The sequence below is a fragment of the Chrysoperla carnea genome, chromosome 4 (genome assembly GCF_905475395.1).
Source record: "Chrysoperla carnea chromosome 4, inChrCarn1.1, whole genome shotgun sequence".
Classification (NCBI taxonomy): Eukaryota; Metazoa; Arthropoda; class Insecta; order Neuroptera; family Chrysopidae; genus Chrysoperla; species Chrysoperla carnea.
In genome coordinates this window covers 48,642,675-49,796,107 of record NC_058340.1, presented here as the reverse complement: position 1 = coordinate 49,796,107, position 1,153,433 = coordinate 48,642,675, and the positions used below count along the sequence as shown (strand labels likewise).

General features: G+C 28.7%; 33 protein-coding genes, 1 long non-coding RNA gene and 1 other non-coding gene across 54 annotated transcripts in view; 17 read left to right on the top strand and 18 right to left on the bottom strand.

Moving 5' to 3' along the window:
* Positions 1-19,827: 19,827 nt before the first annotated feature.
* On the bottom strand, positions 19,828-24,402 carry LOC123298123. The gene is made up of 5 exons (XM_044880031.1): positions 24,349-24,402; positions 23,809-24,198; positions 23,511-23,746; positions 22,106-22,293; positions 19,828-20,462 (listed from the first exon to the last, which is right to left on the bottom strand). The coding sequence occupies exons 2-5, from the start codon at positions 24,019-24,021 to the stop codon at positions 19,987-19,989; spliced, it is 1,113 nt and encodes a 370-aa protein (XP_044735966.1). The 5' UTR covers positions 24,022-24,198; positions 24,349-24,402; the 3' UTR covers positions 19,828-19,986.
* A 1,675-nt stretch (positions 24,403-26,077) lies between these two features.
* Positions 26,078-33,469, bottom strand: LOC123297893 (methyl-CpG-binding domain protein 2). 2 transcript variants are annotated; one of them, XM_044879710.1, is made up of 5 exons: positions 33,338-33,469; positions 33,103-33,259; positions 31,399-31,551; positions 27,457-27,694; positions 26,078-26,479 (listed from the first exon to the last, which is right to left on the bottom strand). In XM_044879710.1, exons 2-5 carry the CDS (start codon positions 33,225-33,227, stop codon positions 26,237-26,239), a joined length of 759 nt encoding a protein of 252 aa, XP_044735645.1. In that variant the 5' UTR covers positions 33,228-33,259; positions 33,338-33,469; the 3' UTR covers positions 26,078-26,236. The 2 variants fall into 2 exon arrangements, with proteins under 2 accessions (XP_044735645.1, XP_044735646.1); XM_044879711.1 differs by lacking the exon at positions 31,399-31,551.
* Positions 33,470-34,758: 1,289 nt separating this feature from the next.
* Positions 34,759-40,799, top strand: LOC123299251 (catalase-like). 2 transcript variants are annotated; one of them, XM_044881583.1, is made up of 3 exons: positions 34,759-34,984; positions 37,694-37,785; positions 38,773-40,799. In XM_044881583.1, the coding sequence occupies exons 2-3, from the start codon at positions 37,705-37,707 to the stop codon at positions 40,258-40,260; spliced, it is 1,569 nt and encodes a 522-aa protein (XP_044737518.1). In that variant the 5' UTR covers positions 34,759-34,984; positions 37,694-37,704; the 3' UTR covers positions 40,261-40,799. The 2 variants fall into 2 exon arrangements, with proteins under 2 accessions (XP_044737518.1, XP_044737517.1); XM_044881582.1 differs by having other exon boundaries at positions 37,619-37,785.
* Positions 40,800-45,522: 4,723 nt separating this feature from the next.
* Positions 45,523-94,769, bottom strand: LOC123298758 (transcriptional activator Myb). Its single transcript, XM_044880853.1, has 14 exons — positions 94,702-94,769; positions 63,519-63,657; positions 60,436-60,585; positions 56,472-56,704; positions 56,193-56,409; positions 55,915-56,132; positions 55,718-55,845; positions 55,045-55,190; positions 54,790-54,981; positions 54,135-54,455; positions 52,224-52,403; positions 52,025-52,144; positions 47,574-47,693; positions 45,523-45,762 (listed from the first exon to the last, which is right to left on the bottom strand). The coding sequence occupies exons 1-14, from the start codon at positions 94,767-94,769 to the stop codon at positions 45,643-45,645; spliced, it is 2,352 nt and encodes a 783-aa protein (XP_044736788.1). The 3' UTR covers positions 45,523-45,642.
* A 9,309-nt stretch (positions 94,770-104,078) lies between these two features.
* Positions 104,079-132,391, bottom strand: LOC123298045 (dynein heavy chain, cytoplasmic). 12 transcript variants are annotated; one of them, XM_044879924.1, is made up of 42 exons: positions 130,915-132,391; positions 129,906-130,433; positions 129,144-129,653; positions 129,042-129,083; positions 127,396-127,731; positions 126,508-127,040; positions 125,461-126,128; positions 124,865-125,121; positions 123,864-124,727; positions 123,406-123,789; positions 122,896-123,279; positions 122,656-122,812; positions 122,332-122,566; positions 121,927-122,237; positions 121,753-121,841; positions 120,970-120,999; positions 120,213-120,448; positions 119,556-119,937; positions 119,333-119,490; positions 118,701-118,925; positions 118,475-118,623; positions 118,222-118,409; positions 117,686-117,961; positions 116,741-117,623; positions 116,418-116,608; positions 115,964-116,332; positions 115,071-115,272; positions 114,359-114,554; positions 112,371-112,488; positions 111,830-112,201; positions 110,793-110,966; positions 110,270-110,732; positions 109,877-110,088; positions 109,627-109,803; positions 109,291-109,520; positions 109,021-109,183; positions 108,648-108,940; positions 108,166-108,574; positions 107,706-108,017; positions 107,301-107,639; positions 107,028-107,225; positions 104,079-104,933 (listed from the first exon to the last, which is right to left on the bottom strand). In XM_044879924.1, the coding sequence occupies exons 1-42, from the start codon at positions 132,253-132,255 to the stop codon at positions 104,499-104,501; spliced, it is 14,019 nt and encodes a 4,672-aa protein (XP_044735859.1). In that variant the 5' UTR covers positions 132,256-132,391; the 3' UTR covers positions 104,079-104,498. The 12 variants fall into 12 exon arrangements, with proteins under 12 accessions (XP_044735859.1, XP_044735856.1, XP_044735865.1 ...); XM_044879921.1 differs by lacking the exon at positions 114,359-114,554 and adding an exon at positions 113,976-114,174; XM_044879930.1 differs by lacking the exon at positions 120,970-120,999.
* Positions 132,392-133,677: 1,286 nt separating this feature from the next.
* On the top strand, positions 133,678-139,606 carry LOC123298177 (NHL repeat-containing protein 2). Its single transcript, XM_044880105.1, has 4 exons — positions 133,678-133,848; positions 133,908-134,071; positions 135,882-136,946; positions 138,042-139,606. Exons 1-4 carry the CDS (start codon positions 133,698-133,700, stop codon positions 138,783-138,785), a joined length of 2,124 nt encoding a protein of 707 aa, XP_044736040.1. The 5' UTR covers positions 133,678-133,697; the 3' UTR covers positions 138,786-139,606.
* Positions 139,607-141,963: 2,357 nt separating this feature from the next.
* Positions 141,964-145,055, bottom strand: LOC123298426 (tubulin alpha-1 chain). Its single transcript, XM_044880421.1, has 3 exons — positions 144,928-145,055; positions 144,422-144,644; positions 141,964-143,229 (listed from the first exon to the last, which is right to left on the bottom strand). The coding sequence occupies exons 1-3, from the start codon at positions 144,928-144,930 to the stop codon at positions 142,103-142,105; spliced, it is 1,353 nt and encodes a 450-aa protein (XP_044736356.1). The 5' UTR covers positions 144,931-145,055; the 3' UTR covers positions 141,964-142,102.
* A 13,528-nt stretch (positions 145,056-158,583) lies between these two features.
* On the bottom strand, positions 158,584-186,496 carry LOC123299361 (glycerol-3-phosphate acyltransferase 3). 2 transcript variants are annotated; one of them, XM_044881737.1, is made up of 7 exons: positions 186,201-186,496; positions 170,249-170,611; positions 167,426-167,668; positions 164,886-165,122; positions 160,374-160,489; positions 159,580-159,930; positions 158,584-158,954 (listed from the first exon to the last, which is right to left on the bottom strand). In XM_044881737.1, exons 1-7 carry the CDS (start codon positions 186,351-186,353, stop codon positions 158,867-158,869), a joined length of 1,551 nt encoding a protein of 516 aa, XP_044737672.1. In that variant the 5' UTR covers positions 186,354-186,496; the 3' UTR covers positions 158,584-158,866. The 2 variants fall into 2 exon arrangements, with proteins under 2 accessions (XP_044737672.1, XP_044737673.1); XM_044881738.1 differs by lacking the exon at positions 164,886-165,122 and adding an exon at positions 161,904-162,137 and having other exon boundaries at positions 158,586-158,954; positions 186,201-186,492.
* Positions 186,497-187,322: 826 nt separating this feature from the next.
* Positions 187,323-188,239, top strand: LOC123298386 (ATP synthase subunit e, mitochondrial). Its single transcript, XM_044880373.1, has 2 exons — positions 187,323-187,457; positions 187,981-188,239. Exons 1-2 carry the CDS (start codon positions 187,413-187,415, stop codon positions 188,179-188,181), a joined length of 246 nt encoding a protein of 81 aa, XP_044736308.1. The 5' UTR covers positions 187,323-187,412; the 3' UTR covers positions 188,182-188,239.
* A 1,485-nt stretch (positions 188,240-189,724) lies between these two features.
* Positions 189,725-190,545, bottom strand: LOC123297694. The gene has a single exon (XM_044879450.1). It carries the CDS (start codon positions 190,528-190,530, stop codon positions 190,123-190,125), a length of 408 nt encoding a protein of 135 aa, XP_044735385.1. The 5' UTR covers positions 190,531-190,545; the 3' UTR covers positions 189,725-190,122.
* A 1,768-nt stretch (positions 190,546-192,313) lies between these two features.
* Positions 192,314-193,606, bottom strand: LOC123297693 (39S ribosomal protein L43, mitochondrial). Its single transcript, XM_044879449.1, has 3 exons — positions 193,398-193,606; positions 193,229-193,335; positions 192,314-192,666 (listed from the first exon to the last, which is right to left on the bottom strand). The coding sequence occupies exons 1-3, from the start codon at positions 193,532-193,534 to the stop codon at positions 192,371-192,373; spliced, it is 540 nt and encodes a 179-aa protein (XP_044735384.1). The 5' UTR covers positions 193,535-193,606; the 3' UTR covers positions 192,314-192,370.
* A 33,476-nt stretch (positions 193,607-227,082) lies between these two features.
* LOC123298757 (protein couch potato) lies at positions 227,083-850,708 on the top strand. The gene is made up of 9 exons (XM_044880852.1): positions 227,083-227,144; positions 227,873-228,305; positions 772,869-772,946; positions 782,781-782,834; positions 783,868-783,930; positions 790,400-790,541; positions 828,140-828,276; positions 829,822-830,030; positions 850,587-850,708. The coding sequence occupies exons 1-9, from the start codon at positions 227,083-227,085 to the stop codon at positions 850,642-850,644; spliced, it is 1,236 nt and encodes a 411-aa protein (XP_044736787.1). The 3' UTR covers positions 850,645-850,708.
* LOC123298348 lies at positions 624,945-631,694 on the top strand. Its single transcript, XR_006535263.1, has 4 exons — positions 624,945-624,956; positions 625,955-625,964; positions 631,601-631,603; positions 631,645-631,694. It is a non-coding gene; the product is annotated as an uncharacterized LOC123298348 (long non-coding RNA).
* Positions 850,709-863,610: 12,902 nt separating the features above from the next.
* Positions 863,611-866,379, bottom strand: LOC123298179. The gene is made up of 2 exons (XM_044880108.1): positions 865,546-866,379; positions 863,611-864,705 (listed from the first exon to the last, which is right to left on the bottom strand). Exons 1-2 carry the CDS (start codon positions 866,367-866,369, stop codon positions 863,688-863,690), a joined length of 1,842 nt encoding a protein of 613 aa, XP_044736043.1. The 5' UTR covers positions 866,370-866,379; the 3' UTR covers positions 863,611-863,687.
* Positions 866,380-866,460: 81 nt separating this feature from the next.
* Positions 866,461-871,859, bottom strand: LOC123298756. The gene is made up of 7 exons (XM_044880850.1): positions 871,827-871,859; positions 871,073-871,208; positions 870,335-870,466; positions 869,604-869,836; positions 868,149-868,941; positions 866,861-867,052; positions 866,461-866,468 (listed from the first exon to the last, which is right to left on the bottom strand). The coding sequence occupies exons 1-7, from the start codon at positions 871,857-871,859 to the stop codon at positions 866,461-866,463; spliced, it is 1,527 nt and encodes a 508-aa protein (XP_044736785.1).
* A 1,554-nt stretch (positions 871,860-873,413) lies between these two features.
* On the top strand, positions 873,414-875,182 carry LOC123297715 (serine/threonine-protein kinase PAK 2). The gene has a single exon (XM_044879471.1). The coding sequence runs from the start codon at positions 873,447-873,449 to the stop codon at positions 874,938-874,940; it is 1,494 nt and encodes a 497-aa protein (XP_044735406.1). The 5' UTR covers positions 873,414-873,446; the 3' UTR covers positions 874,941-875,182.
* A 10,489-nt stretch (positions 875,183-885,671) lies between these two features.
* Trnam-cau lies at positions 885,672-885,743 on the top strand. The gene has a single exon. It is a non-coding gene; the product is annotated as a tRNA-Met (tRNA).
* A 539-nt stretch (positions 885,744-886,282) lies between these two features.
* Positions 886,283-890,375, bottom strand: LOC123297254 (methionine synthase reductase). The gene is made up of 4 exons (XM_044878846.1): positions 890,350-890,375; positions 889,247-889,390; positions 888,670-888,897; positions 886,283-887,229 (listed from the first exon to the last, which is right to left on the bottom strand). Exons 2-4 carry the CDS (start codon positions 889,355-889,357, stop codon positions 886,315-886,317), a joined length of 1,254 nt encoding a protein of 417 aa, XP_044734781.1. The 5' UTR covers positions 889,358-889,390; positions 890,350-890,375; the 3' UTR covers positions 886,283-886,314.
* A 3,292-nt stretch (positions 890,376-893,667) lies between these two features.
* On the top strand, positions 893,668-947,939 carry LOC123297253 (KAT8 regulatory NSL complex subunit 1). Of its 2 annotated transcripts, none has more exons than XM_044878843.1 (7): positions 893,668-893,810; positions 894,518-896,248; positions 905,961-906,583; positions 938,248-938,463; positions 942,816-943,182; positions 944,348-944,429; positions 947,123-947,939. In XM_044878843.1, the coding sequence occupies exons 2-7, from the start codon at positions 894,813-894,815 to the stop codon at positions 947,768-947,770; spliced, it is 3,372 nt and encodes a 1,123-aa protein (XP_044734778.1). In that variant the 5' UTR covers positions 893,668-893,810; positions 894,518-894,812; the 3' UTR covers positions 947,771-947,939. The 2 variants fall into 2 exon arrangements, with proteins under 2 accessions (XP_044734778.1, XP_044734779.1); XM_044878844.1 differs by lacking the exon at positions 893,668-893,810 and adding an exon at positions 893,830-894,007.
* A 12,815-nt stretch (positions 947,940-960,754) lies between these two features.
* Positions 960,755-964,546, top strand: LOC123298755 (NAD-dependent protein deacetylase Sirt6). The gene is made up of 7 exons (XM_044880849.1): positions 960,755-960,953; positions 961,747-961,874; positions 962,211-962,453; positions 963,291-963,464; positions 963,531-963,654; positions 964,038-964,210; positions 964,426-964,546. Exons 1-7 carry the CDS (start codon positions 960,888-960,890, stop codon positions 964,544-964,546), a joined length of 1,029 nt encoding a protein of 342 aa, XP_044736784.1. The 5' UTR covers positions 960,755-960,887.
* A 1,129-nt stretch (positions 964,547-965,675) lies between these two features.
* Positions 965,676-974,476, bottom strand: LOC123298023 (lon protease homolog, mitochondrial). 2 transcript variants are annotated; one of them, XM_044879889.1, is made up of 13 exons: positions 974,243-974,476; positions 973,996-974,158; positions 972,713-972,971; positions 971,655-972,160; positions 970,953-971,257; positions 970,178-970,407; positions 969,904-970,096; positions 969,212-969,317; positions 968,338-968,595; positions 967,781-967,946; positions 966,511-966,721; positions 966,244-966,433; positions 965,676-965,891 (listed from the first exon to the last, which is right to left on the bottom strand). In XM_044879889.1, the coding sequence occupies exons 1-13, from the start codon at positions 974,449-974,451 to the stop codon at positions 965,751-965,753; spliced, it is 2,937 nt and encodes a 978-aa protein (XP_044735824.1). In that variant the 5' UTR covers positions 974,452-974,476; the 3' UTR covers positions 965,676-965,750. The 2 variants fall into 2 exon arrangements, with proteins under 2 accessions (XP_044735824.1, XP_044735825.1); XM_044879890.1 differs by having other exon boundaries at positions 971,655-972,100; positions 974,243-974,475.
* A 2,866-nt stretch (positions 974,477-977,342) lies between these two features.
* Positions 977,343-978,844, top strand: LOC123298346 (speckle-type POZ protein-like). 2 transcript variants are annotated; one of them, XM_044880329.1, is made up of 2 exons: positions 977,343-978,138; positions 978,202-978,844. In XM_044880329.1, exons 1-2 carry the CDS (start codon positions 977,484-977,486, stop codon positions 978,504-978,506), a joined length of 960 nt encoding a protein of 319 aa, XP_044736264.1. In that variant the 5' UTR covers positions 977,343-977,483; the 3' UTR covers positions 978,507-978,844. The 2 variants fall into 2 exon arrangements, with proteins under 2 accessions (XP_044736264.1, XP_044736262.1); XM_044880327.1 differs by having other exon boundaries at positions 977,343-978,844.
* A 1,180-nt stretch (positions 978,845-980,024) lies between these two features.
* Positions 980,025-1,002,179, bottom strand: LOC123297478 (nuclear cap-binding protein subunit 1). 2 transcript variants are annotated; one of them, XM_044879150.1, is made up of 6 exons: positions 1,002,057-1,002,179; positions 1,000,545-1,001,987; positions 982,830-983,068; positions 982,248-982,566; positions 981,976-982,214; positions 980,025-981,662 (listed from the first exon to the last, which is right to left on the bottom strand). In XM_044879150.1, exons 1-6 carry the CDS (start codon positions 1,002,094-1,002,096, stop codon positions 981,549-981,551), a joined length of 2,394 nt encoding a protein of 797 aa, XP_044735085.1. In that variant the 5' UTR covers positions 1,002,097-1,002,179; the 3' UTR covers positions 980,025-981,548. The 2 variants fall into 2 exon arrangements, with proteins under 2 accessions (XP_044735085.1, XP_044735084.1); XM_044879149.1 differs by having other exon boundaries at positions 980,026-981,662; positions 981,976-982,566.
* A 1,289-nt stretch (positions 1,002,180-1,003,468) lies between these two features.
* LOC123297281 (40S ribosomal protein S15) lies at positions 1,003,469-1,005,641 on the top strand. The gene is made up of 3 exons (XM_044878882.1): positions 1,003,469-1,003,606; positions 1,003,725-1,003,810; positions 1,005,231-1,005,641. The coding sequence occupies exons 1-3, from the start codon at positions 1,003,595-1,003,597 to the stop codon at positions 1,005,577-1,005,579; spliced, it is 447 nt and encodes a 148-aa protein (XP_044734817.1). The 5' UTR covers positions 1,003,469-1,003,594; the 3' UTR covers positions 1,005,580-1,005,641.
* A 1,075-nt stretch (positions 1,005,642-1,006,716) lies between these two features.
* On the bottom strand, positions 1,006,717-1,009,183 carry LOC123297280 (probable phosphomevalonate kinase). Its single transcript, XM_044878881.1, has 4 exons — positions 1,008,995-1,009,183; positions 1,008,724-1,008,920; positions 1,007,364-1,007,513; positions 1,006,717-1,006,940 (listed from the first exon to the last, which is right to left on the bottom strand). The coding sequence occupies exons 1-4, from the start codon at positions 1,009,075-1,009,077 to the stop codon at positions 1,006,807-1,006,809; spliced, it is 564 nt and encodes a 187-aa protein (XP_044734816.1). The 5' UTR covers positions 1,009,078-1,009,183; the 3' UTR covers positions 1,006,717-1,006,806.
* A 1,255-nt stretch (positions 1,009,184-1,010,438) lies between these two features.
* Positions 1,010,439-1,012,104, top strand: LOC123297279 (ubiquitin-like protein 7). Its single transcript, XM_044878880.1, has 3 exons — positions 1,010,439-1,010,672; positions 1,010,815-1,011,020; positions 1,011,378-1,012,104. The coding sequence occupies exons 1-3, from the start codon at positions 1,010,531-1,010,533 to the stop codon at positions 1,012,068-1,012,070; spliced, it is 1,041 nt and encodes a 346-aa protein (XP_044734815.1). The 5' UTR covers positions 1,010,439-1,010,530; the 3' UTR covers positions 1,012,071-1,012,104.
* Positions 1,012,105-1,015,210: 3,106 nt separating this feature from the next.
* Positions 1,015,211-1,019,988, top strand: LOC123298171 (DNA helicase MCM9-like). Its single transcript, XM_044880099.1, has 9 exons — positions 1,015,211-1,015,298; positions 1,015,373-1,015,629; positions 1,016,490-1,016,826; positions 1,017,008-1,017,218; positions 1,017,648-1,017,872; positions 1,017,938-1,018,084; positions 1,019,132-1,019,386; positions 1,019,499-1,019,644; positions 1,019,723-1,019,988. Exons 1-9 carry the CDS (start codon positions 1,015,255-1,015,257, stop codon positions 1,019,943-1,019,945), a joined length of 1,845 nt encoding a protein of 614 aa, XP_044736034.1. The 5' UTR covers positions 1,015,211-1,015,254; the 3' UTR covers positions 1,019,946-1,019,988.
* A 1,313-nt stretch (positions 1,019,989-1,021,301) lies between these two features.
* LOC123298754 lies at positions 1,021,302-1,041,017 on the top strand. Its single transcript, XM_044880848.1, has 36 exons — positions 1,021,302-1,021,383; positions 1,022,214-1,022,389; positions 1,022,836-1,022,964; positions 1,023,032-1,023,333; positions 1,023,945-1,024,017; positions 1,024,578-1,024,661; positions 1,025,013-1,025,317; positions 1,025,949-1,026,036; positions 1,026,101-1,026,148; positions 1,027,652-1,027,947; positions 1,028,703-1,028,787; positions 1,029,065-1,029,178; positions 1,029,237-1,029,341; positions 1,029,940-1,030,241; positions 1,030,311-1,030,431; positions 1,030,845-1,030,982; positions 1,031,056-1,031,351; positions 1,031,728-1,031,845; positions 1,031,904-1,031,981; positions 1,032,308-1,032,478; positions 1,032,542-1,032,622; positions 1,033,929-1,034,224; positions 1,035,112-1,035,199; positions 1,035,537-1,035,737; positions 1,035,995-1,036,287; positions 1,036,365-1,036,443; positions 1,036,950-1,037,042; positions 1,037,119-1,037,208; positions 1,037,624-1,037,743; positions 1,037,924-1,037,956; positions 1,038,268-1,038,396; positions 1,038,922-1,039,214; positions 1,039,283-1,039,424; positions 1,040,132-1,040,400; positions 1,040,484-1,040,583; positions 1,040,883-1,041,017. Exons 2-36 carry the CDS (start codon positions 1,022,234-1,022,236, stop codon positions 1,041,015-1,041,017), a joined length of 5,451 nt encoding a protein of 1,816 aa, XP_044736783.1. The 5' UTR covers positions 1,021,302-1,021,383; positions 1,022,214-1,022,233.
* Positions 1,041,018-1,042,429: 1,412 nt separating this feature from the next.
* On the top strand, positions 1,042,430-1,048,202 carry LOC123297348 (gastrula zinc finger protein XlCGF46.1-like). The gene is made up of 5 exons (XM_044878976.1): positions 1,042,430-1,042,612; positions 1,042,687-1,043,376; positions 1,046,758-1,046,878; positions 1,047,315-1,047,533; positions 1,047,848-1,048,202. Exons 1-5 carry the CDS (start codon positions 1,042,430-1,042,432, stop codon positions 1,048,018-1,048,020), a joined length of 1,386 nt encoding a protein of 461 aa, XP_044734911.1. The 3' UTR covers positions 1,048,021-1,048,202.
* Positions 1,048,203-1,060,479: 12,277 nt separating this feature from the next.
* LOC123297326 (tyrosine-protein phosphatase non-receptor type 9) lies at positions 1,060,480-1,105,707 on the bottom strand. The gene is made up of 8 exons (XM_044878937.1): positions 1,105,621-1,105,707; positions 1,100,647-1,100,880; positions 1,099,281-1,099,511; positions 1,064,802-1,065,135; positions 1,063,414-1,063,839; positions 1,061,770-1,061,999; positions 1,061,504-1,061,711; positions 1,060,480-1,060,823 (listed from the first exon to the last, which is right to left on the bottom strand). The coding sequence occupies exons 1-8, from the start codon at positions 1,105,651-1,105,653 to the stop codon at positions 1,060,594-1,060,596; spliced, it is 1,926 nt and encodes a 641-aa protein (XP_044734872.1). The 5' UTR covers positions 1,105,654-1,105,707; the 3' UTR covers positions 1,060,480-1,060,593.
* Positions 1,105,708-1,108,141: 2,434 nt separating this feature from the next.
* Positions 1,108,142-1,110,878, bottom strand: LOC123298581 (m7GpppN-mRNA hydrolase). The gene is made up of 4 exons (XM_044880636.1): positions 1,110,705-1,110,878; positions 1,110,130-1,110,295; positions 1,109,712-1,109,930; positions 1,108,142-1,109,103 (listed from the first exon to the last, which is right to left on the bottom strand). The coding sequence occupies exons 1-4, from the start codon at positions 1,110,773-1,110,775 to the stop codon at positions 1,108,474-1,108,476; spliced, it is 1,086 nt and encodes a 361-aa protein (XP_044736571.1). The 5' UTR covers positions 1,110,776-1,110,878; the 3' UTR covers positions 1,108,142-1,108,473.
* Positions 1,110,879-1,112,872: 1,994 nt separating this feature from the next.
* On the bottom strand, positions 1,112,873-1,126,808 carry LOC123298752 (general transcription factor 3C polypeptide 1). Its single transcript, XM_044880847.1, has 14 exons — positions 1,126,659-1,126,808; positions 1,126,411-1,126,601; positions 1,126,205-1,126,341; positions 1,123,905-1,124,385; positions 1,122,795-1,123,272; positions 1,121,147-1,122,124; positions 1,120,040-1,120,621; positions 1,117,798-1,118,987; positions 1,116,685-1,117,199; positions 1,115,346-1,115,502; positions 1,114,026-1,114,735; positions 1,113,658-1,113,847; positions 1,113,070-1,113,157; positions 1,112,873-1,113,011 (listed from the first exon to the last, which is right to left on the bottom strand). The coding sequence occupies exons 1-14, from the start codon at positions 1,126,729-1,126,731 to the stop codon at positions 1,112,881-1,112,883; spliced, it is 5,901 nt and encodes a 1,966-aa protein (XP_044736782.1). The 5' UTR covers positions 1,126,732-1,126,808; the 3' UTR covers positions 1,112,873-1,112,880.
* Positions 1,126,809-1,134,119: 7,311 nt separating this feature from the next.
* On the top strand, positions 1,134,120-1,146,442 carry LOC123298751 (putative carbonic anhydrase 5; the record flags this gene model as incomplete). The annotated part of the gene is made up of 7 exons (XM_044880846.1): positions 1,134,120-1,134,229; positions 1,137,350-1,137,409; positions 1,144,338-1,144,496; positions 1,144,906-1,145,026; positions 1,145,095-1,145,200; positions 1,145,703-1,145,930; positions 1,146,302-1,146,442. Coding segments are annotated over exons 1-7 (891 nt in total), but the record flags the coding sequence as incomplete, so codon positions are not given.
* A 1,048-nt stretch (positions 1,146,443-1,147,490) lies between these two features.
* Positions 1,147,491-1,149,183, top strand: LOC123298589 (glucosidase 2 subunit beta). Its single transcript, XM_044880648.1, has 2 exons — positions 1,147,491-1,148,032; positions 1,149,111-1,149,183. The coding sequence occupies exons 1-2, from the start codon at positions 1,147,573-1,147,575 to the stop codon at positions 1,149,167-1,149,169; spliced, it is 519 nt and encodes a 172-aa protein (XP_044736583.1). The 5' UTR covers positions 1,147,491-1,147,572; the 3' UTR covers positions 1,149,170-1,149,183.
* Positions 1,149,184-1,149,763: 580 nt separating this feature from the next.
* The window catches only part of LOC123298584 (UPF0565 protein C2orf69 homolog), a 3,832-nt gene continuing 162 nt past the window's right edge, over positions 1,149,764-1,153,433 (bottom strand). The window contains exons 1-6 of one of the 2 annotated variants that reach the window (XM_044880641.1): positions 1,153,371-1,153,433; positions 1,153,051-1,153,213; positions 1,151,398-1,151,525; positions 1,151,200-1,151,332; positions 1,150,192-1,150,450; positions 1,149,764-1,150,000 (exon numbers count right to left, since the gene is read on the bottom strand). The exon at positions 1,153,371-1,153,433 is cut by the window's right edge and continues 162 nt beyond it. In XM_044880641.1, coding sequence (XP_044736576.1) covers positions 1,149,789-1,150,000; positions 1,150,192-1,150,450; positions 1,151,200-1,151,332; positions 1,151,398-1,151,525; positions 1,153,051-1,153,185 — 867 coding nt within the window. In that variant the 5' untranslated portion in view covers positions 1,153,186-1,153,213; positions 1,153,371-1,153,433 and the 3' untranslated portion in view covers positions 1,149,764-1,149,788. The remainder of the gene's footprint in view (positions 1,150,001-1,150,191; positions 1,150,451-1,151,199; positions 1,151,333-1,151,397; positions 1,151,526-1,153,050; positions 1,153,214-1,153,370) is intronic. The other variant, XM_044880642.1, reaches the window with a different exon arrangement.

The window sequence follows — 1,153,433 nt, the reverse complement described above, 5'->3', positions numbered from 1 at the left end:
TAGTTTCACATGTAATATTCTTGCAGATGTATACAGGGTGGTCCATGGTTATAACAGCAGGACTGCATCAAATGGTATAGATAACGTTTAAATAATGACAATTTCTCAATACACTTATAGCCGGGAAAAAGTCCTTTTCTAGATACAGAAAGTTGAAATTTTAGAAGAAAAATTTTAAAGTATTCTTCATGATTAAATATGGTGATAAACTACAAACCAGCGGTACAGTAATGGGTTACCCATCACCATATCATCATATGCAATGCTTCATATATTCACAATAATATTCTAAAATTTGGACACCTTATAAGGACGTTTTCCCAGCTATAAGTGTATGGAGAAATGGTCATTATTTCAAAGTTATCTATATATCATTTGATTCCGTTATCCAATTGAAATTCTGCTGTTATAACTTGTATCACCCTGTTATAAATAATAATAATCTGCATATCAAATTATTGTATTCTTGCAAGTTTGATATAGTTCATATATTATTTCCCTTGGCTATAGCACATATTTCTTTTAAACATAATCTTTTTTAGATTAAACTATCAAGCCACTTCATTCTTCGGAAAAATTCGGAATTTAACATAAATTCTTTTCAACTTCTTCCGCTCACAATTTAAACTTCCCTTCACCTCCACCATAAAGAGTCTATTGTATTGAGTTTAAAGTCCAAGAGGCGCCCAGATTTCATAAGTCGCAACTCAATAAATTACAGTTCGATAGATAATGAGTTTTCTTCTCTAAGACATGACTTTGAAATTTCAATGCCTTTGCAGTGCCCAAAAACATCATTAATCTCGGCAGTAACGTCATTGTTGTTTGAGATAATAACCGCTTAAACAGTTGAACTTGCCCTATGTTGGGAAGTTTTGTCTAAGAGCGATTAACGATATTTGCTGCTTGTGTGGATATCATGTGGTTTTTATGAATTATATCTTCTCATCGCGTATTTACGGTATTTTTCACAGGCTCAGAATAATATGTGAGATCCCCAAGTTACAGAATTTTTGGTCGTTTAGATCGCGAGTAAATCAGCTGCAAAATTCGCGATTTCCTCATTCAAAGCATGTAAAACCCACTGTCCTCCCAGATATTTTTTGATATATTAAAAAATTTTAGAATTTAAAAAAAAATAACACCACGTCGTTTTGTTTACGAGATATTAATTTTATCTTAAACTGTCAAAAATGGAAACGTAGGCATTAATTATCTCGTATTTTAAACTTCTTAGATCTCGTGTTTTAAACTTCTTTAATATTCTTAGTCTCTGAAAAAAAGGTTTTTGCCATAGTTTAAACATAGGAAATACCTTAAAGATCCCTCACACCTTCGCTGTTGTGCAAATTCTTCAACTACTCGGAGCTATAATTTATAAATTATGCCAATCTAGATTTTAGCTAGTCTACTATGGGAAGTTCTCGAAAGTAGAATAGTGTTATGAGACGAAATAAAATAAACATAAATATGACGATATGTTCAAATAAAAATAAAAGTAGTATTAGCATTATCTTTTTACTATCACCATCGCCATCACATCTTTGTAGGTATTGTGTTTGTGTGTTCACATCTTGAAAACTGAAACCAAACTAAAAATAATGCTTTTCACCTACAAAACAGAAAAAAAAGCCTTTATACTACTCTTTCTATATACGTTATACAATGTAAATATTTCACATTCAAGCTACACAATCTTTGCTTTTATTTTTATTATTATTATATGAAATTTCCATTATATGTGTGTTTATATGCTTTTTATGAGAAAATTATTGTATAAAATATTACTTAAAAATATATTTTTACAATAAAAATAAAAAATTGATGAATAACAACTTCATGCAGTCTGGCTGTTTACTAATTGTATGGCTTTAAATATGAATTTATTTTTTAACCGAAATTGGTTTTTATTTTTATGTTCTGTAAAGGAAAATAATGTCAACGACATTTTTTAAAGGTGACGATAAATATTACATATACTCAACTTCCTAGTATAAGAATAATGGGTTCGATTTTCGAAATCGAAATTTTCAACATACTTTTCTTCATACGTTTCATGGTCAGGCCAAGGCATTAACACGAATTTGGAGAAGAAATATTTGTAGGTGTGTATCTACGTACGTTCGTGGTCATTTTTTCCTTATCAATATCGTGCGAACAAAAAATGATATCGACTACGTTCAGGTGTCGATCGAAGCGTATTAACGGCAATATGACCCGAAAATAATTTCATGACATTCGGTTAAGTCGTTTCGAGTCAGTGAAGTTTTTTTTTCTAGATCGATATCCTGCACAAAAATTATATCGACTTCGTTGAGGAATCGATCAAAACTCTTTATTGAGAAGTGGGTCTCACTAGACCCACCCGACGGCCCGACGGATCCATATTTTTTTGTATTGATCATTTATCACTATTGACCAACTATTGTAAGAAAAATTGAGAAGTAGAAAATTCAAATTCAAAAAATCCTTTTTCTCCAACTTGAAAGCTAAATGCGTATATAAAATATGTTTATAGTGATCGTTTTCTAACTGCCCATTATAGGAAATTGTTGTAATGAGTCCGATTTTCGAAATCGAAATTTTCAACATATCTTTACGTTTCATGGATAGGATAAGGCATTAAGACTAATTTGGAGAAGAAGTCATTTTTTTCGTCGTCGATACCGCGCAAACAAAAAATGATATTGACTTCGTTGAGGTGACGATCGATGCGTAATAATAGCAATATTATAAAAATGCTATAAAAAAATTTCATAGCATTCGATCAAGTCGTTTCGAGTCGGTCGATATTTTATTTTTATTTTATTTTTTTATAACTTTTTATTATACTGGGAAGTTCTTTGTGTGGACCTCAAGGATCGCACCAGACTTTATCCACGGCTTGTTATCTGTATATTAAGCCTTCCAAGATTATTGATGAAGCTGATATTTGAGTGGTGAAATAACCACTGTTTTCACGCTAATAAAACCGAGTTATACGATGAAGGTTCATAAATTTGGTTATTATTTTAGTTCAATTTAAATAACAGTAAATAAGTACATCGAATGGCTCATATGATTATGAAGTACCTGTTTTTAGTAATCACAATTAATATAACAGAATTTAAACAACTGTGTTTATTTAATCATGGTTAGCGCACGAATATGTATTTTACTACAAGCATTTTGACTTTTCACCTCAAAAAATATAACCAACCTAGAATTTGTGCATAAAATATAAACAAGTTTTTTTCTCGTTCAAATATGTAGAAAATTTAAAATTATTTACAAATTTTTCTAGAAAAAGGTACTTGCGAAAATTTTATCATATTGAAGAATTGTATGTGTTTTGTGTGCATTGTCGAACGGATAGGGAATTAAACAATGGTATTGCTACTAATTGTATGGCATCTACTATACCATTCACACCTGCCCGCAACCGATACCGTACCAACACCAATGCACGATATCCCACTACCTACTTTAGTTAAACCCACATTCTTTTATCATTCCTAATTCAATATTAATAAAAAATTTTCAACAGGAAAAGACCGTTACAGCTACAAAACGTATACCAAATGGTCCAGCGTACTTACGCAAATCGTAGAGGGGTGATCCAAAAGTTTTGATACTAAATTTTAATTCATTTATTCAAAAGGGGATTTTTTGGACATCTGCCGCCGTCGTCACCTTGGAAAATGACTTTTTCACGTTTTGGCCCATACCTTGCGTTCTATTCATTCAAATTTGATGGTTTTGATGTCGTTGGACTTGTGTACGTTTTATCTACAAACCCATTTATATCAAAGCTTCGATTGGATTCCAGCGGACTGGGCTGGCTGATATAAAAAACTTGTTTTCATGTTTATGTCTAAATACTAATATTTCAGGCTTCATTGTTTTTCATTATTATATATGAATAGAAAGGACTAATTCAAAAACCAAACTTTCATACTTAAAAGAAAGCTCTGTTTTGCCTGCAGTTTTACTTTGTAAGCGATGATTTAATAAAAACTGATATTCTCCATTTCAGGAAAGACGAGAATCTTATAAATACGTACTAAAACAACTCTTCAAACACGTTTTACTCAACTGCTGTGAAAAATGCATATCGATGAAAACATTTTCTGATGGAAAATTTTGCGTTTTTCAGATTATTATTAATTTTTTTGAACCTAAGCTAAATTTTTTCTATGTTTCGTTGGCTTTTATTTATCAAACATGTTACCAGAACAGTTCTTTTTGTATTGTTTCAGAGGTTTACTAGATAAACTGTTTAAAACGACTGCAGTAGTTTTTGTAATATTAGACTGGGAGATATTGACACCAAATTTGGTACAATGACAGCGATCCTTAATAGATCGAATTACTTAATAATTGAATAATGATAAATGATGGTTCTAGCTCTGATTGTCAGGGCGTAATCGGAGGACAATTAAAAGAACTTGTTGGAGGTCTTATTTTATTTATAACAGGTTAGTTTTTTACTGATCATTTTCGAACCCTGATACAAAAAGGGTATTAATAAACTCGAATATTCGAGTTAATAAATTCGATTTGAAAGCGATTCAATTCGATTCATTAAAATTACAAATTTTTAAATTTTAAATGAACTAAAAATTAAAAAAAAAAAAGAAAAAAGTTGGAGTTCTTGAAAATAAATCGAATTCAGACTTTCAATGCGAAAGTAATTCGAAAAAATATTCAAACTTTTTAAAAAAATCTGACATAAAATAAGATTTATATGCAATCTGTACATGTATATATGTTGTTACTGTTGCCTAGATATAGAGTAAAGGAAACTAAAAAAATTATTAATAGTCATTTCGAAAAATCAACAAACTATACTTTTTCGATTGTTAATACCTCTTCGATGTAATGACTATTTGGAATCGTCGGAGAAGTATGGCATGATGATTTTTGTGATTGGGTGGTCAATCACCTATACTATTTTCGTGATTTACTGGACGAACATGATAGATTAATAAATATATCATTACAAGCACCATAAACTATGATCCTTATTTTCGTTTCAATAACTACGTAATTCGCAACGATTCCCATAATTCTTTGAAATTACTTGGAATTTAGTATCAGTATCTTCAAGTCTACAATGCACAAGGACTCAAATTGAAAATGTCTGGTTACTTACAGTAGTTCGAGCTACATACCTACCTATTATATCAACAATAAATATTAGTTTACATATATTGCATTGTTTAAATAAATAATATTATTATTTATTTTGTTAAATTTACAGAAATAAACTTACAAATAACACAAATAACATGGGAATCAACAAGAATGATAATCGATTTCAGCAGGTTAAATTAGACAAGCATATAGAGTATACACGATGACCATATCACAAAAGAGAATTGACGATGGTCCCATATGCAATGTTTAATTATTATGGTACAAACTGTAAATTTTCCTTGTATACTATTTTAATAGTTTGTGGTTGTTTAATAATGATGTTGTTCATTTTGCATTTTACACTTCAAGTCAATATCCTCCTCCAACACTATGTAATAGTAGTTGAACAAATTAAAAGCATTTCATAAAAATACTAATCCAACCAATTTCTGGCATGTAAAGGACATTGGGAGTGGAATATTTGTCGCGAGGACCATTATACCAATTATTAGTTAAAGTCTCCCATTAAGGAATATCAAGCTAACGTAATTTGACGCCCCACAAAATTTTTTTTCGGGTTAATCAATTATAATAAATTGTTCTTCATTGTTTGATTATTAAAATTATTTGCCTTACCTTTTTATTTTATAGAATATTAATAATACATAGAGAACGCGAGGGATGAATGAGAGAGAAGACTGTCAGTGAGTTCCCCTGTGTCCTTGTCATATTCATATGTACATATATACTTATTATATATATTAATAAGTATAAGTATATGTTTTAGACAAGGACACAGGGGAACTTACTGGCAGTCTTCTCTCTCGCTTCGCATATCGCATTCACTTGTAGGCTAGCGTCCGCTATCTTCATATCTCTATGGTTTACAGTGGCGGATTTACAAGCAGGCTGAGTAGGCTGGAGCCTAGGGCGGCAAATTTTAAGGGGCGGCAAATTTAGTTCATAAATTTTTTATTTCGATTGACAAAATTTAGAAAAAATTATAATACACACACAAAATACGAATTTCAAAAATTATAGAGGAATTAAAATATTCAACAAAAACCGAAATATAGTCCTATATACAGTGCTAAATAATAAATATCTCAAAATCTCTGCATAAACAATTGCTAAACGCTTTTGATTATAATGTAATGATCATGAATTTTTAGAATATCGCAATAGCGATTCCATATTATAGTCGAAATTTAGTTATTTTTACATATTTTCTTCACTGATAATTACTATAATTTCTCCGATCGACTTTAAGTCAAGAAAAGCTAAACGCTTTAGCTCTCTTGTGCATAGAGTCAGAGCTAATAAACAAGATTTCGTACGACGATATAATAAATGATTTTGCGAATTCAAAGTGTCGCAAAATAGTATTGTAATGCTTTTATAATTTGACTTGAATTATAATACTAACAAATAATTAAGAAAGGATATATTTATTGTGTTGTTTTGTAACTGTAAGTGTAATAATAAATATTTATCAACGTTCGCCAAATCTAGATTTTTTGTGTAAGCTTTATTCCTATTACATAAGTATTGTATAGTTTTAACACATACCTTAACTTACTTTAAAATTGGTACATGTTTGAGATATTTTTTGCATAAAATATTGTTTTTTGATAATTCTTTGCTGTAAAAATAATCAAGGATCTAACACGGTACCATAGTTCTTGATGATACTAACCATACGGGAAAAGTTGATGTAATGAGGATAATGGAGCACAAATCATAAAGTTGCAATTTTATTGATAGATAATTGATATGATTGTGAACTAAGATATCAAAATTTAGAGGCGGCAAAAATTGAATAGCCTACGGGCGGCAAATCTCTAAATCCGCCACTGATGGTTTAGTTAGTACTATTTATAAGAAAAACAAAATTTTTTTATAAAGTAGTGTTCCAAAATTAACGCAAGAAGTTTATATCAGACGTTAATTTTGGGACACCCATTATTATTATTATATAAAAGTGATAGAATTTTACTTATTTTGTATAAAAACTTTTATAAGAAAAGAAGAATCTGTTAATTTGTTATATGAAAATGTACAATATGATTTTTCATGAAAATTTAAAACATTTTTTTTTTTTTGTAATAAATGAATAAAATTCGTTATATATATTTTAAATTTTGTTTTATTTTTTAAATTTTCTACCCTATTTTTTCTTTCAGAACAAAATTATGAATTAATAAATTTTTTAGTAAAGGTAAGTATTAAGTTAATTATATAGTTATGAACAAGGCGGTTGACTGCGTGGGTATAGTACTTGCCTATTAACCCAAGGTACGCTGGTTCGTACCCTGGTGAAATTCACATTTTTACTTTTAAATTAAATGAATTTTTCCTGATGTTAAAAATTTTCATTTTTTTTATAGTTTAAATTATCTATATAACCCGCCCTCTTGCTATAAATAACGTCAGTTATACATATGTCATAAATCACTATTGTGTCAGGGGGTGGGAATTTAAATAATCATAAATATATTTCACTCTTTAAAATCATGTTCTCCTGTTACAAAACATTAAAAATATATACAAAAATGGCTTGGTTATGCTAAAATATGAAACTTTTTAATAGGAGAACATGTCTATAGTTTATCTCACTCATATTCTCCTATTACAAAATATTAAAATTTGCTTTTATAAAATAAAAAAATTGCTCGTTAAGACTAAAATTTAAATTTTGTAACAGGAGAACATGCTATATATATTTTATCCCACCTTTTTTTATAACATATTCGCCTATTACAAAATATTTAAAAAAATACTTATTTTCCTTGCTTTTTGTTGTACATGCTAAAATTTATTCTTGTTAAGCTCCGCGATCTTAGCACCTCATGTGCGGAATTTCGATTGACCAATTATACCATCTGAAAGGTCAGAAATTGGACATAAAAGGTCAGTTGGTCTCATTAATTGGTCAGCATCAGAAAATTTATTAAAGATTAAAGTTTTTCAAGGTCAATTAATAAGTTTAGCACCTCATTCGCAGAAAAAATAAAAAACTCCACCTATGCGCGATCGGGAAGCATTCGCTGATAATTGGTCAGCTAATATAAATAATTGGTCAGTTTAATTTAATATTAAAAAAAATTAAAAAAGTTGTCTCTGTCGTAACGCGCATGCTTTGAGCCGGATGGTTTATCAGGGCAGTGAGTACTTACGCACAGCTCTTCACTATAAACCAGACAGAGTAGGGGAAATATTTTTTTTATAATTTTTTACTTTTAAAAAAATGAATTTTTCCTTTTATTTAAATTTTTCACTCTTTTTATACCATGTATATATGAAATATACATAGTATATTAAGTTTAGTCCCAAGTTTGTAACGCTTAAAAATAATGATGTTAGTATAAAAATTTTGTCATAGGTGTTCGTAAAATCACCTAATTAGTCCATTTCCGGTTGTCCGTCCGTCCATCCGTCCGTCTACTATCCGACACCTATCCGACACGATAACTCAAAAACGAAAAAAGATATCGAGCTGAAATTTTTACAGCGTACTCAGGACGTAAAAAGTGAGGTCAAGTTCGTAAATGAGCATCATAGGTGAATTGGGTCTTGGGTCCGTAGGACCCATCTTGTAAACCGTTAGAGATAGAACAAAAGTTTAAATGTAAAATTTTTTTTCATAAACATCACTGTTTACTCGTGAGGGCGCCAATTAGGCGGAAATTTTATAATAGGTACTATACTTGATTATCAGTTATGTATGTGTCACATGTTTGTATGTGTAATGTGATAAATAAATCAACACTGACTATGCATGGTATTTCAACAATTAACTCAGTCAATTGTTTGTTTTCACTTGTATTATATATATTTGTACATATGTCACCTATAAAAAATTTGAATGAATAATAATAATGGTTATTTTATATAGTAAAAAATCAATTTTCGGGATAACGTTTTCAAATTAATATAAATAAATAAATATCGTTATATATTTTAAATTTTGCTTTATTTTATTCTATCCCATTTTTCCTTTCAGAACAAAATTATTAATTAACTAATTAATGTACAAACAAATTCTTATAAAATATAGGTGAGATAAAGAAGTTGGATTGTAAATACGTAATATTCTTTTTGGATTTTCATTTTATTTTTGTGTGGTATTTGGTTTGTAAAAAAAAAAGTTGATGCAAAAAAATTTTTTTAAGATGAAATTAATTATATGGAATTATGTGCAAGTAATTCGTAAATAGTTTTTATGTATTTTGATTTCATTTAAATAAAGTTGAAAACCCTGTTTTTATTTTATTTTTCCCCATCTCTCTGTAGCTATACAATATTATTTCAGTTAAAAATAGGTAAGTATTTCGAACTTCACGATAGGTAAGTATTTCAAACTTCGTTTGCCATTTTTTTTTTGTAATAATACTACTCAAAATTTTCCGAAAATGAGTTTTACTTTTTGTTATAATTTAAGAAAGTCGAAAATATGAATATAATTATTTATTAATACGAATAACAGAGCCCTAATGGTATAATGGTTAGCGTATCTGACTTCGAATAAATAGTCCCTTGGTTCGAAACTAGGTGAGGACATATATTAAAAAAAAGTTCATTAAATCTTTTAAGCAAAATCTGATTTTTATTTTCATTTTTTTTCAAATTTCCACCACAGCATGTTTGCCTAGTAAATGATGAAAAAATTAGTTTTTTTTCGTTCAAAAACTTCAATTTTTTTCACATTTCTACTAGGAGAACATCAAGGACGGACGGAATAAGTAGTACCTGATAGCAAGGTAATTGTTGTCACCTCGTAAGTCAGAAAGTTAGTGGTCTGCACACCCGTGTTTGGTGAGTGTGACCTCTAGTGGGCAGACCAATAACTTTCTGCCAAAATAAAATTTTAGACTTTCGGGGTGGAAACACTTACTCACCTTTCTCCTTATCAGGAACTACTAATTCCCACTTATGTTCTCCTAGTACAAATGTTGAAAAAATTGAAAAGTTTTTCGAAATTCAATTATTTTTTGAATATAAAATTAAACTGACCAATTATTTATATTAGCTGACCAATTATCAGCGAATGCTTCCCGATCGCGCATAGGTGGAGTTTTTTCAATCTTTAATAAAAAATTTTCTGATGCTGACCAATTAATGAGACCAACTGACCTTTTATGACCAATTTCTGACCTTTCAGATGGTATAATTGGTCAATCGAAATTCCGCACATGAGGTGCTAAGATCGCGGAGCTTTCTTGTTAAATGAAATTTTATAAGATTTTGTAATAGGAGAACATGTCATTTCACAAAAAAAAAATTAATTATGTTAATCCCACTTTCTACTTATGTCATAAATCACTCTTCTGTCAGGGGGAGGGAATTAAAATAACATAAAATATACAACGCTCTCTTACTTATTTGTCGCTTTTGGTTCTCATAACAATTATCTAAAAAAATTACATTATCTCGGCATACTAACTAAATTAATTAAAAATTTATTGGGAAAATGCTAGATACGAACCGAAGTACTCCGTAGGCGGAGGCGACTGGGCTAGCCACTACTTCACCTTTGACATATTATAATTATCAATAATATAATATACATACCTTTTACTCACCTTTTTACAACAAATTAGACTACTAGATTCCTTCTTATAACATTCGAAGAACTGAAAATGTTAAATATTTGGGAAAAGAAGAAAACAATTTGTGAATATATACATATATAATTATTATAAACTCTTTATAATTTATTAATAAAATAAAATTTTGAAAGTATATATTAGTTTTTAAAATTCTTTTATATATAATATAACAATGTATAAAAAATATTTATATTATATAATATATAATATATACATATAATTACTAACATTAAGATAAATTCATTTTATTATATAATATTTATTAATATTAACTTATATATTTATATTTATTAATTAATGGAAGAGTAATAAAATTTATCGGAATTATAACAATAATATTGCATAGAAAATATAGTCTTCGAAACAAATATTCTTCTTATTCTCTGGTTTTGAAAAACTATTAATTTAATAATTTTAAAAATCAATTAATTTTCAATTACACTCTAGAATTTTTAAATTTGTAATTGTGGAATGCATAATAAAAAAAAACAAAAAATTTCAAGTTTAATAAGGAAAATTTGCATTAATTAAAATGAATCTAAAATCAACGTAAGAGGATAATGAGGGGTTCATAAAATAATCCTATTATATGTAAATTAAAATTCATTAAAAAATCAATTCGAATTGTTACGTGAACTCATTTCATTATTACATTATTATAAATTTGTTCAAAGATTTGGTCTCATTAAATAATGACTGACCATTTGTTGTGCAATTTAGCTAACAAAGTATTCATTAATTTATTAATTATTAGAATCGGATCACTACTGATTTATTCGAAAAAGAAAACTAATAAATGGTAGAGAAAATAAATACCAACATGGAAACTTAGTCAGTTTCTACAGCTCACTATACAATTTTTATTGACCGAGAATGCGAGTACACAAAAATCGGTTTATTATTAACTTTTAAAAAAATCTGGAATGTGTTTAAACCCCCCTTTAAATTAACAGTAGTCGTCAAAAATTATAATCATTGAAATAATTTCACAGTGATCTAGACTCTAGAGAATAAGGCCCTCGTCTAGAAAACGAAAGTTGCGCGTTCCATTTCCTGACAACAATTTGATTCTTTCTAATTTTTTTTACTTTCTTCTCTATTACTTCTGCTATTGTATTGATTCGTTTGCGACATAATCTATAAGAATCCATGCATTTTCACTCAACTTTGATAATTTTTTATCCCCATTTTCAACGATCAAATTTATTTTTCTTTCTCTAGTGAAACACAAAACCTCTTTCATAAAATAAAACATTCATAGAAATATAAAATAATATCCGGCTCACACTTACTAATTGATAAGAATGGCGCTAACGCAGGTATTTAAAAATTAATATTAAAAATTTTTGGAGATGTAATTATTAGCGCTTAGTAAATAAAGTTAAAGATTACATTAACCACTTCCACTCAAAGTGGAAGTTTTAGTCATAATACTATGATAAATCGAATTTTTTTTTCAATTGCACATACCATTTAAAGATTTTTTCTAATCATAACGGTCAGTATTATAATTTACTTGGAAATAAATTGGATATTTGAAGTTGTAATGAAAAGAAATGTATTTTATTTTTATGTTTAATGACTTTGAAATCTCCAAAATTATAGAAATTTAACGATTATATTGCAAATATGCATTGAGTACTATTAGGCACATTGAAATTTTCGTTCATAATGGTCAAAGAAAAATTTATGGTCTGACTAAATGCAAAATTTGTATTAAATAAATAAATTCAAATACCCAATTATCACAATATAATTTTACAAGATTACAAGATTAATTCATTAAAATTTTTCAATAATTACAAAAATTAGTTTTTTTTTTAATTTAATATATTATAATTTCAAAATTAAACCATGGATCCACAATTTTTTATTAAAATATTAATTATAGCCTACAAAAAAAAATTATATTGGACCATCCCATTAATTTGAATTTTTCTTATCAGTTTTTTATAAATTTGGGAGCTGTAGACGATTTATTATGTATTAATTAACTACTACTTTTAGTATGACATGTAATTAATACTAAAAGTGATAGTTGATAACAAAACCCTGTCAGCTGCCTTTCGTGATAAAATGCTGTATCTCGAATAATAAGTTTGTCTTAACAATATTTTCCACAAAAATAAAACAAGATTTTTGATGTGAATTTTAGATAATATAAAGAAATATGCACCTCAGCGGGAATTAAAATCACAATTTTTGGCATACTGGATCCAACTTTATCAACTAACCCATCAGTCTTTTCTTTTTGTTTTCAACTATTTCTTTACAAATTTTCTTGTTAGCAAATACTTTGTGCAATATTATACCTTTACTAATGAAGGAGGCTGGCGTTTACTTTAAATAATATGTTTCAATAATTTAACATTTTTAATAACAATGTCATATATGAAGAAATATACACCTGAGTTGGAATGAAACTTATGAAAAATCGATTTCATACCGCAGATCGTGAGTCCGTTTCCCGAACAGGTGCACTTTTTCGTATATAACATTGCCGTCCAAAATTTTGAAACATGTTCAGATATATTACTTAAGGTAATGCTATCCCAGCAGTCAAGTCAAAAATAATTGGCTTATTACCCATGCTAATAGTTAACATTTATTTGTAAAACACAAAAGAAACAATCTTTACACTCTGCCATTCATTTGAATAAAAGGCAAAACTACATACACTAAAAATTGATTGGCAGACGGTTTTCTCGTGTACTAAGAATGTACTAAATGTTTAGTGTACTGAAGAGTCTTGTCTTTTATTTAAATGAAATGGCAGACAGTAATTACTTCTTAAGATTTTGCTGCCCCGAACCAAGTACCTTAATTTCAAAGTAAGCAAACGCCAAATCACTACTGTTGGTAAGGCTAAGCAGATTGTAAAAACTTGTAGAAATCATTTGGTAACAACGGATGAACAGATATAAACATCAAAAATAATTAAAAATATCAATTGAAAATCACAAATGAAAGAAAATTCTTTAAAAGTTCCAAATGCATGTACATTTTAAAAACTACCTTTTAAAGATCCAGCATTTTATCATGACAAGGTAGAATTTTTAAATAAATTAGAAAAAAAAAATTTAATTATATTCTATTGCAAAAAAAATTTCAAATATTTGCTCCACCGCAAGTATATAAAGTTATTTGCGATTCTAATATTACAAAATAGATATAAAAAAATTATCAAAGATATTAAAGTATTTGAAATAAAATTTCGAATTATTTCAATTTTTATAAATAAAGCCTATATAAAAATTAAGATAATTTGAAATTTAAGCTTAAAATTTGTATATATTATAATAATAAACAAAAAATTTTAACTAAATAATAAAAAATCGATTATTTGATACACCTTTTAAAAAAATTATTTACAAATGCCAACATAATTATTATTTATCACTCAATAAAAATATAGCTTACATACAAAATTAATATTTATCTATATATTAAAAAAAAAAAACAACTTAACAATTATTATACTCTGAAATAAATTTTTTATATATACTTTATATCGAATAGTATCAGATTATCTATTCTCAACTTTTAATCAGGCAATAATGATCACATTCAATCAAACATTTGTAACAAAGGACAAATTTATATTTTGTCGTTCCTTAAAACTAAGTATAGTTACTCTGTTACATTCGGTATAATTATAAAGACCGATGTCCCGAAAAAGAGTCATTGATTACGGCTCACACAACCAAATATTAGGATTCCTAAAAAAACAACACCATCTGAAAATTTCATTCGCATTTACTTCGAGTAATAACGATTTGAGAGTTTTTCTAGAACAAAATTTTCATTTGTATAATAATCAAGAATACAAAACTGTAACAATAACGACAAATAGCATTCAAATTATTCGTTTTAATGCGTTTCGCATAAAAGTTTGTTCTAACTTAAACATGTTATTATCGCAAAGTAATATGATTATTTTCTAAACACGTTAGTAAGAGTTGAGTTTCATTATCAATTTTGCACCTCATTTAAAAATCTTGATAATCTGGTAAGAAGTTAATTAAATCCAGTTGCAAAAAAGATTCCAAAATTTTGATTTCCTAATTCGTTTTTTCATTGAAACAAACTACAAATGATTTTTATAAAAATTTTAATTTGAATTTTGTAGCCCATAAACGATTACTAACGAAGCCATATATAAGGAAGCTTTAGAAATTGAATGTAGAATTGCAGGTATTCTAGTACTCTTCGATCTGTACTTGTTATCTGAGCACCCTGCGTATGCATTATGAGTTGTAGTTAATGACTCTTTTTAGATCTAGATACCGGTCTATAATTGGTGTAACATAAATACACCTTTCTGAATTAAAAAAAAATACTTTAATATTATTAATAATAAAATTAATTTATGAAATTTTCAAAAATTGATCTTTTTAATCGATATTCAAAAACGATTATGATAAGTATTGTTTGTTATTGTATTAAAATTAGTATTTACTTTTTATTTAATTCGTTGTGTGTATTATTATATTGTTTATACACACTTCAAAATAATTATTTATCGATATACAATTTATAGTCAATTAATTTTCGGGTTTCATTTCTTATTTTATAGTTAGTTTGGTTTCAATTTTTTAAGGCACAGTTTTTTTTAGAAGACGTTGTTATTCGACTCTTGAGAATGTTATGTACTTTTAAAAAAATATTTTGGCATATCTTGTACTTGAAATTCGCGACTCCAAAATAAAGCTAGCCTTGACTGGTTGAAATATGAAATGGAGAGGAGGGTGTAAACATTATTTTAGAACATATAATTAAATATCATAAAAAGGGAATTTCTACTGATTGACTTGCGAACTAGAGTTGTGAATGATTTAAAATAAATTATATGTCCTGTGGTTTTTTGTTTGTTTATACCATGGAGATAGATGTTTATACAATCTTCAACCGCCATTAAAGTGCTACCTATAGTTAATTGAAGTTGCGCATACCACAACATAACATGACTTGTGCATTATTTGATTTTAAACTTTGAGTCAAAGCAAAATTAAGAAAAATATTTAAAAAAAACAAATTGCATATGTGGGTTGAAGCCATAGAATAATAACTCAATTAAATGTCGATTGTGGTTTTCCCAGAAATAAGTCAAGCTTCCTTGATTTAAATTTCAGGAATATACCACAAGTAATATATTATTTTTATTAAGCCCTTAAGATTTTAAAGTAACTGGAAGAATATGAATTCTGTCACGTTTTTAAAAAATCGTGTCACTTTTGACCTGAAATTCCACTTTTGGCACAAAAACTAAGTAGTTTCGTCCAAACAGTTATCTAGGAAGTATTTTTGGTCGCTAATTACGAATCTGACATCAGTTTAACGAATTCTGTCACGTATTCCGAAAATCGTACTATTTTTGGCCAATAAGAAGTTTTCACTTTTTTTTCACATTTCAAGAACGACAAACTAGTATTTATTGCCCAAACTTTGTCCTAAGAGGTATTTTTGGCCGCTGTTTACGAATCCGATGTCCAATTACATGGATTCTATGATTTCTTCCGAAAATCGTGTCATTTTTAATAAACACTTAGTTTGCCGTTTTTGTGCCAAAAAAATGAAATTCTTGAACAAAATGGCACGGTTTTCAGAAGTCGTGGCAGAATCCGTGTAATCTGACATTGGATTCGTAAAGAGCAACCAAAAATACCTCCTAGAGCACAGATTCGACAGTAAATATTTAATTTGCATTTTTTGTGGCAAAAAAAAATGAAATTCTTGGCCAAAAATGGCACAATTTTCGAAAGAGGGGCAGAATCCGTGTAATCGGATATCGTATTCAAAATCAGCGGCCAAAAAAAATTTTTAATAGAGCAAATTTTGGATGATAAATACTTAGTTTTCGTTTTTGTGCCCAAAAAGTGGTAATTCGTGTCAAAAATGGCATGATTTTTAGAATACGTGACAGAAATAGTCTAATCAGACATCGGATTCGTAAACGGCGACTAAAAATACCAACTAGATGACAGTTTTAAGCCAAAATAAGCATTTTACAAAAATTAGGGCTACATATGCCCCCCACTGGGGCCCTATGCCCCCAGCCTTTCTTTCGACCCTTTCTTCCGGCTTATTAATAATTGTATTAAATTAAATATTTCTCGATTTTTGAACTAATCTTGCATACTTTAAACTTTATATTACTCGAACTCTAATCATTCATCTGTTCACACATTTTAACTGTCAATATATGTAAAACTAACATCAAATGACTACTAACTATTCGATTAAACGGAATAAAAAACAAGTCGTTTTTGACTTAGAAATAGGCATAATGTATGCTACAAATATAACGTTTAACATTCTCGAGATTTTACATATATTAAAAACATTTTCATTGATGTGCAAATGTGCAAAAAATAAGAATGTTTACCCAAAAAAATTAAATAAAAATAAAAGAATAACCTGAAAACATTAGATATTTAAAAATTGTAACATAACGTTAGTGCAGACTTTGACAGCAGTTCTATGATCACCAAAAGGTTTACGATTTCCTCCTTTTTTTGATTCGTAGAATCAATTTTTGCAGGTTTCATACTCATCCCTTAGATTAGTATTCAGCAAACTGCAATTCCCGAAAAAAAATATAAGAAATGACCTGATTTGTGGTTTGAAATAGAAAATTACCTTTTACTCGAGGTACTCGATATATAGGTCATTTCGTATGTTTTGAGCCATAGAGGAGAATTTTATGGTTTCAAACTGACCGAAGTCAAAACCATCAAAAATAGATTCAATGGATTACAAAAAATATAGGTAGGAAACGACATATATTTTAATTAAACCCTTGGGATCCTCAGAACCCGTTCCAGCGCTTGCACTACATCAATTGATATATACTCTTCAAATGAAAACTCCCTAAGTTTTATTATTTGTTTACTATATAAATAACAATCAGTAAAATATATTATATATTCTTCTCATATATAAATCTTATATAACAACTTTTATTTTAAGAACTATGAAATGGAGCATTATTTTGCACAGCCTTTGTGTCATGATCCAAAATCTTTTATTTTTTATTCTTTTGACTTTTTTTTCTATATTTGTGTGTATATATATACCCTGTAAGGTGTTGTTGCTTTTTTCATCATTTTATTATTTTCTTCATTAAATATGAATTATTCATTTATTCGATTTTATAAAATAATCAAAATGGTTTGTAGAATATTATTGAATTATTTCATGGAATGTATATATATTTTTTTTTTTTTTGGAATGTTTTGGAATTTTTTTTTAAATGTTTATTGTTAATTCACACGAAAATTAATTATTGCGTCAATAACTTAATTAAGTGGCCTCATTTGTTAGCTTACAACTTGCTACAAAATTTCGAGGGATTATAATTGTTCCTTAGAGTAAAATGGGCAAGTAATTTTTTATTAATGAGTTACAGGACCTCTGTAGCTCTCAAGTCTCTCTCGAATCATAATGTCTTTAATTGAATCATCACATCTCTAATGTTTCTTTACTATTTTACTATTCGTAATAACAGAACTAATAAAGTTAACAGCTTATGCTTAAAACAAAAATTGATCAAAGTTAAATTTTTAGCTTTAAAGCCATAAAATAAAATTAATCCAGTAAGGTACATAGAAGTTTGCGGTAAATCGAAGACAGGACATGTTCCCAACATACTTCAATTAAGTTTCCCCCTTCAGTTTTCGAAAGGAATGATTGCCATCTTGTTCAAAAACCAGTTCAAAAACTTTCTAAATATTCAAAATTTGAAAAAAGTTGTTACAAAATATTAACCTCAACGTTTTTTCTTAAAACCATTTCACGTAATGATCGCCTCTAATGGAATTCGAGGATTTACTTAAAAAAAAGAAGTGACATGCTTCGATTTAACGCATACCCTCTACTTTTAGATGATATTAAATATGTTTTATACAATTTTTTCCAGTCCAAATAAAGTTAATGCTAATTAATGTAAAGCCAATGTTACAAAATGATGGACGGCTTAATTATTTCAAATTTATAAACATCGAAGAGTTAGTTAAAAATAGAAAATTATATCGATTCCTTGAAGTTGTACTATACTAATATAAAAATTAATTGTTTTGGTGAAAGCTCAAAAACCTACAATAATTCATACTTTTTTTTTAAATATCAAAGTCTGAATGCAAAATCTGAACATTGAATTTTATATGAAAATATAATTAGCGTAGTTATAAATAAGCCAATATCGTTGGTTAACGAAATGGTAAGCCGTAACTACTGCGAATGTGTTAGTTTTAATATATAAGCAAGATTTTTGTAATTTCTTTGAGAAAAACAAAAATAATATAAAAGTGAAACTCTATTCCAATATTAAGAAAATTTAACGCAGTTCAGCAGACATTTGAATTATAAAAATAAACTGACAATACTGTCTTAAGAAAATATCTTCTGCCAAATAAATTGACAGCACACAAAAAATCATGATCCATTTGGTAGAAACCAATTATTATTCATAAATAAACAAATTAAATTAGAAAATAATTCAAGTTCAAGACACAAATATTTTACGAATACATCATATAATTTTTCAACACGTGACTTGATATTAATTATGAATTGTTATTCAATTTTTTTTTACTAACTGAACAATCTATGAGCCACAGTCAACAAAATATGACCCTCTATACAAAATGCTCTTTTACTATATTTTAGAATTAGCAGATTAGTTTATTCGAATTTGTAATTGTCAATCAAATCAGACTTTTGAATATTTTTGCAAGACTTTATTTAATAAGCTGTTTTAAACGCCAACATATTGCTGATATGGGGCGGCGATCAAATCGGTCTGATAAAATTCCTTGGTTCTCCCATGGTTATAGCAAAAATTACCTGAGTTCTATGTCTCCTAATTTTTTGAAAAATACAGAAATGAAAACAAGACTCTTAGTAAGCTTATAGTTTAAAATTACAGATAATTCTACAAAGGCGATCTTATAAATTTCCTCTATTTAAGGACCACATGTATACGGTCGGTCATCTTTACATCTACCATCCATAAACCACAATTAATTTTTTCAGCTGATATTGGAATTAAATCCCATTAGTATTGTACAGTTCTAATGAATTAATAAAACGCATTAAACTCTTTAGTGGACTGATTTATATCACTTAAAATAAGTTACACTTGTTTAAGCATAAACTTACAGTAAAGTGGAAATTGATTTAAACAATAATTAAAAATGTTATCAATAATATTCTACAAAAGCATGCAAAAAGTAATATAAAAAAAAACCATAGTACATCGCTATCTTATACTATTTTGTCCGATATATTTCTTAAGAACATCAAATGATTGTTCAGCCACATTCTGAACGATTTCAACCAATTTATCAGTTGATTCAGCATGCCGTTCAGTTGTTTTTTTTATTGCTTCTGTTGTAAGTATATTTCGTTCATGTAATTTAACATTACGATCATAAACACTAATCAATTTTTCATTTAAATTGATGCTGCGTTCACATGCTGATGTAACACGTTCACATAAGTTCGCAATACGTTCACATGCATTTGCACAACGCTCATTTGCTTTTGCACTTTGTTCAACAGCATTTGCAATACGATTTAATGTATCTTTTATTCTTACATTATCGTCATTATTTGTTGTATCAATATTTATTATTTTTGTTGCATCAGAATTATTTGGTGTTGATGTTTGATATTGATAGTCATGTGAATGTACTGATGTATCAGAATATAAACGCTTTCGTTTCTTCCATGTTTCTTAAAAGAAAAATTTATATTATAGCCTTATAAATATTTTCGCCAACAAGATGTTTTTAAGGGAGATTCGCAATTTTAACCCATTTACGGTATCACATCGGACCCTATGGTCTAAGTGTGTCCCACCCCAGGACAGCCACTCTAACTTAACCTAACCTAAAGGAGATTTGCCATTTAAATTTATTATGATTATAGCTTCTTTTGTGATTAACCAATCAAAAAATAACTTAACAAAAGTTGCAGAGTTTGATAGGGTAAATCATTTTTTGACATTAAATTAAAATTGTAAAAAACTGATTAAAACCCTCAACTAACTCCCAAAAATGAGGGTTAGGTACGCCCCTGAGAGGACGATTTTTTTTTACAAAGTTTTACAACCTAATAAAATTAAAAATTGTGGAAAATTTCAAAAATGCATTAATTTTTTCCTTTTAGATATTTAGTTGAATTGTATTAAAGAGATAGAATAACACTTTAAATTAGAAAATTGATTCTCATAAAAAACCAACATTTTTTATTTAAAATTTTTTTCGAAAATCGTTAGATTTCGAAATTAATGCTACTTAAAAACATGTCATTATTGCATTTAATCGAAAGAATCATGGCTTTGACCTGCAATTCTAGTTTCAAGATCATTTGACCATGATCTTCTAATGATCTTGAAAATTTACCTTAGCTTAAAAGTTATTAACACAAACACGAATGTCCTTTATTGTTCTTAACTAAAAAAAATTTCTAAAGCTAGCATATTTTCTTTCGATTAAATGCAATAATGACATATTTTTAAGTCACATTTCCTTCGATAGCAAACGATTTTCAGTTTTCCAATAATAGATAATTTCCAATAATAACATAGGAGTAGGGAAGAATTTAAAAATCTTGAAAATTGCATGACTTAATGACCCCAGTGTGATAAATGTTATTTCTCTTTTAATAATTTTTGTATTTATCTAGGCAAATCCTGTAGCCTGATTAACGATTTTAATTTAATCTGATTTTATTTTTTATTTTAAGTATTGGCAGCAGGATTGAAAATCTTTTGTAAATGATTTTTTTGGTTACTGAATTTCTCGTTTATCAAGTATTTTTATGAAGAATGAATGGGGACACACTGTAGACCTATCTGAGGCAGTAATTTAAGAAGTTACACATATAGTTTAGTGTTTATTAGAATTTTGTTATTATAAAAAGATCAATTTAAAAAAAATTATTTTTTTTATTTAAAAGGTCTCGTATAAAATACTCCCAACAGATGAAATGGACACTTCAAACTTTATTCAGCTACTTCTCAATGAATATTACAGGAGTAAATACCAAAAACCTTCTCGAAAAATTCTTAGATAAATTGACGAAATTAAACAAGAAAAAATCTCTGTAGAAAATAATTAAATTAAAATAAAACCAAATTTTCCTTTAATTTAATTAGTTTATAAATTAATACCGTAAAACTATTTTCAGTAAACAAGGAGGCTATGATTTATTTTGGCATTAGTGAAAAAAAATTGTGCAAAATAATTCTAAACGCAAAGAAAAGAAATAATTATCCCTCTAAGTGCTCCAAAAATGGTATGTAGCTTTAATTTTTTTTAAATAACAATCGAAATAATGAAGGGTTAATTTAAAGTAATATTAAAATTTCTCACCAATTGAAATAGCTGAAGATAATCCATTTCCTGATTTAATTTCAACATTTGGTGATTGTTCGTCATCCTGTGCTATAACAGGAATACAAAAATCAGCAGTGTTAAATGGAGTATCATCATCTGAACTATCTTCTGACATGTCCTCTTCGGGATCTTCTACTTCTTGCTTAACTGAATATTGCTGTACTCTATTAAAAATAATTTGAAATTAAAAATAAAATCTTCGTTTCAAATGAGTTATCTACGATGATCTAATATGATTCCGTTGAATTATTCAGTCTGGAATGTATCGTTGAAATTCGAATACCCTATACAACAAAATTTTTTGTTCTAACAAGGCAAAAATTGCTTATGGTAACTTGTACAAGCGTAGAATATCACTAACAGAATTTATGGATAAACGGGACGTAAAAAAGTTAAAAATCGAAATTTATTACAAAGTGTTTTGATAGGGATTCCGCTACGTTAAAAATTCTGCAAGGTCATACAAACACTTCTACGAAAATGATGCATTTAGGGAAAAAATTAGTTTTTTAACACTTATAAAATAATGGTGAATACGTAAAGTTTGTTCCAAAAAAATATTTTATCGATAAAATTTTATGGGGAGATTACGATAAAAATTTCTGTCAACTTGCCCCACCCAAATGTCTTTATAGGCAATATTTGGCACATCATAAACATATTTTGATATTAACACACACAAAAATTAATTTGGAGGACCCTCGACAATTATCATAATGATAAAACAGGTTATATAAAATGCTTCATTTTCCTTATTTTCCAGTCAAATTAGTCCATAAAATATAAGTAAGGTTACAAAAATTCCCATAGAGCTAAAAATTGGTATTAATGTTCAGAATACTATTATAAATGAATTGTGAAAAGTCCCCATCAATCCCCCTTGTGCAAAAAATTTTATTGAGGGGGGAAGTTTGCAAAAATAGGCTTTTCGCGTTTTTCAGCAAAACGATGAGTTTCAGAGCAAAAGGGGGATTGATGGGGACTTTTCACAATTCATTTACAATAGTATTCTGAACATTCATACCAATTTTTAGCTCTATGGGAATTTTTGTAACCTTCAAAGTGTAATTTGACTAGATAATTATGTTTAACATTATATTACTTCATCAAAAGTAAGCACATTCGTAACTCCTAAAGCAGAATACTATTATCTTAAAAGTTTGATCATATATTTATTAAAAACCAATATATCTATCAAATTCCTGTACGTCACACTAAATGACAGATTGTCATCATGACAATGTCATGAATCTGTTTTGTTTTAATTTTAAACATATTTATTAAATATAACAAATTCGAATTTTCTTAAGATACATAATGGCAAATCCAAATTCGATTAGTCATCATTAATAATTAATAAAAACTATAAATATTAACATACTGTGTAAAAAATGTTCTCAAATCTGATCCAATCTCGTAATCTGGGCAGCCATCAAATTGCTCTTGCTTACAGATGAATGATTCGTTACTCTCATTTTTAAACGAGGCCATTAATTTCAATAAACGTTCCTCCAATGATGTTAACAAACAAGGGAAACGTCCATCAGCAGGAGTTTCTTTAAATTGTCGTATTTTTGCACTCTTAGTGCGAGTATTATGCTTCCAATCCGACCAACACTATAAATTTTTTAACATACATAACAAATTGAAGAGAAAATAAATAATTATTAGAAACTTACTTTCATCCATTTACTAGTTGCTTTACTTGGTCCAGCAGTGTCCGAATTTAAAACGTGTGCAAGTTCTTCCCAATGTTTCTCATAATTTGCTCGTTTCGTATTAGCATGTCGACCCGAGGCTATATCTGGGTGTTTTATCATAAAATCTAACATTAATTCATATTGTCGTTGCGTTGTTCGAGCATCCCGTTTTTTTGATACATAATGAGACATTTTTTATCACATTTAAAACAAATTAAATAAATTTTATTTACTAAAAATAACAGTAAATAATAAATAAGGGAATGTACTTGACAGCTGACAACGTGTCAAAAATAATATGTCAAACTCACAAATACTTTAACCTTAAGTTGGTATCGCAATATTGCTTTCTTCTTTAAACCAGTACACCTGAAACAAATTTTAACTTAGTTATACAACTTGCAATAAAACTTAGGTGAAAATGTAAATTGTCAAATTATTTTTACGCAAATAAATGTTGTTAAAGGTAATATTTAATAATTATTTCGTTTAAAATATTAAATTTAATGATCAACTTACGATAGCTGTTCTGCACAATATTCACCTGTTCGATATGTTTATGAATGAATAATTGGCAACCGTTAATACGCACAAATTAACAGTTGCTTTACGAACTACGCTACCTTTTTTAATGTTTATTTACGTTTTAGAAAATTGTTTTCGTCAATTAAAATAACTCTTTTCAAAAGTTTCCAGAGAAACGTTATTGTTGTAATCAATTTCATTTTTTTTTTAAATACCTAACGATAACCTTTTTCGTAATTGTTTTTATATCTATTCTGTAATATTAATGTATAGTAAATATTTATTATCTAATACTTTTAATAAAAATTTTTCTCATTTTGCTTCTACTTTTGGTATTCTTCTTGAAAGAATGTTATTCTTTTTATTCTCACGCCCCCTTACCTATAACGATACAGTGTTACATATTTCATATTTGTAAAATCTTTCAACCAGAAAATTTAAAACAATAGTTTGTTCAACATCTTTTATGAAATCTATGGGATCTATGGAAGAAAGAATAGGTGTAAGTCGAATAACTAATGTAAATAAATTTATATTATTAACCCAAAAGTATGACATTCCCGGAGCCCCACACCCTATTTAAAAAAATTTATCTTTATTTGGGTTCGACTCACATTAGGTAAATGTGAGTAGTGAAGCAAATATTTTTCAATGTTTATTATTTTTTAACCTGAACAAAATTAGTCAAAGACGGCGAGATATCTGTTGTGTTGTGAGAATTCATCATATCGCACACGAGAGAATCCCCATAAATACGAAATAGAGTTGAATCCAAAAAGTAGGTACGCGAAAAATACTTTGACTACCTTATGTGTTTGTTGTAATGATTTAATACAGAATTAATATTTTGTAAAATAAATATTTTTCTATTTACATAAAAATAATCGAGCTAACTAGTATGACTGATTAGGTCGAAGTATTCAAAGAAATAAAAATCGTAACGGGTAATCCCTAACAGCTGCATCTTTACCACGCTTATTGTTAAAATGTTAATAGTAAAAAAATATTAAAATTTTTGTAATTACTTATAATCTCGAAGACTTTATTGTTTACGTTTTGAATCATATAATAGAATGTTGTTGATTTGAACAGTTTGAACTTTGAAGTGATCCAAAGTCACTGATAAACGTCTGCGTAAAACGTAAATGAGATTTCATTGAAGTGAATGTCATTTTTACGTAAAGACGGCAAGTGGTTCAATTCAGCACCATTCGGATTCTGGTCATTTTAAAAAGAAAAGAGATAATTCCTTACATGGATTATCTATAATAAACACAGTTACAGGGTTACAATAGTAAAAAGAGACAGAAACGGTCAGGACTGTAGTTTTCAGCGATATATATTTTTAGCGATATTTTTTTACAGCAGTAATTTATCCGAAAAAGAAAGTCAATTTTTTAAATTTTAAAAAAAAGAGTGATAAAATGAAGTTTTACCGCAGGAAAAAACCTGTAGAACAGAATAAATTTTGAAATTTTTCATATCTTTTACAGTAGTTCCACAATCATTGGTACCAGCTAAAGTGACTCACAAGATCATCGCTAAAAATTACAAAAATTCTGGAAAAGTTTATTTCTTTTTTAAAAGCGCTTGCCCAGTTAAAGTACAGCTTTAAAATTTTTGTACTCCAATTTTTGAAAACAATTTTCAATTGTTTGTATTTTTTGTAAAGTGAAACATGAATTTTTTTTAAATTTATTTTTAATAATGAAATATGATTTCGTTTATTGTAAAAAATGAACATATTTATTGAACAGATTTTTATATTCTAAGAATCTTACTTTAAACAATACTTAAATTATACATTTTATCATAAACTTAAACTAAGAGAATCACAAATAAATAATATATATTCTATTTACAAGTTTAAAATTAAAAAACTTTAAGCACGTAAAGCTTCTTGAAGTTTTTTTCTTGCTAGAGTAACTCTTTCTTCTTGTCGTCGAATGTCTTCTTCGCCAACCTGAACAGCTTGAACAAGAGGTTGTTCTGGATTTAAAAATACACCAGGATTTTTATCCAATGCCGATTTAGGGCCAGTTTGTCCAATTACCGGCTGAACAGAAACATGTAATGCAGTGGCCACGGATTGAAGAATTGTTTCTTCACACACATGTGGCCCAACCTAGAACATAAAAAATTGTACAGTAATACAAAAATCTTAATTTATACCTCTTTTAATAAATAAATCAAATTTCAAATAGTTAAAAAAGTTATTTATTATTTTAAATTAATCAAGTGGTCGATATTTGAATTGAGGAAATAATCGTTATTTCAAAATTAATCCAATCTCATTATGATTTAGATTTGTTTTTCCAGAACTTTTGAATATCCACAAAGTGCACCTCTTAACATATAATAAAATCGCAAACTGATTAAGTGGCGAAAGCCAGAAAAAAATTTATAAAAATTCCTCAATTTATATTAGAAAATAAATCTTGATTCAGTTCATTGTATGATTGTCATCAAATACTTTATTCATTCATACATTTGATACATAGATTTTCGTACGACCTACCCTTGGAATTTTTATAGGAACATGCTCATCTGCTGTTAATAATAACAGAAATACAAAAAGATAAACAAAAGTCGACTTGAAGGCGACTTATTGAGCTATTGTAGATCTCAGCCATTTTACATTGAATTTTAAGAGAAGTTTCGACCACGTAATTTGTTTAATTGTTTGATACTTCTGTATCGTACTAAAATATATAAAAATCTTAACGACGTATCCTCCTTATAATTATAATTAATTCTTTTTAATTTTTATATAAGGTTTTATGTAAATCGAATGACTAATCTGTTCGGCATTAAACTTCAATCAACTTTGTTTCAGTTTATAGATAAACGCCAAATAAGAATTATTATTATTGAACTAGGATAAATTTGTTTTTTGAAGGAATCCCAACAATTATATTCATAATTTTTCAGACCAGATATTAGTGTGTATCAAATCTGCATTTTTCGTTCTTTTTTGTTTCCTCGTCTTTAAAAACATGAAAACTGTATTAGATTTATTTTGAGATGTCAAAGAAAAATATTATTTTTACATTTTTTACATGAAATTTAAAATATATTTTAATTAAATCCTTATGTGTTTACCGGTTTTAATCCTTTCGGCAACTGCATAGCACCAAATTCAATTCCATCTAAATCGCAAGCTCGTAATCCTTCGAGACGTTTTTCCCAAAATAATTGCTTCGGTTTTTCTTGCGGACCATGTTTAAAATCTGTTTTCACTTTACCTTCCTGTGTTTTATAAACTGTGACTGGCTGTTTGAATATAGATGCAGTTTGACGTATTGGTGGGACTAACGATGCATCGTTTCTGACACCACGGCTAAAATGTATAATTTAAGCTTAAAATAACTTTTCAATAATGTAATTGAAATGTTTTTTTTTATTTTGCTGATAATTTTTGAAACTTGTATAAATATTTTACTTCTTGGTCATGAAGTTCCTCTCGTTCTCTATATTCTACAAAACTTTGGTTTGACAACTTAATGAGTAATATTTTGTAAGATAAGTTTGATCCTACGGAAAAAATGTTTCAAATAAAAGTTTCTGGATTCCAAATAGTACATCTTATAGTGACCTTGAATTTTATTTTAAAGACAGTTTGGGCTGAGATAGACAGTCATTACAAAAGTTAATCCATATAAAAAAAACTTCTAAGAAGTAAAATAGATAATTATTATTTCAAAAATAGGTAATATTTTATCTCAATAGTTATTCAATTTTATTTCAATAAAAATTATTCAATTTTTTGATTAAAATAATGTAAAATAAAAAAAATTTTACGTGGAAGTATTCGTTGCGCGTAGAATCGATTTTAAGGCCACTATTAAATATGAGTTTTCACACAAGGATTTTATCATTTTTGTATTAATATAGGCAATATTAATACATAATGATCGTAACATTGTGTGAAAAATCATATTAATAATATAGGGTGGTCCAAGTTATAACATAAGCACTTCATTAAATGATAGATAACGTTAAAATAATAAAAATTTCTCGTTACACTTATAGTCGGAAAGCGTCTTTTTCTAAATGACGGGAGGTTGAAATTTTGATAGGAAAATGATATTTTTGTGAATATTTCCAAAACTTCTGCTTAGAAAAACCAGGAATTTGACAGTATAAGCTAAAAATCTTTCGTGATTTACGGCTTATGTTGATAAATTACGAAAACCAGCGGTAGTGACATGAATCTCCTATTCCGCTGAATTTATTTCGAATACAATACGTTATGTAGTGCTTGGATCATTGTGTAACGAATTTCGAATTTGTCTATGTAGCCGTTTTGTTAATACTCACCGTAATATGATTTATTTCTAAAATTTCAATATTCTGTATCTAGAAAAGAACGCTTTCCCGTCTATAAGTGTACTGCGAAATTATCATTTTCGTAACGTGATGATTAAGTCCTGCTGGTATAACTTGGACCACCTGTATTATAAAACGATATAGAATTTATTTATATTTTCGAGAGCGGTATTAAATTTCGGTTCTACACGCAACGAATAGAGTATGTATGAATTGAACACAAATCACACATCAAAATAAAGCACAAAATATGTTATTTGAAGCAGAATAGAATTGGAAAATTAGTATTTAAAAAGCAAATAAAAATCTCATGCATATTTGTTAAATATTCTAATGAAGAAATTCTACATAATGAAATTTTGATAATAATTTACAAATAATAATGTAACTTTTGTTTTTCCTAACTTTATGAAAATATACTTAAACTTACTCGGTTTAGCTTACTTTTTTTAGCTTTGCTAGCTTTTATTCCCGAATTATCTCTACTTTTTTATTTACAATAATTACAACTAATAGAAAAACGACTACTCTCTTGCTTTTCTTTTCGTTGGAAATGTAGCAGCTATTTTACCGAGCCGAAAAGAACAACAACCACTTTCTTCATATCGAATTACAATTTGGTACACTAAAGCTATTGTTATTGTACCTATAATTTTTTTACGTTTATAACATCAGCACTAAGCTAATAAAATATAATCTAACGGTTAATACATAGAACAATAATTGAAACAACTTTATTTACATTTAATTTCACAATAGAATTAAGTATGTGAATTTATTCACTGGACACCCTATATAACAAAAATAAGTCTACTACTATCTATCAAATTAAGTAAAGGAGGCTACAAAATAGTAAATAAAAAGTTTTACAGTATTTCAATACACTAGAAAATTATTGCTGCCCATAATGCATCTCTTTTTTTTTTTTTTAATTTTTAAGGAAAAATTCGGAAAAGGTCAGGGTATCAGATAAAAAAAAGGGCAACTGATTGGTATCAATTGGCCAACAACAAAAGAACGTTTTTTTTCCGACACTCTGGCCGATTCTGAATTATTTTTAAATAGCGAAGGTCCCGTTAATATATATTCTTCTAAAATAAATATTTTAGTTAAATTTAATGAATTATTTTGATTGAAAATTTAATTTTTTATAAAACACAGATCGTTAATAATTTTATTTTCTCTATATATTGAATGAAACGCATTTTTTAAAAGGGTCAATAAACCAACTACGTTGGGGGATCAAAAAATGTATTATAAACACTGAAACTAATTATAGTTTAAATATATTTGATTTCGAAGAAGCTTTATGTTGTTATTGCAAACCTCTTGTTTTCAAATAAAAATAGTTTACCAAATTAAAATGATCTATTTGGAATAAAAAATATGCAAAAGATTTATAGCCGCATATTCTAGGTACTGGGATACGTAGAGGATTCCTACCTAGTCTAGTAACAAAAAAAAAGTTCATGCTTATAAAAGCTTAAAGGATGCAATTATTTTTCAAAAAATTAATGTAGAATAATAATTTGGTGTAAAATGTAGATAATACCACTGCAAGAATTTAGATCATAGTTAGTGTACAGGCCAAAGGGGGTTTGCCCCATATTCAGTGTGCCTTTTATTGCCCAAGTGTTTCCTTGACATTTTGATCCAGAATTTTGAGGACGAAAATTCCAAAATTCACAGCATCATTGTTTATAAAACATTTTTATAATAAAAAAATTTTTTGCATACTTTGCTAGTAGAATTTGGGCGAAAAAAGGCACACGGAATACGGAGTGAATTATTCTTGGATGCTGTACTCAGTGATATCTTGCAAAAATTAGGTTTGTTGTACAAAGCAGGATTCTTCAGTAGATATTTTATTTATATTTCAAAACTTTCGTTTTTGGGGTGTAACTGCACACGCGACTACACTAGAAATTGCGATCGCGAGTTTAAGACATTACAAAAACACGAACATGTTTCAAAATAGCCTTATAAACCACGATTTCCATTTCAATTTATCGTACTTTTTTCACTGATTTTTTTGACTAAACAATTAAAAATTGATCGAAAATTTTTAAAAGTTAAAGGCTGTGGTGTAAGGAAGCCAAATTGATTTTTGCCTCAATTTTATATTCGACAAAAAATGTAATTTAAATTGATGAAAATCAGCTACAAATAAAATTCTTTGACATTTCTAGAATTACATGGTAATTTTAAACATACTCAAGTTCTCTGATAATTCCTAATTTTTCAAAAACTAATTTAAATATCGACAAATATAAAAAATACATCCGAAGAAACCTACAAAGAACACTCCTATATGTTTTGCAGGATGAACATAGTTTTATGTCTCTAAAGACTGGCGTAGTATTCGAATAACTCAAGCCATTTGTGACAAATCGGTGTAAAATGCAATAGAACCTTTAAAAACTGATTTCAAATCGAGTAAACTCTGAATAATATTATATTCAAAATCGGCTCTATTCCACTCAACCTTAAAGTTTCTATCGTATTTTTATCCAGATTTGGAGACTTTTCACAAAATACTTGTTCTTTAACATTTGATTTTATAAAATGATTTTATGTGTGCATCGTGTTAAAATAATAATTCAAACTTATAAATGTGTTGGTTTCGTAGGACGGTGATTTTTTAAAATTAAAACTTATTAAAAAAATAAATAATAAAACTGAATTAGAATTCCATATGATAATATTAGTAACTACCTGTAATCAAACTGAGTACCCCTTTGCAACTTGTTTTTTCGCAAGAGCATAGAATTGAATTTGCCAGTGTGGAAATCAAACATTGCCAGATCAATGGAATCACCAAAATATCGTGCCAATTGTGGCTTGCTGCGAAACTTTTGTCCATTGGGACTGTAATACGTAAGCAATAATAACTGTCGAGTGTTTAATATATTTATTTTTACAATATGAAATTATATATTTTGAATTTTTTTTTTTTTAAATATATCAAAAAATGAAGTAAAACCGTTTTAGAGGATGCAACAAAAAGAAGACATGCACGAAATCTATACATAACAGAAAACTTATTTTAACTCTCAACTTTTCTGTCTAACACCCGGTTGTAAATTTTGTGTGTGCCTCTATTTTTTTTTAAATGCTGCATTCACAAATATATTGTTTTAATAGGCGGCATCTATTAATTACGTGGGCTCAAATTGTGGGAGGTGATTTAAATATAACCACATCAAATCTCATTTGAAGGGAGGGAGCATAATCGAAAATATCACGTCAACTTTTTAAAAATATAAATTATTTCACAGGTAATCAAAAAAATTATTTTATTGTTCATTTTGCCTTAAACAATTTTAGCGTAAATATTACGTAATGAATGAGGGGGAGTACAAGCAAATCTCATCTAAACAGGGAAGACTCTAAATTGAACAAGAAAAACCTCACGCAATTAATATAAATGCCCCCTCGTGGGCATTGTATAAATAGCCCCGAGAACTATTTTAAGATAAAAGACATGTTGATTTTTTTAATATTTTAGCTAGAGGCACAAATGAAGGCTGTTGTAAGGTACAAGATTGTCTAAAAATTATTCAAAAGACATTATATGATAGTTAAACATTCAATCAAAGAAAAGTTTCGTTTATTCCAGTTTTTCTTAAGGGCTAGAACCTAATTTGAAAATAGAACATGTGACAATCCATGGTACTTTACATTTTTATTAATATTTACTAATTCTATTTTTCCTGGAATACACTCTCAAAGCGTTTTTGTAGCATCCTATATTTCAAAATATTACACCAAAAAAGTATATAATCATTAGTATTATTGATTAATAGTGCGAGATATAAGCCTGCAAATTTCTAAAAGTTGTAAAATATGGGTTCAATTTTGCCATTTGGCAACGAAACCTAAAAATAGTACACACATTTTTTGTGCAGAATTTTATGAGAATGATTGTTTTATGTTGGATTAAAAACAACAAACGTACCCGTTTAGAGTCTGAATTCTAGTAAAAATAATGAGTACTATATAATATTAAAACACAATTAGTTCCACATCGAATACTAAAACATTAATTTTTAAGTTTCGATTTGGATTGATGTAAAATTATATAATCTGGTTTACTAATCGCTTTGTTCGTAGTTATCTTAGACGAGAAAGCAAGAATCGATCACTACCTCCCAAATCCGGATACGTATTCTGCAGAAATATTATATAAATCCTATCTTCATAAAAATGAATAGTATTAAAGAAACTAGAAAATTAAATGTTACGTAGAATTAGGTACCCAAATAATTTTTCAACCTTCCATATTTTTTATCTAAACACTAAAATGTTTGAAAATATTATTTCAGAATATTAGGAGAAAGCTTCGAAAACATGCATTAAGTAGCTAGAATGAGAACATTGATTTTTAGAAAAATCGTACACTTTCGAATCTAAATATACCTGTAGTAATACACATCTACTTTTCCAGCAGATAATCCTGTTTTCCGAAGTACTTCTTCCCTTTGCCATCCTTTGGGTAACGAATTACAGTCATATTTCTTCTTTTCAATTGTAATGCTTGCCATTATTTATATCCAACTGTCACTTAGCAAAAATCCTAAATTTGGTTAAGAACAAAAATATATATTAATTATTATAAATAAATGAATTAAATGATAATTATTAATTAGCATACATTTATTCCACAGTATTCAGTAATATTTTTGTATGAAATAAAAAACAATTAAATCAATAGTTTTATCAAATGTAATAAATGCACATGAAAGTAATTGCAGATTATCGAACAGTATCAAACACAATCACAAACTATAAACAAGAACCACAAACTTATAGACTAATGTAGACTGATAAAGTTTCTCGGCCATCTATAAACCTTTTCAAGCTAACGTTATTTTGCCCCCCGCAAAATTTTTTTTCGGGTTATTTAATTATAAATCTTTTTTAATCCATTGTTCGTCGTTTGTTCTTCATTGTTTGATTATTAAAATTATTTGTTAGATTGTTGTTTATTTATTATTTGCCATTAAGTTAGCCCCCCCCCCTCTAACTATTGATTTCCTCTTTTTAGTTCCTTAATCTATTTTAAGGAATTATTGATTGTTCGTTTATAAATAGCAATTGTTGGATTATAAATATTTCATATTTATTAATTATTTATTTTTTTCATTAATTCAATTGCAGAAGCTTTTCCTCTTTATTGCGCATGCGCGCGTTGTAAATTAAATTCGTTATATATATTTTAAATTTTGTTTTATTTTTTTAAATTTTCTACCCTATTTTTTCTTTCAGAACAAAATTATGAATTAATTAATTTTTTAATAAAGGTAATTATTAAGTTAATTATATGGTTACTAACAAGACGGGTGGCTGTGTGAGTATAAAATTTTTATTAATCAAATTAAAAAATCGCTCGTTAAGACTAAAATTTGAAATTTTGTTACCGGAGAATATGTTATATATTTTATCCCACTTTTTTTATAATATATTCGCCTATAACAAAATATTAAAATAACACTTATTTTTTTTGCTTTTTTGTTTTGTAGATGCTAAAATTTATTCTTGTTAAATGAAATTTTATAAGATTTTGAAATAGGAGAACATGTCATTTCACAAACAAAAAAATTAATTATGATAATCCCACTTTCTTACTTATGTCATAAATCACTCCTCTGTCAGGGGGTGGGAATTAAAATAACATAAATATACCACGCCCTCTTACTTATTTGTCGCTTTTGGTTCTCATTGTAATTATCTAAAAAAATCCCATTAACTCGGCATAATAACTTATTTAATTAAAAATTAATCGGAAAAAAAATGCTAGATACGAACCGAAGTACTCTGTAGGCGGAGGCGACTGGGATAGCCACTACTCCACCTGCGACATATTATAATTACCAATAATGTAATATACATACCTTACACTCTTTTTTCAATAAATTTGTTTTCTTAAACTTATAAACTTATTACTATTATAAATAGCGTATGATTATCGCGTTGATTTAATTTGGTGACGGTCTGTGTATCTGTGTGTCTGTGGCACCGTAGCTCCTAAACGGATTACCCGATTTCTGTTTGTTTGAAAGGTAATTTGAGCGAGGGTGTTGTTAGTTATGTTTCAAGAAAATTTGCTTAACCGTTTGAAGAAATATAAAGAGCTACCATAGGTAATGATCTTCAAACGGCTAAGCAAATTTTCTTAAAACATATAGCTATAAGAACACTCTCGATCAAATTAACTTTCAAAAATCAAAATCGTTTAATAAGAGCCACGATGCGAAAGATAGACACCATTAGAAAAACCCAATCGCTATTTGTGTTGGAGGTATATCTATAATTTTTTTGATTTATTCTTACTTGTGTCTAATATTTTTATGTATAGCATTAGTCCAAGAGCTGATAGACATTTTTTAGTAGGTATGATATCTGAATACAAAAACCATGGGCACTACACAAGGATACTCAATTTAAACGAGAGAATTGACAAAATTTGTCAAGAAAATGCCGGAAATAATAGCGTCGCTGGTGTTTCTTTTGCATCGAATTGAATATATAGGTAAAGGAATGTATAATAAATAGGTAACTCTTCTAAATTGATTTGAATCTCTATCACGGCGCAAAAGCAACACTATATTAAAGACTATAATAAACTATATCGGTTTATCGATGTGTTCTTTGGTAGTATGTCCATGACAAATCCATTTATTTTGAAAATAAATATTTTCTAAAGACAGATCTTTCTGGTGGGATATTCTACCTGACAGGTTGAAGTGTGAAAGACAGCGTATACATACATCGGATATCCGAAACTCTCACTAATGCGATTGTCAATGGTTATTTTGGGTGGTTATAGTTATAAGATTCTCAGTCGTTCTTCAACAGTTCAACTCAGAGAGCAGCTAATATACGCTGTTTCTCACACTTCAACCTAATCTAGTAACTGTTCACTTGCACTAATATAACATTATTTTATATATTACTCTGTTAAAATCTCACTGTGCAAAACCAAGTTGCCGCTTTCAGCGTCCACCGGGGAGAAAAATAGTATACACACCACGAGAGCTAGTATAAAGCTAATGTTTCAGAACTCATGTTCATTGAGCCGAGGGTGACAAACATTCTTTACTTTTGCTAAGTGTGTAATATACTATTTTTTGAAATATAAAATGCCTCAAGAATACTTTTTGAGAAAAAATTTTAGTAATTAAAAAATTTAAGGGTTGGTTACAACCTACCACTCTTTGGTAGGTCTGCGTTTTTGTATTCAGATATCATAATATAAATATTGTAAAAGTTTTCTCGGTATGCCTCAAATACCTACCCTAAAATATCTCTCAGCTCTTCTACTATATGCTTATGAAGTTAAAAAACTTTTATGTAACGCTTCACCGATTCTATGGTGTTTATTATTTTCTTCGAATTAAAAAAAAAATCTATTAAAATTATTATCATTGGCGGTTGTATAATTATTAATAATTCGAATTGTAAAAGTATATGTTTATGTTAAAATTAAATCCAAAAAATTTGATTACTAAATTTTATTATAAGCTAAAGAGAAAATGGCTAAAACATTCGATTCTGAGATCATGTGGACCGCCCAAAAATTCAAAATATCAAAGTTTCAAAATAATTAACCCGGTGTTTTAATTGTATCGAACCAACATAAAATCGTTACAATATGCTACCAGATATCTCGCAAACGAAAAAATCTAGATCTTTCAAATTTCATACATAATTTATAAGAATAATATAGGTATGAAAAATAAGAACATGAACTTTTAGGTCTGAAATTGGGTCTTAGTAACAATTAGTTTTTTTAATTTAGCTCATTTGTTTTGTCTGTTGAATAATCACGAAAACATCCCGTTAAAGTGAAAATCGAGATAAAATAATTTTTGGAAATTCTACTGCCATTAGTCCACCGTCAAATCCCGCTTATAATTGGGAGCGTCCTGTGCATACCTTGCATGTATATACAGTTTGTGTGGCCTTCACACTAGATTTTTTTATCGTCTGGTTCATTTTGAAACGAAATTTTTATAATTCAATGTAGTACAGTTTCTTAACTCAAATAAACGCGACTCAAATTTTATTTTTACTTACAGATAATGATTTCTATGAACTGCTGGTATCTCTTACCTCTAAAATAAGTTTCGTACAAAAAAAAAAGGAAAAAAAATTCGATTTAAGCGTGATTCGAGCCAGGAACCATTAGGGGAATTTTCAAATATTAGTTTTGTTCGGATTTTTAAAGAGTATGACAACTTGGATATTAAAAAGACGAATCAAATTTGAGTTTTTTAAAAAGAACTGGAACTACTTATTTACAAAGCCTTAATTAATAGCTTGTCTCACCCTAAAATATATGAAAATCCGGACACTATTTATCAATTTTGTTTGTTTTATTCTTTACCATTGGTATAATTAAATCGTTATTTTTCGGAGTAAACGTGAATGAGAATTCTTGGATTAGGCTAGAAATAAATGTTTAATGGAATCTCAACAATTAATGTGAGATGTGTCAGGATCAGAATCTCAACCTATTTTTCAGACTAGGGAGGGGAATGTGGTATCATAAAAGGTTTATTTCTTTTGATTGACCAGATTTCTACCGTAAACACCGTACTATAATTTAGATGAAATTATTGCAAAATATAATTAAGGATCCAACGGAGGATATTAACATTTTGTATAAAACATATTGAAACTAGTAAAAATTTCCAAAGATTTTGTTTAGGATTACCACTGTTAAAGAGAAATTTTTAATTGATTGATTATATATAAAATATTAAAATTTCTTCATGTGTAAATTATTAAAATATCTAATAATTAATATTTATTGTAATAATCATTGGTCGGTATTACAATTATGTTTATTATTATTTTATATATTTTTATAATGTGCAAATAAACCATACAAAAGCAATAAATATTAATATTTTATTATTGATTATAAAAGAGAAAACAAGTATATTTATTATATTCCACGATATTGTTGTTGACGTATTATTGAATTTATTGTTGAACATGGAAGATTCAAAACAAATGGAAGAAGAATCCGCAACCGCGCCACCACCGCCAAGGGATCCTGCAGCTCTCCAATTAACTCTATTTAAATTACATAAGGTAAAATAATTTTATTGTTCAGGTCTTTGTTCAATTATCAAGAAATTTTCAATCTGGCTCAAGTATAATAAATACATATCTGAATTTTTAATGAGCCTGTTTAAAGTTGATTTTTTTTAAACTTGTAATTAAATAGAATTAAGAGTAAATTGAAATTTAAAAAAAATTGAGCAAGATATATGTTTATATGGGGGGAAGGGTATAGTAAATAGCAAAAAAGAAAAAATTAATTTGACGAAAATTTTAAAAAGAATTCCATTTATATTTTATATTTTTAATGAGATTTAATATAATAGGCTAATTCCTTCTATTTAAAAATAAATTAGTGGTTTTTGGGGCCTAAAAATTAGAAAAATGTCTTACATGAAATTTTTGCGTTTAATTATATTAATATAGGAGAAAATTGAATTGAGAAATTCATAATTTTGTAGCTATGATCATATTTTGGTCATTTAACCAAAATTTTGAATTAATGATTTTTTTTTATATTGGTCCTAATCCTAACATTCATATATTACAATGGAAGTTTGCAATTCTTCGGGGTCAAATTTAACTCTCGAATAATTGACATCAATATTTGTTTTCCTATGTTTATTTTTTTGTAACTAAAAAGAGCCCAAAAGGACCACGATTAACAAAGTTACATGCCTGAAAATAGTTTGTATTTTTAAGGAAACAAAAAGTGTCGTGTATTTATTTTTGCGCAGTGCATAAAATATAAGTGATGAATATGAACTATTTTTATTTATAGGCAATTTTATTACAGATACGATATACAAATTACAAACTAAACAAAATTAACTTTAATATTATTTAGACCGTTATTTATTATTTAGACCGTGAGTCGATTTTTAATCATTAGCCAGCACGATAAGCTTTAAATGAAGGGTAAATCATGGAAATTGATAAAGGAATAAGGAATATGTCGCGATGTGACAGAAAAACAGAAATAATAAATACTAATAATAAACTGTAAAATTGTTATAGAAAGTTCCATCTACCACGTTAACCAGCTGGGGAACTCCAGTAGTAAATAAAGATGCCACACTAACAGTAGGTCCTCACGGACCAGTCCTCATACAAGATAATAATTTTATTGATGAAATAGCACATTTTGATCGAGAACGTGTGCCTGAACGTGTAGTACATGCAAAAGGAGCTGGAGCTTTCGGATATTTCGAAGTGACTCATGACATAACACCATTCACTGCAGCAAAAGTTTTCTCAAAAATTGGGAAAAGAACATCAATATTTGTACGATTTTCTCAAGTAAGTGGAGAAATGGGGTATCCAGATACTGTTCGCGACCCAAGAGGTTTTGCTGTGAGATTTTACACAGAAGATGGAATGTGGGATCTAGTGGGCAACAATACACCTATATTCTTTATTCGCGATCCAATACTTTTTCCAAGTTTTATACACACACAAAAACGAAACCCCGTAACACATTTAAAAGATTATGATGCCTTTTGGGATTTCATGTCTTTAAGGCCAGAAAGTACTCATCAATATATGTATTTATTTGGTGATAGAGGGATCCCGGCTAGTTATCGTACAATGAATGGCTATGGATCGAACACATTCAAGTTAATTAACAGTCAAGGAGAAGCAGTTTATTGTAAATTTCACTATAAATCAAATTTAGGAGTTAAAAATTTGGATCCAGATTCTGCCCAACAAATAGCTGGTGCTGATCCTGATTATTTAATAAGAGACTTGTATAACGCCATAGCAGAAGGAAAATTTCCATCATGGACTTTTTATATTCAAGTTATGACTTTTGATCAAGTTAATAAAGTTCCTTTTAATCCATTTGATGTGACCAAAGTATGGCCTCATGGTGATTTCCCACTAATCCCAGTTGGAACCTTAGTTTTAAACCAAAATCCATCAGATTATTTTGCTGAGGTCGAACAAGCATCTTTTGATGTTTCAAACTTTGTACCAGGTATTGATACATCACCAGATAAAATGTTACAAGGTCGTTTATTTTCCTATGGAGATACTGGTCGATATCGAGTGGGTACCAATCGTGACCAGATTCCAATTAATTCAGCCTTCAGAGCAGATGTACCAAAAAATTATCAAAGAGATGGAAAATTTACTATTAACACGCAAGGTGGTGCTCCAAATTATCATCCAAATAGTTTTTGTGGGCCAGAAGTTGATCCAAGGGCTCAAAAATTACAACCAAAATTTTTAGTTAGTGGCGATGTGTACCGGTATGATTCGGGTGACGAAGATAACTATTCGCAACCTCGAATTTTTTATCAAAAAGTTTTAGATGAAGCTGCTCGTGAACGTCTCATTAATAATATAGCCGATCATTGTTCAAGATCGGCAAAATTTATACAAGATCGTGTTGTTAGTGTTTTATCTCATGTAGATCTTAGTTTTGGTACGAGACTTCGAGCAGCATTAGACGCACGAGATATTACTAGCACATCTTTAAAAAAAGATATAAAATATCTTTGAATAAATTGAGATTATGCTACAAATTTATTGTGAGAAGTGACGTAACCACACTTGGATCAAAGGATCTTAAAAAGCTTTTCTTGTCAAAAATCAACATTGGCCAATTGTTTCAAGTTCTTTAGAGCTTTAAATAACGGTGTAAAAAATGGTTAATTAAATTCAAAATCCAATGACGATAGATGTAAAATTTTTAAATGGAAAGCCACTAGTTTTTGATCAACCCCGTTTTTAGTCTGAATGCACGGCATAATAATAATTTCTTGTCTACTTTGAGCAATAAATAACATACATCAGGAGTCCATCTCTTCCGAGTCCTTTAAGTTCAGGCGCTCCTAACGTTGTACCAGTCTTATTTCACTTCATAGTTACGCCACAGTTTATAGGGGTGAGTCATATCAAAAGATATATTTTTTTAGAGTTTAACGAAGACAATCGTTCAAAGGTCGAAGTATATAAATTTTGACCATGAATTATTTTAATCAAAAGTCTATTATCGACTTGGGTGAACTACCTACCCATGATAAAAATATTAATCTAAAAGAAAAACTATCATTACAACAAAATTTTAAATTTTTCTTAGGGTTTTATTAAATGAAATATGAAAATTTTATAAGTTTCCTTTATTTATAAAATCATAATCTCACTGAAAATCTACATATTTATATAACATCATTGATCCACTGTATTTACAATTATAGAAAAAGATGCTCGCTAATCGACATATTTAAATTGACAAGTTTTTTTTTTTGTTGTTAACAAATTTGCATCATACGTGGTGATTTTTACGAAAAAAATAACAGATAAACGTTTCTATTTTTATTTATATAAATAGAATATTCTTTGTTATTTGGTTTCGTAACAATGCATCTGAAGACCAAATCCGCTACAAATAATCTTTAAACAAATTTCATATATTATTTACATTTTTTTCTTCAAATTTCTGTAGATTTTTGTTTTCGGTTATTTCGTCAATATTCAAGTAAGAGTAAAAGAATCACGCCACCAATTAATTATTTATCACGAATAAATAATAATCAAAATACAACAACGATTCTTTTCCACTCTACAAACTATTTAGAAGCTTACTATAAAATGTATTTTAGTTCACAGCTAAACGAAATTAAAAAAAATATATATATGGCCTCTAACAAAAATGGCAAATATTAAAGTTATAAACAATAATTCAAAGATGTTCAACTGTTAAAAATTGAACTACACAAACCATTTACAACTGAAACATAGCTTTCTAAACATTTTACTTCCGATAAACCGATTTTGGGTAGACAGATTTATTTGGATTGTGAGACACGCACTACGAATAAAATGGTTTAAAATATCAAAGAAATTAGGTCAAGTGATTTTATTATTATTAAAAAAAGAGCGCAGCAGGTTATTTAAGGCTGTTGTCACATTATGGGTATAGTGTTAGAAAATTCTAAATTGGTTTATCTTATTAAGAATATTATATTATATTTCAGAGCATAGTAAAGGTTGTGTTCTTAACAAATTTTTTAATTCTAGAAAAAAAAACTAACCTTCAGATATTTTAAAAAAACTAACTGAACATTGATGCATTTTTTCTGAGTTTAAAAAAATGACTATTGATGCTTGAAGAGAGATAACTATACTAACACAGCACTTTGTACACAATATTTATTATGGCAAATAGATGCATGATACATTACTAATACCGTGCATATACCGTTTTATTCATTATAGTCACTTAACACTTAAATGGGTTGCTGCGGTCTTTTATTATTAAAAATAAAATCATTTGATCTAGTTTCTTTCGTATTTTTAAACGAACAGTTTAATTAATTCCGGAGATTTATTTAAACAATCTAATTTATTTAAGATCTGTGATAACAACCTTTATATCACTATTTGGTTGAGATTGGTTTCTATGTTCAACAGATTAGTGAAAAATATTTATGTGGAATTATTTTATTTTATTTTTTTTAAATTTATTTGCTGCACTTTCAACAGCTAGGGTCATTTGTACAGCTGAAATTATTTTTTCTTCAAATTTCAAGAAAGAAATACAATTTTATGTAAAAACAAATTTATACACCACGCATGCTAGTAAAATATAAATTAACTCGATCAATAAATTCTGTAATATGTTTTAAAGTAGAAAAATGAAATAAGTTTGAAAAAATGTGCAATTTTTGAATATTATATTCAAAACAATATATACGAATGTATTTACATAAAACGTAAAAAAAAGCATAATGTGTCAATGTCAAGTAATATAAAATGATCAAAATTTTATGGTATTTATTGATCGAAGATCAATCAACTATTATAATTATATGAATCAATTGATTTTTTGTTTGTTTTGTTTTAATAATCATATACTATACAAATATATTTTAAATATATTATTAATTGGCGATTGATTAATAATAATTATTATTACAAAAACTAATATGTTTAATGAAATATATTAATTTTGTATTAAATTAAGAAACATATATTATTATATTATTATTATACGTTAACATGAAATATTATATGATACTGTATAAGTATATTTTTTTAAACTTAAATACCATAAATAATTTACATATCCTATCATGCGATCAAAGAAATAACTTTTAGATATATTTGAAGGCACAAAAATAGCTTCAGTCTGTTTTATTTAAAACGATCTGCGAAATTATCCGTATAATTTTAATTTTTGGATATAAATAAAACCAATGTATGATTTTGTACCTCTAAAGAAACATAACACATTCTAACAAAAGACAAGAATCCTCTGTCATGTTAATACTTTACGCTTACGCTTGTACACCATTCTGTTCCGACGTTTGTATTAAAAGGACGTCAAATTAAGCAAAAGTTAATAACTATGCTAGTACGTAAATGCTAGCAAGAGAAAGCAAAAAACATTTAAAATGAAAGCAAAAGTTTATACGCGAGAGACAATCTTAAAATATACTTAAGATATCGAGTACAGAATGTATTTGATGACATTATGAACACATTAATTAGTATATTATTTGGTATTATTATTTTCCCAATAATTACGAAAACAAAATTATTTAACGGCACGTTATGGCCTCATTAAACATTTCTTTAGAATAGATGGCATGTTGGTACATAAAGGTTCGCCACTCCTGACTTATGTAAGGATTTAAGTGCAGGCGAGAAAATATAGAGATCTGAGATTGTAGTTCTATTCTGTTATACAAAAATATGATCGGGCAGCACATTTTTCAATACAAAATCCTAGATATATAAAATTTATTGGACACAAAATCATTTCTCAGCCTTAGGATTCCAATTAAAAAACGCTAAAAATGGATCTCTTTTAAAATCACTTACGCTCCTAATTGCCCGTCTGTCATAGCCTATTTTTTTTCGAATTTAAGATAGTTCCGAATGTTTATGTAATAAAAGATAATGTATGGAGAAGTTAAAGATCTTAAAACAAATATCTTCTGTCACTCAACCATCGTCCACTTATTAAGGACCACCACACTTTTTTAGTTAAAATTTTCTCCCTCCTTCTCTCTTCTCTACGTGTAAACAAGTATGTCAACTATGTGATTACGATTAAATTTTAATATTCAACGAATGTGTTATAAAGATGTTATTTAGACGATGTTATAAACAACGTAAAGTACTGAAATTTGATATTAAAAACAGCGGCAAGCACAAATGAAGAGGAAACTATATATTTTATTTTAAAATTTTTATATTAAATAGATCGTTATTTCATGAAATCAAAAGGATTTTAAGTAATATTCAAGAATTAACAAGTACTAAAAAAATATACTTATAAAACTATACAAAGGTAACTTAAATTATAATTTTTGTAAAAAATATAAAGTTAATTTAATGGTTAAAGTTCTTAATTCAAAATAAATATATTTATATTATTTTAATCTTCAATATTATCCCTGTTATTTTTCTATCCATGAATTCATGTAATTTGAAAAATCCAAATTCAAAGTAATATACAAATCAGGTACATTCAATTATCGAGTTTTTTTTTTTTTTTTTTTTTTTTAAATATTCACGTAAATTAATAAAATTTCTGTTTATGAATTACCCTGAATAATTTATATTTTCTACGTCCCTAGGACGGATATCTAGGGACTAAAAACAGAAATTCAAATAAATGTAAATAAATGTTCTTACTTTTTAGAACAAGATAATATTGAATATAGCAAACTATTGTGTTTTTTTCATTTATAGCTTAGAAGACAAACTCTTATATATAATCAGCTAAAATTAGCTGCCATTTAATAATTTGTAAGATTAGCCACATGTTATTACATTTTAAAACTACGTTAATAGAGTTTTGTTAGTGTCGCTAAGTGCACTTAGATAACATAGACATTATCGACAATGATAATTTGTAAAAACTAGTAAAAATTTACAAATACATTTTTAATACTGTAATAATCTAAATTATAAAATAAACAGCAAATCATTTTTCATTCAAAATCAAATATGATATAAAATTCATATTTAATGTAGAAATATATTTTATACAATTTTTCAACGATATTTTTCTCAATCTATAATTATGACTAACTCTATTCGTCTAGTTTTCGAAAACGCCAAACATCTTTCAAAAAATAATAGTTGAGTGGGAGTAAAAAAAGTATCATTATTAGTGTTACAAATTTTACAAAACACACAATTCCTGTCCAAAATTAATTAACTTTTAAAGCAAATTTTTATAATACAAAATGGCGAAAAAAAAAATACGGATTAATAAAACGATATACGCAGTCGAACAACGAACCAAAATAATTGAACTTTGTTTGGGCTTGTTTGAGAGAGCATATATTGTCGGTATTTTAACACGCAGATTGAATTTTGAAACCCAATAATAAATCGTTTACTTTCAAATTACAAATCTATATTTACCGAATTTATTCGCCTCCAACTGCTTTACATAGAGGTTGTAATATTTCAAATTTTACGAAAGATTATGGAAAATTAACTCTCCTTAAATATACACACAAAAAAAAGTTATGATCCAAACCATACTGTTCATTTTTCACCATTTCGTATTACTGACCACATTCAGACTGATTATTTTTTTCACAATTAACAAATAACATAAAAGTAATCTTTAATGTGTAAAAATTACATTACATTACAGTTTTTATTATATCCTGAATATGCTCCATGGATAGCAAATAAAAAACACTTTACAGGTATATAAAATTTTTTTAAACACAGCATTAAAAACAGTATAAAAAATGTATTCAATAAAAAAAAATTGTTTTAACTATTTGCTTTAAAGTTGTTCGCAGCCGCATTTTGGCGGTATTAAATAAAAATAGTACGGCTTATAAAAAAATCCAAATTCTTAACTAACTTTCTAACTTGATTTGTTTTGCTGCATTTAAGCAGTGACGACTAGAAATTTAATGATCGTGGTTTCAATGCGTTGTCTTTAAGGTATCGATGAGCCATTCGTGTTAATTCTAATTGATCTCTTGTTTGCCCACACGCCACTATCTCCCATTCAACATCCAGCTGAAATTAAGAAATATTTATGAATACTTATTTTTTTATTAATTTAGGTAAGTGATGATTTTAAAGTAAATAATTTACAACATATCTCTTGATAAATTGCAAAAACTTAAGAAAAACTATATTTGCCTGAATTTGAACAGTTATAAATTCAAATTAATATACCTATCTGTGATCATTTATTAAAAATTTGTAAAATTTTAGACTCTGAGGCCATATACACATGAAGCTACTAAAAAGAAACTTATTGGTGATTTAATTATCTACCAAGGGACTTAAACTGCTCTTGATATCGATTATGCAGATCACTATAGTCGAAAATGATGTTGTGTCCACCATGACTACACAGCCGACTTCAAAAGTAATTGAATATAAAAAGATCCATTTCTTTTGAATAACTTCGTGTGTAAAAAGACTCTATAGGTTTGCTTACATGAACGAACTTTTGTTTCGTTTTCAAATTTTTAAAAAGAAAATGCTTTTTGTATCATATTTAAAAATTTTGTTAAAAATCTCGTTAACAATGCTTGATCATATTCTATTTCATTTGAACTTTTATATTTCATTAAAACTATCAACTTTTTACATTGAAAACACTTAATGAATAGTTACAAATTCGCAGTGGCGGATTTGATAGTGATGGCGCTCTAGGCATATGGTATCGCAAAGCGATTTTTTGTAACGGAATACAGAGTCGCCTTACCCATATTAAGCGCCGTTCTTTTAAGCCTTCGTTAATCAATAAGGGATCCTTTCCATTTTGTGACACCCTTCTCAAAATATTTGTCTTTCGTCCCTATTGTTTTTTTTTAGACTTCCAAAATCAACGTAACGCCCTTCTCGTACAAATAGCCTTAACCCCTTAAATGTTGCCGCCCTACTAGGCCTAGGCTCAACGGAACTAAGCCTAAATCCGACTCTGCAAATTCGGATGATCTTAATTTAGATGAATCTCATCACCTATCACAACTATTTGCATAATTTTTTCAAATACTGTGAATAAGGAAATACTTATAGAAAATTCATAAAATACGAATTTATTAATGACGAAAATAAATTTTTCATGAAAGTCAACTTCTAAAGACAATACATAATCAGTTCAAGATATTCAAAAGGCTGTTATATCGGTTTGGTTTATGGGGGACTAATCATCTTTATTAATATTTTTCCAAAACTTGTTCACTAATGCCTTCTTTGTAAAAAATTATTCACGTTTCCTATTTAGGAAATTTATAAACTATTTTTAAGTAATTTCTTCAGACATAATTTGTTAAACTTTTAGCTCTAATAATAATGGAAACTTTTACCTTAAGCTTCAATATTTTCTACTTCCAGCGAAATTTACTGTAATTATTTATCAAAAGCATTTTTATAGTGATTTTAATATTTTAACTAGTTTGCAAAAATTTGTTATAAAATGTTTTGGCTTAATAAACCAATCCCAATTCGAATAAAGTTTATATTAATAACATATATTTGGTTAGTTACGATTTTAAACATGCTTAACTTAAATAAAAAACATATACTAAAACAAAAGACGAAATAATTGATTGAATTATTTAAGTTTCTCATAAAAATAAAATTAATAAGTAAAATCAGTCTAGAATGCAAAGAGGATATCTTAATCGTACCTTATTAATTAGTGACAATATTGCATATATCTAAATTCGATCAAACATTTTTTAAATAATATTTAATCGAAATATTTTAATAAAAACAAATATTTAGGATCATAAATTATACAAATTTATAATAACTCTTCAGAGGAAAAAAATCATACAAATTATATCTAATGACGAGATTAATAGGCTCACCTTTGGCCTCGGTCGCGTGGAAGCAGACGCCTCCCCGAAAGTGATGCGTTTTGCGGCCGTGCTTTTTCGCGTCCCAGTTGACAGGACGGAAGCTGCCCGAGGTCCAGGGCCAGGAGACTGCTGAGAGGAACAAAGAAAAGGATCAAGCTACAATATATCCCCTCACCGTACATAAATACCAAGGCAAAGAAATACTAGAATTATATGTCTGATAGCAATTGTTTATAATAACTAATCATAAATTTAGATTAGCATTTATCATTCTGCTATCAATTTTGATAATATTTTATTTGATTAAAGATGAAAAATTTGGATAGTTGCAAATATTGTTATGAATTGTGGATTTATAGATTTTCTAATTTATTTATCTAATTTATACATACACACATGCACTACATAAAAATCATGCCTTTTTACCCTTGAATTTAAATAACTCTTATAGTATATCTTTCAAGCCTTGGTATTAAAAAACTTAAAAATATATTGATTCGATTTCATTAAATTATAAATAGTAATACTTAATGCTTAGTATGTGAATTTAAATGAGCTAATGTATGATTTATGGGTGATAATGAAATTGTAAACAAATAGGCGTTTTCTATATGACTGGTGATTTAAAGTGTGTCCATGTCGATTTTACAAACATTTACTTTAATAAAAAATATTTTTATCGAAGTTGTTGATTACATTCAACTTATTGAATGGGGTTGTAAAAATTATGACTAAATTTAAAAAAATGGCGACGTTAAAATTGTTAATTAATTCAAATATATTTTATAGTTGTTTTTAACACTATGTAACATTGGTACGTTGCAGATTTTTAACGTTGATCGTATATGGTTATTCTCACTTTTTGAATAAGCTATTTGTGTTTAGCGGTCCTTAAATGTACCTTTCAGTTTGTTATTTGGATCTATGTTGTCTGAAACGTAGGGTATTTAAAAATTTTTAATCATGATTCATAACAAAGCACTTGGAATTGAAGTACCTCGAAAAATTAGAAAGATAAAATTGTGTGGGAATTACTAAATTTTTAAGTAATTTAAAACAGATATTTAAAAAAATTCAGGTACTAATAGCTAATTGTACGATGTTTTGGTAATTAAATTATGTACTATCAATATCCAAGTTCTGATCAAATTGACTTTAATAACTGGAATGTTTTTGGGGTAAAAATTAGCTCTTCCCATAAAACAGAAAAAACGACCGTATTTTGTCAGTCTTATTATGTGAACCCTTTATTATATTAAAGTAATTAAGTGTTAAATCCCTAACATTTTTAAGTAAATAATTCAAATCCTGTATTTGTAATACATAATTTGCAACTTTAATTAGTTCATGTTTCATGAATAGAATATCCAATCAGGGAATGTAATGAACATTTTTGAAGATCTATAACCGTTTTCATCAACGTCGCTTTAAGTACTTATACTCTTTTGACGTGCACAAAGACCAAACGAAAATTTAACTTACATTCAATAATTGTGAACAGTTTCGGCCTTAGCCATCTAGGCGCCCCGTACAAATCATCCATCTGGCGCCCTTTTAGGTATACTTATTCGATTATAATTTTAAAAAAATTTTTGAATTTGTACCATATTTTTTATTAAATTAATAGAAAACTATAAACATCCAGCGAGATAAGTTTATAAAAGTTAATACGCTGAGTTAAGTTTTCCTTTAGATCGATAGAAATAGGTAGTCAAATTAAAAGGCTAAGTTGAGTTGGCACAAGCGGCGCCCTGTATAACTTGACGCTCCGGTCGACCTCTCCTAAAGCCGACACTGATTGTGTACTTCTTATATTCTATTTTACAAACTTTTTATCCATGGTTCGTTTAATTAAAATGATTTGATATCGAATGTCTAAATAAGTACACAAAAATAATAATTAATATATTAAATGACGTAATATTAATTCTGTATTGAACTTCAATCATGCACAATAAATTTGATAAACAAAGCAACAAAAGAGATTAAAAATTCAGTTAAATTTTAAATGTAGTACATGATGTTGTTGAAAACGTTTATTTATTATTTTGGAGAATTAAGCTTACTTCAACAATAATCTCTGAAGCCAAATAACACATTATATTCCTAGTAATTATTTCTACAATAAGAACTACCTCACTTTTCAAAATCCATTTGAATTTTTACGCTTCGCGTAAATATAGTAGATACTTTTTTAAATGACTGTCATACAACTATTCATTTATACTTATAAACTAAGCAGCAAAAATATGCATTATTGGGGTAATAATCTTTTGATTATACAATTTTTCATGTGATTAAAAATTGGACTCAAATTACAGCACTGGCATAAAGTTTCCTACAATAATGCAAATTTTTGCCGTTTTTATCTCTAATCGCTAAAACTGTGTACGACGTTGTAAAATATAGTATATCTCTACAATAAAAATAATATATTTACTGCCCTCTAACTACTCATCTTTTACATGACACGAAAAAAAATAAAAATAGGATTTGTGAATTAAGTAAACAACAAAGGGCCTTACTAAAAAAAGCACTATTATTTCTTTGGATTGTTGTAGGTACTAAAATATATACAATTACGAAAAAAAAAATTTCTAACGAATAATTATGTAAACAAAAAATAAAGAAAAAAAAGAAATAAGAAAGTAACAAAACAATAAATAATAATAACAAGATGATAAATTCTGCTAAATAAATCACATAATCTACAATAGAAGAAATTAAAGATTTTTAAATTACCGATCAAAATAATTACAGTAAAAATGTTGCGCTCTACATTTGCAAAAATGTGAATTCCTTGGATATTTTCTCATTGACGACTGGTAAGTACTTGATTATTGAACTGTACTAAGTCTTTTTTGCAGAAAAATATAATCTAAAAAGATACTATTTGAATCTTTTTAGAATTATTTGTATCTTTTCCACTTAGCGGGGATTTTAATAGTTCAAAATTCAGTAAACAATACGAAATGTTTTTTATAAACAATTTCTAGTTAATTTTTATGATTTGTGCTCGGTTTGTTTTCAAATTTCACCAGGTTTTAGTTACATACAGTTAAGAATTTACATTCGATGATTTAGACGTCGTTACATTCACAAAAGTCACAGTTTGATGTGCTTTATGGATTGACGGAATCTATCAATGGTTTATATTTCTTCAAAAATTATACAGACTGGAAAATTACGATAGAGATTGCTATAGATCTATGAATATTGTTGGCTTTTGCTATTCAAAATTGAATGGTTAACGAAATTATTCCATGATACTTAACTGAGAGAGCCTTCATTTCAAAAGAGAGCTTTTGATTTCTTTGTCTCATAGCAAGGTCCACCACCATCATCTTACTGAAGTAAACATTCCTTAAACATAATTTCACTTTTTAGAAACAAACCAATTTGAAAGTAAAAACTTATTTAAATGAATTATGAAATTTTAAAGCTCCCGTAGTCAATCTTAGCTCTTTCTAGCTCAGTTGGTTAAAGCCTAACCATAGGCAACGGGTTTTATTCCCGCCATCACAAAAAAAATTAATTAAATTAATCGTTGTGATTGGCTGGAGTGCATGGTATATACATGAAGATGGTGTACTCAGCCTCTCAAAATAATTGAGGAGCTGATCAATGAAATTACCACCTGAAAAGGTGGTAAAGCACATATATGTAGTATCACAATGGGCCCTACGGTAAAAGTGTGTCTTTCGTGGACAGCCAATATACTCTAACTCAGCCTAACCTAAAACCCCTAGAATACGCTAAAGTTTTTACAGTCGTCTATAGAGAAATCCTATATTCATCCAATTATTGCTAATGGTAGAACAAACATAGTGCAAAGTGCAGTGTTTATTTAAATAATCAATTCATAATCATACTTTTTAAACAAATTTTGTAAAAAAACAATAGGTCAGTCAAACAAACTCTTTCTTTTAATGTACAACCAAATTAAATAAACTTATTCTCTTGAACATAATTTTTATCTGATACAATAAATATTAGAATATTCTTTTGATTTTATCTTAAACTAAACAATTTTTAGAAAGAGTAAAACCGTTAACCGAAAGTTAGTTAACCGACCTATTATTGACTTTTGAAATCATTATTGACTATCAGGTGACAACTCTCATTTGCCAATTATTTCAAAATTTCAATTGATATTATCGAAAAATAATATTTTTGTTTCGTTGTAAAATTAAAATAAATTTCTTAAATATATTTTGTTTGTAAAATTAAATTGAGACATGAAATGATTGATGTCACCTAATGATTGATGTGACTAATGAACAAGCGAATAAAACAAATACGATAATATTTTATTCATGCAAAAAAATACATGAGTTTGTAAATAAAATTAAATAATAAAGTGTGGTAATAATATATAAATAAAATAAAAAACATGATTATGGTGGAAATATTTGAAATGGAAAATCAAACCAGGATTGGGAATTTGAGGAAGATTGTACCTTGGCGGAGCCGGCCGTCAGAGGAGCAACATCCAAGGGGCTTGCGTCAGCACCTAACGCATTTTTGATTATTGATGGTGGCGAAAATAATACTGATGTATCACCAGCTAAAGATTTGCTCTGAAAAGTAAACGACAAAAAAATCATGTTATTTAATGTGTTGTAAAAATCATTATCAAGTTATGTGTTATAACCATACCGGAGTTTCAGTCATGTAAGACATATCCGAACATGAGCTAACAACTAAACTATTTCCAGGTGTGCTCCAACCGGGTGCCAAAGCTTTACGCACTCGTTTATTAGGTTGGGTATTTTCTTTACCAGTTAAACTTGGTGTACGACGTTTACTACCAGTTGTATTGTAGCCACTATCTTGTGTCTAAAAAAAGTGTTTGAAATACAGTGTTACTTTTATATTTTGCAATTCATAGTCGTATTCATAACATACTGATCGAACAAACTTACAGTGTGATTCAATTTACATGTTTTGAACAGTACATCATCAATATTCAATTTGTTCTTTGGAACATGAAAGGTATTAAAGTCGTATTGGTGTTATGAACACGACTAATCAGGGTATGAAATTTACTTTGAAACATATATATGATGGTACAACAATAATGAAACGGAAATTTACAACTTATTTTATGTGTTTGGATTTAAAATATTCATTATTTTTACAATTTCAATTGACAACTATTTTCTAAATATTTATTCGAAAAAAGAAGTATCTGATTTTGTCGCAAATATATCGGAAACTGTGAACGTTCGGGAAAAAATTTTAAATTATATTAAAAATTTTCAATAAAAAAACGCACAAACTCACGTTGGAGGCAAATACTTAAACACTTTAAGGGCAAAAAACTCATGCAAAGAAACTTGATTTGCATAAATTGGGAATGATGACTACATAATTTATATTACTTTATATGAAGAATTCGCACTACACGGACAGAAAAGTGAAGTTGGTTTTTGAAAATTTTCAGAAGTACAAAAAATATGAACGTTTAAAACTCCTAATTAAACAAAGAGGGAGATACTTTAAAAATGACGTCATTGTTGATTTCTGTTTTGTTTTTTGAAGCCATTTTCGCCATGATTTTATTCGTTTCGTTTTTGTTGAACCATACTGTATACGTTTAATTTGTATAAAATTATCAGTAACTATACGGGCACTCCTCTGAAGCTTATAATCGACGCCAAGGTATGATGAGAATCAGTATGTCATGTGTTATCGAAATTTGTTTTAGATTGATATATTAAGATGAAAATGATACAAATTATATTATTTTTTATGATTTTTGATATAAAAATTTTTGCTAAGTTTTAAAATTTGAAGCTAAGCTTATGTGGATATATTGTTTTAATATGGGGAAATAAATGACGATTACACCGGACATACAAATTTTTTTTAACATTTTACTACTCGCTACTTAAAATTATTTAACTAGTTTTAAGATTACATTTGAAAAATTTTATGAAGTTTATTAGAATGCCCACCTTTCCCACTGAACTCTCTTTAAAAATTCCAGATTGTGAGTTTTTCATCTCTATTTTTGGGTAAATACATCTTTTGACAGAGTAGGGCAATAGAATCTGACGAAATTAATGTCTAGTAACTAAACTGCGAAGCGCATTGCACAAAGACATCGAGTTCGAGTTAGTTACAATGGAAAAGTGATGTGGGCAAAAATAATTTTTGAAACATATCGAATCGATTATTGCAACGCAACGACAGTTTCGTATATATTTCGAAATACACACGAAATTTTTTGGAGATGGGATATAAATTTTCATTAAAATAATTTTTGCATTAAAATGTCATTAGATCGTATCCGTACCGGTTATAGAATTACCTGGAATAAAGTTTATACTTCATGGCCACCAATATCAAATAATTAAAGTAACAAGTAAAATATGAAACTATAGAAATTTATAATGCTGAATTCATTTTACTGAAGTTCTGTTGAAAAAACGAAATTTTATGGTTATTTCCTTGCAATTTTGGAACTTATTTAATTTAAAAAATCAACAGACTCCTCCTAGGCCCTAATTTTTCCTAAAATTTTGCCCATGCACATATAATATTATTTTAAAAAAAATTTCTTACCTGATGAAATACATTATCAGAAGAGAAATCTGTATCATTGTAATGTGAATCACTCATTGATAAGTCTTCTTGTTCTTTCTTAATAATATCCGTTAAATCTTCTTCTAAATGTGTTGGTGTTTGTGGTGTATATTTAATTGCACCAGATTTTCGTTCGATTTCAGCCATTGCTCTTTTAAATGGTGTGGGTGTTCGTGGTGTATTATCTGTTATACCTCGTTTCAATTTACTTGGTGTACTAATTTTATCTGTATTATGTGTTGATGTGTGACTTCGAACAATCGGTAATGGTTTTGGTGTTGTTAATGGACTTTCTATTCCCTATTAAAAAAAGAATCACATCCAAGATATAAATATTTAACTATTACTTCTATTTGGGATAGTGACTCAGTTGCCGGTATTAGTGTGGAAAATTAACTCAAATTAATCCGTCATGAACTCGTTCTAAAAGGACAACCGGTAAATAAAAATTATAATTCGTTCGTACAGACAAGTAGAATCGATCAACATTATCATATTCGAAATCAATTGAGTTTTCCATTTGAGAACAGGGTTGAGCAGAAATATTTCGATTTTAGAACAAAAAAATTGTATAAAATCGTAATTAAGTGTAATTGCGATATGGCAACGGAGTCTCTTATATTTAATAACAAACCTGTGTTGGTCTATCTTTTCGTGGTGTAGTTCCATGCCCACCTCGTACCGGCGTTGATGATAATGTAACATCGAATGATAAATCCGGACTGTTGAAAAATTGTGATGGACTAAATGGCAAAGGTTTAATAGGCGTGCTTTTTGTTGGTGAATTTGTTTCTTGTATTTCAATAGTATGCGTTTCAATTTCACCCTGTAGTACAAATTAATAAAACAAATTATTTTTTACAAATATATATTGAATTTTTCGTCTTACATCAGCGTTTACGTCGTTAAGACTGTCTCTTCGTTTACGTAAGAGTCCCCTTCTTAAAATTGGTGGTGGTGAACTATTTCTGGCATTCAGACTACTAATTGACATACGTTTATTATTGTTGTTCAATCCAGATTGATACGTAACTTCTGAAAAAAATTAACATAAAATTTAATAAGATTAATAAAGCAGTAATTTTTAAAAATCTTTTTATTTTCAGAGTATTTCCTGAGATACAGGTTCCCTCCCAACAGCTTTTAAAACTGTTTTCCTATTTAATACACAATATACGAAAATTTCATTGAAAGTATTTATGGAGTACTATTAACCTGATTTATCACATGGTCGAAAACAAGATGATTCAATTTTTACAGAATTTTGGGTTTCTCTATATTCCTTTAGGAGAAATTTTACCCTATATTATTCTCTGTTTAAGGGTCTGTCCAATTCTAGTATTTTTCATCAGAATCGAAAGAAAATTGATAAAAGTTTTTAAACTTTTGGTGGCCGAATGGTGCGGTGAGAACGTGAGTGAATATTCATTATTCGGCTAAATCACTTATTTAAAATGACAAGACCTGGCAAATATTCTCATTCAGAAGAGGTTTTTGCTCACCCAGATTTATCTACAATAATATTATATACCTTCATTATTTAAAAAAATAAAAATGCTTACTTGGCGAACTCTGTGGAGATTTATATTCATTATAATCAATAGTATTTAATTCTGCGACACCTTCTTCACACATAGGTATTAATTTTACAGGACTTGGTTGATTTCCTAATATTTCTAATTCTAGCATCCTGTAAATAAAATACATACATTTTAGTTCTTCGCTGGATCTATAAGTCTTAAATAATAAAGAAACTTACTTGAAAGAAGACAAAACTTCTCGTGTATTTTTATTATTGTTATTATTAATTTTGACTTGTTTAACTTGACTTTCCTTATCTAAATGTGGAGGGAACTGTTGTGATGGTGTGGGTGTTTGTGTAGGGGTTAATGGACTAGGACTTGGAGTTGCTTCTGTTGAAAAACCACCAACACTCGATTGACTGCTAGCTGGTTCATAAAATTCAAGTGACCAATCCTGAAATTATTAATAGGATAAGCAAAAAAGCTGATTGGATTTTTGTTAAAATTTTCTTACATCGTTTATAGCACTCATTGGTACTCCTTCGTGGTGTATTTGTTGATTTAAATTTCGACTCACATCATACGATTGTTGGTATTTTGTTGATTCGATCATCAAAGCTCTATGAGATGGTCGTCCTTTAGCTCTGGGTCGACGACCTTCTCCAGACTGTTCGGACTCATATTTACGTCGCATTGTTGAGTTCCAATGATTTTTAATTGCATTATCAGTCCTATAAAAAAAGTATTATTATACTTAAAGAGCAATTATATTTAAAATTACCAAAAAACTTACCGTCCTGGCAATAATTTTGCAATCTTTGCCCATTGATTTCCCCACTGTCTGTGTGCATCGTAAATAATATTATCCTCTTCTTCAGTCCATGCGGTTTTTTTAATACTTGGATTTAAATGGTTATGCCATCTTTCTCGACATTGTTTACCAATTCGGCCTTTTAAGTGTCGTGCAATTAATGTCCATTTTTTGGGACCATACCTTTGAACGAGTTCGATTACTTTATCATCCTCCTGGAATTAATAAAAATTGAATTGTTTAGTTTATAATCATTTTTTTATAATTATGGTAAATCAAAACAAGGTATACAGGGTAGGTCAAAAGTCACTACCCATCGTAAAGTACCATATTGAATACAAAACAAACAAGTGGAATTCTTAAATCAATTCCTCAAAATGAGGAAATGTTTTAAATGAGTAACGATTTTTTGCCTATCCTATGTAACGACTAACATGGTTAGTTAGCTGCTATACTATTAAAATCTCTTAATAAAGTCTTTTGTCTCGAGCTTATTTAAATTTATTTTTAAGAAAATCATTTTTCAATGTATTTACTGTGTGGGCCTTGTTTACTGTGCGGTTAGCTGAGAAACGTCGCACCTAACCGCAGCACACTAGTAACCTCCCTTCCTCTAACTAGTCTCAGAAATCCGAACATTCAGTATTTCAGATCACATTTCAATACAATTTCAGTAATCCGACATCTAGTGAGACTCTACTCTATTGATACATGTTCCTATAAATTCTTAATCCGGGGCAGCCTTAAACTTTCCAAGAGAACAATTTGAATACTTCAAAATAATGAATATTAAATGCAAGGAATCAGAAGGATAATTTAAGATTTTTAATGTTGGGTGTCACTGTACATACATAAAATGTTTATAAAATATAAAACTACTCTATATTACATAGATATAAACTTGTATTTGAGATAAAAATAATAATTTTTTTATATAAAATATTAAAATTTTATCACATAAACAAATATAAGCTAGTGCATGCTTATAAAAATTTTTTTATTCTCAAAATCATGGTAGATATTACAGTATTGTACCGGATATGATGAAATATCAACTACACCACACCTTTCAAAAAATTGAACTTCTTAGGTCAAGGTCGATAATATTAGTCCTTTTGTGAAAAATTCATATCAGATATCATTTTTATGTTCTCTAACTAAACTGTTTTGCGTGTCAGACGAAATTTTCTATCTACATTTGTATTATAATTTTAGAATAGGTTTTATTTAGAAATTTTTAAATACAGTTGGGGTTTTTTTTTTTGGATGGAAAAAGTTTTTAATTCGCATTTGTCATTTGTCAAAAAAATTTTTTACGTAGAATTGACGCTACACAGAAAGCTCACAGCTTCTCCACCGAGATTGCCCTCAGGAGTCATGAATCCAAAGTTATCGACCAAAACATTCTGTATCTAACAACCATCGGATTTCCGCAGATGCAAATAAAATGTATGGAGGTTTCATCGTCCTCCATATTAGGATCTACGAGTGGAATCATCAGAGATCCTCATGTTATGAAGGTGGCAGTTCAATCGTCAGTGTCCTGCCAAAATATTACCATATAAGTGGTAACATCTTATTGAACAACTCTGTCATACAATTTTTTATCGAAAAATATCTTTGGTAAAGATAATTTTTTTTAGAAAAAATCATGAAATGTGGAATTATTTGAAGGATTTTTTTTTTAAAAGTTATTTGTCTAGAGACTTTATTTTGATCCATTTACTTCCAACAAAATTTTAGAGTGTTCTACCCAGTGAGCGATAATTAGCGATACAAATTGGAAGGCTTAAAGGAAGTTGAAATTCTTATAATATGGAGATTTAAAAAAACAATGAGCTGATTATATTTATATTAATTTTGTTTAATTATAAAATAATTATTTTATTAATCATCGAAATAATTAATTATATAAAAAACCAGTTATGAAGAAAAAATGTAAAATAATACGCAGGATGTGTTCGTCATTAATTGTTAAATGCATAATTCCACTGCACTAGGTGAAATGTGATTATCATGGATTTTATTGACTGGCAATGACCGTACCATGCACATTGCAATTCCATCTATGTGAAATAACTTATATATAGTTACATTTATCTGATATAATTAACTATACACATTACCGCGAACCGTTCGTTGCATCCTACATACATATCGTACACAATATATACGCGAACTACTGCCATTATTCAATGTGATATTAAGATTTAAGACGAATCGATTTAAAATAACATATTGACTCAAAAATATTTATTTTGATATTATGAAACGAAACTGATTACATTTTAGTCTTTGTTGGGATAACGGTGTAGAAATTTGAATTAAAACAAATATTAAATTCACTTTAAAATAAATTGTTTTATTTTAATTCAACACGAGAAATCAAGGGTTAGTATCCTCAAAACAATGATTGTATTAGACTAAGAGGGATATGCAGGTTTTACTATTGAACAAGTACGTGAGTTTTCTCTTCCGGAAAATAAAGATTTAAGGTTAATCTAACAAATGCCGAAACATCAGCCAGACAAATGGGGACCGTAGGACTGGGCGGAGAGCCAAACATGCAAAATAAATTTTTTTTGCAACGAATAGGTATGTGGCTGATGTTTTGTCAGAATGTTAACAGAGATGCTAAAAACAGTTTGCCAAAACATCAGCCAGGTAGCCGGGGACCGTCAGTCTGAGTGGAAAGCCAAACATTTATTCCACTTTCCAGTACCTAATGTTAAACTTTGAAAGTAGATTTTAAAATTTATATTCAAGCTTTGTTTAATTTTTACAAAATATGATACTTAAAAATTTGAAATACACATAAGAGTGTGTCTTAGTAGCAGGATATTTTTGTAAAATAGGAGTTACAAGAGAGAAGGAGGAGACATTTTTTTGGATGATTTCCGTATTTTGATAAATTCTGAACACTTTTTATGAATAATTTTTATTTTTTACCGCAAAAATAATTTTGTTGTTAACCGAATCCTTGAACATTCTGTATGTATATAATAATATGAGTACATGACTACACAATAATTTTTAAGACGATGAGAGACTGAATATAAGGTAATGTCTGACTATACGCACATAATAATATAATAAGTATCTCTTTACTTGGCGGGAAACTGTAAAACCGGTTTCAATAATGCTTACATAAATTTAAGTATAAAACCCCAACCCTTTTTAAAAATAAGAAACATTACATGATTAAGTGAACAATAGTTCTATACGCTATGCAAAGCCATTATTATTTTTATATTTATAAATAAATAAATAATATACGATAAAAGCCCCAACTACTGTTTTCAAATATTTTTAAAATTTATAAAATAAAAATAAATTTAAGTTTCTTGAAATTTGGATCAAAAAATTGTACGTCCTTAAAAAGAAAATTTTTTTGGCCCCGTCATTAAATTCGAAGAAGCTTATTATTGGAATCATTTTCAGTTTTCTTTTATTTTTGGCAATGACAAACATCTTTTTTTGAAATTTAAAAAAATGAGGGTTTAGCAGCGACGAATTTGTTTTCGATAATTCAGAAACCCTTCAAGTTGGGGTCCCCTGGTCCAGTCCTCACGCACCTTTATTATAAAGAAAGATGTGTGTTGAAATGTGGATGGCAAAAAGGCATAACGATAAAAATATATTGTTTTAGAGAAAATTTGAAAATTTTATACATTTTTAGGCCCCTCTTCTGATTAGACTCCAAAATTAATATGCTTTGTGTTTGAAACTATAACCATGCATAACTTATATTTGAAATTTGATCGACCTAGACTTTTTATTTTGCAGTTATCCACACACGCCATTCAAGAATAATGGTTTTTTGGTAACAGATGGCTTCAAAAAGTAAAGATCTAATGAAAATTCAATAATGTTTTTTCAAGTGCATCTATAACTTCTGTATTACATTCTTATATAAGATGAAGTTAATATAAAAAGTTAATTTTACCTCTTTCGTCCATGGCCCTTTAACTAATTCTGGATTTACAACTTTGGTCCATCGCTGCTGACATTGTACATCGGATCTGTCGTAAAAATGCTGTGATATCACATCCCATCTTTCATTATATTCTTCTACAAGTTGTTTCAATTGAGTATCCTAAAATAGAAAAAATAAGACTCAATTAGTTTTAGTTTCTTTTTACCTGACTCCATGATGACTGGACCCACTAAAAGCCTTTTTAATTAGTCTGTTGAATTATTATATTTTCAAGAGAAATATATTTTATACGCATGAGAATAATCTACAGTGTGATACAAAATTAAGTTTTATAAATTAAAAAAATTATAGGACTTAAGGCTATTGTCCCGCTATGGACATAAGGGTCAGAAGTCGATTGACCGTCTCTAACTCAAGATAAATTTAATTAAAATTTGGATAATAGTCGTTTAACATAAACGACTATAGTTATAGTATTGGTCGTTGAAGAGAGATATCTATATTAAGACAGCACTTGGTATACACTATTTATTATGACAAATAGTCACGCAAAAATATTAGGATCAATTAAACATAATTTTTCTTAGTCCATTTTAAATTTTAAGTAAACTATGAGAGTAAATCGAGAGATACCAAGAGTACCTAATTTTAGTAAACAACTTAATTCGAATTTCATTCTTAAAGCTTCTATTTTCATTGGCGTGCAAATTTAAGAGAGGAAGGCATAGAACCACCTTCCATTTTCTACGCTAATGAATTGATATTAATTCTGATTTTTATGTGTCGGATATGCTGTCTTCATATAAAATTTCAATTTTAGGGCCGCCTAACTTCTAAACGGAGCAAGCTAAGATAAGTTTAGCTAAATCGAATTATTTTAGAGTGAATATACGTAGAGCGGTGTCCTAACCTTTCAGGGACGTCTTTATGTTTGCAAGAAACCCAGCGCACAATCCAAATATGGTAAGTATTGCTCTAGGTGTAAATAAGGAATATCGATGATTTTTTTTCGCATTTCTCGGCATAGTTCCGAATTGGAATTACTTACTGGACTCAAACTTTGCAGAATGACTGTAAAGAATCACATCTAATTAATTATAAAAAAAATAGACAGTTTCAAGCACCACCACTTAGTGACAGCTTTTCAAACTCCCTCCTGGAGGAAATATTCCACGTAGAAATTCGTGGACTCTTACAGGGCGACTTGGGGCATTACCTACTATCATATTAAAGGCTCAGTAGACCGTAACCATGACCATCAGTAAATCATATGGCCAGCTCTCTAACCATAAAGAACTTCATGCTAAATTTTGTTTTACAAACAAATCTTTTATGGCTTTTATCTAGGTTGTTTTTTTAGTTATTCGAAAAATAATTTATTTCTACTGTTGTTAAATGAATGAGTTTTTATGAAAAAAAAATTGATATTCTCTATTGTCTCTTTTTGGTTGTATAAAGTATCAAAATACTCCAATAGGTGTTTTATCTAAGTAAGCACTTAAAATAAAATAGGTTAATATTTATTTCACAGTTCCTCAAATATAGAGAAAGAAGAAACCATTATGATTGGCACAAAAATAGGAAAACTATTTATATTATTAAGGTCAATAGTTTCATGTTAAACTTACAGCAAGGTAATATTTCTTCTATTCCAGAATGTTTTTTCCCATAATAATAAATAGATGTAAAATACAACCCTTTATTAAATAGTTCTATCAAGGATTCAAATGATATTATCTCATATCTAAAATGTTCACAAATAAATTAAGAGTAATTTAAACTTTAAAAAAAACTATTCACCCTTCTTAAGAATGGATATTTTACAAAATACAAATACATAATATACATTTTTATATAATTGTGTTTTTTATATACAGGTGTTCACAAAATTTTTTTAGAAATCCTCATAAGTCAATAAAAAGGTGATCAAATATCAAGCAAATCGAGGTTTTAAGGTAGCTTCCGAGAAAATAGATAATAAGAACATTTGTGATAGCAGTTTTCAATCAGAGTGCTTAGGATATTTTGTTTAAAAAATTTCCCGACTTTTTCTAGACCATTTTTGATAAAATATTTTGTTATTGATAGGAAAATTAAGCGTATAAGACGATTTTTGAATCGGTACTAGTAAATCAAGAATTTGGAGCTTGTTTGAATATTTTTTTCTACAAAAGCAATAAGGCAATTACAAAAATCAAATTTAAATCTCAATATATCTAGCTGTTTAAGCTTTTTACTTTTATACTTCTATGGAGAGATACTTCTATGACCCAATTTTCACTTGACTGGCGCCCAATAATCTTTTAAATCAATATAAACATTTTAAAATTCGAGAAACATTACGAAATTTTCTGGCTTTTCCAGTAACTAAAAATTTTCTGACATTTCCAGGTTTTGGAGACAACTAGATGCCCTTTCAATGAATTTCTCGATATCTTAGATAGTTTTTGAGATATTGTAGATTGAAAATCAAAATAAAGAATTAACTATGTAGAGAAAATCATTCAAGAAATACAATTTTCGGCTTTCTGACCAATATTCAGTGGGAAAGTTCCATGAAAAAAATTTCTACATATTTGTGCATCACGTGTAAAGGGCTTCCTACAAATATTTTCCAATTTTTTTTGAGAATTTAAAGCCTTAGAATTTTCTTTTAGGTTTTCCTGTAAATTATAAGTAAGGCCCGTTATTTTTTCTCAAAGTTTTACTCTAAGTATATTCAATGACAAAGAAGGTAGAGTGCTTGATTTTCGTATATTTTTCTTCTTCAAAATAAAGCCACTCATTTGTTACAATATGTAAAGACGGACACTTGATAAAGGTCACTTAACTTTGTTGCGATATGACAGACAGACAATATGACAGCAATACGGAGAAGTATGGGACTCTATAAGGATCACATGTTAAGGCTGCGTTTGACATACGTTTTAGACGTGAACGCCAATTTGACCAAACATTATAGCTCTTTTTAACACCAAGTTATTTTAACAAACTTCCTATGATAAGGGCGTGTGACCTTGCCCTTTCCTAAATATAAAGGACATTAAGTATACAAATGTTCAATATTTAATATTTAAAATAAAAATAGTTACCTCTTCTTTACTCCATCTTCCTTTATTTATTGATTTTCGTACATGATTTCGTCCTTGATTTGTAGCTTCGTCAGTTGCACCTGAATCATCCGATAGTTCATCACTACTGTCAGATTCATAGTCGCCACCTAAGTGGGACCTGAAAATAAAAATAAAATATTTAATATTTATTTTAAAAAAAATTCTTTTAGAGCATTGTTTTTGTTTCAATGGGGTGGGGAGTGGGTTTTGGTCTAGTGGACGGCCTAAGTAATAGAGTATATTAGCTATTAATGAATAATTAGATCTGCAGATGTTAATTTAGATTAATAATCGCTGATCAAAAGTTTTAATCAAATACATTAATTGTAGGTGAAACGAAGTTCACGGAGTCAGCTAATATTGCAAATAAATTCTTATTTCCTTCAATGTGTTTTTTTATGTACACCCCGTATTTATTTATAAAAATATTAAAAAAATAAATAATTTATACAGAAAAAAATAATAATACAATATGTAACGTCACTTCCTGCATTCCGATTGATGATTTTGTTCAATTTATTATTATCGAATAAAATAAGATACTTTAAACGATATAATAATATAAGCAGTTATATTTTAACATAGTAACCTCTTAAAATTTGGCTAATTATTATTCATAATTTGTTTGAAGATCAACTCAAGGATACACAAATAATTCCATTCATTGTTTTTAAATTATAAAATGACATTGAAAACCAGGTTGTTTATTTATCGATGACATGAATATATTCAAATTATGTTAATTACATTCGCTTTCAGTATAAAAGGTAGAATGAACTTTGATCGGTACAGTCCTTAGAAGCTTTCTCAAATGATCTACACCGAGCCTTTAGGGTCGATTCGAAGGCAAAATAGTTCTGCGGTAGCGAAAATAAGAAAATGGTGCCTATGAGAATAAATCATTATGAAAACAAATTTTGGGAAAGGGGTGGGTGGTTGACGAACGAATGTTAAAAGGTAAAAAATAATGTTGTACTTGTACTATTCACGATTACTATAAAGAAAAGATCGCCTGACCCAACTTGATACGGGTCTTGTGCTGTCTTAATCCGACATTGCGTGCAGGGGTTTTATCGAAATAAAATTACTTGAAAAATTAAAAATGCAATATTCGATTTTAAGAATAATGTTTTTTTTTTCCAATCTCTGAGGGAATTTGCTTAGCTAGCGCAGCTGCTGTGCTACTAATTTTTTTTATAAATGCACACACAGTTTAAAATATAAGTTTCAAATATTTTACTCCAAAACAGGTATTTACTTTGAACAAAAGAAAATAAATAAACAAGTGAAAACAAACAATTGACTGAGATAATTGTTGAAATACCATGTATAGACAGTGTTGATTACTCTATCACATTACACATATACCTATACATGTCACACATCCATAACTGATAATCCCATATTAATACATACTATAAAATTTGCATCTAATGTGTGCCCTCGTGAGTAGACAGTGATGTGTACAAAAAAATGTTTCAAACAAAAGTTGTTTATTTTTTGATAAGGAACATTTTTACTTAAAGAGAATTGAAAAAAATACACTCGAACCAGGACTCGAACCCGGACTTCTTGGATTCATGTCAAGCGCCCCACCAATTAGGCTATTCGAGTTCTAGACACGAATGTAATTTTTTCAACTCAATGAATTTTTTTAAATTTGTTTATCCACTTATTTATTATTATTACTTATTGTTGTTGTTTACATTTAATCATGCACACAATATTTACATCATGGTTTATTCGACTAATTTTGATATATAATATGTTACACATTCGTAAACTAAATATTGACAAATATCTTGTCTAGTAATCTTAATTAAAAAGAATTGAAAAAATTTTTACATTTAAAAATGATCAAGATCCAATTGACCTATGTATCTCATTTACGAGCTCGGCCTCACTTTTCACGTCCTGAGTGCGCTGTAAAATTTCAGCTTGATATATTTTTTCGTTTTTGGGTTATCGTGTTCACAGACGGGCAGACGGACAACCGAAAATGGACTTATTAGATGATATACATGGTATAATCAGCATTTGTGAATGATAATTTCAAACAGCCATCAACTAATACGGTAATAACTTGAAAATGACATCAATATAATTCTTCCTTTTCTAAAATGCTTACTCACCCCTTACGTGCATGCATTTTACCCCCATTCACGTCAACTATATAATTTTTATTTGTTTTAAACATATATAATAAAAACAAGTCCCATAAAAAAATAATAATTATTTATTGCATGTTTTATTATAAAAAACGTAAAACCGGACGTTGTTTCCGTTTTTTATCATCAAATCATTTTATCATAATTCAATGTTTATATTTTAAAACAAACATTTCTTCGTGTGTTGTGACAAAAAATTATTTGAGATAACTTTGGAATCATCATGTTTTTTGTTTGGTGTTTAAAAAATTAGGTCAAATTATTATTTATCTCAGACATAACTTATATTTCAATTGCTTTTATGACCTATGGCCGCCAAAATAATCACACATTGAGTTATCACATGTATATTTTGCACTATAAAATTTGATTTTTGGTAATTTGAAAATAATCGTCTGCAAATCCAAGCAGGATATAATCTTGATGATGGACTAATAAATCAAGTCTTAATTTGTCAACCTTTGCTCAGTCCTTGACTAAGAATAATAAATTAAATCTTGGTTTGCCAACCTTTACGTTACACAAGTCTTGATCAAGGCTAAAAACCAAAATCTTGATATACCAGCCCTTGCCCAAGGATTTTGCTGTTATAGTAGGATAGAGAACCGCTAAGATATATTCGATTTTAGCACTAAGATGTCAGAGTACAAAAATGTAAACCATACTTAAATACTTTGATTTTTTATTGAATAAAAAGACTTAAGATGCTTACTTCATTATACATCTAAATGTGCTGTGTCATATTTGCTCCCTGAGTCTTATAATTGCGATAGTTTTCCTACTTTTTTTATGTGACCTTTGAAGTTTGTTTTGCTAGATTAATTTTTTGCATTTTAAACAAACATTTTGGTAAATATTATATATCTATGAGCGTTGCAAACAATAGTTCTTTTTATTATCACTAGATAGAGTCTTTCTTAGTATTAAAATGCTGGTTCAAATCCCTGTTGCGCAAACTTATTTATCTATACTAATTATAAAGCTGAAAAGTTTGTTTATTTGTTTGTTTGTTTGAACGCGCTAATTTCAAGAACCCCTGGTCCGATTTGAAAAATTCTTTCAGTGTTGGATAGTAAATTTATCGAGGAAGGCTATAGGCTATATTATATTTTCAAAAAATTAAGGATCCTTACTAAAAGTCCAATAATGTAACCCAAGGTGTAAAAAAAATTACCCGAAAAAATCCTTATCCTTATACGGCGTACGCTGCGATATTTTACATTGAATAAAAAGAGAGCCAGAGAGGTGAAGGCTATAACGTTGGTCTTTATCAGTATTTATTTTTAATCCCAGCGAAGCGACTGGGTATCAAGCTAGTTAAATATAAATACACTGCGTAATATGTACAAATCTAATAGCTGATTAGTACCCGTAAAAACATAAAATAAAAGCGAACAGGGGTTGAAACTAAAATATTTTTACTTGCTTCCAAGTTTGGAGAAGACATGTTTAGACCAAAACCTGAAATCTAAGATTTAAACGGTTCGCTGTCACACAAGGTGAATTTCAAAATGGAACCAATCTTAGTTTCCAACTTTGGCCCAATGCTCAACAATCTTCTCCAAGGCTTTCTAGACTTACATAAAATTTTTAATTTAAAAATTAATTTAACGTTCTAATATAAAAGTCGTCATTTTATGATATAAAATATTAGGAAAGTTCCAACAATAATCAACAGTAAACTTACAAATTTAAACGCACAATATTAAAAATATTTGATATAGTTTTTATTAAAAAATGTTATTCATAAAAATTTATCCAAATCAATGAATTTGTAGATAAAAATTTTATTATCTGGTCAAACGTCACAATTTTATCAAAATCTAATAATTTATGAATCATTTACATAAAATTTTGCAATAAAAACACTCAATTAATTACTTTACTCATAAAATCTGTTATTTATTAATATTCTAGTTTTATGTGACAAAATACGCATCTAAAATGAAACAGTATAAAAAAAATTTTGCAGTTTTTATAAAATGTACTGTGATCAATTTTTATATACTTTAAGATGTTTTAAAAATGGATTTAAATGTCCAGGTAGGGGCTATTTTCAATTTTCCCATCCTTATCTTCAAATGTCTTTTCTGAAATGGACTTTTAAAGTTTCCATTTATAGGTAATAAAGTTTTTATAATCATGATCAAGTTGTGGTAAGATTAAGTTTTTTTTTTTTTTTAATTTTGAATTAAATATCTATGGATCTAATCAATAACGAAATTTAACTGTGGTTGAACAAGTGGACAAACGGATATCCCTTAATTAGATTCCATGAAAAATGATAGAAACAGATTTGGGGCATAACTTCTTAGCGTTACAAATCGGAGACTGAAGACAATACCCCTTTGTTTACACGGGTATATAAATGTACCGGAAATGTTTATATTGCAAAGCACATTTCCTTTAGTTTTGTCAATTGTTAAACTTTTTTATTTCCATATACAGAGTGTTTGAAAAATAAGTGAATACTTTTTTTTAGCAGATAAGCAAAAATATTCATATAGCAGCGTTCTTTTCAAAGTTCTATCCAGGAAAATAATTGAGAAAAAGTAATTTAGTTTTTAGAGGGCATTAATCAACCTTAAAACATTAAACATTGTTTGTGTTGAAATTGTGAAACAACAAATTTTTAGATCCTAATTATTCATGTAAGAAGTTTTCTTGAACTATTTCAGAAATTTTCAAGAAATGAAATAATTTTTTCTTAATTTCTAATTACATTACAGTCTAATCAAAGATTTGTATGTGTTGTTCCATCCTGAACACTCAGTACAGGATTTTGTTTTGATACTTCCAGTAATTGAAACCACATAAACAACATTAAATTTTTTGTGATACCCTAGAGTTGTGCATTTTATAATCCAAATTATACAAACTATTATTGCTTTTAAACCTGACTTGTATCACTGTAATTATTTAGAAACAAAAAAACAACCCTTCTGGTTGAAGTTGTATACACAGGTATTGTGAATATGCATCGAAGCATAAGTCCGGTCAAGTTAAAGACGGTGTATGGAGATCATCGTTACTCGACAATGTCAACGAGAACTGATGTAACACGCAAAATACTATAAGCTAAGAAATAGTTATACAATACATCAACGACAAAATATAAAATATAAGATCTTAAAACCATGATAGTAGACCGTAAGCTCATAATGAAGCGAAAACATCACTGTTTACCCGTGAGGGCGCAAATTAGATATTATATGGTATGTATTGTACAGTGAAGAAGTGAGAAGAAAAATAATCTTATTACTTCGTGTGTAAAAGTGGCTATCTTTCTTTACTTACATGACGTAAAAAACAAACGATTGCCTAATCAACACTGTCTATGTATGGTATTTCAACAATGAACTCAGTCAATTGTGTGTTTTCAATTGTTTTTCTTTATTTTCAAATTTCTCTTTATCAGTCTCCCAATAGACAGAAAAAGAAGACTCGTAGAAATTTCCTTTCATTATGGGCACACGGTCTATTAAGATTGAATGATTGTTCTTCTATTGTTAACATAAAAATAAATATATGTATGAGGGCAAATATTAAATCAGTTATGATAATCAATTTAATATAAAAACTAAACATAATAATTAGCGGAAATTGTAGTTTTATAAAATGATAAAATACAAAGAAAAATTCCTAGCGCAGAAGCTGCGACAGCTAAGCAAATTCCCTCAGAGATTGAAAAAAAAATAAAACATTTTTCTTAAAATTTGTTATCTGCATTTTTAATTTTTCAAGAATTTTTATTTCGAAAATTAAGCATCTAGATAAAATATCACAAGAGTACTTTTTTACTTAAAATTGATCAAAAAATACAAAATTATTTTTTACTTGTATGTAACTGAAAAACATACTTGTATGTAACATGTTTGTTGAATTTATAATTTACTAACCTGATACCCGCGCGTTTCACTAGGCTTAAAAGTAAAAAACACCGCTTTATAGCCTCCACCTCTCTTGATGTGCAGTTTTCAAGTTTGTTAAATGTAAAATAGTCATAATTCATTGAGTATATCAGAAAAGTAGGCCATAAAAATAGTAAATGTCATGATTAAATTTTTTTTTAAAATTATAGCTCATGTGTTTGTTGAAGTATGATCTATATTGCTGTACAGTTTCATTAAAAACCATTCGCTAATGTTAGTGAATGGTGAAAGCGTAACAAACAAACAAACAAACATCCTTACTTTCATAGTTACAATTGTGAATAATAGTATTAATTAGAAAATTTTTGTGTAAACGATAAATAGCATACGAAGTGCGAAGTCCTTTGAATATTTATTAAAATAAATAAGTTATTCATGAACAAATTATTAATTTAACGCTAATTGATATTTAATTGAAACGATGATATCATTTTTAATCATAATAATTATATAAATAAACGTATAAATATTTTATTGCATTCAACTTTAATTGACTATATATCAGAAGCACCAACTAACTATAAAGGTAACTTTAGTATTTAAAAAAACATGAGTGTCCAAAATTATTGTCTTCGAGTAAAATTATCATTTCATTACCGAAATGAGGATTCGTAAATAATCGTTTGTAATTTTTAAAATTAAATACTATTATGAAAAAGTTTTAATAAGGAAAGTTAAAGCACAAAAAAATAATTTGTCTTCTGTTTTCTCTATGTTGAATTTTTACGGAGATATTTACATTAAATGTTTTAAGGATGTACGAGCGCCAGGACAATTTTGGATAAAAGCTTGACTTTATTTATATGTAGTTGGATTAAATCTAAATCATTCCTGAAAATTTTAGGGGGGGGGGAGGTTTGTCCGATTATTTAAATAGATTTTGAAGTCACTTCAAAATAAGGCATATTTGACATTGGTCTTATGGCAAAATGGGAGAATAGTAGACGAGTATAAAGATTAATGGATGATTTTGGAACACATAGCTAATAAAATTATTTAACTTTTTACGTAAACAAAATAAAAACTTGTCCCAAATAATAAAAGATTAAAAAAATTATTACAATAAAATTGAATTTTTTAAGAATGTTTTAATAATATAATAAAACAAGTGAAAACAAACAATTGACTGATTAATTGTTGAAATACCATGTATAGAAAGTGTTGATTAATTTGTCACATTACACATACATACATGTCACACAAAAAATGTTTCAAACAAAAGTTGTTTATTTTTTTATAAGGAACATTTTTTACATTTAAACTTTTGTTCTATCTCTAACGGTTTACAAGATGGATCCTACGGACGCAAGACCCAATTGACCCATGTTGCTCATTTACGAACTCGGCCTTACTTTTTACGTCCTGAGTACGCTATAAAAATTTCATCTTGATATCTATCTCTTTTCGTTTTTGAGTTATCGTGTTGACAGACAGACAGACAACCGAAAATGGACTGGTGATTTTATAAACACCTATATCAAAATTTTTCTCGTAGCTTCAATATTTTTAAGCGTTACAAACTTGGGACTAAACTTAATATACTATGATATGTATTACATATATACAGGGTATAAAAATTTCTATTGTTGTATTTGAGTAATTTGAGTACAAAGTAATCGATGTTACAAATGTAGTTCAATTTAATATCTACAAAATAGTAAGTATACATTGTGCAATAGTCAATATCACAAGAAAGAAGAGTTAGAAACACGAACGATGTGATCGCGTTTCTCACTCGAGTCAGTAGTACTGGATGATTCGTTCTTTCTGGCTCTCATACAAAGTTTTATTATCTCACAAAAGCTACTTATTGTGGTAGAATTTATTAGGAAAAATGTAGCTAATTTTCTCTACCTACCCGGAGTAAAAAAAAACGGTATATTTAGCCTAAATTCCTACCCCGTTGAAAATTTAGAGTTAAAAAGAAAAAAAAATCACAGAAAAATTATTTTAATTATTTATATATTCAATATAAATGACATATTTACATTGATAATATTCCTTGATAAGAATTTAGGTCTATTGTGATTAGGTAAATTTAGTAGTGGGTCTCGATTAACAGCTGCCATGTCTGAACACGAGCCACAAATACAGCTACCCTCAAATATTTATATTATTGTTTCCACCCTCGCTCAGCAACACAAGTCAAACAGATAAACGAGGGATACCTCATTACTGTGTTCTAAATTTTATTTATTATGATACGACAAAAAAATAAATAACATACTTCCAAAAAAAAAAAACATCTGACTGACACCCACAATTAGTTCTTTATTTAGAGTAGGTAGCCTGATTAAATTGAAGAAAAGGTAGTTTTGAAAACATCAGAATTAGAGCTTAAAAGCTTATTAAAAATTTAATTTTGTTATAATTAATCTTTCTGTCATCAAGAATTACATACATATGGACGGTAATTGATTCCTGATCTCATGATTCCTGGTAGTTTAGTCCTCTTTCTTCATTATCTGATGTCTTTGTATATATTATAAATTTTTATTTCCTTAAAGTTTACAAAACAGTTGAATTGATCTTTTGCAAAATTCTTGCAATAAATTCTAATACAGTTGAACCTCCATGATTCGAACCTCTAAGGAAATGCAAAAAAATTCGAGTTAATGAGTTTTCCACTTAACAAGTAGTTTGAGATACAGAGGATTTATTTACTAAAATTTCGACTCAGAAAGACACGATTATTTGCTAGCAACGTCTTTGGACTTTTGAAATTTGAGTTACAGAGTATAAATATGTACTATCAATACCTCGCAGGGAAATAACATTTGGTTCTAGATACAAAGTCTAAATAATTCCAGATACCGCGAATTTAGGGATTCAGCGGAAGGAAATGGCAGTTTATTTCGTCTTACTGAGAATTATGACCTAATTAGATTCTAGTTATCGAGATTCCACTGTATGGAGGAAAAATAGTTAAAAAAATTTTGGTCCTAGAAAACGTTTTCTCATCTTTGAAATTTTTCTTGTAATAAAAACCGTGCAAATTAGTAGAAGAAACAAAGTTATATTTTTAACTTTGAAAATCACTATCTGATATTCTTTGTGCTTCCGTTCCTTATAACAAAACAAGAAACGCTAGCGGAAATTTAAAAACAATTTTTGTCACTATACAGTTCGAAAATAAAAAGTCTCAAACTAAATGTGTTATTATTATTAAAAGAATCGATTGCACAATAAATTATTTACTGATTTATTTTTGTTTCTAAACTTTAACAAAGTCTTTGATCAAAGGGTTTTCAAAACATAGAAGTTTTTTCTTATTTCCTAGCAAGGAATCTCACATTTTATCTTGCTTTTTAGCAATATTTATGATACCTTTATCTTTTATATAAGAGATTTAGGGATGATTAAAATAACATTTTCATCAAGACATCCACAAATTTGACGCGATTAACTTATAGTTTTCGAAATATCCAAAACAAGCTGCTACATTTATCGTGATTTCATTTGGTATTATCTAAATCATGCATTTTAATATAATAATGTTTGCATATAATGAATTATTTGCAAAATCGATTTATGTATGTATCGATAATAAACATCAAATAGACCCTTTTTTTTATAAAATTGGTATCAACATCATTGATCGGGTAATGATATTTAGGGGTGATTGTGCGTCGAGGGCATACACCCTACCATGCTGAACATTTTATATCGAAATGAGTTCGGACCATCTGCTATATAAAAATTATTAGAACACCTGCTTATATCCGTTTTTATATTTATATAAAATATACTATGCGTACAGGTAAACAATAAAGATGTGTAATACTATTTTTTATAAAATCTAATATGTTTGTCTTTTTTTAATAAAAAAAAAAGTTATTGTTAGGCCCGCATTCGTAATATTAGGTGATGGTGTACGTAGTAAGTAGTCACAGAATAATAAAAATTTCCATGTTAATGGAAATACATAAATTAAACATTTGGATATTAAGTTTAAAAATGTCTTCATATCATTTTCTGGAATATCCTCAATACGAAACCCTTTCATATTTCTAAAACTGCAAAGCTTAGACTAAAACAAAGTGCGATGGCTTTCCAAGTGGGACGTCCTGAAGTCAAAAAGATGCGTGAGTCTCGAAAATATAACTATTCGTTGTATCATTTGGAAAAACATTAGAAGTTCGTCAAAAATGTCAGTTCCTATTATGTCAGTGTCAATTTCATTCGGATTTAGAGCTTGTTTGGTGGCCTACAATAATTTATGTTTCTATTGCTTTTTACAGGATCGTTGATTCAGATTCTGAAATTTACAAAAGGTATTCTAGGATCTTTGTACCATTTTTAGCGAGCTTCAATCAAAGTGTTAATAGTATCATCGCTTGGCTGCTAGAGAGAGAATAGCTATGGCGTTGCACATTATAGGTTTCAATCTCATCCAATCAAATACGTTTTTACTCTCAAGCTTCGATCCGCCAGTATAAAATATCTCATCAAGTTCTCTTCTCATGCTTTAAGGCTCGATTTTTCAGGAAACAAGAGCTTTATGTAGTCAAAACTATGCAAAATATCGCTCTCTTAGTAAACGAAATCTAAGGAATTCTTTGGATAAATGTAGCAAAAACAGAAAATAAAATCATGAGTTAATAGATTCCAAGTTATTGATAGAGTCATTTCAGAGATTCAGAAAAAAAATTTCTCACCTCTGTGCAGAAAGTGTCAACTTTCTGCCCACTATGCAAAACGAAGTTGCCGTTTTTCGCCTCCGTCGGGGAGAAAAATAGTATACACATCACGAGAGCAAGTAAAGAATGTCTCAGATCTCATGTTCATTGTCGTCCGAGGCGAAGCCGATTCTTTACTTTTGCTCCTTAGGTGTGTGCTATTTCTTTCAACGATTTTTTAAGACAAGGGGATTTTTTGACTAAGTCCTGTTATTTCTATAATATCAAGTATTCTCTGACTAACTGAGTTCATTGAGTAACCTGAATCATTTTCGCCTCTCTTTGAAGGCTCTTACGAAAATTCCCAACCAACATTGATTACTTTACCAATGTCAATTGAAACAAAAACAAGCGCTGCTTTAAAAAAAATTAGATAAAGTTTGGATAACAAAAAGAATATCGTTTACTTTTCAATGGGTTTTCGATCTCGTTTAAAATAATAATTATTTTAATTGCATTATGATGCACATCTATCATTATCATTGCACTCATATATGTATACATGTAATTAATCTTAATATATTGCACAACATTAAAAAATTTATGTATAATAATGCCCTTTTCATACAAAGTTTACAATAGAATTTATGGAAATTATATAAAATACCCAGGTGGATCTATTTAACATATTAAGAAACAAATACTTTTGCCCAGTTGAATTTTTATGATCGAAAATAGAGTTTATTGCACTTTTTTACATTTTAATGAGAAAAAAAAATTGTGAGCAGCAAAGCTCTATCACCAAAGTCATATTAACCAAACTTCTACGCATAGAGGCATTTGCTAAAACAACCATTTTTATCATATATGATTAAATATTAATAAATAAAAATCAACTAAATCGCCCGAAACCATTTTAAATTTTTTTAATTTGCATTATGTAAAACCCTCTTTGTTAAAATTCAAATTTAATTATTTTGATGCTAATTTTATACCAAAAGCATAAATTATTTGTCTGCAAAAATATCAGACTAACTTGCTGAAAATACTTCACATTTGCTCGATCACAATTGTGACTTATTAAAAAACTAGAGTGATACTCAGCCGCTTCGCTGGGTTTAAAAGTAAAGATTGATAAAGATCGCTTATCTCCTTTCTATAACACTCGAAAAATGGTAAGGATTGTTTTACACAGATAAAATATATGTATGGTTTTCTATTTTTTTAAATGTATAATAGTTGTAATTATTCATTGAGCATATCAGAGAAGATGGCCGTGAAATATTTTATATTGACTATTTTTACAGAAATCTGTTATTTATGGTAATGTCAAATGACTACTTTTACAGACATCTGTAATTTATGGTAATGTTAAATGTCAAATTAATTTAATTTTTAATTTTTGTGTGTTATTCTGAAGTATGGGCTATATTGCTGTACAGTTTCATTAAAACCCATTCACTAGTTTTAGCGTGAAAGCGTAACAAACAAACATGCTTACTTTCGCATTTATAATATATAGAGATAAGTAAATAAATAAATTTAATCATAATAAATTATCAACAACAAAAATCTGGTCATAAATTCTTGCACAAAACAAAAGGACATACCTACCCCCTTTTTTTACGAATATGCGTATATCTAATAAAATGCATTGAATAAATGTTTCATGCATGGTATGATATGTTTGTAATCGCAAATACATATTTTTAAAAAAAATGTAGAACAATAATTTTAATAATACTTTCTCATCACATGGGGATGAGGTCGATGCAGCTCTCAAATGAAAAAAAGGTGGTTGTTATATGCGCAGAGATGACAATGTACATCGGGGTGACTTTCTCCCCTAAGCTATATTGAATTTTACATTCACGATTCATTTTGAAAATATTTAGGGGGGTACTGTTGTATCTATGTGTAATATAATAATAGTTTTTAATGAACAAAACTTAATCACAAGTTTTAAATTTTCAATGCATTTTGATAAACATTAAAAAAAGCCGTATTCATAGTACTTTTCTTTGTTATACAAATAATCTGTCTATCTAATTTTTTGTTTGGTGTACCATTCGAAAAATTGGATGAAACAAGTTTTTGGTTAGATTTTTAGGGTATATTAAATTTAGTCTTAAGCTTTGAACGCGAAATAAAATTGATGGTAAGCAACAAAATTTTGATACAGGTGTTTGTAAAATCGTCTAGGAAATCACTATATCAGTATCTGCGTAAATGCCATACTGATATGACCATTAAGGGAATAGTAACATTAGCAAAAGTTATGGCGAATGAGTCAATGCATTATTGGCGTTATGCGCAAGCTAGTTGGCGATATCACAATATTTCTGGTGGATAGCCCTTTTCAATACTGTAATATTGCTAACATAAATACTATACAATCTGTCTCTATACCATACCAGCATTGTAGTAAACGCCATTTCTTACCGTGTAGTTATCTAACAAGAAAGTTAAATTAAACTATGGCATAGTTTTGTGGTTTTCGATGCACCATTTTTGTATTAAGCCAAAGTACCGACGACATAAAAAATTTGGGCAGAAGTTTTCACGCAATAAGGTCCTAAAAATATGAAAATCGGATTTCTAATCGGATAATTCGGCAAAAAAACCTTCATCAGTAAGAATTAGCTAGTAATTACTCTTATTATGAATGTTATTCTTTGCTAATTTGATGGCGGCTTTCGTGCAGTCCGCCACCAAATTAACAAAGAGTAACATTCATAATAAGAGTAATCGCTAGCTAATTCTTACTGATGATGACTACTTGGTAGTCGAAAATACGTATTTTAAAAATAGAAAAAACTGATCTAGGAAATTGGGGCAAAAATCGAAATTTATTTCGATATATCCTAGAGTTCTCATTTATTATCTTCGATAATATTTATAAACAAACTTTGCTTGAAATATTTTTTAGAAGCTCAGTAGAATCTGCGAATTTTAAGTATCATAAAAAAATTTCCTGTACCAATCGAACAATTAATTTTAGAATAAAATATGTAAATTATACTATTTATATTTGAATGGTGTTAGATAATTTTAGCTTAGTAAAAATACTTCTTAAATGAGTCATTTTAAATATGAAGAAAAACAAGTTGAAGAACTAGTATTAGGTACTTTGAATTTGAAATAGAATTACATTCAAGATATATTCTATTTATCTATTGAATCTTCTTTATCTTAAAGAGTAAAAAGAATTGTTCCCTGGCCAACCAGTTTTCATACTTTTGTATAATTTTTACAAATAGAAATGATTTAGAACAGTGAATAAATGGAGTGTTTCTGAGTTGTTATCCCTTTCTACCATTTCTATGAGAGCCTTTTATCCAAACAATGTATTTTAAAATAAATGAAACTAATAGCAATGTACATTTTTCAAAATAATTATAATCAATTTGAATTTTAGAAAACAAATATTTCTCATATTATTATTATTGAAATTAGGTTAGGATGAAATGTACCTGACACTTGAGAGCAATTGCGTTTACAGCAGAGCGAAAAAAGCTGATTTAAAATTTACTTTAAAACAATTTTTTAGTCTTAATATATTTAAACAAAGTCGGGTTAGACCATTTATAACTAAGGAACGGCTGAACTGATTTTAATGATCTTTGATCTGTTGGATTCGTCAAATAACTATTCCAAAATCCTCCCCTCTTTACTAAAAGAAGCTGGGAGTAGGTGGATGGAAGTTTATATGAAAATCTGTCATTTTTGAATCCACTACTTAACCTCTCAATTAAAACCCTTCAAATCGTGCACAAAAGCGGGTGGCAAGTGGGAGTAGAACAAGCGGGTGTTTGTTTTTAAACTTGAAATTGTCCAGCGGACATAACATTCATTGACCATTAGAAGGCGGTACGAAGTTTGCCGGGTAGCTAGTACTGTGCCGAAAAATATACTAATAAGTAAGAAAAACATTTTCAATTCATTTAAATGTTAAAATGGTTCGGCTGTCACGTGACTAGTCAATTAGGCAATTTAGTATGACGTAAATGTAAAAAAATGCTCTCACAAGACACAAAGCTACACATCTGACATTAGACGGACGTTCCGGCTGCATTAGGTTCACGTGAGATCTTTTTTAGTTAAAACTTACGCATGATACTAATTTACATAAAATAGCCCTTCTCTAATCAAATAAAATCCACAAGTTTAATTATTAAAAACAGATGTCACATTTTATAAAATTATAAAAACTGTATCATCTCGAATTGCCAAACTAAAATTCTATTCAATACAATGGCTTGCAAAGTGATGTAATTGTTATATAAACAGCCAATAAAAACACATATACAATGGGGGAGAGAAATACATATAACCATACCGATTTGGGTGCGGTAATTTATTGAGGTGTTGTTCCGCGTGGGAATATTATTAAAAGAAAGAATTACTAGTATTTTTTTATTTATTTATCGGAACGCATAGCTATCAAAAAAAAATATTGGATCCGTAAAAGACTAAAATGATTTGAAAAAAATTACAATAAAAAGGTTTTTGGGTATTTCTTTAATATTTATAAAAACTTGTACAATATCAATATTATTGTCATATTGAATTGTAAAATTAATTTATTTTATTTCAAAAGATTTAATTAATTTATGATTCCCAGACCAATGACACTAAAAATATTAATTATGTTTTTGGAAGACTTTTAACCTTTATGTGTTATTAATATTTTGATTATTATTAGATATAATATTTTGAGTAAATTTTTAAATACTGATTTATATGGTATTTTAATTACTACCAATATTTTCTTATATTCTAAAATTATTATTAACACCTCAACTACATTTTAGGATTCCGTATACAAATATTCTGCATGTATAATTATGAGATGGTTACAATTTATGGTAAATGCTAGCGATCCTCCGCACGGCTGAAATGCTGATACTAAATATACTACAGAATGTTTTTACATACAATAATGTGTTTACTTACGACATCACATTAGAACACACTATATTATGCATGTATTATACATATAAACATTTCTCTTGAATCACTCTATGTAACAAAAAAAATTGCATCCAAATCCGTTGCTTAGTTTTAAAGATCTAAGCATGCATAGGGACGGACAGACAACGGGAAACGACTGTTTTATACTATGTAGTGATGATAGTGATTTTGGAATGAAAGTGGCTTTCTGTGAAACTTCTCTAAACCGCCCCCAAAATGTTCTTCGGATCATTCTGATCAAAAACTCTCGCAGTCACAAATTTTTTATCTGGTCGTTTTCGAGATACGGGCGATCAAAGCTATACATATATTATAGTTAAGTATATGACTACCGTGTATGGTATATATGTGTGTGTAAGTATATCTTAACACACATCTAACTGAAAACCTAATTTCGCATTTCACTTTTGTCTAAACTGAATCCTATTCTGACCAATTGTTATAGTTACCAAATTTTGCTTTTTAAGCTTACTTTTTTTTCTGTATCCGGAACATAATCTTAGATATTTATTACTTAATAATTAATTTTGTTATTAATATTAATATAATTCATAAATTAAAGTGTTCTATAAAGAAACATAATTAATAACTGTGGTAATAAAAATGAATCGGTAGATTCAAATATTTATTTTTTATTTTATTCATTTTATCCTCTTTAGGTTGTAAATTATGATTTTATAATTTGAAATTAATATTTTTGAAAATACTAAGCCTGGTATCAACAAAAAAAAATTTAATAAATTTAAAACCAATTTAAATTTAAAATTTCTTACCATACGTCCGAATATTTTTCTCTTACAAATTAGTTTGACTTACCTGAAAAAAAAACAATAGATTAGTTAAAAACAGTATATAATTCACAAGGTAAGAACCTTTTTCAAACAATGGTGTTGGTGACAAAAATAAAATAAACTACGGTTTCATTGTTAAAAATTATATTATTAAGCGATGATTTTCGACTTTTTAAGAAAAAAAAGTTAAGCATGTATAAAAAAAATCTATACATGCTAGAAAATCCCATCTTTCTAGCATACCGGGTCTATTTTATGATTGTCTGTTCAATTGTTATGAACAAATTAGGGGTCAACAATTTCTTTCTGATTTTCTGATAAAAAAAAGGTCGTATGGATAATTTATTTCAGTCGAAATGTTGTGTTTTGTTCATAGAATTCAGAATTTATTATTTTATGCATCACGTATTTAGCAATTGCTTAAACAAATTGGCTAATTTTTTCGTAAGGTAATAACAACTTTTCGTGGCATTTGGCACTTTCCATCAACCAAATAGGTTAAATATTAACAAAAACTTACAACCGCACAAAGTCTTGCCTTCAAATTTTTTACACCACCCTACCTAATCCATCTCATTGCATGGACCGCAATTGCTATTAAAATGGAATATCTTCGCTTAATGAAGTCAGATAGCATTTAGCAAACAAAAATAGCATCATTTATGTAAAAACAATGCCTATATTTTTTGATAAATGAGAGTTATTTTTTCATGCGCTAGCTCTGGCCTGCACCCAACTAATACCAATCAATTAAAAATATTTCAATATTATAATTTTTTAAACTTTGTGCTTGTTCAGAATCTTGATTTACTCAACTAGTTTACGAAAGTTGGGTAGAAAGTTTTTTTCTGTAAATAAAGTGCACGGTACCTTATCTTAATGCAGAAAATTGCTCTTTTTCAGATATGGAAAAAAACTGCAACTATATGAAATAAAACTTGTTTTTAATTTATTTATGTTAATATACGCATTTCAAATAACAAAAAAAAGGCATTTCATTGATGATGCAGTGTGGGAAGAAACAACAGCAGGTCATTTGATATATTTTTCTTACATTTACCATTATTATTAAATAATAAACGCAATGAATGGAACACCCTCCAATTTTTCGCTCATCGTAATTACGATCAAGTTTAAGTGGACATCATACGTGTATGTGTAAAGCTGGCTATGTGTGTGACTTTGTGAAAAATTCCGCTCTATTTCGTAATGCCACAAAAAATTAATTTCCCACAATATTATTTGTATAAGTACTTAGTGTTGTAACATCACATAGGTACACAAAAAATATTCCATACTTGTTTTTTATGTTAATGAATTAATAGCGAAACCGGTTCAAGTATTTCGTATCAAGTAGAGAACATATTAGTTTTCGTATTATGTAAAAAGTATTTGCAAATTTAAGGTTGTACGATCACATCACAATGCATGCATGGAAAATACTAAGAGAAGGTACATGGTACATACATGAAGAGATGTCGTGATAAACCCTTCCTAATAAGATTAAAATTTATATATTTTTTTAGGAATCCCCGTAAGGTTAGATAGGGAAATGGCTTTCTGTGCAATTTTCTGATCATTCTGATCAAAAGCTCTCACGGCCACAAAAATTTATAACGAGTAGTTTTCGAGCGATGGGCGATCAAAGCTACGAATATATATTATAGTTTTAGTATATGACTAGGAAATTGCTTTCTGTGATCAAAAACTCTCACGGCCATAAAACTTTTCAACGAATAGTTTTCGAGCTACGGGCAATCAAAGCTACACATACAGTGTGTCTCTGGATAGGTAACTATACTTGTAAATTATCTTATTTTCCATTTTAAGAAAAGTCATTCTTTATAAAAAATTTTGCTTATTCTAAAAAGTATGTAGGAATATTCTTGAAAACTTCTAAATAATGTACAGGGTAGCCATCGTGTATTCGTTGAGCGTAGTCATGGTAGGGACAATCAAACCGACGCCAGCTCTCTCAGTGGATAACTTTGGCGTTAAAGCGAGCTGTTATGACTAATTTTCAATTGTTTACATGTAAATGGTATAGTAAATATCAAATTTAAATTATTGAAAAAGTAGTTTTAAGTATTCAAAATAATTAATATAAAATATTTTCCTTTTGTAATGCTTAAAAGTATTCTAATTGTTATAACTTTTCACAGCCGTTGTATTTAATTTGAAGAACACCTGTTGTAAAATTGCCTTGAACTACCCTTTATAAAAATTAATTAATTATTACTACTATATTAATTTTTATTATTTTAATGCGTGTACTCAGAAATTTTATGGTATGCATGTTTTACTTCAAATACAAATTTTATATTGTAATATATATTACGCTTTTCAAAATTCTTATCACACGTGTAAGAATATTATTTGAGCGGGATTTTTAAATTGAATCTTCATTAGAATCTTCACGAAACAAACGGAAATCCATATACCTGGTTGGTATGGCTACCGTTACATTAAGTGTATTGACTTATGGAATATATATTTAGTGTAGAATTTTAACTTTTGTTGATAAAATTAGTAAACCATCACTGAATTCCGAACTTTATGATTTAAATGCCTTGCTTTTTTTTGAAAAAGGATTGAGAACTTTAGAATAAAGCAATACATTATCGAAATATTTTTTAACAATACATTCTGATCACCTGATATTTAATGTCGATAATAGGGGATAATCCTGATGTCGAATTGGCCATATTACCCATAAAAATGTAAAACTAGACTTGATACAACGACAAAATTTGAAAGTAAAATTAAATTGATTAAAATACGAAGCAGTTATAAGCAATCAAAGATTGCCTTCAAAAGTTGCCCATCTCCTTTTAGCAAAACAAAGTTTTATATGTAATCTCTATGTCGATATCCACATATGACGCCACTAGTGGGTATCTTCCTCTTTGTTTAGTTAGGAATTTTAAACGTTCATACTTTGCATACTAGAAAATATTTTTTAAAACCAACTTCACTTTTCTATTCGTGAAGTGAGAATTCTTCATCTAAAGTGATAAAAAATATTCAGTCTGATCCCCTATTGTAAGACTCGAAACGATTCGCATGGTACGTCACACAGACATTGAACTGAGATATTTGCAATTAAAAGGTTTGAAAATATTTATCTACAGTTAGAAGAAAATTGCAAAAATTCGAGCGAGAAGTTAGAAATTACACGCAAAAAACATGCAAAATCAACAAAAAGATAAAAAATAAAAGAGCATATAAGTTCGTATTCACTTCTGATTTTTTTAATCTGAATGAAGTTTTCTTAAGCTTTTTGGGTAATTTTGCACAAAAAAAAAGACCTCTTGATAGTGTTTTGTAAGGCTGGTCTTTTTTGAAATATATGGTGTTTATTGTTTGAAAATAAAACGCTAAGGGTATGACATTTTTCACTTTTCCAAAATATGTAAATAATTTGTGAACATCGTTTAATAACAAAATTGTGAAGAGTAATTGCAACACCTTAATTTTATTTTAAGACCTTAATTTTAAATTGTCAAAAAGACATATCATATCATAAAAATAGTTGGATGCAACTATCATAAAAATAGTTGTATAAAACAAAAGCATGTTTTTAGGCTTTCTGACTTGGACTTGGAAGTCTGTTTAAGTCTGAAATATTAAGGTGCGGAAACAGCTAAATTGTAATATGTATCTCATTTACATGCTAGGATATCCGCTAAATATTTGTAAAAGCCGAGTCAATTAAAAATGGTAAAAGAATTCATACCTATTTTTTAATTTTATATCTACAGTTATGCATTTTACCTTGAAATGACCTTGCCAACTTTGAAGATCTTTTCATATAAGAAATAAAACGTCTTTCATTTTACTAAAATAAATATATTTCTCTTTATAGGCTGGCGGGGCTGATAAATATAATAATGCTTTTTATTTGTGATATGAAAAGGTAATAATATTGAAATATAGTTGATGAGAACAAGAAACGCGTGCCATAGGTTTTATACCACCCCTCCAGACAGCTGCACCAAAATACTTTAAAAGAACATATATTTTAAGAATGACGATTTTTATTTAAAAGAAATAAGCCAGTCGTTGCAGATTGAAAGAAATCATTTATTTAAAAAAATAAATGTATTTCAGGTATTGAAAAGAAAGTTTTTGTACCTTGAAAGAATTTACTTTGAAACTAGTTAATGGAAACTTGTATTTTTAGCGCCAACCAATTATTTATTCATAACAATGGTCATTTGCTTATTGGTCAACATTTATTGGTATACAATCGACGGGGGGAATTCTCGAAGTGGTACTTGAAAGGTAACCTAAATTGTTTCAGAGCAAATTGGACCCGAAATCACAATATTTAGAATATCTTTATTCAATCATTTTGTCTTTAAGTTTACGAATGTACGAGAACCAAGGCAATCCCTATATATTATAAATAAAAAAGTAAGGATGTTTGTCTGCTTCGTTTTCACGATTATTTAAATAAATAAATATGAGCACGGTAGTGAGGACACAAATCTAAAAAAATATATTTTTTCAATTTTGATTTTCAATTATGTTATAACTTGAACATATAAGACGAAAAGTATAAATAAAATTTTTCTATATCTGGAGTAATTTTCAAAATATTGAAAATTGAAAATTTTGTTTAATTATTAAGCTTTCGGTATAACAAATAATATTATAACAAAATGCATCATCGAAATTGAAAATAAGTACAAATAATTTCAACCCTAAATCTAAAATTACAGATATATTTGAATTTTAAGGAGCAACACAAATGTTTCCATAGTTATGATAATAGTAATTTTACGGTTGCGTTTGGAAAATTTTTAGTTTTTCTATTTTTAGTACCCTAACTTTGTGGTATTCCACATGAAATCATTAATTCATTTTTTTAATAACAAAGACCATCATGACTTATTTATGTTACATTTATCTGGTATTTCTCACTGAGATCTGTTATACATAAACGATGTGGCGTCAAATATAAAATAATTATAACAGAAAATTGAATTACAATTATTGTTTACTATTTCGTCACATACAAAAACAATAAGCGATCATTCATTTACAAAACACTAATCAAATCAATTAATTATAACAATAAATATTGTATTATAATTAAAATTTATACGTTTAATTTATTAATTAACGAGTTGAGTAACTTATCAAATATTTGAAAATAATGATTTATATTCCTAATAATATAATTGCATTGTTTTAATCATTGAGCATGGATTTTTGTTGTCTCCTCTAAAAATTGAATTGTTGTAAAAATTCAGTCCCCCATTGGCTGCGTTTAGTTAATTTAACTTCGATTTTGCTAAAATTTCTAAATCAATTTTTTTACTATATAAATACGTAGATATTTCAACTACCATGTAGTCACCATCAGTATGATTTAGCTAATCCTAATTACTCGTATACTGTATGTTACTCGTTTCAAATTTGGTGATGGTTCAGACCAAAAGAAATTGAGGCAAAATCGAAATTTAATTCGAAATATATAATTCGAGTTCTTATTTATAATCTTTTATAATATTTATATTGGTTAATATCGACAATCTCATGTATTTAAGAGAAAAATAGATTGCCGAAGACGCCTAAATATTCGCTTGTTGTATTGTCTAAAGTTCGACCAAAACCACCTCATGAATCTTTTTACATTTTTCACAAACTATTATCTTTTCACATTATTTTGTTTCATTTTTGATCCCCGACTAAAAAGAGGGGTGTTATCAGTTTAACGTGTCTATGTATCTGTGTGTCTGTCCGTGGCATCGTTTTTTGAACATAGCTAATAACATTCTCGATCAAATTAGAATGAAAAAAAAACTCAAAATCGATTCATCTGTATAAGCGCTACGATGCCACAGACGAATCGATCAGAACTGAATTTTTGTCGGAGGTTTCTTTAAATTTTTAATTTATGTGTTATCTACGCATTTCTTCATTTTTAATTTTCAAACTTTTAACGGTTAACAACAATTTCTAACCTATTTTTCCGTTAAATACAATTACACTACTACAATCTACCTACATAATTTTAGAAATTTTATCAATTAAACACCCACTAATTTCCTAAAACAAGTTTTGTAAGTCAGCAACATATATTTTGTATTATACATGAAAACGAAAAAAAATTTAAACCCTTAACTTGCATCATAAGTTTTATAAATTTAATTTCCTCTAAGAATTAGATCCGATACCGTTTTTGATCAATTTAGGCACTCTGACCAAATATGCATGTATAACCTTACTAGATATATCTATTACAATAAAAGATTCGACGATACTTTAGGATATCCAAGGTTTACCACCTCAAAATGAATTATTTAAGTTCCAGGAAGTCAAGAGAAAAACTAGAAAGTTGAGAGATAGTGAAGTTAATCTAATTATATCACTAAATCATACGACTGAACGATATTTTTTATATTTTGTAAATCCAGTTTTCTATATTATAAAATTTAAATAAATATCAAAAATTCTCTGTATTTAATAAATTTTGGAGGATAAATGTTTTAATCGGGAGTCCGAAGAAACTACACGATTTCTGGAGTCTACCCTTTAAACTTGGAAAAGATGACGACTCTAGAAAAGTCAGCGTAATGGTTCATCTGATTTGATCCACGAAGACCATTTTCTAGACTGAACTGACACCACAGCGTCTATTTTTGGATCCACCAAATGTGCCTTCCGCTAACTTGTAGTTCTCTTATATTTCCCAATCCGTTTTCTTGAAAAAGGCATTCTCCCTTTTTTGCGAGAACGCCATAAGAGGCAAGCATTTGAAATTAAATAGGTAACTAAATACTAACATAGTAATTCGAACTAACGAAAGTTTAAAAGTGACGTCTTTCATTTTAACTGACTTATTTAAAAAGCTTTTGATAATTGACAATAAAAAAGATCCAGAATATAGAATCGAATTAAGCAGTGATCTGACATTAATGTGTTAAACAAAGATAGTGAAATAGATATAAGTGGTATAATCTTACTGTACTACCCTGTATAAAGCTTTCTGTGTCCTTTTGATTATCATGCTAATGATATTTGCAAGAAATCTGTATGGGTGATTTTGAAACAAAATAGAGCCTCACCGTAAAGCTTTACGTATTATATATAGATTATTGGCATAAATAACCGGTCTCCATAAAAAATCTTAGTATACATTCATTAAATTCCAAAATTCATGATCATTAATAACAAAATATCAATAGTAAAAGAATGACCAATAATTGTAAAAAAAAAAAAATCGTAGGTGTAAAAATAATCTTGCGGAAACAACATAAATAATTATGCGTAAACTAATAATACCTATCTATGTACACAATTTCTGTTGGTACTTTCGTTTTCTTAGGTCAATGCCATTTATATTTTATATTAATTCTTTATTATTTATTATAAAAACGAGAAACAAGGATGTAAAGCGTGAATTAAATAAAATGTACGAATGATTTCGTATCCATGTTGAACTATTGATAGAGAACGCATTCTTAACATTTTTCAAGCTAAAGATGAGATTTTTAAAGCTTCTGAACTAATAGTTATCTTCAAAGATTAATAGTTACCAAAAAACCCTTTTTATCAAAATTTTTCAAAAAAAACGCCAAAAAAGATCGTTGCGGGGTAAATTTTTGTGCATTTGTATTGGATTTTTATTATTAATAACATTACGAACCCATTCCCCATGGTCACGAAGTGTGAACTTCAAAAAAGTTGGTTTCCAAATTTAGGATCTTGACAGTCTTTTCTGCCACGATAAGAGCTGTCACACTAAACTTTCCTGAAAATAGATAAAATTTTCAATAAAACGGTCTCTTACAAATTAATTTCCATGAAAGTGCAAAATACTTGTGATTATTAAAAATATAAAAATTCATAAAATATATTTCTGCCAGGATAAACCTTGGCAAACCTGCCCATATTGTACCTATGGTTAAATAGTACTGATTCATATGAGAAATTTCAAAATCCATTTAAGTGCAGTTTTACTGTCACCGGCTCACGAGCTATAAGATAACATAACTTGTCTGGACCAAAAGAAGGAATATAATTGCCCAGTAAGTTAGCCACTTTTGACAAATAATTCAATGTTTCCTACACAACTAAATCAAAATTGCGCAATATTTCCCGTTGATTAATCAACAATTACAACTTGAAGATTAAATTTTAAACTTTCTTTGTTTGATTATATTGCGCAATTTGCAACTTTACTTATGAGAAATTTTTTCATTTTACTACTATTTTACTACTCTCCGTTTAAGCCTCTTTTTCTCCGGAATAAACTTTATTCACTAACACCCTGTATGTTTTTAGCAAACCTCATTCATGGTTTTAAAACTACTAGGACGAGAATATTAGATACTCATTTCTCGAAAATTCAAGAATTGTCATGTTATTCACACAAGCCTCGACAGATTTCCAACATATTTAACAGGACATTAATCATATTCTAGGGAATTTAACCCTCTTGCTGCTAACATGCGGCCAATATACCCTTGCACAGAGCACCGCATATATGACGCTCAATTTACTCTTCGTGTAATTAAGAAATGAAAAAAAAAAAACATTTGATATTGAATCCTAAAGTATCACGTTTGTATAATATATTATTGAAAATAATCAATTTGACAAATATATTTATATTTAATGAAGTTTTTTTTCTCCAATGTAAACATTTAAGCGGTGACGTAAACTAATAAATTTAAACTGAAAATTGGTATGGTATTAGTTAGCTAACATATGGCTAACACACTTTACACTATATTTCATTCAATTTTTTTTTTATAAATATAAAATATGAAATTTAATTCCACATCTAGATTTAAAATTACTCAACTGAGAGATACTTTAATAAATTAATATTTCCAGAATTTTGAAAAAACAAATTTATTTACTTTTTTTATGTTTTATGTTCAAAGAATGGATGCACAAGATATAACAGACGTAACTCGTCGTTCAAAGATGCATCGAGCGAATAAAGTTTTTATCATTAAAATCTTAATTTTAGAAAAAAATTTATATTATAGTAAAAATTTAAATTTATTTTGTTTAATTTACGGGGCAAAGTACTCTTAACAGAAGGTTAACAAATAGTTTTTTTTTTAATTTTATGTTCTTTTGTCAATAATAATAAAAATGATGATTTTTCTTATAAAATTTAGAAGCACATGCTATTAAAACTCTCAAAATCTGGGATTTTTTCTTAATTTTTGATAAAGTAATGAACTTGGACAAAAAAGGTACCATAATGCAATTTCAACAACAAAGCAATATAGAAAATACTGTTTCCGCAAGCGCAAGCTCGACAGCCTACTAGACTTCAAAAAACTCTGGATCAAAAAAAGGGGTGTTATAAGTTTGACCGCTATGTGTGTATGTCTGTCTGTGGCATCGTAGCGCCTCAATAGATGAAAACAACATAGCTTTACTGGCAAACACGAACTTTTTTTGACCATTTTGAATAAATATGGCATCTTTGGTTCCTTCAAAGCATGGGTGGTTATGGGCTTGTTGACAAAAATTTCAGATTTAAAAAGAATTCCGGAGTAAAAAATTCCAACGGATTGAAAACACGAGATCTTTAGTGGAGATATTTCAAAGTGGGTTAGTAATATTTAAGTCAGTTCGTTTGAATAAACCCATCTGATTTATTCTTATCAATTTTAAGGCAGTTCCTTTCCTTGAACTACTGTAAACCCCACTTTTCTACAGAATTTAACGAATTTCACAGACTAAGAATACGGCTTACTTTTAAATCTCAAAGTTTCAGAAATTTTGTCGATACAACACGGACAATTAATGCCAAAGTTCGTAATTTTGACGTAAATTGGTCAAAATTAATTATCTCGTGAAACGGTCAAAATTTCTGAAACTTTAGGATTTAATAGTAAGCCTTATTCTTAACCTGGAGAAAAAATTCTTAATTTCTGTCGAAAAGCGGGTTTTACAGTAGTTTAAGCAAAGGAAATCCCATGATTTTTGTCACTATATACCAGGATATTTAAATAATTGCCCAAAATCTTTTTTTTCTCAGCTGATTTTAATTGTAAATAAAGAACAGCTGATATTTTATTCAGAATTTACCTGAATTGTCAAAAAAAAAAAATACTTTTAAAAAATACAATAAAATCCTAAAATAGTATAAAAATACTTTGGTTATAAGGTATAGACCAAATCTGAAAGAAGTAAGCGAGTTATAGTGTTATAGTAAACGAGACGGTATTGTTATAAATTAACAATTGAAATATGAACAAGAAATACGACAAACAAGAAGTCAAAGAAAAGTCTTAAAAGAAAGGTCAATGTTATATCGACGAGTAAATAAAATACATATACCTATACGAATGTGACAACATCTGCTATCGAATTCAATAATATTAACTATAGGTAACATTTAAAAATCATCATGGTACCTTAATATTATGAGAACTTATGCTGATTCCGTATCGTAGTTTATTTTATTTATTATATTTGTCACAGTCTAATAACTTCAATTAGAATAGGATTCAACAAATTTTGAAAAATATTTTAGACGATAAAATTATTAGTTGAAAAACCAACAACAGTATCTCTACACCATAAATTTAGACAATTCTTTCAAGGGCCTGTTTTGTATAGTTCAATTAAGCATCAAAAATATGACCATGGCATTAAAAGGACAGCACTTTTGGAGATTCCATTAAACTTTTGGCCTATCGATACCTTTCTTTATCGGCTTTTAAAAAAAAAATTCATAAGGCGACAAAAAGTATCGATGTCTCGAAAACTAAGAGAATACGGATAGTTAAACCGAAGTAAGTTTAAGGGAGATCATGGTTTAATGGCTGCTACTGTGGTTTCAAATTCATATTTTGATGTAAATATTACAAAAGACATTGAAGTTATTAAGATATTTCCACCATGAAAGCACTTATAGACAGATTTGGACTATTTTTTTCACAGGCTCAGAATAATTTTAGACGGAGATCCCGAAGTTGCAGAATTTTTGGCTAATCAGTTGAAAAGTTTTCGATTCCAAGGGTCAAAGCATGTAAAACTCGTTGAAAAAAAAAGTAGGAAAGTTGAAAGGAATGTTTTTAGAATAAAAAATAATAATACCACGTCGATTTGTTTTCGAGATATTAATTTTGACGTAAATTGCTTCGACCAATTAGACATTAATTATTTCACCCTTAGACTAGGGCACTTAGACATTAATTATTTCGTGTTTCAAACTATCGAAGTTTCTGAAAAGTCCCATTCTTAATCTGTGGAAAAAAATTCGTTCTTTCTGTCGAAAATTGGGTTTTATCATAGTTCAAGCATAGGAACTGCAAATACCTTTATATTATAAATGTGAAAGTCAGAATGTTTGTTTGTTTGTTTGTGTGTTTGTTACGCTTTCAGGCAAAAGCTAATGAATGGATTTGAATGAAACTTAATAATAATATGGTTCACACATCAGAATAACACATGAACTATAATTTATAACGATATATTTATCCGTTCTTTCTGTCGATAAGTGGGTTTTACCGTAGTTCAAGCATAGGAACTAAAATACCTTTCTAGAAATACCTTAAATTGTAACCGGATTCGGTTTTTTATGGCTTTGGCACAATCCTAGGTTGTACGTACTTTTTTTAAATACTACAAAACCTGATTATAAAATAAAAATTCAATTTTAATGGTATCAGATAGAGTTTATTACAGCAATCAGTTCTCCTACTATTATAAGACCACCCTATTTGTATCAGATCATTTGTCAAAATTTCAGATCAAACTAGAGATTCGCACTTTATATGGAACCAGTCATTATTTACATGAATTAAACTTTTCTATTTGGTCAGTGTTTTATTTTTTACAAAGCCGAAAATGTGACAATTATGATAAAATATTAAAATAAATTGATAAATGATACTATTTTGTATTAGGAATTTCAATTAGTGTATATAAATAAGTGTTGCAGCGCTAAATAAAACAATGATGTAAATTTAAAAATTATACATAATATTAAGTTCAATGAACCGCCCAAATAAATATTGACATCATCTTGACGCGAGCACTTATGTTCTGTACCAATATACCATCTAAATAAGTAATTTGATACATTTAAAACATAACCAAAATTTAGATTCACTTATCATAACATTACCGAAATTAATATTATGATTTATAAACAATTACAATGTATTATCATTATATAAACACAGGATATACAAATAAACACTAAAGGTTGATCAAAACGAAATGAGACTGTTCGAGAGAGAGATAGGTTTGTGTTTATATAACGTGTACACAACATCAAAATTTTTGTCCTTTTCTACCCAGAAATATCTTTCTTGCTTGCAAATATCTCCAAAACTATTTGAAACCCTATCCCTATCTCTATATATTAGAACGTGAAAGTAAGGATGTTTGTTTGTTTTTCGTTTGTTTACTTGCGTGTTTGTTACGCTTTCATGCAAAACCTAATGAATGGATTTGAATGAAATAGCAGAATAACACATGAGATATAATTTATAAAGATATATTTTAAAAAAAATTTTAACTGTAGTCTATGACATTTCACTACGCCATCTATGAGCATCATTTTGAGCCATAAGTTAAAGATTTCTGTAAAATTGTGAACGAGATACAATTGATGGCCACCTGTTCTGATGCACTCAATGAATGAAGACTATATAACATTTGAAAAAAATGAATTCTGTACATATATTTTACTCATGTAAAACAATCCCTACCCCTATTTCGATTGTTATGGAAGGGGGATAAGCGAGAGCAAAAAAGGTGGAGGCTATAACGCGGTGATCTTTACTTTTAATCCCAGCGAAGCGGGCGGATATCCAGCTATTAAAAAATATAAAAATTTCTATATACAAAAAATTTACTCTCGCAATTTTCGTATTTTTACAGGACCAGATAATTTAATCAAAAATTATAAAAACTTTAAAAATTAATATATTTTTTGTGTTCAGCTTTAAATGCAGTTTTCTATGTGCCCAAATCAAAGTTAATTAGTGTTAATAATCAAGTTTAATAATTATTCAAATTAAGATGAGCATTTCTGTGGGCTGTATTTTAACAAAATGCAAGTTTAATAATATTTTATCGAAATAATTTTGAAATTAAATTTTCCTGTAATAACAATGTTTTAAGAAACCTATGTTTTTTTCTTGAATTTGTTTTATAAAAATTATAAATATTTCATTTCCGAGTGATTTTCAAAATATGAACTTTATGAACTTTAAGTTTACCTTCAGCTTCTTGAATAATCCTGTACCCTGTATATTAAAACTTTTAAACAAATAGTGAATTTAAAATTGCTTGAGATTAAAGTTTAACATCTCTCTACTGTCCTAAATCTCTGATAAGAGCATATATTCGAAACAATATTAAAAGTAGTTAACCTTCATGAAATGCCCGCAGAGATTAGTTTAAAATTTTTTCTATAATTTAAAATCTGTATATTATATTTAATTTGTGCAATTATTTTTTATTCTTGTCTATAGTTTATTATTGTGATTCTTATCATATTATAGAAACGCGACTTAAATAAATTAAAGTAGCTGTAGCGAAAAACAACGTAAAAAAGATTTTATTTTTTATAAGCCTTTGATTAAGTTGTTACTCATTTTTCAACCACTTTCAAGTTTTCGATTGGAATTTGAAATATTCTACAAAATATAAAAGCGCAAAAACATTGTGAAAATACATTCGAATTCGAAGAGTTTTAAGTAAGCTTTTATTTATTACCAAACAACGAATTAGAAAGTGAATTTTAATGAACTAAAAATAGAAAAGAAAGCTTTTAATATTGACGAATGTAGTTGCCTCAAGGAAAAACTTTTCTAGTAAGTTAACGATCGTAAAATTTTTTTATAGCCCATAATTTGGTAACTACAGATTTTTCTGGCATTGTATTGTAACAACTACCTAAACTTTATAATGCAAACCAAAAAAATTCCATTTGCAAAGAAATACCCTAGTATACGTATTACGAAAAGCTCTAATTAGTTAAACAAATGTTTTTTTATAAATGTCGCACCAAATTTAAGCCCTTAGATATTTCTAACATTTTCTCTAAACTTGTGGCATCTCTCAATTCTGGTCAGCGCTGGATTTACAGGTAGGCCGAATAGGTCCATGCCGATTGCGGCAAAATTTTAAATGTTGCTAAAAATTAAAAGCGCTTAAACCTTTTTTTCCCAGCCGCTAAGAAGAATTATGAAATTGTTAAACTATTACTCATATACATGCTGGTCTTCTAGTAGATGAAGGAAAAGGCTGCGCATTAGAGTAGGCCGCTCAAAAGGAGACCGAAATGTTATGTATTCGGCATATTTACACAATGTACAGAACGCAAGTGTAATCGGAAAAAATAGGCCGAAAATTTTATAGACCCGGAATATTGTTGTAATTACGAGTTTGTAGGGTTGAGTTTGTCGACTATAGAAATGGGACAAAAATAGGGAATTTTTTTCGATCTATTTTACGGATCCTTTTTTCCTAAATCCTACGTAAGAGGCGACCTACTGACATCAGATTCTTAAGTCCAGCACTGATTCTGGCATTTTCAAGTCTTATAAAAATTGACCCTCGCTAAACAGTCAAGGTTCAAAAGTAGAAAGAAAATTCTTTTAAACTAAAATTATTAAGTAAGCTAGAATTAAAACTTTTACGATGACTAAAGAAGTTTAAAGGTAAAAAAAATTACTAACCTTTCTATGTTCGAATTAACATGATTTTCCGATGGTAAACATGAACCCATATACAAATAATGAGCCATAATTAATAAAAAATATTAGTTTATATAAAATTTACACACTGTATAATATTCATAAAGACCAATGTAATTTAGAGTACATAATAATATATTATTTTCACATAAATATATTTTAAATCAACAGACACATAGAAATACTAAAATTAACTAAATTAATTAACTAAAATAAATTAGTTAAAATAACAAATAAAAACAAAATAAATTTATAACAAAACACAATACAACACTTAGCAAAAACCGTAAAATAACTCAAGACATTATTTGAAATAAATTTAGATAAAATATATTTTTTTTAGTTAAAATAAAAATTTCTATAAAATTTTGAACACTTTGGAACGAACGACAAACATATTGCGTAAGAAACCATCCAACCATCTGATTACACAACTTATATTACAATTTTAATTTTTAACTAAAAAAAGTCTACTATAAAGTTCTTATAATGGGGTGAGTGAGAGAGACTTTGGGCCCCACATATGGCAAAGAGGGGATATTTTAATAATAATGATAATACCAGGTGCTGTTGCTGTTACCCCATACTCATATGTATATTATACAATATATGTCAAAGAAGGTGCTATGACCCTGCTTAGGAAATAATATATCGTAAAGGCGAATAACATAACACAACGTAACAGATGATCCATGTATGTATAGTTTTCTTACTCTGTCACTATGAATTTTGAGGTATGTTTTAACCTTTTATCCAGAAATGTATATGTTTCTTCCTTATTAAGGTAGTTCCATCGTGAAAGTTTCACTCTAAAGATACCTTCAAATAGCTTCGCACAAATCTTATGAGAATTGGTTCCCTGCTAAATTGTTTCAATGGGCACAACGAAAAATAATAAAAAGAAATTTGGAATTACTAATCATTTTCTCTACTGATAATATTTTTCATTCTCATTTCAATAAATGTAATTAATGATATTCGGATTTTAGAAATCATGGAATTAGTATTTTAGTATATTTTTATACATCTATTAGTCCGCGGGACAGCACCCTTTTTTGTTAAATGATCAATACATACTCGGTAAGAAATTTTATTGTAGATATCACTATCTCAGTATCTGTGTGGAAATAGTAATAACTTGAATATTGAGGGAATAGTAACATTATCAATAGTTATGGCGGACGAGTCAATGCAGTATGGGCGCCAGGCCCATCCAGGTTTTTGATATCAGAATACTTCTGGTGGATAGCAAATTCAATACTGTAATATTAATTATGCTTACAGTAGATACTACATTACCTGTCTCAATACGATACCAGCATTGTAGTAAACGCCATACATTTCTTACAGTGTAGGTACTTGAAACTGCGTGTAGGTACTTGAGACTTCCTTTTGGCGAGCATACCAAACTTTTTCACTACGACTTTTTCGAAAATGCTGCATTTTCAAATGAGCATGATAACTTCATATTTAAGCTATCGATCGCAAAAAACACTGCAGGGAATTTGTCTGTTTTCTGTTCAGTTGAATATTAGCTTTAATTTCAAAAAAATTACAACTCGAATTACCAGTAATGCTTCTGTCTAATAGTTAGGGCAATTTTTCCTGGACGATGTTACATTATACATTAGCACCGGCTGACAAATCATTTAGACAAGATCCTTACTTACTGATTGATAGACATAGACAATCAAACAAGTTTTTACGTCTGTTCAGTGTAAGTCGTGCGATCTTCCTCAGAATTTGTACTTCGATTTTGTAATTCGATGATCAGTTGATGTTTAAATTCTTATCATAATCTCAAAATTACCTATTTTTTACAAAGGCCAACGTAATTTTAATTTATATATTATTTTGATTATGAATAAATTAAAATTCATAACAAATATTATTTTTAGATCAATTTTCCCAAACCATCAATTTCCGGCGTTATTGAACAGACAGTCTAATTAAATCTCTTAGACAATGCGGTAAACATATATGGTTTTTTTCTCTTAACTAATGGATTATTAAATAGTAGTTATCTATGAACCTCGTCAATGCTATACTACCTGAATTGTGAAGAATCAACAATTTAAATAAACTTAAACATATCCAAGGAGACTTTTATCCAATACTATTTTCACTTTATTTTAATGTAAAATATTTTGATGTTAAAGCAGAATGCAAAAATTCATTCTTTTTAAACATATTGAAACTTTTGTCCCGAAGGATTCAAAATCCATTTCCAGATAAATAATGTTATAATCTTTGCACACATTTGCATAATTTATTTGATTTTCTTACAAAGTTTTAAATAAAAGTTGTAAGTGTATAAAATACAAGTACTTTGATAAAGCACAAACAAACCTAAAAGGAACTAAAGGCCTGTCTCTTCCAGAACAGTAAACAAAATAACTAACTTCCATATTATACAAAAAAGTTAAAAGAAGATACAATACTCTTGTATAAAGATATTTTTCTTACATAATTCCTTTTTTATTCATTATTTATATAGGGGACAGACATACAATTTTCAATAAAAGTATATAATAAAAAAAGATGGGAATATAATAAGTATGTAAAAATTATAAAATACATGATGGATGGTGGTATGTACTACTATTAAGTGCTCGCATTTCATTATTATAAGTTAGTTTTGGCGCAAAAATTATTTAATATCATACAATGAATAAAATAATTAACATATTAATTAATATAACAAGTGAGAATGACAACTAATTATTTACCACCTTTACTTTTGCATGTAGGTAGTCTGTTTGAGTTACTAACAGGCAAAGTTTTTATTTCACTATTATGGTTTTCTTTTTAAAATTGAAAAACATTTTTTAAAGTTTGAGCACAAAAATTTCAAATTAAAGTTAGTAACGTATATACTAGTGATGGGACGAATATTCGCATTTGCATTCGCGAATATTCGCATATTTTTAACATTCGCATTCGCAAAAAAAAATGCGTTTCTGACATAAAATCATCATCATTTTGTATCATAAATTGCAAAATAACCCCAATCTTCACTAATATGTACTTTACTCATATTTTTATACCATGTATATATGAAATATACATAGTATATTAAGTTTAGTTCCAAGTTTGTAACGCTTAAAAATAATGATGCTAGGAAAAAAATGTTGTCATAGGTGTTCATAAATTCACCTAATTAGTCCATTTCCGGTTGTCCGTCCGTCCGTCTGTGGACACGATAACTCAAAAACGAAAAAAGATATCGAGCTGAAATTTTTACAGCGTACTCAGGACGTAAAAAGTGAGGTCAAGTTCGTAAATGAGCATCATAGGTCAATTGGGTCTTGGCTCCGTAGGACCTATCTTGTAAACTGTTAGAGATAGAACACAAGTTTAAATGTAAAAAATGTTCCTTATCCAAAATTAAACAACTTGTGTTTGAAACATTTTTTTGTAAACATCACTGTTTACCCGTGAGGGCGCCAATTAGGCGGAAATTTTATAATATGTACTATACTTGATTATCAGTTATGTATGTGTCACATGTTTGTATGTGTAATGTGATAAAGAAATCAACACTGACTATGCATGGTATTTCAACAATTAAATCAGTCAATTGTTTGTTTTCACTAGTTACATCACCTTTTTATCACTGTTAAATTTGAATGTTGGACAAATATATGCCTAGTATGCCTAGGGTAGCGGGTTCGATTTCCGCCGTCACACCAAAAATTAATTTAATTAATAGTTTTAATGGGCTGGTATAGTGCGTAGTATATGCATGAAGGAGGTGCACTCAGCTTTTGAAAATAATTGAGTAGCTGATAAATGAAATTATCAGCGGAAAAAATGGTAAAACACATATGGTATCCCAATGGGCTCTATAGCCTAAATGTGTCCTTCGTGGACAGCCAATATAACCTAACCTAACCTAACCTCAAAAAAAAAAAAACTAAATTTTGCTTTTAATGGACTTTTATGGTTTGTTTTTAATGGACTTATACGACGGACTCTTTTATGCTAATGAAGATTTTTATAAGTACTAGCTCGATCCGTATGGAATTCCGTGGCTACCGTAACTCATGGCTACCTTGTACTCGTGACAAAAAAATCAACAATAACTTTATTTGCGGACATTCTGTCCGCAACGGTCTTGATATCCAACCAAAATAATCAAATACAAGTTCAAGATAATATAATGCTAAATTGGAAATTGTGGATATTAAAATATTTAATTTAGGTAAATAAGATAGGTAGTAAAACAATCGTGCATTTTAAAGTTCGTATTCACAACCCCGCCCCGTTCTCTTTACGTTTAATTGCGTGATAAGCTTTTACATATTGATATTTTATTACAAACAGATGGTGTTGAAATTTAAAAAAAAATTTTTATTTAAAATAAAATCAACTTTAAACAAGTGAAAACCAGCAATTGACTGAGTTAATTGTTGAAATACCATGTATAGACAGTGTTGATTACGCAATCGTTTGTTTTTTTACGTCATGTAAGTATAAAAAGATAGTTACTCTTAGAGAATCACATATACATACAGAGAGACACATAGCTGATATTCCCATATAATACATACTATATAATTTGCTCTCTCGCGGATAAACAGTGATGGTTTACGAAAAAATGTTTCAAACAAAAGTGTATTTTTATTTTTTATAAGGAACATCCGGAAATGGATTTTAAGAACACATATACCAAAATTTTGTAAGTAACATCAATATTTTTAAGCGTTACAAACTTGGGACTAAACTTAGTATACACCTTGATATATTTCATATATACATGGTATAAAAATTGGCTCACCTATCAGCGTCCGATGACAATATAATAATTTAATAATCCTATACTTGAGTTATTTTACCGTGGCCAACCTTGAGAACAAAGGTGTCTTCGAACCTAATAGTTCAGTTAAATTAATTCGATTTTACATTTTTCTTTAATATAAGTTATTTTAAAGCAGAATTAAAAGATCGAACCACTTAATCCCAAGTTTTTAAAGCTTAAAAGAAATTGGTATAGGTGTCCATAAAATCGCCTAATTAGTCCATTTTCGGATTCCTGCTTGTCCGTCTTTGGACACGATAACTCAAAAACGAAAAGAGATATCTAGCTGAAATTGTTCAAAACGTAATAAGTGAGGCTAAATTCGAAATTAGCAACATAGGTAACTTCGGTTTTGGGTCCGTATTAAAAGAGTAAATAAGGCTATAGTTTATATATTTTATCTTTCGTCTTAAAAATAAATTTTATAATTTGTTAAATACAAAAGGCTTTAAATGTAATAAATGTAACAGATAATAAATTAGATAAGTAATGATTGTAAGCCATTACCAAAAGTAGCCTTTTTTATTTGTATTACATTTTGGTTTTTGTCTAGTCTCTTCTCAGGTTATTAATGTAGACAAAATATACCTGGCATTATTATTTTAGACAGAAATAAAAATTATTATTATTTTACGGCTAATGGAGGCATAAATAGCAATCCGTGTTGGATATAGGCGTTAGGAATAAGACCAATAACTTTCTTATTCATCTAAATAATTATATTCAATGACAGCTATAGTAAAAAGAATTTCTACAATTTTTTCAAATGATAAAAATAAATTATATAAAATTTTTCTATTACTTAGTTTTTTTCTATAACTTTAGTTTAATATTTTTCTTAATAACTATACTAACAGTAGGTTTCTCCAGGGACTTTTAATAAATTATTCGTTTTGAAAATTGTAATTTTTACATTTAAGTAAATGGGGATAAATTTAGTTGTGTCTTTGGTTAAGAATTCAATATGAATTACAATTGTAAAATATTTTCTTTTGATTCAATATATTTGAAAAAATAATAAGCTTTCAATTAAAACAATTCCGACTTTAAAAGCATAATATTTAACTTGGCAACATCATCAAGGAAATAATTATCCAAAATAATTTATAATTAATAATATATCTTTTTAATAATAAGAAATAAAATAAAAGTTTCTTTATTTGCTAAATACTTAGTACTTTTTAAATACTTGGTACTTGGATCTCCATTATGGAATGGAATGAAGTAAATACATGTATAACAATATCAAAGTTTAACTTTATATTCGATAGTTCCACCAAGTACAGTAATTTCGAAAACTACTTAATGAATTCTATATAAATGCAATTCAGATTGAAATATGTATTTCGAAAAATTCCAATTTTGATAAAAGATTCTGTAGAAATTTTCACATGCCTTTCACATGTTATTCTATGAGGGCAATGTGCATTTTAAGTCGATAGTAAATAAAAGTATAAATTTTCCGATGCGACAATTTCAATTAAAAATTTATTTTCCTGTCGTCAGAAAATCCTTAATACCTCAGAACAGATATACTTTCATCTGAGAATCGATTTTATAAAACCAAAATTTAATACGTTTTCTGTAATTACTTAACAAAATAATCAAAGTTTGAAAAGTAAAAGTACCAATTTCCGGTATGACAATTTCAATTAAAAGTTAATTCCTTGTCATTTCATAATCCGCAGTTCAACCTCTTTCATGTGAACATGAAACACGATTTTGAACACGGAAAAATTATATAATACATTATATTCAGAATTTTAGTTTACATATTGCAATGAGTTTCAATTACTTAACAAAATATACAAGTATTTTATTTTGATACAAGTTATTACAGATAATAAAAACCTAAATAAAATTACATCACATAAACAAATCACCTGTAAATATGTATTTTCAAAACATAAAGAAAAAAATTAAAAAATTTATCTTTAAAAATTGAAGGTCAATTTCCCGCAGTAAAACCGTTGAAAATCAAATATATATGATTATAAAGAAACAAAATAATATGAATGATACAAGGTTAAATAAAATAGTTAATACAAAAAGTAAAAATTTTTATAATATACTCGTGACATCATTCTAATAACGAACATCACATAGTACCTATATATTTTTATATTCACATGTTTTTATGCATAATTTAATAAAAAAAATTATGGCTTAAATAATCTTTAAACTATTTTGTATACAATAAAATTTATTTATAAATCATATCAAAATATTATATACAACGTAATAAATCAAAATTTTAGTTAGTGAATCGATGAAATTTAAATGACAACAAACAATAACCGTAGATACTGGAAAATTTTCAACATGTCAATAAAAATTACTTAATTGTTAAATAACTTTGATCAAACAATTGTAACCATAATTATATATAACAATAATTAAAAATTCAATAAAAAACAATATTCATTAGTAAACTTACATTTTATGTTTTTCACTCATAATAGCTTACAGTTTTTTTTTTCAATACATTATTTTTACTTAAACACTAATCTATTTAAAAGTACATATTAAAAACACTCAACTATAAATATTTATTTAAAACCGTCCACATAAAAGTTAATATCAAACTTTATTATGATTATTAACTGTCACTTTTATAAAAACAAAAATAAAAAAGCAGTTACACGATAAATTCAACTGCCATAACACAAAATAGGTACCACTCCGCTGGATAAAGCGGGACTACAAAACAACGCGCGCCCTCTATATGGACCCCCGCAACGTATATTTAGAATTGCATCGGTTTGTATTATTTCGAACACCAGAAATCCTTAAAAGTTTTATTTATTACTTAACTTAAATTTTAATTAAATTATCTTAGTATGATGTTTACATTTCATAAATATTAAGGAAATTTTATTAAAATAAACATACTTTCATAATATTCATCGCTTTTAATAACTAATTACATGTTCAATCATTGTTATATTTTCACGTCTATTGGCAATCCTGATTTGATTCGAAAGTAATTTATTTGAATTTTTGTATTTTTAAAATTTTAAATATTTCAAAAAAAAACATATTTTTTAATTGATAATTTATTTAATATAGAAGTATAATTATAATTTAAATCTTGAAAGGGTTTTTTCATAGTTGCAATTTGTGTTAGTTAGTAATTTATTAAATAAAAAACAATTAAGTTTTTCTTATAATTACTAACATACACGAACGCATTCAAATTTTTATTTTTGCCAATAATTTTTCACATTCATGACGTGCTTATGGCTTGATAGTGCTTTTCTTTTGTTTTATCCATTTTACAGCTTATAGCTGTGGCCAAATTATTCTTACAAAGCTTTTTATCTAGAAATAATTTATCAAAATTAAAATTGCAGCGGCTGATTATTTTCATAATGGCCTCAAATATAAAAGAAATAACTTAGATTTTTGTTACTGCTTTCAAGGTCGTCCCTAAATTTCATGAGTATATATGGTTGCAAAGTTTCTTCGTAATAAAAACTATTAGTTTGGCCAACAAACAGGGTGTAACAGAGTCTTGGGTTTTAGATAGAAATATTGGGATAGCATGGCTAAAAAGTCTTCGAATTTAGAAGTAATGGCGAAAGATGAATGATCCTTTTAACTTTCAGCTTATTTACCGCATGTCTTTTGCGACATCCCAATTACGGTATTCAAATTAATCCTTACTGCGGTATTATCAGACTGAAATAGCGGAGGGCAGCTAGGATTTGACCATAATATTCCTATGCCAGCGAGACTACTGCATTATTCCCCTTCTCACCTGAATGATCCGGTATACAAATCAGCTTGAATGTTGAAACCTCGCGGGCCCCAAGTTCAACTTAACATCCAGAAAAATACTGATACAATAAAAATTTCTACTTGAAAAACCAAGGCATTCTGACTAAGACGAATCGACAGACATTCGGGGGGGGGGGGGGAGATATTAAAGCCACATTTCATTTGAAGGCCTAAAGGGGGCGGATAGTGAACAGACCCTTCCCGTGCCAAAGGGTTACTGCATCATTCCGCTTTCGAAGTTCACTTGACTACTAAAAAATAACCCAGTTTCAACAATTCACTCAGTTTCTACAGAGCAAAAATTTTTGCTTGAAAAATCGATTCGTATCATTTTCGATCTATCCTAGTCCCTATCTTTCATTTCCAATCTATTCCTGTTTATTTTGAAATCAGAAGAAGCATCTTGGTATGGGAATCAAGAGAGAAATTTTCCCACTATTATTCCTCTTCAATAACTCTGCTGCATTATCTGACGAAACTACAATTGAAAAATAATTCCAGTACGACATCAAAAAATGTATCAGGCATGCATATTTGATTTAGTTCGATGTCATGCCGTCATGTCATGTTCGATGTCAAAAATTAATTTCCATAGCACAAATTCGTATTTTCGCATCGGCAATTTAGTTTTAACACAGATACAAAATGGTTGTAGTTCATTGAAAATTATCTAATAATAAGTATGATTTAGAAATAGGATAATTGAATATAATAAGAAGATTGATTTAATTGATTAATAAGTTTATTTATTACGTAAATGAAATAATGTTATAATAAATATTTGCTATCTATATCGCATAAGTTTTTTAAAGCTTTGATCCAGTATTTTTGTTTCTGTTGTTTAAATGCATGCATTCTGTTCGGTCATGGTGATACATGAAATAAATGAATATAACAAAAGATACTGATCATTTTATGTTCGATTAAAAATCACATTTAAAAATTAATTGCATCCTTAACCTTTTCTAATCGACTGTATAAAAAAGCAACAGTTATAAGTGTATAAATAAATAAATATCTTTTTAAAAATTATTACCCTTCCAAAAGTTTTCGTAAATATAGTCTTGAAGATTGTCTTTCCTACGATTTTGGTCAGTAAATTCATTTACAATCTCCGAGTTCAAAGACATCTTGTAAATATCGTGCATAAAAAAATATGAATATCGCTAATCAAATTATCTAATTATTAATAAGCTATTTAATTAAGTGCTGTAGATGTTAAAACTGCTACACCACGTTCATAGAAGCTATGTTGTTCTTGTCCGGGTGCCATATTTAATTCTACAGTGAATAATAATTCTGTTCTAGTAGAATTTAAGTAGACGGGTAATGATAGTTTGTTGTTATTCATTTCATCAGAAGATATTCGCACCCATCGTAATAATGTCAATGGTAATTCCATCATTATTGTTGATGTTAAAAATAGTTGATTATTTCGACATTGAGCACCTTGCAATTTTAAGCCTCGTACAGCAAAACATGATGATTCTTGATTTACTTGATTGCTATCAGCAATTGTGACATCTAAATGTAATTCTTCTAATGACCAACTGTTTGCTTGGGCGATACATTGTCGAGTTGCTGTTACATATGCTTCAGGATTTAATAATCCACCAAGCCAAACATGATAACTCTGAAACATAAATAAAAAATTATTTTTTTAGATATACTTTCAGCAGATAGAATACAGGGTGGTAAGTATTCTACAGGTTTATGTGCTGGTTCTTTTATAAATAAATTTTTATTCAACTTTTTAACACCACCAAATATTTGTGCCTTCTTAAGTATGAGAACCTTACAGTTAGATAATAATAAACTTCTAAACCATTAACATACAAGCGAAGAGCCAGATGTAACAAAATACAGCTTAATAAAAAAATTAAATTTTCAGGGCAGGTGGAATTTTAAACTACTTATCATGAAGGTTATAGAACAGGAGAAAGATCGCTATGTACTAAAGCATTAGGCGTACCTGTCCCTAAAAATTTGTAGAATTTATAGTTCATTTTTGAGCCACCAGCCGCGCTGTCATCAAGAAGTAGTATCTGTGAGGTTAGCTGTTGTTGTTAGCATAATGTACAAATTGATATATCATTTGAAATTAGCGCACAACAGCCCGCTTTTATTGATACTACGTATTGATCGCAGCGCCTCACTTATTTTATCCATATTTCGGGGACAATATTTTCTATAGCGATCGTTCTCCTGCCTACATGCTTCATGCTACTTATCATAATTTGACAAATGAAGTATCGTTGACAGCGTTTTGATCTTCCGCTAGTTATAGATTTAAAATATATATAATTTACAACGACAGTAAATAAATTAGAAATGAATAAAGTTCAAAAACTAAAAGCAAAATCGTTTACTAATCATAACAATTTCAAATGAAAATATTTTCTTGTTTCATACTTTTTAGAACGTGATTTTGTAGTCGTCACAGTTTCATCTATTCCGGCTCTTGGCCTAATAAACTGTATAGAATATCCTCAAATGATCAAATTCGGACAATACAGTAATATAGAGCATACACTTATATGTATACTAATTCTTAAAAGCTTTTCGATCGGACCATCGATCACATTCTCGATTATTATTAATAAAATCTAATCATCACTTTTTTCTCAAAGTTTATTATTTACAAAAATATTTTCTTTCAATTTTATTATTCCTTTGTTTATATCACTATATTGTTTGAATGCTGTCAAGACAGAACCTCTCCTTACATGGATAGTATGGCGATTCAATTTTAATAGGTCATTCTTCATTTCTCTATTAACTAAATTTTGTAATATATAAAGTAAAGACTGAATCCGACAAATAATTAGTGTATTTTTTAATAATTTTTGGAATATTGTAGGGAATAGGGGGAGGGGGGTATTTACGAATATAGTCGACTTCTAATGGGATCTACACCCATATTTACCTTTAAAGGCTATAGAAAACCATAAAACCGTAGTCAAGATAGCAATGAAAATGTAAGAATAAATAAGAATATTAAAAAATATGTTTTAAATAGTGGTCCAATAGTTTCAACTTTGAAACAAGAATTGATCAGTCTAGTTTTTGTGATGTAAAACAGTGAATTTTTGGATTTATTCAACTATAAACTAAACTCATTTACTTGACGTGGATGGGAGACATTCATAAAGAGCAGCAATTCAATCCAGCAAATTTAAGAAACGTTTCAGGTTTCAATCGGATTGAAAATTTTATATTTCCAAGTTAAAGTTACTGGACTATAAGAAAAAAATAAAAATTTTATCACTCAAGTCTGACAAATTATTTGCCATATTACAAAAATTATCTAGTAAAAAATTTTAAAAATTAAACTGTTTTAAATGAGTTGAAAATATTTAGATTGAGTTTATAATAATACGAATAATGTTTAGATTGAGTTTAATAATGCTCTAGAAAGCTCTAAAAATAGATGTTTTAAATGAAGTAAAAATGATTTTAACCATCCTAGAATATTCTGGACTGTTTTAAACTGCCGAGAATTTTGTATGAGTTGTGGGGGTGGCAAATGAAAATAATTGATAATGTAATTGCCTTAAATACAATTCAATAATTGTATAGTTAAAAAAAAACCAGCGAAGCGGGTGTTTGCTGCTAGTCTTTTGATAAAAATGAAAAAAATTCATACTAATATACAAAATTATTTTTTAATTTTAAATGTCTTTTAAGGATATCTAATTTAAAACTTAATATAAAACTTTAAACAAACCTGAATTTCTTTAGCTCCATACTGTGAAACTAATTGTGATACTTCTTGTAATTGTTTAATTCTTTGACTGAAATCAGTAATCCATTGAATTACAGTACAACCACTTGGAACTGTATAACGCCTCCAATTTGATGGTAAAATACCACGAACTAATTCACTCAACATTGTGCGATGGTAATTAGTCTGTTTCTTTTCTCCCTAAAAATATTAAGGCAATTGCATGTTTTAATATTTTAATTGTGTGTTTTAGATTAATTTAATTAATTTATTTACCTGACAAATGAGAACAACATCTTGTAAGTCATGAATAACATCTTGTAATAATTTCGCTCCAGAATTTACTTCACGTTCGAAATATCTATACAAGGGATCTTTGATATTTTCTACTGTCCGTTTCAATGTTTGCAATGATTGCGGTAATAATTTTAGCCAAGTTGTCGCAGAATTATGTAATGTTTTCATCCAACCAGGACGGCCATCTTCTTGACGTATACTGTCTCTGTTTGAATCTAAACCTTCTTCATTTGTGTATGCCAATTCGTCGTCATCTTCGAGTTGTTGCATTTTTAATAATTTACTTATTAAATCAGTACCACGAGTCGTAAGCAATACCTGTTTGGAAAAATATTGTAAAATTTTGAGTATTGCAACAATTTATAAAATTATAACAAAGTTTACCTTTTCAGCATTATTGGGTAATCCTAACCATGATGGAGTTTGACGGTCAGCTAAACTTTCAATCCATTTTAAGAAATGATCACGCCTTGTGCCGTCTGGCATTGTAATGTGACGTTGATCTCCTGGCCCATCAACATTAATAACTAATGGAAAATCGGTTTCAAAACTTCTTGGTGTGAATAGTTTCGTTAAAAAGGAATGTAATAATCTTTGATCAAAATCATTATCAATTTTTCCACCATAAATTGACTGTGATAATAAAGTAACTAATGCATCCCATGGTACTTTTTCTGGTGGTAAATTAGTTCGACCCTAAATAAATCAATTTATTAGTACATGAGTATAATTAAAAATATAACCTTACATAAAGCATAATATGGGAAAAAGTTCATTTTTTCCGATTTTCTCGATTTTTTTCTATTGATGACGAGTGTATAATACAAATTTCTAAAATATTTACCATAGATGTAGCTTCAATCCATGTATCCAAAGTATCACAAGCAACACGAAGATCAGATTCATTAAATTCGTAGTATTTGGACCAACCTAATGGACAATATCGTAAACGTTCTTGTACAATAGCATGGAACCAAGCTAGAAGGAAGTATAAACGTGCTCTTTCGTTTGGTGCTTTCATCATTCGACTTGCTGGTACTGTATTGAATGTTCGTAGTAAATTTGCACGAATACCAGGTGGAGGTTCAAATACGAATATTCGTCCAGCTCTTAATAAATTAACTGGAACTTTTGGATTAATTTCCATTGTTAAGAATAACCGGAAACCGGCATGTACTTGTAGGGAATGCAATTTCTTTTCAAGTTGAACCAACCATTGTGGTGCTAAATGTACGTTTTTCAACATTACCCACCTAAAAATCAAATTTAACGTTTTAGTTTCACCAACTTTCGTCAAATTATACAAAAGGAAAGAAAAATATTTACCTTCCAGATTTACAAGCCATATTAATGGCTCTATCAGCTTGATTGAAACCTTCCGCAGAACCAATAGCAATACTTGCAATTTGTTTGTTTAATTCTGCTGCTAAATCATCCACACGTCCGGAAGCATCGTATCCAGGTACTGAACATAGCAAAGCTGGTACATTAGCGCGTAATTCTTTTTCAACACATTCACCAAAATCTAATTCTTTTTCTGCACTTGGCATGAAATCTTCACCTAAAACGGCTGATACTAATATCGATGCTGCAGCAATCACTCGATCAGGTCTGAATGCCTAAAAAACAATCATTAATTAACAAGTTATTATTTTCTAATTACGGGCCATTTAATAAAAGATCTAGACTATTCAAATACCTGTATTAAAAGTAATTGATGCATGGCTATACCAATTTTGCTTAAAGGTTTCTCTTCTGCCCATAAGTGTGGGACACTTTGTTCTGGAGTACCTTGTTGTAACCAAGCTCCAAATTCTGGCATTTCGCTTATTTTTACTGGTAATTTTTTGAATGCTGGTAATCTATAAACAATAATTTTATTTATTAAATGTATAACGCATTAATTTTAAATAGTCCTATCGAAGATTCTAGATTTCTTCTATCTATTCTAAATAGTTGTTATATTTACCTGGTTGATAACAGGTTCATAGATTCATATTGTTCTGCAGTCATTCCATCAGTAAGTGTGGGCGTTCTGGATGATGTCATAACACCTTCTCTTCCTCTTAAGAAGAATGTAAATTCCTGATCTAGACTAGGTTCAGAGGGTATTCCTTTTAGATGGATTCGGCACAATAATAAAGCAAAGGTAAGCCTGTCTGTGTGAAGCATGCCTCGAGCTACACGTTCGTAACACACCTATAAAAAAAGGTAATAAAATTTATTATTACACTTCATTTTTGAGAAGAGAAGGAAGTTTTCTAATAATTTTCTCATTCATTCAAATAATAAATAATTTACTTACTGAGAACAAATCAGATGTAATAACACTTAGACGAGCCGCGTAATCAACAATTCCATCCAATTTATGATTACTCAATAAAACTGAACTAAATATATCCAAGAACATTTGTAATGAGTATTGATAAAGAAAATGTACTTGATTCAAACTATCCATTGTAAAGTACATATTACTACAAGCCTAAAATAATAAGAACATTAGATAAATAGGCCTAAAAAAGAAAATTTAATAAGTTAATTAATTTTTTTTATACCTGAGATAATGGTAGATATTGCTGTGAGACTGTTTCAATTTCCCCAATAACTTTATCTGTTTCTTCTACTTTCTGTCCAATATCCGCAGCTTCTTGTTTTAATGTTTCTAATGTGGTAATTACTGAATCATCATCCAAAATTTTACCTTTGGCGTCATTTAATGCTTGTAATAATGATTTTTCCAACTGCCTCAATCTCAAATGGAATTCACCTGTAGGTTAAAATATTTTTAGACCATAGTAGCTATGTGAATTCATCATTATTTAATGTACGGCTTGGACCATCACAGTCAACAATTTTTAACACTCCAAGAATCAAATGTGATGGGTACTCAAGCATTAATATTCTCTAACAAAAGGCCTAATGTAATAAAATAATAAGTTTGAAATTACCTTGCAATTTAAGCAAATCTGATCGTTTTTCATCAATGTCAGGTCGTTCAGCCTTCAATACTTGATTCAAACATTGACTTTGTAATGAACTTCTGGTAACAGTAAAGTTAACAAAAGTAACACGAGAACAAATATCTGGTGGAAATTCAACAGTTGGATCTCGCGTTGATAGGAATATAACAAATGATGGAGACAAATCAATATCTTGATCACCAAGTGTAATCAATACACGACCTCCGGTACGTCGTAATTCTCTGTTCAATACAGGATTTAAAATTGGATCATAATTTTCAACATCTTGTACAAGTAATGGATTTCCGAATCGTAAAGCTGATTCCAAGTTTTTGCGGAATGAATCATCCAAGAAACTAGTTTTTGTAATTTTCTTATCTTTAAATTCATTCAAAATAAATTCAGTTGCTTGTCCAGATGGATCGATTATCAAAGGATAACGATTAAATCTCTGAGAAAAAAAGACAAATTGTAAATAAAATTGTATTTATTAATATTTTAGTAACTTTACCTTCAACATAATAGCGTTTTCAGTACATAAATCATCTGTTGGTAAAGCATTTGCTTGCCATCTTAGACGTTCATCTGGATTTGATAAATATTCTGTTCGAGCAATATCTGGTCTAAATTGAATATTTGCTTGTAATAAATGTTGACACCATGTCGCAAACAAGTTTTGTCGATACTAAAATATTTTTAAAAAAAAATTTGTTATTTCATTTTACATTTACGGTTTCCATTAAACTGAATTTTACTAAATTTTATTATTACATAAAATTTTCTACTTTATCATTTTGCTAACATTAAGATCAACCGTTTAAATTTAAAACTTGCAACGGTGTATTTAAATACAAATATATTTTTTTGGAGAGGAAGAGAGACAATTATTTGTAGAATAATTATGTAATAGCACATACTTTAAACCTGGTCAGAATTTCATATTTTAATTTTATCGGGATTTTGATGGGATAGGAGACTTTCATAGGAGTTTTCAATACATTCTTCTTCATAATTAAGTCTTCTTTATGATTTGGTAATCCCAAGAGGGAGCTTGGTCACAAAGTATCAGAGGACAGCTAATATTTAAATAGAATATTGGGCTTGATTTGGGTAAGCTTTTCTTCGGGAGGAATTTTGGTTTTTTTTCAGAGTGGTGCATAAAACTGATGACGAAGGAATGAATTCAAAGTTGCTTATGGTTTTGATGTTCATAAACACTCTTTATTTTAATTTATACGACTTTTAAGTTTATATAAACAACCTACAAATACAATACAGCAGCATTATAAAAGCTAATACGGACAAACTTAATCTGGTAAATCTTCACTTCTGAAATGTTTTAAAGACAGAGAGTAAACAAATATATTTTTTTGTGATGTATTTCAATCGAAAATATTGAAAGAATAATATCTAAGATGGGGAAATGTACAATGTTTCAATATTCAAAATGCAAATATATCACTATGTAATTGACATCTGCTTCCAATTGCACACGGTCAATTAATTCACATAGCAAAATAAAAATCCAAATACTAATTAAGTACTTACATGTTGATCAAAGTATCCACCATATGCAATAAAGGCTGCTGATAAAAGAACATCACCAATAATTGTTGACATTTGTGATCTGAATGTTTCACTTGTTGCTTCCCATCGTTCACGTTCAATTACAAGTGATTTTAATAACGCAATTGAACGATCTACTTTAGCTTGTACATTTTCCAAATCGGTTTTAATTGCTTGTGCTTGAGCAATTAACTGAGCATATTCTTCTTTATACGAAGCAATACTTTGTTCCAATTGTGCAATTAAATTCTTAACTTCTTCACCCTTATCTTTATTCGTTTCAGCTTGAACTTCTAATGAATGTAATTCTTCTCTTAATGGTTCGACACGTTTTAACATATCGGCATACTCAATCTATAATAAATTTTTAATATTCATGAATTTCTTTATCCAGGCCTATTTTACTTCAAGAAATGACAAAAATTTAGTTTTCAATTTGAAAATCAAAATTAAGGCTAATTAATATATTCACTGTAATAAGATCAGCTTATAATAAATTAATTTTTATTAATAAAATACCTACCTGAGCAATAGCCCATTTAACCATAGGTCCACAAGCCATACTTGCACGATTTACTTTTTCGAAATTATAATCTGGATTACTAATATATCGTGTTTTCATTTTTTCTCTAACTTCATCACTAAAATTTATTTGAATATTGAATTTATTAAATAACATTAAATATATGATTTAAAATCGAAACCAGATCTACACAATTGGATCAAATTGCATCATAATCGATATTTACATGATTTTCCATGAAAAATGTTGTATTAATATTTTATTGCAGTTAGTTATAAATTAAATAACGATATTTAAAACATTTAAAATAAATAGAAATGAAAATTATAAATAGTAAATTAATAGTTTTACAAACATTTAAATTATTTTATTCTACTTCAGCTTATAATTAAATTACTGTAGCTTCCAACCTTATGGAAATATTTTATGCTAACATTTTTTCAATAGGTTTGAGAAAATTTATTTTTAAAATTAAATATGTTATTACTAGTCGATCGATATACTTTTATGTAAAGGTTTTATTTTTAAACATTAATATGTCTAGAAAGGTTCCTTACACCAAAACAAAATTTACACGATTGCACTATAAGCACTAAATTAATAATGAAAGCAAATTCTAGTATCAATGAATAATTTTGTGTACATGATGATATCTAAAATCGAAAATTGAAAGTACTGAGTGGTGGTCTATTCATCTCATGAAGATTAAATTCTTCCTTCTTTCTGAACTGATTTGATTTCTGATGGATCTGAATATTTCTGATGGATCAGAAATCAATCTAGAATTGAGCTATATTATAGATCCTGGAATAAATTAAGCGATTCATCTTGGCAAATGGATGCTCCAAATTTGTAGCATAAAGTAATATTGGTCTGGGTTAAGTACCAAATCATTTTGCTGTAAACGATGAATCAACATTTTCGTTAGCACTAAGTAATCGTCATAGACTACTCTCTCGTCGAAAAATGTGATACTCGTAGCAAGATACATCGTGATGTTGCAAATCAAGGAGTGGCTCCGGTAACCCACTTTAAAGATTGGGATTTCGAGTAGGTTGATAAGGTTAATGGTTCAATTAAATTATCAACAGAGCTTGATTTCGGTCGATTCGCGAAATCTTCCTTATTTCTTTATCAAATTCCATGATTCACCCCTTTTTTTTAAAGCTTTACGTGCCGGCTATTGCCAAAAAGTAGACCCAAGGAGATTGAGATTTAACATCATCTAAGAAGAGATCCTTTAATGGATCAGCTGTTATTTGGTGCACACTGCGGAATTCCGCACGGGTCGACTAGACTTGATTTATATAATTTTTAGAACAAATATTCATTAAAGTCGTATCAAATATTTAAAACTCATAATGTAACGAAAATTTTGATTGTTCAAAATTGATAATATACTATCAATTTATATGATCCCCTCATCAATTAAGTGATTTTGTGAATAATGACTTTTCTTACGTTTAATCCAAAAAATCTAACAACTACAGTAACTAATTTAATAAGCTTTCGATAGAGGGATTAGGCAAATAAAAAGTTTTTAAAAAAACACATGCAAATTTATAATTTTTTTTATGGAAAATGATACACTTAAAACATGCATACCTAATATCCTCAGTACTGAAATTAGAAACAATTGAATTGATGAAATTATCTCGCATAATAACAGCGCGAATTGATTTCCAGTCACTAGCATTTTCACCAAGAAGTAGACAAATAGATTCCAATGCTACTTTCACAAGGGCTGGTGGGTTCGCCATGGAACGAACTTCCACTAAATGTTGTTTCTTTATTGATTTCACAGCTATACAAAATTATAACAAAAGATGCCAATTCATAAAATTAAATAAGAATTTAGACAAAACAAATAAAAATACATTGGCAACAAAAAAAGTAGTAAGAGGAAGTGAAGGGGAGATACTGAATATGCATTCCAACATAAAGCGAACCATAATTACAAGTAGGTATGGTGAGAATAATTATCTTACGTCAGTAAATCTGTGTTGAAATTAACTATGGTTGGAATAAAATTATCACGCATTATTACTGAACGTATTGCACGCCATTCGACTGCATTTTCACCCAAGAAGAAACATATGGATTCCAATGCCATCTTCACAGTGGCAGGAGGATTTGCCATTGATCGTACTTCTACCAAGTGTTGTTTTTTGATAGATCGCACGGCTTTATATAATTTTTAAAAACATTACCAATAAATTTCAATTAAAATTTTAAAATATATATAAATTTATATGTTTCTGTTTAAAATTTCAAAAACATTTAGGTATTTGAAATTTATTAAATGAAACCAGTTATAAGACGATAAATATTATTTAAAACTTTATCTTCCTGCTTAACATCTTACTCATTAAAATAATAATTACCAATTCCTCTTTTACTTCTTAGGCTGAGACTAAAGTACAAGCGATGAAGTAGATGCAAACAGTTCATTGGACATTTCTAAATCACAAATTAATAAAATTTATGCTAGCATCTATGATTGGCCACTTGTACTTTGTCTCAGTCTTATTCAGACACTCATTACATAACACTAATAGAATCGACATACATGTTATTAGAGAACTCATAATATCATAAAAAAATTTCCCTGTCAATTGAATTATAAAATTTTAAACATTAAAAAAATAATAATTTAATTGATACATAATATAATAAAGGAGTAAAATATAGTGAAATTACCTGCTTGGGCATCAATAACAGCTGGTTCTACCAATGCTAAATCTGCCATGACATCTTTGCGTTTTTTCTCAATTTGAACAGTTTGATCAGCTAACTGTTGTTGAATTTCTTGACTTTGAACTTTCTTCTTTTCCGCTTCTTGTTGATCTTTTACCATTTGTCTTAATTTTGCATTAGCGGCATCATTTTTAGCTTGCAATTCCTTTAAATTCATAAATTTTGCATAAGTTATAACATAATTTTCAGAGTTAGGAAACAATTGAAGAGCTTAGTGGATGAACATGTTAAGTGACATTTTTGAGGAAATCGAGATTTTCATGTGGATGAACATGTCATGCTCTCCTTTAAACATAGCATGTTTCCCCTTTTCGCTAACCTTTCAAATAAAGCTATTTTCAGTGGATGAAGTTGTTATGTTTTGCATAGCTTGTTATGCAAGTTAAAAACTTTACAGCTGATTATCTCGATTCCACTTAATGTCTCATAACATCTTCATCCACTAAGCTCTTCAATTTATAGTCGCATCATTTTAGTCTAAGTATTAGAAGCTAGAAAATGTTCCTTGTTCTTACTAAGTGTTTCTACACTAATTTCAGCTTGCTATCTCGTGATGAGATTTAAATTTAGGCTCCACACACTGCGCCATTTTTAGTCAAAATATTACCAAAATGTTTTTTAGAGGGATATATAATATGTAATTCACCGCACGATTACAAACGGTCTTGATTAATATATTTAACTGTAGTCTTGACTAAATAATGGTACATCAATAACATCTTGCTGATTCATTTTCAGATTTTGATTACACTTTCTCTACCATACACGCTTGTACTGTTTTACTTCAAAACATAAAAAGGCAGTGAACTGGCAGAAATTAAAAAGTTATCATTTACCTGTGATTTGACTGCTAACGATTTTTGCATTTCTTCAACTTGTTCCACAGTTTCTGCAATTTTACTCAAACCAACATTAAGATGTAATTGTTGTTCTTCAAGATCACTACGTTTTTCATTATGAAGTTTAACAAAATGATGTATAAAATCTAAATAATGACGAGGCGTAATTGCCATAGTACGACTACCACGTTTTGCTAATCGACTATTAGCTTTATGTAAAGTTTGATGCACATAAACAAATGCATTAATAACAGCATCACGATGGTTTGGTGTTGCTGGTAATAAGCTACACGATTGTGGGAAGAAATCTGGTGCTTTCCATTGTGCTTTATCCAAATCAACTCGGTTTGTAAACTCTCTTCCGACCTAAAAAAAAAACAATTATTTTTGAATAATTGCTTTAACAGTGCTTGAAATATTCTGAGAAAAAAATTATTTCATATTATTTTACCTGGAATAGAGCACCATCGGACCAATCTCCAAACCAATTAAGTACACACCTATTAAATAGAGCAGGTGAAGTGGCCGCACGATCTTTTAGACCATCAGTTGATGGATTCATAGTAAATACAACATGGAGATTTCGCATTACTTGTCCGGTAAACCATTTGTATAATTCATCATTAGAGTCTAACATTAAACCTAAAACAAAAAATTTCATTTAGCAATTTTACTCCAAAACGAGGGAGAAGAAATGATTTAAATAACTTAAGAACATTTTGAACACTTTTAAAATTAGAAAATTCGAATAAATTAAATTTTCGAATTTCTTACCTTCTCTTTGAGCACCTTCTTTACATTGTGTCATTAAAGTTGTATATTCATCGCCTTCAAATAAGCCAGGAACTTCACCATTAGCCAATAATGTATTCATTCTTTCTAAGAATCCAGAGTCCAAAACATTTGATTCATCCAAAATGAAACATATTTTTTCATCTTTACAACCACTGCGTCGTAATACAGCACGCAAATCTTCATCGAAATCTTCACCAGTGTACTTGTTGTGAACTTTGATTTGGAAAATTGACAATCCATTCATCCATGCAACAAAACGTGATAGCGTAGTTTTTCCTGCACCGGAAACACCGATTAACAATAAATGTCCTTGAGGTTGTCTAAATATCCTATCAATACGTAATACATGGTCTAAAACTTCGTCAAACAATACAAGTGGAACGTCCAATTCTTCTTCATAGAATATTTTCAATCGTGCTTTTACATAATCACGCAATTCTTCGCGTTTAACTGGAACATAGTCCTTTGATAACCAATTACTATATAAGATTGGTCGTATTAATGCTTTCTCGGCATCAACACCAGGGAAATGTTTTATTGCTACAGCATCAATATTTTCGTTGGTCCAACGTCTTTCAGATTCTTCTACTAAACGATCTTGGAACAATCTAAGAGCTTCATGTGCCCATAATCGGACCAAACCCTCAGCAGATAATGAATCTAATGGTCGGATAGCTTCGCAAATACCACGTACCCATCGTGTCATTTCACGAGGAGAGTAAACATAATGTGGTTGCATATCCTGCGTAAATCGATCTTGAGATGATAAATAAAATTCGACCATTGCATTCGTTAAAGGTTCAGCATAACCACGTAAAGATGGTGTCATTCTTAACATAGCTCGACTGAAGGTACCATAAATCTATATAAAAAATCAATAATTAGCTAAATCACTATGCCTGATTAAAAAATTGAATTTCAAACCTGTTTCAGTGATGTTTCTCCAGGGTAATCAACGTATATAACAGGTACATGACGAAGGAATCTGTGTGAAAGTGGTTTACGACCAGGATCAGTAGGTGGATTACAAGCACCAACAAATTGTATACGTTCTAACGAAACCCATTGTTGATCTGAAGGTCTAAAGAAACCACGTTGCTCGACGAGTTGACGAAGGAATGAAATTACTCGTTGTGTTCCATAATTGTCCATATCAGGTAAATTAATTTCATCACAGAAAAGCACAAGCCATTTTCCTAGCTAAAATTAAAAATTTTTTTTAAAATTAAGTTAAATAAAAATTTATTTAATCTCTTGTAATCTCTCTAGCTAAAGTTACGGTGAGGAGTAAGAAATTACAAAGGCAACTAGTTAAGTGACTGGTGACAAGACGGCAGAACCACCTAGTCACCTCTGATTTGCCATTAACCTTACTCAATTTTTGAGAACAAGTTTTAATACCCATCGATTTTTCATTTAGCTATCAAGCTCACGTTAAGTTAATATTTTTTTTAAAATACCTGCACTGGAGCTAATATTAAACCATTTGGAGTTTTACGATATTCACAATAGTGATCGAACGTTTTAAGTAATAATTCTGGTGTTGTAGCTGATGAGAAATTTAAACCCACTACTTCCATATCAGGTAAGGCTCGTAAAGCTGAGAATAACGTCATAGTTTTACCAGAACCAGGTGGCCCACAAAGTACTACAAACAAACGATAAAAATTGACATGTATTAAACTTTTCAAAATAAATTTCAAGTGATTATACCTAAAGGTTTGTGTTCAGCTAACCATGTGTACAATAACGATTCGTGACGAACTGTATCTAATGTAGGTACTACAATATCTGGAGAAGCCACTTTATGTGTCTCAACTTCTATCTGAGGTACTTTATTTGACCATGCAGCCCATTCACCGCTAAAAAAAAGATTTTTTTATATTTAAAAATATGCTCTTTGATAATATTTATAATGTTCTTAAAAATATTTTCTTACCTAATGCTAACTTCATAGTCAATTATTGGAACATTACTTGTTGGTGGAAGTGGAACAGTTGTTACTGAACGAATAAAATCACCTAAATCAGATCGTACTTTAAGTTTTGCATCTCCTGCAAAACTCCATAGTAATGAATATACCAAGCATTTAGGTATATAACGTTCCAATTGTTCTGGCGGTAATGGGAAATCGGTATGCGCATGATTATATGCTAATACATTCCTAAAATACCAAGGTTTTTATTTTAAATAATATTTCTACTTATAATCAAGGTATTTTGTTAGGAATTAAATGACGTAAATGCGCTTTAAGAAGGAATTTTTGAAAATGCAACCCCTAAGTGGTTAAAATTAGGGTTTAAAGTTTGTATGAAACTTGGTAAATTTTGAAGATAGAAATGTAAAAATATGATATATGAGCTCATGGTTCAAAACAAAAGTTTACTGTATTACTTTTTTATGAAAATTCATTCTTTAAGGGGATAAAAAAGGGATGAAAGTTTGTATGAAACTCCATCATTTCTTAAGTACTTGTATTTATTTAAAATTAAAGTTACCCAGCGAAGCGGTTCGTCATTTTAGTATAGCGAATGATGCTGAAGCCTTGAGATTAAATAATAATTTACTCACCGCACACTTTGATTTAACATAGAGAATAGAGAACTTAATGCTCTCAAACGAGTGAAATCCATAATATGCTCTTGTTGCATAGCATATTCTAAGCACCGAACAACAAGACCATCAGGTGAAAGGAATGATTGTAAGATACTAGCCACTTCATTTTGTAACTGAAAAATAGTGAATACAATTGTTTAATTTTATAAGATCAAAAATATACCATTTTAATTAATACCTGTAGCATAGGTGATAGAGCATCATCTTTAGCGTCTTTTGATTTTTTAATAAGACCTTCATCTTCACCTTCTTCAAGTGGAATGTGTCGTAAGCGAAGCATAAAGTTTTCGAATATCATTTCGGTAGATAAAACATCTTCAGAGAACCATACCATACCACAACGAGAGACGGTGGCTAATGTCGCATATTTTAAATCTTGTACTTCAAACATGACACGTACGTTTGGTGGTAACGAAAGACGTTCTCCATTTGGTAGGGTAAGTAGTTTATTATCATCTAGAACTGAATTCAAATTTTCTACCCATTCTGGATCGACATCACCATCAAATATAATCCATTGCCGCTTGTTAATTTCTCCACGAACATTATCAATAATTTTCCTGTTTTATAAAAAAAAATATATATTTATTGTTTAAGTTATTAAAAGTTTAAAATTAAATTATTAATCACAATTAGTGATCATTCCTGACATCTAGTGTTACAATGAAAATAGATATATGTATTCATATTGAAATGTGTGGCTTGGAAATAACGCATATTGTGTAACGACAATCTGCGTAAAGCTTCAGATTCCTGAATGCAACCTATTGAACTGTTTTTTCTTTTAACTTATAAACAAATAATTTTCTTATTCATTCAACTTTCTAAAGCATACCTTAAAATATGTGTAAATAAACCATCAGTCCATTCACGTGTATTTGGATCCAAAACACCATACAATGCTTCTTTTGATATAGCCTTAGGATCGATTACATGAGCTACACCTTCAATACCTTCAAATCTTTCTAATGCACGTAGTAGTACACGCCATGCAGTACTTTTACCAGAACCACTTGGTCCAACCATCATTAAACCATGATTTAATTGACAGATTTGATACAGTTGTAATACCTGTTTTATCAATAATAAAGAGTTAATAATGTTATTTTGTAAATTAAATTAACATACATCACTGATTAAAATATGGATAGATTTAGGTTTCACCATTAGGAAATGACACAACGATGTAAGCAAGCAATCTTTGGATCCACAGAGAAAACGGAAAATGGATGCGCAAAAAATACAAACTCAAATGAAGGAAAATTCAATAAAAACGGTAAAATATTGAGAAATTCAAAAGCAACGGAAACATAGGAAATCTAGTTTGCAAACATCTTTCACCTCCCATGGAACTAAATGACATTTTTTTACATCACGGACTACATTTAAGAAAATTGTTCACAAAAAATTGATATACAGGGTGGTCCACCAAAAATGATACGTATTTTTTTTAAAAAGAAAATATCTTTTTAACATCACGAGCTTTTATACTCGTAAGTAGGTACTCCAAATTTTTGTCATGATTGGATACAACATTTATAATATAATATTTTTGGTAGACCATCTGTATACAAAATTTAGATAAATTGTACCTTTGATATCCATGTCTCACCAATCAATTTCTGATAGCGCATAATAAAAATTAAAAATTGTTTTGTTAGTAACTATTTACAAAATTAAAACTACCTAATCCAGTATATATAAACAATAAGCTTCGAATTAAAAATTTTCCTTCTTAAAAATTGTCTTTTAAATTACAATTTCAAGCAGGTAATAGTAAAGTTTTCGAAAATAGATGAAAAAATTTGTATTTAATGCTTAACAGTACCCCACAATTTTACGTAAAATTGTTAATTAACTAGAAATATTTTATAGGTTTTGACTATAAGATAGTCTTTAATATGAAAGTTTTTTTTTAAGATCGTGCCTTTTTGTTGTGTGAATCTAGAAACTTATTTTTTGAACACTGTAACATTACATAAGCATGAATATACGATTTAGACCTGAATTCTTAATTCTTTAAACGTTAATTCTAACCCGTTTCAGGCGGAAAAAAACTTAATGGACATTCGGAGACGAAGATTAGTATACGTATTTACGAAATAGTTTGTTAATAAAATCTTTCTGTAACATTTTGAGATTCCCTCATTGATCTTATTTTTAATTAATATCACTAAAGCAAATTATTTTGTTGCATCTTTCATTTTCTACAAAAACATGGAATATTATAAAATCTGTTATATTAAATTTGAATATTAAAAAAGATGCATTTCAATTTTTGCTTCTATTTTTGTATCTAAATAAATTTATGTTTTATATTGCCAGCTTTGTTTGAAATGTTAGCATTTAGTAAGTGATTTTCAAATATTATATACCTTTTCCATCCATGCACCGCCTTGTTCATCACCTTCTCCGCAAACTAAATATTCCTCTTGACAAACTTTTCTAATTTCATCTTTCAATCCTAAAATGTTTAAACAATGTTTCAATTAATATGTGCCTGACATTTTAAATATTTTCAATAATCATTAAATTTTATTAATATTTACCTTCCATTTCAGCTCTGGTATAGCTAACATTCGGGAATACATCACTTAATAATGAAAATAGAAGTGGAATATCTTCAGCAACTAACTTCGGCACCATTGTTTCACAAACTGATTGAATTAAAATTTCTTGTTCTGGTAAATTTTCAGCAATTGAAGCTTCATCAATATCACTTTGACTGCGAGACCTCATTCCTTCTTTGATACGCATTATACGATCTCGTTTTACATTACCAGCTGATACCAACACCGATTTCAAAGCACGTAGACCAAAGTCGTAGTGAGATTGATTTGATAATTGTTCATCACAGAGTCTAAATTAAAAGCAAATGCCAAATTAAAATTAAATTTTGTGTTATGAAGATAAAATTTGTATTATTTAATTAACAGTTTTTTAAAACTACTTACTTAAAGAATGGTACAATTTTACAAGCCAATTTTTCGGCCGATCTAAATCCTTGAGAGAATAACATTACTTCGGCAATTAATTGTCGATCTGGAGTTGTCATGGCTAGAGATCTGAACAATTTCTTCAAATTATCTGGTAGATTAGACCGACCTGCATAGCCTGGATTCATTGTTATAAATATGGCCATATCGGTAGAAACTCGTACTTGTTTACCGACAAGTTCAACACAAATATCTATAAATATTAAAGAAATTTTAGACATCGTATCGGATAAATTTTCTATCCCCTACTCCTAACCCAGCTAAATTAATATAACTTACTGCCTTCTTTATTTCCTTCACTTTGAGATTTTAATGCTTCTTGTATTGTTTGTACTTGTTGAGAAACGGCCGAAAGCATTCTTTCTTCCAATCTATTAAACTCATCGAAACATCCCCATGCTCCTACTTGACATAGACCGACAAAAATTCGTCCCATTGCCTAAAATTATGTTCAAAGATTAATAATTAAAATAAACGGTTATTTTGGGAATTGCAAAATTAGAGAAAACTTCTCAAATGTACCTGGAAATCAAATGTCTCATCACAATTAAACACCAAGACAAATCGACCAAGTTGATGTCCCAAAGCTTTAACAGATTCTGTTTTTCCAGTACCGGCTGGTCCAAATGGTGAACCACCTAAACGTGATTCTAATGCTTGTGTCATTGTTAAATAACAACGATCCGTGAGTGGCGTTTGAACGAGACGATCTTGTACACCCAAATATTCAAAACCATAATAAAATTTAGCATTGGCCATATGAATTGTTAATTGCTTCAATACTTCACTTTGACGTGGATCAAAATAAAATCGCATTTCACATAACCATTCAAATGCTTTTGGACTGCATACGCTATTCGAAATTAAACGACGTGTTACTGTCCGTTTATGAACAAATTCATTAATCTGTAAAAAAAAATTTTTAATTAATGTTAGAATGTTAAGTCTTTAATGAATTCAGTATTCGCAAATAAATGCAAAAAGAATTTGGCAAATAGCGACTGGATATTTATTTATTCTTTAAAAATTTACCAAATGTTCCAATTTTTTTCTTCGTAAAGCTGGCTGTTCTTGCAATACAGAATCAGCTAAAACGTTTAATGTCTTTTGAACTGTTGATAATACACGTTCCAGTGGTGCAATATTATCAGCAACTCCATTCATTTTTAGTAAAGCATTTTCAACATCTTCGCTCCACAAAATTTGTGCAGCAAGAACAACAATTTGTGCTTGATATTTATCACACCATTCCATGTAAGCTTGTGGATCGATTGAACCATCTTTAAACTGTTTAATATCTTGAACAGCTTGTGCTAGACTTGAAGCCAGTGTTACACGCATTTCTTTTTCGACAAGAGTTAACCACTCATTAATTTTTGGATGATCAACAGTTGAAACGGGCGTACCAAATTTCACCTATAAATTAAAACAAAATCAGTTATATTTGTTGATAAGTTTCTGGATCACCGATCACCAAAAAAGATACGTACCTCTTCTCCCTCGCGTGATGCAATTCCAAGGATGACAGTGTTATCCTCATTTAATAAAATTGCAGCAACACCGGCGAACATTTTTTTGAAGTGCTTTTGCAAACGTGCAATATTCTTACTATTACCAATGATTTCAAGTAAATCTTCATCACCAACGAAATAAAACCGTGGAAACGAAGTACGTTCTCTCTCCAAATATTCACCAAGAGCTTTTTGAATTTTTCCAAGTAAATCAGCTAAACGTTCCAATGAACGTTGTACACCAGGAATATTTAAAACATCCATTACCATTGGTGATTTACCAACTTTTTTCATTAAACCCAAAAATTCTGAGCTAATACTATGAAATCGTGATGTTTCCACTGGCAGTAAAGTTTTTATATCAGCGCTTCCAGAAAATATCCCTTCTAAGTATACCCAACGTCTTTGTACATCAATCCAGACATCAAATAATGCATTAATTCTGTTTAATTTCTCTTCCCAAGTAAGTGCCTCCTCTTCAAAAACTTTATAATAGGGTGATAGTTTCATAGCTGCTACAGAATTAATATGTTCTTTTACTTTGTTAAACAAATCATCCCAACCACGAATTAATCGACATTTAGATTGATAGTTAATTAAATCAAGTTCATAACTTTGCCAAGATTCTCGCACTTGTTTCAAAAATTCTTCTAGTGCCATTTCTCCTTGTGCAACCAATATTATATCTTTTACAATATTTTCATTTTTCTGTAGATTTACATCCCAAACTTGTCCCAATGTTAGATCTGATAAAACCCAATCTACACGTAGCTGACGCGTAAGTTGTTTCCAGTGACGTTCTTTCAATGCATCTGATTTCAATTCAACAATCATCATATTGACCTAAATTAAAAATAATTTCGATATAAAATATATTCCAGAAACATAATAAATAAATAAGAATGGAATTTGAAGTAAAATTATTATTATTTTTTAATAAATAAATGAAATCGTATTTTAATATGTATGAAAACACTAACCTTGGTGTAACCTTGAAGTAATTTTTTAACATATTCATACGAAGAATATTGACGGAGTCTAGCTGGCAATTCTTTCAATTGGGCCATCATAGCATCCAATTGTTGTCGTAGTTTACGAGGTTGTACAGAAAGCCACGGTTTTTCTCGTGTTTCATCGATTTGTGTCCAAATACGTGATAATTCCGACCATACGCCACGTAAATCTTGTAACTCTTCAAACACCACTTGCATTTTATCTTCGCTAGTGCTAACACCACCTAATTTTCAAGAATACATTTTTAATATTTAGCAATAAGGTTTATAGCTGTTAGCTGTTACACTTTATATTGTTATTTTCTATCTACGTTCATATTTATAACACAGTACAAAAAATATAAACAACGTTAAACTGAGATATAAATACACACTTATACCACAGATAACGGGTAAACTGTGAAATAAATATACATATACTATTCATTGGTACTATGAATGTGGTCTGAGCTATCAACTTATATTCCTTCAGTATACTTTATTCTAATTAACGACTAACAACAATTGTGAAACATTTTTAGTAACTCGCCAAAATAATGAAATTACGAAAAATCTTATCTTACCTGGTTCTTGTAATTCCAAAGCTTCTTTTGCCTTGGCTACATTATCACGTTCCTCTTTTAGACGTGAGAATTTACTCTCAAACAATTGCAATTGACTTAATGCATCTTCTGGTCGAAGATGACCTTCAACCGGTTTTCCACGTTCCCAATCAGCCAAAAAGTCATTAGTACGTGTTTCCACAGCTTTATCTTCCGATACAATTTTCATTTGTAAACTAGCAACTTGAGTTTGAATTGATGAATCTTTACGTTTAATAATTTCATTGAATGCACCCCATTCGCCTTCTAAATTTTCAACATGAAGCCACGAGCTTGGGAATTGGAAACGTTGACGTTCTAATATACGTTGACCTTCACGATATACTTCTACCTGCTTCTCCCATGTTTTCATGTTACGTTTTAATGATTGCACATATGTAATAAAGCTAACGGCATCAGATGTACTAGCTGCTTCAATTGATTGCTGTTCTAATTCTGATCTAGATTTTGATACTTGTGTATGGAATCCAGCCATTTCATTGCCAAGTAATGACCCGAATTTTCCTAATGTTTCCTTATGCCAGGAATCATATTTCAATGATACTTTACTTTGAACTTTGGCAAAGTCAATAATAACTGGACCAAACTCTCTACGAGTATCTGAAGTATCGAATGTTGTGCGTGTTTTCCTATAAATTTAAATAGAATAATTATAAAACATTATTCATTTGCTGATTATCTAATAAATATGTAAAAATACAGATAAATATAGACATTTGCCTCAAATTCTGATTAAAATCATCTACTAAGGTAAATCGAACCCATAAACCAAGATTTTGTGGTCGAAATTAATGTTAAATGTACAGATTCTGAGATAGCGATAACGAATTTGATCTTCAGACTCCAGTCTCAGATAACCAGGAAATATTTGTATCAATTTCCCTAGCCGAAATTTAAATTCTCTGATATTTTCATAATCTCAAAACTTCCAGGTAATTTACGTTCTTAATGAAATACTTTTTAGTAAGAAAAGTACAAAATAAGTTTAAAAACATTGAATGTACATACTTAATATCATTCAAACATTTCATCCACAAGTTAATATCTTCGCCAAGTGTACCATATAAAGTATCTGCTTGTAAATCCCAGAGTGATTGGTAGCACAACCATTCATTTACATAAGCTTTAACTTCTTTCATTTTAGTTTCAATAGCGCCATAAGCACTTTCCAAAACAATACTTCCTTGAGGTAATTTAGTTAAAATATTGCGATAGGTTTGAGTTGTGGGACGATCCAAGCCAACTTGATATCGACTGCTTTGCAATCGAACTTGGGATGTAACAATTGCTTGCCAAGCAAATAATTGTTGCATAATTTGAAAACGAGCATCTTCAAGACTTGGATATAAATACATCACTTGATTGGTGATACGAACTTCATGTACAACAGTTTGGATTTGAGGATCACCACCAGGCTTATGTGTTGGTTGAGCTGGAGCATCAGTATCCATGCTGTGATCAATTTCTTTTTTAGTTCCATTTAGTGCATCTGTCCATGCTTGAATTCCGGCTTGTAAACGAGCAGCCAGATTTTTTTCAACCTAAATAATTATTTCAATTTCAATTTATACTTTAATTATGTCAAGTAAAATTCGACAAAAATTGGAAAAAAAAAGTAGTCACATAGTGTTGATGTTTAAATAATGATGTAAAAAATAATAGTGTTTAAATGTAACTTTCTTGCCCTCCGGTTTTTTAGCAATTTAGCGCGATTCATTAATACAATTATTGTAGCTACAGAACGAACATAAGTTATCTTTTATTTAAAGCTGCGGTTATCATTATTTTCAGAACATATTTGAGACAACAAATTAAAGATAAAGATAATAAACGAACTTTATAGGAATTTATTTTTTTTAACAAATTCTAATTATTATGATTATTTTTTTTGCTTACCTCTTCATCTAATCTTGATACCCAAACATTTAAATTCGAGTATTGTTTCAAAGACAAATCATCCACAGCATGTTGAATTTTAGCCAAAATGTCAGCAAAAGTATTTGCTGAATAGGGACATGTCTCTAATGAACGAACGTCTACATCCAATTGTTCACCTACAACAACCAGCTCTTCCACACGCTCTTGGAAGCTGACAACAGCCTCAGACAATCGTTGGACATATGGATCTAATTTATAACTTTCCCAGACGAGTCCTATACCTTCTGATATTAAAGTAAGTACTTCTTTACGCATACCAGCAACTAATGGTACAATGCTGGTTTTATCTTCAATCTAAAATTGTTACAATTATTGTTTATTACAAGGAAAAAACTTTTTTTTAATCTCTTGCACAATGCCACATGCAAACAGGGTACACTATTTTCCATGAATTTATGAATGAAACAAAAGAAGTAGATTTGAATAGATATTTGAAACTATATGATACTAATTTAATAAAGAAATATATGTAGGTCTCAACTTGATATGTCTATATCATATGTAGGTTTCAATTTATTTCACACAGATTCACAAATTTTGACTTGGAATTCAAACTCGACCTGTAGTTGTTGGAAAAAATATTTTGCTGAATTCGAAAATATGTGTAACATAACGAGGTAATATGTATGTTTTGAATTTTCTATTATGATGATATTTTTCTTCAAGAAATTGAATAAAATATACGTCTTTATTCTTAAATTTAAAGTGGTAGAAAAATTTTTACATCGATTTTGAATTTAACGCATCTAAAGTTACTTCACATGTAGACAATGAATTTTAAGTCAAAATTCATAGACCTGTGATATTTATTAAATAGAATATTTAAAATAAATAAGAATTTTTTAAAACATATAATACGAATGCTTTAATAGCGAATATAACGATCTAAAAAGTATTGAAATTATAATACTGCCAAATTAATAAAATGAAATTATTTATGTACATTTTAGGAAATATTTTCAAATTTTGAAAGAAATAAACACTTAGTTAAACAAACAAATTTTACCTACTTTTTTTTAAAAATATAACAATGCGACTTTTTCAAAGGATTTGTCTATAAAATACTACAACATACTGCATTTCCTACGTTTTATCTTACTTTATTATAAAAACTAAAGAGGTTTATATCTTCTAGATCACGATTTTTGAGATCTTGGAGACATCTAAAGTAATTTGGAGGAGATAAATGGGGGATATCATATTTTAGCAGGTTTTGATAAAAAAATGAGGGAAATCACTAAGTGGAGTACAGTAATCAAAAAAGCCAACATTTACTACATCCTGTGAATTATACGAAATTCATCTTAAAAACATATAATGAAATATTCTAAGGGTACTTTTTGTTAAAAGAAATTTCAAATAAAGGCACTCTCCTATACTTTTCATTTTTTTTATTTATTAGTTACTTTTTTCTTGAAAACTTTTATGTTTAGATTTTCAAAATATTTGTACTATGCGAAATTTGTTTAAATAAAAGAACCATTTCAAAATAATATTTAAAAAATTTTTAAATAGTAATAAAAAATCACATGCAATATATATTTCTTAAACAAAATAACATTAATTACATGTGCATGCATCCTAACGCAAATTATCTATGCTACCTTGTTAAGAGATTGATTTTGTGCATTTATCCGACTTGTCAGCTAAATGAATATTTAAATCAATAATTTTCTAAGATAAATTATCAAATAATATCAATTTACCTTTTCCAAAGTCATTTCATATGTTCGGACACTTTCTATTAATGAAATCGCAAACGGATAAAGTTGATTTGCTTGATGAGCTTTGTTTACAATCGCCAATGGAACTCGGAATCCTAAATTCTTTAAATTGCGTACTTCTTTAGAGAGCGTTATAATTTCTGGTAAGAAATTAACTTTCAATTTAAGAATGTTTCCACGACCACTTCGTGACCGCACCGATTCAATAGTGAATATTCTTCCTGACACACCAATATTCCGAGATTGTACATTGCGTGCCCAATCATCAAAAATTTCTTGGGTATTTAATTTTAATCGAAAACTATCACCATCAGCTTTAAGTTTCTGACCATCGATGTGATTTTCCCAACCTTTACCAAGTACATCTTCAACGCGTCGTAAATAAGTTGTTAATTGATGATCGATTTGTTTTGCCCAAATAATTGAACCAGCTACTGGCGGCAGATCACGTACCATACTAATACGACAGCTCTTACTTTGAGGATATTGAACCTAAAATAAACAAAAAATGTTATAATATTTCACCTGATGTAAAAAATATAAATAATGCTCGAACCGTGCGGAATTTCTCAGTACAGTACCCGTGGCTAAGAACAGGCTAGAAAAATAATATGGATGATCCATATCAACAGTAATTACTTTCTGTTTTTAAACCGAGAGTCTATTTTTCGTCATAAGCCAGCACGATAAGCTATAAAATGAAGGATAAATCATGGAAATTGATAAAATTTAAAAATATATTACCTTAAATTTTTCATGCAAAGCTTCAATATCGTCTTTCACGCGTTGAATTAAATGTGTCTGATATTCACGAATTGCTCCACGGATATGTGGTCGAACAAATAATGCATTGAATCGAGAAAATATACGAAACATTTCATTTGCATTTTTTGCGGTCCCCAATTGATCACGTAAATGCGCTGTAATTCTAGTTTCAACACGATCAATTCGTTCTTCATATCTTTGAACGGCAGCATCCCAAGCTTCTAGACCTTCACGTGAAATATCTAAACAATCAACTTCTTTAACATTTTCATATGCTAAGTTCACTTCCTCAATAGCATTTGCATCAGCTGCGTCAATTGCAAGAACATCAGTTTTCTGGGGTAACGGAGTATCGCCACCACCTTGTTGAATTATTGAATTTTGCCGTACTGTTGGTCGAAGAACACGAACAATTACTGTTCGTAATTGCTCATGATGACGTCTAAAACGTCTCATATGTTCCATTCGATTTTGAAGCCGTTTATGTTGGGGTGAAATACGCCACACCTAATTATTAAAACAATAAATTTACTTAATTTTATCGAATTTTTTTAGTTAACATTCCAAAATGTTATTTGGCCAGATAATTTAGTTTTTTTTTAACTTATGATCGCTTTTCATCTAAACTACTGGGTGATTAAGATTATAATACTGGATCGAAAATTGATCCTTCGCATGTCTGGTGAAGTTTAATTTGACGCAGGGAATTTGAAAATTCTATAGCTGAATTTTCGTGCACTTCAGATTATCTATACCGCTACAACTGAGACTGGAAGTTACATGACATGGGTTGTAATGCATCATATCAGACATGTATGGGTTTTAAATTGAATCTAAAGTTTGTAACGCGAGAAATGGTGATGGTAGAAAGAAAAATTTGGTACATGTGTTCATGATTTTACCTAATTTTCCATTTCTGATCGTCTGTATGTTTCTCACCAGACATATGTTTGTATACGGATATTCTTTTAAAAACTTTGATACTTACCATTTTTAAATGTTCGTCTCTCTTCTTTTTTACGATATCACGTAACAATCCTTGTAATTTATCGTATTCATCGTCCCAAGTTGAAAAGACTTCAAAACATTGAGTCATTACTTTTTCAAACTCATCAAATGGAATATGCATTAATCGACGTGTTCCCAAAACTTTCAATAATTGTGCACCTAAATCTCTAGAAATAGCTTCTACAAGACGTAATGCACGTTGAATTGGATACTTAGTAGTACGGATTTTACGTAAATGGCTAAAAATTTGCTGGACTGCAACGCGAATTCGTTCTAATTCTGTAGCAGCCAATAGATCGTTAATTGGAAAATCTTTCATTAATGGATTATAATTATTAACAATTTCTAAAGCTTGTTTTAAACCAGTATCTGTATCAAAACTAACAGTAGCATGAAACCGTTTTCCATGCTTCAAAATATCTAAAGTGAGTGCTACTTCAATACTCTCACGTTTTTCTTGTATGCGATGTAAGGCTCGTTCTAAATTTAACCAAAAACTTATTTCTTGCAAAGCTGTGCCTGATGAAGGATCTCTATCTAATTTTGTAACTTTTTGAATTTCTTTGATCCAACGATTCACACCATTTTGTAATTGATTTAAAAATGTTGAATCTTCTAAACGATCGCCAAAATCAGATACTTTTGGTTTTCTGTTTTCATCGGCACAACGTTTTATTAATTGAGCTACAATTGGATGAACTGGTAATGTAATTTCAGGGATATCTATGTTTTGTTGTAAATGAAGAAGTCCCATTTCCAATTCAGCAATTTTCTTTTCAACTGAAGGTGCCATTTTATCTCCATCTCTATCAGCACGACCAGACTCTTTAACGTAAGATTTAAAATAAGGAGCCATAGTTTTGCTAATAAAAGCATGCAATGTTTCGTAAGGAGATCCATCACTGAAGTTGATTAGTCGTAATTGCGTGTGAATACTTTTGTCAGCTTCAATAACAGCACCACGTTTAATACAAACCAAACTTGACATTTTTGGATTTGTAAAATGCACTTCATTGGAAATGTAGTATGAAATTGGATCTTTTTCTTCTTCACCTTCAGTTGGTTGATCATTATCATCATCTTTAGAAGAGCTACGTTGAATAAATAAACACGAAACTTGCGGATCACTTAAAAATTTCTTGATACATTCTTGATTAGTACGATCTTCTAAAGCGGAATTTAAAGAAGGGGGTACAACGTCATCTTCAGGTAATAAAACTGTAACTGCTTTCCGAATATAATTCGCGAAAGCAGAATAATCTACTACAACCACATTTTGGGGTTCGGGAGTGTTTTCACTCCCATCCAGGGAGTCGCCCATTTTTTCGACTCCTTCGTATTACACTTTTTTAAATGATGTTACGTTTTAATTATTTCAATTAAACAATGTAAAGTTTTCTTCACAAAATATTTTTAAAATTATTTTATTTGGCAGATTACCGCTATATGCGGCTTACTGCGACTTTGATTAAAATGTAATGGAGGTATTGACTGACAGATCTGACATCATTATAAGTTCTTCTTTACCTCTACGCATGCGAATCACGAAAATTAAATCCGCTACACGCGGTACAATTTATCGGGATTAGATACTCTTAAAAAAACGATCCAATAAATTGGTAGAAGCTAATAATAATACTTCTGATTGAATAGCTTCTCAAAATACTTTGCATCATCAGACTAACTATTTATGTTGCAAATTGTATCAAGCAATTCAAGAAAGTGCTACACGATAGCAACTTATTACAACTAAAATGTGCGAAAAATTGTTCAAATTTCCGCAAAATCCAGAGTATTATTATTATTTGTAAATTTATTATATTTTTGTAAAATTATTAAACGGGGGAATTAAAGACAGAATTTTCCATCTACTTTGGTTTGTTTATTTTTACGTATGTAAATTCATTCTGTTGCAAAAATTTTAATCCTATTTAATCTTCTCGCTTGCCAAGTTTACCTAGATTTAACTTCGACCGCTGCTAAACAAAGTCAACCTATTTAATTTTATTTTCTATCCTTGATTTTTATCGGAAAATTCCATAAACGTTTTACATAATACATCGCAATTCGTTTTATTCTCATTTCCCACTTATAAGACGAATAATGAAATGAGATATGAAGGCGTCACAACAACGTTAGGCTGAAAGCCGCCCTAAGCCCATAAACCATCAATTAAGCACAATCGTATACAACTTTTGAGTTTTGATTGCTTAATCTCAATCCAGTGTTTAGAGGCTATGGGTCTTTTGTCCCGATAAATTGCGCTGTGTGTAACTTGTTAATCTTTGGAAGAAGTACTGTATTATTTGAATACATACATGCATAAATTAAAAAATTATTGAATTAATAAAATATGAATCATGATTTCTATCTAGGTAAACTGGATATTATATCATCCGTACGAAAATGATATTGAAAAGTTTATGCAAAGACACTTATGTTGAGTTCCTTTTCACATGAGAAGTCAAATCCACAGAAGAAAAATTTGTATAGAATCAACAAAATAAAGAATATAAGCCTTATTTTCTAATTTAAACAAACGCTTAACTCGATCTTTGGTGTTTATTTAATTGTTCAACACCTTATTAATTTTTTTTGTACATAAATTTATTGAAATTTCATGAATCATCATCTTCTTTCTGCCGTCATTACCTACGATAAGAGTGCGCAGCTGTGCTGCAAAATAATAAAACCTCTAAAATAGAAATTTGAGAATTGTTAACCTCTTTTTCTGACTGAATAAAAATACAATTTTATTTAAAAATGGATGCAGACACAATTGATAAATTAATATTAAGTAGTAATTTATTAACAGAACAATTAGCGAATATAAAAGATGAGCAAGATCGCGATAATTGTGTTCAAGAATATTTAAAAAGTGTTAAAATCAAACGAATCTGTGATTTTCCGAAAGGTCAGTAATCAAAGAAATTTTAAAATTTACAAAATAATGTATTTTTATTTAAATTCTAGGAGCTGAATGGTTTAATGTCTCTGAATATTTATCTATCAAAGATTTAGAGGGGAAAATTGTTGTTTTGGACTTTTTTACTTATTGTTGTATAAACTGTATGCATATTTTGCCAGATTTAAAAGCATTAGAAGAAGAATTTTCTATAGAAGATGGACTTGTCGTGGTATGGTTTGAATTATTTACATTAAACTTTACGTTTTAAATAATTAACTTATAAGCCACTTGCTTACTTAATATGATAATTTGCGGTGTCAATCATAATAGTTTGATTTTGATGTTGATCATACTTTAAATTGTATGCGTAATACAATTTTTTGAAGTTCTACTTTTCTTAAAGTTTTCATTTTTATAATAAATTCAAATCCTAACCCTTTTTCTTCGCGTGTTTATGAATTACGATACTTCATTTTAGAAAGGTGGCGCACATATATTATTTAAACAGATGTTACACTTTCACTTATAAAACATAATTTTTTGTTCATTTGAATGATAATGATTATCATTTTTATTTAAAAGTAGTCAAAATTTTTTTAAATTTTAATTTGTTTTTAAATTCTGAAACATGTCACTTATTAGTTGCGATAAAATTATAAAAAAAATGGGTAAAATACGAGTAATTTAAATATAACTATACTCATTAGGACAATGGCAGAAAAAGTAAAGCAATTGAGGTAACCAATTTGTTAAACTGTGTAATAATTTCATTGCTATTATAGTTAAAAATAAGTTTAATAAGCGTTACTGGAATATTACTACTTCTTACGAATTAAAACATTAAAATTTTGGGAAATTAAAAGACTGATTTTCTAGTTCACTAATTCGAAATCATTTTTTAGCTCTAAATCAAGTGATTGGCGGATTTGTGTAATTTCCATGGGGGTGAATTAGTGGAAATTGGCTACTTTAGTTAGTTTTGTATATACTGTACCAATATTTGAATCCCCTTTCTAAACTCGCGCCTGTAGGCACATGCATTTTTGTCTTGTGGATAATCCACCTATGCGTATAACCCCAATCCAAACTACATTAAAAATTAATGCGGAAGGAGAATCGCCTTTTCATGTATTATTATTATTATATATAAAATTTCCTTAAAGTAGTCGGGTTGCTTTTACTCATCAACAATTGTTCTTTACAATCATTCGAAGTACCTTAAAATGCCAATGCATTTCTCTGTTACACTGAAGCCGTTTTCCAGAATGAGCCATAAATACAAAAAAAAAGGGTAAAAAAACTAAAATACCGACGACTACAAAATCACGCTCTAAAAAGTATGGTAACAAGAAATATTTTCATCTGAAATTGTAATAATAAGTAAATCGACATTACAGTCAGGGGACCTCAAATATTAAAAGGTTCTGGGCAGAAAATTGGTTCCCCCATTGTAATGGCGATTTTATTTCTAATAACAATTTCGAGTGAAATTATTTTCTTGTTTTCATACATTTGTAATCGTCAGGGCTTTAGTTTTAGAACTTTATTTTATTTTAACTATTTTGGAGCTATAATTACGTGATAAAGTGTAACAAGATATATATTTGGAAAATACCAATTACACCCTTTCATTTGATACCTAACAATTGGTATCATTAAATTAAAATTGATTTTTTTTGTTCATAACTTTTTGTCCTCTAGAGGGCACTATGTTCAATTTAATATGACATCATATAGTCTATAACCAGCGGACGATCAAGAAGCTTTTAACAATGCCTCATTTGCTAAACATTTGTTCATTTGGGAACAAGTGAATATACATACATGCATACATACCGGTTAAACACACAGCCCTCGCCGTAGTCGGGGTAATAAGCATTTAGTCTGGTTTTTATCTCCCTTTGCAAAAATCAGATTTACATTCAATCCCTCAATCAAGAAACTTAGGAAGTAAAGACAATTAGGAAATATTTTAGTATAACAATGTGTTTGGGTATTGTAGTATTCACACTAAAAATTAAACTAAGTTTCAATTTTAGGTGGGGGTCCATAGTGCAAAATTTGAAAATGAAAAGCAATCTCAGAATATTCTAGCGGCTGTTCAAAGATATAATATATCTCATCCTGTAGTAAATGATGCAAATGCAGAATTTTGGAATAATTTAAATATATGTTGTTGGCCAACATTATTAATATTAGGTCCAAATGCAAATCCCTTATATTTGCTTATGGGCGAAGGTCATAAAGATGAAATATTTTTATTTGTAAGGAATGCTTTAAATTTTTATAAAAATCAAAATAACATTAAACACGATTCATTACCTATTTTATCTGCGAGTCATTTGCTAACAAAAACAAACGGACCATTACTATTTCCTGGAAAAGTAACATGCCTTCGAAATAATACAACGGACATTTTGGCAATATCTGATACAGGTCATCATCGAATTATAATTTCTGCAGATAATGGACAAGTATCATATGTAATTGGTGGAAATGGACCTGGTCTTAAAGATGGGGATTTTTCTACTGCTTTATTTAATGCTCCGCAAGGTTTAGTATTTGAGGATGAGAATATTTTGTATGTGGCCGATACGGAAAATCATGCAATAAGAAAAATTAACTTAAAAGAACGATTTGTACAAACGATTGCTGGCACAGGAGAACAAGGTATTGATCGAGCTGGAGGAAAGATTGGAACTGATCAAGAAATATCATCACCATGGGATTTGTGCCTTTTTACAACACCAGATTTAGATATGAGTTTTCATGGACCAAATGATTCTGTGGTTACCAAAAGAGTATTGTTAATTGCTATGGCGGGTACACATCAAATATGGGCATTATTTTTGGATAACATTATATGGTGGAAATTTAAAATATATTCAGCTGGTACGTGTTTAGCAATTGCTGGTTCTGGCAGGGAAGAAAATAGAAACAATTTATACCCTCATGCAGCTGCATTTGCCCAACCTTCTGGTATTGCATTAGACGCTGAAAATAAAGACTTGTATATAGCGGACAGTGAAAGCTCGAGTATTCGTAGGTTATCATTGCTAGATGGAAAAGTTACAGCGGTTGTTGGTGGAAATCGATCTCCTACAGTAAGTTTTTTTTTACAATTCATTAATAATTTACATAATTATGCGGATCACAGCCCTATATATTTTTAGCTACAAAATAGCTGTCGATTTTAAAGATATTAAAATAAATAAAAATTGGTAAACTTATCTAAAAAATATTATCTTGTTTAAGGGTTTGGTACTTAAAACTTAAAATTATAGATCATCTGTGCCCTCGAAAGTAAATTGTTTCATTGAAAAATAAAATGTTGATATGTACCCTCTTCATTGTTACTATTTATGTTTTTTTGAATATCTATCAAGAGTGCCAAAATTTCTGTTTAGAAAACCATAGTATACTTACCAAGAGGAATCTCTTCTTTTATTCTCATAAATTCCAGGTCCAAATTGATTTTCTTGATCCATCTATGATCGGGCATGGATGAAGGGGGGGGGGGATTTAGTAACATTAAATTTAGTTGCAGAGATTCAATATATAACCTTACATTGGTGTGAAGCAATAAAATTTTGCGCTATTTCCACAAAAAGGGTGATAGTATCCAGCTTACTTGCTGTGTATTTTCATGGAACTCTTAAACCGATAGGTCACCTTCACGTTTTCCTATTCGATCTTTAAATGAATTGCTGTAATGGCAAAAGGTGCCCCAAGCTCAACCGTATTTAAGGATCCATTCAAATGAAAATTTCTATAATTCCTACAAATTCAAGGAACTTTTAGAAGTTTTCTAGTGTTTTGGGTTTTTTCTTTTTATGAATCAATTTATAGATTGAAATAAATTTTTTTTTTTTAACTACAATTTAAAAAAATTAGTATTACTTGTCGAACATACTTGTGTGAACATTGACCCTACAATCAACATCTCGACATCGACAAAATTTAATTTGAGAATTAATGTTTCTAATTTGATTGAAGTTTAATCTACAATTAAAGCCGTATTTCGTGTAAATCAAACGTGACACATTGCGGAAACCTAAGAATATCGCGATATACTATTAAACGTGGTATTGATAAAATTGTTCTAATTTGAATTAGCGCCAATCATAAACGAGACACTAAAGTTTATTTTTTATTTATAAAACAATTTTTGACTTTAAAATTGTTAATTTTTATTTCAGAATTTATTTGATTTTGGTGATATTGACGGACAACAATATAATGGAAAGTTACAGCATCCATTGGGTGTTGCAATGGGCGTTAATGGAACAGTTTATGTAGCTGATTCATACAACCATAAAATAAAGAAAATTAACACCATAACAAATACAATCAGTTCACTTTATGGTACTGGTAAAGCAGGCAATAGTCAATCAAAATCACCAATTCAATTTAACGAACCAGGTGGATTATGTATTTCAAATAATCCAGATATCCTCTACGTGGCCGATACGAATAATCATTGCATTAAATCAATAAATTTAACAAAGAAACAAACCTATTCAGAAATTAATTTTATATTACCTGACAATTCAATTAAATCATCAACGAAATTGAAAGATTTTATAGAAGTGAGTGCAAACGGAGCAGATTGCTTGTTACATTTTAATTTCGAATCGGAATCGTCCGATATTAAAATCACTCCGCAAGCTCCAAACAAAGTAATATTCAAGTTTAATAGAGATTATGTTGTTGAACAACCAGAATTTACAAATCCAATGACTATTAAATTAAAAATACCTAAAACAAAGGTGTCGACCCATGAGATTATAATTAAAATTAATATTGTGATATGTAAAAATAATAAATGTATGCCATTAAGTGCAACACTAGGTTTAAATGTTGTATTTATAACAAACGGTGCTACTAATGTTACAAAAAAATTAGATTTTTTAATGTCTTCTAAGGAATTAATACTAAAATAGTTTTTTTTTTTAATATTTAAATTATGCAATTGGTCTAGATTTTTTTTATAAATTAAACTATACAGCTATAGACTGGATTTACCGGACTAATTTTTATATTTGCTCATTCGGGATATTTTAGAAAAAGAAAAACAACGAGAACATTATAATAAGCCTTTTGGAAATGCAACCTGTTTGCAAAAGAGTAAGGGAAATGAAATACGTCGCTCAATAGAATCTGGAATGTGTTTCTTGGATATCAAGTATCATACATGAACCATGAGTTAGTTTGCGCAAATTATTTGTTAATAAATAATTAATTGTTAATTAAATGGAATCATCCATGTATAAATTGACTTAAATTAATAAATAGACAATTTGTATTAGGTATCAGCCATGAAAAAAACAATCTGCAGAAAAACATAATACATGTATTACATATACGTAATGGAAGTTGCCTATTTATTAATTGTTTAAGTCAACTTTTACATGGACCGTTCCATGTAATTAACAATTTATTGTTTATTAACAAATAGAAACATTTCCGCAACTAACTCATGGTTTTCGAATGATACACATAAGAAACACATTCCACCAGGTTTTAGGAAAAAGTGAGCGGTTTATTTCATTTTCCTTAATTAGCCGATTTTTGTTACATCTTTTACTGTAGTAGGTAGTGAGTACCAAAAATATTGTAACATTAATTCTTAGTTTAAGACTTAAACTAATCCATATGTTAATACTGCCGCTGGAAGTTAAAAACCCGTATTTCCACAAAAACAAAATTTTACAGTAAATTAGAAAAACTCATTTCTTTATCCGCTAAAATTTTGATATTTTTTCACAGGCTTTTGATGTGTAAAAGGCCAAAAGTTTGTGTTGTTATTAATATAATTAATTTTTCATCTTTTTTAAAGGAAAAGTTGATATAGGACTATCCAAAACGACTGAAATTGAAATTACAGTCAATATAAATTTCAAAATAACACATCACTGTTTCAGGATTTTAGTTTTCTAATATTATAAAAGGTGCATTATTTAAGACAGATTCAGGAAACCTAAAAACAGCATTTGGTAAATGATTGGATACATCTATCTAATTTTACGTGCGCTTCAATCATTCTATTACGAAAACAGAACTGTGCATTGGCGAAATACTTAGAGATTATAGATAGATTAGTTCCGAGTGTTAAATGTTCTATAAATCTACTGACTATAAGCAATAAAAACACAATAGTATTAAAAAGATATGGCAATCCATATTTCATAATTTAAGATAAGATTCCATTTCTGCGATAATTAGCTGCAGCAGCTTGTGTTGCTACAGTCTTTATAGAATGCGATTTTACCTATCTTACCTTATATTTAACAATCGCAAAATTTTCGTAAGTTACCGTTGTGTTGATCATGGCATCCTCCGTTAAAATCATATATCTTATTGTAAATATTTTTCTAAAAGTGTAAATAAGACAATTAATTCAGGTAAAGTTACACAAAATGGTGTACGTAATACAAAGTAGCAAGTGGTATACAAAGAGTATACAATGCAATTAAAGCAGCTTTGGAATCTTAGCTTTATTCACAATTGATCATTAGATCTTTTACGTTATTTTGGCTCATTTATAAAATTTAATAAAAATTATCGAGAGAAAAATCGATAATAATCGATAATAGCGATAGAGGCTATATTAATTGCCAATCATTTTTTAAAATAATCGATTATTAAAAATAAAATAATTTATTTTTAATCCGTTTTCAATGTATTCATTATCATCATATTTTCATATTTAAATCGATTAAATAATATTAATTGTTAACAAATCAATTTTTTGATAGTTTTATGCAACTGTTATAAATGGACCAAATATAACATATTTTTAATTCAAGCATAATAGCCTATTCAGAAATTTCGAAGTGGCTCATTTTGCAACACTAATTTATGTTTGTGTGTATATTTCGATTATTAGATCAATATGCGAATCCTCTTTTTGAAAATTCGCTTGTATTAACTGGAAGTTATGAACAAATACTCTTTAGTCCGGAGGTTCTAAAAATAACAAGCATTTTGATGGTTAAATGATTTTGTTTATTACAAAATTAATTAATACTAATCAACAAATAAGTATATAATAATGGAGAAATTTATTTTCCAAAGTAATTTGGATTCTTTTTTTATTGTTTCAACTCAAAATAATCTAATCGTATGATTAAATATGAAATTTTGTTAGTTAAAAAGTTTTATTCTCATGAATTGTAATATTGGGTTTCAAAAATTTAAATTAATTGTTAATTATTACAATTTTATATCCTCTATAAATAATGAATGAATTATAAAAATTTTTACGCAGATAAGTGTTTTTAATTTTTATCAAATTTCTATTCAATAATTCAAACCTTTTTCTAGGAAACTTCTGTTTATAATCCTTTATTTGGTGCTTATACACATATATTATGTTATGTGTAAATACACCTAATTTTTAAATCGTTTTTTTTTTTAGTTCCGTCCTTTTTAGTAGGTTCTCTAGTTCCGGGTATGCCGCTCGAATAGACTTTTATATCCCCCCATTCGCAACATTCAAAATATATGCTACTTATTATTTATTAAACCAAATTATTATCGAAACCGTCCAGTAAAGCGAGTGGGTAACTGCTGGTATCTTTATAAATTAAAGCCTGTATGTTATTCTGATGTATAAACTATATTATTGTAAAGTTTCATTAAATTATTACATTCTTGATAAAATCATTGTACAAAACTGAAATTAATAAAGCTGCGCTAAATATAGTTCTTTACGCAACGAATTATACTTTCATATTTAAATTACTTCCGGGTTTCAGAGGACAATTTATCCAAAAACTATTCTAGTAAATGGTAATTTAATGGAGTGTTTTAACTGAGTTTCAAGAAAATTGGAGAGTTACAAGAAAAAATTCACATTCGTCGGGTTTTTTAAATTTTGTAAATATCTCGTGTTTCAATTAACTTAGAACCCTAAACGGAAAATATTTCTGGCCGTACTAAAATTACGTTAGCTAAATTTTGATTTTTTGTGACTTGACTAATTGACTAAATAAGTTTTAGCGAATTTGTTTTTATTGTCTATATTTATGGTTTTTTCGTCAGAAAAAATTATGTTTTTGTAAAATCAAATTTTTAAATCTGAAAAGTAGAAGTAGAAAAAGTAAATAAAACTCAAAATTTTCAATGCTGTGTACCAAAATCATCTTTATTTTTAAAATAATCAAACTTGTATCGGAATGATTTGACATGCAACGGAATTTCAATTCATTATTTTAAATATAAAAACAATTCCACTGTATTATTTGGATTCTCCTGTTTAATATTCTTCGGCACCTTCGCCTTCACCTTCTCCTGAATCCATACCAACTTCTTCGTAATCTTTTTCGAGAGCGGCCAAATCTTCACGGGCTTCAGAGAATTCACCTTCTTCCATACCTTCACCGACATACCAATGTACGAAAGCACGTTTAGCGTACATAAGATCGAATTTATGATCTAAACGAGCCCAAGCTTCAGCAATAGCTGTAGTGTTGGACAACATGCATACTGCACGTTGTACTTTAGCCAAGTCACCACCTGGTACAACAGTTGGTGGTTGGTAGTTGATACCAACTTTGAAACCAGTTGGACACCAATCTACGAATTGGATTGTACGTTTTGTTTTGATTGTGGCAATAGCTGCGTTAACGTCTTTTGGTACGACATCACCACGGTACAACATACAACATGCCATGTATTTTCCGTGACGTGGGTCACATTTAACCATCTGGTTGGCTGGTTCGAAACATGCGTTGGTGATTTCGGCAACCGATAATTGTTCATGGTAAGCTTTTTCAGCTGAGATGACTGGAGCATATGTTACCAATGGGAAATGAATACGTGGGTATGGTACCAAGTTAGTTTGGAATTCAGTTAAATCGACATTAAGGGCACCATCAAATCGTAAGGATGCAGTGATGGATGAAACGATTTGTCCAATAAGTCTGTTTAAGTTTGTGTATGTTGGACGTTCAATGTCTAAGTTTCTGCGGCAAATGTCGTAGATAGCCTCATTGTCAACCATGAATGCACAATCGGAATGTTCCAAAGTAGTGTGAGTAGTCAAGATAGAGTTGTATGGTTCGACAACAGCGGTGGATACTTGTGGTGCTGGGTAGATAGCGAATTCCAATTTTGATTTCTTTCCGTAGTCAACTGATAAACGTTCCATCAACAAGGAGGTGAATCCTGATCCGGTACCACCACCGAAGGAGTGGAAGATCAAGAAACCTTGTAATCCGGTACATTGATCAGCAAGTTTACGAATACGGTCGAGTACCAAGTCAACGATTTCCTTTCCAATAGTGTAATGACCACGGGCATAATTGTTTGCAGCATCTTCTTTACCAGTAATAAGTTGTTCGGGGTGGAATAATTGACGGTAAGTGCCAGTACGAACCTCATCTAGAATAAAAAATACAGATATTTAGTACATAAATTATTACACAGAAAATAATAATTTTCTTTAAAAAAAAAAAACTAACTTATTTTTAATTTTTATTTAATTATAGTTTATTTATAACACAATTGAAAGTAGTGATGTCCCGAATGTCGGTATCACTCAAAAATAATAGAGCCATATTTATTTTATTTTTTGGAGATTTTTAATTGACCAAACAGAAGAAACTTAGTTAACAGTTTAAGGAGAAAACATTTTTCTTCTTTTATTTCCCTAGAAACTAAATGCGTATGAAACGTACTTTTAGTGTCAAAATGTTCGTTTATCCCATGGATATAGGAATATTTTAAAAGGGGTGGAGTATAACCGAGTGGGTGAGTCTCACTAAGGGGGAAGAGTCAGGGTATCATTGTGCCTACCTTCTATTGGCTGTTAACTAGACGCATGCTTAAAGCTCAAAGCCTTCTAAGTGTTTTTGATTCGTTTGTAAGCATGGAAACATGTTTGACATATGGTTGACGTGTGTGGACAACATAAATAATCTTGTATTCAAAAGAAAAGTAAAATTTGTAAAGAAAAATAAATACGTGAAGTATTTATGCTTGTTTTAAAACATTTTTCAACGATATAAGTAACCTAAACGCAACAATATTCTATTCAATTTAGTGAATATTCAATCTTCAACCCTAGTGTTACGACTATTAAAATGGCAATCTAAAACCATGGATATAGAAATATTAAAATCTAAAACACACGAAGTATTATCGTTCTAATTGAATTTCCCGCAAATGAGAGTCGCAGCCAATCAAAATTTTCTTTTGATTCCCCCTTGAGTGATACACCCCCCTCGTCTAAAGTAGGACTTTATACTACATCCCTACTATAATTACTAGATCCGTGGTTTATCCTCATCTGCATTTTTGCCGATCTGGCTCATTTCTAGTTAAAATTATACAATGCAGTTAACTATGGTATCATAAAAACATTTTAACATTTCCTTTGGAATTATGGATGGTAGATGTGCTTGAACTTATCGAGTGAGATTCTACTGTTCTAATAACAAAAATTATGATTCATTTATTTTTTTACACAAGATGGCAGCTATATTGATTTTAGTTTCGATAATTTAAAATGCCGGTTATTACTAAATGCATTGATGTTTTAAGTAATTCTAAGAACTTTTTTAAGTATGCTTACCGACTACAGTTGGCTCCAAGTCAACGAACACAGCACGGGGTACGTGTTTTCCTGCACCAGTTTCGCTGAAGAAAGTATTGAAACTGTCATCTCCTCCTCCAATAGTTTTATCAGAGGGCATTTGACCATCAGGTTGGATTCCATGTTCCAAACAATACAATTCCCAACAAGCGTTACCAATTTGTACACCAGCTTGTCCAACATGTATGGAGATACACTCACGCTATAATTAAAACAAAAGAATCATGAATATGACTATCGATTGTCATATGTTATTGTTGCGAGGTTCAAAATTTTAAATGAATTGATTCAAAAAAAGTTATTAAAATCTTAATTTAAAAACTTTAAAAGTGATTAATTTGAAAAACAAAATTTTAATAAACCGGTAACAAAATGGCGATGACACGCCGATCATTGATTAAAATGCCGGTAATTATGTTTTTCACAAAGTCTAAAATATTACGATTATAAATTAATTTTTCAATAGTTAAAAAGTATGTACTTACCATTTTGATTGATTTTTTTATAAAATGTAATACTTAAAAAAGAATTAAAATGTAAGTTTGATAGACGTTGAAAAGACGTGGCAATGAGGCTTTCCAAACGAATAATGACTCACAAATTCACAGAGTTTGGTATTTATAGTCTTTTTGACGTCACAACTAACGCCTGTTTTTAAGACAGTTTATTGGTTGCTTTTGGTCATGTGACTATGGGGAGCGGTTAAACATTAGCATAATATGATCAATGCAGTTAAATTTTCATATGATCATGTATGTTACAATACAGGGACATTGAAAATGTTGATAGTTTTATCTCTAGTAGATTATGCATCGTCTCTTTCTTATATTATTGCAATCATACTTCATTTCGGTCATAAACACTTTATTTCCTCCTTTGTGTAATAAACTCTATTCAAAGTCACTGTACATGTTTTTCGATGTAGGACTTGAATAAAATGTATTCCATATTTAATTCATTTCCCACATATAATTTATTATAAATAATTATTAATATTGTTTCTTAAATTTGCTTAAAAAGGAGAAATTTTTCGAATATTTATTCAGATGAAATTCAGTTTTCATCTTCAAAAGTAAATCTTTTTACATAGTAGTCCATAAAAATACTTATTTACTAACAGATGAGTCAATGTTTTTTTTTTGGTATAAAATTATCAACTATATTTTGAGACAAGATTTTATTAAATTGGATCTAATTTTAGATATTACCAAAATAACAAAATATTTTCAAATTTAAGTTCGCTTAATGTAGACTGAAATGTCTGGAATAAACAAATATTTATTTTTAAAAATAACCATTTATAACTCCATTGGAAATCTTTATTTTTGTATACAATCATGTTTTTTTTTGAATACCTATGATAGGCTCATGACCCTTAACGTTATAAATAAAATAACGGTTTTGTCTTTTGTATTTTTATTGGTATGTAACAAAATTGAAAACTTGGTATTTTATCATATTTTCAAGAATTTTATTCCAAAAGACGATTAAATAATTAATTTCTGTTATTTTAATAAAAGTGAAATTTTCTGATTTTGAGTTAACGCCCTTATAATAGACCGCTTCAAAGTTTCTAGAAGATTTTGATAACATATAATATACCGGATGCTTAGACCACCTGTCCGGATGTCTTAGACCACTTCTAAAATCCAATTTCCTGTTCCAAGCGGAAATGGCTTATTCAGACTCGTTCTTGCAACTGGTAAGAAATAGAGGGCACTTAAAATTAGGAAGTTGTTCCTTATACAGACAGAAATCGAATGTAAGACCGAAGAGATTTTTTGAGTAATTTTATAAGGAACAACTTTCTAATTTAAAGTATCCCTGTATCTTTTATCAGTTACGAGAACCAGAATGGAATATTTTGAAATTTATAAGGGGTGTTTTAAGATCCAGGTTCAGAGTCTGAAATCGGCTACGAAAGTACAGTATGAATTCAGTAGGCTGACTATGAGAAGACAATAAACTACATAATTAATAAACTTATATTTTCTAACAAACCAGAAAACCGTGATTGCTAGGAAGAAACGTTTCTTATAGGGTTTTGGAATTTGTCATCTATTAATAAGTTAAATGTCATTGAAATACTCGTTAACAAAATTATGAAGACAATATTTGTATCTTTTCAAATAATTGAAGTATTGCATGTTTTTTTAAAGGGGTGCCTTATGCCTCATACTTTTGATCAAGGCTATACAGGTACGGGATGGAAAATTTTTATATTAATTTTTGTATTATATAGGAAAAGGAATATTATTCATCCAAACACAACTTCTATGATAATTCAAGTAGAGCATGACTACTAATAATGAACAACTATCGTAGCATATCATGCAAATATCATGACTCATAAAAAACTATGACATTGACCGTATACGATTACGTGATTATACCTTATAACGTCACAAGGCTTGCTTGCTATTGGTATCATTGGGACTTTAGTATCATGAAGTGTGTTAGTCGAGAAAGGAACAATACAGTATTGATTGACAATAAAAAAAACTGTTACATAAATAGTCAGACGTCCTCTAACCACTTTCTAACTTTAAGGTGGAAAGGGAAGTGTCTCCGGTTTCGACTCTGAAAATAATTTGCTCATGTAATTTTGAGGGTGATTAATTTCCACGAAATAGGTACACTTGATTACAATTCAGTGTTTTTATAAGTGCAGCATGTAGCGGCGCACGAGCGGAAATTTGTTCATGGAATTTTATAAAGGGTCAATAAAATATTCGAAAACCCACGGTGCCAATTTGTTCTAACCAACAGTAGTCAGGTTACCCTCACTTTTTTTAGGGACTGCAAGAATAAAGAATACGTTTCAGAAATAATTTTGTCTAAATTGAGCTGTATAAGAAATGTCAGCCTTTGCTTAAAAAAACGTTTTTGCTTGCTAATTCTAAACGGTACAAACATTTAGAATTAGAATTGCTTAGTCAGCATCTACATAACAAACTGAAGAAAACTTACCAAAGAAATTTTCGAGTATTGCTATAATTTTAGTATTATCGAATGTTATTTAGAGTTTGACTTTGGTATTGTTGGTATGCGTGTACCCATTTTTTACTCCATATAGATATTTGGTGAATTTTGCATTACTAGAGCTCACGAAATTAAAGTCTCTTTTTAGGTATAGCTCATGCTTAAAAATTTCAGACCGTCTTCGTTTTTCAGTTTTCTATCGTATACACTGGCGGGCAGAGATGCCATTCAAGATAGCAGTTGGAGCCTCTCTGAACCTACCGATTATCAACTAATTACGTGCCTATATTTAAATACTATTGTATTTATGAAATTCAGCCCATTTCGAGGCATTTATAAAATTCGGGGCCAAGAGACTGGTTAATATATGTTTAAAAAAAATTTTTTTTTTCTGCCATCGATATTTCATAGCATTAAAAACTAGACTTTTAATATACCCATCGTATTTTTATATTTTGTAATATGCAATACAAATGCGACCATAATTAAGTGGAATGTCTGTTTTCAACTTAATTGCTTAAAATATTGATATCGGAAGTACTGAACCGACTGAATCGATGTGTAGTGTTCCATATAATAGAAACATGGGCATCTGTCAGGTCGTTAGCACCTAAAATTGATGTTAGAAGAACAGTACCATAATATACTTACCTCCATATACAGGCTAGAATACGCAGGGTTTATTCGTATATCATACATCGTCATACATCGAATAATATATAGAGTGTACTAGAACAAATGTTCCATAAATAATCTAAGAAGTGAAAGGTACACCGAATAAAAAAGCACTTTGGTATGAGAAACATGTGTCTGAAAATGCTCCTTTTAGAGCTAAAAGTGTTTGAAAATTTACAAACCAGGTCAAAAAATTGTTGATATTTCAACCGAAAAAATTTTAGCTGATTAATTTCTGCTATATTTCTTTAACGGAGTGTTACATTTAGAGCTGGTTTTACTTTGTCTTTTACAGTTTTTAAACAGAAAAATTCCCAGTCATAAAAAAAAAATACAACTTTTTTTTGGAACATTTTTTCGAAAATCCTCACAGTATACAGTTTCTAATGTCTGCAATTTCGACGGGAAATGTTTTTAGACACATGTTCTTTTTAACAAAATTCTTAATTTGATGAACCTTAGTACCTCCTAAATTATAGACCATTTGTTCTGATACACCTTGTATATATGATAAAAACAAAAATATAACTAATAACTTTGTTTGTTGTAAATTAGAAAAACTGAAAAACGGAAACTAAAAAATTAATTAAAAAAAGAAAATTCTAGAAAATCTTTTTTCCAACTCCTTTATGATCCTGTTGCATGCAATCCAAAATTTAAAAGAGAAGAGTAAGTATCAAGTTATCTTGATTTGGTCGGAAAGAGGGCCCTAGGGATCAATCTTCCCCTTATATTTGTACTTCAAAATACTAAATACAGGGAAATACCTTGAACGTACGCGATAATTAGTGGTACAGAGATGGTAGCCGCGTAAGTTGAATTCGCACATGTCGAGGTATATGTTGTTCTATACACTGTTGCAGATAGTGCATAAAACGGGAAGATTTAGAAACCGCGTAACTTCAATCCGCGTAAATCGGAGTAGAGTTAATCGAGATATTCTGTAGTTTAAAATCGAAATAATTTAGTTATAAAATTAAAAATTTGCTTGATGAGTTGAAAAGTGAAGGAAGTATTTTTAGTTATTGAATAATGAATATAACATACAGGCCATATATAGTCGTGCCATAAAAACACATAAATATAGAGAAACGATACAGAAAGGAACTACATAATTGGTCGTCTGCCTTATTGATGTAATATGATGTGTTTTAAAAAAATTATAATAAATGATCATTGGAAATATTTGGTAATCATATTCAAATATATGTTAATGAAGTTTTTTATTGAAGAAGGAATTTTTTTTTTTTTTAACGGGAATAGCACACTGTAGTTGTATTCTTGTTTCATATTTTCCATTTTTGGAAACAGTCGATTTAAAATCTGCCTTTTTTTAATATTGAGTGAAAGCAATTTTTTTTCGGGGCTAATACAGTGCTGCATTTACAACTGCCGTGACCCATAGCTAGATTTTTGGTGAAGACCATTTCCATAAATTTCCAATGGGGAAAATAGGAAACGTGTTGTTATTATTCCATTGCCTCTTAACAAAACCATGAAAGTACCCAGCTTTTGGTCCAAGAGGGGGGCAAAACAGGAGTTTTTGAACTAACAATTTGAGCATAAATTCAATTCGAAATAAGTAGGTAGATCGATTTTAATTTAATTTTTAACTTTTCAAAACAAAAACAAAAAATGGTTTATATATATTTTTGTTTGTTGTTTTTCCAATACTACCAATACTATGATCATAGAAATTACCTTGAAAATAAAAGTTATTCATATGAAGGTTGCATGAGTGGGTCAAAAAGATTTTTAGATATTACTAAAAACCTACACAGATTTGTATGCGTGGTTTTTAGTCAATGAATTAAACCATATTCTGTACGCTATAAGTATCATTTATGTTAATAAATACTATGAAAATAATGACATCATAAGTTAAATCTGTTTCTGCCTTATAAGGTGTTTAGAAAGATGTTGTTTTCATGCGGAGAGAGTAGGTCGTTTTAAACAACAGGTCGTAGGTAAATTTATCGATTTTTACTAGAGTAGAAAAAGGCAAATGTTACAAAATTCCATTGAAGTACCACTTATTGAGATATCTTGTATTGATTTTATAACTGAGTAAAATTTTAATGGCCTATAGGTTTGATTTCCTACCAGAGGCGGATTAAATGTCGAGAGCATCCTAGAAAAGCACTGACTGCATAAGTGTCCTTCTAGCAGCCATATATTACACATTTTAACTAGCACTGACATAGATATATTAATACAATACTATAGATTCTTTAGTTAAAAACTCTCACGCAAACGCCCCTTTGTATTTTCGCCCACTAAGGCACGTGATTAATTTGCCTTACAGATAATCTGCCTCTGCTTCATATTGTAATAAAAGTTAATTCACACGAAGAGAAGTTACTTTAGAAGTAAATAAGTACAAAAAGTTGACTTTAGAAGTAAAAAATCGATCAATTGCGAGTTGGATCCCGAGAACTTTATCGTTTATAACCAGGGCCGGATTTAAATTTCTGCCGCCCTGGGGCACTTTAGAAAATGCCGCCCTATGACTGAAATTTTATTTTAATAGTTTTGATATCTTATTTAAAAAAATTAGAATAACTAATTAATTGCAGAAAATTTATTATGTATTACATATTATTACTGTTCTTTTAAATTAAAATTAATTAGTATTATTTGATAATTCTCCAATTTTAGGAAAATTCATTGATCAATTAAAGTTTCTGTTATCAAAAAGACATACATAATTTGAAAATATTTTTAATTCTTCAAAAAAACTATATTAATTTATCAATTCCAGAAAATAACAAGTGAAAAGAAACAATTGACTGAGTTAATTGTTGAAATACCATGCATAGTCAGTGTTGATTTCTTTATCACATAACACATACAAAAATATATAGACAGTGTTGATGCGCAATTGTTTGTTTTTTGACGTCACGTAAATAACAAAAGATATTCACTTTTAAATAGGCAACACACAATTCCTATATTAATACATACTATAAAATTTGCACCTAATTAACGCTCTCGTGGGTAAACAGTGATGTTTACAAAAAAATGTTTCAAACAAAAGTTTTTTATTTTTTTATAAGGAACATTTTTTACATTTAAACTTTTGATCTATCTCTAACGGTTTACAAGATGGGTCCTACGGACCCAAGACCGAATTGACCTATAATGCTCATTTACGAACTTGACCTCACTTTTTACGTCCTGAGTACGCTGTAAAAATTTCAGCTCGATATCTTTTTTCGTTTTTGAGTTATCGTGACCACAGACGGACGGCCGGACGGCCGGACGGACGGACGGACGGACAACCGGAAATGGACTAATTAGGTGATTTTATGAACACCTATGACAAAATTTTTTTCCTAGCATCATTATTTTTAAGCGTTACAAACTTGGGACTAAACTTAATATACTATGTATATTTCATATATGCATGGTATAAAAATATCAAATTTTATTTTTGCAAACCTTTATGGAAATAAATTAATTAAACTATTTTAATAGTTTTCACTTAAATTTCCTATATTATAATCTACAAAATTTTGATTTGATACATAATGCATAAATTATATTTCTTGAAAAATAAAATGTTTATTTAAAAGAATTAGTTAATTATATATTGTATAGAAAATATTTTCTCACATTCCAAATTTTGCCGCCCTAGAAAATTTGCCGCCCTGGGCACTAGCCCCGACTGCCCCTAGTGTAAATCCACCACTGTTTATAACTCACATAATTTTAAAATTTTTGGCTCAGCTCAATAATTTCGGAGATCAAAGAAATGGAATGTCTATTTTCTTTTATACCTTTCAAATTTTGCAATTTAATACCTACTTTAATATTTTCGGAATTTACTCGCCGCGATTATACCCAAATACTCAAGATTACATTATTTTTATTCCTTTTTTATGGAGTGTTAAATATGACAAATTTTTTTTAACCTGTGGTAATTCTTCTAATTCAAGTTTAAAAAATTTTTCAAATGTATAATTAGTAGATCCAATAGTTGAAATCATTTTGATTGTTATGTTTTACATTTTTAATGTGCAATTATTAATTTATTATTTTTATAAACCTCGACCCTGGGATTTATATTCTTTAATTAAATATATAATAACATGAACAGTAGTTAACAGATGCTAAATATGATTCACAAATTAATGCTAAGATATACATTTTGAGTTTTATAATTTAAAAGAAGGAGAGGTATTGTTATATATTCGTTGCATGCAGAACTAAATTCGAAGCGAGCAGTTACCCGCTCGCTTAGCTAGGTAATTTCAACTTTAAAAACAAAGACTTCACCTCCTTTGCCCTTTCTTTTACCCTCTCCATAAAATATGTGAACAATATCAACTGTAAAGATAAATGATATCCTTCAACCCACTTGTTCCCGTTTAGCCCGCCTCCTAAACATCAACTTTACTTCCATTAAGTGAGGAATTAGACGGCCTTCGGCTGCAGAGTTTACTGATCTTGCAATATAGTACAGGCATTATTTTAGAATGTACAAGTATAATGGTCTAACTTCTGCGTGTTGTATAAAAATCTAATTTTATCATTAAATTTTCGACCACCGTATCATGGATATATTAGAGCCTATGTTCTTTTCTGATGGATAAGCTTTAATACTTTGAAGTTTTATCAAAATCCATTCAGAAGCTTTTGCGTGAAAGCGTAACAATTTACTTCAATTATGTGTGGCAACCTGAATTATCTATGTAATACAGGAACGGCTAGATACCTTCTGGTCATTATTTTAATGGATTTATAAAGTTTTTTTTTTTAAATATATATTTTTACCACGTGCAGTAATTATTTTGATCTACATAAAATTTTATAGGTACTGATGGAGTGGGTGTATTGATAATTTAGAAGAATAAATTAATTAAGTCACAAATTGTTAAAAAATATTTATTTATATATTTACAATGCTTGTATATTTAAAAAAAAATATAAAAGCAAAAATTAGCAACAAATCAACAAATTTCACAAGAAGTGATGTAACAAATACTTTACAAACAATTTTCATTAAAAATAATAAAAGTTCTTACAAAAAAAGAAAAAGGAAAAAATACGATAAGTATTTTTAAAAGTTAAAAAATATCGAATAAAACAGAAGCAATAAAAGTGAATATACTTTAATAATTAACCACTCGCCAAAATAAACGCATCAATCTACAAAAAACTTATGATAGATTCGCTGTCGCACATTTAATAATAAATTGTCTTTAGCTTTTTAATACAGCAAAACTATTTTTTAAATATCTTCAATTTGACCAGCAATGTCATCATCTAGAGGTCACTTCGGTCTAGTTACTGATAAAAAATTATTATACTTAATTAGAAAGTTGTTTCTTATAAACAAAACAAATGTTTGTTCGAAAAAGTTTTTCGTAAATTGAATAGATTTAAGAAAAAATTGAATGCAAGGAAATATTTTTGGAATCAATTACCGATTCTAGTAAGAGGCAGAGAGAAGCTTTAACTCAGAGAGATGATGTTTTATCTCCTCTGATTATGAATATAGCGAAATTTTTATATTTTGCATGGAACTATTTGACTGTCGAAAAAATGTTTCGAACAAAAAGTGTTTGTATAAGAAACAACTTTCTAATTAAAAGTGTATTTCCATCTCTTATCTGTAATGATTCAAAGATGACTTTTTGATGCTCGTGAAGGCCAAAATTGTCCTAAGTATCTCCCTAGACTTTCTCTTAATTAGTTTCATCCTGGCGATGTCTATACGATCATATACGTGTTTGTGTAATAAAAATGGGAATGTTGAATTAAAATTTCTATTTAAATTAAAATCTATGAGTTATTTTATCTTTGCGTTAAAAACTCGATATATTATGCAAATTGAAAAATTTCTTTTTTTTTTCGTTATCTAAATACCGGACCATTTTTAATCGAAAAAACAGACAAATGGAATTTTTAAAGAAGACTTGAGAAAATTTTAAATGAAACGATATACAATCGAACAACGAACCAGAAGTATATAAACTTAATTTTAAAAATGTAGTCTATTGTTTTAATTCGGTTAACTCAAAATATCGACCCGAATGTTCGATGTTCTATTGGACCCTTAGACTTAAAAAGATGAACCGTCAGGGAATAAAATTTGAAATATAGGAGCCTTAAGATATTTTTTTTGTGCCCAGGGCAAAGTACAAAGAACTAAAAGAATAACTAGCTTAGCTACTATTTTGTGCAATAGTTAATGGTTTCCTTTAGACACAAATGAAAGGTTTGGTGAAGTGTTCGAAAACGTTGTAAAAAAACTAACCACCGCTTTCAAGATTTTCTAAACATACAGTGTACATAAAATTTTTGGATTTTTTTGTTTTTTTACACAGTACTAGGAACAGCCCTGATAAGGAATAAAAAAAATTATCTGGGGATGTAATTTATGAAATATCAAGCGGTTCTGAACTGTCTCCATAATTTACCGGAGTATCGTGATTAAAATATTATAATAAAATCGAAAAACGTCTATGTATATGCAAATTTTCAATAATAAAATATGCATTTAATATAAAGATTGCTAACATATGAAATACTAATAAAAGAAAAGAAAATCTACCTAAGAAAAACAGAAAATCAATTTGATAAATTAAATCAAAATTGATAAAAATTCGAATATATTTGCTTTTATATATAATAATAATATATATAAGTATAAAGGGTTCAACTCGAAATTACAACGAGTTAAAGCGAATTGCTAAACGATGAAAGCGTGGAAGAGAATAATAGGAAATATTGTATATTATAGTATTTAATAGCACAAATTGTTTCGCGCATATGAAAATAATTTTCTGTATAATTTCTATTCAAATGTTGACTTGTTTTATTTAATTACAGTATAAACATAATTTTTATAAAAATAGAAATAAAATTTTACAATTATCATCATAATATATATTGTATTCTTTTAATAGACAAATATTACAATATTTGAAAGATAAGTAAAAAAATAATTTAATTGTTATTGAAATTAAGCTTCTTTAGTTGATCGTAGCGCTTCAAAGTCAAAACCAACTAAATAATAGACCATGACTATTCAACGTTCGTTCCCAAATACTCGTAATATTATTCCAAACGTATTCCTTAGTTTCATTTTTTGACAATTATATCATTTTCATGATGTGAATGTTTTTGAGGAAGGTGGAAAAAGGAATTCGCTCAAAGCTAACGATTTGTTGTAGAGTTTCTTATTGATCGATTTTGACACACGTTAAAGCGTTTTGAATCTGTTAAAAAAGCTCATTGAAGTGTTCACTAGTTACACAATACCCTGCCACTTTGAATTATTAAAATTTAATTGTGCCCAAAATAATTTTTAGAATTTGTTTTCATTACACAGACAAAAAAATTATAAAAAATACAACAATTTCTACAGTGATAGGTGAAAACAATTTAAACAAAACCTACAAAAAATAAAAGAGAAATAATGGGCGAGCCAATTCTCAGTATCCAATGTTGCTATTCGGCATTTTAAACAGTTGCACAATAAATATCGGATGTTGAAGATCGAAGAATTTTTGTAAATTGAGTGTTATTAGCAGAAAATTGCTGTTGATTTTTCAAAGAATAATTTTCTTTTGAAATACTTTTCTATCCTTTTCTTTCTGATTTTGCTTCGATTAATGAAACACCAAGATCTTACTTTTGGGAAAAAGATTAGTGGTAGTTTACTTTTTTCACTTTCAAAAACTTGCGATTTGGATAAGAAATGTTGGAGCATTTTATAACTAATATTCCTAAAGTTGTTAGGATAACCCAGGAGGTTTACGAAAAAGTTATTAAAAAAAGAAATAACCATGTAGCAGAAATTACGAAAGCGAAAAATAATTAAAATACAAAGTGTTAATTAGCAACAAAACAATCGAGGATCGATATCTTTTTATTTCTGTATGTTATTCTAAAAAATTAGGAAAACAAAGTTGGATCACCCATTACAAATTAAAATGCATGATATCAATTTGGAAAAATAATTTAATACGTGTTACCACATTTCCTTATGGTACCTCATTTTAGATTTTAATAAACTTTTCATACATTTTGAATGTAAAAAGTAAAATTATTAAATAATAAAAAAAAGAATAAACCTACTTTTTATTTAAAATACAAATCTTTCATTTGCAATGAATGCCTTCAAAAATTGAAAAGTTTATTTCATGCATTCTTTTAAAGTTTTATTCATTGTGCACTTCTTTTATTATGATATATATTTACATGAGACGTTTCAAATATAAAAAAAAGAGAGTATATAGATTGCTATATTATGAATTCATCATGCCCAATGCATTCAACATTTATGCTTTAAAATTTGCTTTCATACCCAAATTCACATAATTTACAATTAAAAATAAACTATATATACAAAATAATTTATAAATCTATTCTTTTAGAAGAGCGTAAACTAGTTTTCAATTTAAAAAACACGTGATTTTATTTAGATTGGTACTTCAATGAAACTGTAAAAAATATTCAAAAATATGTGTATCGTTAAGGATGGGCTCAAGTAATTAATCAAACATTTTTCGTTATTTTTGCAGAAAATTTCCAATAAATAATATTTAAAATAATCTGTGGGGACATAACGTCAAAATACCGACGTTTTTACCATACAGTGAAGACGGAAGGTTATGTGGAAATGTGGTGTATGATGTATGAAAATAACAAAGTTCTACAACATTTATTTTTACGAAAAATTTCATAAGATTTGTATGCAGAAAATTGTCTAAACTACAAAATTGATTTCTTTCTTTTGTTTTGTTTTCCTTGACACACAGATAAATAGAATCTTTTCCTAGTTTCATTAGAACACAAAGAAAGACTGATTTGAACAATAATATTAGAAAATTTTCACATCACAAAGATTATTGTCAGTGGAAAAAATTTTTACAAATATAATTCGATGTAACTCTATATAAACTTATAATTTGTTCCTTGTGAATTTGTGAAAACTTGGTTATATAGACTTAAATAAATGTATTTTTATTATTTTCGTAAGTTTAAAATAGATCACAAAACTATTTACGCTCAAATTTGCTCTGCCAAATGGTTCGAAACATAGCCATCGACAAGAGTAAATAAACAGCTTATTTATAATAATCGTATACAATATTTTATTTTGTAATGTTTAATTATCAATGTCTCAAATTTTTCTATAAATGTAGACACTTAAAGAAACTTTGGTCAACATTTCGGGTCCTAAATATTTATATACTAAATATAAATAACATAGCAAATTATATATGATCATGACAATTTCCCTCACTTTTATCTCGTAAATTATAAAAGTTATCCATTTTCATTACAATTTACGACACTCTAATGGTCTGCTTTCTATAAACTTAATTTAATATTTGATTTTAAATTAATTAATAACAAAACCAATATAATGCTGTTGTTTTATACAAAAATATAGAAAATTATTTATATTACAACTATCCATCTTATCATGACGGAAATCAATAGGATAATATTCAAATAGTTTACGAATAGATATAAAATTATTGAAAAAAGGTTTCATTTAATATAACAAAATCTCCACTTTTCAAAACTTACATATAAAGTCGATTTCTTGAAAAAATTAACGCTTTTATTGCTTAAAAATGCGACTAACGTATTAGTAAATATTATAGCAACACCCACGGGACGAGTGGTGTGCAATAGAAAAAAAACAAAAATTTCTTTACTTTGGATTTTTATTATCTATAAGTTTGTACAATTTCTTATGTGGGGCTTGGCCCGATAAATAAAATTATTATTACTATATAAAATGACACTTGTTTATTTACCCTTGTCGTCGATATATCGGGAACTATCGGAACTTGGCAGTACCAATTTTTAAACAATAATTATTATTGTTACTAAACAAAGTTCAATAAAGGAAAAATCAATATTGAGCTTTTTCTTTTGATAAATTAAACTTATAGACTAAATAATTTATTAAAATTAAAAAAAAAATTAACTAATTAAAATAGACCAAGTATTATTTTATAATATGTATAAATAATATTTATAAATCAATCAATAATAATTTGACTAATAAAATAATTTAAAATAAACTTAAGGCACAACAAAAAAATTTTTATAAATGGTATGAAAATTTTACCTTCTCTTGTTCAAAATAAAAAATAATTTGAATAACATAAAAGTATTAAATTATTTTATTCATTGATCGACTACAAAAAAAAGAAGGAATGTTTTAAATTAACGCGTATTCTGTTTGTAGAATAAATTTACACACTTTAAACACTTTTAAAACAATAATTACACTAGGTGTATACACAGAAAAAAAAATTATATAAAAATATATATATAAAAGTCGATTTAAAATGACAGAATAATTTGAAAAAAAATCCAAATAAAATAATTTAACAAAAAGGAAAGATTTTTTAAAATGTAATCTTTTTTCTTTATTTAAAAAATTAGCACAATAAATAGAAGCAACGAAACTCAATAAGAGATTTCATACTTTTACGTTTATTCAAAAAATTTTATAATTCATAGCAAAACCAAATACTGAAATAGCAGTTGATTGTTGAAAACGATGCTATTTAATTAAAAGAGAATTAATTTTCAGGGAGTTATTTACAATAATCGTCCTAATTAGGCACATTCGCGTATTACTTTTAGACATACACAAATAAAAAAGGAAAAAAGTATATATTACATCACAACACGGTATCTTAATTACATTTTATTCTATTTTTTTTACTTTTATTATTTTACCCGTCAGTCTCAACATAGAAATGTAATAATAAATATATGTGTTTTTTTTTATTCAAGTTTAAGCCTTTTACTAAACTCCTGTTGCTGTAATTCTTTCCATTCTTTTTTTGGTTTCATTCGTTTTAATTGCCCATCCCTAAAAATCATTTAAAAATATTAATTATAAAATTTGTTTCAGAAACGTTTTAAAAAATTGGCCTACTTTGTGTCGTACCCGAATAAACTTAACGAGTTTCGTAGTATATCTAAGAAATTAAGCCGGATAAAGACCAAAAGATTGAAATTCTATGGAACAATATGATTTTTTATGGGAACCGGCTCAAAATGTTCGTATAAATGTGTAGAACAAAATCATTTTGATTAGAAAGCGTGCTTTTACCATGCGCGCGTGCGCTTAGATGTTCGCCCAAGCTAATTCTGCTGAAAAATCATGAAATAGTCTAGGATGGATATGGTGCGTCAAAAAATCCATGAAGTCTAACTTTCTGTCGCGTGGTAAATAAGCTCCTGAGTATTGTGTAACGTTCATTTTTTAGTTTTTACTGTTTTACAGCGATTCTCCCACGCTTGATTTCAAATTACCGTCATACTGCCAACACAGTTTTAAAAACAATTTCCATTTTACACCGTTTAAAGGTTATACTTTGCACGTTCTTATTAAAATGCTTAAAATTTAGGCGACGTGAGCTCTCGGCGCGAACCTGTCTTGCCAGGAATGTTTCTAGACTAGAACTTGTATTTAAATTAATATTAATACTTACCACATTAAATCGACAAGACCACCTTGTTTGGCTATGACACTTTTCACTCTATTTGCAAAATCAATAGCTGACTCATTTTCATTTTGATACATTGGAGGTAAATACCACACATCACAGACGATTGCCCAACTAGTCATCATCATGTACAAATATTGTAACATTGAATATTTATTACTATTCCAAAATGCATCACCAAATCTTGGATCATATTTTATGGCAACTGGATAAATAACACCACCAACTTCAAAACTGCCTTTTTTAAATTGCATTACAGATGTATTATTTATGCATGTACCTTCCGGGAATATTAATATTGGTGGATTTTTTGGATTTGAAACGTGTTCTTTCAGCCTATTGAAGAAATAAATGTTTTTGTTAATTGAAAATGCGGTCAATTATATGTGAACATTTCACGTAGATAATATTTCCCCATTTATATTAGAGGTTTACACACCAGAGTAAAGTATCGATTGATTTCTAGGGAAAATGAAAGTATAGTACTCAGTTTTTTGAGCGGGGATGTCTTCATGATCAAACAGGGATCGACATTGGTTTTTTTTTTTTTAAATAAAACAACGTATTTTTGTAACAAATTATCTTGTTCTTAGAATTTGTTCCTCTTTTTTCTGACTTCTTAACTTTAGTAACAAAACTTATTTATTAGTTCTATATAAAAAATAAAGTTAACTTTTGTTTGACCATAAAGATAATCCTGTATAAAAAAACTATACTACATTTTTATTCCCCCTAAAAATGAGCTCCTTTATCAATTAAGCTATAATACTGATACGAACCTTTTTGCTACTGCTGATCTATCTTTAACTTCTGAACGTTCAAACCAAATATGTGGAGATGCTCTTGCTAGCGCTCTTTGTAATAATCCCAAAAATCCCCCATGCCTTTGTCCAATCTAAATTTCCATACAATTTTGTTTGATTTAGATAAAAATTTAATATATAATAAATACTACATTAATATGAATATTAGCTATGAATAATTAAACTTAATTACTAGTTATTGATGCTGCTTTATGTAAATTGACTTTTCAGTTTAGATTTTTAGAAAATCAACTGATATAAATTCTATATGCAGAAAAAGAGGTATCACAGAGGTATGAAAATTAAGGTACAAGTATATAAAATACAAACATACGGAGGTTGCGTGAATATTTGTATACGACTATGAAATTACTTTTCTGGATTACAACGGATTTAGTAAGTTCATGATAAAAAACAAAATTCGTACCGGTAGATTCATATACACTTTATATTTTTTTAGCGATAATAAAACAATTCTTAAAATTAAGAGCTTAAGTTGTTTTTATGGTCAAGAGTAATAAATTTTATGTTTTTGTTTACGAAAAACATGCTATATGTACTGAACCCATTCAAATTAACATCAATTTTTAATTAACGCACCTGGGAAGTATTATTAAAACTAAAAGCTTAACTATTCCAAATAATGTTGTTGCATACCATACAGAAATTGTTGCGTGCAAAGGCCTTTTCAGTGCAGTTATTCATATCGAAAATTTTGATTTTTAATCAAGTCTTTAGAAAGGTGGGAGGGATATTATATGAACACAGTATTCATGATCTTGCGAGGTTGTATTTGGCGGATTATTCAACTGAGGCTTAGTAAGTTTCACGCGAACACGGTAGAGTGGCCTAGCTGTGATTATGCACAGTTTGGCCTGTAGCATGCTCTGCGGAAAGTCCCATTAATCAAGATGGGCTTATCGTAGCAATTTCTTGATTTGCTTGAAATAACAGGCTCAGATGAACGAGTGTGCTGTTTATTCAGTGCCAGGCGCTTCAGCTCCTCGAAGCATTCATAGAAAATCCTCGTTTGGAATTTTGATGCTTCAAGGGCCCGAAAAGCGGCCTGACTATCAGAGAACATGCTGATATTTGCACGACTGTAACCTCTCGAGTTACAGATCTGGGCACCTCTCAGCATAGCGAAGATTTCTGATTAAAAAACCATCGCATATTTTCTACGTTTTTTTAATTAATTTTAATTTAATTTTCAAATTTATCAAGTTTACTTTTACATTATTATGAATAATGTGTCAAATTCGACGTCAGTCATCTACCCAATTAAAATTAATTTACAAAATCAGCAGCACCCATAACTAATATGTTAAACAAAAAAAGATAAACAAATGAACTTAATGAAAATATAAAAAACAAAGTAATATTTAAAATGATGAACATGAGACTAAATTAAAATGTTAATTATATGAAAGTAATAAAAATAAGATAATGAATGAAAAAAACAAAATGACGTTTTTAATGAAAATTGATACTGTTCACGACACATACCAATGAGTAACAATTATCGCACATAAGTATGAGTACATCTATAGGTGATGTATGATTTGCGACGCAGATACCATTTTTAGGGATGTTTTCAGGGTTATGATAATTGATAACGGCTGATACAGCTCTGGACAATACCCCAAAGCACATTATTGATACAGAACGATTCACCCAACTCTTGATATTGCCTTCGGGCACGCACCCTACAAGAGCCGTGCATAATGTTAACCAATTCACCTGTAACAAATTATATAACACACTCATTTCTAGCAAAATGCTTTTTTTTTATAACCTCTTTTTTATCCCAATAATCAGCAACAGCAACGACACCGCTTGCCGCTCCAAATATTATCAACCTAATTTTTTGAGTGTGATAGCTGGATACTCATCGGTATTTTAAATACGAAAGATGAAGGAAAAAATTCGATTCAATTGATTTTATTTATCTGTAAAGATTTTTTTGATCATAAGTTTGTACTTTATAACAAAGTGTAAAGTTATTTACATTAATACAATTCACAATTATTATTTATATACGTTTAATTATTTATTTAAAAAGTTTTGTGAACTTAGCTTCAATTAAGTGAAATAAGCTTAAACTTAGCTTAAATTAGGGTTACTACATATTCTCAAGTGATTTTAGTTAAGTAAGGATTTTATTAATAAATGGTAAGTAACCTGGGGTAGTCTAAATTGGAACTACTCAAAACGGACCAGCTTCCTGTTTTAATTAGTGCGAATTATCATCGCCATGGCGGTGTTGCAACTCTCAGATATCAATAATTAGTTTAATCGATATGTATTTTAAATAAAGATGTTTATTATTCTTGTGTCTAATGACGATTTTAAAAAAAGTCGGATATCTTACAAAATCGACATTTAATATAAGTTGAATATAAGTTCTTAATAAAAAATGAGTTCTTAATTAAGGATATACGAGCGCCGTGCAATTTTGGATTTAAAATGCTTGATCTTTTTTATATGAAGTTGGACTAAGTCTAAATCAATTTTGAATATTTTAGGGGGAGAGGGTTATGCCCATTACGGTTTTAACTTGAGAATGACAAAGACAAACCGCGATGAGCAGTATGTAGGGTTGACATTTGGAAACAATCCAAATTGTTTTTGTCAGCGAATTTTAACTTTCAAAATATTTACAAAAATCAAAATAAAATAAATTTGTTATAAAACTAATTCAGTATGTTCGATGATCTGATTACCAAGTGGACAAAAGCCCATGTTTTTTTTAAATTTTTCATTATCATTCTTCATGAAATCCCTTCTTGTCGAGAAAGTAGGATTGTAATTTATCAAACTTTGATTTTTATAAAGAATGACTTTTTGTGTTAAAATTAAACAAATTAATCTTTTGCCTTCTTGTTAAATCAATTGGCGGATTATATACGATATTTCCAATTAAAAAATTTTTGGCCTAAAATTTAATTAAATACAGATAATAGATGTCATTTACCTAATAACATTTACTAAATTATTCAAAGAAATAATATTTAAACATGATTGATCGGAAAAAATTCACTGGAATCTAGAGAAGATCTAAAACATTGATAAACCCTCGCCTACTATTGATAAGTAAAGTGCACGTTTCTATAAATGTTTAATAGCAATAAAAAAAAGAACAAATTTTGGTATATCTTCCCGAAAGTATAGATTAATTTTTCATGCAAAAAGTCGAAGAAAACCCAACGACAGAAAAAAAGAAAAGGTTTTACCCAACGTATAAATAGCTTGTTTTATTTTTTATAAAAAGAAATTAAAATACAGTATTATTTATAGTGGGAAAAGTTTCTAAGTTTTCGAACGAGTTTTATTTATTTATCTTTTCTTCAGCTGTTTACAAATTTTTACTGTCAGTGCTAGATAGCGCAGAAATTTTTCGTTAAGACGAGTAATATGAAATTTCCCTGGTCGGTACCATATCAGAATATCCAGCCAAACAGTTAAAAATAGTCTAAATGATCGGATACTGAATTGTTAGGTAGAGGAACTATCTTTTAAAGTTAGTTAGATTCAGAAAAATGGTTCAAAGGAGGTCATAGTAGTCTGTACGAGACAAAAGTACGTTATAGAATAATATTCAAACTTCAAAATCATCTGCAAAATATATTAATAAAGAAGGACGCAGAAAATGTTTCAAACATAGTTTTATTTCTTTACAGAATTTACTGTCCTTAGAAAAGGATTGCTAAAATATACTATTACGCACAGATAAATTTTTACATTCAACTTCTGCCCAATTTATTCGATTTCCGTTAAGCCGTTTTCAACAACAGGTGGGCGTTTTTTTTATAAATCCGAGTGGATTAAAACAAAAATTCCGAATGACTTTTAAATTACCCTGCTATTAGATGCTCAGCAATTTTTGCGGTTCAATCTAAAAATTAAAATTTTTTGTTAAATCCAGCGTTTTAATATTAAAAAATTGGAACTAAAAAATATTTAATTTATAGTAAATAAAATTATTAATTTGTAAACCTGCTTATCAGTCACAACTTTAATTACATATAACTGGAAGTTATTAAAATATTTATTTTAAAAGTAAAAGCTTAGTTCACAAAATTTTTTAAAACGTATTATTTATAGCACATACTTATGATAAACATAACACTGGACTTGTTTATGAGATATAAATCGCATCAAAGCGCGTAACGATCAACCAATAAGAAATACGATTAAATTCTGGCATCACATTTCTTACTAATTCATCGTTAGGTGCTTTGACGTGTAATCAATCTTCTAAACAGCCATTCTGTCTATTAGTTTTGAACAATTATGTAGACGTAACGATATCGACGAAACATAAACATCAATAAATTGTTCCCCAAAAAAGCCAATCATACAAGCCCCAATATTTTAGAATAGAAGCAAATAAATCAATAAACAAACAGAAAAAAAGTCAAATGAAAAGCATGAATTTTTTGTTAATAATTTGATGACAAATTTTCCGTATCAGTTTCCCAAACTCACCAACGAAAAACTTGTTTCTGTGGATAATACCACAACATCAATAACTGTGGTATGATTAGCCACACAAACGCCTCCACGTGATGGTCTGTACTGTTTATTATGGAACCGCAAAACAGCAGATAGTGAACGCATCATAATACGAAAAGTTATTATAAATGCCCGATCATTTAACCAGCGTTTAACAGGGCTGTTAGGAATTACGCTTATTATTAATGAAGCAAAAACCATCCATGAAACCTAAGAATTTATTATTTAAAAAAATATCATTCGTAATGTTCGGAAAAAAAAAATTTATACAAAATAAAATTGCGTTTCCGTATTATAGCAACACAAATGTACCCACCCACCCTTTAAAATAAATTTTTACCCTCTATTTGCATCAATTGCTTTTAAATTGATTCGTTTAATAAACATTATTTCTTTATTTTAAAATCCTTTGCCAAAATAGAATAATTATTTTCAAAAGCTAAAAGCAAATAAGATGAAAGGCTAAATGCAACTGGTAGATCTTCAAACTTATCTATCTAATGACTGAAGAAGGTCAACCCAAATTTCTTGATATTGATCCAAAACGATTTGGTTTAACATCTACCAATTCTGATCGGATTAATCTTCCTTAGACAATAAATAACATTGATAATTTGAGATTCTATCAGAAGTATTCAACATATCGTCGAACGGGAACCTTTAGAAGATTCTTTAGAAATATTAGCATCCATTTTTATACATAAGGATGTATAATAATTTAAAGACGTACAAGTTTGAAATAATATATCAGATTCAAATTTTATATTCGTATTACTCAATTGAGGTTTGGCTATACATTTTTTAATACTCGCGCTGTTATCAGACTAGGATCCTCTAGATCAAGGGCCGGTAATGTTCGATATTAATCGAAAAGGGATTCTCGCATTAGTTTAGAACGATGAGGTAGGCGACATGGGTTTAAAATATAAGTAAAGGTCAGAAAACGATGTTTTTATGCTTTATTTTTTTACGGATAAAATATTTGGTCGCGTGTTGCGGATGTATTCTTATAAAATTTGAATCCAATGTCTATTCCACTCATCGTTTTAGAATTAAATGCTCTATAGAAGCTTCACTTAATATTAAATTTTTTGTGGGTTTTTATTTGACAAACATTAATCAAATAATAGAAATGAATAATTTATTCTTAACATTCCGAACAATTGTTTCATTTTAATATTCAAAAGACTTTTTTAGTTTTCCTGATTTTAATTATAGACGAGAAAAATACTATTTTTCATTTCATACCACAATATTAATGTCTATTATTCTAGAACCTGAAATAGGAAAAAATTAAGCAAAACTTTTTTTAATTAAACAGATTTTAGATAATGCAAGAAAGAGATAGAAAACAAAAAAGTTAGTTACATTGATACACAAAAATATTTACAATAAAATCGAAGGGACTGAGGAGCATTATAGTCCAAAAAAATTAGAATATAACAAAAACGTTATTTGTAGAAACATTTATGTTTTTGCTCCAAATATGCTTTTAATTTGTAGAAAAGAAAGCTAATAATAATCCGCGACACAAAATTAATTGTGAAAATTTAATTAATTCAATTAAAATATGGGCATTTAGATTTTTATAAGCGGAAAACAATTAGTTAAAATTTTATTATTTTTTCAAATAATAAAATTTGTAAGTAGTAATAAAAAATATTATTTTCATAAAATTACTTACTGTGAAATAAAATTTGTTTTATTATCTGAATCGATCGAACAAATTTTTACACTTCGTTAATAATAATACATTATTTATTATTACCGAATATTTATGAAAAATATTATCGAATAATTAAAGCTTACCAATAGGGTAAGAGAATTGGAAAGTAAACCATTATTTACATAGTATTAAAATATTTTTGAAAAAGAAAAATTATCCTTAAAATGAGATTTTTAAAACTATATTTTAGTTTTAAATTTAAATAAGATTTATTTTAAAAATATGTATAACACAAGCTTAAAAATGTACCATTTTTAGAAGGGGGGGGTACAATAATTTAAAAAGATTTTGCACATTTCTTAACTGTTAAGATTAAGACTGTCAGATAGTGACAGAAAAAAAATAAACAATCTTTTACAGTCTGATTAAAAACTATAATTAACGAAGCTTTATCATATTAATAGTACATCAGAAAAACGTTAGAGAACAATTTGCCTTGGAATTACAGCACTTATGAAGCATGTTTATGCTGCTCATTATTTTTGAGATACTCTTTATACTCATATATTTTTTCTCGTCGTAATACTTTTGTAAATGTCTGTTTCAAAAACATTTTCAATAAAATAGATAATATTTTTAAAATATATCATTTATAATAAACTTTTAGGCGAAAAATAACCTAATTTTATCCATCGCTTTTCTTAATATTACCAGGTTGTTTGGTAATTATTTGTGGATGCATGGCTAAATTTGGAATCTATAATGGTGCTATATTTTAATATAAAATTATTTTTAATTATATTTACAAAGATGTAGTTATTTAATAATATTAAAAATGTATACTTACACCAATAAAACAAATAAGAACTCGTAATGGAAACAGGAAAAAATATCTAACACAAAATCCACATGCCCATATTACTGTCAATCTCCATGATATGAATTCATAATGTCTGTTTGTTCGTGTTAGTAAGTTCCAATTCTTTAATTCTTCTGCTTCAAATCTAGACGTTACTTGATCTTCAATAATTGCTTCAACACCAGCCTTGACTAAATCAAGGCAATTTGATAATTGGAAATCTAATATATTCTGTAAATAAAAAATGAGAAAGTTTATTAGTTTTATTTTTATAAATATGTCCTTGCAAAAAGTGTCAACTTTTGTCCCGTTGTGCAAAACGAAGTTTACACTTTCTGCCTCCGCCAGGGAGAAAAATAGTATACACACCAAGGGAGGAAGTAAAGAATATCTCAGATCTCATGTTCATTGTCGGGTAAAAATGAACATGATATCTGAGACATTCTTTACTGTAATATTTTAGAGTTATTGTAATTTTTGTATGTGCGTCTATGAATGTATGTATGTTCCTTTATGGCGCAGATCAAACGCGTGGGCCGATTTATATAGTTATTACGTCAATCGATTTGTCTTAATCTTGTAAATGTCACTAAAGACATGGTAGTAATGAAAATTCAATATGGCAACTACCAGAAAAAATGTAAGTTGGCGAACTGTGTTAAATGGTATCATTAAATAGGTATTAAATAGACAAATTTATTGACGTAAGAATCATTAAAATCGGTCCATATATTAGGATTCTAGAGCGCTACAAAGGAACAAACAAACATAGGCTAAAAATGAAAGTCGATGAACTATGTTAAGTGGGGTATCATTGAATTAGTATTTGAAAATCGTAAGTAAAACTTTTGGACTTATCAACTTCTCAGCATCCTACCTCCTTTTGACGACAGCTTTGTTTGACGATATTTCATGTTTTAGACACAAGAGGGGGAAATATGACTTTGAGGATGGTGCTCTGTTGCTCACGAATTTTTTTTATGAATATGTAGACCACTTCATTAAAAAATGCATGTCTCTTAAGAATGTACAAAAATTGATTGGTTCTGTGGTGTGATTATTACTTAATAATTTGATTAACCTTTGACAAAAACACAATTATATTTCAATTTTTGTTTTGATAAAAAAAAATCAAAGAATATGTCACATTAATTTAAGATAGAGAAAGATTTGTTTCTTAAATATTTGACCTTTATACATCATAATGCATCTGTAGTCATAAACAAATATTTAGTATCTATTTTATTCACTCAAAAAAATTGAATTACGAAATTTTTCTTGCGATTTCATTCAGGTAATGAGATTGTGAATATAATTTTGTACAAAATTGGTAAAACGGGCCTTCATAAATTGAATTTGAAATTTATTTCATTTACTCTTAACAATGCTATCTATAGTTTTACTATTCCACTTCCACTATTAATCATGGCTGGATATTAAAACATAAAATTATTGGATTATAATACGCGCAAAATTAAATTTGGTGGTTACCCAAAAAATCTCGAGAAGTTGACGTCGGTCGTTAATTTACTTAGTTCAAATAAATTAGTAACAAATTATTAGTACTCGCGCAGTTATCAGCATTAGGTTGCTCTCCGGAAATATTGATTACTAATCAAAAAAATCCTAAGTGCAGATCATAAAACGATGCCTTTGCGAGATGCTTTATTGTTTATGAATTATTGCGGATGAATTTGTAGGTAGCGTGTCGCGAGTGTATTCTTATAAAATTTGAAACCATGTCACATATCATTCTGGAATTAATTAATTTTGTAAAACATTAAAAAAAATGTTTTCCCTAAAATATGGCATTCAAAATTTTAACACATATTGGAAATCAACTTAAAAAAATTTGGGATCTATATTTCATTTGGATTTTAATCAAATTATTCTATGGACATTTATTTAAATTGTATAATTTTTCTAATCGATCGAGTCGAATAGTAACAACGACTAAGTAATATACAAGTCCTTGGCAATTGATTTTTAAAAACTAATTTCACAAATGGAAATAATATGCAGGCAGGTATATATATATGTTACGGTAAAAATGAATAATGTGATTATTATTAATAATAGCTTCAAAAATTTTATATCGATATACATGATAATTTATACACGTTACCGTTATACGTGAAAATAACGTTATAAAAGGGGGGGGGCATTATTCACTCATTACTTCCTGAGTCTGGAACTATTATTAAGGTATTACAAATAAAAACACTTTTCAAGATGATTTCTTACAAATTCGCTTTTAACCATTTATTTGGGATAATTAATAGAAATCGATTATTTATTTTTACTGCAACATATATGCTTATATTCGTGAACTACTTAATATAACTGATGCCAATGCCATTCATTGCACATTAATACACGAATCGATTAAAATTTCTCGAAAATTGTTAATTATTCATTGTTCAGCTGTGCCCGCAGCTGCATCACGTTGTTTTTAAATTTGGTCTTCGTAACAACCTTTGGAACGTTATCGATAGACGATTAATCGAACTTAAATCAGCATGCGATACTGTTTTGGCGGTTATAAATTATCGCCATACACAAAGACTTAATTTTCAAAATCCTTTCAATAATAACTATAAGTAATTTAACCTAGTAAATAATAAATGGCTTGAAATTTTGTGTCAGTGTTTCCGCAAGGTTAATAACCAAAAGTCAAATTTCAACGACTATGATTTATAAATTCAAGTTTCGCCTTAGTCTGAATTTATAACCAAAAATAAATTTGATAAACGGGTTTCCTTTATTGTAAACTATTGTTAAAAGTGTATAAGAAATTAAAAAAATACTAACTGCATGTTGTCCAGTTGAATTTTGTTCATTTTCAATTTTTTCTGCATTCTCAGCTAACTTTTTTAAATCTGGATTTGAGCCATTATGATAATTTTGTACAGGATCGGGAACAAGAATTAAATTATCCCTTGATATTACTTGATTTCCATTACTTGTACCGTTCACAACACCATTTTTATGTTTTAATGGCGTGCCATTTAATTTTTGATTTTGATTCAACGCTGTAACTGTTTGCTCAGGTACGTTATTGTCACCACCAGCACCATTTTCAATTTTTGTTGCTGTACTTTCTTCTTCTTCATCTTCATCACCTGAATCTTCGTACCTTTGTTTTTTTGCAACTTCTATATTCGCCCTTCCATACTGAAAAGTAAATAAAGAAAAAAATTAGTCAAACTGAAACGTAATTCTTAAATTAAAATATTTAATAATTATTAAAACATACAAAAATTGTACATTAGACTCAAATAAAGTAAAATATTTCTATGTGAATGGGTCAATAATATGATGAGAATTGTTAACATTTTGCGACCTCCCGAATTCTTAACTAGAATCTTACTTTAACTTAGGCAATTTAATTTTAACATTATTATCAATGAAATTGTGTTATACAGAACGAACTATGTAGTAAATATGCGTATTTAAGCATTGTTCGCTGGCAATACTACTTCCAGAACAATAGAAACCTCGTAAGACCTAAGGTGCAATATCTTACGAGCTGGGTGCTGGGTTTTCTAAAAATTCAGAAGCAAGGTTATCCCATAGAGAATCCTTATCCATTCAGATTACTGTATCTGATTTCATTGGTAGCCATGTTCTAGATTAGAGAAACATTTGATCGAGGTTTGAGGTTCCATCGGCGCTGGTTTATCATAATCTTTATCCATTCAGATTACGATGTCCCAGCCAATTACCTTAATTAGACGCATACTCATCGTGACAAAATTTGTACGGTTTTAACCATTCTAATTGATATTACTATAACAGTACATATAGCTATATCACTTAGAATGGTAAAGCCTGTGCAAATTTTGTGATGCAGAGATGCAATTAAAAAGCTACTGGAGCTAAGCTAAGCCAGTTCATTAAATGTTATATTAGAGGCTACGGCTGGATATCATTCCAGTTGTTACTTTAACGGCGCCACTTAGTAAAAAGGCTAGACTGTTAGTAGTAGTTAAGTAGTTGGCTGCAACATCTACACACAAGAGCAAAATCCACAGACCGTGCTAACTCGACCTCGTTAGATGCAAGACCTAGGGACATAATCAAATATTCGAATTTAATTGTGTATAATCACAATTAATTTTTTACGAGTGAATTGTCGTTGGATGTATTTTCTTCGAGTATGTTTTCGTCGAGTGATTAGTAAACAAGATTACCAAATTGTTTAGCGTCTAGAAAAGAATGTAACCTCAACTATGATAAGTTTTTGATTATCAACTACTACGAAAAAGATAAAAACACGCAAATAAAATAGTAAATAAATGTTGAATGCGACGAGTTGTGATTGAACGGATGTTCAAGGTGAACACATCGAACTCATGTAGTACCCGTATGTATGATGTATATACATGTATATGTTATGTTTGTGTTTAGTTCAGATTGATTAGTCTTGATTGCACTATGGAAATTATATAAAAACTAATGACTACATTTAAATTTATTTATATAAACGCAACGCAACATTTTATTTAGTCATAAATATTTAATTCAAATAATAAATAGATATGTAGACCAGTCATTCTTAGTTCTTTAGAAAATTCTGATGTAACTGTCTAAATTCTGTCTCACATTCTTATGTGAAAAAGATTGTCTGTTCGCTTCGAGACATTGTGTTCTGACATCAAATTGGACCTAGCTATTCGGGTTTTTTAAATAGCCAATTCAGATCCTAAACGGTAACAGATAGAATAACACTTTAAATAAGAAAGTTGATCCTCATTAAAAAAACTAACATTTTTCATCTTAACATTTCTTTTTGAAAATTGTCAACTGTCATAGAAAATGCAACTTAAAAATATGTCATTATTGCATTTAATCGAAAGAAAAATCGCTAACTACGGAAAAATGTTTTAGCCAAAAGTTTCCAAGGGCCAATAGAGGAAATTCGCCTGTGTCCATGACTTTAACCTACAATTATTGATAAACTTTAATCGCATTTCCTTTTGATTAAATGCAAATGGTATATTTTCGAAAAAATGTTTCAAACAAAAATTGTTAGTTTTGTTATGAGGACCAACTTTCCAATTTAAATAAATTTAAGTGTTAGCCCGAAGATTTAGGTTCAATCTGAAGTTAAAACATGATGCCCCCTATCAAACTCTACAATTTTTGTACGAGGTACTAGCCAATATAGATTAAAATGATCTACCTTGTATATTTAGATCTTAAGAGCTTGAAAAGTCACAGAATAAACTGCGTTATTTGCAGCCATTAAGATCACTTATACACAAAAACGCGCGAATATTTACAAATTTTAGTGTTCATATCAAACATTATTTTTAAAGTAACATGACTGGTCTAAAATCAAATTATATGCATAAAACAAAATTACTTAAATTATTTTGTAACTAAATGGAATTTGTAAACCTAAGCTAAAAAACAATACAAAAATTATTAATTTGATGAAAAATAAGATATTGTATTTCTTATGGCCCACTTCACTCTCGTTAAAAAAAATGGGTATGACGTAAGACATACAGTTTCTAAATACGCATAACGTTTACGCTTTTCCTATTTATCAAATACGAAATGGGGAAGAAAAGTGCACGATTTTGAAAACGCTGTAAAAAAAATCCCATCAATTTTTCCCGATTATTATTTTTTCTACCTACCAAAGAAAATGATTTAACAAAATTATCTAACTTGTATCGTTAAGGAGGCTAATGCATCAATCATATAAATAAAGAATTAAAACTTGTCAACTAGCAGACAGACGGTCAGGATTCCTACATATAAATTTCGCTAAATTCCTAGCCTCCTACTCTGATACGAAGTTTCAAAAGAATGGTAATCAATAAAACTATCACTAATGCGTACTGTTGTCATTTCAAATTTTATCAAACATATAAGATAAATTTCAAATTAGTCAAATTATTAAAGAATAGACCTTGAATATTGTAGATAAATTTGATGCAAAGTTTTTTTTTATATAATAGGGTAAGCCGTAGTACCCCGGATACAATGTACCTTGAATCACTGAGTTATCACATATGAGATCGACACTATATGAAGATGATGTTTACTTATTAGAAGGTAAACAGAGAGAGAATAACTGATCCAGGTGCATTCGTTTTCAAGTAAAATATAAATAACATATTTCAGTGTTTCAAAGTAAAAAAATCAAAATATTGAAGAGGTAAAGTTTGAAAAAACACAAAGTCATGTACCTTAAATCTAATAACTTAATGTACCACGAACACATGGTAATAGGTATGCAATAAATTGTACATTTATCTACTTCTTTTTTGTGGATTGCCAAGTATAGGAAAGCGTAGTATAAGAGGAAAAAAGCAGTCTCATTCACTCTGAATCACTAAAAATACCAGTTAAAATTGTTACTAGTTACAAAAGGGTGCTTTTTTAGTTTTTAAACTGTTGTTTATTAATTCAGTTAGCTACAAAAGCGTGTTTTTAAGTTTTTAGTTTTAGTGGGAAAAAATCGTTAATTCTGAAGATCTTGATCAGGTTCAGGATAATCGGACAATCTTATTAAATTATTGTATTGTCATCGGTCGTTGATAAGTGTGCGAAATTTTAATTTAATTTGACGTTTTAAAGTGGGTGAAAATCACGATCAAAGATTCCGATACATACCAAGCTAATGTTAAAAAGCGTGTTAAAAATGACTCTGGTACTATACTCTCCTCTGTTATAAAAATTAAAATTAGTTATCTTTATGATAATTATGAATTTTTATAATCAACATTATAATCATTTTTAACTTAAATAATTAATAGGTGTTTGATAAAATATTTTTTTTTCGGTAGTGGGTAATCCGATGACAAAAAAATTAAACATCCATACACCTAATTAGAAAGCGGTATTAAAATTGTCTGGTAAACAATCAGTGCTATCATTATACTTTCAAATATTTTAATTTAAATTATCTTATTGTTATAATATTTTAGCCATATAAAAATGGCCTACAAATACTACTTTGTTAGACGAGTCAATGAACAGTTTTATATTTGACCTGCTTCGCACGAGTTTTCTGGCCTAAGCGCCAGACCTAATATTGAGGGTAATGGTATAAGAATTAGGCTGTTGATAAAATTACGTATCCGATTTTTAGTTTTGTACTAAAATTATGTTAGCAGATCTTTAGAAAATGATCGTCTTCTTTGAAAAGACCGACCAATTTTGATTAGTTACCTATGCTTTAATTCATTTATATTTAAATAGCTCTAAATGATCTCAAGTATCTTGGTACGCATCTCATAAGTGTCAGAATGAGAGATTAGGTTCCGGAAGAAACTGATTAAAGTTAACCTCAAAGGACCACCCCTTCTATGTCTAGTTTAATGAAGGTATGGGGGGGGGGGTTGTTCTTATAAGTAACAAAACTCTAATTTGTGAATAAATGATTTCGATACAACATCTTGAGAAACGTAATGGAAACATATTAGAAGGCTAAAAAATTTTCCCCTGGTTATCAAACACTTTGTTCACAAGGAAGACACTACATCATAGATTAGGTATTCTAAGAGGTTTAATAGTACGATTATATTTAAACTATCAATCATATATACACATGCAAGTAGGATCAATTTCTAGATAATATAGAAATATAAAAATAACTAGCTTTTATCCGCGGCTTCGTACGCGTTTTTGTCCTCATAGATAACTGGCAAAGTTTATTTAATCAATTAGAATCCATCCGGTGCAAGATTAAAGGTGAAGTATCATATGAAAAATGCCGTAAATTGTATCTTTCACCCTTTCAAAAAAAAGATAGTCGGTCATGGGAACTTCTCGCATATAGTTCAATGATTATGCAATAATTAAAATTACACTTCTTCGATTGTCTTACACGATTAAAAATATATGAAGGTATCAAATAACCAGTTTTCAACTTTTTTAAATGTAAGAAGTATGTATCCTTTATAGAACAGATGTCCATAAATTGTACTCCTTCACCCTGTTATATGAAATGTAAAACAATAATGTCCATAAATTGTTCTCCTTCACCCCCTCTTATAAAATGTCAAAAAAATAAATATAATTTTTTGAATATATCTTTATAAATTGTAGCTCATATGTTATTCTGATGTATGAGCCATGTTATTGTTAAGTTTCATTCAAATCCATTCATTAGTTTTTGCGTGAAAGCGTAACACACAAACAAACAAAATATCCTTACTTTCACATTTATAATATATAGAGATAGCAAAAGATAAAAGATAATCTTCAAACTACTATCTATCTCTACCTACTCAAAAACGGAAAATGCATTACCGAACAACTTACAGACGATGGTATTTTATAGAAGACAATATAATAAATGATAAAAGTTTTCAGTCGAACAAATTGAGTAAAAATGTTAACAATTGGATGTTCAGATGTTGCAATTGGTTATAGAAGCATATAGAAATATAATAATATGAGACAACTGAAGTACGTTACATCATAACACGACACTGAATAAAACTTAATATTACATTTTATCCAGCCTAATGAACAACCAGCATGCAACGTTCTCTGACGGGTATACAATTCAAACAGCAAACATCTCGTTGCCATTTAAAATATATAAAGTAGGAAGAGTTTTTTTTGGACGTTCTCATGTATAAGACAAAGAAAATGTCTTCAGATAATGCATTGCGTGTGTTATTGACAAGCAGTGTTCGAACAAGACTTTCACCGAAATCAAATGATATAATTGCTCGCGCATCACACACAATACATTGTCTGAAGACTCTTTCTTTGTCTTATACTTAAGAGCCTCCATAAAAACTCTTCTTCTTTTCTGAGATATCGCAATATTTGGATCGATTTTAGTCCGTATCACAAAAACTATTCGACCAACCCGATTTTTGTACTTTTTGGGTCAAAATTACCTTATATACTGAGTTTTATCGAAATTGGAAATAAAAAAAATTTCTCGATTTTTTTGCAATTTTTTTAAGGGGTACCACCCCTTTGATAAAATCGAGAAAATCCCAAAAAAATTTTTTAGTTTTAGAATTTGATGAAACTCGGTGGGTGGGGTGGGGTAATTTTGATCCAAAAAGTATAAAAATCAGGTTTGTATCATTTGGATCGATTTTAGTCCGTATCTCAAAAACTATTCGACCAGTCGTCAAATGCACCCAATTTTTCTACTTTTTGGATAAAAATTACCTTATTGCGGGAGAGTATCTGCTACTTATTAATTAAAAATACACTAAATAACATAACCATCCTCATAACAGATTATGTTATTTATTGCATTTTAATTAACTAATTTAGTAGACAAATCGATTAACGATTAAAAATAAAAATTAAGAGACCCAACTGCGTTTAATAAAAACTAAAAAGAAAGTCCAGTAGTTTAAATAGCGACTTCAACAGTCAGGACTCATTAAAATCTAGACCTACTCAAATCTTTTCAATAATAAGTCCCGACTGTGAAAGTCACTATGTAAATTACTGCACTTGTTTTATCCCAGAATTTTCAGGTTGCCAAGCTCTATGTCGACAGGAAGTGATTAAAGTTAAGTTCTAACGAGCAAAAAAATCTTTGTGTATAAACGAGCTTTTTTGGCGTTAATTTAGAGGTGTAAAACAGCATATATACAATTTTGGATGTTTGAACAGACAACACCTTTTATTATTAAAAATAACACGAGAACTCTTATCTGTAAACTATAAAAAAAGTTTAATAAAAATGTGTTTCTTATCATATACGAAATATGTAACACTTATTTTTTATATCAAGGTCCATTACTGGATACTAAACACTTGATTGAGATTATACATGAATAATAAACACATATTTTTATAAATTTTTATTTCAATCAAGTTCAAGTAACAAAGTTCGATTCAATACAAAGAAATCTTATAATAATTATTATTCTATTGAACTTTGTTTCAATAATCAATCCAATTGTAAATTTCCTTTTGAATCATTTCTATAGTAACATAGACTTGGGCTTGCAATTTTGTCGACTTTTAACGCTTAGAAAATGAATAGGATGGCTAATTTTTCAAGGGAAATCTAACCATCTTAAACCTTTTTTAATTTGTTCCTTGTATTTTTATTTATTTTAAATGATTAAGAGATGAAAAACTATACTCAGGGAGACTTATTTGTGAAAACAAGCTACCTATAAACACTCGAGAATACTGACGGAAAAAGCAAAGACAAAAATTAATCAAAATCCAAGTTTCCTAATCCATCCAGTTGATTAACATGATTGTCAAAAATAATCCAGAAGAAAGTATCTATTGTACATAGCACAGTTGAGTATTTATATAAAACTAGCTTGATATCCGCCCGCTTCACTTTGTTTAAAAGTAAAAACCATCGCTTTATAACCACCACCTATCTTCATCTCATTTATCCCCCTTCCATAACACTCGAAGGGATTGTTTTACACAGCTAAAATAAATGCATAGTTTTCAATTTTTTTTAAATGTAAAACAATCATAATTCATTGAGTATATCAGAAAAGATGGCTATGAATTGTTTGACATTTACTATTTTAAATTTTCACAGTAATTTATTTATGGTTCAAAATGATGATCATAGATGGAACAGTAAAATGTCAGATTAAATTTAATTTAAAAAAAAAATATATATTTTTATAAATTATAGCTCATATGTTATTCTGATGTATGAGCTATATTGTTGTACAGTTTCATTCCAATCCATTCGGTAGTTTCTGCGTGAAAGCGTAACAAACAAACATCCATGTTCAACTCTTTTGTTTTGCATTGAAAATTGTTTTTTGGTGTAGCTAGATAATCAATCCATCAAAAACAGGCCACTTGAGTTAAGATTGTAAAAAAAAGATGGAATATTCTTAAATGGCCTATTCCCTATTCCGATGGAACACTTAAATCGCCTATATCGATCCTTTTTTATTGAAGGTGAAATCATTTGACCTAGTATCTCTCTTATTTTTGAATAGGGTATTATATTACATTAGGTACTACTTAAAAAGTATTAAGTAAATTTTTTGTTTAAATATATAATAAGAATTAAAAAATCATTTAATTTAAATATATATTTATGTGCTTAAAACTAAAGGCGATAAGAATCTTTAGACATTTTATTTTTTAACTTCTATTTGCAAAAAATGATAAATAAAAGCTATTGTAATCAGGAAATAAAATTTTAATAACCCCTCAAATATTGGAGTTTTATGTTTCAAAGTTGTAGATTTCGAAAATACAAAAATACATTTTTGTCAGCTGTACGCAAAACAGTTTCTAGAACTTTTCTCTGAAACTGAAAGAAATAAAAATTTACGGTACAAAATTCATTAATGTATAAAGTTACGTTGATAAACTTTGAAAGACTTTATCTCGAAAACTATTGAGTCTACCGAGACAATTCAGTCTCATATTGTCTACTTGAGTCTACTGTAGTCTACTTGAAAAAAGTCTTGAAAAGTTTCTATCAAAAACTAGTTCTTAAGGTTATAATCGCCAAAATTTGAAAAATAAACTGAAATTTTCAAACTACCGAAAAATCAGAACTACCGTGTTTGACGCAGACTGTAATGTATAAAGTTACTGGACAAATACCTATTATAGTTGAAAAACGAAAACGGATTCAAAAGTTAAGTCCGAAATTTTAATAGACAAAATCACAAAAATGGTTAATATATCAATATGCAAAAGTTGCAAACCGGGTATTCGTTGTGTGCGTAGTCATGGTAGGGATAATAAAATCGATGCCAGCGCTTTAAGTGAAAAATTTTGGAGATAAAGTGGGCTGTTATGACTAATTTGCAATTCTTTACATGTTAATGATATAGAAACTGTCAAATTAAAATGATTGAAAAACACTAATTAATTAAACTTAATGCATTAAAAATTGTGAAAATAAGAAATCAAATTGTACAAATATTATTTTTCAAATGTTAATTATCGTAATTATTTATTTAAATTTGTGAAACAAGAATATTAAATTTTAAATGTAAGTTTTCAATGCAATCCACACAATTATATATGCATCCATTAATTCTATAATTAAAGTAGTGTATCGTTGTCATGGAAACGAAATTCACGCTCGGAGCGAATAGATGTTTGTGTGGAATCATTTACAGTTTTTTAATCCAGAAATAATGTGATATACGTTATCATTTTTAACAGAAATTAATAAATGATTAAATTAATATTAAAATATAATAATACATAATTATATACCTTTCATTAAATATTTACTTAATCGTAATATAATTCCGTGGATGAAATAGAATTTTCTGACGCATTTACTTTCGATATAAACAAAATAAAATTTTCTTTTAACAAATTTTGAGAAGCTATAATAGAGGCTACAAATTTAGAGAAGCTATTTTGGCGAATAGCATATTTTTTAATTAAATAAAGTAACATCAATATTTCTATGCGTTACAAACTAAGGACTAAAATTAGTATACCTTATTAGCAGGATTTAGAAATTGTAGAATCTTAAGACTTGGTAAATAGTCAGGCAACCAAAAAAAATTTCAAAATTGATTTAGACTTAGACCAACTTTATATAAAAAAATGAAGCCTTTTATTTAAAATTGACTTGGTGCTCGTACATCCTTAATAACTTTTTAACAACTAAAACAGAATGAAATGAAATTACGTTGAATATAAAAGGTAATCTTTTGTTTGTGTAATTCATTTGCAGCGTTTTTAATATCATGAACGAGTAAACAATATAATTTATAACAAAGGCTTTATTTACGAACGTTGTCATGTGTAAATACTCCATTTTAAGTACATTCATCTTTATTTAAATGATTCTTTAATCAAATAAACTATAAGAACAATCAAATTAATTAAATATTATTCAGGGTGTTCTCTGACCCATCTCAAACTTTAACTCCTAGATCCACGCTTATCCTAAACGTACACCTACTTAGTAAAAAGATTGTTTTTTTTAAAGTCGAAACAAACTTCAAAATGACGATCATTCAAAAATTTTAGACCGTGAAACCAGTGGCGTAACTATAGGGTTGCAAAGGTTGGCAAAATGTCAGGGGGCTCCGATCCAAGAAGACCCTCAAAAATATTTTTAATTTTTAAAACGTGACGATTTTTACAGATGGTATAGTTACGCCACTGTGTGGAACGGAAAAAGTACTTTGTTAAATGATTAATGCGTACACTTCGTGAGTGGCTTCCTTTTGGTGAGCCTACCAAACTTCTTTCTAGGACTTTTTTCGAAAAAGCTGCGTTTTCAAATGATCATGATAATGGCATATTTAAGCTATTGGTATGAAAAAACGCGGCATGGAATTAGTCGGATACGATGACACATCCTTGACACTAGCCTAATCTACACACAAAATTTTCAACTATTTATCTCAATTTGGAGACACAGCACTGATGTTTAAAGTAGCATTAATTGAGTTCTGGGGGTCAGAAAACGGGCTTAAAAAACCCCCTCCTCATACCTTCTCGTTAACCTTCGATACAGGTGCTTAAGTCTATATTTTCTTCTGAAAACATAATTCACTATCGAAAATGAAAAATTTTTTTTTATTTGTTCTCCTGAAATTACTTGATCATACATCCTTAAGAATTTTTTATTTATATCAATAAGATAAATTAGGCGATCCAGTCATAAGATATTCGATCTTAATTTTTACTTTTTCCTAAGATTTTAATTTATGAAATATTCTACTAAAGGCTTGCTTTTCTTAATTATCAATAATTTCGTGAGTTCATTTAATACTTATAAGTATCAAAAACTTATTTTGTATAAACTTATAAAATGATAACCTTTATTAATTTTAATAAAGCTGTAAGCAAGTGTGAATCAGCTCAGGCAAAAAAGATTCCCACATAGCTAATTATTATTCGCGCGATTGCTTTTTACTAAGTTTACTAAAACTTGAAACCACTCCAAAGTACTTATTCTAATGGCTAACGCGTCATTCTATGACTGAATAAAATTGTCTAGTTCCGACAAATATTTTAATGGAAAGATATTGGTACACTACCTCACTGACCATTTGTGAATAAAACGTCATGATTTTGTTTGTTCGTTACGCTTTCACGCAAAAGCTACTGAATGGATATGAATGAAACTTTACAATAATATAGCTCATACATCAGAATACCACATGAATAGCGCATATAATTTATAGATATATTTTAATAAATATTTCCATAAAAATCTAAATTATTTTCTGACATTTCTGCGCGCGATCTATGAACATCATTGTAAAGCATAAATTAGAGATTTCTGTAAAGAGGGTGAACGAGATACAATTTATGGCCAACTGTTTAACCAGGGTTTTCTGATATAGGTACTAAACACAATATGACTATTTTACATTTTGTAAATTGAAAACTGATTATTTGATTACTTTTACTTTTCAAGAGAGGAAAAGGCTATAACGGGGTGGTTTTAACTTTTAAATGCAGCGAAGCGGGCGGATATCATGCTAATTATTATATAAAAATCTAAATAGCCCACGGATCTAATTTATAACTTTAATAATTCACATACAGCAATATAATTTTATATGCATGCACAACACAAAACCTTGAAAAAAGCTTCTAAGTGGCTTTTAATTTTTTTACTTTACTTAAATTTCATTCTCTGAAGATATGGAATCCTAAAATTTATACGAGCTTTTTATGAATAAATAATTAAGATTGGAAATTTAATCTTAAAATAAATAAATGAAAATAAAAATCACCTAGCACGTTTAGAAAAACAACTTAATGTGTTCTTCTATAAGATGGAAACGTGATGAAAACTTTAAGGTCAATTTAATAACAATAATTATATACATTAATTTATTATTTATTTTATCCAATCTAATCATTATCATAGATTAGAAACGACTCGTCTAAAAGACGTCTAGAAAAGGCCTATTTTGTTTTTATACCCTATTTACATGAAATATATACCCTGTATATATGAAATATATATCAAGGTATACTAATTTTAGTCCCAAATTTGTAACGCTTAGAAATATTGATGGTTCGAAAAAGCTTTGGGTTTAGGTGTTCATAAAATCACCTAATTCATTCATAAAATCACCTTCCGTCAAAACGATATCTCAAAAATTTTCCAATAAATCCAATAAAAGTGTTTCGTTTTTTTAAGACCATTTTTGCTCAAATTGAATGAAAAAATGCACAAAAAACTAGACTTTGCTATCAATTACTGTCTAAATTATTTGGTTAAAAAAAATGTTTCAAACAACAAATGTTTGCGTATTTATAAAGAACAACTTGGTAATTTAAAGCCTTCATCTAATGTTTGTCAGTTATTAATCAGAGTGACGTTTTAATTGCACCTGAAACCTTAGATCGAATTCGATGCAAGTATAAAATGTGTGTCTTTGAAACTATTTTCGTTTGAAGCATCTTCCTCGTTTAAATTTATTAATCGAGTACTATAAGAAATCCGTGCATTTTTTGTGACGCAGAGTGTATATACTTTCTTGAGCTCTTACGTATCTCTGCGTCACAAAATCTGTACAAGTTGATCATCCATATTAATTAAATCAGTAAAAATTCTAAGGTTTTGTTGATAGGTATATCACATGTATATGCCAAATAGTTATGACATGTACATATCACAAGTATATCACCAAATATATTTTAGAGAAAAAGTATGGCACCTTTTTTACATTTTCTCAGTGCAGCTTTTGTGACGCAGAGGAGTATACATGGCTAATTTTTATAATTTTAGCACAAAATAAATTTAAGATTAAGTGATAACTCAAAAACATGAAAATAGCATGTCTTGGCACATATAAGAGATGTTTACATTTATTAGTTTTTACATGTGTAAACAAGTTTATTGATAGATTTTTCGAATTTCAAAACAACTTTATTAATAAACAAGATATTGATATTATAATTAATGAAGCGTTCACATTATGCGGAATGACATATGAAACACATAACCAACTGATCAACAATGCAAACGCCTGACGAAGAAAATAATTAAAAGCGGGGGCGCGCCAATAACCGTAATGACGTTCAAATTAATCTCATTATTATACAGTATTTTTTACCTCCTTTGAGTTTCATAATTTTAATTAAAGAAAAAACAGTAGTCACGATAATCGGAAACGTGCAGTAATCGGAATATTTTTCTAACATTGCTCTCTAAAAATCACTCAAAAATGATATTGTTTGTTTGTATATATACACATTTAATATGATTCATTGTTCATGTTGATTGATTCATTTCATTGATGTTGTTGCACAGCCTATGACATTTGCGGAAAAAAATTCCAAAGTTATGTTTTAGGCAATAAATTTTTTGGGTTATAAAGGGCAACCGACCCAAAATTTTTTTGGTATCATCATTACACATATTTAGGGGATCGGGTTGTACTTTATAACCCAAAAACATTCTGGCATTATCATTTCTGGCTTAAATAGATGCTAAAATTACATATTAAACAAATTTCAAGTCGCCTAAAACATACTTAGGCTGTTCAGTAGCGAAATAACCTGAAACCCCCTGCCCGACTCAGAATTCTGGATTCATCAATTAATAAAATTAAACACCTTCTCAAATTTGTGGCACCAGCTCCCCGGCTATAAATACATAGATTCCAATGCTATTATTAAAAAAATATCAACAATAACAAAGTATTTAAATAAATTAGTACATTATGAAATGCTTAATTTTATTTATAATGAATTTTTCCATTCAATTTCAGTAATCGGAACACCCCTGGATTTTATTGAGTCCAGATTATCGAGACTCTACTGTAATTGGTAGGGAGCATAATGGTGGAGAGAACAGCTAAATAGACTATTACCTTATTGCTATTACCTTATAAAATTTGTAATAAATCATGCGTTTTATTTAAGATATGACTAATTTTCAATTGTTTGTAAATAAATGGTATAGTAAATGTCAAATTAAAATTATTGAAAAATAATAATTAGTTAAACTTGTTGTTATTTAAATTTGTTAGAAAATAGTATTAAATTTTCAAAGCATGTTAAAATCCATAGACAAACTATATGAATAAAGTACCATTTATATGTAAACAATTGAAAATTAATCATATTTTAAATAAAACGCATGATTTATTGCAAATTTTATAAGCACAGCCTAGACCGCTGATCGTAAAAACCTGAAACTTGGAGAGTGTGTAGGAAAATCCTTCGTCTTTGAGTCCACTACTTTACCGGATTACCGATTTTAAAAATTCTCAGCAAGGAAGATGGATTGTATTTTATTTAAAAAAAATAGGGTTCCTCACCAAAAAATTAAAAGCCATAAGATTGTGAACAATGGGAGAAAAATGAGGGCTATAACGAGTTAATCTTTGTTTTTAAAGTTGAAATTACTCAGTGAAGCGGGCGGATATCTGCTAGTTTGACATAAATTAATAATATTTTCTAACGTTTATTATTTTGATTGTATGGTGCCAAAATTAATTTCCAAAATGCTATATTTAAAAACTTGCATGGCCAGAAGCACAATATAATTAATTTTCAAAGCTCAATAATACTTAATATTATTACAATTTTTATTTCATATAAGGAAACTCGCTAAGAGTATATAGAAAAGAGCCCAAGTTGTACTTGCTACCTAAAACATGCCAAGCACGTGGCTTCTTGTGGAAAAACTGCTCGGAAAATTGAAAACTCGCGATATTAAAAAAAGAAAACATAGCACGTTGTGTCCTATTAAAGGACGTTTTATAACTCTTATTGAGCGACTTTGGCCTTGGCGCCAAACATACATAGTTTAAGATTTATACAAATTATTTCAAAATTTTGTTCAATATTTCTAAACACTCTATACTTTAGACTAAATTTAATACACCCTTCCCTATGTTATTACATATGTATAGGGTATAAAAAGGGTCCCGTTAAATTTTCAATACATTTTGTGTCTGTTATTTACATAATTTTAAATAACACAGTAAAATTCCTTCATGAATCACACAGGTATTTGAAGAGGATATTATTATTAAACAAAATTTGTATCTATGAGTTCACTGGGCATATTGATGCCGAACTACGTGTCGTATTTTGACTATAAACTCAAAAAATTTAACCCACTAAATTGACCTAATTTTCAAAATAATCATACCTAAAGATTAACATAAAAATTCTATTAGGTACCCGAAATTATTCGAGTTACATTGCATTAAAATTTTAAACAAAAATGGAAATTGACATTACGAAATTAGGCTAATTAACAACAGTAAAGCCTATTAATTACCTATTTTTCACAGAAACATGCAAAAGCAATATTGTATTATGCAATTAAAAAAGCATAGTAATAATAACGACTAAAATTATGCAAATTAAAAATTATTCAATAAAAATTTAAAGAAAGTTTACTTATGAAACATAGGTATCTGAAATTACGTTCTATTAATTTATGAATTTTTTGCAAAAATAGTTTAATTAATTATATGAAACATTATTGTGCGAAAATAGTCAAATAGGTTAACTTATAAATTTATAACCTATGCAACGATTTAATTGATGATTAGAAAATAAATTTTAATTTACAATAAATTAATTTTATTTGTGGCTATTTTAGTTAAGAATTATCTAATGATTCATACAATTCAAAAAAGAAAATTCAAAAAAAATTCTGAAGGACATTGGCCTCAAAAAACTATGCAAATAGAGTGATGTAGGTAAATAAATAAGAATTTTGATAGATTCAACCTAGTTTTTATCTAAAATTTTAAAATTAATTTACCAAAATAAGTAATTAACATAAAAATTTACATCATTTTGGAGAAATTGATTGCTTATCCGTTGTCAAATGAAATACAAATTTATAAAAACTCACCTCAAAAATAGTAAGTAATATTTTCACATAAAGTTTACGAACACCTAATGATTTTCCAATTGATGCTAAAAAAATTATACACAAAATAAACATTAAAAAAGGTGTAAAAAACAATGAGCATGCAACAGACACGGCCGTCGCGAGTAACGCCATGTTTAGAACTGCCTCTTATTATTTGATGTTTATTTCCCACTTATTTCCGAAACCCATAAGTTTTTAATCTTCTTGTCAAATTCATCACTTCGCACCACTTAAATTTATGTGACGTCAAATAATGATCACTCCGTGAACGATAAAATTTATTTAAATTACGTTTAATTATTTTTTAATATATCAATTAATTGAAAAGCATGAATTAATTAACCAATGTTTTTACCATATATTTATTATTTGAATTCTTTTGCGATGTAATTATTGAGTATTTTATATTTATGGATAGATTTGTTACAGTATGTCTAAAATAATGTGGCAAAAAAAATTTCTTACACCCGTAATACCAATTATGTTCCAGAAAACACAAACTATCTTCTTGACTTGATAATAAAAAAGAACTACGTTCCATCTAAGTAAAACTTAAGATCTCATATCGTTGAGAAAGAGTCTGGAATTGACCCATTTAATTTATGGACGCTCTCTAACATATGTTATTGGTCTATATTTATTAAATCTGGCAGTACTGTATTTATATTCTTTGCATAGATATGTATGAACTATGTAAGTAAAAAAGTATGAATGACAATTGAATCAAGCAGATTATATATTATTAGAGTTATGTTAAAACAATTATTAGTGCTATCTATTTACCTGTTGGCTTTTAATATTAAAATGGTGCTTGCCACTGATTATTAGTTCATGCAGTACATGTGCTCTATGAATGTTTTAAAGCGGAATTTTTAAAATTGTCAAAAATTCAAACACAGTTAGATATTTTTCTCAACGATAATAATTTACTATAATATTAAAGTAAATTAAAAATTAATTCAATATTTGATTTTAAAATTTATAATAACATTTTGTGAAAAGAATTTTAAAAAAAAAGAAAACATTTAATAAAAATCTTAGCGTTTGTTGTTATGTGGTGCACTCTATTATGGTTTAAAAAAAATAAAATTAACATTGAATAACTTCATACTATTCTACATAACTTGAAGGGCATCGGGAGTTTGTCATAATTTTAATCAATTTAGCTCAATTTTAAATTTTACATCAAATATGTCAGCCTTACCTGCTCCCGTCAACGTTCACCCAGTGATTAAGGTAACAAAATGTTTAAAATTGTTTTTAATCATCTCTTATGCGAAAATCAATATTAAAAGATGCTAGGGAAATTATTACATAATTTAACCTATAATAGTGGTATTGATTTCTTTTATTATTTAGTTTGAAAATATATAATTTTGCTAAAAACTGATCAAAATTAAAAATCTGAAATCATTTTTAAGATTGCGTTTTACTTTCAATAGCAAATTAAATCTACAAACGCCACAATAGAATCAACAAAAATTGAGATAAGAGTATGCGGCTAGGTAGTATTAATTTTATCGAAAAACAGTAAGGGGAATGCTTCTAATGTGTTGAATGAGATATAAATTAATCTTCATTAAGTTTCAAGTTGAGCATATTTTTTGCCTTTAAGTATTCAAATTTTGAACACTTAGTTTTCAATCAAACAGTGTTACCATAGTTCAATACCACTCGCAAACCAGAATACCGACCCTGTATAAAAACAGTTTTATAATTTTAATTGTATTTAACTTAATAAGAATTTATTTACTTTTAGTTTGGAAGATGGAGTTTACTTATTGCTGGTATCATTTATGGTGCAGCAAACCACTCTAGATTCTCAAGAAAAGAAGCTAATCTTCGAGCAGAGGAAGAAAAACACAGAGTAGCAAAGGAAGCTAAATTAGCTGCTGAAAAGGAAGCTAGAGCAAAACAAGAAATTGCAGATCTTGCTGCCTTAGCGGGTGGAAAATTATAAATTAAAGTTAAAGTGTAATCATGATTTTTATTTCATCGTATAGTGTATATCATTAAAATTTCTAGTTGAATTTACGATTTTATTGTTTTACCCTTTTAATCTTTTGGTTTAATTAGCATTTACAAATAAAGTTTTAAAGGTATGACAAAAGGACAAATGTTATTTATACGATTTTACGTAAAACTAGCTGCAATGCCCGGCGTTGCCTTGCAGAAATATAGCATACGCTTGTTCAATGTGTTTAATTTTTAATTGTAAAATCAGCATAAGTTATAAGGTAAAGGGGTCGTAAAAACAGAGGTTCTGCGAAAGATATAAGCCAAGAATGGGGTTTTAGAATTTTCTGATAAACAGAACAAATCTCTAGATTTCTTGACATATTTAGGTGGACAGAGATGTTCAAATTCGTCTACACAGAGACAGTTTCGAAAACCTCTTTCGGAACTTAGTTGATTTTAGAATGATTTTATACATGGAATGCCACTTAGTCCTCTATCTTCGAACTTCTGATTCTATACACATTAAACAATATACCCCCTTAACTTCCTACATCTCTCAAGCGCACGCCTTTTACCCATCTATTCTCTCTTAGCACCTTAGAAGGCCTTGGCTCCAAAAACTCGCTTTAATCTCTTATATTATAAATCATTTAAATCAAAATAAACCCAAAATAATAATTCAGTTGGTAAAAATTAAAAATACTTGGTTCTCGGGCTAAATCTCTCTTTAACTTTTGAATACATGATTTTTTGATGAAAAACACTAACAATAAGTCAATGGAATCCAAAAAACGAGATATTGTAATTAAAATTGATGGATATTTATGTGGGACCTATACCAAAATTACCTAACTTTTCCAAAATTTCTAAACGTTTCCAGATTTTTCAGGTCGACTGCCACTGTGCTCCTTATTTTGAATAGAAGGCTTAATATAGAGAACGATCGAATCATATACTTCAATAAACAAGGAGAAAAAAAGACGAAATCTCTAAATTTTGACCTATAGGACCGATTTCGATGAAAATTTGGGATTAAGCTTTGTTCATCCTCTAAATCAAAAGTTATATGGTGTCTAGTGGTGCCCAAATTTCGTCGACATCGGAGCTATAGGAAAGAATTTAGAGGTTTATGCCCCCGTTTACTGGACTAATTGATAAATGGTAAGTAACCTGGTAGTCTAAATTGGAACTACTGAAAACAGACCCACTTCTTGTTTTAATTAGTACGATCTATTATCTGGCTTTTAAAAATGATAAGTACAAGTATCGTCATCCGGGAGTCTAAATTGGAACTATACTGAAAACCAGTTCACTTCCTGTTTTAATTAGTACGAATTTTATCGCCAGTTGGCGCCAATCCCGGGGTTGTAACCCCTAGTTATCAATAGTGATCCAACTAACAATTTTTTAATTTGTGTTTTTTTTAGTAGCAAAGAAATTAATGATTTTTACTGAAAAATATTTATAAAAATGAATGTGTTGGAACTTGGAATAATGATAAAACAATATACTGTTAAATTAGTTTTATTTAAAAAATAGGATTCGTTTATACACATTAAATAAAATATTCATGAAGTAATAATAATAGAAAAGAGGGGAACCGTAATACTTCATGGCAGTAAGAGGTTTTTCTTACCCACATGCCCTATTACCTATCATTAACATAACAATTGTTTAAATTATAGTTAATAAATGTAGGTGATTTGTTTTTCTTGGGTACAGGTAATAATATTTCTTAAATTTTGATGATTTTCTGACCCAATAAATCTTTCATCTAGTGATAATATGACCATGTTCGCCAAGGATAAGTGGCAATTCATATTATTGTTAAACTAGAATGAAGCCAGAATATACATGCGTTTATTTCCATTATTATGAATAAAGCCAACAGGTTGTGGATATCTTTCTTAAAATGACTTAAAATTTCTGTCTTGAACGTTTATCATTCAGTTATTGGTTTATGAAGCGCTTCGGATATTTCAAAATATTCTAAAGCTTTCTGGATATCATCATTATGATTTGGATCTTTTCCCCAATTCCAATATTTGAATTCTTTGAATATTTTTATAGGATGTAAATGTACTTCGTTATTCGATTCATCTAAACTTCTTTCGAACACTACACCAGTGATATCTTCTCCAAGTTGAATTTGTTTGCCACGTAGTGGATATCCACGAAATGAAGTTGATAATATATCATTTTCTTCTTTCATAATGTAGTTGTTCAAATGTTTATCAATACTTGTTTTGCCGTTAAAATCTATTTTACATGGAACTATTTGAATATTGCATTCACTTAATGTTGTATTATCTTTAGATTTACTGTGTATTATTGTTTTTTTTGAACTCATTATTTTATAATTTTGTAGTTAATGATTTAATATTTCAATATAATTAATTAAAAAATATATATAACCTATTTACGATTTTTATGATTCCCTCGTAAATTTTAAAATTACATATGGTGTCATTAAAACACAGACCTTTACCGATATATTTTCTGCCACAGACTAAGATTAAAATAGACTGATTTGACACTGCCAATATTGACAAAATTGGTAGATTTCAAAATTTATGTATAATACTAGCTTGATACCCACCCGCTTCACTAGGTTTGAAAGTAACAACCACCTATTTATAGCACCCAGCTTTCTTGATTTCACTTATCCCCCTTCCATAACACTCAAAGGGATTGTTTTACACATCTAAAGTACACGCACAGTTTTCAATTTTTTTAAGTGTAAAATAGTCATAATTCATTGAGCATATCAGAAAAGATGTGCATAAATTCATATATTATTTTAAATTTTTATAGACATCTTAAATTTATGGTTAAAAATGATGATCATAGATGGAGCAGTAAAATGTGGGTAGTTTTTGCATGAAAGCGTAACAAACATTAATAGGGAAACATATTAAAATGAAATAGGGATAACAATTGGTTCGGATTGGTAAGGATGATTTAAAAAATCCGTTAAATTATGTATAGAGGCAATATTAAAATGAAATAGGGATAACAATTGGTTCGGATTGGTAAGGATGATTTAAACAACCCGTTAAATTAGGTATAGAGGAAAGCATAGCCAGTATATAATAGGGATTTTAAGAAAATAGTTTAGAATTTAAAGAAAGTAAGTGAAAACAAACGATTGATTGAGTTAATTGTTGAAATACCATGTACAGACAGTGTTGATTACATATTGTTTTGTTTTTAAGATAGCCACACAAATATAACTGATATTCCCATATAATACATAGTATGTAATTTGCGCTCTCATAGGTAAACAGTGATATTTACGAAAAAATGTTTCAAACAAAAGTTGTTTATGTTTTTATAAGGAACATTTTTTACATTATACTTTTGTTCTATCTCTAACGGTTTACAAGATGGGTCCTACGGACCCAAGACCTAATTGACCTATGCTTATTTACGAACTTACCTCACTTTTTACGTCCTTAGCACGCTATAAAAATTTCAGATTGATATCTTTTTCGTTCACAGACTGCCGGACGGACAACCGAAAATGGACTAATTAGGTATACATTGGGCCACTTTCCCACTACTATATTTTATCTATGGGGCCACTGGAGGAGTAACAATAACAGAAAAAATGAGTTCGATCGAAATAAGCTTATTATTTATTTTATAAATGACATCACTTGCTGAACGTCATCTGTTCTTAAAAAAAGATATTATAAATACTTAGAATTTACACGGAAACATAAATTTATAATTATTTTTTTGGATAATTGATCCATTCACTATTATTGGTATAGAATAAAATATAAGATGACTACGGTCGGTATCATTTTTACTGCTACTTTTATTCCTTTAATTAAAAAAAGAAATACAATCCTATTATAAAACGAAAAAATTTGAAAGGCCATGGATTACGAATAGTTGTAATTGGAGGTCTAAAAAAGAATGAAGTAAGGCTTCAGACTACAACTATTTTTAACCCAAAACATTCAAAATGAAATCAACATTTTATCTTCCATTATGTTTTGATGGTTTTCATTTTTTGTGTAGTCGTATTTTAGTTTTTTATTTTTATTACTCATGATGGTAAAATTAATTAGAGGATTGTGTTTTTTTGCATTTGGATCTATTGATTACTTAGTTAAAAAATGAAATATACAAACTAATAAATGTATTCACTAAACAATTTATACAATTAATTTTTATTTAATCTATTTAGATTCAAGTTTCTGTTTTTCGAATAGCTCAATTAAAGTTTCTGTAGCTGTTGGTTCCAATTTTATTGAGCTTGACAATTCATTATTAGGAAACTTAGTCAAGTTAATTGATGGTTCTCTAAACGTAAATGGTGTCCATGGACCTTGAATAGATGGATTATCGGTGTGCCATAATTTACGAAAGCGAACATTTGTTTTTTCACCGCTTTGAGTTCTTAAAAGTTCAATCCATTTTCCCACTTCTTCCTTTGTGTAATCTTTACAAAATATCACTTGGCGATCTCCGTTTACTAAAAATAGAGGATAAATACGCATAAATAAATATAATTTATTAGAGCTATGATAAAGAACCTGATTCTTTTAAGCGTACCTATACGTCCTTTCACGAAATATTTTTTCAGTAAATTAACCAGATCGGTTGTATTGAACCCTATTTTTCCGAGTCTGATAAGTCACTTAAAGTTTCTACGGGAAGTGGCTTATTCAGATTCGTTCTCGTGGTTTGTAAGAGACGGGGGACATTTTAAACTAGAAAGTTGTTCCTAATAAAAAACCTAAAAACTTTTGTTGGAATTTTTTTCGAAAAATGAATAAGTACATCACTGATAATCAGATTGAGTCTAAATTAGTCATTTTCCATTGGAATTGGAAGTTGAAGAAAATAAATGCAATGTATGATTTTCTCCCAGGGTTAAAGGTTGTGATTTGAATACTTTCGTTTATTTCAATTTTTTTAATTATGCGACCCTTTCAATCCAACAACTTTTGTTTAAAGTTTTAAATGTTTACAGGGTATACTGTTTTTATTATTTGACTAGCTCGACATTCTTTTAACTTATTATAATTACTTACAATATTCTGCAACCAAACTTGGTCCTTTATGTCGTCGTGGTTTTACATATACAACAACTCCCTCATTTGCTTTTGAAAAATCTAATAATTTTGATTCAAGAAATTCCCTAAATCAAAGAAGATATTTGTCTTAATTTAAGTCAAATACTTTAAATAGTAAATCTTATACCTCACACCTCTGCTACTTCCATGACTTTTACAATACCGAATAGTTAGTCGTTGTAATTGACATACATAACGTCCTAAGCCGTTTTGTAAAGGAGCTCTTGGGAACGCAGACTTTAAAAACAAATGACTATTAGACATATTTAAATATTTATAAAATATTAAATTTTATAACATGTTAAACAATTAAAAGGTTATGTTTGATTATGACATTATGTATGTTTAGACTTTAGTGACATCTATAAGTCAATTTTAAAACAAAAGAAAAGATTTCTTTTAAAGGGTAACTAGATCTACATAGTATATGTAGAATGCACATAGATGGCACTAGCAGTTGTATTGAACTAAAGTCCATCTATGGGATCTTAAATTGGTATGACCCAGGGTACAGTGGTTATATTATTAACATAGTGGTTTTATTATTAACAAAAGTTGTTTATTTTGATTAGAAAAATTTTTAAATTGAAATTTTTGTTCTATCTCTAACGGCTTACAAGAAGGGTCATACAGACCGAAGATCCAATTGTTATATGTTGCTCATTTACGAACTCAAACTCACCTTTTACTTCCTGAGCATTCTATAAAAATTCTAGCTTGATATCTCTTTCGTTTTTGAGTTACCATGTCGATGGACGGACGTACAACCGGAAATGAACTAATTAGGTTGGTTTGGAATACACCTATACAAAAATTTTGTTTTTATCATCAATATTTCTACGCGGTACCAACTTGAGACTAAAAATAGTATAAATTTCGATTTTTGCCCCAATTCCTAGATCAGTTTTTTGTATTTTTAAAATACGTATTTTCGACTACCAAGTAGTCATCATCAGTAAGAATTAGCTAGTGAATGTTACTCTTTGCTAATTTGGTGTAATGTAAGAGTAACATTCACTAGCTAATTCTTACTGATGATGACTACTTGGTAGTCGAAAATACGTATTTTAAAAATACAAAAAACTGATCTAGGAATTGGGGCAAAAATCGAAATTTATTTCGACATATCCTAGACTTCTCATTTATTATCTTCGATAATATTTATATTAAAAATAGTATACCTTGATATATATTTAATTTTACAGGGTATAACAGTCTCGGATACTTATTTTTGCCTATCACCATCCGCCGAATATAGTTACAAAAACCAGTTTATTTGTTGATTAACTAACTTAACGATTACTTACTAATTTCTTGAAATATCTCCAGAATCGCTATGAAATAAAAGTGTTTCATATAGGAATAGTACTGACAAAACCGATAACTTACTCAAGCGCTGATTATTACTACTTGATAGATTTTTGATCACATGCAAAATAAGTAACAATATTCAACTATTTGCTTTAAAGCTTCTTAACTGGCCTTCGATTTTGCGAAAAATAAATCTTTTGCCTTTTGTTTTTCGGATATATGTTTATTTAAGAACCTTATTTTGATGTGGAGAATACGTACCTACCTAAAGTAGTGCAATTTTGAAATACTCGGTATATTCATGTATAAAATCAGAGAGGTGAATTTAATTGATTGGAATCATTTGTTAAAACAACTATCTTGATAAATTAATCAATCACTGCAAAAGCAATTCATTAAAAAAGTATGCTTTTAGTTTTTTAATAATTCTTATCAGAAAATGTAGGTAATTCAATGACAATAATATTTAATTTTTATAAAGACAAGTTAATTTTCAAAACAGGTAAAGTATTAAAATAAGGGGCATACATGTAATGTATACCCCTATAATATGTTCCATAGTGTAAGTTCCGTATATATTTGCTTTTTTTTCCCTTCCGGACCGAAATTGTCAACTTTCGTTCCGCTGCGAAAAGAAATTGTTGCTTTCCGCCTCCATCGAGCAGAAAAATAGTATACATACCACGGGAGCAAGTAAAGAATGTCAACGATCAGATGAACATGAGATCTGAGACATTCTTTACTTTTGTTCCCTTGATGTGTAGCATACTATTACTCATAACCATACAAAATTTTAATAGAAACTAATTTTTAAGGGCCAACAAAAAAAAATAATCAAAAACTCATCAATGTTTCCAAATTTTTTTCCTCTTTTTAAATGGTAGAAATTATTTATACGCTTTTTATCCTACAGGATTGAAATTTGTTTGTTAGTTCAATTGCGATGATAATGCATTTTTATGGTAAGTCCTGCTTACCATAAAAATAAATACTATAAAAAATAAAAAAGCGTTTTAATAAATACTGCCCATTAAAAAGTTAAAAAAAAATAGAAACTGGTGAGTTTTTGATTCATAGCGTTCTTAAAATCGTGTACTTTTCTCCTTCATCCTGTATACAAATAAATTCAAAAATTTTTTTATGTTTTGTTTCACATTAATATTAATTTTCGAGTATTATTATACCTAAATCATTAGCGGTAAACATCCATCTTCAAATTGAGACCAGATTGATATTATTATAGGGAGTATGTCTAAAATAAGAGAAAAATTTAAACATATTGATAAAAAGCAAGCGGTACCGGTAGTATAATTTGTCTTCTTAATCCTACTCTGCCTGCTTTCCATATCGATGATAGAAAAACAGCAAGATTTTACTGTAACCTGACGATACTTAAATCGACAAAATTAAAAGTTTTAAACTTTTTTTAAAAAATGAATAAAAAGTTAGGCAACGTTTCTTCTCAGTCTTTTGGTGTCACTGCACCGACAAATGTTATAACACTCCGCTGTGTTTAACGATTCAAAATTCTGCATTTCGCAATATTTAATTATAATTGGGCGAGTTCATTGAGGTTCTACCCATACCATTTCCTGAGAAGCACCAGCCTAACCTGCTATGTACTCCCTTTCATATGGTATATATAGTTACCGGATAACAACATGTCACTTGTGAGAGATCATGAATTATTTTTATTTGTTTTTCATTAACCATTCATATTTTAAAAACAACATTTCTATTATAAATAATTTATATATTTTATCTAAAATTTAATTACGTTTATTTTCGCTTAAAATGTCATAATTTTTAAATGTAGTTAATTAAGTAAGTTGCAACAGTTAATGGTATACTATATACCAGGGACACCAGCCTTCTGACTTATTTGTACTATTTTAAGGGAAAATTTTGTATTATTTTAAAAAAGGGAAAATTTTAATTATTATTAATTTTAATAGTCCTTAAAATCATTTTGTATTTGTTCTATGGCTAGTGGGCAATATTCCTTGTTGATTATAGCATCAAAGTACAGTCTTTTTCTAGATAAACAAAACTTTTAATCAGATTTTTGTTATTCGTAAGCAACTGAGTAATGACTGCACATTTCCATGGATTACTAAGTTAAGACCCAAATTTGTAACGTTTAAAAATATTGATGCTACGAACAAATTTTTGATACAGGTGTTCCTAAAATCACCTAATTAATCCATTCCCGGTTGTATGTTCGTTTTTTCGTCTGTTTGTGGACACTATAACTCAAAATCGAAAAGAGATATTGAGTTGAAATTTTTATAACGTACTCAGGGCGTAAAAAGTGAGGTTGCGTTCGTAAATGAGGAACATAGGTCAATTCGGTCTGAGTCCGTATCTCCGTTAGAGATAGAAAAAAAGTTTAAATGTAAAAAATATTCCTTATAAAAAAATAAACAACTTTTGTATAAAACATTTTTTTTGTAAACATCACTGTTTACCCTTAGAGGCGCAAATTAGAACAAAATTTTGGAGTTCATTTTCTCCCAAACTATATAAGATAGGGAGTTGAAAATTTTCAGGTAGCTTCAACTTGTGGTCTCGAAAACATTGTCGAAAAAAGAAAAGAAATTTCTAGAAAATACTTTCGAAATTATCGAAAACCAAATGTAGAGCGGACGAAAGATCGCCATAATTGTGTTGGTTTTTTTTAAACTCTTCTAATTCATAAAAAATAATGCAAGCACTGACATTCAACACTTTCTATACAGGATATTTCAACAATTAACTCAGTCAATTGTTTGTTTTTACTTGTTAAATTATATAATTAGAAAGGAGTGGAGTCAATCCTCTAAAAGTCAGATAAAAATAATCATAAAAATTTTGTTTCAATATGAGCTGGTTTTTTCTTTCAGGACTGAAACTAAATATTATATTATATCTAAACATCGAAACCCACATTAGTTTGAATTTATTTTTTACACACATTTCCTCTAAAAAATAAATGATAATACGTATAAAGTTTGTTTTTTATATACAGCTTATTTACATTCGGTGTAAATAGAAAAGGATTGTTACATCTAATTTATAAATAATACTATCCTATTTTACTTATATTCAGTGTAAAATGTGTACAAAAAGAACAAAAAATGTACCTATATAATGTGTATAAACTTTAATATAAAAACATTATACGATTTCGAATTTACTACAACATTATTTAATTGAATATTCGCTTAAAAGCATTTGAAACAAAAATATCGTTTTAAAAAATACAAAATAACATAAAACATTTAATATAAAAAAAAACTAAAATGTCTTGTTTTTGTAAACGTTTAAATATAATATTTATTTATTTAAAACTATCAGCATCATTTCCATTTGATTGGGAACATAATTCAATTGAAAATAAATGTAAATTTCGTGTATCGTATATTTGGTGTACATATCCAATTTTATTAATATTATTTACAATAACTTATTTAAAATTTTTATTTCAATATCATTTATTAAACGATGATGCAGTTCATGATGAGGGTTAGTACTGTTATAAGGGGTGTTCCATAAACCACGTAACCCTATTCAAATTACTAAATGGTTAAGTTACGTAATGAGAGATTGATTAAGGTTAAAAACCATGACAAAAGCGTTACGTGGTGGATGGAGTTAATATGCTAGGTTTTCCTGGGAGAGCGCAGAGCGGTGGCTTTTATACAATGGCCGTACAAACTACATATATGAAATTTGAATATTAACTTTTTTTATCAACGAATTTTTCTACCGCTATATAACGCTACCACCTTCTTAGAAAATCAAAGTTTAAGTAACAAATAGTAAATTTTTTTAATGACCTGGAAAAGAAGGAAATCGGAAGGAAATGTTAACAAATACACATTTTTTGTCATTTTTATACCATGTATATGAAATATACATAGTATATTAAGTTTAGTCCCAAACTTGTAACGCTTAAAAATATTGATGCTATGAACCAAATTTTGGTATTCGCTCCGAGCGTGAATTTCGTTTCCATGACAACGATACACTACTTTAATTATAGAATTAATGGATGCATATATAATTGTGTGGATTGCATTGAAAACTTACATTTAAAATTTAATATTCTTGTTTCACAAATTTAAATAAATAATTACGATAATTAACATTTGAAAAATAATATTTGTACAATTTGATTTCTTATTTTCACAATTTTTAATGCATTAAGTTTAATTAATTAGTGTTTTTCAATCATTTTAATTTGACAGTTTCTATATCATTAACATGTAAATAATTGCAAATTAGTCATAACAGCCCACTTTATCTCCAAAATTTTTCACTTAAAGCGCTGGCATCTATTTTATTACCCCTACCATGACTACGCACACAACGAATAGGTGTTCATAAAATCACCTAATTAGTTCATTTCCAGTTGTCTGTCTGTCATCTGTCGTCTGTCATCACGATTACTCAAAAACGAAAAGAAACATCAAGCTGAAATTTGTATAGCGTGCTGAGGATGTAAAAAGTGAGGTCAAGTTCGTAATTGAGCATCATAGGTCAATTGGGTCTTGAGTTCGTAAGACCCATCTTGTAAACCGTTAAAGATAGAACAAAAGTTTAAGTATAAAAAATGTTCCTTATAAAAAAATAACCAACTTTTGTTTAAAGCATTTTTTCGTAAACATCACTGTTTACCCGTGAGAGCGCAAATTGTATAGTATGTATGTTATGGCTTTATCAGTTATAACATACATATGTGTGTGACATGTATGTATGTGTAATGTGACAGTATTCAACACTGTCTATACATGGTATTTCAACAATTAAGTCAGGCAATTGTTTGTTTTCACTTGTTGATAAATAATTTTAATATACTTACCTCGCAAAAATAAAAATTGAACTTTTCTTCACAACTATTGACTACCCATGGTTATGGTGGAAGATAGTCTTCTGCCATCAAAAGTCCAGGGAGGATATGATATATAACTTATAGACGAGTTAAATTCTAGAAGGTATTTATAAACTTTTAGAGATAATTTTCCTCGTAATTGAATTTATACTTTAAGAACAACATTTCACGTTTTACTTCTTGACGACAGACAGATAGACAAACGGAAATGGACTAATTAGGTGATTTTATGAACACCTACACCAAAATTTTTTTCCTAGTATCAGTAAAATAGGCGTTACAAACTTGGGACTAAACTTAGGCAAAAACTTAGTATACTTTGGTATATTTCATTACATGGTATAAAAATTTAAAAACTAAATAAAAATAAAAAAAGTTAGGCAACGTCACTTCTCAGTTTTTTGGTGTCACTGCACCGATCGTTAATTCACTTTTGTGTTTAACTTATTATTGATTCATTGTTTGCATTTTTGCATATTCAATTACTTTTAGGCGAGTTTAACGTGGTTCTACCTGTACCATTGTTTACCTGAGAAGCATCAGCCTAACTTGATATCTTATACTTCTCATACACTATAAATAGTTATAGGATTTGGACATGTCACATGTGAGAGTTCATGAATTTTTCTTATTTGTTTTTCAATAACCAAGCAATATTTTGAAGAAAACTTTCTATAATTAATAATTTATAATAATTATTTATAATTTAGCTGCGTTTATTTTATCTTAAATTAAAAGTTACAATAATACAAACAGTTCATTAAACAAGGCAGTGTTATTAGACAGTGAAAAGTTTGCTATATAATACTTAGTTAACTGAATAGTTTTGATTGAATGCTCCAATCTCTGAACGAACTGGTTCGAATTGAAAAGTTATTTTTGATTTGGATATCTGTTCCGAGGTCGAGAGCCTCGAAGATCTCTGAGCAAAAAAACCATGCCGCTCGAAAGTTCAGTTTGGCGTAACATATTTTAGCTTAACGTAAGAAGAATTACTGATTTCCAAAAAACAAAAATTTATGCAATTCACTAGGTAGAACATAATATTATATTCACATTTCCTTTATGTTGTTAAGGTATCAATCTCATTTTAAAATAAAATCCCGAAATAATTCTTTTTGTATTTTGCGTCTGTTAGTCGCATCAATGAATGTTTTTAGCCCTGAGTCCTCAATAACAGCTCCTATTTTGATGATTTTTTTCCAAATGATTCTTTTTGTATATTATTTAAAATCAGAAACATTTCAGATGGGAGAAATAATCTGGAAGGGGAATAGGCAATGTCGCGACTGATGTATCAACGCCCAGCCTGAATCGCTAATGATAGAAGTTTGGAATTTCGAGAATATATTGATTTTATAATGTTGGTGTCACAAAAGAAAAGATTTTTCGAAATTCATCTCCTAAAGGGGATGAAAGTTTGTATGAAAATATATATAAACTGTCATTTTTGAGTTCACAACTTAACCGATTTTAACAGTTCTTTCATCTATAGAATGAATGCTACATTATCAGCAAGTGACATGGCCGTATTTTTTTTTTCAAAATTATAAGAGATTCACACTAAAAGTTCCAATCCATTAAATAGTGAACAAAAGTGAAGTTAAGAGAATTGATGACTAGAAAACTGCTAGTTATTTATATTGTTTAAATAATATTTGTGCAACTTATATAAAAAATTCATTTTTGCGTGGTTTTTTTCAACAAAAAATGTATTTTACCTTAATACTTTAACTCATATTAATTGGTGATAATGTAGCATTCTTTAGGTGAAATAATTTTTAAAATCGCTTAAGTAGTGAACTCAAAAATGACGATTTATATATATTTTCATACAAATTTCAACCCCTAATTCACCATTTTAGGAGATGAATTTCAAAAAATTATTTCTTATGTGACACCTACAGTATAAAATCAATATCTTCACGAAATTCCAAACTTCTATCATTAGCGAATCAGACTGGGCGTTGATATATCAGTCGCGACATTGTCTATTCCCCTCCAGATTATTTTTCCCATCTAAAATGCTTCTGATTTTAAATAATTTACAAAAAGAAGAATCATTTTGAAAAAAAATCATAAAAATCGGAGCTGTCATTGAGGATTTCCTAAGAATGGCAATTTTATGTGTTCCTTTATCCGACTATGTATTATAGGTAAGAATTTATCATTTATATTTGAGACAGTTATACATTTTACTTACTTATTATCACACATATTTATAATAATCGTATTAATTGTGAAAATTGAAAAAATCAGTAATATATTAAATGAGTTTTCACATATATTTAATGAGTATTTATGTGAGACAAGTCGAAATAAAGTATGTTATCAAATGAAAATGTTTATATGGATACAAATTATATATGCTGCGATTAGAATTCTATGCTGTTTAATTGTTTCAAAACGAATGGAATATATTGAATATATGATTGTTTTTATGGAATTATTTTTTGAATTATATATGATAATAATTATAATGGTATTAGGTACGTATAACTTGACCAATTTTAATTTTCATCAAATCGAGTTATTGCCAAAATTTAGGAATTTTGTACACTCAGACAGGTCAAAAGACGGCCGCTGCCTGACCACCACTAGTGTACAGGGTAAGAACATATGTATTTAGGACGTTAAAACTCAAGTGGAGAGGAAAGCAAAAAAAAACGCTTATATGTGCGAGGTCTAGTCCTCTCGGTTACTGCGTACTTTGTACTGCGCAACAGGCTGTCTTTTGTGTTCAATTTTTTGTCTATTTCAATCAATTCAAAGTGATTGAAAACATGTTTTGAATGACTTAGGCAGGCCGATGCGCAGTACAAAGAACGCAACGATGATATAGATATTGGCATAGGAATTTTATATCCTTAATATATTCGTTCTTGGTGCAGAGATTTCCTTGGTCTAGTACATACAAGTGGCGAATCCATCCATATGGACATGATGGACATGACCATCACTTAAATAGACTTAATAGTTAGTCTATTGTTCCTAATTTTATACTAAACCCCCATCTGGTAATATTTGGGGGAACATTTATTGTTTGTTTAAAAATTCGTCAAATCATTTAGAATCCAAATATTGAAAAAAAAAATCCTATCGAAATCGGTAGAAGAGTACTTTAGAAAATCAATTTACAAACCTCTACATTAAATTCCATTATGAATGAACCAAATGTTGGTGTCAAGTACTTGAATATCGATATCCAAGCAGTGAAAAAGGTTCAGATGCAACGATGATTCATTCATTAATGATAGTGAATCAACTATCATAAAAGAATACCGACTCTGGATGGCCAAATGGAAAACAGAATGTAAAAATAATTCTGCCATACCAGAGTCAGTAGCTCATCTCATTGAAGCACGCAACCAAGATCTGTAGCGTAAATCTTCCGACCAGCGTAGCTATCGCAGCAAGATCGTTTTCTATACTTCACGGGGTAAAATCTTGGATGCGTGCCTCAATGGGACAGGAAAGATTATTGGGGCTTGCTTTCCTAAACATCTGGAAATCGATGATATTATCAACGTTTTCGCGAAAAAAAACAAAAGCATGAGTTTTAGTTCATAAATGAACAACATACGGATAGGTCTTGGGTCCGTAGGACGCATCTTGTAGGTTGTCGTATTTGTTTTTACAATTTCTCTAATTTAAAAAAAAAACAAGTGCAGACAAACAATTGACTTGGCCATTAACGTGTTATCGAAATAGTGTAAAAATATTGCTGAATTATCAAACGCAACATCCACTTGAAAACATAGAAGAGAATATGACAAATTTTATTCATGTATATGGTTTTTTTAAATATGTTGATTGTAATATTCGAAATCATTTAAAATCTACAATAACGGATGAATTGCTTCAAAGTGATTCTTCCGTCATTGAATGTTTACGTCAAAGACATAAAAATATTTCAGAATATTTACAATTATTCAATGGTGAATTATCATTATTATTATTGATAATTGTTGCATCATATATTATTCAAACATCAAATGTGTTTCTTTTGATTGGTTCACGTGTGTTTATTCAATTTGAGAATATTTATGAAAATTATGGTGCTAATGTATTTATGGCAATTATTAAAATATCATTTTGTATTTCATACTTTTATTATTTGGATGCTTTAAGATCACAGGTAATTATTATTCATTTATCATTTTTGGACATATTTGTGAGATACCCGCACCGCTTTACTGGGCAATTTCTCCTTTAAAAACAAAGACTATCACGTTATACCCCTCAATTATCCTCCTTTTTGTTCACAATTTTATGGATTTTAATTTATTGTTAAATGAAGTTTTGAACATGATACTCGCTGACGTTGTAACTTTCAATAGGTCTAATAATTTAATTAACCTGATTTTTATACTTTTTGGATTAAAATAATCCCATCCAGAGTTTCATCAAATTCCAAAACAAAAATTTTTTTGCGTTTTTTTCAATTTTTTCAAAGGAATACCCTTTAAAAAAGTACAAAAATCGGATGCATTTGATGACTGGTCGAATATTTTTTGAGATACGGACTAAAATCGATCCCAATATTGCGATATCTCAGAAACTCTGCATTGTAACTTACTATAGGTGAAATCGTCTTTAACATCGGTTTCGTAGTTAATTCAAAAATGACGATTTTTCATCACCAAAATTACAGAGTTTCATATAAACTTTCATCCCCTTGAAGAATGAATGTATTTGAAATAGTAATACAGGAAACTTTTGTAATGAACCATGCTCATATATCATTTTTTACATTTGTAACTTCAAAATGCAAACTTCCAACACTCATTTTTAAGAAGTTAAAAAAAACTATAGTAACATGACAAACATGTTAACGTTGATCTACATTTGTCTATAAAATTATTAACAAGGGTTTTCCATATACAAAATTCGCATCCCCTTTTTATACCTTTAGGGGTAGAGTTTTGGAGGCATCCTTTCTTATCGGATACCTGCGTCATACAAAGAACACACTCTCCAGGTTTCAGGTCTCTACGATCATCGGCTTAGGCTGTGCAATGATCCGCCAGTCAATCATTCAGGACAAAGCATTTTATATACCGTGTGTGTTTGAAGCATCTAGGGATAGAATTATGTCTGTAGTATGACTGAATACAGAATACATTAATTTAGTAATGCATCTAAAAGAGAGGTATTATATACATGCATTGAATTACTTGGAAGACACTTGGAGGTGGGAGTTATTTAGTTACAGATAACTAGTAAGTTCGTCAATCATATGCAACAAATCTCCCACTCTCTGCATACAACTCTCTGCTTACAATACATTAATAATACCTCTCTTTTAGATGCATTACTAAACGAATGTATTCTGTATTCAGTCATACTACAGACATAATTCTATCCCAAGATGCTTCAAACACACACGGTATGTATATACATATATTATGGGGGGTTTAGGAACCGTTAAAACCGTTGGGTTACTCTAGTTGCCATTCCAGAGATTATATTATTAATTTTTGTTAACGTGAATTTAAACTGAATCTTCCTGTTGATTTTTTTCAATTGGATAATATTCTGCTTCTCTTGAAAATAATAAATACTTGCGCAAAATAATTAATAAAGTTAAAAACTAAATAAAAATTTAAAAAAAAAGTTAGGCAACGTCACTTCTCAGTCTTTTGGTGTCATTGCACCGATCGTTATTACACTTTTGTGTTTAACTTATTATTGATTCATTTTTAGCATTTTTGCATTTTCAATTACTTTTAGGCGAGTTTATCGTGGTTCTACCTGTACCATTGTTTACCTGAGAAGCATCAGCCTAACTTGATATCTTATCCTTCTCATACACTATAAATAGTTAAAGGATTTGAACATGTCACATGTGAGAGTTCACGAATTTTTCTTATTTGTTTTTCAATAACCAATCAATATTTTGAAGAAAACTTTCAATAATTAATAATTTATAATAATTGTGTATAGTTTAGCTGCGTTTATTTTATCTTAAATTAAAAGTTACATTAATACAAACAGTTCATTATTTTCAACAGTTAAAGGTGCGGGGTCATTAGATATATGTAGGAAAAATTTGATTTGAAAACCATATTATTTTATATTTTGGACCATTCTTTTCGACTCGTGATACTTTTAACCCAACTTTACCGTTTTTGATATAAGATACTTGTATAAATTTATAACAAAATTCTAATTTTTCAAAAATAATGGTTAGGTAAAAATGAAAAAAATCAAAAAAACTCTTAGAGAAACCTAAAATATAAACATTTTATAATTTAAATATCAAAATTCATAATTACTGCCAAAAAATAAGCTCAAAAAAAGTTTTTGTTTGTATGTATAGCTGAGATTGTGACCAAAATACGCGTTTTTCTTTTCAGGGCTTATATATGCAAGACGGTAAGGTTAAGTTAAAATGCTACGAGTCAAAAAGTATTTAAAATGGTCGAAAATATAAAATCATATGGTTTTCAAATCAAATTTTTGACCAGAATCACAAAAAAATATAAAACGATATGGGTAGAACCGTATATTCCAGTAAAGTTACGGATTGACAAAAAAGTTTGTGACTTTTGTAATTTTTTAAACATTCATTTGATAGGGGGTTGTTTGGAGACCTTAAAACTGATTTTGCGTATTCGCGAAAAAAACCCTTTCGCCACCATCTTGGAAAATAAATTTTTTGCGTTCTGGCCTTCACGGGTAAACAGTGATGATTAGGAAAAGTGTTTAAAAAAAAAATCTGTTTTTCTTATAAGAAACATTTTTTACTTTTAGAGGTTTGTTTTACCTCAAACGGTTTAAAAGAAGGGTTTACCCAAATCCCACTTGACTATAAAAATTTTAGCTTGATATCTCTTGAAAAAGATGATTTATTAAAAAAATTATTGCAAAAAACCGTTACAAAGAGAAACTCACGAAAATTTTTTTGACTTTGAACAAGAATAACAATTTTTCTACCAATCGTTGCGTGTACTTTGACATTAATCGGTTTGAAGATAAAACGTACAGAAGTTTAACGACATCAAAATATCATTTTCCAAGATGATTTCGAAATGGTCAATTTCGCGAAAACGCAAAATCAGATTTAAGGTCTCTAAACAACACCGTATTCATTGTATGATTAAAGAAAAATAGTGTCACAAACTTTAGGAAAAAATGGAATCATTAATAGGTTAAACACATAGAAGTGTTGTAACAATTGGTGCAGTTACACCAAAAGACTGAGAAGTAACAAGCAATGTTGTGGAACTTTTATAATTTCTTTATATTTAGCATAATCTACAGTAAATCTAATGACACCACTTCTATCTTTTGAAATCATGAACTGTTTGTACTATTGTAACTTTTAATTTAAGGTAAAATGAACGTAGCTAAACTATAAATAATTATTATAATTTATTAATTCTTGAAAGTTTTTTTCAAAATATTGATTGGTTATTGTAAAACAAATAAGAAAAATTCATGAACTCTCACATGTGACATGTTTGAATCCTTTAACTATATATAGTGTATGAACGATGTATTTTAACAGGTTAGGCTGATGCTTCTCAGGAAACACACAAAAATAATTGATGCTATAAATGCAAAAATTGAATCATTAACAAGAAATACACTTAAAAGTGTTATAACGGTCGGTGCATTGTCACCAAAAGGACTGTGAAGTAACGTTGCCTAACTTTTTTAATTTTTTTGAAATTTAGTTTTTTATTAATTTTTTTTGCATTGGTAATCCAATTTAAAAAAATATTCAGAAAGATTTAGTTTGAATTCACTCTTAACGACCGCGACACTTAACAATAAAATTTCTGGAGTGGCAGCCAGGATTAACCCAAGTCCAATTATTAAACTTCCGAACGATTTTAAAATTTCCACAAAATAATTTCTTATCACTCTAATTTAGTTCAACAGTGTATCGAATCCGCGATATGATAAAACAGGAATCACATCAGCACTACAGGGTTACAAGGTCCTTAGCTTTCAAGCAGACATGTCTCCATCTGCTTTTGTTCTCAGCCACTCGTTTCCAGTTTCTAATCCCAGTTCATGAAAATCTTTTCCCACAGACTTGATCCAGCTGGTTCAAACTTGTCTTGTCGTTCTATCTAAGGGGAATCGAAATACATGGCCAAGTCATCTCAATCTTATCACGTTTGTTACGCAGGGCTCTTTACATAGTTCGTATAGTTCTTCGTTTGATTTCATTCCTAGAAACCCCTTACTTGCCGGCCTACAAAAATTGATCTTACCACTTTTTTCTCCCATATATTCAATGTATATCTCTTCTTTTTCTTTTCCGCTTAGATTACTCGCTACCATACATGTTGGGCATATTATTGTTCTGTATACTCTAATATATGTGTTCTTTGGTATGATCTTAGAGTTAAAAATTTGCCTCAGTGCTCCAACGCTTCTTGAGTCTTTAGAATTTTTTTTCTCGAATTTCTGGCGATTCGTCACACTGACTACATAGAGTAACACCCAGATAATTAAACCACTCCACTTGTTCAAATCTGATACACCGATTTGTCGTTCATTGTTACTATTAACAATTTACCTATTTCCGATGGTGGGTTTGCTGTTCGAAGCTTCATATGTTTCGATTTCTGTTCATTAGTTTTTAGCCCTTTAGAATTTGCTGCCTATTCGAGATTCTTATTTAATGATTTGAGCATATTATTGTTCATATTAATGATTTGAGTATTATGGATATTTCAGGGTGATACTCCAAAAAACATGTTATTTGAATATTCTACCCGAGTCTATGCTTATAAAACTATTAAAGAAATGCGATTGTTTTTAATACAATTACAAACATCACCAGTTAATGTAACAATGTTCGGAGTAAATGAATTAAATGTTGGAGCTATGATTGGTGTAAGTAAATATAATTATTTTTTATGAAATATTTTTACTTTAAATTAAATATTGTTGCAAATTTTGCTTGCGGTAATGTCTGTCAAAAACGTCGTCCCCGAAATGGCAGCATAGAATTTTTTAAATCCAAAAATATCAAATTTGCACTTTAAAGATTCTTCTAGTGATACTAGTTTATCAAAAGTATCAGTGGGCCCAAAGTTGTGTAGTGAACAGCTTAAGAAATATTTGGGATAAAATGTTCTTAGACCTTAGTACAAACTATAATGGAGGATTTGTAAGTTTCAAAGACTGATTCTCTGGCAATTAAAAATGCTGGCAATTTTTTTTATAAATTATTCGTTTTATATGCAGGAATGAACTCGTGAAATTTGAAAATGCTCGATTATAGTTCATAATAAGATAATAACCTTTGATCGTAAATATCTCGAAAATTGTTCATTACAAAACTCTAGATCCATTGACTCTTTTTATAAATAAGGTAAGAACCACCTTTTATCAAATTTTCTGAACCCTACTTACAGGTACGTATCTTACGTAGTTTAAATTAATTTCGAAAAGAGTCTGTATTAACGTCTATTTCCACAGTTCAAGTTTGAATAAAAAGGCAATAAGTATTTTTGTATTTATGCTGGTTTAGATATTATTTACATATTTACTGAAAATGGCTACTATTTTTGACGTTTTTATTTGAATAAAAACTTTTGTTTTCAGCTTTGTATGTTCATCGTAACCAATTTAACTATCGAATATCAGTTTTTAAATTCGTAAATTAATATTTACTGCAAAAGAAGAAGTGATCATGGATTTGTCGATCATATGAATAATTTGTGGTTTTGAAAACTAAGAAAAATAGTTTTTGTTGAAAATTTTGCTGATTATGCAGCAGTTTCTTTCTTAGCCCTTCCTGATTTCCTTAGTTAAAGTTTTTAGGATTTCGTCAACCAAGATGAAACAAATAAACTTCTAATTTTGCCATGCCCACCTGTTTTACAAAAATCAAATTTTAAAATTGTTAAAACCCTTGTAACTTTCTTTGCTGTTGTAGTTCATTTGTGGTAAATAGCATATCGTTTGAATTGCATTGGAATCAAAAGTTTCAAATAACGTATATTTTAAAATATCAAACTGATTGTAACCGGAAAATCTTCAAATTTGTCGAAAAATAACAAAAGCTTTTTTGGGTGTAAATTTAAAATGATTTAAAAAATCCCACTAAGTAGTTTTTAGGCCAAAAAGTTTCATCGTTTCGACTGGTTAATAAAAGTTTGAAGGTAAGGTACCGATCGTAATTTTTAGGCAAACCGCGGTCCTACACTATTATGTAGCATAAATGTGCAATATGCCTCTACTCCTCTACTATAATCACATCTTTATGGGTAAGTATTTACATTATGGAGTCAAATTAATAGTATTTAATAAACAGACAAATATCTACAATTAACAAATGATTGAGTGTTGTCAATTAGAAAATATTTTAAACGGTTGTGGTTACAGATCATCGGCTCGACTGTACTGATTCCGTGGCTACAAAAACTGTCCCATTATTATTATTAGTTTAATGATAGAGCTAATTCCAGCAAGAAAGAGTCTTTAACTTATTTCAACATCTTAGTTATTCACCAAATCATTTCGCTAAAAAATGGTAGAATGTGTTTTTAAAAACCGATAGGTCTGTTAAATAAGTTTCACATTCGTATTATTACTTAAAAATTTCATATTTAATAATTATTTTACCTAAAATACCCACCGAAGTGCAAAAGGCAGCAGCTTTGTGCAAAGACATCAACTCATTCAAAAAGCTGCATAAATCTACAAAAGCTACTTAGCTCTTTTCCTAGTATATGCTTGAAAATAGAAAAATAAATGTAGAATCTATAGACACACATCTAGCGCAGACATTTAATTCAACTTAGACTTTCAAGTTCAGTTGAAAAGCCCACTCTAGTTCATACCCAGTAAGAGATAGAAGAACACTTTCTAATCAACGAAAAAAGAAAACGAAGGAGGTGCTCAAGTCGACGCGTATCAAATCAATAATTTTCCTGAGAGCAATTACGTTTTGAAGTCGGCGATAATCATATCTTTAGCTAGAAATTGATTCATTCACGTCGAATTCAAAGCGCGATTGGTCTCAAGAATTGATTTGAGCCGATACTTTATTAAAATTATTTTTTACTTTTTTGTACATTTTTTATGGGTTCTATTTAATGCAAAAAATTGTTATTGATTAGAGAGCTGTTTGCTTATTAAAAAGGTAATATTTTTGTTCGAAGCATTTCTTTAATAAATGTCTGTTTTTTTATAAAGAATATTTTTTTGATTTGCCGTTTTTCTCTATTCCAATTTCTATCTAAACTCTTTTTTTGAGAATTTTTCATTGAAACTTAAATTTAAGTTGAAATTAATAATACAGGTTATATAGAAACTAGTTACTCTTGTCCACAATGCACTAAATTACAGGAGTTGATAGTCAATAAGTAAATCGTCATAGTCGTATAAGTCAAAAATGGTTAGTGATACAAAAATTGTTGTACAAAAAAAGTAGGTAACTTAATTATGTACATACAATACAAATTATTACCTAAAACGGTTTTTCTTAAAAAGAGGGCTTTTCCGCCGCCTATTTTTGTAAAAATTTTGTGCATTTACATTGAGTACGTGATACTAAACCTATTTAAATAAAAAAAGAACTCCTGTAATTTAATGCAGAAAAAAATTATCTGTAGCCTGAAGTATAAATGTCACTTAAGATATGCGTCTTTGAACCTTATATTTTTCGTTTAAAACAATAGGGTATTCTACTATTTTCGAAAAAGTACTTCAAAATATTGATTTTGCTAATAAAAAGCCACCAAAAATTTATTTATGAAAAATACACACGCTTTCTTGCCAAAAACTTAAATTAAAGTTTAAACCTTTTTTAAACTGTCAAAAACATTGGCATCCAATTTGATGACGTAATATTGGTATCATTACACTAAATAACACATATAAGTTTGACTGTTATATTCATAGGCATCTGATTATAATAAATATAAATACTTATTATCTATGGATAAATTATACGCAACTGTCTACACTGAACTAATTGATGGTCTATGGCTCATACCGATATGACATCACGGCAAGGCTTGCCCGCGTTTTAGATCACGTGATATACGGTTTAAAAATTATGATTTTTAATTTTAATATTTTAAAAGAAAAATGTGCTTTTATGACTCGAACTCAGAATATTTAAGTATATTTTTACATAAAATTTAAGTTTTTTCAAATTTCATAATTTATTTTTGACTAACGATAATACCCAATTTCTTCTTTCACAAATATCTCAAATTAAAGAAACCCTGTATATTCGGATTAGTGGTGGAAACACAGCGCACATCTTTACTAGAATAAACTCTACACCAAAAATAAATATATTATAATAAAAGTTTTCTATTAGAATGTTCTACATTAAACCTACCAAACATAATTACAGTTTAATTGACATTTCGCAATTACGTTTTTATTGTTGAAGGTGGGTCGTCGTTCTTTGTGTAATACAGTATGGTTGACAGCATTTAAAATGTAACTTCCGGTAATATTGTACTGTACCTGAATATATTGTTGTATATGTGATGTGCTTGGTTAACCTTGCACAAATATACAAAGCCAAGCCCTATAATATTATATGGAAGAATATTGTATATTGTATCATTTACCTATCTATGCCTATATTATAATAATATATATAATATCTACGTTGTTTATTTATTTATTCAAATGCAACTTTTATTAAATTAATACACCTATGATTATCATTCTATTTTATTTTGTTGTAGGTACTTGTAAGTCGTATGATTTCATTCTTTTCAAGGATAAATAAGTTTTCTGTTTACTTATTTTCAATTTAAGATTCATCCCATTTAGGATCCTGACAGTTCTTTAAAACTAGTAGAAGGTATATAAGAAAGGGTTCGCAAAAACCAAAGGGTATACGCTATAAATTAGGGGTGCGATGCTAAAATTTTTCAACGAAATTTTTTAAATAACAAAAATATTTTTATTTCTTCTTGATATATTTTAAACATAGTTTGGTACTCAAATCAGCAATAGTTTTTGAATCGTTCTTTACGCCTAATGATACAAAATAGCTTCTTTTTTCCTGTCCATGAGATATCTTCCTTTATCAAATTCCATGATTTATTCATCATTTTCAAACTGATCGTGCTGGCTGACATAAAGTAGATTCGCGCTCTAAAAATGTACCGCTTAAGAAGCCACAGACTAAAGATTTTCATGGGAATTAATTTGCAGGGAGTTTTTGGAACGACAAAAATGTTTTAGCTAGGTTTTATTTAGTAGTGGAGACATTTTAAACGGTTTTTACTTATATTAGTGATAAACTTGTGTCTTTATAACACAAAATATACCGAGTAAAGGTATTCCAGGTACTTTTAACATTTAACTTACGTAATTTGTATATCATATTTGTAATAAAATTGCCTATAAATAAAAATAAAGTTAATTACTTTTAACATTATATTAGTTTTTTAGCCAGTTCTTAGCCATGAGATGTTTTCTAAAAATGAAATCTAGATAGATCGATTTTTCGCCCCCGAAACCCCCTGCATACTAAATTTTATGAAAATCGTTGAAGCCGCTTCCGAGATAAAACGGCGTTTTCTAAAAATGTAACCTACCTAGATCGATTTTTCACTCCCAAAACATATTGAGTAATAACAGACTGAAATGATGCATCTATTTTGGGTAATATAAGTTAAGCAGTTTTCAAGCAAGAACAAGGCGAAGCTAATATTACAAAAGGTGGTTTTTGTTATAACTTTAATATTTACGAAGATATTAAAGTTCAAATTACAAAATTGGAAAAAAAGAAAGAAAGTAAATATCTGCTAGATATTATTTACGTCGATACATTATTCATGGAGAAATTTGAAATTTTCAAACGACAACTAAGTCATATTTCGTCTATAGACGAATGCAAAAATTGCAAAGGCTTTTTTTGGTTGGAAATTCGATTTATAATATTGCTGGTAAAATTTCTGCCTGTGCTTATCTGAAACACCTTGTATAATTGGATAAACAACACAAATGCATTTAGACTAATTAGAAACATCTACGTGTACCTATATTTAATGAATGCAGTATAGATATTATTTTGTAAATGGAACAATTTGATGAATACAAAATAATAATTGTATAATTTGTGGATTGAATCTATTTGAAAAGATAATATCTTATATTCGATAATACTTAATTATAAAATCAATAAATACAAACAATATTAGTTTACATATTTAATGAACTTATATGAAAATTATTTACTAAATCATTACTAGTCATAAGTCTGTACGTTGTCAGGGATGAACTAAGATATTTAGAGCCCGTATGTAGTTTCAAAAATTAGCGCCCCCTGTAATAAAAATCAATCAATGAAGACCTTCTTTAAAATCCATAAGTTTCAAGTCATTTTTTCGATCCTGTAAGATCGCGTTGTTTGTTCAGGGACGTTCTCCGCCCCGAGGTATCGATGTTAAATAAGAACGCAGATGGATAGATTGATGAAAAATGCATATCTCTCGACCGAAAAATTAGTTGACACTCTGATTTGGACACATTAACTGTTAGAGTTCCTTCAAAAACCATTTGTAGGCTACAACGATAGTTTCACGTTGTCAAATGTGTGAAAGCAAAACTGCAAAGGTTTAAGGATGTTGTCTTGCTTTGGGCATAGTGTAGAAAATTCTAAATTTTTGTATACTTATTAAGGTTAATATTATACATACAATTGCTATCAAAAGTTGAAATCGATTTACCATCTCTAACTTGAGATAAGATTAATACAATTGTTTGGATCACTAATACAGAGCGCATTGGAGAAGTTGTGTTTTTAACAAAAATTTTAATGCTAGTAAAAAAAAACTTTCAAAACTAGTATTGATGTATTTGTCCTGAAAAAAATTATTGACCGTTTCATTGAGATACAAAAATGAAAAGTTAAACCATTTTATTGTTGAACCGAAACAACTATAGTAGCAGAATTTTAAAGAACTAATCATATACAGTATGTAATATGAGATACAATTGTGTGGTACAGTTTTGGAAAAAAATTATACCTTATTTCACTATAAGCTTATACACCCTTAACGCGCATATAATCCAAAACTTTTTGACAATACTGTAGCAAGACAACAGTCTTAAATTTCGTATGGGTTAATTATTTAACCTAAATTTTAAACTAATTTGAAAAAGGGCCGAGAATTTAAATCACATACACTATTGCCCTAGTAATAGGCTCGCGCTCAAGTATATACAAATCTTGACGCTAATTTATCAGCTTTGACTGAGTTTGGAATTTTTCACGTCCAGATCAGAATCCGCATTTTTCAAGCTAAATGCAAGTTTACATGCTTTTTTCAAAAAAAAAAGGTACTTGAAAATAAAATTTGATTATAAAATAATTATTTCGAACTTTTCTTAAATACTTACTATGCTTTCTGTACTACTGTTTGTGTTATTTTTAAAATATTAGAAAAAGGTCAGATTTACGTATAAAATTGAAGAACAATTATCACATTTATAAACATAAATCCATAAATCTATAATGAAAATAATTTAGATAATTAGCGATTTTTTTTTGCTATATTTACTTTTTGGGCAACATCACAAATGAAATAACTTTTATCAAATACAATAGTGATTTCAATTAATTATTTAATTTGCTCATGTTAAATTTTGAAGCACTACCGGGCTTAAAAACTAGTCTTGGGTATCCTTGGAATTCAGTTAATCAATCTTAACCATTTTAAGTCAAGGTTTATTATATATTTCCTTTCAATAAATAAATATTTTCAACCTTCATCTTATAGGATATCTCTCCCCATAATATCCTTAAGGATAATTATTTTTGGGTTTGTTTTAGGTATCTAAGTCTATAGTGTAATTTTCATTCTATATATATTCCTGAGGGTTAAAAATAGATAAATCATAATCTTTGAAGCGAGTTGTATATTGTGTCAAAATTTGAGCTCAACCGATGCAAAACTCATTGTCTTTTTGAAGCGTACCCAAAGCAACCTATCATTTTTGTATTTATGTATTTAGATAAACTTAATTAGGTAATTTCTTGATATATCTATACAAAGGTACGCAGTTGAAATATGTCACAGTACTGCGCTGTATCTCAGTGTGCGTGGATCAATTTGAAAACGTTGTTCAAAAAAATCTGCCTTGCTTACGCTGTATTGACTGCGTTTTAATATTCCTAATATAAATATTATCAAAGATAATAAATGAGAACTCGAGGATATTTCGAAATAAATTTTGATTTTTGCCCCAATTTTCTAGATCAGTTTTTTGTATTTTATAAATGCATATTTCGACTACCAAGTAGTCATCATCAGTATGAATTAGCTAATCGTAATTACTGTTATCGTGTATGTTACTTGTTGCTAATTTGGTGGCGGACTGCACTCCTATAATATGCCTAATATCTAATATCTGACGATATGCCTGGTCTACTAATGAAAGCTCCATATTGCAACTGTAATAAAAGAATAAATATTTAAAAGTTATAATACCGGAAAAAATAAATTCATATTGAGATTTGGTATTCCATATGTATAAATTCTGAGTGGCTTCATATGTAATTTATCCAGAAATAATCGAATTTTATGAATTTCAATTATATCAATATCTTTATGCGTTGAGTATTCCATTAATAAGTGTCGCATTGAAGCACTCTGAAAATGTTTAAATTTGCTTTAAATGTTTACGAATTACTTTTGATATCTCTTGAAATGAAATATCATTTCTGTTATTCTTCAGAACCAGTAGCGGATATAAGAGGAAAGACGCAGCTGGCCAAATCTATAACTAGATACTTCATTTTTTCTTGGTTAATAAACTTGGTACACCTTGTAGTGCCCTAATTCGAGGGCCCAGTAGCTCCTTTGCCCACCTGATAAATTCGTCACTGTTACGAACCATTACAATTACCTACGTATTACTTTTGCTGGGAAATTAAACTATGATAATGATTTATTCAGGAAATAATTATGCCATGCAATATATAATCGATGGCTTAAAATAGGGATAAGATAACAGGCTTAAATATAATTAACAATGCAGAGTAATTTTTCATCAAGAATGGATGAAACCAAAAAATTGTATATCTTCATCTTCAATATATTTGAACGATGATATGCAAAATATGCAAAAAACTTTTGTGTTTTTAAGTAAAGTTTTGAAGTAAGAAGAAGTGAAAAGGGCGTACGTAAATTATCAGTTCTTCCAAAAACTTAGCGTTGTCCACAGTTAACTATTTTTAATATTTTGATTTCAGGATCTTAAAGAATATACCTGCTATTATGGAATATAGTTTTGCTTTTGCCCGTTCACTTTAATGCATTAAAAAATGGATATAAATTAGCTGATTTGGCAGATATCGATCACCCCATGCGTTGAATTTAACATTACAATTAATTATCCACTTTTATGTTCAATAGAGCATATGCATTTGATTTGAGGTTCAGACAAGATTGCCATTACACCATTTCATTGTTTCATATTTCCCAATTATATTAATATAATAAAATAAGGAATTATCCCGGTGATCCTAGTCAGGATACTAGGATAAAGTTATTAACTTCCCAGAGCAAGTTAATGTAATGGGGCCCATTTAGAAAATCTCTAGTTTTACATATTTCCGCGGTTTCAAGGCCGCAATATCCGAATCAAACCTTTTCAACGTGATGTCTGTGTGTGTCTGTATGTATGTGTGTATGTTCGTTAGGATTCTTTCGCCTCGATTATCTCGCCAACCAGTTATGACATTACCACGTGAATGGGCTTATTCGACGCGTAATCACGTATTTAAGAACTGAAAGAAGCAGAATTAGCTGAGCCGTTTTCAGCAGAATTAGTTGAGCCGTTTTTTAATGGTAATAAGAAAACTGGAAAAAACTGAATCAACAGAATCTGAAAAGTGGATAAAAAACATTATTTATCTATGGAGATAATGATCGTTCCAGCATAAGATGCAGTACCTGTTTGAAGAAAAATCTATGACGGCTAACAAGACTTTTGTTAAAATGGTTTTCCCCCTCTGGAAAGTTGTCGTGTGGACTACAGGTTTCGCACTCACACGACTTCAGTACCACACCGACTTTGTACTGCCAATTTATTAAATTATTGTATTGTCATCGCACCTTAATACAAGCGCAAATTTTCTAGTAAATCGGACATGTACAAGTTGGGAAAAAGTACGTTTAAATATTACATTCATACATACATACGTACATACAAACAGGTCTAGCTAATAAAACCTTGTTAAAAATGGATCCAATACAATGATTTACCTGTTCCAAATTAATCATGCAACAATAAAAAATTCCAAATAAATACACTAATTCTGTGCTCCCAATATAAAAAATACACAATAATAAAATGTAATTATGACCGTAATTAAAATATATATAAAACACAAAATATAGTGCATGGGTAAATGTACTAAACATAATTGTGACAATGATCACATATAATAAAGGATCACACAAATTGTTCAAGTATAATGCAATATTCACATATTTATCGTGATCTAAATGGAAATATTCTAAGATTTCGTGACGTTTGAATTCTAATCTTAATGCATCTGGAAAAAAAAAAAAAAAAAAAATTAAATTAAATGTTTTAAAGTTGATCCGATTTTAAGGTTGTTGAGGCGCTACAGACAAAATAAAACACATCTACTCTTAAATAGCCGCACACACTGATATTCCCATATTAATATATACTGTAAAATTTACACCTAATTAGCGCCGTCGTGGGTAAACAGTGATGTTTACAAAAAAATGTTTCAAACAAAATTTTTTTATTAGGAACATTTTTTTATTTTTTTAATTAGGAACATTTAAATTTTTGTTCTATCTCTAACGGTTTACAAGATAGTTCCTACGGATCCAAGACCCAATTGATCTATGTTGCTCATTTACGAACTTGACCTCACTTTTTACGTCTTCAGCACGCTATAAAAATTTAGCTTGATATCTTTTTTCGTTTTTGAGTTCACGTGCTTGGACAGACAGACGGACTGATGGACAGACGACAGACAGATGGACAGACGGACAGATAGACAGACAGACAGACAGATAGATACACAGACAGGCAGGCGAACAAGCGGAGAGACGAGCAGACAACCGGAAATGGACTAATTAGGTGATTCTATGAACAACTTCTATGATATATTTCATATATACATGGTATACAAATCAAAAATTTAATAATTAACTCAAAATTTTTAGAAATTGTTCTTAACCATGTTAAATCACAATTAAATTATTGAAAAACGGCATAATTCTCTGAAAATTATGCTTTTAAGAATTATATTTTTCAAAAATAAAGTTACTGTAAGTTCTTATGGGAATGTATAAAATTACCACTTTATAGTCTCTCTCTGTCTTTTCAGACAAAATTTAGTTGTGACTTCTAGACAGGTTTAAGAAAAATTTTTTCAAATTTTGAGTAAGTGATGTTTCTTTCTCTGTAGCACCTCAACAACCATGAAATAAATGTATCATTTTGAAATACGTTGACCTTGCTTGGTAGAAATTTAACCAAGTTTTCACATTGAATGTTAAGAACCGATTGGGAATAATCAATCATTCAAATTTGTCTACTTTTTTAAATGGAACGTCATACTTTTTGTAGCAGATTCTTGATTTATGCCGTAAAAGTGACAAACAAAAGCAGTAAGTAACAAAATTGTACAACTTTTGTTTGACATTTATTTCGACACTTGATTTTACGGTTTTTTTAGACTAAAAATTGTAAGAATAATAGGAAATAATAGGAAAACAATTTTGTGGATTAAATTCACTTTTTTTTTTATTTTTGAGAAAAATGTGAGAAATTCTTGGTGGAAACTTTTGAACCTGGAAAAATCTGAAAATAAAAAATTGCCAGAAATTGAGGCAAAAAAAATAGTATGCAAAAGTTTCATAAATTTTGTAATGCGTTTAAAAAATATTTTGTGATATTCTATATTTTAATTTAAGAAGAAGTAGGCAGCGAGTTTGATGCATTTTTTTCTTTACGCCAAAATTCTTCGAAACACGTATAAAGTTAATTCTCTATCATATTGCCTAAATTTTAATGTTCCAAGTCTAGGCGCCTCTGGATAGAGCGAAGATTGGAACTTAAAATATTCGTATGTATGGCTAGCTTCAAGATGAGACGACAAAAATGGGCCTAGGGGAGTCACGACAGAAGTAAATTTTCACTCACTTTATATTGAAATAAAATTTATATAAATTATAAATATTTATAATTGATTATGTAAAATATACAATAAATATGAATGGAACTATGGTTAAATTTTAGTACAGTAGCGTTATCAGTGAATGGGAAATAAAACTGTTATTAGATTTGAGACCATGAGTGCCACTTGTGAATGAGAAATTAAATTATTATTATCATTAGACATTGAGAAGAAGAGGCGAAGTTTCAAATTTCGTCATATTCCAATGTGATGACTTTACGTATTTTTACCGATTCACTCTCTGTATTTCGTTTTTGATAGGTACGCGTAAAGAAGTTTTAATTCAAGTTAACTAATTAGTATCTGTATTAATCTTACCAGCAAAAACATAATGGTGTTTTGGATTACATTCACATAACGAATAAATACCCACGAGTCTATATCTTGCCAAACTCAATTCTTCAATGTATGCTATAGGATGTTGATGAACATAATTTAATGAATATTGAAAAACAGGTCTAATACACTTAAAAAGACTTAAAATCACTTGATAGTATGTTGTCATAAAAAATAGTGACGCAAGTCCCTCGTTACGATAAAATACAACTAAAATATTTTCTCCGAAATCAAAATATTCCATACCTTAAAAAATAATTAAAATTACGGTTAGAGAAATTATGTTATCTAGAAAAGACAAAAGAATTTGTTTGCATTGAATACTTAAACATTATGTGAGATATTTCATTTTAAAGTTACTGAATGCTCGTCATTGCCAGGGGTAACATTATTGGAAGCAGAAAATATATTATCTTTATTATTTTTACATTAGTAGAGGGTTAAAAATTCCTTTTCTTGGATGGATATTGTTTTAGTTTCCAGTTCTGACTCCAAATTCAAATTATTCAGTCATTTTCTTATAGTTTGTATACAATATACACTTTAAATAAGAAAGATGATAAACATTCGACAGAAAAATATGCCTTGTGTTATTTTATAAGGAGCAACTAAGTTTAATTTGATTAAAAATATTTTTCACCATTCTTTATCAATTAAGAGAACTGAAATGTCCAACTAAACGCCACGTGGTATTGGGTGTCAAAACTAGCCAGACCCATAAGTTTTTATTAATACTATTGGACAGGAAACAAGAATAAATAACAAACCGAGACCCGATCGTACCTTACATTTTCTTCAAGCTGTATACTGACTAAGCTAAACGTGAAAGTTATCTACCTTTGGGCTCTTGTTAAATTTGCTAACCAAGGCCTCAAATTTTCTACATAATGCAAATTTGTGGAAAATCCATTATTACTCTAACCTAAATATGCAAGTTTTCTCATTGCAAGTTCATCTACAGCAGAGGTTCTCAAACTTATTTCGTCTACCACTCTCTTCGAGGTAATTATTATTCTGCACCCCTAAAGCGTGTTCTGGTAGTCTTATGCTAATACATTGATCCTATACAAATTAGCCTTACCACCCCCTCTCTTGTAGGGCGTTGTCACCACTGATCTACACTGACCTAAAGCAACAACTGATCTTGGCAACATTACATAAATAGCTGAATTGGGAAAGTACGTCAATACATAGATTAAATCAAAGTCGCTTTCATCTCGCTGTCTCTAATTCCTATGTATGATTAGATCTTTAAAACTACGCTACGGATTTAAATAGATAGAGTGATTCAAGAGGAAGGTTTTTATGTATAAAAATACATGCATAATATGGTAGAATAAAGGGTTGAAATAGGAGTTCAAAAGAATGTGCTTTAAAAATTTAAAAAGTTGTGCATCGTTTAAGCTCAAAAATTAAGATATACAAGCAGCTTCAAGAAGGAAAGTGGTGATGAATAATCGATTATTTTCAAATATACCCAAGTGGGATATCAAATATAAGAGCATGACGTATACATTACAAAACTGTAATCCCTACACAAGGACTACACAATATGTTCAGAGGGGGTGAAAGTGGCTTCAAAGCGGGTAGTTCAAAGCTAGTATTAGATTAGTTGAAGATAATTTTTAAGCTATCTCTTACCTTGATAATAACTCATAACCGCCCGTTGTAGTTGCCATGTGATGTGTACCACAACGTATATCCATGACGTAAAATACATATGTTTCTGACTTTTTTCACACAATCGTGTATTTTGCACATATGACATTTGATTTAATAAATTTTCCCATTGATCATGATATAATATTTGTGATACAATTATTGTAAATGCAACTATTTTATATAATGCTGACATAATTGCTTGTAATATATCTAAATAATAGATAAAAAATAAGGAACATTTAAATAGTTTAAAAAAAAAACTAAAAATCCCGCTTTTGTACTGAGCTGAACTAAAAGGTAAAAAATAATTTGTTTAAATAAAAAAAAATCATTTTATCGTAAAAAAGCGTGGGATGCTAAATTTCAATTATTGTAAATATTTTATAGACAGATATTGGTAAAAGTAAAGTTATTATAAAATATCTTAAAAAGCAGCCCACGTTTTTTACAATAAAATGTTTTTTTTTGAATTTAAAGAAATTATTTTCGACCTTTTAGCTAGTTATAAAAGCGTGTTTTTTAGTTTTTTTAAAATATTATTTATTTTGTGTTTTTTAGTTTTTTAGACTATCCAAAATTCAAAAATTTATTTAACAAAAATTCAGTATACATATGGTGGGAGCGCACGTAAATGTATATACTTTCAGATATGGAAATCGATAGACATGAAAATCCTGATCGGTTTGAAGTTTGATTAATATTTGTTTTTTATTCTAATTAAAAAAATAATCGACTTCTATCCGGCCCTCAACAAAACGTTGCCCGTCCTTTTGAAAATTGTTTATTTTGTAATTTTTAGTGAACCTGACTACACTAACTAATTTGTCACTGAGAAAAGAACCATCGAAATCAGTTGGCGTAATATTGAGTTATTCGTCCATTGTCGTGCACATACTTAATGCAAATTTAAGAATTTAATTGAAATGAGACCACACGGAAAGCACTAGCTTTCAAATAAAAAATAGTCATCAAAATCAATTCACCCAATCGAAAGTTCTGAGGGAACAAACATTAAAAAAAATTCAGTCGAATTGAGGACCTTCTCCTTTTTTGAAGTCGGTTAAAAACTAGTTTCCATTGAAATTTATACAGAATTGACTGTAGTCTAGCAGCAGAGCTTTTGTTGTTTTTCTGATTTTGTATCTTAAAATTAGCTAAATATTCCACGACACGTTTTCACAAAATTAAAACTTGTTCCACATAATTTAGAAAATATACTCTAGTTTTGTTTATACCTAAAAGTGTTTTGCATTGTAACTCTTGTAATTGTATTATGAATTGATAAAATAAAACAATTATTAAAATATAACAATATATTATTAATTTTTGTGATTTTTTAAATACACATTTATTGTATTTGGTCGAGTGTTTCCAAGTAAATGGAAATATACCCAAAAATCGTGAATATGTCAAGTATGGAACGTTTGTTTTACAGAAACATGTCGTCATTCTGATGTGATTTACTTTACTGCAGTACGAACATAAATACTTATTAGTGTTATAACTGAATTATATACCTATCTCTACCTTAATATCATTAGTTTAGTTAATAATGATCTGTTATCAATTTGTTAATTATTTAGACATTATTCGTTATAAAAGGTTTCGTAATTCATTTTTAAAGGCCCTGGGAAAATTCAGTTTATGTATACTGTTTGTGACATTGTTTTATGTTAAGTGATAAACTTAAGTGTTAAAGATAGTACACTGTGAGCAATGAAAAATTTGGAACCGGTCAGCGGAACCATGGCCTCAGGGCCCCCACCAATTCGTAGAAAACAGAAAAATTATTGGTATGTTTTTTAATTGATCCCAAATTCTATAGAAACTAAGAAAGGTTTTGAATTTAGCTAATGAATTGATTCATTTCCGCACTTTGCAAAACAGTACGAAAAGAAAGGATGAAAAGAGTGAATCGAATGATATTTTATCTACCGTATAATTTTGCAAAATATTTGGCAATCTAATTTTTATAATACAGAAGTGGCACTTTGTATTTATTTATCGATGATGGTAAATAATTGCAGTGGGGAAAGATCATTTTCAAAACTAAAGATAATTAAGAACGCTTGTCGAATCTCATACTTCTAAGTTTCAAAGCGACATTGTCCGCGATAAGAATTTTGATGATATTGTCAACAATTTTGCTAATAAGAAAGAAATCGCGCAAAATTTTTATTTAATTAGAATTAATAAACGATTGTCTGTGTGCAAATACAATAGATAGCTCAAAAAAAGTGAGCTGGAATTTTGACAGCATATCTTAAAAAGTGAGCCAATCAAATGTTTGAAAATATCTAAACGTTAAGTGATCATGCTAGTTGATATAACTACGTTTTTATTTAAATTTTCTTATGATTTTTATTGGACTTATATTATCTTAATATTTAAAATACTTAAAAATACCGTTGAAAATAACGATCCGATTAATTTTCCTGAGCAAAATGGAACGCTGATATAAAATATTCAATTAAGTGTTCCTTGTTTAAATAAATGTTTATACTTGGTACGGAATCCTATTAAGGATAGATTAGAATCAAATTATTGTATAAATTAATCAAACGATGATTATCTATATTAATTTACTAATTGGAAATAAAGCTTAAAAATTTTTCTATTTTATATAGATTTCATAATAATTGCTTATGTAGCTACCTTTTTCCCATGTAGCTGATAAAAATTTTGTAAAGTCAAAGCAAAGTATTGTATCTTTACTTTTCTTTGTAGCAACGTACTGTAGTCACAAACACTGGAAATATGCAGCAATTTTCTTTTTGCTGTTAAAAAAATAAAGAAATATTCGACCACGAGGTTTATTACTAAACGAAATTAATAAAAAAATTTTATCGCATATCTGATACTAAAATACAGATAAAATATTATTTTTTGAAGAAGCGTTATGGAGTGCACCGAAATAGTGGATCAGGTATCACTAAAAAATATATGTACTACAGAAAATCAAAAACCATTTTACATATTGACTGGAAAAAATTGAGTTTTGTTTATATAACAAAACTGAGACATATTTATTCAGTTTTGTGAAACGTATCGCGGAATATTTAGCTAATTTTAAGACGCAAAATCAGAAAAACAACAAAAGCTCTGCCACTAGATTATATAAACAAAACTCAATGACTCTTAAGTCTCTGTTGACAGACAAAACTGATTGAATCTTAAATTAATAACGGATATCGGATATTAGGATATGTTTTGTACCCGATATTAGAAAATTAATTACAGGTATAATAAAATGAAAATAAAATAATGACAGTTTGCAACATTTAGTTTAATATGATCAGTCTATCTGTGACTAGAAGTGAAAAGCGCAATTTCTCCATTGGAGGGGTTGCGATGCCGGTAAGGAAATTATTCCCAAATATTCTGTAATTTTATTTTATTGCGAGTCAATTGGTAAAAATTAAATCATTATACCATGTATAGAACTTAAAAAGTAATTTTGGGAGGTGTTTTTTCGATTTTCCGTTGGATTCCAATTTACAATGAAATTATTATATTTTTAACTTTGAAATCATTTAGCTACAAAAAGTGATTTCTTTGCACTGTTATATCGGATTAGCGCTTTAAGAGCAAAGACAAATATCGGATAGCCGTTTATATTAGCTCTTATAAAAAATTAGCTTATATTAGCCCTTATACAGAATGTGGAAACCACGATACTGGTTTTTTCAAAATTTATTGAAAATACGTTAAATTTTACCAAATATTTGAAAAGTATGACCCAAAATTAGTGGGATTACATTCTTGAATGATCAAAATTGGACAAAATTTGCTTTGTGGTGGAGCAAAATCAAGTCCAAAAAATCAATTTTTATGATATTTTGGGCAAATTTTATGGTGTTCAAATTATACTTAGAAATATTAATGCTGAAAAAAAAATTTTGGTTTAGATGTTCATAAAATCACCTACTTAGTCCATATCCGTATATGTGACTATCTGTGCGCTAACACGATATCACAAAAACGAAAATAGATTTCGCGGTGAAAAGTGACTTTGTAAATGAGCTACATTGGTCAAGAAGGTCATGTAGAACCTATCATCTAAACGTCTAAACGTAAGAGATATAAAACATAATTTAACTGAACATAATTTAACTCAAATTGTTCCTCTAGCAAAAATTAATAAGTTTTGTTTGAAGTACTTTTTCGTAAATGTTACTGTATATCCAGGAGGACGTAAATTAGGCCACAACCTCAGTTTCCATTTCTCTTAAATTATATAAAAATAGCGGCTTGAAAGTTTGTAGGTTGCTTTAAATAATGAGTCCATTGATTGTATTCACAACTCACAACTCATGCGATAAAATTATGTGGCTCAAAAGAGTCACTTTTCGGGGAATCGTATTTTGATTGTTTAAAAAATAACATAGTTTCATAGAATGATAATTCCAAAAAAATCAAAAAGTTGGGTCGCCGTCGGCATGCGAAATGGATTGCAGTGGCGCATTCGTGGGTGCGGTTCTTTATATCCATTAGCAAATCCATCACTAAGAGCATCCAAAGAATTGGAAAAAGGTTTCATTAATTCCAATGAATATGAAAAAAGATATTTGTAAAAAATATTTTAATCAAATTAATTTTTACTTGATAGTTTAATTTTATCAACATTTGAAAAAGAAAAATCAATATAAATTTAATGTATAATTTATTTATAATATTACATTTGTGGTAGTAGATTGCTTTTTAACAATTTCCTTGAACAATATTAAAATGATCACTTTTAAAATAATCAAATATTTTATTGAAATCATAAATTTATTTATTGTATAATATTTATTTTTCATCATAAAAATGAAAAATTACAAATTCCCATTACCTATACATATACATATATGTAATAATAAATATAATATATATCTATATATATGTAGAAAAATATCACCGCATCGTGAATTATCGTCTATCACTATATACTTAGTTGAACACAACAGTGATGTGTGATATTATTGATACACCTGGACGCATGCGTGTCTGACGTCACTGGATGGTATGTGCACTGGTTGGTACGATGTACCTGTGGCGGGATAGACGCCAGGATATCTATATACCACTACATATGAAAGGATATAATAATATTAGTAGAGAAAAATACAAGTTCAGTGTGGGGTCTTTTAGTGTGCGCTTTCATAATTTTCCGGCCACATTTATTATTATTTTACATAAAGTATATTAGGAAAAAAACTATTTAATCAAGCACATTGCGCACATTTAATATCGAAAAACACACTTAGAACTACAAAATATTTTGATATTGTTATAAAATAGATTATATTTTTGAATGTATATATATATTGTTGCAGTGAAAATATATAACGTTGTTGCAGTAATGATTTAGGTTGGTAACATTGAATGTTGTTGGTATATAACGTATAACGTAAACATACATACACAAACATATACATATACGTATACATAGTTAGATAGACTTTGTTCTGCATGCGCGCGGGTGTATATCGTTATCTTTATCACACCACACCTTGCGTTGTACGATCCGATCGGTGTGTGTCGATGTTCTCTACCGTGTACTTTGTGTGTTTGTTATGTTGGTTGTATGTATTTTTACAGTATTCAATGTAAATGTAACTCATTGCTACCAATCTAAGAGACGCGAGCAGTTCAGTTTGTTAGTTAGACGTACCACGTAATACAAGCTAGGTTTAGAAGAGGTATCATCCACTCACTGACACTACTCTCTGTTCACTCACTATACTACTCATTGTATTGTAAAGTGTACCTACCTACCAGTGTACTACTCTGTACTGTTTACTGTGTACAGTGTAAAGTAAAGTAAAGTAAGGCCAGTTACTATTTAGTGGTGCTTTCAGAAGCATGCACAACGTTTTGTTCTATTTGAACTGTTACTACCATAGTTGAGATCTGAACAGTCAACTATTGACGTTAACTTCATTTTTAAACCCACCAACAATTTCGAATTATATATTCTCTATAATCCAAAAAAAAAAACCAGAATTACCAACTGGCAAAACAAAATCATAAATAATATTTTGTGAATATTTTCGTGTGTTTTTTTGTGTTAAAATTTTTTATTTCTTTTAAAGTAAATTTTTGTGTTTTATTGTGAGAACATAACAATTTGTGACGATATTAATAAAGTATTTTTTTGATTTTCATAATATAAAAATTTAATATTTGTTTTATTTAAAAAAAAAAAAATATTTTTGTGATTAAAAAAAAAGTATACATGTATTTTTTTATTATTGTGGAGTAACGGCTTCAGCACGACGAAAAGAAACCGTTTTTCCTGTGGTGGAGGCAGCCAAGAACTGTCGCCAAAGTCCACAACTTTGACTACGACTTCGACAATTACTACGACTTCATCAACAACAAATACAGACACATTATTATCACCAACAACTGCAACAATTAATAATTTTGGTGTAAAAAAAGCACGTCGCGATTTTTTAAATAATTGCAACAATACTGTTGATTTGGAATCAAATAATTGTTTACAACAATCGAGTGTTGTTGACGATATTGTTGGAACGACAACAACGGCTAATAACGTGAATAATTCGGCTATTATTACGCCGATCCAAAATTCAAATTTAAATACTAATCATTCAGATATGGAAGCACCGCTTGCCGTCGCATTAAGTCAAAGTATGGATTCAGTAAATACAGCTACAGGAGAAGAAGAGGTAAGTTTTTCATCTAAGTTTATTCGATATCCAAACTAATTGAAAAAAGGTTTATGATATTAATGAAATTGTCTTATAATTCATGAAATCATATTTTGGAGCGAAATAAATTTTCCCAAAAGATTGTGTTTTTTATTTATAAAAAGAAAATCGAATGTTATTTAAAATAATATAAACTGAAGCTATTTTATAATATTGACCTTGCAAAAGTTTCACTAAAATTTCTAGCACCCACTGTATTTTATTCTTGATATCACAAAATTTCAACATGCTCAAAATGTTATCAATTGTTTCGAATTTCAAATGTTTAGAGCGGCTCATTCTCAAATTTTTAGTTTATGATGGATGTAAAAACACCTTCTTTTTGTTTTTTTTTGACACTTAAGTCATTTTTCGTCATAATTTAATGCATTTTCCTCATTTCGAAATTCTTGTCCAGTACATAAGAATACCTACTTATATCTATTTATGTAACAGAAAAATAATAAAGATTTATTAAGCATTTATTTTTATCTTAGAACTTTTCATTTGATTTTCCGTAGTTTATTGATGTGTAAAAAGTACCAGCGAATTTCTTCTATTCTACAGCAAGGAAGTATGTAAAGATATATATTTAATTACCTATTTCTGGACATTTACTACTTCTAGCTGAAATATTTTGTGTAATCGAAATGAAAAATAATTTTACTCAAAACATATTTTAAAATAATTCTCTTTAAAAATTTTGAATAAAATATTCTTATTTGATAATGATAATCCTTTCAAAAATTGAACAAATTTAATTAATTTCGTTGGGTCGCTATGGTAAGATACCGAAAACTACGGAACAATAGTGTATTACCAGATTTTCTAATAAAAAAGGACTAAACGTTTTTTGTCAAAGACTGTTATAAAATTGTATTCAACAAGAGATTTCGCAATTGTATGAATCTAAAATAATTATACAAAAAATGGTCTAGAAAATTCTATAATTGCCCCCAAATCTCAGAAATAAAAAGGAAGTATTAGTTATCTACATCACGTAGGAATTCTTGGATTGGAGGAATTCTTTACGAAAAGAAAAATTACTTAAAACTTTAGTGGAACTAGTTATATTGTGCCAAAAGCAGTATTTTGAATGTTACAGGATAATATTTTAAAGTTATGGTGGAAGCGCTTGGAATAATTAGTTTAGTGATATATGGGATATGTTAAATGTATTGATTTGCACTTCCACCAATAACGGGTTTGGTTTCTGATCTTCACTTGCTTATATCGTAATATAAATAATCAAGTAGACATGCTTTTAAGTGGTTTGACATATTATATCAGGAAATGTATAAATTGTGTCATCAATTGAATGCAGGTCCGGTCAAATTCCATACTTCTGAGCATCCTATCAAGTTGGTTTTAGTTTAATGTCGAGTTCATTTTTGTAGATACCATTAACATATGAAATATATAGCAAAGTAAATAAAATTTAGTCCCAAGTTTTTAATACTTAGAAATATAGATGCAATGAACAAAATTTTGGTATAGGTGCTCATAAAAGGTATAAAAATGTGTTGAACGCGATAACTCAAAAACGAAATAAGATATCAAGCTGAAGTTTTTATAACGTCCTGAGGACATAAAAAGTGAGTTAGAGTTTATGAATGAGCAACATCGGTCAATTGAGTCTTGGGTCCGTAGGTCCCATGTTGTAAACCGCAAGATATAGTACAAAAGTTTAAATGTAAAAAATGTTCTCTATAAAAAATAAACAATTATTGTTTGGAACATTTTTTTGTAATATTGTTTTCTCGTTATTACGCAAATTGTTTTGTCCACTTGTTTTTACTAGCGAGTCTTGTGACAAATTTTTACAAAAGATAAAAGTTTTCTAGAAAATACTTCGAAAACATTGTCATTTGTTTATTTTCACTTATTTATTTAGTATTCTCTTTCAAGTTTCATTTTTCTTTATAATTTTTATATTGCCCACGCAAATATTTTCATAGGGTTATATTATTTCGAAATAGAATCGAATAGAATTAATGTTATAAACCATACAAATAACTAATTTGTAGATATAAACATTTTTTTTTCATAAAATCGTGGGTGTATTCGTTATGTTGATACGATAAAATGAGATCGTAAGTAAATTGCATGCATTTAAAGGCTATTTAATCGGACATACCATTGATGAATACCTCTAAATATAGTCCTAAATTTTTCTCATAAAACCATAAAGTATAAATATCTGAGTACTTGTACTAAATCCAAATGCCATCAGGATTTTAAAAAATGCATGATACGAAATGCAAATAAATTAATAATACGTGTTGGTTTATTTGCGGGCTGAGCCAATAACCTACTGATTCGATAAATTATTATCCTGATAGTGCTTTCTTAGTAAATCTACTAACGAAGGCAAATTTGTAAAAAAATTACTTTCTACAACTTATGTTAAATACAAGTGAAAAAAAAACAATTGCCTGAGTTAATTGTTGAAATACCATGTATAGACTGTGTTGATTACACTGTCACATTACACATACATACATGTTACACATGCATAACTGATAATACCATATAATACATACTATACAATTTGCGACTAAAACTTTTCAAATAAAAGTTGTTTAATTTTTTATAAGAAACATTTCTTACATTTAAACTTTAGTTCTATCTCTGGGTCCTAAGGACCCAAGAACAAATTGACCCATGTTGCTCATTTACGAACCCCACCTCACTTTTTTCGTCCCAAGCATGCTATAAATGCTTGATATCTCTTTTGAGTTATCGTGTTGACAGACATGCAGACGGATAGACAACCTGGAATGGACTAATTAGGTGATTCTATGAACACCTTAAAAAATTTTTTTTTTCGTAGTATCAATATTTTTAGGCGTTACAAACTTGGGACTAAACTAAATATACTATGTATATTTCATAAGTACATGGTATAATAACAATTATTATGATTAAATCCAGAAACTCTTGATATTTTGTCTGAATTTAGAAATTATAGTTAATTCAAATTTAATTTCATATCAGTCAATCAGTACCTACACTTACTTATATGTACAAATTTAATTATAAGTTTATAATTTAATGTTACTGCGAGTGTGTAATTACTATTAAAGTTACTAAGAAAACAAAATTAAAAATGTGCTTCATAGTAAAAAGTATTTTCGTAAGACTTTTGTGTTTCAATCTTAAACTCTTAAAAAAGTTGTTTGACAAATAATTTCAACTTTGTTCTTAAAAATTTGTTTCTCAATAATATTAATAGAGACAATTGAAATTTTGTGTTTTCTTCTCAAAATTGTCTATGCCTAGGCTGAACGAATTAATTACCAATGTACCCAATTATGGGTTTTTAAAAAACAGGGAAATATACATTTCACTTAAAATGTTATAAGAAAAAATTTTTTAACATACAATTTTACCAAAATTGAAACAGCGGCATCTTTGCGAAAAATCCTCAAGTTTGGAATCGCAATAGCTCGTTTCAAAACTTATACTTTCTAGATTTGGAATCTTTTACTTTCTAGATTTGGATACCCCGTGCTGCTTTGCACAGAGAGTTGAAAAGTGAGAAATGTTATACCTTATTCTATGAAGTTAAAATGATCTATAAAAAAATTCCCGTGCGAGCTTTTTGGACCAAAACAGTTACTTTTCAAGCAAAATTGACACTTCTGGAAGTAAAACCCTTTATCTGTTGAAATATGCATTGTGCTGAAATTTGATGCTTTTTTTAAGCCCGGGCATATTGGTTTGTAAAAACTTTTATCACTCTCCCATTTTTCGTTTTTAAAACATGTCCAAAAACAGGATTTTCCCGTTATCAACTCTCCGTGCAAAAGCGGCAAGGGGTGACAATAATTTTTCGAATTTTGGTATAATTTTCCTTAGATACTTTGGTCTAATATATAATTAAAAAAATAAAATAATAAAATTTAACTTTGCTAAAGTAATAATAATATGTACATTTAAAAATTAATTAAATAATTAATGCAAATTTCTTCAAATAAAAATGATAATAGTTTTAGAAGTAAAGGGGTGGATACTATTACTAAGCAAGAACAAGTTATTAAAAGTAATATAAACAAGTGAAAACAAAGAATTGACTGAGTTAATTGTTGAAATATCATGTATAGAATGTGTTGATTACACTGTCACATTACACATGCATACATTTCACACATACATAACTGATATTACCATATAATACATATCTACTATACAATTTGCACCTATTTTGCGCCCTCGCGGGTAAACAGTGGTGTTTACGAAAAAATGATTGAAACAAAAGTTGTTTGTTTTTGTATAACTAACATTTTTTACATTTAAACTTTTGTTCTATCTCTAACCGTTTACAAGATGAGAAAACCCAGTTGACCCATTTATGTTGCTCATTTACGAACTCGACCTCACTTTTTACGTCCTAAGCACGCTATAAAAATTTCAGTTTGATATCTCTTTTCGTTCTTGAGTTATCGTGTTGACAGACAGACAGACGGATAGACAACCGGAAATGAACTAATTAAGCGATTTTATGAACACCATATCAAAAGTTTTTCGTAGCATCAATATTTTAAGCGGTACAAACTTGGAACCAAACTTAATATACTATGTATATTTCATATAAACATGGTATAAAAGGTAAAAGTTATAAAAATTCTATGACTTTTTCTAATTTTCAAAAATGTGTTATCAACAATAAAGTATTGTAAATTAAATTCATGTAATTTACATGCTTCCGTTAAAATATAAAATAAAATTAAAATAAGTAATTTCTTATCTTTGCGCATAATTTAAAATACTTATTTATCATTGTTTTAAATGAAAATATTTTATTTATAAAAAAATAAAAATATGACAAATGGTGACGGTGACCCTCATTTATGCCATAATGTTTTACAATATTTAGGGTAAGAACGAATACGCGATTGATTTCAAAATGAACAAAACCAGTTCCATTGCAAAGGAAGTGTACTGTTTTTATCATTTATATAAGTAATTATAATTAATTAGGTAAATGTTTGTTAATACCTTTGAAATTAGCTAACGGGTTTTAAATATATAGGTATCTTTTTATTTATATCTTGTATATATGGAATATATGAAGGTATACTAAGTTTAGTCCCAAGTTTGTAACGCTTAAAAATATTGATGCTACCAACAAAATTTTGGTATAGCTGTTCATAAAATTACCTAAGAAGTTCATTTCCGGTTGTCTGTCTATGCGTCTGTCCGTTTGTTAACACGATAACTCAAAAACGAAAAGAGATATCAAGCTGTAATTTTTAAAGCGTTCACAAGACGTAAAAAGTGAGGTCGAGTTCGTATATGAGCAACATAGGTCAATTGGGCCTTGACCTAGAGATAGAACAAAAGTTTAAATATAATAAATGTTCCTTATAATAAAAATAACTAACTTTTGTTTGAAACATTTTTTCGAAAACATCACTGTTTACCCGTGAGGGCGCAAATTAGGTTCCAATATTTTATAGTGTGTATTATATGAGAATATCAGTCATATGTGTGACAATGTACGTATTGCTGGCTATCTCTCTTGACATGAAAAAACAAACGATTCCGTGATCAACACCGTCTATACATGGTATTTCAACAATTAATTTAGTCAATTGTTTGTTTTCACTTGTTATTTAAGAAAATGATGAAATTTATTATCAGAATCGATACATTTGATATTAAAAAAAAAGAAATAAATTGGACTTTGTTTTTCTGTAAATGTAAAAATTTTTATGGATTTTAAATTTAATGTGAAATTCATGGCCATTTAATTTCTATTCATTACAAAATTATTTTTATTGTGTGTGTGTGTTACATATAACAATATTATAATTTCTTATGCATTTGTTGAACAAAATCTACATTTATTATTTACTTGGTTTTATCCACAGCAACATTGGCAGAAAACTTAAAATTTTCTGAGGAACTCATTCTAAAAAATCGTTTTTTCCAAAACACAACTTTTCATGTTTACTGGGTTAGGAGTATGGTATTAAGATTTTATTCAAATCGACTAGTTCCAAATTGGCGGATAAAAATTTTACTAGTTTTGATGTTGACTCCTAAAAAGTAAACCGGTTTACAAGATTTATTAGTATGCTTAATCTCATAAATTTGATTTCTATAATTCCTAAAGTGAATGTGGATACGCCCTTTAGGTTCGCCATGTTGTCTGCACAAAACCATTTTAGTTGATTTCACGAAAACGGCGTGCATGCCAATAGTTCCCTAATTATAATTTCATATTAGAGTCCTTTTGGAACGAAAAAACTATTGCATAATAAACATACTTTCCAAGATTAATATTCTGTATTTGAGCAACAGTCATTAAAAATCATGAATATCTTTCGATCAAAAAGTGATATGTGTTTTTTAATTTAATTTTGTGTGCGTCTTAAAACTTCCGTACACCTTAGAATCTTAAGTTTCGTATCAAAAGTGGTTCTTTTCGACTGATTTTCGTAGTTGATAAGAGAACCCGAGAACCTAATGCCTTTGAATCTGAGAAACTTTTATGCATCGTCTACGAACGTTGTCTCAAACTTACTCAATTTCTTCTAAGAACATTTCATTTAAATGGTTGGCTACAAGCAGGTTGATACTGTTTGCTGAAGCAGGTGATTGGTAAAATTACAAACACACAAATAAGTGTATAACACGTTGCGTTTATATGTATGTGTTATCAAATAATGATTTTGCAGTTTTGATTCTTATCAATATATATTTATAGCAACCATGTAAAATCATTTTAAATTAAAATATTACTAACTTTCTGATTCAAATTTATTGTTTTAATCCCGAAATCGAAATCAAAAAATGTACGATATCAATGCTTTTCGAGGTCATACCGTCACTACAGAAATAATATTGTCCATGTGTGTGATGCTTTTGTCAAGATAGATAACTGCGAAATAAATTATCCAATCAATTTTAATTTTTCAAGTAAACCCTACTCTTAGTAATAATTATTTTATTATTTTATTCATATTTTCATCATAAATTTCATAATTTAAATCTTTTTCGCATGGCATATTCTATCCACTGATGTTAGAAACTAGGGTGGTTTAATTTCTAAGACTTCCACATTCTAAGGAAATAAATTGACGTTAATAGTTTGTACTAGAACTTTATTCTACGAGGTAAGTTTAGCTAAGTTGATCTTTTTGAGATCAATTTTTTGACAGATCATTGTTCTTATTTTCATTGACATTATTTTCAGACTTCTCAAAGACATTCTGTAAAAAACAGAGACTTCGGCAGAATGTGAGGAACTTCATTATTTTCAGGCCTCTCATGGACAGATTTTAATTACAGGCCTCTTCGAATTCAGGCGTCTTATAGACACTGTTTAAACACAGAGTTTTTGGAAATATGTGTTGAACTTAATTATTTTCAGACCTCTCAAAACCATTCTTTAAAAAAACAGAGATTTTGGCAAAATGTGCGGAATCTCCAAGAAAAGAAAAAGTATTAGTAATCCAATAGAGTGTTCTCTGTATAAATGATGTAATTTTACTCCTATATAGTGTAATACACCTTTTACACTATATATATATATATGTATATATATATATATATATATATATATATATATATATATATATATAAGTGTGTGTAAAGTAATAAAGTGTAAAAGGTGTATTACACCATGACTAAAATGTACACACAAATATTGAATTATTTCACTCTAGTTTTTAAATTTTATTGTGTTTATTGTGTTCGCCCACCTAGATTATATGCCAGGGTAAGATCGAGTACCAACAGTACCTACAAAGTACCGTGGTTGATTCTCTAATATTTCAACAATTAAATCAGTACCAATTAGTCAGTATTTTGTTATGCCATACTTCAATCATGTTAAATGTTGAGAAAATAGAGTTTTTAGCTACGTGCTGTAAGAAATTTGTTGTACTTTGGATACCCGAGAATATATATGCTCTAAATTTTACAATAATTTCTTCTTTGTTATAGGTTACCATGTTTAAATTAGCGTAGAAAAAATGAGAAAAAAGAAGTCCATTTACCCCGGATCAATAAAAATACCAGTTTAAGTTATTAGAGAACTTTATACTTGCTAGGCTCTCAGAGAACAGAATACTTGCAAGAGAAACTTGCAGTTTTCCAATGTGTCAATTATATACATTGTATGATGGTGTTCTTTCGAGTGAACCGTAAACCTGATACGGATTAGCACTGCGGAATTTCGCACGCGTAGAGCTAGCATTACATATTATTATTAAAGAGATCCCCTTTAGATATAATCGGTTTTGTTAGGTACATCATGGTATGCACGATGTTACATTATGATCTTGTACCATAGCTTGTACGTCTGTATCGATAGTTTAATATTTAAATTCTCGAAAAGAATAAATAATCTTGAGGAATAACTGTGCCATGAACCCAGACAATTTCCGTTTGAATATTTCTATGTGTGACTTTTTAGAAACAGATTATGGTAAATTTTGATTCCAGGTACAACACTTACTCCTATAATATTCGTGAAGAATTTTTATGTTTGCTTGTGTGTAGAACGTTAATAATGATAAAAAGTGTAAAAAAAAAAACCGTGAAACTAAATATAATGAAGAATGTAAAGAACGATAGATCATAGATGCATGGTGTGGATTCATTCGTATAAAATAATAATAGAATAGAATAGAACAGAGAATTATGATGATGAGATGATGAGACCATGTGATATCTATCTGATGTTATAACAACAACAACAACAACAATAATAATAATATAAAAACGTGTTAACAAATAGTTTACTTTCAAATAGATATTATAAAAAACTTGAGTCGTTTTACAAGCATAATACAATATAAAAATTACAAAACCACTCAAAAATAACCCAGCAAGAAAAATCATAAAAAATAAAATCCAATATACAAAAAGTTTAGCTAAATTTTTGTTGTGTGTTGCATAAAAATAAAATCTCATAAACAAGTTTTGCTAAATTTTTGTTGTGTGTTATATATCGAAAATTATGGATATTTAAAGGAAATCATAGATCGCAATGGTTTTGGATTTCCCGAGAGTGGAATGAAATCTTACAGAATAAAAACTATTGCCACATATTGACATTTGATCACCAAAAATTACTTGTTCTTCATGGTAAATTTCACATTAATTAAAATTGAGATATTTTTGTATAAATTTCTTATACTTTACACTTTCGATATAAGTAGCAAAGGATAGTCCTATCTAGTGTATTATAAGACTACCTTTTTCCACTTACACCGAGTGTTAACATGAAATTAGAAAAGCTATTCAACTGGTATCGTAAAAAGACCTTGACTATTACATTCAAGGTAATCGAAAAGTTAACTCAAGTAAGTAGCTGGTATAAGAGAGGGAACATCTTTTTAAATTAGAAGAGTTTTGTTTCAAAACATGTTTCTTTATCTAACTAGCCCAAAATATATCTTATTAAAGGATGGCTAAAGGAACATACATTATACGCAATGGCTTGTCGAGGCCAGCGTGTAACCATTATTGATTCTTGACATGTGATCCTAGTTACAATAGCAGGACTGCAGCAATAGTAGATAACGCTAAAATAATGATGACCTTTTTTTTTCAAAAATTTCAATATAAATATATCGAAAAATTATCATTATTTTAACGCTTACTGAATTTCTATTGTTATAGCTTGTTCTTCGAAAATTCCTTTTACCTTCCATATTTACATTATCGTGATATATCATACCTGAACAATACGATTTTATACTTTACGTTACAACTTAGAGGAAACCACTGGTAGGTTAATTGCTTACATACATTTTATTGGAGCGATAACGGTTCGATAACAGATCCATTATGATATATTTAATTTGATTCTGTATTTCTACGGCGCAAACAGCAATGATAGTAGACCTCTCACCAAATTTATAAGGAGTAACATACAATATTAATAAGAGTAAACAAGAATGGAGTAAAAAAATCGAAATATCCTTCTCAATTTTTTTCTTTGATAATACTTATAATAAAAAATGGGAGGTTTTTAAAAAGTCATCTTGTATATTTTTGAATGTATGTGCTTATTTATATGAATGTATATTACCACATTTCACATTGCTCAATCAAATAAGACGAGTTGAGATTCAGTTTCATACAATTTTGTATTTTTAATTATAAATTAATTGTATATTTAGTTACATTTTTTTTTTTTTTTGATAATTTTTATGTAGATATTCATATGAATGCGCGGCATTTTATAATACCGCATATACAGGTGACCACAAATAATACAAAAAACTAAAATTAGATTTATTTATAGACAATACAGTGTTATTAAAAAAGTAATTAAATTAGTAACCGTGTAAGATGTTTTGACAAAATAAAATGTTGCTCCAAAAAAAACTCGCAATGCAAAGCGTTACATACTTTAACTGTATCTTATTGACAGCAGCGGCGTTAGTCAACGCGTGTAATTTTTGCGAGGCCTTTTCAGACATAAAAGTTAACCTTGCGAGCTTTTTGTTTTGTAAATTTGTCGATGACAGTGTCGAAATCAGTAGTACGCGAGCCAGCTATATTTTGACCCATAGTTGACCTCAATTTTAATTTTGAGAACGATCTTTCAGCATTAGTTTTGACGTTATTTTGAATTCTCAACATCTTTAAATTACTCACCGCTTGTGTGTGAAGAGGCCTTATCGCGAGGCCTTGCGAGGTGGCCCAGTTTTGCCGCACCTAAAACCACCACTGCTTATTGAATTATTTAAACGCTTAAATAATCTATTTAAACTAAGTTTTTGTTTATGCGGTATATTTAAAATCCATGGAGCTGAATGTTGTTTAATTATTGTATCGTCATTAGAAATGTCAATGTGTGTAAAGTTTCAAATCAGGATAAAAATAACAAGTGAGTGACAATCTAGTTCCAATGATTGATTACATAGGTACATTCACTATTACAGAGAATAATTCTGAGCTGATTTAATGAATGTATGAATACAGGATTGGTATTCGCGATCAGTAAGATCTATATTGTTCTCGGTGTACGATGTAGATCGGAGGAATCCAGTTGATTTTTAAAGTCTTGGGCGAATCTGAGGGGTCACCGTATAACAGATGCTCTGGAGTATCTTGTATTTACTCCAAAAAGTAGGCTTTTAATCACAAACTCGAATAATATTCGTTGAGTTTTCGAAAATGAGGCTAGGCTTAGTATTTGTTCAGGCTGCTAAGATTGGTTAAGAACATTAATCTAGATTGTTTAATATAATGTACCTATCATCGTCTATAAATTCTAGTAATGTTGTTGATTGTTTTCAGTCGCTATAAAATGTTTCAGAAGGTTGAACTTATCGAGAACGTTCCAAAATCTTCATTTTTCAAAATGAATTTGTGAATGCTTGAGATTGTTCAAGATGCTGCTTAAATATTCTAATATCCTGGAATTTCTTCGAAGATTCATTTTTTAGAATCAGAATTTTTGAAAATCAAGATTTTGGTTTTTCCTTTGACTAAAACTGTCTCAAGCAGAATTTTAGCTTGCTTGTACTTGAGATCTTATCGATAACAGACACATCCAAATTTGCTTCTAAGGAGATTTGATGCATCATTTATCGCTATGTATACCATGGCCCCAAGAAGGTCAAAAAATGAATGACTAATTATTATTATTCTTACACAGAACATTTAGATTAGAAATACTTTTAGTGACTGTTTAAGGTCTTTAAAAAACAATTCTTTTTAACGATTTCCTCTTGAAAAAATCTGATCAAATAATTAGTATATCGCGGGGCTGTAGTTAACTATAGTTATTTGATAAAGATGAAATGCATAGTTACTTTGTAGAGTGGCTTGACTGTGTGTAAAAACACCTGTATACGCTATCAAAGGTAGATACGCAGTTGTCGAAAATACATCCCAACGCATCGGTTCACTTAATTGTATGCCTTTGTTTTTTATTTTTTTATGTATTTAATACTTTTTTATTATTTAATATTTTTATTGTCGTAATGTTAATTATATGTTATACTCTCTGGTGTAATAAAAATAATTAAAGTTTTTTGGTTTTGAATGAAAAAGTTACTTACACTTAGTTTTTATTATTAAAAAATAAAAGAAATAAAAAAATTTAAAAAATCAAAAAAACTAAAAAAAAGGGTCACGTAGAAACCACTTTAACTAAGCGAATTACCTCTCCGGAACAAACTAAAATTGTTACGTAAGAAATGTATGGCGTTTACTACAATGCTGGATTGGTATAGAGACAGATACATATAGTATCTATGTTAGCATAAGCAATATTACAGTGTTTAATAGGGCTTATCCACCAGAAGTGATATGAGTATCGCCAACCAGTATGAGCCTACTACCCAGGCTGCATTGACTCCTCCACCATAACTATTGCTGATGTTACTATTCCATCAATGATCAAATAAGTTTGGCGTACACGTTGAGAAATTCTAAAAATTAATTAGATATAGGGTTTATAGAACAAAAGTTTTCTCGATGAAGAGTAAACGATACAAGACGTTTGAATAAAAAATGTTGCATCTGACCTTTGACTGACATTAGCAGTCTATCTTCTCTTCAAATTTAGTTCCGATAGAACAATAATTTGGCTTTAAATACGCTGACACATGTATCCGTATGTATATATAAAAAAACCTTGCAAGAAAGGGTCTATACCTTATTTCAGTTGCATTTCAATTTTGACCATGTTAACCGGGATTTTAATTTTGATCTTACTCCAAACCTGAAATACAATTTACTAAAATGTTGGGTATGTTCACATTTTTTTCAGGATATCTTAAAAAAGGCCAATCTTAGGTGGAGGTGGGAACGTACTTGTGGTACTACAAAACAGATATGGTCTGAGTACAATCATAGACGTCCCGAAGATCTTATATCACTTCCAAGGGCCTCTGTTAGCAAAGTTGTTGCGACTTTTACAGGACACTGGTTGGGCGGCAGGCATGCTGAACGCCTGTGCCTGGCAGTGTATCACGGCTACTGCAAGAGCTGTCATAGTGGTGAGAAGGAGGAGACAATGACTCATCTTCTCTGCCACTGCCCACCTCTTGCCATGAAGAGATAGGCTTACTTGAGCCAGCGTATCTTTGACGACTTCTCCGATCATAAATTTGTCAACGTCAAATCAGTCCTGCTGTTCCCATACAGCTCCAAATGGCTCATGGACTACTGGTCGAGGATGGGCCAACCCTTTTTCGGTATCACAACGGATCCTATGGTCTAAGTTTGTCTCACCCTAAGATGGTCATTCTAACCTAACCTAATCTAATTTAATATTTCTACGGAAATGCACAACGAATTTTATAACAATTTTAAGTTACAATGAAGAAATTTGAATGAAACAAAATGTGACGAATGGACTTTGTTTAAAATATAATTAATTGTCTATTCGGTTAATGATTGTATTAACAATGATCTTATTTATTACAACCAATACAAACATAGGTATAAATGTTAAAATAATATCCTCTAGACTTTTACTTATAAATAAGTAAATATAAAATAAATAATACTTAATTGTAATAATAAATTCTTTTATTTTTATCAAATAGAAATTATACTTATTTGTATAGAAACATAATAAAAGTTTTTAATTGAGACATGCAAACAATATGAAATGCTAATCGTTACAATTCAAAAGTTAATCATGTCATTAATTCTATCGAGCCATTAGACGATTTTTATTAAGCACGATACTTTATTAAACATACCTTGTGGTTAATCGTTAATATTGTCTTTTAAACGTAATTAAATCATAGTGAAAAGGGTCAAATTAACATAGGATAAATCTTAATATTTTGCTTGCAAAAATCGATAAGTAAATCATTTTTATACCATGTATTTATGTCATACTAAATTTAGTCCCAAGTTTGTAACGCTTGAAAATATTGATGCTACAAACAGAATTTTGGTATAGGTGTTCATAAAATCACTTATTTAGTCCATTTCCGGCTGTCCGCCTGTCTGTCTGTCTTTTCTTCGTTTCTGAGTTATCGTGCCCACAGACGGACGGACGGACGGACAACCGGAAATGGATTAATTAGGTGATTTTATGAACACCTATACCAAAATTTTTTTCGTAGCATCAATATATTTAAGCGTTACAAACTTGGGACTAAACTTAGTATACCTTGCATATTACATATATGCATGGTAAAAAAAAAAGGTTATTCGAAATTGTTTTAGAATTTTAATGTTTTTTAGTACGCTATAAAATTTTGCCAAAAGTTGAGAAAATTTCGAGAATATTCTAATATACTCAAAAATGAAATGTTTAAGAATCTTCTTTTTTTTAGAATGCTTGAGAGTGTTCAAGAATACCCCAAGTTCGATGATTTTCTAATATCCTAGAAATTCCTCGAAGAAGTTCATTTTTTAAAGTCACTTTTGGTTGGAACTTCCTGACTTCGCATGAGTAAAGTAAATATAACTCTGGTTAGTACTTATTTAGAGATTTAGGTTAGAAAAATTTATAACGAAAATATTTATTTGAAAATTCATTGTATTTATTCCAACATTGGCATAGATATGTAAATAAAATTATCTACGATTGACCCTTTGTGGTTTAATGTTAGATATAATTTCCAACACTTAAACAAACAAAACCACACTAAATCAATAATTTCATGGGTTTATAAATAATAAACGTTTAGCTATATTTTACCCTGACATATTTCGATAATAAATATATTTGCAGTTTATGAAGGTACCAATCGATTATTATTACTTTAGTCCATATAAAATTTACAAAGTCTTTCAGGTGCGATATAAAATGGAAAACAATTTTTAAAATCTATTAAAAAAACCTTTTAAAAACAAAATTCACGGACCTCTCTCTTAGTTGCACTTGATGTAAAAAGGAAAATTGAGTATTTCATCTTCCACATTTATTGAATAAACTTTAAAATTGAGTTATAAAGTGAGCCAGAGGACGTACATCAAATACTGAGGAATGTATTTTTTTTATAAAAAAAGTCCACCAATTTTTGATTGAGATTTGATTTTCTTTTAAACTTTGTCTACACTAATAACCGATAGGGGGCCGAGCTAGATTTTTTATCACGTCAGATGAAGAATTCACATGTAATTCAGCTTATGCTGGAACGATCATTATCTTCATAGATAAATGATGTATTTTATCTACTTTTCAGATTCTGTTTATTCAGTTTTTTCCAGTTTTTTTATTACCATTAAAAAAACGGTTTAACTAATTCTGCTAAAACACAGTTTTTCAGTTCTTAAATACGCGAATACCCGTCGAATAGTCCCAGTCACGTGTTAATGTCATAACTGGTTCGCGAGCTAATCGAGGCGAAAGAATTCTAAATACATACGAACATACGCACATAAGTACACACACAAACGCAGACATCACATTGAAAAGGTTTGATTCGGATATTGCTTCCTTGAAATCGCGGAAATATGTAAAACTGGAGATTTGCAAAAGTGGCCCCATTACATTAACTTCCCATGGGAAGAAATAATAATAATTTGCTGTTCATACGTTCCTCGTGTTTCATCTTGTATATAGTTTGAATAAAGGTATTTCCATGAAAAATGAATGAGAGAATTTTCATTAATTAAATTTGAATTATCCAATATACTATGAATTAAATATATAACACACTAATTATATTAATTGGATTATAAAAGTTCAAATTCGTGAAAAAGTTAAAAAGATATTTGAAGTGATATTTCATGTAAAATATCCTAACCTATTATATTGTAAACATGCACATATACATTTATAAATACAAAGCTGCTTCTAGCTAAAAGTCTATAGCTTTTAGATAGCTGGTGATAGTGGTGATGTTGACTAGCGTTCGTTACCGTTCATGTGTTCGTTTCATACACTAATAATAATTTACATAATCATAAAATGTACTTTTGATGAAAAATGCAGACATGAAATGTCATTGAATGGATTTTTCTATTTAAGGGTAGAATAGGTAAATTAGGGTGTATATACAAAAAGTCAGGGTGAGTGAATTGCTAAGGGTTGTATATGTGTATGTGTACACGTATGAGTATGGTAAAGAACATACTATATTAATTATAGTTTTTAAATAGGATGTTTCATGTAAAATTTTAACAGGTTATGGGCCAAGAACTGACCATGAATGAGATATATTCCACAAATATTTTTTACAGGTGTCTAAGTAGACTAACGCTCAAAGTCTATGCCCTCTTACTGCTCGACCACTTAGGCTCTCTTCTTTCTAACTGTGACTTCCAATAGCTGTAGCTCTCTTTTTGGCCCAAAGATGTGCCATGTTCCTTCTCCCATTTAACGTCTTCCACTTGTTTCAATGATATTGCTTATATAGGGTCTTTGAAGTGAGCTAATGGTTTGGAAATATCTTCAATTGTCTTGCATTCTCTACCATTTTGTTTCTCCCTTCATATTGGCTTTTTTTTTTAGATAGATTCAAATTTGAAGTTCGACGGCTTCAAAATTGCCTGGTATATCTCTGGGTCCTATGGCTTCATAAAGTAATTAAAATTTAAGCTTAGGTAGCCGTTTTAAAAGTAAGCCTCAGAAACTACTTTACTTTCTAAGTTTGATCGCCAATTTAAGTCAAGCCTAAAAACTTTCGATGCTTTGCAAGATTGCTCCACTCCATGAAAACACGTAAACGGGATCTATGGAATTTTTTAAAGTAAAATAGAAACACCTGTATATTAGCATTAATGTAATAAACATGAAAAAAAACAGGGATAGATTTCCACAAATATATGTGGAAAAGAGCGCACAATACATGGTATATATGCTGGTGAATTAAAATGAGAGCTTTTAAGTTTCTTCACGCAATATTTTTTATTCGTTGCGTGTTTTTCATTTATGTTTAAAATATTATTATATAATTAATGCTTATATGGTGTACATAGAAAAAAATTAGTTTCATGATTATAGTTGGATATACTGTGTTATTTTTTTTTCTTTTTTTTTGATAATTCTTTTGTTCATTTTATATATAATTTAACGGCAACATGGCTGGAAATGTTTGTCATGTAACTAGTGGACATTAAATGATATTAATAGAATGCGTCAAAAATAAATTACTTGTATAAATAAATAAAAAAATTAGGATTGTTACATTATTATACCATGCATATATGTAATATGCAAGGTATACTAAGTTTAGTCCCAAGTTTGCAAACGCTTAAAAATATTAATGCTATAAACAAAATTATGGTATAGGTGTTTGTAAAATCCCCTAATTAGTCCATTTTCGGTTATCTGTCCGTCTGTCCGTCTGTCTGCCAACACGATAACTCAAAAACGAAAAAATATATCAAGCTGAAATTTTTACAGCGTACTCAGGACGTAAAAAGTGAGGTCAAGTTCGTAAATGAGCAATATAGGTCAATCGGGTCTTGACCTATGGGTCCGTAGGACTCATCTTGTAAACCGTTAGAGATAGAACAAAAGTTTAAATGTAAAAAATCTTCTTTATCAAAAAATTTACAACTTTTGTTTGAAACATTTTCGTAAACATCACTATTTACCCGTGAGGGCGCAAATTAGGCGTAAAATGTATAGTATGTATTATATGGGGATATCAGTTATGTATGTGTGACTTGTTAGTTTGTATAATGTGATAGAGTAATCAACACTGTCTATGAATGGTATTTCAACAAATAACTCAGTCAATTGTTTGTTTTCACTTGTTGTTTATAAGAATACATTGCTATTTGCCCTTTTTTACCATGTATATGAAATATACCAAACTATATCAAGTTTAGTCTCAAGTTTGTAAAACTTAACTGACTATACATGGCATTTCAACAGTTAACTTAATCAATTGTTTGTTTCCACTTTTTTTTTTTTTTTTTTAAATTACGATTAATGATTAACGATTATTATTAAAAATCGTAATCATGATAATAACGATTATGATTCAGTAATTTTATTTGTTAATAACATGCCAACACTGATACCAAGGAATTTATGAACCTTTCATGATTCGATAACAAAGAAACACAGATATATAATTTTTTTTTTTGTTATTTTACGTAAAACAAAAAACCTGATGAAATAAATGAAGATGAATATGGATACATAACAAAGTCAGCATAATTTACACTAAATATATGTATAATATTGATACTGTGTTGTGCTTACACCATAGAAAATAAAATTCAGCAGATTTAGATATTCTGTTTGTAATGTTATAATAGCCTAGTATACATAGTCTGCTCTTGCTTCCTCCAACTATAACAACTAGTGGAGGTAGTTAGGTAAGTAATGTTTTATTAGAAGATGAATGAATGAAATGAAATGAAATTGCAAGCAAGCTAGTTAACTATTACTACACCAATATAATATATAACTAATACTTAACTCTACATGAATATTCATATTTTCAATTTTAAAATTCAAGTTTATCTACAAGATGTGTCATTTTAATCGGTACTTTCAAAAATATCTTATACAAGTGAAATTTACAAAATTTAAAAAACCACCGACAAATGCGATTTACTTCTTGTAATAATAAAACAAACATGGCGTGTGGGGTACACCTACGATATCAAAACAAAAAAATATTTAAAAAAAAATGTTTTTTTTATTGTTTAGTATGGTAGTTTTGTATGTCGATTCAACATATATAATAATAAAATGTGCATGCTTATAAATAGAGTTGGTTGATTGTAAGCGCAATTTTATGGTATGCACTTTAAAGCATACAAAAAATTAACTGGGCTTGGTGGTGATTTTAGATTTTAGAAGAAACCCCCGACAAGTGTGGTTTTTTGTGAACCGAATCTTGGAAACTTAGCTATAAAATGTTCTCAATCAAGTCGGTTCGACCGTTAAGGGGCCACGATGCCACCGAGAAACACATAATAACACAGATAATGACGCACAGATAATAATTTTGAACTTATAACACTCCTTCTTAAATCAATATCAAAGTGATGGTCAAGGACATCAGATGAAATGAAAAGGATACTTAAAGAGCTATCATTTTTTGGGACCAATTTTTGGAAATATTTGAGTTGACTTTGTTCTTTTAAATTATTGTTTTGAATTACCTAATAATTTTATCATTTCACTTTTCGAAATGAATTGAACCAGGTTTATTTGACCATTCATTTCCCTAGTATTTATTTATATGTTAAAATTATATGTCATACCTTTTCCGAATTGAATTGATTTTGAAAACCATCGCCAATTTTTAGTTTTTTCCGGTATATAACCCTAAGCTCGCACTTGAAACATAACCAAGAACACTCTCCGTTAAATTACCTTTCAAATGGAACTAAAAAAATCACACACATATAGCGGTCAAACTGATAACACCCCGTTTTTTAGTTTGGGGGCTAAAAACATCAGCTGTTAAATCCTGGCTCATATGGTTTATCTTATTTTATCTAGGTCTTCGGCGTAATTTAATGTGAAGTTAAATTTCTAACCAATAAGTTAACAAGAATAACACTTTAAATTAGAAAGTTATTAATAATAAAAAAATTAATATTTTATCTAAATGATTCTTTCGATTAAATAGGGTCATGATTGATTTTTTTAAGTCTTCCAAAGGCATTTGAAATAAATAAACGAATTACACGGCTTTAAACGATATTATAATTCAATGTTAACACAAGACTGGGCCAGTTTTGGTTTCAAAGCTTGTCCTTATGTTCATGAATCTTGTTATTTTATACGACTTAAACGACTTGGAAAATCAAGATACTAATAAGAATACTATCTATACTTGAGTTATTTTACCGAGATAAACATTTAAAAATCAAAATACGTTAAATAAATCACTCAGTTTAATTTAAGAGGTTCGATCTTTTAATTCTGATTTAAAATAATTTAAATATTTAGCAAAAATATAAATTCATAAAATCAATTAAATTGTACTATTACGCTGGAAAACACACCTTAAAGTTTGAAAAGTTGGCCTCGGTAAAATAGCTCAAATATAGAAATGAAGCACTCCGTATCGACGATGATATATCAAACAGCTTAAATTTCAGCTTATCTTACCAATGTCGTGTTAATGTATAATATAAGATATTTTGATGAACTTTAAAAGAAATTATAGGTCTAAGATCAGTGTATATATTTGGCGAGAATATCAAGAACTGAAAGTGTATCACGACTACTGTGAGATTGTCTCATCTTCTCTGTCACTGCCCAGCTCTTGTCATGAGGAGATGGACTTAATTGAGCCAGCCTCTTTTTGACGAACTCTCCGACCTGGAGTCCGTCGACGTTAAAGCTCTCCTGCTGTTCTTAAACAGCTCCAAATGGTTCATGGAGTAGTGGTCGAGGATGGGCAAACCCTTTTTCGGTATCATAACTGCCCTATGGACTAAGTGTGTCCCAACCCAGGACAGCCACTCTAACTTAACCTAACCTAATGTTAAATTGCTCGTTTCTTATGCATACTTGTTAATATGTATGAAGAGGTTCCACTGTGTATTGACAACTATATATAACCCTAATAAAATGGGTACAAGCATTAACACTTATAAACTACTCGAAAATTAAATAAATAGTGCTTTTTTTTAATAAAAAAAAAAACGTACTGTACCCATCATTTTTTATCAAATAAAATATTTATGAAGTGACCGACTTTTTTCAACTGAATTATTAATATGAACTATTGCACAGTATTTCCACGAAAGGGGTGAGTTAAACGTTCAGACAGGTGTGTATGGGGACGATGTGTGCAGGTATTTTGTTATAAGGCAACTAGAAAACTGTATGTAATGTATACTCAAAGGATATTTATAGTGAATATACACAATCACTGCATTTAAATTTAGTGATTTTCTTTTAAACCCTTAGCTGGTATCGTGATATCGTGATAGGCGAGTGGTACTGATTTGCTAAATTTTTGTGTTATCAGTTAATAGAAATGGTGGCTTTCAATCAATAATTATAAAAAATTGGTGTATAATTTTGAAACCTTTTATGAGCTTTTTTTGGGAAGACCATTTATATTACACAAATATAAAACACGTACCATATAGGACATTTTTTTAATTCTAAGACCTCGCCCGTTTTTAAAAAATTTGATATGGTGCTGCTCCTGTAGACCATCTCCTGGAGATCCTCCAAAAAGGTGATCGATCGTGAGCACCATATATCTGGTTTGGAATATCCAAAATGAAAAAAAAAAAAACAGAAAATTTCTTTAGTCGATAGACGAATACAGGTATCAATCAAAGGAATAGAATAAAATTTATCAAAACATATCAAATTTTTCAACAAATTTCCACACTTCAAAGACTCCCAACTTCCTTTAAAAAATGTTTTTAATTTATGGTAGTTTAGACTTGTTGTTGAAATTATTTGTACCTTATTTTCAACTTTGATGATGAATTTTGTTTTAACTTCATGAATGTAGTTGAAAAATAAGAATACAATTTTTCGATATCTTCCTTGGTTTACGAAATATCGAAAGCTAATTAATTAAACAAAATTTTCTATTTTCGATATTTTGAAAATTACTCCAGAAATCGAAAAATTTTATTCTTACTTTTCGTCTCCTATTGTCAAGTTATAACATAATTCACCATCAAAATTGAAAAAATATATTTTTTTAAATTTGTGTCACCACTACCGTGCTCATGCATCATTAATTAATCGGACACAACATGTTTTGTTTGTTTTAATAATTTATTAAAGTTTTAGCTTTAATTGAAACTTTTTTATTTATTTCGACAGCCTAGTTTTGAAGAAATCTATGAAAACATATCATCCATCTTTCTATAAAACCAATGTTAAACATGCCTACTTTTGAAGTCATTTATTTATTTTAAATAATCGGACAAAGCCCCTCCCTTAAATTTTTCAGAATTGATTTTGACTTAGCCCAAATTCATTTTAAAAAAAAATCAAGGTTTTTATCCAAAATTAGCCTGGCGTTCGTATATCCTTAAAGTTAAAAAATTTATGTCTATGAAATATGGTGGGACCGGTGGGAAAATCAAATTATGTTTACCATAATAATGCTTGCAAAATCAGCTCAATCGGTAACCGGAACACGGACACAGGTAAAACAAAATGATAAAACTTTTAAAATGCTGGCTCGTTAAGATTCGTTCTATGTTTATATACAATTCCGACCAGATATAAAATTTGTTTACAATCACTGAATTTTATAAATATTGTAAAAGTTGTTTTATACATAACAGACATTTGGACGTTGCTGTATGATGGTAGTATGTTGAATTGATGGAAAATGGCAGTGCTTGGGGGGGGGAGGAGGAGGCGGAGAGGAATGTTATGTTATTCGTTGTTGGTTTTTATTATAAAATAGCATGGTCACGAGCGTGTGATTAGGTTTATATATCTATAGCCATCTGTTTCATTTTGGTTTCAGTGTAATTACTAATTCAATGTTTCGTTTATTTTTCTTCTGAAAGGTTTCTGAATACTAATATATATGTTTGTCTTGAATGTTAGGGAAAAAAAAATTATTTTTATATACACAAAAAAAAGTAGAAAATACTTTACTTGCTAACATTTTCATATTCAACATTAAATATTGTACACGCAAATTAATTATTTTCCTTATAAAATTCTTAGTAAGAGGTTGGTGAGAAAAAACAACACGTAGAAATATTTGAACAGTTGTGTTTCAACAAAATAGAAAAGTTACTTTTTTCTTATAGAGTGATTTTAAAGTTGGAAAATTTTAGAATTTGAGAAAAAAAAAGTTGAAGCAATTTTCTTAACCCCTTGTAAATTTGATCATGCAATACTTGTAGATTTACCTACCTACTGTGTTTTTGATAACAAAAGTATGATGCTGACTTAATCCAACTTTTCCCTTACGGTATTCAAAGATTTGACATAGAAAATTTAATAAATATGGCGTAGACATATTTTGTCTAACTTTTGAACTAACGGTTATTTTACCATTCGGAACTCTAAGGTTCAAGTATCATAAATTCAGTTTTTAGTCCTGATTAATGTTGCAATATTGAAAATTTATTATTAAAAGTATTAAAACGTTAAATATTGGCACCAATAAAACTTGATTTATCAAAATATTAAAAACGTAACACTGAAAACTTGTAATCCGTATTAGTCTAAGATCCCAATTAGGATCGACCTTCACCCATCTGTTTACCGAATGAAAGTTATTTTTTATGAAATATAAAATGTTAACAAATATCCCTGCAATGGGTTGCCTAAAAAAATGTGGTCAAGACTACTTTTAGTGAAAATATCAAGAGTAAAATTTTTTGAAATTTTTCACTGACTTACATATCTAACGAATATTGATCTACTCGAAAGTAAAAGCCATAAAGAATATGCAGCAGCTATGCTGTCTGCCTCTTTTCGTTCACTATTTTCGCATTTATACAAGTTGTGAATAGTAATTACGTTCATCTGTTAGCTCATTGCCTCACATATATAAATAAAGATAATTTTATTGCAAATACGGTGATATATGATTGTCCACAAAATATTAGTCAAAAAATAAAGTTTACAAGCTTTCCAAGTTTTGATATTTTTATTAAAAGTTGTCTGGACCATATTTTTTAGGGCAACCCACAACAGGGATATTTGTAAATATTTTACATTTCATAAAAAATAACTTTCATTCGGTAAACAGATGGGTGAAGGTCGACCTTAATTCGGATCTTGTACTATATTATGAGTCAGGGACAAATGCTATTCTAATCATCAAGAAACAATTAACGCTTCGAAGGAGTGCAATTATAGTGACTATGCGAGGATCAACCATAGCAAAGACTCAAATCATTAAAAATGTACTGAAAATTGGGTTGTTAAAATGGCCTACTGCAAATCTATCCAAAGTAAATATATGAATAGAATACAACCTATTCCATTCTTAACTGGAAGGTTTAATCTTGAAAATAAAGTACTAATGAAATGAATGCTGCATTTGTATTTAATATATATTGTAAAAAAGCGAACTAAAAGATACCTCACCCTATATATTTTATGTGCAATATTCAAGACTTTTTTGTGTGTAACACGAGCCTTTTTCTATTAAAAAGATTGCGGACGTATTTACTATTAAATATTTAATCCTTTTTCTGAGCCTAATTCAAATAATTTTTTTCCCAGTAATAAACTAACAAAACTAATGTTTTCATTCAGCTATTCTCTCTAACGATGAATTCCTTTGAAAGAAAAAACCTTATAAAAATTTCATTTTTTTGATAAAATTAAAATGGTATTTTGAAATAACACTAACAATCCACACACAAACGCAAAGTACCTTTCTCCAGCAGATTATTTTGATTTGCAGAAGTTTTAAGAAGACTTACAACAATGTAAATATAAACAATTGATCAAAAATAACTAAAATGTTGTAGATTAGACTAATACAAATATGATGCAGACAACAAAAGGAATTTTCCCTTCGGTTTTATTTGGAAATCATTCGAAAAGTAATTTGGCTAAACCAAACTTAACTGTATCAAAACAAAAAGGCATAAAATGCACATAAAACTAACCTAATTATCATACAAATTTAAATCACCTAATTTGATTCAAAGTTTGATAGTTCGAAATTTAGCCTACTTAACTCTACTGCAATAAATTTTAGCTCATTGAATGCAAAACGGGTCACTGAAAGCCAAAAAATTTAGCTAAAATTATGTTCTAAGGATTCCCTGCATCTTCAATTTCGATATGGAGCAAAAGTATCGTATTTTCGTGGAACCTTCGACGTCGCTTACAAAAAGAATTGAATCACTATTGCTTCTGCAATTCATTTTGGAAAATTGTATTATAACATTTATATATTGAATATGGGAAGGTAAACTGAGTAAAGCGACCCTATTTCCGAAAATTAAAACTATATAATTTAATTATAACTACAGCCCTACTAAAGTGATTTGAAATTGTTTTTTAATAAGTTTCAAACTGACGTAAATAAATAATAGTTTAAAAAATGAAAAAAAACACACTTTTGTAACTGGTTAAACTAAAAAATAGGAAATAATATCTATAAGTTTAAACAAAAAAAATAGAGTGAGTAAGAAAAAAATCATTTTATCGTAAAAAGCGTGGGGTGAAAACAGATATTGGTAAAATTAAATTAATATAATTTTTTAAAATGACTTTATGCTTAATCACTCCATTTTTTTTTTAATTTTTAGTTCATCTGCTTACAAAAGCGTGTTTTTAGTTTCTTAAAATTATTATTTATTTTCTACTTTTTAGTAAACCTAGCTAAAAAAGTATGTTTTTTAAACTATTATTTATTAATGCTATGGATTTTTATCTGCGCTTCCACCAGAATTATATTATAAACATAATCAGGATAATCAGATTTATTAAATTATTGTGTTGTCATCCGTCCTTGATTTAATTCAAACCGACGTTTTTAAGTGGGTGAAAATCACGTTAAAATATTCCGTTACATAGATACATATCAAGCTAATAATGGAGTGTTAAAAATGATTTTTTACTATATAAAAGAAATAACCAAAAACCGTCATAAAATCAAATTTTTTCTGACGTTGCCTGCTCTTATACCAAAAGTTGTTTTCGGTACACTTTAAATCCCAAACATTGATTTTGTACCATACTTCATGCTAGTATAAAACTAGGAATGTGCGTCTATAGATTTAAAATGCAGAAATAATAAAAAAAAGGAAACTCGTCCAAGAAAATTGATTAAATTAAATTTGATAATTTTCCATCTCATTCTTAAGCAAAGTTTATACTTACAATAGAAAGAAAAATAACATGTACGTATTGAGTTCGAATAAGAGAATGTAAAGGTTTATACTTGAAAAAGATTTTCCTTTATAAATATCCATTCATTCCCAAACAAAAGGTAAACATAATAAAATAATAAGAATTCAATCAATTTTTATACCATGTATATATGAAATATACATAGTATATTAAGTTTAGTCCCAAGTTTGTGACGCTTAAAAATATTGATACTACGACAAAAATTTTGGTATAGGTGTTCATAGAATCACCTAATTAGTCCATTTCCGGTTGTCTGTCCGTCTGTCTGTCAACACGATAACTCAAAAACGAAAAGAGATATCAATATGAAATTTTTATAGCGTACTCAGGACGTAAAAATGAGGACGAGTTCGTAAATGAGCAATATAGGTCAGTTGGCTCTTGTAAATCCATCTTGTAAACTGTTGGAGATAGAACAAAAGTTTAAATGTAAAAAATGTTCCTTATAAAAAAATTAACAACTTTTGTACAAAACATTTTTTTTGTAAACATCACTGTTTACCCACGACGGCGGTAATTAGGTGCAAATTTTATAGTATGTATTAATATGGCAATATCAGTTACGTGTGTGTGGCTATTTAAAAGTGGATATCTTTTTTATTTACGTGACGCCAAAAAACAAACGATTTCGCACTGTCTATACATGGTATTTCAACAATTAACTCAGTCAATTGTTTGTTTTCACTTGTTTAAATTGATTTAAAATTAATTCTTTTTACATGCAAATCACAATGAAATGTGGGTTAATAAGAAATTGATAAATCTATTGAAATGAATTGATAATAATTTGTTTTTACGAATGAATAATAGACATTATTATTTATTAAAATTTAATTAATATTTTTATTTGATAGTGAAATATCAATGATATATTTAATCAAGCTTACCTTTAACTTTTTAAATTATTCACATTTAATGTGTAAAGTACAGGTTGAGGCAAAGAAGTTATTTCTTTACGATTTTAATTAATATAAAAAAGCATTTAAATATGGTAGTACACTAGACCGTATCAGATCGAACTTCATTTATCTGATAACCGGATGAGATATATTTTTTTATCGTGCATATACTTCAGAAGTTGTTAACAATATTGTAAGAAGACAACAACCTTAACCTATGTATGTAGATTGAATAGAAAACTTTGCAAATTTCTATTCAATTACTCACAATCAATCCGGATGCACTAAAACAGAAGGAAAAGATCGTGGATTAGGACTATAGGGGATACCACGTAAAAAAAAGGCGCTGATGTATTCTACCTCAATGGTAGTGTGGAAATGGATACAAAACTCTTTCATATTGATTTTCTTTTACAGTGAGAATTTTGGGATACAAATTCCTCTTGGCTAAAAATGCAATGATCTGCCAAAATTTCAAGTATATCCATCGAATATTTATATATATATATATATATATATATATATATATATATATATATATATATATATATATATATATCCGCATATACTTAAACAGAAGAAAAAGATAGATAATTATCCAATTTGTCAATTTGTCATGACCGGAACATGACAAATTGGATAACATTATTGCAATTCCTAATTTTTAAAAAAATCACAATCCCTACCTAGTATCAGCCTTAATTCGACGTCCTGTAATTATATCACTTAATATAATTACAGGACGGGTATTCCTAAAATATAAGAAAGAGATAAAAAAACATAAATATCTCTGGAAAAAAGTTCAATTATTTAAAAAAGAAAAGGAATAAATAAAAATTGCTTAATTTACAATAATCTTTATGCATAAATATTTCTGAAGGTCCATTTGAATTAACCATATCAACCTAGTTATAAGTAGACTTACCCCAGAAATGAAACTAATCCAATTTGTCATAGGCTATAACACATGCGAAAAATCCATGTAATCTTTTCGAGATATACTTCAGACTAACCGTGGGTTCTCTGCCTTATCTTTTTATTTCTATAAATGTTCACATTCCTATTTTTAGATATTGTTCGGGCTACGTACAGAAGCCATTTCATGTTCGACTACACCTACTACCACATTTAAATTATATGTCAAACAAAGTGTATGAAACCCAAAAAAATAAAAATTCACTTAATTGTAATAACATAATAGAACTCTATGGGTAAATATTACCTTGTTTACATATTCACTCATTCATTTATAATGACGAATTAATTAAAGGTTTTCCACTAAAATGACATGGTAACAAATGACGATAATAATAATAAAATTGTTTCTAGTCATATTGTGAAATCAACTTGTTCATTTTAATTTTATAAAATGTCTAAAATTACGTACAGAATAGGTCATTTTAATCTATAATGGCTAATAGCTCGTTTTCTAGTTACCAACCAATAGAAAAATAATTAAAAAATTGTAGAGCCAAAACAAAATTGTCATACTGTGTCAAAAGTTCAATTCATCCGATTTTATACTCCGAAGTACGCAATAGGGAATATTCATGTATTTTTTTTATATTTTTAATTCATTGTTTACACCGTTATAACAAAGTAAAAAATATAAATACTGCTTAAAAATATTGGACTTAAGTGTAAAAAAATACATTATAATTTTGAGATATTTAAACGCAGTTTTTTGTGCTCTCTGTTGATGACGTATAAGTACGTGATCTGTCAATTGGTGACAGTTCAATGTATAATTTACACTTTAAAAAACTGAATTTACAACATAGAATTTACACTCGTTATTATTAAGTTTCCTAATAAAAAGTCGTAGAATAGTATAATTTAATGAAATACCATATAAAATATAAGTAATTAATATCATACAGTATGTCAACAAATTTGACAAGCCCGTACTTTGATGTCACGTCCGTATAAAAATTTGAATTTCCGTTTTAGAAATTTTTTAATGTCCTCACTGAATTTGTACTTTTATTAATTAATTTTAAGAAATTAATTACTAAAATAATGGTTTAGTTGAAATGTCCAGTCATTAAAGTTACGGAAGAAAAATATTTGAACCAAATTTAAATTTCATGAATATTCCCTATTCTTTTCCAAAATTTTTAATACCCAGTATTTAGAAAGCTTCGGTAGAAGCAATTCCGCCTATAAGTGTATTGAGTAATGACTGAGTTATTGTCATTATTTAAACTTTATCTGCCATTTGATGAAGTTCTGCTGTTTTAAGATGGCCCACCCTTTATTTTTAGACATTAAAAAGTCTCGCTAGTTTCATCTGAATAATTTTTAACCTGAAGGTCTTATGAGGTAAAAAGATTTCTCCTCTCCTATTTGCTCTTTTCTCTAAACTATGCTTAGGAAAGTATTCAACTTTACCAAGCAATTTCCATCTAAATTTAATTAGTTAGGCCGAAATTAGTCCGCCAGAAATGACAGGCCGGCAAAAAATTGTGTATTATTAATGTCTTTTGCAAGGGATTTAAGAAAAAATTTTATGTTTAAGAGACAAGTGCTCTTTGATTAAAAACAATAATAAAATAATTTATCTTCTTTTATATTTAATCGTTTTTTTTCTGTTTCAGGTAAGTTGAACTTATTTAAATTGAATTACTCTGCAGTAAGTACGCATAATTTTTTTTCAATTAAATTATAAAGAAGTTAATATAGATTTTTGTTTGAGAAATAAATTGAACTTTAACCAATCATGTGCTCTTATATTCCATTCATATCAGACGAAAAATGTCTATTAATTTCGTTTAAAATTTTAATTTTGTCCTAACTTTATTTTAACGGGTTGGCAAACAAAAATTTTGGGTGGAAAAACGTGGACAAATCGTTGCCGAACGAATGACATCTGTTATTTGTAAAAATTTTCATTTGGGGGTGCTGATGTCAAATTTTATTTTCCTAAAATATTAAGATTGAAGAATTAGCGAAAAAAGATTTTGGGTGGACAAACCACTGCCTAACGAACGCATTTGGGGGTGCTGATGAAAATTTTAATTTCCTCATATCTTAAAATTGAAGGGTGAACAAATAAAAATTTTGGGTGGACAAACGTGGACATATAATTTTCAAACGAATGACATTTGAATTTTATGAAAATTTGCATCTAGGGGGGCTGATGTAAAAATTTTTAATTCGGTCATAAATTCCATTTTGAGGGTGGACAAACGAAAATTTTGGGTGGACAAATGTGGACAAATGATGGACAAATGAATCCAATCAGCGGCTTATGAACATTCGAATTTGGAGGTGCTATTTTCACAGGGCCCCAGAATACTGCTTTAAGAATATTATAAATAGCCTAGACATTTAATACAACACATAATTATCTATTTTGACTTGTCATTTTGTATACAGTCATAAGTAGGATAGATAAAACAATATGTAATAACAAAATAACAATAACACAGTTTCACATGAACAATATTGTTTGTATTATAATACACATACGTACCTACTTGTATAGTAGTATATTTAAATGATCTATCTCTATCTCTATTCAATACACTATGTGAACTATGTTAAAAGTAGAATATAATAACAATAATAATAATAAAACAAACATGGCGTGTGGGGTACACCTAGGATATCAAAACAAAAGAATATTTAAAAAAAAATTCATATCTTTTTTTATTATTGTTTAGTATGGTAGTTTTGTATGTCGATTCAACATATATAATAATAAAATGTGCATGCTTATAAATATAGTTGGTTGATTGTAAGCGCAATTTTATGGTATGCACTTTAAACATACAAAAAAATCAGCTGGGCTTGGTAGTGATTTTAGAAGGTAGATCAAGGGCTTTTTAAATAAATGTATATTATCTTTTATTCGAAGAAATAAAACCGAAACAAGTGATATTTACTTAATTTAAGAAACCTCCGACAAATGCGATTTATGATATGTAAACCGATTTTTGGAAACTTAGCTATCAAATGTTCTATCAAGTCGGTTCGATCGTTTAAGGGCTACGATGTCACTAAGAAACACACGGACGTACAGATAATCACTTTAAACTTATAACACTCCTTCTTTAATTAATATCAAAGTGATGGTCAAAGACATCAGATGAAATGAAAGGGGTACTTAAAGAGCTATTATTTTTTGGAACAAACTTTTGGAAATATTTTAATTGAAATTGAAATATTTGAGTTGACTTTGTTCTTTTGAATTATTGTTTTGAATTACCTAATTATATTACCATTTCAGTTTTCGAAATGAATTGAACCATGTTTATTTGACCATTCATTTCCATAGTAATTATTTATATTAAAATTATATGTCATGCCTTTTCCAAACTGAATCGATTTTAACTGTCGTGGCCGCCTAGCTAATGAAATAATTTCGTGGAATGCTGCCACTATACTCTTCCAACATGACTTAAATGACATTATATGATTTTAATGTATTTATTCTTAAATTTTAAGGGATTAGAGGTTTATAATTTCACCCTAATTGATTTCAATTTTTGAGGTGAAGAAAATAACTTCCCATCAAAAAAATAAAATAACTATGTGCTTTAAACCACATCGTTCATGAGTCCGAAGAAATAAATCAACCGATTTTATTTAATGAGATCGAATTGATATACAAGTCTTCAATTCGAATCCAACTTGGAGTATAGCGTGTAATGTCATTTCCTATACTATCGATATTATGTTAGAGAATGAATTATCGTTGTTGATTTTATTTCTTCGAGACTTTCCAAATATAATATAAATATATCGTCAGTTCAATACATTTATGTATAAACAGATACACCAAATTGTACTTAATATATTATTGTAGTTTCTCCAATGATTTAAACAAAAACAGCTCAACGGAGGTGATTTTTATGATCCAGACTTATAATTTTTCTAACTGACTTTTAAACTTTTTCAAGGAATGAATTAACATCGAGCATAAAAATTTGTATGACATAAAATGTCAGCCCCGTGCCACAAATATTCAAGTAAATTATTGTTATTTGGTCATATTTTTTCAAATATCATGATTGTGGAAGATTTGTTCTCGTACAGTTTTTTTTTAAGAACTCTATTTGGAAAACACAGGAACGGTCTGGCCATTATCTTATAAGGTCAATCTTACATGGTTAGTTCGAAAATTTGGCTATCCTACGTTGAAAGAATTATTAATTTATTTGTTTTAAGTCCGGAGTCCTTAAGTTTTTTATTTTTATCATTTGAAACAAATGGTATTGTTTGCATTCTTTTAAATCGCAGTTTTAGTTTTTGATTGTGTGAGTTATTAATATCCAAGAATATAAATAATTGAATTTAACCATGAGAAATTAATAAAAATTTATTTAGCGTGAAAATATTCAATGCGTACACTTATAATTTGCAAAACGAGTTATTGTTTAGTAAAAAAATATTGGCGCGAATATAATAAATTTTCAATTCAAAATTAATTAGGTTTACGAAATGTCTTAAAACATAAAGACACATTTTTTAAATTATGAATACATGAGTTTATTCTATTTTTACATCCATCTGCATTAAACTTGCAATAATTACGAAAATTAGTGAATAGTTAATTTTGTGTACTAATTGCCGATACTTATTGCCGACGAATATTCATTTTAAATGTAAAATAAAAAACAATTTTTGGATTTTTCGTACAAATTATTTAATTGCGATAATTAATTGTTTGGAGATCACTCTCTCTTCTTCATAGTAAATTTGGATGCTATCCCAACTATTGTTGCAAATAAAAAATTTTTACGAAATATTCAAAAATTATATTTATTTTACATATAATTTAGTGTTATTCAAATATATTGCGATTCAAATATATAAATAATTCAATTTATTCCATTGTATCGGTTCTTGATTATTATCTCAGGTGTACAGAAAATCAACTACCTAATCAGTTATGAAGGTTATTTAGAAATGATATTATATGCATGCGATTTAGTTGGAATTCTATGTTTAGTTTTTATGTTATTATAAGTTTTTTTTTTACTTTATTATATAAATATAATAAAGTATTGCGATCGAAAAAAAATCGATATCGGGGTTTCAACGGAAATACACGTTTTGAGGGTCCCTGGTTCCAAAAAAGTGGCTTTTAAAAAATGTTGCGTCCGTCGGTACGATCGGTTTGTCTTTTACCGAGCTGGAGACTTCAATTTTCAACCAATTTTTCTCAAACTCGGTACATAGGTTCAGTTTGGTCATAATTCTCGTCGATTTTTTCATTTTTTCCCTAGGCCTTTTTTCAAGGGTACTTCCCTCTAGGCCAAAACAGGATTTTTGGGGTTTTCTCAAAAACGGCTCTAACGAATTTTTAAAGAGGCTTTTTTGGGTACTATGACTTGTAGTTAGTCGACACCATTAAACAAATAAACGTGTTACACAGTAGTACAGATTTAGATTCCTCACTAAACAATAAGACGAGAATTTATCCAGAAAAATTTTCTAACAAACAATTTAATTAATTATTTGAATTTATTAATAAATCTAATTAAATTAATGATTTTAATTCAATTAATGATTGTAATTAATACGTGTACGATCAATATAGTATATTTGCAATTATAGAATAGATCACGTTTGTGGTACCCTATGGATATGGAACGTCTCATGATAATCTATCAAGTACTTTCCGTATATTGCATTCACAGACAGAAATTTCTGCACAGTTTTTATAGGTACATATTTTGTGAATAGATAATGAGAATGTTAATGATGAACGTATAGCAGATGAAGAAGTTGTCTTGATACATCAGAGAAGTCACATATTTTTATTATTTATATACAGTAGTAGTAAAATAGATGTCCCTTTTTAATATTATGTAATATACGAGGCCTCTATATTGCTACATGAATAATCGTGTACCCATGTACATCATCTAAATATAAAGAATAAAGATACAGGCATATAATATTATAACATTCTGAAAGAAAATTATTTTATTCAACCCAAAAATTCAAATATAAAATTTTATGAGTTTTATCTATTACATTTTGAAAAAATATAGATACTTATATTTTCATGGATGCCCTAGTTTTAAGTCGCTAGGATGCCCTAGTTTTAAGTCGAACAAGTTTTCCAATACCTGAAAATTTTTACAAATGGTGAGGATCTAGAATTAATACCGTTATATTGAAGGTAAGATTAAACGTATCAAAAGAGTTTTGACTTGGACTTGTGATTTGTTGTAGCTGATGCTAACATTTAAATTAGTTTTTCCTATTTTCATAGGCCGTGAGAATACGTATTTATATTTACTTACACAAAATTTCTTACCGTGTACTAGTTGCCCCATTTTTAACAATCTGATGAAAATGCGGAGGATTTGGCCCGGAGGGGGAGAATAATAACTTTCTGATTCAGTAAATTACGTTTTATTTACAGATACTAAGAACCTAATTGTTTACTTAGACTAAGGTTCCAGGATTCGAATCCAGGCAGCGGCAGTGTAAACAATTATAATTAATGGGGGCGGTAGAATTGATCACATTGTCGTCGCTTGGATAAGAACGAAGTAACCGACTCCACCTACATAAAAATGTAATTGTAAATATGGATGTAGTTGAATAAATAAATATTAACAAATAATGATGTGGATGGCCTCTGTTATTGGCGTATATGCCAGAGAACTGGAGGATAAACTCCAAGATTGTATATGTCATACAGAAGGTTCGTTAATTTTACCTGGAAAACGGCTTCTATGGGATGTCCTTTTACAAGAAAAAAAAATTTCTTCGCTTTGTTCGAAATCGAAATATTACCCTTAACTGTATTTCTTATATATTACCCACAAAAATATTTTAGGTATCTCCTCTATAACGTAAAATCTTGGTATTTACAACTAAAATGGTAATCTTGTGTTTATTACTATAAGCAGAGTTCAATAAAATAATAGGGTATTATCGTTAGTCAAAAATAAATCATGAAATTTGAAAAAAGTTAAAATTTATGTAAAAATATACTTAAATAAAAAAAAAATATATTAAAATTTTAAAATTAAAAATCGTAATTTTTAAACTGTATATCACGTGACCTAAAACGCGGGTAAGCCCTGCTGTGATGACATAGCGTTATGAGTCATGGACCATCAGTTAGACAGCTGGGTATAATATATACATCGATAATAAGTATTTATATTTATTATAATCAGATGTCTATGAATATATCTGTCAAACTTATTTGTGTTATTTCGTATAGTGATACCCATATTACGTCATAAATTGGATGCCCGCGTTTTTGACAGTTGAAAAAAGGTTTAAAATTTAATTTAAGTTTTTGGCAAGAAAGCGTGTGTATTTTTCCGAAAAAAAATTTTGGTGGCTTTTTATTAGCAAAATCAACATTTTGAAGTACTTTTTCAAAAATAGTGGAATACCCTATTGTTCATGTCAGAAAACTATGAGTCTGATCTTCAAAGGCCACATTCATCGCACCTTGTACTTTTTATCAGATGAATGACGACGGTATGTTTTTTTAATGATAACTATCTTTTTTACAAAGAACAAAAAGAAAGTATAACTTCCTTAATAATACGTGGTTCTTTGTGTGTAAGTATTTCGTAGATATTCAAACACTCACTGAGTGTAGATGGTTGTCTATGTTTCTTATCTAATGAATATGTTCTATATAATTTTTTTTTTAACTTTTGGTTTTTAGTATATAAAATAAAATTTATATTTGGAGTAAGAGAAAAAAAATTAAAAATATTCATTCACCTTACATTTTATTAAATATAGAATGAAAGTTATAAAATTATGTTCTTTTTTTGTATTTATGTACAATTTTAGCTTTGATTATTTTATTATTCAAAGTTTTAATTTTTAAAAATTCGTCCACTGATCAAATGATATAGATATTAGCCAGTATGAAAATATATACATATTGAGTTACAATCTTATGAAAAAATTGATGTCGTTTTTATTTGAGGCGGTTTAAAAAACCGAAAAATTTATTTTCCACTTACACAAATTTTACACTACTTTACGGTTCGATTCGTTGTCCAAAATTCGATTGTATGAATGCCAATCATTAATCAATACCTTTCAAATAGTAAAAACTGATTTTTTTAGTAAATGCAGGTCTCAAAATACAAAAATAGAATATAAAAGCAAGTGAAAACAAACAATTGACTGAGTTAATTGTTAAAATACCATGCGTAGACAATGTTGATGACTCTATCACATTACACATACATACATGTCACACATACATAACTGATATTCCCATAATTACATACTATACAATTTACGCCTAATTTGCCCTCACGGGTAAACAGTGATATTTACGAAAAAATGTTTCAATCAAAAATTGGTTATTTTTTCATAAGGAATATTTTTTACATTTAAACTTTTGTTCTATCTCTAACGGTTTACAAGATGGGTCCTACGAACCCAAGATCCAAATGACCTATGTTGGTCATTTACGAACTTGACCTCACTGTTTACGTCCTCAGTACGCTATAAAAATTTCAGCTTGATACCTCTTTTCGTTTTTGAGTAATCATGAAGATAGACGACAGACAGACCGACAGACAACCGGAAATGGACTAATTAGGCGATTCTATGAACACCTATATAAAAATTTTGTTCGTAGCATCAATATTTTTAAGCGTTACAAACTTGGGATTACTTTAGTGTACCTTGATGTATTTTATCTTGGGACTTAACTTAATATACAATGTATATTTCATATACATGGTATAAAAATAGCATATATGTATAAATAATTTTTTTGTACTATGATATGATAGAAATCATAAAAAAATGGAAGAATATTTTTATATTTGTATGTATACAGTACACACAATCTGACCACAATAAAAACAATGACTGACGCATTGACCTTCAATCATCCCTCTTAATTTTACTACATAATTTAATACCTTGATTAAATTATAAAGATAATATATAATGTTAAAGCCGCAGACTCACTCACTATCACATACATTACATACTCATTCGTCGTTGAGTTACACATATTACATGTTACTATGTTAGTTAGTTAGTGGTATAGTGAGTGCTACCTGGTGAAGCATCACCATGTGTTAGAACAAAGTTTAATAAATATACCTATCTATCTACCTTTACAACTACATGCTACTTACTAAGTCATATGGTTTATTGTTTCATTACAGCTAGCACGATCAATAACAAATGTTCGTTCATACTCTTTATCTGGCTGTCTGAATGAGTCGAGTTATATAGTTGCGTGTACATATATCTATTCTATCTGTTTGTCAATATGTGGTTTCTATTCGACATTATTATTTTATTTAGTTTTAGAAAAATTTTAATAGGGTATTATCGTTACTCAAAAATAAATCATGAAATTTGAAAAAAGTTAAAATTCTATTCTAATTTCGAGTCATAAAAGCACATTTTTCTTTTAAAATATTGAAATTAAAAATCGTTATTTTTAAATTGTATATCACGTGACCTAAAACGCTGGTAAGCCCTGCTGTGATGTCATAGCGGTATGAGTCATAGACCATCACTTAGTTCAGTGTAGACAGTTGGGTATAATTATACATAGATAATAAGTATTTATATTTATTATAATCAGATGTCTATGAATATGCCTGTCAAACTTATTTGTGTTATTTCGTATAGTGATACCCATATTACGTCATCAAATTGGATGCCCGCGTTTTTGACAGCTTAAAAAAGGTTTAAAATTTAATTTAAGTTTTTGGAAAGAAAGCGTATGTATTTTTGCGAAATAAATTATTGGTGGCTTTTTGTTAGCAAAATCAACATTTCGAAGTACTTTTTCAAAAATAGTGGAATACCCTATTGTTGATATAAAAGTATTAACAGTGAGGCGGGGCAGACTTTCAAAATAAACCTTTCTAGGCATTTTTAACCAAATTCCAATGAACATCTCTCTTTAATCTTTTCGATGCTCTCACATGCCTGGTTCTTTTCTTGTACCCCACAGCTCCACGCACAATGAAGTATGTATATCAAATTTCTGGTTAAAAGTCAGAAAACTCAACTCTTTTGTTATGTATTGAAATTTTTTTTTGGTATAGTTAGATAATCATTCAATCACAAACAGGCCACTTGAGTTATCTCAACCTCGTCCCCGCCTGTTTTGTAAACCGCAACCTACCTCCTTTGACGCATGGTATTGTTATTGTTGTTGCCGCTTTCGATTTACCGTATCATTCCATTTATATTTACTGTTAGTCTAAGATCCCAATTAGGATCGACCTTCACCCATCTGTTTACCGGATGAAAGTTATTTTTTATGAAATATAAAATGTTAACAAATATCCCTGCAATGGGTTGCCTATAAAAATGTGGTCCAGACTACTTTTAGTGAAAATATCAAGAGTAAAATTTTTAGAAATTTTTCACTGACTTGCATATCTTACGAATTTTGATCTACTCGAAAGTAAAAGCCATAAAGAATATGCAGCAGCTATGTTGTTTGCCTTTTTTCGTTCACTATTATCGCATTTATACAAGTTGAAAATAGTAATTACGTGCATCTGTTAATTCATTGACTCGCATATCTAAATAAAGATAATTTTGTTACAATTACGGTGGCATATGATTGGCCACAAAAATAATGTTTACAAGCTTTCCAAGTTTTGATATTTATATTAAAAATGGTCTGGACCATATTTTTTAAGGCAACCCGTTACAGGAAAATTTGTTAATATTTTACATTTCATAAAAAATAACTTTCATTCGGTAAACAGATGGGTGAAGGCCGACCCTAATTCGGATCTTGTACTATGTGCTTGTTAGTTCAATTAAGTCAAGATCTATAATGAATATTGAAGAGGAAGGTTTGTGCCTTATTTACTAGTCTTTAATTTTAATGTTTCTAATAATATAATTAAATATTTGTGATTCATATTTGCTGTTAGAATAGCTACCTAATCTTTTTCATTAAATTTATCATATTCAAAGCTATTTGTTTATGTGTCAGGCTTTGTCGGGCAAAATTTTTTGTAACAAGGAAAAATTTTACGCGAACTTGCGCCTTTTCTTTTAAGAGCAAGATAGGGATAGATTGGAATAGCTGAAGACAAAAGTCCAAAAAAGGAGCACCCAGTTTCCCAGTGAAACTTTGCAACTTATAATTCTAGAATCACGTTACGTGGACACAAAAACAAGAGTAGATAAGATAAAAAGTGGCTCAGAAGCAGGAGAAATTAAAAAAATTGGAGAAAAAATGAATTAATTTGGTTTGAAGACGAATAGGATGAAGGTGAATATGACTAAAAAATTCGTTTTTTATGATTACCAAATACAAGGAATTTTTGCACCTAAATAGTCTTTCTAATCAATTTTGAACATAAAATCCCTTCATTATATTTTAGCTAGAAATTTGATATAAACTGTGCCACGAAGGATTGATTCTTTTTGGGTCTGTAGTGATCGGTAATTACAGCAACTACGTCATTTATGCTTTTCTGGTATATTTCAATGAGCTAGGATTATCTTTTGGCCTTATACTCCAGATATGATTTGTTTAGCTTGCCTGTCGCTTATTGTATTCTTTTAACTCAATTATTAAGGTATTTTGTTCTCTTGTAAATCTTAGATATTATTTTGAATCTTTCCTTTAGCTCCGTCAAAATGCCAAATGCGAGTTTTCATAAAATGTTGATTGGATTCGTCTCACATGAAAGTCGAACTTGTTGTATAGTTGACAAGGGAAAATGGAGGGACAGCTTAGTTTTGCTTGCCAATTTTCATTGAATGTAAAGATCGATAAATAAGAAAAACAGAGAAGAATGGGACATTTGGAAGTAAGCCTTTGTCCAATATTTGATATAATCAGGATTATATATTATTGAAATAATACATCGTATATTTGTCAATTATCTATACTTTATAATATATTTCTCCGTAAATAATTTTGTACATTATCAAGTTAAATAATAATTTTAAAAAAAGTTACATAATTAACTAATTAAATATTAATAATAAATAATTTGATCTTTAAATGTAATTTTTATTATAAATGTGCATAATTTGATTGCTAATTTATTTGTTTTTCTTTTCTTTCTGAATAATTATTAATTTGCTGAGTTATATTTTTAAAATAATGAATATTTTGAAATATTTTTTGCAGAATTAAAAAAAATTATCTATAATTATTTATTCAAGTACACATGTGGATGCAAAGTTAAAATAATGTAGTGTTTAGATTACTGAGAAAATGATCTTTTGTGTTAATGACACGAAATTTTAAGACGAAAATGAAGTCTGATTGTAAACCGGTTGCGATTTTAACTTAAAGAATTATGATGAATTGATAAATTTGCTTGACATTGTTTTTCAATATCTAAATGAGAAAACTGATTTGGTTTCAATTACGTGACGCGGCTTGTTGCATTGTTTTTTGAACAAAACTCAAGTTTAAATAACTTTTTTTGAATGTACTTTTGTAATAAACTATTTTAAGTCCAGGAAAGATTAGAAAGTAAATGAAAAAATACATAATTTTATAGACTTTAGGTTTTTAAAATTTTAAACTTACAATTAATATGAAATAATAATTAAAGTAATTAATTATTAATTAATTATAAAACTATAATACATTTATTGAACGGAATACGTTATGTGGGTATTATCTAAATTAGTAATTAAATTTATAATTTGGAATTAAATTCATTACATTTATTTTGATTAATTATTTATTTTAATCAAAATATATAGGGATTTTGTTTTGTGGTATAATTTATATGTTATGTAATATTAAATAAAATTGAATTAATAAACAAGCACAAAAAAAAAATTGGTGAAATGCGTTTTTAATAACTGTTTTTGTTGTGTAATCATGTTTTAATTTTAGATAATTTTATTGTTGAAACAAATTCGTCCTAAAATTCTTCTTATGAACAAATTTATTTGACAATGAATATTTCAAAGTCATTGTCTCTTATAAGTAATCAAATTTCAGTTTTGCATAGCGGTAAAATTTTACCGAGACAAGTGAAATTTACAAAATTTAAAAAACCCCCGACAAATGCGATTTATTCATTGTAAACGGATTTTTAGAAACTTAGCTATAAAATTTTCTCAATCAAGTCGGTTCAATCGTTTAGGGGCTACGATGAAGCTGAGAAACACACAAAAGCACAGATAAACACTTTAAACTTATAACACTGCTTCTTAAATCAATATCAAAGTGATGGTCCAGGACATGAGACGAGATGAAAAGGCTACTTAGAGAGCTATCATTTTTTGGGACAAATTTTTGGAAATATTTTAATTGAAATTGAAATATTTGATTTGATTTTGTTCTTATGAATTATTTTTTTTGAATTACCTAATTATTTTACTATTTCACTTTTCGAAATGAATTGAATCTGGTTTATTTGACCATTTATTTCCATAATAATTATTTAAATGTTAAAATTATATGTCATAGCTTTTCCAAATTAAATCGATTTTGAATATTATCACCAATTTTTTAGTATTTACGGGTACGGAAAACTATAAGCTCGCACTTGAAAATCGGTTCATCCGTTCAGGCGCTACGATGCCACAGACAGGCAGACACACACACAGACACGCACACATACCGGTCAAACTTATAACACCCCTTTTTTTAGTTCGGGGGCTAAATATAGGTTGTATATAATTTTAAATTATAAATTTAAAGAAACCCCCGACATAAAAATCAGGTCGGATCGATTCGTTCGTAACTCCTAAACGGATGAACCGATCTTGATTTTCGTTTGTTTGCTTGACAGGTAATTTGATCGAGAGTGTTTTCCCTGTGTTTTAAATCTGCTTCGCTGTTTGAAGATCATCACATGGTTTCCTGGTTGTTTTTGAGTACGGAACCCTAAACTTGAACTTGAAATATAGCTCTGAATACTTTCAATGAAAATCGGTTCATCTATTTAGGAGCTACGATGCCAAAAACAAATCAATTAGCACTGTTTTTATAAATTTGATACACAGCCGTTCTTAAAGTTTGGAAACATGCACGTTTTTGTTACGCAATTTTATCTTTATTTCTTTCCTGGAAATAAATCACTCCGATTTTAAAATAGTAGTATCATTGGAATTTATTTAATTTAAACAGTTGAGAATTATTCGTTCGATAAAATATATGAAGTTATTAAGCGGAGGAACAAAATTTATACAAGAAATTTACATTTATTATCAATTTAATTAATTCCAATTATCCGTTTGTATCCATTAATTTAATGTCAACACAAAATGATAAATTTTAAATGGATAGATAGATCCATCTCATTTCATACATAAAACTACAATATTGTGTCTTCATCGTCATGATTGAAAAGGATCAATTACAATATGGTAATCAAGAACCGAAATGTATATAAATTTAAGTTATATCATTCAAAACATGAAACGGTTTTTGTATCAACATTTTAACATTTCGATGAATGTTAACAACTATTTTCATTACATTAAAATTATACAAGAAAATTATTAAAATTTCAAATCATTTAGATATACCGGGTGTTGAAAAAGGCTGTCTATTTAGTATCGACTGTATTTTTTATGTGTGTTACCTCAGAACTTGCGACTGGGTGAACCGATTTTGATGATTCTATATCTATTTGAAAGCTGGTGCTTCCCTTGTGGTTCCATTTCATTTTGGTCCATTTCTGAAAACGGCATCTATGAGAAAACTATAAAAGTCTTAAATTTGCATTAAGTATGCACGACATGAGTACGAATAACTCAATATCACGCCAACCGATTTCGATGATTCTTTTTTTAGTGACAAATTAGTTAGTGTACTTCAGATTCACTAAAAATCACAAAATTAAAAAAAATTTTAACAAAAAGAAAACCGACTACAAAAGAAAAACTTTTCCAAAACAAATTAATATGCACTAAAAGACTTAGGTTAGATTAGAATAAATGGCTCGTTCGAGGCATTTAGAGGCTTGAGAACCGTATATAGATCTTTTCTATCCAATAACACGACAAGTTTCAAGGACCGCTGAAAAGATTATACAAAAAAGGTTTTAAGAGAAAAAGTTGAGAGTTTTACTTACAGACTGTTTTACTAACAGTCTGTTGAATCTGGGAATCTGTTTTCTTCAGCACTCTAATATTTACAAATAGTGAAAAATAATGCAAAAAGGATTTTCTTTAGTATATCTTTGTACAGGTACAATTTTAAAGAGAGCAAAATTAATATTATACTTAATTCGAGCAAAAAAAAAATTGCTTTATCAAAACTATTTATTTTTTTAATATCCGAAGGTAACAGAAACTTTACATGCAACCATGTATAATCACTAACTGTGGGTAGCATAGCTTCATCGTTCGGGTCATATTTCCCTTCATTAGATGCTTCATATTGTTAGTTGCTTGTTATTGAAATGAATTTTTTATGTTTCATGTGTGTAAAAACATTTAGTTGTAGACACCACTTCTTCAACTTTAACATCATTCATATACAAATTCAACCCTCTAACTAAATTTGGCAGGGCTGTGGCGATGCTATTTTGACATTAAAAGGTTATAAAGAATGCTGAGCAAACGATATTCCAAAAGACATTTCGATACATTGCATAAGTCTATATTTTTTGGGAAATATATAACTAAAAATCATTATCAACAAAATATTTTGTAATAAATAAAGGCCTTGATGTAATGATTGCAATTATTTTGTAAAATTTGTTTTATCAAGTTATTTACACAAAAACTAATTGGATGTAACATAAATACTTAGTTAATTGATTTCGAAATTTTAATTTTAATCAAAATTTTGTGCATAAAATGTTTATAAAATGCTTTTTACTTATTACTGATTCGATATGTTGTGTCCTAGTAATTGCTTCAAAGCATTTCGATGACTTATGCGTATGTGTTTTCGCTCTTTGATTCTTGATAAAGATAACTTTTTTGAATATGCCAACAAAATATTGTTCGAAAGATAATAAAGGTATAAAGAAATATACCTAGATTTTACCGAATATAACCGAAATAATATACCGAAAATTTTTTATCTCTACTGTTATTTTAATTTCAAGTCAAATACTAACATCATCCAAGTTGGAAACTGTAACCGCAAAAGTATGTTTATAAACTAATTATACAGTGATGGAAAAAAGTTCAACGACCCTCATAATACTTTCAAACGGCTCAAGAGGAGTATAATACGGATCATTCAACAGCAAAATCCGCTCAGTCTATTTAGAGGGATAAGAGGGAGGGGAGGTTACGGTTAAGTCGAGTGATAGCTCATTTGAAAGCTTTTGTCAAGTTATACGACAGATTTTGAAAAGATTCGCTAAGACTTGTTTTTACGAACTCACGGTGATTTAAATGTAGTCGGTTTTCTTGTATTTTATTACGTTATGATCTTTGTTTCCCCCTGTTTTTCTTAAGACCCCTGCGTGAGTGGTGTTGTCGTTAAACGATCCGTATAATAGGTCCCTTGAACTTTAGCTCTTTGTATTGCAACATTTAAATGTAATTTGGAGGTTGCCGAACTTTTTCCCATCACTGTATATCTTCAGTACTTCCATAACTTATTAGTATATTTTATAGGTCAACTCTTTCAGCAAATATTTAAATATCTTTGAATATTAAAAGTTTTAGTATTACTTCATAAAGTCTTAATTATAATTATAAGAAGGATTATTTTACTTCGGCAGCATTTACTTATTGACTTAAAGTAATGGCCAACACCATAAACATTATAAATGTGGTTTCACACCTACTTGAGTTTGAACAATAAAATCATTTGTATTATTATGCTTAGAAATTCTATTCTATTATACATGTTATTTTAAAATAATAACAAAATATATTTATAATGATGGCATGTAGCGTTGTGTGGAATGCAAGTAATAAAAATAAACTCAACCGTCACTAAATTTTATTTAAATGTTAGAAATTTTAATAATTTTTCATATTTTTAATATTTAAATAAGTCGTAGCCGTGACTTTAACAGAGTAATTTGCTGTTTCATCAACTTTCTATCCAATTGTTTTAAATTATTTTAATATCAGGTGTTATAATAATAGTATAGAGGCTGGTGTAGCACTTTGAATCAAATTTTTGAGAATTTAAATATTCAACGACTACCAATAAAAAACTTGTGAACCATGATAGATGATGGGTGTGAACTATAGCACAACATCCTAATGTACAATGGTTCACTCTAACTAAGCCGTTCTTCGACAAACTCTGAAGTTAATAACTTATTTCTATTGAATTCTAATATAATTATTGTTATAGGAATGAAAAACCGAAATAATTGTAGTGTAAGACTTGGATAAATATAAAGAGAACTCAATACTTTGAGTTTTATTATAATATTTATTATTCATAACATTATGATTGTTATAAATATTATTGATTATGTTCAATAATATTTTGATATAAATTGATTAACACGTTTTATTAATTAATAATATATACCAACATTGTCAATCAGTCAGTGTGTCTGTTGCCATTCAATCAGTGTTGCACTGTATTCTGCACGTATTCTGTATTATATGATGATTTTATAAACAATGAACAATAGACTTAGGTACAATATTTACACATAACTTGTAATAATTTATATTAATGAATAATGAATGAACTTCACATGTATTTATAAATAAATAGACAATATTTTTTGTTTATAAACATGGAATTTATAAAATAATTGAATTTTACTAATGCTTTTATTAAAATCTAGTTATACCATGTATATGAAATATACCAAGATATACTAAGTTTAGTCCCAAGTTTGTAACACTTAAAAATATTGATGGTCTAAACAAAATTTGGGTATAGGTGTTCATAAAATGACCTAATAAATCCATTTCCGGTTGTCTGTCTGTCCGTCTGTCATCACGATTACTCTAAAACGAAAAGAGATACAAACTGAAATTTTTATAGCGTGCTGAGGACGTAAATAGTAAGGTGGAGTTCGTAAATGAGCTACATACTTCAATTGGGTCTTGGGTCCGTAGGACTCATTTTGTAAACCGTTAGAGATAGAACAAAAACTTAAATGTGAAAAATGTTTCTTATAAAAAAATTAACAACTTTTGTTTGAAGCTTTTTTTCATAAACATCAATGTTTACCCGAGAGGGTGCAAATTGTATAGTATGTATTATACCTACATGAATATCAGTTATGTATGTATGTGTAATGTGATAAGAGTCATCGATACTGGGTATACATGATATTTCAACAACTGAGTCAATTGTTTGTTTTCTGTTAAGTTGTTGTTTCTGCATAGTTGTACACAAAATAAATGCTAGTAGGAAAAATACATTTATTCAAATGTTTAATTGTTTCTGGAGCCAAAAAAAATCTAAGCATACGAAAATTCATACTAATAATAGTTTAATCTGTACCAATTATAGTTTTCTGTTACCTGTGTTAAGCAATAGTTCGGAAAACTTCCCTGCTTTCAAGTCAGGGGCCCTTACAGCTGACTTACTGACAACGATAAAATTTTTATATGAGCCATAAAATTGCAGATTTCAAACAGGCTTTAATTTCACTTACCCGTTCCTTCGTGGTACAACGGGGAAGGTGTGTTTAAAGTAAAGAGCTAAGAGAACAGTCAATGATACAATTTTTGTTTGAAAAATTAATTCGTAAATGTCTTTGTTTTCGCGTAAGAATTCCAGTTTCCCATTTTCTCAAAAACTATTCAAGATAAAGAATCGAAAATTTGTAAGTATCTTTAAATAGTGAATTTATTGACTCTTACTTCTACTATTAATAAATTTCTACTAATACTTATCCAATCCGAAAATATTAAGAGGATCAAAGGGTCAATTTTCGAGGAACAATTTTTGTGTTAAAAAATTAGTTTCAAATCTTGTAGATAGCTCGTTTCAAAGCTTGTAGATTCCAAAAAGGAAAAAAATCTGCCGACATTTTATCCTACTTTTTGATTTTTTTAAATTTATCTTATTTATAAAAATTAATTTATCTATATAGGGTTCTTCAACAATTTATTCAGACAATTGTTTATTTTCTTGTTATATTTAAAAAGAGCATGAAAATTATTATATTTTCCGTTAAATCTCGCACCCTATTGCCAGCATTAGATACTGTGAACGTTATACCATTACGTTTATACCTACCATATACATATTACATAGTACTTACCTACATACTACTTAACTTATGTGTATATAAGAACAGATGCACTTTAAAATGATTCACAATTCGAATATAGTAAGTACACACAGTTTTCTGTAAAGTGAGCATTAAAACACCTGAATGTAAAGTATAATGTACACATATATTTTTATACCCTGTATATATGAAATATATCAAGGTATACTTAGCTTAGTCTCAAGTTTATAACGCTTAAAAATATTAATGCTACGAACAATGTTTATAAAATCTTTTAAAGAGCCCAGAAATTAAATTTGTAAGCGTGAACCTAAAAAATGAGATCGAGTTCATACGCGAGTTCGTAATTGGGTCTTGAGTCCATAGGACCCATTTTGCAAACTGTTAGGGATATAATTTTTGTTTGAAACACTTTTTCGTAAACATCACTGTTTACCCGTGAGGATTCAAATTAGATTAGACCAAATATAGTATGTAAACATTTATTGTGTTGTATCAAGTATACATATATTTCTATACGTGTTTATTAATACATATTATTATTATTTCTGTACGTGTTTGTTTATTACTGTCTATACATGGTATTTCAACAATTAACTCAGTCAGTTGTTTGCTTTCACTTGTTTATATTAGGCGTTAATTCAGTTCAGTTCAATATTGGAATTAATCGACAAATTTTACAATCTATAAATTTAATTTGATTAATTTCAATCAGATAATAAAGATTAATCGATTAATCGTAATTATGATTAATTAAAGTAATAATTAATTGTTAATCGTTTATTGATGAGGTTTTAGAAACACTAAATGAAGAGTAAATATTACAATAAAATCCTGCTATCTAATTCCTTTACTGGTAGTTATTAGTGCTATAAATTCGAAAACTGGGTTGTTCGTAAATTGTATCGGGAATGGGGTTAGTAAATTTAAAATTGAACTGGCATAAGCAGTTGTTAAAAATAAGCCCAAATATTCAAATAAGTAAGTGAATAATTTTAGCATCTCGGATATAGTATGATACGAACTTCTCTACATCTAAGCGAGAATCGATTCTAAGAACTTGTGATTTGTACTCGATATTGACTTGGCGAGGCGATGGCTTGATTTTCTCACATTTATACAAAGAAAAAACGATTCAAGACTTTTCTGACCAGAAAAAAACCAATACTTAGTTATAGGTTAGATTAGGATTAAAAGTTAGACACGCTATAATATGTGCTTTTCTTTCGAAGATCTGTGACTCATTGTGCTATCTTAAATAAAAAACCCATACCATAATATTTTTGGCATCAATTTTTTGTAAAGCTTCGTGCATATCTGGAAATACTTGATTATCACTCATTCAGTTTGAGTACGTAGTTTCCTGCGAGAGAAATAATTTTTTTCCAGAAAAAAAGATAATGTCAGAATAATGCTCCGGTGACATTGGTTCGAAAAACACTTTGTGTAGTTGTGATATTTATTACAAATGTATATATGAATGTTTTATATGTGTACGGATATAAAATTGTAATAACCATAAATAATAACACAGCATGATGCACACATTCACTGTAACACTGGCTGTAGCTTTAGCTTATGTAATATGTGTAGTGCAAAATATACAAGAAAATTGGTACTAAATAATATCACACATATCGTACATAATTCAGCCTCCCACTCTCTCTCTCTTGGCATGGCATCTGTCTCTAAAAGTAAATATTTTGAACGTGAAAATATTTTCATTAAATGTTCAATGCGTATATAAATTATGTTTTAATAATGGTGAAAATATTATACTGTTCCTCGATAGGAAGTCATCTTTTTATAACTTATAAACTACACTTATGTATCTATTATATCAATTGGGTAAGATGTTGTATCTAGATGGTGAAATCTTGGAAAAATTTCTTTAAATATACTTATATTGATCCTACCTAATAGATGTCAAAAATGACCATCGTTAAAATTTTTTTATATATATATATATTATATAGTTATTGAAATAAATACCACGATACTCGAAATAAAATTGTATATTAAGAAATTCTATTTAAAAAAATACAATTAAACAAGTGAAAACAAACAATTGACTGAGTTAATTGTTGAAATACCATGCATAGTCAGTGTTGATTTCTTTATCACATAACACATACATGCATGTGACACATACATAACTGATATTCAAGTATAGTGCATACTATAAAATTTCCGCCTAATTGGCCCCCACACGGGTAAACAGTGATGTTTACGAAAAAATGTTTAAAACAAAATGTTGTTTATTTTTCTATAAGGAACATTTTTTACATTTAAACTTTTGTTCTATCTCTAAAGGTTTACAAGATGGGACCTACGGGTCCGATTGGTCCAAGACCCAATTGACCTATGATGCTCATTTACGAACTTGACCTCACTTTTTACGTCTTGAGTACGCTGTAAAAATTTCAGCTCAATATCTTTTTTCGCTTTAGAGTTATCGTGTCCACAGACGGACGGGCGGGCGGACGGACGGACAACCGGAAATGGACTAATTAGGTGATTTTATGAATACCTATGACAAAATTTTTTTCCTAGCATCATTATTTTTAAGCGTTACAAACTTGGGACTAAACTTAATATACTATGTATATTTCATATATACATGGTATAAAAGCATACAACAGACTTACATGTCATAAAATATCGATATTTCGATTGAAACGCAATCATCGTCAGTAGCAAAATTTATTCATATAATACATTACAAACATTTTATATAAAATTAAAAAATTAAAAATAAATAAGCAAAACTATATATTTGTTAAATATATAGTCATTGTTTTTAAAATATATAAATATATAACATATATTAATATATAAAATATATTATTGTTTTTTATGAATTTCTAAGAATAAGTAAGTGAAGTATAAGTAGGAATAAGAAATCTTATTGACTCCAGGTTATTAAGAGAAACGTGTAGGGATTTCAATGTTTTAATTCTATGATGCCCTTCCTTAAAGCAAACTGTAACGATTATATGTCGAAGAGAACACCAGCATCAGCAGCTGTAATCGATGGGTTTGAGACTTCTGGGTACATTAATCTTGATTCACATTTTTGTGATTCTTATCGATACTTGTTTAATTTTAAAATTCACTGTGTTGAGTTTTTACAGTGCTATAATCAGAGACAATTTCTGTTATGATTTTTAATACTTGGCTTTAAAAAAAACATAAATATTGATTCTACTTCTTGGCATTACTCCTTCCCCTATATGTAGTATATCATATGAGTAGATATAACTGAACTATTTACTTTGTGCCTTTATTTTATATAGATACCTGATATTTCGGCTGAGATAAAAGGCTGTGAGTTACCATAAAACCTATATGAAATAATATTGTATTAGGCCCCAACGTTTGCATGGAAAATAATAAATACAATGGAAAACTAAACTTCAAAAATCACATTTCTCTATAATATTTTTATTTTCCTTGCACCATTCAGGGAAATTAATTTCCAAAACGTATATTAAAGTGCTAAATATGAATCACTTGGAATTAATTTATAGATGAAAGTTTGATATGGAAACCAAATGACTTTCAATGGTGACTTTACCCGGTATTGTAATAAAGCCGTAAGTCAAATTATGGTCTAAATTACGAGCTAATTAGTGAAAATTGCCTAGCTTAAGCACAAGTATAGTTTAATGAATTTAAATTAAAGGACTTCACAAAATAAGATACGAAAATTTCTAACTTAAAAACCACCTAAAACTTAACCACCTAAAATACTTTTTGAATCATTCTGACCAAAAGCTCTGAGGACCACAAAACTTGTTAAAGAATTTTCGAGCTACGGACGATCGAAGTTACACATATATTATATTTATAATACCTATATCGCTAGGAAAATGGCTTTCTGTGAAATTCTTTCAAACTGCATCCAAAATCTTCTTTGGACCGTTCTGGTCAACAGCTCCCACAGCCATAACATTTTAATAGGTAATTTTTGAGCTATGTGCTATATAGTTATAATGAATGTGTAGCTTTGCCTACCGTAGCTCATCCGTAGCTCGATAACTACCCGTTACAAAATTATATGGCCATAGAGCTTTTTATCAAAACAATCCGAAGAACATTTTGGGCGATTTGAAAAACTTTCACAAAAAACCATATTTCTAAAAATAAAGGTAATATATATATAATATATGTGTTTCTTTGATATCCCGTATCTCGAAAACTACTAGTTAAAAAGTTTTGTGTCGGTGAGACCTTTTGATTGGAACGATCTGGGGAACATTTTGGGGGTGGTTTGAAAAAGTTTCACAGAAAGCTTTTTCCTATCTTATAATCCTTTGAAACTTAAAGAAAGTACCAAGTTAAACAATAAATTCTCTGCTATTTGAGAATATTAGAAACTGTAAATTATTATATCGAGCAAGTGTCATGAATTTACTTGATATTTGTGTCGAAAATGTTCAAATAAAATTGTAACATTTATTTTAATTGTAAATCTAATATGCTACTCAAAGAAGATATTGAAGAGAAAATTGGTTGCCACACAGTGAATTTAACGAGAGAATTGATAATACAATCATATATATATATACAGGGTGCGTCATAATAAATCCTTATTTCTATTTTTAAAAGACAGATGTTAATCGAGACTGAAAACAATGGCGAGAATAGCAACATTCCGAATTGGCATAGAAATTGAATAGCTAGTCCAGCAATACCATGTCACTTTAACCCAGTTAGGACCTTCACCATTTCTTGATAGTATTTTATGAAAGTTTTAAGCCCTTTAGAGCCAAAGTATTAGCAGTTTTTTTTCTCTGAATCTTTTTGATTGAGATGGAGTACTGAAATGTGAAACATTTTAGGATGATAACATACTCTTAGATCCTCAATTCTAAACTACTTTTCATAATTTGACAAATGAGGTATCGTTAAAATCGTCTTGATCGTCCACTGGTTAAAGGCTATGTCACATTAAATTGAATACGGCTCCCTCTAGAGGACATAAAGCTATGATAGTGCTTGTTATTGTGTTCTGTATGTTATACTTTCTCACGAAATAATAACCCCGAAATGTTTTAAATAAAATAAAGTCTGAAAACTAAAAGCCCGACAATTAAAGTATAACGCTCCTAAAAGTATGAAAAAAAGAAAATACTTTCATATGAAATTGTTTTGATAAGTAAAATCGTCATTTCAGTTTTCCACAGGACCGAAAAGAGGTCCCCCTACAGAAATGACGATTTTATTTATCAAAACAATTTCATATGAAAGTATTTTCTTTTTTTCATTCTGACCAAAAGCTCTGAGGACCACAAAACTTTTTAAGGAGTAGTTTTCGAGCTACGAACGATCAAAGTTACACATATGTTATATTTATAATACCTATATCGCTAGGAAAATGGCTTTCTGTGAAATTCTTTCAAACTGCATCCAAAATCTTCTTTGGACCGTTCTGGTCAACAGCTCTCACAGCCACAAAATTTTTTAATAGGCATATAATTATAATGAATGTGTAGCTTTGCCTACCTCGATAACTACCCGTTACAAAATTATGTTGCTATGAGAGCTTTTTATCAAAACAATCCGAAGAACATTTTGAGGTGATTTGAAAAAGTTTCACAAAAAACCATTTTTCTGAAAATAAAGGTAATATATATATAATATATGTGTTACTTTGATATCCCGTAGCCTGAAAAGTACTAGTTAAAAAGTTTTATGGCTGTGAGACCTTTTGATTGGAACGATCTAAAGAACATTTTGGGGGCGGTTTGAAAAAGTTTCACAGAAAGCTTTTTCCTATCTTATAATTCTTTGAAACTTAAAGAAAGTACCAAGTTAAACAATAATTTCTCTGCTATTTGAGAATATTAGAAACTGTAAATTATTATATCGAGCAAGTGTCATGAATTTACTTGATATTTGTGTCGAAAATGTTCAAATAAAATTGTAACATTTATTTTAATTGTAAATCTAATATGCTACTCAAAGAAGATATTGAAGAGAAAATTGGTTGCCACACAGTGAATTTAACGAGAGAATTGATAATACAATCATATATATATATATATATATATATATATATATATATATATATATATATATATATATATATATATACAGGGTGCGTCATAATAAATCCTTATTTCTATTTTTAAAAGACAGATGTTAATCGAGACTGAAAACAATGGCGAGAATACCAACATTCCGAATTGGCATAGAAATTGAATAGCTAGTCCAGCAATGCCATGTCACTTTAACCCAGTTAGGACCTTCACCATTTCTTGATAGTATTTTATGAAAGTTTTAAGCCCTTTAGAGCAAAAGTATTAGCAGTTTTTTTCTCTGAATCTTTTTGATTGAGATGGAGTACTGAAATGTGAAACATTTTAGGATGATAACATACTCTTAGATCCTCAATTCTAAACTACTTTTCATAATTTGACAAATGAGGTATCGTTAAAATCGTCTTGATCGTCCACTGGTTAAAGGCTATGTCACATTAAATTGAATACGGCTCTCTCTAGAGGACATAAAGCTATGATAGTACTTGTTATTGTGTTCTGTATGTTATACTTTCTCACGAAATAATAACCCCGAAATGATTTAAATAAAATAAAGTCCGAAAACTAAAAGCCCGACAATTAAAGTATAACGCTCCTAAAAGTATGAAAAAAAGAAAATACTTTCATATGAAATTGTTTTGATAAGTAAAATCGTCATTTCAGTTTTCCACAGGACCGAAAAGAGGTCCCCCTACAGAAATGACGATTTTATTTATCAAAACAATTTCATATGAAAGTATTTTCTTCTTTTCATACTTTTAGGAGCGTGATTCTTTAATTGTATATTTCAGATGAAAATATTTTCTTGTTTTCATACCTTTAAGACCGCGATTCTGTAATTGTCGGGGTTTTAGTTTTCGAACTTTATTCTATTACGACTGTCTTAGTGAACTGTTTTAAATTTGACTTAAATGAAAATATGATAACAGGAAAGAATCTAATATTTTCCGCCTTATATAACTTATTAAATTTGAATTTAATAACGAATAACTTGATTGGTCTATTTACGTATTTTTTACAGATTTAATAAAAATTTTTTACTTTACGAATATTGAATCATATACATTCATATTTCAAATAGAAAAATTTCAACAGAAAAATAAAATGCCAACTTCGCTATGAAAGTTGAATGTTGACTGGCGGGGGTAGGTAAGTAGACAAGTATAACGTTATCTTACTATTTTCACAAAGAGAATTTACAAATATTGTATTAAAAGTAATTGAATGTGACATGAAACTCTTTGAAATAAGAAACAAGGTAACCACTTGCTATATAATAATATTCAGAAATGCGACTTGATTAATATATTATGAATTCATGAATAACAAAATAACATTTATAATTCATTTTGATTTTGTGAAATTATTTATCAACTTGAAAATAATATCAAGAGAATAACAACAATCATTTTGAAATGAGATTATATTATTATTAAACTATAAACAAAGTCATTGTTACCTACCTACTATGTCTCATGTAAAAATATAATCCATGACAAAAGTTTATTCTTTTAATTTATATTGAAATATTAAATTTTAAACTTTTTTGTATATTAACCCCGGATAAAAAATAAGATTTTAACATCACAAAACCACTACGTACAGCGTATACGCTCTTAAATCTTAAAAATTGGAAGGGGTGAGTGCGACCCCTGTAGTCCACACGGCTAACTTCCCAGAGTGGGAAAAAACATTTGAAAAAGGTCTTGTTAGGCTTCATAGATTTTTCTTCGAACATGTATGCAACTTATGCTGGAATTATCATTATCTCATAGATAAATGATGTGTTTTATCCACTTTTCAGATTCTGTTTGTTCTAGTTTTTTGATGAACCATTAAAAACCGGCTAAACTAATTCTGCTAGAAACTCTTTCAGTTCATAATACGTGATTACTCGTAGAATAAGCCAATCACGTGTTAATGTCATAACTGGTTCGCGAGATAATCGAGATGAAAGAATCCGAACGAACATACGCACATACGTACACACACAAACAGGCATCACATTGAAAAGGTTTGGATATGCGGATATTGCGGCCTTAAAACTGCGGGAATATGTAAAACTGGAGATTTTCAAAATCGGCCCCATTAAATTAACTTCCTCTGGGAAGTTAAAAATCGACTAACTTTACGTGGAAAACTTAATCGTTGTGTTATATGTACAACTGAAAATTTCTCAGGCTGTGATGCCTCTTATCGAGTCAGCATCAACCTCGAATTTTCAATATTAAATGAGTTTTTAAAAGATAGTACTTTTTTTAAGCGCACGGCTGTAAAAAGAAATGTAGACCGTGAATCGGTAAAACAACGTGACGTCAATACATTGGAATGTTACGTAACTCAAAACTCCGCCCTTTGTCTTCTTCTTGTCACTATCTATTATTAACAATAACCACTCTTTCACCCTTTCACAGATAGCGCTCATGTACTAAAATTTAACAAGAGTTATATTTTCCATTCTCAGGTGGCGCTAGTGATCTAAATTTGGAAAAGAATCCATGTACCGAATTAATTTTAAATACAACTTTTTTAAAGCGAGTTGTTTTTGAAAATGTTACCCATTTTCAGTGGGTAAAAATTTATAAACAACATTTAAAAAAAATCAGTTTAGTTTTTATATAAAAATTTGTATAATCTTTGAAAATATTCATTTTATTTACTAGCTGATTTGACTACGTAAAGGATTTCTGATCTACTTTAAATGGAAAAAGCTATACCGGTTATAAAAACGATGATTTCACTGCAGATAACTGTAAGATACTTGTTAGTATAAATGCGTATCTAGAATTCTCATTGATAATCAACCCAAGTAATTAAGTTTGTAAGGAAAAATCATAGTGGAACGTTACAATATGAACACCCATTACACAAACAAAGATAACCATAAGATTGTTTTCTTTGTCATCTTGTTCGTTGTCTGTTGATTTATGATTGTTCAGTGTTATATAATCAAACATATATACAAGTACACGTACTACGTGTACGAAGTACGAACTTTGAGAACGCAATTGGTGTGTGCAAGAAACGATGTTGTATGACACACAACGAGGATATTCAAGATGGTGGAATGATGTTAAGGGTGTGAAAGAAATCACCATCAACACCATTGAACTCTCAGTTATGCTCCCTCATATCTACCTACAGTATTTTGTCTTCGAATGAGAGCTGGCAGTCTAGCTGGCTGGCAATGATTTTTTATGGGCGATTCTACGTTCAAAGATCTTTTATATTAGGGAAAAATACAATAAAATTTAATTTATAATAGCTGAATTCATTTATTCTAAGATGGTTAATAAGTCTTCTTTTATATTAAGTCAGGGGAGTTAAGGGCAGTTAAAAAAACATTTGGTTATAGAAAATTCTGATTTCAAATTTATTAAAAATTTTTTGTAATCTCATATCTATTCAGTTTGAAAAATCGTGTGTATTGACTTATATAATTTTATAGTTTTTGTTTTCGTATTTTTTATGTACTTCATCCAAGAATCATATGCATTGCACATCCTAAACCAAATAACTTTAGGAGTAATACTCTGGAGACATTTGACCATAGTATCGGGTGTCGACATTCCTACCTATGTTTTTCATTAGGTTTGCACAAATGTAAATACTGGAATTGTTTCTAACAAAGCTATAGCTGTATACCTCTCCCTTCCTTTCATAGGTCCTATTTTATGGCATGTTCTGTAGAATGTATGTATTGCTAAGAAAAGAATTGATAAAAATGGAACCGAATTGAAAATAGACCGGGGCAAGAGAAATTTCACGGCTAATTTGTGCAAGATACGCCGACATAAGTTGTCCCATAGTGAAACGGGAATAATTACAAAACAATTTAAAGCTTTCAATGAAATTCATTTCGCTTACCATAGAATCACCCTTAGGTTTCAAACTGTCTGTGTATTTATGTATGTGTACGTCCTATAGAGACGGAAAACGGAAGAATAAAATACTGTAACACTTTTCTTTTATTCAACATGGTTGGGGAAGATGTGTTACCTAGAATCAAAATTTACATTGTATGTTTTTTAAAACTATATAGATTAAAATATCACAATTGAAATTACAACGTCATAATGTACCATGGCTCACACCTTAATGAACCTAGAGACACCCGTACCGATTGTACTTCAAGGTGTTCTTTTCAGCATTTAATCGTTACAGTTCACTCTAGAGAAAATAATTATACAATATGTATGAAACTTTGAGAACACTGTTCTTTTTGCATTTCTGTTGGTAATTTTAGGATTAATTTTTTTTTTTTCATTTTTTCTTGCACGATACTGTTTGCATATCTATGCATTGGTAATTCTGAAAAAATATATTAATTTAAGAACTCAAATACTTATTTTATCGTTTAAAGAATTAAATATTATAGCTACTTTCACTCTATACTTTATTGTAATATTAGTTCAAAAAAGACATACTATTGATTTAGTAGTCAACCCAATAAGTGCGTATACTACCGACAATTTGTTAAATCAGGATATTTAATATGACATAACATAAAATTTCCTTGTATTTACTTTAAATAATCGTTATTATGTTTAATTTCTGATAGCTCACAACTAAATTTTTTTAAATGAAAAAACATAAATTTTGGACAAAACATACAAATTGGCAGATTGTAAAATATTTGTATTGCATATTCTCAAAATTCATGGCAAGCTGAATTGATTAAAATAGTTTTAGTTTCCTAGGTAACCTACATGTCGATAACGATCGGTATGGAACATTGTTCCAAAAATTTACTCGGAAACAAAACAAGATCGGCAGTCTGTCCTTAGCCTACCTAGAAACTATAGAAGATTCAAGAAATATTTAAGTCTAGACACTATATCTTACCCTACTATATGTATGATTGGTATGGTGTAGTTAAGCCTAGCTCTACATTCTACGTGTAAGCAGCCAAGCAATGTGTTTACTATGGTTACTCGTTTATGTCAAGTTACATGAACGTACAATTTAATTTACGATTAATTACAAACTTAAATTAAATGTCCAGTTTTTAATTATTGTTTTTGAGTATTTATAAAACATTATTATTACGTATTCTCTCTATATATATGTATATTATTCATGAATTTATACTCTAGAAAGGGCTCTAAAAAAAGAGCACGAGTACAGCTCATTAAATTATTATGAAATATGAAAACTTAAAATATTCGTTAATGGTAAACGCGTGTAACGTATAGAAGGAATACTCAAGAGTATTTGTAGTATAGAATGGTAGTTACAGGCGTGAATTATTAAATTTTAAATTATTAGGCAATGTATCCTGAACAAGATAAGAAAGAAAGAAAGAAGTTACCGAGAAAAATTTCCTACTAAAGTTGTCTTATTGTAATTTGTAGACTTTATAGCAATTCGCTATATATGATGGATGAATCTTCTTCTGAAATAAATGTTGAAGTCCCCGAAATTAGAAATAAGCCTTTAAAGTAATAAGTTGGGTTGTTTAATGTACCTAATAACAAGAATAATCGAGCCAAAGGTGTTAAGATAAAAACTTTATATTTCAATATAAATTCTGCATCCATGCTCGCTTTAGTGCGGATTGAGAAAAAAAAATTATATATATTAAAATTAGATGGGTTTGACAGTTATATAACAGTTGAATCTATCTTAGCAATTCGTTACATGTGTTTTTACATTACAATAGTTTCACAATTTCAATGGAACGAATTCCTTTCAACAAGAATATTAATCTATTCGTTCAATATTTTATTGAACTGTATCAAAGAATTTGATTGTTTGTATAGTATTGTTTTTTCAGTACGCGATATAGGTACTTATACACCTAGCGATGTGCGAGTGTTAGCGGTATAATGGTATAAAAAAACTATACGTTGGTATACAAAATGTTAATAAACCTTACTATTTCTTCATTTTGTATTTTTTATTGCAATCTAACATTTATAAGTAGGCATTCTATTCAGAAACGTCACAATATTCGTCTTCAATTCATCTTTGACTTTTTCTTCCATCTGAATTTGGTTTTTTTGCACAGAAAATCATTATTTTCTTTTAAGGAAAGTGGATATAATGGTGATTCAAGGTTTGTAGGTGCTGGAAGGGAATGGAAATTCCACATTTTTAAACGTTTTTAAATCATTTTTCTAATAAGAAAATGCCGGATTCGAAAAATTGATAGAGTTAAAAACAAATGAAATGACATAGTATATCTCGAGTAAAACCAAATTTCAATGCCCTGTCAGCACCTGCACTATCCTATTTTAATGCTTCAATACATTATTGCCTATTTATCAGAATCCTAACCTATGGGAATTTCACACAAAAATACTCACTGTAATTTATTCAGCAGTGGTAATATTACTAATTTACCCACAAACACCATAATCGATCATTATATTCATTTACTGCCAATAATGGAACACATAACCTTGCTGAAATTTTTCGGGTGAAATAACCCACCAGGCATGTTGAAAAAGGTACTCTTATATGTACCTGGATCATTAGTGAAAGAGGCAGCAAAATGGTGCGTTATTGTTGGTAGCTCAGGAGTGTCGAAGATCTGAGGGCGACCCTATTTCTTGCTCACACATTCATTAAAGCGACAAAACGTTATTAGAATGCGCTATCTATAATGACCAAGAAAACTTAAACTATTTTAAACTGCTCAATCAATAAAATACTTATGTACTGTTCACTTAAATACAAAACCTGATAATTTCGCTCATAATCGCATGGTTTCTTCCATGTCGGCATAACCAGTTTTGGCTGTGTTTGGAACGTAGCACACTAGGAACGTCTTTTTTTCTCCACCGTAGAAGTATTTAATGTTATGTAATACATGAAGATTTCTTAATTTTCTAATAGACAGCAGGAAATTGGTTGTATATATAAATTTATGTGGAAAAAACACAATGTATTTTCAATCGAATATAGGAGTACTGTAAAATAATAAACAATAAATAAATACAACAAATAGAGATCGACACAAAAGATTTCATTCCTTTACTTCATAACAAAAGGATGATCAAAAAACAGAGTGGTATAAAGTCAATCTGATTATTGATTTAAAATTAACGATTAAATAGCTAACCATGATTAACGATTAAAATTAGGTAATCCTAATCGTTATTATGATTTTAATCATTAATCGTAATAAAAAGTAAAGATTATACTAGTTTGAGATTAATGCGATCCATTAATAATATGAGATCCATTGAGTAATAGTCAAATAAATATAACTTACTAATCCATATTAGTATATCGTAAGTGAATACTGAGTAAATATGAAAAATCTTTCGACCTAAGTGGATCTCGTACTATACTTCAGCGTAGGATTTTACCCTAATTTTTGTCGGTACCAACTGGCTGACCTTATTTTTCACAACTGCTCATATTGGTTGGATTCTATATTGCATTACTCACATTTCTTATACAACCGATTGAAGATACCAAAAAGAACGCAGTATTTGATTCCTGCAACTTGTGCAGTAAAGTTTTGACAGTGAAAAACAAACACAGCCTGAAAGCTAAGAGTTTAGGATTCTTGTATATTATCGAAGGCTACACGAGATTTCAATATTTCATAAAATTTGAACAGATCAATTAAATAAAAAAAGCTTTTAACAAAAAGAAAACCGACTTCAAAGGAAAACTTTTCCAAATTAAATTAATATGCACTAAAAACTAAAAAAATAACGACAATATAATGTAGTTAAAATTATTGTTATTTTTGGAGTCAGTGTCAGCCAAGCTAATGTAGCAAACTGTTCTGCCAGAGTTGTTTCCTTGGCTGACACTCCAAAAATAACAATAATTTTAACTACATTATATTATCGTTATTTTTTTACTTTTTAGTGCATATTAATTTGTTTTGGAAAAGTTTTTCTTTTGAAATCGGTTTTCTTTTTGATAAAAGCTTTTTTTATTTTGTGATTTTTAGTGAAAATTTGACGATCATGCGATGAAATTTTTGAACTTATTATCTACATACCCAGGGAAGAGTTTGCACCAAGAAATAATTTTAGAGTTAAGTTAAATTTTGTAATTTATTTTAATTCTAAGTACGTCTTTTAGGTAAAGGATGTAAAAACTCTTTATTGTTATGAAAATTACTTGCTGCGTTAATTTTGAAACACTCTTTACAATATACACATTCAATTCGATATTTTAAACATTACAATGAAAATAAACGTAAAGTTATTCAACCTTATAATAATAAATAGAAGGATTGATTTATATTAATCTTCATATAAATAATAACTCAAATAGATCAACTATGAAGCGCATGAAAACAAATGTATTTAATAAGAAATAACTATTTATAGCTTAAAGTACATTACATATAGAAATACATATACATCCACCCACAATCCATCGCATCAGCTGTACTTGCGAGTGTATGTACGAGGAGAAAATATTCATAGTGTAGACATATAGTACACGAAAACGTACAATTTATACATATGTATGTCTTTTAGCTATAGACAAAATGTAATCAGTTCATCATTGTAGTGTCTGATTAAAAGGTAAGCTTTGTAGGTTTACTTAAACTATTCACAAGTGAATTTTGTGATTATTCACAAGTGAAAAAAACCCCCGACGAATTTTTCGGGTACGATACCCTAAACTCGCATTTGAAACATATATAAGAACACTTTTCATGAAAGAAAAGTGTTTTTGAGGATTGCCGCCAAATTTTCAGTTTTTTCGGATACGGAACCTTAAACTTGTGAAACATAGCTAAGACATTCTCCATTAAATAAACTTTCAAATGAAAACAAAAAAATTAAAATCGGTTCATCCTTTTAGGCGCTACGATGCCACAGACAGACACACACACATAACGGTCAAACTTATAATACTCCTTTTTTTAGTTGGGGGGTTAATAAATATAAAGAAATGAAAACAAACAATTTACTGAGTTAATTGATAAAATACCTTGGCATACAAAATTTTGAATGTCAGTGCATGCATGATTTTTTATAAATTAGAAGAGTTTAAAAAACCAACACAATGGCCTTTGGGTTGCCATTTATTAAAAAATAGAAAGTATTTTAATAGAAAGAATTTTTCTAGAATTTTGTTTCGTTTTTCGTGGATGGCTCACTACCACCAGTTGGAGATACCTGCAAATTTTCAATTTCTCATCTTTTATAGTTCTGGAGGGAAAGCACACAAAAGTGTTAATTTGGGCTTTCACGGGTAAACAGCGATGCTTATGAAAAAAAAAATTCAAACAATAGTTGAAATTTTTTTATAAGGATCATTTTTTATATTGAAACTGTTGTTCTATCTGTAACGGATTAGAGATGTAATCCGTTACAGATAGAACATTTTCGATTTCAGCTTGATTTTCAGCTTTTATGAACACCTATACCAAAACTTTGTTCTTATTATCAATTTCTAAGCGTTTTAAACTTGGAACTAGAAATCTTATACCTTCATACGTATTTCATATGTACAGGGTATAAAAAGCTCTCTTGACACTATGTTTTTAAATCACACTTAGATAGATATTTCCAAGTCAAAATTCAAGAAGAGCTCTATGACTTTTTTCCTATCCAATCTGCTGTACTACAGGGCAGTGCTCAGATTTATACCTCGGTCTTACTAGCTGAGGAAAAAACACTTCAGTTGCAAGAAATAATTATAGATTATCATTAAACTATTCAGAAAGCTCAGCACACTGTACAAATTGTCCAATACACTTGCTCTGAAAACGCTAATCGAAATAAACAATACAATAGAAGTAGAACTATCCCAATCATTGGTTTTTCGAATCGCTAAGAAATTTTATTATCTAAATTCTGTCTTAGTTAAATTTGAATATTGGGCGTCCGACACTCATCGCCTTTTATTGCTGCTTTATTCCTAAAAGCCAATAACTATGGATCATTGCATCAATCCCACCAAGTAAATATAAAAAATTGTCAAAAGTTGAAGATTCAGGGTCCATTATTTTTCATGAATTATTCGTTTGCATTTTTGTTTTTCTTAAGTGCCAATAAAACTTCGAAGCTTTGGTCTTTTTAATCAAAAGTTTTTATTTTGACTAGACATTTAAATAAATATAACATTTTATCAACTTCCTTTTGTGAATAAACATTTTAATGGCTTGGATTTATGATTGGACGTCTGACGAAGCTTATGAGCTATGATATACTAGTTAGATATAGAAAAGATGATAGATCTATTTCCACATATAATAGATACCTATAGATAATAACAGACGAATCGCTTCAAGATAAAAAGAAACGAGTTATTTGTTTGTCAAGTGTGAAATTGTACCACAATATAAATGATAACTTAGCAACACACAAAAATTAACAATGTCAGAAGTATGGGAGTAATAATTTTCAAATTTTGTGATGAAATAAAAGGTAAAAGTAAGTCACTAGTGGCCAAGACAAGGATTATTTCTGTATAAAATCGTTAATAATAAATTGGCTGTACATAGTCGGTGTAGTACTGAAGTCGTGTGAGTGTGACCCTTGTAGTCCACACGACTAACTTCCCAGAGTGGGAAAAAACATTTGAAAAAGGTCTTGTTAGCCTTCATAGATTATTCTTCGAAAATGTACTGCAGCTTATGCTGGCAGGATCATTATCTCCATAGATAAATGATCTGTTTTATCCACTTTTCAGATTCTGTTTTTCCAGTTTTTTCATTACCATTAAAAAACGACTCAACTAATTCTTCTGGAAACTCTTTCAGTTCTTAAATACGTGATTGCGAGCCGAATGAGCCCAGTCACGTGTTAATATCATAACTGGTTCGCAAGATAATCGAAGCGAAATAATCCGAACGAACATACGTACACACTCACACACACACACAGGCATCACATTGAAAAGGTTTGATTCGGATATTGCGGCTTTGAAACCGCGAAAATATGTAAAACTGGAGATTTTCAAAATCGGTCCCATTACATTAACTTCTCCTGGGAAGTTAATAAGTTTTCTTAAATGAAGCTTTTTAAGAATCATAGTCGAAGTTATAGTGCCGTTGATTCATGCTATTGACTTATAGTTATTCAGCGGTCAATCTAGAAATAAAATATTTTGACTTGAAAATATGAATTACTGTTACAAAAATTTTGAAAAATTAAAAAATACTTCAGACAAGAGGAGTATTTTTACGTATTTCAAAATAAACGCGCACTATAATTAAAAATCATAATTATGGCGAAGCCGTACATCTGTATAATATTCTATGTCTATATAAAGTGGCCAATAAAAAGGTTCCAATAAAATTCGATAGTTAGAGTCTTCCTTAGTAGGATTGTTCCATAGTTTACTCGAAAGTGGCAATTTAAGTAATTGGTTTCATCTTCTAAAAAAAGTATTATAGTGATCTTCATTTTTTTAAATTTCAATTAAAAGTTTTACTCAGATTATCATGACTCTATTGATATAAAGTTTTCCTTTCCGATTTTTCTTCTTGTTAAAATATGAATTACATGCAAAAAATGTTGAAGTTTTGCTACAAATCCTAAATAATCATAAAACAGAGAACAATAATACTTTAAAAAAAAAACACTGTTCCGTAACAACAATCAATCATTTAAGAAAGAAAGCATTTTCAACGAGAGATATATCTCATCACTTCTGTAACTGGTGAAGTGATTATACTAACATAAAGAATACGATAAAACTACATATATAAAATTGATTCAAAATATCCAATAAATGAAAGTAAATATATTTTAGAATAATTTACTATCATTTAATTCAGAATTTAGTGAGAAGTAATTAGACAATGCACTATATAAATTTATGAACCGAAATGTGATATCTTACTCCCAAGAAGAGAGAACAAAATATTTTTCCCGATTCTTGAATTAAAGTAGGTGTTTAACGCAATTGCACTGTTTTTACATGCTTTTATTATAGAGCTTTTTTATCTCACGCACCAGGATATCTAACATTCTGGAATATGATCGTAGCATACTATTTTAAAAAACAATGAAAAAACCAAGATTAAAGCCATCAAGAATTTGTTGGTATCTCTTCTTCGCAAAGAAACTTTAGTATGGTGTTCTTGTGGCAAACATAGTATATAGGGCCATTCATTAATTATATTGGCATAATTTTTTGCGATTTTTACTCAAAGAATATGTGGTTAAAATTTCAGCATAGGTATCCATGGAAATTTTTGAGAAAAAAGTAATTGAAAATCGATATAAAATACATTGGCTCATCTTTAACAAATGTGGGAAGAAAGTTTCATGCATTGGCTCAGTAGAGATACAACTACGAGTCCAGACAATTCTCAATCCAAAATTATGATAATGGAAGGAAATGGAACAGTTGTAACTTCTGTATATAATTCGAAATCTTTTCCATGCATTTAGTTTATTTAGTTTGGTTTATACATTATGTATAATTTATTACACTCTATGAAGAAATATTAGATATATTTTTGATTATCAATTATAGGTATAATAGATTATATCAGATTGATAGACGATTGAAAAAACAAATTAATGCATTAAATCATGGATAAAATATAAAACATTTACTATAATATATGTAAGTATGCTTAAACAAAGAACGAAGCACAGGCTATACAGATAAATATTATAGGGTAAAGTGTTTTACCATGGAAACAACGTACTTTGAATCAACCTTCTTATAATATTTAATCTATCCATAAACAAGTAAAATTTACAAAGTTAAAAAAAATTTGTCCTCGCCATATTTTTCGGGTACGGAGCCCTTAAGTCGCATTTGAAACATATCTAAGAACACTCTGCATTAAATTGCCTTTTTCCTTACAGCCTTTTCCAAACTGAGCCGATTTTGAAAATCATCATCAATTTTTAGTTTTTTCGGATACGAAATCCTAAGTTGCACTCGAAAAATAGCAAAGAACATTTTCCATTAAATTACCTTTCAAACAAAATAAAAAAATAAAAAAAAGGTGCATCCGTTTAGGCGCTACGATGCCACAGACAGATAGACTCACAGACGTACACACTAACATAAAAAACTCATAACTCCTCCTTTTTTTAGTTCGGGGGCTAAAGAGCGGCTAAATAGAGACAAAACTAACTTACCACAAGGCAATCAACAGAGAGATTGGTTGCCCATGTACTTTTGTTGTCAAATAAAATAGAAATACAATTTTTTTTAATGCAAAATGTAATAAATCTTTTATTGTTCATTTATTGGGCTGCTATGTATTGTGGCTTAAACAACATTCAATCTGAATTGTCTAGCGGTGAGTCTTTCAGTTTTATGGTATACAGTTTGAAATTACGGACCGTCATATACCTTTGATTAAACAATGTACTGTAACACTGATCAATGATCATAAGTATAGCTGAAAAATATTTTATTATTTTGGCCTTGTTTGTAGTAAAAATGCCAAAAAAAATCCATATTCCCACTTTGAGGCGGTAAAACAAATGGAAGCTATTACTAGCTACTCAAGATGTCTAAAAGAGAAACTTGAAGGGTGTTTCAATGTATTAAACACAATTACTTCAGGTATAATCGGTTTTGGTGACTCAAAGTACATAAGGGTGTGATTCATGGTACATTACGGTCCTGAATCATGAATTTAATGCGATATAAATATAAAGTTTATCGATCACTATTGAAATTTCGAACTAACAAAAAAATATGTGGTATATAGGTAGGACTAACGTGGCTAAGGAGGGGTGTTTTCCATTGGTATATTTATTATTGTTATATGCGACAGTAAATTATTATCCAAGGTACGATACTTTTTCCTCTATAGAATAGGTTGGTACTTTTACAATACTCACTCTTTAGTCTAAAGTACTTTAAAGTAGATACAACAAAATGTAAAAGAAAAGAAAACGATTTGTATTTTATATATTTCATATAGAATTAAATGAAGAGGAATCAAAAGAAAATACCACCGAACATTTCCTTCCTGACTTAAGTAGTCTTATGTATGTTTGTATGTATGTTTGTATGTATGTATGGATGGATGTATACCATATCTATCTAAATGTGTTGTTGCTTATCTGTTTTTATCTTGTTTAGCTATTTACAAAAGAATGTTATTATAAAGGATGTTCTATTTAAATTGTTCAAAGGTTTTTTATTTTTACTATTTTGATTGTTTCTCTTTGATTTTGATTTAAGATTGATTTGTGATTGAGTTAAAAATTTTGCTATTTATAGATAGATATACAATCCATTATTGATAAAAGTTAATTTATACGTCTTTTATTAAATAAGGTTTTTTCAACTAATTGTAAATTTACGAAAAATTACTTCTTTCGATTAATGGTGAAATTTAAAAACCTAAAATCATATTCTAATAATATAATTAGTCATATATGAAATAAAATCATTTTAAAAAGACCAAAAGTTGTCGTGGGACACCCGGTAGGAACTATATTCCTTTTGTACCTTGATACATTATAAATGTAGCGCATACTTTTTTTCTTTACAAAATATTTTTCTGAAAATTTAAGGTCTTAATTTCAGAAGTCAATTAAACTAACTTTAAATTATCTCTGTTTTCTTTAACTTCTGATAACTTTCACAACACAAGTTTTTTAAATGATAAAACAAAATTTTGACAAAAAATATAAATTGACAGTTTTTCAAATGCAAAAGATTTTTGCATTTTCTCAAAGTTTATGGCAACCTGAATCGATTGAAAAAGTTTTAGTTTCTTAGGTAACCTAGTCGTTTTTTGGTGACTGTTCTAATAATTTTAGAAAGTATAGCTTATGCCGATAATCACCTACAAACTTCCAACACTAATCAGAACGTATTTACGTCACTGCATTCATAAACACCTTCAAAAACAACTGTTTTTCAGGTGTAGATGCGCACAGATAAAATAAACTAATTAAATAAGCATTATGGTGTCAGTATATGCTCTATAGCCATCGTCATATAGTATCAATTTAGCTATAAAAGAAGCACATACCTAATTTAAATATTTTACATACAATTTTATCGCATTGAGTGCTACATATCATTTAAGGGAGTATGTCCACATTTTATTTTGTTAGTAAGTGTTTGTTTTTATCAAATTTTGTGAGTAAACATCCGTGTTTCATTCTAATTTGGGATACTTTCTTCATTGTAGCATAATTGTCATAACTTTCAATGACATTTTGCTAGTAATTAACAATTTTTCAAAACCAAATTCAAGTAAAAAATATTTTATTGAATGAATATTAATAAAACTGTACAATAATACAGCTCATGCATCAGACTATGACATTAAGTATAATTTATAAAAATATATTTAAAAAAAATTAAATTTAGTCTATGATATTTTACTACGCCATCTATGATCATCATTCTGAACCATAAATTAACAATTTTTGTTAAAAATTTTAAACCAGATACAATTTATGAACACCTGTTCTGATACACTCAATGAATCAAGACTATATATATAAAATTTAGATAAATTGAAATCTGTACATATATTTTACCTGTATAAAACAATCTTTACCCGTATTTCGAGTGTTATGGAAGGGGGATAATTAAGTACTAGAGAGGTGGAGGCTATAACTCGGTTATCAAGCTAGTAAATTATAAAATTAACAGCAATTTTGAAAGATCATATATGCTGTGTGGCGAGCAATGATGTTAATCCTCAGTTGTCGGATATCCTACGGTTTTCAAAGAATTTGTTACTCAAAATTTCCTTTTTTCCTAAAGTTGCCTAAAGGACTCTTCTGCAGTTAAATGCCACTATTCTGATTAGCTATTCGTTCTGTTGCATTCTACTTTGAAGAGTCCACTTTTTTCCAATAAAGTTTTTTTAAATTTTATTATATGTTTTATTACTTAGTTCTATCTTTGAAGCTCAAACTCCTCTATAAATTCTAAATAATAAATTATTTTTTAAAATTTTACTCTTCTGTCATAACATTATAAGTACTTAAAAAGTTTCAAGGTTCATAATTTTATTTAATTGCAAAAAAGGTTATTTTATTCAATAAAGGTTAAAGGTTATTCTATATAAATTTTTCTTTCAAAAGATAAATTTATATAAATACATTTATATAAAATAAAAAACCTTTACATTCACACTACATTGATTTCCGTATATTCGAACGTTCTATTGAACTATTTTATTTAAGCATTTTTTGTTTGTTTTTTATTACATGGTAAAAAGAAGATGTAAATGTTTAGTTAAATTAATAAATTCCAAAATTAAAATAACTGTTATTTAATTTATTTATGTACACAATTTTAGGTATTTGAAAAATGGTCATGAGATAGAAAATTAGAAACAACCTATTTTCTTTTTCTTATTTTAAACTTTCTGACCGAAGGCATAAGGAAAAGTACTGTCAATGATTATCCTCAAACTTTTACTCCGTGGTATCTTCCCTTTCTTGAGAGGAAGGAACATTTTTTTCTTTAATCTGTACGTTCTAGTACGAATTGTAATACATAAAGTTTTTGTTACCAAAGGAAATTTTGACCCTTCCTTTTACATCTCCTTAGAACCGGCATTTGGGTTACTTTGAAAGCATTACTAAACAATAACTGGATGCTACATTATACTTAGCAACCTTCTAACTTTCCTTGTTTTGGAGAAACTAAATTACGTAGTTGAGTACCCTGACGTTTCTAGTGCTTTTCTCCGAAGCTATAAAAGAACGAAAGTTTTCTTTTGATAGGGAAGTTTCAATTGTTGATTTCTTCTTTTAAATTTTATGACAAATCGAATTTGATAGTTTCAAGTGGAGGAAAAGACGTTAATGTCTGAAAAATTTCGGCAGATTTTTCACCTTAGCATGAAAAAATGGGGTGGGTTTAAAGTTGGGAAGTACAAACAAATATTCTGAAGTCTTTCTCCTATATATGTGGTGGGTTTTTTTTGAAAACAATTTATTAGTGCTAAAAATTTTTTTCTTTACTAGAATTCACGATCTTTAGCATCTAAAAATAATCTAGCGAATTCTTTGCAGAGAATAATTTTTTCCTCTGCATAAACTTTTGGTTTTTATACCCTGTATATATGAATAATATATCAAGGCATATTAATTTTAGTCCAAAGCTTGTAACGCTTAGAAATATTGATGAAAAAAAAATTTGGTATTGTTTCGATAACTCAGTACAATAACTCAAAAACGAAAAGAGATATCGATATGAAATTATCATTTCAGATCGATATTTTTCCCATCAGGCAACAAATAAGGACTAAATGAAGTTTAATGATAGTCAAATCTCTCAAATCGTATTTACAGCTCAAATACAAAAATTTCCGAAATTTTATTCTCTTTAACGTTTTTATTTTTTTAAAATTATTATAAAAGAAAATAAGCTCTGGTAATCAACACAATCTTTACAGGGTTTTTCAACAATTAAGTCATTCATTTGTTTATTTTCACTTGTTTCAAATGGTATTTATGTGTGAAAGTTTGTTACGCAAATTTAATTTTTATGGTCATAGATTAACTTTTGATCTTTTTTAAGAAAAAATTGTTTTAATACCATCCAAAACGATTTCAAATTGGAATTATGACCAATTTGAATAAAACTCATCACTGTATTGGATTTTTTAGTTTCTAATATTATTAAATAAGAATTTCTTTCCAGAGATTCAGAAATGCTTAAAAGGGAATTTAGAAAATGATTAGAGCTAGGGTCGTAATACCATCCGCAATAATACCGTGCTAAGTAATGAATATAATACTCAATTTATTCTCAATTTGGTAGAAGTTATTTCTACAGTATTACTTTAAAACATTTCCGGCCTGTTGGTGCATCAATAGAGACATCCATTTCCATTTTTTTCATTGCTTGGAATTTGAAATAAAACAGAATAAAATATATAACATTTACAGCTTCATAAAAGAAGACATCTTAAACAACAAAATCCCAATAAAACTAGAGCACAAGCATTTTAAACGTTAAAAGTTGACCTGTAGGTATGTGCTGTGCTATGCACGAGGATGGTAGAATATATACAGTTTTAGAATATCGTCTAAGTTTTTACGACAATCGTAAATACGATACATACGGTAAAAGTATAAGCATCTTGTATGCACTGGGAAGTTGTTAAACTTTATGTAATGAAAATCAACACGAGTATATTTATTGTATGGATATATTCGCGCAATGCGGAGAACCGCAACCAACTTAGAAGAACTTAGTTCGTAAAATACATTATTAACATATTATTATTATGTTGAATTATCTTGTGTTCTTTTAGTGAGTATTTTATTGGTTTTTGAAACTTTTTTTTGAGATATATTATATTTTATGGAATTTTTTTAGGGCTCGCTTATCAAAGCTGAAAACAGGAACGCTTATAGTTTTGCTATGCCGGCCTGTATTACAAAATTAAAAATTGGAGAATTTTCTAAGCTTTCAAGTGCGAATTTAGGGATTCGTACCCGAAAAAACTAAAATTTGGCGATTATCTTCCAAATCCGCTCAGCTTGGAAAAGGTTTTCAGGAAAAATGCAATTGAATGGAGAGTGTTCTTAGGTGCGTTTCAAATGCTAGTTTAGTGTTCTGTAGCCGAAAAATTTGTAGGGGGTTTTTTAAATTTAGTAAATTGGAGTTGTCTTCTCAAATAAACATAGCACCACATACGAAGCTACAAAATGTCCCTTCCTCTAACTCTTAACCCAAGCGAACACATCGATACACATCTGATAAAAATGTCCATAGAAATTCATAGTACTCAATAATAACGGTCAACGAAAATTATTTCTAATATTGCTAAATAATTTTCCTAGGCTGAAAACTTTAGTTGCCAATATTTAACCGTAGCGCTTCATATAGACTATGGTTGGATAAATCTTTTAAATATTATTACGCGAGATATGAACTCCCAAAGAAAAAAAGTTGTGCTGCCTTTAGAAATCTATAAAAATTTTGTAGGGCAGGAGCTGCGTTAGCCAAGCGACTTCCCTCAGAGATGGAAAAATAAACATTTTTCTTAAAATCGAATATTGCATTTCTAATTTTCAAGTGCCTAAATCAGAAAAGTAATTTTTTGCCTAAAACTGATGAAAACTGAACATTTGAAGAAATTTTTTCAAAATTCCATCCTCAATACAACAGCAATAGCTCCATTTCCTTCGGCAATTGGCTCAATAGTAAATTTTATTTCTTACAACTTAAAGATGATAAGTATCGAAATCGTAACTGTTGTATTACAATGATCGTTGGATTCGAAAACAACAAAGGAACTTTTTTCGAAGTTTAAAGGCCGTACTTATTTGAGACACATAGTTTAAAACCTGCAACGTAGGCCATAGATTTCTAAAATCTTTTAGTTAAAGTTATGTTACCTTCTGAACATTTGTTCTCTAACTTTAATAATTACGAAGATATTTACGTTCTTAGTTCCAAAATACAAAGATTTAATTGTACATCAAAACAAGCATAGAAAGTTTCTGTCTTTATCGTTTGAAAGTTTCCACAAAATTTTCATTAAATCTGACTATCTAGTTTAATGTTGAGATTCTATTAAATACATAATAATATGATATACAAACATTTTTAAAGAATGAAATGGTTTTTTAGAATGGCCGATAATATTCAATGCTGTTTACATGCCCTTATCCAAATAATAAAAAAACACAATTCCATTCTGGCAAAAACTAAAATTGTAAATTCGATTACATATCTTGATGGTATAAGATTTTCCATCTGTATGTTGGAGTAAAGCAAGGCAGTCAGCCAGCAGAATCAAGGGTTTTATGAATTGAATGAAGAATGTAGAGGGACGGAAATCCATTTAAGCTCCTGCCAAACGATGGTATAGTTAGTTTCATGTGTTGTATAAGTTGTACATGTATGAAAGTCCCATTGCAATAATATCTTATTGTAAAAAAGACCAATATGTCGATATCAGATATGAAAACTGTTGAAAAATCTACCATCAAATACTTTAAACAGAGTAAAATTTGGTTTTAGTAGGTCTTCAATAATAAGATATTATTGCGTTGAATAAGTAGGATATTATGAAAATTATCCACAGTGGCTACAAAATGGTGAGATAAATAATATATAAGTGATACAAAATAAGTTTATTTTTATTGATAGGCAATTTTATTACACCCGTGTTTTTTAATAGTACAATGAAACTAAATATTAAAGAGGAAAAAAATGATGCATCTTTGAAATTTTCTACAGTTGTTTATTAGATTTTAATAACTTCGTACCAAAAATTCGACCTCTCAAGTGCGGGCCTAACTCTCTTTTGGATGGTAGTTGGAGTGATTTTTCATTTAATTTTGATGTGCTATAATTGAATTATTAATTATTGTCAAAACAATTAATTTGCACTTTTTAGTTCATAATGTGTTAATATATCAGGTTCTTTAGTTCGATTGCTCTATTTTTAACCCCCGACTAAAAAGAGGGATAAGTTTAATGTGCCTGAGCATTTGTGCATCCATGTGCCTGTCTGTGGAATCGTAGCTCCTAAACATGATGAAACAATGAATCGATTTTGATTTTCTGTGTTTTCTGAAGAAAATTTTATCGAGCTTTGTTTCAAGTGCGAGTTTAGGGTTTTGTACCTGATATCAACAAGAAAAAAGGTGATAGTCAAATTTTCTCGGACATAGTTAAGAACACTCTCGATCAAATTACAATTAAAAAAGAAATCAAAATCAGGTCGTCCGTCTGATTTTAAGTAAGAGGTTTCTTTAAATTCTTAGTTTAAGATAGTTCTATAAATGAGAAGACACGACACAAATAATCTTCAAGAGAACAATATATAGGATGTAGTACGTAGAACAAGCAGTGATCGAACGAACAACTTATTTCTAGTTTATCGACATAGTCGTCAATTCGTATCATCATTATTAACAACAAAGAACGATATTATATAGATTAGCTACATACATTTATTTGTTTTCTTGTTCTGCACATTATTTTGATAAATTATCGATCCATTCATTGATTAATTGATTGATTGATGGATGGATGAGTAAATGCATTCTGTAAAAATGTTCTTTGACAAATAGTTGTAAAGATTAAATTTCATTTCCTTTTGTTTTCTCGTTTATTTGTTCTTAACCTAAGAATATTTTGATTTTATAAACGTTTCAATTTTTTACCTATGAACGTTTTAATAAGCTTCTAAGCAGTTTATGGTTGTGAAATAGAATTTTTATACCATGTATATGAAATATGCAAGGTATATTAAGTTTAGTCCCAAGTATGTAACGTTTAAAAATATTGATGCTACGAACAAAATTTTGGTAAAGTTGTTTATAAAATCACGTAATTAGTCCATTTTCGGTTTTCTGTGCGTCTGCCCGTCTGTCCGTCAACACGATAACTCAAAAACGAAAATGATATCAAGCTTACAGCGTGCTCAGGACATAAAAAGTGAGGTCGAGTTCGTAAATGGGCAACATGGGTCAATTGGGTCTTGGGTTCGTAGGACCCATCTTGTAAACCGTTAGAGATAGAACAAAAGTTTAAATGTGAAAAATATTCCTTATAAAAGAATTAACAACATTTTATCTTAAACATCACTGTTTACCCGTGAGGGCGCAAATTAGGCGCAAATTATATAGTATATATTATATGGGAATATCCGTTATGTATGTGTGACATGTATGTATGTGTAATGTGATAGAGTAATCAGCTCTGTCTATGCATGGTATTTCAACAATTAACTCAGTTGTCAATTGTTTGCTTTCACTTGTTTTTGTATTGTGTTTATTTAAGTTAGTAAGTCGCTCTGACAACCCCGGTTCTTGGCGACTGCACTTAGGCCCTCTGTTTAATGTAAACGAGATGATGTATCAATATCAATTTAATTGAAATTGTGCAAATATTTGTTTACAATTTTTGTAAAAAAAACTAGTTTATATTAAAAGTATTAATAATGGCGAAGTGAAAGCGAATTTCCTGTAATTTGATTATATTTATTGCGATATAATTTAATTCTAAAATAAATAAATGACGGTGGCCCAGATCAAAACTACATTAATGTAACAATAATTTGACAAATTAAAATTCGTAGGAATATCAAGTATCACTTTTTTTTAGTCGCGGGTTAAAAAAACGGAGAAAACGTGCTTTGACTTCTTATGAACCACAGAGTTCAGAATAACTTTAATTTTTACTAAAATTATTCTGAACTAACTGATGATCGGGTTAATAATTATTAACTCGATCATCTTAGCCAAAAACGGGATCATCTTAAGAATCTGAGATAATAAGCAGAATATTTGTACAGACCTTTATTTTGATAGTATATATGATCTCTCAAAAGTTACATATGATTTTAATATCAGCGTCCTTAGATATTCAAAGATCTCAAAAATCAATTTTATGAGAATATCTCGTTTCCTTGCCATCAATTGTATATACATTTAATATAAAAGTTTTAGAGGATAAAACTCATGAAACATTTTTTGTAAACCGTTTTTTTAATAGAGAGAGCCTAAGATGAAACGCTCAGCTAAACGTACCTTAGTTCAGGGTCAGTCGTGAATCACGGTTCTTTAACTTAATTATTCATTGAATACTACTTTTATTATTATTTTTTACCTTATATTTATGAATATTGACCCAGCACTAAGGCACGTATAGTTGAATGCTCCACCTTCTGCGCACTCTATTTCAAATACGGTTCTACTTTTCTAAAACAATTTCATACAAAATTTGTAGAGAACTTTATCTTCTACAACTTTTATAATGTAAATACGATTGAAGACGAAGGCAACAAATCAAATCAAATAAATGATTTTTGCGACTTTACGATTTTGAATATCTAAAGACCCTGGAAAAGGGACCTTATGTGACTTTTGAAACAACATTTTTACTATCAAAATAAAGGTTTGTACAAATATTCAGCTTATTCCGTTAGATTCCGAAGTGAAACTCTTAGATGAATATATGTAAAATTCAAGTCAAAAATTGCAAATCGTAATTTTTACCACAAATTAGGGTAAAGTAACTGTGAGCACCAATGAAAAATATGGTCAACTCATGAACGATAAAAGCAAAGGTAAACCCCAAAGCTTATAGGTTCTTTAGGTTCATGTTTCTTATATTTCTCTTCCCGTGGGATTGACCGCATATTATCTAGCACAGGTGTACTTAATGATTTACCTACTATTGAAGAAAGATTATTCATATTTCACAAATCAAAATAAGGATTATGATTAACAAATGTTAATAAGTAATTTTGATTAACTATTTAATCTTCTATTTTTAATTTAATCAGATTAAGCATATCTGTGTTCAGTTCCATCGAAAATCATTATTGGTATTAATACTTGAATTAGTTTTTCTTTCTACAACAAAAGTTTCTTAGTTCACATGATTTTTATTTTAAGCATAAAAATAATAATAATAATAATTATTGACAAGATTTTATTTTAAACATAAAAATATTAATAATTATTATTATGGTTTATTTATAGATATAAGTCAAATGTTAATGACATAATTACTATTGTTCCGAGGATGCTGGCTAGGTTTAAAAAAAAAATGTTTAATAACATAATAACTTTCTTTTATCGGATGTGCTTTTTGATTCACAACAATTGGTTGCTTGTGTTTTTAAACCGCGCTCTTATTAATCACTTTATTTTTAAATCGTGTAGAAGATTATGTTATTTATCTAGCTTTAATTCCTAATTACATGAAATGTAATCGTATTCGAAATGTACTATTTTCTAAAATGCCTATTATTATGGAGACTTCCAACTTGATTCATAGTTTTAAAAACTTTACATTACATAATTACAGATTCTAGCAAAATGAATTCTTTGGAACTTTCATTTACTATTTTGAGTTTGCGCTCAATCAAGTGATAGATACATTTATTTCACGTTAATATTAACAAAATTTTAAATTTAATGCGTCCTCTACTCTTCATCGGAAGTTATCGCGTATACAGACACATTTTTCACACATAGAAAAATTCATACAAACACGTATACAAATAGGCTCACAAAACCTATACCTAAGATGAAAATGAAGAGCTTGGTAAGCAGTCCTGACTCTTAGCCGAAGGCTAATGTTGAAGGCTATATTGATTGCCCTGAATAAATCGAAACATTAATGTCTTTTAGCAAAGATAATTTCTTAGCCCACGATTCAAAAAAGGGGTGTTATAAGTTTGACCGCTTTGTCCGTCTATCTGTGTGTCTGTCTGTGTGTCGATGTCTGTGGCATCGTAGCGTCTGTTTCGTTTGAAAGATAATTTAATGGGGAATGTTCTTAACTATGTTTCAAGTGCGAGTTTAGGGGTTCGTACCCGGAACAACGAAAAATCGGCGATGATGTTCAAAATGGATTCAGCTTAGATACGTTTCAAGGACAAGTTTAGGGTTCCGTGCCCAAAAAATTTATAGGGAGTTTTTTACATTTTGTAAATTTCACTTGTATCGATGATATCTTTAAGTGGTCGATCGAAATCGATCGTTGGTAGAGTTCGGTTAAAAATATCTGCTTGGTTAAAAGTTTCGTAATCTGCCAAACATCTTGTTAGGCTGTCTCTCTTTTTGATTCATTTGACACCACCATGACCACTCAGCTAATTATCTTGTCATTTTTGAGGATTCTCTGTAAATTTTAGACTCTCGATAAGTTATACAAATTCTGGGATATGAGTCAAGTACTTGCTGAATGTGTCCTTTCACTGTTCTTTTTGAGCATTTTTTCGCCTATAACAAACCATTCGTTAGCCTAGGCGACTTCTGAGACATTAACATTCATTCGATTTTCGGTGTCTAACATCTATCCGGAATGGATAAGATATTGTCTAGTCTTATAATGAAATGATTGATTTTCAATAGACTTGCCACATAAGTGGATATAAATAAATGTAAATAAAATAAATACGTATACACACAATAAAATATAGTGATCTCTTCTAAACAAATTTACCTATGTTTGTTGTGCTACCTCTCTACGGAAGTTGGCAGATTTACAAACCGGTAACTTGGTAACGCATTCTTTGCATGACTAACCATGTGTACAACCAGTGGTGCTTGTGTTGTTTTTGTTGGTTCGGCAACCATTCTTTTATTCATTATTATTATTATTATTATTATGTATATACTTTACTCTTTGGTTGTACTCTGGTACACTATACAAGAGACAATATCATTCTATACGTAGAGGTATATCGTTCATATCGTTATTATTATTTATTCGTCCCTTTGTCCATGTTCAGTCATTGCTATGCTATGTCACCATGTAATTGTCTAACATGCACTCATACATTTTTATTGTTCTCCAAATTTATTGTATACTTGCTATTCTGAATACTATATATAGTGTAGTGTTTTAATCCATATAGCACTTTAGTTACCAAATTACTTTAATCCATTTTGGACAACAAACTCTATAATCTATGATGACCCAAACTTAATCGGTCAGCACTTGTGCTGTGAGCATTTTGCTCACGCTCGATTTTAAACATAAATAACTTTTATCTTTCAAATGGTATATGTTTCTTAAACTTTGTCTATCTTAATATAATTTTATCTATTTTTAACTCAAAAAAGGGATGTTATAAGTTTGAACGCTATGTGTGTCTGTCTGTGGCATCGTAGCGCCTAAACAAATGAACCGATTTTAATTTTTTTTGTTTCGTTTGAAAGTTAATTTAACGGAGAGTATTCTCAGCTATGTTTCAAGTGCGATCTTAGGGTTTCGTACCCGGAAAAACTAAAAAATTGGCGATTATGACATATAATTTTAACATATAAATAATTGCTATGGAAATGAATGGTCAAATAATTTCCGGCTCAATTCATTTCGAAAAGTGAAATGGTAAAATAATTAGGTAATTCAAAAGAACAAAGTCAACTCAAATATTTCAATAACAATTAAAATATTTCCAAAAATTGGTCCCAAAAAAATGATAGCTCTCTAAGTATCCTTTTCATCTCATCTGATGTCCTTGACCATCACTTTGATATTAATTAAAGAAGGGGTGTTATAAGTTTAAAGTATTTATCTGTGCTTCTATGTGTTTCTCAGTGACATTCTGGCCCTTAAACGGTCGAACCGACTCGATTGAGAACATTTTAAAGCCAAGTTTCCAAAAATCGGTTTACAAGGAATAAATCACATTTGTCGAGGATTTTTTAAATATTGTAAATATCACTTGTTTTGACGTGCAGTTCCACACAAATTTTTAAATTTTAAATTAGTGCATTTTGATATTTATATATTTCGAGCTATTCAGTTTTGAATAAAGAAATCTACAATTATCGACTTCAATACTCGATTAATTCTTAAATTTTGATTGCATTGAAAATCATTGTCGTTTTCCAAATATCCACATATTTAAAGTCGACTTCTGAAAATTATAAAGTTACTACAATATAACCTTTTTATTAAGCAATATTATAGAAACGATTAGGATTGAGAGAACGTTTTTGTGTAATATTCTGTAATTCTAAACGATACAAAATTAGAATGTTGTTAACTAATTCCTATGGTGTTTAGTTTCAATATATTTTATTTAGTAATTATTCATAAACATTCACATTACCAATTCACATCTCAGGTTAAGAAATAATTTCTTTATGAATTAACTGAAATGATATTCGTATTTCTTTTTAAATTATCAAATAATTAATTTTTTACTAAACAGCATTTGTTCTGGTACTTGAACCATAGCTGTACACTTATTTATGTATGATGCGATTGACAAATTTTTTTAATTGTTCTTATGAGAAAAAACCAAGAAACATTGTGGAACTGAATATAGGTATTAAGGTAGTTTGTTCATTGTTGTCAGGTTCATACAAACATACTCCGTTATACGTCCACTATTTGTATCGATAGTCATGTCCTTGTACATTATACGTTCATTTACTGATCCACAGATTGACCATGCCTTTAATGAGGTCGTGTTAGTACGGGCCTGCTTTTTGGTTAGTCCTGTGATAATGTTTGTCCACTAAACTCCGAAAATCTGAGATAAGCTCAAAAAACTTAATATTCTGTTCACGATAGTGTCCGCATGACATCACCCTTTTTTTATTATATAGTAATTTTTATTACTACACTATATGTTTTTTTTTCAGGTTTTCCATGCACACTTATTAATAAAGATTTTGCCTTTCTTATTTTTATTAGCTGGTAGACCGTTTTCTTGCAAAAAGTCAAATTTACTATCTCAAGAAAATGAGAGTATACTTTAACTAACTATAGTTAACTCTGACTAGTACATGTTGATCAAATTTCAAAACACTTTTTGATTTTAACAAGCTTTTTCTGAAAAGACCAGTAATAGTCAACTTTACCTAGGAGGAGTCAACTCTTACTGGAGGTTCAACATTTCTGGTAACTGAGCTATGAGGAATGTACCGAACTCCAGAAGTTTTTTCTACACATGAAAATAATGTAAAAATCCCAAATATTGTTATCTGATTTTTTTTTCGGTTCGTCAAGATTTTCAAATGAACCTCTAAAGGAAATTTTTTGCAGTACAACTTGTTCTTAAGTTATTTCAACGAATTTATGACGATTTTCGTAACATCTCTGGGTTCTTTAATCGAATTTTTTTTAAATGAATGGCTCAATAATGTCAAATCTTTTTTAACATTGTTTTCACGTGTAGAATACGCTCCTGGACTTCGATGCATTCCTCACGACTGACTCTGTATATTGTATTTTATGCGTACCACGCTTCACAATCGATTGAAAAATTTACTTTGCAAATTTATATATAGCTGGATTAACACTATATTTTAATTTCAACTTAAGAAAAAGTTGGGTTAATAGCCAAACTACCTTAAAATAAATGAACATAAACGTCATTTAAATTCTCCAACAATAGAGTCAAGTCATCATCGTGATGATGTACCAAGTAACAAGTCAAATAAAAATTTTTGTTAAAATATAGGTATTTTATATATATTTTTAACAAAATCAAGTAATTCTGTTTTTATTGTATTTACAACAAACGTCATGTAAGTCAATTATTTACGGTATACAATTATTATTCTTTTATATAAATAACTATCAAGTTGTAAAAATTGTATTTTGTTGAGTTCATTACATGGTTCAGTATACAATTTATACCCAAAGTAGGTACCTATGTATAGATAGAAAGCATTTAAAATGTGTTAAGAAGATCAACATTCTCTTTGAGTCGGGTATTCAAAACCGCTATTATCAAACACTATCGATTTAAGTATTATTTTAGAATAAAGAGGAAGAGAGGCTTTTGTTATTTTTTAAAATAGAGATGCAATTTTTTATCATAATTATAATAATATTATTAAACCATAAAATGAACTTTTTATTGCAAATTAAATTTCATTATTGTTGGAGCTATGCATATAGGTTACGTAGGAAACTAAAACTTTTGCAGTCGATTCAGGTTGCCATGAATTTTAATCGTTTTCAAATTGAACTGTGTAAGTTATCAGAAGTTAAAGAAAAGAAAAATAATTTAAAGTTAGTACAATGCAATTTTTATGTTATGACATAATAAATACCCTAATCAAACCAAACGTAATGTACTCACCTATTGGGTTAACTACTAAATCAGAAGTAAGTCTGTTTTAAATAAATACTACATTTATTTCGTACAGTAAAAACTAAAAGTAGCTATAAAATTAAATTCTTTAAAAAATCAAACAAGTATTTGGATTCTAAAATTAAGACCTTAAATTTTCAGAAAAATAACTTGAAAAAAAAAAGTAAGCGCTACTTTTATGTACCAAGGAACGAAAGGAATATAGTTCCTACCGGGTGCTCACGACATTGCTCGGTCTTTTTTATTAATTAAAAATATGTACTCTATTGCAAAATTACATTCTGATCACGATTGTGGCCAAAAATAATTTCTTTGGGAAGATTTTCCCTCATGTACCTCCCTTAAAATTAAAAGCTCTATATGTCAACACCATAGCGGTAGATATTTTCATAAAATTCGGTTCAAGCGACCGTTAATAAGATAATTCATTAGCATTTTCCCCGAAGAATTTATACATGCAATTCGATTTTGGTTTAATTATTATCCAGTCAATAAAATGAAAGTAACAATTTTTTTCTTCTTCGGAAATGAAAATTTTTTTCTCCTGGAAATGATTTTGTGCTTTGACGCCGAGACAATGCTTATAAAATAAATATTTCATAGAAAAAACTATTTGCGATAGCAAGGCAGTATTTGCAATTTTCGTCAACAAAAATTTGAAAAAAAAAAAAACAATTTCTCAGCAATTTTTAGGTCTTCATATTAAGGCCTTCAGAACTACACATTAAGGCATTTAACGTTGTAAAATGCCAGTGCAGAACATTTTTTCCACGATAAAATTTAGAACTTTGACCCGTGAGCACTTAAAAATTCCTACCTACTAATTTCTATTCTATTTGCCCCTAACTTATTTCAAACAGCCTAAAATAATCGAATACATACTTTAAGTTCAGGACACTCATCAATGCTTAAAATGCAATTAACATGCCGCGCGCAGAAGTTTAGGTCTACACAAATAAAAAATAGAACTGCACAATTTGAGGAGACCTTCATGTTAAAAAAGTAATTTTCAAGTGATTTACGATACGGAATACTGAAACAAAAACTTGTGAGCAGATATTGTATATGACGATACTGTTGTTATAAGCAATAAAAGATATAAAAATACAAAACACGGTCAATACTCTTGCATTTACAAATTGAATAGCCAACGGCAAATAATAATTATTATTTTTTTGAGAGAAAAAAAGTAAGATTAAAAATTCAATCCACTTACACACACACATACAATGCCTACAACAACCACATCTATAAAAATAGAACTAACTCTAAGCACATACACACATAAAATACATTTTGAAACGATAATTAAAGTTAAAAAAGTATGTATAAGCGTGGAAGATAATTTCTAAAAAAAATATTTAAAAATAACTTAAAAATGCTCACAGGAAAATAACATTATCTCCATCTTAATCGTGATACCAATCAGATATCATCTGATCATCTCTAATTCTTGACAGCTTTCTCAATGTTGTAATTTGGGTTGAATTAGTAAAACATTGTATTTCTGCTTCAATTAATATGTACACAAAATACACGCGAAAATATTTCCGGACTAGGAAATGATCACGCAAATAAAATTCATTATTATTGGAAGTATGTTCTTTATCGTGGCATCTAGGTTACCTAATACTAAAACTTTTTCAATCGATTCAGGTTGCCATGAATTTTGAGAAAATGCAAAAATATTATTATTATTGTCAATTTGTATATTTTGTCAAAATTTTATGTTTTAATTTAATTTTAAGTTATCAGAAATTAAAGAAAACAGAGATAATTTAAAGAAAGTACAATGCAATTTTTATGGTATGTCAAAATAAATGTCCTAATCAAACCAAACGTTTGTACTCACATATTGGGTTGACTACTAAAACAGAAGTATGTCTTTTTTAGACTAATATTACAATTATTTCGTACAATAAAAACAAAAAATAGCTACAAAATTAAATTCTTAAAAAATAAGTAATTCTTAAAAATAATTCTTAAACAAGTATTTGACTTCTAAAATTAAGACCTTAAATTTTCAGAAAAATATCTTGTAAATAAAAAAAGTAAGCGCTACATTTATAATGTACCTAGGTACGAAAGGAATATAGTTCATACCGGGTGCCCACGACGCTTCTCGATGTTTTTTTTTATTAATTTTTATTATTAAATGGCATAGAAAAAAAAAACAAGTGTCTCCATCCATATAAGGGATGTAAGATCAGGATAGATTGAATGTTGAAATAATTTTTATCTTATTTTCAACTTTGATGATGAATTTTGTTATAACTTCATGAATTTAGACGAAAAATAAGAATAAAATTTTTCGATACGTGCCTTGGTTTTCGAAATATCGAAAGCTGAATAATTAAACAAAATTTTGAATTTTCGATATTTTAAAAATTACTCCAGATATCGAAAAATTTTATTCTCACTTTTCGTCTTATATCGTCAAGGTATAATATAATTTATCATCAAATAAAATGAATATAATAATGTATACAGTAGAACTCCAATTATCCGAATTAATGGGGGCCGGGACCCATTCGGATAATCAAATATTCGGATAATCGGAGTTTTTTAAAAAAAATTGCCATTGGAGAGAAAAAAAGCTACGTTTTGATATTGCACTATTTTTTTATTGAATTAAATGAAAGAAACATGATATTTTCACATGTTTTAAATATAAATAAAATGTACTTATGTACAAGTTTAGAAATAAAAATCATTGTTTTTTAAACATCTCCGTCAATGTAAGCTGTTTTGCGGTCTTCATCCGTTTTCGGGCAGCCAGGTCACGCATTCGCTTGACGGTGAGCAGTTGCAAGTGGTCACACTCGGGCTGACGCTCCATCCACTTCAAAGCAGTCTCGAGGCCGGCAAATGCTTCACTAGCTGATGGTCCAGCGTCTACTTCAACATCAGCAGAAAGTTCTTCTTCCACTTCCACTTCAACATCTTCTCTCACACTTTCAACAATTTCATCGTCATTGAGAATTTGAAAACCAGGGTCAGACGTGTCACAAGCCATCCACTCTCCTACATCTTCAGCACTTACTTCTGTACAACCAGGAATTTTTACAATCATTTTTCTTATTTCCTCTAGTGGCAACACTCAAACACTGGCTTCGCGGGGGGAAGAATAATAGCGCACTTAGACTTTTTTTGGACAAATTTTTTTCTGAAAGTGATTCGGATAATCGGCGATTCGGATAGTCGGAGTTCGGATAATTGGAGTTCTACTGTATTTGTAAAAATATTATTTATCCAAGTGTTATTCGACTTTTAATAATAATAATAATAACAAATAAATTGAATAATACCAACAAGTTTAATATATGGTAAAAGAACGTTACATAAAAACCTGAAATTTATTCCATGAAGAAAAAACTTACATTAGAAGAAACTGACCTAAAAAATGTTAGAATTTCATTATTTTATTGATGCGAGTAATATCTAGAATAATAATAATAATAAGTATAAATTATTACTACTTAAAATATTATTTATTTTGTGAATTTTTTTATGCATTTAATTTAAAACTAGCTACTGTTTTTGAAATACAAAAAATGTAATAAAATATTAAATTCTTTCAAATCATGTATCATGTAAATTGTAAAGTGCTGTAAAAGTGGAATGAAAATGTTGTGCGTGTAACTAAACTGTAGCATAAAGGGCTTATTAAATCAAATATGAGATATTTATTACCAGGTCAGGTCGTTGACTTTCCTTTTCTTACTTCTCACAGTTTTCGGAGAGAAATTATTATCTAAATATTTTCTTCAATCCACTTGGGACATTATTTTTATTCCACTATTTAAAGTATAAATTTAAAGTAAGTGTTAATTTCCCTAACTTAAAATATGTGCAATTTTGACAATTCTACTGACAATGCCTTGTTATTTTGATATAAAAAGTGGATATCAATAGATTTTTGTGGAAATGATGGGAAGAAATTGTATTATATAGGAATATTGCTGTCATGAATTAAAAAGAGAAATCTTTAACGCAAAAAAAAAAAACAAAAACTAATATTCAGAAAATTTGGTTTCGTTTAAATTCTTTTGGTGTTAAGACCATCCAAAACGACTATATCAGATTTGGGGCTTTTTAATAACATATAAAGGTATCTTTTTTTTCTATGATATACATTCTACCCAAAGAAAATAATTAAGGCATATGACAATCTATGAATAAGTTTTAAAGATATTTTTATCAAATGCAATTTTTTTAGGAAAATCTGACTACCGCATGTTTCTAAAATTTTAATAATACGTTAGATTTATTCCTAATCTTTAGAATCTTCGACATTTTTAGCGAATTTCCGGAGAAAATGGAGAGAAAAGTAAAAAATGCAATATTCGATTTAAAGAAAAATGTGTTATTTTTTCAATCTCTGAGGGAAATCGATTATCTAACGTAGCTCCTGTCGAACGTTTTTTTTTTTTAATTTATGCCATATATTTGTCGTAATATGCTTAAACTATATAGTTTATGTTTCTTAACATAATTTACTAATTCATTTTCTTTTTGTTCCAGGTAAGAAAAATACTTCCATTCAATTGAAATATAATGCTGCATAAAATTAAATGGGTGAGAAAGTTGGTATTATTAGTAACAAATTTTAATGATATTTTTTCGGATATATGACAACGTGTAAGAAGCATACGAAAATTTAAGCTATGTCGTTCAATGTAAAAGTGAACGATTTGCTTGTAACTATGTTTTGAAATAATAAGTTTTTTACAATTTAAAGTATAGCGAAAAAATACAAATGTTCATTCCCTGTTTTTTATTTGCATTGTTTATTACAAATCAGAAATTTTAAAATTTAAAGAATATAAAGTAATTTTGCTTCTTTTAGTAAATAAAGAAAGTAAAACTATTTTTGGGATCATAAATCATTTATTGAAACTGTTGCACTGTTTTAGTAAAAAGTACGTCTGAAGTGAGATCTTATGAAAAGCATACAATTTAAAAACAGTGGGACTGCAGTACATGTTCGAAGAATAATCTATGAAAGCTAACAAGAGATTTTTTTTAATGATTTTTCCCCCTCTGGGGAGTTAGTCGTCTGTACTATTGGGGTCGCACTCATACGACTTCAGTATCACACCGACTATGTACTGACAATTTATCTTAGAAATATATTTGTACTTATGTGATTTTTATATCAATGTTATGGTCTTTTGCAAATAAAAATATTATAATTATTACTTATTTATTTAAATGGTCAAAAAGTAATTAAATTTAATCGATTATTACACATGCGATTTTAGAATAGATGGTGCCCGTCATATTAGTTTGATATTATAAATAAGAACTTCGATTTTGTCCTACGGAACATAAACAAAAGAACATAGTGTGTCAAAAGATGTAAACGTAAAGGTATCAAGTTGTAATACAGGTAACATTAATATTAAATTACAAAGAGATTGAATACAACAAATTCAACATAGCAACTCTTTTATGTAATAAGTATACACATGCACACTCACAAACTTACATCTAAAGATACGTACTATTTACTATACAGTATAGACCATTTTTCTTCATCCACGCAACTTAGAGTTCTAAGATTTGATCGAAAGGAAAATATGTTTTTGATGAGATCTGCCTACTGATTTGATATACTTATGAAAGTGGACCAATATACATTTAGTATCCGGTAATATGTCCTGACTAAAAACGATAGTTATTTCCGTTAATGTAAGGCCACGCAGATAAAATAATTACAAATGGAAAATTTCGCACGCATACGTTTGCTGTTATCCACTAGTATAGAAATGTGAACAACGGCGATTGAATAAACAAGCATGAGTCATGTACACTCTATGTCACAAAAAATGCACGCGTTTTACCATTCTAACATAGCTATAACATTTTGTGAATTACGTGTACTTTTATAATAATATCATTAAGAATGGTTCAACTTTTTCATTTATTTTGACTTAGTGTACATGCAAGGATGTGCAGTCCACACAAAATCAGCTAAGCTATGACAGCAGTTTTAGCTAAGATAGTTGAGCAATTGATCGGATACCTATTTTATGCATAAAAATTAGCCTTTTAAAGAAAAAAATGGTTTTTACTATGTCCAACTTCATTTTTTTTGTTTAATTTTATCGAAATATATTTACAAAAATGGTCACCCAGGCAAATTTTTTAAAAAATGGTTCATTATTTTCTGTAGGTTTGGAAAAAAATCTTTCTTGTAGCTAAATTTAAAAACTTTAAGAAAATAACTATTAGAAGAAACATGCTTTTCAGTCATTTTCACTAATTTTGAGGATTTCAATGGGGTGCCTTTTTTCCATATTTCAATAAAATATCACTCAAAATGTTCGGTGTTTAGAATTTTGTGTTTTGAAGCTCGATCAACAACTATTTGGATATAAATGACCAAAAATGAATAAGGAAAACTAAAGAGAAGTCATTATAACCCTGAATTTGATAGGGTACGTTATACATTGAAGTAGATACGTATTCGATAAGGAATGATAAATTTTCTGAACGTTCTTGCAGATTAAGCCAGAGCTGAGATATTTCAATAAACAACTGTTTTTAATTAAATAAGTGAAAACAAACAATTGGCTGAGTTAATTGTTGAAATACCATGCATAGACAGTGTTGATTACTCTATCACATTATACACAAACATAACTAATATAACTGATATTTCCATATAAAACCTACTATACAATTTACGCCTAATTTGCGCCCTCACGGATAAACAGTGATGTTTACGAAAAAATGTATCAAACAAAAGTTGTTTGCTTTTTTATAAGGAACATTTTACATTTAAACTTTTGTTCTATCTCTAACGGTTTACAAGAGGACCCAATTTACCTATATTCCTCTTTTCATTTTTGAGTTATCGCGTTGACAGACAGACGGACAGACAACCGGAAATGGACTAATTAGGTGATTCTATGAACACTTATACCAAAATTTTGATCGTAGCATCAATATTTTTAAGCGTTACAAACTTGGGACTAAATTTAATATACCTTGCATATTACATATATGCATGGTATAAAAATTCATTTGATAATTAACTTAAAACGTCACACATTAAATAAATAGAAATAAAAAACTTAAATAGAAAATAAATAAAAAAAATCAACTTGTGAACATTATAAAATCATGATTAATATATTTGCAATTATTGTTTGTACGCCTAGTGCATTTAATTCAATTTCCTTCATGTTCATATTACCTGTTTGTTTTATTTAAATAATCCGCCAGCAACTCATGAATTTTTATCAATTCAGGGTTCTGTGTTAAATTAAAATGTTTGTTTACTTTATAAAATACACTGGTCTGCATCTAAAAAACTGCACAAACTTTTCTTGCAAAACTCATTTAAAAAATTTCTATCACATATTATTTTCTTGCAAAACTCATTCGAAAATCGAAAATTCGAGGTATTTCAGGGGACGGATGGCTCAAGAGGGAATCTCTCTGTCCAGGAAAATGTCAGTAAATCATATTCCATTAAATTAACGATATATGATTAGTTTATGTGATAACTCATACGAGAAACAGAAGATGAAATACGAAAACGTGCTCGAGAGAGCATCAAGAAAAAGACGAATATGTTTTAAAGACAAAAAAGGTACAAGTGAAATTTGAAAAAACCCCCGACAAATGCGATTTATTCCTTGTAAACCGATTTTTGGAAACTTAGCTATAAAATGTTCTCAATCAAGTCGGTTCGACCGTTTAGGGGCTACGATGCCATTGGGAAACATACAGACGCACTGATAAACACTTTAAACTTATAACACTCCTTCTTAAATCAATATCAAAGTGATGGTCAAAGGACATCAGATATTTACAGAGCTATTTTTTTGGGACAAATTTTTAGAAATATTTTGATTGAAATTGAAATATTTGAGTTGACTTTGTTCTTTTGAATTATTGTTTTGAATTACCTAATTATTTTACCATTTCACTTTTCGAAATAAATTGAGCCAGGTTTATTTAACCATTCATTTCCATAGTAAGTATTTATATCTTAAAATTATATGTCATGCCTTTTTCAAACTGAATCGATTTTGAAGTTCATAGCCAATTTTTTACTTTTTTCCGGGTATGTAACCCTAAGCTTGCACTTGAACACTCATAGCTTAGAACACTCTCCGTTAAATTACCTGTCAATGAAACAAAAAAAAAAAAATTAAAATCGGTTCATCCGTTTAGACGCTTCGATGCCACAGACAGACACACATAGCGGTCAAACATATAACACCTCTTTTTTAGTTCGGAGGTTAAAAAGAAAGAAAATGAGTTATTATGATCAGTAATTATCTAACGTTCTATGTGTTTGTGGAATCCTAAATTGTATATAAATAATATCATGTCGCGTATTACGTGTGTTCTGATTTAGTTTTTTTAATGATATACACTATATAGATATAAACAACAGGAAGGTTGTATTTATACATGACCTTCAATTAATACCATAAATTCATGTGTAATATAATATAATCGTAATAATAATAATAATAATATTGCAAAAAAATTTCACCGGAAAATTAAAAACATATTATATTCATATATTTAAAAAAAATATACTTATCAATGTCATAGAAATTGTACCTTCTATGTATTTAATTAATTAACGTCTGCATATTAATGACTGAGTTGGATAAACCAGGAAAAGTCTTCTAGAGACAGACCAAGTTCCTCGAGAGAAATTATACAGAGTGATTCTTAAAAAATATTTAACTGAAGAGCTGTGCATGACTTATTCCAATTGAGTCAAATTTTTAATTTTTCTAAGCAATCGTTTTAGCAACATTCATATCCTTCTATTCAAAATTTTAATATTTTGGAGCGAGGGACGCTTTTTGTGTTCCTAAACTCGTAAATTTAAATCGTAAATCACTTTTAATTCGTATAAAAAATAATTACTCATTAAAAAGAGATGGAAAGTAAATTTGTAAAAATTTTGGGCACCACTTTAACACTACTAGAAGTTTTATTTTCCAAACAATTTATGTATTGCGATGAAAAAGATAACATAATATACAAATTCTTCCTGTAAGACATGTGTGGGATACATTTCATATTTTATATTTATTAGATAAATTATTACACTGAGATTAATTTTTATGACAAACAATAAAATTTTTGAAAATACAATTTTATTTGTGCAAATACGTGTGCTACATTTGCAGTTTATTGAGTACAACTTAAAAAATAAAGTTTAGGGATGTGAAAAAAAAATTTAACAAGTGTAAATAAGCAATTGACAAAGATAATTGTTGATATGCCCAGTATAGCAGGCATGGGCAAACTTGGCTTAGAGGAGTCTCTCAGACTTCTGTATCTAAAATACGAGTAAGTCAGTGACAACCTATCCAGTGATAACCAAAAATACGAGTAAGACAGAGAGACAACATTTTTTTTCTACCTATCTCATTACTATTAGAGAAACTGAGATAGATAGAAGAGTTGTATACCCGTCTCATCCTCGTTGATTGCTCGTCCTCTATGAGCAATGCGGACTTGGATAAAGAAACACACAATAAAGTTTATGGCACACAATAAAGTTATAAAAATGGTAACTTTGACTTAAAATAACTCGCTCATGTCTGCTGTATAGATAATGTTGAATATCAGTGTTTGTATTATTTTTAATAAATTAGAAAAGTTGAAAAACTCACAAATTTATGGCGGTATTCTGGTCGTCATTTGTTCTAGTTTCCGAAAATTAGAAGATTTGTTCTGCAAGAAATTTTTTGTTCCGCTTTATATTTATTGAATAGTTTTGGTAAATTATATGTTCATTAGAGTGCTGAATCCAAAAATAATATCCATTTTCTTCTATCACGTCAGATGTTAATAACTCATTTGAAAAAGATCTGGGACATCGCAGTTTACTTATTTCGTAGTTGAAACATGTTTGTTAACCTTTTTAGTATTTGAAACATTTCCTTCTTCTTTTAAATGCTCCTTCGAAGCCCATTTTCGCTTTTAATCTTCTGTTTCCTGCATGGGTTATCAAAAAATAATCCAGATATAGTTAGTTTTCGCAATTCTGTTTGTTGTGCAATTTCCAAAATTACGAGGATCACTCTTGGGTCAGGTCCTCCTGTAATCCCCCTGAATTCCCCGAACAGCTTTTTAATTGCGTAGTTTTTTGCAAAAAGTTTGAAAAGTATATAAGTAAATTGAATGTAAAATTTATTTCGAGATAAATAATGTAAAGCTAATGAAGATAGAGTTAATCGTTTTCGAATAGTAATTTATAAAAATCAAATAAAAATAAATTCCGGAAGAGATTAAATATTTTTGACAATTTTAGATTGAAATGGGCGTGTGTGTACATGACATATAGATTAATGTTGAACAACATACTGTGAAATAAAGACAAAAAGGTAAAATTAAATTTGTCGAAAAGTTTCTACACAACCAAACATCCATAGTATACACATACATATATATATACAACACATATATTTACTGAAGCAGTTTACTCTGGTGTACATAACATTTTAACAAATACAATACCTACATCAAACTTAGTACGAGATTATATTTTGTGAAGTTCTTTTGCCATACGTTTCAATATTTATGTTGTTGTGGGGTCTACGTTATCTAACGCATTTCAAGACCATGAATTTTTTATGTTCTAAATTATTTAATAAAAATAAATTTTGATAGTTATATGTTATAATCTTTTTTGAAGTAAAAACTTCTTCAGCGACGTTGGGCACTTTTTGGTAGGAGAAAAGCTATGGGTTCGCGTTACCGACATGCTCTGCGCGCGCTGACATACTTATAGTAGTATATCGGTGTCTATACAGCTGACGTATTGTGTAACATTAGTGCTGCGTTTATAACAAGTAAATTAATATTTATGTAAATACAAATACTATCCACAAAACATATGATTGTAAATTAATTGTTATTTCAATTGAATTGTATTTATATTTTGTCATAATCTTGTACAGTCCGTAATATATTTAAATAATAAAAAACCATATAAACATGCATATAATTGTTACTTGGAGTGTCAATAGATGTGAAAATCAGATTGATGTTGATCATTTTAATTAAAATATTATGAAATTTCAAATTTTTATACTAAAAGTTCTAAGCTTTCACTTCTATCTGCCAATTTTTTTAATCACTTCAGGTGGAGAATTTTCATTGCATGGGTAGAAAAATGAAGGTGGTTTTTGAAAATCTTTACGAGTATAAAAAATAAGAGTGTTCAAAGCTCCTAATTAAACAAAGAGGAAGATATAGATTAGTAACGTCATTGCACGATATCACCGTAGAGAGAACTTATAAAACTCTGTTTTACGTGAAAGATATGGTCTATTATCTTTGAATGCTTACAGCTTATTCGTTTTTTAATCAATTTTAATTTAACGCTCAAATTTTGTTATGGTGTCCAGTCTACTTTTACATTTTTATGATTAATGTGACAAAGTCGGTGTCAACACCGTATTATTGGTAGGTTGCATACTGCAATCGATCACTAAATAATAAGACAGGAAAGTTCTTAATTTTGGATTCTTTTTCTTTGTGAGTTATTGTGTTTCCAGACAGACGGACGGACGGAGAGACGGACAGATAATCAAAAATGGACTAATTAGGTGAATTTATGAACACCAATACCAAAATTTTGTTCGTAGCATCAATATTTTTAAGCCCAACAAATTTAGTACTAAACTGAGTATATCTTGATTTCATATATACGTGGCATAAAAACCGGGATCTTGAAAAACAAAAGCAAAGTTATGTAATTACCTTGTCATAGCTCAACATTAGCTATCACTATAACAACAATGATTTTCAATGTGAAATAATGACGAGTAATCTCGAAGAATAATTACATTTACATGTTTACTATAATATCTAGATTCTCGAATGTAAAACAATGCTGAGCATTGTATCATAATTTACTGTATAATGTGAAATGTGTGTATTTAGAGAAATGTAAACAGTTTTTGGTGGTTACACTCTATTTTTGCTAATAAATTATTATATATAGGTTAAATAAATAAATACAGATATATGCACGTACAGTTCAACTTGGATTCAGTCCATATTATCGATTTGGATAGCGTCAAATCTTCTGTATTATGCTGGACAGTGTACATATACGATTCTAGAATGTTATTTACTTTTCTATCGAAATAGCACGACCCAAAGGATTGTTTTATCCGGTTATTTGTAAGCCAATATCAATTGTGGACAGCAGGTGCCGCTCTTGCTTGTTTCGATTTCTAAGTCTTGTTATTTGTCATCCAACCTTAAAAATGGAATATTAAGACTTCGACAAGGCGTAAATCAGTAAAATACTGTTGTTCGATAAATTTTTGAAAGGCTGACGTTAATTTTGCAAATGCAAGATCGTTTCAAAATTCAAAGGATCTTCTATTCTTTTTAAGATTTTCAAATGTAGAAATGTGACGATAAAATACTTTGGAATGAAGGTCGAGACGATAAAAATGAACAATCAGCTTTTTTTTCATTGAACGGAAATAGGGAATATTCATGAAATTTATTTAAATTTGGTTCAAATATTTTTTTCCCTAACTTTATTGGCTAGACATCTGAACTAACTATTATTTTAGTTATAAATATCTTTTTAATTACTTAAAATGAATTAATAAAAGTTCAAATTGGCTTATTAGACTTGTTGCCATACTGTATGGTATTAATTACTTATATTTTGTATGGTATTAATTATTGATATTTTGTATGGTATTACCATGGATAAATACTATAATTACTACATACGTGGGTATTACATCTGTATTAAACATTACATTGAGCTGTCACCAACTGACAGATCACATATTAATACGTCATCAAGATACATGGCTAAAAGGACTGCGTTTAAACATCTCAAAATTATACTATTTTTTAAATATTTTCTTACATTTTATTACAGCATTTTTAAACAGTATTTATAATACTATGTTATAACGGTGTAAACAATGAATTGAAAATATAAAAACTGCTAATAGTGCAACTATTGACATACTATATTTTCGTAAGAATAGTTATAGGCCGATAATTTTCTTTGAAACCATAAGTGTTTTTTCTCAATAACCTGAACAAAGGTTTTACTGTATTTTTATTTCAATAATTTTTAAACAATATATATTATATTCTATTTTGTTTTGTCTATCAAAACATTCTCTAATGTTTGTTTTATTTTTTGAACTAATTAATATATTTTGTTTGATTTCAGTTCTCATGATATATAACATCTATTCAAACAAAAACGTGATTTAATACAATTTATTTAGATTTATCAATTTTGTTGTGTATTTTAACGAACTCAAGTTGGAATATTGAAATCAATTTATGAAAATAGATTTGTATTTTTGAATTCTCACATGAATGTATTTATTTGGACAGTATCGAAACAAGAAAGAGCATAATTAAAGCCTTTCAGTTTCAGATTATCAAATTTTTTTGTAAAATATTAAATGATTTTCACTTGTCTTTGATCTAATTTTTCTTCTAATACACTTACAGCTGGCCTGTTTCACTTAAACAAAAGAAAAATATTTGGAAAACTGTCTAATTGCTTGCCACCGAATTATGTTTTGAAATACTTATTACGACCAAAGAACATAAATCAACAAATATATTTCACGATAACGACAAGAAAAAAGAAAAAAATTAGTGAACTGACTTCTTGATAGCTACTAGATAGCGGAAATATCCTGATTAATTTCCTCTTTAAATTTGAAGGTCTTATGTTATTCCAGGCACCTGTAGTTTTTTAGACAGAATTTTTTTAACTCCTTACACTCTTTGTTCGTAGAAAATTTACAATAATGAATCGTTTTTGTAATTTTCACATTGAAACAATATACAAGGATATCTCAATAAGTATTCTTATCACGGAATTTTTACAGATAAGATCTCACCTTGAAACATTTGATTTTAAATGAAGGTATTGTTTTTGGTTTCAAAACACACATTTACTTACACTTTATTACTTTTAGGACTGTTTGTTTTGTGATACTTCAAATGGTAACATATTTTTGGAGAAAAAAGTACATTAAGAGAGAGTAGCAATAATCATACTCCATAAATTTCAAGAGCCGGTGCATTATTCTGATTTACTTTTTCAAAAAAAATTCTTTTTGTTTGTAAAAAATATTTATTTGTCTATATTTTCTCAAGCCAAAATTTATTTATAATCAATTATTGTATTAATATTTTCACTGTTTATTAAAATGCATTAAGAAGTACCATTTCGGCAATCGGTTTCATAACTTAGTCTTTTAAATGGTACTCTTATATTGTACCGCTCATGAATTATCCGCGAAAAACTGTTAAAACTTCAGATCTAGCACATAACCGGTGATATAATGACATGAAAATAAATCCCTGTCTTTAAAAGAAGCTAATTTTCATGCTAGAGAGTGGAATAAAAATATTCAACTATGTTAGTTACAACTTTAGTACGAATTTTTTTCTCAATGTTTTAAATTTATTTAAGTAAAACTGAATTTGAATTCTTATTTCCATTTTCCGAAATTTTATGTTACAGGGGCTTGATAATATTTATATATTCTATCAACTATCTAGTCGCCCTGTTAGCTCAGTTGGTTAAGGCGTAACCAATTAAGTCCGCGGTATGCTTAGGCTAGCCTAAGCTTAGGGTTCGATTTCCGCCGTCGCAACAAAATGTGATGGGCTTTTGTCATGGTATATGCATGAAGGAGGTGCACTCAGCCGCTGAAATTGAGGAGCTAATAAATGAAATTATCAGCGGAAAGGGTGGTAAAACATATATATGGTATTACAATGGGCTCTATAGCCTAAGTGGGTCCTTCATGGACAGCCAATATAACCTAACCTAATCATCAACTACCTATAGCTAAATTTTCATCGAGTTAGAGAAATTTTCATCCGTTTTGATGAAACATTTCAATATTTTTCTCTACGTTTTGTAAATAATTAAGCATATCCCTTCCCATTAAAGTTCTTCAATGATTGTTTTGTGAAATGTAAAAGAAGTTGCCTGAAACGTAAAGTAATTATGGGCGTTTTTGTCTATGAAAACAATAAATAGAATATTTACTTTACAATATTGAATTTTGTTTCGTCAACAAGCAAAAGGAAACTCCTGGTTAAATGTTTGCAATTTGAAAACAATAATGCTACACTAAAATAAAAAAAAAAAAAAAAAAAAAACGAACGAACTAAAAACGGAACAAATAGAGAAAACCTTAGGCGCTTTGTACAAAATGAAAATTTATAATGTTTTGATATTAAAGAATAATATTTATATTAGAGATACAATAAATATTTTATTACTTAAAATAAAATATCATCCTTTTATTATATATTTTTAAAATAACGTTGTTTCTTGTCTTGCGTATAAATTACTTCATAATTTTAAATTTTAGCTTTTAAAATATTTTAATTGTAAGAAATAAAAGTACATTAAATATTTTGTACCCATTTATGAATTACAGAATACAGTTCTAAGGTCCATCTACACATTTCAATGCGTATATCTATTTTGTATAGAAATAACAGAGTTTAAACGAACTACCGTAGAAACAGCTCACTACTTTATTAATATAACTGTATGGATAGACATATAAGTCTATATAATGTATACATGACTCACATTAAATAATATTTTCTAACAAATTTAAATAAGTGATGTAAATTTACATTTAAACAAGTGAAAACAAACAATTCTTGAGATACCATGTTATAGACAATGTTGATTATGCATATTCACACCGTGCATGAGTTTTATTGGAAGCGCTTCCTTGGTAACGATACACTACTTTATTAATATTATTGTATGGATGTGATTTATAATTGTATGGATAATGCATATTCGCACCGTGCATTAGTTTTATTGGAGGCGTTTCCATGGTAATAATACACTACTTTATTAATATAATTGTATGGATTGCATTTATAATTGTATGGATTACATTTATAGCTTACATTGAAAATTGAATATTATTGTCTCACAAATTTAAATAAATAATTATGATAGTTTACATTTAAAAAATATTATTTGTGCCATTTGATTTCGTATTTTCCCAATTTTTAATGAATTAAGTTTAATTACTTGTTATTTTTCAATAATTTTAATTTGACATTCACTATAACATTTACATGTAAAGAATTGCAAATTAGTTATAACAGCCTCCTTTAACGCCAAAATTTTTCATTAGATGCGTTGGCATCGATTTTATTGTCCCTACCATGACTACCTACACAACGAATAGATATAGTAGTTGATAAGTTATGGTTGGCGTTAAATTCGTATAAAATTCATAACGTATGATATTTGACTCTGACTATGTGAATATACATAACATATATATGTAATTATTAATGACAGGTGGTATGCAACGATTCATTTAAAACAGATAAATATAACAGAATTTATAACAGCTGCTCCTCCATGTCTCTCTCCTTCACATCTTTTTACTTTCACAGTTTACTACTTATAGTCTTTCCGTATTTCTATTAGATACAGTATGGTTCTAATTATTTTTTACTTATTCGTTGTGTGCGTAGTTATGGTAGGGAAAATAAAATCGATGACAGCGCTTTCAGTGGATAGTTTTGGTGTTAAAGGAGGCTGTTATGACTAATTCAAAATTATTTACATGTAAATGTTATAGTGAATGTCAAAATAAAATTATTGAAAAATAACAATTAATTAAACTTATTGCATTAAAAATTGTGAAAATAAGATACCAATTTGCACAATTATTATTTTTTAAATGTAAATTATCATAATTACTTATTAAAATTTGTTAGATAATAATACAATACATACAATTATAAATGCATCCATACAATTATATCAATAAAGTAGTGTATCTTTACCATGGAAACGCCTCCAATAAAACTCATGCACGCGACACACTGTATATATAACTATGGATAATTAATTATAATTAATTTGATACATCCATACGCCCTCACAAAATTTCACATTTATAGTATGTCAGAATGTATATATTGTATCTCTACAAACGCACGTAGGAAAACACGGTGGTACATGAAGGTTCTTAAGTGACCTGAATATAGAATTTAAGGTCGTTTTTGGTATTTTTTAATTCTTTATTATGAAGTAGATTATAATTTTTTACAAATTATAATTTTTTACAATATTTTTGGCATAAACTAAACTGTATGGTTGAAACTTTTATACAACACATGGTACGCTTAATTTAGTGTCATTACACAAAATCTGTTAATGAACGAAATCACTCACTCACTGTTTAAATACACAAGTAACTAATTTCTATCTTAAAATATAAAATTCCGTATAGATCAGGAGAGCATTTTAACATTTACATAACAAATTTTTTATCAATATTTCGCAAGTTTTAAGCTTTATAATTATACCAAAATTAAGAAATGTGCATAAAAATTAAAAATTTTGTTTTAGTAAATCACTGTCTTTGATAGTAGATGCCTTGACGTGTTGAAATGAAAATGAAAACAAAAATTAAAAATTTAATTTTTCAATTTATTACCCTTGTACAGGTCTTTTGTGAAAAATTAATATCGATTCTCTATGAGAGGGCACATCCTTTTTTGGTGAAAACGCTGAATTTTGATTGTTAATTTCTCATTAATCGTTCAGAGAATCGATATGAATTTTCACAAAAGACGTATAAGAGGAGGATTAATTGATAAATTAAATTTCAATTTTTTTGAATAATTTTAATTTTTTCGGTATCGAAAAAAATTAATAGAATATTGTTTCTCGCCATATGCGAAGCTTAGATTGCTGACTCGATGATCTCAATAACATGATTCAATATTTCCTACTTTGAAAAGTTGTATAAAATTATTTCCACCGACTGTATTTCCATTTGACGAGGCTGCAAATAGCTGCTTCTACAACACTTCTTACAAGAAATTTGTATTACAAATAGTTTTTAATAAAAATCATTTTTCCAATCGTTGCTTCCCAAATGTAAAAATTTGCAAATAAATTCCGATCTGTATCAGTATTTTTATAATCAAAGTTCATTGAACCTTAGCCTAGTCGTGGTATGAAAATATAAGTTTTATACTTTGACCATCGGATCTAAAATGCGGAGATTCAGCAAATTTAGATGATTTGACAAATAACTAACAGCTAACTAGTACATGATATTTATACCGCGGTCGTGCCTTTGAATATCTTTCAGAATAAAAAAAAAAAATTCTTAGGTTGATTTATTGTCAAATATTTACCAACATACAAATTTTTAATTTCATGCCTAGCGGTCTGTACCGATGGAATACAGTATTAACTATTTTTTATATTTTAAACATTATCGAGTACTCATCTCAAATGTTCGTCTGAGCTGAATGTAGCTTTAAAATTTGAAATAAAAGCCCTGCGAAAAGGAATTTATGTCCAAAAAATATTTTTGGATGTATTTGTTACCATAGTTCAAAGAAACGCAGATCAAGTTCGTTTTTGAAAATTCTCATGAATTTTTTATGCTGGATAAGAGAAAAAACAATTCCTTTTCATTTAGTATCTCTTCAAAAAAAGTTGATTTTCTCGAAAACTAATAAATGAGCTTATATTAAAAACAATAAAAATATTGTACCACTTAAGAAACATTGAACTGTCTCTTAATTTGGCAACGTTCCCAAAGATGTATTTTTTAAAGGTCATTAAGATTTATTTAACTTTTTGAATAATTTTATGATTATGAACACAGTACGATCTTATAATGTTGGACCATTTTAATATATGCATTTTAATATCTCGCCAGACCTATTAAAAAGAACTTGAATAAAAATTGTCGAATTTGATGGAAGACATCAGATGATTTTATCCAGTTCTTCGGATTTCTTTAATAGCCAATTTAGATCTTAAACGATAGAATATAAAAACTAACATTTTCTATCCAAACCATTTTTTTTGATTTCAAAAAAACGTCAGCTTTCGGAGGAAATACGACTAAAGAATGTGCTATTATTGCATTGAATCGAGAGAAAACACGCTAACTACGGAAAAATCATAGCTAAAAGTTGTTAAGGACAACAGAAGACATTCGCCTGTGTCATAACTTTGATCTACAATTATCGATAAATTTTAAGCATATTTTCTTTCGATTTAATGCAATAATGAAAGCAAACGTTTCCGAAAGTTAACGTTTTTCGAAAAAGTGTTTTGACAAAAATTGTTAGTTTTTTTATGAGGATCGATTTTTTGATATAAAGTGTTATTCTATCTTGGTTATTAAAACAACCCGAATAACTATGCCCAATCTGATGTCAGAACAGGTGGCGCCTTTAGTGAAAAACTAAGATGCCTAGATTAAAATGGCCCACCCATTGGCAGTATAGAGGCTTATTTCCAAAAATTTTAGCAACTAGCGATTGAATTCTGTCAACTTATGAAGATTAACAATTGAAAACTGTGGAAAATATTCCTTAAGCAATTATAATTTGTAAGGGCCTACTAGAATCTTATGTAGACTTAAGAAGTAAATTTGCCTAAAGTTTGTAAACCATCTCGAGTTTTGTTTTACGAAAACGATGAACAGAGCCGATTTATATAATTTAGAAAACATATCTACATGTTCTTTCAAATATTAATAATGTTGAATTAGGATAATTAGTGAGTGATAATTTTGGTTTCGAATAACATGCTGACAATTTTCGAATAATATTTATTATTTATACTTCTTTATACCAGAAAAAATTTTATTTGTATTGATCGTTTCTTCCACCTTTCGACATAAAAAATATTCGTATGCTTGTCTCAAGTATTGCTTTAAATGTGAAAAATCTATTTTCAGAAAATGATATTTAATAAATAAAGAATAAACTCGGTATGGAACTGTCATTTTAATTGGTTGAGTACATTTTACATACTTGACTGATTTCATTAATTAATAACACATAAGAAATGAACATTCTTCCACCTTGCCAGTTTGATGTGTCTCTCCTTAAAATTGATATAAAATATTTTAATAAACAGTTTTATTAATTAATTTGACAGTTAAATTTCTTAATTAACTGTGTTATTTTAATTTATCAATAATATTTCACAGAAAATAATAATTTGTCATAAAATTAAATGTTATGGAAGTTATTTATTTTTAAAATATTTAGTTAAAATATTTAAGTTTTATATGTTTAATTTAACAATCGTTCCAAAAATTTTATTTTAATTTTTTAATTAATTTTTTCGGAGTAACGAAAAGCTTTAAATCGGAACAAAAGTCAGAAAAATGTTGTTATTATACAACAGAGTCACTAGGTTGAGAAAGAACAATTTTCTTAAGTTTACATTGTGTTTAAAGAAATTGATTGCTTGAAAAGACTTTATTTTTTGTCACCGAAATAAAAAGGAGGGGTGTGTCTGTCCTCTGCCTGTCGCATCGTAGCTCCTAAACGTATAAACCGATTTTAACCTTTTTTGCTTTAAATTTCGATTTTAGCCCCAATTTCCTAAAACAGTTTTTTGTATTTTTAAAATACGTATTTTCGACTACCAAGTAGTCATCATCAGTAAGAATTAGCTAGTGATTACTATTATTATGAATATTTCTCTTTGCTAATTTGGTGTCGGACTGCAGTTTGGTGCAAAAATCGAAATTTATTTCGATATATCCTAGAGTTCTCATTTATTATCTTCGAAAACTATCTTCGATAATATATACATTTTTTGCTTTGATTGAAAGGCAATTTAATAGAAATTGATCTTACGTATGCTTCAAGTGCAAGAAAGAGAGCGATGATCTTCAAAATATGTTCAGTTTGAAGAAGGCTGTAAGAAAGAATGTTAATTGAATGTAGATTGTTCTAAGCTGTGTTTCAAGTGCGAATTTAAGGTTCCGTACATGAATCATTGGTAGGAGCTTTTTTAAATTTTGTTAGTTTCTTTATATTTGTTTATCACAAATATGAAAACCCTTTCGCTTAAGATGATTTATCCCGTATATATTTCAGAACGCATACTATATTTTTGTCCCTTCTCGATCATTTTTCCCGTAAAATACAGTCTTCCACGTTATACAAATAAATTACATTTATTCTTAATTGGTCCCTTTTACGTGTGTACATACATACTTTGAAACATTATGTCATATACGCAAATACTAAAATATTATATGTAAGGAAGAGTGTTGGCTCACACTAATATACAGTTTAGTTTTAAACAGCTATCGATTAAAACTATATTAATATTCGTTAACATGTTATCCACCCGCTTCGCTGAGCTTAAAAGTAAATAACACCGCGTTATCGCCTCCACCTTTCTTGTTATTGCTTATCTTCCTTCCATAACACTCTAAATAGAGGTAGAGATTGTTTTACACAGATACTATATTTGTACAGATTTCAATTTAAAAAAGAAAAGGTATACATTCTTGGTTCATTGAGTGTATCAGAATAGGTGGCCATGAATTGTTCTCTCATATCTCGTTCAAAATTTTACAGAAATCTTTATTTTATGGTTCAAAATGATGCTCATAGTAGTGGAATGTCATAGACTAAATTTAATTTTTTAATATTTTTAAAAATATATTTTTATAAATTATAGCTCATGTGCTAGTCTGATGCATGAGCTATATTATTTGTACAGTTTGACTCAAATACATTTGGTAGTTTTAGCGTGAAAGCGTAACAAACAAACATCCTTACTTTCACATTTATAATGTAAGAGAGATTTCATTTTTAGTTTCAAGTTTTTTAAATATATGAATAAGATAAAAAAAAACTTTTTACATAAAGGAATATATATGCACTAAAACGTAAAAAAATAACGATAATATATTGTAGTTAAAATTATTGTTGTTTTTGGAGTCGTTGTCAGCCAAGGAAACAAGTCTGACAGAACAGTTTGGTACATTATTTTGGATGATCATCGAAATCGGTTGGCGTGATATCGGTTGGCGTGAGGTACTCGTCCTCTTGTCGTGCATACTTTATGCAAATTTAAAACTTTCATGGTTTTCTCATGGATGCCGTTGTCCGAACTGGACAGAACTGGAAAATGCAATAGGACCACGGGAGCAGCTTTCAAATAGATAAAGAATCATCAAAATCGGTTCACCCAGTCGAAATTTCTGACGTAACACACATAAAACAAAAATACAGTCGAATTGATAACCTCCTCTTCAAGAAGAAGTCGGTGAAAAACAAACAATGGCAACTTTGTAATGATTGGTCCTTTTGTGCTCTGTTAGGGCTCAAGTTAAGGGTGAAATTAAAGATGTGCTAAAATATGCTCTTTCGCTTACAATAATTTGTAAAGGAAAACCCGTTCCTTGTTAATTCTCCTGACAAACGGACTTTTTTTGATGTCTATAGAGAGTTCTAGTTTTTTTCTCGAATTTGATGTGCATATTATAACCTTCTAAATCTAAAGCATATTGACTTCAAGGTACAACACTGTATCCCATACATTATGAATACAGTATATATAGAGTAGTAAATGTGGTTTGTAAGTAGGGTTTGACTACAAATACAGCAGGTTAAAGGGGTTGTTTCAAATTAACATTGTGTATTGTGTGTTGTGTTGTATGTTGGTTGGTTGGTTGTATGATGATTATACATTTTTTTTTTTTGTAGTTGCAAGAGTCATTAAAATTTTTTGTTGTTAATGTATTGTTTGTTTACAGCAATTTTACATCATTATGAAAATATTGAATGTATTATAATATGGACACTTTTTAGAATTCCGTAGTTAAAAAATAATCTGTAAGGGGGTATTCAGCAAGTATACGAGCAGGGTAGCTGCTATTGGTGAACGGCTTTAGTTTTTTTATGTGGGATTTTGGGCGATTATTTAAATAAATAATTGACTTTTACTTTAAAGTAGGCATATTTAATTTTAGCAAATTCTACAGAGAGGTCTTGAAATTTAAAAATAAAAATCTTTCTTTTTTACGACCCCCGCTTACAAAAAATTTGTCTACATCATTTATTTTTATACTTTCGTTACTCTACCTTTAATCGGTGCCCTCGTCAACCTAATTTTACGCATTGCTAAATGGCTGATTCGTTATTGGTGATGATTCATATCAACAAGGATATTAAAGTAAAGAAACGTGTTTTACCTCGACAATAAAGTTACTTGGATCAATCTTCCGTTTTTTGAAAGGTATTGTTATCCATGAAACAGCACTAGTGCAAAGACAAAATAAATCAATAGACTTTGATGATTTAGGGTTTTTAGGGCAGATGATATAGGGAAGAAGGAAAAGGAAAAATTTTTACTGCCTCTTTGGTGTTTATTTATTTTCTGTTGAGTTGACTGTTGACTGTATACTATGTTTTCAATCACATTCTACTTAAATCACTGCTGGCTTATTGTAGCTTATTTTGATGTACCATATTTCATTTTTCATTCATTCAAATTTAGATAGATACTTTAGGTCAAAATAAACTTAAATCTTTCTAAGTATTATAACTATCGCATTATATGCAATTCACATATAAAAATTACTGTTGTAACACTAAGAATGGTAAAATACTTGCATTTTCTGTGACAAAGAGTGTACCTACACTCAGAAATAAATAATTAAAAAAATACGTTTAAAAGTTTATTTAATTTTTACATTTACATGTCAAATTTTTTTCATTTACATCAAATGTATTTACTAATGACGACACCTGAAGCATCATTTTCAGAACCCTGTTCGTCACACGCTTGACCTATTTTTTGTTTTTCATAAAAACATACGCCCATTTTGTCAATTTTAGAATATCAATTTAAATTGTAAAAAAACGTGTGTTATCTACCAAAAAAATACATCAATAGATATTTTCATGATTTAGGGTTTTTATCCTATAAATTCACATTGCCTTAAAGTCATTTATTTAGCGAATGCCACATGGTTTTGGGAATAGTAGAAAGAAAATACGAAAATAATACAACGATTACTTTTTCTAAATGTATCGTGAAGTTTTATGTGTTTTTATGAATACGAAAATTTTTCTATCATGTTTATAAGAAGTTCTTACAGAGCTTTGAGCGATTATTTCATGGATATATTGAGAAAATAGCCAGTCATTAAAGTAGGCGATTGAAAAGGATGATTGCAGAAATTTAAAATTTAGGATTCTGGATCATTTTGATGTGAATGGAGTCATTTTACGAATTTAGAAATTTATTGGTCAAATAATTGGTGATACTTTCTACGGCTTGTCTATTGACGGGAAAAAATGTACCATGAAAATTTATCTCGGTCTTAACTCTATTTCAAGTTTGAGTACTCCAAATCGAAATAAATTAGCTGGTTAAACTTTTGCCTAAACATTTATTATATAACTTTTTCCATATTAATAATGAACTAATCTCTAATCATCAAATAAAAGCCTAGTTAATTTACATAAAATTTATTTTAAGAAATATTAAAAAATGTTCATAAAATTTTTGTTAATGATTGTTATTAAATATTGAATCGGTAGATAATAATAATTCATTAAGCAATGATAATGATTGGTGAAATTTTAAATTTATGAAGTGCTATTAAAATGTAATTACTATTATTATTGTAATTAATTCAGAACATATATCATTAAATCACATTCAAATATATAGTAAGTAAATCGTTGCTTCATTTACTATACAAGAAGTTTTTCATTTCATTTCTACTACAATCTTTTGGCATCATAAATTCTATTTATAAAATATTTGTACAGTAGAAGATGTTGATATTTAAGTATCTACACTTGTATTATGTTTAATGATTATTAGTTAGGCCGCACTGCAGAAATAAGAGAAAAAAAGAAAAAAACATATATTAACCTACGGATAGAATGAATCGTATTAGTACGTTTTTTTAATTAGCAGTTCATTTTACAAAAATTCAGTAATATATTCCTAATTAACGAAATGAGTCGATATATGCTCGATTAATGTTCGGAATTATTGAAAACTTGTCATTGAAAGTATTGAAATATTCAATTTTTACACCAACAAAACTTCATTTAAAAAAAATTCGTAGCGCAAAGCTAAGCGAATTCCGTCAGAGATTGAAAAACTAGCAAATTGTTCTTAAAATCGAATACTGCATATATATAATTTTTCAAGAATTTTTATTACGAAAACTAAGCGTTTAGAGAGTATCTAATTTAAAATCACAAGAGTTTTTTTTTTGCTTAAAACTGATAAAAAAATTTAAAACTATTTTAATTTTTTAAACATTTCAATCCTCAAAACAAAGCGGCAGGGGGTGATAATAATTTTTCAGCAATAGATTCAAAATGTAGAAAGTACAAGTTTTCAAATTACCTATTGCTGTTACAAATGCGATTTTTACAGAGTTACATCTGTTTGACAGTTAATTACGTGTTTTTAGTATTTTCTTTTAATACTTTTAATGAGTACATATCTCTCGTATTTGTTTAAGGTATGCACTCCTTGAACTAGCTATGGTTTCAACCACTGTCAGGCAGAATTTGAATTTGTTGTGATCTGAGTGACTTTTAGCAAAATAGGTATGTTCCGAAGTGAAATGGATGATGAGCTGTATGTATATTACGAAGTACTTACTCCTTGAGAGTCTTTTACCTGCAGAGCTGGGCTACTCTAAAGAGTAACAGTTTTCCAGTGATACCGGGCTTAAACATATTTGAGTATTAATACTTCTGTAAATACTACTACTGCCAGACTAAAACAATGAATATTCGTGAAGCAGATTATGTATTTAGTTTGCGGTAATCGTAATGTCAATGTTTCCCTCATATTAGTAGAACTAGCAAGTAGTGTTTAACACTACTTATTTAAGCATGTGTTTGTTTTTACTATACACGTTGCAAAATCGTAAGATTAATATTTCTTCAAAGTTTATGTGTATCATACTAATCCATAGTTCCGAAATATTTTCAAACTATAAGCTGATATGGTAGTGCATGTGCTAAAAATCAAACCATCTTGAATTTTATTCAAAATAACAATTCCACGAGTTTTCGTAAGTAATGAAAAACAAACGGAAAAATTACCTATCTTTATAATTCTTTCTACAATGTTCAACTGACCTAGGCCAAAGCGTCTTTTAAATAGACAATTTTCTAAACATTTTTGAAAAAGTTTTATATGGTCCTTTAATTTGAGAAAATAAAAGCTACAATTAAGCGTATGAAAATCGGTTACCATGTTTCTCATTCTTGCGCTAAGAGCCAGTGACCTTTCATTTCGTGAATTACTTTATTCCTTTACTCATGATTATAATGATATGTCCGTTAGATGAACGATACTTCAAAATGATTGTTTAAATTCTAATAAAATATTTTCTTAAGCTTAAATTACATTAGCTAAGAATCTAGTTGGGATAGATCCCTGTATATTATAAAAGCAAAAGTTTCAAGCAAAAACTACTGAATGAATTTAAATGAATCTTTACAATATTATAGCTCATACATCAGAATAATACGAAAGGCTGCAATTTATAAAGATGTCAGTTACCTGCCTGCTTCGTTAGACAATTTCAAAAACTACTGAATGGATTTTAATGAAATTTTACAATAAAATATACATCCACCTGAAGAAAAACATACTAAATAGTTTTGATTCATAATAAAAAACATTTAAACATTTCGAGTATTATAGAAGGGGTGTAAATCCTTAAAAACGAAAATTGCCCTGCGAAAGGAGCGGATATCATGCTAGCTTACAGATAAATGTTAAACAATTTTGTAGAATCAAGCGTCAAGTCATTTTAATGTTTCAAATTAATAGCATTCTTAACTATTCAGCAGCGTTCATCTTAAAATTTGTGAAACATAGATTATAATCAAAATGATTTAGAATTTGTGACAGGAATATAATAGATAATTGTTTGAATGTACAATAAACATTATTCTACCTACATGAATGCAAGATGACAAGACGTATGTATTATTATAGGTATGTATATGTAGAAATATTTACATTAAATGATCGATTTTGGCAATTGTACACGGACATTAAAACGATATTTATGTTGACATTCTTGTAAAGTGTTGTCAATGAAAATGTGCAAATTATTTTAATATTTAATTTAAATTTGTTTATATTCAAATGTGTTTGTATATATTTATAAATTATATTAATTGGCATTCATTTTGATTATACACATTTTTTTTAAACTAATTTAACTTTTGATAAATTTTATAATGCTGAAAATAAAAAGGATTCATTCTATAGTTATAAAGAAATTGCAGCGCAGGAGCTGCTTTAGCTAAGCGAATTCCTTCAGAGATTGAAAAAATAACACATTTTTCTTAGAAACGAATACTGCATTTTTATTTTTTTCAAGAATTTTTATTTCGAAAACTAAGCGTCTATATAAAAAATCACAAAAGCACTTTTGTGCTTAAAACTTATAAAAAAATACCAAAATATTTCTTATTTTGAACAATTCAAAATTTTGTGCTTTGCGCAGGTCGATTTTTCTGACAAAAGAAGGGTCAGTTCTATCGCTTATATTTTTTAGAAAATATTGAAATAAATATTATAAGCTATATAAAAAAATTCAAAGGATCACGATAATATTGCGCCACCATGTATTCTAATGCAATTTTTTAATTAAATAAATAAACAAAAAAACAAAAAACAAAAAAACTATAGAATTGGCAACATATGAGATTTTTAAAAGGTTAAATTCATTTTTTTTGGAAGATGTTCTCGTACGTGTCACGGTAAATTTATAAGAATCTTGGCGCCAAAATAATAATTTTTAATAAAATTGGGCAATTTGCTTAGAATCTGGAAAAATATTGGCACCAAAATGATAATTATCAAAATCATAATTAATTAAAATTAATTAGAACGCTTGCTGCTTAATTAGTTTGTTTCAAGCATAATTATCTCCCGATAAGGTATTTTACAAGTCGCTAATTTGGTGACATAGAACAATTACAAAAATATGCTATATACAAAAAATTATAGTCAAACTACGTATTTATATCTAATTAAAAAGACCATTTAGTTACCCGGTGCAATAAGGGATAAGTTTCCATTATTCAAATTTATATTGCTCTGCTTTTTATTTGTACATTCTTGTGGTGTTATTCAATCATAAAAACTTCATTACCATACAACTGAAATTAAGATTTCTATACACAAAAAAATCTGAACGCACGCAATTATGCTGGTTTTCCACTAAACAGACACTCATAAATAAAACTCAAACTGAAACAAAAGCAAAACTGAAACTGCGATAGCCATTAACCAATACATTGTCAGTCTCCAAAAAGTTTGTAAAATGTTGCAGTTTTGTTTTTTCGACACGAGTTTTGTTTTTGTTTGTCCGTTTAGTCGAAACCCGGCATTATAGAACCATATCAGTTACACAAGAACGCCTTTACTGTTGAATTTTAAAATATGAATGTGAAAATGTTGAAATTCGAATATTAATTTAACTATTTTTTTGTTTCAGGTAAGGATTATTGAATTGTAATTGTAAAATATTATTTAAATGAAGTAGCATCATTTGTAATGAAAAGTGGAAGTAAGTACCCATTTAATTTAATGAACTCTAAGAAAATGTGAATTTATCGTTATATCTCCGGCTACCGTTATCGTAGCAAGATAAATTCTAACCAATGTAGTATTTGCGATTCGAAATTCGATGGTTTTTCGCAGAAATACTGCTGTTTGAAATTAGTAAATTTTGTATTAAAAAAATTTTCCTTTAATACTTGGGCTCTGTATATTATGTTTTTATAATACACGTCTCAGGACAAAAGAGTTCCTTATTCCGTGACAACGTCTAAACTGTTTAGTGAAGTATAAAAATACTGGATTCATTTTGTAGTAACGCATAAAATTTTCGTAATTTGTTTTTCTATAAATTAATTCAATTCACAACAAAACAAGTTTTGTGTGCCAACAAAAATCGCATATTGCAATGTAAGTAGATCATAAAACACAAGCATGAGCGTCGACATAAGCACACGAGTATAGTATGTACATGTTTTAGGGTATTCAATAAGTATGGGAACAGTGGATGATCTAGAGAAAGATACTTTGTTTTGAATCAAATCCCTAAGGCTGGGGTAGTAGTCAACTTTAAAATCTTAAATGGAAACCTAGCATTTTTATTAAAAATTTAGAATATCCTTATGTTAAAAAAAGTTAATTTTAGTCGAAATTTTTTTTTTGTTCCGCAACGAACGCTACAATCGAAATTTTTCTTTGTAATTTTTGTTCTATGTAATTTTTGATTCTGTGTATCATTAAAATAATAAAATATTAGTTCAAAAAGCATCAACATGATATAATAAATAAATAATAAAACCTATTTAACCTACTGGCTGGGCGAAGGCCTCACCTAACAACCGCCATTGGATTCTATCAGATCATCAGGCCTTCTCGTTAGAGGACGTCCTCTTCTCCTGGTGTTACTTGTTATCTGCATTATAATTATAAGTAAATGAAATAATACTTTTCGAATTTCGAGTGAAATGGTAAAATTTCGAGTGAAAAGTGAAATGGTAAAATAGTTAGGTAATTTAAAACAATAATTCAAAAGAACAAAGTCAACTCACATACTTCAATTTCAATTAAAATATTTCCAAAAATTTGTCCCAAAAAATGAAAGCTCTCTAAGTAACTTTTTCATTTACTCTGATGTACTTGGCCATCTCTTTGATATTGATTAAAGAAGGAGTGTTATAAGTTTAATGTGTTTATCTGTGCGTCTGTGTATTTCTCAGTGGCATCGTAGCCCCTAACGAACCGACTTGATTGTGAATATTTTATAGATAAGTTTTCAAAAATCGGTTTACAAATTTAAATTTTGTAAATTTCACTTGTTAATAAATATTGGAGACGTGATTTTTCATTTTTCGAAACAAAATGACTTTCCTCGACTGTTCCCATACTTTTTGAATACCCTGTATATGTAGAATGTATTTCAATTTGAAATAAATGCAATCAATTTTCAAAGAAATCTTTTCACACATAATTAACAGAACATATGAAACAAACATGACATTGCGTTTACTTACTTCTGCTTGTCTGTCCAAGTTAATGTTGATACTCTCTCTTTAAAAATAATAAAACAATAAAACTATAAAGAACATAAATAATTATGATTTAAAAATAATTACGGAAATATTTGTAAACTTTTAATTACTGTTATTATTAGTCGTTTAAAAAATTGTTTTTACTCTTTTATAATTCCAATGCGTATGTGCATGGTTATTATTTTTAAGAATACTTACTTAAACTTCATTAACGAAACAAGGAATTTTTTTTGAGGTGAATATATTTTTATCAATGCTTGTGTGGAGATTGTTGAGGATGAGCCAAGCTAGAAAACAAAGACTGGTCCAATTTTCTATTTTCATCGAATGATAACATCATCTCAAGCTGGAGTGTCAGATATAATCCCAAGTCTGGATAGTGGTCTTCACATCAGCCTGAATGCAAATAAAAAGAATTAACTTGGATTGGTTGGAACAACGACTGACAAAAAGCTAGCTAAGCCCACCCTGGAAATACCATTTTGTATTTGGGCATTTAATTCAGAAATAAAATGACGCTTTGTCTCCCCGTGTGTGAATTGCACTTGTTGGTTTGTTTTAAGTTTGGAACCATACCAGCTGGAAAGCTTATTTTTTTCTAACCGACTTCAAACCAAAAAAGAGGAGTTACCATTTCGACTGTATTTTTTCTATGTTTGTTACCTCAAAACCTTTTCTATTTGAAAGCTGGTGCTTTCCATGTGGTCCCATTTCAATTTGGTTCAGTTTTGATCCAATGGCATCCATATGAAATCCATATAAGTCCTAAATTTGCATTAAGTATGTTCGCGACAAATGTACGAATAACTCAATATCCCCCCAATCGAATTCAATGATTCTTTTTTTTAGTGATAAATTAGATAGTGTATCTCAGATTCACTAAAAATCACAAACTAAAAATAATTTTAACAAAAAAAGACCGACTTCAAAAAAAACTATTCCAAAACAAATTATTATGCACTAAAAAGTAAACAAATAACGATAATATAATATAGTTACAAATATTGTTATTTTTGGAGTCGGTGTAACAAGGAAACAACTGTGACAGAATAGTTTGCTACATTAAATTGACTGACACAGACTCCAAAAATAACAATATTTGTAACTATATTATATTATCGTTATTTTTTTACTTTTTGGTGCATATTAATGTGTTTTGGAATAGTTTTTTTGAAGTCGGTTTTTTTTACTTAAAGTTTTTTATTTTGTCATTTTATTATTTTATCAGTTTCTATTCTTAAAAAGTTGAACCCACGGATTTCTTTGAAAAAGTTTAAGAACACAATCACAGGACCGTACAGGACCGTACACAAGGATAAATAAGAATGAAGACTTGTATTCACGAAGAGATAATATTCCCAGATTTATTTTATACTATTTCATTTACTATTATTACATCTACTTATTTAAAGAGGGAGGGGCAAGTATTGACTAATAAATCATGCATGTTGTTGTAGTTGTACGAGCGAAATAGGTAGAGAACTTCAATTAGTTCATAGATTATAATTGCTTAGCTTTATAATTAACTTTCAACAAGGTATACATACGATTTAATTAAGCGCTTGTATAAAGTTTCGATCCATATATTATATTTATGTTAATAGTTCAGTAGTTAAAGTAAAAGTGGCTGTAAACTAATTAAAATTTGGCCAAATAATCAATTCTTAAAAGGTACTGATCACAATTAAGGTCATTTCAAAAAGAGTCGAAGAGTGGAACCCCTTCAAAAATACCCCTTAGTCATAAAAACCTAAACTAACAGCGTTATATAAAGCACATTCGACCAATATATGTTGAAAATGATATTTTGTAAAGTAGTACGAAAATTCTTCAACGTTTTCCCAAAATATGTGAAAATCTTGTTTTTGGAAAGATTTCGATAAAAAGATTCATCAGATTTCTAAATAGTTATTAAAATTGGGTATAATTGATGTAAATTGTTTTCATTTAACGATTTATAGTTCATGCTTTCATTAAAATGGATATTTTCGACTATCGTTATGAGGATGATTTCTATAAAAAAAACTTTCACCAGTTTTTGAATTTTTTAACAGATAATTTTCATGCTTTAATTTTTATTACCGAGCTATAAATTTTCATAAATATTATATCATTGACAAATATAATTTCCACGAAATAAACAAAAAATATTTCCTGTCGATTATACACCTATAAATAATTACGTAGAAACCAATTATTTTTATCACAATGAATTTTAATTTTAGAACATAATTAATAATCTCATATTATATGTACAATAAAGTACATAACTTATTTTATATTTAAAAGAATTATGACACAGTAAGTAATGTTTATACATTAACAGAGAATATGGCCTAGATATAACTTATTACAGACAGGATATGATAATACCCTATATCTTATATTATAAACCGGAACTTATAATACTTATAGGAAGGGTGCAACACCAAAAATTTTTAACTAAATTATATTAAATATCATATTATATGAAAATATTTTATTAATTTGTGTTATGTACTGCAACAATAATTAACTTTATTTGGTAAAGGTTTTTATTTTTTTAAACACTCCTTGAATATTTCCACGCTTTCCAATTTTGGGTCGGAATAAGTCTAGAGCAATATGTAGTATTTCACATAAATTTCAAAAACATTTTTCTTAAATTTTAATCATGTAATCCAATCAACTCAATTAATAGATGATGATTTAATTTTTTACACACAAAACTGGCGTGGCTGGCGTTTTAGACACAAAATAACACTTATGTTACAATAAAAAACTTATTGAAATAATTTTAAGTTACATGTAACTTTACTGATTATGTACCTTTGAAAAAAAAAACCTCACAAAATATCATTATCTATCACTTCCTCCTAATAATTAACCATTATTATTTTAGTAAAGTACCTGCATCCCTCATAAGTTGTTTTTGATAACAGGTGATGTTATTTATACTGTTTATCTACTGACATGGGAATACATACTTTCTCCAGAACGTAACAAAAAAAGATTTAAGAACAATTTTTTTCTTCAAGAAATGGTTACTTCAAAGGTATGATGTAGTCTGCATGTGGGTTACCTATCGCATAAACAGGATACCCAATAGCTCTTGGCGCTTTTCATTAAACTAACTTAAAATTTTCTTTTTTCTGTATATAATTTTTATTCGGGCAAGATCCTACATTCATTCTCGATCTCTCTACTTCAAAACAAAATTTTGATATAATTGCTTAATAGAAAAAGTAAACATTCACTATGACGATAAGTTAATCCGCCATTTTTTTGAATGATCTCAAATTTTAGTGAGTTTTGTAGTTGAAAAATTTTACAATTTTATGAAATTGAATTTAGTCGAATTTAATTAAATTTAGTCAAATTTTGTTTCGCATATAGTTATTAGTTCAAGAAAATGCAGTATTGTCGAAACGGTTTTTAGTATTTAGGAGGTTAATAGGTACTTTATTATCATTTTAATGAACAACTGGCAATCTTCGTTGAGAAGACGTACACAATGAAAAAAATATTGTGTATAGACATAATTTCCCAAAGGAGTTGGATAAAATTTTGAAACAAGGATTTGAATACCATTTTATACATTTGCTTAATCTTGTTTTAAAAAACGACCATATTTAAATTTGTTTAAACGGAAAAAATAGATATTTTGGATTTTTAGATATATATATTACTCAACGGAAATATTAGTAATGTATATCGGAAATTCACTCATTAATACAAATATAAATAAAAAATATTACAGCAAAACAAAATAAAAATATTTTAATAAAAATATTATTTATTAACTTCCTAAACTAAACGAAAAAAGTAATGTTAACTACATACACGATTTCGCCATTCAAAACGATTCTTATTCTAAGCTGGACTCCTCTTTGAAGGCTAAGAAGAGTTAAGGTAAAGAAGTGCAATAGGATAAACAAGAAGGGTTTAGCGTACGGAACAAGTGATACCTAGAAATTGGTTAAGGTCGTTTTTCGAAAGTGTTGCGTTTCTGAAATTTATTTTCACTTGCTAACATTAATCATTATTAAGCAATTCTGAGAAAGTGAACTATGTTTATATTGAAAAAAAAAAAGCTTAAGTACGGTTTGTTCGAGGTTGTAGACGCCATGTTCGAGGTGATTTTGTCGGGAAAATTTTTTAATGTGCTCATAGAGAGCACAGCTCTTTAGAGCGATAGCTTAAATGTGACATTTTCATTCTCATTTGGAAACGCATCACTTTCCAAAAAATGTATAGAGAGAAAGTTTGGACGACTCGCCAAAAGAAAGCCGCTCAGGAAGTTTCAAGTATGTATTAATCGTTTAACAAAAAGGGTGGTGTCACGCGAACTACTATCATTTTTTAGTTGAACCATTTAATGTTAAGAAATTGTCATTGTCTCTCCTTGCAATTTTTTTTGCATAAACTTTTATAAAGACATTGGAGGGCTCAACAATTGGCCGTTTTAAACAATAAATAAGTTAAGGTCCAAAATGATGTTGATAAGGCTAAAAAAAGTTTTTAAGGTTCAAAATAGTATATATCGACTTCGTTGAGGTGTTGATCGATGTGTATTAAAGGAAATATGATCCGAAAAGAATTTCATAACATTCAGTTGAGTCGTTTCGAGTTGATAGAGTTTACATTTAAAAATTTTTTTTATAACGCTGTAAGTTATTCGTGTGGACCTCAAGGGTCGCACCAAACTCTATCCACGGTCTGTTTTGTTTTCGATGTGACATTGACTCATCGTGTTTTACGGAGAAAGAACTAAAAGATTTTAACAGTTTAATTAAAGAAAAGAAAATTAAGAAAAGAAAAGCAATTGTTAACATAAAAATGTAACAAACAGGACAATTTATATGATTTTAAAATTTTAACGGTGTGTTTATAAATATCACTCTCTAGGATAATTCGAATATCGTAGGTAGTATCGTTGTATAATGTATATAGAACATATGATTGTATGTAACAGCTGTTAAACGCATCTTGTATCGTGTACTGTGTACTGTGTACGGTGTAGAGGGTCAACCTGTTTCAAACACCTGCCACGTTTATTTAAAGGAATAACAAATTCAAAATAAAACAAGCAGCTGTAAGTAGGTACACTCACTGTCAGAAAAAGTACCACAGTTAAAACATTCTAAGCGTACGCATCATATGTTATGTTATAATAGTAACACTTAGAATGTTTTAAAACGAACATTTTTTGTGACATTGAGTATACCTATATTTAATAGTATCAAACACGTGGTAAATGTTTATTCTTATTCCTTTAACTTATACGACTTAGATATTATTATACATTTATTTATTTATTTTTATACCATGCATATATGTAATATGCATGGTATACTAAGTTTAGTCCCAAGTTTGTAACGCTTAAAAATATTGATGCTATGAACAAAATTTTGCCATAGGTGTTCATAGAATCACCTAATTAGTCCATTTCCGGTTGTCCGTCCGTCTGTGGACACGATAACTCAAAAACGAAAAAAGATATCGAGCTGAAAATTTTTCAGCGTACTCGTAAAAAGTGAGATCGAGTTAGTAATATGAGCATCATAGGTCAATTGGGTCTTGAGTCCGTAGGATTAGAATCTTGAATCATCTTGTAAACCGTTAGAGATAGAACAAAAGTTTAAATATTCCTTATAAAAAAATAAACAACTTTTGTTTGAAACATTTTTTCGTAAACATTATAGTATGTACTATAATCATTTAGGCATGTGTCACATGTATGTATGTGTTATGTGATAAAGGAAATCAACACTGTCTACGCATGGTATCTCAACAATTAACTCAGTCAATTGTTTGTTTTCACTTGTTTTAATTTTTTTTTTTTTGTGAATTTGTCATTAGTCACTCTTTAGCTAGATTCTAGTTTTCAGGATGCTGTACCGAATAATTATCAATATATTTTAATCGGTTAGTGTAGTACTAACATAGTCAAAACCGGTTATAACGACGAAATTGAAAGGTCCCTACTAAATCCCTATATAAACACATATATGAATGTATCGCCTATAACAACATCGGTTATAACGGCATTTCGACTATAGCGACTAATATTTATTAGAATTTTAGGTAGACATATCGGCAATAACGTACAACTCATGTACATACTTTTTCACCTAAACACCAACCTACTAATATTGTTATGAATACAAAAACTTTATTTTGAACCTTGTCGGTTCTTCTTGTAAGGTTCAACTTTATTTTGGACCTTAATAACTCATATATTGGCGAGCGCGACCAATTGTCATTGAAATTAGGTAGATCATAATTTCTGGTCTTACACTGTCGTTGAAACCTATTCTGATTAGATAAGTGCCAACTAATTGCTTGATGTCGAATTTGCCATATTACGCATAAAAATGTATAGCTTGACTTGATAATATGACAAAATTTGAAATTAGAATTGTATAAAAAACGAAGAAGCCCATCCCATTTTAGCAGAACAAAGTTTTATTTGTATTTTATATGTATCACTATGGTCATATCGAACAATGACGTCACTATCCTATATCTTCCTTTTTGTTTAATTAGGAATTTTAAACGCTCATATTTTGCATACTTCTAAAGATTTTCAAAAACCAACTTCACTTTTCTGCTCGTGCAGTGAGAGTACTTCACCTGAAGTGATAAAAAAAATTTAGTCAACAAGCCTATTACAAGAGATATTTTAAATAAATAGAAAGAATTGAACAAAAAAATTACATTGTCCAGGAAACGAAATCGATCTTACACTCTAATCAATTTAGGTAACACTGCTGGTAACCAACTATTTCCCAAAATTTGTATAAATCTTGATACATTAGCGTTTCTACCATTATCTGATAATTTATGATTTTTTAATAATAAGAGAAATAGAAATATGTACAATAAATATAATAAAAAATCATTTTACTCTCAAGACTAATTTCCTACTTGAAAATAGCAAAGTTAGTGTCAATATTTTGAATAAAATAAAACAAATTTTAAAATTGTAAAATATCTTGAAAATGTTCCAAAAGTAAAATAAATCAAAATAAATGAATGCACATATATAAATTTAATTTTTAAACTTTGAAGTTATTTGTGGTATGTATTTCTATATCTTCTCTTCCTTATAAATTATCATTTTTATTCAAATTATTTTTCGTTAAAATAAATATAGTCGTTCTAACAATAATTAAAGTTGATTAACACATTAGATTGTTGAAATGTTATAAATATCAAAACGTATATTTAAATTTCATTAATTTATTTAGGAGTTATATATTAATTTATCAAGGAGTAAAAGATATGGATTTAAAATTAAAATAATTCTATTATGTTCAAAAACAGGATTTTTAAATTTATAGAAATGTATAAAACTTGCCAAGATAATAATGACCATATTTAAAGATGTATGAGCATGGTAGTGGGGGCACAAATTTAAAAATATATATTTTCAATTTTGATGATAAATTTATATTATTACTTGACGATATAAGACGAAAAGTAAGAATAAAATTTTTCGATATCTGGCTTAATTTTCAAAATATCGAAAATTGAAATTTTTTTTAAATTATTTAGCTTTCGATATTTCGAAAACCAAGACACATATCGAAAAATTTTATTCTTATTTTTCGTCTACATTCATGAAGTTATAACAAAATTCATCATCAAAGTTGAAAATAAGATAAAAATAATTTCAACCCTTAATCTACCCTGCTCTTACATCCCTTATATGGACGGTGACACTTAGTTTTTTTCTTTTCTAATTCATTGCTAATATGTTTACTTTCTATTAAAAAGTTTTTTTTAAATTTGTTTTCATTCATTCCAAATGAAAATTATCAAAAACTTCCAAAATATGTCGTTTTTTGAGATTCCTCCATAAGAGCCAATGTATTTTATATCGATTTTTAATGACTTTTTTCTTAAAAATTTGCACGGATACCTAAGCTGAAATTTTAACCACATATTCTTTGAGTAAAAGACTACCTACAAACAAATTTTGAGCCTTTAAATCAAACATTGTTGTCATGCTCATACATCCTTAAACCCGTGCAGAGGAATCAATCATCCAAGGGAATTTTTATATTTACAATGAGTATATTATTCATAATTACAAAGTCGTCATAATCTATTAGACATAATTAGAAAGTCGTCATCGCAGGACTCAGTGATCAGTGAAAGATCGTCTTTCAAACAATAAAAAACTATTGACAATAATCGCGTAACCTTGTACCATAATCTATGATGAACTAATAAGAAGTATTTATTTATCTATGAAACATTGAAAATAAAAGTTACAAATATTAATATGTATAATAATAATAGTAGAACATCTAATTGATATTAATATCACCTTATATTTCATAACATATTATATTATACATTATACAAATTTATTTTATATAAATATATGGTAGGGATGAGTTATATAAATTTATCATCTTTTCTATATGATTTGATATTATTTTAATTATTATCTACATGTGATTATTTATAATTTTCATTCTTATGTTTCATTTATTCATATATATTAAAGATGTATCGCCATTTAACGACATATTATTGTTTTGAAACTGAATCTATTCAAAAATTTCTCTTTCAAATGAAGTAGGTTTGAGAAAATCCAACAGCTTTCAGGGTAGTTTTGATGCTCATCAAATATTTAGATAGCGTTAATCGTTCGAGATACCCCACAACCACAAGTTAAAATTTTTATTAGGATTGTTAACTAAGATGAATTAAGGATGTCCATACGTTGACGCTATAAATAATATAAAAAATAGCTGTTTATAACTGAGGTTTTGTAAGGCAGTTAATATGTAAACAATATTTTATTGCTTAGTTTCCCAATTTTTTTAAATTATGAGACCAAATTATACGTTTGTTTCTAATTTTTGTGTACTTTATGTTAAAGCTCCTAATACATAATACTTTTAATAGCTTTTTCCATTTCAACAAATTATATCACTTAACTAATTCCGTTACTTCTGTTCTATTTAAGTGACTGACCTCTTTGCGCTTTATTCTATTTGTATATTTGTGTATAAAACACACACATATATTTCATACAGCCATATAAGCCATGTAAGTGATTCAAATGTGTTAAGATAAAAAAAGCTGTTAAAAGTATCTTGTGAGAGGGTTTGACAGCCCATTTTTTAAGCATATTTTGGGAGCTGTTTTTGAAGAACAATAATCAGATAAAAATTTAAAAAAAAAATTTTTAATATCTATACATATGCTGACCTAGACCATATATCCAAAATTAATGGTTGATTATATTTTCTGTTCTTCGAAAAGCAATGTCGTGGATATAATTCGACGACCTATCATTTAGTGAATGATAAAAAATACTAGATAATTTTTAATTTTTGATATTGATTTTATTCGTTCGTCTGCTTGCTTATTTCAGTGTTATTTTGATAAAGGGGAATACGATTCAGATTTTTTTAATTAATTAAATGAAATGACTAAAATTATTATAATCAACTTGTACATATGGAATATGATAATAGTTAGTGATACTGATAACTATGTACTGGTATGTGTCTTGTCTCTATGTTATGTAGTTGGTACCGTACAACAAAATTTTAATATAAAATAAACATTGTCATCATTTATAATATCATAACACGTATAAGATCGTGAACCCATAATTTTTTTGATTCTTTTATCTGCCATTTTTAGGATTCAAACTCGATTATTTCGGTAGTAAGGAAAATGGATTTTAATTTTAGCTTGTGAACTAATAAATTACAAGATGATTTTTTCGATTAAGCTTGCTTTAATTTTCTTCTTTAGACATAACAAGTGGAAACTTAGCTATAAAATATTCTCAATCAAGTCGGCTCGACCGTTTAGGGGCCACGAAGCCACTGAGAAATACACAGACGCGCCGATAAATACTTTAAACTTATAACACTCATTCTTAAACCAATATCAAAGTGATGGTCAAGGATATCAGATGAAATGAAAAGGATATTTAGAGAGCTATCATTTTTTGGGACAAATATTTGGAAATATTTTAATTGAAATTGAAATATTTGAGTTGAATTTGTTCTTTTGAATTATTGTTTTGAATTACTTAATTATTTTTCCATTTCAATTTTTGAAATGAATTGAGCCATGTTTATTTGACCATTCGTTTCCATAGTAATTACTTATATCTTAAAATTATACGTCATGCTTTTTTAAAACTGAATCGTTTTTGATGATCATCGCCAATTTTTTAATTTTTTGGGATAGGGAACCCTAAGCTCGCACTTGAAGCATAGCTAAGAACACTCTACGTTAAATTACCCTTTTAGGCGCTACGATGCCATAGACAGACACATACACATAGCAAACTTATAACACTCCTTTTTTTTAAGGGGGCTAAAAGCAAATGATTGGTAGTTTGAAAATGTCGAAAGATTTTGAAACTGGTTTTGAAAAATTGCTCTTCAATCTTTAACCATTTCAACAATTACAAAGTTTCTGTCATTTGTTTTTATCTTATTTTTTAAATATGGAAAAACAGGTCAATCGAAAATATAGTTGATTAATATATCTTTTTCTTTGGTACCAAACTTATGTTAACAGTCATCTCGGTGAGAGACAAAAAAAAAACCATAGAAATTTGGTTTCATCATGGGTTGACGGTCTATAAATAACATACATGCATGTATACATAAATATGATGATATATTAGTGACGCGTGCCTGCTAAACAATGTGTTTTAAGATAAATATTATTATGATTGAGAATAATGAATATGTTAAACAGAGATAAATGTACTTATTATATTTTATGTATAAATATTAATTTTATGTAGGTATTCTGTATCAGAATGCTGCTACCTACTCGTTGTGTATCCTTTAAGTTTAATATATATGGGTAGTTTTACAAACTAAGGAATTTTCAGCGTGTCAGCTAAAGCATTATGAAAAATGTATTACAAATTATTTTATTTGTATAACAAACTGTAATTTTCACCCATTTCTAGTTGAAAATTAGATAGCCCTTACATATTAGAAGCCCTACATGGAGGCTTTTTTTTTTTTTTTAAATATTGTTAAAATATTATCAGGATCCTGCTCTAAATAAACTTAAAAATGATTAAATACGTATATATTTTAATTTTTCAAAATTTCTCACCCTTAGAAGAAAAGGGATGGAGCGCTAAAAACTGTCATCCTGTATACAATTGTATACAGGCTGACCTGCAAATTTTTGTATATATACCTTGTAAATTTTTGAGTACACATCTTTTCATAACAACCTTTCTCATTCAAAAGCATTACATTATTTGACCATAAAAATTATTAGGATGTATATTTTTGATGTTTTTTTGAAACGTAATTTGAGTGTGCTTAGCTATGTTTCAAGTTCGATCTGAGGGACCCGTTCTAGAAACCACTAGAAAAAATGCGACTATCAAGAACAAAATCAAAATCGGTTCATCAGATTAGAACCTACGATGCCTCCAAATGAAGCCATCAGACTTTTTTTGTTTGGAACTTCTTTAAATTTTTATTGAATATTATTTCAATTTGAACGCATGCCTGATTATACATTACACAGCCAGTAAAAATGAATATGTTTAAATTTTTATATATTTACAATATACACATATCAATATATATCAAAATATGTTTATTCATGGTTAGATAAAGATAATCTTTTAAACTCAAAGTTCAGTTTTTATAACAAGTGGCTTAGGGCATACTTTCATTTTAAGGGACCTTATTTTTTTTCTTAATATTTGTATTACAACTCTACTCATGTTATAACGAAATTGCTTCTATTTATCTTGGATAGTTTTGGAGGCTTAAAATTCCGAATATTTTCATACTAGAAAGTGGGTTTTTCTCGTAAAACTACATGTTTCCCAGGCTTAAATTGTATTTATTCTTGAGAGACTGGCAAAATAATCTGTTTAAAGTAGAATCTCTGTAAACTCACTTTTTTACAGAATTGAAATAAAATTTTAAGCAGATTTTTAAATATAACCGTTTATGTTAGAATTTCTAAACAAATTCTTGCCAAAGGATTAACATAGATATTCGTTACGAAAGTTGAAATTTTTTGTATGGGTTAAATGTATGAGTTGATTAAAAACTGACACATTTTAAATCATGTTTTAATTATTTTTTTACAGATTTTTTTCAAAAATATTTTGATAATACTTATTTAATAATTTATGACTTATTTTGGTATAAATATGCAGCTGTGTGTGTATAACTTGTGTATGTATACATAAAATGTATAAGTTTTTATAAACTTATGAAGACTTCACTTGAACCTTCTCCTGAAAGACGCGCAAGAAATAATAAATCAAACTCAAAGTTAAGAATTTATTAATCGAATAGATGTTTATACAATTTATGTCGTTATGGTAAATGCATCGTCACAGCCTTCTTCGTCTATTAATTATAATTGAATAATTAATAGCCAACGGAAAGATGCGTCCGCTACAAACTTAACTATAACGGACATTATACCTTAAATGACTAACTGAATTTTATTTACCAACTAATAATTTTTAGTAATTGTGTTTTAACTTATACCTTTTATTTACCAAGGGAAGTAAACTAAATCATAATTCGCACCTTTTCAACAAAAAGCATTAAAAAAGGTGCAATCCATTTTAACTAGTATAAAATGTGCACAACGGGCACACAACCATGTGATTCAAGTACTGGCCTGGAAAATCATTGTTCGTAAATTTGTTTTCCACCAAGATATGTTTATTTGTTCATATAAGGTATTGGTTTAATTTTATAATTTATATCGGATCACTTTGTATTGTGAAATAGATGTTATCACTACAATTAATATATTTAACGGTATTGACAGATATTATTAATAGTTATAGGTAATGAATTTTATGTGAAAAAAAATTTTATACTTTATGGTGTACATAATCTATCTTTTTTCTTTCCCTATCTGCTTTCTCTATCAGCATGTTATATAAAAGCGTGTTTTTTAATTTTTTTAAAACTATTATTTCTTTAATTTTCAACTGTTATTTATTTCTTAATAATACGTCAAATTTGCCATATTACGCAAGAAAATGTAAAACTAGACTTGATACCATGACAAAATTGTAAGTGCAATTAAAAATTGATTAAAAGACGAAGAGGCTATAAACATTCAAAGATTGATTTCCCATCTCCTTTTAGCAAAATAAAATTTGATATGTATTTTATATGTATCTCTATGGTGATATTGGACAATGACGTCACTAGCCTATATCTACCTCTTTGTTTAATTAGGAATTTTAAACGTCTTCACCTGAAGCTATAAAAAGAAATATAATCAACAAGCCTATTTGTATATTATAATACATTGTGCTCTAGACGTGTAATACTTATACAGGCCGTGTTTGTACCATCTAGGCATATACATGTCTGTAGTATGACTGATTACATCCGTTTAGTAATGCATCTAAGCGAGATGTATTATATACATATATTTAACATTAGTTGGGAGACGCTTGGAGAGTGGAAGTTTTTTAGATAATTAATAATATTTGTATGCAACAAAACTCCCACTCTCTGCATGCATACAACAAAAGTCTTGTGTATCGTATCTGTAGCCTTACAATATATGTATATAATACATCTCGCTTAGATGCATTACTAGACGGATGTATTCAGTCATACTACAGACATGTATATGCCTAGATGGTACAAAAACGGCCTGTATATTCACCTACATTAACACGTTAAAATTACTTTTTCCCGTTGATTGTGGGTGGAAGTGGTTTGGTTGAAAAAAAATTTCATTTAAAAATTGGTATAGAATCGTAAACATACATGCATTAACGATTTTATTATATAATCCTTATTTGGTTTTGTATTTCAGATTTAATTATTTTCCTTGAATTTTAATAAAAAGGTATTTTCTTCTCATTTAATTTTCCTTAATGTATATTGTATATTGCATAAAAGCCTCCATTGAATAATTCTGTTTATTGCAAATCTTTTTCTGTTTTATTATTGAAATATTTCCAATATTGTAAAATGGCATTGGCACTTTTGTTTCCATTTATTTTACTTAGGTATAATATAAAATATTCAATTCAATTAAGTATAAATTTTATTTAGGTATAAAACCTAACGCTATCCTCCTTCAAACCAAATTTTCAATTTCGCCAACATCCTACAACTGAATTGTATTTGCATTTTAACTAATTTCACCATATTTTTTCACAAGTTTTTTGTATTTACTCGTGATGATATTCGCATTTAAATTGGATTTCTATCTCTTAAGTCTAACAGTTGACTTTTAGATGTCCCTGAAAATCCATGTCAAATTCATGGTTTTTTTAACCCCCGAACTAAAAAAAGGGGTGTCATAAGTTTGATTGCTATGTGTGTGTGTGTCTGTCTGTGGCATCGAAGCGCTTAAACGGATGGACCGATTTTAATTTTTTTGGCTTCGTTTGTTTGTTTGAAAGGTAATTTAATGGGGAGGGTTCTTAGCTATGTTTCAGGTGCGAATTTAGGGTTCCGTAATTTAATGGAGAAAGTGTTCTTGTATATGTTGTTGGGGGTTTTTCATATTATGTAAATTTCACTTGTTATATAGCACACTTTAAGTGCAACAACTTTTGTTGGCATATTTATTCCGTATCTAACTTACGCTTCATATTTTTAAAGGATGGGTCAAGACTTAAAAAATATGCGTACTTCTTTCACTTTCTCGAAAAGTTTCCACAAACTGAACGCCATACAATTGCAAAACAAGAAAGGGACGCCAGATTAAACGATGGAGGGATAGTCTTATGAGCTACTCAGGAGGAATATGGTAAAGACTCACCACTGATCGTAACAAGTGAAGGGATTTGGGGGAGGCCTTTGCCCTGCAATTGCATCATGTGAATTAACAACTTTCATCACGTGAATTAAAAATAATTACGTTTTTAATTGAATACAAGAATAATATAGCTATAAGTACACTTCTCGCTTGAATAAAAATAAATATTATAGAATCGAAAACTATGCTAAGCTTTTATTTTGTAAATTTAAAAGAGTTACACGATCATAAATCAAAACTGAAAACATTTGAGAAATATAAAATTTTAATTTTAGTATCATTTAAATTTGACAAAAAACATCATAAAATTTATAATTAATGTATTTCAATATAATATGAGAATTTAATTTTAAAAATGTTTTTTATTGCTTTTCAAAAAGTAATTGCTAATGTTTTATTGAATGGAATATGTGTTTATTTATTTTTTTCATTTAATATTTTACTGATAAAACTTATTTTATTATTTTATAAAAAGCTGTGGTTTTACGTTTATAATCAAATATACCTAATCCCTAAATTTTTAACCGACAAAAGGAGGAGGTTCTCAATTCGACTGTATTTTTTTTATGTTTGTTACCTCAGAACTTTCGACTGGGTGAACCGATTTTGATGATTTTTTATCTATTTGAAAGGTGGTACTTTCCGTGTGGTACTTCTGACAACGGCATCAATGAGAAAACCATTTAAGTTTTAAATTTTCATTAAGTATGCACGACAAGAGGACGAATAACTTACTATCACGCCAACCAATTTCGATGATTCTTTTTTTAGTGACAAATTAGTTAGTGTTCTTCAGATTCACTAAAATCGCAACATAAAAAAAATAATTTAACAAAAAGAAAACCGACTTCAAAAGTATAACTTTTCAAAAACAAATTAATATGCACTAAAAAGTAAATAAAATAACAATAATTTAATGTAGTTAAAATTATTGTTATTTTTGGAGTCGATGTCGGCCAAACTATTGTAGCAAACTGTTCTGTCAGAGTTGTTCCCTTGGCTGACACCAACTCCAAAAATAACAATAATTTTAACTACATTATACATCACGTCTGTCTGTCATCACGATTACTCAAAAACGAAAAGAGATATCAAGCTGAAATTTATAGCGTGCTTAGGACGTAAAAAGTGAGGTCAAGTTCGTAAATGAGCAACATAAAAGTCAATTGTGTCTTGGGTCTTCTGTAGGACCCATCTTGTAAGCCGTTAGAGATAGAACAAAATTTTAAGTATAAAAAATGTTCCTTATAAAAAAATAAACAACTTTTGCTTGAAACATTTTTTCATAAACATCACTATTTACCCTTGAAAGCGCAAATTATGCTCAAATTGTATTGTATGTATTATATGGAAATATCATTTATATATGTGTGACATGTACGTATGTGCAATGTGACAGAGTAATCAACACTGTCTATATATGGTATTTCTTCAATTAACTCAGTCAATTGTTTGTTTTCACTTATTTTTATTTGCTTTATCTTAAAAGATAATTGTAATAAAAATAAATGATTGAATGAGTGTTATATATTTAAGGTGTAAGTAAATAATAAAATCAATAATTGAATAAGTAAAAGTAAGAACAAAAGTATTTGTCATAACATTGAAAATGATTGCAATACATAAATAGTAAAGTAAATACACAAATAAGATGTAAAAGAGAAGCCATATAAAATGTAATTCGCTTGTTGGAAGCTTATATAGGATATTACTAGGATTTCTATTTGACAGTTCTGTTCAGTTCTAGACAAATACTTTTATGCGTAAAGAAAACGACAACAACATTCAACAACATTTGTCTATAAATACCTACTTCTATAAGTAGGGGAAAGTCGGTTATATCGTACCAAGTTTGACTTACAATCAAACACATTGAGTAAAAATACAATCGTGGTACTTTTTCTTTCATTCGAAATACACAATATTAACCGGCTAAGCAGCCAAGCGAATAATAGCGCAATCACTTCTACCTGTTCAACTTAGACTGGGAGGATGCGGGTTCGAATCCAGACAGCGGCAGTTGGAAATTTCAGCGGAAATTTTTTACGTTGAAAACCGTTTTTGAAATAGGGGGTGCAGAAGATGGAGCGCTCAGCTGAACGTACTTTAGTGCAGGGTCAATTTTTATAAGTATCATTTAATCAATAATCATGTAAAAAAACCGTATAATAGACTGGGTCAATTGTGATTCACAGTCGATTTTTTACTTAATTATTCATTAAATAATACTTAAATAATTTTATAATACCTTATATTTATAAATATTGATCATGCACTAAAGTACGTTCAGCTGAGCGCTCCATTTTCTGTGCTCGCTATTACAAAAACGGTACTACTTTAATAATTATTTAATACCTTATATTTATAAATATCGATCATGCACTAAGGTACGTTAAGCTGATGGGTCCATCTTTTGAGCCCTCTATTTCAAAAACGGTTGAGCGTACAAAAAAAAAAAAAAGCAGGCAAAATTTGTAGATAATTTCATCCTCTTCAACTTTTACAGTAAATGTAAATATGTATACAAATTTCCTAAAACATTTACTTAAAACTTTTTTTCTAAAATTAATATTTATGGCGTAATATCGCGTTTAATTAATGTTGCATTACAGCTACAGATAATTGAGAATTTTTCTTGCACTAATTTACTGGAGTTTTTTTTTCTAAAAATAGGTTTATTATAACGTACTGAATGTAAATACACAAAATCCTTACAAATTTGGACAAAATCCTTGCAACCGTTGTTTGCAACTTTAAACCAAAAATCTTTTTAGCCATTTTTTATGTGTGTGATGATCGCTGATTTTGCATTTAAGAAGGCAAACTATAGATTGCTAATTATGTCACTGACTTTAACATTTTTTATCTATTTATTGAATATTTATCATTACGCTATGTATACTTCGTTTTTATTAATCTTGCATCTGGTTATAACTTCACAAATATTAATTTTAGGAAAAAATGTTTAAAGTAAATGTTTTAGGAAATTTATAGGTTTATAAAGTTATTATCATTTTCTTGTTTAAACAAATATTAGAAGACATATCGGTCAAATAGGCTATAAGTAAATCGTTATAGTCCTATAAGTCATAAATGGTTAGTGATATAAAAAAAAATTTGTTTACAAAAATAGGTAAGGTAATTTAATTATCTACAATAAAAATTGTTACCATTTTTGATCTAAGGTGCACGGTTATGGATATATATATCCTAAAACGCTTTTCCTTAAAATAGAGGCACTTCCCCCCCCTATTTTTGTTAGGATTTTGTGTATTTACATTCAGTACGTGATACTGAACCTATTTAAATAGTAAAATAACTCCTGTAATTTAGTGCATTATGGGCAAGAGTAACTAGCTATACAATATGACCTGCAGTAAGAAGTATTATAATTTAAATGGCAGTAAAATTAGACACACTCTCCCCTATAGTATGTATGTATGTATGTATGTATGTATGTATGGTATGTATTATATAATATAATGGATAGAGCTGCTACTTACTACATTCCATTGAAAATGAAAACTCATTTTAAAGGAGAACATTCCTATTTATATTTCAACTATTAAATTTCAATTCAACAATATTGTTTTGTTATAAAGTAGGCACATAATTCGATTCTTATATTTCACACAAGTATTGTTTTATATTATTCAAAACTTGTTTTAGTGATCTTGACTTGACGTCGTTAGTCATCTTGTTTTGCTTTTCAACTTTCTATCATTATAGTATAAGTGGGTATTCAGCTCAAAAATAAGGGAAAAACTTCTTGCATTTGAAATTGTGAAAATAAGAGACGAAATTGCATAAGCAAAAATTAACATAATTCCTTATTTTGTTACAAAATAATATTAAATTTTCTATGTAATCCATTATCAAGGTGTTCTGTTACTGATAGCAGAAAATTATACCACTAAATGAAGCTTATCAAGACAAATGGAAAAGCTCTTTACCAAATTACGATCTGAGGCCTGATTCGGGAAATGTAGCCAGGGGAAAAATAGAAAAATTTATGAATTCACAGACCTATGAAATTCATTAAATTAGTTTGTGTCACTTAAGAATATAGAAACAATAATTGATTGTAAAGTGATTTAATTGGGTAGCAAATACTAAAAAAAATATTTTGTTATCGTTATTTATAAAGAAAACAAAAAAATAATACATGTTTATTAAATTATTTCACCGACACTTAGATGTGGCAGGTATCAAATTATATATTAATATAGGTACGGGGGGGGGGGGGTTAAATTGTGTAATACATAACACAAAATCTTAACTACATCGTATTATCGTATTACTTTACAACTTCAACACAATATACATAGTGTGGTTTGTCTATGAGTATGTGCATCTTAGCATGCATTCGATTAAAGGTTGCGTTATAGGTTGCGTACAACATAAGTAGCCGAATATAGTTTTTTTTATAATAATTTTGCATTTAGAGACGCCTTCCGCTATGATAAAACACATCTTCTGTTTAAGTAGTGTTAAGAGTAGGATAATTATTTCGTAAATTAGGCCTCAGATCCAAATTTGGTAAAGAACATTTTCTTCTTTTTTTGTTCGTTATTTTCAGGAGACAATAGTTCTGCAGTTAATAAGAGAACATTCTGTATACAAACCAAAAACTTATATGCCCAGTCATACAATAATATTAATTAAGTAGTTCGTACACGGTACCAATAAGCAATTTTTGATATCTTTGGATATATTATTGGAATTTTCGTAGGTATCTATATCTTTTGAAATATAATATAGAACATGTTACTCGCTAATAATGTAAATTTCTATTGATAAATGATAAGTAACCTAGTACTCACTTCTATTGATAAACGGGTCACTTTTTTTTAATTAGTATGAATTATTAACGCCAGTTGGTGGGGATTATCTAATTTGAATTTGAATATTTTTATTGGTCTTTCAAAATGGTAAGTACAAGTATTTTCGTCTGGCTGTCTTATTTGAAACTACGGAAAACCGGTCCACTTCCTGATTTAATAAGTACGAATTATTATTGCCAGTTGGCAGGACTGCAACTTCCAAGTAATCAATAGGTGAAACAAATTGGAGTTTATCCATTACAAACAAAAATACAAACATCCTAAAAAAATCATATCTTTTCTCTTTATTTAATTAGTTTCGATAAATTAATATAACATTAATATTTTGTCTCTCAAAGCATGTATTTCATTAAATTATTTTGTGTATTAATTACACTATTTCATATAATAATTATCTGCATTCCATCAAGCGTTTTCTTAATTTGCAAACCGAAATGATTAACTCGTTATCAAAACAGAGCATTAAAAATAAATAATGTGAATGTATAAAGCACGAAAAATAATGTAAATGTATTACGTTTTATTTGGAATATTATTTAAATGAAACGATTACAAAAATCTGCGCTAAATCAAATTATTCATAATATTTATAAATAATATCTGAATACACAACAAATACTATAAGGGCAACTCATGTACCCCGTGACATGGACAACTTTTATCCATAAATTGAAATAGATCACTCTTTTTGAAGTGGAATGCAGTAATAGTAGTGTTTTTTCTATATTCAAAATTTCAAACTAATTAATTAACTTTTTACTAGAGTATAAAAGTAGATATTCAAAAGTTTTGCTGGCGTGTCAATTAAAAATTGTCCTGGGCTAGAAAATAAAAAGCGTAAATCTCCTACTTCCGTTTCAGTATTGTTAGATTACCCCAGATGTATATCCACATTCAAATAAGTCTAAAAAATGTAACTTTAAACCTATCCGTCATTCAAGTATTACAAGCAAATTTTCAATGATTTCAGAAAATTATAATCCTACTTCTTTCATGAATGATAAGTCTGAATTATGTTTTGCGAATTTTTATTGAATATCAAATTTAACAGTATTTACTGGCAAGTCAATTCTCGAAAAACTCAACTAATTATTTTTGGAAAAGGAATACTATTATAAAACGGCATGACATCCACCCGCTTCGCTGAGTTAAAAAGTAAACACCAGCGCGTTTTAGCCTTCACCTCTCCTTCGTCCGCTTATTTCCCTTTCATATTTTCGAAATAGAAATAGGGATTTTTGGGTCAAAATTACCTTATGTACTGAGTTTAATCGAAATGAGAGATAAAAAAATTTTGTCGATTTTTTGCAATTTTTTTAAGGGGTTTGATGAAACTCACTGGATGGGGTAATTTTGATTCAAAAAGTATAAAAATCAGTTTAATTTAATGATTGCATGCAGAGTTTCTGAGATATCGCAATATTTGGATAGATTTTAGTCCGTATCTCAAAAATTATTCGACCAGTCAACAAATGTACCCCTTTGAAAAAATCGAGAAAATCGGAAACAAATTTTTGTTTTGGAATTTGATGAAACTCACTGGATGGAGTAATTTTGATCCAAAAAGTATAAAAATCAGGTTAATTTAATGATTGGACCTATAGAAAGTTACAATGTCAACGAGTATCATGGGCAAAACTTCATTTTCAAAAAAGAGTTAAACCCCACCGAAAAATTAAAATCCATAAAATTGTGAACAAAAGGAAGGATAAGTGAGGGCGATAACGTGATATCGTTATCTCCTTCGTTTTAAAAAGGAGAAATCGCCCAACAAAGCGGGCGGATATCTGCTAGTTATTTCATTTTTTGAGTAAGACTTTCTTCCGACCCTTTTGTCAGTAAAAAATTGAACTTGCTCTCTCTAAACCTGCATGCGTAGCACTTGAATATTGAACGAAAAATACAGAAATAAATGGGCTACAATTTCGATTAACAACAAAAACTCGTAAAATTGCGTAAAATGAGTCTCAACACTAAATTTTTGATAAACATCGAAAGGTACACGATTTGCTCCTGTATTATATACAGTAGAGTAGTAATTAATTATTAACTTGGATGTTGGGCCACAGAGTTATATACAGCATATACTACTATTACAGTTTTACTAGTAAATGAAATCAATTAAATATTAAATGTTTCATATTAACCCATTTATATATTGTGGAGTATATTTGATGGGCGCTACCTACTATTGGTGCTAGTAACTCCAGCAAACATATCTGGATAGGTTTATATACCTACCATCAAATAATAACATTGGTGGTACTATGGGGATTATTATTAATTGATACATCATTACATTAACTGCCGCCGTAGCGGCAAACATAATAATAGTTCAATATATTATATAACACTATATATACAGCGAATGTTATTTATAATGTTGTTAGTTTAAGTCAAAAATCTTTGTTATCGCCAGAAATTAAATGGAAGTAACATTCATTATATTTATGAATCGCTGAATCGGTTCCAATTTTTTAAGTATTAAAAAAATTTCATTCTTGTACACAATATGCCATGATAGGGGATGGAATTTCAAAGAAGAGAAAAAAAATTTAGAAACCTAGGTAAAGAGAGTTAAATATAAATTGTAGGGAATGGTGTAGTTATTTATCGCTTTTACACTTAGGTTCAATAAATTTTGGTTGCGAACACACTTGTTCAAAGGACAATATATTGTTAGATAATAAAGTTACTGTATCAAAATTCTAATTTTAAAGAAGGATCAATATTCCATTCAATATAATTAATATTTATTAACGCTTTTGTAGAGTTTTTTTGGGAAAAAAACCTTAAATCCCCGAGTTTTTATTATTTTTATTTTCAAAATGTAGCTAAAAGGGGTTTTTCCATTTTTTTTTAATCAAAAAAGTTTTTGGATTGCTTTTTTTTTGAAACCTTATTAATTGCCAAAAAAAAAAAAAAAACTTTATATTACGAGTGAAGATTAAAAAAAATTTTTTTTCGCCTAGAAACGCATGATTACATCTCGTTGAAGGTAATGGCTTTAAAATGTTGTGTAAATCGGTTTCCATTCTAGAAAATTCACTTTCAATGGTCTGAAATAAAACAACAACAAACTTTTTTTAGTAATATTGTCTTCCAATCCCTAAAAGGGTCAAAATAAGAAATAATTAAAAAGAAAAAAGTCGCAGAGGGTTTTTTGGTCAAAAATTGATATAAAAATGGCAATAAATTTTTTTTTCACAAAGTTTGGACGTTTTGGGATAGGTTTTAGCAATTTTCAACATCTTGTACAAAGAGTTAAGTGAAAAGGTCAAATAGTTTTTTCAGGACCGTTTTGTAAAATTATATATCGAGGAAAACTATTTGATTGGTCCATATAATAAGCCGATTAATTCCTCAAAAGCTTCTTCTTGTACAACAAGTTGGTATTTTATAGTTTTTGGCTTTTAAGTTGTTATTATTAGACGCATTAAATAAGAAGCTTAACATTGGTATTTTTTTTAAAACTTTATTTCTCACTTCAAAAATAATTAATACTTTATAATTATAAAGTGTATTCTAAACATAATTTAAAAATTCAAAAGAAAAACAATTTGTTGAACTCTGAAAAGATCCCTTCTGGTAATTCAAATGGGCGTTGTTCGTATATGTGAATAAGTAATCAATTAAAAAATTCTTTTTCATATTTTTTATTTCCCGATGGAAATTTATGGGTATATTATAAAAATAAAATATATATTTAAATACGTCAATTTACATTAGTCAAATATTATAACAATATATATCCCCGGATAAATATGGTTTTGCAAAATAAAATCATTTAAAAATATATAATAAATAAAATTTAAATAATACATGAAAAAAAATTCGTGGGTAGCACAATAATGTAAAGTTTGCATAAAAATATCTATTTAAATGATCGGAAAGAGAGACTGTATAATTGGGACAAACAAAAAGCATTTCATGAAATTTTTAATCATCTATCTCTATTTAGAGGTAGTTTGGAGGAGTAATATGACTCGAGAAACAATTAAAAGACTTCTTATTCGTTTTATTCAAAAAGCTTCAGCTACTTTCAGGAATATTATTTTTACTGAATGCTCAAAAAGTGAAGTTCTAAGCGAAGGACTGAAAAAAATTGCAGTTATTCGGGGTAGGGTACTCTCTAAAAATGAAATAGTGAAAAGTATAAATAATCACTATTACATTTTCACTACTACAAACTTAAGAGAGTAGTTAAAGAGAATTTGGTTAGGTTGAAAGGCTTTATTTCTTATTCAAAAATAAAAACATAGAGGATAGACTGCAGTACCTAATTATTAATATATAAACTTTTGCCCAAGCTGATCATTATTAAGTTCTAAAGCTTGATTTAGCTTTTCTTTAAGGTAGAAAAAGTTCATAAGCTTAATTCAATGTAAAAGAAAGTATCAATGTAAAACAACATACTTTTGTGAAATAGCCTTTATAAAATGTACCGACTGTGCCACAAAAAACTTAGTAGCCTGTATCAGATAATTTTGTTGCTGTTAGAGTTACTGAAATAGTCAAGTTATATGATTTTGCTACCGTACTTGTCTTTTTTTATTAGTCTGCCGTAATTTGTTATTAAGGTACTTAAATTATATGTAAACTTGTTTATTAATTTTGTCCCTTCTTTCATTTCAGGTAAGAACAACAAACAATAAAGTTAAAGTAACTGTCTCAACATGCAGGCCATTGCAATTATACTTATCAATCATTTGTTAGCTTATCGACCGTTAATGCTGCTTTTAAAGTTGGATTTTAAAAAAAAAGATAATTATATTTAGTTTTTTTTAGGTATAATTATACTGTAATATTGTATTTCGGTGTAGCTATATTTAGTTATTTATCATTTTTAAACATTACAACTTTAAAAGCATTATTAACGATCGATACGTTTTACAATAATAAGCTCAACTTTGTGAGTATAGGGTAAGTATGTATGAAAGCATTTTTCATTATTTTTAACGCTGCTATCATCGTTTCATTTCCAAGAATTATTTATTTTTCTGTTTGTTTTCGTCTAAATTATATAATTAGCTGAGTATGCTTAATTAATTACGTAAATATCTTTATATTATGAATAGATATGTACTAGCGGATTCAACATTGTTACAATGCTATTATTTATTCAAATTTTTCTGTCGTTTGTGCCAAAATATATTTGGCATTCGATGAAAGGCTTCTTTAAGTTGTAGGTAACTATTATTATGAGCTTTTTTACCAATCTGATCAATTTTATCATACTTGAAATCTTGACTTGATAGTAGCAGGTCGAAAAGTCTCGAACTGCTACTATTGGGTGGTATTTTTTTTTACCTTGATGACTGTCTTATGTGGTGCGGTATTTATGTAGTTATTAAATATGCATTATATTTCGGAATTATTGTATTTTTTTAAATTCTACGAAAAAAATAGCTTGTTTATTGTTTCAGTCAAGAGCGTCGAGAGTTAATTACATAGTTATTATTATAATCCCAATGAGTTGTTATACGTTTGATGAATTCTAGATTAACATTTACACTTTTAGATTAATCACTTAACACTTTTATTTATTATAATATAACTAGTACAATATTTAGAACGCGATTAACTTATTTTCGATTGTATTTTCAATGACCTTAGTATTTGGAATGACTGTTATGGTTAACATTAAAATGTCGAATGTTTCCAGGACACATCGTTCATTTGGTTAAACATAGCAAGCTCCATTCCATTATAATTATTCTTTTATTTAATGCCCAGTTTGCTTAAAATCTATTCTAGCTATACGAAGCACTTAAAATAATATTAAAATAAGAACTTGCCTAGCTTAAAAATTGACAATTTTGGTACTGTGAATAATTTTTAGGAAACTGGATTATTAACCTATATTAAACACCTAAGATAATCAACTGAATGTAATAGCATCCGGAAGCGCAATCCAGAAGAACGTAACAATTATAATACAGGAGGTGGTTAATCGATTAGATTCTCGTTCTATGGATATTTAACAATATATTTACCAGTTGTACTACACGAAATAGAGCTTTGGCCTGGACGAATTATAAGAAAAGAAAAAGCTCTTATTTTTTATATAATTTCCATTCCTCCACCGGCAGTGCAGTTACAATTGACCGGAGTTAATTGTCTTTGCAACACGGTGGTAGATAATTGAATTTAAGACTGTGGCCATGTTCTTGTAGATTGGAACTTAAAAAAGAGGACCTTGTAATACGACAAATGACAAACGCTGCGAATAAGTTAAAAGCATATATATGTACTTTCTCTAGGCATTTCGAGTTACAGGGATCGCTAGTTTAGCCAGGACAGGGCTACTGGAATTTCAGTTGTTTTAATTCTTATAAGGATTGTTAATCATGATGTCCAATTGGTTTTTATTGCTTGGAAGCATCTTTTTATTATTACATTAAAATCTTTAAAGGCTATATAACTCTCCATTTTCATTGTCCAAATATAAAATACGATAAAAATAAAAATAAACAAGAATCAAATCAAAAATCAAATAAATTGATTGATAAAATGATTAATAAAATTGGTATAATAAAATTAAAATATTTTTTATTTATTTACATATAAAATAAAAATAAAATTAGTAATCCATCATTTGTACAAAAATAATAATAAATTCATTCAATGATGATGATAATAACACAGTGAAATAAATCAATACTTAACCACTTTTATAAGCACAAAGCCTTACTACTCAACTCAATTCAACTCACTATACCTACAATACTGTACACTAGTTAGTATGTGTGTAATAGGTTTAGTAGGTGTATGCATGTACCTGTTACTATAGTCATTTTAAACACTTTGTTCAAAAAATAACTCTTAACAAGTGAAAACAAACAATTGACTGAGTTAATTGTTGAAATACCATTTATAGACAGTATTGATTACTCTGTCACATTATACATACATACGTGTCACATATATGTAGGATATATAACTGATATACCCATATAATACATACTATAATAATCGAAAATTTTTATACATGTATAACATATACGTAATTTAAGTTGCCTATTTATTAATTTTGTAAGTCAACTTTAACATTAACCGTTTCATTGAATTAAGAATTCATAGTTTATTAACAAATAGAAACATTTGCTCCATTAATTCAGGCGTTAATAATGATATTAGATACCTAAGAACCGCATTATGTTTATGTATATTCGAAATTCGGTGTCGGCGAGGTTGTTCTAAGCAAGGAAGTAATTTTATCATTTGTTTATTTATAAAGAAAAATTACAGAACAAAATCAACAACATAAAATTCAAAATCAACTTATATTTTAAACATAAAACAATTTTGTTTTGCTTTTGGCATTCGTGAATATGTATTTTCGATTATTGAACAATAAATTATCAACAAATTTAAATAATATTCATAAAAGACCCTTGATTTTTGTTATTTATTGGCTTTTTTCTCATGTGCGATTTTTAGATTTCAAAATATGAACTTTTTTGCGTAATTTCAGTGATAACTTCATAAAACCGTGTAAAACTTGAATATTTCATTCATTATATAGTTTCATTACAACTTTTTTTGTAGAAGCTTTTGATTTACGTAGTATTTTATGTATTTTCTAAGATACTTATAGAAACCTTTTCTTAACTGGATAGCCCTAATTTAAATAGAAAATTTTTATGGTAAAACCGTTTTTCCACCATATGGTACACTATTTGTTCCACCAATTTGTTGTATTCCATTCATAAAACTATTATATTTTCCTAGAATTTTCGACTTGTTTCTATTTTGGAGCGTTTTGCAGCCATTATGATTGCAGTAGACATAGGTAGATTACATATACTAGCATACACACAGGTTTGTAAGGTTCTCTTGCTAGTATAAACCTCCTCATACCAAATAACATTTTATAACACTCATGTTAGTGTATACTGTGTATAGAGAGGTCTCTATACAGTCAGTATACATGTATACATATACATATAACTAACATACATATACAGAATATCAACGAGAATACCCATTTCTACATAATAATATAAGGTTTTGTGTCCTATATCGATCCATATACAAGTGAGATGGAATATTATTGTATAACATATGAAAAAAGTGAATACGATAGAATTAAAATAGGTGGTTAGTTCGTTGGTCGACATATATATGTATACATATACACACACATATTATATAATATTTTTTAATACATAATGATTCAATTTCAAGTCATTAAGGAGTTTCGAGACCAAATGAAAGCATGAAAAGCAAATGAAAGCAAATGAAAGCATTACCAAAACTTTTGTATATCAATAAATGAGTACTTAATACAACTTCTGTTAAAAAAAATATTCTGTTAAATTTGAGGCTGATTCGCTGCACGGTTTGCGAGAAATTAATTATTAAAAATATTATTTTATCTACGCCCGTGAGAAAAGAAGTTGGTACTTTTCTTTCTCAGTATGCGTGGGAAAAAAAGCTCATTACCACCATAGTGTGATAATGAATTCATTTCCGCACTAGGGTGGTGATGACTTCATTTACTATAGGAAAACTTAATTAGTTTTCTATTTTCTCAATAAGCCATGACAAATTTTTGATAATAATTATCGTTTATTTTCACATTTTAGAGGAATAGATAAAATTTTGAACGATATATGCATTATTAACGTGTGATAACGCATTATTAACGTACTTACGCGATTGTCAAAATCGTGCTGCATACTCATTGTGCTACTTTTTCTTAAGAAGTGTTTAATGAGACCATAGAAGGGCAATCAAATCGTGAAACGACAAACAAACTACTATCAACTCAAAACTCTTCATTTACTACAAAAAAAAAAACAAAAAAAATTAAGTCTTGGTTATACACGTAATTCAAATTGAAGTAACATTAGACTTATGTTGTTCCATGACACATAACTTATATTAGGGTTGTAAGATGTTACTTTTAACAGAATGCACGCTAAACTGTAGTCATCAGTAAAACGCATTGTATGTTGTTACACATTTAAATACACCCACGAAACTCGTTTTGAAAAACGAGACGAAACGAAACCCATTTTTTCCAAAAAAAAGCCCTTAAACAAACTTAAACAATAGAAACTAAAAAAATAAATTGAAGAACAAAATATAATTTTAATGTATTTCTATCGCAGAGAGTATAATAAAATAACTCCCTACTTATTCAGACCTAGTTTGGCTTTGAAATTATATTTTCCGATAAATTGACTCTTTTTGAAAAGAGAAAATAATCCGTGATCTGCCGTAAAAGGCAGAAAACATGGATATTTTGATTTTAACAAATTGAATAAAACCATTTTTACTCGGTCATGACACTAATTTTGACTTGCTGCTCTTTTTTCCGGATCATAATAAACTTTTTTTGGAAAAATTACAATATTTTGAAATTCTACGTGAAAAAGTTCTCATATTTCAATCATGGAAAGTTGAAATAAAATCACCCCTCCTCACTCAATCCGAGCGATAAATTGACCTGTGAACGCCATTTTTCTAATTTATAACAATTTCGCCTTCAGGCCAAACTATGGCTCGAATCCAGTAAAAGATGATTTTATTCGACATGTGATGAGCAAAATACGCCTCTCATGATGAATAATTATCATTCCGAAATGTCCGATGAAAGAAATTGTGTCGCATCGAGTAAAATTAAATATTATCGTTTCTGAAAACTGCAGTATCAAAAAGTGTACCGATCGCACTCAAAAGTGAACACCATGTACGTACACCTGATACAAATACACATCTGTATTGAATACATATAAACATACCTACCTATATGTATAACTGTGCAAAAAGGAAATTAATAATTTAGTTATTTGTTTGTTTATATATGGATAATATCGAAACGATATTCTCTGGTTATTGTTGTTTTGTTTTGTTGTTATATTGTTGTTTGTTCTAGCTAGCTACTTTTACACTAGGGTTGCCATATTTTGTAAAACTGAGGGCAGTTTATAAATGATTCCTTCATATCTTAAAAAAATTTCCTTCTAAAGCGGAGAAGGGATTTTAATAGTTTTTTTTTCTTGCAAATAAGAAATTTTACCAAAATACAGAAACAATTTTCACTGTAGAATAAACCTTTCACATAAATAACTATAAAAAAAATTTTCTGCCTTTTTTGATTGTATCACAGGGTTGTTAAAGCTTAAAAAATATTTAACACTATCAATGTACAAGTACAGTGGACTACCAGTAATCCGGCTCCTGGCAAATCCGACGCCATCTGTAATGTGACTTTTTTTTGCTTGTAATTCGACTATTGTACTATTGTACTTCCGAGAGAAATTTATCAGATTACAAGGTACATTTTTATAAAAACTTCCGGATTACCGGGGGTCCACTATATTTTGTGTTGCTTAAGAAAATACCGCGAATCGCTTAAAATAACTCACCTTTGCTCTTAACATGCAAATGAGTACTTAATCAGTATGTTACCTTCATCGGACGGGAAACTCGTGTGCATACTGGTTTTTGACAAACTGAGGTTTTATAACTTTTTGAGCTTTTGTCGTTTGTGTCCAACCGATCTTTTTCTACAATAATTTGCTAACGAAATTTTTATAAAACGACGATTGTAAATTAAATAAACCTGTGTAACCTACGCCGTCCCGCCGATTCGTGGTGATTATACTATAATTTACGGAATATATTTAGCATCCCTAATTTTGACATAGTATAACAGATTGTATGTTTACTGTTTTTGTAAGTAATAATTCTATGAGATTCCTAAATGCATACATATTTCCTTGTATCCGTTATGGCAATTCTATTCTTCTATCTGCACAGGTATAACCTAACTAATACCTACGATATTACACATAAGTATATCTACACTACACTGATACCTTAAAATATTGGGTGTTAAAATGATCTGGAGAAAGATAATTTCAGTGTTTGAGCTACGAACTGCAATTAACTATTTATTAATGAGACGGAGACAGTTGTTATATGGATCTGCACGAAGTAATCGACCATATGAAGAGGCATTTTTTTCAGTTTCCCATTAAGAGCTTTCGATGCATTCCTATTATCAATTTTACACCCCTTCTCTAAGTGATGGAAGACGTTAAGTGTTGGTCTTAATCTCTTTTGTCTTAAAAATCCATAGTGTTAATGTTCCCTTTTAAGATTGGAATAGTAAAAGTAGTGACTATTCTCTATTTGTTAGTGCGAAGTATACCGACTATTTGAAATAGTGGTATACTTCCCACTAGCAAATAGTGAATAGTCTCTACAAAATAATGATTTGTTATACTTTTCACTATTTCGTTTTTAGAATTGGTATTGTACAAAACAATATTTGACGCGGTGCGAAGAAAGTTATATTACAAGCAATGATTTATTACTTATTAAAGCAAGGATTTTGAGTGGAATAAACTGTTTCTTATACATTTAAGAGAAGGCATAAAAATAATTCTAATTTTTTTAGAAATGTGTATAACTTTAATTAAATAATATGTCTGAAAAATATTACTTTATAAAAAAAAACCTGCTGTAATAATATTTTCCACTCCAAAATAATTCTGCTTTGATATAATTCTGTTTTCAAAAGATATGTTCAAAGAACACTAATTCTGTTTCAATTTCTATCTTTCTTTTTTCAATCTCTTTCTATTTATATCTGTTTCCATAGATATAAATAAATAAGAGTTTCACAAAAAGGTGCTGCAATATTTTCTGCCTAGTAACGAATATTAAATTAAATTATTTTAGAAAATTGTGTCTGATTCTCAAAATTTTAATATTTTAGAATGAAAACTGTTATTATAACACCCTTATTTTTGTGTTATACATTGTGGAATTAAATTTAGCAGGAGTAATATTGTTTGAAAGTAGAATTATATAAAGTAAAAATATTTATAAATCATTGAGATTAGAGTTATTAGTTGCTTTATGTGAGAAAGTCTTCAGTAGAAATATTTTGGCGTAGAAAAATAAACACTAGATTGAATTTTCTGGCATTATTATATTGGTTTCTCTTGTCAACTTCATACTTAAGACACATTGTATATATATATAATAATAAGATAGACAAAAGGGTTAAAACGCAATCAAACTTAAATCCACCTCTGGCATGTATATATTAAAACTGTTCGAATATCAATAACAACAACATATGTAGTGTTTTATTATCATATCAATACTTTTATCATTGCTATGATATTGATGTTGTGTCTATATCCATCTACCTATACCTACCTATGCTAGTTACCTATGCTAGTTAGCTGACAGATACTAGTTACTAACAAGTTATCTATTGGGTGGATTACCGATCTACATGTAGGTAGATGCTACCTACCTACCTCTCTACCAAGTTACATACTAGTGTAGGTGTATTTTAATATCAGGGTTTTCAAATATCACTTCAACTTACTGTACGATTAATTTTATTTGATCGAATTTGTTATACCATGTATATGAAATAAATGTAGTATATTAAGTTTAGTCCCAAGTTTGTAACGATTAAATATATTGATGCGACGAAAAAAATTTTGGTAAAGATGTTCATAGAATCACCTAATTAGTCCATTTCCGTCTATCTGTCTGTCATCACGATTACTCATAAACGAAAAGACATATCAAGTTCGTAAATGAGTAACATAGGTCAATTGAGTCTTGGATCCGTAGGACCAATATTGTAAACCGTTAGAGATAGAACAAATGTTTAAATATAAGAAATGTCCCTTATAAAAAAATAAACAACTTTTGTTTGAAACATTTTCTTGTACACATTACTGTTCACCCATTAGGGCGCTAATTAGGTGCAAATTTTATAGTATTTATTAATATGGGAATATCAGTTATGTGTGTCTATTTATGGACATCTTTCTTTATTTACGTGGCGTCAAAAAACAAACGATTACGTCATCAACACTGTCTATACATGGTATTTCAACAATTAACTCAGTCAATTGTTTGTTTTCACTTGTTTATTTCTACATTTAGATTTTCAAATTTACAAGATATAAGATGTTTCATTAAAGATTTCAGTGCCGTAATATCAAAAATATCAACCACATCAACCACTAGAAAAACAAAATAAGAAAAATTTTTGGCAGTTCATAAATTTTTTGGATACGGAACCCTACACTCGCACTTGAAACATATCTAAGAACACACTCCATAAAATTACCTTTTCCTTAGAACTTGTTCCAAACTGAACCAATTTTGAAGATCATCGCCTATATTTTAGTTGTTCCGGTTACGGAACCGTAAATTCGCACTTGAAAAATAGCTGAGAACACTGTCCATTAAATCACCTTTCAAGCGAAACAAAAATCAAAATCGGATCATCGCTTTACGTGCTACGATGCCACAGACACACACACATAGCAGTCAAACTTATTACCCCCTTTTTTTGGTTCGGAGATTTAAAAATATTGATGAATTGAATTTATTTAAATCGAATCATAATGGAGTATACATCACCTAACAACCTAAGCGCTACTACTGGCTTTCCTTGCAAAGTAATTGCTATGAAAAAATTGATTAAAATTAATTTAATTAAAATAGTCATGAAAACTTTTCGATATGAAAGCTATCACAGGTGTGTTTATCAATCAATAAAATTTTAATAAAAATAATACTCATCTGCTTATCAGTCAGAAAATCTTATACTGTCTCTTAGACTATGTCCGGAAGAAAGTTTCCAATAGATTAAGACTTGTGTCTATAAAATTATAAAATTTTTCAGGCAATCAGATAAAACTGAGGTGCATTCTAAGAGTGGTACAGTTTCTATTAAATTACTAGTCCATACACCTATATATTCATAAGTGCATGTGACATGAATGACATTTTTGTAATATTATGTACACATTATTAATATTAACTATTAATTACTCGCATAATTATTTATTTATTTAAAAGATTGAGTATTTTTTTATCATCGTAAAACGCGTTGTAATTTCTTTGGTATTTTTAATAAACTTATTAGCTTCCGATTGTTGAATTTGTTTAAAAGTATTGCTACTGTTTTCATGATAATGAAAATACACTAAGAAGCCTTATCGTCAATCGAAAGAGTTTTCAAATATTAATTTTAACATATCTATAGGCTATTCCAATTTGACTCATACCCGTTGGTATTGAGGATTGTATGCAAACATTGTCTTTCATACGAACAAGTGCTCTAAGAGAATATATAAGGTCGATTTTCACTCATCTGATAACCAGATGAAACATACTTTTTATGAAATTTAATTGATTTTTATATCGAAAAGTGTTCATGGCTATTTTTAATTGATTTAATTTTAATAAACTTTTTCCATGAACGTTTTTTTTCTGGCCAGCCTATACTGTTATTTTTGTCATTAAATAATCTTTCTTCTGATACCAATTTCAATTGTTTAACAGATCAGTGTAGCTACCCATATTGACTTATAATTACATCGATCTGTTAACCAATCGAAATTAGAACCAGAAGAAAGATAACTTAATTACGAAAATAATGGTATACAAATAGCCATGAACACTTTTGAAAAGAATGTTTAAAAATAAAATAAAAATTCATAAAATAAAATTTCATAAAAATTTGTATCATTTGGTATTCAAATGAGTGAATCGATCGACCTTATATCGTCTTTTGTACTTATGCGTATAATCACAAATTATACGATCAAGAATACTCACGTCGCCTCAAAAGAAGCAAGTACTTATCCTCACTAATTTTTTTGGCGTAATTTGACAATAACTCTAGAAAAAAATGATCTTTTGACAGATTATTAGCGGAAAAGGATCTGATAGAATTTTGCAGTCATAATATTCCAAAACCGTATACAGCAACATTTTATTACGACATGATCTATCTGATTTACATTTATAGGTTCAAAACAAATGAAATAGCGCTTTGAACTTTGACATTCTGCGAATAGTTAAGGGTTAAAAATGGAAAAAGGTAACACAAATGTATTGGTTTCAATCAATCACTTGCTTTATACATAGCTACTCTATGCTTCGTCAGCACAGCAAAAATGTATTTTAAAACCATGTCTATTTTAATTAAAAACGGTGGTAATTTAACATATAAATTTTTTATGTCGTAAATTTAAAATATCAATGATATCAAAATGTTATATGCAAAAAAATTACACACAATTTAATATTCTCTGCAATCAAGTATAACAATAATATGCAACTAAAGCGATCAAAAGTGGTATATTAAAAATTATATTGAAAACTTTAAATTGATTTTGACTATGAGCTAAAAATAAAAATAATCCGATTTTGGAAAAAATACTTGGATCAAAAGCTAGGCAGGTCAAACCAAACTTGCGTTGCATTTCAAAAACGTTATAACCAATTTTGATCAATCTTTATACGACCAAGCCAAACTTTAAATTGCGGAACTCTTTCTTTAACAGCTCTAATATATCCTAATTTGTTACTTCATCATAAAATTCAACCAATCTAAACTGTTATCGATCATGCAGTCTTTGCGGTTATAAATAATTAATTATATTTTTGTCAGATTAACAAAAATATTTTTTTAAATCCATAATTATGCCGATATTTTTTATACTGTCAAGTAGCTCATTTCGCACCCAAAAGAAGTGCTGTAGTATGAAGGTTTCCCAAAACAAGAAGTGTTATATCTGAAAAATTAGCTATTTTGAGCTAAAAACGCAATGAGATTCTGAATTTAAGATCTTACTTGCCGAGAAGTTTTAAACCACACCTTTGACTTGGAAAGACTCTTTTGTTTGATAACCGATTTGACAGCAGACAATTGCTTTTTTTGTTTTGTTTGCCATTTCATAATGTATAGACTCACGACTACTCTTGCAAATTATTGAAATTTTTAAATAAAAGAACTGAAGTTGTGTTATAAATGTTTTCGAAAAGTTGGTGATATTTTAAATCTATTTGAGGCAATGCGACTTTGTTTTTGCAATGACGTTCTTGATGTAACACTCCTCTGCCAAGGTTCTTGTCAAAATTGAGATAATTCATATTTTATAGCTTTCAACTAAAAACTAAAAATTAAAGTATGACAGTTACTTATTTTATGTTAGCTATTAGATTTCCATACATTAAAAGATTTATGTGATGTATTATTTCAAAGAATGTAGTCGTAAATCGTGAAGTGATAATTAAACAAATTAATCGCTCCATTAATTGTCATGAACAATACACGCTGCTCTTGAAATTACTTATAATTTTAAGCATACGTTCATATATAATAACATACTAGGATATGATAGATATTAGGTTTACTATACATTTAATCGTAATTATTATAATAGATATAATTTTAACATGATCATTATATTTTGTATAATAAATATAGAGTGCTTCAGATTTGAGACTAGTTTATTTTTAAGGTTTTATAATTATCCTGATGTCATTACCATTTTGAGATGAAAATATTTTTAACCAACAACGACCAGTGCCAAAATTTAGTTTGTGCTTTAAGTAATAGAATAAAATAAAGTTCAAAAACGAAAACTCCGACGCTCTTACAAAATTGTGCTTTTAAAAGTATGGAAACAAGAAAAAATTTTGAATATGAAATTTTTATGATTAGTAAAATCGTCAGTACAGTCAGAGAACCTCTAAGATTAAACAGTTTTCCACAGGGCGGAAAAGAAATCCTCCGACTGTAATGACTTACTTATCATGAAAATTTCAGATGAAAATATTTTGTGGTTTTCATAATTTTAAGAGCACGATTTTGTATTAGCGCAGGGGTTTTAGTTTTTGAATTTTATTTTACGCCCATTCATTTCAACAAACACGCTATCATTAAATCGAAATTTGTTTTTCGATCATAACTTTATGTCCTTTATAGGGCGCCATTCAATTTAATATGACACCACATAGCCTATAACCAGTGAACAGATGAACATACATACATACCGGTCAAATAGATAACCCTCGTCATTGTATTGTCTGGGTAAAAAAATTAAACACTTGACTTTTAGAAATGATCAAAAAGGGGTGGAATTTAAGGGTTGAAAGTATAATTTCGCATTTTTTTGGGGAAATTTGACCTCCAAGTGTAAAATGGTATATTTTAAATACACACAAGTACTTATAAACTTTCACCCCTTATTTTACCGTTGAAGAATGGGGGGTGAATTTCCAAAAATCCCTTCCGTGTCCACTTACATCATTTAAAGAACGTTTGTGTTAAATTTCATGGTTCTAGACCCAGCGGTTTTATCTGTCCGTTGATTGATCAATCAGTGAACCAGTCTGTCAGTTTATTCTTTTATATATATAGACTAGAGAACACATACCTACCTAAAATAGTGCAGTACAATTCTGAAACACTCTGTATATCTACCTACCTACTGTACGTACTAAGGATGAATAATTAATATGCAGATACATTTACGTATCATAATTAATAATTGTATTTAGTTACAAATAATACAGTAGGGTCTACTGAAAGTTTGTGTTCTTATTCAAAATTGGATGTATTTAGTGGAAAATAATGTGGGCCGTAGTATATAATGTAAATAATTTCTGGATGCTTAGATATAATTTCTTAGATGAATTGATGTATGCTTGAACAAAAATAAACAAAATCCAAAAATTTGGAAGTTAAATCCACTTCCAAATTAATAGGTAACCAAATTACAAATAGGGGGGGGGGATGAGCATTAGTTTAAAATATTAATCAACTATAATTTAATATGAAAAAAACCGTTAAATACCTTATTTAGGTGTTTCGGTGCAAGCTATACTTTCAATCGTATTGCCCTTAAAAATTTGAAAATTTTTTGGACATGAAAAATGTTCTAAAATCGTAATAATCTATTGGACATATTGGTCAAATGACACAGGTCGACAAAAAGTTTGTTTTTCAGCTGCAAGGGATATTTTGAGTAAATTATATGCTTATTAGGGTGCTGAATTCAATAATAGTATCCATTTCTTTCTATCATCTCAAACTTTCTTGGAAAACTCATTAAAAAAAAGGCAAAACTAGTTGTAGGTGTTGTAGGGATGATATTATCCACTGAAATTGAATTTGATGGTGCTAACTCCTAATTTTTCTCCTTAATGCTTCTCTGAGCACGTTTTCATCTTCTGTTAGCCGCATGGCTTATCTCAAACTAATCAGGTTTCGTTATCTTGATGGGATATTTATTAACTTACAATCGAGTAAACGTTATTATCTTTCTGAATTTTCGATTTTTCATATGGGTTTGATTTTATATACCCAGTTTCAGTGGATAAGAATCTTTATATCTTATAAGAAGCATTTAAATAATCCTATAAAGTTTTCGAATTGTTGACCTGTGTAGTTTTTTAACTTGTTTAGTGAAATGTTAATTACTGAGTCACCCTGTTAGATGAAATAAAGATGAAACAATGAGAAAATAAGAGTCGTAAATTAACAATGAAAAGAAATTACATAATAAATCATGAATAATTATATTATTTCACAAATTATATACATATGGTAATTTGGTATTGTGGGTTATGTAATAATAGATGGATTTTAACTTTAAAAAACAGTTTTCATGTTCGGCAGGATATTAGTTATAAGTCTGTTTGTGGCATCGTAGCGCCTAAATGGTTGACCCGATTTTAATTTTTTTTGGTTTCGTTTGAAAGGTAATTTAACGGAGAGTGTTCTTAGCTGTGCGACTGTATTAGTTGGAATGCGACTGTAGGGTTCCGTACTCGAAAAAATAGTCGGAGGTTTTTTAAATTTTGTAAATTTCACTTGTTTATATTTAAATGGGAAGCTACTTTTTGACTACGTTAATTCCATATTAGATATTCAATCTCTTAGATTGTTAGAAATAATAGTGAGCAAATTGAATTTTCATCAAAAGTTACCTAATTGAAACATTTCTCAATATATTTCTAGAGATTTAATTTGTTGGTAAGTAAAAAATGAAACATTATATGATTAAAAAAGGCTCATTATACCATGTTTACCCTACAATTCATAGATAGTTACAAGCATATGTAATCATGTAATAATTTAATTAAACTAAATGTAATTGAGCATTTGTATATATTATGATAAGATTATACTATACCTACACGATAATTCTACGATTTATCTAATTCTAATTTGACAAAGATATTGCGTTACAAGACATTACACTATTATTACTATAATGAATATTATCTTGGATATGCAATGCTCATACCTTAACAACATTGGTTATTATAGGGTTGCCAATTTACACATTCGTTTATTTTAACAAAAACCTACGAATTTTATTTAGATTTGAATTATTATAAACAAATTATTTTATTATCTTAATCTTATTGTTTCATATATCACTTTGTTCGGCCATAAACCTGACATGAATAGTGTGTGGACTGCGATATCGAAGACATTTAGTGTTTTTTAAAATGATTAGAATTGAAAGCAGTTACTCACGTATTGAGTGTCTGAGTTGGATTTGTTGCGACAACAAAGATATTTGTCAATTAGACAAAAAATTCTTACTACATCACTAACGTTAAAGCATCTTAAATTTCAGAGTGATAAAGATAGTAAATACTTGTGTAATTTCTTCCTAATTCTACTTCGTAAATACCGATACTTACTATTATCGAAAGAATAATTTCGAGATTTGTCAAAGAATAGAATTTGAATGTTTATCCTACTTTATTCATTAAACTATCCAACAGATAGAGTATAGACAATTAACTCTTCTAATTGTAATCTTAAATTGATTTGCAAAAATTTTTTGGGATACAGATTAGAGAGCGCTATGTCAATTTAATCAACAAAACCAATTTTCCTTTAATGTCTATTTCCTACAAAACTAGCTCTGTAAATAATAAATTTTTAATAAAATCAATAAATAGATTTACCGTGAAATAGTGAGATAGATTTTGCAACAATGTATTGCAAGAAACTAATTTCTATGCATAGAAACTTGTATTATCGAAAATTTGATCGGAAGATATGTCGAGGCATTGTCTATATACAACAATAATATTAGAATGCCTTAGAATTACACCCAAATAAATCCCAGAAAATTTATCCGAGCTTTCTTTAGATCAATTAGTGTTCTATAAGCTACAGCTTTGAACTCTTTATAAGCACTTTTATTGAAACATGATACCAAATGTATGTGTAATGGAAATACATACGTTATTCCGAGAAGGCAAACTTTTCCTACGATTTTCATTATTTCATTAGTAATCGTATTCACACATGCCTTTATAAATTTGGTCTGTACTAAAATATTGATATTACAGTCTAGCTCTAGAATAATATATGTCATTTTATATTTGTAGTGAAATATAAATAAAGTATACGTAGTTATTAAAATTTATGGAACATTGAACATAATTAGTTGTTTATTTTTTACATAATAATATGAAACTATACATTATTTATTTATGTCATACAATTTTAATATGGATGCCATTTTTTTCAATTCAATTATTTTGAAAATTGTCATTATACAGAATGATTCACTAATATATTGCCAACCTTCGAATATGGGTGCTTTTCAGACAGATAGTGTAAGGATGATGCTTACACTATGAATTGTTCGGCCAGTAATGTTTACGAAAAAATGTTTTATACAAAAGTTGTTTATTTCTTTAAATACATTTAAATTTTTGTTCTATCTCTTACGGTTTAGAAGATGGTACTCAAGACTCAATTGACCCTTGTTGCTCATTTACAAACCCGACCTCACTTTTTACGTTCTGAGCACGCTATAAAAAATACAACTTGATATCTCTTTTCGTTTTTGAGTTATCGATTACAGACGAACAGACAGACAGACTGACAGACGGGCAATTGGAAATGAATTAATCAAGTGATTTTACAAACACCTATACCAAAATATTGTTCATAGCATCAATATTTTTAAGCGTTGCAAACTTGGGACTAAACTTAGTATACCTTGATATATATTACATATATATTATATAATAATTATCATGACAGAAAAAGATGTCAATTTTTTATTTTGCAATTCCAAAATATGTCTACTGCCCAATTTTCCAACTTTAATAAAACTCCTTCCAATAGTTATAATATTTCTCTTCCAATATTATTCTACATTCTACGAGCTATACTTTAATTAAATTTTAAAATTAAATTTTTTTACTCCAATATAATTCTACAACGTTAAGCGAAATCAGGCTGGGTTGAGTAATTTAATTTAAGATAGTGATGATAATTTTTAAAAACGTAGACTAATTTTTCTTAATTTATACTTTATTTGGTATAAAATTTGGCTTTATTAACTCTGCAGAGGAAGTTAATGTAATGGGACCAGAAATTAGTTGAGCCGTTTTTTAGTGGTAATTAAAAAAACTGAATAAACAAAAATTGCAAGATATGTTCGAAACATCACAAAATGTTAACAGGACCTTTTTATAACTTTTTATTTTATTGGGAAGTTTTTCGTGTAGACCTCGAGAGTCGCACCAGACTCTATAATGATTTGGTATAAATTTGATTTGATTCGCGTTTTTTCATAAAAATAAATTTTCAAAGAATGTTTTGTTTTGATTCCGATAGCAATTGACACACAAAATTTATTGATTTATAAAAGACTTAAAAGTGTAAACATAATAATTCTTTCATGAAAGTAGTGTTACTATACATTTTAAGTAGGCTATTAATTTTAATGATTTATAAAAATAAATTTAACAACTTTTTTTGAAAAAAGAAAACGGATTTAGAAATAAAATGGCGTTTAATTATAACTACCGTATCTAATTGTATATTTGTTAGCACGAAAAAAAAAATTCGAACACTAATTGATTTGCTCGGTTGAAGTTTATAAAAGAAACTTCGTATTTATATATTAATCATTAAAATTATTTTTTATATTATGTAGGTATATTTTATTTGAACTCGTAATTTTCTTCCTAATGATTAATTAGTTTTAAAAGTGTCCTACATATTTATCGTTTCTTTTATATTGAAAAAGAAAAATATTTGTGAATATCAAGAAACAGAAGTAATAATTGAATGAAAAATATTATTTTTTATTTAAAAAAATGTTTTTCGTAAGTAACGAAATTTACTTTTATAATTCTGTGTTTGAGAAGGTACGCGCGCCTAGTAAGGCCCATTTTTTGCAATACTTCTTGCAATAACTTATTTATCACAATATTTCTCATTATAACTTTATCACAATATTTCTCATCTATTTGTAAACAAAATTATCAAACAAATCGATAAATTAAATTAAACTTCTTTAATAAGTGAAATTTATAAAATTTAAAAAAACCCCGACAAATGCAATTTAATCCTTGTAAACCGATTTTTGGAAAATTAGCTATAAAATGTTCTCAATCAAGTCGGTTTGACCGTTTAGGGGATACAATGCCACTGAGAAACACACAGACGCACAGATAAACACTTTAAACTTTATAACACTCCTTCTTAAATCAATATCAAAGTGATGATCAAGGTCATCTAATGAGATGAAAAGGATACTTAGAGAGTTATCATTTTTTGGGACAAATTTTTGGAAATATTTTAAATTGAAATATTTGAATTGATTTTTTTCTTTTGAATTATTGTTTTGAATTACATTTTACCATTCCACTTTTCGAAATGAATTAAGCCAGGTTTATTTGACCATTCGTTTCCATAGTAATTATTTATGTGTTAAAATTATTTGTCATGCCTTTTCCAAACTGAATTTATTTTGGAGATCATCGCCAATTTTTAAAATATAGACAACTCTCCTTAAATTACCTTTCAAATGAAACCAAAAAAAATTAAAATCGATTCATCCGTTTAGGCGCTACGATGCCATAGACACACACAAACATAGAGGTCAAACGTATAACACCCTTTTTTAGTTCGGGGGTTAAAAAAACAGTATTTTTCACAGAAAATTTTAACAGAAACTTCGATCATTATCTTTAAATTTATCTAGAGATAATATATTACCATCGTCTGATTATTCCATAATTCAACTAAAGACAAAAGTTAATTTGTAAGACCGTAATTTGACGTTTTGCTAACTAATGATTACTAAAATCCCCAAATTTGACTGATATAGTTACACTATGCATTGTAATAGTTCTTATTAAAATTCTTATTGGAGACACCTTTCTTGATTAAAAAGTATGAATTTATATAAAAAATTTGCTCTCAAATTATTACACATATGGACTATTTTCTACATTTATTGAAGTTTATAGACATGTTACATGCTAAAATATTCCCAAAACATATAAATTTTGTCTATTTTTGGATATATTTTTAGCATGTTACTTGCTCGTGAATTAAAATTATTTATTACAATTTGAATTGTTATCAATGTCATAAAATATATTTTTTACGATAAACAATTTATTCTAAATTGATGTAACATAAATTTTATTTGTTTCAGGTAAGCTAAAAATAATAATACAACAATATCATCCAAATTCCTTCTTGTAAGTACAAACCTACTATAATCTTTGTATAATTGTTGCCACCTGTGGATATGAAAAGTTCTTACAAGCCTGGATTTTAGGGATTGCGATATTATTCAAAGATGATCGAACTTTTGTAAGTACTATAACGAATGGAAGTAAGCTCATAAAGCTCAGTTAGTTAAGGCGTAACCAATTCCGTCCGCGGTATGCTTAGGGTAGTGGGTTCGATTCCCGCCGTCGCAACAAAATTAATTTAATTAATAGTTGTGATGGGCTGGTGTAGTGTATGGTATATGCATGAAGGAGGTGCACTCAGCCTCTGAAATTGAGGAGCTGATATATTAAATTATCAGCAGAAAGTTGGTAAAACACATAATGGTATCACAATGGGCTCCATAGCCTAAGTGTGTCCTTCGTGGACAGCTAATATAACCTAACCTAACCTAACCTTAGCCCATGAAATTAATTTCTCAAAAATAGATGTGATTTCAGAATTACTATCACCCCGTTTTTTGACACCGTTGTCAAATCAGAATAATTTTCACTTAACAATTCGCTGTTCAACGAAATAGGTTATTGCTTGAATATTGTTTAATTAAATATTTGATGATTATTAATAATATATTCAATGTTTAATTGAATTAAATTTTTTTTACTTAATAAAAAATTAAATTTTTTTTTAATTTAATAATAATAATATAATAAAAATATAATAATTTTTAGTTAAAATTTTATATTTTTATGAAACATGAATGTAATGCCTAAAATTTTAAAAAAATAATTTTACTCGAAATTTTATAATTACGATGAATAATTTACATATGTTAACGTTACCAAAGCACTGAGAGTGCTTCACCTCTAAAACAGCAGTACTCATAGTAGTAAAATGGTGGTGATTTATGACGTTTTATGACGTCATTAATTCCCATACAGGACTGTGGCAGTGTGCTGGAAGTCTATAACGGAACGAATTTTTTATCTCTCCAGTAAAAGGACTTTCTAATTTAAAGTTTTTTTTAATCTCTTACCGCTTAGAATATCAATCCGCTATTAAAGCAACCCGAAAAAATTGATCCAATCGGATGTCAGAACATGATGCTCCCCATCAAACTCTATAATTTTTTTTAAATTCATTTTTGATTAAAAAACAATAAAATGATATATTAGCCATCATAGATTAAAATGGCCCATCCTATATATGTATATCTCCAACTACGCCCTTTTACGCCGACTTTACATTGGCAAGGGTTATGTGATCGATATGTATGTATGTTCATCTGTTCGAACCTTGCTTTTAAACTACTTATCATAATTTGACAGATGAGGTATCGTTAGAAGCGTCTTGATTGCCCGCTTGTTATCAGCTATGTGACGTCTTATTAAATTGAATATGACGCCCTCTAGAGGACGTAAGGTTATGATCGAAAAACAAATTTTGATTTAATTGTAGCGTGTTTGGTATCATATTAAATGGCGTAATTAGCACTTTTCAAAAATATATATATTGTTATACTTAATCACGAAATTATAACCGCAAAATAATTTAATATGTATGTATTTTGTCTGTTTCCTACAAGCTTCTAAACTACTTATCATAATTTGACAAATGAGTTATCGTTAGAAGTGTCTTGAGCGTCCGCTAGTTAAAGGCTATTTATCGTCACATTAAATTGATATAAAGCTATGATCGCACTTTTCAAATATGTATATGTTGTTATGCTTTCTCACGAAAATATAATCTCAAAATCGTGCACTTAAAATTATGAAAACAAGCAAATTTTTTCATCTGATAATTAAAATCGTCATTACATTTGGGGTACCTCTAAGATTAAACAGTTTTCCACAGGATAGAAAAGAGGTCCCCCGTCTATAATGATGAGCTTACTGATCATAACAATTTCAGATGAAAATATTTTCTTGTTTTTGTACTTTTAAGAGCGCGATTCTGTAATTGTCGGGGTTTCAGTTTTCGTACTTTTTTTTATTTTAATCATCTGACATTCCTTATAGATGGATTGATGTTATAAAAGAGATCAAGAAAATTTGGTGATGATACTCAGGAGAGAAGCAAATATTTCAAAATAATTATTCTGTTGACTTCCACATTTAATTGATTTATAGTTGCACACATAAAGTCAAGATTACAAAAGTTATTAAAATATAACGATATCAAACAAATTGTTGTTGTTTATAGAATCAATTTTGTAAACTTAAAATTGCTGATGTATTTGATGATATACACAACAGTCAACCAGTTTAAGTATAAGTTTTGTATATCATTATTGCTATGTTGTTGTAAGGGTGTGGTTCTTGTACGACTGCTGATATAACGTATAGGAAAGTTATCTAGGTACCCTCGCTACATAGGTTAATAAAATGCAATTTTACAAGCTTTTATTTAGTTTCCCCTGTCCCGTTGCCTCTCTGTAATCAAATCTTGCAAGTCAAATTTGATCCACTTTCCGGTTTATCATTTAATTTGGATGACAATGCATGGTAAGGTTATGGCGTCTTGATTTTCCCATCGCTCACCATATTTGTTATATATACATTTTTTTTAGTCTTAAATCAAAAATTTTAATAAAAAATACTTTTTTAAGGTACAAGCTTTAATTGTACTAAAAAGTAGAAAATAATTTTATCTATGAGTCATTCGTACCCGACTATTTGTAAAAGCTTGAGGCTCCTAATATCAAGAATGAATCGAAAAATAATTAAGCATGTGGAGTAGATGAGGCGTTCCGATTCATTTTTGATATTTTAAATCGAGCGGCTCTAGCTTTTACAAATAGTAGGGTATGAGTGACTCATAGAAAAAATTATTTTCTACTTTTAAAGGCTTGTCCCTTGAAAAGTATTTTTTATTAAAATTTTTTATTAAAAAGCAGTTTCTAGAAAAAACGTTTCTAAAAAGAAAAAGTTGTTTAATTTTTACAAGGAATATTTTTTACTTATTTCAACTTTTGTTCTATCTCTAACGGCTTAAAAGTTGAAATTAAGCGACAAATCGTATAACTTGAAAAAATAGACTAACTTTGAAAAGCTGTATCTCCGGAAGTTTCGGTCTTATAAAAACTGGCTTGATTTCAAATTATTTTAAATTTAACCTACATTTAATCCTACATTTCGTGAAAAAAAGTCCTTTCAGATCAAAATTGGCAAAAACTGAATTAAGGTCTAAGCTTTCGAGGTTTTACTTCGCAATGATCGAAAACTTGATGTAATATTATCTTCACATTACAAACAAAATATCAGGCATGTTGATTTAATTCAACTTTCACCCCCTTTTCATGTTTAATTTGATTGAAACATGAACAGAATCTGTGAACAAAAATAAAAAATCCGACCTTGATGACTTTCTCATACCAAACTGGTAGTATGTAATGTAGTATGCATGTATACGTAATGTACATTGATATTGCATTCGTGTGTAGCGGACATTTATCCCCATGAGATACATTTTGGGGGTTGGTACCAGTTACTTGTATGTACTAACATTGAACATTCATATACATACATGGTATATTTACAATATACATATTATAATATGTAAGATAGGGTCTTCAAGAAACCGTATAACGAACAAACGACAGGCCATAAAATCCGAATATAGTATTAGTTTTAGTAATACTATATATACATGAGTTGGCTTTAAGGTATACAACTAACTCTTCTCACCGCTTCTTGCTTCTATATGTACTCATATATGCACATGTAGATAGACTAGGACTACAGCACTTTGGTACATGTAGGGATATTCATTATTCAATAGTCAAAATGTTTAAATTAGTGTTTTATTTATGCACTATGAGTCAATGTGCCAAATGAGTTCTATTTTGCATATGTTCAAACAGATATCAATAATACGCAAAGAAAGGAAAAAAAAGTTGTGCTTCAAATTTTCGGACTTTTTTAAGTTATTTACGTATTACGCATATAGCGCAACTTGCAAAATGTAGTTTTACATTTCCCTAGGAGGTTTAAATAACAGACGAAAAAGCAGCTTTGCACCGTCTTCCGGCCACAATTGGTATTAGTTTTAGAAAATTTAGAAAAATTTTCGCAGTATTTTGTAAACAATTTTTTTTTGTTTTTTTCATAAATTTAAGCCTCTTATTTTCATCCCTCTATCTTTTATATTTTTTGAGAAAATGAACTCCGAATTTTTGCCCTAATTTGCCTCCTCACGGCAAAAAAATGATGTTTATGAAAAATTGATAATAGCAACTAATTTCAAAAGCTCATAGTTTTAGAACTACAAAACTGAAAAAAACCTGAAAATTGTGCACGGATTACGCAGATAGCACAATTTTTTTTCCTTGCAAAATTTACTTTCACACTCCCCTGAGTCGCAATGTAACATACCAAAAAAAAAAACAGCTTTACACCTCGTTTTACGATTTTAATTTCTTTTTCAGGACGATTACAACAAATTTTGAAGAAATAAATTTATTAGTAGTTTTACTTACATTAAGCGCAATAAAAACACTCGCACACATACCGGGGGGGGGGTTATAGAGCCAATAAATAACGTTAATATAACATTAAATATCATTCTGCGAAAAAAAAATTCGCGAAAGAAAAACACGTGCATTTGTGTTTATGTGTGTCATAGCAAGGACAAAGATTTTATAACACTTCATTTTCACTAATTGACTCTAAGCACTTTCGAATGTGCCTTTTTGCGCTACTTTTAAATCATGGTAAGCCCGCGAATGAAAATTATAGTTTTCTAAAATCCATTGTATTTGTCTTGAAAGCATGAAAAAACCTATCAAATGAGTCATCTCTCGGAACCCCATTCCATTAAAAAAAGAGTCGATCATGGAGACTGTCAATAGAAGTGAAAACCTAAAAGTTTGAAGTAGCTGTTATAAATAATTTTAAAAAAAAAGAAACAACAACGTACAGTGTTTGCAAGCGGTCACCCATCCTAGAACCAAGTGTACTGAATGTTTAACGTCGGTGATCGAGTGAGAACCGTTGTTTTCAATGATGTATGTATAGAGCGTTTGGTGACGATGACGCGAGTTCCATGAATTTTAGTCCCACAAAAAGTGCTCAACGTGCCAAAAGAAGTTTTCACTGCAAAAATTTCCTTTTACTTCACTACCGTATAAGAGTTCATGAAACAATCAGACAAAAATTTGGTCTGGCTCCTACTATATAATAAATTTTAATTCAACAATATACTTGAATCAAAACATACGTACTCTTACGTAACAATATTATATATAATCGTAACAATTCTACAAATATATAATACACACCTTCACTTGTTTTACTGACATTCTGTTCTTGTTAAATTTTGTTGATATGATGTTCAGTGTGTAGATGATATTCTCATTCGGATATGTTCTTTACATTGGAATGGAGTTGGGTTGGGGTTGATTAGAACAATATCCATATACAATGTATGTTTTTAGAATGATCTTATACAAAATTCACTTGCTCATTTTAAATTACATCCCTTATATTTTAATTAATAATCAACTTTGGTTACAAATAATTGTTACTTATGAACTAACTGCCAACAATGTATATACGCTATATGTTTGCCATTCATTATTAAATACCTAGTTAGTTACGAAATATTTTATTAAAGTCTTGAGGTTCAACACAAAATTGTTGTGGACAAATTCAAAGAAACTTCAAAGTTACTATTGTGATGTATGTAAATTATATCCAGGAATGTTTCTCGGAAAAAGTTGTTTTTACGACACATATTTGACAATAAGGTCGACTATTTCTTTTTAGTTATATCTTTTCTTTTTCTTGGTAGCAATGTGATATCGGACAATTATCTAGCCTATACCGTCCTCTTTGTTTAACTAGGAATTATAAACGTTTATATTTTGCGTACTTATAAAGATTTAAAAAAACCAACTTTACTTTTCTGCCCGTGCAGTGAGAATTCTTCACTTGAAGTGATAAAAAAATCTAGACGACATGCCTATTATTGAGTCCGGTTTAATATACCATGAACCATAAAGTAAAAGTTTTTTGATAGTTTGTAAATTAAAGTGAGACAAAGCCATGATTTTAACCTTAATTTTTTAAAGTATTAAGCCTGTATTTATCATTCAAAAGATAGATAAAAAGAATTTTAGATTTTTACATAATTGTGACCTTTATAAATTACGAAATTCTTTGAAAAATTATTAAAAATACTCAACATAACCAGACTTTTATTTTTGGTATAATTGTATTTAAATTGGCCTCTGAATACGTGGCAAATAGGTATTTTTAATTTACATTACAAAAACTGTATCTCAAGAGTACAAAACAATTTATAAATATATAAAGATATTTAAAAACTAAAACACGCATGTGTACTTCATATAATCACTATTACCACTCAAATTATGCCTAATAATTATTTGAAGACGAAAATTTGTAAGGTCTAGTTGATGACCACCATTCGTGCTTTTTTTTTCCAAAGATTGTATTTCAAAAATTTTAAATTTGAGTATAAAATGAAATAAATATTTTTTCCAAATGTTTTGAAATTGTAATTTTTTGAAATAAAAAAGCAATAAGGCATCAAACTTGAAGAAAAGGAAGTACTGTCATAAGTTTACTTTTAAAAAATTATCAATTTTGGTAAATCCCTGCACACAGAGTTATTCAATAAGACGTTACCACTTCTTACATGGACAATAAATTATAACAAACATTTCGAATTTTCTGTTGTTGCGGATTTAACTGATTTTGGGAGAAAGAAGAAAAGTTGCTGCTTCAAAGCCTTCTACCTTTTAAAGTCAGTCGGATAAGGGATAACCAATTTTGCTATGATAGAAAGTTATAAAAATTATGTACTATCACAATAGTGGTAAATTCTTACTGAACACTGTAAGTTCAAAAAATATTTCAGTTTAATAAATGGTATTTTTGTCATTTTAGAAATCAATTATTATTAATAATAAATTTTAATAACAATGAAAAATAAATCACGATAGAAAATAAATGCACCATTATAAAATAATTACTATGACAAACTTTATTCATTCATTGATGTAAAAGGAAGTGAATAGAAAGCGTCATGAGTTCTTGGAAATCAACCCTATCAACCCTATTGAATGGGGTGGTAGTGAATGCAGTCATTACAAGTCAATAGCTATCATGACTGACTATCTATTGTTTTATATACTATTGTATATTAGGGTTTCACAACAAAATCAAGGTGCTCAAATGTTCATCAGAACAGCAACGGATATTGATTTATTATAATTTTTTATCATATTTTTGTTAAATTTTTTGTTTATGATTTGTCTTTTATTTTTAACCGAAAAGATTCTTGGTCTGCGACTAGTTACAGAAAGAGTTGTTGAGTGGTCATTTATGCCTATTATAGGTATAACACTGTATACTTACTTATGCACCCCTACTAAGTATAAATACTACCCAAGTTTAATAATTGTACAAAAAATATTTTGAATACAACAAAAAAATATAATAAAACCAATATTGCAGAAATATGCATTCACACAAAATTTTGAAAATTCAGTTGGTCATTAAAACTTCAATTCGAACTTTTAAATTTATTTATATCCATTTCCAAAAATCACACCTTCAGTTATCAATTTGAAATTTTACAATTTCAATCAAAACGTCGCGTGTTTGATAATTTAGCAAAAATGGAGCAAAATAAAATAAATAAGAAGACTATAATTGAGATTAGTTTTGAAGGTATATTTGCAATATTTGCATATTATTGGTTTTAATTTTATTATTATTGCATTAAAAATATTTTTTGTATTATAAATGTAAGCTTTGTATAATATTTTTTATAATTTTTAACTTCGAATTTAATTAATTTAACGAATATTTGATTTGTCTTGAACGCAACAAAATGTTATTCGGAAGTATAATTTCTAATTAAAATTCTTATTTTCATTCATAATTTGTCTATGACGAAAACACTGTGACCTTGAAAAAATTGTTGCAAATAAATAATTTTTACGAAAAATCAAAAAAATGTGTTTTTTTTTACATTTGAAATTTATTATCTTTATTAATTTCAGTGCAAAGATTCTTTTCATCAAAAAAAGAAGTTATAAGCATTTAAAGATTATTGCCCATCTACTTTTAGCAAAAAAAGATTTTATATGTACTTAATATGTATCTCTATGATGATATCGGGCAATGACGTCACTAACCTATATCTTTTTCTTTGTTCAATTAGGAGTAGATACTTCTAAGGATTTTTGAAAGCCAACTTCAGTTTCCTGCCCGCGCAGTGAGAATTCTTCAGCTGAAGTGATAAAGAAAATGTCGTCACTATGCCTATTGCATGCCACGACATATATAGCTCTCTGCAAAGGTTACTTTTCAAACATTTAAAATTTAAATATTGCTATCTCAAAAATTTGTTCTTTCGGGATGAAATTTTCACAGCGCTCGTAAGAAATGAAAATAAATAAATATCCACTTTCGCCCAGAATATTTGAACTAGTTCGATTTTTTTCGTGACACCCTAACATAATATCATCCTGATATGTATACAGGTATATTATTTTATGTTTCTGCGTACCGGATATTGTGGTTTTCAGTATGCTTGTTTATTTATGTTATGGAGTTACATATCTCATCATTTTGCTTTCCTCCATAACAATAAATATTGTATATTATGTGTACCTATATCTATAAAGCTATATACATATACTCTATATGTGGTCTCGTAATTTGATATTTTTATTTTATGGTCATATGATAAAAATCAAGCACCTTATATACAGGTATAGATACAAAGTCTATAGATAGCCTACATAGATATTATAAATAGGTATTACAAGAAAAATTACATTAAATAAAAAAAAAACTTTTAACAAAAAAAAAAACCGACTTCAAAAGAAAAACTTTTCCAAAATCAATTAATATGTACTAAAAAGTAAAAAAATAACTTAATATAATGTAGTTAAAATTATTGTTATTTTTGGAGTCAGTGTCAGCCAAGTGTCGTATTTTGGCCACATTATGCGATCTGACAAATATTATGTGCAACAGTTGGTAGAACTAGGGAAACATGAGTCAACAAGAGCCAAAGGAAGGAAAAGAATCTCGTGGATGGATAATATAAAAACCTGGACACAGATGAATTTACAGCAACTAATACAAAATACTTCAGATAGAGAACCCTGGCGAAAAGTGGTCTCCAACATCTCTTAGGAGATATGGAACACATCATCATCATCAGCCAAGGAAACAACTGTGACAGAACAGTTTGCTACATTAGCTTGGCTGACCCCGAATCCAAAAATAACAATAACTTTAACTACATTATATTATCGTTATTTTTTTACTTTTTAGTGCATATTAATTTATTTTGGAAAAGTTTTTGTTTTTGTTTTTAGTTTTTTTATTTTGTGATTTTTTGTGAATCTGAAGTACACTAACTAATTTGTCCCTAAAAAAAGAATAATCGAAATCGGTTGGCGTGATATTGAGTTATTAATCCTCTTGTCGTCCATACTTAATGCAAATTTAAGACTTTTACGGTTTTCTCATGGATTCCGTTGTCAGAACTGGACCAAAATGAAATGGGACCACACGAGAAGCAGCAACTTTCAAACAGATAATCGGTTCACCCAGTCGAAAGTTCTGAGGTAACAAACATTAAAAAAAAATACAGTCGAATTGATAACCTCCTCCGTTTTTGTTTGAAGTCGGTTAAAAAGATATCAAAATAGATGTTATAGTTATAACGTCGTATTATGTTAAAAGGCTATATAAACAGAAAGAATCTGTTGGCTGTAACGCCATCATTTGTAATTATTTTACGTATTGTTATTTTAATTTTCTTTTTCAATTATTACAGTTATCACATTTGCACTTTGAGATTTTTTTTTTTGCTCAACAGATCACAAATCAGTTTTCCTTAAAAAAAGTCGTTGTACATAAATTATTAAATATTGCTTAATTATGTGAGACTAGCTCGGCTCGTACGGAAGGGTAAAGAAATAATACATATATATGACAAAAAATATCAATAGTAATTTATTTTCTTTTCATTTTTATGCCATTTTATTACAGATATGATATACAATTTACATAATGAACATAATTAAATCCTAATAATGAATATAATTTCTTTAGTCTGTTTTTTTCGAAGCGGTACATTATTAGACCGTGAGTCCGTCATTAGCCAGCACGATAGGCTTTAAAATGAGGGGTAAATCATGGAATTTGATAAAAGAATAAGAACAAAATATTCAAAAACTTCCCGTCTCATTGACTAGATTCTGTTTTAGAAATGAAAGCAAATACGAAATAAAATTTTGAAACCATATGTTAATTGGAAGATTTCCCATCGCTTCTACCATATTTGATACATTTTTAGTTATATAGCTTTAAATGTTAATATTTATTATATATGTTCTTGTTTAAAAGTTTTCATTCACTCTATGATCAGAATGATTTTAAATTGAAACGAAATTAAATTAAATTAAAAGTACCGTCTACCCGGTATCAGTTATTCGAAAATACGCTTAAAAAAATTTGTATGATGCGAAATTCAAATCGACCAAGAAACACGGATGGTATAAGCATTTTTAACTGCATATTAGACTGATATTAGATAGAGAGATCGGACATAGAATTTGACGTCAAATACTAGGAGCTTTTATTAAATCAAAAAAATAAATAAATGAACAATCGACATTTCCTATAATTGCCGCAATTAGAAAAGGCTTATCGTGTGGAAGAATATTGAACGGTTTCTTATGCCAGATGTCATACCAAAGATTGATAACTCAAGTTCTGTAGCTCATTAAAAGACGCCAAGTCAATTTAATATACCCTGCCATACACTACACTTATTTAAACCGAATTTCGTGCAAATGATAACCTTTTAGCAAAAGGTCATTTCAATCATCAACATATATCACAAATTCAGCAATTTCAGAAAATAATATTTTCAATGAATTATTGATATGGACAAAAGTATGCACTTATAAAAATTAATTGACGTAAATTATTTCTCATAATTTATTAAAATATAATAATTTAATAAAATGTTCACGAATTAGTATTTAAATGTATAATTGGTTTTTACTGTTTGGTAGTTTTAGTATAATTAAGAACGTAATCAATATGTATAGAAAGAAATAACGACAACAGATCGATTAAGAACGCCTCTGTTCGTGTGTGGGTATATATTCACCAGAGTGACTTATGATGCTTTATTCCCATTTCTGATTTAATCCTATCTCAGGTTCATTATACCCATGTATGTATGAAATATACATAGTATATTAAGTTTAGTCCCAAGTTTGTAACGCTTAAAAATATTGATGCTACGAAAAAAATTTGGTATAGGTGTTCATAGAATCATGTAATTAGTTCATTTTCGGTTGTCCGTCCGTCTGTGCGTCCGTCCGTATGCGTTCCGAAGATGCGTCAACTATTCCCCATACGTTAAATATTCTTCAACTTAGAAAATATTAGAGCAAGGAATTGATCTAAATAATTAAATTCATTTTAACTAATTTTACATTATTTATATCACACGATCAATTTCTATTATTTACTGAGTACGGCCTATATTAAATATTTCTGTTGTGATGAGAGAAATTATCTCAATTTCTGAACGATTTGAAAGAAATATATTCTTAAAACTGTGAATAGGTTGAAAAAACCTGAAAAATTCATAATTCGAAAATAGATAAAATTATTTGAAGATAGAAAAAGTTTCAAACCACATATCCCATTTGAAGAATAAAAGTTATTTGCTGACGGATAAATCTTCATTTTAAATCAATTTATGTACGTTTTTTCATACTTAATATATAATTAATATTTCATCATTACGCTCGAAGATAAATTTTCATAAACACTTTATACATCTAAGTTAAAAATATTCAAAGTCATTAACGATGGTTGATGTAGTAAGAATTTTAAATTACAATAGATTTATTTTATAATAATCTGGTTTCAGTTTTTCTTCTATTTTTTTTTTCTTCCTCTTCTTCATAATAATAAAGCCCTTTTATCCTGACATTTCTGTAGACTATTATAGAGTATAGCTGTTCTGTTAGCTACCTACAATGGTAGCTTGTACTCATACCATTGTTATAATTGCTTTGATGCGGTTTTAAAATATAATATACTTTTAGTTGTATAATGACTCTTATGTATTAAATAAGTTCAATTGTCATCATTTTCTATAGTAAAACAAATTATTAATTACCTTGCTATTTTAATTATAATCTTAAAGAAAGACAATAACATGATATTGCCTACCTGTTCTGTTCAAGCTTTCGAGGAGTTATTCTATTTATTGTTCGGGGGTTGCTTGTTTTTCAAAATTAATTCTACAAAAGAATATTAAATTGTATTGTTTTTATTTATGATTTACTTATATATAGATATGTTTATTTTTTTTATTTTTTTTACTTTTATACAAGACAGCAAAGCGGTATTCACCACATTCTTATTTTACTCTGGCCAAGAAAAATTTCCTTGGATAAACCGTTATATTACACTAAATACATAAAATTAAAAACCCGACTGTGTTAAAAAAACTGAAGAAACAAGCCCATTAATTAACATAACGACTTTAACATTCGTTTCACATTATTGAGAAGATTTGAGCCGATCAAGATATTAATGGGCCCCGACTGTAACTGAAGTCGGGTATGTTCACTACTGGGCTTGTTACTTTCTTTTCAGATTTTATTTTTCGAAGTCGGTTTTTATTTTAAACATGTAACTTATATATTATTGTAATACTCTTTTAATTTCCTTTATTTCGATATCCTATTTCGATATCCACGATTTGGTTTTTGTTTTTTTTTTTTTTTTGCTTCGCACGTCTATCTTAGGATACTTGGGCTTTTAAGACGAATATATCTTAACTGTTGAAATCCATAACGCTATTTGGAAGATACGTTGGAAAAACATAACCACTCCTTGACAGTCCGGTAAATACAAACTACGCTGATTACAAAAAAATAGGCTGAGTTTAGTTTACAATTAATTAAATAGTAATATTGATTTAACAGTTCCAAAAAGTATCATAATGTTACAATATCATATTCATGTGACGCACTAATAAAAAATCATTCTAACAGGGGCGTAATGCCATGTGTTATAACATACCACGTTAAGTATACGGTAAGTTATTCATAGCATGCTGAAAATTCAAAATTGAAATATGCAAAAGATAGAGTGGTTATTAAGTAACTAAAACTAAATTTTCAGACAAAAGGCCATTTCGATCAAATGATAGCTATCGAACATAAAATAAAAACCTTTTATCTACGCTCGTGGGACAAGAACTTTTTTTTTTCAACCAATCAAATAAGCTCTTAAAAAGGAATTTTTCATCAAGTTCAACCAATCAGATTAGACAAATTACTGACAAAATCTAGAATGATAACAAGCTACGATAGTAACTTCTATTTTTTTTTTCCATAACTCATGAAAAATTTTAAATAATAATTATCGTTTATTTTTACATTTAATTAGCGTTAATAATTTTTCACGATTTGAGTGTTATAACCCATTACTAACGTACTTTTGCGATTGTCCAACTCGTACTACACACTCGTTGTGCAAATTTCGCATTTGTACGTTAATAACGCTTACTGACTTGTATCGTAAATAACTATTTCAAATGAAAAGTATAATTTTGATCTATATGTTGAAAACAAAGAAAAACAAGTTAAGACAAACAATTGACTGAGTTAATTTTTGAAATACCCTGATTTTAGGAAACTTTATTATTCAAAAAATGTTTTACCAAGTTTAATAAATCAAGTTTTAATAAATAAACTATAGTAATTATAAAATTATTGAATTTTCTCAAACATAGTCAAAATACTTGGATTGAATCAGATATATATATTTATTTCACTGCTGTTAATTTGTATATGAATATACAAATACATATACATAATAAATCCCTGGAATGAAATTTCTACCACCCACTCATAAAGGGTACTTGAACACTTTTATACGTCAACGTTAAAGTATAAAGTCAAGTGTTGTGCCTGCGCGCTCATTCTCATATTCTCATAAAATTATTATTATCATGCACACATACATACATCAACACACATGGTGACATGATGCTTGTTGGTTATTTCACAATATACAGTGAAATTTAAGAAAAAAGGAAATAGTAATTTTTATCTTACGTTTCAAACAAAATTTGTTAAAAATTGGTGCTTATCAGCATGAACGTTTTCATCAAAATACTACTAAAATCTATACCAAATTTTCGAACATCGAATCTTACCAACTGGCTACATTAATATTATGTTTTAACAGTTTAAGTATGCAGTGTTCTTACTAATCAATTATATTACATAGTAGTATTGATAGGTTGCATATTAAGTTATCTCTAACAATACATAAATAATTAGAAATAGATTGAAAATTCGACAAAAAAATAGTTTTAATCAAACTATGGAGTAACTGTTTGGTTGTTGGGTAAAAATAGGTACGCATATTCGCGGGGTTTAAAAGTAAAGATTGATCTTGCTTATCCCCTTTCTATAACACTCAAAATAATGATTGTTTTACACGATTGTCGTAATTATTCATTGCGTATATCAGAAAAGATGGCTGTGAAATATTTTATATTGACTATTTTTTACAGAAATCTGTAATTTATGGTAATATCAAATGACTTTTGGCATTCCGAACTTGTTGCTTTGCCTAACGAAGCTATTAAAGGCGGATGATGATTTTAAGATGAAAATGTGGCAACTATTCTATTTTTGATTTACGTACCATGTAAATAAGTAAGCTGACAGCCGAACGGATAGAATTGGGCTAGTTTCGGCATTTTCTACACATATAACAAATTTTTGGTTGAAATTTAATTTATCTTGATATTATAATTATTCTCTATTTTTGAATGACACTGTACAAAGGATCATGTGAAAAGCTGGTAGCTAAGAGCTAGCTGCTGAATTCTAGTGAGGATGCTGATGATATGTTGGATATAAAAATAGAGAGAATTGGTACCCTACTGCTTCTTTCACTTTTTACCCTTCTTACGTTCACCATTGTGTTCGTGTATGGTCGGTAGTACGTACTTGAATAATGTTCATCAAATAAATTTAATTGCTTCAAGTAAGTCATCAATATTGATGTACTTTCAATCCAATTGATACTTTGACATATATAAGGTTAAATCTATCTTTATAAATTTGTATATTATTTATAATTTGCAAAAAAATGATATTGGCTGTGCGTATATATTCACTTTAAAAATGTTGACATTCTTATATACTCGTAATCTATCAGAAATTTTCGCTTAATTTTAACTTTCTTTCAATTAATTGTCTATCTACTTAACTATATACAAAAATATGGCAGTAATAATTCGATTGCATTTGCAAAATGTATAAAAACAGTGTTCTATGAGTTATTCGATGGTTTCAAAGTTGTCCATTTAATCAATCATAAGTCCATACAGTAGGGGAAATTCCAGGATTCATTTTGCTTATCCTTTGATAGTTCAGTATTTAAATAAATAAATAAATCCTGATAAAAATATGTATTGCAAGGTCAGAAAAAGTAAAATAAATTTTTGCAGTTGCTCACGAATTACACAGGTAACACACCTTTTTTTTGTGACGTAGTTTCACACTCCTCTTAGGGGTCCAAATAATACACCAACAAGTAAAATTAACAAAATTTATAAAACTCCTGACAAATTTTTCGGGTACGGAACCCTAAAATCGCACTTGAAACATATCAAAAAGAACTCTCTTTTAATTTCCCTTTTTCCTTAGATCCCTCTCCAAATTTAATCGATTTTGAGAATCATGGCCTATTTTTAGTTATTCCGGGTACGGAACCCTAAACCGCACTTGAAACATAGCTAAGAACACTCTCCATTAAATAAACTCTCAAAGGAAACAAAAGAAATCAAAATCGGTTCATCCGTTTAGGCGCTACGACATCCTCATGTTATTTATATTCATTATTTCTGGTATGTGTCTACTCTCTTAAAATAACAAATTTCACAGAAGTTTTAATAAATTTTCGGTATAATTATTTTATTTGTCAAAAACTGCAAGAGATACCTAACCCTACATACGTACGTATGAGCTAAGGTATATAATAATATACACTGATGACAATATCTCTCCAACTAAACTCAACGAACAAACGACGCCTTTTTTAAGTGTTTCTACAAACAACTGATTTTGTTTGAGAGTTGGAGTTGTAGTACGTATTATGATGCTTTACAAGTATTATAAAATTCGAGGTGAAAGTTCAACTTCTACTAATTTTTTTTTTACTTCCAAACTAGGTGTTGTTTTATTTTTAAAATAGGTGAAGTACTGTAGAAAATTCTCATGATGACAAGGTTTTTATTTATCGTTTTGTTGGATTATGTATACATAATCCTACAATAACAGAGTTTTCATTCGTTAATTTATTAGAGTATAGATTCCTGGAATTTTGGGATTATAATTGTTGCAACTTCGGCTCTGTGGATTTCATGCATCTAGATTACACAGAAAAGTAGGGTAAGATGTAATACCTAGAGTCAGTCCTATGTACCTTGAATCATTCGTAGTTTCTTGGTAGAAATTGATATTTACTGGATAGAATTTGTATTTATATGATGGCATATTATCAGAATGTAGGCAAGCCGAAGACTGAATGTCAATGTAATCTTGTTTTTGAAAAAATTTAAAATATAAATTTTTGTGAAAAAGTAAAATTTGGATTATTCTATCCATTTACAAGCAGACCATTTCATATGCCTTGAATCTACCCATAAATAAGCATTTTATACCGATAAATTGTATTGACAACAAACCATGCTTAAAGTTTTTGGGTGAAATGCCCTACCAGGAACCATGTTGAAAAAGCTGCTATTATATGTTAAAGTAAGTTTAAGCAGCATGGCGTCAGTTTTCCGCGGTACAGGGGGTGTGTAAGTGAGAATATGAACACTACACCCACTGACATTTCAACCCTTCACCAGCAAATATATACAGCTTTATACTAATTTTGCATAAGAATTCGAAGCGAATTACATAAATGACGGACAGAAATACTTTTTTCAGTTAATATATAGCTTTCAGATTGGAAGAAAACTCTTTTAGTAATTTGTAAATTTTCAAAATGCTTCAGGCTAAACTAACATTTACATTATTTATTATCTACACCTTTTCGAAATTCTATATAACCAGAATTTCGAAGTTTTAACCTCAAAATCTGTATTTTTTGTGGAGACTAATCCGTATAGCTGTAAGTCACATACATCAGCTCGTACAAAATAACAACATGTCTATTTTCATATTTTATAATTTATTTTTATAATAATAAAAATATTTGCAACAAAATGTGTATTATATAATAAAAATAAATCTATTTGTTTCTAGTTTTTATATACTGTAGAACTGGACTTGGAAAAACAAAATAACCACAAATATGATTATAGTTAGACAAAACACATCACATCCAGTGGATATGCTAAAGGGGTTGTCGTCAATTTTTATATATATTTATTTCACTAACAAAATGAAAATAAAATATTTCATAAAAATGTATATCTTTATTGGAAAATTTCATGTTTGCCCATTCAATGAAGATAGTAGGTAACTGTTAACAAAATACCTTTATAGTATAGTCGTCGGCGAAAATATTTATTTTAAGGTAGTCTGAACATGAACTCACTTTTCTTAAGCTTCATAGATTCAATAGTTTCGGCGTATGACCGCTGGAAAGTGTGGTAATGCTGGTTATGCCTTATAACCAATTTAAACAAGCTTATGCGTCTGTAACATACCTTTCAAAAGTGGTATGTTTGTTACGCTTCAACGAAAAAACTATCAAATGAATTTGAATGAAACTGTAAAACAATATAGCTCATAATTCAGAATAACACATGAGCTATATTTTTAAAGATACATATGAAAAAAAAAATAAACTTATTTTATATTGACATTTTACTGCTCCATCTATGATCAAATAAAATAGTAAATTTAAAACAATTCCTGGCCATCTTTTCTGAAATACTCAATGAATTATGACTATTTTACACTAAAAACATTGAAAACTAGATCTTTTATAGCGTATATTTTAGCTGTGTAAAACAATCCCTTCGAGTGTTATGGAAGGGGGAATAAGTGAGAGGCGGATTTTATAAAGCGGTGGTTTTTCACTTTTAAACCCAGTAAAGCGGAGTGTATTAATCTAGTAATTTTTAAAAAATGACTTTTGAAATATAATACTTTTATAAAATGTTGCCTTGTTTATTTGGTGTTAAAATATATTTTGACAAAAGAATTTCTATTTGATAAAAAATCAAAAGAAATTCGATGATAAATAATAGTTTAAAAAACTAAAAAACACGCTTTTGTAACTAGCTGAATTAAATGATAAAAAATAATTTCTCTAAATTCAAAAAAATCATATTATCGTAAAAAAGCGTGGTGTGCTAAAAATTATTGTAAATATGTTATTAAAAGATATTAGTAAAAGTAAAATCATTATAAAATATCTTAAAAAGCACCCCACGCATTTTGGTGATAAAATGGTTTTTTTGAATTAAAAGAAATTATTATCTACCTTTTAGTTCAGCTGGGTACAAAAACGAGTTTTTTAAACTATTAAGTTTTTTGGACTATTTTTACTTATCAAAATTATCAATCAAAGTATAAATATGGTGGGAGCGCAAGTAAATATATATATTTTCAGATATGGAAATCGTAAATCCAGAAAATCATGATCAAATAAACTTAATAAATTATTATATTGTCATCAGTCCTTGATAAATATGTCATATTTCGAGTTCAACCGACGTTTTGAAGGGAATCAAAATCATGTTTCAAAGTTTCCGTTACATACTCACATACTAACATACGTATGAAGCTAAAAAAGCGTGTTAAAAATGAATTTGCTTGACCAGATGCACAAAATTTTGTAAATAAGAACAATTGTTTTAGCGATGGTAGTTGATATTTGACTATTTGAGACATCATGGGGCTGACATTTTAATTGAAAATGGGAGTGTAAAAGTGGACTTTTCAAAAAAGTTCTGTTTGTTTTATAATTTACAGCTCTACTTCTAGCCTACAGGATTGTAAATATGTGTGTACAAAATATAGATAGATATTATAATAATAGCTGTTCTTCCAGCTCCTTCTTCACTATGGTACTAAAAATGTCGTCCTCATGTAGGTATCTAGAAAAGCTTGTACACCATTTGAACACACATATAAGAAGTATTATAAAGATGTAGATACAGTATTTATATATATATATATATAGAACTCTCATAACATATGTAAGGTCATATGACCTGACTTGTCTCTGTTATAAAATTTAATATTAAAGGTGTTGGCCAGTTCTGTAGTAAAATCATATAAATACAAATAAATTTTTCTTGTTTTTATTATCTTTTTAGGTTATGTATACTTACTCGTATGTGTTATTTACTCTTTACTCTTTTTTATTTTATACTGCTGTGCGCTGTTCTCTGCTGGGTTATGTTGCATAACAACGCCACTAGTCCACTACCGCCACATAAGGGATAAAAGTAAACATTTTTTATTTACGATGTCAAATTTTGTTCTCATATAATATATCTACCTATTTTTTGTTTGTATTATATACTTTCTTTTTAGGTGTACATATATGTAATATAAGAGGTACTTTTATCATAGCTTAATGAATTTTAACAGAATTTTCGAAAGCACTTTTGTTTTGTAGCGAATTTTCACCTGAATTAAGTGTTGAGCAGAATGATGGGTATGTTAGATTAAGGTTACGTTATAAAAATGTAAAAGTAGACTTAATACTATAACAAAATTTGAAAGTTGCGTTAAAATTGTTTAAAAAGCAAGAAGTTATAATCATTTAAAGATTTGGCCGTCTCTTTCTTGCAAAACATAGTTTTATATATAATCTCTATGGCGATACCGTCCAATGACGTCATTATATTCTATTTTTGTTTAAGTAGGAGCTTGATATTTTGTATACCTCTAAAGATTTTCCAAAATCAACTTCACTTTTCTGTCCGTGGAGTGAGAATTCTTCACCAGAAGTTATTACAAAATTTTTCGTTTTATATGACAATATTTGGTTTTTTTGAATGTCATTATAACAAGAAGGGCACAATTGTACACAATTTTTTTCCAAGGAAGTAATGCCAGGATGTTTTTAGTACCAAAATGCACAAACCCACTTAATTAGCCCATGTAGTTCAGTCTGCTGTTCGTATATCTATTTTTCATTACATATAGAATCAAAATATTTCTAAAAGCATTGTCTATTTTTGCTTTGTCAATTTCAATATTACAACCCCATAAATAATGTGAAATCATTTAACTGAAATTACTTTGTAGAAAGTCAAACGTCTTTCTTAATTTTGTTAATACGTATAACAAACATGTAAGGAAAAGTCGTGTACCTCTATACAAATGTTCCTTTGGATGGTTACTTGAAATTGATTAGTAAAGGACACTAAAAGTAGTTTTTTTTTAAATTTCAACATAATTTCGCCAGTTCCTTAGTTAAATTTCAACATAATATAATAAATTGGCAAGATTGAAAAATATACAACTAAAGTTTACTTTAATTTTTAAAAATTTTATCGTCAATTTCTGTGTTTCGTAACTGCAACTACTAAACACAGTTTGGAGCAGTACTCTTTGAAGTTTAATTAGCGAGCGTAGTTTTGATTACAGTTTATCTACAAAAATATCAAATAGCGAAATCTGAGTAATCTATAAAAGTGATTTTTGGAGCTATGTTCTTTCGAAACATCAAAATGTTAAGCGATCAGTCATAATAAGTGAATATGATATTTCGACCATTGTCAACCACACTACAGTTTTGCGTAGAAGTTTATCTTAGTTTTTACCCGTGCAAATTGATCTTATTTTCACAAATGCTCATATTAGTTGGATTTTATATTATACCACCCTCATTTTCAAAACAAATTGTGACATACCTGGATTTAGCATTTATAGCACTTCGTATACTACCAGCACAAGAATTAGATGACTGGATGTTATGTAAAAATCTACTCTTTATTTAATTTTTCTTGTTTTTAAACTCAGCTTAATCCAATTAATGATTAATTTTACTACCCACGATTACACAACATGTAGGCTTTGTACCTGTACACAAATGGTTTGTACACATGGTTTGTACACAAATAAGTGAACTATAATTTGAAATTAATACCAAATCTGTAGGGATTTTAGTTTAGCGTAGAGTGAATTTCAAAGTAAAAGTTTCTAAATTTCTAAAGGTACACGACTAAACCCTAAGTATTACGAATACCTATCCATCTATTCTAAAGTAATATTGTTTAAATGTTAATTAAATAGCCACATAATCATAAATATGATTTGATTATGATTGACTGAACACTATGTTTTGTAAGATAGATGCTGTATTAGTTTGTGAATATTCATTATCAAATTCAAATATATCTAACATTCAATCTTGTTTAATTACTTTATTATGACAGATAATTGTAATTATTTACTAACAACAAGTCTATTTACTAGTAAGTAATGTCTTTTATTTGTGTTTTGTTGGTACCTACTAAATTAATTATAACATCATATTGTTTTATAAATAATTATGTTTCTAATGTCTATTTGTACTTTATTATTGTTTAATCCAATAAATAAATCATTTTTGTAAAGTTACCACAAAGTAATACAACCTTAAAATTATCCTTGAAATTTGGTTCATTACAAAAATAATATTCAATTTTCAAGACTTGACAGTAACTAAAAATTACCAAAACGAGCTTGTTTGAGGTTTATTCAGCCAGCACAACAATTTCAGCAGACAAAAAACTAAAATGTGTACATTAAAAAAATTTATGACTTTAATATTTTTAAAATTATGGTCATGCTTGTTTAATATTTAGATGGCATGGAATAAAAACTGCAGCATACAAAAATTAGAAAACTGTATTAAAATCAAGCAGGCTTAGTGCTAATTTAGTTCATACAAAAATGTATAACTTTAATGGTTTTAAAATAACGAGCATGTGAGATTAATATTAAGCTAGCACACATGAAATAAAAATTGCATCACACAAAAAATTGAAAAGTGTATTAATATTAAATCAAGCATATTTAGTGCTGATTTAGGACATTAATAAAAACAAAATAACTTTAATGCTTTTAAATCGAGCATGTGTTTTTTTCCGAGTATGTGCACCCTTCAATTTTTTGTGTGCTGCTATTTTTATGTCATGTATGCTTGCTGAATATTCATATGCCTGCTTACATATTCATATCTTATAGAAAATGAAAGCAATACAATTTTTTAATTACTAAATTAGCACTAAATGTTCTTGAATTACACTGTTCGATTTTGTGTGTTTTAGAATTGTTTGAATGACTTAAAGCGTAATGAAGGTACTTTTTTTTCAAAACACACCAACACCAATAAAATTTTCCGTGGAATATCTGGGCAGTTTAAGAATAAAAATGTAAATTTCTCAAAAAATAATTTGTTATTTTTAGTTGAAAATATCATGCTTATTTGATATTGGAAAAGGTATATTTTTACAAAACTTCATGTGAATAAAATTATTATTACGTGAAAAAAAATTTAAAACTCGATTTAAATGAAAAAGTCATTTTCTCGAAAATTTGAGGTAATTTAAAAAAATATCTTGAACAAAAGTTGTACAGCTTCTTATAATCAAAAACTTTTGTGTTGATCACTTTCACCTAGGAGATTTTTCACCAAGTTTTGACGCAAATCCCTTAAAACTGTTTTCAACCCCTAAAAAGCATCCCCATTTTGCTACTAGCATGATCTCCTCTAATTTTATTTTATTTTTTTTGTTTTTGTTTATAACCCTAACTTCATTTTATAACTGGATCTTTGCGTGCTATTAATTTCTGGTTTTCGGCATTACTAATTTGTTTTGGCATCGGTCTATTAATAAACCAGCTTATTCGGCTAGGTCTGTTCTTATAGCAAATAAATGTATCTTGAACCAACGATCATATTGTGAAAATCAAGCATACTTTTCTTTTACTGTGTATGAATTTAAGAAATAAACTACTTCTGATTATAATCAATTTGAAACTTTTATTTCAATACAAAGTAGAAAATAATTCTTTCTATGAGTCACTCAATTTAAAATATCAAGGAAGATTCGAAGGACCACAAGTTTTTAAAAATGGTCATATATGAGTTAGTCCAATAAAAGGTTGTCTTTCAAAAATATTTTGTATTAAACTTATATAAAACTAGAAAACGCATGTATATCAAATATGGTGGAAGCGATGGAAAAATCAGGTCATGCTTACTATAAAAAATGCATTGTCATCCAAAGAGATTCCAACCGAATAAACATAGCTACAAACATTCCAAGTTAAATAAAAGCTTGTAAAATTGCACAATCCTGCCTGAAAAGCAGGCATTGAACCAGCCTGTAAAGTAATTTAAAATAATGAACATAATTTGCACACATTCATTAACTACTTGTTTACTACTTGTAGATTATATATAAATGCAATAGTATTTTAATTACCATATTTCATTATGTATTCATTGGTTGTTATATGTTTTGATATCCCCTCTTTATTATGTCGTTTTGGGTTCTAGGGTACATATGTGGTACCTTTATGATGCAGTCAGTATACAGGGTGAGGTATATTCAAGTTCGTTTTTACAATGTGTATTAAATCCAAATCCAACAAATATATCCATCCCAGTGATTAGTTCCTTGTGTGTTTGATAATTATTTCCTTCAAATTAGGGTATTTGACAAAAACTGTTTATGATATAATCATAAACATTAGTAATTGAGTGAGTCATACAAATAGTAATAGAGTGTAATAACATGTCGTGACGTCATAACTTGGGAGTGCCATAGAAACTATATATATCAAAAATTGGTTTAAAAGAAAAACATATAGACTTTGTAGAAAGACACATTGAAATCAATATCAGGGCACTGCCCAATTGCCTTGACTGGATATGCAATACTCCATTTGAATAATTCAACTTTCAGTATTTTTTTAATGATTTCATCCTCTTTATTTATAGCTTTGTGCTTCGCTTAAATCACTGAAATTACGACCTTCAAAAACTTAAAGTCCTTGGATTATGAGCACAAAAGTTGTACCGGGCTCATTGTAAATAATATTTTAATAGCAAAAGCTTTGATGGTGTAAAGTATTGAACAATTCAGTACTTTCAATAAGAAGTTTTCAATATTGTTTTTATTAAGGATGTACGAGCGCCAAGGACATTTTAGATAAAATGATTCATTTTTTATGAAGACTTTCTAAGCCTTAATCAATTCTAAAAATTTTAAGACGGGGGGGAGGAAGTACTTCAAAAGTAGACATATTTAACATTGGTCTTATGGAAAAACGGTAGATGGATGATATGTTTTCATAAATTTCTCCAAAACTAGTGTATGGAAAATAAAAAAAACCTCTTTAAATTAATTAGTGAAAATCTTGAAAAAAAAAGTTGTGTCCGACTATTTAAGGATGTATGAGCACAGAAACGGGGACACAAAATAAAAAAATATATATTTTCAATTTTGAAGTTGAATAATGTTATAACTTGACAATATAAGACGAAAAGTTAGAATAAAATTTTTCGATCTAGAGTAATTTTCAAAATGTCGAAAATTGAAAATTTTGTTTAATTATTAAGCCTTTTATATTTCGAAAACGAAAACAGACATCGAAAAACTTTATTCTTACTTTTCGTCTCCATTCATGAAGTTCATCATCATCAAAGTTGAAAATAAGGTACAAATACGTTAGTCAAACGTTAGTCAACTCATTTCGTTTACTTGTACAAAAATATGCCTCATTTTATACATTACATACAGTAGTAATGTTTACAGCCTTCGTACAACATATATAAGGTATACAATTACTATATATGGTTAACTACAATAACAATATGCACAGCCGAGTTAATATCGAATATAAAACATTAAACATGTTGCTGTGGCTGGTTGTCAAACATGGCTATTGTCTACATATTCAACTCAACTAACAACAAACTAAATATAGGTACCTTCGTATTATATTAAGAGCCACATCTGCCCAAATTTTCGTTGTCAACTGAGCTTCGTGCTTAAATATACAGCATGTGCCAATTAACTGGAGACTGAGCTGTAAAAAAAGAATTTACACAGAAAACAGTAGATATAAAAAAAAATTTCCCTAACTCATTCATATAAAATTGACCCAGACCTATGAGAATTTTTAAAAGTCAACTCAACCCTTGCTCATTATTGGAATGTTTTTTCATTTTGAGTTTGATGTTCTTTGTGAAAGAGATTTTAATTATTGTCAGCATTAGTAAATTACCATGAAGAAATTTTCACCAAAATAGATTTCTGTTTGGATAAAATATGTAAATAAAAGAAAAATTTTATTCTGACAGGAACATTGCTTGATGGTGATCATTTTAAATCATTCTTAAAAATTGTGAGATGAGAAAGTTAAAAATAGATAAAATCAATCCTTGAAGCTGGTTATATATCTTGTCAATATTTGAGCTTAATTGATGCACAACTTTTTAAGTTTTTGAAGCACATCCCTTTCAACCCCCTTTTTCAAGCCCTTACTCTACTATATTATGCATATATTATACATAAAAATCTACCTCTTGAATCTTTATAGCTATTATAGACAAAACCGCACCAAAATGCGTCACGTAGTTTTAAAGATCCAAGCATGCATAGGTATTAGGGATAGACGGATTGGATTAATTTGTTTAGTTTAATGTTATTATTAACTACATTATTTTTGTAGTATTAATCATTCTAAATCATAGTTGAATATTATTTTTTTATAAAATGATGAAATCGTACAGCGAATCGAATATTTTATATAATGATAAATATTCTACCCCATGATAGTACCATCATAAAAATATTTGTGTGGTAATTTTTCGTTTCACATTTATATTAATACCAGCTTGTACCCGCGGCTCCGCCCGAGTTTTTGTCCATAAATAACTGTCAAGATCTGATATAAAATAATATGAAATTTTTTTTGTATTGCCTTAAAGGTGACATATAAATGGAAAAGCCTATAAGTTGTATCTTTCATATTTTATAAAATGTCAAATAATTAATCAGTTTTCATATTTTTTTTAAATGTAAAAAGTATGTCTTATAATCTTAGTTGACAGATATCTATAAGTTGCCTCTTTCAACCTGATTTATGAAATGTAAAAAAAATAAATTTAATTTTTTTTAAATTAAAAAAAAAAATATATCTTTATAAATTATAGGTCATGTGTTATTCTGATATATCAGCTATATTATTGTACTAGTTTCATTCAAATTCATTTGCTAGTTTTTGCGTGAAATGGTAACAAACAAACAAACATCCTTACTTTCACATTTATAATATATAGGGATGTTGGTATAATGGTATTTATTTATTATGCAAATGTAAATACATTTCATTATTATATGAATATCGTAATATTAACACAACATTTGAATAAAAATAGGTAGATATGTGATACTGTTCTGTTCTGTTCTGTTGTTGCATTCACATTGCTTTTTATTTTATTTTATTTACTTTATCATTTTATTTATAATAATAATAATATTAAAACTTCATTTATTTATTATCAAATTCAATAAATTTAATAATTATTCTTTCTCGTTATTAGACAATGCACTGTATGAATTTGGAAAGTGATTATCGTATACCTGATAATCACTTTCCAAATTTTCTACATCTATCGTTTTGAATCATTCAAGTATAAAGAAAACTTTCACAATTCCTGTCCTTTCTGTGTGATTAATTGACCTTTTTTTGAATAGGTTTCCTTATACTTGAATATACGCTTAAATAGCGACTGGTCTAGCTTTATTCCAATTCCAACCATATTGCCATATTTTCTTATTTCGCTGAGGAAAAGTACGGATAGATATTGCTCATCTCACCTAATAACCGTTGTGTTCATAATATAAAGTTTTTCCAGCCTCAAATGATTTTCCTGTTGTAAGACGTCCACTGGCAATAATAATTTGTACTGACTAAAACAGGAAGTGGACCCGTTTTACATAGTTCCAATTTAGAACACCAGATGGCAATATTTTTACTCACCATTCTCACAATCAATCAAAATGTTCATTCAAATAAAATTAATTCCGGTGGAATTCATACTTTACATCTTCTGTGTAATTTATCCTCAGATACAATCGATCTATTTGATTTTTTATCGTGGTTGAAGAGAGAATTGTATGCTTTTTGAAACGAGGTATCACAAAGGAGGGGTTGCAATTTGAAATTTTAAAGCTATTGTGAGTGGGAATGAAAGGATGACACCTTAAATTCTCTAGGAATCAATTTTGAACTTCTCTGTCGATATCTTATTGCACTCTCCCGGTTTTTCACTTAAAACAATAATCACATCAGGTCAAGAGTTACTATTTGTGGATAGTTTTGAAATGATTACACTGTATAATGGATCGATTCATAATAAATTTGTTAAACAGATTATTCTAACGCCTGGTATTGAGTTAAAACCGAATTGCAAAATTTTCCAACATTCATACATACATGCTTATTTATACCAGCCAAACTAATAAGAAGCGTGATTAAAGTCACCCAAAAAAAAAAAACGTTTTTTGGAAGTTTTTTCGCATTTATACGTCTAGTGGCGTTTGAATTGATAATTCAGCCAATTAATAACGGTTAACGACGCACAATTTAATCACTTACTCCCGCATATTTATTCATTCATATGGGTGTTCATTGTATTTAACGAACATAACGGAACCCTAAAAGGCGTATAGTCGTGTCATTTTAGCATTTTATAGAGAATTCTTTTGTACCTCAACCTATCGAGCCACCTTTTTTTTCTTTTTTTTTTAAATGATCAGGAAGGTCCATATATCGGAATCTACATCTCACTTTTTGCCGCAAGAAAGTTTTGGTTTTTGCTGTGGGCCCAATAGGCTAATCATTAGAATCCATTTAGGAGGTGATTTTTGAAAATTTTAAAACCTTGAAATTATGGGCCAGAAACGTATACTCGGGGGTTTTCGGGGTCTCTGATCACTATTCCGAAATCAGATGTTCGATATACTCTCCCCCTCTTGGGGTAATTTACCCAACAAAATGGATCAAAAAGTATACTCAGGGGTTTTTGGGGTCACTGAGCACGATTCCAAAGTTAGAATGAAGATGTACTCCCCCTCTTCTGGGGTTATTCGCCCCCCAGTGTTCTGCAATATCCTGTAAATATTTGACAAAATGGGCCAAAAAAATATACTCGGATGTTTTTGGGGTCACTGATCACGATTCCGAAGTTATAATGGGGATATACTCCCCCTTTCTTAAGTTTTTTCGCCCTTCGTTGACCTAACAATGCATTTTTCTGTAAATATTGAATTTGGACCAGCAGGGTGAATTAACCCAGGAGAGGGGGAGTATATCGAAACTCTGACATCAGAATAATGATCAGCGATCCCGAAAACCCCCAAATGTACGTTTCTGGTCCATTTTGTTGCTTATTTTCAAGGTTTTGAAATTTTCGAAAATTATCTATTATAATAATAGGCTTTTTTAGCCCATAGCAATGGCCAAACTTTCTAGAGGCAAGAAATAGATTTTGATATATGGACCTTCATGAACATTTTTAAAAAAAACTGGCCTGATAGGTTGAGGTTGTAAGAGCTTCTTCTTACATATTAAAGCTGGAATATGGAAAAGAAATAATAACAACCATTTGACGTCTTAAAATCCACTTTTCTGAGGGTCATTGGTTGTTTGTGTAACCAAAGTAATATGTACGAGATGGCAACCATGAATCAATCAATAAGAAACAAGAATCACCAACCCGTTACAAGGTACATAAAAATTCTTCATTTTAGCCTTTTTTGATCTAAAATGATTCGTCTAGTAAATACGTAACGAATGCAAACAAAAGGTATCCATGAAAAAAAAAAGACTGACTGAATTTTTCTTTTTTAAATATATAAAGAATAGCAAACAATTTATTTAACGAAGAAGTAATTATTAAAAATATCAAAGAAAAATAATATATCAACTTGAAAATATTATATTTCATGCATGAAAAAATAAATGTAAGCCATTGTAAAGTAGGTACAGTAATATAATCAAGTCATATGAAAAATACATTCCTTATGGTTGTCAGAGTGAGAACGTTAGATAATATTCATTGGAGGTGTAACACCAGTGACGAATCAAATGAGTTTGCTACGTTTAGAATATTCTTTTGGTGTATATGAGGGAAAATTGTTGCAACTTGGATCATAATTTCCATTTATATGCTTTTTATTTAATGTTAGGCTAAGCTTTTCGTTGTGTGCGTAGTCATGGTAGGGACAATAAAATCGATGCCAGCGCTTACAGTGAAATTTTGGCTATAATGGAGGCTGTTAGGAATAATTTGCAATTCTTTACATGCTAGTGTTATAGAAAATGTCAAATTAAAATTATTGAAAAACACTAATTAATTAAAACTTAATGCATTCAAAATTGTGAAAATAAGAAATCAAATTGCACAAATATTATTTTTCAAATGTAAATTATCATAATTATTTATTTAAATTTGTGAGACAATAATATTAAATTTTCAATGTAAGTCATAAATGCAATCAATACAATTATATATTGTAAGAGATTGCTCTACAATGTCATTACAATATGCATCCATAAAATTCTATAATTCGAGTATTGTTACCATGGAAACGCCTCCAATAAAACTCATACACGGTCCGAATACGAAAGTAGGCAATTTTCTACCAATGCTATAAGAAAGGAGACTTGTTGAAAAAATGCTGTTTAACCATTATTTCAGACATTTTGAGCACCTCTCGTATAGCACAAGTAAAAAATTGGTCCATTGATCTCTGATATAAGACGTTGTTTTGATTCAAGGTACATAATAGTGTGCATTTCAAACATTTTTTACCTTCTCAACATTGTAATTGTGTTTAAGACTGAAATATGGCAATTAAAAATACTCACCAAGTAGGTAGGTGCTGCCTTGTAGGATAGCATTATTTTTTACTCAGCTGAAGCATGAATATGGTGCAACACTTTCTTCTACGCTGTTGTATATACCATATTCTTTTGCTCAGCGATATTTACACTGATTTAATTTTTTTTAGTATGTTTTTCCTTTTAATAAAAATTTTAACGAAACTAATTTTATAAAACATTATATTTGTTGACCCTTATTTATATGTAAATATAAATAAATAATATTACTTAAATATTTGGTTTAAAATAAAAAATGTTTCTACATTTAATGAAAGTTTTTACCTGTGAATTAATAGGTGATCTATAATATGCAAAGTAATTAATCTACAATGTCTTCAAAGATACATTATCTAAATTCGAAAATGTGGGATATTTTATAAATTTAGAAAAACTGTTTCTGTTAAGAACTTTATTGCGGCACAATTTTACTCACTGATACTTTATCTTAAAAATGAGAAATCCACAGTTTTTGCAAACATTTGCTCGCAATCGAATCTAATTTTTTTAACTTAAATTTTCTTTATTTTTCAGGTGAGTCAAACTTTATAAAAAATATCCACAGATACGGTAAGAATTAATAATTTGCTTGGAATAACGTAGACGTAGTAGGTTCTGTGAGAGGCAAGAGGACTTACGTTAAACAAACACCCCAAAGAAAACAGAACCTATTGCGTCCACGTCGTTATTTTGGAGTAATGCTAAAAGTAAGTTAAGGTGATTCAATTTTTTAAAAACGAAGCTAAGTAACTATTTTTGATAAAATGTTTTAAATAAAAAAATGTTTGTTTTTTTATGAGGCTCAACTTTCTAATTTAAAGTGTTATTCTATCTCCTACTGTTGAGAATCTGAGTTAACTATTAAAGGATCCAGAAGACGTAGATCAAATCTGGCAGTAGAATATGATGTCTATCTTTAATCTGAATAATTTTTGTACGAAACATTTTTTTGTTGTGTAAGTATTTTAGTAAATATTTGGGTCCATCGATTAAAATGGGTTACTCTGCAGACTAACAAATTAAAATGGGTTACTTTTGATTATAATAATTTTGTCGTTCATTTTTCTAGACAGCATTTCTAATAAAACAATCTATCACACATATTTTTACGACCATTCTATATTTCACCAATTTTAACTTGTCGACTAGACTACCTTATATCTAAAGTACCTTAAAATATAGAAGTAAAATATTATTAATAATAGATGCTGTTTATTTGCAATATTTCATTTTATGTGATAAAACACAAAATTAGGAAGTATTAATATATTCACTGTTCATCATACAAGCAGGAAGGATATATAGTCTTTAAGTATGCTACAGAGTTTAAAATTGCAGCCGTTAAATGCCTTTTTCATAAATTAGATATGCTTATATCAAAATACATGCATATTAACTTATGTTATAATGGGTGTAATAATTATTGAGGTATTTATTTTCGAATGATTAGTAATGATTAGAATGTTTCACATATAGACTTAGTTCTCAGTTTTTTTAAACGAATACAATTCCTTTTACAAGGAAAATCCTTGATTGTGAGACTCCTGTAACCCCGTTCAATAAATTTTTTAACCTACTTCAAACAAAAAAGGAGAATGTTCTCAATTCGATTGTATTTTTTTAATGTTTGTTACCCCAGAACTTTCGATTGGGTGAACCGATTTTGATGATTCTTTTTCTCTTTGAAAGCTGGTGCTTCCCGCGTGGTCTCATTTCAATTTGGCTCAGTACTGACAATGACATCCATGAGAAAACCATATAAGTCTTAAATTTGCATTAAGTATGTTCGCGAATAACTATAATAAATATCACGCCAACCGATATCGATGAGTCTTTTTTTTAGTGACAAATTAGTTAGTGTATTTCAGATTCTCTAAAAATAAAAAAATAAAAACCCTTTTTACAAAAAAACCGATTTCCTAAAAAACTATTCGAAAACAAATTAATACGCACTGAAAAGTAAAAAATTGTGTAGGTATTCTTCTGAATAACAAACAATAATCAAAATATTTTTTAATTTTCTTCTAAGTAAAATGAAATTAAAAATATTAGACTCCTTAAAAGTCAATCAAATTATAACGATAATATAATGTAGTTACAATAGTTGCGATTTTTAGAGTCGGTGTCAACCAAGGAAACAACTCTGATAGTTTGCTACATTAACTTGGCTGACTCCAAAAATAGCAATAATTGTCACAACATTATATTATCGTAATAATTTGATTGACTTTTAAGTAGTCTAATATTTTTTATTTTATTTTACTTAGAATAAAATATTTTGATTATTGTTTGTTATTCAGAAGATTACACAATTATTTTTTACTTTTTAGTGCATATTAATTTGTTTTGGAATAGTTTTTTTATATTGTAAATTAAATATAATTAAAAAAGAATAATGTTGAATAAACTAAACCAATGAAAACTATTCTATTTGAAGGTGCTAACTTCTCAACGGTTTATATCTAAACTTTAAAAAACATTACTTTTCTTTGGAAATTGATTCATTTATAAAATACAAAAAAAGAAAATATTTCTATACAAATAATAAAGTTTCTTAATAATTTTATTTACCATTAAAATTTTAAAATATAAATGAATTAAACGGTATATATAGAAGAGGGATTCTCCATCTCTATTTATTTTAAACGATTTAATATAATCGTATCCTTATTTAATATATGATTTATATATAATATTAAAATGTTAATAATATGAACTCATGTAGAGGTAGATACGTTCTAGAATCCTGAATCACTACTACTTATGTATGTATAAAATGTATACGAATACGATGTAAAAGGCTTTTTTCTTTATTCTATATACAGTTTTTTCTCCTATGCAAATTGGGAATTATCTGTTTCATTACACGCTCAACTGGAAAAACGAATGAAAATTGTTACTTGTTTTCTATTTCTCTATACAAAATATACAAAAAGCAAGCCGTGGTGCATATGACCTTCGAAGAATATACCAATTATGTTTGATTTTATGTTTAACTCTACCTTTAACCTACTTCTATATAAGCCTCAATTTTTAAATCGCCCTATTCTTTTAACTTCCGAACTAAAAAAAGGAATGTTATAAGTTTGACCGCTAAATGTGTGCCTGTGTGTTTGTCTGTCTGTGTGGTATCGTAGCATCAGAACGGATGAACCGATTTTAATTTTTTTATTTTCATTTGAAAGGAAATTTAACCGAGAGTGTTCTATGTTTCAAGTGCAAGCTTAGGTTTCCGTACCCGAAAAAACTAAAAAATTGGCGACGATCGAAATGATTTTCAAAGTCGATTCAGTTTTGAAAAGGCATGACATATAAATAATTACTATGGAAATGAATGGTCCAATAAACTTGGTTCAATTCATTTCTGAAAGAGAAATGGCAAAATAATTAGGTAATTTAAAACAATAAATCAAAAGAACAAAGTCAACTTAAATTTTTCAAATTTAATTAAAATATTTCCAAAAATTTGTCCTAAAAAATGATAGCTCTCTAAGTATCCTTTTCATTTCATCTGATGTCCTTGATCATCACTTTGATATTGATTTAAGAAGGAGTGTTATAAGTTTAAAGTGTTTATCTGTGCGTCTGTGTGTATCTCAGTGGCATCGTAGCCCCTAAACGGTCGAACCGACCGACCCGATTGAGAACATTTTAGAGCGCCAGAATTAAAAAAGATTTAGGCTAACTTCTGGATTTTGACTTAAAAATTCATTATCGAAACAACTCGATATGCATGTTTTGATGCCAAAAAGACGATATAGAATTTCTAAGACCTAAGAAACCATCGCATTCAAATCCTACATTGACTACACAAATGAAACGAAAGCCCCAAAAATGCTATTATCATAAATCGTGAAGAAAGAATCACTTTTCACATATTATATGGTAAAACGAGTTGTGTTTGGTATAATTATCTTTGCTGTTTGCACCTTCTCGTTTTCAAATCTCATAAAACATTTTTTAGGAAACCCATAAAACGAAAGCTTTATAAAAAAGTTTTTGGTTTTAATTTTCGGAGCGAATGTAATAATTTTTTATCAAAAAGTTTAAAATAAAAAAATATTTCTCCACACTTCATCATCCTTCTTTACTGTAAATATAAACATCTTTTCCTTGTTTTACTCACACTATTCAGTTAGTGTTTTGTGTGTTTTATCTTTGTTGTTTATTTTTTAAATTAGTTGATATTTTGTTTAACAATTTGTTTTTTACAAGATTTTGTTAGAAAATTTGTGTGTGTATGTTGTTTTTGTGGTGAGGAAAAGTCTTTATTTACCTTCTGAATTTAAATTGTTTTATTTCAATTTTTCATCATTACGTTTTTTGTGTCTTTATTGTTTTATTATGGTAATAATTTTCAGTTGAAGCGTGATGTGCATGATTGTTCAACATTTACATATTCACAAAAAAATTTTCAAATGATTATGTATGCTGTTCCAATTCTTTTTTTTTCGTGTACCTTAGCTTTCATCTAATAAAAATTGTGAATCAAACTGAAAGAGCAGTCGATTACATTATCTACAGAATATAATATCGGTTTTAGGTCTCTTCGTGATAATGTATACGATAGGTCAGTTTAAAGCTCAGATTTAACCAGTTTAAGGCTGCAAATAGCCGTGGTGATATTCAATCCAGCCTTAATGTTAGACATTTAAAAATCTCTTGATTGGGGTGGGAGAGTTGGAAAAACTGCCACTAAAAGGTGGTGCTGTAAACTGTTTGCTTGTTTAATAATTCATTAGATGTGATTCTGAACAGTCATCTTGCAAAGTTTGAGCCCAGCAAGTGATCCCAATTCGGAGCTATGTTGAAAAAAACTGAAAAATCAACATTTTAAGTGGAGGAATATCCCACGTTTAATTTGTTGACCTTAACAGGTCAACTTGGGGCATTATCTATTATTACTAAGGCTCAGCAGACCATAACCATGACCGATTTACTGATGGATATATGACCAGCTCTATAACTATAATACTTATTCAGCATTACTTTGACACTAATAACTTCACTCAACTATACAGGATCAAATTTTGCATGCCCTCATTTGCCCCATTTGCCCCAGGATGTAAATCCTAGTGCTACTTGGTAGTAGAATATAAAGCTGTCTATGACACATCAGTTTTTCTCTTTTAAATAGCCAATTCACAAAATTTTACTCAGGATTACAATATATTTAAATTAATAAATTTCATAATTTTCCGGTAACAGGAACGTGAAATATTCTGATGTTAGGGGAAATGTTTTTAAAGTGACCCATGGATCTCTAGGAGCAGTTTAAAACTCAATGAAATAGAAAATCCAATATTATATACAAACATGACAATATTGAATTATTGACAATATAACTGACCGTAGGCATGTAAATTACTGATGGATTTAATGAACCAAATTATATTCACACCCAGTAGGAACTTTGTCCCTTTCGTTCTTCGAACATTATAAATGTAGCGCTTACTTTTTTATTTAATAGATATGTTTATGAAAACTTGTGGTTATTAGAAGTCAAATACTTGTTTTATTCTTCAAGGAATTTATTTTACCACTCTCACTTTTTATTGTTTGAATTTATTGTAATATTAGTTTAAAGAAGACATATTTCTGATTTAGTAGTGAACTCAATATGTGCGTATAATACCTAAATTTGGTTTGATCAGAATATTTATTATCACTGTACATAAAATTTCCTTTTACTTTAAATAATCTCTATTAGCTTTAACTTTGGATTACACACTGACACAATTCGTATTTTTTAATGAAACAATACCACAAGTATCGGCAAAAATATTTTTGTGTATTCTCAAAATTCATGACAAGCAGAATCGATTGAAAAAGTTGTAGTTTCTTAAGTAATCTAGATGAAAATGTTCGATTTTTGGTGTCGTTTCTTTTTTTGAAACAAATCAGAACGTGCGATGAGGAACATAGTAAAAGTTCCAGCTATTGAATGTCTGAAGACAATGTTGCCAACCTTCCTACGAAGATAGACTCCATCGATATTCAAGTAGGTTCTACTCTCACATGTAATTTCCTCCGGTACATAATTAATAGTCAATAAAGAATGACAGTGTAAGTTAATTACAATTTGTCAATATTAATTGATCGTATAGACAAACTTTAAGTGGAAATATTTATAGATTTAATTAACAGTACCGCTTTTGGGAAAAGTTAAGTTCACAGAAACTAACAGATTGATCTATCAAAAATTTTGAGAAGAAATATTCCCTGTGATATCATTAAACTAATAAGTCCTGTTTGTTCCACAGTGCTTAGTTTGATGAAACAACTTTCATTTTGTACTAAGAGCTTCCCTAATTTTTGAGCCAATTCATCCAAAATTTTAACTACGGAGCTGGTTATTAAAGTAGATCGGAAGGTAAGGGTTTCCGTTACCCTTAAATAAATTATATTTAATTGAAACGGTAAATTTCGAAACTTTTATTCTACTTTTAACCACCTCTAGATACATAAATGAGAAAGAATATTTAATAATATTTTATAAAAACGTAATTTTTCTTCAAAAAATGAAAATACCCTCTTCTAAATTCACACATCAATTGTCATCAATTCGAATATAATATCCCTTGTGTCATCAGTGTATAATTTTCTTAAAATTTTGTAGGTAGTATACTAATTTATAAAAGTTGTATAAATCCGCATGTTATAAAAAAAAATCATGCTTGACAAATTTTATATTTTACAGAATTACGTTGTTGAATTACTCTCTGTTTATTTGTATCTTATTTATATTTAAAAAATTCTATGAATAAAAAAACATAGGACTTCATAATATTACAAGTAATTGTAGTAAAATAACCATTTTCTACAAAGTTATAAAATGTGCAGCGAACATAAAAAAAACTCATTGAAATGAGGAGCAAAGGTAATAACGTAAATATTGGTGTCCATCTAAACATAAAAAGGTCAATGATTCAGATAAGTCATGTATGCATTGGCGTAGTTACAGATTTTTTTTAGAATGAGCTGCTGCGCACCCGAAAATATTCTCATGTTCCAATGAAAAAATAATCTTTTTTGAACTATATTAATATTTGCTTCTCAATTACTTGTATTTGTTGTAGTTTCGATAAACCAATACTTGTGATTCAAACCTGCAAATTTTTTAAAACTCTCGATTTTTTTAGGGTAGGCAATGAACAGCGTTGTCCGTGTAAGGGTTTCTCAATAATGAATAAAAATATCCTTCTTTTGCCATTATTGAGCCGTCCTTTCGAAGCTTATTAACCCATTTTAGGGAAGTGCCTCGAGTGTTGAAAAGGTATTTTGATGGGTATTGAACCTTCAGCAAAATTCACTTCATAAAAAAATCACTGACTCGCCATGTCGAACAAAACAATTATATTTTCATGTATGTTATTTAAGAGTCTACGTTGAAAACAATTTCATCAGGACAATTGAATAAAAAATACTTTTAATTAAGAAATGAATTGCAATAAACCGCACAGTCCTAGTCCTTTTTATGACCTTATAACCCGTTAAACAAGCACTTCCTTTTTGTGCCCTTTCCTGTATAATAATATTGATATTTTGTCGTAACAGTATTTTTAGGAAGTCAAATTTGAAGAATCATTTTGTAATTTGTTTATTTTAATCTCTACATTTTCGAAATAAATGGAAACAATTTTTTACGCGTTTTTATTTGAAATTATCGATGAAAATCGAAGTTGCCCTAATTTTTAAGGGCATTTAAGGACAAAATATAACAAACCATATGTATGGACGTCGAAAGTAGAGTTTGCAAAAAACTGTCATGACAACAACATTTATTAGGGTGCTTGGTAGAATCAGACATTCGAGCGTATAGATTCCATATTTATGACAAACAAAATATTATAAAAAATGTATAAAGTTATTTAAAAAGTACAGAAAAAAATGCGTGTAGGCACTCTACGAAGAACAGAAAATATTCAAGATACAAATATCCAATTTTACACTGTATTATGTCCAAAGAAAGAAAGATATATATACACAGACGTTGTTGTATATGTCACCGGATTATTTTAGAATCGTTAGTTTAAGGTAAATCTAGTTATATTGTAAACTGACAATAGATTATGAACGGATAATAAGACTTACAATCTTAAGTTTTTATTTTTAAAGTTATAGAATAATGTAACAATGTTTTCTAGTTAAAACGTAATTTAGAGCACGACTCAATGCAAAATGCGCGTTGATTGGTTGAATGAGTCGTTATTTTATGAATTTGGTTAGTGTCAAGTAGGTGAACATAGTGGTTTTCATGGATGTGACACACACACACAGTACATCTCACATGCTTTCGTGACGATTTCTACTAGTTCCAAAAAAGTTTAACCTATAAACAAGACTATGATTGCATGTTTGTTTATCTTCATAAACTAAAGGCTGAAAATCGTAGAATTGCAAGCTGACAGTTTGTCATTATGAGTTTATTAGCCTATGAAAATAAAAATGTGAGATTGTAAGTCGTTTTGTTCGTTCACAATCTATCATTGGTTTAAAAATCTGACTAGATTTAGTATAAACTAACGATTCTTACTTCAATCCGGTAACAAATATATATGGAAAATACTTTTCTATATTTGATGTAACGTATTATCAGGAGTACAGAATATACAAGTTACAGGATAATTATTAATTCATGAAACTGAAAATTCAACTCTTTATGTTTTTACATCGTATGTATGTGTTCCTAGTAGTTTATAGATTTATTCCCTTTGGCAATTTGTTTTGTTTTCTTCATTCAGAAAGGTTGTTTTAACAACTGTACTGTATGTACTGTAGTACTGACGATATACTCTGCCACTCAACTCGATGTACATAAAGTTGTAGTTAGATTCTTTTCAAATTGTTTGTCTACTTACTTCATGTTGCTTTTCTGCTGAGTTAGGATTCCAAATCAATCATAATCAAAACACACAAAAAATCGCTGAAAAGAACCTTTTTCTTTCCGTCCTTTAGTGTTTTATTTTTTCTAAATCTTTTCGTTGTTTCCATCCAACAATGAACATCTGGAGAATATTTAAGACGATTTTGTTAAAAAATTATAAGCTATTCGGACCACTGAAAGTAAATTAATAAAAATATAAAACTTAATTCAAGAAAATAGGCATACTTAATTTGTAACGACTACATAAAAATTGAAGTATGACAAGTAAATATTATCTTTAACCCAAACCCAGAAAATATTACTTCTTATCATATAAAGAACATATTTTCTTCCTTTATTTTTATACCATGTATATATGAAATATACAAGGTATATTAAGTTTAGTCCCAAGTTTGTAACGCTTGGCTAAAAATCACCTAATTAGTTCTTTTTCGGTTGTCTGTCCGTCAACACGATAGCTCAAAAACAATAAATGACATCAAACTGAAATTTTTATAACATGCTCATGACATAAAAAGTGAGATCGAGTTCGTAAATGTGTAACATAGGTCAATTGGGTCTTAGGTCCGTGCGACCCATTTCGTAAACTGTTAAAGAAATTGCTAAAGAGATAGAACAAAAGTTTAAATGTAAAAAATGTGTCTTATAAAAAAATAAACAACTTTTGTTTCAAACATTTTTTCGTAAACATCATTGTTTACCCGTGAGAGCGCAAATGAGACGCAAATTATATAGTTTGTATTAAATGGGAATATTAGTTAAGTGTGTATGTATGTATGTTTGGCTATCTTTCGTTACTTAAACGACGTAAAAAAACAAACGAATATATGATCAACATTGTCTTTACATGGTATTTCAACAATTAACTCAGTCAGTTGTTTGGTTTCACTTGTTTTTACTATGTAGCGTCTTGCTGCGTAAAACAATGGTATTTATTTATGTAAAAATGTTTCAATCAAAAGTTGTTTCTTCATAGAAGGGTCAGTTTTTGTATTTAAACTTTCCATCTATCTCTTTCGGTTTAAGAGATGACTTTCGCAGATCCAATTTCCAATTTTGAACCTTCACGAACTTGATGTAACCGTCTTAACATCTAATAAATTCAACTAAATCTGATCGGTCCGATAAAATAATTGTTTTTATTGAAAATACATAATTCGAAAGGAAAAGCATGGTTTTCAATTTTTTAGAGTTTAAAAGACCAAAAAAAATCAGCTAGCCTTGACCGAACAACTTTTCAAATCTTTACAAAACCCAACAAACTCTGAACATGACTACATGTCTGAACATGACCAGGATAATTACACCTACATTTATAAGTAGAAATTTAAAACTATTTTCCTAACATAAATGCGACTGATCCAGCAAAAAATAAATCCTTTAAGCAAATCTTACATTTTCACTCTTACAATTGCTAAACTTTTCAGTAATCAGCGACTACCTGAACCTCTAATAATGAATATATTTTCAGATTTGATTGTTATTTTTTATTTTCAATAATCTTTTGTGTTTTGACTGTAAGGAACTATATATCTACATATTATACCATTTCACATAGTTTATATTTGTTTCTACAAGAATTTTCTTTTACTATTCATGAAGTTTTCTTTCTGCGCTCTCGACAGTAAGTACAGAAACTATAAAATTAACAAATCATGTATAAATTGAAATTGTTTGTTGTTATCGAACCGAATCGTAAAAAAAAAACAATGTTTTTGTTGATAATATATTTTTAATGATTTGGATTATTGGTTTTTATTGCATAATAAAGCTTAAAAATGGGGCAATAAAAGAAATTTAAGGCCTAGCTCTCAAAAAAAAAAAAAAAAAACGATATAACTTCCATGCCTTTTCGCATTTTCTCATACAATGTGTATCAAATTATTGAAAAGTATTTATACAATCTTTTAAGATATATCGGTTATGTATGACTACGAAGCCCTTGCAAAAATATCCTGTAAAAAATATCTTTAAGGGAGTGCGAGCGCCAGAGCAATTTTGGATAAAAGGCTTGATTTTTTTATATGGAGTTGGACTAAGTCTTAATCAATTCTGAAAATTTTGACAGGGGTTGCTCGATTATTTGAATGAATAAATGATTTCAAAAGTAGACATATTTAACATTGGTCCTATGGGAAAACGGTAGATGGTTGATTTTAATAGATTACTCCAAACCTAGTAGGTGGAAATTAAAATAAAACTATTTAAATTAGAGTTAAAACTTTAATTAATTATTGAAAAAAAAACTCTTTGTGCACGACTAATTATGGATGTATGAGCACGGTAGTTGGGATGCAAATTTAAAAAAATATATCTTTTCAATTTTGATAGTGAATTATGTTATTACTTTACAATATAAGACGAAAAGTGGGAATCAAATTTTTCGATATCTGGAGTAATTATCAAAGTATCGCAAATTGAAAATTTTGTTTAGTTATTTAACTTTCGATATTTTAAAAACCAAAGCAGATACCGAAAAGTTTGATTCTTATTTTTCGTCTATATTCATGAAATTGTAACAAAATCTAAAAATTGATCTAGTTTTCGAATAAAAAGTCTTCATTGAACTGAGATCCCCAAAGCCTCCGACAAAAAGGAACAATATTGAAAAAATTTGTAATACAGTTCTACGTACATTTAAAACCGCAATTCCGATAGATCAATGTCGATAAACTTTCCGAAGTTAACTGACTGAGTTCCAGCAATAACGAATTTCTTCTCTTGAATGATTTTACAAAGTTTGATCACATATTATAACGCATTCGAGGATATTTGTTTTCGTGTTTGAAATTGATAAAATTCTAAAGAACAATTTGATTGATTTTATTTTAAATAGCTGAGTTATCTGTAGCATGTAATAAAAGTTAGGATTATCCAAACTATACATACGGATTTATATCTAAATATAAGGTTTTATGTTGTCTTAAGTTTCTATTAATATTTATCATACAAACCTTCTGTTCACCTATTACAACAATGAATGCGACAAAAGGAAACTTTTAGTATACTTATGTGTATGTTGTCAGACAGAGATGGAGAAATCCTTCACATCACCCACGGTGGTTTTCATTACATCATGTTTTATAATATAAGTCCTGTTTTACAATTGTGGAATATACAAAAACTTATACCACAGTGTAGAATGAAAAATGATCTGGTAATATTATTATTCACTTTATTTTGAATTTATTTATTTCAAAAAAGGATTCTTCTCCAAAAATAATTTAACTATTTTAATAAATTTTATATATAAATAATTACTATGGAAATGAATGGTCAAATAAACCTGGCTCAATTCATTTCAAAAGTGAAATGGTAAAATAATTAGGTAATTCAAAACAATAATTCAAAAAAACAAGGTCAAGTCAAATATTTCAATTTCTATTAAAATATTACCAAAAATTTTTCCCAAAAAAATGATAGCTCTCTAAGTATCCTTTTCTTCTCATCTAGTGTCTTTGACCATCACTTTGATATTGATTTTAGAAGGAGTGTTTTAAAGTGTTTATCTGTGCTTCTGTGTGTTTCTCAGGGGCATCGTAGCTCCTAAACGGTCGAACCGACTTGATTGAAAATTTTATCGTTTAATTTCCAAAAATTGGTTTACAAGGAATAAATCGCATTTTAAATTTTGTAAAACTTGTTTAGATCAGTACAAAATGGATTTTCTCAGTAAACATTGCGTATAAATGAATTAAGATGGGCACTAGTTAGTGACTGGTATGTATATCGCGCATACATATATTATAAACGACATTCAAAATAACGTATGTATAGTTAAAGTAAGTATATTATACCTCTGTAGTCGTTCTCTTGTTAGTAGGATGTTGTTATTAATACCCAAGATTATTCACGAACCATATGACTATATAAGTATACAAAATATGCCAGAGATATGTGCGATTTAGAAAATGATCCCATCAATTTTGCAGACTAATCTTTTATCATCATAAAGCAAAAAAGCATGTAAATAAATTAGCCAACTTGTAATAGGAAGTTAATTGTAAATTTTATTATTATTTAATTAAGTAAATAAGATGAGGTATGCTCAAGGGTAAGTAGACAACAGTCAATCAATGGAATCGTGTAGTTATTCCAAATATCGTAGCATTACCAGTGGCGTCTGATCAGCCACTGCTACTATGGAGTAGTTGGCTGAATGAAAATGTTAAGTCGAAGTTTCCAAAACAAATTCAATGAATTTATCCAATTTACTTTACTAAACATTGATAATTTTCTTTACTACTTAAAAGACTATTGTCCCGATTGGAATTAAATGTATCTTTCAATGTATCTTTCGTTAAAATTTGCAAATGTGTTCAAATAGATGACGGAGTTTGAAAAAAAATTTTAATCGATCGATGAACATAAAGATATAAGCAATTAAATAATATTTTCTATCTTTTTCTTGCAAAACAACTTTTAAAATGACGTGACCACGTGTTATTTTCCTCTCTTTCTATTTGTACATTTATATCCTTCGAATGTTTGTACCTTCTTTTTAATGTTATCCAAAAACTGACAAACTTCGCTTGATTTAACAAAAAAATTTTTGATAAAGACAAAGGTCTATTTTCTAGATTGCTTTTTTATCATACGTTTATCGAAATCCTCTCTAGAACTACACCTACACTTGGGATGGACTGATCACCACTCGAATGAAATAACAAGGTTTCGTCCAAGAATATCTTAAACAATTATTAAAGCTGTAGGGCTTCAGGAGTACCTTTGAAGCAAAGAAGGTACTATTAATCAAACTCAAACATAATATTAACTAATCTATACCGCTCAGGATGATAAAAATATAATTTGGAAAAGTGGTTTCTTTAAACAACCTTTTCAAAATCGTACATTTGTCTTCCCCTCTCTTCCTCATATACGTATGTATAAGTATAGGAATACGGTATAAAAGTAATGGTAGAGGGTTCATCGTAATATATAATGAGTATGGTAAGTGAGGATTATATTCATTCAACTAGGAATAATACTCAAATTTATTGGGTTTTCCTCTGTTTATAATATTTAGATATATTTGAGTGTTTTATTATATTGAAGAGTTGCTATACTTGGCAACTTTATCATTATAACATATGTAAACTTAATACGTTCATACTTATATGCTTATTACACATTTTTTCTCATAATCCTGTTTTTCAAGTGTTACATTTAGTACAGATGATAAGCTGAAGATAAGCTACCACTTACGAGGTTTGAATTAATTGAAATTTCTTCGAAAATGTTCAAAATATTTTATATATTATTTCTCTAACCTATTTTTCACAATTTACCACTTATTTCCAAGCTTATCCTGCTGGCTAAGGACGGAGTAGATTTGCGGTCCACAAATTCCGATTCTCAAATTTGCTTTAATAAATCCAAATGTAATAAATTTGTGTTTTTTTGAATAGGTGAACATTTTTCGAATGAAACAGTTATTTATAAATTATGGAGGGAGATAAGGAGAACTATCTTAAATAGGAGTTACAGTAAAAAAGTGTCCATCTAAAAACAGAAAATAACAGTTACAAAATTGACCAGAATGGCGCTTGTGTAGCAGAAGGTGTTTGATGTAAAAGTCTCCATCCTAATCGAACAACTTGTTTAGATCTTTATCTTACTCTTATTACTTTGAGCACTTCTTTTATAACTTACACTTTTGCTACAACAGCGCCACCCTTATTTGCTGCTTTTCGATGGACACTTTTTATATACAGAGATAGTTCTCCTTATCTCTACCCTCCATATTTTTAAATGTTCTCTTAATACTGAATGTAACAACTAATAAAATAAAGAGTTTATTAGGTGAATATATTTCAAATTATTTTAAAACATGTCCTCGTAATACTAATTTAAGCAACTGCCACGGGTTAACCACAGTACTACAAAGTTTACTGCCGCGGTCTGTTCCAATAGATCATTGTTGAAGAAAAATTCAGTTAAATGATTTTAATTGATTCACCAGGTATATGTATTGTTTTCCAAAATTGCTTTGATAAAGCTATTTGACGACTAAATGATTTTCTAGGTGTTTATTCATGTCACTTGTATGAGCGAAAAAAAATATTTTTAATTAAAAGTTCATTGTATAATGAATATATTACAGAATGATTTAAAAGTCATTATAAATTTTTATGGTAAGATATACTTATTAGAAACGATGATAATTATAAAGAAATTCCCTCTATGTTTTAAATTTCTTTGCCTTTCCAGTTTAACTATCTTGATATGTTTTTAACGCCCTTTTATTAACTAGGTATGTATCTATATATCTATGAAACGGAAACTTTGAACGTGATTTTCATCCGGATTGCATTGAAGCTTTGAAACCAATGGCAATACAATAATTTAAGTTTGACAAGTTATCTAGATCAGAATCATAAGGATTTATGATTTTCATACCTCTAAATATATACATTTATTTGCGCTTCCACCATCTTTATTCTAAATTTTTGATAAATAAATAATGAATAATAGTTAAAAAACGTGCAAAATAATTAATAGTTAAAAAACAGGTAAAAAAATCGTAGAGTTCTTCTTAATAATTGAAAGCACCTCACGCTTTTTTATGATAAAATGTTCTTATCGAATTGATACGTGTAATTTTGATTCATCCCGTATATGTATAATCTAATGGAAACAAAATTCATTAACAAATTTTTGAATAATTTTATTTCCTCTGAAATTAAACACAAATATTTTTTTATTTTTTATTTTTTGTAAATAAAACACTCATCGTTTAGCAACAAAAAAAAGTATCATTTTGTTAGATATATTAATTTGTTATAGGGGTAACCCTTAGGCATAATTTATCAAAATAATAACAACAATTATACACAGTAACAAAATATATAGCATTTAGTATACATGTTCAATATACCAACAATCCGTGGTAGGTATGGCCCTTCAGGGCTGGATCAATAAATTCTTGAACCTTTATCATTAATTGATATTTTTAACCCCCGAACTAAAAAAAAGGGGTGTTTTAAGTTTGACCGCTATATGTGTGTGTCTGTGTGTATGTCAGTCTGTGGCATGGTAGCGCCTATAAGGATCAACCGATTTTAATTTTTTTGATTTCATTTGAAAGGTTACTTAACGTAGAGTGTTCTTAGCTATGTGAGAGTTTAGGTTTACGTACTTGGAACATCTAAAAAATTGGCGATGATCTTCAAAATCTATTCAGTTTGGAAAAGGCATGACCTATAATATTAACATAAATAAATAAATAATTACTATGGAAATGAATGGTCAAATATACGTGACTAAATTCACTTCAAAAAGTGAAGTGGTAAAATAATTAGGTAATTCGAAACAATAATTCAAAAGAACAAAGTCAACTCAAATATTTCAATTTCAATTAAAATATTTCCAAAAATTTGTCCCAAAAAATGATAGCTCTCTAATTATCCATTTCATCTCATCTGATGTCCTTGATCATATTTTCATCACTTTGATATTGATTTAAGAAGGAATGTTATAAGTTTAAAGCGTTTATCAATGCGTCTGTGTTTTTTTCAGTGGCATCGGAGCCCTTTAATGGTCGAACTGACTTGATTGAGAATATTTTATAGCTAGGTTTCCAAAAATCGGTTTACAAGGAATAAATCGCATTTGTCGGTGATTTTTTTAATTTTGTAAATTTCACTTGTATTCAAATGTTTTACATTTGGTTGCTTATTTCGGGATTTTAACAATAAATTTCTATCAGAAAGTAAGCAATAATAATAATAATGATCAATGAAAATTATTATTGAGTGATATATATTATGTTTTATATTATATATTCATTCGTTCACTCAACAATACAACACAACTGATCATTAATTTGTATTTATTGACCTGAAAATAATTTCAAATTTATGAGTGTGTAAATTAATTTGTATATTGTGTACGTGTGTGTATGGTCTGCCTATGTATATTTACTATCATCATTACATTATTATTTAATACATAATAAAATCTATTGTTTATGATACAGTGAAAATTATCTAATAGGCTATCTAATTATACACCTACGATTATATTGCACAAAGGTCATGTTGCCTGTCCAAACACAGATTTCGTAATTTTTAAAAAAAATATCATCATTTTAAATTTACTTTTCAATAGGGTATTATCGTTAGTCAAAAATAAATCATGAAATTTGAAAAAAGTTAAAATTTATGTAAAAATATACTTAAATATTCTGATCTCGTCATTAAAGCATATTTTTCTTTTAAAAAATTAAAATTAAAAATTGTAGTTTTTAAACTGTATATCACGTGATCTAAAACGCGGGTAAGCCCTGCTGTGATAAAATCCAATAAGGACACAATTTTCTTTTTTACCATGGAATATTTTCTCGAAAAAAAATACTGTTTAACAATTACAAATTAAGCAATAATTACTCTGTTCAAGTCAATACGTTTAATAAATTCAAAGTACATGAGTAGAAGAGCCTATTCTTTTTGAAAATTGCCTCTTTGATAATTAGAAACTTTTAAAAATTGATATAATGTTTGAAAAATCCATCGCCTGTCTCTAAAAAATCTATTATCTTTCTCTCGAATACTTAAAGAAGATCGTGATTTATATAATCGTTTCGTTCGTTCACTTACACCCATGTCTTCTCGTTGCGTTGGCTCGTTTCTCGCGGCATAACTAAATTAAATGTATACTTTTTTGTCCACATGCGGTATGATACTGTAAACAATACTAGAGTAGATAACTATATATTATAAATTTATTATATCTTTATAATAAAATAGTTATAATAAATTAATTGTGTTATTCCTGTTTATAATAATTATTGTAAAATTTCAACACAATTTTGTAATATTATTTATTCATTTAATACTATGCAGGTATTTTCTACAGGATAAATTGTACATTAATATAATCGTATCCATTAGAGATATCGTGCTTTATGAGTACTTGTACTATATCTGGCTTCTTTGAAATATTTAAATAAATCTTTCATTAAGGTACTAGAACCATATAAGGCTCACATAACTTCAATACGCAATAAATTTTCTAAATTAAATTTTTCCAAAAAATTGCTATGCGTAAATAATTTCTTATTTACTGGTAATACAAATTTTATAAATTTGTCGTATTTAAGGATGTATGAGCATGGTAGTGGGGGCACAAATTTAAAAATAGATATTTTCAATTTTGATGATAAATTTATGTTATTACTTGACGATATAAGACGAAAAGTAAGAATACAATTTTTCGATATCTGGCTTAATTTTCAAAATGTCGAAAATTGAAAATTTTGTTTAATTATTTAGCTTTCGATATTTCGAAAACCAAGACACATATAGAAAAATTTTATTCTTATTTTTCGTCTACATTCATGAAGTTATAATAAAATTCATCATCAAAGTTGAAAATAAGATAAAAATAATTTCAATCCTTAATCTACCCTGCTCTTACATCCCTTATATGGACGGTGACACTTAGTTTTTTTCTTTTCTAATTCATTGCTAATATGTTTACTTTCTATTAAAAAGTTTTTTTTAAATTTGTTTTCATTCATTCCAAATGAAAATTATCAAAAACTTCCAAAATACGTCGTTTTTTGAGATTCCTCCATAAGAGCCAATGTATTTTATATCGATTTTTAATGACTTTTTTCTTAAAAATTTGCACGGATACCTAAGCTGAAATTTTAACCACATATTCTTTGAGTAAAAGACTACCTACAAACAAATTTTGAGCCTTTAAATCAAACATTGTTGTCATGCTCATACATCCTTAAGTGGTTTCAGAACAAAAAAAGAAATAAATTAAAAAAGGAGGTGGTGGGCTATCTTAGGAATTTAGTATTCCAAGAAGGATCGTTACATATTGGTAATTTTTTTTATGTCCATATGTATAATTTTATTAAGAATTTAAACATTATAAATAAAAATTTTTGAAAAATGTGTTAAAATTGGTCATCTTAAGTTTATGAAAACTCAAAATTATACACATGATAAGATCTGTCATATTCATTTATAACAAAATATAGAGACAAGTGAAATTTACGAAATTTAAAAAACCCCCGACAAATTTAACCCTAAACTAATAAAATACGATCTAACAAGGTGTTAGTTGCCCTACATGCACCTTCAAATTTTTAAACTTTACTTTAAAAACATACAAATATGAGGGTACATGGTTTCATTGAATCGGTTATATCACCTGTTCAACGTCATGCAATTACATACATACATACACACATGCATACATACATACATACATACATAATATATCGTTAATAATTATATGGGACAATTAAATTTATTTTATATAAAATTAATTTCCTGTTTATGTGAGCTAAATAAATTTGATGATTATGTATCATCTACCTACCTAACTCATGGTCTAGAGCCAGGAATGGTATGCAGATTTAAAGAAGAATAACTGAACATTTGAATAATTCAACCAAGAAGATACCAATTCAACCAAGAAGATAATGGAATGAGAAAAGAAGTCTGCCGACAGAAATGAAAACTTCAAACTTTGAATCAGCAGTTTTTTTTAAATAAATTGTATTAGTCTAAAAGACTGTAAAAGGTCGAACTTCACCCATCTGATAACCAGATGAGTCATATTTTTTATGAAATTTTATTGATTTTTAAACACTCTTATCATAGACTTTTAAAATTCATTATAATCAATTTTTTCCCTGAAAGGTTTCTTGCAGCAAGCCTATACTATCATTTTTGTACTTAAACCATCTTTCTTCTGATACCAATTTCGATTGGTTAGCAGATCGGTGTAGTTATCTGCACGGAGAAAAAATTCGACCAAATTTCCAATACTACTATCGTAATCCTGGACTATACTTTTATTGTCTAAAACTTTCAAATATAACACACGAAAATTTACTGTTTTCAAAATATTTTTTTCTATTCATTATCGTAATTTAACAAAGAAAATATTTCATTTTTTAAGAAATATTACAATACTACTGCTGTAAACTGCTACTACGATAGTTGGATTGTAAATATCTATTTGACCATGGTCACCATGGTGACCGTCAAACTAAAATTTTGTCCCCTACTTAAAAACTTTTAAAATGCAATCTCTCAGTGCGGCTAAAGAAGTTTTCCAATTGAAAATGAAATAATAATTTAGCTCCATATTCGAAATAACGAGATGGCACACAAAATAATTTTCGCATGTTTATTCGATTATCTTTTCGTTTGAATATCGTCCTCAATGAATATTCCTTATTTTTTAGCTTTTCTCGGCATTGAAAATTTTGTTGATTTCCTATAAAATGCGGATAGTAACATATTCGTGCAAGAAATGATGATAATTTATGGGCGCGGTCTTGGCCAAAGTCTCTAAAATTTCCAGTCTAAGGTCAGATTGTCAAATACTACACCTGCTCCTAGGCATACTAGTACCTGCCATTCTACCCACGCACTGAACTTAACATTGTTATTATATTATATACTCATAAAATCCACAATTTATACTACATATTCAAATAATTGTATGAAGTTTTAATCATTAATTATTAAATATCAACTATTACATTTAAATTCTGATGATTCCGAGAATATTATTAAATATCAAATATTGAAATTATAATCAATTTTCACTTTGATTTCAAAATATATGGAAACAATACAGGTAAACGATATTTACAATGAATAATGAAATATCAAAGGATTGGTTGTTCCTGTCATATGGTGGCTAACCATAAAACATGATACGAACGCCATTGATTTCACTATGGTTTATACATGGTCCTCGATCTTTTGTATATACCCATTGCGTTCGGAATTGATTAACTTTTGCGTGCTTTACACGGTAAACATTTTTTTGAGGATACCATTATGTCACTATCTCAGTAACCCCAATCTCTAAAGGCATCAAGTCTTTTCAATTTGACCTTGAAATGACCTTAAATTAACCTCAAATGACGTTATATGATCTTTCCTTAGTTTGACCTTGTTCTGATGACCGTGTAGGTATAAGCAACCCTAAGATGCGGGAATTGTATTCCCAAAACCTCATATCGAAATCTTTATACAAGCCTTTTTTTTAAATTGACCTTGACCTCTCAATACCTTCAGGGCATAAGTGATTTCCCATACTAAGCAACTTCAAAAACCCATATATTCATTGATTGGATCCCAATAATTGATTAGAAGTACGGGGTCCTTTTAAAAGCTCAGAAAAATTATAGTTTTCTTTCGCTAAAAATTTTTTGGCCCAACTTTTGTTTAAAGTAAATTTTTTTTTATTGCAAGAAGTCAGCGACTTTGAACTACATTATCATCAATAGAAAGCCTATATTTCATTGTTAAGCGATTTTTCGTTTTCAAGCTGTATGCGTTTTTGAAGATGTACAATATGTCTAAAGACTTTACGGCAATCGTCATAAACAGAGAAAACACTATTTCTTGAATTGATCAGTTATATCGTTTACCAGTAGTACGATATCGGTTATGATTCTTGTTGACACGAGAATAGTCATCAACATGCATTATGAGTTCTCCTTAAGTTAAATGTAATTGTAAATATGTTTGTAATGGAATAAATAAAGATTAACGAATAATGATGTGGGTGGCCTCTGTGATTAGACATGCGTAACAAAACGGAGGTTAAACCCCCATTATTATTATTATTATTATTAATTTCCTTAAGTTAAATGTTCTTAAGATCGTTGACATAAAAATTAAAAGAAGGTGGATCTAATGAGCTTCCTTGAAGGACTCCTACTTGAACATTTTCTAACTTCGATTACGATTAAAAATTTTCAATTGACCTAGTAAGTGTTGCAAATTTCTCTTATGTACATAGCGTTGAGTTTTCCTAGCAGAAATATCTGCTTGACGTAAAAAAACAGGCCTTGATCCAGTGGTTTGATGAATAACCCTGTAGGCATAACAAAGTTTGTTGATACCATGTATAATATGACAATACTTAATATTATAATAACATAATATAAAATTCATTTGAAACTCATTGTAATTCATATGAAAGTATATTTAATTACTTTTGTAGAAATTGCCCTCTACCCTAACACAACCAACCCTCTTCAATCCTTAACTATGCAGAGATGTGGTATGGTATGGTGCAGTGTTAACTATTCCATTTAACTTTACGTATACATTTGTACACCGGGTGTTTTAAATTGCTCGACCACTCCTATAAATCTCGAAGACGCTCGAGTACCAATTTAAGATAAATTTCGTGACCAATTTTGTGAAAACATTTGGAGATGAGCTCTTCCTTAGGTACACTGAGAAGTAATTTAGACATCATAATCGTGATCAGCGGCCTAGAAAATTCTCGAGGTAAGGTGTACAATCGAGAAAACTTTTGAATATCATATTCGTGATCAGCGACCCCAAAAACCAGTAGTAACAAAATTTGGCCTGTTTCATTTTATTATTTACCAAGTAATAAATTTTTACACTTACGAAAATTTCATCCTGGTTAAAATAATGTTCACGGATTGTATAAAATTAAAAAAGGTCAGAAGTTTTATAATTGACTTCCTGAATCGAATGCAAAATATTTTTAGTGTTATATCGCCTCGCCAAAAGAGCTATTTGTGCAGTGTAGGAACTACTGTATTTACAACAGATCAGCACATATTATTGCGATAGTATTACAAAAAGCAAAGTGGTACAGTGGAAGTGTGCTGGACCTATAACGCAGAGGTCTGTAGATCGAAACCACGCTCTACTAACAGAACTTATTTTAAAAAAATTTATAGAGGTGAAGAGTTTTAATGACTGGACGCACCACCAAAGCGTTGAAATTCGTAAAATCATTTAACATGGGAGCTTTCTCCTCTATCTTATACTCTTTGGTCTCAATTTTACCAAAAATTGACTTAAGTATGAAGATAACATTTTATTTCAAAAACCCAGAGTGTTTATTAATAATCTTTGATAGCTTAAAACTTCACATTAAAAGAAATATTTTGTGTTATAAAATGGATGAAAGGGTGAATTGAAACACCAGGTATATGTTTGTTAGTGTATGTTCTAATTTGGTAAACAATGTGGTGATGGTAAGTAGATTGTTGGCTTGCAGTCATTTTCCATTGTCAAAAAGTTTCAAGTACCTACGTCTCCATTATTATTTGGAATATAATACACATTAAATATTTTTCTTTCTAAATTACTATGGGTATAATACGTAGTTTTCAAACGGTTCTTCCACAGATTATTTATAAAAACCTTTTATGTTGTTTTATCTATTATCAGGTTATAGTAATTATTTACTTAACTAGTTAATTATTTATTATTTGGGGAAGAGTTTTAATTATGAATGATGTAAAAATTATTGAATTTTTAAATTTAAATACAATTTTTTTTTGTGCGTAGTCATGGTAGGGACAATAAAATCGATGACAGCGCTTCCAGTGAAAATTTTTGGCGATAAGGAGACTGTTATGACTAATTTGCAATTCTTTACATGTTAATGTTATAGTGAATGTCAAATTAAAATGATTGAAAAACACTAATTAATTAATCTTAATGCATTAAAAATTGTGAAAATAAGAATTCAAATTGCACAAATATTATTTGTCAAATATAAATTATCATAATTATTTATTTAAATTTGTGAGACAATAATATTAAATTTTCAATGTACCTAAATCATAAATGCAATCCATACAATTATATATGCATCCATACAATTCTATAATTAAAGTAGTGTACCGTTACCATGGAAATACCTCCAATAAAACTCACGCACGGTGCGAATACATGTATCGTAAACATTGTACTTTATCTCATCAAAATAATAAAAATAATAACTGAAGGGTTCCATATTAAAGGAACAGCCTAGCTCAAAGTCAGAGATAGGATGAAACGTGTAAAAGTAAGCCTTAAAATTAACAAAATATATTAATTAGATTCATAAAATAGCTAAACACCCCAAACTATTTGTTTAGTATGTATATACATTTATTACGCACGCATAAAATATCTTTATTCGCCTAGATTCATTAGATACAGTTATTTTTATGGCGTTGATCATAAAATATTATTTAGTACGGAGAAGTTTTATAATGGGAGGTAAAATATCAAAAAAACAAGCACAGATGAATCATTTCCTACTTTGTCGCTATACTTGACAGGTTGGGGTTAAATTCACTCTTCTAACCGCCCTTGGGCGGTTCACCGGAAATTCACTGGAAGACTTTCATTCTGTTTTTGAAGACCTATCCAAAAATAAACTTGCCTAAAAATCCTAAATTTAGGTACGTACTTATCAAGGACTACTAAAATCCACTCTTATGAAAGTTCAACAAAAAGCATCTATTACACTGGTCAACAAAATTCGATTTGGTTTTTGTCACTTTGACGTGATAGAACATTTCATATAATTTTTTGAATTGTGAATTCGAAATCACATTCAAACTTTCTGTAATACATAAAGTTTTCGAAATATTTTAACCTCAAGAAGGGAAAAATCCGTTTTTCCTCCTCTCTTCCATTAAAATACCCTTTGAACCCTTCCGATATTCTTTTTGCTCTTTAAGAAATCATATATTTTTATTATACTAAACTACATATTGTATTAATGTTAATATCAATATTTAGATATAATTAATTAATTCTGTTTAAATATTACTTACCTATCTATTCTATTTCTTGGAAAAAGATTTTGGATCAATTCAAAATCGCTTTTAAATGAGACAAAATTATTCACCGTTGAAACATTAATTCGAATTTAGTTGAAACACAAATTTTTCCCTCATTAAGGGGCGAATTTCTTGTAAATGCGAAGCAATTTTGCGCTCAAATTCGTATTCAACACGTCAAAAACCTTTCAAAAAGTAAACTCATGCTCCTTGGACAAAATTTGTGTTGATCAGTTTTATTATAGGCAATATTCATGTATTTTTTTTATATTTTTAATTCATTGTTTACACCGGTATAACAAAGTCAAAAATATAAATACTGTTTAAAAATGCTGTAATTAAGTGTAAAAAAATATTTAAAAAAGAGAATAATTTTGAGATGTTTAAACGCATTCTCTTGGCACTCTCTGCTGATGACGTATTAATATGTGATCTGTCAATTGGTGACAGTTTAATGTATAATTTACACTTTTAAAAAAATGAATTTACAACACAGAATTTATACTCGTTAGTATTAAGTTTTCTAATAAAAAGCTGTAGAATAATACAACTCAATGTAATACCATACAAAATATAAGTATTTAATACCATACAGTATTTCAACAAATTTGACAAGCCAATACTATGATGTCACGTCCGTTTAAAAATTTGAATTTCCGTTTTAAAAATTTTGAATTTCTCTTACTGAATTTGTACTTTTATTAGTTAATTTTAAGTAATTCAAAAGATATAAGTTACTAAAATAATGGTTTAGTTGAAATGTCCAGCCAATAAAGTTTCGGAAAAAAAAAATATTTGAACCAAATTTTTTTATGAAAATTCCCTATTGTACGAGGTCTTGTAACAACTATTGCAGTACCAATACTCGATAAAACAATTTTCACGTTTAACTTAACTTTTTATTTTTCATATCTTCTGATATTTACATCATCTGGTTGTTTAATTTTCATGCGGATATTTTGTAACAAAAAAAAAATTTTTGTGTTGACTGCCGTGAACATTAAATAAAAAATTCAATTTATAATTTGAACTTTTATTTAACGTAAAATTTTAATTTCCGTCAAACTATCTATCAATACCCACACATACACACATGAATATAATAAATAAACAATAAAATACATGTGTTTGTATATCTATCAATGTATGTGTACTCAATTTGAAAATCGATAAAATGGTATTTGAATTACATCGTAAAAAGGATATGGTGTTCCATTTTAACACTATTACTTCCCTCCACCAAAAAATGTATAATAGTTCGAGAGACGGTTTTTCGTTAACCTTTGTATAATCAATATAATATATAGAGTGATTTTTTTTAAAGTTTCCGACTAGTTTTTTCAAAAACGGATTAGAATATCAAAAAAACCATAAAATACGGGTTTTCATGTTATAGGAGGAAAAACGTACCGAAATTTGGATTGCTCGAATGGACCTCTGCATATCCAGCCTTGATATGCAGAGATGAATTAGGGGTAAATCATCGAATTTGATAAAATAATAACGAAGATATTGCGTGGACAGGAAACAACATATAAATAAAAAAATTTTCTAGCCATTGTTTCTCTGACTATATACAGGACGTTCTGTTATTAACTGCAGATCGTTGGCCTACATAATTAGCTCAAAAAGACGAACAAAAACGCTCTTTATCAAATTTCGATCTTAGGCCTGATTCGGGAGATGTGACTATGGGAAAAGAGAAAGATTTATGAATTCACAGACCTATGAAATTCATTAAATTAGTAGGTGTCACTTTAGAATATAGAGGAGACTATCATAAAACAATAAGGTACGGGCCAGGGAGGAATAAAATGTGTAATACAGTACACGAAATCTTAAAATCACTTTACAACATCAACACACATCATACATACTTTGGGTTGTCTCGATGTATGTGTATCCCAGCATATATTTAGTAAAACGGATTACGGTCCGTTTTGCCAAATATATGCTTACCGTATGTGATATTCGCACAATAAGTTGTGTACAACACTTAATTTACCAAGAAACGTAGTGATAAAACACATCCTCTCTTTAAGTAGTGCTTTATTGGTTTCATTCAAAATGTTATTGAACTGTGATTCGCTAAAGATATATTAATTTATTTTGTTAATTATCCCGCAAAGTAGGCCCCAGATCCAGAAGTGGAAATAACTTTTTCCTTCGTCTTTATGAGCTTATTCTGCAGGATAACAATCTGCAGTCAATAACAGAACGTTCTGTATATGTATAATAAAACGATGCGATGATTATAGAATAGTTATGTGTGTATTGTGTATACCTGCGTACATTATATTGTATGTTTGTTTGTATGTATGCTTAGACATGCCATGGTGGTGTTTTATTTTTTTAATGTATTAGTGATATATTTTATACGTAATTAGGGGTCAATAACTGAGCCTATTTATTTTATCGGTTAATTATAATTATTTTATGTGGATACATTAATATACGCATACGGGTATATTTATTGTTAAAACTATGTTTCTTTATATAAATTTGATTAAACCACATATATTATTTTAAAAATCTGAACAGAAACACTCCTATGATCTCTATATACAGATACAATAGGGAATATTCCTGAAATTAAAATTTGGTTCAAATTTTTTTTCCCTTACTTTATTGGCTGAACATTTCAACTAAACCATTATTTTAGTAACTAATATCCTTTTAATTACTTAAAATTAATTAATAAAAGTGCAAATACAGTGAGAGAAATTTAAAATAAATCAAATTCAAGCATTGTTTTAGACGCGTCACTGCGTGAGCTGCGGCTGAAGCTGGTTAGAGGCCTGCGGCTATGCCTCCTTTTCAGAAGTACTGACGCAGACGCAAACACACAAAAACACTAATACAATACTTTAAACAACAACAACAACAAAAAATTAATTAATTATTTGTCAAAAATGACTTCCAAAATAGTGTGTTCAAGTGTTGATGACGTAAAACTAGTAGAAAGTGTGTCTAAATATGCTTGTATTTACGATGTAAGTAATAGACTGTACAATACTCAAGTTTACCGTAAAGTTTCAGTCAGTTTTTCTTCACGAGTGATTGGGTACTGATGTTTCTGGCAGCTTTAATAAACACCCCTTTAAAGTTTTTTAACGAGTTTGTGAACTCAAATTAATCCTCACAACTAAAAAAAAAAAACACAATTTAAGAAATATTAGTTTTTAAAACAGGCACGTAATTCAATAGATATTTAATTTGGTATTTATTCAAAAATCTGCAATGCTCCAGGGAAGATTCTCTAGTTTAAAAAGCCTTGAAACCTATTGCATAATTTAATAGAGAACGAATTAATAAATTGTTTAGGATAGTTATTCAAAAGTTATAGAGGTTCTGAAATGTTTAAAAAGTTTAGTTTGGAAAACAATTTGTTAGGAGTTTGGATTGAATTTATAATTATTTTATTTTAAAACGGATGTTTGTTATATAAACTATAACAGTCGATAGATAACAATAAAATTAGTTGCAGAAAATATTTTTTTAAATAATTATTACTGACTATGTTACTGACGTTTGCATTATTAATTACTATGTAATATTTAAATTATTTTACATGTTAAAAGTTAAGCCTTATTTTTAGCGTACTTCGCGCATGTCGAATTTTACTTTTGAAGTCATTATTATTAAATATTCTTTTGTGGAAAATTTTTTATTGGGAAAATCACTAATGACGTCGAGTAGTCAATATGGCAGTAATAAGTAGTAGTAAAAACAAAAGTGATCTTTGGGATGCTTAAAGGTGCCAGAGCACGACTTACCATGCATGGTGAGCAAACTGTCAGACATAGTTTTGATATTGATCGATCGGTATGAATCTGTATTTTATTATGTATTTGAAAGTTATAAATTAATAATTGGAGTATCTTACGCTTTACCTATACATTTGGTAAATGAAACGTACAATCGAACTTTTGAAAGTTCAACAGCGCAAAATTAGTAGCTAGCCCTTAAATTATGCCAAAAACTTCAATTAAACCCACGAGAACTTTCCCAACGTTCATGACTTCCGTATAAATTTCTCGATTCTGTAGATTTATCTTCTCTAATCAAAGGGTAAATTTGAAATTTTTTTGACAACAAAATTAAAAAATGAACAGTTAAGCTACATCGGTTGGAATATGTTGATTATTTGTCTGCAACTATTCATTTTTTTGGGCTCATGACTACCAAACTCTCAAAAGCGTTTCTATACCAAAGGTGAGGAGATTTTGTAGAGGCAATCTCTTCAAATGTTTATTTCAGGACATAAGATAAAAGACTCTCGTATTTTCACGGAATATAGAATCGAAATTATATGAGGTTTAGCTTATATTGATTTCATTAATTAGCTATAAGATTTTTATTGTTTTGAATCAAGAATTATTTAAATGATTTATTTGCTGAATGGAACCAAAGTTATTGTGTTTTTGAATGGTGACCTTAATTCAATGGAATTGAATAAACCAATCGTTTCTACCACGTTTTATCGCTTTTCTTTTGTTATGAATCTAAATCAATTAGTATTAAATAATTCGATTATATTATATAATGTGTTTTATTTTTATCATGAAATATACATATAATGGATACTTATAACGGGTGTTTCATTTGAATTCATTCAATTTATGCCTCAATGAGACACTTTGGGTACATGAATCAGACATTAAAAGCTGATCTTCATTTTAACCATAAAAGTATTTTTTGACTTTCAAATATGGTAATTCCATATTTTGTTTACTTACACGGCATTTTTCTTGTAATCTAAAATACTCTGCTTTATTAACCAAATATTTTTCAACCGAAATTTTTCAATTTGAATATAATAAAAAATAATAAAAATAAAAAATCTGCTTGAAAATTACTGCAGATAGCGAAAAATTTACCAAAAAACTGAAGTTTGTGTATCAATCAATTAATGTATATTCAGCTTTCTGTATAAATTTCAAGTCAATTTTCTGTACGGTTAACGATAAATTAATTATTAAAAACAGCCTTTAATACATGGTGGTATATGAAGAAGTCGTAATAACTGATGATTTTTTAGTCAATAGTGCTTTTAAAAATGTTTTGCCATTTACATAAAAAACTTTTATCACTATTCCTCAAGTTTTAAGCTTTAAAATCATATCAAAATTAAGAACTGTGCATAAAAAAGAAAAGAATTGGTAAAAACACTGACTTTGATAGTTTATTTCTCCCAAGCCATATAGAGAATCGATATGATTTTTTCACAAAAGGTGTACGAAAAGATGATTAATTGAGAAATAGAATTTCAAATCTTTGATGTCATTTTCAATTTTCGGTATCTAAATGGCCGAGCGGTCTAAGGCGCTAGTTTTAGAACGTATGACTATTTAGACTTAGGTTGCGGGTTCGAATCCAGGCAGCGGCAGTGTGAACAATTTATAATTAATGGGAGTGCAGAATTGATCTCATTGTCATCGCTTGGATAAGAACGAAGTAACCGACTCCACCCACATCAAAAATGTAATTGTAAATATGTTTGTAATTTAATAAATAAAGATTAACAAATAATGATGTGGGTGGCCTCTGTGATTAGACATGCGTCGCAAAAACGGAGGTTAAATCCCCATTATTATATTATATTATTTATTTTCGGTATCGAAATTCTTAAAACAGTTTATATGAAAATGATAACACAAATTTTATTTAGGAATTATTTTAATTAGAAATAATTGTCCTATTGTATAGATCTTTTATGGAAAATTCATCAACTTTCTGTACGTTTTATGAGAAATGTGGCCTTTTTTGGTAAAAAAAACTAGCTTTGATAGCTAATTTCTCCTAAACCGTTCAGAGAATCGGTATGAATTTTTCACAAAGGACGTATAAAAGATAATTAAATCATAAATAGAATTTCAAATCTTTTTGATCATTTTTGCGGTATCGAAATACCTCAATTGTTAAGTTGAAATATTAAGCGATAGTAACATAAATAAAACACTCGGTTCACTTTTAACAACATTTTATAGTAATGGCGTTGCATATATTTATTATCAATGTATATAAATTATAGTTGGGATTTTTCCGAGTATAATTATTATTTTCTGCTTTAGAAAAGTTTATTTCTGTGTATCATTGTGTTGTGTTTGTTTTTTGTTGTCTGTCGTTATGTTACATTTATATTGTATCGTGTCGTATCGTATCGTTCGTTACATACTTGGAAAACAGAATTTAATTAATTCATTTGAACGTTGCTCGACACAAAACAGTACATATAATATAATAGTTGTTACAGTTAGTCTATGTACCTACTACATAGACTGTGTGTTCATCATTACAAATTTACAAGATTATTTTTGTCTTTTTAAAGGCTGATAAATTTTGTTAATATCAAAATTTAAAAATTTTTATGGCTCGAATATTGAATTAATAGAAATAAAGTTATTTAATTTTTAAATTTTTCAATAAACTTTTTTGTCTGACGTATTTATTAAAAGTTATTGACAACCGAGTACGTGGAAAAATAGACTGGAAGTTTAAACTTCCAAAAACCTACAAAAAGGAAGTGCAATATTGTAAAAAGCGAACGCTTTCGGCGGTTGTAAACTTCTTTCCTTTTTATTATGAGATGCTTTTATTTTCCTTATTATGTACTAGCTGGGAACTACCCGCTTTGCTGGGCAACATCCCCACTTGCACCCCTCCCTCCACATTTCCTTGCGTTGGATAACAGTTTTGTAATGTACACGTCATGCTCTTTTATTTGATACCCCACTTAGGTATATTTGTAAATATTCGATATTTCCTTCCCACTTTCTCGCTACACCTTTCTACCCTCCGAAGGTTAAAAAAATTTCTAAATGTAATTTAAAACATTCTGACTAAGTTTTGAACTATTAAAAGCCATAATTGAAAAATATGAATTTTTTATTCATGAACACCCCCGCAACCCCCCTTGTGGGTGGAATTTCGTAAAATCCGTTCTTAGCTGACCTCTACTTGGCAAAAGGAATATTCCTGCCAAATTTCAAGTCTCTAGGTCTTATAGTTCCAGAGATATCGTGATGAGTGACTATCTATATCTATAGAAAGTCTCCTATATATTTATAGATGTATGTATGTATGAATGTTTGTCCGGCGGAATGTTGCAACTCAGTTTTGAAGCAATTATCGTCAACCAATTGTTCTGAAATTTTGCATGCAGTTTGGATGACAATGCCTGAGAATTAGCGTCCTGACTTTATCATTTTTGATATATATGCGAATTTTACTCTTAAATTAAAATTTAAACAAAAATACTCTTTAGCGCACAATCTTTCACACATTCACACTCAAGTCGCAAAACACTTGCGTCACGATTTACTTCAAATTTATTTATTTTCTTACCATAGAGGTAAGAAAAACTGAAATTTGAAATATAGTGTTGATTTTAGAGCCTTTGTATACTAAAATGATATTTTTTTGCACGAAATCATTATGCTTGTCTTTTACATGTAGTGACCATTGAGTTGAGTTACAATTTCCACCACTTCACTATTTGCATTACCATTTATTTCCCGATTTATATCGATTGTAAACACAAGTATTTAAATAAACACTCTGTGAAATTGAGCTTCATTGTGGGCTCACGGTATAACAATGTTATAAAAGTGTATCATTCAACTAGCATACATACATTTAAATACCATGAATGTATTTATAAGTATATGAATGCGTGTACTCCAAGATTCAAACGTTGCAGACAGAAATCAGTTCATTTTTATTAAATAAATATGCAATTTTAATTAAAATATTAAATTTCTTATAAAAAACGTGGTTTACTCTGCTTGGCGTTTGTTGGATATCTTATATAGTTTCCTACATCTAATGCTAATCTAAGCTTATTCTAGCCAAATAGAACAATTAAGACAGCTTTAAGAATCATAGAAAACTGAACATATGAACAAGTACAAAATATCTTCAAATTTGGGGAGGGTTAAACATTTTTCTATTGGTTTTAAGAAACTTTTTTAATCTCAATTAGTTCGATTCTTGAACTACTACAAATTAGGAGAATGAGTCTTAATAATATTCTGCTCTGATCATTTTATTTTATTTTATTCTGTCACCACACCTATTCGATGCTACAATTCCAGTTTTATTTTAACTCTTCGGTTATTTATTAAAAATTTTCAGCTCGTCATAGTTCACCTTGGAATACACAATCAAGTTAGTTTCAATTTCAGGAAATAGGTCTACAGCAACAATACAATAACAATAGTTGTGATGGGCTGGTGTAGTAGTGTATGGTATATGCATGAAAGAAGTGCACTCAGCCTCTGAAAGTAATTGAGGAGCTGATAAATGCAATTATCAGAGGAAAAGGTGGTAAAACACATAAATGGTATCATAATGGGTTCTATATAATATATATATAACCTAAGTGTGTCCTTCGTGGACAGCCAATATAACCTAACCAGACCTAATATTCTAGATTTAATTCATTAGCCTCGTCACTAGTTTTGAATTTTTATGGATTTGTTTGCGATTTCTATATTTCTTAAATATTTCACGGATTTTACTTAGCTTGCAGCAACAGTAGATGTAGAAATTCTAGATTCTAAACCTTCTTGAATAAGGTATGAATGACCATTCAACTTCATTTCTTGTAATAAAGGGTTAATTATTGTGAATATCTCTATATATTATAAATGCGAAAGTAAGCATATTTGTTTGTTTGTTTGTTTGTTTGTTACGTTTTCACGCTTAAACTAGGGAATGGTTTTTAATGAAACTGTACAGCAATATAGCCCATATATATTAGTTTAACACATGAACTATAATTTATAAAGATATATTAAAAAATAAATTAAAAAAATAAAAAAATTTAATTTAATTTGATATTTAAAATTACCATAAATTACAGATTTCTGTAAAAATAGTCAATATAAAATATTTCAAGGCCATCTTCTCTGATATACTTAATGAATAATTACTATTATACATTTAAAAAAATAATATACTTTACCTGTGTAAAACAATCCCCACCATAATTTCAGGTGTTATAGAAAAGGGATAAGCGGGAGCAATCTTTATCAATCTTTACTTTTAAACCCAGCGAAGCGGGTGGGTATCACTCTAGTATTTATATATTGTTTGATTTTATTTTGTTTTGATTATTTATTGAAATCTGTCAACATTGATAAATAAAATGTGAACGTGATAGACACATTAAAAAAGAACTAATTTCACAATACATGTTGCATTAAAATTGTATTATTATTCATTCAACAAAATGTTCTATATAGTGATAGTACGTACTATTCTTCTCATACATGTTACATTTTTCAATAGTACTTAGTACAATTTTCCTTTTTCAATTTATTATACGTAAAAACTACTACTACACACAGTATTTTCTATTATTGTATAAATAATTTCAATAGAACTTTCTCTTTTTAAGCTTGTTATCTGTATATTATACTGGTACAGTATTTATTTTTAACATGTATTCTCTCACAGTGATTTTTTTATTGTATTTTTATTTATCAATTTATAATGTTTTTTTTTTATTATTATTATTTTTATTTTATAGTACCTACCTCTAACTATTTACTATAGATCTATCTATCCTATTTGCTTTGAATTTATGAGAAAAAAGAATCTTTTATAGACTATATGTGTATAGCAATGATATATTTTTATTATTGATTGTGAATATGTTTTATTTGTTTGAAAGATTCAAATAACATTTTTATCAAACAAGTAAAACAATCTTTGATTAAGATAATATCAAGTTTTAATAAATATGTTATATTTTGATAGAGGAAAAATTTTTATTTCATTGAAAATGATTTTTTAACCCCCGAACAAAAAGAAGGGGTGCTATAAGTTAGACCGCTGTGTTCGTGTGTCTGTCTGTGGCATCGTAGTGCCTGAACCGATTTAATTTTTTTTGTTTCATTTGGAAGGTAATTTCACTTAGAGTGTTCTTAGCTATGTTTCAAGTGAGAGCTTAGGTTCTCTTCAAATCTTCAAAATCGATTCAGTTTGGAAAGGCATGACATATAATTTTTAATATGTAAATAATTACTATGGAAATAAATAATCAAATAAACCTGGCTCAATTCGCTTCGAAAAGTGAAATGAATTGAGCCAGGTAAAATAATTCAAACTAATAATTCAAAAGAACAAAGTCAACTCAAATATTTCAAATTCATTCAAAATATTTCCAAAAATTTGTCCCAAATAATGATAGCTCTCTAAATTTCCTTTTTATCTCACCTGATGTCCTTGACCATCACTTCGATATTGATTTAAGAAGAAGTGTTATAAGTTTAAAGTGTTTATCGGTGCGTCTGTATGTTTCTTAGTGGCATCGTAGCCCTTAAAAGGTCGAACCGACTTGATTGAGAACATCATATAGCTAAATTTCCAAAAATTGGTTTACAAGAACTAAATCGCATTTGTCGGGGGTTTTTAAAATTTTGTAAACTTGTAAACTAATAATAATGGTAACGGGTGTCATGCTTGATATATGCAAGCTTTGGTAATCATACAGTTCCATTAATTACGGTCATCAGTAAAACGGAAAAAGTTTTCCTTTCTAATGTTATTAGGGGCCATTCCTTAATTATTTAAGCATTTTGGAGTGGAAGGGGAGTTTTAAAAACTTTACATGCGCTTGTGTGGCGGAAGACTGGGTAAAACCCATTTCGTAAGATTTAATGAGTTGAAATGTAGTATAATAACCTAAGAAGAGATTGAAAAGTATCGTGAGACCCCCGCTAGGGACTACGTTCCTATCGTATAGATACATACATTATGAATGTAACGCTTACTTTTATATTTACAAAAAATATTTCTACAAATTTATGAAGTATTCATTTTAGAAGTCAAATACTTGTTTTATTCTTTAAAGAATTAAATTTTAGTTACTTTTACTATTTATTGCTTCAATTAACTGTAATAGAAGTTTAAAAAAGACATACTTCTGATTTAGTAGTTAACCTAATATGTGAATACATTATGTATAGTTTGATCAGGATATTTATTATGACATAATATAAAATTTCCTTGTCCTTACTTTAACTTATGTCTATCGTCGATAACTCCCTTTCTCATTTTTTAATTGAAAAAACATAAATTTTTGATGTAAAATACAAAAATTCATGGCAAGCTGAATCGGTTAAAAAAGTTTTGGTGTCCTTGGTGACACTTTTTTTGTTTTTACCTCCCAACCAGTAAACAAATCAGAACGACAGCGTGCGATAAGGAACATGGTTCCAATTATCTGCTTAAGAATAAAAATCTTTAATTTACGTCAAACTGTAAGTTTTAATATTGATCTTTTTCTAACAATGTTCTATTATTCGTCAAAGCGAAATTGAAGCTTACGTAACAATGGGGAAGGGGGTTTGAAAAATCTTATGTATGCTTACATGAGGAAGGTATAAATATCGTACTTAATTAAAAAAGTACTTATATTAATGAAGTTCGAGTTATCTTCCTCTTGCTTTTGATTCCTTGTAAAAGGAATTATAGTTTACATTGAAAATTTAGTATTTATTTCTAATGAAAGAAGTTTATTTATTATTTGACACTATCTCCTCCAACTACTTTGAACACAACGAATACGAAGACTTTGGAAGGTCTCATAATCTAATGTTTGCGAACTTAATCGATATTTGTCGAATTCAAATTCAATGTAAATTTATTTGAAATTAGCTCTATTTGACAATGTATTTCACATACGTTCGAACTATACATCATATGTATATAAATTTCGTTTGTTTTGCGGGCAACTATAGGTTTTATCGATATGTAATATTGAACGTAAAGATTTATAACCGCAAGTAATATTATGTGTGTGCAATGTTTATTCAGAATGAAGAGTTATTTTGTAGAAACAGACATACACTTTTGGTTATTAATTTTCTTGTTATTGAGTTTGAATATCAGTTTTAGTTTATGATGTAAGGATGAACGAGCGCCAAGACAATTTTGGATAAAAGCTTGATATTTTTTATATATGACGTTGGACTAAATATAAATCAATTCTGAAATTTTAAGAAGGTTGCCCGATTATTTAAACAAGTTAATGACTTAAAAATTAGGCATATATTAGATTGGTTTTATCATAAAACGGTAAATGGATGATATGTTTTCATAAATTTCTCCAAAACTATTCGTAGGAAATTAAAAAAAAATTATTTTAAACTTTAATAAATTATGGAAAAATAAACCCGTAGTGCCCGAATAATTAAGGATGTATGAGCATGAAATATATATTTTCAATTTTGATGGTGAATTATGTTGATGATGATCAATTTTGATGGTGAACTTGACAATATAAGCCGAAAAGTAATAATAAAAATAAAATTTTTCGTTATACAGAGTAATTTTCAAAATATCATAAATTGAAAATTTTATTTAATTATTTAGCTTTCTTACTATTAGAAAAAGTAACTTAGTATATTTTTGTATACCTTTATATCGATTTTCGTGACAAAATTTGCAGTTTTTATTTTTTATTATTTTGATTTTTACTAAAAATTATTATCTACTATTCTAAAAAGTTGATTAAAATATTTAAATACAATAAACTATTAAATTATCAATTTGTCCAGTTTTTACATTCCATAACACCCTAATTTATTTTTTTTATTCATTTTATGACTTATATTTAAAACTAGTGTGCTATGGAATGTAAAAACTGGACAAATTGATAAGTTAATAGTGTTGTGTATTAATGTATTCAAATATTAAGTTATTTCTGATTTATGTGGATCAAAAAAACTATTAAAAAAAAATAGTCTAAAAAACCCTTTCTAATAATTTTTTCGATATCTCTAACCATCTCTGACACTAGGTAAAATATTAAAAATTGGCCCTATTTGTCAATTTTTAGTAGTTTAAAGTTCTGATTTCGGTTAAGAATCTTAAAAAATGTAATCCATCACCCTGTATTACGAAATTTCAAGTCGATATTCCAATAAACTTACGAAAATGTAAGTATAAAAGTTAAATGAATAGTCAATCATAGGCTTATTTATGGTCAGTACTCATTTGTCCGATTACAGTACATCTTATATATTTAAACGAGCAATTCTTGTATATATATATATATATATATATATATATATATATATATATATATATATATATATCAACGATCTTGGAAATGGCTCCAACGATTTTCATGAAAATGAGTATGCAAGTATGCAGGGTTTTTTTGGGGCAAAAAGTCGATCTAGCAAGGTTTCATTTTTAAAAAACGTCGTTTTATCCCTCTTTTCATGAAAAACTGAAACCGGCAATGCAAATTATAACTCTTCCTGATATCTATTGGTGTATATCGTAGTTAATGAAATAAAATACATTACCGGGACATTCAAATTGGTATTTGTGTGGAGACATTTAAAACGGTCTTCTATTAGTGATAAAATTTGTGTCTTTTTAAGAATACCGAGCAAAGCTCGGTCATCCAGATATTAGATTTTAAAACGCACAATCTATGCATACATCACTGATAACAATATTTTTCAAACTATCAAATTTAAAAAATTTAAGTGATATAAATGCAAGGCATATATCTATCTATCTGTTTGACGATTAAACAGACATATTTACCATTGACAATAGAAACAAATTTCAATCACTACATGGAGCCATCCGTATATACCACACATGCATATCTCTTTTGTGTACGGTACGGATAATGTATTAAGACAAAGAGATGTCATATTAAACCCTTTAGCAAATATCAAATCAATTATTATTTTCATCAATAGATTCTGTCCATCTGTATATTGTAAATACAATGATGTATCTATATTAGTATATTAGTATTTTACAAATAAAATTAATTTACTGCAGTTAATGTTAATTCAATAATTTTAGCACCAATTCATGGCTTTTGGCATGTCAGTTCATTGAATTTCGTAGTTTCATCAGAGAGAGGAGGAATTGTCTGCCAATATTGTATAACGTTTATGTGGTTGTAATATACATACGCACTTGAGTTTATCCGGTTAAGATCCACTTTTTTTCCGATTTACTTCAACCCCAGTCCTCTCCGGAATCACAACTAAATTTTTGTCTGCCACTATTTTTCCCGGTTTATAAAAATGGATACTTTCGCTCACCGTTGCTTCCAGACAGCTAGCGTACACATTTTCCCCAGATTTCTACAACCCCTCTATCTCGAAAATGACCGTTCTGCCTTATCGTTCTGCCTCGACATCCATAGGATCCATGGTTTTTTTTACGTGTCATATCCTAGAATAGATGTTCTGAATACTGAGATTTTATGGAAAAATTCACTGTAAATAAAATGTGGCATTGTAAAAGTGGCTTTGGAATCAGTATAATCAATTTTTGTGTTTTAGAATCATAACAGTGATGTTGATATATAAACGAACAATATTTTTTTGGGTAATTGGTAGAGAGTGGCGCGGAATGTGCAGCAGGAAGGAATGTGTAGCGATGACTGTATACAATTTAAAACACCATGACCCTATGCTAGACATTTAATGCAAGCTGGCAATATAGGAGAGAATATATTCACAGAGCATTATATTATCTGACGAACAATATCTATAAATTATTTGATTTTACTTCGTTAAGTTTATCACATTACAAACACATAGACCGACCTACCTACTTGCTTGCTTGCTTACCATAGATATACCTACACAAAATGGTTGCTGTAGTTGTCCATAATTACGTAAATACGTACACATTCATCTCAAGAGGATGATGATAGGTAAAAGGAAATTGTCGTACCCAAGATCAAACTTATATTTTATATTAGTATAAGTTTTAAACACACTTTTATTAGCTTGACCTGTATATATGTATGGATGACAGTTCATTGGACGTCCTCCAGTTCATATGGTTTTGATTTTCGATGATTACTGTGAACTAATTTTGATTTCAACAAGGAGATGGGGAAAATGACTGCCAATATTGTGTAACGTGTGTGCGGTCATTATCGAAGTTACTTGGCATTTTTTTTAATGTTTTAAAGTTTTCAGTTTCAGTTATTTTGCAGTTTTTGAGACTTCTTTCACGTTTCATTTCAAATTAACGTCAGATTGCCATTCTTGCGGTGTCTGCACTATTTTTTCATAAAAGTACAAGTTTTAACAAGAAAATTGTACTTGAGTTTAAAACGTTTTTAAGTAAAAATTTAATTTCTATTTTACTTGAAAACAAAAGCACATACATGGATATAATCATTCTCTCGATTGCTGGCCTTTTTCGAAGTAAACTTTGTGACCACATAGATGATGTCTTAAAGATAGCAATAATGTCTTAAAGATAAGAAATTTAAGAGTAATTCAAGGTATATTGGTACAAGATACAACATCTTACCTTATATGACATGGATACTTTTCTTTCAAATAATGTCGATGATTTAATTAATTATTGAATATATATTAAATTATATAATGTATAACAACGTTATTATAATGAATGGTTTACTTTCAAGTGAATATACAAGGGTATTATATTTATTTATTATATATACCTACAATTTAAAGACCGTGAGCCCAGAATGAAGAGAAATTTCTAAAACTATTTTTATTAGATAGTCGGAGGATTTGTAGAGTCTCTTATTTATCAAAAACTCTCTTATTTACTAAAGGATGTATTTTTAAGTTTCTGTTTATGTTAAAAGAAAATTATTGATAGCCTAATACGTAAAAACAAAAAGCAGAATGTTTGCGACTATAGAGGAGGTTACAAATGGAAGGCAGTTTGTGATTTTTAGAATCGATTTTATTAGTCTTTCGATAGTTCGATAATCCTTCAAATGGCAGAAATTCAATAAATCTAAATTTTGTTATATTATGAGCTCACGGTCTAATAGGTATGTATACATGTTTGTATGTAAGTAATTGGAGCTTCAAAGATAAAATCATCAATGAAAAGTTTATTGATACGTTAAGGTTATAAATTTAACAGATATTTTACACATACAAGCTTTGTACCTGTCTAATATTGGAATGTGTTGAAAAAAAAAACTATGGAAAGTATCACATTTTGTGTTGCTTTGGATTATTAAATACACTTTGATGCCTAAAAAAAATCGTTTTTCAATCCAACAAAGCAATAAATGTAAAAATTGGCAAATAAGGGGCTGAATATTTTCTTTGATAAAGTATCAATAAAAATAAATAGGATGTGTTGTTTTATTATAATTGGGTAAAATAAATTAATAGCAATATTACAAAAGAAAGTTCATAGAATCAGTAAGTAAGATAATTTTAATTTAAAAATTATTCGTAGTAATATTACAAAAACTTTTTTAAAAACTCTTAAAATATTTTGTAATTTTATTTTATTTATTTATTATTTTATTTATTGTATAAATATTATAGACAAATTGTAATTTTACACAAATGTATTGATATTATACGGATAAATTTCAACTGCAGTCCGCCACCAAATTAGCAAAGAGTAACATTCATAATAAGAGTAATCACGACTAGCTAAATCTTACTGATGATGGCTACTTGGTAGTCGAAATACGTATTTATAAAATATAAAAACTGATCTAGGAAATTGAGGCAAAAATCGAAATTTATTTCGAAATATCCTAGAGTTCTCTTTTATTATCTTCGATAATATTTATATTATACGGATAATATGTAGGTATACTTCACCATAAATATATATGATTTTATTAATTGTATTTCTTAACTTAATTTATCACAATTGTAATTTAAAACGGCCATATGTCAAAATTTGTAGTTCATTTTAAATGGATTTTATTTCATGAATTTTCGTTACCGATTCTGTAATATAACAAACGACTTGTTGACCTAAGATTTGATATATAATCTTTTAGAATTACCTACAGTGATAATATGTATAGATTTAGACATAATGATGGTGACCTTTGAAGTAATTTAGACTTTATGATATTAATAAAGAATTATATGATTTTATTAATTGTATTTATTGATTTCATTTATCAAAATTGTAATTTAAAACGGCCGTATGTCAAAATTTGTAGTTAATTTTAAATAGATTTTATTTCATGAGTTTTCGTGACAGATTATGTAATATAACAGATGACTAGTTGACCTGAGATTTGATAATTGATCTTATATAATTACAGTGGCAATTTGTATACATTTAGATTTAATAATGGTGACCTTTGAAGTAATTTAGACGTTAAAATATTAATAAAGAATTATAATTTGACTTAGCCCCTACAAAATCCAATGTAACTGTCGAAAGAATTGATGTATTTAACTGGTGTGCCAGTGTGAAAATTTTTATATTAAGCCTTTTTTGTAGTAATTAAAGTTACATTATTAATGCAAATTTTCTTGTTTCAGGTGAGTCATCTTTTGATTTTTTACAAGACGAAGATATTTGTCTAACAAGAGGAAGACATTCAATATGTTAGGGTAAATATATAAAATGTAATTCAATTTTTGCATAACTCAGCTATAATGCATAAGATTCTATGGTTTAAATAAGTACCTGTCAATCTTTTTTTGTATCTTTTTGAAATTATTATTAATTTAAAAAGGATTTAACATAATAATAGCTGGAGAAAGTATATCCACCAACTATTATTTAAAAGAAAAAACGACTTCATTCTAGCAAAAGCGTATTGCTTTACTGAAATTTTCGTATTTCCAAAGATATTTTCGCTTGTTCATGCTTGTATTTTTCTAAACCGCCCATTGGAGTTAAATTGATACTTCGATTCAATGAAAACACACATGCCTTTTTAATTAATTTCAAATTAAACATCTCGTTCTTGTAGAGAAAATGTTAAAGTGTATCGTTATTTCCAAATTGTGAGTTTTTTTTGAAAGTTATGGTTAGCTCTCGAGTAATGAGCTTTTGTAAGAGTTAGTTTTAAATGTACTCTGTTAATGAACAGTTTTTCATTTCAAATGATAGAACTTTAAACTTTAATTAATCTACTTATAAATGATAACAAGATATGCTATTTTTTATTTGGAAACGTATGTTATGGCAACTTGTATGATATGATACCAGTAAAATGTAAATCGCAGTGACTGTAAAAATGTAAATCATTAGTTGAAGTCTTTGAAGGGTGCTTGATCCAATCTCACGTTTCGACGACGTTCATATACAGAGCCGCCAAGGGAAATTTCGGGCCCGGAGGATGAATAAATTCGATCCCTTCCCCCAATCTTTTGAAAAAACAATATATAATATATGTTTATTTTATGTGAGACAAGGTTTTCATAATTTTTAAGCTTTGTTTTTTGCTTTTACATTTGCTTTTTTTAAATTTTAATTTAAAAAAAAATAGATTAATGTGAATGTACTTCCACTGTTTTTCCCAATCATCGGTAAAATTTGGCCTTATTTCTCCATATATTCTCCGTTATCAATTATTTCCCGTTGTCCAACGATGCTGCGATTGCCTTTCGGCTGGTGGCGTATATTATATAAATTCCTATCAACTACTCTTTCAAAAAGAAGCCGATTTGATGATATCCTGCTCATAAGTTGTTTAATTTGAGACAAAATCTCTATCATTTTAAATGCAAACCCTTTTAATACTCTCGCAAATTTTGTATGGTATTTATCTGCTATTAATATTTGATCGTATAAGGTCTTTCGACCATCGCCAATTCACTGATGATCGATTGTATTAAAGGTATACTAAAGGTATATGTACAAACAACAAACAACCTTCACCTTATAATCATAAAATTAATAATTAAATTTCTAACAACAGCATAATTATAACACTAATTAAATTCAGGAGTTTCGAAGTAGAAATACAAAATGGTTCAATAAATTATAACATGTAAATAAAAAAAGGAATAACACAACATATATCTGAGCTCACCATACATTAATCAACCAAAATTTGAGGTTTAAACGCGTACATCCTTTTCAAAGTGGGCCATTTTGGACTTTTGGACTTTCTTAAATGAAAAAAAACTGTAAAAATGCTAATTTCTCAATTTACGTGGAAAGCGTCCTTTTCTAGATGAAAAGTGTGGAAATTTTTGAAAAATATATTTTTGGGAGTATTGGCCAAAATCCTGGTTAGAAAATATTGTACATTTAACTAAATTCAGCTATAATTCTTCATGATTTAAGTCTTAAGTCGATAAATTACGAAGGACCAGTGGTAGAGATATAGATGCGCCCTCACTCGATTAAAAAGCTCCAACGCGACTGGCTTCATTGCAAATACAATAACTTTATGTAATATCCGAGGCATTATATGCCCATTTCAAAATTTTTCTAAGCAACCGTTTTCGCAATATTAACAAAAACATAACATATCTTTAATAATTTCGACGTAATTTTGTATTTAGAAAGCTAGCTCTTATAGTTGAGAAGTTGTCATTATTTAAAAGTGATCCTATTCTAACTTGAACCACCCTGTATAAATAAGTTTTTTGTTTAAACTTAATTAATCAACTTCATAGTAATTATTAAGTAGACCACCACTGTTCAAACAGTTTTCTTTTAGAAATTAAACGCACTAAATTAATCGTTAAATTATTTACGTTTTTATTATAAATTCGTCTGAAAGTTATATTTTAAATATTAATAGAATTTAAATAGAAAATGTAACAAAATAAATATTTTAAAAAAACATTACATAAAAATAATGAATATTATTTATTTTTCAATTTTTTATTTTCCATTTTCCATTTTATTGTATACTTAACGTTAACGTTACGTTATTATTATTTTGTGTTTAGGGAACATTTCATGTGTTTCCCTAATGAGTATGAAACATGCGAAAACTGTCTTAATTATTATTGTGTGACATTTCAACTAGGATATTTATTAATTCATATATGATGTATGGTATTTGTGTAGGGGGAAAGTTGTTAAGGTCCGCCATTCTTGAATTTTTTGGTTCCTATTTTCTATTATCAGTTCTTAAAATAACTATAAATAGATCTAGAGACTAAGAGGTTGACTTGAATGGTAACCTACCCACTGGTGATCACCTTAATATGCTTAAACTAAGTATATGAATTACCTTAATCTAATGATTATTTTGTCTGTTTAGTCTGTTCCTTGAACGGATTACTTGAACGGATATCATCTCGTTAACTTGAAGACAACAAGAGTTAGAATTCAGTAGATGTGAATTTGTTCCTCAATTTTGTTTATTATAACTTACCTGTATCTAATTACACATTGCACTTAAAAAAGCTTTTTTAGCGTATTTCAAGATTTCATTTTTATTTATGATGCGGAATTGAAATAAAATATAAAATTGATTATTATTTTTTATTCATCAACTTAGTTTGGTTCACCAAAGCACATTGTTGTAAAAGTGAGGGAACCTAATTGAGCAATTTAAAAAAAAAAGTTCTCCATTTCTAGCTTGTTTCCAGAAAACTTCAGAAAACTTAAAGCCACTCGGGTTGTTCTAACGATAAATCGAAATCATTTTAAGCATTTAAGTCATGGTGGCATAAATGAACTCACATACATGATCCTTTTTAGGTCAGTCCTGTAAAAAGGAATGGGTATTTATTTTTGAAATTTTTATTAAACAGGATATGAAAATGAATTTAAAAGCGTTATTTCGTTTATTATTTCCTTCATTTTTATATTATGCCGATGCAATAAACAGCTAAGAATTTAAAAACGAAAAATAATAAACAAATTTCAGAATAGCGGCATTCCTCCAAAAAAGGGTCTATCTAGGCACATATCCTTTGTATGTGTGTATTATTGCTACAAATTTTAGAACTGTTGCGAGAAAAAATGTGAATTAATTATAAAGAAATATATTTTTGTTAGATGTTTTTCATTAATTTCTATAATTTATCAAAATACATTTTCATTTTATAATTTTCATTTATATTCGCATTATATTTTATGTAACTAATATTTTAATTTTTATGTTACGTTATTAAACAATTTTAAAAACAAGGAGCCACAACCGAATTTTCTAGTATTACTTATTTAATTATGCTGAGAGTCGTTCGATTATAACATGAAAACTATTTCATATCGTAATATTAATGAGAGCAATAAAGTATGGCCACAAAATCTACGACGATCTCGAAAAATAATGAAATAAATGTGTAAATGATCTCACAGGCTGGCATGATACACACAGGCAAAAATTACAACAAAATTGTGTACTTTATTGTATACAATTAGCAAATACAATAAATTGATTATTTTTTGTCTTTTTCTGCCCCAAACCATTAGTGCCAAACATTTAAAAACTAGAAAAGTGGCTACTCGTCTTTTCTCATATCCTCTGTCGAATGGTGACATTTTGTACTCCTTCCGAAACTAGGAAATTAAGACTGAAAGTGAATTTTTATTCCCTGTATATATGAAATATATATCAAGGTATAATTATTCTAATCCCATGTTTGTTACGCTTAGAAATATTGATGATATGAACAAAATTTTGGAATATAGGTGTTCAAAAACTCACCTTAATAGTTTATTTCCGTCTATCCGTTAATCCGCGGGTCTATAAGGCTAAGGAGTTCGTAAATAAGCAATATAGGTAATCGGGTCTTGAGTCCGTAGGACACACATTGTAATCCATAATAGATATAACAATACCTAAAATGTAAAAAATAATTCTTATCAAAAAATAAACAACATTTTTTTGAAACTTGTTTTCGTTAAAACAATGGTTTTCCCGTGAGGGAGTAAATTGGAACATAATTTTGGTGTTCTAGACTATAAAAGATAGGGAATTTGTAAGTAGCTGGTGAGTTTTGTGAAATACTTTAGAAAAACAAAAGTTTTTAGATTTGCTTCGAAGAATTTTCGATATTTTCAAAACTTGAACAACTTCTCCAATTTATTATAATGCAAGCACTGAAATTCGACATTGATCTATGCAGGATATTTCGACAATAAGCTCAGTCAATTGATTATTTTTTTTGTTTCGAATAGAAATGGTCTATTAAACTAGACCAGTGGCTTTGTTTAAAAAATTTCTAAAAATACGTATTCGATTTATCCGTATCCGATTTATCGAATATATCATATTTTTCGCATAGAATCCGATACTGTAATAAATCATACTATATTCCATTTTACAAAAATGCATACTTGAAACGTTTATTTCTGGATACTGCAAATTACTTCAGACTGCAAAGAATTGTTTTCTGCATTAAATTACAAGAGATATTTTTGTATTTAAATAGGTTCACTATCACGAACTGAATGTAAATGCACAAAATCCTTACAAAAATAGGAGGAGGAAGTGCTTCCATTTTAAGGGAAACCGTTTTGGGGTATATTTCCATAACCGTGCACTTTAGATCAAAAATGGTAATAGTCTTTATTGTGGATAATTATATTTCCTGTCTTTTTTGCAAAATATTTTTTTTTTTTTGTATCACTAACCGTTTATGACTTAAACGACTATGGTGATTTACTTATTGATTCTTTGACCGTTATCTCTTCTAATATATCTTCTATATAACCTGTATTAAACTTCTATATAGCTATAGTGTTAAGTTGAAAGTATCACCCTTCGATCTAGGATATTCGATTTTTGGTAGTAATTTTCCATTTTATTATATAAAAAACCATTTCACTGTTTTTTGAACGTGTGGTGTTACGGGTGGTCTGGGCAACGGTACATATATATTATAACAATAGATACAACAGAATATTGATAATTCGTCATAAAATAAACAAATTTTTCATTTTACTATTGTTATTATGATTATGATTAGCTATGAATAAATTGTATACGTTGAATAGAGAATTATAATCCATGCCTTCTGTACATATAACATAATATAATGTAATACATACATTCATATATATGAATATATTATTAGATGAGATGTAGAGCGCACGATACATTCTAATTTAATGGATACCGTGCGTTTACTTATTTACTTCTCAGGAGTTTTTTTTTATACCATCTCAAGTTTGTAACGCTTAAAAATATTGATACTATGAACAAAATTTTGGTATAGGTGTTCATAAAATCACCTAATTAGTCCGTTTCTGGTTGTCTGTCTGTCGTCTGCCTGTCGTCTGTCTGTCCGTCTGTCATCACGATTACTCAAAAACGAAAAGAGATATTAAGCTGAAATTTTTATAGCGTGCTTAGGGCGTAAAAAGTGAGGTTAAGTTCGTAAATGAGGAACATAAGTCAATTGGGTTTTGAATCCGTAAAACCCATCTAGTAAACCGTTAGAGATTGAACAAAGGTTTAAATGTAAAAAATGTTCCTTATAAAAAACTAAACAGCTTTAGTTTGAAACATTTTTTCGTAAACATCACTGTTTACCCGTGAGAGCGCAAATTTTGCGCCAATTGTATAGTATATATAATATGGGACATAAATGTATGTGTAATGTGACAGAGTAATCAAAACTGTCTATGCATGGTATTTCAACAATTAATTCAGTCAATAGTTTGATTTCACTTGTTTTATTTAAATAGGTTCAGCATCACGTACTGAATGTAAATTGCACAAAATTCTTACAAAAATGATGGGAGAAGCGCCTCAATTTTAGGGGAAACCGTTTTGGTCTATAAATCCGTAAACGTGCTTTTTAAACAAAAAATTGCCTTTGTTGAAGACAATTAAACTTCCTATCTTTTTTGTAAAATATATTTTTTGTATCACTAATCGTTTATAACATGCGCGACTAAGATGATTTACTTATTGACTATTTGAGAGATACCTCTTCTAATACTTGTTTGAACAATAAAATAATGATGTCTTAACTTTTAAATGTACAAATTTCGTAAAACTTTTACTTTGAGCTATTATTCGAAAATTAATATTTATGAAGCTATAACGCGTTCAGTGTTGCAACCACCGGGTGCAAGATTAGTAAAAAAAGAGGTATTCATAGCGTAATGATAAAAATTCAAAAAATATATGAAAAAATATTCATGATCTTGACAAAATTTAAAAAATATAGTTCTTTTTTTATCTGCAAAAAAAAAAAAATTGCTTAAAATTTCTTTAACGAAAAAACAACGACCCGAACAGACCCGAAAATTTCCGAAGTTAATACTTTTATGCTTACACCTTTACTCTCGTATACTCTATAACTCGTTCATGACACGAATGCTGACAGAATAAGCAAAGTGATTTTCTATTCTGTGTGGGGAATTTTGTTTCTTTTAATATCAATTCTGCTTAAGGTACATAAAACATACGGTAATATATTGTATGGGTATATGTTTTATAATAATAATACATATTATAAACCATTTTCCATAGTTGAATGCACGCAAGTTTGCATGATAATACTGTTTGTGGTTTGAATCTGTGTTACTAATCTGTCATTTAAAATTCACTTGGCAACTGTAGTAAATTTAACTCAAACTTTGGCCTCTGTTCATATTTTGAAATTTATTTAAAAAAAAAAAAAAACAATATACGTAGATGCTTTATATCAAACAATTAAGTTGTCGAACAAAAATTTTTCTATTCAAAAAACGGAACGGTCATATAAAACTTTTAATTGATTTTTGAATTAGCAGTTATTTTGCCGATCAGAGCACTAAGTCGTCTTTCCAATGGCATAAATTTATTTTTTATTTCCGGTGAACGAGATGAGTTGATATAAGCTTAATCAATGCATGTTGAAAAATATTGCAAATGTGTGATTGAAAGTATTGAAAACTTTAACAAAACTTACCATTTCAAAATATTCAAAGCTTATATTATCTCTTGATATACTACTCAGAGCAAGTTGTCACAAATACCAAAAGTTGGTGCTTTGAAAAACCAACCATTTAAGTTGCCTGAATATGGGGTTGTCAAAATAAATACAACCGAAGCAGTTATTTGAATGAAAACTATATATAATTCTGAATTTGAAGGTGTACGGACGAAAATAAAATATTAAAGGGGCCCACCTGTGTGGTGGTTTTTGAAAAATCTTTCTTTTTTTTGCGTATAAATTGATTTCTTAACATTCTTTTATTTTTCCTGAATCTGTGTTAACATAGGCAATATAACTTTAACATCCAACACGGACTTCGGAAGTTAATTTATCATTAATAAAAGAGAATTGAAAAAAATACACTCGAACTATGACTCGAATCCGGACTTCTTGGATTCATGCCAAGCACCCTACCAATTCGAGCTCTAGATACTGAGTATCTAGAGATACAGAGTAAATATCGTATACATGATTAAAAATAAAACACACACAAAAAAAAAAAAAAAAATAATAGTTAATTGACAATAGACTTTGATTCCTAAAATCATTTCGGAATGAAAAAAATAGTTTATAAATAAATTTATCAGGTAGTTAATTTTACACAATATGCGACCATGTTTCCAAAATTTTGCTCTTGATAACACCAAAGCTCGTCAATACCTAGTAAAAAAAAATCGTTTTACAAACAGAGCAGAAAAAGGTTTTGAATTGTTTTATCTTTGTCTACTTTTATAGAGTATTTTTAGCATTAAAATTATTATTGTAGTCTACGTATTTCGTATTTACCTAGTTTCAGACTTATTTTTTGGTAATCGTACATTATTCTAGTTTCTATTTTGTGTTACGAATTTTTTCTAGTTTTATGTTTTAAAAAAAATTGTCAATGAATAATATAAACTAACTATGAATATGTATGACATGAAATAAAAAGTTGTGGAAACTACAAAAAAATTATAAAAAATAAAAATATTAAATTATTATGATTATAAAAACATGCAAATAAAATTTTATCTAGTTTAATTTTTTTTTTTTTTTTTGTACTATTGTTACGATATAAATATAGATGAATCCATTTAATAATGAACATGTAGAGTATTTTAATGATAGTCATATTCGCCCACATAAAATATAAGACCGTGAGCCCATAATCAAGCGAAATTTTCATGATTTTTATACCATGTATACATGTAATATATATCAAGGTATACTGACTTTAGTCCAACAAAATTTTAGTATAGGTGTTCATAAAATTACCCAATTAGCCCATTTCCGCCCGTCTGTGAACAGGATAACTAAAAACGAAAAAAAATATCAAGCTAAAATTCTTACAGCGTACTCAAAACGTAAAAAGTGATGTTCAGTTTGTAAATGAGCAACATAGATCAATTGGGTCTTGGGTCCGTAGGAACCAGCTTGTAAACCATTAGAAATAAAACAAAAATTTAATAATAAAAAATGTTCCTTAAAAAAATAAACAACTTTTCTTTGAAACATTTTTTCGTAAACATCACTATTTACCCATGAGGGCGCAAATTGTATAGTATGTATGATATGGGAATATCAGTGATGTATGTGTGACATGTATGTATGTGTAATGTGATAGAGTAATCAACACTGTCTATGCATGGTATTTCAACAATTAACTCAAGCAATTGTTTGTTTTTTATAAACCTTCTGGATGATTGATAAATATAAGTTTGATGATTACGAAAGTCTAAGCGAGTATCGATTTTATGGAAATCGCGATTTAAGACTGTAAAATGTTAATGGAAAGTAATTGATAATACAATATCCTTGAAAAATATTTTTTTCTAATTCCATTTTATTTTGTGTTGTCACATATGTGGGACACTAAAACTTTAAAACAGCGATACAGTATAGGATTCACATTGATCCTGACATAAGAATCTCCATAGTAAATTTCTTACGGTGTGAAAATTTCCTTTTATTGTAGGCTAAGGACCTAAGAATTGTGTCCTCATAGTTGACTATTTTATTACTTTATACATTATATTTTGTTATTCATATAAAATAAATATTAGTACGTCATGAAATTCTTGGAAAACTACACTGTTAGTTAAACTAACATGGAATACCTGTTATACACGTTGGAAGAAACATGTCAAAAAAATTTTCTCGAAATTGTCAAAGGAAAATATTCCTCAAATTCCTTCTTTTTTGCAGTCTGGATGAGATTTAGACAAACCCAGAAGCGCAATGTGTCGTCCATGAAAATTTCTGATGAAGTCTGATGAAAAAGTTTAATAATCTGTATGAGTAAAAAGTCAATAATTTTCTTGAGATTATTTATATCGCGACAAAAAGTGCAGTTGTCATTTGGCTGGTTTAATATTGGATACGATAAAGTGGTACAAAATTGGGTTTGGTCACTGTTAATGAAAAACCGTTTATAATTTGAAATCAGTTGAGACGTTTTTAAGTCGATTTTTATTATTACTGTGAACTCAACAAATGCGGTGTTTTCATAGACAAGTAATACCCAAAAAAATTACTCTATGTATTTCGAACAACTGAATATAACGGAAGAGATACTTTTCAATAAAAATAAAGCGTTTGGTTTTCTCTATTTGCTTAAGGCATATATTTATAAATATTGAGCCAACACTGAAGAACGTTAAGCTAAGCGCACTTCTGCGCCCTCTATTTTAAAAGGGGTTCAACGTACAAATAAAAATTTCAGGCAAAATTTGTAGAAAATTGTATCCTCTACAACTTTTATAATAAATCTTAATACGATTGAAGGCAAAAGAAATGATATATTCACAAAACTGATTTTCTAAACCTTGAACCTTGAATATGTCAAGACGCGCATACGTGATCATATGTGACTTTTGAAACAACAATGGTCCTATCAAAATAAAGGTTTGTACAAAAGTTCAGCTTATTCCGTTAGATTCTGACGTTGGACACTTATTTTGACTATGATGATCGGGTTAATAATTGATAAATAAACATGTAACATGATTATACAATAAATTATTTTGCATCGTATAATGGTGAAAATTTTATAATTACATGTATATATAATTATACGTATATACGTATATATACATCATTTTTATAAATACCATTAACTTGCATTACAATGACGTTATGTTAGGCAACTTTATAGAAAAATGTCATAAACATGGAAATTAAAATTAAAAAATGTCAATTTTGGTAAACTGTAAAATTAAACTTGTTTTAGTATTGTTTTCAGCTTCGTAAATTTTTTCCAAACATAAAATTGAAAAAATTGTGAATATCTGTGAAATGTTGAAATTTCAAAACAAAGAAATCACAACATATCTCCAACACAAAACAGTTTTACTTGCTTCAAAAAAACTGACTTAATTCAATTAACTTAATCCAATTTTTGCTAAAACGTAATTTGTTTTAGCAAAAATTGGACTTGGTTTTCGTCTGACAAAGTATTAAACCTTGTTAATTATTTCTGGCTTTTATATTTCTCAAATTTATAAAAAATAATGGTAGCAGTGGTATTCAACTCTGTCTTTACAGAGTATGCCAACAATTAACTCAATCAATTGTCTATTTTCACTTGTTTTTATTTATATTGAAATCAATTATTTGTAACAATTATGCTAAATTAATGAAGTAAATTATAAGATCAAACAATTCCGATTTAAAAAATTATTATTTGTACGTATTTCTTAGACCTTCAGAGACATTCATATCCACTAGCCTCTGCAATACTATGAAAAGTGAGAAAATAAGGACAGTTTTCCCACTTTCAAAGTACTCCAAATAGTTATAGTTAAAAAAATTAAAAAATTAAAAATTTCATCTCGAAATTGTTGTCTCTCGGAAATTTATGGAGTTATTGATTATAAGCTTGAGGACAAAAACCAATGGAAGTTGGTTGCAACCCCATTAAAATCATTCTTAGAAGTGACAAAATTATTAAGTGTTTCTGTTCTTTGATAACGTAGATATCGTGGATATCAGAAACTAGAAGCTAGAGCTGACCGAAAGATTTGTAGCGACATTGTAATTGCGTTTCTATCGAATGTATGTATTTTCGATAGATACGACTTTGCTTTGTAGACAAACATTACCTAAGCAACGCCTATTGTTTGTACTCCATATAATTGCGGAATAAATTCTCATAGTTCTTTATGTTTTATTTCGTATTTTATATTTCAGCATTTTCAGATGTAAAAGCAAACTCTTACAGATTATAATTAAATATTTTAGACTAACGTGTCATTTGTCAACAACAGCAAAAATTTTCCCGGAAACCAAAACATTGTATTCAATCATTAAAATTTTAAACTTCTTTGTTTTTCTTCTAAAGAAATTTCTGCATTTTTGGCATTATTTTTCTAAGCTATCATGATTCCTATTTTTTTAATAATACTCAGTATCCAATTACATTAGTTAAATTAGTTGTGTAATAATCTGTAGATTATACGTAGTTATGTGTGATAATCCTAAGCTAGACATTCCAGAGAAGGAGATCAAAGGCAACAAGGATTTATACACGCAATGTCACGTTCCATTTGGATTTATAGATTTGCTTGTTATCTTAATAAAGCAAACTATTGGAAATAAAAACATCTATATTAAAAATATTGAAAAAATGAAGAGGATATTCCATATGTGACTGACGCTACATTTGACGCTAAATCAGTCTTATTATGAATACTATTATGTTAAAGCTATTAGTTTTAGTACAGTTTTATCGTCGGTTTTACAAGTATTAAAGTATTTTACCATCAAAAACAATTATTTTTTTCCCTTCTCTGTACACTTTGTCATGGAGTGATCCTTCGCGTAAAAATTGAAACGAAATTGGTAGCATTTCTATGGTAATCACATCGTTAGTCATAGCTAGACTAATGCGTTCTGTGGTTTCATTGCCATCAATTTCGAAATGAATTGATTCAATTTTAATTTCAATTGAGCCACCAAAGCTATGATAGTCTTTGTGTATTCAGGTCACTGACATCAATTAATGAAACTTTATATCACAATATTAGAAAAGACACTATTCGAATTTCTAAGGCTCAGCAACCTAGAAAGGATAACTTAGTTCCTGCCATTTTTCAATACAGTCGATGTACTTAGGTGAAACAGTATATTTATTTCTAAAGAAAATATATTAGTATTTAAGGATGTACGAGCACCAGGGAAATTTTGGATAAAAGGCTTGGTTTTTTTATAAGAATTTGGACTCTAAATCAATTCTGTAAATTTCAGAGGGAGAGTTGAATCAAAATATCGAAAATGAAAATTTTGTTTAATTATTTAGAAAACCAAGGCAAATATCGGAAAATTTGGTTCTTACTTTTCGTCTACATTCATGTAGTTATAACAAAATTCATCATTAAAGTTGAAAATAAGGTAAAAATAATTTAAACCACTAGTCTAAACTTGCGTTGGCGCTCGTACTATCTAACAATCCACATTCTGCAGCCTTGTTATTTGATAAAAGTCAGTAAATAAATGTTACTGTGATATAGTATTAACTTAATGACTTTATAGTAAATTTAATTATATTTGAAAATAATGTTACTTTCTCAAAATATTAAAAAAATTTTTCTTAGTTGAAAATCACAACATATTTCCATATTGACTTATAAAATGGTAAAACTTTTAACCCTTGTGCAAGTAGAATGTAAAAGGAGTAATGACTCAGCACATTATGGTAATTAAATTTATTGAATTAAAATTAACAAAAAGTTGTTATATTGGAGAAGTATTTTATTTAGGAAATGAAAAGAAACACACATAAATAAAATCAATTAAAAATAGCAGTGTTGGTTAAGTTTCATTATTTTTTGTGTATTTTTTTTTATCCATGCGTGTCGAAAATATATAATGGATAGATGTTGCATTGTTAATATAAATAAAGTATGATAATATAACTGGCTATTGAGGATCCCGTTTTCAAAAGTTCCTTAAAAACTGTGCACAAGTTTCGAAAATAACGTTTTTGCTTATACTACTCTACATTCTGTAAGATTCCGTCGGATTATGTGTTTCCTGGAGAAAAATAAATCTTATTGTTAGTCAATTGTGCACTAGAACCTAATGTAACAAAAAATTGACAAAACAACTGAGGTGACGTGGGATATCCGGTAGGAACAATGTTCCTTTCGTTATAAATTATACGTTATTGATTAAGAAGCATAATACAAGACTGGCAGGATTAAAAGTATATAAGGAGGCTCCCTCCTTTATTTATTATTATTTTAAGATTATAAAAATATATTTTAAAGAAAAATCTTTATTAGAACAGAAGTTGTACCACACCGAAGACACCCGCCTCGAATTAAGGACGCTAATTTCCACCAGGATTTGGACTGATTGGCTTTTTTGATAGAAAAAAAACCAAAAGGTATTTTAATCTAAAGTCCTAATGCATCAATGAATAGAACTAGATGAAAATATTGCAAATTAGATTTTTGGTAGACTGCTGAAAAAAGAAGAATGTCATGTTTTTTTTTATATTTTCGTTACGAAACTAATTATATGTAGTTAATTATACGTAATCCGTGCATTCTTTGTGACACTGAGAGTGTATGTTCAAAATATATGGCTGGTTATATGGTTGGCTTATTAAATATTGTATTTCGCTGGGTTTAAAAGTAAAGATTGATAAAGATTGCTCTCGCTTATCCCCTTTCTATAACACTCGAAATAATGGTAAGGATTGTTTAACACAGGTAAAATATATGTATGGTTTTCTATTTTTGAAATGTATAATAGTCGTAATTATTCATTGAGTACATCAAAAAAGATGGCCGTGATATATTTTATATTGACTATTTTTACAGAAATCTTTAATTTATTGTAACGTCAAATGACTACTTCTACAGAAATCAATAATTTATGGTAATGTCAAATTTAATTAATTGTTAAATTTTTTCAATTTTTTTTTATTAATATATCTTTATAAAATATATTTCATGTGTTATTCTGAAGTATGAGCTAAATTGCTGTATAGTTTCATTAAAAACCATTCGCTAGTTTTAGCGTGAAAGCGTAACAAACAAACAAACAAACATGCTTACTTTTGCATTTATAATATTATGAGATAATATACTTTGCTATAAATATTCATCAGGAGTTTGATTTTTGATTATGTCATATCAATTTCCTTTAATAAAGACGCTTGTTAGGCCTCGTGCGATGCCTTAATTTTTCTTGCAAAATTCGCTACAAAACCCTAATGTACTGCTAAGCTTCTTATACACAAATAAATGTACTTAAAGGTAGATGATATCGACATGTATCGTATATAATATATCGATATGAAATTACTAATACTTAGTAAAAGTTTTAATTAAAATTTAGTTTGAAAGATTAAATTGATAAGTTTTATTTTCAGTTTACATCAACTTATTATTTTGATATCAATTTATTAAATTAGATTAAGTTTTTGTTTTTATTTTGCTCATATTATTAGTTTGTTTATAAGTAGGTTTCAAACCAAAAATAATAAATAGCAAAACACTCTTCTATATAATTGATATAGAATTTAACTTATAGTAAGTAATATGATTTGTTGCTAGCATTTTAAACGTTAACTTTAACTTCAAGTACCTATTTAAAGAAAAAGGATAATGTTAATTGCTTTAAATCAAAATTAAAATCTTTATTTATAATCAATATTTTGATTTACCAGATTATTAAACACCTTTTCAATGTAACTCGGATAATAATTTTACTACTCACTTTGGATTAAGCGGCGAACTTAGATTTATAAAAAAGGCCTTCTTCTACTAGAGTTCCTGGAAAATTTATTTAGTTTATTATTTGATGGGCTTCGCTCGACCGGCTTAGACACCTCTTCCCAAAACACACTGTATTTCCGATAATAATTTGAATTTTGGGAAATCCGCTTAAGGACATATTTTTATGGGTTTAATCTTTGAAAATATGCAAAAAGTCGATTTTTTAAAATTTACAGACTAGAATACCGCCTTAAACAAAATAATTTGATATTATTCGAAGTATATTCGAGGATGGCTTCTTAGCTTCACTTAATGCTCAGAAATCTCTTCCAACATTGGGTCGTAACTCTTGAACTAGCATTGGGTTGGTTGTTATTTCCTTTAACGGTCATAGCTAAAATGAAAACTCTTAAAATTTAAGATCGATATTCGTATAATTAACGAAGATATGAGGTTGTCTTCATCTTAAATGCGATACAAATAAAATCTTATACTTTGCCTGAATGCACTGTCATTTGACACATTCAAAGAAGAGTCTAATTTATAAAACAAACTGTTGTTTAGACTTTTATGTTCCAGTTTCTTGAAACCATCCAGTATTCTGTATTAGATATAAACAAATATATTATTATATCGAATATTGTTATTAGCTTTTATATGAAGTAGATATTATAATATGTTGAAAAACTTCTTAAAATACTCTCAAAAAGTATTTTCTTATAAATTTACTACCATTCTCTCTCCTATCATACTATAGATAGTGACCGTCGCAAATAGCATAATGGAAAATTATATCTATTGAGTAGTGTTGAATATCCAATGTCTGCTGTTCAATAAGCTTAAGACCCAGATTAAAAATGTTCATTGTAATTTTAGATATTTTCTTGTTCCTATAATATGAGGCTTCTACAAAGGTAAAACCTTAGCTTATAAAACTGTCTTGTCTTTTTTTTGTGCGCCGTTAATCAAGTACTTTCCATGTAAAACCTCAAGTTTTACATGGAAATCGAGCTCGCGATGCCTGTGAATAAAAGAAAGTATTCTATTTTTTATGATAGTACTTTGTAAGTTTATTATTTACCATTTTAATTTTCTAAGACACTAAATATATTAATTGCTATTATAAATATTTATCTTTAATACAAATATACAGGGTGGTTCAGATTCCAACAGCAGGACTTTATCAAATGCCGATATCGTTAAAGTAGTGTTGTGTGTTGAATTTTCAACTTTTTAAGCAGTGCCATTTTTTTTCTAAATACTTTTCTAAATATACTGTATCTAGAAAATAATCGACTTGTACCAAGAAATAATCATTCTTTTACGCTTATACGTTTACGTAATTGAAGTCTGCTGTTATAACTTGGATAACTTTATGTTTCTCAAGAACTTACATGAATAAAATTTTTAGACGCAAAAGATTTGCGAGAAAAATAGAATTTATAAACAAATAATAACTGCTGTTGTCCTTTAACATCAAATACAAATAAAAATCGAGTTTTTTTTTTGGTCAAAATACTTGTATGTTCGGAACCTGCTTCCTACTAAAGCCGTGGATAAAAGCTAGTTAATAAGTTTGCACAATTGATTTTTTAACGTGATTCATGTAGTGTTATGGTATAATCAGCTTACAAGTCCTTAGAGTGTAGTTAAGAGGATTATAAAAAAATCATTGTTCGTCAATAAATTATAAAAATAAAAATCTGATTCTTAAACAAACATATAATAACCAATTTTTATGAAACAATATTATTTTTATATTGTCATTTCATAAAATTGGCGAATTTATTTGATTTTAATTTTTAAGTAACCACATGTCGTTTGTATAAGTTTTGTTCAACTTCTTTAAATTTTCGACCGTATTTTCTCATCTAGTTTTTCTTAATTCTGTATATTCTAAACTCTAAGAACATTAATTGAAAAGACCAGAAAATCGAATTTAAAATTTTTTCTAAGGCTAGGTTTCGACTGTAATACGTTCAATCTCTATCCCTATACATTATAACTGTTAAAGTAAGGATGTTGTTTGCTTGTTTGTTTGTTACGCTTTCACGCAAAAACTAGCGAATGGATTTGAATGTAACTGAACAACAATATAGATCATACATCGGAATAACATATGAGCTATAATTTATAAAGATATCTTTAAAAAAAATGAAAAAATTAAATTTACTCTGACATTTTACTGCTCCATCAAATTATGATGATTATCATTTTAAACCATAAATTAAAGATTTCTGTAAAGATTCATAACGGTAAATGTTAAACAATTCATGACCTTCTTTTCTGATATACTCAATGAATTATGACTATTTTAAACTTTTAAAAATTTAAAATTGTGCAAACATTTTAGCTGTAAATATTTTAGTTGAAATCAAGAGAGGTGGAGGCTATAAAGCGGTGGTTTTTTCTTTTAAGTCCAGTGAAGCGGGCTAGTAAAATATGAAACTTTGAAATCTGAAGAAGATTCAATGAAAATTATTGACGGTTTTTTGATATAAAAGGTGTTCTATAATTGATTCGATTTCTAAGTGTTCTGTCAGTGAATACATTAATTAATTAACGATTTGGTTAATTATCTCGGAAATTTGGCCTGAGATCGAAATTTGGTTAGGAAATTTTTCGTTCGTCTTTGTAATCTTATTAATGAAGTCAAGAATTCTTCAATTATAAGTGACCTTGTATATGGAAATGTATTCAGTCAAGTTTACCATTTTTTGTCAAACCTCTATTCATTCTTAGAATTTTCTCTTCTACGCTCTCGTAACTATAGTTTTTCGGTGTAAATCATTGTAAATTTAACATAAGGCTTTGAAAGGTAGACTTATACGTTGATAAAAACTTTTAAAGTCTAAAATTAAGACATTTAAATGTAAGCTCTGCGATGGAAAAAACTTGAATTATGCATCCTAATATGTTTATCTGCGATTATATGAGGAAAAGAAGCTTAAGAAAAAAACATTTGAATATGTTGCAGTGATTTTTCCACGTTGCATGCAAGTTGGAGCTATATTTAACTTGATTATAAAAACATTTAGTGTTAAATGAGGTGCAAACTAAAAGCGGTAACATATTTTAAAAATTGTGTAGTGTTTACATTTTATGTGAGGGTAAAAGAAATATACATTGAAACTTTAAAATAATTTTTTAAAGATTCCGTATTATTAAATCAATCGTTTTTTTACATAAATTTTGTGTTGCAAAATTTACATTTGATTTTAAGCATTTGAAATCTCATTTTAATCACTACTCATGTAAGATGTAAATTGGCCGATCATTATTTAAAGTTTTTTACATTAAAAATTGTACCCACATTGATCAATTCCGGCGAACAATTACTTGCTGTACGCTTTTAATTTGGTGGTTTAAGTATTTTTAGCAAACAGCAAACAATAAAATATAACTTTTATGTGAAAAGAATGGAAAAGGCATGGGGATTATAGATCCGTGAAAAAAATATTGCTGAAATAATATCCGGAATACAGAAAACTCGCTAAACAAAGATGAATTTTTATCCACTGATCACGGGTTGAGTTTAATTTTTTGAGGGTTTAGTATGACCCACAATGCTCTCAAAATTGTTTGTCCTCTCTAAATAGTGAATAAATTTTTAGATCAAATCAAAGAAAATAATACGTGAATATCCAAGGAAAATATTTAGCAAGGCTAGCTAGTTATTATTATTTACTAGCTTTTCGCAGAGTGGCACAATATGTACACATGTGTGGCAGTTTTTGATCTCTACGAACTTCAAAAGAAGCAAATTCAAAGAAGCAATACAGAAAGTTCGCTAAACAAAGCTAAATTTTGCTCTCTTCATGGATCACAGATTGAGTTTAATTTGTTGAGGGTTTATATACAATATGAACACATTTGTGGCTGTTTTTGGTATCCACGGACTTCCAAAAAGGCAAATTGAAACACGCTGAACATCTTTCACACATATTTTCCTCAATGACTGAGGAAAGACTGTCTTGATAAATTTTTTGCTTCTAATCAATGATTTTCTACATCCCAAGTAACGTAGTCGATGTGCCTATTGACCTTTTTTTAACTAGTGTGGGATGTATAAATTAAGGGGTTTTTAGTCTTTCTTTGTATATTTTTATATAATTTCTATTCTATGTTCATTTCTTTTATTTTTCTGTTGTTCGTATTTGGTATAGAGAAGTAGTAAAATTACAATAAAATTACATCTTGATCGTAAACATAATGATATTTTAATATTATACTTGTCACGTGTTTCTTACTTTATGACTACAAAACGAATAAACAAAATACAATACGATTATCTTTTTAAACTGCACACTTTGTTCGGATTTGAACTCTGAACTCTTTTCAAAATTATTATCAGTTTATTACTTTTTACATTTAGAAAAATATATTGCACTGATAATATTTAAAATTATTTTTTATTATAAATAAATAGCATGTTCTTATATTTTCACACGCTTTAACCTTCGTGTTATTTAACCAAGCATTCGCGTTATGGTTGAATCGGGCGGCCTCGATAAATTTTCTATTAAAACATCTTCCATTTCAAACGTAGCTTCCCTCTTCAGTAAGAATATAATATCCTACTAAAATATAAATACTATCAAAAATAATAAATTAGATCTCTAGGACATTTCAAAATAAATTTCAATTTTTGCCCCAATTTTCTGGATCTAGGAAATTGAGGCAAAAATCGAACTTTATCCTACCAAAAACTCACCTTTTTGACAAAAGTTCATGTGTCTTCGAATGTTTTGTCTAACGTATGGCTAGCTTTTTTTCGGTAAAAATTTATATGTACAATTTACTAAGCCCCAGTACTTAAGGAATTTTGGTGCATTCTCGTCTATCAAGATATTTAATTAGAAGTTTTTTTAGATAAGTTAATTCGAAGCCATTTGCACTCATATGGCCTAAATTGTAATTTTAATGCTATTTTATGCTTAAATACGAGGGTAATGTTACTCTTATTTCAGGGTAGTAATATCCTCCAAAGATGTTAAAATTGAAGACAAGCGCGTGGATTACTTAATCCTCAAGCACTTTTGCTAAATATGGCCTTAAGGATACCTACTATTAGTTTTCTAATATGATGTAGATTTTCTAATAGAGTATTAATTACCAACGCATGAAAATATATAGGTATAAAATATCAAATAGCTATTTATATAGCTTATTATAATAATTCAAAGAATTGCTTTAATTAATGATTTGTTGATGTAATTATAACTATCATTTCCACGTTTAGTAAAATTAATCTATTGTTATTTAAAAAGAATACAATGAATTGGAAAACAGAAACATTAGTACCAAAATTACTAAGATGTTTAACCATTTTATATGTATTTCATTTTTACGAATACTAGTATGTTAAATAATATACAATAAATATATAATTTGCATTTCTGGCAATAACTTAAAATATCAAGGATGAGTCGAAACCACTCGGAAGCTTTTACAAATATTCATGTAAGAAAAATTATTTGCTACTTTTTAAATAAAAGCTTGTCCCTTAAATTTTGAATTTAAAGCTAAAAAACGTATGTATATCAAATATGGTGGAAGCGCTGGGAAAATCAAGTCATACATACCATGAATTATAACGAAAACCACATAAGTGTGCCAAATTTCAGCCCGATGGTTCCAGATGGTTTACCGATTTTAATGAATGTTTTTTTATTTGAAACCTGATGATTTCTGCGTAGTCCTATAAACCATACAAGTCTTAAATTTGCATTAAGTATGTGCGCTACAAATGAACGTATAACTCAATATCACGCCAACCGATTTCGATGATTCATTTTTAGTGACAAATTAGTTAGTGTACTTAAGATTCACTAAAAATCGCAAAATAAAAAAACTTTTAACAAAAAGAAAAACGACTTCAAAAAGTAAAAAAATAAAAATTACACTAAGAAGTAAAAAAATAACGAAAATATAATGTTGTTATAATTATGTAACAAACTGTTCTGTCACAGTTGTTTCCTTGGCTGATACGCCTTTACCGACACAAAAATAACAATAATTATAACTAATTATTTTTTACTTTTTGAAGTCGGTTTTCTTCTTGTTAAAGGTTTTTTTATTAAATATCTTTGAAAGTGGTCTGTTAAAATTAATATAAATTAGTGCAATGTATTAAATTATTACCTTACTTTGAAGGTTTATATTAGAAATAGTTAAAATAACATCAGTAACATTAAGCGAAGCATACATTTTCTATGCGTAGTGTCTAAATAATAAGGTACGTCGTGAAGGTGGAGGCATTAGGAAGTGAAAAATCATTTATGATTTATTACTTTAATACACACATTTTACATGTATACATTTTTCTACTGACACCCCTTTTATTCAAAAAATTAATGAGTTAAATTTTCTATTTCACTTTTATTATTCTATTATATGTAATCATAATATTAGTAACAATATCATTTTATCTTTCTCTGTTTTCACATTAAATGTTTATGGGCTGGCAGACGAAACTTAAGAATCTCTAAAAAACTCCCTTGCTCATAAAATTCAAATTAACTTGCATTCCTGTTAATTTTCATTTATTCTTATTTATAAGTTAATTCAGTTCAACACACATTTGATATTTTTGCCGCTTTTCTTACATCAAACACTTTGAACATACCAGCAGTTGAAAAATATCCTGGTTTGATTTTTTGAACTCCAGAAAAATTTCCTATACTTTTCTGAAAAATGACGCACAGTGTACTTTTAAGTACGAATTCAAATCTTGGCTAATATTCTCTTACAATCTATACCATTTATTATTTTTTACTATATAGATAAATCAAGCGGCTGTTTTTACCACAAATCCTCTATTTCACTAAATTGAGTGATCGAGCATCATTCCAACCATTATCTGAGAAAATGGTTGTGAACTGAATTTTTACACTATGCTAAAGCTTTATATTTAAACTTACGCATTTCCAATGTTGTAGTTGTTTACATACTTGATAACTCCTTTGTTTTTTTGAAATAATAAATTACAATCTGTGTTATATATAATAAATAGAAAAAACAATTTTTTTTTATATTTTCTATTTGATATATTTATTTATTCAATGTGTCAGTTATTATGGTTTTCCTGGAATTTGTATAAATTAAATACTAATGACAATGAATTTATTAAAAACTAGCTGCACCTTGCCACACTTCGCTGTGGGATATTATGGCCTTATGGTTGCATGGACATAGATGAGAAGTATCTAGTAAATTTTATGAAATTTGATAAGCCACCGATAAAAGAGTTTATAACTTTTAAAGGGATGAACTGCTTTAAATGTTATATTAGATGCCCTTTTAGTAGATACCATTCAAACCATGATCTGTATTTGCCCATAAAATTATTTACATGGGTTTTTCATATAAAACAATTTCATCATCACTTCCACTCTCCACTCTTTCACCCCCTGCGGGTTAAATATAGACAAAAACCATCCTCGAAACAGGTTGTATATCGTGTAAAAGTTTGAGCTTAATCGATGCAGAACTTTTTGACTTCATAAGCAATACACAAACGAACATAACATTTTTGTAAATAGAGATTGTTTCATATATATTAGTATTGTTATTGTCAGTAAACCTCTCTCTCTCTATCTCCCTGTGTGTGAGTTTTTTAATCTCTTTTAACTCGCTACAGATTTTTTGAAAGGCTGCTTCCAGTGGTTGCTATTATTACATTTTAAAAGTAATTAATTCATAATATTAAAAAGGGTATTATACAATTGTCTGCATTTGATATAAATATTTATATTATTTTATTATAATATAATATAATCATATTTTTGGTTTCAATAAAATAGGTGATAATAGTGAAATGTCACTATTACTCAATTTTTATTTATTTATTTTTTAATGTGTTTAGTTTTGTCACGTAAATATTTTCCATACGTAATGTGTTACAAAAAGTTTAAATTTAGACGAGATCGCAGAATTATTAGGCTGCAGACAAAGTAATAGTTGCAAGAAAATATGTTCTGAATGTGGTAGCATGTAAAATATTTTCTATTTTCAGGAAAACCCTTTATTTAACAAAAGATTGAGATGGTTGACTCAAGAAATAGTAAATTGTTTGAGGCTAGATTAGCTTTTTACATTTATTAATATAATATTTTTACTACAGATGTTTAACGAGTAGCTGTCTTGATTAAAGGGAATTTTATTATTCCATTTTTAAACGATAATACTTGAGAAAACCGAATACTTTTCCTACAGTAGGGAGAGAAAAAGAAATGTGTTAAGTAATTCAGCACTAAACATTTCTTCAGGTTATACGCTTTGAGAATTTGAATCTTACTGTATTTCGCTTTCCAAAACTTTTTCAAAGTAAAATAAATAATAAAAAATCTTTATTTTATTTTTGCACGACAAATTGACGAATGTTTCCGATAGCTAAAATATTCTTCTTTCATAATTAGTGTATATTATGTACTAACTTTTTTTTCTCTTGTTACAGGTAAGGATCTATTTCATGAGGCGCTTAAAACGTCTTCTCTTCGTTCGAATGGTTCTGGAAATAGACACCATACGTATACAATTCAAAGTTTTTTAATATTTTGATTAATTCATCAAATATTGTTTAATTACTCCTAAAGATTATCCTAAAAGAAAACCCCTAAACAAGACTATTTGACATTCGCCATGTATAAAAAATAAATAATAATAATAATAATATTGGAGTTTTACCTCCGTTTTTCTGATATACGCCTATAACATAGGCCACCTACATAATTATTTGTTAATCTTTATTTATTTAATTACATCCATATTTACAATTACATTTATGATGTGGATAGAATCGGTTACTTCGTTCTTATCCAAGCCACGACAATGTTATCAATTCCATAGCCCCCATTAATTATAATTGTTCACACTGCCGCTGTCTATCTGCCTAAGTCTAAGTGGTCAAACGGGCAAAGACTACCGCCTTAGATCGCTCGGACATTTAGGCTATTCGGCATGTAAAATTTGATAAATATGGTGGGAGTGCAGGTAAATGAGGAAATACATCTAGCGAAAATCTTAAAATGACTCAAGCTAAATTTTACTCTTGTCACTTACCTGTAATTTTATAGACTTCATTGTACATTGGCGTAGAACGACAAACACTCTCTACGCTTCTACGCTTAATCTCATCGACTAAATCCTCATGTTAATTCTTATGACTTTATTGGACTCTGCTAAAAAACTTACATACCTTAATATAATTTTAAAAAATTGCTTGTTCATTTTAACATATCAAATTTCTTGATTTTCATTCCAAGTGAATTTAAAACGCATTCAAAAGTAACTTCTAACTTCTTATACACCAAAGAAAAACAAAAGCTAGATAATGAAATAATTTATACTCTTGATATAAAACATAATTTATTAAAAATATTATTATAAAATATTTTTCATAAAAACAAGAAATCAACCCAGTAAATAAAAAGAACTGCGAATTATGGTAAGTTTTCATTTTATTGATAATGAAGTTTAAGAATGTTTGTTAATAATGATAAATAATGGTCGCCTGGGCTTGGGCGAGTTAAATACCCATTCCATTCTATTGTGTTCATCCCAACATTACCACTTATTATTATCGATTTAAAGAATATTGACAATAAAAAAATATTACCAATAGCTTGTATAAAAATAAAAAAAATAAAACTGAAAATTTAGGACATCAAGTTTTATTTTAAATAACAGCTCAATTTTGACTGTTTAAGATTCAAAATTTTGAAGGACACGTAAAATTAGAAGAAAAAGTTTAATATCTATAATTTTTCAATTTTTGACGTCGAATTTAACTCGAAAAAACTGTAGGTTTGAAATTGTGAATTTGATTATATATGATTTGTATATCATATCATTAATAAAATACTAGACAAGTATTTGTCAATAATTAGTTTACGAATGTATGTAACATATTATATATCAAAATTAGTCGAACAGACCATGATGTAAATATTGTGTGCATGATTAAAATGTGAACAACAATAATAAGTAATAATAAAATTGCTTAAAAAAAGTAAATTTTGTATCACTTATCTCTAACTTGTTTTTAGCCACGGATACAGCGCTGCAGACAAGTCGAGTTAGTATTACGAAGGACTTTACCAATGAGTGACTGCGCGATTCCAAATGTAGCGGTCATCTCCGTCGGTACTCTCTTTGCCTACGAGCCGATTTATCTCTTAAATTGTAGCTATTAGAACGCCACTAGCAACTTTTTCATTCAAGACATTCTCTAACGAATATGCTTGTTTTATTTCGTATAAAAGTCTGATGATTTCACATCTATACTATCTAAAGTGAAGTAAATGCAACCATAATTTCGTCGCTACGAGAATTTTGAGATTTATCAAGGCACAAACTCCATTATTCATATTTTACCAGAGAAATAATCTCAAGTATAATATTTGTGATAAATTTCAATGGTTTCAAAAGGTACAAAATATTGCAAGGGATACGTTAAATTTCCAGAACTACATTTTCATAAGCTTCAAATTTATTTAATCATAACTATAATTGTAGAGAAAATAACTTTAAATTTTCTCGATTTTTGTAAAAATCATTATGAGAAATGAAAATGAAAACAGACCTATATATATACACAACTGTACAAGAAAGGCATTTTCATATATCTTTTATCTTAATCATTTTATATTCCAAATTTAACGAAAAATTATACATAATTGTGAATAACGTATACGAGTCACTAAACCCTAATTTTTCATTCCATTAAACATGAAATTAACGACAATAATTCTTTTCCGTTAAATACTTGTACACTGTTGTTCTATATTAATGCTGTAGAAAATATATACCATAAGCACGAGAAGATTACTATATTTAAAGAGAATGGCACAGAGAAAGATGCATATATATTTTCAATAGTTTATGTTGAAAGTCATTTAGTTCTTTAGATTTAAAAAAAAATAATAATTTTGTTTTGGAATTTTATAATACTTAATGCGCATGATGGTATCAACATAACATTTTGATCCTAGATGTTCAGGCTACGAAAAATGTGTTGAAAGTACGCATTTGCAGCAAGGGGATACAGATAACATGATTTATGGACGCGTCGAAAAAAATATAGAAAATGCCGTTAATAAAAGGCGAAAAAGTTAAGACCAACGTTTTTTTATGTTTTCATGTAACATCATCAGATATGTTGTATATTGGTAAAAAGCTAAGGGTACACTTTAATTTAATTGCCAAAAGTCAAAGCATGTATAGCCATTGTCACCAGGTAGTTCAATAATATTGAGCAACGGCGATGTTGAGAGTGCAGCGCATGGGATCCAACAAATTTTTAGTTCCACCGCTAACTTTTTATTTTGATGAACTGATTTTTATGTTTTTGAAATTCAGATGTAATATTTATTGTCTATATAACCTGGAAAACCAAAAGTTCGTATTTGGAGAATCTTTAATTTGCGATGAATTTCAATAAAGAAATAACATCACGTTGTCTCATACAAACTTTGCCCCCGATCTTCACCTTGTTAGGGACAGAACTGCGGAAAATCTTTTTCTATCGGTTGCTTACGTCATACAAAAACTATACCCTCGAAGTTTCAAGTCTCTACGATTAATATAGGCTGTGCGTTGACCGTAAGTCAGTCAGTCAAAATCAGTGAATTAGTACAAAGCATTTTATATGTAAAGATAATCAAGCAGCTGTTGATGTCAGTTTCTCATTACCATTATTTCTCATTTTATTCGACAGGTGAAGTATCATTCCACTCATGTGCATTGCTTCTTGATATATCATGTCAAAAACCAAATATTAGCTTGGAAATTTGAACAGAAACATAATATGGTTCAAAATAAAACTGTGTTACGTGTTATGTAACTCCCTTTAAGACATAAACATGTAAACATTTTCAAACATACACTAATCTCCTATTATAATTGAAATACAAATAAGATGATATTTTAACAATCCTACATACGTACTTTAATGCTACATGCAAATGTAAAATGAAACAAAAAGATAATGATGATAATGACAGTAATGAAATGTATATATAAAGTATTTTTTCCCTTCAAAAATAATAGCAGGAAAGGATGATTCCTGTTGTTAGCAAATTAGGCATTTATATAATGTGCCACTAAATTCCATTCCTACTTTATTGTTATTCCTTGTCCTTGAGCTAGTATCTAGCTCATTGAAAATAAAAAGTTATAGGCAAAAATTTATAAAATATTTTGTTTTTTATTCAAAACATTTTGTTTAACTAAGAAGCAGTTAAACAATCTCCTGGAAATCAGAATATTGCAAATAGAACGTCATGGTAAGATGAGTAAATTTTTACGCTATTACTTTAATAATCCACGTTATATGGACGATCAACCCTCCACGATATATGTACGCCGACTACTCTCCTCAGATTTTCTCGAAACATAGCTAAGAACACTCTCGACCAAATCACCTTTCAAACAAACCAACACTGCTCATCCTTATAGGAATTTTCATGCCATACACAGACACACAGATAGACACATCAAATATTACCTTTTTTGTGTTGCGGACGAAATATGGAAATAAAAATTAATGTTGTTTCATTGAGACTGTTTTATTACACTTGTAATTACAAATATCTCTGAGACCGACCGGCTTTGTTCGGTATTTTTTTAGTAAAAAAGACAAAAATTTTATCACTAATATAAGAACCATTTAAAATGTCTCCACAGAAATAACAATTTAAATGCCCGGATAATGTACTTTATTTCGTTTTACGGTATAAAACCGACTGAAGCCACACGGACTTCGTACTGTACAATACATACGAAGCGAACCTCGTACAATACATATGCTCGCATCATAAATCTCAGGAAGAGTCATACTTTGCAGTTTTTCCTGAAATCGCGGATAAAACGAAATTTTTTTACTAATAAAACCTAGATGAATTTTTTGCCTTCGAAACTTCCTGTATAATAAATTTAATGAAAATCGTTGGAGCCATTTCCAAGATTGTTGATAAATACATATATATATATACAATAATTGCTCGTTTAAATATATTGTTGTTTTCTTAATATTTTAATACAATTTCTTTATTTCTATTTATAGTACAGTGAGCTTGAATTCGTGGATTCTTATATTTTACATTTTCAAGGCCTTAAATAATTATAACCTGCCAGTTACATCCTGTAAACTAATGATAAGTGTTTTATACCATCCACTATTGTATGTCGATGCTAAACCTTTTTGATAGTACATATATTTTATCAAATGAAACGCACAGAAAAACTAATATTCATAAAATTATTTATGGAATAAATAATTACAATAATTTAGGATATATCTATATAGATGATATTAAATGATTTTTTTGGATCACTGATGGCTATTGTTTTATAATTCAAAGATATTATATCCAATGGAAAACTAAAAAGGAGGTTTACATCAATATATAAAATGTATTTTATTTAATATTACTATAATCAAATTCATAATGATATAATAGCGTGTTTTCTGTAATAATATTATACAACAACGTACTCTATAGTTCCCTCTTCAAAAAAAAAAAGCATTTTGAAATTATATGTTGTATTAAATGCAGGGTGATTTTTCTAAAAGTTTCTACCCTTATAATATGAAAACGAAATGGAAAATTTAGAGAGGTGAAATCACGTATTGGTTTATTTTAAGGAGGAATATAAATTCAGTATTTAATTTTTTTAACGTCATGTTATAGGTATCAAGTTGGCTTTTTTCAATTGAAACTACATTATTGAAATTTCCAAGTAAAAAGTTTCCACCTAAAAAATGATCAAAATAATAATTTGTTTGTAATTTGTTTGTAATTTGTTTTGTATTTTTTTATTTTTTATTAACCCCCGAACCAAAAAAAAGGGATGTTATAAGTTTAACAGCTATGTGTTTGTGTTTGTCTGTCTGTCTGTGGCATTCTAGCACCTAAACAGATGAAATGATTTTGATTTTATTTGTTTCGCTTAAAAGGTAATTTAATGAAGTGTTCTAAGTTTTGTTTCAAGTGAAAGTTTTGGGTTCTGTACGCGGAATAATTTAAAACAGGGCGATAATCTTAAAAATCGGTTCAGTTTCGAGAATGATCTAAGGAAAACGATAATTTAATGAATAGTGTTTTATATTTGCTTCAAGTGCGAGTTTAGAGTTCTTTACCCGCAAACTTGTCGGGGGTTAAATTATGTAAATTTTATTTGTTGAAAAACCAAAAAAGCTTTGTATCGAATTCTTTTTTCTTTCTTAAAAAGTCATAATATCAGGTACCGACAATTGAAGTTTTTCAAAAGAAAATTTCCATCAAAAATTGATTTTTTCGGCCAAGAACAAGAATCGTGATACAAAAAAATTATGTTATTTAAAGAAAAAATGAAATCCTGTTTAACCACGAGAAGTTAAAGTCTATTCCTTAAATCTATTTTCCGATCACACGTAAATATCGGCTAATTAAGCTCATGTGCTTGTTCTTAAATGACAACAAACTACTTAGTGTGCATACCTCCTATTTATTGATACGCACTCGAAATAGCTGCTGTCGAAATTCCTCTTAGTATTTGAAGCTATAACGTGCCAGGGTTTGGTAAAAATACAATTGAGTTTGTGAAACCAATAATTTATTTAACTAACATTTTTATCAAATAAAAATTGTTATTTTACAATAACATTTGTGCTTTTTAAAAAAAAACAGTAAAATTATAAAAAAATAGTCTTCCTGACACAACCTGTTCCCAAATCCCCAATAGTAAATTATATTTATAAAATGGTACAATTGTTTTGTATTACTTCTATACTTTTTTTTTTTCAAATAGTCAGTGAATTTGCAAATTTTTCTGACAGTATGAGTGTATATTTGAAAATTTAGAGTTAGGTAATTCGATATGAGGAAACAAAGAACATTTAATTCTATATGAATGGTATTATTAATATCAATGCAGTAATATTTTCACATAGCCTTACTTACTAATAGAAATGGTGACGTAAATACTACATGTATATTCCAATCAAAAGTTTTATTGGTTTAACGGTAAAGTTTTCTTTAAAAACGAGACGTACAAACGAATCTTTTGTAGGTAGTAAGTAATATCTATCTGAAATGTGCGAGTGTAAAATATATTACGACATTATTCAACTTAAGGCTAAAATTATGCAATTTTATCATATAACGGGAATGATTAAAAAATGGTCTGGTTTCCTAGATACTTCATTACTCTTCTTAAAAGATTTCCGCGGTTCTTCGGAATAATTTACTTACTATCATTTCAAAATTTATTTTTAAAAGAAACATATTGAAAAAGCACCATGCTTCAAAAAATTCTAACTCTTGATGTTGGTAACAGTTACACATGCATAGCCAATTTTTAAGTTGTTGCGGGAACGGAACCCTAAATTCGCACTTGAAACATAACTAAGAAAAAATAATAAAATTACCTTTCAAACGTAAAAAAAATTCGGTACCTACATCCTTTTAGCCGCTATGATGCCAAAAACAGACAGATAGAGAGACAGACAGTCAAACAGACAGATACACACCTAGCGGTCAAACTTTGTTTTTAACAAACACCCATTTTTGGTTCGGGGGTTAAAAATGAAAATAGTCTTGTCTAACAGGCAGTTATTTACAAGAAACCATTCTTAAATAAAATTTTCATATACTCAAAAAGTATTTGATTCTTATCGAATCTTTTTATTATAGTTGATGAAATTTTTTGATCATAAAAGCAACATAAAATTATAACAGTTCAAGCAATCATCCAACTCTTTTGATAAGTAATTTTTGCTACTAAAGATTTTGTAGCTTTTTAATTTTTTCAAAGAAAGTCATTGAAGTATATTTAGTCATAATAGCAAATAGCTGAATTTTCTATGAGCTTAATATTTGTTTGTTAGTGATGATGTTTTGTTGAAAACTTTTCGAACACACACTTTAGTTGGTAAATTATATAGTTCTTTTTAATATACAGACAAGTAATAATAAGGAGAGAGAAGAACTTCTTCTTTATAATAGACACAAACACATACAACAAACACAAATCTATGAAAACTCTTTCACTCCTTTCTCATAGTCTCATATATTTAGTATAGAAAGTAAAGAAAGTATAATATAATATTCTTGGTGTATGTGATTCGTTTGAAAATAATTAGATTTTAGTTTTATACAAGGCTTTTAACTAACAACCGAACATTTCATATACGTTTATACATATTAGGGGAGAGTCGGGAAATACGAACACTTTCATGACTTGTATCAGTTAGTTAAAGCTGAGCTATTTCAGTTACTATATTTTTATTAAAATCTGTATATATAAAAACTACGTGTTACGTTGTTTGTCCGGTATGGGCTCCTAAACTACTGAACCGATTTTAAATTTGTCTTGCACACCGTGTGCAATTTGATCCAACTTGAAAGGTAGGATAGCCTACATCTCAAATTATAGTCACAATATAATTTTCTAACAGATGGCGATTCTAACAGATGGCGATATCTGTGAACTGGATTGAGTAAGTATTCAATAGATGGCGCTATGTTAAAAATACAAACGTTTCATATAAGATAACCACCACGTGTTGCTGAGGCTAAGGTATAACCTAAATTTATTTTGTAATAAACGAAATACAGTGAAATTCAATTGTTCGTAATTTTTCAATCAATCATGGAGGTGGCTTTGTTTCGTTACAAATGGCATCTATGTAAAAAAGCATGGTGGTCTTCATGACTAATATCCTCCTACTCTTCCCCTTGAATAGCTGATTACAGTGTGATATAATAAGAACCTTAGGCAACGCGTGACCGGGTCTGCTAATTAGCTATCTAAAATATAGCCAAAATAGCAAAGTAATACTTAACAATGCTAAAACATTTAAGCAAAAAGATTTAAGAAAATAGTGTATTACTTTACAATGATACTATTGAATACGTAATTTTTAGTGGTCAAACTTTTATTTTGAACAAATCGCCTTTACACCAACTAAATATTTTTAAAACCACGTTTCATAAAATCAAAAGTGATTAGTAAAAATTAAAAGTTTGTATTAACATCAATATCGAAATAGGACAGAATTATTTGTTTACTGGATCGTATTCAGGAATTCGTCCGATAATAATAATAATGGGCTCAAAATCAGGTAATGATAAGTTGAGTAACGTTTTCGTAAAACAAAAACCTATAATTAATGTTTTGCAATAAAAATAATGACAATTGAAATAATTTCATTATATTAACACCAAAACTGAATTGTTTATTTACCCCAGTTTGCCCTATTGCTTACTTCACTTTTCCTACACCATATTAGAGCGAACTGTATATAATTTGAGGATTATAAATTTGTTAATAAAGAAAAATGAGTTTTACCCGAAGTCCGAGTGGCCAATTTGTGAAAACCGAATTTTTGTTTCTGGGTTTGGGCAAGTTTACCCTAAAAATGTTTTTTTTTATAAATAGAAAATCATTGACAACCAAATATACAGACAAATAATGGTCTGCAATTGAGCAAGAGAGAGTGTAGATATGAGTGTACATATATATAGATCTCTTGCTCAGTGCCACTTTGTTTTGATAGAATTCTATAATAATTTTCAATGCTTCGGCTCACCAAATATGTGTACATCGAAGACGTAAATCGCGGTGTTGATGCAATTGCTACTCCAGGCAGCTAACACCCAATTTATCGAAAACATATTATTTTTTACATTATTATAAAAGACAAAGTTTTTATAAATGGGGATGTTAAAGTCTGGGTATGCAATTGAGACATAACGTTGATCTTTTTATTGTCTTACCAACAACAGTCCTTTAAAATTTCCCAACAAAAGGTATAAAAATTTTTAAAGTATTAAAAATAATCTTGTAAATAAATTTTACCAAACATAGAAAATATGATTGTAAATGAATTTGAGTGTAATTTTTAAGGAATCATAAAATATTTTAAACGTAATATTTTTGAGGACAATAAACTACAATCTATATTCATTTGAAGTAATAATAATAATAAAAAGAAATACTTTTACCCATAATAATATACATTTATGTCTATAAACACCACCATATTACAAAACGGAAGTGTTACAACTGATAAAAGTATAAGTTTTCAGTTGTTATTTTCATTTCCTGTATTGTGTCGTGTACAATGTGTAACGAAAAATTTTACTTATAATCTGCGAAAAACTATTCATTGCATTTGTAACTATTTATTAGTATTTACTGAAGTGTGATTTCTTCAACTTTCTCGACATTTTCATTCCATTTTACCATATTAAAATAAACAAAACAATCGTTAAAATCATTTTGTTTGTGACTACCAAAAGTAAGCATCGATTTCATTTGCCGCTGAAAGATTCACTCTGGATGAAACATCACGAAAAGTAATTTTTCTTGAATATTTCTCTAACAGTTACTCTAACTTACAAATGTTGCTCATAAAATTTCTTAAAGGTCTTTACTCTTTTCTCAAACACATACTTCGTTTCAAGCAGAAATTATTAAATTTAGTTTTTAAAAGAGGAAAATCAGATAGGTGGGTCATGAGTCCTTGGTCCTTGGTCCTTGGGGCAGTTGTTTTTATATTAATCTGGGAATACACGAGAAAAATAGAGACATAAACCCTCATAATTGACAAAATTACGGGAATGTAACGTTGCTGTTTTATGTTGCAACGTAAAACAGGATCGATGAACAAATCAGCCTCTTTCATTCAAGATATGTCTATTTTCATAAAATCTATTCTTTTTCGCTTCATGTTTAGCTAAACAGACATCTTTGGTCGAGCTTCCTTAAATTATTTTAATTTTTGAGGCGTCCATCAACCCACTGCTTTAGTTTACGGGATTGAATCCTGGTGAAAATGGCATGTAGGACGTCATCTTTGACTATTATTAAAATATCCACGAAGTCATCTTACATGCGTTTTCTCCTGAATCTACCCGACCACGTTAATAGGAGTTTGAATATAAGTAGGCCCATAAATTTTTGTATACTGTACACGTTAAAATTTATTAAATCATGTGACATACATAGTACTTACACATTCAAAGCATATATATGTATATATTTATATTTTTTTGCATTAGTATGATAATTTATGCAGGTAGGTTTTTGTCTATAAATCATCAACACATGTATAACATCGTTCAACTGATTTCATTTTAACTTTTCATCTTCTTTCTTTCTATATTGGTAGAATGATAGAAATATATGGTGTAAACATTTCTAAATATGATTCATTCACAGAATCTTCCATTCAATTTCATATTTATATTATATTACTGTCTGGTTATAATGTGTAAATACTTAAAACGCTAAGTAGTTACACCTTAGACCCCCCCCCCTCCATATTTGAAATTTAAAAACTGCCAGGCTACAGATTTTTGTGAACGGAAAGTAATTATTTGTCATAATGTTTCATTATTTCTTGCAATCATTTTGGCGTTAGGGCATAAAAAAAATTAAATCAATTATCATTCGCTGACGTTGTACACACAAAGCACTACTGGATCCATGCTCACAAGTTATTCTTTTCACTCGCTTCGAGTAAATGACGCTAAATGTAAAACTTTACTTTATAGTTTAGGTTTTCGTTTACTGATATCGGATAGACTTGGATTTATTTATTTTATATTTACTCCATTTTGTAAAGATTTTTTTATCTTACTTATTCGACTTCTCTCTTCTCTGAGGTTTTCTTGGCGTTTTCATTAAGTTACATACCTGCCTTCCCTTTATTTTCCTTATCCCATTATTGTGATATGTACTTAACAAGAGGGTTAATTTACGGTTAAATAGCAGCTTATTATGTGCCTATTTCCAATTTAATTGGGGAAAGATGCATCGCTTTGTTTATAGTCAAGCATCACTTATCTTCGTTATGGAAAGAGAAGAAAATTTGACTTAATTTTGAGGCAATCAGAAATTGTTTTAGGCTTAAAGAAAGAATGTAAGTTTGCTCAGTTGACTGTCAAGTTAGCAAAGCATCAAATATCTCAATTATGGAAAGAGTGGAAAAACTTTTTCCCACTTGAAATTTTATTCTTATTTTTGTGTCCTTTATCGAATAACACAACCTTTATTTAAAAATATGGAAAATTTAATTAAATAAAATAAAAAATCTTGCTATAGTATGCCAATACCATGTAATGTACTCAATACTATCGAAGCAATTTTGTTTTCAGATACCTTTAAACACACTGTTATATAAATTCAATGTTCTAAACGAAACTAAAAGTGAAAACAAAAGTTTTTTTTCTTGTTGTTTGGTGACAGCTAACATTAGTGTTAAATGTTTAGTAAATTTATATACCAAAGCTTATATATACACATCGAAAGTGTAGAATAAAAAAAAACAAGTAATAGTGAAAACTTGGTTAGATAAAGTTGTATGGTAATAAATTCTATGAAATCTATACCTACATGTGTGCTTAAAATTATTCAAAAAACTTCAAACAATAAATATATCAAACAGAATTTTCGATAGCTGTGTTTCTTCTAACTAGTGAAATACTTCTTGTACTTCTGACATACTGGAAAAACATTTTATCAGTTTTAAAATGTTTTGTGGATACCATGTAATTTATAAGAGTGTTTTTAGTTTAGCCTGAAAGTTGTTATACCTCTAGCAAACAAACTAATTATTACTTGTTCTCAAAACCTTCTGTGTCTCTTCGTATTTGTTAGTATTTAGAAAACGACAAGTGAAATATACAAAATTTAAAAAAACCCCGACAAATGTAATTTATTCCTTGTAAAACAATTTTTGGAAACTCTCAATCAAGTCGGTTCGACCGCTTGAGGACTACGATGCCACTGAGAAACACACAGACGCACGGATAAACACTTTAAATTTATAACACTCCTTCTTAAATCAATATCAAAGTGATTGTCAAGGACATCATATGAGATGAAAAGGATACTTAGAGACTATAATTTTTTTGAGTTGACTTTGTTCTTTTGAATTATTGTTTCGAATTACCGAATTATTTTACCACATCACTTTTCGAAATGAATTGAGTCACGTTTATTTGACCATTCATTTCCATTGTAATTATTTATATGTTCAAATTATATCACGTGCCTTTTCCAAACTGAATCGATTTTGAAGATCATCGCCAATTTTTTAATGTTTTCGGGGACTTAACTCTATGCTCGCACTGAAATATGGAAACTTTCTGTTAAATTACCTATCAAATGAAAGAAACAAAATTTAAATCGGTTCATCCGTTTAGGCGCTACGATGCTACAGCCAGACACACACAGAAACACACACATAGCGGTCAAACTTATAACACCCCTTTGTTTGTTTGTGAACGAGCAAAAATGAGAAATTTACTTGGCTATACAAATCTTAGATATTAAAAAGTTTAAAATTTTTCTTTTATTTTCATTTTTTTGACTTTTAGTTTGTTGTTGAAACAATTATTTATTTTACTTGTAATTTCCATTAAATAAAAAATTATCTTTGCGTCAATAAATTAACCGGGGTTGTGTCTAAGAGTTTGTAAGCACTGGTTTTATTTATTTAATAAAAGCTTTTTGGAGATACATCTGTCAAGGTATAGAAATAGGTCATTCTTGATATCTGAATGTATTAAATGCATTCTAGTCATTATTAGAAATTCGTATGATCTATCTAAGTAAAAGGTGATCTAATCAATCATTATCAAAAAGCAATAAAGTTATTCATCTAACATTTTGCATTACTCATTTGTTATAAATAATAGTGATATAGATGCAAATGATGATACATTATCTACTTTCCATGTAAATGGGATAAATATGATTGTTTATATACAATATGTTTCGAAAAATCTAGCAGGATACGCTCATCTGTCAACTGAAAACCATTAGTTGTTTTTGTTAAAAAATGTAGAAAATTTAAAACACAAACAAAATTTTAAACCGTTCAAATGCCTAAGTTAAAGAAAAATTCGGAGTTATGGCTTCATAATAACCTAATTGTGAAACTTACGCTTTGCGTTACTATATAAACGAAAAAATATTTCAAACAAAAGTTGCTTATTTTTTTTATAAGGAACATGTTTTACATTTAAACTTTTGTTCTATCTCTAACGGTTTACAATATGGGTCCTATGGACCCAAGACCCAATTGTTGCTCATTTACGAACTCGATCTTACTTTTTAAGTCCTCAGCACGCTACAAATATTTCAGCTTGATATCTCTTTTCGTTTTTCAGTAATCGTGATGACAGACGGACAGACAAACACACAGACGACAGACGACAGACAGACAGACAGACACCCGGAAATGTATAACTTAGTATACCTTGGTATATTTCATATACATGGTATAAAAATATCCATCAATACAAATTTGTTATTCGAGATCCAAGTAATAATTACTTCCGAATTAACAAAGTCTGACTGATCTCTGAGATACCCTGTACAGTAATGGTTGTTACATCAGTGCATAGTTCCTGATGCATCCATACACCCAGAATAAAATGGTTTTAATAGTGTAGTTAATGTTGTTCTTGTGTATTTACAAACATCAATAAAAAGTCTGCTGCTGCACTCACTCACTCACTAATAATAAAAGCTTCAATTTAAAAGCACACGTACATGCATCCATCTAGCAAAGCATAGCATAACATTCTAAAGCATAGTACAGCCAATGAATGAATGCTTGCTTATGTTTGTGCTTCATCATTCATATAATCTTGTGATAAGTACATCACACACATCTACACAGATATTCATACACACACACACACAAACATACTCACACACACACACTATGATAGTATTTAGTGTTCTGAATCGTCATTTATGTATCAACTGTGCTTTCAATCTTTTTAAATGTTTTAATAAAACTAGCATGGGAATGTTTCGATTTCTTAGTGTTCCGTTTCCATAACCATCATGTAAAAATACAAATGGTTTTAGCCATTTGTTTGATATTTATTTTAATGATCTAGCGCTATTTTTAGGTATAATCTGAAGACACTTCATCGTAAATAATCGTTAAGCCAAAAAATTTTATTTTGCTCTATTACACTCAATTTAGATCAATCAAGTATGTTATCACATTAATTTTGGGTCATAATCTTCAATTAATTTCGAAAATGCAGTATCGTTGTTTCCACATTTGGCATAAGAGCTAATAAAATCGAATAACTACTACAAAAAATGAAAAATATGACCCAAAATTAGTAGGTTTCAAATAATATTTCATTCAAATACGATGAAATTTGGAGAATTTCAAACAAATTGATTTTTTGAAATTTATGGCGTCATAAAAAACCAAATAATTTGATTTTGCCCTACCACACGAAATTTTATCCTATTTTTATCAATCCAACATGAACGAAAACACTTTTTTTCATATTGAGTACAAATAATATATTTCAACGGAATAATCAGCATACAGAAAATTGCGCGAATCCTACGAAAAAATTCACTGACCAACTTACTAATTTAATCGTCTAAAAATCCAATTTTACCATATGTAATTGGTCATAATAAAATACCGGATTAAATTTCAGTTTCAATTTTAAATACCGGATTAAATTTGAGTAATCTTAAAGTTTCACATCTCGAATTTATCTTACTGTTACTAATATTTAGAGTCTTGGCTAAGCGTCTAATGAGATAATAATTCTATTCATCTGGAATTGCTTCCCAATAAATGTTTGTAATTTTTTCACGTTATTAATCTTTAAATTTCATTTTTATTTCTGAAATATTTTTTGATATAGTCGTTTCACATTGAATCATTAAATTAGTACTGCACTACCGAGGGCATCATCCGCGCCGCGCCGTTGTATTTCAGAATAGCTACTAACTACATTGTAACATTGTAATAATAGTAATAGAACAATTACAATTAGTTTGTACTTCCTGTTTAATCGGAAATAAGTAAAACATTGTTTTGAAATAAAATGATTGATGTTAGTTTGTTACGAAAGTAAAGTATATAAAACTATCTATCAGAGTATATATTTATTTATATTATTGTTAGGAAGTATTATAATACAAAGTTTTTTTTAATACAATTCAGCTACAATTAACTCTAACAATATCAAACGATTGTAGAGTTTTATTTGGTAACATTTGCAGAGTTTGGGGGTTTTTCTACTCCGAAAGACACTGTTTGGCAATGCCTCCGAAAATGTGCCAAATTTTTGAATATTTTAGATACAAAATTTATAGTAAAAAATAAAAAGTTTTCTAGGTAAAATTTAAAGAACTTAGATAAAAATCATTCGCATTTTCATTTAAAAGTAAGTGATTTCATGAATGTCTACACCAAAATTTTGTTTATATTAGCAATTATTTTTTTTACGTTACAAACTTGGGACTAAAATTAATATACCTTGATATATATTTCATATATACAGAGTATAATAATATTATTAAAAACTATGAGCTACCTATCATCTTATCTGACTTGTTCTTGTAAGATGGACATACTAAAAAATAATTTATAAAATTGACGATCATAAACAAAGGAATTAAAAATCTAATACAAAATAAATGGTATATTCAAAAACTGCTAAACTCGCATGTGTACGAACTCCCATTAAAATATTATGTGTAAATGAAATTAATTAATTCTTTTTTCATTTATTATGTTAATATATTTCAAATAGAATAATATTATCAACCCTAATGCATATATCATTAAATATTTTGATAAATGCAATAATTTTAAATAGGTGTAGAGGAAATGCGGGTTCTAGAGTAAACAAATAGTTTGTCTTCATAACGTGTTTATTACTATTCAGATGTTTTGAATTCATTAATTATTGATGAATTCGAACGTTAATTAGACGTTTTATAAAAAGTAGAGACTGTATTTTTGAATAAAATACAGAAAATTCATATTTTAGCAGCATAATGTATGAGTTTTTTCAAACGTTACCATCGTAAAAACATACTTCTCTATGAACGAAGCTTTATGGATTATCATAAGTCTGTGATGTGTGTGATATATTATTAAATATTGATAATTTTCCACTATGTATCTGTATATGTATGAATCTATATTCTTTCGCCAAGTACATCTGCGTTTCAAAAATTTAATTTTCAAAATCTTACATCACTTTGATACTCTTTATTCAATTTTGGTTATATTGATACCATTGGATAAGATAAAATTATGCCCCTTCTCTAACGGTTGAGTTTTAGACAATGCAGTTTTTACAGTTCTTTAAATAAAAAGAAAATGGTAGCAAACCTACAGTGATATTTGGAATTTCTCTAGTTTAAAAAAAATATTTTCTATGGTTTAAAAGTTGTCTTAACGGTTTTTACTAACTAGCACAATAAGGATGCTCAAAATTCCATATTACCATACTGTTTTATAATAGTTTTTGTACATGCATGTATAGATAGCATTACCTGTATATGGATGGTTAAGTGTAAAATCCTGTAAATATATCTATTTATTATACATATTTATTATTGAGTGATATGTATGAGGCTTTTAGTGTGACTAATATAATATTTTAGGCTGTAATTTATACAGGATGGTTCAAGTTATATCAGCAGAATTTCAAAAAATTGTAAAAAACGATAAAATACTGATAAATAACGTTAAAATTATGACAACTTCTTAGTCTACTTATAGTGAGGAAAAAATCCTTTTTTAGGTATAGAATCAACTATAGATCCTTCATAATTTGAGGTTTATGGTCATAAATTATGAAATCCAGGGGTATTGATTTGCGTGTGCCATCGCCCCGTTTCAAGAAAAAATCTCTAGTGACACTGACTTGCAAATACGTTAACGTACGTCATAGAATACGACATGTTTGGGGCAGAGCTAGCCAAATTTTCAATTTTTCTAACCTACCTATTCACAAAAATGTCCTTTTTTCTAAGATAAAAACACCCGGTATTTAGAAAAAAGCGCTTCTCTGCATATAAGGATATTAACAAAGCGCTATTATTTTAACGCTACTTACCATTTGATGAAGTTTTGCTGTTTTTACTTGGATCTACCTGTATATCATACTTTTTGACCTCTATATGTTCAGAATGTGACATAGGGTCTATGTTACTATGCTTTGTTATTATGTAGAATGAAGTTGGAAAACGCTAATCTCGTTAGTAATGTTTTGTCAATCATAAATACTTTTGAAAATTTTCGAAAACCAAAATAAGTGCATAGGTTGTATTATTGAGTTGGTTAATTAAACTTTTCTAATTTATTAAAATAATGCAAGCATTTACATTCAACACTTACTATACGGTGTATTTCAACAATTAATTCAGTCAACTGTTTGTTTTCAGTTGTTTTTAATATTAAATTGATGGTTGAAATACTCGAAAACAATAAAGCACAAAATGAGCAAAATTCCTAGAAAATAGAAAAGAGCGTGTAACATACTGATTTTTATTGTTGAAAATTATAAATTGTGTACAAAGCAAAGGGTAATAAACTCTTTTATCGCTTTAATCTACTTTCCTTGAAATATAGAAATTAATAAAAAATGAGCACTACAGCTCTCAAGCCGGATTTTAAAAGCTGAATAATGATATTTGAAAGTAATATATAAACATGAAAACATTGTTTGTGCATCGAACCTCTGCTCAACTATGTTTTTTCAACACTCAACAATTAAAATATTTTATTTTTATTTTTTTGAATAATGAAATGTTAAAATTTAATATTAATGACTGAGGTTCTTAATTTTTTTAAATTTCTTTTTTGTTTCAGGTGAGTGTGACATGTATTTAAAACTTATTCAATCTGCTCAAATTATTATTTGAACAAAACTTTTATTCAAGTAAGATTATTCATTTTATAATTTATGTTAATGAAATTTTATTTAGAGTATGCACATTAATTAAAACAAAATCAGTAAGATTGTGTTTAATTAGATATTGATTTCACTGAAAACATTATTGATTTCATTGAAAACTTTTAAAAATATATATTGAAAAAAACCTGATATAAAATGATGTTTGAAGAATTATAATCGATTCGAAGTTTTAATTGCTAGTGGTTAAGAATATATACTAAAGTCTTCAACAGTCAGCAATGATAGACAAAATCATATTCTTACTCAGAATCCTAAAAATGTGTACATGTAGACAACAAAACTTCGTATTTAACCCGTATATTGTTAGGCCCTGGACGATGTTATCCTTAAAATCGTTATTACACACTAAATCAATCAAACTATTATTATTATTAAGTAATATTTTATTAATGTAAATACAACCTAATTTTGATATTTGTATAATAATAGTATAATTTTGATTATTTAGCTAGTCAGCAAAATTAATATTTATTATTGTTCATTTTATATTTAATATTTTGACCTAAAAGTTTTGGTATTTAAAGACTCGCTTAATGATCAGAATTCATACAAACTTAGACATTAACTAATACAGTTATTATACGACATAAAAAATTGGGATAATTGAATAATAATACGATAGTCTATATACTAAGACTTTAAAAGTTGAAAATACATCATTCAATAATTAACAAATTTTAAAAATAAACCGTAGGTATTAAAGGAATATCAGTGTTTGTGTTTAGTATTTGTTTAACTGCAAATTATCCTCAAGGATACCAGTCCTTTCCTTATAAAATATTCAATACTGGTTGGTGGCAGCATTTCCTAGGACCCTTAACCAAGTGGGTACACAACAATATACGTAGTTTAGTAAATGCGAGCGATGTTCGTAGTTATTACAATGTACCTATAATATTATGACATTGTTTAGAATAGTTCACTGATCGTTATTCAGAGATGGTTGTCTACTTGGTCCGTCTACACACCGGAAACAGTTTAAATTAATATCCTGTTTGAAGTTAATCTGTACCGGGCAGATTTACTCATGCGAAATATATATACATCATCACAATAATATACAATGTATGATGTTGTCTGCCATGTCCTAGAATAATACTATTATTTGAGACTTGGCTACAAGGCTACACTGTGGGATAGGTATCATGCATTATTTACATGAAATATCCATACACATATAGGATGGATCTTATTTATTTACAAGACTCCATGTTAATCTTCTTCCTTCATGAGTATCTATTATTTGAAGTGATGTGCATAGCTATACGTTCGAAATTAATTATTTAGGATTATGGTTATTATTTGGGATTAAAGACTCTTTGTTATGAATAAACTGTTACAGGTGTTTCCTCAATTTTCTGAAACACTATCGGTCCTAATAGAAGCTTAACTGCATGAAAACATGAAATTATAAATTATAATATTCGTTTGCTGCCCGTGACGGCCAACTTTACCGAATTTTCCCAAAGAAGTTCTATTATTTTGATTTGAAGAACCGTTTTTCGACGTAGTAACCACTCTGTTAAGATTTAAAACCTGCCCACAAGAGAAAAATCTGCAGAACTGATGCAGATCAGTGATTATTTAACTGATTGGTAAAACTAAGAAAATATTGAGTTTTTCATTTGAATCGCTTGCATTTGATAATATATGATTGGCCATTTTGGTCATGCAACAGCTGTCAAAGGAACTTGTTCAAACTATTCAATTCTTTTCCGAGGTTAATATTACATTTCACGCATATAGGGTGTGACTCGATGGACATAGCTTAAGAGCGTATTCCTTGGACAATTTTAAGTCGAAAATGCCTCATATACTTTTGATTGAATGAAGTATTTAGTATAGAATTTCAAAACATTTACCTTGGTAAGAAACAAAGGTTCTGACAACGGGGCCAGTTTAACCCAATATTGGGCTGTCACTTAGTATAGGGCTAGTCAATATTGGGCTTGGTTCGCCTGCCTGGCCCAAGACTCACAAATGTATGGTTTGTCAGTCTTGGTTGAATGCTCTGTCAATACTCAACAAACACTTCCCGGCCAATAGTGAGTGATAGTCTTGGCAGAACACTGATATTCAGGAAATATCATTTCAAGACTGAAGCGGGCGTACGCGAAGCTACGTTTTCAGTACCGAATTAAGTTACAGTCTCGCCACAACACTGATATTCAGACTTGACAGGAAGTTATAATTTCAAATTAGCCCAGGCTTTGATTTCTGCCCTGCCCCAGAGTTAACAAATCTTGGGTCAACCCTGCAACCCTGTGTAACGCAATTTGCTTGCTGCTTTGGGGCTTCTGGTTTGTTTGTACTATACTATATACCTATTTGACTACCAACTAAATAGTGGTTGAGAGTTGGTATTGAATACGTTAAATATATTGAGTAATAATTCATCATACTTGGTAGTAATGCCAATAGAAATGCAGCTTCTTTAAAACTTATTACAACCATTACTCCAAGCATATCGTTATCCATTCAACTTCCTCTTTTCACAACATAAAACAAAATATTTGTTCGATAGGAAACCATTTAAATATTCCAGCCAAAGTTGTTTCATCATATTTTTTTAAATCATTTTTTTTTTTTTTATAAAAATGTATATTAATTATTTAATGGACACCATTTAGGTTTAACTTATTGAATTTGAATAACTAAGTAGTATCGATTCTGTCAATTAAATGGTAATTAATTCAAAATTATTAGGGGAGAATATAATTGACTGTTATGAATAATTACTATCATTTCAATAGTTGATAAAACCGATTAATATTCTTTATCATATAACTTTTGTTCTTTTTGTGAAAAATTTAATTCAAGTTTTGATATATCGAGAACGTGATGTAAATTAAGGACGAATATGCTTAGTCACATCTTTTGTGTTTCTTTAACTGAAAATGTCATTAGATAGAGAAAAAAGCAGTACGTAGAATGGCTAAATCTTTTTTGCGCTAACTGTTATCGCAGAGAAAGTTGGTTTAAAAATGTTTTGTTTAGTACAATAATATGCTTAGTCTTCATCAGACTGACTATGACTGTTAATTTCAATAGGGTTTTTTTACAATCTTAAAATTACTTCATAAAATTTTGGTTAGCATTTTATTCAGCCTTGAAAATAGTCATTTTGAGTTTTTCAAGCATTAAACACTATATAAGTGGACAAAGCAAGCCTTACGAAAAAATATCAAGGAACCCTTTTGTGCAAAATTACCCAAAAAATGTCGAAAACTTTCAATCGACCATAAAGAAATCTCTAAATCTATTATTTTTAAATGTATTTTGTTTTTTGCGTGTAATTTCTGACTTCTGCTCATCTTCACAATGTTAAAACCATATTTAAAAAATTAAATTAATGGATTTTTCCTTGAGTTTTTGATCAAGAAGATTTCCGGGAGGTTTAAACCTCGTTTGTGTGACTATATGTTTTCGGTGTATGTTGTTCCCTTGAGTCCTTCAAATATCAGGTATAGACCGAGGACTTATAATGATGTAAAAAATGATAATTTGTAAATAAAAATTTGTTTTTTAATTGTTTCTTCTCTAATTCAGCACTAGTTTTGAGGATGTGAGATAATAGTTTTAATTATAATTTGATGAAAATGTGTATTAAATAAATATCAAATTAAATTAATATTTAAAAATTTAAATATGATTAAATATTTTTATGATACGCATTTATTTTCATTTAGTAATACAAGGGGATTAAATGGAACAATACTTTCGAATATAAACTGAATAAGAAATGATAAAATAGAGTTAGTTACTCACAAGTCAAATGAATAATAATAATCAGACTATCATCTACGGGACTCAAATAACTAGATCACTATAAGCTGATTAGAGACTTATTGATACCCACCCTTTGCTATAACACTCGAAATAATGGTAGGGATTGTTTTTTTTAATTATTCATTGAGTATTTCAGAAAAGATGGCCGTGAAATATTTTATATTGACTATTTTTACAGAAATCTGTAATTTATAGTAATGTCAAATGACTAATTTTATAGAAATCTGTAATTTATAGGAATGTCAAATTAAATTAATTTTTAATTTGTTTTTGTTTTTTTTTTTTCTTTATTGTTTTTGTTTTTGTTTTTTTTAATAATATATCTTTATAAATTATATCTCATGTGTTATTCTGAAGTATGAGCTATATAGCTGTACAGTTTCATTAAAAACCATTAGCTAGTTTTATCGTGAAAGCGTAACGAGCAAACAAACAAACAAAACAGACAAACAAACATGCTTACTTTCGCATATAGAAGATATAGAGATAGAGATAGAGATTTTGTATGATTTACAAAGTTTAAGTGCAGAACGCGTGAGAAAATCTCTTATCATGATAACGTGCTAATTACGAAAACCAGCGATAGAAATATAAGTGTCCTGCTGTTATAACTTACACCACCCTGTAGGTAGCCTCATAGTGTTCTAAGAGTTATAAAACGGATCTATATCTGACTCCACCCCTCTCCGTTGACATTCGATACAGTGTATAAGCTTATATTTTGGTGGAAATTATTATTAAAAATATAAATGTAACACTTTGTATAAAAACACATAAATATGTAAAAAAATAATGAAATTTGCATGTATGAATCCGTATTAATTCATTCAACCATGTTATTAATACATATAAAACATTTAAAATATCATCATTGATACATATACGATATAGATATCTACCAAACATATATACACATTAAAATATTACATTAATTAATTAGAAACGCATACAACATATATACCTCGTACCTACTCACATCACCTCCGTTCACCACCTCTTACACCCTTACACTCACTTCACTCTAAACTATTATTATTGTAATACTTTTTCCAGTTGAAATAATAACAATATTATCACAAATATTCTATTATATTGATGGATGAATAAATATTTAATGTTGTAATGGTCGGACAGTCGCTATTTATGGGTAGATAATATAATACCAGCAGAATTAAATGTATTTTATAGTTGCGATACGAATGGCACAAACGCTTGAAATTCTTACTTCATGTGGTGCTTGTGAAATTTATCGATAAACAAGTGAAATTTACAAAATTTAAAAAACTCCCGACAAATGTGATTTATTCCTTGTAAATCGATTTTTGGAAACTTGGCTATAGAATATTCTCAATCACGCCGGTTCGGGGGCTACGATGCCACTGAAAAACTCACAAACTCACAAACGCACAGATAAACACTTTAAACATTATAACACTCTTTCTTAAATCAATATCAAAGTGATGGTCAAGGTTATCAGATGAAATGAAAAGGATACTTAGAGAGCTATCATTTTTTGAGACAAATTTTCGGAAGTATTTTAATTGAAATTGAAATATTTGAGTTGACCTCGTTCCTTTGAATTATTGTTTCTTTGGCCATTCATTTCCATAGTAACTATTATTTATATGTTAAAATTATATGTCATCATCACCAATTTTTTAGCTTTTTCGGGTACAGAACTTTAAGCTCACACTCGAAACATAGCTAAGCACGCTCTCCCCTTTCAAATGAAACCAAAAAAATTAAAATCGGTTCATCCGGTTAGGCGTTACGATGCCACAGGCAGACACACACACAGACACACATACATAGCCGTCAAACTTATCACACCCCTTTATAACACCTCGACATAATTATTGATTTTAACTCAAATATAAAGTCTGCTTTAGTAAAATTCTTGAAATTTGTAAGAAGGCATTTCTGTGAACAAGTGAATTTTACAAAAATTAAAAACCTCCCAACAAACCGACGGACGCTCGCCTTTGAAACATAGCTAGGAACACTCCCCGTCAAATTACCTTTTTCTTGCTTTCTCTATACTGAAACGATCAGTGACTAAAATTTCCTCTTTTTTAGTTGTTTCGAGTACGGAACCCTTAACTCGCACTTGAAGAACACTTCCCGTTAAATTCACGGAATCAAAAAAATTAAATCGGTTCATTCGTTTAGGCGCTGTGATGCCACAGACTGATACAGACACATAGCAGTCAAACTTATAACACCCTTTTTTTTAGTTCACGGGTTAAAAATAGTTAACCTTGTTTAAAAATTGTTTACAGAATTTGTAATACGGCTATGGATATTTTATCTCCAACCTCAAGCGAATGAGCTATCTTCCCTTAAAATGGACAGAGCAAAAAAAATCAGTGAGAACCTATTAAAATTGGCAAACACTGAGCTTTATGATCAACATTATGACTCTTTAGTTTGCTTAGGAAAGTTTTATTCTCATTAAATTTTTTAAAATTTACTTAGGCATTAATGATTTTTGATTGGATGACCTGTAAAAGTTTTTGATAACTGTACATCAGCCTGGGTTAAAAGTTTATTATTTATTTATATTACTGTAGTTTAGATATTTAAAATGTATCAAACTTTTTAAGTGATTGATTGAACTATTTTCTATTTGGTTTCATATATTTTTATTTATTAAAACTTTTGTTATCTATGTTATCTCGCTTATTTATTGAATACACTAAGTGTAAGTAACAGACTGACACAGACAGCGATCGAAAATAAAATAAAGAAAATATGAGTTATTGTTAGATTATTTTATACTTGGTATTAAATAACATCAATGCTTGAATTTGTTTTTTTATTTAAGACGTTTATTTACCACCTTCATTTTGTGAAGTTCTGAAAATTTAGATAATTATTGTTAACTGATAAAAGTTTCAAGTAGGGTTATCGATATAATTTTGGATCGATTTATATTTTCCATTAAGTCCCATTTATAATTTTGCTTTTTGTTACTTATTAAACTTAAAATTCAACGATATTAATTTTTTCAACAGTATATTTTTTCTTTTTTAAGTCATTCATAAACTTTTCAATTTGTATATTCACATAATTTAATAATTTTTTATTTCTCTATTAATAAGTCTCTTGAATGGACATCCTTACATAAAATAAAATAAAGAAAAAAATTAACTAAAAAAGAATTCTTCAGCGGAAACCTGGATTCGTAAACAAAAGGGTAGAATGGGTCTTTTTTTTTGTTCGACCATATCAAGTGTGTTGAATTCGTTTCCATAAAGAAATCAATTTTTTATTGCTAGAAATGTGCCAGGAAAGTAAAAAAAGTAAAAGCTTGTGGATCTACTTTGATTTGTTTGATATTTTTATCATTTATCTCAGGACATGAGTCATTTTTTTCTCTAAACTTCGATCTATTTTAATAGTTCATTCAATCCATATTTATATACACACATCAACCTTTAGAAAAGACTCTCGAAGGGAATGAAAATCATATTTTTGTTGAAAAAGCAGAATTTTTTTCTTAATGTTTAAAATTTTTCTTCAAAACCGCTTCTGTTAGTCCTACATTTTGATAAAAACAAATCATCAAGTTTCTTTCATTAAAAGAGTGAGAAAGAAGAAAAGCAGCTTTGAAGCTTTTTCCAGGACATGTGGTCATGAACAATGTCAACTTTACCTCCAGCAGATCTGTTTTTAGATGGTTGAATGTCTTTGCGATGATAGCCTCCTTATTTTGTAATGGCTCTTTATATAATACTGTTCAACTGGCTTATCCTTATACAATTTGTTCTTACTATTTTGAAGAAGAAAAACTATTTTTGATCATTGGAAATTTTTTATGAACAATAAAGAATTGGCAAAATTGATTTTGAATAACGTGAAACTTTATGTGTTAATTTTGTTAAACGAAGAAAAATCTGTTTTCTCTTATATAAATTGAATCAAACAATTTAAATAATTTTTGAACATGTTTAATTAAATAAATCATTTTACAAAAATAAAACCATATTTTGATACAAACATTTTTATATATTACGTTAATACCTGCTAATTGAAAGTACATGTCATAAATACTCATTTGAAATGGTTTTTATGCCTTCATACAAAGAGATTATATCGATTAGTACTGACCACTATTTTATACGATTGTGAAATTAATTTTAAAAGCAATTAGTTTTACCAGTTTTATAATTTTTTTATGTATTTTAATTATAGTCCTGAAATTAGTGTAGATTTTTTAGATTAATTGTCTTTACGTTTCATGGTCAGGACGATGTATTTACATCACTTTTAGATGTAGTGTAATGTCTAGTTGTTTTCGGAGATTCATCGTTCACGATTTTTCGTGAATGAAACGTAATAGCGATGCTGGATTTGCGCCAATCGTTTCGTAGAAATATCAAGATGGTGTTCACTAATTAATTTTTGGGTCCGGAAACCTTTTATGAGAGCTCTAAGTGGTGAAATAACGACTAGTTCCAGAACGAATCAAAATATGCTTCACCCTATCTAACAGTGGTGTAAACAAAGGAATCCTTAAAAAATGATTAATGTTGTTTCTGCAGAAAATACACTATTTTATATTTTATTTTTTAAAAAGACTATCAAATAACTGCATTAATGAAGAAATTCATTGCAATTTCAATAGACCGTGTAAGTTAGTTGAACATGCAAACGACCGTATGAAATAAAGCTTTATCACATTTAGTGAGCTAACGTGGTAGATGCAATGTTTATATAATATACACAAACACATACTAATCCATGTAGGGGAGAGTTGTCTAAATAGGTTCAACGTAATATTTCAGTTTCTACAAGCTTTTATTTAACTTCACTTGTATGCATGTCTATCCTGGAATTTTGCAATAAATATTTCTCCTATTTTTAATGAAGATATCAGGCTGAAATTTGGCATACACGTTTGGTTCTCGTGACAATGCACGATTATGGTGTAACTATGACCTGATTTTCCAATCGCTTTCACCATATTTGATATACAAATTATTTTCTATTTTTAGTTTTTTAAAAAGTGTTTTTTTTTAAAACTATTTTCGATACTCTATTTCTTCAACGTATTTTTTGATACATGGTTTGGAAATCAGTGGCAAACTAACTATGGCAAAAGTTTTAAAAAATATTCAATTCGTGTGTGTAAGTGAAACAGAACCAAGGAATAATCATGGAAAGTATTGTGAATGTATAGTAGAGTTCATGTTTGAAACGTGTATGGTGCTAGTGGTGAGGGGTAATTAGACAATCTCGACTGTTGTGAACTATAATCAGGATTGGCTGAGCATGAGCGCAAAGTTACTAATTCCTAACAAAATTTATGAACACATAAGTGAAAGTTATGGCCAACCTAGACAACATTCCCGTACATATGAGTATATGTATTTGTATTTATTGTGAAGATGAGTAAGCACACTCATAGTCTACCGCCACAGCTTTACCATGACCTGGTACCACGCCTCTAACCCGATATTAGCAGGTAACATGTTTATTTTCAGTATAACGAGGTGTGCACCAAGGGGGTGAAATCATTCTAAACATGTGAAACATTTTAACGTTACATAAATATTTGATATATCTGTATATATGTATACATTACCTATGGGGTGTTTCAAAATATTTTACTCTTCTATTGTATCTCAATATCGATATCTTTTTCTACGTCCAAACTTGATAGAATATATAGAAAACTTTTCGTGATCACAATTTTGTTCATAACTTTCGTTTGAGAGAGAATTTAGAACAAGTGAAATTTACAAAAATAAAAAAACCCCCGGCAAAGTTTTCGGTTACGGAACCCTAGATTCGCATTTGAAACATATCTAAAAACACTCCCCATTTGCCAATTTTTTTCTTTTTTCAGGTACGTATCCCTAAATTCGCACCTGAAATATAGCTAAGAACACTCGCCATTGAAGTACCTATCAAACAAAATCAACAAAAATCAAAATTTGTTCATCCGTTTAGGTGATACAGTGCCACAGACAGACACACACACAGACACACACATATAGCGGACAAACTTATAACACCCTTTTTTTTAGTTCGGGGGTTAAACAGAATATTTTTCTACATATCATAAATGGTCGGATAGAGAAAAAAAATTGCCGTTTTCAAGTTATCCGGCTTTAACATAAAAAAACACATACTAATCTACAAGTGTGTTTTCCTCTGATCATATAAAATATAAGAAAATTTGTGTATAAAGAATTTCACTTTTTTTTTCAATTTAAATTGATTACACAACTATTTATTTATTTTAAATTTTGCAATAACCATTTTTACTGACAGAAGAGGTCCAAAATTTTTATATTAGGTAACAGCCGGAGATGTAAGCATATCATAAATAGGACTGTCCCCATCAAACTCGATATGTCTCCATAAGTTTACCTTGTTTGAATGGAATGAGGGGTGAACTATTATGCTTTATATAAATGAAATAGTATACTTACATTTTAGAAGTATTCACATTCGCATGATGAGAGTCTCAGAAGTGTCAGAGTGTCATCAAATAAGCGAAGACTATCGAAAGTGAATCTTACCAGACTAGCCAGATTGAACAATTTATAAATTAGGTTCATTTTGTCTTTGTATTGGCATTAACTTACTTTTAAAACTCCCAATATATTTATAAACGGTGAAGATGTATATGTTTGGTTGAACATTTACATTATATCTAGTTTCGTTGATAACGACGTTGACACCTGCATAGTGGCATATATGGGGATCAAAATTAAAATACATTAAGTTTATCAACTTGGAAAGTAGTGTACTAAAAAGCTTTCTATGTATGTGTAGAGTGCAGAACGTACTCACCAATATTAATTAAAGATAATTGAAAAAAAATACACTAACACCAGGAGTCGAATCCGGGCCTCTTGAATTGAAGTGCCTTATAGCCAATTCAGCCATGCGAACTTTAGAAACAAAGTATAATTTTTTCAACTCATCCAACTGTGATTTTGTTTATTAGTATACATTAAATTATTTTATTTCTTATTTGTGTTTGCTTACTATAATCATGTTCACAATTTTTATTTACCATCAAAGTATCTCGATTATAATTAACGTTTTTATTATGATACAAATAGCGTAAATTATATATTGAGAAATATCTTGTCGAGCCAATTTTAATTAAAGATAATTGAAAAAAATACAATCGCACAAGGTGTCGAATCCGGACCTTTTTACATTTTTGAGGTTCCTCTTACATTTGAATGCTGAAATGTGGAGAGATATGAAAACAATTAGTTGATGTTTTGTCCACTTTTTGAGGGCAATTGGTTATTAGCGAAATCAAAGTAATAAATGCGAGATGACTATGGATCTAACCATGGATCTAACTATGGATCAGAGAATTACCAATAGTACAACCTCTTGGATCCATGTTGATCGCCTTAGCCAATTCAGTCATACGAGTTCTAAGCGCAGAAATATACAAATATTATATTAACCAATAAAATTTTTCATCAGAAAAACTGAATTAAAGGAAAGAGAAAAAAATAATTCCATAGAGAAGTGTGCGATTTTGAAAAAAATTAGTGTGTGGCAAAAGCAAATTGTTTTGAGTTTTTAAACTGTTAATGAGATAACGTCCGTTTGGAAATTAGACATTTTAGAGTGTTAAAGATATTAACGACATGCCATAGAATTGTCAGTGGGATTTAAGCCACCTCTTGTCGGATGCGCTCTTTCAAACCTTCAGTTATTAAATATTATTTTGATATAACGCTTTCACAGCGTTATCATATTGTTAGGAGATCCATCACTTCATTGTGACCGAATGAACGATAGGAAAACAGGTGAAAGGAAAACACGATCTGCTGATTTTCAATACAATTTTCTTTATTAACAAAATTGACTTTGAACAATTTGCTCGATTAATGTTCTTTGGTAAATAATTTTCTTCTTTTTTTTTTTGCTTAAGTGTACTTTAAGATCGTAAAATATGCTATTGAGACTACTTTACCCCACCCTGTTTTATCATTAAATTAAAAACTAGTTACACGGATAACTCGATTAATTTTCTTTGGTAAATAATTTTCTTAAATGCTTTTTACTTAAATGTACTTTAAGATCGTTAAATAGGCTATTGAGACGACTTTACCCCACCCTATTTTATTATTTAATTAAAAACTGGTTACATGAATTTTTTCCCCAAAACATTAAATTTTATGAAATTTTTTATAGTCATTCAGGTTCATCATTATTGGGTGAAAGCCCAGAATGAACTATCAGTTTTATATCAGAATTATCAGTATTATAACTAGTAACATTTTTAGGACCTTGTTTGTTCATACGGAGGATTCATAAAGATAAATTTGATATTAAGTATCACTTTTGAATTTGCTAAATGCTTGACGTTATTGTCATTGTCACCTACGATCGTGAGTAAAATTTTTAATCGTGTCCCAAGTGTCAAATTTATTGAAGTGTGTGAAATGGGTTTTCCACTTACTTCTGTTGTAATATCCATATGCAAATATGTGGACTAAATCTATTCAAAAATATTATATCTCTAACAAAGTTTACTCTATAAACTTTATAATTTCTATAGTCCAGCCAACAATGACAAAAATATTTTATAACAAAAATTAAGTTTATAGTTAGATATTATTCAACACACTTTTAAAGTGAATATGAAAGTGAAAGTTATAGTCCAGTACCTAAGTATAGTTTATAAAAAAAATAGTTCGATAAAAAATATATTATAAAACAATTGGATATCTGAATACCTAATAATTTCTTTTATCGCCAGATGTTTTTGAATAAATACCATTTAGCATATTTCGCATACTCATGGCCTTCCAGAAATGAAAATTTTCAGATCGGTATTTTCCACACTTAAGTAAGCCATTTTAATACTCCCAAAACATCAGGAGACATATTTTGAATATTATAAGGCTAGCTATGGTAAAATTTCATCATTTTTTTCATTTCTAAATATTATTTTTATCTGTAACTGAAATTTGCTGTTAAAATTTCACAAAGAACATAGTGTGTAGGAACAAGTTAAAAAATGTTCCCTGATACTGATTACATGTGTAAAACCTCTTTGTGTTTCTCAATTCGTTCGGATTTTTTATGTATACTTTATAATATTAAAGTAACACGAATTAAAAGACACGATTTTATTTCAAATATTTCCCAAAGGAAAACTTTCTAAATCAGACTCTAGAAAAACTTTTAAGGTAAACATCAGATAAAACACTATTATGTATAGCATAAAATAAGGTGGATATTCCAAATTTTCTTCAAGAACGAAATACGTGATGATCTCCAACTATATATCACTTCATTGAGACATTCAGTTCGAAAATTTTAATTTAAAAAATCAATATGTTAGTTTTTACCGTTATGTATGTATGTAAGACAAAACAATACTTATGAAATACAAAACCTATTACTTATAAAAAATTATTTTATTCGATGTAAAAAGAAAGTTTGGTTTTTTATGAGTTTGTATACTATAAATATGAATTATAATTTTGCATGTATAACTATCTATCTGGTTATAGATAACTGAAACATTTTCTTTTTAAAAGGAAAAAAAAAGTAAATTGAACTTTATCTTAGTCTTAAATACTGTGTATAAGCTATGTGCATACGAACGTCAACAAAACTGAAAACGTGTTACACCTACTCTGTACAGTTTATATAATACCTATCTATAGATAATTTTTTGTTCCATTTTCCAATGATCCTAATTGACTTTACCTTCGTCAAACCTATTTGTTCTCATGTCTTTTAAAAATTGTTTCTTTCAAGAAAAAAAAACTGTTTGTAGAAAATTGTTTTTTCATTTTAAATCGTTTTTAATATCAAAATTGAATTATGCAGGTATTTAAAGTTTTTATTTATTTTTTATTTTTTATTTACGCGTTTGAGTTTTTATAAATTAATGATAAATAATCTTAAAGACTTTTAAGATTAGTAAAGAAACTATTTTAGTGAGGCTTCTTTTTTCTACGAAGTAAAATAATTAAGATTTCGACATGGATCTTTGTGTATAAAATTCTAACCGTATGATAATTGGTTGATTGATAGCTGATGTTAAGACAAAACTTTTATGTCTTTACATTTGACTGCGAAATTCTGCGTTGTTAAGTTATTCGATCTTGGGATGCTGGAAGGAGTTAAATTATAAATAACATTCTGACCACGTTGCTGAGTGTTCTGGAGTACCAATCGAACCCATTATGTGATCAGTAAATAATTTTAATTTTTACCTAGGTCAAAAGTTTTTTATTTAAGCACCTCTCAACTGCCCAAAATCGAATACCCCGAAAACGCCGGATTTTTAAATTCAAATTATATATAAAATGTCTTAATCCTACTTAACTTATTTGATTATTTTTTCTTCCAACAACTTATATTCGTCTAATACTCACAAATACTGAGCCAACTTGGTCCAAATATAAAGACATCATTTGGACCATAAATGGTCCAAATATAACGACAGTCGTCAATGCCTTGACTCGCCACAATACAACAAAAATAACACGGATGACCAGGAAAGAGGAAACTATTGGAATTAATAGATAAAAAAATAAACACAATAATTGGGTCTCTATTACAATGGGTGTCTACCAAATAATGGCCTCAATCATCTTATCCCTTCATTGTTTGCATCAAAATCACGCACGTAGTCGAACGGGGTGAGAACCTAGATAAACTTAATATAAAATTTTAGTGGTTAATGTTTGTAATTAGAATCAAAAACAGTATATTTCGATTATATACTTCAATTATTGACGTGTGTATAAAAAACTATTATAAATAATATAAAAACAAGTGAAAACAAACAATTGACTGAGTTAATTGTTGAAATACCATGTATAGTCAGTGTTGATTTCTTTATCACTTTATCTATTACATATACCAACATGTGACACATACATAACTGATAATCAAGTATAGTACATATTATAAAATTTCCGCCCGAATTGTCGCCCTCACGGGTAAACAGTGATGTTTACGAAAAAATGTTTCAAACTAAAGTTGTTTAATTTTTGATAAGGAACATTTTTTACATTTAAACTTTTATTCTATCTCTAACGGTTTACAAGATGGGTACTACGGACCCATGACCCAATTGACCCATGTTGCTCATTTACGAACTTGACCTCACTTTTTACGTCCTAAGCACGCTGTAAAAATTTCAGCTTGATATCTCTTTTCGTTTTTGGGTAATCGTGACCACGGACGGACGGACAACCGGAAATGGGTTAATTAGGTGATTTTATGAACACCTATACCAATCTTTTTTTTGTAGCATCAATATTTTTAGGCGTTACAAACTTGGGACTAAACTTATAATACTATGTATATTTCATATATACATGGTATAATAAACTTATAATACTATATATATTTCATATATACATGGTATAAAAAGCAATAACACACAGAGCTTTCAAGCAGTCACCCATCCTAGAACTTAGTGTGTCAATGTTGCTTAACTTCAGTGATCGGGTGACGTCCATTGTTTCCAATGTAATATGTATGGACATGACGATGACGTGAGTTCTATAATTTTTGTTCACCCAAGAGAGTGCTCAACTAAAGAAATTTTCATTTCAAAAAAACTGGTATACTTACTCGAGAAACATGAAGACGAATTGAATTACAAAGATGATAGTACGATGCTTACAATATTATTACCTCGTTTTGATTGTATTGTTTCGGTAACCTCATGCGCCCACTTAAGGGTTCAATTGATTAAATCTCCTATTAATAATATGTAAACAATTATATAAGAGAAACTGATGTTGATGTTGTATTACGATAGATAGATAAATAGGTAGATACCAGGTACATACGTAGATAATTAAATTTTGATAGAGGGAATGTTGTACGATGATTATTGAACCTATGTATCAATCATATAACCTACTAGTTAGTGTTGTCGCGGAGATAAGACGAAGCGAGAGAAGCATGTCTCTTGTATTGTCTCAGTTTGCTATAGGTATTAAATCGTATCATTTCTATAATTTAACCCTTTTCTATCAACTCGTATCGCTTCTACAAATGATGATATGAAATGAATTATTTGATAATCGTTTTTTGCTCTTAAAGATGTATGAGCATAACAACAATGTTTGATTTAAAAGCTCAATATTTTTTTATACCTCGACTTTTGGTTCATATTTTAAATATATAAATTTTCGAAAATCGACGTAAAAAATAAAAACGACATATTTTGAAAGTTTTTGATAAATTTCACTTGAAATGAATGAAAACAATTTAAAAAATCTTTTTAATAGAAAGTAAACATATTAGCAATGGCATAGGAAATAAAAAACCAAATGTCTCCATTCATATGAGGGATGTGTATACTCAATGTCAGAAAAAATACTCGTTTTAAAACATTCTAAGTGTTACTATTATAACATAACATATGATGAGTACGCTTAGAATGTTTTAACTGTGGCATTTTTTCTGACAGTGAGTATACAAACGGCAGATTTAGTGTTGATATTACTTTTATCTTATTTTCAACTTTGATGATTTTATTATAACTTCATGGATGTAGACGAAAAATAATTAAAGAAAAGCTGAATAATTAAAGATAATAACACTTGATATCGAAAAATTGAATTATTACTTTTTGTCTGGTATCGTCATATTATAACATTTTGAAAATTGAAAATATATGTTTTTTAATTTGTTTACTTGAAATTACTTGAACGTCATCCGTACATTCTTAAGTAAAAATTATATTTATTACTTTCGTCCCGTAGGGATCTTGGATAAAAATCGAGATGATAATATCAAATTTGTTTGTTGTCTACTTAGTAAAGTTCATTAAAGATAAAAAATCTATAGAGATTAATTAAAAAATCTATATGGATTAATTAAAAAATCTAAAGAAATTATTTGAAAATAAGGATTCATTTTATCGTCTCTCACTGACTTATTCTTGTAATGTGTCATTTTTCTTATCTCTCGCGGCATCACTGTCTCTAATAGTTATAAGCAGGTACCTACCTACCTGCAGTAGCAGTAGCAGTAGCAGTACAGTATATATAGACAATAATAATTATCAACTGTGGTTTAATTATACATACATACGAGCTGTATACCCGTACCCCATTATTTTGATCATAGCACATACCACAAATATCTGTATGCAATATTATTATTATATCGTCATATAAATGGTATTTGACATTAATTAAATGTAGTTACTGTACTAAAGATTATAAAGTACAACTTCGTTATACATCTAAATCATGTTGAAATCTTTGTGATTATGTATTTTTTTCTGGAAGTGAAGGAGACAATAAACAAGTGAAATTTACAAAATTTAAAAAACCCCCGACAAATGCGATTTTATTCTTGTAAACCGATTTTTGGAAATTAGGCTATAAAATGTTCTCAATCAAGTCGGTTCGACCGTTTAGGGGCTACGATACCACTGAGAAAGACATAGACGCACAGATAAACACTTTAAATTTATAACACTTCTTCTTCTTAAATCAATATCAAAGTGATGGTCAAGGACATCAGATGATATGAAAAGGATACTTAGACAGCTATGATTTTTTGGGAATATTTGAGTTGACTTTGTTCTTTTGAATTATTCTTTTGAATTACCTAATTATTTTACCATTTCACTTTTCGAAATAAATTGAGCCATGTTTATTTGACCATTCATTTAACCCTAAGCTCGTACTAGAAATACTCTCTGTTAAATTACCTTTCAAATGAAACTAAAAAAAATTAAAATCGGTTCATCTGTTTACGGATGAACCGGACGTGGCGCTACGATGCCACAGATAAACAAACACACAGACACACACACATAGCGGTCAAACTTACAGCACCCCTGTTTTTAGTTCGGGGGTTAAACAGAGGGTAGGTTGAAATGAAATATTAACTTTTTCGTGTGTTCTTCACTTCAACTAGAAATTCTTTTTTATCTATTTAAGTGTTGTTTCAATTGAGATTGAAAATTTTGTGTGATATTTCAATTTTGTAGTTCATATAATGAGACAGAGCTTCAAATCTATTAAGCCGACAATATCCGCAACAAAATAGATAGGATATCATGATATAATAAAGAATAATTTCCAAAAATAAAATAAAAAAACGATTTTGCTGACGAGTTAAAAGCAGAACATTAAAATAGTGCCTATATCACAAAAGGAATTACCTTCTGTCGATAACTGAAAGTATTACACCCAATAGAATATAAAGTTTCGTAATTATTATATTTTATTGAAATTTGACTGTATACCTGAATGAAATAATGTTGAAATACATAAATATTCGTATAAAAATAGGATATTCATTGATACTCGTTCAATAACATATATTTAATTAAATTTTATTCTGAATGTCAATTAGTTCCAAGATTTTAATTTTGATTAATCTGAATTTAATTGAGACTTGCTACTATCTATCCATTATATTGTTATCCATTGAGCTATAAATCATTGCTAAATGTATTTTTTTTATACTTTATGTATCATCATATTTATTTTTATCGATTACTATTTAATTATGTTTATGTAACAATAGCACGGACAAAAGAGAATTTAATCTCTATAATTACAGGAAAAAAATAAAAATTTGTTTCTATGCTTTTTATAAATATCGAAAAATAAGTTTTTCTCAAATAAATTAAAAAGTATGCTTTAATTAGAAAAGTTTTTGTACAAAAGTAGTTGACATAATTCTGTAAGTTTTCGTTTATATGTAGCATCAAAATTGGCTTGCATATTATTTTTAACGGTTTTAGTTTTTCATGTTATTATATAAGCTCCACAGGCTTAAATGTTAAACATCAGTGATCTATGGAATGGCTCTCCTGACGGAAAGTGTCAACTTTCGTCACACTGCGCTAAACAAAGTTTCAGCTTTCCCCTTCCGTCGAGCAGAAAAATAGTATACACATCACAGGAGCAATTAAAGAATGTTTCAGATGTTTGCTATCCTCGACTTTTGCTCCCAAGATGTTTAATGTACTATCAAAGAGTATTTTGTAAACTGGTTTCTAACTACTCATCGAATTATTCAATGCTTTCCAAAATCCATGTTAAGTCTGTTATCGCAGATCCATCTGAAGACATCGGCTGTCGCATGAATGGTTTTCCGAATAGATTAAGATATTTGCGTTAGCGTAGAGTAAAAGTGTGAAAAGGAAGTTTCATTAGCTCCCGATCAAGCAAAAATATCAGTTGTTGAAACTGAGGCACTCAGAGAAGAGGATACGTGTAACAGAAACAAATTAAGATTTCGATTCCAAGTGCTGCTGGAACTGCACCTTAACTTACCGTCTAGGATAATTTTAATTACACGGAAAGTACATTGCTATACTAAAAACAATAACAATAAGAATATCATCAACAGGTGACAAATAGTAATTGCACTTTACTGAACTTACATAAGCTAGTACTTACTGTTATTTTACTTGTTTGTGTCTCATCTCAACAGAATAATATGTTTTCAACTCTTTACCTCTCACATACAAACAAAGCTTTTGTATACTTCACAAGTATGTTAGATACCATCGATATATAAGTAAATAGATTATGTCTAACGATTCAGTCTTGGGTGAGTGTGTTGAACTTTACTTTAATTTCTTACGTTTGTTTGGAAATAAGCTTTTAAATGTTTTTTTTAATTGTTTTAGAAAAGAGAGTTTTCTATTTCCTTTGAAACATTAAATAAATTTGTTTAAGTCCTATAAAAGTTTAGAGCTAATTGCAAAAGGAGACGAGCCTTACTAAGATGGTGGCGTAAGAACAGGTGGACATTGAAGCGCTGATAACACAATAAAGCCTGGCTGTTTTTTGTATCAGGTTATCAAATGGACGCAAAACAGCTATACCCCACATACTAACTGAATACAATAACTTGTCATCCCTTGTAGCAAGATAAGGTGTCGCATTAAGTCACCATAATTTTTTATTGAGCACTAAAGTTACTTTTAAGATTGGTATAAAGTAAAAAATTTCTCCAACTAACCATATGCCTTCTGTGCAGCCTCGTCCTAAAATGGTGAATGAAAGATTAAAGATTATATAACGTTTTATTTAATAAAATTGATAGAAGAATCATTACCTATATTTTTTATTAAAATTTTAGAAAAGGGCGACTGTAGGATGGTTGCAATAAAATTATTATTAGATAATTAAAACAGTCATTTTTCAAGTAGGGTTATCTTTATAAATAATGACAACTACAATAAAAACATTTATAATATAGCAAACAAAATTAGTATATCCAGGTAATTAATAGCCTTTACAATAAAGTTTTTCATCTCAAAAAAAACGTTATACAAAAATTGTGTTATATAGTAGTAATGTAAAAAAATTATTTAAATGACCCCGTATCGTGGAGTGCCATGAAAATGGAAAATTAATATCAAAAAATATGTTTTAACTTGAGTGGAGTGCCAGGAAAATGGAAAGTTAATATCAAGAAGTCAGTTTTTATACATTTTATCAAAAAATATATTTTAACTTTTAACAAAAGTTGTAATTGGCATAATTCTGCAACTTTTCGAATTTTGTTCGACTTTCTAGCATCAAAATTGGCTGACATTTGCAACTTTTTACGACAAGTACTATTTTATGTCATTATGTTAGCTATTATGTAAAAAACCCAAATTGTAACAGATTTTTGGATAGTTTAAAAGCCGGTCATTCAATCGAAAAAAGTTTGAAAAGTCTGATAGCTTTGTAATTCTAGTAAAATAACAAAGAGACTCAATTACTTTTCATTTCTATAAATTTAATTCTTTTCGAGCTATAGCACTTTGCCTCCTAAGGAAAAAAATAGAAAACAAGTTTTTTGTCACAGCTCCGTGAATTATAATACTACTGAAGTCAACTAGAGCTCATTTTGATTACTCTTCTACGAACTATAAACAATGATTTTGCCAATTAATATTCCATTTTCTGATTATTTTAAACGTAGAATAATTCATGACACGTAGAATGATTTTAAAATGTGTCATATTCAGCTAATTTTAATGCTAGAAAGTCGACCAAAAAACGAAAATATGTGAAAGTAAGTTTTATAGGAATTATTTGTTTAGTTTAGAGAACTTTTTGTCAAGAAAAACTTTACATCCTATCTGCTATTTGTATGTAGATGTTCATCTTCTTCTCTTAAGTTTTGAGCTAAAGGTAAATATTTGACTCTTCTGTCTGTACTATAAGTTTTAGACATTGGATATATACGTTAGAAAGACGCCTATTATCATTATTGTACTTAAAAACACCATTCTATTGGTATTTCACTCTAATAATATCAAAACCAAAAACAATTGTTGTACATTTAAATGCGCGATAAGATGAGATGAAAATTAGCAGTTGCTTTAATGACTAATACAATGTATACACTTAACAATAACAACAGAAACGTAAAGTTTTAAATGGTGATGGTTTACTTACTTAGGGTTGAGTTCAGTTTTTAATTCAAATCAAAGTCGTTAAGAATATGACTATTCAAATTAAGTAAAAATTTGTTTTTAGATATTCAATAGTTTCTAGTGTTTAATATACTTACTTCTATAAACATCATCACGAAAGTCATTTTCTCCACTCATTTAATTTTATTCTTGGATGTTTTGTATTGAAATAAAAATCTCAGAAAAAAATAGTTTTTTCAATAAATTTTTAATTAGTAGAAGTATCGACATAAAAACGGGTAGAAATAAGCTGGAAAGATGACACCCCTAAAAAGCTTTTTCTTAACATTAACCCAACTTATGGGCCAATTTTTAAGTCTCCAGCTCAGTTTGGAGAGGCTGTTGTGGTGAGATAAATTAGTGAGTAACGTTTTGTTACTCGGGACCAGATGGCGTATCCGTTACTCTTATTTGGTATATATGGTTTGTTGAAGCTCTAATTAAAAGAGTGGTATACATTTTAATTTACGTCCAACGGGTTGAGTTGATGTTGTTTGTTCCACTTTATGAAATCACTTTTGTTTTGGTATGAGATTTTGGAAATGGACTAATTAGGTAATTTTGTGAACACCTAAACCGAAATTTTGTTCATAGCATCAATATTTTAAAACGTTACAAACTTGGGACTAAACTTAGTATACCTTGCATATTACATATATGCATGGTATAAAAAGTTGCGCACTCTCGCCAAATAATGTTAACGTGGAAATAGAACATTCCACTTTAAATAATCTTACAGAGGAAGATAAACTACGCTATCTGATTCAGAAAACCGGGCTGGATAGTCAAGAGTTGGGTACGTCTCATGATTGAACAAGCCACTCCCTCTCTCTATCGAAGAACCCACACATTATTATTGGAAATTCCGCCCATTGATAAAATGATTCCGCCTTTGGCGCTGACCATAAGTTTCTCCAAAGATTGGAAATCCATTAAAAAAAATAACTGCATCGTCCGGGAATCGAACTCGGGCCGCCCGCGTGGCAGGCGAGCATTCTACCACTGAACCAACGATGATCTTATGTGTTAAAATGCAAATGTAGCTCGATATCTTTTTTCGTTTTTGAGTTATTGTGTTGGCAGACAGACGGACAGGCGGACAGACAACCGAAAATGTACTAATTAGGTAATTTTATAAACACCTATACCAAAATTTGTTCCTAAAATTAATATTTTTAAGCGTTACAAACTTGGGACTAAACTTAGTATACCTTGCATATTACATATATGCATGGTATAATTACAAAAGTATGGCGCCATAGTACGATCTGACAGTTTGCTACACATTTTCGATAGAAGTCATATGCATTTACAATTGTTCATTTTAAATGCGATCGACATTTGATTACATCATCCCGACATGGTCGCAAACCTAAGTTTACTTCACCTGTATTGAAAGCATATTGTAAAGGTGACTTTAAAACATTAAATAAACATAATTGCATCAACTAAAGTATTTTAACTAGGCACTTAAATGAAGTTTATTGGTTGTGCTTTGAATAGGTATCCTGTAATACTAGCACCTACATAGAGTTCGTACAAAACGAAGTGGCACCGAGCAAGAGAGAGTGTATGATGTATATGTATGTGCACTCGTATCTACACTCTCTCTTGCTCGGTGCCACTTCGTTTTGTACGAACTCTACCTATGTGTATGTATACTACCTACAACACTATACCTACCTATAATAATACGTGTAGAACTTTATATACGTATATACTAAATAACAAACTTTATGTACGAAAATTAGTACAATAAAGTCTTACTATACCTACATGTAATGTAATATATACTTAGTTGTGTTTCTTACAAAATGTATGATTTCACCTCCATCCATGTACAAATATTCTTTTCTATCCGAGAATTCGATGATGAAATTTTAATGGAACTTAAGAATCTTAACGTTTTAAGGTCCTCCGGTTTGTTATGGTCCCATGACATTCGTCTTATTACTCGATATTTTATTCTCGTGTATTTTGTTGAAATTGCAGTTGTACGTATAATACCTACACAATATTTTATAATATTGCGAGAATTTGCAGACTCAGCTTTCCGGTCTTAAAACTTGTGGTACTTACATGTGTCACTTGAAATCATGGTCAAATTTGAATACACGAGGATGATTGTCTACAGACCCGATTATAGTGTTGCTTCCCCCCAGCCGCGTATATAAGCCAAAGTTCTATGAAGCTAAGGGGAATTCATTAGTTGCATTCGTTTTGACGATCTTTTATTGGAATTCGTTAGTCACATTCGTTGTAGAATCATTCGTTTTTCGGTTCTACTAGCTATACAAATTAATTATTTAATTAATTTTCGGCTTTCGATTCGAACACTTCATACATAATTTCATTGTAAATAATTTAACATCAAATAAAGAATACTTAAACAATAGTGAGTTAATTTTAAATATTATACGCTTCAAAATATATCCGCGCGTCCAACCCCTGATCCACAAGAGATTCTATAAATATCATATATACCACATTTGCCGTAATCTTATTTCGAACGAAGTGTAACCGTGAAATAGCCTGAAATCAAAACTCAACGCTTTTCTACACTAATGATATAATGAAAAAATGCAGCGAGATGGGTTGGAGACTGCTAGTCGTTAATAATTATAGTTGTTTTATTAGTTTGTCATCAACCGGTTCGAAATCTCAAAAACCTTAAAACTTACGTGGGACCGCTTCTGTTCTAAATGACCACATGATCTCTTAATGATTAATTGCTCCTTCGAATCGCCTATCTTCCCTATTTGAAAAATTTTTCTCAAAAAACTCTGGAACAGGTTTAAGTTTTAGAATTTGAATTTCCAAAGTCCATCAATTATCAGTTTCATTTCTTTTAGAGGATGAAATTTCTAACAACATATCATTTATATTTTGCTTTTCATTAGCATTGCGATTGTTGGATAGCAAAAAAAAAAATAGTAGTATTTTCATAAGAATTTTTATTTTAATTTTGAAATTTTTTTAATTTTTAAAACAGTTCCACCGTAAATATTTTAGGAAAAGTTAGATATAAGCTTTCTCTCCGGTGACCAATTAACTCGAATATCACCCCAGTTTATTCCCCATTCGGTAGAATTTCACGTCAAGAAGAGTAAAAAACAATTTTGCGATTCTGAAATAAGCAATGACAACCGTAATTTGTTTAAGCTTCGCTACTTCCACTACAAATTTTGAAAATCTTTGCTTATGGGCCATCCATGGCGCTGCTCAGAAGCTTTCATAGAGCTGCATTACCCACTATTGTTTTGTTCAGCTACGCCACTGGTGGTCATTTTCAAAAAATATCAAAAACAGTTCAGAATAATATCAGAAGCAGTTCTTGCCATTAATGGCGTTGCCACTCATTTTATTTGTCTAGTGTTTAATTTTCAAAAATTATCAGAAAAATCTTTAGAAACACTAAAGAAAAACTTTTTCTCAAAAAAAAAAAATTCAATAATTTTATATTTCTGTCCTACCTTTACATGGGCGAGAAACCACTGAGCAATGGTAACGTGCACACGTTTTTAATGTTAGCAAGCAACTTACTACCTACCTACCAGTCATATTTCAACGTTACCTACCCACGCAGCTATCTAGCTTCTTCTGGTTGAATAACATAAGTTACGATAATGCATTCCTAAAACATTTTAAATGGTGCGTACGATTGTATATGAAGTTTGAATAATTAATTTAACAATCTAATTGCGTTCAATATTTATTTCAAATGTGCGCTATAAAATAACATCCTCGAACTACGAACATATAGGGGAGAGTTGTGTATTGCGTACCGACGAGGAGACCGGTTCAGGAGAACCGTACCTATTTTATACAAATACTAGCTGTGAACTACCCGCTTTGCTGGGCAACATCCCCACTTGCACCCCTCCCTCCACATTTCCTTTCGTTGGATAACAGTTTTGTAATGTACACGTCATGCTCTTTTATTTGATACCCCACTTAGGTATATTTGTAAATATTCGATAATTCCTTCCCACTTTCTCGCTACACCTTTCTACCCTCCGAAGGTTAAAAGTAGATAAAAACAATAGATCTTTGAAGCTGGTTGTATATCGTGTCAATATTTGAGCTTAATCGATGCACAACTTTTTTTGTTTTTGAAGCATATCCCTTTCAACCCCTATTTCAAACCCTTACTCTACTATAATATGGATGTATTATACATAAAAACCTTCCTCTTGAATCACTCTATCTATTAAAATAAACCGCATCAAAATCCGTTGCGTAGTTTCAAAGATTTAAGCGTACAAAGGGACATAGGGACATAGGGACAGAAAAAGCGACTTTGTTTTATAATATGTAGTGATACCTTAAATCGAATAAATTTATTTTAATTTTATGGCAAAGTGTTATTTTGTTGAAATATAATTTATTGTGGCTTTTTATTAGGAAAATCAACTTTTTGAAGTATTTTTTCAATTGTATACACTAATAAGAGATACTCTATCTAGTGTTTTTTAAGAGCCCACATCTCTGGTAAAAACATTTTTGTTCTTCAACATCACTAAGATCAATAGTTTTCAGATAGTTCCCTTGTTCTTATAATAGGGTATTATCGTTAGTCAAAAATAAATTATGAAATTGGAAAAAATTTATATTTATGTAAAAATATACTTAAATATTCTGATTTCGAGTCATAAAAGTACATTTTTCTGTTAAAATATTAAAATTAAAAATCGTAATTTTTAAACTGTTAATTACATGACCTAAAAAGCGGGCAAGCCCTGCTGTGATGTCATATCGGTATGTGCCATAAATCGTCAGTTAGTTCAGTATAGACAGGTGGATATAATATATCCATAGGTAATCAGTATTTATATTTATTATAATCAGATGTCTATGAATATATCTGTCAAACTTATTTGTGTTATTTTGTATAATGATATCGATATTACGTAAGGTTTAAAATTTAATTTAAGTTTTTGTCAAGAAAGCGTGTGTATTTTTCCGAAATAAATTTTTGGTGGCTTTTTATTACCAAAATCAACATTTTGAAGTACTTTTTCAAAAATAGTAGAATTCCCTATTCCATTAAAACAATTTTTCATTGTTTCCAAGGAATGAATTCATAGTTTGTATTGTTTTTTTTTTCTAAATATTTGTCCAAAAACTTTCAAATCAAAAAACTTACATTTTTAACTGCAAAAAATTAGAAAAAAATAATTATTTGACATACATTTATAAAAATTTTACATTTTTTGATATTTGCGACATAAAATGTAAGACCCAATATTTTTGTGTAATGAAAAAATTTTTAAAATTTTTATTTTATATTTTAATTATAGTTTGTTATAAAATGACTTGTCTTTTAATACACAAATTATAAAATTTTATATAAACCAAAGTTATTTTAACTTTATACATGATTGAATATTACAACACTTAACACTGAGACTAGTTGTAACGTTAGTGAGGGCTCTTCATCCATTGACTTTGCACCATACATTACTTTTCCTTTTGATCATTGGATCAATTTACTAAAATTTACAAAAATTGTTCACTAGGTGGGCGCTAGTGATACAAGAAGTTACAGGCAACAAACTATGTAGCCAGTAATTTGTACTTTAAACTTCAAATTAATTTTTTTGAGTAGATTTATTTATTTATTTTATTTTTTCATAAATTTTTTAATAGTTTTATTGCGATTTTATTTCCGCTCATATAACAATGAATTATTCAACGGTAACCTTCCCTACCTCGACGATACTTTATCTATAGTTTTAAATGTATAATATATGGCCAATTAATACGTAATTTGGCAGATTCCTTTTTCTTTGGAACAATTTGAACACATATTTTATCAAAGCAAATACTAACTTCAGACTACACCACTCGCGTCTATTAACAGCGTTCTTTGTCAAAAGAATAGGTACCAGGTGTCCATGAATTGGCTCTTAAACCCCATGCACAATCCCTAATTGGCAAAATTTTACACAAATTATAACGTCCATAGTTTGTATCTTTCTTCTTTCTTTCTTTCCTTATTTGTGTAGGCGCTGGTTTGAGTGCCGTAAATTAAGATGGCCAAAACACACATATCCAAAGCACTGACTTATTTAAAAAAATACTATTGCCAAATAGAAATTTTTTATATAATCTTGAAACAAAAGTATCATTTTTGATAAAATATTTTGAAGAAGAAAAAAGCCTATGGGACTGTAAAATGCCTCGTATTGTTGATGTTATAGCCTATCATATTATACAAATAAAATATGTTTTTATACGACATACAGGACAATGTAATATAATTTTACAGTTAAATTTAGGAATATAATTCTGTTTATTACTAAAATTTATGGATGTTCAAAATATACTAATATAAATTTTGTAAGGGAAAATTGGTATAGTAAAAGATTCGATACCATTAAAATGGACTTTTGTGAAAAATCCCCCTCTTAAAAATGAAATGAAATTCTGTGGAAAAATTTGTCACCAATTCCCGGCAGAATTGAAAACGTCGTAAACACAAATAGATAAAAATTCTTTATCCTGTGTTCTGGGTATTTTATAAAGTATCGTCGTATCTGTCTTTAGAATTATTTCTAATCTTTGGTTTTATTCGCCGACTGAGTTCGGCTCACTTTGTTATCAGTTGAGTCTTTGCTAACGTCTGAGGGAGAGTAATTTCAAAGCTTCAAATGAACAGTGATATGGGAGAGTACTTTGGGTCAAATTTATATTTGTTTTTTAATTGTTTTTCTCTAGAAACACATATTGTGTTTGCGCGAAAACCTTTATCTTACAAACCGCTACATAACGCGACCAATAGTTTGAGATTCCTGACGGAATTGTGATGCAACTCACATCAATTCTTAGAATTTCGTCAAAAAAATTTATAACCTTCTCCAATAATTTTCATACACGTAAACTTCGAAACATAACGATTTACTCAAATTTGTTTGCCATTTATATTAAGGTTGGTCACCTTAAATTAGAAACACATGTTAAAAATGGCCCGAAATTTTTTTAAAAACTTTTATTTAATAGTTTGTCGCTTTAAATGTATCAAATTCCACTGACCGTATCTTTTATGTTCGATTTTGAATTTCAAAACATTGCTAAAATCTGAAACCCGAACCAATTTACAAATTCAAGAAAACCATTTTTCGAAATGTACGCGAATGAGAATTATTGAAGTAGGCAAAAATTTTAAGAGAGCTCCTTTGAGTTGTGTTAGATGAAGAGTTATTATTTCAAGCAAAGTAAACCCCTGCAATTTTTTTAGTTGTTGAATATCTTGCTGAATCAGCTGAAATTACTAATGGGCCAACAAGAAATTTAATAACTTTTATCAATTGTTTTTGAGCTCTTGCAACACCTTCGAAGATATATGTAGGTTACAATAAAAAATAAGTCTTAAGACTAGGATATATATCTTCTGACCGATTAAAATGATGTAATATCTCTTTTTTTTTTAAATGTTCAAGGAGCTGTCCAACGTTGTGATATTTTTTGGCTGCCCTGTAGTATTTTCGGCTGTAAAAAAAATAAAATAGTGACAGACATTCCGAATTAATATCCTTATTTTATTTGGTATATGCGCACTGTCAATTTATCAAGAGCTCTGTTTTTTCGTTAGTAAATAAAAACTGAAGAAAAAAAAGGAAAAAAATTCTTACTCTCCCCTATTTATATTTTATTTCTGTGTGTGTTTGTATGTACTATACGTTCGTTTATTTCGTTTATATGTTACGAATATTACACTAACTGGTGTAAATACGTAAAAGGTACCTACCTAAATACCTACCTACCACTCCATCGACTCTCTGCTGACTCTCTAATGCTTACCAGTATACTGACTGTTGTATATGATGATGAAGTATAAAGCCATTTAGCCACAACTATTTGCAAACTAAATTCCTGTGGCGTACCAATGCATTATTCGGCTTTACAAATTCCTAAAATTATTGTTATTGTAACAAATATATATACAAATGTTTTTAATTATAATGTTATGTAAAAAAAACGAACGTTTGACCTTTTTTATTGTCTACCTATTTTGTTTATAATTTACTACAATAAGGTGAACTTTATTTGTTACAACAAAATTTATTCTGTCTTTCGTGTCTTTTGTAAAACTACGGAGTGTAATTATTGTGATAAAAACCACTTTCATTGTCGTAGAAAAAAAAAAAATAAATCAAATTCTTTTTAAAGTGTAGAATATAAATTTTTCAGCTGGGAAATGTTGTGGTATTATAGATGAGATCTTAACGTAGACAAAAACGGTTTTATAGTGCTATGGTAAATGGTAGTCTTAGGTTAGGTTGGATTATATATTTTACTAGCGGACCCGACAGACGTTGTCCTGTACACACGTCTTTTTTTAATGAGCTGAACTCCCTTAAAATCAAAAACTCCTTACAAATAAAAATTAATTAAAAAAACATCTGAATTCACAAAATTATTTAGCGGCCCAAACAGACGTTGTCCTGTGGAAACGTAACTACAATTCATTAATACCTATACTACGTTTAGCCTGTCTGCTACACTCATCCCGCTAAACCCCAATTTAACTCCCATTTATTGGACCGGCCTGAGCTTCGACCTTTGGTCTGGCCTTCGGCAGTGGAGCTCGCTGCGCTCGCATATGGCTCTAATAAATGCTATTGACAATAAAAAGTACATAGTACACATAGTAAGTTGTAATATAATGTGATATGATTTATATGCGCTCCCACCATTTAATGAGATTTAACTTTTTTGGTGTGGAACCCTTAAAAACAGTTGTAGTGGACCGAATGGTAAATCTAAACCATTCTCCAATCCCCTTGAACTCACACAAAAAATTTCATCGAAATCGGTCCAGCCGTCTAGGAGGAGTTCAGTCACATACACACGCACACAAGAAATATATATATTAAGATAATCCAACTTTCGCTTATTTATATATTTATGAAGAAGGTGTATTTGGCCTTTCAATCAGCGAAAAAATTCATAAAACACATATATAGTATCGCAATTTGCCTAAGTGTGTCCCTCCTGAAGCCTAGCTAATAATTTTTCAGCAGGGCAATGTTGTTGTATTATACATGAGAGCTTACCTTCCAAAAGATCTACAGTAAAATTAATCCTAAAAAAGAAAATTAGAACTGCCGAATAGGTAAATTTTTGCTAACCTGCTGTATAGTGGTAGGTTTGTTTTTGAATATATTTGAGGTTAGTCTTTTTTATTATAGATTCAGATTCCTAGACTATCCCCTTCGGATAGATAGCCTCAGATGGCCGTGACATGGTTGCATAAATACAGGTATTGAAAAAGATGTATTATTTGCTTACCAATCCTTCAAATGACTGTCAAAAGAAATCATAGAAATTTCGCTTTATTATGGACTCACGGTCTTTAAGCTTTTTATTGATTGCATTAGTTTATGTATTCAATAATTATTTTTTGACATTAAATTTATCTACGTCTCTCCAGTAAAATTTTCCATTTCAGTTAAGTCTACATGCATGAATAAATTTGTTCATATAATAGATTTACTAAATGCATTTATTAGCAACTTCATTCACCAGGTGAAAAAAAGCATGTGTATATGATGTTGATCTTGTTTGTAAACTTTGGGATTTTGTATGTTTGTTATAAATAGGATGTTAACTGAGAAATTAGAGTGTGGAAAGAATGGGGCAGAGTGTCGTATCTTGGATTATAGTTCACACTGGATACATTTCCATTATTCGAAAATAGTGATTTGTATACGATTAGTAATTATATTTAGTTAGTAGGCATTGACCATTTTTCACTTATAGAAAGAAAATGGTTGGTAATCTAAAATCGAAATAACAACAAAAGCTCCTAGAATTAGTTGAAATTTCTTTATCCCTTGGAAGTTTTGAAGGTCTGAGAAGGTTTTCTGTAGCTACCACTTTTATCTATCTCTCATTGATTACTATTTTTCCAAACGAAACGATTAAAATATTTATTTTTAACGGACATTTTATTATCATCTTTCTATTAATTCAATTTTGTAAATATCTGTTTGCATCAAATTTTTTAATTAATTTTAAACCACTTTTCCCGGTTATTTAAAATTTTGAACATAGTTAAGAACTGGATGACAAAACATGAAAATGAAAAAATCAAAAATTTATGAAAAATTATGAAAAAAAAACAAGTTTTTCTTGAACTATCTCTACATTGAACTAGGGATTTGAAATTTTAAGCGTAGATACACAATGAATCAAAAAGAAATAATCATAATAGTAATAATTCAATACTAAAAATTACGAAATGGACTAAAAACTATAAAACAATTAGATTATTATAATTTTATCTTACACTGTTTTGACTTGTATTTTGGACTCGTCTTTTTCATTAATCTTTTCGTTGCTGACTATATATGTCTTACAAACTGGGTCTTGTTCTTACACATTTGCAAGACCAAATAAGATTTATTACTGAAAATTAGTTCATAGTAAAGTCAGTATCCATTTGTTATCCAATAAAGTGGTGGCGCTTACGTGGGATATCATTTGCTGAAAATTTTTTTTGAACAATTAAGTAAAATCAATTACAAAAATTTGAGTATTACAAATCAATTATTAAAAAAAAAAAAAAATTCACAAAATATAACAATAATTGTATACTTGATAATTTTTAATAAGTCGGAATATTAAAATTGATTTTAGCTGTGTATTATAAAATAGTGTTGAATGTTGTATGAAAATGTCACAGGTTTTAACGGCAATAGAAACTAGAGAACCTTCAATTTTCATTAGAAACATGATAACTACAATTTCCTGTTAAGCTTGACTAATTACTAAATTAATTGAGTTTTAGGACGTGAACAGAAAATCATATTATTATAAACAAACAACCTTCATAATTTATAAAAAGAAAATATAGTTTTTGCATTACTTTTGCTTCACTCTATTTTCATTCATGTTTTTTCTAACTTTTGACAAATGATACATTTCCAAAAATTATTTTAAAACGTTAAGTCTTTTACATACCGATGCTCGTATCGATCTTTATTCTTAGAACTGGTGATTTTTATACGAAAACTGACGATTAATTAATAAACTAATTAATAATGAGTGACAGTGAGAAACGTGCCAACATCTGAGGTAATTGCTTAGATCAGCTAGAGATATTTATTTAAAAAAAATTACATTTATCAAAAGAGTATTGGAACATTTATCAAAAACACATACATTGAATGTTAAATTTTCATATCACAAAATGTTTTACATAAAACATCGTGATTTCACTGAACTTTTTCGCTTTTTGACTTAAAAAAAATACTTTTAAATCGTTTGACACTATATAACTCTAACGTTAATGGTTAATATATATATATTATCAGCGCTCCCACCAAATAAGTGTATTTTTATACCATGTATATATGAAATGTACATAGTATTATAAGTTTAGTCCCAAGTTTGTAACGCCTAAAAATATTGATGCTACAAAAAAAAAATTGGTATAGGTGTTCATAAAATCACCTAATTAATCCATTTCCGGTTGTCCGTCCGTCCGGCCGTCCGTCCGTCTGTGGTCACGATTACTCAAAAACGAAAAGAGATATCAAGCTGAAATTTTTACAGCGTGCTTAGGACGTAAAAAGTGAGGTCAAGTTCGTAAATGAGCAACATGGGTCAATTGGGTCATGGGTCCGTAGTACCCATCTTGTAAACCGTTAGAGATAGAATAAAAGTTTAAATGTAAAAAATGTTCCTTACAAAAAAATAAACAACTTTTGTTTGAAACATTTTTTTGTAAACATCACTGTTTACCCACGAGGGCGTTAATTAGGTACAAATTTTATAGTATATATTAGAAATATCAAAGTGAATATCTTTTGTTATTTACATGACGTCAAAAAAAAACAAACGAATGCGCATCAACACTTGCGCATTATATGAGAATATCAGTTAAATATGTCAGATATGTATGTATGTGAAATGTGACAGAGTTATCAACACTGCCTATACATGGTATTTCAACAATTAACTCAGTCAATTGTTTGTTTTCACTTGTTTCACATTGTTTTTACCTGTGCTTATTTCTATTTCCTACTTTACAATTGCGATGGTATCAGGTTACAGACAAGGTTACTAAAAGCCTGTTAATAAGATACTGCCGCCGAATATATGGCTCTTTATTTAAAGAAATTAAAATTATAACAGTAATGTAAATTTCATGTTGTATGAATAAATAATATATAACTTATAAATAATAATGTTTATTTTATATGCATACATGTTATAAATATCAACAATTTAATATTTTCATAACAAATGAACATTATGTGTCATTTATTATTGTTCCAAATGATATCTTATATATTATAAATCTAGCAAGTTTTTTTCTGTCCTACAATAGCTTCCTTATTCTTTTATCAAATTTCATGATTCACCCCTTATTTTCAAGCTTATTACGTCTAGGTTTGACAAAACTAGGTTTTTCACTACGTTTCTAAAATAGTGAAGTCGTTTATTGTTTGTTCCTTTTAGCCACGAGTACAGGGTAGCTACGGGCTACGGTTACTATGGAAGAGGAAATTCCGCACGGATCGAGCAAGATCATTTACATGTATGTATATTACTGTATGATATTTATGTTTATCATACTTGTGTTTTAAATATTCGTCAATTTCGTTTTTAATTTTCATTTGTGTGTCAAAAAACACGTCAATAATTTATTTTCTAAATTTTTATTTTCATAATATCATCCAAAATTTACTCTTCAAAATGAGTTATTTTTAATGAGGGGCGTTTAAATTGAACGTTTGACCCGGTCCGCAATTAGCAAAAAATTTTCGTGGTTTTCCCCTATTTAATAAATTATCATGCCCTGTTCATCAGTGAGTAAAAGTATTACTTCACTTTTTAAATTATAAATGATATGAGGAGTAACGAGATTATTACATCTGATCTTAAGTTTTAGCATTACAAAAAATTATAAAGAAAAACTATTCAAATTTTCTTATAAGTCTTGAAATATTAATTCTTTCTCAAAGCTCGAATAACATTCAATAAATAATGAGAATATTTTATTTTAAATCGAAGATTTCAAAGCAATTGATTTTAATTTTTTTAAATCTTTTACCTCAATTTTATTAATTTTTGTATACTGATATTTAATTTTCTTTTGTTACAGGTAAAAACGATATTTTTCACTGAGCGCTTAAAAGTACTTTGGTAAGAATCAGAGAACATTCAATAGCTACTTCTGGAAATTAGATAGCAGCAACAGAATTTCTTTTAGTAGGTTAATTTCGAAACTCATTCAAGTTTCTTAGTTATTTAAGGCAGAGTACTCAATATGTATATTTTGATATTAGTTTATTAAGTGCCTAAGTTAAGTTTTGTATATTCTTAATTTATATTTCATCTGTGCCCTTTGAAATGTATTTTAAATAAATTTAATAGTGTCGAAGTCAATGTAGGACCTTTTAAAACGAAACCTTTTCAGTTGTTATACAAATCATTCAAGTTCAAAATAATTTATTTCCATCGCCCGTTCACAAGATATGAACACAAAACATCTTAAAACTATAGTATATAGCCTTAACGTTAACACGTTATCTTATAAATTAAGTACATCCAAATAAAATATCTGTTTTAAAAATTCTTTGATATATCTTTTTAAATTATTGTAAACTATTTATTTTTTTAAATGCTCCGTCATCTGGTGTAGCTTTATGTTGGGAAAAGCTACACTTTAATTTAACCCCCATGGTGTATGCATAACCTGTACCGGGGTATAAGTAATCTTTACAGGTTACTCATACCCCTGTACATGAGCGGTTCGTAAATGAGCAACTAAGGTCAATTGGATCTTGTAAACCGTTAGAGATAGAAAACAAGTTTAAATATAAAAAATATTTCTTATGAAAAAATAAACATTTTTTCGTAAACCTCACTGTTTACCCGTGACGGCGCAAATTAGGCGCGAATTATATAGTATGTATTATATGTTAATATTAGTTTTGTATGTTGTGGCTATGTAAGAGTGTCTATCTTTTTTTTAATACATGGGGTTTCAACAATGGTCAATTGTTTATTTTCACTTGCTAAATTACATGTTCATGTGTTCGAAAGCTGTTTTTTTCTCAGTAATTGGCAGAAATACTTTATTAGTCTATATTTTAGTGAAAATTTTTCTTCTACAACAACCGCTACATATATATACTATCTGTAAAATAGTATGATATATGTTTCAACCAGCTTTCTGTTTCATATATAAAATAAATTATTATGATTGCTATTGTTAAATATTATTGCAGATAAGTATTTAAAACAATAAACAAGTAAGTGGAAGCATCTCTTCAGCATGATTATCAAATGTTTGTTGGTTGATGTTCATTTGTCTTGTTGTCTTCTACTTATAGTAAAAGTAATTAAATACTTCTGTTTCATATTATTTTCTATACCTACAAAAGGTAAAATTGTTGTGTCTGTCTATACTTACAGCAGTTATTCATTTACTTCCATACGAATCTTATGGTTGTGTTTGTAGAGTGTCTTTATTTAGATTTTTTCTTATATTAGTTAATACTGAAATTTTCTTAATAAGTCGACAGGCGCTAGCTTAAAATCCATGTTCAACTTAAGCGTTCACGCATACGTTAGCAACTTGAGCTACATAACTTTGATCAGCTAGTAAATTTTATGTACTATCTTTTCCATTCCGTTGCTGACTGTGCAAATATATAGAAGAGAAGTGTGTTGAGCAATAAGGCGATCTTCCTCAACAAAATTTTCTCGTGTTTTCACCCACATTGCAACACTGTCAAAGTGATTCGACTATCGGTTAGTTATGCGTAATTTTTTTTAGCGAATAATTTTGTTCACGCATTTTGTTAACCAAATTTACAATTAAGAATTTTTTATCTAATTTTAAGCATTTTTGATGCAAGATCAAGTACAAAATTCTATTGACGCAACTCTCCAAAACCAAGTTTCGATTCTGCAAGACCAAGACATATTTTTACAAGACCAAGACCAAGGCTAAAACTAATGAACCAATACCAAGATTAAATCGATAATATCAAGATCGAGATCAAGATAACTTTGGTCTGGGTCTTGATTTGGTCTCGCTCATCACTTATTTTAACCACGTATTGTAAGTTCTATTCTTTCAGTGCTTGAACAGTTGGGGCAAGTTGCTCTGGTTAAGTACTTCTCGCTTGTTTCCATTATTTTCAGGTTATCTAACCAGGAATGTTCGTAGGAGGTTAATTTATAACTTGCTTAATTTTATTTGGATAAAATACAGTTTAAATTTTAGTTAAAAATTCAATTTATATAATTTTCTTAAATGTTCTTTTAAGATGGTTGGTTTTTGTTTTACAGCGTTTGTAAAATCGCACATTTCTATCCTCCATTCTGTAAGGAGTTCTGTTCTCATATTTAAGAAATTCTTTTCCTCTTTAATTTTTTTTTGTGTTGTTTTAAACTGTTGGTAAAATTTGAAGCAAAAAATAACTATTTTTTCTTGTATTTAAGTATTTAAAGAAGAAAATAATCAAAGACACTGTAGAAATATGTTGAACTTATTTATATAATTTTCAATGAAATGTACCATTATTTTATATAATTTACAATATTTAATAAATAATGACTTCAGAAAATTATTAATTATAACAATAAAATAAATTATTATTATTTTTATTGTGTTGTGGAGAAATTCAATTTTTAATATCACAAGGGCTCAGTTCGTAGTGCACAAACTGATTCCTCTTTTCGGGTTTTTTTAGTTTAATTTATTTAGGTTTTAACTTAAATTAATTTCAACCGACTAGTTTTGGAGAAATATACGAAAACATATCATCCGTCTGCCGATTTCCCATAAGACTAATATTAAATTAGCTTACTTTTGAAGTCATTTATTCATTCAAATAATCGAACAGCCCTTACCCCCTAAAATTTTCAGAATTGATTCGACTTAGTCCAACTTCATATGAACAAAAATCAAACCTTTTATCCAAAATTGCCCAGGCGGTCGTACATTCTTAATGGCTCCTTTATTTTATGTTTATCAATGATTATAATTTTGATTTCCCATTATTTCACATTTTATTTTACGGGGTATAAAAATCATGAAAATATTTCCTAAGGGTTGATAAAAATTAAATTAGAAACTATATTCCTTTCAAAGGGAGTTTTATGAAAATGATTTGTTTTTGTAAAGGTATAATATACTCTAGTTTTAGTTTAGGTTATTTCAGTAAAAACAATTCAAACCAATTCGTTCTTTGGTTTTTTTGTACCCCCACTGTTATTAAACATACAGAACGAACAACACAAACAAACAGTTCACTAGAATGATAATCATTACTATCTTTGTCATATAATATGTCAACATCAAAGTAAAAACAAAGAGAGCATTAAATATCATATGAAATGAAACCAAGTGAAATAAGGATAAAGATACATATACTACTGGATATTGTATATTACACAGTATAACCAATGTGTTGATGGATATATACAGCTATCATAAACACCCGGCGAGCTTCCGACTATTGTCCAAGAGAGCTTCAAAGCTCATTAATTTTATTTGTACACAGAAAATATTATCTGGCTCGTTGGCTATAGAATCGGATTTTTTTGAACGTTTTGTTATTATTGAATAGAAAAGAGACTCTAGAATATTCTCAGTCAGTCTATGTTATTATTTCTACTTTACTGTATATGTATTTATACTACAGTCATTTTAGATAGTAAAAAAACTTGCGGGAACAAATGATATTTGATAAAAATAATTCAATAAAAAAGTAAATAAAACATAAAAATTAAGGAGTTTTTCTATTCACAAAAATTTGGATTTAAAATATATCAGGAAAAGTGCAAGATATCAAAGAAGTTTCATAAAAATAAACTCAACTAAAATCCAGTCAATCACTGCGTCATATCTTTAGACGCAAAATCCTACGAATTTCATATTTCCTTGTTTTTTTATTTTTTATTTTTTTTATTTTTGGGATTCAATACTTTTTTGTTATTGTACCATCACTATCGGAAAAAAATATACTTAGGTTAATGAGAAAATTGTTCCCTGGAACTCAATTTTCTTTACTTGAATTTACGTTTATCTTACATTGAAACTGTAAGAAAAAAGTTCCAAATGACATTTACGAAATTTAAAAAACCTCCGACAATTTTTTCGGGTACGGAACCTTAAACACGCACTTGAAACATATCTAAGAACACCCTCCATTAACTTTCTTTTATCCTTAAAGCTTTTCCCAAACTGAACCGGTTTTGATCGCCAATTTTTTAATTTTTTCGGTTACGGAACCCTAAACTCACGATTGAAACATAGCTAAGAACACTCTTCATTAAATATCCTATCAAATGAAACGAAAAAATCGAAATAGGTTCATCTGTTTATGCGCTATGATGCCACAGACAGACAGACAGAAGCACACACAAAGCGTTCAAACTTATAACACCCCCTTTTTAGTTCGGGGGTTAGTAAAAATAACAATCTGTTCAAAAAATTATCCTTTTGTGAATAGCGGCGATTTTGGTCGATTTTGGGCTACAAATGCCCTCTGCTGAGGTCCTATGCCGGATGCCCCCTATGACTAGTTTAAGTTGTTGGAATGTTCCTTTGTGGTCCCATCAAACACGTTACAACTTTACTAAAATCGATGCTGTTTCCCACACTTTTCGACCGTCGACTCTTTTTTCCTGCTTATTTTCTGTATTTCATTTGTTTATAGTTTACATATTCATAGCTTAAAGTTTTTAGAGATAGAAACTTACTTTAATTGGGTTCTACTTACATTGTATTGAAAGCCAAAATGATTTGACTATTATACTGTGAAAGGTGTTTTTTTTTCTGTAAAAATCTGCATTGCCGGCTGGGGATCAACTAAATGATAAATTACATTACTTCTTGTTAGTTTTACAAGATTAGTATTTAAATAATGATTTTATTATTATTTTTTCATAAATAAAAAAAGCTAGTGAAAATCAGCTTAATTGAAGTGACGATAATGGTTCGCTTTGAATACAGATTGAGTTCCTTTTATATTAAACTTTTAAGGAACTATACTTTATATTTATAGATATTAATGTTTTTTTATTTTTTTGTCACTATATACATTATATACTGTGACTTTAATTCAATGTTTGAGATGAACATTTCATGAATAATAACAATTTTTCATTTATGTTTGAGAGGAACGTTTATCCAATATTGAAAAAATCATATTTTTATACCATGTATATATGTAGGTAATATAAATCAAGGTATACTAAGTTTAGTCCCAAGTTTATAACTACCAACATAATTTTGGTATAGGTGTTCATAAAATCACCTAATTAGTCCATTTTCGGTTGTCCGCCCGTCTGTGAACACAATAACTCAAAAACGGAAAACGATATTAAGCTGAAATTTACAGCTTACTCAGAACGTTAAAGTGAGGTCGAGTTCGTAAATGAGCAACATAGGTCAATTGGGTCTTCGGTCCGTTGGACCGATCTTGTAGACCGTGATAGATAGAACAAAAGTTTAAATATAAAAAAAATTTCCTTGTAAACTTTTGCTAATTGTATAGTATGTATTATATACGAATAACAGTTATGTATGTGTGACATGTATGTGTAATGTGATAGAATAATCAACACTGTCTATACATGGTATTATTTCAACAATTAATTCAGTCAATTGTTTATTGTCACTTGTTTTTCATGCAAAATGTTAAAATTCTAATACTGCACAACATCTGCTCAATCTTTATAAAAAATATAGAATAAGCTGTTTAAATGACTGCAACCTTCATACGGCTTACACTAGAAACAATCGTCAAGAAAGATAATGACCGAATCCATATCTTGTAATGAGTATCTCAGATCGAATAACGCCAAAGCTCTTTTCGTTCTTCGTATGGCTCTAGGGACACCTTCTATAGTAAATTTAGTCTATATGTACAAAGTCTCAAAAATCATTATGTTTTCTACGACAATCAGGTCTCTTTTTGTTTTCGGTATGATGTCAAGATTGGAAATATCTCCATATCCAACGTTTTGCAAACTCTGTTTCTAAAACGAGAAAACTGAAACCCTAACAAAAAATAAAATGATTATTATCGGTGTTTTGATTGTGTTTTATTATATTGCAAACAAGATTTCTTGTAGAATTTCGTGAATTGTCGAAATACTAGATGTCAGATTAAGAGGTAACATTGGTTGTTGTTATATCAATTCTTATATATACACCTTTTATTATACTCGAAAATTCTATTATATTATTTGACAGAAATAATTTTAACGAAATGTTATACGAGAAAAAAGAAAATTGGAATAAGAACCAAAATGAAAAATACACCAAAGATTTTCCACAATAAGTATTGTATGCTATTGAATTTTTTTAGTTTTTTTCTAGCATGTATTCGTAAATTAAATGATATAAAATTTATATTAGAAGAAGCAGTGCAATTAACAAAAAATTTGGGAAACCATTTTTTTATATCGATCTGGAATAGAAATTTGGCCCTTTACGAATAAATTAAGAATTTAAAAGAAGTTGCAACATATAAAAAAGCAAAAAAAAACAAAAAAAACATTAAGCTTAAAAGAAAAAATAAATTGTCCTTCCGTTTCTATCGTAAAAATATTTCTAGTTTTTGATGTGTGGTTGTGGTTTTAGTTTGTTTTTTCATTATAAAAATCATATCAGATAGTTTTTGATGAAGACTCGATGCTAGTGTCCTTCTTTTGAAAGTTTATTTACTGTTTTAGTAAACTTGAATTACGCTCTAAAAATTATGAAACAAGAAAAGATTTTCATCTGAAATTTCTATGATAAGCAACATCGTCATTACAGTCAAGGGACCATCCTGTGGAATTTTTTTTTTAAATCTTAGGCGGCTATACGACGGTATAGTCGCAGAAACAAAGCAATGAAGTTCGAAAAATTTGAACAATAAATCGGATTTGAACGGTTCGTCGCAGCGTCAGGAAATTTTCTGACCTAAATTGATTTATTACCAGAGTAAACGGTATCTCCGTGGTATCCTGTAGTCTTCGGGAAATTCGTTAGGTAATCGGTCCAAATTCTTTACTCATGGGTTTTTAGAGTTGCGGAGCACGAACATCGCGACAGAATTGATCTTCAAAGTACCTGGTGCTTAGGTACTCTGAGTACCTCCGGCACCAGGTACCTTAGGTACTCTGAGCACCTCCAGCACCAGATACCTGGTGGCCAATTCTTCTCGCACTATTTGTGTCCAGCGACCCCAAAAACTCTCGAGTAACGAGTTTGGATCGATTATATAACGAATTTCGCGAAAAAACACCAGGAGACAAACAAAATTTCCTGACGCTCTAACGAATCGAATCCCGGAAACCGCATTCAAATCCAACTTGCTACTTAAATTTTTCGAACTTTAACCGTTTTAAGGGATTCGTTTCTGCGACTAGTATTACAGTTCGGTACCGGTACAGTAATGTACAGCACTGTACATATTTTGATTAAAGTATGTACCTACAGTTTAGGTACAAATACAATCTATGCGTTATATTACGTTAATACTTTGACTATACACAATATAAGGGATATAATACGTGCTATATTCGTAACCAAACATTTATATATTGGTTACCATGCCAACCAATATAAACATACGTCACTAAATATACTGTTGTTATATACATAGGTATAGTTAGTTAGTATACCTACCTAGGTCATATGTATGTATACCGTGTTTATACTGACTGCATGCATACAGAGTCGGTATGGAATATTATACTATATCGACCGAAATCATAAATGATAGAAAAAAGAAGGGATCAAGTTCCTGAATATTATAGCATCCGAGTGACTTGAAGAATAATGGCGCAAAAGTTTGGGTTAATCGCGGTATGAGTACAATAAAAATAATGGGATTAACTTGTTAAACTAATTTGTTTCCCATTCTAATTTCACTTCAAACGAACATTTAAATATTTTCAGTTTCACTCATTCAGTGTTTTACTCGGTAGGAACTATATTCCTTTCGTAGGTATTAATTTTAGAAGTCAAATACTTGTTTGATTCTTAAATAATTTATTTTATAGATACTTTTAATTTTTACTGTATGAAATAATTGTAGTTTTAATTAAAAAAAGACATACTTCTGATTTAGTAGTCAATCCAATATGCGAGGACATTACGTTTGGTTTGATTAGGATATTTATTATGACATAACATAAAAATTGCATTGTAATAACTTTAAATTATCTCTGTTTTCTTTAACTTCTCAAAACTTAATTTTTCTAAATGATAAAAACATAAAATTTTGACAAAAAATACAAATTGACAGTTATAAAAAATTTTTGAATTTTCTCAAAATTAAGGATAAGGAACATAGTTCCAAAAATTTTAGTGAAGGTTGTGGTTTTCTATCCACAAACTTAACATCTAAATAATATAATTTTCTTGAACAAGTAAAATATTTACTTGGTAAACACGTTAAGAAATGGTGTTTACTACAATGCTGGTATGATAAAGAGACAGACACTATTGTATCTATGTTAGCATAAATAATATTAAAGTATTTAGTAGGGCTATCCAACAGAATTATGTTGATTATCGCCCACCGGCCCTTAAAACAGTCACATACTCTTTTTCTTGAATTAAGTAATGATACCATTGAATATTAACTCAATAAATATTTACTTGTTAGAAGAATTTAAATGTTTCGATTGAGAATATACTAGTAATTCACTGTTCAGGCTTGAACTATATGCCAGCATTTTCATGAGCATAGATGTACCTGCATAACTGGATCATAATATTTTTCATTATAAGTTTATCCGAATAAATTCAGTTCCGTATCCTAATACTGGAATCTGATGAAGTCTTAATAAAAAAGGATAATAAATTAGACTGTTTTGTCTAAGAACTTTTTAATTCATCAATGAATTTATAGCCTCAAATAACCAATGATTAAGGACCCTATCAGGAATTCATTTATAATAAACGTATGTCATTGATTTTTTTAATAGAAAATTTTTTGAATATTGTCAAAAGAAGCAACCAAAAGTTGAATGTGAAAATAACACATCTTCTTGTTACGATTTTTGTAAAGAAAATAAAAATATTATTTGTTTACTTACCTTCCTAAAAATGAAGATTTAAAAATACAAAAAAACAAAATACTTTTTTTTCTTTACAATATTCTTAGGCAATAATAAAATATTCAAATCCACCGATCCTGTATAAATGTTCATAAATATATTCATGAAAATAACATGCGCACGAGATACCTCGAGGTAGGTTGGTACCTGTGAAAAATGAAAAAATGTATAACACAAGACATTAATTATTTAGAAAAAATAATCCCACAGTTTTTCTTCATGTTAAAATGGAATACTTTATTGTAATATTCGCGAAATAAAATTATGTATGTTGAACAAAAAACTTAAATAAAGATCCTGGTAGTAAATGAAATTATTGTATCAAAGGTAAACGAATTATAGATAAATTATCTGATTTTAATTACCCGTCAGCACTTGCGTCAACCGTTCGGTAATCTTAAAATATCTGTAAATCAAAACCTTTACATAATTTTATATAATTTTTTTGTTAATGTATTAGCTAATTAAAAAAAGTTTGATTAGGTGATTATTGAATGATGTTTGAGACTGAAAATATAAGAACAGAGAAATTAAATTAATTTTAACAAATTTCAACATATTTTTAGCACAATTTCTTTAATTTACTGAGTACGACTTATATTAAACTAACGAAAGTACATGAACAGGCAAGTTAATAAATGTTTTTTTTATACCTTTAGTTTCGGGATGGAACAAATTCTCAATATTTCTGAAGGATATGAAAAAAAAATTTTTTTAAAAACTGAATATATAGTTTGAAAAAATCTGAAAAAATTCATTATTGGAAAATAGATAAAATTATATACTGGTAGAAAAGTTTCAACCACATATGCCATTTGAAAAATAAAAGATATTATGTTTTAATCAAGCATGAACAAAATGCTGATATGTTAATCTAAACAGTTACACAATATATAAATAAGGAATCGTTTTATAAAGAATTAATTTATCAATTTTCATCGTAGTGATTTTACATTATACGGAATCCTTTACATTATTCGAAATTTTCCTGAAGAAAAGTTTCTTAAGCTCGTCAGAATGGTGTCTCTACAAGAAGCGACAACCGTATGCAAAACAATTTTTCAATGGCTCAACAAAGATAATTAATTAGCAAGTAAGGACATCAAAAATTTTTACTACCTAACTTTACTAAGTTTCCTACGAACTAGAGACTCTAATTTTGAACATAAATTACAATTCTGGATGAGAATTCCAAAAAATCCAACACTTAAAAGAAGAAAAAAATTATTGAAGTGAAAACTTCTTTAGCGACGTTAGGCACTTTTTGGTAGGGGAAAATGCTATGGGTTTGCGTTACCAACATGCTGTGTGCGCGCCGACTTCCTTATAGCAGTATATCTGTAGCTATACAGCTGACGTATTCTGTAATATTAATGCTGCGTATATAACAAGTACATTGAAATTTATGTAAATACAAATACTATCCACAAATCATATGATTGTATATTAATTGTTATTTCAATTGAATTGTATTTATATTTTGCCATAATCATGTACAGCCCGTAATATATTTAAATAATAAAAAACCATATGCATATAAACATGCATATAATTGCTGATCGGAGTGTCAATAGATGTGAAAATCAGTTGAATGTTGATAATTTTAATTCAAATATTATGAAATTTCAAATTTTTATACTAAAAGTTCAAATTTTTCATCTATCGGCAGTCCCTTTGACTGTCAATTTTTTTAAAACTTTTTGTGTAAACTATATGTTTTTAAAACGGGCTACAAAATATAGAATAAATAAATTATTTTAATATTCATCTAAATTTTAATGAGAAAAAGCGTGGGGCTTTCTTCTTGCATTATTCTTGTGATATTTGATACCCCAAGCTTTTTAACAAGAAATTTTCGATCGTTATTATAATAATCTTACCCTTTTGTAATTATAAAAATTTAGAATTATGCATGAAATACAGAACCGGTTGGAATCCGAATTTTATTGAAATATTTTATTTCTATTCAATACTAAAAAAAAGAGAAAATATAATCAATAAAACAAACAAACTACTAAAGTACTAAAAATAGAATTTTATACTATTCAGCAATGCTTTCAATTCTAAACAAAATAAAATTAATTTTTATTTGACGAATACTATGTAGAAATGTATTTTCTGATATACTAAAAGCAATTTGAGTTTTTACGAAGAAAATATCTTGCCTGCTTTGAATTATTAGATTATGTCATTGTAGTATTTAGAGGGTACAAAAAATATGTCTAGTGTTTTTAGTAATTTTAAAACTGACTTTTATGTTCCATACAGAAATGACTTTACAAATCTTTGTTGTTTTCAAAAGTAAATGCTGTTACAGTTAAATCCATTTAGTGCATCTTACAGTGAAATCCATTTAGTGGCGTTGCACTAGACGTTAATTTTTGATATTACTGCATATTGCATGTATTATGGGTTTTAAGATGTTTTTATCGTAATCAGTACACTATCTTGTGAATTTGCTACAATACTAATTCCATGTTTGTAGTAAAATATCACAAAGTTTAATTGATATAATTATTCAATTTACTTCGGAAAATTTTGACTTTGAAACAAGATTAAGTGCCTAATTTAATTTTCTGCATTGTGTTAGTGTATAAAGAATATGAGTTTGTTTTGTAAATTATATAAAAAACTGGAGCGTGGAAAAAATTCCCACTCGAGACATTTTTAACCCCCGAACTAAAAAAAAAAAAAGGATGTTATAAATTTGACCCTTATGTGTGTATGTCTAGGTGTTTGTCAGTCTGTGGCATCGTAGCGCCTAAACGGATGAACCGATTTAAATTTTTTTGGTTTAATTTGAAAGGTTATTTAACAGAGAGTGTTCTTAACTAAGCTTAGGGACATACCCGAAAAAACTAAAAAAATTGACGATGATCTTCAAAATCAATTCAGTTTGGAAAATGCATGACACATATTTTAAACATATAAGAATTACTATGGAAATCAATGGTCAAAACCTGACTAAATTCATTTCGAAAAGTAAAATGGTAAAATGATTAGGTAATTCAAAACAATAATTCAAAGAAACAAAGTCAACTCAAATATATCAATTTAAATTGAAATATTTCCCAAAAAAATTTAGCTCTCTAAGTATCCTTTTCATCTCATCAGATGTCCTTCAACATCACTTTGATTTAAGAAGGCGTGTCATAAGTTTAAAGTGCTTAGCCCCTAAACGATCGAACCAATTTGATGGGGAAAATTCTATAGTTAAGTTTCCAAAAGTCGGTTTACAAAAATTAAGTCGTATTTGTCGGGGGTTTTCTAAATTTTGTAAATTTCACTTGTAAATTGAAAATCCGAACGGCCATAAAAAATCTGGATGTCTGACAGCATTGCTCCATGTACAAACTATAACGTAGCCTGTTATGGATTTTGGTATTCGATATCTAAAAACTTGTGTTGAATTTATTCTTTAAACTTGTCTTGAATTTATCCTGATGTAGGAAATACTATACTTGATTTCCTTAAAAAATCTTAAAAAGCTGTGCATGTTAAAAATCTAAAATAAAAAGGAATCTATTAATAATATAATGCTAAAAAACGAGAACACCTCTTAGGCCTCTTTGGTTTGTCTATAAAGTAATAAAAATTTCAAAAACCCGGGCTTCCGATATGTACATTTTGCAATTTTATCAATAACTTTTTTTATTTACGATTTAACAACTGAAGGTTGGATAGCGTAATTTAAATTAGAAATGTCGTGAATTTAAATATTAATATAAAACAGACATCCAATTATTTATATAATTATTTATAAAAATTTAATTTAACCGTCATTGAAAATACTAAATTATGCAACGCTACAGTATTTGTTAAAAAAAAAAAAATATTGGGAGCTAATTTTAGTTATATGTGGGGGTATCTATATATGGGTGCTTATAAAAAATGTATAAACAAGGTTATTAATTAATATTAAATATAGGTAATATTCATGTTCTAATTATATAACAAAGTTCTAGTTAGAGGTTCGACGAAACCAACCTACAAATAGCTTCAGCCATAATAAAAGTATAAGGACTAAAATGTTGTACCATGGGAACAAAGTACCTACCTTGAAACTCGATTTGTTGCTATCTATGAACGTTAATCAACGACAAATTTTACTTACCAGAAAAGAGGAAAGCAAATGAAATTTACAAAATTTAAGAAACCTCCGACAAATGCAATTTTTTCTTGTAGCTATCTCCAAACTGAACCGATATTCTTGAACCGTAGCTAACAACACTCTCCATAGAAATACTTTTCTAACAAAAAAAATCTAAATTGGTTCATCCGTTTGGGAGCTACAATTGCCACAGATAGACATAAATACAACCAGGTAGACAGACAGACAAGCAGCAGACACACACACACACACACACATACATAGAAAAAAAAAGCACTTGAATGGTTACGGGAGACAAGATTTTCAACGTTTTAGTCGTAATGATTGTATATTGAAACGAACACGGAAACACTCAGAGGAGGTGATCCAAGGTACATTGTGATGTTATTCATGATACACCATATATCATATATTAATGAAATATAAATATAGTTTTTATCAATATAACTGTTTAATAAATAAATTTTCAAAAAAAAAAATTATAATAAGAGAAATGGTGTTGTAAATGGTGTTGTGCTAGCAACATTACGAAAAAGTTGATTTCTTATGTTTCTTTCTTAAATTTTTGTTATTAAAATTAGGCGGAGATTCTGGCATCTAAGAGCGGTTAAGTATTACTGGTACGCATTCCCGAAAAAGCTGCAAAATTGCTCGATTTAAATTCATTTTAAGATAACTTTTCTAAAATCATTTTCATATCCTTTGAGTAAAATGAATTATATTTGCCAGGACTTTTTGGCGTTGCTAGCACCGTGCCAGATATTATTTTTATAATTAAGGAAAAACAAACTTTTTCAAATAATTTTTGCGTGGGTGCCTTTTAATATGATTTTGTTTTATAATTAAAGTATATAATTTGTCAAACCGAAATTCGGTTGCTTTTCTAGCGAGAATTCAGCGTTAGTTAACGCTACCACCAATTCTAAATCTCGAAAAAATTACCATCTTGCGTTCTATGGGAGTTTTAAGAAATGAGTTTGAAGAATATATACATGTAAATTGTGATTCAAGGTACACCATTCTCCCCGTATATAATTTGTTTAGTTCATAAAAGTTTAATAGCTATTGAATGTACAGTCCATGTTATAAATTGAACCAACCCGCCATATCATGAAACAACATGAAACAAAAGTTTTTAAAATAAATTATTCAAAAAAATAAGTCAAATATTCTAATAGAATCGACATAAATTTCAATTTTAACATATGTAAATGGCAGCATATATGTATAGGTTTCTAAAAGAATGTAATATTTAAAACAAAAAAAAAACTATACACTTCCTAAAGCTACGAAAATATCAAACAACTGTCTTATGAATAAATTAGACGTACAGCATTTTTTCAAATAGGTTTTTTTCCTATATTTTTTCTTTTTTTTTTACGTTTTGGTCATAAATATTTAAATATATTAATGTTTTAATAATATAGGGTAAGTATAAGGGTTTCTGAAATAATTTGTTTTAATTTAAAAGTAATGAGAGGGTTAAATAAAAGTAAAAAATATTTGTCTAGCCGCCCTGTTGAAACTGTTCATCAGAGCTAGCAAAATCAGCCCAAAATAGTAAACTTTAGCATATTTAATGTAGCACGCATGACTAATATAAAATTGTTCGTACATCGGTAAAGTACTTTATTTAAGTAATGACCATTGAAGGAAATTTCCCATCTAGAACTTGTAGTAATTAATTATGTCATGCAATTGTAAATATTTTTTCTGATAAGGGATTATTGTTGTTGTTCATAAGGCGGTATTTAAAAAAAATTATAATTAAGTATAAGTTTTTATTGCTCTAAACGGTAAAACTATGTATTTATTTTTCCTTGAATCCACCTTTACATGAGGCTTTGTTATGGAAAACGTGCAGGCTTCAAAGTTAACATATTCGGCCAATTTGAATTGCCGTTGTCTATCAATTCCCTTAAAATAATATATTTTCTATAAATGAGCTTAACATTTTCAACGAAAATGACAAAAATAGCTTTCAAAATTGAGTACCATTCATGGTTTGCAGCCTGTTCTCGACTACTTACTAATCTGTCATATCCTTACGAATCGGTTGTCGATAAAAATCATGTTCTGCCAAGGCTATGAAAGTCACAATTGCTAGTTTAAATCAATTCCAGTTATCGGGATACTTTTCATTCGTCCGCTTTCCCAAATCGCTCTATACCAATCACACAAAAATGATATTGTTTGTTTGTTTATATTATATGATTCATCAAATCCAGTAATCGGAACACTTCTGGTATTAACTGAGTCTCGATTATCGAAACTGTATTGTTGTAAAGTAATTTTTTCTAATTAATAAACAATTTTCAAGAATGTCTAATTAATATGAAGAAAATCTGACTAACAGGGTTGAGACAAGATTATACACATCGACCATTGAAACCAGAAACCCAGGTTGTTTAACCGGGTTAAAACTTATCATGATTCTTTCAATGCTTTAGAATAATCAGATTTACTATTTAGTCAACTTGTTTCAAATAGTTTACAAATTACGAATTACGAATTATGAAAGCTCATAATTAAACCTAGAAAATGAAAATTGATGACAAAAAGACCTTCAATAAAATCAATAAAAAAGGTACTAGACAAGTATCAATTATTATGTAGATTGTTTAAATGAGGGTATGGAAATATGAAAAACATGTAAAGCTACTATAAGGGTTATCCTTTTTTTAAATGTTATTCAATTTCTATAAAAAAATCATGCAAACAAACATGGCAGCGGTCAATGTATATGTTGCAGGTGGATTTCTAATCAGTTGTTTTATAAAAAGTTTTGTTATATTATCTTAAAACAGCTACGTTTAGAAATTAGAAAAAACAAACTACTGCAATGGTTTTAACTCTATACTTTATGAATTAATTGAAATATTAGTTCGAAAAAGACGTATTTCTGAGTTAGTATTCAACTCAATATGTGCGTAAATTACCCACAATTTGTTTGATCAGGATATTTAGTATGACACAACATTCAATTTTCTTGTACTTTAAATTTTCTCTATTATGTTTAACTTTTTATAACTCACAACTCATTTTTTTGAATGAAAAACATAAATTTTGGACAAAAAATACAAATTGACAGAAGTACTCTCAATATTCATGGCAACCTGAATCGATTAAAAAAGTTAGTTCCTAGGGTACCTAAATGTCGGATTTTGGGGACGTTTTTATTCATTGCACTTTCTTTGGTTTTACCTCCCGACCAGCAAATAAATCATAACGTGCGATAAGCAACACAGTTCCAAAAAGTGTAATAATTATTTCAACAAACAAATATAAATAAATCAAAAGCTTATGATAATAGATAACAGTAATTTTAGGTTACAAAATCTAAATAAAATAAAAAAAAAATTAGTTCTCTGTGTTATAATTTATTTATTATCACGATTTATAATGCCTCTTATCCTTGAGCTGCTGCATCGATGAATGCAAAAAATTTATACAATTTTGCCTGAAAGTTCAGAATTGTAAAACAAGTAAGGGTTATGTAAAACGTTTGATTCGGAATCCATCTGTGACATATATATGTGTAGATACATACGTCAATATTAAATATAGGTATAATTTATATTAGAAATTGTTTAGAAAACTTTCATAAATAAATAATAATGCATTAGTTATAGTCACGATAACAGTAATAATAATTCATGTATTGAATTATTGGATAATTTATAATGCCTGTGTGGATATAGGTAACATTATTTATTAGGATTCCGTAATTCAAGAAGTTTTTATTCAATTTTTTTAATCAAACATCAATTTAAACAAGTGTGACCCTTATGGTCCATCATCAACTTTCCAGAATATGAAGACAAATAATTGGTTGTTTTCTAAACGTATAAATTATAGATAACTTTCCATAATTTCCTAAAACACTACAATTTTAATTATTAATTGTAGCAAGAAATGGTAAATTAGAGGCAAAATACGCGCTTTTTGTGCAAAAAGTACCTGGATCAATACCTATCGATCATAGAAGTTCTATTTTTTAAATAAATATTATACAAATTCTGCAATTAATTGTCGCAAATGTTTCTCTTTTATCATAAATGTTATTCTATACATCAGTAAGTTTCGTATTTTTTATTTAAGTATTCGTTTATGACCTTATATCGAACCATCTACATGAGTTGGTTAAGGTTTATACTTGCCCGATTTGTTTTATCGATTTGTAGACAAATAAAAACTGTTTTCGTTAATAATAGAAGTTGAACTTACATTAACTATTTACGAAAACGAGTAGGTACATTTTTTAATGACTAAATAGTTTTCAATTTAAAAACAATTTCTTTACAAAAATTGACAATTTGTAGCCATAAAAGTATAACTTTGAATTTTTAATACCCTAGATACATTTATTTATTTTATACCACTCGCAGCATTTCGTGAAGTCAAAAGGACTCACACAATTGAAGCAATTTATTTTCATTGCAATATACCCAATGTTAAAATAATATGTTATAATTGTACATATGAACGAAATATAAAACTACAATTAACGTGTATATAAGTCTTACTTAGAAACATTCATTCTACTAGTATTAAAATATAAAATGAAACACTATTAATGGATGAACAATTGGTCTAAGAGACGGCATAAGGTGTATTGATCTGAACTGATTTGATAACCCGATGAAACATATACTTTATGAAATTTTATTGATTTTTTAACATGCCTATCATAGTTTTTCTATCGAAAAGTGTTCATGGCTAATTTTAATTTAATTAATTTTTTCCAAGAATGGTTTTTTTCAGGCAAGCCTATTCCATTATTTTCGTAATTAAATTATCTTTCTGCTGATACTAATTTCGATTAGCTAACAGATTGGTGAAGTTACCTCATCAAGTATGAACAGATAAGTTAACACCGATCTGTTAGGCAATCGAAATTGGTATCAGAAGAAAGATAATTTTATAACGAAAATAATGGTATAGGCTTGCCTAAAAAACCGTTCATGGGAAAAATTAATGAAATTAAAAATAGGTATGAACACTTTTCGATAGAATAAATATGATAGGCATGTTTAAAAATCAATAAAATTTCATAAAAAATATGTTTCAACTGATTATCAAATGGGTGAAGATCGACCTTATACAGTCTCTTGTTCTAAATCTCAAAATTGATAGTTTTACAAATAACACAGCTGCTTGTTAAATCATCTTCATTCTATCGACAGTAAAAGATTACTATGAGATTACTCGTGCCGAACCTGTCTGCAACTTGAAAAATAATAAAGAATAATTGTTCATGCCCTTGTTTTCAATATTTATAAATGTCAGACAATGGATAAAACACTGTGAAACAAATTTTAATATTATTTATTTTTATAATTAAAGAATCTTGTTTTAGTTTGCTAGTTAGAAGTTCGATTGTATACGCAACAGCTCTCAGGCACTTGCATTCCATACATTATTTCGCTAATGATTAAAAGGAATAACCGAAATTCAACCGTTAATGTAAATGAATGAACAAAAGCGGGATATGCAGTTCATGATATTTTATTTAACTAGTGCAAATCGAATTTTGTAGGTAGTGGGGATCCGGAGATATTTAGAAAAATGTATAGATAATATTATAATACCAATTACAAACTATTAAAATAAGGGATAGTCCTGATATTGAATTGGCCATATTATCCATAAAATGTAAAACTAAACTTGATACCATGAAAAAAATTTGAAAGTGAAATTAAAATTGTTTAAAGAAAGAAGAAGTTATAAGCAATCAAAGATTACATTCAAAGGTTGCCCATCTTCAACTACCCACGTATGACATCATTAGTAGCTATCTTCGTCTTTGTTTAATTAGAATTTTTAAACGCTCATACCTTACATACTAGTACAGACTTTTAAAAACCCAAGTTAACGTGAGTTTCCTTATCAAGAGTGATGAAAAAATTTTGTCCGATCTCCTATTGCAACTAATAGACAAAATAATTTACTGTTATACTTTCATTTCAAACCTCTTTAACCCTTCCACAATTTTCTATTATTTCTTCAATTTTTATATTGTTTATTTTCAAAAAAGCAATGTTCATCCTCGTACGGGCACCTGTGTTTCCAAATAGTATTTCATCACGATATTACATGAAATATTATGTTTAATGACTAAAATGGAAGAGTCCTATGAATGAATCCAAAAATATTTATATGTGGTTGAAGCATTCTACTAAAAAAAGAAAAAAAGAATAGAATTCAGAAAAGTTACACAATGTCTTTTGCAAATCTGGAGATAATTACACTCTAAGTATTTGTAAACTCTCTGTACAATAAATTTACAAACTACATTTTATGTATTATATTTTATGTATTATATAATTTATTATCACATATATAATAATAATATTTTGATGGCAAATCAAACACTCCATAACCAGCTAGCAATCACATTCAAATTGATAAGAATAATAAATGCAATCAAAATATTTTGATTAAATTTTGTCTATAAAAATTGATTAACTAAATTCAATTTGTACGTTCGAATTGAGGGCATATAAAAAATATTGTAAATATACTGTTTTACAAACATAACATATTGGTATTCAGTTTATATATTTTCCTTTTAAATAACCTCAACAACTACCAATGCTCAACACTAACCGTACTCAAGCTATGATGAATATGACCTTTAAAGATTACCTGAATATCTTTCTAATTTGGTAAAATTATTTCAAAATATATTTTCTCTGACACTTAAAAAAAAACTAACCGTTGCTCGCCTAGTTAGGTAAGTCTATTTTAGGTTTCTCACAATCTATTGAATGCTGAATTTTTCTCTGTGTATTCAAATATGTTGTGAAAGACGCAAATGTGTGCTTTTTTTCAACGCACTTAACTAAGTAATCATTGACTTAAAATTTTTATGGACAGATATTGGTTAACGATAAAATGATTTGTTTGAACTGAAAGAAATTATTTTCTACCTTTTAGTTTAGCAAGTTACAAAAGCGTGAATGTTACAAGAATGAATATGGTGGAAGCGCAAATAATTGTATATATTTTAAGATATGGAAATCGTTAATCCTGAAAATCCTGATCAGGATAATTAAATAAACTTATTAAATTACTCTCTTGTCATCGGTCCTTGATAAATATGTCAAATTTCGAGTTAATTCGAGGATATCAAAGGGACCAAAATCATATATATACTAACATGCGTATGATGCTAATAAAAGCGTGCTAAAAATCAATAAAATTTCATAAAAATATGTGGATATTAGACGGATGAAGATAGACCTAATATCGTCTCTTGTACTATAGAGTTTTGATTTCGATTTTCGACATGAATACAGGAACTTTCTATCGAAAAGTGAATTTAAACCAAGAAGTAAATAAATAAGTGGGATTTTCTTTATATTTCCGTTTTTAGCCTAGCGATTTATTTATTGCAATGCTATAAAGCATCTACTTATAAATATACTGGAGACATAAAGTATTGGCATATACATAAACTTGTGCATGTATAAAAAGAAGAAAAAGATGTCGAGTCGACGAGTCAACTTACCGCATTTACTATTTCCGTTTTCTCTTCACAGTACAGATTGTGTTTCAATGTATGTTCTGATGTAAAGATAAAAACGATTCCTGTTTCAATATTATAAATGGGGTGTTTAAAATATTTTAAGATTATGTAAAACAGAATTCAGATAGCGAATCAGAATTTCTTTGTTCACGAATTTGATTTATCAGCTGAAGGTGGCTACAACTGATAAATGTGTTGTAACTAGCTGAACTGAAAGGTAGAAAATAATAAATTCAAAAAAAGTCATTAGATCATAAAAAAGCGTGGGTTGATAAATTTTAATTATTGTAAATATTTCAGAGACAGATATTGATAAAAGTAAAGTCATTATAAAATATCTTAAAAAGCCCCCCGCTTTCTTACGACATTCTTTTAGAATTAAAAGAAATGACTTTCTACCTTTTAGTTCAACTAGTTACAAACGCATGTTTTTTAGTTTTTTTTAAAATTATTATTTATTTTGTGTTTTTTAGTTTTTTAGATTAATTATTTATCAAAAATTCAGTATAAATAAGGTGAGAGCGCAAGTAAATGTATATATTTTCAGATATGGAAATAGTTAATCCAGGATAATCAAATAAACTTATTAAACTATCGTTTCGTGTTCGGTCCAATTTCGACTTAAATCAACCCCCCATTAATGTTTTACAACATAAACTCGTCTAGTATGCCATTTTACATATCGAATTTTAGCTCAATTGAGCTGAAAGTGGCCGCTACAAGAACTCAAATGTTCGTGGAATAATTTTTTGAATGTAAAATAAATTGAAATACGTTTGCTCTTTTATAAAACATGAAACTGTGAAAAATTGATCTATTTATAGGTATATATATTCATGCATTTTATAAAATACTTGCATATAGTACGTCTAGGTGTTATCCACATATTAAATATCCGATGGTATTGCATGTAGAGTTCACCTCAAGAGCAAAATATTCAATAACATTCAATGCATCGTTTTTTTATGTAAGCAATTTTTTTAGTAAAGTGAAAAAACTCTCAAAACTGTCTGAGATAAAATTTATTAAAGGTTTGAAATTGGTGGAAAAACAAATTTGTCTAAATAAAAGATACTTTATACATGCATAACTACATCCCGTAACAAATAATTTCGAAAACTTTGTGTAAAAATTTACAAAACGAAATAAAAATATCTAATCAATTTCACTAACTGCAAACGATGCTTTTTACTTAACACACTATTACTTAATAACATTATACTTTATGAAAAGGTAACAGTGTCAAAAGTACAAATTTGATAAACCTATATTTAAGACAAATTAACCACTTTACCACCTTAAAAAGAACTTTTACAGCGAAAATAGTTTGAGTAATAAAAATTATTTGTCGAAAGGAAATGGTTTCAATTAATTTTGAACCGGAAGTGGTATGAGATACACATAATAAAATAATCGATTGAATTGAAGTATAAATTGGTGATTAAATAATGATGAGAAGAAAAAATAAAGAAAACAAATCACAACTTTTAACAAAAAAATAAAATCAAGAAGAGAATTAGAAATAAATAAATAATTGAAATGAGAATTTAAGTGCTTTCAAAGTATACTATAAATATTTACTTTAATTTATATTTTCAGTATTCCATAGCAAAATACAAATAAAAACCATTTAGATATTTCAATCGAATGTCCATATCAGGAGTAGGTAGTTATATAAGGTGCTACTTACCGAAAATATAGAAAATTTTTTATTAAATTATTTCTCGAAACAGATGGAAAGTGTGTGAGACATGGGTGTCACAAGCCAATAGGCTAGATGAGGGCACTCTAATAGATGCAGAATCGGCATTATAAGAAAGAGTTGTTAACGGGGTGTTAACGGGGTTGAAAATACAGGAAGGAAATGTATTTTTTATTGGATTGTTTCTCGATACGAATAGAAAGTGTAGAGACAGAGGCGTCGTTAGCCAATGGACTAGATGGAGGCAACGTGAAAGATATAGATTAGAAATTATAAGAAAAAATTATTTAGGGGCTCTGATTGATAAAAAAAAGATTAATAAAATGAGTTTCTTACACATTAGTGACTTCTTTTGACAAATTTAGAGATGATACGTTTTCCTTAGTTGTTTTTTTTTCTTTATAATTTTGATAAAGCAATCCTAAATTTTTTTAGTAAGATTACATAATTTAATAATAAATATTACATAATTAACATTTCTTTAGTATATTTTGCAAAACATCCTTAAATAGCCGCATATCTCGATTGTGGTTGTTGACAAACAGTTTTTATATTGTAAAACACTCTCAAACTGCAATTATATCAATATCACATCTATTGATACTTTCACACTAGCATCAAGGTCACGAACATATTTTTTAAGCTTCATTTATGAAGAATGAAGCATTTTCTGTCATATAATCAGGCAATAAAAATGGCTGCAAATTTTGTAAAATAACAGAAAATATTGAACTTAAAGCAGAAGTCCAACCTAAGCAGCTGCTCGTCCTGGATTCTACATGTAAAAAAGTATAGACAAAAACATTTGCATATTCAATGTTCAAACAAACGTCCAGAAGAGTACTTGGTTTTTAAAATAACAAGCCGTGAATTGGGTCTGGTTCGACTCTTGAACTCCACATGAATAACTTCTCAGTATACTAATATAATGAGTTTTAAAAAAATAAAAATAATATACTCGAAACGATTCGAGCGAATGTTACGAAATTCTTTTCGGATTATATTGCCGTTTATACGCTTCGTTCGACATCTCAAGGAAGTCGAAACCATTATTTGTTCGCTCGATATCCATCAGGAAAATATGATCACGAACTTACGCATGTACACACACATACTTCTTCTCCAAATTGATGTTAATACCTTGTCTCGATCATGAAACGTATCATGTTCAAAATTTCGACTTCGAAAAATCAGGCCCACAACAATAAATTCTTATATTGGGGTCAGTTAAAAATTTAATTCAATTTATAAAAAAATTCATTATGTAGTTACCAATAACTAAGAATATATTAACTATGTAAATGGGCTACTATAGGAGTTGGGCTACTATATTGACAACTTATGGTTTTGAAAAATAAAATCTCAAAGGATACGATATTGTTAGCAAAATAGAAAACTTTTCCCATCTAAATTGATTTCTCTATCATGCTTTACTTTCTACTTTTTTTGAATACCGTGTTTTTTTTATATTATGTTTGCCAAAGCGTTCTCTGTTGGATGGGATACAAAGGTGGTGGTTCATGCCGCGGCTTCATATGTGGCAACACAACAGTGTATATTGTTTTTTTTTTCTTTTGACAGTATCCGTATTGTATATTTACTATTATACTTCCGTGTTCCGCTGAGGAAGAAAGTTTTACTTTTTCATTTTACAATACTGTCACAAAGTCTAATCACAATCTAGTGTGGACGCCATGCAACGTCTATATTCAGAGAAGGTATACTATGAAATAAAAATGCAATTTACTAAATAATAAAAATATACTATGAAATAAAAAAGTAATTTTTTTAAACCTTACGTAAGTGATAAGAAAAAACAACTTTATCAGAGTGACTAGGCACCCAGGTACCTGCCTATAATTTATATTATATAAACAAAATTGGTATATAGCTTGGATATTGCTGTATAACAATCATCAGCTTTAATAAATTCATTAAAATACCTCGGAAATCATAAATGAATCTTATCTGTTTATTAAATAAGGGCTGACTGACCAGCCCTGATCTAACGTATAATTGACCGACTGTCATAACTGATATCTATTTGCAATATACAATCTGTATAACAATATTCAACTTTAATTAATTCATTTAAATACTACGGAAATCATCAATAAATCCAATGTATTTATTGGCTGTGACTGACCAGCCCTGTTATAACACCTAACTGACAATTTTCAGCTTTAGTAAATTCATTTTAGTACCACGTAAAACTTAACGGTTTCGAAAGCATATATCTGACCCCCGTTCTATGGTTCGCTTGACTGACCGCAGTATGTGTGTGTACACAACTACTATAAACAAACATGAATGATCAGCTTTAGTAAATTCAACGAATTTATTTTGTCCCGGCTCATCCATTATTGTATTTATTTCTAAAAACGTAACTAAGAAATTTATATGCAAATTATCATGTTCAAATACTGTTTAGTTAAATTAATAAAATATGGAAGTGATATTTAGCCAGATGATATTTTTGTTTTTTTGTAAATAAAGTAATGTAAAATGGTACTACATTTTATATTTGTTTTCATATAAATATTTGTAACTTATCACAATTTAGTGAAGTATGTGTTACGTCTCCAAGGAGCTCTCAATCATGCGTTTGTTGACGATATTAAATTATCTGCTGATATATCTGTAGTGTTTCTTCTATTTATGTCCATTGCTATTGGATACTTTTCTATGTACAGAATGTTTGTGTTTTTGGGATTTTAATAATCCAATAGAAATAAATATCCCTATCATAAAAATATTTTTTAATAAACGAACAGAATGGATTTAAGATGTAAAATATCAAACGGTTAGCGTTGGGTGTTAAAAATGGTTACATTTTTAATATGAAAACCTAAGATAATTCATCACTTCGTGTCATCAGAAAGGTGCTAATTGTATTCAAACATTTTACCTGATTACTGGAAATATAATTTTAGGGAAAGAGGGTATCACAGTTGAAGGACTGGTAAAAACTTGGCGTCTTCGAAAACTGCAATGTGTGATATCGATTTATATGTTATTTTTCATAGCAAGCCAAGTAAAATGAATAACGAGGCGCTAAAATTAACAGTTCGTGAGATAAATCCGTTTTTACTTCCAAAATGTAGGAGAAAGTTATTTATAAAGAAATATTAAATTCAAGAACTTAAAAAATTGTAATATGTATAATGTTGACCAGGTATCCAATGAATCCTAAACTATTATGAATGTGAAATTGATTTATGCGTAATAAAGTGACAAATTTGAGTAAAATCCTATTTTTCAAAAATCGAAGGGTGTGGTATACATTTAAATGAATTTTTCGATGTGGACTTGACTGCAACTTCTATACTCTTACGGTAGTTATTAAACGGCGTAAACCTTTTTTCAACGGGTACAAAAAATTTTAAATTTAAAAAACTAATAATACGTCAATCGCTTAGTTATCGAATCTTTCCTTCCAAAAGATACCACGCTCTTCAATTATCAAAAAAAAAAGAAGATATTTTACTCAAATTTCTCATTGCCCCACTCCCAATATTCAATTTCCACAACCATATCCGTTAGGCATGCTTAATCAACATTATACATAGAATTTGTAAGCATATTTTCATGAATTTATCCCAATTTTGGGGCTAGTAAATCTTATGTTTCGATGCACCGATATTACCCACTTCAGTTCTCGAAGTATTCAAGATTTTTGTCAGCCCTTCGACTTTTTCACCCCTCAAAAATTTATTTCCATACCCCTTATTGTTAGAGACTTTTATATTTTGCAGAGAAAAAATTAATTATATGCTGCTTTTTTTACTTTTGCCTTACTTTTTGTATACAACTTTTACTAATTAAGTTTTGTTTTTTACAGGTAAGAACGAAATATTTCATCAAACGCTTGAAAGTTTGCTTATGGTAATTTTTTATATAGTTAATCTAATGATATCTCAGTTATTTTTAGCGCTAGAATTAGGTATCTGAACATGTAGTAAGAAAGAATTTTGAGTTATGTAACGTTTCAGTAATTAATCAAGTAGATGATAATTTACTTTGAATTAAAATAAAAGGCACTAAAATGAATGTGCTTAGTGTAAGTAGTTTTTATGTGAAAATGACTCCACTTATAATTCACGAACTGCATAAATAAACATAGACTACAGTTATCATCTAAAAGTAATTTAAAGAGCTAATTGTAAAAGTGTATTGCAGACATTGAACACACTGTATTTACGTGTTTGTTGTATATAATATTTTTTATATTTTATTCTCGTGTATTTCTCAAATTCTAAGTTGTTCTCATTTATATTTTACTAAATATATATTTCATTTTTTGAGAAGAGTAAATCATGTGTGGAGGTCATTCTTTATCATATAATGTCTTATATATATCTCTAAAGACTCACATTTTAACTTGAAACCTTTAAACCTTGGACCGTTTCATCAAAAAAACATAATTTATCTTATTTAATACCTCTCTTTTTAAAAACTTACGTATGAATTTATCGTTACAATTTATTTATGTTAACATTAAAATTTAAGAAAACTATGCTTATTTAAAATAAAAAAGATGCTGTTTTAAAAGTTTAGTTTACAAGTGACATTGCTTATCTTGGCCTCGATATTGCATTTGATTCTTGTAGTGTGTTTAACCTTATTTAAAAAAGGGTTTTTCTATTAAAGGTGCTTTACTTTTAAACTTAACAGTTGTGTATGATTACAATAAACTTTTATTTCAGTAGAAATAATATTTCATGTCATTCTGTGCGATGCGTTATACCAACGAAATAGCAACAACACCGACGTTGAAATATTGTATGTCAAACGACGAATAGTCTCCTAAGTCTATTTATGTTGCTCTAGAAATTGGGTAGTGCAGGCTTTGTATTAAAAATTAAGATTTGAAAATATGCCAAACAACCAATTTTTTTTTTATTTGCAAATGAAAATAAATCTTAAATAGTCACATGAAAATTTGATGTGAAATTCATTAAGCTATTAAAATGATGGATGCAAGAATCATCATTAATAAAATAAATATCAACTTGGATTCATAAGAGTCCACAATTATATATTAATATTAAAACAATTCACGTTGTTCATAAATGGGATTTGGTAGTGAAATGGAATAACAAAAAAATTGTATTTTGTTTTATCCAGAAATTCAATTTGGCTCAAACAACATACAAAACATTTCAATAAAATTTAAAAATAAATTTCGTTTATTAACATTTTAAAACCTAATGAAATATCATTAAAATACCATTTACAAAAATCATTTGAATGCCATGCATGGTAATTTAATTCATTATTATATTATAAATGGATATTATATGTGTAGCATTTAGTACCTATACCTGTCAATGTATGATATTAATATTTTATATTATTCGATACAGCTAAAAATTAAGAGGGAATTCGCCAAATGTTGAAAAAAAAATTAATTTTAAACTTGCGAATCAAAATTTAGTCTACTTTTACTATTATTTTCAAATTTCTCTAAAATCGGTAACACCTACTGATTTTTTTTGGGTTCCCTCGTAAATTTTCTCCGTGTATATAACGTGAATGTTTTGATTTCACATAAATTATATATTTTAATAAATCAATATTTATTTTATTATTTTAACATTATATTAAAATAAAATTAATTCAACTAAATATATTTTATTAACATTTCATATTTTATTATTTATTCACAGATACATTGATGGTATTAATAAATTTAAATTTATATCTATACAGATAGTTTCAGCAATAAAAAACAATTTGAGAATTTTCCAATAATATACTGCTTCGAAGAGAGATAGCGCTCGCTATTTTTAATCGAAGGTTTTTTAAGGAAATATTTTATGATTTTTGGATACATTGCCTGAATGTGTTCAATCGACTCTCTTTCGCATACAAAATACGTGAAACTTCATAAATCAGTTTTAACTAGAATCAGAAAAAACCATTTAATTTTTAGTTTTTTTTTTTTATATTTATTTTATCAATAATCTGTAATGGTTATAAAAAATCCCATTAAAATTAAAATCCCATTATTATCTTGAATAAATTTAACAGATTAATACTACAAATAAATTTTGAATTTCGACGTTTTAACGAAAGTCAAAATAATAAAAGAGACGGGAATTCCCGTTGATGAATAGGTTGTCTCTTTTTTTTTTAACCAAAAATTACTTTTTTATATAAAAAATATTCAGATAAATATACTGGGTGTTCCAAACCACCCGTCCAGGCTGATTATTCTGAATAGTTTTCAAAAAAAATTGAAACGAAAAAACACGTATCAAATATTTTTTGAAACTCTATCTAACCATACCAAAAACACCCTCCACCCTCAACCCCTGTTAGGGGTAGGGGGTGTAACTTGAAAAAATCAAATGGTAACCCCTATTTTTTTCTGCAGATTTGAATTCTTCAGAAGAAAAGTCAAACATTTTGTCTAAGAAATTTTTCCCGATTTTCGGTAGATCACGCTACAATCGACAAAAATCGTTCTTTTAGATTTGGCATTAGAATTGCAGTTCAAGTGAAGGCGAGAAAAGTTTTTTGAGTCGAGAATAGTTATTTTCAATTTTGTTTTTGTTTTTTTGAAGAAAAGACTATTCTGTTTTGTTTTTCATATTTTATTATGATTTAGAAAAATTATTTTTGCAAAAATGTTTTTTTTTATTTTGGAAAGTCTGAAAAAAAATTAAATCTAAAATGATTCATATCTAATTTTTTCTAAGAGCTTTATTTAGTATCCTCCCAATTGTCTAGTGGTTTACCTCAATTACCGCAATTCGACATTTTCGCTTCTTTTTTATTTTCGTTGAATTTCTAACTTTTGTGTTGCTTTTGTTTTGTTTTTGTTTTGGTTCTGTGTGTTTGTGTTTTTATTTTTTTTTTACTTTTTCGTTTTGATTTTTGTCATTGAACGGCGCAATTATGCCAAATCTAAAAGAACGATTTTTGTCGATTGTAGCGCGATCTACCGAAAATCGGAAAAAATTTCTTAGACAAAATGTTTGTCTTTTTTTCTGAAGAATCCAAATCTGCAGAAAAAAATAGGGGTTTCCATTTGATTTTTTCAAGTTACACCCCTTACCCCTAACAGGGGTTGAGGGTGGAGGGTGTTTTTGGTATGGTTAGATAGAGTTTCAAAAAATATTTGATACGTGTTTTTTCGTTTCAATTTTTTTTAAAAACTATTCAGAATAATCAGCCTGGGCGGGTGGTTTGGAACACCCAGTATATAATTGCTTGTCCTTATCCTTAAAATTATTTTTTCCTATAAATTAAAGAAAAATTCTATCAAAAGGCTAGGATGACTCTACTGATTATTTAGTTAGAATTGTGGATTGCCATTCATCGAATAATTTAATCATTCCTTGAATATAGAATAATTTTGTAAATTTCATGGACAATAGAGATGGTCAAAAGGATGTTGCTTTATACTGATTGATTGACAGGGGTTTTCTTGAAGTTTTATCGAAAATATATTACAAATGAACTAAAACTTTCAATTTATGATTTTCACTTCGAAATTTATATACATGTGATTGATATGAGAGTATAATAAGAACATTAAATAGTCATACAGACTGTTCCATATGTAGAAATGTTCTGGAAGAGGTCTGGGTGATAAATGAATGACAGTAGCAACATACAGAATGTTGTGTTATACTTTTAGGCAGGTATGAAAGTGCCGCTATTCACGCACCAATATCCTATTTATTTGAAACACTTTACAATTTACAAGCCTTTTTTGAATTTCATATTCTCCCTCGTCCCTAATTAGCCCCACAATCAGGGTTCCTTTATTTATGGTGTACGTTATTGATTTTCTCGTCTACCTGAGTATGTGAACCAATATTTCACTTTTTTGTCACCTGTGTTCGGTAAAAATAGGTTTGATAGGCAAGGGAATGGATCTCATAAAGGTTCTCATTTTAATTTAGTAAAAGCTTTAACTCACTCGTGACAATGCAATTTATGGTAAGTATGATCTGATTTTCTAACGCTTCCACCATATTTGAGGTACAGTTTTTTTAACTTTAAATTAATAATTTAATAAAAAATACTTTTTAAATTAGTATGAGCGCCAACGAAATTTAAGGCTTGGAGTGGAAATTATTGTTACCTTATTTTCCAGTTCGATAATGAATTTTGTTATAACTTCCTGAATGCAGGCGAAAAATAAGAATACAATTTTTCGATATCTGTCTTGGTATTTTGAAAATACCTTCCATATTTTGAAAACTACTCCAGTTATCGAAAAAATATATTCTTACGTTTTGTCTTGTCAAGTTGTAACATAATTCACTATCAAAATTGAAAATAAACAATTGGTGTCGTTACTACCGTGCTCATACATTCTTAATTAGTTGGACACAACAGATTCGTTAATGTTTTAAATAATTTATTAAGATTTTAGCTTTAATTCAAATAGTATTTTGTTAATTTCCACTGAGTAGTTTTAACATATAATCCATCTTTCCATACAATGTTAATTAATTATGCTTACTTTTGATTAAATAATCGGGAAACCTTTCCACCACCCTCCTAATAATTTTCTTTAGTTTGTCCTACTACTGACTTAGTCTATACTTCATATTAATTTTAATCATATAATAAAATTTAAAAAAATGGTTTAGATATACATTTTCGATGGAACATTCAGTATATTTATTGTATTCATTTCATCACATCGAATAAACTTTTAAATATTATATATACCGTAACCCTCTCTTGTTCGCCCTCTTTCACTCACCATTATATAATCTCGTGCATTTATTATAAATATATTAGATACTAATGCTTATTTCGAGTAAATGTCAATTATACTGATAAAACATTTCACTGTTATATCGAGTAATGTACTCTGACTGTATATAATGTATTTATTTATTTTTATATACTTAAAAAAATTAAAATGTTTATTATTTTAAATGTACATAAACAAATTTGACCTATAGAACCACATCAAATAATTTAATTAAATAATGCATTTGGCCAGAATCGTATCCATCCTTAGTACCTCAAAACGATTTCAAGTAAGGCAATCCTTTTTTCGATTTTTCAATTGAATATTATCACGAAAATAGACCATTATCTGTTCAAAACTCAGGTTATTCTTTTTCAATATTTTTTCATTTCAGTTTTCGGAGATTCAAATTTACTGATATTGAATTTGTATCTAATTTATTTAGTTTTCAATAAAATGTTTGGAACAATGTTAATTTTTCTATAAGGAATAACTTTCTACTTGAATTTCTTTATATTTTAGCAAATAATTCAGAAATTAAATTGCCTTTAATAGGATCATGAAGATCAATATTAACCTTTAAAGTTTAACTTTGAACTTCGGAGTTCTGAAAAGATACCAATATTTTAGCGAAACACTTTGAAAACAGTGTGATATACAGGAAATCATCCTATACATATAAATTGTGTAGATTCCTTGACCTTATATACCAATTTTGGTATCCTAAGAGAACTGAAACATAATTTAGTAATATGGTTATATTTCAAAAAGGTGGCTATAAGACCTTTGGTGGTTATAGAATAAGTTGGCCAAATTAAAAAAAAATATTTTGGTCAGAATGCTTCCGTGTGGGGCTCTAGGTAGTTAAAAAAAGAGTGGACAAATAGTAAATAAGTGGAAAGAAGTAGATAATTGGTCATTGGTCAAAAAGCTCTTGTTAGGTGTATCAGGTAGATTTACGAAGACTTACTAAAAGCAGCAGTGTGTCAACCGTAGCGTTGAAAAAAGCCTGTGCTAAAATGGGCAACAACCAAAAAACCACCTCTTGACAATAGCCGTTGTAAATGTGGCAATGTCCGAGAGCCTAATTTCTAACTGATATCTGGTCAAAATATACTGCTTTTTTTCCAGTATGTCCTAATTTTTATGATAACGGACCCTTCTATATTTTTTAAATAAACTTACTGTGTTATTTAAATAAATTTATTATTAATTAATCATAAAATATAATGGGCAACTATTTCAATAAAAATGTGCTGTCTATTTCATAAAGTATGCAGCATTTTATACAAGAGAGTGTTTATTTTGATTTTGCAGGAAGTTTTTGTAGTTCATATTAAATTTAAAAGAACATTTTCGAAGAGTTTAATCAAATTACAAATGAACGAATATCAACATTTTTTTACATTATTTATTAAAAACTAAATATTATTCAAAATGCTTTTTAATATGATACGATATTTGATATGATATATTATATTTAAAAATCTGTCAAGAAAATTAAAATAAAAGTATAATATTCATAGATACAATATAAATATTTTTAAAAATAAACTACTAACTATATTTTTATCTATGTGATACGTGAACAATGACATAAATGTCATTATTTCATAACCAAATAAATGTATTTAAAAAAAATCAAATCGTACCGATACAGTTAGTTAAATATGTAATTGGTTCATTTTGTCTGCAATTCTAAATTTATGCAACTAAAAAAGTTCGTTAGTTTTTAACATACGGTAAAGTGATATACCTAGGATCGCAAGTTATTTTTGTATATTGTATGGAAAAAAAACCAATATTAGTATATCACTCTGGGATTTGATCCAAAGGACCCTCCGCTATCAGGATAGAGTACTTAGCGTTGTTGGCAAAGAACCACGGATATAGGAATGCTATAATTACTACATCCGTGTTAAAAACCAATAAAGCAAAATGCTATTATGTAGGTATGCTACTAGAAGGCTAATTTTTTTCAATAGTTGTAAAAAAACAGAGAAAAGGAGCACTTTTACACGCAATTTTGGGCCAATTTGGCCCTGTATTGTTTTCTTTGGTGACGTTTTCTAGAATATCTGTGCTTCCATTGATCGAATTGAGGCGAATAAAAAAAAGAATTATTTGTTATGAAGTTTTGCATCGACCTATCGAATCTTGAACATAGCAAAACATCAGTAACATCATATTTTCAAGTTTCTCTGATAACTTTTCGAATAATGAATGAATTGATTTTACATTTTGGAAAAAGGTAGCTTATGATAATAAAAAAAATGGTAACAGCTTGTACAGTTCAGGCAAATTATTGCATTTTAACTTTTTTTTAAATTTGCAGGTTTTTAATGTCCTTTCGGAGAGTGTTTTTCAAAACCTGATTACGAGCCGAAACGGTACAAAACCAATTTGCCAAAAACTCGAAAAATCCAGATTTGCATCATTATGAGGTACAACTATTGAAAATTTCCAATTTTTTCAGGTTTTGCATACGGTTGTTTTTAAGACCTGAAAACAACTGGAAATTTTCAATTGTTGAACCTCGTAATGATGTAAACCTGGATTTTTTCGAATTTTTCGCAATTTTGTTTTGTACTATCCTCTCGGTTGCATACCTTATATTATGTGATCTATTATTCTAGGATATCTATATATATATACACTTTTTCTGCCTCTCGGTAGCTCCTGAGTCGATGTGGAACATTTTCTCTCATAGGACATATATGTATATAGCAGATTGGCCATTTTCGAGATAGAGGGGTGGGGGTTTAAAATTAAAAATTGAAGAAAGTTTCTGCTCCTTGCAAAATAACCTTACGACAGACATATCACCCCTCCCTTCCCGATGACTATCAATCAAACCATGTTATTCCTTTTGGGACGTTTAGGAGATGCAAGTGAGGGTGGAAATGTCTGTCAGCAGTATGTAATGATTGTGGAATCAATAGGGAGCTTATTTGGTAACGGGCAGAAATTTTTCTCAATTTTTGCTAATTTTTTTCCACTCTCCAGCTATCTTGAAAATGGCTGCCCTGCCATATATGTGTCCTATTCGATATGTTTTCTTGTATTTGACGCGCCATATCACAAACAATACAATATCTTTCGAGAAACTTAAGGGTGAACCAAGGTACACTATCTCCATGATACAACACATTTCCCTACTCACTCAATTCTATTCTATTCGTAAAGTATATTATATTGATATAGACATAAATAGTATAACAGTAGAATGTATACATCTACCTACCACCATTACTGTAAAAATGTTCTGTGTTAGTGTCTGTTTGGTTTATTCATAGATTTGTTGATTTCTGTGGACAGTTTGAATTTATACCTACATAGTTTTGCCTACCTATCTAATGTTACATATAAATGAATAATATTGTTTTATTTATAGCAAATTCAATACAAGGTGTACAATGTAAGCCGTCAAATATTGAATAACTTCAAGTTGATCGAAAAAATTAAACACAAATAAAATTAAGTTCTCGAAATGCAAGAAAACTTTCTTCGATGCAGTATGTAAGTACTCAATAGACACATCCATTGCCAATGGTATATAACCTTGAACAATTGCTATCACACTTTCATTTGCAAAAGCGATGCTTTGCGCTAGGTAAATAGTTTTGTCCTTCAACTCTTTGCCACACAATCAACATTCTACATCTAGTCAAATTTACTCACCAAACGTCAAATTTAACTTAAAATACTGTGGCAAATTTATTTATATACTTCCTAGTTATAATATACATAAAAACCGCCACCGAACGATGGGAATAAACCAGATACTCAGCCTTGGGTTAGGTTAGGTATCATTAGGTTAGAGTGCCTGTCTTGAGGTGGGTACACTTAGACCATAGGGTCCGTTGTGATACTAAAAAAGGGTAGGCTCATCCCCGGACACTACTCCATGAATCATTTGGTGCTGTTTAGGAACAGCAAGAGTGCTTTGACGTCAACGGACTTCAGATTGGAGGGATCGTCAAAGAAAGGCTGGCTCAAGGGAGTCCACTTCCTTGTGGCAAAAGCTGGTCAGTGACACAGAAGGTGAGACATGGTTTCTTCCTCCTCTCCACAGTAACAGCTCCTGCAGTAGTCATGATACACTGCCGAGCCCAGGCGTTCAACGTACCTACCGCCTAGTCAGTGTCTTGTAGTAACCGCAACAATTTTGCTAACAGATTTCTTTGCAAGTGATAGTGATTTATATAATAAGTCTTGGGCCAACTGAAATTCAAGCTTCAAACGATTTTATTCCTTCCTGGGTCAGTCTTGACCCGATGTTCTGAAGTTTCTTTGAAGAAATTTAGTAATTGTCTCCTATATGTAATGCAACTTATTATATAGTTTCCCTATTATAAAAGTGTTAATAAATAATTTCAAAACGGTCTTTTAACAAAAATATAGGTGACATAAAAAGAAAAAGCAAAAATAGTGCCAACAAACATAACATTTACATTACTGTAATAGAATTGAGAGACCTTATTTAATTCTATTTCAGGTTCAGATGGTTCAGAAGCAAAGCATTTCTTCTCGAGTAAAGGATAATCTTCAATTAACTATGCTGAACTGATTACTAGAATAAAAACATGTCTCTCAGTACAAAAATGCACAAAACACTCAAGTGAACTGATTATGCATCGTCTACTGTGCTATTGTATACATATATAGGTACTCTAACACTCACTAATATAGTAGACACAATCATCAAAGTTAAATTGGGAATGGATGGATAATATAAAATTCAATGAATAATTAATTAACTCTATAACACAAATAGGCACTTTACCTGTCTGTCACCTGAGTTTGTTGGACTTGTAGTTTTAGTTGTCTGTCCATTATATATTATTAGTTAGCACAAGCATATAATAATATAGTGATGGCATCAGAATCAGCATCCAGCCACTAGAGTAGCAGTTAGTGTTTGTAATATGTATAGGTGTAGATAGGTGTCTGATTGGCTAGCTAACTTTAGTGTTGACAATATCACTATCAACATATTATTTGTGATTTATAGATAATGTATATATGTATAATATAATATATATTATCAATAGTATATTTATTATTTATAGTATATCTGTTCAAATATTTATGGTAACTGGATAGATTGGTGTTAGATAATAATATTATGTTTATAAAATAATATATATTTGATACAGGGTAACCCGTTACTTGATGGCCATAGTTTAAGAACTTATTCTTTTTAAAATATTAAGTCGAAAGTGCCTTATATACTTTTATTCAAAGCCCTATAGTTAATGAGTTATCTGAACTACTAAATTTAACCAAAAAAGTTTTTTTTTTAATTCCTATTTCTATTATCAGTTAACTACAAATACATTTAGTGACTTAAAGGTTGACGTTTTACCTATTTTGTCTTTGAATCAGGTTTATCGTTTTTATCCTTGTATATTTATTGCTTTCTACGTCATCGATCTTATTTGCAAGCAATTTTGAGTTCAGATTCTAAATAAGCACGTTTAACTCTTAATCCATCATTATTTTATTTGAAGAACTATTGCTTTCCAGGGCCTAGTGGCAATTAAAGGAATGGTGTTGTAATAGGCTTAACTATGCATATACATCTAAATAAAACTAATAAAAACCAGATGTTTTTAATGAGATAAATTTTCCTAATTTTTCTTTTCATAAACATCAAGAATTATTCATAAAAATATTGTTTAATTGAATTCGAATATGAAATATGTAACAAAAGTGTAATAATAAAATTTACGGTAGAACACTATAACACCAGTATAACATTTTCATTACAGAAAGAGCCTTTTTTTTTGAAATTCAATTGTAATTTGATTTAACATTATTTAATAATAACGAAATTACTTCTGAAACGAGACAGATAGAACGAAGCGGATGTATATCTATTTTATGTACAATGTGTTACAAAAAAGAATGCTTTTATTTGAATTTGAAATATTTGAATTATTATAAGTTCACTCTAGATAACAAGGACATTTTATTTTAAGCTCGTGTTTATATCCCATGAACTGTAGTAGGTAAAAGTGAATTTTTTTAAAGTGAAAACTTCCTTAGGCACGTTAGACACTTTTGGGATGGGAAAAAACACTGAGTTCGAAAACCATCATGGATTTACGATTGAAACGCTAAAAACACAAAGTCAAATCAAATTCAACCTAACTGTGGATCAGTGATATCGCTGCTGGACTGCCATTCAAAAAACCTGCGTTCCAAACCTGACCCAGCCAATACTTCTCGTGGATAGAATTATTTAATATAACTTATGCTAACATAGATACTATAGTATCTGTCTAAATTCCATACCAGCATTGTAGAAAACGCCATTTATTCAAGGAAAATCAACATTTTGAAGTACTTTTTCAAACATAGTAGAATACCCTATTAAAGAGAGCATCATACATATTTAGAGCGTTTTTTTTTGTAACATTCTGTAGATGTAGCTACATATAATGTTTACAAATAAAATATATATACTTACCAATATTTAACGTTCCCGGCATTATATAAGCTATGTTCTCTGAGAAAGAATCATATGAATTAGGATTTTATATTGATAATAAGTACAACGAACTCTATCAAAATCGATTTGCAATTTTTTGTTGGAAAGTCGAAATTTTTATCAATATATTTAAGGATTATTTTGTTTATACTTTATAGATTATCTTTTGATTTGTTTTTGACATTTATATCGTAAGCTCATCTTATCACATTTAAAAAGGCATTCTGTCGCATCCATATAGGTGATACACAAAAAGTAATATATTATCTATTTTCAATCTTTTTAAAACAAAATAAATGATAAAATCAAAACTGCTCATTGGAAAGGTTAAGCCAAATATCGTTTAAATGAAAAACTAGAAAAGGTTTTTGTGCTTTTTGTATTGAGCGGTTCTGCACTGGTTTAAGAAATATAAAACTTTCGACCAAAAGAATTGAAAAATGGTATTTTCTCTAACGTTACTTATACCTAGGATTAATGAATATTTGTTGTTCCAACAACGATTAAATAATGTTTTCATGCTTTTAGGAAGGAACATTATGAACTAAAAACATCAAGTAGATAATACAGATATCGCCAGAAGATATAGTAGTTAAATCCAAAATTGTCACTTTTTCTTTGACAATGAATGACACGACCAAAAAAAATTCCTGTAGGAATATTTGTGTGAGCTTTTTACAGATAAATGAACAAATTTTAAAATACTTTTATTGAAAAATATCTTTTTATTATTTTTGTTAGCTTCCAAAGATTATGAAAAAAATTAGGAATTAGAAATTAGAGTCAAAGGCTAGAAACTACAACTCTCTCCTGAGATGCTAAGACTTCAGGTTCACCCATTTTTCACAGGTAAATCAAAAATTATTTTTTAATATTAATAATACGAAAATGTGTAGCTCTTGTGATTATTTGTTAGAAGTTTCGTAATAGCGAAGTAATCAAAGCTAATTCAAAAAACAGTTTAATACCTATAATAAATTTTCTTCGTCTGAGAAGAAAAGAAATTCTAATCCCATTGAAATCACGGTATCAATAATGACTTCGGGTGTGATCAGTTTATCCAAAGCATGAAGTGAAACGTAAATGTAGCATCTTTCGTAAAACAACTGTAAACATTGTATATTATTATTATGAATGTATCAACTGTAATGTTTATTATTTAATAAATAAAATAATTGTTTGATATGAAGTGACAGTTGTTTTGATGCCAGAAAACGAAGATGAGACTGTAGGAATCGTATCTACTTCTACAACAGATGTAGAAATTGTATATAATATATTAGAAATATAATAATATACAGTATGAAAGCACAGAAGTAAATACAACAGAATAAGAAAATGACGTAGAATTTTGTTGCAAGTATATTGTTAAAGAGATTTTATCTTAGAACAAACGCACTCAGCCTTAAAGCGTAACTACAAAACTTTTAATAAAACGAAGTTCTTCACCTAACATTTTTGTTATTTGTAATTTGTTTCCACTTACCATAAAAGATAGGTAGTTCAAACCACCAGGCAACGAAAATAAACACTGATGAGGATGGTACTTGTATTGGCAAATAAACAGGTTTACAAATTTTTTAACCATCATTTTTCATCCTGGCGTTGGTTGGCGATACACTGGTTGGCGATACACACAATTTTTCTGGTAGATAGCCCTACTCAATACTGTAATATTTACTTATGCAACATATGTACTATAGTATCTGTCTCTATACAATAATACCAGCATTGTAGTAAACGCCATGCATTTCTTACCATGTAGTAGCATAAATCATTGAATAAATGTGGCTAAAATTCTAACCAGACTTAGCGGTCTTAAAGGGCGGAAAAAACTACGTAAATCTTTGCTACCAAAGCATTCTGTATTGGATTCGGTATATCAAACTCAGAAGATGTGGAGGAGATCAAAAAAGGCGGAGGCTATAAAGCGGTAGATTTTACTTTTATGCCCAGTGAAGCGGGCGGGTATTAAGCTAGTTTTTTCATATGTTTAACAATTATAAGTTTGACGTTTTTTGTTTGTTTTTCTTAGAAAAACAAAAACTTATCAGCTTTAAGCTGATGGCGTAATTAAAAACTTGCAGAGCCTCGTTAATTACAGCGCCCCTTTTCACTGTTACTGAGTTGGATGTGACTTTCGACACAATATTGAACTGACAAAAAAAAATGTTTTCTTACCAATTAATTTCAAATATAAGTTAGCTACGACAAGGCACCACTTCAGTAGACAAAACTTCTTTTAATCAGCAGTCAAGTCAGCACATTATATAAAAATTCAAAAAAATGATTTCATGGAGAAGTAATTGAGTGACATGATATGAGTTCCCCATAAATGTACCCAGTCTTTAATGTTTTATAATCGATTCAAATTAGCTCCTACGTAATATTTTTTCCCTCCGGTAATAGTACTGGATGGTATGAGTGTGCAATAATATATTGTTACTGCGTTTTAGAAATTACAACCTTCCTGCAAAATAACCGGTATAGACTTTAAAACAATATATTATATTCTCTAGTGACTGTACTCCATACACGATAGCATTATTAACTAGGTCTTTGAAGTTAGAGTACCTATTTTATATTTTAGCCCCAATTAAAGTAAAGAACATCAAATTTTGCGCTATACAGGAACAAAAATTAAAATGGACAAATTTTTAAGGATTATTTTTGTCATAAAGGTAAATTTGGTTACTAAAAGGAATGAGGTTTTTACTTTGGCTCGGATAGTGAATTTGGCTTGGGTAGAGTTAGTTGTTTTTCATATTTCTACATTGATTTTTATACCATGCATATATGAAATATACATAGTATATTAAGTTTAGTCCCAAGTTTGTAACGCTTAAAAATAATGATGCTAGGAAAAAAATTTTGTCATAGGTGTTCATAGAATCACCTAATTAGTCCATTTCCGGTTGTCCGTCCGTCCGTCCGTCCGTTTGTGGACACGATAACTCAAAAACGAAAAAAGATATCGAGCTGAAATTTTTACAGCGTACTCAGGACGTAAAAAGTGAGGTCAAGTTCGTAAATGAGCAGCATTGGTCAATTGGGTCTTGGGTCCGTAGGACCCATCTTATAAACCGTTAGAGATAGAACAAAAGTTTAAATGTAAATGTTTAATGTAATGTTCCTTATCAAAAATTAAACAACTTTTGTTTGAAACATTTTTTCGTAAATATCACTGTTTACCCGTGAGGGCGCCAATTAGGCGGAAATTTTATAATATGTGTACAAACTATACACTAAATGTCGGTCGGTAATGCAGAAACCTATAAAGTCATTTACATATGTACTATACTTTATTAGTTATGTATGTGTCACATGTTTGTATGTGTAATGTGATAAAGAAATCAACACTGATTATGCATGGTATTTCAACAATTAACTCAGTCAATTGTTTGTTTTCACTTGTTGTTAAATAATATTACTATAGCCTTGTATATGTTAATTTTATCTTTACAAACTCACTCTCTGATGGCAAAAATTAGAGAAAGAGTGGTTTCATATTTTTAAGTGTATTATATATTCAATTTTGGCGTTAAAATTTACTAACAGCTTATAGTTTGGTGACTTGAATACGATATGTGCATCCTAAGCGAAACAGAGACTGAGAGATAAGTGATTGATGCACCTCATCCTTTAGAGGATACCATTTTGGAAGCTTCTCTTAAAAAAAACATAAAGGTGTGTACCTTAATCTTCTTCCCAAGAGAGCTTTGAAAGATAGATTTCCTTAGAAACTTTTAGAAACTTTTAGATAGACTGAATAGAAACATAGTTAGAAACTTTTTTTTTAAACTTTTCTACAGTTTCAAACAGTTTTTACCCGTTTGTTTATACCAATTCGGTTTCAGTAACTGAGAATAAGCGGCAGGCTTTAAAAAACTCGCAGCTCAGGACCTGCGTTAACTAAGCAAATTCCATCTTAAGAGATTAAAAAAAAAAAACAAATTCTATTTCGATAGCACAATACAAACACTAATAGCAAATTTTATACTATACGCGCCCCCTTCACCCCTTATTTATCTGTCTATTTTTCTCATAACAAACTTGACCTATCAAATACCACACTTTATTCAAACCGGACTTACATTGCGTCCGCTAGAGAGGGTACAGATACTTACAAATAGATACATATGTATATATACATATATAAATTTTAACGATGGTCATTTTTGACATCTATTAGATGGAAATTTGAAAAAAGTACAAAAGCAATAGCTTCATTTACTTCGGAGAAAATTCGTTAATGGTCAAAATACGAAGCTCGAAAATGGTATAGGATAGAAGGTTAATGTTACTAATGCCTCACTATAACTTCAAGGACCTATTCTAGCTCTAGCTCTAGCTAGGTGCATAGTATCATCATATAAATAACGATGAATTGAAGTAAAATAAACAATATTTTATATAATTGTTTATCTTTACTCATAAACTATCATGCAAGCTATCTATATCTACCTATACTATACATTTACGACGCGATATACGTATATGTTATACAGTAAAAATTCATTATAACGTCGTTATAAGCGATACGTAGGTATAGTTTCATGTTAAAATGCAAGTTTGCATATATGTAAACATGTTAATCGTTATGTTAATGTATTCCAATGACAATTAGTCGTTATAAATGATGCATGAGTTAATAAGCTTCAAAGTTTATAAGGTTAAAATTATTATTATGGTGTTACTTTGTTTAACTGAAAAATTATATAGGTACATGAAAAAAGCATGTTTTTTATCATTCGAATGAATGACGTTACGCCGATTCATGTATTCTGAACACTAAAAAAAAATTAAAATAATGACAACCTCATCCCGAAGTTGGCCGTTTCATGTTGAAATAAAGTAAAAACACTTTCAAACAATTGCCTAACGTTTACAATAAATACATTTACAATAGAATGGGACTGAATTAAAAATATGAATTCATTGATACAAAATCATTGAAGTTAAATAAACAAAATCATTAAAGTTAAATAAACAAAATCATTATTTCTATGAAAGAGATTAATTTTAGTTAAAAGTCATGCATTTTATTGATGGAAAATAAAATTGTACTTAGTTGGAATATATAATCGTGTAAATAAAGCGAATATACAAATCAAAATAACATATCTTTATCTTTGCTTTAAATAGAGTATTTGGTTATTATGATCGCATATCTATCATGTATAGTCTATATGTGATTGAGCCAACTTCGTGAAGATTGTTGTAACCAGTTAACGATATCAAATTCTAGACCAATTACGAAACGTAGGTTGCTAATGTAGCTTCCTTTAATATTTAAACCTTTTTTTGACTAATTAAGTTTTTTCATGATATCTTGTAAAACAGTTATAAAAATAACAGGGGCAAGGGGTCATCTTGTCTAACATATCTACAAATGTCTATTTCGGGGCCAGTTTTATTTAGCTTCATAACTGACATACTGTCTGATATATCAACGCACAACCCTAAGTCATAGTGACAGGACCGTAAAAATTGCATGTATGTTAACTCTTACGGTGATAAAAGGACGATGACAGTTTATATGGAAATTCATCAATTTTAAATCATTGACATTTTTTTTTCAAAAAATTTTAAACCTATGAAGTTATAAACAAAAAGGAAATTGAAATTTCAAAGCGAAGTGGGCTGATAACTGCTAGTATGTTTATATAGGGCTTCTTTTCATTTTTGTAATTATAACCGGTGCGTTGTTATAACCGAATTTAACTGTACGTAGTATATTATATACATTGTCTTTATTTATTTATCACTAAATGGAGATAGTAAATTGTATCTCTTCTACAAATAAAATTGATATAATTAAGATAAAGAATTTCAAAATGCATTTATATTTATTGTTGTTAACGTTGTGTCTATTATTTGCTACGATATTTCCCATCTGAATTCTAAGAAAAAAAAAAACATAGCAAAAACGAAAATTATTAATGTACTTTGTTTGCTATTATAAATAAAGTAACTTAAACAAGTTTATTTGCACAGTCCAGTTTATTATGAAATAATTCAACTTGAAAATAGAGTCAATTCAGATAATTTACAGTTTCTTTTTGGTTTATTTTGAGAGTATATCCAAATTTCAGCAAGCTATCTCTTTTTGTTTTTAAGTAAACTAAATATCAAATTAATTCCAATACATCAAATTTTAAGTCAATATTTAAAATTGAGTGAAGCATATTTTAATATGTAATTTAACAAGCAATTATTTCGACTCGGTGCTATTCGTTGTGTGCGTAGTCATGGTAGGGACAATAAAATCGATGCCAGCGCTTCCAGTGAAAAATTTTGGCGATAAAGGAGGCTGTTTTGACTAATTTGCTATTCTTTACATGTTATTGTTATAAACAATGTCAAATTAAAATTATTGAAAAACACTTAGTAATTAAACTTACTGCATTTTTCGGGTAAAGAACTCTAAGCTTGCACTTGAAACGGAGAACACTCTCCATTAAATTACCTTAAAAAAAAAAAAATCAAAATCGATTGATCAATTTAGGCGCTGTGTTGCCACAGACACACACACACATAGTGGTCAAACTTTTAACACCCCTTTTTTCTAGTTCAGGGGTCAAAAACGAGGCTCTAAAAGAGGCTCTTGCTATTTGGTTAATACTTTTCTAATAATTCGCAGTCAATTATTAAGTTTTCTTTTTGGGAATTTCTCGAATAATATAGAGAAATATTCATAAAGAACTGAATTTTCCACAATGCATAATCTGGCTATTTTTCTCTAATTATTTTCAATGTTAAATAAATTCAAATTTATTTTGAAACATGAACCTTAAATATTATTTAAACAGTAGATTTGAGAGCAAATGTTCAAATCTGCGAATTATCAGCGGAATGGTGGTATAGAACCTTATGGACTAAGTGTGTCTATAGTGACAACCAATAGAACCAACGAACTTCACAGAGATGTATTAAATTGAAAGTCTTATTTTCAAATATTCTAAAAAGCATATTTGCTAGAGATTTGCAGAAATATTATATTGAAGCATAAAAAAATTTATAATTATAAAGTCCCGAAATCAGAGACTTTGAAAGGAGTGTGAGGTTATAATAGTAAACACAGATTGACGCAGTAATATAACTGTAATTTAATAAAACAATATTCTTAATAACTATTTACAATAATAATTAATGATTAATTTACCAGATTCAATATTATTGTGGATAACTAAAATTAATTAACAATATTCTCACACACGTCTTTAATTATTCTTCAGACATTTTGTATTTTTATCTATCAGGAAATAATATTAATGAAAGTGGTGTTACCAGGGTAATACCAAACAGTTTGGCGGAACGTTCAAACTTACATAATATATTCGAACAATTTATAAATTAAAACAAGTGAAAACAAACAATTGACTCAGTTAATTGTTGAAATACCATGCATAGTCAGTGTTTATTTCATTATCACATAACACCATACATATATATGACACATACATAACTGATATTCAAGTATAGTACATACTATAAAATTTCCGCCTAATTGGCGCCCTCACGGGTAAACAGTGATGTATACGAAAAAATGTTTCAAACAAAAGTTGTTTATTTTTTGATAAGGAACATGTTTTACATTTAAACTTTTTACAAGATTTTACAAGATGAGTCCTACGGACCCAAGACTCACTTGACCTATGATGCTCATTTACGAACTCGACCTCACTTTTTACGTCCTGAGTACGCTGTACAAATTTCAGCTCGATATCTTTTTTCGTTTTTGAGTTATCGTGCCCACAGACGGACGGAGGGACGGAGAACCGGAAATGGACTTATTAGGTGATTCTATGAACACCTATAGCAAAATTTTGTGCATCAATATTTTTAAGCGTTACAAACTTGGGACTAAACTTAGTATACCTTGCATATTACATATATGAATGGTATAAATACCATCACAGTTCGATCAAAAACGCAAAATTCTTAGTAATTTTTTTTGATTCATTTTAATAAATATATCATTTGTATGATTGTATAGAAACGAGAGCAGTATATTGTAATGAAAAAAAAAAGGTGGAGGAAATATTGAGATAAGTAGCACGCGAATAAATCGTTAACAAATTTTAATTATATATACATGTTTGTTCGTCATTCGTTTGAATTTTGCATACAAATCATTTTATTTATATATAAATATAATATGTAGTAAAATTTCAAAGAACATAATATGTAAGAGCAAAAGCCATTTACTAATTGGTTTTGAGGATGTGTATTATAAATATATATATATATATATATATATATATATATATATATATATATATATATATATATATATATATATATATATATCTCATATTTTAATATACTCGCGAACAAAAAACCTGAACTGAAAAATAATTCTATATTAACCCCCGAGTAAAAATATGGGATGTTATAAGTTTAACGTGCCTGTGTGACTGTTTGTGGCTTCGTATCTCCTAAACGGATATACCCATTGTGTTTTTTTTTAGTAATTTGTTATTAGCTATGTTTCATGTTCGATTCGATTCCGTACCTGATAACAACTAGAAAAGTGGTGAAGATTTTCAAACGGCTGAGTAGATTTTTTTGAAGATTGCCTGTCAATAAACCAACAAATTTATTATTATACGTTTATACGTTTAAGAGATAGTAGCCATGCTTCAACAAAAGTATAAATCTTAAAAAGTATTAATAAATAGTTCGAATGGAAATAGTTATTGAAATAAATACCACGATACTCGAACTAAATTATTCTTAGTTCGAGTATGATATTTATTTCAATAACCATGTCTCAACTCGAAATCAACAAAAATTCATGCTTACATGGAATATAAATATTTTAACGCAAACGTATTGCCCGCGTATCCGATTGTTATCTCACTTTAATTTTTAAGTTGTGTTTTGTTATTTGGACCTGATTTATTTGTCATTGAGTGTACACATATATGTATTATATCCAAATTCGCATGTCACTGTCGTATGGTATCTGAATCTGTATTCTCCACAAAATTAGTTTTTATCCGGACTAACTTTCAAACCTTAAATATAAAAAGAGGGAATTTAAAATTAGGGACAAAATCATCTACTTCATCGAAGGAGTTTTTTTGTTGAGAATTATCTTCTTAGTTAGGAAAACTATTATAGATCCCATCGTGTGGTTCCCTTCCTATAATTCATTCAAGAAAAATTTAATTTTTTGCACTTAAAGTTTGTTGCTTTAATTTAGTAGTGCTTTAAAAAAGAGCACTTTTTTAAAGCAAAATTATCCTTGATAATGAAAAGCAATATAGGTTCTTTAATATTTTACTCACTTATCGTGGTTCAAACATTCAAATTGAGTTTTATTTTTTCAAAGTACCAAATGTGTAACATTCAGCCAGTTTCATTTGTTCAGTTTCATTTCAACAGTTCTTAATGCAACGAGAAAGGGATACACCCATTTTTGTTACTTTTCTTTAATAATTTAACATAATGTTCTAAATATTTCTTAAAAAATGATATTTATGATATTTTAACTGTAAAGAATGTTTCCTAAGAAAATTTTTCTTATAGATATATAGGAATGAAAACCTTTTGGAATCAGCGACAGTTATCCCTCACACAATTTTGTGTGGTTGCACAGAGTTGCAGAGAGCAAATTGATAATAACTTTTTAACTATCAAATCAAGGTCCCCCACTATTTGATTGGCTTATTAGGGACTTTAACTCAAAAATAAAATGTCTTATATCGTATTTTTATTTGTTTCAGGTAAGCACTGAGAATTACATTTGATTTCATTCTAATCACTGTAAGTAGAAAAATGAATTCTAAAATTGCCAAAGAAATATTTTAATAATTATTAGAGAAGAATATTTAATATTTTTGTGGAAAGCTAAATAATATTTTCTGTAAAATTATGTTATTTCTACTAAATATTTGTTTCTGTATTTTACCAATTATTTTACAAAATACGACAAATAATTCTATGTGGTGATATAATATTATGATAAAAAATGTTGGACCGCAGCAAAGTATTATACAGAATGTTCGTTTTACATCTCGGCATATAAATATCACGAGTATGACAGAATACATTCGTTAAGCTTCGATATGCGTTGAGATAGTTGTAAGACGCTTGGAGAGTGGAAGTTTCTTAATCGAATAGATGAACTACAACAGATAAGCCACGATACAAGTCATTTTTGCAATTTCATATAACACCTATAATACCTCTTACTTAGATGCATTGCTTAACACATGTACTCTGTCATACTCGTGATATTTATATGAATATAGATGTAAATCGAACATTCTGTATATATTGTAGAAAAAAGATTACACTTTAAAATTACAACGATTTTATCGTTAAATTTATTGTAGGAAATAATCCTTATTTAATTGTCATTTACTTTGACATGGGTACAAAGTCAAAAACAATTGATGTTAAATTTTATGTCAAAATTGAAAATACTACCAAAAGATTATATCTTTGGTAATTTTAATCAAATGTAAAATATATATTTTATATTAGGTATGTGTATAATAACTGGATGAAACTTATTGAAAAATTATCACCATTATCACTATTCTCCTAAAGTAATGAACATATTCAAAATTAGTAAAATACTTTCTGTAGTGAAATATTAAATATTTTAAGGATCCTACTTTGTTTTTCAAAACTGTTTTATTTTGTTATAGAATCTGAGATCGATTACAATAGTTAAAATTGTAATAATTCTGCACATTATCCAAATTCTTAAACATAGAAAAGAATCTGACATCCAACTATTATCAGTGTTGAAGCAGTGTCTATTCCCTAGAAAGCTTTTTATGTAAGAAAACTTTAATTCTTTCTCTTTTTATCAGAAGCTAAAACTGATAATCCCATTGTCAAATGATGTATGAAATATATCAAGGTATACTAAGTTTAGTTCCAAGTTTGTAACGCTTAAAAATATTGATGCTACGAACAAAATTTTGGTATAGGAGATCATAAAATCACCTAATTAGTCGATTGCCAGTTGTCCGTCTGTCTGTTCGTTGGACCATCTATTCGTTTGCCCGTCTATTTTTAGTCAACACGATAACTCATAAACGGAAAGACATATCAAGCTGAAAATCTTGAAATCTGAAAATTTTTAAATCGTGCTTAGGACGTAAAAAGTGACGACGAATTCAGAGGAGTGAGTAGAAAGATACTTTTATTAATTTGTGTGTAAGAATGGATATTTGTCTTTTCTTACATGACGTAAAAAAATGAACGATTAAATAATCAACACTGTCTCTACATGGTAATTCAATAATTAACTCATTCAATTGTTTATATTGATTTGTTAAGTATAAGATTTGTACCTTCGTATTAAAAATTCTGATGATATTTTGATACATTGTGTCTAAAATATGGAGCATCATACACCGAGCACAGATTATTCAAGAATATGATATAAAATATTCGTAGAATATATTTCTGAATGATGTGTGAATTATTGAGTTACTTCTAAATAAAAAGCTCACATGTCCAAACCAAAATAAAATGTTTTAAACATTAAAATCTATGCTTGCTTTTCTTTATATTTCATGTAGATAGAGATGACTTTTCGTTTGGGAAAAGAAGATTATTTACTCATTTCTGATGGAAAACCTCTTTATGGATTTTTTTTTATAACTTCATGAATGTAGGCGAAAAGTAAGAATACAATTTTTCGATATCTGCCTTGGTTTTTGAAATATCGAACGCAAAATAATTAAACGAAATTTTAAATCTTCGATATTTTTAAATTACTCCAGATATCGACAAATTTTATTATTAATATTCATCTAATATTGTCAAGTTATAACACAATTCACCATCGAAATTTAAAAAATAAATTTTTTAAACTTTGTGTCACCACGACCGTGCTCATACATCCTTAATTAGTCAGGCACAACGAGTTTTTATTTTGTTTTCGATAATTTACTAGTTTTGAAGAAATCTATGTAAACATATCATCCATCTACCGTTTTCCCATAAGAACAATGATAAATATGCCTACTTTTGAAGTCAGAATTGATTTAAACTAAGTCTAACTACTATATAAACAACAACAAGCCTTTTATCCAAAATTTCTCTGGCGTACATGATTAAATAACCTAAATAACAACTAATCTAATCTAAATAAATGAATCCCATCAATTGTTTTTCAAGCATACTTTTAAAACATGCTGTAGATATAACGAATGTGTGTATAATTCATTCATATTTGCAGTATTTTTTAATCTTTTGTGTGAGGATACACTGGGTATGAGCTAATACCAACGAAAAACAATGCTAAACCTACTTGTATATCCTACGTTATTGTTGAATAAATATTAAAAATTTAGTATAAAAAAATATACCCGTTGAGGTTCATGACTTAAATCAATATTTTCTCCCCATAATTATTAACTCTTGACCTTTATTAAGGAACGAAAGCTCAAGTGGCAACAAAGTGGTACAATTGTAAAGGAGTATTGTAAACGAGAAAAAAGTTTGTTGAGCTGAAAAAAAGGAAAGAGCTTTCAATGGAAGTATATATATCCCCCTTTATATTTTCCCCTTTATATAAGTACTTTCTTTCTGGGCTGTTTCGGAAAATGACTAAGTACCACCTTAGTGCCTCAAATTGAGAAATAATTATCTATTTATCGTTGAACGAAAAATCGACTAGAGAGAACTCTTGTATTCGTAAATAAATAGCGTATACACACTGATGTTTTAATAAGATGTTACAATGGGAGAGAACTATTCTCTTAAAACATGTTACCAATTAACCCTTTGGATACCAGATCTATTGCTTCGACAGAACACTGACGGTATAACTGTGTATGGTCGTAGTGCAGCAAACTTTTAAAATGTAATTTTACTTGCTCACAAATACCATGGTGATACTCTACAGCACCAATGATGAAACTTTCTAACCCCGAGAGTAATTTTCAAAAATATAATTAAAAACCACACTTAAATAAGAATTAATAATTAATTACTTTTAATCTGGGAAAAAAGATGTTCTTAAGAAGGTATACGTCAGCACCGTGAGTAGTTAAGGGTAACATATGGAAAATGTGTACTTTAATAACGTTATATTATAATAAAGTACCTGGGTGACCGAGCTTAGCTCGTTATTTTTTTTCGTTTCCGAGATGAAAGTTCCCGAGATAAAACGACGTATTCTGAAAATGAAACATAGCTAGATCCCCCTGCATACTAAATTTCACGAAAATCGTTGGTATATCTCAAAAACCATATTGGTCGTAAAACGTCAAATTTTTGAATTTAGTTGTGTACTTACCTGTATATACGCATTTGTACGCGGCTATCCAAAAATGTTGACTTTCGAATTTGAATAGAACATCTTTTATGACTGAATTATAAGCGTCCAAAGAATATAAATACATAAAATGCCTACTTAAAATGTTGATCGGACAGCGCTCATCGGATGAAGAATATTCTACAAAATAATCCATTCATTTTATAAAATGTTTGTATGGTAATTAGAATTTACCAATCAATCATATCATATCATATCATACTCTCATACTTTTATTTTGTCGCTGTAATTAAATTTGTTGTTGCGTAAAAGGATTATCGAAAAATAAATTCATACAATACATAAAATACTTCAACTCAAAATAATTGCTAAAACCACTAGTACCTATATATTACATCAAATTTGAATTCTCATTTTATTAATGGTCTAGACAATTTTTAAAACGATTTTATGATGTAATCGAGAAAGAAGATCCATTGGAAAATTTCCATCATAGATGAAACGAATTTGGGTGTTTTAAATTGATGATTAACATTATATCGATGATATACACGAAAATATTTGAAATTTCACCTTATTATGAGCTTTAAATATGATCATTATTATCGTTGATTTCGTGTTTCGATAAAACTTTATCCGAAAGTTATAATGTTCACTTTATAACATTAATCTTGATTTTTTTGAAAAAATTTCCTCTCAATAAAGTAGAAATTGATAATTTTAGTATATTTTTCAAGTCGAAATTTTGTATAATAAATGCCTACAAAAAGCAACATAGAAGGCTTATTGTGTTTTAAGGCTGACATGTACAAATTTTAAAGATTCTTCGATGGCGTGAAAGTTTATAATTCTTTAAAGAATCCTCTTAGATATTCATTGGTGAAAAAAAATTTATAAAGAAAAACGATTTTCCAGATAAGAATGGTTAAAGTTACAATTAAATTTCAAACTCTATGGTTATACTCTTTACTTCATCGATTTTAAATTTGGATATGTTATAGGTAGGTATATTCTACCTTCCGTAAGTACTTTTATTTTTCGAAAATCCTGTTAATTTTATTTCTAGTCCCAGGGCAGGTAACCCCCCCCTCATTGAATGGTGCAAAAAATTACAGAAAAATGCTCGGTCTTAAACATGGTCTAAAATAGCTTTTGAAACCATGCTTGAGCCGTGTTTTAAAAAAAACGTGCCACCAAGACGAATGCCGGAAATAAGCAAAAAGTTTTCGACACATTTCTTAATAACTGCCCATGTTGTATCATACATTTGTTTATGAACATCTGTTCTAACCTTTAGCAACCCTTTTAGGAATCATCTTCGTGGTCAAAAAGTTAATAAATACCCTTGATATTTCGATATTTATTCTATTTATTAAATTTGTGTGAATATGCTTTTAAAGTATCTACTATTAAGTTGTTTGGTATAGCTATTTCACTGCTAGATGGGTAGTTGTCTTATTCTTAATACGTTTAAGATAAAATTTTTTATTTCGTGAACTGTTCTGAGGAATAAAAGTGTAATGTGATTCTTTTATATGTCAATTTACTTTATATTATATTATTATTGGTTTTGTGGTTGGTTGGTAAGAAGTAAACACTGTAATACATAGCAAATCTACAATATGTCAAAATGGACATGTCTGAAAGTATACTTAAATTTCATGTTGTTGTTGTTAGACATGTCCAATGCAAAACTAAAACAAATCAATTATTTCTCTTTTGTTGTTTAGTAGACACATTTCCATCTAATTCAGGAAACATGTAACTGTTCATTTCTATGATTTGTAGTTTGATTTATTCAGTTAAGGATATCTTTTCTTATTCAGTGCACTGTATAACACCATGAAATCATTCCTATTTATTTATTATAAAAGTAAAAAGGAAAAAATATATTTGAGGCTAGTCTATTTTTAACCCTCGAACTAAAAAAAAGGGGTGTTTTAAGTTTGGTCCCTATGTATGTGTGTCTGTGTGTGTGTCGTCTGTCTGTGGCATCGTAGCGCCTAAACGGATGCATCGATTTTAATTTTTATGGTTTCATTTGAAAGGTAATTTAACGGAGAGTGATCTTAACTTTCATGTGCGAGCTTAGAGTTTTGTACCCGAATAAAATAAAAAATTGGCGATGATCTTCAAAATCAATTCAGTTTGGAAAAAGCATGACATATAATTTTAAGATATAAATGATTACTATGAAAATGAATGGTCAAATAAACCTGGCTCCATTCATTTCGAAAAGTGAAATAATTAATTAATTCAAAACAATAATTCAAAAGAACATAGTTAACTCAAATATTTCAATTTCAATTAAAATATTTCCAAAAATTAAGAAGGAATGTAACAAGTTTAAAGTGTTTATCCGTGCGTCTGTGTGTTTCTCAATGGCTTATTTACTTCCTTTTAGATAACAGAATCTTTTAGGAAGCCTTGATTATATTAACTATTTAACCTACATAATGAGTTGTATATGGGAAACTTTAATTCATTGCGAACTAATACAGTTGAAAGTGCGAAATTTGGACTATAAAATTTTTAAGAGATCCGTTTGTTTCATGAAAATACAGTCCTTTGATAGATATTAAATTATCATATACAGGTATATAGTCTTAATACACAGTGTATATAATATTCGTTCTTAACTTGAAGAGAATCGATCTCAATTCAACAATTACCCAACGGGAATTCAAGCTAGCGAAGAACTGTAACCAGGAAAGTCATGTCTGAATTCTCGACAGTTAGTCCCATAGGATAATGATACTCTTCTTATTCTAGAATGTTCTCCGTGTAGGTATAGATATAGATATAGATATATATTTATATTATATGTTATATGATATAGTTTTTTTATATCTACTTTAGTTCTCATTTCTGTTTCAGTTAAAATGTTCAACATTTGTATATACTTTTTATATCTAAGCATGAATGTCTATGTGTTTATGTGAACAAAATTTTCTTATATCATTTGACGGAAAACAATATTATGGAAAATACATTAGAATATTAAAAATGGATTACCAAATAAGTATTTTTCTCTTATTATTATACCGTGTGTTTCAACAATAAATGTAATTATTTATACACCGAAAAATTAAAAATGACAACCTCATCCCAAAGTTGTTTCATATTGAAATAAAGTAAAAATATTTTCAAACAGTTACCTAACGGTTGTAACAAGTACAGCTAAATATTTGTATATAAAATTGAATTGGATAGAATTTAAAATATGAATTCATTGACACAAAATCACGGAAGTTAAATAAGCAAAATCATCACTTCTATGAAAGAGGTTGATTTTAGTTTAAAGTCATGCATTTTATTGATGGAAAATTAAATTGTACTTAGTTGGAATATATAATCGTGTTAATAAAGCGAATCGGTGAAATCGATTAAACAGAATATTTGGTTATTATGATCGCATATCTATCATGTCTACTCCATATGTGATTGAGTCAACATCATGAAGATTGTTGTTACCAGATAACAGAGAGTTTAGAACATATTGATCATTTTTATAATATTTTCCATATTTTTTGATATATATGTAACAAGTGCAGTTGGTTGAGCTATACGCTTAGGACACTAAAATAAATAGTAATTAATATGTCGCTGGTTCAAATCCAACTTGAAGAAATCTAATTTTTTTTTATAAAACTATTAGTAGGTATTTATTTTTTACCTGCTACTGTAGTTGTGACAATCACATCACTATTCAAAAAAAAATATCGCCCTTTCTGAGGTGCCAATCGAAGCGTATTAACGGAAATATGATCTGAAAAGAATTTCATCACATTCAGTCGAGTCGTTTCAAGAAAGTTGTTTTTTTCAAAACTGTTTTCCTTATCGATATCACACAAACAAGAAATGATATTGACTTTGCAAAGGTACCGATCGAAGCGTATTTGCGGCAATATGATCCGAAAAGAATTTCATAACATTCGGTCGAGTTATTATTTGTTTAAAACTATTTATTATGCTGGGAAGTTATTCGTGCGGATCTGAAGTGTCGTACTAGACCCTACCCACGTTTTGTTAAATATTTACTCTATAAACTGAACACATAAAAAACAATGAAACATTTTTTACATAGCATACATTTTGAAAGTGGTTTTAATTCTACCAAAGAGTTAAGCTAAGACATAATATTTATATGCTATGTGAAACACATCTACAAAGTGTTTACTAATAGCAAACATAATTTGATCATTTATTATCAACAACGTATACGGTTAAGATGCTTCTTTAATACATGATCACTTTAGTACATACCATACTTAGAGATATCTACCTATTCATATCTGTATATACATAATGTATGTAGCTTAAAAGGTACATAAGAGATGTGCTTACATTTTCCTGTTTATCACTTAGCTAGAATTGGTATGTATACACAAGTTGGTATATAAGAGATTTATTTGAGAAATAAATGATGATGGTAAGCCACTTATGTAATATTTAATAATAGTTCAACATTTCAATTTTCTTCTTTTTTGACCTTATGACACTTTGAACTTGTCATAAAAATAATATTTCTTGATTTTTATTCATTGAATATGATTGTGATATGTTTATTTATATGTAAGTGTATTAAAATTTGTTGTAAAAAAGAAGTATGGGTTATCTTATCTTAACAAATGAAAACAAATAATTGAATGAGTTAATAGTTGAAATACCATGTATAGACAGTGTTGATTACTCTGTCACATTACACATCCATACATGTCACACATATATAACTGATATACCCATATAATATATACTATACAATTTGCGCATAATTTGCGCTCTTACGGGTAAACAGTGATGTTAACGAAAAAATATTTCAACCAAAGGTTGTTAATTTTTTTTAAGGAACATTTTACATTTAAACTTTTGTTCTATGTCTAACGGTTTACAAGATGGGTCCTACAGACTCAAAATCCAATTGATCTATGTTGCTCATTTACGAACTTGACCTCATTTTTACGCCCGCAGCACGCTATAAAAATTTCAGCTAGATATCTCTTTTCGTTTTTGAGTAATCGTGATGACAGACAGACAACCGGAAATGGATTAATTAGGTGATTTTATGAACACCTATACCAAAATTTTGTTCATAGCATCAATATTTTTAAGCGTTACAAAGTTGGGACTATACTTAGTATACCTTGGTATATTTCCTATACATAGTCTAAAATTACGTGTCACGTTGCTTGTCCGCGATGGACTCCTAAACTACTGAACCGATTTTAATTAATTTAATTTGCAAACCGTGTGCAATTTGATCCAACTTGAAAGATAAGCTTACATCTCAATTTTATAGTCTCAATATTGCTTGATTGCAAATTATTTGTCTATTATTTGACAGTCACAATTATCTGTTAGCTCCAAACGATTCTAACAGATGGCGATATCTGTTGACTGGATTGAGTAAATATTCAATAGATGGCGCTGTGTTCAAAATACAAACGTTTCATATAAGCTACAATTTAATAGCATTACCACCACGTAAGATAAAACCTAAATTTATTTTGTAATTATTTTTTTACAAATGGCATCTATGCATGGTCTTCAGTCTTCATGACTGATGTCCTCCTACTGTTCCCCTTGAATAGTTTATTACAATGTAATATAACAAGAACCTTAGCCACAGCATCGCGTAGCCGGGTCTGCTAGTATATTTATACATTAATTTCTAAATGATTAAAAAATAAATACAGTTTACAAAAAAGTGAGTTAATTATTTAAAAACCTTTTATATGTTGGTATTCATACTTCAACACAAAATACATCTTCTAATTTGTCTTGTATGAGGTGCATAGTTAGCTAGTTTGAAAAGAAAATGTTGCAAAACAAGAGAAATTTTAGTTTTTAAAAATCAACTTATTTATTAACTTATGTTAAATTTTTTAATTTATTAATTCTTTATCATTTAGTTCAAGAAATTCATTGTTTCAAGAAATTTTAAAAAGAGTTTAGAAAAATACTTCAGTTTTAACTAAAAACCAATGTTTAATATACAGGTTTCTTTCAATAATATTGATGAAATTTAAACCCATACCATTATCAAAAAATAATTTATTTGAATTCGTCGAAAAAATTTGATATAATCACATTCCACAACACCAATCCAATCCAATCGATTAACATTGTATTAGTACAAAATATTTTTCAATCATTTCTGTACCTTCAACATATTTTTGAAGGAGAACTGTGTAGAGAGGTTATAAATATGATGTGTGTTTTTACAATGATCATACGTTGTTGATTTCATACAATGCAGCCGTAAGTGTTACCACCAAAGTGTGAAATGTGAATCATCTTGTAAGGTTTTTGCTTAAAATTTTGTTTGTCAATACAAAATGTTCAATGAAGCATGTATATTGATTTTACCAACATTTTAGGTAGAACAAGATGAAGTTACCGAAGAATTGATGTAATAGATATTTTTTTATATCAAGGGAAAGGCTATTGAAAATAATCTAGATACATATAGACCACAGGTCACACAACTTCCTGGAAAATATTTGGTTTCGTCTTCAAGTTTAAAATTTTTCTATATCCTTTTTGTTTAATAAATGGAAAATCTTTCAATTTTCGGGGAAATGGGGTTGTGATCTAATACACGAGGTCATATTGGTGAAAATCATTTAGCGACCGAGTTCTATAGGATGGAGAAATATTAGAAGTAGCTTTTTTATGGCTCGTAGGATATGGATCATGGCGGCGCTACGTTTCATACAGATTATTCAGCAGTGGATTTGTTGTAGTACTAAATTGACATTATCTCTATCAATAACAAAAGCGCGCCTTATTCCTGCAATCGAATCATTAAAAATTTGTAGTTTCATAATTTAAGTCACCTAGTAGCACTTCTTTTGTGTTCGATATGCACCCAACAGTTTTTCTACTGCATAAAGAAAGGTGAAAAACACCAAGTTGCTTTTTTTTCGCTTTATACACAAACTTTTTACCAAGCCCCTTTCATAGCGCTCTGATTGTGCATTCGGTACAAATTTGCAACGCACTTTATGTCTTTCAAAAATTATTTTAACTGATTTTTGGACTAAGACTTTCGGCTTTTTGGAAGTTTCGGACTAAGATTCGCATATCCATCGTATTATATATTTAAAAAAAAAAAAAAGAGTTTATCGTTTTTACCTTTCAGCAAAAATGTATAGAATACATTACTTTTACAGCAATACACACATAACATAACACATAAACGTGAAAATACACACACGTATCTTTAATATAATAGGAAAAAGTGTAGCACCTGAGATCAAAATTTATTTTCAGGTGTTTTTAAAACCACTTTTAACCCAAGAACTAAAAAAATGGGTGGTATAAGTTTGACCGCTATGTGTGTGCGCTCTGTGTTTGTCTGTCTGTGGCATCGTAACGCCTAAAAGGATGAACCGATTTTCATTTTTTGGCTCGATTTGAAAGGTAATTTAACGGAGAGTATTCTAGCTATGTCAGTTTCAGTTCGAGATTAGTATTTCTCACTCAAAAAAAACTAAAAATTGGCAATGATCTTCAAAATCGAATCAGTTTGGAAAAGGCGTGGCATATAATTTTCATATATAAATAATTACTATGGAAATGAATGGTCAAATCAACCTGGCTCCATTAATTTCGAAAAGTGAAATGGTAAAATAATTAATAATTTAAACGAACAAACTCAACTCAAATATCAATTTCAAAAAATGATAGCTCTCTTTTCGATTAAATGCAATAATGACATATTTCTTCCAAAAGGTGACGATTCTCGAACGAACCATATATTTCAGCTATTTTCTGTCAAATGATCACCTTATTATATGAATGGCCTAAACATGATCCATCCGGTTCTTTAAATGTTGTATTAGAGGCTAGGGCTGAATATCATTCGGGTCGCTAATTGAACGGCACCGTTTAAGAAAAGGCTAGGCTGTTAACTGAACGGCTAGTTAAGCTAGTTGATTGCGACATCTATATTTCATTTGAAAACATATGTCCATGGTCAGTCATTCTTTCATTAGCATGGCTTCTGGTTAAAAAACTCTGGCTACAAATAGTTTCTGTTTCAACAATATTTTGTAAGAATTTAAAAATAATCCAAGGTACAAGTTACCCGACATACCATATCTATCCCTACATATTACAATAAATGTTTATATACGTATGTGTGTTGGAACAACGAACGGATACGTGATAGCATTTTATATAAAAATATGTGTTGTAAAATTCCATCACTTGAAAAATCGAGGGGACAACGCAATGTCAAATATTTATTGTATCATGACAACAACAACAAACAAACAACAATAAAGTGTCGTCATAGTCATAGTTATAGTCATGGTTATAGTCAGTCATATATATATGTCTGTGCACTTTGTACATTTACTAGATATGCATTTTTAACTTTTATATTTTATTCTAAAAATCCATTGAGAATAATTCAAAAAGTATATGCAGAATATCTATCAACATATATTATAATCAAATGATAACGACATTTACTATGTGCGCGTATAATTGGAAAACGTCTAAAGCTATCAAAATGGTGTTCACTGACCAATTTAACGAGCGTCTCAAGACAGTATCATCTTATGACTGCAAGTTTATCAACTGTGCCATAATCAAATATTGCTAAGCTTAAATTTAATATCTAACAAGTGAAAACAAACAATTTTTTTCCTAGCATCATTATTTTTAAGCGTTACAAACTTGGGACTAAACTTAATATACATATATATTTCAAATATACATGGTATAAAAACTGTAATAGTGTCCCATTTTGAAGCGCAAGGACTAAAAACTTCAGAACACAACCAACTTCTCTTTTGTCAACAACCTCAAACCAACAAACGTGTAATTACAACAATACAGAGTTACCAAAAAATAAAACAATAGAGTTAAAAATGATAATAAATAAAAAAAAAATATTTTTTGAGACTGCTGCTGGGTTTGAACTACGTAATTGCCAAAATAAAAAATTATACAGCGACGCTTCTACTGATTCAGCTACCCGTACTCTAAAGTAAGGACTATAGCATGACATATAATAATGCTTAAGTACATGTCATAGTCGGCAACCATAAAGTGATTTTGTCGTGAGAAGCTCTATCAATTTGAGGCTAATTTTGAAGATTAGTTCAATTTGTGTTGGTAGTCTATTTTAGTTATAAGGAAAAGGAAGTTTCAAAACGAACTCATCAATCAAGCTGTTTAAAAATCGTAATAAGACAGTGCTTGTATATTTAAAGCATCCACTAACGTGTTCACATTTGTTACGTGTGTCTGCTTTCTTTGTTATCATAACCGCTTTGCTTTCTTGAATTTATCATTTTTGATTTGAAATTATTTGCGTTTTTTTTTTTTTATATTTGAATCATTTAAGATTAAGAAATTATTATAAAAATAATTATTTTTGATTTGAATTATTCATCACTAAAGAGAGGAAAGCGAAATCTGAGAGCAAAGGCTCTTTTAGGACATAAGAGAAAGTAATGGGATGAAAGAATAGATTGAGAGGTGTAAGGAATTAGAAGGTCGAGGGCAAAGTTTGAATATTATATTATATTAGTATTTCACACATATAATCAATCATTCTTAATCATTATTTGAACAATTATTTTTTAGAAAGAAGTTGGAATCTTCCAGCCAAGCGAGCGTGAGCAATGGCTAGTATTTAATGTAATACAATATTTTAAACAGAAATATTAATAATAGAAAATTTCATATAAAATGATATATAGTGAGACTAGATTTAGAACACGAAACTATTATTTAATTCTGAAATTATAATTTTAATATATTGCCAAGCAAAAGAATCAATTTTATTTTGTTTATAATTCATTTTGTGATAAAGTGAGATATGGAAACAGGTATTACAAAAGCTAGATGAAGAGGAAGATTGTAAGATGAATATGAGTAATAAGATAAGATTGAGAATCCAAATTTGGCGATAAATGAAAAAAAGAATTTGTAGTAATGTAGCCATTTTTATTATCTCATTATTTTTATTGAATTTCATCAATAAGCCCTTGAGTCAGCTTTATGATTGTTTTAAGAGAAACCATTGATATCGGCGACTTTTTAATGCATCATCTACATTATTTAAGGATTGTTATGACGGCATCTAGTTTTTTGTTTCTTTGGATTGTCACTGCATCTTTATTTCTCATAACTCTTTCTACAAGTCTAAAAGCTTTTATATCTAATCTTATGAACATAAATTTGGTGTAAGCTATGGGAAATATGTTAAAGTCGTAGAACTTTCCATTTTCATTAAAACTTCAAAATTTAATAAACTAATTTTGAACAATAATTTAAAATTTTAAAGTATGATTATTTTTTTAACAGGTTTTTTCATGATTTTACTTTTTTAGTACAGGATTTTTCAAGATTTTATTAGTACTTTATTAGAGATAAGAGATATGTTCTTGAAGGTACTTAGTTTATGCTTTCACCGTCTAGTGAGATTGACAAGAATATCTGAAAATGCTCAAGGAATGCTCTATTTGTATAAATACAGAAGATACCGAGGTACTATAGGAAAACAAATTTTGTGGTTCTGGAATTGAATTAATATTGAACTTGCCGTATGTATACAAAATGACTTTTAAGGCCTGCTTCATTGCAGTTTATTTAAATAAATCATTAAAATAGTCTGAAGTTATAAGTAAATTAATTAATTTTTTTAAATTATTAATTTTTATGATATAACCTAGAGCAAAATCCAATCAAAAAAATTGCTTAAAATAAAATTTTTTTCAATAGAGTTCTAGACAGATTTTTCTTTAACAGCCTCAAAAATTGACTTTTTAAGTGTGTAAATACAGGGTAATATTGGTTCTGGGTGGGTAGATATTGTTATCCTTTATATTTCAATATTATGCATATATATCATCGCATAATATAAATGTAAATATATCATAAAAATATTGATATGCAAATATTTATCTAAGAATGATTACATAATACGTACCAACTGTATATATTTAGGATGATATATGATGACGTTTTAATAGAATCTAGCTAGAGAGCTACTTAGAAAAACCTTCAATACATTCTGTTGAGAATGTGTGTATATGTGTGTGTGTGTCTATATAGGAAAATGAAATGACATATTATTACAAAAATAAAAAGAAAACTTTTACAAATATATGTCATTATTATAAAATGTAAAATTTATGTAAAGGATGCTTCGAAAGACTGTGAACGAAAAAACTTGAACTATTTACAGCTGAACTTGAAAAAGAGTTTTGCTCACTTTAACGTTTCAAACCCTTGCATGTTTTTAAATATTAAAGCTATAGAAATCAAAACATATGATTTAAATAGTAAATTCGTTTGTCTTTAAAAAAAACCAAAAAATTAAATAAATTTAGGCAGCAAATATTTATAAAGAGAAATTCAGAATTCGTTTATTTGCCTCATATTGCGAGTAACCATATGCATTCCCATGGGCTAAGTAATCGTTTTCCTTAGTGAAGCAGACAAGAACAATAACAAAACATAACTTTTTTCTTTACACTATATCTTTGGAATATTTTTACTGTTGATTCACTCTTATTTATAGTGACAAAGCTAATTTTGTTTAATCCGTCAGTACTTCCGTCGACAGTTTAATTTCATCTTTAGTTTCGCGATGAAAGATTTGTTCACGCGTTTAGCCCACGCGTCAAATATTACGCGCGTTAAATCTTCTGAGTTCGAATTCGAATAAGTGAAAAATTTTACAACAAACAAGTCGTGGGTAGGGTCTGGTTCGACCCTTAAGATCCACACGAATAACTTCCCAACATAATAAATAGTTATAAAAAAAATTATGTTATGAAATTCCTTTCAGATGATATTTCTGTTAATACGCTTCGATGTACAACGAAGTCGATATCACTTTCTGTCCGCGGTATATCGAAAATCGGACTCATTGCCATAACCTCTTATAATAACCTATATTGGGAAGTTAAAAATTAAAATATTTATTAATTATATAGTAAATATATTTTGAATTAATTCTTTGCATATTAAAAATGATTATTTTATAAAGAAAACAATAAACTTCTAGGTTATAGTAAGAATGCTTTGAACTAAAAATTGTAATATAAATAAATCATAAATAAAGTTACTTAACAACAACGTCATCTGTATTTACAAAACTTTTTATTAAAGTTAATTAATAATTATTAATTATTATCACAATTATTATCACTAAGCAATATTTTGTAAACTAACGAAAGTACACGAACATGCTCGAAAATTTCTGAGAGTAATTGTAAGTTCTTACAATTTCAGCTTGTTATATTTTATATCGAGCGTGTGCAAAATGCTCATTGCGGGAGTGCTGACGGGCCAATATCTAACATTTTGTGTTTTCAGCCATAATTAAGATAATCTTAACAAGATGTATCATGAATACTTCTTCTTGTGTAAATATAATTTTGATTATATTTTGCCAATGATATTGAAAACCGGAAGTACATATAAAGTACGTAAGTTGACAGTTTCTACTCAAAACACGCATTTTTTTACACATTTTATGTATTTTCTCAGATGTATTTGATGAAAAAAGTTAATTAAAAAGAAAATATTTATTACATTTTATAAGCTGTTACCAATACAATACCCATTTTACAACCATCAAACGCTTAAAAACATATATAACATAATTTCATATTCAAATCGTGTTTACTTAAAAATATTTAATGTACTGTTGAAGAATATGTGCGACCTTTTTCTTGTGCTGCTTTTATCGGCTATTATTAGTTGAATCACTTTTTTACGAGCTTGTTTTCAAAATATCGTATTTTTTTATATACACACATATACATTCTATATGATAGCATCTCTCTCTACTTGCCACTGAACTTAGAAATGGATCGAGTTTGATCGAGTTTACTTGAATAGAATTTAAAATTTTATGTAGTATTGAAGAAGAATATTTGTGTGAAATGTACGGTATGGTAGATATACCTAAGTTTGGAATCGTTTATAACCCAGTTCCGGCACACTTTTTCTTTTAACGCTGACTTATTTTCTAGTTCTTTGCTTCATAAAAATTTCCTTGTTGTTTTAGAAACTGAAAAGAATCTCCAACAAACAAGTAAAATTTAAAAAATACCTGAGAAATTTTTCGGGTTCGGAACCCTAAAATTACACTTGATACGTATCTAAGAACAATCTTCATTAAATTAGCATTTTTCTTACAGCCCTCTCCAAACTGAACCGATTTTGAGGATCATCGCATATTTTTTAGTTGTTATGGGTACGAAACCCTAAACTCCCTTATCAAATTATCTTTCAAACGAAACAAAAATACAAATCGCTTCTCCCGCTTAGGCGCTACGATGCCGCAGACAGACACACGTATCGGTAAAACTTCATCTTTATAACACTCTTTTTTGGTTGGGTTCGGGGATTAAAAATGCATGTGAACAAAATTGGTAATTTTTTGAATTTTGGCTAAATGGTGGTTAAAAATTCCAATATCTTTACTATCTACTTTCTCTGATATTGTTAAATTATAATTAAAAGTAAGTTTTAAGTAATCTTAAAGTGAGCAAATCTTACATAATAATGGGTTTTACAGATTTATTCTTTAATTTACCTGCGACTCTTTTATCCTATGGAAGCTATTTGATGAAAAATTTGTATCTTTCCTTCTATTTTTATTTATGACACCTCCCCTAAATTGGCGCTTCAAAGGTTGGCTTTTCGAATAACGCTATCTTTTCGTTAAAAGGGGACAGTTTGTTTCAGGAATTTCTTGTATTTTCAAAATATATCATTCTAGTCCTATTATGAAATGATGAAATAATCGAACTTCGTAATACGCACAGGGTATTCTTGAAGAATACTTAGATAAAAAGTCCAGCGCTCAACGAACTTTAACGAAAACTTAGTACTTTACTGAAACTTTTGTGGTCCTTATTAGAATCAAGAACTAGGCCTCTTTTTATATTGACATTGTTGGTGGGTTATTACATGATAGATATCTACCTAATAATATGTTGATAGTCCTTAGCGCTCAGTTTATATATAAGCTATTGACTGACTGGCTGCTTTCAATGTTTGGGTTGACTGTTCTTTCGTATTAATCGAGTAAGATGACCCATTTTGTCATTCTTTACAACCACACAAGTACTGAATCAGCAATTTTCTAGTGTATTTCTTACACAATTTTTTTAAATTCTCTTTTGTTTCCAATTTTCTTTAATCGATTTATTTATGTATTTTTTACTTACTTATAAAGTTTTCCTTCAATACGCTCATACTAATGAAAAAAAATTGTAGTTTAACGATATCTTATCCCCAAATTTCTTAAATATGTTAACATTATATGCCATAGATAACAAAAATATATGATATCCGAGAATTCTGAGAAAAACCATATTTTTTTTGCTCGATTCAATATAGGAAATCTAGGGGTGCAAAATTTAATAATAAATGTAATGATTTATAATAAATGTAATTTTATAATAAATGTAATTTAATAATAAATGTAATTTTGATTTCGGTAATCGGTTCAACTATTTCGATTTGCTATTAAAACCAATCTTAGGTGACCATAGTAGCTATTTTAGGATTTAACTTAGGAAGATGTTCCAAAATTTCATAATAACAACATTTCGTTAGTTCATATTATTTATATATGACTATTATGGGTAACCAAAGTTCCCCAATTTACAAAACTAACGTCTGATGTACGCACCGAGCTTTTTCTTCAACATAATTAACTAGCGATGGAAAACACTCAGAACACTTTACGTTTGAGTTATTCTAAGAACAATATTTTGTTACCCATTATTATGCATGTATGACTCTTGTGGGTAAATAAAGTTGCCAAATTTACAACAAAAAAAAACAACGTTTGTAACTATCTCTTTCCCCGACTTAAAGACGGTTGAAAACATTCTGAGTATAAAGCAATTCTTCACGATTGAGTTCTTCTAAGTGGAATATCTGTGGGCCAGTGAAAGTGGGATAAGAAAATTTTCTTAATAGATCGGTTTCTTCAGATGTTTAAATTCATTATCCAATAAGCAAAATACATAGGTAAATGATGACTATGTGCGTTGTAAACCAAATGGTGTAGAATTTTTTTGAATTTGGAGAAATTGTTTTAATTTTTGTCAGAAATTTAGAGTGAGAGTCCCAAAATCCAGCGACTACTTAATATAAGTCTAAACACATAACGGAAGGATTTAGAAACTATCAAAGTTTGGGCACCTGTACTCTCATAATAACATTTCTAACCATAACAAACTTGGAGTTTTACTTAAATTACCTTTATAGATACATTTATAAAGAATATAATAATAATAATAACAATAATTATGATATGTATGAAGGAATAAATTCATTGGATCATTATTAATATGGTATTATTAAATTCCTTGAATTTAGTAAAGTGAAATACTATTTAATGAAGTATTGCTTCAGTTATATCCCCCATTCACCATTACTAGATATATATTGTTAGTTCATACAATACGTATGTGAGTTTTCTTTATACACATATATACAGTGTGTCCATCGATGGGCATATTGGCAAAAAATGGCTCGAGCTCCTAATCTTTCGAAGTCTTTCTTTATAAAACTCTTGATTGTCAAGAAAGTAAGATTATACCATATCAATTCGACAATTCAACTTCACATGAATTGTGACGCCGAGTATAGTAAAGTTAACTTTTGAATAATTTCAAAAATATTTCGAAGCCACCAATATTTTAGACTATAATATGGTTAAAATTCAGAAGTATTCATTTTGCTATAAAAATACGTGTACGATAATGCCCATTATTCAGCAAAATTGTGTTTTCGTATACAATAATTTTTTTTTTAAATAATTAAAACAAAACTTTTTAATAATTAAATTTTAATAAACTTTACGCAAGTTTCAAATTTGAACCGTAAAAGCCCAGTCTGTGGAGAAATAAAGTAAGCCCACAAATGCAATTATCGGATTATTTGCACAATAAACGTTTACTCCTAGTGCATGCTTTCAAAGTTCATAAATATTTGAAAGATATCTGATATCAATCAACCAACCTTCTACCGAGTGATTGAAGATTTCCAGCTTTTTTAAATATCGGCAAAATTCCATTTTAAGGGGCGATTTTTTTTTGCAAGCGTAAAACATACTTTTGTAAAACTTTGATTTGAAAAATTATAAAAGCTTACAAAATAAATTCATATCCTTCCAGAGAATTTCATACCGTTTTATTTAGTGGCAATAACTAATTGCAAACATATATTTCGTTCATTTTTATTGCGTTAAAGAATCAAGCTATCACATTTTTCAGACTTTAGTTAGATAAATATTTATCTTTAAACTTTGTCAAGGCTTTTTCCTAATCTTTCTGAAGCATAGTATAGCTTTTAAGCATTTTTGCTTTGTTTTTTTCAATGTTTTATGAAAGATACTGGAACCAGAACATGTTTATTATTGCTGGTCTATTTCAAGGGACATAAATATATATCAGAAAGAAGTAAAGGCGATTCATTTTTAATAATTTTTAATATTGTTGGTTTTTTTTCTAAAACAAAAATAATAAATATTTTGAAAAGGTTACGTGTTAGATTTTGTTCAGAACTTTTTTGAAATTCAGTGCACCTCAATTGTTATAAAAAAACATTTTTCATTTAAAGGATAAAAACTATGTAAACTAGTGTTATGAAGACATAATTTATTTCATAATTTCTTTTTTTTATAAATTATTGAACCCTTAAGTAGGTGATAGTCAGTCATACGGACTATCGACGAAAGTGGCAACTTAAAACTTTAGAATAACCCGGTTTTTTTTTAAATTTTTTAATTAATTTTAGTATAAACATTTAAAATTTCATAGTTTGTAATAAAAATTATTGACGTGTGTATGAAAAACTATTATAAATAATTTAAAAATAGCCACAATGCACAGTGTTTTCAAGCGGTTACTCATCCTAGAACTAAGTGTGCTCAATGTTGCTTAATTTCAGTGATGATGCAAATGATTTTTCATGCAAAAAATGCTCAACCTGCCTTAAGAAGTTTTCACTTGTTAGCTTCATCGGTGGGACCCACTGTATTGAAAAACTAAGGTAGACCAAGTAACATTATTACTTGCACCTGTGTACGAACGTAACAACATAACTTTCATTTTGAATGATCCTACTTATACTTTAAATATACTCTCATAGTTATTTTGGATAAAATTATGATGCTAATTTGTCATTAGTTATTAACATTTTAAGTGTGTTTACGTAGAATATAAATATAATTTATTAAACATTTCAACGAACAGGTTACTGACTACTGAGATTGTTTCATTTACAGTTTAAACGCTACGTTAATCATAATATTTCAAATTATACACTGTACAATGTAAAATATACAGTTGTACGTATACAGTGATGGCCAAAAATTCGTCAACCTTCAAATAATTTCAAACGGTTCGAGATATAGAGCTGAAATTTTTATTAATTCAAGAAAATTATGAGACGGACCGACGATAATACTACATTTGAAAGGGTTTTTAAAGTCCAAACGGATTCATGACCGACCGCATCAAGGACCGAACACCGAGGCCCAAAAGCAAATATGGTAGTCTAAGAAACGAATAGATAGCACAATTAATTTAGAAGTTATAATCCAAAACCGTTTTATCTTCTGGGGGCGTTTAATCTTCCTTTCCCCTACAAACCTTTTTTCTTATTTCGAGCTAGAAACACGCACTTAAAATAATGCTAGGCATTTTTGAGATACTCTGTAAAATAATTATTTAAACTAATGTTGTAGCTTTATACAATAAATAATAATTATTTTTATTCTTGTTTATAAATTATTTTTAATATCGATTTGATAATTTATTAATTGTTTTTGTTTGTTTTCAGGTAAGATTCCATTTGATATTTGTTATGGTTTGATAACGTAAGTTGATTTACTAGAAACAATTTTTTACTTCAATTCATTTATAAATTTAGTAATAGTCGAAGTTAATGAGTCGAAAAGTTCAAAGTTTTTTTAAACAAAATTATTTATTTAATTTAAATACTTCCAACTTTAAAAGAAATATCGATAAGCGTATGCTTTATTATATCTCGTCGACAGATCCAACTTCTTCCTTTTACACATTAGTAACAGCCGTGAGCTTTTAAAACCTTAATATCGTTAGCCAAAAATCTAGCATTGGCGTATGTTTTAAGTCAAATTAGAAACACACTCGGATAATTTTTAATACTCAAAGTGATTGGAAATCATATGAAAAAATGTTTTATATTATATCAAGTTGTTTTTTACAAAAAGTCAATACATTTTGATTGAAAAAGTTTGTCTAGAAACTAGTAAAGCAGATTAAAATTCTCTCAGACTTCAAAGACTTTAAATTTGAAAACAACACAACCTATTTGTCAAAGGTTAAAATTATCCGTTTAACCCCGTTCTGAAGAATTAATTTTTATTCTAAAAGAAATTATGAAACATGCCAGACAGATATAGTGAAGCTTATGTGTACTTGTCAAAGGAAGTAAAAAGACAAAGAGAGAAAATGTACCAAGATATAGGTGAATATTGTGTATATTCATTTAATAAAAGCTTTTTGATTCCCCTTTGCTTGCAATTGAAATATACTCTGGTCATTTTAAACAGGTTATTCAACAAATGACTCAAAAATTACAATCAAGTAGAAAGTTTTGAATGATCGATCCATTATAAAAACCTGTATTTAATTGATCACTATACTTGTGAAAATTAATTAATTTTTTTGTTTGTTATGATCTATTTTTGATTACAAAATTCTGGGTTGATTGTGCGATCATCCCTTATAAAAACACCCATAACTTGAGAATAATCTTTCAAATTATCGTTTTCGTACTATTCAAAAGAAATATTTATAAATAGGGGAATTTGCTCTTTTTTATTGCACAGAAAATGAAGAAACTAGAAAAAAATTCTGAATTCATAGAAATGGTCTGTGAAATTCGTATGGAAAGTCGTTCATGCTTCTTCTAAATATGCTCTCGAGCGCAATTGATAATGTTATGCATTCGCTAAAACGAGATCAAAATGTACGAACGCCAGGGCCATTTCGAATAAAAGGCTTGATTTTTCTTATATGTAGTTGAACTAGATCAATTCTGACAATTTTAGGGAAGGGGGGGGGGGGGTTGTGGAATTATTTAAATAAATATATAACTTGAAAAGTAGGCATATTTAACATTGGTCTTATGCGAAAACGGTAGATGGACGATATGTTTTCATTGATTTCTTCAAAACTAGTCGGTGGAAATTAAAAAAAATATTTAAATTAAAGTTACAGCCTTAATACATTATTGAAAACAAAATCAACCCGTTGTGCCCAACTAATTAAGGATACATGAGCACGGTTGTGGAGACACAAATTTAAAAAGTAAAAATTTTCAATTTTGATGGTGAATTCTGTTATAACTTTTCCATATCTGGAGTAAGTTTCAAAATATCGAAAATTGAAATTTTTTTTAAATTATGTAGCTTTCGATTTTTTGAAACCCAAGGCAGATATCGAAAAATGTTACTTTTAGTTTGCGTCTACATTCATGAACCTATCACAAAATTCATCATCAAAGTTAAAAATAAGATATAGTTAATTTCAACCACACCGCTAAATTTGCTTTGGCGCTCATACTACCTTAAGGCATGCTTTTTATTGAAATTCAACTCATCAAATATTATAGCTGCTACTTCCTTGTTTGTGTTTTTGGTAAATGAAAGGCTAAAACGATTATAGTAATGGTTGTAAATCCACTATTACTTTTAATATAACAATTTCAAAACCATTTTCCTGATGGATGTTGTTTATCCTCGTTAACAAATAGTTCGTTCATATTATGGCACACACAGGTACGAACGGTCACCGACCAAACGAATACACTATTCAGCGTTCTTTCGTATACATTGGGGTGGTAGTCGTTGATATTATTGGAATAGACAGACAGACAGACAGACGCAAATAGAAGACACACAGACGTACAACAAATAACAACAATAATCATAATAATAATAATAATACTAACAATAGAACAGGCGATGGATTCTAGTAGTGAATAGGCGGCATGGCGCCTATAGTAGCAGTTGCATTGGCGTCACGGTACCGTCGTCCACGTTATATGTCGTGCGGTGTATAATATATATAATGTATTGATCGTATAAACTTAACGATATAGTAAAGTCTAGAGTAAAATTCATGTTTACTTACAAATATTTTTTATATATCTTGTTTTACGTCAATTATATAAAGTATATTATTCAATAAAAGTAATAATTTTTAATTTTTATGTGTTTAGTTGAAACGTTTTAACTGTTTTCATTCATGCCAATTTCTGCTCTGGGAATCGTTTTCGAGGAAAATTTTAAATACAATTCCATTGCTTATCTAAGTTTTGTAAAATGTAATATTTTTGGGTTTTTCCACAATTTCCTATAGATAACTTTTTTTTTATTACAGTGTATCACATTTAGAATGAAGACACCAACATATTTTCGTTAGTTATAGGAATATCGATTTGAAATTTTGCAGTCAAATAGGTTGATGGGTCACATTTTTTAAAATACTTAGCCAAAATCAGAACTTTAAACTCAGCCTACTACAAATTGACAAATAGAGTCGATTCTTAATATTTTGCCTAACGTCAGAGATATTCCTATAAAACACGAAAATTTAAGAGTTATCTTAAATGTGACACGCTGTATATCGACAACGATGTAGCCATCGTCCGTATGAATTAGCTAATCATTATTGCTCCTGTATGTCGCTGAAATATTCTAGAGTATCCTAGTATATCATATTTATTATTTTATGGTAATATTTATAATAAAATAAATCCATTTGTAATAAAATAAACGACAGAAAGAATGCCTCTTTAATCATTTTAAACGTTCACCTCGCAATATTAATTTCTAAGCATGTAAAAATTTACAATAATATGCCTACTGTTCGTGTTAAATTTCAGTATCCCTATTCTGAACTGATCATACTTAATTAAAAGAAGTTTATTTTTGTCCTTTTTTGGATAAAATTAATAAAAGTGTACAATAAATTATCATTTCATATAATCTAGGCAAACAATATTAATAACTTTACCGAGATGAATTGATTTTAGATTTTCCTTTTATTCTATAGCGGACGCGTGAAATCCGATAAATAGCCTATGAAAATCCTCAATTGATCGCTTAGGCACAAGCATATACTGTTTTAGTGTATTTTACAGTTTTTAGTGTATTTTTTAGTACAATTTTTTGTTTCATTACGTTTGAATTTCTTTGCTTTCCAAAATAAATTTCAGATTATTTGTAAACACCTTTTCCTGTCTTATCAAGACAATTCTTATTTCGTATTATAAGTCAATTTTGTTTAATTTATTCTAGGGGATCATTATTTTCGGGTATCAAAAGTTATTGTTATTCGATCTTGCAATTCTATACAGCTTGATACTCAATCTTCACCACGTAGGAATTATGCAGAATTTTAAAATGCTATTAATATTAATAAACCTCTATCAAAATATCAATGAAATTTCAATGTATTTGTTATATACGCAGCGCTAATGTTACACAAAACGTCACCTGTATAGCTACAGATATACTGCTATAAGCTTGTCGGCGAGCGTAAAGCATGTCGGTAACGCGAACCAATAACATTTTTTCCTGCCAAAAAGTGCCCAACGTCGCTAAAGAAGTTGTCACTTTGAAAATCACACTGTATACCAAAAAATGAGTATCCGACAACGACGTTAATATCTTCTAGTAATAGTGATGGGCGTCAAGTCACCCTAGTTACCTCTACCTAATATGAATAAGAGTACTTAGGAGCATGATAGCATCCATTCTGATTCATATTGGATCATATTTCTGTAATATGTATTCAATTACAACAATAGTGGTTCTGGTGCACATTAAGATAGGATTTATATTATATTGACTGTATACGGTATAATGTTTATACATACACAATATTCAAATACATATTAATATAAGGTTAATAGAATTACTTAAATCAATTATCATATATCACAATTTAATACATAATAGTAGCCATTATAATATATTTAGTTTGACGTAAATATAGTTTGCAATATAAATTCAACAAATTATAGAAATAGTAGATTTATTACATGATTTTAGACCGTAAGCCCATTAAGTTTTTATATTACTTTTAATCTGCCTTTTGGGGAATTGATTAATACACCAGGATAATTTCGAATTTGGTTCGCTAAATTCTGAAACGAAAAGTATTTTAACGAAAAAGTGTAGGATTTGTTGTAGTTTTTTAGTTGAGGGCTTTTAATCATGAAGGACCCTCTGTTTATACTTTATGAGATTTTTTCAATTTTTCTAAATAGCCGTTTTGATAATATCCTCAAAAACGATACATTTTTTCCAAAATTTCAACACCCTGACTCAGAAAAGGGGGCTTTTCGGTCTGTAATTGTATTAAGAAGTTATTATTTTAACGTTATCTACCATTTCCTGAATTTCTACTATTGGACTTCTGAACCTTTATATATGTACAAGTATTGATTTTCGCCAAATCAATTGCCTCTATCGAGCCAAAATATCAAGTAATATCAATTCCCTTTTTTTCATACCATAAATTAAAGATTTGAACCATATAATTAGAAATTGACCCATAAATTAAAGATTTCTGTAAAAATTTAAAATAGTAAATGTCAAACAGATCTTGGTCAACTATTCTGATATACTCAATGAATTATGACTATTTTACATTTAACAAAATTGAAAACTGTATATATCAAGAGAGGGTGGAGGCTATAAAGCGGTAATTTTTACTTTTAAGTCAAGCGAAGCGGGTAGGTATCAATCTAGTAAAATATAAGGTAAACAATATGTGTTGGTTGAAATGATATAAACATACAAAAAAGAAAACACTCATTAGTACTAATGGTATTTTTTTTCATAACAAAATATAAGTACATAACATTTCATTAAAAAATTAAAATTAATCTCCACTTTTGTTTCTTAAATATACAAAAAAAAAAAAAATGAAAAGAACCAACTAAATAATTTACGAAAAAGTAGATAATCGTATATTTTTAACAAATTAATATAAATTGACATTTATATGAATACAAAGATTTACTTACGCGTAATTTTTTTAGATTGAATTATTTTATATAATAGAACTAAGTAATACGTTTACTAGAATAAATCGGTCAAGTAGTTGTAGCGACTTAGCTAGTGATGCTTTTGCACCAGGTTTAAAGACAAATTGTAAGCGCAACGAATTTCTTTAAAATTCTATGATAATTCGCCAAGTTTTTTGTTTCATTTGTGACCCCCGAATCAAACATTGGATTTTTTTGACACTATAGATAAGCTTAATAAAGAATGTTAGAAATTTGACTCTTAAGGTGCTGAAAAAGCGAATAAAAGTTTTTGGATACACAAATATAGATACAAATTAGATACACCCATAGAAAGCCACATTATCAGTGAGTTACATACCTACATAGGGTGTATTTTTTTGAAGTGAAAACTTCTTTAGCGAAGTTAGGCACTTTTTGTAAGGGGTTATGGGTTTGCGTTACCGACATGCTGTGCGCGCTGTAACATGCTTATAGCAGTATATCTGTAGCTATACAGCTGACGTATTGTGTAACATTATGCTGCGTATATAACAAGAACATTGAAATTTATGATCAAATCATATGATTGTGTATTAATTGTTATTTCAATTGAATTGTTTTAATATTTTGTCATAATCTTGTACAGCCTGTAATTTATTTAAATAATAAAAAACCATATAAACACACATAATATTCGAATTTATGTGTTTTGATTGAAAAATTCAGTGTTGTGAGAAAATATAACTACGGAATACTAAAAATAATAAAACACGGAATGCATTATTAGAATATAACGAATTTAAAACGTCGCCAGAACAAACATATACATACTCAAATGGGGAAAAAAAAATTGTACACACGCTAACTAAAGGTTAGGTTTATTCTTCCCTACGAGTATCATAAATTTTAATATAATTTTTTATATACCTTTTCCCATAAGAGGGTATACAGTACGCAGTGATACTGTATTAATATCAAGCTATAATAACGTATACTGCTGTCGCATATACTGACTACAACTTTTGTTGCTTAGTTATTATTTAATAAATCAGCTGTTTTTACGATTTGAGTCTATTTTTGAAAAAATTATTAAAACTCTGTGATATCTATATGAATGCGAGTCCGCATTAAGGTTGTCGAGCCGCTACAGAAAAAAACACCATTACCTTAAAATTTTGAGCATCTCGCATATATTACTTTGATTACAATAACTACCAGTTACTCTCAGAAAATTGATTTCAAGACGTCAATCAAGTTGTTATTATTTCTTTTCCTCATTTTAGCTTTCAAATGTAACAGCAACCTCTTACAAGTGGGAAAGCCACAATTTTTAAAGAAAAGTTTAGATTTAACATTGTTTAAAAACACAAAGTTTTTTTTTATTTATTTATTATATTAAAAATAATGAAAGCTTTAAATTTTTATAAAAACAAGTTAAAATAAACATTGACAGAGTTAATTATTGCAATATTCTGTATAGATAATGTCGAATATCAGTGCTTAAATTATTTTTAATAAATTGGAAGGCAGCTTTCCAGTCTCCATAGCTTCTAGTTTCGAAAGTTTTTCGAAGTATGTATTATCTTCTCTTTCTCGAAAATCTTTCACAAGACTCACTTGCTAAAGCTACCTACAAATTTCTCCAAAACTCTCCACTTTTATAGTTTGGAAAAAATGGACACCAAAATTTTTTTCTCCCTAACGGAAAAACAATAAATATTTATGAAAAAATGTTTCAAGCAAAAGTTGATAATTTTTTATTTCAAATTTTTTTTTGTATTCAACTTTTGGTTTATCTATAACGGTTTTCAAGATTCTACGGACCCAAGACTCAATTTACATATGTTGCTCATTTAGGAACTCAAACTCACTGTTTACGCCATGATATCTTTTATCGTTTTTCAGTTGATGGACGTTTTTTGGTTACAAACTTAGGACTAAAATTAGTATACCTTGGTATATATTTCATATTGACATGGTAAAAAAATTAAAAAAGTTATATATTTAGGTAAGTCCGCAGGAAATAATGTAATTTTATTAATTCCCATAAGATCGAATGCTCCTTCTTAATATGTTGAAGAAAAAATGCCCAAAATTTAAAGTTAACGGTGTTTTATTTTTTATAGCGTGGAGTTTTTTTTTCTGTAGCGACACATCAGTTGGGTGATAAAACACCCTGTATAATTATTTATTTATACACAAATTTTCACATACAGTTTATAAAGTGCATTTATACAGATACCAAGAAATATGAAACCACATTTATGTCTACAAGGTGTCAAAATTTCGAAGCTTATCTATTAGAGTATTTTAAAGTTGCTCTATTGAAATTTTGGTCCTCTTATAACTTGCAATATCCTTGGGTCAAGGCAATGGGTATTTATCGCCACAAAACAAAAATACCTGTAAATTTGATGATGAAAATTCATCGTTTTAACCGAAATAAAATATCCATATGATTTATTGTTGAAGAGAAAAATTGTAAATGTAACTTCCTTGAATTGAACTTACACCTGGCACATATAAATTTTTAATAGTTTTATTCTTATAATGAAACAAGTTGGGAAGTAATGAACCACATACAGTTAAAAGACCGTAACTAATATCAAACGATATTCGTATTGATAATACATTCTTTTTTGCATTGAAATTTTTTCTAGCCAAAATGAACTAGAATGTTTGCCAAAGAAAATCATTGTGAAGCCGATGGCTTATAATCTTTTTAATATCGTGTTCTGTGTTATTTTTATTTCTAAGAATACTCAATAATAAAATTTGTTCAATTTGTCAAATTAATTTTAAGAAAAGTTATTAAACAACCAAACTTTCATCAAACATTCAAGAGATTTGTATAACTAGGAAAAACAATAAGGTTTGTATATTAAGAATGCAAAACTAAACAGCTAAAACCAAATTTAGGATCCTAAGAGAAATTAAAAATATTTTATGTTTATGAAGGACGTAAATGATTATATATTCACTTTTCCAATCCTAGGAAAACGTATTTTTGGGGGTCGCCGTTAATAACTAAAGTCAGAGTCTTTATATTACATAAGAATTTGGACACTGTGTATACATAATATTATCTTAAATATACTCTTTAAACATACACTAAAAAGAACGATTCCTTAAATTTCTATGGATAAATTTTCTATTTCGTTTTACATTATTTATCTTCTTAATATTCTTTCTCATATATAATTTTCCTTAAAATCTTTCTCACAAATCATTTGCATATTTTACAGGCATACGTACCTATACAGGGTCAGTTGGTAGGAATGTGTCCAGGTTTAGAAGTGCAACCAGGAAAAAAAATGTAAACAAGTTCATTTGTTCTTATCTGATTGTATTTTGATTTCAAGTTATAAAATTTAGATTAGGATTTTCTCTAGATGTCTGCAAATATTAAACTTCAAGAAAAAGTTTTTTAGCTTGGTTTTTGAATTTTTTAAAATAATAATGAAAGAAAGTTAAAAGTTAAAAAACAATAAAATTTATGACAAGTTATCACCTGATTATGCTTTCTTTTAAGGTTAATATTACTGAAAAACTAGTCATAGTCAAATACATTCATAACTAAAAAACTCTGAAAGAAAAAAACAAGTAGAGTAAATTATAAAGCGACTTTAACGGTCGGGGCCCATTGAAATCTAGACCGGCTCAAATCTTCCCAGTAATAGCCCCGACTGTTAAAGTCGCTGTGTACATTACTGAACGCTATGTACTTTTAATAATTTAAACATATAGCTTATATATATTTTTGAAATACCTTTAATTATTTTCCTTTATTTTGATACAAATATAACGATACCTAAACTGTCAAAATCCATCCAGGCGTTTGTAAAATTCGAGGTGATATAGAAATTTACAAACATACATACAAGATATGCGCGAAAAACAATCACTCCTTGACAGTCGGGTAAAAATATTAAGTGCTGTAAGTTGGAAATAGGAGACAATCGAATAAGAACCTATGAGCTTTCTCATATTATTGTCCTGCGTAGAATGGAGAATCTACTACAATAATTAGGCACGCTCCTCTCGACTCACTCTGTATGCATGTATACATATTTATACCCGACCGTTCTTAATGTTTTGTTGGTCTCACATTATTTAATATAATAAAAGACCTCACTTAAATATGTTTTGATATATTATAACTCTGTCATATTTTAAGATCATCACTTACATTATTTACTAAATTGTTTTTGTTATAATTCTGAACAGGTATTTAATAATATATAATGTATATTATCGTAGAAGACTTATCGTTATTTTATGAATTTTTTACAAGTAGTGTAATTTATCTATATTGGGTATTATTAATTTTTTCTTTTACCTCTTTAAATTTTTTTTTCACGTTTTAATTAACTCGTTTTAGAAACGCTAGAAATATTTTTGTAACACCTAGAAATATTGATGATACAAACAAAATATAGGTGTTCATAAAATCATCAAAATAGTCCATTATCACTTTTTCCGTCTGCCTGTCCATTGTTTCGACCATCCGTGAGCACGATAACTCAAAAATGAAAGAAATATGAAGCCAAATTTTTGGAATTTTTATTGCGTGCTCAAGACTTAAAAAGGGAGTTTGAGTTCGTTAATGAGCCACATAGGTCAATAGCTTCTTGGATTCGTAGAGGTAGAACAAAAGCTTAAATGTAAAATATGTTCGTTATAAAAATAAACTTTTGGTTTTTTTCATAGAAATAATTGTTTTCCGCAAAGGCGGAAATTAGAACAGAAATTTAGTGTCCCTTTAGTTCAAAACTATAAAAGAAAGGGAGTTGAAAATTTTTAAGCCGAAAGACCGCCATAATTTTGTTAGTTTTTTAATTTATTTAAAAAAATTCATGCACTAACACTCAACTTTCTATAAAGGGTATTTCAACAATTAACTTAGTCAATTGTTCATTTTCACTTGTTTAATGAATTATTTAAAACAAAAAAATAATGATAATTTGGTTGTAACAACATTCGTGATGTGGTGTTACTTTTGAGCGTTTCTATGGTAACATTTTAAATACGTCTAACTCGAATTCACAAGTTTGCTTAGGCATAAATTTAGTTCTCTGTTATGTAATTAACGCCGTTATCGTTTTGAAATGGCCCTAAAATAACTTTTTTATATTGCTGACGGCAACCTCACATTGCTTTAATTTCCTAAGGGTTGAAAATTTTAAATTACAAAATACTATTTTAATCGTGTAAATATGATAATTATTAGTGTGATCATTTATAGCGGTTTCTTTTTTCAATTTCTACATTAACCTATTACCTTATAGTTTATAATTATATTATGTGTACATTTTATGAATAATGTAGATTTATATAGAAAGAGATGCAAATATTTGTTTTAAAGGTAATGAAAGGTATGATTGTGAACATTTAATTTGTTGCCTCATTAATTATCATGTACATGTTACCTACCTTTACGTATTACGTAGGTATTTTCTGTGAGTTTCAGCTTTTTTGTGTATAAAAACCTTAATATTCCATGTTTAATTATATACAAATAATACTTCATACTTTATATAAATACGACTGACTTACACGAGCGGCAGTAAGTCTCCATAAAAAATTCATAATTTAATATCAACTTTGTATTTTATTACCGAGTATGTAGAGCACCACGATACGTAATGAAATACCCGTTGATAAATCGATGCAACTTTATTTTGCAGTACGTTTAATTTTGTTTTCAAACACATGTTTTTGTCATGAACTTCCTTTTTTTTTATTAGTAATTTATATTTTATTTCAAAATTTTTGTATGTAATTAGAAAAAAACGAAAAAATTACATAAAAACTGATTACGTTTTTTTTTCTTCTATTTGTTCAAATGTCATTTATAAAAATCTATTAAAAACGAAGAAGTTATAAATTTTTATAAGTCATTGTCCGTTTATTAATTGGAGTCTCCCTGTCGATTTATAGAAGTGACGTCACTTCTCTGTCTCCCTATTTGTATAATTAGGAGTGGGAATGCTTAAAGTTCATATTTTGCGTCATTATAAAGTTTTGAAAAAACCTACTTCACTTTCTTGTACTCTAATTTCAAATGACAACAATTTTAAAAAATCTTTTAATTAAAAAAAAACACAAACAAACAAAATTTGACTGACTGTCATAACTCTTATCTATATGAAATATACAAGCTGTATAACAGTTTTCAGCATTAATAAATTTATTTTAAACCACGGAAATCATAAATGAATCTTATCAATTTATTGTTCATAAATAAGGGCTGACTAACCAACCCTGTTCTAAAGTTGAAATGACTTAAAATCATAACTGTTATTTCAAGGCAATATACAATATGTGTAACAATTTTCAGCTTTAGTAAATTCATTTTAGTACCACGTAAAACTGCACCGTTTCGATAGCATATATCTGACCCCTGTTCTATCGTTCGCTGACTGACCGCAGTATGTTTGACACATAACGACTATAACCAATCCTCAAATGATCAGCGTTAGTAAATTCAACGAATTTTTTTTTTTTGGTCTGGCTCTTAATCCATAGTATAAAATATATAAAATGTATAAATAAAGATTTTTTTAAAACAAATTACATTTTTCTATTTGTGAAGTGAGAACTCTTCATCTGAAGTGGTAAAAAAATTTAGTCTGATCCCCTCTTGCTGATTTTACGTAACACATTTAGATGCAATATTCTAAGAAAACACCTTTTTTTTTAACTTTTTTATAAGAAATTGCTGATTCCACATAATCCATTTAGATGCAATGTTCTAATAAAACACCGTATCTTTCGACTTATACCAATTTTCAGAGTTGATCGAATGTTTCTTTTTCTCGTATACAAAATCATAAAATATGACATAAACCTAAAAAGAAATATATAAACAACAATGGATTTTAGAAGCCTGTTTATTCTTTCTTCTACGGCGTATATCTGCTACATGTATTATACTTCGTATACAAAAAAAATGATATACTTTTTGTCTATAGACTTATGCACAAAGTAGTCTCTCTGGTTCATGTTGGTATAAGTTTATTAATACGGAAGGATGATTTTTGTGTGGTTATCATTCTTTTATCTTTATAAACTTTTTTTATGTATCAGAAAAAAAGAAAAACTTTTTCTATGTACAACAGAACTGAACTAATATAATATCAGAAGTACTCAATATTTTAGTGCTTTTAAATAATAGACTTGGTTTATGTCCAAATTTTTATGTGTCAAATATTCTCCATTACATTTTCCATCCATTTGACAATAAACAAAAAATGTATGTTCCTGTATGTGTCAAAATTCAGCAACCGAAATACAGACAAGTTGACCTTTTTACATATGCAAAGAAAAAGAGGAGGTATTTGCACAAATAGCAAAACAATACGCGGATGATGCATATAACAAACACCATATAATAGAGATTAACCCAAGATATAAATTGCTGTGGTTATAATGTCATCAAATAGCCATCAAATGTTCCTTGTTGTATGATCGGTGCAACTAATTATCAAATAAATTCTTCAGATTGTATAACAAGTGAAATTTATAAAATTTTAAAACTCCCAACAAATGTGATTTATTCCTTGTAAACCGATTTTTGAAAACTTAGCTATAAAATGTTCTCAATCAATGCGGTTCGACCGTTTTGGGGCTACGATGCCACTGAGACACACACAGACGCACAGATAAATACTTTAAACTAATAACACTCCTTCTTAAATCACTATCAAAGTGATGATCATATTTTAATTGAAATTGAAATATTCGAATTGACCTTGTTCTTTTGAATTAATTATTGTTTTGAATTACCTAATTATTTCACCATTTCACTTTTCGAAATGAATTGAGTCTGAATGCATTGGTTTATTTGACCATTCATTTCCATAGTAATTGTTATTTATATGTTAAAATTGTATGTTAAAATCGCCAATTTTTAGTTTTTCAGGTACGAAACCCTAAGCTCGCACTTGAAACATAGCTAAGAACACTCTCCCTTAAATTACCTTTCAAATGAAACCAAAGTGCCTGTCTGTGGCATCGTAGCGCCTAAACGGATGAACCGATTTTATTTTTTTTGGTTTCGTTAGCTATGTTTCAAGTGTGATTTTAGGGTTCTGTACCCGAAAAAAACAAAAAAATGTTGCGACGATCTTTAAAATGATTAAAGGAAAAAAGTGATTTAATGGAGAGTGCTCTTATATATGTTTCAAGAGCGAGTTTAGAAACCAGAAAAATTTGTCGGAGGTTTTTTAAATTTTGTAAATTTCATTTGTTAATTGAGTTGAGGAAATACTGATTTACCTAGCATGTTTTTCTTTTCGTAAAGCGCTATATCAGACTTGTGTACTTATTTTCAGATCAATTGTCCTCGGATCCCTTGAAACGGGCAATAACTGCCAAACGTTTCGTACACCTATGGCCATATTTAATTTCCCTTGGAAAATAATTTTTTTTTAAATTTTATTTCAAGCATGCTATCATGCAATGTATTGTCAACCCCACAAATACTACAAAAAGTTGCATTCATATCACTCACTACACATATATGCCCACAGGCTAAAAAAATAATAACAAAGTAAAAATTATTATGTAGATATGTATTTATGGGAATGGGTAGTTTGAATATCAACAACCATACGGTTTTCTTTTCCGTTATTTTTCCCAATCCTTTTTTCTTCAAAGTCAAATACATAAAATATTTTTTTTGAATACTTTCTAGTAGGACTCAAACTTTATAAATATAACAAATCAAGATGTGATGCGCACGAACCGAAGAGAGCAGATCAATAACTTCAGACCAATCGAGGAATTCCACATCCATGTTCTAAATTTTGCGTATCTGTCAAAATTCAGCAACCAAAATATAGAAAAATTTACCTTTTTCACCAAGTACATATTCAAAGCATATATATGCACATAATTAACCAATTTGAGGTTTTTACGCGACTGTCAAGGAGTGGTTAAGTTTTTCACGCGTATCTTGTATGCATGTATGAATGCAGTTATGTATGTAAGGTTTCGTTATGTAGCGGGCTTAACGTAATAAAATTTGTTAATTTTGTTTAAAATTAACTGTCTATACTCAAACACTTATACGAATTTTTAATGTTAAGTTTTTTTTACTTCATAAAAATACAATATAGTTCACAATACTGTTATTTTAATGTTATTCTGATAATCTGACGGTTTCTCAACCTGTGCGCTGTTTATATAAATACACAATACTTGCAGTCAATGGTGACCGTACACTCTAGCAAATTCTAGAAATTTCACGTAGGTTCTATTGCATATATTTTACTTGTATATGTTTTCTATCTCTGTTTAAGTAATGTAAAACGATCTTGTTTATTTCTTTTTGTGTGAACCTTTGAATGAATATATCGTGGGGTTGTTTATAACGACGGATTATTTATATTGTCGGGTTAATTATTAACACCACAGTTATATTGGCCTTAAAAACGCACTAGTTCTTTGAAAGGTGCATGGACAGTATACAAGGATACTCAACTCAAACGAGAGAATTGACAAAATTCGCAAAGGAAATAGCAGAAATTATAGCATCGCTGGTGTTCCTTTTGCACCGAAGTGCATTGCACGAATTAAATACGGACACTGGACATTAAAGTTGCTATGTAAACTATTAAAATTGCTATGTAAGCAACTGGATGGATTTTTTTAATTAGTTATTTTATTACATCTAATTTCAACTCTCAAAAACTGTTACAACTCAACACAATTTGCTGGATCATCTATGATCACTTGTTTGGTCAAGCATTGGCACAGCATAGGCTTTATAGAACGAAAACCATTAAGATTTTTAATGTCCATTGTCGAAGTGAATATAATATAATATTCTATCATGAAATTAAAAATAATATACAAATAAATACATAAATATTTAATGTCCTTCACAATTTTGAATTTCATTTTTTGTATGTCACTGAATTTGTATAAAGTTTGTATTGTTTACTCTCTATATGTGTGCACTGAAGTGAATTTAACTTCAATAACGTATACATGTTATTTAATATTTGATATGTTATAAAAAAAAAACTTAAATTTGACGTATATACATGGAACTTCAATATTAAACGTCCTGACAAATGAAAACTTTTATTTCACAAATTTACTTTGGAAATATTGTTTTATTATAAACGAGTTAATAAAACAGTGAAAAAACGCAGAGTAGGGTAGCGTGGGATAATTGGCACCATCTAAGGGATATTGCGAATTAAACTCATAATTTCTATAATTTAAATTTTTATTTGGCATGAACGTTGTACTTATCTGGTTACCAGAAAATCATAGAAAAAATCTTTCATAATTCTGGATTATGTCTCTCGCTCCAATTACCTAAACGTTCGGGAAATAGGAGCCAATAAATGTCCCATTAGTCGAATGGTAGCCATTAAAATTTTAAACAATCTAGAGTAGTCTCATCTTTGATGCCAGTCAGTCTCAAATAAATCTAATCTTATTTACCAAAGAATTAAGTTACAAAAGGAACATTTGGTGACAAAATGGTCTCGAACCAGGTGTAGATAGCTTCCGGTGGTCCATCTTTTTCAAGCTGAGGCGGGTGGCGTTGGCGTAGAAAAATAAAAAGAAGTTTGATGATGAACATTCCTGGAGCACTCATGGCACATGTAACCGTCATATTTTTTCCTATTTCTCACGAAATTTCAAATTATTATATTTACGAGGAATAAAAAATCCTGCGATGGGGTAATAAAAGCCATACAGCTCAAATGATAATTAAAACCCGTTGAAAAAGGAGATAGATCACAAACTAAAAAAATGAATTTTTAAAATTTGATACCGTAAGCTGGCAATCATACAAAGAGAGGAATTGGCCAAACAATGTAGTTTATAGTTACAGGAAGGTAGTAGCCAATTACATTTATCTTAGTATATTGCTTTTCAACCAACCAAGAAATCATTCATGAATCAAATTCTACATCAAAAACTTTAAATATCTAAATTTTCAAACTTTCTGATAACATATGCCTGCGAAAAAATATGAAATTTACTTAGAACTGCATGTAATATTTTTGTTCAACTGTGTGTTTACTAGGATGATGAATCCAAACATAATATTTCTTTGTTTCCAACGTAAGTCTCGGAAACATGCAAAACTCGGAAGGGATTGAAGGGGTTAGTAGGGATGATAATACTAACCCCTAAAATTGAATTAGATGAAACTACGTCATATCTACGATAATATCATCCTCTGAATTGTCAGTTAATCTTTTTTGTACCGGATACAAGTTTCCCTTTTTCCCGCACGGGTTATGACAAATCAGATATCGTTCATTTGTTGATATAAGATAAACTGACAATTCTCAAGATTGTAAAGCTATCTCTTGAGTTAGCAGTCCCCCTTTTCCTCTTATTTTTAACTCCCGAACTAAAAAAGGAGGCGTTATAAGATTGACCGCCATGCGCGTGTGTCTGTGTGTGTGGTTGTGTCTGTCTGTGGCATTGTAGCGCCTAAACAGATAAACCGATTTTGATTTTTTTGATTTCGTTTGAAAAGTAATTTAGCGAAGAGTGTTCTTAGCTCATCAAGTGCAAATTTAGAATTCGTACCCGAAAAATACTAAAAAATTGGGGACGATCTTCAAAATGCTTTAAGGAAAAAGGTAATTTAATGGAGAGTGTTTTTATGTATGTTTCAAGTGCGAGTTTAGGATTTCGTACCCGAAAAATTTGTCGGAGGCTTTTTAAATTTTCTAAATTCCACTTATATTTTACGTATATTTGAATTATCGTATTGAATTGATTTTCAACTAAGAATGAAAACCTAAAGTGATGGTCGTTTTTTAAAATGTCATCCCGTTTCATTGGGTAAATGTCTGTTAGAAGCAGTTCTAAAATCCTAAAACAGTAATAGCTAAGAATTCATCCTTCAGGATAAAATGTTTTTGAGCTAATTAACAAAAACAAAATAAAATTTTTAAAGAAATGAACCACTTTGGATCAAAGAAAAAAATACAAAAGTTAACGAATATTTTCAAGCATATGGTTAAATAATTTTTTTAAATTGTTCTTGAATTTATTATTATTATTATTGTTTTTGTTCTGTTTGAAGAGATTCTACACGAATGAAGTATCTAATTGTTACAGATGTTCTAAAGCTTGTGTTACACATATACATTGTTGTAATAGTGTACTACCTAGATGGTTTACAAGCTACCCACACCCATCCACTTATCTGTACCTACCTGTGTGATACACGAACCTATTTACGTAACTATAAAACGCAACTATTGACCCATTTTCTAAACGAACACTGACATTTACTGAGATAAATATTCTTTTGTATTATTATATTACTTTCAGTTTTTTTTGTTTTTGTTTAATTTTTATTTCATTCTCCTTGTTCTACTTGCTCCATATATAACATTTATATATTCATCTCTTCCTACTGGTTCAATATATTTTGTTTCTGAGTGTAAAATTAGGATATTGCAGCAGTATATTGAATTTATTGTTCGTTTTTCCGTCACGTTTTGAAATAATTTATAATCCGGTCGCTTAGACGGTTTTCGTCGCCGAACGACTTCCACAAAAACTACCTATGATTTACGACAAAATATTTTCTGCCGAATCCCAAAATCTTTTTTTTTTTGGAAATATGGTGCAGTAACCTTTTATAGGCAATTTAATTGCTTATAACACTATCAAGCCTGTTAGAAATGATTTTTTTGTTTTAACTGATTATTGACCCTGAAAAGATTATTTCAAAAATATTGATTAAAATAAAAGTTATTTAAAAATTTCGAGAAAAAAACAGAGAAAATAATACTTTTTTAGACATAATATAACTATAATATCACGGCAGGCGATGCTACACATAGATTTCACCCGTCGTGAGAGCTTTTGATCAGGCGGTGTCGTTTTGTCTACAATCATTTTACTGTATCACTTTGTGTTAAGATTTAACAGGTTTATACCTTGCTTAGTTCAAGAGACAATTGTTGCAAGTGGTTTTGTAATAAATGTACGTTTAAAGTTTTTGCATGTATCAAAGTTTTTGCATGTATCAGAGTTTTTGCATAAATTTTGTTTAAAGCTAGGTAGCATATTTGGCAATTTCATACTGGATGGGCTAGGTAAATACTTTTTAATATCAAGTTTATGCCAACTGTATATAATATAATTGATATAATATTGGAATTTCTCCAGAGAAAAAAGAGGTAAGTAATATCATTTCTTTAAAAAAACCGTACCTAAAAATGTACCTTATTGCCATCTTTGATCATGGATTATACTTCATTATCTGCCTTGGTTTTCGAAATATCGAAAGCTAAATAATTAAACAAAATTTTTATTTTTCTATATTTTTGATATTTCTCCAGATATCGACAAATTTTCATTTTACTTTTTGTCTTATATTATCTAGTTAACATAATTCATCATCAAATTTTAAAAAAATATTTTTTTAAATTAGTGTCCCCACTACCGTTCCCATCCATCTTTATTTAGCCGAACACAACGATTTTTTTTGTTTTCAATTATTGCTTAAGGTTTTAACTTAAATTCAAATAGCTTTTTTTTTAATTTCCAGTCATTTATTTATTTAAGTAATCAGGCAACTCCACCTAAAATTTTCATAATTGATTTAGACTAGAGTCTAACTTCAGATTAAGAAAAATATAGTCTTTTATCCAAAATTGTCCTGGATAAAACTTTTAATAAGATGCATACTTCACCTAAATTTGGATATCCGTGTATTCTAAACTACAAAGAGTATTAAGATTTTTTCATACTTAATCGATGTATTTATATACTTTTTTAATTTCCAGTCATTTATTTATTTAAGTAATCAGGCAACTCCACCTAAAATTTTCATAATTGATTTAGACTAGAGTCTAACTTCAGATTAAGAAAAATATAGTCTTTTATCCAAAATTGTCCTGGATAAAACTTTTAATAAGATGCATACTTCACCTAAATTTGGATATCCGTGTATTCTAAACTACAAAGAGTATTAAGATTTTTTCATACTTAATCGATGTATTTATATACTTTGAGAGCTACAGTAGATAGAGACAGCTCTATCCCATTCATTGACCCCATCCATATATTTTATACATGCCATTTTCTTACCTTTTATGTTCTACCTAAGTATTTCGTTACGTAGGTATTATATTCACTAAACAAAAGTAGAATGTTTTTCTTAATAAATAATGATATAAGTTCTCATCCATCAATTACATATTTATTTTCCGTTAATTTTATCATCAATTTTCATTCATTCATTTTGTTTTTTCCGCTTTTGTATTCTTCTCCTTTGCTCATTCACTTTCTATTAGAAAGGAGCAGAGTTAATTTTACGATAAAAGATATATCGAAGTGTTATTAAGCTTATAAGCTCTGAGTTCATATTGAAGTGAAAATGCTGCAATTATTTTTATTTGCGTTTTCCAATACTGATAAAAATAATTTTATTAAAGAAGAAAATTGTAGTGTTAATGAAAATCGAGTTTGTAAATTTTTCTGGTCGAAAGGGTTTCAAAATTCACTTGTAAAAAGTTAATGACACCTTCTGCTATTTCTTTAACAAATTTTGTTCTTGATGAATTTCTTTAAACGACAGGTAATTAAACGACGATACGTTATACTCGATTTCTATTGACGCGAAACTCGACCCACGATTAAAACCTGAATTTTCTTATTTAACAACGAACTTAAGTTTTTAAATCCTAAAATAACCATAAAAACAGAATTACAAAATGTTCACTGCTTATTGCATGATATATGAGTCTGTATCTCTGTATGTTAATGTTAAAAATTAATCGCAGGACCAATTATTTTGAAAAAAAATCATATCGTAAGAGATGCGTTAGATAAGCGAATTCCCTGAGAGATTGTAAAAATAACACATTTTGCTTAAAATCGAATATTGTTGCTTTTTCTTGTTTTCCAAGAATTTGTATTTCGAAAACAAAGCTCCTAGAGAAAAAATAACAAGAGTACTTTTTTGCTTAAAACTGATCAAAAAATACAAAAATATTTACTATTTTGAAAAAATTCAAAATTTTATACTTTACACCATTCCAAAATACCATTCTTCATAATCAATTATAAAAATTTATAGTTGTCCTGAGTCCCTTGGCCCAGTCCTTTTTTATTTTTAATGGTAATGCAGAAATATATTGCAGACATCCTATTATAAGCAAAATGTGATAAAAAAGTATATAATTCGAGAAGTGGATACAAGTAAGGTTTCCTATAATTTTTAACAACGTTGTTATTGACTATTACGATGAATAACGGTGCTATGGTAAATATTTGTGATTTATTCGCACCTGTGGAAACAAAATATAAATTTTCAGCGCATATTTTCATCGTATTCAAATTATTATTTATTAGATTAGGGTATGATTTTCATATTATGTGTACAGAGTGTTTATACCATGTATATGAAATATCAAGGTATACTAAGCTTAGTCCCAAGTTTGTAACGCTTAAAAATATTGATACTAGGAACAAAATTTTGGTATAGGTATTCATAAAATCACCTAATTAGTCCATTTCCTGTTGTCTGTCTGTCGTTTGTCGTCTGTCCGTCTGTCATCACGATTACTCAAAAACGAAAAGAGATATCAAGCTGAATTTTTATAGCGTGTTTAGGACGTAAAAAGTGAGGTCGAGTTCGTAATTGAGCAACATAGGTCGAGTGGGTCTTGGGTCCGTAGGACTCACTTGTGAACCGTTAGAGATAGATCAAAAATTTAAATGTAAAAATTGTTTTTTATAAAAAAATAAACAACTATTGTTTGAAAAATTTTTTCGTAAGCATCACTGTTTATCCGTGAGAGCGCAAATTATGCACAAATTGTATAGTATGTATTATATGGGAATATCAGTTATATATGTGTAATGTGACAGAGTAATCCACATTGTCTTTACCTGGTATTTCAACAATTATCTCAGTCAATTGTTTGTTTTCACTTGTTTTGATTCAATGCAGTACCTGTCTGTATATGCGGGAAACAGATTTGTGCTAAATTCATTTAAATTTTCGTAAAATTATTACTAAATCTAACCAGAAAACAAATTATTAAACAAGAGATATGTTTCATAAAATTGACATTTGGATGTGACTTGCGTACCATTGCAGTTTATAATCCAAGTAATAGAATACAGTACCAAAAATTAGAATTTACTTCTACAATTTTGGTATTATAATTTTTTTAATATTGCTACTTTAAAGTAACACGTTACTATTGGATAAAGTCATAAATCATAAATTTGATACTCAATTTTACATATGTAGCATGCATATAAGTATTATTATACATTTTAAACCCAGTAAGCTTGCATTTATGCTGAGCATTCATAAGTTATAACACCACTATTTCAAGAGCTTAATTGGGGGTGTATATCTTCTCATAACTGGTCAAATCATTTAATGAATACTACAACACATGTACCCAATTAAAAAAATTAAATATATTTACATAAATCATACCATATAAATAAAGATGTTTACATTGTAATGCGCTTCATTTTATAATTTTATTCATTAACTATAAGATAATACCCATAATACCTTTAAAAAGATAAATTTTGTATACCTAGTAGGTAGATGTATGTGTGTACCTTTCAAGGAAGCAGATCTTTGTCACAATATTTTAAGCAAATAATAATTATTTCCATTATTTACAAACATTTAGAACATAATATATATAGAACGCACATTCATTTAACATTTGTTGCTGGAATATTTTTAATATGAACACGATTAAATTGTTTATTTTAATTAGATATTTGGTGAAATAAATTAATTTTGAATATAAAATATAGGTAAAGGCTTTTATTTTGTATTTTAGGACGTACGTCAAGTCAGCACTTCTTTCAGATAATGAAATTAATCAGAGAATTTCGAAGGTTTTTAAATTTGATTTTTTTGCAGACTCCTAAAAGATATCTGGTATTGCGAACAGTTTGATCTTTTGTACATGCACAATGGTTCTCCAGAAGTCGTATAATCTTTAATGATAATTTCTTTTGTAAGAATGGTTTTCGGATTCACATATACATTCCAGTTATTCCTCTTCACGACAAAATCCGTAGAAATCGTTCCCTGTGAATTTGATTTTATGCCTATGCTTATTGAGATTACAATGTCAAATAAGTAAAAATCTTCAAGTGATTTTTTTCCAGTTGCAAACCCACTAAAGTCTTTTTATTTTTAATTGAATTTTCCATGATCTTTTATTAAGAGGTTTCTAAGAAATAGATCATTACTTTTCCTTTACTAACAGTACCGTTTATCACTTTAAATACTGTGTAAATTATTAGCATATTTATTTCATCATTACTTTATCAATAATATACTTATTGTGTTAATGCGGAGAGCAATCTCACTTTTGTCTGATGCATACAAATCTGACAGAATGATGCCTAAATATTTAGAGAAAAATTAACAACCTACGATACTGTCGAGATCCACCATTTTGAATTTCTAAAGTAAATGCACGAATACACCGATCTGTGCAGTTCAAAAACATTGTACGGGCGGGGACTTCTCTTACAAGTCGGTTTCGCATCAGAGAAACGCCTCGTAGCATCCTTAACCTGTTAATTGGTGCAATATTTATAGTTTTTAGTTGATATTTTGTCTTCGTCCATAAAATTCCTAATTTACTAACTACCTATCAAATGAAATATAAACTCAGGACAAGGTATTTTAATAAATTTAAAAGGAGCGATAATATATCCTTTTTTACAATACAATTATCTCATTATTTTATTTAATGATAATCTTTTTTGTTTACCTATAATTATCATTTATAAATATTAATTGAAGGATTTTATATAATTATATTTTTATGAATAATTACATGCAGGATGTTTCCAGTATGAATAGCCAAACTGAAAATATTGGAAAGTTTGCTCGAAAAATCTATGTGTTAAGCTATAGAACCGTAGGGGGGGGGGTAATATCGAAATTATGTAGATTTCTCAATTTAATTGTTTTACAACAACCAAAAGTTAATCATTTAACTATACGAAACTTCTACGCTCACTTAATTGTGACTTCTTTTTTAAAACGTACATTTTCATTTTGTCCTTTTTAACCAGGAACACCTTGTATATTATGTTTATATTTTATTCTTTGTATTTAAAATTATTGCGAGAAAAAATATCATAAATTTAGTTTTAAAGTAGAATTGATAATTGTGCACAAGAATAAGAATAAATTATGGAATTCACATATTTTAATTATTAACATTTTTAATTTAAGCCAAATCAAATAAATGCTATCTATTTGCATTTCGCTTTCCCGTTATTGTTCCTCTAATGAGTCCCAATGTAGCGATAAGATTTATTATTATGATAATTAATAAGAATTGTCCATATTGTTTGAATGATTTAAAGAAAAAAAAAACTATAACAAAAAAAAAAAACCGACTTCAAAAAATACAATTAAAAAACAAAATAAAAAGTAAAAAATTACGAAAATACAATTATTGTTTTTTTTGGAGTCGGTATCAGCCAAGGAAACAACTATGACAGAACAGTTCGCTACATTAACTTGGCTGACACCGTCTCCAAAAATAACAATAATTGTAACTACTTTATATTTTCGTTATTTTTTACTTTTTAGTGCATATTTTTTTGATTTTGAATTGTATTTTTTGAAGCCTGGTTTTTTTTTATGATTTTTAGTGAATCTGGCATACACTCAGTAACTTATCACTAGAAAAAGAATCATCAAAATCGATTGGTGTGATACTGAGTTATTGCTCCATTTTTCGCGCACATACTTAATGCAAATTTAGGACTTATATAGTTTTCAAATGGATTGGCGTGAAACTGAGATATTCGTCCATTTGTCGCGCACATACTTAATGCAAATTTAAGACTTATATAGTTTTCAAATGGATATCATGGTCAGAACAGAACCAAATTGAAATGGGAAGCACGAGCTTTGAAATAGATAAAGAATCATCAAAATCGGTTCACCCAGTCAAAAGTTCTGAGGTAACAAACATAAAAAAAAAATACAGTCGAATTGAGAACCTTTTTTTTTTTGTTTGAAGTCGGTTAAAAAAATACAGTCGAATTGAGAACCTTTTTTTTTTTTTTTTTGAAGTCGGTTAAAAAGAGAACGTTGTCCTTTTCTGTGGCTTAGTGTCTTGGTCTCACACAAAATAACCAAAATCTAAACCCTATATTACATGCATGATGACAAAATGAAACATACGTAGCGATAAAATATTCAAACTATTGTTAAACCCTTGACAACAAAAATGCTTGTCTTGGTGTGGAATATCTTTTCTTACTTCTTTCTATATTCAAAAGAGTTATCGACCAATTAGGACTTCTAAAACCATCATCGTTTTACGAAGAAAGCTTTACTTAACGGAACCCTAAAAGCACATACATTTATTTTTGTTTTTATATATAACAATATAATTTAGTAAGAATGCCATATAAGCAAATAAATATATTTATTTATTATAAGAATAGACATATTTCAAATTTATATAGTTATTTTTCCAAATTCCTTTCAGATGTTTTTACAAATTGTCGCATTTCATAATAACTTTATATATGATATAAAAATCTCAGAAATGTATATTTAGGAGTATCATGTTTGATTTAGTCTGTACCGAGAGATATTTTGTATCTTTTAAAAAAATATTTATAAGAATCAAATGAAGTAAGTTATTTTAGCGAGGGATGTCCAAAAATTGTAATAAAAAGAAAAGAAAATTATTCAGGTAAGGCGATACTTCATTTGTGTTGACTCACCTTGTTGCTTTGATCTTGCTCCATTTCTAGTAAATAAAATCAGTGGATGTGAGTGCGTAAAGTGTATTAAAGTCTACAAACGCCGTTTAGCTCATTACATAACTGTCGGCTGTTATTTTACGCTATATCCATAGATATGTAGCAAGAGATAGATATGTATTAGACATTGGAGACAAGCCACTGAATTCTTTATGAACTGTTATAGCCCTTCAACCTCCCACGGAGAGAACAAGAGGACTGGACAGACTTAAAGGACGGGAAAAAAAAATTTTTTAATTAACAATATCAAGAATTTAATCGTTTTATCAATGCTACCAGAATTTTTATGATTCTTTGCTATCATACAGCATTATGAACATTAAATTGCTGATTTAATTTAATCAAATATAGAACTGTACCACTTTTTAATGCAGTTTTTATACCATGTATATATGAAATATATCAAGGTATACTAAGTTTAGTTCCAAGTTTGTAATGATTAATAATTTTGATTCTACGAACAAAATTTTGGTATGGGTGTTCATAAAATCGCCTACTTAGTCCATTTTCGGTTGGCTGTCCGTCTGTCTGCATTTCTGTCGACACGATAACTCAAAAACGAAAATTAGTTGAAAGTTGAAATTTTTATAGCGTGCGCAGGACATAAAAAGAGAGGTCGATTTCGTAAATGAGCAACATAATTTAATTGGGTCTTGTTTACCTTAACTTCAAACTTTTGAATTTATTTTTAATTAAAAATTGCAAAAAATTAATTCAGAAAACACAAAATAGCCCTATTCTGAGTCCCACTTCCTTAATACTTCCTCTCCCAGCAAACAACAAGATGGCCTCTGGAATGAAAGGTCATTTAACTCGTAATATGGTACGGGTAAATCCAGTGGATTCTAAAAATTAACAAAATGACCCTTCCCTAAATTTTTACAGTAACCATTTAATGAACTATTGTAAACCTGTTTAAATAACGTATTTTCATGACTAGCACACAAACAACAGGCGGGCAGGCGGGTATTTTGTTTTATAATTTATTTAGGTAATTAATTCTAGACGAAAATTTTGCTTTTGGAAAGTCAGAACTTCCTGTACCAACTAGTTCATTTTTTACAATTTAGTGTGATCTGTGATTTAAATGTATGTGACTTTTGCGTCACTTTTGAATCACGTCGTCTAAAAAATTAAACTTCCATAGCATTCAAAAATTGTTCGTTTCTCTCTCTCTCTCTTCTCTCTGTATCTCTCTGTGCCTTTTTGTGTATAAATCATATTATACAAATGTTATAAAACTTTTATTTATTATTTAATTTTGTATAATATGTTGACATAACGTAATTGGTTTATAAATTAAAAATCAACAAATACCTGTATCGTAAAACGAGCTTTTAAGCTTTACTTTTTAATTAACGAACAAGTAACTTTTCAATTTTTTGTTTCATTATTGTTTTAAAAAAAAATGAATAATTGATTTATGCTTATTCTGATTTATTGAAATATTTTCAACACCTATATAATTCGTTTATTTATTTATTTTACCATTGAGTCATTTACCGGTAGATAATTTTATAACTAGGCCACGTGAAAATAGAAACTCACTTGAGACTCAAGTTTGACAGGAAGACTTTTTAATTTTGCTCTACTTCTTACAGTTATAAAACTAAATTTAGCATGTCTGTTTTATTATTTTGACGTTTCTATAATAGACAATTTTCTTGAAAAGATGCAGGAAAAAAAAAGTGAGCCGTCACGGGATGCCTGGCAGATGTGAAACATCGACATTATTTTGTAAAAGTAATATGCAGAAAAGAACAGATTGTGATAGGAACTAAATATGTCATAATGATAAAATAAAATATTACGATTTTTTTTCCAGATAACGATGACTATTTATTGAATAAACATTTATTTTCATTAAATTCAAAAATTTACGAATTTATTTCAAATCGCGACTTAATTCGTTTAATGCATATAGACTGTATATATATACCATCATATAGCTACTACTACTGTCTACACACTACTGCATATAGACTGTATATAAATACCATCATATAGCGTGGCCACGCCAGAAATCGGTTTTACGTGCGGCCATAGATTTTTCACATCAAAATGGTTTTTTACTTGAGTAGTAAATATTACTGAAATGAATTGATTTATTTCAGAAGAATTTGAAGTTAAATATAATGGCCTTAAGATGTTTGTTTCTCTACAATGTTGAACTAACTAGCTCTTAGAAGAAAACTCGTAGGCCTAAAAATTTATGTCCAAAAAACAAAATGGATGTCAAATGCAAACGAAGATAATCACAACTTTCGACTTATTCTAGAAAATGAAACCATAGAATGGGTGAATTAGTTTAAATATCTTGGCAAAATTATATCTTTTCATGACCAGAACAGCATTGAAATTCAAAAGCGAATAATGAATGCGTGGAGAAAATTTTGGTCTCTGAAAGAAATCTTTAAAAGTAAACTGCTTTAAAAACAAAGGCCTGGAATGCGTGTATTCTACCGATTTTAACGTACGGTACCCAAACCTCATCGCTAACCATCTGAAATTATAAAAAAACTCAGGACATGCCAAAGGAGTATGGAAATGGGCTGGGCATGTTTCAAGGCTAAACGATGATCGATGGCCAACTAGATGTACATCATGGGTACCATTAAATCTAGCACGTATAAGAGGTCGGCCACCAACTAGGTGGAGAGATGAAATTACAAGTTATGCAGGAGGTCTGCGGAGTAGAACGGCTAAAAATAGAAAAGCGTGGAATATACTAGGAGACGCCTTTGCCCAAGGGAGCTAAATCAGGCTACTTATTATTATTATATTATTATAGTAGTATTCAATCCTTGCATATATCCTTAAATTCTTATTTGTCCTTTTATGATTAGCACATTTGCTCTTTTACTCTTCTCTCCACGTTATCTTTGGCCTTCCTCTACCTATGCTACCCTGTGGATCATTGTATGACTTGTCTTGTAATGGTTTCTGGTGGTTGAGTTAGTATGGGACTTATTTATCCACACTTTCTCTCTGAATTAGATTTTGACCAGTTTTTTCCTACAAAGAGAATGGTTCGGAGACACATGGTCGGTAATGTATGTATTGATAAACGTGCATGATATAAAATATTTTTATCTCCGATTGCCGAGGCTATGCAACCTTAAACTTAAAAAGAAAAAAGAGAAAATATACGTTGGTACTTAGATGAAAAATAAAGAAAAACCTTCTATACGGAGCGTATATAATATTTTTACAATACAATGAAAAATAATATAAAATAAACACTTATCTAACAAAAGCAGAGAGCAGTGTAGTAGCAATAGCAATAACAGAATAAAATATTACGTGTTATTGCAATGTAATAATATATTCTTTCTTATTTTCAATTCATATTGTATTGAATAACATAATACTATAAAATGAATTCCGTGTAAGTACACGTTGATTTTCAAATAGACATTTCAAAATTTGTCTAAAATTTCTCTCTTTATCGACAGTGTAAACTTATCTTTATATATAAAATTAACGTGTCACGTTGTTTATGCGCGATGGACTCCTAAACTACTGAACCAATTTTAAATTTGATTTGCACACCTTGTTCAATTTGATTCAACTTGAAAGATAGGATAACTTACATCTCGATTTATATTCGCAATATTATTTTATTGCAAACCATTTGTCTATTATTTGACAGCCACTATTATCTATTAGGTCGAAACAATTCTAACCGATGGTGATATCTGTTGACTAGATTGAGTAAGTATTCAATAAGTGACACTCATCATCACGTGTTGCTGAGTGTTTAATATACTCATTTGCTACAAACTTGAATAAAAACCGGAGGATCCTGTGTACCGGAGGGTCTTGTGTCCAGAATCAGGTATGGTAGCCACTGAGCCGTTCACGATATTGTTATGGGAATCATTAATTCAATTACATTACACTTATAAATGACCAATTACGTAATAAGCAATTTTTTAAGATTTGATGAAAATATAATTTTTCATTTTTAAAAATCTTTAATAATAATACAAGTTTTAGTAAACATTTCAATAAGTACAAACTATGAATTCTCTGTATGAACTCTTATATTTAGCCCATGTACCAGATATCGAGCTTTCTAACTTTGAATTTTGCATTTTGAACTAAAGTAATTTTATTCTTAGTTAAAGAGAATTGAAAAAAATACACTCGAACCAGGACTCGAACCCGGACCTCTTGGATTCATGTCAAGTGCCCTACCAATTAGGCTATTCGAGTTCTAGGCACGAATGCAATTTTTTCAACTCAATGAATTTTTTTAATTTGTTTATCCACTTATTTATTTATTATTATTACTTATTATTGAAATTATAAATTATAAATATTGTGTGCATGATTAAATGTAAACATCAATAATAAGTAATAATAATAAATAAATAAGTGGATAAACAAATTAAAAAAATTCATTGAGTTGAAAAAATTGCATTCGTGCCTAGAACTCGAATAGCCTAATTGGTAGGGCACTTGACATGAATCCAAGAGGTCCGGGTTCGAGTCCTGGTTCGAGTGTATTTTTTTCAATTCTCTTTAACTAAGATTACTAGGCAAGATATTTGTCAATTTAGTTTACGAATGTGTAACATATTATATATCAAAATTAGTCGAAAAGACCATGATGTAAATATTGTGTGCATGATTAAATGTAAACATCAATAATAAGTAATAATAATTTTATTCTTTTTATTTTGCATAATAACAACAATTATTATGTATTTATATCCACTATTCAAATGTCTATGTCATATCGAATTTTGGAAATTCGTTATTCGAAATTTGTCAAAACTGAAATCAAGCTAAAAAAAGCGTTAAAAATGAAATATATGTATATTAATTTAAAATAGACATTTTATAAGTTGATTGAATTTTATTTGCATATCACTATGTGTATAGGTACTAAGTATTAGTAATGTGCCGGATCGGAAAAAAAGTAAATTCGCGGATACTGATCATTGATTTAAAGCTGCAAACTTTATTTAATGCTTGTTTTAACTAGGCTAGATAGGAATAAAGAGAAAAATTAATGTATTTTCTTTCATTAGCAAGACTTCTTTTATTTTTTTTTATAGATTAATTTACTGGCTTAATTTAAAATGGCCTGCAAATTTTAAATTTTTAATTTAGTTTTTAAATTCTTATATCCACAAAAAAAGAAACAAATACTTGTATTTATGACAAATATCCACGAATATGGGTACAGAGATACAGATATCTGGCACATCACTTTTTAGATAGTAATAATATCTAAATACTTGAATGTAATGTTATCGTTTTAGATATTGCAATAGAAACCATAAGAAGTTAACTTGAATTTAATGGAGTGTTATGAGGTTGTTATTTAAGCATGTTATGTTAAGTATAAAAATAAAAATATATTCTGAAAACAATTTATATTTTAATTGTTTTTTATTATTCCTTACCTGCTCGGTACTATATACTTTGTTTCTAATGTTTTTATTTTATATGTGTCTATTTTAAAATGATAATATTTTATTGATTAATCTATATAAAAAATTGTAAAAACCACGAGTTTATTTAAGGAGATATGCTAGGATTGAATAATACTAAAGATTTGAATTGAACTTCATAAATACATTTTTTTTATTAAACAAGATTTTAAGAATCACAAAAAAATCCTGGGTCATTGAGGCTTTTATTATTATTTTATCGTTCAAAGTTGGCTGAAAAAAAAAACCATGAATCATATAGGATATCTTTTTCAATTGGATATTTCTATATCAAAAAAACTAGAGAGTGTGATAAAAAACTATATAAAATATTTAGACAATCTTGAAGTTTATAATAATACCATAAAATATAAGGTGGCCGATGATATACAAACAAAATTTTTATTTAATTATGAGTTCATCGAAGATCCATTATTTAATGAACAGAGACGACTAAAGTTAGAGTATTGATAATTGAAGAGCGATACATATATTATCAAATTTATAAGCATCACTTGAACACATTATATTTTATATTTTTGTAGTTGCATGGTATCGTAAACCTAAAAATAAGTCATTACTACACTACAAAACATGTATTTGGTTTACATGTATGTACCGTGTAATAAACCAAAACTTGTTTACAATACTAGGTTTAAAATCACCTTAACCACGCAACAGAATGTACTTTGTCTTCGATTGCGGTACATAAAAACCATTATTGACTTCATCATAAAAAATCTATTGAAATTAATCACAATATCCAAAAGCTAACAAGTACAAAAAGGGATATTAAAAAAAATAGTCTTTTTATTTTATTTTCAGCGTAGTCAGAATGAACCTTGCCAGTAAATTTAACCCCCCGCTAAAAAGAGGTTGTTATAAACATGTCTATGTGTCTGTGTATCCTTGTATCTGTCCGTACTCGATAAAAACTAGAAAACAAGTAATAATTTTCGACCGGATGAGCAAATTTTCTTGAAACATAACTCAAACATGACACTCTCGGTCAAATTATCTTCAAAAAAAAGTTCATCCGTTTAGGAGCTACAATGCCACAAACGAATCGATAAGACCTGATTTTATGTCTTTCAACTTTTAATTTAATATTATTATTACCATGTATTTCAAGAATTATTCAATTTTATATTCAAATTTCGTTATTAAACTAATTATTCAAAATTTTCTATAACATAAATATTTTACGTTATCAATTTTATTTCATTCAATACCGCACGATACATTTATGTATAATTGTATATTAATAATTTTTTGTTTTTGTTTCAGGTGAGTTCACGGACTTTAACCGACGATTATTTTTATAAATATAATGATAGTATGTAAGTGAATCGATTGTGTAAATTAATTTGTTAATTAATTACCTTTAGTGCATCCATGAGTAGGAGAGCGTATTCTCATCGTCACAAAATTTGCACGGTTTTTACCATTCTAATTGATATTACTATAAGAGTACATATAGCTATATCACTTAGAATGGTAAAACATGTGCAAATTTTTGACGCAGAGATACGTAAACAGTAAGAACTACCACTGGTCAGAGACTAAATGTATTAGGCAGTCATAGCTACAAACATATGATCGAATTTTTCTAATACACATTGCCTAATGTACACTCTTTGTTTTTTAAATCATTTCCCTAAGTACATCAATGTGTGTGAGAGAGTATAATTAAATATCTCTTTGCATACTTTTGAACAGTAGCAGTTCAATAGTTGTGATACAAACATCTAATAGTATCTTTTTTATACACATTGCTTAATGTATATGTACTCCTCACATTCATTGATGTACTATGGGAAATGATTTTTGAAACAAATTGAATACATATCCAACGATTTAATATTTCTGAAATTTTAACTTAAAAGCACAACTAAATAGATTCTCTTCGTTTATAAAACTTACTTTCATAAGTGTAACTTTTATTAAGTTAAGTTTTAGGTATTTAAGTTTTATATACCTTCATATGTTATACATTTTTTTAAATAATATCTTAATATTGTAATATAACCAACAAACATAAACCCTTTTCCAAGAATATTGGGTTTGAATCGATAAGCTTACACTAACAAAAAACTATGTTTGGATATATAATACGTTGTATATTGGATACATACTGTGTATATTATTTACAGTCAACGTCAAATTAAATGTTGTCATTGGAAAGTCAAGTTTTATTAATTTCTTATGCAACATATTTTGGTTACGAATGCAACGCATTTTGGCCAACATAGCTTTACAATTATGAAGCCTTTGGATTCAGCTAGCAGTTCTCAATACTTGAATCCCATAAGTCCAAACAGGTTTTGGAATTATTTTATAACCTAGCACTTAATTGTCTAATGAACATTTAGATTTATAGTCTAACAGCCAGTAAAGTTTTGAGAGTTTAAAATTTAATTGTTTTCTCTTAGGCTATTTCACTTCGTTTGCCTGTGGAAAACTGACATTGTTCATTTTTACAGCTGGACATGTTTCTCTTCTTAAAGAGAATGTGAGAATGTTACTTGAACTGATTTTTGTTCATTTACTTGAATACGCCACTTTTGTAACCAGTTTTGTATTTTATTTATACTATTTTGTAGCCTTACCCTACATTTAACCTAGTAGGACTTATCTGACTAGTAGGAAACTAGTCAGATAACTCCTCTTGAACTTTGACCTGGAAATGCTGATCTTCTAGGTATGATTTCAAAATACAGTAATATGTGCTTAGAATATTTTGTTTTAATTTGTAGAGCAAGTCGGGATTTCATACTTTTTCGAACGCCTTGCTGACGTCAAGAAATGAAGCTGCACATTTTTTTTTTGAAAGCTTTTGGTAATTGTGTAGAGTATTTGATGAACTTCGATGCATTCGATGTTCTATGGTTGAATGTTTCTCACGGAACCCAAATTGGTGATCTGGTATGATCTACGACTCATTCAGTACAATCTTTAATTTTTGCAGAATTAATTTTTCAAAAAATTAAGATAGTGTTGATAAAAAACTGATTGGTAGCTATGATTTGACTTCTTTGATCTTTCCTAAAATTATTGGACATGGGAAATATTTCAGTCTCAAAATCGCATTGAAAATATTACGAATCATGATAATCCCATTTTTGGTTACTTATTTAAAAATCCAGTTGTTATAAGATCAACCTGATGATTTTTTTGGGTTTAGTGTTTTAATTGCCGCATCTATTTCGTTTAGAGAAAAAGCCTCGCTTTCTGTTCATTTTCTTCGTCTGGTTAATTTAGTGAATGGGAAAATGTTTCTTTCAATTCCTTAAACAAACAAGCACTGAAAAAAATTTCCAAAAGTTCTATTGAACACTATTCTCCATGAACGAGCTCTTAATAACGACTTATTTTATTCTTTTAATTTCGCGCAGCGATATGCGTACATATTGTATAAACTTTAGCTTTTGGTGTATTTATAAAGCACCAAAGGATCTTGATAAATATGTGATACTTATTCATTTTATTTGACAATAACTAATACTACTGTTGATGTAATCATTATAAGTTTTATGTAAACATGTAGATTATATACGTAATATATTTCTATGTATATTATCTAAGCATATCCTATTTAGTTAGATACATACGTATATTTTAGGTACGTTAATATAACACGTATTTCATATTACATAGACCATATACATTTTACATACTATAATGTCTAGATGGTATAGACAGACCACCATACTATACAAAAATTTATTGTTTACTTTTATTCGGATTTTCATAAAACAGTCTAATCATAATTTTTAAAGGTTTCTATGTCATGAATTTTTTTTAAATCGTTAAATTTAAAAATTATGAAAAACAAGTTTAATGAGAAGCTTGACAAAGTTAATCGATGAATACCTACCTCTTCCTAAAATTTCGAGAACATAGAAATGTATATACCAATTGTAAAAACTTTTTTTTTCGATAAAAGAAAAATGATTAAAATGAGTGGGGCAATAGGGTTCTTGGATAATAAACAATTGATTTTTTGTTGGCCCCAGCCCCTTTTTTTAGCGGGTTTAAAGCCCTAGCAGATTTTGTCGAGATTTATTTACATTACCTTTACTTTTTCTGATAGCCTCGGAGTTTTGGAAAAAACTGTACCAGGTTTATTCAAATTCTCAGACCAGCACTTCATCAAGCAGTAGATAACCTTAAAATAATAACAATTTCTAAATACTCTTACAGGCGGTAAAGAGCTCCTTTCTAGATAACGGGTGTTGGAATTTTTCACAAAATTTTATTTTCCAAGAATGTTAACTGTATAACTTTATTGCATTTGTAACAATCCGTGGATAGAATTTGAGACTAGACCGAATGTAAAGAAATTCTTTTCGGATCATATTGCCGTTAATACGCTTAGATCGACACCTCTACGAAGTCGATATCATTTTTGTTCGCGCAGTATCAAAACGACCAAAAAAATGTCTACGGACGTACACAAACACACACATACACACATACATACTTCTTCTCTAAATTGGTATTAATGCCTTGTTTTAACCATGAAACGTAAAGAAATGTTGAAAATTTTGATTTCAAATTGGGACCCATTACAATAACTTTCTATATTGGAAAGTTAATAAAGTAAGAGGTACTAGAGATTGTTTTTCCCGAAACGGTGTGATAGTACACATATCTCTATCGCCAGTATTCGTAATTTATCACCATGAATCTTAAATTATGTACTATCCTTAACTAAAACTGTTAAATTTCCAAAGTTTAAGTCAGCAATATTCACAAAAATATCTTTTTTTTTCGCAATGCCCTGTATCTAGAAAAGTTCCCGCGGTAATGTGTATCTACTTTCTGGTTTTTTATAAATCCTCCCGCGGAAACAGATTTTTTTTAAACAAAAAACCTTGAGTTCACGCATACGTTTTATTTGATTTTTAGTCAGTATATATAAGGTGAGACATATTTTGGTAATATATTGGTTGATGTCATTTAAACTAGCATAGCGTTATGTCGCCAATCGAAGCATATTATATTTCCGGTGCACGAAATGCTTTGATATTTGATCGCATAATGTTGAGAAATATTGAAAATTTGTTATTAAACGTAACATTGAAAATTATCCGCAGCACATTAATTTATGTTGATTCGAATGTAAATATTAAAAATTCACGAAGCGCATGGTTGTCCTGCTTGTGTAGAGGTACAAAACATACCACAGCAGTATTTTAAAATATATTATCCATTATTTGACAGTATTTTTCAATATATTCTTCTTTTAATGATTTCCTTTGTCTATTATTATTACGATTGTTAAATAACTGACATTTTGACAGTGCCACTAAGAAATGTTAAATGTCAATATTAAGTGACATTGTCACTGAGTGAAACGATATCTCTCTACGAAAATTTATATACATTACATATATTTATTAAATATTTACAACGGTAACACATATTAAAGTTTGATTCTTTTGGAAATATTTTCTCTCCATCGTAACATTAAATTCAGTTTAAAAATTAAATTGAATTCATTTACAACATATAAATATTGGGAAAAATTGATTTGCCATACGATAGACAGTCGGGGGGCTAAAATAAAACCGTGATAACAGCCGTAAACTGGATTTCAGTAGGCGTTGAATTAAAAGGTATTAAGATATAGTATATTAAGAAACCCTAAATTATACCTGTTCGTTTATTAGACAGGAGAATTTGGTGCTTTAACATCTTGTAAATTCCACCTACTGAAGGCTTCTCTATTTGAAAATATTTCCAAACTATGCAACAAAATGTATAAATAAAATTATTTTCAAACGAATATCACATACAAAATTTAAAAAAATTAAACTTTAAATAAAGCTATAATCAAAGTATTTAAACTTTTGTTGAAGACAGTATATTTTACATTATCCACTTGTGTTTGCCAAATATATAACACTGTTCTCCATGTAAAATCAATATGTTGTGATTGAGATTATCAAGAAAAATTCAGTTAGTAAGTGAGTCACGTAAATACAACTGAACATATACCATTTTTGAACGACTAGTCTTTTGTGTTTTTCTTCAATATTGTCCAGTTTTTCTTGACTCAACTTTTTGTAACCATTCAAAAATATTTTATATCAAAAGCTATTCAAATATTTAGTATGTAACTACAAGACGTTCAGATGTTTTAGGGTAAAAGATAAAAATTATGTCCGCTTATTGTAGACACAATACAGAATTGTATCATCACTTTGATATCATCACGTTTCCATCTACCCTGTTTATTGTGTAAGAGTAACTTAGCTTAGAAGATATTTATTAAAGTTATATTTACAAAAATTAAAACTTTAAGCATTTTGAGATACTATAAAATTAGTGCTTAGAAAGACAAGAAACACATTTAGCTTCCTTTTTGATCATGATCCAAATATAGACTAATAACTCAATTGAAAAATATTTTCGGATGTACGTTGAATTCTGGGACGAAGTAATAAATTAGTAAATATTAGAGTTGCTCAAGTACAGCATGTACATTAATTATAAGTCTACGATTGACTATCTTGGGTACGCCTTGTAATAAGCATTCTGTTTATGACATTAAAAATTTTAGTGCTTAGGCATCTATATTGTTAAGTATCGTTCAATATTTTGAAAATCAAGAGCCGAATAATCAAGTCACTACTGGCTCAAAAGAATGGTACACAAAAAAGGCAAGCCTGTGATGAAGGCAAAGGTGGTGAGGTGGGGTAAAAGTGGGTGAGGTGGTGATGTGGTGAAACCTAATATGAATAATTTAAAAACAGGTACTATTGAGCCATCAGTTCAAAACATTCCAACAACAAAATCTTATCTAAACAAGGTCAAATGTCGGTCATTGATTCAAACATGTTGAAACTTGTTTAGATAATACAAACCTTATCAATTCCAGGTATTTCATCGATTAAAACAATTATTTCATAATACAATCAAATGTTATCGTTTCTCTTCTTACAAAAATAAATATAATTACGTCATCAAAGGTTAAATGTCGCCATCTTTTTTCGTACGCCTATTCATCTCAATTCGCCCACCCCACTTCAAAGTCCCGGTACAACGCCCGTTTTACCCCACCTACACCACCTTTGCCTTCATTACAGGATTTCCCTTTTTGTGTCCCATTCTTTTGAGCCAGGAGTGACTTGACTATTCTACTACCAAAGGAGATTTCGCAAAATTTTCTTTTTATTTTTCGTCTACATTCGTGAAATTATAATAAAATTAATCACTAAAATTGAAAATAAGATACAAATAATTTCAACCCTAAATACATCCTGCCCGTGGATTCTTTATATGATGGAGACACTTGATTTTTTCCTTTCGTTGTCATTGTGAATATGTTTACTTTCTATTAAACAGTTTTTTTAATTTTATTTCATTCCTTCTAAGTGAAAATTATCAAAAATTTTCTGAAATTTTAACCACATTTTATTCATGCTTGTACATCGTTAATAATCTAGTATGTTTTCCGAATACCAGTTAAATACCCAATTATAAAGCATTTATAAAATGGTAGTTTTCGCGGTCAAACTTTAAGTAAGGTAGCTAATTATAAATTTTATTAAACTACTACTACATAGAGTGTGTCCCCAGATAGAGGTAACTATACCTGTAAATTTTCTTATTTTGCATTTTAAGGTAAAAAGTCATTCTTTATAAGGTTTTCCTTATTCTGAAAAGTATGAAGGCATACTTAAAACTTCTAAATAATGTACAGGGTAGCCAAAAAATCGAAATAACTTTTTTTCTTTCTGGTAAACTACTCTTCCTTTTTATAAGTTGACAAAATATTACTAAGAAAAGTTGTTCGAAATTAACAATTATGTCTGTATACAAAATTTCAAGAAGATGTTTCCAAATGAATTTTATATATTTTAATTTTCTAACCTAGTCCACACAAAAAAATACACGAATCGTACATGTTAATAATTGATTTATTATTATTTTCTTTGACACGTTCTTTTGTAATTACAATTTTTGTTCAAATAAAAAAATGGTGCTATAAATAAAGTACTCGGATCTTGATGTTTTGTATAGAGTCGTAATTGTTAATTGCGAGCAACTTTTCTTTGTAACATTTTGTCAACTTATAAAAAGGAAGGGTAGTTTACCAAAAAGAAAAATAGTGATTCTAAATTATTGGCTACCCTGTACATTATTTAGAAGTTTTAAATATACCTACATACTTTTCAGAATAAGCAAAACTTTTTATAAAGAATAACTTTTTTTCTTAAAATGCAAAATAAGAAAATTTACAAGTAAAGTTACCTCTATCCGGGGACACACTGTATAAAATAATATTTACAAAATTACATAGGTTGTTTAAATGTTACTCAACATAATAACATATATCTACATTCTACACCATCAAGTAAAATTTCTGTGAAGATAATTGATGGCTTAGATTTAATTGAAACTGACGAGGTGTATACGAATATATAATATTTACATATACTTACTTATATATTACAGTATGTAGAATGAGCTTTTCATTAAGCTTGAAAAAATCAATTTTATTGTTTAATGTCTGCATGATATTATCACTCGATGATTAGAAAAGCAATTTCCCAGATCGAATTCAGGGAATTTGAAAGGAAATAATTGTGAAATAGTCAAATGAAATGAACTTTCATGACTAATCATTCACAAACAAAACAATCCACTTTTTCTCCAAAGCTCTTACATAGAAATTGTACATAACTAGTACATTATTGATATTTTTATTTTAATTTTTGGCACACAAAAAAAGAGTCTATTTCCGGTTGCCCGCGTGTCAGTCTGTCTGCCCATCTTTTCGTTTTTAATCACGATAACTCAAAAACAAAAAGTGATATCAACTTGGTATTGGGCTCGTAGGACCCATCTTGTAAATCGTTAGAGATTGAACAAAGTTTAGAATGTTAATTGTAATAAATAAACAACTTTTGTTTGAAACATTTTCTTGTAAACATCACTGTTTACCCGTGAGAGTGCAAATTATATTACAATATTATATATTAGGTATATATTATATGAAATATCAGTTATCTGTGTGTGACACCACAGTCGTGTTATATATACTCGCGACTGTGACTATTTAAGAGTGGCTATATCCCTTCACTTACATGACGTTAAAAAAAAAACGATATCGTAATCAATACTGTCTATAGATGGTATTTCAACTGTTATCAAATAGTATTTCATTCAAATAATTTCCACAACTGGGTATGCAGTATCCTGTTCAAACAATTCAGTCTTCGATAAACTTTTATTTAACGGTAGTTTAGTTGTTTGCTCCTCTGTAAGGTTTGAGACTCATTTTGTCACTTTAATTGAGTCTTTTAAAACGCTAATTGTATGCAGAATATTAAGACATCATTCGAACGTGACTCCCCAATAATGATAGTCCAACGGGTGGGTAGTTTGCAATGTTCCCTTTTTATTATTTTGATAAATGAAATAGTGAGAATATTAAATTGTAGTGCGAAAAGACGCGCAGTTACATATAATTAGTGTCACTCACATAGACCAGGAGTGATGGAGTTGGGTAAATCCTACATCGAACAAGTTATGTACTCAGGTTAGAGGGCTATAGGTTCAATTTCTGTGTTTTTTTTCGTATCTTTCTATTTGTTCAAATGAATATGGGATGAGAGTTTTCCATTGAAGTGTACTCTCTTACGTTCATATGATAAGGATTAATAATGTGTTGAGATAGAAAAAGCTATTAAAAGTATCATGTATGGTGAACTTTGACTTATATAAAGTACACAAAAATTTAAAGTTACTGTTAAAATATAGTTTCATATAAAAAATATGTATATTGAACAATATTTTCAACAATAAGTTATATTTACCAAAATGAATCGAGCAAATATCGATTTATTTCCTTCAGCGATTCACAATACATGGTATATGTATTTACGCCACTCTCTTCTGCGTATTTTAATTCTAATGTACGTATTTATAGGTATTTCTATATAATAAATACTTCATTTATGACGTTAATAATTAATCTTGCTTGATTGAGCGTTAAGTATAAATCATGATTATAATAAAAAAAAAGTAATCTATTTAAAGAAATTATATGTATATGTGTACCATAATTTATCTACAAGTAAATATAATCATTTGAAGAATCAGACAGGAAAATAATTCTCAAATTAGTTGAAGCACTCATGTGAGATGATAGCATAATTGGGTTTACCTATATATTATTTTTTATAAAAAAGCAGATTAATTAATCCGTTACTAGAGCGAAAAAAAGTTCAATTATTTATTTAAATAAAAGGGAACAATTTATTTATTCTTAAACTTTTACTCGTTATTGATAAACATACTTAAAATAATTTAAAACTATTTTTTTTTTTAAATTTTGTCTTCTTTAGTTTATAAACCGTATTAGTCTTCATAATAGAATTACAAAATTAATTATTATTTTAAAGAAATTTTTAACGATAAAGTATTATTAAATTATTATAAAATATGTGCATGATTAAGATACGGTATGTGTCTTTCATAATACAGGCTTGATTAATTTGATATTCTACTTATATGACAGTACTCAATTAATTTTCTATCACTGCCATTAAGGATAACAACTCAACTGAACGAAGATTGCAGCCTCAGAGGACAAAGTTGCTTCCTTCCGTTTGCCTTTCAAAGTCAGGTTCGTCTCTATATTTAGCCTCCACAATAGATAATTAAAATTTTGTATTACAATATAAGTGGTATAAACATTTATTGAAGAACCTTGTATAAAGCTGATTTGCCCACCGATTATATACATACTAGCTTGCTACCCGCCCGCTTCACTGGGCTAATAGTAAATACCACCGCTTTAAAGCCTACATCTCTCTTGATCACACTTATTCCTGTTCCATAACACTCGATGGAATTTTGTACACAGCTAAAATTTTTGCATAATTTTCAATTTTTTTAAGTGTAAAATAGTCATAATTCATTCAGTTTATCAGAAAAGAAGAAGGCCATGAATTGTTTGACATTTACTATTATAAATTTTTATAGAAATCTTTAAATTATGGTTTAAAATGGTGATCATAGATGGAGCAATCAAATGTCAGAATAGATTTAAGTTTTTTTCAATGTATCGTTATAAATTATAGCTCATGTGTTATTCTGATGTGTGATCTATATTATTGTACAGTTTCATTCATACCCATTCGCTGGTTTTTGCATGAAAGCGTAACAAACAAACAAACAAATATCCTCACTTTCACATTTATAATATATAGGGATATGTAGGTTATGTATGCAGGTAATTAAGATTTGAAAAAATATTTTTTATTTTCCAGAACAAGTGAAAACAAACAATTGAGTTAATTGTTCAAATACAATTGTTTTTATTTTTACTCTCTTTATTTTAATTCGTAGTCTCTGCTTATCTGTTTGTCTGGCGAAAAATCTTTGGATTGATGTTTTACTCTATTCCCGTGATCCAATCGGAACTTGGCTTGTAGCGAAAATCAAAACCTTTATCATCAATTTATCCAACTTTTTTAATGCAAGAAATTGGAACAGAATTGAAGCAAAAGCTGTTTGAAACATTTTTTGTTACTAGTAAAGAGTTTTTTCTGTTCATAATTATTTAATTCAAAATTTTCGAATTGATCCATGATTCATGTTCCTTCAGTTCGAATGAAAAAGTTAAACTTTTTCTTTGTCTATTTCCTACATTATTCGTTGGCTATTTGTGCGATTTCCATTCGCACGAAGGCATTTCAAATTGTATCAAAAATATGAAATTAGTTAGTATAGAAAGAAGTTATATTAGTTAAACGTCTAGAAAAGATGAATTCTATTCAACTGTTTGCATACAATTGGAATTGGCTAAAGTAAATATCAACATCATTGTATATCATAAGTAGTACACTACCTATTGTAGTTAATAAAATAGGTATCTTGTATTTAAGAATACTTATGTCGAACTATTTCGGCAATGTTATTTTACAAGTATATATAAATAAACACAAGAAGAGTTTTAAGATATTAAATGAATACATATACAGTTTCCAAATAGTTCTATGAAGGGAAATAGAAATGAATATAGGCTTGGTTACTTTTTATTTTTATGGTTTGAGCGATGGGAACCTAAGTAAGAGACTTATTTCCTTTTTTATCGAGTAAAAAGGAATCATTTTATAACAATTACCTGTTATTTAAATTGTATACCTAAATAACAATTAATTTACCTAAAATTATTTTTTACAAACTTCCTCATAATACATTTAAAAAATTGTATTTCGCAGTTTCCTTCTGTTGGACATTTTATTTCAAATGCAATATTAAATTACAGGAATCGGGATAGAATCCTTTTAAGAATCCTTGGTTTAAATGCTTAAATAGAAATGGGTTTCTCAAACTAAACAGAAAACGAGGTTCTAGTAATGAAAATTATGAAAACTTCATAAGATCTACTAATCAGATTGGAAGAAAATTCGTTCATTTATCTCTAGTGAAGAGAAACTACATAGATCTTCCTAATGTAATCAATATGTATTATTGATTTTTGGTTTCGGTTTTTGAGAGATCAAAACTATTAAAATGAACACTAATTTTTATCTTTGATTAACCAGGTTAACCGAAACCTGTAATGATGCATGTGCACTCCTTATACAATGAAAGAAAGTTCCATTGACGGTGGAAAGATGTACACTTTTACATATAATTATGCCTAACTCAGTTTTTCCCAATATTAAAATTGTGGACTGGAGGCTTTAATTTTTGGAAAAAGGGAAATACAACTTGTTGGTTTTTTGGTTTTCTGCGATTTTTTAACCCCTGCCTGTGGCATCGTAGCGCCTAAACGGATGAATCGATTATGATTTTTTGTTTGTTTTGTTTCAAATGTTACTTAATGGAGAGTGTTCATAGCTTTGTTTCAATAATATAGTGCTAATTTAGGGTTCCGTACTCGAAAAGCTAGAAAAAGATAACAATTGGCGATGGTTTTCCAAATTGCCTCTATTTGGAAAAGGCCTTAAGGAGAAATTCAATTCACTGGAAAATGTTCTGAGATTTATTTCAAATGCGAGTTTAGGATTAAGTACCAGAAAAATTTGTCGACGGTTTTTTAAATTTTGTAAATTTCACTTGTTATTACCATCCGTTTAAGTACGTCTAAAATATTTGAGATACAATTTCAATCTTTTACGTTGAGCGGTTATCGAACTTTTAAATATGTTGACTCTACTCTAGTGGACACTCGCTAATTAATATACTTTTTATTTATAATATATAGAAAAATCTTAAGTTTCCAACTCTTCGACATAGTGATGTTTAATTCATTTCAACGAAATACGTTATCTCTTTCAATATTATTCGCATACATTATACTACAACGGATTTCAGTAAAAAGTAAAAGGCACAAATACAGACATCTCAAAACATGACACGATGACGACACACATCGATAAATAAACAAACAAAAAACACGTATAATCACGAATGAGTAACAACAATTTGTCAAGCGAGCAAAATGCATCATAATATCTACACACCATTTAAACAAATACGTAACAGACATTATGTTTGTTTGTAGATGTCGCATCAAATGAATAGTTGTTGTACGTACATACACAAAAAAATATACATTCATGTGAATTCATTCGAGTACACATTTCTGTCTCCATATTGTTGACACCATCAATTTAGTACCTATACAGATTGTTTGAAAGTAAGACAGATATTCGAATGCTTGTAAAACGCATGAACGATTTGGCTAAGTCACACTTACATAAATTGGTTGCTGTGGTTCGAAACAGTGAACCGTTTTTATGATCTCGCACCTATGAGTTAGTTATATTCTGTGGGCATATGTGTAGTCGTTAGATTGTGCCGATCAATGACGTAGCTATCGAAAGGCCAGGCACTGCCATGCACTGGGGACTCCAAAATTGGACGGCTCCTCGGATTCTGCAAACCTTGTATTGTACTACAGAAAAATTCTTCCACCTTCGAAATGTAAATAAATAGGTTGCAACACGACTTTAATCATGACAACTAATTTGAGAGAATGAGGAAGGATTTTCAACTATTTGGTGTGAAACTTGTAAGGAATTTCTTTGTAATTTTTTTTTGGCAGTATTGATTCATCAACTTAAAAGAAATTACCCAAAATTGACAAATTTTTAAGTCAGCCATCTACAAGTAGTTTTCGTCCATATAATTCTATTGATAGTGCCACAGATCATGTAAACACTACAGTGCAGTGGAGACGTTTACTTAAGAAGATTTTATAACTATTGCAGTGAGAAAACCTAAACACTTTAGTTAGGGTTAAAATTTTTTTTACCAGGTCTTGTGACTTCCTAGTTACGCTTCTAGTGCTGATAAACCACACATGTAAAACTAATTGGAATCCAACAATTGCAGTGATATTGGCATACCTCAATTATCACTAGATAAGAGGGTCAAAGCTCGACTTTCAGATTATGCTACTTTTCAGTCAGACACAGTGCTCTAAGTACCAAAATTATATTTATTCACAAGACTAAATTAGCTTCCCAATGAACTTCGAAAAATTCAATTTATTGTTTTTTCTCTTTAAAAAAGCACCCGTAACTTGCAAAGAAATTTTAATGATCTACAAAGTAGGAACGATAGAAGTTTGAAGAAATTTTAATGGAATCACCCTATTTTCATGACAAGGAAATGCGCTAAAAAACAACTAATGATAGTTGTTTTTTTTTTTCAAGTAAACTTTATCTAACACATTAAAATACCCTTTTCATATCTTTAATAATTAATTACGATGAATTGAATTATTAATAAATAACAAATTGACTTTTTACAAAAAAACATTCTATATCGTAACTACGTCTATATGAGTTAAGCCAAAAACTTTCACATAATAAACATTACAAATAATATAGACAGATGACGTCAGCATATTTTTGTATCTATTGTTATATTATAAACCTATGATGGGATAGTAGAAGACAAATCATTTGTTAGGATAGTTATTTCTTTTTATTCAATGCTATTTTATATATCTGTTATTTTTAACGATTTTCCACTTTAAGGGAAATATGCTTTTGCTTTTAGTTCCAAGTTGGGCAATAATTACTTCGGATTTAGATCGATTATATTTACTAGATGTCGTAAATTACATTTACTGACTTATTTCTAGCTATTTTTCGTTAATTATAATCGATAGATTGAAAAATCTTACTCTACAAAAATAAGTTAAAATTGGTAAAATTAAAATTCAGAAATATTGTCAAACACAAAATATTTGAATCAAAGTCAACATTTTTTAGAATCTATGAATTTTACTTTCACATTCAAGAACATTTAAAAATCACCGTTACTAATTGAAAATTAAAGAAGAATATAGTTTATCTCAGCAAACAGCTATTCATCAAGAAATTTTTTCGAGAATTAAATAGTTAAGGTAAAAATTTAATGTGGAAGTAAGTGATGATAAAATATTTCCAACGAAATTTCCTCGTAGTTTATAAACCTGTGTTAGATAAAGCTTTCCTTTAGCATATGATACTAGTTTCAAATATATGATACTAGATTTTTAAAATCAATTACTTCTCAGTAAAACTAATCCATCCTGTGTATTCATTTAAGATTTTTGCTACGATTTAATTAAGACTTTATTTTATAATTTCTGTGACAATTTCATTTGTAATTACTTTGAATAGGGAATTCGCTTTGTTTACACAGTTCCTGCAGTTCGAATTTTTTTGTTCTCTGATCTGTTTTATAAAATCCGTACCCTTATGTTATATTTCCATTTTCTATACATAAAATGTATACAACAATTTTTGTTAGACACTTTTTGTGATCAAATAATGTTTTTTATGTAATTATTAATGAAATTTTATGAAACATTATACAAAAAAAAAAGCATCTGATTCATACTTGAATGAATGACGGCACTTACCTATTTTGTTAATTAACATTTTTTTAATGGATTATAAAAATATTTAGTTCATTGATTATTTAAAATACAAAATTATATTTATAACAATATATTTATTGTTTTTAGGTCATTACAATTTATTTTTAAATTTTTCAAAAAGTATTTCGTATGAAAGCTTGACAACTTGACATAAAATTTTTTACAATACTTATTTTGAATAATCGATGTTACGAATTTATATCTTTAGCTTGACCTTTGCGGAATTCGATTATTTACTTTCTTTTTATTTCTAATTTAGGCCATTTTATTAAAGATATGGTAAACAAATTACATAATGAACAAAATTTAATCATAATATTTTTTGTCTAGCTTATTTTTTTCCTAAGCGGTACATTTTTAGATCATGAGTCTATTTTTCGTTATTAACCAGTACATGAAGCTTTAAATGGAGGGGTAAATCATGGAAGTTGATAAAGAAATAAGAAATATATAGCTAGAAAAATAATATATAAGATTTCAAAAATATTATTTCCAATGCCGGGTATTGATCTTAGTACCTATTGTTTAGAAAGAACGCATTTAAACTCTAAGATTATATTTGGTCCAACACAATTAATATTGGATAGTATTTTAGGCACTTAAAGATGTACGAGCACTTAGGCAATTTTAAATAAAAAGCTTCCTTTTTTTATATGAAGTTGGACTAAGTCTAAATCAATTCTGAAAATTTTAGCTGGGACTGTCCAATTGATAAATAAATAACTTGAACAGACGGCATATTTAATATTTGTTTTATGGGAAAATGGTAGATGGATGATATGTTTTCATAGATTTCTCCTAAACTAGTCGGTGGAAATAAAAAAAAAACTATTTTAATTATAGTTTAAACCTTAATAAATTAATGAAACAAAAAAAAAACCCGTTGTGCCCAACTAATTAAGGATGTATGAGCGCGGTAGTGGGGACACAAGACGAAAAGTAAGAATACAATTTTTCGATATCTGGATTAATTTTCAAAATATCGAAAATTGAAAACTTTGTTTAATTATATAGTTTTCGATATTACGAAATTCAAGGCTAATATCGAAATTGTATTCTTATTAATTGTGTAAATTCAAGATATAACAACCAAATTCATTATCAAAGTTGAAAATAAGGTAAAATAATTGCAACCCTAAATCTAAAATTTTCTAGGTGCTGCTACTTCCTTAGGAAAAGTTATTTTTGTCATGTAAGAAGCTGAATGTACAGACAAGAAGTTTCGCATTCACTTGAAGAGCTTGTTTTCTTGAAAACGTCTTTAATCACTGTTAATGTATAGTAAATTCCTTGGATAACTCATAGCCTAAAATCAAAATCTAAATTTAGATTTTTTAAATAATTAATAAGCGTCCATGTGCATAAACAATAATAATCTTAAAGCATAAAAGGAATAACATCCACTCGTCACAAAGGCATCGAACGATACATAATATTAATAGAGAAACTTAAGTACTGTACAGGTTGTTGTACATTACATGAAGGGATCATATTTATGATTGTAGTACATTTATAAGCCGTAGGGAATGTCTGTGCTTATATTCACAGAGAGTTAGTTTCTCTCTGATGATAATCACAGGGGGATGAATATATAGTAAGTAAGTATATCATACGATAGACACTCAAGCACGTCTCAGACAATACATACAAAATAAACTAAAGGTGAGTAATACTTCTAGAATGAAATGAATACATATATACACATATCTAGAACTGGGTATCTATGTATGAGTGCTTGTTCTCATTAGCCAAGGTGATATTTCTCTGTACTGTGACAAAAAGCTTGAACAACCTTAGGATGTTGAAATATACAGAACACACTTGAAATATACAGAGCATACAAAGAACACACTTCATCGTTTTATTATTATTTAAATAATAAGGTAATGGAACCAATGATGGCCCGGTTCCTCACATTAACAAATTGGCAGCACATATTCGGTGTGGTACTCAAGTCGTGTGAGTGCGACTCCTGTAGTCCACTCGACTAGCTTCCCAGAGGAGGGGAAAACAATAAGGCAATGCAGCCTATGCTAGAACGATCATTGTTTCCATAGATAAATGATGTGTTTTATCTACTTTTCAGATTCTGTTTATTTAGTTTTTTGCAGTTTTTTTATTACCATTAAAACACGGCTCAACTAATTCTGTTGAAAATTATTTCTTAAATACGCGGTTACGCGTCGAATAACCCCAGTCTTGTGTTTATGTCATAACTGGTTTGCGAAATAATCGAGGCGAAAGAATCCAAACGAACATATGAACGTACACACACACACACACACACACACACTCACAGATATCACATTGAAATGGTTTGATTCGGATATTGCGGCCTTGAAACCGCGGAAATATGTAAAAATTGAGATTTTCAAAATCGGCCCCATAACATTAACATCCTCTGGGAAGTTAAAAATGTAAATGGATATACGACATATATGTATTAATAGAAAACTATGACATCACCTCAATTTTTTTAATTTAGGTTTTTTACAGTTCTAGAACCATTTAAATATGACAAGTTTATAAAATTTCTACTATCATTGAATAAGTAATTATGTTACTCATGAAAATTTAAAAAAAATAATAATAATTTAAATAGCGTTTTGAAGTAGACCTTACGTGCTTCCAGTACCTTACAATAAATTGTACAGAAAAATGTTAATAAAAATTTAGAAATGTAAAATTTCAATGAAGTAACGCAAAACATAAATTAACACTTCATGAATTTCTAATTACTTTTCATGTCTTTCATACGTTATATTTTGGATAAAATTATGAACCAAATGTTCCTATCATAAGCCTTACGTGTTGTATATTATACGCATTCTATTCTTGCAATGGAAATACATTGAAAATTCACAAAATCATGATGGTAGATATGGGTGCTACCTTCTTATAACGTAAAACATATTCGACCCCACTTACCAAATATATTTGGCGTGAAAAATAAATTATAATAAAGTAAAGTTCGAAAACTAAAACCCCGACAATTACAGAATCGCCCTATTAAAAGTATAAAAACAAGAAAATATTTTCATCTGAAATTGTTATGATAAGCTAAATCGTCCTTACAGTCGGAGACCCTCTTTTCGGTCCTGTGGAAAACTGTTTAATCTTAGAGGTCCCTCGACTGTAATGATGAATTTACTTACCATAACAATTTCCGATGAAAATATTTTATTGTTTTCATACTTTTACATACATTTACAATATTTTATTGTTTTTCATAATTGTCGGGGTTTTAGTTTTCGAACTTTATTTTATTTAAACCATTTTGGGGATATAATTTCGTGAGGAAGTATAACGACATATATATATTTGAAGAGTACTATCATAGCTTTATGTTCTCTAGAACGCGTATTCAATTTAATGTGATGGTACATAGCCTATAACCAGCGGACAATCAAGACGCTTCTAACGATACCTCAATTGTCAAATTATGATAAGTAGTTTAGAAGCTAGGTCCGAACATATGAACATACATACAGATGGGTCAAACACGTAACCCTCGCTATTGTATAGTCGGGGTAAACAAGCATAAAATTTTGAATATTATAAAAATTTGAAAAATCAACCGCACTTAAAAATGAGACAAATGACTGCCAGCGTCAGGAAACAACATTCTTTAATAAACGAAACTGATAGTTTATATACAAAACGTAAGGCACAAGTAAATCAAAATTTAGGTGTCCTAAAAATATATTTGTTTTAAGCATTCTTTTATAAATAAAATTGGAAAATTTCAAAAAAAGTTTTCATCGTTTGTTCTAATCAAGAAAAATTATTGATTTTTATAACAAAATTGACATTGACATCTTTTAACTTAAATCCATTTTACTCACGAAACAAATTTTATCAAACTGTTTTTTGGTTTAATCAGGAAATTTTCGATTAAAGAGTCTTTTGGGATATGCAGTGGAGATTTCTTCAAAAACTATTGATTGTGTACAAAATTTGTCAAATTAGTTTCTCGTACAATCAGGGAACTTTCGATTATAGAGTCTTTGGGATATATAGTGGAGATTTCTTCAAAAACAATAGACAGCTGGGTATAATATATGCATAGATAATAAGTATTTATATTTATTATAATCAGATGTCTATGAATATATCTGTCAAACTTATTTGTGTTATTTCGTATAGTGATACCCATATTACGTCATCAAATTGGATGCCCGCGTTTTTGACAGTTTAAAAAAGTTTTAAAATTTAATTTTATGGCAAGAAAGCGTGTGTATTTTTCCGAAATAAATTTTTGATGACTTTTTATTAGAAAAATCAACATTTTGAAGTACTTTTTCAAAAATAGTGGAATACCCTATTGGTTGTGTATAAAATTTGCATGATTTTACTTTTAATTAACATAAAATATGTATGTAAATCGCCATATGTACGTGAATGATTCTTTTATTCATATAAAATGATTTAATTTTTTTTAAATATATTTATTATTGTGTTTTATGTAATATTTAATATAATATATAAAATAAAATAATAAAATATAATACTTAAAAAATAAAATGGTTTTGTTAAAAAGAGAGTTGAAGTTAAAGTATGGATACACAGAACAACAGATGAAAACCCTTAGAGGATTTATCTCAACAAAATGTGAATAAACATTATATAATCATTTACAACATCAAAATTACTTACGATATTTATATTTTAAAAACAAAACCATCAGATGCGTTTTTGTTCTTTCAGAGTTTTAAATCGACTCCCTACTGAATATGCTACCATACAACAATAATGCCTATGGGCAAAGTGCGTGTGGATGTGTATGTGTGTGTGTGTGTGTGTATGTTATTTCTGAAAAAACAATGAAAATGAATCAAGAAAATTATTTTATATATACTGGGCTATTCAATAACCTCTCAAAACAATTGAAAAATTAACAAATAATGCAGATATGAGTAGGTACAGATATGAGTAGGTACAGGTACACTTATGGATGGTACCAAAAAATGACATTTTACACTCAAACTTACAAAATTTTTCTTTTTGACACATTAAAACGTTGTGATTCAAATTTTGTAGTTGGTATTTGGAGTATTTGGAGTTTATGTTTCGCAAAATATGAGACCCAAAGATAAAAGTTTCAATTTTTCCAATTTTGTAGATCAATCATTTAACATCTCCTTACTTGAGGTACCGTTTTGGAAACCTTTAATAGAGGAATAAAAGTATGAATTCTTTTAAGCGTTATTTTTAAGAAGTATTTGTTTCATATATTTTTATAATATGAAACCTTTACATGTAAAATTACGGTAGATTAGACCGGAGCTAGTTGACCGGAGCTTATAACTCCTTAATGACTTCTCATATTAATTTTGGAGCGTATATCGATAGATACCCAATTTCTTCCTTAAAAAATAATCTTTTAGATCAATTACGGTAGCTCTTATAGTTTTGGCGAAAAATAGCTTTAAGCGATTCACTAGTGGGATAAGTTGAGCAAGAGAATAGTCCAAGCTGAGCTTTGCTATGGTACAAGAAACGAAAAAATAAAAATTATAAAAATTATAAATTAAATATATATATTTAAAAAAGCTGGAGGTGCACAGTTTAAAATATTAAGAATGAATCGGAGTGCATCAAGATTTTTCGAATGTCGTGTATGACTGACGCATAGAAAAAATTATTTTCTACTTTTTAGTACAATAAAAGCCTGCTCCTTTATAAGTATTTTTTATGAAAATTTTGAAAAAATATATGTATATCTAATATGGTGGAAGCGATGGGAAAGTCATTTAATACTTATCATAAAAATGCATTGTCACTCGATTTAATACATGATTTCAGATCAGTCAGTTGAAGAAATCTGCTTCAAAATTGAGTTGCAGGATTCCACCCGAACAAACATAATTTAATTAAGCAAAAGCTTGTAATAAAAGCTTATACTTTGAAAAGAATTTTTACTTAAGAAGGAGAATTCGGGAAGTGTTGATAACTATATTGTGCGACAGTGATGAACTAAATGGTAAATGTCAAATTATTTCTCTTAGATTTAGTTTAAAACTTTTCTGTGTACTACCTCATTCCTAGGTACATGGAAAAAGGGAAAAGTATTGAAAATTCAAAAATATTTAAGTAAATGGAATATTACTGAAAAACTTCTACTTATTTACAAATAAATAATAATGAAATATGTCTAGGTGAACTAAGTTTAGTCCCAAGTTTGAAAATATTGATGCTATGAATAAAATTTTGGTATAGGTGTTCATAAAATCACCAAATTAGTCCATTTCCGGTTGTCCGTCCGTCTGTGTGTCTGTCCGTCTGACATCACGATAATTCAAAAACGAAAAAAGATATCAAGTTGAAATTTTTACAGCATGCTCAGGTCGTATAAAGTGAGGTCGAGTTCATAAATGAGCAACATTGGTCAATTGAGTCTTGAGTCCGTAGGATCCATCTTGTAAACCGTTAGAGATAGAACAAAAGTTTAAGTGTAAGAAATGTTCCTTATTAACGAAATAAACAACTTTTGTTTGAAATATTTTTTAGAAAACATCACATGAGGTTGCAAAATAGATTTAAATATTTTATAGTATGTATTATATGAGCATATCCGACATGTGTGTGAGACATGTATGTATGGCTGGCTATCTCTCTTTACATACATGACGTGAAAAAACAAAAAAATCCTTAATCAACACTGTCTATACATGTATTTCAACAATTAACTCAGTCAATTGTTTGTTTTCACTTGTTTTTTGCTGATTCCAAGACGTTAATTTAATGTTACCTTTTGGTGAATTACCCGGTAGATGTAAAATGGGTAGAACAAATATTTATAAATAATATTATAATAAACAACTCATGAATGAAGAAAGAAACGCATTATAATGTGTTTGTTCTATGTACCAGAAATGAAAATTATGTAGGCAACCACAACCAATCAACACTCATTTTGACATGACGTACGGTATGGTTATGGTTAAAGATGATTCTATAATTCATATTATAAATATTATATTCATGATTTTATATAACAATGGCGTAATAATAATATGATTATAGGTTTTCAATTTAATTGTTTTTAAACAATCATGTATAAATAATCCCTTTTTGGGTTATTCGGAGAATGGCAAATAAAATAAATGAAATATGTGGCATTACATTGGAATTCTACACGATAAAAAACTGCGAATTTCTATAATCTATATCATGTGATCCAAAGAAATGAATATTTTTAAAATTTTTACAATTCCTTGTTGATTGAAGTTATATTGAATGAAATAAGTAGACGTAGAAATTTTATACGTTTATAAGTCTTAAGAAACAAGGTTGCTGTTGCATTGTATTCCGAATATTTCAGGAAAACTTTCTGCAGATATTCTCATAAAAAAGTTCATACCTTTAACTTCCTAGTGGCATCTTTCATCCTTTAAAGTCCAAATTCCATCGACTAAGTTTACGATGAACCGATCGAATTCACTGATTCCGTAATGTATCCTTCAAATAAAAAACGAAAATCACGTTATCGATTGAGGATATAAAAATTAGAGACTTGATAAAAGTTATTATTCTCTCATTGTCGCACATGTTCGACGAAGATGATATGTGATTAAATTAGTCGGTTTGTTTTCTAAAACGATTTCCTATTTCTGTTTGACCTATAAGAAAATTAGGAATAAAAAACTTTAAAACCAAAAAGTCATTTATTGCTTGGATTTCGAAACCAAATTCGTTAACAGCACAGTGGACAGTGGAAAACTTTCTCCTACCAAGCCTCGAAAATACAATTTCCTTTAATAAAACATTTTTTTTTTTAATTGAATTAAAATTATTAATAATAAATTCACTGGATTAAAGTCTAAAAACTTTTGGCAGTATTTGTAGGGGGAAACCTTTAGGCTTTCTTAAAAGTTTCGTTTAAAAATTGTTAGGAATTCTATGAAAAATTATTTGCTTCTGTAACTACTAATACAATATAGTTTTTGTAGATATAAGACCACCCCCTAAAAATGCCCAGCATGCAATCAAATAGCATCCGTAAGCCGCATCATCGAGACATGCCCAGGACTTACCCAACTCAGAAGTCAACACGGAATTCCAACTGACGTTTCAACTACACTCAACGAAGAACGCCTTTGCCTCCAAACGATCAAATTGTTAAAATCGATGAAACTAATCTGCTAATATATAAACAGTAACTTAGGTATATCTGTAAAACCAAATGTTCTCGTCTGTAATTTGTTCACCTATAAGTTTATCCAAACATTGTATTTAAGTGCAGTCGTCAAGGACCTGGGTTGTTAGAGCAACTTCAAATACTTATTAAAGGAGATAAGTGGTTGATTTTTTAGTTGGATATGAAACTCTATTCGTAACGATTTTTAAATTGCTAAATTGCCTATAAAGTCTTTATAATTTACAATGAGTATGCCCGTAACTGTTAACGGTTTTTGCTATCGTCTCTGAACCTTTTTACTCGTTTTCAAATATTTCCAATTCTGATTTTTGTCTAAGAATTACTAATTTAAATCGAAAATTGATTTTTTAAGATTTTATTTAAAAACTGAAGTGATAAATAGAATACTTGAAAATTTATTTTTATAGGGACATTTAACAATAATTGAATTGATGCGGAAGTTGTGTATGATGTTAGAGTTTGGTTGGTACTTCATTACTTCATAAATTCTTATTATAGCAGAAATGTATGATAACAAACAGAATATACAAGAACAAGATATTCATTTAAATAATGAAATCAGTGGAATACAAAATACCTTTTACTGAATGTTTATCGGATCATTGGTTTTAATTACTAACTTACGACACCTCTCTTAGAAAATTTTTAGACAGAGCATACTTTCTACGTGCCAAGTGTATTGAAGGCTCCTGAACGTATTGAACAATGACAGATATTAAGATTAGATTTATCGTGAATTACATTTTGGATTTTCATCTCTGAATTGATCGAATTATGCATATATATACATAACATATAAAATTTTTGTCCAAAAATTACAGAAACAAAAGAACGAATTTTAAATGGAATATTAATGAACAAGTGAAATTTAGAAAATTTAGAAAACTCCCAACAAATGTGATCTATTGCTTGTAAACCGATTTTCGGAAACTTTGCTATAAAATGTTCTCAATCGATTCGGTTCGCCCGTTTAGGGGCGACGATACCACTGAGAAACACACAAACGCACAGATAAACACTTTAAAACTATAACACTCCTTCTTAAATCAATGTCAAAGTGATGGTCAAGGATATCAGATGAGATGAAAAGGATACTTAAAGATCTATCATTTTTGGGACAAATTTTTGGAAATATTTTAATTGATATTGGAACATTTGAGTTGACTTTGTTCTTTTGAATTATTGTTTTAAAGAAAACTCAAAAGGATTCTATGAAATAGTTTAGTTGTGATAGCAACATTCATTCATTCATTGTCATTGTTCATTTCAATTAATTGTTTGTTGTTTTCAAATCTGTTCCTCCAAAAACGAGAAATTCGATTCATTTAGTGTTTAAAAATTAAAAAATCAATTTCATTAATAACCTTACAGGACACTTAAAATTTTCTGAATAAAGATGCTGTGGGCTGTGATGCATATTTTTATTTCTTGGCTGCCCTCAAAATAATACCATAAATAATAGCTTTTCATTGGACGAAGTTTCGGGTCCGCTTGAAGATTTTTTATTCAATCAACGAAATTAAATATATTACTTCAAAATAAATGATTTAAAAGTTTAAAAAAGTTAATTAAGTTAAATTAGTGAATTTTCACTTTCGAGTTAAATGTAAAAATATTATTTCTTCAATAAATCCGACAAAAAGGTTTTCTATGTCTTGTTATCTAGCGAATTTTAACTGCACTAAAAATAGAGCTGAAGCTTATGGGCAACGGCATATAGTGACCAGGAAAATCTAAGCTAAGATAATAAGAATGGAGTCTAATGATTGAATACACATACTGTAAAAGGTTTATATATATAACGTTCATATCACAACTATGTATATGTGTATATGAAAAGTTTAATTGACTTTTCTTGTTTATATTATATAATTAATATTGAAATAGTTATGTAGCTATTGTTTTACGAAAATTTACATAAATTCGTGTATAGGTACCATGATCTAATTTTAATGATATGCAATAGAGGGTATGTGTGTGCTTACTTCCGATATGTATAAAGCCACTTAGAGCATTAGGGATATAATAAACATACATTATATTTTGTGTGGCCGATTTCACCACGTACAAATATTTAATACAAAGAGGTTTCAAAAAATTGACAATGTTGGGGATGTTTTTTCACATGCATCAAATTCACATTTTTTTGGTTTTATAAGGAAATGTTTCAAACAAATTTGTTTTAAATAAGAAGCATTTCAAATAGATAAATCAAGTATATAGGATGCTTTATTTAATTTTACATTTTCAACAACAACAAAAAAAAATCAATCAATCAATCAAATACAAAAATTGCTTCAAACAAAAGTTTGATCATTTGAAAGTTTCCATCAATTCCTAATGCATGTTTAGATTTTGATGGATAGTTCTAGTCTAAATGGTGATCAACTTTTTTTTGCAAATGAAACAAATGGAATTATTTTTTGTTGATGATTCATATTTTATAGTGGAAAAAAGATTATTTTATTGATTTCGTATACAAATACTATTGTTTTTTAAGAAAATTCATAATATGTAAGATTTGTTTCTTATATTAACACAAAATCGTTGAAAATTTTTTCAAATTTCTGACATATCATTCATATTTCTATTATATTTTTTTTTAAATGTTTGCAAATGTTAACTTAAAACAAGTGAAAACAAAAAATTGACTGAATTAATTGTTGAAATACCACATAAAAACAGTGTTGATGGCGCAATCGTTTAATTTTTAACGTCAAGTAAGTAAAGAAAGATATCCACTCTTAGATAGCCAGACATTCATAAATGATATTCCATTCCCATATAACACATACTATAAAATTTGCACCTAATTTGCGCCCTCGAGGGGAAACAATAATGTTAACAAAAAAAAAAAACGTTTTAACCAATAGTTGTTTATTTTTTTCATAAGGAACATTTTTTTCATTTAAACTTTTGTTCAAGATGGTTCGTACGACCCAAAGACCAAATTGACCTATGTTACTCATTTACGAACACGACCTCATGTTTTACTGAGCACGCTATAAAAGTTTCAGCTTGAAATTTATTTTTGTTTTTGCGTTATCGTGCCTACGGACAGACAGTGACTGTGACTGACGTGTGACTAACGGACAGGCAGACAGACAACCGGAAATGAGCTTATTATTTGATTTTATAAACACCTATACCAAAATTTTGTTCGTAGCATCAATATTTTTAAGCGTCAGAAACTTTAACTTAATATACTATGATATATTTCCTTTATATTATGGAAAAAAAATACCCTGTATATCGGTAAATTTGGTCTCATTTACTTTAACATATTGTCTTCGATAAAATACATAGTTATAGATCAAAAATAGTCTAAGAAATTTGGTTTTACAAACTTCAGTTCAGATTCAGGATTTTCCAAAATGAAAACACAGATAAAGCAGCTACTTTAATTTTTCTATTAGGGGTGGGGAAGGTTTTTTCGAATAATTATGAAATTTGTTTTTCTAAATTCTAAATAATAACCCTGAATATTTATTAAGAACGAATGTGTGGGAATCCTGCTGTGTTTTATACAAAATGTATATATTTCATTAAAATTTTGAAAACAAAAATATTTTTATTTTTCATAATAAATAAGTAAATAATCCATGTTTTGATTATATGATTATACTTTTCATTTTTTTGTTTTCCAAGCAATGTAAGTTATACCATTTTCTATCTACTATCTTATCCTCTTGACATCATTGAAGTAGGCGGAGGCAGTGGAGTTGGTAGGGTATCATTATCATCATCATCTTGTACAATATTTTTGTTTACTCATCTTTTAAAGCAACATCTCATCTCACCAGAGCTACAGCACATCTTTTAAATGAACAATATCAACATATATATGTGTGATAGAGAGAGAGGCAGATGAATGTTTTTTAAAACAACAATAATAAACAAAACAACATCTTCATCATTGAAAAACAACATATAATGAATATAAAACAAAAGGATGTCTGTTGTACCTATACAGATATAGGCACAGATACATATATGTATAGTGTGTCCCCGGATAGAGGTAACTATACTTGTAAATTTTCTTATTTTTCATTTTAAGAAAAAAAAGTCATTCATTATCAAAAATTTGGCATATTTAAAACTTCTAAATTATGTACAGGGTAGGCAAAAAATAGAAATCACTATTTTTCTTTTTGGTAAACTACCCTTCCTTTTTATAAGTTGACAAAATGTTATTCAAAAAAGTTGCTCGCAATTAACAATTACGAATCTATACAAAATATCAAGAAAATCCGTTTACTTTAATTGAAGCATCATTTTTTATTTGAACAAAAGTTGTAATTACAAAAAAACGTGTCAAAGAAAATAATAATAAATCAATTAACATGTATTATTCGTAAGTGTATTTATTTTTTTCTTTGAGGATTAGCTTAAAAAATTAAAAAGAAAAATCATTTTCTCAGATAAACATTCACTCAGAATGGAATTGTTGAGTCATAATTACTAATTTCGAGCAACTTTTCTTAGTAACATTTTGTCAACTTATAAAAAGGAAGGTTAGTTTATCAAAATAAAAAAAAAGTAATACCAAATTTTTGGCTACCCTGTACATTATTAAGAAGTTTAAAATTTTCCTATATACTTTTTAGAATAAGCAAAATTTTTTATAAAGAATGATTTTTTTTCTTAAAATTGCAAAATAAGAAAATTTACGCGTATAGTTACCTCTATCCGGGAACATACTGTAAATATACAGATTCCCGTATTTTCTTCTATATTAACTACTTTTTAAAAGTTTTCACAACAATTATTATTGTATGTAGTTTTTGTGTATTTGCATAGGATGTGCTGATCACTCATATAGAAAATAGCTTTAACAATCATTCATGGCTTGTTTGTTTATTGTGTAACGTACATTCAAATATTTTCTTAATAAAAATTTTATAAATAATAGCATGGGAGCCAAGCATAAAAAACTAAGCATGGTTATTTCAAAGTTTTGGTATAAGAGCTAACAACATCGTGAAAAGTTGAAATAAATGTCGATTATTGCCCCAATTTCCTAGATCAATTTTGTGTATTATATAAATAAAATTTCGCCTACCAAGTAGCCATCATCAGTATGAATTAGCTAATCGTAATTACTGTTATTGTGTATGTTACTCGTTGCTAATTTTGTGGCGGACTGCACATTGATATTTTTGTGTACCTACAATTTAGCTTCCTTCACTTGACTAGAGCTTGGCCAATACGCATGATCCTTATGCGCAATAATGGTCGAGTATTTTTTGACGTTTAAATTTTGACGTTTAAAATAATCAGTTACAAAATCAAACTTAAATTAAAAAATTATAAATAAATCATGAAAGTAAACAATCTTTTATTTTCACAATCCATTGCCAAGGAATTCAACCTTCATTTTGCAATTTTTATTAAATCCAATTTTGGAATATGTTCCTTGTCCAAGTTCATCAAGATCTGTCACTTATATTTTGAATTTAAAGAGCCAAAGAAGGACTGTTTGGACTAGTTTTTAGTTTTTGAAATACCTCTTAGCCATTTGAGAAACTATTCAAATAGAAATGATCCTTTTTGACACCTTTAGTGCATATATTCCTGCCAAATTATCATATCACTTTGATTTCTTGGTCCAAAATGAATATTTCCATTACTTCAGTCGAAATAAAACTCGTGAGTTTTATATCGAATAAAGTTATATTTGGTTAAAAAGTTCATTAAAAAGAAGGAATATTTCGAAATAATTCTATTAAAATCAATCAGATCAGTTTGTAAGCAAAGCATGCATACACCATTTTGTATATGTGTATAAAAATTTTTATCAAAGATAAAACGATACAAAAATTTTCTAAAGGAATTAAATTTATGGTATCTAAATTAAAAAAACTTCTGTTAAAAAAAGTATTAGTATTGTAAAGTTAACAAACACCACCAACAAGTAACTTAAAACTGTTTTTAAAAAACTGTTAAAGAAGAAAGCTTTTAAATTCATAAATCATTTTAAATAAATGAAAATGATGATTTTTATTTATAGTAGATAATTTTTAGAAACCATGCAGAAGTAGATATTACTCATAACTTCCTGTTGTATACGTTTACCAAACAAAAAAGTCTAACAAATAACACAATATGTTGTTCAGAAGAAATTTTATAGTTATAACAAAATATTTACAGGATGTATAAGTAGTAAAAAACTACAATATTTTTAATGATTACCATAATCGGACAACTGCGTTTACTGTAGTCAAAGATGTAACAGATTAAGAAAAAAGAAATAAATCGCTCACTAATTGCTATAACCTGGTAGAATGTGTTCCTTTGGTGTCAAACATCATTCGTAAGTCATGAATTAGTTGCGCAAATGTTTCTATTTTTTAATAAACAATACATTGATATTTAAATGGAACGGTATCTACATGTAAAAAGGCAACTTGTATTACGTATGTAGATTACATGTATAGTAGTTTTTGGATTATTTGACAAACACTCACTAATACGTAATACAAGTTGCCTACCATTCGATTAAATTGACATAGTTTGTAATTTTTTTATAAATAGAAAAATTTGTCCAGCTAGCTCATGATTTACGAATGATAATTGACACCTAAGAAACACCTTCCACCGGGTTTTAACCAAAAAGTGAACAATTTATTTCTTTTTTCCTTAACTAGCCGATTTTTGCAACATATTTTTCTGTACTACTTATAAAGAGCTCAAAATGTGCACCATTTTATCGCATCGCGTGTACGTAATCTTTTTGTAATTGTAGAAAATAGTGTACTACAATTCATCATTTTTTCTTTAAGTATAATTACAACGCAGGTGTTAAATACTCTACTAGCATGTTAAAAGGGTACAATTAGCTCAGTTTAAGCAACATATGATTTCATTTAATTCGATAATCCATTTAAAAGAAATTACTGTTTCTTTCGCTTGGTCCAATTAATAGAAAATGTCCTGAATTATTTTGGAATTTCAATAAATATTTTCTTAAGATTTTTTGACAGTAATTTCGTAAGACTAAAAGCATGATTTAGCTACCACCAAATAAGGAAGTTGATTTTCACTTTTTATCATTTAAGTATTTTAACTTCAATATTTTTAAGCGTTACAAACTTGGGACTAAAAATAGGATACTTGGATTTATGTTTCACATATAGGAAATTTAATAAATTATATAGTATTGAAAAATCAATATCTTATTACAAAATTTTATTATTCGTAGCTTATTTTCAAATCGTAATATTCAATTTTAATCAGAAAAACTCGCTAAACTTAAAAGTGTGCGAAGAAAATGAGATAATGGATTTGTTTATAATAATAAGTATTTAGGGAAAATAAAGTTACAAGCCAAAGAAATAATAAAAATATATAAATAAGATAATAATAATAAAAGAGACATGAATATATTTATTAATCGTAAACATTTATTTTTAGATTATATTATATTATATTATAGTTTATATTTGATATTTATTATATTTGATATAGAAAACTTATTTATTAAGTTGTTGTTTTGATCTGTTTAAGTGAAGATATCACAACAATTTACAACAAGTCAATTTTCATAAAGATATTTTCACACCAATTTTATTGAAGAAACTTAAAAAAGTCATTCTAGTAAATAATCTCTTCTTTTTCTTCTATAAGGTTATACTTAGATCGTATATGTAAACTTTATAGGGTGTATATTTTTATAAAAGACAAAGTTTTTATTCAAAGAAAATAAGAAAAATAAAAAAAAAGCGTATGATTTCTTATACTTACTAAACTGGTACCAAATACCATTATCATGTTGAGTGAGCAAATGAATACGCTAACCAACATCTTACAATCTTAACTATGTCATACATAACGACCCATATTTTATATAACATTATATTTTATATATAATGAGTGTCATTCGTAATCCAATATTTATTACAACATTTATTAGAAGAAGAAAAATAAAAAAATAAATTTAAAAAAATCAAACAAGTGAAAACAAACAATTGACTGAGTTAATTGTTGAAATACCATGCATAGACAGTTTTGAATACTCTATCGCATTACACATACATACATTTCGCACATATGTAACTGATATCCCCATATAATACATACTACACAATTTACGCCTAATTTACGCCCTCACGGGTAAACAGTGATGTTTACGAAAAAATGTTTCAAATAAAAGTTGCTTATTTTTTTATAAAGAAGTTTTTTACATTTATCGAAATGTATGGAATTTGTTCTTTTTTAGATAAAAATATCTTTAGACTCGATTAAAGTAACTTTAATAGTGAATTTTATAAATTTTCTGTGAATGTATTCTGTTTGAATCCAAGACTGAAATCGCTCAACGAGCGTTCTATTAGCTCAAAATATCGGTTTAATTGTCCACAACGCCTGAAAATCCCTTTTATAAACAGTGGTACATGTTATCCTTTTTTGAAGCTCCCGTTAAAAGTGTATAAAAATACGTTTTGAAGATGCTTTTAAACAAACCGTAGATCTAAATACGTACACTGAGGGATTTCAGTCTTGGAGTATAACATATATTTTCTAAGAATAGACATTCGACAATTGACAATGAATGTTGTTTTTTTTTTTTTTTAAATCTATCTCAGGTTATGTTTGTGTGTATAGTTTAGTGATAGTTCAATATGTTTTCTTTCAATATCGATAGGAAGGTACATACATGTAAAATGTACATGTATTACACAAACCATAATATATAAGTCAATATAATCGAACTAACCATGTTTATCCCATATGTGTTTTGTGTATGAATGTCGATATAAAAAATGACTTATCGATAATACGTGAGATGATTTCGATTTAAAGAAATAACAATGATAACAAGAAATGGCAAAGTATGAATCGATCCACTGTTGTATGTGTCCAATTATTTTATTTTTATTTTTTTTCTATAAAGAGTGGTCAGTTTTAAACGGGATACTCCTTTTTAAGTTTCGAAAGTTTGAGATTCCTTATCTTAGGAGATACAGCAGCCAACTTTAGAATTTCTTTACCGCTATATTTTTTAATTTCTAGATCGCTCTTAGACTTCTAGAGCCCTTGTAAACAACAACAAAAATATGCATAATCCGTTAAGTTTTTTAAAAGTTGTGGTGATTTTAAATATTCAAATCTGCTCTGTTCAATATCAAAATTAAGTTTTTGAAGTGAAAATTTCTATAGGTGCGATAAGTACTATATGTATTACTAGCTGTTTATTCCTCGCTTTGCTGAGAAACCTGTCTATTTTAACCCTTCTCTTCATATCCCCTTGCGAAGGCGCTACAATTTTGTAATGTAAACGTCATGCTCTTTTATTTGATACTCCACTTGGGTATATTTGAAAATATTCGATTATTCATGCCCACTTTCTTGCTCCAGCTTTCCAGAGGTAAACAGTGATGTTTTCGAAAAAACATTTCAAATAAAAGATTGTTTTTTTTTATCGAGAATATTTTTTTTTCATTTCAATTTTTGTTCCATCACTAACAAGACCCAATTGACCTATATTGCTCATTTACGAATTCGACCTCACTTTTACCGTCTTGAACACGCTGTAAAAATTTCTTTTAACCTAGATAAGAGTTAAATTCTAGGTCTTCTATAGATATCACATTCTATCGCCAGCACCTTGAATGAGTTCTTTCATTTTTCTTTCCTCAGAATATCAGACTGTGTTTGTAAATAATTGTTTAAATAGTAAATGGATTCAAGTAAACAAATAAAGATCCAAGTAGATTTAACAATTTGTAAAGAAACATTTGTTATTTCCATCAGTTTGTTCGTAGACATTATCACATAAGTGCCTTCACACATAGTTGAAGGTATTGTTAACATGCTTAACATTACTGTACACAAATATATGTCATTCCTAGTGTAACCTCTAAAACGAACAACTGCTCACGTTTGTATTACCTAGTATTTCAAAGATAAATATATAGACCGTCAATGAGAAACGAAAATTCTAAAATTAACAGACTTTTGTAGGATTATTAAAGGTGACTTTGGTACTTAAGAAAATTGAAGTTTTAACTATAGCTCAGCAGTTTTTTTTACCCTTCGTACATGTTATAGGAACGTCATGGAAATACAAAATGTAACTATCCAAAATTCTAAATCTAGCATGGTAATTTCCCCGAAAAAACTAATCATTTTCGTTGAATTAATCAATTCTATTTATTACTTACAGTTTTCTCATTTTCCTTTACATTATATTGTGTAATGCTTAGAGTTTCATGTTAAAGGCCAGCATATTGTATTTTGATATTATTATAACGAAATAAATTTGATTTAATCCGAATGAATTATCGTTGAAAAATCAACGATACACAAAAAGATCAATTGTACAGAAGAGTAAATATTTAATTATATATTTTTGTGTGTCAAAACTTGTTGTAATACTATTTGTAGTGCGCCCCTTTTGCATTTAAATACATTATGGTGGAAACGCAAGTAAATTATGTAGTATATCAATTCGTAATATGTATTATACATTTATTTGCGCTCCCACCATATTTATAAACTTGACTTGAGTGTCTTCAGACAAACAGAAATTCAATATTAATTTTGTAACTATGCGTGATCCATCCAAGCTACAGTACTTCTAGCACACTTTCAACTATTTTGCCCTTAAAACTATGTACAACTATATTTGTTAATGCATTGAACATTGAACAAAATGGATTTAAGCATTATTACTATTATTATTATTATTCATTTTATTATATAAATAATTATGGTTGTTGTTGTTAGTATATGATCATCTAACATTCTAGTGGGATACTCCGAATAACTACAAGTGAGAGGGATATTCTGAATATCTATACTCCACTTACTATAAGAAACTGTAATATATTTATAAACATACAGGTTGACTAGCTCCGTCTTGAAAACCTGTTCTATTAGAAAATAATAAGAGATCGAACTAAATTTTTTTATCACTTCAGGTGAAGAACTCTCACGGGACGTGCAGAAAAGTTGGTTTTTAAATATCTCTACTATTATGCAAGATATGAACGTTGAAAATTCCTAATTAAACAAAGAGGAAGATACCCACTAGTGACGTCATACGTGGGTACCTCCAAAGAGATTTCATACAAAATTTATTTTATTAAGAGGAGATGGACAACCATTGAAGGCAATCTTTGATTGTTTATAACTTCTTCGTTTTTAATCAATTTTAATTTCACTTTCGTTATGGTATCAAGTCTAGTTTAACATTTTTATGGGTAATATGGCCAATTTGACATTAGGATTATCCCCTATTGCTGCAAACATGTAGGAAGCGCCGGGGCAATTTTGGAAGAGTTGAATTTTTTTTATATGAAGTTGGACTATAAGTCTAAATCAAATTTGAAAATTTAATGGGGGTTGGGGAGAGTTGCCCGATTATTTAAACAAATAAATGAATTCAAAAGTAGGTATAGGTTAGTATGTCAATTTCGGTATTATTTTTCGAAAATTTTCCAAATTTTTGGTTCTACTTTAATGTTTTACACAACTAAAATTTTAAACGGAATAAACTTTGATTTTGACCCTAATTTCCTAGAAAAATTTTTTCGAATGCGAATTTCATGATTTTTTATTTTGGCCTAAAAGTATCACTGGTCGAAGCTGTAGTGATGGTGAAGAGTGACGTCACAATTTGTCAGATGCTTGGGAAGTATAAATTGTACATACTCAAATACCAGCGTTTAGACTGTTACCAAATAAGAACCGAGATTCATATTGATGATGCCTACTTGATTGTAGAAATACGAATTTATATAATACAAAAAATTGTCATATAAATTAGCGCAAAAATCGAAAAAAATGGAAATTTATTTTTTAAATTAGAAATTGAAGGTGGATTATCTGTATAACTGTAGTTTTTGATAAAGAAATAGCACATCATCCTGTATTTTTATTTCTTCGCTGCATATTACTGTTGTTATTGGTATGTGTCACCGGACATGGTGCGCTGACTGGTGGTCGCATTATAAACTAGCGCTAGGGTGACAGCTGGTAGTTAGCCATACATAAGAATAAGGCAAATTTTTATGCTATCAAATTTTGTTTATTTATAATTCGTCTATTAATAATAAAAAGAGTGTACACCAGTGAAAATTAACACTTAACTATGGCCTCTGATTTATTAAATAACTGTGGAGCTAGATTTTCTCCAAAAAAAAAAACAAAAAGTAGAAAATACTGTTGTGTTTATGGATGTTCAAGTAATGCAGCCCAAAATCCAGACGTTCGTTTTCATCATTTTCCAAAACCTATTCGGTTTTTCGTTAAAATCGAAAATTATTTTGGTGAAGATGAAAAAATAGATTGTAGGCAAATGTGGGAACGAGTTTTGAAAATTGTAGTAAATGTTACTGAGCATTTTACTGTGCATCTGCTCTTTGCATTTTACTAAAAATGATTACTTTTTACCAAGTAAGTTAATAATTTTGTATCTTTCTTTACTTATTGTTTAAAAATATACATATTTCTATAAGATACAGAAAATTAGTTATTTCATAATCTTGTTCTTTAAAAGACTAACCTAAATGCATGCTCTATTTCTTAAGTTTGATGAAACTTTACACTTTGATGAAAAAATTTGACAATTTTTTTGTATAACTGTTTTTATTTCATGGGGTTTATCTCGAAAAGCTGATGATTGTATACAATACGACAAAATATCGTATTGATCATTGTTTTGATTTTCCAACCCATTGTAGATTAAATGACCTGCATTAATTATTTTCTCTCCTTCTACAAAATTACGAGACTTAGGAGTAGCCTCAATAAAGTCAAGAACTTGGTTTAATGATAAAAACATTTCAATTATTTGCGATTATATAAATAAAAACTACGTAACTCTAGGTAATTAAATCACAGCTGTCATCCTGGCAGTAGTTATACTTTTTAACCACCAGAGCTCGTAGCGCCAAGTGACACTTACCAATAACAACAGAAACCATTATGAATAAATGTCGGTTATTACTATGTTAAAAAACTATTTCAAATTAGAAGGGTTTGTTAGTGTACTGTATTTGAATGTAACGGCTGCTGCAATTTACAAGAAAAATTTCATTTCATTTCATTAATTTAAAGAATAGAGGTAATTTTTTTTTATTATAAAAACTCGAATATTATTAACGCCGTTTTGTGGTAAAACTTACGAGAAATTATATATATTTAAAAATTATTTAAAAAAATTACTAATGACGTCAAACAGTTTATATGTATGGCAGTCTAAAGCTTCTTTTAAGATTAAAGTTTGAAGAGGACAGTAGTAGTCTTTATGGAGAGACTAGATAATAGGGTATTCCACTATTTTTGAAAAAGTACTTTTTGAAAAATGTTGATTTTGCTAATAAAAAGCTACCAAAAATTTATTTCGGAAAAATACACACGCTTTCTTGCCAAAAACTTAAATTAAATTTAAAGCCTTTTTTAAACTGTCAAAAACGCGAGCATCCAATTTGATGACGTAATAAGGGTATCACTATACGAAATAACACAAATAACTTTGACAGATATATCCATAGATATATGATTATAATAAATATAAATACTTATTATTTATGTATATATTATACCCAGTTGTCTACACTGAACTAACTGATGGTCCATGACTCACATCGCTGACATCACAGCAGGGTTTACCCGCGTTTTAGGTCACGTGATGTACAGCTTAAAAATTACGATTTTTAATTTTAATATTATAAAAGAAAAATGTGCTTTTATGACTCGAAATCAGAATATTTAAGTATATTTTTACATAAATTTTAACTTTTTCAAATTTCATTATTTATTTTTGACTAAAGATAATACCCTATTAATTAAAAGACTGGGCTATGTTTTATTTGACAGTTCATTCATTCATTTGAAAAGTTTTGTTATAAATTTCTATCGTTTCTTAATATCCATCTATTTATTATTGTTTTATAGAAAAGTGTTTTCTGGTATAAAAGACACTGTCAAGTTTCATTAAAATATGCCTTATTTTCCAGGTGACCACAGGCAAAAAATTATTTACGGATTTAATACAAGTATGAAAATCGATGAATTCATATTTATGTTGAAATTATCGCAATTTCATATTTGAAAGGAAAACATTATATATAAAAGCAAATGAAATAACATTCATCTGCAGGTCGTGTCCATCGATGTGCACACTATGCTTTGGTGAAAATGTCGCAATCAACGCCATCTGTTGGGATTTCCCATATTTAATAATTATTTTCGTTTTCTATTTTATCCTTGGAAATTTTTAATAAAACAAATAATTGTATATAAAAGGGTAAGGTATTGTACCTTGGGGGGCAACTTACGTTATCAGAACACAAATACGTTATCAACTTACGTTACGTGGGGGACAATTTACGTTATCAGAACACAAATCGTTGTCCACGTCCTTATTGGTGTGAAATTTATCACTTTATATTTCTGTTTTATAAAAACCGTTAAATGTTGCAAAAATGAAGTTATAAAAGACATGCCATCATGTACCTTGAATCATATTGATTACGTACTGTACCACTGATCAATGATTATTTGTAGCACTCAAGTATTTTGTCCCTTGCGATAGAATCATTTTGTACAAATGGAAAATAATAAGTATTCTCCCTTGGTCAATTAAGTTCGTGTTATGTTCAATTAAGTTCGTGTTTTTTTAGAATGAACGGTAAAGAAAATATGTTAAAGAGAGTCTTCAGGTACAATCTGTGGAATGTTCTTCAATTTATTAACTTGTGATCAATAGTATCTTATTGCCTTGAAGCGAAAATCACGGTATTTATAAAATACATACATAGAATTTAGAATTTAACTAACGAAATACATTCTTTGTACAAATATGGAGACTATAAAACATACAAATATTAATTGTGATCAAAGGTACTATAAACTCCCTTATATTATAATTTAATACATATCTTTGTATTATTTCCTTTTAATTCAATTGAATCTAGTTTTCTGCAATCGTCATATAACACGGTTGTTTTATTCCTTTCATACGGTGGTGTACTTATCGCTTTCTCTGTCCCTATGTCCCTTTGTATGCTTAAATCTTTGAAACTACGCAACGGATTTTGATGCGGGTTTTTTTAATAGATAGAGTGATTCAAGAGGAAGGTTTATATGTATAATAACATCCATTAAATAGTGGAGAAGTACTGCTATTTTTGAGATAAATAGTTCAAAATGTAAAAAGTAAATAAGTAAAAATGTAGTGTATGAATTTAGATATTCCAAAGATAGCAGGAAATCTTCATGGTATAGAGAAAGGGGGATTGTTTTACTCCAAATTTAACGCGTGCGGGCCACGGGCAGTAATGAATAAATCAAAACTACTGGATCGATTTTAATCACATAGGCTATATATTTTATACCCGTGCGAAGCCAGAGCGGGCCGCTATGTTTTTATATACAACGTTCACAGTTTTTCTGTAGTGTATTTAGTATCAGCATTGCACCCGTGCGAAGCCGGGCGGGTCGCTAGTATTTATTATATTCAAGTATACCCCAACACAAATCTGTATAATTTGTACAGGTACTTTGTATTTTAAAAATGTATATCCGAGAGTGTAAAATCATTATAGTGTGATGATTTTGATACTTGGCCCGTAATTATGCAAGAAGCCCCTCTTATATGTGTGAAAACTTTAAAAACCGTAAAAAGAATCCATCTCCCTTTTTCAAAGGTGCATATATCTGTAAGAACCCAGAAATCTTCTTCTGAAATAATAACCAATTTAACTTCTGTTTGGTGGACCTATAAAACAAACTAAATATATAATAAATATGTATATTTAAAGTAGTTAAACCATTCTTTGTTATAATCGAAACAGCAATTTTAGTAATCGAATTAATATTTAAAAAAAAATTAATTCCTAAAATAAAACATATCAATTTACAATAATTGTACTGTTCTACGAAACTTGAGACACTGAATATACACACTTAAGAAAGGCTGAATACATTCTTAGTAATAACACTGCGTTCAAGAAAGTACTTAACTCTTTTTGAAGTTTTTAACACAGAGTATGGGCGCAATTTTCTAGTTTCAGATAGTTAAAATTTATCTCGTTACCAACTAAATTCGGAAACCGTTGAGAAATAGGTTCTCTTTACACTGTTTTGTTTACTGTTTGTCACGTTAAACGACCCAGAACCATTATTGAGGTATCAAATAGCAAAATTGTTGTCATTTTAAAAAACCCAAACATATTTTAGAGATAATTTTTAATTGCCATTGTCATTATCATTAAAAAAAATGATGTTACAGAAGAGAGATTACTTTGAACTAAATTGATAATAAGTTTTTATTTGATATTTGTATAACTACATTCTATCATTTAAATAATATCCATATAATAAAACCTGGAACATCAAATTAAAATAGATTTGAGGTTGTGGTGCAAGCCATGGTAAAAATTTAAGTTTTCCTAATATTAGTAAAGAAATTCTAAAATAAAAAACAATATTTAACGAAACCTTAATCGTTAACGTCAAAAAAAGTCAGTCAAATCGAAAAACTTCAAAGGACTTTTCGTCAACAGATAAATTGTAACTTATTCTATTTATCTGCATGTTTTGGATTTTTTAATTACCTTCTGGTGTATTAGTTTGAAAGGCCAAAATGGTTGAAATGGTTACTCTAGATTGAAATGTCTACTGCACTTAATGCCTTTGAAGTATTATTTATTGGATCACCTATCTCTTTTGGTGATCAAGAATTGGAAACAACCACTAAAAGAATAAAAATATTATTAAAACCGAAATTATTGCGTTTAATTAGAACATAAAAATAATAGAGATAAATAATAATAAAGATAACTGAAGTATAATGGCTAAGATGATGAAACTAAAAAGAAAAATCAGGAAGGATTCAAGAAGATTGAAGTCCTTATATACCATATTTGTTGAAGTGAGCTGTACTGATTCTAAAAACCCTTTTGGTGTACATTCATTATACATAGGAAAGTTTTTTTAATTATTTCCGTCGTAAAGCTGTGTATTATGAAATCCATGTTTAGGTGGAATATTTTATGTACAGCTGAATCAAAAGAAGTACAATTTTAATTTTTACAAATAGATAACAAATAATTAAAACAACTGCATCAATTTTTTTAATACGCTGCACATACTTGGAATGTAAGAGTGGCCTATTTTGTATTCATATATCTGAAGTGTATTATTGTAGTTTCGGAGTAGTTTTAGTTGCATGGTTTCTTGGATAAATGATTTTCTCGAAAAGAACTTGTTCACTAATAGAATATAAAATGATAAAGTCGTTTTGTACCGCTATGATTATCTCAAATACGATTGATAACTAGGAATTGCAACCCCTACAACTGGCGATAATAATTCGTAATGATTAAAACGGAAAGCGGACTCGTTTTTAGTAGTTCCAATTTAGAGATGGCAATACTTCTACTTACTTTTTATAAAAGCCAATAAAAATATTCAAATTCAAATCAAGTAAACCCCACCAGCTGGTGATAAAAATTCATACGTATTAAAACAGGAAGTGGATCGGTTTTCAGTAGTCCTAATTTATACTACCAGGTTACTTAACATTTATCAATAACTGAATAATTTGTGTACGAACCCTGTATAAAAATATGGAATATTAAAAAATTTTAAAAAAATATACAAGACAGTTTATTTTGTTATTGCAGAATACAGTAGACATATTAAGACGCAAAACTCTATGTATCTTGTGAACATTTAAGGGAACTGGAAAAAAGAAAGAAATGTCAACATTGTCATCTGTTAGAAAAAGATAAACGAAGGTGATAATTAAAAAGGTATAGTTGGAAAAAATACAGAGAATGAATAAATATAGCAGTAGAATTTATACAGTATGTTTGTATAACCAGCTGAAACAAAATGTTTCAAAAAGAAATTGAATAATCGAAAAAAATAGAAGGTATTTTTTATTTTCGAATGCATAAAATTGTTGATTCCATATTTGGGTGTATGTATGTAACCAAACAAGCACCAAACGCCAACCATATAGAGATTATTAATCGACTCAGAGGCTGAGAGAGTAAAGGCGTGATTACTGAGATTGGGACGTAGCGAATTTGAATGCAGGCAGTGGCAATCTGAGCAATTATAATTAATGGGGCGAAAGACTGATTACATTGTCGATGCCATTTAGCCTACAGAGAAATCGGGGTGAATTAGAAAGAAGCTTAGACATATTTATCTTATGTTTTAGAAAATTAATTTTATTATATAAGTATGTGGCATTATCAATTTCCATTCGATTTTTAGCTTTTATACCATGAAATCTGAATGAATTCGCTCTGCTACCTCACAAAAAGAAGAATATTTTTTATACACTGGTACATTCTAGAAAATTCCTAGACGCCATATCATTGTACGTATTTTGCACTCGATACAAACTAAAATAGTTCAGAAAATTGTGTAAGTAATTTACAATACAAACACAAAATTATTTTAGAAAAATGCAAAAAACATATAAAACATATGTATGTTGCGATAACGGACTCATTATCATAGCGTCCTTCTACAAATACAAACATAAGTACACTGTTTCTTAATATACTACATTCAGACATATCTTCAAATCTTTTGACATTGAAATTTTTTATTCTGAATCAGTATACTAATAAAGAGATGGTGCTAGTAATTTTTTTATAATAAGAAAAGTTATAGTAAATTAAAGTTATTACCATTTATCATTTGAAAATTTTCCAAAATTTGCAATATTCAATTCAGTTTAAAATACAAAACTAGATTAATGTTTTCGGAGAATTGTAAAGATACATTTTTATAAATTTACAAATATTAATCGTAAAATCGTAAAACTCTACCTGGAATTTTATGGTTTTTATTTCTGCATGGTTTAAATTAGAGTTATTATAGTCATAGCGATGGAAGCTAGAGTTAATAAATTAATCCAATTAACATACTTTCGAATAAGACAAACTGGAGGTCAAACTTGCGGTAAGAGAGGCATTCAAACTAGGCCCACGTTGGGCCTGCTGCTACCTGATCACGTAATTCAAATTCGGGAGCAAAGAAGTTAAATTAGAGAGTCAAATTTGGTAAGCCGAACTTCGGCAAATCTCCAGTAACCGTTACCTTATACCAGTCAAGCTTTCCAAGTGTATGCCAAATATCGACAATGCTACACACTTCCCCAGTTTCACACAAATTTGGCAAGCCGAAGGGTTTCCAATTTTATGCCGAAATTTGGCAATACTTTAGATTTCCCTAGTTACATCCAAAGTCGGCAAGTCGAATTTCGTCAAACTTTCGGTTACCGTTACTTCATACCAGTCTGGCATTTCAATGATGTGCCAGATTTCTTTAAAGTCATAGATTTCCGAAGTGACACTCAAATATGGCAAGCTTAACTCCGGTAAACCTCCTGTTATCGTTACTCTACACCAAGCAAGCATTTCAATGTATGCCAATCAGTGACAATGCCACACAATTTCGGAATCACTACCAAATTTAAAATTTCTTCAGCGTACCAATCTTCGTTTCCTAAAATTTGCTTATTACTGACTCTTTGTCTTTCCTCACTACATTTCAGGTCGGGTGTCTTCCTCCTGCCTAGTTAAAAAATTTATTATCGTATTTCACAAATTCTATTGGACCACAGTCCATTTTACAAAATTTGAAATATATCTGAACGTACTTTAGTAATACTTATAACGTATATATTTAAACAACGCTAAATCCAACTAAAAAGAAAAATAGTCGTAGGTGATTATTATTCTTTATTTATACAGCGTCAAGTTTGAATGACGCGTTGCATACTACTAAGTCTAGTGTATTCTTGTACCATCCAGCCCAAGGGGACTTGTTAAAACTGATATACAAAACTATATTACTACATGTACAACTGTACATCGAGTGATTAAACACGCTTACTGCTTGCTACTTGTCATAATATTGTTTTCTTTCTTTTGTATAAACTACAAAATTATAAAAATTTATTGTCTTCGTGAAAACTTAAAAACTGCACCGCTACCGCTACTAGATCTTAACGATCTAACCATAAATTTAGACAAAGAACTTTTTTCCTCCAATTGCTTTTCGCCATTTTTGTTTAACAGTTGTTAATGTTTATTAATCCAGAAGGTACTACAACAATTTCAGGCTACCAAAAGCTGACTCTGCAATGCATATAACATAATAGATCTAAGTTTCTTTTGTTTTCCAAGTGAGCTCACCATGAAATATGCCATTGATAAGGTAATAGCAATTATAGTGCTATACTTAACATGCGTAGGTTTTCTCTGTTTTTCGAAACAAGACCTTGTAGAGGTAAATCTAATAATTACAGCATCCGCTATTCCGTGATATATCTCTAATATCTATCAACAGGTTTAAGAAAAGGTGTTTAAGTTTATGTCACAGGATAACAAATTATAATATGAAAATAAAACTTCTGCTCTTAGTCCGTGAGACAGCACGGTTTTTTTTAAATGATGAATACATACTTGAAACTTCATAAGTGGCTTCCTTTTGACGAGTCTATCAAACTTTCCTCTACGTTTTTTTCGCAAGTGTTGCGTTTTTAAATGAGCATGATGACGGCATATTTGAGTTGTTGGTTTGAAAAAAAGCAGCAGGGAATTTGTCGGACACTATGACCACTTAATAAACGATAAAATATTTTTCCGGAAAAAATACTGCACTGATGAACATGTCTACCACCTCGAACATGACGTACTTAAGTCTTTTTGTTTTTCAATACATACATAATTCACTTTTGCTGAATTGTTTAATAATTATTAATGTTAGCAGGTGATCATGTAGTATCCGAGAAATTCTCTGCTGCGTTTTTTCAGATCAATAACTCAAATATGACGTCATCATGCTCATTTAACAAACGTAACACTTTCGAAAAAAATTGTAGAGGAAAGTTTGTTAAACTCGTCAAAAGGGAGCCACTCACGAAATTTCAAGTATGTATTTATCATTTAAAAAATCTGAGGGGTCCCACGGTCTATTTTATGAATTCAATTTAAAATATATCATCATTTATAGTATAATTTTTAACGGGTTTCCTTTAGTTTTTAAATATTATTCAAAAATCCATCAATATTGTTAAATATTTTGAAATGTGTATAGACAAATTTTATTGTTAATCAAATATTGAAGTGTATAAAAAATAAAAGATATATTATAGAGGAATATACGGAAATTGAGTCAAAGATGACTGTCAGATTAAATGGTTCCGATGACGAGGGTTCAACTGAAAGTTCAACTTGTTTAAATATATATTTAAAGTGAATATAAAATGTGAATTATTATTATTATTATTATTATATTATTATTTTACCTAAATATAACTTTTAATGTGCTTAAACTAATTTATCAGGTTCAGTTGATGTCAATCAAATATTAAAATTCAATAACAAAATTGACTTGTCTGATTGAACATTTTTATTATCCTTTAAATTTATATCAAATATGTTAAAGGGTATGCCAAATTTATTCAAAAGTTTGTTATTATTAAATATTCGACCAGACCTTAAGTATAAGATCCTTGTATAATTTGCACTGCGGCTTATTACAATATCCGTATCATCGTGCATACCAATCCGACAAGATTAAAGTGGCCATTATGAGATAATTAAAACAACAAATAGTAACAAAATGAGGAAATTACCAAAATTGTCTTAACTTATTCTATTTAAGAAATAATTAGAAAATTTTAAGATTTTTACAGATACATATAAACTGTATAATACTGAATATATTTCCAAATTTTCCATTTGTGAAGAATCATTACCAACATATTGCTTCTGAGAAGAATAATTAGAATTTTCTTTTATAAATGTAACGAACAACATGAGGTTAAAAAAGCGCTATAAACATTGGCATCATAGCAAACTGAGCTATGGAAAATTATTTCCTTGGAGTTTCATTATAAAAAATTGTATTCATATTTGTAGAATTTCGAAGAATCCTTTTTTAAATAACCCCGGCACCCAATAAATCAACTTATCTAAGAGATTTTACGTTTCTGCCCTTAACAATATGGTCAAAGAAGTGATTCTATATGTGGATGAAGCCGTTTATGTTTACGTATTCGCACCGTGCGTGAGTTTTATTGGAGGCGTTTCCATGGTAACGATACACTATTTTAAATATAGAATTGTAGATGCATATATATAATGCATATATAATTGTATGGATTGCATTTATAACTTACATTGAAAATTATTGTCTCACAAATTTAAATAAATAATTATGATAATTTACATTTGAAAAATAATATTTATGCAATTTTCACAGTTTTTAATGCTTTAAGTTTAATTAATTAGTGTTTTTCAATAAATTTAATTTGACATTTCTATAACATTAACATGTAAAGAACTGCAATTAGCCATAACAGCCTCCTTTATCGCCAAAATTTTTCACTGGAAGTGCTGGCATCGATTTTATTGTCCCTACCATGGCTACGCACACAACGAATAAATACAGGTCAACTTCAATGTTTAAATTTGATTACATTAATTGCATTTGTTACAATATAATAAAATAAACATTTAATTTTAATAAAATGAAATTTTAATGTTTCATGATGCACCAGAAAAATTTGTTGCACGTGTATGAGGGCTTTCAGTGTGAATTTTGGTTATCGGTTAACCTTAAATGGCAGTAAATAAATGGTAGGTAACTACTAAAACAGTATAGACAGCAAAATAGATAGTATAACAATGTTTTAACTAAATATATGTTAAATAATTTGTTTATAAATTATTGCAACAACTCATATTATGTCCACACTAATTATACTAATTAAATGTCTATACATATAATTACATTCATTAATTATGTACAATATTATTAATTAATAGGTAAAGATTGGATTATATGCATTTGGAAATTATATTTAATGATTCGGAAGTACATAGTTTAGAGTTCTTTCTTATTATAGAAATATTCAAAATTGTATAATTCGTCTTAACCAAATTATTTTATTTTTGATAATAGTGAAAATGAAAATATTTCATCTCTTTGATCTGAATTTAATAAAAACTTGCAATTTAGCCATAAAATACAATTGAATTTCGATTGGATTTATCCTACAAAGAGTGAAACTCTTGATGAGAACCCAAATTTTTTTTGATTAATTGCTATTAAAGTACCAGTAAATTTCAAGAACGATGATTTATCACAGGTCGATACCAATTCGATTGACATTCATTTGCGCATTTTATCCGTAGAAGTTTATCCGTTTTAAGCAAAAATTGATGTTTTTAATAAATTTTTTGAATGTTTAATTTGAACTCAACTTCTGGGATGGAATTATAATTTTGTTTCGAATATTTTTATGTTCTAAAGAAAATTTATTTTGAGGTGTTCAATGGATATAAAACCGAAAAATAAAACAGTCACTATCCAAAAATGTATTTACGTTGAGTTGGACACGATTTTTAAATCGAAACTAGACAAGATGACTTTATAAAACACGACTTTATAAATCGAGGCTTCACAAAGTTTTTTTTATATATTTTGATATATTTCTTTTTTTTTTAAATAAATAAATAGAAAAATGCGGACGACTCGACCATGTCAAATATCATTAAATATGCATGTTATACTTTTGCTAAGCCTTATCTAAGGATTAATTTGTGAATCACTTTCTTATATTACAAAAATTGAAATGAAAGAGCGAATGAATTTTAATAATTAAAAATATGATGATGACAATAACTAAGATTTATTTTTTTGTTTCAGGTAAGAATTTTTATTTATAATCCATACGCAAACACAATTATTATAATTAAAAAAAGATTGAAAAGGATTTGTTGGGTAAGTTTTATCATATTTATTTTTAAACGTATTTGTAGATACTATTCCATACAGAAAAGCGATGTTCTATTATAAGACTCTATATAGCCTTTTCTGTATCAGATAGTAAAACAATTTTAATCTATTCACAAAGGTATATTTTTTTGGAACATAGCTAGTTTAGTATTTCATATATTATATATAATTTCTCTAACCTAAACAGGTTTGGTCCTTGCCCATGCGATATCTTCATCAAATTCCATTTACCCGTCATTTTCAAACTTATCGTGCTGGGTCCTGAAATAAAATAGACTCGTGGTCTACAAATGTACCACTTAGGTAAATTATAAGATGATTAGCCTTAAAAACAGCTTCGGATTCATCGACTTTACCATATTAAATCAGTGAATTCTGAGAATGCTAAAGCTAGTATCAGAAAATTATAAACATAGTAGATCAAATAAAGGCTTGGTTTTCAAAAGAATCATAGAGTTTTAGAGGTCTTTTAGTTTTCTTTCAAACAAAAATATAAAAGTAAACACCAACCAGTATAGTCTAAAAAAAATTAGCATAAAGTCTTCCAATAACCAAGTAAGATTTAAAGCATTAGAAATGAAGAACAAATTTTTCAATATATTGTCCATGGTGTTTACGCAAAATTTTCTCTTCATATTTGTCAACCCTGAAATACTTTTAGGTACAAAAATCCCTACCTTACGTTTTATAAGGTATATTTTAAATAAAAGCAAAATATTATTTAGCTGAAAAAAGAAGAAAATTTATTATTCAATCATTAATTTTAATAATTCGCGACCGCATTTATCTATTAACGTGACATGTTTCAAACGCGAATAGATCATAAATTATTTGTTTCATGATATATTTTGTAAAAATAATTAACAAGAAAATTTTGTCTAAAAAGCTACTGCCTTTTAATTCTAAAAATGACCATACATGTAACAAACAAAAAAATTGTTGAATGTGACATATACACACAAAACACAAAATATTATAACAAAAGTTTACTTAAAACAAAAAATTGTATACTCAAAAATATAGTAAAAGTTTACATTAAAAATGTAAAAAAAATCTGTCATGTATAGAGAACTAGATAACGTAGAATAATTCTGTAAAGCATTTTTATTTAAAAAAAAAAATCTTTTAAGTACTGCGTTAACGATTTTAAAACGTTCGGTAAAACTTTTTATACTTTTCGATTTACTCGACTTAGATTCGATTGTAAACAAATACTCGTCACCCACTCTAATTACCGTACTGCTTTGAAATGTTAATTCTGATGCCTAAGATAGTTCGAGCGCCAATACATGTTTTGACTTGTGGTTGAAATAATTTGTACCTTTTTTTCAACTTTGATGATAAATTTTGTTATAACTTCTTTAATGTACACGAAAAATAAAAATAATATTTTTTCGATATTTGCAAAACAAAGTTTTATACGTATTCAATACGTATGTCTATGGTGATATTGGGCAATGACATCCCTAACCTATATCTACCTCTTTGTTTAATTAAGAATTTTAAACGTTCCTCTAAAGATTTTCAAAAATCAACTTCACTTTTCTACCAGCAGCGAGATTTCTTCTCCTAAAGTGATAAAAACTAATTTAAATCCTTATATTTATAAATTAAGTTATTTGACTTTTTTTTAATAAAGAAGTAGTAATATTTTCAATCAGATAATTCCATAGACTTATATGATTAACCATAAAATTTAATCAAGAAATTAATATTTTGTCACCATGGAAACGACGAAGCGAATAAAAAGAGAGACAAGATAATGTAAGATAAATTAATATGATATAATATATATAATTTTTCGGTACAGGACCCTAAAAAATGAAAACAATGAGTTCAGAATATATAAAGTAACAAAAAATAAAAATAATAAAAAAGTAGGAAAAAATGGAATAAAAAAAAAACAATTATTTTTAGCAAGTAGGGTGAGAACATTGAATTTTTCAATGTGTGTTTTATACATTCGTTTGTTCATTAGCTAATAACGGTCGGATGGTAGTTGGTCGGTATTATAGTTCCCATGTGTATCTCATACAACAACAACAACAACAACAACAGCTCTTTCCTGAAACACCAAACATTTTTACTATTCCATACGTAGGTAGGTATATGAAGGGGTGTGAAATAAATAAGTTTAAAAATCACGTAGATGTTTATATGTCAAAATATTACTGGATTTATTTAAATTTTTACTGCACCGATAGAAAATTTAAAAAAAGCATTTACATTAAAACCTACCGTTTCAATTTGGTTTTTACGAAAAGTGATGGTCAATACTCCTAATATCATGGTATCGAGCTAATCAATTACTAGAACAGAGTCATGGGTTCTAGTTTTTTTCTAACAATATACCTAAACGTACCTAAGCTACTGTTAACAGAAGAAGAGTTTCTGAAAATTTCCTACAAAAACTTTTCTTAAGAATTGCTAAAAGAGTAATTTTTTTTGTATTGGTTTACTTGCGTATGTATACCTACAATTTTTCCATTTTCATAAATTTGTACCTGTTTACAGCTGTTAAATAGCCTTTCAATGGAAAAATAATTTTGGTAATTTGGAATGCTTAGACAATTATTGCTTGAAGTAATTATTTAGTACAGTTTTTTACACTATTTTCAAAGAGAATCCTATATAATTATGCGAAAACGACAACCGTTTCCACACAAATGACATACCAAAAAACCACTCTAAAGCTAATCGATATAATGATCAATTTCTCGACAAGAAGCACACTCTAAGAATATAGTGTTTACAAGAACAGTGAGTGTTTGCTTAGTTATATTGGTTCATATTTTGGTCCATAAAGCGTAAGGACCATAGCTTTAAAATCCAACAACTTCTAAATATACTTTTTTGAGAAAAAATTGCAATTGATTTTATATGGACACTCTATACACCAAAAACTTAAATTTTTAATAAACTTCATAATCACATGATGTTTTTTTAGTCGAATATCAACCACTAGGTAACAATTCTATACTAAAATTATTTTGTTTTTAGTTACAAAAAAAATAAATAAATAAATAAAATAAAAAAACTATTATTTTAAAACAATTTTTTTAATTCCAATGTTCTCTGATTACATTTTTTTTAAATATACATTTTACAAACTGTGAAGGAAGTTTAACGAACATATTTAGATAATAAAAACTATTTTAAATCATTGTCGATTATAATTATGATCTTTGGATAAAATAGTTTTCTAAAACTTATTTATTGATATTTATACTTGAGTTATTTTTGCAAGGCGAACTTTAAAGAAAACAAAGTACATTTTTAAAGCACACAGTTTAATTTTGGTTGTTCAATCTTTTAATTCTGATGTAAAATAACTCATATTTAGCAGAAATATAAATTCGAATCAATTAAATTGTTCTATTAGGCTCGAAAACACACTTTAAAGTTCAAAAAGTAGGTCACGATAAAACAACTCAAGGATAGGTTCTTTTGAACTTTCAGTTAGGCATACGTGATTGTCACCAATTTTTGAATAAGCATTATTAAGTTATGTTATTTTTGAATTCATGTAAATAACTTACTACTAGGTTGACTCGTGGCTAAATTATAAAATTTACTTTTTATAGGCAATTTTATTACAAATATGGCATACAATTTAGCATACAAAACAAAATAAAAACTCTATAGTATTTTTCTAGGCTGTTTCCAAAGGGGTACATTTTTGGACCGTGAGTCTATTTTTTTCATTGTCCGTCAAGATAAGCTTTAAAGTGAGGAGTAAGTCATGGAATTTGATACAAAAAAAAGAAAGATATCACATGGACTGGAAAACACAGGCTAAGGAAATAATATAAGATACTCCAAAAAGTTTGAAAACAATTGAATTCAGAAGAACATTGTTACGACGGAGTTGGTTAATTATCATTAGATCATAATATATGGTCGTTACATATTTGAAGTGTTTGTGTGCCAATAAATCTATTACATCCTAGTTCTCAAAAATATCATAAAAAACGGAACAGCCATAGGACTATTTTCTGACAAACAAAGTTGGTACATACACAGAGCTGAATAATCTCATCGCGACTATATACCTAATTCAAATCAAAAAATTCGATTACAATTACGTTTATCGAGATGAATTCGAAATCAAATGAAAGGGATTGTAACTCACTATTTGTTCCTTTTGTGATATTACTTTCATGCTTTTTTAATTTCCACAAATTATACTTATATCCGAACTCACTTAAGTTTGTGAAACGATTTTAATGGTGGAAGAATATTATTAAATCTTTTACCATAATTTATTAATATACGTTTTATTTACCTGCTTGTGTTTCTATTAAATATTTTTAAATAATTGAGTTACGTATGTGGAGGTGGCTTACGTATGTGGATTCGTTATGACTTCTTTCGTTATGATATAGAAAACACTTTCATGTTGAAAATTAAACATTTTAATTCGGCAAAACAATTTCATTATTCTCATGTTATTAAGATAGTACAAACGCCAAGGCAAGTTTAGACTTGTGGTTGAAATTATTTGTATCTTATTTTCAACTTTTATCATTTTGTTATAGCTTCATAAATATAGACGAAAAATAAGCGTAATCTGGTAACCTCTCCTAAAATTTTCAAAATTGATTCAGACTAAGTCCAGCTTCATACTAAGAAAAATTAGCCCTTTATCCAAAATTTCCCTGGCGTTCTTACATCTTTAATAAGTCAATATTCTACAAATTGCTTCCATATCAATTTTGATACATAAAAAGATAGGTAAAGAATAAATAATTTGTGTAACAAAACAAAATTTTCATTTGATTATTTTAATAAAATGAACTTAGTTACAAGAACATTAAAAGATGATTTTATATACAATATAATAACTATATATGAAAAATAATATAATACAAATTCAACTAGCATGCATGCATCATATAAGCGTCAACATAAGCATAAGCGTGTTTCAAAATATGAATGCATGTATTTTAATGTACTTTAATGTAGGTACTGGTTGGTAGTAGATATAAATGTTCCTACTACGTATGAAAGTAATGTAGGAAAATAACATTCCTATGCTACAAATATACATGCATCATACATTATTATTATATAGTTGCAGTTGGCTGCAATGATTTGAATAATGCTTCAACTTGTATTGTGTATGGGGTGATGTTAGCTATATATTTAAAATACAGTATGTAACGCATAATATCTTATGTCCAAATTTATGTAAATATGTCCAAAAAAAGCATTTCTATTAATATTCATAGGTTCAAAACATTTGCACTGTTATTACGTATAGGCAACCGTATATTTAAAAATAAATATTACTAGAATCCATTTACATCGAACTGAGAATCCTGTAGAAGTAGACTTGCACCGTCAACCGGATAGCAAGTTTTCGGCATTATACTCCCGGTGAGTATTAGACAGCCTTGCCTATGGTAGCTAAAATATTTATCAGTTGGTTATACACGATGGACTATTTTAATCATGGCTAATAGCTCGTGATAAACGAGCAATTTTAATCTAATAGCCATTATAGACGAAAATTGCTTGCCCTGTATATAAGTGTCGGTCATGACTATGGGGATAAAAGCATGCTGAAAAATGCAATGTAAATATTCCATTAATGTTAATATTGTTTAGAAACAATTATTTCCACTTTTCTTCTGCTTTTTTTGTTCAGAATGTCCAAGCTACCTTAAAGCAAATTTTTCGTCTTTCAAAAATTGGAGAAATATCTCTAGATAATATTCGGGTTGTACTTTTGTACCATAACTTACTATTAATAACTGACTTCAATTTTAGACAAAGGTGTCATTTACGACCTAACGATTCCAAGAAATGTGTTATTTAAGAATTTTCTCTTCTATCTTGAAATCGTATATATTATATTGGTTATCGTATGTAATTATACAATGTTTCTCCAATTTTTATCGCGACTCTGCAATCTCCAATGAGTAACAATCGATTAACAAGCCTAGTCTTCGTATTCGACTTGTCTGTCAAAACAATTCCATTTACAGACAATTTTGTATGTGCGAAGATATCAAAATTTGAATAGAAGGTAAATGCGTCTGAATGTTGCCAGATTGAACTCTAGTGCTGAAATTTAAAACCCATAGCGCATTAATTAATGCGTATTTTTACTAGAAAATGGCCATATGAGTGAACATAAAGAGAAATGATTCGATAACTTCTTTCTAAGTGCCGAAAGGATTAAATTTGACTGTCTCGTAGAGATTTAGAGAATAATAGCCGTTGAAATGTCGAGAAACATGTCAGAAAAAATGCTGTATAAAACACTAACGACACAATATACTTGGTTTATTATTTGATTTGTCTTGTTACATCCTGTAAACATAATGTAGGTATACATCATAAAATACATCTACAAGTTCAATTCAATGTTCAGGTTTTTATAAAACAATAGACTCATCCTCTACAAGGAATACACAAAACTTCTCTATGTGCAATGTACTGCGACTCATACGACTAAATATATAGAAAACTACATTACCTATCTACCTTTTTCTATCATACCATCAATTCAACCCCACTGGTTGGTTTTCTCACAGTTCATAGTTTTTAATATAATGAACTGCATTCTATAACCTATCACCCTTATGAAAACAAATACATGTATTTATATTCTATATAGAAATGTTGTAAATGATGACTATATGGTTTAAATCTTTACTACATCTTTGTAAATTAATTATATAAAGTGTTTCATAAAATGTTTCTGTTCGATCAGATTCTATTTTTCGATACTTTCGGAAAGTTTGATTATTTTCTGCGAAGTTTTGATGCAGGCGGCCAATATAGGTAGTAATTTAACGAATAATAGTGTCTTATATCCGCAAATGAGATGATAATTTCCACTACCGATAGAAGTGAAAACTTAGAACTTTTAGTACAAATATTTGAAATTTCATAATATTTGAATTAAGATTATCAACATCAGTCTGGTTTTCACATCTATTGACACTCCGAGCAATTATATGCATGTTTATATGGTTTTTTATTATTTTAATATATTACGGGCTGTACAAGATTATGACAAAATATAAATACAATTCAATTGAGATAACAATTAATATACAATCATATGATTTGTGGATAGTATTTGTATTTACATAAATTTCAATGTAATTGTTATATTAATTGTATAGATACAGATGTACTGCTATAAGCATGTCGGCGCGCGCACAGCATGTTGGTAACCATACCAATAAAAGTGCCCAACGTTGCTAAAGAAGTTTTCACTTGATTTACGAAGACGATTTACGAAAAATTGATTTACGAAGACTAAAATAAAGAAAAACGGGAAAAAGGCAAACTTTTATGAGAGGAACCACAAATAAAACTTTTTGATTCACCTGTTAGAAGTATATTTTAGTCGTAGTAGTATTATTTTATTCTTTACTTTGATCATTCAGTGCTTATTCTTCGAAATTCACGCTTAAAATAACACTGTTTTTTTTTTTTTATCGATAAACGATTTTTAATGATACACCTTATATGCGTGAGTGATGTTTGTTGTCTTTGCTCATATCAAAAACACAATCAAAAACGTTTTGTATGTATATGTAAATCCATCAATCATAAATTCTATATACACATCTATTCTATATACCCAGTGTCTCAGTTCATTCATATAATTCAAAAATATTTTGTTGACCTATGAAACTTGGAATCTGTTATGAGTATTAACTTTTATTATTACTATTGTTATTTTATTAGACCATGTTCCTACTGAAGGTTGCTTTTCCAGATTCGTTTCAAAGTAGGTAAGAGACGATGGGCAAGTGAAAACACACACAATTGACTGAGTTAATTGTTGAAATACCATACATAGACAGTGTTGATTACTCTGTCACATTACACACACACATACATGTCACACATATAAAACTGATATTCCCATAAAATACATACTATACAATTCACGCCTAATTTGCGCCCCTTACGGGTAAACAATCATGTTTACGAAAAAATGTTTCAAACAAAAGTTGGTTATCTTTTTATAACGAATATTTTTTACCTTTGAACTTTTGTTCTATCTCTAACGGTTTACAAGATGGGTCCTACGGACCCAAGACCCAATTGATCTTTGTTGCTCATTTACGAACTTGACCTCATTTTTTACATCCTGAGTACGCTGTAAAAATTTCAGCTTGATATCTTTTTTCGTTTTTGAGTTATCGAGTTGACAGACGGGCGGACGAACGAACAGACAACCAAAAATCGACTAATTAGATGATTTTATGAACACCTATACCAAAATTTTGTTCATAGCATCAATATTTTTAAGCGTTACAAACTTGGGATTAAACTTAGTATAACTTGGTATATTTCATATACGTGGTATAAAAATTATTGAGAATGCGTATACACAATTTAAAAATGATCCAAAAAAAACGTGATTTTTTGCGAACATGTTTAAAACCATTGTCTGTCGCATGGAAGAATGATTTTCTCAAACAATGTTTCATTCTTATTTATCTTTCACTTTAAGAGAGTGTAGTTAGTCTCTTTGAGACTTTCGGTATATTATCTATCCCTTACCTATAAAATAGTGGCATGGCAGCCATAAATTTAATATGTATTTGTGTGAATAAATAACTGCAATGAAACATTAAAAACAAATACAAACAAACAATGTTATATGAAAAAAAAACTCATTATGGGTTTTATGCAAGTGTGTTTTTATATGGAATAAAAACAACAAGAATGAATAATAACAGATTTTTACTTTTAATTGTTTTGTCAAAAAAGCTTTTTGTATGTTATCAATAATTTCTTATGAGCAACTCATTAATACATTAATTGTGGAAACTATGAAACTATTAATTGAAAAGTAACGATATTACCTACCAGCTATAAAATGTCCATTTCATGTTTGATTATATCTCAATTTCGTGAAATCTTTGATGCTTATTAAATACTGAATGACGTTTACAAGAATTTTAAGTTTCCATATTCGCACATAAGCAAAATTGCAATGGTTTTTAGAATTAAAATGGAATAGGAACAATTATTTTTTAACATTTAGGTCTCTTAATGTTGAATAAACGAATAGTCTCAATTAAAAAAAAAAATTTTATTCTAAAGAAAACAAGGGAAAACAAACAATTGACTGAGTTAATTTTTGAAATACCATGTATAGACAGTGTTGATTACTCTATCACATTACACATATACCTATGCATGTCACACATAACTGATATTCCCATATTAATACATACTATAAAATTTGCATCTAATGTGTGCACTGTGAGTAAACAGTGATGTTTACAAAAAATTGTTTCAAACAAAAGTTGTTTATTTTATTACAAGGAACATTCTTTACATTTAAACTTTTGTTCTAGCTTTAACGATTTACAAGATGGGTCCTACGGACTCAAGACCCAATTGACCTATGTTGCTCATTTACGTCCTGAGTGCGCTGTAAAAATTTCAGCTTGATATCTTTTTTCGTTTTTGAGTTATCGTGTTCACAGACGGACGGACGCACTAACGAAAATGCACTAATTAGATGATTCTATGAACACCTATACCAAAATTTTTTTCGTGGCATCAATATTTTTAAGCGTTACAAACTTGGGACTAAACTTAATATACTATGTATATTTCATATATACATGGTATAAAAATATAAGCCCATTTCTATTGGGATGATGGATAATTTTTGTTTATACTTCCAATGAAGAATTCTCACTACATAGACAGAAAAGTGAAAGTGGTTTTTGCAAAGCTTACGTAAGTACGCAAAATATGAACGTTTCAAACTCCTAAATAATATATTATTTTGTCATCATTAGGTTTCATTTTTTATATCTTTCAGTTTCCTACATTTTTTTAGAAAGCGACTCTATTTACATAATATTTTTTATGAATTTTATTTAACAGTAAAATATATTGAAATTTCGTTTGAAATTCTTAATTATTTAGTCAACAAATATAATTCACTTTGTAGATATAAATTGAAAGAAAATTAAATACAAATTGGGTATAATTTTAATTAAACCAACCAAAAAGTTATAGTGTTTGTTAACTTTTGGAATGTTTTCTGAGAACTTCTACATATGTAGGTACATTTTCTACATATACGTTGATAGATACATATGGAATCATACATTGCTCAAGGATTCCGTTCAATTTTTTTGCTACTTTCATAAAAGGAAAAGTTTCAGATCGATTGTCATTATGAAGAAAATATTTCGATTTTCTACCGGAAATCAAATAACTATACACTTAGTTGATGGAAATTATATTTCAAACTACGTGTGTGTACGTACATGCGTGGTACTTTTCTTCTGATCCATATCGCGCGAAAAAAAATCGATATCGACATCGATGAGGTGTCGATCGAAGCGTATTAAATGATATGAAAGGAATGCGTAGCATTTGGTCGAGCCGTTTTCGAATAGTGAGTCGAAAAATTAAATGATTTTTTTATAACTCTTTATTATTCTGGGAAGTTTAATTAAGAACCTTAAGGGTCGCAGCAGACCCACTCCACGGATTGTTTGTTATTTTTAATTGATTAATTATCAAGTTCAACTGCATATTGTAAGACAATTGCGTTAGATAACACACCGAACAACACCCCAAAACTGTCCTGAACACTATCCTAGAAAATGACATGACTACTTTTGTACACAGATCTCTTATGTAATACAGTATATGTTCATACTAAATCGATTACATGTATTGATATAAAACATATTCAGTTTGAATTCATACCAATAAACTGATGAAAACTTGTACCTTTGATCTATTGAATTAAATCGACACAAGCACACATAACATACAAAGATATAAACTTTGTAGCTTTCAATGAAAATTCTTTTGATTAGAAGAATTATTTGCCTTTTAGTATCAAAATGTTATTTATTTTAAATTTTATATTCAAGAAATTATTTATTATAAAACATAAAGTATAATATGGTAAAAATATTCAGTGATGAATAATTACAAGTCTTTAGTTATTTATTGGATAGGAATTGATACAAATTAGTAAGAACAATTGTTTGTTTGATATTGTCAATTGATCACTTAAGCCTTTTTTAAAACGTTTTGTAGTGATTAGAAGAACTAACGGAATTAATTGTTTGAGTAACCTGCATATGTTTGAGAATCAATACTAATGATTTTTATTCTTAAATTATACGAATACATTCATGCATTCACAGAGAGAAATAAATACAAGTAATAAGTATTACGTAATGGAGCTCAAAATTGAAATTTGTGCCAAATTTGTTTTTTTTTTATGTTTAATAACTTTACGCCTTTCTCTTACATTTGAATAGATGGATTCCATGGACCAATGACCTTATGTGACTTATTTTGCCTAATGTTTTCTTTTTTGAGCTTTTGAGTCAAATAATTTTGAACCAAAATAAATACTTTCTACAAAAATGAATGATTAAAAGGCTTAAATAAATATTTCGTGCGTTTAATATTCTTTAATTTACTGAGTACGAATTTGAATCATAGAATAATTTTACAATAAAAAAATAATCATAATCATATTCATCAAAATTATACTGTAAATATTTATTGAATTAATTCTTTGCATATTAAAAATGATGATTTTATATAGAAAATAAACGTACTTATTGGTTATGTTCCTGTAAAAATGATTTCAATAAAAATTTAATTTTAAAATAAGAAATCATAAAAAAAGTTCACGAACAAGTCGAAGGTCTCGTGTAGAGGGAAATCCTCACAATTCAAATGGCTAGAAAATTGAGAAATTCTAAAAAAAAATCATAATACAGGATCGGACTAAATTTTTAAATTTCAGATGAAGAATTCTCACTTCACAAATAGAAAAGTGCCTAGAAAAGTGCAGTTGGTTTTTAAAAGTCTTTACTTGTATGCAAGATATGCACGTTTAAAATTCCTAATTAAACAAAGAGGAAGATGCCCATTAGTGACGTCATACGTGGGTATAGCTATAGAGATCACATGTAAAACTTTATTTTGATAAAAGAAGATGGGAAATATTTGAATGCAATCTTTGATTACTTTTAACTTTTAATCAATTTTAATTTCACATTCAAATTTTGTCATGGTATCAAGTCTAGTTTTATATTTTTATGTGTAATATGGTCAATTCGATATCAAGATTATCCCTCATTAATAGACAAAATTATAAGAAGATAGAAAAAGTTTGTATCACACATTATTGGCGCTTTTCTTTTTAAGAAACTGAATTGCCAGTATTTTAACATGTATTTTTTCATTTTTTCTTGCATATAATGGGTAATTTAAAAAATAATTTCACTTGCACTCATTCAAGAAAAACCATTTCGCATTAATCGAAACTTTTATAAGAAGATATTCTTATACGGAATACCATTTAACCAAAAACAAATTTATGAATAAAATGTGATAAAAGCAGGACAAAACATTGTTTACTATATTAATTCTGTTTCGTACTGTAAACCGACAGCAACGAATAGCTGAATAAAATAAGAAAGTTTGCTTTTATTTGTACACAACAGCTTCAGGTATATGTGTTCAACTTTAGAATACGATTCCAATTTAAGTAGAAACAAACTTACAAACAAACCAGCGGTAACAAAAAAATGAAATAAAATAAAACAACTTACATACCAACTCGAATACAATAAAATGTAAATTAAAATTATCAACCAACTGACAACGTAATTTACCTCGAAGGAATACGTTAGTTGACATTCCTCTATGTACTTTTTAATACTACCATATACTCATTCCTTGTTTAATTTCAAACAATTAATTAACATTTCTTTCTATGAAAAACGAAAATAAATAGAAAAATTAAATTGGAGTTTTGTTCAAGCTATATAATATAGGTACTTCCAATATAATTTACTTTAATTGTAATTGGTTGAGAAAACTTTTGATTAGAAAATTCTATTTTATTCTATTCTAAGTTTTAGTTTCTTTCAATGGCATATAGACGAAGTCTGGATAGTTCAAATATTGAAGTAGCTACCAAAAATTTTGATTAATGTCGTCAAAGGTTTTTCTTTTCAGCAAAGAATTTTCGTGTTCAAAGGTAAAAGGATACCCTCGAAATACTTGAATTAAGTTTCCCCATAATATTACAAAAGGAATTACTATCATTTCGCAAACTATCATATCTGAAAATCTATTACTAATTAAATATTTATAAATTGGGGAAAACTAACCTTCAATATAACGGACATTTCCTTTGAACTACGAGGATAGATCCCACGGACATTTCTAACTATCCTAAAATCTACTTCTGACTGCTTTTTAATGGAAACATTTTATGTGTCATATAACTGGTACTGGTAGGTGTTCATAAAGTCACTTAATTAGCACATTTATGGTTATCTGTCTATAAACACAATAACTCAAAAATTAACTCGAAAATGAACAACATAGGTCAATTGGATCTTGGATCCGTAGGACACATCACGTAAACCGTAAGAGATAGAACAAAAGTTTAAATGTATAATATTCATATATATACATACTAGCTGTTACCCGCCCGCTTTGCTGGGCAACATCCCCACTTGCACCCCTCCCTCCACATTTCCTTGCGTTGGATAACAGTTTTGTAATGTACACGTCATGCTCTTTTATTTGATACCCCACTTAGGTATATTTGTAAATATTCGATATTTCCTTCCCACTTTCTCGCTACACCTTTCTACCCTCCGAAGGTTAAAAAATTTCTAAATGTAATTTAAAACATTCTGACCAAGTTTTGAACTATTAAAAGCCATAATTTAAAAATATGAATTTTTTATTCATGAACACCCCCGCAACCCCCCTTGTGGGTGGAATTTCGTAAAATCCGTTCTTAGCTGACCTCTACTTGGCAAAAGGAATATTCCTGCCAAATTTCAAGTCTCTAGGTCTTATAGTTCCAGAGATATCGTGATGAGTGACTATCTATCTATCTATCTATATCTATAGAAAGTCTCCTATATATTTATAGATAGATACACATTAATATTCCTTATCAAAAAATAAACAACTTTTGTTTGAAACATTTTTTCATTAACATCACTGTTTACCTGAGAGAATGCAAATGATGAAGTACGTGTTATATGCGAATATCAGTTATGTGTGGTTATCCAAGATTGGATATCTTTTTTAATTACATGAAGAAAAACACAAACGATTGCGTAATCAACACTGTCTATACATGGTATGCCAACAATTAACTCAGTCAATTGTTTGTTTCACTTGTTTTGTATATTTTTCTTTTCGATATTCAACTATCTGAGACAAAATTCGAGATATCTAGAATTGTGTTCGATCATTGATGAGCTTCGTGATATTAATACATTAAATTTGAAGTAATAAATTACATTGAATGTTTAGTTTGAGTGAACGCATAAATCTATATTAAATTAACATATTTCGAATAAGACAGACAATACTAATATATTATTACATTTTCTGATTCAGATATTACATAGTTTTATAAATCATTCCATATTTCTAAATAACGTCTGTTATTTGCTTTAACATTTCTATTTAAAATGTTAAACTATTAAATATTTATTATTTTACTCAGATACTGTAATTTTTTATTATTTAAACTTTTATTAATTTTAATCAAACTCTAATTGGCGAACGAAATTACCTAGAGATGGCTCTGGTGTGAATGCAATATGGCCGATATAGAGGATTTTCGTTCAAATTGTCAAAATAAATTTTTGCATTTTTTTTGTTTATTTGTTTTTTTAACATGGAGAAAGCCCTGGATATTAATATTGGTGATATATTTTATCTACTTGGTGGATCAGTAAGGCCGTTGATGGAAGGAGAGGCCCTTTCTCGTTCCAAAAACTTGTTTTTCTGTGGTATCCAATCGAAGCAAAATAATTGTTTGTTAATCAAATCTTCATGTTTGCAAACGTCGAACATCACCGAGAAACCTCATGAGATCTAAATCAAAGTGTTTGTAGCCAATGACAACAAAAAAATCGAATGCTATTGTTCTTGCAAAGCGGGCGCGGGAAGCAAGTGCAAGCATCTTTTTGCGACATTGTGCGACAACTGACGCCTGTAGATCTTGTTTTCCCACACTGGGGAACACCACAACGTTTTTCATTTTTGATAATTTCCATCTCAACAACAAAAACATTCAGCACTTGTATAGCTGTCAAAACTCAAAATCCTCTATAATAGTTTCACTAATCCTCGCTGCGCGGCGCCACCGTATCTTGCGATCGCGAATATTAGATTTGCTACTTCAAACCAACTAAGAGAATGAATTAGTTACTACAATTCTTACGTGATGACATTAGGTTTTGCTAAATGAACAATTTTATCGTTTATTAAATTGACAGTTTGTTGATATATTATTATCGTGGCTGCACTCCTGTCAACCGTTCGATAACCTTTGGTCCCGTGATGAGAGATTTGCTCACACATTCTTCAAAGTATAGTAGTCAAATACTTGATTTATTGTTTATAAAATTAAATCTTACAGCTACTTTAACTCTATACTTTATGAAATTAGAAATACATTTAAAAAAAAAAAGACATACTTCTGATTTAGTAGTCAACTCACTTATGTGGGTACATTACCCACAATTTTATTGATCAGGATATTTAATATTACATAACATAAAATTTCCTTTTACTTACTTTGAATTATCTCTATTATGTTTAACTTCTGATAACTCACAACTCATTTTTTTGAATGAAAAAACATAAATTTTGAACAAAAAATACAAATTGATACATTGTAAAATGTTTTTAGATTTTCTCGAAATTAATGGCAAGCTGAGTCAATTAAAAAGTTTTAGTTTCCTAGGTAGTCTGCATGTCGGATTTTGGGGTCTGTTGCACTTTTAGTGGCTTTACCTCCCAAACAGCAAACAAATCACAACGTGCATAGTTCCAAAAATTTTGTTCGTGTGAATTTTCTGTATGAGAACTGCGAGCGAAAAAGAAACTATTTTTATTGAAACTATATTTTTAACATCAGAAGTGGTTAAATGTGATTGCTAGTTACCAATACTGCCACTAGTTAATGCAATTCGAATAGAAGCCCTTGTAAAGTTTTGTAAAATATGTTTAAAAACATAACAGGTTATCAATAAATAATTTTATTGTTTTATGATTCAATAACTATACTTCAATTAGTGTATTTTATTTATAATTTAATTTACGCTGGTGCACATTGAAATTTGATAAAACATGAATTTATTTATCTGCAAACAATACATTTTGTTTTGAACTAAACAAAATTGTTTTTTGTACAAGTGCTTGATAAATAAATGAAAAATTTAAGTGGTTTCAAATTATCAGTTCGACTTCTATGTATTCAATACTAAAAAATAGCATACGTTACACGGGTATAAAGTGTTAAATTCAATGTTGAAAAATCCCTAAAAGATTTTCATTTTTAGCACGCTTTTATTATCTTCATACGTATGTTAGTATGTTAGTATGTAACTGAATATTTAAACATGATTTTGACCCCTTTCAACACGTCGGATTCACTCGACATTTAGCATACTTATTTAAAAACCGATAACAATACAATAATTTAATAAGTATATTTGATTAAGGTGATCAGGATTTTTAGGATTAACGATTTCCATATATGAAAATAAATACATTTATTGGAGCTCCCACCATATTTATACTAAATTTTTGATGAATAAATAATAGTCTAAAAAACTAAAAGGCATAAAATTAATTTAGTGTAAAAAAACTAAAAGCACGCCTATGTAACTAGCTGAATCAAAAGAAAGAAAATATTTTCTAAATTCAAAAATATCTTTTTTTGACCCCACACTTTTTTCGATAAAATGTTGTTTTGAATTTAAAGAAATTATTTTTTAGCGTGTTTTTAATTTTTTAAACTATAATTTCTTTTAGATTTTTTCGAGTTCTATAAACGTATAGCACAATTATAAAAAGATTTTATTTTATGTTAAAAAATATGCAAATATTTCATAAAAATTTTATTTTTTTCATATTTTTTACGCATATTCTTTTCTAAATACTCAAATTTTTTTCTTAATACTCAACCAACTTAATCATTAACGGAAACTGTAACCTTTTTATAATTATGACATACATATATAGAACTCGAAATTAATACATAAAGTTTACGCATTAGGTGACCAGTAGCAGCCTTCTTTTGACATTTAAAAGCTAAAAAAATAATTTTCAAAAAAACACGTTAATCCAAATACTCGATTTCCAGAAATTCCAGCCGGGTTTAAAACTTCAATTATTTTTTAACATTAAATTAAACTTTTTGAATCCTTAAAAGGGCGAACAGTTAGAGTCACCAAAATTTCACTTCGTTATGAACTTCACAATCCATATTTCTTCTTTTATATGTTGATATCTACCTAAAGTAGAGACTTTTATATCATTTTCTTATTTGCGTACTTAAAACATGTTTTTAATGCGTAATTCTCACTATATACACACGTAAGTAGGAATGGTTTATAACGCAATTGAAATTGTTTATTCATTATTCAATATCAATTTTGTGAGCCATTACATATATTTTGGGTTAAATGAATTCAAAATAATGGTGGAATATGTAAGTGAAATAAGAACGTTAAACTTAACATGGTAATACATAGTTAGGTAAGGTAGGTAACATGGTAATACATAGTTAATGTCAATGGAAATTGTAGGTATGGTATACATTGTGTTCTGTTATGAAGAAACCCGACTTACCAAAATAAGCTCATCAACAGCAACAAAAAAACTTTTTTCCAAATTTGGATCTGAGGCCTAATTTGGGGGATATGGGTATGGCAAAAATTGATAGATTTGTTCATTCATTGACTATTATTCGATAACCAGTAATCAATGATAATCAGTAGATGTTAGTAAATTTTACTTAACAATGGAAGGGATTTAAAAAAAAGTAATAATTTTAATTTAATTGGATTTGGTCAAATCCCACTTTTTATATTTTTATTTTATTTTTGCGAGATATATAGGGAAAAGGTGACTTTGCAAATTATAACCTTCTTTTGTAATCGGCAATTTTACGTTTACAAATTTTTTAATTGGCAAATTTGAATCGCTAGAAGTTTCATGGATGACCTATAATTTTTGGAAGCATATTATAAAAATTTTTAAATTCATTGTAACCTCTGCTTAAAATAATGTGATCGATGCCGATTACAAAAGAAGGGTATATTTCGCAAATATATTTATTAGGCCTGCTGGCTATGAGTTTTGTAATTTTTAGTTTTTGAAAAGTGAAATTATGTTGATGGAACACTCAGTATAAATGTAAATATACAGTAACTACGTTTCTGCGAATGAACCCCTTCAAAAGGGATATTCATGATAAATAATTCAAAAACGTTTTGTTGTTTCTTTAGTTGGAAGGTATACTTTTATACACTATAGTTATATCTGTGTACATATAGACATCTAGATAGGTAGGTTTACATTATTCTGCAATTAAATTTAATTTAAATGTATATTCTATTACGAAATAAAAAAAATATGTTGTGAACAATCAAATGACTTCTGTGTACTGAATACTACTGTGTCTGATTATAGATAGAGGTAGTATAGTACTGAGTCTGGTTATAGAGGATGTATGGTAAGTAACCATACAAATTATATAGAAGCTAGTTACTCTTGTCCATAATGCACTAAATTACAGAAGTTATCTTATTATTTAAATAGGTTCAGTATCACGTACTGAATGTAAACGCAAAAAATCCTTACAAAAATAGGCTGGGGAAGTGCCCCCATTTTAAGGAAAACCATTTTGGGCTATATTTCCATTACCGTGCAATTTAGACCAAAAATGTTTACAATTTTTAATGTAGATAATTAAATTACCTACCTTTTTTGTACGGTAATTTTTTTTGTATCACTAACCATTTATGACTAACACGACTAAGACGATTTACTTATTGACTATTTGACCGATATGTCTTCTAATATTTGTTTAAACAAGAAAATGATAATAACTTAACTTTTAAATCTACAAATTTTCCAAAAACATTCACTTTACAAATTTTCTTTTTAAGAACCGTGGATTTTTTCATTGGTAAAAATATCTACAAGCATTGTTTGCTGCGATCAGACGATAAATTAGACTTAAGTTTAGTTTTTACAATTTTGCTTGAATAAAAATATTGCTTACTAATATACTTAAAAGTGTATTTACTACAAATAGAGAAACTCAAAATTTTATATTTTATTACAATACGCCCAGATGGTTATAAGAATTTGAATTTTCTATACCTTTCAATCCGTAAAACGGATAGTTTATAGTTAACCAATACAAGGCATATTTTATATTTTAAGCCTGCATACAGAGGTAAAAAACCGTTTAGTACGTGCTACAAACTTAATAATTCAAATCTTTAAAAATACAAAAATTGTACAGTTTATAAGCGTTTTTATTTTTATCATTAAACAAAGAGCTTTATATATTTAGTGTGGACATATTCCGAAGTACGAGAAAATATAACATATTGTACTCTTCATATAGACACCACTTTGGGTATAGACCCAAAACTAAGTGAAATACTAGTTTTTTAAATTTTTTTTAATGAATGATCAGTTACACTATTGAGGTTTTTAATTACGTAAATATTTATTTATACTGAAAAGTTAAAACCGCAATACATTCGATTCTTCTCTAGTAAAATTTTATAAAAATTTTTGTGTATAAAAAGCTTTTTAATATTATTTAAAACTTCTACGTAGCTTAAGAGCGTATTCTTTGGACAATTTTAAGTCAAAAGTGCCTTTTTCTAAAACCCAATAGTTAAGGAGGGTTGGGCACTATTCAATAAAGTAAATACATTGTTAAGTAAAATAGTTTTAATGTTTTATTAATTAAAAATTTTTGTTCAAACACTACTAGAGAGACTATTTTTAATCATCATGTTAAGTTGTTTACTGACTTGTTTACTGACATTCTTGCATTTTCGTTACAATGTCCGTCAATAAATTAAATATCGGCATATTCTTGATTTTATTAACGTAGCCATTTAATTAATCTTAAAATCACAACTTAATGTAACAACAATATGGCCTAACAATTACATAGCCTGTCAGATTAATTTTCTATTAAGCTTACTCCTCTTGACTATCATCTTTGGGGACATAACAGAGCACCTAACTTCTTAACTATTGGTATTTGGACGAAAGTATATAAGGCACTTTCGACATAAATTATCCAAAAAATACGTTCTTAAGCTATGTCCATCTAGTTACGAAACACTCTGTATGATTATACTTGTACCTTTACAATAATAACTATACCTATATTTTTTATAATAATTATTTAATCAATATATATGCCACGGAAACCCGTTGAAAATTCAAACATATGACTTCAACTTCACTTACAAAGAAATAAAAAAAAGAAAGCTTGTTTCTTTTTGAATAAATTAAACAAATTTAAAAAAACATGGTAGGCAGTTTACATTAATTCATTATTTCGCGGATGCCTCTAAGGAATTAAAATATACGTAGAAAGGATCTAACATTTACACATTATCAAACATTTTTCAGATTCTCTTGGACTATTAACAGACTGTATTACATTGTACGAGTATTCTTGGACTATTACATACTGTGTAACAACAATATAAGAATTTTACAGCTGGAATGCAATATTCTCCATTAATAATTTAAACAACAGAGTATACTTAAAACAATAAAACAAAATCGATTTTTATCATCCATTTGTAGCCAAGTATCCAATAGTTGTTACCTAGAATTTATAATACGTTCGAGGAAGGTATTATTCTTTAAGTGTTTGTAGGTACAGACAAATTACAATAACATGTTGTAATTACATAAAACCATTCAGATACTCAGTGCAATTTGACCGCAATGCAATAACTAAAATAGTGAAATGTTATTAAGTAAAGTACAAATTTTAACGTTGTATCGTTATTCCGTTGTTTTTAAAAGCAACGGTAAATTTTGTTATGAGAGCTCTGAGTTTATATAGGATGTATCCTAAAGCTTTTGTGATGAATATTCAGTTTCTGCATATTTACAAGATTGTAGAGAAATATCTAGATACGTAAATATTTTCACTACAAAATATAATTAAAATAAACTATTGATAAACTCTAGCTAAAGATATGCATTTTAAAGCATTAATAATAATAATCCCTACTTTCCTATGATTGTGTCATAAGTTTTAAGTGTATAAACTTATATTAACACGTTCCTGAGAACCCGTGATTTGTGCAAAACCTGCACAAATCATTTATGCTCCTATTATGCTCTTTTATTAATGTTGCATTGCAATTTTTCTTTTTGTAGAAGACGTTCCAAGCCATATATAGAAATGAATGCATTTTCTTCGAAATAATAGATGTTACAACTGTTCGTTTTGACAATAAAAATTTAAAATAGGTCTGTGAATTAAAGAGTGTGTTTATGGGGGTTATTATCTTTGAGTTGGCAACACACTTTTTTTACTATTTGACAGGAACCGATTTGGGATCTAAGTAATTTGTGTTTCAGTTTGAAACTTGGATATAGAAGCTCAAACCTTATACTTGCCGATGTAAAATATGATGGCTTGTTTTTTGGGAAATAACTTTTAACGACACCGTTGTTTCAAATAATTTTTTTATTCTATTTTCAGGTTACGTTTGAGCTACAACCCGTATATTTATTATCGTATTATATTAGTCTCTGTTCTACTAACAACAACCACCTCTATGACAATGGTAAATAACAAGCATATAATGCATTTCATACGACGAAGAAAGTAAAGAACATTTTATGTACGTTAAGCTGTAAATTGTAGCCACAACCAGTCCAAGTTCTAATTTAGAAACACTTTATACCTTCACTATATACAGTACAGTACAAATATTCATAGGCAAGAACGTAAGTTGTATGTGCGACGTATAAACTTAAATTTCTCTTTTCTTATTACTTTCAATACAGTGGCGGGTTGCGCGACGATTCTAATTTAATTTTTCTTGAATTTAGTAAAAAAAATGGAAAAAAGTTATAAACATTAAACCTTTACCAAATATGTTTCTTAAAATGAATTGAAAAAGAATCAAATGTGGTTCCTATCAAATTCGTTTGACAAAAACACGAATAATTCTATAATGAGATAAAAGATGTTTAAAATTTTGTCGTGATAATCAAAATTAAATTTACAGAGTATTGAAGATTTTTGTGGCAGTGTTTTTATTGAAATGGTAGGTGAGAATGAAGTATATATACCTTTTACCTGAGAGTGGCTGCGTTAACGCTGGATGCGAGCTAGTAAAGCAAACGAATTTCTGCCTGGAAATTATAATTTATATTGTTGAAAGGACATGAAAGATCATTTTAAAAAGTTGATTTAAAATCAGCATTTCTGCAAATGCGTACTTTTAAATACTGTGAACGCTAATACTTGCTCCAAAATGTACACTTCTTGCCAATATCGATTTTTTGCCAATATCGATTTGCTACAAGATTTTAAACATAGATGATTCTACCCTTAAATGTATTGGAACATGATTAATATTTAGGGCGCATGATATGATTTCAGTATGGCTGTCAGACCCATACTTACTGATGATATCTCTCTACTAATGGAATACCAACGTTAACAATAATAAAGTAACAAGCAGTGGGACAACAAACATAGCATTTCACTTACTGAATAGAATCCTAGTTCAATAATGTGTTTTCACCAAAAATCATAGCGGGAAAAACAAGTAGCATTGTGATATGTGAAATGTATTTTTGGACTCAAGATCATGCTGTCGAGTTGAACTTACTATTTAGTAATGTAAGTTGCGTCAAAGTTTTTATACCGCACACGCCATATTTTTGGACCTTACGACAATATTATAAAGAGTATTATCAGATATTTGTTGAATATCTATCCCCATGTCATACCAGCATTGTAATAAACGCCATGAATTTTTACCGTGTACTTAATTTCAATAAGTAAGTAATTATCCATCCGTTTTAAATCAACTTTTTCATGACGTTCTCTTATACCATATGTTTTGGTATCGCAAAAACAATAAAATCAAAAAAGAACGATATCCAATAGGGATTGCTAGGGTCAACTATCAGAACCAAGAGCAAGGCCTACAACATTGCACCAGATTGAAAGAGTAATATTAGATGAGAAATTCTCGAAATTGGAAACGATAATAAAACATGTGCCACGGTTTCTCAATTTTACTTTGTCACTATATTGTCTGGATGCTGTGTAATGAACACTATTTTGTACAGGGATACACTGTTCGCTTCATTTTCACAAGTATTTAAAACTTATGTTTCAATATACTTCTGGGAAAATTATTCTGACACTGTACTAACTTGAAAATTGTATTATGTACGTTTGAAAGTTTATAATAATATAATACAAAACGTAGAACTACAATTCTATCAGTACAAAATGTTAGAAAATTTCTTACTTCAACTTATTGTGTTACTTCGATGACTTTGGGTTTAATTTTCTTTCCAAACTATGGTCATTGACTTCTGATAATCATGTGTTTCAATTCTGTGTTTGTTAAGATGATTAAGATGGTGATGTCAAATTATTGCTGCGTATATATCTTGCATCCCTGTTATCTGTCTTATCTCTGAGCTAACACTTGAATAATCTTGAATTCGCCAATAATATATTTTGAAAATCACCTTGATGGCTCGCGGTGAAATCAATGCCAAATATTCTTGAGAATTCTTAATAAAACAATAAACAACTTTTGTTTGAAACATTTTTTGATAAACGTCACTGTTTATCCGTGAGGGAGCAAATTAGGACAAAATTTTGGTGCCCATTTCCTCCAAACCTATGAAAGATAGAGAGTTGAAAATTTGCAGGTGGCTTCAACTAGTGGTTTTGTAAAACATTCTCGACTATAGAACATACTTCCGAAATTTTTTCGAAAACCAAATAAATGGCGGTCGAACGAGCGCTAGAATTTTGTTGGTTTTTTAAACTCTACAAGTTTATAAAAAAATTAATGCAAGCGTTATTATTCAAAAATTTCTATACGACGTATTTCAACAATTAACTCAGTCAATTGTTTGTTTCCACTTGTTTTTTCGTGTTTTTTGGCAATTTTTTTAATCTTTCTTTTATAATCAAAAAAGGCATTGAATTCATATTACATAAAAGCAAGAAGCTTTTAAGTTATAATAACGATAGTTTAGTTTAACACCAACAACAGATTGTTCGATTTCGATATTTCAAAAGGCAGGCGAACTGACTCATAGAAATTTTAAATTGTGGATTGGAAAATTATGGAAATACGAGTAATTTTCAAATTTTAAATTATTATATATTTTTTAATCAAAAAAATTATAATTTTGTAAATTTATACCGCATTCAGGTACCTAAAGGATACTTTCCAGGGGTAAAAGTCAATATTAGTGTATATGTGCTTTTATCTTTTTACAGGTAATAGCAGTAATATACGACAATTTATGTTGTAGTCTCTTGTAGTATGAATTATTTCTTATATTATTTTCTATCTTTGTTTTTAAATAATTTCATTTGATAATAATATCATTTTCAAATAATGCTGAATTACATTGTTTACATCCAAGATGTAATGATATTTTCTTCTTGTCTATAAGTTAACTATGTAAATGTCTGTTTACAATTAAAATATTTTAATGATAACAAGTATAAATTACTTTCTTATATTATTCATTCACTGTTATAATTATTTTCTTTGAATAGTTATATATACTTTTTATTCTTCTAGGAACGCTGAACTCAAAAAAAGATGTTTCAGTACGAAGGTCACTTATGAAAACTGAAGATTTTATATGACTACCTACATATTTAAATTGTTTCCGGATATAATTTTGTTAAATTATAATTGTTAAGATATTTTTCACTTTTCTATCTCACACTCAATAAAATTTCCATAAAAATACAATTATCTACTGAATTCACCAAATACAAAAGTGTTTTTATTTTTCATAATAATTTACAAGTTTCTCATTGTTTTAAAAATTTTAAAACATTTACGAAAAAAATTCTTTGTATGACATCATGTGACGTAATAACTTGAATTTAGAACGGAATATAGAAATACACAGAAGTTTACTATGGATGGATCTATGGATTAAATGAATTATTTAGTAGCAAAAACTGGTGAAAGGTTTTGTTTGGGATTGTGGATTAAGATAAAACCAGTAAAATTATAATAATTATTAAACAGAATAAAAATATAGTTTTTATTTTTATTTTATTTCAATGTATAACTGGAAAATTTCAAAACGTATTTTTTAAACTATATAGAATTAAATATTTCAGTTCTGGATTGAAATAGGGTGTAGCTGTATGGTGTATATTAACAGTTATTACGTCAAAAACATGCCACACTATGCCCAAAAACATTTATCTATGTCTTTGAATTCTTATTTAAGTTGTATACATTTCAATTACCTTATCTATATATGCTAATTTCAACGTAGTTTTTAATAAAGAATTGAAATACAATTTTATTTGTTTATACCACAACTACCTTAAAATCATACCTCTAAATACGCGTATAATTGAATCGGAAGTATGTACTTAATATTGTTATATTTGATTGCATAATTATAATTAAGTGGTGTATAATTTATTTCCTTGAAGATTTTGAATATGAGATATTAATAATGTTATTGAATGGACCATATTTCGAATATATTAAAATAAATAAGATACTTAAAATCTTACAATATCTTCCTATCATATCTACGACCTATGTAAATACTTCATATTTTATGTAATATATTACACGATTTTAATTACGTGGGGTAAATACTTTCCTTTTATTTGATTTCATCTTCGAAACATTTTATAAAATATCTGCTTATTTTACTATTTAACCGACAATATTGTAATACGTCTAGAGTTATGTAACGCCTGTATAGATTAATAACACAGAGTAGATCAGTTGTTCTATAGTAAGCCTAAAATAGATAACACAATACATCAGGCTAGACATTTCAAGTTTTCAAGCGTAACTGCATTTTCATTGCAGATATTGCATTTACTGGACAGTATGTATATTGAAATAAGAGTATTTAATGAGAATCTAATTAGGCTGAAGACTGATTGTCGATATATTTGTTTTTTGACTGTTTTTTTACAAATTGACCATTGCATCTTTTTTATAAATCATACTCAACTCATTTGCTGTTGGTTAGTAAGTTGTTAAACCATATTCTTGTTTTAAACATGTTGTTAAATTTTGAGTAAGCTAAGTTTCAAATACGCAAAGTAATGTACCTTTAATCGAACAACATAATGTACCATTGATACATGGTAATACGAGTATGCATTAAATTTTACAATTATTTTTTTGCTTTTTATGGCTTTTCAAGTATGGATAAGTGAAAAAACCAATACTCATTCAAAATAAGCCATTAAAAATTAAATAAACCACAACTTACATAGCTTCTGTCAATTATTTTTCCATGAATACCCAAGGTTAATTAATATTTGAGAAATTGATTTTTTGATACTCCACGCGTAATTCTCCAACAAACACGTTAGCAGCAGTTTTTTAATAGTATAGGTTTATCTAAGTATATCATTAAAACATAATAATTTTTTTCTTTTTGTTTCAGGTAAATATGTTATGTTTTAAGAAAAATGAAAAAAGAAATTTAAATTTGGTGAGAAACAAATTCTTTTAACGATTGATGAATGTGACGCAGATTTATTTAATAAAATGATTTCAGCCCACTACATTTGTTATTGGAAAATTCGTAGATTAAAGGGGAAATTAATTTTATTTTAAACTAATATAGTTTATGTTTGTTTTCTTTGCAAGTGCTGTCCTTGAACTCGACTTTTAGATGTTTTCTATATCATATTTATAAAATTTATGTTACCAAACAAGCAAGGATGTATAAAACGAAACCGTGACTGACTGACTGATCTTTCAAAACATGACTCAAACTATTGAATTTGAATTGGATTGAAATTTGGTGCAAAGATAGTTATTAAGACGTAGACATAGCTTAGAATGATTCTTGAAAATTCAACCCATAAAGTGATGCAACGGGGATTCAAAATTTTTGTGAACAAATCTGATAAAATATGTGAATCTATTCGAAAATTTTCAGTCCACAAATAAATGAACACTTGTTTTGTGCTTTTCCAAAAAAAACCCCTTCAGTGATTAAAAAAAGGTTATTAGTTTTAAAACCAACATGTTTACCGTTTTCAATGTTTGGCAGGACGTTAACACGTAAATATTTCAAAATTTATTATACTTGAACAAGAACAAAATTTTAAAAAGGACCAATTAGGATATTAATATTATTAATCCAATTAACAAATTTCGTTCCAATATTTCAATTCCAATGTTATTTTTTAAACCCTTACTAAAAAAAGGGCTGTTATAAGTTTGATCGCTATGTGTGTGTGTCTGTCTGCCTAAACGGATGAACCGATTTTAATTTTTTTTTTGATTTTTTTGAAAGGAAATTTAACGAAGAGTGTTTTTAGCTATGTTTCAAGTTCGAGTTTAGGGTTCCGTAACCGAAAAATTTTTCGGGGGTTTTTTAAAGTTTGTAAATTTCACTTGTCCGATAGTATTTTTTAAACTCAAAATTGAAACGCTAAAACTTACTAATCAAAATTAAACTTGATGCGAGTGAAGCCGCGGGAAAAGCGAGTAAACAAATGAAATAGTTTTTAACTATATAATAATAACAATAGTAACAAAATAAATAATTTTGTGTAACATGATTTTGATTGTGAATCGATTGAATTTGTATCTAGATACATGATATTCTAGTTTTGTATATGTATTGTATATTTTGAATGTTATTTAGAAACACGCAAACAAGCAATCATACCTATTATATATTATTATCATTGTTATAAATAATATATTTTACATTTACTACATAACATATCTGCCATTATTAATAAAGACACAGTGATTGCTTAGTATTGGAAACTTAAAACTAGCATTCAATTCAATTCAATTCAATTCAATTTATTCATTCTTTTTTTTAAACAATAGAATTTTGTACAGAACATGTCATTAAAAGGGATAGGGAAAAAGAAAGGAAGGGAACGGTATGCAACTATGGCTGATTTTGTTAGGAACTATCCCGACATTAACCTCGTGCAAACCTAATGGAAAACCAGAGAAAACCATAGGTATAGGTAGCCGGCATTTGATACAAAAAGATGGACAATATATTATAAATGTGAAAGACAGCATGTTTGTTTGTTTGTTTGTTACACTTTCACGCTAAAACTAGCGAATGGTTTTTAATGAAACTGTACAGCAATATAGCTGATATATCAGAATAACACATGAACTGATGGAGCAGATCTATGATCATCATTTTTAACCGTAAATTAAGATTTCTGTAAAATTTTAAAAAATAGTAAATGTCAAATTAAATTTTATTGTTTTAAAATATGTATTTGTAAATTTTAGTTCATGTGTTATTCTGCTATATCAGCTATATTGCTGTACAGTTTCATTAAAAACAGTAAATGTCAAACAAATCATGGACAAATATTCTGATACACTCAATGAATTATGACCATTTTACATTTAACAAAATTGAAAACTGTGTATATCAAGAGAAGATGGAGGATAAAAAGAAATGGTTTTTACTTTTAAGCCCAGTGAAGCGGGCGGGTATCAATCTAGTATTAAATAATTTAACATATTCTGAATATCGCATCGATTTCCAAAATAGATTATACGATATGAAGAATCAAATAGTACCATAATGGAGTTAGCACAAAATGGAGTAGATAATATTTTTTGATGGAAACGCATTCTGATTTTATTACGATTTTAGTCATAATTAAAAAATATTTTTATAACTTAAAAACATGGTTTAAGCACATTTTTTTTTACTTTTACGTGCATTAAACTAATAGGTACTGATTGAACAAGATTAACACAACAAAACTTTTTTAAATCGGTGTCCTGTCCTATAAATATATTTTTCACTTTTTGATATTTTGTTAAAAGGCTACATGTTTGTAATAAATTTTATTCAAACAATATCTTTGTTTGATTTTGTGCAAAACGTTTTGCTACATTAGCATGTGTTTTATTACTAATGTCCAACTGCAGCCCCAATGTTTTTTTAACTAATGAAACTTTGTTTGAAACAAACTTTTTACAAAAATTGATTTTGTCTAAGAATCGCTATTAAAATTTTGAATAAAAGAAAATTGTTTTTGAGGAATATAATGTTTATGTCCCACCTAAAACCTTTTCTAGGCAAATGCACTTTATCTTACAACGTTTTTGGTTTATGTGTGTAGGTATAGAACTTTAGTTTTTTAAAGCCGCAATTCAAACTTTTCACATTTTTAATTTACTTATTTAACAACTTGTATTTCTCTACTGGAGCATTTAACAATTTTTAATATGTTAAAAAAGGAAGTTTCTTCATCATCATTATTAATTGACAGATGTGTCTAAAACTTAAAGCATTCATTTAGTTTTTATCATGTGGAAAATTTTATTTAATGAATACAAAAGTTTCAAAGTGTGTTAAACATAAGTTTTTAGTTTGTGTCGTCTAATGTACGTTTTTTACGTTAATAATATCCAACTATGTAGTTTGTATGTATTTATTTATAAGGGAAGTATTTTTTTATGTACTCTACAAGGACAAAAAGGTATTGTCATTAGTTTCTCATTTTATATATTTAGAAAAAAATTTTGAGCATAATGTTTTATCATATTTTTATTCTGTAGATAACATGCACTAAATAATGCATCTCCTATCTTTAAATTTTGTCACTATGCAAACGAAAAAAAAAACAGTTTGGGATGAGCTTCGAAAAATTGTGTGTATTCAGTATATAATCTAAATGTCCATTCACAGTATTTGATAAATACACCTTTAGAATTAGATGCTAAGCCTTACAACTTTTTTTAATCGAAGGCGATCAAGAACGTTCCACTTGTTTTTTAAAATAAATTGTGAGACAAAGCACAGCTTTTATTTTTTTTAATCTCTCTCTTAAATCGCTGCAAATTTACACAAAATTAAAGAAGTATTCGAAATTATTACACAATGGTCTTTTTACAAATCTATTTTTCCAATTCAAAAGTAGAAAATACGCTTACTTCAACGTTATTTCCCAAGTGATGTATTTTTCCGATAGGTAACACCTTCTGCCCTTAGCTTTATATACCTGCCAATTTTTAATAAGCATATATAGGTACACCTTCGATGAGGGGTAGAATTTGTAGATTATTATTTATAAAATAACCAAGAGCCAAGTATATTATCAAGGGTCCAAATCTACGAATTATTGCTCCTTATTAATGACTGTTTTCAACAAATCCAACATAAACCCTTCAATATGACCAATAATTGGTATTGTTTTTATAAACTCCTTTTTCATAACGCATACATGCGGGATAAAATATAGAATAAAAATACACTCAGCAATGTGTTAATTTTTGGGTGGAACAAAAATTGATTGTGCGCTTTCAGTCGATCTTGAATGATCGATTCTGAAAAAAATCTTTTTTTTTTATTATGACAATATTTTCTGAAATTTTTGCCTTTTTTAGGAAAGCTCTATACAGAGTAAAATATTGTATACCTATTGGGTAAACTAATAAATGAAGCTTTTACTATCAGAATTGTAATATAATGCTCATGTATTAATTGAAATGTACATTTGAAAGTACAATTATTATCTGAAATGAAATAATGATTCATTCAAACATTGATTCTACTTTCTCTTCTACTTTAATTGAGTTGAACAAAAGCTAGGTTAATTAAATCTTTTAGGAATGTTATACATGTTGTTAGCGTATAGAATGAATAATCCATATACATAATTACATTTTAATATTATGTAATTAATCATAATAATATTGCAAATTATATTCAACTTATACAAATTATATATTGTTCATCAACAATAATACAAAAAATATTGTTTATCTATTTGTTTTTAAAAACATATTTACTAGTTTTAACAAGATTATTTTATTTAACTTGCAATTCTCGTGTGTTTGTGAGATATCCCAGCCACGAAAAATTTATGAAATCTTGGAACTCAAAACAATGTTGCCAATAATTTTTTCTGCAAGAAGAAACAATGAGAAACAGTTTTTAATAATTGGGCTTACATGCCAAATGTCCCAAAGTTTCCAAGGCACTCTATGAGCAATAACTTTCAAATTCGGCATTCAATTTTTCTAAAATTTCCTCTAGTACTCTTCTGGAACCAAGAGAAGCCACGTACTCTTTAGGAGGTTTCATTTCGAGAACACGAGGAAACCTGAAACCGGGATATTTATTAGACTATTTGGGAGGATAATATAGATAATAGGCTGCGTTTTGGTATTTTTATAAATGAAACTGATGGTTTAAATAACAAATTTCCAATATTTTCCAACATGAATCGAATTTTTATCGCTTCATTTCGCCTACCGGAAATATTGGGTGGACCATTTCAATCTGTTGTGGCTAATAACTCGTTTTTTCTTTCCCCCATCAAACTCGAGGACCTAATTCTCTGGGTTGCTTTAATAATCAATTTAGATAATAAAAGGTTAAGAATACACTTTAAATAAGAAAGTTGATATTTGCAACATTTTTTCGAAAATCGTTATCTTTCGGAGGACAGAAGGAGATAAAAATTATCAAGGACACCAAAGGTCATTCGTCTGTGGTAATAACTTTTAAGCCTAGGTAAATTTTCAAGATCATTTGAAGACTGAGATTAAATTACCTTGAAACTTGAATTTCAGTTCAAAGTCATGTGCACAGGTGATTGTCCTGTACTGTCCTTGATATATTTTGGCTAAAGCGTTTTTCTGTAGCTAGCGTGTGTACTTTCGATTAAATGCAGTCATATTTTTTCGAAAGCTATCGATTTTAAAAATGCTTTAGATAAAAAAAATGTTAGTTTTTTTATCAGGTTCAACTTTTTAATATAAAGTGTTATTCTGTCTCTTACCTTTTAAGATTTAAATTGATTATTAAAGGCAACCCTGAGAATAAGGTCCAATATGGTGCCAGAACATAATGTCTCCCATCAAACTCTACCACCTTTGCTTGAGTTATTTTTTAATTGGCTAACTACAAAAGAAAGTATAAACCAAAATAGATATAATAGGTTACTCTGTATAATTCTTAATTTCTGACACTTTTGAAAGACGATCTTATATGTCCAAGTGGCAAAATAACCGCTAATTGAAAACCGTACCAAAATATATCACACGCTATAGATTAAGTCAAAGAAAAGGAGAACTCATTTTTGCATTATATCTGACAATCCTGCTTGCAGGTGTGATATCCTTTGTGCATAGAGCAAACTCGTGTAAGCTATTTATTTATTAATAAATAATTTTTTTCTAAAATGCATAATTTTCTCTCTGATGTTAATTATGTTTCAAATGCACCATTATTAATATTAAAACATTGTAGTTCATATATAAAATTTAAAAAAAAAAACCAAAATATCATTTATTTTTTAACGATCATCACCATAAAAATGTTTACATACTTTTTATTATTTTTATAAGTAAACACATTTTATGCAAAAATATATATAATAAAGTTTTATGTAAAATATAAACATAGATCAGCAAACTTTATATTGAAATAGCAAAAAAACAACCCATAACTGGTGGAGTAGATATACATTTTTAGCACTGTAAATGTGCAACTATAAAAAAAAAACCATACATATACATACAAAAACACGTATGATGTAGAGTTAATGTATCTACCTTGCTACTACCTTTAAGAGGTTATATTTACTCAGGAGGTTAGTAATACAAAACCTCTTAGTAATACAAATTAATTTTCACGAGACATGTTCTAATGTACATTGAAATATAATAAGACTTAAAGGTACTGTTCGAAAGTGGTGCAGCAGTGGCAACACTGGTCAAGAGAGGTGAAGGAGGTTTGTTATCGTCAAAAACAACACTGCAAATATCTCCAAAATGTGCAAAACATAAAAAAAGAAAAACTTGTGGGAAACAAACTTAAGGACAAGCTGTTCTTGAGAGTGTGACCCTTGGTACACAATCAACTTCCCAGATGATAAAAATAGACTTGCCTAACTTGTTAGAACACTGCATTATTAATTATTGTACTAGAACAGAAATGTTTTGCTTAAACGTTACATACTGGCATTGTATGCAAGATTTACTAATAAATTATCATAAATATTGCTTTAAACAATAGTTTTACAAAAAAGTGATTAGAGGATTCGTCGCGCCAATTTCTACCCACCATTTTTTGGCAGTCTTTTTGGTTGGCATAACCCCAAGATCACTATAACCTTTCCTTCACGAACACACACACACACACACACATACATTCGTATATATTGGTACACACAGGTTTTGGCAATAAAGCGTAAATATATTCTAAAATTTTTACTTAACACAATTTTGTGCAAAAAAAATTGTATTTTTTACTCTAATCGACATAAAACACGATTTAAATAATCGATTGAATCGAATGAAACGCAATTGAGAAGTTGCTTACGTTTCGTTTTATCTATAATTAAATTAAGACCTTAAAAAGACGAGATAATTTTTGTAACATTAACTGGTACATGTCGTTTTTAAACGTGTCTACTTAATGCTCTCAAATAGACAGACATCCCCTCGAATCCCTGCACTGTGATTGATTGACTAAAACTGATTTTAGAAAATGCCAAACGGTACAAGTGAGTTATTATTACTATTTAATCTTTATGCATACTTGGCCGAAGTATTATAATTATGCAAATTATTCTATAAACCTCCAAAGAGCTACGTTGTCTTTTAAAATAATTTTAAAACATCTGTAATTTATTTTCAGACTGAAAAAACTTTCTTAAAGAAAGTATATATGCAGTTTTTCATTTAAAACTTTGAAATATTAATATAAATCGTAAACTATCCACTTTTTCTTTTAATATTCCAAGCAATCAAGTGTTTACCAAATTAGTTGTGTAGAATATCCCGTTTCGTATGTGGGGCAATCAGGCCACGCATTCAAAGAAGGAATAGAGGAACATAGTGCATCTATTCTACTAAAAAACATTGGCGAAACAGCTTTTTCAGACCATTGCATTCTAAATGGCCATAAATTTGATCATAAATTCAAAATTTTACACATATGCGAGAAAGGGAAGGTTCTGAACGTTTTAGAAGGGTTAGAAATTTGGAAAAATTCAAAAAGAACGTGTACCGATAAAATGAATGTTTTACTACTATTTTGAGTCTAAATTTCAAATAATTTTCTTTAAATTTTCATTTCAGTTTCCAAGGTATTCATAGTATATGCATAGTATTTATTTTGTTATATTTATTATAAACTAATTTTATATAAATTAATTTAATATCTTGAGAATAAACGAAAGTTCGAAAAATTTAGAGATAATATAATAAAACTTGTAGTCATACACCAATAAAAAAATTATTTTTTAAATATTTATTCTATTATAGTATGTACTATCAAAAACCTAATATAAATTCAATTAACAATTTTTTTAATTAAGCAATTTTTTTTTCAAATAACAACAGAATCTATAATTAATCGAGTAACTTAAAAATTGTTGGAAATTAATTAATTTCCAATTAGCAGCTAATATAAATTTAATAAACCGAGTTAGCGTGCATATATTATTATCTTAATAATGAATATGTACATAACACAATTTAAGCCCCAGCAATTCATATGATTGATTATAAAATAGACTCAGAGTTATCGACGGTTTTATTAATGTGTTTTTGTAATTGTTGTTTCTATAATATTCACATGCCTCAAAAAGTGAAAAGCACACTGGAACAACATTCTTTTTATTTCTGGTTGGTAAGCTACAAACTGCTTGAAACCCGGTGCTCAATTCTCTTTTGAAATGTTATTATTTTTTGATATCACTTTTATTTCTTCGATATTTACATTCTATATTTGGTATATGATTTTTAGCTCTTAATAACTTTGAAACTGGATAACGAAATATTATAAAAATATTGAATAATTAATTAACTTATAATTTTGTGTTCGAGAAAATGTTCATACACCTTATGTTATTCCACTTAAGTGTAAAAATAAGTTGATTCGTATTTCAAATAAAATAGAAAACTCTATGCTATTCCCATATGGCTTTTATTACCCAAAAAAAGCACTGGAATTATTTTGTGTCATTTATAACGTTCTAACAGCGCATATTCATGTTTATATGGTAAAAGTTCATAATAGTTTACTGGGTGTTTACAATTTAATGTGTTAACCTAAAATTACTTTTAATTTTATTTCGAGTATCGTGGTATTTATTTCAATAACTATAAGCGAATCTTATTGAATCATTTCGAAATAGTTTTTAAGTATAAGTCAGATTTTGAAGGGAAATCTAATTATAAATAAATTTGAATTGAACTTTGAATTATTCATAGGAAAATTTTTGCATTTTAAAGTAAAATACTCCCTATGTTATTTTTCTACATAAACTAATATTGCGAGTGATGCTACTATCAATCAGCTGCCCTCATTAATATGGAAAAAAATTTCTCAGTATAAAATTACAATGATTACATTAAAGAAACGTAGGCTATTACATATTGTGATATTTTCGGCTACTTTGACTGTGGTTTCAATAAAATCGAGGATTATTGGAAAGATATATTTTAATGCGAAGACTATCTTCTAATTTTGAAAAGTCTATTTCTCTGAACTTTTTATTTGATTTGATACTGTTACTATAATTTGAAATACATGGTAGTTTATATAGAATTTGCCTTCATAAAATTTTGTCATGTATTAGTATTTCCCAAGTTAATGATGGAAATAAATAGAACAACATATATATTCAATACTATATGTACTACCTATGTGTGTGTATAACGATACAGATATGGTTAAAGTGTATTAATATGGATCGAATAAAATAAATATAAACGATATACCTCCATAGATATATGAATGTATTCGACATCACAAAAAAATGAAACTGTCTATAAACTAGAAATTGGGTTTTACACATACCAAGTATATTTAAATTTAATTATTGATTTCGGAGTCAACTTCAATAAACACTTCGTCAATTATTTAAGAAGATATGCAAGGATTGAATATTACTAGGGATTTGAATAAAACTTTATATATACTTTTTTTGATTAACAAAGTTTCCATAAATCACAAAAAAATTCTTAGATCATCGGGCTTTTGATTATTATTTTATCGTTCAAAGTTGGCTGAAAAAATGATGAATCATATAGGTTATCCTTCTCAATTGGATATTTGTATACCAAAAAATTTAGAGAGTGTGAAAAAAAACTATCTAAAATATTTAGACAATCTTATAGTTTATAATAATACCATAAAAATATAAGGTTGCCGATGTTATAAAAACAAAATTTTAATTTAATCGAGTTCATCGATGATTCATCATTTGATGAACAAAGACGACTATAGTTAGCGTATTCATGATTGAGGAGAGATATCTCTATTATCAAATTTATAAGCAGAATTTGCACACAATATATTATATATTTTTGTAGTTGCGTGGTATTGTAAAGCTAAAAATAACACATTATTTGACTACAAAGCATGTATTTGGTTTATATGTATGTACCGTGCAATAAACCAAAACTTTTTTACAATAATGTAGGTTTAAAATCACCTTAATAAATGCTATGTTTTTTTAAGTTTAATTTCATTTAATTTTTGAATCTCCACGAAAGTTTCTGCCATTTGTTTCTTAAATCAAAGCAAAAACAAACGACATTCGATACAAAGTTAAAACTTATTTACCTCTCTTACTTATTTATTAATCCTTCTGACAGACCATAGAAATTTCACTTAATTAAGGATTTAATGAATGTATTTCATGGATATTTTATGCACAAATGAATTGGCATACAAGTTTTGTTAAACAGGAAGGCTCAATAGCCGGAAGGGTTTAGGGCTCGAAGACTATAATATAGTTTCAAAGATTTCGATTCATTTTTTTTTTAAATTGACAGTACTTGCACATATGATTTTAGCCCAGAAATAAGATATAGCCACCTCTGTCATGTCATTATTATTATAGTCCTATGACTTTTAATGTCTACTACTTTAAATCCCATATGGATAATATTAAAGTTTTTTAATAATTTACGAATATTACATGTATAATATACACTAAAACTACACTTAGAAGTCGGTTATATCAACAAACTCAACAACATGGTTGTTCTAAATAAGGATGGTAATGCAGTGTAGAAAACGGATATCACATATAAACATATAATATTTATTTTTTAAGTTATCACTTCCTCTTAGAGCTTCCTCCCTTAGCTTTGTGGATTAAGTCGTAAAAACAGACGAAAGTATTATAAAATAACTACAAATCATTAAAAAGAATTTCATTGTCTCGGAGACAATAACGGCCAAATTTGAAACCGTTTTTTGTTACGATTCGGTAATAAATTAAATTACGTTATTATTGGAAATGGTCCCAACGATCAATACTGTGAATTCTCATAAATGTGCTATTTTTCAATACCTTAAGGGGGATTTTCTTAGCAAACGCAGCTCCTACGCTATGAATTTTTTTTCTACCCCTATTTTTAACTTAGTTTTTACTTCTCAGTATAGGGAAGTACACCTTTACGTTTTACAGTCAAGACAAAATAACACTACCTTTTGATCCATATATTACCTAAAATATTTAATATTACAGTGTTTTAGGAAGTAAGCAAAAGTCATTTTGAACCCCCGAACTAAAAAAAGGGGTGTTATAAGTTTAATCGCTATGTGTGTGTCTTTGTTGTCTGTCTGTGGCACCGTAGTGCCTGAACGGATGAACCGATTTTAAAGTTTTTGATTTCATTTGAAAGGTAATTTAACAGAGAGTGTTCTTAGCTATGTTTCAAGTTCGAGTACCCGTACTCGAAAAAACTAAAAAATTGGCGACTAACTTCAAAATCGATGCAGTTTGGAAAAGACATGTCATAAAAATAATTATTATGGAAATGAATGGTCAAATAAACCTGGCTCAATTCATTTCGTAAAGTGATATGGTAAAATAATTAGGTAATTTAAAACAATAGTTCAAAAGAACAAAATCAACTCAAATATTTCAATTTCAATTAAAATATTTCCAAAAATTTTTCCCAAAAAATGATGCTTTCTAAGTATCCTTTTCATCTCATCTGATGTCCTTGACCATTACTTTGATATTGATTTAAGAAGGAATATTATAGGTGTTCATCTGTGCGTCTATGTGTTTCTCAGTGGCATCATAGACACTAAACGGTTGAACCGACTCGATTGAGAACATATTATAGCAAAGTTTCCAAAAATCGGTTTACAAGGAATAAATCGAATTTGTCGGGGGTTTATCTAATTTTGTAAATTTCACTTGTCATCATTTAGGAAATTAGTAAGACTATATTATTACAAGTTTTCTCGGATTAACTCGTCGTAAGTTAAAGTAACTAAAATCCGTAATCATTCTTAAGCTATTTCTAATTAAAAACGACATTTTATTTTATGAATAAAGTGAATCTGACATGCACTAAACAATATAAAAACATAAATTTTATATAAAAAAAAAAATCATTTTCGCTTTAAAACTCCATTATATCTATTAGGTACTCGACGTATTCCAATTATAAATAAAGTGGAACAAAGTGTACACATATACAATATGTAACAAAAGATAAAATTATTATCTTTATTTTTTCATCGATACACTGTTCAATAAAGTAGGGCTTAGTAAATCAAAATCGATCAGAGGTTATTAATAAACGAATCAGCTGAACCAGCCTGATTTTACTTAAAGTTAGAGAGTTCAGTCAATGTGCAATGACTTTCAGAGGGTTAGTTTTAGTAACCCACATCAAACAAAAAAAGGAGGTTCTCAATTCGACTGTATTTTTTTTAATGTTTGTTATCTCAGAACTTTCGACTGGGGGAACCGATTTTGATGATTCTTATTATCTATTTGAAACCGATTTTGATCTATTATCTATTTGAAACCTGGTGCTTCCCATGTGGCCCCATTCCATTTTGGTCTAGTTTTGACAACGGCATCCATGAGAAAACCATAAAAGTCTAAAATTTGCATAAAGTATGCACGACAAGAGGGCGAATAACTCAATATGATGCAAAACAATTTCGATGATTCTTTTTTTAGTGATATGTTAGTTAGTGTTCATCAGATTCACTAAAAATCTCAAAATAAAAAACTTTTAACAAAAAGAAAACCGACTTCAAAAGAAAAACTTTTCCAAAACAAATTAATATGCACCAAAAAGTAAAAAAATCATAATAATGTAGTTAAAATTATTGTTATTTTTGGTGTCGGTGTCAGCATAAGGATAGTCAAGAAAAATCAAAGGACTTGATCAGCAACGCGGCGGATAACCGGTAGTATTGTATATAAAAGTTAATATGCTATCCACCCCTATAAGTTGTATCACTTAGTATTATTATCTAAATTCTAGAGTAGAATTTGATAGAAAAATCAATAATTTCATATTTTGTATTCAGTTCACATTTTTATTTATGAATGTAATACAAATACCTACCTCTACCTACACAGTCTGCATACATGTATAATATCTACTTCCAAGTTTTACAATGTATTTTTTGTTCGAATGTTTACAATAAATAATTCAAAAATTTGATATGCTATGAAAACTATGAAAAAATAGGGAGATTGTTACGTTTTAACCAAATGTTAGTTTAATTTAATTCAAGGACAATCTATTCAATTTATTCAAAATTTTATCTTGTAAAAAATTCGAAACACAACTCTTATTAACGTTAATTTAAAATCTTGTGAAGTAACATAAGCCACGAAAAGTAAACTAGTAAGAACTTGTCATTTATTCTATTGGGATAGGGAGATAGAAAATGTATTTGACCATTGGAAGAAGCTAGTTTGAGTGAAGATCAGAATAAATAATGAAAAGACTTTTCAAATATCAATATTTTATTAATTAGTTATCAAAATATGTTTTTTTGCTGTCGTCTTATGGTGAGTAAAGAAATTATGTTCGTCTTCTGCATAAGCTTGATAAACCGTCAAACGAAAACAGTAATCGTTCAGTATGAAATATATTACGTAATTATTACCATGGTTTTTTTTCTCAACATCCAATTCAATGTCACTTCATGATCATGAGCTTTTGGAATACACAACTTTTATTTGAAACATTTTTCTGAATTTCTTATGTTAATAAGGGGAGGAGGTCCAACTTTATTGCATGGTTACAGACTTAATATTAATTAGACTGACGATAGACAGCTACAAAAGTATGAAAATGCTTAAAAGTTTATTCGAGTGACAGAAACTATGAAATAAATGAAAATATATGATACAAATAAATATTAAAATGATAAATAACAACAATACGTAATACGCTATACGTCATACTTATCTATACCTACATGATATGATGCCATTTCAATACAATTAGAGAAAGTTGTTTAATTAGTAAAGTTGTATCTTACCTAGAAGATTTCTTTGAAACATTATATGACATCTAGAATTACAACTTACTATACATACAAATCGTGGTATTTATGATCCCCGAATGCTAAGCCATTCACTTCCTAAATAAGTAAATCATTGAATTTATTTATGAACTACAGCATAAAAATATTTATACAACTTTGCGTATGATAAAATATTCCATACTGAAAATTTTTGAATTTTATATTTTTCAACAATAAAATATTAAATATTTTTGAAATTAATAATATATTTGGATTTGTTTGCAGGTTGAGAGGCTAGACCAAAAAAACATTTTTTTGTGTAACAAATATATATTATCTTTATGGTAACAGAATATAGTGTAACAAAAAAACGACACCTATGTAATAAAAACTAAAGCAGTATAATTAATTGGTTCTGATCTTTGGTAACTTCTGATTATTGTTCATAGATGGTGTCTTATATAAAATTTTAAAAACATGACCATAAAATTGATTTCTTTATAATTTAATATTGATAAAAGGAAAACTTGAAAAAAATTATTAAATAAAAGTTTATCACGATTCCTTCATTGTGCTTGTTATTCAATAATGCATTATTTATAACGAAAGGAACATAGTTCTAGCCCGTGTCCCAAGATACTTCTCATTCTTTTATGACTTATTGAACGAACATATTCAGATTATACAGGGTGTCTTTAAAAGGTCTGTGCAATGCTCAACCACTTTTTACTAATTTTCTTCGTTTGGCACCTGGATGATAACATCAAAATGTGCTAAAAATCTATTTCAAGAACTTTTACAAAACTTTTTACGAAACACAGTTTCTGTATGCTGTCCCATAGGAACTGTGCATTTTTTAATTAGCCTATGTCATTTTCTAAATTAGCCATACGTTTTAGGAACCATACGTTTTACCGTGATAAAATGTAACCTATAATCTATCTCTTTTCCAAACTTTTTCCAAATCCGATCAGTAGTTTTTGCGGGGAAAAGTGAGAAACATCCGTACATCCAAACTTACCAAACGATTATGATATATATCAATTAAGAGCTGCAGAAATTATCACAAAATCAATTCTTAATCAATTTGCTACTACTACACCATATTTCCAGTTTAGTAATATTAAACGAGAAATTCACATATTTTATTTTTCCTAAAAACTCAACTCTTCTACATCGTGATTTGAAAATCAATTTAATTAAAAAATTTAATTTTTAATTTCATATCAGTTCCATTGTACACACCTCAAAACGTTAAAATATTCTACAGAATAATTTCAATCTTCGGGGAGAATACAAAAATTTTCACTTAGGAAATGAATACAAGTACTTTGTTAGTGATAACGATAATGATAATGATAATGGTGATGATCATGATTCTGATGATGTAGATGATAATGTAATGAATGTTTATGTAGCAACTTTTAGAATGGTAACGAAAGAAAGCAAAGGAAGGAAGTATTCAAGCAGTCGAATATCTTCGACTACATATTACATTCATTCAAACTTGTTCTTTATTCATTTATTCTATAAGAGACGGCAACAACGGTTGTCTATACTTATTTGTGGAGATAATATTAACCTTCTTTACACACTATACAGAGTGCCAGCTGGCTTGGTATTTAGAAAAAATTAAAATTGTTACAAAAGAAAATTATAATAGTAAACATTATTATTGGAATTAGCATTTTTCTATACGACAGTTTGTGCGCTTAAATTAAAAAACAATAGTAATTTACAACAATAATGTTCAAATGTTTGAATGAAGTAAAATAAAAACACCCTTTTAATGACCCAGTCATTTCATAGACCATTGCTGTAGTTTTTTTTTTTTTTAGATTTAAGCCAGTTTATGATTGCCATAATGATTACAAAATAAAAATTGTTTGCAAAAAAATAGAACAAACTCAAAAAAGTTAAGAACTCAATTAAATAATTGCAAACAAGAAAATTATTGATTTATTTTTATTTAAGTCTCTTAGAAATTGATGATAATAATAATAATAATAATAACTATGGTATACAAATCGTCACATATTACACTTCGATGAAGGCACAAATTAGAACAAAAGTTTGGTGTTCATTTTCTCCAAAACTGTAAAAGATAGACATTTGAAAATTTGCAAGTAGCTCAACAAATGGTCATCTAAAAATTCTCATGGAACGAAAACAATTTTTGAAAAATTTCAAAAACCAATGGCGGCTTTTAAACTTTTATAATTTATTAAAAACTGACATTCAACACTTTCTATAGAGGGATTTTCAACAATTAACTGAGTCAATTGTTTTTCAAGCCCTAGAAAGGCCAAAAAGTATCTAGGATAACAAAGTTGAATTCCTGAAAATTTGATGCTTGAAAATTTTATGTTCATTTTTTACGAAATCAATAGTGTCATATTTTTTTAGGGGGTATTTTTTAATGACTAAATAGATGAGTTTTAAATTTATAAGGATTAATAATTTCATAAAATTTCGCATCATAGAATGCCAAAACAATTTGACATACCTAGCATATTCTTTTTATTCTTCAATAAAAACATTCTGTGTAACTTATAACATATAAACCGTACATTAATACGTATATAACATTAATACGTACCAACATTATGAGAGGTATTTATTTGTTGAATTCGATTCAAGAGATCTTCACTTAATTTGTAAGGGACATGGTTTGCTATATTATACAACATATTATTATACAGGATGTTCTGTTATTGACTGCATATCGTTGGCCTACAGAATAAGCTCATAAAAAAGAAAGGGAAAAGTTATTTACCAATTTTCGATCTGAGGCTTACTTTGAGAGATAATTAACAAATTAAATTAATATAATATTAATACAAAGTAAATAGTTTTATGGAATCAATGTTCACTTAGATATTAAAGACAATACCAGCATTACATAAACTAAGTGGACTGTGTTATATTCTACAAACACAATAAAGTAAATAATAAAAATATTATTTTTGTTATATCAATCAGCCAACTATATTGTATACTAAAGCAGGCAATATAACACAGCCCACGTAGCTTATGTAATAGGCTGGTATTACTTTTAATATCTAAGTGACCTGTGATTCGATAAGACTATTTACTTTGTATTAATATTATATTAATTTATTTTGTTAATTATCTCTCATACCTAGTAGAGCCTCAGATCGAAAATTGGTTCCCTTCGTCTTTATGAGCTTATTATGTAGGCCTGTAATCAATAACAGAACGCCCTGTATATTAGGAGAAATAATAAAACATTGAGGATGAAGAAGTACTCATATTTTCAAGAGTTTTTTTAGTGCAATAAGATGATCTTGAAAAAATAAACCTTATATGTTCAACAAATTATTATATTTGTCAAAAAATAAATCAATAATTTCCTTACACATGATGAAATATAAAAATATAACTCAACATTGTAGCTGATTTTCAAGAGGTAGAAGAAGGAGATTTAGTTTCTACAGATTGGAAAAAATGTTTCCTTTGCTTTGGAAAGAAAGGTTATATTTTATATTAATTACTTGATAATTATTACTTGAATATTTCAGTAAAAAACCTTTATAATATCCAAGCAAGACCTTTTCTTTTAAAACAATGATTCATTTTGGTTACGTACATCACTGCTCGCAAAAGAAAGAACCCTTAATTGAAATGAGAAGGTCTAGAAGCATTAACGAATGCATAAAAATGTTGAATTTGTTTTAAAAAATTATTTGTTTTCCAAATTAGATTTAGATTTGCAATTCGGAAAGATTTTAGTCACTATTTTAAGACCTTTAAATATACCAAAAAAATCTGTACAAAGTCAGTTATCAGTATTCGAGTTAAAATTTTTGGCAATTATTTGGATGCTGACAACAAATTTTGTAAATAAAAATTGAGACAAAAATAAAGTTGCATGTTTTTAAATTTTATTTTTTTTCGAAAGTTTACTAAAAATTATTATTTAGAAAAAATTTTTTTTAAGTGAAAACTTCTTTAGCGACGTTTGGCACTTTTAGTAGGGGAAAATTTTATGGGTTCGCGTTACCGACATTCTTATAGCAGTATATCTGTAGCTATACAGCCGACGTATTGTGTAACATTAGTGCTGTGTATATAACAAGTGCATTGAAATTTATGTAAATACAAATACTATCCACAAATCATATGATTATATATTAATTGTTATTTCAATTGAATTGTATTTATATTTTGTCATTATCTTGTACAGTAATATTATTAAAATAATAAAAAAAACATATAAACATGCATATAATTGTTGCTCGGAGTGTCAATAGATGTGAAAACCAGATTGATATTGATAATTTTAATAAATGGTTTGTGTAATTAAACGTTATTTTCCCTAGAAAGCAACAGAAAAATGTAAATTAGCGTGATATCGATTGGCTCATAGCCTTCACGAGTGTATATACGTCACTACCGTTTTTTATTCAAGAAAATAACTCTTTTTTTTATTAATAATTAATAACAAAATGAAATTATTAATTAAACATACTTCAGATGAATTATTCTTTCATTTATATATGAAGTTCTCTATTTAAATATAAATTGATAGAATAACTTTTGATTTGATTATAAAATATATAAAAATACATTGAATGTAAATATTTATATGCATAAACTATTGATATTAAACACAGTTTTAAAAGTAGCTTATATGACATGATCGTTTTTTCTCAAAATAGTTGTTCACACATTCAATTTTATATAAGCTTCTATAGATTAAAACATAATACTCTTTGACATTCAAATGAAAAATTTTATTTGATGTGTTTATTACAGAATGTGATTGAATTTTTATTTATTTTATTTATTTACAGTCCAGCTCTTGATTCATTCAAATATTATCAGAAGCTTTTAAAATAACATCAATGGTATATTTCAAATATTTGAATAATTATTATGTTTTATAACTTTAAGGGCTTTATAACTTTAAGGGCTTTATAACTTTAAGGGCTTTATAAGGAATTTAATGAGGTTTATAAAAAAGAAAAAGATCTATTCGAAATATACACTGTTTGGGTAAATTAAAATTGCGAAGAATTTTCTGCAACTCCTCTAACAAATGTAACACCACAACTGTTAAATCCCACCTCCCTAAAAATCCTACAAATAATCCAAATTTTAAGCGTGAAGTGTTGAGGGATGCCTGGTAGGAACGAAGTATTTTTCAATTTATACTATGTATAAAATAAGAAACACAATGAAATAAATTAACAGCGTTTGAGAGCAACTAAGTAAAAGTTAATCGTTTCAAAATAAATGAATGGTGACCAAATAGGAATTGTACCCTCCTTATATGAAATATATATCAAGGTATACTAATTTTAGTCCTAAGATTATAATGCTTAGAAATATTGGTGAAACGAACAAAATTTTGGAATATGTGTTCATAAAATCATCAAATTAGTCTATTTTCATTCCCGTGAGGGTGCAAAATAGAGCAAAAGCTTAGTGTCTATTTAACTAGAGAGTCTCTGAGAGACTTGTGATAGATTTTTGAAACGAAAAAGAATGTTTTTTAGAAAATACTTCAAAAACTAATACCAATGGCGACCATAAGGTCACCATAAGGATGTTGGTTTTTAACCTTTTCTAATTTATTACAATATTGTCTATACAGGGAATTTCAACAGCTAACTCAGGCAATTGTTTATTTAACTTGTGATTATAAAGTTATATCAGTTGAGTATAGAAACAATATATAGGTAAAAACAATAAATAGAACCGAACACAATAAGAATTGGTTATTTGAACATTATTTCCGAGCATTTTAATATTCTCAGCACACAAGAACAATGAATGATCAAATTCATTGTTTCAACTGCATCTTAATAATGAAACGAGGTTATTTATTATCAAATAAATAATATTTTATTTTATCCATGAAACAAAAAAATCTCTTTACGACCTCTATATTCAAAAAAAAAAATACACCACCTTTCCACCGAAAGTTTCTTTTTTAGACAGAAAATAACCTTAGACTACTTTTTAAACAGATTTCGATTCTTTGTTATGAAACGCTTAACGCATATTACAATTAAGATGGAATCCTAACACGGATGGCAAAGATTCAACATTGACTACGTCTTTTATTCAATATCTTTTCAATGGTTAGATTCTTAAGTGCCTAAAAAAAAATTTGGATTTCTACATTTTTTAATCAAAACTTTTTCCATATGTTTGTATGTTTTCGAGATTTTTTCAGAAAAATTATTTTAGGGGTAGTTTTTATTGTTTTTCTACTCCTTAAATAGAATTCAATATTTTTTAACTATATATACTTCAAATTTATGCCAAAACGAACAAATTTTTAAAAAACCATGCTTCTTATTTGAGATTAACTCTTCATTTTATTGGACTTTTATGTTTCAATTAAAAAATCAAACATTTAAATTCGATATCAATCATATTTCCACTATTTTAATAGTACGTTCGTTACATAGAGGTAGCATGTATAAGATTAAACTGTAAAAATGTGCCTGTTCCAATTCTGTCGATATAAAATCGAATAATACTAGAAAATCCGTATTTAAACATTTTAAAACTTTATTACAAACACATTTTGAAATAATGCAAGTGTTTTTCTAATATACTTGATTGCAGTTGTGTTTGTGAACCTCAACCTTCATTTTCAGATATTTTATTTTTAAAACTTCTTATTAATTTATTCATCTACCGCAAAATTAAACTGTCTTATGTTTAATTCGATTATAAAAAGAGGCTCATAGATTGAAGCTTGTAAGGGTTTATTTATAATCATTTATTTACGAATTATAGATTTAAATTTTATTTAAATCGGGGACAAAGTTCACAGAGATTTATTTATTTTTATTTTAAAATTCAGATGAATAAAAATTTTTATTTCTTGCTCCGCTAGATGTCTCGTAGATCATTTATTAATGATTTTTCTTGTTTTGTTTATAATACAGTATAACCTTGTCGTTTGAAAGTACGGGGTAGTGTGCATCAAATCCGGTAGTTCCGATTTTTTGCAGACTTTTTTATGATATTGGTCTAATGCATAATCCAAGTTTGTGAACTCTAGAGCTGAACGCAACTTTGTCAAAAATCGAAAAATTCGTGAAAATTTTGGATTTTGGCGATTATAACCCTAAAGGACGTTTTTTGATGAAATTTTTCTAAGACATTTTTAAAGTAGACTGGACTAGAACTGGACTACAGAGTTCATCCTAGAAGTAGGATGGACTCTGTAGACTTAATACTTTTCGAGATAAAGCCTTTCAAAATTGATCGACGTAACTTTATACATCAGAGCTAACGTCCAATCCGGTAGATCTGATTTTTAGCAGACTTGATTATGATGTTGTCCCAATGAATAATGCAAGTTTGTGACCTTAAGCGATCAACGCAACTTTGTCAAAAATCGAAAAAATTTCCCATGAAAATTTCAGCTTTTTTTCAGTTTTGGCGATTATAACCCTAAACGTGTAGATTTTTAAGTACCTTTTTAAAATGTTTTTAAAGTAATGCCAACAGAAATGACATAAGCATTACAAAAAGATTGGATAGTCAACTTCAAAAAATTTTGATGTATGAACTTGCATTTCCATTTTCGCGTCAATGAGAATGGAATCCGTAAAAATAAAAAATACAGGTACCGTAAAAGAGTGAATATCGTACGTTACAACTTTTTGAATCGAATTTTCTTAAAAACCGTTAGTCTTACTGAACAAAAAAAGTAATTTGATGTTTCTGTAGGAAATATACAATAATTTGATAACCACTAACCGAGTAACTTTGGAAGTGGCATATAGATCAATGGAAACTTTTAGAATTCTGTTTAGAACCCCAAATAGAAGGTTCATGCAAAAATCTACCTTTCCGGGATTTTTTTCAAAATTCAATCTTTATTTATGTCTATTCCCTGGATTTAGTGATATTTTTTCTGGTAAAGCTCCCGTCCATTACCTTATTTTTTAATCTGTTAGATTTCAATTATACTATGTTGACTTTATATATTGTTTTTGAAAACTATGCAAATATTTATAAAATAAATTAGCATTTTGTAAATGATATAAGAAATAAATTAACATTGTTAAAATTTTATTTATTTGTATACAAAATACAATTAACAATTCTTATTCAGTTTAATTGAAAATAAAATAAAGTCATTATACCTATTTATAACAAAAGTTTCTGTATAAAGTAAATACATAATTTATTATTTATTATAAAATAAAATATAATATAACGTAATATATGTGTAGCATATATAATGCCCTAGAGAGTGTTTTACAACACATGATCTATCTACATATATGTAGGTAGGTATAGACCACTCATTTTAGATCAACATGAAATATAGAGCTTTTCAATAAATACCAAAAGTATACAATAAGACCGGTATTTGTTTTTTATAAATATAAAAACCTATCAAATACACGCCTGATCGGATCTCACATATCGCATCATAAGCAATATCATACACCTCGCTAGTATTCATTATATTCTCTCAATAAAATAATGCACTGTTAAATTTAAAAAAAAAATAATTTCAACCTTAAATCTGAAAATGCCTTGGTGCTCGTACCTTAATCATCACTGAAATTTAGTGCAATCTTTATAAGCGCAAGCATTTAATAGATGCGTTATATTAAAAGTTAAAAATATATTTTAAGAAATGTCTGACACCAAGTTACATTCTGTTTATCTTATACTGTAATAATTTTCAAAAAAGTTTGACTAAAATTGTCGTCTGTATAGTGTGTTCCGACGCTTATATCCAGTGGCTATCAATGGTCACATTCGATTAGCACACTTTTACAAACAGTAACTCAGTGTAGCAAACTAGAGTTATACGGTTTAACACCTACTGCTTTTTTGTCTTTTTACCAAATTTTTCAATACTATTAGAGCCAATAATTATGAAAACTGCAGTTATTCCTGTTAAGAGTAAGATATTCAATCCAATCAATATCAGTATGTATAAGTTAATCATAATTATTTGGAGAAATATATTACTCGTAACTCAGATTCAAAGAAATATAAATAGTTAAAAAATTAAAGAGCCGACTGTATTAAATAAAATCTGAAAAGAAAGAAACAAATCCAGTAGTTAACATAGCAACTTTAACAGTCATATCCCATTATTGAGAATATTTGAACCGGTATAGATTTTTATGAACCCCGTCTAACAAAGGGAAGATTGGAGCCGGTCTAGATATTAATATTATTAATTTATTTAGCGCAATCGGGTTTTTGAGTTTTTTAATAAACTCTCTTATTATACTTTGTGTATACTTTTTAATCACTCCTTGGCAGTCGGGTAAAACGCAAATTCACGACTGAAATGCTACAAAAAAAAAACTTTCATCTATGTTTATATACAGATCTAGTCATAAAATGATTGGACTACATTAACAAATTAGAATTTTATGTGTTGTATGTTACACATACATTGTGTTTCCTTGATGATAGAGCTGATTTTATTTAAATAAAGTCTAGCGAATTTCCAATGTTTACTACACATAGTGTTATGTACCAAAACAATAGGCGCACACATGCATAATGGACGTTATATATATTAGTTGTTTTTTGTTATAAATTTATTAATTTTTAAATATTAGTCAATGTCAGGATTTAAGACATTCAACTGGATAGTGTTAACGATGCACATTAACTTTTGACATTTTCCCGGTTGGGAATCACATAATATGTATTGTTTTAAAATCTATATTACTGTCTTGATATCCACCCACATCACTTGGCTTAAAAGTAAAGACCATCGGGTTATAAAATCAACCTCTCTTGCTCTCACTTATCCCCCATCCATAACACTCGAAATAGAAGTAGAGATTGTTTTACACAGGCAAAATATATGTACAGATTTCAATTTTTTTTTAAATGTGATATAGTCTTGATTCATTGAGTCTATCAGAACACTGTGGCCACGAATTGTATCTTGATCACATTCCATTTTTAACAGAAATCTTTAATGTATGGTTCAAAATGATGCTCATAGTTGGCGTAGTGAAATGTCATAAACTAAATTTAAATTTTTTAACTTTTTTGTTATTAAATTTTTATAAATTATAGCTCATGTGTTAGTCTGATGATTGAGCTACATTATTGTACAGTTTCATTCAAATCCATTCAGTACTTTCTTTCACATTTATGATAACATATAGTGATACAGATTGCTTAAAAAATGAAAATAAATAACGAGAAAAGACTAAAACTAACCCTTAAACAAACAATTTTTTTTTCTAATATGTACAAATGATTCTTTCTTTTAAGCTATACTTCTTTTCAATAATATGCAATAATCAAGAGTACGTTTCTTCAATTGTTTTACACAGATAAAAGTGTATGTATCAAATAATCAGTATTCAATTGTTTTTTTTTTTTTAATGTAAAAAGTAGAACAGATGTCCATAAATTGTATCTCATTCACCCTGTTTTATGAAATATCAAAACAATAAACATAGTTATTTTTTAGTTTTTTTTTAAATGTATCTTTATAAATTATAGCGCATGTGTTATTCTGTTTGAATGAGCTATATTATTGTCAAGTTTCATTCAAATCCATTCCGTAGTTTTTGCGTGGAAGCGTAACAAACAAAGAAACAAACAAACAAACTTACTTTCACATTTATTTTATATAGGGATATACCCGAAATTCCAAATAAATAACACAACTACATATTCAATTCAAACAGTCGTTACTTCATTCCACAAATTGTAGTTAGCTGGTTTTCATATAGAATTTCAATTGATTGTATCCAACAAACGAAAAAAGTAAACATAAACACCTGATAAATAAAAGTGTCATTATTTGTGATTGAGTTTTACTCAAAACATTACCTAATGGAAGCTAGTTTACTATATTAAAAAGCTTTGAATTAAAATAAATGATTGTTAAGCTTTGGATTTTTGTGTCTATCTATAATCTAAATCAAGGTAGTCTCTGCTACAAAAGTCCATGTCTCTCTATACCTTGTGAAAATCAAAACAAAGCCTTGATTGTTAGTTATTTAACAGTCGATATTTACATTTAAATTGTTTTTCAAATGTTTTGTTATTGTTTTTTTTCTATACACACGGGCTACATTAAAGTATTCAATACGCATACATTTACATTGTTTTCGTATCACAGAAAATACACTGGATCTAATCTTAAAAAAAACAAACAAACAAACAATCCACAGTCAATTGTTTAAATACTCTGAGTGTACACTATTTTGTTGTTTACAATTTTGTTAATATAGATATCCCTCTTCAACCACTGATACTCTAACTGTAGTCATTTCTGTACAACAATAAAATTGGCTAAGTTTGCGTTATTATCTCAATAATGAAACGGTCAATGATTTTGGTTTTTTTTAAACTTTTCAAATACATCAATTGCTTTTTTGAAATCCAGTTTTTTTTCTAGATATAAAAACCTGTTAAAAACACAACCTCTCCTATGTTCTCCATGTTAATTATCCGAACTTTAATTTTATTTATTTCGAGTCACAGAAGGTCAATCTATTTCAAATTTTTATGGAAATTATAATATTTGACCGTGTCACCACATTTTTTTTTAAAATGATCAATACATACTTGAAACTTCGTATGTGGCTTCCCTTGAAGAGTCTACCAAATATTCCTCTACGATCTGATGACGGTTCACGGTCTATATCCTTAATGAGTATAAAAAAACTTAAGCGGGATAGCGGGACACCGACCTTAAATACCAAAAAAAATTTTCATAAAATACCGACAACTTTCGAAGCATTTTGTCGAAATAGTTAAAATCGATTAGACACATAACGCTGTGCAAGCTTTTTGACACCCGTAGCTCTGACTATAGTGTTGCCCAAACGCATTTCTCTTATGCCTTACTATCATAAATTGCTTGTTTCGGCCAGTTTTACCATCTCATTATCATTCACTATTTGTTCATACATTCCCTAAATACATTTGTACATTGAAAGTTAAATAAAGTTTACATTGTAAAATTAACTAGTTTCTTTTTCTTGTTACAGGTAATTGAAACATTCTTAACAATTAATTATTGAATTTGTTACCAATGGTAAGATATTAAAACATATTAAAAGAATAATTCTTTCAGTTTAAAAAAAAATTGTTCAGCTTAAAAGTATTCTAATTATCAAAGGTTTATACCTGCTTCGATAATATTTAAATTCATTTCTTTACATAAGTCCTGAATTCTAAAAATGAATTTGGTGAAAGTCTCTATGGTGAATGGCCACTTCCATTTTGAAAATATATTTGCACATCTGTTATTGTCACATTTCGTTACATAATTGGGATTTTTTATTTTTTCATGATAATTTTAAAGTTATAGACAGTTTTAAAAGAACTTTTCAAGATCGAAGGAATCGAAAACGTTCTACAAAAAAAAATGTTCGTAAAAGATCGTGTAACGTCATAATGTTAATAAATAATTGTATACTATTCAATTAACATTATTACTTCACAACGATCTTTTACGAGCATTTTTTTGGCCGAGCGTTTTCATTTCCCTTTTGAAAAGTTCTTTTAAAATTGCCTGTAACTTTAAAATTACCATGAAAAATAAATAATAATAATTTTTTATAAAACTTATATACGATCTTTCCATTTTTGTCAAAAAAAAAGAACAAATTTTTTTTTCAAAATCTCAAAATATTCTGAATAAGTGTGCAATAAATATAAGGTACTCACTAGGATTTACAACGGTGAAAATGCTCTACTAGATACTCCTCGCTCTACTCAACTTACCCTTTGCCCTTTCTCAGCCAACGTATGTTTCTCAAAAACTAAATTGTTTACCGATCGACTGATATCTTAAGTAAAAAGTTTGTCGATTAGAATAAAGCTTAAGACCATTCATGTTTGCATAAACTCTATTATAAGAAAAATTATTCGTAATAAAAATATCTCGTAATAACAGTAGGTGTACTTTTTGTATAAATAAATATTTAGTAAGTTTGCAAAACATAAACACTTAATTAGAATACATAATTTCAGACTAATTTTCGCTTACGTTAGCATTTTGTGCTTCCACATTCATAAAACCACATTAATTTGGTGGTATAATCATATACTAATATGCCTATACTGCACATACCCAAAACATTAAATAAATATATCAGTTTTTCATTCCATCTAATAAAAACCAGAATTTACCTAATATTTATAACGCAATTTGCGCATAGATCAAAGAAACAATGCCTTACTGTTATATTTTAAATGTGATAAATTGTATAAACTGCATCCTTACTTTAAAAAAATAATGCAAATAATGTTAACACTCTCTGAGTACCTGTCAGCTATCTGTCAGTTAAAAAGTTAGCAGAATAACTTTATTGCCTAAAAATGTTGTCTTTGGTCTTCTACATGCCCATGATCAAAGCTCATCATATTTCTGAGAGATAGATACAATAGGGGATAATCTTGATCTTGAATTGGTCATATTACCCATAAAAATGTAAAACTAGACTTTTGATATCATGACAAAATTTGAAAGCGAAATTAAAATTGATTAAAAAACGAAGAACTTTTAAGCAATCAAAGATTGCATTCAATGGTTGCCCATCTCCTTTTAGCAAAACAACGTTTTGTATGTAAGCTCCATGGCGATACCCATGAAGTCAATAGTGGGTATCTTCCTCTTTGTTTAATTACGAATAGTAGATTTTTAAAAATCAACTTCACTTTTCTATTCGTGAAGTGAGAGTTCTTCAACTAAAGTGATAAAAAAAATTTACCCTGATCCCCTATTCTTAATTGTTAGCACACACAGCAATGCGTCGCTATTAGCGAATATCAAGTAGGAAATATAATACTCCACTATTTTCCTCTCACCATCTGCCTTCTGCTACCTGACTCGTGGTATTGCAAGTGTTCCCACAAATTAATACCTGCTTTTGCGCGTAGTACACAATAGGGTTATTGCTTCATTGGTTTGTATGATAACTACCGGCATTATTCCTAGTTCCCTAAAGTTCTCTGAGAAAGCATTCAACCGCAATCATCGTTGGAATCTTTAAGCAAAATGCAGATTGTGATGGTTCCTCAGTGGCGGTGTAGTATTTTAGTATTACTAGAATATGAATTGACTAGTTCAAAAGATTACCCTCTACATCTACTACCATGCTACACACCATAAATTTATTTTGAGCATTGGAATCCCTAGCCTATACGGCAGGTGCCTAACCAATTATACACATCTTCAAAAAGGTTTACCACTTTCCGCTCCTCTCCTATTAAAATGAATGATTTCACATACGAACTATTTTATCCGACTATAATTGTGATGTGGTCAGTCAATACAACACACACATTCGTTATTGTTAGTGGTACACATTTTGTCTAGCCCTCCCGCACCTCTCCAGTTGTTAGTTTCCATATAGAGGACAGTTGGCTATGGTAACTCCATTTAAATTGTTCCTCACATATTTTGAAATGGTATGTTTAAAATGGTGTCTACGAAGTAAAAATCCTTGGTGGAATTTTTAAATTTTTGTGTTGTTTTAAAATGGCTCATTAATTATGTAAGTTTTATGAATAAATTTTCGCTTTCTGAAATTGTCCCATTTGTAGTTAATTAAATAGAACTACTGTGATTTAAGTGTCGTTAAGTAAGTAAGCAATCTAAAACAATCGGATGAATTATACGATTAAGGCAAAATGGGGAAATTCAAGGCAAATATCGGCATTATAAGTGGTGATAAAATAATAGGATACTTTGTGTAAGTTAGTCAAGGCAATAAATACTTGTAGTATTCGATTTAAGTAATTAAACGGTAGTTGTCTGATGTCAAATTTGCCATATTACATAAAATTTGGCATAAAAATGTAAAACTAGACTTGATACCATTACAAAATTTGAAAGTTAATTTAAAATTAGAAAACGAAGAAGCATTCTAAGATTGTTACTCATCTCCTTTTAGCAAAGCAAATTTCTATGTGTATGGTCAAATCGGACAATAACGTCACTAACCTATATCTTTCTCTTTGTTTAATTAGGAATTTTAAATGTTCATATTTTGTGTTCTTCTAAAAATTTCCAAAAACAAACTTTACTTTTATACCCGTGCAGAGAGAATTCTTCACCTGAAGTGATAAAATTTAGAAACAAGCCTCTTGGTGGTATCACACCAATGGCAGGCTTTCAGGAAAACCATTTTCAATTGAGTCCTAAACAACCAAACTCAATACTGGTACGATATTACCGACATTCCCCTATTTAATGTAGACTATAATGGTGGTTTACACAAACTAACTTTATAATACTCTTTAGATACCACCTAATACACAATTTCTCCTGCTACTAACTGCTCCAGCCACCATCAGTCTCCCCACTTCTATCCCTTCCATTCATATTTTGCCAATGTGTGAATGTTAGACATTACTTACTTACACATGTATATGTTATACATTTGATTATAGATAGACCACGTATTTCTATTATAAATACATGTGTTCTACCCTCTACTCATACTATAGTATTATATAACTCTCATGGTTTAGAGTGTAACATATTATGTATGTATGTTTGTAATGATAATTGTTAATTCGTGCTCTTTTTAAAATTACATAACAACATTACATGTGTGTGGTTTAGCTTATTTTATTTAAAGCTTTAAACATAAAAAAAACTAACTACTTTTGGGAAAAATATGAATATTGAAGAGAAGAAAAATATTTGTAATGAGTTTCATATACAAGAAGTTTCATAACAAATGAATTAGAAAATTTCGAATAAAACTTTTTTCAGTTCTTACAGCTGAATTCAAAAACTATAAGCTTTTGACATTAGTTGCTACTATCATTTAAAAGGATATTAAATTGAAGCCAACCCAATAATTATTTATTTATTTATTTGTTTACAAAAATATAATGAAATAAAAACAAAAATTAATTCGAAATAAACATTAGTTTTGTTTATTTTAACGGTTTAAAAAACGTATTTTCACACTTCCCTAAGGGGTCCAAATAACATATCAAAAAATAGGCAGTTTTACAATTTTAATGCAGAATTTGACGGGCGTATAATTGAATATTTAGTTTAAAAAATGGTTATTAATATTTAAATATATTTTTTATGAATTATATATTCAAGATAAATAAGCTATTGGTTAAGTGCCTATGTTCATTGATCTTTCTTATTGTATGTGGAAAAAGTCCTTTGTTAAAATTTCACATGCTTTCACTTTGAATTCATTTATTTATTTATATAATCGGGCAACCCTCCCCCTCAAATTGTCGGAATTGATTTAGACTTACTCCTACATAGGGACTCCCGATAGAAGTGAAAACTTAGAAAGTTTAGTATAAAAATTTGAAATTTCATAATATTTGAAATAAAATTATCAACATCAATTAGGTTTTCACATCTATTGACACTCCGAACAACAATTATATGCATGTTTATATGGTCTTTTATTATTTAAAATATTACGGGGTGTACAAGATTATGACAAAATATAAATACAATTCAATTGAAATAACAATTAATATACAATCATATGATTTGTGGATAGTATTTGTATTTATATAAATTTCAAAGTACTTGTTATATACGCAGCACTAATGTTACACTCTACGTCAGCTGTATAGCTACAAATATACTGCTACAAGCATGGCGGCACGCGCACAGCATGTCGATGACGCGAGCCCATAACATTTTATGGGCTCGCGTTTTGAGTTTTCACTTCAAAAAACAAGCCCTTTATCCGAAATTCTTAAAAAGGAATTAAATCGCTTAATAAACGCAGTTTCTACGTGATGGATTTTTTTATATTTCAATATCACATACATAGTCCATTGCTAGTATATCTATTTATGTATGCACCATGGTGTTATTTAATATAAATGAAAATGATTTGTTTAATCAAAATTAATATTGCAAATAATTTATAAATGTTTAATATCAACAAAAATGAATTAAATTTGCCAATCATCAAACTTAGTGGGAGATAGACTAATATACCTAAAATTAATTAATATTAATCAAATATTAATAATAGACCTTTGTTCTGATGTCAATTTCGGTAAAAAAGTATATTTCGATAAAATTGGAACATGCGCGAGAATAAATGACAAGATTTGAAATCAAAATTAAAATCGATTGATAAACTTGAAAGGTGTAAGCAATTAAATAATTTATCTCTTATATTTTTTATTATAATCTTAAAAATATAATCGTATAAAACAACTTTTAATTTATAGTCTCTATGGCAATCACAAGTTATGACGCCATCACGTGCTATTTTCCTCTCTTTCTATTTATACATTTAATTTCTCCATATTTTGATAGTTTTTTATGTTATCTAAAAATTGATTTTGCACAATGTTTTGGCTCGATAACGAACGTCGATTGAGACGATGAAAAATTTTTAGAGCATAAGCCGCCATTAGCCAAGGAAAACCTTTTTATCGCTGGGCCGACCTATGAGGGTAAATTGCATTGAATAATTTTTTCTGCTTCATAGATTTCTTTTATACCACCCTGGTTGCTTAGCTTTTATGCGAATGATCTAACATTTAACTTTTAGATATTGGTAAATGCAAGGAATGTTAAACTAGATATTATTTTTTCAATTATCATATAAAACAAGCCAGATTCCATGTCAGTTAAATCTCATTTTTCGTCGAGTTGCTCATTTTAAGTTTATATTAAAGAAAGTATATAAACACATCTTGAAAAGAATAACAAACCGTAAAAGTATGTGTAAACTTCTGAAAAGTGGTATTAAAACTCATTTTGACCCCATACATTAACTTTCATTTTACAATTTAGATAAATAATTGAAAATGATAAACCTAATTGATTTTATTTATCACGTTCGTCAAAATAATTGACAAAATATTGACAAAAATTTTTTATTTTGTATAGAATTTTTTTTGTAAATATACATGTAAATATAAATAAAAGCTTGTCTTTATCAGTTATTTTTATACCATGTATATGAAAAATACAAAGGTATAATAAGTTTAGTCTCAAGTTAACAAGTAACACTTAAAAATATTGATGCTACAAACAAATTATTGGTATAGGTGTTCATAAAATCACCTAATTAGTCCATTTCCTGTTGTCTTTCTGTCTGTCGTCTGCCTGTCCGTCTGTCATCACGATTACTCAAAAACATTCATAAGAGATATCGAGCTGAAATTCTTATAGCGTTTTGAGGACGTAAAAAGTGAGGTCAAGTTCGTAAATGAGCAACATAGGTCAATTGGGTCTTGGGTCCGTAGGACCCATCTCTTAAACCGTTACAGATAGAACGTAAGTTTAAATCTAAAAAATGTTTCTTATAAAAAAATAAACAACTTCTGTTTGAAATATTTTTTCGTAAACATTACTGTTTATCCGTGAGAGCGCAAATTATATAGTATATATTATATGGGAATATCAGTTATAAAAGTGTGCCATGTATGTATGTGTAATGTGACAGAGTAATCAACACTGTCTATACATGGTATTTCAACAATTAACTCAGTCAATTGTTTGTTTTCACTTGTATTTTATAAATTTAATTTTATAATTTTAACAACTAGCTTTAACATTAAACATTTTTTAAGTTGAAGTTGAAAACAATTCTTTGTAAAGGTATTTTATAACATTGTTATTATGTGTATAAATAAATTTTATTATTTACTTTGAACTAAGTTAGATCCACTCTTAAATCTACTTATAAAATATTCAATTTATTTACATTATAAAATAAATTTACATTAGAAAGTTTAGTTTTATTTTTTTTATCTCCTCATATATATATTTTTTTTTTTATAAAAATAAATATTATTCTTGTATAAAAAATCATTTTTATACCGCCTCCAATATAATAAAATCAGTATAGTACGTTTATGAATCTCTGTCCAATCCTTTAGTTTCTCTCGGAACACATTTGAAAATTTAAAGAAAAAAAAGGCTTTTAAACAAATTTGTTTAATAAATTGAATAAATGAATAAATGTTTGTTAATTATTTTCTCCTGATACTTATTATATCTTAGTTCGCGAGTTGGATAAAATCAGCGATTTGTAGTTTCAATACGGTAACACACTCATTGAAACCATGGCTTCATTTAATAAGAAATTAATTCAATGACACTTTTGACACATTTTAAATTTCTGGTGAATGTCTTAATAGGTTTATGCATATAACATAACAACACTCCAGCTGGAAAAAATAAATCAAATAGTTGAAATCAAGGAGCAATTAAGCAAAGCTGTTCGTTCATCCAATGCCTGGGTAATCATTTGATCAAAATTATCTTTAACATATAATTTTTAAAACGTCTAATCATTGTTCAATCAAAAATCAATTTTTTGAAGTGAAAACCACGAGGTTGAGCACCTTTTGTAGAGGAAAACGTTATGGGTTCACGTTACCGATGCTGTGCGCATGGCGACATGCTTATAGCAGTATATCTGTAGCTATACAGCTGACGTATTGTGTAACATTAGTGCTTCGTATATAACAAGTACATTGAAAATACAAATACAATTTTTGTAAATACAAATACTATCCACAAATCATATTATTGTATATTAATTGTTATTTCAATTGAATTGTATTTATATTTTGTCATAATCTTGTACAGCCCGTAATATATTTAAATAATAAAAAACCATTAAACATGCATATAATTGTGGCTCGGCGTGTCAATCGATGTGAAAATCAGATTGATGTTGATAATTTTAATTCAAAAGTTCAAAGTATTCACTTCTATCGGCAATCCCTATGACTGCCAATTTTTTTTTTTTTTAAATTGAGTTTGTTACGGTTATTATTGTAAATTTCGAAAAATTATAATTTGGAGATATTTTTAATTGAATTAATCATGCAGCAAAAATTTTCAGCAAAACTAATTGTTGTTTTAAATGATCTATAAAAAAAAATTGAGAATAAAATTTTTAACAAAAAGGTTGTAAATTGTAAAGAATGACATTTTAAAACCTATTATCCAAATAAAAATTTTAAAGTATTTTTGTATTCTGAACACTGATAGTAGCTTTTTCATCAGTCAGAAAATAACATAAATATTTTTATTTTTAATTTTAAAACAAGAAAACATTAAAACTGATGAATTTTAGAGCACAATGTAAGGGGTAGTTGGGATGTGATATAAAATTCAGGCATATATATATATGACGCGACAGCTTTTAAAATGATTAGAAAAACTAAAACTATATACAATACATATAGACTCAAAATAACGTACATTTCAAAAGTTATTTTTTTATTATTGTATATATAATAATTTTTCAAACATTTTATGACATTCAAAAAATTTAATATTTCAGGGAATACTAACAATTTTGACTGAATTTTATTATTGTTATTAATGTTTTGTATACCCATGATTTTTTTAAGGTATTTGTTTTATTTTTTTGGAACTATCTTCTTTATCGCACGTTCTGATTTGTTTCGGTGTTGGATTTGAGTTAGTAAAACAGGTTACGCAATATTTAGCTAAGAAATAAAAATATATTTGGAAACGTGAAGAAAATTAGCTGGTTGGTAATCTGTGCCTAATAAATCTATACATTACACTTCTCATTTTCTCTTCGGAATGTTTTTGAGAAGTTCTATCTATTTTTTGCAAAAGAAATGGTGTCTTATTTTTGTTTTCATGAGTTGGATCCGCCTACTCATATCCCAGTTGGTAATCAATCTAACACGTAAATATCGCTCATTGTTTAGAAAGTACACAGAAAAAGTTTTCTCATAAGTAAATAAAAACCTACTTTTTTCGAATTTTAATAATTAAAATCATTTAATGATTAAAAAAGTTGTTTTTCTAACACAAAAAAAGTTTTATAAAAATTTTATAACCAGTATTTAAATAATTATTTTATGTATGTATTTCTCCAGAAATAGGTAAATTTGTTTTAAAAATATTTAATTTGAGTTATTATTATACACAGTTTGTATAGTATAAATTAATTTAATTCTTTTATTTTGAAGCACCACAAATTTGTACGGCTTCATGGGAAATAATATGTAGGTGTATATCGCGTTTTAATTAAAAAAAAAAGAATGTACATTTAAATTAAATAGAAGACTTCCATAGTGGCTCAACAACCTTTAGTTTTCCAAATATGATTAGGCCATCGCTTAAACGGTGTTATTAAAGTGTTCCTCGACTCAATTAATTTGCTCGCTAGCTCCCTGGTTCATAAAATATATTAAATTTACCTAAGATAAGATAGAAAGTTTTCTATCATCTTGTCTTTGGTCCGTGTATATAAAAAATGAAAAAATCATAAGGCCCTATACCAAAATTTGTTATATATATATATATTAAGCAGTTTAAAAAATCTATCTTTCCAATGTTCATCGCTTACCTCTCAAAATACCTAGAGGCCGTGGCAACTGTCTACTTTCAGTACTTACCCGTGACATCCTAAATAAAAGACTCGACCCAACTAATAAACAAAATTCAACCGTGACAAAAACTTCAATAACGGTCTTCAATAAAAGCTATAATATTAAATTGGTATTGAATAAAACGGATATAAAATATAAGTAAATGAAGCACCCGTTGCACGTTTCACCTATGCTTTAATGCCATTAAAATAAAAAATTTCAAAAAGTTTCATAACATATTAGCATTGTTATATTTTAAAGTTTGTAATATTTAATGCGTGTATATTAAATACGAGAAAAAAATAATGTTAAAACTTTATGGGAAATAAAATGAAACCTTCCTCTTCCATTTCCACACACATACGTATAATATAGGTACTAGGAATGAAGCTTTTATACAGTTTATACAGGTTGCTCTTTCGATATATTTATGACACAATTTTAGTTTCTATTTTATATACATGAATTGAAACCTTTTTTTACCTATAGTCTCGAGTCTCGATCTCTATCCCCTTTAACATACAACAACAAATTGGTTTTTCTCTTTAAATAAACATAAATTCTATTTTTATATTTTAATCTATAATATATGTGTTTTTTTCTAAAAATAGGTTTCTTGCAATATATTATCAAACAATTTGATCGTATAATTAATTTTTTTTTATTGTACAATAATATTTTTCTAGAATGTTTGATAGATATACTTTAAAGAGAAAGATTTATAAGCTTTCAGAAAATGTCAGCTTAAGTGCAAAAATGTCATTGAATAAAAAAGTTTTTAAATGTAAATATATACAAGTACATATATTTTTTCAATTCTCTTTAATTAAGATTACTAGACAAGATATTTGTCAATATTTAGTTTACGAATGTATGTAACATATTATATATCAAAATTAGTCGAATAGACCATTATGTAAATATTGTTTGCATGATTAAATGTAAACAACAACAATAAGTAATTATAATAAATAAGTGGATAAACAAATTAAAAAAAAATTCATTGAGTTGAAAAAATTGCATTCGTGTCTAGAACTCGAGCCTAATTGGTAGGGCGCTTGACATGAATCCAAGAAGTCCGGGTTCGAGTCCTGGTTCGAGTGTATTTTTTTCAATTCTCTTTAATTAAGTACATATGTATTTTAGAGATGTATTTATTTAATTTGGTTAAGAATATCCAAATTTTTCAGGCTCAATTTTTTTTATACATACGATAAAAAATACAGCAAATAAAAAAAAAACTTTTAACAAAAAGAAAACCGACTTCAAAGAAAAAATTTTCCGAAACAAATTAATATGCACTAAAAAGTAAAAACATAACAATAATATAATGTAATTAAAATAATTTTGAGGTAACACACATTAAAAAAAATACAGTCGAATTGATAACCTCCTCCTTTTTTGTTTGAACTTTTATCATGTTTACTTTTACAATATTTTATTGTAAAATATCTAAATATTTTATGTTACATCATATAAGTTCGTTTTGATATCAATTTGAAGTATATATAGTTAAAAGTATTGAATTTTATTTAGGGGGTTGAAAAACATTAAAACCCTCAAAATCATTTTTTTGAAAATATCTCGAAAACATACGAAGATATGAAAAAAGGTTTTAAATAAAAAAGGAGATATTAAAGTTTTCTGTAAAATCACTTCTAATCACTTTTGTATTTATTGAAAATATCTCGGTTTCTATAACAAATATGTCATTAGAAATGATTTTATAGAAAATTATCACATTTTTATTTTTTAATTAAAACTTTTTTCCATATCTCCGTATGTTTTCGAGATATTTAAATAAAAGCGATTTTAGGGGATAATGTTTTTCTAACCCCCAAATAGAATTCAATACTTTGAAACTGTTTATACTTCAAATTTATGTCATAATGAACTTATATTCAAAAATGCAGGATTCCGTTTTGATCTTCATTTAGTTAAGTTTTGATCTTCATTTTGATCTTCAGTAGTTTAAATCTTCATTTTAACTATGTTTACTTGCTTGATAAAAATATAATAAATTGTAACATTCAACACAGAAATGATTGCTATTTTAATTCCACAGATTTTGAAATTTATAAATTTCACTTGTTAAGATGTTTGAACGTACAAAAAACCCATAAAATAAAGGTCCTCTCATATATTTTATATAATTTCATATAATTAAGACTGTGAAGTGTTTATTTCGGCCTCCCCCCTCCTTCATTGATCTTCCGTCTGTTATGTAATATATTAATACCCTTCGTGTATAGATGTAGTTAAAAGCGAGTACATTTTTATTACTTGATGTGGTTATATATAAAATATATAACTTCAAATTTAATGCCAACTTTTTTTGGAAATAAATAAAAATATAAATAACGTTGATGTCGATATGGTATATCCATACATTGTACATGTATATAGATGGTATGTTTGTATTTCATTGGTACCTATAGATAGATACCAATGTACATGAAAATGGTCAGACTGTTTCCAATTTTAGTACACACAAGAGAGATTTTTCAGCTCCTGTAATAATGATATCAACCATACAACAAAATTCCCTTACATTTGCCAAAACATCATATATTTATGATAGTTTATTACAGAATGTTACAAATAACCCCACCATTAAAAATTATAACATAATTTTATTCCATGAAAATAATTATAATTTTTATTTATCTTCGCCAAAATGTTTTTAGTGTACTTTTCCTACTTAGATTATATTTAAATAATTTTACGTTAAAATATTTCTAATTTCATATATTTCTACTTTCTAGAAATTATACTTCAATTATAATATACTTCTAAATAAAAATACAAAAAATTAAGAAAAAGAATAGTACTTATTCCTTTCAAATTCAATTTTACCAGATGCACAAAAAAAAAAAGAATAATATTGGTCCAACTGGTCCAAAGAATAATATTTATAGGCTATCGGGCTTAATTGTCCAAAATAATAAAATTTAATATTCGTTAGAATGTTTTAGAAATTTCAATTTTTTTGTGACATCCTATAATATCTATGGAAATAAATTATAAATCGTTGAAATTTACAAAAGTAGTGTTTTTTTAAAACTAGAATTATTATGTAGTAGAAATATTAAGGGTGGTGTTTTGTTAAGTTTTAAGTTATATTAAGGGCTATAATTTCATTAAAGTACGAAAGGGTTGAAAATACTTTAGTAGAAATTTACAAAATTTAAAAAAACCCCCGACAAATGCGATTTATTTTTTGCAAACCAATTTTTGGAAACTAAGCTATAAAATGTACTCAATCAAGTCGGTTCGACCCATTGAGAGCTACATATCACTGAGAAACATACGGACGCGCAGATAAACACTTTAAACTTATAACACTCCTTCTTAAATCCATATCAAATTGATGATCAAGGTCATCAGATGAGATGAAAAGGATACTTAGAAAGTTATTATTTTTTGGGACAAATTTTTAGAAATATTTTAATTGTATGTCATGCCTTTTCCAAATTGAATCGATTTTGAAGATCATCGCCAATTTGTTTTTTCGGGAACAAAACTCTAAGCTCGCACATGAAACATAGCAACGAAAAACATTAAAATTGGTTCATCCGTTTAGGCGCTACGATGCCACAGACAGACAAACACACAAACACACCCACACATAGCGGTCAAACTTATAACATTCATTTTTTTTAGTTCGGGGGTTAAAAATAAGGAAACTCCTTATTTGTATGCCAATTTTGTGTAAATTTTTGAATGTTTAGCACATGATCAAATTATGTAGTTGCAAGACAGCATTCCTGTCATTATTAAAAAAGCATCATATTTACCGATTTCAAAGGAAATTAAAGTCAAATATATGACAAATGCACATACAGTTTCATCAACTTTCTTATTCCACATACGTTTGATCTTAGTATATACATTTGCCATTTCTTTACAATCGAAAAATAGAAAAAATTTGATTTAATATGTTTTAGTTTTTGGTACGTTACCCCATACAAATTTTTTACAAACTAGATACAATGTTGCTCTAATTGAAATTTTAGTAGTATGATATAATAAATATTATCAGTAATTGAGTTTTGAAAATATATGAAGGTACAAAAACTAATAAATTCGATTTTTCAAAAATTTGTAATTTAAACAAAAAATACATTTTAATAAACATGCAATGCATAAAAAATTTTAAAATTTTTTTTTATTGAATACCAAAGCTATCATATGATAGATAACAAATTCTTCATCAACGTTTAACAAATACAACCGGTGTCCTTCACATGTCTACGAAAATTATTGTATGTCGGAGATCGGAAACTTTTGATCATGTGAACAAGTTTCACCTTGATGAATATCCTTTTTTTTTGTTATTTTAATAGGAATGTAAAATTTTTAGTTAAGCTAATACTAAAATTATTTTATCCGACACTGTATAATAAAATAAATAATTTAAAAAAATCAAAAATCGGACTGAGTAAACGACTTAAAACGTCGGAGTCCATATTTGGCAAGGTTTCAGTCGGTCTTGATTTTAATGAGCTCCGCCAGTCCGGCTTTTTATTTTTTTAATTACTTATTGTATTTATTTATAATATTTTTATTTTATAATAGTTTTTTAGATTTAATATCTCGGCACTAAAAAACCCTCTTATTATACTTTATTAAAATTTTTTAAACTTATTTGTTATTTCTAATTAAATTTAAACATACAAGTTATTTATATACATTTGTAATTTCCTTTATTTTGATCCTCTACGGCTTGTTTCATTTTTTTTATTGACGTATTACTATTTCTTGGCAAAAATCCGCCATTTTGTTTTGTTTTTTCAAACACCTATCTAAAAATACTTGAGTTTTTAAGAAGAGTAAAACGAATAGCTTAACTGTCGAAATCTATTGAACCGTTTGGAAGACACGAGGTTAAAAAAAAATATACATACATACAAGATAAGCGCGAAAAACAAAACTACTGCTTGATAGTCGGGTAAAAGGGATCTCCATAGTTCGATAATTTAAGATTTGCAGAAAATCGTAACAACGGACAAAACGATTTTTTAAACCTCGATCCAAAAAAAAGGGGTGTTATAAGTTTGACCACTGTGTGTGTGTGTGTGTGTGTCTGTCTACCCGTGTCGTCGTAGCGCCTGAATGTATGCCGATTAGGATTTGTTTGTTTTTGTTTGTTAGGTAATTTAATGGAGAGTGTTCTTAGATTTGTTTCAAGTGCGAGTTTAGACTTTCGTACCCCAAAAATTTGTGGGGGGTTTTTTAAATTCTGTAAATTTCACTTGTGTATTTACTATTGAATCCTTTAGTATATGAACTTCGCACTAGAATAACATAGAAAATAAACGAATATAACTCGGATGGCAACACGTATGTGCAACCAAAAATTTATGTGACAGTCACAGTTTCTATGTGAGATTAAACGACACACTTAAATTTTTGGCAGATAAAATCTTTATTTTACTAAGCACAATTTAACCACACACCAATTTCAAGAAGAACATTTATTAAAAAGTATGAATGCTGGCCTGTACTATAATTACAATATTACATAAAATAAACAAAAATTAAAATATTATTTAAAATAATTGAAAAATAATTGAAAATGCAGGACCTTAATTAAAACATTATTAATGTTTTTCCACCCTAGGGGTCTATTAATTTTCACAAAATGTAAATTAAATGAATTAAATGTTTATTATGTATACATCTTTGAACCTTTCAACTAGGTTATAGGTGCTTCAAAGTATTGAAGAATTATTGTAATAATGTTCAGAAACATTTTTGCGAACAAAAATATATTTTAAACTAGCTGTTACCTGCCCGCTTTGCGTGGCGTAAAATATACCCGCTTTGCTGGGCAACATCCCCACTTGCACCCCTCCCTCCACATTTCCTCGCGTTGGATAACATTTTTGTAATGTACACGTCATGCTCTTTTATTTGATACCCCACTTAGGTATATTTGTAAATATTCGATATTTCCTTCCCACTTTCTCGCTACACCTTTCTACCCTCCGAAGGTTAAAAAAATTTCTAAATGTAATTTAAAACATTCTGACCAAGTTTTGAATTATTAAAAGCCATAATTGAAAAATATGAATTTTTTATTCATGAACACCCCCGCAACCCCCCTTGTGGGTGGAATTTCGTAAAATCCGTTCTTAGCTGACCTTTACTTGGCAAAAGGAATATTCCTGCCAAATGTCAAGTCTCTAGGTCTTATAGTTCCAGAGATATCGTGATGAGTGACTATCTATATAGATCTATAGAAAGTCTCCTATATATATATAGAGATGTTATTAATATTTTTAATACAAGTGGATGGATCATTTTCATTTTTCTAAGTATATTTTCTTAAAGAATAATAAGTATATACATACATTACATAACATATATGTTTATATACTTAGTTTTATAGAAGGTATAGTGATACAACTGAGTATGATTACGATATCCACTGTGATATAATATATGAATATTGTACAAGGTGAATCAGTTTCAACATTTAATCTATAATTGTTCGCTTTGTGCAAAACTAACTTCATACTAAAATCATTACCAGAGGTCGAAAGGCATATTTTTAATTTAATTTATTTTTTTATGAATTATTTTTTAATTATTTTATTTTGTTTTATTATGCTATGTATATGAAATATACCAAGGTATACTAAGTTTAGTCTCAAGTTTGTAACGCTTAAAAATATTGACCTTACAAACAATATTTATAAGTGATAATAAAAATCACTTTATGAGTCCATATACGGCTGGTTGTCCGCCTGTAAAACTCAAAAACAAAAAGATATATCCAGCTGACAATTTTAAAGCGTGCTTAGGTCGTAAATAGTGAGGTCAAGTTTTTAAATGAGTAACATAGGTCAATTGAGTCTTGGGTCCGTAGGACCCATTTTGTAAACCGTTAGAGATAGTACAAAAGTTTAAATGTAAAAAATGTTCCTTTTAAAAAAATAAACCACTTTTGTTTGAAGCATTTTTTCGTAAAAATCACTTTTAACCCGCGAGGGCGCAAATTATATAGTATGTGTTATATGAGAATATCAGGATTGTGTGTGTGACATGTATGTAGGTAGATGTATAGGCAAACGTTTGCGTAATCATCACTGTCTATACGTGGTATTTCAACAATTAACTCAGTCAATTGTTTGTTTTCTCTTTTTTATATATTGAATTATAATAATTATTACGCTTTACAAAATTGATAAAATATTTTTGTCAATTCAAATATTCGAAAAAATTTGAGTTTTTGCAAAAAATTTTTAAGAAATATTGCGCATATAAATTGGATTTTTTTTTTTAAATGTGATAAATTATGCAACAGTAGCTACACCTACTTAATTTTTGACGAAGTGAGTAGAATGCGTTATTTTATAAGTTAAGTGAATTTCTATATATTTTGGCTCTAGTAATTTATTGTTTGAGATACATAGCATTCTCAACGCAATTTCCAGAGTGGTCCAATGTCCAAAACAGTGATGAAATTTTGAAAAATAAACTCGTCTACAATTTATCAATGAATACAATCATTTACATGGTCAAAATAGCTTAAACCATTGAAGAATAGGCTCTAGCCGACCTTGAGAGATAAATAATGTTTAAGCTGAGTCTCTCTGTAAACTTACCTACATACTCTAGTTGATACAACATACACATTTTCCTACTTTTTCAACTTATTCTGACATATGTATGTATGTCATGAACGTTGCACCATGATGCCTCTGCATGCATTTTCAAGTACAATGCATTGGTTAAAATTTACAAATTCTATAAATAAAGTAAATTAATATAAAATTGAAACAGACGATTAGTACCAAAAATATTAGTTTTTGACTTCTATGGCATAGTGTGAACACTCCTTTATAAACATGCATTACAAATTGCAGCAGAAGTATCTGCATCTGCACACACAAAGCTTAAATGTCCTTAACTTAATACATAGAAAATCAATTGAAATATAAATTGCATATGGAAAGATGGAAAAGCAAAATAAGGCTTTTGTGCTTCAAACTATTCACACAAAACACTCAAACACAATAAAACGTGGAAGAGAGTAATATTTTTTGCTGCTTGGAAATGGCAAATTATGAACGCATCTTTGCATTAACAGCAATTTCAACACGTTTTTATTTTTAAAAACTTCATTCCATTTATATACTTTTATATCACAAATCACGCCAAAATGTCAATTTTTAGAAATAAAAACACTATTAAGGTTGATTGGATACGAAAATAGTTTATCCTGTTGCTGACTCGATTTATTAAAAGAGTAGTTTTTCGTTTTCTAGCTATAACAGATTCCAGAAGATTATTTAAAATATATGTTTTTACACAAATAATCCTTCGCCGTTTCCACCGACAAATTCCATTAAAATGCAATCAATATAAAGTAAAATTTCCATATTCTAAGATAATAGATCATTTGTAAATGAAATTAGTCTGATTTCCAACGTTATGTGACGTATTTTTCACGAAAACTTAGTACTTGGAATAAAAAACTGAATGTAGTTGAATAAATATGGTGGAAGCGCAAATAAATATATAAACATAGTAATAATTTATATACGCTATAATTGAATTGCGCTTCCACCATTTATTTATGCTATTATGAGGAAAAAAAATCAGATCAAAGTGCAAGTGCAAGAAATGCAAGAAATCAAAGTGCAAGAAATTTTTGCCTTTAATAAAAAGTTTACTTGAGGCAAGAAAAATTTCTAGCCGCAAAATATTTTGTTCTTGTCTCATCTTAATTTTTTGTTTTTCTGTTAATATTCTGGAGGCAAGAAAACCTGATTTTCATTTTTTTAAATATACTTTATTATACCATGTATATATGAAATATATATATATCTGAGTATCCTTGATATAGATGTTCGTAAAATCACCTAAGTAATCCATTTCCGGTTGTCTGTCTGTCTATCGGCACGATAACTCAAAAACAAAAAGAGATATCAAGCTGAAATTAAAGAGTGCTTAGGTCGTAAAAAGTGAGGTCGTAAAAAATGTCCATTTTCTCCAAAACTATAAATGGTAGGGAGTTGAAAATTTGAAATGAACTACCTGTTTTGTGAATAGTTCTCGATAATTGAAAACTACTTTCGAAAATTTTTGAAAACCTAAATAAATTCTTTCGGCCACTTGGTATAATTGTGTTGGTTTTTTAAACTATTTTAATTTATAAAACATAATGCAAGCACTAACATTTAACACTTTCTATATAGAGTATTTCAACAATTAACTCTGTCCATTGCTTGTTTTCACTTTTTTTTGTGAGTGTTATCCAGATCGCCTTCTTTACAATTTCTTTTTCATCTACAAGACAGTTATAAAATTTTGTGCTATTAATATTAAATCACATTAATTTAAGAATTTCTATATAGGCATAAGTTCACAACTTTCAAAGGAATACTTAAAGTTAAGGATCGTTTCAAGTTGACCTTCTTACTTATTAATTATAATCTTAATCAAATTTTCATATTCTAAATTCATAACTCAAATACTCAGTATAGTTTAGACTTATAACTAACTACACATCGGTGGTATAGAGAACGAATAAGCAACATAACACTGCTGCCAACCAAAGAGACTATCTATTCGTACTACACAACATTACCTAGGAAAGTACTATACGAAAGTACTATACTGTAGGTACTATACATAGTACCCAAGATATTATACTAAAATATTCATGTATAGTATGTATAACCATTCCCATAGTTCATTCGTCGTTGTCGGTCGTTCATGCTTCATCCTACTGGTTCTATAGTGGTTGTTTCACAGAATTTGTTGTGTGAAGTGTTAGCATAAGTATAGACCAGTTACTTGAAAGCAATATTTCTACCCAGCTTCCAAGCGAACCAGCCTATTGTGTTTGATTAACACATAGGACACAAAGGCTTTTAGCAAGCTCTCTTTGCTTCTCATGTTGAGTAGTCAACGCCACAAAAAAATGTAGTCTTTACCGACTTGAAAGAATCGAAAAATTTATCACTAAATATTTTTTAAAAGTGTTATTTTTATGTCAAAAACCAAATTGTTTATCATCGATTCAATAAAAATAACCGCAATACTTCAATTTTTTAAAAAGTATTCGACTACTAAAATACATATTAAAATGTTTTCTCAAATTCCTTTCCACCAATGAACGTACAGTGGATCCCCGGTAATCTAGCTCCTGGGTAATCCAGCGGCTTCTGTAGTCCGACATGTCTTTTATTATTGAGAATTATTGAAATATGAGTTATACTTCAGAGTACAACATATTATAAAGTCTTAGCATTGGATTTGTGATTTGTCGAATTACAAGGTATTCTTTAGTAAAAAATTCCGGACTATTGGGGATCTTAGGCATTATTCCGAATTACCGGGGTTCTACTGTATTTCTAAAGACTCAATACTTACAACAATTGTAAACAATTTCCCTGTATATTATTTTTTATATCATGATTAGTCATTGGAAATTTTATCCAACCGATTTATTCTTAATGGACAAAAGCGTATTTAATTACACATAAGTTTTTGAAATGATAACCCAATTTTAGTCTGAAACAACTTTACTATTCGCAATTTAAAATCAACCGAATATATGTGGATGGACTAGTGAAGAACATAGAGGAATAGGTAGACAACACACAATGTACACATGTAAGGTTATATAAACACGCATTAATTATGAATGGTCCTAAGAAGGTGCTCCTCGCTGGTTGCTCGTCCTCCATTCTAACTCCTTTTACATAACTTATTATATACAAAAGCTACGAAAGCCTTCCACTGCATTCACTACGTACATGTGATGTGTCGAGTTTATTTATTATATAAAACAAGATGGTTCATATCGACATCGTGGTTAGTTACCGCCTTCAAATTTATTTAGTTCTTGTAAAATATAAAGATGAGTTCAATGAGCTTACGTCATGTTGGAGAGGGAAAGATTGAAAGCAGTAATTAAATTGAACTTGATCCAAGAATTTTCTTTCAGAAAAATCGTAATATGTTTTGTACCTTCATTATTATGCACTATTCGCACCGTGCGTGAGTTTTTTTTTAGGCATTTCCATGATAACCATAGACTACTTTATTAATATAATTGTGTGGATGCATATATAATTGTATTCTTACGTTTAAGGCTTACATTGAAAATACAATATTATTATCTAACAAATTTAATTAATTATGATAATTTACATTTAAAAAATAATATTTGTTCTATTAGGTCTCTTATTTTTATAATTTTCACTGCAAAAAGTTTAATTAATTGTTATTTTTCAATAATTTTAATTTGACATTTACTATAACATTTACATGTAAAGAATTGCAAATTAGTCATAACAGCCTCCATTAACGTCAAAATATTCCAATGGAAGCGCTGGCATCGATTTTTTTGTCCCTACCATGACTACGCACACAACGAATATTCGAAAACCTTTATATGACAACCTTAGATTATATAAAGTCTATTATCTTCTCTGCTTTCAATATTACGCACAAATTTCTGTAGCTTGTAAGGTTCACTCCCTTTTCATGTATAATTTGAATGAAACACAACTCAGTATATGAAGTATGTTTAAACAATTTAATGTATTTGTTTACTCAAAAGGCGAGCGACTGTATTTTTTCGTGAATTTGAATATGTGATTGAACATATTTCAAGATTGTAAACTATGTGAAAATATTCATCAAATTTACATGCATTCTGACACCATCAGATATATCGACGCAGGATAATCAGGATATAGATATAATCCAGCACCACGAATAATTAACCAGAACTTTAACTGTAGATTAATTAAATGCCACCAATACGTCTATCTAGCAAAAAACTGTGTCTTTTCTTGTTAATATTTAGAAATATAGGTATACGTAAATAGAATTTAAATACTTTTGACGAAACGAGAATCGATTGCTGGTATATTGTTCGATTAAAACTTATTATTGAACGAATTGTCAAAATGTATGCACTCAAACTCATGAGTAATTCATACATTTATCCATTATCTGTAATTAAGCAATTTTAATGATTAATTATCAGCAGTTGAAGTAATGATATTCAGTAGCTTATCATGAGAACATGTTAGACATTCTGTAGGCTGCATGCACCACACCTTTACGGGCTAAGAAATGAAATATAAACTTTGTAAATTGTGATACAGTTTACATAATATCTAGACAGACAGGTATATACTAAATACAGACTTTTATTTGTATCTTCTCGAACATAGAAAAATTATTTAAGGAAGCTTTTCGTGCAATGAAATTAACTTTTTTCTTTTACAAAAATATATAATACCCATCCATAATGCTTATCTAAAATTATTAAAGTTTTTGAGGGAAACTTAACATTTATTTTTATTAACTTTCTGATAAAAGGTAAATATTTTTGTCTCGACAATTGAAATCAAAAATTGTATGAATCATTATGTCAATGCTACAGTAATTTGTGTTTTCAATCAAAGGCGCAGGCAAAGAAGAGTTTTAAATTAGGTATTAATTTTCCTCAAATTAAAAATTTTTCTTCAATTTATTGTCTGAACAATTTTCCAGTAAGTCTTTTATTTATCGAAATATTTGAATTTTGAGAGAAATACAAATGTGCTCTAAAAATAATAATTGCACCGTTAAAGAATTTAGTAAATCTTAAACTTAGCTCTTTAGGGAAACTGAATATTTGAATGAATAATTTGAACTTAAGTTTGAATTTACTGTGCTGTAATTTTTCAATTAGTACACGAAACTTAAATAATATTGACCTAAATAATTTAAGCTCTGATAATGTTTCTGTAAGTCAAATATTTAGGAAGTTCATAATAAAATTACATTTGGAATATCTGGGATAGTGGAAATATGGAAAATGGGAATGAATATTTATCATGTTCAATGTAAAAAATTAATTTTTTTATATTTTCAATAAACTCGACAGTTTATCGAATGAAAATGATATAAGTCTTCTAGACAAAGGCCATATTCACCACTTCTTGGATATTTAATATGTTTTCCATTTCTCCTTAGACCATTTTCTATCATTAACGTATGTTTTACACAATTTATGGTCCGTATGGTAAATATTTATTGCCTGTTTTCGTAATGTGTAATTCGACTATATTCTTTAATAGATTATATTTTGTGATAACTAATTTTTTATTTCAATTCTAACTTTTTTCTAGAGAAATCACATTAAATACTCGTAAATTTTATATTTTACTGTTACCAACAGCATTTATCGATTCGATTCAAGTACTCAAGCTGTTTAAGGATTCTATAATCCATTTTAACCCTTAAAAGTGATAAACCTTTATAATATTCACAATTTTATGATCCAACCGAAAAATTATCCTTTTTCTGGAAATGTATTTAGTAGTAAAATTGACACATGGTAATAAACACATTCGGACAATATTTTTAGTTAGTGTAAAAAAAAAAGGGAGGTTTTACAAAACATGTAATAGATACTATTCGTACAAAGATAACTTTTGTTTGGCTCGACTTTCGGGAACAAGTTCGATATTTTCTCCTTCGTCTTAGTTTATCCTAGCTTTTTGATCTAAAAATAATAAAATCTAAAAATAAGAACTCAGGTTGAAGTTGAGAGAATTATTCTGTGTAAAAAATATTTAAGTACATCGGAAACTTGGCCGAAAGAAAACTACTCGAGAATAAAGAAGCCTATAGGACATACTCCTAGCACATAAACTTCATTTTAATGTCAAAATTCTCAATTTCATCAGATTTTGTTGGTAAACTACCAAGATATGATGAAATTGAGAGTTCTGCTATTAAAGAATCTACACCTGAGCAAATATGCTTGTGTTCGTTTTGTATTTATAGAAGTACAAAAATTTATTAAAAATGGAGCAAGAGCAACAGTAAGTACACGCATGAAAGCGTTCCGTCAAAATGGATCGCGAACGAAGCATTCCGTCAAGAAGAGCCCCGACTTTTAAAGTCGCTATGTAAACAATTGGATTTGTTTCTTTCTTTTCAGATTTTATTTAAGGCAGTCGGCCTTTTTAATTTTTTTATTTAATTATTTGTTTTATGACGATTAGGATGACGATATGCTAAAAATAACTCTCCTCAATCATAAACAAAATATTTGGATTATTTTTTTCTTGCATTAAAATCTTTTGGTAATTCTTGCAATAAAAAATTTAATTTGAGTATTATTCTTATTATACCATGTATATGAAATATACCAAGGTATTCTAAGTTAAGTCCTAAGTTTGTAACGCTTAAAAATATTGATGCTATGAACAAAATTTTGGTATAGGTGTTCATAAAATCACCTAATTAGTCCATTGCCGGTTGTCTGTCTGTCGTCTGTCGTCTGTCCGTCTGTCATCACGATTACTCAACAACGAAAAGAGATATCAAGCTGAAATTTGAAGAGCGTGCTGAGGACGTAAAAAGTGACTTCGAGTTCATTAATGAGCAACATAGGTCATTTGGGACTTGGGTCATTCCGTATGACCCATCTTGTAAACCGTTAGAAATAAAACAAAAGTTTAAATATAAATGTTCGTTATAAAAAAATAAACAACTATATGGGTATATGAGTTATATGTGTGTGACATGTATGTATGTGTAATGTAACAGACTAATCAACACTGTCTATACATGTTATTCAACAATTAACTCAGTCAATTGTTTGTTTCCACTTGTTATTATTAAAATTAATTTTGAAGGGTCTAGTATTGTAAATGTTAGGAGGTATTTTTGCTGTTAGGTTTTCAAATAATTATACTTCTGGATTATATTTTTTCATTTTTAAATATTATGATTTAAATAAAGAAAAAAATTAATATTGAATGCATACATGAATTTTAACATAAAGAAAATCAATATTCAATTAATAAATATGCAAAACTTGAAAATGGAACATTCGAATTTAAAAGAAGAAAAAAAGTAGTCATTTACATATGTACCGGAACAAGAAGAGAGTTCTATTTTACAGAAAATAAAGAAGAAGGATATGAAAACAGTAATATTATTTATTCAATTTATCTAAGAATTAGATTTGAATTAGTTATCATGGAAAAATTAAAAAATACAAATGTATAAGCATAGTAATTAGAAACCTTGTTTTTCACTCCCGAGTCATAAAGAGGGGTATTATTAGTTTGACCGTTATGATTGTCCGTCTGTGGTATCGTAGCTCCTAAACGAATACACCGATCTTGAGTTTTTGTTTTGCTTGAAAGGTAATTTATGGAATGGAGAGTGTTCTTAGTTGTGTTCCAAGTGCGAGTTAAAAGTTTCATATCCGAATCAATTAAAAAAGAGCCGATAATGTTCAAATCCGTTCAATTTGGAGGAGGCTATAAGATAAAAGGTAATTTAATGGAGAGTGTTCTTAGCCACGTTTTAAGTGTGAGTTTAGAATTCCGTACCCGAAACATTTGTCGGTGTTTTTTCTTAATTTGCTTGGAATATTCTTGAAGAAAGCTGTCGTATAACAAGAATATCATATTGTAATTGGAATCTTATAGAAAACAAGTGAAAACAAACAATTGACTGAATTAGTTGTTTCTATACAGGAACTACCTTGTACAGAAACTGTTGAATGACAGTGCTTGTATTATTTCTAATAAAATCCTAAAAGTTTAAGAAACCAACACATTTGCGGAGGCATTTCGCCCGCCATTTGGATTTTCAAAACTATTTTCTAGAATTTTTTTTTTCGTTTTTCGAGAATATTTTATAAGGTCACCAATTAAAACTACCTACAAATTTCCAACTCTGTATCTTATAGTTTTGGAAAAAATGTACACCAAAATTTTGCCCTAATTTACTCCTTCATTTATACACAATAAATAGATAAGATTCATTTATGATTTCCATGGTATTTAAATGAATCTTATCTATTTATTGTTCATAAATAAGGGCTTTCTGGCCCGTCCTGTTCAAACGTTCTACTGACTGACTCTCATAACTGTTATGTATATGCAATATACAAGTTGTATAACAATTTTCAGCTTTAGTTAATTCGTTTTAGTACCACGTAAAACTGCACCGTTTCGATAACATATATCTGACCCCTGTCCTATCGTTCGCTTGACTGACCGCAGTATGTGTGTGCACACAACTACTATAACCAATCCTCAAATGATCAGCTTTAGTAAATTCAATGAATTTTTTTGGGCCTGGCTCTTCCATTATAGGTTAAGGTATGTATGTAAACATTTATACAAGCATACAGAATTCATGTACGATAATTACACCAAGGAGTTCGAATTGATGATATGTGACTAAGTATATATTGTATAATTAAGTAGAACATTCTACAATTATATATACTAGAGTCTATATAATAAAAGCATTCATATAATGTTACCACTATGAATTTATATTGTAATTGCTTCTAATACATCGTCTATATTCATTGTAATAAGTATTTTATGTTCACAATTGTATATTGATCATGTCTTGAACTTGTAATTTTAGTAATGAATACTTATCAATTGTTTTTACTTTTTACGCTAATAATATCGCCATGCCACAGCGAAATAAGAAAAATGGACATTAAAAAAACTTAAGGTAGTACTATCGTGAAATGGCGGTTCTTAGGAATTAAGATTAATATCAAAGATTACTAAAAGTATTATTTCTGTATTTAATATATATGTCCATTTTTCACCGTCTAATGAGATGTTAAAAATAAAAATGTGCATAATTAACATTATGGATATATACGGAATGTTAAAAAAAAAGAAGAAAGAGCCTAAGCGGTCCTTAAAGAGTCTAAGTGGCCGAGCAGACTAAATATAGACGATAGACTTTAACTGTCTGCTACTTACACTTAGGCTCCGGGTTCGAATCCAGGAAGCGGCAATTATAATGAATGGAGCGGTAGAATTGTTCACATTATCGTAACTGTGATAAGAACGAAATAACCGACTCCACCCACATCATAAATGCAATTGTATATATGGATGTAGTTTAATAAATAAATTTTAACAAATAAAGGATGTGGGTGGCCTCTGTTATGATCGTCTTATTAAAGTTAAAACCCTAATAAATTATTAAGAAATAAAACATCCATTGTTCCGACTAATTAAGGATGTATAAGCACGATAGTGTGGACACAAATTTAAAAATATATATTTTCAATTTTGATGGTGAAATATGTTTTAACTTGACAATATAAGACAAAAAGTATGAATAAAATTTTTGAAATCTGAAGTAATTATCAAAATATCTTATTCTTCACCTACATTCATAAAGTTATAACAAAATTCATCATCAAAGTTGATAATAAGGTACAAATAATTTCAACTCCAAATTAAAATTGCCTTGGTGCTCGTATGATCTTAAGTGAAATAAATTTGAATTTTATAGTTTTTAATCATTTTTCCATTTTATATGTCTGCGTATGCTAAATTTTTATCAAAACAAATATAATAAGTTGTCGAATGTTTAAAATGGTAATTATATTTACAAATTATGCATGTAAAATAATAAACATAACCAAAATATATTTACAATTATAGTAATTTTCTGTTAAAATTTATGGATGCATATTAAACAAACCGCAAGTTATATGATATACATAACATAATATGCAAACAACTAAAAATTTATATTATATTATATACATAATAATAGACCAACACAATAAATTATTATACAATAAACACCAGACTAACAGGAGTACATTCATATTTACCTACCTATCCTAAAACTTATTGTTTTATTTCAACTTTTAACTTTGGTTAAAAGCCTTTTACTAAAAGACTTTTAATGATAATGTAGTGCACTTCATGTTTATAAATTCACCCAATTAATTTAAATCCAGCATGTTTAGTGTTACGCCAGTATAATCTTACAAAAGAAAAAGTAAAATCGCAAAACGCGACGATGTAAAGCTGCTTTTTTTGGTATATTATTTAGACTCTTAAGGAGAGAGGTTTTGAATGTATAGTAGTTTTTGAGATTTCTGCTTGAAAAATTTACATGGTTTTCAGAAATGTTAAAATTTTGTGTTTTGCTTATGTTAAACTGTTAGAAATGGAAAAAAGTTTATATGTAAAAAATGTTCCTCATAAAAAAAAACAACTTTTGTTGAAAACAACTTTTGTTTTGTTTTTCGTGAGGGGGTAAATTAGGGCAAGATTCGCTGTCCGTTTTTTTTAAAAATTTAAAAGATAGAGAGATAAAAATTTGTAAGTAGCTTCAACTAGTGAGATATATTACAAAAACGAAAAACAAAGTTGTCTAGAAAATACTTCGAAAAATTTTCTCAATTTTCGAAAACTAGGACCAATGGCAGCCGGAAGGCGATGTAAAGCTGCTTTTTCGGTATGATATTTGGTCCGCCTTTGGGGAGTATGAATCCACGTTATTTTGGGGAGTATGAATCCACAAAATACCCTAAGGGGTTCAAATAACATCGCGCTTTTCGATTTTAATTTAAAATTTGACTAGCAAATGTTTTATGAACGGAAATTATTTAATCACTAATTCAAAGAATTATTTTCATTTTTTTATTCAACATTTGGATATAATATAGACAATTGTAATAATAGAAAATAACTACTATCAACCAATAAAAAACCTTTATTAGTCTTAGGGCTTACGGTGATATTTTCATCGAAAGCTGCATTTTATGCAGAAAGCAAGCCACTTTGCCCAGTGATACTAGGGACCAATATGAATGATTTCATCCGAGGAAACACAAATTTCATCCACTGGAATTCAAGATGGCGGACCTTTTCCAAAATGGCGTCTGCATACTTTAAAAAATTTATAGAATCAAAACGGTTGCACCGATTTAAGTGATTGAGGTGTCATTCGATTCCTATTAACATCTCTAATCAAAAGAAAAACATACCATTTAAAAAAATAAAGATGGCGGGCGAATATTAAGAAAAATGTGTAATTTTTCCATAAATTTTTTCATTCTAGTGAAAATAACAACTAAATATCCTATGATATGGTCACATATTTTTTTATTTAAATAAAACCTGATTATATTAGCTACAAAATAAAAAAAATTGCTTGACAATCCGTCAAGTAGTTTTTGAACTATAAGCATTACAAAAGAAGCGACTGGTTTTGAAAGCCTTCATTACACGTAATGTGATGCAATGTACTATACTAAAGTAGACATGTACTTTCTACCTGGAAAGTACTCCGAAGTTAATGAAATTTTTACAGGCTATTTGGGGGTACTCTAGGATGTCTATAATAAGTTTTCGACCTTGAGAATCCTGTAATAACTTGAAGGGGAGGGGCAAAAACACCAAAATTTTCGGACTTTTTACAGTTTTTCGCTTATATCTCGTTACTTAAGCCAATTTTGTGATCTATAGTCGCTTACAAAGTTGTAGAACATTAAATTTTCTAAAATTTGGTATCTGAAAGGATTTTCTAGACTTATTAGTGTCCGAGATACAGCCGATCAAAGGTAGATAAAGTTACTCGAAATTTAAAAAAGTAGCCGAAACATGAAGGTTTTGTCCCTATAACTATTTATTACCATCATATCACGTTAATTATATTAATCGCACATCAATATCAACAGTTAAATTCAACTAAGGCCACAGTCCTACCCCCTACCCCTTCCCTAAGTATCCCCCTTCCCCAAACGTGAAGGTCTCTCATTTTAATGTAAAAAGTGCATTTTTAGAAACCTTCACCCACATCAAATACTCTTACGTTGTACACACAATGTCATGTCAAGGGGTGGGAGGTGGTTCCGCCGACCAAGAGTATTGTTTTGATTTGCAGTTTCCACACTTTCATTACTAATTTTTTTGCTTGCGTTTATTCTTTTATAAGGGTTTGAACAAATAAATAAAATATTATTGGTTTGTGATTTTGGAATGTCTTTAATTATTTTAGAACTATACATTAAAAAAATTTGGAAAGGTCTGGAAAATTTAGTGGAAAAAATTTACAAAAAATCAAATTCAGGAGATAATTATGAATAATTAGGATTAAATAATCAAAAGTCTCATAGAGGTAACACATCATGTTACGAAAATCTTTAAGCATTGGGTGGCTGCTGGACTCCTCGTCATCAAAGTCCATGGGCTTGTCTTCCTCATGTAATTTTGGTAATGGAGAAAAGGGGAGATTTGTGGTGTCCTCACTCTCATTATTCGTATCAGCTTCGTTGGTGTCAGGTCGATTGAAGTTTAAGCTTGCTGTGCAGGGCTTGTACACTGCAGAGCACAACAGACCAGGCTTTTAACAGCTGCACCTTGCAGTAGGACAACCACTCGCACACTTGCAGCTTATTATATGAAGCAGATGTTCTGGAGCAGTGTCCATCGTTGTGGTGATGGGTACCAGACCTGTAGACCTGCATGTTGTTACGAAAATAATTAACAAAATACCTACCTTGTTTGGTAAACTTCCTTCCCCATTGAAAAGGGTAATGTTGATGGCTTTCTTGACTTCCCACCTACGCCTGAACTTAAAAAGTAGGTCTTGTATGAGTGGTACTTGGCAGCATCTCTAGTTGACGGTAGTCTGACAAGCTGACATTTAATGATTTTTCCACATAACATCAATGAAAATGTTTGTGAAATTCGATAAAATAATATGCTACCCCAATAATGCTTTTTTTTTTCATTTTCAATCAATCAATTATTCAATTGCATGACGGTAAACTTGATTAACAAAGGTAGAGATTGTATAAACAAATTTACTTATTTACTTTAAATAAGAGCTTTATTACTAAATATCATACACAATCACTTGAATAATGAAGTTTACATTTTCCCACAAATTTTTAAACTTTTCCGAGTTTTTAAATGTATAATGTTTTAAATAAATAAAAAAATTCCGAAATCATAAAACAAAATTATTTTGAATGAAAATAATAATTAATGATGAAAAAATTATTATCTTGAAAAAATAATAACGAAAATATGGAAATGGGGAAGGAAGTTTACCAAACAAGGTAGGTATTTTGTTAATTATTTTCGTAACAACATGCAGGTCTACAGGTCTGGTACCCATCACCACAACGATGGACACTGCTCCAGAACATCTGCTTCATATAATAAGCTGCAAGTGTGCGAGTGGTTGTCCTACTGCAAGGTGCAGCTGTTAAAAGCCTGGTCTGTTGTGCTCTGCAGTGTACAAGCCCTGCACAGCAAGCTTAAACTTCAATCGACCTGACACCAACGAAGCTGATACGAATAATGAGAGTGAGGACACCACAAATCTCCCCTTTTCTCCATTACCAAAATTACATGAGGAAGACAAGCCCATGGACTTTGATGACGAGGAGTCCAGCAGCCACCCAATGCTTAAAGATTTTCGTAACATGATGTGTTACCTCTATGAGACTTTTGATTATTTAATCCTAATTATTCATAATTATCTCCTGAATTTGATTTTTTGTAAATTTTTTCCACTAAATTTTCCAGACCTTTCCAAATTTTTTTAATGTATAGTTCTAAAATAATTAAAGACATTCCAAAATCACAAACCAATAATATTTTATTTATTTGTTCAAACCCTTATAAAAGAATAAACGCAAGCAAAAAAATTAGTAATGAAAGTGTGGAAACTGCAAATCAAAACAATAATCTTGGTCGGTGGAACCTCCTCCCACCCCTTGACATGACATTGTGTGTACAACGTAAGAGTATTTGATGTGGATGAAGGTTTCTAAAAATGCACTTTTTACATTAAAATGAGAGACCTTCACGTTTGGGGAAGGGGGATACTTAGGGAAGGGGTAGGGGGTAGGACTGTGGCCTTAGTTGAATTTAACTGTTGATATTGATGTGCGATTAATATAATTAACGTGATATGATGGTAATAAATAGTTATAGGGACAAAACCTTCATGTTTCGGCTACTTTTTTAAATTTCGAGTAACTTTATCTACCTTTGATCGGCTGTATCTCGGACACTAATAAGTCTAGAAAATCCTTTCAGATACCAAATTTTAGAAAATTTAATGTTCTACAACTTTGTAAGCGACTATAGATCACAAAATTGGCTTAAGTAACGAGATATAAGCGAAAAACTGTAAAAAGTCCGAAAATTTTGGTGTTTTTGCCCCTCCCCTTCAAGTTATTACAGGATTCTCAAGGTCGAAAACTTATTATAGACATCCTAGAGTACCCCCAAATAGCCTGTAAAAATTTCATTAACTTCGGAGTACTTTCCAGGTAGAAAGTACATGTCTACTTTAGTATAGTACATTGCATCACATTACGTGTAATGAAGGCTTTCAAAACCAGTCGCTTCTTTTGTAATGCTTATAGTTCAAAAACTACTTGACGGATTGTCAAGCAATTTTTTTTATTTTGTAGCTAATATAATCAGGTTTTATTTAAATAAAAAAATATGTGACCATATCATAGGATATTTAGTTGTTATTTTCACTAGAATGAAAAAATTTATGGAAAAATTACACATTTTTCTTAATATTCGCCCGCCATCTTTATTTTTTTAAATGGTATGTTTTTCTTTTGATTAGAGATGTTAATAGGAATCGAATGACACCTCAATCACTTAAATCGGTGCAACCGTTTTGATTCTATAAATTTTTTAAAGTATGCAGACGCCATTTTGGAAAAGGTCCGCCATCTTGAATTCCAGTGGATGAAATTTGTGTTTCCTCGGATGAAATCATTCATATTGGTCCCTAGTATCACTGGGCAAAGTGGCTTGCTTTCTGCATAAAATGCAGTTTTTTTTCGCTAAGCCCTATGACTATATTGAAAAATAGCGTTATATATAATAACACTAGTTTCGCTAGTTTTTAGTCTTTAATTTCTGGAATATTCAAATACAAGATAATATCTTGAAAATATTCCATATTCGTTTTTTCCTAACATAAAAACGTAACAACGAAAGACCTAATTTGTGCTGTAGGAAGTAAAAGAGGTTTCTAAAATCTTTAAAATAGAATTAAAATGTATTTGTATATGTAGATTAGAGTGTGGGAATTACGAACACTTGAGAAAAAATAGAAATTGTGCTTGTGCTATTGCAAAAAATCAAATTCTGATTAATTATTGAATTATCACATTGGTTGCAAGGCAAGAAAAATAAAAACAAGATAACTTTTGCAATAACATGTTAAAGTGCTTTTAAAAATGTCCTTAACTGTAAAGCTTTAAAATCATAACAAAGTTAAGAACCGTTCATAGAATCGATAAGAATTTTTCACAATAGACGTATAAAAAAATGATTAATTGATAAATAAAATTTCAAATTTTTTGGATCATTGTCTTTTTTTCGGTATTCCATTATATACTTTAAATATTAATAGTAACCAATTAAATAATTCGTCGTATCGTTAAAAAAATTGGCTTAAAATCATGCATTGGAAATTTTTCGAAAAATAATTTATGATTTCATATAAAAAAACCTGAAATTAATGTTTTGCAATATAAATATTTTTTGAAATAATTTCTTGACATCACTAAAACTCCATTGTTCGTTATTACTTGCAGTTCAAGTTTACCCCAATCTCCTCTATATATCACATATAGGTTGTCAGTAAAAATAGTGACTATTTATTCGTGTTTCATATAATTTCTTCACCTTCAATATTTAAGATACTATCTGTTCTTACATGTACAAAATTAGATCGAGTAGAGAGATATTGTAACAAATTCAACGCACGTTGAAATCACATTTGACATCAGATAACTATGGTGTATGTTTTCCTTATAATAAGATTGTTCCAGTGTTATTATTATTAGTATTATTACATTGTGCTGTGTTGTATTGTGGTTATTTTTTGTTTGTTATCAGAAAAAAAATACAAAATATAAACCTAAAAAGTAAATGAATTACATCTATTTAGACTTATAAACTTACTTCGACAGTTGTGGCATTTCTATGTGAACAGAATATTATTGTTGACATGGTTGTAAATGAACTTTAACATTTACAATTTGTTTAAACTTTACCTCAATAATATTTTTTTTCTTTACCTCAAAACGGGTTAAAAAAAATTCAACCAGAAATTGAATGCAACCAGGATTTTCTGATATACTCAAGGCAGATATCGAAAAGTTTTACGCTTAGTTTTCGTCTACATTCATGAAGATACAATAAAATTCATCATTAAAGTTGAAAATAAGGTACAAATAATTTCTACCACAAGTCTAAACTTGCCTTGGCGCTCGTACTACCTTAAATGGTTTTAATTTTCTCTAATTTGATACGGTTTAAGAAACATATTTTGATTTGTCTAAATTTTGCTCAGTTCACGAATTCAATGAACTTCCTGTTCCACCAATATCAAAATTTGGTCTTTCTATTTCTTACTGTTACTCTATTTACAGTATTATCATTCACAGTATTGTTCCAATTTCCTGATAATACAGTGTTATTAAGAACAATCAAAACCCATAATGTCGCTATTGTTACAGTAGTTAATACATATTCTAAATGGCAACCTAATTGTATAATAGGTGAAAGTCTTGTACCATGGAATATTCGATTTATTGTAATATATTGTAAAATGACATGCGATATGGTACATAATTTAAATGTTCATCTTTTTATAAGAAATTCTTGAATTGAGAATTTTCGAATAAATTAAATTACTTATTATTTTATTAAGTGATTATGTCCACCGCCTAGTAATGAAAAGAAAATGTGTATGCATTATCAAAATATGTCCTTTTCCAATTGAATGGGTAATCTAATAAAGATTTCCAAAAAAATGAAAACTAAACTTTAATATTCATTTTACTTTTGAAAACTTTCTCACTGATTAGGCAGAAAATACAACATTTTCCTTATAGAAAGCATATCTTACGTCGCCAGCATAAGAATAATTTTATGATGATAGCGTTATGTTAAACGAAAGGAAATACATAAAATGCTTAAAATACTTTATATCCCATTTTTAAAATATTGAGAAAACTTTTTTTTTTTTTAATGAATGCGATAAAACGAAACAGTATCCTGAAAGTTAAGATTTCGTTTTCAAACTAACTATTGTGTCTTTGTTCTAAATCTCCGATTATTGATGAATATTTGTGTCCCATTATTCAATTTTAAACAAAGTCTGAAATGTTGAAGTTCTTGGATCAGAATAGTTAACTGCACTACTGTTAAGAGCATTAGTTAATAAAGGTTTGCATGTATAGATTAGCGTAGTAAAAATGAGAAATAAGAAAAAGCAGCCTAAGCTGTTCACTTAGAAAAGAGAGTGGATGTAAGAAAAGGATTCAAACAAAAGTCCAATGATGCTATTCTATGAAATGACAAGTTTAAATGTTGAATCGAGTCCATAACTTCAAGTACACAATAATTAGTGGGAATGATGCAAAGTACATTGGAATGTTACCCATTTCATATTACGATCTTGTACCACGGATCATATTAATGAAATATAAATATAGTTTTTGTCCATAGCTGTTACAGTGAGAATAATAGTGGTATAAGAAAATTCTACTACTATTTTTATAGCCGAAATTGTGACCCAAGGTACAACACTCTCCATGTACACAATATTTGTATTTCTCGTCGCAGCAGTGTACCGTCAGCGTCACCGGATATGAGATGTGCCGGTTACATGAACGAACTACTCAATAGTGAACAAATATTGGTTTTTGCATGAAGCACACAAATGATAAGCTTGTTGAAAATAAATATTGTTTTTTTCTGCTTTTTGTGTTATTATTGAGAGGAAATTTTTTTTTATATATTCATATACATTTATTGACATTTTTATTAGATTTTTGTATGTATATTTATAAATTATTTTTAAATTTAAATACTACATTTTATAAATTATTTTTCAATAAATAACGTTGTCTCATTTCTTCCAAAAATTGTCAATTTTTACTAAATATAAAGATAGTGAAAACAAACTATTGACTGAGTTAATTGTTGAAATACCATGCATAAACAGTTGTTGATGACTCACTTTTTACCTCCTCAGCACGCTATAAAAATTTCAACTTCAGGTCTCTTTTCGTTTTGGAGTAATCGTGAAGACAGACGGGCAGACGACAGATATACAGAAAGACAACCGAAAATGGACTAATTAGGTGATTCTTTGAACACCTATATCAAAATTTGGTTCGTAGCATCAATATTTTTAAGCGTTACAAACTTGAGACTAAACTTAATATACTATTATATTTCATATATACAAGGTGTAATAATTTTGATCTGACTTCCGTATTAGATATCATAAGAAGAATTTCGTTTTAATATAATGAATTCAACATTTACAATAGAATGCCCTCGGGTTTGTATTGTATTACATATTCGTGACATGTAAAAATAAAATTGATTTTTCTCACTTAATATGCATATTTCATACCTTTAAGCTAATATTTTCAATATTTGTTGGTATGATTTAAAAATGGTACCAATGAAAAAGAAAATACATTGAATAAACTCAAGTATTTTATTTTTAAATAAGAATGATGCATGCAGTAGTGGTGGATTTTCTTTTATATTACAAAATGTAAAATATATACATATTCATATAAGGGATGATTCAACATACTTTTTTACAAAAAAATTTTGTATAACATTTTTCAAATTACAACTTATTTAATTGTATCTATTGATCAGCCAGTATTAATCTTAATTAACCTGCAGCTTCAATTCGTTAATACCTACACTAGGCTCACAACGCCCACTAAGCCAACCGCCATCCCGACCGCTAAACACAAATTTTACTACTATCTTTTGGGCAGGCGTTCGGGCTTTAGCTTGACTGTAGCCTTTGGCAATGGAGATTTACAATACCTGAATAATAAAAATAATTCCTAAATACTATTCAAATACCTGTTTAGCAATTCTAGATATATGTGGTGGGAGCGCAAATAAATACATATTACATAGTAAGATCTAATTTAATGCGTTATTTATATGCGTTTCCACCATTTATTGCATTTAATATTTTTTCATAACTTTTCTAATATTCCGCTCAACTTCGTTCACGCGTGATTCGATTACCTGAAGAAATAGGGGTTCGTTTTTATTACATATATAGATGTTTTCCGAAAAACAATTCTGTTCACTGTTAGTAATCTCTAAATTTTAATCCTCGTTCAATGCTTCATTAATATTATATATGTCAAAATTTTAACTATTCGCCATTTTCTTTATGTAATGGTATTAGAACTTAACAACTTGCTTGAGTATTCTCATATTTCCGGATATATCTGGTGATCAAAATTTTTCCTAAACGAAAACATTCGCATGCAAAAGATCTGCACTTTTTTCTCGAACATCAATTTTTATACTTCTGATGAATTCCTTATCATTTCGAATGTATTCATCACCGTGCACGTTTATAATAACTTTGAATCACCGTTTATATGTACATCTACATATTTAGATGGGTACAGCTTAGAGATACATCATATGACATAGATAAAGAGTACGAATATGGTTTGAAATCGACTTCATAAATCATCAGTTGTAACGACCGGTGTGCTTAGCAGTATCATCCTACCATCATATATACATACGTATACACTGCTACTATACCTAGATACCTTTAGCTACTACCATTTTTATCTTTTTTACTGAGTTTTTTCTAAACAAAGTGACTATAAAACATTTGCAACTTCTATAATATAGTGGTACACAGAATGAATCGAATTGAACATTGAATTTTCTGACTTTTCAAATTATTGCTCAATATATAGTAATAGAATATTGAATTGAGCGTTTTTATTTATACTTCGTCAATGATAAACTATGAGCGTAAGTTCCAAAAAGAATTTATATATATCTTTTTAAAACAAACCACTACAAATTTATACTTAGTTGAAAAATCAACTAGAAGAGAGTAAATCGTACTATTTAAATTTAAAAAGCCAATGTATTAATCTGTTTTATTTAAATTAATTAAACTACTTTTCTTACGTTTTCGAGCAACGAATTTATTTATAATCATTTATTGGGAAACGGTTTCATTTATGTTGCTCATCCGTCTTGTAAATAGTACTGCGCTATTATAGATAAGAAACTCATTCGTTCCCAAACATTATTCGCATATTGAATTTGAAGTATTGTTAATTTATTGATTGTTAATCATTACACCCGATTGAACAGCGCATGCAAATTAATCTTTATTTATTATAAAAGTAAATGTTAATTAAAGCTACTTAATGTGTTTACCACAATTTTTATTAGGTCATCTCGTTAGTATAAAAATTTAAATATAGTTTCATTAGCATCTCTATCTTGGAAATATGACATAAAAATCATAATAATCTTTATAATTAATAAAAATATTGTATGAAATGGATCTTATCAAATTTCAAAAGTGAGTTTAAGTTTAAGTTTTTGTGAATTTAATATTTGCAGAAATATTTCTAGTAACATGTTCTAATAAAATTTGAAAGTTTTTAAAAAATTGTTTATTATAGAACTTTGAACGTAAATATTTCTGCAAATATTATAAACAGGCATAAATATGTGATAAATTTTAGTAAAATCGCATCGAAAAACTTCTGTGGACTTTATACCCAGAATTATACTCTTTATACCATAGTAATATCAGAATTCAATCTTGACAGTACCAACTCAATTATGATCGATTTGAAATTGTATACACATTTTTATGTTACACTCTGTAAAAAGGCATAATATCGTATATCAAAACATTATACTAATATTATAATAAACAAAGACAGAAAAAAAAATATAACCAGTATGACGTGTAGCAGTCTATCATGTGTCTATCCTATATATGTATATAAAGAATTCCATTAAGAGAGGTAGAATTTTAAACTTAAAGTACTTGTAATTCTGGATACAACCATATTTTTTCCAAGTCATTAATAAATGGCTAACTTCTGTGAGAAGCTTCATTTTACCGTGACGTCATACTGTATACTGTATTAAAGGATTAATAACATTAGAAAATGATATGACGAACGAGTCTATGCAGTATGGGCGTCAGGCCCATACTGGTTGGCGATACTGACATATAACTTATACTAATCTGTCTCTATACCATACGAAAACATAGTATCTGTATATCTGAAATATACGAAACTATAGTATCTGTCTCTATACCATACCAGCATTGTAGTAAACGCTTACCGCTTCTTACTGTATACGAAAATTATTTTTCTTTATTCTGAAAGTAAAAAGCTTTATTTTAATGGATATTGGTTTTTTTTTTTGTTATTCTAATAGGCATATAATTAAATAATCTGGATCCGATAGTATGTTCCCTAGGGAAAATTATTGCTGACCCTTTTTTTCTTTTTACTTTATAATACATAACAGTTACATACAATAATTGCACGACAGCTTAAAATTATTTCACCAATAGAGAGTGAGATTATCAGCAAGTATCATGGGCTAAATTTTATTTTCAAAAACTTAGGATTCCGAATCAAAAAAATAAAATTTATAAAATTGTGAACCAATAAGAGAATAAGTGAGGTCAAAGAAAGTGAGGGCCATAACATGGTAGTCTTTTTTTAGTTAAAATTGTCCATCAAAACGGGCGAGTATCTACTAGTAAATTTAATTTGAAAGATATCTCATACACAAGTTGTTAAATTTAACCTTTTTAGTTCCATCAATGTTAATGGAAAACCTTTCTAAATGTATGTATGTTTATATTTCATATGCCAACCAACAAACGAACCCAACGAACATATTATTATTCGTACTCGTCCATTCAGCCAACATGATATACAAAATAGTGACTTTCAAGATTCCACCACATCACATATAATATAATCTTTTCGTATTTTCGTTTGGTAAAGTATAATAGCAGTGTAATATAGCACAAACATACACACACAAACTTAGAGTTGAGTCACTTTTTATTTTTATTTTTATACCATGTATATATGAAATATACATAGTATTATAAGTTTAGTCCCAAGTTTGTAACGCCTAAAAATATTGATGCTACAAAAAAAAAATTGGTATAGGTGTTCATAAAATCACCTAATTAATCCATTTCCGGTTGTCCGTCCGTCCGTCCGTCCGTCCGTCCGGCCGTCCGTCCGTCCGTCTGTGGTCACGATTACTCAAAAACGAAAAGAGATATCAAGCTGAAATTTTTACAGCGTGTTTAGGACGTAAAAAGTGAGGTCAAGTTCGTAAATGAGCAACATGGGTCAATTGGGTCATGGGTCCGTAGTACCCATCTTGTAAACCGTTAGAGATAGAATAAAAGTTTAAATGTAAAAAATGTTCCTTACAAAAAAATAAACAACTTTTGTTTGAAACATTTTTTTGTAAACATCACTGTTTACCCACGAGGGCGTTAATTAGGTACAAATTTTATAGTATGTATTAATATCAAAGTGAGTATCTTTTGTTATTTACGTGACGTCAAAAAAACAAACGAGTGCGCATCAACACTTGCGCATTATATGAGAATATCAGTTAAATATGTCAGATATGTATGCATGTGAAATGTGACAGAGTTATCAACACTGCCTATACATGGTATTTCAACAATTAACTCAGTCAATTGTTTGTTTTCACTTGTTTATTTAAAGTTTAGTAAGTAGTAAATATATCTATCTATCTATATGGATAGAGGATGTCACATTTATATTTACACAATTTATATAAGACGAAAACAAAGCCAATGTGCTATACATACATACATGTATACATAAAGTATCATTTATATCAGAGTGTTGTTTATTCAATGTGCGATACGCTTCCAAGTCTCAAAGTTGTAAGACTTTACTAATGGCACGCCGATAGCGAAGTACTTAAATACTGCAAGACTGCGAGTCTCGTGAATTCTGGCCATTCCTTTAAAATACTCGTATATTTCCTATACTGTTTCATATTTGAATATGCAAATATTCTGTAGTAATTGGATTGACTCGTTTTGTAATTGCATTGTCATTCTACCTCCCATTGAATAGTATGTACCACACTAAAAACCTAAGAATCACCCACTCAAATGTACGATCAAAAGGTGTGCTTGAAAATGATTTGTGAATTTTAATTAAGTTTTCTTAAATTTTATTTTAAATTTTATATAAATTTTACAGCAGCTATAGGCCAACTCTCAGACTTCGTATTCTTCCTTACGTCCAACGCCGATATCAAAATGCCGTTTAAGAAATTAAGTAAAGCAACAAAAAAGAACGCCAGTTATCTCCGAATGAGATGGGAGTTGATATTCAAGTTTTCGGTGTATGCTTAGTTCCAAGGACTGGTTTGGCAATAACAAAAAAACATCTTTCAATTGCCCTTAACAACTCCATGATAAAAATGGAATAACAAGGGTACACAAGTATGTTAAGCAGAGAGGTTATCTTTAAAAAATAATCAGGAAAATTCAAAAAGAATTTAACTCTCTACTATTCAGTACCTCATAAATTCGATAGGTAGTCTTATTTTTTCTTTGCAAACGTTAGTATTATAGTTACTCATTCTACTCCTCAATATTTCAATATTTCATTCTCTTAGTTCTGTTTAACCCGAACAAAATTAATTTTGGTCAGGTCATACAGCAAATAAGAAAAATTTCGTTGAATCCAAATCACCACAAATTATTACCAAACAGTAGTTGACTGATATCGCACTTGCCGCATTACCCGTAGAAGTGGAAAAGTAGACGTAATACCATATCAAAAAAGTTAAATTAAAACTGATTAAAAATTAAAGAAGTTACAAGCATTAAAATATTGTTGCCATCTCTTTATTGCAAAACAGAGTTTTATTTATAATCTCTATGATGATACCGAGCTACGGTGTCCCTTATATTTATCTTCCTCTTTATTTAATTAAGAGTTTTAAACGTTTATATCTTCAATACTTCCAAAGATTTTCAAAAACCAATCATCCCCATTGCGTATCGTTAACTTTTCAACGTGATTTTCGTATTGTTTATAGTTTATATTTGTTGTTTATAGTTCTTTACTTTATGTTCAATTATCATTGTCTATAAGCATGCAATGTAATTTAAATTGAAATCGATGTTCGATCGTATAATAAAATACTGTCAATATATGTATACTTACTGCCTTACTTGTTATCAACTTTATTATTATGTATATGAAAAGCTATATGCTTAGCTTGTATATGTTCTTTTTGTATTTTAAATAAAAATTAAGCTTTAATTTATGCATTCACTAGTTGTAAGAATATACAATCCATTTTTAATTTTCAAGTTAATAGACAAACAAACATTTCGTCCAAGACTTGACAAATCGTGTTTTCTTTCGTCCGCGTCTCAGACGCCTCAAGAATATAATATTATTCAGGAAGTTATTAATAGACGCCTATTTTCTCTATTGCCTGTTTTATAAAAGATAAGGTAAACATTTTAAAATTTCAATAATAAATAAAATCGGTATAATTTAACAATATGATTTTTGTTTAATAACGGAGAGCTGTAAGGTATAAATATCTTAAAATTTTGGAATCCAGGGAAAGTCAATGAATCTTATATAAAAACTGTGCGACTGCATTGTTTAAAACTTACATATAGAAGTTAAAAACAGAAATTTGTGCGATCTTGTCAAGGGGGTGGGAAAATTAATGCTGAAAATATCAACGGAAATCGATATAGGAATTAATTCTAAGTATAAAGTTTAATTGGTTTCAAAAAGTCAATTCTATCCGAGCTATTAGCGATTGAAATTCGGAGTATTTAACGTCAAATCATAAAAAAATTTGACGTTTTTTGGAAAATTGTTCTGTTTTCTTGTTAAAATACTATCAAACACCATGAAAATGGAAATAGTTTCAAGTCATTTGCATAAAAATTGACGGAGTGATGATGAAAACAAAATTGATCGGACGTTTCTTTTTATGTTTTGTTCAGCACAAAAAATGAATTTACCACGGGAACTAAAATTAATGCTTGCCGCTTTTAAATTATCTTGATGTAGGTACTGCCAACAGGCTCAAGAAGTTCTATATTGGATATTCAAAATTTTGTACTTGGCGTAAAATTTTCTTGTTATTCAAATATATATTTGCAATGAGTAAAAAAATTTAAGCTGTCGTTGTTCTAAGATTCTCTAACAATGAACAAAGATATTTTTGAGAGAGGTGTTAACTGTCCCGGCAGCTTAAAATGGACTACTATTCATTTCCATGGTCAATGCATCCATGAGAATCGGTGTTCGGATTCTTGTTATTATTGAGTTTTGACCGAGTCGACTTCTTTAACTCAGGAAACAAGTTATTCATCAAATTTAAGCTGTGATTGTTATTCAAAATTTACCAGGTCCAGAACATAAAAAGTAGTATCTGTAAATAACGCCCGTCGAACAATAAACGCTAGCTTTATGCCTAGTATATTTTTACAAAACTTTATTACAATCTTTTTAAATATTACATTTAATATAAAGATAACGATCATATATAATTATATTTAAAGATATATAAATGAACTTACTTTCACTACATTAACCGTTTTTTTATTAGCGTTACGTAATAAACACAACCCTTTAGACAATACAATTAAACTTTACACAATCAACTTTTTACAACAATCTTCGTTATAAATGAAAACTGAAGAAGCATTCACATAAATGCTTTTTTTTATTGCTATTTAATTTTATTCGTTAATAATTTCTTTAAAAAATGTTTCCTTAATGGTTATTGTTTTGTGAAAAAGACCACTATTTCCAAACGGGAGTTACTCTATATATTCTATATTTCTAGGAAAATTATCAGATCTTTAAACTGAAAATTTTAGGAAACTTATAAAGACTTTTCATTTTATTATAAAACAAACCACATGTAATATAGAGCAATAAATAATGATCAAACAATAAATTCTCAACAATTTTGGAAAGTTAAAACGAAATTTTCCATAAATAAGCTTTTTGTGAAATTTTTTTAATCGTATCACAATTCTCTGTGAGAGGTAGATATCCGAGATAGCTCATTAAATATAGTTTTTATCAAATAATAAAACTTACTCGTATTAAACCGAGTACCATAGTATTTATCTACTACTTCAAATTTTATATCTTTAACTTAACATACTTTAGTATTATGACCCTAGGCTCTTTTTGCCATAGGTTAAATGCTACTTATTTTGATCACCTAGTCGCAAATACGACCTTCTCGTCCACATTAAACTCCGGGAATTATAACTTTTGTGGCTTGTAAGAGTGTTCCTATGCTCCAGAGAAAAGAGCGTACTTTAGTCTTGGATTCAAGAAAATTTTATCTACTATTACAACTATTTTTTCAATGTGCTAATAAATTTATTTTTTTTTTCAGGTTCGGACATTATTTGTCAGTGGGCTGCCAATGGATGCGAAGCCACGAGAATTATATTTATTATTCCGAGCTTATGAGGTTTGTATTTATTCATTATTTTTCATATGTTTTTGAAATCCAAATTTTCTTGTTTCATGGTAGTAATATGGTAAATTATTCTTATAATATAAAATTCATTTTGTTTTTAACTATTTTTATCGATAAAGTGTATTTGTTAACGCGACATTGCCTTCTACAGTAACGTTAAAGCGAATATAAAATAGCTGGAAACGTATTATTTTTAAAGCACGCATGTTTTTGTGTGTGTGTTTGTTCATAATCTCAAAAAATATGATTATCTTGAAACTTTTTAAAACCATAAATTATTTCCGCAATAGTTATTTTATTGCAAATTAAGAACACATACAAAAATAATTTAATGTAAACAAAAGTTCATTTAAATAATAGAAAAGAATTTTGTCGGGCATAAAGATTTCTCAAGCAGTAAGGATTCGTAAGTATGATAAGTAATCTTAATATTCATCCGTTATTCGAAATACTAAAAAAAAAGAACAAAAAAAAACTTTACGTCGTTACGTCGTTGTAATTTTATTAACCTTGGTGATTTTCGGATTTACCAGGGATCATTTTAAAAGTAGAGGAATGAACTTTAAACTAGGTTCCTTTGAGGAACCGTGTTTTTAAGGAGGATTTATAAAAGTTCATGAAATAGATTTTTATGGCATAGATTTTTACACATTAACGATAAAAACTCTCAAAATCTCTTTTAATAGCGGGTTACACCACTGTCTTTTAATCACGAGTTCGTAAATGAGCAACCCATCTTGTAAACCGTTAAAGATAGAACAAAAGTTTAAATGTAAATGTAAAATGTTCATTATCAAGAATTTTTTGTAAACATCACTGTTTACTCACTAGGGCACACATTAGATGAAATTTTATAGTATGTTTTAATATGGGATTATCAGTTATGTATGTGTGACATGTATATGATATATGTGTAATGTGTAGTGTAGTCATTGAAGCGTCATTGCTCCGAATTTTTTTTACTGTGAACCGATTTGCACGAAATTTTGGAATTAGGCTCATCTTATCCTTAACTTCAATAGCGAAATGATCGGAACTCCGCACCCACTCTGGGGGAGGTTGCCAAAAGTAGAGTAATAGTAGTGGTAGAGTAATCAATACTGTCTATACATGGTATTTCAACAATTAACTCAGTCAATTGTTTGTTTTCACTTGTTTTGGTTAAGTTTACTAGAGCGAATTGAGCTGAAGAAGTTGCTTGAGAACTGATGCCAGAATTTCTATGTTGCAATGTTTTTTTATTACTTCGATTATCCTTTGAATATTGTAATTCGGAAGTACGTGTAAATAATTAATAAATAAGGTAATACAATGTAATACATTATTTAACAAAAAACTTAATTTTTAAGACAATGATCTACAAAAATTACGGGATTAACGTCTCCACGGTGATAACCGTTGATGTCTTTGATTTACCAGTTCTTCAGGCCCGACTGTATTTGTATATAATAAATTGCCTTAAACAGAAAAGGTACAAAATCCTCAAAAAAATTACTTTCAATAATCTATGAATATCTTAACTAGCTATAGAAATGCTAAACGAAGCATAAAAATGTTTTTTTTTCATATATGATTATATACCTAAGTAAATATGTAAAAAAAAAAGAATCCATCTTTCATATATATACCAAATATAAATTTTGTATTTTAGGAGGGATGTTATTATGGATTTTAAACAATAAATCATAGCCACATATAAACCCAAAGCCATCATATTTGCATGATATTCCGCAATCACAAAAAAAATTTGAACGAACGAATGAACGGAAAGTTATTATAATTTATATATTTATTAGGGACTATCACGGCCTGATACCATACCATACCATTCGACTCCTCACCAATATCATAAAAAAACATTTATTAACTAGCTGATATAAAATTATTGTTTTTCTCCTCAAAAATCGAAAAAATGTATTTTATGTTAATAAAAAAAATAAAATTTACGTTTTGAGGTTTGTGGTTGGTAAAATTTCATTGAAATGTAAACTGAACATTTGTGTTGCGGTCGTGCCTGGCCAGCTGTAACCATGTCAAAACCACGAACAAATTTACTCAAATCTCCAATTTAGCGGTAATATTTTAAGATTAAAAATTTTTTTTTGTTTTTTTGGCCATGGATGTATTAAATTTTGGGAAAGTTATGTCATTACACATGATATTTATATTCGCGGTCGGAATATTTAATTTTTGGAATAAAACCTTGCTTTTTTCTAATGACTGATATTTCTGTTTTTTCCTATTAACTTATATCTTGTATTCATTCTGCACAGAGCAGATGATACCCTATAGCCAGCTGTACCTACCCGCCTTTTTGCAGTGAATAAAATTCTAATTAATTTTCTAACAAATTTGTTTGAAAAACGTTATATTTGGAAATATATCTACAATATTCATCTTCAGAAATAAAACTTCGGAGTTTCTTGATTAATGCATATTTATCAAGAAAAATAAATGTTTCTGTAATTTTTCGAATTTAATACCAAGCCACCTTTTAAAGTTTTAATATTTACACCATTTTAAAAGGAAACATTATTACCCGACTGTTAAGCAGTGCTTTTGTTTTTCGCGCATATCTTGTATGTATATATGTATGTTTGTAAATTCCTTTATTACTTCGTATTTTCGAAACGGCTCGATGGTTTTTGACAGTTTATGTATCGCCCAATATACATTTCCCAAGTAAACCCAAGTGACCTTAGATAGTTGTTTGAAAACAAAAACAAAATGACGGATTTTTAATGCGAAAGTAATGCGTTAATACAAAAAAGTTAACCAAGTTTATCGAGCATGGTATCCAAATAAAGAAAATTAAAGGGGGATTACAAGCATAGGGACACTTAAAAGTCTAAAATAAATAATAATAAAAATAAAAAACCCGATTGCGTTAAATAAAATCTGAAAAGAAAGAAGTCCAATAGTAAACATTAATATCTACAACGGCTTAAATCTTCCCAATAATGAGTTCCAAATTTTAAACTCGTTATGTAAACAATTTGATTGAATGCAGTCGGATTTTTATTTTTTTTCAATTATTTATTTCATTTAGAAAATCTTTATTAGTAACAAGAAATTTTTCATAAGAAAAATAGAACAATAATCTCAAATTTATTGAACAAGAGAAAATCATTAGTCTGGACTCTAACGGTCATATTCATTCAGGATAGTATAGGTATGTGAATACACTTCATCATTTATAAATACAATGACAATAGATTATAGGTACCCGATCGTCCGATTCATGTCTCTCGTTCACTATTACAAACGTTATGTACGAGCTAACGATCCAGGAAGAAATCATGACACAATCGAAACAAACAAACTAAATTGTATATTATTTATATAGAAAAAAAGTAATAAACTAGAATGTTGTTGTAATAAATCAAATAACCTCCGTTGTCTCAGACTTTAAATTCATTCACGAATTTCTTCGAATTCTGTGTTATAACCAACGAAAATTATATTAAAAAATAAATAAAAATTATGTTGTCATTAATACTGGAAATATTTGCATGGCTAATTTGGTTTAGAATAAACGTAAAACACGAAATGTATTTTCCAGAGCGTTTAGAAGATTTTTTCAAATAAACAACGTTTTCGAGATGCTAAATTTTGAATAAAAGTTTCGACAACGTTACACCGTCTCATTCAAAGTTATACCTTTTCGAGACAAAAATAATAATCAATTCTGTCTTATAATAATTTATTTTTTTCTTAAGCTAATTTTTCTCGGGCTTGTTGGGATACATTTACGATTGTCCAGGCTTATTTTAATTGATTTTTTTTATAACCGTTTTACTTTTTACTTTTGTCCAGTCAGTCAGTTTGCGTGGTCAAATCATGATCAAATTTTGTTAGCTTAAATCAATCGTCCCATTTGTTTCGGAATTACAAAAACACGAACATATACACACATATTCAATGAAATCCATCTACTAGTTATGATAGAACCGATGGAAATATTCATTATTTTGCTCCACAAATGCGTACACAAAGTAATAAAAGCTGATGCTTTTAAAACAGCTGAACAGACCTTCAGCTGAGAAACGAAAACACCCGACAAAAAAAAATGTTCGTTAAAGATCTTGTAACGTCATAATGTTAATTGAATAGTATACACTGTATACAATCATTAATTAACATTATGACGTTACAAGATCTTTAACGATCTTTTGCGAAAATTTTTTTTTTCAGGCGTTTTCGTTTCTTATTTGAAACAATTTTTTTAAACTGTCTATAACTTTAAAATTATCATGAAAAAAAAATTTGTTTCAAAATCCTCATTCAAGACAGATATAAAATAATTGAAGTAATTTTTTACAATTTATTATTTATTATATTCGATATTTTAATTTAACAGTTACGTATTATTTTTTATATTGTATTATTTCTATTTCACTTACCCCTGCTAATCCATTTTTTAATTTCTTTATATCAAGTTGAAACGAAACATGCGCATTTACATTTAATTTACGTAAACAAAAGAATATTTGTTTTTCATAGAAAATATAGTATAGCGTTTTTTTTTTATTAATGTGGTTTTTATAAAAATATGTATGTCAGTATAACTTTAACAAGATTTTATTGTGGTTTTAGTTGTTTGCGTTGTACCTATTCACTCCGTGTATGAGTTTTGTTTTAGGGAGTTATCATAGTAACGACACATTGCTTTATTAATATAATTGTATAGATAAGCATATAAGTTTATGCTCATAAGAAAACTGACATTTATCAGCGTAACCATTTTTCGTCAGCTTTCGGAATCAGTGCGAATTAAAAGTTTGTCATTATCGCATTTCATCGAAAAAAAAATACGGTTTAAGTTTAAGTTTATCGATAATAGTAGGACAAAGTTATGAACACAGGCAAATGTCTTTACAGCTATTCGTTTTCTGTAGTAAGCGTGTTTTCTTTCGATTAAATGCAATAATGATATATTTTTAAGTCGTATTTCCCCCGAAAGCAGAAGATTTTCGAAAAAATGGTTTAGATGAAAAATATAAGTTTTTTACGAGGATCAACTTTCTAATTTAAAGTGTTTTTATATCTCTTACCACTTAGGATCTAAAATAATTATTAAAGAAAACCGAAGAACCATGTCTAATCTGATGTCAAAACATGATGTCCCCCATCAAACTCTACATCTTTTGCTTGAGCTATTTTTTTAATTGTTTAACTACAAAACGAGCTATTACCCAATTTTTATTCAAACGACCCACCCTGTATCTCTGAGAGGATCTTGATTTATATTTTTTAATTCTACATACTAAAAATACAGTAGAATCTCGATAAGTTAAAGTCCAAGGGAAACACAAAATATTTTAAGTTATAGAGGTTTTAAGTTATCAAGTGTCTATGTTAGGTAAAGGTTAATATAGAGGTATGTACATGTTTCTATGTACCCTAGTTAATATAGAGGTATGTACATGTTTCTATGTAGTTACTGAGGGCCTATACAGAGATTATTTATTTAAGTTATAGAGGTTGCGTATTTTAAGTTATAGAGGTTTTGGGCTCTGATGGGAAGGGAACATAGTATTTTTTGAAGTAACAGAGGTTTTTATGTTACCGAGGTTTAAGTTATCGAGATTCTACTGTATTACAGATAACTGTAATCCATATTTTTCCAATTAAAATTGAAACGCAAAACCTCAATTTGTAATTAACCATTTTTTTTCAAAAAATAAAAATATTACGTTAAAAGTGTGTATACCTTTAAACACTTGTTTTTTCTGTACCCAACCTTTTACATCATAAAATGTTACAAAATAGTTTCATTATGATTAGAAACGGTAATGTTAGAAGTTATGGATAATTGACTTACTTTGTTAAACAACCCAACAACACAGAAATATAATGAAATGCAAATAACATCCGTTATTCATTATTTAAGTACTTGAAGAACATTTTTTACATTTTCTTATATTTTCTTCTTAATGTGAAAAAGTATTTGAAAGAAGAAAAAAAAAACGATAATCCTTTTTAAAACTTCATTGTATGTCATAAAAACACATATTATTGTAATATTTCTTTTAAAAAATAAAAATCAACATAATAATATACCTATTCTCATATCGTTTATAATACAAAGATTTTCTCTCTAAAAGTGAATATAACAATCTAAGTCGTTCTAGAGGATCAACTTTTCTGTTAGCCAAAGTCTTTACAGGGTTCCGTCTTCCAAATGAAAAAAAAGAACACTTTCATTTTCTCCATGTCTGCCTTGGCGAAAAAAAAAATTAAATTCTAAAAATCTTATAGCCTTGTAACTTTGCTATTTTTAACCCCCGAAGTAAAAAAGGGGTGTTATAAGTTTGACCGCTATGTGTGTGTGTCTGTGTTTTAGGTGTTCATAAAATCGCCTAACAAGTCTACTTCCGGTTGTCCGTACGTCTAATAACTCAAAAACGAAACGAAATATTAGGCGGAGGTCTTCATATATCAGGGTGAGATATCAAGCTCAGGTCTTTGTATCAGGAAATTGAAGCCTTCTTCAATATCTTGGTTTGAGATGTCGTAAACTTCGGTTGAACTATAATTTGAGCTTGGATATATTCGAATATTTTGTGTTACATGCGTGTTTTTTTTTTTTTGTTACCTTGCGCACGGAATTGATTTCTCAAATTCTCGAGACATTGAGTGTTTGAATTAACGAGGCATTGAGGCGAGAATACTCGATTAGAAACCCTTGCTTGCATTTATATCCTTGCGTTTATCCAACATATGCGAAACCAAATTGGTACCTGTTATCCCTGTTTGATTCTATGCTACCGATAATTGCATGGTACAATGATCCTTCCAATAGGAATAGGAACTTCTAGACCAAGTACAATTTATTAAGATATGGCATACCATATAATACTTGTATATTACAGTGCAACTATTGTCGTGATATCTCGCATTACCTTAATTGTCAAAATAAAAGCATCGAATTTTTCGTCTAAATATATGATGAATTTATTATAAAATTTAAGTAATCAATTAATATAGACATGAACAGTAAAAGACGCTCACGAAGAGGTACTCAATAAAATTTTGAATGATAAAAACATTTTATCTAATTCTTTAAAAAAAAATAATTTACATAAATAGCAATAAATTATATATTATTTAAAATACCAAAATGATTGCAAATATGAAGAGTTCTACTACGTGCCTATATCTAGTCAGTCTATACATAATTTATTTATATATTTTTAACATTATTTTATTTTAAATGCTACTCTAAAATGTATTTTTAAATTTGTTTAAGTGAAAACAACAGAATGGTTTTTAAATAATTTAAAATATAAAAAGATACGATAATAAAAATTTAAACGCAAATAAATATATAGGAAGGATCGTCAAACTAATATGGTTAGGCTGGTTAGGTTAGAGTGGCTGTCCTGGGGTGGGGCACACTTAGACCATAGGGTCCGTTGTGATACCGAAAAAGTTTTGGTCCATCCCCGGGCACTACTCCATGAACCATTTGGAGCTGTTTAAGAACAGGAGGAGAACTTTGACGTCGACGGACTTCGGGTCGGAGAGGTCGTCCAAGAGAGGCTGGCTCCAGTAAGTCTATCTCCTCATGACAAGAGCTGGGCAGTGACAGAGAAGAAGACATTGTCTCCTCCTCCTCACCACTGTGACAACTCCTGCAGTAGTCATGATACACTGCCAGGCCCAGGCGTTCAGCGTGCCTGCCGCCCAACCAGTGTCCTCTAACAGCCGCAAAAATTTTGCAAACAAAGGCCCTTGGAAGTGATATAAAATCTTCGGAACGCCGGCGATTGTACTAAGACCATGTCTGTCTTGTAGTACCACAAGTACTGTCATCCCTCCATCTAAGATTGGCTCTTTTTAAGATATCCTCTTTGAGGAGCAACTTGCAGTTCTCAATTGTGCCATTTCTGGCAAGCTCGTCGGCTTCGCAATTTCCTGGAAAGTCCCTGTCAAACTAACATCGGCTTTCTACATATTGTAAACTCGTTATTTAAAAAGTTTGGCCTAAGCCAAATAGAGCGATTGCGTGTTTCAGTTACCGCAATGTATCCCTGGAGAACGCCACCGCTCTCCAGCGAAATCAGACGTTAAAGAACATTTTAGAGAATTTTCGAGAATATGTATAATTACTCAAAATCGCTTGGGCAAAAAAAATACTGTAAGGAATTAAGTAGTATCAATTCTAGTTAAGCAATTAATTTTCTCTAGTACAGGGATCTTCGGCGGGAAATGGAAATCGTCTATCGTAGCGAATAATTCAGAAGAACCGTGAAAAATTAATGGCATGGGTTCCTCAGTTTTTTATTTCAGGTGTTCAAAATAAGGGTGTGAGTGTCGCGTTCTTTGCATAAGAATTTAAATTTCAAATCGTTTCTGTGGCTATTTCCACCAATTTTGATACACATTAATTTAAAACCCCAAAAGTTATTATTTTTGAAAGTGAAAATAATAATTATCCATCAAGAGATATTCTGTAACTTTTTCAGCTTTTGTGAAATACACTGTCAATGAAAAATTGAAAATACATAAAATAAAACTGTGACAAAAGCTCTCGGTTTTCAGAATCGGAGCTCATTTCGTTTTTTTGTATTATTTTCTTAACATAATCTCTTAAACTTTCCCCGTTGCTACGGTCACGGGTTTAGACTTCCATATAACTACCATATTTAAAATTTTATAAATATTTGAAAGTAATTTATTATTGAGGGACACCCTATACAGACACATTTACCCATTTCCGTGAATGTTTTTTGTCATATAATTGATTGATACGTATTGGAAAATATAATGGCATTTTGGCATGTAAAAAAACAACCATTTCTCAACCCAATATACCAAAATATTCATTCTTTTTTATTGTTTATATTTTTTATGTTATTATTCATTCATGCTGGTAGTGTCTTCATTATTACATGCATAAAATTAATGTAAGTAATGTATAACGCACGATCGCATTAGTACATACTGACTAATGACTACGATTTGAATTAAGTCATATTTAGTCGCATTATTGGCATTAAAATATTTCCTTTATTTTATTTACGTCATGGTGTATAAAGTCACGAAAATGAAATACTAAAAAAAGTTCGAAAAATTTGAACAGTAAGGTTTGAATGTGGTATTCTGCATTTGATTTGTTAGAGCGTCAGGAAATTTTGTGACCTAAATTGATTTATAAGAAATTAAAAATATGAAATTTGCATAAATAATATGCATTTTATAATTGCATTTTAAATTGACCGTAAATATACTAAATTCAAAATTCAGTTAATAGTGATGAAAATGATTCAAAACTTGTAACCCGGGGATTTTTGAGGTCATTGAACACGAATATAGCGTAAAAATTGGTCTCCGAGGTTCCTGGTGTCCCTATATAAAATATACGGTTTTATAGATATATTTATATAATGGATAAATCAAAAGTGGAAATTATCTTTAAAAATTAAAAATACTTTTTGAACAAGCAAACTTTTATGTAATTTATCCAATAATTCTATAAAATAAATCTTCGTAGACTAAAAAGTAAAAATAAATTTTTCTAATAAAGGACGTATATTAAGAATAAAAACTTGAGTTGCTGAATACTAACCTCCGAAGTATTCCTTGAAGTAAATCAGAGAGTATTGCATCACGTAAATATTCAAAATAATTTTCAATTCCTTATGGATTTGCGAAAACAGACAGTTCCTATTGATTTGCTAAGTACATACGAAAGCTTAATTCAACTACCAAAATAATAATTTCGAAAAAAGAGCTACCAAAAAATTGCAGCCATAACTAATTTGTAATCAATTTTGATACACTTAAATTTTACTAATTGAATTTTTTTTTATTTTTCAGGGATACGAAGGTTCACTATTAAAAGTCACAAGCAAAAATGGAAAAACGGCATCAGTAAGTATATTTTTTAACTATTACCGTATTTTCTTTTGACGTACAGCCCTTCTCGCAAAACAGTTTTTCTTCAAGAAGCATGACTTTACTTTTTGAATGGTTTTTGGCGTGATTAATACGAATATTGAGAGCAAAATTGCATGAGCAAGCCACGTTTTCGAGAAATTTGACAATTAATATAGAAAAACTTTTTTCTCACTTAATTCGAAGTCATGTTTTTTCAGGGAACATTTCTCACAAAAAAATTTACGCCATCAGAAATTACCATTATTTTTCCTTCAAAAGCCATTTTGAATTTTCGGAATTCTTCACACAGGAAAAAGACAAATTGATAAACAAATATACAAGGTTCTTTAACTAACTACAGAACTCTTGATTTTCTAAATAAGCTTATAAAGACGAACGAAAAAACTTTTTAATAAATTTCGATCTGAGGCCTTATTTCCAAGAAAATTAACCTGATCAACTTATCGAAGGAGAGGGCACTTAAAAATAAAAGAATTTCTGTATCGTGACTAGGGGTAGGAGGGTTTTTTATAAAAATGTAATTTCAATTTTAAAATTTCGAAATTTTTAATTAAATGAATCTGTCTGTTTATGAGTTTAGCTCCTAGCTAGAGATATTTATGTATAGCTCAAAAAGCACTTTTCCATTCCTTAACTTTTAAGCTTCTTCATTGATATATATTATGTGGGCGTACGCCTTTCTCTGCCAATAATCAATAACGATGAATTTGTTAAGGAAAAAATATTCAACATAGAAATTAACTTCAACAGAAGAAAATGCATCATTGGAGCTTTATCTCGAAAAAAAACAGCCAAACAAAGATTCTGTAAACCATAGATATCGTTGTGTTTATATTTCTTACATTTATTTCTCTAGACTTGTATATACGTATTATGATTCTTCGTATATATCTATCTACAATCTATTTTCAAACATCTTGAAGATATTTATATAATTTTTTTCCTTTAAAAAAATTTTCTTCAAATAAATTATAGTGTTTATTAACGCAAATCAATTCTCTTACAGCCGGTTGGTTTTGTAACATTTCACACTCGAGCTGGTGCGGAGGCTGCTAAACAAGATTTACAGGTGGGTCTCTATAATAAAATATAATATTTATAAGAATATCTAATCAATTTATTAGTCTGGGTGCCTTTCAGTTATTCTGTCATTAATAACTTCAAAATAAAACTTCTAGAAATGGGTGCATGCCTTTCTTAATTATGTATATCCTACCAACTTCTTTCTCTTCGAAAACTTCACAAAAATGCGTTGAAATTTACGAATATCCTGTTTTTTCAAATTGAAATTGTAGGATCAAATTTTTTGTCCGAAATAAACTGAAACTTTTTATTTGTGAGAATTTTCGTACCGTTAAAAATTCATAAATTAAACATAGTTATCAACGCACGGGAGCATTTCTCTAGGTGTATTTATCAATGATATTAAATGCTGACGAGCAACCAGACTATATCTGAAAATTTATATTTTTATATTAAATCATAACTCTTCTTCTCTATACATCAAATATATAAATATATATAAACGGGAACAAAAATTTATCCTGAATGCATTGAAACTTTAAAAAAAAAAAACAAATATTGTTTGAACAAATCTTTGTTTTCTTTTATCATACGAAGAAAATCTTGTTCTTATTATTTTGTTCTTTTTACATTACGAAAAGCAACTTCTTTATTCTTAACCTTTTTACAAAAATAATATAGAGTGGTTAGAAATAAGGTTTGACTTTTTTTGGTTTAATATGATCGGTTATTCTAATACTTTGAGTATCAAATAACTTCATAGATTTTCATTATTATATCTCCTCTAATTAGGAAATACATGTAGATAATCAGAACTATTTTATTTCCAAACCCATGGAATGTTCTGTGCAAGAACATATTTATTAAAGAAATGAAACCTCCTTTGCTGACCTATAAGCTCCCGTGCCTGAAATTAATGCACCTATCTGGGCGGAGTGGTCTAGTCATCGGTCGTTTCGTACTTTGTACTGGGCATCAGACTGCTTAAATGATTGAAGAAAAAAAATTGAAAACAAAAGAGCACCTGATGAGCAGTACAAAGTACGCAATGACCGACTCGCTCAGATAGACGCCTTTTGTCTTGCTACCCTCTCCACCCTAATTTTACATTCTTACTTTATATGTCCTTGGTCCTGTGATTTTAATAATTTCTTTATAAGTACTTAGTAATCATAATCTTTATGAGTTAAAATTGACGTTCCAGCAATGCATGGAAACAAGAGGACTTACAAAAAGCTTTAATCCTAATTTCTCGAAGACTTTTAAATTGATCTCAAGCTTTGAAGATAAATGTCCATAAAAATATAATAGAATCGCACGCTTTTAGTAATTTCAAAAAAATATTTAAAAGCCAAATGAGCGATGGAAAGGAATTTCTTTTCAAGGTAGCCTTAAACAGGACAATATACAATCTTAACTTGAAAACGGTTAGAGAAAAATGCAAAGAACACAGCTCAAAATGTATTTTAAAAACAGTTAAGGGCTCAGCACAAATATCAAAGTATGATTAGAAATTCGTTTCTATATTCAATTAATTGTGTCGAACTCGTAAGGGATGCTCGGGGAGAAAATATTAGTTCTTTAACCGTTTTAAGTTTATGTTCTAGCTCAACAATGCTTTAGAACAACCGATTTTATAATAAGTTAATAATGATTTGTGTCATTGTATACAATGCTTTTAAAAACACAAACGTGAGATAATTTTAATTCAATTTAGTTCCAAGTTTTCGAACATTTGTATATAAAAATATTGTATTTTGTTCAATTTCCTAGTTTAATTGTTTGCTAAAGCGTCAATTTTAACCTATAACAATTTCATCGTGGAATATTACCAGCATTAAACAAAATTAAAACCATAACAGTTTCCACGAAATTGGAAACAATAAAATTTTTGGTATATTCTGATACCTCTTATTTCAGTTTTCAATGTATTTAACCCAATATTTTCGTTTTATTATGACAACAACAATAATAATAAAACCAAAGTTTTTGACCACTCTGTATTTAACATACGCTTTCTGTTTCTTTTCTTTTCTTCTTTTTTTATTTTCGATGTACATAATTTTCCACCAATTTCAACAGTTTGGGTAATGAAATATTCAATATTTATATCAATTTGATTATAAAAATGAAATCGATTTTCTTATCTATTTATGGATAACACTTTTTTTGATATTGATGTAATTTTCGACAGATAAAATGAACACGTTTACTTAAATTTTCTTTTTGAATGAAAATTTTTATCTTATTTTCCATTATTGTGATTGATAAAAATATTTACAAAATTGATAGGAAGTTGATAAATAGCAAGCATACTGTTCTAAATTCTAAATTTACAGCGAACTATTTAAATACGCCAAAACATTCGGGAATCTGATTACATGAAAACAGATTCATTTCATCCTAAAATATAATAAAAAATACAATAGCGTTCGTCATTCTCATTTAATTACATAAGAAATTAAGTAAACTTTCAAAACTGTCTGATACCGTACATACAGTGTGTTGCATTTAAGATGAAGACAACCTCATATTTTCATTTCATTTAATTCAAGGCGATGGGTCACATTTTTTAAGATACTTAACCAAAATCTGATCTTTAAACTTATCCAACTACAAATTGACAAATAGAACCGATTCTTTATATTTTGCCGAGCATCAGAGATGTTTAGAGATATCGAAAAAAACTACTAGAAAAAGTAAAATATTTTTTTATACCCATACAAAAATTTTGATGACAAAATTCGCATTTTTAATTTGTTCATTATTCGGCTTTACTCAAAATTCATTCATCATTATTACATCAAATATTCAAGTTTATTGAAATATTTGACTACACAACAGTTTAAAATTATCAATTTATCCAGTTTTTACATTCCATAGCGCACCAGTAATAAAAGTTTATTTTTTAATTTTATAACTAATGTGCTATGGAATGTAAAAACTGGACAAATTGATAATTCAATAGTGTTATGTTTTCAAATATTTCAATAAACTTGTTATAATTTTGAGTAAAGACCAAAATAATAACCAAATTTAAAATTTTGTCATAAAAATTTGAGATATCTCTGACCATCTCTGACGCTAGGCAAAATATTAAGAATCAGCCCAAATTGTCAATTTGTAGTAGACTGAGTTTAAAGTTCTGATTTTGGTTAAGTAACTTTAAATAAGTAACCCATCACCCTGTATGATTGTGCAAAATTTCAAATTGATATTCCTATAAATAACGAAAATATATGAGCGTGTCTTCAACTTAAATGCGACACACTGTATGTGGGTGTCTTCTAAAATGCGACACCTTGGATGATACAATACAGAAATGTACACATTTCTACCTAATCATGCAGTAGCTTAGTAGCAGGATATTTTCACGGAATATTAGAGATTATTGGTTCAACTCCTACCAAGAGGTGAATTTTTATTCAACCAGTTTTATTTTAAAGACTATTGTATTTTTTTGAAATTCAAACTGTTTAAATTGGAAAACATTTCACACAAATACTTACAATTATACTTTATACAGGCTTCTTTTTTTTAAATATTCAATGTAGCCTATATTTATTATTTGCACGTAAAATAATTACATAAATATAATTAATAGCCGCAAATTTGCCACATTTTACTATCAACCAGAAATTTAAAAAAAAAAAAAGAAACTGACAATTATTCTTTTCAATAATTTTTATAATTAAACACTTTTTAGCACAGTGTGCGTACATTTTGCTAACACGCAGCATTATTCTCTCTATCTATTAGTATAGGGTATGGTGTCACAAACTCAAGAGAAAAATTGTTTCTGGTTAAATTTTTTGTTTGAATTTTCTGAAGGTCCCGTCAAAGTATACAAAAACATAGTTTTTTATCTGAAAATGCTTTAATTCGCACCTCTTATGGGAAAATATAAGGGAAAGATGTCTGACATCAAACGATCCCGCCATATATGATTGGAAATTGACTTCTGTAAAACTTTTTCTAAACCCCTTTAAAATAATCTTTGGGTCATTTTGATCAAAAGCTCTGGCGGCCACAAAAACTTTTAAAGAGTAGTTTTCGAGCTACGGGTGTTCAAAGCTACGAATATATTATAGTTTTAGTATATGACTAGGAAAATGGCTTCCTGTAAAACTTTTTCTAACTGCCCCCAAAATGTTCTTCAGATTGTTCTGATAAAAAACTCTCACAGCCACAAAACTTTTTAACGAGTAGTTTTTGAGCTACGAGCGATCAAAGCTACATATACGTTATAGTTATATAAGCCGTAGCTCGAAAACTACTCGTTTAATAATTTTGTGACCGTGAGATTTTGATCAGAATAATCTGAAAAACAATTTGAGGTGGGTTAGAAAAAGTTTCACAGAAAGCCATTTTCCTATCTTATATTGTGAGTTTCTTTGCCACATTACCCATAAAAATGTAAAAGTAGACAAAAAACGAAGAAGTTTTAAGCGTTCAAAGATTGCTGCCCATCCTTTCATGCAAGACAGAGTTTTATATGCAATCTCTATGGCGATACTATTCAATGACGGACGGCACTATTCTACATCTTCCTCTTTGTTTAATAAAAGATTAAAACGTTCATATTTTGCATACTTCTATACATTTTCAAAAACCAATTTCACTTTCTTGTCCTTACAATGAGAATTCTTCACCAGAAGTGATAAAAAAAATTTAGTTATCATCTCCATTCTAATGGTCAGTTGATTTAAAATATTGTGCATATTCGGCCAGTTTTCTTATAAAATTTTCTTCTATACAGCCAATCATTGGTATCTACTTCTTAAACTTACAACCCTGAAAGAGAATTTTGACGCAAAAATAACTATTTCTTAAATATTGCATACAAATCCATATTTTTAAATTACGAACTTCTATATCATAAAACTTGACAACTTAAGTAACGCAATATCTTCTTCAGGCTGTTACGAAATAGATTCGCCATATTATCAAGTCAAATACACGTTTTCGTGCATTTCAATGACCTTGTAGAAGATTCAAATAAAAAAATTAACCCATAATATTTTTCGAGGTAAGCTACCACGCCCTTTACTATTATGTACAGTACAAGCTTAAATTATTTTATCGTAAATATGGTTTCTTTTTGAAATTTTTGAAAGACTTTATTTGATTTTTTAACGAAATTTTTACTTAGAAATAAATTTTTTTGTGCTTTTCAGCCATACTGAATTTTTTTTAAAACAACTGTATACAATTAGAATAACATGGTTCTTTAAAGTAATTTTTTTTAATATTTAATTTTCCTCTCACCAGCAAAGAGCAATAAAAAGTTTAGACCTTTGCTATTTATTATAAATGTATGATGAAAGCTTTATATGGAATAAATGGTTCTTGTTCAATATAAGAAGTAAATACAGGTTGTAGCACAAAAACGTGTGATTTTTAAAAGCGCTGTAATCAAAAAGAAAAACAAATTATTGGTTTGTCATTTCAAAATACACCAAAAAAAGCATTTAAGAAAATTACAGAAATTTTTAACTCAAATGTAAATTGTATTTTTGAATAAAGTTAATTAAGCCATTTTTCTTGTGAGATTTCCCGAAAAGAGAATGATCAGGATAGATAGAAACTATACCAGAATAAGCGACCTTGAACATCCGAAAAAATATTAACGCTTGAATGGAGATCATCTTGCTGAAGTTGTTTTTGAAGTTAAGCTACATTTAGTTAATTTACTTGAATGGTTTTTTCAGTTATTTAAAAATTTAGTTTACTTAAAAAGATTATTTATAATTCACTTGAAATACGATTTATGTAATTTTCTTAAATGTTTTTTATATTTTTTATTAGATGGTAAAAAAAGTTTTTGGAAAAATTAATGAGCTTTTGTTTTACAGCGTTTTCTAAATCAAAAACTTATCTGCCCTATCCTGTAATGTAAATTAATATTATATCTTGATTTAAATTTATGTAGTCAAAATTTTCAAAAATTTTGCAATTTTCCGGCATGTGGAAACGTTTTTGCATAAATATTCTTTTTCATATAACCAAAGACAACGAACATATGCATAAAATACAACGTAATAATAATTTTTATTACCCAAACCTTTGCATATTGGATAGCACGACATTATGACCATAAAAGAACCGAGCATAGAAAGAATAAAATTCTAAAACAGCCATGTTAATTATCGTTCATTTTTGAGAATTTTAGGATTAATATTTGTCATAATAATATTAATAGGATTAATCATTATTACTTCTTAATAAACGAAAAAATCTCAAAATTACAAATCATAATTAACGAAACCTTCTCTCGTGCATGGTACGCCGAATATAAAAAATTATATAGATCACTAGAAATGATCAAAAATAATTCAAAATTCAGTATGGCAATTTTTTACGCATTACAATCATGATCAGCAGGTAGAAAAAATTGGCAAAATAATAAACACTTTTTTTGAAATAAAATTGATTTTTTTATAAAATAAAAAAAAAAAGAATGAAACCAAATAGAAACATCACTTTCACTTGTTTTTGTGGGCAATTTTTTGCAGCAGGGCGTAAGATTTGATCCTGACATGCCTCAAACAATTCGATTGGAGTTTGCAAAGAGTAACACGAAGGTTAGCAAGCCCAAACAGCAGACCGCTAATACAGCCACTACGCACCCTACTCTGATGCACCCACTCACTGGACGTAAGTACTATAGTCACCCCTTAAACAACAACATGCTTTCATTTTTATTTTGTTTTTTATTTTTTGTTTTAATGTAGTTTTTGTAGAATTTTCATGCCATTTTTTTCATTCATTTAGTAATTAGTTTATCTACACTATTAATCAAAAATTTAAATTTTAAGGGATGATTATGATGTAGCAGTAGCAGAAAAAAAAAGCTTTTAACCTATTTTAGAGATTTCAAATCAATCGTATGCCATCTATTACTATACTAGCTTCATAGGCAATTTTATTACAGATTTAATATACAAATTACATAATGAACAAAATTAAATCTGAATATCATATCTCTAGCCTGTTTTTTCTTACATTTTTAGACCGTTTAGATTTTTATTCGTCACTTACCAGTACGGTAAGCTTGAAAATGAGAGATAAATCATGGATTTGATAACGTAGTAAGGAAGATATCGTGTACCCCTTTTTAATATATGGCATTCGCTAGTGGTGACATAAATAAAGTAAGTCATACAAGTCATATGTCTTTTTTTTCCGCTACTGTTACCCCTTAAAGGGTTTTTTTTTGTTGAATGAATTTTTAACAAATATTGGAATATATATCGATATACTGAAATTTTTGATTAATAATGTATGTTAGTATTAAGCACATTCAAATATACACTTTATTTTCAAGGTTACCTTATTTTATGCTATTCAACTTTTTCTAGTTAATTATTCTAATTAATTACACTTATATCTTTTATTATTAACTATTCATCTTATAAATTATAGTTTTTGAATCGGAATCTTAAGACAATTTAAAACTCCGAAAACTTTTTTATCGTAGGCCAGACATGCCAAAATAAAAAGACCGAAGAAATGTATTTACTTCTAATTCTGTTTATATCGAAATTATCTACGTTACTATAAGATACAAAACATTTAGTATCTTGGTATTTTATTAACATATAGGCGCTTTTACTCCGTCCCACAGGATAAATTGATTTGCCACAGGGGCAAAGAGGTATTGGCCAGCAATTACCTAGTTGCGTCTGTGGCGAAATCAATAATCATTTTCACTTTTTATATTTATGTTTTTTATGCCATGTGTGTCGAATTTATTGGTTCAATCAAACAGATTAATACAGAATGAAGAATACAAACTAAGTGTTTTTTTATGGGAATGTTAAATTTTTGGTAAAAAATGCAATGGGATCTTTGTACCCACCTTTTCTTACAAGGTCACTAAAACGGCCCCTTTTGAGAAATATTGAACAGTTCTAAAAATTTGAACAAATAAAAAGAAATTGGCATGCCAATACTGCAACATTTGAATAAAGAAACCAAAAATATTTCGACGTGATACATACCTAGAATATTTTGGCTATAAATTACATTTTTTCTTAAGGGGATCATTATAGGACACCTTCTCCTACGATGTTTCGTCATCAAATCATTAACAAACATTTTACCGACCACACTGAATGTTTAAAGATGTTGATTATTTTAGTCCTTAATTATTACATTTTATACATAATGATAATCTATGCCATTCATTCATATATTATAGAAATTAACCAGAGACTTAACAAAATGTAAACAAAGGCGGTTACAAATTGTACTTTCATGTTAAAAATCTATAGGTATCTGAGTAAATATTCTACATAAATTCTGAATAGGTAATACTCCTGTCATTCTCATAAGGCTTAATAATGTCTTAGAGTATGAACTCGCTGTTGAGCAAATAATTCATGTTCAGACTTACACATTTCCAGACAACATCTTGAAGTTTACGAAAATGAACTGGCTAGAGACTGGAAACTATAGGCTCGACACTAGAGACTACGAAAATTAAAGTTTTTTCTTATGAAGTAAGTATGTCAAAAATTTTTCCAATTTTTCAGACACATATAAGAAAGGTTAGATGGACGGGCTCGTTCGGAGACGCCGACACTTATTCGGAGGCCTGAGACTCATTTTGTTGCCCTATTCCACCTTTTTCGCTGCCTTTCATTTATTTTAGGAGATTGAGTGAATCCTTTTTATACATATATACATCAGAAGGGCTTTGACTTTAAAAAAAAAATTGTGCCCAAAGTCTAGTTAACAAAACATACTTAATAAATAAGTTAATGTTGATAAACAAATAAAAAAATTCGATGAAAAAATCTGCGTAGAGCTTGTATGGTAGAACTACATAAAGCAGGTGTTGGCCATGAATTCAAGAGGCTCGAGTTCAGATCCTGGTGCTAGTGTATTTTTGTCAATTCTCTTTAACCATCGCAGCTATTTAATTTCAGTTTTGTAGTGACGACGGGCGTTTGAACTAAGCCATCAGGGACTTTTTCAGACACGTTAATTAAGTGGGGTAAATAATTAAACCTTCCTTACTTCCATTAGTTAAAGAAAACCTTCTAAACAATCTTAATATTGACAAATAGACATTAATTCATAATTCACAATAGCACTTACATCTAAGATTTAATCTTGCTACAAATTAGGTATCGAAAATAGTATAAAATCCTTGCAGACCCCGACTCTTGGACTAATTATTTAGTTATGACGAAAATAATAAACAGCCCTATGTAAAACATGTTCATATTGTCAGTTGGTTGGCTATGAAATATTCGTTGCTAGGTTCAGTTTGTATAACACAACTAAATATTAATGAAAACGTATGACTAATTTAATAGTAATGTACTGCCATATCTCTCTCTCCGATGAATTTGAGATGGAATGAATTATAACCTACTAACGAAGAAAGTTCAAATGCCGTCATATTTTGTAATGTGTGTACAAATATTTATAATATAATAGAGGATGTCCTAGCTATACCTTGAACTTAAACCAGACGCACTTACACCAGAGCCAAAGGAGTCGCTGCAATACTTAGTAATTGAGGCTCCCTGCATAAGAAAAGTTCGCATTTATTATTAAGAGCACCAATTAATCATCTTTGATTTGAGTGATATTTCAAGGTCAATAAAAATTTTACTAGAAGTTCGTGGCTTTTAATGACAAGAGAAAAGTTTTAAAAACTCTGTAGTGCCTTTATAACGTTGCCTTAAATTCTGAATATGATTTTTAGACCCATAATAGCCTATAAGATTTCTGCGTGGTCCTTTGTTATAATGATTTTTTGGGCTACTATGTAGATTAGCCAAACAGCAGTAACTTTTAATTAAAGGAAACTGATTTTGTAAGGATAGAGGCGAAGTAATTTGCAAACCTTGTTGGGGTATTTTGCAGTTTTTCTACACGAAGTATAGACATATAACTTCATAGTGCCCTTCAAATTTGATACAATGCACACTACACCAAATGCTTAACCAACAACCCTCCCCCATATTATTAATGTACGGAAAATAAAAGTTCAAAATAATGACACGAAAGGTCATTGTTATCAATGCATAGTCGCTTGTATGACTCTATGTATGCTTAGATCTTTAAAAGTACGCAACGAATTTTGATGCGAGTTTTACTATATAGAGTGATTCAAGAGGAAGGTTTTTATGTATTATTTTTATATTTTTATATACATACATAGTATGGTAGAGTAAAGGGTTGAAATAGGGGTTGAAACACTTGTGCATCAAAAACTTCAAAAGTTGTGCATTGATTAAGCTCAAATATTGACAAACAGTTTCAAGGATTGTTTTATCTATTTTTAACCTTTTGGTGGGTGGAAATGTCCTCTTATAGAACTCGTTTGCAGTTTGTTTTCAGCAATACGCTGAATGCTCATTTTTAAAAACAACTTAAAAATGATCAGGGTCTTTTCTTGCCTTTAATAATGACACAGAAGATTTGTTTTATTATAGAAGTATATTTCTCGTTTTAAATTCATTTATACAAGGTCTCAATATGTATCTGTACTCGAAACAGCAAAATAATATATTACGTGTATTCTTTCTAGGTTGAGACAGCGCGATAGACATAAAATAACGACAAAAGTAACAAATCACTTAAATAGATGGACATTTGTTAGAACTATTGTTAGAATACTTTAAAATGATGCACATTACATGCAGCTTTTTTAAATTCTTAAACGAAAATGATTAACGACCTGATGTGACAATCTGTATAATAAAATATGAAGAACAAGCACATCTATATATTATACGATATAGTTACTATAATATTCATTCATTCATTGTTTGCGACAAGCAAAGAAGCAAACCAAGCCACTCAAGCAATAAATGCACCAATGTTTCTGAAATATGTACTTACTGGTTAAGTTTGTATATTTATCATACATATACCCTACAATTACATTCAAACCAAAATACACTACAGGATGATTAAAATTCTATAATAATTGGTATTCACTGGTCAATTCCAGATTTGAATAGATCTAGTCTGGCTTTATAAAGACTGGGCCTACTCTAGTTTAATCTTATAACAACTTCTGCCATTTGCCTTATGATCATATTGCCAGTTTACACAGATGTATAAGAAATAAGTACAAGGCAATTAAAAAATGTTGCACATGATAATAGACTGCAAGTCCAATGCTGAAATTTTTGGGGTGAAATGACTAACCAGGAATCATGTTGAAAAAGATGCTCCTAAACGTAAAAGTTAGTTTAAGCACTATGGTGTTAGTTCTGCGTGGTACAGGTGACAATATGAAAGTTACACCTCCAGGTATCTCACCCCTGCATAGCAAATATGTACGGCGTTGGTGAATAATAGCTCTGCATAGATATTTGATGCGAATTACATAAATACCGTAAAGAAATAAATCCGGTAACTTCGGTACCCGAAGTTAAAAAAAAAACCCTCGTCATTTCGGGCATTTATGTTATGTGCTTGGAATACTTATACAGAGGTAGGATCCAGCAGCGCCGTATATGTTTGCTGGTTCAGCTTTGAAATACCAAGGGGTGTGACCTCCATATTATCCCCTGTACTCACCTGTATGTCGCAAAATTGACGCCATGGTGCTTAAACTTATCTTTGAATTTTATACTTCTCTTTCTCTTCAAAATCATTTTTGAACTTTCACGAATGATAGCAGGAAGTCTCTTCAATGATTCAGTAATGCGTGGAACACACGAGAAGATCCTCAAATATTTCGGAAACAAAAGATATTTTCTATTTCCAAACATCATTCAAATTTATTTTAATTGGCGCAACGTTTCCTCTTTCGATTTTCGTGGATAAAACAATTCGGGCTATGGGTTTAAATAACAAATTGAGTGTTGCTCTTATGAGGGGTTAAAATATTATATTATTATTCAATTTTTTTAGTAGTGAAATAATTATTATGGAAAATTAAAACTAAATTTGTAATGGTACCCTTAGTTTCCTTAATATTGAATTTATTTACCAAGGAATGGGCCTTGATTCAGTTCTAAAATTTGTTATTTTATAAAGGTAATTATTTTGTAATAAAAGTAATTTTGTACTAATATCAAGATTATTCTATTCAGATATTTCATTAAAAAACTGATCTTGTAAAAATCTGTCAAGAATTGCTGATTGAATTGGTAAGCAGTGTGTACTTTGACAAGATGTCATCAACCAATCACCCTATACAATAATAATATGTATATCTCTAATGCAATATGAATTTTAATCTAATTAGTAATTACTTCTATAATTAACGACATAGAACGAACGACATTTTCATCCAAACATTCTATGTTCGTACTTCTTCTCATCTTGTCTATTGGGGATTAACTATGCTTTATATAGTTTAACTAACTGTATGTATACTCTATAGCTATATAATATAGCAGCTTTATATAGAAGGGTCATTTTAATATTTTTATCTTGTGTTTTTTATTCACAATTATTTTTAAGATTCCGTAAAAAAAAAAAACTAAAATACCTCGAATCATTTAACTTTAATCAAATCTGTTTTTATACCATCCGATTCCTTTATTATGACATATTGATTCATGTTTGTTCGAGTTTTTATTTCATAATTATAATTATTATTTTATTAGCATACACAAAAAAAAGAATATTTTTAACTTCTGATAGAATGATACTGTTTCCTATCAGGAAATTTGGATAATATCTCTATATATTTTTAGAAGTCTATAATACTGTCTGTACTTAAGCATTTGTTTATGTTTTGTGTCGCTACGTATCGCCAAATTTTTAAAGAGACGTTTACAGGACAATAAATATAAAATTTTTTAAAATCTCAATTTCTTTTAGTGAAATGAAAATATTTATCACAAATAAAACGCGTTATCCGTGGCTGAAATCAGACTAGAAAAATCATATAATATCAATAGTACTTTGTTTTTATTTATAAGCAATTTTATTACAGATATGATATAAAAATTACGTCATGAACACAGTTAAATGTTAAAATTATTTCTCTAGCCTGTTTGAGTCTATTTTTTGTCAGTAGCCAGCACAAAAGGCTTGAAAATGAGAAGTTAATCATGGAATTTGATTAGGAAATAAGGAAGATATGGCGTATATACCCAGGAAAAATCAGGCTAGAAAAATAATATATAAAATAATCGGAAATCATAAGATAAGCTATGAAAAATGAAAGTTTCACAAAAATTTTTTATCGATTGCAATAATTTGTAATAATTCAATAAAATTATTGACTGAGTCAAAAAATTAATGGTCTGTCACCCATATGTCATATCCTTCTCGACTTGTTATTTATATTTTATTAAATGGAAAAGTTAAATTATTATTATTAATTATTGCTCTCTGTGCTTTCTTGTGTTTCTTAAGAATTATGATTCACTCAATTGTAAATTATCAGAATTAACCATAATTATAAAATCACCATAAGCTTTTATTTAATTGCAAGTATATCTGAATATTTACTAATTATGCTTATCTTATTAGGTTACTTCTTCTGGTTGTTTTTCATATCTATATATTTAAACGAGCCAATTCTTGTATGTTTATATATAAATATCTACCTCGGGGTCGGCTCTAATAATTTTGATAAAAATTCGTATACAGTACTATTTTCAGGATAAGAGATATTCTGTATTATATAAATAAACACTAATCAGTAAACTTTTAATTACAACGTTTTACTACTTTATTTATTCAGGCTTTCTATTAAAATCTAATAATTAAATAGCGAAACGTTACAATTTAAGGTTTGTTGATTGGTGCTTATTTCTTTTATCCAGAATATCTCTTACTCTGATAATAGTATTGTAAATTTATAAATATCTATCTCGGAATCAGCTGTAACGATTTTGATGAAAATTCGTATACAGATATTATTTAATTAATAAAACGCAGAAACGTAGAATATGCGAAAAATAAATTTTTTCAAAGAAAATTAGCGTCACATTTCGTACAATATAAGATAATAATTGTAGAACCCAACCAAATCAACTCTCGATTTAATGGCACATCCAACAAAACAACAATTTGCGAATGTGAAAATTTGATATATACTCTTCTTGTTAAACTATTTAAAATCTTCTTTTAAGAATCCTAAAAATTATGTCTAACTATTCCCAAAGAATAAAATTCGATCGACCATATCACACTAATATGCGGTATCATCATATTTAACATCTTCATCATTTTAAATAATTTATAACTTTTCAATCAATCAAATTTCCATACTTCAATCAATCAAATTAAAAATAACTTGCACTGTACTTTAACGAATTGTGTATGAAATGCGTTTGGGGTCTCATGTCATTAGTTGATACATATGTAGTAGATACTAGATTATATGTAAATAAAACATAAACATAACTAATAGCTTTAAGGTATGTTTAAAATTTATTTATATACTCTTTATATAAACCGCGAGCCCATAATGCAGCGAAACTTCTAGGATTCTCTTTTTCTGCCATTTGGAGGGTTAGTTCTAGGTAAAATTTTGATCATGTTTTTATGTCTATCGGTTTTAGTCAAACAAAGCTCTAGACTACGAAATATGTAGAAATAAAATGGAAGGAAAGTATCTGTCTGAGGTGTTGAAAGTGGAGAGCAATTTCTCAATTTTCACCGTCAACAGTTTCAAGTCATTTATTTTCATATTTTGTGTAAAAAATATATTTTTACTAGCAGTCCCGGCCACGTGTTCCTGTGGCGAAAGTTCTTCTTATATTATATTGTCTTAAAAAATTCAAGGGGAACACTAGGAGGACGTCAGTCATGAAGGCCGCAACACGTGGCCGACTAAGCTAACATCAAAAATTGAATTTCACTATATTTCGTATATTACAAAAAAATTTAGATTATACCTTAGCCTCAGCAACACGTTATGGTTATCTTAGATGAAACGTTTGTAATTTTAACATAGCGCCATCTATTGCATACTTACTCAATCCAGTCAACAGATATTGCCATCTGTTAGAATCGTTTGAAGCTATCAGATAATTGTGATTTGTCAAATAATAGACAAATAAATTGCAATAAAATATAATAATTTGCAATAAAATAATATTGCGACTAAAAATTGAAATGTAAGCTATCCTACCTTTCAAGTTGGATCAAATTGCACACGTAACAACGCGACACGTAATTTCATATATAAAGATAAGTCCTCCAAATATCAGACAAAAATAAAGCTACATTATGGGCTCACGAGCTTTTTAGATACACATATAATATATATTTCTACAACAAGCATGTGTGATCATAATATAACACAATCTCACACTTAACATCCAACCAAAGTGACATGTTTGTGTCATTTATATCAAACCTAACCTAATAATAAACATAACCCTTCAAGCTAATAAATAAATATGTATATGAATATGTAGATATAGATATTTTAGTTAATATATTAATTAATATACATATAGACTGTTTATTTAATACCACTAAAAATGTAATGGCAAAGAAGGATCAAGTTCTTGATTATTCTAATAGATCTACCTATATATGCCAAAAATTGATTCCAGAACTATACTCATGGAAACGACCAAAAATAATATACCTAAATATAGTTTATGATCATTTTACATTTATGATCATTTTCTTTAAGTCCACCAAATCTGTTTTTTGATCGACATATGGTAAAACAACTTAGTCTATTTCGATAATTTTATTTCATATTTCCAACAAAGCTATATCGAAATGAGCTTTTTTTGAATTCTCTACTAATCTTTTCAGATATATATTTAAATTTTTAATATTCTAAAATATAAATATTGGAATATCTTAATTAGTTAAATATGGAAATTTTTAAGTTGTAGAAAATAAATTGTAGTATAATCTATCTTGAATTACTATATGGATTCTATCGAATTTCTAGAAAATTTAAATTAAAAAAGTTTAATAAAATTCTAAAAACTTTATTCATAATAGCAATAAAACCATAAGTTATTTACATTTTTGAAGTAAATTTTATTTTCCACTAAAAACATATTTTGCCCATGTCCGTCTCTCCTGTCAAACTTAATAATGATTGATTTATCCTCAATATGGGTAACACACAAAATCCTTTTGCAATTTTAATGTCAGCTGAATCTAGAAAAACTTTCCTCTTTCAAATGGTTTTTGGAGATGAATTGAGAAACTTACTCCTACGCCTTCAAATCTTTTACATATTTCTGGTAAACATGTCAAATTTTATCCTCCAAATCATAATATATGCGCATTCACATTCACACATTGCTCAAACTTTGCCAACATATTCCTTTGCGTCTCGTTATAGGTATTTCAAAATCCGTACAATCCGTCTATCAACTGTTACTTATATCATTAAAAATTTCGTATATTCCTGTATTTATTTATTTCGCAATGTTTATAGAAATAAGTTCATTCAACTTAAAATTTTAGTTGGGGCATATTTTTAAGTGATTAAATACCTACAAAATCTTCTGTATATATAAAAATGTTATGTTCGTTTGTGTATTGCTTATCGACTCAAAAAGTGCTGCATCGATTGAGCTTAAATTTTCACACGATTTACATAATTTTTTATACGAAAATTACTGTTTACTTTCCACAATTTATAATGGAGTGGTGTATGCGTGTATTCATTATAGTATACATGTGCATTTCTTACATGTATTACATTAATTAGTAGTAGTAGTTCTACAGTAAGCAGTAAAAACACACCGTTGTAAACTATAGTTGTGTATACATATACGTATAGCATGGATAATAAGCCAATAATTTTTGACTGTAGTGCTGGGAAAATAATACCTTAAGTATAACGAAAGTATAAAAAATATGCCATAATATCAGTAAATCTATTTGTCATTGCCTTTACCATCTACAAACATAAGTGACACCAAGAATCTTTTCTTATATATATATCAATAACAACGCACTCTAACCAAAATCGTGTGTTTCAATTTCTCTAACTTTATTTTACAAATTGAATATGTAAATAACTTTATCATGCTCCTTCTTATATAGTATGCATGTACTAAACTATTGAGGATGTTCTTTTTGTGGATAGTCGTTAGGTTTGCTTTCAGATACATATGTATATTTCAATATTCAACCTCAATAGGTTTGTTTTCACCTTCACCTCATAATTTTCCACTATAATTATCTAGGAACATTTCACACTCAGACGCCTGTCTACTTGAGTGTTCCAAACAAGTCATCCATATTTTTGAGACCTAAGCATACTGGAAAAATGAATCTTTTTGTTGTCATAAAAAATATTTTCTAAATATCTTTAATCTTCATGTATTAAGCTGTTAATCTTTAAGAGATGAATGCGTTGAGTCAACGGAAATCTTCAAAAAAATATTATCTATATATATATTTATCTAAGAGCAATATTACTTACATCTTTACACTCTTAATTTGAATTTCATGAAACTAATCTTAATGCAATTCAGAGTTCTTATCGTAAAAAAATTTAATACAAAAAACATTACTACTTATTCAATATTTGTACTAATATAACACAGATGGTGGAAGAGCAAATAAATGCATACTACACTCTAATAATTGATATCTTACATACTTTATTTGCGTTTCCACCATCTAAGATATATTATTGTATTCTCTTATTTATAATTTAATATTTCATTGCTTATAAAATTTTTAAATAAAAATGGTAATTTTTACCGTAGGTAAGAAGTATCCTTTTATAATTTTTACTATTTCACAGAGCCAATATTTATGACATTAGAAAGGGAGCAGGTTTTGAAGACGATCATTATCAAAATTTTTTTTTAAATGCTTATATTGGCTTAAAATTATCATCTCGTAGATATTTTCGGTCCTTGGTTAAGAGTTCGATGTGGAATTACATTGATTCGGTCACGTTTTCCGAAAATCGTGCCGTTTTTGGCCAAGAATTTCACTTTTTGGGCACAAAAACGGCAACTTAAGTATTTAGCGACTCCATCAAGTTTTCCGAAAATCGTGTCACTTTTGCCAGTAACTTAAAATCAAATATTTCTATCTGAACATAGTCTCTAGAAACTACTTGATCCGAAGTCAATATTTAATATTTTTTTGTGAAAAATATTCAGCGATCAAAAATACATTTGCCTTATTTCTTTTATTAACTTCCCAGAGGGAATGTAATGGGACCGATTTTGAAAATCTCTAGTTTTACATATTTCCGCAGTTTCAAGGCCGCAATATCCGAATCAAACCTTTTCAATGTGATGTGTGTGTGTGTGTGTGTGTGTGTGTGTGTGTGTGCGTATGTTCGTTCGGATTCTTTCGCCTCGATTATCTCACGAACCAGTTACGACATTAACACGCGTATTTAAGAAATGGAAGAGTTTTCAACAGAATTAGTTGAGCCGTTTTTTAATGGTAATAAAAAAATGGAAAAAACTAAATAAACAGAATCTGAAAATTGGATAAAACACATCATTTATCTATGGAGATAATGATCTTTCCAGCATAAGCTGCAGTACATGTTCGAAGAATAGTCTATGAAGGCTAACAACTTTTTTTTCCCCTCTGGGAACTTAGTCGTGTGGGCTACAGGAGTCGCACTCATACGAATTCAGTACCACATCGACTATGTACTGCCAATTTATTTGAAACTTTCTTATAGTTTGGTAAAGTTAAAACAAACCAAATAATGGTATGTACGTAAAAGTACAAACACTATGTAGTAGTCGGGTATGTGATCTATTACATTTGGTTTTTCACAGAATTGAAACACTTTAAGTGTGACATCTCAATTCACAACAAAACATACTACACAGACAATGTTTTTTTTTCTATTAAGTTATTTACTTTTTGTCGTTTACAACTTTATGGAAAGATATTGTTATTTTAAATTTTTATATATGTCGTTTTCTTGGCTTTTCTATGTGTTCATATAATCATTCATTCGCTTGAATTCCTTTCGAACGTTTAAGAATGCTTTTTACATATGTATAATAATACGTTTTGATATTTTTCTGTTTTCTGTGAAATAAGAAATTTGTTGTTAAATCGTCTTATATTATTATTTTTTATTTGTTCGTTTACTTATGCATGTACTAGAGTGATACCCACCCGCTTCGCTGGGTTTAAAAGTAAAGATTAATAAAAATTGCTCTCGCTTATCCCCTTTCTATAGCACTCGAAATAATTATAAGAATTGTTTTACACATGTAAAATATATGTACGGTTTTCTATTTTTTGAAATGTATAATAGTAATCATTCATTGAGTATATCAGAGAAGATGGCCGTGAAATATTTTATATTGACTACTTTTAAAGTAATCTGTAATTTATGGTAATGTCAGATGTCAAATTAATTTAAACTTTTTTTTTAGAAATTAAAAAATATATCTTTAGAAATTCAAATATATCTTTATAAATTATAGTTCATGTGTTATTCTGATATATCAGCTATATTGCTGTACAGTTTCATTAAAAACCATTCGCTAGTTTAAGCGTGAAAGCGTAACAAACAAACAAATAAACAAGCAAACAAACATGCTTACTTTCGCATTTATAATATATAGAGATTATGTTTTTTAAGAATTCAAAGAATATACTAGATAAATAGTTTTATAAATTTTTAATTTATATCTCTTTTCTCAAGTTGTATGTTTATCAAGTATATTTTCAAACGGAAAATTTTATTAAAATTATATTATTATAGTTTTTATACCATGTTTTATATATAGTTTTGAAGCATGATCATAAAAATTTCCATATTTGAAGCATCTAAGCGATTTTCACAAAGACTGGCAGGCCAAAAATTGTTTCCTTAATGTATATTATTGTTACTGCGGGGAATAATATGAATGAAAATTCAAAACTTTGAGTATATTATTTGGAATTTTAACAAAGAAAAACTGTTAATGGTCGTGCAACACGTGTAACTTACTATTTCTCATGGAAGAGAAATGTCGAATGAAATGTAAATCATTTTGGACTAATTTTTCATGTAAATGTGGCATTTTTTAGCAGTTTTGTGAAAAATGTTTTGAATGAAATACGTTTATCTAGTATATACCGGTTATGTCAAGAAACAGGAATGATTTGATGTACTTTAACATAGAAATAATTCGTGCAAAAAAAACCTTTCAATTCAAATAGAAGAAATTATTGTCAATCAATAGTTACAATAGTTACTATAATGACAATGCATGTATAATAGTTATATTTTAAAATTAAAAAATTAAACTATTACTACATTATTTATTCATGTATTGTATCGGTTTTACCATTATGATTATTATAAAATCAATTACCATGGCAACTAAAAATAACAAAAACTTAACAAATGGCTTATATAAGAGTTTATTATTATGTTAAACTAATTATAGGTTTGTAGCTATAGGGCATAATTTTAAGTTCTATTGAACTTAATTTCATTTTTTAAAACATTCAATACTTAACTATTCATGATTTTTTTAATTCTTATAAGCAGATATTCATAGAACTTCACCTTTAAAAAAAAATTTTTAGATACACAATTTTCTTTAAGGTAGTACGAGAACCAAGGCAATATTAAATTTAGGGTTGAAATTATTTGTACCTTGTTTTAAACGTCGATGATGAATTTTGTTATAACTTCGAAATGTAGACGAAAAATAAGAATAAATTTTTTCGATATGCCGATTCTGACTTGGTTTTCGTAATATTGAAAGCTTACTTTTTTGAAAATGAAGTTTTGTCCATGATACTCGCTGACATTGTAACTTTCTATAGGTCCAATCATTAAATTGACCTAATTTTTATACTCTTTGGACCAAAATTACCCCATCTGCTAAGGTTCATCAAATTCCAACACAAAAATAAGATACATTCATCCAGAACATAATTTTCATTGACTTATGAATTATCAGTGACGATTACACGCTACCGCTTAACTCTTGGTCGGTTTAATATAATAATATAACATTTTATTATCATTTTTTTAAAGTTGTTTCATTTATAAAAAAGTTTTTAATTGTTAAATATATTAATTAAATTAGCAGGATTATTATCATGACAATAAAATTAACATATAAAGTCTATCTTCATAGTTTCAATGTATTAGTAGACAGTTGAATTATAATAATACTAGCTGTGAACTACCCGCTTCGCCGAGCAACTTCAATTTTAAATACAAACGTTATTATGTTATAGCCTTCACTTTCATTTAACCTCTAAAATTGGCAGTGTTTCTTTACGCATGTATACATAAAAACCTTCCTCTTGAATCACTCTATCTATTAGAAAAAATCGCATCAAAATCCGTGGCTTAGTTTTAAAGATCTAAGCATACATAGGTACATAGAGATAGGCAACAGGAAACGACTTTGTTTTATACTATGTATTGATTGAAGGCAAATAATTTCATGTCTTAATTATAATTAACACTTAAACATTGTTAAATCTATATTGGTTTTCATTTTATTTGCTGAGGAAATCAAAAATAAATAACGAAACGTTCAATTTATTTAAATTAATTCATTTATTCTCCTAGTCCTATTTCCTATAAATTAATTAATAATAATACAACATGTAAAATAATGTAACATTTAGGAAAAAAAAAAGCTTTTCTTATGTGCTTTACAAGAATTGGTCATCTCAACTGATAAATAATTGTTAGTACTTAGTAACTAAGTGGGTTTTGACCACATTAGATATACTCCTTATCAATTTTATCCCCAAATAGTCTTCCTACAATGTTTAATCTTAATTGAGCTTACTTTTTGAGAAAACTAATGTCATAATCAATGTATTTTTACTTTACTGAATTTTACGTCCTTTAAAACTCAAAGATAGTAATTTTGGGAGGAGAAACTAATAATAATTTTATTCCTAAATTGATTACAAAAGGTAGTTAATTTTTTTAAAACATAATAATAAACTATAAATGGAAAAATTAAATGACAATAATAGGAAATTATTAATATAATATATTGATTTTTTATACATCGACATTAATAAAATTTATTTCAACATGAAAATTGTACATTATCTATACAAATAGCCTTACTTGAATCAAGTTTGGCAATTTTCATCCTCCGTGGTAATGTATTTAAATATGGTCGGCGCATCTTTGAAATAGGAAATTTTTAGAGGAAAATTTTATTAATTAACCCATACGTCTCGTAGTTGTCTGAGATATTAAAAGGGATAATAAGTAAAGTATTGATTTAAAAAATTTCCAACATAGTTTTCTTAAGAATGTTATTTATTGAAATATTTAAAATATTCTTTTTAATATCGACAAGAATATTTTTAATTATTACATTACACATTTACTAACTAGCATTCAGTGTGGTATAAAATATTGTAACTAAGTGAAAAATATACTGAGTATACTCCGCAGGAGTGTGTATGAAAGGTATAAAATAGACCTAATTGCAAGGTAATGTGATCCAAGAAAATTTTTATGTTATCAAATACTTATTATGTCGCCCTATTAGCTCAGTTGGTTAAGGTGTAACCAATTCCGTCCGCGATATGCTTAGGGTAGCAAGTTCGATTCCCGCCATCGCAACAAAATTAATTTAATTAATAGTTGTGATGGGCTGGTGCAGTGCATGGTATATGCATGAAGGAGTTGCACTCAGCCTCTGAAATTGAGGAAATGATAAATGAAATTATCAGCGGAAAGGTGGTAAAACACATACATGGTATCACAATGGGCTCTATAGCCTAAATGTGTCCTTCGTGGACAGCCAATATAATCTAACCTAAATACTTAGTTTCTTGAATTAAATATTGATATCTATGACTTAAATAATATTTATTTGTTATAATAATATCAACAGCCAAGTAGACACGCTTCCTTCAAACCAATTTACTGTGTATTTTAAATAATTTCATGAAACTTAGATCTGAGCACTCTTGAAGATCGATGAAATGAATTTAAAAGAGGAAAAAATAAAATTTTAAGAATTGGAAGTTGTCTTTTTAAGGCAAATTTGTGATTTTCGTGAAGTGAATTTCGAAAGAATTAGATTTTATATCACATATTTGAATCAAGAAGAAAAACAAATGCAAATTTGAACGATTTTTTTTCAGTTTCTGTGCAATGTTTGTTGATTTCTAGAAAAAATAACCATAAAACAAATTAATTGCTCTCTTGATAAGTTTTGAGAGTAATTACTCGTCCGCACAACCATGTGGGTTGGAGTGTGCAACACCATTATTCTACCGCAAGTATTAACTTTAAGTTTTATACAAAACAACCTTAAAAATTAATACTGATCATGTTTTTCCTTGTGAAAAACAAAGCAAACAAAAAATTTTACATTCCTGTATTCATAATAAAAGATAATGAAACTTTTCTTGTTCTTTCATCACTGACTTCACTATATGAAAAATAAATGATTTAAATATGGAAGAAAAAAACAAGCAACAAACAGTTGGCTGTAGTCTATAAAACAACATAAAGTGTAATATGCTCTCTGTAATCTAAGCGCATGGCCACTTTTCGAAGACAACCGTAGTCCAAACCTCTATCAACTCATCAATTTCCTTTTACAAGTTTTTATGTGCTTATGTCAAAGTTACCTGCGCTATAACTTCTGTCAAAAATTGTTATAAACTATTTGTATAAACTAATAAAATTTAAGTTTTTGTGAGATATTTTTTTAACAAAAAATCGATTAAATTTCATTGTATCCCCAAATTATTAATATTAATATTATATCAAATATTATTTTTCGTTTCAAGTCTAAATTGACACCATTTGTACGTTTCAAATAATAAACTGGTTATACCAAAAACCAAGAAATGAGTAGGAACCTGTTTTGTTGAAAATGTGCCAAAAAAAGCCATTCCATTTTTTCATTTTTAACCCTCAAACCAAAAACAAGGATGTTATAAGTTTGGAGCCATGTGTGTGTGTCTGTCTGTCTGTGGCATCGTAGCTCATAAACGGATGAACCGATTTTTAATTTTTTTGTTTTGTTTGAAAGGTACTTTAGCTACGTTTCAAAAGAAGGTTGGTTATAAGAACACAACAAAAGAGGACATGATCTTCAAGATTGGTTTAATTTGAAGAAGGTTGGTTATAAAAAAAAATATAATTTAGTGGAAAGTGTTCGTGTTTCTGATGCGATATTATTGTTCTGTACCTAAAACATTCGTCGGGGGTTTCATTAAATTTCCTAAATTTCACTTTTATTGTTATGATTGTTTATAGCAATGTTTGAAACCATTTTACAGCAAAGATCTTTTGAAAATTGACGACTACGAAAAGTATTCTTGCTTCGTGTTTACTATACATATTTTAGATCATAGGTAAGTCCATTTTCTAATTGGGTTCATAAAATATTTATAGCAATGTTTGAAATCATTTTACAACAAAGCACCTTTGAAAATTGTCACCTACGAAAATAACTCTTGCTCCATGATTACTATACAAATTTGAGAGTATAAGGTATAAAGTTTGAGTAAAGGAAGGAGATACGTAATAATATCATGGATGAATCGCATAGATATATCCACCATACCATACAAAGAAATAATAATGGATGGTTGGATAGTCACATAAGCTCAAGCTCTGAAAGTTTTAATTAACACATTATTATAATGAAATTACTACAAAGAGTTAGTTTATTATTATTATTATTATTATTTTTAATTTTAAATAATATGAAAAATTCTTATTTAATATTAATTTTTCTTAATTTAAAACAAATTTAAACTAAATATTAGCTAAAAATAAATGTTTTTATTTAAAAATTAAAAAATCTCAAGTCAATCTCTATTATGACCTGATCAAACGAAAGATGAGTCATTGAAAAATAAAAGATATTAATTTTCTAAAAACACAAATATTTTGTCCTAAGCAGTGTGGAATTTTTTTACATAGAATTATTATAAATTTGTCTCTGGCTTGTGAATTTTTAGAGATCTAATCATAAATAATATCTGGCATAATTCTGCTGTAGTAATTTGAAGATATACTGTACGCAACCTTGCAATATGAAATCGATAACCATAGAGACAATATTGTAACTATAAAGATTAGAGAGATTCCAAAACATCAACTATCAGCGGCAAATAAGTGTATTTTATGCAATGGACCTGAAGACGCTGAACATTTTTTCATCGATTGTGACGGTACGTCATCTATGAAAATGAAATACAAAATACCTACTTGTGTCTCGAAGTATGAAGTGTACGAACTTTTTAACACTAAAGATCTTAACACTCTTAATGAACTAAACCGGTTTATTGAAGAGTTTCTACTAGCGAGGAAAAATAAAATATAACTTGATACCACGATGCCTTCTTCTTACATTCAAAAATTTTATTAGAGTAAAGTAGATAAAACAACACACAATGTAAAAATTATTATATAGATTGATTTAATGTCAAATAAAATAAACTATTGTTATTAACTATGAAGATGTATAACATATCTTAATAGCGTTCACTCTTATCCCTACGATTATGGCTCAGACTCTACGATTAGCTTTCTTAAACTCAGGTCTTAAGAGAATTTGAAAGATGCCTGCAATCAATTTGACTGACATGTACCTAAGCAGTGTAAGCCGGCTTCAATTTTAATGTTAAAAGGCTTTGTAGAAAATTGGCATTTACTACAAAAAGCTTTCAAATTCTTTATTTAAATCAAAATCATGCATTTTCTTGAACGTACTTTTGTACTTTTTAACGTAATTTGCAATTGAATAAGTAATTACATTTATCAATTTGTTGGCATAAATATTGAGATTATTTAATTTGAAATGGCATCAGAAACATTATAAAATAAAAACTTTTAATTAGTAATCAAATTCAAAAAAAGAAATGTTTTTTGATACCTAATGCCTGGAGGTTGATCTTCGAGAATATGCTTACCGTACAATCTAAAAATTATTTTTTCTGTTCAATTAAATCATCTTAATCGAATTCATTTTATTTAAGTTCTAAAAGCAGTTTTTTGTTAAAATATATTTTTAAACAATAGATACGAAACAAGAAAAATTTGAAAAACCTCCGACAATTTTTTCGGGTACGGAACCCTAAACTCGCACTTGAAACATATATAAGAACACTCTTCATTAAATTACGTTTTTCCTTGAAGTTTTTTGAAGATCGTCGCCAATTTTAAAGTTTTTTTCGGGTTCAAATGAAATCAAAAAAATTAAAATCGGTTTATTCGTTTAGGTGCTATGATTGATTCCACAGACAGACACACATGGCGTTCAAACTTATAACATCCCTTTTTTTTAGTTCGGGGGCTAAAAACAAACAAACGCACAAAACAAAAATTGAAAATTATTATTAATTTATGTCAAATAATTATTTTTTTTTTAGAGTTGAAAACCTTTTTTGACAAATATATTAAATTTGTAAATATTGAAAAATCAATTGATGATTGAAGAATCGAATCATAATAGAGTTTATTCTACCTGAGTGTCTAAAAACAACTTATGTGTATTGATCTTGTTTTGAACAATAAGTTGTTTACCGACGATGTGGATTCTTGTTAAAAACGCGAGGTTCGAGATATAGAGTATCTCTTCTGATAATAGAATCATCCTCTAAATAGATAGCGAAATAATCTATACGTATTTAGTTGTTATAAGAATAGATGATTCTATTGTCATTGGTTATGATAATATTTTGAATTGATATGTTAAAACTTTTCAAATTTGTACCGATGAGAATAATATCTGTATCTGAGTACAATATTGGCTACCTATAATCTCTATATAGATACTATACATGCATGTGATATTACTATAAGTCTTACTTTTATTATAATAATAATCTAATATTACACTACAGCATTAAAGTTTTAGCCATCATCAATAATAATGATTGGCTACTTACATACATACAAATAGTTGTTAACTAAATAGTTGCAGTGTTTTACAAATAAATTACATTTGTTTTAACTACTGCACCATTTACAGCTTATGTTGAGTAGATTTCAGTTATGACGTGTTACACACAAATATGTAAAATTTGCTTGAAGACGAGTTTCGAAACTTATTGATAGTTCAGTACTCAACTTAACTGTTAAAATACGTCATTAATATTCAAAATGTTTTAAATGTAGAGATCATTAAATGAAAAATTGGTTTACTAGACTAAAAATTAAAAACGTAATGTTCACTCTGTAGGATAATATCACAGAAATATTTTTGTTTTAAATTTTTTATAAATTCATTGAAATGAGATTTAAAAAAATCCAATAATAAAAAAAATGTCATGTCATTTTTTGGGAACGTCCTTAAAAGACAAAACCTTAATAAACTAGTGTAATTTTTGAAATCAATGCTACCCGACAGGTTTTCAACATTTTACACTAATTTTCGATTTATTTATTCGACTATTACTAATTAATAAATGATATAAAATCAAAAATGGTTTTTAAATTACTTTATACAGCAGTGTAAAATCCTTATCATTATATCCTTATATATTATAAATGTGAAAGTAAGGATATTTGTATGTTTCTTACGCTTCACACAAAACTAGCGAATGGATTTAAATGAAACTGTACAAAAATATAGCTCATACATCAGAATAACACATCAGCTATAATTTAGAAAGATATATATATTTTTTTAATTATTCAATTAAATTTATTCTGACATTTAACTACTCCATCTATGATCGTCATTCAAAAATTTAAAATGATAAATGTAAAACAATTCATGGCCATCTTTTCGGAAATACTCAATGAACTATGACTATTTTACACTTAAAAAAATTGAAAACTGTGCATACATTTTAGCTGTGTTAAACAATCCTTTCGAGTGTTATAGAAGGAGGATAAGTGAGATCAAGGGAGGTGTACTTTTAAGCCCAATGAAGCGGACGAGTATCAAGCTAGTGTAAATATAAATCTTAGAATAGGTCGTAAGACTAAGCTAATTCCATTGTATTGAACTTATGAACTGAACTGATACTGAATGTTGTGTTTGTTGGGTAATGAATGAATGCAAACATACATATATCATCTATAAAACATTGTGTACAATGTTCGGTACAATGTTGATAAACATTGGTTGAGAAACCAACTTTAATTATTGTTTGGTTTGGTAGAATTGCTCACTTTAACCAACTCGAACTCTTATATCAAATAAATATATGTGTATGCATGCAGAATATTACTCATTCATTTACTTTAGTATGTTATGTTACACACAAGTTTACTGTAACAAAACAAAAAGTCAATTTTGTGAAAACCAACATCTATCTTTATCATTGTAGACATTTACATGAATACAGATAGTTCATCAAATGTTGAAGGTTAAATATCAGTACCTGGATGACTGAGCCTTGCTCGATATTTTTTTAGTTAAAAAGACAAAAATTTTATCACTTATATAAGAACCGTTTAAAATGTCTCCACAAAAATACCAATTCGAATATCCCAGTAATGTACCTTATTTCATTAACTACGATGAATACCAATAGATGTCAGGAAGGGTCATATTTTGCATTTTTATTTTCGGTTTTATTTCAAAATTGAAAACGGTTTTTACAATTTGTTTGGGTTTGGCCATGTACAGCCTAATCATAAGTCTACGATTGGTTACAGATCTTATAGTACTATAGCTACCAAAACTGTTTGACTTAGGTTAGGTTAGAGTGGCTGACCTGAGAAGGAACACGCTTAGAACGTAGGGTCCATTATAGTAAAACTTTTGATCAAAACCTGATATTTATACTCCATAGATCCAGTCTATTGTTTATGGAACTAGAAAAGGCTTTTGTCCACTAAGAATAAATCAGTTTGATAAAAGTTTCTAATGATTAATCATGTTAAATAGATAACAAAACATAAAATATTTTTTTTTTAGAATAAGGATTATAATTTTCAAATAATAATATCACTAAAATTATACATCCGGGCAGGAGACAGCCACTACCAATCCGATTTATTGTGAAAATATTACGCGTCGCAATTTGAAACACTATGTAAACAATATTACATTTTAACAGAACTGAACAGGACGAGCCAGGTGAGTTGATCAGAGTTTCTATAACTTTAATACACAAAAATGATTGTATGACAAATCGTGATGCCATTCAAGACGCCATGATACTCTATTCTGATACTGAAACTGTTTTCAAAGTAAATTTGAATTGATTTTTGAAAATGCAAAATACATAATGTAAATATTGTTTTTTCTTAAATACTACTTTTTGGTGTAATGAAAAGTATAAACCAATTTTCAAATTTAGGACAAAAGAATATTCTCGACGTCTTTTCGAAGTGGTTAAAATGTCCAATGTCCAGATTTTTTGACAAATAGACTTTAAACATGTAATGAACTCTCAGTAGATACTTTCAGTGATATGTTGAATAATGTTCATTAGATGTCCTTTTATAAACTCATGGAATTAATTTAACATTAATAATTATTTCACTGAAATCTGTCAAAATAGATTTTGATGGTGACAATATCATCATTTCATTTTTCATACCAGTACCATTAATACCTATTAGGTACATTACAAAGAATTATGTGTATGAACAATAAAACTTTTTATTAGTAACATAATTTAACGAATGCATTTTAAATAATGCTTTTATTGCTTGAAAATATAGTAATAAACTTTTATCAATATTTTCCAGTTTCAGCTTTTAGTGAACAATTTTGGCCATAATGGAGGCTGTTATGGCTAATTTGCAATTCTTTACATGTAAATGTTATAGAATATGTCAAATTAAATTATTGAAAAACACTAATTACCTACTTAAATTTAATGCATTAAAAATTATGAAAATAAGAAATCAAATTGCACAAATATTATTTTTCAAATGTAAATTATCATAATCATTTATTTAAATTTGTGAGACAATAATATTAAATTAATGTTAGTCATAAATGTAATCCATACAATTATATACGCATCCATACAATTCCTTAATTATAGTAGTGTATCGTTACCATGAAAACGCTTCCAATAAAACTCACGCACTGTGCGAATAGATATAAAAATAAAAAAGGCACACATAAAATTGCAGAAATGAGCCGTAAAATCGCACATTGAAATTATTTTCTAATAAATCACAATACCAAAATTTAATTTTTCATTGTTTTAACCTCTATATACACGCAACATAGATATGTGAAGCCTCAGCCTCTGAAATTGAGGAAATGATAAATGAAATTATCAGCGGAAAGGTGGTAAAACACATATATGGTATCACAATGAACTCTATAGCCTAAGTGTGTCCTTCGTGGACAGCCAATGTAACCTAATCTAATCACTTTAATTATTTTTTATACTTATAGAAATTATGTTCTTCTTTTTAGTTCACCTAGTTACAAAAGCGTGTTTTGCGTGAACCATAACGGTCGTACTCACATTAATGGCTTGCTCAAATTTAAGACTGTAATCTAATCTCTGTATGGATGTTCTAAATTTTTAACTATAGTAATAAATATAGTTGATTTAATTGAACATTGAAAGTTTTAAAATATATGTAATTTATCACTGTATTTAAAATCATTATTTATGTGTGGTAACTTAACAGGTCACAGACCATAATCAACCATTCTCCTCTTCTATCTCCTATATCTCCTATGCCCTATGTCCTATTCTATGTTATTCTGTTCTGGTGTTCATTGAATTAAATTGAAACAATGTTTCAATTGGGGGTTTGAATACCAATCAATACATTTATGATTAGATACATGTATGTAATGTAATAAATGTTATACCTTTCTTGTTGAACCTTTATATAACAAATTTATGATATTGGTTCAGCGCACTATTATCATCACTTTAGGGTTAGTTGTTGTATCTTACTTAAAATATACCTTCGCTAGAGGTAAACCAATCGAGAAAATAGTTCTAATTTTCTCGATTTTTTTAAGTTAAAATTTTCTACATAAATCACTGCTTATTTTCGGTTCAGTTATACACATAATGTAGAATGTTGAGGAGATAAAGTTTGAAAAAATTCGGTATCATAAGATTTCGGATCGAAACAACACCCTGTACCATTTAATATTGTCGTAAGTAAGCGTCATTAAAACCAAGCAGAAAAAAGTCCTATTGTGTCTGAATTAATAAAAAGCAGTTAAAACAGCCACTGGACGCTCAAAGAAAACGTATATAAGAAAATCTGAAAAGAAATAAACAGGGTAAACCATTTTAATCCATTATGGCTAATAGCTCGTTTTCAATATGTTCTGACATCAGATTGGACCTAGTTCTTTGGATTGCTTTAATAGTCAATATAGGTCACAAAAGGTAACAGAATAGTACTTTAAATTAGAAAGTTGATCCTACCAAAAAATAATATTTTTACTTAAAACATTTTTTCGAAAATCGTTAACTTTCGGAGAAAATATATGCCGTTATTGCATTTAATCGGATTTAATTAAAAAAATATGGTAGCTACAGAAAAATGCCAAAAGTTGTAGAGGATATTCGTCTGTATCCATGATTTTAACTTGAAATTCTAGCTTCAAGACCATTGATTTTGAACTTCAAATAATCTTGAAAATTTACCTGGGCTTATAAGTTATTAACAAAGACGAATGGCCGTTATTGTCTTTGATAACTATTGTCCAAAAATTCTTGCGTATTTTCTTTCGATTAAATTCAATTATAGGCATAAAATTTAAATCGCATTTCCTCCGAAGCTAACTATTTTCGAAAAAAAAAAACGTTAATTTTTTATGAGGATTAACTTTCTAATTTAAGTGTTATTCTATCTCTTATGTTTTAAGATCTAACCTGACTATTAAACCAACTCGGGGAGCTTAGTCCAATTTGATGCCAGAACATGATGTCCCCCATCAAACTCTGCAACTTTTGATTTAGTTTTTGTTTAGTTGGCTACAAAAAGAGCTATTAGCCGTAATAGATTAAAATGGTTCACTCCGTATGCAGTGTGTAGGAATAATGATGCAATAAGGAGAGAGAAGGTAATCGATTGTCATATTTAAAACAATGGCTTAAAAAACATATACAATAAAGTTTCGATATTCGGGACTCAATAAAATCCAAAGGAGATGCCATTACTGAATTTCAATTATACTAGAATTGTATAGAAAAAATTAATATAAATAAAATAAAGCATTGCAAAATAGTATTGTATTTATTTAAACGAGACTGTATTCGTAGCATTAAACATTGTGTTATTGTGATGCCAGTGTATTTTTCATAACAATGAATCATAATATATGTATATACAACCAACCAATATCATTAGAAGAGAACGGTGTGGAAAGTATGGATAGACGAAAAGTGTTCCGATTATCGATTCTCTACTATAAATGTAGATAGGTGTATATCTACGGTACAACACTCTCCCATGTACTGTATAAACTAAACCTTTCTATGTGTATTCTGAAAATTAGAATAGTATCGATGAGTGCCCTCTGTGCCCTCTCATTCTACTTACTATTCATGTTTTGTCATAGATATTCCTTAAACACATAATGGTATCATATTATGTTCAAGAAAATTGTTTTAATCATAATTATAACGAGAGAGAATCAATGTTTAGTGGATATTAATAATAACCATTTGTAAATTAATGTCTTCTTTCATAATATGTAGTAAAACGTTAGTCCATAATGAAGCAAAATTACCATTATTCTTTTTGTCTGCCTCATTGTAAGTTTTAATAGTGGCACGATTGCCCGATTTACATATATATCTTTACTTTGACATAAATCAAAGTAAATTACAACTGCGCTAATTATTAAATCAACAAGGACTATACATGCTTGACTGAAAATTTAAACAAAAATTAAAATAGTCTTAGTTCTTATAAAACTTAGTTTCTTCTATTTCAGATAATACTTAGAAAGACTACCACTTCGTTAATCTTTTCAGGTTCGGAGACGTTTAATACATCTTCCGCAGTGTACATTTTAATCATCTTATTATCCTTCTTTTATTTTCCCTCTACCCCTAGACAGTCTTCTATCAAATGCCTCACACTCTAAGCAGCATCACACATTAGGAAAACTCTTAAACCATTTAGTTTCACGCTATTCCATCTAAAACCATATATTCGAAAACTAGCAATCACATTCCTTTCATCTATCTCACATATACTTAAATATCTGGCAGCTTCGTGAGTGGCTTCCTTTTGGCGAGTCTACCAATCTTTCTCTCTACCACTTTTAACGAAAGTGCTGCGTTTTCAAATGTCATGATAACGTCATATATAAGTAGGGAATTTGTTAGACACTATGACCGCTTGATAACATTAATAATTATTAATTATACTTTTGACATTTTCAATAAGGACATTATATGGTTAAATCGTGTATAGCCCCGCTCTATATTATTTATAAGCATGTAATTTTATTACCTGTTTATATGAACTAGAAGATCCCATATTTTTCCTATTAAGGATGACTAATTTTAAACTTAACCACCATACCAAAATTATTAATATATAAACTTTAATATAAAAAAATAATACAATCAGTGTATCTATTATGAAGTTAGCTGCAACTAAGCATAAAAATTATTAAAAAAATGAATAATATATGGGCCTATAAACAATAAATATAACATAAAAATATTTACATAATGCGTGTTTAAACTTATAAAACTTATAATGAATGTGATATGAAAAACGTAACATTTTGTCGTCTTATAACACTAAGAGCTTCAAAATTCCTACCAGCTCAAATTTAAAAATTATGTGTTGCAAATAATCGATTCTTAATATGTCTGTTACAAAAACTTCAACTGCCTGTACGTTTTATGAAAATTTCAAATCAGCGTCAGTATTTTACAACTCAACTTTTTACATGTCAAAACAATGTCTGATAATTTGGACGTTTATGTAAATAGTACACAGTCGCAAGAAAATATGGTCTTAAAATGGTATCAAGTAAATATTTTTTAGATTCAAACAGATATTGACTTGCTATACTTTACATTTTAAGCAATCAAATACTTATTTTCTTGAATAAAGTACTGTGATCGTTGACTAAAGAAAAATGTACTTACGATAAGAATATCAACAACCAATTAAGCGCATGTACTTTACTCCAGTAATTTTTTTAATGTGTAATAAAATATATAAAAGACAGACGTCGATATGTATTTTGTCCATAATACGCTTATAGAAAAGGCTTGAAATTGTAATAAAAGATCTATGAAATATTCAAATTAAGTAGATACACGGAATTTCAAATTTTTGGAACTTAATTCCATTTTTGAATTGAAATACCTTAGCTCATAATTAAATAAGCAGGGTTCAATATTTTATTATATTATGCATTTTGTTAAACCAACAAAAACGTATATCTTTAATTAGTACTACTGGTCTAAAAAAATCGGCAAATTTTGCTAGGAGCAATGTTAAGATATCACGATTAAAATCTTTTATATCATAAAACAAACAAGTGATAATAGTATAATTAAAATAATATTTTCTATAAATTTTATATTGTTGTTAAAACATATTATTTCCACTTTGTAATTTATTATTTTCTGTAAGGGCATATTTTAAGGGCAGAAGTTATAAAAGTGGCGATTGAATTTATCGTAAAATGATAGACATACTTTCGCCCGAGACTGAAAAAATCCTCAAAAATTGCCATTTTTATGTGTTGAAACAACTCCTCCCGAAAAATTTAATTCTCTTTCAAATAAAAGTGGATTCAACAGAAACAATATTGCGATATTCAAGATATTTTCGAGGGAGTTTCGAAATTTTATTTTTCTTCAAATACTTGGATGTCGTAAATGAAAGCATTAACTTACAATTAATTACTCTTAAACTCTATGACTCATAGACTCATGTTCACTTTGTGCAAAGATGAAACGTAATTTTGCAAAACTCTGTATATTGTATGCCTATTATATCTTTGACAAATTCTTTATAAATATAATATACCCTACATAATGTTTTATTTAACATAATTCTTATTTACACGCAAATATTTAATTACATTAAAATAACACTAGGTATATTATACGAACCAATTTGAACACAAAACCGCAACAAAAATATATAGAAATCCAGTGAAAGGCAGTTATTAAGTCGTCGTTTTATAACGAAATTTTGCATAACTCATTTTAATTATACCATGTACATATGAAATATACATAGTATTTTAAGTTTTGTCCCAAGTTTGTAACGCTTCAAAATATTGATGCTACGAAAAAAATTTTGATATAGGTGTTCATCTAATTAGTCCATTTTTAAGCAGTAGGGCCCATCTTGTAAGCCGTTAGAGATAGAACAAAAGTTTAAATGTAAAAAATGTTCTTTATCAAAAAGTAAACTACTTTTGTTTGAAACATTTTTTTGTAAACATCACTGTTTACTCACGAGGGCACACATTAGATGCAAATTTAATTTTTTAAGGAACGTTTTTAAGAAAGATGGTGGCCTAAAATCTACCCAGAAATTCAAAAATCTTAGATATAAATAACCAAAGTTGTAATCACAGCGGGTGGGGAAGAACTTGAATTGTTTATAGGACAAAATCTACACTTTCTTAAAATCAAGATTAATTATTTATTTCTTAAAAAATTAAGCACAATAACATATTTTGGTAGAAGAAAAAGCAATAATCGTGCGATGGAAAATACATAAGACTGTAATCAAAGCCTTGTAACGAATTTGTTAACAACTAACACATTATATCCAACTTTAATTATACAAGATATTGCAGTCAATATAATAAGTTCGACCTGATTATAGTCTGAACTTCTAATAAAATTTTTTATATGCATACCTACCTACTAATCTGTGAATTAAATTAATAATAATGTTTTTTTATTTCTACCCCTAATATTTGTAACTTTCCTATTAGGTATTTTCTAAGCGTGACCATACTTTTTATGATATTATTTACACCCACAAAGGAAAAAAATTACTTTTATTATTTATAAGCAAATTTATTTTTATTATTTAAACACATTTACTTGTGTAACGTAATTTATCAGTATTGAACGCTCGCCATATATTTACAAAATAAACAATTTAATCAATATTTACAATGGTATTGATTCTTAAGGATGTATGAGTGCCAGGGCAATTTTAGATAAAAAGCTTGTTTTTTTTATATAAAGTCTAAATCAATTCTGAAAATTAAGATGGGAGGGAGGTTGCCCAATTATTTAAATAAATAAATGACTTCAAAAGTAGGCATATTTAACATTGGTCTTATAGGAAAACGGTAGAACTAGTCGGTGGAAATTAAATTAAAGTTAAAACCTTAATAAATTATTAAAAACCTTATTATTTAAAACCTTAAAAAATCCCTATAGATGTATGAGCACGGTAGTGGGTACACAAATTAAAAAAATATATTTTTTCGATTTTGATGGGGAATTATATTATAATTTGTATTTGACAAAAATTAAGAATAAAATTTTTTGATATCTGGATAATTTTCAAAATATTGATGATAATTTTGTTTGATTATTTATATTTTAATTTGATATTTCGAAAACCAAGGCAGATATCGAAAAATTGTATTATTATTTTTCGTTTACATCATGAAGCTATAACACAATTCATCATCGAAGTTGAAAATAAGGTACAAATAATTTCAACTACAAGTTTAAACTTGCCTTGGTGCTCGTACTACCTTAAAAAATTTACCAATAAAAACAAAATAAATAAAGTATAGTCGTGGCTTATCTGTACATCTTTTCCAATGCCAATACAGTGGTACTGTCTTATGAGTCTTTTTTCTTTTTGGATAGCACAAAATTCAATAAAATTGTAGTCCAGGTTGTTAAAATGCTATTGCACAAAAGAATAAATTTTTATGACTTCGAATTGATATATAGTTATGGAAATAAAAAGCACGATACTCAAGTCTGCTTTGTATTTTTTAATTTTATTTTTTAAATAAAATTTCTGAAAAGACAAGTGCCCCCTTTTACAATAAGTACACCCCCAAAATACCAGCTTTACTTCCACCCCCTGGATAATAAAATGACTTTTCATCTGGCTTGGACCCTTGAACTCGAAGCTCGGTTTGATTTCAGCAACAACGGCTTTAGAATATCTACGTATTGTAAGAAAATGTGATTTTATCGGTATATCTCGGGCCACCTTTATCTTAGTGAGATAAATTATATCATATTTTAAGTCTGTCCATATGCTTTAAAATAAATTCGATTTCATCAAAATTGGTCCAGTAATTTTTGCGTGATTGAGTAACTAACACCCCAACATGCAAAATTTCACATCGCTCTTTCTCTCTATAATCGTGAAAGTTTGTGAGGGTAGATGTTTGTAACTCTTTCACGCAAAAACTAATGAATGAATTTTAATGAAACTACAAAAATATAGCTCTTACATCAGAATAACACATAGGATATAATTTATAAAGATACAAGCAGTTATCCACCCCCTTTGTTGGACGATTTCGATACAACCTAAGAAATACAATTATTTAATGAATAATTGATAAAGTCCTTGTCTTTCCTGGTCCTTCTAAAAAGGGTCTTTAAAAAAATTATAGTGGTCGATATAAAACTTTACCCTTTTTATCCTTATAAAAAAAAACTTTTAGCTCTTATATCCCAAATAATAGGTATAACCATATTTTAAAAACACAAATGATCACTTAAAAACAAAATTCCATATAAATTTCATAATATATTCACTTATTTTCCTGTTAGTACGTAGTACCAATATAATAAAAAAAAAGAACTATGTGCATATAAGTTTTATAAATTATTACGTTGTAAGTTTTTAAACAACATTTTATAAAATCAATATTCATTCATAAAGCATTCATTCTCACTCGCATACACAATGAGTCTACATAAATTGTGCTTTAAACTTAAAACTCATTACTCATCATAACTTAAAAACTAGAGTAGGTACGGTACCCGTTCATACGACGTACGATTACTGTCGAAAGTAAATTACGCGAAATTTATAGGCGGATGATTACTTCGAGCATTTTTCACAAGACTACTAGTTTTTTACGAAAAAGTGTTTCAAACAAAAGTTGTTTATTTCTTTATAAGGAAAATTTTTTACTTTTCTTCTATCTCTAACGGTGTGCAAGATGACGATGTACAATACCCAGTTGACCTATGTTCTTTATTTACGACTTAGTCTCACTTTTTACGTCCTGAGCACGCTATAAAAATTTGAGCTTGATATCTCTTTTCGTTGTTGAATTATCATGTCCACAAACGGACAGACAGGCGAAAGGATGGGCAGACATACAGATTGAAACCCGAAATGGACTAATCAAGTGATTTTATGAACACCTATTCAAAAATTTTTTTCGTAGAATCAATATTTTTAGGCGTTACAAACTTGGGACTAAACTATATAATACCATTACAGAATATTTTTCCCGTCGCTTCCACCGATATATAATTCCATTATGGACTATTGTAATCCAGTCATTTTGCTGAAATAACTTTCCACAAACTTGGAACAGAAATTATTTGTATAGGGGAGAGTTTTTCAGAATACTTCATAAGAATCCGTGAAATTTGAGGAACTCCCTTCATTTTTCAACCCTTTTAGTATTTGTAAACTTTCTACGGTTAAAGCTTTTATTTTCTCTATTAACAAACTTTCTAAGAAAGTTTTTATAAAAAGTAAAATTGGTGTAATTTACTTAGTGCCCTATAAAGATAAACGTGTTTTTATGTACATTCACGTATAATACGTCTTATATGAACAAAAAAATAACTTTTTCTTGCCTCAAATAACACAATGCTGCAATAAAATTAATTATTTACTAATTACTTATTAACGCTATGAAACATTAGCAAGTCATAACACTAAAAGCTAGAACTTTTTACAAAGAAACGATGGTTTAAAAAGCATGATTAAAAAGTAACTTTTACATAAATATATAAAATAGTTAGTAATACTACAATTGGATGAAACTTACACGTACATTTTTGGTTTTGAGAAGATTTTCTTGAAGGGTTTAGTAAAAAACATTCAATAAAAGAGTTGAAATACTAACACTTATTTTTTTATTAGAATTAGGGGAAAAGAAGGATAAACGCCCCCTGCTGATAAAACGGACGGACATAACTTCTAAACTAATTGTACCATCTATTCGTTTCTTTGGTTAAAGTTGTGATTCATTGCCACAGGCTTTTATAAAGGTTTTGATATAAAAAAAAGGAAATTTAGATTAGCCTTCAGTTTAATTGTGTTTCTTATAATGTATCAAATCAATTCTCGTGGTTTCAAATAACAATATTTTTCGCATTACCGAAAATTATCAATTTGTTTTTCTAGCCTCTTTTTAAATTGGATGCACAAACAGAAATAGAAAAATTTTTTTGAAATTCTGTTAAATGTTTAAATAAAGATCAACTGGTAATAGTTTCAAGTACCTACATTAAGTTACCGATATAATTTTTGAGATATATCGATTTATATTTTCCATTGAGTCCCATATTAAACCTTGCTTTTTGTCACTTTTTAAACTTAAAATTCAACGAAATTAAATCGATAGCAGTATTGTTTTTTCTTAAATCGTTCAAAAACATTTAAACTTTATCATTTATATTATCATTTTTTATTTGTCATTTAACAAGTCTTAGGAATGTACGTCCTTAAAAGAAAATATATATTTTTTACGTCAAATATTTGGAAATATTTGGATACCTATTTCGTAAGAATAAAATTATTTTTTAAATATTTACATTATGGCTCATTGGATACGTAAACTTCCACTTTATTCAAACTTGCAAATTAATGAAAGCAAGGACCATTCCTTAGATTGAATTTATGACCACTCCATAGATCTTTTGGATTAAATATTATTATCTTACACAATACAAAATACTTGAGTATAGAAAATATAAAAAAGATTATTCAATGAAATTAAAAATTATTTTTAACTTTTGGTGTTTATTAATCATAATGAGCACATTTATTCTTACATTAAATTCATGTGTTATTTTCACTTACAAGCTAAAACAAAATAGATTATAGAATAGAAACCAATTTTTGGAAACTTAGCTATATAAGATGTTTTCAATCGAGTCGGTTCGACCGTTTAGGGGCTACGATGTCACTAAGAAACATACAGACGCATAGATAAACACTTTAAACTTATAACACTCCTTGTTAAATCAATATCAAAGTAATGGTCAAAGACATCAGATGAGATGAAAAAGATACTTAGACAGCTATCATTTTTTGAGACAAATTTTTGGAAATATTTTAATTGAAATTGAAATATTTGAGTTGACTTTGTTCTTTTGAATTATTGTTTTGAATTACCTAATTATTTTTCCATTTCACTTTTCAAAATGAATTGAGCCAGGTTTATTTGACCATTCATTTCCATAATAATTATTTATATGTTAAAATTATATGTCATGCCTTTTCCAAACTGAATCGATTTTGAAAATCATCGGAAATTTTTTTAGTTTTTTCGGGTACCGAAACCTAAGCTCGGCCTTGAACTTTAGCTAAGAACACTCTCCGTTAAATTACCTTTCAAATGAAACCAAAACAGTTAAAATCGGTTCATCCGCTCAGGCGCTACGATGCTACAGACAGACACACACATATAGCGGTCAAACTTATAACACCCACAGATTATAATTTATTACATAAATAAAAACTATAATCTGTGATAACACCCCTTTTTTAGTTCGGGAGTTAAAAAACAAATGTAAACATAACTATAAAAGAAATAGCTTACTAACACAGATAATTGTTTAAGGTCCCATAAAATTAATCCAATCTTTTGCAAAAGAAATATTTTGATCTTTGAATTTATATTCTTTATCTTTTTACGATATTTGAAGGTTAAAAACATAAACTTTTTTAACAAATTTAAATCTACAAAATGGTGTATACTTCACACTAGAAATTACAATCCATTTCCTGTTATTTTCAGTAAATTTCAATTTTATTCATCCCTTAAATTATATGCGAAAATACAGCAGTGAAAATACGATAATAATATCTTTGCAACGGAACCTTCATAAACATAAACATTATTCATAAAAATATACTCGTTTTACCTAGAACGCTTAGGGTGGAAATTTAATAGAGTTTTCTTATTATTAATGCATAACAAAATATTGAATCACTTTGTACTCCACCTCAAAACATGTACATTATAAAATACAAATAAGGTGTGTTACAGAAACAACTAGCGCGAAAATATAAAATATTTAGGTAACAAATTCTTGAGTACTACAAAAAAATAAAAGAAATTTTAAAGAAATAAAATTTTAAAAACCTTACCTTTTTTATGTTTAAAGTTATATATTATTCATTAGCTGTACCCGGTAAGTGTTGCTATGCCAGATAAACTAAGAGAAAGTAAGAATGTCGGGTTGTATATTCTGTTTATTGAAATACTTTTTACAAATCAAAATCACCGGAACCATACAACATTGCTATAACACGCCTATACTTACATAGTGTTATCGACAAAAAATTTCTAGCCGTGTCAATTATTTGCGTGTAACTTGAAGTTCGAAGATATTCCGCTTCCAATTTATAGTAAACTAGCGACCCGACTCCACTTCGCACGAGTGAAATGCTGATAGTAAGTATATTACAGAATGTCTCTATATACAAAAATGTGTTTATTTACGACATCACATTAGGAAACCTCTAAAATTAGCCGTGTATTATACATATAAACCTTCCTCTTGAATCACTCTCTCTATTAAATAAAACCACATGAAAATTCGTAGCGTAGTTTTAAAATTCTAAGCATACATATGGGCAGACAGCGGGAAGCGACTTTGTTTTTAACCGACTTCAAAAAAGAGAAGGTTCTCGATTCGACTGTATTTTTTTTATGTTTGTTACCTCAGAACTTTCGACTGGAAGAACCGCTGGCATCCATGAGAAAGCCATATAAGTCTTAAATTTGCATAAAGTTTGTGCGCGACAAATGGACGAATAACTTAATATCACGCCAACCGATTTTGATGATTCTTTTTTTAGTGACAAATTAGCTATGTACTTCAGATTCATTAAAAATCTCTAAATAAAAAACGTTTACCAAAAAAAAAAACCGACTTAAAAAAAACACTCTTCCAAAACAAATTAATTTGCACTAAAAAGTAAAAAAATAACGATAATATAATGTAGTTACAATTATTGTTATTTTTGGAGTCGGTGTCCGCCAAGTTAATGTATCAAACTGTTCTATCACAGTTGTTTCCTTGGCTGACAATAATTATAACTACAAAAATAACAATAATTATAACTACATTATATTATCGTTATTTTTTTACTTTTTGGTGTATATTATTTTGTTTTGTAGTGATTACAGGACTTAAAATACATAAAAACTGGTTTATAAATTAATTTAATAGCTAAAATGACCGAACAATTGCATTTTTAACAGTGGATGAAAATGCATCTAAAGTTTTGTTACACGCGTTATTTATCCATTCTGATAGATGTACGTTTTGGTCCATTAGTACAATAGCACATAACATTGTTGATGTAGTTAAGCGTAATACCCTCCATTTTCTTCTTATTTTGAATGTGGATGATGTTGTAAAATGTACTTTATTGTTTTTGTTCAACGATTTTATTCTTGTTGGTTGTGATCATTCATGCGATTTTTTCTCATTTAAAAAAAAAAAAAAATACTTTTTCTACCACTTTTAGTTTATAATGAATGACATTTCAAATTGGTTTTGAAATGAAAATAAATAAACAATATAAATATTATTTTATTTATATGTATAATATGGTGCCATCCATGATAGTAGATGGGTTGATGTATAATGTCAAGGAAAAAGAAATTTCTGACATATTTATATTTTTTTCAATTTTTACATTTCAAAAAAATAAAATAATTTAATAATCAAGTATGTGCGTAAGAGTTCTTTATTATCAAGAAGTGAAATTTACAAAATTTAAAAAAAATTTAAATCGGTTCTTCCGTTTAGGCCACAGCCTACAGTTTAGGCTACGATGTCACAGACAGACACACACACCTAGCGGTCAAACCTATAACACCCCTTATTTTTAGTTCGGGGGTTGAAAATGGGCAAGGTTAACTTAGAATCTAACTGCTTATTCTTCTTACCTTCCATGATTCAAAAGAGTAAATCCTACGAAAATACAAAAAAACATTAATCAATCCTAATTCCAGTATATATTAAAACATGTAAATATCTCTATACTGATATGGAACTCTAAATCTCTCACAAACTGGGGAATAATTTCCATAGTCGCACTACTTAGGCAAAGTATGGCCGTACATGAATATAATTTACTTTTTTAAACATTCTAGTTCACGAGACAGTATCAGATCGGTCACCACTTTCTGATAACTAGATAAGACATAAAACTTATATTTATAAATAGGCCGAAATTTTATTTATTTATAAATTGGCCGCCTGTGATAGCTTGTCTATCGAAAAGATTTAATGACAATTATACCCTGTAAATATATATCAAGATACAACAAGTTTAGACCTTAATTTGTAACGCTTAAAAATATTGATGCTACGAACAAATTTTTGATATAGATGTTCATAAATATTTGATATTGGTGTTATATTGAATAATCACCTGATTATTCCATTTCCGATTGTCTGTTCGTCTGTCCGCCTGTCTATCAACATGATAACTAAAAAACGAAAAGAGCAGCTAATAAATAATAATAAAACGATAAGCAGAAATGTTTATAGTGAACTCAAGACCAAAAAAGTGTTGAGTTCGTAAATGAGAAATGTAGGTCAATTGGGTCTTTGGTTCGTAGAACACATCTTGTAAACCGTTAGAGATAGAACACAAGTTTGAATCAGAAAATTTTTTTTGGTAAACATTACTGTTAACCGGTGAGGGCGCCAATTAGATCAAAGCTTTGTTGTCCATTTTTTCCAGAACTATAAAAGATATAGAGTTGAAAATTAGCAAGTAGCTTCATCTAGTGGTCTTATGAAATTAACAAAAATTATAGCAAATGGTTTCGAAAATTTCCGAAAGTTTAGACAAAAAGGGACAGTATGTGTTACAAAAGTCTAAATCCCGCTACAGGAAACAAGATCTCACCCTCTTTATCTATTTAAACAAAATTAAATTGAGTTTTAAACATTAATAAACAAACATTAACCATAAAACTTGACCTAACGTTTATAGTAGCAACTAGAGACAAAAATTGCTTCTAGCAACTACTTTTTTAAATAATAAATAATACAATTTTCATCTCTAGCGTTAGGTAGAGATTCTTCTAACTTAACAGCAAAACAAATTAAATTCTATGTAATTTCCTGAATTACAATAAAACATTTTTAAATTAATTCATTTCGCTTTTCTCATAACTGCTTATTACTTTGTATTCGTTTTTCATTATATTTTTGCATATATGTCATACACTCTTTAAATTAATTTTGTTTATTTATTTATTAGAATAACGAATAAAACAATTTTTCAGATTTGGGTGCACCGTTTTTCCCAGGTGGTCCAGAATTATGGCATCATCCATTGGCATATTCAGCTGCTGCTGAATTACCTGGAGCTGCTTTGCAACATGCTACACTTGTACATCCGGCTCTGCATCCCCAGGTTCCTGTACGTTCCTATCTTTGACTATCTGCTGCAGACAAATCATTGGACTCACAGCTACAACAGGCTGGAGCCCCAATTCATCACCACGTTAGTTTTGTAACCAAAAGTTCCTTATATTTTTAAATGTTTAAAAAGCACAAATTTTTTTGTTTCCCAAAATTCACTTTAATTTAGTATTTATTAGTATTGTCTTGTAGTTTTAAATGGCAAAATAGTCCTCTCAAGAATTTTATGCTTCACAAATTTTTTGATACAATTTTGTTCCGCCTTCCTCAGAGCTTAGAGCAGAAAATAGTGCAGATCATGTTCGACATAGGATATAAAAGTTGCCTTTTACTTGATTTTAAGGCAAAGTGTATTCACGACATCTCAAAGGCAAGGTTAATTTCAAAAGAAAGCTTCCTCTACAAAAAGTGCTCTTTGCATGAAAATGGTAAAGTTATTCTAGGCAGTCGAATATGAAAATTTTATGAATAGATTATATATATTCAAATGAGATCACGATTCAAATCACGATTCAAATCACGATTCAATTATTTACGATTTTGCTTACGATTTAACCCAAAACTCAAATAGATGGATTAAAAAAAGAAATAAAATTTTGTCTGATAAAACCAAAGTGTCGAACAACGCTTGAAGATGGCATAATAATTATCTACTTTTAGCGTTTTTGATGAGAAGGCAACAAAAGAGCGTCAATTTCAGCAATTAATTGTTGGGAAAAGTAATTCGTGCAAGGCAGAATTAATTTTCTATTTTGCAAATATTTAAAATTACAACTAGTTTACACTAAAGCACTTTTTTTTATTTTAATGGCACAATTCATCGTCGGCACATGAAAAAGGGACCTACAATTGAGCCATTTTTTACCTGACACTGTTATGCAAATAAAAAATTTATTGATGGTTGACTAAATACTAAGTTTTGGTCCAGGAGATCCACGGGAAATAGCTATGCGATATGATTGCGTGGAGAGTTTACTAAAAATTAATGATATCAACCTATCTGTCGTTTTGAATAGATTTCGTAATAGTGGTTATAACTTAAACATTCAATCATTCATGTATATCATTCATTCAAATTCGAGCCATTCAGGAAGAAAGTCAACTCGTTCAAGAGCTCAATTCAAAGTTACTCAAGCCTTTTTCTCAAAAATCTTTTCGGAATATGTAATACTGGTAGCAAGAGGCATTTGGTCCAGTTTTGACTTAACAATTTTTTTTCTGCTTTATTTTTGATAGATTATATTTCAGCTAGTGCATACAAATTTTCATTTGTAGAATCAAAAAACTACCCTTAAATTTAAAATAAGAATTTCCGAACTTTTCATTATTTCCCTAAAGACTGCTTTTATATTATTACTTTATTTTCTTAAAGCTAGTCAATCTTATTTTTACCGTCCGAATAGAAAAATTAAAATACTGCTTGTAGAAAATTTGACTAGTTTGATGCCAATGTTATTCGAAACGATTACAAATCAATCATTTTTATGTAAATCTCATTATTTTTTATGATAACATTTGCTTTTTTTATTTCTTTTAAATTTAGCCCCCAATGTCGCTGCCTCATCCAACAGCGCTCACATCAATCCATGCCTCATTGCCGCATTTTTTGCCAAGTCCAGCCTTGGCGTCACCGGTGGGCTCATCGTCATCACAACCGGGGCTGGGGGTAAGCAATGCCCCATGTTCAACACTGTTTGTTGCTAATTTGGGTCAATTTGTCTCAGAACATGAACTAAAAGAAATATTCAGCAGGTTAGTTACAATATAAAAACATATATTTTTTATTTATAATTTTTATTAATTTATTTTACTAATTTAATTAAACATATCATACTTTAATGTACTGAATTTTTGACAAAGTAATATTATTATTACCTCTTAATTTAGTCCTTTCCAAGAAAAAAAAAATTAAAAATTATTATTAATAATTTATTTATTAATAATTTTGAAAATGTATGTAGTTTAGTAATTTATTTAGTACCTAATTTTTATGAATGTAGATAACAAATTTTTGATTTCCCAAACTGTTTATAAAAATTTTCTACTATAATTTGTATTTTTAGTTTAAGTGTTTAAATATTTAGATGTTTTTTGAAATTATTCAGCATTATTTTATATCCCCGAAAATCGAAAATAATTTAAATAAACATTTTTGATACCGAAGTCAGAAAGATTATTAGTGCAAGTTATAGTGACCATTTAAATGTTATCTTTTCTTGTTCTTGATTCGATGTTACTTCGACACCAAGACGTGCATCTCCATTTTGACGGGATAACATACTTAATACAATTTTTGGCAGATTGTCTTTAGTGTAAGTACAAAATGAAAAACTTATCAAGATAACCCTCCCACTTTTATATGAGCACGAACAAATATTTTCAATAATATATAAAATTAATTCTTTGAAACAAATTTCACAAAAAATGTTACTTTTATTTTGACGAACCATTGGATTTTTTTTATTATTAAAATTTTTTAACTCATACAAAATTTCAAATCATTTGAACCCTTAATTGATCGAATTGCGTTGTGATTATTATGGTCGAATGGTATGAAAGATTAATCGCAGGATGCTATACTTTTTCGACGTAGCGATTAGATGAAACCGAAGAAAAAATATGGCATAATCGTGGAGATTGGTCAAAAATGATGAATTCTATAAAAAAAAAAAATAGGTTGTAAAAAATAAAAACAAGCCTTTTACTTTTAATCATCCGACGATTACGGACTCCATAATTAATGTCTTAAATGACGTGAAATTTTGTATCGATATTCCAAGTCTATTTTTACGAGGTAGGTAGTTTGAATTCTAGAATTCTTGAAAGGTCGAAGGTATGGACTGATAAAAAAACGTGTTTTGGACAATTTTTGTTTGATATTATGAGATACTACAAAATTAGCTCATATCCACTCATTCGTCACAGGCAAGTTAATTTTAGAAATTTATCGAGGCAATCATTATTGGAATAAATTCAACGCGGGTAACATTTAAAACCTTATTTTAATTAACAAAGTTAGCCTAATACAGAGTGTACCATCTTCTACGTAAGTATGTAAAGATTGAATAACTTAAAAAAATTTCGAGCGACTTAGACATGTTTTTGAAACGTCAAATCAGTACAATTTAAACCATATAGTGGCGTTGTACATTGAAAATAGTCGTTCAATTGTGTTAACTCAACGCACATATCGTCGAAAATATCGTGGTCAACAGGAACTATCTGACATCACCATTTGGCGTTTGGTGTCAAATTTATTTGATTACGGGATAGTGCCAGATCGTCAACATTCCGTTTATCAATGACAAAAGCGTTCCAGTGAACTAGTTAAATCGGTCAGAGAGAGCGATACCCAGAACCCAAAAGTGAACCTGATTTTTTAAAGTAAATTTTGATGACTGGCCAGACCCATATCACACTCTCTGGCGGTGGTAATAAGCAAAATTGATATATTTGAGGAACTAAAAAACGCAGCAAAAGGGAAAATTTGTTTTGGCCAATAAAGGTCATTTGATTGATGTTGTATTCCAAAAAAAGTCCAAATAAATTTCAAAAGACCAAATTGAATAAAAATACCCCATATACAGACAGAGATTTTTTTCCATCAAATTTTCAAGTTTTTCCATACCAACATAAAAGATGGCGCAACCGTTATAACTCTCCAAAAGGCAATAAAAAATAACCATAACATTTTCACTACATTATCATGGTCTATTACTGCTCACGTCTATGACGTAATCTTATCAGAAAGTTACAGTTTAACAAAACATTTCTGGTAGATTCGATAACGAAATAAATTTTAAAACATTGAAGTTTTGTCTTTCATACTTTTTTAATATATGGTTGAAGCGCAAATAAATGTAATCTACATTGTAAAGGTTGATATACTACATCATTTAATTGCGCTTCCACCACTTATTTACTGAAACTTTAAAGATATTTATTTACTTAATTTAAATTTATTACTTCATTGGTATTAGAATACCAAACAGAACTGAACTGCGAAACAAAAATTTCTGGAACTATCCCATCAATCTTTTCGTTATTATGGTTCTAAATTAAGAATCACTTAGCTAACGTACGTGATTCTACTTTTCTTCATTGAAATAATCCTCTGACCAAGTTTTAGTTTGTTTTTATTTATAAACAATGGCATATTCAATTAAAAAAACCCAAGTCTATAAAAAGAAAAATTATTTTTCAGTTGCGGGGATATTTTTTCCGAATTATATGTTTTAAAGCTCGAAAACTCTAAAAATACCTTCCATAATATCCCATCAAGTATAATTTTTTTCAAAATGTCAAAAACATATTATTGATAAAAACGATTTCTTGTTACAATGAAATAAATATAGTATATTTTCTTGCAACGAATAAAAGGGTGTTTCTGATGTATACACAAATTTAGATCTAATCTTTGTTCTAGTGAAACTTTTTTGATGCGAGCACGTTTTCGCTTTTCATATTCTGTTCCCCGCAAGTTGTTATAAAAAAAACTAATCAGGTATCGTTAAATTGTTTGGATATAAACAACTGACAATTTCTAAGACTGTGAGGTTCCTTCTTGAATCAGCTCCCCCCCCCTATTAGGCCCTAAAATTCGTCGAATGAAAAAAACTGACACATTGTGTTACCCAGTTTCAGTGAGTAAAATCTATAAGAATTAGATAAAAAATTCTACCCAGTTCTTTAGTATTCCCCTGATATCCTCGAATTTTCGATTTTCAAATGAGTTTTGCAAGGAAACCTTACGTGATAGATATTTTTTTAAATATCTTACGGAGTTTTAATGAATAAAATCTATAAGTATCAGTTTAAAGTTCTATTTATTATTTATTTTAATTGGAGATTTGAATAATCAGTATCAATTGGAATCATTTCGGCGAAGTATCTGACACTGTTCATTTATTTTTCCTTGAATATGAGACAGAACTTGTTCAAAACATTTATGCTATCAATCATCCTTTGGAAGTGATAAACTTGCCTTGTATTAAATAAAAATTTTTTCCATTACAAGACAAATCATACGACTGCTAAAAAAAGTAAAGTTTGACCTGACACCCTTTTACAATTAATTACAAGTTCATTTTAACATTATATGTTTGTGAAATTGTTTCAAAGAATAGTAATGCAAACAACTCCTCGTAAGAAAAAATCAATAAATAATTATTCCCTCCCCTGGGCCCCTTGCAATTTAAAATATGAAGAAAATATTTCCAACAAAGTGCTTAATAATATATTCATTTTGCTAAATAATACCAAGTAAAAAGTGAGTGCACATCATTATTTATAAAGTATCAAAATATTACCTACAATACTTTATCAAAAAAACCCTTTTGTTATTTAATATCAACTTTCACAATAAAAAACAACTGAAACCCTACAACCCTTAAATAAATTAACCGCAAATATTTCAACCACATAAACTGAGTTAAAAAGCTTTTAAATCAAATTGAAAATGAAATAAGTGCATAAGTATTTAGTGGTAATTATTTCCCTTAATCATTAGTATAATTGTTGGTAATCTCTCATACAGGATTAGTATGACAGTTAACTAAATAACTTGCCAAGTTAATGACAAATTTGGTCTCAGACAAATACACAAACCTTAAATTCATTTTTTAATTTCTTCGGAATGCGCGCGTATTTTTCAATTAATTGTTTCGAAGAAAACTTTCCTTCATGACTAATTAGCTTGAAACAAAACGTTGTACAAGGTTGTTCAATAAAATGTTACCACGTACATGGGAGACATTTTTTCCAATCTTTTTGAACAATGTGTTTTTTCATTTAAGTAGTACCTGTCATTTTTTTGGACAGAAAGTTGCCCTTTTTCCTTTTAACAGCTTGTTGACCAACCCCGTATAATCGAGGATTGGCATGCTCTTTCTTATTTAGGTATTTGTCTCTAATAATCAATAATTATACTCTGTGAATATGAAATATAACAAGATATATTAAATTATCGTGGTTTGTCACCACGATAACTTAAAAACGAAAATAGATGTCGAGCTGAAATTTTCATAGTGTACCAAGGCCGTAAAAAATGATTTTGACAACATAGGTCAATTGGGTCTTGGATCCGTAGTACCCAGGTTGTAAACAGTAAGAAATAGAAGTACATTTAAATGCAAAACTTTGCAGTTATGTTATCCAAAACTGTACAAGATAGTCAGAAAACCAATTTTTAATATACGGTTTAAAAAACCAATTTAGTAAAAATAAAATGAGATAAAGAAAAATTTGAAAGTTCATATACCTCAAGAAATCTTCATTTTCAGGCCCAGGTTCATAGAGGCAAAAATTTCAAAACCACATCGAATAACTGACCATCTTGTTAAATATAAAAGTTGTATTGTTATCTTTTCACAAAGAACTGATCTATAAAATTTGGAAATTAACTCATTCTTAAGGAAATATTATCTTCACCTAAACCACAAGCACAGATCATTAAAAATACTATTCACTAGTTAGCTACGACAATATTTCAGCAATTACCCACGACATTGTGGGGTCTTACTTTTTGCCAACTCAAATCCCTGGTTCAGTACTACAATTAACGAATGATATAAAGGATACTTACCTTTTGAATTCATTCCGAAGAAAAATTCATAATTACTCAGATGTTCTTTGTGAATGAAAAACTTTTCAATTTGCACTTATTTCTATTTTCAATCGAATATGTAATAATAACCCTTATTTTGGCAAAAATAGTTCCTGTATAATGATTGTTTGAAGTAAATATAAATTTAAAAATTCAAATTATGGAAATGAAAATAAATATTTTTGATCATTTTTCCAAAATCATACTGATTTGCAATTGAATTAATAATTTTTATTAATTTTTTTCAGATATTCATGAAGATATAGGTAATTAATCAATTAATTAAAAATGCCTAAATTTTTTTGCAACTAATTGCATATTTTCTAAATTATTTATCATTCCAAGTTCAATTAAATTAACAATTCAAATATTTCTTCATTTAAACAGGCAGGCAAGTAAATTCTCAAATTCTCAAATCTCACATGCAAAACTCCTTTTTTGCCTTTCAAATTAACTACAATTGCATCTTTCTTCAAACAATCATAAATTTAAAAAAAAAAAGCACTTATAAAATTAACCAAAAATATAATTTTCAATCCAACAATTTTTAAATAGTACAAGTAGTTTGTGAAATCCTGTGAACACGGGCAAACTTGCTACATAATCTTTAACAGCTAATTTCTAATCAGTAATAAGCCTTGAATAATATTTAGACAATTATATTAAAAAGATATTGTTTTTTTACAATATGTTCAAAACTTTGAGGTTTATTGTTCACTTTATTCTCACTTGCAAAAATTTAGCAAATTTGATTCTAAATATTCTTAGAAATCCAATGCAAAAATTTGTTTTCAAATAAATGGAATTAAATTGCTCTCGATTATACTGAATTCGTGTCAAAAATATTTCAAAAAGACCAGCGGATAAATCGACACAAATATACTGAGTTGCTCCGACGAATCTGGTGTTTGGGTTACTACAGATTGATTTTTCTGATTTCATCAAAAATTTAAGTGTAAATAATCACTTTATGTTAAACACATTGGGAAATAAGGATTTTAAACATCCCTTAATTTTTTGGAGATTTATGGGATTTTATCTGGCTTTGTGTGAATATTCTGTGTTACTGATTAGAAATTTTTTCAGGTTCATTCACAAATATCTTGTACTAAAAACACTACAACTGCTTACCGCTAAAGTTGCTAACAAAACTAAAAGTTGCTAACATAAACACAAAAAAAAAACGTATTTTGGTACCCTTGTAGTACATATTCTTTGTTTGTGACGTCTTTATATCCTTTTAATATAAATTAATAATAATGTCACTATATCTTGCACTGTAGTTGAATAAAAAAATCATCAAATAAGTATTGCAATTTATTTTTTAAATTAACTCAAGTACAAATTTTCCTTTTTATTTTTGCAAATAAATTACTAGTGGTATTTTTATATTGTATTTATTCAATCAATAATAAATGCAAATTCATTATTTTAAATATTAAAAATAAATTAATTTTTTTTAAATTGTATATTATTTACCAAATCAAATAAATATGAAGCTAACGAGAAAAATACTCGACGAAAAAATAATCGAAATTCATTCGATTTCTTTCTATTTCCAAAAAGATAAGTTGATTCCAAATGGTGAAAGAAAAAATTTGGGTTTTATTTTATCATTTAAATTGATTTTTATTGGTCTTTTACTAAGAGGTCGTCTTATCTAGAGTTTTTTCCCGCTACGCGTCAATAGGGAATATTCATGTATATTTTTTTATTTTCAATTAATTGTTTACACCGTTATAACATAGTAAAAAATATAAATACTGTTTAAAAATGCGTTAATTAAGTGTAAAAAAAAATTTTAAATACAGAATAATTTTGAGATGTTTAAACGCAGTCTTTTGGCGCTCTCTGTTGATAACGTATTAATATGTCACCTGTCAATTGGTGATAGTTCAATGTATAATTTACACTTACAAAAATGAATTTACAACAAAGAATTTACACACGTTATTATTAAGTTTTCTAATAAAAAGTCGTAGAATAATATAACTCAATGTAATACCTTGCAAAATATAAGTAATTAATACCATACAGTATGTCAACGAATTTGACAAGCCAATACTATGACGTTATGTCCGTTTTAGAATTTGAATTTCCGTTTTAGAAATTTTGAATTTCTCTCACTGAATTTGCACTTTTATTAATTAATTTTAAGTAATTTAAGAGATATTAATTACTAAAATAATGGTTTAGTTGAAATGTTCAGCCAATAAAGTTACAGAAAAAAAAATTTAATTTCATGAATATTCCCTATTTTTTGAGGAGAAATAAATATAACATAACGATAAAGAAAATAAATAATTTTACACAAATAGACAAGAAACTAAAAAAAAAAATTATGTTTCTGAAACTAACTATGAAATATTTGCGCATTGGATAAAGAAATAAAAAAATCTATAAATAACATTTTTTGAAGGTGAGTATCACTTTGATGAGATCAGGTCATGTAAACAATAGTTACCTACTCAAGTACCTGTATCATAAAACAATAAGCCATTTTCATCATTTTTACCCAAAAAAAAAGCACTAAATATTTTTGAATGGCATGAATAATTCTTAAATCTTATGACATAACATTAAACCCATAATAGATAAATTTTGTGTCGAGATTGTTTTAAAGTCTATATCGAAAATAATTAAAAATTATGAAAACTTACGAAATGATATACGAAAACAAACTCGGAAAGTTTTCTTTAACGGCATTTATAAAAGAAAGTACCTTAAACTGAAGAAACAAAATCTAATTCTTAACATATTTTGATTTGAAGGCTGAAGCCTTCATCTAATCAAATTACTTTGATAAAAAGACTTTGAAAGTCCATCGAGGAATTTAAAACATAGAAGACGAACTTTTCGAACCGCTAGTCGTAACATTGGAAATTTTTTAATAACAAAATTTCACTAGAATACTGCAAATGTATTTTTTTATTACTATTTTGAAATATCTTGTTTGTATTGGATTCTGAACCGACTTCAAACAAAAAAAAAGAAGGTTATCAATTCGACTGGATTTTTTTTATGTGTGTTACCTAAGAACTTTCGACTGAGTGAACCGATTTTGATGATTCTTTATCTATTTGAAAGCTGGTGCTTTCCATGTGGTCCCATTTTATTTTGGCCCCGTTCTGTCAACGGCATCTATAAAAGAAAATCATAAAAGTCTTAAATTTGCAAGTATGCACGACAAGAGGACGAATAACTCAATATCACGCTAATCGATTTCAATTATTCTTTTTTTAATGACAAATTAGTAAGTGTACTTCAGATTCACTAAAAATCACAAAATAAAAAACCTTTTAACAAAAAGAAAACCGACTTCAAAAGAAAAAATTTTCCAAAACAAATTAATATGCACTAAAAAGTAAACAAATAACGATAATATAATGTAGTTAAAATTTTTGTTATTTGTGGAGTCGGTGTCAACAAAGCCAATGTAGCAAACTGTTCTATCAGAGTTGTTTCCTTGGCTATCGCCGACTCCAAAAATAACAATAATTTTAACTACATTATATTATCGTTATTTTTTTAGTGCATATTAATTTGTTTTGGAAAAGTTTTTCTTTTGAAGTCGGTTTTCTTTTCGTTAAAAGTTTTTTTTTATATTTTGTTAACGGATTTTAAATATTTTTAAACTTTCCAACGTTATTTCTATTGATGTGTGGTGGTGAATAAGTGATTCTCCATAAAATATCTTCAGTTTAAGGGACTTCTCATCAAAAATGCAGTAATTGAGCGCGTTCTCGACTTAGATATAGATATTTAAAATGATTTATAGCACATAATGTTTAAATTGCATGCATTAAACACCCAATACCAACAATAAAAATTGAATTTGCCATCCTTTAGTCCAAATTTTGATATTATTTTTCCACATTATTCTTGTTTGCAACAGTGTGCAATATCCAATTAATAAATTTAATGTTTTATAATTATTGAAAACCATTTTCAAATAAATGAACACTTAATGAAAATTTTAAAAATCATTTCATCGAATATGGCTGTGATGGTTTATCACTTGGTTTACGCGATAAAAAGTATATATTGTGCTCACTCTTGTTTTAATGATCTTGGGCCAATTGTTTCATTTGAATATGAATAGTTCTGTAATTCATTTCTAATAGGACATCGATGTGTGTGAGAGTACATATATATATTAAGCAATGTGTATAAGAAAGAAAGGAATAAAAATAAATAGTTACTTAGTTGCTGAGCGGTAGTAATAGTAAGAGGAGATACAAGCACACTACGTATTTATTTATTTCTTTCTTATACACATTGCTTAATGTATATGTACTCTCAAACACTCATCGATACCTTATTCGAAATGATTTACAGAATTATTTATTTATAGTACCTAAATTAATTTTTGGATTGGTAGAAGCTGCACTTGCAAATTACAAAAGGAATACTGGTAAGAAATAAATGAATCCCACCATTAATACCAGAGAAAAAATATACATCAAACCAAATAATCTCATTTTCTTTCATATTAAACCTGAGAGTTTTTTAAAACATCACAGTTAGCTGGTTACTATTAGGCATTAAAATTTGACATAAGTAAATTCCTAATGTCAAATTTTAATTCTCGGCACCGGCTTGAAACACTGTTCTCTTCTATTTTGGGTTTTAATTACTTAAGATTAGTTTAATTAAAAATTTCAAAATGTTCATTTACATAATCTCTAACTCACCTTCAAAACGTATGAATGCTGCACAAATGCACACACAATTATTTAATTAAGAAAACTTTTTATACCTTAGGTATTTTTTCTAAAATAAGTAAGTTTGTTATAAAAAATCTATCGTGTGGAATTAAGTTTTTGCATTTCCCTTTCTGGCAATGGAAAAAAGGTAACAAATCTCTAACAAATTTACGATAAATTAATTTAAAAAAAACTAACAGCTTCCTTAGAGATTTTTGTTTGGAAATCAACCATTATACGAAAAATCGAAAAAAAATTATGATTCCTTCAAATCAAATTAGCAGATATCCAAAATGTATTATACATTGGTGATTTTTTAAAAGTTTCCACTATTGTATTTCGAAAACGTTATCAAAAATCGTAAAACGCAAAAATACGTATTGGCCCCTTTTTAGAGGAAAATAAAAATAAAGTGTTCATTTTCTTTATACGAGGATCTTGATTGACAATAGAGGTCAACTTTGTTTGTTTAAATGGAACTACATACTTATTTTTTCTTTACCCTAAAAGATCTGCCTTAGGGCAGATTCTTTACCTTAAAATCTGTAAGAAAAGCATAAAATCCATTTACGGTTGTCCGTTTGATTTACTGTCCGTCTGTCGTGAACATTTCTACAATTAACTCAGTCAATTGTTTGTTTTCACTTGTTTTTCAATTAAAACTAAAAATATTATTTTGGGAAATTGCTGGTTAGAAATTTTCTTGGTGTTTTTTTCAAAAATTGAGTTCCAGGAGAAAAATGTTGAAACAAAAGTTTTTTTTTATGGAAACTAGTACAAAAAAAATTGTAATTCCATTTAACACAACAAAATTTACCTCTGTTTAACCACCATGATGTAATTGTATAAGAAAATTAAATAACTTATTTTCCTCTAAAAATTAACCTTTTCGTTTTTTGCTCGAATTTGATTTTCGAAAAATAAGGTTGAATATTTTTTTAAAAGTCACCTCGTACACGCTAATTTATCAAAATAAGACACCTATTATTAAGTAGATTTAACTTAAAAGTATTTATTATAAAATTTGGAAATTATACAATTTAAAATTAGAAACAAATTTTAATATCTAATATAATTTAATTATTTACAATAGTTTTTTGTTATTAATTGAAGTAAATACCTAAATTAGGACCAAAAATGCAAAAATTGACATTAATGATCAGGTTTAGATTTTATATTCGTCGTAATTTAAAAGTGATAATGTAAAATGATGAAACTAAATATCAGTAAAACGTATCTTGTATTCCTATATAAACTTAGTTGCACTTTTATTTAAAGGAGTATTGCACTAATATTTGCACATAATTTTCAATTTAATAAATATACGCATGCGCATATTAACTATTCTATCTATAATTAATAATAATAACAATTACGACCATTTATAATATCTAATCCTAATATACAGAGTTTCCAAAAAGTATCGGACCCCTCCTAATCTTGGAAGCTTAAGATATTTAAAAAATTGGAAAATTGTTTGGTTACAGAGGGCATTGTCATTGAAAGATAGGTTCATTGCCTTCGGCTCATTACTGATCATTCATGAAGGAACTTAGATGGTTATTCCTTAAAGAAAAGCTAACATTTTTTGTTCGAAACAATATTTTACTATGCAAAATTCTACCACTGATTGTTTTTTCATTCAATTGGTGGAATATTGATGATTTTCGAAAAATGTCTTCATCAAAAAATGATTACTTTTATTATAAGAAACAACTTTCTTTTCTCCTATATTCTACTCTATTGATTTCTTTGACCAAGAGGAATCCGATTCTTTTCGAAGACCTAGTATATAAAATATATGAAAGCAATATAAAAATGCCACAACACAATTTAATATTACTGAACACCGCCCGCACTCACTATAAAAAAAAGCGGCCGCAATTTTTTTTATTTTTTAAATCACACCACAACACTTTAAGCAAAGCACAATTGTGTAATGTTGTTGCACACAGCTTCCCCGGCTTTTGCCGTCTACGCATGCACACCAAAGGCGGGTCGCCGGTGGCCTTTGTCGAGTACCAGGACGTGAGGGTCGCCGCGCAGGCCATGGCCACACTTCAGGGCTCATTTCTGCTCTCTTCAGACCGTGGCGCCATACGTATCGAGTACGCCAAAAGCAAAATGGCTGCAGAGGTCGGTGTCACAAACCCTTGCTGGATTGAAGTAGGTCCACATTTAGCACAACCAACCATCAACCATCAAACCTTTGTTCTACCTACATCTCATCATCATTTTCTCAGCAAATCCTGTTCCAAATAATTTATTAATATAACTATTGCATTGCATGTGAGAACCTTTTAACCATATTTTTTTATTAACAAAATTTTAGATGTAAAGCCAGCGTTCATTTTTAGCAATTATTTGAAGCTAATCAAAAATTTCTACAGACATAGTCCATAAGTAGTCTAAAAACACTGAAGAAGAGCGCTCTTAAGAGAACCGTCCATTTCATCAGTCGATGGAAGTTTTTAATTGCACCACAAGCTTAAATTTGATGAATATCCATTTTTTTATTTCGATATTCATCAATTTTAAAGTAGTATCGCAATTAAAAAATTTAACTAAAAAGTGTGCCTTTCTCCATAGAAGAAATCCTCGCTCAATGTTATCGGGTTACCTAAGGATTACGCCTAGAAAATTTGTTTACTAATATTGCAAATAATTTCAAAAAATATACACTGGCTTTATACCTATTTATATAGATATAATAAAATGAAAAACAGAAAATCACATCTTAATATTTTTATAACGAATTTTTCCCTTCAACAAAAATAGAAACACGCTTGTGGCAAGTAAATAGTAGATAAAAATAAAACTCTATTTACTTCTCTACCAGCGATTGTACGTCGACAATTCCCTTATCACAAGAACGCTCTTTTTCGTAACTAAAAAAAAAAATACCTCGGCACATATTTATTTATGCAAAGAGAGAAAGTTTATATTTTATTAAATATACAAATGTGTTATCATAAGAGCGCGTTATCACTTAATATGATTTGTAGCATGCATATTTGGGTGTACAATGTATTGGAGACTATATGAAATATTTAGGGTCCACTACATTATGAGTTGGATATAGATAGTGCAAACGTATGCAATTGAATTCATACTGAATTTCTTGGTTTTCTTCTAATCCAGTTTTTGGATTGGTAACCTAGTCCGATTTTAAAAATAATTGAAATTCTCACAAAAAAAAAACGATTTCTTGATTCGGTATATCTTCTTGGAATAAAAATGTAAAAGAAATAAGTATTCTTGGAGCATGAAAAAATTTACTTGTAGTAAGAGAAATTTCTTGGCGCAATAATTTTTTTTCTTATCTCAATCAAATTTTCTTTTTCCTTTTAATATTCTTGAGAAAAAACTACTTTTTTCTGTATGTATCAAAAAATATTATAAATTAGTTTTATACATACTTCGAACTATTACGGGTAGAAACAGATTTCTAAAAAATTACTTTCATGATTTAAAATTTGAATTTTTGATAATTTAAAATTTGCATTGATTTTATTTATAAAAATTATAACCATGCCTTTCCACTCATTAATTTTTGTAACCACCGAATCTCGATACAGAATGAAATATTGATTTAAATTTTTTTAGGGAAAGCATTGGGACTCATTCAGTTTTATACGAATTAAATATATTAAATATCTGCGCTCCCACCAATACAAAGATCTTTCCATTCCAAATAAATAGTTCGAAGAATATAAAAGAAATTTTGGGCGGGAAATTTTAGTAGATGAGTATTAAGGACTTACATAACTTTTTTTAAGGAAGCTATTTTGAAAAATTTTATATGATTTCAATTGCAAACCATTGAATGTCCGTTAACATATGCTGCTATTGATGATTCTTCTAGAAATTCTTCTGTGGTTTAATTATGTTTAGTCCTCGAAACGACGAAAAATCTTTAAAATTAGGCATTGTATTTCAAAATATATTGAAAAATTTCAATTTCGTAGCTAAATTCAAATTTCTAAACCTTAATTCAAGAACATCTGCTATTTTATTTGTTTATTCTAAAAATTATTGAATAACAAACGCAAAATCGTTTTTTGCATAAAAAATGTTAAGTCATATAAACCTCTTCCACAACCCCGCGAAGTAACACAAAATCGGGTGAGGAACTAGAATGAGGAGGTAATTCTTTTGGTATCTCGCCTCGTCTTGTTCGACTTCGATAAAAAGCGTTTTTTTTTGTATACGAGTCAAGTCAACACAAGGCATTATGTCGAATACAGGCGAGTTATCATATCCACATTATCGTGTTTAGTCCTGTGTAGTTTAGTACCTATTGTGGATTTTATTCAACATTGTTGTTCAAAACGCTAAACGCTTTAACACACAGAAAGCTATTGCAGTAGATGTTGCAACTTCGATGTCAATCAAAGTATGTGACACTTGGAAAGTACCACGAGAATGATTATAGAAAGTTTACACTTGCGTTAGTTTATTTTATTTTATTAGAATAATGAAAAAACGCTTGCCATTAAATTGAACATTTTTCAAGCTCCCTAAAAGGGATTTTTTAAGGAAAACGTTATTTAAACAGAATTTAGCCACAAACAAATTTTTAGAAGTATATTTATCAAAGATATCATAATATATTGACGGAACACCATTTTTATATGCACTATTACAATTGTATGTTCTTTTTAACAAAAATGTATACTAGTACAGTAAAAGATGTTAAAAAAATTGGCTAATTAGGGAAAATAAAATAAACCGGTCACTTTTTACTAAATAACTAAATCCTAGTGGAAAGTGATTTTAGGTGTAAGTTACCATTTGTAAGCCATGAGTTAGTTGCGCAAATGTTTCTATTTGTTAATAAAATTGTTAATTAAATGAAAAACGGTCCATGTTAAAGTTGACATGGACCGTTTTTCTTAAAAATTGACTTAAATATTTGACAAACAGCCATGAAAAATACTATAATCTTATACGTTGTATAACATATACGTAATACAAGTTTCGTATTTATTATTTTTTAAGTCACTTTAACACGGACCGTCTCATTTAATTACGAATTTAGAGTTTACTAACAAATAGAAATATTTGCGCAATAAAGTCATGGTTTGAATGATATTTGACACTTAAGAAACACATTCCACCAGGTTTTAGCGCAAAAAGTAAGCGGTTTAATTCATTTTCTTTAATCTCTAACATCTTTGACTTTACTATAAACCGCACGGTTTTTTTATATGTTTTATTTCTTTATATGAAAATTTTACATATAAAGGAAAGTGTTCGGGGTACACTGCACTTTTGTATAAAAATAACATACTTTATATATCACCGAAACACCAACTATCTATTTCAATATCGATGTTGCACATATATTTTTTATTTGCAGTGCATTTTCAGTTGACAATGAGTGAGTGACTGAGTTTACACTTGCACAGTATCGTAAGCACCACAAAAATTTAATTTATCTAATAATGAAGATTAATGAGCACAATGCTTCTTTTATTTAAAAATCACGTATCTAATTACTATTTTTTTAATTATTTTTCAATTATTCAAATAACTAATTGCAATTACTTTTTGTAATTGTTATTGATCAAATAGTCATTGTTTTTTACCGAAGAGTAAATACAAATTCATATGAAACAAATCATTATATTACATGTGAAAAATATTTAAATTCGATAGTCTGAAAAATCGAAAGGGAGAAAATAGAAATCTTACTAAATGGTTTATTTTTGGAACGAACGAAGCGGCTATCACTTCAGAAGCCTTCAGAGAGAATATTTAATTTTGGGTATTGTACGATTACTATTAGGTAAAATTTCAATCTTAGGTACTAATATTAGTCTAAAATTTCTCAAAATTAAATATTATCATTATGGACTTTTATACTTTTCAAAAATCTACAGTGTGCCCAGTACAGTGTACCCAGTTTTTTTTTTGTTTTATGAAAAATTATTCCGTAAAAAAAATTTTGCATGGCCTAAAACGCAAAATAAAATAATCACATATCAATTTTTTGCATTTGTATACGAGATTTGTCGAAACATGTAAATTTTTCCCAAGAATAAAGTACCGATTTTTACACTTTCGACAAAATTTATTGAAAAAAGTTGATCCTCCTCTGTATTTGCATCTATAATTCAAGACCATACAAGACTTTTTATCAAGGATAACTTTTTTTTCATAAAACAAATTAAAAAACTGAATTTCTAAAATTTATTGAATCTGCAAGAATGCCATCCCATATTTAAAATAAAATAAGATATTTAAATATTATTTCAGATATAATTTCAATTATTAAATAAATAATGATTTTAAAAAATCGGTGTAAAATTAATTTTGCTATTTTATTGTTTACAATTAGTTTGATTAGAAGTTTTTAAGCGAGGCAAAAAAAATCAAGAATTCAAAAAACAGAAACCTGTCCCCAGAAAATTGACTCCAAAAATAGCCCCTTTTTATGTTTCACATTTTCAATTGCTTTATAATCCAAATGGTTTTATGATGAGACCTTTATCACCAAAAAAATTAACATTTAAATTAACAAAAGTCTTTAATTTTTGAATGTAACTTGATGTACTCTGTAATGCGAGGTCAGTAGTCTTAGTAGGTCAGTTGATATCGGGTCGACACAATAAGAATTAATTTAATTAATAGTTATGATGGACTAGTGTAATGCCAAGTATATAGGGTGAACCATTTTAATCTTTTATGGCTAATAGCTCGTTTTGTAATTATTCCATGAAAAAAAAACTTTTACAAAAGTTGCAGAGTTTGATGGGGGGCATCGTGTTCTGACCTAGATCTCGGGGCTGCTTTAATGGTCAATTGAGATCCTAAAAGGTAAGAAATAGAATAACCCTTTAAATTAGAAAATTGATCCTCATAAAAAACGAACATTTTTCATTTAAAACTTAATTATTTTTTCGAAAATCGTTAGCTTTCGTAGGAAATGCAACTTAAAATTGTGTCTATAGCATTTAATCAAAAAAAATACCCTTAAAGTTTATCGATACTTGTAGGCATGGACACAGGCTAATGTTCTCTATTGTCCTTGACAACTTTTGGCTAAAGCATTTTTCTATAGCTAGCGTGTTTTCTTTAGATTTAATGCAATAAAGTCATATTTTTAAGTCGCATTTCTTCCGAAACCTAAAGATTTTCGAAAAAATCTTTTAAATAAAAAATGTTAATTTTTTTTATGAGGATCAACTTTCTAATTTAAAAAGCTATTCTATCTCTTACGGAATCTTAAGGAATCTCTTAAGATAGAATTAATTCAAAGAGTACGTATTCTAAAGTTTTTGTTTTAGGTAAAAGATCCTGGAACAATAATTTGAAGTTTGCAAATCAATTCTTCAAGGCGATTTCTTTATGCTTAAAATGCAACTTTGTTTTATTTTAAAGTTTCATTTGGATTATAAATTATTCGAAAATATTCAGACTTCCAAACAGGCTAAACAACGTCATATTTTAGAATCAGTCTCTTCATTTTGGTCATTTTACTTAACTAAACGTTAAGTGTATATGATTTGCATTGCAATTAGTGGACTTACTTATCCACATGCATTTTTCCCGCCGCTTCCACCAAATAGTAAAAACTTTGTTCAAAATAATATATTAACAGTATTGTGTCCTTAAAGCACACTTAATTGTTTTTTTTTTTTGAGGCTGTAGGTAGGTAAGAGAGTGCATATCCTAAACTCCTATTAGCCATTTAGAAATCGTGAAATAAACATTAATTTCGAATTTAATATCATTGAAAAGGATTCACAACTGTTGGCTTTTTGTGCACAAAATAGGCAAATTTAAATAATAGAATAAATGATAGATTCAATAATAGAAAAAAACCTTAATTGCATCCTATTGGAGTACAAAGGTTAATTAGATAAATATCAACATAATCCCTTTAGATAAGTGGGCTTATAAACTGTGAAAAGCACTGTTGATAAAAAATGATAACATGAACAAAATTATATGTAATTATTTGTTATAAAAATATTAGATGCAATTATTATTAATTTAAGAAAACAATTGGATTAGAATAACAAAATCTTAATAATTTACATATTCTGCTTTGGAATAAAATTAACAAACAATATACTGTGCGACAAATTGGACTTTTTTTTGAGTACCCGTCATCAAAATAGCTATTTTTATCAAATTCAAGTTGCCAATCATGAAAATAGCAATCAAATTTTTTTAATACATCACGTTTTTAAGGTATAACGTCAAAACCATTTACATACAATTTGTTATTTAAATTAGTTATATACATCAATGAGTGTGAGAGGAATACACATACATTAAGAAATGTGTATAAGAAAGATACTATTATATGTCTGATTACATGCTTGTGAACAGTAGCAGTACAATAGTAGCAATACAAACATGCAAGCAGGCATCTAATAGTATCTTTCTTATCCACATTGCTTAATGTATATGTACTCACACTCATTGATGTACTATGGGAAATGATTTAAAAAACACACAGTATTCTTTCTTTTGGGAGGTTTCGACCTCCCAAAATTGCTCCATGGGTTGATTTTTGGCTTAAGATTTCTAATGAATTACTAACTCAAAGAGTAAAGTTTATTTGATCTCCCAAGATTGTTGGACTCTTTGTCTCAAAGCTAGGGTAATTAATTCGGTAATTTTAAAGGTTAAATTGTTTCATGATCTGAATTTTTGTTCAAGGCTTTATTAATGATCATGAATAAAGCCATGAAACTAATGTTGAGCTCGGGACGTTAAAGCGAGGGTAAGAACTTTCGATTTTGAATTTTTAATTACGCAGTTACCTAGACCCGCGAGTAGTTCTTATGTTTAAAATGAAGATTTATGGCACTAATATTGCCGCAGTTTGGGGTAAGGGGTACTTTATTCACAGGGTTCATAAGTGGTGTACACTAAATAGATTTTACATCATAACTCAGAAATTTGGCGTAATAGAAAAATTCGGTTGGGATTTTCATGTTTGGAATTTAAATTTCATAACAAAGATAGTAATAGTTTTCTGGATATCAAAATCGTGTCGCACAGTTTTATTAAATTATTTAAATATACAAGGTGTTTCGTTTCAAACAAACCAGGTAATCATCTTGCCAGGAGTAAATTTTTTTTAATTTTCAGGCTTTACAGAACATTTGCAAAGAGTCAAGTTTTGTGATATACTTTTTTATCAAAAATGTACCCCTGACAAGATAAATGTCTATTTCTGTTAAACTGGAACACCTTGTAAAATATCATTTGATCAAACAAAGAAATAAATTCAATTTGTCTTAAATGATAGGGTATTATGGCACACGGGTTTTTATTTAAACTAATTTTTTATTTTGGATCTTCTACAAGCGTGGCTTCATTGAACGTAAACCTATATTTTCAATGAGAAATATGGTAGCCTTACATCTACTGCTTGTGAAAGTGGGAGGGGACTCGGTACAAAGACTTTTTTAGGATACTTAACCGAAATCAGAACTTTAAACTGAGCCTACTACAAATGGGCAAATAGGGTCAATTCTTAATACTTTAACTAGCGTTAGAGATATCGAAAAAAAAATACTATTAGAAATATTTTTTTATACCCATTTACCGGTTTTCATGACAAAATTATTGAAATATTTTAATACATAATACTATTAAATTATCAATTTGTACAGTTTTTACATTCTATTGCACACCAATTATAAAAGTTTATTTTTTAATTTTATAACTAGTGCTGCAATGGATTGTAAAAAGTGGACAAATTCATAATTTAATAGTGTTATATAGTATTTTTTCGATATCTCTAACCATCTCGAATGCTAGGCAAAATATTAAGAATTGGCCCTATTTGTCAATTTGTAGTAGACTGAGTTTAAAGTTCAAATTTCGGTTAAGTATCTTAAAAAATGTGACCCATCATCCTGTAGGACTGTGCAAAATTTCAAATCATTTTTCCTAAATATATGGAAAATATAAGGATGTCTGCATCTTAAATGCGGCACACTGTATAATAGCATGGAACAGATTCTGTGTGGATTAAAATTTTAGATAAATCGGACTTAAAAGCTGTTACGGCCCTAGCGCATGATGTTTTGATATATTTTATATCCTGATCCAAAAGAAAGATTCGTTTGAATAACTTCAACTACTTACGCATGTGCCACCATACTCTATACTTCAAGATTCAATCAACTAATTACTTAAAAATACACTTCATTTGTTTTTAATTTATATTTTGTTTTTAAGTGGTAATCATAACAAAAACCAAAATAAAAAACTAAATGTTTACAAAATTGAGAAAAATTTGTTCTTTCCTCAATTATTCAAGGGGTAGATGATTTATATCGAATTTGCCTCATTACCAATAAAAATGTAAAAGTATTCCACGAATGAACTACCTTAAGTAGAATACAATCTAAATTTTTGTATTGTTTTGTAAGAATATATAATTCAAAAATAAGCAAAAATTAGGCAATACCTATACGGTATTTTAAAATAAAGCTAAACTATGCATTGCTTATTTTTTAAAACCGCCTAACCTTTTCTAAATGTATCACTAGTAGGGTGGTCAGATGGAACTCGCTTCATATTTCGAATTCCTAGTTTCTCTTAAGTATTTTGAACCCGGGAATCTAAATTTTTAGGTAAATTGTTCGAAACAAATAAGAATAATAAAGTTATTGGTTTTTTAAGCATAAGATAGGTGGAAACGATGCGAAGAAAAAAAGCAATTTAGATTCACAATGCTTCCATCATATTTCTATTTTTTGTCATGATATACGTGTTACTCATGTAAACTCCCGATTTTTCTTATTCTACCTCATCAACTTTTAAAAAAAGATTTTCATTAGCAATTTGTTTCTCAATTATACAAAATTTTTCTTAATAAATTATAAGTGTAATTTTTCTTTAATGATTATCATTTAAAAATTTAAAATATGAAATATATTCAAATGAAAATTTATTCTTTAAAATTAAATAAAATATCTTAAAAATTGAATGGTTTTAACTAACATAATATTAAAAATTTTACAGGGATCCAAGGGAGAAGAAAATGGACAATCTTAACTCGTATTTGCAGTTGAGCACTTGACGTCGCGGCAGTTTGGGCAAACTAGTCGCTAGGTGGTTGTATAATAAAAAAACACCACCTATTGCGTAGGTCAATCTTCATTAAAATAATTAATTAACTTATTATTATTATTATCATTATGATTATTATTCTTATTATTAAATTTAATTATTTAATAAAAAATATAAAAAAAGTTTTTTTAACGCATAAATGTTTGTTAAATAATATGCGGATTATATATTGTATTTAAAAAATACAATATAATTTGTTTCAGTGATAAATAATTATATACAATTATATTATCAATAAACAAAATATTCATATGTTTTTAATAAAATTATAACTCGAAAATGACCTAAAAAAGTACTTTTTTTTTTTAAATTAAATTTTGAGACAAATTATAAACATTTATATTGGATATTTTAAATTGTACTACAATGTCGTTGGCTTTTTATTCTAAAATGACATAACCAATTGAAAGCTTAAATAAAATAGTTAAGCAACCAGCGTTCAATTTGAAAAGACACAACACTTTCTCTTTTAAAACTTCGATATCTATGACAAAGTAAGTCGGATTTGAATGCGGTTTTCGGCATCAGGAAATTTTTTGTATCCCAAATTGATTTATAAGAAATTAAAAATATGCAATTTGCATAAATAATATGCATTTTATAATTGCATTTTAAATTAACCATAAATATACTAAATTGATTCATACAATTCGATTAATAGTGATGACAATGATTCCAAACTTGTTACTTGTGGGTTTTAAGGGTCGCTGAGCACGAATATCGTGTCAGAATTGGTCTCTAAAGAAAACCTAGGGCACCTAGGGTACTCTAAGTATCCCGGACAGCAGGTACCCAAAAACCCCCGAGTAACAAAGTTTGGAATCATTTTTATCACTATTAACCGAATTGTGTAATTACGATTAATTTAAAATGCAATCATATTTTTAATTTCTTATAAATCAATTTCGATCACAAAATTTCCTGAAGCTCTAACATCTGAGACTTCGCGGCAACATTAAGAAATTAAAGACAATATTTTCTTATTCTCATAGTCTGTTATCAGATTAGGCCCTAATGATAGTTATAAATTGAAATTTTTTCCACAATTAAATTCTAAAACAATTTTGACATAAAAGACGCTAAAAATACATCAAATATCCACACGTTGTGTCTGATATTTTTCGGTGTATAACCGTCCTTCGTTGTTGGTTTGTTACTAAATAGAAAAAAACGCAGTCACGCGTGTGGTTCCACAGGCTCCCACAAAATCGACATTATTCACTTGTGATTCAATCTTTAGCGAAATACAAAAATCTTGGATCAATAACTATTTATTAAAATATATATAATATTGACAAATTCTGAACGAGAATATGGCTTTTTTGTATGTGATAATTCTCCGTCAAGAATATTTTGATAATATATATATTTTTTTGTTAAATATTTTATTTTATTTAAATACTTAAGCGTTAAATTTAACACAGAATATCCAAGGACCACCATAATAACTAACCAATTGTTTTTTAATTTATTTATTAATCATTATTTTACAAAGAATTAAAAATTTTTAACAAGTTTTCAAAGACTTGCTGTTCCATGTGGATCTCTTTTAAGGGGTTTAATGTCGCATAGTTGCTATTTAAACGTTTTAAAGTGTTTTATTTAATTTAAACGCTTTATTAGATACCAAAAAAATAATTTTGTTCGTGATTTTGAAATTGTACAAAAATTTTCCACCAACTGTATTTTATACTTAGCCAAATTATAATGTTCAAACCTCTTTTGAGGATGATAATTTTCAGGGTGGGAATTAATTGAAAAAATTGCTTTAAATAAGTATGAGAATAGATAAAAGAAAATAACCTCCACCTGGTAGAAACAAGAAGTTCCGACTACATTCGGAGTTATCAAAACAATCAAATATATTCTACAATATTTCGTCAATTTAAAATATCCAAAATTAAGAAACAAAAAATTATAATAAATGAATACCTATTTAAAAAATTGAGTACTTTTTGAAAATCATTGAAATTAAGGAAAAATGATTGTTTTTATTTTGATTACAATATTTATATTTAACTATTTAAAAATACCAAAAATATTATCAGTATTTCATATTTTAACGTATTTTTAATCAAAGAAACAATTATTATTATTATTCATTAATATTTTGAACAAAAATTATAGAAAATATTAATATTAAAAAATAAATAAAAAAATGTCAATTTTATGAGTAATGTGATCATATGTAATACTGATAATATTATAGCTAATGGCTTCAAAAAAAAAATATTTATAATATAATATAATTTGGCTTTTAGCATTCTCATTTATTGATATTTACAACATAAAGATTACAGGATAAGCTTAAAACCAAAGGTGCCCTATTAAAGTTATGTTGTTCTTAGGTCTATTAAGCCTATTTACTAATTAAAAAACAGTGATGATTTCATATTGTTTTAGTAATTCATTTCAAATTTTATTCATTTATTTTTCAACTAATGTTTCGTTCGCTAATTGAAAATATCGATATATAAAGTTTTGGAAACATTTTAAAAATAGAAAAAAATTTCATTAAGAAAACGAGCCGCTACAAGTTTAGGCCCATCTCAAGACGAGTGACTTGGAAGTGATTCGAAAATTTCGTACCTATTCTATACCAGCTTACAATTCCTACTAAATCACAGCCACTATGGCCCAAATTGCCCAAAGTAAATTAGATAAATTTTTTAACAGTTATTTTACATAAATAAGTGTTTTCTTGAATGTTTTTTAAAACAATTCCTTGTTAAATATATACAGCCACAAAATAAATCGTCCGATCAAAATTATCCAAAGGCCGTTTAAGATAAATTAATACTTTTCAAGATAAATTACATCTGAAAACATATACTTTCGCTTGCTAATTATTAAATGAATGAAACTGCAACTATTTTTGAGTTGTTTTAAATAAAATTTATGGAAGCCAGAATGAAAATTTTGTAAAATTTCTTAGGAAAAACTAATGCCTTTACATAATGACTTTATGGAAAAAACATGTAATATTGATGCGAGCGATTATTTTTTTGGGTGAAAATTTATCAAAATGTATTTATTTCGATAATTCCGCCTCTTTGGCGTTTAATTTATACTGATTTTCGATTTTCAAAATTAAAAAATTAGGAAGGACCTGTTACCTAGAGTATTAAAAATTTAATTCAAAAATTGACTAAATCGATATTTTTATAAAATATTAGCGAATGTAGTGTGAACTCTAATAAATTACACTTAGTTTATTTCAAATTAAAATTCATCACTGTTTCTTTTCACTGGCATTAGACATGCGCTAATACTAAATCGCTGTCGAAGAGCCCAGCAGAAACTGTCTATTTGATGAGCTTTTTGTTTATAGGATACAAAATATTTTAAATATTTAAAAAATCAATATAATATATAAAAATATCTATTAATTTATATATATAAAAAAAAATTAGATAATTATATTAATTAATTTAGGAATTATCATATTGTGTAGTTAGTAATTTTTAAGGAAACATTATCTAATTAATAAAATATTTTATGTTGTAGTTTTAATTTAAAAATAATATTTAATAAGTATAGCAATAAACCAAAAAAAAATTATAAAAAAATAAAATGAAACAAAAATTATGAAAACATTAAAAAATCTCACTGTCAAATGTGTCATTTGGTAAGACAAAGAAAATGGTACGAGGAACAGAATAATTTAAAAATATAATAATTAAACTTATATTAATCATATATTTATGATTATTATATACCATATTTTATAAGAATTAAGAACGATAAAATTAATTAGTCTCTGAAAGTCAATGTTTCCACAACAAAAAAAAAATTTAATAAAATTTATTATGAAATAATTAATAAAAAATAGGTTTTAATGAAATTATTAAGAAGTGATTAAAAAAAAAAGTATATTACATATCATCAATATTAAATTAATTTAATTAACAAAAAAAAAAAGTAATATTTATTAATGTAGAAAATTTTGAAACAATATATTTCCTCGTATCGAAATATTTATTATGTCATCATCATAAAAAACAAAAAAAAAATAAATTTAGTAGAGTTTGCTTAGGATGATCGAATAATTAATTATTCATTTTTATTATTAATTATTATACTGATGTAATTAGATAAATATATTTATTAATTACCATTTTGTATATATACAATTTTAATATACCAAATAATTTGTTTATGCTTGGAAAAAAGACATGTAAATATTTAGTTATTTTTATCTTAAAAATATTTTGATATTTTTCTGTAAAATTAAAGCAGCTATTTTCAATCTATCAAAATACTTTCAATTTGACAAAAAGCTACAATTTTCCTCATAAATGATTTAAAATTTCTTTAAATTATATATAAAAATTCAGTTCTTTTCTAAAAGTTTGTAGGTAATAATACATTCTCGGAAAACAAAATAAGGAAAACTGAACATAGGAAATTTTTCTATGTCAACCTAGTAATAATAGGAATTTTGAAAAGTTTTTATTTTTTATTTTTTCATGATAATTTTAAAGTTACAGGTAGTTTTAAAAGAACTTTTCAAAAGAGAAACGAAAACGCCCGAGAACAAAAAAATGTCCGTAAAACATCGTGTAACGTCATAATGTTAATTAATAATTGTATACACTGTACACTATTCAATTAACATTATTACGTCACAACGATGTTTTACGAACATTTTTTTGTCGGGCGTTTTCGTTTCTCTTTTAAAAAGTTCTTTTAAAACTGTCTGTAACTTTATTATGAAAAAATAAAAAATAAAAACAGTTTTGTTATAAAACTTATATGTGGTTTTACCATTTTTGTCCAAAAAGAATTTGGTTCAAAATCCCAATTCTCATTCATAGTGATTATTGGAAATTATTCTTATGTTGTCATACTAATCTTTCCCGTATTGATATAGTAAAATTAAGTAATTGCTACCATTTAAATATGACGCACAGTAAAATAAACATTCATTTCCAATACTAAATATGAGTTTTTTTTAAGTTGACACTACTTTAAAAATATTTAGCAAATCACAAAAGATCGAATTAATTAAATATCAAACTTTTCCATATTTAAAGGGATATAAATTTATGAATAAAAACGATTACAGAAAAATTTCAAATTAAAATATTTTGTATACATTTTTATTTATTATTTTCGATTAGAGGCTATTTTACAAAAAAAAATCAAATTTACATGTTTTTTTTTTCATCAATAAACATAAAAAGAAAATTTTACTAGTTACCCAAAGAACCATATTTTGTATTAAATAAATTCTTATTAGTATTGTTTTTTAACTTATTTTTAAAGAAAAAAATTTATGGTATTATATTCATAGTTCTAATTTTTAAAAAAAATTAACCACCGAAATGATAAAATTTTTCAAAATGCGCAAATGCAAATAAAAAAACAAACAAATCGAAAAATCCGTCAAATAAATTTGCAACGATTTATATGTAAACACTGTGGACTGAATTTATTTAAAGAAAAAAAAAAGAAAACTTTATACAACAAAACTTTCAATTATATCAAAATGTATGTTTTTGTTTTCAGTCGCAAATGTTTACAATTTAGATTTTAAAAAAACTATTTGAAATAAGCTTTTGTACAATATCAAAGAAACAAAACTATTTAGTAGATTTTTCAACTAATTTCCTATGAACATTTTTGGATAACCTAATCTAACCTTAACAACAAATTATATTTAGAATAACTAATATAGTTGTGATTGGACATTTTTATTTTTAAGTTTTTTATTGAAAAGTAAAGTTTTCTTATACTTTTTGTTTTTATTCAAAATAGAAAATGCATTATTTTTTTTGAATTTATTTTTGAGGAACATTATTACTGTTAGAAGAAAAATGTGTGGAAAAAAATAATGTATTTTTATATACATTTCCTATTATTAAATTAGTAGTATTAATACAAAGTTTTTAAAAGAATAGTTTTTAGTATTTACGGTGTTACAATACTCAACTCGTGCGGTAAAAAATACACCAAAATCAAATACACCAAAGTACCTTAGCAAATTAATAACATTGACTGATGGAATGATTTTTATATCTTTAATTTTAAAAACAAAAATTTTTGATTATCTATGCAAGATTTATCTGTAAAGCCATATTTATATTTTATCCACCTTATTTAATCTTTTTAAAACTACCCGAGCGCATCTACACGCTTATCGTTCAACCAATACACAAAATGCAGTTAAATTCAATGAGTTATGGTATCCTATATGGTATCTTTATTAGTTGAACGTTAAGACCGTCTATTCTCTAAATACAGTCTTATTTTAAATTTTTAAAACACTAGGATTTACATTAACTGCAGTATGGACTAATTGGCAGAACAGCAAATTTTAGAGATTTGTACAATAATATTTTAATATTATTTTCGTTTTAATAATATCGTCTAGATATTATATTAAATAGGGATCATTTTAACGTATATAAAAGGGATCATTTTACCCGTAACGATATATTTGAATATCGTCATAAAAATTAACCTTAAAATTTTTTATACGCCTCTCATAATGTGTTATATTATTTAAAGTCAACAAAGGTCAAGAGTAAAACGACCAGCCGGCAAAAACTAACACAAAAAAAGAAATTTTACGTTAAAATTTGTCTTATCGTAGATCATAAGCAGTAAAATTAATATTTTTGCTACGAAACACAAAATAGCTTATACATCGCCATAAATCTTTGTTGAACGATTAATTTGATCACGTGGAAGCCATCTACCGATAAATATCCTAGATGGCTAATGCCTAATGGTTCACTTAAAACAACGAGAGATCATTTTACCCTGAGGAATCATTATAGAATACTTTCACCTAAGCCTTATAGATAATAAAGGCCAACATTGAATCCGTACTGGACGATGGGTTTTTGTTTCATTTTTAAGACTCAGGCACCTAATGTTTATACTGACCCAATGCTGCAATTAGTATAAATCTGCACTATGTTGTTTTTTTGTTAAAAACAAAAAATCGGAGATCTCTGATGAATTTTCTGTTAAATTCAAACCATGAGATTTGAGTATTGAACACCATTAATTATTAGTTATATGAATTATATTTGAACTAACGATTATTTCTAGTGTTTGTAGTGCTTTACGTGTGAAGTTTATGTGATAAACATATTAATTATATTGTATTAACTATTTTAATGTTTAATAGCAATCAGGTCAAACACGAGGATGAAAAATCAAATTTTATAACGTCTGACTTTATCAAAGGAATTGTATTTGATTATTCATTCTCTAACCTGACTAAAGCAATGCAGGTAAAAAAGGATCACTTAATTTACATATCATCGAAACAAAAAAATATTAAAATGGACATGATTTAAACAAAACTAGGTTATGTGAATTGTCAAAAATATCCTTTATTGTTACGATTTTATGCAGACTAAGAGATCTCCTGTGAAAAATCCGTCCAAAAATTATAAAATGTCTTGTAAGACATTAAACATAACGCAGCTCAAATATATAAAGAGAGCCACGTTATCGAGTTTTTAAAACGCGTTTGAATTGATGAAGTAATTTATTATAGGGTGCATGATGGGAGAAAAGAAAAATTTGTCGTTAACTGGTGATAGGCCAGTATCACTTTTGGGGACTACAGAAAACATATCAGCTTAATTAATTAATATATTATTATATAATAAAATTAAATTTAAATAAAAAAAATTAAACTCTACCTGTTATACATGCAATCCGACCTTAAATGTCGTTCTTATGTATATCTGTTTTTAATTATAGCAGAAATTAAATATAAACAAACAAAAAAAAAGCTATAAAATTGTGGAGGTTAGTTAGGTTAAGAAATACGTTGGTGTGCGTTTCAAACAGTTCCTTTATTTTGAAAAAAAACAACCGTATTAAAATGCAACCCAACGTTTAATATAATTCCCGTAATTATTCAAATTGAAATATATATCGATTTGTCTAAACAAAATAGGGAATTATGTGATATAGTCGTTGAAATAAATATTTGAACTAGCCACAATCGCCTTTCTCTGCTTTAGGTCTTAGGTTAAATTAAAAAAAAAAAAAATACAAAACACCACTTCTAAACATATCATGATGTGTGCCCCCTAATCAAGTGACATTCTTAAAATTATTAGCATGTAATAATTAAAGTTTGATAACATTATTAATATTTAAGGAAAAAGTGAATTTACAAAAAAAAAAAATATTAAATTTAAGTAAAAAAAAATCCTTTTAAAGTTTAGGGTTTCATTGAAATAATATATAAAATACATATATTTAATAATATATATTTATGGGTTTAAAATTAAGTTTGTAAAACACAGGTTTGACACATTTCTGCAAACAAAATATTGAAAAAAAAAAAATTGATAAAAATGTTTTAAATTGTTCGTATGTATTTATGTCAAGCCTAATGTAATATTTAATTAAAGAAACAAAAAAAACAATTGTATTCAAAAACAATTGCGGAAGCGAGCTAATTCAGCTGCCGCCCGCCGTGGCGTCCTCTGTAGAGACATGTACTTTTTAGCCTTAGAATCTCTCGTTTTGTCGAGCTGGTGAACGCATATCGTTATTTATAAAAATGTATTACTTTAGGCATTAGTTACTTTATGTAAAAGTGTATTGGATTCTTGAATGTAAAGTACTGGTACAACATACAAAATATATTAAATATTTAAAAAAAAAGAAAAAAAAGGATAAAATAAAAAATACAATGCTCGGGGTTTTTGCATTAAGAAACATTGTTTTGTTGTTTATATTTTTGATGAATTGCCCTTTTGTTGCCTTATTTATAATAATAAGTTTTATGAGCTTCATTTAATGTATATTGCATATACTAATGTACAAAATTTTTTAATGTTTTTTAAAGATCAGCACATAATGTTCATTTTTACAATTATAAAGTTAAGTTATAATGTAGTTTTTAATTATAATAATTTCAGGCACATATTTAGTTTAGGAAATATTGGCTCACGAGTAAAAACAATTGCTTGAGTGTAATTTTTCTTTTACTTCGACTAGATATTCGAAAACATACAAAAACGGATGTTATTAGTTGGAAATATGATGTCCTCACTTCCTACAATTTTGCATGAGTGCAATATTTTCATAGAACTGATCTTATGCTGAAAGTTTTCTAGATGCCTAATTCGAAAATTAAAATAAAACTTTTTAGTGATTAATTACTATCAGTCTATTTAACAAGAAATTAATTTTAGAAGTAAAAATCTATATTCAAAATTGAAAAAAACCTAAAAAAGATATTTTAATTGATTATACTAATTTTCCTTTATTATAATAATTAATTAAAATTCCTTTAGAGGACTTTTTCATCTTATCAGGCAGATTAGACATCAATAATCTAAGATTCGCAAATCAATGAGTAGTTCATGTGATAATTTAATGTGGCCCGAATTCCATCTTAAGTTGAGAATACATAAAAAATAAACTGAAAATAATTAATATCAATAAAAAGAAAATAGCACAATCAAATATGGATAGAAAACACCAATCTTTTACATTCCCTGTTGAGGTTTAAAAAATCGATGACAAACGAAAAGTATTATTGACTTTAGCTCGTAGTCAAAAAAGATGCGGGCAAGAACTTAGAAACCTTTATTATATTTCTATCCGGAAATAAGTCGTCGCATGCCTTGATCACTCCTCTAGATAATTCAAAAGAAAAACTTTACACCTAATTTTTCTTACTCGTGTGCCACTATTCCATTATATTAATTATATCCAAACCAATGGTCGTAAAATCTGTGTCAGTTTTTAAAAGTAAAACGAAGATTTTGACATTAAAATTCAGAAGTACCTCGTCAAATTTTTCAAATATGTATAACAAACAATGTATTTGTAAAGTTTTTAACATAATTTGACACAAAATAAGAGAATAAATTGATTTAGGTAAATTTGACCAATTTGTTTTTTATACTAAATGAATCGTTTAATATTATTAGTGCATAATATTTAATATATGATGTATTTGCGATTTTTCTTTTCCTTTTTTTGTAATATATATATAGATGATATTTTATATAATTGTTTTTATATACGAAGTTATCAGAAAAGAATCAGCAACATTTCAATGTTTCATAATTCTGCAATGTCAATCGATACTAGTCAGATTATAAATGTATTACCCACCTTTACCATCTAATAATAATAATTTTAAAAAATTGTACCCCTCTTGATTCCCATTCCGAAGAAGCATTCCAAAAATAAAGTTTGTTTACCTGAAAACGTACTTATTAGCTATAAATTGTATAGGGTCCAAAAGATGGGAAATAAATATGTATTAAACATCAAATTTTATTAGTTTATTTCATTGCTTTACCTTATCTCCCTTTTTTACAGGTTTTGTCTAAAGCAATAAGGCCGCTATCGTCATATTCCTCAAGAAGGTTCGTTTAGTAACAGAATTTAAAGATTAATAATGATTGTTTACGTAAGTTCATTCGTTATTAGTACAGTAAAAGATGTTACAAAAATCGGCTAATAAATAAAAATGTTTAATATACAATAAATTTTTAATTCAATGAAACCATTAATGTTAAACACTTGTAAATTTGTAAATAGGCAACTTGTATGACGTAAATGTTATGAGTTTGTCAAATAATCTAAAATTATTATACATGCATAACGATACGCAATTCAAGTTGCCTATTGTTAATTTTGTAAGTCATCTTTAATATTGATCGTTTCATTGAATTAACAATTTATTCAGCACTCTGCAGTTCTTAGTTCTTAATGGCTGCCTCTTCAACGAAAGGCAGCTACTTTAATAATACATAAACAGAAATGACAGAAAAACCATTTCAATATGAAATTTTTCGACAAAATTTATATGAACGAGTTATTTTAAATTGGCCACTTACCAGTTTGCATTCGGATTATCCACGCCCCACTTTCATAATAAAATCTACAAGCTATTTCGAAAATTTTAAATAAAAGTCTAATGTTGAATAGTGAGTTTTCAAATTTTTCACAATCAAATTTTGATAGTACAATCTTAAAAATCTTTTGTATTTTTATACCATGCATATATGTAATATGCAAGGTATACTAAGTTTAGTCCCAAGTTTGTAACGCTTAAAAATATTGATGCTACCAACAAAATTTTGGTATAGGTATTCATAAAATTACCTAATTAGTCCATTTCCGGCTGTCCGTCTGTGGGCACGATAACTCGAAAACGAAAAAAGATATCAAGCTGAAATTTTTACAGCGTACTCAGGACGTAAAAAGTGAGGTCGAGTTTGTAAATGAGCAACATAGGTCAATTGGGTCATGACGGTAGAACCCATCTTGTAAACCGTTAGAGATAGAAGAAAAGTTTAAATGTAAAAAATGTTCCTTATCAAAAAAACAACTTTTGTTTGAAACATTTTTTCGTAAACATCACTGTTTACCCGTGAGGACGCTTTAAATTGTATATGTATGTGCAATGTGATAGAGTAATCAACACTATTTATGCATGGTATTTCAACAATTAACTCTGTCAATTGTTTGTTTTCACCGGTTTGGTTTAAAATGTAAAACTTTGATGAAAACAAAATTCAAGTAACTTTTCAGGTCACTGTAAAAAATTTTATGTTGCCAAATTGATCACTTTTCATGTTTTACGGCTTGAAAACGGAGTGTAATCAACAACTTTTCGATAAATATTTTTAAATTAACGCAAATTAAATGTAAAAATATTCATTGAAAAGTAATTTCGTGGTAGAACTAATGTTATTTATAATATATATATCTTTATTTGACATAAATCAAAATAAGCTACACAAATTGCACAAATTATTAGATCAAAAAAATACTATACATGTTGACTGAAAAATTAAACAAAAAATAAGAGTATTCTTAATTATTAAAAATATAAAATAAAAACATAATATAATTAAAAAATTTTAATAAAAATTTATAAAAACATGGGCGGTTTCAATGTAGGTAAGCGTTTCTTTTATTTAATATAAACCTTAGAAAGGCGACCACCGGCTTAATTTTTTCAGTTTCAGAAACGTTTAGTATATCTTCCGCAGTGTACATTTTAAAATTATTAATATCCTGCTTTTCTTTTCCTTCTACCCCCGGACAGTCTTCTATCAAATGCTTCACACTCTCGGCTGCATTACACAAAACGCAAACTCTTACTCCATTAACTTTCACGCTATTCCATCTAAAACCATACATTCGAAAACTAGCAATCACATATCTTTCATTCCTCTCACATATACTTAAATATTTGGCACCTTGAACGTAGTGGTCTAGCTAATGTTATTTACTTACTGTTATTTTTGTGATGTACACTGATCATGAAAATGAATATTGTTGAATTAGCAGCTCTCTCGGATAATAACATGTTAAAGAAAGGGTTAAATAAAAGAAGCATCTATGACCGATTTTATATACGCTAGGGCAAAACGAAATTCGAATGTCTTCGACAAGAAAGTTCTTTTTCGGAGATATTGAAACATGACTTCGGCGATATTCAATCAATGAAATTTTGTTGACTTGGATTTGCGACACAGTTTGAATGACAAATACCACGATATTGGAAATAAAATTGTATATTAAAAAATTTTAAAAACATGATTTCTCGATTGCAACGCGAAGCCCACGGAGCCTAGAAAATATGATTGCGCCTTCAAGCATCAAATTAATCGATATCCGTTTGGTTTTTGTTATTCTAACAGGAAGATAACCGAATAAATGCTGATAAATTTTAGTACTGATATAAAAAACATTATTGTAGAAGATACTCAAATTTCAACCATAATTTGCGATGCAACTGTTCAATGCAGATTAAATCCGATCGTCACAAATGCTCCATCTGTGCTCCTTCCTCCTTCGTAAGTTTTTACCGATAGAGTTGCTAAAGTGAGAAAATAAAATGGATTAATAATTCATATTTTTATTTTTAATTAAAAATATCTTATTACACTAAGCAACAGTTGTGAATAATAACAAGTAGATAATATAAATTAATAATAATTCAAACTAGTAAAAAACTTACATTACAACTAGTTCATTGTTTTACAAAATAAACGGATTTTTTGGTTTCCTTCTCGGTTTTGAAACACTTTCACTTGAATTCGGTGAACTGTTTGGTTTCAGTTTTGCTTTACTTACTTTCTTTGTTGTAGTTTTGACAATTTTCTTTTGAACTTTCGGTGATGGAACATCAACAGAAGATTTTTCCAACGATTTATTATCATTATTTGTCTCTGTTTCCATTAATTCAAGACTCTCCATTTTTTTAGCACGTCGTGTTAACATTCTTCTAGATTCAATTTCACTATTATGTTCATCTTTCTCTTCCTCTTTTGTAGTATTTCGTTTTGTAGCTGTCTTCGGTTTAATCTTCTGCTTAGCCGGTGATGAATGCGTCATTTCACTGTTTTGTTCAATTTTTAAGTTTGATAACTGTTCTGATAGGTGATCGTTTACACTTGATTTAGAATAAGTATGTTTATAATTTAGACATTTATTAACTGCCAAATTGTCACAAATATCAATTGATGTAGCACAAAAATCACCCGTCTGACTTTTCACAGCAGACTTATTTCGCACTTGTTTATTTTTTCCAATATCATTTTTTATTTTTGTATCCAAGCAAGTTTTAATAACTTTTATCGATACATCATCGTCGCCATCTAAATCAGTTTTTTCACTTGATAAATCTGTACTATCATTTTCTGTCGAATTTGAACTAACCACCTTTTCTTTATCATTTACTTTCAAATTAGTTATTCCTTCCGTAATTTGTTTCTTTTTAATTTTTCGAATACTGTTCTTTGATTCAGGAGTCCGATAAATATCTTCCGAATTGGTAAAAGTAGGTAATTTATTGTCCGATTCAATTGATAATCGATCAATTTTTTCTGTTTTGGGTGTATGAATTTTCTTTTTATATGTCAATATTGAACCAGGTGTACGTGATTTGAAAAACTTGTTGGTGCATGGAGTTTTATTATTATTGATTGTAAATACATCATCGTCCCCATCTAAATCGAGTACTTCACTTGATGAATCTGTACTATCACTCTGTAAACTAAGAAATTTACCATTAGATTTTAAAATCGAAACTAAGCATAACAGTACTAAGTATAAAAGGTGGCCAAATAAGAATGCAATATTTAATTTTGGAATAAAAAATGGAAATGATATCTTACAAAGTTAAATGTTCAATGTGGTTCGGCTGTTTGAGCAAGTACGGTGAATGTTCATTTTTTTTTTCAATAAATGATAGTTCCAAGTCCCTTAATCACAATAAACACGGTTTTGGGGCCTACGTTAGCTTTTGGAGGAAATGCCACTTAAAAATATATCATTATTACATTTAATCGAAAGAAAATAGCTTAAAGTTTGTCAATAATTGTAGATCAAAGTCATATACACAGGCGATTCAATAGCTCTTGTACAAATTATTTTAATTTAAACAAAAAAAAATTCTATTTATTCCAAAATGAAATGTTGCCTTCTTATTGAGACAAACACTCAATTTCTTAAATTTAGACTAGTGTTCCATTAAAAAAATATGGCTTTTCACTGTATACACTCAGAGATCAAACATCAATCATCATCAATTTAAATTTAAATTGGTGGTTGATTTGAATTTACTCTTCACTACTCGTTTTCTCGCCATTACTCGTAGCTCCGAGTGTTCAGCGTGAAAAACCGAATTTATTGAATATTTCGGTACTTCGATTTTATTATTTTAAATTTTTTTTTACTATTCTATAAAAATATTCATCAAAAGCATCAAATTTTATTATTTTAAATTTTTTTTACTATTCTATAAAAATATTCATCAAAAGCGAAGATGTAGAAAATAAATTTTAGAATAGCTTAATAAGAACAATATAGATCGATTTTTAAAATTTATACTTACGCTTTAATTGCCCCTTTTTTAATTGATTTATAAACTTTTCGAACACTTTTCTTTTGTTCAGGACTATGTATTTGATCATATACATCTGAATACTGAATAGTAGGCAATTTAATTTTTGATTTGCTTGGTAATCGATTTATTTTTTCGGTTTTCGATTTGTAAGTATCAGAAAAATCATGAAGATGTTTGAAAAATTTGTTAGTGGTTGGAGTTTTAATATTGCTCACGTCGCCAGTTTGTATACTCCATAATTCATTACCATTGTGTGAGCTATTGGTATCATTTTTATTTATTTCTAACGTCAAATCCATATTTTTATTATCACCTCCCAAAATATTTTTTCTTGCTTTATTTGCATCCTTTTTAATTGAATCATCAACTTTTCGAAGACTTTTCTTTGGTTTAGGTGTGAGTATTCGTTCGTTATCATCTGATTTAACCGGTAGACGATTAATTTTTTCGGTTTTTGGTGTATAAATTTTAAACTTAGTTGCTGGTGTTAAACCAGGTGTACGACTTTTCAAAAATTTCTCAATACGTGCAGACGGTGTTGCAAATAATAACGATGGAGGTGTTCGTTTTTCTGGTGTACATATGCTAACACTTTTCAATTTAACCTTTTCGTTTGACGCGGAAGATGTATACAATATTTTGCAAATCAAACTTAATATTTGAGGCACTAGTTCATCATTATCAAGTGTACTTAGTGAATTGGTTAAAATTTTTAATGCTTTCTCATGATCATTGCCATTTATAAATAATTCGTTACATATTTTTATAAGAAATTTATGGTAAGTAATTTGCATATCGTTTTCAATTTCCATTAATGCGATATTTGTGTGTAAACTGTTGAATTGAAAATTTGATGGCATTTGAATTGTAGATTTATTTCTCATTTTATCAATTAGATTATTTTTACATGTCTGAATATCTTCAATTAGATAATCATAATTATCAAACTTATTTTGAAATGAATTTATAATGTAACTTTCAAAACATAATTTTTGGTATAAATAATTCGTACATAAAAAGCATAAACATTTATCGGAATGAGGTAAAAAGTAATTTAATTGATCGTTTTGTGGAATCGACGGTGATGTATTTATTGTAATTTTTGGAATTCGTATTTGATTATCTAATAATGTATCAATTTTAACGGATAATGATGTTGATTTGATTTTTTCATTGATTTGAAGTTTTTGGTGTTCAGTGGCAGGTTGTGAACATTTATTTTGAAAAATACATAATGTATCTAACATTTTATTAAAATATAATAAAGAATCATTATATCTTGCACGCATTATATCAATTTTACTTTGTAAACAAAGCATTTGTGCATAACGTAATGGTAAATTTAATGTTGATAACATTTTTAGGATATTTTTTATGTAACATCTTGATTCTCGTGGTTGGTTCAAGTTTAAATATAAATTTATAATCCATTGTGATATCTCGATAAAGTATTGAAGTATTCGTAATAAATTATCTGATTGCTCGTTACGTTGTGCTAAAACAAAGACAAAATGATATTTTCAAAGTTAATACTAATGTCGAACCCCTTATTATCGGCCGCTTAGAACAATACCCTTGGAATATGGTATATAGGAATATAATCTTTGCAGCGGGGGCCTTAGGATAGATTGAGAAGTACGGTTGCTCTAGGCGAAAAGTAGCAAGAAGTGCCAAAATGCCCAATGAAACGTGATACTTAGTAACGGGCTGTAATTAACACCAAATACTAATTTAATTGTATGGCGGAAAGATTTTAATTTACGTTAAAAATCACTCCAATGGAATGATAAACATGAATACAAATTTATACATTGTTTTCAAAGCAATATAAACAAGTGAAAACAAACAATTGACTGAGTTAATTGTTGAAATACCATGCATAGACAGTTTTGAAGACGCAATCGTTTGTTTTTTGACGTCATGTAAGTAAAGAAAGATATCCACTCTTAGATCCACACATTCATAACTGATATTCCCATATAATACATACTATAAAATTTGCACCTAATTTGTGCCCTGGTGGGTAAACAATGATGTTTACAAAAAAATGTTTCAAACAAAAGTTGTTTATTTTTTATAAGGAACATTTTTTACATTTAAAATTTTGTTCTATGTCTAACGGTTTACAAGGTGGGACCTACGAATCCAAGACCCAATATATAGTATATTTCTCATTTACGAACTCGACCTCACTCTTTACGTCCTGAGCACGCTATAAAAATTTCAGCTTTGTATCTTTTTTTATTTTTTGAGTTATCGTGTCAACAGACAGACGGACAACCGAAAATGGAATAATTAGGCGATTTTAAGAACACTTTTTAACTACCAAAAACCCCATATTTTGCGGCCGTGAATTAATATTACTAATAAGGTTGATATGAGTTGTTTTGTATGAAAAACAGTGTCACCACATCAAATTTGTCAAAGAATTGAAGAAAAACGCTTTAAAAATTGTAAATTGCAACTAAAAATTGTGAGCATGTTTAGGTAAATCGACTTATTTTGAGCTAAGCTATATGTATGTAGTAGAGCGTTGCAAAGACCTTTAGCGATACCCTGTAGAGTCTTATAATATTATATATGTTACTTACATGTTCTCTTTAACAAAGCTGCAATAAATTCATAACATTCGCTTGTCTGCGATAACAAAGACTTATGTTCTTGATCAACAGAAATTTCACATGGTAAATTATAATATTTTAATCGAAGAAAATCAATTTGAGCTCTAAAAATTCTACTATGTTGTATTTCCATATCACTTCCACTAAATTCATCTTGAGCAATTTTCAATATTTGATATCCTTCGGTAAATTGTTTACGCATTAATAAATTATAACTTTGATTCAATAAAAAGGATAATTCTAAATAACATTTATCCGAATTCTTGTTGTTATCATCTTTGTATAAATTTTTTAATATATGTTTTCCTTCATCCACTATTTGTGTATATAATTCCGAACATTGAACATACTTTAATAAATAAATTAATGCTCGCATTTGATATAAACTATTTTTAGCAAACAAAGACATTCGATATAATATTAAAATTAATTGAATTGTGTATATCGAATGATTATGTAATTCGGTAACATTGATCAGATGATAGATAATTTTTAGCGTATTGTAATCATTGATTTCGTCAGTTAAATCGTGTTTAGTATCCAGCACTATCAGCCAATTTGATATAGACATTTCAATATTTTTGAAATTATCTTCTTCATTTCTAATTGATACACCGTCGCATGGTATTTCATCCACGGTATTTACTCCAGAAAATAACAATTCATTTATTTTTTGTTTCATTAAATTTTGAATTATGCTCGAATACTTTAAAATATATAAATTTGCTAAAATTAATCGATTATTTGCAGTAGATTTATCTCCCTAAAAAGTCAAAATAATAAATTATTTTTAAGTATAATTAGTCGATTAGATGTAATACACTCAGGGTTGGATCGGAGGACCAGAAATTGCGTTTCATATTCCACCGCCGTATTAGTTCGTGGGGCACCACGAGTTTTTTAAAGGATAAGTACAGAGCTGAAACTTCGTGAGCAAACGTGAAAGTAAGGATGTTTGTTTGTTTGTTCGTGTGTTTGTTACGCTTTCACGCAAAAACTAGCGAATGGATTCGAATGAAACTGTACAGTAATATAGCTTATATAGCAGACTAACACATGAGCTAAAATTTATAAATATATTTAAAAAAATGAAATTTAGTCTATGGCATTTTACTACGCCATCTACGAGCATCATTTTTAACCATAAATTAACGGTTTCTGTAAAATTCATCTGTCCTGATACTTACAAATAATGAATCAAGACTTAACACATAAAAAGAGTTGAATTCTGTACATGCCTTACCTTACCTCTAGTTCGAGTGTTATGGAAGGGGGATAAGCGAGAGCAAAAGAGGTGGCGGCTATAATGCGGCGGTCTTTTCTTTTATGCCCAGTGAAGTAGGGGAGTATCAAGTTAGTATAGAATATAAACTTTGAGAGAGGACTTTTCTTTCTGAGTGCCTTAACTAAATAATTAATAAATACCTTTACCGCTTGCGTACTTAAGAATTCAATAAATGAATTCAATTGACTCCACAATGGATCATCTAATGGAATACCAACCAAACAAAGCATCTGTAATACTCGTGTTTTCATGTAATCGCAATCAGTATTTTCTAACACAAATTTACAACACTTAATCATAGGCTCTTGTAAATGTCCATAAGTATTGTAAACACGTAATTCAAGAAGCGCAATTGATACTAACGATAAATTATCTAAATTAAAATTTGGATATAAAATTTTTAAACTGTTTACATTATTTTTTAACACTTCAATCATCGTCGTATAATTAGAACTATTCATTTGTACAGTTACCCACAGTTCTAATGATTCAACATTGCCAAATAATACAGCTAATAATACTAATGGATCGAAACATTTATCATATTCTGATGCATTAAAATGGAAAGCTTTAATTACATGCAAGGTTCTTCTAACCACTTCTTTATACATTGTTTTATTATTAATATCTTCGTTAAAATACTCAAGAAGAACATTTATAAATCTTACAGCCATTGGTAAACAATTTTCATATTGATTTTTTGAATATCCATTCATATAATTATAATAATTCAGAATTGTGTTTACAAAAATAACATCCCAATTGTTGCATAAATTATTTTTTAGTAATCGTACACAAATGACATTCGATTCAAAAGCTTGTTGAACCTTTTCCCGGGTACTTACATTAATAACCGTTCTAAAATTCGAACCTAATTTAACAACATTTGTATTAATTATCGATAAATAATATAAAGCTAAATTTGATTGGCATGTTGACGAACATCGTGAACATTTTCCATACAATTTTTGAGCATTTTCATTTTCTATATCCAAATCTTTCCCTATATACAATAAAATATCAATAAGTTTTTCAATTATTAAAATATCAGTTTCACTATCGATTTTATTCAAATATTCAGGTGTCATTTTATCGATTATAAAACCAAAAATATTAAAAATTTGTTTCGAATTTTTAAAATCCGTACAGATTTCTAATTTACGTTGAATATTTATTAGATTTTCATTTTTTAATGGTTGAGATAAGGTTAAAATTAAATCACGAATAATATTTATAACAACTATGCTATTGTTTAAATCTTTTGTATTATAGATTAAGTTTTGAAATTTTAAGGTAATTTCATTTAACTTATCAGTTTTTTCAATAAATAACGACATTAAAATTACTTGAAAACGTATCAACAATACGAATTCGGTTTGCGTATAATTTATTTGATTGGCCTGTAAAAAGTCTAAAATACTAGAATAAAGTTCATAAATGTTATCGTTCGCTATATTATTTTTATGTCGAATTATTTCTATCGAATTGATATATTGATGAATGACACTGATTACAGATGCATTTGATTTTCCAATTTTATAAATGGTTAAAGACTTGATCAATAATTCTTGAATAATATTTAAATTTCCATCTACGTTTGATTTCATACATGAATTCGTTATATTGTAAACAAGTGGAAATAATGTTTCATAATTGGAATGTAACGATGAATCCATAGTTGATAGCGGAGTCCATGATGGTAACATGAAATCTAGTAGAATCGATATTTCTTTGAAGTATTTCTTCTATAAATAAAAATATTGAAATTTAATTAAGAAGCAATAAAATAATTCAATTGATATAATTAGGACTAAATTTCCCAACAGATAAAAATAATTTTTGGGGAAGGCAACTGCTATTCATACCAGCTGTTCATTATAAACCATAATAAAAGGCTCCCGACCTTTAAAAAGAGTCTGAAATCTTCATCTGGTAGCTTCAAGGGCATAATTGATTTACTTTATTTTCCTGGAGTGTTTTTGTATAAATAAATAAATTGGTGGATCGCGGAGTGAACGTAAGGGAAAGAAACATGCAAGCTCGTTCTAGCTTGACCCGGTTAGAGGCAAGGTCAATCAATATTTTACCAAAACATGAACAATCCTACTTACGATTGACTTTTATGACTAAGGAGCTTAAGTAATCGTCAATAGACGTATATTTAATATTGCAAAAAATTTGTTCAAAACTTGAGCTTAAATATATTCAGTTGGACTAGATCAGTTAAGGGCTAAATACAAAATTAAAACGATATACTACTGGAGTACTGGCTAAAATTTGAACCTCCAGATCGTCCTAAAGAGATGATAGTCCTAATTATAATTTATAATAAAAAAACATCAATCCAATTTAAAAGTACTTACTTTTTCATCCAAATAATGTATTACATAGTACATTATTCTTAAGTATTTCTCTTGGAATTTTGGTGTTAATTCTATAAGTTCTTCGCAAATAGTTAAGCATATTTGATAAAGTATTTCTGGGTGACATTTTTTTAAATCTTGGCACAATTTTATTAATATATTTAATAAAGTTACGGTCACATTTTTATTACTATTTTTTAATTCACGTATTTCTTTTAAAATATCATTAATATTATTTTTATTCAAATTATCGATATCCAACAACATATTTTAGATAAATAAATATTTATATAAACATCATTAAAATGATTTTAAATAAATGGATTACGAACTTTTTTATTAAAAACTTACAAGATAAAAATTCAATCTAAAATTATGGCAGTTTGGCAGTTTTAAAAGTTTGTGTTTATACTTGTTTTGAACTTATAACTACAATTTATAAATAGAGATAGTGCTACAATCGCGGAAGAATTTAAATTTTGATACATGTTTGAATTTTAAAATTGAAACTATAATATATTATTTATTGAAGCAGCTTATTCATGAAATAATTTTATATTTATATGATAAATATAATATTTTACTTTTTACTATATAAATCTTTGAAGTTTTGTCAGGTTTTCTAAAAAAAATTAAGAAAAAAACTTATTTATAAATTATATTTGCAATTTGAATGAATAACCGATATCAAATATCCTCTGACCAGAAATGTTTTAAAAATTATAAAATCGTTTCGATCGGTTGACAACCATTTTCCAGAGTGGGATTTTTCTATCAATATTATCTAAAATTTATTTTAATGTTTTAAACAAATATTTTTTTTTAGAGAAACATGTCTCTATCCAAACTTTTCTTCTATCTCTTAAAGATTAAAAATTCAATTTTCTGGTGACTCTTAATCCAGGATTTTTGAATTTAATGATCAGTTTTTTATTTTTTAATTAGAATTGTATATTTTTAATATATGCAGAGTTTTAAAAATTACTTGCTGTATTTCTTGTTTTACTATATAGGGTGTCTAGATTATTATTTCAAAAAAATTAAAGTGAGATTCAATTGACCAATGTTGCTCATTTACGAACTTGACCTCACGTTTTTCGCTTTGAGTACGCTGTAAAAAGTTCAGCTTGATATCTTTTTTCGTTTTTGAGTTATCGTGTTGGCAGACAGACGGACAGATTGACAGACAACCGAAAATGGACTAATTAGGTGATTTTATAAACACCTATACCAAAATTTTGTTCATAACATTAATATTTGTAGGCGTTACAAACTTCGGACTAAAATTAGTATACCTTGCATATTACATATATGCATGGTATAAAAATGCAAGATGCAGTTTATTTTTCAACGGGTTTTGCATTTTGTCTTGTATGAAATTACGTTTGAAAGAAATGAAATGACTAATTGACGTGTAGTGTATTCATATTTGTAGTGTTGGTAATCCTTTGAAAGTAGAAATAAATTAATAAAGACATTTAACATTTTGCTGTGATGATTAGTGTTAGTGATAAGAATCATACGGGACCACTCCTAGAGATTTAATAAGTGTTAATTAATTTATAGTTTTGGTGCGGAGTTAAGACTTTTAATAATATGTTCTGTAAACATAAATAAAAAATGAATTTAAACTTTAGTAAATTGTTTTCAAGGAAAACGCAAATAAAGGATGAAGGACCTTCTGAAATTGGTTTACCGTTTCATTTTAATCATGATATCCATGTGAGTAAAAACGAAGAGACTGGACAGTTAGAAGGTCTCCCATCATCATGGATTCGATTAATGAATACACAAATTTCAAAACAAGAACAATCAGAAAATCCAAAAGCTGTTTATCAAGCTGTAAAATATTACAATTATTCGATCAAGAAAAAAGAAATTAATGAACCTTTTAAACCATTTGTTACCGAACAAGTGATAGATGAAGAATCAAAAGAAATTGATGAGTTTTTTATTAAGAAAAATGCTCATCAGAGTCAAGATTCAGATCTCTCTTCTATCGATGAATTAGAATTACCACCAAAGTTACCAGTTAAGTCAAGAACTTTGCCTGTTAAATTAACTAATAAAAATGTGGAAGCTGAGGTTAAAATGTACGATGCAATGACAGATTTAACATTAATAAATACCCTAGAAGTTGAAAGCAGTATTGGTGACAGTAGTTTGAGTACAGATAACGATGACGAAGGTCTAGAATTACGAAAAAAAGAACGTAGTGATATGAATGATCAGGAAGTATTAGAGGAGTTACGTAAAATTTGTCATCCAGGTGATCCTTATAAGCGTTTTCAACGTGATAAAGAATTAGGTTCAGGTGCTTCAGGTATCGTTTTTATAGCAACAGATACAGTGTTAAAACAACGTGTGGCTGTTAAAGACATTGATGTTACCAAACAAACCAGAAAAGAATTACTTTTAAATGAAATTCGTATACTTAAAGAGTTCAACCATGAGAATTTAGTTAATTTCCTTGATGCCTATTTAGTTAAAGATCATTTATGGGTCGTAATGGAATTATTAGATGGAGGTCCTTTAACTGATGTTGTAACAGAGACTGTTATGAAAGAGGGTCAAATTGCAGCAGTGTGTTATGAAGTTTTGAAAGCTATTAACTTTTTACATCAAAAAGGGACTATTCATAGAGATATTAAATCAGATAATGTTTTGTTGGGTATGAATGGAACGGTTAAAGTAACTGATTTTGGATTCTGTGCGAATATAGTGGGAGATGAGAAACGACAAACGATGGTAGGAACACCTTATTGGATGGCACCTGAAGTTGTTACACGAAAGCAATACGGTATGAAAGTGGATATATGGTCGTTAGGAATAATGGCAATTGAAATGATTGAAGGTGAACCTCCATATTTAAAAGAAACGCCACTTAGAGCATTATATTTAATAGCATCGCTTGGTAGACCAAAGATTCCACGATGGGCTACTTTATCACCGGATTTACAAAGTTTCTTAGATCGTTGTTTACAAGTGAATGTGGATGATCGTGCTTCAGCTGATGAATTAATTCGACATCCATTCCTGACGAGACGTATGGAGTTACACACGTTGACACCGTTAATACGAGCTGCTCAAAAACTTCTCAATAAGGCTGTGTAACTGTTTTTATAAGTTTTCTTTTTTATTGCATTTATTTTTTGAATATGTTCCTATCAAATCATTTCCTGTTAAAAATTCGTAATTGTTTTTGAATAATGAACGCTAATACTTAGATAGGAACATTATTCACAATTTCAATACAATTTACGATAATGTCCACTTAAAAAAATCACTAAATCAAGGATTAAACAACGGTATGCAATTCTTAATTACATTAAACTGTAAATAATTATTAAAATAAGTCGTTTTTACAAAAATAACATCCCAATTGTTGCATAAATTATTTTTTAAAATGACATTCGATTCAAAAGCTTGTTGAATCTTTTCCCGGGCACTTAAATTAATAACCGTTCTAAAATTCGCACCTAATTTAACAACATTTGTATTAATTATCGATAAATAATATAAAGCTAAATTTGATTGGCATGTTGTCCCTATATACAATAAAATATCAATAAGTTTTTCAATTACTAAAATATCATTTTCAGTATCGATTTTATTCAAATATTCAGGTGTCATTTTATCGATTATTAAACCAAAAATATTAAATATTTATTTCGAATTTTTAAAATCCGTACAGATTTCTAATTTACGTTGAAATGGTTGAGAAAGAATTAAAATTAAATCTCGAATAATATTTATAACAACTATAAATGTTATCGTTCGCTATATTATTTTTATGTCGAATTATTTCTATAGAATTGATATATTGATGAATGACACTGATTACAGATGCATTTGATTTTCCAATTTTATAAATGGCTAAAGACTTGATCAATAATTCTTGAATAATATTTACATTTCCATCTACATTTGATTTCATACATGAATTCGTTACATTGTAAACAAATGAAAATAATGTTTCATAATGAGTCCATGATGGTAACATGAAATCTAGTAGAATCGATATTTTTTATAAAAAATTTCAAAGTCAAATATCCAAATTATTATTATTTTTATATGACAAAATTAGAAATGCATTTCATTAAATAAAATAAATTTTTTTGTAAACAAATTTTATAAGAAAAATAATTATACAAATTTCTTTAATTTGAAATAATTTAAATTAAAATTATTTTAATATTTTGAGTATTTTCTGTATTGACGACATTGATCAATTTATCAATTGATTCTGTTAAAATCAATAGGTACATTTATTTTCAGTTATCAGCAATGTACCTGCACGATTGTGGCTTATCATTTTTTACAATACAATTTTACTTGTATGTAAAAAAAAAAAATTTCATTTTTAAAGAGCCAGGCTTGCTCAGGAATATCGTTTTAAGAACTTTCTATGAAAAAAATTCTAAAGTGTTTAGGAGAGGTCCAATTTGTTTGCTAAAATATCAAGATTTAACATTGGACCTCCGTAGATTAATTGAAATATACAATGAAAGCCCACATTTATACATACACATGGATTCCCTATCTAGATATAGTTTAAAAAGCTTTCTAAAAATCGAATTTGCAGAAATATTTAAAAAATATATGAATTAAAGTCATATTTTCTAAGATAATTATTAAAAACTTCGAAAATCATTATTCTTTGAATTTTGATTACAAATATCTTTTAAACGCTTAAAATATCAAAATTTAAATTTTTTCAAATGGGACTGAGGTATAAATGAAAAACTTTGATAAGAGGACGTTATTGTTAATAAAAAGAGCTCATATTTGGAGATAAGTTTCTAGAGGTGCATAGCAAACAATTTTTCGGTAATGGAAGTGAAAAAAAGTCGATTGTTTTGACCCACCCAAGTGTAGATGCAGATTTACCTTGAATGTCCTTTTTGCATTAGCATAACGAGAAGCACATCGCGATTGAAAGACACATAATTAAATTCCTTACACGCTATACAAATAACAACTTTTTTTCAAATTATTAAAGTGCCTTAAAAGTTATGAAAATTTAAAATTTACATTTTTATATTCAACAATTAAAATAAAATTCATAAAATAGGTATTTTGATAAAGAATCTTGTTAATGAATGTCTCTTTTGTATTTAAAACATGAATATATATAAAATTATGTTTAAAAATAGTAAATGAACAATTCATTTAAAATGTAAATTATTTCCTGCTAAATAAATATATTAAATGTTATCCTATTAAGTAAATTAGGTCTGAGTTTGAAAAAATAATTTTGCATCCTATTTTCAAATGGATAACGTATCCCTTAGAAGTGATGATAAAACGTTCATTAACCCCTTTTTTTATATAAATTTTTAACTCAACTAACCTCACCGAATACCTAAGCATTTTAAAATAATTTTTGTTAACTAAATTTAAATTAATTAGCATTTGTTTTAGTTTCTAAAGTATGTTACTTATTTCGGCAGAAAAAAATGTTTTAAGTTGAATATTACGCTAGTTGTTTTTTGCTAGTATCTTGATTATATCGTCACTAAGCTATTGAATTGATTTTTTTTTTCATTTAATAAAATTATGAGTCATAAAATTTTTCCTGTTCAAATATATATTTTTTCCGCTCCGGGTGGAAAGTGTCACTGTCAAAACGAAGTTGCCCCTTGCCGCCACCGTCGGGCAGAAAAATAGTATTAACACCACGGGAGACATTCTTAACTTTTGCTCTCTAGGTGTGTAATATACTATTTGGTATAATAAAAGACTAATTTCTAATGAACCGAATTATATATTATCTTGCCATAAATTATCGAGAAATGAAAGACTGGAATTTGGTATTTAAGTTTCCGTTAATAATTGAAATCAATTCAATAGTTGGAAGTTTTATCAAACAGAATTGTTATAGTAGGTGGAAGTGGAAATGTAATAGAGCAATGAATAATATAGTGTTTTTCCTTTCAAATGAACTAAAAACAAATATGTATTGAACAAATTTAAAATTTTGTTTTATTCCAAATTATTATAAATACCAAATCATTAAAAGTTATTTAAATTTCGAAATAACTAGATATTTATAAACAAAGATGAAGTACTCTCAAACGGGAATCGAATCCACAAAGTTTGGTCTTCCAGACCTGCGTTCTAAACAAGAGAGTATTCTACTATTTTGAAAAATTACTTCAAAATGTTGATTTTTGTAATAAAAAGCCACAAAAAAATGTATATCGGCAATCACGCTTCTTGCCATAAAACTAAATTAAATTTTAAACCTTTTTTATCCTCGCAAAAAAGGCTATCAGCCATTTTGGTGACGTAATATCGGTAAAAACAAGAGTCGCGTATAACTATTATATATAACTATATATTCCAGCAAATTTTCCATATCTTGATGTCGGTTATTATTTATTTTTTAATCGATTTTCAACATTTCTACATATTTTTAATTATTTTGTAAACTGCAAACTATAATAACTTAATTAATAAAATTTTCTGTCATTAGTAATATATCTCTGTCATAAAAAACGCACATTATGGTATATATATACTCTGTTCAAGTATGGAGAATATAAAAATATTAACATTGTGTAGAGAGCTTTTAAAAAAAATTAAATCCATAATTTGTAAAATCATTGTGTTCAACCCCTTACCAAATGAGGGCAAAACACGCAACCCAGTGCATATAAAAAATATGTATTGAAAAACTCTGCTATAAATAACAGAATGACATTGGCTTCTTTAACAAATGAGTGAGTCACGATGACCCTGATAAGTAATAATTAATTAAAATTTGCATTTTATTCATAATAAGTCATTTTAACAATTGTTTGTGAATATAAAATTGTTTGTTTATCAACATTTTATTGTTTTAAATCATAAATAAGTCGAAGAGATTTTGGACTTAATAGAATAACAACGGGGTTTACCGATTGGAGAAATCAGAAAAATGTACTTTACACTATTTTTACATATTAAACCAGAGGCGGACGTTCTTTTTCCCTCCCTAAAAAAATTATACTTTCTCCTTCTACTGCTACTCTTACTTGTTCACAGCTTTCATCTTTTTTTTTTGTTTTGTTTATCGAGAATTTTTCAAGAATTAACACATGTAGATATTAAGAGTCTGAATTTAAAAAAATTGCTAATAAATTTAAAGAAAATTTAATTACAAGTTTGTCGTCCCTATGCCATGGCGTTCTTGGCGTAGGCCATAGTCCGCCTCTGATTGAACCGAAGTCTTGATTGCGTAATATTATTATAAATCCGCATTTTTTCTTATCATTTCCAAGATAAAAATATTTATTTTTATTATATTCATTCGTATTGTAATATTTTAAATTCTATCAAGTGCCTATCAAACACGTGTTTAGAAAAACATAGGAAAAAATCTCAAACGTCATGTAATCGTCAATTCCTGAGTATTTAGCCCAACAAAAATGGCGGCGACTTAAGATTCCTACAAACATTTTTCTAGCCTACTTTGATAATTTTTTTTTATAGTTAGTTTATATTAAATGAAAAGTATCAGAACAAGCTAGAATTGTTACTTGAAAAGAAATTCTAATGATTTATACGATTGGCTCTTTTCCCGACAAAATACCGGCATTTGATTATTTATCACCGATGCTACATTCGATGTGTGTCGCCAAAATGTGATACACATCTTTTGTGAAGTTGATGATTCACATCGAATACAATTACTACCTCTTGAAAACAATCTGAAACATTCTGTACAGGCGTTTCATAATGTATCCACAGTGTATACATAAAAAATTATGTCAAAGTTATTAATTTAATCATTTTCAATACGAAGACGGTGAATTTTTTTTTTCGACAGTTGAACAAGATTAATTAATTAATATAATAAATTAATGAACGTCTTATCAGAAACATTTTATAAAATAATAGCTATTAAATCTTATAATTCTTAAATTGATGTAATAATTTTTTTAACAATTATACAATACAATGTAAAAACGTGTTTAACTTAATTCTTGTGAAATTTTTTTAAATAATAAAACAATAATATGTCATGGGCTTATGCTGTTTGTCTTATCGATTATACGACAAATACTTTCTCTGTATAATATTTTAAAAAATTAATTTTTTTTTGTATATAACATTTGAAACGCTTATATTGATTTAAATTGCGGTTGTATAGGTATTGTGTTTGTATCAATAAGAGGAAATTCATATTACTCCTATTAAATTATTTGAAATTTACTAAAGTTTTGGAAGCAGCAATGCCATTCACCCTTGCTAAGTTTTAGCATTTTATCTTTAGAATAAAAATTTTCATGCGGAGTGAATTTATTTTGAAATGGGATCGCCTTCTTTTATTATATGAAGGAAAAGCAATCTAATTTCAAAATAAATTTAATATATTGGAACGTAAGCGAACATCTGACATAAATGCAACTTAAAAAGTTTTAATTATCAATTATATCGGCTTGAGTAGCTTCGTGTGTCAAAGGTCTAAGACATATCATTGAAAAATCCTTGATTTACCACAAATTAATAATTTAAAAGTCCCGGTCTGCGTTCCTATGAGAGTGGTGTCGTTATATAGCAAAAAAATACGTTGAGAAGGATAGGTAATTTACAAATGTCATACAGAATATAGTTTGTATATTCACTGCTACAATACGGTCGTTATATAACGCCATCGCTCTTCTAGCAAACCTTGGCATCATGCCTGTGCAAAAATAATTTACTATGACTTTTTAACACTGATCGCTATATAACTGGATAAAGGATCTACATGATGTAAATAAAATTAAGTATCTTGTACAAAGGACTGCTTGGGAATTAAATAAAAGCATTCAACGCTTGAGCGATATTTATATACATATATATTACATACATATTTTTTTTAATTCTAGCCATTCATTTAATGGCACTAGTATATATCTCAAATTCAAAAATTCAGACCAATTTCAGTACATAGGATCCTCTATCCAGTTATACAGAAATCAGTGCATTTTAAACTTAAATAACACAACTTTGTTCAATAGAAAATATGTATTTTTTGAAACTTATATGAAATTGTAAACTAAAATTAATTAACAAACACTTAAGTAACGAGATTTTGCCCGTCCATAAAAGTGTCATTAATAATAAAATGTATAATTTATTATGTAATTTTGTGTAATTATTTACACTAAATATAAAATATTGGGTAATATTAACGTTTTTGTCCATTTAACTCATTTTACCAAAAAATTTTGATATAGTAACAAAGACAAAGATGTCATTATATTTATCATTAAATATGGTACAAAAACGTGTAATATCAAAAATATAGATATTATTATAACGCAATTGAATTATCTTATCATTTGTATATTTGTTCCTGTTAATATATTAAAGATTTCAATCGATCAGGTTATTTGCATTACTTGCCTGGCAAATATTTTATCTACTTTAATTATTTCTGGATTAATTCGCACCGTTTAATCCAGATTCACGATTAACAAAAGTTAAGTGGAGTGGAATGCTTTTTTCATGGTAGCATTCCCATCGTGTTTTCATGTCCATTATCAACGTAGTCTTTTTTAGAAAGTGAAATATTTTCAAAATGCATTTGTGTATTTGTTTTTATTTTAGTCTCTGGAAATCAGGAGGCAATTCTAAAATTCTAAACGAAATTTTCATTTTAAATATAATTTAAATGCATCACAATAAGTTATCACTCCTGATATCTAGTGTCAAGTTAAAAAAAATCATCGTTTGAATATATATCAGATTTCAATCGAAAAATTTTCGATAATTTTCGTTTAAAAATAATATTATTGTGTTAATGTTATAGCAATTAATTCTAGAATTCTAAATAAATCACAAAATGATATCTTAATTAAAAAACACATTCTCAAATTGAAATGCAATACAAAAAATTATGTCAATTAATACTACTATGTGAAGATTTAATTTCACTATAGTATATTTAAATTTTCAAATACACGCTAACTATTTCACTTAATAAGTTTGCAGTTTTAAAATAGAATACAAATACATTCATTTCTACAATTTATTCCATTTTATGCATTTATATAATTTACATAAGATATCAAAATTAATTTTCATGGAGTTTTTTTTACATAACAAACTCCGGCTAGTATTACAGAATTTAGAAATGACGAATATCTCTCTTAATCCAAAAGCTCCAATAAAAAAGTTAAGGAATTGGGAAGTAATATATTAAATATCTAAAGCTCTCATTAATTATTTTGAATAATCTTAATATAATAATTATGATGATTTATCGATGACTGATTGCTTAACAACGCACAATTTTTTTAAATCAAATATTAACAGATATTCGCAATTTTTACTTTATGTTTTAGAACTTTGTTACATTATAGTAAAAATATACGGTCATTTCTTCACTTATTGCTTATTAAATCGGAAAAAAAATCCATAAAAAATACATATATTTTTAGAAATTGTATGCGATTTTAGGAATGTTTTGAACTGCTCTATGCTTTCTATAATTCTGACGGTTTTGTGCTGGATAGCAACGAATTAAGCAATAGGTGAAGAAAAGATTCATATTTTCTAGTAAAATTTTATCTTTGTCCCTCTTAGCCTAGACAATTTTGTGTGAGAATTTTTTTAAAAATATAGTTGTTGATTTTTTTATAATAAAAATATAAAATAAAAATAAAAACGATCAAATCGATCAAAAGCATACGACGCATTCAGCTTAACTCAGCGACTATAATTATTACTTGGGCTTATGTATAACAAAACAAGTCAGCTATTACTAAGCTCTTATTCAACGATGAGTTTGGCTAAAGGCGCCAGTTGTTACTCAAAAATAATTAATTATAGTGTTAGGTTCAAGATTGCATCAAATTTAAGACATGCTTGTAATACTTTCATTTCAAAAAATATTGGTTGTTGTTTTAAGGTATATTTTCAGAAAACATAATTTAGCTTGCTTTGGCAAATATAATATATTGTGTCGAAACTTAAAACGCTATATTTAGACATATATCTCCGGGGTGGACGCAATTTATATTTGCTAAACATAACCAATAGCAGTGCTATAGCGCAAGTAAGAACAAAATGTTTTTGGCGCAATTTCTTTTCGATGACACGGGGATTGAAAATATGAAGAAATATAAAAACGATAAGCAAAGAATAAGATAGAAAGTTATAACAGAACCAAATGGGTATATTTTTAAAACTGGTGGTGATATTCCTTCATGTTTGGCCGAACTGAATACTTGGCTAGCTTTCTGAGAAATATTTTCTAGGCACACGGCACCCCTTAAAAATTGTCGATTGTCGATTTATGGGGCGTCGGCTACCTGAAGATATCAATGAACTATCTGAATGCTCAACTTGACCAAACGTTCATCCTTTTTTTTATCATCCGTACATTTAAAATGCCTGAATTGGATCATTTTTTCTAAGTATAATTTTTGAAATCAAGGAAATTTTTTAACAAACTAGTTTCAAGTAATTGCAGGTGGCACTAATGAGCATGACAAATTCGACAAACATTTTTTAGTATATTTTCTTAAAAAAAAGGGCATTACACACTAGAAATTAGGGTTAAAATTGGTTTTGTCTCTTATACCTCCACCTTTAGTTTTCACCCTTTCAATATTGTTTTTATATTTTTTAAGAAAGTTGTAAAAAGCATTTTACAACAACGATATATGTATTTTTTTAAATTTTAATAAAAAAATTTTGCAGCATTGAAAATTTTTTTAGACTAGTCGATAGATAATGATATAACTGATAAGTAATGTTGATAATGTACAGTGTTTTTTTTTCTAAGATAGAAACTTAATGCAATAATAATTAATAAATATACACTTTAAATAACTTTATTGGTATATATTATATATATAGAGAAAAAATATATAAAATATTTTTATAACAAATTTACATCAATTTGTAGAAAAGTTTTTTAGGTGAAGGCACCGAAATTTTTTACCATCTTTTGTAATTGTAATATTTTTATCATACGTATATTTTGTAATTAAAAATAAATTATGTAAATGAAAGTGTTTTTTTCTTTTTATATCCCATTTAATAATCCTAGTATCAACCCGATAAAGCACAAAATATAATTTAAATTTGCTTTCAATAGTGCATATGACGTTTTTTCCTAAGGGAAACAATTCATCTCGTGATATCCATATACACTTACACGCTTTTAATTACACTTGATCTGCAGAAAAACGTGCCCTTGTGTGAACATCCAACATTCTACTGAAATTATTAAAATATTGAACTAACTTCTTATTGAGCAGATTAACGCCAAATAATACCAAATGAAAAAATAGAGTGTTGGAGTTGATATATTAAAGAATAGCAAATCTTACTTATTGATCTTCACGCAGGTGCGAATCTAGCCCTTAAATAAGGTTGTGGTCATAGCTACCCGAAAATCTGCCTAAAGTGCGAGTCGAAGTATGAACTCGCTCATGATCGATAAAGTACATTCCTACCAAGGACATATTTACAAAATATATGACGCCCTGACCCACATTGTGTACAGTGTATAGTTCCAGTACAGGGAAAAATCGTGGAGCAAACACTAGTAAATTAATAAAACTGTAAAATGTTAGTTTGTTCGCTCACGTTTTTTGCAACGAAAAATAATTCAATATTTTACTTTTTATATTTCCAAGAATTTGACCTAAAGTAGTGACAGGAAAGGAGTATCTAAAATAGGGACAAAGTTACAGCACCCACAGTCTTTTATGTGTACATGACTGTGACAGCACCTTATCGATTTAGTCCCGGAGCTGACCGTAAGAACGCGAGCCGATCAGCGGTACGCATAAAATATATTTTCCCTACTACTACTAACCATAGTCAATAGGATGGGGCTTTAGTGCCTCAACGCAGTGGGCACATATAACATGGGTGCTTTCTTGAAAGTAAAATTTTTGTTGACGAACTGTACCAACTTTGTCCTGCTTGGTAATTACTTTAAAATCTTCTATTCATTGAATAGAACAAAATAATATTTAAGTGCCTCGACGCAACCGGTGATAACACGGTGGCACGGATTTTTCAATGAAGTTTCCAGTGTGCACGAACTATACCCATTCCGATCCGCTTAAAACTTTAACCAAATGAAAATTTAAACAATTTTATATACAAAAAAAAATAAGTGCCTCATTAGTTGCGGTTCTATATGCCTGGCAGGACGCCTAACATTTCGCGAGCTCCTATGCTACTATGTAGATAACTCTTCCGTCCGTCCGTCCGTCTGTGGTCACGATTACTCAAAAACGAAAAGAGATATCAAGCTGAAATTTTTACAGCGTGCTTAGGACGTAAAAAGTGAGGTCAAGTTCGTAAATGAGCAACATGGGTCAATTGGGTCATGGGTCCGTAGTACCCATCTTGTAAACCGTTAGAGATAGAATGAAAGTTTAAATGTAAAAAATGTTCCTTACAAAAAAATAAACAACTTTTGTTTGAAACATTTTTTTGTAAACATCACTGTTTACCCACGAGGGCGTTAATTAGGTACAAATTTTATACTATGTATGTATTAATATAGGAATATCAAAGTGAATATCTTTTGTTATTTACATGACGTCAAAAAAAAACAAACGATTGCGCATCAACACTTGCGCATTATATGCTAAATATTTAGTTTGCGACCAAATTTTTCTCACTTTGGAGAACCATTATTAATTTTACGTTGTCAAAACAGATGACATAGTCTAAAAATTAAAATATTTTTAACCGCGCAAACTTTTAAGATGGCAATATATATTTTAGTAATATTACGGAGAAAAATTTGATTTAATAAATACTATTTATTTACGAACATGTAATAATATTACAGGAATATATTTTATAACAATACTCAATTAGAGGCAATGTTATCATGTGAGCAGAGTGGCGCAGTGGAAGCGTGCTGGGCCCATAACCCAGAGGTCCGTAGATCGAAACTACGCTCTGCTAAATAATTTTTTTTTTTAAATTCAATTTTATTAATTTAATAGGCAGGCATCTTTGTTGATGATTATTTATCTACTCTTCTTTTATAATAGGCTAATTACATTATTCAACAGATCTTAATCATGAATTTAACCTATTTTAAGAAAAAGGAGTAGATTAAATAGTATTCTACATCCGCTCCTGTTTTAATGACTATCATTACATAATCGGTAAAAATTTGTCCTTTCCCTTTTTTTAGTCTTCGCAAATTAACTTCGAGTCCTTCTGTGGCGCCCTTCTCGTAAAAATTTATCTCTACTCCCTAGGTTTCTCCCTTCCTTTTTTTAGTGTTCATAAATCAACTTGGCGCCCTTCTCTTTCCAATTTATGCTTTTCTCTTTTGACCTTTCCCCGAGGCCCCTAGACAGTAGCCTACTCCACCTAATGGTTAATCCGTCACCGACTACAGGGTCTAATGACTCAATTTGATTAAAAAAATTCAATCAATGATAAAACATTCTGGGAATAAAATTAAACACATGAATAATAAAAATCTTATTTAATTTGCTATTAATTTTTAATTTATTGCAAAAAATTATTGCCATATATCTTCAACATATCTGTGAGATTTAACTAACATTTCCATAAATTCATTTGCCTCATTCTCTGAAATTTGTCCAACATCTTTTATATTATTTATAATTTCTGATTTTACATCCACTGCCATTTTTTTCTTATCACCACAAATATAAACAACAGCATTTCGATGTAAAATTAAATTAATTACGTCATTTTTGTATAATCTTAGATTATCTTGTACATACTTTTGTTTCTGATCTTTGTCTCTTGAAAAACATGCATACATTTTAGTTAAAATTTGAGCTTCTAGCATAATATTTAAATCATTTTTGTAAATAAAATCTTTATTTGAATAACGGCAACCATAAAATAACCACATTTCACCAAATTTTAATGTAGAGTCCATTTCCAATTGTTTTTGTCGATGTTGTAAAAATCCAACAAATGGTGAGATACCTGTTCCGGTTGCAATCATTATAATCGGTGTATTTTGATTACTTGGTAAATGAAAATTCGAAGGATTTTTAAAGTAATAATTTATTTTCGAATTATTTTCATTATTCAAAGATAAGTTTTCCAAGTTACTTTCAATTGTTAGTTTTTGTTTTGCTATATCTTTTATATATCCTGAACACAGTCCCATTAAATTATTTTTATGCTTAACAATAGACAAAACAATTTTGATTTTGGATTTTTCTAAAGGTGATGAACATATTGAATAACTTCTTGGATTAAGTCGTGGAAGATGTTCAAGAAGACGATCAAATTTTGGTTTACAGCTGGGAAATGATTTGAAAATATCTATTAAATTTGTTTCTTTTTCCAGAATAAATTTTGTATAGTCGTCTTTTCCCTGTACAGAACAAAGTTGTTCTAAACGAGTTTTTTCATCTGGATTCTGAGTATGTACACTTAACATTCGAAGAAATAACTACAAGAATTATAAGTGTTAATTTATTTAAAATAATAAATTTTATACTGGCGCAAATACCTTCCTAAGCTTAGAATATTTTTTGATTTCCTGAACACAAATTTTTTGGTGGAACTTTGTTTCAATTTCATTTATGTTATAAACCAAGAACCGAAAGTGTTTTAAACCAAGGATGGCAAGCCTATGGCACGCGACGCAATATTTTGGGCACGCCACCGATCATAAAGTTCACTATGAAGTATTATACAGTAGAATCTCGATAAGTTAAAGTCCAAGGGAAACACAAAATATTTTAAGTTATAGAGGTTTTAAGTTATCAAGTGTCTATGTTAGGTAAAGGTTAATATAGAGGTATGTACATGTTTCTATGTACCCTAGTTAATATAGAGGTATGTACATGTTTCTATGTAGTTACTGAGGGCCTATACAGAGATTATTTATTTAAGTTATAGAGGTTGCGTATTTTAAGTTATAGAGATTTTGGGCTCTGATGGGAAGGGAACATAGTATTTTTTGAAGTAACAGAGGTTTTTATGTTACCGAGGTTTAAGTTATCGAGATTCTACTGTATTACGAACGAATGCGAGTGATCATCTTACGAATGGGGGCTCTTTTGTTATTATAACTACATCGTTGATTACAATTAGCATTTTGAAACAGATCACAAATCCGATATTAAAAAAAGGGAACCAGCACAAAAAGAATTAATTGCAAGTGCAATGAAAGACAGAAATAATGATCTCATTAAATATTTCTTTAGAAAAAATGACACGTGTTGATACACAAAGGTTCACCAACCCCAGTTATCAACAATTTCGCGTAAATAAACGCCCAACAATCATTTCTTTTTTTTACAAATTAAAAGATACATTTTCTGATCAATTTTAAACAAAAAAATATTCTTCTTTATTAACCTAACATTTAATTCTCAAAATTGAAATTGCTAAAGTGTTCAAGTATTAATTTTTTATATCCCCAGTTCTCCAACAGTCGTAAAGGATCAAAATTTTAACACGGAGGTTAATTCTAAATTGTAATATTTGTTTAGTACTTTTATTCAAGTTATTCAAGTTTTAAAAACGGAAAATTTGCTCTTTTTTTCAATTGTTGTTTTGAAAACTAACAGGCATCGCCGCCAACAAACAATTTAAAACAAAACATCACATTCATCTTTTAGCGAATTGTCGAAGGAAATGGAGCTATTGCTTTTTAGTTTAGAAATAGTCCCAAAAATGAGGGTATTTATGTTTTCCAAAAAATGTATTTGGTTTAAGTATTTTACGAAGTTTTGTTTATAACAATTAGCTAACAAAGTAATTTGAACGAACTTAAACCCAAAATACAATAATATATACAAAAACCTGAATTCATCAAAATAATGTTGATCATTGCGAAACTATTTACGCCAGACATTCAATTTAAATTATAAAAAAAAAATACCTTTTTCGGAATACATCGAATGTCCAAACACCACGTTAAAATATTTCTGATAGTAGTTCGTGTAGGAATAAAATTTGGTAATCTTTTACTACTATTTGTGCAACTTATTGTTATAATTTGATCCGCAATATTTGATAAATTTAAGTGATTTAATATAAAATTAATTTCCTCATTTGTATTTTTTGGTAAGATACCAATTGTGTCACCAGGCTCGAAATCTGTGTATTTCTGAAAACAAACAATACAAAATTATTTAATTTATTAGTTTTTTCAATTATTTTGAAAATCATTATAATTATACAAAAATTTACTTTTACAGACTTAAACCCTGTAAAAGTATATTAGGTGCTTTCTTGTAACAACACAAAAAATATATATTATAGCAAAATTTGTCAAAAATTGATTGGTCTCAATATCCCAGAAATTCTCAAAAGTTACGGTCCTTTGTACAAAAATGTCGATTCTTTTTTATCAAAAAATAAATTGATCAACTTTTTTTAAACCTTTTTTTGGGGGGTTTAAATATTGTTTTTGTAAAGAAAAAAAGGAGATTATTGTATAATTAATAAATTCTTACTTCATTTTGCAATTCCACTTCTAATATACTATTTACATCTTCGCCGGATGTAAGTAATTGTGCAGAATGTATTGGAGATTCAAATATTTGACTAGATGCAAATGGGTACATAAGATCATTATGCTCATATTTGTTACTGAGATCCTAAAAAAAAAGCTTCCATAATTAATGAGAAAAACATTTTTTAATGGACAATTTAATTCCTATATTCTTTAAAACGGTTAAGTTTCAAATAACGCTACCCCTGCTAGTTCCTGAGTTCGGTTGGAAGTACAACTAACGATCCACGGATAACGTGATCGAATCTTACCAAAAATGTTCATAGAAAACAATTTCCTTAATCTAAATTAATTATGCTTAAAATATTTGTTTCCTTTGATGTAGTAATTAATTTGTAAAACTATCCATATTCTACACGAGATTGGATTATTTAAGGTTGCATTTTACTTAATGTAGATTTTTCAGATCACCCTGTAAAACTTCATCCTTTAACTTTTATTTGATGGGAGCTAAGATGATGGCCTCCAATTATTCAATACTAAATTTACAACACTAAATTTTAACTAGTTTCAATTTTTTATTTTTCTGTAGGGAAGAAGCAGAAGACGCTTCAAAAATTGAAATAAGCTGATGGACTACGTTATTCTCCAAAACATTGGTCAGATTAATAAATGAGTATGAAACATTTCTTAAAAATAATTGAAATAATTACTAATCCCAAGATTTTCTATACCGTTCCGAAAATGTTTTTTTATTTAATGAAATATTGACTCAATAGATATGAATCGGTCATATACAAATTACATTATCCACAAAGATAATACAAAAACGAATAAATAAAATTTTAAATATTTCATTTCTAAATTCGAAAACACGTTATTTAAAAATTATTTCGAAAATTTTTGAATCAAAACGGTATATATCATACATAAAATTTATTTTAATATTGGGTGGTAAATAATTGTTTTTTAAATAAATGAAATAAAAAAGTTATTTAAAAATATGGTAATATCTCCAAGTAAAATCATAAAATGAGAAGAAATTGCAGAAAAAAACATCAAATATTATTTGGGTAATTATTGTAAAATATTGTAATCATTTACCTTAAGATTTTCATCAAATTCGATTTGTAAAAATTCAACAGGTATATTTGGTAATTTTAATTGAACGGAATTTAACAATTTATTAGAAATTAAAGAACATTCAATATCATTATGATCGTTTAACAAAGTCATATTACGATACGATATATAACACAATGTCGTTTAACAAAATATCACAACAATCTCACATGTGCTCTACGATATTTAAACTGACTTATTACAAAATTCAAATAATTTCAAAGTAATTGAAATAATTAAGATAAAATTTAATAAATCTATGGTAATCGAAGTTTAAATCGAGAAAAATCAACGAAAATCTTTATACTGTTATTGGTAACAATATGTAATTAATTACATGACAGGTCTTTTATTGTGCACACGTTTATCTTATTCTATTCCTTTCTCAAGTAATATCATAGGTGCAAATGAGAGATCAATTCAAATCGAAATGTCAAGTATATTTACGTTTATCGATATACGATGTCGCTACTCATCAACAAGTTTACGAGCTTTCTCAGTTTTTTTAGCAGGTATGTGTTCATTTTATTTATAATAATTTTTTAATAATTTTATAATCATAAAATTTGTTTACTTCATTCGAAATTAATTCAATCAATCATATGTATTTCATAAATTTATATACTTAAAATTTTTTTTAAAATTATTTATGATTTTTAACACATCTGTCTAAAAATGATATAATTTTATACTTTTTACGATTTTTACTTAAATTTGATTTATTATTTGATAATAAGACAGTTCTAGAGATCTTAGGTACAAAAATTTTATTCTAAACTTATTATATGTAAAAAAAGAATCTACGAAAATTCAATGAAAATTGTTCATAACTGTTTTGAAAGTGTTTAAGAGTTCTATTAATAATATGTTTCAAGATTTGTAACTGAAGTTTTTATTAACGAAGAATCTACGATCAAAAACTGTTTCTTTAGGTAAATCTTTATTGTTATTGAATCAATGTCTGAAAAGTTAAAAAGTATAAAAATTCTTTTGGATTTTGGGTTATAATGATTTGTTCTTATTGAATTATTTTTTTATAATTCATTTAAGCAATAAATCATTCTAGCTTTTATTTTATTTCAAAATAATAAAGTTATTTATGCTATCATGTCAGGTTAGTTAATAGAAAAAGGCATGAATTGCACATGATATAATAGTAAAAATTTTTTCTAGATTGTTTCATCATGAAAAACATTAAAATTCGAAGAATGAAATTCTCCAAGAACATTCAACATTCCATTTATAATTCAGCAATAACTTGAAAAAAAGGTAATTTGATATCATGTTTCATTATTTATTATTTCCATATTTCATTTTGAAATTTGACATATTTAAAAATTCCCCTATAAAATTGCTTGACGTGGCGCTTTTTTAAGAGAACTAGAATAATGTAGTCGGTAAAATAGACAACTAAATATTATGAAATTCATAGATAATAACAAAATTAGTTAGTTTTGATAAAAAATTATTTGTACGATTTCATAAAAAGAGTCGAAACGGAAATTATAAAAAAAATTATGTTAAGGTAAGGTTTATTAGTTCGTGACCAAATATTTATATACGTACCAAATATAATTTCAGTTTCATGTACTTCCAACTCTTTTCACTTGATGCGCTGTTGTTGCTTCAAACTCTTATTCAAAATTTCTCCACAACGTTTAAATCCTGTAGAAGAAAAATTTTAGTTTATTTATTACAATGTAATACCATGCATATATGTAATATGCAAGGTATATTAAGTTTAGTCCCAAGTTTGTAACGCTTAAAAATATTGATGCTAAGCAAAAAAATTTTGGCTTAGGTGTTCATAAAATCGCCTAATTAATTCATTTCCGAGTGTCTGTCTGTCTGTCTGTCGCGTCTGTCATCACGATTTCTCAAAAACGAAAAAAGACATCAATCTGAAATTTTTATTGCGTACCCAGGACGTACGAGTGAGGCTTTTGCTCGTTTTACTACATATTTGCTACATTATTTAATATGCGATGTAGATCTTTTTTTATGAAATTATTATTTATGACAAATTCATTTAAAATGTTTGAGACGATCCTAGATTTTGCATAATCAATATCAAAACAGTATAGTATAAAAGAACGTTTTGAACATAAACTCTCGGGATTACAAATTTGTGACGTCAAGATACTAATCAACATTAAATACTTGCATATTTGAGTCAAAGTTAGTTATTTATATTTTTAAATTGGCGATAAAAACAATTTTACATTTACGTTTAAGAGAAATATATTAAAAAAATTTTTCTTTATCGTCGTAGAAAGTTTTTTCTTTTAGGTATATTGTATTCGTACAGTTTCAAACATCCATAGAAATAAAAAAAAAAAAACTATACGTAGATGAACGGAAAATTTTTAAGTTTAATAATCAATTACTTTTTGCGTAAAACTAAAATCTATATTAGTTTAAAATAGGGTATTCCACTATTTTTGAAAAAGTATTTCAAAATGTTGATTTTGCTAATAAAAAGCAACAAAAAATTTATTTCGGAAAAATACACACGTTTTCTTGCCAAAAACTGAAATTAAATTTTACACCTTAAACTGTCAAAAACGCGGGCATTCAATTTGATGACGTAATATGGGTATCACTATACGAATAACACAAATAAGTTTGACAGATAAATTCATAGACATCTGATTATAATAAATATGAATATTTATTATCTATGTATATATTATACCCAGCCATCTACACTGAACTAACTGATGGTCTATGACTAATACCGCTATGACATCACAGCAGAGCTTACCCGCGTTTTACGTGATATACAGTTTAAAAATTACGATTTTTAATTTTATTATTTTAAAAGAAAAATATGCTTTTATGACTCGAAATCAGAATATTTAAGTATATTTTTACATAAATTTTAACTTTTTTCAAATTTCATGATTTATTTTTGACTAACGATAATACCCTATTAGTGTTTAAAATACAATTTAATTGCTTATGCAAGTACGACATAGTGGAGAAAGTTTGAACTACAAGTTTATATGACAACAACTTATTGAGTTGTCTATAAAATATTGTTAATCTATGGTTCAACTTCCTTATCAACTCAGCTTCCAATTTAAGAAGTAATTTTACTGTCAATTGTGCTAAAATGACAAAAGAACATGATAAAAATAGTTTTTAATTACCTTTAAAATTTTTCAAACATTTAAAATGTATTTTAATTGTTTATTAAAATATTTGAATATATTGATTAATACGTATGTGTTGTCTCTGGTAGTAGTATGTCCGTATGTGTTGTGTAAAGGCCTTGATCGTAATAGGCGGTTACGAGTTTGCTCTGTTCGTTCTTCGTTTCCCAGTTGCACTGGACTCATCATATACATTTGCGTCTCACTCCGCCATTGTTCAAAAGTGTGATTTGTTTTAAATAAAAAAGTGATACATTCAAGAATATTATCTAATTTGATTTTAAATTGGTAAATTTAGTTATACTTGTTTATTATAATCAATATTGTTGAAATAAATCAACCAAAATAATTGTGTTTTTTGTGTGATGCAATGTTTATGTGATGCGGCAATAGCCTCGCTATATTCTTGTTCATTTTTAATAAGCGAAGCTTGGCTTTGTCACGTGGGTGTGCTCTGTGCTGTTTTTTTTTAGGGGTAAAAAAAGGTAGCGCGGGATTGTGTAAAAATTTTCATATTTTAACTTGTTTTTGTGTACTACTCCTAATTTATATAAAACAAACTATTTTTTCCTTTTAAATTATTTATTTCAAGTAAAAATTCGATAATAATATGAGACGCATAAAATTATGATTAGATTCGAAGTAGATGATATCGAATTAGTGCCCTAGTAGTTTTAAATACCATTTAAATTAATCGGATATAATTACCGGTATTTTTTATTATTATAAGAAACCGTTGTAAAAGTTATGCAAGTTAATTGAAGTTCATACTAAGTGGATTATTATTTTTAATTAGTTTATAATTCAATCGAAGTTTTAAAAGTTATTTAATGAAAAATAACATTTTTGCCTTAACGAATTAATTGTGTTTTATAAGCAAATTGATTATTTAAGGATACGTTTACATCGTTTTTTTTAAGTGAATAGCTATGAATATACTTAAGATATGCAATATGTTGACGAAAGAGTGTTCTTAATGGTATTATTTATTACAGCAGCTGTGAATTACGTGGAAATGAGGAGAATTGTAAGTTTTTATTATTCTGAAACACAGACATCAGACATGAATATTGATGATTAAAAGAAGACAAGATACAAGATACCGCAAAAACGAACGTAGCATATATTATGTTGTGATTAAAGTGGAATATTAAATTTGTGAATATTGTGTGAAATTAAATAAAAAAATAAATAAATGTGAAATAATTAGCTAAAATAAAAAATTGTGTACAAAGTGAAGTTCTGTTTCGAATGCGATCACAAGGGAAACGTTAGAGTGTCACTAGATGAATGGGACTGCGAGCTGCCTCGGTGAGGCATTCCGATGCAACTGTCATGGCACCAGCCTTGACAGAAGCAAATCAAACCGACAATTTTAAATTAGAAAAAAGTTCACATTTACAAACAGCCGTGAATGGCCATACTAGAAATGGTGGCTGTTCACCGCTTGTGGAGGAACAACGTCTCATGTGTAAAGAACTTGTTGAGTCAATGGTGACAAAGAGTCACACGAGCGATATAAACAATGCAAATAATATTATTGGTGATGCGTTAGATAACCTAAATACTTTAGCTTTTGTGTCGGAAATAGTTAAAGTTAACGGGCAAGTGAATCCAGTGGCCGGCACCGCTGCCTCGGACATGAACAATCACCAATCTATGGATGATCAGCCGGACACAATGGGCCTTCAAAATATGGATCAGAAGGAGATGTCATCTCCAATATTAAAAGAGAAACAGCAAGCTTCGGCTACGTCAAATGTTAACGATGTAGATGAACAATTATTAATGATAGCAACAGGAAGTGATTTAGGAACGAATGTTGAAGATTTTATGCAAGTATTGAAGAATATTGAAGCAGTGGGGGCGGGAGGCTCAGGTCAATCGGGAGCCGATAACAGTGGGGATCCTGAGATTGCGTTTCCGATTTCTACAGTGAATTTAACGAGTTTTTGTCAAAATTTGTTAAATGATGTGGATGTTTTAAGTTATGAAGAAGCAACTGAGGAGCAAATGGTTGTAGATCAAGATTCAATTGTGGATACAAAAGAGGCAGCAACTCAAGAGAAATTAGAAGAATTAAAACGTACTCAAACAAAATTAGAGCGACGTTATGAATTCTTATTACGCAGATTACAAAAAATCCAAGCACGTGAGATGGGGCAACATGTTAGTGGGGAAGTTGCTGGTCTTTTTGAATTAACACATCGACAAATAAAACGTGCAAAGGAACGTCCTCCACTAGAAATAAAACAAGAGACCGTGGACGATTCATCGATGCAAACTGTTCAATCGTTAGATTTACCATCAACAAGTAGCACTATTTGGCCTCCACCAATTGATAACTCAAATAAAATAGTCACACTCGAAAAACTAAAAGGTTTAACAACGCCATCTATGAAGAATTTAGTTCATAAGCTAGAAAAAACGAAAATGATGCAATCGAGTGCGTTGTATCGCAACAAAATTGTACCGAAATATTTTGGAGCTGGATCAATTGAAACATCTTCTAGTGTGAGTAATATTTGTAGAAATAATTGTGTTGCTGTGCCACCAAATGGTACTGAAACGAAACAAGAATTAGAACGAGTTGCTGGCCTACTTGAGACTGAAATTGGGATTATACAACATCAAGTTGATTCAGATGCAACCGCTAGCAGTTCGGGCGCAGAAAGTTGTGATGAAATGCAAACATTTAATAATCCACATCAGCAGTACTGTACCATGTAAGTACCCGTATTTCAATTTTTATCTTGCTTTATTTTAAATCTCCATCATTGTCAAGTTGAATAATTTTTACGGTAAAGATATTCGGACACTATCGAGCACGTTAACGCTGTCTTTAGCGACTTGTCTTAAAAAAAAAACAGAACATCAGATAAAGAACCAAATTAATTAATTTTTTACGTAGATTACGAATCCATTGTGGAAGCTGGTGTTAAATTAATAGTTTTTGTAAAAATTAATATATATTAATAGAATTAGTACGGATCTGGGTTTTTTTTGGGTTTTTGGTTAGCCCTGTAATTGCGTTCATTCATTGGCCCCCAGAAGATCTGAAAGCTCAAAAAATTTAGTAAATATTCTGCTCACGTTATTAATCTACTCCAAATTATCTTGAAACATACGATAGTTTCCGAAATATCCGAAAATCCACAATTTTTCCCGCTTATTTTAATTAAAACAAACAAATTTTTACTTTATAAGAAATAAATAAGGTTTAGTTGCTAGTTACTAAGGATAAGGTTTCGCTATCACATTTGTCGCTGTCAAAATGTAAATCTAGCCAAAATAAAACTTTAAAATTTAACCGAAAAATTAGTCCCAGGAGTGGACTTCGCGACAGTAGATTTTTATGGTAGCCAGTAGAAAATGTGGTTTTTAAAATAAAATTTTTTACCAGCTGAACCACAAAATAATCCTTATTTTCTTCAATAAAACAAATTTTCAGCAAAAACCCGTATTTTTTCAAACAAAACGGTGATTATGATGAAAATTGTAAAGATACAAAGAATGCTTATTGTCGTGCAAAATATAATATCTTATAGCTTTCAAAGTAAATTTTTTACCGGAACCATTAAGTAATTTTTATTTTCGTCAATAGGGCTTTTCATTTACCAAATGATTCTTTTTTGTTTCGGACTGTTTTCAATCAATTTCTATCCTTGTCAAAAAGCGCTGCTTGAAAAAGATAAAATATATTTAATTTTCTTAGGTTGAATAGTTTTTTGACAATTGTCCGAAACAAAATCAAATCGATAAAAAGGTCTATAACCAGTTTTCGGCGAAAAGCCGTTTGTTTAAATGCTCATATCTCGAAAATGGTGTGGTTCAGTTAGTATAAATTTTTGCCTATTTCTAAGTAAGAAAGGATAAAATAAGAAAATATTTCTAAGGATAAAAAAATATTTAGAACCATCCAAAATATAAAATCGTTTTTCTTCTACCCCACTTTCTGGGATTAAGTCGGAAAAACTTTAGTTGTCATGAATATAATTTGCTTAACACTCAGACAAACATTTTCCACCGACTCCCATAAATATTTACTGCCGCAAAGTCGAATGCTGGGTCAAATGCCTGCCTCTTATTGTCTCGATTATATATCAAAGCTTAATTGAGTACTTGTTTAAATACTCCGTATATCTTCAGGTATCTTACGTATTTACTCAATAAATGGTAGCGTGTTCTCTAAACAGGGGCAAATAGCCCTCTAGCCAACCTATGGATTCATTTTGTCCATTTTATAGAATGGCGCTCATTAGAATATATTGTTATTATGATGTTAGACCGATTTCCGAAGCTCGGCAGATTTTCTACCGAAACTAGATTTTTTGGCCGAAACCGAATTAATGTCTAAATCACTAATATTTGAAAATGTTTCTATTTTGATTTAACCTTTAATTTCTTTACGCTATGTTTATATGTTTTGAGCTAGTGTGGTAACAGACAGATTGATAAAATGGGCAAATTGGGTATCATTTTATGAATACTGGGGTGAAGGCTTGGACGAAAACAATTTCGCAGATGCCTGAATAATAAATGCTTCTTATTTAGTTAATGAAAATAAGGATTTTTCGTCCAACTTTGCCGCTGTGTATTTAATTCCTTGTACGAAGTAAAGAAAGTATTACAATCGCTAATAAATTTATCTTCTAGGCATTCCTGAATGTATTTCGGAAATTGTGAGGGTATACACACACTTGATAATAGGTTCCACGTAAGGAAATTGAAATTAATTTGCTAAGATTACAAATGGCCCAGGTGAAAAAACATTGGTCAGTTTCATCCTTGCGGCGAAATTTAAAGTTTATCTAGGTAGAAATAGACCAAAATCTATATGATCCGCGACCGTTTTAGGCTGAAACTTTCTTATTTATTTTGAAAATTTATTTCTTCCTATTCATTAAACATGCCCTTGTTTGCATTTTTTGGAGGCGAAACTCCAAGATGGTTGTACTACTCAAATTCGCACAAAAGGAGTATGTGCTAGTAAAATCGTAGTGCTAGTAAAAAATTATTCATATTACTGCTTGAATATCAGAAAAGATTAAGGGCATTAGTTTAACTTTAAAATGTTTGGAGTTTGAAGGTCATTACGGTGAAAATATTTTTATGATTAAAAATATTTTCTTTTGTTTTAGATTAAAAAAATCATTAAATGAATCCGATATAAAAATTTTTGAATTTTTAAATTAATTTTTTTGAAAGAGTAATTTGAAACTAAAACAACATACCTTCCTAGTGTCGGAAAACGTAGAATAACAAAAATTTCTTTGCTGTTGGGAAATTTCTTAAAGCAAGCATGATACTCTTTTAAGAAAAATTGAAGCATAGCAAAACAGTAAAAATATAGATTTTATAAATAGATTACACGTATATTTTTTCTTAATTTAACTTAAGGTAAAATTGATAAAATTCTACTCGTCCATATTGGTATATTTTTCTTTTGGTAAACTCTCTTCACCGTGAGAAATCGATAGTTACATTTTAAAATGTGTTGAATGAAAAATGTGTCAGCAATCAATTTATATTTTTCCAAGCAATTATTATTTTATTACAAAAATTTATATTTAAAAAAAAATTTTGCTCTAACATTTATTGAAGTAAATTGGGTTTTAATATTCAATAAAAAAAAATTATAAATTATTCATATAATATTATTTATTTGCATTTTTATTTTAACTTTTAAGTATTCCTGTTTTTTGCAAAAATAGAAACTAAAATAAAAAAGAAATTATTGTAATCAAGTCAGGGAAAAATCTGCTTCAAACTTTGGGATTTCACGTCTTAGGGAACGTAGATATAAAAAATCAAAGAAATTTCTGTACGCCTTACGCCGATGTCGAATCTTCTCTGTCACTGTTCAGCTCTGGCCATGAGGAGATGGGCTCACTCAGGCCAACCTTTCTTTGACGTCAAAGCACATCTGTTGTTCCAAACAGATCTCGGTGACTCATTTAATATTCACTACTTCAGTTCTTCACTCCTTTAATATTATTAAATAAATATTAAGAATATAAATTCTTGATCAGAAGTCAAAATTGAATCCCTAATTGAATAGCTAAAAGACCAAATAGAATTTTTTTTAGAAAGTTTTGTGAAATCGTTTGCAGTATTTTTTTCAATGTAATTTTTTCTCTTATCAAAAATATGTAGTTTCGATACCCGTATGTACACTCTGTGTTAAAATAAACGTAAAAGTTTAACCATTCTAAGTCATATTACTATAACAGTACATGTAATTCACATATAATGTTATAGTTATATCATTTAGAATGGCGAAACGTGTGCATTTTTTGTGATACAAAGATACACGCAAACTTTAGTCAAATTTAGGCTGTTCCAATTTGACAGGACCTATAATAATTTGCTTTGCCTATGGGTGAAAAGTGTTGGCTAAAACTAGCCAACCCTAAAATGAAGGGTAATTTTTACGAGAGAAATTATTGAAATTTATTTTTTCGAACAACTTGTTTTGGTACGATATTGTGCCAGTTCTGTCAATTTACTCAAAGGGTTGAAGTAAGGACGTGATTTTGTATGGGAACATGCGATTTTTTGGGCTAGACACGATATCAACTTGTATTTTCGATTGAGAAAAACGCGAAATATTTTCTCTTTATTTCTTTACCAAACCATGTGAGCTACAATCAAAAGCAAAAAAAATTGTATCAAAAAAAACTGTTATACTCGAAACCACAAACACTAAGAATAAATATCAGAACTGGTTTATTTCTTGTTTTATCAATTTATCATTAATTAAATAAGAAAATAATTTATTGAGAAAATCGTTACGTAAATATTGTTATGCAATATATTTTCATAATAATGATGGAACATTATTTGCACCATTCAACTGTTTTATAAATAATATAATTTGCTACCAACTTTAATAACCTTCAATTGATTTTGTAAGTGAGCTATATTAAAAAAAAAACTTTCAAGGTTTTAGTTAATGGACTATTTAAATTCAGTTAAGGGTAAATACGAATTTTATTTATTTTTAAATTATACAATTATGTTATCAAAACAATAAATCGAAAGTTTAGATTCTCCAAACTTTTACCGAGCCCTGAACTATTTTTTCATTAAAGACCGGCAAAGACAATGCTTCCAATTGCCTTATAAACTATTGCTTGTTATCGAAACATTTAGTTATTATCCCCCAAATTGATCTTTTTTACTTACTACAATACACTACACTATCAAGACAATACCACATAACAAAATACTACACTCAAACATTATTATTAACACACGGTAATCACATACTTTAACTATATGTGTAGCTTTAATCGCTCTTGGTTCGAAAACTACTCGCTAAAAATCTTTGTGGTCGTGAGAGTTTTTGATCAGAACCAACTGAAGAACATTTTGGGGGCAGTTTGAATAAGTTTCACAGAAAGCCATTTTACTATCGAATCGTACGGCGGGGTACTTTGCTAAAAATAACGAAATTAACATAAAAATTATTTGATTAACAAAATTTTCGTTCCAAATTCGAAAAATTATAAATTGGCGGTACATAGTCGATATGGGACTGAAGTCGTGTGAGTGCGACCCCTGTAGTCCGCACGACTAACTTCCCAGAGGGGGAAAAAAACATTAAAAAAAGGTCTTGTTAGCCTTCATAGATTATTCTTCGAACATGCACAGCAGCTTATGCTGGAACGATCATTATCTCCATAGATAGATTATCTACCATTAAAAACGGCTCAACTAATTCTGCTGAAAAAAGAAGAAAAGAAAGTCACGTGTTAATGTCATAACTGGTTCGCGAGATAATCGATTCGAAAGATTCCGAACGAACATACACACAGACATCACATTGAAACGGTTTGATTAGGATATTAAGGCCTTGAAACCGCGGAAATATGTAAAACTGGAGACTTTTAAAATCGGTCCCATTACATTAACTTCCTCCGGGAAGTTAAATATTTTATTCAAATTTCTCAACTTCCGCACTTCGAAACACCAATTCCCGCATCCATTCTATCCATTTTAGTTCATAAATCTTATGTTTTTCTTTATAAACGATTTTTCTTACATTTTTTAGATAAAGCATGTTTATCTCCCGAAGGGTTTGATTTTAGCGTTTCAGTATTTCATTTATTCGACTCGATAAACCGAAACCTCACAATTCATTTTTCGAAGAAGCTCTTAAGTTTCAACCAACTCTTTGACTAGTGCCCACCTCCAAAGTTATTTCCACTGACGCAATCGTTAGGTATTCATTGAATTCCTTAACTGGATTATGAAAAGAAGCTATAACCAAAATTTCGTGAGCTATATAATTCTTTCTTTCAGTTCAAATGATGTTAATGTGTAAAAGCGATTTTTTTAAAAGTATAAAATATCTTAATAAATTATTTTCTAAACTAGTCTTTTAAAAAAACATTTGATTAAAATTTTTTGAAATACATAATTTTTTACATGCGTTTTTTTTAAAACTTGTTTTTTTATTTCACAATATCGCATAATTCCCCCTTGGATATTATTTACGTCATGGTTACTACTATCAATAATAACTATTGGTGTTTCTGTTTCATTGTGATGGAAATTTACCTTTATTATGTCCTGTCCTATATAGCTAAAATATGTCCCGTAACAAACTCACCTCCCCTAACGTTAATAAAAAAACAAAAATGTACAGTGTGCGACAAATTTTCCGCTGCGTTTTTTCAGACCAATAGCTTAAATATGAAGTTATCATGCTTATTTGAAAGAGTAGCTCTTTCGAAAAAAATCGTAGAGAGAAAGTTTGGTAGACACGTTAAAAGGAAGCCACTCACAAAGTTTCAAGAATGTATTAATCTTTTAACAAAAATGGTGCTGTTCCGCGGGCTAGTACACATGTCTAAAATACTAATTAAATAACAATTTCTTTCTTTGTATTTTACAACTGGACAATTCTCATAGATTTATTGAAAAGTATTTATGTGTAATTGAAGCTAGTTAGGTAACTTTTTATTTAATAATTTGGTAAACAGTTCGTTTCCTTGCCAGAGGAATTTCGAAAACTGTTATTTAAAAATAATAAAATAAAATGAAGACGCTTTTTTTTTTTAGTTTTATTGCCACGAATAATTCTAAAATAAGGTTTTTTCGTTAAATAAATTGCAAATATAAACAATTTTCCAATAGAGTATCGATTAATCATAAATAATAAAATACTGGTAATGTATAAATATATATTTTGGCCACATCGCTGTATAAAGTTTAGTGTAGTATGTGAATGTGTGTATCTCTAAAAGTGTACAATACATACGATGTATGCATGTGTGTGTAGTTGTGTCGAACGCGCGTATTATCTTGTTACAAGACGGTATAAACACTCCCTGTTTGTATATAGAGGTATTTACTTGTTAAGTCTGTTTTCTTTTAAAATATTGCATCTAAAAAAATCTAATTTCAGGTTATAATTATAAAAAATTATAACATTTATAAATTAATTAATAATTTCTTTACGTCGCGACTTCGCTAGCGTGCGAAGTAGCAAAAACTATTATCCTTCTTTTGGTTTGTAATTTTTTATTTTAATTTGCATTAAAGCCGCGCCTACAGACATTAGCGTTGCTAGAGATTTTTCCTAACCAGGGCTGGTCAACCTGCGGCTCGCAAGCCACGTGTTCTTCGAAGGATTATTTGTGGTTCTCAATAAATGTACCCGAGTCCCCTTTTAGTTTTTGTGTTATTATCATTTTTAAAACCGTTATTATAATTTTTACCAGCTCAGTGGTCGAGTCTAAGGCGTTAGTTTTTGACCGTTTGGCTAATGACTGGGAGGTTGCGGGTTCGAGTCCAGGTAGCGACACTGTGAAAAATTTTAATTAATGGAGGTGCAGAATTGATCACATTGTCGTCGCTTGGATAAGAACGAAGTTACCGAATCCAACCACATCGTTATTGTATATATGAATGTAAATTAATAAATGAAGATGAAAAAGTGACTACGGCGGTAAAAATCTTTTACAAAAATTTATTTCGTGCTTGCAGGGATGCACATATCTAAGACCGGCACTGATGATAAGCTTATTTTCAAGCATTAAAAAATTGGTGAATATATTAATTTTGCTATGTGCGTTCATCGTGGCTAAAATCTTGTCAAAATGTCCTATCAATCTGAGCTCCGCATTTAATTTCAATTGAGATTAAAGGTCCAAATAGTAATTTTAAAGTTATAGACTCATCATAAACATGATTACTTGCTTGCTACAATCAATGACATCGCATCGTAGCATGTTGGTAAAGATTTCACGTGCTCATACACGCGGTATTTATAGAAATGAGTATGTATTTAGTACACAATTAACTTTTTATTAATAAACACTGTGTAATTTTAATTTTCAATATTTTTTTTACAGAAATTATTATCAATCTATTTTCGTTGCAAATTGATCTCATTTGTATCTTACATTTTTATACTAGATACTAGTTTGATATCCACCCGCTCCTCTGGGCTTAAAAGCAAAAACCATCGCGTTGTAGCCTTCACCTCCATTATTATTATTTATTAATTAAATTTGTTTTTCCATGCTTTAGTATTCATTGACTTCAATAAAAAAAAGCAAGACAATTTTTAAATTATGACCTTTAATCGCAATTGAAATTAAATGCGGAACTCGGATCGATAGGAAATTTTGACAAGATTTTAACCACAATGAACACACATAGCAAAATTAATATATTCATCAATTTTTAATGCTTGAAAATTAGCTTATCATCAGTGCCGGTCTTAGATATGTGCAACCCTGAGAGCACGAAAGAAAGGTTTTTTAAGAGATTTTTACCGCCGTAGCCACTTTCTCATCTTTATTTATTAATTTACATTCATATGTACACTACGATGTGGATGGAGTCGGTTACTTCGTTCTTATCCAAGCGACGACAATTCTTTCACCCCATCAATTAAATTTTAATTGCTCATACTGCCGCTGCCTGGATTCGAATCCGCCACCTAATTTATTGATTTAGACAAATTTTATCATATAAATTATGAAATTATTGTAAAATAACTCAACAGAATAATCTAACGATACAGGAAGTTTAAGTATTTCCGCGAACGGCGCTAAAAACGGTTCTGCACGCAACGAATACGTTAGCGTACACTAAATTAAAGAAAAAACGTACATACTTCGATTTAGATTTAAATATTTTTGATCAGTTAACTTGAACAACATAGTATGAACTTATTATATTCACACATTTTATTTAATATTTGTGTTTTATTTTAATAACATTTATATTGATAAGATTAGTCAACAAAATAATCATAACTTATATAATTAGATTATTGATGTAAAAAAATGTTTTTAATTCATACAACCATTAAATTTATGTTATCTACACCTATTTTCCGACTAAATTAATGTAGATAAAACAATACGTAATTAATTCCAACCATTTTCCAATTGCTTTTTTTAGTGGTTCCGAAACTATTTAAAAGAAATTTGTAGCGCAGGAACTGCATTAGCTAAGCGAATTTTCTCTTAAGAGATTGAGAAAAAACAATTTTTTTTTTACGCACCTAGAAAAAAAAATCATAAGAGTACTTTGCTTAAAACTGATCAAAAAATACAAAAGTATTGTATTTTGTGCAACCCCCCCCCCCTTCTTCTTCACTCTTTGTTGATCTGTCTATTTTTTCATTAACGAACTTAACCTCTCAAATACCAAATTTCATTAAAATCGGATTTAAATTGCGACCTATACATACATATGTATAAATATAAATTTTAACGATGGTCAGTTTTGACATCTATTATTTAAGATTGATTTTCAACATTTTTAGCAATTTTTCCAAAATTCCATCATCAGTACACAAAGCAATAGCTCCATTTTCGTCGGAGGTTTGTTTTGGAGTAAAATCGCTCAATATTTTTTTCGCATTTTTCTGGTTTTTTCCGGAATTATAATTTTCATCACGAAAGGGCGGTAAACAAACATATGTGTGCCTCGCATATATTTATTTAAATATCGTTTTTTTTCGAAAATTGGTAAGATTGAGAACAATCAAAATATACAACTCTGTAGAAAATTTTATGTAACAACTTTTATCAAAGTATTTTTTCCCTAAAATGCTTTACTTTTTAAGAAAAATTAAAGAAAATACAAACAAACGGAAAAATTATATAACGGAAAAATACAATGATGTAGATTTTTCAGAATATAAAAGATAAAATAATTTATACATGCAAATCGATTAGAAATATTACGCTCGATAACTTTGGACTGAACTATTTTTTTCTCTAACAATAAAATGCATAGTTTTCGAGTAAATTGCAAAAAGTTGTGGAAAATCTTTTTTTTTTTGAGCATATGAAATTTCGTTTAATTAGATCGAAATATTTAATAAGTTTGAAAGAATGATGGAGCTTTATTATTAAATTGACATTAAAATAAATATTTATGTATGTTTCTTGTTTGTTTTTTTTACAGAGCAAAGAGAGCATCTTGGAAGTTTGCGCAAGAGCGAGCTGCAATTGCAAGTAGATGGACATGGATACAATGGCAAATATCTGATTTAGAATATCGAATACGGCAATTAAATGAATTACATAAACAAATTCGAAATTCTAAAGGTCCGGTAGTATTTGGTAATATACCAAGAACACCAACTAGTGTTACAAATTCACCAGGTTCAGTAAATGGATATCGTGGTGTACTACCTGGTGCTACCAAAACAAATAACATTGTTGATGACACATTATGGTTACATAATGGTAATGATAATATGTCAACAAATAGTAGTTCTAGTTCAAATTCAAATACCGGAAATAACAATACCGGAAATAATAGTGCATGTTCAAGAACGAAACCGTTTGTGAAAAGTGTTTTCAGAAATCGTAGATTATTGCAAACGACTGGTTTGCATGTGATCTCGAAGAAGTGGCGTCCATCTAGTGTACGTTGTAATTGTGTACCGGGTATGCCGCCATGTGCATTATGTACAGGACGGGCAGATCCAACATATCCGAAAGAATCCAGAGATTTATTAACAGTACAACAACAAATTGGATATTTAGACGCTGGATACCATCCAAAAATTTCATTCCCTGAAGGTAAGTTTTATTCAAATTTTTTATTTTTTGGTAGGACAGATCAATTAATTATATTCGCCTAGCTATTCAGTCATGAATAAACTTCATCAGAAGCAATGATGCAATGTTATGTTTTAAAATAACTTACTTTATGGTACAGGAGCTCGCAACGTCAGCAGAACAAAAATTTTATTATTGCTGATTTTATGATATGTTGTTCTTCTTGCTCTTTAGGATAGAGCTTGGGCCATCTGGCTGACGGTATTGGTTGCGTTTAGTACTGCGCAGCCCAAATGAACAGGTAATAATCATTTTAAAAGTGTTTTAGTATGTCTGTATATTAATAATTTATTTAAGTATACAAAAAACTAAAATTAAAAAAAAAAAATTCAATGGAATTACATAAAAATTTAAAAAAATTGCTGACTGCGGCTGGATTCGAACTCGGAACTAATAATCACTAAAATACTATTTTAATTATTGCCGCTTTAACGATCATGGCCATTTAACACCCATACATTTTCATAACATAAGATATATATAATACTAATGTCATTGGCACTGCAATATTTTTCAACTTTTTCGCCTTTATTTAAGGTTTAGCAATCGAATTAAAGTCTTGTAAATTAATTTTAGGTTTTTGTATATTTAAATAACATAATATTAAAATTACAGACATACTAAAACACTTTTAAAAGAATTATTACCTGTACATTTAGGCTGCGCAATACTAAACGCAACCACCGAAAATATCAGAACAACATATCAGAAAATCAGCAATAATAAAATTGTCTCTCGAAAACGTTGCGAGCTCCTATACTATTACCTTATTATTCAATCATGAATAAACTACATCAGAAGCAATGATGCAATGTTTTTTAAAATAACTTACTTTACCTTATTTTTCTCGTCAAACTTAACCCCCAGCCAATGCTTGTCACCTCGAATTTGGAAAGTCGATTGGTTTTTCCACATTTTGTTTTAAATTCGAATCAACTGCTTTTAATTTTGTTTGAAATGTAATTTTTGCTCAATAGAAAGGACATTATTAATTTTTAAGGAAAAGGGGTTGAAATAAAGTAAAGATAATTTCTCAATGCATATAGTCGGGAAAGCGTACTTTTCTAAATATACGGTGTTGAAATTTTGAAAGAAAAAGGATATTTTTGTGAATATTGTTAAAATACCTGCTTAGAGAAATTAAGCTAAGAATTCTTCATGATTTAAACCTTAAGATGGTAAATTACGAAAGTTATCCGTAGAGATATGGGGGTATAGAGATATGACATTACCTCGTTCCGAGAAAAAAATCTCGCCACTGACTTTCTTACAAAAGTTATAACCATATGAAATGCCCTATGCTTGAGGCAATGTGTGCCACTTTTTCAATTTTTATAAGTAGCCGTTTTAGTCATTATTCACAATAATATCCTTTTTTTAATTTTCAATACCCTGTAACTAGAATAAGACGAATAAACCATGAAATATTTATTTATAAACTATAAGGAAGAAACTTTATTTTACCCCTAAATGCACCCTTTATAAATTTATAATGAAATGACTAATTCAATTTTTAACATGTTAAGGTAGTTACTCCGCGACAGTTCGGTCAAATGCTATACAACCGGGCTGCACACAACCTAGTTGTTTTAACAGCGTGTATATTATACATTTAATAGCTCATAATCTGAGTTTTAAGTAATTCTTGAAATATTGCAATTACGGAGTAACTACCTTAACACGTTGCATAATTTCAAAATAAGATACATTAAACATGGCTTGTATTAGATTTTGTTCATTTTCAAGTTTATTTTTTCCGTATTTTCCTATTTACAGTTACTTTATAGTCGAATAATAAGCCAGAAAATATGAAACATGCTGGACTGCGGTTTCAAAAATTGTTTTTACCACACTAACCACGAATTCTCTAAATTCATCAATACCATGAAAAAAATTAGATAAGATTTATATTTAAAATCCCTCCCCTCTCCAATTGGGTAAAAAATTGCACTTATCCCGTGGGGAGATGTGGTATTGTTGAATTTAGAGAGATAATGTTAGGGCAAAATTTTTTTATCGGCTTTCGTGATGGAATACCAAAAAACAAAATCCAGAGGCAAAATATTAATTTTATAGAATGTTTCTTATGGAAGGAGGGGGGTTGAAATTGGTAATCGGTGAAAATAGACTGAAAATTTTATAGACTCAGAGTATTGTTGTAATAACAAGTTGGTTGGGTTGAGTTTGTCGACTATAGAGGATTTATTATTATTATTATTATTATTCTGAAGTTTTCAGTCCTTGCGTTCAAAAATGGGACACTATTACAAAAATTTTTTCCTAAATTCGTTCAAATTTTCCTAAGTTTCACATGAAAGCGAAAGTTAGTGGTGATGAATGTTTCTAACGTGTTCTTTAGAAATATTCATCATCACACTAACTTTCGCTTTTGCAACGCAAGGGCTAAAAACTTCAGAAGAACACATAGAGAAAACAATTGATGAAATTGATGCTATCCGACAGGTTTTCAATATTTTCCGGCTTATTAATTCGACTATTAATGTATTTTGTATAAAGTGCTCGATTATTGGCAAACAATATACTATTTGAAATCGTTTCACACGTATTTATTTCACATATGGTATAAAGATGACGCCCATATTTGTGAAATTTGAGAAGCTTTTTCTGTTTTAATATTATAATGGATACAAAATGATATTAGATTTACACAATTATATTCATTCTATTTTATCAAACAAAACAAAAAGTCAATACTTAGTTGAAACTTTGTCATAAAATTCGAGAAAAAAATGGTGTTATTTTATCACACGACCTCTGTGTATATGCATTAAAGGAGAATAAATTTGTTTTGCTAAAATTGTCTGCTAGCTTCTGTTCATTTAAACATTTAAGTCTGTGTAAAGCCATTTGAAACTTATGGTAAGCCTAAAACATTCTTTATCTGGAAAATTGAGGAAAACAAGCTTCCGAAGGTTGTATGCCTATTTTTGAACTTTAATCGAAAAATGAGTTTCCGAACAAAGTGCCTTTGCGATAAATTAAAATAATCTGTTATCTACATAGAGGTAACGAAAAAGAATTTGTTATTTTGATGTTTATTTACAAATTGTTAGAAAAATAGCAAAAGTTATCTCACAAACAAAACAATTTAATCTAAAATAATAATATTGACTCATTGTTTCTTGTTTCTAAATGCAATCTGATTATGTGAAAAATTCTTGTATTCACGTGTGCAGTTTACGTTTAAATTTTCCATTATTTTTAATCAGCTGATAATATAAAATAATAACTGTCTTTTTAACGCGGGAAATTACCGCATTTTTACATGAAAATGTATGTCACTTCGCAAAGTTATGAATAAGACTGTCAGATCGCTTTTTAAGGTCTTTTAAACGTCAATGGTGGAATTTAGTCAAAATGATCTGGAAACCCAGAATGTACCACATTTTTTTCATGTAATAAGAAAGATAAGAGATATTAATTTGCATGTTTTATTAGTCAGCTGATTCAATTATTATTATGATGTGTCCATACTATTAATGACTCATCAGTCAGCTTAATATCATATTATTTTATTTGATTATGAACAATTATTTTATAAACAATCTAATATTTTTCACCACATCATAGTTAACCGTCACATGATGAGAGTGTGGTATCTTAGGTCGCAATTTACATTTTTATTTTTAAAGTTATTTTTAAAATATGACAATTTAAAGAGATGTGCAAGGATTTAATAATACTAGGGATTTCAATTAATAAATACATTTTTTTATTAGCAAAGTTTCCAAAAATCACAAAAAATTCCTAGGTCATCGGGCTTTTTATTATTATTTTATCGTTCAAAGTTGGTTGAAAAAAATGATAAATCATATAGGTTATCCTTTTCAATTGGATATTTCTCTATCAAAATTCTAGAAAGTGTGATAAAAAACTATCAAAAATATTTAGACAATCTTGTATTTTATAATAATACCATAAAAATATAAAGTTGTAGATGATATAAAAACAAAATTTTAATTTAATTATGAGTTCATCGAAGATCCATCATTTGATGAACAGAGACGACTATAGTTAGAGTATTGATGATTGAAGAGCGATATCTATATTATCAAATTTATAAGCATCACTTGTACACAATATATTATATAATTATATAATTTTTGTAGTTGCATGGTATTGTAAAGACAAAAATAACTCATTACTTCACTAAAAAGCATGTATTTAGTTCACGATGTTCGATTTATATCTAGGCATATAACTATCACGAGTATGACAGAATACATGCGTTAAGCAATGCATCTAAATGAGGGATATCGAAAAATTTTATTCTTACTTTTTTCTATATTCATGAAGTTAAAACAAAATTCATCATAAGGTATAAATAATTTCAACCACAAGTCTAAACTTGCCTTAGCACTCGTACTACTTTAAAACAATACAAATCTTGATGCGGCTTTATAGTCCCTCTAAAATTCTATTAATAGTTACTGATCTAATAATTATCCAAACCCATCCATTATTCCGAGATTTCATTCGATTAATGATTGTATATTTTCGCTAGTTAGTACTAATTTTATTTACAAATAGTGTAAAAATATAATATAAAAATCCATTGTCTATCAGTGAACACTGTGACTGAACGGTCTGTCAACAGGAAGTTGGACATATTTATTTAATTTAGTATAGGTTTATGTGAATATATTTCATGCGGTTTTAATTATGAGGAATGCTTATGCTATCAAATGAACAAACAAAACGCTAATAGTTTGTTAAAGTTTATATTTTTTTGTTTACATACTTTGTAACATACGATAAAATGCTTTATATAATTATGTTAATTTGTAAAGGTTTATCGAGAAACCTGCCCATTTATTTTGTTCGTACACGTTAAGAAATGTATGACGTTTACTACAATGCTGGTATGGTATACGTAGAGTGCGCGATGAAAACGAAATTTGACGGCAACATTAAATCATGCTCTTAGAACATTAGTTAATATGTGTTGGAAGCCAATTATTTATAAAAAAAAAAAGTACAATTTAAAGTAAAAAATAAATTTTTTCTATGTAAAAGTTACAAAATAAGAAAAAAGTAAGTAGAATAAACACAATAACGAAAAAAAAAATTAAAAAGATCAAATTGACAGATTTCATCTGTCATAAACTGTTATTGTTAAATTTATTAAATATTTATTTTCTTTATTCAATCTATGGAGGGTAGAGATAAGGAGAATCATCTCTGTATATAAAAAAGTGTCCATCGAAAAGCAGCAAATAAGGGTGGCGCTGCTGTAGCAAAAATGTAAGTTTTAAAAGAAGGGTTCAAAAGTTGTTCGAGAAGGATAGAGAATTTCACATCAAACACCTCCTGCTACACAAGCGCCATTCTGGTCAATTTTGTAACTGTTATTTGATGTTTTTAGATGGACACTTTTTTACTTTAACTCAAATTTAAGATAGTTCTCCTTATCTCTACCCTCCATAATTCAATCTTTCAAATATAAATTGGAATTTATTATTTTATTTTAATTCTGAACGTGAGCATGATTTAACGAAATTTTGTCCACATCGAGCGCTATGATCGACCATACGGTGTGCTCCCTACGAATAGAGACAGGTATTATAGTATCTATGTTAGCATAAGTAATATTACAGTATTGAATAGAACTATCGACCAGAAGTATTGTGATATTGCCAACTAGTATGGGCTTGACGCCCGAACTACATTTCTTTTGATGACTTTTTATCGAAGACACATTGGAGTTGATTTTAAGAAATATCTATAGACTAGCTTAATACCCACCTGCTTCATTGGGCTTAAATGTAAAAACCACTGCTTTATAGCCTCAACATCTCTTGATCTCAGTTATCCCCCTTCCATAACACTTGAAGGGATTGTTTTACTCACCTAAAAGATATGCATAGTTTTCAATTTTTTAAATTGTAAAATAGTAATAATTCATTGGGTATATTTGAAAAGGTGGCTCTGAATTATTTGACATTTACTATTTTAAATTATTACAGAAACTTTTATTTTATGGTTGAAAATGATGATTATAGATGGAACAGTTCTATGATCATAATTATCAATAAATTAAATATTTCTGTAAAAATTTAAAATAGTAAATGTCAAATTAAATTAAATTCTTTTCTTTTTTTTATATATCTTTATAAATTATAGCTCATGTGTTATTCTGATGTAATAGCTATATTGCTGTACAGTTTCATTAAAAACCATTCGTTAGTTTTTCCGTGAAAGCGTAACAAACAAACAAACATCCCTATTTTCACATTTATAATATATAGGGATAGGGATGTAATGTTCACCCTATCGTGTACGGAGGTTTTCTTTTTATAAATGTAAAACAAATCAAAACGTGAAAAAAGCATAACCCGACACATTCAAGATCCGTTTTAAAAATTATGCAATTACATATTCGTTGTGTGCGTAGTCATGGTAGGGATAATAAAATCGATGCCAGCGCTTTAAGTGAAAAATTTTGGAGATAAAGGAGGCTGTTATGACTAATTTGCAATTCTTTACATGTTAATGATATAGAAACTGTCAAATTAAAATGATTGAAAAACACTTATTAATTAAACTTAATGCATTAAAAATTGTGAAAATAAGAAATCAAATTGTACAAATATTATTTTTCAAATGTAAATTATCATAATTATTTATTTAAATTTGTGAAACAAGAATATTAAATTTTAAATGTAAGTTTTCAATGCAATCCATACAATTCTATATGCATCCATACAATTCTATAATTAAAGTAGTGTATCGTTGTCATGGAAACGAAATTCACGCACGAAGCGAATACAGTTTTATACTAATATTTACATTTTCGTTGTTCGTGAACAGGAAAAAACTTGATATAACGATATGTTTAACAGAATTAAGATTAACTATTTTTTGGCGCTCTTTTTTATTTATAATAATATGGTTTATTTACACAATTATTACATCATATTTTTTGTAAACTATAAATGTTTTGTGTAAAATGAAATGAAGCTGTTCTGTTGTTACCTACTATATTTTTACAACATGCTAGTGAAGCTTGTGTTATGGGACTTATCGACTGAGTGGGGTAAACAACTTGAAATTTCAAGGTTGTATGATTTTTTTTTATGTTTAAATGTAATAAAAATTAAAACATCATATAAACATGAGGTTTTAAGCTGGTTTATGATCTCACATGTTTAAAAAATCGAATAATTTAAAATTTTAAATTGATGAAACAATCTAAATTATAGCTTAAGTGATATGACGATTTCCAATTAACCTGCGAGCTGTGATTTTATTTTCAGTACCTATTTAGTTTAAATTAGTTTATTTTTCGTTTTCTGGGCTACTCTAACTCACGTAGATTCCTATATCTTCATCTACATAAAATAGCTAATTCCACGCGGAGACGCTTCGTCTCTAGTTGAGAATCTGTTATCAAAGAAGGCACATATGATTTCTTGATTTAGATGCTAAGAACACGTTGGAATGTTCTCGATTCTGCCTAATAGACATCGAAAGTAACCACCGATTTTGAAAATTTTGCACCGAATATTTCAACCCGACAAAACAAAATGAAATATATGCGCGATGATTCTATCATTGGAGTACTTAATTCTTCTTATTCCGAGGAAAAAATTTTAGTATATGTATAAGTAACCGACGTAAAACAAAAGAAAGCTTGTGCATTTGGGTATGTAAGTGCGCTATTCTCTCAGGAATAATTCCACGAACGTGATGTTTATGATTTTGTAACTAATCTCTATACATTATAAATGCGAAAGTAAGCATGTTTGTTTGTTTGTTTGTTACGCTTTTACGCTAAAACTAGCGAATGGTTTTTAATGAAACTGTACAGCATAATAGCTGATATATCAGAATAACACATGAGATATAATTTATAAAGATATATTAATAAAAAATAAATAAATAAATAAAAATTAATTTAATTTGACATTACCATAAATGATAGATTTCTGTAAAAGTAGTCAATATAAAATATTTCACAGCCATCTTTTCTGATATATTCAATGAATAATTACAACTATTATACATTTAAAAAATAGAAAACCATACATATATTTTTACCTGTGTAAAATAATCCTTACCATTATTACGAGTGTTATCGAAAAAGGGATAAGCGAGAGCAACCTTTATCAATCTTTACTTTTAAACCCAGCGAAGCGGGTGGGTATCACTCTAGTAATTAACTAATTTCTTAAAACGAAAGCTTAGTTTTTATTAATTTAAAAATTCTGAAAGCAAAGGTATTTTCAGCATGGTATTTGCAGTTCCTATGCTGCTAAAGCTATGATTACTATTACATCCCAAACATACAGAAATTTTGTCCGTTCTTTGCGGCTGATTGATTATTTCGCGATCTAAACGACCAAAAACTCGGCAACTTCGGGATCTCACAGCTAACATTATTTGGAGTCTGTGAGAAAAATAGGCTTAATCTGTAGACAAGCGCATTCATGCTGGAAATACCATAGTTTTAAAAACAGAAACAGAAAAAAATTATTTTAAAAAACTACTTCTATCAATAATTTCATTTTAAGCAATTACTTTTTGAAGCCGATATCAATGAGTCGTTTTGTAGTTAAGGGTGAGATTGATGTCGATTTCAAAAGTATTAGATCACAAAGAAATTATTGGTAGAATTATTTTTCCTTTTTTGAAGTCGGTTCTAATTTTTTCAAACAAATTTTCTTACATTTATTTTTTAATATATATAAAATAGTATTTTTGAATGTTCTTAACTAATAGTTTGTGACCGTAAATTTTACAATTTTCTGCATGAATTAAACTGTATTTTATAATGACTGCTTTCTGCATGTGCATATGAGGTGATTCTCTCAACTAACTGAAAATTAAAATAGTTGAGTTGCTGGTATGGTATTGCGGTAAACTCGTATTGGCATTACCATTACCACTGATGCAGGTGGATAGTTACTAGTTTTAGTTAAGTTTGATGCAGTAAAGAGCAAACAAAACGGTACAGTTTGTACGTATTTTAATATTTAATGTGTCTCTGGTTGTAAAAATTAAAACTTTTTAGTATAGTTAACTCAAATATTATACCATTAAGAGAGAGAATAAATTATTTTCAATTAAATGTACAATCCAATTGAAAGTTTTATAAAATAAGTTTTAATTAATCAATTTTCCTAACAAAATTTTGATTTTTTTTTTCTTAAAACATTTGATGGTCATCAAACCTAAGAGCCAAATTTTTATACCATGTATATGAAATATACCAAGGTATACTAAGTTTAGTCCCAAGTTTGTAACGCTTAAAAATATTGATACTATGAACAAAACTTTGGTATAGGTGTTCATAAAATCACCTAATTAGTCCATTTTCGGTTGTGTGTCTGTCACCTGTCATCACGATTACTCAAAATCGAAAAGAGATATCAAGCTGAAATTTTTATAGCGTACGTAGGACGTGAAAAGTGAGGTCGAGTTCGTAAATGAGCAGCATAGGTCAATTGGGTCTTGGGTCCGTGGAGCCCATCTTGTAAACTGTTAGAGATAGAACAAAAGTTTAAATGTAAAAAATGTTTGTTTGAAACATTTTTACCCGTGAGAGCGGAAATTATGCTGAAATTGTATGTATTGTATGGGAATATCAGTTATGTATGTGTGACATGTATGTATGTGTAGTATGTCAGTGTAATCAACACTGTCTATACATGGTATTTCAACAATTAGCTCAGTCAATTGTTTTTTTTTTCACTTGTTTATTTAAATATATTGAATAAAAATTTTATTTCTTAAAATATTTCTACAGCGATTACTCCTATCATATATTGCTCATCTAAGTACATAGTATAACAAGCAACACAATGATCACAAGGCATAAACAAATTAAATAACGTTGCCGCTTGTATAATTCTTCGTGATTAGACTAAATAGTCGTAAAAAAGTAATTTATTGTTTAAGGATGTAAGCGCGCCAAGGCTTTTTTTTTTGGATAAAAAGGGTTAATTTTTTTTTAAATATAAATTTGGACTAAGTCTAAATCAATTCTGAAAATATTAGGGCGATATTGCCCGATTATTTAAATAAATAAATGACTTCAAAAGGATGGATGATATGTTTTAATATTTTCTCCAAAACAAGTCTTAGGGAATTTGAGAAAATAAGACAAACAAAAATATAGAAAAATAAAAATCGGTGTTACCGACACTCTTTAGGATAAAATGAGAACGAAATTTTCAATTTTTCATATTCCAAAAACTAAGTCAGATCTAATTGCGTCGAGATCTCTAATATAATTTATATTCAAGATTGAAAGTATAATTTAAGAAAATTACTTATATATATCAACTTTGATTTTGGTCGAAATTCTTGATATATCGAATTTTTGTATTTTTTCTTGATATTCTACTGCTATAGAGGATCGTAGAGAGCACGCTTACTCTCTCTAAGGAGGAACTAAATATCGTTTGAGTAAATCAGCCATGCGGATCGATTGAATAAATTCTTAGCTTCCGGTTTCAATCGAAAGTGGCTTATTCAACCCCGTCCTCGTAACTGATTAGGGATAGAAAAACCTTTTAAATTAGAAAATTGTTTCTAACAACAATAAAAACTAATTCATTTGAGGTATATTATTTATTTGTTTGAAAATTTCATGGTGTGAGTGACATTTTATTCGTACAATATAATTTGAAGGTTATTAAATAACCGAACACCTTTCATCAGGGGAGAGTAAATTATTCTGTTGTAATTAATATTTTTTTAAATAAATTTATTATGTAAAAATATGAATGTTAAAAAATATATCAAGTTGATAATAATAAATAAAGAACGGATTTGATCGTTTTTACTCTATTTTAACTCGTATTTATATAATACAAAAATTGATTCAGGAGTTTTTATCTTTAATACTTATATCTATTGACATAGTTAAGTATCAAAATCTGTTACGTAGTGAACTCAAAAATGTCGATTTCAATATTTAATGGATTTTTACTTTTGATGCGGAACTTTAATTTTTTTGAAAACAAAATTCAGCCCATTTTATTTGCTGATAATGTAGCATTCTATTGGTGAAAGAACTTTTAAAATCGGTTAAGTAGTGAACTAAAAAATGACGGTTTATGTACATTTTCATACAAACTTTCATCCCCCATTTCACTCTTTTAGGGGATGAATTTCAGTCGTGACATTGCATATCCCCCCTCCAGATTATTTCCCTCATCTGAAATGTTTCTGATTTTAATAATATACAAAAAGAATCATTTTTAAAAAATCATAAAAATCGGAGCTGTCATTGAGGACTCCCGATTAAAATCATTCATTGATGCGATTCCTGCTTTTCATAGTTTCGGAGAAATTTAAATGTATTAATTTACGCTCTCACGGGAAAATAAAGATCAAATAAAAGTTATATATTTTTTCGTAAATAACATTTCATCTATATCTATTGTTCTTTAATTTAATTTTGATTCGAATTGTGTTCTGAAACATGTTTCTATAATAAATAATTGTTTGTATCAGATGAAATTTAGTAATAGATGTTTTTCACCGAATCCGTTCTTCAGTACTAAATAATGCAACTGTGAATATGTGAAATGATTATTAAAAAAGATTAAACTGACCTAGTATGGTGCTTTTATATTAATGTATACTTATATTTCTATCCATTTGATATGCATACATAATTCAAACAAGGCATTGGCATAATAATATTACAGTTATGTGTTTTATGTATTTAAAAACAATTTCATTTGTTTATAAAATTTAAATCGAATCATTAATTCATAACTTATGTAGTGATAATGTCCATCATTTATCTTTAATAGTTATTTAAATAAATTAATTTCCGTATATATACAGTAGAACCTCGATAAGTTAAATTTTAAGGATGCATAAAAAAACATTTGGGTTACAGAATTTTCGACGAAGGTTTAAAAGTTTTTTGCAACAAAATCGGATTAGTAAAAATTTGTCTTTTCATCCATTTTCACTCTTTTCTTTTTTTACTCTTTGCAAATCAGTTTTCGACGCTTCCTTATGGCGCTCTTCTTGCCCTTGACCTTTCTCGGGGTGTCTAGGCAGTTGCCTACTACTTCTTAATCCACCACTGTCGTACAAGCTTCAAATAACGCAGAACTCGTTCTAAATTATAAATCTTGAAATAAAGAATGGGTACATAAACAGTGTCCATTAAGAAAAGTATATTAAGCCGTCATAATATAATTGATTTTTGTCGGGAAATGGTGTGGAAATTTTGTATTAAAACAAATATTAATTTATCTTTTATATCTTTATTACTTTAAAATAAATTAATTTTTTAAATTTTAAATAAGCAAGAGATTAAAGCGTACAAAGTTCCTCCAAGAGGACAAATATACAAACTAATTATGGGGGCCTATTACGTATTAAATTTATACAAACAAACTTTTAACATGTGGTAACCGCTTGCTGTTGCCTTTAAAAATATATTTTCAAAATTACTTAAAAGGGTTTAAGTGATAATCCATGATTATTAAAATATTTTTCCTGTACACTTTAAATACGTCTGCGGGTAATTCGTAATAAATGAATCATCATTTTACTAAATAATTGATTAACATAAAATTTATTGATTTATTAAACATCGAAAAATTGGTGTGAAGTAATTTATGGATGGCCTCTAATGAATAACCACCTATTGTACGACAAATAATATTCAAAATGTGATTTTCGATTTTTAATTCTAGGATCCTATTTCCTAAGTCTGTCGCATAAATAATCTGCGCCGTATACTCACATCACATTCTCATACACGAGGTCACAATCCAATATTGTTGATTGTAGAAGCGTTTTGTTTAGAAACTGTTATTTTTTGGATAATAAACAAGAAATACAAACTTTGCTGCTGTATTTCTTTCTGCGCTATAATTTATGTGTAAAAAATGCATGTACTGGATTCTCAAAAAGTGAACACTATATATCATCCTAGCAGACCACGCGTTGCTGTGGCTAAGGAACAGTAGGAGGACAACAGTCATGAAGATCACCATGCTTTTTTACATAGATGCTATTTGTAAACAAACATAGACTGATTTTCTACTACCGTTACCCCGCAATACAATGAAATTATTATTTACGAACGAAGAAATTTAGGTTGTACCTTAGCCTCAACAACACGTGGTGGTGCTATTAAATTGTAGCTTATATGTAACGTTTGTATTTTTAACATAGCGCCATCTATTGAATACTCAATCCAGTCAACAGATATCGCCATATGTTAGAATCGCTTGGAACTAACAGATAATTGTGACTATCAAATAAAAGACAAATAATTTGCAATAAAATAATATTGCGAATAAAAATTGAGATGTAAGCTATCCTATATTTGAAGTTGGATCAAATTGCACAGGGTGTGCAAATCAAATTTAAAATCGGTTCAGTAGTTTAGGAGTCCATCGCGGACAAACAACGTAACACGTAATTTTTATATATCAAGATTATACTATGCAGTAGTTGGTATAAATATAAATATTTCGAAAATATGATGCGGATTATCTTCAAATTGAATATAGCTTTTAATGTTATGTAACAGGAAAAGCTTTTCAGTAATATTGATTTACTATTATCGTAATAAATTCTTAGAATATACAACACAAGCAAACAAGTAGAAAATCGTTTTTCATACTCTATTGAAAATATAAAGAGTGTATAGAAAGTTGCAACAGTAATGAAACAGATAAATCGGGGATTCTCTTATTTCTAAAACGCAATATCCCCATTGTTAACGTAAACAAATTTCCTTTATTTTTGGGTATTCTTAATTTAAATCGTTAAAAACGCTCGAATAATTGATAAAAATTTGTTAATGATATACGAGTTGTTTATGTTTTTTAAGCTTTGATATATAATTTTTTCCGTTAAAGAATGCAACAGGACGTAACATTACTAATGATGGTTAATGTAGTCTTCCAACCGGAAGTACCACTTCATCAATGATTTTTGTTTTTATAATTTATTTGTTGCTTTCAGACAACGTTTATCTACTGATTTTAGTCCAAGCTCCCACAACGGTAGCTAATACGTCATAAAACATCTAAAAATAGATAGTAAGATATTTTAGAAACTAATGAATTTTTGTTAATAATGGAGACTAAAGAATCATAGTGATTCAAATCATATTTTTTAGATTTGTGAGAAAATCAAGAAAGCGTGTTTGATTTTATAAAAAAATTAATGATAAACCTCCCCAACTAAAAAGAGGTGTGTTTGTTTCTGGCTTCGTAGGTCCTAACGGATGAACCGATTTTTTTTTGTTTGTGTTCCAAGTAAATCGTAAAGTAAATTTCCCTTATTGTTTATGATTTTTTTATTTTTATTTCATTTGTTTTTAACACAAAAAATATATAAATTTTTATGAAGTTGAATTTTTGAAAGGAAAATGATTACAAATGCATAGATCGGTATGACTTGAAAGAATTATGTTTTTTTTTCTCGTGTACGCTTGATAAAATCTTTATTTTAAGAAAAATGATGATGGATCATTATGGTTCTACCAAGGGTAATTACTATTTTACAAAAATTTCACAAAAAACCAAAAATTTTATTTCAAAATTTTACTATATTTAATTCCCGCTGATTTTGAGAAAATGATCGAAGTGCAAGGTCTAAAGACAATAATTTTAGGATAATTTACCTTAAAAAGGATAAGAAATAAAATTTCCAATTTACTTTGCTTATTCCACTTATATTTTTTAATAATTCTTAAAATATTAAAAAAATAAAAGTGGACTAAGCAAAGAAATTTTATTTCTTATCCTAATTATGGAGTTCCACAAAGTAAAGCTCTCTACAATTAATTACCTTAAAAAATTTAATTTTTCCATTGTGAGTTCTTATAAAAGAAAAGGTGTGATAGTACAGAGGTCTCAGTGCAGGACTTGATTTGCACTTGTTCGATTTTATAGTTAATTTGTTTATTTTCCATATATTTTTTTATTTTACATAAAAATGACATCACAGTATTTCAATATAAATAATTAGTGTGGTTTTTTACATTCAATACTTGCGGTTTTCAATAAATTATTATCTCATGATTCGTTAATTAATTTAATTCAATATTACCAAATACCAGTCAGTGGTTTATTGATTTCAGTATGAATTTTACGATATTATTTGAGGTAAAAACAAACATTGATTATTATACCATGTATATATGAAATATACATAGTATTATAAGTTTAGTCCCAAGTTTGTAACGCCTAAAAATATTGATGCTACAAAAAAAAAATTGGTATAGGTGTTCATAAAATCACCCAATTAATCCATTTCCGATTGTCCGTCCGTCCGGCCGTCCGTCTGTGGTCACGATTACTCAAAAACGAAAAGAGATATCAAGCTGAAATTTTTACAGCGTGCTTAGGACGTAAAAAGTGAGGTCAAGTTCGTAAATGAGCAATATGGGTCAATTGGGTCATGGGTCCGTAGTACCCATCTTGTAAACCGTTAGAGATAGAATAAAAGTTTAAATGTAAAAAATGTTCCTTACAAAAAAATAAACAACTTTTGTTTGAAACATTTTTTTGTAAAGATTATTGTTTACCCGTGACAGCGCAAATTAGTTCAGAACATAATTGTTATGTTATATATATATATAACACATAGTATCAAATATTTGCATAGCAACAACATTGTTTATTTCAAACATATACGTCACTTATAAGATTGTATTATTTGTGTATCCGTCTGTGGACACGATAACTCAAAAACGAAAAAAGATATCGAGCTGAAATTTTTACAGCGTACTCAGGACGTAAAAAGTGAGGTCAAGTTCGTAAATGAGCATCATAGGCCAATTGGGACCTAGGTCCGTAGGACCCATCTTGTAAACCGTTAGAGATATTAGTAAACATTTTTTCGTAAACATCACTGTTTACCCGTGAGGGCGACAATTAGGGCGGAAATTTCATAATATGTACTATACTTGATTATCAGTTATGTATGTGTCACATGTTGGTATATGTAATGTGATAAAGAAATCAACACTGACTATACATGGTATTTCAACAATTAACTCAGTCAATTGTTTGTTTTCACTTGTCTTTCATTTGCATTCAATAAAAAAAAATTAAATACAATATGTCCAGCGGTCCTTAAAACCTGGAAATGTCCTAAATATTTAATTTTGTTCTGGAAAACCTGAAAAAATTCTTGATTATTTTTCGCATCCTTGAAAATTTTCTGTCTGGAAAAAAGTTTACCCAACTTGCCTAAACTTGTGGGTTTATGTGAAAAGAACAGCAGGAGTGTTCAGGCAAATGGATCCTGGAATGGAAATATAAAAGAATGTACTGATAATGGGTGATTCATATCCTGCGGAATGGACGTCATCTTGCTGTTGGAGTTATTTTCGAACTCCGTTACATTTTAGTTAAATTTTTTGAATATAATTTAATAATCTACAGTACAGTGGGGGTATGGTTTCATGACTAACACTCTTACGAAACTTCGTGATTGGCTTCATTTAAAACTACAATTTTCCCATTTACGAAAATATTAGAAATTGGGGCGTTTTCAATGTGGAAAACATAAAACATGTCAATAAAACGACCTATTGAAAAAATAAGAACAATCATTTGCATTTTTCTTGAATGCAAGATAAATAAATATAATACGAAAGTAGCCGAATAATAGTAGCCTACAAAAATGTTGGGCCGTTTGACGTGACCTCCACTCCAAACATGTCGCAAAAACGAGGGTATGAAAATTTATCAACAGCCACTTGAGAATATAATTTTTCTAATTGTCGTAAACACTTTTTTTTGCGAATTTAAGATAGTTAAAAATTTAATAGCTTTTTATTTTATAGCGTTTTCAAAATCACACACTTCTCTGTCTCTCTCTGTACAAAAAATATAAGAATTTTGTGGTGAATAAAATACACATGATTAAAATAATATTCTAACTTATTGATTAGGCATTAGTCAGAGTTAATACTGTCTTTGTATATTCTAAACGTAAACAAATTATAGAGTCATCTTCTAAATCAATAGAAAATGAACCTCGTTGTATTGTAAATGAAACCGTATAAAGTAACATTTATATATTTTTTCATAAAAAAAAAGAACCAGAACAGCCGACGTTATCGATTGATGTTTCCAGTCTACATTACAAATATATGGTGTAGAAAGATAGAATGAATGCAGTTTATGTAATGTCTTGTGCGATGATAAACATTAAAAACATTCAACGAAAATCACTATAAAAACCTGTAATCAGTGTAACTGGGTATTAATTATTATCAGTAAACTGCTAAATGTTTATGTATTGTAAACTAGATTATAACCATAATTACTTTTTTTTTAAACTGAAGAAATGGCGAGAAGCTTTCTTTGTCAGAATAGATAAATCTATGTAGAAAATACCGTGAATAGGATTTGGGAATTTAAACAATTTCAAAGTCTCAGGACACGAGACAGCCTACAATCAAAGTCCCCGGAATTTTCGAGACTTTTGGTCTAAAAGACTGTAAAAGGTCGATCTTCAGCCATCTGATAATCAGAAGAGACATATTTTTTATAAAATTTTATTGATTTTTAAACACTCCTATCATACTTTTTCCATCGAAAAGTGTTAATGTCTTTTTTTAATTAAATTAATTTTAATCAACTTTTTCCATAAACGGTTTCAGGGAAACCCATACCATTATTTTTGTTAATTATCTTTCTTCTGATACCAATTTCGATTGATTAAAAGATCGGTGTAGTTACCTGCATTTACTTACACGTTTATATGGTAAGAACAGATCTAAAACGATCTGTTAACCAATTGAAATTGGTATCACAAGAAAGATAATTTAATTACGAAAATAATGAAATAGGCTTGTCTGAAAAAAAACCTTTCATGGGAAAAAATGATCGTAATTAATTTAATTAAAAATAGCCATGAACACTTTACGATAGAAAAACTATGATAGGAGTGTTTACAATTAAATAAAATTTCATAAAAAATATGTCTCATCTGGTTGAAGTTTGACCTTATACCGTCTCTTGTACTATTTTAAGAAAAAACAGTAGAACAATAAGTAGAATTCAAATTTTTCTAGAGATCCACTTTTTACAATAACTCTCAATAAGTTACTTCGAAGGTATTTCTTACATAGTAACAATTTAATACTCAAAGGGAAGGCGTCGCACGCAGAATCAAAATTTTCATTTAGGTGCTTATTTATTTTTATAGCACTTTTATATCTCAACATTATATACCTTTTTGATAATTTAAATATTAAATAACTATCGAAAAACGTGTGAACCATGGTTCATGATTTAGAACCGTGATACAACATCGTAATGTACCATGGTTCACACCATAATGTACATAAAATCACCTCCACCGATCATTACTGGGTGAACTCTTCAACATGTAATCGTTACAATTCACTCTAACGAAAAATACCATAGAATTGATGTAATTGAAAACCCTGCACGTTTCTTTTACCGACATCCACTCTTTTGAATAGTCCAGCAACGACTTCAGTAATATTTTTAATGACTCTTGTCAAATGAGCCTCCTTTTTCCACTTATACTGCTTATCTATACTTGGTACACCACTTTCTGTATTGGAGAGTTAACCTCTTCAAAATTTAACCAATAATCAACGATTTACGTTGTATAATAAATACCCTTTTTTTACTTGTTTCGAAAAAAAACGAAATATTTTTTAGTTTTTTATTCGAAAATAAAATCACATTGACAACCAGTCTTCATCCTACCTGCATTTGAATAAAATATCCTCATTTCACTACAAATGTTCCGTTCCGTTCCGTTAATATAAATATCTACCGAGAAACACTGAATGATTCAAGGTACATTTAACTCTAGGTACTACATCTTACCCTATAATAAAATAATAAAATTTGAAAGAAATCGAGAACAAAGATTTATTTATATTGTACTTTTAGTCTTTGTATGTGATGAAAGAAAGCAATAATTGAAGCGTTCAACAACAAAAAATTATTACATAACACTTTTAAAAAAAAAAAAAAAACATCTGCGGTGCGCAATGTTTGTGTGTAGTTTAGTAATGTGGGTACTATGTAATTACTTTTTTGTGATTATAAAATAATTAATTTTAAACACTCAAAATTCTATAGTTTTTAACGTTATTAAATTTATGGTTCCGTTTTTAAAAATAGAAACATTCTTCTTTATCCTTTCATACCATGTATATGAAATATACGAAGGTATATTAAGTTTAATCCCAAGTTGGTAACGCTTAAAAATATTGATACCATGAACAAAATTTTCGTATAGGTGTTCATAAATTCACCTAATTAGTCCATTTCCGGTTGTCTGTCTATCGTCTGTCTGTCCGTCTGTCAAAAATTGACATCCCCAAAAGAAGTACCTTTTGGGGATGTCAATTTCCCTACACCTCCACCCACTTTTTGTGTTAAATATAATAGATTTTAGCGGATAGCTTTGTATGCCTCCAAAGTTTCTCCAAATTGAGCTACAGAGTTAAAAATCTATATATGTAGTATCAAGGAAATGTCTTTGGGGGCGTAGAATTTCAACCCCCCTCCCTTTCCGCATTTTTATGTGGATATTCTTGGTTTTTAAAACTTTGTTCGCCTCCAAAGCTTCCTCAAGTTGAAAAATTTATCTATTTTTGTACTTTTGACACCCCGCCTTCACTTCCATCCCTTTTATGTAAATATTTCATTTGCGCTCAAAAAAAAAAATGATGACAAAAATCTCTCGAGTTCTTTTTTATTTTTAAAATTAATTATTTTTCAAGGAAAATTATTTCGAACATAACGATATTTAGAGGAAAGGGACAGCATAATACATTTCTAATAATGATTGTACTACATCCTTGGGGTATATAAAAGCTAACACTTGACAGTTTTTTTTTTATTAAATTTCATATAATTATCGTGTACTATTATTTTCATGTGCGTAACAAAATGATATCTAGAAAGTTTGATATTTATTAGAAATTAGCGTTTAAAATAGAAATATTTTTACTGAAAAATTTTATATGTCCTACGCGACGAGGTAGGTGAATATATGGCAAAAGACAAAAAAATTGTAATGGTTGGAAATACTGTTACTTATCAAAATCTAGTTTTATTTTTAAAAAAATTTTCAAAAACTTTCATGTACTTTGTTGTGATTGTCTTTTGCTGGTATACAGCAAAAGGTTGCTGTTTTTTACAAATTTAATTTCTTGAATAATTAATCAAAAATGAATATCGTATGGACAAGAGCTTTCAATCAATAAACAAATTTGAAAATCGAATAAGAAGGTCATAAGTGTGCGTCTTAAAACTTGTATAACGTAGGATGTCTTTTTGATTACAACATGGCTGGAAAATGTACCAGGTGGGTGATGTCAGCTTTACTAAGATACCCACAAAATAACCCCAAAAAAAAAAATTATTCAAAAATCATTTTTTTTCTGAAATAAATAAAAACCCAAGCATATCATAAATGTTCATTAGATTGGCGGAAATAGGTTACCACCAATTGATAATTTTTAAATTGTTGCTTATTATTTTTAGGATTCCATATCAAAATTATAAGGGGTTTTTTTGCAAGACTTCAGAGTTTACTTGAAAAATAAAATTTTATCTTCATTGTAGATTGAAATTTGATAGAATAGTTCTGTAATTTATAACTAGACTTCAATTTCATTTGAAACCGGTTGTTGAAATCGATTAAAAAGAAAGAGCTATTTAAAAATTTTCATCATCATAGTTCACATCAAAAATTTCTTTGTATTTAACTTAATAACAACTACGCTAAATTTTTAAAAAGAATAAAACATATGTTTTATACATTATTTCGTGTATTGACCTTTCATTCTGTAATAAATTCAACTATCAACCTACATTTTATAAATATTCATAACTGAAGATTGGATTTCCTGATAGAAAATTTTTGTTTATTAAATTAATATTTTATATTTAACAAAAAAGATATCAACTTTCAGAGTGTTTTAAGAGCTATATCAAGTGCTACAAAGAGATGAAAATTTAGTAGGATGCTCTTTAATTAATGTTAAAACAATCAAAATATTATAACGCTTCACTGAGCCATTTACGGACGTTCCCAAAAAACAGGTTTTCTTAGCATAATCTTTAAATCGTGTATTTGCATTCTAATTTAAACAAGTTCTAACAAAATCCACCCTCAAAATTTGAAATGTAAGCCTCAAATATTTGCATACACACTTTTTTTTTTGAAAAAGTTATAACTTAAAAGAACATTGATTTTACATGTGTTCTAATGAAGTCAACATAATAGATTTAATTTTCATTTCACTTGCCATAAAAATCTACGAGCCATTCCAAATTTTAAAAATCAACAAAAAGCGAATCAAAAAATTAATTTTAACTTAACTTTTAAAAGCTTGATTATTGAAAGTACGACAATTCAATTAAAATTTCAAATATTTTTTCCCGGATTCGAGTTATTATCAACCAACAGGCGAGCGAGCAAATGGTTTTGTGAACATTGATTTTTTCTGATTATTTTTCAGAGAAAATTTTTTTTATTGATTTTTTTTTTTTAGCTTTGTGCAAAATTTTTTTTTCAAATTTTGACAAAAAACTAATATTTTAATGAATGTATTTCCAATCATTAAAAAAAAAATTATTCACCACTTAATTTTCATAAAATATTAAATTAAATATAACATTTGGAGTATTATTTTTAATGGAGGGCTATATGTGTGTATTCATCCTACTTGATTTGTGCATTTCTTACTTGTATTGTATTCATTAGTTATAGTAATACAGTAATCAGTAAAAATTTGGTTGTAACCTATATTTATGTGTATACGTGTAGCATGGGTAATAAGCCAATAATTTTTAACTGCTTTTTATACAGTGATTGTTGAAATTCCAACGCCCTCAACTCAAAAACGTTTTTATTTAGGATCATTATGTGTCTATTGAGACTTTTGATTAGAATGTCCAGATCTACAAATTCTGATCTTAAAAACTTCATGATATTAAATTTCACATTATAATTTCTAAGAAATAAAAATATCCGATCTTTATGTGTGTGCATATTATTGATTACAATAATATGTAAATGATATGTTAAAACTATAAACGAAATGGATATAACCATATCATTGTACACCATTAGTAGAAATAAAATCAAGTTTATTTTACAAAATTATACATACAGTTACCGGCAATAAAACCGTCTATACCCACACATCAAGATGACTTCTACCTAAATGTAGTCATTAAGGCACATCAAGCATAATGAACACATTAAAACTTATTAAAACTCATAAAAAACTTTCATGTCATACTCAAAAATAATACAAAACGGATTAGGCGATTAAAGTATTGCAATTTTTTATTTGGAAAAAAAAAAGTCAAAGAATAATCGGTGCTGTTAGTTTTGGTGAGAAAATACTCACCTCCATCTCAATTAGTGAAAATATTAATACTAAAGGAAAACTGACTGAGTTAATTGTTGAACATTATAGAAAAGTTTAAAAAACCAACACAATCGGCCGCCATCTATTTTGATTTACAAGAACTTCAAAAGTACTTTCTAGAATTGTATTCGTTTTTCGAAAATCTTACACACCACCACTAGTTGTTGAAGTTACCTGAAAATTTTCAATTCCCTTTTTTTTAATTTTGGAGAAAATGGACACCTTAGTTTTGTTCTAATTTGCGCTCTCACGGGTAAACAATTATGTTTACTAAAAAATGTTTCAAACAAAAGTTGTTTATGTTTTAACCCCCGAACCAAAAAGAGAGATGTTCGTAGCAACTAAGATTTTTTTTCGTTTTGTGAAAGATAATTTTATGGAGAGTGTTCTTAGCTATGTTTTAAGTACAAGTTTAGAGTTCCGTACTCGAAATAACTAAAAAAGAGGCGATGATCTTCAAAACCAATCCTGCTTGGAGAAGGCTATAAAAAAAGTTAATTTAGATCGAGGAATAAGGGCTATAATTTAAAAGTTAATTTAGGAGTGTATTCTTAGCTATCTTTCAAGAGCGAAATCTCTAATGCTTTCCAAGATGGGTCCGTAGGAACCCAATTGACCTATATTTCTCATGTAGGAACTCAAACTCACTTTTTCGTCCTCTGCAATAAAAATTTCAGCTTGGTATCTCTTTTCGCTTTTGAGTTATCGTGTTCACCTATATCAAAATTTTGTTATTATCATCAATATTTCTAAGCGTTACAAACTTGGGACTAAAATTAGTATACCTTTATATATTTATATATATATATTTCATATATACAAGGTGTAAAAACTAACAACAGCACAAAATTTTTATAACCGTGACTACTATCGCCTCCTCCTCCCATTGTTGACCGCTAAGCAAAAATATTGCATTAACAAAAAAAGTTGATATTTTTCTGGAAAACAGAATTATTAAGGATTGATAATTTCAATTAAAATTTTTAATATTCATTTTCTGGAAACAATATTTCCGTTGGTCGCAATATTACTTAATTTCAATAAATATTGGATGGACGATTTTATTTGCCGGTGAGTGTATGCAAGTAAAGAGAAGGGAGGTTGAATGTACATAAATATGTACTACATTACTCCACAGTTCATATTATTATCTGTTACATGACTGAATAACTACTGTAATCAATTCTTTTTATAAGCAGATCCGCATTGATTGTTCTTTTAATTATTATGACTCATTATAAATTATTATTAGTTTATCAAGTGTGATAAATGACGCTATCAGTGCGACAGTGGCCTAAGCTAATTGAAATGATATGGCACAAAGGTGTATATCTTATCTTCTATATTTAACATTATCGAAGATAATTTTTGTTTAAAAAGCACATGGATTCTAATCCGATCCGAACTCATTGTCGAACTCTTGCTGCTCTTAAACAGCTCCGAAGGGGATGGGATAATCCCCGTTTTTAGATATCAGAACGGATCCTATAGTCGTAAATGTTTCCTACCCTAGGAAAACCACTCTAGCGTAGGAAATGCGAGAAAACAAAACTTATAAAAATTACTTGGAAAAATTTTTGCAATCCAAAAACGGGTCATTTTTTATACCAAAAAGGATAAATATATATCCAATTGTGGATGGCGACTGTAAGGTCACCATTTTATTCCATATAAATGTTTTTGTATTTTAAATTAATACATGGTAGGGAGAATCAGATTCACTCCCGCACTGCGAGTGAATAATTTTGACATTAAATAGGCTATTATGACTAATTTTCAATTGTTTACTAGTAAATGGTATAGTAAATGTCAAATTAAAATTATTGAAAAATAACAATTAATTAAACTTGTAAAAATTGTGAAAATAAGAGACGAAACTGCATAAATATTTTTTAAATATAACATAATTACTTATTTCAATTTGTTAGAAAATAAACTTATAATCCATACAATTGTTTTTTTTAAACCCCGAACCAAAAAAACGTTCACTATGTGTGTTTGCCTGTCTCTGGCATCGTAGCGCCTAAACGAATGAACCGATTTGGATTTGTTTGTTTCGTTTGAAAGATAATTTAATGGGGAGTGTTCATAGCTATGTTACAAGTGCGATATGAGGGTTTCGTACCCGGAACAACTAAAAAATAGGCGATCATCCTCAAAATCGATTTAGTTTGTAGAACTAAAAGAAATCCTCTGAGGAATTAGATAATTTGATGAAGAGTGTTCTTAGATACGTTTCAAGTGCGTGTGCAGGATTCCGTACCCGAAAAATTGTTCGGGAGTTTTTTTAATTTTGTAAATTTCACTTATCACTTGTTTAAAACAATATTCAATACTTTATTTTTTGAAGCATTTTTTTTTATTTTCAAAGAATTTTTGTCTACTCTGTAAAATAAAAAAAAATTAATCTAAATTTTAATTTATCATCCAAAATTTCATTATTTATAATAAATGACCTAATTTTACACTAAAATAATTATTGAGTCTACATGATATGATAAAAATTTTAATTTAATTTTTTTCAATATACTTCATCAATCTCGTTTTGCAAAGTCCGCATTTCAGGATATTTTTTATTTTAAATACATATGCAATAAATAATTACATCATAGTCTAAGAGATATTAAAGTAGATACATAACAGCCCACTATTAAACCACCGTAAGTATGTGAAACTAAAGTTGTAGCGAATTTATTCAAAATCTCTTGTCTTCGTCTTGAAAAACGCTTTCAAATGAGTCATCACTTGACCTCCGTTCCATTAACAAAATGAGCGGGGCATTGTCGTAAAAAGATCCGTATCTTTTCCATTGATCCGTAAAAACCATTTTACTCTACATAAACTTATCTAATTCGTAAAAAAAAATGTAAGCACTGATATTCACAAGGTATTTCAATAATTATCTCAGTCAATTGTTTATTTTCATTTATTTTTTAATAAAAATAGAAATAAATATAATTTAATTTTCTACAAATGTGTAAATTAATTTTTTTTTTAAATATGATACAAAGTCATAAAATTTGTGTGTTATTAATATAGTTAATTAATATGATTAGATAAAAGTAATTGTAATAATTTTACTTCTAAGCGAACTAATCATAAAAAGAACCATCAAAAATAAATTTGTTTTTAGTTGCTATTCAATGATAATACAAGTATTATTAAGTGATCGTGTCGCGCCGTCGTATTGTGGCGTGGCACATTTTATATGATGCCCAAAAATTAAACACGTTAGTCTTCGGGGAAAGGAGGGGAGTATTTTATTTTCGTTGGTTAAATTAATAAATGGATGAGGAATGATATATTATTATTTATTGTAAACTTTTACATGGTAATCGGAAAAAATAGACCGAAAATTTTATAGATCCGAGGTATTGTTGTAATTTCGAATTGGTTGGGTTGAGTTTGTCGACTATAGAGGAGTTGATTGGGTTCTAAAGTTTTTAGACCTTGCGTTCAAAAATTGGGGCACTGTTACAACAATTTTTCAGTCTATTTTTTCCAAAATCCAATTCAAATATAAACATTCAGAAATGTTTATATGGCAATGATTTGAAAAATAGCTATTGTTGTTCTAACTAACAGTTCACAGTTTTCTGGGGAACCCAAAACCTATGCTACCACACTGAAAATTGCCACATTTACTCCCACCAATTTTTAATAGAGTGGAACAATATCTTTCCTCTGATCTTCACCTAAAAATACTTATGACCATCGTTTATGAAGCCGTTTTTTAGATATTGTACTCTCAAGTTTAAAACCAAGATTTTTTTGTGTGTTAAATTGAATAGGATGAAACTATTTAGGTAGTAATTTAGTTGCTAAACTATTTAGATAATAATCTACATTGCATCCTTGGTAATCTTCGAAAAGTCTGTTGGATTTTTTCATATTGTCATGTAGATACTACATAACCAGTTACAATCCCACCCAAAAGTTTTATTCGCTAGAAAAAATAATCAAAAAATATTTTTTTAAACTTTGTGGTACTACAATATTTCAAAAACAATTTTTACTAAAAAACACTGAAAACCTTTAATTTTAATAACAAATATTACACCTAATATTTTTTTTGACCATTTTACATATTGTTTGCTAAATTCTATGGGTAAGAAACTAAGAAACACCAAAATTTGAGTTTTCTTCTAAATTCATTCATTCTTTTTCGATCGCTTAATTAAAGTCAATATCCAAAAATCTCAACTCCGATGAGACTCTTTATATTGTAACTATGAGAACGTTAAAATCATAATTCATCATATCTTCATTAATTTTAAAATTATCAACAAAAAAAGTCTTAGTAACAAAAATAATTCTCTGGCTTATATTTTAAAATTCTTGTCTTCTTAATTTATTTGTAATGTAACAATGTGAATTTGGTAGTCTGGTCTCCAATTTATTGAAATAAGTTGACTGTATTTACAGCACCGGACTTGAGTAGTGTAAAACTTGGATCATATTTTTAGACTAGTAAAATGACTAAAACAATTAACGTTATAATGAATACTTCAATACTTGAACTTCCATTTTTTTACTTTTGTTTTAAATTTGTATAATTAGATAGAAGTATAAATTATTTTTAAAGCGATTTAAATCCATATAAAAAAAAAATTTTAATTTGCTTTCAAATTGACATGGATTTAAGTTACTTTCAAAATAAACAGCGCAAATCGATGCACAACTTTTTAAGTTTTTGAAGCATATATCTTTCAATCCCTTACTCTACTATATTATACATAAAAACTTTCCTCTTGAATCACCCTATCTATTAAAAAAAACCGCATCAAAATGCGTTGCGTAGTTTTAAAGATCTAAGCGTACATAAGGATTAGGGACAGGAAGGCGGATTGAAGCGACTTTTTTTTATACTATGTATTGATACACAATAGTTGCATACACTTAACTTTGTTTTCCTTAATCCCAGAGAGTCATGTGTTTCCCCCTCCAATTTGATCTGCCTTGCTTGCATAGATGTATGAATTTTCGAGTTATGAGCAAGTAATTGGAAACCGTTAGTTAAATACAAAACTTGTACATTCAAAAATATATACAACACTTCAATTCTATTTTATCTGTCTTCTTTAAGGTTCTAGAGAATTTTACGTTCTTTCGAAAACATTTCTATATATTTAATTTGGGTATGTCTGATAACCTTCGTTGAACAGATGTCCATAAATTGTTACTCCCGCACTCTGTCTTATGAAATGGCAAAACAATAAATTTAATTTTCTAATTTTTTTTAAATATATCTTTATAAATTATAGCTCATGTGTTATTCTGATGTATGAGCTATATTATTTTCAAGTTTCATTCAAATCCATTTGCTAGTTTTTGCGTGAAATCGTAACAAACAAACATCCTTATTTTCATATTTTAAATATATAGGGATAAAGCGTTACAAATGCGTTACATAATCTTTAATATTTACTTTTTACTAAGTTTATTAATAACATTTTAGTACAAAAATGTATAATTCTACTCGTTGCTAGATTTTACGTAGTTACTTTTTTTCTGCATTTAAACATATGGAATGTGAAAATAATTTAAGAAATAACTATAATATTTTAAAGAAAACCTACAAAATATTTATCAATTTATTATTAGTGGAAATTCTTGAATAGTTTTCAATTTTTCATGATGTTCAAGCCACCTATATACTAAAATACATAAAACGTATTGATTTTATGTCCTATTCCGCTCCTGTATGTAACAAACACAGTACACATTGACTCATACTCAACACAGCAACAAATACAGCCATATATACATACACAATCACATCAGTAGTTTCGTTTTCATTCGTTACTTTATCTTTGTTTATTTCAATAAAATACATACTTGTGTCTCATAGTACCACGTGTTTCCGTCAACTTTGGCGCGTTTCTTTGTTCTATGAACTGCGTCACATGAACGCGTGTATGTATATGTTTTAAATGTGGTTTATTTAAAATTTGTATGTAGTTAATTTTTTTGTTCTTGTCCATATCATTTAAAAATATTATTGAATTCTGTAGTTGTATATAATTAACTTTTCAAAATTTGTAAATGGTTTTATTATGTAATTTATTTTTAATAAAATTATTCATTTTAATTTTTCCATGATATTTTTGAATACTGGTAGAATAATTTTTGTATTATCTAAATGCACAACTATTTGTTGCATCTTATTCTAAGAAACTTCTAGGAACTTCACAATTTACAATTTACTTAAGGTAGTACCAGCATGAAATCACTTTTCGACAGATTTGGCCGAATTTTTTTTCTCGGGTTTATAATAGCTTTATTTATGAATTCCTAAAATTTCATAATTTTTGACCGTTTAGATCGCGAGATATTTAAAGACAAAGTTCGCGATTTTGAGGGTCATGTCCCATTTAAAGCATGTAAAATGTCCGGTCTCTCCAACTATTTTTTATGATATTATTATATACTAGCTGTTACCCGCCCGCTTTGCTGGGCAACATCCCCACTTGCACCCCTCCCTCCACATTTCCTTGCGTTGTATAACATTTTTGTAATGTACACGTCATGCTCTTTTATTTGATACCCCACTTAGGTATATTTGTAAATATTCGATATTTCCTTCCCACTTTCTCGCTACACCTTTCTACCCTCCGAAGGTTAAAAAAATTTCTAAATGTAATTTAAAACATTCTGACCAAGTTTTGAACTATTAAAAGCCATAATTGAAAAATATGAATTTTTTATTCATGAACACCCCCGCAACCCCCCCTTGTGGGTGGAATTTCGTAAAATCCGTTCTTAGCTGACCTCTACTTGGCAAAAGGAATATTCCTCCCAAATTTCAAGTCTCTAGGTCTTATAGTTCCAGAGATATCGTGATGAGTGACTATCTATCTATCTATCTATATCTATAGAAAGTCTCCTATATATTTATAGATTGAAGAAAAAGTAGAAACAAATGTTTATACAATAAAATTCTAAAAAAAAAATTTAGAAATTAATTTTCACTTTCGAGATATTAATTTTGACGTAAATTGATCGAAATTGGGACGTAGGCATAATTATTTCCCATTTTAAACGGTCAAAATTTCTGAAACTTTGGGAATTAATAGTAAGCATTATTAAATTCTTAAATTTAATTTTTCGTTAAATTCTGTCGAAAAAAAAATTGTACCATTGCTTTAACATAGAAACTGCAAATACCATGCTGGAAATACCTTAAAGGGATTCTCTCATTTAAAAAATTCATATTTAGGAAATTCGAAGCAGAAAAAAATGTAGGCGTTTAAGTGTAACGATCTCTACGTATAATTTAAACCGGTTCCAATACAAAGTGGCGCTAATAAAAGCTCGAAACTTTAAATATGTTTTTCTTGAAATGCGTTTTTCCAAATTAGTACGAAGTTTTACTCGCGCTCTACCCGACTGATCTTTAAAAAGCAAAAGCTGACGATTCTTGTAATGAAAAATAGAGAACGAACCTCTAAAAAGTTAGAAAACTATCCCTCATTTTTTTGTGTAGCGTTATTCAACAGAAAAAGTGTTGTGTTTTTGAAAGTTTTCGAAAAATGAGTAAAAAATCATAAAAATAATTAAAATCAACTTTTTTATGTTCATGTCAAAGAATATTAAAGGCCCCAATCACTTGCCAGCAATCCTGAAAATAAATTTGTCGGTCAACCTCGAAAATAGAGTATTTGGGCCTCGAAATACGAAAAACTATTCTTAGATGAAATGAATCTTTAAGAAAATCGAAATTTAACGTACTAAGTCAAAATAACCGCAAAAATTAAACCATTCTAAGTGCTAATACTTAACATTACATGTAATTCACATATAATGTTAAACTTATGACACTTAGAATGGTAAAACACGTACAGTTTTTGTGACACAAAGTGTACATATTTGTATACTTTTAAGCTTAAATGAATATTTCATGAAAGGTCAGCTCCACATCTAAAAGTCGACCGATAACAACGTGGGGTGGGAAGTTCCGCAAAGTACACAAAATTTGGATTTTTTTTTAAATAAAAAAAATGTTATATTTTTTGATCAGTTTTAAGCAAAAAAGCACTCTTGTGATTTCTTCTCTAAACGCTTAGTTCTCCTTCCTTCTCTAAACGCTTTTATCTCGGAGGGAACTATTATTTATATTTTACTATTGCAAATATGGTATGTGGGTGAAATATCTAATTCAAGAAAAGTAACTTAACACCGCGGTAGGCATTATTATTTAATGAGTGTACGAAATTGATTTTAAATAATTAATAAATAAATAAAAAAAATAATGCCAATAACATACATTGAGGAAAATATTATTATAATGGTGTCTTTTATTTTGTACGTCATACAATATTATTATGTATACAAAAATAGAATACAATCAACCATCTTATTCTATTCAATATATTTGTAATTATTTCACTTTTCTATCATACTATCTATAATTCATTTATTGATCTGTTTCATTAAGTACAATATCAATTATTGTAATTGAAAATAATACAACTTGAAGTAAATCTTTTTAAATGAAGGGTGCAGGGAAAGAACATGCTAAGCCACACGTTGAGATGAGATATTTACAATAAGCTTTTGTCCTAAATTTGAAAATTTATTTGAACGTTACATTAAGGATGTATGAACACTGAAAATGTTTCGATATCTGGCGTAATTTTCAAAATATCGAAAATTGAAAATTTTGATTTTTTCAGCTTTCGATATTTCATTCAATAGATATAACAAAATTCATCATCAAAGTTAAAAATAAGATAAAAATAATTTCAGCCCTAAATCTACCCTCCCCTTATTATATGGACGGAGACACTTGGTTTTTTTCTTTTCTATGCCATTGCTTATATGTTTACTTTCTATTAAAAAGTTTTTTCATTCATTCCAAGTGAAAATTATCAAAAACTTTCAAAATATGTCGTTTTTTGAGATTACTCCATAAGAGCCAAAGTATTTTATATAGATTTCCAATGACTTTTCTTAAAAATTTGCAAGGATACCTATGCTGAAATTTAACCACACATTCTTTGAGTAAAAGTCTGTCTATAAAAAAAATTTTGATCTTTTAATACAAATATTGTTGTCATTCTCATACATCTAATATCTGATATACACCAAAAAATATTATTAAAAAAATTAACACTATTTGCATTTTAAAAACCAATTCAAATTTATTTCGAAAACAATGTAGAGTGTTAAGGCTTTGCTTTAAATATATTTTTATTTTAAAATTAATTTTTTTTTGTTTTAGATGTGAACCAAAGTCTCCATTATGACGCCTTACTAAAAATGCCTGAATGGCAACAAAAAACTGCACGAAGTATGACAAAGGCATTAAAATTGGCTGTGAAACAAGAAAGGCTGGATAAAGGTGATTTAAGGACGGATAGACGACTAAAAAAACCCGAATATCGCAGAAAGTATAATAAACTTCTTAAAGCAAGTACAGCAAGTGCACTTTCTGCAAGTAAGTTATAATTCATTATACTAAATAAATCAGTCATCAAATGATTTTAACACTAAACATACTGGATAATTTCTAAACCTATATTGAAAATTTTTAGATCTTATTCTAGGCAGGCGTGTGAACTTTAAAGTAATAAAACTATATTTTCGAATTATACAGCCGAAAACCGAACTTTAAACTCAGCTTAATACAAATTGAAGAAATATGGCCGATTCTTAATATTTTGTCTAGCGTCAGACATGGTTAGAGATATCGAAAAAAACTATTAAAAAAAGTTACAAAGAATATTTTTCTATACTGCTTTTCATGACAATTCGAATTTTTAATTTTGCCTGTTTTTTACTCAAAATTATTAAAAGTTCACTATTAAATTATCAATTTGTCCAGTTTTTACATTCCGTACTACACTAGTTATAAAATTAAAAAAATGAACTTTTATAACTAGTGTGTTATGGAATGTAAAAACTGGACAAATTGATAATTTAATAGTGTTATGTATATTCAAATATTTCAATAAATTTGCAAATAATGCGTTTGGATCAAAATAATTAAAAATATAAATTTTGCCATGAAAATCGTTGTATGTGTATAAAAAAAATATTCTAAGTAACTTTTTTAAATAATCTCGAAACATTTCTGACGCTAGGCAAAATAATAAGATTCGGCCCTATTTGTCAATTTTTAGTAGACTGAGTTAAAGTTCTCATTTCGGTTAAGTATCTTAAAAAATGTGATTCATCGGCCCTGTATGAATGAGCAAAATTTCAAATCGATATTCCTATGAATAACGAAAATATGAGGGTGTTTTCATCTTAAATGCTTCGCATTGTTTATTTATTTTGGATTACAATCAAATCAGTATGGAAATATCTTCTATATATAAACTTTCTAAAAGTTTTGAATTATAAAAATTTTCTCATAGACCTGTTCATGTTCAAGAGTAAATTATGTTTAGTGTTAAAATTTGTTAATTAATGTTAAAAACTGATTCAAAAATAAGATTCCCAAAAAAGTAATTATTGTTTTTAAAAAGCATTTAACATTCAAGTTTTATATTGAATTTAAAATATGTAAGAGTTTTTCATCACGCGTGCAGCACTTAAACACAATTTTATTTTATAATTAGTTCTTAGTTCAAAAACTTCAAACGTCTGAAAAACCCGTACCAAAAACGGTAAATTTATGCTAAACTGTCGCAGAGTCGTGCTTATCTGTGGGTCATTATAAGGTTAATGTTCTAAAGCAAATATTTTCACAATCGTTAAATAAGCTAAGTGCTACGTTATATTAGCGCTCGATTTTATTCTCTTATTTATTTATGGGCTCTTGTTCCAAACAAAAGTTGTTCGGATGAGAGTTAGGCACCTTAGATTAGACCACAACCTTGAAGGAAAGTTAAAAGTATATTCGATTTCTTTACATGTAAGGGATAGATGAAAATTTAAAATTATAAAGTTGTTCCTTCTAAAAATAGTAATATTTTTTGTTTGAAACATTTTTTTTTTTGAAATATGAATAGATTCGGCAGAAAATGAATGTAAAAATATATGAAAAAGCCTTTGAATTTTTAACTATGTTTGGTCATGATCCAGGGATAGACCTTTTGATCGATTTGCTTTTGTTTCGGACAGTTGTCAAAAAACTATTCAATCTAAGAAAGTTAAATATATTTTGTCTTTTTCAATCAGCGCTTTTTGACAAGGATAGGAAATAAAATATATGACTTTACTTGATTGAAAACAGTCCGAAACAAAAAAGAATCATTTTGTAAATGAAAAGCCCTATTTTGAGATGCTCTTTTGAATATCAAAGTACATTTTTTTTTTTATAATTTCACCAAAACTCGAAATTGGAGCTAAAATTTAATTGTTTTCGTAAATTTGTATATTCAATTTCTGTGGAACCTCTTCATGGGTCGAAAAAATGTTTCAAACAAAAAGTGATGAAAAGTGAGTGGTGTTTTTATAAGGAACAACTTCATAATTTAAAGTTTACTTCTATGCCTTACCTATTAAGAAATAGACTGCACTTTTTTAACTAACATCCAGGGTCAAGGTCCAATCCAAGATGCCCATGAATTCCTCAACTTTGTTACGAACGACTTAAGCTTGAAATATTTTTTATATTTGACTTATCTTAGAAGCAAGACCTTATTAAAGTGTGACTAAGAACTCCTGGGACATACTGTATAGTAAGGATGTTTCTTTACTTCCTTCCTCTAAAAACTGACAGTGAAATATTACAAATGTTTTTTTAATGATTCTGAATTGAATAATATATTGACCTCAATTTCAGTCTAAGATGGTTTTAGAGAGAGCCGTAAATCAATTTTATTAGAAAATTAAAAATCTTTAATATTAGCATTAAAACGTAGTTTTGGATATCAAAACAACTTTAACACATCAAAAGCATTTGAAAGGATCAAAATTAAATGCAGACGAAGAAATTTGTTTCTCTTATTTCCTGTAAAATTTTGTTTTTTTAGAGATAACGCTTATTATCTTATGAAGGAAGAACAATTAATGTATTATGAAAGGAAGGACTAACAATAATAAATGCCATATAAAATAAATCGAAACGTTCACTCTCTACTGATGTCTCTTAAGTTACACGCATCAAATTTCGATCGACAAGTTGTTTTTACCAAACAAGGATACGCATTTCAGACAGGTTATTTATTATATCGCCACAAATACGAAACTTGTCGTATTGATATTGGTTTACTTTAAACACGCAAACCATCGACATCAAGGCATGTTTTTTATTTGAATAATAAATATATATTTATTTTAAAAAAATCGATGCATATAATATCTAAAACTAGATAGATGACGGTAGTCAATTTAATGCCTGGAAACTATTTTCAAAATATTTAATTGGTAAAAATAATGATTATATATCTAAACTCGCTTTGCTTGCAAGAGGATTGATTCCTCTCTTGACCCTTGTAGGGGATTAAAAATGGTATTGCTCTTACTGAAGAAACTTTCTAACTCTAATTGAAGCGCTGTTATTCTACCCTTATATATTAGTCTGAAATAGTACCTGAATGTAATCGAGTAACAAATTTATTTTTTGATACTTCAATTTTCCTATTGGAAAATACCATCGTTTGATTTCCCAGGAAAGTTATAGTATGCGGGTTCAATTATATGTAATTTTCAATGATAACATAACTTCATTTCTAACGGAATACTCAATTTCCACAATTCCGTCCACCTGTCTGTTCGTTAACTGAAATTTTAATTTATGTTCCTAAAAAGGGCAACTTTATAATATGTATCATAATGTAATGAAATGTATTTGCAAAATACAAAAATACTTTTCCAAAATTATTTGAATACTAATTTGTTTTTAGGAAAATCTTTACAAATAAATGATGAGCTTGAGTGTTTTGAATATTTTTTACTTCAATGTTACATATTAAGAAATATATACAAAATCGAAAATCGAATCCATGACCTCTGGCATTATTCCAGTCTAGCCCTATAACCATCTGTGCAAACAGATGTATGCAAACTGGGTAAATTTCTTTCAAATATTGAAATTGTATTTGTATTTAAAATAAATGAACTAGAAATAAATGTTGAATTACAAACAAAGATTGTAGTGAAATTAATTCAAAGTATTTACAAAAAATCTAAATATTCATGACCACTAGAAATTCACTTAATAGCTGTTGGAATGATGAGATACTCTCGCATATTTGTTTAATATTAACTTTGTTAGCCTGTTGTAAATTATTTCCAGGCTAATGTATTTTACCGAACTCTTTCTTAATAGTAAAATACAAAAATAGCAGCAATAGAAAATAGTTTCATTATTAGATCGTAAGATGGTGACAAGTTATATCCCCATTTTATAGATTCTTGGTCGACGATGACTCAAAAATTAGTTTTGATCAGATTGAGGGAAACATACTAAAAAATTAGTTTTCCATTTACAAGACAATTTTGCCTTGTTTCCTGTTAATTGAATAATTCTTTAAAAATATACATAGAAAAACGATACCCATAATGTTACAAATGGCAAAAAAGTTCTAAAGAAAACAAGGCGATAAAAGTATTTTAGAAGCGTTATACTAATCGAAGATAGGAAAGTGGATACCGTGTAGCCCACAAAAAATATTCACATGAAGTCTGCAAATGCCCAAGTAAAATTAAGTGCCTGGAAAATGGAAAACGATTTTTTAGCCACGCATTTTACTATCAATATTCTCCTCATTTTAGTCAAGACTAAAACAATTGTTAGCCATCTCCGAGGCAGAAACGAGAAAGTTTGGCCCAATATTCCGTCACTATCGTACGGGGTCTATATAATTATCATCAATGACAATATTTTTCTTCCAACAGAAATAAAAAATAGATTGGCGCGAGGTCGAAAACCGAATCGTAATAAAACGCAAGCGCAACTATTGGCACGGTTAAATAGAAAAAAGCCAGCGGAAGTGGCATTAGCACAATTACAAGCATTATCTGGTAATGATATTGATGCGAATGAATTGGATGAGTATGATAATGTAACGGCGGCATCGGGTAGTAAGCATCCTTCACCGGCTGCATCACCGCCACCATATTCATCAGAACGACTGTCATTCAATCGAGAATATCGAAGAAATCGCATCGATTCATATGATATTGATAATATTGTAATACCGTATAGTGTTGCTGCGTCTACACGTGTTGAAAAATTGCCTTACAAAGAAATATTAACACCAAAGTAAGTTTTATTCAATTAATCATTTATTAGTACAATTAAATTAAATATCAATTGTAGTTTGTTTAGTTTAATTCAGTAGTAGAGTAGTTATTTACATAATTATATTATTATAAGTCCTTTTTATTATTTTTATTACGGTTTAAAATATTATACAGAATGTTTCTTTTTACTTGACATAAGCATAGAAGTCAAAAAAAAAGTTGTCCCGAAAAATGCTTAAAAAACAATTGGAAGCAAACACTTGCTTTGAATCATACTGGTAAGGATTAGAACACTTCAAATTAGAAAGTTGTTCATGATTTAAAAGGTAACATATTTTTAAACAAATAGCCCAGTTAAGATAATAGGCTATTTGATAGTATGAAAAATAATATCTCCAGTAAACCCTTAAAACTAAAATAAAATACTAAAATAAGATAAAAATATTTGTAAACCGCTCTGTAACAAAGTAAACATTTATTTTGTTACAGGGCGGTTTTGATTTTAGTTTTAAGGGTTTAATGCAACTGGAGGCGATTACCGAAGCAATCGAAGTCGATTTAGCTAATTAATAATAATTATTTTTTGTATAAGCGTAAAAGATGTGCGCCTAATAACATAATAATTTTTATTTGAAACATTTTTCTCAATAACACTATTTTTCAAGCACACTATATAGGGTGCTCTGAAAGATAGACAACAGGTAAAGTGGAGTGGAATTAAATTAAAATAAACCGATTTAGTTGAATATAAATAACCATTTTAATGACATTTATTGATTTTATTGAACGTAATTTCTATTAATACATGAAAATGTCTGTGTTGTTTTGGACACTTAAAGCGGAATTATTAGCGCTTACGAAAAATAATATTCATTTTTTCCAATGAAAAATATTTTCATACTCATGAATTAAAGCGTGGAAGCGTTCAATATGAACACAGGCATATTCTGACTTTTGATGATTGATAAATGACTTTAATTGAAGTCTTTTATTAATCTTTTAAGAGGTTCTCTTTTAAGACATTTTTTCAATTTGTATTTTACAACCAGCTCAATACTTCTTTAATTTTAATTATATTTTATACGTTTTTGAATATTAATTATTTTAAGTTAAATATTATTGGATAAAAATTTCAAAACTGATTAAAAAAATATTTGAATAACAAGAAAATTTGTATCTTTTAGGTGGCGAGTGGTAGACATAGAGCCAAATTCTGAAACGATTGAAAGCAATAGCATTCTTGTGACAGAAAACCAAGAAAATGAGGTTAGTTTTATATATTAAGTGAATTATTTACTACTCTATTATTTGTTTATGTGCACGGTATAATTATTCTAATAAGTGTTTCTGCATGCCTAATTAAGTCTACATTTATTCAACCGAATATGATATAATAATAGATAGTGAGCTCTTGATGAAACTTGATTTTAGAAATTTTTATCTACTAATTGCAGGATTGATAAAGGCAAGTTTGGTATAAAAGAAAAGTGAGATATTATGATTTAAATATCGAATTTATGAATATCGAGGATTTGCTAAAAGAAAATCGTACATCACAAGTGAAATTTATAAAATTGTAAAAAACCTCGACAAATGCAGTTTTTTCCTTGTAGTTCTCTCCAAACTGAACTAATTTTCTTGAAACATAGCTAAAAACATTTTCTATTAAATTACCTTTTAAACAAACAAAAAAATCAGATTAGGACCTACGATGTCAAGCACACATAGCGGTTAAACATATAACAATTCTCTTTTTGCGGTGGGGTTAAAAACAAATAACAGAAAATAATTGTCAAAAGATAAAAAATTTACAGAAATTATAAGAATAGGGTTTGCTGCCTTTAAGTTGTTTTTATTATGAATTTATTTTGTATATTGACTTTTTTTGACATAATAGGCATAAAATTAAAAAAAAAAATCGTCAAAACACGAAAATTCGATACAATTTTTATTAAGAAATAATTTTTTTGATTACCAAACTTACATTAATCAATCCTAAATAATAATAAATAAAGCTTGTGACAAATAATGTTTATTTGATTGACTTTAACATAATTTTAACACTTTTGTTAGAATTTTAAGAAATTTAAAATAACGACAGTACCTGCACACGATGCCTCATTTTAAACAATCTTAACATTTATAATTTTATATATTTAAATCCTTTGAGATGGGGAAAATAAGTGCGATCAATTCGATTTGAGAATTGTAATATTTAAAAAAATAAAAATATTTTTTATAATCATAATAGTAGTAAAACATAATAGCGATGCCGCAAATGGATCTCTGTCACGTGAAGACGAGACGTCTCCGTTTAAGAGATGCTATTTTATGCAGATGAAGCTATAGGATTCTGCCGAGGCCAGACGCCATGTAGAAAGCCCACAGATTTTCCGCCGGAAAATTTTTTCTTAACCTGACGCCCTGCAGGTGCAAATAACATGTGTGATAGATCACTTCACCAGATAATTATCCGATCCTTGACCCATCCGTATATAGTTCGAGAGGGAATGAAATGATTACCTTAATTTGCGACCAAAACGGTAAATCGGAACAGTGCAGTTATACTCCCACGATCTGTGTTCGTCCTACAGTGCCCCTGTCTTTTGTACCTCCTAAGTCGGTAGGCAACAATTTTTTCATTAATTTATCTTTAAAATCATTATTGAAAACATATTCAGCTATATTGTTTAAAATGAGCAATTTATTGTATGTTTGATATTTTGCAAGGCATGTGTAATTTTATAATAATTATATATATCACTCTTTCAAAATTGTAAAAATAAATTCATAAGTAAAATTTTATTTTTGGTTCAATTTGATCCTATTTTTCTTGGTATCTATTTAGGATCGTACTAAATGGTTAAAAAATAAATAAACAATTTGTATCTTACTAATGAAACATCGATGTTCGTTCCAGAAGTTATGAAGAACTTCAATTGAAAAATTAGGAAAAAATAAAACACTCATTAGAATCATTATTTTTACGTTGTTATTAACCAGAGTATAGGTTAATGAGATCCGGAAGAATAAACGAAAATCTATCTATGTATGTAGCTTTTCTGTTATACGTAATTCAATATAGAAAATATCTCGTAAAATAATCTTCACATTTAAAAAAAATTGTAATATACAGTTTTTCTTGAATTTTCTTCAGTCAGAAAATAAAGTTCTGCTTGAAAATCATTCAAAAAGACTTTTCATTGGCAAAATTGATATTTTAGCCCAAACAAAGACCATTTCAAGTTATATTTAATAAAAAGAATAACAAGACTTTTTAAATTTGGTGGCCACATTACTGGAAAACCTGGAAATGCCAGGAAATTGAAATTCTACTATAAAAGACAGGGAATTCCGTAAAAAAAAGAAAAGTCAGAGACTTTTAGCAAACTTCTAAAAGTATTTTTATAATTTTATTTTTCCATATGAATTATTTAAAAATGGCGCATGTGATTGGCGCAATATCTTGAGTCACATTTAGTATTAAGATTTTTCGTACTTGTTATTTGCAAAATTTTCGTTCCATTTTCTTTCAAAGCAATTTAAAAGCACGAATTTGGTCAAGGAATTTTTTTAATTATTCAACTGGAAAACATTGAAAATTCAGGGAATTTCATTTTGGAAAAATGTGGCCACTTTGTTAATGGGAGAATAAAGCGAACAATTATTGCATTAAATATTCCCACCACTATATTGAATTTTGTATATGAAAACTGTTTGTATATTTAGTTTCATGCATTCGTTCGGATGGCAACGTATTTCCGATAAAAAAATTTCGGATTAAAAGCACATAAACTTGAAAAAAATATTTTCAAATGATGCATAAAAACAAGGTGTTTGAAAGAAATGATATATAAATATATTTCGTCACTACCACTGATTAAAATTACATTCTTTAATTTGATTATGTTACAACTTGGTTACAACTTTTACTTATATTTATTAAATAATTTTTTTAGGAGGAAGATATTAGTGATGAAGTTATGTTAACACGCCATGAAAAATGTGAGATCGAAGAACGTAAGAAGTTTATGAGCTACATCAAGTTTCCATTAACTGGTCCTAGATCACGAGCAAATCGTCGTACTGATAGTCGAGCCGAATCAAGTGGAGCAAATACACCCGATCCAATGTCACCACATACTGGAGAAATTGGCGAAACATCAAATTCACCATTAACATCACCGCCAGCGACACCTATGAGCACAAGTAATGTAGATGATTTAATATTAAATCATTCAATTGGCACGTTAAGACGACGCACAGCATCACAGTCAAAATGGGCGCGTGAACGTGAAACTCGTGAGGATTTGCGTTGTATAACACCCGATCATGTTGAAGTACCACCATATGAAAATCGTGATTTTCCTTTATCTGATACTGTGTATGAAAAAATGTTGGGAGCTATGCCAGAAGGCCATCCGTGTCGACTAGAGCTTAGAACCAATGAAGATGATGATGATGATTATCCCTCACCGTCAGTATATCCCCCACCACCGGTTCCAATGGATTCGGAAACATCAACTGATTCAATATTAGGTGAAGAAGATCCTAATGATCCTGAATGGATGGTTGTAAAAAGAATTCGGGATAGACCAAAAAGATAAATTAGAGATATTTTGTGTGATTTTGTTTTATTAGTGAAAATAAATATGATTGTGTTGTTTTTGTGACAAGTAGCTCAAAATTTGAGCAAAGTGTATTATTATTTAACTACAATTACACTATATACAGTTAAACATTAATTATTATCCCTGTAAAATAAACAAACAAAAAATTTAGATTAAAAAAAATAATTGATCATAAATTAAGACAGGTACTTTATATTACATAATATTCTAATAATTAGTTTTTTAATTTTTTTTCTTAATCATCTATAAAAATTTCACCAATTTATTTACACCTGCGCATTAATTAATTATTATTAAAATATAATATTTTAGTCAGGTAAATAAATGTACAATTCTTTTATTTCAACTATTTTTATTTGCGTTTGAAATTTTCAGTTGTTTTTTTAAAAGAAACCAGTGTTTTATTATTTAAAATGAAAAGCATAATATTTATTAATATTATTTCATTCACCCATCAACATTTTTATTATTTAATTTTGTAATAAACGACCGAAAAATAATTCATGCCTACATAACATGCGATAATTTCTCCTCCAAATTATTAATTTTTTTTTTAAAAGAAAGTGCATATGATTTTTTATCAAGACAAATATTCGGGGGTTCAATCTCATATCTCAGAAAACTTGGTTTTTTAAAACTTTTGGTAAATATTAAGACCGTGGTCAGGAGTATTAGTTTTTCATGGAAAGTTACATAACAATCATTCGAAAATTGTTTAATTTTCATAGGGAGAAGTGAAAATGATCTCCTTAGGTAAATTGTAATTTAAATAATTGTAAGTAGATTTTTTAAACAATTGAAAGTACATTTACCAGAGTCTTGTTGCAATAATCTAGATAGCTAAATTGTGTGTAGTGGTTTACCAATACACACAACAGTAAAAAAGTGGCGCCTATTCGTTGACTACTGTTCCCAAACTAATATTTTGGTGTAATTTTCGAATTACGACAGAAGAGTTTTGAAAAAAATGCCCTAACATGCTTATTATCTATTATCGTTATGCATTTTTAAGGGTAATTTAATACTGAAATATTATATTTTTTTAAGACTAATTAGTCTGGCTGCCCGTAGTCGCTGCATATATTGTTATTGATAAATTTTCCTCTAACATTTTTTTTTGTGGATACTTATTTTTTGTTATTTGAATAGGAAGATAATTAAACAAAAAATGTAAAAATAAGTTAGTTTGACACTCGATAAAATGGATAAAATGGTGCCTGGTGTCCAAAACCGTGAAAATGCAATTAACTTTAATTTTCAAAGTTTTCGAAAAAAGGCCCACCCTTTTGGAGTGCTCCGACAACGGATATACCGTTTTGTTAAAAGGCAAAATTATTTTTCCACATGTTTTTTCGTTAAGGTACATGAGCTACAATTGTTCTAAATAAATTTAAATATTATGTTTACACGTAGCCTAAGTTTAAACTAAATACGCCTCTAATGTACCTTGAAAAAAGCGGGTATCTATTGGATCATTTTGTCCGGATTCCAAGAATTTGTACAGAATTTAAAGTAACCGCTTAAAAATTTTTTTAGAGATGAATCAATAATAACGTATGCTTACGAACACTGTGACAATGTCTACATAAAAAAGAAACAATGAATTGAATATTTTCTCGTGTAAAAACCTAAGTTTTCTAATATACTAGATTGAGTTAGAGAACCCTCGAATTGTAATTTGTAAATAAAATTCGGGTCAATATAATTAAATCGAAGTCATTAATATCATTGTATTACTCTATTTTATTATTACGTCATTTTATTTTGATAATAATACAAAAATATTCTAAACTGTCTCACCCCATTTGCTCATTTAAATGTTCCCTTTAACAGTTACAGACTTTCTAAGTTAACATACTCGATTACTGATATTACATAAATAATTTGGAAGATTTAATTTCGAGAATAGTTCAGTTAAAAAGAAAAATGAAATTAATTTTGATTGAAATGTAATAAAATCAGTTAATACTAAATTACGAATCGATCCATTCATACCACTCCATTTTTGAGAAATTTTTAAACCTTTATTTACTATCTTCAATAAAAGCTTAAAATTTCTAAAATAATTTTCTTGTGTCACCCGTTACTTGTAAAACGCAAATGATCGGTAAACAAATACACCTTTCAAAATTAATTCGTACTGTGATAATAAAATTTAAACTTTTTATTCAATCAATAATTTTTTCAGTTATAGAAAATATAGTCAAAAATTTTAATTGTTTATAGAATTCGTCTTTAAAGTTAACAAAAAAAAAAGGGGGGAAGTGTGCTCAAATAAAGGATACGATTCGTAAACTAATTGTATAAGTCAGTGGCACTCACTTAATTTAAAATATTTTGTATAAATTAGACACAAAAAAATGTTTTAATCAAAGAGAGACGTTTTATAGTGAGAGACTAACTTGAATTTGACGTTGGTCTTTTTACATTTTTTGAAATTATAATAAATTTAGCTGAACATTTGAGTTCAAACTCTTATTTGTAGTTGTGTTGTCATTCGACTTTGGAGAAATATATTGGATTTTCGATTAAATACGATTGATAGATTTTATTTACATTCAATTTCTTTATGACGACCAACTTTCTAATTTCAAGTATTGTTTTGTCTATCAAAAAAGTTTTAAGGTTAATTTAAGATCTTCCCTTTGAACCGAACAACGTTTGAACCACTTTTTTGTAATTAAATTATTTTACAAAGGTATTTTTAATTAAAAGGTTGCTAAGGAAAAACTGTATACATAATTCTATTCCTTATGAATTTCATTTTTCAAAGTGTGAACTATGAATTAAAATAACAAAGCTTTATTAGAAATAAGGAAAATAGTTATATTAAATTACTTACGCTTAAAATTCAATTAATTTCATATGCACTTCACTTCACTTATACTGTTAATTGAATTGATGACTTCAAATTATTAATTACAATAGAAAGAAATGAATATATAAATATATATATTTTAATTAATACATAATCATGAAATTAATCAATACTTTTATGTGAACTTTTATTAATTTATTTATAACATCGAGTTTAAATTATCAATCATCATTTTGTTAATATATCGATAAAAACTTGCCAAATAAAAAAATATTTTAACAATTTTGAAACAAGAAGTTTTTTTTTTGTAAAACGATAAAAAATTAAGTCCCTAGTTTTTAGAATTACTATCCCAGATCAGGGATACGTGTTAATATTTATATAACGACAAAAATTTAATAGAGTAATACTTTTATTCATTGTTTAAAAATTATATTTATGTAAATAATCCCCGATTACAAATTTTCAATTGAGTAGATGACTGATATCAAATTTGCAATCAGGGTTTATTTTAAATGTTGAACAGATTTGTTAGATAAAACAATTTTCTTTAAAATAATTGATAGTCTTCTCTCTTCGATCTTTATCGTTATATGAAGTATCGGCACGTGTTCCAGATCTAGGATGGCAATTTTAAAAATGTGGGATTTAATTTTTTACTATTTTACGAAAAATGAAAGTTGTTGTTCCAAAATTTTCAAGTTTTTATCGATCTATAAAAACCATTTTTCATTGACAACTTTGGAATATAATACTTAATAATAATTAAAACAAAACCAATTGTGGATGGAAAAATAAAAATAAATACAGTGATAAAAATTTTATAGATTATTTTTAGTTAAAAATGAACTTTTTGTTATTACAGGATCTGTAAAAAAAAATGTGTAGTTAATTTGACTACAGGATTGTATTTGTTATAGTATGCTTTATACATAAATTTTTTTTGTAAATTTTAGAAAACTTGTTTCAACTGATTTTTTTATTGAATTCTGAAAAGTATATTAAAAATTTTGTCTAAAATATGTTTACCTGTACCTTTCAAAATGTCATTTAAATAAAGTTTACGTTGGTGAGATCACAATATAATAAATGGGGTTCATTTTTAACATGTGCTAAATCTTTCAGGAGCTGTTTCTTTAAACATATCTGATATTTTTCGAATATTTTAAAAATTAATCTTTATAAAATTGAAATCAAACCATAAACTAGAGCAAAAAATCGTACAAAAACATTCCTTTTGAATACTTGTAAAAATCAGCCGTCGAAGTCATTCCACAGAATGTACTTTAAAAGCGTGTTAAAAATTTTAAATGTGATTTCTTGCTTCATTTTATGAAAATTTATCCCTTTAAAAAATATATTTGTGTAATTTCAGTTCTTGTGGCGCGGAGAGTTAGGAAATAAAAGTTAAAAACATTATCGTTATGTATGTAATTTTTACTTAAAATAATAAGTTAAAATCAAATAATATTTTTTCTCAAAGGACCGTGGACAAATAATAATATATATTTTTTTTAGTATATTTTATTTGGATAAATCTAACTTTCTGTTCTAGAATCGTACTAAATAGAAAACAAAAACCAGGATACTTCAAGTTAATATATTCATTCAATTTATAATTCTTTGAAATTATTTTCCCTTTTTTAGTGACAAAATGATAGCAATTAAAATAAACAATGGGAATGTCATATTTACATTATACAAAATAATCACAACCACTCTTACTATATTGGCATGGAGATGGATAAAATTAATTACGCTTAAAATAGAATTTGAAAAAAAGCTGCCTTAATTTCGATATCTTGACGTATTCCTCTAATTTTAAAAATCAATAATTACTTTTTGTTTTAGAATCAAATATTACTAACGCTTTTAATTATTTAAAATACTATCAAACGAAATACTATCCAAGTCTTTACACCTCATAGAAGCGCATTGAGAAACATGCGCTTATCCCATATTTCATAATTACAAGTAATTTTTAAAATTTTTATTTTGATAATATTCTAATATAAATGTTTATCTTTTTACCATCTTATAGATGATATACTTTTTTTTTTGTAAAAAATTCCGGTTTGATAGTTGGTAGGATTAACTATACTAAAACAAGATTTTGGTTTCCTCTGCCTGGTAAACCCAGCGTTTTCGAGATATTATCCTGTAAGAAGAGATTAAATTAAAAATTTTTGAATGACCTCTTAACTGAATATTACCGAGTACCAAATAAACGTATAATTACGCGAAATTTTTATTTTAACCCCTTGGGGTGTTGACGAACAAAAGTTTTTCTTTGTCACCTACAACCATTTTACCATCAGTCTAAGAGTTGTAAAATCTTCACGACTCGAAAAGTCAGTCTCGAAATAAGAATTATTGAGTAGGAAATTAAATTTAGAGTTTGGGGAAAAATATATGTTGTAAATAATGCATTGAACTAATTTAATGTCAAATTAATTAAAAACTGGTTAAAAAAGCATAGAGATAGGGACATAGGCATCTTGTCTAATTTATCTTAAGAATGGAACATATAAAATAAAAATTTTACATTGATTGGGTCGATACCTGAAGAAAATCGAATTTAAATGTAAAATAAAAAGTTCCATTTAGTAAATTTTCTCATAATCATAGCAATTTTTTCCACAAGTTAGTAAATGACACTGGAGATCCTAAACCTAAAACATGTATATCCAAAAAAGCGCAACGCCACGTAAATCGTAATGAGGTCGGTTTTCCTTTTATGGCATATATTTAAGAGGATAAGTTCGAGGACCAGTGGCATTTGGCATCTTTTTTTCCAATTGCCATGTGTGTAATTATAGTGAAAAAGAAAAAATGATTTGCAGTGAAAAGCTAAGTAAGGTATGTATGAAGAATTCATTATATAATTTTATTTTTTCAAATTTGTAATATTTTTAAATAAAAATTGGCATTAAATTAGTTTAATGAATTAATCAATTATTTACGATATACGGTTTCTCCAAATACCTGCTAACACTTTTAAATTACCCTTGTTTCATAATTTAGAAAGACCAATTGGTTTTATCTTAAGACTACCGTGAAACATTGATAAATTCGTAGACCTTAAACAAATATTTTTGTGGGCCTCACAATAACCACTCATATTAGTGGCAGAAATTTCTAAATCGCGAAAAATTGCCATTTTTGCCACTTGCCTTCCTTATGGTTATTATTTTCCAATGATAGGTTCTATCATATAATTCGATTTGGTAAATAAATTAATATAATTATTTTCTCGATTCACTTGGAAAAATTATTTTCAGTTCTCTCCTAGACAAAAACGAGAAAATGAGGCTCACTTACCTCATTAAACAGGTGAGGAAGCCTCTTTTTTAAATTTGTAACAAAAACATTCAGAATTTTGTATTGTTTTAAGAAATAAAAAAATGAGAAATTTAATGTTTGCTATAAATATCTGGACACATCCAAAATGATAACCTGACGTCACAGTCGTCAGCTCGTTACCAACGTTTATAAAGAAAGAAGGTTACCGTATATCAAACAACAAGGTCTCCGTGGATCATGGGCTTCCTATTCCCAAATTACTTAAAGAAAAACAAATGAAACCAAACAATTGACTGAGTTAATTGTTGAAATACCCTGAATAGAAAGTGTTGAATGTCATTACTTACATTATTTTTAATAAATTAGAAAGAAGAGTTTAAAAAACCAATACAATTATTGCAGCCTTTCGGTCGTTATTTGTTTTGGCTTTCAAAATTTTGAGAACGTATTTTCTAGATATTTTTTAAGAATCTTTCACAAAACCAGTAGTTATGAAGACACAATGGCAAATTTCCAATTCCCTATCTTTTATAGTTTTCTAGAAAATGAACGCCAAGTTTTGTCCTACTTTGTACCCTCACGGGTAAACAATAATGTAGACAAAAAAATGTTTCAAACAAAAGTTGTTTATTTTTTTAAAGGAACATTTAAAATTACTTTTTGAGGAAAATTCTAGGTAGATTTGCTAGTATTCTTTTGTTTGTAGTTATCTGGGATATCTTGGATAATATTAATTTTATTTTTCTAAATAGAATTAAAAATATTTCTTCATTAAAATATGTAAAATTGTTAAGCTAGTTTTCTATAAATATAGTTATTTAGTATAAACAATTCTCAGTATTGTAATTGCACTTGAAAAATGTGTACAGCATTCTTTTAAATTAATGAAAAAAAGAATGTAAATCAAATTGATATTTCGCTTGTATAAAATGTAAGAAAGATCTATAGAATTATTAATTATTATAGATCATACCATAAGAAGTACAACATTATTACAACATTTGTATTTATAATAATCAATTTATTTAAAATCCAAAAGATTGTAAATTATAATTTACAAATTGTTCAAAAATTTGTTTAACAAAATTGAAATATATATTATATAAATTTAAAAAATGTGGATGTTTTTCTTTCTTAAGACCAAATTGAAAATTATAGTCCAAGAGCTGATAAAACAAATGTCGATTGGTTGTCTGATAATCTTTGAAAGATTGTCTATGTATTCTAAATAAAATTAACTGTAGCTGTAGGTCAAACGATTTCCTCTAAAAAATTACGAGTACTGAGTAAAACGAGACATAACTTTATCAATATTTTCTAACTAAAAAACAATTTTACAAGCTAGTCGCCTGGTTAGGTTTGGTTAATTTTTTTGAGAATGACTTTTTGGGTCATTTTGTTCCCCGAGGTGAGAAAATATGACCGTTTTTATTTTTTTCCGTTTTTTTAATGATTTTTTTCGAATAGGAGGTTGACTCTAAAAATAATATATATGTCGCGAAAGAAAACGGTTTTTATGTTGTTTCACCTCGATTTCACAGAAAGGTGCAGTTATTAAAAAAAATAAAAAAAATCTTGTAGATTTAGGTCAATATAACCTAAAAATACCATTGTAGTTTTGGTGAATATGTTGATTTCTGAGCTAACTCTGAAAAATTAACACGTTATTCGAGTTAGTTATTTTATCTCGCCTAGAACCGGAGATATTGATCAAAATGTCTTGGGGCCTATCCTGAGCCCAATTTTCGACTTAGAGTAAAAATGCAGAGGTATGTTTGGGTAGGTGCAACATCAGTGTACTGTGTTTATAGAGGAGTATCTTGTCTATTTACTTTGAATTAAAAACTTTTATGGATTTAGACTAAGGGTAAAAAATTCTAAATTTTTGCAAATAAACTTACTATTATTCATTGTTCTCTAAAAATTTGCAACCTTCTATATGCTGTAGCAGTCGGAACGGCTGCTTTAACGAAAATTAAAACTTTTTTTTATATATTTTGAATTTTGTTTTATTTTTTAAATTTTCTATCCTATTTTTTCTTTCAGAACAAAAATATCAATTAATTAATTATTTATTAAAGGTAAGTATTAAGTTAATTATATGGTTATATATAAGCCTGATGGCCGTGTGCGTATAGCACTTGACTATGAAACCAAGGTATGCTAGTTCGTATCTTAGTGTGGCTAACATTTTTAATTTTAAATTAAATGAATTTTTCCTGATGTTAAAAATTTTCCACTTTTTTTATAGTTTAAATTATTTATATAACACGCCCTCTTGCTATAAATAACGTCAGTTATACATATGTCATAAATCACTCACTATTCTGTCAGGGGGAATTTAAATAATCATAAATATATCGCACTCTTTAAAATCATGTCCTCCTGTTACAAAATATTAAAAAATATGAAATATTTACAAAAATGGCTTAAAATTAAAATTTTTTAACATGTCATATAGTTTATCTCACTCATATTCTCCTATTAAAAAATATTAAAATTTGTATTTATAAAATTAAAAAATGCTCCTTAAGACTAAAATTTGAAATTTTATAACAGGAGAACATGCTATATATTTTATCACACTTTTTTGTAACATATTCGCCTATTACAAAATATTAAAAAAATACTTATTTTGATTGAGCTCCGCGATCTTAGCACCTCATGTGCGGAATTTCGATTGACCAATTATACCATCTGAAAGGTCAGAAATTGGTCATAAAAGGTCAGTTGGTCTCATTAATTGGTCAGCATCAGAAAATTTTTTATTAAAGATTAAAGTTTTTCAAGGTCAATTAATAAGTTTAGCACCTCATTCGCAGAAAAAATAAAAAACTCCACCTATGCGCGATCGGGAAGCATTCGCTGATAATTGGTCAGCTAATATAAATAATTGGTCAGTTTAATTTAATATTAAAAAAAATTAAAAAAGTTGTCTCTGTCGTAACGCGCATGCTTTGAGCCGGATGGTTTTATCAGGGCAGTGAGTACTTACGCACAGCTCTTCACTATAAACCAGACAGAGTAGGGGAAATATTTTTTTTATAATTTTTTTTTTTTGATATGTACTACTATCAAATATACATGTATATTTGATAGTAGTACATATCAAAAAAGAAAAAAAATGGATAAAATTTTTACTTTTAAAAAAATGAATTTTTCCTTTTATTTAAATTTTTCACTTTTTTTTTTTTCTACCATGTATATATGAAATATACATAGTATATTAAGTTTAGTCCCAAGTTTGTAACGCTTAAAAATAATGATGTTAGTATAAAAATTTTGTCATAGGTGTTCATAAAATCACCTAATTAGTCCATTTCCGGTTGTCCGTCCGTCCATCCGTCCGTCTGTGGACACGATAACTCAAAAACGAAAAAAGATATCGAGCTGAAATTTTTACAGCGTACTCAGGACGTAAAAAGTGAGGTCAAGTTCGTAAATGAGCATCATAGGTCAATTCGGTCTTGGGTCCGTAAGACCCATCTTGTAAACCGTTAGAGATAGAACAAAAGTTTAAATGTAAAATTTTTTTTCATAAACATCACTGTTTACTCGTGAGGGCGCCAATTAGGCGGAAATTTTATAATAGGTACTATACTTGATTATCAGTTATGTATGTGTCACATGTTTGAATGTGTAATGTGATAAATAAATCAACACTGTCTATGCATGGTATTTCAACAATTAACTCAGTCAATTGTTTGTTTTCACTTGTATTATATATATTTGTACATATGTCACCTATAAAAAATTTGAATGAATAATAATAAAAAAATCAATTTTCGGGATAACGTTTTCAAATTAATATAAATAAATAAATATCGTTATATATTTTAAATTTTGTTTTATTTTATTCTATCCCATTTTTCCTTTCAGAACAAAATTATTAATTAACTAATTAATTTTTTTTTAGTAAAGGTACAAACAAATTCTTATAAAATATAGGTGAGATAAAGAAGTTTGATTGTAAATACGTAATATTCTTTTTGGATTTTCATTTTATTTTTGTGTGGTATATTATTTGGTTTGTAAAAAAAAAGTTGATGCAAAAAAATTTTTTTAAGATGAAATTAATTATATGGAATTATGTGCAAGTAATTCGTAAATAGTTTTTATGTATTTTGATTTCATTTAAATAAAGTTGAAAACTCAAACCCTGTTTTTATTTTATTTTTCCCCATCTCTCTGTAGCTATACAATATTATTTCAGTTAAAAATAGGTGAGTATTTCGAACTTCACGATAGGTAAGTATTTCAAACTTCGTTTGCCATTTTTTTTTGTAATAATACCACTCAAAATTTTCCGAAAATGAGTTTTACTTTTTGTTATATTTTAAGAAAGTCGAAAATATGAATATAATTATTTATTAATACGAATAACAGAGCCTTAATGGTATAATGGTTAGCGTATCTGGCTTCGAATAAATAGTCCCTTGGTTCGAAACTAGGTGAGGACATATATTAAAAAAAAGTTCATTAAATCTTTTAAGCAAAATCTGATTTTTATTTTCATTTTTTTTCAAATTTCCACCACAGCATGTTTGCCTAGTAAATGATGAAAAAATTAGTTTTTTTTCGTTCAAAAACTTCAATTTTTTTCACATTTCTACTAGGAGAACATCAAGGACGGACGGAATAAGTAGTACCTGATAGCAAGGTAATTGTTGTCACCTCGTAAGTCAGAAATTTAGTGGTCTGCACACCCGTGTTTGGTGAGTGTGACCTCTAGTGGGCAGACCAATAACTTTCTGCCAAAATAAAATTTTAGACTTTCGGGGTGAAAACACTTACTCACCTTTCTCCTTATCAGGAACTACTAATTCCCACTTATGTTCTCCTAGTACAAATGTTGAAAAAATTGAAAATTTTTTCGAAATTATATTATTTTTTGAATATAAAATTAAACTGACCAATTATTATTTATATTAGCTGACCAATTATCAGCGAATGCTTCCCGATCGCGCATAGGTGGAGTTTTTTCAATCTTTAATAAAAAATTTTCTGATGCTGACCAATTAATGAGACCAACTGACCTTTTATGACCAATTTCTGACCTTTCAGATAGTATAATTGGTCAATCGAAATTCCGCACATGAGGTGCTAAGATCGCGGAGCTTTTTGATTGCTTTTTGTTGTACATGCTTAAACATTTATTCTTGTTAAATGAAATTTTATAAGATTTTGTAATAGGAGAACATGTTATTTAACAAAAAAAAAAAAAAAAAATTATGTAAATTATATAAAAAAAGAAAATTATCTAGGAATAATTAAAAATTAATAGGGAAATGTTAGATACGAACCGAGGTTCTCTGTAACCGGATGCGACTGGGCTAGCCACTACTCCACCTTTGACATGTTATACTTATCAATAATGTAATATAAATATCTTTTACTCATCTTTTATCAATAAACTATTTTTCTTAAATTTAGTATTTATTTTTCTTTTACTGACTTCTTTTCATTAAAATTATACTCATTGTGTATTTCTTTTTACTTACCATTTTCAATAAACTTACCTATAAATGAATAATTGTAGTAATATTTTGTTTAAAATGTAGGTTCTGTTTGATATTCCTGAAATCGATGTAAAGGATAAAAGATAAAGGTGGATATAATATTGAATAATAATAATTAAACCAGAAAAATTGATAAAAATGATATTTTATTATATAATAATTGTACATATTTCGCCTATAATAAATATGAATTAATAATGGTTTTTTTATACAGTAAAAAATCGTTTTTCACATACAGTAAAAAAGGTTTTCATTTTTTCTAAATTTTCAACAATTTTATCATTAAATTTTTTTTTTCAGTTCTTTATTAAGTTTTATTTTCGATTTTGTTAATCATATCTCACTTTTTAAAATCATTTTCTCCTATTACAAAATATTCAAATTTGTATTTAAAAAATTATAAAATCGCTCGTTAAGACTAAAATTTGAAATTTTGTAACAGAAGAACATGTTATGTATTTTATAGCACATTTTTTATAACATATTCGCCTATTACAAAATATGAAAAAAATACTTATTTTGCTTGCTTTTTTGTTGTATTGCTGCTATAAAATTTATTGTTCTTGTTAAATGAAATTTTATAAGATTTTGTAATAGGAGAACATCTTATTTGACAAAAAAAAAAATTAATTATTTTAATCCCACTTTCCTACTTATGTCATAAATCACTCTTCTGTCAGGGGGTGGGAATTAAAATAACGTAAAATATACCTCATAACAATTATATAAAAAAATGACATTATTTCGACATAATAACATATTTTTTAATTAAAAATTAATCGGATCCATGCTGGATACGAACCGAAGTACTCTGTAATCGAAGGCGACAGGGCTAACTCCTACTCCACTGTTGACATGTTATACTTATTTATAATGTAATATAAATACCTTTTACTCACCTTTATCAATAAAATTGTTTTCCTAAACTTAGTATTTAGTTTTCTTTTACTCACCTTTTTTCATTTATCCAATACTCTCAAAATTAACCCTGATATTAAAAATAGGATACACTTTTATATGATAAAAAGTCAGTTTATTTTCTGCCATTTTATTAAACTCACTTTTTACATCCTGAGCGTTTTCGAGTTATCCTGTTGACGGACGAGCGGACGGACAAACGGAAATGGACTAATTAAGTGATTTTAGGACACCTATACCAAAATTATGTTCGTAGAGTTCGTACAAAACGAAGTGGCACCGAGCAAGAGAGAGTGTAGATACGAGTGCACATACATATACATCATACACTCTCTCTTGCTCGGTGCCACTTCGTTTTGTACGAACTCTATCATCAATATTTTTAATCGTTACTAACTTCGGGCTAAAATTGATATCTATTTCATGTATACAGAGTATAATAACATAACCGCAATCAACTATTAGAACCGTAATAATAAATAATCTTTTAAAAATAAACAAATATTGATAGGAAAAAGAAACATTTCTGTTTCAAATGTCTTGTAATTATGCTGATGGTTTATCGGCTTATGAACATAAAGGAATATTAGGAAGAAAAGAGGTGAGTTTCTTTTTTACAAATATTTTTAATTAGCAGGAATAACATTTTAATTAGAAAAAATATAATATAGATCTATAATATTTATTCTGAATTAATAATGTTATAAGACTATTTGTTTTTGCAAAGGGGGTTTATCCTCAAAGGGATAAAGTCAGATAGAGTCCTAACTTTCGTATGAAGGAAGAGTTGTGTGACTCTACACACCATATTTTTTTACCACATACGTAAAAACAACGAATTTTTCTAGGTGTAATAAACAAGCTTTGTATCTATGGAAATAAAAAAAAAATTTAGAAAATAATAAAAAATGAACAAACAAAAAGTTTAAGCTTACGCGAGTGCCAGAGTAGGTTTAGACAGGGTAAGGAATTTTACAAAAGCCACATACAATTTTATCTTTTCGATATTAGTAACTGCCGCATTTGAGAAGTGAAGGGTTAAATCACTGACAATTAGTCTTTTGCTACGCTCTTCGTTTTCGTAATACCTAGAAAATAAACGGCCCTAATTTCTTATGGCAAAACAAAAATTAACACTCGAATATTACTTTATATAGGGTTGACTAACGTTTCATAGATCTTTTAATAGTTTCTTCCAATATTGATCCCATCAATGTAAAAAAGTAACTTCTTAAAACTTCAAAACTACATTTCTTACACTTTTAAGTTAAAAGACGTCAACGATCCTTTGCGGTTAATTAAGTAATACCTTAAAAGCTAACAAAGTATCAATATTGCTTAACATTTTTTCATTTTTGCGAAAGAAATTAATAAATTTTATCATACGTTTGCAGAAATTTGATACTGCAGAAGATGTAGAAAAAAAGACGAATATTTTAACTGAATGGATGAAAATTGCCAATCATATTGTCGTACACACTGGAGCTGGAATAAGTACATCAGCTGGCATTCCAGATTTTAGGTATTAAATAACTTATTTCAATCTGTAATCGTACAGAGGCTTAGCAATTTCCCTTTGCATTTTAGGGTACCGTAACAAAACTACTATCATTTGTTTTTGAGAAAACAAAAATTAGATATAAAACGGGTCTAGGTAAATTCTAGCTATTTTTTAAGTAGCAGTTTTTCTATCCCGATTAGTTTTTTATGTGTTAAAATTAAGTAAAAAAATGTGCGTATGAAAAAAAATCCTCAATCACCTAAAAATTAATTAGGCTTTGTAGATTTTTTAGACTGAAAACCGGATAGTTACAAATCTTTAATTGGTAAATCTGTAATAATTTGATTGTTTCTGTAGAGGACCCAATGGTGTATGGACATTGGAGAAGAAAGGATTAAAACCTAATATTAATATATCATTTGACGATGCTATACCAACAAAAACGCACATGGCGCTACAGCGACTAGTGAAATTAGGAAAAGTTCAATATATTATCAGTCAAAATATTGATGGTTTGCATTTGAAAAGTGGCGTTCCAAGAGATCATTTAGCTGAATTACATGGAAATATGTTTGTAGATCAATGTGGAACGTGTGGAAGGTAGGTAACAGTGAAACAGTATCTATGCGCCATTCATTTCAATTACTGAGATTCTAGCTGACATTGTATCTTCATTCCGACAATTTTCGCAAATTGTATGTAATCGTAATATGTTATATCAACAACAAAGAATATAAAACTGAAAAAAATAGATGAAATTGGATTATTACTGAAAAAATGTTCTATGCAGATCAGATTCTCGATAGTTTTCAAAACTCGTTCCAAATTCAAGGCAAAGCGGCTAACCCATATACCATTTATCAAACATTTTTTGTCTGTATCCGACCAAAAAAAGGTTTCGAGAAAATTTAACTTGAAAAAAACGTGCTGGCTGTTTCAATTTTTAAAACAATATTTAAAAAATGGAATCCAACATTTTTGCTTTTAGCATGAGATATATGCGGTTACTTGGCCTGTAAACAGAAATGGGTTCGAGAATAAAAACAAAACAAAACTTTATCTTTGTGGTTGAATAAAAAACAGAAATAAATTAATTTAGCACGAAACAAAATCTCTTAGACTTTAGCTTTAAAAATCTGAAGTCGAAATATTAAAATTAACTGTAGAAAGATGTTTATATTTTGAAGATGTTCTTGGCTTTTGCGCGCCCTGTATAAATGTTCAACGGCGTGTTTTATTACCTATGTTTGACCTTCCATATCTCAAAAACCCGATTTTTTTAGAAATCCCCAACAATTGATAGTATAACGTCCATATCAGAAACCCGCAAAAATTTTCGACCTAAATTGTAGTTTATAAATAATTGCAAGATTTTTTTAAATAGCCAGATTTAAAAAAACACTTGCTTAGTTTACGTTTAATCATTTTATATTTCAGGCAATTTGTAAGAAATACAGCTACGACAAGTGTAGGGCAAAAATGTTTAGACATTCCATGTAAAGGATATAATAAAGCTGGAAGACCCTGCCGTGGAAAACTACATGATAATATATTAGATTGGGAACATGATTTACCTCAATCTGATTTAGATTTATCGTCCTTACATTCAAGGTTTGTTTAGAATTATTTGAATTATGAGTCAAATTAATTCAATTTTAACGTGTAATCGAAAAATAGTGTTGCAGATCTTAGTATATGTTTAGGTACCACATTACAAATAGTACCTAGTGGAAATTTACCATTACTAGCAAAGAAAAATAATGGACGGTTAGCTATAATTAATTTACAACCAACTAAACATGTAAGTATTTAATTATAGAATTGTCTTCGTGGCCGATGCTGATGGCCGATTAGATCGCTAAAGAGCAAATTGGAGCCCGCTTAGTGTTATTTAACTGCTCTCCAGTGTTATACTGCCAAAGCTAACAAACGAAAGACGTCCAGCTTAACATAATCCTCTTACACAATCCGTGTAAGGTGTAAGCCGTATTTAAGCTGTGGAAACCTCGGGCACTTTTTCTATAATATATGGCGCTCCAAAAAGGAACCTCTCATATGTTAATCTGACGCGCTCGAGTTGCTACACAAATCCCCTTTTGGGCTCCCCTATTAACTTCATCCATGACGGCATTTTTTTGTAATATTTTAATAACTTAAAAATTGAAACTCTTTTTTTATGTTTAGGATAGGAAAGCTGATTTAATAATTAACACATACGTTGATGATGTATTCAAAATAATCATGAAAAATTTAAATCTCGAAATACCTGAATATTGTATTGAAAATGATCCCACTAAACGAGTGAATAAATTAATAGAATGGACAATTAAAAATCCAATTCCAAAAAATAAATTAGAGTTATTACAAGTTAAAAAGAAAGAAAATGAAAGTGAATATGATATTGATATACAAGTTCAAAAGATAGAAAATGAAAGTTTAAATGATAACGTGGAATAAATAAATAATAAACTGTACTTCTAAAAATTTATAATATATGCAAATTTTAATTATTTAAATACATTTTTTATTTTAGTAATTTTTGTGTTTAGTTTTTTTAAATTTTATTCAATAGCGTCCTTAAAAGGGATTTTAATGTTAAATCGTTGGGTCATACGCACGTAGCATGGGAAAAGCGTGCGACTATGACAACTTTATTAATTTTTTTCCAAAGTAGTCTTACCGTTTTGACATAAAACTAATACCTACAAGAATATTATGCTTCGAATAGGGAATATTCATGAAATTTAAGTTTGGTTAAAATATTTTTCTTTTTCGTCAAATGTTAAATTTAAATACATTTTTAGGGCACTTATCGATTGATTTTTTTTGTGTGTGTGGTTTATTAGCACTTTAGAATCTAATTGAATTGGCATTAGATATGTGGGAGCAAATTTCACGTTCTTCGTCAAATAATTTTGTAGTTGGTTCAAGCTGGATTGTGTGTGTGTAAAGTACGAGCGTTTACAAATACTTCATCTTAATATACCATATTGCAATTACAACAACAATAAGCGCTACAGCCCGACGTGGGTCTTGACCTCCGCCACAATGCGCCTCCAGACGTTGCAGTCCTGGGTCTTAGTTCCCCATCCAGTGACTCGCATTGTCCTCAAATCATCCAGCACCTGGTCCATTCATCTGAGCCTTGGTCTTATTCTCTTCCTGGTACCATAGAACTTGGCGTTAAGTATTTTTTTCGGCATCCTGGCGTCTTCCATTCTCTGGACGTGCCCAAAACAACGGAGTCTTTAAGATTTGATAAATTTAACAATATCTTCACCGTCCAGGATTTCTAATATCTCCCTGTTGTTCCGGATACGCCATTCTGTCTCATTGATTTGTACCGCAAATAATTTCTTCTGGTTATTTTCTGATCTTCTACCGTGAGTGTCCAGTTTTCACTCCCATAGGTTATTACTGGTCGAACCAAGGTCTTGTATATTTTCAGCTTTGTCCTTCTTGTAATCAACTTGCTTTTCAAGAGCTTCACATTTGCAAAGTATGTTCGATTGCCTCTCTGCAGTACCATTGGGCAATTAATTATCATTATTCGAGGGTTTTCGTCAAATGTTAAATTTAAATACATTTTTAGGGCACTTATCGATTGATTTTTTTTTGTGTGTGGTTTATTAGCACTTTAAAATTTAATTGAAAACTTTTCAAAAATGGGTGTACTTTTTCTATATAAAATAAAAATTATAATATTTTTTAAAAAACAATGTATTTTTCTCGAAAGTAAATTTCGTATGAAACAATAACACAATTATAAAAATAAATAACAAAGACTAATTTTATTATGAACAATGTGATCGTAAATTTATTAAATGAATTATATATGTATTTAAACGTAACATTATTATAATGATCTATTATGAATGGATATCATAACGACAATTCTTAGAAACAAATATCATAAATTTCTTTGTATTCGCTAACAAAGTGTGTTTCTAATCCCTCAGTTATGAATTTCGGAAGATCATTGTAGTCTTTCTTATTTTCTTCTGGTAATATAATACAATTAACACCCACTCGCTTTGCCTAGGAAATAATTAAAAAATTAATTTAAAAATAATTTTTTTTTTTAAATTCACTAATATAATCGAGATAATAAAACCGAAAAACAAAGTGCTTAGAATCGTCCAAAATATAAAGTACAATAGTTTTTATTGAATATTAAATAAAAAAATGTGGTGTCCGGAAATAGTGTACTTCTATCGCACTTTATAGACATAAATAACAAAAATCTTAGTTTGCATGGATATGATTTTGTTAAGTACACTCAGACAAACTTTTCCACCAGGTCCCATAAAAATCTACGGTCGCGAAGTCGATTCCTTGGTCAAATGCCTTATTTCCTTTATTAATAACAATTTTAATAAGTGGTACTTACGGCAATAATTTTTTCTTTAATACCTCCAACAGGTAAAATCTTTCCCATTAAAGAAATTTCACCTGTCATAGCAACATTTTGACGAATAGGTTTATTTTTTGCTAAAGATAAAAGGGCTGTTACTATCGTACACCCAGCACTAGGTCCATCTTTTGGTGTTGCGCCTTCAGGAACGTGTAAATGTATATGACTGAAAGAAATAAGTTATGATAAAACATAAATTTCTGAAAAATATTTACTTATTGCGATTTAACATAATAAACTTACTTGGAAAGTAAGAAATCATTTGAAGGATCTACTTGATGTAGAAAATTTCTAGCAACTGTTAATGCGATATTTGCAGATTCTTTCATAACATTTCCTAAATGACCGGTCAATTCTAATGATCCACTATTTTGTTTAGCTTTATCTTTATCGTTAGTTTCATTTAATACGTATGGCCTTCTGGTTGAAGTTTCAATGAATAACGTTGAACCACCTAAAAATGAGAATAAAATGAAGGTAAGTTCAAATTCTCTACTATACTGAAGATTGTTAACAAATTAAGCAAATTATAAATAACATTGATAACAAATTGAGCAAATTCGATGTTTTTTTCAGATTAGCTAGATCTTCACTAGATTTATCAATGTTGATTTTACTAACACTCAACATGAATTTGAAACAAGGTCAGAAATCCTGAGGGTTTATGAAATATCAATATTTATTAAATAAATGACAGCAGGTGAAACAATAGAGAATATGTACATGTACCCAGCCGACGCCATTTTCAAAAAACATGAATACGTTTCTGTGAACAATCCTTGTGTGAAAAATAGTTCCTGGCAGTGAATAAATAATTCAATATTAATGAACTTTTTCCACCTCAAATTTTTTTCATTTTTTAATATGTAAAGAAAACATTGACCAATTTGACAGCTCAAATGGAATAGTGAAGGCGCTGAGTGCCTACTAATTATGTGGGATTTTCTTTCGCTAAGGGCTCGTTATTGACTTAAACTAATAATGGGCCGGAAAAATGGTGGAACTTAATACTTACAATCGTGCTAGCTTCGTTGCTATTTCATAAAACGTATTTTTATGTGCATAACATTAAAATATAGATAGACCTTTAAAATGAGTACCTTAAAGTACAAAAATATTTTTAATTGGCCAATCAAGACGATTCTATTGGTCCTATCAAGACGAATAAAAAAAGAAAATATTTGCTTTTAGATGTTTGAATAAAATAATATTTGTATACTAAATTTTCAATAACTTAGGAACCATGGCCGTATAAACAATTTATTTGTTTGTAACAATTTTCCCCCCACTTTGAGTCCTCCTAGTTCGGTAGGACCTGTAAATGTATACAAAACATACGCGCCTACACTATAAATAAATAAGCAATATGGCGCTGACAGGGTACCGTGCAGGAGAGTGAGAGAATGTCCCCATCCTACTCCTACCTACAAAGGAGCATACCTTGTCTAGTTCTACCAAGGTTAATACTATTTCGTGTTACTGATTTGATTATTTTATTTAAGAAAATGCATACCCATTGCTGTCCATGCTAGTCCCATGACTACTCCGGCTGGAGTTGTTAAATACATTCTATCATGTGTAAATACAGGTTTGCCAACAAAATCTTGTAAATTTTCTGGTGTAATTTCAACATGTTGTGCTGATTCTTTTACAACACGATATGCAACTTTTCGTACTACCTAAAACGATAAAATAATTTAAAAAAAAAAACATTTTTTGATAAAAGATAATTACCAGAATAATTTATAAAATCTGAACGCATATTAAAAAGGTCAAAGAATATGTAAAAGGGCAAAAAGAGGATACAACAAGTACATTTGTGACAGTGTATTTGTCACTGTAATCATACATTGACTTCAAAATAGGCGAGAATTTGTATATTAAAACGATTCTAAACAAATTGATCAATTTTAACACCGAAAATAGAGCAAGTATGTTAGTACCGATGTAATCTGGCGACAGGGTATAATAAGATAATGAAAATATTTTATTTACGTATGTGAGTGGAATCAGATTTTGTATAAAGCTGTAAGAAGTTTTTTTATCTGCTTTTATTTATTATTAATTTACCTTATCGATTTGTTTTTGTAAATTTCGTACACCTGATTCTCGACAATAACGTTTTATTAATTCTTGTAATGAATCATCTTTGATGAGTATGTTTTCTGATTTTAAGCCACTATCTTTCATTGCTTGTGGAATCAAATATTGTTTGGCAATTGCCATTTTTTCTTCTGCTACATATCCCGACATATCAATTAATTCCATACGATCACGTAATGGTTCTGGAATAGTATCGATTACGTTTGCTGTACAAATAAATAATACCTAAACAAAATTTTAACCATTATACATAATTTATTCATAATAATTTTTTCAAACTATATTTTCTGTTACAAAAAATCAGTTAAAGGTTAAACTAATGCCTTAGATAGATCAAGAAAATTAATTGTAAAAATTAAAATTTATTCTACGAAAAGTTTTTGTGAAAAGATCCCAAGTAAAAGTTGTTTTACTCAGAAGTAGAAGTCTCACAAAGGCCTTAAATTTGTCTCTGATTTACAAAATCTTTAAAAAAAATAAACTTATGTCATAACTGATAAGGGAAAAATACAAGGGGAAAAATAATTGTTTAAGATAGTTACTTTATCCAAAATAACTGTCTTTTAAAAATTTTACTCTCTTATTAGTTACGAATATGCAAAACATGAAATTTTAGATTATGGATGCCCCTTCCGATAAAAAAATTTTCCCCTTGGGTTATTTTTTCTAAAAGCCCTTAAAGAAATTTACAGCTAGCTTGTTTTGAAAAGAAGCACCTAGTATAATATTATACAACTTAAAAAAATTTTAATGTTTAAACTATATTTTGGCCCATAAAAAATTAGTTAAAATATATAAAAAAAAAAAAAAAAAAAAAAAAAACAAACAAACAAACAAATACCTTCGAAAGATCAACTGGAACATCTAAATAATGATCTAAGAAATTGGCATTTTGTTCTGGATCAAGCATTTCTAATAAAGCTGAGCTTGGATCTCCTTGATATCCCCTAAAAATAGAATAATGTTAGAAATAAAAAGTACAAAAATCTTATTGTATTTTTTGGATCTTTTGGATGCTGCCGAAATACAAAATTAAAACAGAAACGAAAAAACGAAACCAGTAGTTTACATAGCGACACAAAGTGGTAATTAGCATAAATCCTTTTTAGCTAGGATATTCAAATATCTATTCAATGATATCCCAATTAACATGTTCGTCGACCATTTTCAGCTTATGTATGTATGCTTGTAAACCAGGGAATAAAGAATAAATAAATTGTGGTTCTAAACAAAATCCAAAAAGTCTTCATCGATCCGTATGCCTACAAAAGTTACCCGGGGTCAAAGATCACAAAAAACGATTTTTTGCGAATATTTCATTATCGGTCACTGTTATCGAAAAAATATTGGTTATCAAGTTTGCATATTAAGAAATTTCCTACAAAAAACATCAAATGTCATCAAACTTTTTGTCGTAAGACTAATGGTTTTAGCAAAATGAGCGAAGGGGGTTTACGTTTATTAAAATAATATTAAATAACAATTATATTTATTGGAAAATTGATGTTAAAGTAAATTACGGTGTATACTTACTTGCCAATTTTATCAACTTCATCAATCAATACTAAAGGATTTTCGGTTTTTGTCTTTTTTAAACATTGTATTATTTTACCCGGCATTGCACCAACATACGTTCTTCTGTGACCTTTAATTTCGGCAACGTCAGTCATTCCACCAACAGAAAACCGGAAATATTCACGATTTAATGCACGTGCAATTGAACGAGCTGGAAAATTAAGGATTATTAAATAAATTAAATGAATACTTATAAATCTTATTAACCGTTAGCATAACTAAATTTCCATACCGATACTGGTTTTTCCTACTCCAGGTGGTCCATAGAAACATAATATTTTGCCTTGAGTGCTTCCTTTTAACTGGCTAACAGCAATAAATTCTAATATACGCGTTTTAATATCTTCCATTCCATAATGATCTTCTTCTAATATTTCAGCTGCACGTTGAAGACTTAAATTTTCTGAGCTTGATATCCCCCATGGTAATGTTGTTAACCAATCTAAATAATTTCTTGTAACGCTAAAATTTAAAATTCTTGTTAGAGAAGTATGAGAGTAATAGCGTTTTATTATTTCATTCGTTTTAAATATTCTTTTAATTCAGAGGTTCTCAAACATATTTCGTCTACCGCCCACTTCGAGAATTAATTATTTGTTAATATCCTCTATACATCATTTTTTACTCAACATTTTATGTTTTAATGTGTGCTAATGTATTCATATTAAATTACAAATTACAAGTTTTAATTGCTTCATTCGTTTTAACTTTCGCTTAAAAATTAATTTTGTTAATTTTAAATTATTATAAAAGATGACAACAATTTCAAACTCCCCTTTTTGAAGGCGTTTTCCCTGGCAAGATTCACGATACAGTTAAAAAAAATGATGATACAAGCCTAGGACCTTCAAAGCATAAATAATTGATCCCACTTCTAAGACATTCATATCATTTCAAATTGTATAAGGCTAAAGAGAGCTGGCATACGTTTAAAGTTTTTTTTCGCCTTATCGTATTCACAATGAAGATATGTTGAAATTTTCTATTTGAATAGATTTAATACTTACTTAAATTCTGAACTATGACTTTCTAAAAAGTTTAATTTACTTAATTCTTCTTCGATAACATCATTAACGGCTTTCGGAACAATTTTTTCTTTAATTCTTTCACGAAACTTTTCACCAATAGCATCTTTATCATCTTTTTCCAGGCCTAGTTCTTTTTTAATTACTTTTAATTGTTCATGTAAAATATATTTTCTATGTTGTTGTTTCACTTTTTCTTCAACTTCTCGACCAATTTTCTGTTGTAATTTTGATAATTCATATTCTTTTTTCAATAATGATAAAGATAGCATTAACCTTTTGGGAATCTGAAAACAAAAATAAAATTAAAGCTAAGATCTGAATATCTGGATGCATAGCCTGAAAAATAGTCTGCTTCTCATGTGCCAAACATTAAAATGTTAGCGTACTTTTAAACATCAAAAACAAAATAAAAGCCGTCCAATGGCATTTGCGATTTAAACGCAACAGAGAATTTGTAGCACACTATGACCACTTGATAACAATAAAATATTTTGAACTCGACTTAAAGTAACAAACGGGCAGTAAGAGAGCGACTAATAAGAAGTAAGGGAATGACTAGTAAGTGAGTGGAACGACGAAACTACGGTAGGATTATTGTTTGAAGGAATTACACCAATAAATCGTAGTCAATTACACTTTTTGGTCTAGAATTCTAGATACAATAATTTTTTTTAAACTTACATCCATTTCTTCTAAAACAGATTGAAGTTCCGCTGCATCAGCTCCAGTTAAAGCAGCACCTAGATCACTTAAATAAACAGGATTATCAACAACACGTTGTCCTTGATGTAACATTTGTTGCAAGCTTTCACGATAAAGTGGATTTAAACTAATTATATCTCTTATAGTTTTGATCACTTCTTGCGTTAATGCTTTCACTTCTTCTGTTTGTTGAAACTTCTTGTGTACTAAATTTTCAACTTCAACCATTAAAACAGGTTGAATTGTATTAGTTGCGTCTTTCTTTGGTTCTGTTTGCCCTGTTGTTTCTGTTTGTGTTTGTGGTGGTGACAATGACTTTTCCGATTTATCTGATTTTTTAACTGATTCAATTTCTGGTTTTACAGCGGCGGCTTTCGGGCGTGAACTAAGTCTTTTACGTCTTCGTTTTTCCGGATCACTATCGTCTATAAAGACGTTCATAGATGAAGATGGAGAATTTAATAGTGGAAATGTAAGTTTCATTTCTGCAGCATAATATAACATTTTATGAAAGTTACATTTTAATTTAATTTATTCTTAGTTTTTGGAATTTCAAAAATTTTATATTGAATATTTCAGCATTCTATATTGGAATTTACCAGTACTCAAATTTAAAAAAATATAATATATTTCGTTTTCAGAGATGATCTTATTTAACTTTTATTCTTTAAAGTGTTATTTGAGCGTCAAGAAGATTTTCTACTTGCTTTAGCTCTAAAAAGTTCCTATAGCGTGTAGTATTTTTACTCTCTCCTGACCCTTTGTCAAGAAAAATATTTTAGGAAAAAAATTCGAAAATGACACGTAAACAGAACAGAAAGGGTAAATATATAATGCGTTTATTTCTATGCAATGTTATCGGAGCTTATAATGTGGATCGATTTTAATTGGACAGAAAAAATGTTTTTAACACGACAAAAAAATTAAACAGTTTGGAAACAGTTTACTTACAATAAAAATAGGGCTATCAACCAAAAATCTAAGAAAAAACTAAATTAAGAGGAAGATTACTTTTATAAGTATCATTGAACTCTTACCAGGCACAACTTCTATTTCCATATCTTTGATTAATCCAGTGATTTTGATACGACGATGAGCCATTACAACCAAACGTAAACGATCACCCAGATCTTGCATTTCATGTATTTGTGCGAAGGTTCCTACCGAATATACTTCATCAAGTTTTGTTATTACATCCGAATCATTTTCATCACTTTTTTTAAGGAATATTCCACAATAGGGTTGATTTAATTTCACTTTCCGTCGTACTAAACTGATTAGTTGTGGATTAGTTAGCTAAAATCAAATTATTTTTTTTTTAAATAATAAACATTATACATAAGTCTCTAACACATTTATTTAGTTTCGAAAGTTTTTATTTGTTTATCTTATTTATAGAATTTATAAACAGTGAAACTTGGTTAAGTGGGATGTGGATAATTAAGAAACTTCCATAACTAGAACTCATGCTGAGGTCCTAACACTTTGGCACTGAATTACCTCTGTTAGTGGAACGAAGCAAACTTCTATATCTGGGATTCGTTCTTTCGATTTTATCGCCATAGTTACCTCTATAATTGAGACAGCGATAAATTTTATATGCATTAACCTCTGTAACTGAGAACTGAGATAACATCGTTTTGTTTATTTACTTATTCTACCCGCAAATTCCGCACTTAAATAATTTTGAGTCTCAATGACCTTCAGTTTTAGATTTGCTTTACAGTCATACGGATGTTTATTTGAAAAATGCCGAAACAGTACGTGATGAAATAATCAGTACGTGAAAAACTGAAGTTAATATCCTTTTATGAAAGTGGGAAGACATGTGATGATGTCTGTGTAGAATTTAATTGTGCCAAAATTACTCTTTGTATAATAATTCAAAATAAAGATAAAATTCAATCACATTGTTCTAAAGGACAAGGAAAACTAAAATTTACGTTTTTCGTGTACGTTTATCAGAATATACTGAACTTCAACAGTGTTTGCTAACATGGGTCAAGCAACTTCGTAATTAATGGAACCCTCTGTAAATGAGACAGATATTTATTTATACCTGGTTATTTGAGACACTGAGTAAGTGGAATATCGCTATAAGTGAGACAAATTTGCAGGTTCCTTTGTCGTCTCACTTAACCAGGCTTCACTGTATAGAAATTCCATGATAAAAACTTTCTAAAGTATATCAATTGTGACTATATTGTATTGGTTTTGGAAGTTTTTACTCTATATGGTTTATAATTTTAGTGTCAAATTTAATGTTTGAAGCCAGAATGCAAATATCTACAAGTCATACTGTTAATATTTGATAAGTTACCTCAATTAATTTTATAAATCTAGGGAATACTGGATTTCTTCGAATGGCTATGACGGGTACATGAGGCCATACTTCAGGAACAGCCACAGTGGCTGGTAAATGTGGGTGACTATTGACAACCTCATCTTCGTCACGACGATTTCCATCATCATTATTATTATTTCTACATTATTTGGATAAGAAATCTAATATTAATATTACATAACCTCGTTTTGAAATATAAATATTGCATCATCTAAAGACTTACTTGGAAGTGAAATGTCTAAAACTGTGAAATACCAATCGACGTTCGTAATCGTGTAAAATTCTATTATTTGAATGACATTTTTGTAATAGGAAACTACGAGTAGTTGAACCGGCTAATCTAGAATATTCTAAATAACATGTTTTTGTGGATTTTATAAACGTTCTCGACACTTGACGAATTAAATTTGAATGCATTGAATACAATGCCATATTTTAATTTTATATTATATATTAATTTTAATGTGTCAATATTTATAAAATAATTTAAAATTATTTAAGAGTTTTTTATGAAAAACATATACACTCTTATACACTGCACTTTAATTCTTCGCAATCAGTTGTTACCAACTACGATGTTTTCCTATTATGATGACCAGCTGCATGTTTATTTCACAGACTTATACTAAATGCCAAAAAAATTTTTACGATTTCTTCGTCTTTTGCTAAAATTGTTGTTAGCTGACAAAAACTGTGAAAATAGCTTTCAGAACAATAGAACACATTATAAACGAAACATAAAACAAAATTTCAAACAATCCTAGAATCGCTCTTTCTTTCTAAAGATGTTTGCCATTATTCTAATGTTTTTTAGTTTTTGTGAGTGCATCACCCTCTGTGATTCATGGGTTGATCATGTCTCTAATCGAGTTAGCGGGATTTCTTGGCAATTGCATTCACCCTAGGATCCACGGGTTGATCATACCTACAATGAGATCGTGGTAGCACGGATCTGTGGATTTTTGACCCTAGCATTCATCCTGTGATCTACGAATTAATTTATTAATGCAAAAACATTTATTTATGGATGAATAGAGTACCTATATTTCTGTGTATGAATTTTTTTAAAAATCTGAATCAATCTATTCTTAATTTGAGTTATCGCTTAGCACTAAAGGGAAGATTACGACACATGACTAAAGGTGTTTTCCATGCTGACGTTTAACGCTCAGTTTGAGCGTCAAATTGCTACCATATCTGGAAAAAATTTAGCTCAGGATTGATTTTGGCAGTACTGGCATAATAATAATAATTCGCTTTAACTAAGATTACTAGGCAAGATATTTGTCAATTTAGTTTACGAATGTGTAACATATTATATATCAAAATTAGTCGAAAAGACCATGATGTAAATATTGTGTGCATGATTAAATGTAAACAACAATAATAAGTAATAATAATAAATAAATAAGTGAATAAACAAATTAAAAATTCATTGAGTTGAAAAAATTGCATTCGTGTCTAGAACTCGAATAGCCTAATTGGTAGGGCACTTGACATGAATCCAAGAGGTCCGGGTTCGAGTCCTGGTTCGAGTGTATTTTTTTCAATCCGCTTTAACTAAGATTACTAGGCAAGATATTTGTCAATTTAGTTTACGAATGTGTAACATATTATATATCAAAATTAGTCGAAAAGACCATGATGTAAATATTGTGTGCATGATTAAATGTAAACAACAATAATAAGTAATAATAATAAATAAATAAGTGAATAAACAAATTAAAAATTCATTGAGTTGAAAAAATTGCATTCGTGTCTAGAACTCGAATAGCCTAATTGGTAGGGCACTTGACATGAATCCAAGAGGTCCGGGTTCGAGTCCTGGTTCGAGTGTATTTTTTTCAATTCGCTTTAACTGGCATAATAAATTTATATTCAACTATCGAAATTTTGCACATAAAATTTTTGTACACCAACCTTTTTTTATTATTTAATCTTCACGAATTATTTTTTGGAACTGATAAACTCACAATTGATCATATTTATCAGCCATTATGGGTATAATATGGGTTAAGAATGAGGTTAGAGACTTACTTTTAGTATGTACCTATATCTCCAGATAGCGATTTTCGATATAAACTTTTTTGTCGCTCATTTTTATAATTTGACGCTGGACATAACAATTTGACGCTAGAGTTCAATCTTAAGCAATTTACGGATTTTTTATAAAGAGTTTATCTTAAAATGTTTTAGGATTTCCCTACTAAAATTGTCCAGGTAAAAATTGCTCTTCTGTTACTTTCTTAAATTCCCTACACTGAGTCACGTCAAAAAGTTATTATATCGATTTTTAAATATTGGCGATTCATTTTTATTTAGAACGGCTGTGGTCTTAGATCATATATTTTAAATATTTTCAAAGGCTGTGGTTAATATCTTCGATCAAAATCTAAAATACAACAACTTTAGGTTGCATTCTTGTGACTAATCAATTATATGAATTTGATCTTAAGTTAAAGGTTGAAGGCAAAGAACAAAGGGTACTAATGTATTTGTTTAGTCTATATAGCACTATTAAAATAGAATATTAATACTGAACACAAATGATAAAAATATAATCAATTTTTTAATGGAAATTAAATAGTGAAAGTATATAGTACAGAGTGGGGCATAAAAACCAAGTGTTTTTTGATTGTAAAGTATTGTTGCAATATATTTTTTAACTCAAATTAGTCCTTTTTCAAATATCAATGGTTATCATCGTGAGTGCCAGAAACTATTAACCTAACGTTAGATTATTTCAAGCAGGAACAGAGACATTTTGATTGATGAATTTCCAGCAGAACTCTCGCTGTACCGAAGCCACCATCATACTTGAATAGTCATTATTCTAACGTCCACAAAGACGTCTCAAAAAGAAAGGCACTTGAAATTTTATTAATCCACTGCCGAAACATTTTGTGAATGCCTCTTTTAAATAATTTCTAAAGACGCCACTGAACTATCAGCAACCGTTTCCGTATTTTAAAAAAACCCCTTCTGTTCTTTATGGCCAGTGTTAGCACCATGAAGGTTATAAAGAAGGAGAACGATCGTTATGTACTAAAGCATTAGCGCACCTGTCCCTGAAAATTTGTATAATTTATAGTTCATTTTTTACCACCAGCCGCGCTGTCGTCGGTAAGTAGTATATTAGTGCACAACAGCCCGCATTTAATGAGACAACTTAGCGATCCCAGCGCCTCACTTATTTTGGGGACAATATTTTCTATTGCGATCGTTCTCCTTCTTTATATCCTTCATGGTTAGCACCATAGACTTGTTGTGATTGTGGTTACCAAAGATTTAGTTAAAGTTAAGAATGATTAAGAATTATCAAATTAATATACGAGATCACTAAAGATTTCATTATAGATTCAAAAGTAGCCAATGAAAACATTTTCAATTATTTAAAAAGTATCATAATAAATTTAAGGTCTTAATAATTCAGCAGGCTAGTGAATTGTGTGATACGCAAAAAAATGGATCAAAAAGGTATAACTAACATAGAATTTGATAAACGTATCTACCTGTGGACTATAAACAACTTTAGTATTGGTTTTAAAACAATATTAAAAATAGGGCTACCGTTAACATCTCCCACTTTTACTGTGGGGAAAAATAACTCAGTTTGGTGCCTGAAACTACACAGAAAATTTAATATTTTTGATAGCCAAAACTATCTTACATTATACTTAAAACTTGTATCAAGCGATGAAGAAAAACCAGCACTAGCGAGCTATAAATTTTCAATAATAAATGAGAAAAGCGAAAAAGTACATGAATTTGAAGGTGTGGAACGATTTGCCCAAGGAAAGAAAATTTCTTACAACATTACTAGGGAGGATCGAGTTTTACCTAAAACGTTTCAGTTACTTTCTGAAGATAAACTTACAATATTTTGTGAAATAATTGTCTTACATGATTATATAACAGACCATTCAAGTTCAATACAAGTGCCAGAATCTCGACTACTAGACGATTTTAGTATGCTATTCGAATCAAAAAAATTTTGTGATTTTACTTTAACAGTTGATGGTGGCAAGGAATTTCAAGTACATAAAAATATTTTAGCAGCTCGGAGTCCTGTATTTGCGGCAATGTTTGAACATGAAATGGAGGAATGCAAACAAAATCGTGTAAATATAGCTGATATTGATCATGAAATATTACATGAACTTTTAAAATTTATATATACAGGAAAAGCGGAAAACTTAGAGACAATGGCTGGTAAAATTTTAGCGGCAGCTGATAAATATGACCTAAAAAGGTTAAAGAAATTATGTGAAAAAGAGTTATGTACAAGTTTAACAATAGAGAATGCTGCGGAAACATTAATATTAGCTGATATCCATAACGCTGATCAATTAAAAGCTGAAGCTATTTATTTTATTAACAACAACAACTCTGCGGTAAAGAGTACTACAGGATGGAAAGAAATGATACAAACATATCCGCATATAGTTCTTACCTATACCGACCACTTGGACTACAGCCAAATGTGAAGAATAAATAAACAGCTACCAGAAATTTATATTTTTATTTTAAATTGTAATTTGGTTGTTTTCGAAAGTAATGTTTAAAAAACTGTGTAAACAAATGAATAATAAAAATTTTTTGTTAGTTTATTGTCAACATCAAATGAAATTACGATTTGGTGACATCGATATAATGCATCTACATTATATCTATGAAATCATATCTTGGGACTTTTTCCGAAATATACATCAGTGTATCCGACATTAGTGCACGAATCCGACTCCATATTTTACTGGTTTGCAGCCATATTGTGCTGGTGAGGACAGTGTGACAGTTTTTGCTGGGCGTGTATGCACGTATGAAAGTAATGAAGTTTAAAAATTAAATGTGTACAAATAAATTAATTATATTTATACCATGTATATGAAATATACATAATATATTAAATTTAGTCCCAAGTTTGTAACGCTTAAAAATAATGATGCTAGGAAAAAAATTTTGTCATAGGTGTTCATAAAATCACCTAATTAGTCCATTTCCGGTTGTCCGTCCGTCCGTCCGTCTGTGGACACGATAACTCAAAAACGAAAAAAGATATCAAGCTGAAATTTTTACAGCGTACTCAGGACGTAAAAAGTCAGGTCAAGTTCGTAAGTGAGCATCATAGGTCAATTGGGTCTTGGGTCCGTAGGATCCATCTTTTAAACCGTTAGAGATAGAACAAAAGTTTAATTGTAAAAAATGTTCCTTATAAAAAAATAAAAAACTTTTGTTTGAAACATTTTTTTGTAAACATCACTGTTTACCCGCGAGGGCGTTAATTAGGTGCAAATTTTATAGTATGTATTAATATAGGAATATCAGTTGTGTGTGTGTGTATTGAAAAGTGAATATCTTTTGTTATTCACGTGACGTCAAAAAAACAAACGATTGCGCATCAACACTGTCTATACATGGTATTTCAACAATTAACTCAGTCAATTGTTTGTTTTCACTTGTTTATAATTAAGTTTCATGTTTCCATTCGTTGTATGTCATTTATTTTAGTGGGGTTATCATTGTTGGGTCATAACCGGCTAGTAGCCGAGATTGTTAAGGCTTGCTATGACTACTGGCTTGGAGGTTACGAGTTCGAATTCAGCGGCAGTATGAACATTGTCGTCACTTTAATAAGAACAAAGTAACTAACTCCACCCCCACCATAAAATTAATTGTATATTCGGATGTAGTTTAAATAAATAAAGATTTAAAAAAATGATGTTGGTGGCCTCTGTTATAGACGTACTGATAAACGGAGGTTAAACCCCATTATTAAATAAATTTATAATATTATAGTTAAATATTTCAGGTTTCCTTTCGTTGTATGTCATTAATTTTTGTCGGTTACCATTGTTGGGTCTATATTTTGAGGCTAAATTAAAAAATATCAAAAATTCTTCAGTTTTAATGTTATATATTTAAAACTAAAAATTACAGACACTAAAATGTTTCTTCCTCAAACTAGGTAAAGTATAAACACTCATCAATTATTTAGTAGTACATTTTGAAGTAAAATTTAATTTTTTGCACAAACATTATTTATATTCCATAAATAAGGCGATATTTACGAATAGCCGGATTTACAGGAAATAGTAGTATTTGTTACTAAAGACAGTTATACATTTAAGATATCCTCTCTTATTACTGTGAACAGGCTTGATAATTATTTATGGGTAACGTCGGATTATAAAACTGAAGAAAATTTTTAACTATATTCAAAATTTTTCGAAATCATTGATATAAATGCATAATTTGTAAATGAAAAAATTAATTAGTATCAGTAATTCCGGCCGGTATTATAAATTCTCCAAGATTTATTAAAAACCAAATTGTCTTATTGATAAGCTTAATATCATTTTATTGTTCCATTAAAGGAATAATAAAAATAAAATGTTCGAATTTACATTTATGCTTTTGTAAAAATTATAAATGTACAATTTTTAACGATTTTAAAGTCAAAGAAATGAGAAAATGTAAGTCTTCCTTCCATTCGAAATATGTTGTAAAATGCGTCTTCCCAGACATTGCAAAAATAATTTTAAATGTACAAATTGACCAAGGTTGAGTTTTTATCAGCAGATAGTCGGCGTAATAAGTAAATGAAAAATTATTGTCTTCCATTCAATTACAGTTGCAAACATCGACGTATACGGCTTGGAAGACCAATAGCTAAGGATCGGTACTATCGGCAAAATATGTTCTTAACCTTGACCAAATGATGATTTAAAAATTTTCACCAGCTCCCCTACTATCAATTTCATTTCTTGATTACCATGATAATACCATATACTAAGAGCTAGATGTGCCTAATTTTCGCCATGCCCGAAATTCTTTTATTAATAATGGTCGCCAAATGAGCAAACTATACCACCCTGTAATATTTTCAAGAATTTCGATGTCAAAATTTCTCGTATCCTCAAATATCTCTGGTTAATTTGTTTTTATAATGGTCAAGACATCCAGTTACTAAAATGTATAAAGAAAATAGCGAAAAAATTATTTTTTGTGCAAATTTCAACTGTATTTCTGGTTAAAATTTTTCTTCAAATAAATTCTAACATATTTCTAAAAACAGTTTAGCTATGAAGACCACTGAATAAAATACTGAGACCACTGTTATTTTAAAAAAGAAAGAAGTTCTTGAAATGGCGGATGTCTTTAAAAAAAAAAAGAGGAATGTAGTAATTCTCAAAGCCACGATTTGCAGACCGGCATATAATGCTTGCGTTATCAGTATAAACAAATTCAAGAAATCAAAACAGAATGAATATTTAAAAATCAAAATTCAGCATACTTAAAATTAAATTAATTAATTTTAAAATGTAAAAAGTTTATCAGATGCATTTTAAATATTTCAGATAATCCATTTTACATTTTAAAACTTTTCTAATGCCCCCGTTATTTTGAACATGATTGGGAATACACATATTTACAGAGTATTTCTGTGATACATAATTAAGAAAAACAAAAAAAAAACCCAATTTTGATAGTTGAACGTAGATTATACGATAAACGATGGTAGTACTTATTCATGATCTCAATGAAACGAACTGTTGAAATACTTCAAGAATATGTGGATCTAAGTCTTGCGTAAATAGAAGAGTTTCCAATGTTGAACTATATTTTTGAACTTGTTCGTGATGCTGAAAAAGATAAAATTTTCAATAATTTAGTAAATATTTGCAACAATAAAAATTAAATTTAGCTTCCCTCGTACAAATTAACAGGAGAGCTAATCAGAGTAAATCTTTCCTAATGCTATTAAATTTTTTATTCCTAATGCTATTAAATTTTTTATTCCTAATGCTATTAAATTTTTTATTCTTATAGCGATTAGGAATTCAAGCATGAGCTTAATATTATTAATAGTTATGTTAATATTTTTCAGTCACTTTTACCCATAGTTGTAAGAAAAGCAACAGAAATCTATTTTTCCATAATAAAATCGTTACTTACCGTCAAAAATACTTGTTGAAGTCTTCCAATGGTCCATTTATACCAATGCGTATTGTAATCTCTACCGTCTGTATCAGATCTTACCAAATGTTCAGATAAAATCATAATAAATCGTTGAAAAATAATTAAAAACAAATTTTTTTGATCAGCTTGTGCAGCTTCTAAACGTTCCTCCATTCGTTCTACTACTTCCTCTGTTGGTTTTTCTTTATCATCGTTGGTTGGCTTTGATTTTTTAGCTGCCGCATTTCCACCACCACCTCCACCGCCACCATCTTCATCGTCTGAACTGCTTGAGCTTGAATCAGCACGTGCTAATTTTTCCCGAGCTTCAGCCAATTCACCACTCAATTTGATGACATGTTTATTCATTTTACGTATTGTTAAATGTAATATTTCCCAAAGATACATTTTTGTAAATTCAATTGTCATCTCTTTTGAAAATATCCAATTAGCTACAGCTGAACATTCAACAATTTGTGTTTTTAACATTTTATCAACAAGTACAATCATCATTTGTTGGTGACTGTGCCATAATTCGAACATATTTCTTAGAATACATATTTGCGCTTCTTCAGATTCGGCTAATATCTGTAAATAATAAATACAGTAAATACTAAAGAAAACTTTCATTAATCAATACAAATTGCTGCTAAAAATATAGCCCTTCAGTAATCAGGTAAAAATAGGTACAGTCGAATAAAAAAATGAATGATCAATCCAAAAGCTTAAAGTAAAAATTGCCCAACAACTCTTAATATTATTTTATGGGATCGCCATAAAATTAAAATCAATAAAAACTTTCTAATCTGATTATAAAATACTGTTTAGTAAACGATAACAAAATAGCTCACCTTAAACACGTAATGAAATTTGGATATCGCTGCAAAACTATGTGAAAAACTTTTCGATCCCAAATTTAATAAAGTTTGAACAAACACATCTATTTTTAATGGATTAAACCTATTGTCAGGATCATCTTCTGGTCTTGGATTTGGTAATTCTTTAAGAACAGCCAAAGCTTCTTCAGGCGTACATTTTTGACGAATTGAAACTACAAGTTGGTGAGCAGCGGTTGTACCAGGAAGTGATGCTGAAAAATAACAAAATTGAATCATTACTTTATGATGTCTAAAGACAGAATTTATATCGACTAACAGTATTTCTATTAACTTTTAAATTTTATTTTTAGGTACTGTGAGTATTGTTGGTCTTTAAGAAACTAATAAATGTTTTTCTGTGAATTTTCTTTTCTTTTAAAGACTTACTTAAAGGAATACAAGGTGTTTATTTTCAACTAGTGGTCTTGAGAAAGATTCTCGATTGTAATATAAATATTCTGTATCCTTTTTACGTCCTTTTCATATTCTTCGACTACTGAGAGTTCCAAAGCTTGTTGTTCATTTTCATAAAAAATTTCCCTTTATGCAGAAATTATATGAATTAGACTGTCGTACATTTGAATAAATGTACAATTGTTAATATCAACAGACTGAAATTTTTAAACCTCCGAACCAAAAAAGGAGTGTTATAAGTTTGACCGCTATGTGTGTATGTGTCTACTTGTCGGTCAGGCTACCTGGGGCATCGTAGCGAATCAAGGGATTGAACCGATTTTGATTATTTTTGTTTCGTTTGAAAGGTAATTTAATGGAGAGTGTTCTTAGCTATGCTTCAAATGCGAGTTTAGGGTTACGTACTTTTGTAACCTCGTCTGTAGTAGGCACACGTTTACTTTTCCATGTGGATAATCCGCCTCTGACCAGGTTGACATTCGGTATAAAGGTCAATTCGAACACACTGTATATCGTAAGGTATTTGTTGTGAATGTATTATAATGCTTACAATTAGATAGTTAACAATATTATAATTATTTAAGACAAAGATGATAAAAATCAACAAATACAACACTTTTTTTTTATTACATAATTTAAACATTGTGAGTTCACATTGCGTGAAATATGTATCACAGTACCTCTATACCTACCAACATACATAAGTAACCAGTAAGTGGCTAAGGATGTAAAAAAAACCAATTGTGAAATGCGGGAATTCGTGATGATGATGAAAGCTTAACCCCCCAGCTGTTTGTTTGTTGTTTTTTTCACATCTAATGATAGAGACAAGATAATCTCTGATGATAGAGACCTTCAACTAACGACATAACTTTTATTTTTTTTCTTTAAGTATTATTTCATGCAATTGCTCTGGTGCGCTTCACATTGTAAGTGAGTTTAGTTATCTTCAACATTACTATGATTGTAATGTTTCAATTGTTGCCTGTGTGATACGATACTAAAACATGTTTTATAGTGATGTGACGTATGTTCAATGTTGTCATAAGGTAAGTTGAGTGTCATCCGGTATACAATTATTATATTTATAAAATCGGTAATTATTGAATTATCTAAATTGATTGTTAATTACATGTTATTATAAACTAATCAATTAAAACAATAATCCAAGCTTATTTTAAACTATAAATATTATAAATAATTAAAAAAAAAAATAGAAACTCGACTGCCTTAAATAAAAATCTGAAAAGAAAGAAACAAGTTCAGAAGTTTACATAGCGACTTTAACATTCGGGGCCCATTATTGGGCAGATTTGAAACGGTTTAAATTTTAATGGACCTCGATTGTTCAAGTCGTTATGTAAACTTCTAAACCTGTTTCTTTCTTTTCAGATTTTTATGTAACGCAGTCAGGTTTTAATTTTTTTAATGATCTATTTAATTTTATTTTGTTTACTGGTCTAGCACCAAAAAAACCCTATTATTATACTATATTAAAACTTATAAACCAATTTATTATTGCTAATAAATTTAAACATATAACTTTTATATTTTTGAAATCCCTTTTTAATTTTCATTATTTTGGTACCCTACTCAATGAGTTTTGTTAATTTTTTTTTTTTAATTAACATATTACTATTTCGCTCTAAAAATTCGCCATTTTGTTTTATTTTTTCAACACCTATCTAAGAACACTTGGGTTTTTGAGACAAATATAATGATACCTTAAATTTTCGTAAGATATGAGGTAATAAAGAAATTTACAAATACACATACATACATTAGATAAATACAAGATACGCGCGAAAAACATAACCGCTACTGGACAGTCGGATAAAAAGTGATAATTTGAGTTAATAAAATTTAATTGTTGTAATTTTTGTAAAGCTTTCCTGAATTCATTGTTTGTTTACAATTTATTATTTAGAAGCTACTTACTTATACAGGGTTATTATAAAAACTTGTTCAACTAAATTTAAACACTCTGTATTTTATGTCAACAGCAGGTGTAAAATGTAATTCTTTATCAAATACCATAAATTCTCCTATACTTGACTGTTTAAAATCACCTATGATTTCAATCGATTAGTAGACTCAAAGTTAAATTTGGTTTGAAAAACGGATAAACTTTTTGAGAATTTTTACGTTCAAAATGCTATTACATTTTCAGAAAATACAAAATATTTCAAAAACCGCGTATTTTAAGTGAGGTAAACCTTAATAAAACTCACCTATTTTTACCGTAGAAGCTTAAAATAAAATAATATACAGAGTGTTCCACTTAACTTTGATACTTTTCGTGTTTTTTGACACCCTATACATTACGAAAATAATTTTAAAATCTACAGCTAATAAGCCTTTATCTATCCCAGAAATAAAAGATTCCAGGAAATAAAAGATAATTCCTCACGATATTCATTAAATCATTGTTATAACCAATCAGTTTTTGGTCTGACTACAAAAGGTCAAATTCATCAAGGCTTGATCGTATTTCTAAGTAAAATTTTATGGGGACTTATATGTACATTTGGTACATGGGCGTAATCACAATGTTTAAAATTTCTGAATCATATTTGACTCCTATAAGCCAAGAGAAAGGTTTTATTGCCTATATTTTCTTTCTTTTTTGATTATCAAACAAATGATGATAATAATTAATTAAAAATTCGAATGTCATTTGAGTTTAATAATTATTAATTAATATTATTTAAATGAATATATTTAAATTAAAGTTGAAAATATTAAAATTTTTTCATTTCCATTGTATAGTAAATAATAAAAATAATCTTTGTATGACTATAAATAATATTTATATATATTTTATTATTTTTTATTAAAATTTTTATATAAATATTAACACATAATCCCACATTGTTAATAACTAATTATGAATTTTAGTGATTTTAATAATAATTTTGAAGAATTATACATTTAATAAAGCGTGTTAAGACTATTGTATTTGTAAACAATAGTCGACATCGATTTTATTTCAAATCTTTATGAATATGAATACTCAATGAAATTATTACTTAATTCTTAAGTGCATAAGATGTTCATTTTTGTTTCTTATCTTTTTTTTATACCCTGTATACATGAAATATATCAACGTATATTAAATTTAGTTCCAAGTTTGTAATGGTTAAAAATATTGATACTTTTACAAAAATTTTGGTATATATGTTCATAAAACCGCCCGTGATTACAATAACCCAAAAACGAAAAAATATATCAAGCTGACATTTTTCTAGCGTGCTCAGGACGTAAAAAGTAAGTTTTACTTGACAATAGGGTATTGTACTATTTTTGAAAAAGTACCTCAAAATGTTGATTTTGCTAATAAAAAGTCACCAAAAATTTATTTCGGAAAAATACACACGCTTTCTTGCCAAAAACTTAAATTAAATTTTAAACCTCTTTTAAACTGCCAAAAACGCGGGCATCCAATTTAATGACGTAATATCGGTATCATTATACGAAATAACATAAATAAGTTTGACAGATATATTCATAGACATCTGATTATAATAAATATAAATACTTATTATCTATAGATATATTATACCCAGCTGTCTACACTGAACTAACTGATGGTCTATGGCTCATACCGATATGACATCACAGCAGGGCTTGCCCGCGTTTTAGGTCACGTGATATACAGTTTAAAAATTACGATTTTAAACTATAAAAGATAGGAAGTTGAAAATTTGCAGGTAGCTTTAACTAGCGGCCTTGTGAAATATTCTCGAAAAACGGAAAAAAATTCTAGAAAATACTTTTGAAAACCAAATAAAGGGTCACCGAACGGCCGCCATAATTGTGTTGGTTTTTTCAATTCTTCTAATATACTAAAAATAATGCAAGCACTGACATTCTATACTTTCTATACAAGATATTTCAACAATTAAATTAGTCAATTATTTGTTTTCACTTGTTTTATATAAGATTTTGATATATAAAAACTTCAAAAATCTTATCCACAAAAATAAAGTATTAATTTGGAAAACTTTTAATTTTCCAATTTTTTAATGGAACAAAATTAAGGACTTTTTACACATAATTCGAGGATAATGATTGGACAATTAACGAAAAAACCGTTTTTTATGTATACAAAGCGTTAATTAACGCAACCCTAGCCCTTAGAGATTGGGCGTTAGACGGGTCTTAAACTAGATGCCAAAACCTTCCTATTCTTTTAGTTTTTTTTTTTTCGCCTTTGAATAAATTCATAAAATTGCTTATTTTCAATTACTTTGAACGGCCTAAAAAGTGATATGAAATCTGATAAATTTTATTAAGTTGTAAGAATAAATCCGCCAAACGATATTTTGATAATGATACTAAAACATGTTTTAAATAAAAATTCATTAATTATGTGTATAATTAATGAATAAACAAATGTTTAATTTAATTTTACACAATATAAAAAGGGTTTTAATTTGTAGTATCTTCAAAGTGAACACTATTTGTTATTATTGTGACATTAATTAACATCATCTTTAGCAATTTCCTTCCACAAAATAAAATTTTAATAATATTTTACAACATAATAATAATTTTAAATATTAATTAACTTTTAATATTTTTTTCCACATTTATAATTTTCAAATTTCTATTTTACCATTATTTTAATTTCAATCGTTTTTAAAAGCATTATTTATTCAAGGGTACTCCTCTGCCTGTCTATTCAATTACTAATTATAAGGTGTAATTGTTTTTGATGATAACATAACTTTCTATGGTTTTATTTTTTAATCATTCATTAATTATTATTTAATCTGTCGTTAAGATAAATTCAAAATTCAAACTTAGTTGAATCGATCATTTATACTTTCTTTAAAATTACCGCAGTACGTTCACCTGCTGTATTATTATTATATTCGAAGGGGAAATTATGTGATAGGTTCGGGCAGAATTTAGTGGATCTGTTTGATCTTTTCAAAAATTTTTGACCAAAATCGAATAATTTTGACCTAAAATCACTCCCTTAATAGTAGAGTGAAATTATGCCTTGTGTATGGATTAAAAGTTCGAGCATCGAAACTTTGGGGTTTTTCTTTTCACATCAAAATAAGTATTTTTTGAAATTTTTTACTTTCCCGGAGTGGTGCAACATGTTTAAAAAACAAAATGGCGTCAAAAATAGAATTTTTTTCAGAAATTTTATCATTTTTATTTTATATTCGCAAAAGGGGACATCGGTGGATATCCAAATTTGGTAGGTTTGTAGTCAATCTTAACAACTACTCCTCATATTTTGGGGGGGGGGGGTTTCATCCCTTCCCCTCCCAGTTATATATATATGTATACATACATATGGTAAAACAGTTCATTTGACTGTAACTAGAAAAATATTTGATTAATTTTAATGAAACTAATATCAATAGTAGGTTTCATTACTTACAACTTTCGGTTAAAATTTTAGCGAAATCCGTTACATAGTTCGGCCAAAATTTCCAATTTAGTAAATTGTTTAAAATGGCTGCCATTTTATGCCATTTTGTCCTACGAAGTTAAATATAGCCCTTTTTACAACATCCACCCCTCCCCGTCCCGCTTCCCGAAACATTTCAAATTTCAGCTCTTTGCAAAAATTTGAAGCATTAAACGCAAATTCTTACTAACTATTTTGAGCTTGTGGTATATAAATTTAATGTGCTACACAATACGAGAATAATTATAAAATATTTTGTAAATTGATTTTCGCAGGAGTTCCGTAATCATGTCACGTCATTAAAAATGAATCCCACGTGTTGAAACTACGGGAAATCCCTACTTATATACGTATTAGTTATATGGTATATAAACTGTATATAAAAACTAAAGCGGAAATCAAACGAACTAAATAAATACATTGAAACATTTTTTAGTTAATATTTTTCCTATCAAGGTACCTTGAATAGTAATTTAATTTGTATTTTTTTTTACTTTTTATATAAAAAAAAAAGATGAAAATGAAAGTGAAGCAATTATTAAATATAAATTAAGTAGATATTACTTAAAATAAGTAATATATATTAAAAAGTGTTGCACCTTGAATCAGAATTTATATTTATGTTCTTAAAGGTCTTTTTTTTTTAAATATATAATGCAAATAGCATCTCTTTATAGAGCCATAATTACTAGAGATATAAATCGATAAAAACTATATTTTTATTATGTGATTCATGGTATAAGACCACAATATATCAAGAATCACACAATTGCATCTTGGATTAAGTGATTGGGTCATTGAAAACTACGAATTTCTCTTATAGACATAGACTTTTTTGAGCGTCCAGCAACCGCTTCAATAATTATTTCATTGACCCTGTGGAATGGTAATCCATAAAAAAAAAAGATAAAAAATGTGTCAAATTAATTATCCGTGTTTATTGATTTCTGATACACGAAATTGTTTTAAACGAATCTTTTATCTCCTCAGCATTTTGCGTCATTTTTAAAACTGGATATAAAATATACCCACTAATCAGTAGCACAAATATTTGCTGAAATTCGATTCTAGAGTTTTAAAAAGACCGAACAGATTTTAAAAAATTCGTAGCGCAAGAGCTGCGTTAGCTAAGGCAATACCCTCTTAAGAGATATAAAAAATAAAACATTTATGAGAATTCTTGATAAATTAAAAAAGGGTACAATCGCAGTTCTTGAAATTCAATTGTAACTTTAACCATTCTCATCTGGAAAACTTGTTTTCTTTATAAACATTTTTTTCCACCAACGAATGTTTAAGAGAAGCCTTTAAAAAATTATAAAGTTTCACGCCAATCAAATAATGATTTCACGCCATTGAAAAATGTGTATAGAACCGTCTTAAGAAACTTAGATCATCAAAAAGATGATCCAAGGTACATTGTCTCTACGGTACAACACTTTACCTTACTTATTATTTAAAATAAGTAATGTATACTTTTAAATTTACACTCAATTAACACACTAACTTATATTTATTTATTTAATTTATTATTTACTTTATTTTATTACAGATAATTTTATTAATCATCATCATAACCCTTAATATAATAAAATTTGGAGAAGCATCGAACCATGGCTCAAAGCATCACAACCATCAATTTGACGCCGTGCGATTATGTCCCGATAATAAACCGCCAATTAACTGGACATCCGGTTTACGTGAATCAATATATCGTGCATTAATTCGTACAAACGATAACGATTATTATTTGCAAAATCATTTACATAATTTACCAATAATCCATTTAAAAATCAATCAAGAACAATTATTTGGTGATATAATACAATTAGCAAAAGGACAAATATATCAAACATCAGATAAAAATTATAAAATCGTTCAAGATATTTGTGACGAAACAGATGGAATAATTGATACGTACGATGAAATAATTGGATTATGGACAGTGGAACGTATACGACATCATAAACATACCGGTTACGAATTTGAATTTCATTATAAAATTATATTACGTAATCCATATGAATATCAAATAGTTAAATATAATGGCGAGTTTGATTATTCATTACCGGGCCATTTATATATTATACGTTTATGTAAAATTCATGAAAACGTACATTGGAGTCCATCATATCAAACTACAAAAACAATTAAATGGAATTCAAAACCGGTAACAACAAAACCTGTTACGACAGAACCTACACCAAATAATAAACATCCAACGTATTCGGTTTGGGTACATCGTAACATACCGACAATAAATGATAATCAATGGATACCCTCAACAAATGACAAGGATAACGGACATAAAGATATACATTCACAATGGATTCATCGCGATGCAAAAAAATTAAATTCACTATGGATTCATAAAAATGTTAATCGACATAACAAAACGCCAAGTTGGTATCAAAATATTAATTTAGAAAATACACATGTAACTGTCGATCAAAATGGTGTTAAACATATTATACGTTATCCAGAATTTTCACCGGAAATTAAAGATGAAGATATATTTGGTGAATTACCTCCATCTCCACCCCCAACAACATCAACACAAAAATTGACGACGTTAAGTGTAGACGACTTTTTAAATTTTGGTAGTAGTACTGATAAAAAAGAAATTAAACCTCCAGCACCGAATTTTGAACAACAATTCGATGAACTTTTTAATGTTGCAACGACAACCCGTAAAAATGTTCCGACAACAAGCAATAACCCAAATATCAGTGATTTTTTGTCATTAGACGATTTTATTATGAAGAGAAAAACTACAACACGTAGTTTTAGAAAAATGCCATCTTCACCAACATTACCGTCATTTATTTTACCAGATACCGGTACAACGCAGAAGCGATCAAATCAAAATGTCACCACATCAACGACAACATCGACATCGGATTCATTTTTAGATAATTTATCGGATACCTTTATAAGTGAAGAAAATGTTAGTAATGATTTATTTCCACCAATTAGCGATATTACTAACAGAAATCAATCAACTACAACTGAAACAACATTTAATTCAGACGGTGCAACATCTTCAGAGAAATCAAAAACATCAACTGAACGATTTGATTTATTAGAAACTAAAAATTTCATTGAAAAATCAACATCTACTTCGACGATATCAACCAATAAGGATATGACAAATTATGATCAATCCACAACTAAAAATCCTAATAAATTGGATTCCATGATAACATCCCCAACTTATACGAATTTCACTACTCAATCAAGTGAATTTGTGCCGACAACTAAAAGTACTTCATTTTCCACGCAAACAGATAAATTATTAACAACACCGACATTAGAATTATTACCGCCAAATAGATTCGATAAAACGACTACATTAAATCCGTTAACCTCGAAAAATCCAATCACTAGTACACAAACAAGTGATTCCAATGAAATTTCAACACAAGCGAAAACTACAACAACTGCAGAAGTAATTATTTCAAAATTAGATGACAGTAATCAAATATCTTCATCGGAAAAATTTAATATTACAAGTACTATGACAAGTTCAACTGGTGATTTAGAATCAACAAGAATTAGCGTACCATCTTCTACATCATCTTCGGAAACTAATAGATTTTCATCACAAGAAACAACAAAAATTAGTCAACCATCCGAGAAAACAACCAATAAGTATGGTGAAAAATTAACAAGTACATTACCCTCTTATATAACGAAAAAACCTACAACTCAATATGACTTAAAACCTTCTACCCAAAGAATTCCAACAACTACATACGAACAAGATATATTAAAAATAACAACACAAAATCCTCCAAAAACTTCTCCAACAACATGGCGTGATCGAACAAGAAAGACAACTCAAGCAACTGCCAGCATTGATGAAATAACTAGAACAACTTATCAACCAATGAGAACTACAACATGGACACGATATCGAAATAGGAATAGAACGGAAAGCCAAACAATGAGATCTCCAGGTGGTACTGATCTCTTTGATATGGATGAAACTACAACTAAAAGATATCGATATAGAAATAGAACAGAAAATCAGACAATCAGAGGTAGTACTGATACGATTGAAGGTACCACTACAAGATATCCATTTAGAAATAGAACAGAAACTCAGACAATGAGATCACCAGATGATAATGATATGTTTGATATGGATAGAACTACAACTTCAAGATATCGAAATAGAAATAGGACAGAAACTCAGACGATGAAATCACCAGATGGTACTGATATGTTTGATATGGATAGAACTACAACTTCAAGATATCGATATAGAAATAGGACAGAAACTCAGACGATGAAATCACCAGATGGTACTGATATGTTTGATATGGATAGAACTACAACTTCAAGATATCGATATAGAAATAGGACAGAAACTCAGACGATGAAATCACCAGGTGGTACTGATATGTTTGATATGGATAGAACCACCACTTCAAGATATCGATATAGAAATAGGACAGAAATTCAGACAATGAGATCACCAAACGATACTGATATGTTTGATATGGATAGAACTACCACTTCAAGATATCGATATAGAAATAGGACAGAAACTCAGACGATGAGATCACCAGGTGGTACTGATATATTTGACTTTGAAAGAACTACCACTCCAAGATATCGATATAGAAATAGAACAGAAACTCAGACAATGAGATTACCTGCCGGTACTGATATGTTTGACATGGATGAATCCACCACCACCACAAGATATCGGTATAGAAATAGAACTGAAAGTCAAACAATGAGATCACCAGGTAGCACTGATGCAATTGGTATGGATGAAACTAGCACCATAAATCAATTCCCTACTACAATATATCGATTTAAAAACAAAACAGAAGGTAGTACTCCTGTAAATGATATAGAAACAACTACCCAAAATCTATTTTCTACGACAAGATATCGATTTAGAAACAGAACAGAAAATCCAACTACGAGATCATCGGGTGATAGAGATAAAACAACCACAGAAAATCCGACAACAACTGCTAGATATGGATTTAGAAATAGAACAAAAGATCAAACATTTAGAACGACAAATATTATAACTACGATTAAAATGGATGAAAGTACTACTCAATATCCATCATCTACTGATAGTACTACAAAGTATCGATTTAGAAATAGGACAGAAGATCAAACACTTAGACCCCCAGAAAGTACTGTTAATGCAGATGAAAGTACTACTCAAAATCAATTATCAACGACAAGATATCGAAATAGGAATGAAACAGAAAATCAAACAATGAGATCACCAGGTACTACAGTGGCTCTAGATGAAACAACCTCACAAAATCAATTACCTACTACCAGATATCAATTTAGAAATAGAACAGAATATCAAATGACAAAACCGAGATTTCCACCAACAGTAGAAACTACATCAAATGATATGAGTACTATAGATCAAACGAAATACACGACTCAAAGTAGAAGAACCGATTACGATACCACAAGAAAACCAAGTACAAAACCAACAAAAAAATATGGAGATCGTGGAAGACCAACTTCCAAATATCCACAACGAAATCCTATTACATCGAATAAACCATATACACCTTCTCGTAAACCTACAAAACCAACGCAATTCAACGACGATGATGATTTTTTAAATGGTAACGGATTATTTACTAAAGGTCCAACGAAAATTACTAGTGAAGCAACTCTATTTCCTGATTACCCAAAAATACTAACGTCAACAACACAACGTACTCAACAAGTTACACCACCATCTGAAGATGATTTCCTTACACCTTCGTCAATTATTAGTAGCTCAAATCAAAATTTATTTACACCAAAAGGTACGATACCTGCTTATATAAATGATAAACGTTATCGAAAAACAACAACCCCACGAAGACCATATAATCGAAAATACACAACAAAAGCAAGAAAACCGAACAAACCGTATGGCACATCAGCACCATCAACGTTTCTTCAACCACCAATTCCAACAACAGAATTAACGACAACTGCAAATACTAAGGATAAAGATTTTGCAACAAAATTTCCAATTAAAAATACACTTCAGCCCACTTCTGATACAATAACAAGTACTATACCACAATGGACGGATAGACGTAAGTTTACAATATAATTAATTATGTACAAGTGAAATTTACAAAATTTAAAAACCCCCGACAAATTTTTTGGGTACGGAACCCTAAACTCGAACTTGAAACATATCTAAGACCACTCTCTATTAAAGTACTTTTTCCATAAAGCCTTATCCAAACTGAACCGATTTGGAAGATCATCATCAATTTTCCAGGTTTTTTGGCTATGGAATCCTAAACTCGCACTTGAAACATAGCTAAGAACGCTTTCCATTAAATTACCTATCAAACGAAACCAAAAAAATCAAAATCGATTCATCCGTTTAGGCGTTACGATACCACAGACAGGCACATATAGCGGTCAAACTTATAACATCTCTTTTTTACTTCGGGGGTTTAAAATAGTTGAAAACAAAAACAATACATTAAGATATGGAAGAATTGTACACAGCTACTATCTGGTAGCTCAATGGGTTACAATTCTGGTCTGAAATGTAAGTGGTGGTTGCGGGTTCGATCCCCACTTTACTGCACTTTTCTTTCTTAATTCTACTATGGCTAATTACAAGCTTATAAAATAAATAAGTACTGCATATTTAATTATATCAAACACAGGAACAACGGAACCAGAAGAAGAACCAATAGACAATATCACTAAGAAAACTACAACTAACGAAGGTGTTCTTACAAAACCAGCGGTGACAACCGAAACAGTACATGATATTTCATCTGCAGCTAGTTTAAATAATAAAAATAATTGTGCAAAATGTATTTACAATGGTACATTCGAAAATGGCACATCTACATTTATCGCTAGCAGTCAAACAGTGAATTTACAGCATACAAACATGACGAAAATGAAAATGATACCACGATTTTCAGTATCAACACCAAAAATAAAATTAACAACCACAACTACACCGTCACCAATGCTGATAATTCCACCGAATTGTACATTTTATTATTATAATAATCATGCAACAGTATTACCAAAAGTAGAACAAACATTAGATGAATATAATACAATCACCGAAAATATTACATCGACAACATCGACAACAACGCGACAACCATTTGTACCTCGACAGCCTAGATATAGGAAGTTTGCTGTAACCAGGCATCGTAATAAAATTTCAAATCAATATTTACAAGATTTAGATACATTAAGTAATACACATTTTTATTTAGATAAGAATAGGAAAAATTTGGTTACAACACCACGTAGCAATCAGATATTACATACCGAAAAATATTTAGAATTTCGTACTAGTCAAAGTATCAGTACTTCCGTTAGTGTTAATGTAGGTAAGCGGTAAAAGTGGTAAATGGCTACAAAATAGTAAGTCAAGTTTATTAACCTTCGGTAAGGCGCAACACTAACAAGTACGTGCGCAATGTTCCTGATAGGACACCATTCAAGGAACACAAATTCATTTATACAAGAGCCAAGTGATGAAGACTAAAAAATTATAAGACTTTCAGAAAAAATCACTTAATTTTTATATTATTTTTAAATAATAAAAATACAAAAAAGTTGCACAAATATTTGCGCCGAAATATCTTTTTTGGCGGTTTTTTTGGGAAAACAACTATTGATTTTCGCGGATAACATTAAACGGGAAAGTTGAAGATAATTCGATAATACGTATTTTGAACCATGACTCGAGCCTGTATCTTTATCCGTTCTCTAGTTATAAGCAATTGAAGTTTTGAAATTGACCAATTTTTTTCTCGGAAACGGCAGAGGAGGGGTAATAATAGTACAAAAAGGTAGTAATTTTTATGTACTATTTATATTTTTTTCAAATTTGTATTAATAGTAGAAACGGGTCTATACCTGTTTGTTTTTGAAAATTGATGGACCGCCACTGACAGTTGAAGGGGTTAGCAACCAAAATGAGTTCCCTCAGTTCGAAGGTTGACTAAATATCGAAAAATCAATGTTTTTTATTTACTTGTCTGGCAGTAATTGCAGAATTAACATTTGGGGAATTTTTTTACCATAATTTTATTTAAAAACTTTAAACTACTTCCAAGCAAGTTAATAAAAAAATGTATGCGTCAGTCCAAAACTAACAGCGTCAAAAGTGAAACTTTTTATGTAATTCAAAAACTGTCAATGAGTGTACAAAAAAATACATTGCAGCAAAGAAAAATTGACTGGAAATTATAATAAAAATGATTTATAATAAAAATCAAGAAAAATCTACAGACTATCCCGAATTAATTACTACGGAAGTTTCACTCGTACGTACTATTATTTACATATACATAAAACTATATACATATACGTACAAGTGAAACTTCCGTAGTAATTAATTCGGGATAGTCTGTAGATTTTTCTTGATTTTTATTATAAATCATTTTTATTATAATTTACAGTCAATTTTTCTTTGCTGCAATGTATTTTTTTGTACACTCATTGACAGTTTTTGAATTACATAAAAAGTTTCACTTTTGACGCTGTTAGTTTTGGACTGACGCATACATTTTTTGTATCTTCATTGACAATAACTGAGAATAAAACCAATATTAAAAAATTTTTAATATGAAATAATTTAATAGACATATACATATATATATATATATATATATATATATATATATATATATATATATATATATATATATATATATATATATATATATATATATATATATATATATATATATATATATATATATTACATATACATAAACATTCTACATTAAGAAAAGAACTATATAAGTAATTAATATGACTTATGTTAATGAATCACAGATTCAAATATCTTTATCTGCACTGTCATTTTTATTTGGCAAAATAGAAATAATTGGCTTATAACATTTAATAAATAAAGATCGACATATAAGATTTAAATGTAATTGGCTTATAACATTTAATAAATAAAGATCGACATATAAGATTTAAATGTAAGTAGGTTTGAACTATCCTTGTTTAATAAAAGATTTAAATGTAAGTAGGTTTGAACTATCCTTGTTTAATAAATAAATGTTATATGTACAGTTATCAAGTCCCACGGCCTCTCTCACTCTGCTGGAGTAAATGGTAATAAGAAAGAGACAAGGAGTTTAACATTTTGTTAGCTTGTTAGCTTGTTAGCTGTACGAGTTAACTCTCATGACAAAACGCTAGTGTCCCATAAAAAGTTTCACTTCAAAAAATTTGATTTTTAGATATTTTGTAGATATTTAGTCAACCTTCGACCTGAGGGGGTTCATTTTAGTCGCTAACCTAATTAATTGTCAGCGGTGGTGCATTAATCCGTTTCTATTATAAATACAAATTCAAAAAAAATATCATAAATAGTACATAAAAAGCACTACCTTATCATACTATTATTATCCCCCATAGCCCCGCCGTTTCCGAGAAAAAAATGTATCAATTTCTAAACTTCAATTGCTTATAACTAGAAAAAGGATAAAGATACAGGTTCGAGTCTTGGTTCAAAATACGAATTTAAATTATCTTCAACTTGTCTTGATTTACGAAGACGAAAAATAAAGAAGAATAAACAAATTTTTATGAGAAGTGCGCCACGTTGATTACGGCATCGCCATCAAAGCCGGCATTGCATAAATGTGCTATGACTTTTTCTTGGTTTTGAATAATTCGAAAATTTTTGAAAATAGACGTGATTAAAAAATCAAACTAGACTAGTGTTGTTAAAAATCGCAAGTTAAAAAAAAAAATGAAAATAGCATTTTAAACGTATACACAATCGACCAAAATTAATTTCGATAATCCCTTTTTATATATTGATACATTCAGTTTTCTCTGCGTTAATATTTAACGTTAACACACACACTTTTTTATCACTAATATATTTTTTATTGCATATATTGTAATATTTTTTAAAAATAAATCATAAAACTTTTACCATTGGTTTAAATATATGACCCTCTTCTGAAAAGTAATGCATAATATTAAGGACGTTCATTACTATAGTTAAAGTAGGAAAAAATCTGATAACCACCCTAACAAAAATTTTTTCGTAGCATTAATATTTTTAAGTGTTACAAACTTGGGATTAACTTGATATATATTTGTGTATGTATGGTATACAAAATTTTTTTTCAAAGAGATACGGCCATTCAAAATAAGTCGATTTTTTTCAATAAATAATTTATTTAACAATTTTTTGACATCGAACTGGGTTAGATCGATTTAAAATAAATAGTTACACAACTTTTGTACGAAACTTTTTTTCATACAAAGCCTATTTTTTTTTTTTTTCAAACCAAATCAACCGGTTTTCACCAACTTTGGCCGATATTTTCTAAAAGATTCTCTAATGTCAGTTTATAAAAAACAAAAAATAGTGCATTGAATTCTGCGGAAAATTTCCGATTATTTACATGACCTGGTTTCTTGTATATTGGTTACGGAAAATTAACATGGAGTTCAAAATAGACAGGCTAGACTAATAGAAGGCTTATAATATTTCGATATGCAAATTTAAACAATTTTTTTTCTAATTTCATATACATAATTAAAATTATTCAAGATCGATGTTTGCATGTTTTAATATATTATAATTTACATACAAATTAAATCATTCAAGTTAACAAATGAATGTAAGTTCGAGGTTTTAACACTTTTTTAAATTTTCCCATTAATTAATAGTGATTTCATCATTACAAAGTACAGTTACTTTCAACAATTCCGGATTTGTAAATAATTAGAAAAATTAATTTTCCGAATATGATAATTGATTCCACAAAATATATAAATATTAAAATTTAATATATTTTAATATATTATTATAAATATGTATTTCGACTACAATGTAGTCATTATCAGTATATATTAGCTAACAAATAATATATCTCTAAGGAGAATGAGATGACTAACTAATACAAATTCATACTGATGACTACATTGTAGTTGAAATACGTCTTTATAATAAAAAAAATTGATCTAAGCATTGAGATTGATTTTTCTTTTCTAATAAGCAATGTAAAAGTTTACATTTTTAAGTATCATATGAAAATATTGTACCATCATTACAGTTTGAAGTACCTACAAGAAGTAATTTTGATATTAAGAATTGTAAAATTTTAAAAATTAGGAGATAATTTATAAAATTATTAATATTTTCAAACCTTAAAACTATAAATTAAATATTTAAAAAAAAAAGGTATAATACAATAATAAAATAAAGGAATATTTCCATGAGTTTCCCAAAATCATTGAAGTCAGGTTTTGTTTGAAATTATTATGGAAAATAAATTAAAACTCAAGGACAAATAACTTCTTAGTACGTATCAATTTGTTGTTTGTTTTTTATATATTAGTGTAGTATGTGTGGAACAAAATAACTCAGTATTAAAAACAAATTAACCCTTTCGGATTTTCAACTCGATAATTACAGATACAATTTGAGCCACGAACGAATTTTCTGCAAGTCATACAAGCCGTGAAAATAATTGCAGAAAAACGCGAGATATTTTTTCGAGATAAAACCATATTTCTCGTTTTAAGTTTCCATCGGAACTGACTTAAGCTCGTCGCATTTCTTTCGTGTTCTTTTCAAATAAGAGTTATTAAAATTGTCTATGATTGTAGTAATTTATAGTTTAGAGAGTATGTATTCTTGCAATTTCCTTCGGATAAAAAGCCCAATTTCAACAAATTCGTGTAAAAAATATACCGGTTTGAGGTAAGAAAGAACTGGTCACATCATATATACATATACCAACATTTGTATCAACCATTTGTTAATAATTTCAAAATATACAAAAAAAATAAAATAAAATAAAATAAATATTGATTGTACTTACCAGCTCCCTCTTGTGAATATTTATAATTTGGTTCAGCTTTAGCAGGAACAAATGCAGCAAACGATTCAGGTACCATTTCACGTACACGTTGATGATATGATAATCTTTGACATTTACATAATGTTTCCCGAACAAATTTTGGTTTTGGATGTTCAATATCCAATGATAAACATTCATCCCAATCAGCCCATGACCAACGAAATTGAAAGTTACTCAAATGATATGAGAACCAATTCGTAAAACGATCAAAACATGTTGTATTCATAGTATCAATACGTAAGAATAATATTTCTGTAGCTTGTGCTAACACTTGTGGCATGGTTGACGGTTGTAATTTACATAGCTCAATTAATATCGAACCATAACATATTTCTAAATATCTTGGATTCGGCATATGGAATAATTCACCAAAAATCACTTCCACAATACAATAATCTAATGGGATTTTTAATTTATATGGGAAATTTAATAAATGAGCAGCACAATCTTTTCGTTCCAAATGATACATTTCAACAATCGAATGTAAATGTTCTTCTATCAAAAATCGTTCAATCGAATGTGCTCCAGGCATTACTGGTCCTTCTGGACAATCAGTATAATCGAACATACGAAATACAACACTAGGCATCGGATATTCATAACTGTCATGATGCGGTGGTGGCAAAATATTTGGTAAATTGTGTTGTAACGCCTCACAAAGTATTGAATCAAATGCTAAATATGGTCGTGGGATATGTTTTTCAGCCCAATTATCTTGGCGTAATTTACGAATTTGTGCCCAAAGACAATCTAAATATTCTTCCTGTGGATGTGGAGTATCCACAGCCCAAACTCTTAAAGCATTATGATGTTTTTTATGCCGTTTATTTAAAAAAATTTCTATCGAAACCAATAAATGATCTAATGCACTTTCTTTTTTCTCATATAATTCTCGACCTACCCACGGTAACGTAGATAATATTGCGAAAACATACCAATCTTTTCTAACTTGAGGTACTCCATCCTCATTTGCAACATCAATCATATTATCCAATAATTGTAAAAGAGATGTTGCTGATAATACATGACAGTTCACTAAATCAGCTAAAAACCTTAATGCATAACGAGCAATATCCCATTTACAAGCTTTTAAAGCATCTTTAAATGTCCGTACCATGTACTCAACAAATTCACCACCGAAATTAAAATTCTTTGCATTTAATAAGCCAACAAGTGTCGTGTAAATTGTACATTTCTCTGGCATTTTAATTGCACAATCTGTTAATATACGTAATATTTTCACACGAAATGTACCTAAATCAGCCTCTAATACGCTTGCCAATCCTTCTAAATTTGATTCTAATGACGATGTACTCTTTTCACCAACTCGTAGAATAAGAGATTCCAGACGATCCTCAATTTCTTGATTTTCAGAAACGCGGCGTCTTTTCTTATATGCTCGATCTATATAAATTACATAAAGTTTTATTTATTAATTTCCAATATAAATTTAATTAACTGTTATTATATTACCATATCCATCTTCTTCCTCATGAGGTCTTCTACGACTCATAATTATATTTTTTTATTTAATTTGTAAAATAATTAATTCTCATATATTCTAAATGTCAAATATTAAAAAATACAAGAATACGATAAACGACATTTATAGATGTCACTACCTACTTAGTATACATTCACGTTCTGCTGACTGTAAAACATAAAGGTAAGGTGTCATACTGTCATTGCTACGATAACACAGGTCAGCGACTAAAAAAAATTCCTTGGGTTTTTTTACATTTCTTATAGATTTTGACCTCCCAAAAACAGGAAAACTATTCAAACATTCTATCACATAGGTTTTCATAGATATTAGTAATAACATAAACTAGTCTTTAAGTAGTATTTTATAGTAATATTATATAAAATTAATCTTAAAGTAGTATTATTGCACAATAAAAATAAATTAGCTTCGCTTCCAATGAATTATTCTATGCATATGGAAGAAAATTAACTATAACAATTTGGCCATTACCCTGGAAAGAATCAAATATCAGGACCATCAGAGGATGGTTTGTGGGGACTTCAAAATACTTACGATGCTTTTGGGTATCAGCAAGCAGGCTATACTAAATATCCATGCTTCTTATGCTTATGGGATAGTAGAGCTAGAAAACAGCACTGGACTAAAAGTGATTGACCACCCCGAGAAACTTTAAAACCTGGGGATAAAAATATTATCAGTACTACTTTGGTGCCGCCAGAAAAAGTTTTGTTGCCACCTCTCCATATCAAATTGGAGTTGATGAAACAATTTGTAAAATCCCTGCAAAAGGATGGAGACTGTTATCTATGTACAAAAAATATCTATGTACAAAATTCCCGAAGCTGTCATAAGCATTCATTTTCCTATTTTGTTCGTTTACAAATTTGAAATCAATTTAAAGCATAGAATTGAAATTTCAACGCACTATCTTATTTCGTTTATAAGTTAATATGGTGACAGACGAAAATAGTATCATGCAACATCTCACTTCTGCCATTAGATAATTTTATTTCTGCCATCAACAATTTTTAAGCGATGTATTAAGTCTTTTCTTTGGCATTTATGCAGCGATAATGCCGTACGAAAGGTTCGACTGAGCTGAGAATAAATATGTAGGACAGGTAGGTTTGAACGCAACCACTATATTTATGTCTCTTCTTATGTGATATTAAAAACTTTTAATACCATTAAAAGCAATATAAATTAGTAATCAAATTTATGTATGTTTTATGTATCAATCAATACTTCTCTTATAAATATATTGAAAAAAAAATTATGTTGATATTTTTCTTTTATAAAATGTAACAGAAAAGTTAAAAACGTTTTATAAAACTAATCAAGATCCAAAATACCCGCCTTTTATTTAAAACAGCGCCGGATACCAACTGTAGGAACTAATCTGAATTCTTTTCACTTATCCAGTTATGGCTGCATGAGTTCTTTGATTACTTAAATTTGTAATCTTAGATTATCATTACATTTAATTTGATAATTTTAACAGAAGTTTATATTTTAAAATCTAAAAATGGCAGACAAGGTACGTTTTGTACAAATTTTTTAATTTTAATGAAATAAAAATATTTTATAATATGTAAAATTATGTATTGAAAATTTTTTGTTAACATGTTTTTTGATGTGAAATTCTTAATTTTTAGGTTGATGAAACTCAAAAGAAGAAAAGGACTTTCCGTAAATTCACTTTTCGCGGAGTCGATCTTGATCAATTATTAGATATGCCAGTGTAAGTTATTTTTTGTATTTTATTCCCAATAATTTTAGGTTATGAATATAATAAACATTCATAGCTTTACTATTACTTCTTTGAACAACAAAATTTGATGATGAATTCTATATGAAATTGATGATTTAAACAAGGAAATAAGTAATATAAATTCCTAATGTTTCGTGTAGTTTGTGACATACCAAAATTTATGCTTTGATTACTAAATCAAGGTATAACACAACATCTGTGGAAATTTAAACCACGAATTTCATTAAATCATAAGTTAATGAAACATTTTAATGGGATATTGAAGCTGGTAGTAACATTTATTTAGTAAGTCTATCGATTTCCAAAGAATTGAATTTGGCCGCCTTGGAGACCGTTAATTAAAGTTTTCGGAAGTCTCAATCGATATTGGGGAATCCCCTATCGAAATTTGGTGCTCAATAAAAAAAAAAGAACATTAAAGCCAGTCATACATAATCGTTTTTCCAGTGTGTCTCAAATTGATTTGATTTAGGCAAAATATAAATACGGCTCGTGCTGCAAATTCCACTATGTATGAATATAACCATCCTAAACTTAAGGATGGCCACCATATTGAATTTTAGACACGAAGTTAATTATTTAGATAAATATTTCACGTAAAAAGTGGGTCATGAAAAAATTGTTGAGAATCCATATTATAACTGCTTAAAACTTTCGAAAATGTGAATTTGAAAAGTTTCTAAAACTCGTTAATCCTTGGTTAAAAAGATGTCCAAAAAGTTCTTAATCAAATAAAAGCCGTTTTCATTCTCAAATTGTCAGTTTTGAATCTCACTTTTAACATAAGTTTGCTCAATATTTATTGAGATAAATGACCTAAAATTCAAGATGTCGATCATCTCTTTTGAAATTTGAGGTTGGAAACCACGGATCTAGTAATTATAGTAATTATAGTAGGGATGTAGTATAAAGTCCTACTTTAGACGAGGGGGTGTATCAATCAGGGGGGAAGCAATGTGCCTACTTTTGATTGCCTGCGGCTCTCATTTGCGGGAAATTCAAATAGAACGATAATATTTCGTGTTTTAGATTTTTATATTTCTATATCCATGGTTTTAGATTGCCTCAAGCAATATGCCTGCTTTTGATTGGTTGCGGCATGCGCCTAGTTAACAGCCAAGAAAGTAGGCACAATGATACCCTGCCTCTTCCCCCTGAGTGAGACTCACCCCACTCGATTATGCTCCATCCCTTTTAAAATATTCCTATATCCATGGTGGAAACTTAAACGAAGTGCTCTGAAAGTATCATTTACCTACCGCTGATATTTCTTGGGGACTTTGGTTTAACGCAAATTTTGATATATGATTTTACTATGTTACTTAAAATTTAGTTAAAATTAAAAAATATCAGCTGATCGTATTTTTAATATGATTAATTTTATTTTCAGTGAACAATTGGTAGAATTACTCCATGCTAGAGGTAGACGTCGTTTTTCACGTGGATTAAAACGTAAACCTTTAGCACTTATCAAAAAATTGCGTAAAGCTAAAAAAGAAGCACCACCAAATGAAAAACCAGAAATTGTAAAAACACATTTACGAAATATGATTATTGTCCCTGAAATGGTTGGATCAATTGTTGGCGTATACAACGGTAAAGCATTTAACCAAGTTGAAATTAAACCAGAAATGATTGGACATTACTTAGGTGAATTTTCTGTTACATACAAACCTGTAAAGCACGGTCGACCAGGTATTGGTGCCACACACAGTTCTAGGTTCATTCCTCTTAAGTAATTGTTTTTTACTTAAATGTACATCTTATTTAATGTTTAATAAAAGCTGTATTATTTGAGTAATTTCTGTTTATTCATTTATTTCAAATTTCTATTCCTATAAACTTTTTTAATAGTAGGTTCAAATTAATAATTATGTTTATTTTAATTTTTAATACGCTTGATGCTTTACGATCTTTTCAAATCCCAAATTTCAAAAAGTTCATTATGGTAGACCGAAAACGCAAAATGATTTGTGTTATCGGTTCCAGTAAATTACAGGGTCTATGTAAGCGCTATTTTTTCTCTTTTCATTATCTTTCAGTTTCCGTTAATTACATATTGATGCAATGCTCTTGAGTCGAGATGTTCTATTCGTTTTTAAAACGTGAACGACGAATTAACAAAAACTTTGTTGTAAGACCATGTATACCCATTGATTAGATGAGATTAGATATCGAATTTGCAACATATTCATAAAATGTAAAACTACACTTTGATACCATAACAAAATTTGAAAGTTAAAAGTAAAACCGAATAGTTCAATGTGACGATAGATGATGGGTTCGCAATGTTATTAAAAACAAAATTTTGGCCCAGAACGATTTTTTTGGCGGGTTTTTTGAAATATTTTGGGTAAACTAATGATAGCATTGAATAAGAAAGATGAAGATAATTCAAAAATACGTATTATGAGCCAAGATTCGACCCTATATCTTTATCCGTTATTTAGCTATAAGCAGTTGAATTTTTGAAATTGACCAATTTTTAGGCGAGGTGGTGAGGATAATAGTATGAAAAGGAAGGACCTACAATTTTTGGTTTTTTTTTCGAATAGAAACGGGTCTATAAGTGTTTGTTGTTTGATGCCCAAAATGTTAATTCTGCAATTACTGCCAGGCAAGCACTAAGCCCATAGCGAGGCAATAACCTTAGTACACTCGAAAAATTATACGTTCAAAGTTCAGTGTTTTTCATTCTGTATACTACAAAAATCATCAATAAGCCAATTTGTCTAAAACTTAGTCTAAAAAGTCTCTTCCATTACGGTTCTAAATTGCTACAGTAATTTACTTAAATTATGAAAAATTATTTATTTCAGAATTATAAAATTACATAATAATGATGTAATAATATCCAAATATAATACTTTGTTACATTCATAATAAAATATTTCTTGTAAAAAGATTAATTAAAGTTAACTTTACAATATTTAGAACTTAGAGCTTCATTGATCCTTTTAACTCCTTTAAACAACAAAAGTTTTCATATAAGTTAAAACTTTTGATAAATCTGTTTCATAATTTTGTGGTGTATTATTTATTACATAATCCCATTCATTAACGTCATCCAAATCACACTCGGATATTGAATCATCCACACCTAAATTAAATTACAAATTAATTATAAACATTTTTTTATATTTTCTACCAAGATAATATCTTTGGTCATGAAAGAGGGTCAACCATTTTGACATCAAATAAATTAAAGTACATTCGAACGGGGGATCGAACCCACAACCTGTGGAACATGTCATGTATATCTCTTAATGCCATGTTGGAAAATTTATTACTTTGTTTTCAATCGTTACATATTTTTTTTCTGTAAATTAACGCGTCACCTCCATTGTTAGTAAAAGCAGAGTTACGGCCCAGCTCGAAATTTTTTTATCATACATTTTAAAAGTTTCAATTTCGCTTTATGATATACACAAGAAGAATTTAACATAATTAGTTGTTTAAATACCCTGAAAGATTTTCTATTCCGATGCTCTAACATTTTAACTAATAGCAAAAATTATTTTACCTGTTTTAAATATCCACCCTCGCTGTTCTCTAATTTCATTCGATGTAGTAACTCTAATTGTCTTGATTTTTTCTCCATAAGTTTCACGAAACCATTTCAAATCTGTTTTTCTTCTCGTATCACTCACTATCCATATAAATTTTTTTGTAGCTGCAATTAAAAGAATTACCGTAATTTGTACAACTGGTGTAGAAAGTGTTTTATGAAGACATTGGGAATATTGGATAGGTGAGTTTAGTGATTAACACGCGTAGATATTTTGTCCTAAAGCCGGGATGGCGTACCAATGGCACGCGATACAATATTTTGGGCACAAAGTTCACTATAAAGTATTATATTACGAACTAATACGCGCTCGTTTTTAGTTATATCGAGACTGCAATATCTAATAATAGAGTTTGCTGCAATTACATAGCATAATTAATTAAACTGCAATTGCCTAGCATAATTAGGGTTGGCATCTCTCCAGATTTGATCGGGAGACTCTTGAAATCGTGTAGTCTCTCCGGGAAAGACTCTCCCGAATCCCATATGAACATAAATTCTCCAGAGTTCAATAAAAAATGATATTTTTGGATTTTTGTTTCATATTCAGGTAAATTCGATAATTCTAAGCAACTTTTATTTAAAATACTTAAAGCATATTTATTTAATTATGGAAAAACTGAATGGTCAAAACATCCAAAATGTCGAACACTATTCGTATACTATATACTATAACTCGGTGGTATAATTAGATTAATTTCACTCTCTTCCAACTTCGTGGATTTTTGAGGTGGCAACCCTAAGCATAACAGTCAATTTCGTTGACAAAATTTTCATACGTCTACGGTCTCATTAAACTTTTCTTTATAAAAAATGGCACATTGATAAATAAAGGTTCACCACCCCTGTCCTTATACCGATCAGCCTCGTATTCATTTCTATATGTCTCATCTGTGAGGCCAATATTTTTTCATGGTTTTTGATGAAATGGTTTTTTTCTTATTGCTATTCTCATATTTGCTAGTGTATATTTTTTAATGACTTTAGAGGCGATTATTTTAAGGAGGTCACTTCCTGGACCTCCATGGCGATAGTTAACTTATGGGCGAGAAGAGCGCCACTTTTTCATATGTTGATTGTGAACCAACCAGGCTTCCGTATAAGGGCTACCTACCACTTTAACTGTGAGTCGGGGCAGTATATAATTCTGTTTTTGTCGTTTTTTTATGATGTACAAAAACTTTACTTTTACAATATATAATTGATTCATTTTAAGTCCTGCGAAAATTTTTAATGGATCTTTTTAATATTTTTGATAGATTTTGTTGAAGTTATACGACCCTCAAAACAAAATTTTATAAAAAGAATGATATACCATCTTTACATGCTGCTTTACAAAAATATCCGTAGTCCTTCTGACGAATTTCATCGCTCCATTTAATCATATCCACTCTATATTTTTCTTTGTATGGCCCATCACCTAATAATTCATTTAAATTTAATCCTAAATTATTAGCCCAATGCGTTTTTATTGGAGCCGAAATTCGTACTATCTCACAATGAACACCAATCCTTGGAAAAGTAATAATTATAATTATTTTTAAATAATAATTGAATGTTTAATATGTTTCAATGATGTAACTAACGATTCTTTTATTTTCTCAACTGTATAATCTTTTCCGGATTTTCTTTTTCCACTTACTAAAAAAATTATTCTAGGTAAATCCATTATTCAATAATACATAATTTGTGCTAAGATTTTTGACTTTCATAAACAATTAGTTTTTTCATAGACTAATTGTAAGAAACTATTCAAGACTCAGTCAGTTGAACTCGATGGCCTCTGAGGTAATAATAATTCATACCGATATTATCTGTGATCCTAATCAAAAATTCATATATCCTACCAAGTTTTCCATAGCTATTATCTTCATATTCGATAGTGCATTATTATTAGCATTTAGCTTAGCACCAATAGATTCCTACCCAAAATTATTAGTAATCATAACATGTGTCAGAAATTCTATGGTCAGAAGTCAGATTTTCGACACGTGGCATAAAAAGACTTTATGTCCATGTATATCTGTGGTCACAGACAACAACAAAATAAAATAGACTGACAATGCTAATGTACAAACGAAATTTACAAAATTTAAAAAACCTCCGACAAAGTATTCGGATAATTTTAATTTTTCGGGTACAGAATCCTAACTTCCTCGTATTTGAAACATATCTAAGAACACTCTCTATTAAATTTCTTTTTTAGAGCCTTCTCCAAACTGATTCGAACTTGAAACATAGCTAAGAACACTCCTATTAAATTATATTTCAAACGAAACAAAAAAATCAAAATCGGTTCATCCGTTTAGGCAATACGATGCAACAGACAGACAAACACACACTGATAGCGGTCAAACACTTTCTCTTTTCTTAGTTTAGAGTACTGATACCCGCTGTTATCACTCATTTTAAACGATTCAAATACTTCAGTACAGTCTCTGACATGGTACAGTTGACCAAAACAAGACGGAAGGTTAGGTTAGAGTATTTCTGAGAAACGTTCTAAAACTTCCAGGATAGTGACAATCGCGAACATAGTAACTAGATATAGTTTAAGTGAAGTGGCGACTTTTTCAAATGATTGTTTCACGCAAAATTGACTAAAATTGAAAAAAATTCACATTTTTACATTTTTATTTAAGAAAAAAATTTTTAATAATTGAAACGAATTTTTTGCCGCCGTAGGCACAGGTCTACTTTGCCTACGCATAAATCCGCCCCTGCTACTTATATTCTAGTACCAAATCCAGTATCAGTTGAAATTTATAATATCTTGTTGAAATAATGGATTTAATAAATTTCAGTATAGTTTTCTTATTCATTTATATATCATTTATGTCATATATACTTTATGTAGTATTTTATTAAAAATGATGTCTGATAGGGTTATTGAACAAATGAAAAGGACAACAGAACACATACTAATCGATTATGTATAAAAAAAAAGGGTTAATGAACGCTTACACTTTTAATGTCAAAATATTGGAATACGCGCATGCCAATCTTGTCTATTTATAATTCAATATTTTTATTGTTCAACATCAACATTGTTTTCGTTTTACGTGAATGACAAGAATATCGTAGACAAAAGACTCCATAGAAATTTTGTATAACAATTAATAATGGTTGCGCTTAATTTAATTGGAATTCGATTACACTCAAATCAAAATACTCGAATTAAAGTTGATATTGATTGTAATGAAACTGTGGATAATTTGAAGAATGACGCAGCTCAAAAATTAAATTTCCAAAAAGAAGATTTAGGTATGTTAAGGATTTTACACTTACGTTATACCTTTGAAGTCAATTTTTTCCATCTCAACTTTTTTAGTTAGGCATAACTTTTGAGATCTCAGAATCTTTATAAAAATTACTCAGTCTTGATTTTTTTATCTGAATATTTTAGAATTAACATATTGCGGAAATATTCTTTGTGATAATGATACTTTATCTAAATATGGAATCAAGCAAGGTGTAACTGTTCACGCTTTGAAAAAAATACATGAGGAAAAACCTGCACCTGTGAAAAAAATGAATGAAACTGATATTCAACAATTATCAACGGCATTTAAAACATTTAAATTATCTCCTAATTATCGTTCCGTATTACAGGTAAACTATTATTATTCACCTATAAAATAACGATTAACAGAATTATTTGTTTAAATGTCCTTAATGTATTGATTTGTCTATCAATGTTTGTAAAAATACTTGATTGTTTGTAATGAAGGATTTTATTTAGATTAGATTTTAAACTGAAATTATGGTAAATTTATTTAAAAAATGTTACAATTAGAGCCTTAACGAAGAGAGGCATCGGATTTTCATTAGATAAACTTTTTTTTTTAAATGTTGAACATGTATTTTTTCGTTTTTCAAAACAAAGTGTTCTTTTCTGGTTTTGAGACCGTTTCCATAATTGATTGATACATTTTAATAATAATAACAATTATCATTTAATATTTTCAGGGGTTATCTAGACTCGACGTCATGCAAAACATTATTCAAGCTTCTCCTGGTTTAAATAAAGATTTGGTATCTTTGGCAATTTTACAAGATCCAGAATTACTTATTCATTTGACTGATAGTCAAGTTTTACAACGTCTTCTGGAATTACATCCAAGTCTTGTCGATGTAGCAGCTCATATAGCTGCTTTTATGATGAACTCTATCCACGATGAAGCTTCTAATTTAAATCCTGATGTTCCTGGAACCAGTTCCGGTTATTCATATTCGTTAGAAGCACTTTCTGATGATGATATGGATTCATCAAGTAGTGAAGGACAATCTTCAGGTCAACAGTCTGCTATAACTGCGGCACAGTTAGCAGCAGCTTTGGCTAGTGCACAAGTACCCGTAAATCCATCATCGTCATCTCCAAGCAATCTCGGAGGCCTTATTATCACAAATGAAATGTTTAACAATGCTATGCAACAAGCTTTTGCAAATGTATCCACTAACTCACCTTCCACGGGGGGATCACAAAGTGAAGAAGAATCAATTGAATCCATTACTAGAAGATTAGCACCACAATTGAATCAAATGAGAGAATTGGGTTTAAATAATCTTGTTACAAATATTCAAGCATTACAAGCAACTGGTGGAGATGTTCAGGCTGCTATAGATTTAGTGTTTAGTGGAGTTATGTCTCCGGGAATGTAAATTTTACTGTAATAAAAATATAGCTTTATAAAAATTTTTGATTTATTTAAACTAGCATTAATGAAATCGAACACTTTTTTAAAACTACTAATCTAAATAATTTTAATACTCAATCGATAAAGGTAGATAGATAAAGGCTTTGTAGACTTAGAATTGACAATGACAATTGCAATTGTAAGTACTTAATACTCCCAAAAGTTAGAAATTAAAAAAAAAAAAGTGGTGTTTCAACATGCTGCTGTATGTTAATGATTTCCCGTTCCAAATTCAATCCTTAATTAATTTCTTCTACAATCCTTAATAATTGAACAAATTATTAGCAGCGAAACCCGGCGTTGCTCGGATCAAAATACATTGCACACGTAATGGATACAAAATCAGTTTCTCTATCTTATATGTGTACTTAAAAGTGTTGCCTCCGTAAAATATTATAAAAATGTTGTATTCTATATGCACAGCAATAGTACACATGCTTAGTATACATAAATAGTCAAGTGTACTTTTTAACTTTAATGTACAAACGAGAGTTATTCTCGGTCTTTTTTATTGGCCTTTAAAAATGGTTAAGGTAATATATAAAGACCATGACAAGTACGAGTATTGCCTTTGGTAATGCAATCTGGTAGTCTAAATAGACCTTTTCATCATGTCATAAGCGCAAGTGCAGAGTTTATTTTTTCGGACTAACAGCAATTAATTATTTAGCCCCAAACAAAAGTGAATCGTGATTCTAAAATGAAAAGGTCTATTGGAACTACTGAAAATCGGCCCACTTCCAGTTTTAATAAGTACGAATTATTATCGCCTGTTGGCGGAGTTGCAACTTTCAATTATCAATATCCTTACCGCATAATATTTTGTTAATTCAACAAAGAAATGGCATGGTAGCATATGGACGCCACAGTTATTGTATTCGAAAATGTGAACTCGTCCAATCAAAAATGTACTACTAGCATTGTCCCGATTAATTTTTTAATTAAATAACTTATTATGTCGATATCATGCCTTTTTTTTAGATAATTGTTATGAGAACCAAAAGCGACAAATAAGTGAGAAAGCGAGGAGGTATATTTTATGTTATTTTAATTCCCACCCCCTGACAGAATAGTGATTTATGACATATGTACAATTAACGTTATTATACCAAGAGGGCGGGGCGGGGCGGTGCATATAGATATTTGAAACTTAAAAAAGAGGAGAAAATTTTTAACATCATGAAAAAAAAAATCATTTAAGGTAGTACCAGCATGGTATTTGCAGTTTCTATGTTAAAGCAATGGTACAATTTTTTTTTCGACAGAATTTAACGAAAAATTAAATTTAAGAATTTAATAATGCTTACTATTAATTCCCAAAGTTTCAGAAATTTTGACCGTTTAAAATGGGAAATAATTATGCCAACGTCCCAATTTCGATCAATTTACGTCAAAATTAATATCTCGAAAGTGAAAATTAATTTTTAAATTTTTTTTTTAGAATTGTATTGTATAAACATTTTTTTCTACTTTTTCTTCAATATATAATAATATCATAAAAAATAGTTGGAGAGACCAGACATTTTACATGCTTTAAATGGGACATGACCCTCAAAATCGCGAACTTTGTCTTTAAATATCTCGCGATCTAAACGGTCAAAAATTATGAAATTTTAGGAATTCATAAATAAAGCTATTATAAACCCGAGAAAAAAAATTCGGCCAAATCTGTCGAAAAGTGATTTCATGCTGGTACTACCTTAATTTAAAAGGAAAATTGTTATCCATACCAGAATACGAACCAACGTGCTTTGATTTCATAGGCAAGTGCTATACAGACACAGTCACCCCGCTTTTTTTATAAACATATAATTAACTTAATACTTACCTTTCCTAAATAATTAATTAATTGGTAATTTTGTTCTGAAAGAAAAACTTGGATAGAAAATTTAAAAAATAAAACAAAATTTAAAATATATAACAATTTTTATTTATTTATAACAAAAAAAAATGTTTTAAGTTTTCATGAAAAATCATTGTACATTTTCTTAAATCAAATTAACAGAGATTCTTCTTTTCTTATTAAAGTTTTTATACAAAATAAGTACAATTATATCACTGTGTTAGATCTTGATCAGATTTTGTTTAGTTGCAAAGAATATTTTAAAGTATGACTTGTATCACAGATTAGTAAAGTTTAATTATTAAATAATATTTATTGAATGGCAATTATTACGTTGTAAATACTCGCCAGGCCAGGATATTATATTGTATATTAATCCATGCGCATGAATAATTATGCTCTCGCATTAATTACACAGGTCTGTGACTAAAAAACTGCATAGGATTTTTTACATTTTCTTATAGTACAAGATCCGAATTAAGGTCGACCTTCACCCATCTGTTTACCGAATGAAAGTTATTTTTTATGAAATGTAAAATATTTACAAATATCCCTGTTGTGGGTTGCCCTAAAAAATATGGTCCAGACAACTTTTAATAAAAACATCAAAACTTGGAAAGCTTGTAAACTTTATTTTTTGACTGGTATTTTGTGGACAATCATATCACCGTATTTGCAATAAAATTATCTTTATTTATATATGTGAGGCAATGAATTAACAGATGAACGTAATTACTATTCACAACTTGTATAGTTGTATAAATGCGAAAATAGTGAACGAAAAGAGGCAGACAGCATAGCTGCTGCATATTCTTTATGGCTTTTACTTTCGAGTAGATCAATATTCGTTAGATATGTAAGTCAGTGAAAAATTTCAAAAAATTTTACTCTTGATATTTTCACTAAAAGTAGTCTGGACCACATTTTTTTAGGCAACCCATTGCAGGGATATTTGTTAACATTTTATATTTCATAAAAAATAACTTTCATTCGGTAAAGAGATGGGTGAAGGTCGATCCTAATTGGGATCTTAGACTATTATAGATTTTGAACTCCCAAAAACAGGAAAATATTCAAAACATTCTATCACATAGGTTTTTATAGATATTAGTAACAGTTGGTATATTTTCAAAGACTATTCATGCAGTCTGTTTATAAGTATTTTGGCGGGAGAGACTTGTCAAATGTCAAAGCAACTAAAAATTTTGATATTACATAAAAATATCGAAATTAAAAATTTAGAAAAATAATGGAAGAATTTACAGATTATATTGTTCGATTCCAAAAGGAAGATGTTATAAAAATAATGCAAAATGAATCGTTAAACGAACATTACAATTTATTAATCAAGTAAATATATATTTGTATAGACATGTTTATGCATGTAAAAATCGCGCTAAATTTGATTATCTTTTCCTTTTTAGTTTTGTAAAATTATTTGAAAATTTACCAAACTTTGGAAATAAAATTTTAACAAATCCGCTTGATACATTACAAATTTGCGATGATGGTATAAAACAAGTTCAAAGCAAAATAATATCTGAAAATTTAGAAAATAATCCACAATTATCAATTAAAAACAATGTTCACACTCGAATTTTTGGTTTACCAGCATGTCCTGAATTACATCGTACAATATTCCCAAAAAATTGTGATTTAGGAAAATTTCTTAAAATTTGTGGTAAATACAGCTATTTACGGTTTATCTATATTTATATACTTTGTTGGTGCGGTAACCCCCAGGGTACTCCATATACCTTATGGTACGAGAACTGGCAACATTTTTGAGCGTGAATTTTAAAATAGCAGAATTTCGGATATTTAATTAATTATTAGGTTAGGTTAAGGTAGGGATAATGTACCTTAGAATTTTGGGCAAATTAAAATAACATTCTTTAACTATAAAACTAAGTAATACTAAAATTACAGCTCTTTGGATTATAAACATTCAAAACTCGAAAAGGGCGTCCAGAAATTCATTTTTCGAATGCCCTTTTCGAGCTTTGAAAATTTAAAATTCGATGACACCCTAATGTAAATCATAGCAAAAAATTGTTTGTTACAAATCCGATCCCGTAACAATAGATCAAAAATAGTCCGCAAAACAAACAAAAAAGCACAGTACATAAACAAAAATAACAGGTTTAAAAAAAAGGAAAAAGTTTTTTGATGGAAATTAGGGACTTTAAATATATTTTTGCTATGTTAGTAATCTTCCATAAATTTGAATCCTCGAATTACCTAATTACCAACAAAACATCTTCGAAAATTAAAATTTATTATGCTTTCTAGAAAAATGCTAATTCCCCTCAAAAATTAGAATTTCCGAGTTGCCAAGTTTCGTCTGGACACACCATAGAATACTAATGAGCGGAAAAAATTTTTCAATTTAAGAATCTCGTTTAGATGTGTTTTTGGAGATTTTGGCATTCTCTCGCTGGAGTAAGCCTTTCAGTTAATTTTTACCGACACAAAATTTCTTAGAGAGAATACAAAATTTTTATCATTTATTTATTTTTATCATTATTATTTAATTTGTAGGCACTGTAGTGCGAACTACAGCCGTAAAAATGTTGGAATATCAACGACAACTTTTATGTACCAAATGCAAACACGAATTTACAGTTGTTGCTACTTATGAAAAAAAATTCATTTTTGATATACCGAGATTTTGTCCTAGTCCTGAGGGATGTAATGGAATGAATTTTAAAAAAATACAAAGTAAATTACAACATTCAGATTGTAAAGATTATCAAGAGCTTAAAATACAAGAGCAAATTAACGATTTAAATATTGGAACTATTCCATCATCCATGTGGGTCACATTAGAAGATGAATTGGTTGATTCGTGTAAACCAGGTGATCATGTGGGAATTACGTAAGAATTATACTTCTAAATAAATTGTAATTTTTAATAAGGGTTCATCTCCCTCGATAGAGCAATGCAATACAATCCATTAATGCTAAATTTACTTGCCTTTTTGGACAAAACCTGAGATGGATTTTATAAAATTTGTAATACAATTATAAATTATATATTTTTGAATATTACATTACAGTGGAATTGTATTAAAACGTTCAAATAACGTAGCGATTGGTAAACGTCCTGATATAGAACTTGTGTTACGCGCAAATTATGTTCAAATATTCAACGAACAAAAATCAACCACAAATGTTACTGATGCAACTATCAATGAAATAAATACGTTTTGGGAGAAAAATGATCCATTTACGGCACGCCACATTATACTAAAATCCATATGCCCTTCGGTAAGATTCATTACGTAGTACAGATACAGGTTTATAGCGGAAATAGATGAAAAAATGTAATGAAATTTGGCGTGAATTTGATCAAATTAAATTTTTCAATTATCTCAATAAATAAAGATCTGGTTCATGGAAAATTCCGTGAATTGGATTCAGAAATCAGTAAACTTTTGATTTTTCAAAGACTTGAAATTTAAAAAAAATGATATTTATGGATTTCTAAGTCGTAAAATTTTAGATGCTGATTTCAATGAATTCTATTCGGAAAAAAAATATTCTTATTGACACAAATAGGATTTTAATCGATTTTAATATTCTCTGTTTCATATTTCAAGTTTCATGCTTTTTTTCGAAAATAATCCTGTTTCTAGCTTTGATCCCGTACCATTCCATTAAGATTCACATAAATAAAACAATACTTTATTTATCTAGATATTTGGTATGACAATGGTTAAACTTGCTGTAGCTTTAATTTTGGCTGGTGGTTCAAAATTTTCTGAAAGTCATACTCGAACAGAACCACATTTGTTAATGGTTGGTGATCCCGGTACAGGAAAATCACAACTGTTGAGGTGGATAGGGCATGTAATACCGCGATGTGTGTTAACCACTGGAATTGGTTCTACTGCAGCTGGTTTAACAGTAACTGCCGTAATGGTAAATTTTATTAAAAAAAAAAAAAAAAATTGTTTTATAAACATTACTAAGTTTTTTTTATTTAGGAAGATGGTCATTGGCAATTAGAAGCCGGTGCATTGGTATTAGCTGATGGAGGAGTTTGTTGTATCGATGAATTTAATTCAATGAGAGAACATGATCGTGCTAGTATTCATGAAGCAATGGAACAACAAACTATTAGTGTTGCAAAAGTAAAGTATTTAATTATTAGCTGTTATTCGCGTTATCATATACCTCTCAAAACATTAGACCCGCGGTAAACCGTCCCCTGTTTAATCCTACACCTTTTGTAATTCGACATGATGATAACAACAAATACAATGCAGACTTATTATAAATAATCTTCATCAGTGCATGTTTGAAGACAAGCTGGCTACATCTTAAATCAAAACAAAGCAAATAATTAATATTCATTTTTTTGTTCGAAATTTTATTATTGTATTTTTCGAAAACGAAAAGCCTTTGATCAAAAGTTTTTATGAACCTTTTTTATTTTAATTTTTAACTCATTTTAATTTAATTTTTTATACCATGTATATATGAAATATACATAGTATTATAAGTTTAGTCCCAAGTTTGTAACGCTTAAAAATAATGATGCTACAAAAAAAAAATTGGTATAGGTGTTCATAAAATCACCTAATTAATCCATTTCCGGTTGTCCGTCCGTCCGTCCGGCCGTCCGTCCGGCCGTCCGTCCGTCCGTCTGTGGTCACGATTACTCAAAAACGAAAAGAGATATCAAGCTGAAATTTTTACAGCGTGCTTAGGACGTAAAAAGTGAGGTCAAGTTCGTAAATGAGCAACATGGGTCAATTGGGTCATGGGTCCGTAGTACCCATCTTGTAAACCGTTAGAGATAGAATAAAAGTTTAAATGTAAAAAATGTTCCTTACAAAAAAATAAACAACTTTTGTTTGAAACATTTTTTTGTAAACATCACTGTTTACCCACGAGGGCGCTAATTAGGTACAAATTTTATAGTATGTATTAATATCAAAGTGAGTATCTTTTGTTATTTACGTGACGTCAAAAAAACAAACGAGTGCGCATCAACACTTGCGCATTATATGAGAATATCAGTTAAATATGTCAGATATGTATGTATGTGAAATGTGACAGAGTTATCAACACTGCCTATACATGGTATTTCAACAATTAACTCAGTCAATTGTTTGTTTTCACTTGTTTTTTTTTAAATATTAGTTTTTATTATTTCTCAATTTGTTTTGTTGTAGGCTAGTATGGTGTGCAAGTTGAGTACAAAGTGTTCCATTCTAGCTGCCGCCAATTTCAAAGGAGATTTTGATGCAAATCAACCCTTAGAGAATTGTGTTGCAATAGCATCTCCATTACTTAGCCGTTTTGATCTAGTTTTAGTATTACGTGATACTGTTAATGAAGAATGGGATTTAGTTGTTTCAGATCATATATTAAATACTCCAAAATTAGTTAAGGACACTACAAATTATTGGCCAATCGACACATTAAAGGTATTTTTGCAATTTTTTCCACTAATTCAATTTTTTTTTTAATATCACAAAATGGTGAGCAAATTTAAGTTATTGGATTCAGTATGCCAAAAAAACGTTCATTTTATTTCAGGCTTACTTTATGATAATAAAAAATTTAAATCCCGTATTAAATCAAGATGCTAACGATATATTACGAATTTACTATCAACATCAACGACAGAAGCCATCCCGTAGCGCTGCTCGGACAACAGTTCGTCTACTCGATAGTTTAATTCGGTAAGCTGCAGTATTTTATATTATTATCAAATGTAATTATAATGTTTTATGTTATATGTAACTTATAATTTTTTCTAGATTATCACAAGCACATGCTCGATTTATGTACCGAGAAGAAGTGACTGTTTTAGATGCATTAATGGCTGTTTATTTAACTGAAATAAATACTGATTCAAATTTATTACGTGCGGAATGCTCAAATCCAAAACAACAATATTTAGAAATTGTTAGAAATATTTTAGGGAAATTAGAATTATATGATATACTAAAACGTGAAGAAGAATTGTTATCTAATAATTAAGTTTTTATGTGATTGTCTAGAAATAAGCCACTATGTTAAGATTATCCCAAAGAAATTATTCTGAAATTATTTTATAGAAACAATTTTCTAAGTTTAAGTGTTTCTCTACCTCTTACCAGTTAGTAGAAATAATCTTAATAAGTTACTTTCTTTCGGAATTGGAAGTTGAAAATATCTTGAATCAATCAGATATGGTTGATTTTCTAAATATAAATATCAAGTTTCACATCAAGGGCAGATTTGGTATTATAAAATATTACATTTTTATACAATACGAATATTTGAATTTACATCATAATACCTGCATGAATAAATAATAATTTTTTGGATCGATTTACTTGTTTTTATTTTTTTTAACGCATTTAATAAATTTTTGTTATACAACATACGTTAAGAAGTGTTTTTTTTTTAAACATGGATATATAGGGTGTTTATGTTATTTTGTGGCTACTTTTTGGTTCAAACAGCCATATGAGATTGTGTTCCTTACCTCTACATTCCATAATATACAGTGTGCCCCGGATAGAGGTAACTATACTTGTAAATTTTCTTATTTTGCATTTTAAGAAAACAAGTCATTTATAAAAAAATTTTGCTTATTCTGAAAAGTATGTAGGAATATTTAAAACTTCTAAATAATGTACAGAAAATTTACAAGTATAGTTACCTGTATCTGGGGACACACTGTATATGCTTTACGAATATCTGCATATCTCACCGACTTATTAACTAAATATAGACCGCTAATACAATATCCCAAAATATTATTGAAACAGTTGAGCTTAGTAGTTACAGTCGTTCGAACATAATATTTTGGGTGCATAGTGTGGTGCACTATATTTTATCTATGGTGTGGTGGCAGCCTGCGTGCCAGGCAAATTTGAGAGCGGATAAAAGAATGTAAGGTGTAATAAGTTGTAGGTTTGCACTGCTAAGTTTTTTTCAATTTACTTAACCCTGGTAGTCTATATTTAAAATTTGTCTATGCAATCAATACCTTATTTTTTCATATGATTTACAAAAAAAAAAAAAAAAATTCATAATCATAATTTGCAATTTTCTTCACCATTCAATGTACTTTCCACATATTTTCACCAATAAAAAGTAAAGATATACGAATAATACATGCATTTTTCTTATAAATATTAAAATAGGAAAATACAGTTTTATGAAAAATAAAATATATGCAGGCATAAACAATGGAAATATTTCATATATCATATTAAAAATTAGTAATTCAGAAAATAGTACAAATTTAATTAAATACTACATAGAAATAAATAGAAAGTAACTGTTTATTCTATTCAAAAAAAAGTAATGTCTAAAGTATAGCTCTATGGTATTTTTGATAAAACACGCCATTAAAATGACTAATAACAAAGTAGTACCTAATTTAAAGTGACGCTTTAATTTAGTTAATTTAAAATATATATATTTGGTAAGTAAAAATCAAAAATAATTTTCCATATTGTGTGTTTAAAAAATATTTTTAAAATTATTGATATTGCTTTATAGATGTATTTCTTCTATATTTTCGTGAATTATGAATTGAACCGAGGTTACTTTAATATCAAGATGGAACATGCCCTACAATATTTACTAATTTCTATTAGATTTGAGTCGTTTTATCAACTACTGAAGTTTTCTGCTTGAATTTTAATTGTTGCTGAAATATTTTCACAATATTTATTTTTACTTAATTAATATTATGATCTTTATCTTTGACTTATATACCCATCTGTCATTTATTAAGATTATATTTGCGTTTTCCAATATTCTTATTGTTTTTTTTAAAATATCTTCTAATTTTTGAAGCTTACATCGACAATTTAACGTCTAGATCATTCACATCAAAATTTTGAAGCCCCAACATTTTTTTAAACATTTATGTAATAAAATGCAATACTATAAAACATTTTTCATTGATTGATTAATAAGACTCAGGCAAAATATTACTTAGTACATAATAATTAAGCAGTATAACGAAACCCCAATTTAAAAGTTCATTAACAATATAATATCATGAAGTCTTATCGAATGCTTTCGAAATCTCAATAATCTTTATTATTACATTAGCTTTATAAAACGAAAATTTTCGCTGAAGTTGTGGAAATTTAAATTGAAGTACATTAACTTGAAACTTATGCTAAATAAGTAAAAATATAATTTATGTTTTACTATGAAAAGAACACAAATTAAGTGTATATAGAACCTAATTAAGCTATTATTTAAATGAAATGAATAACTAAAAGGCAATAATTGTTTCAGGGGATTTAAGCGAACTAATCATGAGTAAGCGCCGGAAAATAATGATTAATAATATGGAAGTCTCAGTTGAAGAAGATACTGAAATTTTAGAATATATGGACACAAATCAATCCTACGAAATCGAAGATGAAAATCAAGAAGCCCAATTTATTTGTACAAGCGGGGAACAATTTACGGTAATATTTTTTTAAAAGGTTGAGGCTATTAGGACAATATCGTGTGTTTGGCGTGAATCTCTCGTTAAGATAATAATTTGGAGTAGATTATTAGCGTGAACAGAATATTATCTTAATTTGTGGAAATTTTCATAGATTTTCTAAGAGTCATTAAATGAACATCATCACATGATTAACAAAAAAGTAAAAAAAACCGCAGACCCGTGCTAAATCGAACCCATCCGCAAATGAACGCAATCACATAGAAAAACTATTAAATTTGTATATTTTATTCTTTCCCTCTCCGGTTCTAATTGAGTTCTATTGTCAGACAAATCAAAATTATAAGAATTGTGTTTTTTTTTTCAACTGGCTATCGAGCTCTAAAAATTAATTTAGGAATTCTACCATATTTATATCAATTTTATATATCCTAACTTTCTTCAATCATTATCGTTATTATCTAGATGGAAGACGGAACAATTGTACAATATATTGACCCCGAATATGCCATCGAAGAAGATGGCATCTTACCAGATCAAGATCAGGAAAATCAAGAAGTGAATAATTTAGAAAATTTGAATGATGATGAATCGGTAAGAACTTGGTAATTAAATAATTTTTAAATGCATTAAATTTAATAAAATGCTTATGTTCTTTTAGATGAAATACTCATATGTAATTGTAAATGGTGAACGTGAAGGATCGTATTTCTTATATTGTGATAGACAATTGTACAAAAAAAATCGATCTAAGTACTATAGATGCCGTTTATTTCCAAATTGTACCGCATCCGGAAGAGTTTATGCCAATAAAATGTTTCTTTTACAACAACCACACGGAGATCATCCTGATCAAGAGAGCTATAAAGAAAGTTTAGAACTGTTTAACACTCTGCGTGGCAAATCGAAAGATAATGCTAGTAATTTTAATATAATTTACGAAGAGGAATGCGCTAAACAAGAGTAAGTTAAGTTGGTTACAGTTATTACCTTTTTGTCATGCTCAGTTGTGAACAAATATTGTACTGAGCGTCACCAAGTGTCTAGAATCGCTCCAATAGCTACACCAACAAAGAAATGAGGCTCAAAAGACGATTGTTCAAAAATGTTGTACGATAGTCTTAAAAAAATTTTCACATTATTTTTTCACTATTCTAAGAAATTATATTTTCCTTTTTAACATTATTTATAAAATGTTTGATCAACACTTCCAGATCTGGAAAAAGTATCGATACTTCAGTCTCTGACCCCCCTTCCTTCCTCCAAATTTAACGCATCTGGGCAGCACTAAGTATAAATCCATTAATGTAGGAGGAAAGAAAATTGAGTTAAATCTATTCACCCATATTCGCACATAGCCATGTATTAAGATTTCGTAAAGTAGAAAATGACAGGAAGTGTAGCAGGTATTTGTAACATGACTTTAATGTCTGGATACAAATCGGAATCAAGTTCTTAAAAAAATATATTTGAGATGCTCGCTTGAAGCTAATGGAGCTATCTAAAGCTAGTTAAGATTCTCAGAAGTTAATTGATTAAAATACTCTAAAATCGATCATTAAATTTTTTTATAGATCTCCGCAAGTCGTTGATGAAACGAAAAATAAGTTTTTGGCAACAAAAATTTTGAAAAGAAATAGAGATGCGGTTAGTAAAACTGTTTTTATTAAGCCTATTCTACAATTGAAGTGTGCTCGTTCGATGATTTTATTTTGAACTATTTCTTCGCAGGAGTTATTTATAAGATTCATAGGCGTGCCGTCGAATAATTTTGACTTCAAAATTATTGGGGGAAATCTCCCTATTGAAAAGGTTTACAATTCCGAGCAAGGACATTTGCAGCCGAGTAACTTTTGTCAACGAAATTGACTATTATGCTATGCGTAAACAAACTATTCGTCTTTGGCAATTTTAGTCCACGATGTAACAACAATAACTAAAGAGCGCGCATTCGTTGGATTACTCGCGTTTGTTCGTAATATAATACTACTTAGTGATCTTTTTGATCGGTGGCGCGACCAAAATATTGTGTCATGTGCCATTGGTTTTCCATCCCTTATCTATGAGCTATAAGCTATAATCTATAAGTGCTCATTGTGTAAAATAATAAAAGATAGATTGCTTATATGTGACTTCAATTGTAGAACAACCTTTAGCACAAATATACTTTTAATTTATATACACTAAAATCATGTTTTTGTTTTTAGTTTAAAATACTTACAGAAATACTTGGGGATCAAGATTATGAGAATGTTAATGATAGTGATCGCCCTTTGAATAATTACGAAAAAGTAAGTAAGTAATTACTCAAAAATTTGGTAAAAAAAATAATCAATGCTATTTATAATAAAAGATGTATGAATATGGTCGTAAATAGACTATATGTAAAACCTTGGGGTGCTCAAGCTATAAGGACCACATTAAATATAAAACTAAGTGCCTTAAGCTTTTACAGATATTTAAAAAAAATTTAAGAACCGCATTAAATATAAAACAATTGTAAAATTATGGTTTTTTAACAATCGCCAAATTTTTATTTTTCTCAGCGAGCATGAAAAAACTTATTTCATGCGCGACGTTCGTTCATCTTAAAATTTTCATCAGCAAAATTATAAAAATCGTGACCTTTTTCTTTTTTTTAGACTGAAATAAATGCAATTGATGGATTAGGTATTCGTACAAAAATAATATACTCAGCTGGTCATATTTATTTACATACAAGTACGTCAACTTATCGATGTTACTTGTATCCAAAATGTTTAGCAGCTGGAAATTTAATAACGGAACAAAGTGTTTCATTATTTCAATTAAATGTACCACATTCGGATCATGGCTTTAAAGATACCGAACGAGATATTCTTCATTTTGTTGTGGCAGTTAAAAAGCGAGTTCAAGTCAACCCTAATAATATGTCACAGATATTTAATGAAGAATTACAAAAGGATAAGTAAGTCTAAACAATAGTTTATTTACTATCTATAAATATTAAAAGAACACAAACAGGGCCGAATTTAGAAATTTATCGCCTCCTCTCCCTCAAAACGAAAATAGGCGGTTGAAAAGAAAACAAAATGTTGCAGATGGCTTTATAAATTAAAACAAAACAGTGCACTATGTAAAGATTGGTATTTTATCGTTACAAAAATTAAAAAAGTAAAGACATAAATATCTAGTCTAGTTTACGTCCGAAGTCAAACGTTATTTACTCGTTACCTAGCCTCCCTTTTGTTCACAATTTTTCACGAATAAAACAAGTTTTCAAAATTTCCGAAAAAAATTGCCACCTTTCAGTTCTTACTGTCCTAGACAAGTTTCTACTCTGTCTACATGGTAAATCAGAGCCTGAACGCAAATATTTATTTATTTTTAACGCCCGAAAAAAAAGGGGTGTTATAAGTTTGACCGCTATGTGTGTGTCTGTCTTTGGCATCGTAGCGCCTAAACAAATGAACCAATTTTGGTTTCGTTTGAAAGGTAATTTAATTAAGGAGAGTCTTCATATATATGTTTCAAGTACGAGTTTAGGGTTCCTAAATCTAAAAGATAATAAATAATATCATTAAAAAATTTAATTTTAGGTACGCTTATTTGAAAGATAAAATATCTTTAGATACGCTTATCAAATTATTTGTACGACTTGGAAGTTATCCGCATGATGACGATGAGGTATAGTAATAAATTTATTTCTTTTAGTGGGTGCATAGTAAAATTTTCTTATACAAATTTACAGGAAAAAACAAAAGTTGGATCTGACGAAGAATCATATCTAGAAATACCAGTAAGTATGAATAAATTTTTAAAGATCTATAAAATTTGTATTCCAAAAATCATTTTCAGTAATAATAATTCATAATAAATTATTCATTACTAGCTGTGAACTACCCGCTTTGCTGGGCAACATCCCCACTTGAACCCCTCCCATCACATTTCCTTTTGTTGGATAACAGTTTTGTAATGTACACGTCATGCTCTTTTATTTGATACCCCACTTAGGTATATTTGTAAATATTCGATAATTCCTTCCCACTTTCTCGCTACACCTTTCTACCCTCCGAAGGTTAAAAGTAGATAAAAACAATAGATCTTTGAAGCTGGTTGTATATCTTGTCAAAATTTGAGCTTAATCGATGCACAACTTTTTTAGTTTTTGAAGCATATCCCTTTCAACCCCTATTTCAAGCCCTTACTCTACTATAATATGGATGTATTATACATAAAAACCTTCCTCTTGAATCACTCTATCTATTAAAAAAAACCGCATCAAAATCCGTTGCGTAGTTTCAAAGCGTACATAGGGACATAGGGACAGAAAAAGCGACTTTGTTTTATAATATGTAGTGAAGGTGTATTGCATTGGAAATAAATCAGTTTTTTACCACTTTTTAAAGAATGATAGATTTTTATTTAATAAACGCATATCTCAAAGGGAAAATTTTTCTAGGATTTGAGTTTCCTGCAAATGAATGTGGAAATTATAGTTGTGTCTTTGTTACTCTTACATAGCGTTATGGAATAATTTTGAGAGTCAAAACTGTTTTGCTTTTTTCATAAAGAAAAAAGTATGAGCTATTTTCAAAAACACTTGCTTATTGAAAATAAGAAATTAAAGAATTTTTTGATCCCACTTAGAAAAAATTTTCGATTCATCACAGATGGTTAGACTATAGTTCGCAATATATCTTAATAATTTATATATTATTCAGTAATAATTTATACTAAATTACGCAGTAATAATTTATAAATTGTGGAACTCATAGTCAGTTCTAAAATTACTCTGATTCCCCTGTTAAAAAAAATCTGATTCAGCTCGATTTAAAATGATTTAATTAATAATGTCATTTTTCGCAAAAATGAAATGATTATATAAAAATTTTAAAGACGATATTATGGATAATGAGATATTGAAATACGATATTAAAGGAATCGCTTCCTGGACACGTATGACCTAGGGATAAATCACAAACTTAGATTTTGGTTTTGGATTTTATTACAGTGAAGAAAATTGGTTTAACATTCAATATCATAGACAGCACTAGCTTAGTTTTGAGAGGGTGTTTTATTAGGAAATATGATGTTTTGGCAATTCATATTATTTTTTTAAGTTTATTTTGTTTTAATTCGTGGCAGACGATTATGTCGAGATTTTATTCGTCCGATTTTCTATAAACTATATTGAGATCCAATCAGAAATGTCATATTAAAATGTGTTAAAATGAATCAGATTTCTTAACCAGGGACATAAGTTCAATTTTAAACAATAAATATATTTGTTTTTAAATAGCGCCCATTTTCTATAATTGATGGGGGTTCTGGTGGTCATGTTTTATTTTGTGATGGTCAATTGTATAATAGCAACAATCGAGCTGGCTATTATCGATGTAGATTGTATCAAAGTGGTTGTCCTGCAACAGGAATCAGAGAAAATAAAAAATTTATATTAATGAGATCACATTTAGGTCATACAAATCAAGTGACTGAAAAAATTAAATTACAATTAACATCAGCATTACGTCGACGAGCAGCAACCGAATCTTTACCGTTACAAACAATTTATAATCAAGAAATGAGAAATCCCGAGTAAGTTATTTTTTATCATTAAGTAGAAAACATAAACTGTTCAAAATTGTGTTCAAAACAAAATTTAATCGTATTATAGGGCTGTTCAATAATATATTAAAGGTTCAATCCACGATACCCGTGAGATGCCTACCTTTGATATGATCAACTTTTGCTTGAAACAATTTTCTGTATCTAACTTAACTTAGTAGAATGGCCTCACTAATGAGTGGATAAGGATTTTTGGGACATGCTTTATTATAATAAGTTATTTTAAATAATCTATTCTTTTGTATTATGTTTTAAAAGTACACATCTCACCCGTTTAAATGGTAACATTTTTTTTAACAAGGTGTTATTTCGATTTAAATAGTAATATCTTTTTGGACAAAATGTTTCCTATTATTTACGTGGTAACATCTTATTGAGCAACATTGTATAACGAGTTTATTGCTTTCGCATTGTTATTATACACTAGATTTGCCATACAATACAATTCATATGACATACAAAGCTTGCTTTACAAAGTATTCGGGAATCCTACTTGAATTTATTGTTACTTTACTACCTCGGCTCTAGAGTTGCTAAGAGTTAAGACACCAATGCTATATTTGAATTGTCTTAATACAAAAGTTGAATGGTCTTAACTCTTATTTGGGAAACCTTAATCGGTGACTTTAAAACGTTTCTCTACAACCAATCACCGTGTTTTTGTCTGACTACCTCTCTTATTGCTAAGATTTCCTACTCATATTTAACTCAATTTTTATTTATAGATTCAAACTGGTTTCACATTTACTACCGTATCATGCTGTTTATAAAATTATGAAACGAGCTCGTACACATGGATTAAGTTCTGACGTAAGTTTGTTAACGTTCTTAATTTAGAAATCAACTAAAAAATTTAGAAACTATTTAATTATTGGCTACATTTTATCGATAAAATCGCTTTGAGGCCCTTAAAATCAATAGCTCTCGCCTCACTGTAAAGGTGCTCATTATATGAGAACGCACTTTAAATTGTTAAATAAGACACGAACAGTTACTGAGAGCGTCCAACAATTAGGAACTCCACTCTCATCGGAAAAATACGCAGTCAATTTTCATAATTTCTAATATTTTAATTCTTTATAATTAGAAATTGGGAGATACTTCTGAAAACAACGAAAAGCAAAAAGGTACATCAGAAAAGCTTCTTGAAACTGCCGATTCATCCAAAACAAAAAATGATCATAGTGAATCAAAATTATTGGTAAATATAAATGAAATATGCAATTTTCCTAAGAAAACAATTGATTATTTTTTTCTAGAAACTTACGGAAGAGAATGTGAATTCAATAGAAGAAGATTTAACAAGCACTAGCCCCAAAAGTAATTTTCGTTCAAATAAAGTTAAAAATCCACAATTTCCTTGTGTAAGTAATCATTACATTTAATGTTAATTCATTAACATGTGGAAAAATTTTAAATACACACCGTAGTTAATAGTTTTATTCCGTACTAATTACCACCTTGTTGACATTTTTTTATATACAACCGCAGATGTCTTAGCTAATTCACATCGCATTTTGAACTGCCACGTCACTTGGTTGGAAGAATAACACAGCACAGCACGTATTATGTATTACACAAGTTATTGGTGAATATGCAGAAAGGATAGTTTTACTTTAACAACAGTTAATTATTAGCGAGAAATTAAAATAAAACACATCTCTTACATAGAAACAAATCTCTATTATATAGAGTGTTTCAAAAATTGTATACACTAATGAAGTTTCAAAATCTTCCATCAATGTAAAGTCTATGACAGCTGCCCTATGCGATTCTGTGATTTTCTTTATACTTGCATACACTTAAAAATAATCTCATTGGTCATAAATGAAATATTGTTATGTTATGTATTTCAAAGTTTTCCACATGCATACTTTTAAAAGAAGTAGCTTTAATGATTATTTTTCAGAGGGCTATTATTTATACATAAAAGTTTAAAGAACATGAAATATTTTCTTGTAGATGAAATATTCTCTAATGGAAGGTGAAAGATTAGGATCCTGTATTTTATATTGCAACGAACAATTGTACACACTAAACCGAAATAATTATTATCGGTGTCGAATGTATCCTCAAGGTTGTCAAGCTACTGGTATGCGTGAAGAAAATTACTTTCGATTATGTCGTGGTCATTCTGGTCACGGATCACAAGAACCAGAACGACGACGCATCATTTTAATAAATACCATTAAAAAGAAAACAATGACTAATCCGGATCCAGATTATTTTGAATCTGTTTTTAATCGTGAATGTGAAAAACCAGAGTAAGATTTTTTTTTTACTTTACAATTTTATTATATTTTGTAATATATTTGTGATTTTAATATAAATAGATATGCTGATATTGTCGAACGTGTGAGTTTTACTGTAATTTTAAATAATATGAGAAAAATTTGGAAACGATATCAACAACAGGATCCAACCCTAGCCAGGAATATTATGCGAAATGATATGGTATGTATTTAATTTATTTATTTTATATAAGGGGTCTCTAAAAGGTCTGTACAACGTTCTAGCAGATATAGTACAGTTCAAAATAAGACAATTTAGCTAAACTTGCCTTAGTACCAATTAAGTCTCTCGTTTGGGAACTACGAGGTATTGCTTATGTTAAAGACCTCCCTCCCACCCCATTAACAGACTGAAATTGACCACAGGAACAAATCATATTCAATATTTTTGTTTTTACTTTGAGTTATTGTTTTTGCTTCACCCTCAAGTTCATTCTCTCTAAACCGTTTCTAAAGACAACCTCTACTCTCCTACGTTCTAGCGACGCTAAAATTAACTATATCTTTTTGAAAATGATCTACACTTTTTAAAATAATAAAAATAACTGATAAATAAATGTTATAAAAATTTTTAAGCCTGAAGATCTTCATCAAAAAATGACAGAAAGGGAAAGTAAAGATAAAGATTTACAATCAGAACAAGACGATACAGAAGATTTTAAGATGGCAGTTGAAATCGGCGAAGATATATTTTGTGATCAAGATATTTCACCTGTAAGTAAAATCTAATTATTAATAAATTTTAAGAATAAAATATAAACTGGACATAATTTTTTTTTTTAAATAGAAACCGTATACTTTGATGGAAGGTGAACGATTGGGATCATGTCTTTTATATAGTAATCAACAATTATACACAAACAATCAACGGAATTATTACAGATGTCGAATGTATTCAATTGGTTGTCGTGCAACTGGAATTATTAAAGATAATTTATTTTATTTATTAAAACCACATAATAGTCATGGATCACAAGAACGTGAAGTACGTCGTTTAGTTTTAATAACACGAATCAAAAGACGTGCTCAAATTGATCCAACACGATTACAAACAATATTTAATGAAGAATGTTCCAAACAAGAGTAAGTAATGGTTAATAGAGATATTTGAGATAAAAAGTCTCTATATTTTTGCGATCCTTATTGTTTTGTCTCCTTATAAAAACTAAAATGTTATTTTGATGCAACGTTCGGATTATACTTTTTTAACTAAATTTTTTTAACGAAGTTCCACCAAATTTGGTCGATAGACTTTTTCATCGATTTGCTATTGTTTCGGACAGATATCAAAAAACAATTCAAGTAAGAAAATAAATATCTTTTACCTTTATTAAACAGCGCTTTTTTGACAAAGATAGAATATATGTAATATGTCTTTACTTGAACAGTTTTTTAAATGAAAAAAAAAAGATCTATAGATAAAATTATTTTAGTAATAAATCTTAAAAAATTCTTTCAGATTCAATGATGTAGCAGAAATGGTTAATTTCAAAAAAATTTATAGTACTTTAGATAGATGCAGACGACGTGCAGCTAATGATGTATTAGAAGTAATTGAACCAAAAATTCCACCTGATGTAAGTATTTCAAACTCAAATTTTCAACCAGAAAATTATCAAATATCATCCCTTGTAGATTACAATTGCGGAAAAAGAATCATCTTTGAAAGATCATTGGACCACCGAAATTTCCGAAGAACATGCAGAAAATATGGTGAGACGTTGTTATTATTGTATCAAATAGTCAGAAAATTTAAATTACAATAAAATAAGAAAGTAATTCATTTTTGTGACACTTTCGGTGCTGATGCACTAGGCTTGATTTATCTTATTATAAATGCATTGCAGCCGGCGAATCTTTGATATATGGACAGTGCGCCACCTCAAGCTATACCCTGGTTGAAAAAATATTTGATAGATTTTTTCAGAGTTTTTAAGACTTACTAAGTCTTATGTTTTCTTTTAGCGTTCTAACATTGATTCTCTTGGCGTGCCTCATATTAGATTGATATTCAAATTTCTTTTAAATTTTGTTAATAGACTGAAGATGGAGTACAGTATTTTATTCAAAATGTCGAAGATGCATATCAGGAAAATAGTGAAAACGAAATAATAAATCCCGAAGAAAGTTATTTATCTGAAAACAATGATGGTATTGTAGCTATTGAAGGTTCCGAACAACAAATAACGCAAGAAGAATTAATTTCACAAGTAACTATTGTATTTTGTTAATAAAAAAAATTTTCGTTAATGGCTAATTTATTTTAATTTCAGTTAGGTTTAGCAGATTCAGGTGGAGAAGAAAATATTTATGAGAATGAAAATGGCGCTTCAGAGGAGATTGCTCAACAAGGCGTATGTAGTTTTTATGTTAAAGCAATATTTCATGGTAAACTTCTACCCAGTATTCGTAAACTAATATTAATCTATTCAATGTTAGTAAGTTTACCTACAAACGGAAGGAACAATTTTTTATTCAATATGTGCGGTTTAAAAAAATATTGAAACCATGACCTCTAGCGTTCAGTACTAGCATTCGATCAACTGAGGCACAAAATCCTATGTTTGACGTCCTGTCCGACAATGCGTTTTCGCCAAAGTTTAACTTTGTGACCCTGATGTCACGGAAATATCATCGTGCAAAATTGAAGAGCAAGGTTTAAAAAGTTGAGCGCAAGAGTCTTCATCAAAATTTTTGATTTTGTTGGGAAAGATACTAAATGCGTTTCATAATTGGTTGCATTTACAGGACCATGTTAATTCAAATTTATAGATAGATATTCTCAATAGGGGAGTTTTGGGGGCCATTCAATGTACGGTAAGCCTAAGAGAATGATTAAGGTTAGGTTAGAGTGATTGTTCTGGGGTGAGTCACATTTTGATCATTGTTCTTTGGTCCGTTGTGATACCAAAAAGTGAATTGATTCAACCACGGCTTCTACTCCATGAATCATAAGAACAGCAAGAGTACTTTGACGTCAAAGAATGATTAATAAGAGAGTTATTATACCATGTATATATGAAATATACATAGTATATTAAGTTTAGTCCCAAGTTTGTAACGCTTAAAAATATTGATGCTACGAAAAAAATTTTGGTATAGGTGTTCATGGAATCACCTAATTAGTCAATTTCCGGTTGTCTGTCCGTCTGTCTGTCAACAAGATAACTCAAAAACGGAAAGAGATATCAAGATGAAATTTTTATAGAATATTTAGGACGTAAAAAGTGAGGTCGAGTTCGTACATGAGGAATCTAGGTCAACTGGGTCTTGGGTCCGTAGGACCCATTTTGTAAACCGTCAGAGATAGAAAAAAAGTTTAAATGTAAAAAATGTTCCTTATAACAAAATAAACAACTTTTGTTTGAAATATTTTTTTCTAAACATCACTGTTTACCCACGAGGGCGCTAATTAGGTGCAAATTTTATAGTATGTCTTAATATAGGAGTATCAGTTACAAATGATTACATCATCAACACTGTCTATACATGGTATTTCAACAATTAACTCAGTCAATTGTTTTTTTTTCACTTGTTTAAATATTGCAATCCAGCCGACTACTAGCTAGATATTTTATCCTGTGTATGACTTTTTCATTATTCTTAAATTTATGAAAATAAATTTGAATTAAAGACATAAATTTTTTAACATGTTTTTAGGAAAATTATGAATTTATTGGAGGTGATCGATTTGGTAGTAAATTATTGTATTCGGAGGGGCAACTGTACTGTTTAAATCGTGATAATTATTTTCGTTGTCGAATATACCCAAATTGTATTGCCACTGGACGTGTTTTTGGTGATCAATTTCGTTTGCATCGAGGACATTCCATGCATGATTTACAAGTAGATGAAAAAGCACGATTATTATTTATAAATAATCTTAAAAAACGTGTGCAAGAAGATCTTACAACACCTATCAAACAAATTTTTGATGAAGAATGTTCAAAACCTGAGTAATAATAATTATAATTTTTGTTTAGAATAGATATTTATTATTAAGAATTCGTATAAAATCACATTTAAATTCGATTGAAATGACATTTAGTGTAACCTATTAATTAAAAATTTGCAATCTCGAAAAACATGAGATTTCCGATTCAATTCTATTAAATTGAATCATCGGATTTTTAACCAAACATAATAATTTTGAATACCCTGAATTTTTTTATTAAGAAAAATAAAGTTTTAGGCAACATATGGAAAGTTTTTTAATGTTTCAAGTTAAAAACTAATATATCGCCTTTCGATAAACTTTTCAAAAGGGGGGCAGTTTTCAGTAAAAATATAGTCTTATTACAAATACTGTAGATTTTCGGATTTCGATTTTCTATTATTCGAAGTTCATGAGGAAATCTTTAAGTTTTAGTTAATTTTGGGGACTTAAAAAACATATTACCGTTTTGAAACTTAGAAGATACAGGTTCGGGTTTAAATGTATCTAAAAATTGTTGTTATTTTAACCTCATCTACCATTTATACACACCCAATCCAGCCTACCCTGGTGGAAAAATTATTTGAAAAAATATTAAGTCTTAACAAGTCTTAGGAAACTCTGAAAAAGTCTTAGAAACTTTAAAAAAGTATTAAGAACTCTGAATAACTCTGAATTAGACTAGTCCGAAAACGTTGAGAAATTCAAAGTTCCTAAGACTTTTTCAGAACTTCTAATTCTTTCTTTAAATATTTTTTCTACCAGGGTACTTAACTACTAAATTTTTTTATCACAAATATTAACAAAAATTATTGCCAATTAATTCAAGTTATTTCTAGGTTGTCTATCTAAATTTTCTGGACTATTATATCATTTAATTGTATTAAAATTTGTAATATTCTTTTTCAGACACAATTCTGTTTCATTTTTAGTCAATTATAAAACAGTTTTTAGTACTTTGATGAAATGTCGAACCAGAGCACAAATTACTACTGATGTAAGTAAAAGTAAGGCAGTAAGGTAGATTTGGCAGATTGGATACTAATAATAAGGCAATAAGTATTTATTACTCTGCTAATAAAATCGGAGATAGAGGCCATTCCAATAGGCCATAGAGGTGTCGAATATTTTGGACAGGTTGGGATATTCTTAAAGTAACTTACACCGCTCCCTCCCCTTGTCACAGGTCTTAAAACCCAGGCTGCTGATCAGTATTTTTATTCATATGGCTGTAGAATTTGTATTTCAAGTTGCAAAGTGCTTCTGCTTAATATACGAAATGTATCAATCTGCCCATAAATGCAAATATAAACTTACAGAATAAATTTTTGTAGAAAGAAGATAATGCAGATCAACAACAATCATCAGATCAACTAGATATTTTAGAAGAATTTGGTACAAGATTTGATAATGATCTGGATGATGTTAACGATGATCATGATGAAAGTTTAAGTCCTACATGGGATTTAGATGAATTTTCTGACAGTGATATGGAAGATTTAGTTGAAGTTCCCAAACCAGACATGAATACACCGGTAATTATTGCATATTTTAAATTTTTCTTGGGAAACGTTTGACACTTTTGACCATGTATTAGAAAAATATATTATGCAAATTTAATTATTTCCTACGCTAAAAATTTCTGCAGAAAAATAATTTTTAATCTCATTTGTTCATATTTTTATACCCTTTATACACTGGGTGTCCCATTCTTTACCATGATGTTTAAATAATCAACCAAATTAATTGAATTATTTGTATGTCTCCTGTTTGAATCATATTGGTTTTTCAGACTAAATACACAATCATTCAAGGTGACAGAACTGGATCCTTAATTTTATATTCAAATGGGCATTTATACACACGCAATAGAGGCTCATATTATCGATGTCGGCTACATCCTGCATGTTATGGATCCGGCAATCGTCGTGGTAATTTATTTTATATGACCCGTCAACATAATAATCATCCATTACAAGATGATGAAAAGTGTCGTTTAGCGTTGATGAATGTATTAAAAAGACGAGTATTACAAGAAACTACACCATTAAAAGTTATCTACGATGAAGAAATTATCAAACCTGAGTAAGCTACTATATTTATGGAGAAAATACACAAATTTATCTTGGTTTTATTAAAAACTTGGTTAATTTTTTATCTAGATTTTCTGCGATTGCTGATTTGGTATCTTTTAAAATGATACAAAGCACTATGATTAAAATTCGAGAACGTGTTAAATATGTAAGTAATTATATTTATACAGTAGAACCTCAATAATCCCAAACTCAGTGAGAAATACGACTCATCTAGTTTTTGTCCTATTGCTAAATTAAAAAAATTAGTTCTCTATAACACCTATATAATTGAAATAACTTGTTTTCGGATCTCTATTAATGGAACCCTCTGTACATGAGACAGATTTTTATTTATACCTGGATACCTGAAACACTGGGTTAGTGGAATACCTCTATAACCACTTAACCAGGTTTCACTGTATTTATTAATTTTTTACTTCGTCATAAAATTTAGGCAATCCAAACCAATGTCAATTACATGATAGAAACTAAAAAAAAAACTAAAATTATTTAAAACTTAAATAATCCGTTCGTTATTTTTTTGTCAGTTACGGCAAACAGGTTTAAAAATCAAATCTACGAAAATATATTGAAAGTACCTTATATTCGTATTATTTTTTATTTAATTTAATTTAATCTAGCTATTAATTTTGTTTTGTTTTTCATTTCCAGGGACAAGAACCTGGAACTGTTATGCTATCAACTGAAGCAATTCCTCTTTGTAATAAATCTGAAATTGATGAGAATGAAAGTATAGAAATTGAAGTATGTTTTTCTTTTGCTTATGCGTATGATTTAATTATAAGTATCTTTTCTTTGTTTTAAACATTTTAATTTTTAGGAAGGTGTAGATTCGGATGCCGATGAAAGTGAAATTAAAAAGAAATTGGAGAAAGAAACAACCGATGATCGTTATATTTATTATTATGTTGTAAGTTTATTTATCACAAATAATAATAGGGTAATTTAGTGAAAAATAAATTATGAAATTTGATAAAAATTAAAATTTATGTAGAAATATACTTAAATATTCTGTGTAGATGTTACACTGTATACATATTTAAAATTTGTGAATTATAGTAAAATTAAAATAACTGATTTTAAAATTCAAATGAATTCAAGAAACTTTTTTAAAGTTGAAAAAAAAATAAAAATGATATATAATACTTTTTTTTTTAACTCTATTGCCAGATGGAAAAAGCAGAACAAAGTACAATTCCAAAATGACAAATTTTTTGGATTTATTTCTCTTTTAATGACTATCTCAATGAGCTATTTTACTTAAGATATAAAATATTTTTCAATAATAAAATCAGAATAATTTTTAAAATTGTTTTCATTTCAAGTTGGATTACGACGATACTGATGATACAGAAGTAGAAACAGAGAATTCTGGTGTGGATTTAGGAGAAAATATAACTCGCGAGTATTTGAATTCACCAAGAACAAAATCAGAAATGGATGAGGTATGTAAATATTTTTACAAGAAGATAGAAAACAAATTTTCATATGAGATAATGAAAAGATCTAATTTGATAGATAAAATATCTAATTAATTTACTTTCAATATTTTCCAACATTCCTCAAAATTCCAGATCTATCTCTACACCCGCTATTGATTAATTATTATTTATTTTTTTTTACAGATTCCATCAACTCAACCTATTGTTGTTTATACGGTATGGAAATTTTCTTGTAGTTTATTCGAGGTTTTAAAATAATATCATACCCCCGCTACATATCGATCACCGAAACTGAGAATTTTAGACAAAAATGGGGTTTATTTAAAGGGGAGAATCCAATGATGACTTTAAACTTGTATTATTTTTTATGCAATGTGAGATAGAGGCTTAGAATTGTTGGCTTTATTTCAAGTTTTCCTCTATCTCTTATTTCAGTTTCAGAGGTTAGGGGTGTAGATTATACGATGCTTTTTGAAGGCCCACAATATTAACTATATTTCGCTGTTAAAAAAAGCAATTTATTACAGGTTGATATTGATAGCCCGGAAGAAAATATACCAACATTTCAGCGGAAAGTACATTTACCAGACGAAGTACTACAAGAAGAAATTTCGCGAACAGCAGTTACGTCGACACAAATTGAAATGCAAGAACCCGTAAGTATTGATAACATAAATTTAATTTTATCAAAGTGAGGCTTCACTATGGATTATGAAATATATTTCTACCATCCATGGGCATGGTTAAACGAACGTAATGTCCACAATGATTTTATTAAGGTTCATGTATGTATGCTCCTTTTTTATTACACTATAACTTCTAAATGCCTGAAGAGATTTGGTTGTGTGGGTTAGAAAACCTTGCATCAACCTCGATTGACCATGGAGATTTGATATCTCCATGGGAGTACACTGGTATGGAGGGTAGAGGTAAGGAGTACAATCTCTGTGTAATAAAAGGTGGCCAAAAAAGTAAAACTTGTTTTTTACTTTTTAGTTCGTTTTTTGACAGGGCAGTCATATTTTTTAATTTTTATTTTAATTTACGAAATAATATATTATTTACTTTGGAAATATTACTTACTTCTTGATGAACGTCTTATATAACTTTTAGTTTACATTTTTTTTGTAATCGCCTGTTCCTTGACAGTAATTAATGAGTATTATTTGTGATTTTTGCAGCTTAATTATAAAATTATAGAAGATTGTTTAAATGAACAATATTTATTGTATGCCGGTAAACAATTATATTTAAAAAAGAAGAATTCATTTTTTGGGTGCCGAATACGTACTTGTCAAGCAATTGGACAAATTAGAGATAATTTATTTTATTTATTATACAATCATATCAACCATCCATTACAAAATAAAGTGAAATTACAATTGCAATTAATTGCACGAATTAAGTCACGATGTTTAGAACGACGAACTGCACGAGTGTCAAAAATATTTCGCCATGAATGTACAAGACCAGAGTAAGTTTGTTATCAATGATGACAATATTAAAAACTTTCAAATTAATTTAATAATTTAAATGTTGCAGATTTCGTATTGTTGCAAATACAATAACATTAGATGGTATATCCGATATGGTACGGAAATATCGAAGAAAATATTTTCCAAAAATGACAAATCCTCCAATTGAAATGATTGGTGGTTCAATGCTACCTGATCTTCCGCCACCTGTAAGATTAAAATTTAGCATTTATCGTTGGAAAAATTAGATATAGGTTGGAAATTTAGATTAGTGGTATCCTGTTCATTGTTTAAAACTTCAAAATTTTCGATGCATTTGCAAAAATTAACATTTTAAACTTTCATAAAACAGTTTGGTCGATGAAAGATCCATCGTAATCATATCTAGGAATTATGAACTATATCTAGGAGTTGGCACAACTACTTTTGTCATTTATGCATAAATAGATGAATCTATGAAGAAATGGAAAAAAGCAGCACACGACGCAAAAAATAAAGAAGTGGCAGCTTGGTACAATTCCTCTCACAAGAAACCTGGCAAAAATCGAAAGCATTCCTACTTGGGGTCCTGTACATTCTGTAGACTCAAAAGCTACCTACCCATATTGTGACGGGCGTATGACACGAATTTTCATCTGCTATCAGTATGCACTCGCAAAGCCAAGTCGAGATATTGACTCGATCGAAGTGGGAAAACTTGAGGTGAAACAACAAAAGAGGGTGGAAAATCTCATAAAGTATACTAATTAGGGGTGGGTAAAAAGATCTAGAAAAGCTTATTTGTTTGCTTCTACTGCTTCATAAATAAGTTTTGATACCACTAATTATCGCTGTCTAAATTTTCAGCCTATATCTAATTTTTGGAGACAAATACAATCTTAGAATTTAAATTGACATTATGTTCATTTTGTATAAGGTTGAATTTTCGATGGTAAATGGAACGACGCCAGATGTTAGATTATTACATTGCGGAGATGCATTATTTTATCATTCAAGTAAAGGTGTTTATCGATGCCATGTTAAAGGTTGTGGATCATTCGGTCGAAGGGATAGAATATTTTTCCAATTATTATCCCCTCACATCGAACACGAAACAGTCAATATTAATGACAAAGATAATTTATTGAACCTAATCAAACAAATTGAGGAAGACATTTGGAAAAGGAACTTAATGGGTGACGATGAGTAATATCATTTTTATTTAACCATTTTACAGTTAAAATATCTAACTTTTCATTTTTAACAATAATTTTATAAAATTTTAACAGAAATGAAAATGATAACTTCAATGACCAAAATCAAAAAGTAGTAGATGGAAGAGAAGAAGAAGAAAGTCGAATTCCACAAATTAAATTTGAAATTCAGGCGGTATGTAAACTCATTCGCATTTAGAAAAATTAATAAGTAAAATATATTTTAAAGAGCTAGACTCATATGATGACTTCCTTTCTTTTTTCAAACAAAATTTGTTGGTTTCCAGAAAACAGATATTAATAATTTAGATATTATTTAATTTTTCGATAAATTGGTTTTCAATTTCTAGTTAAAATTGAGAGAAATAAATTAGAATTTTCCTTGTTTTTGCCTGTAGTCATCATATCAAATCAACATAATTTTGTTATTTTTCTTGATAAATAAAGAAAAAATCCTTTTTTTTTTAAATATAGGAGGATACGATGGTAGGTAATGGAGAAATGCAGTTAAAAGATATTAACAAAGACAACCAAGAGAATAGTCTAAACCAATCTAGTACAAAAAGTATTTTACAACAAGCTTGGGAAGAATTACAAGTTCACATATAAAATATTTATATAAATACATTCATGTGTAAAATGTAAAAATTATATTTTTTCATAAAAATTTTGTTAAATAGTATTTATAACTCACATTAAATTAACAAATAAATTATTATATAAAATTCATCTATTTTAATAATTTTTATTCGTATTAGTTGTGTATGGGGAAATGTCGGTGGGCGTTGCCAACGTCCTTTTTATCGCTGTATATATCCAGTACTCGCCAGTCTGATCATGAATTTCTCAAAATAGAATTGAAGTGTCGCTTTGCTATTAAAATCGACAATTTTTTTAATACTGGAAATGGTATTTATATCAGAAGTAAACACGGTGTAACAAAAGTTATAAGTAGACGACATATTATATGCTTAATGTGTAGTAATCCCCTTGTGCACTCTGAAAAGAGAGAAGGAGAAATGGAGAGAGTCCAAATACTTGGGTAAGGTTTCTTTCTCCAGAAAACCATTATAGCGGCACTGAGTGATAACCGCATTCTTTCCTGGGATGGCCCATACTCCTACAACATTGGCCGACATCTTCAATGCAGTAGTCCATAACAAAAAATCAATACTATTGCACTAATATTTTGTATTTGAAACTATTTAAAATTTAAAAATTGTCATCTTAAAGATACGAAATAATCAAGAAATTTACAAACAAATATAGGTACATAAGTCATTCATACAAACTTCCCTACCTTGGCAGTCGGGTAAAAACATATAACTTAAATGCTTTTGTAACAAACATATAGCTTTCAACGGATAAAATTTGGTACAAAGATAGATTATAGTCTGGAATAGCACATTTTTATCCCGATAAAATCCATGGTTCCCGTGAGAGAGATTTGTTTTAATTTTTCATAGAGCAAAGGGTCGGTATAACATATAGCTTACTTTTGATCCCGATAGTTTGTTTCCGTGGACAATTATTGTTGACCTTTTTTTTGTTTTTTTGGTACTTTATAATACTTAACATTTCTTACAATAATTTCGCGATAGCTTAAAATTATTTCACCTATAGAAACATTATAAGGCTCAGATGGATAGACCAGGTGCTGGATGATGTGAGGACAATGCGAGTCACTGGATGGGGAACCAAGACCTAGGACCGCAACGTCTGGAGGCGCATTGTGGAGGAGGCCAAGGCCCACGTCGGGCTGTAGCGCCTATTGTTGTTGTTTGTTTGTATAGAAACATTATCAACACGTATCATGGGCTAAATATTTTCAAAAAAATTAAGGTTCCGTACCAAAAAATTAAAATCCATAAAATTGTGAACAAAAGGAAGGATAAGTGAGAGCCATAACATGGTAGTTTCTTTTTGGAGATGAAATTATTTTATATCATCGTCATTTTTAGGAAACGTCAAAGTTTTCAAAATTTTAATGAGATTGTTTAGGAAAACATTTCAGTGTAAAGATGGCTACTCCCATAATTAATTTGAACGATTTAAATAATATATGCCGAATATGTTTGAAAAAGAAACCTAATATGATTTCAATTTTTAAAAAAGTATTATCTCCACGTTTAATAGAAGAATTAAGTATTGTATATGATTTACAACCTTATTCGGAGTTGGTAGAGGAATGCACTTCCATTAAAGTAAGAAAACGATATTTAATAAATCTTCAAATTCAAATTTTAAAATAATTATTGCATTATTTGTATTTAAATAGATTTCAGAGAATGATATGTTTCCGAAAAACCTTTGTGTGTTTTGTTCAAAACAGTTAGTACAAAGTCGTAAATTGAAAATACAATGTTTGTCATCGGCAAAAACGCTACAAAATTTTATAATAGGCTTGGATAAATCTGCAGAAGCTAAAAATCCTATTGAGGCTATTGAAGTAGTTGTGAAACAAGAAATTATTGACGATTTTGACGTGAGTGAAAGTAAAATAAATACCAGTTACATAGAACAAGTAGAAAATTCACATAATAAAAGAGACGATGATGATAAGGATATGTTAGATAATTCGTTTAATTATGGAGTAATTACGAAAGAAGAACCTGAAGAAGATTCAAAGGAGATATGCAATAATGAATTAAATGAAGACGATCACGGTGATAAAAAATATAACTGTCAAGATTGTACGGATAAATTCGTTTCAAAAGTCGAATTAACAAGTCATTATAAAAAGTTACATTTAAAACCAAGAATCAAATGTGAATTTTGTAGCAAAGTATATTTAAGCCTTAGTGCTTTTCGAAATCATCTTTATCATCCGAAAAATCGATGTAAAATATGTTTGAAAGAATTTGAATGTAATAATGAATTTGTAAGTCATATGAAAGATTGTATTACTTGTAAAAAATGTGGCGAAAGATATTGCCATAGCGTGCATGACAGCCACACGTGTTTAAAGGTAAGTTTTATTATAAATTTTCTTAATTTCTCTTGCTATTAGACCACGGATCTAGTAATTATAATTGGGATGTAGTATAAAGTCCTACTTTAGACGAGGGGGTGTATCACTCAGGGGGGAAGCAATGTGTCTACTTTTGATTGGCTGCGGCTCTCATTTGCGGGAAATTCAAATAGAACGATAATATATCGTGTGTTTTAGATTTTAATATTTCTATATCCATAGTTTTAGATTGCCTGAAGCAATATGCCTGCTTTTGATTGGCTTATTGCTTCAGGCAATCTGTTGCGGCTGTTCGCACTCTCAATTGCGGGAAAATTTAAATGGGTAGCGAATTCTGCGTGTGTTGTAGATGGTGGTCCGAGCAAAAAATCTTTCTATTTAAAGTAAAATCTTTTACCCTAAAGAAAAAAATGTATTTTTTTAAAATACAATTTAGAAATTAATTACAAATACAATATTTTTAACTAATTACCCTTGGATGAAGGAATAAACCTTTAATATTCCTATTACCGACTAATTACCTAAAGAATATATTGTAAATAATATTAGCTTATTTATGTATTAAAGGTACAATATCTGGATGACCGAGCTTTGCTCGGTTATTCGCCAATAGATGTCAGCAAGAGTCATATTTTTCACTTTAGACTACTCAAACGCCTCCTTTTTGTTATGTTATAATTTGCATTGTATTTCATTAACTACGTTATACACCAATAGATGTCTGATGAATTTTTCATGAAAAGACGGATAAAACGACATTTCTGATAAATGAAACCTAGCTAGATCGACTTATCGCCCCAAAAAACCCCTACATACTCATTTTCATGAAAATCGTTGGAGCCATTTCCAAGATCTTGTATATATATATATATATACAAGAATTGCTCGTTTAAATATATAAGATAATTCAATACATAAATAAGTAATAATTTCCCCAAATAAATTTTTACATTAATTTCATATTTTAAAAATTCTATAATTCGTTGAAGTTTAGTATTGAAAGTTAATCGACGTATTTTCGAGACATTCTTAAGTCTTCTTTAGAATTTCATTAGTTAACTTATAATAGTTGTAACACTAGGATTGAAGATTGAATATTCACTAAATTGAATAGAATATTGTTGCGTTTAGGTGACTTATATCGTTGAAAAAAAAGTTTTAAAACAAGCATAAATATTTCACGTATTTATTTTTCTTTACAAATTTTACTTTTCTTTTGAATACAAGATCATTTATTTATGTTGCCCACACACGTCAACCATATGTCAAGCATGTTTCCATGCTTACAAACGATTCAAAAACACTTAAAGAAGGCTTTGAGCATACTTTAAGTATGCGCCTAATTAACAGCCAATAGAAAGTAGACACAATGATACCCTGCCTCTTCCCCCTGAGTGAGACTCATCCCACTCGGTTATACTCCATCCCTTTTAAAATAAATGTTTGGTTTTTGTCCATTAACAATGATAGTTGTTTCCGTGATGCCACAATTTGAAGATGTAATTTTTTTAAACGATTTGGTTATTCGTACACAAGGGTCTCTCTCTTGAATACTTTTTAAGATAAATTATCTGAAAAGATGGTTGGATTATCATTAAGAGTGGGTTGGGTTGAGTTTGTCGACTATAGAGAAGTTGGTTGGGTTCTGAAGTTTTTAGCCCTTGCGTTCAAAAATAAGACACATTACAGAAAACGGAAATATTCTATTCACGCTAGGGACTCGTTTGTGAACGAATAGGTAAGGCTATTCGGACACTTTCGTGTGTTTAGCGTGAGTGTCACGTTAAGATAATTTGGAGTAAATGATTAGCGTGAACATTATCTAAGTTTTTTTAACTTTTCTCAGATTTTCTGAGGATCATTAAATGAACGCAATCACAGGGTTAACCAAAAAGTCATCAAATCCACAGACCAGTGCTTGCTTTTACTATACATGAGTATAGCAAACAAACACAAATAATAAGTTAAAAAAGTTAATGTTGACTAATAAACAAAAATAAAAAAAATTGATGAGTTGAAAAAATTACATTCTGTGTCTACAGTTCGTATGGTCTAATTGATTTAGGCGCTTGGTATGAATCCAAGAGGTCCGGATTCGACTCCTGGTGCGAGTGTATTTTTTTCAATTCTCTTTAATTAATTTTAATTTGTTAGACAGAAATTCAGTTGTTTTAATAGCGCGATTTCATCGTTAATTAACGCAATCTTATCTCAGATGGATAGAAAATGCATATATGAAATTCAGCCATCTTAAAATAAACTCTCGAAAACGTTATCATGCCAACTTTCGTACCATTATGTATCTTGTGTAATTTCACAATTTTATCATGTACAATATTTAAAACCGTTAAATCACTTAGTTATCCTTACTAGTCACTTGTTAAAATTATTTTGCGTAGATGTCAGAAAATATAAGGCAATCCTGTTCTGATGTACGTCGTAATGTTCATAAAATGGCAGTCAGAAGAGATGCTCAAGGCTTTATCATTAGACGAGCATGTAAATTATGTTATAAAAATAGCAGAATTAAGACCAGAGCTTCAACTTATTGTGTTTCGTGTTTGAAACAACCTTATTTATGTATACCATGTTTCAAAAGTGTACATTCGAAAAAGTCTTTTTAATTAAATAATTTAGTAAATACTATATATATTTTTATTTTCATATTTTATTAGTCCATTTAATGTCCACTACCCAGGTCCCATGATATTTTACCCTATGTGGATTGTTATTTTATGACAAATTTTCTATTAATTTAGCCTGTTTCACAGAGTAGTCAAGTGAGACAAAGGTAAGTAACATAGACAATTAAATATACTAAGATCTATTGATCTAAGAAACATAATAAATCTGTATAAATTTCATCTAAATAATAAAATTTTTAAATTAAATATTTCAAGATTAAAAAAGTCGTATACCAAAGTGTGATTTCTTGATACTTTTAATGAATCGATATAATTTATTACTTTCGCAGAGTAGCCTTGTGGGGTAAAATGTCAAAAGAGCCTGTTAATAACGTCGAAATATTTATTTGTTTTTATCCAACCAATATGCCTATCGCATGGTGACAAGACCCACTGAAAACTTTGCCCGTTACAAAAATTCGGGTGATAAAAGGCATCCCACTTGACCCAACAACACAAAAGTTTTTCACATTCATATTGGAGTTAAACTTAGTCACGAATTTCGGAATTAGTAACTAATTTTCTGAGTTTGAACAACAAAATTTTAGTCAAATATTTTGGTCCAGTAGTTTAGTAAGATTCTATTTTTTGCACAAGTAATAACTAACCACTAACTAAGTAATAACCACTCTCCACTGCATCTTGATTGCTTGCTATTTGACCAATTATTAATTAATGCAATTAATATTTTTAGTTACAAGAAAAACCCTGTATGTTGTGCCCTTGTTGTGGGAAAACATTCGCAGAAAAATGGAATTTCGAACAACATATGATTCGACACAAAAATGAGAGATCTCATCAGTGTAAAATATGTGGTATGTTTGATTTCAATTTCTGTTCTTTCATTACCCTTCTAAGGCATAGGATTTTAGCTTCCATGTACACATTTTTGCCGATTATTTCGAAATAGTTTTCGAATTATTTAAGTAACTCGTGAAAACTTTTCCAATATTTAGTTGAAAAAAAATTGTGTTTTATGACATTTTTCATATGAACGTGTTTAAAAACAATCGAGTCGTGCGTTTCGTTATCTATTCAGCAAGGGCGTCAACAAGAGAATCACATGTCCACATATTTAGGTTAGTTTAGAATGGCTGTCCTGGGGTGGGACACACTTAGACCATAGGTTCCGTTGTGATACCGAAAAAGAGTAGGGCCACCCCCGGCTACTACTATATGAACCATTTTGAGCTGTTTAAGAACAGCAGGAGTCCTTTGACGTTAAAACAATAATTTTATTGTTTATTTCAGATTCTAAGTTTAACACAAGTAATTTATTAAAAGTTCATTTGATTGCACACACAAACGAAAAACCACACGAATGCGAAGTATGTAAAAAATCTTATAAATATGCCTCTTCACTTAGACGGCATAAAGTTTCGCATACAAATTACAGAATACCTTGCAACTTTTGTGATAAATTATGGAAATCCAAAGATACTCTACGAAAACATCAGCTTGTTCACACAGGTAAGATATATTCTTAACACTCTGAAACTTATGAAAATGTTTCATATAGTAAGTGAAATTCGATTTTTAACAATTGCAGTTTCATTCAGTTTCATAAATTTTCCACCAGTTTACAGGAAGATACAAATATGGGGCCATAACCGCTCCGAATTAGTATCGAATCAGGCTTTATGAAAAAATTTCGAACAAAACTTGCTAATATTTTATTAATAAATTTTTGTTTTTAAAAGTTTTGCTCGTTCATTTACATTTTTATTCATAAACCATCCAAAATATAATAAAATTATAAATAATCTTGTAAATATTTATTAAAGGTGAACGAAAATTTGTATGTACATACTGTAGTAAACCATTTGGTAGATATGATAATCTCCAGATGCATTTAAGAATACATACAGGGGAAAAACCGTTCGTTTGTGATAAATGTGGAACTGGATTTTCGGCAAAACATGTATTACGAGGTCATATGAAAACTCATGAAAGATAGCAAATTAAAAAAAAATATTGAAAAGAATAAAATTGATTTACTGAAAGAATTATACTGATGGTCATTTGTTGACTCTCTACGTTCTTCTTAAGTGTTAAAAGAAAACGTTGTTGAAGATATGAGTATAAAATATGGTGATGATTATTATACTTAGTAATTGAGTGAATTACAAGAATTTTAAAACAGGGTTAAAAATATAGGATTATTTTATTATTTATTAAATATTATATTGAGTTATAGTTTTTATTTATTGAATAAAAAACAGAATTCATAAACTGAGTATATAAAGATGTTGCTTCTGATTTTTTTTTTTCGAAAATTAAATATAAACCTTTTCCTTTGGAATTTCTGAGACTTGATTTATTGAAACAATTTTATGGTTTATAATTATTATACTCAACTAATGTATTAAAGCAAAGTTTTTTAACACAAAACAGCTGTCTGTATCTCCTGGAAAAATCATCGAATTTGGAATAGATCGTTTCAACCCTCCGTGAAAATTGGCAAGGAGTGACAAAACAATTTTGATCAATATATTCCAAACTAAAAAGTACAAGTTTTCTTACTATTATGATAAGATTTTAAATAACGCCTTTTTTTATAAAATGGTGACCAAGTGAAAAAGAAAAATAAACACACTTATGAGTAATCTTAACAAAGTTGTAGAATAATTTTTAAAATTTTCGTACACTTCTAAACTTTCCATAAAATTTAGGGATAATATTTCTCACCCTTTGATCAATATATTCCAAAATTAGAAATTAAAACTAGTAATTGCGGTTCCACATTCGATAATATTTCGCCGAGATACAACTGTTTGAAATTTTGGTAAAATTTTGCTTTAATACTTTGGTTGAATATATTTCCTGCTTTCTACTTGACAGTAGAAATTAAACAAAATATACATAATTATTTTGAAGAAAGAATTATTATCTGTTTATTTGTATTACTTGATTCTATATGGTAAGTATTAATTTATTATAAAACTGTAAATTAGGGATGTCAAGAAATAAACATGGAAATGTCTTGGAATGAAAGTAAAAATATTTTGCATTATAAATATAAATATTGGCGAGCATTATATTATTCTAAGGTAACGGAGTTAGCTATAGTCCTGTAATGGAAGCCTTATGTTTCTGGTTGAAGATTACAAGACGTTCATATACGTTTAGAAAAAAGTACGTTTTCAACTAATTTTTAGACAAATATGTGATGTTTTCTCACTGTTGGCCGAACTTACGTCGATTGTACTTGTTAATTACTCACAGGTGCAATTAACGATTAATCGAACTGATTGTAAAGTATACAAACGATTAAAGGGATCAATAATTAAAAAAAATTGTATGATGAAAATTACCTTGATAAAAAATAATATAAAAAAATATGATTTTGTTACAAATTTTCATATTTTATGGCTTCTTATTAAGTAACCTGCAAAAAGTTAAAAAATTATTGATTTAATTTTTTACTTGCCTGTATTAATCTTGTAATTCAAATGCACTAAATAACGGGTTTTTTGCACCCATTGGCGAGCGGCCTCAGTTTGTGATAGCTCAATTCTCAAATTTACTTCAACCCACGTATTGATTGAAACGTTGACTGCGGTACAAAAACAACGACTACAAGAGTTGTTTTGAATGTAATAGCTCTTATCCTTAAGTTAATCTGAAAGAAAAATTTTCAGCTACGTAATCTTGGAAAGGAATAGGTCAATGCTAAGTGAATTTTATTATAAATTCAAAAATTTGTCGCAAGTTTCTCAAGAAAATGAATAAATAGACAAATTTTTAGAAATAAGTTATGTTTGTATTATCCACAATACAATATTTACAGAAGAGAACATTTTACAGTAATTATGAACTAGTTTTTTGTTCTTTTTTTTTCATATATATTTATAATAATGAAATAACTCTAATTATTCAAAAATTTAATGGGAACACATACTGATTGGTTTTTGTAAAACAAAAGCCGGAAGACACCACTGCTAATGAGATTTGTGCAGAAGAAAAATGAACGATGCATACGAAAATAACATTTAAACCACTACAAAAAATTTAATTTCTTTTCGCTTTGTTTGGTATCATTTCTATTCATAATACATTCGTTGTATGCAAATCTTAAATACATTATCTTATATTTTATCATATTCAAATATTGATATTATGTTTTTCATAAAAATAGTTAAAGTTTCGTGTATTGTTATACATAAAAACCAAAATCTTTAAAATATTATTTTATCCTCTCGTAATCACAGACTATTTAGGGCGTAATATTTCAAATGGCCGTCATTTTTATTAAATTTATATTATATGATTAAAAAACGATGATATTAATAAAAAAAAATGCAATCTGAAAAAAATTGTATTTATGATTTGGCACAAACTGGGTAAGGTGAAAATTTAATACAATTAATTTGATGAAAAAATGGTGCGTGTCAAAAGATAGTGTTTATAACTGTTTATAAATATTCCATCTTTGGTGTAAATAAGAGATCTTAAAGCAGGCGTAGTATTTAGCATCTCAGAACGGTTTGAAATTTGAGGTCGTGTATAACAAAGCCGAAAACTTCTCCTTCAGCGAGAGACGGAAATTTTTAAAGCAAGCTTAAAATTATATTCTTTAATTTAACAAGGCGATATTCATACTAGATAATAATTAAAAATGCACAAACAATTTTTATATTTTTTATATTTTATCTTCTTATTCGATCGCTCTAAATTTTAAACTTGTCGTGCAATAAAATTTTTCAGACCTCCTGAAATGGAAGTCTTCGTGGAGGGAAGTTGTTAAGCATGACAGTGATAACAGCCTCTCTTTCCAATCGTCCTAAAATGATTGTCAAATATGTATTACGCTTGACTCTAGATCTTTAATAGCTGCATCCATAAAACAATATGTTTTAAATAGATCCGACGAACTATTACTACTAAATTGTGGTCAGGGCCGGGTTTACCTTAAGTGCTGGAAAGGATCGAAGCAAATTTCTGAATATAATACGTCGTTTTTAGTTGATTTAGTTTAAGGTGTCTCTATAGTATAGAGCGAAATGTACACAGATTGTATATCTGTGTTGAATGAATTAAAAAAGATCTAAAATTCACTCTATTTAGAGCAGTATAAAGATATTCTAAAATTAGATTATATTTAATAAAATTTTCTTAATCCTTAATTAATTTATATAGAGTTGTCATAATCCTTGGCCGAATTCTTTTTGAAAAGGGGTTGAGTTAAAATGGTCAACTATCGCTTTTATATCGCTTATAACATTTTCAAAACATTTTCAAATTTCAAAATAATTTTATGCTGGTAGAGAGTGTTCAAATTACGAATTTTCGATATAAAATTGGTGAAAGTTCAATTCAACCGTTTTTTTTTATAAGGTGGTTCGCTTTGCTTTTTGAAGTAGATGATATTGCAGCCCTACCTATAACCATTCTGTCTATAATTATAATCACTAAAAAAGTCATGGGTGTTATAATGTTTACTTAAACATTCTGGAGATTCGTTTGTCGGCGATTTCTCTCAAATTGTTCCATCTCAAACTATCGTTAATACATAGATAGCGGTATGAATGTTTTGTAAGTATTATGCTACAGTATGCACTTTGAAAAAAAAGTCAGTGACGCGAGAAAAATTTCTTCTACTTCAAAAAGCCTAAAGACTGCGAATACGAAGTCGCTGGTCTCATACAAAAATTCGGTTATGATTAGTTCATTTGATCAATACCATAATTGTTTTATCGGGGCGCTATTATTAAAAACATTAATATATGAACAGAATCTTTTTTTTTTTTTTTTGTAAATATTTTGAAGACTTAAATAATTGTTTTCTTCCGGCATGATTTTACAATTAGTTAAAAAAGAATGTGGTATTTACATATATAGGAAGTAAATTTTCAAACACATTGAACAATAAATCGTAATAATAATAAACGTTTTAAATTTAAAAAAAAATGTATATTTTTGTTTTGTAGGTAATTATTTAGGTAATATAATTTCACAACGAAAAGCATTTTTGAATGAGATTTGTTTCTAATTGTATACAAAATAATGTTTGAAATGACGTTGTAAGAGAACGAATGATGAGTTCAATGTTCATGGCATAGAGGCTAGAGAAGGGGACCAAACTCAAGCGGGAGATTTGACAAAATTTCGTAGTAATAATCGTAGAAATTATAGTTACTTTTTTTGTATCGTCGCTAGTTTTCCCATTGCACCATTGCAATAAAAACTATAAAGTATTTTAAAAATTATCTATTCACTCCTATTTATTATACTGATTTCAATAAAAAAGAAACACGACCGACATCTTATTTGTGACAGCCATTTGCTTACATAAAGTTCGGTCTCCTTCTCTAGTCTCCATGGTTCATGTAATGCACACAACCAATCAGAAGTCCTTACTAATCATCGCCATCTTGACATACCTACCAATTGCTGTGCGTTTTATTTTATTTGTATTTTTTAAATTTTGTTTGCACGTTTAAAACATGATAATTTGTCGCATATTGAGATTATAGTTGAAAAATTTAATTCTTTAAATTATATTTAAAATCAATTTTAACGTAAAAAATGATGAATTTTTCAGGAGCAGGACTAAATTTAATTAATCCTCGTGAAGGACACAACATGTATGCTTTACATGAGGGTTGGCGAACTTTTCATTTTTTATAAAATAAAGTTTAATGAGCTATTCCTCCTAATGCTAAATCTGCGGAAAATACTAAATAATATCAACTCAAAACTCGTTCGTAATAATAATAATTCAAACTGAACTTTGTGATCGGTAGTGTGCCCAAAATTTTCGCGTCGCGTGTCATTGGTTCGCCATCCCTGCCTTATATTATAGATTATTTATTAATCCATTTTTAAATATATCTATTAATTTCAGTTGATAATTTTTCAAAAGTAGATAACACCTTTTTTGTTTCCTTGATACGGCTACGTTTAGTTGATAAAAGAACTTAGAAGCAAATTAGTGTAACTAAAAGTTATATTACACTTCAGTTTTTATTATAATCATCTGTGGCCATTTGCATTCAATTGTTTTCATCGTCTAAACGCACCTACCACAATTATTGAAATTATATAGGGTGTGTCAAGATCAATAAAATTCTCAGCAACGTAAGATACTCATAAATTGTTACTTTTACGAATTAAAATCGCTTATTTTATTCGTATACGGCTCACAACTAGCGATTATCGAATTCAATTACGACATAAAAAACTAAACTATTTTAAAACAAGCTTCTAGAGCTATTATGGGTTGTTATTTTCTTTGTAAATCCTTTTTGAATCATTGCATTATATGATTGATATTTTATTAATTTTACTAATGTAATAGGTTATTCAAGACGATGGAACGTCGGTCTATATTTTAACACATAACATTAATATTATTTAAAATAAAAATTTTGAATTGATTGATTCGATACTTAACAATAATCTATTATAAATGTAAAATAAAAACTAATATTTGTTTGTTTTTTCGTATAATTTATATTTATTCCCGGTTATATTTTCGAAGTCAGAGACTTTTATGACAGAATAATTAATAATAATTAATCATTATTAAGTAAGTCTAATCTCGAAAATACATATAATTTTACGAAAAATTCAAATATTATTTTAATTTTTCACTTAATTAAAATGTAAACTGTAGTTCTTTTTTTTGTTTAATAACATTAATTTTGTAGTTAGATCTCATTCATTTCAAAAATACAAAATGGAAATTGATTACTATTTAAAAAGTTTTACATTTTTTGCTAGAAATTCATTTATTTTTCTTTACATTTCGTTTATTTGTTTTGTTTATTCTTCTCTTTTGAATGAATCATAAAAATATTGAATTCTATTTTATGTAATTTTTTATACTAAAATATTTAATATAAAAATAAAATCGCATCATTCCATTAGCAAAAAAGCTTGGACAGCATTAATTCTTTGTTTTGTTTTCTGAATTTAAATATGGCGCTAATTGGGACCGTGCCGGGAATGATAAATATTTTTTTTTCTAATTGTATAGTTCTTAATTTTTTTTAGTTCAAATTAATTATTCACGTTTGTGAACAAAGAGGTAAAAGGAATTCGTACTTTGTAAATGTTAATAAAAAAAAAGCTGTTAAACCTAATGTCAAGAATATATTGGCTATTGAAAAGACAATCTTAGTTGCTACCAGGTAGCATACTTATTTAGATTCTGTGATTTTTATTTACCACTTCATATCATTATTTTATAGTGGAATAAGACGCATACCATAAAGTATGCACGAACAAAAATAGATCATTTCGCGTTATAATAACGTGATCCTTAAATAATAATCGGGCTATTTGATGGCATTTATTCAAAAGTAGCATTCCTTTACATTCGCTTAGATAATGCGACATAACGTACATGTCCGTTGATTTTTCGTTGATAATAAGTTAACTTTGCATAAAAACAGTGCCGGATTAACCCAAGTCGGGGCCCCCAGGCTTGTGAAAATCTAACATCGTCGTATTAAGTCTTCGTAAATCACCTTGGTGCCTGCCTTTCTCGTACAAATTTGTCTTTTGTCTTTTGATCTTTCCCGAGGGCTCTGATTTATCGTACCTGATGTAAACATCACGAGAAAAATGCTACTAAAATGAATTCATTGCTTTTTCAGCCCCAAATTGAATTTTGCTGTTATAATAAATTTGATAAATGTAATCTTGGATAGTTTCAATAACAAAACTGATTATTTTTATATCAAATATGAATGATTGAGGAAGAAATTATTATTGGTATTGCTCACAGATTCTATTGATTCCACTAAATTATGAAGCTCAAACATTTCGGTTTCTTATGATAGGGGGTATGTATATGTATATTGTATTGTTTCAATGATTTTATTTTGAATTTTCTAAAATCTTAAAAGAATCGAGTAACAATCGCCGGGAAAATGGAAATGTTCCCAACAGTGTTGTCGGCATAATCCAGAGATTGGACGAAATGTTGCCAACATTTTGTTAGCCCAGACTATGCAAGGCTTATGGAAACATATATTTAATCTCTATCAAATATCAATATTTTTATAAAAAAAAGAAAAAGTTATATGATGTCCATTTTGGTTTTGTAAATACGTGTATTATTAGTTTATATTCTTTAATAATACGTTATTATTGTGCAACCTCAAAATAATTCTAAAAAATGACCACTATACTTTTATTCCTCCTTTTTTTAAATAATACTATTTATCAACGGATGATATTATGTGAAAATATTAGGAAGGTTTCGCACTCATCCATTCCATAACCAAATGTATTTAAATTTGACAGACATTTCAGTATAATTAATATATTTATACATAGTACGGAGAGAATCTCAACCTAATTAAATCTAAGTAGCAATATTTTCGTTCCGCTATACTCAGCAAAAGGAGAATACTGGCTATTGAAAGATGATTTATTCACAGTACCAACTAGGGGATGAAACTCAGATGGACAGTGTGCCTCTTAAATGTCAGAGTATAAACCTCTGTCTAAAATAATGAATTTTTAGATATCAATGATTTTTTATAGAAGATTTTTCTTTTTAAGAAACGATGTAAAATGTTTATATATTTCGCTGTATTAAAGGTAAAGCTTAGGATATGCACTATAGATTCTAAGACGTATTGTATTTTAATTTTCTAAACTGGCGATGTTAATAAATAATTTTCAACTTCAATAACAAAATAATGAAATGAATGAAGTACGAAGCTTATTACCTCATTACGTTGTGCATAAGCAATTAAAAAGATAATCAATTAAACTATTATTTATTTAGAAACTCGGAATATAAGAACGTAAATTTTACTGGAAACCATAATAAACTTAAGTTAGTTATAAACAACGCAACACACCTTAATACAGACTTATATACAATTTCAAAGAAGATTTTCATGTAATTAGATACAATTATATACAATTACCATAATTTTTTCACTGAATTTTTATATTTAATTCTATATAATTATTATATAGAATTATATAATATTCTATATAATTGTATACGATTCTATATAATTGTTTAAAACTTTTATATTAATTATTAATAAATTATATATAATTATATAAAAGCTTTTTTAGTCAGGGAATGAAATTGAAAAATTATAAATTTTTTCGCCTCGTCAAGATGTGCACCATCTACACAATACCAACGACAGGAAAAAAAACCATGTCAAAATTATAGATTTATGCTGTAATGTGCAAGTACCCTTGGCCAGATAAGACAGACTCGCAAAAGATTGAGTTCAGACTCCTGGTATCAACAAATATTTTCAGACATTCTATGCAAAATTGTTTTAAATCTACTGACCTGAAAATAAGTTTTCTTTCATTATTTTTTGATAAATTATTAAAGATTTATTTCGAAATTAGACACCTTTCCTTTCAATAAGTGTATTTTTAAATGTAAAATTGGGATGGACGATTTTCTTAAAAAATAAATTCACTCTAACACTATAATAAATTGTAAAACGAGAGAAATTTTGTAAATTTACTTATTATAGATAACTTTTATTTTCTATTGTCAGAGAACAACTAAAACCATTTCCCATAGTGAATGAAAAAAATGTGATAACAGAATATTGTCAAGTACCACTGCGAAAAGTTACAGTCAGTATAAAAGTCGGAATAAAGGAATCAAAAATTAATCATCGATACTTATTTCTTACAATTATTATTTTAACCTATAGATGTTTTAATAGTTTGAGTGCGAAAACTTTCTATTATTGGCGTAATACCAACAGAGATATCTATTGTTTGTATGTTAAACTAAAGGACATACACATTGATAATAATATTATTAATTAACAATTTATAATTAGTTAATTAAATTTAAATGATTGTTATGATTTCATCAATGAATATTATATTCTTACAAAGTCTTATTACTTCGCTAATTTGAAAATCAATAAATTAATTATAAACCCTTTTGTTTATTGAATTTTTAAAATTAAAAATAATGTTAAAATGACTTATATAGACATTAAAACGAATATGAGCCATCGTATAGTTCTAGCCCTAAATCCGTCACTGCTAACATGAAAGATTATTGCCAGTGTATGTTTGGAGATCAAAAATTGAAGGAAGATCATAATATTACGTGTTTAAATAGCTCTATTATATTTAAGCCGTTATATGAAAACATGCTTTAATTGAACTTTGAATTATTAAAAATTTGAATTTTCCAGAGAAAAGTGATTTTTAACTTATATACATTTGCATATAATAATTATGCTTAAATATGTGCATTTTTATTAACTTAGCTTATAATTACCAAGTTTATCTGATGTACTTTTAAAATTTATAAGAGTCACTTAGTGGTTAGTAACGCAAAAAAAATCTAAAATTTAAAAAAAAGGGTCTTTACTGGGTTTCGACAGTGTGAATTATGATTAAATTATTCATGTCTTAAATCTGGGTTTTTAATGGTACAAAACTTTGAAATGAAATACATAAAAATGTTATTTGAAACAGAAATTAAAAAAAAATGCTGTTGATTGAAATTAATGTAAGACCTTAGATTGAAAAAACGCGCCACAATCAAATTATTGAAGGAATGAGCACATAATTTAGCGAAATGCATCTTGAATGGTGTGATTATGGAGGGTAGAGATAAGAAGAACTATCTTGTATGGGAGACAAAAAGAAAAAAGTGTCAAGCGTTAAACAGTATATTACAACTTAAAAATCTACCACAATAGCGCTAGCGTAGCAAAAGGTGTTTGATGTGAACTTCCCCATCCTTTTCTAACAATTTGTTTGGATCTTTATCTTACTCTTATTACTTTGTGTTTGATGTGACCTTCTCTATCCTTCTATAGCAACTTGTTTAGATCGATCTATATTTTACTCTTATTACTTTGAGCACTTTTTTAAAACTTGCACTTTTGCTACATTCATATCATTTCAACTTGCTACCCTAGCGCTATTTTCGTGAGTTTTTTTAGTTATAATTTGCTGGTTTCGGTGGACACTTTTTATATTTATAGATAGTCCTCCTTATGTGCAGTTGCTATTTTATCAAAAATTGGACTTCCAGATTGTGGTAACTAAAATTAACAAATAATACTTTACATAAAATAGAGTGTATATTGGGGTTAAAAAAGAAGACATTTTGTATGTTTTTTATTTCATTTTAAAGTACTATATCTCTAAAAACACCGTTATTAAGACTAAAAATAACACAACTCTCTAATATTGATGCTTCTGCTAATTTAAAATAAATTTCAGCTCATTATAAAGGGCATAGATAATTTACTTTTTTTCAAATTGGTTTGGTGAATAGATAAGGAACTCTATATAACAATAATTACAAACACATTAATAAAATTTGCCACTACAGTTGGTTCCCTTAGGTTTATGATGCATACATAATATAAGAAATATTCGGAGTAGATTGAGTTATATTTTCCAGTTCCGACGCATGCTTTTTTTCTGTTATTATTTTCCTTGATATGTATTAATATTATTTATTGTTAGATGAAAATTGATTGAAGAAAGCGAATTATTACTACTGTTCATAAATGTAAAAAATTTCAATGTATATTATAAAAATTCAAGTTAATAAATAATTAAAAAAGTCATTATTCAATGTCATATTTTTGAAATACGTATTTGTTCCCAAACGCTTATTTTTTCAGCGTTCGGTTATTCAAATCAAATATTACCATACTTTGTTATTTTATAGTAAATATGTAGAGCTGATAGATTTAGAAGTGGTATCATACAAAATACTTTATATGGTTGTTTTAGATTCCATGCGAGAAAAAGAAAAATATCAAAAAGCGAGGAACTTCTTAAAAATAATTAATCTTGTTTTAACAAGTTCATCATATTTATATTAAAGTTAAAAATTATTTCATAGTGAGGTAGAAAATTGATTAGATTAAAAGATAAGTTATTGAAGTGACTTAATTAATTTAAGACAGCGCTGAAAGTAAGGCTGCAAGTAGAATTTAAATCAACTTCAAACAAATGGGATCAAATTAAATTAAGACTGTGACCTTGTAAATACATATTACATTTTCAATCTGCTTTACATGATTTTAAAGACCAAATAATTGTAAGATTATTTTATGAAAATCTTCCGAATAGCAATTATTTAAAGAAAAAAGACTCACTTATTAACTTGTATTCTTCATATAAATTCGGATGTCTTGCGAAAAAATTTCTCCTTCAAATTGGACTTGATTAGTTTCTTCTTAAATGAGACTAAATTTTAAAAACAATAAATTATTTATTAGCAGATCGTAGTCACTAATAAAATATTGGTGCATGAACATAAACTTTAAGGACACGGTAAGTCACTTGACCACCCCGATCAGATTATCAAAAACTGCTACCAACAACTAATATAAAAAGGGAAGACATTAATGCTACTTATTAGTTTATAATACAAGATAAAAATAGGGTATAATAATACTAAAATTTTAAGTCTATTATTGTGATCTTAAGTTCATAATTTCAATTACACGATAATTTAAACTTGAATACGTTTAACGACTATAATTTAGTTACGATTAGAATGAATTGAGTCGTTAACCCTTCAGAACGGTTAAGAGATTCTCTCACATTTATTTCAAAACGTTTGTTTTTTAAATTTCAAATGGAATGACCTGCACTTAAAAATTTTTTTATTTTCACAAAATTTTATGCTTTACAGGATAGTGAATAAAATTTAAAAAAAAAATTATTAACAGTTGTAAGAATTTTTCTCACCACTTTAGTAAAGTCGTATGTAAATTTAATATACTATTCTCTTTCATATGAATTTTCACACGTAAGGGTGAAATTTTCTCTCGTCACAAGAGTAATGATTGTGGTACGAAAGACGACTAATTTGAAGGGTTAATTTGGTTAACTATTCCCGATGTTCAATGAAACAGTCGTCAATTTTCTAATATAAAATTTTGGCTTAGGTCTTTTTACAGAACAGATGATTGTCGACATTTTTTAAAAGAAAATTTATTAATGACTTAAAATTTTTATAAATACCAGACTATTATTTTAAATTATTAAGTGCTTGGATATTTTCATAAATAGCGTCTTCTTATGGTATTTGATTTTTCGAAAAAAAATCGTGGAAATTCTTAAGCACATTGACAACAATTAAAAGATTATGTAATACCACAATTAAATACATAAATACCTCACCTTTTTTGTGTAATAATTTATTGTACAATTTGTAAGCTTCATCATAAACATTTTTTTAAAAAATTAGTTGTAATGCTACTGAACCATTTTTTATGTTTAATCTATCGAATAATTGAATTTAATTTTGTGTTTAATATACGAAAGTATCCACTTTTAAATAAATCGGCTCAAATATTTACAATTTTTTTTGTAAAATATGTTCCTAAATTTGAAATAAATGAATAATTTGTCAAACATAATATTTAGAATAACCGAACGTGATTTTATAAATATATAACTTATTATATAATATGGCCTTTAGTCTAACACGAAACAATAATTCAAACATACATGATTTATTTTTTTTGAATTTTTTTTTAAATATAGACCTAAGTTTAAAAATAATTTAAATAAATATAATAGTCAACAATAATTAATCTGAATCATCTTCAGGTGAATTATCAAATCCTGTTAAATCCGCAGAAGATACCAGTTCTTTGGATAATGCATATTCAATTAATGCAAGATGGCAAAATACATATTGATCTGGCATTTGTATTGAATATGCTCGCTGTGAACGTATTTTTTCTACTGTTCCACGTACATCCGCTGTACCAATATCTTCCAATCTAGAGATGCATATGTCTAACGTACAAAAAGTTCCTAAAATGAACGAAATTTTCAATTAGTAATTTGTAAAAAAATTAATTTTTAAGTTCACCCCTTTTAGTTCGATAAGTCTGGTCACTTTAAATTTTTTAATTTGATTGAAAATTTGTAGGAAATATTCTTCAGCAAGTCTATGAGGGTGTAGCGGGACTACGAATAAGGTGAAAAAGACAAAAAAACTATTACAAACACCACTTTTGGGCTTTAAAAATAATGGGAGCATCGAAGTAAAATTTCATACAAAAATTTTTCAAAAAAAATTACTAACAAATCTACTGGGCTTATTTTATTGCTTGTCCTTGAAAAGATTAAGTAGACCTTCCTTATAAAGTTCAAATTCAAAATTTCAAATGGAAATCACCAATTTTTAACGTCAGTTCGTGAAAGACATAAAAAACCTTATTTTTAAAACCTTATTAAAAACAATTTCAAAAAGAAGATGTATTTAATAACATTTTTAAAAATTGGGAGGTTATGAGTGGGGTTATTTGTTGATTTAAAAAATATTATAATTCTTCTTCGATTCTCATTATAATCTTAAAAAAATTGTATTACTAACTTTGACCTCGCTTTTTGAACGTAACTAAAAGTAATATTTTAAGTTTTACATATTTAATGAATACGACGGTAGAGTAGCTTTATAACTTTAATTTTAATGAAAAAAAAAAAATTACCTGTGCGACCAATACCAGCACTACAGTGTACAACGATTGGTGGACCGCGAGGATGACCAGCCCATGTATCACTTAAAGCAGCTACAGCTGCTGCTTGTTCTTGCCGTACTTTGGCTAGGAAATCCAACATTGCTAATGCTGATCGCGGTACTCCATAATCGGGCCAAGACGTAAACTGTAGATGTGATATTGTACGTACTTCATCAGTCTAAAATCAATAATATTAATTAAATTTTTGTTTTAGAAAATTATTGAAAAAAACTAACCTTGAGATTTGTGAGTTCTATGGTACTAATAGTATAATCTGGAAGTGTTTCAATGGCTGTAGTACGGACATTGAAGAATCCATGAGTCATGAGCCCACCAATATCTGTTTCCCAATATTGATGACATTTTACACGACCACGTTCTGTTACTCTTGTTGTCATTACTACAACTAGTGTATGTTGTTCCCAAACCATTCTCCAAAAATCTCCAGCAGTTTTCGGTAATGGTCCTTTTATTTTTAAATAAATTTTATTAATTTGTTTACAAATTTAAGAAATTAATTAAAATGTATATTTTTGTTATTCTGGGGACACGCGAGTGTTAAAAATGCCTAACACAAAAATTACAAATAACAATAATCTTTGGAATTTGCCAAAAAATAGGTGTGATTTTTACCAGCTTTGAAAAGGACTAACGACTTTAAATGATAATAATTTTTCTTTCTGCATATGGTCGCATGTATAAAATTTTACAAGGGTTTTTTTGGGAGCATACAAGATTTATAATTGTTCAAGACAACAGCTCAAAATTACAACAAAGCATTTTCACTTCCAGTTGAATATAACTGGAAACCCACACTGGAGGAAGACCAATAATCAAACTTTCGGTGGCACTAACGTCTTTATTTTTTTAAATACAGCTTGAGAAACTAGACAGATATCTACCAAAATTATCTGATCTTTCATATCAATGAATTATTTTTTAAAGGTATCTTCTTAAGATGATGGGTTATCTACAGATTCTAATATTTGACAGATAGTAGATATTGGTCTCCAATGTTTCAGTGTGGAATTTTTCGATATTTTTTCTGCCGCATAAATTAAAATAGAACCATTAATAACACAGTATATAAAAAATGGAAGCAACATTTTGCCAATATCGAAAGCCTTCTAAAATATTTTTTTACAAGTTCACCCTACTTTTAACCTTGCCAATGATAAATCTTTAAAAAAAAACACAAAAATCGAAAAACTAATATCCATTATAACTTCTATTGACGCGGTAAGCGAGTTTCAGCTAAAGTCAAAATTTTCTTTATTACCAAACTTAAATTTATTTATCCTGAAACGGCAGGTAAAGAGTTACAGAATTTTTATTTCATTACGGGGTTACGGTCTACAAATCCGAATAAGATTTATGGGTAATAAGTAATACACTCTGTATGATTAAACTTTTTTTTTGATAATTGAGAATAGGATTACATAATCATGGTACCCTTTAGATACCTGAAAGGTTTACCCACATTCTTATTTGTGGGAGTGAAACAATCTTTTAGGGGGGCTATTCATTAAATACGTCACACAAACAGAAGGTGGGAGCGATATTGCTTAGCGTGATGAAGTGTGATATGGGTGCAGAGGGACTCAAGGAAACGTTTCGTTGCCAAATTCATTTTAATTTTTCTCATACTTTGTTTGTTTTTAATTTTTAAATATTTATTGGGAGAAAGGCCTAGAAAATGTGCCGTTATATTTGTAGGGGGTTGTAGAAAATGTAACACAACATGATGAGAAATTTTGCGTGATGTATTCTATTAATTTTGTGTCAATGTATTTTGTTTTTTGGACTAAATTTTTAAAACTAAAAATTACATTTTTCTTCTAAGGAAATCAATTGTACAAAAATTAAAAAATAGATCTTACCTTGGGTTGATATATAAGCATTTTTTTGTTTATATCCGTCTACAAAATTAGCATTAATATAATCACTACATGAATCGCCATCAATTTGAGATAAAAGCACTCGACTGTGATCAAAACACAAAACGTCTGTATACCTATTTTTTGGTAAATTATTTCTTAAACGCGCAATATTAAAACTACCATCTGGTGGACGCGCACGTATTTCTGCATAGTCTTGCACTAAACCGATTCGTCCACGTTCACGCACATAATCTATTATTTGTTCTATCGTCATGGCAGCACCATCACCATGTAATGAATCATCATCAGAAAATCCGCTAGATGCACTACTTGGTGGATTTATACCAGCCTCTTCACCCCATATATCTACATTTATGTCACCTCGATCATGACCAATTATATTATTCTTTTGTGGCGATAAATTTTCTGAAATAAAATCATAAAAAAAAAAATTTAGTTCGTTCTTGACAAGAATTGCGTTTTGAATGGGAAAGAGAGAAAAAAAATTGTATTAACTGTCAGCTAGTGAAAACAAAAATCAATTTTTTACAGTCTGCCAATGATAGGGGATATATATATATATACAGGCACACAACAGAAAAATGTATCAGTCTTGTAATATCAGACTGTAAAAGTTGTTCTCTTTGTTCTACAAACAAATTTTTGACTATGCATTATCGCATACATTAATATTAACACATACATTTTTCTGTTGCTTGTGTATATATGTCCCCTATCATTGGTAGACTGTAAAAAATTAATTATTTTTTTCTGTCACTAGCTGACACTTTTATATCATAATATATTTGCAGGTATGTAACTTTGGTATCTTTGGTCGTTTTGAGCTTCACAAGGGCTCATTTTAAGGGTAAATAATTGAACTTTAATATATTATAAGACTCGAAGTGTTGTCATGATAATTAAGAATTTTTAAAATACAATTCCAAAGTTTTCCTGTCGCACTGCAAGTGTTACGCTGTTTTTATGAAAACTGTTGTGCTATTTAGAAATTCCTCCTCCAATTTGATGTACGTTAAAATTCGCAAAGCCATGAAACATACATCAAACGAGAGGGTACTTGATTTACTTTTATAAATAGCCATAAAGTTTCCGATTGAATAAAAAAATAAACGGGGTTTACTGTATTAGAAACAAAAGAATTCATTAAAATATTTTGATTAAAGAGTAAATGAAACATTGTTATAGAAAATTTTTTTGGCATTATGTTTCCTTTATATTATCGGAACTCGGAAATAAGTGTTGATATCAATACATTTGGAAACCGAATAATTTTTTGGTAATTTTTTATAACAATTTTTTTCGGTTTAATTATTTATAACAATTCTATAAAAATTAAGTTTGAAGTTAAAGAACAAAATAAAAATTACCGTTATGCTGTGGTATTTGTGGATTCATTAATACTGAAGGCATAACTTCCAATTGTGATGCAGCGGTATCAGTAGATGGTGCTGATATGTACTCTTCGTCCACTTCAGCATGACACTGTTTTAACCAAGCAGAGTGGTCCACCGCGAGATCACCTCCGAGGTGAGGTGGTAATGATGATCTGGGTATATGTTGTGTTAACTGTGGGATAGACACTGTGTACACTCGTTCACGTAATTTTTCACGAACAAATAATCGTAATATTCTAAATGGTGCTTTAAACCACAATGGTGCTGTTACAATTAATACTTTTTTTAATTTTGCTGGATATGCACCCTGAAACAAAAACATTAATTTTAATATTATGATCAATAATTATAAATAACCTTAATAATAGTATCCTAAAACTGTATCCTTTCAGTGCAGTTTTTGGATATAATTTATGGTTAACGAGATAGGGCTTCGTTAATTATTAGTTGGAATTTGTTGATTTCTTGATTAATTTTAGTCAAATTAAAATTTATATAATAAGCAGAGTTACAGAAAATAAAATTTATTACAATGGGGATGATGACAAAATTTTGTTTATCATTTCAGGTGAAGAATTTTCAATACACGGATAGAAAAGTGAAGTGGGTTTTTGAAAATCTTTAGACGTACGCAAAATAAGTATGTTTAAAACTCCTAATTAATCAAAGAGGAAGATACTTTAAAAGTAACGTCATTGTTGAGTATTGTCATAGAGATATTACATATAAAACTCAGTTTTGCAAGAAAGAGAGGGGTAACAATCTTTAAATGCTTATAACTTCTTCGTTTTTTAATCAAGTTTAATTTAACTTTCAAATTTTGTTATAGTATAGTATAGTAAGTCTAGTTTTACATTTTTATGGGTAATGTAGCAAATTCGAATCAGTCATCTGCTAATATTCAAAGCATTTTTTGTATTATTTACGAGATATTTACGTTTTAATGACACTAATAATCTATATTATGTTTACCATGTATTGCGTCACTAATGTTGTTTCAATAATATTGACCGTGAGAGGCAGGGTCTAATAATTAAGCTATTATGTCTACTTATAGTTTTAAAAATTACTTTCGATTAAAGTAAAAATAAAATTCTAATTATTAAAATATAAAAAAAGAAAAATGCTAATTATAGATTGTTTAAAACGTATGTTGCGAAAATAATAAACTTTGATCAAATGCCAAATTCCATTTCATAAAATTATGTTTTTATAATTAAATTTTCTAAATATTAGGAGTTATATCATCCTTAAGTTGTAATTAAAAAAAAAAAATTTCATTGACCATATTTCAAGCATATACTTAAAGATTTTAATGGAAATGTCTCTAAAATCAATCTTTGAAACTTTTCCAAAATGTAGTACATTAAAAAGGTTATGCAGTTTCAAAAATAACTTAAATGGTAGAAAAGATTTTCCTGTTTTACGCCGAAATCGTCAATTGTAGGTTAAACATTGAAGTGAAAAATATTCACGCCGAAAATTAAAAACCCGTAAGAGAACAAAAGTTTAACACTTTCTACAGACCGTATTTCAACAATTAAGTCAGCAATTGTTTGTTTTCACTTGTTTATTGATAGTCTCAGCTACCAATTATTTAATTTGGATTGGGAAATTTGGATTGCCGTGAAAATTTAGCTTTTGATCAGGATGCTGCTAACGCACATAGCTTAGAAACGTTTGCATTTGGATAATATACTTATTGAGACTTTTGATTGGGATGTCAAGATCTACACAAAATCACCCAGGCTCAATTCCCATGGGATTTTTAGCACAGCCTATTGGAATGGATCGATCTGAACCTTTTTTCTTCTCTACACAGATTTTGGTACACTTTATAGATAAAGTAAATCGAATTAGGTGACAATATGAAATTTCAGTTCGTAAAAATAAAATCGAATTGTTTTTATTTATATTCATTGTCGTCTATCTCCATATGCTAAGCTGACATATATATGAGGACACGTCAGTATAATTAATTAAAATCTAATAAAAAAAGGAAGGTCACGAACGTCTCTCAACTGGAACAGATACGTTGAATGGGATTAGACCATTATAAATTTTAAAATGGTAAATATAGGTATATATATGTATGTATTTTTATATACACAGTAGGTACTTGTATATTGACAAAGATGTAAATGTAAATTAATTGAAAAACGGAAAATTGAATTACTACTTAATCAACAAAAATAGAACTTCTAAAGTTGTTTGTACGTGCTGTGAAAAATAAATTAAAAAATACTTAAGTCAAGGAAATGATACCAATATAGAAAATATATCAAATAATAAATAATAAGTATTTAACAAGCACTGGAATAAACCATAGGTTCTTCTATAATATAAATTATAAAGAATTAGGACATCGGATTGAAAATTTATTTTGATCTAGCTGTATTAGCTATTTATTTTGATCGTAGCAAACTCGTAATTTAATTGGGGAAGAATTTTGGTTTTCCGGTTTTCTAATAAATTTCAAATATTCTTGTTTTGAAATGTAACATAGTTTTAAGCAATCCTTTTATTGATTGGTTCTACCACTTATAATATTATAACAAAATACTGATGTGATTGTCACAACCACATGAGCAGGTTTAATAGATTTATTTAAAAAAAAAATTAGATTCGAGTTGGATTTGAACCAGCGACATATTGGATTAAAGGTATTGATTTTTGTGTGTTAAGTCCACTGCTGTACAGTTTGCGCCACTTATGTTTGTTTTGTTTTATTCACTGTAAGTTAATAACAACAATCTTCATGTAGTAAATAATTAATCCATTTTAATGAAAATTGTTAGGGTACAAGGCCTCTGAGTGGTACAAGTCCCAAGTCCCTACAAAAAGGGTTTTGGTCGTTAAAGAAAGTTTAAACGTTCAGTAAATCTTTTATGGTAAATAATTAATCCATTTTAATGAAAATTGTTAGGGTACAAAGCTTATAAATGTCTTTAAACGAATTTTTAAAATTGTCTGCTAGCTTCAGTTAGAGTAGAGTCCAGACTTGAACCTTTTTAAAATTTATTATTATTTTAGTATAAATACAAATTATTATTTTCAATTATATTTGGGTTTTTCAAATTTTTAATGATGTACAGGGAGTCTCGTATATTCTTGAGAGGAGAATAAATTTGTCTGCTAGCTTCCGTTCAGTAGAAATAATATATAAGATGAAAAGAGAATTAAAAAAATTAAAATTATATGCAAACTAGTGAACAAAAAAAATAAAAATAATAATAAATAAATAAATAAATATTCGCAATTCTAAATGAGCCCCCTAAAAACATTATTCTACAAGAGCTTTATTTTTAAATTAGAAATTTGTAATGTTTGATTACATTAAACATTCTGTATATATTTTATAAATAGCTTAGAAGTTATTTTCGCCCCAAAAATGTCATTCGAAATGTTTTTAATACGATTTAAATAACAAATCGTGTTTATTTGTATGACACATAATAGTAAGATGCCAAGGTCGATTCACTTCAGTCATCAGCTTGATACTTTTGTTAATTTGCGTTCTTAAAAAAAAGAATCCGTGAAACATGTGCTCAATCACACCACATGTAGGTACGGCGGTCCGTAGATCTTACTTAAAATGATGCATATTAAATCAATTTATTTCAGTAAATTTATTAATTACCATTTTTATATTTTGTAAATTAAATTAATAATTAAGAGATGGGTTTGGCATTGCAAATTATGATTAAGTGACGTTGCTTAACTCCAGTATCTCCGGTCGCAGTAGAGTCTGTAATTTCGACATAACTTCTTTTTTTTGGATCGCAATCAAATTCTACATTAAAATCGCAAAGCGCGATGTAAAGCTGCTTTTTGGTATGTTATTTGGATCAAGTAAAAAAAAAGTTGAACTGCAAAAACTGCTAAATTTGGAGTTTTACACCTATTACGCAGGTAGCGCATCTTTTTTTGCTTCCAAAACGTGGTTTCATGATTTCCTAAAGGGTCCAAATAACATACCAAAAAGCAGCTTCACATCGCCTTTTGACGGCCATTGGTGCTAGTTTTCGAAAATTTTGAAAATTTTTCGAAGTATTTTCTAAAAACTTTTTTTTTTTTTTCAAAAATTTTTTACAAGTCTTACTAGTTGCAGTTACATACAAATTTTCATCTCTTTGTCTTTTATATTCCTGGAGGAAATGAGCGCCAAAGTTTTGCCTTGGCTTGCTCCCTCACCAGAAAACAATGATATTTACGAAAAATTAAGTTTATTCTAATTTAAGATATGTACTTTCAAATTTTGCAGTTTTTCACGTATTACGCCAACTTTAGCACAACTTTATTTCGTTTGCAAAACGTACTTTCACACTGCTCTAAGAAGAAAGGGAAGAGTAAAGCTTAAAGAATTATTGAAACATTGGTAAAAATCGTTTTATAAAATTCATAAAAACATTTTCTAATTATTATTCAAATTCATCCAATTATTTAAAAGACATTAAAAAATTTAAATTGTTGTAGTTTCATTTTCAAATTTAATCCGTCATTGATTATATATATTGATGAATAATTTGATTAAATTGATTGGCAGACCCATAAATATGAGGAAATACAATGAATTCATAAAATATTCAATATGAATGGTCGTTTGCGTCGTCCACCTGTTTAAGTAATTGCCAATTGACACAATTTATTACTGTAGACCTTTAAAAAAGTAATTTAATTTGTTTCTTATCTGCCTACATTTAACAAATTAATAGTTGATAATTTAATGAATGTATAGTACAGGCGTATCGTAATTTTTAAGGACACAATATGTCTGCCGTGAGAAGCTCTGATATTAACAGGTTAACACGGTAAGACTAGGGTAGTAGGTTCGATTCCCGCCGCCACAACAAAAATTGATTTAATTAATAGTTGTGATGGACTGATGTAGTGCATGGTATATGCATGAAGAAAGTGTACTCAGGCTCATAAAACAGTTGAGGAGCTGATAATCCGTCCATGATCAACGGAAAGGTGGTAAAACAATGAGCCTTATGGCCTAAGTGTGTACCTCATGGTCAGCTAATAGAACCGAACCTAACCTTAATTTTAACAGAAAAAGTTTAATTTTTCTTTTCTTTAGATACGAATGCATATCTATAAAATTATTTCTTAAAGATACGTTATATTTGATAATTATACGTCATAGCGTATCCTTAAGAAATGAATATAAAGATACGAATTGGTATCTTTATCCACGGTCAATTAAAATTACTAACACTGTTTACATTACATTTATATTACAAATTGATATACTTTCGATCTTCTGTAAGTCGGAAAGTAGCCTTAGAAATTTTTTGTGGATATGAGAACTACTGATTAGGACGGTGTAAAGAACGGTCTTCGCAACTTCGCAACCGAAAGTTATTTTCCTATAAAACGTGCGAGGTTCTTTGACTAATTTGGTCTATTTGCATTACTTTTACCACTACAGCTGTCGCACTATAAATAATCAAATAGTAATGTTGATTTCAAGCCATACATAACTCATTATAAAAACATATCAGGTTGTATTCAATAAATTTTTACATAATTTTATAATTCAATTCATATGTAATTTATTCATATGCGATAAACAATAGAATTTTTTTCATTATTTCTAGTGTAATCAATTAATGATTAATTGTTAAATAAATTAAAAAGTTTTTTTTTTTTAGATTAGTGAATTTTATATATATAACTAGCTGTTTCCCGCCCGCTTTGCTGGGCAACATCCCCACTTGCACCCCTCCCTCCACATTTCCCTGCGTTGGATAACAGTTTTGTAATGTACACGTCATGCTCTTTTATTTGATACCCCACTTAGGTATATTTGTAAATATTCGATATTTCCTTCCCACTTTCTCGCTACACCTTTCTACCCTCCGAAGGTTAAAAAAATTTCTAAATGTAATTTAAAACATTCTGACCAAGTTTTGAACTATTAAAAGCCATAATTTAAAAATATGAATTTTTTATTCGTGAACACCCCCGCAACCTATCTTGTGGGTGGAATTTCGTAAAATCCGTTCTTAGCTGACCTCTACTTGGCAAAAGGAATATTCCCGCCAAATTTCAAGTCTCTAGGTCTTATAGTTCCAGAGATATCGTGATGAGTGACTATCTATATAGATCTATAGAAAGTCTCCTATATATATATATATATATATATATAGATATGTCAAATAATATTGGTTATATCGATAAGAAAAATTTTGTTCTGATAGTGCAAATCATTTTGGTGGACAAATAAAAAAATCGAAGTTACCAAATCGATTCAAATGATTTTGATGAATAATTATGGGTCATTATTTATATTCGGGACAACAATTGTAGTCGATCATAAAGCCAGTTTTCGAAAACATCGCAATTTGCGAAAAGAACGGGGATATAAATATTATCACTGTTTATCTTTATTCATGATGTATACCTGATATCTTTTTACGATTCCCTAAATATAAAAATAAATAAGCCTATTTTTAAGACAGAAACTCTTAGTCATGGAGAGCTGAATTTTTGGATTTAGGATTGAAGAACCATCTAAGTATGCATCTCTCAGTCTTACTTCCCCCTAACGAGTGATATCGAAAATTTTGGATAGCTAACATTACTCAAAAATCATTTATAACTCAAAAACTGTTTTTTCTAATTTGAGTTGATAGGAAAATGTTCGGAAACAATCAATTAACTTCCAAACAGTTCAAGATAAAGTATTGAAAGAGTCCAAGAGGATTCACGCAACCCCCTTAGTGAAGGGAACAGGGAGGAGATAGTATATTTTTGTAAATGAATCCGAGGGTCGAGTGATGCCATATTTTAAAGAATTTTTCAAGACAAATATAACGGATTTTGAAAAAATTTGATAAATATAATAGATAAATATTGGTTAGTCTCCGAAAATAATTAATTATTGTCCTCTTGAACTCACACAAATTTCACCCTTTTATCTTGAACCGTTTTAAAGAAATTTCAGGGTTGCCGAAATTTTTCACATCACTGTATTAAATTGCAGTTATTTAGTTCTTGAAACGAGAAAATTCACATACATATTATTTTATAAAATAAATTTGAACATTTCCTAGATTTCTAATTTTAAAATTCCAAAAATTTAAATAAATCAGAAAACTATTTGCATAAAATTGTAGATATTATATGATTATCAAGAAACTAGCACAAATATTTGTTTATAGCGGGCTAGTTTTTCAACTAATTTTCAATGAATGCTTAAAAATTACGTTATTTATAAATAATTTACCACGAAAAATTAATAGCAACAAAACAAATGAGAGTAAATAAGTTTTTTTTTTGTTTTTTTTTTTAATTCGAATATATTGTAAATATTGGAAAATTGTATCTTAGACTAGCCTGTCAATATTATTGACTCAATATATAGTAAAAATTGAGTACTCTAATTCAAGTCAATAATATTGGTCATCAAATAAAATCATTATTTGAACAGAGGCGACAGTTTAAAAAAGGGATGCAGTATTGGATAACCACGCCGCAAACCAATATATTGACAGATCTTCAATTAAAATTACCCTCAGACAATCAATATGATCGAACCAATATTATTGACCTAAAATATGGTAACTTTGGGTAGTCTCACACGAGTCAATTCTGATTAATAAAATCGTGATTATATTGATCAATAAAAATCGTGATTTATATTGATATATGACAATATTTTCCATCAATATTAATTTTTCAATATACTCCTCAAATGATCAATATATTGTTCAATATCGATATCGATTCAATAATATTGACCGAGTTTGGCTAGTCTTAATCTATTAACTAGCTGTGGGGTGGGTCTGGTGTGCTCCTTGAGATACAAACTGCTTTAATCTAGGAAATTCTGATATAGCTAGCTTTTTTGATCAGTTCAGTTTTTAACTGCGGTAGGATCTGATAAATTATAAAATATAAAAGCGTGGGGATTTCTGGAAAAGGTAAAATAGGTCATATTCACGGAGATACACTGTGAAGCTTAAGGGAAACCGTATCTTTGAATCACTAAACCGGAGCAATATAGAAATTACTCGAGTACAAACTGATTACCTGCGATTTTAAAAACTGGGTGGATAAGTTTATGAGACTAAATGTACATAGAAATGTACATTCATTTAATATTGTTCCCCCTACTTCCTAGGAAAACTCAACAATTTTCATATTTTAAAACACGAAATAAATCATTTATAGATGTCAAAGTCAATCGTCTAGTTAATGGCATAAATCACACCAGGTGTTGGACTTGATTAGCATTTGCTTATTTTTTATTTTCATTCAACCAGCTGTGCTTGCAAATATATAATTGAATATAAACGAAATTATTTTTAGAAATTATTCCATTGCATAACTGCCCTTTCATGAAAAAACACTATATAGGGTGTACCATTAATACTATACAAAAATTTAAGACGATATTTTTTGTAAAAAAGGAAAAAAGTTCATATAAACGTATGGGGCAAAGCCTTCTCGTTTTCGAGATGTATGTTGATAAACTTTTACAAAAACACTTTTTAAACAGTAGTGATGGGCAAAATTAGTCTCGGTCTTGCGGCCTGGGCCTTGCTCTTGCAAATTTTTCAAGACCAATACCAATACCAATCATTTTGACAAAACCAAGCAACCAAGAAGCAAGACTTACATAACAAGACTTTTACTAAACTTATTGTTGAAAATAATTAATGAACCGTCTAGCTCTAGAGAATTTTTCAATGCGCTTTTTTTATTATACCTGAGTCAATTTTTCTTCTGTATTTTAAGTAAAACCAGAGAAATAAAGAAAAAGCAATAACTTAGCTTTATGTGAGATTCCAAGATAAAAAGGATTACAAAAAATTGATTAAAAATTTTATCATCGTCACATAAAAACAAAAAAAATTTTTGTTAATTATTCACCTTTTTTTTTGCAAAATTTTACCATGTGTATCTCAGAAATAAAAAATCTTCGGCCATGGGTATCTTTTTTTCTCTGATTTTTGTGCAAGAAATCTTTCCTTAAATTTTTTTACAAAATTATTAAATGATACACCCTATATATTTCTAGATGTAACAATAACATTTTGTCAAAACAATGCTAAATATGTTCTTTAGATGTCACTTGATGATACACATATTAATGATTAACATTCTAAAATTTTATTATTCCAATTAACTACGCTGATTATCATTGATTAAAATCGTTTGTAAAAAATTTTCGGTGAAGAAAGTTTTTAAAAATTGTGCTAATTACACATCCTATCCCGGATATTGCTCTGTCATCAAATAATCGATTGTCTATTATCAACTTTAAACGGTTGCTTAAAACTTTGGTAATCAAAAAAGTTTGTGAAACAGATATTTTATCTTTTTTTATGAAATTTCGAACAGTTATATTTCTGAGAAAAATAATCTGTTCGGAATTATCGAAAGCTTCTAATTTCTTCTCTGTTTTTGGAATGGAAGCTAAGTTTTGCTATCCTTTATCGATTTATGTCAAGTAACGAAAGAATGAGAAAAATGATCTCTTGCAGATATTTTTTCCCTTAGTGCCAAACGAGAACTGAACCGACCTCAAATTAAAGATCGATTTACATTTAACAAAATCAATAATGCACATTAGAAAAATGTCAAATATTTCTACAAAATTGTAGCGATTCAAGTTTTCAATTTCCCTTGATTTACATTTTGTTTTAGTGGTAAAAGATACTTTTGCAATTTTTGATACCTTAGACAAAAGATGAAGAAATCCTGGATCAATTTTTCATGAATTTTGAAAACGTTCTCGGGGCACAAATTTTTTTTAAAAGAAATTCCGAAATAGCACTTAAAGCCTCTTATTTTTCTTTAAAATGCAATTTAACGTAAATATAATGCAAACAGCATTTTTTGTTTATTAAAAAAACTAAAAAAAAACGAGCTGAACTAAAAAGTATAAAATAATTTCTATAAGTTAAAAAAAAGAGTGATTTAGAGAAAAAAATCATTTTATCGTAAAATAGCGTGGAGTGCTAATTTTCAATTATTATAAATATTTTATTGACAGATATTAGTAAATCGTAAAACCTGAAGATACTAATAATACCAGAATAATCGGACAAACTTATTAAATTATTGTATTGTCGGTAATCGGATAAAATAGACTCAGAGAATTGTTGTAATTACGAGTTGGTTGGGTTGAGTTTGTCGACTATAGAAGAGTTGATTGGGCTAGGAAGTTTTTAGGGTTCAAAAATGGGACACTATTACAGAAATTTTTTTCGTCTATTAATTTTGGTCTACTTTTTCCAAAATCCGAATTGTCGAATCGAATTGAATTAAACCAATTCAGTATAAGGAGGATGTTTAAACTTTAAACAATAAATTATGTTAGTTGTTATATTCACAGATTTTATAAATTTTTCAAGTTTCCACATACAAGAAAATTATGAACATAAATGACCGAGCCTTGCCTGTACAAAACATATTATTGTCTCGTGACGAATGTCAGATTATTATATAAATCTTAGAAATTTTCTATAATTTTAAAAATAGATATCTATAGTTTGAATACTTGGAAAATATGATGACCTTGTTAATCATTTTTTAATGAGTTGTATCATTAAAAATAATTTGAAGAATACACATATTTAGAATAAAGATATAGTAGACCAGGCCAGGCCATCTCAGTCAAGGATGTGATAAATTTTTACTAAAAATCCATAAATATATTATTTGTCAAGGTAAAAAGTAAACATTTAATTTACATTTAATGTATGTTTATTTATTTTAGACAATAGGCATTCAGTTTATTGTTTCACAAAATTGTGTTTTTTACTCATTCATAGAAAAATAAATTAGGCACAAATTTATAATATAAAAAAAGAAAAAGTTCGTTAACTATACGTGAAATTAACAATCGTCTATTAGTTAATGGTTAAATTGAGTTAAATTGATACTGTTGTCAAAAAAGATTCTTTTTGGTAAATTTATTTAAAAATTCTGTACATAAAAGATGAATATTACTTTTTAAAATTCTGCTGTCGAAACTCACCGGTACAGAATTTCCTGTATTTTTAATACAGGATAGAATTATTAAAACAAGCCATGGGTAGGGATCTTGTGCGACCCTTGAGTTCACAGGAACAACTTCCCAGCATAATAAATAGTTAAAAAAATATAAAAATAGAAACTCGACCGAATGTTATGAAATTCTTTTCGGATCACACTGTCGTTAATACGCTTCCATCGACAACTCAATGAAGTCGATATCATTTTGTGTTCGCGCGATATCAACCAGAAAATTTCGGATCATATTGCCGTTAATACGCTTCGATCGACTCCCCAACGAGTCGATATCATTTTTTGTACGTGCGATATCGAAACCAAAAAATTTGTCGTAACGATTTGACCGAATGTCAAATCAATCCAAAATTCAGTGCCGGAAATGTACTTAATTTTTTTAGGTAGATTTCTGTTTTATAATTATTTCAGAAGAAAAAGTAGTTTATTGTGTCATGTCAGTTAACAGATCGTCTAAAAAAGTATAAAAGGAAATGCTAAATAGCGCTTTTTCTCGAGCAAAGAGTAAACTTGCCAATAGTAGGCTATATTTCCATACAATGCATGCATTCCTCCATGCATGAGTTTTATTTCAGGGAGTTACTATAGTAACAACACATTCCTTTATTAAGATAATTGTGTGAATGGGCATTTATGTCTATGGTTTACAACAAATTTAAATAAGCAACTATGTAAATTTACATTTAGAAAATATTATTTATCTATGCAATTTCGCTCTTATTTTCACAATTTCTTATACAACAAGTTTAATTACTTCTTATTTTTCAAAAATTATAATTGGTCATTTACTATACCATTTACATGTAAACAATTGAAAATTAGTCATCGCTTTTATCATCTGGTAAGTTTCTTTGTAAAATAGAAAATGCTACTAGTATTTAAGGAAAAGCCGATACCTATTAATTTTAGATCACTTTTTTATAGAAGAAAAAGGTTGTTAGACTTAGAATATTATTTAGCCACACAAGATTTTGTAGAAGTGGTCTTTAATTAACAATTTCTTTTTCCGTTCGAATCTTTAATATAAAAGTACAAATTTTGTTGATTTATTAATATTATTTTTGCCGAATGAATAAATTGTACCTAAATGAGCAATTTAGATAATTTCGAAGAATAATTTATATATGAAAAATAAATCATTTAATAATGTTATCGTAGTTGTTTCATTAAATTTTCGTAACAAATAAAAATATTCTTCAAAAAACTATTTAATCATCAACCTTATTTTAATTTAAAGATTGATCGGACCATTCTAATAAGGTACATATTATAACGAATGAGGAAATAATAAAATGCAATATTTTATGCAGATTACTTATTTTACTTAATGCGCGTGCACTATTAGATTGACTTGACCCGAAAGTATTCCTGTTTGGCAAATGTTCAGATCTCAGAGTATAATCAAATGTATTATTTCTAAAATTGTACTGGATACACAATAAGGTCGTATAAAATATTATGTAATAGATTGAATCGAGCATTAGTTATGCAATTCATCCCTATTTTTAACTATTTATACTATGCTATACTATTTTCTAAATTTTTCGGAATTTAAAACTGCGGTATCTCCACTAAAAATTAAGGGATCAGGATCACAGTTCATTAAAAAGTTTGTATTATTTGCTTTTCAAGTCATATTTTCTAAAGTTCAAAGAGTAGAGTCCTTTTTTCAGATATCGCAATTGGATTTATGAGCTAAGTGTATTCCACCCGCAGAGCTGCTGACATTTAAGCTTTGTTTAAGTATTTAGCTTGCGATACTTCGAAAACCAAGGCAGATATAACAAAATTCATCACCAAAGTTGAAAATAAGGTACAAATAATTTCAACCACAAATCTTAAATTGCCTTGGTGCTCGTACTACCTTAAAAATTTTAGTTGGAAAGTAGCCTCTTTAAGCCAGGGTCCAGTAATCAGATCAACATATTAAGACACTTTTGTTCTGTGTTTATTTATCTGTCTAAGAAAATAATTACCAAAAATGTGTGAATGACACCTAAACTCAAGGACTTAAACGTAATTTATTTATTATATTTTGCTAATAATTGCTAATTTAAAAGCACAGAATGTCATTCTATTCATTTAGTCCTCTCAGATTGCATGATCTCCATTAAGAAAAAACAATGTACAACAATAAAGAAATTATATATAATTAAAACAATAAAGTCTAATAATCAGTAATTGCATTTTAAATAAGTTCTTTTGAAGGTCCTTATCTCTCCTTCTTTTGATATTACGAAATTTTAACAATATATTATTTAAAAAAAAAAAACTTTTTATCTGATTAGAAATTCGTGAATAAAGTGGTGCTTCAAAACGTTACAAAAGTGTAACTATCTACTTACAGAAGCGTTTTTATTACACTTAAATATCACGTGTTGTAAAGATTAATAATTAAGATAGAAAACTTATGAAATGGTTACAATGAGAGTAATGGTCAATATTAATTAATAATATTTATTATAATTAATAACTTTTTACTCCCTTAAAAAAACAAATTTGAGAGTTTCTTTATGTCAAAATGTAAGTTTCAAAACAAAAAGACACATCAAATGAATTACATTTCATATATTAACATGATACCCGCCCGCTTTGCAGAGCAATTTGGAACTACTGATAACGGGCCCACTTCCTGTTTTAATTTGTACAAATTATTCTAGCTAGTTTCGAAGTTGCAACTCCCAATTATCAAAAGTATATGCTTTATTCTGAAGTGAGCTATTTTGTAAAGTTTCCATTAAAATTCATTAAGAAGTTTTCAAAATCGTCTAGCGAGTCGGATGAGTAACTGCTATCTTTATAAATTATAGCTTAAGTGTTATTCTGATGAAGTTTCAAACAAACAAACTCATTTTTGCATTATGATTCTAAATTTCTCGATTAATATTGAAAAAATTGAATTTTTTATAAAGTTGTAAGACATAAATTTTACCACAATTTATACTACTCTTACCCATTTTATCTCTTAGTTTTGTTTTTACAGAGATTCTTGGGTTTTAAGTTCTAAGATAAAAAGTTTGCTATTTATTTCAAACTAATTCAAAACTAATTTTGCATTATTTGACTGTAGCTCTTTAAAGGAGGTTGAAATAAAATTTTTTCATTCTTTATTTTCGACTTCTGTTGGCCTAACGAATCAATTTTCTAGAGAAACTTCTTAACTTATGGTACACCCTCCTGTACAGAGGAGAAAAAACGAATATTTTTCTTTAACCTTGAATAGAAAGTTTTAATCATTAATCATGGTTTTTCCATATATTTTAAACACAATTCGGAGTTGAAATTGGATTTAAAATGACGATTCAAAGTTATGAATTTTTATTCTAACGATAAATGTTAGTGGCATAATAATTCGACATTTTTTAGAAATACAAATGAGATACATCGCATAAATATTTGCTTTTCTACCATACCACATACTTTTTAATTAAAATTCATTTAATTTTCTAAATAAAACTTTTTTTATTTTACCGAGAACATATAAAAAATTTTTACAAACAATTTTCGTTAGTAATATATAATTTTATACGAAGGTAAGGTGGAAAATAGACTGATGATGTAAATGAATATTAAATTAGTTATAGTTGAATAACACAGGGATAGGAAATTGTGCTATCCAACCATGATGCTATCTATTTTGTATACCGGTTGTCAATTTTGCGATATTATACATATCTTAAAAACCAGTATTTCAGAAATAGTTCGTTGCAAGAGTTTGTATTATTTTTTAATGATTTAAAAATATATTTAATTTTGCAATAAATATGCCCAAAGCGAACAATACAAGAAAAGAAGTATAGCCAAACCGAATCTAAAATTGTTCAAAAACCTACTTATAACCTTCTTAGCACTAATGTTGCAAAAAAAGTCCAGGAAGAGCTCTTTGAATTTCAAAATGATAGAAATTGTAAAGACAAATATGTATGGTATCAGAATCTCTTGAGGAGTTTTGATGAAGAAAGCTAAATTATTATATTAACAAGTGAAAACAAATAATTGACCGAGTTAATTGTTGAAATATCATGTATAGATAGACGTGTTGATTACGCAATCGTTTCTTTTTTTACGTCATATAAGTAATGAAAGATAGCCACTCTTAAAAACAAAGTAATAAGAGTATTCTCACTTCCTCAGTGGATGTAGTATAAATATACTACAACAAACAAACACATAAATAATATATTTAACGTAAAAATTTAGCGTATTTAATTTGCGCCCTCAAGAGTACACTATGATATTTACGAAAAAATGTTTCAAACAAAAGTTATTTATTTTTTGAAGTTTTTATAAGGTTAACTAAGGTAAACAGGTTTTAACTTTTTAAGTCCTAAGCACGCTATAAAAATTTCAGCTTGATATCTCTTTTTGTTTTTGAGTTGTCGTGATCACATACGGACGGACAGCCGAAAATGAACTTTTTAGGTGATTTTAAGAACACCTATGCCAAAATTTTGTTGGTAGCATCTTTATTATACCATGTATATATGAAATATACATAGTATATTAAGTTTAGTCTCAAGTTTGTAAAGCTTAAAAATAATGATGCTAGGAAAAAAATTTTGAAATAGGTGTTCATAAAATCACCTAATTAGTCCATTTCCGGTAGTCCGTCCGTCCGTCCGTCTGTGGACACGATAACTCAAAAACGAAAAAAGATATCGAGCTGAAATTTTTACAGCGTACTCAGGACGTAAAAAGTGAGATCAAGTTCGTAAATGAGCATCATAGGTCAATTGGGTCTTGGGTCCGTAGGATCCATCTTGTAAACCGTTAGAGATAGAACAAAAGTTTAAATGTAAAAAATGTTTCTTATCAAAAATTAAACAACTTTTGTTTGAAACATTTTTTCGTAAACATCACTGTTTACCCGTGAGGGCGCCAATTAAGCGGAAATTTTATAATATGTACTATACTTGATTAACAGTTATGTATGTGTCACATGTTTGTATGTGTAATGTGATAAAGAAATCAACACTGACTATGCATGGTATTTCAACAATTAACTCAGTCAATTGTTTGTTTTCACTTGTTTTTACATTATGGTTAAATATTAAATTTTATTTGTCGTCAATTTAAAAAAATTTAATCGGTTTTCGACTCTCCGTTTGGCAAATTAATTTTTGTATTTCGATGGACAATCGGTATTTGTAAAATCATAAACCTGCATAATAAATTTATTCAATTAAAATTAATGAGAAAATAATAGAAACACCTTTATTAGTGAAATTTTATTTAATACGTTATTTTATTAAATAGAAAATTTTAAAATAAATCAGTTCATATTAATTAGACGTGTTCAATATTCACTGATCGTTGACCAACTCAAGACAATAATTATTATAGGCCTTTGGTGTTGTCTTTACTACCAACAGATGCGATTTTGCACACATATGATGATTCTCAATCGTATTAAATACCTATGTAACCGAATTTTTAATTGTCCTACGCGTCCAAGAAAAAAAAGAAAACGATTTTATGAACACCTATAGCAAAACCTTGTTTGTAGGATCAATATTTTTAAGCGTTACAAACTTGAGACTAATTTTAGTATACCTTGATATATTTCATATATACATGGTATAATAACATATTACATTAAGTAATAAAATCGATAATTTACCAAATTGATTCGATATATTAAGTAAAACTTAAAAAAAAATTTGTTATGTATCTTATCTTTTGTACATTTTAGAGATATATGATATGCCTTTCTTTGATAAATTATGTTGAAATTTATTTAATTTAAATTAGTCATATTCTAGGATAAGAAATAAAATTTCCAATTTACTTTACCTTAGTCCACTTTTATTTTTTTAATATTTTAATAATTTAAAATATTTTGACTAGTTTCGTCTAACATAGGCATTTTCATAACTGTAAAGTGTAACTCTTTAAATATTAAATAATTAAAATATTAAAAAAAAAATGGGCTAAGCAAAGTAAATTGGAAATTTTATTTCTTATCCTAATTATGGAGTTCCACAAAGTAAAGCTCTACAATTAATTAGTCATATTCTTAAGAGGAGATTTATAGGCTATATTGTAACACCAAATTATTATTGAAATTGTACCACTTTCCAAATTTTCTACTAATTAATTTATATTTATTCCAAAATTATCGCCTGTAAGTTTCAAGCCGATGAATCTTTTAACGTAAATTGTTCAAAAATTTAAAAAAAACTGAAATTACTTTTTTACATATTTTTTTTACTTTCGATTATATTTTTACACAAAACTACGTCTTGATTTAAATATCAATAAATAATTATAATCAATTCCCAAAATTGAAATATTGCATGGCCTAGATTTTACTTCAAACGGGCGCATGAGATAAAACATTATAATGAGGATATTTTGTCAACTAATTTTGCGTCTCATATTTATTCAGAAATAATTAATAAATTTTAAATATATATCATAACAAAATTACGTCAAATATTTTTTAAAAACAACTTGCTTAAAAATGCTAATTAGTTATGAATCACAATATTTAGTATACGGAATTGCCTTTCAATAAATAAATAGAAAATACTAGAGTGATACCCACCCGCTTCGCTGGGTTTAAAAGTAAAGATTGATAAAGATTGCTCTCGCTTACCCCCTAAATGCTAATTAGTTATGAATCACAATATTTAGTATACGGAATTGCCTTTCAATAAATAAATAGAAAATACTAGAGTGATACCCACCCGCTTCGCTGGGTTTAAAAGTAAAGATTGATAAAGATTGCTCTCGCTTACCCCCTTTCTATAACACTCGAAATAATGGGATTGTTTTACACAAGTAAAATATATGTATGGTTTTCTATTTTTTTTAATGTATAATAGTCGTAATTATTCATTGAGTATATCAGAAAAGATAAGATGGCCGTGATATTATATTGACTATTTTTATAGAAATCTGTAATTTATAGTAATGTCAAATGACTACTTTTACGGAAATCTGTAATTTATGGTAATGTCAAATTAGATTAATTAATTTTTTTTTTATTATTAATATATTTATAAATTATATCTCATGTGTTATTCTGAAGTATGAGCTATATTGCTGTACAGTTTCATTAAAAACCATTCGCTAGTTTTAGCGTGAAAGTGTAACAAACAAACAAACAAACAAAGCATGCTTACTTTCGCATTTATAATATATAGAGATTGGTTATTAAATTATGCAAGGACGTAAGCATAAGTGTAAATATCATTATTAATGTTACGAAAAATAATCAGGAATAAAGCACCTTAAAAATATGTTCACTACAAAATAAAAATATTACTAACAAAATAGTAAAAACCTCATATAATTTAAAGTTATTCAACGTGTATATTTTTTATTAAAAAAAAATTATGTAATTATTGTTTTAATGAATTAATTAAAAATATTGTTTACAGCTCTTTATAATAAATAACACATAATTTTATTTACTTTCAACAATAGTTAATGCATAATTATTAGCTGCGTGTTAAAAAAAATTTATTTTCGACAAGAGTTGTATGACGCTAGAAATTATAGGAGTTATATAATATTATTATGAAGCTAGGAATGTAAGCTATTTTAGCCGATTACTATTGAAGATGTAAAACTTTTTTATTGAAAATTTTACATTTTTATATCCTGTATATATATGAAATATACAGAATGTTCGACTTACATCTAGGCATATAAATATAACGAGTATGACAGAATACATGCGTTAAGCATAATGCATCTAAGTAAGAGGTATTATAGGTGTTATATAAAATTGCAAAAGTGACTTGTATCGTGGCTTATCTGTTGTAGTTCATCTATTCAACTAAGAAATTCCCACTATCCAAGCATCTTATAACTATCTCAACGCATATCGAAGCTTCAACACATGTATGTATATAATACCTTTCACTTAGGTGCATTGCTTAACGCATGAATTCTGTCAAACTGGTGATATTTATATGCCTAGATGTAAATCGAACATTCTGTACATATATCAAGATATACTAATTTTAGTCAAAGTTTGTAACGCTTAGAATAGTGATGATACGATAAAATTTACTTAATTATTCAATTTCCGTTTGTCCGTCCGTCATTACGATAACTTAAAGACGAAAAGAGAATAGAAGGCGTAAAAAGTGAGTTTGAGTTCGTAAGTGAGCAACATTGGTCGATTATGTCTTGGGTTCGTAGGACCCCTCTTGTAAACCGTTAGAGATAGAACAAAAGTTTAAATATAAAAAATAATTCTTTTAAAAAAATTAACAACTTTTTTTTGAAACATTTTTTCGTAGATATCACTGTTTACCCGCGAGGGCGCAAATTTTATAGTATATACTATATGGGAATATTAGTTATAATGCGTGACATGTATGTATGTGTTATGTGACAGAGTTACCAACACTATTTATATATGGTATTTCAACAATTAACTCAGTTAGTTGTTTTTTTTTACTTGTTAACATATAAATTCTATATGGAAGGGTTTGTAAAAGTGTGGTTTATTATGTAACAAAGCTAATTTTTTTAAGATTTCGAAAACTGATTAATATGCATTAGTTAAAAGCATGACAAATATTTTCCTATAAAAGAAATTAGAGCCAACGGTGTTAATTTTCCATAAAATACAATTTAAAGTGGTGAAATGAATGACATTAAATTTGTGTTAAGAAAATAACTATTTCTTCTCTAAGTGATTTTCTTTAAATCTTTCGGCATCAATATTTCAAAATTTTTCATTTATACATCGACAAATTTTACTCTTAATTTTCGTCTAATTTTCCCAAGTTCAAACAAAATCTACTCTCAAAATTTGAAACGTAAGTCTAAAATATTTTCATACACTCAGGTATGCGTGTTTTTGTAAACGATGGTCGCATAATTTCAGTAATAGTATCCATATTTTTACTTTCAAAATAAATACATATTTTCCTGTTTTCCACTGTTTTCCTGCTTATCGTATGTATATCTATTACAAAACTATCGCCAACAAATATACATCCAAATAATTTTTAAATGGGTGAACGTTTTGACCTAAATACATTAAAATTGTTTAAAAAACTAAAATAAATTTTTATTTACATTCGATCAAAATTTTACACAAAATTACGCTTCAATCGAAATATCAACAAATAATTAATCATTTCCCAAACCTTATCACACATATGATTGCGTTCAATGTCCTAGGTTCATTCGATGCATCCCTGCTATTATCTAGGAAATTGAAATTTCACATGGCCTAAATTTTTACCTCAAACGGACGAATGAGATACTTTTTAACACCTTAATCGGAAAATAGCTTCCATATACAAATTGAGAAAAGGTAAAATGCAAATAATTTTTTTTGAAATTTGCATCATTATTCTGTCTATCAATCAATGATTAGAACAATTAATTTCATGCCCAAGCTTAAAAAAAACATTACTTAAAAAAAAAACCAAAGTAATTTTGGTTAAAAATGGATAAATAGTTATATTATTAAATAATTTTCCACCTAGTAATAAGTAAAAAATTTTAAACAAATACCAAATAAAATTACGTCAAATATTTTTTTTAAAAACAACCTGCTTAAAAATGCTAATTAGTTATGAATCACACATATTTAGTATATGGAATCGCCTTCCAATAAATAGATAATATTGGTTATTAAATTTTATACAAGGGCATAAGCATAAGCATATCAACATTACCTGTTACGAAAAAATGTATTTAATCAGGAAAAAAGCACACTTATTTGGATAAAATAGCACACTTAAAACGGATTTTAAAATTTATTAATAGGAACACTAAAAAATCACAACAATGTATTCTTCTTTTTATTAATATTAAAGATTAAAGCACTTTAAAAATTTTATTCACTACTAAATTAAAATATTACTAGCAAAATAGTAAAAATCTCATATATGTTAGTTTTTTTTTTTTTATTTATTTAAAAATATCTGTAATTATTTGTTTTGATGAATGAATTTAAAAATATAATAATTAATAATATTGTTTACAATAATAAATAATACACAATTTCATTTACTTTCAAACAGTAGTTATGAGTTGGTTTGTGTTTTTTTTATTTGTTTGTTCGCACACATATCACTTTTAATAATAATATACATACAGTGGTGTTAGGTTGGGTTCGGAAATAAATCGATGAAGTAAGCGCCGCGACGCTTATATAAACGCATGCGTATTATATATTTAGTACTAGTTCGCATGACTATTTTATTTTATATGATTATGATCGTCATTTGCTTTGCTTGTGTCTAATAACAAACAAGTGCACTATATACAGAATGTCATCCTCTTATTATTATCATATGTACGTATTAAATGTAGTTTTTTATTCAATGTACGCTGTTCTTCTACAGGGTGGAGCAGAAAAGTGTGCAATAGGGTATTATCGTTAGTCAAAAATAAATAATGAAATTTGAAAAAAGTTAAAATTTATGTAAAAATATACTTAAATATTCTGATTTCGAGTCATAAAAGCACATTTTTCTTTTAATATATTAAAATTAAAAATCGTAATTTTTAAATTGTATATCACGTGACCTAAAACGCGGGTAAGCCCTGCTATGATGTCATAGCGGTATGAGTCATAGACCATCAATTAGTTCAGTGTAGACAGTTGGGTATAATATATACATAGATAATAAGTATTTATATTTATTATAATCAGATGTCTATGAATAAATCTGTCAAACTTATTTGTGGTATTTGGTATAGTGATACCCATATTAAATATAGTGATACCCATCAAATTGGATGCTCGCGTTTTTGACAGTTTAAAATTTAATTTAAGTTTTTGTCAAGAAAGCGTGCGTATTTTTCCGAAATAAATTTTTTGTGGCTTTTTATTAGCAAAATCAACAATTTGAAGTACTTTTTCAAAAATAGTGGAATACCCTATTTTGAAAACACTGTCAAACAAAAATCCATCAATTTTTAAAAAAACACTAGTCAAATCTTACATTTTTGGTATGTTATTTGGACTCCTTAGGGGAGTTTGAAACTACGCTTTGCAAGCAAAAAAAAAGTTTTGCTGTCTGAGTAATCCGTGAAAAACTTCTTTTTTTTTTTTTTTATTAGAAGCATTTAAGAAATTTACATAAATTGAATTTGTAAGTAAAAGTTATAAATAGTATTTTTAACTAAATAAAGTGAATTAAATAATAGGCGAGGACGATCGATATGCGGTTTTTTGCTTTCAATTCAGAAAGTCATTAGAAAATTTGTGAACTATTTTGATTATATAAAATCCATGAAACATTTTTCACCAACATGCTGACGATGATATAATTTTTTTTATTCAATAGAGATTTCAATGTACACTTTATTAAAATAGTTACTCACAACGTCTTTTGTTAAAATATAGATTTTAATATAAATTACATAAGAAAGACAATGGTAAAAGATTTCATCAACGACACTATCGAGTCAAAGAAAAGATATATATTAGAATAATTCTGTGTCGAATATATCTCTATTGGTATATACTTCAGAGTACAGAGAATGATTTTCTGCATTAAATCACAGGAGTTTTTATTTATTTAAATAGATTCAGTATCATGCACTGAATATAAATGCACAAAATCCTTACAAAAATGGCGATGGGAAGTTCCTCAATTTTAAGGAAAATCGTTTTGGGCTATATCTCCATAACTGTGTACTTTGGACCAAAAATGGCAATAGTCTTTAGTGTAGGTAATTATTAGATATTTTTTTTGTATCACTAACCGTTTATGACTTATACGAATATGACGATTTAACTATTGATTATTTGACCTATGTCTCTACTAATATTTGTTTAAACAATAAAATGCTAATAACTAAACTTTTAAATCTATAAATTTTCCAAAATTTTTACTTTAAACTTTTCTTTCTAAAATTAATATTGTTGAAGATATTACGAGTTCAATATTACTTTTCAGCTACAGATAATTGAAAATTTTTTAACAGGAGTTATACTGATTGTAAATACACAAAATCCTTACAAGTTTGGATTTTGAGAAAAAAACGTTACGGCCTATAACCCTGTAATCGTGCACTTTAAGCCAAAAATGGTTATAACCTTTTTTGTAGAGAATTAAATTTCCTCTCTTTTCAGTCAATTTTTTTTAATTTTAAACAAAAATTTCAAGAGTGGGGGTTGCTTTTACAGTTAAGAAGACAAATTATTTATTGCTAATTAGGTCACATTAACATTTTTCATATTTATTGAATTTTTATCATTGCACTATGTATACTTCTTTTTTATTAATCTTTCACCCGGTGGTTACAACATTAATAAATGCGTTATAACGTCATAAATATTAATTTTAGAAAAAAAAGTTTACAGTAAAAACTTTAGGAAATTTGTAGACTTAAAAGTTAAGTTATTATCATTTTCTTGTTTAAAAAAAATATTAGAGGTTCCCCCGCGTATTTCTGTGAGGAATTTTTGCATTTATATTCAGAACCTCATACTGAACCTGTTTAATAAGAAAATATCTCCTGTTATTTAGTGCATTATGGACAAGAGTAACTAGCTTCTATATAACCTGTATTAATATACTTGATATTGTTCATCCAATATATTAAATAATGAAATCAATAAACAATTTTGTTCCATATCCTGGAAAATGTAATTCTATTTAAAACACATCCTACCTGCGGATATTTATAAATGTATAGTAGATAAAATCATTTTTCCAGAAAAAAATAAAAATAAAAAAACACAAATGAAATACTTTCCAATATAATGACTAATTAATTAATTTGTAATATCATCAACACGTTTCAATTTATTTCCTATTCATTTTGTCACAAAATTTTACCTACTTAAACTTAAATTAATATTTGTTCTAAAATATGACCTCCAAAAAATAATAGCAAACTGAAAAGGACCCCGCAATATTAGATAGGAAAATGGCTGTGAAACTTTTTCTAACCCACCCTAAAATTTTCTTTGGATCATCCTGATCAAAAGCTCTCACAGCCACAAATATTTTTAACGAGTAGTTTTCGAGCTACGGGCGACCAAGGCTACGCGTATATTATATTTATAGTATCTATACGACTAGAAATGGCTTTCTGTGAAATTTTGTCAAACCAAATTTGATCAAAAGCTCTCTCGGCAACAAAATTTTTTAACGACTAGTTTTTGAGCTACGGGCTATATAACTATAATGAATTTGTAGCTCTAATCGCCCGTAGCTCGAAAACAACCCATAAACAAATTTTGTGGCCTTAAGAGCTTTCGATCAGAACCATCCGAAGGACATTTTGGGAGCAGTTTGAAAAAGTTTCATAGAAAGCCTTTTTCCTAGTCATCTAGGTACTATAAATATAATATATGTGTTGCTTTGCACACCCGTTCGAAAATTATTCGAAAAAAATTTTTGTGGCTGTGAGAGGTCATGATCCGAATGATTCTAAGAAAATTTTAGGGTGGGTTAGAAAAAGTTTCACAGAAAATTAATTTCCCATCTAATATTGCAGAGTCGTTTAGATATTAGTGAGTCTTACTAGAAGTTGAAATACAATGAAAAATACACAAGCTAAAAAAAATGATCCAGAAAAAATTGTTGATTTTAATGGAGAACATCTTATTCTGACCTTGAAATTGATCTAAGGTTTCAGGGTCAGTTTAAAGTTAACTCAAATTCACGAATGATCAGAAGTCGAAGAACATTTTTAGTGATGAGCAAAATCAGTTTCGGTATCACTGTTTCTTGCAAATTTTTCAAGACCAAGACCAATATAGTTATCACTTCGACAAGACCAGTACCAAGATCAAGTAACCAAGACGCAAGAACAGTGCAAGATCGAGACTTAACTTTGCAAGACCAAGACTTATTTGTGCAAAAACAAAGACTCATAATAAGACTTTTAGAAAACTTATTTTTGAAAATAATTAATGAACCACCTAGATAGTTTTTCTATATGCTTTTTTATTTATTATACCTGAGTAAATTTTTCTTTCGCATGTTAAGTAAAGGCAGAAAAATTTAGGTGACAGACTGATTATCTGTACTCACTATGAAGAGTTCTCTCTATCTATGAAGATAATTGATTTATTTGTAATGATTCTTAAAAGTAAGATACCAAAAATTCTTACACTAAGTGTAACTCATTTTTACGAAAATCTGCCATGACTCGATTTGATCGAAAGAAAGCACGTCAACTATACTTTATTTTCCTTTTTTCGTGAAACAATCACTTCTCTGTCTAAAGAGGCCATACTATAATTAATATGAAATCCATAATTATTTTTCGATTTTCGAACACATTATTTATAACAAAGAATGTACCAGGAACAATCTGAATGCCTTTCGAGGAACAATTAATTACTGACGATGACAGTAATGTTGATTATTGTTAAATAACTTACGTATAAATATAATGTTATGGCTTTGAAAGACTGCAAGTAAATTGCGCGTATTTCATAAAATCAAGATAAGGATTAAGAAATTTGTCGGATGTTCATCGATTTCTGTTTCTTAACGATGATATAAGTTTCAATGGCAAGCCGAAAGAAAAAGACAAATGAAACATTAGCTTTTAAGATGAAAGAAAAGAAAAAAGATGAACGCTGTCTAAATGATAATAATTTAAAAATAGTTTAATTTAGGAGAAGAAAAGAATTTGGGGTTTTTCAAACTTCACAAATTCTTCAATTTTTCTAAAATCAACTAAAATATAGACAAAATTCGTGTAATTTACCAGCTGTTCTTTGAAAACAGTATTGTCTGTTTAGTTTCATATGTCATATTTTCCTGTGAATTTATTTTTCTGTAAATATTGTTGACGTGAAAGCAAACGCTACCAAGAATAATTATATATAGGTATAATTATATTACATGTGAAGCTTATTCAAGAAAATCTTTTTTTAGTAATTGTATAAACAAATTGAAGAATTTCTCCATACGCTTTATAAATCATTTGCTTTCAACTTATATCACAACAATGGAAAGAATATCTAAAGCTGACAATATAATCCTTCAGCCAAGATAAAACCCATATTAGTATCAACTTCATTTGGAAAACCATGGTTTTTATAGCAAAAAAAGGTTCGTATTTTTAACGAATCTGTTAATAATTAAGGGTTTTCATTTAAAAAAATGAAGTTGAATTTGGCCGCCATGAGGTTCACTTATAAAAACCCTGCTATTGAGACTGGTTTTGGGATTCCAAATGACGAATATTTTGACAAATCCCATTTCAATAGAATACATTTAATAATAAGAAGCATGTAACGAGGGGAGGGGAATATGATCTTGTTGATAGATCTTTTCTCCTCACAAGTTTTAAAATTTTGTCTATTTCTCCAATGTTAATAAATAATCCCAACAAAGTTTTTCCTTTACCAACAGATATATTTAGCGCTTACTTAATTTAGCATTAATTAATGTCATAAAAATATGAACATTTTTTAAATAAATGCTAGAATGAAGAATGTAAAAAAGTAAACTAGAGCGAGGATCGAACCCACTACCTTTGGCTTCCCGAACCAGCACTCTACCATCTGAGCTGCAAAGATATACGATAGCCTTATATTTTTCACTTTTGTTTTGAATTGTTATAAACATTTTTTAATTGATAAACCGCCCTCCATTGTTAGTAAATGGTTACTACAAGGTTATAACATTACCAAAGTCTGAACAATTTTAACATCAAAGTAAGGTTTGAAGTATTGAAAAATGCTAAGTAATCAGGTGGTCTAAGTTGGAACTAATGAAAAAGCGGCCCATTTCCTGTTTAATAGTACAAATTTTTATCGCCAATTGGCGAGATTTATTTGATTTGAATTTGAATATTTTTATTGGCCTTAAAAAATAGTAAGTACAAGTATTGCCAAATTGTAACTACCGGTTTCGGATCTTCTTCTGATTTTAATTAGTACGAATTATTATCGCCAGTTGGAGAGTTGCAACTCCTAGTTATCAATACTCAAGCGAAAATCAAACCTACAACCTCTGGTTTTTCAACGCTGCATCATTTAAGCTATCAAGTTTTACGATACCTGTGTACAAGTCTTTATTCTTTATCTAAATTATCTATTTCTTAATTAATTAAAATCAGTCTTAATTTCTCGATAACGTAAAAGCCTCTATAAATTAATGAAGTTTTTTGTTCTCTTCTCCCCAGAGCCAATCACTTTTACTTAAAATACAAAGCTTCTATAACTTAAGGATGTATGAGCGCCAGGGAAATTTTGGATAAAAGGTTTGATTCTATTTTTATATGAAGTTGGACTTAGTCAAAATCAATTCTGAAAAATTTAGGGGGGTTGCCCGATTATTTAAATAAATAAATGACTTCAAAAGTAGGCATTTTTAACATTGGCCTTATGGGAAAACGGTAGATAGATGATTTGTTTTCATGGATTTCTACAAAACTAGTGGGTGGAAATTAAAAAAAAAACTATTTGAATTGTTAAAACCACAAGTCTAAACTTGCCCTGCCGATCGTACTACCTTAAAATTACAACAAAATTAAGACGCAAAAAAATAATTTTAATTTAATGAGTAAAATTTATAAAATTTTCAGCATCAATGCCATGTACGTCTAGTTAATTATAATATTTAATTTAGACTAATTTGTACAATAAAATGTTTATCTTTACTTTTTTTTTACACATAAACAACTTCCGCCAACACATTATCCTTATATGAATATAACAACTTTAAAAAAAATCCATTTGGTATCCATTAAAAAAAATATGGGTATATGAATAAATCTGATAAAACTTGTGAACAGCCGAACTCCGTCTCTAAGGTCATATTCCCTTCTCATTAGTTGTTGTCAGTATTTAATGTTTTTTATGTTTTTATTCTTAATAACAAAAGAGCTGGAAGGGGAGTCGATAACTCGCCTTTCAAAAGACATTTCCGTAATATTTCATAAATTCTAAAATAAATTTTTAACGCTTTAGCTCAATTTGGGGAGCTTGGATTTGAAAAATTCATTAAAAATCACGATTTTCATCATAAAAATGTAGAAAGCCGACTGGAAAATTAATATTCCGTAAAGGCATTTTTTGAAATTGGATGATCCTATATAGAGTTTAAATAGTCTCTAGCTCAAATTGAAGAAGCTGTAGAGGCTGGTAAATCCTCAAAACAGCGAAAATTCAAATATTTCGACACAAAAAAGAGGAAAAGAGCTAGAAAACTGACACACCCAAAATGCACTTTCTTGACACTAAGTAAGGATTTTGAACCCTCTAGTTCAATTTGGGGGAAGGGGGCTGTAGAGATGAGCAAAGCTTTAAAAAACGCCTTTCACCTGGTAATCTCCTCTAAATTACTGAAATCAATCGCCGTTTGATGGGAGACATCATGTTCTGATATCAGATTCGACCCAGTTCTTCGGGTTTCTTTAATAGCCAATTTAGATTCTAAACGGTAAGAGATAGAATAACAATTTACATTAGAAAGTCTATCCTCATAAAATAATTAACAATTTTTGTTTAAAATATTTTTTCGAAAAACGTTAGCTTTCGGTAGAAATGCAACTTAAAAATATGTCATTATTGCATTTAATCGAAAGAAAATACGTTAAAAGTTTATCGATAATTGTAGATCAAAGTCATGGATACAGGCGAATGTCCTCTTTTACCCTTGACAACTTTTGACTAAAGCATTTTTCCGTATTTAGCGTGTTTTCTTTCGATTAAATGGCATATTTTTAAGTAACAGTTCCTACGAAAGCTGACGATTTTCGAAAAAAAAATTTTAGATGAAAAATGTTAGTTTTTTATATGATCTAGATTCTAATTTAAAGTGGTATTTTATCTCTTACCGTTTAGGATCTAACTTGGCTATTAAAAGAAAACCCGAAGAACTAAATCCAATCTGATGTTAGAACATGATGTCCCCCATCAAATTTTTTGTTTAAGTTATTTTTTGATTGGTTAAAATGGCCCACCCTGTATATAAAAAAAACTGATGCTACGAAAAAAAATTTGGTATAGGTGTTCATAGAATCACCTAATTAGTCCATTTCCGGCTCTCTGTCTGTCGTCTGTCTGTCCGTCTGTCATCATGATTTCTCAAAAAGATTACTCGATAAATCAAGCTTAAATTTTTATAGCGTGCTGTGGACGTAAAAAGTGAGGTCAAGTTCGTAAATGAGCAACATAGGTCAATTGGGTCTTGGGTCCGCCGGACTCATCTGGTAAACCGTTAGAGATAATACAAAAGTTTAAATGGAAAAAATTTTCCCTACTAAAAAATAAAAAACTTTTGTTTAAAACATTTTTTCGTAAACATCACTGTTTACCCGTGAGAGCGCAAATTATGCGCAAATTGTATAGTATGTATTATATGGGAATATCAGTTATATACGTGTGACATGTATGTATGTGTTATGTGACAGAGTAATGAACACTGTCTATACATGGTATTTCAACAATTAACTCAGTCAATTGTTTGTTTTTACTTTTTTTTTTGTTGTTGTTGTTATTTTCAAATAAATGAGGAAATGAACATAAGACATAAAAGAATAGTTAAAAAGCCGGCCCCATATTTAATAACATACATTGAAATATGAATGCAATATGTATGTTTTCTTTTTATAACATTTTTTTAGGTCATAAATACACATTTATAAAATATGAATACAATAGTTAATTACAAAACAGTCCTTAAGGTATGATAGCGGTTAATAGAGCACATGAATATAATATATACTACATATATAGGTACATTATATAAGATGGTATGCCAGAAATCAAACGATAAGAGTCATGATAAAAATATTATAAAATACTTTGTAAAAAAAGATTAGAGATGGAATGAACATTAGATTTCACATTTTGGCCGCAGAAGAATGTTAATGCGAATATTTATCTAGGATATTTGTGAACACAAATATATATTGAACTGCATTGTTTAAAGCTTACTTAAAGAAGTTAAAAACAAAAATTTATGCGATTTTGTCCAGGGCGTGGGGATGACATTGAAACATATTTCAAAAAGTCAATACTTAGTGTTATTCGCGATTGAAATTCGGAGTATTTGAAGTCAATAGAAAAATTTGACGATTTTTTAAAAAAGTATATCGTACACTTTTTAAAGTACTATAAAAAAAATCTTGAAAATGAAAAAAGTTTCAAGTCATTTGCATAAAAATTGACGGAGTTATGACAAAATTTATGGGAACTTTTTTTTATGTTTTATTCAGTAGAAAAACTGATGAATTTATCACGGGAACTAAAATTAATGCTTGCCGCTTTCTAATTAACTTTATTTAAGTACTGGAAACAGGCTTCAGAAGTTCAAGCAGTTTCGGGTAAATGTTTTTGAATCATTGCAATTTAAATGAAAAATTTTTTTTCGAAAATACACAGAAATGCTTTTTTACTTTTTTGAATTAAAAAGACACAAACTTTATCACTAATGTATAACGCATATCACCCTAGCTATATATCAACCAAAACTGACATAGCCACACGGACTACACACTATACAATACATACGAAAAGAACCAGGGGCAATGTATATATGTTTTCGAAATTCCAAATATATATATATATATATATATATATATATATATATATATATATATATATATACAAGAATTGCTCGTTTAAATATATATAAGATAAGGTATATAGGTTTCTCATACATCCAGGAACCACTTCAACAAGTTCCACTGTCTTAAGAAATTTACTAAGATCTCTTTAGCACTTAAAAGACTTTTAGCGTTTTAACTATCATATTCCGTATTTTTTCTTATGTTCTAGAATCCATTAATCGCCAGAAATTTTCTAACAAACGTTCATATCCTACAGTTAATTATAGTTAGTTAAAAATTTTAGTGGATCATACTGTATATAAACATGAAAATTTGTTTTTTAAATTATTTCTTTTTAATTTTTTATTCCTATTGCTATTTTTTGGAATAACAACCAAATGTCACTTTATTGTTTTTATATTAGTACAAAAGTAGTAATTAGGGTAATTACAATGGCGTAATAATAATAATAATTTTTCATATATATAGGCCATTCAACTAGAAAAAAAACTTTTTTCTGTAAAGAGGATTGGGTATGTAAGGCAAAATGAGCGTACCAACCTTAGAAACATTATTATACAGGCTGTTCATGGAATCTACCCACATCGAGTGGTCCCGTTTCAAAAAAGGTTTTAATTAAAACAAGTGAAAACAAACAATTGACTGAGATAATTGTTGAAATAACATGTATAGACACTGTTGATGACGCAATCGTTTGTTTTTTTTTTTATGTCATGTACCTAAGTATAGAAAGATATCCACTCTTAGATAGCCACACACACATAACTAATATTTCCATATAATACATGCAATAAAATTTGTACCTCCATAGCTCCCTCGCGGTTAAACAGGTACATTTAAACTTTTGTTCTATCGCTAACGTTTTAGAATATGGGCCTTACAGACTCGAGACCCAATTGATTAATGTTGCTCATTTACGAACTCGAACCCAATTTTTATATCCTAAGTACGCTATAAAAATTTCAGCTTGATATCTCTTTTCGTTTTTGAGTAATCGTGGCGACAGACGGACAGACGAGCAACCGGAAATGGACAAATGAAGTGATTTTATGAACATCTATACTAAAATTTTATTTGTAACATCAATATTTTTAAGCTTACAAAATTAGGACGAAACATAGTATACCTTGACATATTTCATAAGTACATGGTATAAAAACGGATTGTAAGTTAGGAAAACTACAGCAACCTATGCTATGATCGTCTCTTCTTTAAAAATATTTTGGTTAGTTTTGAAGATATAAACAAAACCGTGGCTGTGTGAAAGAGGAGTTTGGGGGGGGGAGGTGCTAAAATCCATTAAAACCCCAAAGGCTATGCAAAATTATGGATAACAATCAGATAGGTTAGCACATCAAAATTTGTATTAATTTTTCGATGCCATATCCAAAGCAAAGGACTTATGTTGCCAACTTTTATACTAATAGGGTATAAAAATTTATAAAATCCTACAAAATTGCAATTCAATTAATTTTTTTCACAAAATTCTTAATAGTCCAGTTAATTTATCCAGAAAATTACAAACTAAACACCAGGTATAGTATAACTTTTAAATAATAATAACATATAGCATATACATATTACAACAATGATTCATGGGAATGAGATTTAAACAGATAACTAGGAAATGCATATAGGTGTGACATGACGGAAATAGTGCAATATCTAGGAAAATGTATATATACACCACCTTTATAGTTATAGTAAATATTACTTTATTATATTATTACGTTTGCGATTATTATTTATTGTATTTACACAATGCTTCACTAATTAATAAGTAATTTATTAGAATTATTGTAACCAATTAACTGATACTAATTAATTCAAAATAAAAAATAGATTTACACCATCTTACAGTTCCTGATATTTTGAATTTTTGAAGTTAAAACATTTCAGTAAAAGTTGAGAATTTGTTCCCATCTCTTTTTTAATCCCGGAATTTCAGGATTATCTACATATAATTTCGAGATAGATTCAAGATTCTAGTCAGAAATTTGAATTAAATCTATTAGAATAAACAAGTAATTTCTGTCTACAACACTTTAAAATTACAAAACAACAATCAACAAAACTATAATGAAACAATAAGAAATACCTACAGGTTATTACATTGTATAGGGAAACGGCGGTAATCACACTAATTTAAGGTTCATAACTCGAAGACGAGAAATGGCAGCTTCACAAAAAAAACTACCCCCAAAAGCTTGTTCCTGTTTTTTGTTATGAGATAATTAACGATAATTATCACAAAATGTATGAAATTTAATATAATTATATTACGCTTGGCAACGTTGCACATATGTTGAAGATATGGCATTGTATTGGCGAATTTTTTTTGGGTTATGTTATCATGAACTGATCGTAAAATGTCAACATAAACATTTCACTGTCAGACTTTATTTGTCAGTCACATTTGTAACTTTTTTAAAATACATGAAATAAAAAGATTTTTAATTTATAAATAGGCAAAAAAATTTGTTTATTTAAAGTTGGGAGCAGATACTTCGTTCTATGTATTTTGCATCGACAAAAGTCATCTAGTATTTAATACCAAACAAACAAAAAAATTTTAAAATACAAATATTTTTCTGTACATAGTTAAATTATTTTAATCTATTATGGCTAATTCGCTCCGAGCGTGAATTTCGTTTCCATGACAACGATACACTACTTTAATTATAGAATTAATGGATGCATATATAATTGTGTGGATTGCATTGAAAACTTACATTTAAAATTTAATATTCTTGTTTCACAAATTTAAATAAATAATTACGATAATTAACATTTGAAAAATAATATTTGTACAATTTGATTTCTTATTTTCACAATTTTTAATGCATTAAGTTTAATTAATTAGTGTTTTTCAATCATTTTAATTTGACAGTTTCTATATCATTAACATGTAAATAATTGCAAATTAGTCATAACAGCCCACTTTATCTCCAAAATTTTTCACTTAAAGCGCTGGCATCGATTTTATTATCCCTACCATGACTACGCACACAACGATATTAAAAAAAAACATACAAAAGTTTCAGAGAACATGAGAGACATCATGTTCTAACATCTGATTGGCCTTAGTTTTCCGAATTGCTTGAATAGTCATTTTAAATCCTAAAACTATTGCATTTAATCGAAAAAAATACGCTAGCTAGTGAATGTTCCCTATTGCCCTTGACAACTTTTGGCTAAATCATTTTTCTGTAGTTAGCGGGTTTTCTTTCGACTAAATGCTATAATGACATATTTTTAAGCCGCATTTCCTTGAAAGCTAACGAATTTCGAAAAAATTTAAATAAGAAATGTAAAATTTAAATAAAAATCAATATGATGCCCCCATCAAATTAGCAACTTTTGTTTAAGTTGTTTTTTTATTGGTTTACTACAAAACGAGTTATTAGCTATAATAGGTTAAAATGGTCCATTCTGTATAATTCAAGAGCTTTTAGAAGAGATTATTCCATCCGAAAAATAGAATTCTAAATCGGAAATGCATTTTTTTAATTTTAATGTTTTTTTAAATTGCAAATTCGGTATAAGTATGAAAGTTTTCGAACAAACGTTCGTTAAGTTGTTCGTTATACCCGGTTATTGAAGAATTTTTAGTATAAGTTTAAATAATTTAAGATAAAATAATTTTCATGATGGAAAAAGCAAATTGAGGGTGCTTTCTCATTCACCGCCAATTATTTTAATTTAACTAAATATCTATTAGTTAAACAAGTTGCCCAAGCCTCTAATGGAGTCGATTTAGTGGAAATAATTGGAGGGAAAATACCCTCAGATGTCCTTTATCTATCCAAAAAATAATGTATGTCACTATTTTTAGTCGATCCCACGAAAAAATTTCAGAAAATTCTGAAGAGGGAAGAGTAATTCTGAAGATCAATCAGATAAAATCGTAAAACGAAAAATTAAAACTAAAATAAAATAAAAATCACTTACCTTTAGTAACGTTAAAATTTTCTGTGATAGATCATAATCAAAATTTGAATACTTCGAATCTGACATATCATATATAAAAACAAGTCCACTACGTTGTGTTTGTGGTGAACTAAGTGCAGCATCTAGTTGATATACGACACCCTGTAATGTTGTTTGATGACTACATTTTTGTGGTATATGTAAATTTGCGGTAAATAAGGCAATTGCGGCACCACTAGCATCACGACTTGACTGCAAAAAAAAAAATAGTTTTATTACATACACAATTCTTTTTGGAGTGCTTAGCAAATTTTTAAGTTTCGGGTAGGCGCGTAAAGTTTATTAAATTCACATCATGCAAGCTTAAGCAAACATCAGTAGTGCAAAATTACTATATGGCCGAACGAAATTATTATGGTTAAGATGCTAATTAATGATCTAAGAAAATTTACTTTAAGAACAAAGATTTCAAATTCTTATATTTCGAAGCAAACAATAATGAAAATGATCGGAGTAAGTGAGAAATGTTTTTTTCAAGGAATGCTAACAATTGATGTCAGTAGTATCAGGATCAGAGCCCCGAATCACTTTTTGGACTAAATATCAGTTCAATAATTCACGTGGTGTTTTAAAACATGGTAAAGTAATTTAATAAAAACGTTTAGATCTTTTCATTTTAAATTTTTAAAGGTACCAATTTGTATTATTTATTGTAATTGTAATTTAGAATCAAAAGGTCTTAGTGGAGAGTCGTAAGATTTATATCTCGGAATCCAGGGCCAATCAATGAATTTTTATAAAAACTGTTCAACTGTATTATAGACCTTTTCATCGATTTGCTTTTGTTTCGGGCAGTTGTCAAAAAACTATTCAACCTAAGAAAGTTACAATATATTTTATCTTTTTCAAGCAGCGCTTTTTGACAAGGATAGAAGATATAAGATATGTCTTTACTTGATTGAAAACAGTCCGAAACAAAAAATAATCATTTTGTAAATAAAAAGCCCTATTGTTAAAAGCTGACATAAAGAAGTTAAAAAAAATTGTGCGAAAAATTGTCCTTCTCAATGCAATCGAGCAGTTTTTATAAAAATTCATTGACTGTAGCCCTGGATTCCGAAAATTTCAGATATTTATGCCTTACGGCTCTCTATTATCTCTGTGTTGACATTATAACCTTATAAATAGAGAGAGAGCCAGAACGATCTCCCTAAACTAAGTCGCGTGTGTGCTTTATGCGAGTTGTATAATATTTCTTTGTGCTGGAGGATAGCTTTTGGTTAAAAATTTAAAATTGGAATTTTAATGTTTTTTATTTTTTCACAGATATATTTTTATTATAATTTTTAAAATGGCCCTTTATAAATAATTTTAACAATTACATTACCAATATTGTAAATTTTCCAGTTTTTAATTCATCACATAGTGGATCAGCGGTAGGGTCAAAATTTATAAGGCCTTCACGTAGTCTTGTAATTTCATGTTGTTCGTATAAAGCTACAGCACGTGTCACGTCAAATTTTCTTGCAAGCAGAAATTTTACGGCAGTTGACCAAGAAACTGGCCCTATCCTCCGACGTCCACGAGATACGTTTACTGTTTCTAAGAAAGCCTTTGTAGCCTAAAAAATAATGAATATAACAATGAGATATATACAATTTGTTTTTCATTTCACTTGATGTTACATTGTTCACTGAATTTATCACATTAAAATTAGCATATGCATAAATCGCTTGTTATGTTATGTCGAAAACACATCGTGCAATACAGAAAAAATAATTATAAAATGTCCCACAAACACCCATTCTAAGTATCACTAAAAATAACATATAAACAAGTTAGCGCCAAATATTAATTTAAAAAACATTTTTATATACAAAAATTGCCTCTTTCAGAATATGCAATAGTTAATTAGTTAATAGATTGCCGATTGTTTCCAATTACATTTACATATTTTAATTTTTTTTTTTAATTGGTGATGGCGCTAGTGGATTATGTTATATTTTTATTATAAAAACATAGATGGTATGTTAGTACGGATCATGGTAGTGTTGGACAAGGTATGCTCTTGAGCTGGTAGAGGTAGGGTGGGGACATTTTCTCACTTTCGATAATCCCTCTCGCACGGTACCCAGTCACCGTCATATTGATTATTTGTTTACGTTCGAGCTGTCAAATTGGTCAATGTTTTGTTTACATATTTTCAATGTCGAAATGTTTCAAAAAAAAAATTACAAAAACCTGAGACGGAACAAAAACGCGTACAATTTTTTTTCATTGCTTAAATCAAGGATTGTTTACACAAACGTATTCGCGTTCTTTACAATCTTTGAATCAAGATCCGGGAACAAGTAATGATTGCGTCAACTGGATACATGCGCGAACTGACCAAAAACTCGTCCTCTATCGAACATACCATGTCCAATTTTACCATGATATGGATGAATGCTTTAAAATTTTTTGATTATGAATTTAATTATTTAATTAATTGAGGGCAATGATATATTCTGAAAGAGCACTTTAGAAGAAATTTTTTTATATATAATTGTTGTGTAAAATATTAATATTTGGCGTTAAGGTATTTCCAGCATGGTATTTGCAGTTTCTATGTTAAAGCAATGGTACAATTTTTTTTTCGACAGAATTTAACGAAAAATTAAATTTAAGAATTTAATAATGCTTACTATTAATTCCCAAAGTTTCAGAAATTTTGACCGTTTAAAATGGGAAATAATTATGCCAACGTCCCAATTTCGATCAATTTACGTCAAAATTAATATCTCGAAAGTGAAAATTAATTTCTAAATTTTTTTTTTAGAATTTTATTGTATAAACATTTTTTTCTACTTTTTCTTCAATATATAATAATATCATAAAAAATAGTTGGAGAGACCGGACATTTTACATGCTTTAAATGGGACATGACCCTCAAAATCGCGAACTTTGTCTTTAAATATCTCGCGATCTAAACGGTCAAAAATTATGAAATTTTAGGAATTCATAAATAAAGCTATTATAAACCCGAGAAAAAAAATTCGGCCAAATCTGTCGAAAAGTGATTTCATGCTGGTACTACCTTAACTTGTTTATGGTCATCCCTTGATTTTTGACCTAACCAACTTGGTCTGTTGAAATTAAGTTAAAATCATTGTATATGGAGTACATGGAAAATTGGAATTTTCACTCAATTTCAACAAGTCAAATTGGTTAGATAACAAATCAGTTGTCAGTATGGTATTTGCGTGTTTATCTACCCTTTATCTTAAATAAAAATGACTTTTCACTTCAAGATGGGAAAGAGAAATGTGCGATTTTGAAAGCGTTACAAAACAAAAGTTTTACAAATTATATTTCCAAGTCTAAAATAAATCAGAACAATTTACATTTTAAGATAATAAAAAAATATGAATTTATGACATTTCATTTTACAGTGTTTTCAAAAACTCGCACTTATCTTTCAACCATATATTCTATTTATTGTTTAATAGTAACTTAACCAGGATGTTTTATTTTTAACATCTCCGTGGTAAGCAATACCGATAGAAGTTTGATCAAGTGTTTTGATTAACAAATTATTGAAAATCTAATGAATTGCATATATGATTTTTAATTCAAGTAACTTTACAACTCTAAAAAATAACTACTTTTACCTAAAAGCTATAATTTATAGGAAACTGTTCCAACTATTATTCTCAGCTGCGTATCAAACAAATAAATTACATTCTATGCAATTAAAATATAAAACCATACACTCTGAATACTTTTCTACCAGAAAATAACAAACGCGTAAACGTAGCAAAAACCTATTAATAGCCAATAAATACCAATCAGCATTAGTTCAATATACAAATGACGCATAAACCATATTCTAGTTTCAACAATTACTATCTTTGTTACTTTGTAAAATATTATACAATTTTTTTCACGGAAATTGCGGAAAACTATTTTTTTTTCCAAGTTTAAAATTTCAAGAAATAAGCCATGAGCCAAATATTTGACATACATTTTGGAACTGCTGGTTTGACTGGTTATCGTCAAGGTCGTGCCTACAAAATTTACTGTACGAAAATTTTCATAGCCGGGAACTTCCCTTTCAAGGGGCTTGAAATATAACTAATTACGCGATATTCTTAAAATTGATGAATATTTTTCATTGAGGACAAGTGTCGGGCAAAATAATTTTTTCATTATTTATCCGATTGTCTTCTTATAATGATTCTCGTACTTAAATTAATTAATTTTAAGCTTGTCGCGCAGTAAAAAAGTAAATAAAAAAATTTTCCTAGAACCCAGAAACTCGTATTTTAAATCAAATCGTATCACAGTTCAAAATAGGCAATAATCTGGTAAAATATTCGCCAGAAGAGAAAATTCCATACCAAGCTTTTATTCTATAGACTGTATATGTACTCATAAATTTTTATTTTCATGCATCTCATAAGCCTTTTAACAACCTGTTAAGCGCAGTTCTTTTTTGGTATAATCTGATTCACAATGTTTTTTCATTTAAGTATTATAGAAGGTTCTTTAAAAATAATTTAAAAAATTAGTTTTCGCAAACGTACCAAATTATTTTAAATCAAAAATTTGTTAAAATGTAACAAAGATATGAACAGGATTGAAATTCATAATTTTATTGTGTTTTTAATTACATCTTTAAAGAAATTTAATGAATAATTTGTTTGGCTATAGCAATTTCTTAAAAAATGTAAATGAAAAATAGAAAAGGTTGACACCATTATGAATTTCAAGCCATATTATTGAAACTAACGCCATTATGTACTTGTATTATTATATAAACAATGCTATTTACCGTGCAATAAATAGCGTGATTTCTATAAAACTTTACAATATTCCCATGACCCCGGATTCTTCACAATTTCAATTTTCAATTTGTTTCAAGGTGTCACATACTCTATAAAGGATACAAACTTTGATTAGCTATTATTATTCAATTTTCATGGTAAAGTTTCATTGTGTATGGCCAACTGACTTTGAAAAATACGTAAGAAATCAGTGGCAGATTTAAGGGGTGGCCAAGGACCAGTTGCTCACTACGCTCTCGAAATAGGAGTCCCAAGTTCAGTAACGAAGACTAAAAAACGTCTCAATTTATAGACTTTAAGGCACCCTAGGGAGATTTGTCCCACTGGGCCTTTTTCCTTAAATCCGCCACTTTATGAAATACTTGTACAATTTAGTATTCTTAATTTAAGGTAACTGCTAAAATATGTTTACAATAACTGAATAAACGAGGGCCCATTAACAAAAAAACAAGCCTGATTCCTGAGTTGATCGAATAGCCGAACGTATTACTACCCTTGATAACACTAGACAGCTAATAAAAGTAAATTTATTTTTAAACGCGGACCAAAGTTCTGCAAAAAAAGGTCACTTCCAATGAAAATATGTTAACGGTTCTCCTTGTTGTCATAAACAAAATTAAAGAGCATTCAATTTGAATAATAGGAATGGTGTTTGTCTTCAATTTCAATTTGTTTTAATATCTTTAACAATATTCGATCGTCAAATCGTGACACCACGAAAATCTAACCTAAGTCTAAATCAAAATTGAACGCCCAGGAATTGTAATATCTCCGACTTATCCTTGAAAATATACGTACAAAGTAGTTTTGAAAAGTTGTAGAACTTAGTCTATTGTCATAACACAATGCTGCAATGTATGCCAAAGTGAACAAAAGAAAGAATGTATAAACAGTATAAATACTGGAACGTTTATGAAGTTATTAATCTCCTATATATATAACACTATTTTCATAGAATTTCACCACAAGTTTATAATATTATAAACCCACAAATACAATGACTTCGAAATGCAACCATTACTAGATTTATTGAGACGATCATTAATACAATGATCAACAATTGTTAGTATTCTATTCAACACTTCTTCAATTTGTTTAATGATTAAAACACATTTTTAGAAAATCACAAATAACATTAATTACAAATATTGAATCATTATGCCGATGACATCAACTTCCTTTGAAAAAAAATTATATATTTGCTGATGTGGTTAAAAAAAATGATTATAAACGCTTCATACATGTTCAATAATAAAGTAAAAAATTATTGTTTGGCCCTTTTAAAATTAATGAATATAAACTTTATTCAATTATTTACATTGAAACATTGTACTTCCTCTCAATTAAATCAAATTAATTAAACCGATTATTATATTTGTTTTTAAATCAAACCATGTTTACAAATATAAACATTGAAAAGAACACTAAATTGTACAGCACTTTTTTAAAATCAATCAATTTACTATTCTATAAATTCTTTCATTTATACTTTCATTCAATTTTATATAATAAACACTATTATTTTAAATAATTACCAGCTCTTGTTGAGGTGTCAGAGCTGTAGCCATATTGCGTTTTAATATGAATTATAACAAACGAATATGTCTACTTTCGGATTAATGACATTTCAAATGAAGCATAATAATTTCTATATTTTTGAGAATAATTTCGATTTGATTTGGCACGTTTTGGTTGTTCTTTTTTTATCCGTGTAATACAATGACAAACAAGTAAAAAAGGATAGTGTGATCATAGTACAATAAGACTACCACTCACTATTTACACCCAGTGTAAATTAGTAAATCCACTATTGTACAGAAAGAACATAAATTTTAAATTTTATGCTACAACACAGACCTCTAAATAAGTAGACACCTAATATAATCTCACTGAAAATATAAAATAAAATAAATAATTTGACAAGTGAAAACCAACAATTAACTGAGTTCATTATTGAAATACCATGGATAGTTAGTGTTGATTAGACGATCGTTTGTTTTTTACGTCATCTAAGCAAAGAAAGATAGCCACTCTTACACACAAAGTAATAAGAGTATCATTCTTCTCACTTCCTCAGTGAACATATTATGTATATGCTATAAACAAACACATACATATATACAATAAATAAATGTATATGTGATACAATACAATACATACATATTATATAATATATAATTTGCGCCCTCACGGGTAAACATGTATGTTAACGAAAAAATGTTTCAAACAAAAGTTGTTTATTTTTTTTAAGGAACATTTTTTATGAGTAAACTTTTATTGTATTTCTAACGGTTTACAAAATGGGTCCTACGGGCCCAAGACCCAATTAACTTATGTTGCTCATTTACGAACTTGACCACAATTTTTACGTTCTTAGTACAACGGACAACCGAAAATGGACTAATTAGATCATTCTATGAACACCTATTCCAAAATTTTGTTCGTACTATTAATATTTTTAAGCGTTACGAACTTGGCACTAAAGTTAGTATACCTTGATATAATACACAATGAAAGAAATGCACTAAAAAGAAACATAATTAAAATAAACTATAAACAAAGTGAACTCTACAGTCTCTACTTCAGTTTAACAGACTATATTATGAGCTTAAAACCTTAGTTAAAAACCCGCATTAAGTTTAGTAGCAAGCATTTATTTTGTTTTTGCCTTTTTAGTTTCACGGCAAACTCTTATGAAAAAAAACTGTTATTTATATAATTCGAGTCCTCTAGCGAGCAAAACAAGTATTATACTATATTAAAACTTTATAAATCAATTTATTATTTATTCCTTATTAAATTTAAACGTTTAACAAATATATTTTTGTAACCCCCTTTTAATTTCACTTATTTTGATACTTTTTCGGTATCACTCCGGACTCTACGGTCTAAGTGAGTTCCAGCCCAGGACAGCCACTCCAGCCTAAACTTAAACCTATGCCTATTAGTCAGATTTAGGATTCCGAAGACGAGGCTAAATGATAATGATAATTCTTTTTTGAAGTTATACTTCATTAATTATGACATAATATTTTTTTAAGAAAATATTTTCCATTGAAAAAAGGAGAATCGATATATAAAAATCATTGATCTAAATTATTAATTTGTAAAACTATTTATTTTGGTACGATTTTATTTACAAATATGATCATTAATTTAATAATAAATTAATCAACATTTTCGGTTTAATTAAAACCGTTTTTCGTTCAATTCAGTAGCATTATTTACCTTTAGACTTCGTGCAAATTACTATGGACAAAATTTTTCAACCACTGATTGAAATCGCCAAAATGAATTAATGTGCATGTTGTTCTTTAAAAAATAAAAAACAAACTTTTATTCTTTTCAAATACATATTGCTAATTATTCGAATGATTGTTTATATTCTTAACAGATACTTAGCAAAATTTAATTAAAATGTAAAAAATTATGAGGATAAAACTTAAGTTTATTTTAAGGATTCTGTAAACCACAGTTGGAATAATTATATAATTTTGAAATTTACAACTAATTAACATTTAAGATTTGAAAAACAAAACAAAACAAAGATAAATAAAATATAGATTTAGGGTCGGAAATAATAAAAAACACAGACTTGTAGGCTTGCACAAAGCCTAAAGAATTAATAAGCTATTGATTCCAAAAGGTATAACGGCCAACATTTTATTCATTATATCATGAATTTAATTGATTAGAAATATAAAGAAATATATACCTGGTGCTTCGCCGTAAACATTTCAAAGTAAAATTTTTATAAGAAAAAAAAAGGTTTAAAAATAGATTTTTAATTGATTTGGTTGGAAAAATAATTACACCAAATCCTTGTTCAACTCTAATCTAAAAAAACCTACATTTCAATCCTTTTTGTATTAAAATATATGAAACATTTACGGAGAGTTTTTATTCTCTTTGTTACTCTGATCTTATAAAATATAAGCAGTTTTAAGGTATTTCCAGCATGGTCACTGCTGTAAAACCTAGTTTTCGACAGAATTTAATCAATTTTTTTTTTATAGACTAAGAATATATTTTCATACTATTAAATCTCAAAGTCAAAATCAATTTCATTGATTAAAATTGGGAACTTTGGCATTAACTTTCTCGCATTCTAAGCGGTCAAAATTTCTGAAACTTTGAGATTAAATAGTACGCTCTATTCTTAGTCTGTGAAAAAAATTCATTAAATTCTGCCGAAAAGTAAGTTTTACAGTAGTCACCATGCTGGAAATACCTCAATATGTAGAAATATTCGAATCAATAAAAATTGATGCCTCTGTGCGTTGAAATATGTAGTTTTTAACTATTTTTCGAGTTTCATGTCAATTATTTTTAAAATAAATTGTTTAATTGTAAAATGAAATCAATATTTTTTGCCATTTTATATAAAATTAAGGATAGCATTCAATTAATGCTTTTTTGTTAAATCTAAAATTTAACCATGAAGGTGCAGTAAATTCTTCAATAACAGTCTCATCAATTGGCGGTTTAACAATTTTTTTATTTTCAGTTCCATTGAATAATTGTCGTTTAAAATTTGGTTTTTTTTCGTTACGTTTTGTACGTGGCAAATGTGTATTTTTTAATTTAAATTCTTCAAACGCTTGAATTTCAGCCATTAATCCCTGTTGAAATAATTGTTTGTTTGTTTTAGATTTGGAAATGGAATCTACATCACCAGTTGATTTGTTTCGCTGTCTTCGATTTTGTTGACAACCTTTTTGAGTTTTCTCAAAAACCCATCGTTTAAGTCTTTTAACAAATGGCAGCACCATAAAAAAGGCATTTGCACTCACTCCAATTTTTAATTTAGGTGTATGGTCTTTTTTATTGGATGGTAAATCAGATAACGAAAACCATTCACAACTCTTGATTTCATTACGTGTTCGAGGTTGAAATTTGGTACCTTTACTTATACCACAAACAATATACAGTCTAACTAATTGGTCATTAATAACTGATTCAATGTATTCATTTTTATCTATCAAATCAGTTATATCAAATCCGGTTTCTTCTAAAACCTAAAACATAATTACGAATTATTATCGTTATTAATACTGGAACTGTGTCAGGAGGACTTGTTTTATGAATGTTTCCGAGTAGACTAGAATATGCGCAGCCTACAACACATATCATTAAGTTTTGTTAGAAAGAGAGTAGGGCAAAAGAAAAATTATAAGTAAATAATTTATCTGTTTTTCGGAGGAAATGGTAAAAAAACGTTAATAAAAACATCAATAAAATCAAGATATACTCAAAAATATAAACGTCTACAGGTGATACCTTAAAAATTCACCTTAAGGTAAGTCTTATTAATATAAATAATCAAGCTGTTCCCTGCCACGCTTCACTGTAGAATTTTTATAAAATTTGATAAATTCTCGATAAAAGAATCACAATTTTTGAACTGCTAGACTAATTTTCTACTTGGGTATATTTGAAAATATTCGATTCTCTATCTCAGTTTTTTGTAGTTAGTTTATTTTGGGAGATTTTATTATACTCTGAATCTATCATATCAGGACTATCAGGAGTATAATTAATTTAGTCTAATTCTAACGCTTATAATATTATTTTTTCGATTGAACTCGAAATAAACAGTTTATTCAAAATTAGTAATAGTACTTACTTCTCTAACAGCACAATGACAAGGATCTTCGTCTTGATTCACCTTCCCTTTTGGAAATCCCCAAGAACTTTTTGCCCAAAAACTTTGTACTAATAAAACATGTGACATATCATCAGAGAGTAAAATTGCACCATAAGTTGGTACTGATTGTTTATATTCACGCCATTCTTCTAGAATTCCATCAACTCGTGACGCATGAGGTCGTAAAAAAGGGATATGCTATAAGAAATGATTTTATTTTGAAATAGATATTTAAAAATTTCGTAAAATGATGAGAAACTTGACAAATATACGATTTGGACGTATACTTCGTGTATAAAACTATAAAAAGGCTAATTTATTACATTTTTGAATGAAGTCATTAAATTATTTATGTTCGACAGATATATCATTAATCAAAAGAAGTAAGCTTTCATACCTGAAATATATGTGCAGCAAATTCTTTCATACCACATGATTTCAATATTCCTGCATTTTCTTCTGTACAATAAAAATCTAAATAAAACCAATGTGCTAATTCAATTTGGAAACATATACGAACTAAATCTTGGCGTTCTTCTTCTGGTACGTTTATTATAAAACGACTAAAAAAGGAAATTTGTTAAGCTGAGATTAAGTGGATTGTGTTTTAGCACAATTCATGATTGTGTATTAAGTTCAATCTATTTTTTGTTAAAATCAGAGGTTTTTGTTGCTAATATTTTACTTTCAATTTAGGAATAGAAAGTTAATGCGAATAAAATTTCAAAACGCGTATACGTTTATATGTGCCCTTTTTGTCCGTGTTCACAATTCAAAAATAACCATCATTTATTATAGTATATACGTTGTTGTTGGTATAATTCCACCGACCTGACCTCATTTAACTTAAAACATTATTTATTCTTTAAATTAAAACAAAATATTAATAATTTAATGGATATTCGTAAGCCAGTCAAAATTTACAATGGGTTAAAACAATTTGTAACTGTAAAAAATAATACTTGTACGTACCTACTCAAATCGTCTAAAATATCTAATGGTATGGAATGCTGAATGGTTTTTTTATCTGTTTGTAATTCCATTATGTCTAAAATACTAACTTGGGCTTAACTTGTTTTATATTGTACTAATTATTATCCATTTTATTTATAAATAAAATTTTGACAGTTCACATTTGACAAGACGACAAACATTCAAATTTAGTAGAGTGCGCTCAGCAATGCTGAATGCACTCATAGACGTCTGAAATAAATAGACTGTCGATGTTATTTGACATAAATAATAATAATAATAATAATAATGGGGGTTTAACATCCGTTTTTGTGACGCATGCCTTATCACAGAGGCCACCCACATCATTATTTGTTAATCTTTATTTATTCCATTACAAACATATTTACAATTACAATTTTGATGTGGGTGGAGTCGGTTACTTCGTTCTTATTCAAGCGACGACAATGTGATCAAAAGGGCTTTTCATTTTAAAATCACGATTCACATTTGTTTCGTACTAAATAATTTATAGCCAATGTGATAAAATGAATAACAAATATCTTCTATCTTAGCCCTACTTATTACTGTCAGTACGAAAAAATAAACTTTGCACTTGCGCTTATGACATAATGAAAAAGCCTATTCTGCACTCCCATTAATTATAAATTGTTCACACTGCCGCTCGGCCATTTAGGCTCACTGACGTCTGCACTCATAGATGTCTGAAATAAATAGACTGTCGATGTTATTTGACATAAATAACGACGGATCACAGGTATCACAATTTAAAACTTAGATCTAGACCAATAAATCCTCTATGCTTTCCTTAAGAATATTCTGTTACCTGGAGGCAGAGACCTAATTTTACTGCACATTACTCAATTGACTATTATATATTATCTTTGCATAAAGAAAAAATCGGTTGGATATCGTTTACGATGATATCTCCGTTTTCTGTAATAGTGTCTCATTTTTGAACGGAAGGGCTAAAAATTTCAGATCCCAACCAACTCGTTTATAGTCGACAAACTTAACCCAACCAACTCGTAATTACAACAAGAGTTACATATAATAATAAATTTAAAATAAAACAAGTGAAAACAAACAATTGACTGAGTTAATTGTTGAAATACCATGCATAGTCAGTGTTGATTTCTATATCACATAACACATACATACATGCGACACATACATAACTGATATTCAAGTATAGTGCATACTATAAAATTTCCGCCTAATTGGCCCCCACACGGGTAAACGGTGATTTTTACGAAAAAATGTTTCAAACAAAAGTTGTTCATTTTTTTATAAGAAACATTTTTTATATATTAACTTTTGTTCTATCTCTAACGGTTTACAAGATGGGTCCTATGGACCCAAGATCCAATTGACCTATGCTCATTTCTCTCTCGAACTCGACCTCACTTTTTACGTCCTGAGAACGCTGTAAAAATTTCAGCTCGATATCTTTTTTCGTTTTTAAGTTATCGTGTCCACAGACGGACGGACGGACAATCGGAAATGGACTAATTAGGTGATTCTATGAACACCTGTACAAATTATATAGCCACACCTCTTCTGACTGAGCTATCCGTACTTCAAAGTTATTACCATACATACAAACATACATAATGCTAAAATACATGTTATAGTATGAGTCATAATCGGCAGCCACAAGTTTACCCTGTTGTGAGAAGCTCTAGCAAGATTCTGTCGAAGCTAGAAGCCCTGAAGCATAGAAACAATACCATCTCTATAGACTTCAGTAAGCCAGGGTTTTTTTATACCTTTTTGTATGTATACCCTAACCAGTGTCAACCGAGCATAGTTTTGTGGTTATGCAAATTTAGCTGTGGCATGATCTTCGTGAAATTGCTGTAATAAAGATTGGCTTTTCGTAACCATTCCAAAATTCGAGAAATCATGGAGTATCTTGTTATAGAGATGATAGGCTTAACTTTTTCCGGGAAGGATAGACAACCCTAAATTTTCAGGAAAAGCGCTAAGCCAGAACATTGAAATTCCACGCCATTTCCATAAGTTGAGTCACATGGCTCAGAATATGTTCGCTTGGTGTTTGAACAGAGCGTTTCTGCTCGGAATGAATGTTCCTACTTGCTTAGATAAATATAAAAGGGAAAACAATAAATAAACTTTTCCGTATAGTTTAATGTTTCTAGCCATGTTTATTTTATTATGAAAGTTCCTCTGATAAAAAGTCAGTTTTATATTGTTTTTTACCAATAAATATTCCAAGTTTTGTGACACATGTTGGTAATGCTTCTACATAAACTTCATCAAAATTTTCTAATCCAGTAGCTGAAACTAACGGTAAAACTTATTAGAAATACTTGTTTGTTATTATAAGATTATAAGTATTTACCTATTTCTGAACTTAATTCATCGTCGAACAAAGTAACCTTGCTCTTAATTACTTTAAATAATTGTATGCACTCTAATTTTTCCAAGTACTAAAATTATGATAAAAAAAATTAATAAAATATAAATATGATATTACCAAAATATGTAGACGTCATCGGCGCACATAGCACAGCGAGGAAAATGGTATCGTAAACTATATTCTATTTCCAGTTAACGTACATATTAAAGAAACTCATTTCAGTCAATTTTGATTTTAAAATAAACGAAATAGAAAACATTATGCTAACTAGAACTAAAAGTTGATAAAGAAAAATTTCCATGGCTGACAATTAAAGACGAAAATTAAATAAAAACTAATGTTTTCAATTAATTGAATGAATAAACAATTGCATTATACCGGATGACCAGTTTTTAACTCCCACTCCCGTTTTTTATTTTTCGAGTTAAAAATTTTCTTTATCTTTGAGTTCAAAGAGGATGAGCATTAAAAACTGATTACCCGGTATAAAATGGAAACCTCATTTTAATCTTCCTAACTAAATTTTTCTCCAACAAAGCGTCTTTGTTATTTAATACTAATTTCACATACCTCCAGTAAAATTCGTATTTGAAATGGATTGATAAATGGAAATCTTGCGCACACTCGCCGAACTAACACTCCAGGAGTGTCAATACAGTAGCATAATACAGTTCCAAGCCATCGGTCTAGTATTCTCCGATTTATAGATCCATCAATTCTTATCCAGGGCGCTATGTTAACAGTAATTTCTTCGTATTGACTAAAATAAAAAATGTTTATATGAAATTTTTATAAAATTGAAGAAGATACAAAGGTTTAAGTTCAAAAAAGTCTTTAAGATTTAGTATCCAAATAAATCTAAAAATGGGAGTATAATTGGCAAGAATCCAAGAACTGATAATTAGATATTCAAATTAAAAATAATTTTAGTTTCTTACTTAACATTCGTTTTTTTTGGTTTACTTGATGTGATTTTTATCCTTTCAGATCTCTTTTTATCACTGGCATTCTCTTCTTCATCTACTTGATTAGATATCTCCATATTATTGGCATTTTCTGTTTTGTCTATCTGATCAAATCTCTTTTTATTACTAGCATTCTCTATGCTATCTTTATTTTCAAGTTCCTTTTGTTGATTGATACTATCTGCTTCGTCTCTTATTGTCTTATCATTGTTATCCTCTGTTTTGTTTATTTGATTTAATGCATTGACTTTATCTGCATCGTTCATTTGACCAAGCCTTTTCTTATCACCGATACTTTTTGCTTTATCTATTTGAGCAGGTGTATTTTTATCGTTGTTACTTTCTATTTCATCTTTTTGATTAGACTTCTTTAAACTGATATTCTCTGTTTCGATTATTTGACTATCAATATTCTCTGGTATTACACTAGTACTGGGTGCAGGTAAGTGATGTTGTGGTTCATTATTTAGCTCATCAATGAAATCGTTTGATGAATTTTTTATCATTTTTTCTTTATCGGATCGTTTTAGTTTAAATGATTTGATAACCCAATGCCGAATGTGATTATAGTGAATGTAATTAATATTCACAACACCGAATTTGTAGATATATCTATAGTCTACAAGTATATCTAATATCTTATAAAATGTCAATACACCATTAAATAGATTTAAAAATTTTTCCTGAAATCAAAATCATTAGAGTAAAATGTTATAGCTTGGAAACAATGTACCGGGCATTCAAATTGGTATTTGTGTGAAGATATGTTAAATGGTTCTTATATTAGTGATAAAATTTGTATTTTTTTTAATTCAAAAAATACCGAGCCAAGCTCGATCATCCAGGTACTAAAACATTAAACTATTTTTCTCAACAATGTCTCTATTGGTTAAATTCAATAGTGCCCATAAATCCTTAACAGATGAGTTTTTCAACAAAAGTATATAAGGTAATTTCGACTTAAAATTGTCCAAAGAATACGCTCTTAAGCTATGTCCATCGAATCACGGGACATTCTGTATATATTATAAAATTAAAGTGATCATCCTTGACCTCTTATTGATTATAACAAAGTTTGGTAGCAAGATGTGTACGTGGTGGATTATAAAGTAGTAGAAACGAAAGGAAGTCGAAATTTATAATATATTTACTTATTAAAATACTCTGTGTTTAAAGTAATGCTTCAAGTTTAAGTTTTTCAAACAGAATAACTGAATACCCAGCACAGTAAGGCAGTGTGAGAGTCTGCGATAAAAATATCTCGTTCTCTTTTAAAATTTCGTAATCACGTACCACTAATATCTTAGCAGGTGCGCCGAGACAACCTTGCTCAAAAATGAATGAAACAAGTTTATTGCAAGATTCAATATCTTCGTCATTTCCATTATTTTCAAAAATAGCTTGAGTAACAATTGAAAGATCTGGTTTCTCATCTGGAATGACGGCAAATCTAGAAGAAGAACAAAATGATTATAATATAGACAAATAAATGTAAATTATATAAATGGTTTTTAATAAAATCATTTTAAGTTCTATACATTGGGTTTCCAATATCTTTTTGTTTATTTTTTATATTGTTTTCGAAGATATTTGTAGCTAATTTTTTACCAGGCAAAAAGAACCAAAACTTTTGGTGCTCTAATAATCCTTGCCGAAGCATTAAAAAATATACAGATTTTCTCATTGCCAGCATTCGTAACATCGCCTTCCCATAAATTGAAAATTGGGAAATGTATACGAACGAATGTACTGGAGTGATTTGTGCCAACAATTACTAGAATATTTTATTCATAAATCAAATGTAACAAATGAGTTTTTATATGAATTTTTGATCATAGCGATTTTTAAGGTCGTTTCAAAACATACGAAAATAAATTTGCTCCCTCTTAAATATCAAAGGCATGGCTTTGATATTCTGATCCAGCGAAGTTATTGAAATATTACGAAAAAGTGCGAGCGAGAATTAAGAGAGTGGAAGAGGTAAATGCAGCGGGCCAGATTGTCAGCAAAAATTAAATAAGTATTTTTTTAAAGTCTCCTTGACAATTGGAAAGTATGTCGATAACAAAATATTTTGCGATTTTGATGATTTGGGTGTATTTTTACCTTTTAAATTGTTTGCTGTAATAAAAATATATGAATGAAATAATTTTGAATGAATAATACTAAATATAGTAATTATGATTTATAGTTTTTATAACACGTTGAAATATTTGCATCACGATAGAATGAATAATACTTTCGATACTTTAGAAGGTTTTGGAAATGACTATAATCTAAACCTCTGCATCCAAAAAGTCAGCAAAAACTTGTTGTGTTTTATTAAAATAGCTAACAGCGATCAACTACACTCTGTGTCACAAAAATGCACGTATTTTACCATTCTAAGTGTATAGCTATAACATTATATGTGAATTACATGTCCTGTTATAGTAATATTACTCAAAATGGTTTAACTTTTGCATTTATTTTGACTTAGAGTGTACATACATTTTCCCATTTCACGATTAGGAATACAATTAATTCAATTTTTCTGACTTAAAATAATATATACAAATGTAAACATTTAAAAAAATCGGAATTGTTCTTAATGATTAAGAGGGGAAACCCTTAACTAATGTGCGATAAATACCTTTGAATATTTCTAAGAAGCTGTTTACATTTCTCTGGATCAATTGGATGTAAGTTATCATTTTTATTATTTTCATTGATATCCATAAAAACATTTGTAGAATTCACAACGAAAAAATCATGAATATGTTGAGTGGCTGTTTTATCATCAATACTATCTATGACGTCATGCCTTGTCATATGAAAAGCCAATCTTGATGTTTGATTGACTTTTAATGAGCTGGAAGTATTAGGATGAAAATCACTACTGGTATTTTCAATAATTTTATCAGGGACAATTAGTTCTTCATCATCATTATCCACATCAACATCCATTGAGTCCGATACTGGTAACGGTACAGCATGTAATATATCATGAAAACGTTTACAAATTTTCTCGTACCGTTCATCATCTTGAATTTTAATTTTTGGGTCAAGTATAATAACGTGATCTGGTATTTGTACTTTTAAGTTAATATTATGACAGATAGTTAATTCAAAAATGCATGCTGCATCACCTCCATTCATGGCTATCACCTAGACCCGAAAAATTGAAAGAATTAATTAGCATTTCAAGATTTAAATCGTAATTACAAGCGAGTGTAAAATATATGCAAATCATATCGAAAGTATGAAAAACAAAACATCGTACTTTTTCCTGATTTTTCACCATTATCTGAAAGAGTTGCCTTTTGATAACAAAGCAATTTTCATACAAAAAGAAATATGTATTGAAAAAAATAACATCCACAGGTATTACAATCGAATATTCATTAATAGCAAATAACCGTGAATATCTGTTTTTAAAACTGCAATAATTAGTTGAGAGTCTTAATAATTTTAGAAAATATCTTTCTTATTAATATGCTCAAAAAGTGGTAGAAACCTGGATGTTGGAAAATAAATAGCTTCTGAGAAATTCGATTGTTTATTAAAAAAGACAATATCGTAAAATTGGAATTCTCCAGTTCAAGTGGGTCTGAAGCAATTTTTCACAACATAATTAAAATATATGATTCTTAGAGAAGTTGCATTAATTTTTTTTGCCACAAATTCGATATGTTTTAATAAGATTTGGTTTCTGCTTGTGTTTACGATTTAGATCACATAATTTATAAAATTTAGTTAAGCTTACCTCTATTTTTGGACCCGCATTCATCAATTTATCTTGATATTCACAAATTTTATTAAATGAATGCGTAAATATTTCAAATGGATGTTTCGTCATTAACTTGTTACGATACGTTTGTGACAATTGAAATGGTACATTTGATAATGGTAACTTAGAAAAATGTCGTTTAACACACGTAACGGATTTTTTAACTGAAATAAATTGATAACGTCGCATATTCATCATAACAGAACGTACTAACGCATCCGGATACGCTTGGTATACTTTAAACAATTGAAAGCTCCAATTTGCTTTATCCGCAGCACAACTCATCGCAGAATGAACTGTTGATTGTAAAACATTCGATTCGATTTCAACAATGTCTTGTGGATGTGAATAAGACATGTCTGTTTTTATTAAATTTGGTGAATAGTAATCATATTTTGTTTGAAATTCCTCCAATGAATCTGGTAATGATATTTGATTTGTAATACCATTTTCACAACCAAACTTTTTTATTAAAATCCCAAGTAATACAACAAAAGCGATATTAATTTTATCTTTAGTGATATTTTTAAACATATTACGTATGTCAGAACATTGATTTAATTCTTCTAAAAATAAAGCAACACTCTTTTGTGTGATTGGATTCTTCATAACATAATTAATACGTCGTTGACAAGCACGTGAAGTTTTATTCTTTGAATTTAATAACTTATGTAAACAATCACGTACATGTTGAAAAATTATTATATGTTTTTTATTCTTTGGGCTTAAAAATAAAAATGCCACTTTACATAATAGTAAAACACGATCTTCTTCAGCAGACCAATCAACACGTAATTTATCCATATATGTTAATGCCTCTTTATCGATATCGTCATAAAATGGTTTACGATTTATACGTTTATGTACGCTAATATTTGTTATTTTTATTCTTCGTTTAAGTTTTCGTCCACTTTGTATGCTTGTAGTTGTTTGAACAGTTGTTTGTATATTTGTAAGTTTTTTCACTTTTTGTACAACTTTCTTTCGATTTGTTGTTCGTTTCGATGATAGATCTTTATAGTTTAATCGTTTACGTTTTGTTATATTCGCTATTGTTGTTACTTTTGTGTTTACTTTTTTAAAATGTGATTCACTAGGCCAATTCCAATTACGTCGACCATGTGAGAATAATGATGAATCAAGGCCACCAGCACCTCGTTTATCACCTAAGATTTATCAAATTATTCACAGAATGTTTTTTATGGTCTCATGTAGATACAGTTAACAAAATAACAATAATGTAAGAAATAAAGCCGGAAAAAGGTCGTAAGGTTGTAATTCTATGGAACAATATGACTTTTTTTGGGAACCGGCTCAAAATGTTTGTATGAGTGTACAGAACAAAGCCATATTGATTAGAAAATGAGCTTGTACTATGCAAACCTCGCACGCACGCTTAGAAATTTGCCCAAGCTAATTCTGCTGAAAAATCATGAAACAGTTATTTGATCTCATGTTTTGAGATACAAGTGATTGAAAAAAACAAAACGTAATTTTGATTTGATATTGTCGAAATTAACGATTATTGTGTGGTTTCGATCAAATATTTGACTTCAAACTAGTTGTATCTCATATTTTGGGTGATTTTAAACAATTTGTGTCTCTTGACTTTTTTCACCTCTCCTCGCCGTTTTTAAAATATAAACGTTATCAAAAATTCGCATTTTTAAGCTAAAATTTTGTCATCAACAAAATTGACGATTATCGTATGATTGTGATTGACAACTATTTGATTTAAAAACGATTGAAATTTATATTTTGGACTATTCTAAGAACTGCTTGTATCTTGTCATTTTTCACCTTACCACACTCATACGAACATTTTCAGCCTCGTCCCATAAAAAGTAATATTTTTCCATAGAATTGGAATCTTAATTGCTTCATTTCGTACAGTATAAATCTTCCCATCCAGTGAAGAATTTAGGGGAATAACAAGAGTTATTGCAATATTTTCACGCTTTTTCAGAAATATAGAAGACAAATTTTTTAAATTTGAGCTAATATAGAATTTATTGTTCAGTAGAAAATAACCGTTTAAAAGGTAGGACTTACAGAGAATATAACTGTATGAAGGCATTATAATATTTATTATATCGCGAAGATTATCATGTCTTGGGCACGTTGAAAGAATGACTGAATATCGAATGAATTGAAAGAATCACGTTTGCTTAGATAATATTAAAATATTATATTTTGTATGTACTATTTTATTACTTACCCGGAATATATCCAACATCATTTTGTTCAGCTTCTTCATGTGTTGTACGAGGTTCTGTAGCATCCAGAAGAATTGGTTTACTTTCAGCATTCTCAATAATAATTACTTCATTACCAGGTGACAAATTAATGCGCATTCCTAAATATGTATGTACACAAATATTCCAAAGTTCATACCAATATTTTTCAACCATTTCAAAATTGTTAAATTCCATAGTAATTACTGGATATTCTTGTTCAGAAATAACATTATAACCACGTTCAGATGATCTTGTATCCCACATTTGTGCTTTTTTATTTAAATAAATCAATTGTTGATCTTTTTCCTTGAAACGTTGAGGACCAAATTGTATTAATCCAATAAAACATAATTGTAAAAATATTTGATATACAGCAAATATAAAACGACGTTTATATACAAGGCAGCTACGTAAATGTGACGAAACTTGATTCAATAAAAAATATTTTTTTATTGGATGCCTTAATATTTCTTCTAATTCAGGTAACTCAAATGGAGTACACACTAATTTTACAAAAATTATAATTGGTAAACGAAATATTACATCACATACCATTGCCCAACCTGTAAATGTATAAAAATTTAATATTATTATTAAAAAGTTGAACATTGGAAGAGTTGAAATTTGTTCTCTGCGATCACACTCTGATTTTATATATAACAACAGTATCACTTCTCCGTTTTTCATCTCTTTTCTCCATTTCACCCTTTTAACGATTGATTTTCAGAAACCAGAGTAGCTTTTTTTTTAACAAATAATAAAAAAATTACACAGAAGCCGGGACTCGAACCCGGACCCGCTAGATATTCAGTCTAGGACGTAACCAAATCCGTTACGTCTATGTTTTATGCGAGTGACTCAAATTATATGTAACCTTTTCGTGTTTTTTATTGTATTTGTATGTTTATGTATACAGAACACATAAACGTTTCACACGGCTATATAAGTGATATAATAAGCAATAGTTTCAAATTACAAGCAGTTTGTGACACAAAAAAAAAATGTGAACAAGTTTAAAACTTGTTAACGTAACTAAAATAAACCACCGAATTACCAAACACCCTTTCAGCACAAAATTTTTATCTTACCTTTTGGCCAGTCACGTAAATTTGGTAAAGGCGGTATGAACATTTTCCAACCAATTTGTTTTGAATATATGTGTTCAGGTAGTTCATCATATATTTGATCAGCCATTAGAGCCGGATTTTCACTTTGCCAGTATGCAATCGCTTCATCTTTTGTAAAGACGGTATCATCATCTTTTTGTTCATAAATTAAATAATACAATAATTGATGTAACAATCGTGTTCGTTCAAATCGTGGTTGATAACCATGCTCTCTGCTAGCATTCCGTTTATATATTGATTTCATGTACTCAAATTGATCTTTACTAAACACAAAATCATTATCGGAATAAACAGATATTGTTGGTTTATCTTCTTTATATTTGCCAATAAACTCTTTCATTTTAGCACGTTCAATTTCTGATTGGATAATCGGATCATCTGGTGATTGTATACTTGGCGCACAAATAAATATCATTACTTTCTCTTTGAATTCTGATGATAATGTTACTTTCCATAATTTTATGTGCCCTTGTTCTTGTACTTTTAACATCAATCGATACAATGTTTTCTTGTCAATCTTTGTATAATCACCCTCTTTTTCTTCATCCTCATTAATTCGTTTCATTAATTTTGTTAAATCGGTAATTACTTTATGTTCGTTTATTAATTTTATTAATAAATTCATACGTTTTAGTAAACGGTATGTTAATGTTGCACCACCTTCAGATTTTCCACCCCACGATCGTCCTTCTGTGTTGGATCCTGTGTTGCAAAATTTGATACCGGGAACTTTCGTGGTTAGTTCAATACGGGTTGTAATTTGATGTGAATCTGTGGTTGAAATTAATAATTCTTCATTTGAAGTAGATGCAGTGTTTAAAGAGCTGGTTGAGGGACTTTCACTTGCAATTGTGCTTGTTTCAGATTCGTTGCCGATATACTGGCGTTTGGCTGATGATTCTTCTTGTAAGATTTCAGTTTCAGCTTTGCGTTTAACACCTTAATTAATCAGAATAAAATTAATAAATTTGCATAATGAGCCATTTAAAAACTAAAGTAAAAATTTGCCAATGAAATTTGGAATCACTTTTTTCTCGAGTACGGGTGCGGTAGTATAATTTCCTTTATTCAAAAATTAAGTGGCCATCATGCATTGGAACAGTAAAGAGCGTGCGTTTGCCATTGAGGAATACTTTTCGAGCGGATGTTGCCCCATGCCACCCACCGGGAATCACTTCTTACGAAGAACTGGAGTCCCTCGGCTCATTAAATCATCTGAGGGAGTGAGAGTCTTCCCTTGGACTCTCCGATCGTTCTATGAAGAGAATTATTCATAATGTGCAGGAACTTTCGGAACGTGAGGTTCTTAAATAGCTTGAGGTTCTTCTGAGCGTCGATTCTAAGGAAGCTATTGTTTTTTTAGAAATATATGAACCGTACAAGATTTGGACACAAACATCAGAAATTGCCAACATAAGGTTTGCTATGCTGGCACAAGTCATAAGAATCGCCAGAAATCGGTTTACTCAGTGTATGGAGAATGGGGAACGCCACCTATCTGATTTGATTTTAAAAACTTAGTTAAACAAAACTTTATGTATGCGTTTACAATATAAAAAACAAATACAAATTTTCTGAATCATACAAAGAGTTTTACTTTAATAGTTACCTTGATCATTTTCGTTACATGGTTTACTTGATTTCAAAATATTATGCTCGCTGAATACTTGTTGAATTGCACTTTGTTTTACAAAATGTTTAGACATAAACTTAGTAACACGCTGTCTTCCGATATTATCCATAAAAAATGCAACGCATTTCTTACGAACCAAATTTCGACAAATAGATCGTGCGTTTAAACGATTTTGTCCGAGTTTTGTTGATAATTCGTTTTGTGTGATGCCTGGTGCACCAGCATCCGTTATTATTTTTAAACCATACATCATTAATGGCATGTCAAGTGGTGTGTTTTTATTATTTAATAAACCGTGTTCGTCATCATCTTCAATCTCTTCTTTGGTCCATACTTCATTTATATCAATATTTAAATCTATTAGTTGAAAACATCGTACAATTTTGTCAGAGCCATTTTTACATACCCACAAATTTTGATCGGAATTTGGGTATAAGTCTTTATATTTTATTTTCTGAAAAAAGAAATTTCAAATTACTAATAGTTAATTCTATTAACTATTACATTAACAATTCTATTAACATATTCTTTAGATTTCTCAAGGCACGGAAAAAAATGGGATTGATATTTTAGAGTGACGGAAAAATTAAAAAAATAGTTTTGTGAACGGTTTTTTTTTTTGTATCGGATTTTCAAACCTTTAAAGATTTAAAAGAGTTCCTTTAAAAGATAACGAAGCGAATAAACTTATTTATATCAATTTTTTCAGCATTTAACCGACTCTAGTTTTTATAAACTTCAGTCTATAAAGTTATCGATTGCACTAAATGAAAGTTAACCAACCTTAAACGCATGTATGATAAGGCAACGGTATTAACTCATTGATTATTGACATATAATAACGCAAAGTTAATCAATTTTATTGTTGAACAGAAACGACTATAGTTAGAGTATTGCTGGTTGAAGAGAGATATCAATTTTAACAGAATTGTATACACAACATTTCGTACACTATATATTATATAAGAAATAGTTTAGTAGTACCGTATAGTTAAAAATAGCACATTATTTGACGACAAGCATGTATACTATTACCGTGCATATAATATTGTAGGAAGACAACAGCCTTAAGCAATTGATACTAACCACATCGTTTTTGATGATACGTGAAAATTCGTTTGTTTTCCATATTTTTCTAAAGCCAAGATTATCAACAAAATGACTTTTAACTTCATCATACGATGCAATACCATTTGGTTTACGTCGCAAAATTTCAATAACTTCTTCAATAACAAGTATACCTTTTGGTTTCCTTTCTACATAAAATCTGGGTAAATGAAGTAAACATCCAGAATTATTTGCAACACCAAGTTTTTGTTGATATGGTTGTTTTGTGATCAATTGATATTTTAATAAAGTTTTACGATGATAAAATAAAGATTTTGCTGATTCGCCAATATCTTGCAGCGATACTTTACCAATAGTTACTTCACCAAGATACCGTGATCGACCAATTCTTTCTAGTATACAATATTGAATTGGTGTTAATGTTAATTGGTAGTTGTTTCCCACTAATGTATTATATCGAACTTCTTGACTTGCTACAATTACTATTTTATTTGGATATCTAAAAATTTCATTAAATTGAAGATAGTAAAATTGAATATCATGAAGTCAACAAAGAATTTAGATTCACAATTAAATCAATTTCTAGAGTATGTAAACTTCAGTCTAGCGTTTGAAACGCTTAGAAATATTGATGACAGCAGAGACGGATAATCCGTAAGATAAAGTAGGGATGTTCCTAAAGGCGCGAGGCTACAAAGGGACGCAAATTACATTGATATGTTTACCCGATTCTTTGCGGCATTCTAGAGATTAAATGCGGGGTCGATTTTGATGATTCTTACGTTCATCGATTTGTCTAAATCTTGCCAGTGTCACTAAAGACATGCCAGTAACGAACTTTCAAGTCCGCCTGTGTACACAGTAACTCAAAAATGGTTAATAGGTCATGCATTTGCCAGACCCACTAATAATTTATTTTATAAATTGGTGTTATAATGAGCTAACTTTTTTATTTAGTGTACTTTTTGAACCATGAAAATAATACATTCATTTGATTAAAATGTCCTTATAGACCATGGATATAGGAATATTTTAAAAGGGATGGAGTATAAACGAGTGGGGTGAGTCTCACTCATGGGGAAGAGGCAGGGTATCATTGTGCCTACTTTCTATTGGCTGTTAACTAGGCACATGCTGAAAGTATGCTCAAAGCCTTCTTTAAGTGTTTTTTATTCGTTTGTAAGCATGGAAACATGTTTGACATATGGTTGACGTGCGTGGACAACATAAAAAAAAATCTTATATTCAAAAGAAAAGTAAAATTTGTAAAGAAAAATAAATACGTGAAATATTTATGCTTGTTTTAAAACAATTTTTTCAACGATATAAGTAACCTAAGCGCAACAATATTCTATTCAATCTTCAATCCTAGTGTTACGACTATTATAAGTTAACTAATGAAATTCAAAAGAAGGCTTAAGAATGTCTCGAAAATAAGTCGATTAATTTTCAATACTAAATTTCGACGTATTTTAGAATTTTTTAAATATGAAATTAAGGTAAAAATTTATTTGGGGAAATTATTACTTATTTATGTATTGAATTATGTACCCATGAACCTAATCTTAATTTAAATAAATGAAGTTTTATTTTTATTATTTTACGAATTATTTACGATATATTCTTAAGGTAATTAGTCGGTCATAGGAATATTAAAGGTATATTCCTCCATCCAAGGGTAATTAGTTAAAAATATTATATTTGTAATTGATTTCTAAATTGTATATTAAAAAAAATACATTTTTTTCTTTAGGGTAAGAGATTTTGCTTTAAGTAGAAAGATTTTTTGCTCGTACCAATCTACAACACACGCAGAATTCGCTACCCTTTTAAATTTTCCCGAGTGCGAACAGCCGCAGCCAATCAAAAGCAGGCATTTTGCTTGAAGCAATCTAAAACCATAGATAAAGAAATATTAGAATCTAACACACGAAATATTATCGTTATATTTGAATTTCCCGCAAATGAGAGCCGCAGCTAATCAAAAGTAGGCACATTGCTTCCCCCCTGAGTGATACACCCCCTCGTCTAAAGTAGGACTTTATACTACATCCCTACTATAATTACTAGATCCGTGTTATGGACTCACTACAGAAATTACAGAAAACAAGATTTTATGATAATTTTGTATAAAAGAGCTCAAACTAAATTTAAAATGACATAATTATTGACAGAAAATTTAAGCATGTAATTTCTTTATTAAAAATTATCCCAAATGATTTTGTTTGAAAACACTGCCAGTTGACTAGTGGAAATTGTTTTAAAGATCGAATATACAAGGGTTATTTATCTTTGTTAACTTCAATTATAAAAATTACCGAGTTTCTACTTCTTCAACCGTGAGTAGTCGTATTTCATTAGTTTTATCAACACGTGTTTCAAAATGTTTACAGGATCCTTGAATAAATGTATCATTAACAGGATAATATGGATATATATTTAGTGGTATTTCATCCTAAAATTGAAAGAAAATCCATGAATATTTTATATTTAGGTAACAAATATTATATGCGGAAATAATTACAGGATCTATAACAATTCCTAGCTCTGGTTCGACATGAGAATATCTATCAAATATAAAAAACGGTCGAGGATCTGGTATTTCGTACATATTTATGGGCTTTAAAACTTTAACAATACCCCAAAATCTGTTTTTGACTTTTTCAGTAAAAGGTAGTGGGATTTTTAGCCGATCCGATAACCTATTCCATAATCCTAAAAAAACATGTTTTTGTAATTTAAATTTCAAAATAAATGTATTAAGTATTGAACCTTCTACGGTAATTCCATCTAAACCTTCCAACGCAATTTCGTCTAACACGATGTCATTTAAATTTCCAAACATTTTTAATTACTTAATATATATTTATTTATCCTTAAATTAATGTTCACTTGTGCAACATTGTTAAATGAATATTTAAGGTTATGTTATTTAAATGTTTACAAAATTATGATTTGATTGTACAAATGTCAACAAATTGTCACCCTGATCCAATGGATGGATTTAATATAAACAAATCAACAAAACTACAAAAGCTCCGTATAGTTAGCAGATAAAATTGTTATTTTTCACTCAAACTATTTCCATTCATTTGGGAATCGTTTGGGAGGATTTGGGAATATAATTTTAGAATTTGGGAATTATTAGTTTTCCTGTAATTAATGATTCTTTTTTCAGCGTATAGTTAGCAGGTAGGAAATTAAATCCACTTAATTTTTATGTTATTCGAAAGGAAATCATTTGGGAATTACGATAAACACGGTTTCAGAGTTTGGGAATGTATAATTAATTAATTACACCTATTTTTTAATTGATTGATAGGTTATGTTAATTAACCGTACACCTGAACCATTAATTGTTATATAGCAGTATGGCGCCAATATTCAAATATCACTGAATAATTTATTTTATAATTTATGTAAATGTTAAGTTTTATTTTGCCTTAAAACTGTTCTTATTCAATTGGAAATCGTTTGGGAAGATTTAGGAATATAATTTTATTATTTAGGACTGGTTAGTTTTCATTTAATTAATTAGTTCTTCAAAGCGTATACTTAGAAGGTAAAAAATTAAATTTTCACCATTTTTACGTTATTTGATAATAATTTACATGGAGACTAATCTAATTAATTTGGGAATCACATTAAACACGGTTTCACATTAAACACCGTATACGGTCTATTTAGACGCTGTATGAAATTATTTTTGCCCTTTTATACCGTGGGGCCCTTATACCGTGCACGGTATACGGAGGTTTTTAACCGCACACGGTAAGCTATAACACACGGTATGCGTTTATACAGAGATTTTCAAGCCGTGCGAGGTTTTTAACCGCTGTTACATTTCTGTAGAATACGCTTTCCCATCTGTATAATGTATACCGTGGACGACAGTATACCGCACACGGTATGTTACATTTCTGTAGAATACGCTTTCCCATCTGTATAATGTATACCGTGGACGAGAGTATACCGCACATGGTATGTTACATTTCTGTAGAATACGCTTTCCCATCTGTATAATGTATACCGTGGACGAGAGTATACCGCACACGGTATGTTACATTTCTGTAGAATACGCTTTCCCATCTGTATAATGTATACCGTGGACGAGAGTATACCGCACACGGTATGTTACATTTCTGTAGAATACGCTTTCCCATCTGTATAATGTATACCGTGGACGAGACTATACCGCACACGGTATATTTCATTTGCTTCAAATAAGCCTTCCAATCTATATTGTGTATACCGTGGACGAGACTATACCGCACACGGTATAAGGGCTCGACGGCATAAAGAGTATACCGTAAAAAAGTATACCGTGCACGGTATAAGGGCCCCACGGTATAAAAGGGCAAAAATAATTTCATACAGCGTCTAAATAGACCGTATACGGTGTTTAATGTGAAACCGTGTTTAATGTGATTCCCAAATTAATTAGATTAGTCTCCATGTAAATTATTATCAAATAACGTAAAAATGGTGAAAATTTAATTTTTTACCTTCTAAGTATACGCTTTGAAGAACTAATTAATTAAATGAAAACTAACCAGTCCTAAATAATAAAATTATATTCTTAAATCTTCCCAAACGATTTCCAATTGAATAAGAACAGTTTTAAGGCAAAATAAAACTTAACATTTACATAAATTATAAAATAAATTATTCAGTGATATTTGAATATTGGCGCCATACTGCTATATAACAATTAATGGTTCAGGTGTACGGTTAATTAACATAACCTATCAATCAATTAAAAAATAGGTGTAATTAATTAATTATACATTCCCAAACTCTGAAACCGTGTTTATCGTAATTCCCAAATGATTTCCTTTCGAATAACATAAAAATTAAGTGGATTTAATTTCCTACCTGCTAACTATACGCTGAAAAAAGAATCATTAATTACAGGAAAACTAATAATTCCCAAATTCTAAAATTATATTCCCAAATCCTCCCAAACGATTCCCAAATGAATGGAAATAGTTTGAGTGAAAAATAACAATTTTATCTGCTAACTATACGGAGCTATCAACAAAACTCTGGCTAGGGTGATTGAGCCAATGGATGGGTACTTAGTTATTCTAGAAAAAAAATTATCGTTTTTATTATTTAAACAGAAAATTAATTTCCGTCAGTTTTCCGGAAAATAGTTGGTCATGATTGCATTAAAAAACTTTCTCAAGGAGAGAATTTATTCGTAGTAAAATAATATTACGAACATCTTATGCGGGTTGCCTATCACTCTCGTTTTTCCAAAAAATTGTTAGTTTTTTCATGAGGAACAATTTTTTAATTTCAAGTGTTCCTCTGCCTTTTTCCAGTTAGAAGCTAGATTCTGAAATAGCCACTTCCCGTTTTAATGATCTCGGTGAGCTTAGTCGATTCGGCTTGGTCGATTTACATAGAAGATAATTCAAATTCCATATCAAACAGCATTTTGAGAGACTAAGCACCCGGTATTTATTTAAAACTTGTTGATTAGGATTTTTATCTGGACTAATAGCGAACAAGTATTTAAAATTTAACGTTTTAAAAAGACTATTTGTATTTTTTCAGTAATGTGACTTAAATAAAAATTCTTGCTTCTATTTACATTCAGGTGTCTATATTTAGGTGTCTGATTGAAAGAGAAATGTCGAGAAAAATAATTATGCAAAAAGTGCCCGTTTGCTATTTTATATTATAGTATTTTTATACTTACTCTTTTTTTATGTAGTATATCACGTTATAATAGCCGTTGTTGCACTTATTTTTAACTTTCTGTAAGAAAGACATCTAGTTTCATCACGAAAATCGAGTTTCACATTTTTTATATATGTATGATATGTATGTTTTAAAGTATGATTATAAAGAAATTTTCAAAAGAAATTTAGAGAGGCATTTAAGTTCGTAGTTCATAGTTTGTAATTTTTCGGTAAATAATAATAAAATCGAAGTATATTTATCATAAGTTGTAGAAAATCATCTACTACAAATTTATCATCTGATTATGTTTCCTGTAATGAATGCCTAATAACAAAGCTATTTGCGATTTTAATGTTCTGAAACTTTACATTTTTATCATCACGGCTACTACAAGTAAAATGGATCCATTTATATCTATAAGTAAAGTTTAATAAAATAATTATAATTATAAATTATTAGCAAATTTAATCAGAAAGGTATTGGTGCGGAATCTTAGGCTAAATCCATTTCATAGTTTTAATAATTTCTTTATCGTTATACCAAAACGTGCTACAGACTAAACTTTAAAATTAATTTCTATTCTCATTTTTGCAAAAAAATGATAAATAGAAGTTATTGTAAATGAACCTGGGAAAAAAATTAAAAAAAGTCTGAAAGCCTTAAGGGCACTATATTGTGTATATTAATCAAGGCCGTAATAAGGGTGTATAGCGCCAGTGGCAAGTATTAATTAGGTTGCGCCTTATATATATCAGGATCGGCTCTAACGATTTTGTAAATCGTGTCATTTTATCTTAAAGAGTCTGTAAATTTAATTGATAGAGTATCAAATTAAAGTATTGATTATTACTCTCTACGTTTCCGAGCAAAACAAGGAACTCATTACTCTTCTAAATGATACTGGGATATTTTGCATAAGGAACCGATTAACCTCGAAAATCCAAATTTTTTTGATAATTAAATATAGTAAATAATACAAACAATAATACAAACAAAATTGTAATTATTATTAATATATTCGTTGTTCATTAAAAGTTATCAAAAAGTACCATATTGGCAATTTTGAAACACCACGTATGTAATATCCTACTAAATTTATGCCATACTTTTCATATTTGTATTCAAAATTAACCTAGCTCTAATAGAATTCAAGAAAGTGGAGTTTTGGTCCCGGAATTAAGCATATAAGTGATAGCTATCGAATAATTGTTATCACAGCTTAAAAGAATGACCCAAAATTAGTGGGTTTCAAAAAAAATTCCATTAAGATCTTATCAAATTTGCCTGTGTTATCAAAAAAATCGATTTTTTTAACTTTATGACGTCATCAGAATCCAAAAAATTTAATTTTGCTCTATCACATCCAAATTTTACCCAATTTTGATTAACAAAGTATGTAATCCTACTAAATTAGGGCCATACTTTTCATATTTGTATTCAAAATTAACCGAGCTCTAATAGGTTTCAACAAAGTGGTGTCCTGGTCCCGGAATTAAGCATATAAGTGATAGCTATCGAAAAATTGTTATCACAGCTTAAAAAAATGACCCAAAATTAGTGGGTTTCAAAAAAAATTCCATTAAGATCTTATCAAATTTGCCTGTGTTATCAAAAAAATCGATTTTTTTAACTCTATGACGTCATCAGAATCCAAAAAATTTAATTTTGCTCTATCACATCCAAATTTTACCCAATTTTGATTAACAAAGTATGTAATCCTACTAAATTAGGGCCATACTTTTCATATTTGTATTCAAAATTAACCGAGCTCTAATAGGTTTCAACAAAGTGGTGTCCTGGTCCCGGAATTAAGCATATAAGTGATAGCTATCGAAAAATTGTTATCACAGCTTAAAAAAATGACCCAAAATTAGTGGGTTTCAAAAAAAATTCCATTAAGATCTTATCAAATTTGCCTGTGTTATCAAAAAAATCGATTTTTTTAACTCTATGACGTCATCAGAATCCAAAAAATTTAATTTTGCTCTATCACATCCAAATTTCATCCAATTTTGATTAACAAAGTATGTAATCCTACTAAATTAGGGCCATACTTTTCAAATTTGTATTCAAAATTAACCGAGCTCTAATAGGTTTCAAGAAAGTGGAATCCTGGTCCCGGAATTAAGTATATAAGTGATAGCTAGCGAAAAATTGATATCATAGCTTAAAAAATGACTCAAAATTAGGGGGGATAGAAGTTGGAGTGTAATCATATTATTATTTGCCGTTTTTTTTATCTACTTTGTAATGCCGTGAATTTTACTTTGTAATTATTGATTTGTTTGACTTTGTGTATTAATTAATGTATCAATTGTAGTGTATCAATATATCAATATTATTTTGAATTATTTTTTTATTTTAATTAATATTGGTAATTTTGTGTAACGAGATTATCACACGTTGGATTCAATTAGCATAACGTATTTCATATACTTACGTAGATAAACTTTAAATTACATGTTTAAAAAAGACCAAAGTCCACGATGCCCAGAAATTTAAAAGCTTTTTTTATAGGTGCGCGTGAAACGACAAGCGATGAAAAAGAATTTTTTTCATTTTTTCTCAAAGAAAAGTTTATTTAAGATTTTAATGGACTTGCTTGCATAAAAAATTTTAAGGAATAGATAGACAGCTGCCGAGAAGCCTGGTATACCGTTATTGAAAATAAATCGACTTTTTATTTAAAAAAGACACATCTGCCTAATATTCACATTCAGCCTCATTTCTAACGGTTGCGTGAGGGAGCCATTTGTAGAAACAATAATACAGAGCATATATTTAAAAAAATAAGCTTACCTATAGCAAAAACGGTGTGATTAAAAGAAATCAAAGAGCATAAATTCTTGATGAGTTTTATACCAAGTTTCAAGTACGTTTTGACAAAAGGAAATATTTGCAAAAACGGATTTTCATGACTTTTGAGCTTGAATATCTCAAATCGCTTACATATGTGCTGCATGTCCCAGTGCTTCGTAACTAAAAATGTCTGTCGAAATTTTTAGCTTAGTGCCTCTAATTAAGAGGATAAATCCTTACTTTATAAATTGCATTATATAAAAAAGATAAAATTTCTAGACTTTGTGGTAATACCTCAACCTTTTGTTATTATCTGCCAAGTGTTATTTGTTTTTATCTAAAGTTCATTATAAAGCGGTAATGTTAATGATCTCTGCAATATGGGAGTACTAACACAATAAATAATAATTAACTAATCTGCACTATGAAATAATAAATCAGTTGATTATTTACAAGGGTAAACTTTCAGTTATCGGAAAAAGTCCCGACATCGTGTAGGGGAAATTGAGTAATACTATCTGAAAATCTTTACATTCTACACTTACAATATTGGTTCCTTACAATATACAACTACACTATTGGTTCTAGTGTTATTAGAAGCTTTCGTTTAACTTTATTTGTATTTTTTTACAATATAATCGAAATACCGGTTGATACCTAGCACAAAAATTTATGTACACATTGGGATGATTTAAAATTTTAATTATTTCTATTGCTTGATTTTATCTTGCCAATCAACCTTTAAACCTTTTCCAGAAACACATTCAAATATAATTTTAAGCACTTACTTTGTTTAAGGTAGTACGAACACCAAGGCAATTTTAGATTTAGGGTTGAACATATTTGTACCTTATTTTCAACTTTGATGATGAATTTTGTTATAACTTCATAAATGTAGACGAAAAATAAGAAAAATTTTTTTTCGATATCTGCCTTGGTTTTCGAAATATCAAAAGCTAAATAACTCAGCCCCCTCCCACCCTAAAATTTTCAGAATTGACTTAGAGTTAGTCCAACTTCATATAAAAAACATCAAGCTTTTTTTTTAAATTGCCTTGGTGCTTGTACATCCTTAATGTTACAAATTTTTACATAATTTTCATTTTTCGCTAAAATTTGCGAAAATTTTAATCATTTCAGTGTAAAACGAGAAATCAATGCTATGTGTCAGATTAATTTCGATTGAAAGGAGTGTTAACGCAAAAACATAATATCTCGATCTATTATACCTAAAGAAATTTTCAATGATCTGTATGAAATTGTGATTGCATATTTCTGAACCATAAATCGAAGCAAATAAGCAAGCCACCATGCTTTATCCCTTGCATAGGGTAAAATTTTAAGATCCAGCTTTAAGCACTAAGATTTTCGTGGGAAAGTATAAGTAGGTTTTGGTTCGATTTCTTTCATCCTCACTTAACGCTTTTTTTTCTTAGCCGTCTGTGTGTTTGCAAGGGCCGCACACACCTGTGTCGCACATTATCTTCCTGGAGTCTTCCTGATAAGATTATGCATTTTTTACTGATCAGATATAGGAATTAAGAATTGCTCTATTTATTTTATACTAGACAGATAGTGAAAAATGTTATTTTTGTATATTCGATCTCCCTATAATATCATATTTACTCTGTAATGAGTCCTGTGTATTTTAAATAATGCTATTATAGATAGTACTGTTTAGTTTATATGTATTTATTTATATTCTTTAGTTTAGTACACAATTACATTTTCAAACAAGTTCAGTTTGTTAAATTAACTGAACAATATTGCAATAATCATGTTACCATTATTACGAGTACATTTACAATATCAATGTATTTTACAAAATTATTTTTACATAACATTTCTAATTGGTACATTTTATTTCAAATACTAATTTTTTATATAAATAATTGGGTCGTAAAGTGATTCTTCTGATTAATTTCTTGATAGTGATTTTCCAAGTGCGTTCAGTGATTTTCTTTGGAATTATGTCCGTTATTTTTCAAAAATTGTGATTGAAATTTAAAATGACAAATTTTACTCATTTAAATTTTGATTTGAGAATACATGCTAATTAAGGTCATGTTCTAAGCTAATTTGAAATCCTCATTCATTCGATTCACCTCATCTACTTTATTTGCCGCCTTTGCATCTTCTAATTTAAATTGTCCAATTTTCAAAGAAAAATATTGCCAAAATTTTCGAGCCAAGAAAATTAACGACAATTTTGAAAATCTGCATTTTGGATACCTTTGTATTGTTATTATCGAACCATCATTCAGGTTTAATGTCGTCAAAAACTAAAGAAAGTAAGAGAATTTTCATTTTTTGACTATTTTTGGATTTTCTGTGGATTATTGATAAGTTGAGTCCGCCCATCCGTCAACACGATAACTCAAAAACGAAAAAATATTCAAGCTGAAATTCTTACGGTGCACTCGACAGGACGTAAAAAGTAAGGTCGAGTTTGCAAATGAGCAATATAGGTCAATTGGGTCCGTAGGATCCATCTTGTAAACCGTTAGAGACAGAACAAAAGTTTAACTGTAAAAAATGATCCATTTCAAAAAATAAACAACTTTTGTTTGAAACATTTTTTTTGTAAACATCACTGTTTACTCACGAGGGCACAGATTGAGATGCAAATTTTATAGTAAGAAAATAATTGACTTTCTCTAAATTTTTAGGCATCAAAATTTCAAAATATATCCCATTCAGAACCCACAATAAATTTTATTGAGTGTCCTAAAGGGGATATATTTTAACAAAAAATATTTTTAATCTAATTTTCGAACAATTTTCCCAAGTTCTAACAAATTTCACCCTCAAAATTTGAAACGTAAATCTCAAATATTTCATGCATTCAATTTTTTTGGGAACGTCCTCAAGTCGTTATACAAATACGAATTATTCACTGTTTTTAAATTAAGTATTAGGGGTCAAATTTATTTATATTGATTTTATATTTGCGGGTGATAATAATATTTACACTTTTTGAATTTTGTATATATTTTGGTAAGAAAGAATTTGAATAATTATCTGAAATTTAACTCATACGTTACCATAGTTATTTTATCCATTCACATAAATTTTGTAATTTATTTAATAAAGCTCAAATATCTTCGTAGAGTAGATATTAGACACTTGCATTAGAGAAAAAATGGTCTGATAATAAATTTCAGAAAATTGAGTTTCTACATCATTATAACTATATCCATTATAAACTTGGAAACTTTAAATTTTTTGCTTACCCCCTAAAACTCGAATTATTTGAAATAGTCATACATAAACATATGATATTTTCGATTGTGGAACCTCAAAAAATATCTTTAATTTCGGTTCGATTTCATATTCCTCAAAAAGATATATTTCATTTTTTGGTTTCTCATATAAAACACAAAATTTATAGGGATTTTAAAAACACTCTTCAAATCGCTACCAATTACCGACCCTATAGGGATGCTTGGAATTTTTAATTAAAGTTTTTTAGAAATTTTTAAATGTGAATATATCTTTGAATCAGAATTGAATCGATTTAATTCTTGGTTAGCAGTAAGTGAAGAAAATTATTACTTTGATTATTTCCCTGTGCCAACAACAACAACATTTATGTTATATTCTTATCCATTTACGTCCTTATTTAACAACGATTACTTGGGCCGGAAAACTGCCCCGAACAACCAACGCGATTTTGCCTAAAGGCGCGAAAAATTAGTTTCTTAATCTCTCTCTACATGCGTCTTCATTAACTAATTATATTTACATACAGATGTATCGTCATTAACTTGCTACATAATATTACAATAGCTTGTACACTATAAGTTAAAAAAACGAGACACTCTTCGTTAAAAATACACAATATTTACAGGGAATGTAACTTTGTTATCCTTATTCTGGGTCCTTTTGGGCTCAACCAGGGCTTGTTTAACCAGGGCTTGTTAAGCTTGAAGATGTGCTACCAATAGACACTAACACTCGACGTGTTGTCATATCAATCGGAAATTCAAAACTTTTTGTTTTGAAAAATTTCAGTAATTGTCCTGACTCACGGTATCTGCCACGCCACTTTAGTAAATAACAATAATAAATGGTTAATAATTATGATAATTTTGGAAAAAATATTTTTTTGTAAATATTGCTAGATATTCGTATAGTTAGAAAAATTGAAATGCCCCCAGCATGCAGGGCTGAAAGTAGAGCCGAAATAGCCCTAGTGCAAAACCAAATTTGGGAGCCCCATTCAAAAGTCACTTGCTTTAACAATATAGTGGAAATGCAAAGTAAAAATAACAGTAATTTTTCGATCAAAAAATTTTATTCACATCTTATACTAACTTGTAGAAAGTCATCATGCTCGTAAAAAACTCTTCGAAGTTTATTTAACAAACTTTACTTTTACTCTTACTTATGTATAACAACTTACTTATGTGCTTAGATTTAGATACATATTTGGCGTATATCAGTTTGAAGTAATTGATATAGCAAACGCTAGGGAGGATAAATTTAAATTTAATCTACAGGGAGATTAACTATCGGAGAGATCCCGGGGTGCCGATTGCCTTGTTGTAGTTTCAACCTTGCCAGCATGGGGCATTGCAGAGAGTTATTATATTTACAATAAAGTTAGTGGGGCTAGATTTTTTTCAAACGGAGTGATGGTTCATCCATATCTTTGCCGCTTGTCTTCGTAATTTATGACCATAAGCCTTCAATCATGAATGATTTTTAGCAGTTTTCACAAAAATACCATTTTTTTCCAAAATTTCAACACACTTTCCTTAAATCCTGTGTAAATTGGACAATACTGGTATTCCATATTGTATATATAACTGAGCTTCGACTGTTTGAATTGGTTCAATTTTGTCGCCCTTAAGTGTACGCAATTACGACCCAATTATATATTAATTATATGTAATCTGTTGTAAAGGTGTGAATTGATGGTATTATCTAAAGCTAAACATTGAATTATATTCGAAACAAATCATTTGTAGTGTTTCTTCTATGCATTGGAGTTCATGGAGATTCTCATGGCTGGGGTTACGGAGAAGATGGTATGTATTTGTTTTTACTATTTATTTATTTTTTTTTTCGAAACGATACGTAGTCTAGGTGATAAAAAAATAGTCAGTCTTGAGGACTGCCTCACTAATCCCACTAATTTTGGATCATACTATTCAAATATTTGGTCAAACTTAACGTATCTTCAATGAATTTCGAAAATGCAGTATCCTGGTTAGTAAAATTAATTTTTTAGGTATTTTTGTCAAGAAAAAAAATTGATTTTTAGAACTTTATGACATCATTAAATGATTTCAAACTTATAGTTATTTAAACAAAACTCTATTTTTTTCGAAGCAACATGTAAAATGGTTTTTGGATTTCTGTAGTAGGTGTATATTATATTTTTTGGTGATGGTGAACTGTAAAAATTGTAATTGTAGATCATCAGAGTCAACTAGATCAACAAGAGTATTCGATATTTGGTGGCGCTCCTCTATAGTTTACCCAGAATAATGATTCACTCAGTATATTATTATGATTATAAGTTATTAGCAACCCTTTTTTAATCACTATTGTGTAGACTATAGGTGCATAAAAATAAAAAAGTTTAAATTCAATACAAAAGAAGGGTCAGCGCACATAATTTAATTAAATTATATAAATGACATTAATTGAATTAAAAATTTATTTTAAATATTTATAGAACTATAAATAAATATATCCTAAATAATAAATTTTATTATTTAATAATAACAGATACAAAAAATTATTGCAGCTTCTTATGAATATCTACGTAAGGGAATTGACGGTAAAACGGCACTGTTAAGACAAAATCAATTTAAAAACAACTAATTAAAAAATATTAAAAATTAGAAATATTTGTTGTATTTGTACCCTGGCTTCAACAAAGATCTGTCACCTAAGCTTGGAACGATGTTATCATTTCCAAACTCGGTTTTATATGTATTTCTATTTTATTGAAAACAAAAGCACATGGGTAATCATTATCTGAGCTGTTTTCTCTCTGGCTAGTAATTTTTGTCCTTATTTAGATAGTAATCTCCCAAAAAATCACGTTTTCTTAGGATCATCTTTAAAACGTGTATATGCATTCTCATTAATGCCGTTTTTAAGCAGCTAATAATAGCCTTTTTAATACCCCTTACGGTGTTAAATTTTTAGATTGGAGCTGTTAAAGTTTGCGCTTTTAACATGTAAATCCTATATAAAAATGTTTTTAAAGTAATACTTTATTATGCAACAAAGTTAACTTTCTTAATATTAATTTGGATAGCAAATATTCAAGTCTAAAACAATTCAGAAAATTTTAGGGGGGGGGGAGGATTGCCCAATTATATAAAAAAATAAATGACAAAAAAAGTAGGCATTTTAAGATTGGTTTTATGGTAAAACGGTAGATGAATGATATGTTTTCATAGATTTATCCGAAACTAGTTGATGGAAATTAAAAAAAAAACTATTTAAAGTTAAAACCTTAATAAAATATTGAGAAAAAAAATCCGTTGTGCCCGATTAATTAAGGATGTATGAGCACGGTAGTGAAGACACAAATTAAAAAAAATTTTTTTAAATTTTAATGGTGAATTTTAAATTGACTATATAAGACGAAAAGTAACAATATAAATTTTCGATATCTGAAGTTATTTACAAAATATCGAAAATTAAAAATTTGGTTTAATTATTTAGCTTCGGATATTTCGAAAATCAAGGCAAATAACGAAAAATTGTATTCTTATTTTTCCTCTACAATAATGAAATTATTACAAAATTCATTATCAAAGTTGAAAATAAGGTACAAATAATTTTAGCCCTAAATCTAAAATTGCCTAAATGTGGATGTAATTGTATAGTTTGTTGACTACAGTAAATACTAAATAGGTATAGTTATTTATTGAATTGTTATAATGTATTGTTGAATGACCGAACTGTTGATTAGGAAATACTCAAATACAAGGGCGGTAAGTGGATAAATATATAATATCGCACTGATATAGCAAACATTTCATTTAATAGATGTTGTTATGTTGTTGTGCTTGTGTGCAAAAAGTAAATTATTTAATAAAAATGGCCATGTATACTTAATAAATTTATAATAGAGGTACCTACTTCAAATATCTAACAATAAGTATCTATTTAATTAAGTAACCTTTTTAGTTGATTCAAAAATTTTTATTGTTTAATCGAACCCTTCACCAAAAACACTGCACACGACTGATACAAGGATTTATTTATCTACTGGGTGGTCATACAAATTTTAAGAACATAATAACCCGTTAACTATGCCCGTTAATATGAAAAGACATTGCGAGCTAAAATTCCTATATAACAGAGACAGTAGAAAAGTTTTAATACAAAAAACATTCCTTAAAAAACACAAAATTTTGTCGCTTGAGACGATAATATCCAAGATTATTCAGAGCGCCTCAAGCAAAATAGTCATATTTGAGTAACAGAAAGGCGAGACGAAAGCAAATTAATATAAAGATTGCAAAAGCTTAAAAACTTAAAAAATAAATTAAGTTCTTGACAACACACATCTTTTATTGATCAATATTTTTCTTTCTTGTCACTTTTAAAGTTTTGACTGGCGTCCATCGCTTTTTTGGCAGAAGTATATTTAATTGTAGATAAATATTTATTAAACGTATATTTTACAATTGTTCAAGATTTAATTATAATTTCGATGTATAAACATACATAAATAATAATAATTGAGAACATTAAAAGCGTCATAATTAATTATAAAAATTTAATATTACATATTTAAGTATCAAGTCGTCCATAATTTATTTGGCAAAAACTCAAATATGAATTTTAATTAAAAAGAAAAATAAATTTTATTACTAGCTTAGGAAAAAGTCGGGACGATAAGAATTGACTTAAGTCAAGATTTTTCCAATTGAGATGTACCTAGGCAAAACAGCAAACATATGAAGTTGTGAATTCTTGTAAAAGAAACCAGTCGTTTTTTTTAGTCTTCGTAATCAACTTTCTCATAAAAATTTACCTTCCTCCATATTTTGTTTTAGTCTTCTTAAATCAACTTGGACCCTTCTCTTACAAATTTGTCTTTTGCTTTTAAAATTTGTTTTTTTCCCCTAAATACTCTGCCTAATGGTTAATTTCAATCATATTCATTATTTGATGAACTATAACGATTGCAAGTTGAAAAGACAGTTTTCAGGTACAATCGATAGGGGTGATTTGAGGTAAATTAGGATGTGAACTATGGTACGTTATGATGTTTTACCAAGGTTCATACATCATGTACCATACCTTACACGTTTTCATCGATAGTTATTTAACATTTAAATTCTAAGAAAAATTAGATACTCTTGAGGAATAACATTGCTATTAACCGCGATAATTTTCACTGTGATATTTAAATGCAAGGCTTTAAAAAACACATAAATGTAAATTTTGATTCTAGGTACTACAGCTTCCCCTTTAATTTAAACTACTTTACAAGTACCTATAATAAATATTCTTATTATTCAAATTTTGTGTGCAATATTTCAATTTAACATTTTCAAGTGAATATGAAATTTTATTTATGACTTAAAATTATATTTGCATATTTGCCAAATAATTATGGTTGGCGAGGTACTTAAACTTGTTGTATTAAAAGTTTATAATTTATAATCCAAAACAGCTACTTAGGTACTCCACGTTTAAATTTCAAACATTTGTAAATCCAAGCGTACTTGTTGGTATAAGTATGAATTATTGTGATTGATGTTTTTGCATAAACTTTGGTCAATTTGTCTTGAAAGTCCATTCATTTGATTTACTTACCTCCCGCTATTTTCACATCTCTGTTTCATTGGAAAGTTTCTTAATTTCCAAATACAAATTATAACCCAGAAAGAACGACAGTAGTCGTAGATATCCTCGTCGTCTCCTGGAGTTTTCGGAAAATTCGTTATATAATCGGTTTAAACTCGTTACTCGGCGTTAGGTATCTGGTGCTCGGGGTACCTCTCAGATCAATTCTGTCGTGATATTCGTACTCAACGACCCCAAAAGCCCCTCGTGCAAAAGTTTGGAATCATTTTCATCACTAGGTACAGTAATTTAAAATGCAATTATAAAATGCATATTATTTATGCAAATTGCATATTTTTAATTTCTTATAAATCAATTTAATTAACTAAATTTATTGACGCTCTAACGAATCGAATGCGGAAAACCACATTCAAATCCGACTTATTGTTCAATTTTTTTCGAACTTCATTGCTTCGTTTCTGCGACTACAGACAGACATACGAAAGAAGCAAGTTTGGAACAAAAAAAATGCCGTTTTATTGAAATATCAGCAAAATTATTTTTAATGCAATTTTTAATAAAATTGATAATTATTTAAATAAATTAAATATGAGTTATTAATGAATTACTTTAATAATTATTAAAATTGCCAAAATTATATTAAAAAAATTTCGAGAAATTTATATTTTGTTTGTATGTGGATCCATGTTAGCTCGACCCCATCAAAAGGTAGGGTACCTCATCTTTGCTGTTTACGTGCATCCTGTGATTCGAATTTGATATGTCCCCTTAAGACTTCTTCTACGACTCAACCACCTTATGTTTAACAAATAACAATATATGTTTGTTTTTCAAAAAACTCCCTGATAAATTTATCACGAATGCCTTACTTTCATATTATATTTAAATACTTATAATTACAGCAAAGTATTCGAATCGCAATGAATATATTTATTTATATATAAAATCCTTTTACTTAAAAATAAACTTACATGCTATGTGCAAAAAAACAATCTAAAGTAGATGCGACCATAATAAATTTGCCGTAAAAATATATTATATCAAAAGTATTGTATATTTAACACATTTAGTTTATAGTAAATGTATGAACCTGGCACCCATAAGTGTGAATTTTATTACAATTTACAAGACTTCTCATTTACATTCCACTTTCCACTATTACTCACAATCATAATTTCCCGACTGAGCAACGCAAAGGAGTGAAATGTGAAATTCTGAATTAAAATTTTTTTATCACTGCCACTTCTAGGGATAGTTTTAATAGGGTTGCAACCATCTTCAGTTGCTTTTTGATCTCAAATTCATAATCAGCGACCCTAAAAACCCTCAAGAGATTATTTACGAGGTGAAATTTAGAATTATTTTTACTTTTTTTCGCTGTTACTCTTTGGAGTGCTTTAGGAGTGGGAAAACTACCCTTATTTTCTCATTTTTTATAGTAATGTAAATGCTAGTGAGTGTTAATGTTTCTGAGGGTCTAAGGAACACGTACATACAAGATTTTTTGAAATCTGAGCTTTTCCACCACTTTTCCACATTTTCCGGCGTGTACCTACTACAAATGATGGTTTATAGTACAATAAAGTAATTTGACCTGCACAAAAGTTTCTATGGGTATGTTTGAAAATAACATGTCATAAGCAAAGAAAATCCCCGTAAAATTTGCGGCAACAGGCAAAAATTTAAATTTTGTAAACTAGTGACAAATCTCATAAGCGGAAAGTTGTCAAAATAATATGCGAGAAAAACTGAATTTTATAACTTAGGAACTCGAAATCAAAGAAAAAATTTAAAAAATATGTATTTGAGGGTGCTAATTTCAAATCACTTAGTTAATAAATTGTAACTAGTAAATAAATTATTTAAGCTGGTAATAATAATTGCCTTTAATTAAAATAAAATGAATATTGTCTACTTCAGATTTATAAATATTTTTAATTATGCCAATCGGGATTAACAATTTTTGTGTTATAGAACATTAAAATCGTAATAGGTATATATGTTAGGAGCCAGTGCTCTAATCGTAAATTCAGCAGAAAATATATACGATAAAAAGACGGCAAAAATCAAAGAGTATAGATATATGCTCTAAGCCAAGAATGGAGTGTTTGAATTTTTCGAGGAAATACGATTTTGTGAATAAATAAAACAAATTTATAGATTTTTTGATTATTGAAAAATCATGAATTTGCATATAAAAATTGCAAAGTTTGAAAATTTGAAAATTTGGTTTTCTTTCGAGCCCCGGTCTGATTGATCCAAACTTTACAAATTTTTTCCATGAAAGCTATCGCAAAATATTACAAGTCAAAGAAACTAGACAATTGAGCTTATTAGTACAGTAAAAGATACAAAAGTTACAAAAAACGGCTAATAAAGGAAAATGAAAGAAACCGCTCGCATTTTGCTAAAACTCATGGAATGTTTTTCCTAGATGTCAAATAACATTAGTAACGCATGAGTTAGTAGCATAAATGTTTCTATTTGTTAATAAACAATAAAATTTTTATTCAATGAAACGATCAATATTAAAGTTCATTAAAAAAATTAGTAGCTAGGCAACTTGTATGACGTATATGTTAAGTGTTTGTCAAATAATCGAAAACTATTAGACATGTCTAACGTATACGGAATTCAAGTTGTCTATTTATTAATTTTGTAAGCAACTTTAACATTAACTCTTCCAATTAATTAAAAATTTATTGTTTATAAACAAATAGAAACATAATTAAGCTGCCTCTATTTCAACGTATCTTTCTAACAAGTCAATCGATTCTTAAGCTTTTTTTAAATTATAAATCGAAAAAAGTTCTTAATTCTGTTTGACCAAAATAACTATACTGGCTAATGGATATTTTGTTTTAAAATTTGAAAAATATTTCTATTTAATAACTAATAATTGTTTAATAAGAAACATTCATATTATTATGTTTTCCTATTAATAAAACGGCGTATCTCTAAAATGACATAATTAATTAAAACTCTATATTACTTAATTAATACCTACAGTATATAAATTTCAGAGTTATAGAGTCTAAAATAGGTGAATTTTTTTTAGTGATACGCCCTTTTGTCACAAAAGGAATGTATTTCTTACCTTTCAAAAATTTACACCAACTTCTGTTACATTTTGAAATTTTTTGTAAAGTTTATAAATTCCTTTTGTTCTAGGATCAGATCAAGATTGGCAGGGACTATGTAGAACTGGAAAACTACAATCTCCAATTGATCTATCACCACAAACATCGGCAATAGGAAAACTAGGAAAATTGGAGTTAAATAATTTTAATGTGCCTCAAGAAGTCAATATAATAAACAATGGTCATACACGTAAGATAATTATTATATTATTAATTGTTAAAAGGGCGTCACCAAAAAGAGATAGATAGATATATCTGCCTGACCCTCTGCGCCCCTCCCCTAGAGATTCGAAAAAATTGAAGCAAATATCTAGATATACGAGTTAAAACGTACATTTATGTAATATTAGAGCTAGAAAATACCTACGTTTGTATTAGCTAAAGTAATTTGCTGTATTCAAGTCGATTTATGTGCGAGACCATCCCGATTCAGATCTGCTTCCCAGCCAAATCTGAACTCGTAGAAATCAGACTATGAAAGAGAGCTCATGCAGTTGAAATGACCTAATATACTGTAGCGATTTTTTAAAGATAAAAGGCTTAAAAAGCTTTAAAGTCCAATATAAGAATTAAGGAATTATTAACTTTTTATTTTTTAGTTCAAATTAATTTAAAAAATACAAATGAAGTCGAAATAAAAGGAGCTGGTTTACCAGATACATACAGTCTTCAACAAATTCACTTTCATTGGAAATCTGAACATGCCGTATCTGGACGGCGGTAAGTATATATAACTTCTTATTAAATAGTACCTTAACGACCTTCATTGATGTGTTTTTTCATTTTAGATTTGCGTTAGAATGCCATTTGGTACACAAAAATACTAAGTATTTAACAATAAAAGATGCTCTTAAAAACAAAAATGGGATTGCTGTTTTGGGTGTACTGTTTCATGTAAGTGATTTTCAACTTATAGGGTTTCGATAGTTACCCTTCGGGTACGGACTCTTAAACAACCGCTTATATGATTGGTTGTGACGTCATTACATCCGTTATCATTCCTTACAAGTGAAATTTACAAAATTTAAAAACTCCCAGACAAATTTTACAGGTACGGAACCTTAAACTCGCAATTGAAATATATCTAAGGACACTCTCCATTAAATTACCTTTTTCCTTAGAAGCTTCTCCAAACTGAACCGATTTTGAGGATCATCGCCTATTTTTTAGTTGTTCTGAGCACGGAACCCTAATCTCGCACTTGAAACATGGATAAGAACACTTCCCATTAAATTACCTTTCAAACGAAGCAAAATAAATCATAATCGGTTGATCCGCTTAGGCGCTACCATGCTATAGACAAACAAAAACACATAGCCGTCAAACTTATAACACCCATTTTTTGGTTCGGGGGGTTGAAAACAATACTTGAAAATTTTAATTTATTTAATTTTAGATATCAACAATCGAAAATGAAGATTTGGCAAATATTTTAAATATTAGTTCACCAGTCAGAGAAACTCCCGATTCAAATGAAGTTACACACACAATACATATTGATCAACTTTTACCAGATGATTTGACATCATTCTATAGGTATCGGGGGTCACTCACCACACCAACATGTGATGAAGCCGTTGTTTGGACAGTATTTACTGAAAGTCTGCCAATTACGGATAAACAGGTAAATTACAATTGTTATTTAAAAGTTATCGCATAATTTCAGTGGAAATTAGCTTTATTTAATGGCATCTACATGGAAGCGAAGTCCAAGATATTATTATATTCAAGTTTTGCAAAATAATTCCTTCCACCCTTACAATTGTCAAGTTGACAAGCATATGCATCGTGTTCAAAGTCTGTTGGAAGAAAGAAATAATAATATACTTGTAATGTTGACACATTCTGTCCTATGCCAACTGGCCATGTAGGAGTATTACATATATGGTACCTACATTAAAAATTCGGATTTACCACTGCTATTTTTAACCAGCGAAAGTGTTTTCGTTATTAATAAGATGAATATTTAACATAACTATTTAATTTTACTTTTAGTTTGAAATATTCCAATCTCTTAAAACTCACAATGGAGACTTAAAAGCAAACAACAGACCACTAAAGCCACTTGTTGGACGTTTAGTTACATATCAAAAATTCGAATATCTAACTACTGTAAGTAGCCGTAGCGCAAAAACAAACAAAATTTATAATTTATTTAATTTGTTTACTTATATTTATTTATTAATTTATTTTTGTAATATATAATTTATTTACCTATATTAAATTTTTGTATAATGTATTTTTTTTTAATTTTTATAATACATAGATAATATAATAAATACTAATTGTAATTTTTATAAATGTCATAAATTTGTCAGTTGTATAGGTATTATATTGTATAAAAATGTCATATAACATAAATTCTGTACATAAATATTATCTGATTAAAAAAAATTGACTTTTTTATGTCTTTCACATTCCCAACCACATTTATTAGAGTATGAAGGAAATGCACTTCAATGAGAGAGCCCATTTTCTGGGTTTTCACTAGTCATTTCTACTCATTTCACGTTTGTATAAGAAGACCTTGCCCATAATTCTTCATCTGATCAGCTTTTGTATATGGTGGACTTACAACAAGTTATAAATCAGCTCGCTTTGCCTTGACTCTTACTTAAGTTTGACTCTCTCTTTAATTTAACGTAAACAAACAAAATTATTAAAACTGAAAATGCAAATAGTAAAAAACTTTTGTTTGTTTACCTTAAATTAAAGACACGCCTTTTGTGACGTAATTTGTTTTTTTACTAATAATCTATCGTTTTCTTGCAAAAATATAAAAAGTAGGGATTTGACAAAAACCAATGAAATAATTTTTTAAAATGTTTTTCAAAATAATATAATCGAATGAAATCAGTTGATATCCCTTCTTAAGTTTAATATTATTAAATGAAATTTAATAATATCTACTGATTATCATTGGCTGCTGGTTATCGAATGATATTCAGTGAATGAACAAATTTATCAATTTTTGTTATAACTGTAGCGCCCAAATTAGGGCTCAGATCCAAAATTGGTAAGTAACTTTTTCCATCGTCTTTATGAGCTTATTCTGTAGACCTACGACCTGCAGTTAATAACAGAACACCATGTATACGTGAACTCTGGTGATCGTATTCAAAACTATTAAATGTCAAAATTACAATTTGAAACTTGATTCAAATCATTCCTCGATGACGTGAATTTGTATTTCTTTCTGCTATCAATGATCAAATCTTAAATGAAGCGTATAAAATAATTTTATTAATTGTATTATATTTGAAATAATGAAAATACGAAAATGTTTTCATACGAGAAGAATTCCTATATATTTGATAATATTTGTTTTTATTGTTTGTATTTGCATATTTTATCAATACAGGCATTTTAAAGAATTGGATGGTATTTCAAATATAAAATTCCCTTACGTAGTAAAACAAGCATTAATTGGCGTAAACCGGAGACAGCTACCATATTATAAGAAAGAAGAAACAGAAAATAAATTTCAATGTTTAAATTATAAACAAAATTTAGACTTTCAAAGTGTAAATGACGATTACTGTGACTGTGTGGATGGAACTGACGAGCCTGGAACTAATGCATGTTCTTTTAATCAATTCAATTGTGCATATAAAAAACCACATTTACCTGAAAAATTGATACCGGCTAGTAGGGTTAATGATGGTATATGTGATTGCTGTGATGGTTCAGATGAATGGCTAATGAAAACTTTTCAACCAATTGATAGTAAGTATATCTAATAATTTTTAACAATCTGAGAAATAAGATTATCCCGACTTAAAAATAGATAAAAAAGAATTTAGCACATGTGCTGGCGAGTTTATATTAAGCAAATATTTTTACTTCCATAATTTTCATTCCAATTCCAAAATGCTTCTTTAGAATTTCCCATTTAGTTTAGCTTTAGATGTATTAAAAGAAAAATAAAACATCGATTCTCGAAATAAAATAAATAACAACTTGTTTTCTCTAATATAAAAACATTTTTATTCTTAAAAATAATATACAGAAAAGATTTCACAAAATAAATAACAGGGTATTCCACTATTTTGGAAAAAGTACTTCAAAATGTTGATTTTGCTAATAAAAAGCCACCAAAAATTTATTTCGTAAAAATACACACGCTTTCTTGCCAAAAACTTAAATTAAATTTTAAACCTTTTTTAAACTGTCAAAAACGCGGGCATCCAATTTGATGACGCAAAATGGGTATCACTATACGAAATAACACAAATAAATTTGACAGATATATTCATAGACATCTGATTATAATAAATATAAATACTTATTATCTATGTATATATTATACCCAGCTGTCTACACTGAACTAACTGATTGTCTATGGTTCATACCGCTATGACATCACAGCAGGGCTTACTCGCGTTTTAGGTCACGTGATATACAGTTTAAAAATTACGATTTTTAATTTTAACATTTTAAAAGAAAAATGTGCTTTTATGACTCGAAATCAGAATATTTAAGTATATTTTTACATAAATTTTAACTTTTTTCAAATTTCATGATTTATTTTTGACTAACGATAATACCCTGCTGAATCTGTGCTTTCTACTAGGGATGGGAAAATTAAATCCAGTTTGAATATCGAACATCGATTTCTATCTTGATACAATCGGTTATTTTGAATTGACTTTTAGCCATGATCCCTAAATGTATTCTTTTAGCTTTCAATATCGAGCATTATGAATCAGAAATTGAATTTCCGAATTATCATGTCAATAAGTAATCTTGTTCCAAGTTCATTACTAAGGTTAAAAATTAATTTTATTTTTTTACTTTTTTATAGGGGAAACCCAGAAAAAAATTGGACGTTACTTGTCTCCTTGCCCAAATTTATGCCCTTAACTCTAATTCAAATAATACTCATAATTTTGTATATATAATTAAAATATTTTATTGCTAATAAAAATAATAAAATATAGATCAACTTGGAAGAAAATTCAAAAAGGATTTTTTTATATATAGCCTTTTTTTTAGTGTATTCTAGAAATTAATTATATTTCTGAATAGCCGTATGCTCGCTTATTTTACTGAAAAATATCATACCTTCAAGTCTTAAAAGTGCATTTAAAAACAACAAGACCACAGGAAGTCACTGAAATTCGAAAATTCTTTATTCTGTTATTACTAAAACAGAACAGTCAGTATGTTCTAACATCCAATCCAGCACGCTGATGGGCATAATATGAATGACGACATCAATTCACGCCATCAGACATATGCAATTTGTATTATATCCAGGTAATCTTAGTGAAAATGCGTAAAATAAGGGACAATAAACGAATTCAATTTAAAAAAAATATAGAATCTTGCGATAAGTGGTTTTTTGTTCTTGAACACGATAGGTAAGTAAAAATTATTAAAATGGTACAGTACATTGTTTTAACAATGTATAATAAATGTTGGGAATTTTTATTGTTTTTAAATTTAAAGACGACATTTTGGTTTAATTTCTTTATTGAATTTAAGTAGAATTATTAACACTATTAAATGTTTCAGTAATTACTTTAAAATGATTATCTACACTAGGCTCCTCATCACCAAAGTGTAAAACTCTATGTATTTGTCCACCATTGTCAGCAAGAAACTTTGAAAATATTGCTTCTTCGGTTCCAATATGTGGGCGTCGTTTGTCACGGACTTGATATGGTGTGACATGTGCATGAACCTTAATACCTAAGAACAAAAACATTTCATATTTATTTATGTTTTCAAAGGTTTTTATTGAAAATTACATAAAATTTCGAGCGGAAATCGAAACAGTGGCCTATGAAGTACGGGCCCAAGGTCTAACAGGGCGTAAAAGTTAACAAAACAGTTTTTGCATAACAATCATGGTAAAAAACAAACTAATTTAATGCAAATACCTAATAATATAAGCGTTTGCAACAATTCGTCAGTTGTAATCCAAACATTTTGACCACCATTATGACCACCATCTAACCAATACATGTCTGTAATTTGTTTTATAAAATTTATGATATCATTATTTCCACCTTTTTCCATCCAGTAATAAAATTCGTATAAAAATTGATTTAAAACAACACAGCCTTTACTAAAACCTATAAGTTTTATACTTAAGTCTTCAAAAGCATTCAGCGAATCTTTATCATCACCTTCAATACTCTAAAAAAATTTAATACATTTAATTTATTTACGCTTGTTTGTGAAATTATCGAAGATCATTTATCAGAATTAATTTTTGAAATAGAATTTTAATTTAGTCATCATCTGTATGACTTAGCTGATCGGAATAAAATTTAGAGTGACCGTATATCTTGTAATTATAGACCGACTTGTGGTTGAACTTCAAAAGAGGCGAAAATTATACAGTAATTTTTACAGTAAATTATCGTTTTTAAGCAATTTGATCAGTTTGAACACTGAAAAAGTTCAAAATAGAGCATGTATGTAGGCACCGATGTATTCTGGTGATTTAGAAAAGTACTTTTTTGATGAATGTATAAATCTACAGGTTCTAGGAAATAAAGAACTGGAAACTAAAGAATTAACTAATTTTTAAAACCGCTTATGGGCGCAAAATTTCTTAACCCACCTCTGAACTTTGTTAACCGTACTTTTGGTCCTTTTTGGCTCAACCAGGGCTCGTTTTAAGGGCAAGGAAATACGCTTGAAGATGCACTAACATAAACTCTAAGACTCAGTGTATTGTCATAGAAATCGGAGATTCAGAACTATTTCTCTGCGTCAAGAGAATAATAACGATTATTTAATTCATACTGATGATGACTTTATTGTAGTCGAAATATGTATCAAGACTGCACTCAATAAGTATAAGTTGTCGCAAATCAAGATAAAGATGAGGAAAGAGATACAAGCTTGTAAAACGGGTTCTAAACATCATACGTACATACCTTATTCAATAATACGTTTTTAATCAACCCTTGCAAATGTTCTAGACCACCATGTGTAGGTAAATGAAACGGATTGCCCGTGTTACTAGTACTTTTCACAAAATTATCAAAGCAGCTGAATGTCTGCACGATTCTATAGGAATATAATAATTATAATAAAAAATGTTAAATTTTATTTCGGAAAATATTGTCAATTACCTACACGGTTGTACAACAATAATATGAGAATTACAAAACGTTTGCCGTAACAAAAGCGCAATATTATTTAAACTCCATTTGATATATTTTTCTAATGTTTCATTTTTCATCATATTTTCATTAAAATTCTAGTAAAAAATCGTAACATATAAAAATGAATTTTTGTTGACTTCGAACTGAGACACAGTTATTTAAATAAATACCACGACACTCGAAATAAAATTGTACATTAATAAATTTTATTTAAAAAATATATAACAGACTTACATTTCGCTAAATATCGATATTTCGTCTGCATCGCAATCATCGTCAATAGTTAAATTTATTAATATAAACACATTACCAAAAATAACAGTAGCACTTACAAAAATAAGAATATATAATTATCACAAAATTGAAAAAATAAATTTTTCAAGACCACCAAACTTTTTGTAAGTGTTATTCTAATTTTTGGTAGTGTTATTCTAATTATTGATAAGTGTTATTCTAATGATTGCGTTGTAATGGAAATATCGATGTTTAGCGAAATGTAAGACTGTTGATGTAAAACTTAATATACAATTTTAATTCGAGTATCGTGGTATTTATTTCTGTAATCAATCATAATATTCTTTGAATTATAATAAACGTGTTATAATATGAGACACCTTCTATGAGAGAGTGAGGTTTCTGAAGACCGAACCATTTTCAAAACAATATCTAAATTGGTGATTTAGTTAGCTTTAGCTTAAGTTAGATAGATACATTCATCAACTTTGCACGAACAGGACGAGTTCACCCAAGTTACAGATCCTACTAGACGAATTTTAAAAACTGACATATCATGAGACTGATTCCAAAAATTGTATCCCTATTATGTCGCATTTATGTAAAGCTAAGATGATTTGTTTCTTAAATTTCTCATGATTGTCAAAGAGAATAATTTTTTATGTTTTGTTACTTTCTAGAAAAGAAAGCAATACATATCATGATTTCAATTTTTCATTCAGGGGGGAGATTGAATCCTTGATTTTGAAATACCCCAATTTAAATCATTGTCGAAATACGTTTTGATTCTAGAAAAAGCGCTTGATAAATGAGCTACATCATTTTTGCATCTTCACATTTCCATCGTATGATCATTTAATTCCTGACGAGAGTTTTTCGATGTATTCGTATGCAGTTTTACTCTCCCGAGATCCTTATAATCTGTATTCTGCAACTTTTCGTAATTCCGCATGCTTTAATTTCACAGGGGTGTTTCGTTGCCAACTCCTCTAGGCAGAGGTACCTATACACACAGCTGGTTATTAATTATGATATGTATACGCCCGAGAATTATTTATTAATAATAACATTTTCCGTTACTGTAATGTAACGTAAATACCGTCAGTGAACAAAGGATTGGTTCATAGCATTATCTATTATACAATTAAATACTTAGTTATATTCTAGGCCTGTTCGACCCCAACAATCTTACAGAAGGTTAAAGATTGGACTTTAGGCAATTTACAAATGGTAAAACTGGCACTGCGTGATATTCCTTCGAATTGCTATATTTGTTTACCCAATGTTAAGGATAATTGCCCATTACTTCCCATAATAGACTTTGTCTCCAATATTTTTAAAGCCTAAAATCCGTTTTTTTTTTTTATAACTAATCAGAGCACATACTTGTATATCACCTCCAAAATAAACGACAATACTATCAGATACATTGTTTGTAGGAGGACTATAAATAACGTTATTGCTACGATTGTTGTAACCCTTCACGTGAAATATTTCACGAGTTAAATTTTGTGTAGACATTCTTGAATGATTGCTTTCTAAACCATTTCTGAAAAGTAATGTTTAGATTTATTATAAATTTTGTATATAATAAATTCATTTTTTTAATTACGAATATTTGAATTTTAATATCCTAGTTAAATATGAAAACATTAAATTTAAAAAAATTTTACTTTTGATGATCAAAGTGTCAAGTTGACATTTACCTACAATTGGGCGCTTTCCACTTAATCGAAAAGGTACTCTGTGCTCTACGAACTTCACGATGT

Bases quoted from the DNA above. Each gene is read 5' to 3' on its own strand.
- LOC123298171 (XM_044880099.1), top strand. From the start codon at position 1,015,255: ATGCAAAATGAATCGTTAAACGAACATTACAATTTATTAATCAA. The intron at 1,015,299-1,015,372 runs GTAAATATATAT...TTTCCTTTTTAG, and splicing joins CATTACAATTTATTAATCAA to TTTTGTAAAATTATTTGAAA. The intron at 1,019,387-1,019,498 runs GTATTTTTGCAA...ATTTTATTTCAG, and splicing joins GGCCAATCGACACATTAAAG to GCTTACTTTATGATAATAAA.
- LOC123298023 (XM_044879889.1), bottom strand. From the start codon at position 974,451: ATGGCATTGTATTCAATGCATTCAAATTTAATTCGTCAAGTGTCGAGA. The intron at 966,434-966,510 runs GTAAGTTTATTA...TATTTCTTTCAG, and splicing joins AATGATTTCTTACTTTCCAA to TCATATACATTTACACGTTC. The intron at 965,892-966,243 runs GTAAGTACCACT...ATTATTTCCTAG, and splicing joins TTAAAGAAAAAATTATTGCC to GCAAAGCGAGTGGGTGTTAA.
- LOC123297279 (XM_044878880.1), top strand. From the start codon at position 1,010,531: ATGGTTGCGCTTAATTTAATTGGAATTCGATTACACTCAAATCAAAAT. The intron at 1,010,673-1,010,814 runs GTATGTTAAGGA...TGAATATTTTAG, and splicing joins TTTCCAAAAAGAAGATTTAG to AATTAACATATTGCGGAAAT. The intron at 1,011,021-1,011,377 runs GTAAACTATTAT...TAATATTTTCAG, and splicing joins ATTATCGTTCCGTATTACAG to GGGTTATCTAGACTCGACGT.
- LOC123297281 (XM_044878882.1), top strand. The intron at 1,003,811-1,005,230 runs GTAAGTTATTTT...TTTTATTTTCAG, and splicing joins CAATTATTAGATATGCCAGT to TGAACAATTGGTAGAATTAC.
- LOC123297478 (XM_044879149.1), bottom strand. From the start codon at position 1,002,096: ATGAGTCGTAGAAGACCTCATGAGGAAGAAGATGGATATG. The intron at 1,001,988-1,002,056 runs GTAATATAATAA...TAATTTATATAG, and splicing joins TGAGGAAGAAGATGGATATG to ATCGAGCATATAAGAAAAGA. The intron at 982,567-982,829 runs GTGAGCTATTTT...TATTATTTACAG, and splicing joins AATTTCATTACGTGTTTAAG to ATATTAGCCGAATCTGAAGA.
- LOC123298754 (XM_044880848.1), top strand. From the start codon at position 1,022,234: ATGAGTAAGCGCCGGAAAATAATGATTAATAATATGGAAGTCTCAGTT. The intron at 1,026,037-1,026,100 runs GTATAGTAATAA...ACAAATTTACAG, and splicing joins ATCCGCATGATGACGATGAG to GAAAAAACAAAAGTTGGATC. The intron at 1,029,342-1,029,939 runs GTAAGTAATCAT...ATTTTCTTGTAG, and splicing joins AAAATCCACAATTTCCTTGT to ATGAAATATTCTCTAATGGA.
- LOC123297253 (XM_044878843.1), top strand. From the start codon at position 894,813: ATGGGACTGCGAGCTGCCTCGGTGAGGCATTCCGATGCAACTGTCATG. The intron at 906,584-938,247 runs GTAAGTTTTATT...TTTTTGTTTTAG, and splicing joins AAAAATTTCATTCCCTGAAG to ATGTGAACCAAAGTCTCCAT. The intron at 943,183-944,347 runs GTAAGTTTTATT...TGTATCTTTTAG, and splicing joins AAAGAAATATTAACACCAAA to GTGGCGAGTGGTAGACATAG.
- LOC123298386 (XM_044880373.1), top strand. From the start codon at position 187,413: ATGTCAGCCTTACCTGCTCCCGTCAACGTTCACCCAGTGATTAAG. The intron at 187,458-187,980 runs GTAACAAAATGT...ATTTACTTTTAG, and splicing joins ACGTTCACCCAGTGATTAAG to TTTGGAAGATGGAGTTTACT.
- LOC123298426 (XM_044880421.1), bottom strand. The intron at 143,230-144,421 runs GTAAGCATACTT...TTTTTATTCTAG, and splicing joins CTTGGAGCCAACTGTAGTCG to ATGAGGTTCGTACTGGCACT.
- LOC123297694 (XM_044879450.1), bottom strand. From the start codon at position 190,530: ATGAGTTCAAAAAAAACAATAATACACAGTAAATCTAAAGATAATACA.
- LOC123297348 (XM_044878976.1), top strand. From the start codon at position 1,042,430: ATGGCTACTCCCATAATTAATTTGAACGATTTAAATAATATATGCCGA. The intron at 1,042,613-1,042,686 runs GTAAGAAAACGA...GTATTTAAATAG, and splicing joins AGGAATGCACTTCCATTAAA to ATTTCAGAGAATGATATGTT. The intron at 1,046,879-1,047,314 runs GTATGTTTGATT...TGTTTATTTCAG, and splicing joins TCATCAGTGTAAAATATGTG to ATTCTAAGTTTAACACAAGT.
- LOC123298177 (XM_044880105.1), top strand. From the start codon at position 133,698: ATGGATGCAGACACAATTGATAAATTAATATTAAGTAGTAATTTATTA. The intron at 133,849-133,907 runs GTCAGTAATCAA...TTTAAATTCTAG, and splicing joins AATCTGTGATTTTCCGAAAG to GAGCTGAATGGTTTAATGTC. The intron at 134,072-135,881 runs GTATGGTTTGAA...TTTCAATTTTAG, and splicing joins TAGAAGATGGACTTGTCGTG to GTGGGGGTCCATAGTGCAAA.
- LOC123299251 (XM_044881582.1), top strand. From the start codon at position 37,687: ATGGAAGATTCAAAACAAATGGAAGAAGAATCCGCAACCGCGCCACCA. The intron at 37,786-38,772 runs GTAAAATAATTT...AAATTGTTATAG, and splicing joins CTCTATTTAAATTACATAAG to AAAGTTCCATCTACCACGTT.
- LOC123298755 (XM_044880849.1), top strand. From the start codon at position 960,888: ATGTCTTGTAATTATGCTGATGGTTTATCGGCTTATGAACATAAAGGA. The intron at 962,454-963,290 runs GTAGGTAACAGT...TTTATATTTCAG, and splicing joins CAATGTGGAACGTGTGGAAG to GCAATTTGTAAGAAATACAG. The intron at 964,211-964,425 runs GTTATTACAAGT...TTTATTCAATAG, and splicing joins ATTCCAAAAAATAAATTAGA to CGTCCTTAAAAGGGATTTTA.
- LOC123299361 (XM_044881737.1), bottom strand. From the start codon at position 186,353: ATGGCGTTACTCGCGACGGCCGTGTCTGTTGCATGCTCATTGTTTTTT. The intron at 170,612-186,200 runs GTGAGTTTTTAT...TTTACTTTTCAG, and splicing joins TATTACTTACTATTTTTGAG to TATGGAAGGGCGAATATAGA. The intron at 160,490-164,885 runs GTGAGTTTGGGA...ATGGAAATTTAG, and splicing joins CAGAAACAAGTTTTTCGTTG to ATTGGACAAAGGCATGGGGG.
- LOC123298346 (XM_044880327.1), top strand. From the start codon at position 977,484: ATGGATCAAAAAGGTATAACTAACATAGAATTTGATAAACGTATCTAC.
- LOC123298758 (XM_044880853.1), bottom strand. From the start codon at position 94,769: ATGGCTCATTATTTGTATATGGGTTCATGTTTACCATCGGAAAATCAT. The intron at 52,404-54,134 runs GTAAGAAATTTT...CACTTTTTTTAG, and splicing joins CTGATAATGTATTTCATCAG to ACACAAGATAGTGGCTACAA. The intron at 45,763-47,573 runs GTGAGCCTATTA...TCTTAATTTCAG, and splicing joins CCACGCGACCGAGGCCAAAG to CTGGATGTTGAATGGGAGAT.
- LOC123298757 (XM_044880852.1), top strand. From the start codon at position 227,083: ATGCGCGCGGGTGTATATCGTTATCTTTATCACACCACACCTTGCGTT. The intron at 782,835-783,867 runs GTAAGTATATTT...ATTCTCTTACAG, and splicing joins AAAATGGAAAAACGGCATCA to CCGGTTGGTTTTGTAACATT. The intron at 828,277-829,821 runs GTACGTTCCTAT...TTTTAAATTTAG, and splicing joins CTCTGCATCCCCAGGTTCCT to CCCCCAATGTCGCTGCCTCA.
- LOC123298123 (XM_044880031.1), bottom strand. From the start codon at position 24,021: ATGTCTCATTATGTATCAAAAAAACGGGATGCTCGAACAACGCAACGA. The intron at 23,747-23,808 runs GTAAGTTTCTAA...AAAAATTTATAG, and splicing joins CAACTAGTAAATGGATGAAA to TGTTGGTCGGATTGGAAGCA. The intron at 20,463-22,105 runs GTGAGAAATTTT...TTTTCTTTTAAG, and splicing joins ATCTTCAGCTATTTCAATTG to AAACATGGAAGAAACGAAAG.
- LOC123298045 (XM_044879921.1), bottom strand. From the start codon at position 132,255: ATGGGCGACTCCCTGGATGGGAGTGAAAACACTCCCGAACCCCAAAAT. The intron at 114,175-115,070 runs GTAATTTCACTA...AATTTTGTATAG, and splicing joins TGTTATTGATGCCCAAGCAG to CTGTGAAATCAATAAAGAAA. The intron at 109,521-109,626 runs GTAAGTAAATTA...CTTTTTTTATAG, and splicing joins TTACATCTGATTTGTTCTCA to GTGTGTTACGAACGTGTAGC.
- LOC123298752 (XM_044880847.1), bottom strand. From the start codon at position 1,126,731: ATGTTTGGAAATTTAAATGACATCGTGTTAGACGAAATTGCGTTGGAA. The intron at 1,126,602-1,126,658 runs GTTCAATACTTA...ATGTTTTTTTAG, and splicing joins AGATGGAATTACCGTAGAAG to GATTATGGAATAGGTTATCG. The intron at 1,117,200-1,117,797 runs GTAAGCTTAACT...TTTCGGGTCTAG, and splicing joins ATGCGGGTCCAAAAATAGAG to GTGATAGCCATGAATGGAGG.
- LOC123298581 (XM_044880636.1), bottom strand. From the start codon at position 1,110,775: ATGGAATTACAAACAGATAAAAAAACCATTCAGCATTCCATACCATTA. The intron at 1,110,296-1,110,704 runs GTACGTACAAGT...TTCCTTTTTTAG, and splicing joins ATTTTAGACGATTTGAGTAG to TCGTTTTATAATAAACGTAC. The intron at 1,109,104-1,109,711 runs GTAAGTACTATT...ATTATGTTTTAG, and splicing joins GTCATTGTGCTGTTAGAGAA to GTTTTAGAAGAAACCGGATT.
- LOC123297254 (XM_044878846.1), bottom strand. From the start codon at position 889,357: ATGTACCCATTTGCATCTAGTCAAATATTTGAATCTCCAATACATTCT. The intron at 888,898-889,246 runs GTAAGAATTTAT...GTTTGTTTTCAG, and splicing joins AAGTGGAATTGCAAAATGAA to AAATACACAGATTTCGAGCC. The intron at 887,230-888,669 runs GTATTTTTTTTT...TAATTCTTGTAG, and splicing joins TTCGATGTATTCCGAAAAAG to TTATTTCTTCGAATGTTAAG.
- LOC123297715 (XM_044879471.1), top strand. From the start codon at position 873,447: ATGAATTTAAACTTTAGTAAATTGTTTTCAAGGAAAACGCAAATAAAG.
- LOC123298589 (XM_044880648.1), top strand. From the start codon at position 1,147,573: ATGAAAATACGAAAATGTTTTCATACGAGAAGAATTCCTATATATTTG. The intron at 1,148,033-1,149,110 runs GTAAGTATATCT...ACTTTTTTATAG, and splicing joins AACTTTTCAACCAATTGATA to GGGAAACCCAGAAAAAAATT.
- LOC123297326 (XM_044878937.1), bottom strand. From the start codon at position 1,105,653: ATGGCTACAGCTCTGACACCTCAACAAGAGCTG. The intron at 1,065,136-1,099,280 runs GTAAGTGATTTT...TTTTTGTTTCAG, and splicing joins AAATTTTAACGTTACTAAAG to GGTGCATATCCAGCAAAATT. The intron at 1,063,840-1,064,801 runs GTAATTTTTATT...ATTTTATTTCAG, and splicing joins ACAAATACCACAGCATAACG to AAAATTTATCGCCACAAAAG.
- LOC123297280 (XM_044878881.1), bottom strand. From the start codon at position 1,009,077: ATGGATTTACCTAGAATAATTTTTTTAGTAAGTGGAAAAAGAAAATCC. The intron at 1,008,921-1,008,994 runs GTTAGTTACATC...TACTTTTCCAAG, and splicing joins GTTGAGAAAATAAAAGAATC to GATTGGTGTTCATTGTGAGA. The intron at 1,007,514-1,008,723 runs GTATATCATTCT...TTTTAATTGCAG, and splicing joins TAAAGCAGCATGTAAAGATG to CTACAAAAAAATTTATATGG.
- LOC123298179 (XM_044880108.1), bottom strand. From the start codon at position 866,369: ATGGAAATTGAAAACGATATGCAAATTACTTACCATAAATTTCTTATA. The intron at 864,706-865,545 runs GTAAGTATAAAT...TAAATTTCTTAG, and splicing joins AAAAAAGGGGCAATTAAAGC to TTTACAGAGTGATAGTACAG.
- LOC123297893 (XM_044879710.1), bottom strand. From the start codon at position 33,227: ATGGCAAGCATTACAATTGAAAAGAAGAAATATGACTGTAATTCGTTA. The intron at 27,695-31,398 runs GTAGTTACTAAT...TATACATTTTAG, and splicing joins GGTACTCAGTTTGATTACAG to CCGTGGTGTCAGAAACGATG. The intron at 26,480-27,456 runs GTAAACACATAA...TTTATGTTCTAG, and splicing joins TGCCGAAAGGATTAAAACCG to GTTGGGCCACATGTGTGTGA.
- LOC123298756 (XM_044880850.1), bottom strand. From the start codon at position 871,859: ATGTACTATGTAATACATTATTTGGATGAAAAA. The intron at 871,209-871,826 runs GTAAGTACTTTT...TTTTATTTATAG, and splicing joins TACATTATTTGGATGAAAAA to AAGAAATACTTCAAAGAAAT. The intron at 868,942-869,603 runs GTATTTATTAAT...TTGACTTTTTAG, and splicing joins TAAGTACGCAAGCGGTAAAG to GGAGATAAATCTACTGCAAA.
- LOC123297693 (XM_044879449.1), bottom strand. From the start codon at position 193,534: ATGTCTAATAGTCATTTGTTTTTAAAGTCTGCGTTCCCAAGAGCTCCT. The intron at 193,336-193,397 runs GTATAAGATTTA...TCTTTGATTTAG, and splicing joins GGAAGTAGCAGAGGTGTGAG to GGAATTTCTTGAATCAAAAT. The intron at 192,667-193,228 runs GTAAGTAATTAT...CTCTATTTTTAG, and splicing joins AAGTTTGGTTGCAGAATATT to TAAACGGAGATCGCCAAGTG.